This window comes from Mustela lutreola, chromosome 5, assembly GCF_030435805.1.
Source record: "Mustela lutreola isolate mMusLut2 chromosome 5, mMusLut2.pri, whole genome shotgun sequence".
In the NCBI taxonomy this organism is placed as follows: Eukaryota; Metazoa; Chordata; class Mammalia; order Carnivora; family Mustelidae; genus Mustela; species Mustela lutreola.
Window position 1 is genome coordinate 28,979,116 of NC_081294.1, and position 1,153,433 is coordinate 30,132,548.

At 38.9% G+C, this 1,153,433-nt stretch overlaps 7 protein-coding genes, 2 long non-coding RNA genes and 2 pseudogenes across 20 annotated transcripts; 6 read left to right on the forward strand and 5 right to left on the reverse strand.

Moving 5' to 3' along the window:
• The first annotated feature begins 115,946 nt into the window (after positions 1 to 115,946).
• Positions 115,947 to 326,105, forward strand: NIPBL (NIPBL cohesin loading factor). Of its 2 annotated transcripts, none has more exons than XM_059173815.1 (47): positions 115,947 to 117,190; positions 208,828 to 208,970; positions 210,904 to 211,069; positions 213,467 to 213,594; positions 217,262 to 217,361; positions 217,906 to 218,057; positions 221,515 to 221,675; positions 223,005 to 223,101; positions 228,148 to 228,774; positions 234,819 to 236,441; positions 253,977 to 254,159; positions 258,536 to 258,733; positions 258,983 to 259,054; positions 259,143 to 259,232; positions 261,479 to 261,582; positions 264,436 to 264,522; positions 267,650 to 267,881; positions 268,683 to 268,834; positions 269,402 to 269,482; positions 270,187 to 270,287; positions 271,680 to 271,818; positions 273,704 to 273,786; positions 274,367 to 274,499; positions 275,357 to 275,500; positions 278,320 to 278,409; positions 279,476 to 279,690; positions 279,801 to 279,903; positions 280,514 to 280,612; positions 280,714 to 280,860; positions 282,937 to 283,071; positions 283,915 to 284,013; positions 285,378 to 285,431; positions 301,659 to 301,767; positions 303,229 to 303,365; positions 307,312 to 307,452; positions 307,573 to 307,666; positions 308,268 to 308,422; positions 308,952 to 309,042; positions 310,493 to 310,666; positions 311,079 to 311,269; positions 314,021 to 314,128; positions 314,541 to 314,741; positions 318,311 to 318,457; positions 320,437 to 320,711; positions 322,123 to 322,297; positions 324,366 to 324,595; positions 325,116 to 325,258. In XM_059173815.1, the coding sequence occupies exons 2-47, from the start codon at positions 208,907 to 208,909 to the stop codon at positions 325,120 to 325,122; spliced, it is 8,094 nt and encodes a 2,697-aa protein (XP_059029798.1). In that variant the 5' UTR covers positions 115,947 to 117,190; positions 208,828 to 208,906; the 3' UTR covers positions 325,123 to 325,258. The 2 variants fall into 2 exon arrangements, with proteins under 2 accessions (XP_059029798.1, XP_059029796.1); XM_059173813.1 differs by having other exon boundaries at positions 115,948 to 117,190; positions 324,366 to 324,554; positions 325,116 to 326,105.
• Positions 304,614 to 304,686, reverse strand: LOC131832920 (small nucleolar RNA U13; annotated as a pseudogene).
• Positions 326,106 to 331,377: 5,272 nt separating the features above from the next.
• LOC131831667 (uncharacterized) lies at positions 331,378 to 355,834 on the forward strand. Of its 2 annotated transcripts, XR_009353749.1 has the most exons (4): positions 331,378 to 333,996; positions 341,310 to 342,190; positions 353,319 to 353,431; positions 354,247 to 355,834. It is a non-coding gene; the product is annotated as an uncharacterized LOC131831667 (long non-coding RNA). The 2 variants fall into 2 exon arrangements; XR_009353750.1 differs by lacking the exons at positions 353,319 to 353,431; positions 354,247 to 355,834 and adding an exon at positions 342,713 to 343,193.
• Positions 343,446 to 485,361, reverse strand: CPLANE1 (ciliogenesis and planar polarity effector complex subunit 1). Of its 8 annotated transcripts, none has more exons than XM_059173822.1 (54): positions 485,147 to 485,354; positions 476,398 to 476,525; positions 472,191 to 472,326; positions 471,957 to 472,076; positions 471,079 to 471,311; positions 466,472 to 466,578; positions 464,868 to 465,024; positions 463,952 to 464,055; positions 462,608 to 462,790; positions 459,094 to 459,343; positions 458,765 to 458,920; positions 457,822 to 458,591; positions 456,665 to 456,873; positions 456,389 to 456,469; positions 454,712 to 454,876; positions 450,061 to 450,234; positions 443,734 to 443,962; positions 442,359 to 442,498; positions 437,680 to 437,894; positions 435,829 to 435,993; positions 431,628 to 431,766; positions 430,836 to 430,945; positions 430,522 to 430,680; positions 430,295 to 430,403; positions 428,395 to 428,695; positions 425,106 to 426,009; positions 413,583 to 413,731; positions 412,818 to 412,984; positions 410,270 to 410,352; positions 409,456 to 409,535; positions 408,348 to 408,425; positions 405,801 to 405,993; positions 403,267 to 403,560; positions 402,129 to 402,899; positions 400,723 to 400,889; positions 395,886 to 396,018; positions 394,720 to 394,771; positions 391,677 to 391,781; positions 386,769 to 386,878; positions 386,182 to 386,377; positions 385,655 to 385,804; positions 380,392 to 380,621; positions 371,937 to 372,021; positions 368,713 to 368,877; positions 365,362 to 365,392; positions 364,455 to 364,586; positions 353,373 to 353,538; positions 350,728 to 350,786; positions 350,104 to 350,271; positions 349,259 to 349,371; positions 347,242 to 347,331; positions 345,442 to 345,525; positions 344,418 to 344,593; positions 343,446 to 343,954 (listed from the first exon to the last, which is right to left on the reverse strand). In XM_059173822.1, exons 2-54 carry the CDS (start codon positions 476,476 to 476,478, stop codon positions 343,787 to 343,789), a joined length of 9,792 nt encoding a protein of 3,263 aa, XP_059029805.1. In that variant the 5' UTR covers positions 476,479 to 476,525; positions 485,147 to 485,354; the 3' UTR covers positions 343,446 to 343,786. The 8 variants fall into 8 exon arrangements, 7 of the variants coding, with proteins under 7 accessions (XP_059029805.1, XP_059029802.1, XP_059029799.1 ...); XM_059173819.1 differs by lacking the exon at positions 408,348 to 408,425 and adding an exon at positions 389,219 to 389,290 and having other exon boundaries at positions 412,818 to 412,981; positions 485,147 to 485,353; XM_059173816.1 differs by lacking the exon at positions 408,348 to 408,425 and adding an exon at positions 389,219 to 389,290 and having other exon boundaries at positions 485,147 to 485,353.
• A 12,668-nt stretch (positions 485,362 to 498,029) lies between these two features.
• NUP155 (nucleoporin 155) lies at positions 498,030 to 565,370 on the reverse strand. The gene is made up of 35 exons (XM_059173823.1): positions 565,079 to 565,370; positions 562,459 to 562,596; positions 560,238 to 560,334; positions 557,683 to 557,753; positions 552,789 to 552,881; positions 551,819 to 551,985; positions 551,283 to 551,388; positions 550,217 to 550,290; positions 549,589 to 549,680; positions 547,530 to 547,627; positions 546,886 to 547,038; positions 545,849 to 545,949; positions 542,614 to 542,784; positions 540,759 to 540,869; positions 539,131 to 539,225; positions 538,304 to 538,392; positions 537,126 to 537,188; positions 536,451 to 536,598; positions 534,944 to 535,010; positions 533,405 to 533,520; positions 527,464 to 527,561; positions 524,243 to 524,373; positions 522,427 to 522,618; positions 521,627 to 521,765; positions 520,621 to 520,756; positions 519,792 to 519,945; positions 519,480 to 519,584; positions 518,053 to 518,207; positions 514,421 to 514,550; positions 512,954 to 513,067; positions 512,111 to 512,231; positions 511,131 to 511,241; positions 508,333 to 508,469; positions 501,045 to 501,151; positions 498,030 to 500,494 (listed from the first exon to the last, which is right to left on the reverse strand). Exons 1-35 carry the CDS (start codon positions 565,233 to 565,235, stop codon positions 500,356 to 500,358), a joined length of 4,176 nt encoding a protein of 1,391 aa, XP_059029806.1. The 5' UTR covers positions 565,236 to 565,370; the 3' UTR covers positions 498,030 to 500,355.
• LOC131831670 (short transmembrane mitochondrial protein 1) lies at positions 529,011 to 529,450 on the forward strand. Its single transcript, XM_059173824.1, has one exon. It carries the CDS (start codon positions 529,036 to 529,038, stop codon positions 529,177 to 529,179), a length of 144 nt encoding a protein of 47 aa, XP_059029807.1. The 5' UTR covers positions 529,011 to 529,035; the 3' UTR covers positions 529,180 to 529,450.
• Positions 565,371 to 571,861: 6,491 nt separating the features above from the next.
• Positions 571,862 to 865,802, forward strand: WDR70 (WD repeat domain 70). 2 transcript variants are annotated; one of them, XM_059173825.1, is made up of 18 exons: positions 571,862 to 572,006; positions 572,102 to 572,167; positions 575,404 to 575,487; positions 583,070 to 583,190; positions 588,462 to 588,657; positions 619,827 to 619,886; positions 622,978 to 623,111; positions 657,627 to 657,780; positions 684,813 to 684,889; positions 754,258 to 754,432; positions 809,054 to 809,153; positions 812,046 to 812,130; positions 813,542 to 813,680; positions 838,363 to 838,463; positions 840,108 to 840,187; positions 842,166 to 842,282; positions 845,282 to 845,444; positions 865,613 to 865,802. In XM_059173825.1, exons 1-18 carry the CDS (start codon positions 571,982 to 571,984, stop codon positions 865,698 to 865,700), a joined length of 1,965 nt encoding a protein of 654 aa, XP_059029808.1. In that variant the 5' UTR covers positions 571,862 to 571,981; the 3' UTR covers positions 865,701 to 865,802. The 2 variants fall into 2 exon arrangements, with proteins under 2 accessions (XP_059029808.1, XP_059029810.1); XM_059173827.1 differs by lacking the exons at positions 571,862 to 572,006; positions 572,102 to 572,167; positions 583,070 to 583,190 and having other exon boundaries at positions 575,416 to 575,487.
• LOC131831672 (UBA-like domain-containing protein 2) lies at positions 629,443 to 629,919 on the reverse strand (annotated as a pseudogene).
• Positions 865,803 to 898,781: 32,979 nt separating the features above from the next.
• GDNF (glial cell derived neurotrophic factor) lies at positions 898,782 to 924,416 on the reverse strand. Of its 2 annotated transcripts, none has more exons than XM_059173829.1 (3): positions 924,299 to 924,416; positions 919,557 to 919,655; positions 898,782 to 901,964 (listed from the first exon to the last, which is right to left on the reverse strand). In XM_059173829.1, the coding sequence occupies exons 2-3, from the start codon at positions 919,627 to 919,629 to the stop codon at positions 901,480 to 901,482; spliced, it is 558 nt and encodes a 185-aa protein (XP_059029812.1). In that variant the 5' UTR covers positions 919,630 to 919,655; positions 924,299 to 924,416; the 3' UTR covers positions 898,782 to 901,479. The 2 variants fall into 2 exon arrangements, with proteins under 2 accessions (XP_059029812.1, XP_059029811.1); XM_059173828.1 differs by having other exon boundaries at positions 919,479 to 919,655.
• Positions 924,417 to 926,144: 1,728 nt separating this feature from the next.
• Positions 926,145 to 938,800, forward strand: LOC131831674 (uncharacterized). Its single transcript, XR_009353751.1, has 4 exons — positions 926,145 to 926,966; positions 927,320 to 927,507; positions 936,058 to 936,179; positions 936,587 to 938,800. It is a non-coding gene; the product is annotated as an uncharacterized LOC131831674 (long non-coding RNA).
• Positions 938,801 to 945,729: 6,929 nt separating this feature from the next.
• Positions 945,730 to 964,366, forward strand: LOC131831109 (uncharacterized). The gene is made up of 4 exons (XM_059173338.1): positions 945,730 to 945,801; positions 947,401 to 947,438; positions 950,127 to 950,382; positions 963,499 to 964,366. The coding sequence occupies exons 1-4, from the start codon at positions 945,730 to 945,732 to the stop codon at positions 963,901 to 963,903; spliced, it is 771 nt and encodes a 256-aa protein (XP_059029321.1). The 3' UTR covers positions 963,904 to 964,366.
• The last annotated feature ends 189,067 nt before the right edge of the window (positions 964,367 to 1,153,433 follow it).

Genomic DNA, 1,153,433 nt, shown 5'->3' on the forward strand with positions numbered 1-1,153,433 from the left:
AGAATATTGATACCTTCACCTACATCTCCAAATTATTAACAATCATATAGCCCTTGGTTTTTATTTGCTTATTGGCAATGAAAGCCTTTTTAAAATCAGGGCTTCAGATATAGCATTTTATCACGCTCCTGTAATACTTCAGAGGGTCGAGGGAGATGCCTTTTTTTTTTAAGATTTTATTTATTTATTTGACAGAGAGATCACAAGTAGGCAAAGAGGCAGGCAGAGAGAGAGGAGGAAACAGGCTCCCTGCTGAGCAGAGAGCCCAATGCAGGACTTGATTCCAGGACCCTGAGATCATGACCTGAGCCGAAGGCAGAGACTTAACCCACTGAGCCACCACCCAGGTGCCCCAATTTTTGTAGCTCTTTTTTAGCTCTTTGAACCAAATATTTCAAGGATATTTATCACCACTGGTATCTTATTGATATGGGAAAACATAAGCAGGTTAGGTCACTAAAGAACTAGAGAGGGAATTTGGTTAGACAAAATGCCCAGAAGAGACTTTTGTTTAGACAAAGGAAGTATGATTCGCATTGTTGACAAAGATGGATGCACACCCTTCAATCCCACCCCACTGATGGCCTCTCCTCTAGATTATGGAGGACACTAATCAAGGACAAATACACAGTCTTCAATGCAACCTGGAATTTCAGTATCAAACTCTTAGCCCTACCTTGGGGAGCTGAGTTTTGAGGACCTTCCCCACCCCCTTTAGGACCAGACCTAGACGTAAGGCAGGCTGAATAGGCTATCATTCTTTTCTCCCTAGACCCCACCATGTTCCTGAGTCTCCCGTCTCACCATTTTCCCTCCAGAGAAGGAAGTATGGGAGTGTGTGAAAATGGGAGCACACCTCTTCTCTGAGCTACTCTCCAGGCATCTTTCCCTTGGCCTCACCCACCAGGGAGTTAGAGGATCTCAAGCCTGGAGATGCCTGGAACCTGATCTTCATCATCCTGAGAAAGACAAGGGCTTCAGAGTGGCTCTGTCTATAATCTTTTCTCTCCTCCCAGCAAGAGCCCCACCTTCTAGCATGCTGGCCCCCTTGAGTCTAACTAATCCACATCAGCATTCTCCTTTCAGTGACAGAATATGGGGAGGTGGGAAGATGCATCATCCCTGCAGCTTGGATACCTTATTAATACCTCAGGGCGGGCCATACAAGTCAGAGACCCTTTCTGCCACCTCTATATCTGACCATGACACCATCATTCTCTCCAGGCAGAACATTCCAGGCCATGCTCTTCCATTTGTGTCCCAAATTAGTTCAAATAAATCCTTCATACCATCTCTTACATCTATGGGTTTCCATATTCACGACTTTGAACCTAATTCAGACTTTAATATTTGCACACCAGGATATATTAGAAGAGGCTCTTATCAGATTCCTTGACTTATCTATCCATCACTGTTTCTCTTGTTCCAAAAGTCTCTTCTGGGCATCACTTTTTTTTTTTTTTTAAGATTTTATTTATTTATCAGAGAGGGGGGGGGGAGAGAGAGAGCACAGGCAGACAGAATGGCAGGCAGAGGCAGAGGGAGAAGCAGGCTCCCTGCTGATCAAGGAGCCCGACGTGGGACTCGATCCCAGGACGCTGGGATCATGACCTGAGCCGAAGGCAGCTGCTTAACCAACTGAGCCACCCAGGCGTCCCATGGGCATCACTTTTTTTATGCCATGTCTACTTACTAATCTTCTGTAGCTCCCTATTACCTACAGATTGGGGTATAGGAAAATATAGAGAGGTATGGATACTGATGACAGTCTTTCTGGGCTCCAATCCTGAATCTGCCACTTACTAATTGTCACTTTGGGCAAGTTACTTAACCACTCTCTGCCACAATATCCTCCACCTAAAATAGGAATAATATGATACATAGTTCATAGGATTAATCTGAAGATTAAATGAATTAATATAGAAAAGGGTGTGGTATTTAATAAGCATCCAATAAGCAGCAGCTATTATTACTATTATTATGGTAGTTAATACAGCTGATACTTCTCTATACAACCTGTACTCTGGAACCGCACTCTTAAGAAAGTGGATTCTCTCCTGCAGCTCCCTATAGCTTCCAAAAACACATTAGAAACCCACTAAAGGTGATAGGCATGGTGCCCAATGAACAAATATTTAATTTGAGCCAAGAGCCTAGAAGTACAGAAAGCTGGGAAGGAGAAGTGGTTTTCTCCCCTCTGCTGCTCCTGGGGACACATGGAACGCTCTGAGAAGCCAGAAGGAAGATTTGAGCTGATTATAATCTAATGAGGCTGCCAAATCAGTTTTACTTTCCAATACAGCATAATGACTGGTGAGTCCCGTGGGCCCTGAGCCAGGGTTATTTTAACTGGTAGCATTATCTGGGTCAGACCGGTCAGCCTCTATGGGGAACACTCTGGGAAATGTCATCTTCCAAGGCAGAGTGGGAGCAGCCCTTACCACTGACTAGATGTTGATAACCATGGAATTGGGAGGGTAATTTCTGAGCTCATGAGATGTAACAAGGGAGCACAGGATGGCAAGAAAAGAAAGAAAGAGAAGGGAGAGTGAAGAAAGGCAATGATACAGCTAACAGGGAAAAAGAATAATACAAGAGCAATAGCAGTTAAGGGGTGGGGGGAGTGATTTTTTTAAAAAAAGAAGAAAATAAAAAAACAAAAATAGAGATTAAAGGAACTGAGTGCTGGGAGACAGGGGCATATCTGGAAAAAGAACTAAAACTGCCAGGGGGCTTGAGTGCCTGATGGATTCTGAAGACCTAAAATACACAAGACAAGGAATCCAAGCAAAAACAAAACATGGACACACCTTTGCAGCCTAAGCAATGTCATCTGTATTATTTTTTAGTAAGCTTAGTGAAGTGCTAGACGGAAGAAGGATCTGGCAAATTCGAACCAGCCGGTTGGATTCTGAAAGCCTCATACCTCTCTTCTTCAGCCCTAGCAGGTGGCGTGGGCGAGTGACTGGGGAGTTTCCCCACTGCTCTAGTTCCTTCTACTGCTTGGAAACAAGTCCGGTTCCCTATGCTTCGCACCCCCAGGCAACCCCATGACTGCTGCTGAGAGGAAGTGGGAGCAGTGTGGGGTTTGCCCCAGGGTTAGCAGCACCAGGGTGGGGCCTCCGCCTCTGTCCCAGTTAACTGCAGAGAAAGGAGGCCTGGGCAGCATCAAATACCCTTTGGGGTAATGACCTAGCCGCCGCAAATTACGGGGTCTCCACAGCATGGTCATTATCTTTTCACACCACGTCGTGGAGAGATGATGAAAGAGCCAATACTTCTGAGCTATCTTTGTCTCGTATGTAAATAAGTTCATGAAAAATACACGTAAAAACCACGGCCACCACTTACAGAATCAGATTCACAGACCAGGTTATGGAGATCCGATTCACACACGAGTCTATCCTTCAGCATACCCCAAGGGAATAAAATAACGGAATATGGGGGAAATGTCAAGGTGTGACATTTATTTAGGTAATATTTTTCAGAAGCCGAGAAACCCTTCTCTATTACAAGTTCCAGACAGCAGATGGACGCGTTGAAACGAAGGAAGGGGGGTGGGGGCATTAATCTGATGAATCTTTAGACTAGAGGCACTACTTGGTTTTCTTTCGCTTCTCCCGGAGTTTCCTGATGTTTTGCTCCGTTTTGCTTTTCCGTTTGCTCCAGGGCCGTGACGGGTTCTTGGGAAGGTGAAGTCCTGTTCCAAGGCAAGAGGTCCTTGGAAGGTTTCTGAGTCTTTTCCGCCTTTCTCCAACTCCAGGGTCGCCTTCTAAGCAAGCCAGGACCAGCTCTCACCGGCTCTCCTGCAGCGCCTTCGGCTTACCGGCTCTGCACGTGGCGGCCGGCGAGCCGAGCACTGGGTCTACCGCGTCCCCTCCACTTCCTGCACCCTGTGCTGGCCCATCGTGGCAATGCCCCCGTTTGTAAAGGTGTGGAGGTGAAATTATTTGACCAACGACTCTCTCCCACTTGATTGTAAGCCCGGGAGGGCAGGCACGCGCCCACCATCGCCTCCTCAGGGCCTGCCACAATGCCCCACCAGCCAGAGCTGTGCTGGTGGGCGGGCTAGGTCAGGTCACTTGGGTGTGGGGGAGAAAGGGAATGGAGGAGAAGCTGCCAATCAAAGGCCCTTGAGCATGTGACCTTCGCTGGCCAATAAGAGTTTTTTCCTGAATTAAGAAAAAAAACAGATGCTGTGAGCGGCATTCTGGGCTGGGTTGGGTTTTCCCAGAAGCTTGCCTGGACTCAGTGATTCAGCTGTTAGTGTATTTTTTTTTTTTAAGATTTTATTTATTTATTTGACAGAGAGAGATCACAAGTAGGCAGAGAGGCAGGCAGAGAAAGGGAGGAAGCAGGCTCCCTGCTGAGCAGAGAGCCCAATGTGGGACTCAATCCCAGGACCCTGAGATCATGATCTGAGCCAAAGGCAGCGGCTTAACCCACTGAGCCACCCAGGCGCCCCAACTACTAGTGTATTTTTGAGGCAAGGCTCCCAAGAAGGCTTGGAGAAGAAACTAGTAAGAGAGAAGGGGAGGCGGGTTAGGAAAGAGGCCAAACATTGGGGCAGGTGTCAGGAAAAAGAGTATGAGCCTACCCTGGAGCCCTCTTCTGGGCTGTTGAGGTGAGGTTAGAAGTGACAGGAAGGTTGGTCCAGGTAGCCTTAAGTTTTCCGCTCCCATCTCCTTGTCTCTACCTGGAGCCAGGGGTTGATGAAAAGCTAGATGAAAAGCTGCCACAGCCACCTGCCTAGGCTTTGGTTCTGGCTCCCCTTTCATCCACTTTATCCAACTCTTTGTGTCTTGCTTCCCTCAGCTGAGCCCACAGGTTTTGCATTTTGCTGTTTTCCATCTGCACTCGTAACCTGGCTCCAGATGTTGAAACCACGCAAATTCTCTGCTTGGCTCCACGTGCTGCATCCCAGCCATGACTGAGGTGTGTCCTGTTTTCTGTGTACCTCCTGGGAGGGAGATCCGAGGCCCAAAGACATTACTCAACTCCCAGACCCTGTGCTTATTTGGACTTTTTAAAAAATAATAATAATTTACCTTATTGAAGGAAAAAACTGGAACCTACTATAAAAATCTCTTGGTATTTTTAAATTAACTAGAAACGTGATGGGTTTTCCCCAATATTTTCATCTAAGACAGCTTGACTGACTATGATGGGGGAAACCGCCCTTTTAAAATTCATTGCCCCATTGCTTTTGTCCATCTCCATCACTGATAACATAAGCTACCACATTTAATGGCACATTTAAGTCCAGGCTTTATGCATTCACACACAAATTTCATTCTCAGGCTTGGAGTCACACAGCTGGTATGTGGAAAGTCTTGGGTTCCAATTTAGGTCTCTTCGATTCCAAACCCATGCTTTTAACTGTTTCAGTCAACTTTTGCCAGCAATCCTATCTCCTGGGCTGAATGCCAAGACCTAAATCCACAGGGATTTGAAAGTGGAAGGAGGAGAAAGAAAGTTGGTCTTTGGAAATGCTTCAGAAATGGTTTCTACATATCTGGGCAGCATTCCACGACCAAAGGATCCCAAGTCCTTTAGCACTTGTACTACAATGTATTCATTCATTCAACAAATACTTACAGAACACTCCTTGTGTTAGGCACTGTTCTAGGCACCAGATGTTTGTCAATAAACAAAACAGACCAAGAAAAAAAAAAAAAACACTATACTTGCTCACAGAGTTTACCTTCTGGGATGTAAGAAGGAGGCTAAAAAGGGTGTAGACAATAAATATTTGCAAATTTTGCAATGATCACTATGAGGGGAGGGAGCAAATTAAAGGAAATTTGGAGTGCAATCTAAAATAGGATGGTCAGGGGCGCCTGCGTGGCTCAGTGGGTGAAGCCGCTGCCTTCGGCTCAGGTCATGATCTCAGAGTCCTGGGATCGAGTCCCGCATGGGGCTCTCTGCTCAGCAGGGAGCCTGCTTCCCTCTCTCTCTCTCTCTGCCTGCCTCTCCGTCTACTTGTGGTTTCTCTCTGTCAAATGAATAAATAAAATCTTTTAAAAAATTAAAAATAAAATAAAATAGGATGGTCAGGTTAGGCCTCCCTGAGAAAGTGACTTTTGAGCAGCCTTGAAGGAGGTACAGAAGTGAGGCATGTAGCTATCTTGGGGAAGAGTGGTCTAGGCATAGAGAAGCATCAGTGCAAAGTCTCTGAGACATGTCCAAGGAACAATGACAAGGCCAGAATTGCTGGAATTGAGGGTGATTGGAGATGATGACAGAGAAGAACAGTCACCAGAAAGACCAGAAGTTCTGGGCACTATTTCATGTGCTGGACTCTTGAAGTATCAGTTATGTGATGGTTTTTCCAACACTCACTAAGCCCTCAAGGTCTTTATATACTCATCATTTTCAGGATTCCAAATAAAAAGAAAAATTGGGCCTGATGGTAATGTATGGTGTTTTCAGTTGCTCATTAAGCCATTCCTGTCTTACCTACCCATCCAACACCCACACTCAGCTCAGTTTTTTTTTTTTTTCAAGAGAACTTTATCAAGAAGCTGGGGTAATTGGAAACCAGAAGAGGCAAAATTCCCCACCTCTCAGGCCATCTGCAGCTGCCACTCCTGCATGCCTTCTCTCCCTACAGAGCCTGAGCCCCTCCTTTCCCTCATACTCAGGGCCAGCCCCAAACCAAGGTCTTACTGACATTGACCTTCTACAAGAAGACTCTTAGAGAACTTCCCCACCCTGTGGCCCATTTGGGGTAACTTCTTTCCTTGTACCTGATTTTCAGCTATTGACCTGATAGCCCACACCTTCCAGGACTCAGATCATGCCTTCGTATTGACAGCCCCCACCCTGGCACATCTTCAAGATGTCCCTAATATGTCCAACCAGCCTGCTAGGAAGTCACAGTGATCTGTCAACCTATGAGGACCAGGCTTTCTCTAGGGACTGGGGCTCCCACATGAGGTCTGGGGAACCTTCAGAAGCTTCTTCTAGTTGGCCAAACTGGTCGTCCATCATACTTTCTTATTGATTACTGCATTTATCCAGGCCACATCAGTTCCCTTCCTCACTGTGAATGCCTATTTGTGATGACAAACCTGACAGGCCTACAGCAAAGGAGGAGGGGTGCAAAGTACAGCAGAGAGCGGCTGCTTGCCAACCCTGCCCACTGTCCAGCTGTCACACACTTGGGTGCTGGGGTCCACCTATGGTAAAGTCGGGGGCCTTGGCCAAGGTAAATCTGAGATGTGTGAGTGGAATAGGGAGTCCTGGTCCTGGGAGGACTAGATCAAATGGGCCTCAGATGTTACAGGTGGTCTCCATTTGTGGTAGAATTTTCCTTCAATTTTTACTACAATTAATATATTAGAAGTATTTGGTGTATATCATTCCATATATTTTTCCTATGAAGATGCAAAGTCATATAATTTCTCTACTAAATACACTGTTCCACAGTGTATTTAGTGTATTTAGTAGAGAAATATAAACAACTTGTCTTTGTTTTTTAAATTAAACAGTACATTGTAGAACCACTTCTAGCCATATCTCTGGGGAACATTAACACATATATCCATGTCATTTTTTTAACAGCTGCTTGATTATAGTATAAATATACTATGGACTTGAGTGGCCTTTATTTGTTTAATTAGTATCCTGTTGATGGATATTAGAGGGTTTTTCCATTTATTTAGTTAATTTTTTTTTGCTTTTACAAACAATACTGCCATGCACATTCTTATAAATGTATCTTTGAACATATGCATGAGTCGCTATATAGAATGAATTCCTAGAAGTGAAATTACGGGATAGCTACTGCCAAACTGCCTTCCAAAGAGTCTATTTACCCTCCTGCCAACAGCGTATCAGTGAGTGAGAAGATTAGGATTGTAAATATTTTTTACAAAGTACTTTTTCCAAGAAAGGGAGGCAGAATTGCTGTTGGGAGCTAACGTCATTAAACAGGAAAGCACCAAAGTGTAGCAAATCTCAGGGACAGGATTAGCCCATGATGAGCAAATGAGTAGCAAAGTCAGAGGCCAAGAGAGATACCAGGTTAGGTGCGAGTTTGGGCTGGGTCTAGTTTCTTGGCAATGGGAAATTCCAGCTTGCACCATAGAAGTAGCTGCTGTGTTTAACAGAGTCTTGCCAGGCTGGACAGATGGAGCTCTGTGCAAGTCTCACCATACTGAGTGCAGGTCCTCGACCTTTTTTATCTTAACTTATTGGTAGGGGCAAGGCAGAGGTCGGAGATCTGAGGTTGAATCCCAGATCTGTCACTTAACAGCTGGGTGGCAAGTTACCTAAGTTCTCTGAGTCCCTTTCTTCTAGAAGATGAGGCTATAGTCAGACCTCAAAGGAGCGCAAAGCTTAAACAGGATGTAAAGCACCTGACACCATGGCTGGCCAGTAGCACCTGCTCACATCACCTGTTTTGGAGGAACACTGTTCAGGATATCCTTTAGACCACAGAATCAGATGCCACATCTGAGAACCTCAGAGAAAATACAGACATTTCAGTGATACTCTCCATGACTTACTTTCAACTCCAACCTTCGAATCCTGACCATCTGAGGAAAAGTAGAATATTCAACCTCTAACCAAGGGCTTTGGAACCATAACTCCAAACAAACCCAAGCAAAATCCGACTCGGGTGTCTTGTTTGCTTGTTTGTTCTAGTGGATTTTATGGAGAAAAAGATATAAATAAATGAAGAGCTTATGCCAGTACAACATTCTCTAAAATGACTCTGTGGAAAAGGCAGCAAGTAAAAATCTTTAGGCAATATTTACTTTCCTTGACATTAATTCACCTAACATGAAATAGCCAATTTCAAAATATTTTCCCAATTATTTACCTAAAATAATTAAAGGCAGGGGCGCCTGGGTGGCTCAGTGGGTTAAGCCGCTGCCTTCGGCTCAGGTCATGATCCCAGGGTCCTGGGATCGAGCCCCGCACCGGGCTCTCTGCTCAGCAGGGAGCCTGCTTCCTCCTCTCTCTCTGCTTGCCTCTCTGCCTGCTTGTGATCTCTCTCTGTCAAATAAATAAATAAAATCTTTAAAAAAAAAATAAAATAAAAATAAAATAATTAAAGGCAAACACAACCAACGTTTGTGTAAAAGTCACCTCTTCTCTTACATTTTTGGACCTCTATAAAGATATTTTATACAAAAATAAAGATTCTAGGGTTAACTGGCTAATATATTAGCCAGAGAGTCAGAAAGATTGAGTTAAAGCCAGGAATTTTTTTTCCCCTTTAGTTCTGGTTCTGCAAGTAAATGATTTCCAAGATTTACCACCAGAGGGCACTGATGCAAAAGTGAGTCACAAAGTACCATACAGTGTATTTGGTCTTTTATCACCAAAATGTTGCCCTTTGAACAAAATGCCCCTTTTATTTGAGCAAAACTTTGAATACAAATATCTCGTGCTAGCATATACTGAGAGCAGAGTATCTAAGAACATGCAAACACTGGTATAAACACAAATGATTCCAGAATGGAATTCTTAAGTGTCGTTATTGTCTTGTTAAAAGTAGAAGTGCCTAAAATAAAATAAAAAAAAAAAATAGGGTGGAAGCAAGCACATGTTCAGAATAACCAGGCACTCATCTCTTGGGCTCATTTCTGCATTCCTCGAGTTCTCACCTTATATACCACTCCCTTGGGCTTAGTGCCTAATGAGCTCCATTGTAGCATCTATCCAAGATCTGTGTTTGACTCCCAGCTTTACCACATAATAGCTTTTGTGACATTAAGAATGTCTCTAGGCCTCAGTTTTCTCCCCTGTAAAATAGGAATAGTAATACTTAGCTTGCAGAGCTGTGGTAAGGTGGACATCATACCTATACTTCAGTCCCTAGCACATTCTGGAGGCCTAATTCTTTTACTAGGATTATATATGAGATTCACGCACACGAATAAATACTACTCTTATTCCTATATTATAGGCATGAAAACTAAGGCTGAATAACATGACAAAGGTCACAGAGCTTGTAAGTAGCAAACAGACGGACAAAGCTCATCTTACGGTTACTTTCTACACTGTTTCCCCTTGGAGGGTAGAGGATGGGTGGGTGGGTATTGCATATTCGGTTTCTTTGTACCTCCAAGGCTGACAAATCTAGTTGGTATCACATGCCTAGTGGAGATGATGAATATGCATATGTAGCAGCTTCTTTTAAAAATGAGATAGGGCGCCTGGGTGGCTCAGTGGGTTAAAGCCTCTGCCTTCGGCTCAGGTCATGATCCAGGGTCCTGGAATCGAGTCCCGCATCGGGTTCTCTGCTCGGCAGGGAGCCTGCTTCCTCCTCTCTCTGCCTGCCTCTCTGCCTACTTGTGATCTCTGTCTGTCAAATAAATAAATAAAATCTTTAAAAAATAAAAATGAGATAAATATACGATTTGCTCTGAAAAAAATCAAAAGAACTTTACCAAAGCAATGTATGGTGACCATTACTATTACCATCATTATCCTTATGATTAAATGTAATTCAGTTAGACTGTAATTCAGTCTAAAAGATGCTACATTTCCAGGAAAGAGAAGGAAAGGGAGGCCAGGCTGGGAACAGGTAGTTCAGAGACTCACAGGTGAGCCGGTCCCAGGCCCAGCAGGTAGCCACACCTGGCTCACCTCCCCCAGCAAGACCCAAAGAACAGGGTGAACCCAGAGTGGCTTCATGTTTTGCTCCTGGTCTGTGTGTGCCCCACCCTGCCCCCGCCCCATTCCTTGCAAACAAAGACCATGTCTAGCCCATCTTATATTCCCAATGCTAAGCCTAATAGCTCGCTCAGAAACTCTCTACAGCCTGAAAAATTAAAGGCCCCACACTCACCACCACCACAGGAAGAACCTTTTGCCAGCATCCGTCCTGAAGCATCAGCGTCAAGTGCTTTTAGCCACAGCACCCTCAGAGCTCTGGGACCAGACTTTTCTTGCAGCGAGAAGCACGGGCCTGCTGCTGCTGCTACAGCAAGCCAGACAGAAGCTAATTACAGCAACTTGAACATGCCATGACTAACGTGCTTCTTTGATTTCAAATGAGTATTTGTTGACCTACAGAAATCAAATACAGCAGCCTCACAGGCCAGGCCACCCTCGGGGCGCTTAGGGCCACATCTGTGGGCACAGCAATTACGTAGGCCCACCTGGACAGGGATTGACTTGCCTGGTGACACTCAGAACAGAATCTGCTCCAGGAAGATGTCAGTTCTGTAGGGAATGTCGCTCAACCTCAGCAGCAAAGGAAAGGCAGGAAGTTGGTCACGGAAGGCCAGTGAAGGCTCTCCAGCCAGTGAAGGCTCTCCAGCATGAAGGCTAATTTGTGGAAATAATAAAATAGCTAATTCGTTTATCAGGATTCTACTGTGCATCATGTCCTTTATGCACAGTATCTCATCTTTATAAGACAGATATAACTTTTCCAATCTTACAGGTGAAAAAATTGAGTCCCTGAGAGATTAAATGGCTTACCCATGGCCATATGTGAAAATATCACCAGCAACAAATTATTTACTGGGTACTCCCTATAATTCTGAGGCAAGCTCTTCATGTAGCACCATTTAGCCCTCATACTAATCCTACAAGGTAAAGATCATCATTAACCCCATTTTTCAGATGAGGAAACTGAGGCTCAGGGAGATTAAGTAGCTCATCTAGGGAATAAGGATTTCAACATACACAGTCCTACCATATGACTCAAGCCTGAAATCGCTGTTCTACGCCGGCTCCCTGGGCTAGACTTCCTCAGATCATAAGATGTGAAACTAAGATTCAAACTCCTTATATCTGGCTTCAAAGCCCTTCTGGCTCATGATTACACAATTCTCCAAATGAGGCTCTTGTCTAAGAAGCAGCAATGGCCATTTAAATCCAAACAAATCAGTACAGGCCACTCCTATCCAAGGGCAGTCAATGAGAATTGAAGGTGGAGGGATCTAGAAGCAGACTACAATGGAAAGAGGACTGAAGCTGGATGGTAAAGCCCAGGGCCCAGATCAGCAGCCCCGCCGCCAGGCTGCAGCCAGAGGCAGGTGTGGTCAACGCGGCAGTGAGACTCCCGCTGTGCATGGGGATCTGGAGTAGGCTTGTAACGATGCTAATGACCACTGACATTTACTGAGCCCCAGCTAGGTAGGAGACGTGGTCTAGGCCCTACATACATTCTCTCATCTATTATAGCCCCATTTTACATACGAGGTCACTGAGGCTCAGACCGAGAAGACCTGCCCAAGGTGAACCAAGTAGGAAGGGGCAGAGCCAGCACATGGACCGGGATCTTACCGTAGAGCCTCCAACGAGAGCTCTTTCTGCCACTAACATCACTAGGGGGAGAGCTAACTTAATGCCTGTTAATTAGGTTTTATCATCTACAAAATGAGCTCAGAAGTTCCTCTCTTCTTTTAATAGAGAGGGAATGTTTTAAGGCAGTTAAAAAAAAAAAAAATCTGCCAAAGGCTTTAAAATTTTCCAAGCTGTCACTAAATGAATATACCTGTCACAGAAAGGATGCAAAACCCTTAAAAAAGACAGTGACGACATCAAAACAGCGTTTACTGTGGTCAGTTACACCCACAAAGCCGGAAATGAAACTGCATCACATCTCATTAAAATACTAGTTACACACACACACACACACACACACACACACACACACACACTTCTATTAGCCTATAATCAATGGCAATTCCTTTCTGCAAGGAGTGGGCAGGACTGTATGGACTGAGCAGTGTGAGGTTCAATTCCAAGGTGTGATTAGTGCATTATAAGTCTCCTGTCTCCATAAGCTGTTTCTGCCCAGTATATTAGAGAGTTTCTAAGGAATTCCCTAAAGGATTCAGCAAGACTAGGAACAGATTTCACTGGTTCGTTGAGTATGTCAACACAGTCATTAGTCATGAGTCACCCAGAACAATGTAGAAGTCATCCTAGAAGTTCCCCATCACGAGATGGACTCTTTTCCCCCAGTAGCTTCTCTCCCATCGTAAGAAAAACCACAAAAGGTTCATGTGGATTTGATACTTTCACTTGAACTCGAGCAACCCATTTTACTCATGTTTGCCTCACTCAGAGTCACAGTATCAAGACCAAAATACGCTACCAAGTGTGTCTTCAAAAAGATCTACCAAGTGTGTCTTCAAAAAGATTCATTTCTGCATGTTTTCATATACCACTAGAATCTTACTGTAATTGTCACCGTTGGCACTGAAGCCCACATATTTAGCAATTCTGTGTGATGGGTTTATTACTCTATATACTGCTAAATCCCTAGAGAGTGTCATTTAATTAAATGCAGAGAAGTCTTCATGGATAGATTTCTAATTTACCGTTTCTATGCCAAGTCTCAGAGGTCTCATTTCCTTTCAGAAAACTCTACTGCCACAAAAAGAGAGATTAATGAAATCTAATCGCTATTATGTCTCCTCGGACTGAGACCTGCCTGTATCTGAACTCTGGATTTAGGGCATAGGTCAAAAGAACACGCTGTCAGAAGGGAAAACCCCTTTCTTCCATTGACTTGGTCACCTCTCACATGCCAGTAAGTGCCCCACCTATGAGCATCTTGGATTTGAAAATTCCCTATAGATATTGCAGGACTATTGGAACTGCTGGATTTAAAATCTAACACATTTCTCCTCTTTGGCCACCATCTTAGCAGAAATTCTCATAAAATTGATTTAAAAAGTTAGTGTTTAGGGCACTTGGGTGGCTCAGTGGGTTAAGCCTCTGCCTTTAGCTCAGGTCATGATCCCAGGGTCCTGGGATCGAGCCCCGAATCAGGCTCTCTGCTCAGCAGGGAGCCTGCTTCCTCCTCTCTCTCTCTCTCTCTCTCTCTCTGCCTGCATCTCTGCCTACTTGCGATCTCTCTGTCAAATAAATAAAATCTTTGAAAAAAAATTTATTTTTAAAAGTCAGTGTCAAGACCTTGTGAAAACATGAAGGCTTGTCATGGAAGAATCTATGTGACATGGTTAGGTCGAGGGGACAGTTCCAGCTCTGGTCCTCCTGTTGGGTTTCCTCTTCTGAACAAACTAACAAGAATGTCTAATGTCTGGGATGTGGTGTTGGGCAACTCAAAACAGAACATGAACCCTGTTCCCTGTCTCACCTATATCCATCCTGCCCCAGACACAGCTTACCTTAGTCTGAGGGAATGAAAGATTTAGCTTTTGAAAAGACATCTTTTTTTTTTTTTTTTTTAAAGATGATTTCATTTTCTTTTTTTTTCTTTTTTTTTTTTTTTAAAGATTTTATTTATTTATTTGACAGAGAGAGATCACAAGTAGGCAGAGAGGCAGGCAGAGAGGGAGGAGGAAGCAGGCTCCCTGCTGAGCAGAGAGCCGGATGCGGGGCTCGATCCCAGGACCCTGGGATCATGACCTGAGCCGAAGGCAGAGGCTTAACCCACTGAGCCACCCAGGCGCCCCGAAAAGACATCTTTAATAGAACAAAAGTTAGTCTCTTGAGCCTTCTATCGTCAGAGAGCTTTACAAGACAACTAGCCTGTCTACAAATGTATAATTACTATTACTATTTAAATTGACATTTGTGGGGTGGCTGGGTGGCTTAGTCTGTTGGGCGCCTGCCTTCTGCTCAGGTCATGATCCCAGGGTCCTAAGATGGAGTCCCATGGGGGGCTCCCTGCTCAACAGGGAGTCTGCTGCTTCCTCTCCACTGCTTGTGCTCTCTCACTTTCTCTCTCTCTCTCTCTCTCAAATAAATAAAATCTTTAAAATAATAAATAAACAATAAAATGACAGTTCTGAGGTCCTGTGATCCTGCTACATCAGCCAGCAGTCACTCAGTGTCTGTGTCCTGTGGAGTCTGTCCCCACAGGAACTCTGACTCCTCATTCACTCTGTTCTCACTGCCCTTCCTCAGAGGAGGGCTTCATCCCCTCTCGTCTGGTCGGTCATCATCATCTCCCAGCTGAGGTTCTCACCCATCTGTCCCACACATCACACGTTATTATTCATCCTAAAGAACAGGTCCAGTTTTTGTCATTCCTCTGCTCAAAAGTCCCCAGGAGCCCCCTGTTGCCCACCACTCTGCCATCTGCCATCGAGTCCTCTCCACAAAATAGTCCCCAACATCCGCCTTTCCAAACTTACCCTCCAGTGCCCCCTTTTATGTAGCTCCCTGTTATTTCCTATCTTCCCCTGTTGACTCCTGAGATTTCCAATCACCTTCCTGCTCTGGTGTCTGCCTGTCCGAGTCCTACCCCCCCCACCACCAAATACACACCGGATGAGATGATCTCATCCTCCTCTGAATCCGCATTGCCCTTTGCCCTTTTCTAAAGATGACACACCCTGCCCACGATGGGAGCTGGTAGTGAACTTGCCCTAACCACAAGGACCCCACAGCATCCCATGCAAATGTGTATTCTTGTAAGTTGTAGCACAGTGCACTGAGCACACACCAACTATTCAGGAAATATCGGTGGGAGCTATGGATTGATAATATGTCCCCAACATCCATTCATTGAAGCCTTAATCACTGGTGTGATGATACTTGGAGGTGGGACCTTTGGGAGGTGATTAGGTCATGAGGGTGGAGCCCTGAGGAATGGAATTACTGCTCTTATAAGAAGAGATACCACAAGAGAGATGATGGCTCTCTGCCCACCACGTGAGACACAGCAAGAAAGCCAACCAGGAAGAAAGTTCTTACCACACACCATATCAGCTGGTGTCTTGATCTTGGACTTTTAGACTCTAGAACTGTGAGAAATAAATTTCTGTTCTTTGAGCCACACTAAATCTATGGCATTTTGCTATAGCAGCCCAAACTGACTAAGACAGTGGGCGGAGCCACGCAAGCAAACAATATACATTCATTTCGCTTTCAAAAATATTTAGATTTTTTAATTTTCATGCTTGTTAATAATTTAAAAACAAAGCGTTTGTGTTAAACGACTTAATAGTATATGACACCATGCAAAATAAATACAGTGTTTTGATCAACTGAGACACCTTGCCCATAAGTGATCCCGTGGATTGGACAGTTCTGGATGTATAGTATTATGAATACTGATATTTAATATATCCCAATGATCCCAGGCCAGCCTTATGCCTCCATCTCCAATCCTTGTCCTTTTCCTCTGCGTAGTTTTTTTACAGGCTTTTTTTTTTTTAAACGCAAGTTGGTACTGAATTTTTGGCACTTACAAACCTATCACTTTAAAAAGGGAGCTCAAAAAGTAATAAGCAGGCCCAGCTTTGGGTTCAGCGCCCAAAATAAAATGCAATTTCTCCACTTTAATCAGATCCAACCAAATGGCCAGTCCAATATGCAACATATGTCCAGCCAACTGGTTGCAGTCCATGCGTTTGGTTCCTTCTGCAGATTAATGAGATTATGGCATTGTTTAAAAGAGGCAGAAAATGCTAATTTGACATCTACCATGATATACTTTACAGTTTGGGGGGTTTCTGCATTTTAAGACATTTTTAATTACTTTGGTGTGCCGTGCCAATGAGGACCATATGCCCGTTCGTGGGCCTCCACGGCTGTCTCCATAGTCACCTGCACATTCCCAGGCAGTGCGCACTGTTGAGCGTTTGTTTAATGCAGCCTAGACAGATTGTTCTAGATAGAACAATCAAAGGGCAGCCTTCTCCTTCCACTAATGCACGCCCTTTCTAGTTAAAGCTGTTGCTGAAGAAAAGAAAAGTCGCTTCATTTTCGGAGCCAAAGAATTAACTGACCTGTAACGAAAACTTTGTTCAAAACAATAGGAGTTCACCTGGTTTTAAAAGAACAAGCCACATAGAGAGAGAGGCACTCTCCCAAGGTACGTTCCTCAGTGACTTGGAAAAACTTCAGAATTTTACTCATACAATGAACATTATCTGCATTAAAAAAAAAAAAAAAATCATGTGTGGTTCTGCAATTTGTTCCTGGGCGCTGTGCTATATGCCTGCCCCAGAAGTTTGCTGGGAATGATTGATGTGACATGTGTTAACATATAGGATATTACTTCATCCTTTGCAAATGCTTCTGAGTACTCTCAGAAGCTTTAGCACAGCCGAATTGTCCCTCTCTCTTTCGAGCTTCGGGGAAGCCTCATCCCATAATCATCCACTTGTAGACTGACGGGCTTCACATGGAGAGGGTGTTCAGAATGAAGGTCAACACTATTGAGCTCTCAAAGCTTTCCTAAAGCATATTTGGATCTGAGGATTAGAATAAAAAATTATGCAAACTAATTAATAAATAATAATGGTAGCTTGACACTATGAAGAACCTACTATGTACCAAATATTCTAATTAACTCATCTAATCCTCATAGTCATACTGTGATGCGGATCCCCTCATTATTTCCTTCTCACACATAAGGAATGGAAGACCCAGAAATGTTAAGTAATTTGCCCAAGGTCGCCTAGCCAGAAAGTGTTAGATTCAGAATTCAGACTCTGGGAAGAGCCTGCACCTTTACCCACTACACTACAGTAAAAGAAAAAAAAAAAAAAAATGAACAAAGGCAGGCATCCTGCTGAAAAGATAAAGATGGAGAGAACAAGCTTACTTTTCCAAATTCACTTGAGCAATTGTTGAAAACACTTTGTTTACCATGAAAGCATTTTACCATTTTGGGGTTCCAAAATATGAAATAATGGCATGCAGATTTAGTTAAACATTGGCAAGATGGCAGTCCTCCACTGAGGAGATATGCAGAAAAACAATGCAAAACAATGCACGAGCATATGCACCTCGAATCCACCCGACAAGAACACACGTGGCGGGGGAGAGCACGTGAGCCTCTTATCCTTGCATCCCGCCCAACAACCGCTCCTCTTGCAAGCTGGGAGCCTGGTTCTTTCTCTTCTCGTGTTTTAGGAAGGCAGCAAAAGCCTCCCAGATGCAGCTTCCCCACTCTTTGGAGGTATCCTGCTGGTTTCTTGCACTGATGTGCAAGTGAACAGAAATGTCAACCCCAGGAAGAGAGGTGAAAAGCAGTCAAGAGACAGGAAGGCTGTCATAGAACGTTCCAGGGAGCCAGAGTCTCCCACCTGTTCTCAGGCTGAGACACACCCTCCCTGGGCTATCACAGGCTACTGCAGCCCAGCTGTGGGGCTGGGGTAGGGAGAAGAGGTTGGTAGAAAACCACAAGTGAGTTTCCACCTCTTCTTCCCAGTGTGTAGATGGTTTTCTGGCAATGTGGGCCAGTGGTCATGGGATGAGCTTCCAAATTACATAGAACTTCATTTCCAATCCCAAGTTCCCACTTTCTGGTTGTGAGACATTGGACAAGTCACGTAGCCTGCTCGTGCTTTATTCAGGTCCCCAGTACCTTCACCTGCTCTCTGGTTGCCTTAAAATCAAGTCCAGGCTTTTTATGCTAATGCTTAATATCTGGCCACTGCTTACCTCTCCAGCCTTATTTCTAGCTCCCAATCCATATTCCAACCAGAATTAATTTTCTAGGGTCATGGTAGTTCTCACCTTTGGCCTGTGCATATTCTGTTCCCTGGAAACACTTTTCTTCCCCTTCCCCCACCCCTGCATTTTTTTAACCTGGCCAACTCCTATGCACTTTCAGGATGTCACTTCCTCGAAGATGCCTCTCTGACTGTCTTCTGTGGGCACACTTAGCACCTAGTGCTGACTCTGAGGCACACCTGTAACCAAGCCCATTGTAATGGGTTTTTTGCTCCCCCGTATCTCCCTCCACAAGGAGCTCCTAATGGATACCCTCCTGCTATAAACTTCAACAGCGCCCTTTGAACAATCTCTCTTCCCTCTTTTTGTTTCTTTCTTGCTAGACTGTGAACTCTATCGAGGAAGGACTCTGTCTCATCAATGTTGTATCCCTGGAGCCCAGCACAGTGCTCAGCACATAGCACAAAAGCAATAAATGTAGCTAAGTGAATAAACAAACCTCTCTGAGCCTCTATTTCCCCTTCTGTAAAATTGAGGGGAGCAATATTCATCTCAAGAAGTGCGTGAAAGGGGCACCTGGGTGGCTAAGTGGGTTAAAGCCTCTGCCTTCAGCTCAGGTCATGGTCCTAGAGTCCTGGGATCGAGCCCGGCATCGGGCTTTCTGCTCTGTGGGGAGCCTGCTTTCCCCTCTCTCTCTGCCTGCCTCTCTACAAACTTGTGATCTCTGTCTGTCAAGTAAATAAATAAAATCTTTAAAAAAAAAAGAAAAGAAAAGAAAAGAAGTGCATGAAAATTCAGTGAAGTAGCAGCGTACAAAGCACTCGACACATGGTAGGAGTCGGTAAGTGGGAGCTAAATACTGACCACCCCGTATACAGCCTCCCGGTGCCACTCACTTTGTAGGTCTAGGGGGAAAAGAAACGGGCACTCAGCAGGTCGCTCACACCCCATCTCAGAAATATCATATGGTTATCCTTAAAGAGCTCTAGAGAGGAAGCCACACCTTTCCCTCTAGCCAGTACCTGTTTGTCAGCCTTCTGCTAGCCGATCTGCCAATAAGGATGTATTCGTGGTCGGTATAGGCTGGATATTCAGCTTCACTATTACACACGTATTTGATATCCAGGGTAACAAACCATTTCCAAGGCCATTCGTGGTCTTTTTCACCTGTTCTCTCTTGGGCTCTCTTGCTCTCTGTCTCTGTCTCTGTCTCTATTTCTGTCTCTGTCTCTGTCTCTGTCTCTCTCTCTCTCTCTCTCTCTCACACACACACACACACACACACACAGCCTCTAGGACACTACGAAGTTTTTGAGGGCAGAGTGAGTCGCCCATTGACCCATCACCCAGGGCGCACTAGGAGCTGAGGCGGACGGAAAAAGATAGAAGAGACAGGAGCCATGCTCCCTGCGAGTTCCCTGTCTTCTGAGGGCACCCCGCACCTAAATAAGTGAACTACACAACCTAGTACACAGACCCTGGGAAATGCAGGGTAATACTAAGGGAGTCCAGAGGAGGGAGCTAGAGCACAACCTAGTCAGACCTTAAAAATGGCCTTAGAACCAGGCTTTCTATTTCTGACAGGATGACTATTGGCTGCACTGTACTTCAGCCCACTTGCTCTCATTCTATCCTCTGTGAAGATGGAGAACATTTCCTCAGCATCTTCCTCATAATAACGGTCTTAATCCATCATAAAGGCCAGCTCTAATGAACACAGAAGTCACCAAGGACATGGTCCTGGTCTGAATATTTCACTGTCAGAAGACTACAACACAGGACTTGGAATCTGTCCAGTTGAATTAACAGGAGCTTTCTGGACACTTGCTATTCTAGCCTTTCATAGATAAGCTCTTTGTAGGTGGTTGTGCGAATATATCACTGTTTGTTTCCCTTGAGGGCTACTTTAAGAGCTAACTTGGATTTCAGTGCCCATGTCCTTTATTTTGTGTTTTGAAAAACAAGACCCATCCAAGATTCAGAATCATTATTAAATGAAAAGGGAAAAAAGTATGAATTTGAAGTGCAGTAAAAGTCATTTTTCTGTTTTACTAATGAAGAAGGACACATTTTTTTTCTGTTCTGAGCATGCTTTCAGAGGAAGGCACATGGAGGAATCCATTGCCAGAGACAGCCTTGGGAACAGGTGGCAGAACAGTTCTCGAACAGCTGTGAGCTGGGTGCTCAGAAAGGCTTCTTTGACCAACTCCCTCTTCCACAAGCTCTGCTCTGAACACCAGAGTCCCCACATGGGGAACCTCCCAAGACACAGAGCACTGCTATCAAGGAAGGATAACCTTGTTTTTAGTTTGCAGGGAACCACACTTCTGATAACCACTAAATACCACACACGATATATCCAGATAAGGAGGGGCTGGGATACAGCCTGTTAAAATATAAGCAGAGGGATATGTTGGCAGCATGGGGTGCCCTTAGCTCCCACGGGCCAGTGGTACAAGGACACTGGTCCCTGGGGAGTGCATTCGTTCATGAGGGCAGCCATCAAAAGATGCCACAGACTGATAGGCTTAAACAACAGAGATTTATTTTTTTCCCCACAAATCTAGAGGCTCTAAGTTGAAGATCAAGGTGCCTTCAGGGTTGGTTTCTTCAGGGCCCTTTCTTGGTTTGTAGATGGCCATCTTCTCCCTGTGCCTTCGCATGGTCCTTTTCCTCTGTATGTGTCTTTGTCCTAAACTCCTCTTCCTATAAAGACACCAGTCAATGGCCTCATTTGATCTGAATCACCCTTTTAAAGACACTATCTCCAAATATAGTCACAGAGTGAGGTACTGGGGAATAGTATACGATGTATGAATTTTGGGGAGACATAAATCAGCCCATAACAAGGAGGTAAAGAGGGATAGGACTAGAAATCCACCAGTGTGGACGCTAAAGCAAGTTTGATCACGAAAGCCTGGGGGCAGGAGTGAGGGATTTCAGCCACTGCTGCTCGGCTAATGATTTCCAAACCTCATCATCTGGCTATGACTTCCCTCTCTCTCTTCCAGTTCCACATTTCCAATAGCCTACTGGACATGTGCCACCTGATGACCTGCCAACATCTTCCACACGGGAACACTCAATGTGAACTCATTTCTGATTTCTATTATTTCTATTACTAAACTTCCAGGAATTTTTTATCCTTTCCCTCTATCTCACTAAGGCCTCTCTTTGTTCTTGCTTTGTCATGTCTCTTGCATCCATTCCCTTTCCTGGGGCTGATGGCTATCACATCTCCTCCAGCCATTATTATCTGGACCACTGAAAACATCTCCCAACAGCTCTCCCTCCCTGCAGGCTCTCTTCTCACCAACCTACCCACACATACTACTCTGGGATCAACCTTTCTAAACCCTGCTTTCCCTGGGAATCTACCTCTGCTCTAAAACTTTCCATGGCTCCCTGCTATCCCAGGGAAAAAATCTTAACTATACAACCTAGTATTCAAGCCCTTCCAGTCCAGCCTCTGTGAGTCTGATAGTCCACTCCTTCCCTAAACATTCTAGAAAAAAAAAATGGAAATGAATGAACACCCTGACACAAACCTTCCATTCCATAAGATGACATGTAAATCACCTTATTTACTGTCACCTTGTAATCTGTCATGTATAGGCTTATGTGCCCAACATTTCCCCCTCTACCTGGTCTACATTTAACCTTTCTTTTAGTCCCAACATCAATCCTGTTTCCTTCATTCCTACATTTCCTGCTTACTGTAAATATCTTACTTCACTCAATAGCGCTTACTATCTGTTGTACCCCATTTAGCACAAAAGCATGATACTGTTCTATATCTTTCACTATCCCCGTGTATTACCTAACTTCAGGATTGCATGTGTCTTATTCTCCACGCTCCACAAGGGCAGGCACCATGCCTTATGCCTCTTTGCAATCCTTATGACAGATTGATAATAAATAAAATGTTCATTGATTTACCATGTGCCAGGCTCTGTGCCAAGTGTTTTCTAGCATTATCTCATTTAATTCAAACAACAAAACAACAAGGCATGTACTATTACTATCTCCATTTACAGATGAAGAGATTGAGGGCCAGAAACGTTGTGTAACTGACCTAAAATAATGTAACTAGTAAGTGGCAGAACAAGGACTCAGGTCTACGGGACGCAAAGTCCCTCTTAATGGCACCTTTCACTGAGGAAGTGTCGAGCATAGGTTTATGAATTGATTAAAATTATCCCTGCCACCAAAGCAACTGGGATGTGTGGCAGGCAGAATTATGGCCCCCAAAGATGTCCATGTCTTGAACCTCAGAGTCCACGAATATGTTACCTTACATGGCAAAGGGGAATTCAGGTGACACATGGAATTAAATCGCTCATCAGAGGACCTTAAAATAGGGAGGTTATCCTGGATTATCTAGGTGGGCCCAATGTAACCACAAGGGTACTTAAAAGTGGAAGAGGAAAGCAAAAGAGAGTCAGAAGTGATGCAGTGTCGGAAGAGTTTCACCTGCCCTTGCTGGCTTTGAAGATGGATGAAGGGGCCATAAACCAAGAAATATGGGCAGCCTCCAGAAGCTAAAAAAGGCAAGGAAAAAAATTCTCCCCTACAGTCTCCAAGAAGGGGTGCAAATCTTGCTTACTGATACCCAGGGAGACTTGTGTCCGCTTTCTAACCTACCAAACTATTAGATGATGAATTTGATTGTTTTAAGCCACCGGATTTGTGGTAATGTGGTGTAGAGATTCCCAGGTAACCCCACATTGTCCTGATAAATGGGCAATGGTCTGGTGAAAGGTAAAACAGTCAGCTCTCTATAGAACCCAAATATCTGCCTTCCTCCCCCGTGGCAATTCTTTACAGGCAGAAATTGTACCACTTCCAAAATCACCTGTTTCCTCTCCTTTCCCACCTTATCTGTGCACTATTCCGAAAACGGCCTTATCAAGAAGGAAGGACATGAAACTCTGAGTGAAAGCCACTGTTAGTGACAAAATTCTCCCAGGAAGCTTATTATTACAATCAAAACATGTATGAGATCCTTTTAAAATATCATTATCTAGTGCTTTTACTCCGAGTCACTTCTCATATATTATCTCAGACATCTGTGCCAGCCCTTAAGTGTGCATAGATGACAGTTTCAAGTGCACACCATGGTTTTTGGATTACATTTTTTGTCATTTCCAAGAATTTTATTCTTAAGAGGCCCAAATAGCACTGTGGGGGGGGGGGGGGGACGTATTTTTCAAAATAGCAGGACCGCCAACAGTTTAGGATTTTTTTGGTGCTGTTTTAAGTAAATGATATGCAGCTGGTAGGCGACTTCAGTACAGACTCACGGACTCAGGCCCGTTTTCACGGGGCTGCCCTGACACCGTGGCTTCTGTTTTTCTAGGGTCTTTAATCATGTCTGGGCTGTGGACACACCTGGCAAGGTGGAGGAGATGGGACGCCTACGACAGACACACTGATGGGCTTGGCCTGGGATCCACGTTCCTATTGCCCAACCCCTGTTCAGCGGCCTCGGATGGATTTTCCATAACCACTGGACCCTCCCCCCGCGTTACTCCCCTTGTAAATCAGTAATGGGTCCACTGCACCTTAGCGAGGATCGGTTTCATGATTATGTCCCCTGCTCTTTTCCAGGGATTTCGCATACACAGTCTGATTTAACATGCCGTTTAGCATCGTGGTGAGAGCACAGACTTTGGAACTAGACCACCTCATTTCCAATCCCAGCCTGCCACTCCTCCCCTCTGTGGCCCTGGGCGCATTGGTTTAACGTGTCTAGGACTCACTTTTCCCATCGGTGGAAAGGCGATTTGAAATTGTGTTGTGAGGACGGAACGCTTAGAAGAGTCCCGCCACGTAGCCGATATCACATGAAAAACGAGCGCAGTTCAGAGAAGTATCAAGTTGCCCAAGGACACATAAATTTAATGAGGGGCAGAGACAGGATTCGGGAGCCAAGTCATTCTGCCTGCAAGGCCCTGTACTTCCCACCCCGCCGCACTCTCCGACTTCTGTCCCTGGTTCCTGCTGAACCAGGCGCGCGCCCCCGCATGCTGCCCACCCAGAGGTGAGCCAGGAGGTCTCCGCGCCCGACCGCACTCCGGGAGCCCCCCCGGACGCTTAGAGAAAAGCCGCGGATGAGCAGCGCGCCCTCCCGCCAGCCTCAGGCGTGCCCCGAGGCGAAGCCGGCGGCTCGGCCCGCTCCGGCCTCCCCGGCCCGGGCGGCGGCGAGCGAGTCCCCGTCCGCGAGCGTACCCGGGAGCCCGCGGTGAGAGGCGCGCGGCGCTGCGGGCCCACGGCGCGCCCCCGGGCTGCCTGCTGCCCGGGGGCTGCCTGGTGGGAATCCCTCCCCAGCTGGGGAGAAAGGCAGTTGTTTTCCTCCCGGTGGAACGTTGCGCTTGAAACGGTTCCACGAGGGCTGTTCTCGCCTCCGACTCGGGGAAGAGCTGTAATTAACACAGCAACAAACGCCCACGACGCTAACTGGCAAAGGGAGTGTAACACGAGCCGCTTCTTCTCCAACCGAACGGGGCCAATTGCTTTCCCTTCTTGCCTCCCCATTCGGTCTGTTGGTTCCGCAGTCATCCAACTGTGGCGTTTCTTAAAACATGTCAGTGGCTGGTGTTTGTGTTTGGGGTTGAGCAGTTTCGCACACGTCGCGGGAGACGGTGCTCAAGCAGCTGCCGCGCGGGGTTCCCGGCTTTCCGCGGCTCCGGGAGGGTCAGGTAGAAAAAGGAAGCGACTCGAAGGAGGGGGTGGAGACGAGAAAGGACGCCCGCCTCCGCCGACTGCCTGCCGTGGGGTCGGAAGCCTCCTCCAGACGCGCACAGGTAAAACCGGTCTGCCCGGTTTCCGGGAGGGGCGGCTGGAGATGTCCCACGTGAGTCGCGTCGTGGGCTGGCGGCGGTGGCGCTCACCTGGCGGCTGCGCTCGGGCTGCGGCCGGGAGAGTAAGGAGAGGCGAGCCGTGCACCCCGGAGCCCAGCCGGGCGCGACTGCAGGCGGGCTAACTCGGGGTGCTGAGCGGGCTGGGGGCGCGGCCAGGGTTGCAGGAAGCGCTCCCTCTCTCTCTAGCTTCTTTATCGGAGGTTATCAGGGTCTGATCCCTGATGTGGCCACTACCTATAACCTTGCATCAGCCAAGTGTGATGATCCAGGGACCAGCAGCCCCGGCATCACGTGGGAGCTTGTTACAAGCACAGTGTTGGGCCCTGCCCCAAGCCTACTGATTCACAATCTACTCTTTAACGAGATCCCTAGGTGATTTCCAAGTGCACGGAAAGTGTGTGTTATGTATATACTTTTCTCTAAGGTCTGTTTGTGTTATGTATATACTTTTCTCTAAGGCCTTTTCGTCTGCGTCCTGTAGTGTCAACACGTCACCTTCAAAATGTGCGGGAAAGGCCTGGCTTTTGGAGAAATGGAGCCCTGCCCCCAGCAGAACGTCTGCGCCCGGTTTGATGTTAGTAGACGTTCTCCTCTAGTTAACTGCTGAGGAGTAATGTAGAGGAAAGCAGAGCCTGCTCTACAGTCCAACCCAGAAGAGCTAAGAGATTGGGTGGGGAACCAAAACCCAAATAAGAACTAAGTAATTATGCAAGATAATAATTCAAGAGGTTACACAAGGCAGAGTAGCTCATAGGAGCACTACATACTTAGTAAATTGTGCTAATTAGCTACCACCCATTTTGTATGTGTGTGCTCTCTCTAGATACAGAGTCATATATGTAAGCAAATACATGTGTATGTGTGTATTAGAGAGAGAGAGTATGTATCCTAACGTGCTGCCCAAGGCAGAGCCGGTAATTAGTATTTACTGCAAGAGCTGGACCCTGTTACAACACATTCTTCTGGAAAAAGAAGAATGTTGTGTTTTAATCCAAACCAACGTGGATCTGTTCCAAAATAAAACGTGCTACCAATAAACCAACAGTCCATTTAATGTATCTTTTAAAACATTAACAACCCGCATATCACCAGAGATACATGGTCCCTATTTGGTAGGAGCCCAGAAGGGCCCAGGCTGGCTTCTTCAAGAATCCTGCTAAGTCTTTCCCGTCAGAATAACCCAGTATACCTTCTACATGTCCATTCAGGCCTCCCAGACCACAGTACCCTCACAGATCGTAGACGAACTTTTTTCAGAGCCATTTCTGTCTTTTCAGTTATTGATCTGCAAGCCAAACATTTTCAAAGTGAGGCTTCACTAAATGGCCTGTAATAGCTCCAATTTATTCTGTCAAGTACTCGAAGTTTCCTAACTAGGCACTTAATCATATGGGTTGTATCAATGAATATCAGTGAGAAGCAGGGGTAGAACATCCCTCAGGTCTTGGTGATTAGAAAGACCTTTACAATTTTTAAAATTCATTTATTCTTTTTTCCTGCAATGTTTTGTTGGTATTAGCCCACCAGGACATGAGGGTAAAGAAGGGAAATTATGCTTCTGTCTAACACAGTTAGGACAGCAATTGGAAAACAAAAACTATCTGTAATATTTTTACCCCAACCAAATGAAGGCTTTCAGTTTTACAAGTCACATTTGATTCATGAGGAAAGTTTAGTAGAACCCATCCTAACAATACTGTTGAAGAAAGATGAAGTGTCAAATGCTAATGAATGAACATGTATTACGAAGCAGTTGATATCTAGAGTGTCTACATTCTGAAAGGTTTCTTTGCCTCCACCATTATATTAAAACAAAACCAAAAATTCTTCCCAAAACTTCCAGGATAACCGAGAAGCAAATGTCCAAACGGAAGGAGAGTAATCCATCTTTGATGGCAAGCCACATGGCTCCTGGTCCAGTACCACTACCATTTATTTTAAAATATTGGGAATCTTGACAATGAAAGTATGGGAGGTGTGCTTCAGATGGGAACTCTGAGATTTGAAGAGAATGTCTCAGGGAATTCTGTCGGTAAACTCTGCAAATTGCATTATTGGTTTGCAAAAGTCACCAATATATTGTCACAGTTTTGGTAGAGCTAGGCACTGTACACGGAAAAAAGAAAAGAAGGGGGGGGAAAGCTTTCGTCATCAGTGATGTTGAGAACCATAAAATGGGTAATTAGATTTAGAGAAAAGCCAATGGGAGTTAAAACCGTAGTGATGCAGTCAACGAATCCAGAGCTGGTTAAAGTTCTGTCATGGTAAAAGCACCAGTTGCTATCTTTTGCTGACACAAACTGAAGGAATAAAAAACAAACACAAATGCCTATTTATAATAATAAAGAAAAAAAGGGAAAAATATAATAATAAAGAAGCCCACTGTTCCTTCCTACTGGCTTTTATGATTATCATTTTCCAAATATGCCAGGAAGAGGATTTTTAATGCTATTTTAACAGGAAATATTCTGTAGGAAATATGTATGAAAAATATCTGTGAGGACAGTCACTAAAGAGCACAGAGATTAATAATGGAATTTTTTTATTCCAAGCAGAATTTAATTTTTATAAGCAGAAAAAGCCAAAATACATCTTTAAAACTAAAAACAGCTACTGAGTTATTCCAGGGGAAGTCTAAGGAATCCAATGCACATATTTAGAGACTACAGGCCTGTTATTGTTATACATGGATGTTTGTCATTCCTCTTGGCCACTCAGCATCTGCACCTCTTCCCAGTGTTTGCAGAACACCCCTCCTGCGTCCATCTGCACTCCTGAGGCCAAGCCCCTTTCCCGCTATAGAAATTGGAAATGCGGGGCCCAGGATTTCTGAGCCTTCCTGTGGCTCCATTCATTAGACTCCTCCCCCTCAGAGTTTAATTAAAAGAGGAAGGGCTGGGGCACCTGGGTGGCTCAGACAGTTAAGCCTCTGCCCTCCGCTCAGGTCATGATCCTGAGGGTCCTGGGATCCAGCCCTGTGTCCAGCACCCTGCTGTGCTGGGAGTCTGCTTCTCCCTCTCCCTCTGCTTGTGCTCTCTTTGTCAGATAAATGAATAAAACCTTTAAAAAAAAAAAAGGCGGGGGGCTGCCCAAAATTATTGTGGAGATGGGTGTTGATGGTGGCGGCAGCAGCATCTGATTTTTCAGAGGCAGCAGTGACCATTATGGTGGCAGCAGCTGGTGGTACCCATGTCAGGGATAGAAACAGTACAAGCTGTAGGATTTGGTTTCCAGAGAAGGCACTTCTGCAACGTGATTTGGGCATCGTTTGGGGCCTTTGGCTTCCCCTCAGATTCTGTGAGCTGCCTGATAGCCTTTACATGAACTCTTCAGCTTCTGAAATAATCTGGATTCTTTTTTTTTTTTTTTTTTTTTTTTTTTAAAGATTTTATTTATTTATTTGACAGAGAGAAATCACAAGTAGGCAGAGAGGCAGGCAGAGAGAGAGAGAGAGGAGGAAGCAGGCTCCCTGCTGAGCAGTGAGCCCGATGCGGGACTCGATCCCAGGACCCCGAGATCACGACCTGAGCCGAAGGCAGCGGCCTAACCACTGAGCCACCCAGGCGCCCCAATAATCTGGATTCTTTAACCGACAAAATTGTCGTTCACGATACATTGGAAAACAGCGAAACAATTTGGAGCAATTATATCCACTGGAAAGAAGTGAAAATGAAATTCCATCAAATCCCCTTAAGGATAAGGATATTTATTCTAAAGGTAGTTCCTTTTGCCTTCAAGAAAATTAAAAGAAGAAAACAGGAGGCAAAGCCTGTATATTTACAAATTTAAGTATGGAAAATAGAAGTGGCGACTTCTATTTTTAAGCAAATCCTATTTCTTAGTAAATAAATAAATAAATGGTCATTCCCCCCTCCTCCCAAAATCTTAATTTTTTTGGAATTGGTGAAAAAATGTTCAGAGAAATAAAGGAATTAGAGAATTGTAAATCCATCACTAAGCACAATATTTCAAGGGGACCATGAAAGAGAGGCTTGAATGAGAACATCTAGGAAGCTGTGAGTGACATGACAAAATAAATCAGTTTAGTTGAATGACCTTGGACATTTTATTTTTTATTATTTTTAAAAAGATTTTATGTATTTATTTAACACAGAGAGAGAGATCACAAGTAGGCAGAGAGGCAGGCGGGGGGCTGTGGGGGAAGCAGGCTCCCCGCTGAGCAGAGAGCCCGATGCGGGTCTCGATTCCAGGACCCTGAGATCTCGACCTGAGCTGAAGGTAGAGGCTTAACCCACTGAGCCACCCAGGCGCCCCGACCTTGGACATTTTACAAAGTGAAATCGATTTGATCTCTCCAAGAAAAATTATCCAAATTCTGTGTGGAAACAGTTAAAAACAAGCCAGACGTGACACTTAACTATCCAGCAAATTATGGCACAAAATAATAGTTAACACGAAAATAGCAACAAGAGAAACACCTTTCATTAGAGGATCAAGGTTCAAGCAAACATTCCCTAATTAATCCTTTCAACTGCATCAGGAAGTCAGTATTTAGCATCTTCATAGATAGCATTCGATGTTTTTAAAGTGTTTTACCAACAGTAATTAGTTCTCACCAACCTTTTGAAGTAGGTCAATATCATTTTCTCCATTTTAAAGAAAAGGGAGGCATTGAATAAATATGTTGAGACCACTAACATAGCCCTCATTGATCAATTCCCATTTTTCTATCACTTCTATCTTTAACATAGGTAAAAACATCTTCTTAAAATGGCCTTATTTTGACTCCCATCAAAAACCCAATGAAGTAGGCAGCATTGCCTCCATTCTGCGGATGAAAAAACTGAGGTTCACACACAGTCCTCACATCAGAGAGCTGGCTGCCTATTTAGGTCTGCATGTAAGTCCTAACTCAACCATGTTCCCAGAGTCCAAGAGGACTGAAGTGGCTCAGACAACCTCCAACTTCTGCAGTTTCCTTTGAAACGGGAAGAAGTCCCCAAGCATCAGTGTCACACAGGATAACGGATTTTGCACATCTCTTCTCATCACGAACAATCCTGAGCTTATTTTATTAATAGCAGATCTGCGGCCCAGCAATCCCCTCAAGCAACTACGGAACAGAAAAATGACACTTGTTATATATGAAGAACAAAGCAAAACTTCCACATTCTTTCATGGCTTTTGGAAAAGCAGTCTTGTTGAGAATAGTATAAATGGATTGTTCTATGAAAGGGTTGTCTTTAAGAAGAGTAATTCAAAGCTGGGCCATCAGATTTGAGAAGAGTTTTGACCAAAAGAGAAACAACTTAACCCTATTTGCAAAGGTTGGGTAAAATAGGTGAAGGGGATTAAGAGTACACTGGTCTTGGGGCACCTGGCCGGCTCAGTCGGTGGAGCCTCTGACTCTTGATCTCGAGGTTATGAGTTCAAGCCACATGTTGCAATAAATACAGTATTTCTTTGCAAAAAATACAAAAATTAACCATACAAGTATGTCTTTATTTTAATTCTCTGTAATGATACTGGACTTCACATTTTCTTTTTATGAGAAGAAATGGCAGCTGTGTATTTTATTTGTAATTTAGTTGGACTGTTTGCTAAATGTTAGCAATTATAGCAAAATATGAATAATAAAAAAGAAAAAGTTGTCCGGTCAGAATCTGACCTCCCTTTTTATCCCTGGTGCATGAATCTTGACTATATCAAAGCAAGATAAATTGGAATTAGTAACGTGCTATTTTCCATTCATCTAACTGACAATTAAGCTAAGTGAAGCAAATTTGGCCTTGAAGTATATAGAATTAGTCTACATTAAACAGAAAAGAGCTAGAGCCAGTCAGTGTATCTTCAGTCACTACTCAGCAAATGATGTTTTGTTATTTTGGAAAAGCTACTTTAGGAAACTTAAGTTTTAATATACACCATTTTTTAAAACTCTCCTTTCATTATCAGCACATTATAGTAATTCTAGTCAAATGTTTATTTTCTTTAGTTATATCTTACTGAATGCTTCATCTAAGGAAAGCACCAGTTGGAGAAGCCAAACCTGAGCTGTGACAGAATTCTACAAATAGAAAATGACTTAAAAGTTTACACTGGAGAAATTCCAAAAGAAAGGACAGGCCAAAACCCAACAAATCAACATGAGGAATTTCCCTTTAATACCTTCCATGAGTTCTTGTTATTTACTTCACTTAGAAATTGAAGCCAAAGTCCTTCCATGATCCCTTGTTTAATGATTTCTTTTCCTAACTCAAGTACTCCAACTTGGAGCCGCAGTGTAACTGGAAATGTCTCCCTTCGAGAGAGTTCTGAGAGCAATGCCATTCTGTCTTCATCAGATGACCTTCTGTGGGCAGCTCGGTATATTGAGCACCATTTGGGAACCCCATGAAAGAGCTTGGAAAGGGACACAAACCCCAAGAATGACGAGCAGTAGAAAGCAACAAGAATAAGGGGCCCAAGGTAGCTGAATCCGCGGCATGTGTAGCGGGTTAATCAAACTGTTACCTTTGCCTTTCTTCTCATTATACTGTCTACACTCAGCAGGCCATCTGCAAGGGCACTCTCCCTGTGTCCCAGTGTCTTCACCTTATATGGGCACCAGTCATATAGATTTAAGGGCCCACCCTTCTCTAGGAGGACCGTATCTTAACTAATTACATCTGCAAAGGCCCTATCTCCGAATAAGTTCACATTCTGAGACAATGAGGGTTAGGACTCCAACATTTCTCTTCTGGGAGGACACAATTCAACTCATAACACCTCTTAAGGGAACAAGGGTGCAGAATAGGGCAGGGAAAAAGTTTGGTGAAGGTATAGGTTCAGCTCAATTCCACCTGCAGCCTGATCCCACAAGAAGCTCTGAAGGCTGAATGGCATCACGAAGTTGTCCCCTATGAAGGGAAGGGACTAGCAGTCTTTCGTACTTCCTGAATCACTCAGCCTTTGTCTGCAGATAACCCCTGAAAGGAAGACATCCACTCACTCGAAGGTAGTGGTGGACCAACTTTAGTGGGCATCAGAAACAGAAGGTTGGACCCCAATCTCGAGTTTCTTACTCAATAGGCCAAGGGTGGGGCCTGAGAATTTGCATTTTTAACAAATGATCAGATGGTGCTGATGCTGCTGGTCCAGGGACCACACTTTGAGACCAACTGACATAGGGCAGTTCTCAGAAGGGAACAGCTTTTTAAAAAAAAATCTTACTTTTATTTTTGAATTCCAGTATAATTAGCATATAGTGTTGTATTAGTTTCAGTTGTACAATATAGTCACTCAACAATTTTTTACATTACTCAGTGCTCGTCAAGACAAGTGTACTCTTTTTTTAAAGAACTTTATAATCTCCACACCCAACATGTGGCTTGAACTCATAACCTCGAGATCAAGAGTCAGAGGCTCCACCGACTGAGCCGGCCAGGTGCCCCAAGACCAGTGTACTCTTAATCCCCTTCACCTATTTTACCCAACCTCCTCCCCCCTGGTAACCACCAGTTTATTAAGAGTCTGGGTTTCTTGTCTTGTTTTATTTTCCTTTCTTTCTTTTTTAATTTGCTTTGTTTCTTAAATTCCACACATGAGTGAAATCATTTTTGTCATTCTCTCACTGACTTATTGCACTTAGCATTATACCCTCTAGCTCCATGTTGTTGAAAATAGCAAGATCTCGTTCTTTTTTATGGCTGAGTAATATTCTATTTTTTGTATCTACCAAATCTTCTTCACCACTTCATTTACTGATGGACACTTGGGATGCTTCCTTCATTTGGCTGTTGTAAATAATGCTGCAATAAACATAGGGGAGCATATATCTTTTTGGATCAGTGTTTTTGTATTCTTTGTGAAAATGTCCAGTGGTGAAATTACTGAATCATGGTAATTCTATTTCTAATTTTTTGAGGACCCTCCATACTGTTTTCCACAATGGCTGTAACCAGTTTGCATGCCTACTAATAGTGCAAGACCATTGCTTTTTCTCCACATCCTTACCAACACTTGTTGTTTCTTACGGTTCTTCTATTTGACACAGAGAGAGAGAGGGCACAGGAGCAGCAGAAAGAGGAGAGGGAGAAGCAGGCTCCCTGCTGAGCAAGAAGCACTGCGGGGCTTAATCCCAGGACCCTAGGATCATGACTGAGCCCAAGGCAGACACTAAAGGTGCCCCAGTTTCTTATGTTTTTAATTTTAGTCTTCCTGATGGGAGTGAAGTGGTAACTTGTGGTTTGATTTGCATTTCCCTGATGATTAGTGATGTTGAGCAACTTTTCATGTGTTTGTTGGTCAGCTGTATGTCTTCTTTGGAGAAACATCTGTTTATGTCTTCTGCCCATGGTTTAATTGGATTCTTTGGGGTTTTGTTGAAAGATTTATTTACTTATTTTAGAGAGAGATTGCACAGTGGGGCTGGGACACAAGGAGGGGAGAATCTCAAGGAGACTCTGAGCTAAGCAGGGAGCCCACTATAGGGCTCCATCTCACGATCCTGAAATCATGAACTGAGCCAAAACCAAGAGTTGGACACCCAACTGACTCTATCACCCAGGCACCCTTATTTTTTTGTTTTGTTTTGGTTTTTTTTTTTAGTTATATAACTTCTTTATGTATTTTGGATACTAACCTTATCAGATATATCATTTGTAAATATCTCCTCCCATTCTTTAGGTTGCCTTTTTGATTTGCTGATTTTCTTCCTTTGCTGTGCAGAAGCTTTGTATTTTGGTATAGCTCCCATAGGTTATTTTTTGCTTCTGTTCCCCTTGGCTTAGGAGACATGTCTAGAGAGATGTTGCTACAGAGAAGGAAGCAGCTTTGCATAGTCAGCGCCCTGACTTAGAGCAGCCAGCAGATGGGATGCGTGCATGAGAGGAAGGGGAATCTGGGCAGAGCAGCAATAGCGTAAGAACCGCACCATCTTTCTTGACAAGCCTAAGGTATGTGGAGAGCAGGAAAATAAACCCAAAAGGGACACAGGAGAATCAGAGTCCTTAGGAGAGAGCCAGGTTTTTGCTATAGTGAAGAAAAGGAGAAACATCTCAGAAAGAGAGACAATACCACCATAGACTGCCAAATTGTCTGGATAAAAAACCAGCAAAAGAAGTCTCTATTTTTCAAACAATCGGTGAGACAAGTGGGGTCCACAGCAATGATGCAGGTGATTTTAAAGTGAAAGAATCATTCTCGGATCTCCCCTGCGTGCCCTGTGACCAAATTGGCTGCTGCAAATTCACTCCTTTTTTCAATCTCTGAATCATTGGGTGGCCGTCAGCTATGCAGCAACAGCACTTAGTCACTCGGGAGGCCTGAAGAATCCCATCAAGTGTGCTCCAGTCTGGTTATTTAACTGGTAGAGACAAAGCTTTATGGCAGCTTTGAGCTGCAGCGGAATCTTACTTAAGGCTCCTCTAGTAAGAGTTATTGAAGATTGTATAAAATTGCAGCAATTTCACTGGACCCAAGAACATGTTCTGTGGTTAGGAAGGGAAAAGGACTTATTTCAAATGCATTATATGAAAGACGAATTAAAATAGGTTTTGCTTATTTGTGGAGCATAAAGAATAACACGGAGGACATGGGGGCCTGGAGAGGAGAAGGGAGTGGGGGAAAATTGGAGGGAGAGACGAACCCTGAGAGACTGTGGACTCTGAAGAACTGAGGGTTTTGAAGGGGATGAGAGTTGGAGTTTGGGTGAGCCTAGTGGTGGGTATTAAGGAGGGCATATATTGCATGGAGCACTGGGTGTGGTGCGTAAACAATGAATTCTGGGACACTGAAAATTTAAAAAAAGAATGGGGAACCTTGAAACTGATGCTAAATAAATCATGTGCAATTTATCTACTTCATTAAAAAAATAAAGTAGGCAATTTTTTTTAAATGGACTAAAACTAAGTAAAGGAAACACAGAGTAGATTAGCTTTGATATCTGCACAGGTTGCTGGAAAAAGAATTTGGAAATAAAGTGTGTATTAATTTAGCAGCATTAGCCTGAATTATGAAAATAAATGTTTGGAAAATAGAAGAATGTCTTCAGGTTAATAGGAAAGAAGGGAAAAGTTCTCTAAAAACATCTTTGCATTTCAAGCCGAATGGAGAGTAGATGAGAAAATCCACATACAACAAGAGGGGAGCTTCCTTCAGGAATAGCCTGCTTTTAAAGGGTCCATAGGTTCTGAAATTGCGACCCACATCTTATTAGGCAGCTCCCCACGAAAACCTTATGGCACAAAAAGTTGGGATTTTCGAACATCTTTAATTTTGTATTGGAAGGTTATTTAAATGAACAAATAGGAAAAATCCATTTGAGTCAAGTTATTACCTCTCTGCACCTCAGCTTATGGCTTGAAATGAGTTAATTTAAGCAATTAGAAAAGAACCGAGCATGTAGGGAGTCTTTATACTGGTTAGTTCCTATTATTTATCTTTCACAAACTCAACCTTGGTAGAGAAGGAAAGAGCAATTTGAAACACATGAGCAATGCTGTCCATTGTTCCATGCAAAGACCCTTGACTGAGAGTGAAATGGGAGATATGCATCTGCCATCTTGGATGCCAGGTACTTTTGTGAGAAGTCTAATGTTTAAAGATAAATATTTTCCCCAGAATATAGCCTCTAAACACAAGCCAACTACTTCACCTGGCAGCTCAAGTCGAGAGGCAGCCCTCTGTTCCACTGAGTGCTGGGGACAAAACTTGCCATATCGTTCTCCAGTGGGCTGTGTTCTGAAGTGATTTGCAGGGGTCAACAATCTATCTCTATGTGATTTTTGCCTTAAATTCGGATAGCTAAGATGTCCCCTCACTATATTTCTGTATTCATGTCTTTCTGCTGCTGGAAAAAATTGCCGCAAACTTGTCGGCTTACAACAGAAATGTATCCTCTCGTACTTCTGGAAGCCAGAAGTCCGAAATCAGCTTCCCTGGGCCACAACCAAGGTCTCCACAGGCCCCCACTCCCTCCAGCGGCTCTAAGGGAGAGTCCAGTCGTTGCCTCTTCCGGTTCCTGGCAGCTGCTCACATTCCTGGGCTTGTGAGGCATCAGTACTATCTTTGCCTCTGTGGCCAGATCTCCCCCTGCCTTTTAGAAGAATCCTTTTATAAGAATACTTGCCATTGCATTTAGGCCCTCCCCCTTGGTAATCAAGGATATTCTCCCCATCTCAAGACCTTTAATAAGTTAATCACATCTGCAAGTCTCTCTTGCCATGTAAGTACCACTCAAGGATTTCAGGAATTAGAATATGAACATATTTGGGACCATTATTCAACCTACCCAAATACCCATTCCCATTTAAACTTTCTCTGTGTGTGTGTGTGTGTGAGAGAGAGAGAGAGAGAGGAGAGGGAGAGACATCATGGGTGCAACCAAAGCTGTGGCCTGATTTGATTTGAGTATCACAGGGCCAACCCAGCTATGTTCGTAGGTACAAACCGATCTCCAGAAAAATTGGTTGCTGCTCAACAGGCTTTATAATCTGCTTTGAACACACCAGGTGGATCTTCAATTACAATATTTCCCAAGCTTTAGCTTAACAAAGCAAGTTCTAGCTCCCATCCTCTCCATGTGTTGTTTTCAGTAAATACACATTTGGTCTTGTGTGAATAAAGAAGATTTCTCAAGCCCTGTTTCAGGATCTATATATCCTCTTGCATTTTCTGATTCTACCACCCTCTCCCCGCCCTTGCTGGTTTTTCAAATGCTTTCAGGAATGATAAGTTTTGCTGACACATGAAATCCAATTTTCTAAATTCTCTAATGAGATTAAATCGAGCCAGTAGAAGCCAGAAACTGCCTTTCATCAGAAGACAAGGATTGCATGTCTTCAGGCATAGTGTCAATTTTTTTTTTTTTTAAAGAAAATGGGAAGGTGAAAAACTGATTCTCGTGCACATAACAATTAGCCCATTTGTTTCACTCTTCTCTCGATTAAAAGGAACAGATGTTTAAGAATTGGTGCTAAATAAATAAAATAATAGTACATTTGGAGAATTATATCCAGAATTTATACATGGAAAAGATCAAAAGATCAGAAGGTGCTAACATTTCCCTGTTCATACAAGGCAGATCTAATAGTTGGAGATAGTTCAAGAGACTACAAGTCATGTTCCCATTTGTTGTCAGTGGAATGAACAATAATATGAAAGACGACAGATTTTGCAAAACTTCTGACTTGTATTCATTTTAATTCAGAATTTGTTGTTTTGGAAGTAGCTAGATCGAGGTCAAGATCTTGAGGAAGGGCGCCTGTGTGACTCAGTGGATCAAGCCACTGCCTTCGGCTCAGGTCATGATCCCGGGGTCCTGGGATCGAGTCCCACATCGGGCTCTCTGCTCAGCAGGGAGCCTGCTTCCCTCTCTCTCTGCCTGCCTCTCTGCCTACTTGTGATCTCTGTCAAATAAATAAATAAAATCTTAAAAAAAAAAAAAAAAAGATTACTTGAGGAAACTGAGTGGAAGGAAAGAAATGGTTGAAGATGGGTAGCTCACGGTATTCCCAGGAAACCCACCACAATAAACTTAACAGTCAATATAAACAGAAAACAGAAGGCTTTAAATAATATAGATAGATTAATCATGGATTTATCTAAACTACTTATACACTTGGGAATATAACTATACTCCCTCCTCTGACGGCCCTCACCTCCCTACCTTGAGACACATTAATATTAAAGACCCCTCACCCAGGAAAGCTCACTCCTTTTTTTGTCTCCATTGGCTAAAAGCTACCCATAGTTCTAATTCTACTTCTTGTTTAAAATCTTCCTAAATCATCCAGCTTATTTTGATTAATACACACACACGCACATCATTATACCTGATAAAAATCTATCAATTGTTTTTATATGCATCATACACTTCTTTGCATTATTTAATTACAAGGATCACTGAGTAGGTGATGAAGAAAAGGAAGTAACTTGTTGCCACCATCTCTGGTTGGGTTGGGATCCCATTCCTAAGCCAGTTGTCTGAGAGCTGTTTCTGTCTCTGGAAACTGCTGTAAGGAGGGGATGGATAGAGAAAGTGTACACTCTGCGGCTGAAACTTGAGTCTATTCAAATCTTGACAGGAAGTATGGGAGCTGGAAAACTGCCATGTCAAAGCATCTCGCAGTTTGGTTTTATACAAGAAGTAGGGAGTTGCACACACTTTTCTTTGTTCTGGAAAGAAACCACCTGGATGGTATATTTACAAATGTAAAGACCACAGTCTGAAAAAATAAAAAAGAATTTTGACTCTGGCTCCAAATGGTGAGGGGCTCAAGCTACAGTGGATGATAATATCTCTGTGGTCAGCAGTTATAGCTCAATAGAACGATGTTCCATTGACAGAATATTTTCTTTCCAAGCGTGCATTTTACACGGATCCATTGCTGGAAAACTGTGGCACACCGTCTAGAGAGGATGTGAGTGTGTGTTAGGAAGATGCCATCAAGGGCTCAGAAACTAAGTGTTAGATGCTAAAGCAGCTCTTTGCTTGAGAGAAGTTCTGAGACTTTGGACCTGGATTGAGTCGCTTTGAAGCCAAGATCTCTTTACTGTCATTAGCATTGCTCTAGCCCATCAGGAGAGATGGCTTTGGGGAGATAGTATCCCTGGAAAATACTGCTAGAAAACTACACAAGAAAAGCACCCTCCCTTCTTCTCTGCCAACAGAACCTTGAACTAATTTGAGGTATCAATGAGTGCAGCCCAAGGTGATGAATCCTAATCGAGTAAGCCAGTTATATTTCTCCCATCCCCCTTTCCCAAGCAATCACTTTCTCAGACTCCTTTGAAGATACGGCAGTTTCTGAGACCTCATCCCGGCCAATGAGATGTAACAGGGAATCTTCCGGGGGTGTTTGTTTGGAGGTGGGAGGTTGACATCAGCTGCTGCTGCTGCTGGAAAGGGTTTTCTTGTTTGAATAAAAGAAAAGAAAGTCCCAGCTTTAGACCATTATCTAAAATTGTGAAGGCACCCCCTTGTAGCCACTAAGTGACTTATCCAAGGACAAGAAGCCAGCATGCGGACAATGATACCGGGGAAAGATGCGGAGAGCCTGAGCTACAGATAATTGTTGAGCTGATTTCAAACCTAGCATTGCTTTCCTCCAGACTTTTTATTAGGTGAAAAAATTAAATATCTGTATTACTAAAGATATGGTGGATAAAGATAAAGGAAAGTATTCCATTACTTGCAGCCAAATGTATCTTAAAGAATAGAGCTCTTCAGTCTTGTCATTGAAAATGGCAGCAGCAGAGGCCATGCTGGGATGACTTGGCTAACAAACCAAAGCGAAAGAACTGGAATAAATTTTTCCTGAACATATATGAGAGAGTTTTCTAGAGACTCGCAGAAGCATGGCCAAGTTCTTATTCAGATAGTTGGAGCTCAAAGTCATCACAGTCTAGATCTAATATAAATATGATTTTAATTGGACTCTCATCCTTGTAAGTCACAGAGAACAGACACACACAGCTTTATCTCCCATCGTGATGAGCCGATTATACCCAAGTTATCCATCTCTGTGCTACTCACCATGCGAAACTGCAATGAGATGGGAAGCTAGTATCAGAATGTAAACCAGCTTACTGCTTCCTTCATCAAGAAGTCTTGCCACCAAAAACTAAGTAAAGTAAGTAAGCTGAACTAAATAGTGGGCTCAGTGATGTACATTTGGTGACAGTTTCCTTATCTCCCTATCTCTTTGCTAGGTGATAATGTTTACAGACCCACAGCTGGTTCACAGACCACACAGGCTAATGAGCCAGAGGTCAGGCACCTGGGTAGCTACATGTGATAATTTACAAGGAAAAATACAAGGAATCGCATTATGCTTCCCTGAAAACTACTCCAATGATCACAGTGGAAGATGTCTTTACCTTAAAGGTGCTGGCTACCAAGTTATTGCTCCTTTGAAATTTTCTTGAATACTGAATAAGTACATTTGTAGGCATCATTGCCCAATTTTAAAAAAGTCAGTATCTCTCTGTTTAATTATCTCATTTAAAATTTGCTCACAAATGAGAAGGTGGGATCTGTGTAGCTAAGCAGATGGTTGGAAGTAAATAAATTCATGTTCCAGGTAATTTCCAATTAGACCTTTCACCTATACCCAATATAGCACAATTCTCTTTTTCGTTAGGTTAAAAATATGTAGGTACTAAATATCTGGGATATCATTTAGGAATTGCATTCAGCTACATGAGATAGAAACTTGAAAGGGAAAAAAGTAGCTAAACACATGAAATGTTTTTTCTAACCTAAAAGCTCCTGGAGTTAGGTGGCTCCAGGTTGGTACAATGACTCTATGAGGCCATCAGGTCTCTTGTCTTTCCACTTGGCCATTCTTGGCTGTTGCTTCATGGCCCCAGGTTGGCTACTCTATTGTCAGATTTATGTTCCCATTCCAGGCAGGATGAAAGGAAAGGGCAAAGAGCAAAAGGCACATGGGAGCTAATTCTGATGTCTTCTAGACAGTTTTAGCAAAGGGTCAACCAAGTAATTTCTGCTTGTATATCGCCTTGGCCAGAATGCTGAGCCATGGCCACCCATGTTTGCAAGAAAACTGGAAAAAATAAATAAATAAAAAATAAAAGGTTTTGTTTACCCTTTATTTTGGTTTGCTAGGGGTGCCATAACAAAGTACACACAAAGTGGTTGGCCTAAACAACAGAACTTAATTTTCTCACAATTCTGGAGACTAGAAGTCCAAGATCAAGGTGTTGGAGGGTTGGTTTCTTCTGAGGCTTTTCTCCTTGGTCTGTAGGTAGGTGCTGCCTTGTTTCTGTTTTCACATGGTCTTTTCTCTGTGTGTAATCTATATCCAAATGTCCTCTTATTAGGACACCAGTCATATGGGATTAGGGGCCATCCTAGTGACTTTATTTGACCTAATCACCTCTTTAATTATCCTATCTCTAAATACAGTTACACTGTGAGGTACTGGCAGTTATAACTTCAAATATGAATCTTAAAAGGACACAATTCATAGGACACATGAGTGGCTCCGTTGGTTGAACATCTGGCTCTAGGTTTTGGCCCAGGCCGCGATCTCTTGGGTTGTGGGATCAAGCCCTATGTCAGGCTCTCTGCTCAGCTAGGAGTCTGCTTGGAGATTCTTTCCCTCTGTCCCTCACCCCTCTTTCTTCCTCTCTCTCAAATAAATAGATCTTAAAAAAAAAAAAAAAAAGGACATGATTCAGCCCACAACACCCTTCCAAACATAATCAGGGCTCTGTTAGTAAGAAACAGGGGGAAATTGATATAGGACACTGCAACAACCACCAAACCTACTACATTGCCTGATTTTCTTCAAACAGATGAACAAAAAAAGCTTAAAAATTGCCCCAAATTCATTTTAGTTATAAATATGATGCATGATGAGGCCTCCCCACCCATAACAAAACACCTATTTGTTTATTTAAAATAATCTATTTGTCTTATAGTAAGACTTTACCCAGTTGCCCAGAGCTTACATTGGGAATGCTCTGGAAGGCACCAACAGGTGTCCATTATGACTAGCAGTTACCACAAATAAAGGAGAATTTGCTTCCTTGAGGATCATTATTCCTTATATTTGCTGAAGTTTTTATAATTCAATTTATGATCCAATGGGGAAAACTGTTTTGTTTTGTTTTGTTTTGTTTTGTTTAGTATCAGAGGAGTTTTATGTCTCCTGACCATTAACTAAATTAAGTAAAAATCTTTGATTTTGTTGGTGATATTTTTCTTTTCCCTTTTATTAGATTATCCATCATATTAATTAAATGACCATGAAAAGAAACTACCTGCAATATTACTACAGAGGCCTGTCCTTCAAAGGCTTACAGATAGAAAGTTCGAGAAATGATTTGTTTGGCAAATTCTTTTGATATCTTGCTTTGATTTTTTAAAATAAATATACCAGTTCTGTTGAAATATAATTCCACCTATCAAAAAATTCCTACTTTTAAACTGTAAACTCAGTGATTTTTGGTATAATCACAGAGTTGTGCAACCATCATCACTATCTAATTCCAGAACATTTTTATTACCCCAAAAGGAAGTTCCATTCCCATTAGTAATCACCCAGCCACCCACCTCCCCTTTGCCCTTCTCCAGTGCTGGCAACCGCTGATCTACTTTCTGTCTATAGATTTGCCTATTCTGGGCATTTCATATACATAAAATCATACAACATGTGGTCCTTTGTGTCTGGGTTCTTTCATTTGACATAATGTTTTTGTTTCAACCATATTGTCACATCTATCAAAATTTCATCCTGGTTTTTGATTGTTTTTATTGCTTTGTTTTTCTCTGTTTGTTTTTAATGGCAATAGCTTTTATCTAGTCTTCCTGGCTCTTTCTTCTCTACTCCATTCTCTACAAGGAAACCAATGTGGTATTTCTCTAACATATCTCTTTTATCCCCCTTCTAATTTAGTTCCTATTACTCTTTCCTTCTTAGTTCTCCTGGAAATTATCCATTGAAGGATAAATATTCCAAGCACCTGGCTGTGCCTGTCAAATGAAGAAAGAGGATATTGCTCTGTATTACACTCCTCAGCTCTTAATGAGGGAAGACTTCATTCATCCAAACATACACGCAGTAAATGTGCGGCACTTCTATTTGTGAGCACATCTGGCTCAGAAATAGAAGGATCTTGTAGTCAGACCCACCTGCAAATTTCCCAAATACTAAAGAAAAAAAATTAAAAAGACCAACTGTACCAATTCTTTCTGCATCTGGTTTAACTGAACTTTAAAAATGATGCCTGTTATCATATTGTGCATTCTCATTCCAGAATGTCCTCTTTCATTCAATTCGCAGGGGACGCTGTGGGTGGGAATGGACGTCAGCATTGATTAACCCACCACTGTTTATTTTATTGTGAGGAAAAGAGGAAGAGACCCTGGGTGAGAAGTAAATACATGTGGAATTTCTGTATATATAAATAAAAATAAAGGGGTTTGAGAGAATATAGAGCAAATGGCTATTTGGGATGGAATGCTTTAGTCAGGGCACACACGTGGCAGAGAAATTCAGGGACCTGCTGCTTTAGAGAAGTTTCTGGGAGCCCAATAGAGGGAACATCTCAGAACATCTCCTCAAAAGAATGAAAGAAGAGGTGCCATGCTTTGTCACATCTTCCCACCAAGAAAGATACTTGATACACCTTCTGGGATTTGGAGATGATATATACCACATGTCAGTACATGGCTCCTGGCCATTCACTAAATGACCCTCAAGGCAACCTGTTTTACATGGGGGCAAAGAGAAAGAGAAAGTTCTCCAACTGGTCTAGGCTAGCATGCGTCCCTTACAACAACATATTCAATAAAGTTTGAAATGTCTATGGCAGATCTGAAAAGCTGCATTCACAGAACCACTGTCTAGGCTCCTAGGGATTCCTAAGGAAGCCATGCTCTCATTAAAAATAACTATTTTCCTTCTGAGAAACAGCTTTTGGCTTGCTACTGTACCCTAATAGAGACTTAGTACCTGCCTGTATTGTTTGCTGCTGTAACAAATTACCGCAAACTTGGTTGTAGTAGGCTAAATGGTGAACCACCAAAGATATCAAGTCCTAATTCTGATACTTTATAGGAAAAGGGGTCTTTGCAAATGTAATTAAGTTCAAGATCTTGAAATAGGTTGATTATCCTGGATTATCAGGGTGGGCCCAATGTAGTCACACATGGCCTCATAAGACAGAGATAAAGGACAATTTGAAGACAGAAGAGAAGACACACAGAGAGATGACAACATGAAGAGAAAAGCAGAGATTGGAGGGATGTGGCCACAAGAGACATGCCAGCAGCCACCAGAAGCTAGAAGAAGCAAGGCACTCCCTAGATCCTTCAGATGGAGTGCAGGCCTGCCCACACCTTGATTATAACCAATGATAATGATCCAAGACTTTGGGGCTCCAGAATTGTGAGAGAACAATTTCTGTTTTAAGCTACCAAGTTTGTGGTAATTTGTTACAGCAGTCACAGGAAGCTAATATAGCCTAAAACAATGCAAATTTATTCTCTTTACAATCCTGGAAATCAGAAGTCTCAAATCAATTTCCCTGAATTAAAGTCAAGGTGTTGGCAGGAGGACCAGTTATTTCCAGTAGCTCTGAGGGGAGAATCTATCTTCTTGCCTTTTTGGTTTCTGGTGACTGTGGCCCTTGGCTTCTGGCCCCTTCCTCCTTCTTCCCAAGGCATCACTCCAGTCTCTGTTTCCTCATCACACTGCTCTTTCCTCTAACTCTGCCTCAGGTTCCCTTTGCATTCCTCTTTTAGGGAATGTTATGATTACATTGGTCCCACTCAGATCATCTTGGGTAATCATCTCAAGATTCTTAATCACATATGCAAAGTCTCTTTTGCCACATAAGGCACCATGACGGGGTTCTAGAGATTAGGATGTAAATATACTGGGGAGCCATTATTTAGCCTACCACATTACCTAACCATGGATTTCAAGTGACTATGAAACCTGATCTTCCTGTCATGAACTGAAGTGTTATCTGATCCATCAAACACTAATGTTGTGTGCAACTGTACTCTCTCCTCAAGGAAAAAGATTAAGCTCAAGCAGGTTCTAAAAACACTAGATTTTCCACAAACATGTAGCTTACAATCTTAGTATTCCTACCTCTGATGTACTGCCATGTCCCCTCATCTCACCCATGACAATTGCTAGGGAATAAGAAAATTAAAGTTTTCAGATCATTCTGCATAACATGATGGCACCTTCCATTAATGGACTCTCTCAGCATTACAGTGCAAGTCACAGTGGTTATGAAGGACAATGAGGCAGATACATTCATTGACAAGAACTTTGAGCAGTACATATATTTTTCTTCTGCCTAGAAGCAGACATGCCCAGATATGTAGATCAGTATGAATCCATGTTCAAGGGCTACCAATTTGGCTATATGGTGTGGATCTTGGAAGCAACAAAAATGAGAAATTAGTGATGAGGAAGACTATAGAAGAAGTTGATGGTGGGGCAGATTTTTATTTTCCAAATATGGCCACACCAGTATATCTTATCCCATATGTACTCCTTAGAGCAGGACATTCCCCCATTGAAAGATGAGGTCTGTAATCCCTCTCCTTGAGTTTGGCAGGTCTATGACTATGGTAGAAGCAATGTTATGTGATCTCTAAGACTTTCATAAAAGGCCATACAGCTTTCTTCTACTCTTCTTGGGATGCTTACCTTTGGAACTGGGTAACTGTGTTGTGAGGAAACTAAGCACCCACATGGAAAAGCCACATGTTGATGTTCTAGCCCAATCCCAGCTGAAGATATAGCCAATAGCAGCATCAACATTCAGATATGTGAGTGACCAAGCCTTTAGAATAATCCAGCCCCATCCTTCAAGCCACTTCTAGTGACACTAAGTACAGCAGAGATGTACAATCTCTGCAAGATTTGCCTAAATAGATTCATGAGCAAAGCAAATGTTTTCTTCAGCCATTAAATTTGGGATGATTTGTTAAACAGCAATAGATAATTGATAAATCTCTCAGAATTGGTCTAAAGTATAAAATTATTTGTGTCTTTGTGAATGCTAACTACAAGTCAACCCACTACAGATGAGGCACTTAAAAATCTGGAGGACAGGTAGAACTCTTCATGGATGTAAGTCAGTCTCTTTCCCCAGCCACCTAGTACTTGCTGAATAGGCTTTTATGAACAGGTAGCAGTGGTGGTAGGGATGGACTTACCCTCACCCAGATTGATCTGGCTACTTCTATTGCAGAGCAATTTAATTTGCCAGTAGCAAAAGCCACCAAGGACCTCATTATAGAGTACTATAAATTAGTACCTGGTGGTGGGTTGACCACCTTGGAAACCTTCCATCATAAGGAAGCAGAAATGGTCCTAATGGAATAGAAATGGGTTCCAGATATGTATTATCTTTCTATTTGCCATATATGTGCCAGTACTACCATCCATAGACTTACTAAAAGCCTTGTTCACTCAACTACTGACCAAAGTACTAAATGTACAGAAAAAAAGGTATGTGATGAATCAGTGCCTGTGGCAAACAATGATCTTGCCATGTATCCCAGCACACAAAAGCAATCAGTCTTATAAAACAGCAGAATGTCTTATTGAAGTAGACACTTATGGTGTCACCTGGGAAATAATACCGTGTTATGTTGGAATGCTTTCCTGCAGGATGTGATACAGGCTCTGATCAAAAAATCAATAAGGGACCAAGATGTAATAATAGTGGCAGATTTATGCTATCGTCTGTAACAACAACAACAAAAGGAGAAGTGGTTGAAAAACAGTTTTGAAGACACTAGACATCAGGCAAGGAAGGACAGTGACCCCTGAGGAACAGGAAACAAATGAGGTGAACCCTATGATTACCCTTGTATACTGGTTTAAGAAAGTTTCTAGGCTCTAGTGCAGGGAGGAGAAACCCAGAGAGAACCAGATGGACTTCTGAGTTAAGGAGAAGGAACGAAAAGTGTAGAGAGGAAAAAGTGACAGAATTCACATGACAATATCAAAGAGAAGAGAGCCATACATAGATAGCACCCCAGGGATTCACAAAGGCTATTCCTTCAATGTTGAGTAATGATTATCCTGTGTGCATGAGGAAAGTATCTTAGGAAATGGAAAGAATTAGAAAAACAACAGTGCCTGGCATCCACATTGGATGTGGTGCCCACAAACTAGATTGGAAGACCTCATAATCCACAGGGCACTGAGTAGAGTACTTGGAAGGTTTTTGCCTCAGTCATGAGAAAAAATTAGCCCTAGACTAAGCACAGCTTAACAAATCCTAAAAGCAAGACCTAAAGGGATCAATGTGTTCAAGCACATCGTTGAAGAACACAACTCAAGAATATTTATAGAAATACAAAAGTATCCAACACCCATGATGTGCCTTCCTGTGCTACAAGAAGCTAGAAAGCTATAATAGACATTGCTCAGATCTTCTTACATCCAGGATCCTAGAGGCAAGTTTTTAATTTGGTTTTTGTTTTGTGTTATATTTTTCCCAACCAGGTGTATTTTCATACAACTTGGAAGGCAGAAGTAAAGCAGAAGCAATTTTTCCTGAAGCTTTGGTTGATTCTAGAGATACACATACTGCTTTTATTCTGCAGCAGCATTCCCATATCCAGGTAGGAGCCTTGTGGGTCTTGGAGCAGTGGCAATAGCATCAGAAGCTTCCTGATTCATTTAGCAGAGCTCATTGAAGTCAGCAGTTTCAGGGGGAGCCTCTCAATTTTCACTTTCCTCATAGTGGCAGAGGTAGCAGCTCCCCTTACAGGTGAAAATGGTGGTATGATTCTGCAGATGTGGCCTAAATACGAATTCTCCAGCCCTTCCAACTTCTTATATAATACCTCTTCTAGATCAAAACAGCTGGAATTAATTCAATTTCTTGAAAATAAATCTTACTATGGGACTCTATAATCATTATCTATTGCTGCGTAACAAATCCCTTCCTCCCCAGTTTAGTGGCTTAAAATAACAAATATTTATTATCTCATAGCTTCTGTGGGCCAGGAATTCAGGAGCAGATTTCCTTGGTGCTTCTGGTTCAGGGAGACTCTCATGTGGTTGCAGTAAGATAGCAGTTAGGGCTGCAATCACCTGAAGGCTGGACTGGGGCAGGAGGCTCCACATCCAAGATGGCTCACCAGCAAGGTTATTGACAATATGCTTCAGAATCCTAACTTGTTATTAGCAGGAGGCCTCACTTCCTCACTGTCTGGGTCTCTCTACCAAGCTGCCTGTGTGTCCTTAAAATATAGCATCTGGCTTCCCCCCAGAGCAAGCAATCCAAGAGAGAACCAAGAGGAAGCTGCAGTGCCCTTCATGACCTTGTCTCCTAAGTTGCATGCCATCACTTCTGCTTTATTTTGTTTGTTAAAAAGCAAATCCCAAGAGTCCAGCCCACACTCAGGGAGAGGGAATTTAGACTCCGCTTCTTGAAGGGAGGTGTGTCAAAGAATTTGTGGACTTATTTTAAAAAGCCACATAATTCTCTACAGGTGTGAGAGTATATGATTTTTGTCTGTAAATATCCATGCCATTTTTATGTAATATTTAACATTTATAAAATACCTCTCATCATTAATAATAATTCCAGAGCCCCAAATTAGGCTTTCTCATCTCTTTTGGCAACTGGTCACATTTCTTTAATTTTTCTTGTATCATCCTAATTTTTCTTCTTCAAGGCAAGTTTTCATGAAGGTTAATGTGCCTCTCCTTACTCAAACTAATGTAAAGATAAGATTTGCCCCTCTAGTCACTATGGATACCATGATTTTTCATACTGAATAATTATCAGCGACCACAGACCTATTTTATTGATAAGCAAAAAATAAAATTCTATAATTATTTCAAGGCAGGAGGCCTCAAGTGTAATTAAAATATAGGTAGATCACTTTTAAAGTGTCAGCATGGGAGATACTTGGTTGGCTCTGTCAGATGAGCATGTGAATCTTGATCTCAGGAGTTGTGAGTTCAAGTTCATGTTGGGTGAAGAGATTACTAAAAATAAATAAATATTAAATATATAAACCTTTAAAAAATAAATAAAAGTATCAGGGTAAGGGAGTAAGAAGGCATTGGGTTATCTTACTGAATTCATTGAAGAGGTGAATTCAAATATTTATGAATAATTTTAAGTCATTACATAATATTTTTTAAAAGAGCAGTGAAATTATTTTTAAGGGAGTCCCACTGAAAAATAGAAGCCACCCTCACACAGCAGTATCATTTAGCAAAGTGTTTCAGAAGTGTTTTGACAATATGAAAGAGACGTTCCTAATGAAGCTATGGCTATGTCACAAAAATTAAGAAATTGTATTAACCATTCATATTTGTTTTAATGTCTCAAACCATAACTTTGAAATTTAAAGAAGTTATGTATGTTTATGTATGTATATTCCCTAAACCCTATCTGTACAAGTGATACAGCACTTGGCACAGTGTCCAGCAAGAAGACTAGTTATAGGGGTGCCTGGGTGGTTTAGTGGGTTAAACCTCTGCCTTCAGCTTAGGTCATGACCTCAAGGTCCTGGGATCGATCCCTGCATCCAGGTCTCTGCTTGGCAGGGAGCCTGCTTCCCCCTCTCTCTCTGCCTGCCTCTCTGCCCAGCTGTGATCTCTCTCTGTCAAATAAATAAATAAAATCTAAAAAAAAAAAAAAAAAGAAGAAGAAGAAGAAGACTAGTTACAGATGTAGAGTTAGTGCCCACCGTATTTCCTTATATCAATTGATGGTTTCATGTGGCTAATGAGTGAGATCCAGTCACCTCAAGAAGAGTAGTGTCAGCCTGGCTGGCAATCATTGCAAAGTTCATTAAAAATCTTCCAGCTCAGGGTGCCCCGGTGGCACAGTCAGTTGACTGTCTGACTGTTGGTTTCAGCTCAAGTCTGATATCAGGGTCATGAGATCAAGCTCCATGCGGAGCCCCGAGTCAGGCTCCATACTCAGCAGGGAGTCTATTTGTGTTTCTTTCTCCCTATCCCTTTGCCACTTCCCTCTGCACTTCCTCTCTCCAAAATTAATAAAATAAATATATTTTTTAAGATTTTATTTATTTATTTGTCAGAGAGAGAGTGAGAGAGCAGCAGGCAGAGGGCAAAGCAGCTTCCCTGCTGAGCAGAGAGCCCGATGCAGGACTCAATTCCAGGACCTTGAGGTCATGGCCTGAGCTGAAAGCAGACACTTAGCCAACTGAGCCACCCAGGTACCCAGCATAAATCTTTAAAAAAAATATTCCAGCTCATTTCACTTGACTTGACTTCTTTTCTTTTATGCCCCATTTGTTAAATCCATAACAATTTTCAAGACTAATATGCAGGATACCACAAGACACAGCTCATATCCCCACCACCAACCTGTCAAATGAATGGAAAATATGAGAACAAGAAAGGTAATAGTGAATGAAGTAGGGATCCTCAATTCTAAAGATAAATTCCTAGCCCAGGTAACATCAAATTCTTATTACTGATTGTCTTTTCAAAGTATTTCATGTGGTCTGCCTGTACCTGGTGGGCTTCTTGTCAAGCTGTTCTCAACTCTTATTTACTCTAACTACATATATATAGTTTCCATTTCAAGAGCTAAGATACGCTAGCCTATAACGAAAAGCATTGAATGAGATATGAGTGCTTTTGACATGACTTTAAAGGATAGAATTGACCTCAACAGATATATAGGAACAACAGATGGCGTCTACTATAGACTATAGAAGGATGAGGATAAGGAAACTGATGGAGACTAGAAAGTGCAAAGCATTTTCAGCACTTGAATACACTTTGATTCCAAGTAAAGAATGTTGCCAGTTGTGAAAAGAGGCATATCAAAACACAATATGTAAGTACACACCTGCTAATTTGGAGAATGCTGTAACCCTGACTTACATAAGCCACCCGCCAACCAAGAAAGGGAACACCCAAGTAATGAGTCATGGCCTTTTCTTGACTCTTTGGCTGTATTGGTCAAGCCTATTGCTTAAGAAACACACACCCACACACACCCTAATAATAAAAAATAGTCATTTGCTTTTTTGACAAAAGACACTTGTCAGGACATAGATAGAAAATCTGAGGAATCTCTAGTAATCCTACTATGAATACCACTAATACCTGGAGAAGATATGATGACCATAGTCACAATGTTCTCACCAAAGGCCTTCTAGAATCTAGTCTTCCCAGTAGGATGAAGCAAAATGATGCACTTAACCCTAACTATATGGAAGCTTGGAAATAGTCTAGTGTCCAAGAACGGTTGTGACAGAAATTCCTCTTGTAACATTAAGTAATGACTAGTCGCAGGGCCTCTAATTGTATGTATAGTCCTCAGAAAAATGAAAAATATGTTTTTAGGTCTGACAAGCTTAATAAAGGATGTCTGTAATTCAGATTCGAATGTTTAGCTCACACACAAAATACACATGTTGATGTATTCAAAAACTATTTATACACCTATTATTGTGTAATTGCTAGGTGATAGAGGCAGAAAGTGGAATAAAAAGAAGAAGACTGAATTCCTCCCTGTACAACTGTAGAAATCTACAGTTGTATAAGGGAAAAATAAGGGAAGAAGAAAACATGGGAAGAAAAGTTCACATTGTCCTCCCTGTCTCTCTAATATATATTTTTTATTTTTATGTATACTTGATTCTTTGAACGAGTAGTTCTACAAGATTTCCCCTATGTCCTTTCACCTTCCACTTAATAAAGGTAGATGTGTACTTCTTCCAGAAGGGCTCATGAAAGAAGCAGCACAGATTTTTTTTTTAGTTTTTAATTTTAATTCCAGTATCGTTAATATACAATGTTATATAAGTTTCAGGTGTACAATATAGTGAGTCAACAGTTCTATACATTACTCATGTATATTACTCATGATAAGTGTACTCTTAATCCCCCTCACCTATTTCATCCATCCCCCTACCCACCTCCCCTCTGGTAACCATCAATTTGTTCTCTATAGTTAAGAGTCTATTTCTTGATTTGTCCTCTCTGTCTTTTTTTCCTTCACTCATTTGTTTTGTTTCTTAAATTCCATGTAAGAGTGAAATCATAAGGTATTTGTCTTTCTCTGACTTATTTCACTTAGCATTATACTCTCTAGCTCTGTCCATGTTGTTGCAAATAGCAAGATTTCATTCCCTTTTATGCCTGATTTATAGATATCTCACATCTTCTTTATCCATTTATCTATAAACAGACAGTTTGCTTTCATAATTTGGCTATTGTAAATAATGTGGCAATAAACATAGGGATTCCTGTATCCCTTTGAATTAGAGTTTTTGCATTTTGGAGGTAAATACCCAGTAGTGCAATTCCTGGATCATAGGGTAGTTCTATTTTTAACTTTTTGAGGAACCTCCCTACTGTCCACTGCACCAAGTTGCATTCCACCAACAGGAGGCAGCACAAATTTCTATCATAGGGTTGGTATGGAAAGAGATTATCTATTTATAGACTCCTAAATAGGAGGGTTTGCTTGGGAATCACCATCTGGTCTAGATTTCACTAACAGAAAGATAAATAAATAAATAAATAAATAAATAAATAAATAAACAAACAAACAGACATTAATTGACACCATACCAAACAGCAGCTTTTTTTGTTTTCTGGACATCATCTGGAAGGCACTGATAATCAAATAGGCAGAAAATCCCCATGTGATAATCAAGAACTGGCTGCAAATGTATTGACATGTTTCCTCCAAACGATTGTGATTTTTCCTGATTCTCCTGACTCACCTAAAATGATCACAGTTCAGGAAATAAATTAGCAGTCAATCTTAAGTTAATGGTCCATCAAGCACCACCCGCCTTCTTCGCACCAAATACTGTGCACTTGGCAAACATCAATCCACTATATTGTCTTAGAACTCTTCAAATTAGGTATACATGGGTCCATTTTGTTACTCAAAAACTGAGGGTTGGTCTTCTGGGATATGATATAAGATTAGAACTTCTTCAAAGAACTTCTATCCTATTTCACCTAACAGAATGATCCAAAAATTTACTTGCAACCAGCAAACAAGAAAACATGTTTAAACTAGTGCTACTAGCCTCAAAAGTGGGCATTCAAAGAAAGAAACAGAAGATTCTGGACTTGAGCTGTGGAGCAAGTGGCTCAGCTCCTAACACCACCTCCACCATCCAGACATCGTAATGCATTTGAAAAATTCTCATTAATCTCAAGTCCGGAGAAAAGCAAACTGGATAATCACTCTCCTCTTTCTCTCTCCTCCTCCTCCTCCTCTTTTTCTTCCTCTTCATCCTTCTTTTCACAAAGCAATAATAGAAACTAGAAAAGAAGAGGATAAAATTAGGAGAGTGAAGAGCAAATCTGTTTGTTTGTTTGTTTGTTTGTTTGTTTGTTTAAACAGAAGTGAAGATTTCAATGCTGTACATGGTATGGCCCATTGGAATGGTGGGGTGAAGCTTGGTATTCGACAAAATCTCCAGAGAAAACAAAGGCAGCATACACAGACACACATTCGCGCTCCATGCTACAGTTCCTCAGGCTATCAAGGAGGAAATAAGGAAGCAAGCCCCCAGCACCACATTATCTTTCAGAGGGGTAAGTGGTCTCAGTTACAGCAGAATTAAGTCAAGAAATCACTTACATTGTCTCACAGCCAGTAGAATGTATTCCTGGACAGAACATGAAAGCATGAAAAAGAATACAATAACAATCATGAAAACTTAATCTGGACATTTTTAAAAAGAATGAAGGAAAGACTGAAAATCAAAAGAGAGAGACACATGGAAGAAGGAAACAATGAAGAAAAAGACAAAGGGCTCAAACCAGAAGAAAATCTAATTCAAGGAAAGAAGGAAACTCCCTGAACTTGCATCACTGAATAAAAAATGAATAAGAATATCAACTAAAGAAAGCAAGAGATCAAATAAAAGATCAAAATAAAAATAAAAAGAGGAATTGAAGGGAAAATGGAGGACTAAAATAATATCATAAAAAGCAAATAAACATGTAAAGAAATAGTATTTACTTAAAAAATTGTGTTACTGAAATGGAGGAAAGCCCTGAGATAATCACAGCATATATTGATGAAAACGAAAAGAAGTGAACACAGAGAGAAACTGAGATAGAAAATAAAGTCAGTCAAATATAAGGATAATTGTTGGCTCTTATTTAGAGAACCAATAAAGAGTTCATGAAAATATATCACTCAGATCTCCTCACTTGGGGAGTATGACTACTAACGCTTTTTCTTCTGCTAGAAATGTAGACAAAAGCATAGTTATAGTTGCTTTGCCTGTGACTTTGTTACCAATAGAATTAAATATGCTCGTACAACATTCCAGTTAGTACAGTTTTGTGAAATATCTTCAAAGTTCATTACAAGTTCAAAATTATGGTAGGTTTTAGTCTGATCACTAGATTTGATTGTTTAATGTGTAATAAAGAAGCATATAGATATTTCTATATCACAAAATTTTTTTAAGGTTTTGTTTATGTATTCGAGAGAGTTGTAGAGGGGCAGGAATAGAGGCAGAGGGAGGAAAAGGGAGAAAGAACCTGGAGCAGACTTCCTTCTGAGCATGGAGCCCCACGTGGGGCCCACTCTCACGACCCATGAGATCATGACCTGAGCCAAAACCAAAAGTTGGGTGCTCAACCTACTGAGGCACCCAGACACCCCACTATATCACAAAAGTTTTAAAATATTTTGATGATTGATTTTTAATATAATTGGCTTCCTTTTTAATCCTATGTATGATACTTTAACCTTTTAAAAAACATTATTCTGAAAAGGGGTCCATAGACTTCACCAAACTGCCAAAGAGATCTGTGATACAAAAAGTGTCCCTACAGTCATATCTCAGAAAAGCCTGCAGCCCCTCCAACATTGCATACCACTTGGGAAGGACCCTTGCAAGTGAAGGATCCTGAAGCTGAATCTTCATTATTTTTACAATAAACTGGTCACTGGTCATAGCTCAAACAGCCATTTCAAACAAGGAATTAAAACCTAAGTGTTGATAATGTCAGAGTAACAAGAGAGTGTTCCTGACACCATGACATGGTCATGCTGTCGCCAGAATGCCTCTCCAGACTTCTATGTGGGAGACAAATAATCTGTCTTGCTTACATTACTGTATTTTGGGGTCTCTTTATAGCAACTAAACTCTTCCCTAACTAATACATTATATTAATAATGTATTAAATATAAAATAATTCCCCTTCATTGGCAATAAAAAGGTGGAGGAAGAAGAAGAAAGGAAATAGTGTTTGGGGCCAGAAAGGACTTTACTAACTACAGTAACCCAAAATGTAACTCAACTCACAAACTCCTAATAAATCGTAGAACTGGGGAGAGTTATGTATTCATTATTAGTTATTTTTCTTCACAGTACTTAATCTCCTAAAAATATCTAATGTCTTACAAATATCCAAGTGAAAATTTTTTCATTCAACGATAATAAGTACAAGGAAAAACAGTCCTAGATTTATAATCTTTTCCATCAAAAAATAAATGAAGAGGGTCCCCAGTATATGTTTAGCTGTGCAATGAAAGTAACTTCATCACCCCCTTCTCTAAATTCTCCAAAACTTTCATTTTGCAGTGATGCTTTAAAAGAGGAAATGACTTCATAGATAATCCAGTATTTTTAGATGAATAATCAGGGCCTCAGCTGATATCTTGCCTAAACCTGTTTGATAATTACTTTTGGAATTTGAACCCAAGGTATTCCCTCCCTTTCATCAAAAAGCAATATACACATCAAGTTGATTTTGTACTTGTGCTTTGACCTCACTAATGTTTCCTGTGGGTACTAATTTCAACTTATTTGATTTACCCATTAAAGTTCTCAATTCATAAGAAATAAATGCCTGCATTCTTAGAAGCTACACATCAGAGGGGATTTCTCAGAAGAGTAAATTTAAAAAAAAAAATTATTTTCTCAAAATGCTAACTTTCCAAATGGATTTTCTTCCCCCCAATAGTTGTTAAGGAACATAAGGGACCAATGCACTTCCGAGTTCGCCACCAGCCCCAGGATCCCAAAAATCACACAAATAAGAGAAGGCATGTTGATCCTTTCGTCTGAAATGTCTCTGCAGTACTTCCCAGCTTGGAAATCTTCTCTTCATCTCTCAGGACCTTTTACTTTATCTATCTTCAATGGCACCAGCTAGAATTAGCAGCTTTCTGTCCTGTTTCCATAACATGTAAGTTTTGTCCCTATTTTAGCACTTACTACCTACTATTTCAATCTGAATGTATGGCTGTCTTCTCAACCACATTATGAACTTCTCAAAGTTAGGGCCAGAGTTATCAGTCCTCTCAGTGCTACAGGGATAATGTGGGTATGGATTCAATAAGACAGACGCAAGGGAGAACAAAGTTTGATAGGGAAGGTAAGAGGTGGAGTCTGGAGTAACTCCTCAAGCCAACCTTCATCTGCCGTGACTTTTCCTTTAAATGTATTCAGTTTTAATTCAGAAGGTGAATGAGTAGGGTTCAGGGGCAAAGAATCTTACTAACTCTACTAAAATGATTTTTGTGTGGAAAAAAAAAAACAAAAAACAAAAAACAAAGTCCTTTAAGTTTTCCCTCCAATTGTGCCTTAATCAGTCTGGTTTATCATACACTCTATAACCAACTCGAGTGTTCACAAGTGAAAATTAGGTCCCAGGTTTTCTCTTCTAGCAATTATCTTCCACCCTTTTGCTTTGCTTTTCCCATGTTTCTTCTTTGCTCCCACCATCTAGCCTATACCCATCTCAGTTTATTCCACTAAAACTGGAAATCACTGGGAGGGAATTCAGGTCCATTTTCGGGCTTCATAAGGCAGCTCTGAAAACTCAAATCTGAGATCCCAGTGATTTGGAGGAAAGCTGAAGAGGCAGCATTGTTCTTCTCCTACACAATAAAAGAGGCCAGGATGGATAGACTTACATAGAACATAGAGTCCCACCAGGGAGACCCCATGAGTTTCCTGGTCTTACTTTGTGTTAGGTATCATACTCGCACTCAAGTAGACACAGTTATCTCGCTCTTCAGTTGCAGAGGCAGGTACCTAGTGCAGGGACTCCCAGGAGACTTAAGGAACAAAGCTCCCATAGTGGCTTCATTGGAGTACTACCTACACACAAGCATTTGAGTACAAGTGGTTTATTTGGAAAGTGAAGGTAACCCAAGTAAAGAATTGGGGATGTGATACAAAGAAAGGAAAGGAGGGTAGGCAGTTGCCACAATGGGAGCTAGAACCCACCTCCTTTCCCAGGGTGGGAACTCTTAGAAATGGTACAAGACAAATGTCTCAGAATTACCCCAGCTTCAAGGTGAGGGAGCTGGAGTATTTATACATAAAATCTCAAGAGTCAATGATTGAGGACTACTCAAGTGAGGGGGCAAAGTGTTTACTCTTCTTCCCACTACTAGCCTACTCTATATGGGCAAAATGGGTTTCCATGGTTGTAGCTGGGGTTATGGGTGGAAGAAAGAACCTTCGGGCAAAGACGCAGATACTGGCAAACAGAAATTCAGGAAAGGACACTGAATTCTCTAGGGACACAGTTAGGACCCTGCAGCATTCATTACACTTTGTCTACTAGGGGCTAAACTAATATCCTTTTTCTCATAGGGGAAATCCAGCCATTTTGTGCTAGTTCATTATTCAGACTATTACATGGATGGTAATGGGGGTAAACAACAGTCTTGGCCCTACACCGTATTATTCTGATCCCAAAATGAGCCAGAGAGTGGAGGGTAGCCAGAGTATACCTATCCTTTCTGTCTTTATGAATTTGATTACTCTAGGTAACTCGCATTAATTTAATTTCGTGACTGGCTTATTTCACTTAACATGATGCCTTCAGGGTTCATTCATGTTGCACCAGGTGTCAGGATTTCCTTCCTTTTTAAAGCTGAATGTATGTACCACAGTTTATCTCTTTATCTATCAATGAACACATAGGCTGCTCCCACCTCTTGGTTATTGTGAATAATGCTACTATAAACATGGGTGTACAAATATTTTTTCAAGTCTGCTTTCAAGTCTTTTGAGTGTATACCTAAAAGTGGAATTGCTGGACCCATAATTCTATTTTTAAATTTTTATGAACTGCCCTAGTATTTTCTATAGCAGCTGTATGATTTTTTTTATTCCCACTAACGGCGCAGAAGTGTTTCAATACTTTCATACCCTCACCAACACTCTCAATTTCTGTTTGTTTTTCTGTAGTAGCCATCTGAGGTGGTATAGTCATCTTAAGCAGAAAAGGAAATAGATCATTAAAAACTGTCTGAAGCACTGGAGCAGCAAACTCTAGACCAGTCTTCCAGAATGATCCCCAGACCACCATAAACTAATTCACCCGGGGAGCTATTACATGGGGCACAACCACAAAAGAGGGACTCAAAAGCTACTATTGGAACTACTGAGTTCAATAATAAACTACTGGTATTGTGTAGCAGTTGACTATGGCTGCAACCATGAGACTTAACAAACAATCACAAATTTTCATTATCCTTACAATAGGTATTTATTTAGCCCATGAGCTCTTGGTTGGCTGATGAAGGCTGTGTCTGTTAGGGACAGTTTGACTGAGGCAGCTCTGCTCCATGTGTCTCTTTTCCACCTCCTGACACCAATGGGCTTACAGAGCATGTTCATCTCATGGTGATGTCAGAAGAGTGAGTGGAACTTAAAGAAAAGTGCCAAAACTTAAAAGACCCATGTCGAGGGGCCGTGGATGATTCAGTGAGTTTAAACTTCAGACTCTTGGTTTTGGCTCAGGTCATGGTGTCTGGGTCATGAGATCCAGCCCTGGGCTCCACGCTCAGTGCAGAGTCTGCTCAAAATTCTCTCTCCCTCTACCCTTCTCTCTCCTTTTGTCCCTACCCCCATGTGCGCTCTCTCTCTCTTTCTCATTCTCAAATAAATACATAAAATCTTTTCTAAAAAGACAGATGTCAACAACAATGCAATGCAAAGCAATAAATATCAGTACAGTACATTAACAAAAGGATTTATGTAATCAGCTTGAAACCTGCCATAACACATGCAAATATTGTGTCCAGAAAATACTCTTTGTTTTCAAAAACACAACTTCCATTGGAATTCTAGATATTGGTGAAGCTGATCACTATCTTTTAGAAACTTTGTAACAGGGACTTTCCTCTGGGAGCATATTTCACATTTCTATTCACATTCCTTTTCATACATTGACATTTTCACATGGATATTAAAAAACCAGATGCCAGCCTGTCTTCGAATGCAACCAGTCAATCAACACAGGAATGTTCATCTCAGTAGCTAGATTCTTCTGGGCAAGGGATGAATGATAGCAGAACACCTAATAGCAAGACAAAGCAACACACAAAAACTGTGTTGTGTCTGGTAGTTAAGATCCATTAAGTGCCCTGAGTTTCAGAAATTTATCTTTAAGAAATTACAAATGTATAGTTTCCAGAGAAAGCCCCTTCTTTACTGCATTTTTCTCCCTGAACCAGTTTTGCAGACACCTGGTGGCATGACCTTCAGGGCATGGAGGAAACATATTACTTATAAATCTAGTTTTTAATATATTTTTATGTAATGATTATTGCTCTGTTTTGAATGTTATAATTATGTAATTTTATATCAGGCTTCAGGGAACACCAACGTTATTAGTTAACTGTGTAAAGTAAGGGCTATAAAATTCCAACTATATTTAACTTAAAAACAATTTGCCTTCAGACATATTGATAAACTCTATGTTAGTTAAAATAAGCTGAGACATCAACCAGATCTTTTAGAGTCTCGTCTTTCTCAACCATGAATTTTGCTGATGTTGTTCATCCTAAACAGAATTCCATATAAATGTCTCTTTGCCTAATTACAAGCTAACTAGTTTTAAAGACAGCTCAAAGTCTGCAGAAGTGTGTGTGTGTGTGTGTGTGTGTGTGTGTGTGTGTACACAGATGCACAGGGTGTGCTAGTCAAGGATTCAAAAACACAGATAACAGATACCCAAAGAAGCTAGCCCCAGTGAAGATACCCTTATGGAAAGCATTTAAAGAATCTCCTGAAATGTGAGAGTAGGAATACAAAGTCTGGTCAAAACTGATACTGGGGAGTTGAAAGTTGTCTGGAACAAAGGCTATACTCTCTAATTCTCAAGAGTCATGTGACCTACTCTTTGGTCCTGTTTCTCAATGAGATTATTTTTTTTTTACCAGAACATGGTCATGAACTTCATAGCTTGACTTCTCAGCCCCAGTGACAACCACTAGCTAGGATGTCCCTCTTTGTCCCTTAGTTCCAGTTTCTGAGAGAAGGATTGTGATTAGGTCAACACTGCCCTACGATGAGCCCCCTTTGGGTCCTCTAGAATAACCTGTTAGATCAAAGAAGACATGTCACAAGCACGGTCTCTCAGGCATTGTTGGGATGGGCAAAGACAGATACTTGTAGAATGACATCTGTGTATATACTCATATGGCATGTTACAGCTTCACAATGTTCCATTTTAAGATTTACTCATTGTCTTAGTCAACATTCAACCAGACAACATACTTACATATTCATACTAGAGGGAAGTTAATCCAGGAAACTGATAACACAGGTGATGGGAGAGCTGACAGTAATGAAGTAGGAGCAGAAAGACAACCCAGAGATTAAAGCAACTCTGAAAGCAACCCAAGTCTTGAAAGACAAAAGGAAGAGGAGCTGGTGCTACTGGGATTTAAGGACCAGACATCCCCAACAGAAACTGGAAGCCAGATTAGCCTAAACACAGGGAGTTGAGGTGGCGAGAGGCTGCTGAAGCCGAGAGGAGAGATGGACTCTGGCTTTTCCCTTCCTCCCACTTTTTACTCTTCTCCTGTATCTTCCATGGACCTGACCCTCCTGACTTGGAAACCCACTCTAGGAGTCAGCTCTGGCTGCCATAAGAAAATGCTACAGACTGGGGTCGGCTTAAACAGAGATGTATTTCTCAGAGTTCTGGAATCTGGAACGTCCAAGATCAAGGTGCTAGCATGGCCTGTTTCTGGTGCGGATTCTCTTCCTGCATTCTTGCTGTGATCTCCTCACATAGAGGAGAGAAACAGAGACCTCTCTCTTCCCTTCTTCTAAGGCCACAGCCCTATTGGATTAGAGACCCACTCTTACGCTTCCCTTTAACTTCAGTTATCGCCTAAGGAACCTATCTCCAGGTCCAGCCATCTTGGTGCTTGAGGAGCCCCAGTTTATGCATCTGGCAGGACTCTCGGCTCAGGGCGGAGCACTCTGGAAATGCAGCATCTTGCCACCCCCATTCGACAGATGGATACAGAAAGGACAAGAGACAGATCTGAGGACAACAGGACAGGGACCGGCACACTCGTTACAGTGCTGCGAGGTGTGTGCAGTCACTCCTACTTTACAAATGAAGAAACAGGCAAGTTCAATAAACTTGTTTGAAGTCACAAGTTAGTAAAGGACAGCAGCAGATTCTAACCTGGGCCTTCCAGTTCCGAACGCAGCTCATCGTAACTTCCACTAAGCCCTCAACATATATTTCAACTACCCTGAGCTCACGTTTCTCTGAATTTTTATGCCACTTTTATTCTTTACCTTGCGGTTCATCAGGGGTTACTCTCTTGTTTTATTTCCAGCATGTTTGTGAGGAATATTCCATTATTCTACATCTCTCCAAATGAACCAAAAGTACCTTAAAATCAGGGATCACATAGCTCTTCAGACAGCACCCCTGTCCAAGCACACAGTAAGTGCTCAACGACTACTGTGACTGATTAATTTTCTCCCACAACATTTGCTGCAGTATCTTTGACAGTGGTCCTATTATTTCATGTTTGTAAAATCCTCCATCTATTTCCCAAAATGCCATCATTCTCTACTCACTAAGAAAAATGTTCTGCAACTCAAGGAAATCATCTGTATAAATATTGTTTATTATTTTAGATTCAATCCCATAGAATGGCTTATTGGAATGAATCGGGATCCTTAAATATTTTCCAATTTCCCCCTTAACTGAGTTCTCTGTCAAGGTCATCTTTTATCTTGTCCATTATTCATCCTTATTGTGAAATTGCCATCCTTTTCTGTCATAATTGTCCTGCAAATATCCAGCTTGGTCACTATCGATCAGCAATACGTCATACCATTCTTTGCAGATAAAACTTAGCAGAGAAGTCATAAATGTCTTTGCAAAAGCTCTTGAAGGAAAATAATGAAGATTTCTCCCATTGTCACCATCTATGTTATGAAATATGAAATGTATTTTGAAATCACTCAGAATATTATAAGCATAATGAGGTCTCAAACAAGGCCAAATTTTATAGGAGTTGCATTAAAATATCAAAACCATGCTACCTTTCTCTTTACCCTACCTCAATTGCCAGTTCTCATACCTCGTCGTAACTAGTAAAATTTTTTCCTCAGGTGTCTAACTCCCCTATCACGAGCACCTGTTTCTTAACATTAATTCTTCTGGCACCACAGCGTAAACCCCTTTCAGAACTCAGTGCAATATCCCCACTACTTTCTCCCCATCCACGACCACAAACCCCACTCCTTCTTATTCTGCATCAAGCTGCTGAACATTCTGGGAGAAAATAAAATAATCTGACTAAATGATCTCTGTGCTTTTGTCTTTTGGTGGTAGAGGGAGTTGTTTTATCTTTTGTTTTTGTTCTAGGAGATATGGACTATACCTTCACCTAAGTTTTAGGGAAAGTTGATGGTTCTTGTCTAACCCAAACTGTACTTAACATTAAAGATTTTTTAATGATTTATTTATTATTTGAGAGAGAGCATGAGCAGGGGGAGGGGCAGACAGAGACAGAGAATATCAAGTTGACTCCCAGCTGAGCGTGGAGCCTCACATGGGGCTCGAACCCATGACCCTGAGATCACGATCTGAGCCAAAATTAAAAGTCAGATGCCCAACTGACTGAGTCATCCTGGCACCCCCCAAAATTTTTTAAAAGATTTTTAAAATTTATTTGACAGAGATCAAGGGTAGGCAGAGATGCAGGCAGAGAGAGAGGGCGAAGCAGGCTCCCTGCTGAGCAGAGAGCCCGATGCGGGGCTCAATCCCAGGACCCTGAGACCATGACCTGAGCCCAAGACAGAGGCTTAACCCACTGAGCCACCCAGGCACCCCAACCCCCAGAATTTTTTAATTTAAAAAAATTAACTTACATTGGGGTTTAAAGATTCAAGTAACACGAAAAGATAAAGAGAACAAAATAATTCTTCCTCCCACCCCTGACTCTAGGTTCCCTGGTTTTCCTCCCTCGGAGCAACTAAGGCTTTCATTTTTCTGTCTCCTTTACAGAATCAGATGATACTAGCCCAAGTAGTCTGGGTTATGCTGCAGTAGCAAGTTTAATCCGGTATCTCAGTGACTAGACACAGCAAAGGTTTTTGATTTTGCATCAGACTACATGTTTAAGCTACATCACCTTATGACGCAGCCACCCCAGCGTGTGCCTTCCAGGAAGAGGGAGCTGGAAGGTTGCACAGGGGCTCTTCTCTCCTCCTTCTCTCGGACTCACCCTGGCCAGAGCTAATCACATGGTCCGCTTCACTGCAAAAAGCAATCTTCTGTGTGCCCAGGAAGCAGAAGAAAGCCAGCATTTGGTAAACACTAATAATCTGTATTGCGTATGTACTTATATGTGCTTTTTACACAAATAGGAGCACAAACTAGACACTCTTTTCTATTCTTGGCTTTGGGTTTTTTTGTTTTGTTTTGGTTTGGTTTTTTCACTTACAGCGTATGTTGCATATGATATTTTCCTGTGTATGGCTGTACTGTAATTTTTTACCTAGTATTTAGGTTGTTTCTCATCTTTTGTCAGTATAAACAGTAGCTTTAACCAATATCCTTGTTAAGAGTAATATTAATAATAACTGGTAGGCATAGAGACCTTACTATGGGCAAAGCACTGTTCAAAGCCGATTGTGTGGTTTAATTTATTTAATACTCTCAGCAACCTTTAATACTCTCACCTAGCAACCATATGTGAGACATGACAGATTGATGGGGGCCCCATTTACAGGGACAGAACCTGACCTTAAACCCAGGCAGTTGGCCCCAGAGCCTGTCACATTCACACAGGTATTTGCATCTTTTTTTTTTTTTAAGATTTTATTTATTTATTTGACAGAGAGAGATGACAAGCAGGCAGAGAGGCAGGCAGAGAGAGAGGAGGAAGCAGGCTCCCTGCTGAGCAGAGAGCCTGATTTGGGGCTCGATCCCAGGACACTGGGATCATGACCCGAGCGGAAGACAGTGGCTTAACCCACTGAGCCACCCAGGCGCCCCAGGTATTTGCATCTTTAAGCACAAAATTCTGGAGTATAAATTTCTGTAAGTGAACTTTGTGGATTATAAAGTGCTCATGTTTTAAATTCTGCCAGGTATTTCCAGAAGTACTAGATAGCTTTGGTAGACCCTTTCAATTCCACCCCGTTCTGAGGTTAACCCGTTCCATCCTGGGTTCTACAAGCTTCTTACAGATGCAACCTGACAGCAGCTTTTCTTGGCCTTCTCAGCACTCCTGCCCAGGAAACCCAGAACCACGGGGAGGCTGAATGGCTTTACCCTTGACCAATGAGAGCCAACTGATAAAAGCTCCTCTCTTGTTTCCCCAGGTAGAAACTTCTGGGATGCGTTTCTGACAGCCCCCTCAGAAGATTTCACAAAACGGAGGGGCAGTCTTCTAAACCAGCAACCAGCTGACTAGCACATCTTTGCACTGGTTCTCCTTTCTCCTTTTTCACTCTCCTGTCGTGCCCTGAGGTCACTGCCCAAATAGAGTATCTGCTACAAGGCACTTGCCTGAACTCTGCTTTTGCGTTAAGTGCACTAAGAGCAGCACACCCTCCAGATCTGCCCTGGGCCCCCACCATTCTCTGCCCCCCGCTGGGGCTGGCAACGGCTGGAGCTTCACAGCGGAGCACCTTTCGGGGTGTGGCCAGTGGTCAGAGGGAGGGGCTTTTCGCAGAGGACAGCCCCTCCCACAATCTAACCCAAGAATGGAAACAAAGTAGCCTTGCCTTGATTTGAGACGTCTCTGAAGGGGAATTAGCGTCAGAGGTTTCCACCGACCTGCCGAACCCTTTGTGTTATAACTGCACCCCAGTCTGAACTTCTCCCTCTGCTCGCGCCTGCCTTCCTTACTCCCTCACCGGTGGTGTTCTCGAGAACACTCCCCAGTAAACCCCCTGCATTTCAGTACCCACATCAGAGCACATTTCCGAGGAAACATGATCTAAGACACTAAACCCAGACCACTGGGTCTGCTTTCTGGGAGCCCTAGAAAACAGGAACATAAGATGGGATTTGGCAACTGGATCGATCACAGACAGCAAGAAGGCCCCACTGCAATGGCTGAGACTCTTGAGTTGTGAAAAGACTGAGATGTGGGCCAAAGCCAAGTGTTGGAATATGCGGTAGCTATGGTATTTAATGGTGGTAATGATCGTGGTGGTCGCTTGACAGTTCTTGGAGGACCTGAACAAGTGGGTTGCACAGGGATATTATGGAGATGTCTAGTCCTGAATTCTTTAAGTATCATGGGAGGTACTAGACACTGCATTTTCTCTGGACTATGGTATTACTTCTGATTTACTATGTTGGCTGAGCTGGGAGGGTGCGACAGTTTCAGAGGCTTCTAGAATGACTGCTCTATCAGCACAGCAAGTGACCCATTACCTCTAATAAAGGGACCCATCTTATGGCCAAAGGGGTGTGTCAGAGAGCACATGAGCACGAGATATACTGGTTTTCTCACATACCTCTTGACTCCAAAGCATCTAGCTTATTAGATGCTTGAATAAACTTTTATAGGCTGAAGTAACTCTCCAATTCAAGGACAACATTCTGGGAAGGAGGGTGGGGGAGAGCACAATCCCCAAAATGTAGTGAAAGTTTTAAATCAGTGATCTGTAAATGGTACTACCTTCCCCCATGGTTGGAATACATAGATCCAGAAAACAAGAAGTGAGATTAATCTCTTTCACCATCATTATCAGTGACACAGTTTCAGAATTCTGTGCTTGCTTCTCTGAAACTCTAGATTTTGCCAGATTAAATTCTCATTCTCAAGAGAACCCTTTTACCAGGAAAGACAGTAAGAATTTCACCAAACTAGAAATTCTGACTACCAACCCATCTCTCTTTATTTAAAGATTTTATTTATTTATTTATGAGAAAGAGAGAGCACCCAACCAGGGGGGAGCAGCAAAGGAAGAAGCAGACTCCCTGTTCCGGGAAGCTCCATCCCGAGGCTCCATCCCAGGACCCCAGGATCATGACCTGAGCCTAGGGCAGATGCTTAACAGACTGAGCCACCCAGGTGCCTCCCCACCTGTCTCTTTGGGCTCCTCATGCCAGTGGACCAAGTCAAAGAAAGAAGATGCTCTGTTGTTAGAGAAAATAAACCCTGATTACCATGAGAAGCTAGGCAGGATTATGTTTATAACTCAAAGGATCCATGAGGGCATCTTTTGGTGTCTCCACGCCTAGAAATAATGATGAACAGGTGGTTGTAGCAATCGTAGCTCAGTGGCTGATCACGGCTCAGACCTCTCAGCTTGAAGACCTGAGTCCCCTCTATCCTCTAACCCAGCCAAGCAAACTGCGTTAGCTGGAGATCTACAAACGGCCAACACACACACAAAAAAATGCTCAACAACACTAGTCATGAGGGTTATTCAAATCAAAGCCACAGTGAGATGCTGCTCACCCATTTAAATATTTAAAAATGGAAAATAACAAGTGTTGGCAAAGGATATGGAGAAATTTGAAACTTGTGCATTCCTGATAGGAATATTTATTTATTTTAAAGATTTTATTTATTTATTTGAGAGAGAGAGATAGCAAGAGAGAACATGACGAAGGAGGTGAGGGAGAAGCAGGCTCCCCATGAGTGCGGAGCCTGATGCTGGGCTCCATCCCAGAAGCTGGGATCGTGATCCGAGCTGAAGGCAGACCGACGCTTAACCAACTGAGCCACCCAGGCACCCTCCTGACAGGAATTTTAAATTGTGCAGCCACTGTGGAAAATGGTATGATGATTTTTCGAAAGTTAAACAGAATTACCATATGACCTAGCAATTCTATTCCCAGATATGTAAATGAGAGAATTGAAAGCAGGCACTCACACAGATTTTTCCACACCAATGTTAATAGTAGCATTGTTCACAACAGCTGAAAGGTAGAAACAACTCAACTGTTCACTAACAGATGAATGAGTAAACACAATGGTGTATGTGTTTATTTTGTATATTTATATTATATTAAATACATTAAATTATTAATATTTAATATTACATATACTTATTTTTATCTACTCATATATTTAATATACAGAATATTAAATATACTGGAATATATTCCATTAATAAATAATGGCATATTATTCAGCCTTAAAAAGGAATGAAATTCTGATACATGTTATAACACGAATGAACCCACAAAGGATTATGCTAAGTGAAATAAGCCAGACACACAAGGACAAATAGCATATGATTTCTCTTATAGGAGGTACTTAAAATAGGCACGTTCATAGAGATGGTAAGGATAATAGAGGTAATCAGGGGCTAGGAACATGAGGAAATGGGGAGTTATTATTTGAATGGATAGAAAGTTTCTGTTAGGGATGATGAAAAGGTTCTGGACATGGATAGCAGTGGAGGTTGAACAACATTGTGAATATACATAATGCCACCAAATTTGCACTTCAAAATAGTTAAAATGATGACTTTTATGTTATGTACATTTTACCACAATAAAAGAAAAGAGTTTTATTTTTTTTATTTTTTTTAAAGATTTTATTTATTTATTTGACAGACAGAGACCACAAGTAAGCAGAGAGGCAGGCAGAGAGAGAGGAGGAAGCAGGCTCCCTGCTGAGCAGAGAGCCCAATGTGGGGCTCGATCCCAGGACGCTGGGATCATGACCCGAGCCGAAGGCAGAGACTTTAACCCACTGAGCCACCCAGGCGCCCCAAAAGAAAAGAGTTTTAAAAAGTAATACACCTAGATAAAAAATTCTAATCTAGGTATGTTTTATCTACATGTTACCAAGGATTCAATTAGGTATATGTTTTATCTACATGTTACCAAGGATTTAATTAGGTAGGAAGTTAGACAAAACAAAAACAACTGAAGATTTCCGTTTTATTCAATATTGAGTGGCATAGTTTTCTGGAAGAGCAGTTAGAATATAGATAAAAGGATTCCAACTTTTCTTGTTTATCTCTTCATGTGAACATACTCTGGGCTATTAGAATAAGTAATTGTGCAGTTACAGTAGGAAGAGATAGCAACATTAGTCACTGAACCAATGTGTATTTTATACTCACTAATACAGCTGTGGAAATTACACATGCCTAATAAATATTTATTTTACCAGTTTTACACATTTTAGGGCACGCAATCTTCCAAGAAATTGCCATGGGTAGTTAGTTCTCTTCTGTAATCATATCCCATATAGTAAATTCATAGTCTAAGTGCATAATTATATTTCCTAGGAACACCCTCAGAGGTTGATAAAAATGATAAATTAGCTACTGATGCAAGATCTGCCATTTTTCTTTTGTGTAATTCCACAGGAAATTCCAAAGATATAACCCTGCCATATAACCTGCCATAGAAAATGTAACAGTAGAAAATACAAATGTAGCCATAAACTGGTGCAGAAAATGTGAAACTAGATGAAGTGGAAGAACTGAGAAGCAATATAAAAAGCATGTTTTTGTTTTTATGACTTACCTGAAATAGTCATGGGGACATAATCATTGCTTTATGAAAGTTATTCTTTCTGTATCAAGAATTTGGGTCTGGAATTTTGACTATTATTTCCCCATGATCATATAAACCTTCCCAAAATGCTGATGTGGTTAATATTTCACTAATGTAATACTTACGTCTTTCACAGTTATAATTCAAGTACATCACTTATTCTGGCATGTTGCTTTATCTTCTTATTCTGTGCATTTTACTTAAAAATTACTTTTCTGTGATTATATGATCTTTTCTTTTGAATTTACCTTTTGCACAAAATACATGGAATACAAAATTAAAGTATTCCAGATGAATTCTCTAAACGAGAGCTTAAAGGTAAAACATATTTGCCTGATAGTCCAAAGGCTCCGAATGCTCAAGGTTAGGAAACCTGTTCTACAGGGAGTTTCGTGCTACCCAAGAAGGAGCTATTTATCCTCAAGTCTGTTGATGTCCATTGTACTGATTATTATAATTTTATAATGCATATATTTCATAAAATGAGAAATACAAGTGCAAGGAAATTAGGCTCTGATTCTGTGAAAATTAAGTCAAATGTTTAAAAGATGAGCTGCTAGGGGTGCCTGGGTGGCTCAGTCTGCTAAGTGTCTGATTCTTGGTTTTGATTCAGGGCATGATCTCAGGGTCATGAGATCAAGCCCCAGGTGGGCCTTGGCAGTCAGTGTCTGCGTGTCTCTCTCCTTCCCACTATGGTCCTCCCCCTGCTCTCTCTTTCTCTTAAATAATCTTTTTTAAGAAGTAAGTTGTTAAATAATTTTACCAAGGGGACGCCTGGGTGGCTCAGTGGGTTAAAGCCTCTGCCTTCAGCTCAGGTCATGATCCCAGGGTTCTGGGATCGAGCCCCACATCGGGGTCTCTGCTCAGTGGGGAGCCTGCTTCCTCCTCTCTCTCTCTCTCTCTCTCTGCCTGCCTGCCTCTCTGCCTACTTGTGACCTCTCTCTGTCTCTGTGTCAAAATAAATAAATAAAATCTTAAAAAAATTTTTATCAAATTATATCAAGTAAGGCAATTGTAAAAAAAAAAAAAAGAAAGAAAGAAAATTAATTGTAAAAATCCAGAAAGATTCAGCACTCAGACGATTCTGCAATGTGTTTGTATTCTATTTCCATGTTAATGAAAATAACTATGTTCCATAGTTGCGTTATGTTTAAAAGACTTGTTTGCTAGTTTGTAACCACATTATGTAACGTTATTCCTGTGGGAATATATATTCTAATCTCCAGTCATTTGGGTTTTTTGTTTTTTGTTTTTTACAAATCTCAAGGCTACAAACTGCTAATAAATTGGCAACTACCTACAGATTAATACACTTCCATAAATAAATATGGAATTTCTGAGTGTGTCTTAATAATAAAATATTTATTAAGTACACAGGAATTAAAGCTCATCAATGACGCTCAGACCAAGCCATTTATAGACAATATAAAGGGTGTTTTCTTTCTCACTGGGTTATTTCGGGAGAGGAAGAAATGATAAGTATATGAAAGCACATTTAATAAAACAAAAACCCCATAATCCAAAAGGGGTCAAAAAGTGAGGCTCTTAGGTAGTCAACAAAAGAAAAAAAAAGGAGGGAGATAATATATTACCTCATTTTAGGAAGACTTAGAACCTTCCTGTCATTTATATGCTCACCTGAAATGTGTGTCAAGTTACCTCACTTCTATAAATGTCTGTTTCCCACTATTTTTCCTCAAAAACCGAATGAGCATCTATTAAGACTCTTAGTTACAAATAACAAGAGCCCAACATAAAGCAAAAAGGAAATTTATCCCCTCATTAGACTTGGAAGTTCAAAGAGTGAACTTCAGGCCCAGCCAAATCTAAGAATTCAAGATAACGCCTGAATTCTGCCTTGCTCCAATCTTTCAGTTCTATTTTCTCCCAGGTTGACTTAGGTTCTTTTCAAGAGGTGTCCAAGTTGGCTACCAGCAGCCCCAGGAGACAGAGCACCCCATTCTCTAAAAAGCCAAAGAGCTCATTCTCAGATGTTAAGATGGGCTCATGAAAGGTCAGGTAGCCATCACCAATAATTCAGCGTGGTAGGATGGAGTACTCTGCTTCAGTCTGTGGGTCCAACCACACACAGGGCAAAAGCAAGGTGATATTACCAAAAGAAGAAGAGAAAAATTCTGGGCAGGCAAATGATAGATGTCCACTACTAAACTTCTTTTTTTATCCCCCATTATTCATTTTTATCCCTCCTCTCATTTTCCTTTCTGAGAAGGGACTTGAATTAAGTCCTCTGTGAACTCTTTCAAGGGGGCTCACTGTTAACTTGATAGTAATGAAAAGTAAGTTCTCTGTTGTTATGGTTTGAATTGCTTCTATCCAAATTTAAATGTTGAAGTCCCAACCTCTAGTACCTCAGAATGTGAACTTATTTGGGGATAGAGTCTTTACAGATTTTAATCAAGTTAAAATGAGGTCATTACAGAGGGCCTCAATCTAGTATGACTAGTGTCCTTATAAAAAGGAGAAGTTTGGAGATGCACACATACAGAAAGAAGACAGCGTATACCTGGGGGAGGGAGATTGGCAGGGAACTGGAATAAGGGAAGAGTCTTTAGGTAGATGTAAATTCTTGGTAGTACTTTGGATCTTGGCTTGGCGGGCTATCCCTCATAGCTTTTTGTGGGGAGGTGTGGGAAGTAAAAGTAAACTAAAAATATAAAATTAAAGGGTGCTTGAATAGCTCAGGTGGTTAAATGTCCAACTCTTGATTTAAGCTCAGGTTATGATCATGGGATCATAGCGGTTGTGGCATCAAGCCACACATTCTCTGTCCCTCTGCTCTGCCCGCCCCCACCCACTCCCTCAGCTGGCTTGCACTCTCTCTGTCTCTCCAGATAAATAAATTAAATTAAATATATAAATATATAAATTAAAAGTAAAATAAAGAAAATAAAGATCATTTATGGATCAATGATGACAATGTATTGTGATTAATTCTGTTTACTGTCATCCAAATGAAATATAGGCTGTATATAAAATCAATAAAAGAATAGGATCAATGACTTCCAAATTACAAGGAAAAACAAGTAGCAGTTAAGAGGGGAAAGGGAAAAGTACTCCCCAAATCCATTACTTTTGGGGGGTTCTTTATATTTCTTTTCTTCACTGCAGACTAGAGAAAATTTCTTTATGTACCAATTACTGGAAACCAGTAACCTAGACTAAGCCCCCCTCCAGAGTCCCAATAGGGTTAGAATCTCATCACTCAACTCCACATACTGTCTTTGGAAACGAGCCAGAGGGTTTTGGGGTTTTGGGGGGTTTGACAGGTTGTTTTTGTCCCCTCTGAGTCCATATTCTTGAAAATGAAAATTCCAGTGACCATAAGTGTTAACGCAATTGCACCTCAGAAACACATGGCTTAAGATGTATGTTAGCAGAAAACAGTCTGAAGATGTCACTCAACAAAAAACATTTCCAGAAGCTTAACACTTAATTGGTCTTATTAGCACCATCTGCTCATCAGTGCTGCTTGTGGAAAAGTGTTTTCATCAGATAGCAACAAGTTGAAAACAAGGCAGATCACCACACTTTGTTTTGAATTTGACACCACATTTTGCCTGCCTCTTATCACAGTTTTCAATTGTCAAATTAAATAAGTGAGTGAATCATAGCATTTGCAGTACTTGTTAGACTCTGGTTTTCTCTGATCCCTCGGGCATGCACTTGGGGCCAGAAGTCCCCTTCTCTCCAGACCGTCAGACTGCTCAGCCAGATATTTGGAGAAGTCTTTGAGTAGTAGTATTCAAGCAAATTTCTTCACGAGCTCCATTTTTTTAATCCTAAAAATCTGGTTGTTCCTACACATCAGGTGTAGAGGATCATGCTGAAATGGAGATCAGACACTGGGTGAAGATGAATTTTTATCTAAAATTACTAAATATACTCCTATTATGAAGGCATTTTGACAGCAAAGCGCTAAGGATAAGAGAGTTCACTGGATTTCCTGCCTTCAGTGTTTACTTTAATATAACAGATTCAACCACAGTTTATTTTAAAGATTTTTATAGGGGCGCCTGGGTGGGTCAGTCGTTGGGCGTCTGCCTTTGGCTCAGGTCCTGATTCTGGTGTCCTGGGATCAATCCCCACATCGGGCTCCCTGATTGGCTGGAAGCCTGCTTCTCCCTCTCACCGCTCCCCCTGCTTGTGTTCCCTCTCTCGCCATCTCTCTCTCTCTCTCTGTCTACTAGATACATGAAAACCTTTAAAAAATAAAAAATGAAGATATTTATATAATAAACTAAAAAATGCATAATCGTTACAATGTTCATTTCAGAATTTGACTAAAAAATTAGAAGTTAACACTATGTCCTTCCTTCTTTAGACTTATACATCACTTTTACACGGACAAGTGTAAAAAAAAAAAAAATGGTCATTTGCCAAAGTGGCAATTTAGCCAAAGCAAACATAACACTTATTAAGAAAGAGAATGTAAACAGCAGCTTTCTTTCTTAGCCATCTTGGCTGTTGGTATAACAGTTTATATTACACCAAATTGATACTTTTTATTTTTATTCAAAAATAAAATGATAAACAAGAAAAATAAGACTATCCTCAGAGCTCTATTCAGGACATAAAAGACTACCAGGGAAAAGAGCAAAAAACGAGTCATACAAAGACATAAATTTAAGTTTATTCTTCTCTTTTTTCATAACAAATACACACAGGTATACATAAACACACCTACCCTGGAGTTTAGCATATACCTTGGCATCAGTCAGTTTTTAAAAATTTGCATCTTGCTTTTATTTTTGTATTACAATATAACATCTTTCCAAATCACTAAAATTGTTTGAAAACATTTTTATTATTCTTTTATTGTGTGGATGATATTTTACTATTATTTCTCTTCATATTTATATATTTCTGTATTTATATTTATTATTGCTATGTGAATAACAATATTTCCCATATTATTAAATAGGGTTTTTTTCCTGTTTTTTTTTTTTATTATCTAAACACTGAGAAGAAAGTCTGCACAAAAGTTTTGCCAGCATTTCTGATGTCCTTAATATAGCATTTTGTTATGTGTAGTTAGGACTCTACCAGATCCTAGGAATGAAGAGATGTGAACAAACTAAACCCCTCTGAATATGTTAGTGGATTACTTTCCTCAACAGCTGACCATCCTTATTAACATGTACTAGTTAAATTTAAAAAGAGGGATACATTTTAAATTTGTTTTTATGATCAAGAAAATGGAATTTTTTTCCAATGCTAATTAGTAACTTGTTATTGTTCTTTTGTAAAAAGCTGCATTTCCCTGTCCCACTTCTTTTTTTTTTTTTTTAAGATTTTATTTATTTATTTGACAGAGAGAAATCACAGTAGGAGAGAGGAAGGGAAGAGATCACAGAGAGAGAGGAAGGGAAGCAGGCCCCCTGCTGAGCAGAGAGCCCGATGTGGGACTCGATCCCAGGACCCTGAGATCATGACCTGAGCCGAAGGCAGCGGCTTAACCACTGAGCCACCCAGGCGCCCTCCCTGTCCCACTTCTTGATAAATCCTCCCATCTTTTAGGATCTCTTCAGTGTACTGATCTGATCCCTTGTCTTATTTTTCCATTTACTTTTTATTTGATTTATACACTTTCCAAAACACAGATCTTTCGAGAACTCTCTTTAAAAAAAAAAATCTCTTCACCTTTTCTTTCTTGGTTTAGTTCATTGCTTTTAGACTGACAAATACCTTCACAGAGCAGATTCCCCTATGTTTTAGCTCTTTTTACTCCATTCACCTGTGCCCCTCCCCCCTCCCCCGCTCAGAAGCTTCTCATTGTCTCAGATCCCGACATACAGTGTCAATCTCCTGGCCTGGAAGCTGCCTCCTCCCCAACACAGACATTCTCAAGAGCCAGGGTCCTGTCGGGGGGGGGGGTCAGCAGCAAACAAAGCAGATGCAAATCTTCATCCTCCCAGAGCTCCCATCCCCTTTCTGGGGCATCACTGTTTCCCCAGTGCCTAGCTTTTTTTTTTTATCACTGTAATTTTGCTAGAGTGCCCCTGCTTGGTTGTCCCCTCCTCTTCAAGCGCCCCAGCGTGACACCTCATCCAAGGGCCAGCTCTCCCAAGAAGTCATTTCTGAGGAGCCACCTATATGACAATTCCCTTAGCTTGCAGGCCCTTGGATTACTGTGTTCTACTCTCCACAATGAGTTCCTTTGTACTATTCTCCACTGGTAACAATAACATGGCCACCAAGAGGATGTGTCCCCCAGGTGCCACTTTGCATAAGTAGTACTCTTTTTAAAAACTTTTTTGAAGATTCATTTATTTAACTGAAGGGGGAGAGAGAGAAAGAGAGAGAGAGCATGGGGGGTATAATGGGCAGGGGGAGAAGCAGACTCCCCGCTGAGCAGGGTGCCAGATGTACTGGGGGGCTCCATCCCCCAACTCCAGGATCATGACCTGAGCCCAAGGCAGATGCTTAACCAACTGAGCCACCCAGGTGCCCCTTCTTCTTTTTTTTTTTTAATTTTTACATCTAATTCTAAACCATGCCAAGTGTATTTTGGTTTATAGTGATGGGTTAGAAACAAGACTGATTATTTTTCAATGTCAGTCCACAGTTAGAGCACCAGTAAAAATAATATCCCTTGTCCATTGATTTGTGACACTTCTTTTATCATGTATTAATCCTTTCTCGAATACTAGGTTTCCGATTCTGTTTTAGTGATCTTTCTGTTTTGCATCACAACAACAGTACAGGCTAGCCTTATTACATACTTTTTGATGTAAAGCAATATGGTTTGTTTACCTTACATCTCATACTATGGGTATTCCTAGTTATTTTATGTTTTTTATTGCTATTCTGAATGAAATTTTTTCTGTTCTGTTTTCTTACTTGACTTTACTGATTTATTGGAAGGGTATTTTAAAATATACGTTCATCTCTTGGGCACCTGGGTGGCTCAGTCAGTAAGCAGCTGCTTTGGGCTCAGGTCGTGTTCTCAGGGTCCTGGAGCCCCGTATCCGACTCCCTGCTGAGCCGGCAGCCTGCTTCTCCCTCTCCCTCTGCCTGCTGCTACCCTTGCTTGTGCTTTCTCTGTGTCAAAGAAATAAAATCTTGAAATACATATATATGTTTATCTAAGATTTCATTTTCAATAACTATTTGTTGATTTTATAGATTTCACCAATACCTAATCATAGTATCTGTAGATAATGAAAATTTACTTCTCCTTCCTAAGGGTTATGTCTGTGTCAACTGGTAATTCCAGAATAATATTAATTAATAATGTTAATAGTGGGTATTCTTGCCACAGAAAAACTAAATTCATGGCTAAGGAGAAACTATGGTCAATGTTCTATTAAAACCAAAGTAATGGTTGAAAACAAATTGTGCTTAATTACCCTAGCTTAGATGATCTGCTTTGCAAAATTTACTACAGATAAGGTACATCAGGATCCTGGGGAAATATTCATTTCTCCAGCAGGAGCACAACATCTGACTGACACTTCAAAAGGTAGCTTGGAAAGGAAAGGAGCTTCAGATCTAGGTTGCAGTTAGGAGGAGGAAGGCCAGAGGGAAGTTGGATGAGTTAGCCTCTAGAATCTCCTACTTCCTTTCCTTAAGAGAACTTTCTGGAACGGTGGCAAGGGGAGTCAGTCTCTTTCCAGGAGGACTATAACAGAGAGATGGAAGTGATCATCACTTAAGCATCCTGTAAGGCAAAGTATTTTTGTAGATGATAAAACTGAAAGGCCTTAGTGTGATGACTAAAAGTTGTTTTGTTTCTAACTTACAAGACGTAAATAATTACATCTCCCTCTGCAGGTTGTGTGCTAATTATAGGAGATACATGTGAAAGATGATAAACAACAACCATTATTATTGCAGAGCACATGTTAAATTTTTGTAAACAAATATTGAGCTATTTCAGTAATTTTTCTCTATTTCCTATTTCTACAACTCATTATTATGGCATTTCCTATCAAACACCTTGTTAGTTTGACTCCACATTGTAGCAAAGTCTTATTAAGACTTCTATAATGGGGGCGCCTAGGTGGCTCAGTGGATTAAGCCTCTGCCTTCCCAGGGTCCTGGGATCAAGCCCCAAATTTGGCTCTCTGTTCAGCGGGGAGTCTGCTTCCCACACCCCCGACCCCCACCCCTCTCTGCCTGCCTCTCTGCCTACTTGTGATCTCTGTCAAATAAATAAATAAAATCTTAAAAAAAAAAAAGACTTCTATAAAGGGTTCATATTACTGGAACTTCATTATCACCAGGACAAAATAGTATTGCGCATTTATTAGTCTTGTACACAGTAAATACATAAATGCTTTTTAATTTAAATTCAATAGCCAACAGATAGAACATCATGAGTTTTTGATGTAGTGTTCAATGATTCATTAGTAGCATATAAATATTTTAAACCAATTACATTCACACATTTTATGTTGCATTCATCTTTTTCTATATGAGATTTTATTTATTTATTTGTCAGAGAGAGAGAGAGATAGTGAGCACAAGCGGGGGGAGTGGCAGGCAGGGAGAGACACAGGCTCCCCGTTGAGCAAAGAATCTGATGCAGGACTCAATCCCAGAACCCTGGGATCATGACCTAAGCCTAAGGCACATGTTTAACTGACTGAAGGACCCAGGCATCTCTGCTTCATTCATTCTTAATTTTAAAATTTGTCAAGGGGGCACCTGGCTGGCTCAGTCTATAGAGCATGTGACTCTTGGTCTCAGAATTGTGAATTCAAGCCCCATGTTGTGTGTAGAACTTACTTTAAAATATATATATATAAAGGTCTAAAATATTTCACTAAAAATACGTAATTTGCTAATCTGCAAAGAAATTCCTATTCGTATCAGTAGAGTGCATCTCATCTCATTTAAAATTTAAGCAAAATCACATCATAAGCAAAGAAAAGAAATATTTAAAATGTACATATAGATCACTGAAGCAAAACATAGTTATAGATAATACATTTATTAAGAAAATCTTAATGTGTGTTAAAATTCATCTTATTATCTATGCAGTGCAACCGTCAAAAAATGTTTATTGCGAATCTACTCATAAGAGAAAAAAATGAGAGTAATCCAAATTGAGAAACAGTCAGCAAAACAACTAGCTTAGACTCTTCTGTGAGGTCAATGTCATGAAAGACAAGAAAGGCTGAGAAAGGGTTCTAGATTAAGGGAAACTCATGGGACACCCGGGTGGCTCAATGGGTTAAAGCCTCTGCCTTCAGCTCAGGTCATGATCCCAGGGTCCTGGGATCGAGCCCTGCATCGGGCTTTCTGCTCGGCAGAGAGCCTGCTTCCCCCACTCTCTCTGCCTGCCTCTCTGCCTGCTTGTGATTTCTGTCTGTCAAATAAATAAATAAAATCTTAAAAAAAAAATAAAAGAAACTCAGAAGACTTAACAACTAAATGCAGTACCCTTGGGACTAATAAAGTATATGTTTATAAAAAAAAATTTTTTAATTAAAAAAAAAAACTAAATGCAGTGTAGGATCTGTGATTGGGTTCTGAAGCAGCGTTTAAAATGATTTGTGCTCAATAATATTGGAACAATGGGAGAATTTGAAAATAAACCACATAGTAGATAATAATGGATTCAGGTTAAATTTATCAAGTATGATTATTTGGCTGTTATTATGTAGACTAGTCTTATTCCTGAGCACTACCTGCCGAAGACTCAGGATGTCTGCAACTAACTTACTTCTAAAATAAAGAAAAAATATAAATATTTGAAGAGAAGCAAATATGGCAAAATGTTCATTTTGGAACCTACCTTAACAGTATACAGTCATTCATCGGACTCTTCTTTCCACTTTGTTACAGGTTCAAAAACACTTTTCATATAAAATTGAGAGGAGAAAAAGCTAAACTCCCTAATTTAGAAAGCATATTGTAGCTGACAGTGAGTGGGCACTCCCTCTCCCTTCCTCATCCATGCCCTCCTCCCTCCATACCCCTAAAGCGACCAGTTGTCTGTTGGCTAAATTGTCCTGTCATTGCCTGGGGTTTCTGGTGTCCTGCAGAAACCACTCACACAATAAACCCACTGTAGTCATTGACGTGTTCTCTTTCATAAGACGGAGTTCATTCTCAAGTGCACATGATTTATTTAGCTCAGACCATCTGCATGCATACTTTTTCTTGTGTTTGACTATTCAAAGAATTTGTATGTTACCCTAATTAAAATTAAAATTTTATAAAACTCATTGGGAGGGCCTTTATTAAAAACACACAAAAAAAATCTTTTTGTTGCTCAGTTGTCTTCCTGGAAGTCTACCTGCCTCACAGGATTGCTGTGAGGATTAAACGGATAATTGGATGAAAACACTCAACTGAGAACCTGGTAATCCGTCCGTTTACTGATATTCAATAAATTGTGGCCTTATTTATGGAGCAATGTCTTATCTGTTGTTTGTAAGGAAAATTGCCCAATACTATACATAAGAACTCTGAACAGAGTTCAAACTTATCATTTCTAGTGAGAGAAAATGTGGGAAGTCTCATAAAATAGCCTGTTCTGAGCAAAATGACTTCTATTACATATGTTACCTGAGCAATAGAAAGCTGGTATTATGGAAATTTACAGGTAATATTAAAGTACAGTAACTCATTATATCTACAGTCTTTAATTCTAAAATCTTTCTTAGCAAGTTCTAACTTTGGTCTGTAGGGGTAGTATGCAATGATTCTTTTTTTTTTTTTTTTCTTTTTTCCATTCCTCCAGCCCTGGTAGATGCAAATGCTAAATGCTCAATAAACCTTTCTAGGGGTCCCTGGGTTATTCAGTCTGTTAAGTGTCTGACCCTTGATCTCAGCTCAGGTCTTAATCTCAGGGTAGTAATTTCAAGCCCTGCGTTGGGCTCCACGCTGGGCATGAGCCTACTTTAAAAATATATGTATATATAAGCGTTTCCAGATTGAAGTAAAGTTGAGAGAACAAAATGGAATGTTTGTATGCTCATGGGAATGACCTTGAAGAGAGGGAGGGAAAAATGACAGTGTAGGAAAGAGAGGGAAGAACTGCAAGTGGTGCATCTTAATAGACAAGAGATGATGAGATTGGTCTTTAAGGGGAGCCCATGCTATTCATCCAAAAGCTGTACTTGACTTGACTGATGATGTGAGAGGAGATGCTGGGGGTTTGAAGGTAATCAATTGTTGTGTAAGAGAGTGAATGGACTGGGAGAATACAGGACATTTCTCAGAAATCACTAAAGGCCCAATGAAGTTAATGATCATAGATTTAGGGACACCTGGGTGGCTCACTCTGTTAAGTATCTGTCTTAGGCTCAGGTTGTGATCCCAGGACCTTGGGATCGAGCCCTGCATCAGGCTCTCTGCTCGGCGGGGAGCCTGCTTCTCCTTTTCCCAAATAAATAAATAAAATCTTTTAAAAAATGATTGTAGATTTAAAATGAAACCAAAAGTAAGCAATAGCTGGGTTAACCAGGTTGTGCTTCTGTTAAGACAGTATGATCAAGTAAGAGAGAGGGACATGGGATTTGCAGATGAATACAAGAGAGTGATTACAGTGCTTGTCTATGGAATTTGTACTGGGTAAGGAGGGAAAAGTGGTCAACAGGAAGCGGGGAGATGGCTAAAAAACGGTAGGGTCAATGGACTGTCGGTTCTGGTTTGACCCGAGCCTTGTTAGAGTTATAGGATAAAGAGAGGAGTTAGAAAAGTGGTTACCCGAGAAGAATATGCTGTTGCAATTGCTGTAATGAAAAAGTCTAGGATATAATATAGTATATATTATATATATATAAATACTATATATTATACTATATATTAATATATATCAATTTATATCTATATCAATATAGTATATATTAAATATATACTATATGATATCTATATATAGATATAATAATAGACATGGGGTGCTAAGGCAGGACAGAAGTCGAGATTATTGGAAGAGAGATGCGAAGGAACTAAGTAACCAGAGTGTTGGAGGGATCACCCGTGCGCTTCACATTACCAAGAACTAAAACACAAGTCGCATGCAGAGGAATAAATAAAAGGAAATAAAATAACAGGAAATAAATAAATAACAGGAAATATAACCAAGAAATCAGAGTAACCCAGAGAGCCAGTAGACAGATGCAAAATGGAGATAAGTGAAGACAATCTAATGATATGAAACTCATACCTGAGAATCTTTTTAAATATTTTATTTATTTGACAGAGAGCAAGCAAGCACAAGCAAGGGGAACAACGGGCAGAGTGAGAGGGAGAAACCGGCTCCTTGCTAAGCAGGGACCCTGATTCAGTTCTCAATCCCAGGATCCCGGGATCATGACCTGAGCTGAAGGCAGCTGCTTAACCCACTGAGCCACCCAGGCATCCCCACATCTGAGTATTTTTTTAGGAAAGAGGGAGTGAGAACACTCTGAAAGTGATAACGGAACAGAGAGGACACCTACTCCCACTGCAACCCCAATCCAGGTAATGTCTTACAACTTGATAGTGTAATAGTAGGCTCAGGAGAGAGCCAGGTTTTGATTAGAACAAGGAAGTAAAGGGAACTTTCAGAGAAGGTTAAAGGTATAGAATAGTTTATTGATGATAGATCACAAGTTCCAAAGGAAATGATGTTAAAGATTTCAGAAGTCACGGAAAAGTGAGGGAAAGGAATAAAAAAGGTGATACGAACAGTGTAGGAATTAGATGGGACTGAGAAGTACAGCTACTTAGAGTTTTAATATGAGATTAATTTTAGTGGGCTCAAGACAGATAAGGTGGCAGGGTGTGATCAGGGAGTAGTGGGTTTCCAGGGCATCCTCCTGACCCTACAGATGGAAGCAAAGACACCTAAGAAGGGGCAGTCTTACTGCAAGTACAAAGAATGCCTTTTTGGTTTCTGACCTGAGTTGACATTTAGTGTCCTTGGAATTGCATTATATCTATAAAATGGCTTGGAGAGAATACTAGATGGCTCAATAAATGCTCACTGAATGAACGAATAAAATGTGAATGATGGCTTCCTTTCCAGCATCTTAGCAGTATGAGCACATTCACACCATCAGACATTTCATTGAATTCCCCAAAGCTACCCCTCTGTTTTTTTTTTTTAAGATTTTATTTATTTATTTGACAGATAGAGATCACAAGTAGGCAGAGAGGAAGGCAGAGAGAGAGGAGGAAGCTCGATCCCAGGACCCTGGGATCATGACCTGAGCCGAAGGCAGAGGCTTTAACTCACTGAGCCACCCAGGTGCCCTTACCCCTCTGTTCTTAACACCCTTACGCTCTCTTTCTCTCTCCCTGTTGAATTTAAAGTCCGGGGAACAGGCCTTAATTTTACATACAGATGTCCCCTTTAAGTAAAACACAACTCTGGAAGGAAAGGAGGAAGAGGAGGGGAAATTTTGTGACTACCCAGTTCTTCTTCTGAGAAAGTTAGATATTAGTCACCGTTCTTTCTGCTTTATTTGTCCACCAGCAGTCCTTGGTCAGAAACTAAGAACCAAGCCATCTGTCGAGTTTTCACTCATCAGGGAGGATGCATTATTTATGCTGCTTTGAGTTCCTGCATGTGGGAATAAGCCCATTAGCCAGAATTTCCCAAAACCCCTGACCATAGGCAATCCTTGCAGCAGGAGGTAGTCACATGCAGCACTCCAGATGCCATGGGAGTCTTCTAGCGCTCTCAGCAGAACTTCCTGCACTGCTCAATCTCCCCTCACAGACCCAACCTCTTTCCTGTCCACCTCCTCCCAGTCCCTTCCCCATCCACCTCCATTAACCCAGCCCAGTCTGCATAAAATGAATAATGGTTCAGATATCCATTTTTGTGATCACGTGACTCCTGTTGCTTAAGGACCAAGTGGCAAAGTACAATTATGGCTATTATTACATATATATCAGATGGACTTTGAAAGAATGTGATCACAGTACTAAGCTTTGAGTGTAAACTGCCCTTGCAATACACCTGACTCAGTCATGTCAAACATTATTAGGCAGGACAATAGTAAAACTAGGCCGAGCAAACCCCTCTTAACAATTATTATCTTATTCTGTTTCCCAAGTGTTTTTCTTTATTTCCTTAAAGCATGGCATTGTCTAGGAACTGTAATAGAGTGCTGCTCTTTGGTAACTGATATTACTATCATCAACAATGTTCAAGGTGTTTATTCATAACTGAATGATTCGGAGAATCGAATCTGCAGATCGTTCTCCTGCCCCAATTAACCCATCATATTCATTTCCAACAAGTACTTACTGAGCATCTACTATGTCAATCACAATTGTCTTTTTACCTTACGTCTATTTACCTGCAAAACACGTTAGATTGTAAATTTTCCAGTCCTTTTTTCCCTTTCCAAAATATAACTTCTTATAAAATACCTATATTCCCACAACACCGCTAAGTGAAATGATAAATATAAGGCACATAAAATAAATTTTGAAGAAAACAAGTATGTGGTACACTTTAGCGCACTTCTCCTTCTCATTAATATTTAACTCTCAACAGTCACTCCCTAATCTAATCTTCATTTACCCACACTTGATTAGAATGCTCTTTTTAAACTCAACCTCTATAGAGTAACTTTTTATGCTATTTGATTTATGTGTTTCATTTTGCCAATCACAAGGCTAAAAAATTTAAAAAATTCTTGAATGAATGTTAATTAGATAGTTATTTCAATTAATTCACTTTTCAGTTCCTCAAAATCATTTTAAATGAGTATGACAAGTTTTTCAGATCATATACATGTATATAGTTGGGGGGAATAAAGCCCATTACTATAATTTAAGTTGAGTTTGTTTTCCATTATGAAGTCTGCGATGAAGAAAGAATCTGATATTCTAACTATTTTGAATTACTTAAGGTTAGAATTTTAAAGCCATTAACACAGATGGGATGGTTTTCATTTTTGAAGGAAAAGGACATGAAAATCTTTACTGTTGTTTAAATGAAAAAAAAAATTCAGATAAATCCCTATTTTAGGGCCATTTTCCAGCATTTATTTTCTAAGGGTAAGGCTTTAGTCAGTTTGGTTTTTTTCTTATAACACTTTTTCACTGCACTTTCACTGAAACATTTTCCTCAGTTTGGAAAACTGTGTCCCTATGGGTGGACACTTGGTAAGGCTTTATTGTCAAAAGGCAATATTACATACTGCTGTCTATTTCTTTCATATTTTAAGAAAGGAAGATATTGTTAAAACAGTTACTGAAGTTGAAGAGCATAGCATTGCACTGATTATTTTGAAGCAACAGCAATTTCCAATTAAATGAAATTCGACTCCCTCATAAAAAGCTAACATATATCTGTTAAGATATTATGATGTTAGATGAACCAATACCTATTTCTTCATTATTCACATCAATAGAGCTTTTAAATGTTTAAAATGTCAATAGTTATTAAATATAAACTCTACTTCTGAAATAGAAATTCAATTTTTACAAAATAAAAATTTAAGTACCATTAAGTGTATTGACATGTATATTAATGTTCTAGTTTATTGCTCTGAAATTCTTACAAAAGAAATATTCCCTTGTTTGAAACAACTCTAATGAGAACAAGTTGAAAGCAAAGACTTCCCATTACAATAATTTTTTAAAAGATTTATTTATTCATTTGGGGGGTGGGGCAGAGGGAGAGAGAGGGAGAGAGAGAGAGAGTGAATCCCAAGCACGCTCCATGCTGAGCGTGGAGCCCGACGGGGTGGGGGGGGGCTCCATCTCACAACCTGAGCTGAATCATCACGACCTGAGCTGAAATCAAGAGTCAGATGCCTAACCCACGGGGCCATGTAGGCAACCCTACAGGAATTTCAATTTTAATTTTGAAATAATAATCCTTGAAAGTCTAACATTAGTCTCAGAAAAGGTAAAGTTCATTCTCGTCATTTTGCATTATATATAATTTTAAAACAGTAACCTTGTCCTACTTAGGTGTTAGGCTGACATTACCACTTATTGTTACTTGTTTGTATTAGGCACGTTCTTTTAGCCACTTCAAGTGTTTTGGAATAGAGCAAAACAGAGTATAAACAAAAGCATTACATATATGGCTGACATTATTTTCCAACATGTCTAAATATCTTGTGTGATCTCCAGAGTTGAAGATAAAAGCAAACACTATGCAGTACTATTTACCATTGTCTTTCATAAGAGTTGTAAGAAGCTGAACTAATACTCTGTTTTATATTTAAATGGAAGGTGATAAAATACTAGATTATAGCAATAAACAAACTGACAAGTAGGTTCTGGAAGTAACCAAAGGTTATTAGTTTACAGAATGTTACAAGCTTATAGTCATTTTTAATTTATTATTCCTTGTGGCAACACAAGCTTTACAAAGACTTCTAGTTCTTACAAAGGCATCTTCAACCAGGGCATGACTGACCAAAAGATCGAAAAAGAAAGACAACTCTTTCTCCAGGTCATCTCCACATACCTACTCCCCTCTCCCCCCATCTACCATCCTCAGAAGCAGTTCTGACCAACCTCTCCCTCCCACTCTACCCCATCTCAATGCATTTCTAGGATTCTGCAACCACTAAAATCCAAGGAATATTTTAAAACCAAGGAAGATATGATCGGTTGCCTATCTATTGTTATTTCTGCATTGATATATAGTACACTATATATCAATTCAAAGAACCTTGAGTTTTTTCTAGCAACAGTGTATTCAGAGAAGGTAGACTCTACCTCCAGATCAGGGCATGAGCCATAACTGGTATAAATCAAGAATAAAATTTCATTCTCCTTTGTTAATGTTTGGTGTGACCCACCTCTGGCTAGTTCTGATCAATGAGACAGGAGGGAAAGTCTGGTAGGTACACTTTTGGGAAGGATTTTGCTCAAAATAAGATGATCCTTCTTTTCCCCCTCAAATATTTGAAGATGTAGCCATCATGTAACAATGACATGATGAGTCTGGAACAACAGGCCAACATTCTGAGGATGGCAAAGAACCGGGTCATTGAACTCCATATCTAGAACTTCCATCTGTAAGCTTCTTGTTTGGTTAGATGATCAAATGTCTTTATGGGTTATATAATTGATGTTTGGGTAATCTGTTACGTGCAGCAGAAAATCTTCCTAACTGATATTCTGAAAATGAAAAGATGATACCTTGCCTATTCCCCTTATCTTCAAGCAGAATCTAAAGCCTTTTAATGATAACCCTTTTTAAAGAGAAATGTGTTCATCTCCCAATCTTATTCCTCTCTTGTGTTGTGCCTCTATTCTCATTTCTGAGATTTTATTCCTATAAAGGACGCTTTATGAAATTATAAAGAATTAAGTACCCACAAAGTCCCCATTTTAAGTACCATTTCCCTACCACTGTGATGTGCCAACTTTTAAAGTACACAATCTCCTCCCAAATCCCACTATCAACACTAGAATGCGTTTTCAGGAGGGGATATTATATAATTATATCTTTAGTATGATTTTCAAATCAAGACACTAGATGCCCTTATGCAGAGATTTTTCAATGGGTATACACAGATCACCTGCATCAGAATTACCTGCGAGCTTGTTAGAAATGCAGACAACTTCAGCCCAAACCCAGAATGGTGAAAGCAGTCCCTCACGGAGGGACCCAAGAACATCTACCGTAACAAGCACCCCCACTAAAGATTGAGAGCCACCGGCTTAAGGTGAATTATTTTGAATGGAACTGGAGAAAGGAAAGGAGAGTTTGAGATCGAGATGTCCAAGATCCTTATACAATCCTGAAGAAGTGAACCAGCTGCCAGCTTTCTTGGCCATTTGCCATGCTACAATGCTTCCTTTCCAGTGAACACATGAACTTCTATATTTTCAACAGGAGTGTATGGTCCAGTAAGACTTCTAGTGAAATTATTTACATAAATAGCACAGAAATAATGTAGTTCATGGACTACTAATTTTTTTGGCTTACATTGAGTCATTTCTTATAGAAAATCTCTGATAGAAGCTACCTTCCAATGTTCCACATGAGGAAAGTAAAACTATTAAGTTGATGACATTTTAGTGAATTAAAGAAAAAATGAATCATATACAAATCAAATTTATTCACATGAACACATTTTAGGACAATGTTACATAATAACAAGGAAACAAAAATATGAATTCAGTGAAAGTCCGGGTTATTAAGCTGAATACCAAAGTGTTTATTTTGGCTAGCTAACTACAAAGGTTCTAAAGCAAATTGCAAAGAATACAAGTTTCGCTTAGAATCACTTTATTTATTTATATTTGTTTATATCTCATCTCGTGCTACAAATTTTATTTAAAGCAGAAATGTGCCTTAGATTTTAAAAGTCTGCCAATGGGAGAGAAAACTGTTGTATTTATGAATTAGTGTTTCTGCAGATAAGGAAGACATTTATAGATGCTTTCTTTGACCAAAAAGTCATGGTAAAATAATTACTCATGAAATACTAAATCCTTTATTACTAAGTATTTCTTATCAACAGAACAGTAGAAAAAAGTATGGTTCTCTTCGACGTAGGCATGAAAGAAATTTACTATGTTTTACAAATAGCATATGCTTTTAAAATGGTTATAGCTGTGTTTGGGTAACTCAGTTGAGCATCCGGCTCTTGATTTTGGCCCAGGTCATGATCTTGGGGTCGTGGGATAGAGCCCCAGGAAGGACTCTGCTGAATGTAGAACCTACTTGGGATTCTTTCTCTCCCTCTGCCCCTCCCCCATCTTGCAAACATGCACTTGATCTCCCTATATACAAAAAAAAAAAAAAAAGGTTAGGGGCGCCTGGGTGGCTCAGTGGGTTAAAGCCTCTGCCTTCGGCTTAGGTCATGGTCCTGGGGTCCTGAGATTGAGCCCCACAGCGAGCTCTCTGCTCACCGGGGAGCCTGCTTCCCTTCCTCTCTCTCTGCCTGCCTCTCTGCCTACCTGTGATCTCTGACAAATAAATAAATAAAATCTAAAAAAAAAAAAAAATAGGTTATATCTGTGTGGCAATTTCCTCCTGCAGGTAGTCTCATAGAGGAAGTGTCCTGTGCTTTCAAGAGCCCCAGAACAGATGAGCTACAGGATTAAACATCGTGCATTCTTAAAGGGCTCTCTGTTGCCACTGATGCGAATAGCTGTTTCTCACCATTTCTGTATTCCTAACCTCTGCTACTTCTGTAGTTACTGCCTTCACTTTCCACTCTTCTTGTTCTTTTTTTCCTCTTCCAGCTCTTTTCACTAAGCCGCTGCTTCATGCAATTAACAAAAAAAAAAATTAATTAATTTTAAAAAATTAACATGATGGCTTTAATAGGCAGGATTAATCAATTGGACCACTGGTGGTTTTCCTTTGTCTGTTGGTTGGTTGGTGTGATACCCAATCATCATGATACAGAAGGCTTGGGCTTTTGGTTTGACACTTTTCTCTGAAATGTTCCTTTTGTTGAGTTATGGGTTCAGAGTTGTTCTTGAAGAGTCAGAGTTGCTGAAGGATAGATGTTGGATAAGGCAAGGACTTACAGGAATTTTATTAGGATAACAAAATAATTCCAGGTAAGTTATTTTGCTTAAAATAGAAAAAGTTGCACAAGTCCTAATGAAAAAGTTAATGATTTGAACACCTCCCCAATATTAATTGCCCTACAACACATATAAAAATAATGCACAAAATAATCAGAAGCGTGACAGGCATACATTATAAGCTTAAATCCATCTTTTTCTCCCTGAATTGATATCAGAAAATAATCCTTCATTGATAAGTACAGACCAGTGGCAAGAATAAGAGACAATTTAATTTTAAAGATTTTATTAATGTATTTATTTGTGAGAGACAGCACGAGCACGAGGGAGGGGCAAAGGAGAAGCAGACTCCCTGCTGAGCAGGGAGCCCAGAGAAATGGTGCTCTGAACCCAGGACCCTGGGATCATGACCCCAGATGAAGGCAGACGCTTTACAGACTGATTCACCCAGGTGCCCCCGATAGTTTTTTTTTTTTAATCAGTTCGTTAAAAATATATGTTGACTTATCTCTGTAATTTAGTAAAATAAGCTAAAATTGGACCTGAGTTTATAACAATTAGCTAAGTGGCACTAACAGAAACTTTCACTTATGTCTCATACAATTCTTAGAAAAAGAGAGCCAGTAATGATATTCTAGACAAGATAAAAAGAATGAAACTGAGGAAATATTTCTTTAAAAATACTGTATAGTATTGTCATAAAGAGATACACTCTGGGGCGCCTGGGTGGCTCAGTGGGTTAAAGCCTCTGCCTTCGGCTCGGGTCGTGATCCCAGGGTCCTGGGATGGAGCCCACATTGGGCTCTCTGCTCAGCGGGGAGCCTGCTTCCTCCTCTCTCTCTCTGCCTGCCTCTCTGCTTGCTTGTGATCTCTGTCTGTCAAATACATGAATAAAATCTTAAAAAAAAAGAAAAAAAGAGATATACTCTGAAAAGGTAGTACAACATTCACTAGATGAATTAAGAATGTTTCCAAAAGAATCAGACAAAAATTCTGGCTTGGTAGTAATAATAAATGGATTCTTCAAATAGTTTTCCTCTGGCCAGTGAAGAAAAAACCTAAATCAAGCATAATTAAATTGAATCAAATGTACACAAACACTCCTTTGTCATATGGCTCTTTATTACCTTACATGGATTTTAAACCAATCTCCATTCCAAGAAAATTAAAACAATTTACAAATAAAGGCCACAACCACTAAGTCAGCCTAGAGGGAAGACCTATTTCCCCAAATCAACATTATAATAGGGACCACTTTTATTTTTGAAAATACATTGTGATATTATGTAATATTATGTCACATATTAGCAAGAATATTAATGTCAGAGTATCTGCCTAAAAATGTAATTTTTAAAAAGATTTTATTTATTTATTTGACAGAGAGAGAAAGAGCTCAGAAGGAGGTAGAGAAGCAGGCAGAGAGAGAGAGAGAAGCAGGCTCCCTACTGAGCAGAGAGCCCGATGCGGGGCTAGATCCCAGGACCCTGAGATCATGACCTGAGCTGAAGGCAGAGGCTTAACCCACTGAGCCACTCAGGAGCCCCTAAAGATAGTAATTTTGAAGATTAAATATGATTTCAGACCAGCACCTTCTTGATCACACGTCCTCAAATCTTTGTATAGCGCCAAGCTTAACAAGTATTTGGTGAATTTGTTGCCAAGTGGTTGAATTAGAAGTATTGTTTTTATGAGCCAGATGCTAAATAAAAAGCAAAAACAAGAGAATTCTTTCTCACATTTCAATCAGAATTTTACATTTAAAAGAGCTTAGTTGAATGGATTGATCAAATCTGTATTTGTGTGATTAACATGTCTTTGAATAATAAAATGTACATCTTTCAAATTGAATTGCATTTATAAATACATAATTCTGCCTGGATTTTTGCAAGTGCTGTCCAGCTGGTACTTATTTTCTCACACCCCACAGCTAATCATTCTTCGATCCTGTCAGCTCTACCTTCAAAATCTATCGACTCTGACCCCTTTCCACCACCTCCACTAATCCAAACACCTTTGCCTCTCACCTAGATTACCCAGATGACTTCCTAATTGGTCTCCATTCTTCCACCCTTGTTCCCAAACAAAGCAGACGGAATGAGCCTTCTAAAAGGTAAATCATACCATGCTACTCCTCTGCTCATAACCACCCACGGGCACCCCATCTCTCTCGGGATAAATCTGAAGACCTCCAAATTCCAACCAATGCTGCCGCTGGCTGCAAATCCAACCTCACCTCCTACCATTTTTTCTTCTTGGCAAACTTTCCTCCACACTCTTTGCTTTTCTCTAAACATCTTGGGGCTTTTGCACTCATGGTTCTCCTGCATTTATCTCTTCCTTGGATATCGGTGTGGTTCACTCCTCCTCTTCAGTGAAGGTTCTCCTTAAATATTATCTCCACTCAGGAGCCTTTTCTCACCACCACCCCCAACCACACCCGCCCCACACCCATCTAAAACAGCACTTCTCTCTTTCTCCTTCCCCTTCTGATCTGCTCTTTCCTTCACACCACTTGTCACCATCCAACATATACTTAGGTGATGGTGTATTCATTTTGTCTCTCTCCCTCTGGTATGACATAAGTTCCAGGAGAACAGGGATCTGTCTTTCGGTTCATTCTTTCAGAAACTCTACTCTTCCAGAAACAAAATAGCCTTCTTGCTGTTCCTGCAACGTGCCAAGTTGTTACTCATCTTGTACATCTTACTCATCTTTACTCTTATTCTCCTCTGCTTGGAAGACTGTTCCCCAGACATTCACATGGCTCACCTCTCATTTCATTCACATCTCTCCTCCAGTGTTATCTCTATAGACGGCCTTGCCCTGACCATCTGCCATCATTCCCTATCCTCTTTATTTTTCTTCACAATACTTATTACACTTGTATATTCAATATTTATTTGTTCTTTTATTGATTGATTGTTTTTACACACTAGAAATCAAACTTTCTTGTTTACCACTGTATCCCTAGCATTTAAAATGATTCCTCAGTAAATATCTGTTAGGTGTTCAATAAGTATTTGCTAACTGAATGAATGAATAACTATGAGAAACACTTTGAATATAACTTTTTAAATTATAGGCATAATATATATTTAAATACTTATAAATTCTTAAGATGAATATCTATTATAGATTTGTTTTACTTTGAACTACAAAAAATTAGAATAAACTTTCATTTGCATATAAGTAAAGCAATTGAAAAGTAAAATAATAAAAATATCTCCTAACAGTAAAGAAAAATGATACTCATCATTATGCCTGTTTGTCCCAAGCTAGGCCAAAAGCAAACTGCAAGGTCGATGGAGTTTGTCTTCAACCTCGTCTCTCTCTCTTCTCCAAGAGACTGTCTTCCTGCCCTCTACTCAGCACACTGTCCTCTGGCCCCTTCTTCTCTACCACTTATCAACTGAATCTCTTTTTACAAGTACATGTTGTACTGAAAATCTAACAACTAACCAGTTGTCATTGACCAGAAAATCAGTCTCACCAACATTTCTCATATTGAATCATTTAACTTCTCTTCTTGGAGGATGCCCCAGGCTCATCAAAATATGTGTTTTTAAGTGCAACTACTCGCCTGAGAATGCCTGACTGGCACAGATCAAGCATGCAACTCACCATCTCTGAGCTGTGAGTTCAAGCCCCACATTGGGTATAGAAACTACTCAAAAAATAAGCAAATGAAATAAAATAAAATGAATGCAACTAGTAGCCTTAAGGAAAAATATATCAATTCAAGCGAAATGTATTTGCTGTGGCTGATTCGTGCCCAATATAGACAGGCTAACATCCCCTAAAGAATAGAGTAGCTCTTGGGGCACCTGTGTGGCTCAGTGGGTTAAGCCGCTGCCTTCGGCTCAGGTCATGATCTCAGGGTCCTGGGATCGAGTCCTGCATTGGGCTCTCTGCTTAGCGGGGAGCCTGCTTCCTCCTCTCTCTCTCTCTCTCTCTCTCTCTCTGCCTGCCTCTCTGCCTACTTGTGATCTCTGTCTGTCAAATAAAATAAATAAAATCTTTAAAAAAAAAAGAATAGAGTAGCTCAAAAATTAAATGATTAAACGATTAGGTCCATTTGTCAACCTAGGTAAAAATGTATCGATTCATTGAGATTAAATCTTTATCATTGCTCTTATAAAAATAAAGAGAATAGTCACTGTGTACTGCTTTAAATTTCAGGTTTTTTTCTGGATAATGTTCTCTCTTTTGATCATCATGACCTTGTAATAGAAGTAAGACAGGTATTACACCCAGAGGTGAATTTACTGTGAAATCTAAAATTCACGGTGCCTCATTTGCATGAGGTTTCCTGGAGAGCCCTAACTATGTGTTTCTGTATTATTTTTCTTAACCTGATCTCTGTGTAATTGTCCTTTAAAAGGAATTATTTCTTGATCACCTACACCAAACTACACAATGTTCCAAGAGTCCCCTGAAGGACAAAGGTAGAAGAGGGTACGGTAAAAGCTTTTAGGCTGAGGGAAGAGTGTCCTGGGTACTTAGAACAAGAGGTTTCCTCAACTAATATAACACACAGCCAATATTGAAAGGGAGGGTCACATACTGAAATTGAAAGGGTGAACAGAGGTCGGATCATGGAGAGGTTGAGAAGCAATGTTCCACATTGGTGATTTTTATTTAAGTGGGTTAAAGCCTGTATTTCTACAAGAAAATTCTATCTGCAGTGTGGAAAATACATCTTAGGCCCAATTCTAAATTTGATTACACATATGAAATGACTTCAAAGATTAGAGGAAAGTGAATCCAGGGATTAAGGACAGAATTATTGTTTTGTATTTTTATTCCTTTTTCTGTTCAAAAAGTACATTTTCTTCCCTTTTAAAATGGAATTATTCCAGTTCTTCCTACCTATTTTGAATCTCTAGATAAAGACGAATTTATTCATGCTTTTTAAAAATTAATACAGGGGCGCCTGGATGGGTCAATTGGTTAAATGTCTACCTTGGGCTCTGGTCATGACCCCAGGGTCCTGGGATTGAGCCATGCAGTGGGTTCCTTCCCTGCTCAGCAGCGAATCTCCTTCTCCCTCTTTCTCTCCCTCTATGCTCTCTCTCAAACAAATAAATAAAATCTTTAAAAATAAATACATGAATAAAAATTAATACAATATATAAAAGAAAATGGAAACCTAAGGTATGTGGAAAAATCAAAGAAATATGAACTAAAACTACAATGTACTTCTCTTAAGCTTAGTAAACTAACAAAAATAATTGTTAACAACACTCAGAACCATTAAAGTTGAAAAGGAACAAAAACACAATTTTAGGGGTATTTTCCACTTGATAGAAATAACTAGAGCTATATAAATATTTATTTCCTTTGACCCAATAATCCCACTTTTGTCATTTTTTTCCAGGACAACTTAAAAGAAGAAAAAGTTTTTCATAAAACAATGTTCATGGAGGTGTTATCTAAAACAACAGCAGTTGGGGTGCCTGGGTGGCTCAGTGGGTTAAAGCCTCTGCCTTCAGTTCAGGTCATGATCTCAGGGTGCTGGGATCGAGCCCCGCATCGGACTCTCTGCTCTGCAGGGACCCTTCTTCCCCCTCTCTCTCTGTGCCTGCCTCTCTGCCTATTTGTGATCTCTGTCTGTCAAATGAATAAATAAAATCTTTAAAAAAAATAAAATAAAATAACAGTGGTTGATCCTGACAATTAATGTCCTGAGAAAATGAGGCATAGACTTCATGCTGTTTATCAGGGTATAAAAGGTAACAGGGTCTAGATTTTGGTCTAGACTTTGGTATGATTTTCTTGGGCTGGGTCTTCAGAAGTGGAATGCTTTCGTCTAGAGTTTGGGTGAATGTTGTGGATACCTGGGAAAGATGGAGGTATGTGAAAATGAACCGTCTCTTATTGTATGTGAGCTACCCCTAGGTTAGGATTGCTTTTAGGTTACAGTATTGATTAGGTTGTGACACTGTAATGAAATTTTTATGGGTAGACTTTTGTAAAACGACTTTTTGGAGGGCAGAGGATAAGTCAAGCAAATGAACCACCGGGACATATCTCAGAAATTGGTGGACAACTGGAGGAAGAGTATCTACTTTATGATTTTGTGTATTCTCACACTTTAAAATTCTTTAATCAAGTAGTAAGGGTAATAAAAATATAGATTTGACAACTTTAAATATATGTCTAAAATACATGTAGGCAAGTTACAAGGTAACTCAGAAAAACATATTTATATTTGTTAATATAAACAAGAGGTTAACATAATATATACAGTTCTTAGAAATAATTTAGATGGTTGCCATAATAGGATAATATGTAAGTAACATGAAAAATGTCAGAAGATGAAATTTAAATGAACAAATATAAGAAAAGATATTCAGCTTAATTAATAATAAAAATGCAAAAAAAGAGAAACATTCGGCATTATCAAAAAAAAAGGACTTATAATACTTGCTGATGTTGAGAAATGGACATTCTCTTGTACTGTTTGGGATTGTAAACTGATCTATTTTTTTTTTACCAAATTTTTAAATGAATATAATTTTCTTTTGCTCCAACAATTCTACTTCTAGAAGTTTATTCTAAGGAGATAACCCAAAAAGAACCCAACGATTATAGATAATATAGATATTCTCTATAGTGTTATTATGTTATAAAAAATATTGAAAACAATTTAGTTGTCCTTCAACAAAAGTTGAGTAAACAACCTGTTGTTCAATCATACCACCCAGTTGTTAAATGACATAAGACGTACACAACATAGTAATTTATCAGAAAGCAGTGTACAAGGCAGCATGCATATAGAATGTCCAGTTACATAAGATAATAGTAAATATGTGTATATGTGTGTATGTGTATACATCATAAGATGACTAAAAAATTGTTTAATGAAATTTTAGTAGTGCTTATCTGAATGGTGAGATTTCAGGTGATTTTACTTTCTGCTCGTATGACTTTGTGCATTGTTTTGCCTTTTAAACCAATGATCATGTATTAAAATTAAGGTCAGAAAAATATATATCAATTCTTATTTGAAAAAATATACTTCACATTTCATTTTTCACAAACTTTAAACCATATTTAATGCATTATATTTAGAAAGTATTCAAAGGAACCCACTTAATTTATAACATTGTCAATTATGTAAAAAGGAAAAATAAACGTTTCATTTGTAGTTTAAGTATCGTATTGTCTATGCAATTCTTTGAGTATTTTCCTTTTTTTCATTATATATATTCTCTAAAATCTCTTTTAGCGTTGACTTTAAATAAGAGAATTGTCCTCTCTGTGCTATAATTTACAGCTCCTTGATCTCCTCCCCAATACACACACACAACCATCCACAAGGCCAAATACAGAACCAAATAGAGCCACCGAGGTCCACGGTGAGCCACTAGCTGAGCGGAGTGTGGACCACACGGAGCGCCAGTGGACGATTCCATTTTCCCGGAGCGGTGGGGGAAGATTTTCGTACAAATATTACTTCTTTCGTCCGTGCCGAATAAGAGAACTTCACCCTCAGCAATGAAATCAATAGAACAAGTTGCAATCAACAAACTTGTACAATAAAGTAAGTGTAGCTGATTTGAGAATTTGAAGTTGTATCCCCCTTCTTTCCCAAATAGGAACTCACTGGGAAGAATGGTTTAATCCGAGGCTTTCGGCGCAGGTAAGTGGCTTCACAGCTTTTCTCCTAATTACTAATTAGATGATACTCTAACCCCAGGGCCCCGTTACTGAGTCTCCTTCCACAAATACAAACACTCACCTGGCACTCTTCATGGATCCCCCCAAAACTACCAATCGCTAATACAAATGCTTAGTTCTGGACCTCTTCCTCCAGGTGCCTAAAAGGTCAGGGCTGGGAGGGCAAGTGGGTTGTGCTCAAATACTATAAATAGAATCAGCAGTTAAACTTAACACCTGAAATATTTGAGACTCCTGAGAAGCTGGCTGTGTACAGTAAGAGGAGGAAAACTGTACGACTTAGATTTACCAGGACAGCTCTGGTTTCCTGCAAATGCATCATTTTCAATGAAGTTAGCTCATGATGTATGTAATTACATTAAATGTCATTTGATTTTTGTGATTTTTAGTGCTTAAAATAAATAAAAATATCCACGTGCCCAGATATTTGGTTACTGGCTGAAATCAGTCCAAAGAAGAAGGCAAGGTTCTGTAAGAACGAGGGAAGTGTAGATTTGATGGGGAGATAGTAACTTTGCTTCAGCACCTACCTGGAACTTTACAGGATTTACTTCATTTACTTTTTACTGAAAAAAACGAATGAGCTTTCGTTTGGGGAATTTTCTGAAAGATACAAACTAGTAAGAATTACTATAATGCAAGGATAAAAACCCGGATGTGCCTTTTTTTTTTTTTTTTAAGGATTTTATTTATTTATTTGACCCAGAGAGAGAACTCACAAGTAGGCAGAGAGCAGGAAAAGCAGTCACCCCGCATAGGGGAAAGCCCAACCCGGGCTCGATTCCAGGACCCTGAGATCATGACCCCATCCAAAGGTAGAGGCTCAACCCACTGAGCCACCTAGATGCCCCCAGACCTACCTTCTATGCCATGCCCTCACCACAGGTGCATACTGCCTTTAAGTAAAAGACGAACAGTTCCTTAAGTTATCTTCCTTATTTTAAGCTGAAAACAGTTTAGCCACAAAGATTCATTTAAAGTGGTCACATTACTAGGTCCTGGTAGAGCCAAATTAAAAATGTAGACATGGGATTCAGGTTGCTCTCCCACAATAGTGTACATATATAGTGATTACATCACTTTTTCTTTGGCTTTTAACCAAAGCAGAATTGAAGAGGTAGAAGGTTTTTTTTCTTTTGTTTTGTTATTTTGGTTTTTATTTAAATTTTACTTAGTTAACGTACAGTACAAGGTGATTTCTGGAGTAGAATTCAGTGATTCATCACTTACATACAATACCCGGTGTTCTTCACAGGTGCTCTCTTTAATACCCATCACCCACCTGGTCCATCTCCCACCCCCCCATCAACTCCCAGTTTTTTCTCTGTCATAAAGAGTCTAAAATGTGTGAAGTATTTTTTAATCATTTCTTTTAAACCAATTAAATCCTTAAGAACATTAATAATTTTTTTCTGGAACATGTAATAAGCAATAATTAATGATGTTGTAGTACATACACAATTTCTGTGATAACCTGAGTATAAGTAGTTGTATTATAGCCTGGGCTTTTATTACATGTGGTGATGAATTGAGTATTGGGACTTGCACAGCTTATTTTTGCCTTTTCCATAAATTCTCTGTGACTTGGGCCAATTGTTTTCAAACAGTTTATTTATCAATGAAATTGAAACAATCTTATGATATCATAGTCACAGCATATTCATTTCTAGTAAAACCAAGGATGTTTCTTGGTTTATAATTTTAGTAACATAGGGAGTTTCAGAAAAATCTGTGAAAAGTTAATTGGTGATCCTCATTTTTTGGTAGAGGAGAGAAATTAAAGAGAGAAAGCATTTTTAAATTCTCAAGAGGAATTTGGGGATTTTTAAAAAAATATTTTCATTACAAAATATTTACATGAGTTCTATGAGCTAGATAGTATTTTAAAAATACAAAACTGAGTTGGGGCGTCTGGGTGGCTTCCTGGGTTAAAGCCTCTGCCTTCTGCTCAGGTCCTGATCTTAGGGTCCTGGGGTGGAGCCCTGCATCTGGCTCTCTGCTCAGCAGGGAGCCTGCTTCGCTGAGCGCGCTCTCTCTCTGCCTGCCTCTCTGCCTACTTCTGATCTCTGTCTGCCAAATAAATAAATAAATAAACCTTAAAAAATGCAAAACTGGGTTATTTGCAATAATTTGCCTAATATCAGAGTTAGAATTACACATTAAATAATCACATTTATTTAAAATTGATTATATGCTATGCATATTGCTAAAACATTACAAGCGTATCTCCTTTAATTCTTACCCTTAGCCATATTAGTTGGCCACAATAATGTCTAGCTTATAGATGAGGGAATAAGGGTTTAGAAAGTTAAGCAACTTAGTAGTAAGAGTTAAGTGATTAATCAAAGCTCTATTAATTAATCATTTAAATCTACGTGTTTAAGGTGTGTGCTTGATGAAATTCTCTATTTCATATAGAAATGAAATTTCAACTTAACAACAAAGGTTAGACTTAAAAATACAAGATTTTAGGATGTAATTTTGGCTTCTAATTTTATGAAAATAGGCTAAAAATTGACCCATTCTTGCTAAACTGCATTTCTTCTTCCATATAAATCCTGATCCTTTAAATTTTTAAAAATATCTTACTGATTTTACCTGAGTAAATTACTTTATATTTTCACAAGTTACTTTTAAAACCTGGTTCAAATTGTTAAAAGTATTAGAAAGATAAAGGTAAATGTGAATATGTGTTGACTTACATAACAAACTTATTTTATAACAAAAACCCAGAAGCTCCAAGAATATGTAATTAAGAGACCGGCCCTGTTTTAACCATGTGGGCCTATTTGGTTTAGTTAGGAAACAAACTCTGAACAATGTCTATTCCTTCCATTTCCAAAATGTTTGCATAATTATCACTTGAATTTGGAATGAGGTAATGTGGTTTTCCACAGAAAAGTATTTTAATATTAGAGACAATAATAGGGGTTTATGATAAAAAGGTTTCATAATCAAAAACATTGAATTAAATGTAATTTACTAGGTTTCTTGACTGAGGAACTTTTCAGAACATTCAACATGTTGACATGCATGATAAATTGTCAAGAGGGGAATATGGCCAAAGAATTTTTATTTCTGGATCATTTTGCAGAACTAATGTTCTGTGAAATATTTGGGTAATAGTGGTATAGTGACTCAGTGTAATTAATTAATGTTAAAATAGACTTGGTACAGACAATATCGTCAACCTAAAAAGTTAAGTGACTTGACAAAATGTGTAATATAAGTCCTATCCCAATTTACAGTCCATGGAGTTTCTCCCTAGATTTTATTCCAAGCTATAGGATATTCCTTGCCCAGATAATGTATCAGTAGAGGGGGCAACCCAGATACATTTAATTTTTAATTAAAATTTGATCATTTGTGGGTCATTTATTCAATAAATATGTACAACATGCTTGCCAAGCAGTGTGTTGCTGCTGTAACTGCAAGATTAGTTGGAGGGAAAGATACGTTTTTAAAAAGAATAGATTCTAGGCACCTGGGTGGCTCAGTCGTTAAGCCTCTGCCTTCGGCTCAGGTCATGATCTGGGGTCCTGGGATCCAGCCCCACATCTGATCTCTGCTCAACCGGGATCCTGTCCACCCCCTGCCCACCGCGCCACACGCCCCCACCCCGCCTGCCTCTCTGCCTACTTGTTTTTGTTTTTAAAGATTTTGTTTACTTATTTGACAGACAGAGATCACAAATAGGCAGAGAAGCAGGCAGAGAGAGGAGGAAGCAGGCTCCCTGCTGAGCAGAGAGCCCAATGTGGGGCTCCATCCCAGGACTCTGGGATCATGACCTGAGCCGAAGGCAGAGGCTTTAACCCACGGAGCCACCCAAGCGCCCCTCTCTGCCTACTTGTGATCTCTCTCTCTCTGTCAAATAAATAAATAAAATCTTTTTAAAAAATAAATAAATAAAAATAAAAAGAATAGATTCCATTAAGAATATATTATTATATACGTGTTAAGTCCTGTGCAAACTACTAAAGAACAAATGAAGTCTCTGACTTATCACTTACTGTGAAAGTCTGCTTAGCTTATACCACTAGGATGAATTTTCCATTTAAAATTTAGATTGTGTTCACATTTAGATTTAAAATTTAAGTTGATCACTAATCCAAGAAATGTTGGATTGTTTAAATCAATTTAAAATTTAAATTGATCACTAGTCCAAGAAATGTTGGATTGTTAATAATAATTGTGAATAGTATATCTTAAAAGTTTTTTCTTTTTAAAAGTTTTTCAATACTTTCCTAAGCTTTGAAATCCTCAGTCAAAAATTTGGTAGAAATCACTTAAGTGCTGCTTGATTTTTAATTCTACCTGTTTCAAGTAGATAGAATTATGAATGAGTCACTAAATACATTTTTGCTAATGTCCAGATTTCACATTGCTATTTATTGAATAATTTCCCATCCCCACTGTTTTGCTTTCTAAGAGAGTTTACATATGATGGATGTTGAATACCTTTTATGCATCTATTAAGATGATCATATATATTTTTTCTGACTTAACCGATGTGATGACCTATATGTTATATTGATAAGTTCACATCTTTGCAGTCCTGTTATGAACATTATTATGGTGGATTCTCTTAATTACTATTGAATTAATATTTTTGTTATTTAATTGAGATTTTCTTTAGTTTCTGTTTCAAGATTTTTTTGGTTATATTTTTAGCTTCAGGATCCTATTAGTTTAATAAAGATAAACTGGATAATTTTCTTTTTTTTTTTTTAAAGATTTTATTTATTTATTTGACAGAGGGAGATCACAAGTAGGCAGAGAGGCAGGCAGAGAGAGAGAGGAGGAAGCAGGCTCCCCGCTGAGCAGAGAGCCCGATGCGGGACTCGATCCCAGGACCCTGAGATCATGACCTGAGCCGAAGGCAGCGGCTTAACCCACTGAGCCACCCAGGCACCCAAACTGGATAATTTTCAATCACGTTTAAGTTATGAATAGATTATACATAACATGATAGTTCTCCATTCCATGAAAGTTTAGTAAAATATTCTGTCTATACTCAGCAATATTCAGAGTAATTCTTTAATAACATTGTTTAGTTGTTCTTGGTCAGTAATAAAAAGTTTGGATTAAAGAAAGGTAAGTATGGAAAAGAAATCTACTTTTCAGAGATAATTTCTTGGTATACTTTCTAACCAATTTTTAAATTATAGAATTGGGATCATTTTATACACACAAACACACACACACTCTCTCTGATTCTTATGCTCTATTATGTGTTTATTTTCCTATAATCTAATATTCTCTAAAAACATGAGATATATAGATATATGTATATATATTTTTTTAAAAACTTCAATTGGAAGACATTTAAGTTTTTCTTTGATATTATGAAGTGTTGTTTCTTTCAAAATATTTATTTAAAAAATTTGTTCACATCCTTTACTCAGTAATCTTATATTTAACAAGTAATCTATAATTTTTAAAAATTAATTTATTTTGTTTTAGAATATAAAATTTATAATTTCATCTGTAATTTATTTTAGTGAATATAATATGGGAATCTAGTTTATTTTTCATTCATTGTTTATTCAGTTATACATTCAATGAATATTTATCACACATGTGTTCTGTTAGGTGCTAGTAAAGGAGACATGGTCTCTACTCTAGTCAAACTTGCAGTTTATATAGTAAAGACAGACATAAATCAAATAGTCAAACGAATGAATGTATAAATGCAAAGTGATATAAAAACCCTAAAGGAAAGGAATTGCAGAGTCCTTGGCAGCAGGATGCATGGTACCATTCTGAGCACTGGGAAGAGAGCCAGTGTCTGGAACATGAACTGCAAGGTAGAGATTAATGTGAGATGAGACTAGAGAAGTGGGCAGGGACACACTACGCAGAGCCTTGCACAATGTTAAGAATTTTAATCTTTATCTTGAGAGTAATGAAAACCAGTTAAGAGTTTTAAGAGGAGGTTTATATGGTCTAATTTGTGTTTTCAAAATATCACTGTGGCTGCAGGAAAAAGAACTGGAGGGAGACTTTGTGGATGCCGGAAGCCCAGTAAGTAGACTATTGTAGTAATAGTTGAGCAATGATGGCGGCCAATTCTGGTTGCCAGTGTTGACTGTCACTGGAGACAGAGAAGGGAACAGATTCAATAGATATTTGGAAGACAGAATGAAGAGGATTTTGTGATTGATTAAACTGACTGGGTAAGGGGACCTAAAGGAGGGAGGTGTTAAGGAAGATTGCTAGTTGTCTGGCTTGAACAAAACTCCAGTACATTTACAAAAAGACATTTCCCAGCATCAGTCATTAAATAGTCTGTCCTTCCCCTTTGTGTTATGACATACTGGAATTTCCTCCAACTATCTGTAAATTCTATGAGTTATGTTACAGTTATTTTAGCTTTATAACGTGTTTTTAATATTTAGGAAGAAGAGTTTTTTCCACCAATAACTATTTTTTTTAAAGATTTTATTTATTTATTTGATAGTCAGAGATCACAAGTAGGCAGAGAGGCAGGCAGAGAGAGAGAGGAGAAAGCAGGCTCCCCAAGGAGCGGAAAGCCCGACGTGGGGCTCGATCCCAGGACTCTGGGATCATGACCCGAGTGGAAGGCAGAGGCTTTAACCCACTGAGCCACCCAGGTGCCCCATACTAATAATTATTTTTTTTTAAGTAAGCTCTATGCCCAGCGTGGGGCTTGAACTTAGAACTCCAAGGTCAAGAGCTGCATGTTTTACCAACTGAGCCAGCCAGATACCCCAATAACTCTTTTTAAAAATGTCTTTGTCCATTTTTCATCATTATTCCATATGAATTTTAGAATCATTTTTTCAAGGTCTAAAAAAGCCTATAATTAACTTAAGGACAATTCTCTTCTTCCAGCTTTTTATAGTTCTGGGTATAAAATTTTACACATTTTTTCTTTAGATGTCTCATATTTCTTGTTCAGATTACTCTAAGTATTTTGTTATTACAGTTGTCATGGATTAATTTTAATGCAGTAAAATGGCTAGATTGCAGAAACTTGTTGAAGAGAGCTATACTAATGCTACTCCAGATCTAAAACTTTTTGTAATAAAAGGGACCCAACTTTATCTGAGCCTGTCTTAGCCATCTTGGGCTGTTGTAACAAAATACCATAGACTAGGTAGGTTAAGGAACAAACACCTATTTCTCCCAGTCCTGGAGCCTGGGAAGTTCAAGACACAGTGCTAGGTCTTTGGTTCTTGGTAAGGGCTCTTTTCCTGACTGCTTTCTTGCTATATCCTCACATAGAGGCGAGAGGAGTCTTTGGTATCCCTTCCTCTTCTCCTAAGGGCACTAATCCTATCAGGGGGCTGTACCCTCATGACCTCATCTAAAGCTGCTTATCTTTCAAAGGCCCTTTCTCCAAATGGCATCATATTGAGAGGTAGTGCTTCCACATACGAATTTTAGCGGAGGACACAAATGTTTAGCCCATAGCAACGCAAATAGCTTACATGATTATAACTCCTGTTTGGTGTTGTAAGCAAGATATTTGACTAAAGTGAACTTGAGACTGACTGCAGAGAAAAGAAAAAACAACTGCTGAGTCAGCAAAGGAACTATGATTATTAACACTGAAGCCAGAACATGGGGAATGGGTAGTTGTGACATGGAGTGTGCATTCGTGTCCCATAGCTGAACTGCCTTGTGCTAAGTGGAATCATAGAGTGTGAAGAACTGCCAAGCTATTTGGTAGAAATAAAGTCAGGATTTCTAACGAAATTCACAAATTTTCATAAGCATGAATTATGCTTTAAGTTTCTGCAGCTGACGTTAGAACGATGTATTTGAATATTTTAAGCATCTGCCTTGTCGAAATGGCTCTACTTAAGAGGAACTGATTGAGCTGAAGGCAAACTACACCTACCAAGAACCTACGGTATCTCTAGTAAGTTGAAGATGGTATCACATATTGCTATTCTGGAATTTCTGGCTCTGTGGCCAAATTCTTGCAATATGAGTTTTCCAACTCCACTACTGTATGTTATATTCTCTTTCCCAAAACCATGGAAATTGAATCGGAGGGCCACTTTCAGTAATATAAACCTGGAGTGACAATTGAGATGTGCCCTGCCAAGATAGAGTCTTTTTGTTTTAACAGCTTTACTGATACAGAATTCATATATACCATACAATTCACTCATTTAAAGTGTACATACAAATGGTTTTTAGTCTACTTACAGATGCATGCAAACATTACCACAGTCAATTTTAGAACGTTTTCATTACCACAGAAAGAAACCTGGTACCCTTTAGCTATCACCCCCCCCCAAACTCACCCCCACAGAGTCCCAGCTTTAAGCAACTACTAATTTATTTTATATCTCTATAGCTTTCCCTATTCTGGAATTCAAATGAATAGAATCATATAGTATGAGGTCTATGGTGATTGACTTAGCGTAATGATTTCAGGATTCATTCATGTTGCAGCAAGTATCTGTATGTCATTCTGTTTTATGGATGAATAATGTACCATTGTGTAGATATACTACATTTTGTTTACACTTTTGTCAGTTGGTGGACATTTAGGTTGTTTCCACTTTTTGGTGATTCCGAATAATGCCACTGTAAATATTTGTGTACAAATTTCTGTGTGGACATATGTTTTCATTTTCCTTGGGTATATACCCAGGAGTAGAGTTGTTGCATAATATGACAACTAGATGTTTAATTATTTTGGGAACTGCCGGACTGTTTCCCAAAGTGGCTACACTATTTTATATTCCTACCAGAAGTATATTAGGGTTCCAATATTTTTTACATCTTTGCCAATATTTGATGTCTGATTTTTTTTGTTCTAGCCATCCCAGTGGGTATGAGGTATCTCATTGTGATTTGCATTTTTCTGGTGACTAATGATGTTGAACATATTTTTACATGCTCAGTGGCTATTTGTATTTCTTCTTTGGAGAAATATATGTTTAGATCTTTTGTCCATTTTTAAATTGGGTTGTTACTTATTGATTTATAAGTTTTCTTTATATATTCTAGATATAGATCCTTAGATAAGGTCAGATATGTGATTTGCATATTTTCTTCCCATTCTGTAGGGTTTTCTTTTCATTTTCTTTTTTTGTGTGTCCTTTGAAGCACAAGAGTTTTTAATTTTGAAATCCAATTTATTTATTAATTTTTTGGTTCCTCGAGCTGAGCTTTCGGTATCTAAGTATCCTTCCCCCTATGGGTGGGGTTTTTTTTTTTCCCCTAATAGTTTTATAGTTTTTGCTTTTACATTTAGGTCATTTATCCATTTTGAATTAACTTTTGCATATGGTATGAAAAGTTAGGATTCAGCTTCATTTTTTTGCATGTGGTCATCCAGATGTCCCAGTACCATTTGCTGAACAGCCCTACATTCTTCAGCATTGTTAGTCTGAATACCAACAATATCCTCTTTGATTTTTCAAAATTGGTTATAAATTGTACACCTTTTTATGAATAAAGCTGATTAAGCTATTTGGATACTATGAAACAATACTTTGAATAGTTTACAGACTATAATCCCATTATTGTTATTTTTTTAAAAGGTTCTATTTATTTGAGAGAGTGAGCACAAGTGAGGGGAGGGGCAGAGAGAGAGGGAGAAGCAGACTCCCCGCTGAGCAGGGAGCTGGAGGCAGGGCTAGATCTCAGAATCCTGAGATCAGGACCTGAGCCGAAGGCAGATGCTTAATTGACTGAGCTACCCAGACGTCCTATAATTCTCTTATTGTTGTGATTTAAACTGTGTGTGGCCCACATAGATTTCTAACTATTGTGGTTCACTCTTGAAAAATATGGATATCTCGGAATATGTTATGTTTTGCATAATTTTCATTTCTATGCTATGTCAGTTTCTACCTTACTTCTGGGTGACCGGAACAATGAAGACTGTGATATCACCCTTGACTTTTAAAGGAATCAGAATGTGTGGGGATACTGGAAACCCATGGTGACTGGGTAGATTTTATTAGAGGATTAGTAGTAAGAGAAATGGAATGATTTAAGTGAAGCAGCAAGAACAATCAGGTAGAAGTGTGGATTGGATTGGAGTGGCATGTGGACTAGTATAGACAGAAATTACTTGGAAAGTTTAAAAGCTGTAACTAAACTTTCTAGATCTGGGCTGTAAGTATTATGTGATGTTAAGAAAAATTTGATGCTTTGGGGCACTTGGCTGGCTCAACCAGAAAAGCATGCAACTCTTGATTTTGGGGTTGTGAGTTCAAGCCCCATGTTGGGTGTAGAGATTACTTAAAAAAAAATAAATTTTAAAAACGAATTTGTTGCTTAAAAGTAAAATGTCATTAACCTTTTCCATTATTCTCTTAGGAAATCCACCTCTGTTCCATTACTCTTCCATTTTTGAGTAAAAGATAAGAGAGACAATAATTGAATAACTTCCAAAATTAGATAAAGTAACATTTTATGGCCTATTGATTTTAGAGCCAAGTATTTGTTATAATATTTAAATAAAGGTCTTGTATATAAAAAGGGTCCTTCTCAGATATTTTAGGGGGAAAGTGGTGCATTATTAAACCATAGCAAACTTGGGTAGCTTGCTTTTTCCTTAGTGGTCCTTATAATTCTTTGGCTCCTTTTCATTTCATAGATTCTCCCTGGTCTTCACCCTGTGTCTTCAACTATCATATATATGAAGATGACTCTCATATCTTTATCTCCAGCTCTGTCTCCTAAGTATCATACGTATTTTCAGCTGCCTTCTGTGTATTTCTAACGGGAAGTCTAATAGGCAACCCAAATTTAATTGATCTCAAACTGATTTATCTGTACTCCTCTCCGCTTTCAGTCTACACTTTCTCCTGTATGTCTATCTCATTTAATGACACCAAAGTCCATCTAGAGACCTACACCTGAATTGCCAGAGTCCTCCCCACCCCACTTTCTCTTACCTTGCATCTTCATTGGTTCAACAAGTCCTAGATTCTGCTTTATCTTTAAAGTTTTCTTCCCCCTCTCCAGCCAGGCTACCATAGCTCAGCCCTCACATCTCACTTGAACAACTCCATTAGCTTTCTTTTTGATTCACATTTCTCCAGCCTCATTCACATTCCATTCTTCATTCAGTTGCCTATGCTTCTTCCTGTTTTGATTGAAATTACAAAAGTAATACAGCTACATGAGGAGGGCAGATGAGAACGTATTGTGTCAGAGTATGAATACTCAGCTGGATACGCATTTTTAAATTGCATGAAACTTGCAGGTTAACCATGCTTTCACTAAGTATTTTGGGTTTTTTCCCCCCATGTAATAGGTACTTCTTTTTAATGTGAATTTGCAGAGTTATTCTAAAATGCAAGTTTTATCTTGTATTTTATCTTGGATGTATCTATTATCTTGGATGTAAAATTATTTAATGCTTCCCTGTTGAGTGTGAGGTAATATCCCCATGCTGTCTGCTAGAGGACCGGATCCCATCGTCCTGACATCATCTGCACTCTAAGCAAACCAATTTCCAGATTATGAAATACAAGGAACTTTCTCATGCACCTATATATTTTTATGGGTTCCTTTCTTTCTTTAGAATGGTTTCTTTTCTTCCTTTCTTTTTCTGCCTGGAAAATTGTTTATCCTTCACTGATGTTCAAATTTCACCTGTTCTGTGAAACTTTTCTCAAGCCCTCCAGGTATCTCTGGTACTTTTTTTTCTTTTCTTTTTTAAGAGTTTACTTATTTGACAGAGAGACAGAGACAGTGAGAAAGGGAACACAAGCAGGGGTAGTGGGAGCAGCAGGCTTCCCGCTCAGCAGGGAGCTCATTGTGGGGCTTGATCCCAGAACCCTGGGATCATGACCTGAGCCACCGGGCGCCCACTCTCTAGTACTTTCCTAGCACTTTTGATACAACTCTTGGTTATTTATTTCACTGTTTTAAATGTACTTGATTTAGTCTTCCTCTGTGCCAAGTTACAAGAGGAAAGAGACTGGCTATTCATTTGTATTCAGTTTACACTACACAGGTGCTGGGCAAATGCTTATTGAATGACTGATGTAGTTTATAATAATAAAAATGTGCATTCGTTAGTAAAGAAAACTTATCCCTCAATTCTGGATATACAAATTCAAAATTTCTTTAAGACACTGTGTATCAACTACACCTCAGTTGAAAAAAAAATAAGAAGTAAAATCTCTGTTTAGATACTACCCTGTGATAGAACCTGGGGCTCCTGACCGGAGCTGAGAGTCACGGAAGGTTAACATAGGGTGGTGTGAATGGAGAACTACAGACCCACCACAGCACTTGTGTGACCTTGCTTGCTTGTCCAATACCCCAGCAGCTCCACACAGTCACAGTTCTGGACTTGCCCAGAATCTTATTAACACCTGCCAATCCAAGGCTCTGGAAATGCCTCCTGGTACTCTCACTATTTCATGTCAATTAAAACTAGATCTAGAAAAAAGCAGCCCCTTGTCTTCTGATACTCTGAGAAAACAATAATATTCTAAAATACAGAGAATTAGAGACTCATTTATTCCGATGTCATACTTTTATTATATTAAATATAGCAGTTACATCATAGTTAGAATAGTTTCAAACCAGTTTTCTGGTGAGCATTTCTTAAAGAGCCAGATTTCACAGCTATGATGTCTTTACAGCAGTACTGTAGGTACAGTTAAAACCCACAAAATTTAATGTAAGCACAAGACTCCACTTTATCAATTCTAAGCTCCTAGCACAACACAGATATTCCACATTTTTCACAGAAAGCCTGTAAGATGTAAGTTCTTCAAATTAAAAATACTTTTGTATATCTGAAGTATTATCAAGTATTACTAGCCCTTTTAAATTCATAATGTAAGTTATTTCCCCTTACATCAAGCAAAAGTTACATAGTTTGGACATGATTGTGAGGAATCATCTGCATATATTTGAGAAAGCTACTGTATGTTGATGATAGAATTAGGAAGGCAGCACTGAAAAAGTGCCATCAGAGAGGTGCCTCAGGAGAGCCGACAGAATTCAACAGTGTAAGACGGAAAGAGACTAATGAATGAGAAACCACACCACTAAAGCATCTTGGGTTTTGGTACCGTTTTTTTAAAGAGAAAATAAAATATTTCAGAAGTCCAAAAAGCAGTGTTAAAAAACAGTATTGACAGTGGCTTTAAATTCCTGATTAAAATTTATATTTAATTTTTTAGGGAGAGCGACATCCTTTACTCAACCCTTTTTGTTCATTGGAAGTTGCTTTCTTGCTTTTACTCATCTGTCGCCATTCCTTACTCTGGAATAAGACAAGGATTGAGCTGTTTTCTTTTTCTTCCTTGCTTGGTTTTATCATTACAGTCAGAGACCTAGATTATTAAATAAAAATTAGGTAAAAAAGTTTTTTTTTAATTAGGTAAAAAGGAAAAACTTATCCTACGTATATATTTTTTAAGGATTTTATTTATTCATTTAACAGAGAGATAGTAGGCTGAGTAGTAGCCTGAGAGAGAGAGAGTAGGATGAGCTGCAAAGGAGAAGCAGGCTCCCTGATGAACAAGGAGCCTGATGCGGGACTCAATGTGGGGATGTGGGCTCCAGGCAGGGCTTGATCCCAGGACCCTGGGATCGTGACCTGAGCCAAGGGCAGATGCTTAACCAACTAAGCCACCCAGGTGCCCCTTATCCTACATAATTTCGATTGTACAATATTGACTTTGGTGACAATGTTCATAGTTTTTATTGGAATTTGATATGAGTTAACCTATTATTATGTTCATCAATAAAGAAATGGTTCAAGGCAATGCCACTTACTAATGTAATTTTTAAAAAACAGTAATTTTTTCCATGGGTGGAAACATTAACAGAATTTAAAATGTAATTAGAAAGATCAGGCTTGGGGGGCCTGGGTGGTTGTCGGGGGAGCATTTGCCTTCAGGTCAGGTCATGATCCCAGGGTCCTGGGATTGAGTCCTGCATTGGACTCCCTGCTCAGCGGAGTCTGCTTATCCCTGGTCCTCTTACCCTCCACCCACACCCAACTACCTCCCTACCCAGTTTGTGCTCTCTCAAATAAATAAATAAAATCTTTAAAGAAAAAATTAATACTGATTGAATTGCTTTTTTGGCATTAGAATGTTTCTAAGGCTGACATGAGATGAATTTTATTTCTTGGATATCATTGCCGGTGATTAACTGATTTGATACCAGATGCCAATAAATAGGTCAGTGTATTATACTGACCTAACCTATAAAGAACTGACCTACAGAGGTTTACAATCTACCTTTTAGTACTCAATATTAAATGATTCTCTTCTACATAATGTTTTCCACATACTCTACATACTTCTACATACCCCTTGGATTCAATGGGTTATGTATTGAATTTGACTGTTCACATATTTTAATGAAATTAAATCTTTCAACAAGAATTCTGTCCAGTTCATAATGAAGGTAAGTTCCAGGTCTTTCTGGAGATTGTAAGTGTTCAAGAAGTATATTTTTGGAATGAATAAACACATAAATACGTGTACCTATAGCTAAAATTTGCCTGAATCCATTGTCCTTCTGTGCTTCAGACAGTAAGTTTCCACAAACATGCAATTAGTAAGTGGATAGGCTAGCATTTATTTGACTAAAATTGCTAGGGTTTTTAAGCTTTTCATTTTGACGCAGTTAGCTAACACCCAGCTTTTACAGTTTTACTTCAGATAATCATTGTATCAGGCACTTTGAGGTTCTTAGAAAATATTAAATAAGCTGACAGTGCAATTATCATTTAGCAACTACATTCCTCCATACTTGTGTCATAAAACAGATATTGCTTTTATTGTATTTATAAACAATTCTATTTTCTAAAGTGAAAACCATCTCATTATATTACTTTGCTGTAATTATTTTTAATCAAAATTTATCCCTTTATCAAAGTGAATAGAAATTTAATGTAAGGTCAATTTGCTTATCTGTACCAACTTTATAATTTTAAAATGTGTCTATTTAGAGCCTAATTTCAGCTTTTGATAAAAGTAGGTTTATTTAAAAATGGTTCATGGTTTTATCTGACTGGTAATTCATCATCATCCTAAGGTAATGTTTTCTATGGTTTGCCATCTTAGGGGGCAATACTGAGACAGTTCCACTTTTACATTTCTCCTTGACTTTCCTCTGCTTAATTGCTTTGTTCTGATCCACATTAATTTCATCACCTGTATTAGAAAGAAAATCAGTATCTTACTGTTTGCATATTTTATTCAACTTTTAATGTCTGGTTTTTAAAGAATTTTCTTTTATGCTGCAAATTCCTCCCTGGGTTGTCCTTAATTTAAGCAGAAGTATGTTTTCTCTGTTTGCTACATGCAAGGCAATTTTGACAGTTAAAATTGTCACCCTGTCCACATCTGATACACCGGTAGCCTTTCTAATGCTTTTACTTGGGTTTCGGTAGACTAAACTCAAAAAGAGAACAGCTGCCAAACAGTCAAACAAACAAACAGGAAGTCATGTGGTCTCCCTTTGTAATCCTACCCTTTCAGGACTGACTTGGCTCCCTCTGCTGGTTAGTAATATAATTGCTGTCTTAGTTCTATAGAGTATGTCTTGCGTTGGTGAAATACTTGGGGTATATAAGTTTTGGTTCAATAACTGAATTAGAGATTCTTATGCTCTCTCAATTTTGTGTTAAGGTTTTAAACAAACTAGGTCTTAAATATCTATAATAGAAAGGAAACTGGAAGATACGTCTGAAAAGAAACATTAATACTCTAAGACCTGTCAAGTTACAGTATTGAAATCTATATTGAAATTAGGCCAAACAGTATGTAATGTTTAAATTTTATTGAAATGTCTAAATCCTATTAAGACATTCCAGTGTAACATAATCCTTATTTTCTGTTTGATAGTTATTTTTCATTTTATACAGCATATTGCCTCCCTTTAAAACTCTATACACAATACTCTCCTTTTAAAATTTCCCCCCTTTAAATTCTGTACACAATGTTAAGCACATTTAAATACAGAGTAAGTTGGATGGCAAATGAAGGTTAACTATTTACTTAAAGAAATTATTTACCTAGGCTAGAGAGAAAGCCTTATTGACAGTTTGTTACTTTTGGGGGAAAGAGGAGTTTCTATCATTTTCAGAGAATAACCTGTTCTTGTAATTGCTCATGAAGGTAACATTTTTCTTTGCATTCCTATCACTAGTTAATAAACACTTGCTTTAAGACTGAAGAGAGGGTGGGAAGAAATAGAAACAAACCCTTCTTTTGCCTTATATTTATTATTTTGCTGTCTTTAGCATTTGAGATTAGAAAATGTACTACAAAAAATAAGAATAGTCATAGATCTAAACATACCAAATTTAGCTCTACTAGGAAATTCTTTCTTACATCTTCAATTATATTTAACATTTCTACATAGTTTATTACCTTTTACACCTTAAAATCACCTTTCTGAAATCACTATCAAACCTCTTCTAAAATACCCTAAAATGTTTCCTCTAAAACGCCTCACTACATAGGCAATCAGAACTTTTAAACATTCTTCTTCATTTTCTGAGGGGAAGTAAAGGTAGGTTTTTTTAAAAAATGTACTTATTTGGGCCTATATCCCATAGTAAGAAATAGATTTTACATGTTAATTCAGCACATGCACACACAAAAATGGAATAAATGTTTACTTAAAAATACACTTTACCATGTGTGATGTACTTAACTATTATAGAATCCAGATTCTATTCTTTTCTTTGTTTTAAATAAAAAATGCCAGTTACAACCCACTAAATTTCATGACCCATAATGGTATATGACCAAGTTTTAAAGCACTAGTCTCGTGGAGATGTTTTTAAGAGCATCATAAGCACTCCTTTCATAACTATTTTAGATGTTAAGTTTTTAATGGATTTTGTATTCTTCCTTCCCAGATAAAGTCATTTTTAATCTGTTATTCCAGATTGATTAGGATTAAAATACATGTATAGTTTAACTATCTGGTTCACATTCAGCATATGTGTAAGTTCCATTAAGATTAGGCTTTAATGAAGAGGACTCTAAATAATTAAAATGAAGTATTTTACAAATGTCTTTTTTAAGGGCCTTATCCTATGTAATGCAGTGAAATTTGTAAAGTAGTATAAGCAGTTGCTTTTATTTGGGAGTATAAAGTACAGATACACAAAAATGTAAACACAGTAAAGTCATAGGATAAGTGGATGGCATGAATAATAAAATCCATGAATTTCGAGAAAATGAAGGATTAATGCAAGGACAAAACTTGTTCTTGAAGGCCAAGATCAAGAAAGTCCTTGAGCAGGGAAAACCCATTAATTTCTATCATCTTAAAATATAGATACTATCATAGATACTATCTATAGATACTTATAGATACTATCACAAATTTGATTAGGTATTCACTCTGAAAACTTGAAACAGGAACATATTTATAGACTGTTGATATTTTTGTAGTTCACCCTCAAATCAATATCTATAATGAACTCTTTCTTCATCAAAGTTTCTTAAGATCAAAATCATCCTAACAGTTACTTAATTTCCTAAATATGAAATTTCAGTAGCGTATGAAATAGTCTACAAAACATACATACACATGTTCTTTACTTTTTTTCTATAAGACTTAATTATATCACTAACAAAGAATAGAACTAGTAGGCATAAAATAGTGTGGAAATGATTTTCTAAAATTTTCATTTCTATTGTTTTATGGCAAACTGTATTTATCTTAAAGATATAAAAAAATTCGTAATTTGTGAATTGTACCAATTGCTGCTGACATTCGATATTTAATCCTTGAAATTTATTTTAAAATATTTTATTAAATCTTATGCAATTTACTGATCAAGAATACATATGGGAATATCCAGGAATATAAAATAAATATAATTAGTGCAACTCAGTACTTAAAGCAAGGGGGCAATATTAGGTCAGAGTAAGGGCTATCTACAAATTATTGACAAATCAAGGATATAACAATGAAATATAAAGCCACCATAAATCGACTGATTTGGGACATAAATATTTAAAAATGTAAAAGCAAAATAAAATGGATGGTGATGATCAAAATAAGCAACCCCTTCCCCTCCCCCCAAAAAAACCCTCAAGAAACAAGACAAATCAAGAAAATACTAAAATTAGATTAAGCGATTCTACACAAGATCTCAACTTGGATACTTAAATGTAGGCAAGCAAAACACTAACCGATTTAATAGAAAAATATTCTGTCCGCATTGAAACAATTTCTTTAATTCTGTAACCTGGAAAAAAATTGATACAAACTATATAAATGTTAAAACTCTTAAAGGTACAGACCTTGTCTATTTTCTTTCATTAATATATATGAGATGCTTATCATAAAGCTAATTAGCATCTAGACTTCAATAAATGAGGGAAGTGAAAAATAACAACTCTAAAATTATAAATTAAATGCTACAATAATGCCAAGACTTTTGTTACCTAGACATGCAAAATTACTAGTTTACCAATAACATTTAAGAAAGTATAAAGGAAGATAATTGTGTTTCCTTAAGCAAACTGACATAATACTATTTTGAAACTAAGTGAAAAAACATATTCTGAGCCATCTGTATATTACTTAAAGCTATTCTTAAGATTAATGGGTAAACTTACAATGAACAGACTGTTGGATTTACTGAAGATCTAACTATTCGTATTAACGGTTTTAAAGACTGTCTTTTCTTCTCCAAAAAATTCAATACATTAAGTATGATGTGAAGTATTATGGCCAAAAGGTTATTGCATAGTTTCTAGTTTACCAGTAACATCCTCATTTTTAAACGCCTATTTTTTCAGGCAATAATAGAAAATAAATATTCTCAATTTGTTTGTTTCGAAAAATCATTGTCAATTAACTTACAGGTAAGTAAATGTAATAAACAGCAAACTAAAAGGTGAATTAAAATACCCACTCAGCTTTCACTGAGTCTTTTCTTATGGAGGAAACTGTAAAAATAAATCTCACTAGTATTTGCTTTGCTTGACAGCATAACTGAATAGTAACCAAAGTAGCCATATGTGGCCCTTTATATAAAGCCCCAGAAACAGGCACTTTTTGAATAATTGTGCTTGGCACACATATTTTTGCCCAATAAATGCTGAATGAACTTTTCCAGTAATGCTGGATTTAAACTAGGCCAACCACTTCTCACAGACTTTAATTTAGCCTGTATTTTACAAGAAAAGAGGGGATATGGGATAAAGAATGTAGTCTGTGGTTCACAAGAGAGCACAGCTAATTCGCCCCGTATGAAAATGATCATGTGACTACTAATCAACTGTCCTCTATCAAGCCCATTTACAGAAACCTAAAAACAATTATCACTAGTCTGTGGACTTCTGGTATTGGGGAGGGTGAATGTCTAGAAGTAGTGCCCTTTTCTAGAACTCTGTAACAAACTCGGTTTTCCCACATTTTTCCCCCCCAGTTTTCACAAATCTTTCGTAAGGTTTTCTGTGGCATGTAAGTGCATATATTAAGGTCTAGAATTCAGAAATTGCTGTGGCAGAGGGAGCTCAGGGCCCTTGTAATTGTCACTTATTCATTAACCAAATATTAAGCATCCACTGTGTATGTCAGGCATTAATCTAGACATTATTTTCTCCACAAAGACCAGTGAAGAAAAAACAAAACTTCTCGCCCTCCTGGGGCTTAACATTCTACAGGGCGAAAACAGATACTAAGATCAACACGTAAGATAACGTAAAATGCCTGAAGGATAAAATGGGAAAGGGGGACAGGGAACATGCAGTTTCGAGAGGGGGCCATGGAAGTCCCGAGGTGACATCAGAGCAAAATCCTGAAGGTGAGGGAGCAAGCCCTATGGATTCTTGGGCAAAAGAGTATATGGCACTGGAATAGCAGGGCAGAGGTCCAGCTCGCAGGAATGTTAAGGGCAGGTTCTCCCCCAACCGCGCGCAGTATTTAGGCCACGGTCAAGACTTTGGCTTTTCCTCTCGGCTAGATGCGATGCCATTACAGGGTCTCGAGTAAACGAGTTAACAAGACCCGATTCAGTCTCTCGAGTGATTTTTGAGGCAAATGGAATAACCTGAGTGCAAATTCCCCCCATTTACTTTAGCGTATTGGAAAACACACACGAATACATAAACAATACAATTCACGTATAACCTAAATTCATGAAACTAGAACACACATCTCGTCCCGCTTGCATAAAATTCGCTTACCTACTGCATTTTAAAAGAACAAAGCGCCCCCCCCCCCCGCCCTTTAATTTCCACCAACTCAACAGAGACCTGCGCCCAGGTGAAAGTTTGTTACAACAGGAGACCACGAGAAGCATGGCACTGGACACACAATCACATCTGTGCTCCAGCCGCGTGCAGTACCTCACTGTTTCACAGGGAAAGAGGACAACGACGCTGGAAACCGGCTGGCCGCAGCCCCCGCCCCGGCAGCCCACGGTCGGCCGGTGGCCCGCGTAGCGGCGGGCGGCTCTCCCCCGGCGCCCGGCTCCACCCACACCTAGAGGGGGGCGCGGACCCGCGCGCTCCCGGCCCGCCGCCGGCCGGCTCCTCGCTCGCACAGCGTCGCCTACAGGCCTTCATCCCGACAGTTAGGGAAGAGCCAAAACCACCGCCAACAAAAAGACCGCATATTTCCAGAAACCAGAGCATCACAAACACGATCCCAATTCAATCCAGCGGGGAATCTTCTTCGCCTCCAAGGGTTGCGTTGTCACTCCGCAGACATAATGCAGACACGGGCGTAGAGCGCAGCCTCTCCGGGGGAGAGAAGGTGTACGATACATCCCATCCGCCAGACTGCAGAGACACCATTTAAAAAATGCACCGTCGCCGTCGAATCGCGGGCGTCCTCTACGCGGCCGCCCCGAGCTCGGCTCCCTAAAGCTAACGACCACCAGCTGGGTTAGCGAGCCGGGCCTGCGAGCCGGGCCGGGCCTGAGCGCCCCTCACGCCCACGACCACCACCGAACTCGGGCCCCGCTCCGGTCGGCCTCCGGGAACATAAGGACCGGGGAGAGCCGGTGCCGCCCGTGCCGCAGCGAAAACGCCGCTCCGCAGGATCGACAATAAAAGGCACCATCCGCAGCCGCTCTGACGAGGAGAAGGGCGCCAGGGAGAGCCGCCACCGCCTGCCGCCGGCCCCGGCCCGCCCGGGCGCGGGGTGGTGCGGCGCGGCCGAGGACGCGAGCCCAAGTGGCGGCGGCAGCGGCGGTGGCGGAAGTGGAGTGGGGAAGAGGGGGTGGTTGTTAGTGTTTGGCGCCGGCGGAGGGAGTCATTCCTGCAGCTGCACTTCCGGTCGGCATTTTGTTCTGAGAGGGAGAGACGGAACGAGAGAGAGACACACACAGGGCTCCTTCCCCCCCCGCCCTCCCCCCCCTCCCTCCGTCGGTACCGACTCACCCGACACCACCAAGCCGCAGGGAGGGACGCCCCCGCCGACAGGAGGATTGGTTCCCGGGCCGGCGGCGATGCCCCCCCGGTAGCTCGGGCCCCCGGTCGGGTGTTTGTGAGTGTTTCTATGTGGGAGAAGGAGGAGGAGGAGGAAGAAGAAGCAGCGATTTGTCTTCTCGGCTGGTCTCCCCCCGGCTCTACATGTTCCCCGCACTGAGGAGACGGAAGAGGAGCCGTAGCCACCCCCCCTCCCGGCCCGGATTATAGTCTCTCGCCACAGCGGCCTCGGCCTCCCCTCGGATTCAGACGCCGATTCGCCCAGGTAAATTCCTGCTCTTTATTTCGGCGGCGGCGGCGGCGGCGGCGCCAGGTCCTCAGAGTCTCTCCTCCTCGCTCCCCTCCCCGCCGTTTCCTTAGCGGCCCCAGGTCTCCTCCACGGGCGAGTCTAGAGTTCGCTCCTCTCTGGTGGCAGCCGCCCTGGGTGGCGGTGGTTTTGTACTCTCTCCCGGCCGGCTCCGGTGGCGGGGACTGGGCTCCTGCCGGGCGGCCGGGGAGGCGTAGGCCCGGCGGAGAGTGCAGGCCGCGGGCCAGCGGAATCTACTTGAGCTCGGGGATTAGGAGAGCTCCGGGCTGAGCGGAGCTACTGCTGGTCGGTGACAGGCCTCGCCCGGGAGAAGAGCCGTAGCTAGTGAGGAGGCGGAAACAATACAACTAACAGCAAATGTGCCCTGATCGTCCCCATATTTACAACTTTCCTGGTCCGGGAGTGGGGAACGTCCCAGTGAAACAAACAACCCCCCTTCTTCCCCCTGTGACCCCATGAAGGGAGGAAGTAGTTTCAGTTAGTGAGACAAATGTAAATACTCAGACACGGATCCAGTGGTAATTCTTGCCCTGTGTAAAACTTGTTTGGACATTAGAAAGTTAATAAAGACTCATTTTCCTTTTTGAAAGAATTAAATTGCCCACATGAATATTTAATACAGAAAACCATAGTGTGGTAGACACTGCATATGCTCCCCCCCGCTTCACCAAGAGCTTTTATGTTGTTGTTTGACAGTGTGTGTTGCACATGGACTTTTATTCAAAGGCGAGTGTAAAGTACTTGACAGGTTTACCCTGCCACTTTAGATTTGTGTGCGTTATATAAGGACAATTTTAAACGACTATACGTGAAATACCCAGGTACTTCCTGATCGAAGCGTGTGCAAGCATGAGAAGAATATTGTTTTGAGAATTGTACCGAGGTACAGATAAAACCCATTTTCTCTAAAAGTATAGAAATGAAGTTATGCTTAAAATCCCAGGGAGGTTTTAAAAAAAAAAAAAAAAAAAAACGTAGAAGGTGCCATCCTTTCATGTCAGGGCAGATCTTCTTGTGGTCCCAGGATTGTCATTGGCTGTTTGTGCCCATGATGTTTGACTGTGTAATGAGAGAGGTGTCATTTTAATAGGTCAAATGTATCTGTAAATGCTAGAGAAAAATATCAGTTCTGCCTTAACAAATTCTAGTTCACGAGTAAGTAAAGTGTTCAGAGGTTGTTTATTGAGGTGGTGGAAGGGTAGGTTGGTAAAAGGGAAAAACAATAAGCTTAAAAGTGCTCAGCCATACAAATTGCATAGAAAAAATAAATGTACCTGGCATTAGACTTTTTTGATACTTTGTCTCATATTCACTGAAGGAAAACTTTCACTGGTTAGAATGAAGCAACACTGATCAACAAAGTCCCTTGTTTTACTAATGGGTGTTACATTAGTTCGGATTTTTTGTGTCTCATCAAATTATTATTGTCATTGTAGAATAAGTAACTTTTCTGAAGGTTATTTTTGAGGTTAGCCCTCTGCTTAAAATAAATTGTTGTACATTTCCAGCAAACTATGGGTAAATGTTAAAAAGAGTGAAGTTAATATAGCTGTCACGTACTAGGCATGTTTTTAATGCTATAAATCCGTGTAGTAGTCAGTAGCGTGTCCGTGATTTGTATTGGTCAGGGAGCAGTTTGAATTTTAAAAAGCCTGAAGCTCCTGCTGAGCCCCAATCCCGGCCTCCCTCCCTCCCACTAATCTCCCATTCCTGTCTTTGTGCTGCCTGCTCCTGTTAGACACTGTTTGCTACAGGGCCTCAGGCCTACACTGGGTGGGGGGCAGGCGAATGGGGGCTTGCTGGGGGGGGGAGGGAATACAGAAGGGAGGAACACTTCACATCTTAAGCAGAGGGTTTGGGACTTGGCGGGGGCGGGTCGGTAAGGGTTTCAGTATGAATGTTTGAAAGGCCCTTAAATGAACCTGTGATGCCTTTACAACTTTTATTTAAATAAAATACGGAGATGTATGTCAAAGGATGAACGTGTTTCTACTAAAGGTAATGGAAAAGAGGAGTTCTGCTTGCTTAGTTTTCAACAACAGAAGCAACTTACTTTTAGAGTTTTATAGTTAAAGGGAGCTTTCTTACACAGATGTTTGAATCAATGTGTTAGATATGTTTCTGTGATTGATTTTTTTCTTGTAACTTTGATTAAAGTGAATTAGTTCTTACCAGATCTTATTTTCCCAATTCTACATATTTAGTGTTTTGTAAGTAATACAGTTGTGTGATAGCTTTCATTAAGTTAGTGTAAACATTTTAAAGTAAATTGAAAATATTTTTTGTTTGATCCAAACCAATTATATGGGTTATTTTTAAAGGAGGAAACATTATAAAGCTCAAAAAAAAAAAAAAAAAAAACCCTAAACTTGAACTTTAAAATTTTTGACAACTTAGTTGGAAGGAATAATTTGTATTTCCCTAGAGATTATAAATACGCTGCTCTACCTCCCCTGTATTGGTTATATGGATAGTCAACAGTGGCTATTTTTGTATTTCTACTGTTATTTTTTTTAGTTTAGTGAAAGAAGACCCTGTAAGTGTTCCAGTAATCTTGTAATGTTAGTTGTATTATTTGGAGAAATAATTTCTAGTATTATTCAACAGTGTGGTTTATTGTTTCTCTCGAGTCTGCAGAGATACCAATAACTTATAATAATTACTTGAAAAGAAAGTAGCTTTAAAGTAGTAAAAGCCTAATATAGCAAATTAAAATTGAATATTAAATACTTAATTATTTTTAGTGTTTTGTGAAGAGTGTGTAGGATGCTTCTTCTTGGAACCATTCAGCAATTTGTTTACTAAAGTTATTGGAAAGCATTTTGAACCTGTGCTAGGGATCATTATAATACTGTCCCCTTTAAGAAGAAAGAAATTGTATTTGAAGAAAAACTGTCTATTTCAGATTATCTTTGGTGATGGAAAGTGAAAGTTTTTAGTATGGTAGTAAACCAGGTTTTGTTTTTTGCATAGCAGTCATAATTAAATTTCAGAAATACTATGAGCAAAGCTATACCAATTTAAATATGAAGTCTTTTTTATTTGGAGCCAGACTAACCAACTCAAACATGTATTTTCTAAAACTATTATGTTAATTTAATGTTTAATATTTTGGTACTAACCCACCATCAAACTGCTGTAGAAACATTTGAACCCACCATATTTTGGCATATCCTGTATTTATGTGAAAATCAATACAAGAGTAGATAAAGTTTGATTTTGATATAATTTCATTTAACTTTCCCCACCCATTGCTTATTAGGAAAAGGATAATTTGTGAGTAATTCTGGAATTTTAAAATATGATTTTAGCTTTATATGAAGTGATTGTGAAGACTGGGGTAAATAAAAATTCCTTTTAGAAAAATGTGACTTCAATGCTGTTGATCACATTTATTTGCTATAAAATGAGTAGGAAATTACTGACTGGGAACTTTATAGAAACCTGGTAATGAACTGTTTAGATGCAGATACTTATTTTAATATCCTGAGCATATTAAGTTGACTTTGGTGGTAATTTATGGTATTACATAGCCTTTAAAAATAATTTCAAAATATACTTTTTAAGCACAGCTTTTCTGTTTTTAGCAGTAGTCATTTATAATATTCTTTGAGTTTTTAAAATGGTTCTTTTTCAAGGTGACCTGAGTTTATTTTTAAATATTCCCATTTCCCTATGAGAGAAGTGACCAGCATGATTTCCATTTTTGATGAAAAACTTGATACTCAGAGGCCATGTGATTTGTGTCAATTCATGTAGTGAATGCCAATAAGATATTTTCTTGCTCTTACTAGCTTTTTATTAGATTATTTACTTTAAGGAAAGTGTCAGCCCTGCCCATGAAGCTAGGTATTGCTGTTGCTCAGTGCTGACTCTGATACCTTATGTGACTTTTTCAATGTTCAGAGTCCAATGTGCTTTTTTCTCGTCTTTTTTTTTTTTTTTTTTTTTTTGAAGATTTTATTTACTTATTTGACAGAGATCACAAGTAGGCAGAGAGGCAGGTAGCTGAGCAGAGGACCTGGGATCAGGGCCTGAGCCCAAGGCAGAGAGGCTTTAACCCACTGAGCCACCCAGGCGCCTCGCTTTTTCCTCTTTTTTTAGGGAGATATGATACCTGTCTCTTCATTGTATTTTCCTGGTATGAAGATTGTACTTTTACATTAGAAATCCTGACCTTGTATGCATGTTTGGTGTTTGAATGATTGAATTTATTTACATTTTGCTCCTCTTTAAGAATGTGTATCAATTAACTATATTTGTAATAAATATATAATGACTCATGCGAGTGTTTTTATGGAGTGGAATTTTAGTGTTTCTAGTTGATAAATACCATGTCTTGGGGCACCTGGGTAGCTCAGTCGGTTAAGCATCTGCCTTGGGCTCAGGTCATGATTCCAGGGTTCTGGGATAGAATTCTGCATCTGGTTCCTTGATCAGGGAGTCTGTTTCTCCCTCTCCCTGTCACTTTCCCTGCTTGTGTGTGTCTGTGCCCATGCTCTCTTTCTCTTTCTTTCTCTCTCTGACAAATCTTTAAAAAGAAATAATAAATAAAAATAAAAGTACCGTGTTTCTACTTGGTCGTTATTCTAATTTTAAAAAGTATTTTATGTGCTCAGAATTTTTACCCAAGTAAGTAATAAAAATGATTTTTTTTTTAAAAGATTATTTATTTATTTATTTATTTGACAGAGAGAGATCACAAATAGGCAGAGAGGCAAGCAGAGAGAGAGAGAGAGGAGGAAGCAGGCTCCCCGCTAAGCAGAGAGCCTGATGCGGGACTCGATCCCAGGACCCTGAGATCATGACTGGAGCCAAAGGCAGTGGCCCAACCCACTGAGCCACCCAGGCGCCCCTAAAAATGATTTTAGATATTTAGCTTACATATTATTTTGTTTGGCGTAAATCTGGGGTCAGTTTTAATGAATTGAGTTTTGTCAGAATGCATATGTTTTAAGGCATCTTTCTATTTCCAAAGTGATACTATTAGGAGAGATTATTTCTTAATATAGCATTGCCAGCTAGATAAGATTTTGAGGGCTTACTATGTGCCAGGAACTGTGTTAAGTATGCCCCGATAATATTATCTCATTTAAAATAAGTTCAGGAAATAGAAACAGTAATCCACAATCTACAGATGAAGAAACTGTGGCTGGAAAGGTTAGATTAGTAAATGATCAGTCTGATTTATATTTTTTCTTAAGGATTTAGGATTCCACATTTCTAGTTTTAATAAAATCTTCATTTTTTTTTTTGTTGCTCAGTTAATTCAGTACTTACAAGTCATGTAGTCAAGGAACCTGTGTACTTTGGGCAATGAACTAAAATAGAAGTCAGAGTGTATATTTTATATAATATTTTTGAAATCACCAAATCTTTACTACCTTGTATTTTAGTGTTAAGCAATTTGTGTAATTTTTACTGTTTAAATTTTTTATTTTTATTGTTGAAATTGTCAAAGCAATGATTTCTAGAAAGGGAAAATTCAGCTTCAGAGAGTGATTTCATTCATAGAAATGTATGTGACCAATTGTAATATAGTAGATTAATCTATAAATTAGTATAATTAAAAAAATTTAATGTTTCTATAGCCAAAGAATGTTAATCCTTTCAAAATCATCAACTTGGGAAGTTGTGCGCTTATTTTAGAACTTTTGCCATGCAATCTTACAGGGATTCCTTTAGTGAATACCTTTAAAGCCTTTGAGGTAGTTTTTTTTTTTTTTTTTGGTCCTTAATGGCAAATCTTTATCTTCAGGGGTGATTTTGAGTTTTAGAGACAGTAAAAAGCAATTTAGAACTTAGTTTAAGAAAACTGAGATTTAATAAGATCTTTTTGGTGTGTGTCAGATACTGTATTGAGTGGTTTACATTTGTAATATGTAATTTTTAAAAAATATATTTTATGTATTTACTTGACACAGAGAGAGAGCACAAGCAGGGGGAGCTGCAGACAGAGGGAGAGGGAGAAAAAGGCTCCTCTCTGAGCAGGGAGCCCATTGTGGGGCTTGATCCCAGGACCCTGGGATGGTGACCTGAGCCGAAGGCAGGCACTTTAACGGACTAAACCACACAGGCACCTCTGTAATATGTAACGTTATTGAGTGATTTCCATCTACATGAGTCTTCAGGGTATATGAATCTGATTGTGTTTATTATTCTGAGGTATTTGAGAAAACTGAAGTATAGAATGATTAAACGACTAGCCGAAGGTCCCATAGCTAACAAGTGGAGGAAAGTAGAGGAAGGACTCCAAAGTTGATGCTTTACCTATCAGCCTTAACCACTACACTCTTTATCATGTTTTGAACCTCTTAGCTACCCAGTGAGGTTAGTGATGTGTTCTTTTTTTTATAGACAAGGAAGTTGAGGCTCTTCATGTTTAAGAACCTAGACCAGGGTGGCAAATCTGGTAACTCTTAGAGGTAGGACTGCAACCCAATATATCTAATTCTAAAATGTCTTTCCATTCTAGCACCCTGCCTCTTAAAGATATATAATACACTTTTTGATGAAAAGTGTAGGCTTTGCTATAAAGCAGTGAAACTTTTTATGTCGTATAAAGAGGAATTCTAAAATATTTTGGTTAGTTATAAATGATTATTTGATGACAGTCTTTTATGTAAAATACCTTAGTTTATACCTCATATAATATACAAAATGTATACACAAATATGCATTTAAGTAGGATATTTATTTTTAAATATATGCATATTGTATTTATGAAAATTGGCAAAATGTGGAAAAGGCACTTTCTTTTTCATGATATTGTGTGATTCAGTTATAAAAATGTCAAGAATTTAAAACTATTTTAAAGAATACATTAAACTTCCAACATAGTTTATGTAGGTAAATAGTTTTGCTATCTTACATGTGTGTAACATCAGTTAACAAGAATGTACCAAACTTTTAACTTGTTCTTTTATATATGTTCTTTTATATATGTTTGGCCAGAAAGGAAAAACATTTTCAGTGTACAGAAACATGGAATTAGCATTAATTAGTTTACTAAAATAATTTTTTTTAAAGATTTTATTTATTTATCAGAGAGAGGGGAGGAGAGAGCGAGCACAGGCAGACAGAATGGCAGGCAGAGGCAGAGGGAGAAGCAGGCTCCCTGCTGAGCAAGGAGCCCGACGTGGGACTCGATCCCAGGACGCTGGGATCATGACCTGAGCCGAAGGCAGCTGCTTAACCAACTGAGCCACCCAGGCGTCCCACTAAAATAATTTTTTATCCCTGGTCTGTGAGTGGACGTTTTGAGAAGTAATACAGGTATGATTTTTATATCTCCTGAAAAATTCAGAAGCCGTGACATAATTTTGAAAACTCAATTCCTTTTTGTTGCATTTATTTGGGTCATTTGTACTTCTCAGTCCTTTGGTCTTATGCTTATGAAATGTATACTAGTTTTAATAGGAGTACTTTTTTTTTTTTTTAAGATTTTATTTATTTGACAGAGATCACAAGGAGGCAGAGAGGCAGGCAGAGAGAGAGGAAGGGAAGCAGGCTCCCCACTGAGCGCAGAGCCAGGACCCTGGGATCATGACCTGAGCCAAAGACAGAGGCTTTAACCCACTGAGCCACCCAGGTACCCCAGGAGTACTGTTTTTTTAACAAGTTATTGATTCTAGGTACCTGAAGAACTTACAGTGCTTAAAACACTAATGAATTATTAAAACTTAAAATATAGTTTACTCTAAAAATTTTAATCTTTGATATTTAATCTTTTATATTTAATCTTTTAATTTGCAAAACAAAAATGTCTTTGAAATTAATCCTAATAAGGAGAATAGATCACTGACTTTTCTGAACACTTCTACTTCGCAACCTTTTCGAGAATTTTAAACTGGCTTTGAGTTGTCTTTATTTGATAGAATTGTAGGTTGCCAATTTCCCTCTAAAGAAATTGATCGTCTGAGTTAGGCTATATGTAATTTAGTTTTTCCTTGGTAAAGACCAAGTTGAAATTTTATGAGACTGTAAATTGGGCATAGCTCCACCTCCCTTTTTAAAATACCATTCTTAAAAAATTGATGCACATGGCACGTCACCCCCACCCCCGCATTTCTATGTCTCAGAAAACTCCAAAGTTTAAAGTTGACATGTAATGCCCTAAAAGATACTGTTATCATTCTTTCCCATTTGAGAAAAGAGTTAAGAAACAGTATTCATGCCATAACCTACCTTCAGACATACATAACATATGCTTTTAATTTAACTCTATTATTCATTTTAATTTTTCCTTTTTCCCTTTAAGTGTTTCCTCCTATCTCTGTCACTTGGTCCTAAGTGAAAATTTTTTATAGCACAGTGAATACAGTTGGTGGTGTTAATGTGGATGTTTCTGTAATGTATTATTTTCCTTCATGAAACATTGAGCATTTTGAAAGTCCTCAAATTCTGAGATCTTTGTAAGTTCAAGATGCTAGTGAGAAAGTATTGATTATTAACTGTGAAAATACATTTTTGTGTACCAGTCTTGCTTTCTTACATAGACATGTGTTACTTCTTGAAACGTCTACTCACAGATGAGAAATTTATTTTAAGGAGAAAGAGAAAGCATGGCCTTTTTTTTGTGAAAGTTTTTCTGGTTATTCCATGTCATAACATTTGTTAGTTTATTACTTGTATCTCTTTGATAAAATAATTTGTTTCTGTGTCTGGAAGCCATACTAAGCCACCAGCTATCTGAGAGCAAGGAGACCTGCATTTCGTCTTTATGTCTGTAATATTATCACAGTGCTTTTCCTGTTTTGCAAGTATTCAGTACATTTTTGTTGAACTGATTGATTAGAGTTGAGCTATATGATATTTACTAAAGATACATTTCTAAACCTAAGCTTAGTAAGTGGCAAGTATATGTGCTAATTTTGAAATATAATTGTCTTAGATATATATGTGTTCTTAACGCTTCTTCCTTCTTGGATAAGACCACTTTGTTTACATACATCTCAACAATGGACACATACAACTTGTGTGTAAAAATAAAAACTCAAAACAGAGTTCCTTTTTGAGTTGTTAGCAAGGACTGTAAAGTATACGAAGGACTGTTTTGGTCCCTTGGGTGATAGAATTTGGAATAAGATACTGAGGGAAGGTATCCAAATATTCTCTTGTTTTAAGCTCAATACTGATTTATTATAGTTTTAATCTTCTTTGTTAATTTGTGTTTTGTGCATAGTAACAGTGTGGATGAGTTAACTATGATGAGACATACATTACAGTACATTAAAAATGCTATTCATGGATGCCTAGGATGCACAGTAAGCATCTGCCTTCGGCTCAGGTCATGATTCCGGGGTCCTGGGATCAATCCCTGCCTGCATTGACCTCTGCATCAGGCTCCCTACTCTGGGAAGTCTGCTTCCTTCTCTCCCTCTGCCTCTACCCCTGGCTTGTGCTCTCTCTCTATCTCATTCACTCTCTCTCAAAATCTTTTTTAAAAATGCTATCTATATAAAATAGTGCTATTCATATAAAATTTTAGGTGACTGAAATTTGAAAATTAAAGTGAAGCTTATTGAACTGTACTTTACACAGTAAAAGTCACTGTTTGAGGTACACAGTTTGATAAGTTTTGACAAACATGTTCAGTCTCGCAACCTCCACCACAATCAAAACATAGAATGTTTTCATCACCCCAAAAAGTTGCCTTATGTCCTTTTGCAATCAGTTTCCTACCTCTGTTCCAGCCCCAGCAACCACATGTAATTTCTGTCTTTATAGTTCTGTCTTTTCTAGAATGTCCTATAAATGGAATTGTACAGTATGTAGGCTTCTGTGGTAAGTTTCTTTTGCTTAGCAGAAGGCTTTTGAGATTCCATGTTGTTGCATGTATTAGTAGTTTGTTGGTGACTGCATTTTGAAATTGAATTAGAATACCTTTTAACTTCGGTACTACTGTCAAAAACTGTACAGCTTTGGATATTTCTCTCATCTTGTGGCTGTTTTACATATATACTGAATTTATGGATGTTTTTATGTATGCATTATGTATGTATGTATTGGACATAATGTTACTTGCTCATTTTTACCCCTCACCTCCAAAAAATTTGTAATTGGTGTTATTAGTGACATTTATTTATATTAGTTAATTCTGTCAAGTTAGTGCTCCACCAACCAGGTAAAATAGACATTGCCCTCTTTTTCATCACAATTAAAATAGGTAGCATCACGTATTTTGAACATCTAATACACAGAAACTGGAATAAGAAATGAGGGATGGTACAAGAATAACTTGTCAAAAATTGAGTTCATGTTTTAAGTTTAATGTTTGTTATTTATTCTAAAAATAGAGCATCAGTTATAGTGAAGAGCAGTTAATGCCTCTCTTTTAATGCTTAAAGTGAGAGAAGCAGTGCTGTTTACTGAAAGTTGGGGCAGATAATGCGTAAAGGACCATTTTCTGGTCATTTTATTTGACCACCTTTTTTGTTTTTTTGCTGCTCCCTTTTTGAAACCCCTTTCTCCCTTGGGTCCAGGGATATCTGTCTTCTATTTTTCTTCCCCTTTGTATTTGACCTCTCATTTTTTTTTTTTTTTTTTTTTTTTTAAAGACCTTTTTTTATTTATTTGACAGAACACAAGTAGGCAGAGGCAGGCAGAGAGAGAGAGGAGGAAGCAGGCTCCCTGCTGAGCAGAGAGCCCGATGCGGGACTCGATCCCAGGACCCTGAGATCATGACCTGAGCCGAAGGCAGCGGCTCAACCCACTGAGCCACCCAGGCGCCCCTTGACCTCTCATTTGTAGACTCTTGATAGTTCTTCCTCTTCTCCTCACCCCTTAAATATTGGTATTCATTCCCAAGGTGGTTTGTAAGCTTTCGTTCTGTTCTCCCTTCCTGTTAATCTCATCTAGTCATACAACTTTTTATGTGTTTGTTACCTGGATGCTGATGACTGATAAATTTATCTCCAGAATGATATATTTCTCTCTGAGACAGATCCATCTGTCTACCGGGCACCTCCTGATGTCCTATAAATACTGTGAATTCAAAAGTATGTAAGTCTGTACTCATCCCTCAGTTGTTCCCTATTCTTACCACTATCCCCCCCCCCCCCCAAAGAAAGAAGCCTATTCTTAGAACAGTGTGAAGTAGGTGAATGCTTCTACCGTCACCTCAGCTCCCTAAACTGAAAACTTGGTGATAATGCTTGACCCTTTTCCTTTACTGTACCTTTAACCCAGTTGTTCACCCACTGCTGATGTTTGTTAGCATCTCTGAGTACCACTTCAATCCATCCCTCCTCTGCTGTTTTTGATTCATAGAGTGGGTGTATATATACAGCTTGTCAGTTGGAATAACTTCTAGCATTCTAAGAAGACAGCAATTATGAAAGATGTGTTTAGTGTTGGGATTTTTTTTTATATGCTTGGGCTCTGGTATTTAAAATTAAGGTATATACACGATGCCTGGGGGACTCAGTTGGAAGAATATGTGACTTGAGCCCCATGTTTGGTATAGAAGTTCCTAAAAATTTTTTTAAAACTAAAATTAAGGTCTAATCTTTATTAACATTCATGCTTTATAGCCTAAATGAGACTGTTTTCTGTACACATTTCCACTAAATCAAATTTTGGGGGCTTCTGACTTATAGTCCAGTATATCGACTAGAGTAGTTTGCTGCCTCTGTCCTTTTAGAGTACTATAATTCATAAATGTGTACATTCATTTCAATACTGTGTTCACATATTAAGGAGCAAAATCTGAGAGGAAAATGGGAATGTTGGAGGAAAGAGTAAAGGAAGGGCTTTTAAATTAACTTTCCTAAAATAAATAAATAAACAAACTTTCCTATACTATGGAAACAGGTTCACTTGATTAACTTTCACTTTTATTGCAGATAACAAAATTAAAGAAACAAATGCAGTGGGATATGATACTGTTCAGTTGCTAGGCATTCAAACATTTTTCATGGCAAGAGTCAGATATATTATAACTGTATTACTTGTTAGTGAAGTTTTTGCTGGTGGTTTTGTATAACCTTAAAATGTTTCCTCCTTAGAATGAGAAGTTACTCCCTTCACTCCCTATTTGAACAAAAGGGTCTGCTTAGAGTTACTGGTTTAAATGATCCTGAATATCTTTTGTGAAGGACACATTACAGTGTGATGCTAGCTTGAAAAAGTAAACCTGTCTTCATATATCTAGAGTTTATAACTTAAATAATAGGTGCTATATTTCACTCCAGTGCTAATTAACATGTTTTTGAGAAAATGGGATCAATCTAAAGGCAGTTTATAAAGGCTGATGGGAGAACCCTGTCTTTATTGAGTCTTTGGTACCATGTACATAGCAACCACTCAACAAGCAATTGTTGAATAAATGAATTTAAATTATGTTTCAGTTTTGGGGCTCAGGACTAATTGGACTGACAGAAGATAGGTGGGGCATGTTAAACATTAAGTAAGTTTAATGGAAGGAAGAAAGAAAGCATAAAGCCCAGAAAGGTCATACAACATTTAAAGTAAAGAACTAGTATAATTTAGTTAATTGCTTGTATTTGGACAATTACATTTGCTTAGCTGGATAAAAGAAAAATCTGTATACAAGTGTTTTGGATTCTTTCTATTCTTTTATTCCTGCTTCATCTTTGCTTCTGGTTTCATGTATTGTCTCTGTACTTCCATCTTCACTGCTAAGGGAGAGATTTGTAGATTCAAAGCTAAAATGACCTGCAAAATCCAGGTATACATATTCAGAACCAGGAGTTGGCGGGAAAGGGAGTGAAGTGTAGTTTTTCAGTCTTTTCCAGTTACTCAAGGTTTGTAGTGTATGTCAGAGTGCCATTGCAGGTCTTCAGTATTCAGATGAAGAGGCCTAAAAACTAGAATTTAAAATGACTTACAATTTGCAACAAGTTTGTTTGTGACTGTCCTAGGCTGTAGTTTAGTATCTGAATCTCTAATATGCTGTCCATCTGTTGAGCCACGCTGCCACCTACATGAGTTATCATATGATTTTCGTGATTCTGATTGTTTTCAACTAGAAGATGGCCACCAGAATTTTAGTGTTCTTTATAAAGACTTCATAGTGCATCAGTTCTCCATTTCCTTAGTTTTTTTTGTTTTGTTTTGTTTTAACGTAAAACTACTTACGGTTTTCTGGTATGCTAAGTAAGGCTAAATTGTGGGATTTATAACTTAGAATCTTTTAAGAAGTTCAGAGTTAAAGACTTTTTTTTAAAATATAAGCATGGTGTTTGGAAAATAAGAAAAATGTCTATAATCTCATATTTTAGGTTTTTCCTACTAAGTTTTAATAAAAATATTTATATGAATATAATTTTAGTTAAATATGTATTCATGGTATAAATTATGCATACATTGTCCTGTTTTCTCAAGGTTGTCTCATGAAGATTTTTTCCTTTCCTCTGTAGTGTTCATAATTATTTAAAATGTTACCCCAGGGCACCTGTCTAGCTCAGTCAAGAGGACATGTGACTCTCTTTTTTTTTTTTTTTTTAAAGATTTTATTTATTTATTTGAGAGAGAGAAAGAGAGAGAGCATGAGAAAGGGGGAGGGTCAAAGGGAGAAGCAGACTCCCTGCAGAACAGGGAGCCCAATGTGGGACCAATCCTGGGATTCCAGAATCATGACCTGAGCCGTGAGCCAAAGGCAGGCTTAACCAACTGAGCCACCTAGACACCCAGAGGACATGTGACTCTTGATCTTGGGGTTATGAGTTTGAGCTCCATGTGGCGTGAAGAGATTACTTAAATAATAATTTTTTAAAAACTTAAATAAGTTACACAATAGTTTTGTTAGAGGATGAACCATAATTTCCTTAGTCATTCTGTTGGACATTTTATTTGCTCTCACTTTTTTCTGTATAAAAATAAGGCATTGGAACATCTTTACATGTACTGTTTTCCCCCTTTGGAGGTTCCCATAAGTGGAAGCTAGACCGAAAGTTTGAACATTTTTATGGCTCTTAATGTGTATTTCCAAAAATAGTATTAATATGTATTTCCGTAATCTGGACTTTTATTCATGTTTTAATTCATTCACTAAATGGACTTTTTTCCCCATATAGATGCAGATTCCCTGCTAAGATTATTCTTAGGTTGTTTAACTGCTCCTCTTTCCCATTGTTGTGGGAACTTCTTGATGATGAAAATCATAGACTTTTTCAAACTGGGTATATCATTTGGAGATATGTAGTGAAATTAACATAGAATCTAATTTAAGCTAGCTACTGCCCAGGTGACATTTAGGCCAGTCATTAAGCTCATTTCTTCAACTGTAAACTGAAGGAGTCCTCAGGTATTCTCAGGTTTTAGGATTTTTATGGGCAAAGCAAAAGGAAAGAAAGGATTTAGATAAATGAAAGAAGGGGGTAGTCTCTAGAAGTAAAGTTGCAATTAAAGGATCATCCATCTTTTATTAGCAGAAAATAAAACAAAACAAAATGGTAAGGAGATTTCTAGATCAGAACATACTAAAAAGAAAGGTAAATTTTTAGGTAGGTACTAGTACTTACTCCTAATATCTGAGGCATGAAATATCTAGTATGGTGTGACATGGCCATGATCTCACACCATTCTCTTATTCATCAAACATTGATTGTTACCTATGTCTCAGAACATGTAAGATATTAGAGATGGTGAACTAAAAGACTCTGGCCTTGCCTTCAAAGATTTTTCTTTTCTTTTAAGATTTTATTTATTTATTTAATAGAGAGAGTCATAGTGATAGAGGGAATACAAGCAGGGTGAATGGGAGAGGGAGATGCAGGCTTCCCACTGAGCAGGGAGGCCAGTGTGGGCCTACATCCCAGGATCCTGGGATCATGACTTAAGCCAAAGGCTTAACGACTGAGCCATCCAGGCACCCCAAGGATTTTTTTTTTTTTTTTTTTTTTTTTTTTTTTTTTTTTTGTAAGGAGAGAGAGCATTAGGGGGAAGGGGGCAGAGGGAGAGGAAGAGAGAGAATCTTAAGCAGGCTCCAGGACCAACATGAAGTGTGATGCAGGGCTCCATGCCAGGACCCTGAGATGGTGACCTGAGTGAAAATCAAGAGTCAGATGCCTAACCAACTGAGCCACCCAGGTCCCCTCTGGGATCTTAAAGTCTAATATAGACAGATAAAGATTATATTACAGTATTAAGATTGACTAAAAGGAGCGCTAAGAGAAATCACCTAATTTGGACTAAACCTAATTTGGACTAAACTAAGCTTTGAAAGCCATTAATTAGATTTGGGAGCCTAGGGGGCAGGGGCAACAGTTTGATTTTGGAAACTGCAGATGCTCAGATTCTTGGAACACGGGGCTAAAAAAGGAGCATGCCATAATATTTGAAGCTGCAGAGAGGGATAGAAGGAATGTATATGCCTTTACAAACTGCATTTTACTTTAAAAGCATGGGGAACCAAGAAATTATTTAGTAATGAAGTATGTTTTGTATTTGAAAAGTATTTTTTTGGCAGCGATGCAGAGATTAGATAGTAGGCAGAGAAAAGAAGGCTAGGGAACCTAATTACAAATTGATGAGGTCCTTAGTTAAGACGGTGAGAATGTGGAGGAGGATGCTAAGGAAATAGCCTGGATGCAGTTTGGTATTTTTATGTAGGTAGATTGGGTAATGGAGAATGACAGGAGTCGAGGATGCTTCCTTGATTCTCAAGTTTCATACTTGTGGGGCTTGGAATGTGGAAGTTTCATACACTAATATCAGGAATATAGGAGAAAGTTTTAAGAATTGTACAGTGGTAATGTGGAAGAAGGGAGGGAGGTGATACTACAATTTTAAGCATGTCAAGTTTAACCAGCCTGTGGGACATTCATGAGTCAGGTGGATCTGGGAGTCTAAGTACTTCAGGTCTTTAGAACTCAGAAGAGATTAGGCTTTTCTTTGGCAAAGTACATAATTATGAATTGGTCTAGTAGAGGATTATTTTCATGCGGAAAACATTTCTAAATCTATGTAGACTCTTTAAAAAGGACATGTAAAATTTAACTTTAAAACCATGTTGAAATCCTAGGATTCCTTTGTTTTCTCATTTGAGAATATCCAGTATAATAATCATTTTGTTATTATAGTTCTGATGTAGATATACACATTAGAATTAGCACATGGCTTTTAAAGCCAGCATAAGTTAAATGACATTTGACTGCCTATGAATAAGAAAAGAGTCTACCCAGAGAAAGACAAATACTGTATGATTTCACATTTATGTGGCATCTAAAAAACAAAACAAATGAATAAACAAACAAAAAAGCAGGAACAAACCCACAAATATGGAGGACAACTTGTGGTTGCCGGAGGGGAGGGGAGTTGGGGGGATGGACAAAATGAGTGAACGTGAGTGAGAAATACAAGCTTCTGGTTATGGAATGAATAAGTCACGGGAATAAAAGGTAGAGCATTGGGAATACAGTCCATGGTATTATATTAGTGTTGTATGGTGACAGATGGTAGCTACACTTGTGGTGAGCATAGCATAATATATAAACTTGTCGAATATGTTGTATATCTGAAACTAATGTAACATTGTATATCGACTATACTTCAATACAAAACAATTTTTTAAGAGTTTATTTATTTATTTGACAGACAGAGATCACAAGTAGGCAGAGAGGCAGGCAGAGAGTGAGAGGGAAGCAGGCTCCCCGCTGAGCAGAGAGCCCGATGTGGGATTCCATCCCAGGACCCTGAGATCATGACCCAAGCTGAAGGCAGAGACTTTTTAACCCACTGAGCCACCCAGGTGCCCCATAGAAAACAAGTTTTTGTTTAAAAAGATACAAAAAAGAATACAGCCTAAGAAGCATTGTATCACTTTTCACATTTTAGACAGAATAGACAGTGAAAAATTTAGTGGCTTGGTCAAATTGTTGAAGACACTAATGGTTATTTGAAAATGACTTTCGAGGCTGACCTAGATCTCTCTAATCTTACTTAAATCAGGGTAAAAAGTAGTTTGGGTGATATACCATGTGTTTTTGCTTTTATTTCTTAAATCTTACTTGGTTTAAATTACCAGAAGAGAACAATAATACCATTTCTTTTTGAGGTTTTGCTTTTCAGTTTATGGATCATACATTACTATGAACTGAGCATAACAAAATGAATGTTCTTATATGACTGCTTTCTATTATACAAGGCTCTTCCTAGGGCCTTCCTTTTAGCTTAATCAGAACACTACTGCTTTGGTTAGTTTCATACTGAATCCATATACATAATGAGACCTTTTAGTGAGAACTATGTTACTTTCTCATGGAGGGATTATCTTGACAAATATAATTAAGAATCTACTTTTAGAATAATTAAATGGCAGTGGCTTTTTATTTAAAGTTATTATCTGCAAGAATAAAGGAGTGTGTGTGTGTGTGTGTGTGTATAATATATATATTATAAAGGAATCAAACTGATATATCAAAAATAATTGACCACATGTCATAATGTCAAAATGGAAATTATGCTTCCTGGAGCCTAAGTACATTTAAGCAAATGTACTTTTGTTTTGTTTGGTTTGGTTAAAGAGGTGGCATACCAGAATCATCTAGGAAATTTTTCAAACTGTAATCCTATTCTGGAGATTTAAAGTAAGTTTCTCTGTTAGTTCTTCCCTTAAGCTTTTTAACCATTCCACAAGAATTAATTGAACACTGTATGCTTAGCAATGAATTCTAGGCATGTGATATTAAGATTTTTTTTTCAGCCTCCATCCCAAATTTTTTGTGGCTGCCTAAAAGATCCCTCTTTTGTTCTGTTCTGTAAAAGTATTATTTGTGAAGCATAAAGGAGCAAGAAACTGGTGAGTGGAATTATTAGTAAGTTAGAATGACAAATAGAATGGAGAGATGTGTTGAATCCTGAAGAATGGAGGGGAGTTGCTGGATACTAGAGAGAACATAGAATTGAGGAAAGAAGTTAGCTAGCAGATACTATAAATGAATTTGGCAGAAGAATTGTTAAGAAATTGAAGTAAAATTTTTAAGATTGTATTTATTTGAAAGAGTGAGAAAGCGCACGTTCACACGTGCAAGCACAAGTGGGAGGAGGGGTGGAGGAGGAGCAGACTCTCTGCTAAGTGCAGGATCCCAGGACCCAGAGATCATGATCCAGTGGAAGTCAGATGCCCAACCCACTGAGCCACCCAGGCGCCACTAAAGTAGAAACTTTAAAATACATATTTGTAACAGTACTTAAAATACGGCAAAAAAAGTATGAACTGACTGGTCTGTTCTTAAAGGTGGCTTATGTTTAAAAAGTTTTCTAAAAAGTCAAATGTTGGATACATACTGCTTCAGAGTAACATGTAGAATGCTTAGAAATAGTTAAGTCCTCAGCAAATATTTGTTACTTTTATTAGTTGACAGCTGCCTTTCTCTGTGATTTGATGAAAAATATATCCATGTCAAGTATATTCTTAAATGAGAATCAACTAATTTGTGACATGTATAATTATTAGGAAGGAAGATATTTGATAAGCAAAGAAAAAGTAATCAAATTGGCTCAAGTTCATATGATATTGATATATGAATACTTCTTCCTAATATGACTTTGCTGTATACCCCAAATCAAGTGAGGTATCCCAGATAATAACTTCCTATACAAGGAACTTGATTTAACTCATCTCTAATATCTAATATCTATAGTTCATTATGCCTCCACAGGTGGTGTTACACTATTATGCATGACAGTATACATATATGTATAATATATAGATGTGTGTCCACTATATTTTGATAACTCATTTTGTATTTTCTTGCTTTATATCTTTTAACCAGAACATTTATCTCTTTTTTCTCCATCTATCCAAATCCTGCCTTCTTTCTGTTGAGATCTTACAGGTTTTTTGGTAGTGATAGAGGGAGGGTAGCATAACAGAATTACTTAGGCTTTTTTTTCTCCCCAAGCTTATAATACTTTCCCCCTTTTCTCTGCCCCCCAATTCATATGATCTCTTTCTTTTCTAATACATACTGGCAGAGTTAATTATTTAAAGTTATATGTTGACTTCTTACATTTTCTTATTATATATCAAGCTACAGTTTGTTTTGTTTCATTTTACATTGTTTGTATTATCTTCTCAATTAGATGTAAATTTTTTAGGGCAGGATCTGCCTTTGTTACCTGGTAAAGTGTTGTGCCTGGGGCAGCCCTTAGCTAGTGTTTGCTGATAATGTATGTGGCTCATCTGAACTAGATTTAAAAGATTTGGAAAATATCTCACATTCTCACAAACATAAAATTCACTCTTTTAAATTGTGCAGTGGTAAAAATTCAGTGGTTTTAGTTTATTCATAAAGTTGTGCAACCATCATCACTGTCTAGTTTCCAGAATATTTCCTCGACCAAAAAAGAAACCCCATACCCATTAGGAGTCAGTCCCCGTTCTTCCCTTTTCCAGCCTTTGGCTACCAGTATTCTACCTTCTGTTGCTATAGATTTCCTTATGCATAAGTGGAATCACACAGTTTGGCCTATTTGTATTTGGCTTCTTTCATTTGGTCTTCTATAGCATGTATCAGTACGTCTTTTTTTTTTTTTTTTTTTAAGATTTTATTTATTTATTTGACAGAGAAATCACAAGTAGATGGAGAGGCAGGCAGAGAGAGAGAGAGAGAGGGAAGCAGGCTCCCCACTGAGCAGAGAGCCCGATGCGGGACTCAATCCCAGGACCCTGAGATCATGACCTGAGCCGAAGGCAGCGGCTTAACCCACTGAGCCACCCAGGTGCCCCAGTACGTCATTTTTTATAGTCAAATAATATTCCATTGTGGGAATATACAATATTTTGCTTAACCTTTTTTAGTTGATGGACGTTTGGGTTGTTTTTACCTTTTGGTTATTATGAGTAATGCTGCTATAAACATTCATATACAGGTTTCTGTATGGGCATATGTTTTCACTTCCCCTGTGTAGATACATAGGAGTGAAATTTCTAAGGCATGTGCTAACCCCATAACTCTTTGCAGAACTGCCAGACTGTTTTCCAAAGAGGCTATATGATGTTAACAGTTCTGTTTTCAGTGTTTGAGATTCACATTTTTTCTCCATCCTCACCAATACTTGTTATTCTGTTTTTGAGTGTAGCTGTCCTAGTGGGTATGCAGTAGTGTCTCATTGTGACTTTGATGTGCTAATGATATAGGAGCATCGTTTCATTTGCATATTGGTCATTTCTGTATCTTGTTTGGAGAAGTGTTTCTTCTTTTGCCCATTTTTAAATTGGATTTTCTGTGTTTTTATCATTCATTAAAAAGTTTTAATATATTCTGGGCCCAAGTCCCTTGTTAGATATGTGATTTATAAATATTTTCTTTGATTTTGTGGGTTATTTTACCACTTTCTTGATAGTGTCCTTGGAATCACAAAAGCTTTTTATTTTGATGGTGTCCAATTTATCTGGGTTTTTTTTGTTGTTGGTTTTTGGCGTGTGTGTGTTTTGTTTTGTTTTTTGGTTGGCTGTGCTTTTGATGTCCTATTTAAGACATTTTAAGGCCTATTTAAGTCCTTTTTTTTTTTTTTAAGATTTTATTTTTATTTGTCAGAGAGAGAGGGAGAAAGAGCGAGCACAGGCAGACAGAGAGCACAGGCAGACAGAATGGCGGCAGAGACAGAGGGAGAAGCAGGCTCCCTGCCGAGCAAGGAGCCCAATGTGGGACTCGATCCCAGGACACTGGGATCATGACCTGAGCCGGAGGCAGCTGTTTAACCAACTGAGCCACCCCACTTCAAGATCATGAAAATTTACATCTATGTTTAGTTTTAGCTCTTACATTTAAGTCTCTGACCATTCAAGTTAATTTTTTGCATGTGGTATCAGGTAGGGGTATAACATCCTTCTTATACATGTGACTATTCAGGTATGCCATCACTATTGAAAAAACTATTCTTTTACCTTCACATAGTCTTGGCACCCTTTACCATAAGAGTTTATTTCTGGACTGTCAGTTTTATTCCATCCCATCCACTATAAGGGGTCTAACCTTATACCAGTATCATAGTGTCTTAGTTCCTATAGTTTTGTAGTAAGGTTTGAAGATAGGAAGTACGAATCCTCTTGTTCTTTTTCAATTTTTTTTTGTATTTTTGGATATCTTGCATTTTCATATGAATTTTAGCATCAGCTCGTTCATTTCTCCAAAATAGGCAGCTGCAAGGGGTACCTGGGTGGCTCAGATGGTTGGGTGTCTGCCTTCGGCTCAGGTCTTGATTACCAGGTCGTGGGATCGAGCCCCACATATGACTCCCGACTCAGCAGGGAGTCTGCTTCTCCCTCTTCCTCTGCCTCTCCCCCTGCTCATGCTCTAACTCTCTGTCTCAAATGAATAAATAAAATCTTTTTTAAAAATAGGCAGTTGGTAGGGGCGTCTGGGTGGCTCAGTGGGTTAAGCCTCTGCCTTTGGCTCAGGTCATGATCCCAGGGTCCTGGGATCGAGCCCCACATGGGGCTCTCTGCTCAGCAGGGAACCTGCTTCCCTTCCTCTCTCTGCCTGTCTCTCTGCCTACTTGTGATCTCTGTCTGTCAAATAAATAAATAAAATCTTTTAAAAAAAATAGGCAGTTGCAATTTTGTAAGGGATTAATCTGTCTATAGATTAATTGGGGGAATATTGCCATTTTAATTATATTAAGTCTTCCCATCCATAAGTTTGGGGTGCTTTCTCATTTTTTTAGGCCTTGATTTCTTTCACTGAAAATGTGTTGTAGCTTTCAGTGTACACGTGTTGCACTTCTTTTGTTAAATCTATTCCTAGATATTTTTTTTCTTTTTAATGCTATTAATGGATTTTTTAAAAGAATTTCATTTTGAGATTATTTATTGGTAGTGTATGGCAGTACAATTGATTTTTTTTGTATAATGATCTTGTATCCTGTAAGAATTCCTTTATTAGTTCTAATTCATGCCCCTTTTTCTAAGGAGAATTTATGCTTGTTCTTTAGTATTGCTCATTTTGCCCTTCTCCAACCTTCTAAATACTACTAGGTAGAATACATAGGAGAAGGTAGAATTTTTACTATTTGTCTAATCTGGTGCCTTTGTGACTTGGAAAAACTTGTGCACATATGAAAAGTAAGATTAGATAGCTCAGAGGAAAATTTGTGGTCATATTTTGTCAGAATTTTCATTTTGTGGTTTAGGATTAAAAATTGAGGAATTGTGGTCTAGTATTTGAAACAATTTGTTTCACCTGTAGTAAGGGCCAGCTCAAATGTATGTTGCAGAATAAATGTCTATCTTAGCAATATGTATAGATGGATGCAAAATAAACCTTCTTGATCAGTAATTTCTAAAGTCTTCATCTTCCACTAGTGATTTTCAGTAGTGTGTCTGGAAAGTTTAAGTTTTACAGGAAAAAAAGGAAAGAATGACTAGGCAAAGAGGGTAATGTGATTAGGGAAAGGGGAGAGAGGCAAGATTAATAACTTGATTTTTGTTAATACAATATTAAGATTTAAATAGATATCTGCTGATTGGAAACAAAAGAGGAAACAGTGATAATGGATTATTCCTCAAATTCAAACTTCCATTTTTTAGTCTGAGTCAGAGTTGAACCTAAATGGTAAATACATACATAAAAAGATGTTCAACCCCACTAACAGAAAAATGAAGAGGTATACACTAGTTCACTTTATGATGTGTTCTTTTGATCGAAAAAAGATTAAGTGCAGAAGTACTTTAAAAGTGTGCTTTATTTAATAAGTTTTAGCTCCCTTTCTCATTAACGTTGGTCTTATCACTAAGCTTTAGGTGTTATAATAGATATAAAGATGGGTAGTTCTTTCTCTTTTTTTAAATAAACATTCTGAAGAGCTTTCTATATATTATCATATTAATACTCCCAGAAAAAAAATCTTGGGATAGATTTTATTTGCTTTTCATAGGTGAGGAAATTGAAGCTTAGGAAGTCAAAGTTACACAGCTTGAAATAGGAAGAAGGCAAATTTTAACCCAAATTTTGTGATTCTAAGACCTGGACTTGAACTCTTAATTGCTGTACTAATACTACTTGTCCACTCCCTTGAGGAGCTTACACCCAGGTTAATAATATTATGCATAATACTAACATGATCCTTAAACTATTAGTAACTATTACCCAATTTTAAAAGTGAATTTTTATTTTACTTCAGAAAATGTCATCTTTGCTTTTGGAAATCAAATCAAGTATTTGCCTATTCTTTTAATGTTGTATTAGTCAGTTGTTGTGGTTTCAGTAATTTCCTTGGTGTCCTCGCCTTGAAAAGTTGGTTCTTGAAACTTGTGGAGTAGGCCTTTGAGTCCAGAAGGTGATTGACAGATTCAGTAAAAGAGGAAGTCATGGGAGAGCTCCTTGAATAATTTTAGGACAAGAAGTTACAGCTTAAGGGCACCTGATTGGCTCAGTTGGTTAACCATGGGACTCTTGATTTTGGCTCAGGTCATGAGCTTGAGCACCGGAGTGAAGCTCTGCACCGCCCTCCCCCTGCCCCTTGCCCCTCCCACCCCCAGCCATGGAATCTGCTTGAGATTCTCTCTCTGTCCCTTTCTCTTTCTGCAGTTCCCCCTGCTCATGCTCTCTCTCTCTCTCTAAATTAATTAAAAAAAAAAAAAGTTATACCCTAAAGAGAGGGGGGGCAAAAGTTGAGAAGAGAAGAGTAAATTAACTCGAGTTGTTTTGTCTATGTTGAAGATTTCTGTTTTATCCTTGATCTTATCAATTTAGAAGAATAACAGGTATAATGTGATTGCCTTATGGGTAGTTAAAAATGAATTGTTTATTGTATTTCTTTTTGATTGAACCTCTATGGAAGTTTTATATCATTTTTTTATGTGTGTTACACCTTTTTTGGGGAATCTTGTATTCAGTGCAAACCTTTTGTATCAAGTTTGTATCAGATCAACTTTGAACAGTAGGATTTTATAGAAGGAAATTCAGTTTTTAAAAAATTATCTAAAACTTTGGATAGTGTTGTGCCCTTTTATTATTATTTATTTATTTATTTATTTTTATTTTTTAAAGATTTTATTTATTTATTTGACAGAGAGAGATCACAAGTAGGCAGAGAGGCAGGCAGAGAGAGGAGGAAGCAGGCTCCCCGCTGAGCAGAGAGCCCGATGCGGGACTCGATCCCAGGACCCTGAGATCATGACCTGAGCCGAAGGCAGCGGCTTAACCCACTGAGCCACCCAGGCGCCCCGTGTTGTGCCCTTTTAAAATAAACTTTTAAATAGGTTTAAAATAACCACTAATAGACTATTTCCAAAGGATTGCTTCTGACGTCTTGGGTCAGAGACAAGGTTAGCTCCTAGTTCTGTGAACTTTTTCAATTTTAAACCTCAGTCACCCCTTCTGTGATCATTTGTTTATTCATTTCAGACCACCTCTTTTTTCCTTTCTTCTTACAACAATAACTGCAAATCTCTTTCTTCATGCCCTTCAGACATCCCTTCCTGTGTATATCAGCTTACTATTTTTAGTTCTTATTTTTCATACTTTAGAACCAAAGTGAATTAAGGCTTTTTGCCTGAGTTACTGAATGTACACATATATAGCACAGAGTTTAAAATCCTGCTAGTACTCCAGATCAATCCTGGATTATATCATCAGAGACCTTCTGCTTATAGATCACATTGTCAGTATTCTTTTTTGGGGAGAGCATTACGGCAGATTAGGGTACTTGATGCCCTCCTTGATAATAAAATCACTTATACTGTGTTTATAGAATCTAAAAGGAGCTAAACAGAAAGGAGAAAGGAGTCCTTCTTTATGGTTTAGAAAACAGAAGAATTCTTCACTAAAACCTCTAATTGCCTTATTCTTAGCAGTGATTTTGATGGTGATAGTAATGGCAACACCTAATATTTATTGAGCCCAGTGCTTTGAATATTTCAATTGGTGTTATTTAATCCTCACTATATCCTTTAAGGTCTACATGTAATATCCCCACTCTGCAAAGTAGGAAACTGAAGCTTACAAACAATGTGACTCACCCATGGGCTAATCTAGGGAAATCCCATAAGTAGTTCAGAGTTGGCATAGTTAAAATGAATGTGTATTTCCCCTAATTTCAATTAGTCTGTAAGCTCCCTGAGGTCAGGAATTTAATATATTAATTAATTAATTAATATTTATTTCTGCTATTTAATAAAGGATTTGAATATTGCAAAAGTGCCAGGCATATGGTATATGCTTAGTTTTTTAAAATGAACAAATGTGGTTGGAGAGGCTGATTGATTAGCCTTAGCCATGAACCTCTTGGAGAATCCATACTAATCTCACTTGCATTGCATGACTTACTCTTTTTCCTTGGACTACCATTTTTACTATCTCTGGCATGGTACCTGGCAAGTTACTATTCATTTTTCAAGTTCCAGCATAATTTCATCTTTTCTGTGATGCCTTCTTGCCTCTTTTAGATAGGGTTTGTTCTCTTTTCTACCCTCCCACTTTTTTTCCTTTAAAGTTTATTGTAATGCCTACTATATCATATTATAATTATCTTCTTTCCCTAGTCTGGGAATCCTTGATAGGTCAGGAGAGGGGGTGGTGGTGGACTGTGTCTTACTTATCTCAAATGCAACATTAAATCCAGTTTTTGGCACTTTAAGTGCTCACTAAATGTTGGACTGAATGAATTCATACAAACAAGCTAAAAATAGACTTTTAGGTGAGTGTCGAGGCATTTTATTTCAGTGTTGTCCTCTGATTTACAGTCATTTGCTTTGTGATTTTAGGATACTCCTTAGATTATGAAAGATCATTCCTCTAGGCCACTGTCTTTCAGAAATATTAATAATTGAGAAGATCCAGGATGCCTACGTGCCTCAGTCATTAAGCATCTGCCTTTGGCTTAGGTCCTGATCCCACCCCAGGTCCGGATCCTTGCTCAGCAGAAGGCCTGCTTCTCCCTCTCCCACTCCCCCAACTTGGACTTTCTGTCTGTCTGTCTCTCTCTCTCTCTCTGTCAAATAAATAAATATATAAAATTTAAAAAATTATTGAGATTCTGTAGCATCTCATGTTTGCTGGTAGGGTTTTCTGTGGAGTTCTCTGACATCCTTATCCTTTGGGGAAAATTTTTTTAAGAAAGGAAGAAAAAGCTTAATAAAAGATGTGGTCATAGATAAGCCAAATGTCTAAGAAAGAACCCGTTATTTAAGAATTTGAGTATAGAAAGAAGCATATTAGATTAAATTCTAATATGATCCTGGGACCCCTGTCTGACTCAGTTGAAAGAGTATATGACTTGATCTTGGGGTCAAAAGTTTGAGCTCCACTTTAGGTGTAGATATTACTAAAAAAAATTAACTTTCAAAACAAAATTCTAGGATCCTTAAATACAGAGTATAAGTCAGAATTGTATGTGCTCTTACATGTATACCACATACTGTATAGGATTGCTCATGAGGTACAGTAGAGGTGATAGGAATAGATGTGCTTATACATAGGATAGTACATATGTTAGTTTCTGCAAAAGGAATTTGCTAAACTATTAGTATACTGTAAATTAAATGATTCTTAAGAATCTTTTCAAATACTGTGTTATCTTTGTTATATAACAGCTTACCCCAACATGCAGCAGCTTAGAACAGTAAGCATTTATTATCTCACTATTCTTGTGGGCTGGGAATCTGGGTGCAGCATAGCTGGTTGCCCTCTAAACTCTTGTCTCTTAAGGCTACAGTCTTCCTTTAGTCAGGTTATCAGTGAGGGCTGCAGTTATCACACACTGGAATTTGAATAAGGATTTGAGTATTGCAAAAGTAAAAAAAGTTCAGCAAAAGTAAGCAGGATACAAGTTGAGTTTTGTGGTTTTTGGTTTTGTTTTGTTTTGTTTTGTTTTGTTTTGTTTTTACATTTAATACTTAAAGGGTTAAGTTGTGTAAAAATTATTAGTCAAGAATGTAAGTATGTAGTTTCTCAGGACTTAGTTGGAAAAGGTATTCAAAGTGCAAATTTGAATAACTATGAAGAGACAGTTACTACAAAGTGTGTCTTCATGGGATAAGGTCACCTCTTGCTACATATTTTTTACTTGTATGTTGGTTCTGATGTGGAAGTCTTTTCCTGTTTGAGGGAGATCCACTAATGGAGCATATTGTTTGAAAATTTAGCACTATGAGATTGAACCGAAAAACTGACAATTTGCTTGTAAGGTCAGGATTGGACTGAATATGGAATGACTTCTTTAAATTTAGTTTTTCATGTTAATAAAGGGCAGTTCCCCTGTGCTTTTCTCTGTCCTGAATCTTTCTCCTCCCCTCTGCCCCGGCCCTTCCCCATGGTGGTGACAGAGGGAGAGAGAAAGAATCTCAAGCAGGCTCCATGCTGCATGGAGCCCATTATGGGACTCAGATCTCATGGCCCTGAGATCAGGACAGCTAAAATCAAGAGTCATATGTTTTAACCCGCTGAGCCCAGACGTTTAACCCAGAGGTGCCCCTTTCCTGAGTCAGTTGTCTTTATTTTTGTTGTTGTTGTTTTATTTGTTTGAGAGAGAGCAAGCATGAAAGTGGGGAAAGATAGAGGGAGAAGGAGAAGCAGACTCTCCACTGAGCAGGGAGCCTGACATGGGGCTCATTTACAGCACCCTGGGATCATGACCTAAGCCCAAGTCAGACATTGAACCAACTGAGCCACCCACTTTCGTCTCCTGATTCAGTCTTAATGAAGAATAAATATGACATATAAAGAAAACTTCAAAACTTCTAGAACAGCAAATAGAGAAAATATTTTGAAGATGTCCATTCCTAAATTATTTATTGGTTTAGTATATGTTAATCAAAATTTCAATTTTGAAACTTGAAATAATGTTTCTGTAACTTATTCAGATAATAAGAAATTTATGAAAAATAGGAGTTAATGAGGAGGGAAAAACAGACATGCCTTACTGTATGTTAAAATACATAAATATAAATATGTAGTAGCTAAAACATCACTATACAGTCTATTGTGATAAATAAGTCAGTGAAACAGACCAAACCTTAAATAAATCCTACTTTCAACCTGTCTCTCCAAGTTAAAAATATACTCAATATCATAATATATAATGTGTAATGAATAATATATATAAAAAGTATAAAGAAATTGCGAATTTTGAATAGTGACACTATTCAAAAACAATTTTGAATAGTGACCATTATGCTAATAATATATTTTGGGATTCTTTGTTGTAAGGTTAATTTGAATAAGAGTGTGATCTGCTTACATACTTCTTCATCTTGTTAAAATTTTTGTGTTGGTTTTATTAGTCTTTTCTTTAAGAATGACTGTTTTTTCTGTCAAACTAATGCACTGGCTTTTAAAAAAATTATTTCTTCCTGTGCGCTTTGAGTAAATCAATAAAAATAATTAGTCCTGGTGTTCTGAAGTCTTCAGTGTACCGTTTGCTGTGATTCCATCTCCACTAACTTAAGTTATCCAGTAAATGATTTCTTTGGCAAAATGAGATATTCAGGTTCTTCCTGATGCTGCTCCATTCAGCTCCAGGTTCTGCTTCAGTGGGGAATCTGTATATATTAGTAAAGTGATTCAGGGCTTAAGACTTAAACGTCTCCGCTCTGGCACACAGCACTAAAGGATGCCCAGTACACACTACATGGTGATATAGATTCATCAGTGGTCTTAAAATGATCTTAGGAGGTTCATTCTGTTAAGTGTCCAGCTCTTGATTTCAGCTCAAGTTGTGATTTCATGGTCGTCAGATCCAGCCCTGGGTTGGACTCTACGTTCAGTGCTTAGTCGTCCTGTCCCTCTCCCTCTGCTCCTTCCCCCAGTTGTGCTCTCTCTCAGGGAAAAAAAAAAAAAAAAAAAAAAAGATGATCTTAGAAGCTGAAGCAAAGCCCTCCGAGTTAGTCTTTCTTTTAATATAATCTCAGACCTGGTTTTCTCCTTTCTTTAAAAAAATTGTTACCTGAACAGATTTTGTTTTACTTGTTGATAGCTTAAAATTGGTGATTTTCAGAAGGAAATGAGCTGAAAATTTGATTATAATCTATGGACTTTATTCTCCACCTAATAATTTTCCTTAAAAGTAGCCACCTACATCAGTCAAATAAAACAATTGACTTTTTGTTGCATCCTGAGCTTTTATTTTGTCAAAATGTCAGTGTTCTCATTAAGTCTTCAGTCAAAAGTATAATTAATACTTAATGATTTCTAAGTCTGTTGGTTGGAGAAAAGGACACAAATTTCAAAAGTACTGGATTTTTAATATTTTCTAGAAGTTAACCTTTATGTTCTCTGAGGAAATGATAGCTTCTTAAGCACGATGGTGGTGTAAGAAAATTGATCCACAAGAAATATGAATGAGTTTCAAAGTAGTGCTAAAAATGCTGTGGTATATTTCTTTGCACAGGTAGTGACAGGTAAGATGTGGATTTCACATATTTTATTTTGTCACTTTAGGTGTCTGCATTCTGAAACAGCAGTTTTTAAAACTTGCTGCATATTAAAATCATCTGGAGGATGACTGTTAAAATCTTGATTCCTAGCTCTTATTCTTGACACTGCGTTCACTGTTTCCATGAATGGCACCCAAAGCATAAATAAAGTTTTCCAGGTGATTCCAGTATGTAGTCAAGTTTAAGAAGCACTGCTGTGAGGTGTTCACTGAGCATCTTTTGTAATGCAGATTGTGATTCACTATATCTAGAATGGGGTCTGAGAGTCTGCATTTCTAATAAACTCCCAGGTTGTATGATACTCCTGGTCTGTTTTCCAAGCTTTAGAGTAGCAAGATTCTAGAATACTTACTTAGTATGCTATTTGCCTAGATAGATTTTAGTTGTCGTGATGTCTTTAGTCAAAACAAAAACAAAAACAACCCAACTTTATTCTGTTCTTGGTCTCATAATTGCTAGATACTCTGTTAGGTGAGTCTTACATACTTTTTCTCATTTAACCCTCTCAACAGCCTGCAAGAGTGTAATATGCGTTCTTTAAGAAAGATTCATGTAAGTGATAAGAAAAATAAAATTATGTACCCATCAGTAATTAAGGTAATATTTATGGTTTTTCATAAGACTCCAAGTGAAAGTTAAAACTTTAAGAAGTGTTTTCTCATATCCATTATCTCACCTTACTTAAGTAAAGAAAACAAAATACTGTGGGAGCAATAGAACTAGAACTGAGATGCATTTGCTCAGAAAAGACCAGAAGAAAATACGCTAAAATGTACTGTAGTTGCATTAGAGTGACAGGATTATAGACATTTTTCTGCTTTTATCTGTATCCTAAAAATATTTGTAATGTGCATATATTACCTTTAGAATAAAAAGGAAAAAAGCCTTAGACTTCTCAAAAATGCCTCTGAAGAAAGGCCTGAAAGGTAAAAACTAAAATAAAGACTTGACAAATCATATGAAAATCAAGATTTCAGTAGAAAGATTGGCAAAGAACAATTCACACAAATGAAAGTGTGAATTATAAATGAGCAGTGGGAAAATACTTTTTAAAATCTAAAAGTTTGATAAGACACTTTTCATGTGGCCAGATAGGTACCTACCTTCCCCAAAAAGATGTGCTTCAGAGCTAATACCCAGTGCTGACATGGCACAGCAAAACCCATATATTCATTCAATACCAGTGGCATTATGCGACCTTTTGAAAGGAAGTATGGTTAACACAAAGAAAGATTATATTGAATATAATGGTAGTAGAATACAAAATTATTATACACCCTCCAACTGCCAGTATGTAGGATGTGTACATGCTGAAAGACAATAAAATAAAAGTCCTTATTTGAGTGTAAAGAGATGAGATCACAGAATGCTATAAGTATTTGCTTAGAAATTCTTTAATTTTGTGAACTGTCTTTTCAATGAAAAAAAAATCCAGTATGTCTGAGTTAACTTTACATATGATAGCTCTCTGACTAGGGGGAGAACAAACCATATTTCATATATTATTGATGTTTAGGCTTTATTCGTTTTCATGTTTTTGGCCCTTTTCAGATCATGTCCTGTCGAAGATTCTTAAGTCAGGAAACAGTCTTTATTGAGATTTGTTTTTAAAATTTCCTAGTTTTAAGCCAACCTTGTATTCAGAATTTATTGACCTGACCCTGTATATTGCATAGTTAGTTATTGTCCAGGTACTCTGTAGGGAACATGGAATTACAACCACAAAGAAATTATGATTTTAAGAAATAAAATGGTATTAAAGAGACTACTTTAGAAATAACTGAGGAACTTCAGACATCTTCTAATAAATAATCTGTAAATTCTATTTCCATTTTCCTCTTTTCAGTGTCCAAGGTTGCATCAAAATAGCACAGCAATTGCCAGGCCTGTGTATTTAATCTCAGAGAGCAAGAAAGAAACAATGTATACCAGTAAACCACAATATTAAACAGTTTTAGTACCAAATTTCAGAAGTAATCAGTCAGATACAGGCTCTTAAGAAACCTGATGTTTTGCCTAAGAAATGAGTTAAAGGAAAATAAATTTGTAATATTCTAAATACTTCACAGAACTACTACTTAATGTGTATCCCATCTTGAAATTGTTACAATATTCCTGCATCAGCCTTGTTGACCATCTTTCCAGACTTTACAGGCAAAACTGAGTGGCATACCCCAGTTGTCTAGTTTCCCAACCAGAGGTGGGTGAGTGCTGTTGCCATTTTGGGCAAAACATTCATTGTGCTGGAATATGGTTAAGTGTCCCTTTCACTTCTAAGTGTCCCACTCACAACTGCCAGTTAGGTCTTTCAGGTATTATGAATACAAAAATGCTGTCAAAGTTTTCTGCAGTTGATGAGTGAGTACCACCGAATTGAGAATTTGTTGGTCTACTCTAGAGGAATGCCAGTTACCTCTTTTAAAAATAGGTCAATTTCATGTCATAGTGTTTAGATTGAAACTTCACATTGGACATGAGTGAAGAGGATTAGGGTTTGATGTTATTAGGGAAACAAATGGGAAGGATTTGGGTCTTTTTCATTCCAACAATTGATGGCTTGTAAATGCAGGAGAGGACTTGCTACAAACCTTTTTGAAGGGTAATTTTGCACTACTGTGTCAATCAGGATTTAAAATGCTCATGCCTATTCCTCATTAACCCCACTTCAAGGAATCTAGCCAATAGAAATCTTGGAGGGCATACAGATTCATCTTTTAGGATGTATATTTGCAGTGTTATTGGTAGTAGCCAAGAATAAAACAACCAAGAACAAAAACCCCATCCACCGAAGCGGTTATAAATGATGGTTAAATAGTTAATGAAGCATACCATAAATCTATTTTTAAAAAGAAAGGACTTTGTTTACTGGGTAAATTGTTAACAAACAATATATCATTAAGAAAAAAAGCAATTTAGAATAGTATGATTAGTATGATCCCAGTTTGGCAATAAAAATATGTGTGTACATGCTTGTGTGTATGTGTAAGTGAGGCCTGGAACGTGATATTTTAAAAGAATAAATTAAAAAGTAGAACCAAGACTTTCAAAGGTTGAGAAAGAAATAATGCTTTCTTTGTTCTTCTAGCATATAGTTTGTTCCCCCACCATTTACCTTTATTTCTTCCTCTAGACCTCCCAGTTGTGCTTAATAGAAAGCCTGCCTCTTGAATCTCTACCCAGAAAGACTTTTAAAAAGACCTAGTAATTAATGGGGCAATAAGCCATACTATCTTCATGGGTACCCTAGTCTCAAATGTTTTGACTGTTTCTCTTTTCTCCTGTTTTGTTTTTTTGGTTTTGTTTTTATTTTTTTTCACTTCAGTGGTAGGACCTAACCTGCAAAACATCTTTCCCATATATATATACCTTTGTTGTTCTTATGCTTTTACCATAGTTCATATCGTCATTACTTTAGGCTCAGATTATTACAGTACCCTATGAAACTGGTCTCCTTTTGTCAGCTTCAGCCCGTTCCATTTCCATGCTAAACAATGTCTTCTGAGCATATGATAGTGTTAGTGCTGTTATCTTAAATATGCTCACAGAAGGAGTTTTGTGGTTATAAATTTCCAGTAAACTGTCTATAAATTAGACAGTTTACTCCAGTAATTTGCACTTTGTGCTCTTCACTCTGTAAAGAAATAAACTTTTATTTTAACTTTTTTAAAAGAAAAGGGAAATATAGGAGCTATTATTGCTGTGTTTTAGCACTTTGGCTAGCCCTGAAAAATTATTATGTAAGTTGTACACTGACTCAACTCTTCCAGGAGGGAGGATGTTACTATAGCCATTATTTAAAATGGATTTATGGGACGAACTTGTGTGGTGAGTTGTGTTTTAGGATAGGAATTCTATAATGAATAAACATGTCTGCTTTTTTAATATCTGTAAATTCTTGGTTTGTTTATTCTTTTGTTGTCATTCATCTTCCTTTTGAGAAGTTCTTCACTGAACGAGGAGGAAAAAATATTTTGTTATTTTGATTCATATCTAGACTAGCACTGTATGAAGACTATAGGAATCTGGAGAAACTTGCTAGAATTTGGTCAGGTGTCCTCTTAAGAGCAGAGATTCCCCCATTTAGAGGAAGTAGTTTGGAGGCCAGAGCACCATGAGAGCTTTTTCCCAGAGGATATTCATGAGATTCTGAGAACCAATCCACTTATTACTGCTCTCCCTTTGAGAATCAGTTATTTTCTTAAGATTTCATTTTAAGTACTCTCTATACCCAATGCAGGGCTCAAACTTACAACCCCGAGATTAAGAGCCACATGCTCTACTGACCTAGCCAGCCAGGCGCCCCAAGAATCAGTTTTAATGTGCCTTTACTATTACAGGAACGTGTCATATTCCTTATGTGTGTAGGGGCAGAAAACTAATTTAGAATAGTTGCCTTTCAGAAAGTAAGTTGGCAGTAGCTATGATTATTTTGTTTACACTCATATCCAAACCTTTCAAAATCTTCAAGGCACCAGCTGCCACCTCCTCTAGGAAATCTTCCCTGATTTCCTTCTAGCCTTTTCTAGTCAAATAATATCTCCTTTCTTTGAACTTACTTGGATCTTGTTTATGACCTTTGTGCTTTTCTATTTACCTGTAATTATATATGTATCTTTTTAAGAAAAACCTATATTCTATACTGGAAACTTTCTAGAACAGGGTACATGCCTGACTTTTCTTGTATCTCTCCTAGTACTTTACGCAACACCCTATTATAGAGACTCCTGATCAAGCTATTTTTGTGAAATTTACATAGGAAAAAGTTAATGAACTTTAAATGTTACTGTTCCTCTACTCCCATGAAATATCTTTTACTCCAGAGGAAAATTGGCAAAAATTATAAAAATGATATCCAGTGACTACAGTTAGGAAACCAGTGTAACTGAATAAAAACACCAAGAGTATGTCAAGAAGTAACTGGAGATATAGGTGGCCAATCAGTTTTATAAAGCCTTGTAGGCTGTGTTGAGTTTGAACTTAATTCTGTTTCTGAGAGGGGAGCCACTGAAAGATTTTAAGAGGTGAACTATTTGATTAAATTGTGTTTTAAGTATTAGTCTGGTACAGTGAGAAGGCTACATCTAAACATTCTAAGACTGGAAGATGGGATCCAGTTAGGTCATTCCAAGAGTCTGGGAAACAAACAAACAAAAAATCCTAAAATGTTAGAACAAAGACAGTGTAGTAGGATAGAAGAAAATGGTTCTAAGAAGTACAGATTAAATTCATAGGTCTTTTTGGTGTCTTATTTCATATGGGATAAGGCAGAGGGAAGTGTTTTTTTTTTTTTTTAATTAATTTATTTATTTGACAGAGATCACAAGTAGGCAGAGAGGCAGGCAGAGAGAGAAGGGAAGCAGGCTCCCTGCTGAGCAGAGAGCCTGATGTGGGGCTCGATCCCAGGACCCTGGGATCATGACCTGAGCCGAAGGCAGAGGCTTCAACCCTCTGAGCCACCCAGGCCCCCCGAGGGAAGTGTTTTGACTAGGCTTCGGAGATTGGTTGAAGTGCTGATACTTACTTTAGAAAAGGAATATGGGAAGAAGGAGAGTAGCATTAAGTTTTGTGGCTGAGGTGAGTTTTGAATATCTTCAATTTGAATTGTCTGTAGGATAGCCAGTTGAAGATGTCCAGCAGTCAGCTGAGGATATAAGCTTCAGATTTAGGGAGAGGTCAGGAATGAGAGTTCTCAGCATGCAGGTTCTAAGAGTGGTTAAATGTTTGCCCTAAAGACTATGTCTTACTCACAAGACTTCTAATGATGTCCCCACTAGCCAATATTTGTTGTGGTTTACTTTCTATAATTTTTTTAATTATTAAAAACACAATTTCTTTTTTAATCAGAATCATGAGGGAAAAAAATCAGAACAATTAAAATTGAGGAATACTCTGCAAAACAATTGGCAGTAACTCTTCAAAATACCAGTGCCCTGAAAGATTAAAAATATACATATGGGGGGCACCTGGTTGGTTCAGTGAGTTAAGCATCCAACTCTTGATTTTGTCTCCATTCACGATCTCAGGGTTGTTAGCTTGGTGTCTAGTTCCATACATGCTGGGTATGGAGCCTGCTTGAGATTCTCTCTCTCTGCCTCCCCCTGCTTGCATATGAACTCTCTTTCTCTTTTTAAATAAAATTTAAAAATAAAAAATAAAAGGAAAAGGAAAACATAGGTTGGGAACTATTCTAAAAGGTATATGATAATTAAATACAGTGTGATCCTTGATCAGTTGATTGAGTGATCCTGTATTGCCCCTTTTGAGGATATTATTGGGATAATTGCATATGGCCTGTATATTAGATAATTCTATCCAAGTTAAATTTAAGTGTGACAGTTTATTATTGTGGAGGAGAATGTCCTTTTTCTTCGAGTGTGTGTTAAAATGTAATTAGTTCAAGTGGTTTAGCACACAAAAAGAGTATATGTTAAGAGAGAAAAGGATAAAACAAACAGAGTATAAAACAAATGTGAGTTTGTATTACAGAGTTTTTCAGTTATGTGAAAATGTATTTTTATAAGTGTCTAATGTTCTTAATGTACTTCTTAGTACGGTTGCATATTAGAAGTTGAAAAAGATGGTATATATTATATGTTTGTTTTTGATCCATTGATTATGGGACATAGTTAACGACATTAAAGCAACTGGCTTATCTGGGGTTCTTTGAAGCCAGGCCTACTAAATAAAGTAGACCAGATTATTATGATCTATTATTAACAAATCTTGTAATAGTGAAAATAGCATAGGTTTATACTACAGTCCACAACCAAAGTTTATTTTTGCTCATATTACTTAGCCGACACAATTTATCAGCAGGAAGAGACCTGCTCCACCTAGTAGCTCAAGAAGCCAGACTGATGGAGTTTCTGACGACGTGTAATGGCACATCTGGAACATTAGACCCTATAGTGACAACCACAGGGAAAGAAAGAGCTAGAGGGTTCTCCCATTGGCTCTTCAATATTTTGGCTGTCATTTCTACTCATGGTATATTAGCCAGAACCAGTGACGTGGGCTCTGCCCTTGTTGGTAAGGGTCTAGGATATGTGGAGAGCACATGGTATTTGGTGAGCATTAAATGTCTGTCACATTTTGTAGTTCACCTCAAGAAATAGTGTTAATAGTCTTAAAACTTTAAGTATGGGTATTGGCCATTGTTGCCATAATTCTGCTTATTAAAGTGTAGGAAAAACTACTAGTACCAGGAAATGGCTTACTGATTTTGTATTGACTATTTCTCATACAACCCATATTTATGTATTACCTTCAAAACTGTATAGTAAATATAAACTGAATTTGAGGAAAGTTTAGTGATTTGCTTGGTTATAGAGTGCTATCTTTTGGACAACGTTTACGTGGTTTTGAGATTTTTGTTTTGCTATTTTAATTTTAATGATAGCTCCTTTTTTAAAAAAGATTTTATTTATTTATTTGACAGAGAGAGACAACAAGAGTGGGAGCACAAACGGGGAATGTGAGAGGGAGAAACAGGCTTCCTGCTGAGCAGGGAGCCCCATGCAGATCCCAAGGACCCTGGGTTCATGACCTGAGCCAAAGGCAGACACTTAGCAACTGAGCCACCCAGGTGCTCCTAATGATAGCTACTTTTAAATAGTATTTTAAACTAAAAAATTTTTTGAGATTTTTAAAAAGGGGTTTCCTCAGAAAGTTTTTATATTTTACTTTTTAAAATTTATATTAATTACCTTTAAAATAACATTAGATAGTGTTTTTCAGAGTGTAGTCTATCAAATACTTGTATATGTAACATTTCCTTATTTATTTATTTTGACATTTTTCTGGGGTATAAATTCTAATGTATTTGAAACAAATATTCAAAAATTTTTGTTTATCTTAAACATCCTTGAAATCTACATAGAGGGGTGTGTGGGTGACTCAGTCAGTTAAGCATCTGCCTTCTGCCTTCAGTTCAGGTCATGATCCCAGGGTCCTGGGATTAAGCCTATTCAGTGGGGAGCCTGATTCTCCCTCCCCTCCCCACTCATGTTCTTTCTCTTTGTCTCTGTGGCTATCTCTGTTTCTGTCTTTCAACTGAATAAATAAAATCTTAAAATAAACTTATATAAACTGTGTAGTATCATTTATATTTCTAAGGTATGGCTCAAAATTAGTTTCTAATAAAATGTTGGCTAGAACTACAAATAATAGCTTCATTTTGAATAATCTTAGGATGAAATCTATTAGACATAATCAGCCAAATTCCTCAAATTGATTTGATTCCTATACAGACCCTTCCTACATACTTCTTTTTATCAAATTTGGTAAATTATAGTCTAAAAGCTCTTATTAGATAAAGTTCTGAGGTCAGTACAGACAGATTCAGTATAGTTTTTTTGCTCCAGTAACTCTTGATGGGAATTTTCTCAAAAACAATACCCTTATGAAGAAAACACTGAAGTTATATCCTAACTGTAGAATCAAAGGAAGAGGATTACATTTTATGTTTTTCTTTCTTTTTAAGTTTAATTTTTAATTCAGTGTGGTTAGCATACAGTGTTGTATTTTTAGGTGTAAAATGCAGTGATTCAGCACTTCTATGTATTACTCAGTGCTCATCAAGATAGGTGTAGTCTTAATACTGTTCACTTATTTCACCCATCCCCCTGGTAACCATCAGTTTGTTCTCTATGGTCAAGAGTCTGGTTTTTGCAGTATGGAGGTTCCTCAAAAAGTTAAAAATAGAGCTACCCTACAATGGAGCAATTGCACTACTTGGTATTCATCCAGAGGATACAAAAATAGTAATTCAAAGGGGTTATGTACACCACAATGTTTATAGCAATGTCCACAATAGCCAAAATATGGAAAGAGGCCAGATGTCCATCTACAGATAAATGGATAAAGAAGATGTGTATATATACAATGGACTATTACTCAGCCGTCAAAAAGAATGAACTCTTGCATTTGCAGTGACATGAATCGGAGGTGGAACGTGTTATTGCTAAGCAAGTGAGTCACTCAGAGAAAGACAAATGCTATATAATTTCACTTATATGGGATTTAAGAAATAAAACAGATGAGCATAGGGGAAGGGAGGAAAAATAAGATAAAAACAGAGAGGTAGACACAGCATAAAAGACTTTTTTTTTTTTTAAGATTTCATTTATTATTTGACAGAGACACAGCAAGAGAGGGAATACAAGCAGGGGGAGAAGCAGATATTCTGCTGAGTAGGAAGCCTAACTTCCTACTGGGCTTAGTCCCAGGACCCTGGGATCATGACCTTAGCCAAAGATAGACACTGGATGACTAAGCCATCCAGGCGCCGCAACAGACTCTTTTTTTTTTTTATTTTAAAGATTTTATTTATTTATTTATTTGACAGACAGAGGTTACAAGTAGGCAGAGAGGCAGGCAAAGAGAGGAGGAAGCAGGCTCCCCGCTGAGCAGAGAGCCCGATGTGGAGCTTGATCCCAGGACCCTGGATCATGACCTGAGCCGAAGGCAGAGGCTTTAACCCACTGAGCCACCCAAGCGCCCAAAAGACTCTTAACTATAGGAGCAAACTGAAGGTTGCTGGTGGATAGGTGCGTGGAGGGATGGGATAGTTGGGTGATAGGCATAAAGGAAGGCACTGGCTGTTATATGCAACTGGTGAATTGCTAAATTCTACCCCAAAACTTACATATTAGCTAAATTGAGTTTAAGTTAAATTTTTTTTAGAAAGTCTGGTTTTTAGTTTGTCTTTTTTTTTTTTTTTTCTTTGTTTTGTTGCTTAAAATCCACATAAGATTGAAGCATTGGTATCTGTCTTTCTGACTGGCTTATTTCACTTAGTGTTACACTGTCTAGATCCATCCATATTGTTAAATGGCAAGAATTCATTCTTTTTTATGGCTGAATAATATTCCATAGTGTATATATTCCACATCTTCTTTATGCATTCATCTATTGATAACACTTGGGTTGCTTCCATAATTTGTATATTGTAAATAATGCTGCAGTAAACATAAGGGTGCATATATCCCTTTGAATTAGTGTTTTTATATTCTTTGGGTAATGCCCAGTGGTGCAATTTTTAGATCATAGGGTAGTTCTATTTTTAATTTTTTGAAGAACCTCCATTGTTTTCCACAATAGCTTTACCAATTTGCATCCCCACCAATAGTGTGTGAGGGTTCTTTTTCTCCTCATCTTCACCAACACCACAGTTCCTTGAATTCAGCCATTCTGACAGGTGTGAAGTGATATCTCATTGTGGTTTTGATTTGTATTTCCCTGATGATGCGTGATGTTAAGCATCTTTTCACATGTCTGTCAGCCTTCTGTCTGTAGGTCTTTGAAGAAATGTCTGTCCATTTTTAATTGGATTATTTGGCTTTTAGGTGTTAAGTTGTAGAATTTTTTTAAAAATTATTTATTTGAGAGGGAGAGCGCACACAGGGAGGGCAGAGGGAGAAGAAGAGGTAGAGGATCTCCAGCTGACTCCCCGTTGAGCAGGGTGCCAGACAAGGGGCTTGATCCCATAACCCTGGACCATGTCCTGAGCTGAAATCAAGAATCAGAAGTTCAGCTGACTGAGCCACTCACACACCCCAAGTTGTGTAAGTTCTTTATGTATTTTGGATACCAACCCCTTTATTGGGTATGTCTTTTGCAAATACCTTCTCCCATTAGGTAAGTTATCTTTTAGTTTCCTTAGTTGTTTCCTTTGCTGTATAGAAGCATTGTTACTTTGTATAATTTCAGTAGTTTATTTTTACATTTGTTTCACTTGCCTTAGGAGACATATGAAGAAAGATGTTGCTATGACCAATGTGAGAGAAATTACTATCTGTGCTCTCTTCTGTGATTTTGCTTTTAGGTCTCACCTTTAGGCCCTTAATTCATTTTGAGGGTTTTGTGTGTGTGTGGTATAAAAAGTAGTCCAGTTTCATACTTTTGCATGTAGCCTCCCAGTTTTCCCAACATCCATTTATTGAAGAGAGTGTCTTTTTCCCATTGCATATTCTTGCCTCCTTTGTCGAGGATTAATTGACCATATATTGATGGGTTTATTTCCAGGCTTTTATTCTGTTCCATTGATCTATGTGTCTGTGTTCGTGCTAGTACCATACTCTTTTGGTTACTGCAACTTTGTAATATAACTTGAAATCTGGAACTGTGATACTTCCAATTTTGTTTTTCTTTTTCAAGATTCCTTTGTCTATTTGGAGTCTTTTGTGGTTTCATACAGATTTTAGGATTGTTTGTTCTAGCCCTGTGAAAAATGCTGTTGGTATTTTGGCAGGGTTTGCATTATATCTGTAGATTGTTTGGGGTAGTACAGACTTTTTTTTCCCCCTCTTAGGATTTTATTTATTTATTTGTCAGAGAGGAAGAGGGTAGTTTCCCACAAGCAGTGGGAGTGGCAAGTAGAGGGAGAAGCAGGCTCCCGGCTGAGCAAGGAGCCGGTATGGACTTCACACGGCCTTGGGATCCTGAGCTGAGCTAAAGGCAGATGCTTAACCATCTAAGCCACCCAGGCATTCCCAGGATAGACATTTTAATAATATTTCCAATAATAGTCCTTCCAATCCATGAGCATAGAATGTCTTTCCATTTCTTTTTTTTTTTTTTTAAGATTTTATTTATTTATTTATTTGACAGACAGAGATCACAAGTAGGTAGAGAAGCAGGCAGAGAGAGAGAGAGAGAGAGAGAGGAGGAAGCAGGCTCCCTGCTGAGCAGAGAGCCCAATGTGGGGGCTCGATCCCAGACCCTGGGATCATGACCTGAGCCCACTGAGCAACCCTGGCGCCCCAATGTCTTTCCATTTCTTTGTGTCATCTTTAGTTTGTTTTTCTTTCTTTCTTTTTTCTTTCTTTCTTTTTTTAAAATAGTTTTCAGAGTACAGGTCTTTCACCTCTTTGGTTAAGTTTATTTCTAGGTATTTTATTATTTGGGGGATTGTTTTTTTAATTTCTATTTCTGATGCTTCATTATTAGTATATAGAAATGCAGTGGATTTCTATATATTGATTTTATCCTGCAACCTTACTGATTTCATTTATTAGTTCTAGTAGTTTTTTTTGGTGTGTGTGTGTGTGTGTGTGTGTAGTTTTTAAGGTTTTCTATAAATAGTAGCATGATATCTTCAAATAGTGAAAGTTTTTCCTCTGAAGTCAGGAATAAGACAAGGATGTCTAGTCTCACTACTTTTATTCAACATAGTACCAGAAGTTCTAGCTGTCAGACAACAAAAAGAAAAAAAGGCATCCATACTGGTAAGGAAGAAGTAAAACTTCCAGTATTTGCAGGATTACACTTTAATATTAAGAATGTATAAAGGTTTACTTATTTGAAATAGTTATTAGCTTAGTAACTTTCTTTAACCTTTCTTCAGTTGAAATCAAAAGAGGATTCTTAAAATATAGCCAACTCCTGTTAATCACTCTCGGTTAAGTGGTTTCTGACCTTTGTTTTGACATATAAAGACAATATAAATCTTATCACAGAGTAGTATGTGGTTAACACTTGCCTGAGGAGCTCCAGAGCTGCCTTCATCTTTTGTGGAATTGATGCTAATTGAACACCAGAAATTCTTTGCACAGTTATCAAATTCCCTAAGGATCTGGCTGTTAGCTTATAAGTCAGTGAAATCATATTTCATCATTTATTATCATTAGTAGAGGAAAGACTTAAAGGAAATGCATCTGGTATCCATTTCTTTACCACATTATTATCTCCCATGGAAAAATATATGTGGAATGACTGCACTCAGTTGTTGCAAATGAATTGTTGTTGTCATTTCATTTATGGTAATTTCCTTTCTTTTTTTCCCAAACCATCTATTTCCTGATGAAAAAGAAAATTAGTGAAATTTCTTTTCTAAGTATACTTTATCTAGGTAAGAGGTTTCTATAGTAAAGGTAGAGTATTGCCTTCCAGAAGGTTTCTTCTTTTATTACAAGTTCCTTTAGATGTTAGGATTTGTTTGTTTGATAAGTTAGAGGATAACCCCTGTTCCAAAGTTATTTACTAAATTAATTGATTTAATTTGGAAGAAACTGACAGCTTTCTCTGAAATTTTCAAAAATATAATAAGCATTTGGCTAAAATAAAGCCATATCTTCGTTTTTGTATTGGAAATGCCAGTGAGTTAAATACCAATGTTTCACCAAAAGTGATTTTGTTTTTTAAGTGAATTTTACCAACCAGTTAAGTTTTACTGTTGGATTAGCAGCTTTTTATGCTGCTAAGAGGGGACATTTTAACACTTCAAAAGGTAGAGTAGGGGGCGTCTGGGTGGCTCAGTGGGTCAAAGCCTCTGCCTTCAGCTCAGGTCATGATCCCAGGGTCCTGGGATCGAGCCCTGCCTGCTTCCCCCACTCTCTCTGCCTGCCTCTCTGCCTACTTGTGATCTCTGTCTGTTAAATAACTTTTTCTTAAAAAATGGTAAAGTAGGAAAGATAACTTCAGAATAAAAGGTTCCATATGTCAGTTAACAGTATGACATTAATGTATTTATGTCTTGTATTATCTCTATTTCTCTTGTTTCACCATGTGCTACTGTAAACTTTATTTTCATCCTTTATTGAAAAGCATGATTTTGAACATACCTTGTGATGAAGTTTACATATTTATTGCAATAAAAAAGGAGCTTTTGGGGGTGCCAGGATGGCTCATCTCTTGGGCAACTGAATCTTGATTTTGGCTCAGGTGATGATCTCAGGGGATTGAGCCCCACTTCACGCTCCATTTTCAGCAGGAAGTCTGCTTGAGTTTCTCTTTCTCTCCTTCTGCCCCTCCCCTCCACTCATGTGCACACACACTCTCTCTCAAATAAATCTTTAAAAAAAAAAAAAGATGCTTTTGATTTTGTGGCAGTCTTTATTGGCATGTGCATGATTGAGAAACAAGATACTTTCATCTGAATGTAAATTTTCATTTACATAAGCAAAGAATCCTCAACTTTTTTCTAACAATAGGAAGTTAATCCATATGCATGGTGAAGAGGCCTCTTCATGACCCTGCCATACAGATTCTTGTTAATTGCTGTGTTCACAGGAATAGATTTTTTTTTTTAAGATTTATTTATTTATTTATTTGACAGAGAGATCACAAGTAGACAGAGAGGCAGGCTTAGAGAGAGAGAGAGAGAAGCAGGCTCCCCGCCGAGCAGAGAGCCCGAAGCGGGACTCGATCCCAGGACCCCGAGATCATGACCCAAGCCAAAGGCAGTGGCTTAACCCACTGAGCCACCCAGGCGCCCAGGAATAGATTTTTTTAAACAATTTTTATTTTTATAACCATATAATGTGTTATTAGCCCAGGGGTACAGGTCTGTGAATCGCCAGTTTAGACACTTCACAGCACTCACCCTCCCCAATATCCATAGCCCCACCACCCGCTCCCTGCCGCCCCCCTCCCAACCCTCAGTTTATTTTATGAGATTAAGAGTCTCTCATGGTTTGTCTTCCTCCCGATCCTATCTCGTTTCATTTATTCTTTTCCTACCCCCAAACCCCCTATGTTGCATCTCTACTTCCTCTATCAGGGAGATCATATGATAGTTGTCTTTTTCCGATTGACTTATTTCCCTAAGCATAATACCCTCTAGTTCCATCCACGTCATTGCAGATGGCAAGATTTCATTTCTTTTGATGGCTGCATAGTAAGGAATAGAATTTTTTTGAGTACCACACAAACAGGTATCTGTAGCCTTTAAGCCCAATATAGACTTAACCAGAACTATCTTGGATATTTTCTAAAAACTTTTGTCAGTTATTCTGGTTTATCTTATAAATCTGGTTTATCTTATAAATCCCAAAAATGGATTATGGTAGGAGTCTGCATAGTATTACTTGGACCCTGAAGCCAGGTTTCCTGCGTTTGAATCCCAGCTCTGCCACCTACTAATTGGGAAAGTTTGTGAAGATGGCTTGTTGTATTTGGAACTCAGTAAAGTTTCTTTTGTACATTTGATATTTATATTACTTTGCCATTCCCAGGGTACAGGTTCTCATTTTTTTAGTTATTACATCAAGTAGCTTTTCTGTGAGGGATAGGGGCTACAAATATAAGAAAGATATAACTACTATGCATTACACCCCTGATTTCATGGTGAAAAGGGGGAGTTTGAAAAAGTAATAAAAAGTTTCTCAAGTGACAGAAATGCAAATGTTTTCAAAAACTAGGATGGCATAAATTGATGATAGCAGAACTGAAGGGCATATAGGGTTGTATCACTTGAGAAGCTCTTGTTACAAGCATCCTGTTTAATCAAAGCATTTCAGTAAGTAGCCATTATAAAGAAAAAGATTAAGTAAATGATACACAGATGATACCCAGATATGGTGAAATCATACAAGCAGACCTTGAATGAGTCATAATCAAATTGTTAGGGCATATATGACACTCAGCTTTTCATACTTATTCAAGTTTAGAGTTGATGCCTTATATTGAGTAGGCTGAACTTGGAAATTTGCTCTCTGGTATTCTTTAGATAATAAGGAATACGTTACTACAGAATAAGAAGTGTTCTTAAATGATAATTACAAGGCTTTTTCATATATATTCTGAAAAATGGACACAGCAAAATTATTTTTTGCTGCTAGTGGCTATTAAAATTGTCTCATTTTGTAATTGATCTCCAGCAAAGCAAAGTGTCTTTGTTTCCATGACCAGTTCCAGCACTGCACTCTTCATCTCAATAGCTTGGCTGCCTTTCATACTTTCACTGGCATCTTTAACCTGTGTCAGGGACGTTACATATCTTTTTGTTAGTTTCTGATAATTTATTTCAGAGACTGTCTGAGCTTATTGTCTCATCTTAAAATACTTTATTGACTAGCTTTCAGCAGCTTTTCTAAACATTTAAATCCTAATATTTAACAAGGGTTTAACTATAATATTTAATGTTATGCTTAAATCACACTTGGAAGATGTTTATCATACTTAAACTCAGAAATAGAAATCTGTATCCCCCAACTTCTTCTATGTCACCTTAGCTGCTTTGCTCTCCATTCCATTTCTTCGCTCTGACTGCTGTAAAATTTTTGCTCTTGCTATTTTGACTTAGTCATTCAGGACCTATAAATTCCATTTTATAGTGGGTCATTTTTATCTCCTCTTTAAGAAACTTTAAGATTACTGGGATGCCTCGGTGGCTCCGTTGGTTAGGCACCTGTCTGCTTGAGGATTCTTTACCTCTCCCTCTGCCCCCCAAAATAAGTAAATCTTTCATGTATATATGAAATCTTTCATATATATATATATCATATATATATATATATATAAACACACACACACACACACACATATATATATAAACACTTTCAGATTACTTTATTCTTTCCTCACTACCAACTGAGGTACTCTAATTCTAATTCCTCTAATTCCTAATTCTAATTCTAATTCCTCTAATTCTCTAGCTAATTTTTTAGTGCCTCCCTACCCCTTCACACCCAACAAAAGGAAGTCATTCCATATTACATTTTACCCCTGGGCCTAAAGTGCATTTAAATGTACCTTCAAAAGTAAAATTTTATCCCCTGTAAAAATCATTACTAAAGGTTCCATGAGTACATACTGCTTTTGGTTTGAGCACTATTTTGAAAATGGAGTGAGAGATGTAACAGTCTTAAAAACTATAGCAAAGTTGCCATTAGAAGCATAACGGTCTGATGACATTTATCTTTTACAAGAGTCATACCAAAGCAAAGTAAAAAGGACTTTCTTCTCTTGGAACTATCTTGCAACACCATGCCTGCCTTCTTCCTTACCGTGGAATGAACATAATCATTCCACTGAGGATTATTTTTCTTTACATTTTTGCCAAGTCAGAATTAAAAGTGATGATTTAGGACTTGAGAACTTAGAAAGAGAAGTCCACACTGTCACTGACTTTTCCCAGTTTTCCAGCTTACACACACAAAATAGCAAAGATTTTAGTTTGCCTTCCGTTAAGTAAAGGAGAACTAATTTACTCAGGAGTAAAATCCTATTTTATAAGGTCATTTTATGAAATTTCCAGCTTTCCAAAATGAATGTGATTAGTACAAAATTGACTAATGCCTTAAAACTTTGTATTGAATATTATATTGTTTTGATAAAGTGTAATTTATTAATAAAGGGAAATAAATGATTATTGTTGAAATACAGTGTTATCCTCAGTATGGTTCTTTAAAAGTATATTACATGTTTCTTTTACTGCCTATTTCTTACTCCCTTGTGTTTCAAATAATGACCTTGGCTTTTGACCCATTTCTTAAAAATTGGGTCTATATTATAATTTCTGTACTCTTGTCTCTTGTCCTGAGCATAACTGTTAGTTTGGTATTTGAATAAGGAAAATCATGCTATTCATAGTGTAGGTTAAATCTCATTTTGAGGTTGCCCAGGTTAGGAGGATAGTCTTTTTTTTTTTTTTTTTAAAGTAAGCTCCGTGCCCAATGTGGAGCTAGAACTGAGGATCCTGAGATCAAGAGTTGCATACTCTACCGACTGAGCTAGCCAGGTACCCCAGGACTATATTCTTAGAAAGAAATTTTTGAGTCCATAAGATCTGTGTGCAAAAAAAAACTGTGGTTAGATTTTCCTTTAGTTATTAGTGTGTATTTTACTTTTAACCCTAGTATGTACTGTGGAAAGTATCAAGCACACATCTATCTACTATCTCTGGGATCAGTTTGTCTTTTTAACTGTGATGTTTGGGATTATTATACCTATATTAGGTTTTATTCCAGAAAGTCCTGGATTTGACTTTCCTACTTATTTTATGAAGTTAGGCGAATAACAGCCTCTCTGAGGTCAACTTCTTTGTCTGATTCATATATCACCTGATTTATCTGGTGGTGTTGTTATGCCTAGACTTGATAATTTTATGTACCGTGGCAATTTTGTCAGGAGGATATATGACATGTCAAAAAGCAAACTCTTGTGAATTGGTTTACCTTTCCTTACCTTACTTTTGATAAGCGGAATTTTAAAGTGCAAATGATGATAGGTCAGGCAGTATATTTGTAGATTTGAACTACAGCTTCCTATTCTGCCACCTGGAAGTATTTTTAGGTACTTTCCAGTAATATCTCTGTAGACCAAGGTAAAGAAAAAATACATTTTAAAGAAAATATTTGTTGTAGCTAATCCAGAGAAACTGGCTTCAGTGAGCCAGTGATGCTACTCTCTCAGGTAGAAAGTTTACATTTCTTTTTCTTACCCTGCATGAATAAAGTGAGGGTATTATTTTTACTGATTTCTCTTCATTTGGTAACTATTGTCATCTTTAAATTCCTTAAATCTTTGGGGCACCTAGGTGGCTCAGTCATTAAGCGTCTGCTTTTGGCTCAAGTCATGATCGCAGGGTTCTGGGATTGAGCCCGGGGTCCTGGGATTGAGCGCTGGCTCTTTGCTCAGCAGGAAGCCTGCTTTGCTTCTTCCTTTCCCGCTCCCCCTGCTTGTGTCTGCTTGTGTTCCCTCTCTCACTGTGTCTCTCTCTGTTAAATAAATGAATAAAAACCTTTAAAAAAAAGTTTTAAATTTCTTAAATCTTTAAATTTTTAAATCTTCACATTTTAAAAAATTTTTTGTTAAAAACTACTACTTTACTACTTACTAAGATCCTTTGCAGAAATTAGCCAGTTTCATACATTCATATTCATTCTTTTTTCAGTGACCTGAAACATAATCAGTATTTGGCTATATTACTTTACAACTTAAGTATTCTGATAAATACTGTTTTGAAATTTTATTTTCTGGAGAAATTTTTTCTGAAACCATGGAAGTTACTTATAACTTAGTTTAGTCTTGACATGTTTTGGCTTTCTGTGTAATGTTTGTATTAGATACTAACTTTTTGGCTTGAATAAGATTTAAGGGGTTGTATATTATGAAGCGATAAAACCCGACTAGCACTGGTGGGTGTGAAAGTGTTCACTACTATTTATAGAAGCTCACATATAATAGAATATAAGAATTAAAAATTGAGTTTCTAGTCTTATCATGTGTAGGATAAGATCAGTTTTTAGGGTTGTACTGATGAATAATTTTCATTCTATAAGTTCATAATGAAGATAGTTAAGATTTGTTTGCAAGTTCCAGTTAGTTATCTGCATTCTACTATTTGTCCTATAGATGGCATTGTTACAATTTTTTGGTGATTTCCAAGATTTGTTGTTTTTTTCTTTAGGATTTTTTGATTTGTTAATAGGAACACTTAAGTAATCGAACAGACTAGATCAAATAATGTTAACTTTGGATAACAGCTATTTTCCTCTTGAACTAATATCCAAGTTTTTAATCTTTTTTAATTATTGTAGCTGCATTTAGTGTAGAATATTGAATTAAAACTAAATAAAATTAATTATTCATAAAGTATTAAATACAGTAATGTGATGGTTTTTATTTTTCTTGAAGAAATTTTATATCACTTCATATAGTTTTGTAGTGTGACATTACAGAGTTTATATTTTTATTGTGTTGAGGCAGTAAGTGTAGTTGATAAGAGCATGGGTTTTAGGTTTGAGTCCATATCTTCACTCTGTTCGTTATTAGTTATGTGAATTTAGGCAAACTGCTTAACCTCTTTGAAGGATTTTCAGTTTCTCTAACAATCTACAAGCTGTGAACAGGGCAAGGAAACTGTTTTCTTGTGATCAGTTGTTAACAATGCCTGACACCCAGTAAGTATTCAATAAATTTTTGATGAATGAATAATATTTACAATGCAAGATTGCCATGAAAGTTAAATTTTATTAATATAAAGCAGCAAGTAACATGCATAGCAGGCATTAGCTACTATTATTATTAATAATAGAAAAATCCCCAGTCTAGCTAATACATGAAATATGTTTTTCTTACTCTCATTTCTTAAATTCCCTTTCATGATTTTCTTTCCCTATCCCAAACGTTTTCATTTTGCTTCAGTTTTCTGTGATATTTCTCAAAGGGAACTCTCTGCAAAAGGCCTTTTTTCTTTGACTGTTTACAGCCATTATACCAGTAGCTTTGTTAATGTAATTTTATATACCTTTTGTCCTTAATATAATCAGGTCAAGACACAACACTTGCGTTTCTAACTGAAAATATTTTACAGTGTTATTAAGCAGCTATTTTGTCTACTTACATAGGTATTTCATAAACATAGAGAAGCTGGTATCTTTCTGGCAAGAATGTAGTGAAAATTAAAATTTTATATAAAGTAAACTAGCAAATGCCTAGCATATAGAAAGTATTCAGTGAATGATGCTATTTATTATTAATATTGAAATTAATATTTTAAAAACTTTTTTATACTATATCATGGGGCATCTCAAAACGTCTTTATTAAAGATTTTATTTATTTGACACAGAGAGAGCACAAGCCAGGGGGAGCAGCAGGAAGAGGGAGAGGGACAAGCTGGCTTCCTGATGAGCAAAAGACCCCCCTTCCCCCATGTGGGGCTCGATCCCAGGACCCTCAGATCATGACCTGAGCCAAAGGCAGACACTAACCGACTAGGCCACCCAGATGCCCTGGATCTCAAAACTATAAATAATTTTTATTTATTGAGTATTTTCTATGTTGATTTTTATGTACACTATCTCATTTAATATTTAAAATAACTATGGGGGCACCTGCAGGACCGTGATCTTATGGTGCTGGGATTGAGCCCCCTCTCGGGCTTCCTGCTCAGGGGGAGTCTGCTTCTCCCTCCTACCCTTCCCCTCTTCAAATAAATAAAAATCTTAAAAAAATATAAAAATAATTATGATTTGGGCACTATTATCCTCACTTCATATTTGGGGAAACCTTTAAAGAGGCCAAGTAAATAACCCAGAGTCATTCACTAGGAAGTGGCAGAATTATAATTAAACTCCATTTTTACCACTACTCAGTATTGTTTGAAGGCCTTTTCTTCTTGAGGCTAAGACAAAGTTTATAATCCTATATAACTTTGATTCTTCTTGTCTGTTCATTTTCTTACATTCCACATTCATATTTCCTGCTTTTTTTCCTTTTGTCCAAATAGACCAAAACATAGTATTTTGTACTCTCTCTCTCCCAGACTTCTAAGTCCTAAATTTGTTTTTAATCTCCTGCTTTGCTTGTTTTGCTAGGTATCATTTATGAATATTGTCTTTTCGTTCTCATACCCATTCCTAAGTCCAGTTCATTGACTTATTTCAGTAATTTTCTCATCCCCTTGGCCTAACTTCCTGGTTGTGAGAATAAACGTCTTTCCTGACTTAATCCCTTTGACTCATTTCAATACACCTTACCACTTTTGAGCACTTCTTCAGTGCATCTTTGCTCATGTTTTAGTACTCAGTTTTGGAGATGAGAGTTTATTCTTTTGTTTAAAATTATTAGGATTTTATGTTGATTTTAGTTAACTGTACTTCTCCTTCTCAAGACTTCATTTTTGTCAGTGATAGAGCTGCTTCTGTAATCATCTATCATATGTTTAACCTGTACTAAAATTGAGTTTAGCCTAAAATGCTTCTGTCAGTTTACACCTTTCTTATGGTCCCTATGGTAGTATAGCAGGTGTTTAATACTAGTTAACTAAATGTGACAGCTATAGCATTTCATTTAGTTACACTTTAAAGAAATACAATTTAATTGCCTGGTAACTCTGGTTTTGTTATTGTTGTTGTTGTTCTTAACTTTTTAAAATTAACATATATTATTTGCCCCAGGGGTACAGGTCTGTGAATCATTAGGCTTACACATTTCACAGCGCTCCCCATACCACATACCTTCCTCAATGTTCATAACCCAGCCACCCTACCTCTATTCTCCCACCCCCCAGCAACCCTAAATTTGTTTTGTGAGATTAAGAGTCTCTTATAACTCTGTTTTCATTATTTGGTTGCTGTAAGTTTTATATATTATTTTATGCCTTTTTCTAATAATAATAGTAGTGATTCTAAAGCCATACTTACTGAACTTTCATCCACCTCTGTGGCCTATCTGTGCAAGATGCTTTGTGTATGTTGTCTCTAAATCTCAAGTGACTATATAAGGTTGTGGGACTTATATTCATTTTTTAAATAGAGAAATGGACCTCAAAAGAGTTCCTTGACTTGCATAAATAATATGTGTATTACATTTGTATTCTTTGGTCTCCAACCCCTCAAGTTCACCAATGTTGATGTCACTTTTTAAAATTCCCATATTTAGTTGTTAAATCAAGTAATTTTTAAAGACCTTCTTAGAGCAGTTTTAGATTTACAGCAAAATTGAGGGACAGAGATTTCCCATATACCCCCTGTCTCCACACATGTATAGCTTCCCCTATTATCAACATCACTCACCAGAACACTTTTTTTTTTTTAACCATGGATGAACCTACATTGACACATGGTCACCCAGAGTCCACAATTTACCTTAGGGTTCACTCCTGGTTTTTTAATATTTTATGGGTTTGGACAACTATATAATAAACATCATTATAAAATCATAAAGAGTATTTTCAGTTCTGTATAAATAAATAGATGTGGTTTCCAGAAAAAAGGAAAAGAAAATATAAATAGCATTAAATATGAAAATTTTTTGTTGCCACTTAATAAAAACGTTCCTGAATGTTCTACTTATCTGTTACTCTTAACAAGTGCCCCATAATTAAATGTGGCTTAAATTAACGATTTCTTACCTTGTGGTTTTGTGGGTGAAGAATTCAAATAGGGCTCAGCTTTATGCATGTGGTCTTGACAGAGATTACTTGGAGATATTCATTTGGCTGGTCTGTACAGTCCAAGATGGCTTCATTAAATGAGTGCCACCTTAGGAGATGGCTAGAAGCTGGAACATCAGTCAGAGCACAGAATCACAGAACACAGAATTACCTGTGTGGCTGTGTTGTGGTAGTCTGACATTTGGCATGGTGAATCAGGGCTCCCAGACAGTGTAATACAACTGAGTGAAAGCTGCAGTTTCTTATGACTTAACTTTGGGAATCCCAGGGCATTTCTCCTGTATTTTATTTACTATTAAAGTGAATATAAGTATAGTGAATTCAGCCCAGATTCAAAGGTAGGGAAATTAGACTTTACCTTAGTGTGAGGACTAGCAAAGAATTTGTGCCTGCTTTAAATCTGCCACAGTGAATCACACCAGTTGTTCTAGATAGTGTGAATTCAAGTGAAAAATGAATTGGTGGTAGAGTGGGCAAATGGGTTTCATGTATTTTCTACCATGAACAGATTTAAACAATTATTGTTAGAATCAGGGCAGCTCTAACTGAAGATGATCTTTTCCTGGAACTCAAGCAAAATGTTTATTGGTTTGATTTGGAAGGAGGAGTTGGTCTTGTTAACATTAGAACTATAAATGTTTTTTTCCTCTAAATATATGTATTCTCTCTCTAATATTTTTGTGATTAACAATATAAAACCATATGCTTTCATCTGACATTTCTTAAGTTCAGATATATGAATTGTAGATGTATGAGATCTGAGGAAAGACAAAGAATCCTCTGCTTCATTTCTTAGCTTCTGAGCCAACATTACATCTTTTCTTACCAACTTATATAATGCTTAAATTATATAAATAATGTTTTCTAAAATAAGATACTGTTTGTATTTTACTGAGAAAAGAATACTGAAGTAAATTTCTGCTTAAGAAATATAATTCAGGGGCGCCTGGGTGGCTCAGTGGGTTAAGCCGCTGCCTTCAGCTCAGGTCATGATCTCAGGGTCCTGGGATCGAGTCCCGCATCGGGCTCTCTGCTAGGCAGGGAACCTGCTTCCTTCACCCTGTCTCTCTCTCTCTCTGCTTACTTAGCAGGGAGCCTGCTTCCTCCTCTCTTTCTCTCTCTGCCTGTCTCTCTGGCTACTTGTGATCTCTGTCAAATAAATAAAATCTTAAAAAAAAAAAAAGAAATATAATTCATATATAAAACCTGTAGATCATTTTAAGCATTTTTGCTTTTATTCTGAATGAGAAGGGAATGTATAAGAAAGAAATGTATTGAAGGATTTTGATCAGAGAGGAGTGACATGATCTGGCCTATATTTAACAGAGTCTCTGGCTGCTGTGTTAAGTTGCCAAGGAGTGGCAACGGTAGAAAAGACCAGTTATGAGACTATGAGGAAGTTTGCTTGGCAATGGTTGAATTCCAGATATATTTTGAAGACAGAAGTTCATGATCCAAAAGAGGAGGGTGAGGGGCTGCCAAGATTTAAAATTAGGAACCCCCACTGAAAAAAGGAAGGACAGATTTCCAGTTTCTTTAACACTTAAAAAGACCTGGCCATGTAATTCTCAAGTGGCTACAGTTCACTAGAGTTGCTGTTTGGGGCATTCAGATTGTCACTTCCTTCTCTTGTTTTCTGTCCATCTTTACTTTTGATCATTTGAAGTCTTTTATGATCACTGTCATTTGACTTTGCAAATCCTACTTTAATAGTCCATCTATATACATCAGGCATTAGGAGTCCAAGCACAGATAACACAAGGAAAAAGCTTTTTTTGATCAGATAATCTTTATTTTGATAGAAAATTAGAAAAAGCCTTTTTCAAAAGTCTGTTTGGTTGTGCACCATATATGTGTGTGACAAAGTACTTAGCAAGCCAACAGTTAGCAATAAGGTTTTTCAGCATGTAAAACTGCCTGGTATTGTGATAGATGCTAGGAATATATATTTTTTTTAATGTGCCATCAAGTCGTTCATAATTCTATCACAAAACTCAGATTTTCGTAGATAATTTCAGTGCAGAATGCAGTAATAGAAGCATGCATTAGATAGAGAGGTAATGTGAATTACACAAACAAACCAATTTTAGAAGAGTAGGTCAAGCAGTGGTTTTAAAGATAGACTATGTAGAGGAGTGCCTGGGTTGCTCAGTGGGTTAAAGCCTCTGCCTTCAGCTTAGGTCATGATCCCAGGGTCCCAAGATCTAGCCCCGCATCACATCCGAGTTCTCTGCTCAGCAGGGAGCCTGCTTCCCCTGTCTCTCTCTGCCAGCCTCTCTGCCTACTTGTGATCTCTCTCTCTCTGTGTCAAATAAATAAATAAAATATTTTTTTAAAAAAACTGTACAGTAGGATGATCATTTTGCTACCACTTTAGTTGCCCATGAAGGCCAATGTGGAGATATCTGATAAATAAGTGATTGGATATATAGTAATAGCCCAAATAAAACTTATCAGGAATAGATTAAAACTACATTATTAACAGTGCTATTTCCTGTCTAGTGTAGAGATAACTATAGTAGATAGAAACAACATTGCTGGAATCAGGTGGTTGTTTAGCCACTGAGGGAGAGGCATTCTGAAAATCATTGGTTTGGCCTAAAGAATTTTTTCAGTGTCTGGTTCTTCTTTCCTCCTTTCTTCTGTCACTCCTTCTTTACCTCCTTTTCCTCCCTCCTTCCCTTCCCTTTTTCTTTCCTCCTTTTTTACTTTTTTCCTCCCCCATTTTAGCTGTAGTTATCTTGAGCTTTCCATGTCTTAAAACAGCTTGTAGTTTTTTGTGTGAAGTTAGCACAGTCACTAAGTCCGGTGCAGTTTTCAATCTCTCTCTCTCTCTCTCTCTCTTTTTTTTCTTTTTTTTCTTTTTTTTTTTTTTTTTTTTTGTTGTTGTTAGGATGCCTACCCTGACCAACTCCTTTTCTTCCAACTTTGCTTTTGCTCTTTTATGTTTTAAAAATATTGTAGGAACTCATTCAGGAAGGTAGTTTCTCTTGGGTAATAGAAATATAATTTCTTTATCTACAGTTTGTCAAGTTATTAAAAAAATCGGTCCTTGTACAATATAATATAAAGTTTTGTGAAAGATATTTTAGAACATGTGTTCTCAGTGGGGTCACTGCCACTCCCAAGGGAAGGAAATACTGGTTGGAAATGGGGAATCTTAAGCATTTGAGAAACACTGGTTTATAATGAAGTGGGTATATGTCACTTTTTAAGGGAACAGTTTTGATTAGGAGGAAGATTCTAACATCTGGAAGGAATTGGACAATAAAAACAATTTGAGAAGCAAGATTTTATTTCATATTGAATTATATGTCCTATTGGTAAAAGGTAATCCAATACCAAATCTATTTAAGCATCTTAAGCTAGAAATATTTTACAGCACACTTCTAATGAATCATATTGTAGAGTCATTGAATTCTAATGAAGTATATACTGAACCTGATCGCTACCATCATCATTTCTTATAACAACAATCAGCAATTGTCTAAGTGAATTTTATTTAGCTTAGAAAACAAATTTTACTTTTTGTGAGATTTAGAGATTGCTTGCTGCTTTTATTAAAAAGCCAGTGTTGGAGTGCCTGAGTGGCTCAGTCAGATGAGTGTCTGGCTCTTGGTTTTGGCTCAAGTCATGATGTCAGGGTCGTGAGATCTAGACCCTGCATAGGGCTCTGCACTCAGCTGGGAATCTGCCTGAGATTCTTTCTCTTCCTCTTCCCAGTTGCATGTGTGCTTTTTCTCAAGTCATACATAAATATATATACCAGTTTTAGTATTATGGAAGTAACTCCTTTTTCCTCACCTAAGTCTTTTTTTCTGACCTAAACACTGTAAACCTTTTGGCAGAAAACTTCCAATCTTTCAGAAACATTATAGTTTCCAGTTCTTCATATAGTTTTTTTCTTAGTCATTATAAACTGTAATTTTAAGTAAGAATGTTTAGCTTTATTAAATGGAGCTATTTGAGGCACCTGGTTGGCTCAGTCGGTTAAGTGGCTGCCTTATTAGCTCAAGTCATGATCCCAGGGTCCTGGGATCGAGCCCCAAACTCTCTGCTTCTGCCCCTTCTCCCCGCTTGTTCTCTCTCTCTTTCAAATAAATAAAAAAAATTTTTTTAATGGAGCTACTTGAGATTTTAAGTAGATGTATTTCCAATTTCAAGAGCCAGAAATACAAGAGAATAAGAATAGAAAAACACAAGTTTAATAGAGGAATTAAATTAGATACAGGTATTAAAACTTTTAAATGAGGATAAAGTGTCAAGAACAGAAGAAAATTTCAAAGGAGGATCTTATTCAATTCTGGGAAGATTGAGTAATAGCTAGAATGGTAGTTTCCAAAGTAGTATATGTATATTGGAAAAGATGTAGTAAGATAAAATGGGTGTGTGCAAGTTAGTTTAGCTCATTGCCCAAAGGAAATTAAAACCTCTAGACATATTTCTTTTTTTGAGAGAGAGAGAGAGAGAGAGAAAGCGGGCGTATATGTGCAGTGGTGGGGGGAGGGAGAGGGAGAGAGAGAATCCCAGCCAGGCTCCACACCTAGCCAGAGCTGAACTGTAGGGCTCCATTTCATGACCCCAAGATTATGACCTGAGCTGAAGTCAAGAATCAGATGCTTAACCAACTGAGTCACCAGGCATCCCTCTAGACATACTTTTAAAATCTTACCCTTTTTTAAATGCCTGTTTTGTGACTTTTCTAATAAAATTCGTGTATATAAGACACAAATAATAGTTATTGAAAGGGGTTGTTTTGGGGGTCACTGCTGTAAGTATCTCAAAGAACTGGGAAAATGAGCCTTTGAAATCAAATAAATAGATGGTTTTTATATTCTGGCTTTATCATTTACAAGCTTTCTACCTATGGCAAATGAGAGATTAGTTCTTTTGAATCTTTAGCTTTATCTCCGATTATTAAATAAGTTAGTGAAGATTTTTTTCCTGAGGATGTTTTAAGTACTAAATGAGGTAACATATGTAAAAGGCTCTGTAAACTTTTCTTCCTTTTTTGTAGAATATAAAAAGAACCAACAATTTAGGGTTAGAAGAGATTTGTTCATATGATGAAAAATTAATCAACTGTTTAGCTATTAACAGGATATTTCCCTGTGGTTATCTTTTATAATCTATCATTTTCTTTTTTTAAAAAAATATTTTTAAAATTTTTATTTATTTACTTACTTATTTCACACAGAGAATGTGCACAAGAGAGCACAAGCAAGGGGAGTGGCAGAAGGAGATAGAAGCAGGCTCCCCATTTAACATTGGAGCCTGATGTGGGTCTCCATCCCAGGGTCCTGGGATTGTCACATGATCCCAGGGCAAATCCTTAACCGACTGAGCCACCCAAGTGCCCCATTTATCATTTTCTTCTTTCTGTAAAACCATAGTCATTGAACAGAGAAAGGAAAGTCAGAAGATTGGGAAGGACTGGGAAGCTTTGCAATTAACTTTGAAAGTGTGCTCCTGAACACATCATTTCATTTCTTTGCTTCCTCTCATTCCCTTTGCTTTCTACTCTTATATATCAGTCATTCTGTTCAAAACAAGTAATTATATTGAATGTAACTGCCATACTAGGGTAGTAAAATAGTCTTTACATACAGGTGACAGTGTGTGAACTTGTTTAAATATTATGATTGCTTTCTTTATTCCTCACAGGAAATTTTAGTCAAGTCCAAATTAGAGCTCATTAATACCACCAAATCATAGTGTTTGTGTTTGAATTCTCAGATATTTTTAGTATATGAGTAATATGTACAATAAGTTTTTTTATTATATATGATTATCTTTTTTAAGAAAAAATATTGAACTATGGAAAAATGTTAGTTATTAAGGGAGGGTAATATCTCCAATTGCATTTTTTTCAGTTTCATTAAGGTGTAATTTACATATAGTAAAATTACCTATTGTAATTGTATAATTCAGTGGCTTTTAGTAAATTTATAGAGTCATGCAAATCCAGTTTTAGAACTTTCGCATTTCCCCCAAAATTTTCCTCAAGACTGTGGTCAGCCGTCCGCTCCTACGTCCTTTCATCAGCCTCAGGTAACTACTGATCTGGTTTCTCTTTCTATAAGTTTTTTTTTTGTTATTTCATCCAAAAAGAATCATACTATATGTGGTCTTTTGCATCTGGCTTCTTTGACTTAGCATAATGTTTTTGAAGTTCATCCGTAGAATAGCATGTATCAGTATTTCATTTCTTTTTATTGCTGAGTGTTATTTCATTGTATTGATACACCATATTTGTTTACTCTTTCACTCCTTATCCACTTGGATCATTTCCAGTTTTTTACTATTATGAATAAGATTCCTTTAAACATTCATGGAGAAGTCTTTGAGTGATAAATATTTTCATTTTTCTTAGGTAGGTTCCTAAGAATGGAATTGCTGGATTGTATGATAAATTAACTTTTTTTCAAGAAACTGCCCAACTGTGTTCAGAAGTGGCTGTACCATGTTACATTTCTACCAGCAATGTATGAGGGTTCCAGTTTGTGTGGCTTCATCAGTTGGGTGTCTGCCTTTGGCTCAGGTAGTGGTCCCGGGGTCCTGGGATGAGTCCTGCATGGAGCGCTGTGCTTGGTAGGGAGCCTACTTCTCCCTTTCTCTCTGCCTGCCACTCTGACTACTTGTGATATCTCTCTCTCTCCCTTTCTCTCTCTCTGTCAAATAAATAAATAAAATCTTAAAAAAAAAAAAAAAAGATGGGGGTTCCAGTTTCTTTGCATTCTCACCAACACTTGATATGTGTCTTTTTTTTTTAATAGCCAGTTCAGTGGGTATGTCTTGGTGTCCCATGTGGTTTTAATTAGCATTGTCCTAATGACTAGTGATGTTGAGCACTTTCTTGTGGTTATAAATCATTCATATGTCTTCTTTGGTGAAATGTCTCTTCAAGTCTTTTGTCCATTTTTGAAATTGGATTTTTTTCTTAATCAGTCATGAGAGTTCATCTATATTCTGAATACAAGTGCATTGTCAGATATGTGATTTGTTAATATTTTCTCCCAGTATGTGGCTTGTCTTTCTATTTTCTTGTTGGTGTTTTTTAAAGTGCAAAAGTTTTTTGAAGTCCAGTTTTATCAGTTTCATCTTTATGGCTCATGCTTTTGTCGTCTGAGAACTCTTTGCCTCACTGAAGGCCAAAAAGACTTTCTACTGTATTTTCGTTTAGATGGTTTATCATTTAAGCTTGTACATTTAATCTCTGACCCATTTGAATTAATTTTTTGTATGGTGTAAGAAGGGCCTTAATTCATTTTTCTACTTATGGTATCGAATAGTCCCAAAACCATTTGTTGAAAGAATATTCTTTCGGGGCGCCTGGGTGGCTCAGTGGGTTAAAGCCTCTGCCTTTGGCTCAGTTCATGATCCCAGGATCCTGGGATCGAGCCCCACATCGGGCTCTCTGCTCAGTGGGGAGCCTGCTTCCCCCCCCCCCTCTCTGCCTGCCTCTCTGCCTACTTGTGATCTCTGTCTGTCAAATAAATAAATAAAATCTTAAAGAAGAAAGAAAGAATATTCTTTTTCCCATTGAATTACTTGATGGCTTTATGAAAATCATTTTTACTATAAATATAAAAATTTATTTTTGGCTTCCCAGGTCTCTTTGTTGATCTTATCCTTACACCTAGACTTTTGCTAGTAACATACTGTTTTGATTACTGTAACTTCTTACCAGGTTTTATGTTGGTATTATCAAGTCCCCTAACTTCATTGTTCTTTTTCATATTGTTTTGGCTGTACTGGGTCTTTTGATTTCCATGCAAAATTAGAATCAGATTATTTCTGTTTTCTTAAAATGCCAGCTGGGATTTTGAAAAGGATTGTTTTGAATCTGTAGATTAATTTGAGAAAAACTTCCATATGAACAAGATTGAGTCTGCCAGTCCATGAGCATGGAATGTTTTCCTTTTCCTGTTTATTTAGAAGTTTTACTCTGAGCATTGTTTTGTAACATTGTACAAATATTCTACTTCTTTGAAAAAAATTTTTTCCTAAGTATTCTTTGTGGTACTATTTTGAATGGAATTTTTTTCTTAATTTCATTTTCACAAGAGTATAAAAATGCAATTGATTTTTGTATATTAATCTTATACCATATGACCTTATTAACCTTGTTTATTGGTTCTAGTAATTTTTAGTGGTTCCTAGGGTTTTCCACATAAAGGGTAATGTCATCTGGTAATAAACAGTTTCACTTATTTTCTAATCTAAATGCATGTAATATCTTTTGAATTTTTTAAATTGTAAAGTAATTTGTTTTTTTGTTTTTTTGTTTTTAATTACTAGAGTCAGTAGAAGTAGTAGAACCAGCAGAAGTAGTAGAAATAAACATCTTTGTTCTGGTATTTGGCGGAAGACTTTACCATTGAGTATGATATTACCTATAGACTTTTCATAGGTGCCTTATAATAAATTGAAGACATTCCCTTCTATTCCTAGTGTTTTGAGCATTTTTATAATGAATAGGTATTGGATTTTTGTCATGTGCTTTTTCTGCATCTGTTGAAATAATCATGTGGGTTTTATTTTCATTCTTTGAACATAGTGTTTTACATTAGTTAATTTTCAGGTGATTAACCTAGCTTGCATTCTGGGGATAAATCTCACTTTGTGATAATGTATAATGCTTTTTTTTTAATATGTGCTGAATTTGTATGTTGCTGAATTTAGGTTTTTAAATTTTTTTTTAAGATTTAAAGATTTTTTTAAGATTTTAAAATAAAGATTTTATTTTAAAGATTTTAAAGATTATTTTTTATTTCCTTGAGAGAGAGAACCTGTGGGGGGGATGTGGTAGGGGAAAGTGTAGAGGGGGAGGGAGAGGAAGAGGGAAAGAATCCCAAGCAGACTCCTGAATGCGGAGCCAGCTCAGTCTCAGGATCCTGACATAGTAACCTCAGCCTAAACAACTGAGCCACCCAGACACCCTTAAGCTGCTAATTTTTAAAAAAGGATTTTTGTATCTATGTTCATGAGGGATGTTGATCTATAGTTTTCTTGTGTTGTCTAGATCTGGCTTTGGTATCAGGGTAATAATAAATAATCTCATAGAATAAATTGTTTCTTATATATTTCATAAGCTTCATCAGTGAAACCATGTCTTCCTAAGCTTGTCTTAGTTGAAGATTTTTATATGTAGCTCAGTGACCTTATTTGTTACAGGTTTATATTTCTTATAGTCAGTTCTGGTAATTTGTGTCTTTCTAGGATTTTCTTGATTTTAATAGAAGTTCGCATAATTTGTTGGTTTAAACTTATTCGTAATACTCTGTTAGGATCCCTTTAATTTCTAGGGTCAGTAGTGATGTCCTCTTTCCTGGTTTTGGTAATTTGTTTCTGCTTTTCTATCTTATTTTCTTGGTCATTCTGTCTAAGGGTTTGTCAATTTTATTTTTTTTATTTTTTTTAAATTTTTTGAAAAAATGAATTCATTGATATTTTTCTTTGTTTTGTTCTTGTTTCATATATTTTTACTCTTCTTGCTTTGGATTTAATTTGCCTTTTCTAATTTCTTAAGGTGAGAAACTTAGGCTATTCATTTGAGACTTTTCTGATCTAGGCATTTAAATTATAAATTTTCAATAAACACTGCTATAGTAATTGATATGTTTTTATTCTTACTGAGTTCAAAATATTTAATTTCCCTTTGATACCATCCTTAACCCATGGATTTCCCCCAGATTTCTTTCTGTTACAGATTTTTAAATTTTATTCTGTTATTGTCAGGAAACATCCTTTTTTATTTTAAACTTAAATAGATTGTTTGTGGCCCAGCATGTGGTCAATTCTGGAAAAACTTCTATGCGTGGTTAAAAGCAAAGTGTATTCTGAACAGTCTTTGGGTGGAATGTTCTATAAATGTAAGGTGAGGTCAAGTTAGTAGTGTTTTTCAAATCTTTTACATCCTTGCTGATTTTCTGTTTCTTCCTTCAGTTCTGCCAGTTTTCCTTCATGTATTTGGTGGCTCTGTTTTATAAATGCTATGTATTGCTGACATTTTATTGACTCTTATGTTTATGAAATAATCCCTCTTTGTCTTCAGTACTATTTATTTTAAAGTCTGTTTGATCTGCTATTCTGTAACCGCTTTAGAGTTCTCATTGTTACTATGTGTTTGGAATACATTTTCATTCTTTTATTTCAACCTGTTTGTATCTTTGGATCTGAAATGTTGTCTTTTGTAGAAGTAATGTCCTTGGGTCAGTATGATAATCTCTGCTTCTGGAGTGGCATGTTTATTCCTATTTAATATGATTATTGATATAATTGGATTTATGCCTTCCTCATCATCTTTTACTGACTTCTGTGTTAAATGTTCTTTTACTGTACCATTTAAATTTCTCTGTTAATTTTCTTTCTTTCTGTCTTTCTTTGGTTTTTTGTGTGCCATTTTTAAGAGTTATTTTCTAAAGAGTTTGCCTTAGAGATTACAATACAATATACATCGCAGTTTATCACAAACTACTTTTTAAATTGAATTTTTATCCCAATATATATTGCATATTTTTAAGCTATGATATCGTTGGTTCTAGTTACATTTTCTATGGTGGTTAACTGTCCAGGTCAGTATTTAGTAGAATTTGTATCTAACTAAATGTGGTGTGAGAACCAAAATTGAGTTTTGTTATTATGTGAATTTCATACTTATAATAAATTCCCAGTTTCTTTATTACACTAGCTGTAGTAATGATATTTTTCCCCACTACTGATCCCCAAAAGCTTTATAAACATGAAGCATTCCTGTTTCTCATGTAAAATAGACAAGTTGAACTAGTAACTATAAATTTTTTTCTGCCTTTAAAATACTGTGATTCTATTTGGTCAAAAGTGTCTGTGGAAATCACAATATTTAATTTATATGTTTGCATAGTGGTTATTTAAAACTTACCTTTTTCTTTAAGTTATTTTTTTATTAACATAAAATGTATTACTAGCTCCAGGGGTACAGGTCTGTGAATCACCAGGTTTACACACTTTACAGCACTCACCATGGCATACACCCTCCCCAATGTCTATAACTCAACCACCCTCTCTCCCCCACCCCCAGGTCTCAGTTTGTTTTGTGAGATTAAGAGTCTCTTATGGTAAAACTTACCTATTTTGACTGACATTTGATTAGATAGCAGTAGAGACATTTTTCATATCTGGGCTTTGGTATTAGAGGAATGAGAATCTAATAGATTTCAAGAAGGAAAACTTAAGAGTCATAACATGTTGAAAGCAGAAGTTTGTTTTTAATATCAACTTAATGGTAAATAAAAGAAATTAATTTTTAATGTAATAATTTTAATGTTAAATAAATAATTTTAATGTTAATTATTTAATATAATAATTAAAGCTGGGCAAGATTTTAGTTATGGTTTCAGAAATTAATAGTAAAAATTACCAGATTCTATTTTATTTAGCAAAAACAAGATACCAACTGGATTTTATTATTTCACTTTTCTTGTTCCCGCAGCATTTCTTTCTGGTAAGTGAGAAGTTAGTAACACTACCAGCTTTTTATTGATATGTTTTGGGTTTTAATCTAGATTTCTCCAAAAATTTTGAATTACCTGTCCATGTAAAAGTTCAACTCTAATTTTTTTTTCATCTCTGATTTTTTAATTCTTCTTAATAGGAGTGCTAAAAAGGAGGAAGAAGGGAGTTCTAGAATGTAATTGATACAGGTCTCTGTTAAGATACGGTTCCCTTTCTAATAAAAACAAACATGAGGGGCGCCTAGGTGACTCAGTGGGTTGAGCCTCTGCCTTCAACTCAGGTCATGATCTCAGGGTCCTGGGATCCAGGCCCACATTGTCCTGCACTGGGCTCTCTGCTCAGTGGGGAGCCTGCTTTCCTGCCCTTCTCTGCCTGCTTCTCCGCCTTCCTGTGATCTCTGTCTGACAAATAAGTAAATAAAATAAAAAATAAATAAAAACTTAAAAACAAACAAACATGAGACCGTTAATATAAGCTTAACATGTAAAGATTGTAGTTTTAAGATCACCTGGTTATGTTTGATTATGACTTCCTGATATCATTTTAAAAATATGAACTTGCTCAGCAATCATATTACAAACTCTTCTTACTTAGTGCTTGTATAGGCCTTGAGTTTTTCATCTGATACCATTTTCTAACAGTTTCTTATTGTTTTCCTTTCAGTTTAACCTACTAAGCATATGCCATCATTGTGCTAAGTATTATAGGGGGCAAAAAAAAAATTAATGAGACAAGATTTTGCCAGTAAAGTGCTAATGAAATGATTAGAGAAAACAGAATTATACATGGTCAGATCCTGACTTGTTGTGTACAGGTAACTCAGGAGTTTATTAAAAGATTGTGAGGGGGCGCCTGGGTGTCTCAGTGGGTTAAAGCCTCTACCTTCGGCTCAGGTCATGATCCCAGGGTCCTGGGATTGAGTCCCACATTGGGCTCCCTGCTCAGTGGGGAGCCTGCTTCCCCCTCTCTGCCTACCTCTCTGCCTACTTGTGATTGCTGATTGTCAAATAAATAAATAAAATCTTTAAAAAAAAAATTTTTTTTAAAGATTGTGAGGTACAGTAGTGAGGAGGTTTTCAAAGACTTGATGGATTTTGACAGACAGGTAGAATTGGTTTAGGTATAGAAAGAAAAAACATTGTAAGGAAATTTATTGGTGCAAGATTTGAGGATAGCATGTTTGCAGAAAAGACCAATCTGGAAAGACTGGGGAGTTTATGTTGAAAGCAGGGAAAATATAATTGAAGTGGTAAATTATGGAGGAGACAGAATGTGAAAATAAGAACTTTAGAATTAAGTTTGTAGATGTTTTTATTGTAGTTAATTATGGAAGTAAATAATAAAAACAGTTTAGAGGCAGTTCATTGCATACATGAAGGACAGCTGAAAGAAGTTTTTTTTTTTAAAAATTAGTTAATTGGTCATTATAATAATCCAGGTGCTTGATAGTGAGATTTTTAAGATCAGAATTAGAATAGAATGGGAAAGAATTGACTAATCATATAGATAACAGGATTTTGTTTTTTTATAACCTGAGAGTTTGGATTACTAATGAATGGGAACAGTGATAGAAATTGAAGATTACAGGAAGTGATTTCCATTTTAGAAATGTTATTTGAGGTGCCAGCACTTTGAAGGAAATGATTGTTGAATGTCAGGCATATTGATACATTGGTACTGTAAGAGTTTGTAGTGTCACTGAAGATCATGAATTAATTCTCACATAATGAAGTCATACAGGTCTCTCAGAAGCCATGAGAATAAATGAGTTTTGGGGAGATATATAGAGGGCCAAGTAGCTGAACCTTGAAAAATGATGAAAGAGGGCCCCTGTGTGGCTCAGTGGGCTAAGCCTCCGCCTTTGGCTCAGGTCATGATCTCAAAGTCCTAAGATTGAGTTCTGGATTGGGGGCGGGGGGGTTCTGCTCAGCAGGAAGCCTGTCCTCCTTTCTCTCTTTCTCTGCCTGCCTCTCTGCCTATTTGTGATCTCTCTCTCTCAAATAAATAAATAAATTCTTAAAAAAAAAAAAAAAAGAAATGATGAAAGAAAATAAACCATTGGAGAAAGTGGAATCAGTGGAGTCTGTCATTAGGTTACAGGAGAGAAGATAGAGCTGCAGAAGCTAAAAGATTAAATTGTTGCTGGGTAGAAGGTCTTAATTCACAAGTATTGGATGTCACAGTACTGGTTTTCTTCACCCCTGCACCCTTATTTTCTTTCCTTATACCTGGAATTCATAGGCCAATCATAATCACTCCCTTGCATATATCTTCAGTTCCTCTGCCCCTCTCTGTCTTACATGGTTCAGACTCAAATGATATTAGGAAGGTATGGTCAGAAGTCTTAAAATTCTATTCAAACCTCCTCCGTGGATAAATATTTCATTACTTTCATTTTTTTTTTATACTTTTTTTATTTTTTATAAACATATATTTTTATCCCCAGGGGTACAGGTCTGTGAATCACCAGGTTTACACACTTCACAGCACTCACCAAATCACATGCCCTCCCCAAAGTCCATAATCCCAACCCCTTCTCCCAAACCCCCTCCCCTCGGCAACCCTCAGTTTGTTTTGTGAGATTAAGAGTCACTTATGGTTTGTCTCCCTCCCAATCCCATCTTGTTTCATTTATTCTTCTTCTACCCACTTAAGCCTCCATGTTGCATCACCACTTCCTCATATCAGGGAGATCATATGATAGTTGTCTTTCTCTGCTTGACTTATTTCGCTAAGCATGATACGCTCTAGTTCCATCCATGTTGTCACAAATGGCAAGATTTCATTTCTTTTGATGGCTGCATAGTATTCCATTGTGTATATATACCACATCTTCTTGATCCATTCATCTGTTGATGGACATCTAGGTTCTTTCCATAGTTTGGCTATTGTGGACATTGCTGCTATAAACATTCGGGTGCATGTGCTCCTTTGGATCACTACATTTGTATCTTTAGGGTAAATACCCAATAGTGCAATTGCTGGGTCATAGGGCAGTTCTATTTTCAACATTTTGAGGAACCTCCATGCTGTTTTCCAGAGTGGCTGCACCAGCTTGCATTCCCACCAACAGTGTAGGAGGGTTCCCCTTTCTCCGCATCCTCGCCAGCATCTGTCATTTCCTGACTTGTTGATTTTAGCCATTCTGACTGGTGTGAGGTGATATCTCATTGTGGTTTTGATTTGTATTTCCCTGATGCCGAGTGATATGGAGCACTTTTTCATGTGTCTGTTCGCCATCTGGATGTCTTCTTTGCAGAAATGTCTGTTCATGTCCTCTGCCCATTTCTTGATTGGATTATTTGTTCTTTGGGTGTTGAGTTTGCTAAGTTCTTTATAGATTCTGGACACTAGTCCTTTATCTGATATGTCGTTTGCAAATATCTTCTCCCATTCTGTCAGTTGTCTTTTGATTTTGTTAACTGTTTCCTTTGCTGTGCAAAAGCTTTTGATCTTGATGAAATCCCAGTAGTTCATTTTTTCCCTTGCTTCCCTTGCCTTTTGCGTTGTTCCTAGGAAGATGTTGCTGCGGCAGAGGTCGAAGAGGTTGCTGCCCGTGTTCTCCTCAAGGATTTTGATGGATTCCTTTCGTACATTGAGGTCCTTCATCCATTTTGAGTCTATTTTTGTGTGTGGTGTAAGGAAATGGTCCAATTTCATTTTTCTGCATGTGGCTGTCCAATTTTCCCAGCACCATTTATTGAAAAGGCTGTCTTTTTTCCATTGGACATTCTTTCCTGCTTTGTCGAAGATTAGTTGACCATAGATTTGAGGGTCTATTTCTGGGCTCTCTATTCTGTTCCATTGATCTATGTGTCTGTTTTTGTGCCAGTACCATGCTGTCTTGATGATGACAGCTTTGTAATAGAGCCTGAAGTCCGGAATTGTGATGCCACCAACGTTGGCTTTCTTTTTCAATATCCCTTTGGCTATTCGAGGTCTTTTCTGGTTCCATATAAATTTTAGCATTATTTGTTCCATTTCTTTGAAAAAGATAGATGGTACTTTGATAGAAATTGCATTAAATGTGTAAATTGCTTTAGGTAGCATAGACATTTTCACAATATTTATTCTTCCAATCCAGGAGCATGGCACATTTTTCCATTTCTTTGTGTCTTCCTCAATTTCTTTCATGAGTACTTTATAGTTTTCTGAGTATAGATTCTGTGTCTCTTTGGTTAGGTTTATTCCTAGGTATCTTATGGTTTTGGATGCAATTGTAAATGGGATTGACTCCTTAATATCTCTTTCTTCTGTCTTGCTGTTGGTGTAGAGAAATGCAACTGATTTCTGTGCATTGATTTTATATCCTGACACTTTACTGAATTCCTGTATAAGTTCTAGCAGTTTTGGAGTGGAGTCTTTTGGGTTTTCCACATATAGTATCATATCATCTGCGAAGAGTGATAATTTGACTTCTTCTTTGCCGATTTGGATGCCTTTAATTTCCTTTTGTTGTCTGATTGCTGAGGCTAGGACCTCTAGTACGATGTTGAATAGCAGTGGTGATAATGGACATCCCTGCCGTGTTCCTGACCTTAGCGGAAAAGCTTTCAGTTTTTCTCCATTGAGAATGATATTTGCGGTGGGTTTTTCATAGATGGCTTTGATGATATTGAGGTATGCGCCCTCTATCCCTACACTTTGAAGAGTTTTGATCAGGAAGGGATGTTGTACTTTGTCAAATGCTTTTTCAGCATCTATTGAGAGTATCATATGGTTCTTGTTCTTTCTTTTATTGATGTGTTGTATCACATTGACTGATTTGCGGATGTTGAACCAACCTTGCAGCCCTGGAATAAATCCCACTTGGTCGTGGTGAATAATCTTTTTAATGTACTGTTGAATCCGATTGGCTAGTATTTTGTTGAGTATTTTCGCATCTGTGTTCATCAAGGATATCGGTCTATAGCTCTCTTTTTTGGTGGGATCCTTGTCTGGTTTTGGGATCAAGGTGATGCTGGCCTCATAAAATGAGTTTGGAAGTTTTCCTTCCATTTCTATTTTTTGGAACAGTTTCAGGAGAATAGGAATTAGTTCTTCTTTAAATGTTTGGTAGAATTCCCCCGGGAAGCCGTCTGGCCCTGGGCTTTTGTTTGTTTGGAGATTTTTAATGACTGTTTCAATCTCTTTACTGGTTATGGGTCTGTTCAGGCTTTCTATTTCTTCCTGGCTCAGTTGTGGTAGTTTATATGTTTCTAGGAATGCATCCATTTCTTCCAGATTGTCAAATTTATTGCCATAGAGTTGCTCATAGTATGTTCTTATAATAGTTTGTATTTCTTTGGTGTTAGTTGTGATCTCTCCTCTTTCATTCATGATTTTATTTATTTGGGTCCTTTCTCTTTTCTTTTTGATAAGTCGGGCCAGGGGTTTATCAATTTTATTAATTCTTTCAAAGAACCAGCTCCTAGTTTCGTTGATTTGTTCTATTGTTTTTTTGATTTCTATTTCATTGATTTCTGCTCTGATCTTTATGATTTCTCTTCTCCTGCTGGGCTTAGGGTTTCTTTCTTGTTCTTTCTCCAGCTCCTTTAGGTGTAGGGTTAGGTTGTGTACCTGAGACCTTTCTTGTTTCTTGAGAAAGGCTTGTACCGCTATATATTTTCCTCTCAGGACTGCCTTTGTTGTGTCCCACAGATTTTGAACCGTTGTATTTTCATTATCATTTGTTTCCATGATTTTTTTCAATTCTTCTTTAATTTCCCGGTTGACCCATTCATTCTTTAGAAGGATACTGTTTAGTCTCCATGTATTTGGGTTCTTTCCAAACTTCCTTTTGTGGTTGAGTTCTAGCTTTAGAGCATTGTGGTCTGAAAATATGCAGGGAATGATCCCAATCTTTTGATACCGGTTGAGTCCTGATTTAGGACCGAGGATGTGATCTATTCTGGAGAATGTTCCATGTGCACTAGAGAAGAATGTGTATTCTGTTGCTTTGGGATGAAATGTTCTGAATATATCTGTGATGTCCATCTGGTCCAGTGTGTCGTTTAAGGCCTTTATTTCCTTGCTGATCTTTTGCTTGGATGACCTGTCCATTTCAGTGAGGGGAGTGTTAAAGTCCCCTACTATTATTGTATTATTGTTGATGTGTTTCTTTGATTTTGTTATTAATTGGTTTATATAGTTGGCTGCTCCCACATTGGGGGCATAGATATTTAAAATTGTTAAATCTTCTTGTTGGACAGACCCTTTGAGTATGATATAGTGTCCTTCCTCATCTCTTATTATAGTCTTTGGCTTAAAATCTAATTGATCTGATATAAGGATTGCCACTCCTGCTTTCTTCTGATGTCCATTAGCATGGTAAATTCTTTTCCACCCCCTCACTTTAAATCTGGAGGTGTCTTCGGGCTTAAAATGTGTTTCTTGGAGGCAACATATAGATGGGCTTTGTTTTTTTATCCATTCTGATACCCTGTGTCTTTTGACAGGGGCATTTAGCCCATTCACATTCAGGGTAACTATTGAGAGATATGAATTTAGTGCCATTGTATTGCCTGTAAGGTGACTGTTACTGTATATGGTCTCTGTTCCTTTCTGATCTACCACTTGTAGGCTCTCTCTTTGCTTAGAGGACCCCTTTCAATATTTCCTGTAGAGCTGGTTTGGTATTTGCAAATTCTTTCAGTTGTTGTTTGTCCTGGAAGCTTTTAATCTCTCCTTCTATTTTCAATGATAGCCTAGCTGGATATAGTATTCTTGGCTGCATGTTTTTCTCGTTTAGTGCTCTGAAAATATCATGCCAGCTCTTTCTGGCCTGCCAGGTCTCTGTGGATAAGTCAGCTGCCAATCTAATATTTTTTCCATTGTATCTTACAGACTTCTTTTCCCGGGCTGCTTTCAGGATTTTCTCTTTGTCATTGAGACTTGTAAATTTTACTATTAGGTGACGGGGTGTGGGCCTATTCTTACTGATTTTGAGGGGCGTTCTCTGAACCTCCTGAATTTTGATGCTCGTTCCCTTTGCCATATTGGGAAAATTCTCCCCAATAATTCTCTCCAGTATACCTTCTGCTCCCCTCTCACTTTCTTCTTCTTCTGGAATCCCAATTATTCTAATGTTGTTTCGTCTTATGGTGTCACTTATCTCTCGAATTCTCCCCTCGTGGTCCAGTAGCTGTTTGTCCCTCTTTTGCTCAGCTTCTTTATTCTCTGTCATTTGGTCTTCTATATCACTAATTCTTTCTTCTGCCTCATTTATCCTAGCAGTTAGAGCCTCCATTTTTGATTGCACCTCATTAATAGCTTTTTTGATTTCACCTTGGTTAGATTTTAGTTCTTTTATTTCTCCAGAAAGGGCTTTTATATCTCTCGAGAGGGTTTCTCTAATATCTTCCATGCCTTTTTCAAGCCCGGCTAGAACCTTGAGAATTGTCATTCTGAACTCTAGATCTGACATATTACCGATGTCTGTATTGATTAGGTCCCTAGCCTTCGGTACTGCCTCTTGTTCTTTTTTTTGTGTTGAATTTTTATGTCTTGTCATTTTGTCCAGATAAGAGTAAATGAAGGGGCAAGTAAAATACTAAAAGGGTGGCAACAACCCCAGGAAAATATGCTTTAACCAAATTAGAAGAGATCCAAAATCGTGAGTGGGGAGAAAGGGGATAAAAAGAGGTTCAAAAAGGAAGAAAGAAAAAAAAAACAAAAAGAAAAGAAAAAAAAAAAGAAAAGAAAAGAAAAGAATTTTTAAAAAAAGAAAACACCTTTCAGAAAGTGGTTGTTTTTCTGTTTCCAGAATTGCTGTTCTTCTTCTCTTCGATCTGCCGATGGATTTTCAGGTGTTTGCAATCTTTAGATAAGCTATCTAGCTGATCTCCGGCTAGCTGAAGCAGTCTCAGCTTGCTACTTCTCCGCCATCTTGACTCCTCCTACTTTCATCTTTTATAATTTCTTTTTGTGATTAAGCAATACCTATGTATCTTCCTGTTTCTCCTTCATTAAAGGAAGGTTGTACTCTGTATACATTTTTTTTTTGCACTTTGCGTTTTTCACTTAGTATATCCTGGGAATTATTCCATATCAGCTCATAGTCATTTCTCATTCTTCTTAACTGCTGCACAATATTCCATAATGTGGATATACTATAGTTTATTCAGTTTCCTTTACTTAGACATTAGATTGTTCACAAAATTTTTCTGTTGCTAATAAATGCTGTAATGGTTAACATTACATGATGCATATATGTGGAAGGTAAATTGCTAGAAGTAGGATTATGAGGTCAAAAATTTACATTAATGCATATATAATTTTATTAGATATTCCTAAATTCAACTACATTTTACATTCTAACCAGGAATGTAGGAGAGTGCCTATTTCTCTATAGCCATAAGAACAGTGTCTTTTTTTTTTTTAAGATTTTATTTATTTATTTGACAGACAGAGATCACAAGCAGGCTCCCTGCTGAGCAGAGAGCCTGATCTTGGGGCTCGATCTCAGAACCCTGAGATCATGACCTGAGCTGAAAGCAGAGGCTTTAACCCACTGAGCCACCCAGGTGCCCACATAAGAACAGTATCTTAATATTTCTCATTTATCTGGCTGACCAGAATTGAAAAGCTTGCTATCCCAGTGTAGTTTTGTAATTGTTTTTTAGGATTTTTATTTATTTCACAGAGGGGGTGGGAAGAGAGGGAGAGAGGAGAGAGCAAGCACAGGCAAGGGGACTCCCTGCTCAGCAAGGAGCCAAATGTGGGGCTCAATCCCAGGACCCAGGGATCATGCCCTGAGCTGAACACAGCTGCCTAACCAACTGAGTCACCCAGCGCCCCACTCCCTCACTCCGGTCAGTGTAGTTTTAGTTCGCAGTGGAGCATATATTTTTTTCTCTTTGAGAGTTATTTTATAATTTTTGGTTCTGAGTGATGACAAATTGGTTGGGAGCACTGATTTCACATCTTAACTAATTATTATACTTGAAGCAATTCACTAATGTTTGTTCTCTTCCCATCTTTAAAATGAAAATAACGAGCCTTATTCACTGGGTTATTAGGAAGATTAAATGAAAAAAATACATACAAAGCAGCTAACACAGTGCCTGGCACATAGCTGGCATGTAGTGGATACAAATTCCTTTCTCCCCACTTTTACCTCAGAATATAGGCAACACACTGCCTGCAATTAGGCAGCCTAATAAAATTATATATACATAGTCTTTTCTATGAAGGGGGATTTGTGGTATGTTAAATAATATAGGCAGTACAAAGTTTTGCCTAGAGTAAGATGTTTTATCAACTTTTGGACTTGCACGTTGTGAAAATTGCAGTAGATAACATTTATCTGCAGTTAGTAGCACTGGTTTTGAATTTTGAGACTGTGATCCACTCACTCATCCTTTATAGTAAATTCAGACTTTGTGGAAGAAGATTCTAACCTGCCTGAGTCTTCTTTGTAGAAATGGAACAAATTTTAGGTAGGTTTCTTTAAACTTCATAAAATTATCTTCTCTTCATTTGCCTTACCTTGATTGATTGATTCATTGATTGAAAAAATATATTTCTGCTCTTAGTAATACCAGATGTTTTATTCAACCACATATCCTTGGCCATCTCAATTTTTCAGAAGCCCAGTTAGGAGAAGATACATTAAAGGAGGACTGACTATTGGCTCCCATTCTGTCCATTCCCACTGCGTATTCGATATTTTACTCTGAGGTTAAACCATACCATTAGAGATTTGTGTGCTTAGATTGCATGATTTTGGCCCCTTTTAGGCTTGCTTTTACTGAATTATGTATTTAGGATGCAGTTTTTAAAAAAGTAAAGAGTGACCCAAAATAGATTTGGTTTCTTGGGAATGCTTTCAGCAACTCTCTCCATAACCTGTATCATCCACAATTTTCTTTATGAGAACTCACTGGGGAAATTTCTCTCAGATTACAGTATCTTGGAAAAGCTGTACTTCTAAACAACTGATTTACTCTTATTTTACAGACACTGTGTATTTTCTCCCTTTCTCTTGCTAACTAGGAAACTTAAGCCACATTTGATGGCCAGTTCTTGGGGTTTTGGAGAGCAATATAATGTGTTTTTTTTTTTTTCTCTGTGCTATTTTTATTTGTCTGAATGTATCCCTCGCCCTGAATCCTTCACCTGTTTGTTTTGTATTCTGTATTTTTCTGGTAAACTGCCTCATATCCTTATGGATTGAAGCAGGATTTAATATGTATGCTTGATTTCGCATGTGTATGTGTGTATTACACCGTTAGTTGCCCAAGCCACATTTAGTTGCCCAAGCCAGAACCTGAAAGTTGTCCTAGATTCTTGCCCTTCACATCCAAGTTGTCACCAAGTTTCTTTCTTTTATTCCTGTATATCTCTTTCTTACTATTAACCTTGTTCTGTTTTGCTTCAGGGTCTCATTGCTTCATCGATATATTTCCTACCTTATTGTTCTTCCTACCTACAGTCTTGCACCTTCTGCTCCTCCACTGCTGCAGGATCTGTTCATACCATTTTCTCAATATAAAATTCTTCCGTGGTGCGCACGGTGCCTGGGTAGCTCTGTCATTAATGTCTGCCTTTGGCTCAGGTCACGATCCTGGGGTCCTGAAATCTAGCCCCGTGTTGGGCTCCCTGCTCAACAGGAAGCCTGCTTCTCCCTCTCCCACTCCCCCTGCTTGTGTTCCCTCTCTCACTTTCTATGTCAAAAGAACAAATAAAATCTTTAAAAAAATAATATAAAATCCTTCCATGGTCATTGTAGGAATGAGGCATATTTGGACTCCTTAACACTTCAGGCTTTTTCATGATCTGCCTTCTGCCTGTTTAGCCTCCTATTTAACCTCCACACCTTCATTGTATTCATGCTGAAGTACTTGAAATTTCTTAAAATCCATCATGAATTTTTTACACCTTTCTACTGTTTTTCCTTCTGCCCAGAACACCCATACCGCTCCTCTTCATTTGACAATTCCTTCCAAGCTTTCCAAAATTCATTATAGGAGACATTTTCCTTAGAAACCTTCCGTATCTCCTATCCCAGTATTTACTATATGATCCCTGGATCAGTAGCATTTGCAGCATTTCAAGAAAATTGTTAAAAATGTCAAATTTGGGGGTATTACTTAAGACCTACTGAATTAGAAACTTAGCAATCTGTGGAACCCACTTTCAAACTTTAGCATGCATCAAGATCACCTGGAAGACTTGTTAAACTACCAACTTCCATTCCTGAAAACTTGGATTAAGTGGGATAATAGATTGCATTACTAGTTCCAGTTTTTGCCCTTTCCTGTATCCATCCAAGTTATCCCATGTGATTGCTTAGATTTTCCCACTCCTAAAAAGACAGAAGAGACTATTTCCTTATCACTGGACTTTGTGTTTGTCTATAGGACTTGCTTTGACCATTGGGATCAGTGGGTATGACAGGACCAAGGGCATGCAAAATTGTGAGATTGGGCTTGCACTTTTGTGCCTCTGGCATCTCTAAGAGATCAGCATGTCCAGCCTGGCCCACTGGTTCTAGGAGGATGTTGAGAGACTATTGTTTTAAGTCACTGAATTTTCTATTGGATATATGTACCTAGGACGTATAGATAATGTCAGTTACCCAAAGCAATTATACCAATTTTGTATACTCCTGTCAGCATTGTATCAGAGTTCCTGTTAAACAACAGAGTTGCTGTCTTTTGAACAGTTGAAATGATTTTTAATTTTAATGTAGTCGTATCATTGTGGTTGTAATTTGCATTTCCCTAAAGGCAGAAGAAATGAAGCAATTGATCCAGTTTCCCATGTTATGATCTAAGTTCTGTGAGGACACAGAGATTATTGCCTTTTTTATTCACTGCTCTATCTGTAGCCACAACAATGCATATTTTTGTATAAATATCAGTAAATAGTTTTGAATAAACAGTATAAGTGCAGAACTTGATGAACATAGAATTGAGTCTTTGGCTAATAATTACTTTTGTGATTTCAGTCAGAATACCTAACATCTCTAGGTCTTGGTTTTCTTGTTTGTAAAGTAAGAAAGTTTATCTGTATTATCCCTAAGATAATTTTCAACTATAAATTGTGTGATTCTGGAATTTATACATGGCTGTTCACATGTTTATATTATTTTGAGACATGCACTTTAACACACTTACTTGCTCTTGATTCTCCACTTTTCATTTAATGTTCTCATTTCATTTTCATTTAACTTTATTTTCTTTTCAAAATAAAACCGTCTGTAGTCAGATACCAGTAGCAGAGAGCAGAACTGGCACTAGCTCTAAATATGTTTCGCCACTAAATAGAACCAGAGCTCCTCCCTTAAGAAAGGGCTGTTGTACACTACTCGGGTAGGAAAGGTATGAGATGAGATTGGAGCATTTTATTGCCTTGAAAGTAAGGAATTGCTTTAAGGATGACATAACAGAAGGATACAGAAGTCAGTTTGTAGGAGCTGCTACTGTCCAAATCTGGGACCAGAAATTTGACCATCAAAATAAATAATGATAATAAAGGATTGTAATCCATTGAATAAAAAAGAAATCCTGAGTCCATACTGATGGGAATGAAAGGGGGAAGATGGGAAATGCTATATTTCAATAGAATGCTAATTAATAAATATAACAGATTGATAGAAAATCATTAATGGTGTTAAAATTAGGGAGTAAAAGTTTGATTACAGTCAGGTGTTTAGGGGCTTCTGGATTTCTTGGTTAAGCATCTGCCTTCAGCTTAGGTCATAATCTTGGGATCCTGGGATTGAGCCCTCCATTGGGCTCCTTGCTCAGCAGGAAGTCTGCTTCTCCCTCACCCTCGGCCTCTGCCTCCACTCATGCTCGTTTTCTCTCTCTCTCAAATAAATAAAATCTTTAAAAAAAAAATTAGATGTTTATATAGTCTCAAACTATCTCTCCACAAATTACTTATTAACTAACGCAATGGGTAACTTTACAGTGGTGATCATGGCCCCTGCCACCTTAAATGATCAAAGTTAACATCAGCAGTATCAGGAGAAAACTGATAATCAGATGCTTCCTTAAGTAATGCTCTAAGAACGACATAAAGGGGCGTCTGGGTGGCTCAGTGGGTTAAGCCTCTGCCTTTGGCTCAGGTCATGATCCCAGGGTCCTGGGATAGAGCCCTGCATCTGGCTCTCTGCTCAGCAGGGAGCCTGCTTCCCTCTCTGTGCCTGCCTCTCTGCCTACTTGTGATCTCTGTCTGTCAAATAAATAAATAAAATATTTTAAGAAGGACATAAAATCCACCTTTTTGGTATTCCTACCAAAAGTGTATCACCTGAAACTAATAATAACATCAGATAAACACAAATTAGTGGATTCTTTAATAGTTTTCCCATACTTTCAAAAGATATCAATGTCAATAAAGAAAGTCCAAAGAAGTACTCTAGAATCAAGAAATCTTACGAGACATGAAAACTGAATGCAATATGTGATCCTGGATTGATTCCTGAACCAAGAAAAAGGAGATGATGAGACAATAAAATAGGGACTATAGATTAGATATTTTAGATTATTTAAAATTTTAGATTATTTTAGATTTTAAGATTGTTTATTTAGATTATATCTACTTATATTTGATATGGTTAGACTTTACAAAAGTTAAATTTTCCCAGTTTTGTTCACTGTCATGTGATTTCCTAAGAAAATGTTCTTGTTCTTAGGAAATATATACCAAAGTATTTAGAAGAATGGACCATATCTTCTGTTTACTCTCGGATAGTTCATGGGGATACACACACACACACACACACACACACACACAGTGGCAGGGAAGAAGGAAGGATTGTGAATGTTAAAGCAGATTGGGCAAAATGTAAGCAATTGGTTTGTGTGGGTAAAAGTTAATGACACCTACTTGTACTTGTGTGGCAGTTTTGTATTATAACTTTTTGTAAGTTTGAAATTATGTCAAAATTTAAAGTTATCTTCCCAACCTAAAAATGTAAAGCTGGGGTGCCTGGGTGGCTCAGTGGGTTAAAGCCTCTGTCTTTGGCTCGGGTCATGATCCCAAGGTCCTGGGATCTGAGCCCCACTCTGTCTCTTCCTCCTCTCCCTCTGCTTGCCTCTCTGCCTACTTGTTTTTAAAAAGTAAATAAAAAATATAAAGCTCTCAGCACAAATTTTTAAGTAACTTTTAAAAGTTTTTAAAAATAAAAATTTAAGGGACACCTGGGTGGCTCAGTCAGTTAAGCTGCTGCCTTCAGCTCAGGTCATGATCCCAGGGTCCTGGGATCAAGTTCTGCATCCGGCTCCTGCTCGGCAGGGAGCCTGCTTCTCTCTCTGGCTCTGCCTGCCACTCTGCCTGCTTGTGCGTGCTTTCTCTTGCTCTCTCTCTGACAAATAAATAAAATCTTTAAAATAAAAAAAAAAATTTTAAGAAAAAATATTCTGCCTATAAATTGTTCTATAGTTCTAAATCAACTTTAACTTTGTTCTATAATAAAAGCCAGTAATGTGAATGAACTAGATACTATATAGAATACACAGACTCTAATTGCTTTTTAAATAATTTTTTATTGTGGAGTGATTGTAGATTCATAGGAAGTTGGGAAAAAAAAAGTTTTAAGTATAGGGACCTGAGGTGAACCCTTAACTCAGCCACCCCCAACAGTAACATTGTATATAATTCTAGTATAGTTTCAGAGTTAGGAAAGTGACATTTGTGCAATTGAAGAGTTACTCAGATTTAGCCAGTTATGCATACACTGTGTGGTTCTGTAAAGTTTTATCATACGTGTTGTTAGATGTATCCACCACCACACTCTGCATATAAAACTGTTAATTATAATAAGCACCACTCCCTTGTACTATCACTTCATAGCCACACGTGGACTCCTCATCTAATCCCTGGCAACTACTGATCTCTTCATTTCTGTAATGTTGGTATTTCAAGAATGTTACATAAATGAAATCATGTAGTTTTTGAGATTGGCAATTTTCACTTAGTATTAAATTTCCTTGAGATTCATCCAACTTTTATGTATCAATACTTTTTTTTTTTTAAGTCAGTGGTGTTCCATGGCATAGATCTACCACAGTTTGCGTAATCATTCATGCATTGAAAGATATCTGAATTGTTTCCAGTTTTTAGCCATTACAGAGAAAGTTGTATGAACATCCAGGTGCAAGATTTTGCATGAAAATAAGTTTTCATTTTCAAATACTTGAGTTAATTTTTTTTTTCTTACTTAGCACTTAGGTTTATCTTTTAAAGTTTATTCTGAAGCAGTTTTTTTTTTTTTTTAAGATTTTATATATTTGAGAGAGAGAGTGCAAGCAGGAGGCAGAGGGAAAGGGAAAGGAATCTCAGACAGACTCCCCACTGAGTGCAGAGCCCATTGCGGGGCTCAATTTAGGGCTTGATCTCATGATCCTGAGATCATAACCTGAGCTGAAACCGAGTCAACCGCTCAACCGATTGAGCTACCCAGGCTCCCCAAAGCAGTTATTTTCATACTTTGTGACAAATCATTGTTTCTTCTCGTATATTAAAACTAATTATACAAAAATAGTGATTTTAAATTCAAGTTAATATTTTTAAGGAATATATATATAGGCTGTGTGAAAAGGGAGAAATAGTTTCAAAATTAAGCAACTATAGTTGCCATGCTCAGTAGCTAAGATATATATATCAGTGGCTAGTATATTACTTTTTTTTTTTTAAGTGGCATGAAATGAAATCAAAAGGCCCTTGACAGTCCCTCATTAAGTACCAGCCACATATAGGTTTTGTCACTCTTAAGGGACTAGAATATACTAATCATTCCTTGTCCCCAATTCTAACCCCTTTGCCTCTTACTCGTGAGATTTCCTTAATGAAATACTCTGTGACTGCCTACACCCCCAACATAAACTTAGTCACCATCGTTTTTTCTTTGAAAACGCCCTGTTTTCATTTAGAAAAGAGCCTTGACTCTGGAATGTTAAGAACAGAAATTGTGGAATCAGACATCTGCCAAGTTACTTAACCTTTATATGCCTCAGTTTTTATTATCTTAAGATGAAGGAGGGTAATAGTAGTGCCTGTTTAATAGGATAAGAATTAAATGAACTGAAGTATATAAATAAGAATTAAATGAACTCAATATAAATTAATATGAAATTAGATACGTAAATTCTTTAGAACAATTCCAGACATCTTAGGGGCTAAATATTATTTATTATTGCTGTTGTTGTGGGATTTATCATTATGTGTAATTATATGTTACATGGTGATTATTCATAATATCACTCCTACTTGACTCTATAAGCTTCATGAGGATTTTTTACCACTGTATGGATGGTAACCACTGTCAGGTCCTGTTCTTGGTGTTGGGTGCTAAGTGCATAATTGCGAATACACAAAATATTACTTTCTTTAAAAAAATGAGAAATCAGATAAGTAAGAAAATGGAAATTAGTCACTTACAAATTTCTTTACCCAGTGACAAACATACTTAATATTATCAAGCACTGGTAAAGAGAAGCTGAACTACTTCCTTAAGTCCTGGCAATTCAGTATTCTAATCAAAATTGAAAGTGTTTTATTTCCATTTTAATAGTTTGCTTTTGAGCTTATGTGTAATAGTTAATGGTGTTTAAAACATTATTTGAGAAACGTTTTATACCCCTCTTTTCTGTATACTGCCTCCCAGTTTTGCTTAGATTTCTTAAGCAGCAATAAAAGTCCCTTGAACATGAGGTAAGTTTTCTCTTCATCATTTCTTGTAGGTACTTTAAAAATCGATAAGCTATAAAATATTCTGGTCATAGGAAATCACTATCTAGTTAAAAGCCCAAGACTTTCTAAACCAAGGAACAAAACAAAGAAAGAAAGAAAGAAAACATTGAAATGTTGTTTTGAGAGTTTAAGATTTAAAGAGTTCAAGTGCTTTTGCTGTTTAACATCTTTATCTTGGAGATTATACTATAACACACAAAGTCACTTGATTCTGCATTTTATTAACCTTCTATCTCAGTATGTATTGCTATTATTTTCTTTTAGTATTCTAAGTTTCATAGAAAGTTTACTTTTGTGTAACTGTGATTATTAAATAAATTTAAAACCTCACTTAAAATTTTAAAATCCGGTGGCTCAGTTGATTGAACCCCTCACCCCCACTCACACATATGCTCCCTCACATTCATTCATTCATTTCCTTGAGACAGAGAGAGAGAGAGAGAGAGAAAGAAAGAGAATGAGCATGAGCAGGAGGGGCAGAGAGAGGGGGAGAAAGAATATGAAGCAGGTTCTGCTCGAAACGCAGAGCCCATCCTGGGGTTTGATCTCACAACCCTGAGATCTCAAGCCAAAATCAAGAGTCTGACACAGGGGCGCCTGGGTGGCTCAGTGGGTTAAAGCCTCTGCCTTCAGCTCAGGTCATGATCCCAGGATCCTGGGATTGAGCCCCGCATCGGGCTCTCTGCTCAGCGGGGAGCCTGCTTCCTCCTCTCTCTCTACCTGCCTCTCTGCCTAGTTGTGATTTCTCTCTGTCAAATAAATAAAATATTAAAAAAAAAAAAAAAAGAGTCTGACACTTAACCAAATGTACTACCCAGGTGCCCCTGCTTTGTAAAATAAATTAATCTTTCTAAAAAAAACTATTTAAAATTCACTTCTCCTAATGAAAGATTGACTGGTAGTGACAGAATTTAAAGAACTTTTTTTCATTTTATATACAGAAAGAATATGGCATTTGATGTTATAAAAATCTGCATTTTATGATTAGTTCATTGAACATGAGCTTATAAATTTAGAAACATATACATCCTTAATTTACATATTTATATCTTATAAAATAGTAGAGGGATTCAGTGGAAATCATGAAAAGGTTACTGTGGATAATGTGAATGAGAAATGACTTCTGTTTAGTGCTCCTTTCCATGTAAATCAATTTAAAATAATTTTGAAATGTAACTCCTTAGTCAGGAGCTGTTAATGATTTAAATTAACTTTTAAAAAGTTTATCTTCCCTGAAAAGCTGCCCCAATATCTTTTTCCACATTCATTGATCATATTATTTAATGGTTATGTTTGGGTCTCTTGGATTCTTTTATGAGTTTTTAAAATCAATTACAGAAATAGATATTGAAGGGATATAGTGTCTCAGTCCATTCAGACTCTGATAACAGATTGCCATAGACTAGGTGGCTTATAAACAACAGAAATTTATTTCTTACAGTGCTGGAAGCTGGGATGGCCTATATCAGGATGCTGGTAGATTGATGTCTTCTGAGAACACACTTCCTGGTTCATAAACTGTCTTCTTGCTGTGTCTATATAAGGCAGAAGGGGCAAGGGAGCTCTCTGGAGTCCCTCTTATGAGGGCATTAATCCCATTCATGAGAGCTCCACCCTCATGACCTAATCACCTCTTAGAGGCCCCACTTCCAGATACCTTCACCCTGGAGAGTAGGTTTCAACATAAGAATTTGGGGGCAGGGACACAAACATTTAGTCTATAGCACATTGTTTAACAGTAATAGAACTGGAAAAAATAAGGCTTTAATTAATACTGACCTCATATAAGACAGTGATATTTTGCATCTAATACAAAAAGTTCCCTTAATTTTAAAAAAAAAAAGTTTATTTTGAAAAACTTGAGTATGTGCTACATAAGTATAAGAGTATAATGAATGCCCAGTACCCATCACGTAGCGTAATCAACATGTTGTCATTTTAATTTCATCTCTAGTTCTGCCTATTCTCCACTGCTTAGTTATTATTACTTTTACAGTTTTCTGGAATTTGGTAATACTTACATATACTGAAAAACAGAATTCTTAGCTTCATAATTTTCACAAGGGGGGACACTCATGTAACCAGTATCCCTTCATGATCCAGAACATTTCGGGGTGGCTGGTGGCTCAGTTTGGTGTCCCGACTCGATTTTAGCTCAGGTCAAAATCTCACCGTTTTGAGATGGAGCCCACATCAGGCTCTGTGCTGGGTGTGGAGCTTTCTTAAGATTCTCTCTCTTTCTCTCTGACGTGCCCCTGAGGCCTGCTCGTGTGTGGGTGCACGTGCGTACATACACACATACACTCTCTCTCTCTCAAGGAAAAAAAAAAATTTCATCACCCCAGAACATTTCTACATGCCCTTTTGCAGTCAAATGCTGCCACTAACTACCCACCACCGCCCCCATAAAGAACAAATTGATACACTGGACATCATCAAAAGGTATTAAGAGAATGAAAAGACAAGCAAACAACTGGAATAACATATTTGCAAAATACATACCTAATAAAGAATTTTTATCTAGCACATACAATTCATATTCTTAAAAGTCAAGATTTTACCTGTGCTCTCTAGACGCGTGCTTGCTTACTAGACATCAAAGCAGAGATCTTGACTAGGCAGTTGGATATGTGAGTCTACTATACAGTGGAGAAATCAAAGCAGCAGATAAAAACTGGGAGTCATCAGCACATAGGTGCTATTTTAAAATCATGATGTTGGGGCACCTGGGTGGCTCAGTGGCTTAAAGCCTCTGCCTTTGGCTCAGGTCAAGATCTCAGGGTCCAGGGATTGAGGCCTGAGTGGGGCTCTCTGCTCAGCAGGGAGCCTGCTTCCTCCTCTCTCTCTCTGCCTGCCTCTCTGCCTACTTGTGATCTCTGTCAAATAAATAAATAAAATCCTTAAAAAAAAATAAAATCATGATGTTGGATGAGATTAAAAACAGAGTAAGGATAGGAAGATAAGAATGAAGCCATACAAGATTTAAGAGTGGCCAATGTGGTATGAGGAAAAACCAGGAGGATGTGCTGGAAACAAAAGAATTGTTCAAACTGGAGAGTGATCAACTGTGCTGAATGCTAGGTCAAATCAGATGAGACCTGAAGCTGTCCATTGTATTTATTTAGCAGTATGGATGCTGTTACTCATGGGGCAAGACACCTGGTGGAACCATGAGAATAAAAGCACAGGTAATATAGTTTCAAGAGAAAGGATGAATGGGTTAGGACAGAAAATGGATCAAAAATGCAGATTGTATATAAGTGATCATGATTTTTTTTTTCATATCTTCCTCTGCTCTTTCTTGATTACTGTTTTGGGTATTCTAAGTAATGTTCTGTTGAATAAGAAAAATTTCCTGAATAAAACATTTCATTTGGTCTCCTTCTAAGTTGTTTTAAAGAATTTGTTGTTCCTAGGGACTGTGTCACTTAATTAGATCATAATTCAAGGTAGCCAGAGTTTGTTGAAAAGATTTTTAGGGCAGCCAAATTCAAATAGTTAACAGAACCAATATGACTGATAAGACTGTTACATACTTTTGTAATTTAATGTTAATATAGAAGTTTTGATGTAAGGAGGGATTTCTTATATTCATCCAAAAAAAAAGAAGTTTCTTTGTGTGTGTTTAAACAAAAAACTGCTAACTTCAGGATCTGTTGCTTTCTAATGGTGTTGAATAATCAATTTAGAAGAACTTGGCCAACCTTTGACGGGCTTGGTAAAAAAAAAAATGTGAATTTTATAAAAATAGAACTAGCATATAGTCCAGTAATTACACTACTTGGTATTTATCCAAAGAATATGAAAACACTAATTTGAAAAGATGTATGCATCCCTGTGTCTGATGTTTATTGCAGCGTTATTTGCAATAGCCAAATTATGGAAGCAGCCCAAGTGTCCAGTGATACATTGGTAAAAAAGAAGTGGGATGTGTGTGTACATGTGTGTATATACACACACTTACACATCACACATACACACCATAGACTATTACTCGGCCATAAGAAAGAATGAAATCTTTGTTTTCTTCTCTTACAGATTTTGTTTATTTTTAGAGAGAGCATATCCATGCACAAGTGGGGAGGAGGGGCAGAGGGAGAGGGAGAAGCAGAATTACGCTGAGCAGGAAGTGAGATGAGGGACTCAGTCCCAGGACGTTGGGATCATGACCTGAGCAGAAGGCAGATGCTTAACTGACTGAGCCACCCAGACACCCCCCAAAAGAGTGAACTCTAAAAAAGAATGAAACTTGCCATTTACAGTAGCATGAATGGATCTAGAGAATATAATGCTAAACCCAGAGAAAAACAAATACCATATGATTTCATTTATATGTGGAATTTAAGAAACAAAGCAAATGAACAAATAAAAAAAGAGAAAAACAAAAAATAGTCTCTTAACTATAGAGAATAAAGTGATGGCTACCAGAGGGGAGGTGGGTGGGGGGTGGGTGAAATAATTGAAGGGGATTAAAAGTACACTTATCTTGATGAGTACTGAGTAAGGTATGGAATTGTTGAATCACTATATTGTAAACTAATATAACACTGAATGTTAACCATACTGGAAATAAAATTTAAAAAAATAAGCGATCTTTCTAGGAAAAAAAGTGAATTTTAAATTTTTGTAGTTGAAAGTGTGCCCTCTTGTGGGCCATTCAGTGATTTCACATAAAAGTATTTTCTCTTATATTTTAGATTGAATCAATCATGTGTCATCAAGAGTTATTTGAGACCTGCATCTGAATGTCATAGTTCTTTAAGACCTAAACCTCGTTTAGAAAGAAATAAAATCTCCATTGTTTGATTTTTCATTTCTAATACCTTTGTATAAAAAATAGTCTCATGGTATTATAAGGTACAGTCTCAACCTCTATTAGGGGCTTAAAATAGACTGTTTCTTTTGCAGTGGAGAAGAAGGTGAGAAATAATTTTTGGTATGGGGACATGGATTAGTAACCCAAATCATAGCAGCACTTGGAAATTTTTTCTACGGCCTTTCTGTAAAAGAAAAGGAGAGAGAAAAGAAAAAAAAATAACTTCAGGACTATTTTTTACTGATGCAGCTTGTATTTTTGCATATTTTGTTAAGATTAAACATTGTATAACTACTCAGCAGGCCTCTGTAGTCAATTTAGCTATAATAATCAGCTGGGGCCTTTTAAAGTAATATGAGCTTTTGTTAAAGTTGGTTTGTATAAAAATGCATGTGAAATAAATTGATAAGAACAAGGAAGAAAACTGACTACAGAAGTACATAAAGTTTTACTAATCATTATACTTCTCAGTGAACATACGCATACTCTTTAAAGTGAGTTTCGAGAGACTCTAAAGTTTCAGCCTGATTTGTGACTTCTCTTTCTAATAGTACTTAATAATGTAACGGTATTCTTCTATTACATATTATATACATTAGGATATAGCTACATTATGGGAATGCACAGAGGAATAATACACATTTATTGTTAAGCAGCATGGTGGCTGCAGGGAGCTCAGAATTACAGAAGCAAAGCATGTGTCCAAAGAGAACATTAGAGCTGTACTGTGCTTTTTGCTTTTGTTTGCATTTCTCTTATTTAATGGGGATAACTTAGAACTATAGAAAAATAGAAACATTTTAAAGAAGTGAGCATATTATCAGTGTGGCTGATTGGAAGCTGTTTTTGAGCTAGGATTTGAGGATCGTCTTTTGGAAGTATCTTAAACAGAATGTGAAAATTTTGTTCTTGAATACATTTTAGGCAGTGGAAAAGATTCTGAAGGTAGCTTGACTAAAGTGAAAGAATTCTGCTAGAGAGGTGCCACCCTCAAGAGAGTCACTGTTACCGGTTTAATATAGTATGTAGTACAACATAGATTTATTTATTTACTTAGTTGGCTATTTAGGATTTACATTCCACTTGTTTCCCAAAATAATTTGAAGTGGCTTATATTGTTCAATGTAATATAAACTGAGATAAATAAAAATATGCTAGTTTTAAAGCCCTCCATCCCTCCCCACCCAAAAATAATAAAATAATAACATTAGCAAGGAACAGTGGTGTTCATTAGCTAAAGATTCCACATGTATAGAATTTTGGTTCATTCAAATGTTATAATCCTGCCAGATGACAATATAGTGTAAAGAATACTGAACTAGAAATCCAAACATTTGTATTCTGGTCTTGACTCAGTCAGTTACTAGCTATGAGACCTTAAACACACATTTAGTTTCTCTGAGGGACAATTTCCTTACCTTTTATTGGTTTATCTTTCTGCCATAGCAATGTAGATATTTCCTAGTTTTATGTTCTTTGGATATACATGAGAATATAAGGTTTGGTTAGAAATATCTGTATAACCACAGACAAAGCACTTAGGCTCTGAGTCTTCATTTTTGCATCTGTGAAGTAGAGATAAACTTCATAAACCTCTCACTGTGATAATGATTAAGGAAATGTGTATGTTGGGACACCTGGGTGGCCTATTCATTTAGCCTCTGCCTTTGGTTTGGTCATGATCCCAGGGTCCTGGGCTCAAGCCCCGCTTTGGGCTCCCTGCTCATTGAGAGGTCTGCTTCAGGCCTCCTTCTCTCTTTGCCACTCCTCCTGCTTGTGTTCCCACTCTTGCTGTCTCTCTCTGTCAAATAGATAAATAAAATCTTTTTTTTTTTTTTTAAAGGAAAGGTCTATATTAATGTCTCATACATAAAAAGTGCTAAAAAAAAGTCTCCCCCAACAATGTTACCTTGCATCTTGCCTGTCTCCTATTATTACAATTTAACTGTTATCCTCTGTGGATGATTTTCATAACCATAGCTATAATTCTGACTGCTTTTGTCAGTTCAAAAATTTCCAACTTTCTATTTTATAGACTTCTCCAACTAGATGCTCAATAAATGCTATCATTTCTAGTGTTTTTCACTAGTAAAGTCTTCAGACAAGATTGTACATATTTCTTGGTTATGAGTTACTTACACTGGCTGTCCGGGAAGTTTATCTACCATCAAATTCTGAGAGCACCTTTTATTCCAGATCCATCCCAATTTGAATATTATTATTATAACTTCTACCAATAATTTTATATTTGCATTTCTTTTGTTTGTATACAGAAACCATAAATTTTAAGTGGAATTAAATGAGCAAAGAACCAGGGCCTTTAAAAATCTTGTCAGGCGCTAAGGTGTCCACATCAGATTCACTATAATGGGTTGAAATGAGAATTTACCATATCTTCTACTAATTAAGAATATTTTAATTAACCCACTCTAAAATAAACTAAATGATTTCTTAGTTTGCGTTTTATTTAGTTCTTGGTATTACAAAGATTAGGTTTTTTCCTTACTCTTCACTGCCAGTATTTACTTCAGGTACCTTATCATTTAAGTAATTGTGGGTGTGTATGCCTAGAGCTGGTATACATGTTTGTAATACTATGGTGAAATATATACTGAAATTTCAAATGATTTATAATCTTTCTGAAAGTAAGGATTTATGTATATTATTGGAAAGATACCTTCTTCCTAATTCACCCCTGTTTCTCCTCTGTTTTCCCAGATGTGTGTTTTTCAGTTTGTAATACTGCTAACTTTCTGGATAACTTATTATATGCCAGATAGCGCATCAAATGATTTACATGAATTATTTTGTTGCATTCTCATCAGCGCTTAGGAGGTGGGCTTCACGGTAACTCTTCCATTTCTTTAGTTGGCAGCTTTGAAACTGCTTTTCCTTGGTGCCCCCCAATTAGACATTTTACCTGGAGTCACAAATCAGTGTGCAATGTAAATTTATATTTCTGTTCCTACCATCCCTCTCAGTGTTGATCTCAATCCACTAATTTTATTTTATAATTCACTAATTGGACACCATTCACAGATTTTAAGTATGTAAATAAAGCACTGCCTTAAGCGACAGTTCTTCAGCACTCATTCTAGTCTCCTTTCCCAGTTGGTTACCATTTCCTTCTGAGCACATTGTTCCCCAAAGATAATGACTTTCAGCTTCAGTTTCAGCAGTTTCATGAAAGACAGTGTACTTTCACAGAGCCAGGTAGACCAAACATTGCCCAATCCAGAGCTAGAAGTGTCATGACTAATTAGTTAGAGTTCTGCATATTCATTTTTAGAATTCTAGGAATGCTCTTTCTTGATATACTCTGGTCACTTTCCAGTATAGGCAGCAGCATTTTCACAAATTACTCATATTCATCAACATCTGTGACTTTAGTGAAAATTATGAGTCCATTTCTACCAAAGTCTTCTGCTGTCCTTCAGAAGCATGGCTTCCAATGAATTCAGCATAGTTCAGCAGTTGAGGTATAAATATATTTGTCAGTAGTCCCCTACTCAGTCTATACAAGCACTTTAAACCAAACAAGCATTGTTGCTCTCCTTTCTCTCCCCACTTCCAGTTTTCAGTTGACACCACAGTATTAACATGCTTTGTTATATCAATAAGAAAAGCACAACAATCTTTTGGTTTGATTTATTGATCTCCTAATTTGTACATGGTAACTAATTATATCATTTTTGTACTAAAATATTCCTAGCTAGCGTTGGGTCTGCTTTACTTGTTACCTGAGGGAAAACAGAATGAAGTTGGTTAGCTCACAATAGACTGTGGCAGATTGTTCTCTATTAGTTCCCATCCTCCGAATTTAATAAATAACATGGTACTTGTTAATCTGCTTGAGTATGGCAATTTACATTTATAACAGTCATACAGGAATAACAAGCTGTTTTTGTTTGTGCTATTCTGTACATAATTTGCACGCAGTTGTTTTTTCCCATTAATTACTAAGCATCAACTGTAACTTTTTTATTAGCCTAAACTTAGAAAAAAAGCCTGGGGGCGCCTGGATGGCTCAGTGGATTAAAGCTTCTTTAGCTCAGGTCATGATCCCAGGGTCCTGGGATCGAGCTCCACATCAGGCTCTCTGCTCCGTGGGGAGCCTGCTTCCTCCTCTCTCTCTGCCTGCCTCTCTGCCTACTTGTGATCCCTGTCAAATAATAAATAAAATCTTAAAAAAAAAAAAAAGAAAGAAAAGTCTGTTGCGTTTTGCATTTTGATGACTTCTGTCAGGTTTTAAATTTTTTAAGTGCTTGATACAGCTGATAAATTTACAGTGTTTACTTAAATTTATTTAGTGTTGTTAAAAAACCAAATTGATAACTTCAAAGAGTAAAGTCCACAGTGTAGCAAGGACAGTTGTAAGATAGCCAGTCATAATTATATTTTTCCTATACCTTCTCCTGTGCTATTGCCTATACTGTTTCCTTTTAGCAGGCTCCTACTAACAAACTTTATGTCATTCATTCCTCAAAAGAAAGCAGTGTTGTTTCCTGGGCTGGCTATTAGAAAAGAATGTACATATAAAGGACATAACTTTAAGGGGGGGAAAAAAGAAAATAATTATCAAATAGACAAGGTAGTTGTTACCTGTAGAAGGAACTAGGATGATTACTTTTCAGATGGTTGTTGTATGGATGTTTACTTTATAACTCTGTTAAACCGTGCATACATGTTTTATGAACTTCGGTCAACATGTATCAATAATCAAAGTGAGGAAAAAGAAAACTCCTGATTTTAGCTGCCTATATACTTCTACTTTTTAAATTTGTTCTAAGATTTGTTTATTTGAGAGAGAGAGAGTAGGGGGAAGGGCAGAGGGAGAAACTTTCAAGCAGACTACCCACTAAGTGTGGAGCCTTATAACGGGGCTTTATCCCACAACCCATGAGATCATGACCTGAGCTGAAACCAAAGGTTGGACGCTTCAGTGACTGAGCCACCCAAGTGCTCATGTATATTTCGACTTTAAAAAAAAAAAATTTATTTGCAAAGTTGCATTAAGATAGATGAGTAAGGGAAATTATTAGTGTTTTGAAGTTTACAACTCAAAAATCTTTTTTTTAATTTTTTTTATTTTTTAAGATTTTATTTATTTATTTGACAGAGAGAGATCACAAGTAGGCAGAGAGGCAGGCAGAGAGAGAGGAGGAAGCAGGCTCCCCGCTGAGCAGAGAGCCCGATGTGGGACTCGATCCCAGGACCCCGAGATCATGACCTGAGCCGAAGGCAGCGGCTTAACCCACTGAGCCACCCAGGCGCCCCACAACTCAAAAATCTTAAAGGGTTCTTTTAAATAACAAGAAAATAGAGCCTCAAAAAAAATGTTTAAACTGCAAAATTATAATTCAGTTTTCTATTGTAGCACTATCTCTCAGTTGACATGCAGTAGCCTTGTATTTACTGATGAACTTATTTATTTATTTATTTATTCATTCATTCATTTATTTATTATTTATTTAATAAAGGCATATCCTTGATTAATGTGCATATTATTCAAAATTGTATATTTCCAAAAAGGGTCTTTAGCTGGTACACTGTTAAAGGAACGATAAAGTTTCCAGAAAGCCACATGTTGAAATTTAAGATGAGAAAAATTTGGGAACATTGAAGAGAATGGAAAACGTGTTTAGGAGTTTTACAGAATGTCTGTATACACAGACAGACACAGAATTACATTATAAAAACTGAATATTTAAGTCAACTAAGTCATACAGGAACACTAAGATGTTAACACATTTCTCTGTCCTTCCTGTGGTTATATATTAATTATGTGATTGGTTGATATTAAGAAGCTTGCAGTGGTAATTGGGAAGACAAGGTAAGTATAGTAACATTATAGAAGAACAAAACACAACTTTCAAAAAATGTCACAAAGGACTATGTATTTACATATATTACATATTTTATTAATATATTGTGTAATATATTAAATATATTGAAAATATTCAATTTATTTTATACATTTATATATATTTTTATGTTATATATATATTTTGTCTGAGGCTTCATGAAGTACTAGGAACTTGCCCTAGATCTTGAAGAATTAAAGGATTTGAACTAAAGTAAGGGTGGGCTATGGAGGTAGGGAGATACATAAGGAAATAAATAAAAATGTGAAAACACAAGGTAGATTCAAGATAATCTGTTCAGCTTTGTTGAAAAGGATGGTTTATGTAGAGAGTAGTGAGAGACATAGCAAGGCAAGTTAAAGCTAGGTTTTAGTGTGTCTGTGATATGGACTATTATAGTGCTTGTCAAAATTGAGTATCCCAGTTTAGTAATACAGCCTACTGGTTACACAGACTCTTGAGCCAGATTGCTTGGGTTCTACTCTTTCCTCCACAAGTTACTTTAAACTCTCTGTAAATTAATTCCCTCATTAGTAAAATTCAGAAAATAATAGTACCTGCCTTACATTGTTGTGAGAACTAAATGAGTAAATACATGCAAAGCACTTTGCAGCGCCTAATATGTTGGAAGTATATATGAATGGTAGCTATTATTGTTATATAGGTTAACAAACAAGAAAATCAGAAAATCTTATTTTTTGTAGGCATTTCCCCAATGGTATTATATTTGACATATTTTTACAAATAATTGTCTGTTTTTGTTGCAGTGTTTGGGAAATGGGAAGTAATGACAGCTGGCACCTGAACTAAGTACTTTTATAGGCAACACCATTCCAGAACTTCAGGATGAATGGGGATATGCCCCATGTCCCCATTACTACTCTTGCGGGGATTGCTAGTCTCACAGACCGTAAGTTTGTTAATTTATCTAATTTATGTTCTATTCTGTGTTAACAATGATTTTAAGAGAGACTGGAAAAAATTATTTGTAGTTGTCATAAATAACAAATTATTTCAGATACTAGATTTTGAATGACAAGCATCATTACTTTCTTTGGTTTATTGGCATACATGTGAAAATAACAAAGTGTAGTCAGCTAATAGGTAATCAGACCTTTATTTCTGTTTCATTCTAAAGATGCATTAAGAAATAGTGGCATTTGTTTGTTTAAAGGTCTTAACACAATGAAGGGATAAATGCAAAAGTAAAGACCAAAGATGAGACAAAGCAGTAAAGAAAAATCAAAACTGAAGAAGCATGGATTTATATATAGGAGCAAATACAGACTTTTTAAAAAGCATTTCTAGAAATGGTAACTGAAACCATCCTTTCTAGAAGAAGGTTTGATAGCCCAAGTTAATCTAATTTCTTAGCAATGTTCATTTTGGATATCCTTTTCAGTAATCTGTTGGAGTGTGCTATAGATATCAGCAGCCCATTTTACTCTGATCATTTAAGTTTACAGAATTTTGTCATTCTTTTGAGATTTACTTGGTGTAACACAGTTTTTTAGGGACTCTATCTTATGGTAGCCAACTCTAACTTTAATTCTTAGTCCCTGGGTAATGGCACAAAAAGCAACCCCAATGTTAGTCCCTGTGTCATCCTATCTGAGTAAATAAAGAGAAAAAGAGATACAAGAGGGAAAAGTAGAAAGTGAGAACATGACATTATGCAAACTTTGGGGCTTTATAGTAAAGGAACTATGAGAAAATAACTTTAAGAAGTGTTTTTATCTGTGTTCATTAGTCTTTACTGAATAAGAAAATAGCTGGTGGAGTTAGGATAATAAAGGTAAGAAAACTTCTGAAACTGTCTTTAGTTTTTGTTGTCATTTTGTTACAGGTAAGACACAAATTCATAAAATATGTAAGAGTGTCAAATCAGATATACTACCAGGAATTTACTTTTGGTTGTCCTCCCCATTTTCTCAACTCTACCTTATATTTTAAAAGTTAGCCCAATAAACACTACTTATTAAGTAATAATCTGTTTCCTGTATTTTTATTAATAAAAAACCTGTTGTGTTAGCCACTGGGATGAGCAGCCTATAGCACTGTGTATAGGTGATTAGAAATTAAGCCAAAAACAAAGATACGTTAATTAACTTTCTTAACTTTTACTTTAGACAGATGAATAGATTTCCATTATTTGAAGACAAATAGCTGAATTTAAACTACTATAGAAACACTTATGTCCTTTTGTTTTCTGTTAGACTAAAATGAAGAGAGGAGAGAACTATTTAGGAATTTATAACTGAAAGCACAATTCCTTAGTTATTTGGCTTCCACTAGAACCCCTATTCTATAATGAATGTTCTTCTGCTGAAGTGATCTATTTATTTTTTTATATATACTTAAGCTTTTAAAAAACTTATTACTTGTCTAAATATCAGGTGAGGAGTTGGGTGTAGTTACTTGGTTTATTTATATGGAATTACTAATGATTCTGATAAATCTCAGAAGCAAAAGTAAATGAGATCAATGAATGTATTCTTAATTCTTAGAAGTTACCTTTTAACCCTACCTTTTTGGCTATTCGTTTTTTAAGTGAATAAAGATTTAAGGTGTGAAAAGTCATGCATATAAGGAGTTGAGTTTTATTCTTAGGGAGTAATAAACTCTGTTATTGCCCAAGTGATGATTCGGGGTTTTACAGAGTTGATTGGGGTTTGTGGGGGATGGGTGGAGAGGTAGAATGCCTTTTAATAATTTGTCCCATTGATATTTATAACTTATTTTTAGTCCCAAAGTATTTGTAAATAAGTATTTTATAAGCAAATATTATAAAAAGTCTTCTTATAGCCACTCACTTTCTAATAATGTGATTTTATTCCAAATAGTCCTGAACCAGCTGCCTCTTCCATCCCCTTTACCTGCTACAACTACAAAGAGCCTTCTCTTTAATGCCCGAATAGCAGAAGAGGTGAACTGCCTTTTGGCCTGTAGGGATGATAATTTGGTTTCACAACTTGTCCATAGCCTCAACCAGGTATCAACAGATCACATGTAAGTATAATTTAAAAGTGAAAGGTTTGGTCTAAGAGAGTCTGTATTCCTGGTTTTATTCTTTATTTCAGAAAATTAACAAACACTGTTTAATTTTAAAATATATGAATAGGGACACCTATTCATGACTCAGTGGGGTTAAGCATCTGCCTTCTGCTCCGGGCATGATCTCGGGGTCCTAGGATTAAGTTCCCGCATCCGGCTCTCTGCTGAGCAGGGAGTTTGCTTCTCCCTGGCCCTCTGCAGCTCCCCAAGTGTGTGTTCTCATGCTCTCTCTAAACAAATAAATAGTAATAATAATAAAATTATAAAAGGTAATAAAAAAAGGTAAACCCTTTATTTAAAAATAATATAAGATATATGAATCTAAGTGAACCTTACAATGAGATTTAAATAGGCCATAGTTATTTTGAGACAATAGTGCTGACCCATGTAGCTATATGAAGGTCTTTTCAATTCTTTTTGAATAGCTTTGGGGTTAATCAAGGTAGATCTGTGCAAGGGGCCTTAAAGTTGCTCAAGAAGCTGTCTCCTCCTTGATATTGCTAGAGTGGTTAGAATTCCCAAGTACCAGGGACTGTACTGCTAGCTTTATTTGGAATAGGCTCACATGCATTCCATGGGAACCTAACCATAACTCAATGACGGACTCCATGGATGGCTACTACAAAATTGGGAGTAATTTTCCCCAGGATTTATCATACCATCTGAACATAAGTGTGTATTTTCACACAATAGATTTTTTAAAATAATATAAATTATATAGCTTATTTATAAAATTTTTGCATATGAATATACTTTGAAAAATTTTTACTACAGAACTAGTATATACTTATAATATCTTAACAACACAGAAATATAAAAAAGTTAAATCTCTCAGGATGCCTGGTTGGCTCAGTCGGTAGAGCATGTGACTCTTGATCTCAGAGTTTTAAGTTCCAAGCCCCACACTGGGTGTAGGATTATTTAAAAATAAAATCTTAAAAAAAATAAAGTTAAAACTCCTATTCCTATCTCTTCACATCTCATTATACAGTGGTACTCATGTATCCTTTCTTTAGTTTTTACTTTTTATTTATTTATTTTTTTAAGATTGATTGATTGATTGATTGATTGATTTGAGAGACAGTATGTGAAGTGGAGGGGGAGGCAGAGGGAGAAAAAGAATCTTGAAGCAGGCTGCGTGCTAAGCATGGAGCCTAACACGGGGCCCAGTCCCAGGACCCTGAAATCATGACTGAGCCAAATCAAGAGCTCAACTGACTGAGCCACCAGATGCCTCTAATTTTTGCTTTTTAATTTAAAGATTCATTATTTAAAGGAATGAGGATAAAGCACATTATAATGGAGATGTGATAACTGTCACAGTAATATACTAAATTTGAATTTTCTGATGGAGAAAAAGAAATAATTAGTAAAAATCAGAAGGAAATGTAATACTAATACTTTGTCCCTCCAGAAATTCATCAGTGTCTAAATATTGTGTCAACAATTATCACCAAATATTTAAAATATTTAAAAAGAGAAGTAGCACATACACATTTGTGATTTATTTTATGGAAAGCTGCTTTAAGACTGCCCCCAGAAATTTATTGAAATTTATCATTGGACACCATTTTTATAAATCTTTCTTATTAGATTTAATTAGTGGAACAGAGACATGTAGAATATAAAATTTAAAACACTATGTATATTTAATTTTATCATTTATGTTCCATTGTTGTAAATTTAATTTGCTACTTACTTTTAAGTTTATTGAAAATTACAACTATGCTTGACTAGTTGCGTGGGGTTTTTTTTGCTCCCAGATGACTTTATTTGAGAAAAGAATATTAGATGGGAAAATTGCGTAACCTCTGGGTCTTGTCTTAACCAATGTGGCAGCATTATTTTATTCAGAGGACATACTCAAAAATGCAGACTCATATTCAAATGTAAGAGAGAAAATATATTCTAAGCCCAAACCTCAGCTTCTATGCATAATTATCATCTCTGTACCCTTTCATTATTTTAAATAGTTTAGAGTTGATTCTATTTTCTACTTTGAAACTAATGTGAACATTCTTAAATAAACTCATAGTTCATAAAATAATGTTTGAGGCTTTTTTTTTCCTTTTTAGGGGGGCTTTTTTTCCTCTTTTTAAAATAAAATGAGGAAAAAGTTTTCCTTAGAAGAATTCCTATCATTTTTGATAATTCTGTTCCAGGAATAGCATCTTCAAAAATCCATGAAGTTTTTGGACATCTTTTGTGATTTTTTTTTTTAATGCCATAGATTTTTTATTTTCTACTTAAATCTTTTCTGAATTTCACTAGTGAATTGCTATCTAACTAATATCGAATAGGGAATTCTTATTCACTATTCTGATTTTTGATGTTTATCTTTTTTAATTCCAGAGAATTAAAAGATAACCTTGGCAGTGATGATCCAGAAGGCGACATACCAGTCTTGTTGCAGGCCGTCCTGGCAAGGAGTCCTAATGTTTTCAGGGAGAAAAGTATGCAGAACAGATATGTACAAAGTGGTGAGGTTTTTCATTGATTTTCATATTATATTTTTTTGTGGGTCTCTTGTCAGAGCTTGCTTCATATGTAATTAAATTCAGGTGTCTCCTTTAATATGGTAGCCTATCATCTATGAAGTTGATAACTTGAATCCAGCCAAGAATAAGAAGGAAACTAAATGGCTGTTAATATTCTTACAGTTTAATATGTAACTAAATTCCTTGGGAATTAGACAAAGCTAAAGTATATTTTGTTAGATATTTCAGAATGCATTCATTCACTTAATCAAAGAGCTTTAGAAGTCTTTTTATTTTAGAAAATCATGGAATTGGTATGAAAGAAGTCTTTTCATTAATCATATAATAAAAATATTTGCAGAGCTTTTCAACATGCAGTACTTGTATAATTGTACCAAGTTTTAGTTTTAGTACTGATGATTAATCACATTCATAGTTAAATAGTAAATTGGTGTAACACTTCTGTTGCCTTAGCAACAGAAAAGTAGGTTATAAGTATTATTGTTATTAAGGAAAAAAACCTATTTATAATAAATACCATAAAAAGCATAAAAATATATTCAATATAGATATGATTTTTTTTTTTTAAAGATTTTATTTATTTATTTGTCAGGCATAGAGGGAGAGTGAGCAGTGAGCACAGGCAGACAGAGGCAGAGGGAGAAGCAGGCTCCCTGCCGAGCAAGGAGCCCGATGCGGGACTCGATCCCAGGACGCTGGGATCATGACCTGAGCCGAAGGCAGCTGCTTAACCAACTGAGCCACCCAGGCGTCCCTAGATATGATTTTTATGTAGTCAGGGAGTACCCATGAGCATTTGTACTGAATCTCTCAAGCCCACGTACTTATTTGGCTCTCAAGATTAAAATAGTCAGAAGGGAATAGTTCAGACAATTCAAGTCCAACTTAGTTAACAGACGAATTATATTCAAGAATATTGCCAGATTGGGGCGCCTGGGTGGCTCGGTGGGTTGTTAAGCCTCTGCCTTCGGCTCAGCTCATGATCCCAGGGTCCTGGGATCAAGCCCCACATCCTGCTGTCTGCACAGCAGGGAGCCTGCTCCCCCCCCCACCCCGCCCCCCATAGCTCTGCCTGCTTGTGGTCTCTGTCAAATGAATAAATAAAATATTAAAAAAAAAAAAAAGAATATTGCCAGATTTATTGGCAGTACGTCTGTGAAGCCCTCCACTCCATTTCCTAATCTTGTATTTGAGTGTGAGTTGTGTTTTTAAAGCAATTGCATAGTTAACTCTTCATTCTCCAAAGTGGGTCTGTGGAAGTTCTTCTGCCCAAACCCCCTGTCTGCAAATCGAAGGCAGGTTTGCAGGACACTGTTTCTTCACCAGAACTAACAAGATAGATTGCAGTAGGAGGAGACAGATAGGAATGGTGAAAGTAAATAGAGAATTACTTTGATAATTGATTCTTCACCAGAACCAACAAGCTAGATTGCAGTAAGAGGAGACAGATAGGAATGGTGAAAGTAAATCTAGAATTAAAGGCTCTGGAAGAATGTTGCAATGAAAGAAAATATGGAGAGATCATTGATTGGAAGAGAAACTTACAGGATAGGAGCATTAAGTATAAGATAATGAGTAGATATAAAATTGAATAAAGGGGACACCTGGGTGGCTCAGTTGTTAAGCATCTGCCTTCAGCTCCTCATAATCCCAGGATCCTAGGATCGAGTTCCACATCGGGCTCCCTGCTAGGCTGGGAGCCTGCTTCTCCCTCTCCTAAGTCCTCTGCTTGTGTTCCCTCTTTCACTGTGTCTCTCTCTATCAAATAAATAAATAAAATCTTTAAAAAAATAAAATAAAATTCAATAAGGAAAGTCTTCCAAAATTATTTACAATACATTTTGTAACATTTTAAAATATTTAATTTGGGTAGTAAATCACCATAATAAAAAACATTTAGAGTATTTACCTTTCAGTCACACATTTTGTATTTTATACTACCTGATATCTTAGTCAAAAACATAGACTTCTTCATATCATACTTCGTGAAAACATAAACTTAGCATTAAAAAATGAATTGATACATTGCATATTACGATTTTTTTCCAAGTGTTTCCCTGGTGATATTTGGCTTTAAAACTTGAAAAGGTGATTCTTGGTTGCTAAATGTAAATGTGAGTCACACATATGGAGCATATTTAATAATAATGCAAATCACTTTATTCATAGTTCTTTGGAACTTTGAGATAATCAGAAAGGACTATTAGAAATTCCATTTGCCCCTTTTTAAATTAAGCCATTGCTGTCAAACTAGTAATTCCAGCTTGTTCCAGACTGTTAATTCAGGGGAAACATTTTTTAACTCTCATCTCCTAGAGGATTGCCCTCCTCAAAAAAAACCAATAATTATAGTAATTAAATTATTAAGCTGTGGAACGTATGATTTACTACTGAATTTGAGTTGGAAGAGAAAGCTTAGAAGTTAATTTCGACTGCATGTAAAAGAAAACACATTATTAGTGATAAATTCTGAGGTGATTTTGAGCCCTCATCTCATTCAACTGCTGTTTCAGAACTAGAATCCCTACTGCAGTATTACTGGCAAATGAACATGTAACTTCTGTTTGAATGTTTTTGGTGAAAGGCAATTTTCATATCAATAGCAGGAAATGGAATTTAAGAATATAATGTGATGCTTAAAGCTCCTCAAAAGATAAGCTATACATAAGAAAGTTCAGGGTCACTGATTTTGTATTTGATTTTAAAATGTCGGGGCACCTGGGTGGCTCAGTGGCTTAAGCCGCTGCCTTCGGCTCAGGTCATGATCTCGGGGTCCTGGGATCGAGTCCCTGCTCAGCAGGGAGCCTGCTTCCCTCTCTCTCTCTCTCTCTGCCTGCCTCTCCATCTACTTGTGATTTCTGTCAAATAAATAAATAAAATCTTTAAAAATAAAATAAAATAAAATGTCTAAATAACTGAATTTTTCTGTATCTCCTATATAACAAAATGTCACTTGTGTAATAAATGAACAGTGTCTACCTTAAAAAGAAATATGAGAATCTTAAAGCTATCCTCACAATTTTATTCTTTAATCAAATATTCATTTAATCCTTACTATGTGGCAAAGAATTATTGTGGAAGAGGGAATAGGAGCATTCTGTTTCACATCAAAACATTCAGATGGAAATTGCAGCAACTCAAAACTTTGGGCCCCTCAATAAAGTAGTATTTTTTAAAACTGAAATCTGTGAAATGAGTGAAACAAGTGGTTCTGTGAAATAAAGCCTTAAAGACTGGAGATGTCTGTAATAAAGTAGTTCATGTAATGGAAAAAACACCTAAGGACCAACTGTAGGAGGAATTGTGTAGTATTTGTTTACAGGTTAGATAAAGTGACTTCTAAAGGTTCTTTTCAATTGTAAGGCTAAATGATCAGACATTAAGTAATCAAGTAAAAAAAATTTTTTTATTAAATCTCTGTCTCTGGTCCTGGATTAGTCACATAGTAAAAGGATGTTTTGGTAAAATTGGTTGTACTTGAAACTTAATTTCTCTATTTTGCTCTTCAAAATGAACATGTGGGTCAAAAAAGGGAAAGAACAGAAAGAACTTTTGAATGTTTGTGATAGAGCAATTGCTTTAAATTATTTAAAAGATATTTTACCATTAAAAGAAAATAACATGCTTTCCATTTTTATGTGATATGTAGGAATGATGATGTCTCAGTATAAACTTTCTCAGAATTCCATGCACAGTAGTCCTGCATCTTCCAATTATCAACAAACCACTATCTCACATAGCCCCTCCAGGTAATATATGCATCATTTTATGAAGTATTATTTTCTGTGATGAATATGCTTTTGAATGTACACTGTATACATACCTTTAGGTAATGGTGAATTATATGTAGTTGAAAAATTAAGATGCTTTGCTTCTTAAGTAGTAATTCACATGAACATTTGTCTTAAAATGTCAGATGCAGAAATGTTCTAATATACTAATTGAACTATCATCTTAGTAACTTAAACTCATACAGACAAAGAATGTATTAAAATAATGTGTTTGAGATAATAAAATTTATAGAGTAGAATTTAGGGAGCATGACTTTATCTTAAACAAATGGATGCTTTTATGCAAGTAAAATAAATAAATTACCTGTTTTTACAAATTGTTCAGTGTAACTCTTAAATTATGAATCAAGAATAATTTTTATATTCTGTTTTTCAAAATTTACTGTTCGCATATTTTGTTTTATACAAATCAGAGTTTGGAAAATTTTATGGCTGTGAAATTTCAAGGAATAACGTATTTATTTCATTTCCTAATATTGTTTATTTGGATTTGGGGTTTTAGCCGGTTTGTGCCACCACAGACAAGCTCTGGGAACAGATTTATGCCACAACAAAATAGCCCAGTGCCTAGTCCATATGCCCCACAAAGCCCTGCAGGATACATGCCATATTCCCATCCTTCAAGTTACACAACACATCCACAGATGCAACAAGGTAAGAAGTTCGTTGTTTGTTTATAGGGAATGCCTGTAATTTCAGCAAATTTATTTTTTGTTTTTATGATTTTTAAAATACAAACTAAAACACTATCCTGAAATTCATCATTTGGGAGGTAAAAGGATCCCTGTCTTATGATTCTTTGGATTAGGTTATTATACAACTGAAATACCTAGTTATGAGATACCTATTACACAACTAGATACCTAGTTATGAAAATAGGAAATATTCTTATTTTTCTTAATTAGGCTTTCTTCTTACATAGCACTAAAGCTGAAGAAGAATTATGTTTTAAATGGTAGAGGATATATAATGTGAAAATTTTACTATAGACTAAATACAGTCTATAGTATATATATAATATATACTATATTTATATATAATATATACTATAAATAAATGCTGATAGAGAAAATAATCTTAGATGCAAATATTTATGGAATTAGATTACTAGTTCTCAGTTGAAATCAGTTGGTAATGTCTTTTTAAGGTTATATTGCTTTGGGACATATGTCATGGCTTCTAAATAATTTTTTATTGGTAATGTAAATAAAGTATATACTTAAAATTTTTTTAAAAGTATGCACTTTTTGGAAAATTTTTAAAAAGTACAAAAGGGAATACAAAAATGTGTGTGTTTTTGTCCCCCATAATTAACAGCAAATTTTTTTTTTCTAAAGATTTTATTTATTTATTTGGCAGACAGAGATCCAAGTAGGCAGAGGCAGGCAGAGAGAGGAGGAAGCAGGCTCCCCACTGAGCAGAGAACCCGATGCAGGGCTCAATCCCAGGACCCCGAGATCATGACCTGAGCTGAAGGCAGAGGCATTAACCCACTGAGCCACCCAGGCACCCCTTAACAGCAAATTTTTAACATTTGCATTCATTTATTAGTTTCTGAGTGTATTCTTTTCTATATTGCATGGAATCAAATGTCCTTTACATAAACTTTTTAACTAACATACTTCTAATTTAGTCATCAATCAAAACCGCCATCTTCTGGTTTCCTAAAACTAGTTAATGAAATATGAGGTTGAGACTATTTTATACACTAATTTAAGGGAAAATTAGGAGGCAGGTCACACATTTGACCTCCAACATTATAGAATTTAGAGTGCCGAACATGAGTATGTATGTATTTTGTATGTTCTTGTTACTTGTGAAGTATTAGTATACTCTGGCACACAAAGGTGTAAGGAACATTTTAACTGTAATGAAAGAAAAATGTTAAAAGGACACATTTGTTTCTTAAGGAAATATCCACATGCACATTCATACATCTAGGAAAGAACATCAACTTTTACTCTGATTGTTGTTTTTTAAACAAGATAAACCTAGCTTTTCCAGAAGTTGAAATCACAAAATCAAAAGAGAAATATTAGTTTGCACATTTGCCTGTTCAGTAATGAAACAGAATTATTGGAAGTTCACTGATATTTGAGAAACTAAAAATGTTACTCAGGGATTAGCTCCACCTAGATACTAAGGTTATCATAAGTAAGAAAATATAATGTGGAAGGAACAAGTGGGTAGGTAAATGGGACAGAAAAGAATCCAGAAATAAAGCAAATATATATGGAAATTTAGAGTATGTGGAAGGTAACATTTACAACTTTTTTCAACTTAATGTTACAAAAATTTTAGCTGTGTAGAAAAGTTGAAAGATGAGCTCAGTGAACCCCTTCATCAACAGGCATCATAACTCTTTGCCATTAAATACATCTGCTAAGAAGAAGGAAGTTATATAAACACCAAATGTAATAATTCACCTCTAAAAAAAATAAGAACAGTTCTGTACAATCATTTAATATGCAATCTATATTCATTTATCACCAGTTGTCCCACATATGTCTCTCTTATCCCTTTTTTCTCTTCAAAACATGATCTGATTAGAGATGTGAATCAAAATTAAAATGAAATAAAATTTTATATTAACTCTATTAGTAAACATTTTTTAGTTGTGTGATACCTTAGTATCAACAAATGTGCAGGGAAATTTGAACTTCCTACATTCTTCATAGGGATATAAATTGGTACAATCTTTTTAGAGAGTATTTTGACAATATCATAATTCAAAATGTATATGCATCCTTTAGTAGTTCAGATTCTCTCTCCCTTAAGAAAAGGGAAGAAGATAAAACATACCCAGTTTTATCTGTAAGTTCTACCATGTGCTGAGACAATTAGTTATCCATATGGAAAAAAGTAAAATTGAATTCCTGTCTCAACTACACAGAAAGATAAGCTGGATTAAAGACCTAAGTGTGACAAAAACAAAACTGAAAATTTTTAAAAAGAAAATGTAGAAGACTGTCTTCTTATGACTTGTGTTAAGGAGGAAATCTGAGTGGCTAGTAGACCAGGAAAAGATGTGTGGCTTCACTATTAATCAAGGAAATGTAACAGTTAAAGTGACAATCAGACACTTTCCCCTTCTCAGGTTGGCAAGGATATAAAGCAGTAAGATCTCTGATATACTGCCAGTGGAGTACAAATGGACATAAGTAATTTGGAAAGCTATTTGTTAATATTTAGTAAGGTTTAAAAATGGACATATCCAGGGGTACCTTGGTGGCTCAGTCAGTTAAGAGTCTGCCTTCAGCTCGGGTCATGATCTCAGGGTCCTGGGATTGAGCCCCAAGTTAGTCTCCCACCTCACTGGGGAGCCTGCTTCTCCTCCTCTCTCTCCCTCTGCTGCTCCTGGTGCTTGTGCTCTCTCACTCTCTATGTCAAATAAATAAATAAAATCTTCTAAAAAAAAAAATTAAAATGGGCGTATCCAGCAGTTTCACTCCTAGACACAGTTGTAAAAAAGTCATGTATAAGAATACAATACAGGTACATATATACATGTACAAGAATATGCATTGTTTATGACAGCAGAAATACTGAAGCAATTAAAACATTGAATGTAAGAATGGAATATTCATTTTTTATGTAATATTTACATTATGCAGCAGAATAGATCTGTTTACTTAAAATATGTGAATTTAATACTACATATAAAAATGGATAAAAAGCAAGTTAGAGAAGGATATATACATACATATAGTATACCATTTATATAAAGTTATATGTGAAACAGTGCTCTGAATTATTTAGGAAGATACTCATTTATAGTAAAGGCATAAAGATATTCATAGAGTAAACTGTGAATTCAGTATGGTGGTTACTTTTTTATGAAGTAAGGGGAAGGGAACAGAGGATAGGAATATGCATGTATATGAATATGATGCTCTCCATAAAGCATCAACCTTATCTGATGTTTTCTTTTCAAAAATGGATCGGAATGATGTGTTACAGTGTTAAGATTTGATCAAGCATTAGAGAGTACGTGAGTGCTCAATATATTATTTTTTCTTTAATTTCTGTATGCTTAAATATTTTGTGAACAATCATTATTTTAACAGTTTATTTTTATAAAGCCTTTTGTTTTTATTCTTATTAATTTCAGCATCAGTATCAAGTCCCATTGTTGCAGGTGGTTTGAGAAACATACATGATAATAAAGTTTCTGGCCCGTTGTCTGGCAATTCAGCTAATCATCATGCTGATAATCCTAGACATGGCTCAAGTGACGACTACCTACACATGGTGCACAGGCTAAGTAGTGACGTATGTAATATATTAGTTGTCATTGAGGTAATAAAATAGTGCTAATATTTGTTTCATAACCTATTTTGTGTTTTTGGGGGGGTTTGCTTTTGGGTGGGGGGGATTTACCTGGTCTTTATTTGGCACTTAGTATATTGGCACTTATGTATTCTTGAGGCTTAATCCCTCAAAGTGCAAGTAACATATCTATCTAAGGGTTTCACAGAACAGGATTTTTAAAAATTATTTTTATTAATGTGTTATTATTTGCCCCAGGGGCACACGTATGTGAATCCTCAGGCTTACACACTTCACAGCACTCACCATATCACATACCCTCCCCAATGTCCATAATGCAACCACCTTCTCCAAACCACCCTGCCACCAGCAACCCTCAGTTTGTTTTGTGAGATTAAGAGTCTCTTATGTTTTGTCTCCCTCCCAATCCCAACTCGTTTCATAACCTATTTTGATTCCATGGTTTAAATGGTATCTACTGTATTTCAAGGGTGATACCAGGTCTGAGAATCTAGCAATGAACAATGTGGTTCCTATGTTCACAGAGCTTAGTCTCTAGTGAGGTTGGTAAACTGGCCAGTAGTTCGACCTACAACTAAGAATGGCTTTTACATTTTTAAACAACAACAAAGAACAGTATGTGACAGAAATTATATGTGGCTCACAAAGCCTAAAATATTTATTGTCTGTCCCTTTACAGAAGAAGTTTGCCAGTCCTTGGCTGTAGACATGTAGACATTTTGGTTCTTAATGAAATACAGTTTCATTTTTAAATACCTGTTCACACAAAAATGTTCCTTTAAATAATGAACCTTTATATATTAATACATAGTTCTTCTTACCTCTAAGACTTGCACATAACTTTATTCCCTGAAATTTAAGGTTGCTTTGATGTTTTAAGATAGTCCATATACTGGAATTGGTTTTGTGGTATTATCAGATAAGTTATATGTTATAGGTTTGGTGGTATTATCAGATAAGTTATATGTATATAATGATAACAAAGATGACCGTGCACTCTGCCCTCTAGACGTTTATAGTCTGGTAGGGTGTTCACAGCTCCTTATGTAGAAAATAGTTTAAAAAAAAAATGGAGCATAGTAGTAATACCAGTTTTCTTATTCATTGCCATGCATAGGCTGTTGATTCTTTTGGATACAGTTTCAATTCTTCTACGATTTTCCATGAAGAAAACAGGAAAGTGCAGAAGAATTATGCTTTTGAATACCAACACTTTACTTGTCAGTAGTTTATGTCTTTTATTGGTCTGTTTAAGATTTCTCTAAAGCCTCTCCTATCATTTGGGGTATAAATTTTATACTCTGTTCTTAGGATGGAGATTCTTCAACAATGAGGAATGCTGCATCTTTTCCCTTGAGGTCTCCACAACCAGTATGCTCCCCTGCTGGAAGTGATGGAACTCCTAAAGGTATTATTGTAACTAAAATTTTCATCATCATTTCATACACACACATATATATATATAGATAGATAGATAGATAGATAGATATATAGATATATTTTTTTTAATTGGGGTGGCAGAGAGAGAATCTTAGCAGGCTCTGCGCCCAGTGTGGAGCCCAACACAGGGCTCAGTCTCACAACATTGAGATTGTGACCTGAACTGAAATCAAAATTCGGGCACTTAATCAACTAAGCCCTACAGCACCCTAGCATTTCCTATTTCAGGTTGAGTGAAGAACTCAAACTTCTTAGTTGCAGATACTGAAAACTATTCTTTATTGTTTTTCATTTATTAAGGAAAGAAACAAACCTATAGTTATCCCTGTAAACTATTGATAGTGTTTTCAGATATATATACAGTATTGTTGTCACTGATAAATCCAATGGTCTTTTCAAACAGCAGCCTACTTATCCTCTCTTAAACATTTGAAATTATTGATCTGCTTTCCCCATCATCCACCTTCCTGAAAAAAACTTTTTTCATATCAAGTCCATTGGTTTTCCTCATACTTCTTTCATTTTTGTTTTTTTTTTCACTAGCTCTTCTATATCTTCTCTCATTCCTCAAGATTTCTGTTGTTAAACTTTTAATCTCGCATTGTACCTTTCTCCTTCGCTCTTTCACTTTCAGTTTTGGTAATAGCATTGATTACTTTTGTGAACAGGATTGCCAAATCAATGTCTTTGGCTCCAGCCCTGTGTCCCAAGTTGTAATTTTTGGTTCAATTTCTTCATGTCTAGCTGGTATTTCAGATTCATTTTCAAGATTGTTCCCCCAGTTCTTTTTTTGCCATTCCAATTTAGTTTAATGACTTTATAGTCCTGAGCCATTGTTAAGTTGTCACTAATCTCCGGTGCCTGGCTGGCTCAGTTGGTTGAGCAACTGCCTTCAGCCCAGGTCATGATCCTGGAGTCCCCTGATTGAGTCCCACCGGCATCCAGCTCCCTGGCTCAGCAAGGGGTCTGCTTCTCCTCTGACCTTACCCCTCATACTTGCCCTCTCTTATTCTCTGTCAAATAAATAAATAAAATCTTTTTTAAAAAAGGGAGAGAGGGGGGAAAAAAGTTGTCTTTCACCTCTCATGTAGCCACTTGTCAAAATCAAGCCCATTCTATTTTACCTCTCTAAATCTCTTAGATTTAGAAAAAATCTAAAATAGATTTAGAAAAAAATCTAAAGATAAAAAATCCTATCTTTTCAAGTTCTAAGTTAAATGGGTGATCTTCCGTGGATCCTTCTCCCATAATCTTCTTAAACCATTCATTAGTTTACATTTTTTCTAATAACTTATGCTGTCTTACGGACATGAATTTTATCTTTAATTTTCCAAAGAACCTTGTGTGGACTTTGGTGTATACTAGACTCATAAAATTTTGAATTTAAGTCCAAGTTTGGTCTTTTATTAGAAGTACTTAAAATTAAAGTATGATAATTTGAATTACCAGAGTTACTGGAAGAGAATATTGTATTCCATGTTAAAGAATTAACTTTGTAATTAATTGCGATATAGCTAATAATAAATTTTCTCTATTCCTGAGAATTTCTAATTATAGCCTTCTAAATCATGGACTGGTGTGCCTCTTATTATAGAGATTTTTTTTTTTCACAGATTGTCTCTAATCAAAGAGTTGGAACACATTCTTCCTGGGGTGAAAGTTGAACTTTTAAGAGCCATTCTTATTCTAGAATTCTATGAATTTTCAGGATAAAAATAACTCAGCTTGTAAAAGAGAGAGCAACTTTCAGAATAACTCTATTTTAGGGTAGGCATCAAAGTTAGGTACATATCTCACAAGTATTGTCAGGGTGAGAAATTATTCAGACTGCCAGGGAAGAGTAACAGTGGGATAGCTGGTTGATCTAGATAATCAGCCTATTTTTCCACTAACTCTTGAGAATGGGTGGATGGATGGATGGTTGGTTGGATAACTTTAGATAGAAAGAAAAAACTTGAGAACAACTTCTTGAACACATTATTCATCAGAAACCTCTACTACTGTTCATGAGGTTGTTTTCCAACTAGTTTTTTTTTTTTTTTTTAATTTTTTATTTTTTATAAACATATATTTTTTATATACATATATTTTTATCCCCAGGTCTGTGAATCACCAGGTTTACACACTTCACAGCACTCACCAAATCACATACCCTCCCCAATGTCCATAATCCCACCCCCTTCTCCCCAACCCCCTCCCCCCGGCAACCCTCAGTTTGTTTTGTGAGATTAAGAGTCACTTATGGTTTGTCTCCCTCCCAATCCCATCTTGTTTCATTTATTCTTCTACCCACTTAAGCCTCCATGTTGCATCACCACTTCCTCATATCAGGGAGATCATATGATAGTTGTCTTTCTCTGCTTGACTTATTTCGCTAAGCATGATACGCTCTAGTTCCATCCACGTTGTTGCAAATGGCAAGATTTCATTTCTTTTGATGGCTGCATAGTATTCCATTGTGTATATATACCACATCTTCTTGATCCATTCATCTGTTGATGGACATCTAGGTTCTTTCCATAGTTTGGCTATTGTGGACATTGCTGCTATAAACATTCGGGTGCATGTGTCCCTTTGGATCACTACATTTGTATCTTTAGGGTAAATACCCAATAGTGCAATTGCTGGGTCATAGGGCAGTTCTATTTTCAACATTTTGAGGAACCTCCATGCTGTTTTCCAGAGTGGCTGCACCAGCTTGCATTCCCACCAACAGTGTAGGAGGGTTCCCCTTTCTCCGCATCCTCGCCAGCATCTGTCATTTCCTGACTTGTTGATTTTAGCCATTCTGACTGGTGTGAGGTGATATCTCATTGTGGTTTTGATTTGTATTTCCCTGATGCCGAGTGATATGGAGCACTTTTTCATGTGTCTGTTCGCCATCTGGATGTCTTCTTTGCAGAAATGTCTGTTCATGTCTTCTGCCCATTTCTTGATTGGATTATTTGTTCTTTGGGTGTTGAGTTTGCTAAGTTCTTTATAGATTCTGGACACTAGTCCTTTATCTGATATGTCGTTTGCAAATATCTTCTCCCATTCTGTCAGTTGTCTTTTGATTTTGTTAACTGTTTCCTTTGCTGTGCAAAAGCTTTTGATCTTGATGAAATCCCAGTAGTTCATTTTTTCCCTTGCTTCCCTTGCCTTTTGCGTTGTTCCTAGGAAGATGTTGCTGCGGCAGAGGTCGAAGAGGTTGCTGCCCGTGTTCTCCTCAAGGCCAACTAGTTTTTAAATGCATTGTCAGTCTAATTTGATTTTTTGGTAAACTCCTGGAATTTTAAGTCTGTTCTAAAATATATATGATTTGTCACAAAAATTTTAAATACAAAGGCAATATGGTGTATTCTAATTCAGATGTTAGAAAAATCTGGGTTTAAATTTTTCAGTTTGCTAGCTATATAACCTTGGGCAGGTTTCTAAACCTCGGTAAGCTTCATGTTTCTTTCTGCACAACAGTAATGATAATACAAATCAAGGTTCTTGTAAATTATTTAAGTGACTTGATATGCAAAGCACCTTGCACAAGCTCTGACAAAATAGATTGTCCAAAAATGTCCTTATCATTTCTTTTAACTTCCCATATAAGCTGTCTAAGAACACTATCTGTTGACATAACTTCAAACTAACATTTCTAGTAAATTGCTTCAGCTACGTCTGGGTGGCTTAGTCAGTTAAGCATCTGCTTTCAGCTCAGGTCATGATACCAGGGTCCTTGTTCAGTGGGGAACCTGCTTCTCCCTCTGCCTGTTGCTCCCCTGCTTGTGCTCTTGCTCGCTCTCTCCCTCTGACAAATAAATCAAATCTTAAAAAAAAAAAAAAAAGAATTGCGTCAGTTGCTTCTTTTGCATGTTTTATCTAATATGTTCTCTAAAAAAGTTATTTTTCTGTATCACACTTCAAATATATTAACATTGCTGATTGAAAAGGGCAGATTTACATATCATGGAAAAATTTTATGTATGCACGCACACACTCACATATATATGACCTTAATTTAAGTCTAGGTTTAAGTTCTTTCTATAAAGCACTTTCATCCTGACTGATTTTTATAATATCCTATGGGTTTTTAAACATTTTGCCTCTCTGCCTGCTTGTGATCTCTGTCTGTCAAATAAATAAAATATTAAAAAAAAGGGGGGGTGCCTGGGTGGCTCAGTGGGTTAAACATTTTATAGTCTAACAATAAGAAATGTAATAGTTATATTTCTGAAGCATAGCAATGCATTTTTCCTCATTTAACAGCTTGTTATCTAGGAGAATTTTTCCATTTGATTAGCTTATTTTTACCACTTCTTTGTATCATATAGCATTTTTTAAATTAATGGGTTCTGGGCTGAAGATATTTTATTGAGCCTTGATATTTGCTGGACATGCATATTTTTCTAATAAAAGGAGGATTAGCAGGCTGAAGAGAGTATGTGAATGATGTTAAGTGGAGGGAGAAAGAACACCACATAAAGGTATAAATCAGTATTTAACCACCACTTTGTAAAATTAGTGAAGATTCTAAAAATTGTAACTGTTGCCACTTTCTTTTTCTTATACCAGTAAATATTCATTTGAGTGTAGTTTCTGGCATTAATTTGCTATTTTTTAAGTTGACAGACTTATTCTTACTTTAGTCTTGTCAGTTTTCCTAGATAATAAGTGAAAAAAATAGAGAGTATTTGCTCGAAATATTTGTGTTGTATCATCTTTAGAAACAATGAACTCTTTTGCTGTTTTCAAGCTAAATATATTTTATAGGGACAGAAATAGAAATAACATAATACTGATTTGGAAGATGGAATATTCATACTTAAATTTAAACCTGGATTCTCAATGAGCAAACTAAAAGATTATGGGGGACAAGTCTTTAGACTTTCTTTTTGTATTTTGTAAATAAGGTGCTGAGATTAGATAATTTCCTAATTTTTTTCTTGCATTACGATGTTGTCATTTATTTAATATTTCTAGCACAGTGTAAGAAAATGTAAAACTAGTACAGTTGTTCATTCCTGTTAAATTGCTTTTCTAGGATCAAGACCACCTTTAATCCTTCAGTCTCAGCCTCTACCTTGTTCATCACCTCGAGATGTTCCACCAGACATCTTGCTAGATTCTCCAGAAAGAAAACAAAAGAAGCAAAAGAAAATGAAATTAGGCAAGGATGAAAAAGACCAGAGTGAGAAAGCTGCAATGTATGATATCATTAGTTCTCCATCCAAGGACTCTACTAAACTTACATTAAGACTTTCTCGTGTAAGGTCTTCAGACATGGACCAGCAAGAGGATATGCTTTCTGGTATGGAAAATAGCAATGTTTCAGAAAATGATATTCCTTTTAATGTGCAGTACCCAGGACAGACTTCAAAAACACCCATTACTCCACAGGATGTAAACCGCCCACTAAATGCTGCTCAGTGTTTGTCGCAGCAAGAACAAACAGCATTCCTTCCAGCAAATCAAGTGCCTGTTTTACAACAGAACACTTCAATTGCTACAAAACAGCCTCAGACTTCTGTGGTACAGAATCAGCAACAGGTATCACAACAGGGACCTATATATGATGAAGTGGAATTGGATGCATTAGCTGAAATTGAACGAATAGAGAGAGAATCAGCTATTGAAAGGGAGCGCTTTTCAAAAGAAGTTCAAGACAAAGGTAAACTAACCTCATTACTACCACTTCCACATATTTACTCTGGGCAAATATGTAATTATAATGTGAAAAAGTTTTTTTTTTTTAGTTACTCTCTTTTTCCCATTATTTTTCCATTATATCTTATAATGCATTATGTCTTTCAGGTGTATTTTTATTACTAATGCTTATACCTCAGAAGTTAAAATCTTGCTTTCATTTTTTATTTGAAACAGTTATCTGAGATTTGATAATTCTGTATCACAGGTCTATCGCCTATTATGTATCAAATGATATTATCTGTGCTTGTCACTAAAATGAACGTTAGTGTTTCTATCACATGTATTTTCCATTAGTTGTGTTAGTACAGTTTTGCATCTTCACTTTTTTTTCCTGTCAAAATAAGGGTAACTGATACAGAATTATTTTGAATAGTACGTTTAAGAAAAGTTTATTCAGTTAGATTTTTCACTTTGTTCCCAATCCCGCCATCTCCTAGTAATACAGTTTAGGTTTGGTTTTTTGTTTTGTTTTGGTTTGTTTTAGTAAAAAAATTTTTGGAAAGAATTTTAAATTAATATTAAATAGCAATCTTTAAAGATCAAGGATCCTTTTTTTTTTTTTTGGTGATTAGAGTTAAGTATCCCTTTTTTATTTGAGTAGTGTATTAGGATGGAGTGTCACACCTTCTATGAATTCATGGGCTTCTTCTGTGCTCTATAAAAAATTATAATCAGATGAAAGTAACTCCCTAAAATTATTGATTATTTGGTGAATATTATGTACAAAACTCTTGAAAATCTTGACAGCCTGATGAATCAGTGATTGAAATTAGTAATGTAATTTATGGATTTGATGTCTTTACAGATTTATATACACATTTGAGTACCCAAACCAAAGCATACTTTCTGCTTTAATTTTATAGTTAAATATTCCAGATTGATACATAGTTCTGATACTTTCTTTTTGGTAATTATAAAACAAAACTTTGTAAAGTTGGTTAGAACCCTCTATATATGGTCTTGTTCATTATGTGACAGGATCATTTCTAGATTAATTGTGTTTCTAGGTTAAGAAGTATGTTGAAGATTTGTATTATGTTTCCTATCATGATAGATCTTTTTAACATTACTGAAAAAACATTATTTAGTAATTGTTGTATGATGATGTTTGCTAAGTGCTTAGATCATAGGTTGGTGCAAATAGTCTTTATTTTCTGGAATTTTTTTTTAACTACAAAACTATTGATGTTAAGAATGATACACAGTAAGGCTTCAAGAAAAAAAAAAAGAATGATACATAGTGTTCTTATTTGGTTTAGTAATGTGGGGTTCAGGAAATAATAACTATATGGGTTCCAAAATGTATCTCCTTCTCTAATCTCTTATAAAAGTATATGCATGTCAAATGAAGAGAGCAGTATTATTTAACATCTCTTGGTGGTATTAATCCCAAATTCCTGAATCCTATGACAGTTTTGTAAGAAACATAAAATTGTAATTTCTTGACTGAGAAATATTAGTTGCCTTGAGAACTGAATTTTTGCATGACATTTTAATCTGTGTTTTGGAAATTTTGTTCTCAAAAAGGGGCTTAATTTTGTAAATGCTTTTTTTAATAGTTGGTAGGACAAAAACAGGATATGGTGAACTTTTCTTTTCTTTTTACTTTCCTGAAGTTTTATTGTATCATATTTGTTGAAGCCGAATTTTTACTTTTAAAGGTTGAAAGAAAATAAAGGTAGTAAATGAAATTAATTATATAATAGCAAACTTATTTTAGGCTACTTTTTTAGGGGAAATAAAACAAATTTAGCAAACAGCATACTTTTCTTTCAGAAACTTGTAGTATATATTTTACTTTTAACTATCTCTTCAGTTTTCTCTGTAATGTATGATAATGTGGCTCTACAAAGGTTAATTGAAAAGTTGAGAGCAGAATTGACTTAAAATTTTGAATTCTCTAAGTTGACTTACAGAGGTATCTGGTACTATAAGGATTAAAGGAATAAATATTCATTGGAACTACCTGATTTTTAGTTTGATTTAGATGATTTAGTATGTGTATTTTCCCAAATTCTTAATGCTGATTTTGCAGACCTCATATTAGTACTCATTTCTAACTTGTTTGCTGAAAGCTATGCTCCCATTATTTTGTGGCTTTATTTGAATACCTTTGGAATTTAGGTGCCACTTAACACTTGTGATTGGAAACTTCTCATTTTGTATTCAGTTTCTGCACCATGTGATGGGATAGTGTTTTATATTATAAGCAATTATATTAAGATTTTGGAACGATTAAAGGTCTGGTATATTGCTCTAAGACCCTAGGTGAGGTCATAAATAAAAGCAACACTTTCTGAAGTGGTTGTTTTATAGTCAGCCCTTGCAAATTGAAATAGTTCCTTGAAATGAATTTATTACTAGTTAACCACTGCACTTTAGGACTAAATTATGAAATTGACATTTACTGCATTCTAAGGTATGGCCCTGAGAACTTTTTTATAATTATTGGCAACTATTGGTCGTGGTAAGGAACAAAAAAAGACTACTTGTTTTACTAAGAGTTCTTTTATAGGATCTGAGCTTGTTTCGTATTATATTTGTTTTGAGAGAAGCTTCCTTTCAATAGACCAGAAATGAAAAAAATTATGCCTTATAAATAAAATTAGAAAGTTTAACAAACATAGTTGTTTAATCATTATGCAGCTTAAGAAAAGGGATAGAATACTCTTAAGAAGTATATTACTTAGGTTATGGCAGAATGTAACATAACCTCTATTCCACACATAGAGGACACTTTTCGGGCAGCTAGGTAATTATGTCCCTTGGCCTGTTCTCCCTTCTTTGGGTAGTTTCATATACACTGGTATTTAAATCTCTGTAACCTGATATTTTATTATATTCTTAAAGGACCTTTTTGCTCAACCTTTGCTCATATTTTCAGTGTCTAATTACATAAATTAATTTTAAAAGGCTGTTCATTTTTGCTTCTGGGTTGACCTATCATAGACATTAATATCTTCTCCATGTGCTGAAAATTCCTGCTTTCTTTTGTCGAAGAGGGGGTTTCTTTGTTCATCTTTGCCTATTTCATCTTTTCTTAAGGTCCACTTTCCATGTTAGTAAGTATGAGGAATGGCCTAGACTAGCTACTAATGTCTTTTATAATGTTATGATATTCTTAAACTATAACCCTTATAAAAAGTAAATTACCTACTGTCATTTGGAATAAGAGACTAGATGGAAATAGGATAGTTAACCACTTAGTTTATACTGCAGTTTAGGGGTAGGATGTTTTCATTTTTCATAATTGGCTACTATGTGTATAATTGTGTTGTTTTAAGTGTTTTCAGTTATCACTGGTAAATTTAAGCAAGTGATATAGTTTTTTTTCTCACCAGAATAATGAAGTTCAGAATTTCTTTAACAGCTGGATCTTATTTTCGTATCAGCATCTAGATGACAAGTATTGTTGGTTTTGAAACTGTGGTATCTTTTTGTATGCATTTTCTTCAGGACAATATGCACTCTGATAGCTAAACTTATGGCACCCGGTGCTGAAAAGGGCTTAACGATAATCAGTGTCCCAAATATTGAAATTATTCTTTATAGAGATGGCTTTCCATCATTAGGTGAAGGTTATGATGTAATGAAGACTGATAACAAAAGTGGATAGACAAAAGTGACGTGCAGATTCAGAACCACTTTACAGGAATAAGTTCATGGTGGAACTGAATCAGATCAAGTGAATCAGACCTGCGTGCTCTTAACATATTCAAGAATCCTTGCAGCAATAATGGAATTTTTCCCGGTTTTACAGAAGAGGTGACGTACTTTTCAATAGTTGAAAAATTAAAACTTTGTATTTAGCAATATATTGTGCATAACAGAAAAAAATTATAAAATCTTTCCTAATTTTAATATATTACTCATGTGCAAATGCTTTCATACATTTTTATTACAAATAATCATTGCATCATAGTGGAAGATAACTAAATCAAACATAACATTTCCTTTGAAATTAAACTATGTTAAATTTCCATTTTAATGATAAACGATAATTTGAAATGAGGTTAATTATCTGTAAATTCCTAACTATTTTGTAATCCTTTAAATTTAGCCTTCAAGATATTTTGATGTTACTGTTCAGAAGAAAGACTGATTGCTCATATTAATAAAAGGATGAGCCACAGATTTCTTAAGAGAAATCTTTGAGATGCCGGAGATTTGTGATGTCATTATGGTTCTTAAGTACACTTAGGTTACCAATTTAATGACTTTCACAAGCATGTTTCGTTGAAAAATACAAAAATCTTCAACTAGATTATACTCTTTCGATTTCTACATTCTTGTCCTAAAGGTTTAAAGACATAAGGTGATAAAACATCCCATTTATGAGGTAATAATTATTTGGTGTGCCCTATGACAAGATGTAAAGATTATTTTATGTGGCAGAACATTACAGAATAAAACTGAGACAAATTTAATATTCTGAGTGCTTTCTTAAATATTAAGGCAGAAAGTTTCATGTAAGTTTTGGCAGGGTAGTTTTAACTAGGGAAAATGGTTAGATGTTAAGATACTTTATTATCATGTAGTTATTTTACAAATGGAACATATATGACAGTAGACTTGACTTTTGAAAAACTAAGAAGCAGAATGACTTACTTCTACAAAAAATTACTAGCAAATATTTGAGTTAAATTTTAGTAAAATATTTTACTAGATTTTAAGCTGGAATGGACTGCTGCTTCTCACTCTGAAAAGAAAATGATGCAACTTTGGTGTATAAAAGCAACATTACCATTAAGGTCTTTTGTTTGTTTGTTTAATTCCTAACTTGGTTTTCAGCAATAAGAGGTTATTTTTTAGTGGTCATTTTGACTTTTAACCTTCTTTTCCTTAAATTATATTCTATCACATTAATGACTATCATAAGGGTATCTAGAAGTTCACTATAAAAATTATAGAAAATGACCTTTAAAACAAAGCCAGGCAATTCAGAAGTAAGTATTAAAGCAGACAGAACCTTAAGGTGCTATAATATAACTATTCCCAAAAACTAACTAGAGATTCGGTTTGTAGAAAATGACCTAGCAGCCTCTTGAGTCAAGTGGAATCATGCACAGAAATACATAACTTAAAAATACCTTGACATTTTATTGTGGTGGTAGATTTGTGTTTCTGTGTATTTTTGTCTTTACATTTTAGAATACCATAAATTATTTCTTACTGAGACCAATTTATAGATCCCTAGAACTTTACATTGAAGAACCAAAACATTTTCTTAAGTGGAGGTTGCCTTTAAGACAGGATTTATCTAAAAAGTCCTTATATGCGTCTCATTTTTATATTTATGTTAATGTTCCCTTATTTTAAATATACTTCTAATATGTGTTAGCTTTTAAATTCCATTTGTGCTGTTGACACCTTGAAGGATTTGAATCCTGGATCAAAGGTTAATGACAAACTATTAAACTGTCTTTTTTCCCCCCTTGTTCTCCTCATTTACCTTTTTTTCAGTGGCATCACTTCTGCTTTCTTTTGGGTTTTATTCCTTTTCATACTAGTTTTACATGTTGTAAAAGCTTATGTTTCCTGAATAGTATGGTAGCAGATATGGGGCACTTAGTTTTTGGTTAATGGTTAAATGATCTTAAATGAGAACATGTAATTTGTAACTGGTTGCCTTATTCTTATGTAAAGAATCTGGTTTATCCTTTACATATACAAACATAAATATATTTTTGTATTTAAGGTATTATAAGTTCTATTTATTTTCTATTTGGGCTTACATTTATATAATCAAGAGATATGCTGTTAAATTCTTGTTACTATAGTTACTAATATTTATTGAGGTACAGCAAGCATGAGTATTTCCTTAAACCTTGGTTTAAAAGTATTCTGTGATTCATGCCTGCTATTTTATACATGCATATTGACATTTGAATTCACCACATTTCAAAAAACATTGTGATTTAAAGAAATATCAAAGTCCATATGGCTTTTAGTAAGATAAGAATATATGTCTATTACTGATACTGAATATTTATCTTTAAATTTCAGATAAGCCTTTGAAAAAAAGAAAACAAGATTCTTACCCACAGGAGGCTGGGGGTGCTACAGGAGGTAATAGACCAGCTTCTCAGGAGACGGGTTCTACGGGAAATGGGTCAAGGCCAGCATTAATGGTTAGCATTGATCTTCATCAGGCAGGAAGAGTGGACTCTCAGGCTTCTATAACTCAGGATTCAGACTCCATAAAAAAGCCTGAAGAAATCAAACAGTGTAATGATGCACCTATTTCTGTTCTTCAGGAAGATATTATTGGAAATCTTAAAGCTACACCAGAAAACCATCCTGAGACTCCTAAAAAAAAGTCTGATTCTGAGCTTTCAAAGAGTGATATGAAGCAAAATGAAAGACTGGCAGAATCTAAACCAAATGAAAACAGATTGGTGGAGACAAAATCAAGTGAAAGTAAGTTAGAAACTAAAACTGAGACTCAAACAGAAGAACCTAAACAGAATGAGAGCAGAACAACTGAATCCAAACAAAATGAGAGCACCACGGCTGAACCTAAACAGAATGAAAACAGACTGTCTGACATAAAACCAAATGACAACAAACAAAATAATGGCAGATCAGAAACAACAAAGTCAAGACCTGAAACCCCAAAGCAGAAGGGTGAAAGTCGACCTGAAACTCCAAAACAAAAGAGTGATGGGCGTCCTGAAACCCCAAAACAGAAGGGTGATGGACGACCTGAAACTCCAAAGCAGAAAGGTGAGGGCCGACCTGAAACTCCAAAGCAAAAAAATGAAGGTCGGCCTGAAACACCAAAACATAGGCATGAAAATAGGAGGGATTCTGGAAAGCCATCAACAGAGAAAAAACCTGAAGTGTCTAAACATAAACAGGATATTAAATCTGATTCACCTCGGTTAAAATCAGAACGAGCTGAAGCCTTAAAGCAGAGACCTGATGGGCGATCTATTTCTGAGTCATTAAGACGTGACCATGATAGTAAACAAAAATCAGATGACCGGAATGAATCAGAGCGACATCGCGGGGATCAGTCGAGAGTTCGAAGGCCAGAAACATTGAGATCCTCTAATAGAAATGAACATGGCGTTAAATCTGATGGTTCAAAACCTGATAAACTAGAAAGAAAACATAGACATGAATCAGGGGACTCAAGGGAAAGACCATCTTCTGGGGAGCAAAAATCAAGGCCTGACAGTCCTCGTGTTAAACAAGGTGATTCTAATAAATCAAGACCTGATAAACCCGGTTTTAAATCACCAAATAGTAAAGATGACAAAAGGACAGAGGGTAATAAGACTAAAGTAGACAGTAATAAAGCGCACCCTGACAATAAGGCCGAATTTCCAAGTTATTTGTTGGGGGGCAGGTCTGGTGCATTGAAAAATTTTGTCATTCCAAAAATCAAGAGGGATAAAGATGGTAATATTACTCAGGAGACAAAGAAAATGGAAATGAAAGGAGAACAGAAAGACAAAGTAGAAAAAATGGGACTAGTTGAAGATCTGAATAAAGGAGCTAAGCCTGTAGTTGTCCTGCAAAAACTGTCTTTGGATGATGTTCAGAAACTTATTAAAGATAGAGAAGATAAATCACGAAGTTCCCTTAAACCTATCAAGAATAAACCATCAAAGTCAAACAAAGGTAAGAATACTTATACTGAAGTCATTTTTATTCTAATGAGTTTTTGTTTAAGTTATAGGGTTAATAAGGATTTAAAAAATGGAAATTTACAAAGATTGAAACACTGCTATAGGAAAATTTAACATTTATATAAAACAATAATGAATTATTTTCAGTAATATAGATAAAAAGTTGTTGCTGAAAATTCTTTGTCTTCCACCCCTAGTTGCACAATTCACTGTAGTCATGATTTTTACTTTGGTACGCAGATAAGATCTTTGGTTGATTAGTTATTTCAGGTATTTTTGAAAGTTGTTTATTAATCAAATGAGTGGTTAGAATGAATATATGTAACAACTTTGTTGAAAGTTAGACTAAAGAGGTGTCCCAGTCTACAAGGAGGTAGTAAATTGAATTTTAATTTCTAACATGTCAGTAAAGCTAAATGGTGTACAAAAATCAGTGTTATAAGCTCTTAAGACTATTGGGTCTTACATTATTTTCTTACATACCTATCTCTGAGTTAATTATTGATACATAGTTTAAATTTATATAATTTAGAAAGTTATAGAAAGGTTATTTCCCTTCTTGTGGGATAGGTGGTCAGTTATAGATATTTTATTTAAAAAATACAAAGCTTTGCCCTTTGGTCTTAAGGAATAGTATTCACCTCTTAAATCAGGTTAAGTCATTAGTGGGGTTTGAGGATGATTTTTTTGTTTTGTTTATTGTATAGTTGCTGAGTTAAATTCTGTGGCTATTTGAGTAGTAGTATTTCCAGGAAAAAGTCTGAAGTGTTAAATACAGTTGCAGTCTGTGCACAAAATACAGTTTTGTGTTCCTTTACATACTACTTTAAAAATATCTAAGACATACATAATTTGATGGTATGTGGCAAGACGTATCTAGTCCATGCAGTATAAATACATGAAGATACTGATTTCAAGGCAATAGAGGTGAAAGTATGATTTTTAAGTTCTCATTCTGTGAGAGATTCATTAAGAACTTAGGTTTATATTTACTTATTAAATATATGAAACTCTTGAATTGTGCTATTCCGTGGAATAGTCACTAGCCTCTTTAGCTATTTAAATGGAAATTAATTTAAATAAAATTAAGAATTCATGTCCTCAATAGCCACATGTGGCAAGTGGCTTCCTTATTAAAACAGAGAACATTTGCATCATCACAAAAAGTTGTATTGCATGGTATCTATAGTGTTTTAGGAAATCCAGAAGATGTAATGATTATTATTATTTTTGTAAAATGTTATGTCTTGTCTACCAAAAAAAGGTCAATGAAAACATAGTGTCATTATGAAGAACTGTATTCAAAGAAGTGACTTGTCATAATCTTTTTTATTATTACTTGGTTATCAAATGTTTGCTTTTTTACTTTTTTGGTTTTATTTTTTAAAAATTAAAAAAATTGTCTATCACTAATACTCGTACTTCTTTAGTGAAGCTTTCAGATCTTAAATTGTAGCAGTCAGACTTAACAAAAAATTAAGACTTCAGCTTTAACTAATAGTCTTTACTATTTAACTTGAATGCATCTCTTTGGAATCACTTGTGTACATAAAAGAAGTTAATAGAATGTAGTGGCCAGTGCTAGAATTGTTTTCTTTTAGATATTGTTTTTAAAACTTTCACTGAAACTTTGGGAGTGGCTTATATACAGTATAAACTAGAGAGTATAGGTATACAATTTTAGAAGAGTCAGATGGAAAGATGGAAAGTGGTACCCTTTTGTCCCTTGATCTGGACCATCTTTTTCTCCTCTTCCTTCTGTCAGCTTACGCTAGCCTTGCTTTCTAAGCTCTGTCCTAACAAAGAATCTTTACAACTGAACATCAAGAAATCAGTATAGCTCCTAATATAGTACTCCTAATAGTAATTGCTATACTCTTTCCCATGTTTTTCTGATTGTCTATGGATATAAACTTTTTAATACTTATCCTTGTTTCTCCTAAATGTACTTTTAACACAAATGTATATACTTGATATGTTCATGTTAGTAAGTAGGCTATCTGGGTGTGTCTCTCTGTTAGAGTAGTGTGTGTGTAGTGTGTGTGTGGGTGTGTACATGTGCAGGTACGTATATATACACACATGTATTATTACTAGATCTGCAGTTACAATTAAGTGGACATTTTCATCAAAAATATTACTTTAATGCTTAGATTTACTTCAAGACTCCATGTAGATAATCATTTGGCTTTATTTATACCTTAGAATTCCTATCGGTTATTTTTTAATGTACTAATTTTGGTTTTGTTTTAGGTCTCTGCTACTAAGTTAGCAATAGCAGAGTTACATAATAGTAAGTTTTTTAAATTACAAGCATGGGAAGCACAGTTGTAGATTATTGGCCCTTTATAAAATACACATTACTTGGGATTTTCTTTTCGAGAGAGTCACAGAATCACATATTCTGACATGCTGGTGGTGTATTTCTGAGTAAAGGAATTAAATTGAATATTATTGAGATACTTTTGTGGTTGATTTCTCAAGCCAAAATTCTTGGTAGGTTTTCCTTTCTTGGAAGAGCCATGAAATTCCATCTTTTTAAATAATTTACCTGATGTCCATATTTAAAATATTCATTCTTTAGGATTGTTTAAAATTCCTTGAGTATGCTTTAAGCTAATTTAGAATGGTAGGGATATAGATTTATGACTCAATATATATTTCTTATTTTTGTCATTTGTGTGAACATGTTAAATGTAAAAGTCACATAGTCACATTTTATTTGATTTCTATGGGGACATGTATATGTACCTAGCATAATACCTAGTACATAATTAGAGCACATTAAATAGCTGTTGAATGACTATTGACACCATGTTTTAGAAAAGGCTTTGTATGCAGATTAAAATTGTGTATTCATCTTTTATGCTTCCACCAAAAGACCCTAATGTAAGAGCTATCCAATTTTCAACTTTCTGTTCACTCAACTTTGTAATAACAGTCAACTACGTACTTTTTGTTAAGTTTCCAAGGAGATTTACCCTTTCTTATGTTTGTTTAGTTACCCTTTCCCTTTATTTTTCTGTTACAGATTGGCTCATTATCACTTCTATTCTCACTCTGCTTCTGTCATCTTCTGTCTTCTTACCATCCTTGTTTTTTCCTTTTCAAGCAGGGGATGGTTATGGAGAACCAACATAATCTTTGTAAAACCTTTTAAATTTTTAAAATTTCTTCTATTACAATATACTTCTGTCAGTATTTTAAATGCCAGGAATATTATCTTTATTGAAATATTTTTATTCAGAATATTATCCTTATATCCCCTAATGTTCAGTATGTCTCCAATTTAAAAAATATAAAATTACAAGGTCTTTAAGACAGGCATGTTATGTGTTGGTAACAGCTTAGTAATTACAAACATTAGCAATTTGATTTGGGTTATTTACTGTTCCAGGGTGTCTCACAGTATTTTACCTTTATATCCAAGGAAATAATTTTTGTTTTTCCTCCACCTACTTCCTTCCAACTAGTTTATTGTTTTACATCATTTGCACTCAGTACTTTTAGGAAATATCCCATAGCACCCATATTTGAGATCATGGCCTTTTAAACAGTTAAGCAGTTACTGAAAATGGTTTTCACTGGGTATGTGTACTAATGTAGCAGCTCAAGTAGTCAATAGTGTTTAAAACTGTAGTGTTCATTTGCTTAGGATTAGGTAATAGTTGCAATCACATTTGGGCCAGTTATTCTCCCTCAGTTATTACTGTACCAGTTACACTACTCAGTGTTGATCACAGAAGTATTAACTGGTTCCCTTTTATGTGGCACTGATTGTATTTAGGATTCCAGGCTTCTGTAAGTTTGAGAGAAACTACTGTCTCTGAGAGTGAATTTTTGGCATAGTCGATGATGATATTTAAGTTGAGGAACTTTTAGTAAAGTGGATATGATTGTAATATTCAGAATTTTTAATAGTGCTGCAGTGGGAACTTAATTTGGCTCATTTGAATAGTTTTATAAAATGCTTTTCAAAAAATTCAAATATTCAGTTTCTGCAAAGACCTTACTATCATTGGTATCTTTGGGAAACATTGGGAGAATATTTACTGCAAAAGTTGGCATAATCTATACCTAACTGTTATTGGGTATGATTTTTTACAGCAGTATTTTGGAAGCTTTTGTCCATGATTTCTGTTCATAGAAAATTTTTGATTCACATTTTGCTTAATAGATAATTGATACTGATTTAATGAGATTAAGTAGAGTTTTTTAAATAAGAATTAAAGTATTAAAACTTACTAGTGGTATTTTTGTTCCTTCTCATTCCATTTCTCAAGCCAGCCCAAGAACATAGCTTCTATAAGGTTTTCCTGTATAGTAAAAATAGGCGTATGGTTGAGGAGTAAATAAGGTAAATAAATAATGTGGAAGAACCTCCTATTTATGAAGAAATAGTCATAACTCTTACATACTGAATTCCTACTTACTCTAAAAGAAAGTTTCTGAAATCCTCCTTTACAAAAGCCTGATACCTGTGCTAAGATAATGAATATCTATTTGATAGATGATAGTATAATATTATGTCATTAACATAATATTGTAATATGTCAATATTATTATATAGTATTATTAATACTATGTTAATATATAGTACATATTTTTATATATATTATTATTATTATATAGTCTAATGTATAGTTGACATAGAGGTTAGGGGCACTGACTCTCCCACACTTGAAAATCGACGTGTAACTTTTGACTTTTGTTGTGGGCATTGGGGAGGGTATGTGCTATGGTGAGTGCTGTAAATTGTCTAAGACTGATGATTCACAGACCTGTACCCTTGAAGTAAATAATACATTATATATTAATTTAAAAAGAAATTAACTACCAGTGGCCTACTATTGACCAGAAGCCTTACTGATAACATAAATAATTGATTAACACATATTTTGTATTTGTATGTATTATATATTGTATTCTTACAATAAAGTAAGCTAGAGAAAACATTATTATAATCATAAGGAAGAGAAAGTATATTTATAGTGCCATACTGTATTTATTGGGGAAAAAAATCTGTGTGTACCTACACAGTTGTAGGTCGTACCCATGTTATTCAAGGTCAACTGTATTTATAATACATAGCATAATTTAGTATAGTATAATATCAGGTAGGTATTTATTTTCTTAATAGCTATATGAGCCTCTTATAGAGAAAGGTTTCAGTAACTTTTTTGTTTTTTTAGAATAAGAGAGTTCACTATATTCGGATAGTAGAGGGAGCGCTTGGGTGTCTTAGTGGGTTGAGCCTCTGCCTTTGGCTCAGGTCATAGTCTCAGGTCCTGGGTTCTCTGCTCCGGGAGGGAGCCTGCATACCGCTTTCTCTCTGCCTGCCTCTCTGCCTGCATCTCTGCCTACTTGTCATCCCTGTCTGTCAAATAAGTAAATAAAATCTTTAAAAACAACAACAAAAAAAGAATACTAGAGTAACAGTATATAAAACACTGTAATATAGTACACTATAATATGGAATTTTGAATCTGGATCCCCTCCTCTATTCACAGAAACTTTAGCTTTCTCTGGCTTCTGATGTTGAAAATTGAAAATTCTCTATTAAGTCCATTATAAATGTTAGTACAAAGAGCACTAGTATCAGAATCTTGAATAAATTGTAGCCTTACAAAGCTTTGGTTCATTCATTTTTGAAAATGGAGAAACCAGTTTTCCTCCTATCTTTATTTAGTAATGAGGACCAAAATCAATATTACAGTAAGAGCCAGAATCTGTCCAGTTTTTTAATATGAAGAAATGCAACACGCCATTTTTAACTGAATTTATCTAATGAAGAGAGTAATTTTTTAAAATCTTTATATGTATATATATTTTATAATCAATATATTTGGAGACATTGCTGCCAGAATTTCTTTCTTTCTTTGTTTTTTTTTTTTAAGATTTTATTTATTTGTCAGAGAGGGAGAGAGAGCAAAGCAGGGGGAGCCACAGGCAGAGGGAGAAGTAGGCTCCATGCTGAGCAAGGAGCCGGATGTGGAACTTGATCCCAGGATCCTGGGATAATGACATGAGCTGAAGGCAGATGCTTAACCAATTGAGCCACCCAGGTGTCTCCATTTCTTTATTTCTTGAAATATATTTAACATAACATTTTATTAAAGTGTAAAAAATAATGATTTTCTCTATGTTTATAATATGAAATGATTATTACAGTAAGTTTAGTTAACATTCATCACCTGACATAGTTCTTTTTTTTCCTTGTGATTGAAACTTTTAAGATCTACTATTGTAGCAACTTTCAAATATATAAAATAGTATTGTTAAGGACAGTCACCATGGTGTACATTACATCTCCAGAAGTTATTTATCTTGTAACTGGAAGTTTTTAACCTATTGACTACCTATACCCATTTCACCCACCAATCACCTCCCACCCCTGTCTCTGGCAATCACCAATCTGTTTTCTGTTTCTGTGAGTTGTTTTTTTAGATTTCACATATAAGTAAAGATCATACAGTATTGGTCTTTCACTGTCTGACTTCTCTTAGCATAATGCCCTCAGGGTACATCCTTGTTGTTGCAAATGATATGATCTCCTCCTTTTTGGGGTAAATAATACTGTGCACACAAATACACTCATTTTCTTTATTCATTTGTCAGTAGACTAAACAATTTAAGGTTATTTCCATGTCTTGGCTTTGGTAAATAATGCTTCAGTGATCTTGGGTCAGGCAAGCTATAGAGATAACTCTTTGAGATAGTGATTTTATTTCCTTTGGATATATACCCAGAAGTGGATATTGCTGAATCATATGGTAGTTCTATTTTCAATTTTTTGAGGAACCTCCCTACTGCTTTTCATATTGGCTACACCATAATTTACATTCCCACCAATAGTACACAAGGTTACATTTTCTCCAAATACTCACCAACACTTGCTATTTATTGTCTTTTTGCCATTATAACAGGTATAGCTCCTTATGGCTTTTGATTAGCATTATCTTGATGATTAGTGATACTGAGCATCTTTTCATATACTTATTGGCCATCTGTATGTCATCTTTAGAAAAATGTTTATTCAGATCTCTGCTCATTTTTTAATCAGATTGTTGTTTTGGTTTGCTATTGAGTTGTAAGTTCTTTATAGATTTTTGGATATTAACCTCTTACCAGATACATGGTTTACACATACATATTTTCTCCCATTCAGTAGTTGCCTTTTCATTTTATTGATCAGTTTCTTTGCTGTGTAGAAGCTTTTTAGTGTGATATAGTCCCACTTGTTTATTTTTGCTTTTGTTGCTTTTGCCTTGGTATCAAATCTAAAACAATCATTACAAAAACCAGTGTCCAGGAGCTTACCACCTATGTTTTCTTCTAGGAGTTTTGTGGTTCCAAGTCATATGTTCAAATCTTTAATTCATTTTGAGTTGATTTTTGTGTATAATGTGAGATAGTGGTCCAGTTTCATTCTTTTGCATGTAGCTGTCCAGTTTTCCAGCACCATTTATTAAAATGACTATCCTTTCTTCGTTGAGTATTCTTGGCTCCTTTTTCATAAATTAATTGACGATATATACATGAATTTATTTCTGGGCTCTCTGTTCCATTAATATATGTGTCTGTTTTTATGCCAGTATTATACTGTTTTGAATGCTGTCGCTTTACAACACAGTTTAAGATCAGGAAGCATGGTGCCCCAAGGTTTGTTCATCTTTATTAAGATTGCTTTGCCTATTTGACTACTTCATGGTTCTGTACAAATTTTAGGGTTGTTTTTGTTGTTCTTTTTCTATAGGTTATTGTTCTTTTTCTATAAAAAATATTGGAATTTTGATAGAGATTGCATTGAATGTGTAGATGGCTTTGGGTAGTATGGACATTTTTACAGCATTAATTCTTCTAATCCACAAGCATAGAAATTTGTTAGCATTTATTTTCCTCTTCAATTCCTTTCATCAATGTTTTTTAGTTTTCAGTATATAGATCTTTCACCTCCTATTTTTTTGGATGCAATTATAAATGTTTTCTTAATTTCTCTTGATAGTTTGTTGTATATCAGAATTCAACTGATTTTTGTATATTGATCTTATATCCAACCTTATTTAATTTGTTTAATGATTTTTTGGTAGAGTCTTCAGGGTTTTCTATATGTAATATCATGTAATCTGCCAATAGAGACAATTTACTTTTTCCTTTCTGGTTTTGGAGGTCTTTTCTTTTCTTTTCTTTTCTTTCTTTCTTTCTTTCTTTCCTTCTTTCTTTCTTTCTTTTCTTGCCTAATTGCTCTGCTCCGGCTTGGACTTCCAGTACTATGTTGAATATAAGGGTGAGATTGGGCATCTTTATCTTGTTCCTTATCTTGGAAAGCTTTTTAGCATTGAGTATGATAATAGTTGTGGGCATGTTATATATGGCCATTAGTATGTTAAGGTACATTTCCTCTGTACATAGTTTGTTGAGAGTTTTTTGGGTTTTTTTGTTTTGTTCTATCATGAATGAATGTTGAATTTTCTAAAAATGCATTTCTGTATCTATTAAGATGATAATGTCATTTTTATCATTCATTTTGTTAATGTATATCACATTGATTGGCAGGTTTTGAACCATTCTGCAATAAGTTCCACTTAATTATGGTATATAATCCTGATCCTTTTAATGCATTGTTGAAATCTGTGTGCTAATACTTAGTTGAGGACTTTGAATCTGTGTTTATCACGAGTACAAGAGGATTGGCCTGTAATTTTTTTTTTTTCAACATATGCTCCATGCCCAGTGTGGAGCCCAATGTGGGGCTTAAACTAAGGACCCTGAGATCAAGACCTGAGCTGAGATCAAGTCAGACGCTTAACTGATTCAGCTAACCAGGCATCCCTTGGCCTGTAGTTTTCATTTCTTGTAGTGTCCTTTTCTGGTTTTGGTATCAGGGTAGTGCTGCCTTTGGATGTTCTCTTCTTTCCTTCCTCTTCTGGAAGGAAACATTTACTAGAATTCTCCAGAGAAGTTATCTGGTCCTGGGCTTTTCTTTGTTGGGAAGATGCCTCTTCAGATTTTCTGTTTTTGCATAAGTCCATCTTAGCAGTTTATATGTTTCTAGGAATATAAATATATATTTATTTTAGGATCCTTTGTGTGGTATCCATTTGATGTCTCTTCTTTTGTTTATAATGTTATTTATTTGAGTCCTCTTCCTTTTTTTCTTGGTAAGTATAACTAAAGGTTTGTCTATTTTGTTTATCTTTTCAGAAATTCAGCTCTTAGTTTCATTGATAATTTCATTTATTTCTGCTTTAGTATTTAGTATCTCCTTCTATTAAATTTTGGCTTTGTTTTCTTTTTCTAGTTCATTGAAATATAGTAAGGTTGTACTTCCGCTCTCTGTATATACATATCAAGGAAAGGATAGTTTGATCCCTGTTTCTTCCTGTAGTTCTTCCTCATAGTAATACAATATAATGCATGTTGATGAAATCTTTTTATTACCAGTGTCAATATCAAAACTATGGTACTTAAAACCAGATTTTTCTTAGAATCTTTTCTTCTGTCTGCTTCATTCATAGTAGTGTTTTTCAGTCGCTATGAACTAAATCCTTGGTTTTTGTCTTCATTAAATAAATTAATTTTCAGTGACCTAAAATGTACAGAACACAACTATATTGTCTATACTGGCAAGGTGGGTACTTTGTTCCAATTTGGATTAAAGTATGACATGATACAGATGAGGGGTCAGCAGACTTTCTCTAAAGGCCCAGATCATAAATATTTTAGGCTGTGTGGGCCACTTACCTTTAATATTGTAATACAAAAGCAATCATAGACAGCATATAAATAATTGTGTGTCATTGTATTCTAATAAAACTTTATATAAAACATGTGGTGGGCAAATTTGACCCCAGACGCTATAGTTTGCTAAGCCTACTATCAATATGAAATTGAAATTTTAATGTACGTGAATCTGATAACTAGATTATTTATTCTATAGCAAATGAGACCTAAAATTTGGATTTTACACTGCCATTTGAGTATTTATATGTGTATATAAAAGGACTCATCCAGAATGAGTTTTGAAGTAGTTTTTCTAGTTCTTTTCCAGTACTTATGAATATAGTATGGAATTTACCAAATATAATATTTTAAGGAGGATAGTTAAGATCTGAGAGTACTTCATTTATTGGGGTTATATATATATTATTAATATGTTAATATAATTAATATATAAAATATAAATATATAGCAAGTATATACAGACTTAAATTGCCTTTTTTTTTTTTTTTTAAGATTTTATTTATTTATTTGACAGACAGAGATCACAAGTAGGCAGAGAGGCAGGCAGAGAGAGAGAGAAAGGGAAGCAAGCTCCCTGCGGAGCAGAGAGCCCGATGCGGGGCTCGATCCCAGGACGCTGAGATCATGACCTGAGCTGAAGGCAGCGGCTTAACCCACTGAGCCACCCAGGCGCCCCTTAAATTGCTTTTAAAATATTTTATACTTGTCACATGTCAGTTATTAAATCTTTTCACTTTGTGGGTAAACTTCTCTATAATTATCAATATAGAACAACTAAGAACTGCTTTCAGGATTTAGAAAAGAATTTTCAGCTGGGAAAAGATGTTACAATAGATAAAACTATCTAAACATCTTTCTTCATAGAATTTTTTATTGTATTAATTTTCTTGAAATAAATTTTCATGAATAGTATAAAAGGGTTAAAGGATTTTGACCCCATATGCTGTGTGTTATATATTCTATGCAAGGTAGCTGATTTTGAGTAAGTACATTTCAGCAAACTGTAAGCACACCTACAGAACTCAGAAATAAAGCCTGAATCATTTCATATCATCTCAAACACTTTATGCATAGCAGTTAACTCCTAAAGGCATTGCTGTGTAAAGCATTGTGGAAAATTGATCTTTTCAATAATCATGAGTCAAGAAGTTGTCTTGCTGTTTTTCTTGGGGGATGGTTGGGGAGTTTGGGTTTTTGTGGATTTTTTTTTTTTTTAAGATTTATTTATTTATTAGAGAGTGTGAGTGAGGAGCAGAGGGAGAGAATCTTTAAGCTAACTCCCTGCTGAGTGCAGAGCCCAGTGCTGGGGAATGTGGGGCCGGTTGTCAGACTCAAAACCCCAGAGATCACGACCTGAGCCAAAACCAGGAGTCCGACTCCTAATTAATGGAGTCACCCAGATGCCCCAAGAAGTTGTCTTATTAAAAAAAGGGATGAATACAGGACTTATTAGAAAGACTTACATCAAAAACAGAAGAAGAATTTCTGAGTAATCCAAGATTTTATTACAATGACTTCAAAAACGAAACAGCAACTTTTATATCAGAATTATAGGTATAGATTAAGCTCTCTGATATATATAGGTATATATATATATATATATATAAGTATAGATTAAGCTCTCTGATACAAGATAGTCACTATCCTGGGGCACCTGGGTGACTCCGTCAGTTAAGCATATGCCTTCTGAGGTCATGATCCTTGGGTTCTGGGATCAAGCCCTGCGTTGGGCTTCCTGCTCAGGAGGGAGTCTGCTTTTCCCTCTTCTCCTTCTGAGCTCTCACTGTCTCTCTCTCTCTCAAATGAATAAATAAAATCTTTTTTTAAAAAAACCACAGTAGTCACTGTCCCATCAACTTATAATGAATAAAATCAGTTTAATTTTGAATGTTTTATTCAAATTATTCTTTATCTTTAATCAAACCTATAGGTTAAGGGCGCCTGGGTGGCTCAGTGGGTTAAGCCGCTGCCTTCGGCTCAGGTCATGATCTCAGGGTCCTGGGATCGAGTCCCGCATCGGGCTCTCTGCTCAGCAGGGAGCCTGCTTCCCTCTCTCTCTCTCTGCCTGCCTCTCTGCCTACTTGTGATCTCTGTCTGTCAAATAAATAAATAAATAAAATCTTTAAAAAAAAAAAAATCAAACCTATAGGTTAAGAAACCATGGGCAGAGTCCACAGACTGAATTTGAGTAACCTAGAAGAGCCTTTTCAATCCAAATGGACTCAGCTATTTTGAAAGAAGTGGCAACCATAAAACTTGAAAGACTTTAAAACTTTTGTGATTGTGCCCTAAGAAATAAAATGCATGTTGTGGCCTAATGCACACAGACAGGCACATATTAACAATCCCTGTACTATAAGCAAAAACCTGACATTTTCACTTTCATTTTAAAACAACTACTAGTCAAGACCCACAAAACTGATTTCACAATGTACTAATGGGCCATAACCTGCAACTTAAAACTTGCTGCTTAACATTGTAAAGGAGATTGATTACCTGTTCTTAGGTTGTAACGTTCCTTGTGTAGTGATTATATAATGGTTCTTTGCATTAGTTTCAGTATTCCTCAAAGACCAATGGAAAGAAAAGAGCTGCAGATTTGAACCTGACCACTCCTCCCTAGCCAAAGATGAATAACTACTAGTCTTCCCTTTAAAAAAACCTTTTTTTTAATAATCCTGAATAAGCATTATTAGGCCTCCAGCCAGTACCTGAGGTCTCTCTGTCTCTTTATCAAAATCAAGGCAACTTTATACCAGATTATCTCATTATACATGACTTTCACTTATCCTAAAACATTACCAAAAAGCAGACCTATTTCCTGACTCTTCTCTTCTAGAGGAGGTAGTCTGCCTGATGCTCTCCTCCCTTAAATTTAGACTTCATCCTCAGTTACAAACATTATTCTTATTACCCTAACGAGTATTAACTCTGGTAGAAATCTCTGTGTTCACTTCCCTCATTTTCACTCAGTGAAGGAGTCTTTGTACTAAAAAGTACAGTCTAACTTCTCCTAGTTTGCTATTGCTCCTTCCAAGAACAGCTGATACTTGGAACAACTTGAAGTCTAGGGGCACTCACCCCCCAACACAGTCAGAAATCCATATATAACTCTTGACTCCTCTCAAATTTACTGATGGCCTAAAGTTGACCAAGAAGCCCTAAAAATAATACAAAGTTGACTAATACATATTTTGTATATTACATATATACTATACCCTTACAATGAAGTAAGCTAGAGGAAAAAAAAAAAAACCGTTATTAAGAAAATCATAAGGAGGGGCGCTTGGGTGGCTCAGTAGGTTGAGCCTCTGCCTTTTGCTCAGGTCATGATCTCAGGGTCCTGGGATCGACCCCTGCATTGGGCTCACTTCTCCGTGGAGAGCCTGCTCCCCACCCCACCCCCTGCCTGCCTCTCTGCCTACTTGTGATCTCTCTCTGTCAAATTATATAAAATCTTTAAAAAAACAAAAAAGGCATAGAAATGGACCCATGCATTTCAAACTGAGGATTTGCCACAGGTTTCCTCTTTACCCATACATAATACTGCCATCAGGCTATAACCTTGAAGTCCTCGTGAAAGGAACATTCAGTGTCCTAGTCTCATAGTTGAACCACTTTTTTTTCTTTTCCTAGTTTCTCTTCAGGGGCTGCTTTTTGTTTCTACCTCCCAACTGTTACCATATTTCAGGGCTATATAATCTGCAATTTATGCTCCTTGAATTTACTTCTTCTTAACAGTGATTTCAAATAAAGACGTAGGCTTGCATTTAGGAACCATTTCCACCAAAAAATATGTATCTTCAAACCATATTAACCCACTTAGGGTCACAAGATGGGCCAATTGACAACATACACAACTAAATTTTTATTTTCTTTTGCCTCTCATTAAATTTAAAGATCCATTTGATGCTACTCCCCTGTAATTGGTATAGGTTGTTCTAAGAATTGTCACTGAATTACATTATACCTAAGATGTTTTTTATGACTTACATAATTGGCAAGTTTATGTGAGTTTCATGGTTTCTGAATATGACTGGTTTCCATTGTCTGAATATTCAGTCCTAAAGAGTTCATTAATTGAGGTGGTTTATTTTAATCTTGGTGTGGTTTTTCACTTAAAAAAAAATACACATTGTCAGTTATCAGATTAGTGACTCTGAGATTTAGTAGTTCTGGTTTTAGTAATCTGTTCCATGTGCTAATATGAGTGATTTATAGTTGAAATCCAAGATTACAAAAATGTAACACATCTAGAAGTAAATGTATTCTTCTAGCTTTAGGAGGGCTAGGAGATAGAGGTGCACTATGTCTATCTATATATCTACAAAAGCTGAAAGTGTAGTACTTCAAAAAATTCATGACTAAATGACATTATCCCCTCAAGCCAGTAACTTAAAATTTTATGGTAATTCAAACACACAATTTAAAGAATAAAGTAATTGGGATGGGAGAAATGAGGTGAGAAAGATAATCATAAAGTACTAGCATTCTGAATTTTTTAAGAAAAAATAACTCCACGAACAACAGTAATTTATAAAATCATTGTGTTGAGAAGTAGATATTATTTTTGCATTTAGAAGATTATTTCCTAAGTCAGGGAAAAGAATATAATCAAATACGTCATAAGCATCATTTGAATTACTCACTGTTTATTCAAATCTGTTGAGGCTGAGTCAGTTATTCAGTCCTTGGTAATGTATTAAATATGCTGATTGTGAGTACAGGAAAGTCAAATATTTTCTCTTAACCTTTGTAATCAAGGACTTGGCTGAATCAATTTATAAAGTGTTTTACTAAAAGGAAGAAAGGATGTTTAATTCAGAAAATGCATAAACCTGTGGAGTACGTATTTCTATTCGAAATGAAACAGGGTTTACTTTTGGAAGATGGTACATTGAAAGATTTACCCGTTACTGGATTTTTTTTTTTCTTAAGTTGGATTATCTTCAGAAATGAAACATTTGGTCTTTGAATTATGTTGCTATAACTTTGAGAGTTATACAAATGTTAAAATGATCTACAGAATACAAAAGCTCTTAAATTTGATAGCATTCTTCTTAATTTAGGGAATAAGAGACAGTAAATTACAAGGAATAAACTTTGATGCCTGCTCTATCAAATATATGACATAAGTTTTCTATGTCTGGCTATTGTAAGGATTTTTTTTTTTTTTTTTTTTTTTAAGAAAAGACGAGAGCAGACTCCTTGCTCTGGGGATCTGATAAACCATTGTAAAGAGAGTACAAGCATCAGTACATATATTGACCCTTCATTGTTTTTGTATATTTATCTGCAGGATAATTTTAATTCTGGGATATTAGTATCAGGTTGCTGTATGCTTCTGAGAATGGGAATTTAGTCTAAGCAGAACATAATCAGGGAAATTCGTTTTTTAAAGAATTTCATGATGGACTAAAGGCCAAATACTTTGGGTTGCCTATAAATACCCAAGACATTTTAGGTAGTACAAAAAAGAAAGCATTCCCATTTTTTAAAATTTGAGAAACGTCTTCATTTGCCTATAAAATATAGCAACTCAGAAACTATACAGGGAGCATACTTCTAAGTGATCATAGGAAATTATGAAAGGTAATCAAAAAGCATTTAATGACCATTAATATATACATACTTAATATTATAGTGCCCCTATTATAGTGCCCCTAATGAGGGGCACCTGGGTGGCTCAGTCGTTGGACGTCTGCCTTCGGCTCGGGCCGTGATCCCAAGGTCCTGGGATCAAGCCCAGCATCTAGCTCTCTGCTCGGCGGCAAGCCTGCTTTGCTTCTCCCTCTTCCACTCCCCCTGCTTGTGTTCCGTCTCTCACTGTGTCTCTCTCTCTGTCAAATAAATAAATCTTTAAAAAAATTTTTTTCTTTAATATTATAGGTCATCTGAAAAGGGGAAGATAAATACTAGAAAACATAATCCTTCATTCAAAAAAAAAAAAAAAACCCACACACATTTAATTATAAGTGTTCAAGACATTGAGGACCGTGTTGTTGTTGTTGTTGTTGTTGTTGCTGCTGCTGCTGCTGCTAGAGAAAGGGAGGGGCATAGGGAGAGAGAGAATCCCAAGCAGGCTCCACAATTAGTATGGAGCCCATTGCAGGGCTCAATCTCCGGACCCTGAGATCATGACCTGATTCTAAATCAAGAGTCGGATGCTTAGCCAACTGAGACATCCAGGCACCCCAAGACATTAAGGACTTTTAAATGAGATGCATAGTGTGTTTACCTTTGGGCTGAGGACAATCCAAAGCTAAAGTTGGTTTTTTTTACCTGTATTAATATTCTAAAAAGTGTACCTCACTATAAAATACAGTTGAATTTAGAAAGCCAGCACAAAGTAGTGTCGCATGATTTGAAAGTGACATAGATAAGTATACTCAACATTAGTATGTCAGGATTCTCAGCAATGAAGTCTTTGGAATATTACCAGTCACAAGTATTAAATCTTTGTTAGGTGAAATTTTTGCTATATGTGTCCTTAGTAGTATAAAAGACTAAAAGTTAACTGAAATAACTCCTTCATGATGTTGAATAAAAGTTTCACAAAGAATAAAAAGGGATTATTCTTCCATCAAGATTAATAATTTATGTTTTATATTCTTAAATTATTGGGATTGTGTATTGATACTTTGAAATTGTCTTAATCAGTACCCATTCATTTTGTCATGATTTACTTCATCCTTCACGTTAAGTATTATTATCATTTGAATGTTGTAATGGAAGGTTGCTTATAGTTACTAATATTCCCTGCTGTACACCACTAAGATACTCTTTGCTCCCAATTTCTAAAATTTAGCAGGTAAGACATCATTTTTAATACTTCCACTCAAAGATTTACAAGGGTAAGTAATTTAAAATTGTCATCTTTCATAGTCGTCAAGGACAAATTATCCTGAATGGATAGCTTTTGCTACCTCTTCATTTTTAAGCTCTCAGTAAGATGTTAAGAATTTATTTATTTTACGACAACTGTTAGTTCTTTGTGTATGTGTGTAGGATTAAATAATAAAAGTTATGTTAATGTTACTATGTTGATACATTTTTTATCCTGTCTTAGTCGTCCATGGAAAAATACAAATTTTATTTCATAACAGACTTGAATTTACTATTTTAGTTATAGACACTTACATTTTAATATGTTTTTATTTATCCTGCCTTTCATGTTTTTATTTTCTTCAGTTTAATGTATAGATTGGTTTATCTCTTTGAGGAAATTTTTGTATTACTAAAGGCATTACTATACTTCTCAAATAGATGAATGATAGGTAAAAGCATGTAAAACTCTTGTCCCAGCCACAGTACACGAGCGTAGAGGAAGAGAAGGGTATATAAGTGTCTTCCAACTCTTCAAATTTGCACTGAGAGAAGTATACTTTCAAACTAAGTGATCCAGCCCTCTGTAAAATAAATGTGGGTGCTACCAAGAATGCGAGATGAATCCCTTACTACATATGGACTGAGTAATGCCAGTGAATCTCTTGTTTTAGAAAGTTTTTAGTCTATACAGACACATGAAGGCATTGTGTCAAAAATTGATGAGGAAACTAGCCTTTTTATATTTTTTAAGTTACTACATAATGATATATGTATAAAAACTACATTACCAGTTTGGGGTGAAGCCTATTAGAGTTTTAAATATGTGTTTTATCAAAATACAAAGCTGGCTTAGAAAACTTATATAAATACTAGTATTTCATTTTTATTGTGCTAATTAAGTTAAAATTCCCTTTTATCTTCAGATTTAAATTATTTTCTTACCTTTCATTAATAGGTAGTATAGATCAATCAGTGTTAAAAGAATTACCCCCTGAACTTCTGGCAGAAATTGAATCCACCATGCCACTTTGTGAACGTGTGAAAATGAATAAACGCAAGCGTAGCACAGTTAATGAAAAGCCAAAATATGCTGAAATCAGTTCAGATGAAGATAATGATAGTGATGAAGCTTTTGAATGTAAGTATCACATAACTTTATTATTACTTTAGAATTAAGCAGATTGATGTGTTTGTCTCATTCATAATTTGGGGGGTTAGGAAGAGGACAGTGATCTTAATTCTTAAAAACATAGTATAGCAAGCTTTTTTTCTTTATACTTAAAAAAATGCAGAAGATGAGATCAGTTGGCACCAAGAAAAAAAATTTAATGAGCTATTATTATTAGTGTCAAATAACACAGGTATGTGTCTATATTTAGCAAACATTTATTGAGCTCCTACTAGATATGCTAGGCACTGAGAATAAAAATACAAATAAGATGTGGCCCCTGTCTTTGAAAAGCCTTCAGTCTAATGGGGGAAATATGTAAACAGTTGTAGCAGTGAGAAAAGGACAGTGATAATAAGTAAATCCAGGGTGCTATGGGAACACATTGGATTGGCATCAGAATTATACTTGGGGGTTCAGGGAATGCTTACTGGAAGAGGTGACACTTGAGTTGAGTCTTGAAGGACACATAGGAGATAGCCAGGTAAAGAAATACTTAAAACCATACTATCACTAAATTATGAATGGATTAGCCACATTGCCAGTTATCTGTGTGGTTTGGACCTGGCTTCTCCTTTTTGCCCAGCTGTGTCCTGGAATTCCTCCCTTGTTTCACTGTTTTCCAGAGCTGGCTTCTTCACTACACAGCTACCTCTCTACAACACTGTGATCACCTGTCTTTGCACTAGACTTGCTATACCTCGCCTGTCTTCCTACTGGTCCACTGAAAAAGTTCTTCTCTTTTATCCCTATCTTCCTTCTTCTGGAGCAAGAGAATTGAGCCTAGCCAAGAGGGGTCAGCAACCTTGTTTGACTTAAACGACATTCAGTGGAAACAGACTATGGGAGATCTTCACTTGTGTGCCAACTGACTTAGTCATTATGACCAAAAGAAGTGGGAAGACAACCAGTGTGTTCTACCTTTTCCACCTAGTTTCCGTAGATAGAGGTGTGACAAGCAAGGGCAGGAAGGACAGATGCATGCTGCCAATTTTAAATGTATATTGCTGATGGAAATCCTTTACCTCCTCCAAAGTTTTCAATGTTCATTTATTCTGATCTTTAAATTGTGAGCTCTTGAGCTATGAGGAGTAGACTATGAATACTGAACAAATATGAACAAAGTTTTAAAATTGAAATAAAATATATAGCAGTTAATCTGACATTTAATTATATGTATAATTGTCATAACTTGTTATTATCATGAGATGTATTTACATGCAATATATTTTAATGGCTAAAGTTAATACTCTTTTATTATAATCAAACATTTTGGTCATATGGGAACATATGCTCTGGAAAGGGAGAGAAGAAAGGAGATCTGGTGGCCCTGAAACTCGTTCCCCTTTATATACATGCCTCTCCTTCACTCCTCCTCCTCCCCCATCCCCCAAACGTCACCCAGTTCTAAAGGGAATAGCTAAGAAGAGGAGTTCCTTAATTGCAGATTGATTTCAAATCACACTTCAACTCCATTTAACTGAGAGTGGCTCTCTGCATTGCTAAACTGATGAGAATTTTGAAGCTACCTTACAGTTCAGTAGAAAGGATAGCATAATCAGAAATTCCCACCAAGTTTAAAACAGGGGAGAGAGCCAGCCACACATGCCTTATGTTTGTCTTCAATGCAGTCACTATTCTTTTCTTTGCCATTATGAGAGCTGTTGTTTCATTTTATGGGACCACATAGTGTCATCTTAAAGCCATGGATCCTGTTACAGCTATTCCCAAATACGTTGAAAGCGGATATTAATTAAAGAACCTCAGCTTCAACCTGATAGGTGCAAGAAGTTTCTCTGGATTTTTCAAGAGACCTCAGAGTAGCTTCCAGTTTTTCTAAGTTTATTTCTATACAAGTAACTAGAGAAAAAGTGACTCTGGAGACACTGGAGAGATGAAATAATTTCAGTTGGTTGTTGACATAAACAACCACATTGTCATTATACCATGACAAAAACAATGTAGTGAAAATATAGTGACGTACAAAATGTAGAAGTATTATGAGAACATAAGCACAAACCTTACGCTGCTTTCAGAGACTTTTTGAAACTTAAGGTTTTGCTGCAGTTTAATCAAATCGGTTTCCTAAAAATCTTAAACTAGGGTAATTGTTTTGTTGAAGAATGGGAGAAGGGTTGAGGGATAACTTTGAAAGTCAGGCCACATAGATCTGGGTAGCCATAACGTAAATACAACATCATTGGGTTGCTGGAGAAAGAGGAAGGAAGATGTAAGCTAAGGAACGATGTTGATAAAATTTAGAAAGGAAAAGTGGAAAACACTGAAGGCATATTTTACCTACCTGTCTGCTGAGCTCCTCCCCTAGTTCTTTAGGGCTATGAGGGCAATAAAGAACAAACTAGTAACAGTGAATTGGGATCCTGAGAGCCTTATTACAAACACACTGTATCATAGAAATTGGGTGGTTTTTTTTTTTAATTTGCCATCCTATTTTTATCCAAATTTCCTAAAGCTTAATAAATGTGAAATAAAAATCTTGAAGGCCTCTAAAATTTTTCACAAATACAGTATATTGTAAGTTCTTGCTAACAATTGTAAGATTTTTTTCAAGTGTTTCTAATCAAAGAATTAAATGCTTGAAATGGATTTCTTCTGAAATTAGAATTCAGAAGGACTAAGTCATATTTGAGGTCATAGAATACTACTTTCTGCACATTTCTGAAGAAGCTTATTAGTTGTTTTTCCTCATATCTGGTAGGTATTTTAGTACTTGTTGAAAAAAATATTTAGTGAATGCTACATAAATTACCTGTTTCTCTGACACACACATGCACACACACACACAGACACACCTTATATTAGTTTATAAGGCAGCCTCTCACAGAATGTACTGGGGCATACACTAATTGTAAAGGGGGGGGTCCTTCTTCCTCATATTTCATGTCAAATTTATGCACAGTTACAAAGAAAATCATTGAAGATTTAAATATATGCACTCATGTTTGTCTTTTTACGAACTATCTTGCTATGCCAATCCTATGACCAAAAAGAAGAGGAAACAAATTTATCTTTCTCTACTATGCTGTCAGTAGATTGGACAGAAGGGTCCAAAACCAGAAACCATACTAGATTCTTGAATAGGTATAGCTAAGGCAGCTTGTAACAGTAGTATTAGCCAAAGTACAGACATTGCTTATGCACACCTAAAGGAAAGGCACCAACACAAGCATAGTTAGAGAGCATTGGCCGGAGGGTTGGCATCCTTAAATTTTAGGATTTAAGGGAACTCAAGTAAGAGTTTTGTCTTAAGTATTTGGGTATTGATCATAGTTGGGAATTCAAAATACAAGCCAGTTCAAAGAAAGCAAGAGAGTCAGACTTAGTTCAGCAGACTAGAAAGTATTTCATTGTCACCAACAAGTGGTCAAAACAACAGGATGCCTAGATAATGGGACACATTAGTTCTCTATCTTAGTTTTAAGTTGATGTTGCTACATCCTAGAGCAGGTATGGTAAATATTTGTCACTTGTACTGCCCTCCAGCTCTCACAGGACAGACATTTCTAATGAGTCTTTCTTGTTGAAATATGATGCTTTCTCAGGGAAATATAAAGCTCTAGGCAGCTATTACCAGTTGATCAGAGTTGATGTGTCAGATGAAATCTGTTTGCCAGTTCTTCCTAGAATTTCCTGTCATTACTGGTGTTTTTAATGGAATGCTTAGATCCTTGGAAGGTTGGGGAAGGGACTGAAGGTAACATATATAAATATGTTCATGAAGCATGTATATGCTTAAAAGCTTTTCTCCTTGGGTTTAAGCAAGTACATTGTTGGAGAACCGAATTCAGTATATGAGTATTTACAACTGTACAGATTTATTCTATCTCTGTAGGTCTGTGATCTTAGATTATCAGAGTCTACTGAATTTATACCCAAGTTTTGGGCTTACTTTGGCTTTTCATTGTTGGTATACATGGTTACTCCATATGCTATAGCACTTTCTCAAAGGTTTACTTTTCCTCCAAACCCTGCTCCCTATCAATAATCCAAATGCTTTAAAGTGTTTCTGTTTTTCATCCAAATCCTAGATTAAAGATTGTTTTACATGCCTTAATTAATCCTGATGGTTAAATATTATCTTTACCAACTCACTGAATACCTTCCAAATTCATGTAGAAATCTTTTTAAATCTAAAATAATATGATAATGCTAAAATAAGTGATACCATTTCTATACCATAATTAATGTGTCTGATTAAATACAACGGCTCAGTTTTCTAGACCCACACAATGATTTTCCTTCCCCTCATGTGGTTCATTTGTGAAGTACAAGTTTTAGGTCTTTTTAAATGAGGTAAATTATTTGTCATGGGGATTTGCTTCTAGCCTCTAGGAAACGACATAAAAAAGATGATGATAAAGCTTGGGAATATGAAGAGCGTGACAGAAGAAGCTCTGGGGATCATAGGAGAAGTGGCCACTCTCATGAAGGAAGAAGGAGTTCGGGTGGTGGTCGTTACCGAAACCGAAGCCCATCAGATTCTGACATGGAAGATTATTCTCCTCCTCCCAGCCTTAGTGAGGGTAATTCATCAGTGTCAACGGATTTCTTACATAAGTTGCTTTAAATTTAGGTCTTTAACTTTGAAGAATATTTGATACCTTTTATGAGTTAATTAACCACTCCTAATTGTTAAGACAGAAGTATATATTTAGTTTGGAATGGTAGTGGTTATTGTTTAAGAATTTAAAGTTCTGGAGGAAACTAGAAGCAAAAATAGAAATATTTTAAATTGTCATTCCTATATTTCAATATTTCTTTGTTTATTTTAGTTGCTAGAAAAATGAAGAAAAAAGAAAAACAGAAGAAGAGGAAAGCTTATGAGCCAAAACTAACACCTGAAGGTAACTTTTTAGTATGTCTTTTTTCATAGTCTTCAGCTTCAGTTTTCTACATGTAATGTGATAAGCTCTTATTTTTTCTTTCTTATAGAAATGATGGATTCTTCAACTTTTAAAAGATTCACAGCCTCAATAGAAAATATTTTGGATAATTTAGAAGATATGGATTTTACTGCATTTGGTAAAATCATTTTAAGATATATTTATTTACCTCTAAATACAGTGTCCGCTTTAAATATATTTATTTACCTATGTGTCTATGTTTCTGCCAGTTCTCTAGTGCAGATAGAGGCATTGTCTGTGCTCTGAAGAAACTTAAAATCTAGTTGTAGAGTCAAGTGTAGTCTGTGTTTTTTTGTTTTCTTTTCTTTTGTTTTAAAGATTATTTATTTACTTATTTATTTGAGAGAAAGAGAGACAGACTCCCCACTGAGCAGGGAGCCTAATGTGGGACTCGATCCCAGGACCCTGGGATTATGACCTCAACCAAAGGCAGGCGCTTAATTGACTGAGCCCCCCCGGCTCCCCCCAAATGTAGTCTGTATTATTAAGAAATTGAAAACTTTAGTGTAATAATCAAGTATTATTGATACTGTCTTTGGAATCCTGAGAATGCAGCTACCAAAGTAGGTGATAATAATTTATTTTATTTTATTAACATGTAATGTATTATTTGTTTCAGGGATATAGGTCTGTGAATCATACCCTCCCCAGTGTATGACAGTAATAAAAGAAACCTTTTTTAGATGAGACATGAGTAGGTGCTAGATAAGGAGAGTACTAATATGACCAAGGATGCAGAAATAGGAACCTATTCATCTGCTCATTTATTCTTACAGCCAATATTTATTGAGTACTTACTCTTTGTCAGCAATATTTTAAGTGCTAGAGATGCAAAGATAAATACTCTAGCCACTGGCTTTAAGTAATACAGAATCTTTTTTTTTTTTTTTTTTTTTTAAAGATTTTATTTATTTATTTGAGAGAGAGACAGTGAGAGAGAGCATGAGCAAGGAGAAAGTCAGAGGAAGAAGCAGACTCCCCATGTTGCTGAGAGCCCGATGCGGGACTTGATCCCGGGACTCCGGGATCATGACCTGAGCTGAAGGCAGTCGTCCAACCAACTGAGCCACCCAGGGGTCCCGAAGTAATACAGAATCTAATATGGAAAACAAAACCAATTAGAATAGAGTAGGATTAATATATTCATATATTTCTTTTATGATAATATGTAAAGATCATAGCTTTAAATAAAGAAATGTAACACTGCTTACAGTATTTAGAGCTACTCAACAATTCCATGCCACCTATAGCTGGTATAAACACTAGTGCCTAATTTAGACAAAAGCCATATAATATACAATGATTCTTATAGGCGTCCACCTATTTGAAAATGTCTTAAAAGGTATATTACCCTTTATATTATATTAACCTTTATTTTAAAAGTATTTGTTTTGCGGGCGCCTGGGTGGCTCAGTGGGTTAAGCCGCTGCCTTCGGCTCAGGTCATGATCTCAGGGTCCTGGGATCGAGTCCCGCATCGGCTCTCTGCTCAGCGGAGAGCCTGCTTCCCTCTCTCTCTCTCTGCCTGCCTCTCCATCTACTTGTGATTTCTCTCTGTCAAATAAATAAATAAAATCTTTAAAAAAAAAAAAGTATTTGTTTTGGGAAAGTTACTTGCCTAAGTATCATTAATGCCATTATTTGGCATACAAATTGTGTGCTGAGAAACCGTCTTCCATGTCATCTAAGGTCCCAACAGGAAGACAGATGGCAGTCTCAAATTAGGATAATTTGAGTAGGACTTACTTACAAAGAGACCAGTTACAGAGTTGGGGACAGAATAGTACCAGAATCTAGGTTTAACAGCCATGGAATTATTACCATCCCTACTCCAAAAGGAACAAGGGTAAATATAAGTTACCAGAACTCAATTCTGTAGGGAAAATAATGTCATAGACTTACTTGGAAAAAAAAGCACTAACCTTTTGGTCAGAGAACATGGGCAGCCTGAGACCTTACAAGGAAGGAGTCAGAGATATAAATACCCTGACCTCACTCTCCTCTTTGATCTTCTGACAGGGCACCCCACTAGCTGAACCCAAACAGAAGCTGGAGGGGATAGGAGACTATTGATGTAGTCCATACAGGTCAGCCTTCTAGGGCAGAGAGCTTGGCTGAGAAGGGTCAACAGTATGTCTAGAGTAGTAAAGATAAGAGATCTAACTCCTCCTCCCATCTTCATCAAAATCCCATTTTAATCCCTGTCCTTTCATTCAGGGTTTCCTTCAGGTTTACATAGGCCTCTTAGGTTGTTATTTGTTTAGTTTGTTTGTTTTTGTTTGTGTGTCCCTAGATTTTATTAAAAAATTAAGCTTGCTGTTTTAAGCTATTTATTGTACCTAAACTATCTGGTTTGATTTTTCAGGTGATGATGATGAAATTCCTCAGGAACTTCTTTTAGGAAAACATCAGCTTAATGAACTCGGCAGTGAATCTGCTAAAATTAAAGCAATGGGTATAATGGATAAGGTATCTCACTAAAGAAAAATTTTTATATTTACTATGTACGGTCTAATGTTTGAAATTAAAGTTTTCAAGGTAAATTACAAAGATAGCATAAATAATAATGAAAACAATTTATGGTTGCCTTCTGAGAGTCTAAATTATTTTTTATTTAAAAACAAGACTCAAGTATTCTGTAAATTATTCTAAAGAAAATTGTATCCCATTGAAAGTAGCATGGCCTGGATTTTTTTTTTTCCACTGTTTTTATTTTTCACTGTCTCAGGTATTTATATTATTTAAATGTCAAAATACACTAAAAATTTTTTTTGGCATTTGCTTTAATCTTTGAGAGTGGTGAAAGTAAAGCTACAGTCTCAACACATTAATTGTAGTAAATACATAGCCTCGTTACTATAGGCTTTATAGTAATTTTTGTGAGTTGACTTTCTTGTGAGCTTTCTGTTGCTGAATTGTCTCATTCTATTCTAATGGAATGGCAGTATTTTTTCATTGATAATGACTTCTTATAGTGACAGCATCAAGGGATGGCTTCCTATAATCTTTATGAGCCACCACTTACTCCCTAAACTACTGTGTGATTGCTGTGCAAATACAGTTTCAAGATGAATCCTCCCTCCTCTTCTAAGCAGGGCAGGCTCCCTATTGTTTAGATTTATCTACTCTAAGTCTCCTAATTTCCTATTCTATAATATGGAGATAATGTGTTGTTCTTTAAGAATAAGTAGAATAATGAATCTAAGATTATTTACCTACAGTTTATTCTAAACATTTCTAAACTTATTTCATTTATTCAATTTTATAATTTTAAAGTAGACTAGAAAATATTTTGATGTTTTTACCAAGTTAGAACATATTTTTTGTTTATATATTGCCTGTATTCTAAGTAATGTGTTGTGAATTTTGATTTTTTATTGAGATATAATTGACATTATGTTAATATCATGTTAATCACATAACCAGTCGATATTTGTATATACAGCAAAATGATCACAACAGTAAATCTAGTTAACATCCATTATCATACATGGTTATAATTTTTTTTCTGTGATGAGACCTTTTAAGTTCTACTCTCTTAGGAACTTTCAAATATGCAGGATAGTTTTAACTATAGTCACCATGCTATACATTATATCCTGAGGATTTATTTAACTTATAACAGGAAATTTGTACATTTTGATCATCTTCACCTACCTTAGCCTTATTTCCAACCCCTGTGGCCACCACCCATCTGTTCTCTGTGTCTGTGTGTTTGGTTGATTGTTTTTTTGGTAGTGGTTTTAGACTCCACATGTTAGTGAGGTTATCTGGCATTTGTCTTTGTCTGACTTATCACACTTAGCATAATGCCCTCAAGGACTAATCATGTTGTCACAAATGGCAAGATTTCCTAATTTTTTATGGCAAGATATTTCATTGACATAGTGTGTGTGTGTGTGTGTGTGTGTGTGTGTGTGTGTAGGTATCTACACACACACATTGTACTTTATTTGTCCATTCATCCATCAGTGGATACTTTGGATGCTTTCATGTCTTGGCTATTGTAAATAATCATGCAGTGAACATGGGAATGTATATATCTCTTTAAGTTAGTGTTTTCTTATCCTTCAAATATATTCCCAGAAGTGGAAATGATAGCTCTTATGATGGTTCTATTTTTAGTTTTTTGAGGACCCTCCATACTGTTTTCCATAGTGGGTGCACCATTTTACATTCTCACCAACAGTGCACAAAGGTTTCCATGAATTTGATTTTTAAAGCCAGTTGTATCACATTGTTAACCAATCATTGATGTGCTGTTAGTTCACAGTGGTATGCAGTGAGGGATATATTGATTTATTTTTTATTTAGGAAAATGGCATCAATTTTCTGAAATGACACTGCCAGTCTGAGTTTTTATTTCATAAATTCCATAATTGCATATAGCTAAAATGATTTTATTTTCACCAGGTGAATTTGCTGAGTATTTTCAAAATATGGAAAGTTTAGCAAAAGTCTGAGTATTTTAATCTGTTATGAAATTATCTAAAGTAGCATTTGGCGGAACATGTTTCTATACTCTGGCAAAATGATCAAAATGTACTTAATGTTAGTTACTCTAGTGATCCTTCCATTTGACTCTTCTGGATGATTTGGTTGAGAGTCCTAGTTGCATGCTAGGAGTCTAAAAAGAAACCTGTTCAATCAGAAGAGTATGAATAACAGTTGCCTCCTTACAGAACCTTTAAATCGGCTACTAATATTTTAGGTAGAGAAAGCGTCCTTTCTAAAGAAATGAAATAGGAGATAATTTTTAAAATAAGAAAGATTTCTTCTGGGAAAAATGTTACTTTACACTTGTAACTTTTACCATTTACAGTTTTATGCTTTATTCATAATACCACCTTGAATTTTAAGACACCTGCTGAATAACACTGTAGTGTAGAAACCATATTATAATTAAATCAACAGATGAAAACTTAGAGAGAGAGAGTGTGTGTGTGTGTTCATATGTGTGTGTGGTGTTCATATGTGTGTTACGTATCACTGCCACAAGTACAGGCAACCAGGCATCAGAACAGACTAAATCTTGACTAGCTATATGGTAAGAGTTTAGTTAGTAGTGTGCATATTTGTCCATTCTGTGTTTACTTTTCTGTCTTTCAGAAATAAGTGATTAATTCTACATAATTCAGATTTAAGTAGAGTCTGGGAAATTTTTCTTTTTCCACTCTTTAAGCAGGTGGTAATTTTGTATGTTCCATAGCCCCAAAGGTGATAATTGTACAATATGTTTCTTGACTAATTTATCACTTTTACCAATGATTGATTTAAAAAAATAATATATATGTATATATGTAATATATGTTGCTGTTTTAGCTTTCTACTGACAAAACTGTGAAAGTCCTAAATATCTTGGAGAAGAATATTCAAGATGGGTCAAAGCTTTCCACTTTGTTAAATCATGTAAGTACAAAATCTGTATTGTTAATTTTACCTTTGCTATGGTTAAGATGCAGGTCTTTCTCAAAAGAACTCTGATTTACAGAGGAAATCTCAAATTTCATTTATTTGAGCTTTTTACATTCATTAGCAATGCTACTAAATTATATTTTTTAAGTAATTCAGAATTACATTGTTGATTCACAGCTTTGACATAAACAGACAACAGATGTAAATTCATTTCACTTTAAGGACTGTTCTTTAATTTTATATTATGCTCTTCCTTGTGTTTGATTGTATTTAAAAATTTTTTTCACTTATGAAATGATAGTCGTTCTTTTTCTTGACCTTCCTGGAGAATTAAAGAGAAACCTTATACTGCTTTCCTAATGTATCCTAAAACAGTAATCCTTATATACCTTTTCTTTTCTTTTTTTTTTTTAAGGTTTTATTTATTTATTTATTTATTTGTTTGTTTGTTTATGAGAGAGAGGGAGAGGGAGGGAACGCACACACATGAATGGAATGGAGGGACAGAGAGAGAGGGAGAAGCAGACTCCCTGCTGAGTAGTGAGCTACCTTGGGGCTTGATCCCCAGACACTAAGATTATGACCTGAGCAGAAAGCAGACGCTTAACCTGTTGAGCCACCCAGGCACTCTTGTACCATTTTTATATACCTAGTTCAAATTATCATTGAAAGGACTAAATAAATTAATTAATGTAAAGTGCTTAACAATGTCTCCACATATTAAGTTCTCAATAAATGTTAACAGCAACTGTTAATATATTTGAGTACCTTTATGTCAAACAGCAACATAATGTAATGGTTTATAAACTGATCAAAGTAAGTTGCCTGGAATCTACCTTCTTAGAATTGTAGCAGACTTTCAAAATCATGTGTATGTTCAGATTGATCCTGATAGCTCTACCATTATTGAATTCAAACATTAATATGTATAGGCATTTAATATGAGTTAAGAATTTGGGAAAGTCGGGGCGCCTGGGTGGCTCAGTGGGTTGGGCCGCTGCCTTCGGCTCAGGTCATGATCTCAGAGTCCTGGGATCGAGTCCCACATCGGGCTCTCTGCTCAGCGGGGAGCCTGCTTCCTCCTCTCTCTCTGCCTGCCTCTCTGCCTAACTTGTGATCTCTCTCTCTCTGTCAAATAAATAAATAAATAAATCTTTAAAAAAAAAAAAAAAGAATTTGGGAAAGTATTAAATATGTCTATATTTTTCCAATGCCCTTTTTAAACTAGTTCTTGAATCGGAAACAAAGGGCTTAGAGAAACCCATAGTGGCAATCTACTACATCCTTAGTCTACAAATTTTATTTGAAAGACTTGACAGGAAATTGTAATAGAGCTCAAGAATCTAGAGTTCTGGAGAGCTGGCTGACTCAGCCTTAATGAAATTATTCTAATTCCTGAAGGCATAGCATTATTTAATGTTTTTTTCATTCAATGACTCTTTCATACAGCAATTTTAATATTAAAGAAAAGCTACTTTATCATATTTTTTTGAATAGGTATGCAAGCAGTAAAATGGAAGAAAGCTTAGAGAGTTAGGAAAAAAGTAATTGAGTTTGTAGGCATTAGTGCCCTTCTCTGCTATACATATATTGTGCTTTTACTTGCTTCATTTCCCAGTGTATGTGCTTTGCATAGCATGCATTTGAAAGTATTCCTAGAGTATAAAGTTACTATTTCCTAGGGCCCCTGGGTGGCTCAGTGGGTTAAGCCTCTACCTTGGGCTCAAGTCATGATCTCGGGGTCCTGCATCAAGTCCCGCATCGGGCTCTCTGCTCAGCGGGGAGCCTGCTTTTCCCTCTCTCTCTCTCTCTCTCTCTCTGCCTACTTGTGATCTCTGTCAAGTAAATAAATGGAATCTTTAAAAAAACAAAAAGTTACTATTTCCTAAGTAAACATGTGAGAGAAGGATTTTCATTCTCAAAAAATTAAAAGCATGCCTTCCGGGTGCCTGGGTGGCTCAGTCAGCTATAAGCATCTGCCTTCTGCTCAGGTCATGACCCCAGGGTCCTGAGATCAAGTCCCACATTGAGCTCCCTGCTCAGCAGACTTCTCCCTGTACCCCTTCCCCCTGCTCATGCTTGTTCTCTCTCTCTCTCTCAAATAAATAAATAAAATATTTAAAAATAAAAATAAAAAAGTAAAAGCATTCCTTCCCATTTGTAATGTAAGTTGCCAGTGTATAAATTAAGATGCAATCTTCTGTCAGTTGTCGAATTATCCATTTTAGAAAATAAATTATGTTTTCAGTAGTCTGCATAATAACTACTTTTTAACCTCTGTTTCAAAAATACTGTTTCTGAAAAACAAATATGGGAATGATTGAGTCAATAACATTTTACTACTTTTTTTTTTTACATTTTACTACTTTCAAATGTAGCTCTACCATTCGTCATTTAAATTTTTATTTTGTTTTCAGCAACAGGCAGAATTTGCAAAGTTTTGACTATAGTGTTCATACTCCAAGCATAAAATTATTTATATACAATTATAGTTGTTAGCTAGAATCTTAGGTTTGGATAAAGTACATTGAAGATACTATAGTTTTGTTATTGGAGTGTCATCTAGTGGTGAAATCAGGAGATAGAGTGTGTTATGTTTGAAAACTTTGAAAGAAAAAATCTTAAAGTAATATCAGTATTTGTACTTCATTCTTTTTTTTTTTTTAATATTTTATTTATTTATTTGACACAGAGAGAGAGATCACAAGTAGGTAGAGAGGCAGGCAGAGAGAGAGGGGAAGCAGGCTCCCTGCGGAGCAGAGAGCCTGATGCGGGGCTCGATCCCAGGACCCTGAGATCATGACCCGAGCCGAAGGCAGCGGCTTAAGCCACTGAGCCACCCAGGCGCCCCTGTACTTCATTCTTGATGTTCCTGAACATCCATGAGCAAGCATCAGAACACCTGGCTGGCTCAGTAGAGTACTCAGTAGAGTATATGACTGTTGATCTCAGGCTCATGAGTGCAGGCACCACATTGGATGTAGAGCTTACTTAAAAAAAAAAAAAAAAATGTACATACATTAAAACATTTACCATGAAAATCGAACATACCATAATTTCTTAATATTTTAACCTATAAATGCATTTATTTCCATTTCATTAACAATGTGCTATCTTATAGAATAACGATACTGAAGATGAAGAAAGATTATGGAGAGACCTTATTATGGAGAGAGTTACAAAATCAGCAGATGCCTGTCTTACAACTATCAACATTATGACATCCCCTAATATGCCAAAAGCTGTATATATTGAGGATGTAATTGAAAGAGTTATACAATACACTAAATTTCATTTGCAGAATACACTTTATCCTCAGTATGATCCTGTTTACAGATTAGATCCTCATGGAGGTTAGTTTGCCTTTTTATATTAAAGTTTTGAGTTTTATGTCAAAATTACCTGTTAAATAATTTTCTTATGTTGGGTCAGAATGCTGTAACTTAAAATAGCACAAAAATTACGAGATCATGAAGATGGTAATAAATACTGACTTTTGATTTGACTGGAGTATAGAACTTTTAGTTAATCCAGTACTTGTTCAGGTATAATTTCTTTAGCAAATATTTACATATAATGGAAGTAATTTCTACTGGTCAGGAAAATCCCAGATAATTTTAGCTTCTAGTTCTCTTTATCACTTCACCCTAATTTTATGCAGAATATTAGTTATTTACAAGGTGGATTGATTCAAAATGTTTAATCTTTCCCTCATTTATTACCTTTATAAATAAATGAACTGTGAAATAGTTAATGTATACATTTAATGAGAGGGGGACATACTTGGTTTATAAATAATCTATAGTTAATTACTTGTTTTTTAATAATTGCAAGTTAATTTAAAGGGAAGTAAATCTTACTCTTCCTGCATCAATGAGAACAAAATAGAAATAAAGATACATATTTTACGAGAATTTTATAGCCTCTGGAATGTGCCATAAATTATCTGTTACAAGAATGATTACTTGCTATCTAAATATCCCTAGAGAATAATTTTCTGTTTCAATAAATAACCAGCTTTATTTGCCAGGTTATATTTTTATGTAGCACCCATCACCCTCCCAAAAATGTGTTCTCTTAATTCAGAATACTGTTTTATTACTGTTTATTGAAAGTTGATAAATTACTTGTTTGAAATTTTTCTTTCATTTTAGGAGGCTTGTTAAGTTCAAAGGCAAAACGGGCTAAATGTTCTACCCATAAGCAGAGAGTAATAGTAATGCTTTATAATAAAGTTTGTGACATTGTTAGCAGCTTATCAGAATTGCTAGAGATACAGCTTCTTACAGACACAACAATTCTTCAGGTAAGTTGTTTTTTTTTTTAAGCATTTTGTTATATTTCTAGACCAAATGATGTAAGAATAGAGAGGCTAGGTGAGTTCAGCATAACCTTGCTCACTCAATAATAATGCCAGCATGATGTTAATTTTTTCCATTCAGAAGATGTATATAAAATGAAGAAATACAAGTCCAGGGAAGTTTTAAAAAGAAACATTGAGGATAAAAGGTGAATGTATTATAAACTCTAAACTCTTAAGTTCTTTGAAAGGTGAATGATTACTTCCTTTGAAATATGTCATAATATTTTCATCCAGAGTAGCAAAATATATTGTTTTTTTAATTATGACATTTATTAACTCAAAATGTGGAGCTCAGAGGAGTGGTGGCTATGAAAAGAAAGTATGTACTAATGTGCTTGAGGGTGAAAGGAGCAGAGAAAAAAACCAGATCAATACTAATGATTAATGAGAGGAAAGAAAATGTCCTCTCAGTTTCTTTCAGTAAGCTTATGAATATTTTGGAATTTAGTTAAGGTAGAATGTTACTGAAATCAACTAGAGATGTATACTGATTACTTTTTATGTGTGCAGGTATCATCAATGGGAATTACACCATTTTTCGTGGAAAATGTCAGTGAACTACAATTATGTGCCATTAAGTTAGTCACTGCAGTAAGTATAAAGTCATACTTATAGTTATTCCACCAGAAAAATAATATTGATATCATTTAATTCAAATTTGTAACAATGAAGATTGAAGTTTTCCGTAGATTTATTTCAGCCTCAGGACTATTTTTTGTGTGCCTTCTATTTTAAATTCTTCTAAATTTTTATTTTATTCAATATAGTATATTAATAGTTTCAGAGGTAGAGTTCAGTGATTCATCAGTCTTATATAATACCCAGTGCTCATTACATCACATGCCTCCTTAATGTCCATCATCACCCAGTTATACCATACCTCCACCTTCCTCCCCTCCAGCAACCCTTAGTCTATTTCCTAAAATAAAGAGTCTCTTATGGTTTGTCTCCTTCTCTGATTTTGTCTTTGTTTTATTTTTCTCCTCTAAATTTTAAGGAAATAGTTAATAATTCCTTAATATCTATAATTAAATCAGAATTATTTAAAATCATTTAAATTTTGTTTTTCCATCTCCAAGATAGTATAATCCTCTAACTAAAACTAGTATATGCTAATTCTACAAGAATGTTATAATTAAGGATGGAAAAGTAGTATAAATTAAGTTTATTGTCATTGAAGATGTTGAAAACATTTTCATTATAAATGACATAATATTTTTTATCATGTGATACAATATTTTTGTTTTCAAATAATTATAATAAACTAAATTTGAGATCTTATAATTACTAAACAGGTATTCTCAAGATATGAAAAACATAGGCAATTAATTTTGGAAGAAATTTTTACTTCACTTGCAAGATTACCAACCAGTAAGAGGAGTTTGAGGAACTTCAGGTAACTAATTATAGCAAAGGCTAATAAGTACAATGAAGAATTACATTATATTGTAGTCCTTATAAATTTATTCCTAATCATCTGTGATTTTTATTTTAATGATCAAATAAAAGAGAGGCAATTCACTAAGCATGAAGAATAGCTTAGATATGTGAAAAAGCAGTGCATATATGGGGGACTTAAAGAAGTTCATTGATTCTCATGTGTAAAGATCTGTGACAGGTTTTTTCAGTCATGATGCTATGGACATTTTGGGCAGTTAATACTTTGTTGTGAAAGGCTGTTCTGTACATGGTAAGATGCTTAGCAGCATCCCCGACCTATAACTTCTAGATGATAAGAGAACCACCCACCTACCCCCTTCAATTGTGACAACCAGAATTTTCTCCAGACACTGGCAGATATCCCTTGAGGGGCAAAATCATCCCTGATTAAGCCATGATAGGAAATATGGCTTGAAAAAGTCAAAGGCAGTTCAAGTGTTTTATACGCCATACTAAGGAACTTGGACTTAATCCTTTATACAGTAGGAAGTCATTAAATATTATTTTTAAAAGCTGGAAGATTACTCTGGCAGCAATATGGAGAATAGACATGAAGATTAAATGTTCTTAAGTCACTAAGCACAGGGTAACTAAGAAATGTTATCCACTGCTGTAGTTAGCAGTGGATTATTGTCTTTGTTGTCATAGGGAATCATCATCATTATCATAACTATTATAATTTCCTGAGTGATTAAGTGTGTTGACCTGGCACATAGAACCCTAAATGCCAGGTATTTAGATTGTTTTGAAGGTTGTCTTATGTAATATAGTTGTTCTTACCTTAATTTTTTGGACTAATTGTGTATAGTCTATTAAACCTGAAGAAAAGCTATGAGCATATATGAGAATTCTTACACCTTTATAGTATCTTTAGACTTAAATATTTAAATTTGTTTTTTTATGTTCCGTTCCTCTGCCTGCACACCCTAGCACAAACAATCAAGAGCTGACTGTGTAGCAGATTTTAATAAGAAAATAAGTACTAGAATGTATGGGCATTTGGAAATCTTGAAGACTTTTCTCATTTTAAAAATCATTTTGAGAAGTATTTGATATTTTTCATGTATAAATCTTTGCAGTGGATATAGAGTATAGAAATTTGTGTTAAATGTGTGTTAAATATTGCATTTTCCTTTGACTAATTTTAATTATCTAAATATGTATAGATATTAAAGTGGTACTTTTTCTAATTTAATAAAAATAATTAGACTTAAAGACACTATTACAAGCACTAAAATAATGTCTAGACATATTAGTAAAGCACCTGAAATTTTCAGATGAAGATGACATTTAGAGTGAAATTCTCTTCATTCTTTGTATGATTTAAATATTTTCTTCTCCATTAAAGGTTAAATAGTAGTGATATGGATGGAGAGCCTATGTATATTCAGATGGTTACAGCCTTGGTTTTACAACTAATTCAGTGTGTGGTACACTTACCATCATCAGAGAAGGACTCTAATTCAGAAGAGGACTCAAATAAAAAAGTAAGGAATCTTTTATAACTTTGTACTTTTATAGGAAGAAGCACCTGAATTCTCTGCCATTCTTATAAACCTGAAGTTCTTAATTAGAGCTTTATGGCTGGTCTTTAGGATCCTTGTAGAGCACTAGACTAATTTTTAAGAAACATTAGTTCTGATACTACTTTGTCTGCCAGTCACGAGACATGTGGATCTTTTAACCCAAGTTTGTTTCTTTAGGTATAAAATGAGCATGATAATAGCTAACAGGCTTTTCATTCCAACCACTAAGTCTGAAGTTAGATAAGTCATTGTGCAAGCGAATATTATTATATATAATATCTGTACTGCTACATAATATATAATTGTAATATAATTAATGTAATTCTCATGCAGAAGATGAATTTATACCTCATTGTTGAGTAACTGTAGCTAAGATTTGCTTTTGGTTTTGTAGCTTTTACCCATCAAAGCTTACAGTTTTTCTAGGTTCTTATAGTACTGTAAAAGCTTAAAAAGAAACAGGGGTGATTTTGTTTCTTTTGTTATTTTCAGAATTTTGCATATGTATATAATTAAGGAAGTAAATAAGTGAAAAATGCCTATCAAAAAAGTTGAGGTTGCTCTCCCAATCTGGTTGTTTTCTTTCCAATCTTTCTTTCCTTGTCTTTGGTGACAGGTATCAGGAGAATATTTATGTCCCTCCATTTATTTATTTAGTTAGTTCTCTGCATATAATTTTTTAAACTTACGTAAATGATATAGTGACATCATAGCTGTTTTCTTCCGTCAACATTGTTTTTAATACATAATAACTAATAACAGATTCTCGTGACTTGGGTTAAACATACACAACTGTATCACAATTTAAGAGTTTCTCTAGGTATACTTAAAAGTAGAATATTAAATCATAGTATACATTTATTTTTTTACAAGTATTTTCAACTTTACTAAAACTTGTCAGTTTACTCAGAAAAGTAGTACTCTAGCTTAGTTTGTTTAGATTTTGCCTAGTCTAGTCAGTCTGTGATGATACCGTGTAATTTTGCATTTTCTTGGTAACTAGTGAGCTTTTTCATGTATTTTTCACCTTTGGGTTTCCAAAACTTTGAATTGACTATATATCTTAATCTTGAAAATTCCCAGGAAGGATTTGAGTTTTGCTTTGTATTGTATTGCAGCATTTCCTAAACTTTGAACTTTAAATGCCTTTTTCTATATTCCCTTTTCTGGGGCGCCTGGGTGGATTAAAGCCTCTGCCTTCGGCTCAGGTTATGATCCCAGGGTTCTGGGATCGAGCCCCGCATCAGGCTATCTGCTCAGCAGGGAGCCTGCTTCCTCCTCTCTCTCTGCCTGCCTCTCTGCCTCCTTGTGATCTCTGTCAAATAAATAAATAAAATCTTTAAAAAATAAATAAATAAATTCCTTTTTCTAAATTCTTTTTCTAAAGTCAATTTCTTCTGACCTAGATCAGTAAGAAATTAGTGATACTGCATTTGCTAACCACATTTGTTACTCTTATATTTTAATAAACCAAAATGAACTGTATTTAGTTTTTATAAAGTATTGAAATGTGTTTACCAATTGTAGCTTTTGTCTGTATACATAAAAGAATAGTTTAAGCCCCTTTTTTTAGAGAGGAAAGAGGGGGAGAGGCAGTGGGAGGGAGAAAGAGAAACTTAAACAGGCTCCATGTCCATAGAAGGGCTCAGTCTCGTGACCCTGAGATCATGATTTGAGTTGAATTCAAGAGTCGATGTTTAACCATCTGAGCCACCCAGATCCCCATAAGCTTCTTACTGTTTAAATGTATTTCCCCTATTCAGTAATAACATGACAGTAGCAACTGAACAAACTTATGTTTTTGATTATTTCTTGTATTCATGTAAATTCACTTTTCTCAATCTAGGTTGACCAAGATGTTGTCATTACCAACTCTTACGAAACAGCCATGAGAACAGCCCAAAACTTCCTTTCCATCTTTCTTAAAAAGTGAGCAAAACTAACGTAATCTGATTTTTATTTCCCCAGCATAGAAAATAAGTTTATTTATTTTAGGTAAATGGTTAATCCAATTACCTACCATAACCTGAACCTTGAATATGTCACTGTGGTCTTTGGTCTCCTGATCTTTAAAACGGGGCATTTGAAATATTAAAGCCTTCTTGGGAACTTACGTATTTGACTCCACAAGTTAAAGTACTGGATTGAAATTCTGTAGTTTTTCTTCAGTAAATTTTGGGGAATTCTAATTGAATAGGAAAATTTGTAGAGAGAAATTTAGTAGGCCTTCATAAGAATTTATGGTAATTTCAGAGAAAGGGATTTTTTAAAATGTGGTGGTGTACTTGCTGGAAAGTAATGTTTATATGAGGCAATAAATGAATTCGCTAGCAAGGGGAAGAGTGAAATTCGAGAAATAGAGTCATTTTATGCCATATTATATTTAACGTACTCTCTTATACCTTGTTATTACATATGGGGAAAAGAAAACTTAGTTAACAAAATTGCAGTCATATTGGTGGACATGTCACCTAAATTCACAGCCTTTTCACTATTTATTTTCAAACAGATGTGGTAGTAAGCAAGGTGAAGAAGATTACAGACCACTATTTGAAAATTTTGTTCAAGACCTTCTTTCAACAGTCAATAAGCCTGAATGGCCAGCTGCTGAACTACTCCTTAGTTTGTTAGGGAGATTGTTGGTAAGAGTATAGCATTTAAAGATTATTAGATTACTAGAAGACAACATAATGAGGATGTACTCTGATTCACAGATGATGAATTCTTTAAAAATGTGTAAGGAAATATGACCATTGCATCTTTATTTTTGCATGTGCATAACTGTACACAGTATTGTCAGTACTTTGTAGAAAACTTTGAAATCTTGTGATTTTGGTGTCTTCATTTCATTACTTGAGATAGCAGTGCTTTAAAAAGTTTTTTCTTTGGTGTGGAAGTGCTATATTGTTAGTTAAAAGCACCTCAACACTGAGTCATAAGTTAGTGCCATAGACTCATTTCAAAGCTTGAAACTGATGAATATGAACACTTTGTCATCATTAAGAGTATTTCTAAAAACATGACACCTCTAGTTCTCATGTAATATAATAGGAAAATGCAAAGAAATATTATGATGTCTCTTTTTATTTTTAATGTATATTTAAACTTGTGCAATGCAAATTGTTACAAAGTTTTGGGGACCTTATGTTTTGTGAACCAGAAAAATGTATTAATACTATTCTGAAACCAAGATAACATTTCATAGGCATTAGAATTCCAGCATAAGAAATTCTTACTCAGTAAAACCCCATTTTTCACAAGTAAGCAGTTGAGCCTGCATTTAAAGAAAATAACTGTGTTCTTAAGGAGGATTAGTCTATACTTTTTTAATGAAAATGTTCAGATTCCAGAAACTCTCAGAAGGCAGTCACTTATGAAACAATATCACAAGAAAAAAAAGTTTACATTTCAGATAATACAACATAGATTTGGTATTTTTGTGATAAATTGCTATTAAAAATTTATAAATTGATTAAATAAAAATTATTTTTATGTTTAGGTCCATCAGTTCAGTAACAAGTCAACAGAGATGGCTTTAAGAGTGGCGTCTCTTGATTACCTTGGAACCGTTGCTGCACGATTAAGGAAAGATGCTGTTACAAGCAAAATGGATCAGGGGTCTATAGAACGAATTTTAAAACAGGTATTGAGATAAAAGATTAAAATTATGGAGATAAATATTAGATATTAAGTACTTCTTTAGGTATTCTTATATTGGTGTTATATTGCATTTTATAGATTCAAAGTAAGATCTAACATTTACTTTGTTTCTGCAAACTGCTTCTACGAATGTATGATGCTGTTTTGTTTTGTTTTACTAAATTTTATTTAAATCTTTAGTTTACTAAGATGATTTAACATTCCCAATCAAGTCATTTTTATACCTTTTAATTTTGATCTTTTTTTTATATTGGGGAAAGGTGAGGAGGACTTCCTTTCATTTTATTAGATAGTTACAGCGTGTCTGGCAGAAAAAGTATTTTATTGCTTCACTTTTCTTAAGTGTGGGTGAGGTGGTAGTAATGCTAAAAGTTACTTAAGAACATGGTAGGTAAATGACCTCTAATCCTACCATATACAACTTTTTTTCATTTTCTTTCTATTTTTTTTTTAACATTCATAGCCATATTTATTCTGACCATTAGAAATGCCTCTTGTATTTTTTAGTATACTTTGTATTTTGAAATTATTTATATTCATAATATAATAATTTATATATTAAACTTGGAAAAGTTAGAGGAATAGTACAAAGAGTTCCCACAAACCTTTTTCACCCAAATTCCTTAACTATTGATAATTTATAACGTTTGCGGGGCGCCTGGGTGGCTCAGTTGGTAAAGCCGCTGCCTTTGGCTCAGGTCATGATCTCAGGGTCCTGGGATCGAGTCCCGCATCGGGCTCTCTACTCAGCGGGGAGCCTGCTTCCTCCTCTCTCTCTCTCTGCCTCTCTGCCTACTTGTGATCTCTCTCTGTCAAATAAATAAATAAAATATTTTTTAAAAAATTTTATAACGTTTGCTTTATCTTTGCACAACATTTACATGCATGCCTATCTGTGTGTTCATTTTTTTTTTCTGAACTATATGAGCAAGCTTAATGCCTTCATTACCCTTGAATTTCAAAGTATGATTCCCTGGACAAGAAGCACTAATATTAACATCACTTAGGAACTTGTGGGAAGCGCACATTTTTAGGACTCTTCTGCTGAATTGGAAATTCCTGTGGGTGGAGCCCAGCATTGTTTTGTTTTGTTTTGTTTTTAAAGATTTTATTTATTTATTTGACAGAGAGAGATCACAAGTAGGCAGAGAGGCAGGCAGAGAGAGAGAGGAGGAAGCAGGCTCCCCGCTGAGTAGAGAGCCCGATGCGGGACTCGATCCCAGGACCCTGAGATCATGACCTGAGCCGAAGGCCGCGGCTTAAACCACTGAGCCACCCAGGCGCCCCCCAGTATTGTTTTTTGATAGACCCTCCAGGTGATTCGAATGAATGCTAAAGTTTGAGAACCGTGTTAGTGTATATTTTCCATGAATAAGAACTCTTGCTTAAATATCCCAGTACACTTCTCAAAAGCAGAAAATTACCAATAATACGACACTCCCATCTAATATAATGTTGCCATTCCTATTCTATTTCATAGGTTTTAATTTGTTGCTATCATTATTTTAATGCTCAGATTGTCCTAAATATAACCAGTGAGAGCCTATTATAGCTGGCTTTTGTATCTTTCTGATACATTCCCATATTTCTTTGAGAACTTTGTGGCACAAGATGTTTCAGGATCCTCCATCCTCTTTTACTTTCCTTGCCTCAGCCCTGGATTCTGCCATTTCACCAGTTGCTACTGGATCTTTTTATTTGAGAATGGTAATTTAGAAACCAAGATCTAGGTGCCAAGTTTCGGTATTTCTTAGAGTAGACCTAGGAGTTCTTTGTTACACATGACTGTGTAGGTTGTACACAGTAAAACGTGAGGGGAGAGGTCATTTGTAAATATTTTTTTGGTTCTTGACATACCTCTACCTTGCTTTTGGACATTTACAGTGTTATGATGAATTTCTCCATGTATCCATTTCGCCATACTCTTACAACGTGGTTTATTCTGATCTTTGTTTTTCTGCTTAGAGATACCCTAAATTATATTGGCATTTTGTGTGGTAAAGCTAGAATATAAGCTGTAGGCATGAATGTCAGCTCACAGTTTCTGGCTGTGTATTGTTCTTGACAAGACCTAAAGATTCAGTATCTTTCTGTTCCTAGATGAAGTGAACACCCCACATATTATATATTTAATATCCTATATGAAATAAAGTACTGTTTTGTATTGTAAATAAAATAAAAATATTTATCTTCCAGAATGTTTTTAAATATCCCAAAGACACTTATAACACCACGGCAAGACAGATAATAACAGTTTCCATTTTTGAAGATTTTATTTATTGTCTCATAGGGAGAGTACACAAGCAAGGGGAACAACAGGTACAGGGAGAAGCAGACTCCCTGCTGAGCAAGGAGCCCCTTGCGGAACTCAGTTCGAAGACCTTGGGATCATGACCTGAGTTGAAGGCAGATGCTTAAACAACTGAACCAACCAAGCATCCCAATAGTTTCCATTTTAAGATTAAAAGTTTGGAATTGCCTCTTTTTTTCCATACAGAAAACCAATGCTGGGACCTTCCTATCTCGGAATACTTAACACACTATTCTGATAATTTTTATGCCTACTAACTGTACCTCTTTCAAATAAAGATGACATACAGTTCATAAAAATAAAGGCCAGTCTGATCAATTATTAATATGGTTTTCAAAAATAGCATTTTTTCCCTTTAAGTTGCTATACTTATATTTTCAGTTTTTATCGTTCATCAGGTTTTTTTCCACTCAGATTTGTGTCTACAACTAGATAAATTATTAAAGTATACTAGTAATATCTTTTTTCTTCTTACTTGCTTTATTCTGTAGGTTTCAGGAGGAGAAGATGAAATACAACAACTGCAGAAAGCATTGCTTGATTACTTGGATGAAAACACTGAGACTGATCCTTCACTAGTGGTACGTATCTTTTCTCCCTTTTTTGGAAATAACACATCAAATTCAAATTGGGTCTAAAAGAAAATTGGGAAGTATCCTGAAAAGGAGAGTTACTGGGTATACTGATTTTTGAAACAAAAGGATAATTTGATGATCTTTAAAAAAAAGAATGATTATAGATTGATTTGTCTTATATGAAATTCTGGTACAGGTATTATATTACACTAAAATGGTGTGATGACATGGGAAATAGACATCTTTTCATAGTTACCTTTGAGACTGAGCTAGATCATTGCTTCTCATGGTGGACATGGCCCAGGTTGTGCTTGAGGTGATCTATTAGCATATGAAAAGAAGGTATTAGAATTCCATGTGTTTGATTATATTCAAATATAATCCTTAATTATATTTTTATGTACATTATATATCCAAATTATTAGTATAATAGGTTCATGTATAAAATTTATAAACTCTATTAGGAAACAGTGTGCATGTATCTGGGTACTTTCTTAAATTTTTGCTGATGGGATATGCAGCCTAAAGAGATAACTAAACTTTTCAGTCAACTACTGCTGGTTTTCAGTCTGCATTGAAAGAAACAGATTATAGGTGTGCCTCGGTGTTAAAATATTTTGGTAATAACTGGCTGTATATTTCTTGAAGAAGTAAGGTGGTATTTTGAAAGTAACTAGAGTTTTTACCTTTAGCCTTATATCCTATTGTTCTAAACTCTCCCTGTTGACCTATCATCTAATTTTACTGGCCTATGAGTAATACTGTCCTTTGTTAGGTATTTGATAGTAGTAGTCTAGATTTAATACAACTATATTTATCAAATTATCTTTTGACATCGTTAATATAAGTGCTAAGACAAAGTAAAATAGTAAGCTTTATATCATTCGATAGTCAAACCTTCCAGCTTTCTCAAAATCTCTTTTTATCTGCTGGAGTTTGCTTTGAGGTATACCTTAGTATTTATTCCTGATAGTAAGCACTTTATCAATAGATTGGAAATTTTGTTACTAATTTCATTTTGAAATTTTGTTAATTTCATCAACCTCAAGTCTTAATCTATTTTTCTCTTCAGTTTTCTCGCAAATTCTATATAGCCCAGTGGTTCCGTGACACAACTCTGGAAACAGAAAAAGCAATGAAATCACAAAAAGATGAAGAATCATCTGAAGGAACACATCATGCAAAGGAAGTTGAGACAACTGGTCAAATCATGCATCGAGCTGAAAACCGGAAAAAGTTTCTAAGAAGCATTATCAAAACCACACCTTCTCAGTTCAGCACATTAAAGTAAGATCTAAAGAAAAAGCATTTTACATGTTTAGTCAGTTATGTCTCTGATATCTATTTTATCTACTTTGCAAAAAATTAAATGAAAATTTAATGACTTTTTGTTGTAGGATGAACTCTGATACCGTGGACTATGATGATGCTTGTTTGATTGTTCGATACTTGGCCTCTATGAGGCCGTTTGCCCAGAGCTTTGATATTTATTTGACACAGGTAAACTGGACCAGATTTCCTTATACAATGATACTGATTTTTGGGATTATGGATATTTGTGGAGTAGTTTATGTCTGTTCACTGTTGGAAACAGATATTTTAAAAGATAATGAAAGTAGCATTTGTTTCTGTGTTCCATATATGTTAAAGGTCTTTTTTTTTTTTTGCATGCTTTTTACATATTGATTGTTGTTTTACAGAGAAATGGGTATATATCTATATGAATATACATATAGTATAGGTAGAATGATGTTATAAAAACATTCGATTACCAAATTATTACTTAAATGATACTAAATATCCTGAATTAGTAACTCATAGCAAGGTTTTAGTAGGGCTGTGTGTCCTTGCAAATGAAGCATAGCTATAAAAGACAGGTTTAATCGAGAATGCCAAGATAAAAGGAGGACCCTAAAGTATAGAATGCCTCACTTACTGTACTGACCTTCAAGTTAAAACTTTGGATCAGTAAAATAATATCTTTTCCTCATATAAAAGTTAAAGGGATGTAAATATAGTATTTATTTTCATTTCTTTTGCATGTTTTCATGCTATTTTGTTAAATGTTCCATGTTCTAAAATTTTGAAAATATCAATGTTTGCTTGGCAGATCCTTCGAGTTCTTGGTGAAAATGCAATTGCCGTTCGAACAAAAGCAATGAAGTGTTTATCTGAGGTTGTTGCTGTAGACCCCAGTATTCTAGCAAGGGTAAAGAAGAGTACAAATGATTCTTCTTATTTGCGTACTGCATTCAAGTTAAAGTATTAGCTCTACTTAGTATAAATTATATTTTCTTCATTTCCCTTTAGCTTGATATGCAACGAGGAGTTCATGGACGTTTAATGGATAATTCCACTAGTGTTCGAGAAGCAGCAGTAGAATTATTAGGTCGATTTGTTCTTTGTCGACCTCAGCTTGCTGAGCAGTATTATGATATGCTGATTGAAAGAATATTGGTATGTTTGTTTTGTCATTTTTATTATGATTCATAGTACCTGTGATTTCTAGTATCACATTTTTTAATTGTTAAACTAGACAAGTTAGAAAAGTAGATATCAATCATATATTGCCTAATCTCTGTACTATAGCAACTTCCTAAAGGGGGACATGTTTCTTCCACCCCCCACCCAATCCCCCCAAGAAAACCTGTCAGTGTCTATTTTACATAGCCACCTTAAAGACAGTTTAAACCAGATTAAATATTAAAAGCTGTGGTTTGTGACCCTATAGTGCTGATGAGTCAGTGGGTTTGAAGGCAGGGGAAGCTAATAGGTACTTCTGGTGCCAAGAACTGATTCCAGAAAGGGGTGGCTGGACAGCAGCAAATTCTAATCTCCAGTCTCCCAGATTTAGAAAGCAGAAAAAAGGTCCTCCTTTCCCCACAGTGATAAGAGTTTATCTACCTTTAGTTTGCTCTCAGAATATTATGTGACTGGGAGTTCAAGAATTTCAGCTTCCACTAGCATAAAATCTTGATTGAAACAAAGAATTTAAGGAGAGAGTGGAAGAAATTTTTTCATTTTAGTGAATTAGTCTTTTCAAGAGTGAAAGGCACAATCAATAAGATTCTCAAAGCTAAAGAACTGACAGCACCTACCCAAGTAGTATATCCTAAAACATTTTCATGGTTGTCAAACTGCATAATGGAAATAATTTTGTACATTAAGTGTCCAGTGCTTTTTATTTCTTTTTAAAACTCTTTAATTATGAAAATTTGTGAACTTAAGAGTAATAGTGCAGTGAACACTCAAGTATCTAGCACCATATTTCATCTATATTTTTTGCTAAATTAGTTTAAATTAAATAAAACATTTGTCTACTTCTTCTGTGGATACTTCATCCTACCTATCCAAAAAAAATGTGGGTACTGCTCTTACAAACAAAAACTACTGTCTCATCCAACCAAATTAACAGTCTGTAAATATCATCTAATAACCAGTTTATATTCAGATTCTACAATAGTCCTAAAAACTGGTGGAAAAAACTTATTTTCTAGCGCTTTTTTTTTTTTAAACAGAATCCAGTCAAAGAGCATACTTTGCATTTAGTGATCATGTTTTAAAATTTAGAGTATTCTCTTTTTTATATACTGCCCCCATGACAGTGACTCATTTAAAAAGACCAGGGTCAGTCTTGTTATTTCCTCAAGGTTTTATTTAATTTGTTCTTTTGTTTCTTATATTTCTTATTAACTATAAGATGATAGGGACAGTGGTTCAATTGGATTTTGGTTTAACACTTCTGCTAAAAATACTTCATATAAAAAAAAATACTTCAGGGGCGCCTGGGTGGCTCAGAGGGTTAAGCCTTTGCCTTCGGCTCAGGTCATGATCCCAGGGTCCTGGGATCGAGCCCCACTTCGGGCTCTCTGCTCAGCAGGGAGCCTGCTTCCCCCTCTCTCTCTGCCTGCCTCTCTGCCTACTTGTGATTTCTCTCTGTCAAGTAAATAAATAAAATCTTTAAAAAAAAATACTTCATATGCTGTTTAAATGCCACTATTCTAAAAGCTTCATGTTCCACTTAATTTTGGTGAGCTTATGTTCTAGTCTTGTGTTCAGTGCTGTTTAATATTTTTTTATGTCTTGGATTTCATATTTTAAACGTAAAACAATATAATAACCCATATTTATAGTAACGTTAGTAAGAAAGCATAGAGGGAGGAAATATATAGACCATCTTTATCATGTTAGTAGTCAATAGACTGCCTGATAGTGTTTATTCTTTAATTTTATTTTATCATATTTTATCATATTTCATACATCAAGCATTCTGATATTTAAAAATACTTTTCTGGGGCGCCTGGGTGGCTCAGTGGGTTAAGCCGCTGCCTTCGGCTCAGGTCATGATCTCAGGGTCCTGGGATCGAGTCCCACATCGGGCTCTCTGCTCAGCAGGGGGCCTGCTTCCCTTCCTCTCTCTCTGTGATCTCTTCCCTTCCTCTCTCCTACTGTGATCTCTCTGTCAAATAAATAAATAAAATCTTAAAAAAATAATAAAAATAAATAAAAATAAAAATACTTTTCTGTTCTTAGGATACTGGTATCAGTGTCAGGAAAAGGGTAATAAAGATTCTAAGAGACATCTGTATTGAACAGCCAACATTTCCAAAAATTACGGAAATGTGTGTAAAAATGATTCGCAGAGTCAATGATGAAGAGGGCATTAAGGTAAGTTGAAATGGTGATTTCTTTAAAATTTTTTCTTTTGTGTTTTAAGTAATTTAAGTGTTCATTGTATCTAAATTTTGTTGATGTATATGTAAAATATGACTTATAAAATCTTTATAAGCGAATCAACATTTTTAGATTATAAATTCAAAAAAGGCATACTTTGTTACGTTTTTATTTATAGATCTTATGTTAATAAAATCTGATCTTTCTCAATCAGTTGAATTATATTATTTAATGTCATCATAGTGATTACATTATATGCAGGAAGTTTATTATCGAATTAATTTTCAAATGGTATGTATTTGGTGTTCTAAGTTAAGAAATACTTCTTTGAAAGTTCAATCTTATTCATTAATTTATTTATATATAATTGTCCCCTGTATTTGTTCTTGTGTTTGTTTTTAACCACTTTTCACCAAAAGTAGTAAAAATATTTTTTAGTTTGATCAAAAACATTTGAGTGTATACTATGCAGATTCCGTAGGCTAGGCATAATATCACCTATTTAAAATTTTTACCAATTGTAAAAGATTATAAATTTAAGAAATTAATTGATGAATGTTTCTAAACTGAGAAATTCATGCCAAAAATTCCTGGTAGTTTATGTTTTGATTAGTTATTTATAGCTTTGGGACAGTTTTTTTTGTTTGTTTGTTTTGTTTTAATAAATTCTTTTCTCACCATGGGGCTTGAACTTATGACCCAGAGATCAGGAGTTGTATGCTGTACTGACTGAGCCAGCCAGGTGTACCAACTTTGTTTTGGGTTTTAATAAGAATTTGGGATTGATAATTTTGCCGTTTGTTTTAGTTGTGTAGTTTGAAATTTTCTTTCTTCTAGAAATTAGTAAATGAAACATTCCAAAAACTCTGGTTTACTCCAACTCCGCACAATGACAAAGAAGCAATGACAAGGAAAATTTTAAACATCACTGATGTGGTAAGGACTGGAACAAAGGTGTGGTCCCTGTGGTTGCAAACCTAGTTTAGGCCTACCTACTCTTACGAATATAGAGACAATGATGAGATATTTGGTTAATCTTGACATTTAATACTATGGTTGACCCTTTAGCTGTACAGGTCCACTTATACACGGATTTATTTCAGTAAATACAATATAGTACTATAAGTTGTATTTTCTGTTCCTTAGGATTATTTTTTACTACTATTTCCTCTCTTCTAGCTTACTCCATTACTGTAAAAGTATGATATACTTTTACATATGATATATGATACATATATCATACAACATATGTGTTAATCACCTGTTTGTTATTGATAAGGCTTCCGGTCAGCAGTAAGCTATTAAAAGTTAAGTTTTGGGGAAATTAAAGTTATACGTAGATTTTCCTGTGTGCAAGGGGTTAGCATCCCTAAACCCTGCATTGTTCAGGGTCAGCTGACTTCCCTTTACATTTCTGGAGATACTCAGGGGATGCTCAGAAGATGAGATTGGTATTTCTACATAATCACTTCTTGGCATTCATTCACTTAAGCACTGATACTGAAATTCGCTGTATTCCTCCACTGATTGAAAACAGAGAGGGGGAAGAAGGAAAAGTATATGAAGAGTAACAGTAGCCCAGGGATAGCAACCTAAAATGGGATAGTACTTTTTCAGACAACATGAGTTAAGATAAGTCTCATTACTTTTAATTATACGCACAAGCTCCAAACCTTTTCAACCCAAAGTACTTTTTGTTTTGAACATACATTTTGTATTATCATTTACAAGTTCAACTTTGTTTCACTCATGGCTTTCTATCTTCTATCTAGAAGGAAAATAATAAGCAAACATTTCTATTTGTATTGTTTTAAATCTTACAGATTTTTCTGACTAATTGAAGTTATTATTCAAAATGTGATATCCTATATTTTTTAAAGTTTTTATTTAACTTTAGTTAACATACAGTGTAATATGAATTTCAGGTGTACAATATACTTATTCAGCAGTTCCATACATCATCCAGTGTTCATCACAACAAATGCTCTCCTTAATCCCCCTCACCTATTTCACGCATCTTCCCATCCACCTTTCCTCTAATACCTTATTTAATTTCAATATATTAAACCAATTTGTGAAATATCTTCTAAAGTGTTTTTAAAATAAAATTGTTTAGCATTGGTAAATTACTGGTCTACTAAAAGAATAGTTTACTTTAAAACTAATTTTTTTAATGAGAACATTGAGACATTAATATACTTCAAGCTAAAACATAGCAAAGATTTGGTTTTTGTTTTTGTTTTTTCAGATTTTTAAGTAAATTTCTAATTTTGATAGTTTCACCATATTTTCCCGCTTAGGTTGCAGCATGCAGAGATACTGGATATGACTGGTTTGAGCAACTCCTTCAAAACGTGAGTGTTATTTTGACTCCTGATAACAAATAACATGAAATTTAATAGAAGGTTAGTTCTTTATAAGCTTTATGATTTAAAAGAATCTTTTCAGTTATTTTTTAAGAATTTTTCTTTTGAAGGAGAACATTTATTCAGTATATTAGGCTGAATGTGCTGGTTAATATCCCTATTTAATAAATTATTTGATCCCTGATGTAAGTAAGTTTTCTAAATCAGTAATTGAAATTCTGTCTTCTCTGCCTTCCAGATAATTACTTTTTTCTTATCCCTTTAATTTGTATGTTAGACATGAAATCTACAGATTTACTGATTGCATTAAATATATATTTACATTAATAGTGCAGAATTAAACTACAGTTGTTCTTAAAAATTTCATTCGTAAAAATGTTTATCTCCCTATGAATTTTTTTATTTCAGAAATTTTAAATCGTTAGAAATACTCATCACCCAGCTTCAAAGTTATCAGCATTTTCCCAATCTTATTTTACTCTAATCCTTTGCTTATATATTTTTTTAATTATTTTTTCTTGGCTGTAGTACTTTAAAGCAAACCCCATACTTTATATCATTTCACCATAAACATTTTAGTGTCTAAAGAATTTCTTTAACAGAAATTACTTTTAAAAAATAACCAGAATATCATTATCATCTATATCAAAATAAATATTAATAAGTTTTCCTTAATATCTAATACCTATTTAATGTTCATGTTTCCCTGATTGTCTTAAAAATGTATTTCTGTATTTGGTTTGAGGTTGCTTTGGTTGGTAAGGCTTTTAAGTCTCTTCTCTTAATCTACGATAGTCAACCGCTTACCCCTCTTTTTTTTCATGTCACTTACATGTTTTCCTATAGAATGTCCCACGTTCTAGATTTCATAGATCTTTTCCTTCTGGTGTCATTTAAATTATTCCTCTATTCACCATATTTTTTTCCGTAAACTCTTAGATCTAGAGCCTTAATAATATTGAAGTTCAATTTTGGGAGTAGGAGACCAGGATGATGCTGGATGTTAGTGATCACATTAGGAGGCACATAATGTTTGTTTATCCCACTTTCAATTTAGATATTGTCAACCTAGTACACTTATTATAATGAGTTTGTTCATTTTTTTAATGTCAGCATGAATGAATAGATTTGTATCTCTTTATATTTTATTTTATTTATATTTTCAGCAGGGGAAGGAGCAGAAGGAGAGGGAGGTAGAGAACCCTTACCAGGCTCAATGCCCAGCATCAGCCTGTTGCAGGGCTCAATCACATAGCCATGAGATCATGACCTGAACCGAAATCAAGTCAGACACTTAATCAACTGAGCCACCCAACTGCCCTGTCTTTGTATTTTAAATGTTATAATCATAATTTTTTTTGAAATTAAGATTGTCTCATCTTTGGCCAGTGGTAGTCCCTTCAGGTTGGTCTTTTATACTTTTGATATAACCTCATTACTCTTTTGTAACCTGATCACTTTTTGGCCTCTACAAGATGCCCTAGACTCAACTTGTACATTTTCTGTCCCAAACCTGAAATCAGCCTTTTTTCCAAAGAGCCCTAATTCCCTTTACAGAGAAAAATTTAGATGCTGCAGATGTTCTTTGCTAATAGGTTATTATAGCTTTGGGCCTTTTCCAGAGAATAGAGCTATAAAATATGTATTTTTTAGAAAGGCAAAAATAAATCAAGAATTAATATTGATAGTTTTATTCAAGTTTTGTATTATGAAAGTCTATTTCTTTGGTTTTATTCTTTCCTTTAGGCTAAAAGTCTTGGTTCCCAAGGAAAGGAACATAATTTACTTGCTTTGTCCTCCTATATTAACAAAAACATTAAATACAGTTTATAAGATTGCTTTGCATTTCTTTTTATCTATAGCTCACTAAAGATATATTACTAAAAGTCCATTTTTTATTTTTGAAGGGGGGTGGAGGGCCAAAGGGAGTGGGAGAAAGAGAATCTTAAGCAGGCTCCATTGTGGGCTCCATCTCACAACCCTGAGATCGTGACCACCAAAATCAAGAGTCACACACTCAACCGACTGAGCCATCCAGGCACCTCATTAAAAGCCCTTCTTGAAAGAAATTTTTTCTGTTTGATTATGTCAACAAGCTCCTGTCTAGTTAAGTCCGTTTATTTCTGTCTACTATTGTATGTTTAGCAATATTTTTAATAGTCAACCAGAATTGTGTTCTTGAGGCACAATCAAGATCTAGAGTATCCTTCAAACTTCTTTGCGTCTCTTTATAGTTGGTACTCTTTCCTTGGTCCCAGGAAACAACCAGTCTACTTTTTGTCACTAAAGTTAGACCTTTTGTAGGATTTCATATCAGTGGATCATACAGCATGTAGTTGTTTTTTTTTTTCAAAGATTTTATTTATTAATTTGACAGAGAGAAATCACAAGTAGACAGGCAGGCAGAGAGAGAGAGGGAAGCAGGCTCCCCGCTGTGCAGAGAGCCCGATGCGGGACTCGATCCCAGGACCCTGAGATCATGACCTGAGCCGAAGGCAGCGGCTTAACCCACTGAGCCACCCAGGCGCCCCAGCATGTAGTTTTTTTATGTTTGACTTCTTTTAATTAGCAGAATATTGCTGGTATATTAATATTTTATTCATTTTTATTGCTCTCAATTATCAGTAGTACATACTTATGGTAATTTCTTTATGAACTCACTAATTTATGGATTTGTGTTTCCAGTTTAGACTTTCCTGAATAATGCTGCAATGAATATTTGTGTGCAAGTGTTTGTGTGGATGAGTGTTTTTATTTTTCTTGGGTAAATTCATATAAATGTGATTGCTGGGTCATGTGGTGAATGAGAAACGGCCAGACTCTTTCCAAAATGGCTGAACCATTTTGAATTTCTACCAGCAATGTTCCAGTTGTTCTACATTCTCACCAATACTTGATTTTGTCATTCTTTTTAACTTTAGCCATCTGATGGTGTGCAGTAATACGTTGCTTTTAAAAAAAATTTTTAAGATGCCTTTTTTTAAATCTTCATGGTATTTTCATATGTTCTTCAGTCTGTAATATCTTAGGTTCTCTTCCTAAATCATCTTCTGTATATTACCTTTTATTTCATAAGTTTTCCTAATATATTTGGTATCATTTCCCTCCTAAGTCAAATAATTAGCTCTATGTTACAATGCATTGTGACCATCTTACTTATATTTACATCAGTCATCCCAGATGGGACATAATAATTTCAAAAAGGCTTTACAACCACAGGTTTCATCTGATAATTACAATTAATAAGTGAGTAAGAATTAATTGTAGTTATCAGAACTATTATTTAGTATTACCGAAAAGGACCCAAGATAATATCCATATGTATTATTGGCAAGTTAGAAGCAGAAAGGAGATGACTAGATTTGTAATCTCTTAGCAGTAAATTCTGTGTTCTTATATCTTTACTTTCTAGTCCTCTTTGGCTACTTGTTCATTCAGTCCTTTTTCCCCATTGTGTATTTTACTTTAGTTTCTGACAACAGTTTATCAGTGACACTGTGACTTCGTGATACAGTCATTAGATTAACAGAATTTAATTTATTGAAAGAAATAAGGCTTACAAATATTTATTATAGGGGCACCTGGGTGGCTCAGTGGGTTAAAGCCTCTGCCTTCAGCTCAGGTCATTATCTCAGGGTCCTTGGATCAAGCCCCGCATCGGGCTCTCTGCTCAGCAGGAACCTACTTTCCCCACACCCACCGCCTGCCTCTCTGCCTACTTGTGATCTCTGTCTGTCAAATAAATAAAATCTTTAAAAAAAAAATTATTGGGACGCCTGGGTGGCTCAGTCGATTAAGCTGCTGCCTTCGGCTCGGGTCATGATCCCAGAATCCTGGGATCGAGTCCCACGTGGGGCTCCTTGCTTGGCAGGGAGCCTCCTCTCCGCATCTGCCTGCTTGTGCATGCTCTCTCATCCTCTCTCTCTCTCTCTCTCTCTCTGACAAATAAATAAATAAATAAAATCTTAAAAAAAAAAAAAAATTATTAAGGGGTGCCTGGGTGGCTCAGTGGGTGAAAGCCTCTGCCTTTGGCTCAGGTCATGATCCCAGAGTCCTGGGATCGAGCCCCATGTTGGGCTCTCTGCTCAGTGGGGAGCCTGCTTCCCTCTCTCTCTGCCTGCCTCGCTGCCTACTTGTGATCTCTGTCTGTCAAATAAATAAATAAAGTCTTTTTAAACAATTTATTATAGATGCATTTAAAGAGACAAAACCACTTCTAGCAGTTACAACAACGTGTACGCATAATAAGAGAGCTTAGGAAGGATATAGAGAATAGACTGCCAGAATCATTGGAAATTCTTGAGTCAAGAATAATTAACGTACATGGGTGCACCAGGCTGGCTCTCTCGGTTAGAGCATACAGCTCTGGATCTTGGAACTGTGAGTTTGAGCCCACACTGGGGGTAGAGTTTAAAAAAAAAAAAAGTTTTTTTTTTTTTTTTTTTAATTAAAAACATTTTTTTTTCAATTCCCAACACTTGGGTATCTAGATTGCTCAGTTGGTTAAGTGTCTGCCTTCGTCTTGGGTCATGATCCCAGTGTCCTGGGATTGAGCCCCATATCAGGCTCCCTGCTCAGTGAGGAGCCTGCTTCTCATTCTCCTCCCCCTGCTGTGCATGCTCTCTCTCTCTCAAATAAATAAAATCTTAAGAAAAAAGAATTAGCACACTTCAGCTATTTCCATTGAGCTCATATACACATTCTACTCCATCCACTTTCCATTACTTCTCATTTTTATTATTTTTGTGTTGAGTTTCCTATGGATTAGTGATTCTCAACATATGGAATGTAGTCATCTTTTAGGGAAACTTACAGTACTATAGCTTCAAATTCAGACATGCATCAAACTGTCAAAATAAATAATTTTGTTAGTATATATACACACACACACTTCAAATGTATGAAGATTCACTGCCTTCATAACCTTTAATGAATTCATAGTTTTATAACTTTAAATGAATTCATAGTTTTTTTTGCCATTTTTCAGTAGTCTATGAAAGAGAAATTTCTATCATGAAAGTCCTTGTATTTTTTAATTTCTATAAAGTAGTCTAATTTAAAGAACTGTCAAATCACTATGATAGGTACACAAAAATTGAATTGATTGTTTTAGTGCCACTCATTTTCATTGCTTATGAACCAAGAGTATGATCCTTTTTAGTTTATAAGAAAATACTGGTGGGGTGCTTGAGTGCCTCGGTTGGTTAAGCATCTGCCTTGGGCTCAAGTAAATGATCCCAGGGTCCCAAGATCAAACCCCACATCTGTCGTACTCCATGCTCAGGTGGGGGTCTACTACTCCCTCTACTCTGCCCCTCCCCGACATGTGCTCTCTCTTGAGTGTGCCTGCTCACTCTCTCTCAAATAAATGAAAAATTATTTTTAAAAAAAGAAAATGCAGACAGTGAAAAAAACTTGAATAACATATAATTCATATGTTCCTGGTCTAGTACTCTAAAACAATATCTCCTTGAAGTTTACAGTCAAATACTTTATCAACCAATGAATGAACAGGAAAATTAATATACTCATGTAATTTAATAGTACCCCACATCTTAAAGGAGGAGACTATTGAAACATAGAGCAACATAGATGATGAATAAAAACATTACAAAGAGTTAAGACTTACACAGTAGAGTACATATTCTGATTCCATTTATATAAAGTTCTAAGAGAGTCAGAAACTAGTCTATATTGGAAAAATTCAGAAGAGTGTTTGCAGGGGGCCAGGGATTGATATGGAAGGGACATGTACTAGGGTTCTCCAGAGTAGCAGAACCAACAGAATACTGAGAGGAGAGAGAAAAGCATCTATTACAAGGAATTGGCTCATGGAGTTGTGGTGCCTCTTAAATCCCCAAATCTGCTGTCTGCAAGCTAGAAGTCCAGAGAATCTACTGGTGTAGTTTAGTCTTTGTCTGAAGGTCTGAACCAGGGTACACAATGGTATAAATCCCAGTTGAAGTCAAGAGAAACCTGATGTCCCAGCTCAGACAGAGAATAGTCGGTTTCTTCCTTCTTCCACCTTTTGTTCTTTTCAGGCCCTCAGTGGCTTCTATGATACCCACCCAAATTAGAGAGGATAATCTGCTTTACTCAGTCCACCATTTCTGGGTTTTTTGTTTTTGTTTTGTTTTTGTTTTTAATTTTCTTTATTTATTTGACAGAGAGAGGGAGAGATCACAAGCAGGCAGAGCAGCGGGGGTGGGGGGCGGCGGAATGCAGGCTCCCTGTTGAGCAGAGAGCCAGATGTGGGGCTCAATCTCAGGACCCTGAGATCATGACCTGAGTTGAAGGCAGAGGCTTTTAACCCACTGAGCCACCCAGGCGCCCCTCAGTCCACCATTTCTTTTTTTTTTTTTTTAAAGATTTTATTTATTTATTTGACAGAGAGAAATCACAAGTAGATGGAGAGGCAGGCAGAGAGAGAGAGAGGGAAGCAGGCTCCCCGCCGAGCAGAGAGCCCGATGCGGGACTCGATCCCAGGACCCTGAGATCATGACCCGAGCCGAAGGCAGCGGCTTAACCCACTGAGCCACCCAGGCGCCCCTCAGTCCACCATTTCAAATGTAAATCTCATCCAGAAACATCCTCAGCAATACCCAGAAGTAATATTTAGCCGAGTAACTGGGTATTCTGTGGCCCAGTCAAGCTGACACATAAAATTAACCATGACAAGTCCACTTTGTCAACTTGGCACATATGTATATCTCTTTAAACCATACTTCATGGGCACCTGGGTGACTCAGTGAGTTATGCCTCTGCCTTCGGCTCAGGTCATGATCTCAGGGTTCTGGGATTGAGCCCCGCATCAGGCTCTCTGCTCAGCAGGAAGCCTGATTCCCCCCTCTCTCTCTCTGCCTGCCTCCTCTCTGCCTACTTGTGATCTCTATCAAATAAATAAATAAAATCTTTAAAAAAGAACAAAACATACTTCATTTCCAAAAACAATAACAAGGTCATAGTTCCACCTACCATGATAACAGCTATCCTGCATACAACCAAAAATGTACTAATCTCTTTCCCAGGAGAAAAAAATGAAGCTCTTGAGTGATAGTTACTCTTCTCTTTGATATCCCATAACTTAAATATACTGTGATATGAAGTCAATACATCTTGTGTTCTATGGTAAGGGAATAAGAGGGGAAAAAATTAATTGCTCTTTCCTCTCTCCCTCCTTCTCCCTTTTACCATCCCTCCCTACATACACACACAAATCCACAAACACACACACACACAAACACACACACACACACACTAATGTATTCATAACAAAATAAGTAGAAAATGCTCGTGGCAACTTTTTTTTTTTTTCCTATATTTTGTAATGTGGTCATGGCTGCCTTCTTCTGCCCACTGTCCATTCCCCTTTGCCTTCAACAAGGAGCTCAGCTGGTCTTGGCTCATGGTGGAATGACTCATAACTTCACTCTTTTTTTTTTTTTTTTTTTTTAAAGATTTTATTTATTTATTTATTTGTCAGAGAGAGAGAGAGAGAGGGAGAGCACAAGCAGGCAGAGCGGCAGGCAGAGGCAGAGAGAGAAGCAGGCTTCCCACCGAGTAAGGAGCCCGATGCGGGACCCTGGGATCACGACCTGAGCCTAAGGCAGCGGCTTAACCAACTGAGCCACCCAGTCGTCCCTCATAACTTCTTTCTTGAAGGGTCTTTACCACTAGTAGTCCTGCCTGGCTTGGGTTGATACAGTTTTACATTGACCTTAATCACAGGAGATGGTAATACTAAGAGTTGCCATAAGGGATCTCCTATATTCCAGACATACTCTTCCTTATCTCCATTGTAGAGCAGAATTCCAGTCTCTTTCTGGTAGTCAGGATCAGTCACTCCAGCCAGTACCCAAATTCCCTTCTTTGCCTGTTGATTTAGAGGCATGAGAAGCCCAAAGTAGTTGGGTCATCACCTTAACTTCCAGTTCAGTGGGATAGTTGTGTCTCCAGGTGGGAGCTTCTTCTGGAACTAAGACCTCTAGGTCAGCAAAGCATAAAGTTGCCAAAAATAAAAATTTTGCTAGCAGGTTGCTAGAGGTAATAGTGAGTGATTCCACTCCCATTTCCACCCCTTGCAAATTTCTGGATTGTGAATCCTCGTTGTGGGCTCAACAGCACCAAATACTAGATACTAATTCAGAGCATATAGAGCCTTCTGGAGAATCTTGCCTCAGCCGTGCAGGATATTGCCACCTATCTGGTGCTGTATGTAACCCTTCAAAAGTCCATTCCATGTTCTATCAAACCACTTGGATTCATTGATCAAAAGTAATTCTGTGTAGAATACCATGACAGTAAATAAGGCATTCTATAAATCTACAGGTGGTAGTTTTGGCAGAAGCACTGCATGCAGTGAAGGCAAGTCTGTATCCAGAGGGTCTGTTCCAGTAAGAATATTATGAAAATGGTCCTGTGTAATCAACCTGCCCATGAGATAGCTGACTATTCACCCAGGGATTGGTTCTATGTCAGGGACTCAGTGTTGGTCTCTGCTGCTGGGAGATTAGTCACTCAGCAGTGGCCATAACCACACTGGCCTTCATGAATAGAAGTCTGGGTCACTGAGCCCATGTATAACCTCCTTCCCTGTCACCATGGACAGTTTGTTCATCAGCCCATTGAGCAATAGGGTAGTTGGGAAAGAGGCTGATATCCTCCAAGAAGATACCTACAAAATGAGTCTTCTTATCCACTTGATTATTTAATTATTCCTCTGCTGACATCACCCTTCGGTGAACATTCATGTGAGACACAAGTATCCTCATGTTTTTTGCCCAATCGGAGATGTCTATCCACATGCCTATTTTCTAAATTTCCTTGTCCCCAGCTTTCTAATCCTCTTCCTTCCAAGTCCCTAGCCATCCAGCCAAACTGTTGGCCACAGCCCATGAATCAGTGTAATACAAAGTCACATTTCTGGTCGTTCCTTCTTCCAAACAAAGTGAACAGCCAGGTACACTGCTCAGAAGTTCTGCCTGGTGGAAGAATTTCCCTTCACCACTGTCCTTCAGGGATGTTCCAGTCAGGAGCTATAGTGCTGCAGATGTCTACTTTGGAATGGTCCTGTGTATCGTGCAGACTCAGATGTAAACCAGGCTGAAGTCTTCCTCTCCTCTGCTGGTTGATCATAGGGGATGATCATAAGGATCTCCACATGAGTCCATAGGTACAGGCTGGAAGAGAGACCCTATAGCAGGAATGAGAACCATAGGCATTTGGGCTGCTCTCACCCAGTCACATCTATACCACTTACATTCGATGATGACTGCTGCTGTGCATACCCAGCTTTATATCTTGGGTTGGGGCGTCAGGTAACACCCAGTTCATCACAGGTAGCTCAGATTGCATGGTAGTGTGGTGACTAGGCATTTAGTATCTACTAAGCCCCAGTAGCATGCCAGGAGCTCTCTTTAAAAAGAGAGTAGTTATCTGCAGAGAACAACAAGGCTTTGCTCCAAAATCCTAAGGGTTTGTACTGCATGCAGTCCCCCTATGGGATCCTTCCAAAGGCTCCAAACCTGCTGCTGACACTTCAGACACCTTTGGATCATCTGACCCATGGTGCCAGCAGCTTGCCCAGCAGCCTGGATCTTGTGCACAGTCTTCCTCTCTTCTAGGCCCTACTCTAGCACAGGCAGCATCTCAGGTCACTCAGCAAATGAGCGAGAGTAATACATTCAGAAAAAGAATTTGTTGCCTCTAAAATCAAAAGCCCACTAGGCATTGTGCCTCTCTTTTTGATTATATATAGGAAAGGCCAGATGGAACAGTTTATCCTTTACCTTAGAAGGGTTATCTCAACATACCCCACACCACTAAGACACTAGTAATTTCACTGAAGTAGAAGACCCCTGAATTTTTGTTGGATGTATTTCCCCACCTTTTGACACACACAAGTCTTACCAGTAAGTCTAGAGTGGTTGCTACTTTTTGCCTTTGACAGGGATGGAAGAAAAAGACATCTGCCAGAAGGTCCCAGGCAACCAGGGAATGTATTAATTCACTCAAGTAATACCTTATCTGGTACAGCAGCTGGAGTTGAAGTCACCACATGGTTAATCTTATGCTAATCCACTGTCATTCCCCAAGATCCATCTGTCTACTGCATAGGCCAAATAAGTAGGTTTAATGAGAAGGTGGTATGAATTACCATCTCTGCATCCTTCAAGTCTCTGATGATACCACTAATCTTGACAGCCCCTCCAGTAGTGTAGTATTGCTTTTAGTGTACTATTTTCCTGGGTAGAAGCATTCCTCATGGCTCCCACTTGGCCTTCCCACCATAATAGCCCTCACTGCATGGATCAGAGAACCAACGTGAGGATTCTGTCAGCTGCTGAGTATATCTATTCCAATTTTGCATTTTTGTACTAGGAAATAATCACAAGGTGTATTTGGGGACCCACTGGACTCAGCGTGAAACAGACCAGAGTTATACCTCCACTGACCACCTGACCTCCAAACCCCACCCCTACTCTGACTTATGGGCTACAGCAACCTTTAGGGTCTCCTGGAATTAGTGCCAGTTCAGAACCAACATCTAATAATCCCTAAAAGGTCTGATCAATTTCCTTTTCTTCAGTGTACAGTTAATCTGATAAAAGACCATAGGTCCCTTTGGGCAAGGTTAGGTAAAGAATTAACAGTATATTTTCCATAGAGTATGGGACTCCTTCCATACTTAAGGAATCAAGAGGATTCCTCAGAGAATAACAGAATGTGTGTGTCACCAAAATTCATATGTTGAAGCCTAATCCCTAATGTGATACTAGGAGGTGGGGCTTTGGGGGCATGATTAGATCATGAGGGTGGAGCCCTTGTGAATCAGATTAATGCTCTTCTAAGAAGAAACACAGAGAGATGATCTCTCTGTTCTCTACCACATAAGGATATAACAAGAAGACCATCATCTGCAAGCTAGGAAAAGAATCTTCACCAGAAGATGCTGGCACCTTTGTCTCGGATTTCCCAGCTTCCAGAACTATGAGAAATAAATCTCTAAGCCACCTAGTCTATGGTATTTATTATAGCAGCCCAAGCTAAGACAGAAATTGGTACCAAAAAGTAGGATACAGCTGAAAACAATGTGAAAGTGGCTTTGGAGCTGGGTAATATGTAGAGACTAGAACAGTTTTGATGTGCTAATATTAGAAAAAGCTGATATTTTGAGGGACCTTGAAAGGCAGTTCTGGTGAGGGCTCAGAGAGAAAAGAAGCTGTAGAGAAAGATTTTGTCTAGTTAGAGAATACTTATATTCATGTACAGTATGTTGGTAGAAATACTGACAGTAAAGGCCATTCTGATGGGGTCTCAGATGGAACTGAGAAACATGCTGTTGGACAGCGGAAAAAGCAGTCTTTGTTACAAAGGGGCAAAGAACTTGGCTGAGTTGTTTCTTGTTCTGGTGTTTTATGAAAGCTAGAACTTCAAGCATGAAATTGGATATTTAGCTAAGGAGAGTTCTCAGTAAAGTGTTGAAGGAGCAATTTGTGTTGTTTATAATCAAATACTGTCTCTCCTTCAGCCAGTGAGTGGGTAAAAAGACTGATATATCCACACAGTTTCATAGTATTCCACATCATAAAGGAACAAACTGTTGATACATACAACTTAGGTGAATAATGAAAACATTATGCAGAGTGAAGGAAGCCCTACACAGAAGAGTACATGTTTTGATTTATATGAAGTTCTAGGAGAGGCAAAATTAGTCTGTATTGGAAAGACTCAGAAGAATGATTGCAGGGGGTCAGGGATTGACTGGGAAGTAACGTGAGGGAACTTTCAAGGATGATGGTAATGTTCTCTACCAGTGGTTCTAAGAGTTAAAGTTACTGAGAGTACCTATAACTTGTTAGATACACGAATTCTAAGGCTTTACCCCAGTAACTCAGGGTGGGCCTCCATTCTATATTTTATAGCCTCTCCAGATGATTCTGATATGAGCTAAAGATGTAGATCACTGTTCTGTATCTTGATAGGAGTTTGAGTTCTAATGGTGAATGCACTTAACAAAACTGAGGAAATGAACACTGAAGATTTGAACATTTGATTTTGTGTAAATGTTATCTCAAAGGGGAAAAAAGTATTCTGTTTACAGTTTAGTTTGAAATACATCAAAAATAAGACAGATAAAGATGTATGTGTATGTATACATATGTTTATGTATATACATGCGCTTATGCATATATATAAGCATAAGGCTGGTTTAACATCAGTGTTTGTGTATGATTTAACACCAAAGTAGAAGAAATAAGTAATCACTCCAGGGAGCACAGGACAAATTTTTGATAAAATTTAATAACTTTGAATGGTAACTTCTAATAAAGTAGGAACAAATTCTTTTTTCTTTTTTTTAAAGATTTTATTCATTCATTTGACAGAGATTACAAGTAGGCAGAGAGGCAGTCAGAGAGAGGAGGAAGCAGGCTCCCTGCTGAGCAGAGAGCCCGATGCGGGGCTCGATTGCAGGACCCTGGGATCATGACCTGAGCTGAAGGCAGAGGCTTTAACCCACTGAGCCACCAGGCACCCCAAGTAGGAACAAAGTCTAACAAAATAACTATAAACCTAAAATGAAAATCATGCAAAATGGGAATAAGTTCAGAGATCTCATCAAAATAAAAAATAATCGGCAAGGGGCACCTGGCTGGCTCAGTTGGTAGAGCATGTATTTTTGAGCTCAGGGTCTTGAGTTCAAGCTTCATGCTGGGTGTGGAGCCTGCTTAAAAATAAAAGAAGAGGGTGCCTGGGTGGCTCAGTGGGTTAAGCCTCTGCCTTCAGCTCAAATCATGATCTCAGGGACCTGGGATCAAGTCCCGCATCGGGCTCTCTGCTCAGCATGGGGCCTGCTTCTCCCCCCCCATCTCTCTCTGCCTGCCTCTCTGCCTACTTGCAATCTCTCTGTCAAATAAATAAGTAAAGTCTTTAAAAAAAAATTTTTTTTAATAAAAGAAGAAAAAAATACAGTCATCAGATATGTTGAGATGATTGTAAAATGTATGTGGAAAAGCAGAGAACTAAAAATAATGGTCATTTTTAAAATGCAGGAGAACTGACTTGCCTTACCAAATATAGGACTTATTTTAAAGATACAGTAGATAGTGTGGTACTAAATAGACCAAGAGAACAAGATGGAGAGCCCAAAAATAAGCCTCCATGTATTTAGGATATACTTTTTTTTTTTAAGATTTTATTTATTTATTTGATGGAAATCACAAGTAGACGGAGAGGCAGGCACAGAGAGAGAGAGGGAAGCAGGCTCCCCGCCGAGCAGAGAGCCTGATGCGGGACTCGATCCCAGGACCCTGAGATCATGACCTGAGCCGAAGGCAGCGGCTTAACCCACTGAGCCACCCAGGCGCCCCTGGATATACTTTTAAAATAGAAGTGGCACTGCAGCTAAAGGAAAGAGCAGAGTTCTTAGCAAATGGGGCTGGGACGATTGGCTATCAAAAAGGAATTTTTCTTTTCTTTTTTCTTTTTTCCTTTTTTAAGATTTGCTTCCTACTCTGGGGCCCCTCAGTGGCTCATTTGGCTAGGTGTCCAACTCTTGGTTTCTGCTCAGGTCATGATCTCAGGGTAAGGAGATCAAGCCCCACATCAGGCTCCGTGGTCAGAGACTGCTTGAGATTGTTTCTCCCTCTCCCTCTGCCCTCCCACCACTCCAGCACACACATGCATGCTCTCTTTCTCTCTCTCAAATAAGTAAATCTTTAAAAAAAAAAAAAAAAATTGATTCTTACTTCCAACTGAGTAATCCCCTCCATATAAAGAAAATCTTTAAATCCTTTAGAAGATAATATATGTGAATATATTTTTGACCTTTCTGTAGGGAAAGATTTCTTAAACGAGTTCCAAAGCCATTAACCTTAAAAGATTGGTAAATTTCAGTGTGTTGAAAGGAAGTACAAGAGAACAAGATGGAGAGCCCAAAATCTTTTTAATTTTAAATATTTTAATTTAAAGATATCTTAAGGCAAAAACACAAGTCACAAACTGGGAAATGATATTTGACACACATGTGACATGGAAAAAAGGATCATTATTAAGAATATGTGAAGAACTCCTCTTCTATAAACCAACATAAGGCAAGAGTCCCAGTCGGAAAATAAGTAAAAGGCATGAATAGGCATTTCATACAAGAAATAGCACATATAGCCTATACAGTGTTCAACTTCACTAATAATATGGAAATTACAAATCAAAACTGTGTTTTACATTCATTTGATTAGTGGAAATTGAGAAGTCAGATGATAACAAATGATGGAAAAGAGATGAATTAAACAGTATCTCTTAAACTATTAATTGAGAAAATACTACAGCAATTTGAAAAAATATAGCATTGGGATGCCTGGGTGGCTCAGTCGGTTAGGCCGCTGCCTTTGGCTCAGGTCATGATCCCGGGATCCTGGGATCGAGTCCTGCATCGGGCTCCTTGTCTAGCAGGGAGCCTGCTTCTCTCTCTGCCTCTGCCTGCCACTCTGCCTGCGTGTCCTCTCTCTCTCACAAATAAATAAAATTTAAAAATATATATATATAGCATTATTTCATAAAGTTGAACAATTTATATAATCTGTGACCTAGTATTTCCACAAAAAGGTACTTCCACTTAAAGGTATATACCCAACAAAGTCTTGCATATGTGTGCAAGGAGACAAAAGAATTTTCATTATGCCATCAAAAATGTCTAATTCTATCTAAATTAATTGCAGTATATCTAAACTAATAGCAGTATTAACACAGTAGCCTGTTGCTTATCAGTTAAAATGAATAAAATACAGTCATTTGCAACACCCTGGATTACAGTTAGGGACATAATGCTGAGTGAACAAGGCAAGTCCCAGAAGCCAACATCTAGCATGATACGTTTTAGAAAGTTGAAAATCAGGCAAAACTATAAGCAGTATACAGCTTACACGATTTTTTTAAGCAAAGAAATTAGAAAATTCCTGATAATGGTTACCTTGAAGTGACACAGAAGATGGAATAAGGGAAGGAGCACATTGGGAAAATAAAAGTCCATGGAAATCTTCTTGTTCTTGAGAACCAAAATACAGGACTTATACTTTTGTGTATACTTAATCTCTTGGAACGGAAAAAGAGAAAATAAGGAAGAGAGGATTGTTTTCTGCTCCTTCCTGGAAAAGACTAGTATGTGATTTTAGTAGCTGCTTAAAGAATCGAGTTGTGGATCAGGACAAGTAGAATTTGCTGTACAGAGTTGAAACTGAAAATCGAAATTTTCTTTGATTTATTTCTTTAAGTTGAAGAGGATGTGGGCAACATACATGTTATGTTATACTGATTGCTGTCAATTGTTTTAATCATTTGTGCATCTTGTAGTGAAAGTTTAAACTTGAGCTATCCCAAACTAGCCACATGTGTTTTTGTTTTTGTTTTTGTTTTTTAACTTAATTTGAATTTTTGTTTTTATTTTATTTTAATTCTTCGGTCATGCTAGCAACATTTCACATGTTTAGTAGCTGCACATGTCTTTTGGCAACCATATTGGACAGCACAGATAAAGAATATTTCCATCATTGCAGGAAGTTATATTGGACAGCGCTAGAACTCTTCATGAAAATCAAATACACATTTCAACTTCCTTAATATCTCCAGAGTTGTATTAGCTAATCTGTATTAACAAAAATATACCAAAGATGACTTTACAACTGACCTATGATTATAAAAGTTTGAATTTGTATAGTTAGACTGATCTTTTCTCCTCATCTCCTCATTCCTAATACTTTTCTTGCATTGTTGATTAATAATTTGGCAAAGGATAATACAAAAAAGAAATCTAGGCTTATGTTTTGTAATTTAAAAATTGAAGGTGCAATTCAGATGAAGTTATATTAAAAATGTAATTAACTTACACTTTTTGGATCTATCAAAGACCTTGAAATAAGGAAGAATATAAATTCTTTAAAATAATCCAGCTAGCACTGAGCATTAAGGAAAGTTACCGTTCTCATTTCTCTCAGGTCCTACATACAGCAGTTAAAATATTTCATACTAACATTGTTTGAAAGTGTTTATTAGATATTTTAAAACATTTGCTATAGATTTTTTATTTATTTGCATTTTCCATATTAATTGTTAATGACAAATTGAAAGCTTTTTATGGACACATTTAATGCATTTATATTACTATTGCCTAATGAATAATTATACCGGGATTTTTTTTTTTTTATATATATACATATATAGTTGTTGAAGTCCGAAGAGGATTCCTCATATAAACCTGTGAAGAAAGCTTGTACTCAACTTGTTGATAACCTAGTTGAGCACATTCTTAAATATGAGGAATCTCTAGCTGGTAAGACATTTTATATATTGGTAATTAAGTTGATTTTATAAGATATTTTAAAATACTTTGGGCACATTTCTCAATTTTGCTTCTGGTTCTACTTAGCCTAATAATTAATAACACTTTTAAATGAAGGGGGTTTTTTTGTTTGATGTTGCATCCTAGATTGTATTGTTTAGGTTGACTAAGATTATCTAGAGCAGTATAATAAAAGCATAGGTCTCATCTCTTCTACATCTTTCAGTAGCATAATTTTAAATGTTATGTTGAACAGACATCAAAGTCCAGGTGCTAATACGGGTTTAGCTAGTTGCACTCATCCAAAAACTGCTTGATATCTTTTAAATGATACAGAATTTTCTCTCAAAAATGAAATTGTTTTAACTATGATAAAAATGTTTTTAAAAGATTTGTAGTACATTCCTAATATCATTTATAATTGTTATATAAAATGTGTTTAATCTTGAGCGACATAAAACGGTTAATATTTTTTAAGTTGACAAATTCCGTAAATACTTAATATTTTATGTTATCTGTTTCATTATTTACCAGTTACAGATTTGAAGTTTATAAATAATTATATAAAACTATAAAAGTAATTGATAATCTATTGCTTAAAGCACCCAAGACTAACATTACTTCCCATATCCTAATGTACATTGATGAGGAACAATAGTCAGCCTTGGTCATTCTCCAGAATTGGGAGCCTTATAGAGGTATCATTATGGCACCCAAGGAAATTGTTGCTATCCTTTATATTTTATATGCAGTTTATTTTCTTTCATTTTTTTTCTTCATTTTCCATGTGTACCTCTTTTTCTTTTTATCTCCTAGTTCTGTTTCCCCTGTTTTAGCCTATCCTAGTTTTTAAGGGTGATACTGTTGTCAGTGTTGAAAAATTGCTGATCTCTTCTAAACACTAATTTGCCTCCTGAGAAGCACTGTATCTCCTAACCAGCAGCATTTTCCTCCCACTGGAGCATAGTTTACTTTTCTGAGGTAGCACTGGTCCAGCTTCTTAATTTGTCATGCCAGTCTTTTAACATTCTTCTACCATGGTAGCATCTCTCTTTTCCCAGTACCCTCAAACACAGTATCACCACAGCTAATTTGTTGTTGTCCCCCTTTGCTAACTTTCCCTTACTTACTTCCATCCTTTATAGATACCAGCAACACCATGTTTATTCCCAAAACCCCATCCCTAAACTTAGCTTCCATTCTACTTATTAACTTCAACCCTATACCCCTTAGTGTAAAATTTGTCTTCTATAGCACAGCCTCTTTGTCTTCTTAATATATGTAATATGTATAATAAAAGAAAAAATGTAGAAAGTCTAGTATCATAAGAAATGCTAATTTTTTATTGAAGCATGTATTAAATCAGTTGAGGGGGTGATATTGACTAACTTAAATAATTGTATAATTTCCACTGCCTTGTCATATTTTAGTATCTTATTTCTGTTTTTCCAGACTCTGACAATAAAGGTGTGAATTCTGGAAGATTGGTAGCTTGCATAACCACTTTGTTCTTATTCAGCAAGATAAGACCTCAGCTCATGGTTAAACACGCCATGACTATGCAGCCATACCTTACCACTAAATGTAGTGTAAGTATAGAGCTGTCCTACTTTTCTGTCTTACCATGTAGTATTTTCAATTTAGAATTCACATGATGTCATCCACACTTTCACTGACCAGCTGTGTCTTGTACTCAAATATATGTTCTAATATTTGTGGCAAGTTATCTACAGACATTTTCCTGATGTATTATAAATGAAGTTCAGGCTTCATTTCCTTTATAAGCTCCTCAGTTCAAACCCTCAGTAAATGCTTACTAAATGTTGTAACTACTGCTAAGACCTCAAAGATGAATGAGGCAGAGTTCCTCTCATTGAGAAATTTACTGTCTTTTGGATTCTAAATTTGCTTTTCATTTGTTATTTCAGTATATTTTCTTATATTGTATTTATTTTCTAATACATCAATATATTGAATATGGAAAATCTAGTCTATCAGAGATATTAGGTGCTTGTTTTAAGTTAATATTGCACATACTCTTTTTCTAAGGTTAAATGTGAAAATCAAATAAAACATTGCTTATGTAAAATCATCCGTCAATTTATATGACAGCATGGTGAGTTAAGTGGCTTATTACAAACACTAAATTTTGAAGTAGTCCACAAACTTTAAAATGTAAATAGTTTTTTTACTTGCTATGTTTCCAGTGTTCCTAAAGAACTAATTTTAACTGTTTTCTCTACTAGATTTGCTTTGCTGCTATGGTCTCGTTTATTGGTGATCTAAAATTAACAAGTTCTAGATGAAAAACCTGAGAAATTTTAACTACGGAAAGTACCAGAAGATAAATATATAAAAACAACATATAATATTTCTGAGATCCTCATTCTATCTTTAGGGCTTGTATTAGATCCAGAAATAAATTGATTAATACATAATCTATGGCCAGTAGTAATAGCTAATATTTATTGAGCACAGTGCCAAGTACTATGAAAAATTTTACATGCATTATCTCATTTACCTTTTGAAGTAGGTATCATTATTATCTCAGTTTTACAAATAAGAAACTAAAGCCTTGAGAATATAAATAGCTTGCCCAGTGTATCACAGCTGAGACACTGTGAGGACTTTGGGACTTTGCCCAGTCCCAAAGCTAGAATTCAACCCCATGTCTGTCTGCTTCTAAGAACTGGTCTATAATGTAACTTGCATGAATAGGCCATGCTTGAACCAATATTTTTGTAGCAAGATTACTTTGAAAACATTTTATACAGTTTTTATATGTCTGTTTGTGTGTGTGTATATACATATGTGCGTATTTATGTATTTTTTTATCATGTCAGATGGGTAATGTGCCAAGGTTATAACAGGGTGTAAGGGAGGCACATGTCTCATAAGAGTGTGAACACCTGGGGTGCCTGGGTGGCTCAGTGGGTTAAAGCCTCTGCCTTCAGCTCAGGTCATGATCCCAGGGTCTTGGGATCGAGCCCCACGTCCGGCTTTCTGCTCGGCCGGGAGCCTGCTTCCCCCTCCCTCTCTGTCTGCCTCTCTGCCTACTTATGATCTCTGTCTGTCAAATGAATTAAAAAAAAAAAAAAAAAAAGAGTGTGAACACCCTCTCAACATGCTTATGAACTAGAAAAGGATCTATAAATATATTTTTTATTGAATCCTGTGGGTATGCTAAAAGGAAGGATGTTTTATATAAATGAGGCCATCTATATATTAGACACATTTAAAATTTTTTGTTTTCTTTATCCTGCCTCCCTCCATCTTTATTCTTCATCTCGGGATGAACAACCTGGAGTTTCCTTACATACTGTATCCATACTTCTGTAATTTTGCACATATACACACATATATAACTGGTTGACCAGTTTTTTTTTAAATCAAGTTATATGCATATCATATTAATATATATGTATTATATATGTACACCGTATCCATCTTATAAGTGTTCTGTGATTTATTTAACCATTTTCCATTTTGGCAGGTTTTTACATTGTTTCCTATTGATAGGCACTACAAACAGTTTCTTAATAAACATCCCTACTCATATACCTTTAAATTGGGGTGCTTTTTTTTCTTTGGGATGGATCTTAGGAAATGGACTTGTTAGATTAAGGGAATATTCTTTTGGGTTTGGGTTTTTTAATAGATTTTTCCAAATTGCTGATGGACATGTTTTATAGCTCTATGGAAACCAGTATATGACAATCTATGTCATTTTTACACTCTTTGCCAGTAGGGTATAAAGGAATAGTTCATTCTTGCTTCATTTTACCTTCCCTGATGTCCAAGAAGGTTGAATGTCTTTCTTATGATATTAACCAGTTGCACTTGATTCTCTGTGATTTGACTATATCATTTGACCATTTTACCTTTGAATTGTGGAACTTTTTAAAAAATTCTTTACTCTTAAATTTTTTAGATTTGAAGCATCTTATGTTATAGTCATTTTTTTTTTTTTATAAAGATTTTATTTATTTATTTGACACACAGAGAAATCACAAGTAGTCAGAGAGGCAGGCAGAGAGAGAGAGGGAAGCAGGCTTTCCGATGAGCAGAGAGCCCGATGCGGGACTCGATCCCAGGACCCCGAGATCATGACCTGAGCTGAAGGCAGAGGCTTAACCCACTGAGCCACCCAGGCGCCCTGTTATAGTCATTTAAAGTATTTTTCTTAGTATTACATTCTTCTGCTCTTTTCCTTCACGATTTCTGCCTTTAAATTTTTCTTCTAGATTTAAGTTAATTCTTTTACTTGACTTTCTAGGTGAGAAATGTTAAGAGTAGTTTCAAAAATTTTAACTATGATTCTCAGGTGAATTTATCTTAACAAAAATTCTTCATCCCCAGTCTACTTTACTCCATGCACCTATTATTTAAAGCAGGTGGGAGTGGGAGAGGGCTGGAAATGACAGGATTTCTATGTTACTTAGACTATTCATCTTACTTATGTTTTATTTAATCCTCTGGGTGTGCTGAAAGGATGGATGAATGTAAGATGGGGATTTTTTTTAAGTGAGAGGTAATAAGCTCAGTGTCCAAAACGAGTGTTAGTAACCTGTTGCTAACACTAAAGAGTGATAACCTGACTAGATAAAAACATGTTGAATGCCTTGCTTCACAAAAATAGCTAGTAACTTTGGTTGCCTTAGGGCAGAGGAACTGGGTGACTGGAGGATACTGGATAGAAAGAAACTTTTTTTTGTTTTTTGAAAGAGACTTGATTATAAATTCTACACTAACCTTTTGGGTGTTGTTGTTTTTAATATTCTACCTATTTTTTTAAAACTGCTTCATTTTTAATCAAAGTTCTAAACTTTTTAAAAATTAAAAACCTAATATTTCAAATTTTAAAATAAGGAGGTCTTATAATTAGCTTTGGGATTCTCTATTTGCATCTGTCAAAAAAAGCAGTAACACAAGGCTTCTCAACCTCAGCACGATTGACAGGGCCAGATTATTCTTTGTTGTATAGAACTATTCTGAGCATTGTAGGATGCTTGACAGTATTCCTGGCCTCTATCCACTGGACAGTAGCATCCCCCCAACTCCCCTAATGTGACAACCAAGAATTTCTCCATATATTGCTAAATATCCTGTAGGAACAGACTTACCCTTCCAGTTGAGAACTACTAGATTAACATACACAGTTTGAAAAATACTAACCTTAAAACAGTATCAATCTTAGTAAAGTACTTAATAAAGTACTTTACTTAGTAAAGTAAAGGGTATTTAAATACCCTTGTTCAGAATTGGCTTATGTTGCATTTTAGGGGGGAAAAAATAACTGTAGCATTGTGACTAAGTGATCCAAAAGTTACATGATAAATTGGTGGCAGAGCTAAAATCCAGGTTCCTGACACTGTCTGATGTTCTTCCTTCCATATCTTAAAAAAGCTCTTTTCTAATTTTTTTTTTCAACTGAAACTTTACATAGGTAATACCTCAACCCCTTAAATACATAAGGGTATATATAGTTTCTTGTTAGATTTTGATATTCATAAAGCACTGATTTTATCATTGTAGACACAAAATGATTTCATGGTTATCTGCAATGTTGCAAAAATCCTGGAACTGGTTGTACCACTGATGGAGCATCCAAGTGAAACTTTCCTTGCCACTATTGAAGAAGATCTAATGAAGCTTATCATCAAATATGGCATGACTGTAAGCATTCAGTTTACCATCTCTGCATTGATTAGTATAACATTCATAAATGCTAACTAAATCATGTTTTTACCTTTGTCTTCAGCTTTTATCTAAACTAACATTTTCTGTATCTTTTAGGTGGTGCAACATTGTGTGAGCTGTCTTGGGGCAGTTGTAAATAAAGTGACTCAAAATTTTAAATTCGTATGGGCGTGTTTCAATAGATACTACGGTAAGTTCAGTGCCTGGGCTTTAAAATTATCCTTCTACATCCTGTACTAGCTCCTCCTTAAAAACACATCTGATAGGGGCGCCTGGGTGGCTCAGTCATTGAGTGTCTGTCTTCACTTCAGATCCTGCTGCTAAGTAAGAAGCCTGCTTCTCCCTCTCCCACTCCCCCTGCTTGTGTTCCCTCTTTCCCAGTCTTTCTTTGTCAAATAAATAAATAAAATATTAAACACACACACACACACACCTCTGATAAAGACAGCATTAAGGGAATTTTAAGAGGTGTGATTGTCCTCTATTGCATTCTCAGAAGCAATATTTTCTAGTATCTTATATTTCCTTAAGAATTCAGTATAATTACTTCAGGAATTTACCTCACATTAAATGTTGGTAGGTTTTTTTGCCTTCTATGTAAAATAAAATTTAAATATCTTTTTTTTTTCTTATATTCGTTCAGCTGTAAGTTATGCCCTCATAATTCTAGATGTGTGTGATACTTAGAAACATTAGTAAAATTTAATTGTAACAACCTAGCAGTAATTATTTAAAGATAATAATTCAAGGATAAAAGGTTTCTTGTAAATAAATATTACTTATCTTAATAGGTGCCATTTCAAAATTAAAAAGTCAGCACCAGGAAGACCCAAATAACACCTCACTTCTAACAAACAAACCAGCACTTCTCAGATCCCTTTTCACTGTTGGAGCTCTATGTCGGCATTTTGATTTTGATCTAGAGGATTTTAAAGGCAACAGTAAGGTAAAGATTCTAATATTAATTACTTAGTATGCTATAAAAAATAGGACTCTGTGACTCTGTGAACTGAAAATTACTAATGACCCAGGATAAAAGCAGCATTAGAGTAGTCTGGGTTAATGAGAATTCTGAAGCAGTGCAACCCAAAACATGGTTCTCAGACTAGCCTCTGATCTACACACTGTTTGTTACTGGTTCATAACAAGAAGTCATACAAGCTCTATCAGCTCTGTAACAGAAGACATGCTGGGTAAGCAGCTGACTTTATTTACTTATTTATTTTTAATTTTCTCAGTGATGGAACAGTCTGTTAATTTGTGTTCTTACACAAACTTGTTTGTCACAGACTTTTATTTTTAATTTCACTGTTCTAAAATCTATGGATTTATAAAGATTTATGGATGATTTATTCCTTAGTAAAGTTTACATGTGGAAATTCTCACTGTTTGCTTTTAGGTTTTTTCCTTTATGATTGAAAGCTGATTGAAGTTACTCTTCTTCATTTCCTTGAATGTGTTTTTTTCCCCCTTAGGTTAATATAAAGGATAAAGTACTTGAACTATTAATGTATTTTACAAAACATTCAGATGAAGAAGTACAAACAAAAGCCATCATTGGTCTAGGTAAGTTAAATCTAAATTTCTTTATAGTTTTGGTTGTTTGAGAGGTTGGACAAATTTTACAATAATGTGAATCTAAACTGTTTTTTTATTTAAATATGTTTCTATTCACAGTAGGATTTGTTGTATAGAATATAGGACTAGGGGTTAAGACACCTGGGTTCCATTCTTGGCTCAGCCAGTGACTTTCTGGATGACCTTGAGCAAGTCATGTAACCTCTCTGTTCATCACAAAAACTTTATTTGGTAGCATTAACAAGTTTTAGAATTTAATATGCATGAGCAATTGTTTATATTAGTCTTTTGAACAAGAGTGATTAATAAATTTTTGGTTACCTAAACCTCACTAAATACTTAACTGATTTCTTTAAATAAAGTTAAACTTAATATTCCTTCTTCATCCCCTTCAGAAAATTACATATAGCAAATTTACTAAAAATTCAGGTATCACTTTAGGGAGTTAAATTAGTACAGTGTTACCTTCAAGCCAAATGTGCACCTTTTAATATTCAGTCTGGACGTAAGTTATATGAAGTGACAGAACTTAAAAGTGTTAATTCAAAGAACAAATAGTGCAAATTTTAACTTGAAAAAGTAGCGCTTTGTAGAAAATAATGGCTTTAGACCAGTTAATAAATGACATCTTGCTTGGGCCATAATTATACTGTGTGACCTTGGATTAGTTATCTGATCACTCTATGCTTTGAGTTTATTTTTTTGGCATCAGTAATACTTACCGTCATTAAGGATCTTCATTTTATCTTACATAAATAAGCGTTTTGTATAAATAAGCATGAATAATATTATTTTGCTGCTTATTAACTTATGATTATAGGATTCAGCATTGTGGCTTCATTATAATGCCATAAAAAATAAAAGGAATATATTGTTAGCTCTAGTTTATTCTAGAATTATTCTGTTTCATCAAATGGATAAATATATATTAATTTTTAATAATGCCAATGTAGTACTTTCAGCTAGGGCTCCAAAAAATGTTTGCAGACTTTACCTCTTAAATCCTGAAAACATCCCTTTGAGGTAGGTGGGTGGTAAATATTATTGTCCCCATTTTACAGATGGAGAATTGAGGCACAGAGAGATTATGTGACTCACCCAAGGTCACACTACAAGTCAGTGGTGGACCAGGAATAGAACCCAAGACACCTGACTCCTAATCCACTCCCCTAGCCAATAGGCCCTGCTCCCTCCTCAAGGTTTCCTCTTGTGTGAAATTCTCCTTTGAAATGCAATTTCTTGTTTTTAATTCATGGGGAAAGAAGTACCTGCTCTAATACTTCTCTGGGTAAGGCCATTAGCATATATATTTTTCCAGTCATTTTAAGTTTTAATTTTTGAAATAAGGAACTCTTTATATAATTTATCAATATTTTCATTAAGTATTATATTTAATTTTAATATGACTATATCAAGATACTTTTTTCTCTCTCATTAGGATTTGCCTTTATTCAGCATCCAAGTCTAATGTTCGAGCAAGAGGTGAAAAATCTATATAATAACATTTTATCTGATAAGAACTCTTCAGTAAATTTAAAAATACAAGTGTTAAAAAATCTCCAAACCTACTTACAAGAAGAGGATACAAGGATGCAACAAGCAGATAGAGACTGTAAGTAAAAATTTTTTTTTAAATTTCACAGTTTGGCAACAGTTAGAATACTCTCTGTTTTGTAATTCAGACATCTGAATTTCCATACCTAGTAAATGAAGACATTCTGTTAAAGAAGAATCTTAAGACCATAGCTAGCCTTTAGGGTAAATACCCTTTAGGGTATTTATAAACTCCCTAAAATAGTTTTTGAAATTTAGTGTATGTACAAACATTAACATTTTGCAGGAGGATAGAGATTATAGTTCTCCTCAGGTTCTCAAAGGTGTCTCTGGCAGAGATATACACATACAAAAGATTAATAGCCACTGAGCCAGAGCACTAGCTATAGTTTTTGTGCTTTTGGTTGTGGCCTAACTTGGTGTATTTCATGAAGGTAATATACATGTCCTTAATATGTTTACTTTTGTAGGGAAGAAAGTTGCAAAACAAGAAGATCTAAAAGAAATGGGTGACGTGTCCTCAGGGATGAGTAGTTCCATCATGCAGCTTTACCTCAAACAGGTGCTGGAAGCATTTTTTCACACTCAGTCAAGTGTACGCCACTTTGCTCTGAATGTCATTGCATTGACCCTAAACCAAGGTCTCATTCATCCAGTTCAGGTAAGTATGTTTTAAAGTGGAGCACTTACTAAAAGAGCCAAATTTGTTACCATTTGATGACATTGTGATTAAAGAAAAGATAGTAGTTCTTTTTTTTAATCTTACTTGTTAAGTTTCTTTGTCCTAAATGCTTAAGAATCCATCTCCTATGTTGTCGTTACTATAAAATACCCTTCTATTCATGATTTTGTCTCTTCAGCAGATTTCCAGTTTATATTGGCAGAATATGAACTTGGAATCAGTTTTCTAAGTAGGGATGATTTGTTTTAATCCGTATTGACTCATCCCTAAGAACCAATAGCCTGTAATGTCAGGAGAGTTAACTGGGGGTAAGATTATTCTCTAACTGTTAAGCAGGGGGGGTTTAGTCCATAGAGAAGTAAATTATATTACCTAAGTTCAGGTCCTTCATCTGTACATTGGAGGTAGTATCAACTACTAATACCTCAAAGCATTGAAGTGAGGACTAACTGACATAATAAAGACATGTCAGCGTCAATAAGGATTGTTACCTAATGCTGCAGTAGTGTGTACACCGTCCATCTGACATGTTCAGGACAGTACCATAAGCTACAGAAGGAAATTTATTAAATAACCAAAAGCCTGTATCCTTTAAAATTTTTATTTTGGCTGTTTGTTATAGAACTTTTCCTAAAATATGCTATATGTGAATATGTTATATTCTTCCTATGTCCTGAAATAAAACACCCTAATGAGTATTTAGCCAGTTCATGATCCAGGGTCATCATCATCAAGATCACATAAGAAAATGTAATGTGTTGAGACTCTTGAATTTTTGAGATACTTAGGAATCTTTGCTGGTATTCTGAATGGCCTTAGTTGGTTGTGTTTTTTATTATTATATTTGCTTTTTAAAACTTGTTTAAAATTTCACACTTAAACAAAAATATTACAAGAGGGCGCCTGGGTGGCTCAGTGGATTAAGCCACTGCCTTCGGCTCAGGTCATGATCTCGGGGTCCTGGGATCGAGTCCCGCATCGGGCTCTCTGCTCAGCAGGGAGCCTGTTTCCTCTCTCTCTCTCTCTCTGCCTGCCTCTCCATCTACTTGTGATTTCTCTCTGCCAAATAAATAAATAAATAATCTTAAAAAAAAAAAATATTACAAGAGCGCACAGCGAAACTCCCTTATATTCTCTTCACTTGTATTCATTCAGTATTAACATTTTGCTATATTTCCTTTATCTCTCTCTTGATACACACGCTTCTTTCTGAATCATTTGATAGTAATATTGTGATATCACTGTAACTGTTTACCTCTGAACACTTCAGCATATATATATTTTCTAAGAACAGAGACATTCTCTTACAAAATCATAATTCAGGGGCGCCTTGGTGGCTCAGTGGGTTAAAGCCTCTGCCTTTGGCTCAGGTCATGATCTCGGGGTCTTGGGATCGAGTCCTGCATTGGGCTCTCTGCTCAGCAGGGAGCCTGCTTTTCTCTCTCTCTCTCTCTCTGCCTCTGCCTGCTTGTGATCTCTGTCTGTCAAATAAATAAATAAACTCTTTAAAAAAAAAATCATAATGGAGTCATCAGATTCCGGAGATTTAACATTGATGCAATCTTATCTAATAATAGTCCCATTTTCAGATTTTGCCAGTAAAAGCTTTTATTTTTGTGTGTGTGTATTTGAGTGAGAGAGAGAGAATGCAAGCCAGGGCAGGAGCAGAGGGGGAGGGAGAAGAAGAAGGAAAGAATCTGAAGCAGACTCATCACTGAGCATGGAGCTCATGCAGGGCTCAGTCTCAATGACCCTAAGATCATGACCCAAGCTGAAACCCAAAGTTGGATGCCTAACTGATTGAGCCACCCAGGTGCCCCAAGTCAGTAATATTTTTTATGGACCTACTCCCCCTGATTCAGGATTTAATCCATGATCATCCTTTTCAGTTAATGCTGTGCTTTTGTTTATTTTTAAGCTGTTTATTGTTTTCAGGTCTCACCACTGGTTCAGATTCTTTGAAAATAGTATAGGTATTTTTTGACTTTAGAAATCCAGTGGATTTGCTATTAACAAAACAGTAGCTATCAGACTGACTGATCATTAAAGCCCTATATAAAATCAGTACTGTGGAAGAATTTATATTTTCCCAGTTTTGAAATTTGGAAGACAAGTTACTTTGTGTCCTATGTTATCTTTACATACCGAATTCAGTCAAGCTTGAAAAAGTATTAGATTATATATTTGTATTATATGTCATAATCTTAAGTGGATAATCTTAGTGTAGGAGCTCTATGTTTAAAGAAACTGCTTAACACTGAAATTGTTTCAGTTTCGCCACATCAGTGTTTTTGCTGGTGCTTCGTTGCTTTTTTTTTCCCCCTTTAAGGGAAGATGAATTTTTTTTTTTAAAGAATTTATTTATTTGACAGATCACAAGTAAGAGAGGCAGGCGGGTGGGGGCGGGAGGGTGGGGATGAAGCAGGCTCCCTGCTGAGCAGAGAGCCCTATGCTGGGCTTGACCCCAGGATCCTGGATCATGACCTGAGTGAAGGCAGAGGCTTTAACCCACTGAGCCACCCAGGTGCCCCATTTTTAAAAGAACACTAAGATATGACATTTATAGGCAGGCCTGTAAAGCTAAATATATATATCCCAGTATACAGCAAGTTTTATATATGTCATGACCATACAGAGCTTTTACTACTGTGATGTCTTACAAATCCTTTCATTCACTTATTTATTTGTTGATTGATTTGCACTGCAAGAATACCTTTATTTTTATTTTAGTGTGTGCCATATTTAATTGCTATGGGAACAGACCCGGAACCAGCTATGAGGAACAAGGCTGATCAGCAACTTGTGGAAATAGACAAAAAATATGCTGGATTCATTCATGTATGTGTTTTTAAATTGTATCCCCTAAACTTAAATGTCTTTCTTTGGTATACCATTACCTTGATAAATGTCCTGTCCATATTCATATTAGAATAAAACCTTTTGCATAGTATTTACTTCCAAACATGAAACTAAGTTTCTCACCCAAGGTGTTTAAGACTAACTCTTAAGATTGAGCTAGAGGTGACTGGACTAAAAATAAGGATGCATGGGTTCTAGTCCCTACTGTGTGAAGTTGACAGTAATGGCTCTTCTGGTTCTTGATATTTTTTTCTTACATAAAACAAGGGGGTTGCAACAGTAATCTCTGATACTCCTTTTGCCGCTTGAGTTCATGATTTTATTATTTTAAATAAGCCAAACATTTGATTCTTAATTTCCATGTCAAAAATGAGGCTTTTATTGATTTCAGATGAAAGCAGTGGCTGGTATGAAGATGTCTTACCAGGTACAACAGGCAATCAACACATGCCTAAAAGATCCTGTAAGGGGTTTCAGACAAGATGAGTCCTCTAGTGCTTTGTGTTCACACCTCTACTCCATGATCCGTGGAAACCGCCAGCACAGACGGGCCTTTCTGATTTCTTTACTCAACCTCTTTGATGACACAGCTGTAAGCATAAAAACTTACTATTTTACGAAAATAAATGTTCTGTAAATTTTATGCCTAAAGTAGTCACCATTTTGAAAATATTACCATTTTAGTAAATAATAATGACTGTATTAAGTATGTGTTTCTCTACGTCTCCTGTAGTAAGTATAAGGTATATAGTCAAATTGGGAGGGAAAATTTTGCATGAGTACAAATACAGTGAGGGATAAAATATAATTGTGTCTCCATACTGAATGTCTTATAAACTTCGATAACATTTCCTTTAAGCATAACTTTCAATCACTAAACTGTCACTTGGGAGCGGGGGATAGGTTACTTCACTAAATAAGGTGAAATTGCACTTATTTCTGTCACGCCCAAATATTGTTAGAATAACTGTTGTAGGTTTTTGGCTGCTGAGATCCTAATTTGTTCAACTTGACTTCCTTAATGAAGAGCCCACTTTTGTGTAATTACAGTTTTGATCCTTTGGGTTATTGTACAAGTTGCAAGAACAACCTGTTCTTTAAGCTTATCTCTTAATTTATTCATTCATTTTGCATAAATATTTATTCAGCACCTGCCATGTGTGGTAGTCATCATGCTAAGAGATGAAGATAAAATAGTAGATGGAACAGATGTAGTATCTGCCCACATAGAGCTTACCAGTTAGCCTATGTGTGTGTAAAGTTTTGAAAAGAACAAAAGAAGGGTTGTGGGGGTTTTTTGTGTTTTACTCACTTAAAGGTTGACTTTGTTATTATCCCCAAACTAGAATTTTTAAAAAATAAAACAAAATTTAAATTGCCAGGATGTAGATACATACTAGACCTCTTCTTTTTAAGTGCTACGTGAAATTTTTTTGTACGTGATCTAGCAAATAAATATTGCAAGCATCTATTTCAGAAATACTTGAAATATAATTTAATCATCATTGTCACCACCACCACCATCATATCATCATCAGTATTAAGTTTGCATTGTGTAGAGGGCATCATCATGCTAGGAGTCGAAATGGTGTGATATAGTAGTCTTCCCTCACTGATCTTACCTCCCTCCAATTGTGATGATAGAACGCAATATAAAGGAAGTAAAAACGTTAAGGTTGACATACTCTACGTGCCAGGTGGTTTGTACTGTTGATTCTGCTCTAGTCCTTATCTCATCTCCTGAGCTTCATTCCTGTGTGGTTTCATTGTCCTGCTCTCTGTCATTAGCTCAGTATTCTGTCACCCCGGCATGCGCAGTGCTTAGCTGATAATTCAGCTGTCATAATGCAGTGCTGTATCCTGACTAGTCCCAACAAAGGATGTCAGAGGAGGAACAAATCACTGAAGGCCTGGGAGGTTAAATGAGATAGATCCACTGCTTAAGCCAGGGGTAAAAAGATAATAAAGGTTCAAAGATAAGAATGTGTGGAAGATAACAAATAGATGATTATTTGACTGGAGCAGAAAGGTCATAATGAGGCATGGTTTATGGAGGATCTGGTAGACAGTGAAAAACCAAAAACAGCATTAAATAAAATAAAGAGGAGAGATGCCAAAGAGCATCTCAGGAATATGGATTTTTTTTTTTTAGCGTTGTGTTCACACTGGAGGCAACAAGGGATTGATCTATTATATGACAGTAGGGAAGGAAAGAAGTTTTGTGAAGAAGTAATAAATCAAGTAAGGCTGTGTGAGAATCGTCAAAGGAGAACTGGAATATTTTTGTCCTGAGCACCTGAGAAAATAATAGGATTGTTGAAAAGGAGTTGAGAAGGACATAGAGGATTAGTCAAAGAGGTAGGAAGAGAAAACTAAGGAAGAAGAAAATTTCAGGAAGGAAGGGGTGGACAGTAATGTCCGGTACTACTCAGAAGTCAAGGAGAATAAGATATTTAAAAAAAAGAAATGGGGCGAGATTAGGTAGCAGCCATCAAAGAGTGAGGGACACAAGCTTGATTGTGACTGAAGAGTGGTGAGGAAGACATGGCAGGAGCAGCTCTAGAGTATTCTTTTAAGAAATTTGATTTTTTTTTTTAAAGATTTATTTATTTATTTGACAGAGCGAGATCACAAGTAGGCAGAGAGGCAGACAGAGAGAGAAGGGGAAGCAGGTTCCCTGCCGAGCAGAGAGCAGGATGCAGGGCTCGATCCCAGGACCCTGGGATCATGACCTGAGGTGGAGGCAGAGGCTTTAACCCACTGAGCCACCCAGGCGCATCAGAAATTTAAATTTTTAAAGGAACGAGCAATATAGGACTTTTTTTATGACCAAAGTTGAAGAATTTCAGAGTTTTAGAAAGGTTTATTCAGAATAGTCCTAAACATTTTCAGTTTTAGGAGAAAAAAATACATATATAAATTGGTGTTAAAACTAATAGACAAGGTGGAGTCCTATGTCTGCATTTCCCCAACTTTAACACATAGGAATTGATACATATTTAAAAAACAAAAAATAGACTTAGCAAGTCTATTGCATTTGTCCTTTGGGATTTTGTTGTTGCTGATGCCACAGCTGGGTTTGGGTTGTTTGCATGGCAGGATGGTGAGATGGCAGGAGAGGGGAGTGTGTGTGTGTGTGTTTTTTTTTTTTAAAGATTTTATTTATTTGTTAGAGAGAGAGAGACAGAGCACAAGCACAGGCAGACAGAGTGGCAGGCTAGAGACAGAGGGAGAAGCAGGCTCCCTCCTTGCCGAGCAAGGAGCCCGATGTGGGACTCGATCCCAGGGATCGAGTGGGATCATGACCTGAGCCGAAGGCAGCCGCTTAACCAACTGAGCCACCCAGGCATCCCGGGGAGTGTGTTTTGACTGCTGTATTTTCTCTTTCCTTTTTTTTTTTTTTTTTTTTTTTTCCCTAAGCTGTGTTTTAAAGGAATTTAAATTTTAATGTGCGTTTCTGTTTATATTCATTCTATATGATTATGAAATGCTGAAAGTCTCTATTACTTCTTTTTAAAGCAAACAACTAGTAGTAACCATAACTTTTGCCTTAAATTTTGCCTCCCTCAGAGTTTTTATCGTGTGAGACTATGATATGGCCCTGTCAGAATGACTGATACTGGATATGTAGGAAATGGACAAATGTTTTTAAATACATGAACTTTGATTTTTTTTTTTTTAACCCACATGTTAGTACTATGATTACCACTTATTTTTGAGGGCAGAATAGTAACTGTGTGTAACTGATCTCCATATGGGTTAAACTCCTAGAAGCACAATGACAAATCATTATGAATTCATATGTATACTTTCTGATGTGGTATGGATTTATCATAAAAATCCCATATACTTTATAAGAATACTGCAGGGAGTTCCACTTGGGTGCACAGAAAAATTCACCTCTTCCCTTCTTGAGGTCCATGGTATAAGTCATTATGAAATCTCTTTAAATGGGTGTAAGATTATTTTATAAAATCCAGTTATGTGCCCCTCCTCCCCTGTTCTTGCCCCTCCCCCGCTCTCTCCCTCCCTCCCTTACCCTTCTCTTTCTGAAACACTGACTGAGGTGAAAGTGCCCTCTGATACTTTTTCTAAAAAGGCTTTTTGGATGGATTTCTAGATTATCCACTAAACATGTGTACCTTTTTTTAAAATTTACAGAAAACAGAAGTGAATATGCTCTTGTATATAGCAGACAATCTAGCCTGTTTTCCATACCAGACACAGGAAGAGCCGTTGTTTATAATGCATCATATAGACATTACACTCTCAGTTTCTGGTAGTAACCTACTGCAGTCATTCAAGGAGGTAAGTTACACACATTACTATTCTTAATGCATCTGTCAAAGTGCAGGCATGCTCTTTTCACTGTTTTGTTTCCATTGTTCTTTTTTTTTTTTTTTTTTCCCCACAGGTAAAGTCTTTCTAATGAATTTATTAAAATTGGGGCAGTGCTTGAATTGGGGAGAAGAAGTGGGTGGCCATTTCATTTCTATTAAGAAAGACCTAAAACCATTCCATTCCAGATTATTTAAGTGGAAATATATACACACACACACACACACATATATATATATTTATAGTGTATAAATATATAAATATATATTGTTCTTTTGATAAGCCATCCCACTTCTTTTTTTCTCTTACTTTAAGCACTGATCTTAAGTGTTTGGTGTCCATTCATATATTCATTTAAACCCCATTTTAAAGCACCTTGCTATTCTAGAAGTCTGGTAATGCTGTAGATCACAATAGTATACTTGAAGAGATATAAATAGGTACCTTACTTATAAGGAAAAACGAAATGTATAATACTGTTGATCTCCTATCCCTGAACACTAGTATCCTAACGGAACTGGCGTATTTTGTGCCCAAAATCTTCACCCAGTTTTCTCTGTATGTCTTCTCTTACCGTTTGTAGGAGGAAATGTAATTGGTTTCACTGTAACAGCACCCAGTATAGCACTTGAACACCTAGTAGGCACTCAGTTAATTATTTAAAAATTAATTGGAATATTTTCGTGTGCCGGATGATGCAAGTAGATCTCATTTTACAAAATTGTTTTGCTCAGAGCTCCCCCGATCACAGTAGTACATCAGGGAGATTATTATAATACCCAAGGGTTGGAATTATAGAGGTAACTAAACCCTTGCTGCTTAAAATGTGCACCAAGATCCAGCAGCACTGGCCTCACTTGAGATCTTGTTAGAACCAACAGAACCTCAGGTCCCACTCTGGACCTGCTGAAACAGTCTGCATTTTTAACAAAATTCCTAGGTGCCCCTTAAAGTTTGAGAAGTTAATCATTTCCCAGAAACTTTAGCCATCATATTTTTATTTCACTTCACTTACTGTTACAAATATACTTATAAATGTTTCTCCAGTTTTATTTCTTCTTAAACAGTTATAATTGCTTTGTAATCTGGTCTTTTCCCCTCTGTTAAATCCAGCGGACTTTCTTTTTAAGCGCTAAAAGTTTCGTAAAGTACAAAAAAAAATACCCACAGGATTTAACTAATTTAAGAAAAGTTGCATATTATTGAGAAGTTCTTAAAAGGGAGAGTTTGATAGAAGTTGAGGTGTTAAAGCCTATTATATTCTCGGGGCGCCTGGGTGGCTCAGTGGGTTAAGCCGCTGCCTTCGGCTCAGGTCATGATCTCAGGGTCCTGGGATCGAGTCCCGCATCGGGCTCTCTGCTCAGCAGGGAGCCTGCTTCCTTCTCTCTCTCTCTGCCTGCCTCTCAGTGTACTTGTAATTTCTCTCTGTCAAATAAATAAATAAAATCTTTAAAAAAAAAAAAAAAGCCTATTATATTCTCTTCAGTTAAATTACATGTAACACTGTTTTTTTAAATAATGAGTATGCCTAACGTGGGGCTCAAACTCATGACCCTGAGATCAAGAGTCACACACTTTACTGACTGAGCCAGCCAGGCACTTAAATTAAGCGCCCTTACTTAAATTATAATTAGTGTTTTTCCTCTAGTGGCTTACCTATACCAAATCGATATTTTTATAACTAATTTATATTTCATCTCTATCCTATAACAAAATTGTTTCTCTTCGATATTTGAGAAGAGCTTTTAGGGAGGCGGGCATCAGAGCAATGGATTATATAGATTATATATGACTTTGTTTAGTCTTGGAACCTAATTGTTTTTCATGGAAAGTCAGAAGGTTTCAATACATAAAATATTAATGTAGAGATGCTTTTTGATGATTATGAATAGAGCACAATTATTTATTAGTCGTATTTTGTTACTGTTTTTCCTTTTTTTTTTCCCCAGTCAATGGTAAAAGACAAAAGGAAAGAGAGAAAATCATCACCTAGTAAGGAAAATGAGTCAAGTGAGAGTGAAGAAGAAGTTTCCAGGCCTCGGAAGTCACGAAAACGTGTAGATTCAGATTCAGATTCAGATTCAGAAGATGATATAAATTCAGTGATGAAATGTTTGCCAGAAAATTCAGCTCCTTTAATTGAATTTGCAAATGTCTCCCAGGGTATTTTATTGCTTCTGATGTTAAAACAACATTTGAAGAATCTCTGTGGATTTTCTGATAGGTAAGGTTACATAACCAGTGAGAAGAAAACCTTTACCCTGTTCAAATTACAAAGAAATACGAAACCCAGTTGTTTTGTGTGCGTGTGTGTAATCTTTTTTTCCTCACCATAGCACATACCCTCCCCCATGTCCGTGACCTCGCCACCCCATCCCTCCCACCCTCTTCCCTCTAGCAGTGAAACCCAGTTTTGATTGCATATTTACTTACATATTTAAAATGTCCCTTTTAAAAGAAGGAGTTTGTTCCTTATTGTTGCTGTATAATAATTTTGTTCATAATATACCACAATTTGTTTGCTCTTTAAGAGAGGAAAAACATTCACTAATTGCGTTGTTAAGTGAAAGAACTTACTTTGATTTCCTTAAATAGATCTTACTAGAAAATTAGGCTGCAACTATTAAAATAGGTCGCAAATTTAAGTTTTCAAAGAGCTATGAATAAAGAATAGATGCAGACCAACTAGACTGAGCTCCAGGAGAACCCAAATGGTCTTTAATGTACTCTGTAAAGTAAGAGACAGGAAAGTGCTGATTGTTGTGAATGCCCTATAAGTTTACCCCTGATTAGTGACTGATTAGCAACTATATATTATAGTGCCCTATAAGTTTACCCCTGATTAGTGGCTATAGGTATTTTTTTTTCTGCCTATACCCATGAAACTTTGGTCATTTTTCATATTCATGGAAACCTTTACTAGGAATCACAAAGTCATATGTTCTTAGAGGACAGATCATGAAACAGAGTAAAGTAGATTTGGTAGAAATTCTCTGGCAAACTAGAAAGAGAACGTTTTATTTAAGGGGCTCAGGTATTACTCAGACATTCATCAGTTTGTTACCATGGAAGAAGGTGGGCATGATGTGGCCAGGGGCTTCCACTTGTTCAAGAGAAGCTAGATAATCCAGGTTTTTATGAGAAATACCTTGATGTTAAAGATTGGCAACTAGTTCAAAATAATGTAAAACCCTGTAAGGTCTTGGAGCAGTGCTAGAGAGTTGAGAAGATTTTTGAGCCAGAGTTGTTAATAATATGAAACAGGTTTGTAAACATTCTGGCTGCTGTGTAGAGGATGAATAGTTGGAGGATAAGAAAGTAGGAGGTAAACCAATATTTATATTGATACTGTTCTCCAGCCATTATCATGGTATTCAAAAACAGACTTGAGAAATTACTTACATTTAAATGATCCCTCTATTCAAGACAAATACTGTTGGAAACGAGCATATTATTCTTTTTAATCTTTGCCTTTATGTGTTTACGTCCCTTTTTAAAATTATTTTTGTGTAGAAGTTCACTAGTTGAAATCTCTGTGACAAAAGTTTATTAGTAAGTGATGTTTAACTACAATCACTTTAAATATAAATGCCTGAAAAAATTTTAAAGTCAATGACTTTGTTTTCCCAAAACAGTAAAATTCAGAAATACTCTCCATCTGAATCTGCGAAAGTGTATGATAAGGCGATAAACCGAAAAACAGGAGTTCATTTTCATCCCAAACAAACACTGGACTTCCTGCGGAGTGATATGGCTAATTCCAAAATCACTGAAGATGTGAAGAGGAGTATAGTAAAACAGTATCTAGACGTGAGTACTAAAGCCAAAGTATATTTTCTAATAATACTTTTTTGAAAATTAAATTCTTTGGACGGAGATAGCTCCCTCCCTTACATGGAAGCTTCATGAACCATCAGGATTATTTTTCTCTATGTGGCTTTAACGAGTTACTTGAAGCCTGCCTGCCTTTCCCACTTCACCCAGTGCATCATATTTCGTCCTTGAAAACGCTGGTCCACCACTCACGTTAGTTTAGTGAGAATGAGATTCTATAGGCAAGTTTCAGGGAAGAGCCATGCCCACTTATGTATTTCTTTTTAATTCAGTAGATGACATGGCTTATAGTTCCTAAAAGCAAAAATCAGGAAAAGTCATCCTCCTGCACTCCTCAGCCATTCTCTTGCTCTCCTTCCTGGCAACCAATGTTCCTGCTTTTTCATGTGTCCTTACAGAAGGGTAATACAGGCTTGTGTACTTGTATGCATCCTCCATAAATACTCACTTAGCAGGTATGTGAGAGTATGTGTATGTAAAATGTGTTTTTTAAATATCTTTAAACATAGGCAAATTCCTAGAGACAGAAAATGGAAAAGGTTATCAGGGGCCCCGGTGGGGAAGAAAGGAATGAGGAGCTGTTGTTTTAATAGGTCCAGAATGAGTTTCTGTTTGGGATGAAAAAAGTTCTGGAAATGATGGTGGTAATGATTACACAACATGTGAATATACTTAATGGCAATGAATTGAACACTTTAAAATCACTAGAATGGCAAGTTTTTTGCATATTTTATCACAGGAAAGTTTATGTTTAAAAACATGGGGGGATTGAGATTGTCCCTAAAAAAATAAAAATATTTTTTTTATTTTAATCTACTTAAAGAGCTGAATATAACTAATAATATTTTTGACCAAGAATGAAACTTACACAGGGGCACCTGGGTGGCTCAGTCAGTTAAGTGTCTGACTTCTGGGTACAGCTTCCATCATGACCTCCGTATCAGGAGATAGAGCCCCACCTTGGCTCTCTGCTCCCTGCTTAGTGGAAGTCGGCTTCCCCTTTTCCCTTCCTCCCTCCCCCTTCCTTCCCGCTCCTTATTCACACACTGGCTCTCTCTCCCTCCCTCTCTGTCTTCTCGCTCTCCAAAAATAAATAATTTTTTAAAACGATGAAACCTGCAAAGTGCTTTTCATGTTATTCATTGACTGCAAACCTTATATTGCAAAGCTGAAAATTATTTTAGTTCTCTTTTTAAATTCTTTAACATCCTTTTCTTCCTCTTGTATCTTCTTATTTTAGCAGAGGGCAAAGGGGGTAGGGAACTTGAAAGATGTCTATCAGTAATTAATTTTTTTATCAGTAATTAATTATTAATTATCTGGTTACTTGATAACTTGGAGCAGGGTCAGCAAACTCCAGCTTATGGGCCAAACCTGGCCCCTGCTGCCTGTTTTGTTTGTTTGTTTGTTTGTTTGTTAATTTTATTTTTTCCCCCACTGCTCATTTAAATAAAGTGTATTGAAATAGCCATGCCCATTCGTTTAGATGTTGTCTCTAGTTGCTTTCACACTATGATGGTAGAGTTATGTAGTAATGACAGAGACCATATGGCCTGCAAAGCCAGAAATATTTACTATCTGGCACTTTATAAAAAATATTTGCCAGGGGGCGCCTGGGTGGCTCAGTGGTTTGGGCTGCTGCCTTCGGCTCGGGTCATGATCTCAGGGTCCTGGGATCGAGCCCCGCATCGGGCTCCCTGCTCCGCGGGAAGCCTGCTTCCCTCTCTCTCTCTCTCTCTGCCTGCCTCTCTGCCTACTTGTGATCTCTGTCTGTCAAATAAATAAATAAAATCTTAAAAAATATATATATATTTGCCAGGCCCTGTCTTGGACAATAGCTAAAATCTATTTAGCCTCTAAACTTTCTCTCTGTCAAATAAATAAATAAATAAAATATTTTAAAAAATAAAAAATAAACTAGAACCCACACACAACTACTGCCTAGAAAAGATTTAGGAAAAAATTAAACAGGAAATATTTAAGGACTTAACAGTCTTCTTTAAGATTATTTACTTAACTCTAAATTCATATCTAATTTTTGTAGTTCAAACTTCTCATGGAACATCTGGACCCTGATGAAGAGGAAGAAGAAGGGGAGGTGTCGGCTAGTACAAATGCTCGGAACAAAGCAATTACCTCGCTGCTTGGAGGAGGCAGCCCTAAAAATAATGCAGCCGCAGAGACAGAAGATGATGAAAGTGATGGGGAGGATAGAGGAGGAGGCACTTCAGGGGTGAGGCGGAGGAGGAGTCAACGTATTTCGCAGCGTATTACGTAAAATGATTTTTATGTGCTTATATATGTCAGTCTATTAAATGTACACCAAGTAATGTAATACTTATGAGAGAAAACATTTTGTAGATAGAGATTCTCTACTTAACCATTTATACATCCTTTTGTAGAAAGTTTAACATAAAAGACAATAAAAAAGAAAAAACAGAAATGAGACTTATCCAGCATAAAGGGTTATTAATTTTTCTTTGGATTGTATTAATGTGTGTTATCCTTTTTTATTGTTGCTAAGTTTTATGTAGCTTTATGGTTCATATGTATATATAATTTTATATATCAATAAGAGTAAAGACACGGGTACAAATTAAGAGTTATATGGTTTTACAAGTATATGTTAACCCCTTGGCGCTGGCGGTCACGGTGCGTCTCATTGCCGGCAATGGAAGTGTGCTGGGAAATCCCAACTCCCGGCGTCAAGGGATTAAAAGCAATAAAAACAAAAATTTCACTAAAATTCTTTTGTGTAACACTTCGTCTTTTTTCCCCCCTCCCAATGTTTTAGTCATTGAGAAGGTCAAAACGAAATTCAGACTCTACGGAGTTGGCAGCACAGATGAATGAAAGTGTTGACGTCATGGATGTCATCGCTATTTGCTGTCCAAAGTACAAAGATCGACCACAAATTGCAAGAGTAGTACAGAAAACCAGCAGTGGCTTCAGTGTTCAGTGGATGGCAGGCTCCTACAGTGGCTCCTGGACTGAGGCTAAGCGCCGTGATGGCCGCAAACTGGTGCCTTGGGTAGACACTATTAAAGAGTCAGACATTATTTACAAAAAAATTGCTCTAACGAGTGCTAATAAGCTGACTAATAAAGTTGTTCAGACTTTACGATCCCTGTATGCCGCCAAGGATGGGACTTCCAGCTAATGAATTTGTACATGCAGCCAAATTTACAGGAATTTTTTTAAAAGGCAGAAAAACTTGAAATATCAACATTCTGGCAAAAAAAAAAAAAATCAGTTTTATGAAGAGTAAGAATGGAACCTGGGATGCAGGAACAAAAGAAGGAAATGTTGGGCAAACATTTGTGTGGGAGCTCCCTTCGCTGTTGTGCAGCAGAAACAGATTCTCAGTTCATTTTTACTCCCACTGTATTATAGTTTAACAAAAATTGTTTATATCTTGGAAAAAAAAACTTTCTGTTTAAAAAATAAACAAGTGAATGTTGGAAATTAGTCTGTTAATGTTCTTAATAAAGTGTTCTTGGAGTTTAACCTAGCAGCGGATGGCTTTCTTTAGCTTAGCCCAGTTTCCAGGGAAGCATTGTTTTTTCCAGGCTGTAAAATGGCAGAATCTCCTGGATATATAATTTATTCTGTTGAAAAAAAAAAAAAAAAAAGCATGCAGTATCTATGACCTATCTGCAGAAGGAGTTTTTGTAAATGTAGATTTTGATGTATTAGGTCACCCTGAAAACAGTACAAGAAAAGGGATCCCCAGGCAATCTGGTGGAGCGAATACTGCAATAAATTTTTTTACTTCTCTTTGTTACTTGTCTGTTTCCATTTGAATTTCTTATTGTAAAGATCTGTTTAAATCCATTTATATTATTTTGCAGTCTTTTATGTAAAATTTATTATATCACTGGTTTTCAAAGCAAAACATAAAGTATTGTTTATACAGTTTGTATAGGCTGACTTCTGAATAATTGGTATCTATTATTTTCATTCCCATAAGAGGGTGTAAACAATTAACTCCAGGGTTTTATTGTATCCTGCAATATTTAGTATTAACTATATATGATTTAGCACTGTGCCAAACACATTTTCAAGAGTACATTTTGATATAAAAAGAAACTATAGTTTATTCCTTGTATGCTTCAATTTCTTTCTAGTGATGTCATGATGGTAATATTTATTTTTTAAACCTCGGGAAAAGGTAACAATCATGCTATTTTGGGAAGCTAGCATTTCTCTTAGTTAAAATTATGCCGTGTATTATTTTAGAGATAGAATTGAGTATGACACTTCGTAATTACATTGCATTTTTCACAAGTTATTTTTTAATGCGGAAAAAGGAGTAATTTTACTAGTTGAGATGTTTATTCATTTTCTATTCTAAACATTTTATACCTCTTTGGGGAGCGGTTTGTTACTACAAATGGGGAGAGTTGGGTATTTAATCATTTGATCTGCTTAGTTAATGCTCAGAAATAGTAATGCCTAAAATTATAGGGGAGAAGGTCTGTTTGAAATTTAAGTCTTTAAACAATGTGTACTTATTTTTAAGTTCGTTTTTAAAAGTTAACCTCTTTAGAATGTTAAGTTTTATGAAATTGGCCAATAAATGAAAATACTCAATTTGTGAGGAAGAGTGACATTGCCACAAAATACCTTTTTGTCAACACCTATTAAACCACAATGAAAATAACTTTTCAGGATCTATTTCCTATGTGGAATTCTTTCAGAACATTTTCTTGAAGGAAATGTTTTCCCACTCTTCTTTTTTCTGCTTAGTTGCCTGTTTCCGCTTCCTTTTTATTGTGAACTCTGTAGAACTAAACTAAATTGGGTTTTCCCCCCTTGGGATATGCTTAATCAGCAAAAGACTTGAGGTAGCTTATGAAAATAACAGTGATTGACCAAAAAGAGTAAAAGACTAATAGTTAGAAAAAACATAAGAATATAAAGTCCAGCCTGTAGAATACTAAAGAATAAAGATGTGGTTTTAAAAAAAAAAAGAAAAAAAAGCCAATTTTGAATGCTGTGAGCCTGACAATCAGTCATGCGTGCTATTTAATTCTTAGAAAAACTCTGCTAATTAAATATGTTATCCCCATTTTGTAGATAAGGAAAACTGAGTCTCAGATTCAGCAATTTCCTTATAAATGTATAATAGGGGTTTGAATTTGAAGTTGGAATAATTGTCTCACTGTTCTGGCTAATTGAACATCAAGCATTAAAGGAAATGGTCCTTATTGAAAGTAAACCAGATCCTAAAGGATACTTAGTGTGTATGTAAATACTTGGGGGTCCTACTTAGAGTGTGCTTCAGGGGAGGTACACAGTAGTTAAGACTTTTCGTTGGCTCATGAATTGCTGTGTTTAGGAATTTCCCATATTTTCTAAGCTCCAGTATTTCAGCTATCAATATAAGCCAAATGTTGGTGTAACTTGTAAGCCTTAACACTTAAAATATACAAACCAAAGTTTTCAAAAAGTAGATTTCTCAGATACAAATTTTTTTAGCTCTTAACAGTAAAATAAGTTAAGGCCTTGACAGTCAAATCTACAAATCTACAACAAAACTTTTCAAATATATTAAGGATTTGCAAAGTTCATTCTTTTTTTTTTTTTTTAAGATTTTATTTATTTATTTGACAGAGATCACAAGTAGGCAGCGAGAGAGAGAGAGAGAGAAGGAAGCAGGCTCCCTGCTGAGCAGAGAGCCTGATGCGGGCGCGATCCCACGACCCTGAGATCATGACCTGAGCCGAAGGCAGCAGCTTAACCCACTGAGCCACCCAGGCGCCCGCAAAGTTCATTCTTAATCTAGAGTTTGTTGATACTGTAATATGCCAAGTCATATTTTACTGACTTGTATTGAAAAGATGTTATATTTGATTTAAAAAAAAAACTGCCAAATACCTCTTAACCTTTTAGTAGATGAATTTGAAATTTTTGTATTTTCTTATTTAAATTGTTTTTTACTGATTTTGAAAAAGAATGGGTAATTTTTAAAATTACCCATTTAAATTTTTTTTTTAATTTTTAAAAATTACCATACCAAAATACATATGCAGAAAACAATTTAGTAAACTCTAATAGAAGAAATTCTGAACTTTAAAAAAAAAGTAATATGTAGATTACTTTGTTGATATGTTGAATATTTGAAATGTTAGCAGGTAACTGAAGCACACAGGCAATTATGGACGACTGTAATGCATGAAGACAGGTAAGTCTACCTTTTCTGCCAATGTGGATTTCATGAGCAGTGAGCAGAGTTCTCATATAGTCATTTAGAAAGTGAATTTAACCAGGGAGGTCCATGGTTCTCTCACTACACGCACCACTTTTGGTTGCACATAGTTCATCCTGGTCACTAGCATGGCCCCCAGGCGGTCTGCATCTCCAAAATACTGATGTAAACTAGAATAAGGTTACTTTTGCAAATATAAAACCCATTTGACCATTCACTTAAAATGATCATGTAATTTCAAGCACTTGATAGATTTTGCTCTACAAATATCCTTCTTGTTTAAACTTTTGGTCTTTGCCTTGCTCGTTTTAAAACTTTTAGTTTTGTTTAACTCCTTGGCTAATTTTTGTCATAGGAAGCACATTATTCATTACTTAAACAAGTTGATGTAATTATTTTTATTTAAGATTTTCCTAAATGCACTCCTTCCTCGTCCTATTGGTTCTAAGAAACAGTTGAACGTAAACTTGGTATGACAGGTCACTGACCAACAGATTCCAGTTTGCACCGTTTATTGACCAAGTGGTCATAGAATCCTTGTGTATTTTGTGTGATAATTGAGTGAATACCACCGACTCACCCTTCTTTGATGAGACCACTTGTGTCTGGTGTCGTTCACAGTGATGTAGTATGCACACAATTTTTTTCTTATCAATATTTTTTTTTAAGATTTTTATTACTTGGGGCGCCTGGGTGGCTCAGTGGGTTGAGCCGCTGCCTTCGGCTCAGGTCATGATCCCAGAGTCCTGGGATCGAGTCCCACGTCAGGCGCTCTGCTCAGCGGAGAGCCTGCTTGCTTCCTCCTCTCTCTCTCTCTGCCTGTCTCACTGCCTACATGTAATCTCTCTCTGTCAAATAAATAAATAAATAAAATCTTTAAAAAAAAAAAAAAGATTTTTATTACTTGACAGAGATCACAAGTAGGCAGAGAGAGGAAGAAGCATGCTCCCTGCTGAGCAGAGAGCTGATGGAGGTAAGATCCCAGGACCCTGACACAATGACCTGAGCAGAAGGCAGAGGCTTAACCCACTGAGCCACCCAGGCGCCCCACTCATCATCAGTATTTTTTTTAATAATTTTAATTTTTTTGTTAGAGAATCACAACATACCCACCACTTAGTTTCAGTCATTCTGAATTTCTGACCAAGCTTTCATCAGCTGTTCTCCATATACTCTCCATATTTTTCTGAAACTTCCCAGATACATCATTTAATCTTTAAATATGTCATCTTTAAATATTAATACTTCTTAACACCAAATATCCAGTTAGTGTTCAAATTTTCAATCTTCTAAAAATGTCTTTTAGGTCTTAATCTATAGATTTCTTCCATCTGACTTTTATTCTTTACAAATTTTTTAGGAAGAGACTGAGTAATTTGTCCTTAGATTCTTAAAGAAATAGTTGATTCTAAATAGAGAAACAACAGTTATTTTCTGGTTTGTAATCCTTTTTATGTGAATTTATTATGGGTTTGAGAGACATTGTCTCTTCCAAATTGAAAAGTATTGATTGTTAAGCCTGCATAACTCCAACAGAGCTGCCATAATAGAATGAAGTAAGGGGGTCGGTCCAGTTTTAAGAAAGATGGTGATAAGCCTTTAATCCTTTGAATTTTAGTTAGCCAATGCCAAGAGACAACTACAGATGAACTGAAGGGAAAAGAAGCCTAAATAGCCTGCCCTATGATTCAAGTTCTCATGTTAGTCAGAAATATTGCTATCTACTGCTTGAAATAAGTGGATGATATATTGTGATTATTTTTTTATTATATAGTTTATAGGCATTGCAGTTTTTGCTGAATGTAATTTTGGCTCTATGTATTTTTACATACATAGAAAAATACATAATGTATTTTTACATTTTATTATCTTATTACATTTTTCAGTCCTTAATCTCAGTCATTTAGAACTTTAGAAATTAAAAGTTACTTTGTGCTACTTTGTCATCTAGTACTACTGGCTTCACCCTTTTTTCTCTGCAATAAACGGCAGTGTAAATTTGTCTTCATAACTTGCCTAGAATTGTAATTTAGGCCTAACCTTACTAGCTTTATAGCATAGGACAACAGGAAAAAGTAATTATAATCTAAGGTTGTCATATAAAGCCCAAATCGATAGTAGATCCCTATATCCCATAATTTTAAAAGACAGAATCATACAATATGCAGGATCTGAGAAATCACTTTTTTAAAAAAATATTTTATTTATTTATTTGGCAGACAGAGATCACAAATAGGCAGGCAGGCAGGGGGCAAGGGAGGCAGGCTCCCCACTGAGCAGAGAGCCCGATGCGGGGCTCCATCCCAGAACCCTGGAATCATGACCCAAGCTGAAGACAGAGGCTTTAACCCACTGAGCCACCCAGGTGTCCTTCATCACTTTGGAATTCACGAATCTCTAACTATCTAATGAGAACCATGAAATCTCTACTTAGGAAATTGAGAGAATTGTGTGTACAATTTTGAGGGATACATGGTCACTCCCATCCCATTAACCTGTGTGATCTGCCTTGAAATCTATAGGTGAAGAGAAATTGAGGCTCAAAAAGGTGAACCGGTATCAACAAGCTATAGTTGACCCTTGAACACACAGGTTTGAACTTTGCAGTCCTCTTAATATGCAGAGACTTCACTGTATAGTCCTTGTAATCTTAATATTTCTCCCCCTAGCGTTATTGTAAGAATACAGTATAAAATACATATAACACAAAAACGTGCTAATTGAACAGTAGGGTTACCAGTAATGGGGTTCTGGTCAACTGTAGGCTATTAATAGCTAAGTTTTTGAGTCAAACTTTGCACACAACTGGGTGGAGGGTGGGGGGGTCAGTGTCTCAAACTCTGCATTGTGCAAAGGGTCACCTGTACATATCTACTTAGTACCAAGAGCAATCCTCAGGGTTCTTCCCTCCCAGATGAGTTGTTCTTACAAAGAAGATTCATCTGGAAAGCCCTCATTCAGTCACCTGTAAGAGCTGAATGTAGACAATGACTAAATGTGGATTTTTTTAATACATTTTCAAAAGATCCCCTTTATAGTCTCCGATTTTGAGATGCCTACCATCCTATGAGATAAATAGAGAAGGTACAATGTGGCTTTCTGTGTGTTCTGTTTTTATTTTAGTTACCTGTATTACCTGGGCTGATGTAGAAGACAATTGAATTGCCAATTGAATTGGCAAAAAGAGTATTAACTTTGAATTCAGAACACAGTCTGAAGCCATGTGTTACAGAAATAAGTGTAATACTAAGTTTGGCAAATAAAATCACTTAGCATGGGGATTCCTGGGTGGCTCAGTTGGTTAAGCAGCTGCCTTCGGCTCAGGTCATGATCCCAGCGTCCTGGGATGGAGTCCCACGTCGGGCTCCTTGCTCCGCAGGGAGCCTGCTTCTCGCTCTGACTCTGCCTGCCACTCTGTCTGCCTGTGCTCGCTCTCATTCTCTCTCTCTCTCTCTGACAAATAAATAAATAAAATCTTTTTTAAAAAATCACTTAGCATATTCTGCAGGAGCTTATTTAAAGAAATCCATAATTGGGGCACTTGGCTGGCTCAGTCAGAAGTTAAAGCATATGACTCTTGATCTCAGGGTCATGAGTTTGAGCCTCATGTTGAGAAGAGATCGCTTTTTTTTTAAATCCATAATTATCTTTTGTGCATATTTGGATCATCAGAATGGTATAGCAGGGACATGGGGATGGAATTCTGAAAGTGTGGATAGCACTGTGGGTGTGAGGAGTACAACATAAAAAGTTGAAGCTATAGAAAGGGCGAAGTATTACACTTTCTGGACTGAAATCTTACCATGTAGGCATTGGAAGTACTTCAAGCAAGGACTTGTGAAAGCTCACTCTGGCTCCTACATGGACGGCTAGATTTGTGGGCGTCAAGAAGAGAAGACTGATGCGGTTGTCTCAGAGATGGGGAGACCCTGAATGAGGAGGGTGATGGGGGCTGGAAGATCAGAGAGGCGGTGGATGTATTTAGGAAATAAAAAGAGCAGGACTTGGGGTGCCTGGGTGGCTCAGTGGGTTGAGCCGCTGCCTTCGGCTTGGGTCATGATCTCAGGGTCCTGGGATCGAGTCCCACGTCGGGCTCTCTGCTCAGCGGGGAGCCTGCTTCCCTCTCTCCCTCTCTCTCTGCCTGCCTCTCCATCTACTTGTGTTTTCTCTCTGTCAAATAAATAAATAAAATCTAAAAAAAAAAAAAAAAAAAAAAAAACGCAGGACTTGACTGTTGACTGAATGAGGTCACGGAAGACGAGAGGCATCAAGGACAGCTATTCCGCTTCTCTGCTCCTGCCCACTAGGGTTAATCACGTGGAGGTGAGGCTCTCTGGGATGTTCGGGGATGTCCAGACGGTGGGAGTATGACACCTTCCGTGGGAGGCTTTGGGCTGAGGCCACAGTTGGGACTCCTCAGCATGTCAGCTGTTGAGTGAGCAGCACAGAGCCGAAGCAAGGACCTTGGAGACTTAGAAACGTTTAAGATGCAGCAGGAGGACAGTGAGTTTGTGGAGGAGACAGAAGAAATGCTTAGAGAAGGCTGGGAAGAATCCAGGAACCAGCAGTTAAGAGAGTTTCAAGCAGGACAAAGCAGCACGTGAAATGCAGCGCGAAAAGCTACTGCTCCTGCCTTTCGGAATGTAAAGGGTGCCCTTGAGGGAGAGTAGTTTCAGAACGAACGAGAGCAAAGCCAGTCACAGTGAGAAATGCGTGAGTGCGAATGAGAAGCGAATGGGACTCTGTCGGGGAGTGAGGCCAGGCAGGAAAGGCCGGCAGCGGACGGAAATGCTGAGCAGGGAAGCCGGGTGACGGCGGCCCGCCACGCCGCATTTAAGAGTTCGGTTGGGCTTGAACTAGGTATGAAACACTCGGGTTTGTGGGTCAGAAGTACCCCTCACTGGCTACACCGGGGGGAACCGTGATGATGCCCAAACGCACGCTCGGGTCATTTCTGTCCAGCAGGGCCCGAGCGCAGCGGAGCAGGGCGTCCCCGCGCCAGGACCGGCAGCTGGGGGAGGGGCGCGTCGCTGCGCTAGCGGGAGAGACCAGGGAAGGACCACGGTTCGGAGGCCTCCGCGAAGTGGAAAAGCAAGTGTAACGGCAGCGGCCGGCATGGAATAAAGGGGCGACAAGTCAGAGGAAGGAACGTGTGGGGTTTCTGAGGTGGAGTGGTTCTGGAAATGAGGTGTAAGTGTGCGACCACGGAATGGATTAGTCCGGCGGAGCGGCGGTGTTGGCACTGGGGAGGTCAAGAAAGCTGCATTCCGCGCTCCTCTCCCGCGCTTACGACACTGGACCCTGGGACGCCTGGGTGGCTCAGTCAGTGAAGTGGCTGCCTTCGGCTCAGGTAGTGAATCCAGGGTCTTGGGATCGAGCCCCACATCGGGCTCCCTGCTCAGCGGGGAGCCGCTTCTCCCTCTGCCCGCCACTCCCCTGCTTGTGCTCGCTCGCTCTCTGACAAGTAAGTGAAATCTTTAAGAACCAAAAACATTGAATCCTTCTTTCCTGTCATACTAACAATTTGTCTTGGGGAATCACTTGGTACTGACACTGGTTACTATTAGTTTCTGCAAATTTAATCACTCGGCAAGTATGTGCTGAGTGTTTACCGCAAGCGATGACTGTGCTGGCCCCGGGGCAAGAAGTCTGTGTTCCGGTGAGAGAGTTGGGAAATGAATCCCAAAGTACCCAACTACATAGTTAGTAAGTAACAACTGAAGTGAGTGCCTGAGAGGAAAAGTAACAAAATCCACGCTGGTGTGTAGCACTGAAGTAGTCTGGAGGGCTGCGGGGGGTGAGAAAGGCTGTCTTCTCCCAGTGAAACTGATTAGTCCTCAGATAAAGCCTGACATGCAATAGCTGTAACAGACACCAGCGAATGTTGGTTGAGCCATTAAGAAATGGGAAATGAGGGGCGTCTGGGTGGCTCAGTGGGTTAAAGCCTCTGCCTTCGGCTCAGGGCATGATCCCAGGGTCCTGGGATCAAGCCCCACATCTGGCTCTCTCTTCAGCAGGGAGCCTGCTTCCCTTCTCTCTCTGCCTGCCTCTCTGCCTATTTGTGATCTCTCTCTCTCCCTCTGCCAAATGAATAAATCAACTCTTTTTTTTTTTTTTTTAAAGATTTTATTTATTTATTTTACAGAGAGAGATCACAGTAGGAGAGAGGAAGGGAAGCAGGCCCCCCGCTGAGCAGAGTGCCCGATGCGGGACTCGATCCCAGGACCTTGAGATCATGACCTGAGCCGAAGGCAGCGGCTTAACCCACTGAGCCACCCAGGCGCCCCAAATCAACTCTTTAAAAAAAAAAAAAAGAAAGAAAGAAATGGGAAATGACTTTTGATTCCTCCCAGCAGTTCATTCCTTTAGGGACATGATGGTTGAGGTCTGAACTCTAGGGCAAAAAAATAGATGGAGGAAGGGAAGCAAGGGGAATCCCCAATTGAGGCACAGCCTGTGAAGCTTCATGGTTCCCAGGGATGGCAGAGAGCAAGACAGCAGAGCAAAGCTGATGATGTAGGTGGGCCCAATCATGCTTTTGCTGACCAAACCTTCTTAAAGACGTCCTGAAAGCAAATGGAAGCCATTAAAGAAATGAAGAAGGTGGGAGTAGAATAGGGATTTGCTTCTGTGAAATCAGAGTTGCGTTTTTTGTTTGGTTTGTTTTGTTTTGTTTAAAGTAGGCAGAGAGGCAGGCAGAGAGAGAGGAGGAAGCAGGCTCCCTGCTGAGCAGAGAGCCCAATGCGGGACTCAATCCCAGGACCCTGAGATCATGACCCGAGCCAAAGGCAGAGGCTTTAACCCACTGAGCCACCCAGGCACCCCCAGAGTTGCGTTTTTAAAAGCTCACGTCAGTGCGCCTAGGTGGCTCAGTGGGTTTTAAAGCCTCTGCCTTAGGCTCAGGTCATGATCCTGGAGTCCAGGGATAGAGCCCCGCATCGGGCTCTCTGCTCGGCAGGGAGCCTGCTTCCTCCTCTCTCTCTGCCTGCCTCTCTGCCTACTTGTGATCTCTGTCTGTCAAACAAATAAATAAATAAAATCTTTTTAAAAAAAAATAATAAAAGCTCACTGTCTACAATGTACACAGTGCTAGAGGAGGCCATAAGGTTCATGTGAAAGACAACAATAACCCGAGTGGGGGCGGCGGGAGGAGAGAAGTGGCCTCATTTGTAAAACTTTACGATAATTACATCGGTCACAGAGCTTTGGTTGGATATTGTTTAAATTGTGATAAGGAGAGAACAGGTGTGAATTTCCTTACACGCAGTGAGACCAGCCTTCCTGGGTTGGTACCACGCAGAAGAGAACATGACTTATACGGGATTCATCTGGAGGACAGACCATGAGGAATAACCATGATTTGAAGCAAGGAAAGGAATCAGAAGATGTGACATTATTCAAAAAGGGGAAAAGACGTGTTGGTAGACTTTTGCATAGCTTGAATCTTTAGAATCCTGCCTTTTATACAAAGCAATCCCAAGATATAAATTTTACAAAGAGGTAGGCTTTTAATGCAATAATACAGTTTCTATTATTTACTGGTTTGGTTTTTCTAATTTAAATAATCCCTTGTTCATAAAGGCAATCACTTTGAACTCTTTTAGCTCTTTCTTTGCATAGTTATATTTCTAAAGAATATACTATTACAATTTATTAATTCTGGACTATGTATTATCTTATGACCTATTAACTTTTTTATGAAAGGTGAGGACATAGTTCTTGTGCTCTTCCCCTCTTCTCCCAATATGGATATCACTATATTTAATCAGAGCTTATGCAATAGAAAACTATGTAAATATTGTTCAGTCAGAGCGCGCATTTAGTGTACTAGACGAATGTTTCCTTTCTTGTATACTCAGTTCCCTTCAGTGAAACTGCTTTGCTTTTCACTCACAGAAGTTCCACGCAGTACTCTGTAACTCTTTGTATGCTCTGTTGTATCATTCATTTGTGTCTCCTCCCCACCCTGCCTCCTACTCCCCAGCCCTGTTCCTCCGTCAAGAAAGTCCTCCTCTAGCTATCCTGACGTTTCCCATCAGTATGGACCGATTTTCCAGGACTGCGGCAAAGTTATTGTACCAGACTCTTCCTTCCCCTGTTTTTTGTTTTTTTTTTAAAGATATTATTTATTTGTCAGAGAGAGCGAGCGAGCGAGAGCGAGCACAGGCAGACAGAGTGGAAGGCAGAGTCAGACGGAGAAGCAGGCTCCCTGCGGAGCAAGGAGCCCGATATGGGACTCGATCCCAGGATGCTGGGATCATGACCTGAGCCGAAGGCAGCTGCTTAACCAACTGAGCCACCCAGGCGTCCCCCTTCCCCTGTTTTGGTTGGATTCAGAACCTGTGTCTGGAATCCATGCCTTCTTCCTTTTTGCCTAAAAATGTTCTGTTTGCTTGAGCATAGCCTGCCATAGCTCCCTAAAAATGGACACAATGGGACAAACTTGCTGAGTCATTAGGTGTCTGAAAATGTCTTTGTTCTCACCTTGTAATTGATTGATAGCTGGGTCTAGAATTCTGAATTGAAAATTTTCCCTTTGAAAATCTTTTCATCATCATCTAGCCTGTGCTGTTGCCATTAAGACAGGTGATACCATACTATTGTTCCTTTGTATACAACTTGTGTTGTCCCTCTCTAGAAGCTTTTAAGGATATTTTATGTATTTCCCATATTTTGAAATTTCACTATGATGTCCCTTAATGGATCTCTTTAAAATTCATTTTGCGGGGTACATACAGACTTTTAATCTTTTAATCTGTGTCCTTAGCTATGGAGATTTTTTCTAATTTCTTTCTAAGTTTTCTTTTTTTTTCTTTTTTTTTTTTTTTTCAAGCAGGCTGGATGCTCAGCATGGGGCTTGAACCTAAGACTCTAAGATCTAGAGATCAAGAATTAATATGAATTAATTAAGAATTAATTAATTAAGAATTAATGCTCTACCCACCGGGCCAGCCAGGCGCCCCTCCCGGCCCCTCTTTAGTTTCTTTGGTCTCTCTGCAGTTTCTGTTATTAGTCACGTAATCTTCCTGGACTGATTTTCTCAGTTGTTGTTGATGTTAAGATTTTATTTAATTTATTTATTTATTGAAGCCCGAGAGCAGGAGGAGGGGCAGAGGGAGAGAGAAAATCTCGGATTCCTTACAGAGCCCGACGCAGGGCTCCATCTCGCAACCTTGAGATCATGACCCAAGCAGACATCAAGAGTTGGCCGCGCCGACTGCGCCACTCAGACACGCTTCTCAGTTGTTTTTTGCCCCCCTGTGGTGGGGCGAGCCTTGTCTCTTGGCTCCGTCTTTGAGAGCTTTTCAGCTTTAACTCTTCCATTACGTTTTTTATTTCAGCCGTATTTTAAATTTCAGCTTCTTCTTGTTCTCTGATTATTCCTCTTTACAGTTAACTTATTCTTACTTTATGGATGCAATATCTCCTTATATCTGTCAGGTTAAAAAGTAGATTTCTCACTTGGCATTTGGAGGCCTTGAGCTCAAGTCACAGCTAAGGCATCGTATGTTCAGATTTAAGGAGGCTGATAAATCACTTTGCTCACTTCTTCAAATTTTGGTTAGAATTATAAACTGGTCTCTGAAAGATGGAGGTAAAATTAACAGCTTTATTGTCAGTAGAGCCGGAGTAGAGAACAAACCATAGCCTGGACCTGCAGCCACAGCGGGCTTGCTGCCATGCGCCCCAAATCTACACCTTGCGGCCCATCTATTGTGTGGGATTTTACAAGGTAAATACTTAATCTGCTCAGCCTCCTGAAGGAGACATTGCTGTCCATCACTCAAAAGCACTAAGAACAGGGACAGAGAGAATGAAGTCACAAACACACCTGCTTGGTTTCGGTTTTGTTTTGTTTTGTTTTAGTAATCTCTACCCCCAACAGGGGTCTCAGACTCATGGCCCCAAGATCGATAGTCTCGTGCTCTTCTGACTGAGAGGCAGCCAGGTGCCCCACAAATACACTCTGTTTGTTTGTTTGTTTTTAAAGATTTATTTATTTATTTGTCAGAGAGAAACAGCAAGAGCAGGACCACAAGTAGGGGGAGTAGAAGAGGGAATACAGGCTTCCCACTGCGCAGGGAGCCCGAACCAAGGCTTGAGCCCAGGACCTTGGGATCATGACCTGAGCTCAAGGTAGAGGCTTAACCTACTGAGCCACCCAGGCACCCCTCATTGTTTTGTTTTGTTTTGTAAGGTTTTTTTTTCTTTTTTAAGATTTTATTTGAGACAGTCCAAGTTGAGGGGAAGCAGAGGGAGAAGAAGGCTTCCCAGTGAGCAAGGAGCCTCTTGTGGGACTCGATCTCAGGACTCTGGGATGTGACCTGAGCTGAAGACAGATGCTTAATGGCTGATCCACCCAGGGGTCCCAAGGTTTTATTTTCTTAAGTAATCTCTACATCCAATGTGGGACTCAAACTGAGAACTCCAAGGATCACAAGTCACACGCTCCACTGACTAGGCAAGCCAGGTGGCCCTTCACTTGGTTTTTAACTCCTAGACTGCACTCATTTTAAACATGGGAATCGATGTTAACTCTTGACATTCACCAATCAGAAATAAAAAATCTTTATTAACAGAAACAACCTCACAGAAATGTAAGAATAGAGTTTCCTCTCTCATGGAGTTTCCCAACTTGTTTTAAAGAAAGATTTCTTTGAGGGGTGCCTAGCTGACTCGTCTGTAGAGCCCCACATTGGGTGTAGAGATTACATAAAAATAAATAAGCCACATCTATTTCCTACATAATCCGTTCTATTATTTTGCCCACTTACCTTGTATTCCCCGTCATGATGAAGTCTTTCTCTATGTGTCTGGTGATACCTAAGTGTCCATTCAGGTTTTAGAGCAAAGTACTAAAAAGTTTGTTGAAGTTCTGAGTGTATAGGTAGATTTCATCTCCTGAAACTTTTTTTCTAAAAGGCCAGAAAGTATTTTAGTGTTTGAAAAATCATAGTCTGTGTAGCAACTATTCAGTTCTGCCACTGACACAGTGCAGGTTGTGTTTCAGTAAAACTCTTATTTCAAGGCGCCTGGGTGGTTCAGTCAGTTAAGCACCAGAATCAGATTCAGCTCAGGTCTTGATCTCAGGGTCGCAAGTTCAAGCCCCGCATTGGGATCCGCTCTGGGAATGGCGCCTACTTACAAAACAAACACCTTTACTTCCAGAAGCAGAGAGTAGGTCAGATTTGCTGACCTCTGCTCTGCAGTAATCAGTTAGAAAGCTGGACTCCTGCCTGGTTATCATTATTTTTTAAACCCTATAGAGAAATTTTCCCTCCAGCTAGGCAACTTCTGTCACAGATCTTGGCCCCAATCCCACATATATAGGAAAAGTCTAGGCCATCCATTTCCAACTTATAAACCAACTTTAGCTAATAAGGACTTTTTCCTCTCAGTTATTCCCCAGACTCAGTGTTTTGTTTTGTTTTTTTAATATTTTTTTTTGTTTTTAAAGATTTTTGACACAGAGAGATCACAGGTAGGCAGAGGCAAGCAGAGAGAGAGAGGAGGAGGAAGCAGTCTCCCTACCAAGCAGAAAGCCTGATGTAGGACTCGATCCCAGAACCCTGAGATCATGATCTGAGCTGAAGGCAGAGGCTTAACCCACTGAGCCACCCATGTGCGCCCAAACTCAGTGTTTGTATGGAAACTAAAGCATTTGTTTCCACCAGGGTGTCCTTAATGGCAAAGGGCCATAGTCCAGATGCTGAACATGAATGATCAAGGTATACGCAATGCTTAAAGGGAAGTGGAGTTCTGGAGGGCTACCCAGTGTGACTTCTGAGCTATTATCAAGTACATTTTCCTTTTTCTCATATTTCCTCAGCGAGATTCAAGGTTTGATTTCTTAGAGGAAAGCTAAGCAAGACACAAAGCATGTACCTAATAATTATTTGAACTGTTGACAGATGGAGCATTGTAGAAGTAACAATGGCTTGTCGTTAGTGCATCCACGTATCGATTATAGACTCTGGCTGGAAACAGTGCGTGGAGAAGTGAGAAAGCACAGAAGTCTGAAGTCAGTGTTTGTTTATTTTTTTAAAGATTTTTATTTGAGAGAGACAGAGCCCAAGACAAATGCTTAACCGACTGAGCCACCCAGGGGCCCCAAGTCAGTGTTTTAAATCTAGGTCCACGTATATAGCTTCTCGGCAGAAGCTTTGAGTTTCCTTTGCTGGTGGATTCCAAGTTCAGCCAGAACACTTTGGTTTATGATAAATCATGCTAAATGCTGTATTAAATTTTTAATAAGAATGTAAGCAAAGATTCAGTTTTGAGAAACTGGGGAACACTTTTAATAACTAGAGGCATTTCCCAAGCATGCTGTTCAAAACCTGCGTGTGGGAACTGCTTCTCTACAGGTCCATGCAGGAAGGGCAGGAAGTCTAGACCCTTCCTTAGGAGGAGCTAAAATGCTCATTTGGATGAGTCCTCTGTGTCCAGATACACTAAGCAAAATCATCATATTACAATTTTTAAAATTTTTTTCTTAAGATATATTTATTTATTTGACAGAGATCACAAGCAGGCAGAGAGAGAGGAAGGGAAGCAGGCTCCCCGCTGAGCAGAGCGCCCAATGCGGGGCTCGATCCCAGGACCCTGGGATCATGACCTGAGCCGAAGGCAGAGGCTTTAACCCACTGAGCCACCCAGGACCCCATCATATTGCAATTTTTTGAATACTAAAGGTGATCTCAGGCTATGGGTTGAAACTACCTAGGATTATCTGTCCTCTGCTGTTGGTCTCCACCCTTGTTCCTTCCTCATTTTCAGGTTTACTATATGGATATTCCCCAGAAGACTTCCACTTCCACCTATGACAGAGGACCCGCTACCTGACTCACCTGCCTGTCTCAACCATAAAGCTGGCAGATGTGGGACAATCTGCAGCACAAAACAGTGGTCCTGGAGAGAAGGGCAACTCACGAGGAAGTCAGCTTGTGAAGGCCTCGGTGCCTGCTTGAGGACAGTACTCTGATGACCGCAACATAACGAGCTAGATTCCAAGCATGCCACTGTGGTCCGACTCAGCTGAAGAGGCAGAGTTCAGGGCCATCAGTGGCAGGAATCTGCCAGGTAGGGCCACAGGGGGAAGGAAGCTGCACAGAGGAGCCTGAGCTTCTCTGGGGAGAAGCCTGTGTGCGGACAGGGTTGAGCTGCTCATATTAGTACCAGTGTACCTGAGGAAGACCAGAGAGTACTGACCACAAGGTCGAGAGCCAACAGACCTACCAGAGGTGGAGCCCGGCTGCGGGGGTGAGGCCAGCCCAGCCAGAGTGGAGACCTTGCTGGTACCTCAGTAATACTCCAGACATCCAATCAAGACACCAGAAAGACGCATCTTAGAAGAAAAGATCTTACCCTAGAATAAGAGCTACGAAAAACACCCTTCCGATGAGGGTAAAACCTATAGTCCGTCAACGAAACCTGAGAGAATTGCCAGAAGATCTGTACTATAGGAAATGCTAATGAACTTGAGGCTGAAGGGAACTGCTAGATAGAAATTTGGATCTACAGGAAGAAATGAAAAAGTACTGGAAATGATAATTGCCTTAAAAGGCAACTGAATGTTTACATCAGAATAGGAGCAGGTAAAAGGGATTATACTACTGTAAAACCGCGTTACTTCTGAAGTGGTGTGAAATGTCGAGTTGGTAAGTTAAGGGTTCACACCGTTAGCCCTAAAGCATCAGTTCTCAAACTCTTTATACTCATAAAAATTATTTAGGGTCCTAAAGAGCTTTGTTTTTGTTGGTATATCTGTGAATATTTATCGTTAGTAATTAAAACCGAGGAAAGTGTTTAAATAGCTTTAATTACAGTTACCCATTCAATGTTTATTTTTTAGGGAGAGAGAGAACGCACATGCACACACACATGCACGCGCGCAGAGGGCAGAGGGAGAACCTTAAGCAGACTCCGTGCCCAGCATGGAGCCCAACATGGTGCTGGATCTCACGATCCTGAGATCATGACCTGAGTCAAAATCAAGAGTTGGACACTTAACCAACTGAGCCACTCGGGCACCTCCCATTCAATGTTTGTAACTATTTTCCAAAACAAAACTTAGTGGGAAGAGTAGCACTGTTTTATAGTTTTACAAATCTCTTGAATGTCTGGCTTTAATGGAAGACGGCAGAATTCTCATACGTGCTTCTGTGCGCGGCTTGTTGCAGGATGTTATTGTGGCTGAAGGACATAAAAACATCTGGCCCCACACAGGTATGTAGCTGGAAAAGGAGGCACATTGAATTGCTTTTTCAGACAATAGTATTCTTTGATATTATACCAAAAATTGACAAATGAATGAAGGTTTTTAGTTTCTTCTCATTAAAATTATCTCCAAAATTATGACATTATTTGGGGGCAACACCAGAAACCACCCCAGTCTCCGCACCATGGTCTTTAGAAAGTTCACATGAGCCTTCTGGAGTCAGGATCTTATTTGCCACGCAGAGCATTCTTCCCTGGTTCTTTTCCCAAGTTTTTGAAGGCTGGAGGGCACAGGACAGGTGGGAGGTCGTTGGTTTTTTTTCACTCCAGGACCAGGCCTGCCCAGCTGAATTTTAGGCCGTGTTCTGAAACGGAGTTCGTTATTGAGTTTCAGGGTGAGATTGTGACTTTCTAATTCCCCTCAATTATCCATATAAGTTTGTTTCTCAAAACTCAGGAGATAGGGGCGCCTGGGTGGCTCAGTGGGTTAAGCCACTGCCTTCGGCTCGGGTCATGGTCTCAGAGTCCTGGGATCGAGTCCCGCATCGGGCTCTCTGCTCAGCGGAGAGCCTGCTTCCCTCTCTCTCTCTCAGCCTGCCTCTCCATCTACTTGTGATTTCTCTCTGTCAAATAAATAAATAAAATCTTAAAAAAAAAAAAAAAAAAAAAAAAAAAAACTCAGGAGATAGTAAAGAAGGAGACGAAAGAGATTTTTTATTGAAAGTAACTTAAATATTATGTAAACTTGACTTGAAAGTTACTTTTCATTTTTTCATCATTTAAAAAATGGTGTCTAAGGATAGGTCAAATGCAAAAGCATGTAACAGATCTATAGTTAAACAACCCTTTACCCACAAAGGCGAAATTATTGAGAAGTGTTTATTTTCCCTCTTGCCATGGCTAATCTGCGTAAGATATGGTTGCTGGTGGTGTGTACACATGGCTCCCTTCACTGCTTCTCTCTTTCAAATGCACAAATCTTTCAGAATGACAACCACTGAGGTGCCGGGCTTTCCTTGGCAACAGATACTCGGGTCTTACAGGTCCCAGGCCCGGTGGACGGACAGGCTCTTGTCCTCCACACCGGCCACCATGTCTTCAATGGCCTTCCAGTCAAGCTTGCTGAGGATGCTGCCGGTGCTCTCAGACACACTGTCCGCGCCGCGGGAAGGAGGCTCTCGCTCTTCCTCAACGGCTGACAAGTCCTATCAAATTAAGAAAGGCAGTAAGTTGTGATCTGAGCCTGAGAAAAAAAATAAATGGAACATGAACTAAGCTTTCCAAAGTTTCCAGGGCTGCTCATCCCCCAGCTGGGGAAGCAAACTAGGGCTGTGGTTGCCCAGCACATCTGGAGCGACCATGGGCTGAACAACGTCTGACACAACTAGGTGCTGGCACCAGGTCTGAAGAATGGGCACAATGGATTTTTATACTTGTACTACAATCATCTGTTCTTACTTTTTTGGTTATTCTTTAGTTGAAAGGAAAATACAAATTCAAGGAAAATTCTGAAAGATAAATGCTATAGCACTAAGCCAAAAGTGTAGATGCTTTGAATGACTGCTTCGGTCTTGCAGGAGCTCCACACCCCACAGAGAACAATAAGCAACAACAACAGCAGGAGACAACAGAAATCACAGGCAGGCGGAGATGGGGAACAGCGCTTACCTGTAGAAGGGAACCGTGGCTCTCCTGAAGAATTGTACGGATGCGTGAAGGTACCATCCAAGGACTCACCATGGTCTCCTCCCTCTCGTACTCTACACACACCTGCTTTGACTGAGGTGAAAGCTCGGCCGTGACGTGGTTTCTCGTACACTGCACACGGCATGGAGCACCGGAACCTTTCACAGGAAAAGGACAAAGCTAGTGGGACTGATTCACTTATAAACTGGCTTGTTTATTCTGACTTTTATGATCAAATCCAAGGCAGTCACGTTTTATCTAATATTTAAAAAGTTTTTTTTGTGACTTATCTTTAAGAAATCTCTGCACTCAACATGGGGCTTACACGCACAGCCGGGGATTGGGAGCTGCCCCCCGCCCCCCACCAGCTGAGCCCGCTGCGCGCCCCTTCCCTGACAACTGAATCACAGGGTCTGGGTATGGTTTTAACGATTTCTGCCCCGTCAGTGTGACCGAAGGAAACTGAATTCTGGCCATCTCGTCATTTTTAAAATAACAGTAACCTCTAGGACAAGAGAGTCCTAGAGAGAACAAGTCTAGAAGTAACCTCTAGGAGAGGAGAGGCCACAGATGTCATGGAACTGTGCAGAAGTTCCAACTGCGAAGAGTACGGCAAACATTGCGGCGAAAAAGAAAACAGCCGGTAAAGTAGGACTTGAGACCCAAGGCTGACAGAGAGAGAGAACACCAAGTGGTTAAGCAGCATGATAACCACGAGGCAGGAGTCTCTCCAAGGAGACGGCAGCACACGGAGACGGCGCTGGGGCGGCCGTGAGAGATCAGCCAAGGCTGTGACCGCCCGGCGATCCCCACTTGCGGCCGCCACAGCGCGTGTGCTAACTAGACTTCGATACTCCTCCAATGGACCTCATTATTGCCATCAAGAAGAATGACAAAATCATCACCGAAATTAAGAAATTAAGGTTAACCGTCCTGGACTTTAGGATAAGCCTTTACCCGCGGGGGATCTACACACCTGGAGAAGCCGCCCCTGGCTTTTTCTCACCTTGCTTTCGGCAGGGATGACTTGGTAATCTCCTTCGCTTCAGATCCGAGTGCGTTTCTCTAGGATTTGCTCGGGGTAGCCAATCTCAAAGTAAAATATGAAAACGACACTGTGAAACTGAGCACGTGCAAAGCTTTTCAAGTGTGGGTGTTCGTGCTCCAGGGTGGACAGCGGACGCGTTCTAAGGTAAAAGGTCAGTGAGCCATCGGAAAGAAACCCCACCATGGAAACTAGGCTGGCAAGTGCACCGGCTTCCCTCCAAGAAGCACTCTCTCTGACGGCCAGTGACCACCCCCCCCCAGTTTCTTTATGAAACCTACTGCCAAACGTCTATGGGCTCCAGCCTGAGTAATCTGAAACTGAACAGAAAACCAGAATCCATTCCCTGTACCACCTCCAGAAGAAAACCCTGTCCCTCCACTTGCCGGTCTTGGGCCATACTCTAGACACACAGCCAAGCTAGAAACGTGGAGACCTACCAAGTTCATCCTGTCACAGGCAGGGCTACCCCTGGACAATGAAAGAAATACTTCTGTTTGCCCTTCTAAGGGCAAAGCCTCATGCTAGATCGTAATTCACTTCACAAAACCCTGCAGTTCTGGAGCTTCCATAAATATAATATCAGTGTACATATAATTTCAGCTATTTCTAGGGGCCACATTGCATTTTGGGGGTTTTATCTGTTAAACTAACATTACCAGGTATTTTTTTTAGAAAAGAATAAAATAGTTTTGGAGTACTCTAACCTAAAAATTTTACAGAAGATGAAAATGAGAGACTTTGAAATAAAAACAAAAGTCTGGGGTTATACAATTAATAGCACAGGAAATGATGCTTCCAGCACTCAAACTGATCCTAGTTAATTACAGCCTTGGGCTTTAAGGGATTCAGTGGGGAAAACTATGGAAAAAGAACCAAAGAGAATTCCTAGGACATGGTGCCATCAAAGTAACACAAACATGACAGGGTAAAGAGCAGACGTGGCTGAAGACAGAGGCAGTGAACTGGAAGGTGGTGGCATTGGAGAGAGGCCTAAAGGCAGGAATAGACTCATTCATGTTTCTCATCATTTTTATACTACGTGTAATCAGTGACTGCATTATTGTCTCTAACAAATGTAGCCATTTCTGTGAATAGGATAATGCCAGAGAGCTCAGTTACTGTGAGGACGAAGTGAGATCACTCACAGGCCGTGTCAGTACAGGGCCTGGCATCAGACATCACTTCCCCGAGGCTCCCTGGCTTCAGCAGTAAAATGGGGATAACAGCTGCCCTGCCCACCTACCGGAGCCGGGGCCGTGACGGAGAGTTCCCAGGAGAATACTGCGAACGTTCTTTTTAAATGATGAAGAGTAACAAGGGGCGAGGGCTGGGCCGGGGCTCGACCTTAATTCTTAGGCATTAAGATCATGGCCATTTATTTCCCTCTCCAGTGGATCAGAGCACAGCTCATTCCGAGTCCCCAAACTTATCATGACTCTGTGACAATGGCCGCCTCTTCAGTACTTGCTTTTATGTTCAGTTCTCTGCTAAGCCCATAATATGGGTTCTCACTCATAACAATCAGGATTTTGCAGGCGAGAAAGTTGAAGCTTACACAAATGGGTTAGGAATTTGCCCAAAACTAAAGAATAAGTGGTGAACTAGGATTCCAAAGAGAGCTAACTCCGCAGCCCGTTCCCAAACCACCATACCACACTGCCACAGCCGCATTCTGAAATCTGCAATTGAAATTTCTGAGATGCCTTACAACTTTTAAAAATTTAAGTTGAAGAACTTTATTCTTTATTTATCCCTTACCTTTTTGGAAGGTAACTGGAGAGGCCACAGCCTTCCTTACGGCCACTTTGCCTCTGCCGCCTTTGCTCTGTATGCTGTAAGTAGCAGTTCCTAGAAAAACAGACAAACTCCTTTAACCTCTGCGATGGGGAAAGGAGGCTCCGAAGGCAGGAGGAGGGGCCGCCCTGAAGGCCGGGGACAGCTCCAGACAGATCTGTGGGATGGGGGTCCCCAGTGCAGGAGCACCTTTTCGAGGACAGTCTCCCAGGAGTAGGGGAGCTGACCAAAGGAGGGCCAAGCCCGTAGCCCAGGCAAGTGCAACGTCATACAGGCCTGACTCTGGACAGAGCCAAGCCAGAGACACATTTCCACAGAATCCAAGACTTTTCCATCTGATATTGAGAAACCACAGATTGAAGTTTAAAATCCTTGCCAATTTTTGGCATTTCTTTTACTTAACTTTGACAACTGCATCAGGTATAAAATAAAACTTCAAAAAAAACATGGTTACTACTGAAATTTTAGTTTAAAAAGAGACTCTTATTATAATTTGTTAATTAAGAGCAGGAGTTAAACTATGAAGTTTTATTAAGAGGACTGGAATTCATAGAAACTTCCATTTTCTAATTGAGGCAGCATAATGAAGCATAGATTCTAAGTGTGTAGGCTCTAGACCCAGACCGGGTTTAAATTCCTAGCTATCTGATCTAAGGCACTTATTTCAACTTTCTCTGCCTGGGTTTTCTCACCTGTAAAATGGAACTATAACAGTACATGTCTCACAGGGTTGTAATTAAAGAGCTTAAATAGAACCTGGCACATTAGTTTATTATGCAGCTAAAAGCTGTATGCATTCATACTACATATTAACCATGATTCTATATTCTTGGAGAGAGAGAGTACGAGCTGGGGGAGGAGCAGAGAGAAAGAGAGAACCCCAAGCAGACTCTGCTGAGCGTGGAGCCTGATGAGAGGCTCAATCAATCTCATGATCCTGAGAATCATGACCTGAGCTGAAAATTAAAAAAGCCAGACACCTGGGGCACCTGGGTGGCTCAGCTGGTTAAGTGTCTGCCTTTGGCTCAGGTCATAATCCCAGAGTTCTGGGATCGAGCCCCGCATCGGGCTCCCTGCTCCATGGGGAGTCTGCTTCTCCCTCCCACTCTCTGTGCTCCCTCTCTAATAAATAAATAAAATCTTAAAAAAAAAAAGAAGAGCCATACTCTCAGTTGACTGAGTCATCTAGGTGCCCCTATGATTATACATTTTTAACGTGTAATCATTTCACAAAATAAATACGTTTTATTCTGGTAATCAAAACCCAAATATGGCTAAATTAACTAAAGGAAAGCTAGCAATAAATAACAGATGTTATATCTTCAAATGTGCAAAAGGATGTTCAAAAGGTAAAAACATGATATTTCTTTTTTTTTTTTTAAGATTTTATTTATTTATTTGACAAGCAGAGATCACAAGTAGGCAGAGAGGCAGGCAGAGAGAGATGGGGTGGGAAGCAGGCTCCCCGCTGAGCAGAGAGCCTGATGCAGGGCTTGATCCCAGAACCCTGGGATCATGACCTAAGCTGTAGGCAGAGGCTTTAACCCATTGAGCCACCCAGGCGCCCCAAACATGATATGTCAATATAAGCCTCTTACTATTCCTCTTCTGTGACATCCTGGTATCTATCTAGTCCATCTGATGTCTATAAGAACTTGGCTTGTAAAATGCCTACCTTTTCAGCCAGACACACAAAAAGAAACATATTCCCAAATAAGTCTTAATCTAAATATTGACTGTTCAAATTCTATTATAAAAAGGCTATTCGTTTAAGAAGATTTCTGGAGTCTTCCTATTTCAAAGCGGCAGAAAAAACAAAATCCCAGCACAGGTGAGTCTTTACCAGTCCTGCAACTTGCATTCTGCTGACATGAGAACTGCTTTTCATTAAGATCTCATTTTATTAATGAAAACAAACTCTGGAGACAAGGAGGTCCAAATTATACAAAATTTAAAATTTAAAAAAAGCTTAAATTCTTACCACATGGCCAAGGAAGGCCTTGAGGTTTCCCCTTTCGGATATAACTTGGTCTGGATATATATCTGAATTTTCCAGGTTGATTTACTGGAATATTGTGACCATGTTGATTCTCTCTAAAGTAGAAATTATGTAATTATTATATCCCTAGAATCTTAAACCAGTAATGAGCTATAATTCAGAAGGCCCAAATTCTAGCCCTGATTAATATATTCACTTGACATTGCTTACTCTGTACGTCAGCGGTATGTTTCACATTATAACAATTCTCAACAAGTCATTTTTTGTTTAAACTTAAACTTCATTTGTTTTTTTCAAGGAGACTGTTTTTGGTTATCTGCCCAATTCAAATTATCTATGTATTTGGCAGTTACTTATGTATTTAATACCCTGCTTTATTTTAGAAAAGATTCAAGGGAGTCTCTTGTATTTTGAGTAGACCCCAAACTATACACACACAAGTGACCTGATTACATGTGGGTTTGTGCTGGGAAGAGAGAGCGGAGAAGTGAGAAGCTGGTGAGGACTAGTTCTACAGGCGGGGAGCCAAGTGGAGGAATGAGGGGAACAGTGAGGCGGCAGACCGCAGAAAAGGAGGAAACAGAATCGAACAGACAGCAGCACTGTGGCAGGTATGCCCAAGTGCTCTGCCTTCTCTAAGAGGTATAATGACATTGTTGTCGTTTTCCTTGGTGATTCTATAAACTTATAAAGACCTTGTAATCATAGGACCATGTTTTTCTTTACTTGATTTTCATATTTCTGAGCAACGTAGATGCTCAGAAGCACCACATTCTTCTTACCATGCCTGACCTAATCTCGCCGAATGATATGCCAAACTGTCTCACCTTCTTGGCGAAAGACAATGTTGCTCTTGGGAAAGGGGAGCAGCTCTGGGTTTGTTAGGCAGGGCTTTCTGTGCAGCTGTTGGGAGCTGTACTGACTCAGTTAACAGTTCATTCATCAGACTGTACGCTTGTGAGATCCGCCGACTATAGTGGTCAGAGAGTAGCAATCTTCAGACAAAGAATTAAACAACATTTAATGAAAGAGTCATTTTCAATTCATACCTCTAGAGGGAACGGAATGTTTGAAAGATCACCTAGCATTTTTTTCAAAGCTTTTCAAATGCAAATTCATATTTCAGATTTCTGAAAAACATTGGGTGGAAATTAGTAAAGGTACCTACAGTTATGGCCCTTTAGGTATTTTCAAAACGTACATACATACCTGGATTGGGAGAGGCAGGACAAGAGAGGCAGTAAAAGTCATCTAATTCAACAAAATAAAAGACATTTGAAAGCAAATTCCTAAAAAGTCTAGTGGAGTCTACTTTCCTTGCAGTTATTTCCCATAATGTTCTGTTAATGGACAAAAAGGGGCTACTGTGAAGACTAGAGTTCCTCAGGCGTAGCCTGCACCTCGGGTGCGCAAACCGGAGAGGGCGCTGGGGGTACCGCTGCCCAGCTCACCTGTCCTTCTCGTTCTTCATCTTCTGTCGCAGCCGGATTTCCCTTGAAGTCATGTAAAACTGCACGAGAAATACCCGGTTAGTCTGTTACTCTTCAGTTCAAATAACTAAGCCTTTTTGATGCATGAAAAACATGAAAATTCCACTAATCAATTTTAATGGGAGCTTAAAACATGGTTTTGCTCTTCAGGAAACAGTGCAGAACACTGTCATATTTGACGAAGCTTCCTATCCCAAACACAAATCATGAAAATGTTAAAGCATCATGTGATTAAAATCTAATTCAGTAAGTGGGAAGCAAAATCTATTTTAGCAGCTAAATTCAGCATTTTATCCAAAGGAGAGAACCTTATCAGCTGCATTTATTTTTCCTTTTTTTAAAATTTAAATTCAATTAATTGGGGCGCCTGGGTGGCTCAGTGGGTTAAAGCCTCTGCCTTCGGCTCAGGTCATGGTCTCAGGGGCCTGGGATCGAGCCCCGCATTGGGCTCTCTGCTCAGCAGGGAGCCTGCTTCCTCCTCTCTCTCTCTCTCTGCCTGCCTCTCTGACTACTTCTGATCTGTCAAATAAATAAAAATCTTTAAAAAACAAAAAAAACAAAAACAAAAAAACAAAAAAAAATTCAATTAATTAACATACTCTGTCAGCCGCATTTGAAATGGGAAACAACATTTTAAGGATGAAGACACAGACTCTTCATACTCAGTCTTATGGTTGATAGTGTACTTGATCAAGCAGAAAGGAGTCAGACCTTGAAAACTATCATTTTAATGTTTCAAAATGTCTCCCAGCAACCTACTGTAGTATGCTCACTGTGACTTGTAAACTCTTCAAACTTATGCACAGGAGGCAAACTAGTGTCTTATTCCAGAACCCTAAGAATAACTACTGAGTTACTAATGAAGTCAAGTCCTTTTAGACAAAATTATGTATATAAAAATGCACATAGAAGTGCATTCACTCTCTATAGGCCCTACACGGAAGTCGTCAGTAACAAACCAAAGGTCTTATTAATTTCTGATACAAATTCAAATGAAATTTTTAATTACATTAACCCCTCACTAATCTCAATACCTTCACCTGAATAGAAGCTACAAATAAACAGGTGTTTGCACTTGTGGAGGAGAGGTCATGAAGTCGACGAACCAAGCAACGCCAGTGCCCTCAGAGTTAATTTGTTCCAAAATTGGACACGATCCTATCTATCTTGGGTATCTGCTTGGTTGACAGATAGGGCGATACCAGAACCCACCCCCTGTGGGTAGAAGAACACACACACACACATAAACACATACACTTGAAGATCCTAGTCAGGTACCTCAGCAGCCTTGAAGGTCATTAGCCAGGTCTTTAACACTATCCACAAAATGTTCTGTTAATTAACCTCAGGCCACCTCGGTGGCTCAGTTGGTTAAGTACCTGACTCTTGATTTTGATCCAGGTCATGATCTCAGGGTCATGAGATCAAGCCCCATAGTGAAAGATTCTTTTTCTCTCCCTCTCCCTCTCCCTCGCCCCCTCCCTCCAGGTTGTGTGCACGTGCCTGCACTCTCTCTTAAAAGAAAAAAAAAATTGATATTAATATCTCCAGACACAGGGTCCTGGGATGGAGCCCCACATCGGGCTCTCTGCTCAGCGGGGAGCCTGCTTCCCTTCCTCTCTCTCTGCCTGCCTCTCTGCCTACTTGTGATCTCTGCTTGTCAAATAAATAAAATCTTTAAAAAAAAATATCTCCAGACACAAGTAAAGTATGCAATTTACTTAACAGTTCACCTACTTTGCGCCATTTGGTGCTTAAATGTGACAGCCCTGTCTGGGAAATTCACTTTTATAGAACATGTTCCTCTAATGATGCTGAAAAAAATTAAGTACTATATATTTTATCTCAAATTACAAAGTAAAAGATAAACTGTAAGTATAATTCAAATGTAATTTTCATAGTAATGTGCTTATCAAAGTAACAGGACCCTGAGATCAAGACCTGAGCTGAAGGCAGAGGCTTAACCCACTGAGCCACCCAGGCACCCCCATACTCTATTTTTTGTAGATAACTTATGGATACAAAATTGATTTTTTAAATGGCTTTACTACACACACAATTGTTCAACTGCCATTGACTCTGACTGAAAATTAAGGGAAAAGTTCCAATTGGTCACCAATCAGTTAACCTCTTCACTTAGTTAAAATTAGCAAGAGCCATAGTTAGCCAGGGGAAGAAAAAGTATTTAAGATAGTTCAACAGAGGGGCACCCAGGTCGCTCAGTTGTTAAGAGTCTGCCTTTGGCTCAAGTCATGATCCCAGGGTCCTGGGATCAAGCCCTGCCTGGGCAGGAAGCCTGCTTTTCCCTCTCCCACTTGCCCTACTTATGTTCCCTCTCTGTCACTCTGCAAATAAATAAATAAATAAATAAATAAATAAATAAATAAAAATCTTTAAAAAAAAAGAAAGAAAGAAAGTTTAACAGAACATGGCTTATAGAATACCTTGCTACATTTTGTTAATTAACATTTTCTGACAAGTCAAACGGTGACATTTCTATCTAATAAAAATGTATCCAAATTAGGTTAATCCTTTTCTTGAATATTCACCAGGGAAAACTGCACGTACTCGCTGCTAATCCCATCGCCCCGATCCTGCACACTTACTGGGTTGCTCCTTGGGCAGAAAGGGTCATGCTCTCGCCCTCTCCTCTCCGCCAGCTGGTGTAAGTACTCCGCCATTCTTTCCTTGCGTTTTCTTTTCATCCACACCTGAATTTCTCTTCTTTCCTTCTCAGTTCTTTGTGTTCGTCTACCAGAAGAATGCTGAATTCTGAGAAATTTAACAGGCAGGGCATCACTTAATTTTACATTTTTTATGGATCTAATAAGTAGTATCACAACTAAATACTGTTTATTTGGAAAGGGATTTTTTTTTTTTAAGATTTTTCTAAAGTAATTTCTATACCCAGCATGGGGCTTGAACTCACAACCTTGACATCAGGAGTGACACGTGCCACTGACTGAGCCAGCCAAGAGCTTTTTCCTGTTCTCAAAAAGCAGTACACAGGGATGTCTGGGTGGCTCAGTTGGTGAAATGGCTGCCTTCAGCTTAGGTCATGATCCCAGCGTCCTGGGATCGAGTCCCACATCGGGCTCCTTGCTCGGCAGGGAGCCTGCTTCTCCCTCTGCCTCTGCTGCCACTCTGCCTGCCTGTGCTCTCTCTCTCAAATAAATAAAGAAAATCTTAAAAAAAAAAAAAAAAAAAGCAGTACACATTCATGTCCCTATCAGCTTGCTCCAACCTGTTCCCTGAAATCCACTAAAAATGATCTCAGAAAGCTCACCACCACCACCAACAAAAAGCTCACCAATAGCCTCTTCCTCCCCCTGTACTTCTCTAGAACATTAATACAACTGGCCCTTCTTTTCTTTGTTAAACTCCAACATGGGTCATGATCAAACTCTGGAAACACTGCGCAGCCTCCTATGTTGGTTCCTTTCATGTCTGCTCACCTCTTCAATATTAATGTCTTTAAAGGTTCCGTTTTGGACTTCTTCACCAATCATCTACTCCTGGAATACCTCAAACACTTCCAAAACATGCCACAGAGATGACTTCTAAACAGCTGCCCTTGAGGATCTGCCCCCACTTCCGTGTCCACACCGTACTTCCCCCCGGCTGACCTGAGCTAACGACTGGGCATGCGGGCATGTTATGGCTGGCCCACTCCTGCAAGACACAGGACTCCTGTGATGGGCCTCGTTGATGGATGTCTCACCGCTGACCCCGCTGAAACGTCCCTAGAACACCGTATTGCAACACTGCACTTGCTCGACCCTCTCCCCTCCTCCTTCCCTCTCCTCCACAGGGTGTGATAATACACTGTGATCTCATGCTTCCCCCACTTCTATGTTTCCCCCCCCCTTTCCCCTCACAGGCCTTTCTCCCAATAAATGTCTTGCACATGCCTTCTGCTTCTCAGATGACATGAACAGACACAAGTAGTACTAAAGAATGGTCCATGAAAACAGGTGGTGTGAGGCAGGGATTTGAAACAGACTCATTACCCAGCACGAAAGGAGAACATCATCCGGAAAGGAAGGTCACTGGTACAAACGATGTGGTTTACACTGAAAACCTGCTTTTCCTTCTGGAAATGTGGATTTGGAATGTGCTAGGAAGAGGCTGCCTACTCAACCAGTCCCCAAGAAAAACTCTGGGAACTGAGGCTCTATAAATGAGTGTCTGTGGTGGACATTATCTCATGTGTGCTGTCACAAACTGCCGCTGAAGGAACTGTGTCCTGTTGAGACCACACTAGGAGAGGTTTCTTAGGAACCTGTGCCTGGTTTCCCTCAGGATTCGCTGCATGCACTCCATTCCCCTTGCTGGTTTTCTTTGAATTCTCTTGTAATAAATTGTGAGTATGACTCTGTGAGTTCTCTAAATCCTCCCAGTCAATCCGTGGACTTAAGGTGATCCTGGGGACCCCTAACACAGGATCAAATCCACACTGGGACTGTAGTCTGACAGCTGTCCCCAATTCCTCTGGCTCGTGCCCCTTTCTCCCTCACAGGTGTTTCCCCAAATAAATCTCTAGCTCACCTAAATCTCATTTTAGCATTTGCTTCTGGGATGACCTAAATCTAATGTGCCAATAAATATTACTGAATATTCTCCTAACACCTTATAACAACTGAAACTACATTCTCTATCTTGCCAAAGAAATCCCCATCAACTCAGTCACTCAAATAGAAAATCATTCTCACTTCCTCCAGGTTTACTCACGATTATTACCCCACATGCTCCATTCTGAACCCCTTCATCTTTAGACTACTAAGTAAGACCTCCCGTTGGCTCCCATTTCTAGTTTAAAGCCCTTTGCTGACCGCTTACTGCTTACAGATAAGAAATGGGTGCCTTTGGTCCCGAATCTACAGCCAGCACACCCAGCCAGACCCTCTCTCTCCTTCTACGACATAACTCCAGTCACATCTAACTCCCAGCCCACTTCTGATCATCACTCCTTGGTATTTTATATTCTTGCTGTCTCAAATACCCTTTCTATTATTTATAAGCAACACGAATTTCTATTTGTGCTTTGAAATACAGCTCAAACACAGTAACTAGTGAAGCTGCTGCATTGGACTGACTCTCCCCACAGACTCCCATAGCACACTGATATAATCTGGCCTTATGTCACACTGTTTTTATAGTTCTATCTCCCTTCAAAAATACAAACCATATTTTTATTCTAAACTTGATACTTAATACATTACTGATGAAATATTCATAACATTCATAAGGTTGACTCTCTTATATAAACAAGCCAAGAGGTATATGTATCCCAAGGAAGCATGAGTAGAAGAGCCAGACTTTATTCTATCAGGAACCAGCTCGTGGATCACACGTTGCAAGGAAAAAAAAATTTTAACCTAATATTCTAAGAAAAGCCTATTAAATATGTATTCTAAGGATTAATATTGAGGGCAAAGTATTACAGGGCGCCTGGGTAGCTCATTTGCTTAAGCGGCTGACTCTTGATTTTGGCTCAGTTCATGATCTCAGGGTCATGAGACTGAGCCCTGCATCAGCCTCCACGCTCAGCTCAGAGTCTGCTTGTCCCTCTCCCTCACCCTCTATCCCTCCCCCCCACTTGCATGCATGTATACACACACACACGTTTTCTCTCTCTCTAAAAATGAATGGGTAAGTAAAACGTTAAAAAAAATCTTTAATTACTTCTAAAAAAAGGATTAAATTTATGTTGTACTTAAAATGATAAGAGCTTCCAGGGAAGAGTAGGAGAACCCTAAGGCCATCTCATCCCATGGACATGACTAGATAATACTCATATCAGTGTAAATAACCCAGAAAATGATAAAAAACTGGAAGAACAAACTCCATTCACAGCTAAATGTAGAGAAGATGCCATATCAAAGAGGGCAGGAAGGGTGGAGACTCAGTCAGAGGCTAAATGGAACCACAGGACTGTCTGCTGGAGGGAGGGATGCTGCGGGCATGGAGTAGAGAGAAACAGACCCTCACTCTGAGGAGCCCATACAGGAAAGATAAATCCTCATAACATTTGGCTTTGAAAACCACAGGGGCTGAATTCTGCAAGTTCTATAATCAGAAGGACTTAAAACCTGGAACTTTAAAAATAAGCAGGCTCAGGTCTGGGAAAGCCTGGAGAGAGAGAGGAAACTGAGTCCCTGTTCTTAGTGAGCACAAGAGACAGCCCTCTGGGATACAGCAGAGAAGCAGCAGTTTGAAAATCGCCTGGGACATAGGGGAGGGAGGTCTGTTTACTAACCTCAAAGCCTGTATTGGAGGGGCAAGGATCTTTGGGAGACTTCTCCAAGAACAAAAGACCTGGCAGCCACTATTTCTGTCCCCTGCCCCCCAGTCTAGACACAAGGACACTGGGAGGAACAGCACAACACTGACACCTTCTAACTAACTTGCCAACAGTACACCTGCTCCCATGTTTTCCTGCAGACCCATCGCCTCCAGTCAGGATTCCAACTTGCCTCCAATAGCAAACCTATTCACATCATGATAACCACACACATCCCAGCCCAGTGCTCTCCTGTGGACTTGGCTCCTCCAATACGCTCTTGGCCAGAGACCATTGAAGCCGTGCAACAAGCTTGGTGTGTGCAAGCGGCTCCAACAGGAGCCAGCAGCACTCCAAAGTGACTCCTGCTCCAGGGAGAGAGAACCACACACAGTGATCAGACTGCAGCCCCAGTGGTGGGGTAGAGGCAGACAGGGGATCTGATTATAGGACCTGCCCACCAACAAAATCTTCTCTGGGGACAACAAAAGGAAAGTGCCCTGTACTTTGGTGCTCCTGCATCTCTCGCAAACACTTGGTCTGACTCAACTCAAGCCCAAGGGGACCCCAGACTGGCCCACTAACAACCCAGGGACCACACCCTGTCCACAACAGGTAAAGAAAGACATTATAGATAACTGGACTGAAGGAAAAAGTGGCTCAGCCACAACATCAGGGCACGTGCAACACACAGAGGAGATGCCCCTGAAGCACCAGGTGCTGGTGATCAGGGCCACTGCACTGCAGAGCATGACAACACGTTGTCTTCAGAAAGCCACTACTTGCAAGGCGGGAGATAGAGCTGACTTCCCTAACACGGAAAAACAGTTACAGAGAGTTAGACAAAATGAGGACACAGAGGAATATGTCTCAAATGAAAGAACAGAACAGAGTCACAGGAAGAAACTTATGTGAAATGGACATAGTAATATGACTGAAAGAGAACTTAAAATAGTGGTCAAAAAGATGCTCTCTGAAAAAAGAGTGAAGGACATCAGCAAGACCCTTAACAAAGAGATGGAAAACATAGAACCAATCAGAGATGAATAACCCAATAAATGAAATTAAAAACACAGCAGATGGAAAGAATAGTAGACTAGAGGACATAGAAAAATGGATCAACAACTTGGAGGACAGAATAATGGAAAGCAGTCAAGTTGAACAGTAAGAGAAAAAAAAGTAATACAAAATAAAAACAGTCTTCGGGCCTCAGCAACACCATCAAGTGTAGTAACATATGCATTATAAGGATCCCAGAAGGAGAAGACAGAGAAAAGGGAGCAGAAAATTTACTTCGACAAAATAGTATCTAAAAACTTCCCAATGCTGGAGAGGGAAACAAATTCATATCCAGTAGGCACAGAAATCCCCCAACAAAATCATCTCAAGGAGGTCCACACCAAGACACATAGTAATTAAGATAGCAAAAAGTAGTGATAAAGAGAATTTTTAAAGCAGCAAGAGAAAGAAAATAGTTACATACAAGGAAAACCTCATAAGGCAATCATATGATTTTTCAGCAGAAACAGGGCAGGTCAGAAAAAAGTGCAATGATGTATTCAAAGGGCTGAAAGGAAAAAAAAAACCCTGCAGCCAAGAATACTCCATTCAGCAAGGCTATCATTCAGAATAGGAGAGATAAAGAGTTACCCAAACAAACAAAATTTAAAAGAATTCATGACCACTAAACCAGCCTTATAAGAAATGTCAGGTGCCTGGGTGGCTCAGTGGGTTAAGCCCCTGCCTTTGGCTCAGGTCGTGATCCCGGAGTCCTGAGATTGAGTCCTACATCAGGCTCCCAGCTCCATGGGGAGTCTGCTTCTCTCACTGACTTCCCCTCTTATGCTCTCTTGCTCTGTCTCTCTCTTTCTCTCAAATAAATAAATGAAATCTTAAAAAAAAAAAAAAGAAAGAAAGAAAGAAAGAAAAATGTTAAAGGAGACTCTTCAAGTGGAACGGAAAAATTTTAAGTAGGAGTAAGAAAAGTAGGAAGTCCAAAAATAATAAAAATAAGTATATGTATAAAAATCAGTCAAGGAACTCACAAAATAAAAATAAAAGGATGTAAAGTATAACACCATACACCTAATACATAGGAGGTGGGAAGAAGAGTAAAGAATGGGTTCAAACTGAAGCACCTGCCAACTTCATATAGACTGCTATATGCATAAGATGTTACATACAGGGGCGCCTGGGTGGCTCAGAGGATTAAGCCTCTGCCTTCAGCTCAGGTCATGTTCTCAGGGTCCTGAGATCAAGCCCCACATCGGGCTTCCTGCTCAGCAGGGAGCCTACTTTCCCCCTCTCTCTGCTTGCTTCTCTGCCTACTTGTGATCTCTGTCAAATAAATAAACAAAATATTAAAAAAAAAAAAGATGTTACATACAAACCGAATGGTAACCACAAATGATAAAGCAATAACAGATATACAAAACTAAAAAGAAAGAAATCCAAATATATCACCAAAGTCAGCAAACCATGAGAGAAGAGAGCAAAAGAAAGAAATAGAGAAGCAGCACAAACACAACCATAAAACAAGTAACAAAATAGCAATAAGTACATATCTATCAATAATTACTTTGAATATAAATTGACAAAACACACCAATCAAAGATACAAGGTAACAGAATGGATAAAAAAGCAAGACCCATCTATATGCTGCCTACAAGAGACTCATTCCAGACCTAAGAAACATGCAGACTGAAAGTCAAGGGATGGAAAAGAATTTATCATAAAAATTGGAAGCAAAAAGAAAGCTGGGATAGCTTATAAAATACATATAAAAGCTTATAAAATACTTACAAAAGACAAAATAGACTTATTTTTTCCTTTTATCTAAGATTTTAATTATTCACTTGAGACAGACAGAGATATATATAGAGAGAGAATAAGCAGGGGAGAGGGAGAGGGAAAAGCAGACTCCCCATCAAGCTGGGAGCATGACATATGGAGCTCAATCCCAGGATCCAGAGATTATGACCTGAGATGAAGGCAGATGCTTACCATCTGGACCACCCAGATGCCCCCAAAATAAACTTTAAAACAAAATTTATAACAAGAGACAAAGAAGGACACCATATAATCATAAAGGGAAGAATCCAACAAGAAGATACACAATTGTAAATGTTTATGCACCCAACATGGGAGCACCTAAATACATAAAGGAGTGAATAACAAACACAAAGGAAGTAATCAATAGTAATACAGTAATAGCAGGGGACTTTACATCCCACTTACATCAGTGGATAGATCATCCAAACAGAAAATCAAGAAAACAGTGGCTCTGAATGACACTTTGGACCAGATGGATCTAACAAATATATCCAGAACATTCCATCCTAAAACAGCAAAATGCACATTCTTTTCAAGTACACATGGAAAATTCTCCAGAATAGATCACATATTAGGCTACTAAACAGGTCTTAACAAATTAAAAAAGATCAAATTCATACCATGCATCTTTTCTGACCACAACAATATGAAACTAGAAATCAACCAGAAGAAAAAATCTGGAAAGAGCATAAATACATGGCAGTTAAATAAAATGCTTCTGAACATGAATAGGTCAACAAAGAAATCAAAACATACATGGGATACATATGAAAGTGAAAACACAATGGTTGCAAATCTTTGGGATGTAGCAAAAGCTGTTCCAAGATAGAATTTTATAGCAATATAAGCCTACCTCAAAAAGGAAGAAAAATTTCAAATAAACTCCTAAAGGAACTAAAAAAAGAAGAACAAACAAAACCCAAAACCAGTAGAAGGAAGGAAATTACAAAGATTAGAGCAATAATAAAGAAACAGAAACTAAAAATCAAAAGACTAGATCAATGAAACCAGAAGTTGTTTTTTTGTTTTTACGATTTTATTTATTTACTTGAGAGAAAGAGTGAGAGAGAGCACGAGAGCAGGGTGAGGGGCAGAGGGAGAAGCAGATTCCCTGCTGCAGGGGGCCTGATGTGGGGCTCAACCCTAGCACTTCGGGACCATAACCTGAGCCGAAGGCAGACACTTAACCAACTGAGCCACTCAGGTGCTCCCAGAAGCTGGTTCTTCAAAAAGGTCAACAAAATTGATAAAACTTCAGTCAGATTCAACAACAACAACAACAACAACAAAAAGAGAGAGAGAGAGACAGAGAAAGAGATAACTCAAATAAACAAAAGGAGAAATGAAAGAGGAGAAACATAACCATCACCACAGTAAGAGAATATTATATGCCAACAAACTGGACAACCAACAAAAGAAAGGGAAGAATTCCTAGAAACATAAAACCTCCCAAAACTGAAACAGGAAGAATTGGAAAATTTGAGCAGACTGACTACCAGCAATGAAATTGAATCTATAATCAAAAAACTTCCAACAAGGGACACCTGGGTGGCTCAGTTGATTGAGCAACTGCCTTCGGCTCAGGTCATGATCCTGGAGTCCTGGGATCGAGTCCCACATTGGGCTCCCTGCTCGGCGGGGAGTCTGCTTCTCCTGCTGACCTCTCTACTCTCATACTCTCTCTCTCTCAAATAAATAAATAAAATCTTAAAAAAAAAAAAAAAAAGAATTCTCCTAGGGACTTTTTCAAGTCCCCCATACTTAAAAAAACAAAAACAAAAACAAAAAAAACTTCCAACAAACAAAAGTCCATGACCAGACAACTTCACAGATAAATTCTACCAAACATGTACAGAAGAGTTAGTATGTATTCTTCTCAAACTATTCCAAAATATAAAAGAGGAAGGAAAGCTTCCAAATTAATTCTATAGGGCCATCATTACCTTGATACCCAAACCAGATAAACATACTACAAAAAAAGAGAACTACTATGGCACCTGGGTGGGCTCAGTTGATTAAGTATCTGACTTTTGATTTCAGCTCAGGTCATGATCTTGGGGGTTGTGAGAATGAGTCCTGCATTGGGCTCCATGCTCAGCGGGAGTCTGCCTAAGATTCTCTCTCTTCCTATCCCTCTGCCCCTCCCTGTCATGCTTTCTCTCTAAAATAATAAATAAACAAATTTTTAAAGATTTTTTTTTTTTAAATTTCACAGACAGAGATAGGCAGAGAGGCAGGCGCAGAGAGAGAGAGAGAGGGAAGCAGGCTCCCAGCCGAGCAGGGAGCCCTATGCAGGGCTCGATCGCAGGACCTTGGGATCATGACTGAGCCAAAGGCAGAGGCTTTAACCCACTGAGCCACCTAAGTGCCCCTAAACAAATCTTTATAAAGAGAGAATTACAGGGGCGCCTGGGTGGCTCAGTTGGTTGGACGACTGCCTTCGGCTCAGGTCATGATCCTGGAGTCCCGGGATCGAGTCCCACATCGGGCTCCCAGCTCCATGGGGAGTCTGCTTCTCCCTCTGACCTTCTCCTCGCTCATGTTCTCTCTCACTGTCTCTCTCTCAAATAAATAAATAAAATCTTTAAAAAAAAAAAAAAAAAAAGAGAGAGAATTACAGGGCAATATCTCTGATGAACAGGTGCAAAAATCCTCAACAAAATATTAATTAGCAAACCAAAGTAATAATACATTAAAAAAATCATTTACCACAATAAAGTGGGATTAATTCCAAGGACGTAAGGGTGGCTCAATATCTGCAAATCAATAAATGTGATACATCACATCAACAAGAGAAAGGATTAAAAAAAAAAAGATCATTTCAATGGATGCAGAAAAAACATGTGACAAAGTATAACATCCATGCATGACAAAAACCTTCAATGAAATAGGATTAGAGGAAACATACCTCAACATAATTAAGGCCATATATGAAAAACTCACAGCTAATGTCATACTCAATGGTAAGAAATTTGAGAGCTTTTTCCCTAAGATCAGAACAAGACGAAGATGTCCATTCTCACCACTTGCATTCAACATAGTACTGGAAGTCCTAGCCACACAATTACACAAGAAAAAGGGAAAAAAGTATCCAAATTGGCAAGGAAGAAATAAAACTTTCAGTATTTGCAGAAGACATGATACGATATATAGGAAGTCCTACAGACTCCACCAAAAAACTAGAACTGATCATTGAATTCAGTAAGATGCAATCAATATATAGAAATTCATTACATTTCTATATACTAGTAATGAAGTAGCAGAAAAAGAAATTAAGAAAACAATCCTACTTATAATTACACCAGAAATAATAAAATACCTAGGAATAAATCTCACCAAGGAAGTGAAAGACCTTGTATTCTGAAAACTATAAAACCTGATAAAAGAAATTAAAGATTATGCAAACAAATGGAAAGATATTCCATGTTCATGGACTGGGAAACAAATACTGTTAAAATGTCCATACTACCCACAGCAATCTACAGATTTAATGGAGTCCCTATGAAAACACCAGTAGCATTTTTCACAAATGACCCCCCAATGTGTATGGAACCACAAAAGACTCCAAGCCAAAGCAATCTTGAAAAAGTACAAAAGTGTAAAAGTATCACAATACCAGATTTCAAGATATACCACAATGCTGTAGTAATCAAAACAGTATGGTACTGGCACAAAAAGAGCCACACAGCTCAGTGGAACAGAACAGAGAGCCCAGAAATAAACACACTATTATATGGTCAATTAATTAATTAATTAATTGGCAAACAGGAAAGAATTTGCTATAGGAAAATATGGTCGCTTCAACAAATGGGTGTTGGGAAAACTGGACAGCAACATGCAAAAGAATGAAACTGGACCACCTTCTTACACCAAACAGAAAAATAAATTCAAAATGGATTAAGGACCCAAATGTGAGACCTGAAACCATAAAAATTCTGGAAGAGAACACAGGCAGTAATTTCTCTGACATGGATTGTAGCAACATTTTTCTACATGTCTTCTGAGGCAAGGGTAACAAACAAAAATAAATGACTGGGACTACATCAAAATACAAAGCTTCTGCACAGCAAAAGGAACAATCAACAAAACTAAAAGACGACCTACTGAATGGGAGAACATATTTGCAAATGACATGTCTGATAAACGGTTCATATCCAAAATATATAAAGAATTTATACAACTCGACACCAAAAAAACCCCCAAATAATCCAATTTAAAGGTTGACAGAAGACATGAACAGACATTTCTCCAAAGAAGACATCCAAATAGACAACAGACACATGAAAAAAAAAAAATATATATATATAAAATAATGACAACAAAAATAAAAATAAGTGATGAGACTTTGGGAAAACTCCCAAGATATAGATGTGCTGCTGTATTAAATACACAAATCTGACTAATGTTGGAGAAAGGGAGTAATGACACATAAACATCACAAAAAGTATTTATGAAGAAAATAACTAAGTTTTGTGTTTGTTTCATAAAAATCACATTAAAATATGGTCAATTTTTAATATTCCTGAACTATAAGCATTTTAAATGAGTTAAAAATGATCTATTCAAGGATTACCTGCAGATACTCTTAGCTTGTTGTTCTGTTAAACCAAGCTCCTCCCTGGAAACTCCGTCTTTTGTTATAAGGTCCTCAATGATGTCTCCAATATCAGTTAATCCAGTCAGCTGGAGTGGATCTACTGAAACGCTTCATTTTCAAATCCAATTTGAGAAATATTAGTTAGTATCTACAATGTAATTACATTAATCAAAAATGAACAAGTAAAGTTGAAAAAATGAACATGTAAAGCTATGTCCTCTAAGAGCATAAATGAACACAAAAATAATAAACACAGACCTAATGTTCCTTCTATTTTCTAGGAATCCTCAGCAAAAGTCTAATCATCAGTCATTGACGACTTCTTTTGTGCTCTTAAAAAAGTGAACCTGAGGGTTGCTGGGGGGAGGGGGGTTGGGAGAGGGGGTGGGATTATGGACATTGGGGAGGGTGTGTGCTTTGGTGAGTGCTGTGAAGTGTGTAAACCTGGTGATTCACAGACCTGTACCCCTGGGGATAAAAATATATGTTTATAAATAAACAAACAAATAAACAAATAAAATAATAATAAACAAAAAATATGAAAAAAAAATAAAATTCTTACAGGAAGAAAAAAAAAAAAGTGAACCTACGGCTCAGGAGATAACCTCTACCTGTCCTGCCTACTGAATACACACGCAGTAAAGGATGCAGCAAACGCAGTCTACTGCATTCTAATTACCTATGCTGAAACAAAACCATAAAGGATATAATAAAGCAATCCTCAGCTTCTTAAAACATCCCATTCCCAATGAGAATTATATTCCTTTCAGTCCATGAAAAAATATGTGTAGAAGCTCACATACACATGAACAACAGAGTTTCTAAAACACACAGTTTATACCCAATCTTAAGTAAACCTGTGAATTATTCTGAAGATATTTACCTCTCAAATAACTCATCACTGTTATTCACACCTTAAAAGAAGAGAAACATTATTAATAAAAATTTGGGGCCAATAATTTTTTTATACTGTCATCTATTAACCTCTTTAGAAATTATATAACCAGAAATTAAAATATTTTAAACCTCCAAATAGGTTTAAAGATATATATGTGTAATTTATTTATCCTCCCCTTAATTGTGCTATTTGGTAGTGTATACTCTGCATTTTCAGATGATTACTTTTCTATCCAGAATACTTTGAATAGTTTAGGAAGTACAGTTCTTCTTCGCTTAGTACACAGTTTGAAATACTAAAGTGTGGGGCGCCTGGGTGGCTCAGTCCTTAAGCATCTGTCTGGGATGCTCAAGGGTTCCAGGGATCCCAGGGTCCTGGGGCCTGCTTCTCCCGCTCCCACTCCCACTTGTGTTTCCTCTCTGTCTCTCTGTCAAATAAATAAAATAGAATTTTAAAAAATAAACAAACATAAATACTGAAGTGCAATTTACTGAAACAACAACAAAACAAAAAATGTTCTGATGATCTAAAAGTAATACATTTAGGAAAATAATCTAATTTTATTCAAAGAAGCCATTACTTGGAAGAACAGGACCCAAAAGAATAATTTTTAAACCTTGTCCAATATTAACTACATGTCTTTAAAGCAAAACACCTAATCTACTCAATTTTTGATACGTTTACTCCTCAAGGAGAATTGAGTTACTATGGGGGAAAGTGTTCTGACATCTCTTCTCAAAAACATTTCCTTGTTAAGATCTCATTAGATGAATCCACCCTGACCAAAGACTTATATATCCACAGGTTTTTAATACCAATTTTGCTTTCCTAAGCACATGTTATTTTGTTTAATTTATTAATCCTCAAATCAAGGATTTTACATATCTTTGTTTTCAGAGTTGGGGCATTTGTGAGGTTTTAATAGCAATTAATTCAATTTAACTATTTTTTTAAGATTATTAAAGTAGCATAAGCAGTAAAAAATGCTTTTTTAAAAATGGCATAATAGGGACGCCTGGGTGGCTCAGTTGGTTAAGTGGCTGCCTTCGGCTCAGGTCATGATCCCAGCATCCTGGGATTGAGTTCCACATCAGGCTCCTTGCTCAGCGGGGAGCCTGCTTCTCCCTCTGCCTCTGCCTGCCACTCTGTCTGCCTATGCTCACTCTCTCTGACAAATAAATAAATAAAATCTTAAAGATTATTTATTTATTTATTTGACAGAGAGAGATCACAAGTAGGCAGAGAGGCAGGCAGAGAGAGAGAGGAAGGGAAGCAGGCTCCCTGCCGAGCAGAGAGCCCGACGCCGAACTTGATCCCAGGACCCTGAGTTCATAACCTGAGCCGAAGTCAGCGGCTAAACTCACTGAGCCACCCAGGCGCCCGAAATAAATAAAATCTTAAAAAAAAATTAAAAATAAATAAAAATGGCATAGTGATTATTAAAAGGAAAACTGTTAATAAGCTCGCTTTCAGTCTTGTAATTTTTTTCTCTAAGTTCTTCCTAGATTCCAATTGTATTTTGGTCGTCATCCTATGGGGTTGATCATTTCCACTTCACAGAGTTGTGGAGATTGAGTGCAGTACCTAAAGCACCTAGCTGAGAACGTGTTTGATTCCTGTAGGTTCTCAGTCATCTGTAGCTTTTGCTTGACTCTTCCAGGGGAGAGCTGACAGATGAGGTTAAAGAGGTTGTACAGGGTTCTGACTGCTTATGCTACTTTAATAATGACAATAAAACATACTATAAACACTTAGAAAATTCATCATTTTTGACCATCAATAGCTGAGAGAGAAAAAATATTTCAAAGCCTCTGTCAGTAGCCCATGCACTTTCAAGCAAAAAGTGCACTTTCAATTGCCAACTCCACATGAAATAGAATGAAAACTGGCACTAAACTTGTCTAAGTCTCAAAATTCTCAACCGTACAACTGAGATATTAATGGCATCCCCTTCACAGGCTAGGCTCACATCAGGGTCAATGTATGTAAAGCAGCCTTATCTGGAACGTGGCAGTCTCCAGAATCTATAGCCGTTATTTTGTTTTCATAATTAAAACTCCAGGTTCTCAAATAATCCAATCAAGAAATGGGCAGAAGACATGAACAGACATTTCTGCAAAGAAGACATCCAGATGGCCAACAGACACATGAAAAAGTGCTCCATATCACTCGGCATCAGGGAAATACAAATCAAAACCACAATGAGATATCACCTCACACCAGTCAGAATGGCTAAAATCAACAAGTCAGGAAATGACAGATGCTGGCGAGGATGCGGAGAAAGGGGAACCCTCCTCCACTGTTGGTGGGAATGCAAGCTGGTGCAGCCACTCTGGAAAACAGCATGGAGGTTCCTCAAAATGTTGAAAATAGAACTGCCCTATGACCCAGCAATTGCACTATTGGGTATTTACCCTAAAGATACAAATGTAGTGATCCAAAGGGACACATGCACCCGAATGTTTATAGCAGCAATGTCCACAATAGCCAAACTATGGAAAGAACCTAGATGTCCATCAACAGATGAATGGATCAAGAAGATGTGGTATATATACACAATGGAATACTATGCAGCCATCAAAAGAAATGAAATCTTGCCATTTGCAACAACATGGATGGAACTAGAGCGTATCATGCTTAGCGAAATAAGTCAAGCAGAGAAAGACAACTATCATATGATCTCCCTGATATGAGGAAGTGGTGATGCAACATGGAGGCTTAAGTGGGTAGAAGAATAAATGAAACAAGATGGGATTGGGAGGGAGACAAACCATAAGTGACTCTTAATCTCACAAAACAAACTGAGGGTTGCCGGGGGGAGGGGGTTGGGGAGAAGGGGGTGGGATTATGGACATTGGGGAGGGTATGTGATTTGGTGAGTGCTGTGAAGTGTGTAAACCTGGTGATTCACAGACCTGGGGATAAAAATATATGTATATAAAAAATATATGTTTATAAAAAAAAAAAAAAAAAAAAAAAAAAAAAAAAAAACTCCAGGTTCTCAATATTGGCTGAGTCTGAATTTCCCAAGTTTTATAAAAATCAGATAGAATAGTAAATCCAGTTTCTCTATATTTAACATCAATAAATAACTTGGAGATATCTAATCATACTTCTTATTAGAGATAACGATACAGGCTTGCAATAGATCTTAGGAAGATGATAAGACAACATAGTTCTTCAAGCGAACGGCACAATTTTTAACTTCCCTCCCTTGAAATTTATAAATATTGCAAAATGGCTTCACAAATCTTTCACAAATGTGTTCCCAATAAATTACTCTTCAGTAACAGTATGCGGGAAAACAAAAGTGTAAATGAAAAAAATGAACAGTACCAGGAGAAGTTGTATTCTGGTCACTGAAAAGGCTGAGAGCTGAGTCAGCAGAAGGAAACACACAAGTTTTCTGACTAGAATGAGTTTCTGTCACTGAAAATTCAGCTTCTGAAGTCTCCTCTTTGGCACATTGAGCATCCTTATTCGTATGAGTCAGGAAATGTACTAATCCAAAGTAAAATGGTTGAGGAAGAAAAGCACATGGGAAAAAAAAGATACAAAAGTTAACACTTTCACATGGCAAAAGATGTATCAGAAGTTTACAATATATTATTTTGATAACTTTCTATTCTATAATAGAATGTAATTTAATATATTTAAATTTAATCTCCCTCATAGTAAAACTATTAAATTTACTATCAATTTCAGAAAACGTGGTAGATGAGTTAGACAGTCTCCTGCCCTGTTATAAAAACACAGAAGAAATGTTAAATTAAAAAAAATAGATTAATATGTAACCAAGCCTTGTAAATAAAGAAATCCCCCAGTCCCAGAAAAGAAAAAGGAATCAAAGCTGGGCAATATATGGGCAATGATGCTGGGATAGTCCATACAAAAAAGGAGTTTTCTGTCATCTGCAGTGGAGAGAACTGATCTAACTTCATATGGCCTAGAGCACTGAAGGATAGCTCTGCCCATAAAATGAGGATAAGAAGGATAGCTCTGTCCATAAAACGAGGATAAGAAAATCGGAGACCAGCAAAGAAGTTTCCTGAAGAGCAGATGGGAGAAAAATAACTCAGCTGAGAAATCAAAACTTCTGTTGTGCCACAATCAGGAATGGGATCTGAATTTATACTATCTATGTACTAATAACAACTACAAGCCAAAAATGTATATAAAGATTTGCCCCCCAAATTTTTCTACTTCAGTAGATCTCAAGAGGCAAATATAAAACCATATTAAAGGTGAGTATATACAACCGAGCACAACTCCCCTAAAGATAAGTTCATGATTTAAAAAAAAGAAAAAAAAAGAAAACACACAAAAAACCAAATTGCACAAAGAAACCACCATAAGAGAGAGCTGTATGCAGATCTGATAACTGAAAATATACACGCATGAAGTAAAACAATCTGAAAGGGCATAAAATATTACTAAAATCACTAAGCAGATAAAGAAGACAGAGAAACCATAATAAAAGAACAGGACAGGGGCGCCTGGGTGGCTCAGTGGGTTAAGCCTCTGCTTTCAGCTCAGGTCATGATCTCGGGGTCCTGGGATCGAGCACTGCATCGGGCTCTTTGCTCAGCAGGGAGCCTGCTTCCCCCACCCCCGCCTGCCTCTCTGCCTACTTGTGATCTCTCTCTCTCTGTCAAATAAATAAATAAAATCTTTAAAAAAATAAATTAAAGGAGTAATAATATTATATCTGTGTTTTAAAAAAAAGAAAACCTTATCTTTTTAAACATATTTATAAAATATTTATAGGTAGATAATAGACTGTTTGTAATTTGCTTCAAAACCATCCAGGAAAAGGTGGGAAGAGTAGGTGGGTGTATAGATAAAAGAGGATTGGCCATGAGTTGATAATTGTTAAAGGAGGTTATAGGGTACATGAAGGTTAATTATACCATTCTGTCTTCTACTGAAATTTTCCATGATAAATTTTTAAAAAATAAAATGTATCAAAAAAGATACACCAGGGAAAACCAAGCAGAGAAATATTAATATTAGACAAAATTGAATGAGTATAAAAACATTATTGGAGATAATGAGGTTCATTAAATGAGAAAAGGGTAAAAATTCAACAAAAAATGTATCAATCAAGAACAGAATCATTTTATTACATAGCCTCTACTATATAATGCAATATTCAACAGAATCATAAGAAGAAATTCCACAATCACTGTGGGCAATTTTTAATGCACCCTTTTGAGCAATGAACAGATCAAGCGAACTAAAATACCAGAAACAGAAAATGTGGACAATTTAAAAGCTTGATTATACATATATATATGTATACATAGACAATCTAAAGGTTGATAGAACATACATACACACACACGCATGCATGCACAATACCCACATATAGACTACACAAAACAACAGAAAATTCATATTCTTTCCAAATAAACATTTACAAAAACTACACATCCCAGGCCACAAAGGAAATTTTTCTTTTTAAGATTTTATTTCTTTGGCAAAAACAAACGCAGCGAGAGAGAGAACACAAGCAGGGGGAGTGGGAGAGGGAGAAGCAGGCTTCCTGCTGAGCAGAGAGCCCGATGTGGGGCTCGATTCCAGGACCCTGGGATCATGTCCTGAGCCAAAGGCAGATACTTCACAGCTGAGCCACCCAGGCACCCCCACAAAGGAAATTTTAACGAACATCTAAAAGTTGCTATTATCATACACTCATCTAATCAAAATGCAATGAAAATGAGAGTAGGTTAAAAATATAGTCAAAACTGCATAATATTAATAAGTTAAAAATCCCTTTCATGAGCAAAAGAAGACATCTTAATACAAATTACAAACTAGATCAAAACAACGCCAAAACATAGTGCATATCAACACTCTTGTCTGTGTCCCTGCAGGAACATGTTTCGCTTCAAATACATATATTAGAAAAAAAGAATGAAGATAGGAAAATGTCAATAGTTTAAGCCCTCAAAAACCGAAGAAATAATGGAGTTAAGGGGTAGAAATTTATGAAAAAGAAAATTAAATGACAGAATCAAACCAAAGTCTGTTTAAAAAAATAAAAAATAGAAAACTGTTAAGTTGCTGACAAGACTGAATTAAAGAGAATGTAGAGATAAACAACTATCGGCACAGTAGAAAGTTTTTTAAGTAACTACCCTAATTTCATTCTTTCAATAAGAAACACAAACATATTCTATTTCACCACTGCCTGGCCATCTAACCAGAGCCTCAAATTCCAGTTCTGCAGTTGACCAGGGGCAAACTGCAACCTCAGCACCAAGCTCTGTGCAGCCCTCAGCAAGCGTGTGGTGGGCAGTGCCCCACTCTAGGAGGCTGGGCATTGGTTTCTGGGGTGGGGTGGGGGTGGGGGAATGGCTTGAGTGAGAGCCAATCACATTATCACGAGAATAATCCTAATCTAACAAGGGACTGTGGGCTTCAGCTCACAAATGAAAACTATTCCTAGTTATGTAGCTCTCAAAGGCCAATGCTTATTCTTTCAAAGCAAGGCTTCAGTCTCCTCTACCAACGCCCCCCTCCCCCCCCCCCCCCCCCCCCGCCTATAACACACAGACCTTCAGAAATGCCACTGGCTTTTGAAGCCAATGTTCTTTCAGATTCAGGACTAGAAGACAATTCAATGTGATCTTCAGGTTCCACCTACAGAAAAACACACAACAAAATGACTTAAAAATTTTATAGTTTGATAATTTCACAATATTGTTAAATAAGATTTTATTTATTTTTTTAAAGATTTTATTTAGTTATTTGACAGACAGAAATCACAAGTAGGCAGAGAGGCAGGCAGAGAGAGAGGAGGAAGCAGGCTCCCCGCTGAGCAGAGAGCCCAATGTGGGGCTTGATCCCAGGACACTGGGATCATAACCTGAGCCGAAGGCAGAGGCTTTAACCCACTGAGCCACCCAGGCACCCCTTAAATAAGCTTTTAAATATTAGGGTAATGTACCTTTTAAATATTAGGGTGACAATGAAAGAAATGTGACTAAATCCAGTAAGAGCTAAATGCGGGGATGGATGAAGAGAAGCAAATTTTTACTTATTTGTAATCTAAATGATTTAATCTTTTTAGGCATCTTAAGGAAAACAACATCGTATTAGGTTTAGATTGGGAAGGAACATTAGCTACCTTTTAGACAAAACCTTTCATTTTATAAATGAGAGAACAGGACCCAGAGAAATTCAGTGACTTTCTTAGCGGCAGAACATGGATTTGAACTGAGGCCTTCAAAGCCCCTAGTTGGTGCTTGTCCACAATTATTCCTCTGTTTCTTCTAGGCTGTTCTCTTAATTAAAATAGATAAGTCAAAATCTTTGTATTTCTGTGTGCATTATAATAGGATGAGAGCATTGTAAAACAATATCCGAAAATTTTTCATTTAAATCAGTGTTAGTTCCTTCAAAGTAGTCACCTTAGTGGACTAAATACTTATAGAGTTTGATCAACCTTCCTTTGAGAACTCTTCCTTTGAAATCGTCTCCTAGGCTTGCATACTATTATTAGTAACTGTTCAGGTGATAAGTCTTTATTATATAAATGGGATCTTATTACTCTCAGAATCTAAAACCAAGAGAGCAAAGATAACCATTAAATAAGCATGTATTGAATGCCTGCCATGTTACCGAGCAAAAGGCAAGGTCCCTATCCTCTAGTATTAAAAGGCTTAGGTGAGAGGGGAGCTGTAACAGAGCTTTTAGGAACTTTATCAAAATGTATGTGTGTGATCTACACATTCCCCGCTGCCAAGCCACTGGCTCCTCCTCTGCCCCCAGCCTACTGCCCCAGATTCAGCAGGGCTGGCATGTATATTTTTGAAAAGATCACAACATGCATAGCTGTCCTTTTATCTAATGGATACAGATGTGTGGAAATTCCTTTTTTTAAACAAATTACGTTATGTTAGTCACCATATAGTACATCATTATTTTTTTTTAAAGATTTTATTTATTTATTTGACAGAGAGAAATCACAAGCAGATGAGGAAGCAGGCTCCCTGCTGAGCAGAGAGCCTGATATGGGGCTCGATCCCAGGACCCTTAGATCATGACCTGAGCTGAAGGCAGAGGCTTTCACCCACTGAGCCACCCAGGCACCTCACGAAGTGAATGATTTTTATCTGGAGACTTAGCTGACCAGAATAAAGACTCCAAATCCCAGCCCCCCTAGCGGCCGGGTGTGACTATATGACTTGCTTTTGACCAGGAAGATGTTAACAGAAGTATCTTATGGTTCTGGATGCTATTGTAAATGGAACTGATTCTCTAATTTCTCTTTCTACACTTACATTGTTAATGGATAAGAAGGCAACTGATTTCTGTGCATTGATTTTGTATCCTGCCACAGTACTGAATTACTGTTCCAGTAATTTGGGGGTGGAGTCTTTTGGGTTTTCCACATAAAGTGTCATGTCATCTGCGAAGAGAGAAAGTTTGACGTCTTCTTTGCCAATTCGAATACCTTTTATTTTATTTATTTTTTGTCTGATTGCTGTTGCTAGGACTTCTAGTACTATGTTGAACAACAGTGGTGAGAGTGGGCATCCTTGTTGTGTTCCTGATCTTAAGGAAAAGGCTCTCAGCTTTTCCCCACTGAGAATGATATTCGCTATGGGTTTTTCATAAATGGATTTTACGAAATTGAGGAATGTTCCCCCATCCTTATACTCTGAAGAGTTTTAATCAGAAATGATGTTGTATTTTGTTAAATGCTTTTTCTGCATCAATTGAGAGGACCATATGGTTCTTCTCTATCCTCTTATTAATGTGTTCTATCACAATGATTGATTTGCAAATGTTAAACCACCCTCGCATCCCAGGGATAAGCCCACCTGGTCAAGGTGGACAATCCTTTTTATGTAGTGTTGAATCCTATTAGCTAGGATCTTGTTGAGAATTTTGGCATCCATATTCACCAGGGATATTGGTCTGAAATTCTCCTTTTTGATGAGGTCTTTGCCTAGTTTTGGGATCAAGATAATGCTGGCCTCAAAGAAAGTCTGGAAGTTTTCCTTCTGTTTCTATTTTTTGAAACAGCTTCAGGAGAATAGGTATTTTTTCTTTTTTGAATGTTTGGGAGAATTCCCCAGGAAATCCATCAGGTCCTGGACTCTTGTTTTTGGGGAGCTTTGTGATCACTGTTCAATCTCATTACTCGTTATTGATCTATTCAGGTTATTGATTGCTTTCTGTTTCAGTCTTGGTAATTTATAGATTTCCAGGAATGCATCCATTTCTTCCAGGTTGCTTAATTTATTGGCATATAGCTGTTGAAAATAATTTCTGATAATTGTTTCTATTCTGGCCAGTGGTTTAATGACCTTATTAATACTTTCAAAGAACCAGCTTCTAGTTTCGTTGGTGTGTTGGTTCTACTGTATTTCTGGTTTCTAATTCATTGATCTCTGCTCTATTCTTGATTATTTCCCTTCTCCTATATGGGTTAGACTTAATTTGTTGTTGATTTTCCAGGTCTTTCAAGGTGTAAAGATAGTGTGTGTATTCAGGATTTTTCTACTCTTTTGAGAGGCTTAGATGGCTATGTATTTCCCCCTTAGGGGGAAATCCTTTGCCGAATCCCATAGGTTTTGGACCGATGCGTTATCATTCTCATTGGTTTCCATGAATTGTTTAGTTCTTCTCTGATTTCCTGGTTGACTCAAACATCTTGAGCAGGATGGTCTTCAGCTTCCAAATGTTTGAATTTCTTCCAAACTTTTTCTTGTGATTGAGTTCTAGTTTCAAAGCACCGTGGTCTGAGAATATGCAGGGAATAATCTCAGTCTTTTGGTATCAGTTGACACCTGATTTGTGATCCAGTATGTGCTCTCTTCTGGAGAAAATTCTATGCACACTTGAGAAGAATGAGTATTCTGTTGTTTTAGGGTGTAATGTTCTGTATATATTTATGAGATCCACCTGGTCCAGAGTGTCATTCAAAGCTCTTGTTCCTTTGTTGATTTTCTGCTTAAATGATCTATTGCTGAGAGTGGAGTGCTGAGGTTTCCCATTATTAACATATTATTATCAATATGTCTCCTTTATTTTGATTAACATTTGTCTTATATAGTTGACTGCTCCCATTTTGGCGGCATAGATATTTACAATTGTTAGATCTTCTTGTTGGATAGACCCTTTAAGAATGATTTGGTGCCCTTCTGTATTTCTAACTACAGTCTTTAGCTTAAAATCTAATTTGTCTGCTATGAGAATTGCTACCCCAGCTTTCTTTTGAGGTCCATTGGCATGAAAGATGGCTCTCTGTCCTTTCATTTTCAGTCTGGATGTATCTTTAGGTTCAAAAAGAGTCTCTTGTAGACAACATATGGATGGGTCTGTCTTTTTATCCATTCTGCAAAACTTTGCCATTTTATGGGAGCATTTAGGCCATTCACGTTGAGAGTGATTATTGAAAGACTTGATTTTATTGTCATCATCTTGCCTGTCAAGTCCTTGTTTCTATAGATTGTCTCTATAGATACAAGTATCACTCTCGGGGTCTTTCCCCTTTTATAGAACCCCTCTTAATATTTTTTTGCAGGACTTAGTGGTACTTGCTTAGTGGTCACATATTCTTTTAGTGTCTGCCAGTCCTGGAAGCTCTTTATCTCTCCATTCATTCAGAGTGACTGCCTTGCTGGATAAAGAATTCTTGGTTGCATGTTCTTCTCATTTAGTACCCTGAATATGTTTGCCAGCCCTTTCTGGCTTGCCAGGTGTCTGTGGACAGGTCTGACACTATTCCAATGTTCCTCCTTCAGTACATAAAGAATCTCTTGCCCCTAACTGCCCTTAAGATGGTTTCCTTGGGGGGCACCTGGGTGGCTCAGTGGGTTAAGCCTCTGCCTTCGGCTCAGGTCATGATCCCAGGGTCCTGGGATCGAGCCCCACATCGGGCTCTCTGCTTGGCAGGGAGCCTGCTTCTCCCTCTGCCTCTGCCTCTGCCTGCCATTCTGTCTGCCTATGCTCGCTCTCTCCCTCTCTTTCTCTGATAAATAAATTAAAAAAAAAACCTTTAAAAAAAAAATCTTTTTTTAAAAAAAAAGATGGTTTCCTTGATTCTAAGATTTGCGAGTTTTACTATTACATGCCGTGGAGATGGTCTGTTCTCATTGATCTTGGGAGAGGACTTCTCTGCCTCTAGGACATGAATGTTTTTTCCTTCCCCAGATTAGGGAAGTTCCTGGCTATGATTTGCTCAAATGTATCTTCTGGTCCTCTCCCTCTCCACCCCCTCAGGGATCCCAATAATCCTGACACTGGAACATTTCATAGCATCATTTATTTCTCTAATTCTGTTTTCATGGATTTTAAGCTGTTTGTTCCAGGCCTCCTCCTGTTCCTTCTTTTCTATCAGTTTGCCTTCTAGATCACTAATTGTTCTTCTGCCTCGTTTACCCTAGCATTAGAGTATCTAGATTGGATCTCAATAATAGCATTTTTAAGTTCTGGCAGATCAGCTCTCAGATGTCAGTCTATTTCTGACATCTTGCTTATACCCATATCCATTAGTTCTGTGGCAGAGGTCACAGTCTCTGAATCTTTCCTGTGTTAGGAGTTCCTTCTCTTAATCATTCTGTTGATGGGTGGTTGAGGGAATGTACAGAGTCCAAATGATTGACTGCAACCCAAGCAGGATGCACCTTTTTTATAGGGATCTTAGGGATGTTGGCCTCTTGTTCTTTCAGACTGTCTTCTGGGGGAGGGGCCTGTCCTGCTGTTACTCAGGCAACCCCGTTTGGGCAAAGCTGCCCTGCCTCCTGTAGGGAGGAAATGGGCTCAGTGAAAACCAGTTTTGGAGGGCTTTTGTGCTCTGGCAGCTTTTCCTGGGAGCTTTCCACATCTCTTCTGAAAGTCAGAGTAGAAGTGACTGTATCCATATCTCTATCTCAGAACAGAGAAATCACAGTCTGTTCTTCAGACTGTGGCCACATTCAGGCCACATTGTCTCCATTTTTGTCTGTACTGCTAAAAAAAACAGTATTCTGGGTTGTACACCCATAGCAGCTCTGCTAGCCCTTGCTTCCAGGTCCAGGTATGTCTCTGCTTTTTGTGCTTCTAAAACCACTAGTCGCCCCTGGTTCGCATGTGCATCCCTGCAGCTCTAGGTTTCAATCTGGGGGGCTGTCCTAACGTCCTTTCACCACTGCTACCAATCAAAGTTCCCCGCTTGAGATATTCAACTTGTAGAGCTCCAGATATATCTTCTTACACCACAGGGTGATTTCATGGGTGTTTAGAATGATCTGGTAGATATCTAGCTCAGTTTAGAGGACAGGTTGAAACAGGGTCCCCTATTCCTCCACCATCTTTTCATTTCCCCTGTGGAAATTCCATGAGACTCTTTCTTTGCTTTGCTTTCTCCTGAGTCTCTTAACTACTTCAGAATGCTCCTTCTCAAGCTTTATTGTCGAGTCATCTTTAAAAGTTCATGCATCCACAGAATTCTGTCCTTTACCCTCTTTTTCTCCTCATTCAGTGTATACTCCTTGGGTGAGAGCCCTCTTATGATTTGAACTTCCTTGTAAGGAGTCTAAAAATCTGTACCATCAACCCAACTCTAGCTTCTAAGCTCCAGAAGCATATATCCAACTGCTACTAATCTTATACTCCAAATTTAAGATTTTTCTGACCAAAATCACTGTGCCTCTCTTCCCCCAAAACACACAGTCTTCTTCTTCCCTGGTTTGGAAAGTGACTCCACCATTTACCCAGGCTCAAAATTTAGATACCACTGTGAAACTATTCTTTTTCACATTTTCAGAGCCAATCACCCTCTGAGTCCTGCTACATCCTTTTCCAACTCTAATCCTAAAGTTCAGGTTATCATTACTTCTTAGCTTGGTATACAGTGAGTCCCAAACATCAATCAGTAAATGCAGTATACAGCTAGCTGCATAAGAGTCATTCATGAAGCATATTAATTACACAAATTACTGGGTCCCACCAAAGAATTACTTAAAATCAGAATCTCAAGGTTTGGGCCCACAGCTCTATATTTCTTTCTTTCTTTCTTTCTTTTTTTAAAGATTATTTATTTATTTATTTGACAGAGAGAGAGAGAGAGATCACAAATAAGTAGAGAGGCAGGCAAAGAGAGAGAGAGAGAGAGAGGGAAGCAGGCTCCCCGCTGAGCAGAGAGCCCGATATGGGACTCAATCCCAGGACCCTGAGATCATGACCTGAGTCGAAGGCAGCGGCTTAACCCACTGAGCCACCCAGGCGCCCCACAACTCTGTATTTCTAACAAGGTCCCAAGAGGACTCTAAAGAGCAGCCAGTTTAGAACCACTGTGACCCAACCACCTCCCTGTCCTCAGGCTTATCCTCTCCAATCTGCCATCTCCGCTGCTGTTGCCAGAGCATCTAATCACACCACTTCACTGCCCAAAATTCTTCAGTGGTTCCCTCCTGCCTATTTATAGTATAGAAAAAAATCCTAATCACTTGACATAGCAAACAATACTTTCCATCATCACTTATCTACCCTAACCTACCTTTACTGCCAGATGTCCTAAAGCCCAGTATCATCAACCTCTACCTCACAATGTTTCATCAGCCTTTCCTTACCTAACTGGTGAATATCAATTCATTACCAACTCCAGAGTCACCTCTATAAAGGCATCACTGATGCTATAGCTTCACTGTCCAGCCACAACCTGTCCTGTGTACCTGTGTTCTCACCGCACCCTGTTCATATGTTTTTACTGGTATATACAGATCTCTTCTTTTGTTAGATTCTAAGCTGCTTGAGAGTAATGACTATGTATGTCTTATTTATCTTTCTTTTCCCAAAACTTAGCAGAAGCTTAATAAATGCTTATTGATGAAAAAAACATTCTTGGGACTCTGGAGCAAGCCAGGATCAAGACATATTTGGCTCTGGATATGCTTAATATACAAGAACATAAGGCCATTTTGAAAGTGATTCCTTGGAATAAGGAGTTCCAAAGATGACTCTAACACTTAACACTTATTTTGAAGTGCTAGATCTAAGTCTGGATTAAAAACAACAAAAAGGACACAATTAAATAAACATCATAATATCATTACTTAATAGTAGTCCCACCTCATGTTTTTTCTGTGTGATTTCACTTGTTTAATCTTAACTTTTTAATATGTGCTAAATGTTTGAATTAAAGAAGTACTATAAACCTAATAAACGCATCTTTTAAAATATCAGCCAGCTAGCAACCTAGAATATTTCTTAAGAAAGTCAATGATGGAATTTTTATCCTGCAGACCAATTTGCATTTCCCAATATAAAGCTTTAACACATTCAAGGTATTTTTACTGTTTGTTCCCTAATCTTAATTTTATGTAAATTTTATTTCCTAAAAAAAGTTTGTGCAAAATAATTAATTCATATTTGAGACTTCCTATTTGTCTAACTACCGTGATATACCAATACACATAAATAATCTCATTCTTATACATATTTTTTAAAGATACAGAAAACGTCTAAAGACTACTATTCCCATTGTATAAAATATTTAAAAGAAACTGAGAATTCTAAATATAAAGACAACAGCATTTTTATAAAGTTAAAAAAGTCCTGCTGAAGAAAATGATACTCAATTATGAGCAGGGTTCATTTAAAACCACATTCTTGTTTTCTAATTCATCTATTTCTTTTCCTGGTAGGAAGCACTGGTTCACTTCTTAGAAGTTTAAAGCAGTGGTTGTCAACTGGGGGCTATCTTGCTCCCCACAGAACATTTGGCCATGTCTGAAGACATTGTTTTATTATTACAGCAAAGCTAACAGGTAAAGATTAGGGATGCTATCAAAAATCCCTGTCAAATAAATAAAATCTTTAAAAAAAATCCTACAGTGCACATGACAAGTCTTCCACAACAAAGAATTATCTGGTCCAAATATCAATAATGCTGAGGTTGAGAAACCCTAGCTTAAAAAAAAAATCCTATTATATTGAAAAACCAAATGTCTAAAATCACATCAAATCCAAATCTAATAACTCAGTAACAAACGAATAGCTAAAATAAAGACAGTCTACCTTATCACAATGTCGATCTAGCAGTTTGTATCTGGGGCAATCCTGCTCTATGTTTTCAGCAATGTTCTGTATTGCTAACAGCTGTTCATCAATTTCCTGAAGCTTAGATGTGAGACGCTCTAGGCGGCGAGCTGCAGACACATCCTGCAGGAGCTCCCATGGCGGATCATCCTCAGCAGCAGCTGACTTCAAGTTCTGTTTTTTGACTTGAAAATCTGGCTTTAGCATATCTAAATATTAATAAAGGTAATCAATATTAGAATTCAGTAGAATTAAGGGAGAAGTAAATGCTGATGATCTAATTTTTTTAAGACCGCATTTTAAGTCAAAATAACATTCCCTTCCAAATCTATTTCAATACACTCAGAAATAACACTTCAGCTTCTCGACTTCAGAGAGCTGTCTGTTGTGGGATAAGAATACATAACAGTGTTGCTATTACCACAAAACTCCACACACAAGGCAGTTTGAATGATACTTTACCCTCTGCAATAAAAACATACTTCATTAAAAAGCAACATTATTTAATATTTTTTACTTTTTATTTATTTTAAAGATTTGCTTATTCATTTTGAAAGTGAGTGAGAGAGAGAGCATGAAGGGAGAGGCAGAGGGAGAAAATCTCATGAAGACTTCCCACTGAGCACAGAGCCCAGTGTAGGGCTTGATTTCAGGACCCTGAGATCATGACCTGGGCAGAAATCAAGAGTCAGACACTTAACTGATTGAGCCACCAAGGTGCCCCTATTTTTGACTGTTTTAAAACTCTACTTGAAAACCACCAGTGTCACATAGTAAAAGCTAGGCCTACTGTGGGCCACTACCAACTCTACGTGGGATCTCAAGCTATCATTAAACCTCCCAAGACCAGTATCAAAGCCAATGACCCTCCCAACTCTTAAACTCAATTGATCCTTGTTCCAAATTTGAAACTTTTTTTTTTTTTAAGATTTTTATATTTATTTGACAGAGAGAGAGTGAGAGAAGGAACACAAGCCAGGGGAGAGAGAGAGGGAGAAGCAGGCTTCCTGCTGAGCAGGGAACCTGAGGTAGAGCTTGATTCTAGGACTCTGGGATCATGACCTGAGCCAAAGGCAGATGCCCTATGACTGAGCCACCCACGCACCCCTCAAACACTTTTAAAAATGTGTTCTTTTTCCAGGCTCTGGGTCTCCTCCTCCCCCTATTGCTCTTCCTTCTTCATTGTCTTGTCATTTTACTCTTCGCCGCCGCCCCCCCACCCGACCCATCAGCACTTCCAGGGTGTCAGTCTCAGCTCACTTCTCACTCATGTATTCTCCCTGGGTGGTGTCACCAATGCACAGATGACTCTCAGATTCACATGGCATCTTCATGAGCACCAGCCCTTAAATCCACCTATGTCCTGGGTATCTCATTTAGGTTGTTCCTAAAGCCTATCAACTGAAATTCATCACTCTGTCCCTCCAACTTTCTCCCTTTTCCTGATTCCCCAGTTCAGTTAGTAGTTCTCATTCAACGTGTTCCTAAGCCAGAGAATCATTCAAGGTCTTCTCTTTCCTTCAGATCCAAAGTAACACAAATATTGATGATTACCAACCAAAATCTCCATTCCTATTACCATTGCTTAGCTGAAGCTTTCACAATAGCTGGACCCCAAACAACATCTCTATCTCTAATTTATTTTACCCTTATTTAGTCCACCTTCCACACGGATCTTTTATTTTTTTTTTAAGATTTTATTTATTTATTTGACAGAGAGAGACCACAAGTAGGCAGAGAGGCAGGCAGAGAGAGAGGAGGAAGCAGGATCCCCGCTGAGCAGAGAGCCCGATGTGGGACTCCATCCCAGGACCCTGAGATCATGACCCGAGCCGAAGGCAGCGGCCCAACCCACTTAGCCACCCAGGGGCCCCCACAAGGATCTTTTAAAACACAAATCTGATTTTGTTCCTTTCCCACCTCAAATTCTTCAGTGTTTCTCTAATACCTCATTGTAAAAGTTCAAAGGCCTCAGTATAAGGACAATGCCATTCAGTCTTTCCTCTGTCTCCCTCTCTAGCTCATCTATTGCTGTCTTAAACAAACAAACAAAACCACTTCACTGCCTCCAAGCAAGCTTTAATTCTCTCAGCCTTTGCAGGCTCCATCGAACCTCCACATCACTGCACAATTTAGTCTCTCACTCTGTGTGACCTTTCTCTAAATCCCACTTCCCTTTAAGATTCCACTGAGGTGGGCGCCTGGGTGGCTCAGTGGGTTAAGCTGCTGCCTTCAGCTCAGGTCATGATCCCAGGGTCCTGGGATCGAGTCCCCCATCGGGCTCTCCTCAGCAGGGAGCCTGCTTCCTCCTCTCTCTCTCTGCCTGCCTCTCTGCCTACTTGTGATCTCTCTCTGTCAAATAAATAATAAATAAAATCTTAAAAAAAAAAAAAAGATTCCACTGAGGTGTCTCAGTGGAATAAATGGGGATAAATGTCCCATCCTCCCTAGAGATGGAGTAGATGCTGCATTTCCCAAGAATCTCATCCATACCATCTCGAAAGCACTTCCCATGCTGTATCATAATCCTCTGCTTCTATGCCTTCCTTTCCTCCCCGAGGTGAGTGCCCAGGCAGAGAGCCCGATATTAATTACACTCTTCTTAAGTTCCAAGATCTGGTCCTTGATTGTTTATTGACTAGTTGGTCAAATGAGGAGTATGATGCCTGACCTACCTAACTTAGAGAGGCTTTGTGAAGACTGAATTGTGCAATAAAATACTCTGAAAAATGTGACTCACTAAACAAGTGTAGGTAGTGCTTCTTACCTTTCAGTCCCAGTCTAGTGTGAGGTTTCCCATGACAGGATAATGTCAAACTGCGATGCAGGCAATGGCCACTGTATCACTTTCCACTACCTGCTCTGGCTTTACCATTTTTTTTTTTTTAAGTAATCTCTACACCCAAGGGGCTCAAACTCACAACTCCAAGATCAAGAGTCACATGCTCTACTGATCACGCTCGTCAGGTACGCCTGGCCTTACCTTTTTCAGCTTGACTCTCACAGTATTTTACCATCTGTCCTTCCTGTTTTCGGGAGCCTGAAGTATCTCCCTCAGTCATTCTCAGGAGAGAATTTTGTATACAAACTTCAAGGAGGAAATTGGGCAAAAGAGCTGGACATGTTCAAAATCCAGAATGGTCTACCTACATAATGAAAATAGCTTCCCTTTCTTTGGAGAATCTGCTCTAGTCCCACTGACTAATAGGGGGAGAAAAAAAAGGAAAAAAGGGTTAAATACTGAGCTCCACTGATGAAAAATTCTTCCTCTGGCCAGCAAAGCTCTGCTTGCTATTAATAGCTGAATGCATTCCTATTGGAGATAGTTTCTAAAATAGGAAACTGCTATCATTCAAAATGGTGAGCAAGTATCACTAAAGGTAGGAATTTATTATTTGTCTTGCTTTTGTTTTAAATACCTAGGGAATCTGTCCCTCCTTCTCCCAACCTTTTTCTATAATACAAATCCCATTCAACTCTATTATGTAACAAGATTCTGAATCTTTATGGTATATTATGTAAATACTATAACGGAATTTATTTTCAAAATATGAAACACATCCTTTTAAACTGGCATTTTAAAGTTGTTCTCTTTAATAAGGGACACTGACATATTTTTGTAACCAGTCTCCCTAGAGAATGATCTTCCAAAACATTGAATAGACTTGATCTAATGAGGAAATTAACCTGTAGCTAGCTTATGGTCACTTAAAATGCTGGCCAAAGATATTCAGGGGTCACAGAGAGATGGATCTGGTTCCAATATGGCAGAATTTCAAAAGCTGACTGGTGTGAAAATGAAGGGAAACTAGCCCATAGGCATTTTTTTAAAAGATTTATTTATTTTAGATAAAGGGAGAGAATAAGAGAGTGAGCGTGGGGAGCAGGGACAGGAGATGAAGAGAGTCTTAAGCAGAGTCTGCACTGAGTGCAGAGCCCCACACAGGGCTCGATCCCATGACCCTGAGATCATGACCTGAGCCGAAACCAAGAGTCAGATGCTCAACTGACTGCACAGCCCAGGGAGCCCACAGAGATATAAGTAAGGACCAGATAAAGTTAATATACTTGCAAGAAGTATCCAAACTATAAAGTGACAGAGTTGGGACCAAAATCCAGGTCTGTTCTACTTCAATCTAGAATTCAAGCTCTTTTCATTTCCCACACACTTTCCCAGCCTAAAAGACTTGTTAGTTTCATACATTTTCCCTTCAATACCCATGCACCAAACAGCCCCATAACAGGAAAGAGAATGGGCCAAGGCTTCAAAATCTGAAATTCTGACACTTATTGGTATACACAGCTATAACAGACATGCCCTAACACATGCTAAGGTGAGGTTTCCCTGCTACCCATCCCTTCCCTACACCTTCACATCTCCTGAGTGCCCACTGTTGATATACAATTAGCAGACAGGGCTGGACTCTGACCCCAAGCATCTGAAAACCACAAGGCTGGGTATCCTTCCCAGGACCTGTGGATCCCAGAAGACATACTGGCTTTCAATTGGAAGAAATCTGATGGTTTATTAAGCTTAATCTATTCGGGGCGCATGGGTGGCTCAGATGTTTGGCCATCTGCCTTCGGCTCAGGTCATGATCTCAGATCCTGGGATCGAGCCCTGTGTTGGGCTCCTGGCTCAGAAGAGTCTGCTTCTTCCTCTCCCTCTGCCTCTTCTCCTGCTCAAGCTCTTTCCCTATATCTCTCTATATCAAATGAATAAATAAAATCTTTTTCAAAAAGAAGAGTAATCTAATCATTCATAGGATGTAATAACTTTAGGTTTTGGAAAAATATTCTTCTAAATCTTGCAAATATTTTATAATAATGCAACCTAATTTATAATTCTAAAACTGACTATTTTACTTATAATATTTTACTGTTGGCTAAATACCTGTGTATTTTCTACATGCTATTCTAGAATCACCCACTTTTTTTAAATATGAGAATTCCCTTTTAATACCAAAGCACTCATGACATACCATAGGATGTTTATTTTTAGCCTCCTCAATTAAGAAAAGACCTATGTACAAATAGATCTGTAGTCTCCTCGCAGAATACCCAGGGGCCCCAGCTTTGGAACCATGACACTACCTAATTTACCTATCTGACCACACTCTTCTTAGCAAAGGAAAAAACTTCTCCTGGTTTCTTTTGCAATTACCAAGTTTTAGAAGTCATTTCTATATATCAGTAATTTGGAGAAAAGGCGAGAGTCATGTTAGATATTTAGGGTATTCACCTTTGTCCTGCTGTAATTCTGATGGTATAGGTGAGGCAATCCCAGTGTTCTTCACCTCTGTACTGCCTGCTCTCCAGCTTCTTTCATCCAGACAGGGTGGAGACATTTTTGCAGATTTAAAAAATAAATCCATAGTGGAATTGGCTGACTCTATCAAGAATATGAAAAGCATAAAAAGACTGATTCTAAACAAGGTAGTTAGAAGATTAATAGAACATTTCTAGGGGGACCAGGTAGCCCATTCAGTTAAGCCTCCAACTCTTGATTGTGGCTCAGTTCAGGATCTCAGGGTCGTAAGATCAAGCCCCACATCAGGCTCTACACTGGGCATGGAGTCTGCTTAAGATTCTCTCTCCCTCCTCCTCTGCCCTCCCCCACAAAAGAACATTCCTAAATGTGAATATAAACATCCAAAGATATAGTGGGTTTGCAGGAAAAGAGCTAAGAGACTTAATAAGGGGTAAAAATGTTATATTATAGAATTTTTAAAGTGTTTTTAATCTACTTAAAAACAAAAAAATTATTACCTTCAGTCTTAACAGTGTGCAAGGGAACAGTATTTATAACTGAAGCTGCCATATAATGTAACTCTGCAGAAGATGGGATCTCCAGGTGATCACTTGGCTGTTTGGTAATAGTATCATTTGAAGGTCCCTCTTTATCAGGCAGTTCCTGTAGATCATCAGCTTTAATATCAATCACATTTATGTAAGTGTTTCTAACCTGAAACAAAACACGTAAAATCAAAGAGGGTTATATTCTTTTTACTCTGTACAACCAGTCTGCACCATCCACTCTTGTAAATAAATAAATAAATAAATAAATAAAATGATAATAATAATAATAATAATTAATTTTAAAGGCAAAAAGAGCTTATATGAGCTTATATATTTCCCTAACTTAGGGAAAACTGCAGGAAGTATGTGTTATGGTCTTAGTTTACAATACTTTGGGGCATAGTATTTAAATCTTAATTTTTTGATCTTTCCAACAAAGCTACATAGATGCCATTTTAGCCTCATTTCATCTATACAATTAAATGATGCAGATGACCATAATAAATTTTAGCAAATGTATTATTATAACCTCTGAATAGAAATATCAAATTTAGTACCAGACCAGACGGTGAAGGTGATGAAGGTTCCTCTGATATTTCAGTGTGAAGTTTGAGATTTAGACATACATCGGGAGCTAACACTTGAGGAACATTCAAAGGTTCATGTTCTGAAAATTAAGAAAATTAAAAAATCAGGAATATAAAAAAAATCTGTAAATAGCTCCAAGTCATTAGCATTTATAACAAGTCAGCAACAAGCAACATAAATTTTTTTTTGTTAAAAATCTAAGTAGGAGGCGCCTAGCTAGCTCAGTCTGTGGAGTGTGTGGCTCTTGATCTCAGGATTCTGAGTTTGGGCCCCACTTTGGGTGAAGAGATTACTTAGAAATAAAATCTTTTAAAAAAAAATCTAAGAAGTTTCACAGGTATAAATAAATTCTATTCTATTCTAAAAACAATTTACTGTAAAGTAATTCATAGTTGAATAGAGACTGATTATTGCTTTTTTCATATGAATGATTCATGGGGATAATAAAGTATCTAAGTCATGTCAAGAAAATGCTGTTAATTTCCTAGGTGGCTCAGTCAGTTAAGTGTTCGACTATTGATTTCAGCTCAAGTCTTGGTCTCAGGGTTGTGATCTCAAGCCCCATGAGAAGAAAGAAGGAAAAAAAGAAAAAGGAAAATGCTGTAATTTCCTATTTCCATTTCAGATATATTAAGTCATGTTGGTTTAGGAGATTGCAAGAAAACCTGTTTAGGAAATTAACCTATAACTAATTTGTTTTTTTACTGTCAACGTTTTTTCTTGTTACTCATTTGTTTTAACAGATTTATTGAGATATAATTTAGACCCTTTAAAAGGGCACAATTCAGGAGTGCCTGGGTGACTCAGTTTGTTGAGCAACTGACTTTTGATTTCTGCTCAGGTTGAGGTGGAAAAGCCCAAAATGGCCACCTTCTCTACCAAGTCACTTCCGCATAGCTTTAAGAACTACCTTGTGACCCCGAGCCAATCAGCTGTGCGAAACCATTTTAAAATCCCTAGTTTGCCTATAAATATCTGTCTCAGTAAAGGCTGGGTACTCATTCTTTGGGAGTGATCTCACTGAGCCCACTGGTGTTAATAAAGCTCTCCCAGTTGTTCTCCCAGTTCTCTGTGTGCTACTTGAGCTTCTCCGATGCCTTCGAACTTCCGCAACAAGGTTATGCTCTCTGGGTCATGAGATGGAGCCCCAAATCAGGCTCCATGCTGGGCATGGAGGCTGCTTTAGATTCTCTCTCTCCCCCTCATTCTACCCCTCCCCATTCCCCTGCTAGGGTGTGCACCCTTCATGAAATAAAATAAACAGAATAGAATAGAATAGAATGGCACAACTCAGTATTCAGTAGTTTCTAGTATATTCGCAGAGCCCATAGCTTAATTTTACCATTAAACATTAAAAAATGTTTAACATCTAAATTTTATAAAAGTCATTAGCTTCTTATTCAAAAGTACACTAAAGAAGCCTATCACAATACGTCAGCAAATGGTCTCTGTGCCTTTTGCCCTAGTGATGAGGGAAAAGAAGGAAAGCTGGGGACAAATCAGAAGCGGACACCCCACAACACCCCCCCATGGGATATAAGTGACATTCCTTATGTACTCTTGGCCACCCTAAAGCTAAGGAAAGGAAAAACAAATAGCTAACTTGTAGAGATCACAATCCTGCAAGAACTGAGTCTCCCTCAGTTTATAAATGTCTTAGCAATTTACAGAAATGAAGCATTTTTATCAATGGCCTAGCTTGCAGGAGGAATATAACATCCTTATAAGCTGCAGCACATTGACAGATACTGGAAGAAGGCAGAGTGATCCTCCAGGAAGTTCCCAACTATCTTCCTATTAATGCCTTGCTAGAGGGAAAACAACTTTAACTTGACAGTGGCAAGGCCTCCTGTATCCTGTGAATTTTCTTTAACATACAAAAGACCTCAGTTTTTCCTTACCTCCCACAACCCCATAATATATAATAAGCCACCCCTCTCACAACCCTGAGGCAGCAGCTCTTTCTGTCCACGGGTCCTGTCCTCATGCTTTATTAAACTACCATTTTGCACCAACGATGTTTCAAGAATTCTTTCTTGGGTCATCGGCTCCAAACTTTACCCCACTAAACTTCACCAATATTCCAAACTAGAGTCCCTTCACTAGGACTCTAGTTTTACTTCCTAGCATTTTACTTTTAATAAAACATTACTTTCAAATTTCATATGCAAAATATAATTTCTTATTATATTGAACACTGGAAACTCGGTACCAAGGCTTGAATTTAAACCATCTAACAACCCAGAAACTAGAAAAGAGGAAAGTGAAAATACTTAAATTATCATTCTATCTCTATTCGATCAATTGATGGGTTTTATTGCTTTTTTATGGATGGTGGTAACTCTTGTTTGGTCATCAGAACAGTCTTTAATTAGTAATGTTATTCTCAGGAAAAAAAAAAAAGAGAAAAAAAGCACACCTGATATGGAAGAAATGATTTGTTGATTTTTACTACATTCAGAAACAACTTCTTCAGAAGTAGCTTTTTTATCTTGTAGTCAGTTGTAAGAGTTGAGGCAAAAAAAGAAAACAAAAAAGAATTTCACAAACAGAAAAAATTAAATGTATGAATGTGATTTTTAGATATTGTGTTTAAAGGTAGTAAAGTAGATTGACCACTTAAAGATTTAATTTTTAAAAATTAGTGCTAATTTATGATTTTATTATTGTTCATCCTGGGCCTGATTACCTGGATGATAACAGACTTCTGGCAAACAGGCTGCCAAGTCTTGAAAACTATCTAACAGTAAAGTACCTCCAAGGCTTTCTCAAAGGTTTTTTCTTATAAGAATGTTTCTCAAATGCATATGCACCATTTGCATAAAAAACATCTTCTGTAGGCTAACCTCATTCAGATAAAAACAAAAACTAAATAATGAGATGCCTTTTTATGACATATTAAATGGGTAAAGATAAAAGAGTTAAATCACAGTGGTAACCAAAACAAAGGCTCACATGTGGAAAGATACTGAAAACTTATTTATAGGAGAAAAATACTGGAAACCACCTAATGCACTGAACACTAAAAAATTAGGTAAATATTTTATGTCACAACTGGAAGAAGGAATATGCTTACCAAGTACTTTTTGATGACACAGGGAAATGTATGACATAAGCAGAAATCAAAGTGAAAGCAAAGGATACACAATATAGGTAAATTTTGTTTTCCAAATCCAATCCATTCTTATAAATGTACTGCACAGATATCAAGAGACTTTTTTAAAGGCAGAAAAAAGGTGTCCCAGGCCAGCCCATTTAATACTCCCAAACATTAAACAAGTCTGAATAACTATGCATCTAGGATTATTAAATATAAATTGAATATATTAATATATAAATTAAATATAAAGCATTTTAAACATCACTTAATTAAAATTCATTTAACTAATTAATTTGTGTACATATGTAATACTGACCATATCAGATAAAATATTGACAGTATTGCAAACATATACTATAAGGTAAGTAGAGAGTATAATATAAATACTATACTGTAATGTTAAGTATGTACTACAATGTATATGCTACCTACACATATATACTACATATGTATAAACTATACTATGTAAATAAATAATGCAATATGTTAAAGACACAGTCTAACTAGAGAGTATCCAAAGATTGCTACGCAAAAGCAAACACTGGGACCCATGAAGGGTTAAATTCTCAGGGAAGAAAGGAATATTACTTGGAAGATTAAAGTACGGATAGTGAGGCAAGACACCATATACTGTATCAAACTATGTAAAATGGGGGTGCCTGGGTGGCCCTGTGGGTTAAAGCCTCTGCCTTCAGCTCAGGTCATAATCCCAGGGTCCTGGGATCCCAGAGCCTGCATAGGGCTCTCTGCTCAGCGGGGAGCCTGTTTCCCCTACTCTCTCTCTCTGCCTGCCTCTCCGCCTACTTGTGATCTCTGTCTGTCAAATAAATAAATAAAATCATAAAAAAAAAAAACCAATTATGTAAAATATGCAAGAGAAGACTGAAAGAAAAATCATCAAATTGTTACTTCTAGGGTAGCCTGGTGGCACTGCTGGTTAAGCATCTGACTCTCGGTTCTGGCATGGGCTGTGATCTTGGGGTCGAAGGATCAAGCTGCACACTGGGCTCCACACTCAGCATAGGGTCTGTTTGAGTTCCTCTCCCTCTGCCCCACCCCCTAAAATCTTTTAAAAACACATTAATTCTAAGTGATATGATTATAGTTAATTTCATCTTCTTCATAGCTTTGCTATATTATTCAAATATTCTATAATGATATTATTTTGAAACCATATCAATAAATACTATTTTTAAATAATATAAAATTAGAGATTTAAGAAAAGCACTTGAAGGTTCTGAACATAGTTGAAAGCAACTGTTTCCTAAATATCATAGAAAAGAATTTCTACAACAGAAAGGTCAGAGCACTTACATGAATAAGGAAGTCTGTCAGGCAAAATTCCAAATAACAGTTCCTTCAAATTTTATTTCCTCTGTTCTTGGACACAGTTACATATGCCCTTCCCATACCAACCCAATCTAGTCCCCTTCCTAAATAACTTCAACAGCCATAGCTCCAGGCTTCTTGGTCTTAGGCATGAAATCCCAGTGAAGGCAATTAATGGCATAGAGAACCCAAATTTAAAACATGGATGTAGTCCATGGTATTTTGAACAAAAATTTCTATTATGTTTTAATTAAATTATCATAAATTCAACTTAAAGTTTAAAATTTGTGAAGTATATACCAAGGTTGAGGATAAGAACTTGGGAGGAGTAACTATTATCACTTAACTAAAATTCATATTAAATCATTATTTTGAATAAAAAGTCTAGATATGTTAAATATTGCACAAAACATATGACTTTTAAAATTAAGGTAAAATAGCATTTTACCTGGGTCTGTATTTGTACTTGCATCCTGACATTCTACAGCTTTCTTTCTCACAGAGGCCATAAAGTGCAATCCAGCTGAAGTATTAATATCCTCTTGTAGCATTTCTTAAACATAACAACAAAACATTGAAAGCAATCACTGAGAAGCCAATAGCAGAGTCCAATAGCAGAGCACCTAACTCAAGAGAGGTAAGGCATGGGGTGCCAAGATGTTATAAAAATGGAATTTCTGAATGAGGTGCTGTCTATGTGAACTCCCAAAGGCAGCTCAGTGAAACCCAAACCAAAATTGTGGAGAATTCTGTATGTCCAACCTAGAAAACTAAATGTTCTTCTGGCTGACGAAGATCCAGTAGAAAATGTTAAACAAGAAAATGATATGGTCAGGTTGATGGTCAAGAAAAACCATCCCTGCCAGTATATGGAATACAGATTCAAGTGGCTCCAGACAGATGAGGCTGCTGTCACAGTTCAGATCAGAACTTCAGTAATGGTGAAAATGGAGGAGAGGTGATAAATTTACAAATTTCAGTGGAAGTAAAACAGACAAGATCTGGTTATTGTCTAGATGAGAAGGTGGGAGAAGGCAGAATTCAGATAACCTATGTTTTGGTGTTGAGTTGGTGGTGACACCAGTGGGGATGGAGAATGAGAGAACAAAGCAGCTGTTGGGGAACAGACAGCAAATTCGGACAGCACATGCTGCCCTTGAGGTAATTTCCACTTAGGTAGAAAAGTTTAGCCGCAAATAGAATCAAAGTCCAAAGTCTATTATGGGAGTTTGGGTTTAGATGTGAATTTTCCTGGGAGACCATCCAGGACAACAAAGTAGCATAAGAGATTATCAATTATGGCACATTATAGTATAATTATATATATATATATATATATATATATATATATATATATATATATATATAACATTATTCATGTTATGACCCTTTTGATCATATCTGAATTTATGCTTAATGAGGTGACTCTTGAAAGGCCCCTAGATAGCTTCAGGATAGGTGCTGGTCACCAGAGGTAAAAAACCACATGGTCAGAGGGTCAGAACCATCATCAGCCTCACCCCAACCCTACCTCTGGGGAATGGAGAGCAGCTGGAGATGCAGTTCAATCATCAATGGCTAATGATGCAATCAATCATGCCTATATAATGAAATGTCAATAAAAATCCTGAAACAATGAAGTTAAGGGGGCTTCTGGGTTGATGAGCAAGGGGATGTGCTGGGTATGTGGCGTACCCAGAGAGGGTGTGGAAAGACTGTGCCCTCAACCCCCATACCTTCCTTTATGCGTCTCTTCCATTTGGTTATTCCTGAATTGTATCCCTTATAATAAAAGTATAATCATAAGTGAAGCACTTCTCTGAATTCTGGAATCACTGTAGCAAATTAGTGAACCTGGAGGGTGAGTCATGGGAATCCCTGAGTGTGTAGTTGACTGGGCAAATGCGCAGGTGTATGGGGACCCCATTTGTAGCTGATATCTGAAGTGGTCTTTTGAGACTGAGCCATTAATCTGTGGGATTGGTGTTAACTCCAGGTTATTGTCAGAACTGAATTGGTGTCAGAGAATTGGAGAATTACTGTTGTTTGAAATGACACATACACATATTAATCATATATTTACTAAAATATAATTATTAAATACATATTAAATATTATTAAATATATAACATTACATTATATTAAATAAAAGTAAATAAAACATTTATATAAGAGTATTTAACTACATATATATGTATTTACAGATATATATGAGTGGAGATATTTAAAAAATAAACCTTGGAAGAAAACACTGGCCACCTCTAGACAGAGAAATCATGGGAGTTTTTCTGGGTGGGGGGAAGAGTTTATTATTCTTCCTATTCCTGATTTATATTTTCTCCAGTGAACATGTACTACCTCCACAAAGCAAAAACTCGAAACAAAACACTGTTAAGAATGAAAAAGAAAGTGGTTTTGTTTTGTTTTGTTTTGTTTTTTTAAAGATTTTATTTATTTGCCAGAAAGAGAGAGAGAGAGCAAGCGAGTATACACAAGCAGACAGAGAGGCAGGCAGAGGCAGCGAGAGAAGCAGATTCCCTGCCAAGCAAGGAGCCCAATGTGGGACTCGATCCCATGACCCCGGGATCATGACCTAAGGTGAAGGCAGCGGCTTAACCCACTGAGCCACCCAGGCATCCCGAGAAAGTGGTTTTAAGACAAGTGAATGGGAAAGAATACCAGATGGGTTAGGAAGCTGAGAGGTACAAGCTAAGCAGGTCAGTTAGGGAAAAAACTGCTTGGTTTAGGCATACAGAGGCTTTATGCAGGGCAGTGGCATCAAGGAAGGTGGTGGGGGTGGGGGATGCCTGGGTGGCTCAGTCGGTTAAATGTCTGCCTTTGGTTCAGGTAATGATCCCAGGGTCCTGGAACAGAGACGACCCCTGACGGCTCCCTGCTCAGTGGGAACCCTGCTTCTCCCTCTCTCTCTCTGCCCCTCTGGCCCCCACTTCCCCACTGCTCAGGCTCGCTCCCTCTCTAATAAATAAATAAAATCTTAAAAAAAAAATAAAATTTGGACATGCTAAATCTAAGATGAAAGTAGAAAAGAATGATGAGAGAGGGTAGATGTGTATTTGAGTGTCATCAAAAAAATTTAAGAGCTGGGGCCGCCTGGGTGGCTCAGTGGGTTAAAGCCTCTGCCTTTGGCTCAGGTCATGATCTCAGGGTCCTGGGGAAAGTCCCATATCGGGCTCTCTGCTCAGTGGGGAGCCTGCCTCTCTGCCTACTTGTGATCTCTCTCTGTGTCAAATAAATAAATAAAATCTTTATAAAATTTTTTTTTGATTTACAAAAACAGGCATGGCCTGTGGGCCATAGTTTCAACCACTGCGCTACCAGATAACACATCAAAACACACACACACATACACACACACTCTATTTTGTTGAAGATAAAATTAAAATAATTTAGCCTCATTTTTACATACATAATTCTAGAAAACTGATTTTAACTTTGAACTGAGACACTACATTAATCATGATTATACATACCAAAAGGAATATCGAAGTCATCCAAAGGCTGGGAACCAGGATGTTCTTGCTCCTAAATGAATCCCCAAATGATCATTCTATGATTGTAACTCAAAGACAATCGTTACTTTGAAAAAAAATTAAATAGCTAAAAGGATTGTCGAATGTTTATGTATAGGCTTGAATCCATTCAATAAATATTTATTTACTCTATCAAAGTAACTTCACTAAGAAGTTCACAAAACTCATAAACCAAGCAATAAAAAAGAACATTACTAACTTAATGCAGTCACTAAATTACAGTGTGCTCTTCTCCGCTGCAGAGCAGCTCTAACACTCAAATAGTCCCCCCACTGTATCAAAACTGCTCAGGGACTCAACAATGGTAGCAAATGCCTCCAGACATGCCTTTGAGGCTCACAACAGTATGCTTTTAAAAAATCCTTATAAACAGGGCGCCTGGGTGGTTAAGTGGGTTGAGCCGCTGCCTTCGGCTCAGGTCATGATCCTGGGGTCCTGGGATCGAGTCCCGCATTGGGCTCCCTGCTTCCCACCCGCTCCCCCCGCCTGCTAATGCTCTCTGTCTGTCAAATAAATTAAAAAATCTTTTTTAAAAAATCCTTATAAACAAAACTGTTAGTGTTTAATCTGTCACAAAAATATGTAAACAGTCACCAAACTTAGAAGCAATGTTTGAAAAGATCTGATTTCAATATATAGGTTACTTAACAGACCTGTGTGTGGGAAATGCTGGAGGGATTGAAAAAGGGTCAAACTATAATAGGAGCAACCCAAAGAACCTATATGACATGTATTAAGAAGTCACAAAAAAAGCAAGGAGTGATTTCAGACATAAAAATGTCACACAGGCTGTGAAGTGTGTAAACCTGGTGATTCACAGACCTGGGGATAAAAATATATGTTTATAAAAAATATATGTTTATAAAAAATAAAAAATTTTAAAAAAATGTCACACAGGCAGGTAAATCAAAAACTTTTCACATTTGCAACTATATGTCCATTATTCCAAAGAGGAATGCAACAGGGCTTATGTACTTAATGATGTGAAGATTCTCCTGGTCATAATTGGAAGCTTCCAGCAATCAGAAGACTAGATAAACCACAAAGACATTTCCAACTCTATGTACAGGCAGACCAGAGAGGCATGTATAATACTGTTTCTGTACCTTGGGTTTCATAACTATTTCTGAATCATTATCATTCACAAGGGAACCCTCTGGTTGGAAAGCCACCCTTGGTTTTCTCTTCAGTTTCTCTGATCTTTTTTCTTGCAGCTCTTTCTCAGCTCGTCGTCTTTGTCTGTTAAAAAGAATAAAACATGTTACTATTTTAGTAACAGTTTTTCACTTATATTCTGCTATATAGGGAGAGGGTTATCAAAATTATGGCAATAAATTATTCTATGGCATATAATTAAATGAGCAAGATCCTTTGGTAGTATTCAAGCAAATAGAAGCAAATGTCAGGGACACATGAAAGTTATTTTTAGTTCCTCTACTAGCAAACTGACTTTTTCTGTGTTAGTCACTGGAATCTCAGGTCAGAGTCACACCTGTTAAGTAATTTTCAAATGCTCCTTTCTGGAGACTCTGACCTGCCCCCAGAAGCCCTACAGGATGTCTCCAATCACCCTTTTGAAGAAGTTAAGTACACTTAAGTCACCTCAGCAAAAACCCAGCAAGGAGGAAAGAGGGCCCAAAAAGCTAAGGAGAAGACTTATTTTGATGAGGGAATACCTGACAAAGATGCAAGGAGGAAACACTTCTGGAAAGAGAGCACTGGTAGTAGACTTTAGGGCCTGTAAATGTGAAATTATTATTATTATTTTTTAAGATTTTATTTATTTGCCAGGCGCCTGGGTGGCTGAGTGGGTCCTGGGATCGAGCCCCACATCGGGCTCTCTGCTCAGCAGTAAGCTTGCTTCCCCTGCCCTCTGCCTGCCTCTCTGCCTACTTGTGAACTCTTTCTCTCTATCAAATAAATAAATAAAATATTTTTTTAAAAAAGATTTTGTTTATTTGAGAAAGAGGGAGAGATAATATGAGAAAGGGGAGGGGCAGAGGGAGAAACAGACCTCCTGCTGAGCAAGAAGGTCTGACTCCCTCCCCCTGGGCAAGGGGCAGGACTCGATCCCAGGATCCTGGCATCCTAAGCTGAGCTGAAGGCAGATGCCCAACTGGCTGAGCCACACAGGTGCCCCTAAATGCGAAATTCTTACACTATTTTTGCTAGACTCCGTAGTAATCTACCAGTCAATACATCTTTGAATATCCATTATGGGTAAAACACTATAAATGCTCTTCATCAGAAGTCACAGCCTTTTCATAGATAGATTTTATGAAGTTAAGGAATGTTCCCTCTATTCCTATAATTTGAAGATCATCCTCAATGGGGAAAAACTGACAGCCTTCCCTCTGAGATCAGGAACATGACAAAAATGTCCACTCTCACCACTCTTGTTCAACATAGTGTTAGAAGTCCTAGCAACAGCAATCAGACAACAAAGAGAAATAAAAGGTATTCAGATTGGCAATGAAGAAGTCAAACTCTCTATCTTCACAGATGACATGATACTTTATATGGAAAACCCAAAAGACTCCACTCCCAAAGGACTAGAACTCATACAGCAATTCAGTAATGTGGCAGGATACAAAATCAATGCACAGAAATCAGTTGCTTTCTTATACAATAACAATGAAAATACAGAAAGGGAAATTAGAGAATCGATTCCATTTATTATAGCACCAAGAGGCATAAGATACCTGGGAATAAACCTAACCAAAGAGGTAAAGGATCTGTACTTGAGGAATTACAGAACACTCATGAAAGAAATCGAAGAACACAAAAAGATGGAATACCATTCCATGCTCATGGATCAGAAGAATAAACATGGTTAAAATGTCTATACCTAAATTCTACCGGCTTTTTTCAAAGAGCTGGAGCAAACAATCGTAAAATTTGTATGGAATCAGAAGAGACCCCGAATTGTTAAGGAAATGTTGAAAAAGAAAAACAAATGGTACTGGAGGAGATTATGCTGAGTGAAATAAGTCAAGCAGAGTCAGTCAATTTTCATATGGCTTCACTTATTTGTGGAGCATAAGGAATAACATGGAGGACATGAGGAGATGGAGAGGAGAAGGGAGTTGGGGGAAATCAGAGGGGGAGGCAAACCATGAGAGACTGTGGACACTGAAAAACAATCTGAGGGTTTTAGAGGGTAGAAGGTTGAATGAGCCTGGTGGTAGGTATTATGGAGGGCACGTATTGCATGGAGCACTGGGTGTGGTGCATATACAATGAATTCTGGAACACTGAAAAGAAATTTTAAAATAAATAAAAATTTAAAAAAAAAGAAAAACAAAACTGGGGGCATCACGTTGCCTGATTTCAAGCTTTACTACAAAGCTGTGATCACTAACACAGCATGGTGCTGGCACAAAAACAGACACATAGACCAGTGGAACAGAGTAGAGAGCCCAGATACGGACCCTTAACTTTATGGTCAACTAATCTTCAACAAAGCAGGAAAAAATACACAGTGGAAAAAAGACAAGTCTCTTCAATAAATGGTGCTTCTTCTATAGAAGAATGAAACTCAACCATTCTCTTACATCATACACAAAGATAAACTCGAAACGGATAAAAGACCTCAACATGAGACAGGAATCCATCAGAATCATAGAGGAGAACATAGGCAGTAACCTCTTCAATATCAGCTACAGCAACTTCTTTCAAGATATGTCTCCAAAGGCAAAGGAAACAAAAGTGAAGATGAACTTTTGGGACTTCATCAAGATCAAAAGCTTCTGCACAGCAAAGGAAACAAGTCAACAAAACAAAGAGGCAACCCACAGAATGGGAGAAGATATTTGCAAATGACAGCACAGACAAAAAGCTGATATCCAGGATCTATAAAGAACTTCTCAAACTCAACACACACAAAACAAATAATCATGTCAAAAAATGGGCAGAAGACATGAACAGACACTTCTCCAATGAAGACATACAAATGGCTATTAGACACATGAAAAAATGGTCATCATCACTAGCCATCAGGGAGATTCAAATTAAAACCACATTGAGATATCACCTTACACCAGTTAGAATGACCAAAGTTAGCAAGACAGGAAACAACATGTGTTGGAGGGGATGTGGAGAAAGGGGAACCCTCTTACACTGTTGGTGGGAATGCAAGTTGGTGAGCCACTTTGGAGAACAGTGTGGAGATTCCTCAAGAAATTAAAAATAGAGCTTCCCTATGACCCTGCAATTGCACTACTAGGTATTTACCCCAAAGATACAGATGTCGTGAAAAGAAGGGCTATCTGTACCCCAATATTTATAGCAGCAATGGCCACGGTTGCCAAACTGTGGAAAGAACCAAGATGCCCTTCAACGGATGAATGGATAAAGAAGATGTGGTCCATATACTATGGAGTACTATGCCTCCATCAGAAAGGATGAATACCCAACTTTTGTATCAACATAGACAGGACTGGAAGAGATTATGCTGAGTGAAATACGTCAAGCAGAGAGAGTCAATTATCATATGGTTTCACTTATTTGTGGAGCATAAGGAATAACACGGAGGACATGGGGAGATGGAGAGAAGAAGGGAGTTGGGGGAAATTGGAGGGGGAGATGAATCATGAGAGACAGTGGACTCTGAGGAATTAACGGAAAGTTTTGGAGGGGAGATAGGGGATGGGGGATGGGGGAGATAGGGGATTTGGAGGGGATGAGCCTGGTGGCGGGTATTGTGGAAGGCACATATTGCATAGAGCACTGGGTGTGGTGCTTTAACAATGAATTCTGGTACACTGAAATTTAAAAAATAAAAATTTTTAAAAAAGAAAAAGAAAAGTCACAGCCTTGGGGCACCAGGTGACTCAGTGAGTTAAGCCTCTGCCTTTGGCTCCAGTCATGACCTCAGGGTCCCAGGATCAAGCTCTGTATCAGGCTCTCTGCTCATCAGGGAGCCTGCTTCCCCCTCTCTGCCTGCTTCTCTGCCTACTTGTGATTTCTCTCTCTCTTTCTGTCAAATAAATAAATAAATAAATCTTAAAAAAAAAAAAAAGAAGTCACAGCCTTACTTTTTACATGGATGTTTCTTAGTGCCCTAAAACAATTCACAACATTTACCCTTCTGCTTCTTTTGTAAGAATCTGGAGGATATGGTAAGATGAATAATAATATTTTAGTGCATTAGGTAGTACATGGACTATTTATTGTATGAGATACCAAATATTTGTCCTACAAAAAGAAAACTGCTTATAATGTTATAGAAAAATGTAAAAGAGGAGTGCCTGGGTGCCTCAGTGGGTTAATAACTCTGCCTTTGGCTCAGGTCATAATCCCAGGATCCTGGGATCAAGCCTCACATCGGGCTCTCTGCTCAGTGGCAAGCCTGCTTCCCTTCCTCTCTCTCTGCTTGCCTCTCTGCCTGCTTGTGATCTCTGTCTGTCAAGTAAATAAATAAAATTTTAAAAAGAAAAAAAAAGAAAAATGTAAAAGAATCTTCCAGCCTATGGATTCCAGTGAAGGATTCCTTAATAAAATGTAAAAAATAATATTTCTCCCTCACAGTACAGGAATTTTCCTAATCAGAATATGTGTTTATTTTTTTAAAGATTTTATTTATTTATTTATTTATTTGACAGAAAGAGAGATCACATGTAGGCAGAGCAGCAGGCAGAGAGAGAGAGGGTGAAGCAGGCTCCGACTGAGCAGAGAGCCCGACGTGGGGCTCAATTCCAGGACGCTGAGATCGTGACCTAAGCCGAAGGCAGAGGCTTCATTCACTGAGCCACCCAGGCGCCCCAGAATGCCCCAGAATATGTGTTTAAATGCATGACACTTGATAAGAAAATTGAATATGCAATTGTGTATAGGCTGGGAGGCTGAACCAGGTAACTTTCACCTTTAAAACTAGGATATTTTAACTAATAAGACACTTGCAGGTAAGTGATATTCACAAATAAAATTTCACTTAAAACTTGCCTTTTTTTACTGTCCTTTCCTTGTCTCATTTCAGATGGTTCTATTTTGACATTTAGTAGCTGAAGGTGTCCAGAATCGCCTCGTTCAAATAAATTATGTGTTAGTTTCTCTTGGCTTTGTTTGAATGCAAGGAGGTTTTCAAGGGGTATAAGTTGTGGGGTTTTGTACTATAAGAAATAAAGCATAATAATTTAAGATTACAAACCTCAATTACATAATACGTTAATAAAAATTGAGAAAACATTTGTTTAAATTAAATTAAAATGTGCAAGAGATAGAACACATCAAGATAACAAATTAATTTGGCCCAGTATGATGAATATCCAAAGCTTGAAGAATAAATGATTTTAGAGGGTTAGAAATGCCAAATGGGTCATCTTAGTTCAGAAACTAAGCTACAAGTCCTAATCTTCTTCTTTTCTATATTTAAAAAAATCTTCCTTATAATTATAAATAAAATATATAATTTCTGCCATTTGACTTAAAATTCCTTCAAATAAGAAGTATACAGAGAAGTGGAGATTATGCATGGAACAGATTAGCAGCATGTTAATAAGTACTGATGTCCGGTAATGTAACTTAGGGCTTCATTATACCGTCCTAATAAGAAAATTTCTCCCAAGCCATCTCAAAAAGTCTACTACTTTCCCACACCTTTAATCTTTTCTTTTCTGTTCATAGTATGTTCAGAATAAAAGAAGGCATGATAAGTACTTCCTCTCAAGAATGACCATTTCTTTCCCCCGTACCATCTTCAAATCTTAAAATCAAAAGTGTACCACAGCATTAATTATTCATTTACCTTCCTAAGATGGTAATACTGACTTACAAGATTAGAGCCTAAATAATATGAATTTCATAAACCAAAGCTTACAACTTTAAAGAGGATTCTGTGGGTTTTTTAAGTACTTTAAAAATATACCATTATTTAAATATACACAACCATTCATAGATCTGGGGTCTATTTAGCAGTTTTAAAGTATAACAGATTTGAAGGCAATCATATCACAATTACTAGAAACATGCATGTGTGCACACTTACACACGCCCCCTCCCTTTCTCTCAACAGACACATACATACCCTGACCCATATGAACAAGAATACTGGTCATTTTGTTTTACTTCTTATTTCTTCTCTGCACAGAAGAAATACTACTATGAAAAAGCCTCATAAATTCTAGCATTGCTGTACAAAATAGACCTAAAATCTTTAAAATACCTAATTACCATTTTAAACTGAATTTTATGTTATTTCCAATAACAAAAACATTATTCCTATTTATTTTTAATTTTTTAGAAGCATTGTTCTTTAAAAAGAAAGGTGTAAGAGCTTTTCATCTCATGTATAGTATTTGTGGTATGAAAAATGCAGGACTACTTTTGCATCACTCTGCAAAAATCATTACCATATTTTCTGGGGATAGGCAGGAATGAAGTAATGACAGTCTTGGGTATCTTCTTTCTTCTCCTCCAGTTCTGGTTGGTATTGAGGGGATTGTTCCTGATGCTCTTGAGGCAGAGGAAACTATATAAGGAGGTTTAAGTTGCAGGTGCAATAATGGAAGTCCAAAGGAATTCTGTGGAGATATCTCAAGGGGCCCTGGCTTAATATCAAGTAGTTTTCCTGGTTTTATAAATACTGAAGAGTCCTGTTGAGGTGTCAAGTTTTCTTGTCCAACACACTGATCTAAGTTCACATGCTTAGGGATTTCTGTAATTATAGGTTCTGCCAATTTCTTCTGCTCAACAGCTTTTTTTATGGCTTCAGTATTACAGTGGCTTAAATTCAAATGGGACACGGAAGTGGTGTGCATTGTTCTCTGTGGCAAAGGAGGCTGGAAGGAATCAGATAATCCCCATGCCTCTCTTGGCTGTGGCAGGAGCCTGAAGGGAACTTGTGGAACTCTTCCTGTATGGAAGGAAAGGGACTTAAATTCATGCTTCGACTGAAACTGAAGCAAAGGAAAACCATCACCAGGTCTGAAACTTTTTGCAGCTGGGATAAGTCTAGGTGTCTTCGGAATGGGAGAAGATGGAGACAGAAGGTAGAAGGGAGTATTTCCAGCAGGAGCTGGAGACAGCGCAGTTGCTGGTAAGATTTGAGATGCTGGAGTTAATCCTGTATTGGGAGGCAGGTCTTCTAACTGACATAAAGGAACACTCTCATGTGGTACATTCTGGAAGAGAAAAAAAAACTATTACACAAGTTTATTTATAATTTTTTAAGATTTTATTTATTTACTTGACAGAGGAAAAGATCACAAGTAGGTAGAGAAGCAGGAAGACAGAGAGGGAGAAGCAGGCTCCCTGCTGAGCAGAGAGCCCAACTCGGGGCTCAATCCCAGAACCCCATGATCATGACCTGAGCCAAAGGTGTCCCATAAATTTAGAATACATTACAAACTTCGTATTTTGTACATGATGTTCAATATGTTTTGGAGGTGGTAGAACACAGTAACTGCCAAAAAATCATTTGCTCAAATAACAAAAAGCCAACAACTGAACTACTAGAACAACTTTAATGATATCTTTAAAATGTATTACCTGTAAATTTCCATTACTATCTTGATCAGACTGCACAATTCCTTTATGGCAATGTGGACTCTTCTTGCCAGGCTCTGTGGTGTCCTCTCCCCTGGACTGTGGTTTAATAAAAGAGCTCTCCTTAAAATTTCTACTGGTGTCATCAGCATCATTACTCCCTCTTGTAGGATTTGATACTTGACTTCCCACCAAAGGCACAGGCTGAGGCTGCTGTAGATGTTGATGTATATCTGGGAAGTTAGTAAACGGTGATCCTACTATTTGCATTAGGCTCATGAAGTTGATCTGTTGCAGCTAGAATAAAATAAAAATTAAATATTTGAAAGTGTAGTGAAAAAATCTAAAGAATCAACAACTATCATCTGAGTATCCCACTAACAGTCATACTTCCGTAATATATGTCAGACCCAGGAAGCAGAACTAGGAGATTTATTTTTTTGGAAAAAAAAAAAAAAGAAGAAGAAGAAGAAGAAAAAGAATACCTTCCCTTTTTCAAGGAGCTGTCAACTGGAAATATAGACTCATAATGAGACTTGGGACTATCTATAAAGCAGTTTACATAAACATCACAGAGATCATAATGGAGTGATCTGATTAAATGTAATGACAATCAAAGAAGTCCTAAAATGAGTGTGTTGTGATCAGGTTTTCAGGAAAGAAAAAAAGGAAAGATTGGCAAACAGGTAAAGAGTGAGGAATTCCCCTGGTAATGCTGATGAGGTGAAAGGCAAAGGCATTTACCAGTGCTTGACAAACTGGGGCACACTAGAATCACCTGAGAAGCATTTAGAAATCCCCTTGGCCAGAGCACACCCAGACCAATAAAATCAGAATATCTGGGGATGGAAGCCAGGATTAATATTTTTTTTAAGACGACAGGGTGTTTCAGTGTGTGGAAGAGCATGGGAGCCACTAGCATAAACACTGGTTCAGACGGAACAGGAAATTAATACAGCTGTGAAGAGAGGACAGACAAGTACAGGAGTTTGCAAACTTGAGCATGCAATCAGAATCACCTGGAGGACTTGTGAAAGCACTCTTTGCTGAACCCTATCCCCAGAGTTTCTGATTTTAATAGGTCTGGGATGAGGTCTGAGGATTTACATTTCTGTCGTCTAAGTGATGCTGATGCTACAGATCCAGAGACCACACTTTGAGAACCACGGGACTTAACGACAGTACGATGGGAAAAGAGGGAATGTAAAAGATGGTGGTGGGTCTTTCAAACACAACAGAAGAATTTGCACTTAATAAAACATACCAGTGGAAAAACACTGCAGGTTAAAATAAAATGTAAGTTCCCTTTAATTATGAAAAAAAAAGCACAAAAAAGAATATAAAAATCACTTATTATCTTATCTTCAAAGATAACTAATACTGAGATTTTTAGTGTATTTCCTTTTACTCTGTATTTTGAAAAGAAGACTGATTTCATATTATACAAATTGGTACTTGAAATTTACTGAATATTTTAAAACATTCTGAAGAAGAATGTCTTAGGAAATTCATCTATAAGACAGTGGAGGTATGAAGTTCTGACTCTAAAGCTGGCTTAGCTATAGAAATAGCAAGTGCTATACTGACAGTGTAGGCAGAAGAATTAGGAGGGCACAGAACAACACTGGATAGAGTAGGGAAAAAAGGCAAAGATGTTTCTAAGACAGTGATTCTCAATTTGTTGTGTGCATCAGAATTATTCAGAGAATTTGTTAAAAATACAGGGCAGCTACCAGCAAAGTCCCTTGGTTAAAAAAGAAAAAAGAAGTTTCAGAAATGCTTCCACAATTTTAAGCTGGTAGAATAGTTAACGCTACTAAATGGAAAAGGGTAAGAAGGGACGGGGAAAAATCAAGATAAAATCAGTTTCAGTAAGTTTCATGAGACAGTGAGACATGCTGAAAAAGTATTCTCATCAGGGCACTTAGTTGAAAGAGAAAGTTAGTGCCAAGCATCAATATAAAAATGGTATATTATACCACATAAAAGGATATGAAAGTGAGTGTAGAATACACGAATGAGGATTAAGTTTGAGGGAAATTAATGTTTAAGAAATAAAATAGAAAAGGGAAATAACTTAAAATTGGTGGTGAAGGATAACCAATTGAGAAAAAGATGAAAAAATTCAAAGCGAACAGTACTTTAAATGCAGCTGACAATTTCAAACCAAGCCAAAGTTCAGTTTGAAGATAAGAAATATGACGTGACAGATTGTGTTAAAAATTTTTTTGGCTACCTCTGAGCTACAGTCCGCTGATCTGGTTTGACTGTCACCCTCCTGACTTTCCTGAGCAGTGCTGCATCCCAAAGAGAACAGATGTAAGAAGTCACTTTGAGAAGTAGGTAGCTCAGCCTGGACCCTAGGCCCTTGAGTTAGGAACCTCTGAATAACAAAGGAAGAGTGCCCAAAGCAGAGAAACCAAGCCAGCAATTTCATTTCAACTTGGCCATTTCTGGAAGTTTGTTTGTATTTAAAATCCTTATATATATATATATCACACATGCAGATTTACTTGTTTATAGGGAGAGGTGCTTACCTGAACTAATTTAAACATTTCATCTTGGAGCATCTGCCTAACAGAATCCGAAGAATCTGGCAACTGTACCCTGGGTTCATTTCTCTGGGTCTGCTGCAGTGGTGGCACAGGTGTTTGTGAAGCAACACTGACTCCATTTGATACAAAAGGTGGAACTGAGGAAGATTCATCTTTAAATGCAGCGATCTGTGCACTAGGTGGAAGCACACATATATATATAATACACTTAATAAAAAATCAAATCAGATATCTACAATTTGAATATTTTTATCTCATCTTTTTCTTCTAAAGGCCTTCTGGAAGTTTTCAAGAAATTTAAACCGTAAAGCCTATCACTCTCTACTCCTTAGCCACCAGACAAATTTGTTATCAGCAAAGGGCTCAAGTGAATGCCCTTGTCTTATTAAAGGAGATGTAACCTCTAGTCAGCCACGGTCCTCTCCCTATGGTGTTACCACCTAGAATAGTTCACACGTTTATCTGACTTGCCTGGTCCTTGCAAGCACCTGACTTTGAAACCTACAACAATAGTCTCATGAGTTATACTAGGAGTATTTTTTTTTTTTTTTTTTACTAAACTTAATGATCCAGAATGGAATTAAAACTAGAGAAAGTATGGGTTAAAAAAATGTTTAAATTAAGATGGGTAGTGTGAATTCCTGTTGATCGTCATTAAATGTGAAACAATAGTATTATGAACATTTCTTTTCCAAACTAATCTTTAATTAAACCCTAACAAAAAATGTCTATATAGGAATAAAAATTAAAGATCAAAGTAAGTTTTTGGTCTTTTTAAATAAAATGATTGTTTGGAGATGACACAGCAGATATTCAAAGGTTTTCTAAGCAAACTGATTTCAAAAACTAAATAAGGGAGCAGCCATTACTATATCCAAATAAATTGATCACTGTCTCTAAAAAGAAAAGAATATATTAAATCACATTTAGATTATTTTGGTTTATATTCATTCCGTTTCAGCAATAATATTTGCCATCTCAGTAACAAAACTCATTGCAAATCCATGAAAAACAGGCATTACAACTGACTTGCCTAGTTTTTTTGAAAAACTATTTTATTTATTTATTTGAGAGTGAGTGAGTGAGTGCAAAAGCAAGAGAAGGCGCAGAGAGAGGGGGAGAAGCAGACTCCCTGCTGTGCAAGGAGTCCAGTGTGGGCTAGATCCCAGGACCCTGAGATCATGACCCGAGCCAAAGGCAGTTGCTTAACCTACTGAGCCAACAAGCCACCATTTCCCCCTTGACGTGCCTATTTTAAGACAACTTTATTGGCCTTTGTTTCCAACAAGTAGCAATGAGATAAATTATAATAATGGAGAATTCTTCTAAAGTAAGGCTATGCTATGTTATTCTATTTCAGCAAGATTTCTAAATACTAAACACCCTGTTCAGTCTCTGTTAAAGAAGTTCAAAAGACAGAACTGTATGAATCTGTTCTGTAAGAGAATTAAAAGCGTTTCATACACTATTAGAAATCTGTTAGAGAACTAAAATAAGCAACTTTCTAATATATCCACTACAGTTGACTCTTGAAAAACAAGAGGGTTGGGGGTTTAATCCTCATGCAGTCAAAAATCCACATATAACTTGACTCCTTAAAAACTTAATTACTGGGGTGCCTGGGTGGCTCAGTGGGTTAAGCCTCTGCCTTCAGCTCAGGTCATGATCTCAGGGTCCTGGGATTGAGCCCCACATGGGGCTCTCTGCTCAGTGGGGAGCCTGCTTCCTCCTCTCTCTCTGCCTGCCTCTCTGCCTACTGTGATCTCTGTCTGTCAAATAAATAAATAAATAAAATCTTAAAAAAAAAAAACTTAATTACTCATAGCCTACTGATGACCAGAAACCCTATTATAAACAGTCAATTAACATATTTTGTTGTTATGTGTTGCATACTATATTCTTTTTTATTTTTAAGATTTTATTTATTTATTTTTAACAGACAGAGATCACAAGTAGGCAGAGAAGCAGGCAAAGAGAGAGGGAGGAAGCAGGCTTCCTGCTGAGCAGAGAGCCCAATGTGGAGCTCGATCCCAGGACCCTGGGATCATGACCCGAGCCGAAGGCAGAGGCTTAACCCACTGAGCCACCCAGGTGCCCCTGCATACTATATTCTTACAATAAAGTAAGCTAGAGAAAGGAAAATGTTATTAAGAAAGTCATAAGAAAAAAATACATTTGCAGTACCAAACTATTGTTATCAAAAAAAATTTTGTATGTAAGGGGACCCAAGTGACTCAAAACTATATTGTCCAAGGCTCAACTACACTTTTTTTTCAAAAAGACTATTCCAGACCAGTTTCTATATATCTAAAGCACAGCTGCTATAGGAAAATCTTCCAATAATAAAGGTGTCAGAAAAGTGTACCTACATTGCTCTTTCAATGCTTCATGTTGCTTTCATTTTGCTCTTAGTTTTTAGTCAAAACATTCAGAACTATTTCAAAATGGCACAATAGGCATCATTTCATTCTATTATCTACTTATAAAATATGATTATATAAAAATACTAGAGGACACAAAAATACTTACCTAGAAATTTCTGACCTTGAATCTACACAAAATGAATAAGGAACAGTGTATTCAGGATTTGAAAAGGCTTTGATCATACTATAATTAAAGACTGATAACTGATTAGGAAATATTCTTCACATTTCCTAAGGTACAGGTGATCTAATGCTCAGCCACCTAAGAGTCTAAACATTCTCTAATCCTCTATAATGCTTTGCTCATAATTACAATCTGTTTATATTTGTCTCCATAGCAATTAGTAACAGATTCAAACAAACAGCAAAGAATACATCTGAATGACTGAACATAAAACTTGAACACTGTTCACTGCCCAGCAGAAATAAAAGAATCTAAAACGGGGAAGTGAGGTTAGCAGTGACCTCAAATTCCACCTATGGCAGAAACAGACACTTTGTTCAGAAACACTACAGAGAGCCCTTATTACATTGAAAACCGTAAAGGCTAGTTTTTTAATAGAAATATCTATTTGTAAAGGCACATCACATTTAAAATATTCTTTTGTTAACTGTCCAAAGAAATGAACAAATTTGTATATTAAAAAGAGGAAGAAAACCTAATGATGGTGCTTCTCTTATTCAAGTTAGTTCTACAATTCTGAAACTTCAAAAATTCTAAAAATTAAGAAATCATGTCCCACCTGCAACAGATTACAACTGCTTTTGGATCTCCTTGAAGCAATAATATGCTAGCCAGTACAACAGCCCTATGGTGTGCAGTAATATACAGTGTACAAAATTACACATACAATTATGATTCATAATGGTTCTTTATTTGATCCAAGAAAAATGGAATCAGTTTGACAAGGTGTTTCCCTAATTAGCAGCTGAATAAACTCTGGTCTATTTACAGCTGTATTTTACTTTGATAAGGCTGATAGTGATGGGAGAACAAAAGGCATTTGAGATACCATTACTTCTTTCATTCTACCAAGATTAAGACATCTATAACATTTACTAAAGATTATCATTTACCATTGCTATAAAGTTAAACTTCACTAGGAATACAAATCACCTTAAAACATATATTATAAATTATAAGAAAAATAACCTCTTCATCAAATGAATCCCAGATGGCAGTAACGACCACTTCCTTATTTTTTCCCCCTTACCATTTATGTTCAGTTGATTTTTTCTCCATACATGACTCCAGTGGTTCTTCCCTTGGACACTGAACCTCTCCTGTGGAATGCTGTTAAAATTAACAGTACCAAAAAATAAAAGGGGTCATATAAATAGGTATTATTGTCTTAGGTGTCCTGAGTGTCACATTAGCCATTCACCTGGGTAAAAACAGTCTAAAGGCAAGTGAAAAACCAAGCATTAAATGAATTCCCAGTACTGCTCTAATCAGATTTTTAACTGTGTGAACTGCCTTTGGCCTGTCACCCCGAGAAACTGAGCATATAAAAATACAGAGATAAATGATGTCAGTGGAAATTATTTACCCTACATTCAAAAATAACCTGTAAATTACATATATCCATCATTACCTGATTAATAAATACGTTCTGAAAACAACTATAGACAAGAAAAACTAATCCCTTTTGAAGGAATTTTTTTAATAATTAGAAATGTCCATGTTCCAACTGAAAATGCAGTGTAGTTTTGAGAACACAAATAGTGCATTAAAGTGATAGATGTACAAAAACTATACTACAGCTAAATTAAACATTTTGCATATAGAATACCTCTAATATTTTAAGTTAATTCACTATAGCAGTTTATGAAATAAAAATTTCATTGCTTGAAATCATTAGACATCTTACTAATGATGGAATTTCAGTGAAAGAAAAATGCTGCATGGCCTGGATATTCTCTACAACCCACAGCACATTTTTAAAAAGATAACAGCCTTGGCTGGATGATTAAATAAAAACACTTAAGTATAATTTAAATAACATTATCCGCTACTTATTGACTTACTTCTTCTAAATGCTGTGGTAAAGTCTGCAGGTTAACAGCAATATTGGAACTTTTAAGACTTCCAACAGGCTCTTTGGTACCTTCTATAGGGAAACAAGGAGAAAGAGAAGAGTGACAATTTGAAAAAAATCAGTTTAGGGGCACCTGGGTGGCTCAGTTGGTTAAGCATCTGTCTTCAGCTCAGGTCATGATCCCAGGATCCTGGCATCAAGTCCCTCATTTGCTCCTTGCAAAGCGGGGGGGAAGTCTGCTTCTCCCTCCTTCTCTCTACCCTTCCCTGCTGTTCATGCTCTCTCCATCTCTCTCTTTCTACCTCTCTCTTTATTAAATAAATACATAAAATCTTTAAAAAAAAAAGAAAAGAAAAGAAAAGAAATCAGTTTACTTTTTAGAAGGTTCAGGAATATTACAGGAAACAAGTATAATGGCAGAAATATTTTCTATCCTCCTTATAAAAAGTTTTTAAATTAAATTCAATTAATTAACATATAGTTAATTAACATATAGTTAATTAATTACTTCTTTCATTCTACTATTCAAATAACATATAGTGTATTATTAGTTTCAGAGGTAGAGGTCAGTGATTCATCAGCCTTTTTTTTTTAAAGATTTTATTTATTTATTTGACAGAGACACAGAGAGAGGGAACACAAGCAGGAGGAGTAGGAGAGGAAGAAGCAGGCTTCCTGCTAAGCAGGGAGCCCAACGTGGGGCTTCATTCCAGGATCCTGGGATCATGACCTGAGCTGAAGGCAGACACTTAATAACTAAGCCACCCAGGCACCCCTCATCAGTCTTATATAACACCCAGTGTTCATTATATCACATGCTGTCCTTACAGTCCATCACCCAGTTACCCTCCTGCCCCCCAACCCCACCAGCAACCTGTTTGTCTCCTGTGATTGAGAGTCTCTTATGGCCTGTCTCCCTCTCTATTTCATCTTGTTTTATTTCCCCCCCTTGCCCCCCATGATCCTGTTTTGTTTCTTAGGCTCCACGTATGAGTGAGATCATATGGTAATTGTCTCTCTCTGATTGACTTATTTCACTCAGCACAATACCATCCAATTCCATCCACATCAGTGTAAATGGTTAAGTATTCATCCTTTCTGATGGCTGAGTAATATTCCATTGTGTGTGTGTGTGTGTGTGTGTGTGTGTGCGCGCGCGCGTACCATATCTTCTTTATCCGTTCATCTGTTGATGGACACCTGGGCTCTTTCCATAGTTTGGTCATTGTGGACATTGCTGCTATAAACATTGGAGAACGGGTACCCCTTCAGATCATCACAATTGTATCTTAGGGCTAAATACCTAGTAGTGCAATTGCTGGGTCGAAGGTAGCTCTATTTTCATCTTTTTGAGGAACTTCAGTACTCTTTTCCAGAGTGGCTACACAACAGACTGCGTTCCTACCAACAGTAAAAGAGGGTTCTGCTTTCTCTGCATCCTTGCCACACTGTTGCTTCCTGACCTGTTAATTTTAGCCATTCTGACTGGTGTGAGGTAGTCTCTCATTGTGGTTTTGATTTGTATTTCCCTGATGCCAAATGATATTGAGCACTGATAGAATGGGAAAAGATATTTGCAAATGTCTTTACAGATAAAGGGCTAGCATCCAAAATCTTTGAAGAACTTATCAAACTCAACACCCAAAGAACAAATAATCCAATCAAGAAAAGAGCAGAAGACATGAACAGACATTTCTCTGAAGAAGACATACAAATGGTCAACAGACATATAAAAATGTTTTTTAAAAAACACCAGGAGAGGAGAGGGGTGCCTGGGTGGCTCAGTGGGTTAAAGCCTCTGCCTTCGGCTCAGGTCATGATCCCAGGATCCTGGGATCGAGCCCCACGTCGGGCTCTCTGCTCACTGGGGAGCCTGCTTCCCCTCCTCTCTCTCTGCCTGCTTCTCTGGTTGCTTGTACTCTCTCTCTGTGTCAAATAAATAAATAAAATCTTTTTTTAAAAAAATAAAAATAATAAAAATAAAAACAACAGGAGATAACCCCTGTTCATTAAATGAATCCCTTATAAGACTTGAGCGACCCCATGTCAGTGTGTTTAACTCCAATCAATGCTCTGAAAGTTTCTGTTTTATCAAAGACTGCCAAGTAGTTTCATAGAATTGGTTCACAAAAATGAAGAGGCCCATGATAGTTACATAACCAAGGCAAAATAATTGTAAATTCAGGTTATGAGGTAAAATGCATTCAACATTTCATAAATATTGCACTTTTTTAAAAAGATTTGTTTATTTTATTCAGGGAGGGGCTGAGGGAAAGGGACAGAGAGAATCTCGAGCAGACTGCCCATCAAGCATAGAGCCTGCCAATGGCCCTGAGGCCACAAACTGAGCCAAAACCAAGAGTTGTATGCTTAACCAACTGAGCCACACAGGACCAAGAGGTCTCTTTTAACTTTTGGATTTAGGTAATTGTAAACATCCTAATTTAAATATATGACTAAATAAATTATCTCAGATAATCATTCCCCAACTTAAAATTAATAAAAGTCAAATAAAAAGATTAGCCAAATGAACTGACCTTCATAGTCTGATAGGTGTATTTCCATTTCCTCTTGGTTAAATGTTTTTACTTCTAAAAGATCCTCATCAATATCTATAAGTTCTTTTTCAGTATCATCAGTGACAGAAATAATCTCATCTTTGGTTTCTTTTACTTCAGGATTATATGCTTCGGTTGGCATTCTACTGACAAAAATAAAGCAGCTAGAATTCTAAGTCATTCTTAGAAACAAAAAAGCTTGCTTTCAATTGATCCCATTTACTGAAAAGGAACATAATGTTTCATATTTATTGTGTTCTGTTTTTTAACCATGTGTGGTACATAGTAGAAGGTCAATAAAATGTTGTTCAACGAATGACTAAACATCCCCATTTTTATTTACTCAAATAACATAATCAATCTATGAAATCTGCCATTCTCACAAAGGAATCTCCCTGCCATTAAAGGTTCAATCTTGTTATTCAAAGATATATTGCTTCATATGTAAAAATGGATGAAATGATTAGCTCAACTTCCTCTGACACAGGAAATTAACATAATAAGAGAGGATTCTCAGAATGCGAATTAGCTCCTCTCTCAGAAGATATAAGCTAGACCAACAGGGAAAAAAATATTTTGCAATGAATTGTTAAAGCACTACAGAAAGTACTCTCTTCCTCCTTCTCCACAGCTCCAAGAAATGTTCATTTCTTTATCTTTCAAGGGTTCGATTCTTGCCATTAAGCCCAAACAACATCAAACGGATATCATCCACTGAAAAGGAATGTATAATCAAAAACTTACTTCAGGATACTTTGATGAGATTCATTTTGATCATTTCTTTCCTCAGTCCGATCTTGAGTGGCTACTGTGACAGAACAGCCAGCATCTGGTTTGCAATCACTCTTTATGCTGGGTACATTCTGAGACTGACTGTAATAATTCTCTAGCACCTAAAAACAAACCATTTCCATTAGTTAGAATTCACAATTGAATCCCCTACTTTTCTTTCTTTTTTTTTTTTTTTTAAGATCTTATTTATTTGACAGAGAGAGAGAGAGCATAAGTAGGCAGAGAAGCTAGCAGAGAGAAAGGAGAGAGCCCAATGTGGGGCTCGATAGCAGGACCCTGAGATCATGACCCCAAGCTGAAGGCAGAGACTTAACCCACTGAGCCACCTAGGCACCCCTGAGTTCCCTACTTTTCATTATATTTTTAGAGGCACCCCAGAATGAAGGCACTTCAAAATAGAACAAATGTGGTTCTTTCTTTCTCTTTTTCTCTCCCCACTAAAGAAAACAAGAAAATAAAATGAAATGAAAGAAGACAAATATAGAATTAGAATGAGTGGAGGTAAGTCAACCAAGATGGTGACAATAGGAGGTTCCTGAATTCCCCTCCTCCCACAGACACAGTGAATGTACAACTACACACAAAGCAATTAATGCTGAAAGAAATCTAATCACTACCTGATGGATTCCTACATATCAAACAAATGAGAAAATATCCCCACAGAGATACATAGAAAACAATGAGACACACTCACCATAAACCCTACTGAAGCACAGTACCCTATAAGCAGGAGGGAACTCCCAACCTCACTCTGAGTGAGGTTCAGACTCCACACTGAGCACTCTAACTTTTAAGATGCCCACTTGAGGGAGGGCCTCCAAACACTGAGCTCTGAAAGCCAGTGAGGGTTGCATCCATAAGTCCCACAGGACCATAGCAAACAAAGCAGCGTCTATTAACAGGAACATGAGCACTCATTGCAGCTATCCCCAAAAGGCTCACGTGAAAACACCCATCTCCCAGTCTTCCCCTGGAAGGAATCCAGCTGCATACTTCTAGGAGCTAACTATGATACCAAGGAGACTGGGATGTTGATGGACAATTCCCCTGCTTTCTCTTTCTAGTCCATTTCAAGTCACCAGTATCTCCCTGCAAGCAGCTTGTACACACATTTGGGTGCCCCAGCTTTTGCAACTGCTGCCTGAAGGAAAGGTCCCCAGATCACCTGTCTCTGACAACCAACTGAACTTGCATTTATGAGTCCCAAAGGAATGTAACAGAGAAAGAAGAACCCCTGTAGCTATTTACCTGGGCCTCACAGAGTGAGCAAAAACACCCATCTTCCAGTTTCTCTTACCTACATATTTTGCCACATGCTGCCTGAGAGTGTAATTTCTAGTCACTGTGTACCTACATCCTAAATGTGACCTACACCTTTGGGACACTGATAGGTCTTGGTTACCCCCAATTACTGGGAACCACTAAGAACAAAGAAGAAGACTTAGACCATCACAAAGATTTCAGAGCCAAACAAAAGCCCAGGTGAAGCTAATTGATGAGGTTTATCTCCTACATGAGACCACTCTACCCAACCTGGGAGGTGTGACTGTTTTATCTAATGGACAGAAATCAACATAGAATGTCAAGTAAAATCAAGAAACAGGAATATGTTCCAAACAAATGAACAAGATAAACCTCTAGAAACAGATCTTAATGAAATGGAAATAATGATATATCCTGAGAGAGATTCAAAATCATGTTTACAGAGGTCAGGGGATGAACAAAGTGATAATTTAAGTGATGCATGAACAAAGAGAATTTCAACAAAGAGATAATACAAAAAGTATCAAACAGAAATAACAGAGCTAAAGAATATAATTGAACTGAAAAATTCAATGGAGAGCTTTAAAGGCAGATTGGATCAAGTGGAAGAAAGGATCAAAAAACTCAAAGACAGGGCAGTGGAATTCATCCAATCAGAGGAGGAAAAAGAAAAAAAATAAAAGAATGAACATAACTTAAGGGACTTATGGGATAGTAGCCCCAGAAGAAGGGGAAAGAGAAAGGAGAAGAAAGCTTATTCCAAGAAATAATAACTGAAAACTTCTCAAATATGAGGGAAGAAATAGACATTGAGATCCAGGAAGCCCAGAGTTCTAAATAATATAAATTCAAAGAGACCTACACTGAGGCACCATGGGGCTTAATCCCATGACCCTGAGCTGATCACCTGAGCCTAAATCAAGAGTCAGACCTCAAGTGATGAGCCACTTAGGTGCCCCTATTTTTTTTTTAATCATATCTTTTTTTAAGTTTTTATTAAATTCTAGTTAGTTAACATTCAGTATAATATTGGTTTCAGGAGTAGAATTTAGTGATTTATCATCTACATACAATGCCCAGTGTTCATCACAAGTGCCCTCCTTAATACCCATCATGCATTTAACTCATCTCCTGTCCACTTCCCCTCCAGCAACCCACAGTTTGTTCTCTATAGTTAAGAGTGTCTTATGGTTTGTCTCCCTCTCTTTTTTTCCCCTTCCCCTATATCTATCTGTTCTGTTTCTTAAATTTCATGTATGAGTTAAATCACATGGTATTTGTCTTTCTCTAACTAACTTTGCTTAACATAATATGCTCTAGCTCTGATCCATGTCATTGAAAATTCAAGATTTCATTCTTTTTTATGGCTGAGTACTATCCCATTGTATGTATATTCCACATCTTCTTTTTATATTTTATTTATTTATTTGACAGACAGAGATCACAAGTTGGCAGAGAGGCAGACAGAGAGAGAAGAGGAAGCAGGCTCCCCGCCTGAGCAGAAAGCCCTTTGCAGGGCTCAATCCCAGGATCCTGGGACCATGCCTCCCACATCTTCTTTATCCAGTCATTAGTCAATGAACATTTGGGCTCTTTCTATGTGCCTCCCACATCTTCTTTATCCAGTCATTAGTCAATGAACATTTGGGCTCTTTCTATAATTTGGCTATTGTTGATAATGATGCTATAAACATCAGGGTGCATGTGCCCTTTGAATCAGTATATTTGTATCCTTTAGACAAATTCCTGTAGTGTAATTGCTGGGTTGTTGGACATCTTTATTTTTAACTTTATTTTTAACTTTTCGACGAACCTCCCTACTGTTCTCCAGAGTGCTGCAACAGCTTGCATTCACATGAATAGTCTAAGAGGGTTCCCTCCTCTGCATTCTTACCAACATCTATTGTTTCCTGTGCTAATTTTAGCCATTCTGACAGGTATGAGGTAGTATTTCATCATGGTTTTCATTTGTATTTCCCCAATGATGAATGATGTTGAACATTTTTTCACATGTCTGTTAGCCATCTAGATGTCTTCTTTGGAAAAATGTCTCTTCAAGTCTTCTGCCCATTTCTTGCTTGGATTATCTGCTCTTTGTGTGTTGACTTTGATACGTTCTTTATATACTTTGGATATTAACCCTTCATCAGCTATGTCATTTGCATATATGTTCTCCCATTCCGCAGGTTGCCTTTTAGTTTTGTTGGTGGTTTTCTTTGCTGTGCAGAAGGTTTTTATCTTGATGAAGTCCCAATAGTTCATTTTGCCTTTGTTTTCCTTGCTTCCAAAAATGTGTCTAGTAGAAGCTGCTGCAGCTGAGGTCAAAGAGGGTGCTGCCTATGTTCTTCTCTAAAATTTCGATGGATACCTGTCTCACATTTTGGTCTTTCATCCATTTTGAATTTATTTATTTTTTGTATGGTGTAAGAAAGTGGTCCAGTTTCATTCATCTGCATGTAGCTGCCCAGTTTTCCCAACTATTTGTTGAAGAGACTATCTTTTCTTCCATTGGATATTCTTTCCTTCTTTGTTGAAGATTAGTTGACCATATAACTGTGGGCCCACTTCTGGGCTTTCTATTCTGTTCCATTGATCCATGCATCTGTTTCTGTGTCAGTACCATACTGTCTTGATTAGATCTTTGTTATATAGCTTGAAATCTAAAATTGTGGTGACTCCAGCTTTCAAAATTGCTTGGGCTATTCACAGTCTTTAGGGTTCCATACAAATTTTAGAATTCTTTGTTCTAGCTCTGTGGGAAAATGCTGTTGGTATTTTAATAGGGATTTCATCAAATGTGTAGATTGCTATGAGTAATACAGACATTTTAACAATATTTATTCTTCCAATCCCTAAGTATGGAATGTTTTTCCATTTCTTTGTCATCTTCAATTTCTTTCATATTCTTTCAGAATACAGATCTTTTACCTCTTTGGTTAGGTTTCTTCTTAGCTAGCTTATGGTTTTAGTGCAATTGTAAATGGAATTGATTCCTTGATTTCTCTTTCTGCCGCTTCATTATTGTTGTATAGAAATGCAACAGACATCTATACATTGATTTTATACCCTGCAACTTTGCTGAATTCCTGTATCAGTTCTAGTAATTTTTTGGTGGAGTCTTTTGGGTTTTCTATACAGAGCATCATGTCATTTGTGAATAGTGAAAGTTTCACTTCTTCCTTACCAATTTGGATGCCTTTTCTTTCTTTTTGTTGTCTGATTACTTAAGCTAGGACTTCCAGATCTATGTCAAACAACACTGGTGAGAGTAGACATCCCTGTCTTGTTCCTGACCATAGCAGAAAAGCTCTGCTTTTTCCCCCAGTGAGGATGATAACTGTGGGTCTTTCGTATATGTCCTTATGATATTGAGGTGTATTCCCTCTATCTCTACTTTGTTGAGGGTTTTTATTAAGAATGGGTACCTGGGCACCTCGGTGGCTCAGGTGGTTGAGCATCCAACTCTTGATTTCAGCTCAGGTCATAATCTCAAGATTGTGAGATCAAGCCCCTCATTGGGCTCTATGCTGAGTAGGAAGTCTGCTCGAGATTCTCTCCCTCTGTCTCTGCTCCTCTCCCCACTAGTGCTTTCTCTCTAAAGTACATAAATCTTAAAAAAAAAAAAATTTCTAAGAAAAAAGAGAATGGGTGCTGTACTTTGTCAAATGCTTTTTCTGCATCTACTGAGAGGATCTTACGGTTCTTACCCTTTCTTTTATTAATGTGGTGTATCATGTTGATTGATTTGTGAATACTGAACCACACCTGCAGTCCAGGAATAAATCCCACTTGATCATGGTGAATAATTCTCTTAATGTGCTATTGACTTTGATTTGCTAGTATCTTGTTGAGAATTTCTGCACTTATGTTAATCACGGACATTGGCCCATAATTCTCCCTTTTTAGTGAGGTCTTTGGTTTGGAAATCAAGGTAATGTTGGTCTTACAGAATGACTTGAAGTTTTCTTTCCATTTCTATTTTTTGGAACAGTTTGAGAAGAATAAGCGTTACTCTTCTTTAAATGTTTGGTAGAATTCCCGTGGGAAGCCATCTGGCCCTGGACTTTTGTTGTTAGGAGACTTTTAAAAATATTTAATTAATTAAAGAGGGAAGGGGAGGAGCAGAGGCAAAGGCAGGGAATCTTAAGCAGGCTCCGCCCCCAGTGCAGAACCTAATGCCGGGTTTGATCTTACAACCCTGAGATCATGACCTGGGCTGAAATCAAGAGTCTGACACTTAACTGACTGAGCTACCCATGTGCCACTATTGGGAGATTTTTGGTTACTGAATAATTTATTGAGTGAATAATTTATTTGCTGGTTATATATCTGTTCAAATTTTCTATTTCTTCCTATTTCCATTTTAGTAGTTATATGTTTCTAGGAATGTATCCATTTCTTCCAGATTGCTTAATTTGTTGGCATATAATTAATTGCTCATAATAGTCACTTATAATTGTATTTCCATGGTGATGGTTGTGATCTCTCTCTTACTCATTATTCCATTTAATTGGGTCTTTTCTCTTTCCTTTTTGATAAGTCTGGCTAGGGGCTTATCAATTTTGTTAATTCTTCATACAACCAGCTCCTAGTTTCACTGATCTGTTCTGGTTTTTTGTTTGCTTATATGCTTCTCTATCATTTATTTTTGCTCTTAGCTTTATTACCTTTATTAGCTTTATTATTCTTCTGCTAGATTTAGGCTTCATTTGATGTTTCTTTTCTAGCTCCTTTAGGTGAAAGGTTAGGTTGTTTATTTGAGAATTTTCCTGATTGTTGAGGTAGGCCTGTACTACTATGTATTTCCCTCTTACGACTGTTTTGGTCCATCATGTTTTCATTTTCATTTGCTTCCATGTATTTTTTGTATTTCTTCTTTCATTATCTGGTTAACCCATTCATTCTTCAATAGGATGTTTTTTAACTCCCATGAATTTATGGTCTTTCCAATTTTTTTTCTTGTGATATACTTCAACTTTCATAGTATGGTGGTCTGAAAATATGTATGGTATGATCTCAATCTTTTTGAGGCCTGATTTGTGACCCAGTATGTGATATATCCTGGAGAACCTTCCATGTTCACTAGAAAAGAATCTGTATTCTGATGCTCTAGGATGCAGTGTTCCAAATACATCTGTTAAGTCCATCTGGTCCAGGGTGTCATTCACAGGCCTTGTTTCCTTGAAGATTTTCTATGCAGATGATCTGTCCATTGCTTTAAGTGGGGTGTTAAAGGCCCCTAATATTATGTATTGTTAACAATGAGTTTATTTATGTTGTTATTATTCATTTATATATTTGGGTGTTCCCAAGTTGGGGGGCATAAGTATGTACAATTGTTAGATCTTCTTGTTGGATAGACCCCTTGATTGTGATGTAGTGCCCATTTTCATCTCTTGTTACAATCTTTTGTTTAAAATATAGTTTGTCTGATGGGCATTAAGGAGGGCATGTGAGGGGCGCCTGGGTGGCTCAGTGGTTTGGGCTGCTGCCTTCGGCTCGGGTCATGATCTCAGGGTCCTGGGATGGAGCCCCGCATCGGGCTCTCTGCTCCGCAGGAAGCCTGCTTCCCTCTCTCTCTCTCTCTCTCTCTGCCTGCCTCTCTGCCTACTTGTGATCTCTGTCTGTCAAATAAATAAATAAAATCTTAAAAAAAAAAAGAAAGGAGGGCATGTGACATCCATTAGCATGATAAATGGTACTCTATCCCTCACTTCCAATCTGTAGGTGTCTTTAGGTCTAAAATGAGTCTCTTGTAGGTAGCATATAGATGGGTCTTGGTTTTGTTTTTATTTTTATCTATTCTGAGACTCTACATAGTTTGACCAGAACATTTAGTCTATTTACATTCCGAGTGATTATTGATAGATAAGAATTTATGCCATTGTATTACCCATAAAATTGTTATTCCTGTAGATTGTCTCTGTTCCTTTCTGGTCTTTGATACTTTTGGTCTTTCTTTCCCACTCAGAGTCCCCTTTAATGTTTCTTGCAGGGCTGATTAAGTGATCACAAACTCCTTTAGTTTTTGTTTGTCTAGGAAATTCTTTATCCCTCGTTCTATTCTGAATGACAGCCTTGCCAGATAGAGCATTCTTGGCTGTATATTTTCCCCATAAGCACGTTGAATATATCGTGCCACTCCCTTCTGGCCTGCCAGGTTTCAGTGGAGAGACCTGCTAAACCTTATTTGTCTTCTCTTGTACATCAGGATTTTCTTTTCCCTTGCTGCTTTCAGGATTTTTTCCTTACCTCTGTATTTTGCAAATTTTACTATGATATGTCTTGGTGTTGGCCTGCTTTTGTTGATTTTGATTAGAGTATTCTGTCCCTCCTGGATTTGGACGTCTGTTTCCTTCCCCAGATTAGAGACGTTTTCACCTATAATTTACTAAATAAACTTTCTGGCCTTTTTTCTCTCTTCTTCTCCTGGGACTCCTATGATACGGATATTATTACATTTTATGGAGTTTCTGAGTTCCCTAAGTCTATAGTCATGATCCAATTTTTCTTTCCCTCTTCTTCTCACCTTTATTATTTTCCATAATTTTATCTCCTACATCACTATTCATTCCTCTGCTTCTGCCAGTCTTGTAGTCACTACATCCAGTCAGTTTTGCATCTTGTTGTAGCATTTTTTATTTTGGCCAGACTAGTTTCTTATGATTGTTGTTTTAAATTCTGGTTCAGGTGTATTGCTTCTATCAGTTTTGATTAGATCCCTGGCAGTGACCTCTTCGTCTTTCTTTTAGGGTGAATTCCTCCATCTTGGTATTTTGTCTAGGTCTCTGTCTTCTGTGTGTTAGAAAGCGAGTCATGTTTCCTGCTCCTGGGAGTAATGGCTATATTAAGAAGAGTTTCTATATCATCCAAGACCTGGTGCTTCATGAAGTGTTTCTGGTATATGCTCTGTGCATTCTGCTGTCATGTTTGGCTGCTTTTTCCCTCAGGTCAGTCCTCTGCAGAGTTTCTCCCTTCCTGCAGTGGGGAGTATATGGACATTTTCCAGTTGTGTGACAAGTTTTAACTAGGTGTGTTTTGGTCGGCTTAAAAGAGGCTAGGTCCGGGGCGCCTGGGTGGCTGAGTCAGTTAAGCATCTAACTCAGATTTCGACTAGGGTCATGATCTCAGGGTTGGGAGACTAAAGCCGATGTCAGGTTCCACTTTCACCATGGAGTACTTGATATTCTCTCTCCCTCTCCCTCCCCTCTGACCCTCCCTGCATGTGCTCTCTCTGAAAGAAGGAAGGAAAGAAGAAAAGGAAGGAAGGAAAGAAGGCAGGCAAGTTAGAGCCTATTTCTCTTAGTGCTTAAATTTTGCAGCACTCTATGGTCAGTAGGATTGATGCATGCAGGGGATCTGTGTGATCTTCTGCAGGGGGATAGGGGGAGCCTGCTGCTCCTATGACTCTCAGGCACATTTGCCCTAGTTCAGAAGCACCTGCAGAGTGCAGAGGAGTGGGGGTTGGTGTAAGTGGCTCAAGCCTCCACTATGGTGTGCCATGCTGCTCAATGACGTTCACCTGTATTGATGCAGGGGGAAGAGGAAATGACATCAGCTTGCTCTCTTGTCCCCAGAGAGGGGAGTTTATGCCCACCACTGTACAGGAAGCCCTCAGAGATGAGCAAACAACCTCCCCCGCTGTGTCCCAGGCTTCTGTCAGATCCTTGCCTTCACTCTGTCTGTGTCTGAGCTGTCTGTCCACATAGTCATCCTGTTTTATCTCAAGTATGCCCGCTGGGTTTCAAAACTCCAAATTTTAGGAACCTGGCATGGCATGGACCTATGCTGACCCTCTGTGGGAGCATCTTGCTGTGCTGTGGCTAGTGACACTTTATCCCAGAAGGGCAGCTATACAAATGCCCTGGGACTTGGAGTTTATGGTAAAGCTCAGCAAAAATCTGGGGTCCAGTTAGCTGCCCTCAGCTCCCTCTGCTTGTATGCTAATGAACAGGGCAGCTCAATGGCACCTGTGGGAGAGTCAGCCTGTGTTTTGAATCCAGGCATTGACTTTACCTTTATTGACTTTAGTAAAGTCCTGGATGGCATCTTCTTCCAGTATAAGGCTATCTTGTCTACAATGAAAATCTGTTGTTTAGTGTAACCACCTTCATTAACTATTCTAGCTAGATCTTTTGGATAACTTGCAGGATCTTCTACATCAGCACTTGCTACTTCATCTTGTACTTTTAGTTATGAAAATGGCTTCTTTCTTTAAACCTTGTGAATCAACCTCAGCTTAAGCTTCAGACTTTTCTTTTGCAGCTTCCTCACCTCTCCCGGCCTTCACAGAATTGAAGAGTCAGGGCCTTGCTTGGGACTAGGCTTCAGCTTAAGGGAATGTTGTAGCTGCTCTGATCTTCCATCCAGACCATTAAAACTTTCTCCATATCAGCAATAAGGCTGTTCCATGTTCTTATCATTCATGTGTTTACTGGTCTAGCACTTTTAATATCCTTTAAGAACTTTTCCTTTGCGGGGCGCCTGGGTGGCTCAGTGGGTTAAAGCCTCTGCCTTCGGCTCAGGTCATGATCCCAGGGTCCTGGGATCGAGCCCCGCATCGGGCTCTCCGCTAGGTGGAGAGCCTGCTTCTTCCTCTCTCTCTCTGCCTGCCTCTCTGCCTACTTGTAATCTCTGCCTGTCAAATAAATAAAAAATCTTTAAAAAAAAAAAAAAAGAACTTTTCCTTTGCATTCACAACTTGGCTGTTTGTTGCAAGAAGTCTAGATTTTGGCTTATCTCACCTTTCAACATACCATCTTCATTAATTTTAATCGTTTCTAGCCTTTGACTTAAATTGAGAAACAAGTGACTCTCTTTCACCTGAACACTTAGGGGCCATTGTGGAATTATTAATTAGTCTAATTTCAATATTGTTGTGTCTCAGGGAAAATGGAGGTTGGAGGAGAGGGCGGGAGATGGGGGAATAGCCAGTTGGGGGTAGAGTCAAAACACACACATTTATTGATGAAGCTCATCATCTAATATGGGCATAGTTTGTGGTGCCCCAAAGCAATTACAATCCTAACATCAAAGATTACTGATCATAAATATATAACAAATATAAGGATAATGAAAAAGTTTAAGATATTGCAAGAATTGTCAAAATGTTACAGAGACATGAGGCAAGCAAATGCTACTAGAAAATGGTACAGACAAATTTGCCCAGTGCAGGGTGCACTGTAGTATCTGCAACATACAATAAAGCAAAGTGCAATAAAACTAGGTATGCCTATACAAACTTTCAGTTATAAAATAAATGAGGTCTGAGAAGCTAATGTAATATGATAACTATAGCTGACAACACTGCATTACAGAAGTGAAATTTGCTGAGAGTAGAACTTGTATGTCTAACCAAAAAAAAAAAGTATGTGAGGTGTTGAATGTGTTAATTAGATGAAGGGAATCTTTTCACTATATATATGTCTATTAATTCATCACATTGTATATTTAAATATCTTACAATTTTTCAACCATACCTCAATAAAGCTGAGAAAAAAAAAACAAAAAATTAGAAACTATTGGAATTCTCCAAATATTAAAAAAGCCCATTTCCATTTTTCAACTACTTTATCATACATAAACTGGTTTTCCAAAAGGTTCATCTCCATAGTTTTTTTTTCCAGTGCAACAGCAACCACCCAAGCAAAAGATATTTATGTAAAAATATTTGTTCTTGCAAATGGGTTAAAAGAGCAGTTTGCTAGTTGCCACTGGTTAAAGAAAAGAAAAAATAGTTAATAAGCACTAACTTCTCTACTTATACCCATCTGACTCTCCAGTATGGTTCCCTAAATTCTAGTCCAGATTGTAAGAAAAATGATTCTCTATTGCATATGATGAGACACCAGTAATAAAAACTCTATAGAGACCTAGTCTTCCATCTGAACCAACCTGAGACTTGAAAGAGAAAGAATATAAAGGTACTACAGTATCACTTAAAATTATCTCCTTTTTCCTCCTTTTTCTTTTTTTAATAAACACACATAAAATCACAAAACCTCATAACCTCTATGAAAACACTTTTACCCTAATTATTTTTGAGAATTAAAGGAATCACTTAAAGAAAAATAATTAATTATGCAGATTATAATCAACAGTGTCATTAACTTTGTTACTTAGTGACTTTTTAATCGATGGAGAAATATAAAAATAGTTTCAATCTACAATGAGAATTCTCATTTGTATTCAATAAAGAATTCAAGTTCTTACCTTAAAAGTGACATTTTTTGCCTTATATGTAGCAAAATATGGTTGTTCCAAAAGCCACAATGATGTAAGAATGGCAGCTGTACAGGTCTTTACACGAATGACAGGACTATACTCCCAGGATAACTCAGTGAGAGTAGGATCAGAGGGCAGTCTTTTATTAGACCACCTTATCATCCATTCCAGCAGCCTTCTTATACTGCCAAATGTGTTATTTAGTGCTAGAGGAAGATCTTCTTGAGGGTTAATATCATTGCACTGAATTGCTTTAAAAGTATACCTTCTAGTTTTGTTAGGCTTGGGAGTCCAAAAATTATGGTTTGACAATTTCTGGATTACAGGTTTCTCTGATTTGTCATCTTGTATTCTGTAAACTGACTTTTTTTTTAAACCAAACAATCCACTTGTCCCATCCTTTTTATCGACTTCATTCAAAGGGCTCTCTAAAAATGGCCCGATTCCTTGATTAACCGGGACTGAAGCTGAAAGTTCTTGGTTTTCTGATTTTTCAGACTCATAAGACTCAGAAGCAACAAAGCAGGAGCCAGCTCTAAACACATTCTGGCTTTTGGTTTTGCCTTGACGTCGTTTTAATGTTGTATGCACATCAAAAAGTAAAGAATTAAGTTCGTTTTCTCTAAGATGTCCAGAAAAACTGGTTAGAAATGGAATGCCAGGATCCTTAGAATCAAGTAGGTCTCTTTCAAGAACATAACTCAAGAAGAGATCAAGGAACTTAATATATTCATCATCATCACGTTCAAATTCCCAAACACCTATTACAGGAAGTGCATTTTGTGATAACTTTTCATGATCTTTTCTTTCAAGATTTTGTTTCTGATTACATATCTTCTTTTTTTCATTGGACTTATCAGTCAATGTAAATTCCATGTGATTTGGGGCATTTCTAGCAAAACAAAGTTGAAAAAGACAAAATTAATAACTAAAACAGATAATAGAATAACAACAAAAATTCTCTCCACTGATTGAATCATGTATCTTTTTTTTAATGCCTCAATGTCTTTCAAATGAGGGGGTAAGACCAAATGATCTCTAAGTGTTTACTAGAGCTAAACATTCTGATTCAAAAATATAACACATTAGTACCCAAAGGGGTAAATTTGTGTTAAAAAAAAAGACTGAAATGGGGGCGCCTGGATGGCTAAGTCAGGTAAGCATCTGCCTTTGGCTCAGATCATGATCCCAGAGTCCTGGGATCAAGTCCCGCATCAAGCTCCCTCCTTGGCAGCGAAGCCTGCTTCTCCTTCTCCCTCCACCAGCTGCTCTCCCTGCTTGTGTTCACTCTCTCTCTCTGTCAAATAAAAAAATAAAATATTTTATTTTAAAAAAAAAAAAGACTGAAGGGACGCCTGGGTGGCTCAGTTGGTTAAGCAGCTGCCTTCGGCTCAGGTCATGATCCCGGCATCCTGGGATGGAGTCCCACATTGGGCTCCTTGCTCAGCAGGGAGCCTGCTTCTCCCTCTGCCTCTGCCTGCCATTCTGTCTGCCTGTGCTCGCTCTCTCCCCCTCTCTCTCTCTGATAAATAAATAAAATCTTAAAAAAAAAAAAAAGATTGAAAAAAATAAAAAAATATTTTAAAAAAGACTGAAATGTGTTCACAGAAATTTCACTTTAAAAAATATGAATTTTTTTCTGGAACAAAAAACCGTTCCACTAATATGTCGGAATTTAGGAATATAAAGTCAATAAAAATCATAAGCCACCAACATACATATTAATTTAAGGTTTCTTGTTTTTTGCATCTGCCCTTTTCAGCTTTCCCTGTACAATGTGCAACAAGCAGGACTGCTCTCAAGATTCTGCTACACAAAAGTCGGGAATTTTTTCAAAACTTTCTGCTGCTACTAAACCTGTTAGGCAAACCCTTTAACTGCCAGTAATTACTTTTAAATCTGTTTCCTTTCAACATGGTCCTTAGGGAAGAATACAGATTCCCAGTTCCCTCAATAAAAGAAAGAAAGTGTTCGTATTAAGGCACCTGACTGAAGGCACCATGTCTCTCCTTATTAAAAAGTCACAATAAGCAGCCTCCAGTGTAACCAAAATTGGCGAAACAAGCTCACAATTTATAATACTATTAGGTATGATTTAAGCAGATGTTTATGTTTGAAGTAGATAAAATTATTTCATTTGACACGATTATGGTTGATTTTGTAGACTTCTAGTCATGAAAAGGATAAACTGAATGGCAGATAATGGAATTATAAAGAAAAAAATTTAGCTAGAGCAATAGAAGTTTTTTTTTTTTTTTTTTAAAGATTTTATTTATTTATTTGACAGACAGAGATCACAAGTAGGCAGAGAGGCAGGCAGAGAGAGAGGAGGAAGCAGGCTCCCTGCTGAGCAGAGAGCCCGATGCGGGACTCAATCCCAGGACCCTGAGATCATGATCTGAGCCGAAGGCAGCGGCTTAACCCACTGAGCCACCCAGGCGCCCCAATAGAAGTTTAAATAATAAGAATTTCTCAACAATTTATAGACAAGTTTCAAAGATGAATGTGCAATTTCCTTTCCCTGGAAACCTTTAAAAATAATTTAGCTGAGACACCTGGGTGGCTCAGTGGGTTAAAGCCTCTGCCTTCCGCTCAGGTCATGATCCCAGGATCCTAGGATCGAGCCCCACATTGGGCTCTCTGCTCAGCGGGGAGCCTGCTTCCCCGCCCCCCGCCCGCCCCCCGCCTGCCTCTAATCTGTCTGTCAAATAAATAAATAAATAAATAATCATTAAAAAATAATTTAGCTAACCCAATAATTCTAAATTACTCAAATCTAAAGATTACTAAAAAAACTAAAATGGGGCACCAGATGGCTCAGATGGTTAAACATCTGCCTTCACCTCAAGTCATGGTCCCAGGGTCCTGGGATTGAGCCCCACATGGGTCTCCCTGCTCAGCTGGGAGCCTGCATCTCCCTCTCCCTCTGCCCCTCCCTCCATGCTCATGCTTTCTCTCTCTCTCTCTCAAATAACTAAATAAAATCTTAAAAAAAAAACTAAACTAAAATCTCCCCAATGAACTCTAGAATTTCATCTACTGACCTGATTTTATACTATCAGGTAGCAAAATTATTTCATATCTCAATAATATTTTCAATTGTACATTTTATACTCCTAACATCCTCGTGAGTCAGGGAGGGTAGCATTTATTGTTCATATTGTTAACAGTACAATCAGTAAGAGACAAGAAATCAGCTCCTCTGTCACATGAACATACTGAAAATATTTTTTTCAAAAGAAAGTGAATACTTGCTATTAAGAGATCTCAACAGTACCTTTGGTAGACATGTATCCTATTTTTTTCTTCAACTGACAATGCTTCTGAGAAGGTGTCTGCTGTATCTGCATCACTATGGACTAGAGAATTCCCCAGTTCCGTGAGTGTGCTCCTGCTCAAACTAGTTCCTAAGGAAAACCTATCAAAACCTGGAACCTCAGCTGGTTTTTCTTCTTCAAGTGGTTCCCAGATATTCATCTCAAAAGAGCCTATATTTCTTTGCACACGTTTTAGGGCTTTCACTCTCACTTTATGAATAGAATGCATAATAACAGACATCATTTCCTCAGTTTGGGGACCTATAAAAGAAAAAAAAAGAAGGTCTTAGAGTAAATTAAAATGTTTCCTCTCAAGACAAAGGGGGACCCAATTCCAGTCCCTTGTGGGAACAAGGAATCCAACTGATGACTAAGATTTATTTCCACATTCTTACAGAGCATGCTTTCTTCAATATTTGTTAGAAGGCTATGGTCCACATTTTAAGGCAGAATTGCCAAAGTTAGAGAAGGTCCATTAAAGAACAATAAAAGGGACAGAATCCAGACTCCATAAGAATGTATGCCCTAGAAAACAAAAACTTAAGAAGTAATTTCACTGTTTTGGGGCTCCTGGGTGGCCCAGTTTGTTGAGCTTCCGGCTCACTTCATGATCTTTGGGTCATGGGATGGAGCCCCATGTCAGGGTCCCGTTGGGCATGGAGCCTGCCTGAGAGTCTCTCTTTCCCCCCTCTTCCTCTGCCCCGCTCCCTGCACTCACTCTCCCTCTCTCAAATAAACAAATAAATCTTAAAAAAAAAAAAAAGTAATTTAATTATTTAAAAAATGAGACAGATCATTACAAAAAGAATCGTGACAACTTTTCCATTCCCAAGAGTGGTAAATAAGAGAAAATGAATATAATTTTAGCCAAAGAAACAAAAACACCTTTCTGACTTTAAATAACAGGAAACATTAGAAAGGGAAGTTTTTCAAGGTTGCCTACAAAAAATAATTTAAACATTATTATACATAAACAGGACATTTTAGAGAATGTCAAGAAAGTATTAAGAAAAATATAAACCAGATATATATTAATATAATAATTCATAATCATAAAACATAACTAGACTTATATACTATAGTTATAAAAAAGAGGGTAATTTGAATTTTTAAAAAATTTCCACAATGTGAATGTAGTTAATATCACTGAATTATATACTTAAAAGTGGTAAATGTTATATTATGTATATATTTTAACCACAAGAAAAAAAGTTTCTACAAGGGCATCTTGACTGTAGAGGATAAAATTAGAAATACAAATAACCATAAAGGAAGAGGAAGAACACTAGTTTTCAATAAAATATCAGCATTATGCAAAGCTCCATATGCTCATTTTATATATTTTATCCTCATCTTTTTGTTTTGTTTTGTTTTTTGAGAAAGAGAGCATGTAGAGGGCACTGTAGAGGGAGAAAAAAAGAATCTTAAGTGGGGTCCATCCCCAGCAAGGTGGGGCTCGATTTCATAATCCTAAGATCACAACCTAAAACAAAATCAAGAGTTTGGCGCTTAACTGACTGAGTTACCCAGGCATCCCTTAATCTTTTAATACACATTCGCAAACTAGGTATTAGTATACCCATTTTACAAATAAGGAAATGAGATCCATAGAGACTGAGCAAATTGCCTACAGTCACACAGTTATTAACTGACAGAGCCATGATGTGAAGTCAGCTTTGTCTGTTTCCGAAGCAAAACTGGTGCTTCAGTGATGAAGGAGTGCTTATTTCTGCCTTCTCGTACTATCTTCAAAGAAAGAAGAAATGCATAAAAATATAAGCACTAGAAATCACATGCTTTCAAAAGAAAACAAGAAATCTTCTGTAATTCATCACATACGTAAGAAATGACAAATACTACCTTTTACAACACAGTGTCTGAGTCTCTGCTGAAGAGAGTGATATTTTTCTCTTAAAGGAACCCTTATGTCCTCAGGATTGGGAAATGCTCTCACAAAAATTTCAGCTACCTTCAGAAAAATTCAGAAAATGAGTTTTATGAGCAACATCATTCTTAATTAAAATAAAGCAAAAATCCTTTGAAGTCTCTGATTTTCATTTAGTTTGTTTTCACTACATTCACATTACCTTTCTGATTGGTGGCAATTCTCCAATAAGGCTCAAAATTAGATCCTGAATAAGTTCTTCGATATTAGCAAATCGAGAGAAGGGCAGCATTCTGTATGCCCACTCCACTGCACTGAGACAGTGCTCAACCATGCAGGAATCAAACTCCACTTCGAGGTCCTAAAAGGATATTGAGAAATACATTTCCTTTTCAATTTAGATGGACAGATCAGGAGTCCAAATGAAAGACTTTTATAAGCAGTAAAATCTTCTATCAAGCAATAACTTCTCAAATAATATTTGTTTATTTTCCTTATTCTTATGCAAGTAAATACCTTTTTTCCCTCCACATTTTCTCTTGCTTTCTGATACTGCCTGCAACTATAAGATAACTTATCACGGATATGTAGCATCCAACACAAAGCACAAAGTTCTCTGAAGCAACCTAAATCAGGAATACAAATATGAAAAACTGGATGAGTATGTACATTCATATAATAGCAACTTCACCACTGCTCATTTTCTTTCCAAAATAAATATCTTTATTTTGTTGATTATAAAAGAAACATATGTCCATTGCCAACACCTTATATAAAAGTCATGAGAATCCTTTCAGAACTTTTATGTATATTATTCTAGAATATTTCATGCATGGGCAGTTGCATAAAAATATTGAAAACATTTTTGGAGTAAATAACTTACTCTATTTACTAGTAGTTTACTTGCTTTAAGCTTCATAGCCTATTGTAGATAATGTTCAAAACGAATACACACAGCTCTACTTAATACTGGATAGTTAGTTTATTTGGAATATCCCTTATGATAGGCAACTAAGTTTAAAATTTTTCAATACTAGAAACATACTTTCCACTACTGGACAATTTTTTAACTAAAAGCAATAAAAGTACACAAAGATATAATATAATCATACTATGTATGCTGGGCTGAGATTAGGTCTTCTTTTCACTTAATGTATCCTGGATATCTTTCCTTGGTGGTAACATACACATACTGTCTTTTCATTGCCAATATAGTATTCCGTTGTATAGAAACTTCCTCAAATCAATTGTATATCATTATTAATATTTAGGCCTAATTTCTAAGCAAGCAGTTAATTTTGGACAAACCTATTGCTTTAATGGAAACTTCATCAAGCTTGTGGTCTCCAGCAGCTCCAGGTCGAAAGAATGCTACCCCTCCTTTACAGTAATTAAGTAATGACTGAGGGAAAGGACTCAATGAAGGAAGGGACCCTTTCATTCGAATCTGAAAGAATGACAGAATATGTTAATTATCAGTCATCTGCATCTATTTCTAAGGAAGGTATAATGGAACAAACAGGGCAGGTAAGATAAACCATATAGAATGGAAAACACCCCATGGTTCCTATATTATGTAAGAAAATATCCCTGACATGAGCTGTACTTTCAGAAATTTAGCTCACAAATTTAATTCAAGAAATTCACTAGACTATGGATGCCTGGGAGGCTCAGTTGGTTAAGCATCTGCCTTCAACTCAGGTCATGATCCCGAAGTCCTGGGATTGAGTCCAGCATCAGACTCCTTGCTCAGCAGGTTCTTGCTTCTCCCTCTGAATACCACTCCCCTTGCTTGTGGACTCTCTGATAAATAAATGAATAAATAAAATCTTTAAAAAAAAGAAATTCATGGGATGCCTGGGTGGCTCAGTTGGTTAAGCAGCTGCCTTCGGCTCAGGTCATGATCCCGGCATCCTGGGATGGAGTCCCACATTGGGCTCCTTGCTCAGCAGGGAGCCTGCTTCTCCCTCTGCCTCTGCCTGCCATTCTGTCTGCCTGTGCTCGCTCTCTCTCCTCCCACTCTGATAAATAAATAAAATCTTTAAAAAAAAAAAAAAAAGAAATTCATTAGGCTAGGTCATAAAAGAGAAAAGGTTTCAATCAATTTTTTTCATCACAGTTTTGCCTATATAGAAAGAATGTAATGCTATTTGTCCTGACTTTCCCCAAAAGCATAATAAAGAAAAAAAAGATATTTAAGCATCTCTCCTCCAAAATAAAACTATGTGCAGTATCTAAAAATAAATATGACAAAAGTTACATCTACCTATATAACTTTCAAAAAACTTAAGTGAAAGAATTAAAGTCACCATTTGGCAACTCCTAATAAAGAAATGACTCCAGCAAGGATTATGAGTAAATGTTCAATTAGGTAAAAAGTTGCTGGCCTGATGGAGAATGTGAGTGGGTAAAACACAACCCAAACTCATGAATCCATTTCACCGTCACTAAAAGTGAGATAAAAAGTCCTATGTGTCACATGATATGAAGCAACAGGGAAGTATACCACACCATTTATGAAGGACCCATTTCTAAGAAAATGTGAACCTGATCAAGCCTCTGTACCTCAATGAGTGTAGAGTAATTACTAACAGGGAAATAAAAGGAAAGAGGAATAAGTTAAATGACACCAAAGAGATAAACTATCAAACACATGCACAATACAGTAGACAAATTACCATGTTTCTCTACAAATCAAGAAGAGAAAAGAAATTAAAGGAAATTTCTATAGAATAAAAGAAAAGGAATCTAAGAGACATAAACCTGAAAATGAAAGGATTAGCAGCAGGTTTCTAACCTGCTTTCTCCCTCTTCTATTCACTTCCATAAAGAGAGAATCTCATCAAATCCCCTTGTAATCATGCTAATAACAGACATTTTGTCAAACAAATGCACAGTATTTACTAGATACACAGAGCCTAGCTAGGTTGGTTATTATAAATAAACATAGAAAGCATGGATTTATGGAGTAAATTGTGTGGAAATGTCACACAAGCTCTATAATTAAAGGAGAGGTTTAGTAACTGATACTCTCTTATGTCATGATGTTAAACAGAGGTCAGATCACATTCTCCCACAGCTGTAAAACCTTGGTAGCAACATATGCAATTGCAAGCTTCACCGAAGTCTTTCAGTTATATCCTTGAAATCATTGGTATAAAGTTTGATACTGGTAAGTCTGTTAATTCTTATGAGTCAGACTTTATAATATAGACCTTCCTATAAGCTCATAACCAAACATGGGTGAACTTTGGTTGGACTTTAATTCTAAAAAACCTACTATTAAAAAGACATTTTCAGGGCGCCTGGGTGGCTCAGTGGGTTAAGCCGCTGCCTTCGGCTCAGGTCATGATCTCAGGGTCCTGGGATCGAGTCCCGCATCGGGCTCTCTGCTCGGCAGGGAGCCTGCTTTCCCCCGCCCCCTGTGCCTACCTCTCTGCCTACTTGTGATGTCTCTCTGTCAAATAAATAAAATAAAAAATCTTTTAAAAAAATATTTAAAAAAGACATTTTCAAAATCAGGGAAATTTTATTATGGCCCAGGTATTAGACATTAATAAGTAATTATTGTTAGCTTTGGTGTAATAGTATGGTGGTTTTAAAATATGTCCACAACTTCTTTAAAACTCATCCCTTCAGTGTAGATCATACTAAGTAACTAGTTTCTAATTAGCAGAATACGAAGTGGTTGTACTGATTTCTGGGATTAAATCACAAAGGCATTGTAGCTTCCACCTTGCTGTCTTTTGGATCACTTGCTCAGGAGAAGCCTCCTGCTAACAACCAGCACAAACTTCTTAGCCATGTGCATGAGCTATCTTGTCATCCGATCTCTGCTTCCTGTCAAGCATTCAGATTCCTGCAGCCACCAGTCCCTATTTTGTTATGCAACTTTAAGAGAAATGTGATTTTTTGCTTTCATGAATAAAGACCCTATAATTTTGGTAGCAACAAGCATTCCAACATTCCAACCAATTAGAAAACATCAATTTACTACAACCAAATTTGTAATTAAGTTATACGCCCAATAAAGTCTGAATGAAGGAAGTAGAGAACACAGCGATATAGGGAATCACTTATAAATTGTACAAATTTCTGTAAGAATGGATCTCCACATTTTTGGAACTTCTCCCAACATCAGTAAATTCATGGACTAACAATAAAACTATCAGAAAAATTTGAGGAATAGTGAATTAGAGGGAATTTATGTGTCACTTCTGTATATAGACTAAGGGTTGACAACAGGCCTAAAGATAAGCTGCAAGTCACACACGGCACTGGGCAATCAGAGTAGCAATGACTACACACACAAAGGCTCTAATCTATGGCCTGCTAGTTATAGGAGGCATGTCTTCAACTATGTCTCTAAAGTCTTAACACAGTCTTTACACTAGCTAAATTAGTTAAAGCTAGATTAAGTGAGATTACTGTCAGGATTTGTACATCAGATCAAACTTCTATGTGAATCTAATTTCCAAATTTATTGTAGAAAACTGTTTACTTAAATGACTTTTTAAAAAGATTTTATTAATCTTTTTAATAAGAGAGAGATCACAAGTAGGCAGAGAGGCAGGCAGAGAAGGGGGGGCAGGAAGCAGGCTCCCTGCTTAGAAGAGAGCCCGATGGGGAGCTCGATCCCAGGACCCTGAGATCATGACCTGAGCAGAAGGCAGAGGCTTAACCCACTGAGCCAATAAGGCACCCCTTAAACAATTTTTTAAAAATGAAGTCTTCTATAAAAAACAGACTCAGTAGATCTTGAAACTATTAAAACCAGTCTTTCAATAACACAGGAAAACTCTTTGCCCTACTTAGTAAACACGCTTTGAAAATAACTTTGGGATGACAAGATACAGAAAGGGTACAATTTCATGCTATTATTCTATGATAGCTGTAAGCAAATTTTACAAACCTTTCTTTCTAAAAAAAAAAAATGTCAAATTTTCAATAAGAACTTGGTAACTTCTCAAAGTCTCTCTAAAGGTTCTACTAAGAAAAGTTGTAGATTCTTGTTTTAAATATAATCAAGGATTGGGGCACCTGGGTGGTTCAGTCAGGTCCAACTCTTGATCTCAGCTCATGTCTTGATCTGAGGGTCATGAGTTCAAGCCCCATGTTGGCTCCACATTGGGCATAGAGCCTACTTAAAACCAAAAACATTTAAATATAATCAGGGGCCGAATTAAAGATGTTTGGCACTAATAATATTTATTTCCACATTTCAAAGAGACAGACAACAAGCTTATAAAGGGCTTGCATCTGGATAAGGGACATGTGAGCAGATGTCTAGTCTGGCCGCTTATCAGGTAAAGATGCAGCTATGGCTCAGCGGAAGTCAGCGTAGAATAGGATGACAGCCTTGCTTATTATAAGCAAACCTGAAATCTATGCCTTTATAAGATAGGATTCCTTGGAAAATTGTCATAATTGTAGGTATTTGTAAATATGAATAAATATTAGTAGATTTAAATAGTTTAACAGTACATAAACGACTAAGACGTTTCCAGACCTTCTGCATGACTTTTCTTGCCCATCTCAACTGCAAGATGTACCACTGTGCCACAGGAAAAGAACATCGAGCTGCCCGGAAAAGCAAGAGGACCCGTTGAAGAATTCCAGACACCTTTTGGCGGTTCTCTTTCTCAGCTTTTAAAAGAAGATCATCACCATCTTCCTGAAGAAAATATAACCAATGATTTTAGTAGCTAGTAATATGAAATTTTTAAGGGGTAAAGAGAAAATAAATACAGTGTTTCTCAAACTAAAATGTTCCTGGAGATTTATAAGGGAAATTTTGAGGGATGGCCTCAGATTTCAACTATAGCTATTGCTACTGTCAAGGAAATATTTCTCTCATCTCAAACAATGTAAAGGGCTAAACTGACCTTAAACCCAAGACTTCCCCTACAACAGTTAAAGCCTACCACTCCTGACTCCAATGGTACTAATGGACTGCCAAACAGAACCTTGCATTCTCCCTAGCCAAGAGTGAATCTCTGTACCCTGAGGGAGAGAAATAATGGGGGAGAAATAATTCTATTGTTTTTCTTTCTCCACCTCCCTCTCTCTCTCTGGACATAGACAAGTTATCCTTAAAAGCTGTTGGGAGCCATCCTGCTCCCACAAAGGGAGCCAGACTTAAGCTGAAGCTAACACTTTAGAAAACAAACTAGAGAGGAAGAGCTCAAATCTATGTTAACATAACTGAGTCAGAAGACTACCCTATTACTAGGCTTTTTAATTAGGCCAGCCAATTTGGACCAAGTTTTCTATTATTTCCAACCTAAAGAATTCTAATTGATACAGAGTGATATTTAGGAGAAATCCTACTCCTCAGGATTATTTTATTAAAAAGTAATAAAATGAATCAGTACTAAGGATCATAACCACTTGAACTAGAATCAATGTAGCACATTCCAAAAATACCTTAAATGATATTCTTAATTTCTAAACTTATTGAATTATTTGTACTGAAGACTCAGAATGTGAGATGTGACAAAAAAGATGAATTACTAAGAAATATGATGGAAAATTTACTCCTTCCATGTATAACATATGACATTTGAAATATCAATAAATGAAATATTTTAAACCTATTGAAACATAACTATAGCAAATTAGAACAAAACCTCTTAAAAAAGAAAAAAGCAGATAAGTTGCTCATACTAAAACAGTAAGTAGTGAAGAAACAATACTAGAATCACTTCAAAATATTAATCAGATGTAAAAAATTATTTAAATGTAAATAATTTGCATTAATACTTTAAATCTTAAAACCAGCTAATTCTGATACCATGAGAGCAGAGAAAAAGTTCCTGAGAGGAACACCATATTGCTATTTATGACAGAAGAGTGCAGGAGAAAAAAATGACCTACCAAACAAAAAAACACAGTAAGTCTTTCAAAAGAGGCAAAGACAATGAGGTGAATAAAAGACTGAAACAATGTATGGCTTCTAAATTCTGACATTCGTTATGTATTACCCTAAACAAATGTCTATTTTTTAAAAATCTGGATAAAAAGAACTCTTTCTTGATTTTGTTTTATTATTGCAATAATTTTAACATTTATTGATTGCTTACTACGTGTCCTAGGCCCTAAGGTAAAAGCTTTTACAGGATATCTCATTTAATCCTCATAATAATGCTATTACAGTTCCTATAAACATCAGCATTTTACAGATAAGGAAACTTAAACAGCTTAGTATATTGCTTAAGATTATACAATTAATAAACAGCAAAGCTGGGATTTGAAAATTTGTCTTCAGAGCTTGCATTCTTATCTTGATAATTATTATGAAGTTGATTATTTTAAAATTTAGACAAAATCAATTTTAAATTAATTAAAAGATTAAGCTTACTTCACTAAGAACAGCTGGCTGAGGACAATACAATGGAGGAGCTGGAAGATACAGGCCAACTGGCACTAAGCCCCACAGTCTCCTACTGAAGTCTTTGGCAGAGTTTACCAGAAGCTGAAATGTCTCAGATAAAACATCTGCATCAGCCATAACTGCTGCTTTCAGTACTTCCTGCACTGAACCAAATAGCAGATTTACATCTTCTTCAATGGGATCTGCCAAATACAAAATTAGTAAGAAAGTTAAGATTTATACTATGCTGATCCTATTTTGTAGTGTAAAATTTCCTATTTGAAAAAGCAGATCATCAAAAGTGAACATACTGGTTGACATGCAAAATAAGCCAACTTCTAGCCAGAAATTTAGTAACTATTCTGCTACTTTATTCATTCATTCATTCATTCATTTATGGAGAGACAGATTGAGCATGGGTCAAGGACAGGAGGAAGAAAGAGAAAGGATATCTTCTTTTTTTTTAAGATTTTATTTATTTGACAGAGATCACAAGTAGGCAGAGAGAGAGGAAGAAGCAGGCTCCCTGCCAAGCAGAGAGCCTGATGTGGGGCTTGATCCCAGGACCCTGGGATCATGACCGGAGCCGAAGGCAGAGGCTTCAACCCACTGAGCCACCCAGGTGCCCAAGAGAGAGAATATCTTAAGCAGGCTCCATACCCAGAGCAGAGCCCAATACAGGGCTTGATCTAATGATCCTGAGATCGTGACCTGAGCTGACAGACTGAGCTTAACCAAGTGAGCCACCCAGATATACCTACCACAGTATATTTTAAATAAAAGTTAGTAAAAATGATTTATGTCATGCAGCTAAAAAATAAAATAAAATAAAATAAGAAAAGCAAAAAGATAGAAAACATTCCCACCAACAGTGTAAGAGAGTTTCCCTTTCTCCACATCCTCACCAACGTTTGTTGTTTCCTGTCTTGTTAATTTTAGTCAATCCAACTGATGTGAGGTGGCATCTCTTGTGATTTTGATTTGTATTTCTGTGGCAAGTGATGTGGAGTATTTTTTCATGTGTCTGTTGGCCATTTGTATGTCTTCTTTGGAGAAGTGTCTGTTCATGCCTTCTGTTCATTTCTTGACTGGTTTGTTTTTTGGATGTTGAGGTTCAAACAGACTGAGGGTGGCAGGAGGGGAGGTGGGAGCGGATGGGCTAACAGGGTGACGGGAATTAAGGAGGGCATGTGAAATGAAGAGCACTGGGTGTTATATGCAACTAATGAATCACTGAACATTACATGAAAAACTAATGATGCGGGGCGCCTGGGGGGCTCAGCGGGTTAAAGCCTCTGCCTTCAGCTCAGGTCATGATCCCAGGGTCCTGGGATCAAGCTCAGCATCAGGCTCTCTGCTCAGCAGGGAACCTGCTTCCCCGCCATCCCCCACCCCTTCTCTGCCAGCCTCTCTGCCTACTTGTGATCTCTCTCTCTGTCAAATAAATAAATAAAATCTTAAAAAAAAAAAAAAAAACTAATGATGTGTTATATGTTGGCGAATCGAATTTATTTATTTATTTATTTATTTATTTATTATAAAGATTTTATTTATTTATTTGACAGAGACACAGCAAGAGAGGAAACACAAGCAGGAGGAATGAGAGAGGGAGAAGCAGGCTTCCCTCAGAGCAGGGATCCTGACGCGGGGCTCGATCCCTCTGAGCCGAAGGCAGACACTTAATAACTGAGCCACCCAGGCACCCCAGCTAATTGCATTTAAATAAAAATTTTTTAAAAAGACAAAAAAAGTCTTACATTTAGCTTCAACTATATAAATACGTATATAAATGTGGATATGTCCCAAAAGGTAAAGTGCACGAAGATGTAAATGATAGAAATAGAGATTTAGGGACTTTTATATTATGAAATATTTAAAGCATGCTTTAAGATACAGAATATAATATGAAAGCACTCATGTATTGACTTTTCATTCTTGTCTGATATTAGCATTGTTGATATATTTAATATTTTTTAAAAATAAAATGTTTCAGGGGCACCTGGGTGGCTCAGTGGGTTAAGCTGCTGCCTTCGGCTCAGGTCATGATCTCAGGGTCCTGGGATCGAGCCCCGCATCGGGCTCTCTGCTCAGCAGGGAGCCTGCTTCCCCTCTCTCTCTCTGTCTGCCTCTCCATCTACTTGTGATTTCTCTCTATCAAATAAAATAAATAAAATCTTAAAAAAAAATAAAATAAAAAAAATAAAATGTTTCAGATATAGCTGAAATTTCTGTACCAATCATATTCCATTCACTCTCTCCAGAAATAGCTACTATCCACAATTTGGTATGGGTATAAAGGAACTCTTTTTATACATAAGCTGTGTCCTACACACCTAGAGAGTTCAAATTCACCTTACACTTCACTAACCATCTGCTGAGTTTGCTCTTAAATCAGTTTAAAAGGTATAATTTACATATGCTAAAATTCATCCTTTTTAAGTATATAGCTCAATGAGCTGTGACAAATTTATTCAGCCTTGTAAGAATAATGCCATCACCCCCAAAAAGTTCTTCTGATGGCAACCACTGATCTGTTTCTTGTCCTTACACTGTTTGTTTTTAAGATTTATTTATTTGAGAGGGAGACTGAGGATGAGGGGAGAGGCAGAGGGAGAGAATTCTTCAAGCAACTCCACGCTGAGCCCTATACTCGATATGGGGCTCAATCCCACAAACCATGGGATCATGACCTGAGCAGAGACCAAGAGTTAAGACACTCAACTAACTGAGCCACCATGGTGCCCCTTATAGTGTTACTTTTAATAAAATATCACATAAATGGAATCAAACAATATGTAATCTTTGTTTCTGACTTCTTTCATTCCCTACAATGGTTCTGCAATTCATCCACATTGTTGCATGTTATCAGTAGTTTACCCCTCTTCATTCCTGATTATTCTATTGTACAGATACAATGAAATTTGTTTATTCATTCACAAGTTGACAGGCACTGGAGTTGTTTCAAGTTTTTGACAATTATGAAAAAGCTGCTATGAACATTTGTGTACAGGTCTTTTTGTGGTTCTATGTTTTTATTATGCTTAAATATCTAGGGGTAGCATCCACTGAGTTTCTATTTCTTCTGTCTTTCTGACTCCTGGAAATTTCCCCCACTTTCTCTATATATTAGCCTTAAAACACCTATTTTTATGTTTTATCTAGAAACACATTTTATCTATCTATTTATTGTGGGAAAGTTTTGCAGATGATTTAAAACAACATAATGCCAGAACTATAAGTTCAGACTAAGACTTTTTTAGTCCTCTTTTTTCAAAACCAACTTTCATGAGGTTACATTATCTTTTTATTTATTTAAAAAAATACTGACAGAGGTGCCAGAGTGGCTCAGTCAGTTGAGGTTCTGTCTGCCTCCAGCTTGGGTCATGTCCCAGGGTCCTGAGATCAAGCCCTGAGTTGGGCTCCCTGCTCAGGGGGGAGCCTGCTTCCTCTCTCTGCCTCTGCTGCTCTCTTGATCTCTCTCTCTCAAATAAATAAATAAAATCTTTAAAAATAAATGAATATTTAAAAATAAATTTAAAAATATTGACGGGACGCCTGGGTGGCTCAGTTGGTTGGACGACTGCCTTCGGCTCAGGTCATAATCCCGGGCATCAGGCTCCCAGCTCCATGGGGAGTCTGCTTCTCTCTCTGACCTTCTCCTCGTTAATGCTCTCTCTCACTGTCTCTCTCTCAAGTAAATAAATAAAATCTTTAAAAAAAATAAATAGGGAGGCCTGGGTGGCTCAGTTGGTTAAGCAGCTGCCTTCGGCTCAGGTCATGATCCCAGCGTCCTGGGATCGAGTCCCACATCGGGCTCCTTGCTCAGCAGGGAGCCTGCTTCTCCCTCTGCCTCTGCCTGCCGTTCTGTCTGCCTATGCTCGCTCTCTCCCTCTCTCTCTCTGATAAATAAATAAAATCTTTAAAAATAAATAAATAAATAACTAAAATAAATAAATAAATAAAATAAAAATAAATAAAAATAAAAATATTGACAAAAAACTAGCAAAGAAGTTTTTAGTCAGATTTCCAAGTATTATGAGTTCTTTCTGAAAAGAGGAGTCATAATTAGTAAGATCTAAGAATCTAGAGTTAGAAATCTCACCGCTTAATAGAGACATGCACTAACAAAATCCAAGGGTCCTACAGTAGTCATTAAACATATATCTTTAAATACCTGACTTCATTACTTTTCATCTAAATTTCTCCATTTATAAAACAGACAAATTTTATAAGGCTTCTGGACAAATCTATGAAATATATGTGATATTACATTTTTTTAAATTTTGTCATGCCACTCTGAACTTTTCAAACAAAAAACAAAACCAACCCTGTGATTTATGCACTCAGCAAGACTTGAACTAAATACTCTCTTGTGTGCGAAATTCTACAGCTATGACTACAGGAGAAAATAATCCAAATGGAGCAAAATATAACTGGTAAAAAGATATGTACAGAAAATCAGAGTCTCATTCAGTTACTAACCATCATTTTTTGAGCTGGCTTAAGTTCTGAATGCACCCATGATTAGGAATAAATAGCAAACTTTTATCTTTGATAAGCTTGCTGCAAAGTTTAATATATTTGTGGATATTAACAAGCTTTTTAAAATATCATAAGGTTTATATTAATTAAGCTGATACACTCTCGAACAGAAGTAGGTAACATACCTGTAAACTGTTTGTGTCTTGAGCCCATTTCATTTTTTGCTTCAGAAGAGGCTGGCCGACCTAAAAAACACTGCAGTTTTTCCTGGAAAATCTGTGCTGGAGTCAAATTTATAGGTAAATTCAGACCCTTTTTGTTGGACCTGAAATCACATCAAGTTAAGAGAAATGAATCCAAACTTTAAAAAAAAGAAATATTAACACACTAAGAACTAAACATGAAATTTTAAGGAACAGTGAAATTCATTTTCTTTATTCATCTTCTATTTTAAAAAGAAATAATTAGAGGGAAATAAATAATTGAGGAAATATCACACTAAGAAAATTTTTAAGGCTCTTCATGATTATGATACTAATACATCATCCCATCATTATTTCTCATTGCTACCCTACAGTCTACTCTATCCAAACTGTACCAAACTCATCTTTGGAATGCTCATGTTTGGAATGTTCTCCCTCCCTACAGCTACTCCATTTGTCAAGATCCTGCCTTCCCTTTAATGCCTATCTCAAATGATATCTCCTACATAAAATATTTCCTGTCCTATGCCCATTTCATAATATTGCTCTCTCCACTGCATCACTGGCACTTCTTTTATCACACTACCTAAATTATAATAATGTTTTGTCCTAATGTCACTATTAAACTATGAATGTTTTAAGCATGAAGACTATGTGGCATCTATGTTTATGTCTACTAAAATATCTGGCAGAGAGCTTGGTATAGAAAGGTCACGTATAAATAAATATATGTTGAATTACTGAACTGAAAAATATCAAAGATACAGAAATACCATAATGTTCAAAAAAGTTAAAATACATATATTAGATTGATTAGCTTAAAATTTAAATCCTACTTTAGACAAACTCTCCCACTGACTAAGACTTTTGAGGGAATTACTAACAAATGTGCTAAATAAAAGTGTTTTTTTTTTTTAAGTTTTTTTTTTTAAGATTTTTTTAAAATTTTTTTATTTGACAGACAGAGATTACAAGTAGGCAGAGAGGCAGGCAGAGAGAGAGAGGACGACGCAGGCTCCTCGTTTTTTTTAAGTTTTAATACAAGAAAGCTGTGAAGCTGTCCAACTTGGTAGCCACTAGCTGCATATTTACTATTTAAATTTAAATTAGACTGAAAACTCAGTTCCTTGGTCTTACTAGCCACATTTCAAGTGCTCAATAGCTACATATGACTAATAGCTATCATACTGGACTGCACACATAGAACATTTCCAGCACTGAAAACAATTTTATTGGACACCTCTGGACCAAGGATTCCACAAAATGTGCAAATGTCAGCAATGAGAGAAATAAAAAGTTAGATGTCACTATGATACTATTTCTTAACCTAAGTTTGCCTACCTAAGTTTGTACATACCTTATGAAATTGCTATCATGTTTACAGAACAGTTGGAAGGCCACACCAACGGAAACAGATGTCTTCCAGTCTCCAAGTTTATGTGCCAGCCACACAGCCTCTGGAACTAGGCCACCAATAAGTAATAATTCAAAGGCATATTCAACTGTCCACACATCAGAAAGATTCTGATCTCTTACAACACTAGCCACCTTAGAGTGTTGTAAAGGAATAAGTCGAAGGGAGTATTCTATGAGTAAATAAAAGAAAATAGATATTACAATTAATTTATCAGAACTCACTTCTCCTCATGTAGTTACTTCTCTCTCTCTTTTTTTAAGATTTTATTTTTAAGTAACCTCTACACTGAATGTGGGGCTGAAAACTTATAAACCCAAGATCAAGAGTCACATGCTTCACTGACTGAGCCAGCCAGGAGTCCCTATCTGTTTAATTAGCATTTTTTACACAGAATCACAAAAAGATGGCTTAAGATAGGGTTGCCTCAGTGCCTCAGTCAGTTAAACATCTAACTGTGGCTCAGGTCACAATTTCACCGTCCTGGGATCGAGCCCCAAGTAGAGGCTTCAGCCTCCCTCTCCCCTTGCCTCTCTCCCTGTTCATGCTTTCTCTCTCTCAAATAAATAGAGTCTTTTCTTTGTCTTTTTTTTTTTAAAGATTTTATTTATTTATTTGATAGAGAGAGAGTGAGAGAGAACAGGCAGTGGGAGGAGCAGAGGGAGAGAGAAAGGCAGGCTCCCCGCTCGAGCAGGAAGCCCGAAACAGGGGCCCGATCCCAGGACTCCCAGATTATGATCTGAGTGGAAGGCAGATGCTTAACTGACTGAGCCAGCCAGGTGCCCCTAAATAAAATCTTTTAAAAAATGGTTTAAAATGGGGGCACCTGACTGGTGCCATCGGCTGAGTGTCCAACTCTTGGTTTCAGCTCAGGTCATGATCTCAGCCAGGTGCCCCTAAATAAAATCTTTTAAAAAATGGTTTAAAGGGGCGCCTGGGTGGCTCAGTGGGTTAAGCCGCTGCCTTCGGCTCAGGTCATGATCTCAGGGTCCTGGGATCGAGTCCCGCATCGGGCTCTCTGCTTGGCGGGGAGCCTGCTTCCTCCTCTCTCTCTCTGCCTGCCTCTATGCCTCTATGCCTACTTGTGATCTCTGTCAAATAAATAAATAAAATCTTAAAAAAAAAATGGTTTAAAATGGGGGCACCTTGGGGCACCTGGGTGGTTCAGTGGGTTAAGGCCTCTGCTTTCGGCTCAGGTCATGATCCCAGGGTCCTGGGATCAAGCCCCACATCGGGCTCTCTGCTCAGCAGGGAGCCTGCTTCCCCCTCTCTCTCTGCCTGCCTCTCTGCCTACTTGTGATCTCTCTCTGTCAAAAAAATAAATAAAATCTTTAAAAAAATAAAATAAAATGGGGGCACCTGACTGGTGCCATCGGCTGAGTGTCCAACTCTTGGTTTCAGCTCAGGTCATGATCTCAGGTTCATGAGATCCAGCCCCACCTTGGGTTCTGCACTTAGTGCAGAGTCAGCTTCTCTGTCTTCTTCTCCCTCTGTCTTCTTCTCCCTCTGCCCTTCCCCCGGCTCATACTCTCTCCCTCTCTCTAAATAAATAAATAAATAAAATATTTTTTAAAACATGGTTTAAATAATACTTAACATACTCTAGGTTTTGTTTTTAACACTGAAGAAAATGCCTCATTAGTGGATCATGAAGTAAATGCCATCATTCTTAAAAAATGAAACAGAACTGAGTAGATACAGAAAGAGACAGCATTGAGTACATTACATAAAACAAATATAAATACAGTTTAATGAAAACTTTGTCAGATAATAAAAACATACTTATACACACTAAAGTATACTGGGCCACAGTGTATAATTTATTACTGTGGGCTAACTGAAATACATCTCTATTTCTCCTATTAGAAATTTGGAGACCAGAGATGCATTTTATATGAATCTGTATTTCACATAGCATCATGCAATAAATAACTAATTTGAAGTAAAACTCAAGCATTAAGTGTTCAATATATTAGTGTTTATAAAAAAGTAGAAAAGAATAATTTTCAATAATCCTGACTAAATGGACAAGATTTCAGTCTGGCCTGGGATTAAATACAAAGGGTGTTATCCTTCTCCCTGGCCTTTCATACCTTTCCCTAATTAAAGTAACATGAGTAAGCAACTTGGAAATATGATGACTAAACTGTTATTTTATACACTATGGAGTACTATGCCTCCATCAGAAAGGATGAATACCCAACTTTTGTAGCAACATGGACAGGACTGGAAGAGATTATGCTGAGTGAAATAAGTCAAGCAGAATCAATTATCATATGGTTTCACTTATTTGTGGAGCATAACAAATAGCATGGAGGACAAAGGGAGATGGAGAGGAGAAGGGAGTTGAGGGAAATTGGAAGAGGAGGTGAACCATGAGGGACGATGGACTCTGAAAAACAATCTGAGGGTTTTGAAGGTGGGGGGGGGGGAGGTTGGGGAAATCAGGTGGTGGGTATTAGGAAGGGCACAGATTGCATGGAGCACTGGGTGTGGTGCAAAAACAATGAATACTGTTATGCTGAAAAGAATTAAAAATTAAAAAAAAAAAAAAGGAAAGTAAGTATGCATTGGCACCAGCTCAGATTGTCACTTCTAAACTTTTGTGACGTAAATAGGTAAAATGTATGAATTTATGAAGAATTAATGAATTTTATAATTAGAGCAATCAATTGTATAAAATTTCATAACAATATGAATTATAATTTAAGAAATTAGAAATAAAATTCAAGTCCCCTTTATTAAAAAAAGATTCTCAAGAATTCTTAATGAAAAAAAAATACATATTGCTAACATTCCCAATCACTTCCTCAAAATAAAACTGGCAAATGATATACATGGGTTTCTGCTCCTTGAAATGATCAGTTTCTCATGTGACCTAGTCTCTGCCCATACCACACACTAACACTTAACTTTCTGACAAACACGTTTGGATAGAAACGCAAAAATTTGCCATTTACTTGAATGTTTGATTCTGCACAGGCAAAGAGCCCAGAGACTGATGAAATTTTTCCTACTTTTTTATTTACTATGAGCAAAGTACCATAATACTAAAAGAATTTGAATGATTTAATTTTCTAAAAATTTTATTGCTTTCATACAGCAAACATCATGCCAAATAAGCAACTCAAATCCTCAACACATTCTGCCATTAGTTCTGATTAAAATGACTAACATAAAAACTATTCTAAGTCAAGCCTGCAGATAACCTTTTTCAAGATACTAGGAATTAAATCCTATATATATCATGTTCAGGTATTTAACTTTTCAATAATCACAGTCTCAGGCTTAGGAAGAGATCATAAAACTTTCTTTCCTAGACTCTCCTCTCTCTGGGAAGATATGTACACAAGAAATACACATGTGTGTCTTTGAGCTTTTATGAATGGTTATGAATATGCCCCAAAACAATTCAATAATTCTATCACCTTTCTTCCTACAATGTGATAAAGATCAATCTTATTGGGGCACCAGGGTGGCTCAGTGGGTTAAAGCCGCTGCCTTCGGCTCAGGTCATGATCTCAGGGTCCTGGGATCAAGCCCTGCATCAGGCTCTCTGCTTCTCAAGGAGTCTGCTTCCTCCTCTCTCTCTGCCTGTTTCTCTGCCTACTTGTGACCTCTGTCTGTCAAATGAATAAATAAAATCTTTAGAAAAAAAAAAAAAAAGATCAATCTTGTCTAGGGATGCAAAGTGATCTGAAAAGACAAAGATGATGGCAAACAACTAAAGTCCTATAAATAATGTAGGCTAGGAAAGATAAGAAATCAAGACAAACTTTCTAACTCAGGATTTGATCTTTTTTTTTCTTAAAGGTTTTTCAAAAAAACAGAGAGAGAGTGCTACCTTTTCTCTTCAGTAAAATAATGTGGATTAAGGACATTTGTTGTCAGAAACATTACTACCAAAAACAGAAAACACAGGTGATAAATACCTAGGGATGTAACAAAAGAGAGCTTAAATATAAAACCACTGCAATGATAAGAAATGCAGTTGACCCTTGAACAACATGGGTTTGAACTATGCAGGTCTACTCATACAAAATTTCTCTGGATAAATACAGTACAGTAATATAAATGTATTTTCTCTTGGGATTTTATTTTTTAAGATTTTATTTATTTATTTGACAAACAGAGATCACAAGTAGGCAGGAGCAGGAGAAAGCAGGATCCCTGCTGAGCAGAGAGCCCAATATAGGGCTCCATCCCAGGAACCTGAGATTATGACCTGAGACCAAGGCAGAGGCTTAACTCACTGAATTGCCCCTCTCTTACGATTTTCTTAACTTTTTCTTTTTCTAGCTTACTTTATTGTAAGAATACAAAAAATAATACATGTACAAAATACAAATGAACTCTATCCTATGGGTAAGACTTGTGGTCAATAATAGGTTATCGACAGTTTACTTCTGGGGGAGTCAAAAGTTATATGTGAATTTTTGACTGTGCATCGTGCTGGCATGCCTAACTGCTGTATTGTTCACGGGTCAACTGTATTATCAAATGTACAAGGAAATAAGTCACACGTACCTGAGTAATATATATTCTAGGGGAAGGCATAAAGTGAAAGGAGTGCATGCTGTTAGAAAGAAAAGGCAGGGAGCACCAGCTGAATCTGAATTAGGACATGGTCGAAAAGGACTATGGTGGACAGAGACAGGAAAGCAGACAGAGCCTGGTGGAAGCTGAGTACATGTTCCTATTAGTACCGCTCCCTAAAATAAGCCATAATCAGGTTAGGAAAAACTCTTCTTCCCAGAGAAGCAGGGATCTACTAGAAAAGAAACCATGAAACAAGTTCTTCTGATCCTACCTCACAAACATGACTGTCTTGGGAGCAGAACCTCCTGAAGAACCCCAGGTGAGAAGAGAGACTAGCACTACTGCTAAAGTGTTGTTCAAGTGGGCATAGGCAGTCCTCTGCTCATTTTTCTCTTAATATTTATTTATTTGAGAGAAAGAGAGAGCACAACGGGGAGAGGAAGGGGGAGAGGGAGAAGCAGACTCTCTGCTGAGCAGGGAGCAAGATGCAGGACTCCAGCTCAGGACCCCTCAATTATGACCTGAGCTGAAGGCAGATGCTTAATGGAAACAGCCACCCAGACACCCCCCCCCTATTAAACTTCTAATTACCTTATATCTTGTACTATTCTAATATATGTGTATCAGTTCATGCTACTTCCTGATGAAATCCCACTGTACTTAAACGGCAGGTTCCTTCCCCTGGCTCACAACAACTGGCTCCTGTCTCTGCCTTCATGTCTTATCAGTCTCCACCTCATCCTCTACGCTCCAGTCACACCAGCCTTTCAGTTTCTCAAAGGCATCAAGTTTATTCTTGTTCTGGAGCTTTTCCACAAGCTCAGGTTAGAATGCTTTAAGTACTGATATGTCCATGCTGTTCCTCCTTGTCATTAAGAGTTCATCTTAAATGTCCCCTCCCCTCAAGAGAGCATTTTCCCAAATTCACCATCTGAAATAGCCACTCAGTCATCACGCATTACTCTACTTCAGTTCTCTGCATGCCAATTATCACACTTGATATATCTTGTTTATGTATTCATTTATTTAACTTTCTGTTTCAAACTACTAGATGTTATATTTAAATTCCATAAAAGAACAGGCATTTTAACTGTTTTGTTCATGGCAGTCAGAATAAGTCTATTTCAAACATCAAAATAAAAGAACTACAAATATCTTCATATTGTTAATCTTATGTGGTGTATGTTAATATATTTCTAGCACCTATAACACTGCTTGTTACACAGCAGACACTTAACAAAATTAGTGGAATAAAATGAACATCATAGAAATCTGTGTACATGTTTCTCTCCATGAGGGCAGAGCAGTTCTCTACGCACTGATCTGTGGTACATATTGACATTAATAAAATGATTAAGTAGAACAAAGTAAATGACCTAAAGGAAATTATAAAAGTAAATCACTTAAATAAAATTAAATTCTAAATTAACATACTCAAATTTTTTTAATTTTTCACATTTTTATGTAAATGACAGTCCTTTTACTTTAAAAATGGAAACTTTATAAAAACACCAATTTGTCTAAAATTTATAATTAAAAATCCATATTCAATAAAAACAAACCTAAGTAATATCTTTCTCAGATTTTATTCATTTATAGACACTGAGAATCTATATGTCACACACTAAGCTAGAACAGTATTATTTCCATAGAATAATGATCACTATATAAGTTGATTCTAAATACTATGTGAAAAAACAAAGTGAGATTATTATTTGTTTACTGTATTACCTGTTTTAACATGAAGGGGAGGAAGATCATTCACATTGTGAGGTGGCAAAATGTAAAGCAGCTGATTGGCGAAATAGGCGGCCATGAAACGAGCCATGGACTGGATAACCCTCACCGCCACGTCAGGACGAACATTTCTCGTTATTCCAAACTCACAGTGAGACTTCTCGGGAACTAAGGAATACAGCAAATGACCAAAGGAGATTCTGATCAAACTATCAAAAAGTAATAATATTTAAGTTCCCAACACTATACAAGAAGAAAATTACAATTAAAAATTGTTTGTGAGATGTGCACCCATGACCTGTATGAGCTAATTTATAATGGTATCTATACTTCTTGAGGACAACTGAACAAAAATAATTAACTCACAATTATGAGCATATGTACTTCAGAACTACTGATGACTTCAAGTTACCAGTTTTACTTTATTTTTTTTTTTAAAGATTTTATTTATTTATTTGACAGACAGAGATCACAAGTAGGTAGAGAGGCAGGCAGAGAGAGAGGAGGAAGCAGGCTTTCTGTGGAGCAGAAAGCCCGATGTGGGGCTCGATCCCAGGACACTGGGATCCTGACCTGAGCCGAAGGCAGAGGCTTCAACCCACTGAGCTACCCAGGCGCCCCACCAGTTTTACTCTAAAACATGGAAGGAGAAATACAAAACAATCCAGTCATGATGGACTTGCAAGCTTAGATTCATTCTTTTCCCTTTTCTTCCTTTTTCTAAGGCTTTTTCTTTGATGAAAGGAGACAGAGCTTACTACAAAAATAATCTGTAAAGCACTAGAACAGTGATTCTTTTTTTTTTTTTAAGATGTTATTTGAGAAAGAGTGAGTGAGAAAGAGAGCACAAGTGCAGAGAGGGGCAGAGGGAGAGGGAGAAGCAGACTCCCCTACTGAGTAGGAAGCTGATGCTCTATGCTCTATCCCATGATGCTGGGATCATAACCTGAACCAAACCAGCCGCTTAACCAACTGAGCCACACAGGGGCCTCTCAAATAGTGATTCTTTTTTTTTTTTTTTTTTAATATTTTATTTATTTATTTGTAAGAGACAGAGGGAGAGAGAGCAAGCGAGCACAGGCAGACAAAGAGGCAGGCAGAGGCAGAGGGAGAAGCAGGCTCCCTGCCGAGCAAGGAGCCCGATGTGGGACTCAATCCCAGGACCCTGGGATCATGACCTGAGCCGAAGGCAGCTGCTTAACCAACTGAGCCACCCAGGCGTCCCTCAAATAGTGATTCTTAATGCTATTTTCTGTACCGTTAGATCTGGGGATTAGGATACAGTCCCTATTTGAGAATCAAAACTTTGTATTATAAACTGGCATTCAGAAATCTGAAAATAGTTAAGCTAGTAAATACAGAAAAATACTAAGTTAACATTAATTTTTATGAAATTCATGGTCCCGGGGCACCTGTTTGGCTCAGTTGATTAAGTATCCAGTTCTTGATTTAGGTGCAGGTTACCATCTTAGGGCTATGAGATCAAGCCCCAGGTGGGCTTGTGCTACGTGTGGAGCCTGCTTGGGATTCCTTCTCTCCCTCTCCTCCCCCCTCTCTCTCCCTCTCCAATTAGTAAATTAATTAAAAAATAAAATTGGGGCACCTGGGTGGCTCACTGGGTTAAAGCCTCTGCCTTTGGCTCAGGTCATGATCCCAGGATCCTGGGATCGAGCCCCGCATCAGGCTCTCTGCTCAGCGGGGAGCCTGCTTCCTCCTCTCTCTCTGCCTGCCTCTCTGCCTGTCAAATAAATAAATAAAATCTTTAAAAAATAAATAAATAAAATAAAATAAAATAAAATTTATGGCCCCAACAATAGCAAAATACTTCTCTTTCCCAAAAGTCACTTAATAATATTCACAAGAATATTAAGCTCTATATGCATATGAACCATTTCTATCTTGTCATGGTACACCTCAGCAGGTAACATTCTTCTTCTCACAGAGTAGGTACTCAAGATTATTGTTAGTAAGCTTTTTTAAATAAAGGGAATCTTGAAAAAATATGATTAGCCTTCAAGCGGTATTTTTCATTTGGTCAGTTAAAGTCTGGAAAAACAATATTATTTCTTCACTTCGAACTTAAATGACTCATAGGTATGAATCATTTTCTCCTGCATTAAACTTACTGTGGGAATTATACAAAGGCAAGATTTCCAGTAATTTTAATCATACAAAACTCATTATTATAAACTCAGAAATAAACTCCTTAAATGGGAAGCAACCTAATTCTAAAAGATGGTCACAAAGTAAAACTGTATCAATTCAGAAGTAAAAAAAATTTGAAACAGTAATTTGTATGTGGCCCCCTGAAGATGGTAATAACGGCAACCTTACATACTAAAAATTAAATTATCCCTATATACAATGATTAATAAGGTAAGTGTGCAGGAAAGAGATAACAAAACAGGTCTGACTACTTGAAATGCTTGTGTATAATATTGGCCCTTGAATGGCATCTGGAAACTTGGATTTGGAAAAGATTTCCACCACCTTAACTGATGACAGAATAGCTTACAGACCTGTTTGTACAAACAATGTTGTTTATGCTGAATACCTGTTTTTCTTCTGAGAGTGTAGAATTTTGGTATGGACTAGGTGGAGTGGGTGGCTAGCCAGCGTCTAGTTAAAAACCTGAATCTCTAAATGAGTTTCCTTGGGGCGCCTGGGTGGCTCAGTCAGTTAAGCATCTGCCTTCAGCTCAGGTCATGATCCCAGGGTCCTGGGATCAAGGCTCCTATCAGGATCCCTGCTCAGTGGGGAGTCTGCTTCTCCCTCCCTCTGCCACTCTTCTGCTCATTCACTCTCTCTCTCTCAAATGAATAAATAATATCTTTAAAAAAATAAATGCGCTTCCTTGGTAAAGAACATTCACATGTGTTGACACAACCCGTTCGTAGAGGAATTAAATGTGTCCTGTGTGACTTCACTAGGAAAGGAGTCTTAGAAACTTGTGCCTGGTTTCCTCTGGACTTCATCCCAAGCAGCTGTTGTCTATGCTAATTTTGCTTTGTATCTTTTCAGTGCAATAGATCATAGACTTGCGTATGACTATATACTGAGTCCTGTGTGTCCTCCCTGTGAATCACTGAATATGTTAGGTAGTCTTGGGGACCTCCAACTCAGTAGGGAATACTCAATATATTTTAAATAGTCATTAAAAATTAAAATATATTAATATAGGTTCAACTTATTTTAAAAGTTAGTGACACCACTGAGAAATGATGAAGAATATTCAATCAGTTAAAAGTCACATAGGAAAGCTTTTCACTCATAAACAGCTAGTAGACCTTTCTGAAGGGCAATATGATACCAGTCCTAAAACCATGGATTCTCTTTGATCCAATAACTTCATTTTTAGAAATTTATCCTAAGGAAATTATTAGTAATGCCCACAAAAATTTATGCGAACTGCAGCACTATTTAAAATAGTAAATAGGTGGCAACAACCAAAATGTGCAACAATGGGGGAAAGGTTTAATAGGCTTTCAAAAAGCATACTATTTACATTTGAAAATATTCATCAAAATGTTAAATTTTAAAAGATTATAAAAGAGAGGAAAAAACGAAACAAGATGAAACTAGAGAGGGAGACAAACCATAAGAGACTCAATCTCAGGATCAAACTTGAGGGCTGGTGGAGGGGAGGGGGCTGGGAGGGCTGGGGCGAAAGGGTGATGGACATTGGGAGGGTCTGTGCTATCCTGAGTGCTGTGAAGTGTGTAAGACTGATGAATCACGGGTGCCGGAGTGGCTCAGTTGGTTAAGACTGATGAATCACAGACCTTTACCCCTGAAACAATATATTATATGTTAATAAAAAAAAAAAAGAAAAAGATTACAAAAGACAATACACAGCTCTAATAATATACATATATAAATGAATACATACAAAAAAGTGTTAGAATTATAAGTTAATTTTCTTTATACATTTCCATTTTTCCAAATTATCTAAAATGAACACACATACTTCCATAATAAACACAAAAATTTTGAAAGATAAAAATACAAAAAATAAGAGATCTATAAACAGTGGCTGGAACAATAAAAACCTAAGCTGGCATGGACTCCATTTAGAAAGTTCTGATACACTGGGCATTATATATGACCCACTCATATACATATTATACATTTAATGGTCTACTACCTTACAAATAATATACATATGTGTTCATATATATCTCACTCTGGTTATTGCTTAATTTAAATACACCCCTTTTAAAAAGGGCAATTCACATACTCTGCAGCCGCTTAAATGAATTTAAAAAAAAAAAGAGTTGGAATACCTCAGAAAGTGATTTTCATCACTTTACTAAACCACCTTAACCAATAGTTAAAATATAAATATATTAAGGAAAAATACTTGGATATCTGATATTATGTCTAAAAAATACGACTGTGAGAAAACAATTCTGGCAGTTCAGCAGGCAATTATTGCTAAGCCCTCAGGATCCAAAGATTTAAGAAAACAAACAAACAAACAAAAAAACAAAACAGAACAAAAAACCCCACAATCCTTGCTACTGAGAAGCTGACAAGTCAAAATTTATTGTAACATAATTAGTCAGCTCAATCAACCTTCATGTTTTATCTAAACCTATGAATACAAATTAATGAGATGAAACATACTGATTGTCAAAATACATACCTGAACAATCCTCATTTTCTTTTACAGGTAGATGGGACCACTTCAAAATTATTCTTACTAGGTGATCACACAATCCTTGAGCATCATTTAAATTATAGCTATAGAGGTAGCAGTATAAAAGAGAAAGATAATAGCGTATCTGAAGAAAACATGTTCTTCTTCCTCCTTAAACAAGAAAGAATTAAGCTTACATTAAAAACATATTAGCAAGGTAATGTTCCTTTTTTAAGTTAATTTACTTAAGTAATCTCTACACCACATGAGGCTCAAACTCATGACTCCAAAATCAAGTCACATACTCCTCCAACTGAGCCAGCCAAGTACCCCAGCAAGGTAATGTTCTCAATCTTGGAGCAAGGTAGACAGGAATGTTCAGTTTATGAAAACTGTACACTGATGTTATGTGAATTTTTCTGTATTTGTTTTATACTCCAATAAGTTTTTTTTTCTTAAAACAAGTCAGCAATACTTTGTTCTCTTTCATTTTAAGTTCTGAACAATTTTATTATCTTTTATCAGGCCCTAGAACAACTAAGATTTTATCCCAAGGGTGCTGAAAATCTTCAACATCTCAGCACTAAAGTCCAATAACAATATCTATCTGAAGTGTACATGGTATAAAACAGAAGGAAACATGCTAAAAAAAGAAAACCCCAAGAAATCATACGTATATCAAACAGTTAGTCAAAGAGACTTCCCAAAGGAGAAACCCTATCCAACAAGATAGGTACCCCTGACCACGGCGCCCAAGTATTGAAGAGTGTTTAGAACTGATACCTTATCCATTCTTTCTGAGTAAAAAGAATTTCAATTTTATCTGGTTTAACAATCCACCCAGGGACACCTGGCTAGCTCAGTCAGCAGAGCAAGAGACTCTTAATCTCAGGGTTGTAGGTTCAAGCCCCACATTGGGTATAGAGATTACTTAAAAACAAAAAAAAATCTTACAAAAAAAATAATGCACCCAGATCATAATTTCGCACTTAGATGTGGCCATGTGAAAAAAACAACTTAGCTCTGGACCAAGAGATAACACTGTGTAGAACTTCCAGAAAAGCTGGAAGAGAGGTAACTCAGGTAGGAGGTACACACTTTTCTTGCCCTTCCTGCTCCCCTCCTCTCTACTGTCTAGAAATGGATGTGATGGCTGGAGTTTCAGTACCCATTTTAGCTCATGTAATGGTCTTAAGATAGGAAGCAGTACACTAAGGACATCTGAGAAGAAAAATAAAAGGACATGTGTCCTTACTTAGATCACAGAAACACCAAAGCAGCCCGACTATCAACTTCTGGTCTCCTTTTATAAGAAAGAGAAATAAACTTCTTTCGTGTTGAAACCACTATTACTTTCAGTCTCCATTATTAGAACCCATTCTTAGCAGATAGAGTTGGAAAAGAATGAAACATAAAGGTCCATAATGGAATTGTGAAAACTCTTCTCCATCAGAACTTCTCATCTCCTTGAATGCCACACTACTTCATCCAGTGGACAAAAAGACTAAAAATAATTTTAAATAAGTATTTCTGACAGTCAAGGTACCTACCATTGTGTATTCTATTTGAGCATTGAGAAATTGTGAGCACTTGGGAATCTGGAATTATTTTTAAGCTGTCCAGCATGCCAAAATACATTCCTACCAATATTATGGCGACCATTACTTTTCAACACTCTCCTACCTTTCTCCTGAGTTTCTTGTAGAGCTTTCCTCCACAGTTGAACAGATTTTTCATATGATCCTAACAGGAAACACTCTTCACCTATGAAGTTTTTAACCAACAGTCAATCATGGTTAATGATTATACTTTATATAAATTTACTTCATTTTAAAATTTAGTGGATATAGCTCAGCCAGAAGCTATTTTAAAACAATTAATTGCAACCAATTAATAAAATCAAAGCCTAGTTAACCATATTGCTTATTCATAGTTAGAAAATGTTTATAAACTACTGACCACTGATAGATTTAAGTTCCAAGGCTTGGTTCATGTGAGCTCCAGCAGTCTGCAAGTTAGCCTGGATATGACATAACAGAGCCTTGACAGTAGATGCTTCCTGTGTCATCTTTTCAGTTAACTGTCTGTCACCTTCAGGAAGTCTTCGACTTAGTTGTGTTTGATACCATAAAGTTTTTTTGTACAACACTCTCCAGAGAAAAATCAATCTGCACACAAAATTAAGTTATCATCAAAACCAAATTTCAGACTAGGAATAAAAATGAATACAGCCTCCTACTTAGCCTTATTATCTTTGCCTGGATTCTTCACTGATATAGTAATATAAATACAAACTGATCAGATTTAAATATAACACAAAATCCACTGATCAAAATATGCAAAATACATTTTTTAAAGCCTTCAGTTATTTTTCTATAGTGCTTACCTAAACAAAAATCATTCAATACTTGGGCATGTATCAGGGCTGCCCAAGACTAATAAAATATATGTGTTGAATAAAATTTGGCATAAATCCTAAAATATTTTAAAATAATATAAAAATCTATTAACGCTAACTGGTAATGGATACAGGGTTTCTTTGGGGGATTATAAAAAGGTTCTGGAGGGGCTCCTGGGTGCCTCAGTCAGTTGGGCATCCAACTCTTGGTTTCTATTCAGGTTGTGGTCTTTGGGTTGTGGGATCAAGTCCTGCACTGGGCTCCATGAGGAGTGTGCTTGGGATTCTTTTCCCTTTTCTCTTCTTCCCCCTCTGCTCCTCCCTCCCCCCACCAAGATAAATGAATAAAATATTTTTTTTAAAAAGCATTCTGGGGGCGCCTGGGTGGCTCAGTGGGTTAAGCCTCTGCCTTCAGCTCAGGTCATGATCTCAGGATCCTGGGATCAAGCCCTGCATCAGGGTCTCTGCTCAGCAAGGAGCCTGTTTCCTCCTCCCTCTCTGCCTGCCTCCCTGCCTACTTGTGATCTCTCTCTCTCTATCAAATAAATATATAAAATCTTAAAAACAACAACAACATTCTGGCTTAGTGCTAATAGTTCTACAACCTTTTTTTAATATTTCGAAATGATGTATTTTACAGTATGGGAATTATATCTCAATTTTTCAAAAAGGAAAACATCTATAATATTGATGGTATCCTAATATAAAGTAATTATACCTGCATCCTGGTTGTTGAGCAAGGTTTATTACTTGAGGACAAATCTTGAAAGATGAGTTCCAAGACCACTTTTCCTGAGAATCACTATCTTGAAATATTTGAAAAATGGGTACCACCCATTTGTCTTGATCTGCTGTTTTACTTCCATCAGTTGATGCTGAAATAACTTCAGGTTGAAGAATGTATATGCCATTTAAATTATCAGCTACCATTTTAAGTAAATGAAAACAAGCCAAAAGCTTCTCTGAAAATAACTGACCCTGTTGCTGCTGAGTCAGCAAAAGCTTTATAGTATTTGAGGTCAGCTTTACCAAATGTCCCACATCTTGTTTGTATCTCATATCCCAATAATGGAATGATAAACACTGATGAAAAAGTTGAAAGATACATAGTACCCATGCATTTTGTCTTGTGCTCTTGCTTAAAAAAAGATCTAGTTCAGGGAAAGGACATTTTAAAAATTGAAGAATGTAGAAAAAATGAGTGATACAAACTACTGTGTAATTTAACATTACATTTTTTTCTACCACATTTTTTGAAATTCCTATAGCCCATGCTGCAAGGAGATTTTTCTGGACAGAATGCAGTTCTGTAATGGTTTTATCTGTCTCCTTGATATTATCTTTTGCATGTATTGTATCAAACATAGACGCAAATTCCAATCTTCCCTCCTTGACACTACTGAACAATGAATCATTTTTTTGGTTCCAAAGTGAAAATAAGTTGTCCGGAAAGTATATGCCTTCATTAGTTTCTTCTGCTTCAAAATCCTAAAACATGGGTGAAAAAAAATTATACTTAATGCCATTTAATACCTTACATGTAAAATCACTGGTATTCTCAAATTTCTCTACCTTTAACAAGAGAGAAAAACAAAATACATTTCTTGGTATAAAATCAATATGAACCTGTTTGAAGTAAATAAAACACTGCAACCAAGTACCTGGAAATCTGCTGTTTTTTCAGTTAAGTTCATTGTTTCTTCTGCCTGTAAGAATCTGGGGACAGTAGAATCAGCTAAACTTTGATTTCCTTGGTGTTTTAACAGGCTACATCTCAGGGAATCCAGTGATCGCAAATTCAGCCCTTTGCCTTTTGGCTGCAGAAGAGAAAAGATTTCCAAGAGACAAAGTTTATCTGTAATTATATCACAAGCAGTTAAAAATTCTATAGACAACTGTATATAATCCAAGGACATTACTGTCAGTATGGTTTTAAATCTGAGAAAACTAAGAAGCCATCTGTTACCAATGATACCAAAAAGCACTATACCTTAGACAATATCATACTTTGGTATGTTTTCTCAAGCCTCTGGGTTGAATCAAGTAGAAGGGATCTCATGAGCACTGATGGAGACAGGTTATCAGCAAATCGAAGAGTTGTGACCATGTATCCATCAGAAATAATGAGGTAGGGTAACCGTGAGTGTGCTTTTATAGAAAATCTCTGTCTCATAGGGTCATTATCAGAAGCTGATGAATCTACAGAATTATTCAAATCTTGAAATGTAAATTGCTGTGGTCTAGCAAACAAAACAAAATTAAAGAATTAGTTAAGAGAAAAATCTTCAAGGAAACAATCATATTATTCCAAAGAAAAGCAACACAACAATTAAAAGCTACAGAATGATAAAAAAGCCACTTAAACACACTAACATTAAATTATATATATCTGTAAGGAAAACATAAATGACTAAATAATATGTAGGTTTATACACTTTTTGAATATTTCCTGAATTATGGCATTTACCTATTTTGTTTTTAATTTAGTTTTATACAAACTATTTCAGAGAAGAATTAAGGCAGTTCATTTTTACTGTTACAGAGTTAAATAGTTAACCTTCCTTCTCATATATTTAAATATACTTATAAGAATAGAATTATGAGATATGAATATACTTGTTACTAAGGAGGAGAAAGAAGGGGGGCCTGGGTGGCTCTGTTGGTTGAGCATCCGAATCTTGGTTTCAGCTCAGGTCATGATCTCAGGTTTGTGGGATTAAGCCCTGAGTCAACCTCCGCGCTACGCACGGAGCCTGCTTAAGATTTTCTTTCCCTCTCCCTCTCCCACACCCCTTAAAGAAAAAGGGAGGAGAAAGAAAAAAAAATGAGAAAGACATTTGGGAGAGATAGTAGTAAAATTTATCAGTTTAAGATTAAATTTGACTGAGTTTCCACATAAATGTACACATTTACTGTTATGGTAGTATACCTGCTTACGATTACTTAATATCACTGCTTAATAACTTTGGGGCTTTATAAAGAAAACAGATAATCAAAAATATATTATAATCTCTTTCTGGTTAGGAAACTATTCAAATATAGATTTTATTAGTCAAATGGTCAACAGGAGACTGGTTAATTACAGAATATCTATACCACAAGGAATCTATAAAACATTAAAAAATTACTTCATGGAAAGATGTATAATATAAACTGTTCAATTAAAAAAGCAAAACAAACAGTAAACAGCATTTGTCACAGAACTTTTGCTTTAAAAAAGAAACTAGGGGGGCGCCTGGGTGGCTCAGTGGGTTAAGGCCTCTGCCTTCAGCTAAGGTCATGATCCCAGGGTCGTGGGATCGAGCCCCGCATAGGGCTCTCTGCTCGGCGGGGAGCCTGCTTCCCCTCTCTCTCTGCCTACCTCTCTGTCTACTTGTGATTTCTGTCTGTCAAATAAATAAATAAAATCTTTAAAAAAAAAAAAAAAAAAGAAAGAAACTAGGGGCGCTTGGGTGGCTCAGTGGTTTAAAGCCTCTGCCTTCGGCTCAGATCATGATCTCAGGATCCTGGGATCAAGCCCCACATCGGGCTCTCTGCTCAATGGGAAGCCTGCTTCCCGCTCTCTCTCTGCCTGCCTCTCCCTATTTGTGATCTCTCTGTCAAATAAATAAACAGAATCTTTTTTAAAAAACCCAAATATTGTTATTATTATAAATGTGATTTTTTAAAAACTTCTTTTAATTTAAGACAACACACTAAAATGTTAATAATTGTTATTTCAGAGGAATAGGAATACAAGAATGTTTCATTTTCTACACAATTTAGTTTTATAGCACCTGATTTTTTATTAGTTAATTTTCTCACATAATAAATATGTATTACTTATGTAACCATTAAAAGTAATCTGTTTTAAAAGGTCCTACATTGGGGGGCGCCTGGGTGGCTCAGTGGGTTAAGCCGCTGCCTTCGGCTCAGGTCATGATCTCAGGGTCCTGAGATCGAGTCCCACATCGGGCTCTCTGCTCGGCAGGGAGCCTGCTTCCTTCTCTCTCTCTCTGCCTGCCTCTCAGTGTACTTGTAATTTCTCTCTGTCAAATAAATAAATAAAATCTTTAAAAAAAAAAAAAAAAAAAAAAAAGTGGGTTAAAAGGTCCTACATTGGGACACCTGGGTGGCTCAGTTGGTTAAGCAGCTGCCTTCGGCTCAGGTCATGATCCCAGCGTCCTGGGATCGAGTCCCACATCGGGCTCCTTGCTCCGCAGGGAGCCTGCTTCTCCCTCTGCCTCTGCCTTCCACTCTGTCTGCCTGTGCTTGCTCTCACTCTCTCTCTCTCTGACAAATAAATAAATAAAATCTTTAAAAAAAAAAAAAAAAAAAAAAAAAGGTCCTACATTAATTTTAAAGAAGAATATGAGGAAATTTAAATCAATTATGAAATAGACCATAAAAATAAGGAAAAAAATACTTCCACTGCAGGAAATGACAAATTTTTCAATTAGGATTTTCTAATACTAAAAATTAAGCATCATTTTTGCTAAATATAATCAAGGACATACCCCTCCTATATTATCTTTCTGTGAGACAATGGCAATGGATTAATTTCAAAGGAGCTTTCCAATTTTTTTGTATTGTAAATACCTGTGTATATATGTCTGGTCATATCTAATATCAACATCAATAATAATACATATTTATTGAGCACTTACTTTTTATTGGAACTGTGCTAAACAATTTATTACTATTTATTATTTTACTTCAATCGAGTCTTGTTTTCTTTCTTTTTTTTTTTTTTAAAGATTTTATTTATTTATTTGACAGACAGAGATCACAAGTAGGCAGAGAGGCAGGCAGGCAGAGAGAGAAGAGAAAGCAGGCTCCCTGGTAAGCAGAGAGCCCGATGTGGGGCTCGATCCCAGAACCCTGGGATCATGACCTGAGCCGAAGGCAGAGGCTTTAACCCACTGAGCCACCCAGGCGCCACCGAGTCTTGTTTTCATAGTAAAAGAAACAGAGGCCTAAAAGTATAATTTTCCCAAAGTCACACAACTAATAAGTAGAAGAACCAAGATTTGAATTTACATCTGACTCCAAACCCAAACTGCTACCACACCCCACAATTAAAAATTAAAATATGGCTAAATTCTGAAGTCTTCTATCCATTTCCCACAACTTTTTCCTTTTTTCCCTTTGGGGAAAAAAAAAGATAAATCCATTTGCCAAGTTAAGTTTGAGTTACTAATTTATTTAAGTATTCTTCTTTTAAAACAATGAAAGACATATCATACTTCTTTGAACTTTTACATAAAAGAAGATAAATGTTTTAGTGTTACTCAATATTTAAATAACTCATACTTACATGGTCACAATGTCAAATTTTCACCAGGATTAAGCAACAAAAAGAAATAGAAGAAAACTATAAATAAGAAACAGATATTGAGAAGACAGACGCAAAGAAAGAATAAGACTATGTGAAAGACAAAATTATTTAAAAAAACATACATAGTAAAGTAATACCAAAGAAGAAAACCTTCTGTAAACAAATTATAACAATTCAAATGTCTCACCTATATGTTATTAGAGGGTGAAATGGAATAAATTCTGCTGGCCCAAATTCTATGGAGCAACCAAATGTAATTAATGTTACCAATTCACCTTGACAGGTCAATAAAACCAGGGAGCCACGTTTTAACATGCAAGCCAGAAAAAGACTATCATGAGTCCAGCTGATATCACCCACCCAGTAGGACCTAGAAAAAGCAAGACAGTATGTTTAGAAAGGACTCTCTATAATGTCTTTCACAATTTAAAATGACCAAGAGTGAAACATTCCAAATATAAGGGGAAAAGAATGAACAGTAGACAACTAGCACATATATTTTGTGTATTTTACTTCCCAGGAAAATGGTAAGAAACAAAGATGTTTGCTCATAAATACGTATTCCATACAACATATCAACTAGAAATTCACAGATACATAAGCAAGTAAGATGAAAATACTCCCTAAAAGAGTTAAGCCTTTTGGTTACTCATATTTAATTAGAACAGTTTTAATCATATTGGTGTCTACAACTAAAATCCACTGATAGATTTAAAGGTCAATACCCCACCTATCCTCGCTGCAGCTTGCTAGAGTCCATGAGCAGCAGACTTCCTCCTCCCAAAGCCATCTTTTCTACTCCTTAACTATCTGGTAATATTAATCTTCCATGGAAACAAAAAGTAGCTCCTCATTTAAATTATGACAGAGATTCTAAGTCAAGCAGACCACTGCAACTGAGACTAGTAATACTTTATCAAAGTATACTTGAGACATGGTGTTATAATAATTTCAGGTGTAAGAATGAGTAATACCTTTAGAAAAGAACTTTTGGAGAGAGAAAGAAAATGCAGAGACAAGGCTAGATAGACTAAAAACTTTGGAAATTCAGAGAACAGCACAGAAAAGTGTTTAGAAAAGGAAATTACAGAAGTCCAAGAGAAAATCTGGTAGTGGCTCATGTGCCATTCAAAATTAATTCATGTGCAGAGCACACCAACTTTGTTTAAAAAGCTAATACCTCAGCCTCCCTGGGTATATAATGGTTTTCCCAGTCCAGGCTATTTCATTTTGGTCTCTAATTAAGCTCAATTATTTCCCTACCTAGTTGTAATCCCACTCCTCCTGAGATAACACAGGAGAAAAAGGAGAAAAGAAAATATGTTCATTATCTTCTACCCTACTGAGACCCTTTCTTAAAGTAGGATTTTCCTTAATAAAGCAATTTTTAGAAGTTATCAAGCACAAATGCTGAAAGTAAATTCATTATCTATCTAAATACCTATTTAGATAGCTTTTGAATTATCAGAGCCTTAAACTTATCAAACCATTGGAAAATCAAAACACTACATAGAAACACAAGAGTTCTTACCTGGTAAGTGTAGCTGGGACCACAGGATTCTTATTACTACATCCTCTCAGGCTACCACAGAGAGTAACAAAATTCAGTGTGTTTATAAACAATACCTGAGTTGCCTAGAAAGGAAAAAAAAAAAAAAAGACAACAAAGGCATTAAATTATTTCACTTTAATCATTACTTTTAATTCTAGAGACCTAGAGGCGCCTGGGTGGCTCAGTTGGCTAAGCAACTGCTTTCAGCTCAGGTCATGATCAAGTCCCGCATCGGGCTCCCTGCTGGACGAGAAGTCTGCTTCTTCCTCTGCTTCTCCCCTCTCATGCTTTCTCTCTCTCAAATAAATAAAATCTTTAAAAAAAGAATTCTAGAGACCATTATTGTATAAATAAACTATTCTTGGAAGTTTGTCCCAGCTGGAAAACAATACTGAAAACTAAAACTCCTCACTTTTTTAGACTATATTTTAAGGCTATCAGTTACCACTTTGTCTTTTTTTTCTTCCTTTATGCTACCCTTTTTTCACTTCTCAAGGCCAAGTTTTGGAATTACCACAGCTAGTTTAAACAACCTTACCAATCTACAACATTAAATTGGCTCAGAAAACACCAATTTAAAAAAACATAAAGTAGTATTTAAAAAATGAGGAACGGGACGCCTGGGTGGCTCGGTTGGTTAAGCAGCTGCCTTCGGCTCAGGTCATGATCCCAGCGTCCTGGGATCGAGTCCCACATCGGGCTCCTTGCTCCGCAGGGAGCCTGCTTCTCCCTCTGACTCTTCCTTCCACTCTGTCTGCCTGTGCTCACTCTCACTCACTCTCTCTGACAAATAAATAAATAAAATCTTTAAAAAAAAAAAAAAAAAAAATGAGGAACTCCAAACGGGACTTAAGTCTTTTATAGGTCACTTCCAAGACAAATTACATTTACCAACCTTTGGATCTTTCTGATTAAGAGTTACTGCCAAGGCAACACCATCTCTTGAAAAGGCAGAAAGTAGAGCTCCTCTTGACTTCACTGCTTCACATTTAGGAACCAGATTGCACAGATGGCAGTTTTGTTGTGCCCAATGAACATGGTATGGCAATGAACTAAGAAAGCAATGAAATAATTGAAATAGGAAATATGGTAACTTTTAAAGTAATATTTAGTTCATCACGAAAAACTTAAAGAGTACAACTAAATTCCTACATGTGCACAAATATTAGGAGCCTCTTAGCTACTGTTCAGAAGTTTCATCCACGGCACAAAGAGCAGTGGCTAGTTAAACAAATTCACTATGAGCGTTTTGTTGGTAAAGGCATGTTCCACAGTCAACCCCAAACTCATCTGTTTTGATGAAAGATTTAGGTGACACATATTTCTACATTATTATTATAAACATTTTTACAGAAATTAAATAGGTAGAGAAGAAAGGATTTTTTTAAATAGTGCCAATGATTTTGCTGCTGGGGTGCCTGTTTGGCTCAGTTGGTAGAGCCTACAATTCCTGAACTCAGGGTTTTAAGTTCAAGGCCTACCTTGGGTTCCATGCTGGGTGTGAAGCTTTCATACAAAAAATTAGAAGTTAAATAAAATAGTGACAATGTTCAATATTTGATATTAGGATGGTTATACACATATTTATAAAAATCCATCTCATTATACACTTAAGATCTATTCATTTTACTTTATATAAATTATATTTTAAAGTACTGTTAGTGTATGAAAATGAAGAAAATAAATTTAAAAAACCCACTATTTTACTAAATCCTAGTTAGGCATTCAACGCTTTTAATGCACTCTGTATATTACTGGGCTTTTTAGAATAAATAAAACTTTTTATTTTTATTTATTTATTTTATTTATGTAATCCCTATTCCCAACATGGGCTCAAACTAATGACCCCAAGATCAAGGGTGGCATGCTCTTGTAATAGTCAGCCAGGTACCCCTAAATAAAACTGTTTTTTAATATATTTTTTAATTCATTTATTTGAGAGACAGAGAGAGAAAGCACATGAGTGGGAGTAGAGGCATAGGCAGAGGGAGAAGGAGACTCCCCACTGAGCAGGGATTCCCTGGGGATGCAGGGCTCCATCCTAGAACCCCAGGATCATGACTTAAGCAGAAGTCAGATGATTAACATACTGAGCCACTCAGGCACCCCAATAAAACTATTTCTTAATTGATTTATTTTATTTTTTTAAAGATTTTATTTATTTATTTGACAGACAGAGATCACACGTAGGAGAGAGAGAGAGGAGGAAGCAGGCTCCCCGCCGAGCAGGGAGCCCATTGCGAGGCTCGATCCCAGGACCCTGGGATCATGACCTGAGCAGAAAGCAGACGCTTAAGTTCTGAGACACCCAGGCGCCCCTAGAGTAAACATTTAAAATGAAAACTAAAATAGCAAAGTAGTATTTATGGTATTTATAGTATTTTGTAAGCCTCAGAAGTTCAAATTCACATTCTATTTAACTAATCTTATGTTTTTATGGGAGAAAAATACTGCTGAAAAAGGGATAAAAAACAAGGAAGAAGGAAATCTTTGCCTTACCTTATAGGTGTAAATACATTTTCATGCCACCGAATTGCTAGAAATGTCAACTTCAGACATTCTCCAGAATAAAAAGTAAATGAACACAAGCAGCAATCTCCAAATAACTGTAGATAAATTTAATAAACTTTAGTATATAATTCATCTAAAATTTAATCAAGGTATATAGAACATACATTTATCATCATAAATAAAATAAAATATGGAAATCTTGTTTGTATTTTTATTCTTAAAGACTTTTTATTTATTTTTTTGAGAGAGAGATCACAAGTAGGCATAGAGGCAGGCAGAGAGAGAGGAGGAAGCAGGCTCCCTGCTGAGCAGAGAGCCCGATGCGGGACTCGATCCCAGGACCCTGAGATCATGACCTGAGCTGAAGGCAGCGGCTTAACCCACTGAGCCACCCAGGCGCCCCTGTATTTTTATTCTTAACATTAGGCTACAGAATAAGTAATTTCAAAAAAAAAAAATGAGTAAGTAATTTATTTCTGAGCCAGAGGCATGTCCAAGCAAACACTGCCATTTACTGTGACTATTACTGGAAAGATTCTTATATATTCTTACATATTTTTCTCTTATCTTATAATTATATATTACTTAAATTAGGGCACTACCCCTACAGTGGAAGATAATAGAGGAAAATAAAATTTCAAAATGCAATTTTTAACAATAGTGGATTGGGTAACAAACTGTTGGTCCATACATACAAGGAATGCATGTAGTTATTTATAATGTTTTTTAGTTAATGACTATGTTCTTTCTTGGAAATTAAATGTCTTACTTAATATCACCAATTCTAGCTTTTTAAATTATTAAACTAATTAGATTTTAAAAGCAAGGAAAACTAAGGAAAAGTACAGAATCAGACCTATAAATAGAGAACAAACTGCTAGTTGCCAAAGGGGAGGAAGAAGGGGGCTGGGCAAAATGGGTGAAGGGGAATGGGAGGTACAGACTTCTAGTTATGTGTAACAAGTCATGGAAATAAAAGTTAGAGCATAGGGTATATCATCAATGGTACTGTAATAGTTTTGCATAGTGACAGATGGTAACTATACTTGTGGTAATCACAGCATAACATAAAGTGTTGTTGAATCACCATGATGTATACCTGTAACAAATTTAACACTGTGTCAACTATACTCAAATAAATAAGTAAAAATAAAATTTTCGGGATGCCTGGATGGCTCAATTGTTAAGAATCTTCCCTTTGGCACAGGTCATGATCCCAGGGTCCTGGGATTGAGCTTGCTTCTCCCTCTCCCACTCCCCCTGCTTGTGCTCTCTCATGGTCTCTCTCTGCCAAATAAATAAATAAAAGTCTTAAAAAAATAAGCAAATAAAATTTTAAACCTAGGGAAAAGTAAAACTAGGGAAAGAAAAAGGAAGCTCTAACTTGAACCATATTTTAACTTAAATATAGTTTACAGTGTTGTATTACTTTTGAGTGTTCAATATAATGATTCAACAATTCTACACATTTCTCAGTGTTCAAGGTAAGTTTGCTCTTAATCCCTTTATCTATTTCACCTATACCTCACCCACATCTCACCCACTCCCCTCTTGTAACCAACCACCAGTTGTTCTCTGTATTTAAGAATCTATTTTGTTGTTTTTGTTTGCTCGTTTTTATTTTTATTTTATTTTTTTAAAAGATTTTATTTACTTGACAGACAGAGATCACAGGTAGGCAGAGAGGCAGGCAGAGAGAGACAAGGAAGCAGGTTCTCTGCAGAGCAGAGAGCCCAATGCAGGGCTCGATCCCAGGACCCTGGGATCATGACTGGAGCCAAAGGTTGAGGCCTTAACCCACTGAGTCACACAGGCACCCCTGCTCATTTTGATTTTTAGATTCAACATGTAAGTGAAGTCATGGTATTTGTCCTCTGACTTATTTCACTTGGCATTATACTCTCTAGGTTCATCCGTGTCATCACAAATGGCAAGATCTCATTCTTTTTTTATCACTGAGTAATATATATGTATACATATCTATCTATCTATCTATATCTCCACTTCTTTATCCACTTACCTATTTTTTTAAAGGTTTTTTATTTGAAAGAGAGAGACAGCGAGAAAGGAAACACAAGCAGTGGGAATGGGAGAGGGAGAAGCAGGCTTCCCACTGAGCTGGGAACCCGATGCGGGGCTCAATCCCAGGACCCAGGAGCCTGGGATCATGACCTGAGCCAAAGGCAGACTCTCAACGATTGTGCCACACAGGCGCCCCTATCCACTCACTTATTGATGGACACTGGGTTGCTACCATAGTTTGGCTACTATAAATAATAATGCTGCAATAAACAAAGAGGTACATATGTCTTTTTGAATTAGTGTTTTTGTGTTCTTTGGGTAAATATCCAGTTGTCGAATTAGTGGATCACATATTTCTATTTTTAATTTTTTGAGGAAACTCCATACTGTTTTCCAAGGTAGCTGTATCAATTTATATTCCCACCAACAGTACATGAAGGTTCTTTTCTCCACATCCTTGTCAAACACATGTTATATCTTATCTTTTTGATACTAGTCATTGACAGGCATCAGGTGATAGATCTCAGTATAATTTTGGTTTGCACTTCCCTGATGATTAGTGATGATGAGCAATTTTTCATGCAGCTGAGGCCTTCTGTAGGTCTTCTGTAGAGAAATGTCTATTCAGGTCCTCTGCCCATTTTTTAATTGGATTATTTTTTTTTTTTTTTTTTTTTAAAGATTTTATTTATTTATTTGACAGAGAGAGATCACAAGTAGGCAGAGAGGCAGGCAGAGAGAGAGGAAGGGAAGCAGGCTCCCTGCTGAGCAGAGAGCCCGATGCGGGACTCGATCCCAGCACCCTGAGATCATGACCTGAGCCGAAGGCAGCGGCTTAACCCACTGAGCCACCCAGGCGCCCTTAATTGGATTATTTGTGGGTTTTTGGTGTTGAGTTGTGTAAGTTTTTTGTATACTTTGGATATTAACCCTTTAAAAAAATTTGAAAATTATCTTCTCCAGTTCAATAAACTCCCTTTTTGTTTTGCTGATGGCTTCCTCCTTCCCTGTGCATAACTTTTTATTTTTGCGTATTTCCAATAGCTGTTTCCTTTGCCAGAGGAGATACATCTAGGAAAATGTTTCTAAAGCTGATGTCAAAGAAATTACTGCTTATGCTTTCTTTTTTTTTTTTTTTTTAAAGATTTTATTTATTTATTTGACAGAGAGAGATTACAAGTAGGCAGAGAGGCAGGCAGAGAGAGAAAGGAGGAAGCAGGCTCCCCACTGAGCAGAGAGCCCGATGCAGGACTCGATCCCAGGACCTTGAGATCATGACCTGAGCCGAAGGCAGCAGCTTAACCCATTGAGCCACCCAGGCGCCCCTGCTTATGCTTTCTTCTAGGAATTTTATAGTTGCAGGTTTCACTTAGGTCTTTAATCTATTTTGAGTTTTTGTGTGTGTGTGGTTTAAGAAAATGGTCCGGTTTTCTCAACAGCATTTGTTGAAGAGACTGTCTTTTCCCCCACTATATATTCTTTTTCTTTTTTTTTTAAAGAGAGTAGACAATTATATAAACAGAAACTTATAGTTTAAGCAAATAGTTGATGTGCACTAACTGAATTTTTTGTTTTCTTATTCTTAGATTTTATTTACTTATTTGACAGACAGAGATCACAAGTAGGTAGAGAGGCAGGAAGAGAGAGAGAGAAGGGGAAGTATGCTCCCCACTGAGCAGAGAGCCTGATGTGGGGTGCGATCCCAGGACATTGAGATCATGACCTGGCTTAATCCACTGAGCCACCCAGGCGCCCCCCCACCCCCGCTATATATTCTTGCTTCCTTCCTCATAGACTAACTAACCATCTATGCATGGGTTTATTTCTAGGTTCTCTGTTCTGTTCCACTGAGCTATGTGTCTATTTTTGTGCCTGCCCTGTACTGTTTTGATCACCTCCAGCTTTGCTCTTCTTTTCCAAGACTGCTTTGGCTGCTCGGGATCTTTTGTGCTCTGTACAAATTGGGGTTTATTTGTTCTAGTTCTTTGAAAAATGTTGTTATGTTGATAGGGATTGCATTAAATCTGTAGACTGCTTTGGGTAGCATGGACATTTCAACAATACTCGTTCTCCCAATTCATGAGCATGGAATATCTTTCCATTTGTTTGTTTCATCTTCAATTTCTTTAATCAATGTTTAAAAAGTTTTCAGAATACAGACCTTTCGCCTCCTTGGTTAAGTTTATTCCTAGGTATTTTATTCTTTTTGGTGCAATTATAAATGAAATTGTTTTCCTAATTTCTCTTTTTGCTACATCATTTTTATTGTAGAGAAATGCAAGAGATTTCTATATAACCACCTCATATCCTATGACTTTACTGAATTCATTTATCAGTTCTAATAGTTTTTTTGGTGGAGTTCAAACCATTTTTAATAAACATTTTAAAAAATATAACTAAGAAATGTAAAAATATTTTTTCTACAATAATTTCATAATTACTCTGACAATTAATGATGACTAAAGCTATATAACAGTGCTTTACACACTCTGCTCAGTAGCTTCACAAAGAGTGCCTGCTCTTAGAGTCAGAGATCTCAACTCCTGTAGCACCCTGTCTGATTTGGATTTTACCTCATTTTTTATAAAAACAGCATGCACTATAGCTTCTTTATCTTCATTTGAAGGCAAATGAACTGCTTCTTCAGGTATGATCTGGGACCACTGGCCTACCAATGAAGGGCTTTTAGAAGAGAAGATATTCTTGAATTCCAAATATTCCCAAAGAAATATGCATCCAGAAGGAGTTATAAGCAGAACTCTCTTCCCATTTCCAGATACATAAAAGTACAGTCTCAAGGAGCTCGCTTAAAAAAAAAAAAAAAAGTTAATTAAACTTCTGAAGTCTGAATTCTTCCCAGAAAGTACATAATTCATCTCTTCTGACAATAAGAAACCTAAATGATGCTTCCATTCAGGATAAAACTAAGGCACTACTAATAAATTAAAAGTACAAATAATAGTAACATTTATCATGTACCTGTTATGTGATTTTAGGAACCCACTGTTGTTGTTTTTAAGGCTGTATTTATTTATTTGACAGAAAGAGACACAGCAAGAGAGGGAAAACAAGGAGGGGAAGTAGGAGAGGGAGAAGCAGGCTTCCTGCTGAGCAGGGAGCCTGATGTTAAGCTCCATCCCAGGACCCTGGGATCACGACCTGAGCCGAAGGCAGATGCTTAACGACTGAGCCATCCAGACACCCAAGGAACCCATTGTTATCAGATATGTTAGGCCAGACATTTCTTCAAGATAAATCTAAGTATCACAAATAAACACCACCAAAAAAAAATCATATACAAGAAAACATAGATATGTATATATTCTCTATATATACAGATATATATATGCACACATACAGAGATATATTTTTAAAATAGTAATAGGAAAATGTTTCATCTTTTCTTTCTATTTACCAAGTAAACCAATTTAAGCAAATAAAAAACTCCTACCTATTGCAGCTTGAATCATTTTCTTAGGCTCTTCAGTTGTCTGTATAGTTTTTAAGCAATCTTGATCCTTGTTCCAAAGAAAAAGCTCCCCTGTAGTGAGTACCCCAGCCAGCCAGGCATCTGTTTCCAAAAAGGAAATACAACACTTATAATCTAATATTTCCCTTGATATTGCCCCAAATTATGAACAAACACAATTAATCTAGCCTTTTGAAAATATTAGTACTACTTAACCATTAATGGATGTTGTTAGGACAATAACATCCTTCAGTAAAGGCTGCAGACAAGGAATTTTCTTCTTTGTTCTTCCTGATAGCAAATTAATTTCATTTATGAACTTATCATCCAAAAGAAAAACAGCTTCATTTTCCTAAGAGAAGAAACATGTGAGACTTAAGAGGTGCCAGAAGTTCGTTCAACCTCTAACCTAAACAATCCCAGAAAGGGAAATAAAGTAACATTCAAGAAAGATTATACACTTGTATCACAAATAATAAAATTATTATTATATCATGAATGTTATATATTATGATAGTATAATAATAAAATGATTAGGTAACCTGGAGATTTTTTTCATTCTGTCTTAAAATATTTCTTTTTTTTTTTTTAAAGATTTTATTTATTATTTATTTGACAGAGAGAGAGATCACAAGTAGATGGAGAGGCAGGCAGAGAGAGCGAAAGATAGAGGGAAGCAGGCTCCCTGCTGAGCAGAGAGCCCGATGCGGGACTCGATCCCAGGACCCTGAGATCATGACCTGAGCCGAAGGCAGCGGCTTAACCCACTGAGCCACCCAGGCGCCCTTAAAATATTTCTTAATAGAATTACTAGGTAGGGGGGTGCCTAGGTGGCTCAGTGGGTTAAAGCCTCTGCCTTCGGCTCAGGTCATGATCTCAGGGCTCTGGGATCGAGCCCCGCATCAGGCTCTGCTCAGCAGGGAGCCTGCTTCCACCTCTCTCTCTCTGTCTGCCTCCCTGCCTACTTGTGATCTCTGTCTGTGAAATAAATAAATAAATAATCTTTAAAAAAAAAAAAAAAAGAATCACTAGGTAGGATAACCTAATGTTTGCATCTAAATCTTTTTGATTTTTAAAATTATAGTAGTATCTTCCAATTCTGCTAGCCAAAATGGAGTTATGTGTTAATTTCATCAATTTGAAAAGTAGTATGGGCAAGTTTTTAAACTATTTACCTAGATTAAAACAGATATGGCTTCTAAAATGTATAAACCCCAGGCTCTGATTATTTTTTATTATCTAGAAAAAGCATGCTGTTTTGAATGAACCTTGTTTTCATATATTTTAGGCCAGTGGTTTTCAAAGTACTACCTAACCAATACTATTAGCAACACCTAAGACCTTGTTAGAAAAGCACCCTCTCCACCCAGACCTACTCAATCAGGAATTCCAAGAGTGGGGCCCAACACTTGTTTTAAAAAGATCACCAGCAAAAGGGGCAGCTGAGTGGCTCAGTTGGTTAAGTATCTGACTCAATCTCAGCTTAGGTCTTGATCTCAGGGTTGTGAGTTCAAGTTCTGGGTTGGGCATCAGATGACTCTGAATCACTGGAAAATTCAAGAGACACTGTTCTAGAGGAAGTTAACAATGTAATTTCCCACAGGAATGATTCTAAACACCAAGTTTTTAAATTTTCATAATTATTACATTTTCTAAGAGAATTTTATAGGTTTGCCAATTTTCCCTAAAGAAAATGTGAATGGTGTTCCTGGATTGCTGGTATATTCTGGCCCATCTTTATTCTAAGTTCTAAGAGGCACTTTTATTGAGTACTCATGCAAATCACAATGGGAGGAAACACTTCACTGACTATTCCAGTAAAGAAAGGTTCAGAAGATTAAATATTCTCCTTTGGTTACACAAAAAAGCTTTTGCACCACGCAGGAGGAAACCATCAACAAAACAAAAAGGCAATCTGCTGAATGGTAGAAGACATTTGCAAATGATAGATCTGGTAAGAGGTTAAAATGCAAAGTATAAAAAGAAATTATACAACTGTACACCAAAAAGCCCCAAATAATCCAATTAAAAAATGGGCAGAGGACCTGAATAGACATTTTTCTACAAAAGACATATAGATGGCCAACAGATGCATGAAAAGATGCTCAAAATCACTAATCATCAGGTCAGTGCAAATCAAAATCACACTGAAATATATCACTTAACACCTGTCAGCATGACTAAAATCAAAAAGATAAGAAGGGGGCCACCTACATGGCTCAATCAAGTGTCTGAGTCTTGGTTTCAGCTCAGGTCATGATCTCATGGTCCTGAGTTCAAGCCCTGCTTTGGGCTCTATGCTCAGCGGGGAGTCTGCTTGAGATTTTCTGGCTCTCCCTCTGTCCCTCTCCCTGCTGGTTTTCCCTCTTTAATAAGTAATCAAAATCTTTAAAGAAAAAAAAAAAAAAAGACAAAAGGGGCACCTGGCTGGCTCAGTCAGTAGACTATGCAACTCTTGGTCTCCGGTTGTGAGTTTGAACCCTATGCTGGGTGTAGAGATTACTTACAAATAAAATCTTAAAAAAACAAAACAAAACAGAAATAACAAGTGTTTGGCAAGGATATGAAGAAAAATGGACTCTTGTGCACTGTTGGTAGAAATATAAATTGGTTCAGGCACTGTGGAAAATACTATGGAATTTCCTCAAAAAATTAAAAATACAAATACCGTGTGATCCACTAATTCCACTACTGGATTTTACTTTATTTTTTAAAGATTTTATTTATTTATTCTTCAGAGAGAGAGAGAGCAAGAACAAGCAGGGGAAGCACCAAGCAGAGGGAGAAGCAGGCTCCTGACTAAGCAAGGTGACTGATGTGGGACTCCATCCTAGCATGCTGGGATCCTGACCTAAGCTGAAGGCAGCCACTTAACAGACTGAGCCACCCAGGCATTCCTGAATTTTTTTTTTTAAGATTTTATTTATTTATTTGTCAGAGAGAGAGAGAGAGAGCACAAAGTGGACTTTGCCAGAGCTTCCCAGAGGTGAGATAAGTGGGGAGATGGGCAAAATTGTTGAAGGGGATTAAGAGGCACAGAAGTCCAGTCACAAATAAATTACGGAGATGAAAAGTATAGCATTGGGTATGTACTCAATAACATTGTAACAATGTTATATGATGACAGATGGTGACTAATTGTGAGGAGCAACAATTAATGCACAGAACTGTAGAATATGTTATACACCTGAAATCAATATAACATTATGTTAATTATATTTAAATTAACATTTTTCATTAAAAAGCTCCCTTTGGGGACACCTGGGTGGGTCAGTGGGTTAAAGCCTCTGCCTTCAGCTCAGGTCATGATCCCAGGGTCCTGTGATCAAGCCCCGAATCAGGCTCTCTGCTCAATGGGGAGCCTGCTCCCCCCTCTCTCTGTCTCTGCCTGCCTCTCTGCTTACTTGTGATCTGTCTGTCCAATAAAAAAAAAAAAGCTCCCTTTGAAGGGCACCTGGGTGGCTTAGTCAGTTAAGTGTCAGACTTCAGCTCGGGTCATGATCTCGGGATCCTGGGATTGGGCCCCAAGTCATGCTCCATGCTCAGCAGGGAGTCTGAGTCTTCCTCTCTCTCTCTCTCTTTCTTTCTCCCTCCCCCTACTCATGTTCTCTCTCTCAAATAAATACAATCTTAAAAAATAAAAATAAAAATAAAAATAAAAATAAAAAACAGCTCCCCGGGCACCTGGGTGGCTCAGCTGGTTAAGCCACTGCCTTCGGCTCAGGTCATGATCCTGGAGTGCCGGGACTGAGTCCCACATCAGGCTCCCTGCTTGGCAGGGGAGTCTGCTTCTCCCTCTGACCCTCCATCTTCTCATGCTCTCTCTCTCTCATTCTCTCTCTCAAATAAAGAAATAAAATCTTTAAAACAAATGAACAGGGCACCTGGATGGCTTAGTGGGTTGAGCCTCTGCCTTCGGCTGGGTGATCTCGGGATCCTGGGATCGAGTCCCGCATCAGGCTCTCTGCTTGGCAGGGAGCCTGCTTTCTCCTCTCTCTGCCTGCCTATCTGCCTACTTGTGATCTCTCCCTGTCAAATAAATAAATAAAATGTTTTAAATAAATAAATAAATAAAACAAATGAACAACAACAACAAAAAAACTCCCCTTGATATACGCCATTTCAACCTTAAATGTAATAAGACGAAAAAATTTTTTTGAAAGTAAAATATTTCTTTTAGACAAACCATTTAACTTTCTGGAAAAGCTAACTTGCTCACCATTAAAAAAAGGAAAAAAAAAAGAAAGAAAGAAAGAAAAAAAGAGAAAAGAAAAAAGAAAAAACCCACAAAAAATCCTGTTCTATGAGCACATGATTCTTCTAATTATGGTGGTTTAAGACCAGAGAACATTCTATCTTAGAGGCAAAGTATACATTTAACACATTATTACAGCTGTTACTATATGAAGAAAGAAAAACCTACCTGTCCTAACCAGGAGACTCTTGGCCAAGGCTTTTTCTGCTTGATACTTGTTGATGTCAAAACTTCTAATCTTATCTCCATGCTTGTCAAGGTAACAATGACCAATTAAGTAAACAGTCCCCAAGACGCTGTAAAAAAAATTACAATAATAATAAATAGCCCAAAAGATTTACTGAGGATCCTAATTTAGAATGTTCACATAGTAAATTGCTTTTCCATCATCTCAAATTAAGTCACTTCTTAAGGTAAGATACTGAGAATACATTTAGTATCTCGTATCTCAAACAGGCAAAATGCATTTGCTTTTTTTTTTTTTTCATAAGTTTTTCCTCAGACTACAAAGATAAAAATAAACTAGGAAAAGATCTTGACAATAAAGTTTCTATGCAATATGCATTTTTCGTGTCATAGGTTGTATTTCCCAAGGTTGGCCACAATAGTATCTCCCATCCCACATGCTCTTTTCATACTGTGACTTTGACACTTCTCTCATTGAGCTATTTGAGATAGGAGATACTAAATGTATTCTCAATATCTTACCTTAAAAAGAAGAAACCATGACTCTATATAATTATGAATAAGTAATCAATTGAACATTTTATTTAAAATGGTATATTCACATTGTTTCAAAGTATAAAAATACCCTATAAAGTACTCATTAATTGCAAAAAAGAGTAACTTTATAATGAAGAAGCCAGGCAGCCTCCGTTTAATCCAGTGATCAAAATGAAAATTATTGGGACATCTAGGTGGCTCAGTCAGTTAAACGGCTGCCTTCAGCTCAGGTCATGATCCCAGAGTCCTGGGATCAAGTCCTGCATTGGGCTCCTTGCTCAGCAGGGAGCCTACTTCTCTCTCTCCCACTGCCCGCCACTCTGCCTGCTTGTGCTCTCTCTTTCTCTATGTCAAATAAGTAAATAAAATCTTTAAAAAAATGAAAATTATCGGGGCGCCTGGGTGGCTCAGTGGGTTAAAGCCTCTGCCTTCAGCTCAGGTCATGGTCCCAGGGTCCTGGAATCGAGCCCCACATCAGGTTCTCTGCTCGGTGGGGAGCCTTCCTCCTCTCTCTCTCTCTGCCTGCCTCTCTGCCTACTTGTGATCTCTGTCTGTCAAATAAATAAGTAAAATCTTTTTTAAAAAAATGAAAATTATCAAAATGGATCAACTGGAGAATGTGTTGCCTAATAGGTAAAATGAGAAAAATTTCTCTGTGAAATATGTGCAAAAGATACATAACCTGAACCTAATCACAAGGATGTATTAGGCAAACCCAAATTGAGGGACATCCTACAAAATAACTGATCTGAAATCTTCAAAAGTTTTAAGGTTATGAAAGTTGGGAAAAAGATCAAGAGACTGGTCCCAAGTGGAAAACCTGATAACTAAATGAATTGCAATAAGTAACTGTACATTTTATCTTTTCATGATAAAGGACAATATTGGCAACTGGAAAAACTTGAATAGAAAGAGAAACTGAGGATGATATGGTTGTAATGTAGGAATCTTAATTTTCTGCTTTTGATGGGTATCTTCCATATATGTAGGTAATGTCCTTGTTTGCAGAAAATACATACTAAAATATTCCGAGGTAAGAGAACATCAGTTTGTCACTCACTCTCAAATGAGTTATGAAAGATCCTTGTACTATATATGCAATTTTCCTGTAAGTTTCTGAGTGTTCCAAATTAATTTTTTTCATTTTTAAAATCAAAAAATCATATGTAATTTGGCCATGGCCTATATTCAATCATAGCCTTATTCTTTTTTTTTAAATGTTATATTCCTAATTCTATTTAGTTTATGAAATCCAAAAATGCTGAATTTATTTGGTATGATTAATGTCATCTTTAAAAAGAAAGTAGCTGAACTTTTTTTTATAAAATAAGCTTTAAAAGAAAAACTATTCAAGTACACCAAAGAGGACCTATTAAGATGCTAGACATCCTCATATTTTATACTGTAACAGTTTTCCAATTGCTTAGAACCCTAATAATCTAAATGACCATGTCCTGAGATACTATTTTTATAAACTTTAAATATAAATAAAACTATAAATAAAAATAAATAAAAGAAAATCTTTAAAAATAGGTAACCACGGGTGCATGGGTGGTTCAGTCAGTTAAATTCCTGACTCTCGATTTTGGCTCAGGTCATGATCTCAGGGTCATGGGACAGAGCTCTGATTTGGGGCTCTGCACTCTGCTTTCAAGTCTCTTCCTCTCTCTGTACCCCTCTCCCACTTGTGCACACACACTCCTAAAATAAATAAATCCCTTTAAAGAAAAGCTAACCAAATGCAAGAGGAATGATTTCATCAGAAAAGCATCATTTGCAGTTCCTAATAAAATAACAGATCTAGATCTAGTCAACAGTGTCAGTGGTTGCTAAAACTATTAGATGAAAGTAGACAGAGAAATTTATTAGGTGAACTGACATGGCCTACCATCTTAAAATTACTAACTATGAGACAAAGACATTATATTCCTCCTGATATGTTGCTACATAGTTGGGAAGTACACGAAACTATCTATGAAATATTCTTTTTTTTTAAGATTTGAGAGAGAGAATGAGCAGTGGGTGGGGGAGGGGTAGAAAGAGAGGGAGAAGCAAACTCCCCACTGAGCAGGGAGCCCAACACCGTGCTCGATCCCAGGACCCCCAAGATCATGACCTGAGCCAAAGGCAAGACATTTAATCAACTGAGCTAACCAGGTGCCACTGAAACATTCTTAAAAAGATAAAAAGTTAAAACTGAACCTTAATCTATATCTGACTCTAAACACCAATTGACAAGAAATAAAGTAAAGGAACATATTAAATACACCAAGGAGAATAAAATCAACCAAATTCAGAGTGTAAAAAATGTTCCAGGATAACTGACGCAGTTTCAACAAATAAATGGTACTTTGAAGGGAGAGGGGCACCTGGGTCGCTCAGTCAGTTAAGCATCTGACTCTTGATTCCAGCACTGGTAATGATCTCAGGGTTATGCGATGGAGCCCCAAGTTGGGCTCCACACTCAGTGGAGAGCCTGCTTGAGATTCTTTCTCTCCCTCTCTCTCTGCCCCTTCTCCACTCACACATGTTCTAAAACAAATAAAATCTTTTTTAAAAGGGGGGAAGGGGAAGAAACTGCTATATATGTATTATATATAGATATAGACATATATATATTTATAAGGGGGGAGTGTCAAGAAACATAATAACCAAATGTAATATACAAAGATCTTTTTGGACCTTAATTTAAATATTGTTAATTGAAAAAAGTAAAGTGCAGGGATGCCTGGGTGGCTCAGTCTGTTAAGGCATCTGCCTTTGGCTCAGTTCAGAACCCCAAGGTCCTGGGATTGAATCCCACATCTGGCTCCTTCTGCAGCAGGTAGCCAGCTTCTCCCTCTGCCTGCCACTTCCCCTACTTGTTCTCTGACAAATAAATAAAATCCTTTAATAAATAAAACAAGCTTCACTTACTCTTTAATAAAAAGAGAGAGAGAAAAGTAAAGTGCAAAATTGCATATGTGGGGTGTCTACCCGGCACAGTTAGTACAACAAGCCACTCCAGAACTGGGGTTTGAGCCTTATTTGGGTGTGGAGTCTACTTTTAAAAAAGAGTATACCTAGGGGTGCCTGGGTGGCTCAGTCCTTAAGTGTCTGCCTTTGGCTCAGGTCATGATCCCAGGGTCCTGGGATCCAGCCCCGTATCAGGCTCCCAGCTTGGCAGAGAGCACACTTCTCCCTTTTCCACTCCCTCTGTTTGTATTCTCACTCCCCCCCATTCTGTCAAATAAATAAATAGAATCTTTAAAAAAAAAAAAAAAAGAGAGAGAGAGAGAGAGTATACCTAGTATGCAACTTTGTACGTAAGAAGAAGAAAATAACATAAGCATCATTTAACTTTGTAAAAAGAAACAAAAATAGAACAAAAATTAACAAAATAGGTTAACTACCATGGGGTGGGGGTGGCAAAGTGAAAAGGCTGGGGAGAGGATACTTAATACACCTTTTTGTACAGTTTTGGCTTTTGGAATTATATTAATAAACAAGAATTGGTGGGGACATAAAACTTAATACAAAGAGATGCAAATCTGACTATATTTCAAATGAGTAAAATAACCACAATGAAAAGAAAAAGGATTAATTCAAGTAACTTTTAAATACAGTATTTTGATGATATACTGTCACACTGAAGACAAAAAAAACTACAAACAAATCTCAAACTTCTTAGTAGGTTTGTTTTTACCAGGGGTAAGAGTATAGAAATTATGAAACTATTTCTTGTATATTGTAGGAGTGAGCAAATGAGTGTGTGTGTGTGTGTGTGTGTATTTCATATATATATATGGATGGGAGCCAGCATTTTCATTGTAGAAGAAATGGAAACCAAAGAATGGGGAAACATAATGAAGAGCCCTAAAGGGCTGGATAGGAACTAGATGTGTCAGTATAAAAACTCATGATTACAAGTTCTATCTTCTAAAGGGGCCTATAGAAGCAATGACACTCTAGCAGCCATGAGCAAACCTAGCACCCAGATTCTGGGTTCTTTTCTTTCTTGTTTTGTTTTGTTTTTTTAAGATCCTACTTACTCATTTGAGAGAGAGAGAGAGAGAAACCACAAGTGGGGTGAGGGGCAGAGGGAGAAGGAGAAACAGATTCCCTGCTGAGCACAAAAGCCCGATCCAATGACATGGGACTTGATCCCAGCACCCCAAGATCATGACCTGAGCCAAAGTCAGATACTTAACTGACTGAGCCACCCAGGCATCCCCAGACTTTGGTTTCTAACTACCATTCCTCAGTCAGAGAAACCTTGAAAAACAGCTGATTTAAGGGCAGAGATAGTGAAGGAAACAAATGGACCTGCAACATCTTATTCCAAAGTAAGGAAGCAAACATATAATGGGGGCATGTCAAAAACAAACAGGACCAAGTAGTGTCTGGGAGGCTTAGTTGGTTAACCACCCAACTCTTGGTTTCAGTTCAAGTCAAGAGTCTCGGGATCACGGGATTGAGCCACACCTAGGGCTCCATGCTGAGAAGAGTCTGCTTGGGATTCTTAACCTCTTCACTCTCCCCTGCCCCCAACCTTGTGAGGACACATGCACACGCACTCTCTTTCTCTCTCTCAAATAAATAAATACTCTAGAAACTTTCTTTCTAGAAGGATGAAGGACCGACCAAGACTGATGGGCCAGGGGCGCCTGGGTGGCTCAGTGGGTTAAGACTGATGGGCCAAATCCCACGTCATATTTGAGACAATCTTATCAAAATAAAGATAAACAATAGGTTACAATCAATTAAATAAAGAATAAACAAGGCCTCACTGATCTGAGGGTAGATGTGGAAAATCACCATTTTGCAATTGTCATAGTTAAAACTAATTAGGGATGAACCATCAACAGATGCTAAACCAGGCAGAGGGAGAGGGAGCATTCTGATAAAGCACAGGATATTTACATAATCTGGAGGTACTGACCCACAATTGCAGCTGACACTTGAACTTTGAGAGTGGATTTGAGGTTTGAACTATGAGGATCCACTTATACACAGATTTTGTTTTTTAATAAATATGGTATAGTATTGTAAATGTATTTTCTCTTAGATTTTATTAATGCCATTTTCTTTTCTTTAGCTTACTATACTATAATCCAGCATATAATCCAGCATATAATACATACAACATACAAAATATGTGTTAAATATTTGTTATCGGTAAGGCATGGCCAACTGTAGGCTATTAGTAGTTTAGCTTTTCTGTGGTCAGCAGACTTTCAACTGCATGGGGATGGGGGTTGAAACTCCTAACCCCCAGGTGCTTTAAAGGTCAACTGTACTTGAGTTTACAAAAAAGGGGAAAATAATAGTGGAAAGGACAAAAAGATGATAGTGGAGAAAATAAATTAACATCTAACCTCTAAGAGGGAGACATTATGCTCCTCTGATTATGATAATTTGAGGGGCGCCTGGGTGGCTCAGTGGGTTAAAGCCTCTGCTTTCGGCTCAGGTCATGATCTCCGGGTCCTGGGATCGAGCCCCACATGGGCTCTCTGCTCAGCGGAGCCTGCTTCTCTCTCTCTCTCTGCCTGCCTCTCTGCCTACTTGTGATCTCTGTCTGTCAAATAAATAAATAAAAATCTTAAAAAAAAAAAAAAAAAAGAAATATTATGATAATTTGAAAAAGACACAATATTATTTATATTGTATTCCAACCAAAAATTTCAAACCTAACTCTATTCATGAAGAAACTAATTCATATTGAAGACTTTGATATAAATGGGCTATTAGCCCTTAAAAATATCAGTATCATGAGAAAGGCTCAAGAACTATTCGAAGTTAAAGAAGTTTAACGATATAAGACAATTAAATGAAATGAAATATCCTGAACTGTATCTTGTACTAGAAAAGAAAATTAGCTGTAAAGGATATTATTGTGACACTTGACATAACTGGAAATACAGACAATAGCACAGATAAAAGTAACATGTCAGTGTTAAACTTGGGGAATTTGATAAATGTACTTGTTTACATAAAAGAGTATCTGAATGAATGAATGAATCAATAAAATCTTTTTTTTAGGGGCGCCTGGGTGGCTCAGTGGGTTAAGCTGCTGCCTTCGGCTCAGGTCATGATCTCGGGGTCCTGGGATCAAGTCCCGCATCGGGCTCTCTGCTCAGCAGGGGGCCTGCTTCCTCCTCTCTCTCTCTGCCTACTTGTGATCTCTCTCTGTCAAATAAATAAAATCTAAAAAAAAAAAAAAAAAAAAAAAAAAAAAAAATCTTTTTTTTAAAAAAAAGCATCATTGCTCTTAGGAAATACATATCGTCCTACTTGAGTAGTAAGGCAGAAAGAAGCATGATGCATGCAATCCACTCTCAAACAGTTCAGAACAAACAAGGTGTGCGCACATGTATAAACAGAAGGAAAAGCATGCGTAATATATAAACAAGTGAAGGGCGCCTGGGTGGCTCAGTTGATTAAGCGACTGCCTTCAGCTCAGGTCATCATACTGGACTCCATGGGATGGAGTCTTGCATCCGGCTCCCAGCTCCATGGGGAGTCTGCTTCTCCCTCTGACCTTCTCCCCTCTCATGCTCTCTCTCACTCTCTTGCTCTCTCTCAAATAAATAAAAAATAAAATAATATCTTAAAAATAAATAAATAAACAAGTGGGCAAAATGGGTAAGAGTATAGGTGTTCTTTAGTATTATTTTTGCAATTTTTCCATAAACCTCAATTTCAAATTCAAAAAAGGAAAATTAATATGACAGAGTATTAAATAACATTAAGGAATTAATGTTATTTTTGATGGTATTTTGTAATTCTATTATAGGTTTGGGTTTTTTTTTAAGGATGCTTACCTCTCCTAGGTATGAGATATACAGTATATACTTAAGCATTTATGCCAGGAATTTGCTTTAAAATACTTCAGAAGGGGGCACCTGGGTGGCTCTGGCTCAATACATTCAGCCTTCCACTGAGGTCATGATCCCAGGGTCCTGGGGTTGGCTCCCTGCTCAGCGGGGAGAGAAGCAGAGTGTCTCTCCCTCTGCCCTTACACCTAACCCCACTCTTGCTAGCTCTCTCTAACAAGTAAATGAAATCTTTAAAAAATAATAATAAATAAAATATATCAATAGTATGGACATATAACCTTTCAACTAAAATGTTAAGGATAAAAAGATAGCTCAAGGTGTAAAGACGGTCCTACAGGATTTGATGATGATGGATGGTCTTTCAGCTTTTGAAGTCTAGTGGATGTTCTCACCTCCTGTTTCATGGCAAAGATTATTTCTGCCTCAGAGTGAACTGGCAGTCAAAACCGAATGCTACAGGGCGCCCGGGTGGCTCAATGGGTTAAAGCCTCTGCCTTCGGCTCAGGTCATGATCCCGGGGTCCTGGAATCCAGTCCCGCATCGGGCTCTCTGCTCAGCCGGGAGCCTGCTTCCTCCTCTGTGTCTGCCTGCCTCTCTGCCTACTTGTGATTTCTCTGTGTCAAATAAATAAAAATATTAAAAAAAAAATTTTAAACCCTAATGCTACAGATAATAATAAACATCACGAAACAAAATCAGTTAATGGAAAGAAGAAATAAAAAACTCAGTAACTCACAAAGTAGATTAGGAGGAAAAATATGTTGTTTTACCCCAACAAAGTACCTTTAATTAAAACTCACTGGCGAACGCAATTCCCAGAGAATAATTCAACTTCTGCTTTTTTCCCACCAGAGACGAGCCTAAGACACCGCATCTATTCCTCAGTGCTCTACTGATACTGAAGAACGTCAAAGAAGTGTCCCCCCACGACCACCTCGCCAAAGTCCCTGGATCAGCCCCAGGGACCCCTCCGGGGTTTTCCGCCCCAGCCCGCGGCGGAGGCTTGGTAGGGAGGGCGGCCCTCTCCCGGGCGGGGTGCTCGCCGCGGCGCCCCCCGGGACCGCCCGGGGCTGGAGGACCAGGGCCGGGCCGAGGGCTGGCGCACCCCGGGGTTCGTCCCACGCCGGCCGGAGGGCGACGCGGCCCCGGGAGCTCCCGCGCCTCGGTCAGCCCGAGGATGCTGCGGCGGGAGGACGACGCGGGAGACTGGGCAGGGCCGAGCGCGAGAGAAGGACGTGGGGACGGGGTGCGGCGGGAGGCGGGGAGTAAGGGGTAAGGAAAATCGCGGACCGGCACGACGCGAGGGTGGAAGGGGCGGCCGAGCCGTGCCGGGAGAGGGCCGGGGTCGTGAGCGGCAAGAATCCGCGGGCAGTTACCTCCGCCGGGGCGCCGCCCGTCCGAGGCGAGAAAGGCGCGGCGAGGCGGAGGACGAAACGGGCAGCGTAGCGAGGAGGCGGGACGGCGACCGCCAGAGGCCCCAGCCGGCCGCCCAGACGCGAGCCCTGTGCCCTGGCGACCGGGGAAGGCGGGGGAGGAGACGCGGGCACCGCCAGGGCGCCTGCTCCGAGCGCGGGCGGGAAGCTCGTGATGCTCCTCCCTCCCTCCGCCTCTGCGCCCGGGCGCTCCGAGTTCCCGCCCCTCTTTTGCGAGCCTAGGAGAGCTCCCGGCTCGAGGCTTCCGCCTCCCGCCGCGGGACTGCCGCGGTCTCCTCAGCTTCCGCCGGGACTTCATCCGCCGGGCGCGCTTCAGACGCTCGCCGCCTGAGCGCCCCGGCGCTGCGCAGCGCTTGCCTGGGAACTGCTTGATAACCGACCGACGTGGAACTCCCGGCACGTCCCCTCCGCTGTGGGGACCTCTCTGGACCCGTGAAGAAAAGGGTCGCACACGGCTCTTCACAGGCCGGGTGGGCAATCTACAGCACTAAGGAGGACAGTGTCTGTACTCGCCGTCCTAGTGACTTTTTTTTTTTTTTTTAAATTTTGTTCATTTATTTGACAGAGATCACGAGTAGGCAGAGAGGCAGGTGCGGGAGGTGGGGGGGTGGGGTGCAGGCTCCCCGCTGAGCAGAGGACCCCATGCGGGACTCGATCCCAGGACCCTGCGATCACGACCGGAGCCGGCGTCCTTTGCCCCAGTCCTGGTCCCGCTGACTGACCGGGGACAGAAGTCCCCGATAAGCAGATCTCGAGCTCTATCTAGCCTGGAAAAGCATTTTTTTTCGGAGGCATGCTGCGGCTCCCTCCTCGCCCTCCTCTTCACACGTTGATGCCATCGGCCTGGTCGGAGCCTTTTATTTTGTATTCTACAATGTTTCTTTTTTGAGCATTTGCGTCATTTCCCATTTACACTGTAATACCATTACAGAAATTCTCATAAACATTGGTGTACAATGTAGTTTCATTCTTTAACGTCAGAGACAATGAGTCAATATAGATTTTAAAGTTTTTGACTTAGTGTTTCTCGATTCTGGCTGCCTATGAGAATTATTTGGAGAACTTTTAAAAAAATACTGGCACTTGGGGTTCGCTACTGAAGATTCTGATTTGAGTGATCCGGGATAGAACTCAGTATTGTGTTTAGAAATTCTGCAGTTCTGGGTGCCTGAGTGGCTCAGCGGGTTAAGACCTCTGCCTTCGGCTTGGGTCATGATCTCAAAAGTCCTAGGGTTGAGCCCCACATAGGGCTTTCTGCTCAGCGGAAAGCCTGCTTCCCCCTCTCTGCCTGCCTCTGCCTGTTTATGATCTCTGTCAAATAAATACATAAGATCTTTTAAAACACACACACACACACACCTTTTAAGAAGTTCTGCAGGTCTAGTAGTGCTCAGTCCCTTGAGTGTGGACTCTTGGGCCAAATCAAGTCATCAAGTCATGATCTCAGTGGTGAGATGAGTCCCAGATCAGGGTCGCTGTGAGCATGGAGCTTGAGATTTTCTCCCTCCCTCTGCCTCTCTCCCTGTTTATGCTCTCTCTGCTTTTCCCCTCTCTCAAATAAAAAGAACAACAACAAAAAAAATCAATGAATCTCTAAAAGTTCCCCAGGTCTTTACTAGACTTAAAATTAAAAAAATAAATAAAATAAAAAGAATCACACATAAAAAATAAAATAGGGGCACTTGGGTGGCTCAGTGGTTAAGTGTTTGCCTTTGACTCAGGTCATGATCTCAGGGCCCTGGGATCTAGCCCCACATGGGGGCTCCCTGCTCTGAGGAAAGCCTACTTCTCCCTCTCATACTCCCCCTGTTTATGTTCCCTCTCTCCCATTCTCTGTGTCAAATAAATAAAACGAAACCTTTTTCAAATAATAATAATATGGGGCGCCTGGGTGGCTCAGTGGGTTAAAGCCTCTGCCTTCGGCTCAGGTCATGGTCCCAGGGTCCTGGGATGGAGCCCCGCATGGAGCCCTCTGCTGGGCAGGGAGCCTGCTTCCTCCTCTCTCGCTGCCTGCCTCTCTGCCTGCTTGTGATCTCTGTCTGTCAAATAAATAAATAGATAAATAAATAAATAAATAAATAAATAAATAAAAAATAATAATAATATTATTATTATTATTTCCCCAGGGGATTCAAGTGTGAAGTCAAGGTAGAGCCTGATACGTATATTACAAAATTGACATTTATCCTCATTTGAATCTATGTCAAATAGGTGACAGTGGTAACTCATTATCTCAATATGCATTTTTGATTTCTAATGAGATTGAACATTTTTCAAATATTTACTACCCATTTGTAGTTTAATTCCTTTTTTAATGAATTATCTCTTTATAGTCCCTGATCATTTGTTCAATTGCACTGTTCAAGTTTTTATTATTACAAATAATTACTTATGAGAATTAATTATTCTGCCAAATAGAGCAAATCTGCCATTTATTTTTTAATTTTGTTGATGTAAGTTATATGAAAATATGAAATAACTAAACTTATTTTTATAAGATTTTTAAATTATTCTTATCCTCTTTTTTTAAAAAAAAATATTTATATATTTGACAGAAAGAGAGGGAGATCACAAGTAGGCAGAGAGGCAGGCAGAGAGAGGAGGAAGCAGGCTCCCCGCCAAGCAGAGAGCCCGATGCAGGGCTCCATCCCAGGACCCTGAGACCATGACCCAAGCGGAAGGCAGAGGCTTAACCCACTGGGCCACCCAGGCACCCCATTCTTATTCTCATTTAAACTGATGTCACTATACCTTTTTTCTCACTAGAATATCAAAAATGCATACAAAGATTTATTTATTTTAGAGAAAGAGCACATCCACATGCAGGTGTCAGGGGGAGGGACGGGGGAGAGGGAGAGAATCCCAGGGAGACTCCTGCACAGAGAGTGGAGCCCTTCTCACCACCCCCAGATCATGACCTGAGCCAAAAGCAAGAGTCAGAGGCTTAATCAATTAAGCCACCCATGGGCTCAAGAATACTAGTTCTTATAAGAATGTCCAAGGGGTGGAAGAGAACCAAAAGAAAACCTAAGAAGGATGAATCTAGGAAGGAGTAGCCAACCATGGGAAAATGCAAGTAAGGTCAAATAAAAATAAGCCTCAGAATTCCCACAGCAGCAGTTTTGATATTTTGTAGTAAGGGTTACAATAGCCATAAAGTAACTAAAATCCTTCTGGTAGTAGATAATAAAAGCAAATCTGACTAGCTTGAGCAAGAGAGGGAATTTATTGTAGAAACTCTGGTGTATCCCACAGAATCTAAGGGAGTGGTTTTAACAAACAGTTCTTGGGAAGAACTATAACCACGACAGATCATGAGTGTTCTCTGTAGAATAATGCTCTCTAGTAGAAATTTCTGTAATGGTGAAAATAATCTATGTCTGCTTTGCCCAAAATGGTAGCCATTAGCCACAATGGTATTAAGCACCTGAAATGTAACTAGTGCAGCTGAGACACTGATTTATTTTATTATGTTTTATTCCATTTAAATTAAATTCAAATAAACAAATGTGGCTAGTGGTTCCTGTATTGTACAACACAGCTTTAAAACCTTGCCACTAACATGACTCAATTCCAATTATTCTCAGTTCAAAATTCCAAATCTCGGGTGCCTGGGTGGCTCAGTGGGTTAAAGCCTCTGTCTTCGGCTCAGGTCATGATCCCAGAGTCCTGGAATCAAGCCCCACATCTGGCTCTCTGCTCAACAGGGAGCCTGCACCCCCACGTCCCGCCTACTTGTGATCTCTGTCAAATAAATAAATAAAATCTTATTTTATTTGTGTGTGTGTGTGTGTCAGGTTTTTTTTTTTAAAGATTTTATTTATTTTATTTGACAGAGATCACAAGTAAGCAGAGAGGCAGGCAGAGAGAGAGAGAGAGAGAGGAGGAAGCAGGCTCCCCGCTGAGCAGAGAGCCCGATGCGGGACTCGATCCCAGGACCCTGAGATCATGACCTGAGCCGAAGGCAGCGGCTTTATCCACTGAGCCACCCAGGTGCCCCGTGTGTGTCAGTTTTAAGTTATTATTTTTTAAAATCAGTACTTTTTACTGGAAACAACTTGATCAAAAATCTGTCACAGAATTTTGAGACCCATTAAAACAAAAGTTTAATGAGACAAAAAAGAAGATAGATATCACCTAAAAAACGTTTTCATTTTCAGTTTCAAGTTTCCAAGTAAAATTAGTTTTTTCACAAGACAGCTGTCTAAACAGTTCAGCTTTATTTCTTTTATTTCTTGTTAAATATCAAATTCAAAACATTAAAGTCTGAATATGGCATTTTGCCATAAGCCACAATGCAGGGGCAGTCCAGAGAAGACCCTGGATATGTGGAAGAGGAGTACTGTGCGGGCAAGAAGAGGCAGCAGCCCCTCTGGCTTAGTGGAAACAAGGAATCAGAGATGCATGTATTTCAAGATAAAATCTCATGAGGATGAGATTAAGAAGAAAGTGGAAAGCCAAGTAGTTTTCCTCTGTCATTGGAAAAAAAATTGTCCTTTAGAATGCCCACTCCCAATATGGGGGTGATCCCACCAGAATAAAACATGGTAATATGATAGGGAAAGAAACTGAGCTGCTCTCAGTTCTTACATCAAGTTCAAGGCATATAACTCACATATTCTGGGGAAGTTGAGAGCAAGGGGAGCCACTAAAGAGACACAAAATGGAAAGACAAAGGCTTAGACTTGGTGGACAAGTGTAGCACCATCAAGGGAGAAAAAGGTTTACTGGCTGTATTACAGTAGATACCAGCCCAAGAGATCAGGAACAAACATCAAACACCCTGAAGCAGTGGGTAAGAAAATAGAAAACAAAGTCTGAACAAAGGTACTCTCTCCCCCATTGCCTTTAGGGCATGTAACCTCTCCTCCCAATATCATAATCTACCCTGTAGATTAAGTAGAATGAGAAGAAAAAATCCACAAGATACAGCATTTATTTGAAATTCTTACCAAAGAAGAAATGGAAGTACTATAAATTGTCAAGATAAAGACTTTCCCTGCTATACACTGGGGTGGAGCCTTATGAAGAATATTCAATTACAGAAAAAAAATTATAAACAACATTTTCTTTGTGAAATGGTAGATTTGCCATCTTCTCACTTTACCACAAAAGAAGCCAACTTGAAGACAAAGGGCAGAGTGAAGTGAATTAGAGAAAAATAAAAATAAAACCCCACTTGATCAAAACTTGCAACAAACCTGCTGAATCCCTACATTAACGAGCCAATCATTTATTGTTTGGCTTAACTATTAAACCCAGTTTAGGTTCTCTGTTACTAAAAATCTTTTTTTTTTTTAAGATTATTTATTTATTTATTTGACAGAGAGAAATCACAAGTAGATGGAGAGGCAGGCAGAGAGAGAGAGAGAGAGAGAGAGGGAAGCAGAGAGCCCGATGCGGGACTTGATCCCAGGACCCTGAGATCATGACCTGAGCCGAAGGCAGCGGCTTAACCCACTGAGCCACCCAGGCACCCCAGTTACTAAAAATCTTAAAGGTCTTGCTTAAAGGTAAGCAATTAAAAGCGGCCAGTAGATCATAGAGTTTGGAATAAAACACAGGACGTCTAACATCCAAATCTGGATTCCCCCCCTTTTTTTTCTTTTCTTCAAAAGATTTACTTATTTATTTGAGAGGGGGAGGGGCAGAGGGAGAGGAAAAAAACCATCTTAAGCAGACTCTGCACTGAGCATGGGGTGGGGTGTGATGCTGGGTGCAACATGGGGATTGACCTCAAAACCCCAAGATCACAACTCCAAGATCACCATACCGAAATCACAACCTGAGCCAAAACCAAGAGTCATATGGTTAACCTTCTACGCCACCAAGACACCCCACCGAACTTGGACTTCTAATCATCATAACACATAGGTGTAGTTCAACTGCCATTCTCTCTGCTGAATCTGCAACTACTTGCTACTCAAAGTATGGTCCAAGGACCTGAACTGTGGCATCACTGGGAGCTCGTTAGGAAGGCAGATCTCTAGGCTCCACCCACCCAAACCTACTGAGTCAAAATCTGCAATTTAATAAGTCTCAAGTAATCCATATGTACCTTAATGTTTGAGTCTTCTATCTCCTTACCAAAACTGTGATAACTTTGAAGGCAGAAAATACATATTAGTACTTTTAATATTAATATTTTAAAATGTAACTACTTGTAATAATTGTCCACCAAATTAATGATCCATAATAATAATAATAATAATAATAATTGTGCACCAAAACACTCTTTCAGTATTACTGGGTATATTGCCAATCTGCATTTCCCAGCCTCCCTTACAATGCCCATGTGATTAAGTAAGTTCCCTCTAATGCAACCTAAGCAGAAATATGGTGTACAACTTCTGGGCTCAGATCTTACTATCGTGGACATAGTTTCTCATTTTCCTCTTCCCTTGGCTGAAATCCACCATGACCCAGTTTGATTATGCAATGAGACACTGAAGAATGCCAGAGCCAGTATTCTGAAGGAAGCTAAATCTCTGAATAATTGTATGGATGAGAGCTACTCCTCCAACTGAATCAGTACCTTGTAATAGTAGTATAAGAGAGAAATAAATGTCTCTCTTCTTTAGGCCACTGATTTATTGTAGGGGCTTTTTGATACGGCAGCCTAGTCTTATCTTAAATAATTCATACTCCATGGGGCACCTGGGTGGCTCAGTGGGTTAAGCCTCTGCCTTCGGCTCAGGTCATGGTCTCAGGGTCCTGGGATCGAGCCCCGCATCGAGCCTCGCATCAGGCTCTCTGCTCAGCCAGGAGCCTGCTTCCCTTCCTCTCTCTCTCTCTCCACCTGCCTCTCTGCCTACTTGTGATCTCTGTCAAATAAATAAATAAAATCTTTAAAAAAAATAATAATTCACACTCCGGTACCTGGGTGGCTCAGTTTTTTGGGTAACTGCCTTTGGCCCTGGTCATGATCCCTGAGTCTAGGGATCGAGTCCTGTGTCGGGCTCTCAGCTCCACCGGGAGTCTCCTTCTCCCTCTGACCTTCTCCCCTCTCATGCTCTCTTTCACTGTCTGTCTCTCAAATAAATAAATAAAATCTTTTAAAAAATTTCAAATCAAAAGCTTATTTAAAAAAAATAATTCACACTCCATCTTGTAACAAACCTCAACTTAAAATGTTTCCCCTTGTGCTAAAAGGCCTCCAATAAGCACGCAGCAGCCATTTCTGTGCTATGTGATACTAGCCATAGGTGACTGGTTGAAAAATAGATCCTTTACCCAAACTGCACTGTTTGCACTTTCCTTCCAAGAGATTTGGAATTTTTTTTTAAAGGTTTTTTGTTTTCTATTTTTCCCTTTAAAAAAAAAAAGATTTTATTTATTTATTTGACAGACAGAGATCACAAGTAGGCAGAGAGGCAGCAGAGAGGCAGGCAGCCTCTCTGGAGGCTGGAGCAAAGGGGGCCACCATGCCAGGTTGAAGAACACCAGTCTCCACTCGGCCCACAAATTCTGTAGACGTCCTGGAGGCAGATGCAAGGGCTTGTCAGTTGGACGAGCTGGTGACAGAATGCAATCCAGAGCTTCAAGCAGGGTGGTTCCAAGGGCATTCCCATCTTTTCGGGTGACTTTCCATCCTTTGAACCAAGGTATGTTAGCACTTGCCTCCGGCATGTTGTCACCGTTCCAACCAGAAATTGGCACAAATGCTATTGTGTTGGGGTTGAAGACAATTTTCTTAATGTAGGTGCTTCTTAACGATTAACTTCTGTTAACTGATTAACGATTCACTTCCTGAACCATCTCCTCATATCTCTCCTGGCTGTAGGGTGGCTCAGTGGAATCCATTTTGTTAACACCAATAATTAGTTGTTTCACACCCAGTGTGTAAGCCAGAAGGGCATGCTCTAGGCCTGCTCATTCATGGAGATACCTGCTTCAAATACATCAACACCACCAGCAACCATCAGGACAGCACAGTCAGCCTGGGATATGCCCGTAATCATGCTTTTGAGAAAGTCTTTGTGTTCTGGGGCATCAAGACATAGTACTTGCTGGCCTCAAATTTCCACAGGGATATCAATGGTGATACCACATTCACGTTCAGCGTTCAGTTTATCCAAGACCCAGACATACTTGAAGGAGCCCTTTCCCATCTCAGCAGCTTCCTTCTCAAATTTTTCCCGATAGTTCTTTTGTTGATCTCACCACATCTGTACATCAGATGACCAGTAGTGGCAGATTTGCCCAGGTCTATGAGTCCCCGATGTTGATATGAGACTTTTCCTTTTCCATTTAGGTTTAGGTTTAGCAGTGTTTTTCATGACACCTGTTTTGGCGACAAACCCGTTTTGAAAAAACTGGTTGGTATATCTAGATTTTTTTTTTTCAAAAGATTTTATTTATTTATTTATTTGACAGAGAGAGCACAAGCAAGGGAAGCGGCAGGTAGAGGGAGAGGGAGAAGTTAGCTCCGTGCTGAATAGAGAGACTGACACGGGGCTTGATCCGAGGACCCTGGGATCATGACCTGAGGCAAAGGCAGATAGATGCTTAACCAACTGAGCCACACAGGCACCCCGGTATCTATCTTCTATATAAAGAGGTAAACGTCACTGATTCAATGAATGGGTTGTAATGATAGATTTGTACTGTGTCAACTTGGCTAGGCTGAATCCCCTCCTGGTAGGTTTCTAGCCAGAGTAGACCACAGGGAAGATTCTCCCCCCCACACCCCGCCCCCCAACAAGGGAGATTTTTTTTTAAGATTTTATTTATTTATGGGGCGCCTGGGTGGCTCAGTGGTTTGGGCTGCTGCCTTCGGCTCGGGTCATGATCTCAGGGTCCTGGGATCGAGCCCCGCATCGGGCTCTCTGCTCCGCAGGAAGCCTGCTTCCCTCTCTCTCTCTCTGCCTGCCTCTCTGCCTACTTGTGATCTCTGTCTGTCAAATAAATAAATAAAATCTTTAAAAAAATATATTTTATTTATTTATTTGACAGAGATCACAAGTAGGCAAAGAGGCAGGCAGAGAGAAAGAGGAGAAAGCAGGCTCCCTGCTGAGCAGAGAGCCCAATGTGGGGCTCTTTCCCAGGACCCTGGGATCATGACCTGAGCCGAAGGCAGAGGCTTTAACCCACTGAGCCACCCAGGCGCCCCCGCAAGGGAGATTTTTATGGGAGATTTCAGGGGCAGAAGTGAAGCAGCTGTCTTAGAGCTCACATAGGTGGTCACTTATCTGCTGGCTTTGCAGCTGCTCTAACTTCCCTTGAGTTAGTTCCAAAGTCTCTTTCAAAGTCTCCAACTCCTGGGCCAGGTGTAAGTATTTAGCTCCATGAAGGACTCAGCTTCTGCAGGACATCAATACCACCATGGTCAGAAGCAACAAAAACTGACAAGGATTTTGGTCCGTCCTCATGAACTTCAGTTCATGCTTGTAGGGTCCGACCTGGCTTTACCCTCTTTTCCTTTGCAGCCATCTTCCCTTGTTGCCTGACAGCTCTATGAACTTCAAGCTCCAACATCTGATGCAAAGAAACAGTCTTACAGAGACTTAAACCAGCTCTACTGATTCCGTAATATCAAATTCCTATAAAAATACACACCACAAACCCATTTTCTTGTGTTTTTCTTTCTTAGAACCGTGACTGATACAATATGTAAGACAACAAATTTTAATGAATATAATCCCAAGATATTATTTATTTATTTATTTATTTTTAAAAAAGATTTTTATTTATTTATTTGTCAGAGAGAGAGCGAGCGAGAGCGAGCACAGGCAGACCGAGTGGAAGGCAGAGCCAGAGGGAGAAGCAGGCTCCCTGCCGAGCAAGGAGCCCGATGTGGGACTCGATCCCAGGACGCTGGGATCATGACCTGAGCTGAAGGCAGCTGCTTAAACAACTGAGCCACCCAGGCTTCCCCCCAAGATATTATTTAAAATATCATTTCTGCTATGGTACCAAAAGGCTAGAGATGTCTCATACCCTACACTGTCACACATCAAGGAAAAAAAATCTATTTCCTCAATCTGTGCTTCATTCTGATTCAAACATTTCAAATCACATACCCACTTTGAGTTAACCACTTGTCCTAAAAAAAGAAAAAAAAAGCATTGATTGGTTTAGGCTTTAGTTAAGTGTCACTTATAGACTAATCACTGTGACAAGGTGAGTTACGAGATTGTAGTAGCAATAACTAATCATGGATTTTCCCTGTCACCTGAAATGTGGACATTTTGTAGTTATGCTTCCCTTTGCTTGTCATTTGGAGGGTCAATTTATCATGTACGTGGGCAGATAACAAGTGAGAAGCCATTTTGACCATCTTCCAGTTCAACAGAAACTATTAAACTGAATTACACAATCCGTTGGAGTTGCCAGAGTTGTCAGAGAAAAGACTATTTCTCATGGCAAGCACTTGGCATTCATATGTCATCTCAGTAATAGGGACTCACCCTCTCACTTCTCTTCTGAGGCTGTACTTCAGAAAGAGACCTACAACAACTGTGTAACCTGGCAGTGGACTGTGTGGGGAAGCTTTGATAGTTTACCAAGCTGCCATTCGTTCTTTATCTTCAGATGGGTGTAACAGTACTGTTGTAACATGCATCCTTTTAATTTCAAGTCCTAAATTCTCCTCTCATTTATTTTATTTTTTAACATTTTACTTATTTATTTGACAGAGTCACAGCTAGAGAGGGAACAGAAGTGGGGAGGGGGGGAGAGGGAGAAGCTGGCTTCCTGCTGAGCAGGGAGCCCATGTGGGGCTCAGTCCCACGGCTCTGGGATCATGACCTGAGCCGAAGGCAGATGCCTAAAGACTGAGCCACCCAGGCATCTCAATTCTCTTGTTTAAAGAGAAATTGGAGTTATTTCTACTTTCAGAAAACCTATCAAGGGGCGCCCAGGTGGCTCAGTGCGTTAAACCTCTGACTTCAGCTCAAGTCATGATCTCATGGTCCTGGGATGGAGCCCCAAGCCTCAAATCAGGATCTCTGCCCAGCAGGGAACATCCTTTCCTCTCCAACCTCTGCCTGCTTCTCTGCCTACTTGTGATCTGTCAAAAAAATAAATAAAATCTTTAAAAAAAAAAAAAAGCTATCAAAAGGAAAAGGGGAGGGAAAAAAGTAGGTAAAAAATTAAGGTTGGCTCAAATTCCTTGGCATCAAGACTAGACATAGGAAAGAATATACATGCTTTTAGGTAATATATCTCCACCCAGTGGTAAACAAGTGTGTTCTTTATGAGAAAACTTATCCTATGATTTGTGTGCTATTCTCTATATTATTTCAATTAATATCAGGGTTGTTTTGTTTTGGGGGAGGGCACGCAGGGGAGAGGTAGAGAGAGAATTCCAAGCAGCCTTCACACCTAGCCCAGAGCCTGACACAGGGCCTAATCTCAGAATCCTGAGCTGAAATCAAGAATCAGATGCTCAATCGGATGCCACAGAAGTGCTTCAAAGTCAGTTTTTAAAAAATCGTATATTGGGGTGCTTGGGTGCTTCAGTTGGTTGGGTGACTGAGATTTCAGCTCAGGTCATGATCCTGGAGTCGCAGGATGGAGTCCCGCATTGTGCTCCCTGCTCAGGGGAGAGTCTGCTTCTCCCTCTGATCCTTCCCTTCTCAAGTTCTCTCTCAAATAAATACATAAAGTCTTAAAAAAGATAAATATCATATACTGGAAACTACCTCTTATTTTTTTGAAAGCTACTGTTTGGTTTTTAAAATATTTATTTATTTGAAAGAGAGAGAGAGCATACACACATGTGCACATGCAAGGGGGGCTGTAGAAGAAGGAGAAGCAGGCTCCCGCTGAGCAGGTAGGACTCAACCTCAGGACCCTGGGATCATGACCTGAGCCGAAGGCATTTAAAAAAAAATTCTGCTTGACTAAAATAAAAGAGATCTATCAGAGTCCAAGCAGATTCACTTTTAAAGGATGTAAGATTTTGATAACAAAGTGGAGGAAGATCATGAGTTCAGGTTTGGGTTTTGTGGGTTTTTTTTTCTGTATTAATTATTTTTTAAAGATTTTATTTATTTATTTGACAGAAAGAAATCACAAGTAGAAGGAGAGGCAGGCAGAGAGAGAGAGAGGGAAGCAGGCTCCCCGCTGAGCAGAGAGCCCTATGCGGGACTCGATCCCAGGACCCTGAGATCATGACCTGAGCCGAAGGCAGCGGCTTAACCCGCTGAGCCACCCAGGAGCCCCTTTCTGTATTAATTTTTAAGGGGAGAATGAGGTCAAACTATTTGATATATCTGAGGGTGAAAAGTATCATATCCTCGGATGTTCTGATGAGGCTTCTCATATCCTTGAAAGGTCATCCTAATGCAAAAACTGGGAAAATATGAAGCTGCCTGCAAAATGACAGGAGTAAAAGGCTATTGCTCCAAAGCAGAGTCTATTTTTTAAGTTTTATTTATTTATTTGACAGAGAGACAGTGAGAGAGGGAACACAAGCGGGAGGCATGGGCCGAGGGAGAAGCAGGCTTCCCACCGAGCAGGGAAACAGATGCCGGGCTCGATCCCAGGACCCTGGGATCATGACCTAACTGAAGGCAGACACTTCACCAACTGAGCCACCCAGGCACCCCAAATTTGTTGTTGTTGTTTTTTAGAGATTTTTAGTTATTTATCTGAGAGAAATAAATAGGGGGAGCTCCCAGAGGGAGAGGGAGAAGGAGAAGCAGGGTCCTTGCTGAGTAGGGACTTTGGTGCGGAGCTGGATCCCAGGACTTTGGATCCTGAGCTGAGCCGATGGTGGGCGTTTCACTGACTGAGCCACCCAGGCATCCCGAAAAAATTGTTTCTTAGGAAAATGTTTGAAGTTTGAAGAGTTTAAATGATTAACCAGAAGACTCAAAAATATTCTGGAAAAAAATTTTATTATTAAGAAAATTTAAAATGAAGAAACTGATAGAAAATGAAAGAAAATTATGTGCCCTTTCAAGACCTTTACATTCAATATTCCAGTTCTTCATTTTCTTGATACAACTGTATCACTATCACAATTTTTCCTCTCATGAATAAGAGGAAAAATGAGGTGGGAAGTATCCTGAGGAAGAGAATGAGCAATCTGTGAATCCTGAGACTGAAATTAACTATATAACATAAATGTGGAGGAAATGCATGTGATCAGCAGAGAAGTGTTCAATGAAAAAGTCACTAGTAAGTCACATATGTTATAACTAAAGAAATGCTGACCATAATCACATGCATTTCACGGTCAATATCCCATACCCTGCGCAATTACTCAAAAACAGGTTCTTTCTCTTCTTTCCTGACCATTTTGCCAAATGAAAATGATCTATCTAAAACTAATATGTCACAATCAAGGTCTTCAGTGACTCGTCATTGCCTACAATGAATGCACTGTTTCATAAATAATGTTCAACTTATTATTCATTGCCTATATATGTTTAATTGTCAGTATAAAGAAATAATGTGTTGACTAAACATCAAGTATGAGATATATTAATACAGTGATAAATGTGCGAGAACAATGCTATTCCAAGCTTGATCCACTGACCACCAGTATCAGTATCACATTAGAGGTGGAACACCTGGTTTTAGCAGGTTATCCAGGTGATTCTTATGAATTACAAGTTTTAGAAACACTGTTCTAGAAAGCTGAAAATGCACTAATTTCTCTTAGGGATCTCACCCTCCCCAAAAGTATGGAAAACATTTGCTGTGCAGCTAGAACTGTTAAACCTTCTCAAAAGTGTTCTGTGATAGAAAGAACAGGGTTCAGATTTCTGACTCCTAAGGACCATTTAGCCATGCTAGCTTACAGTCCTTTTGAAAGATCTAGCTTCAATATCTGAGTTGAGTATATTTAACATAACATATATATTAATATGCTTGTGTGTAAATGGGCTTAAAAATACATATATATAGTAGAATTGGAGTCATGGCTAAATACCATTTAAGTAAGACTTTCATTTTAAGTAGACGTAACAAAATTTTAAGTTTATAGAGTTAACAATGCATAACTTACATTCGTTTTACATATTCCAGAAAACTAAACTTAAGGAACTAAAAGCTGAAAAATATGAGAGGTAGTGGTATCTAATGAGTGACATTTTGATAGTCTATTAAATATTATGAATTAGATATAGGAAAAAGGGAACTAAATTCTAAGAGAATAAATATGAAAAGGTCAACCCATGACCTGGGGAAAAAAGAAGGGAAGGAAAACTATTTTCAAAATGTACTATAAAAATTGTTAGACATGCTTCAGTGACAATAAGTAGAAGGCAATTACTCTTGATGGCATTAAAGGTGAGAGGAAAGAAGTCCATGTCCTCGCTTTTTTGTCAGTCCTGGCCATTCCTACTCTGTTCTCCTTCCTTGTTGCTGCCATGACTTGGTTTAGTTATTCCAATTTGCTGAAGACTAAAATCTCCATCACTAACAATTTTACTTTATATATTGTGTCTTGGGTAAAACTCATTTGTTGTGGTTATTGATTGGGAGGAAAAAGAATCAAACAGGGAGCAAATTCCCAGATGATGCTTCTCTGCTGGTTTGGTGCATACATTTGAGAACCACTGCTTTAATGTGGTCGGCAATCAGTCGCAAGGACTGGTAGGTAGACACTAAAAGGAAAACAGTATCTTTCTTTGTAGGTTTTTAGGACATAGAGTAGTAGTTACACATTTGCTACCTGCTCAAAAAATAGCCAACTATATATTAATCTTTAAGAATTACAACTGACAATATTAGTAGTTGGAAGAAATTTCTTTCCAAAGATGAACCGAAACCTAAATAATTTTTTAAGAGGCAGTGTTTATTTGCCTATATTAGGACTGTTGTAGAATCCAGTGTTATGGAACTTGCTCAGCTAGCCTATTTAAGTTTTGATATTAACATCCTTGGACTAACTTGAAAATGAATACTCTAAGTTCAAAATTTCTGCCTTTATTAAATTAAAAATAAGAATTTCTAAATGTTTATATTTGTGTTACGATCGTAAGTAATCTTATTTCAATTGTTTTTTTAACGTGATTATTAAAAAGCAAAAAAATAATAAAAAATAATTCATCTGGCAAATGTACTGTTTGTAGATATTGCCACTTATTTCTATTAAAATTGTTCTTAAATTCTTAAATTAGAGCACCTGATATCCGGACCCAGCTGAGCTTTTATTTTACAGGTTAAAATGCATGGACGACAATACACTACAATAATTAATGAAGCCGTTCTAGTTTAGCCTGAAGAGATTTAAAATTTCCCGTGATGGCTTGTACTGCAACCGAAGAGCTCATAGACTGAAGCTCAACCAGATAACCACAAATGGCATCCAGGCACAGATTTGTAAATCTTCTCCTGTAAAGGAAAAGATACCTGATCAACTGTTGATACATTTAGAAACATTTCCTCCTGTAAGACTTCTCTCTAACTTCTGCTAACATTACTATCATCCCAGAAAGAGCAAGGATCATATGATTAAGTAAACGGTAAATCAATGAAAACAGACAAGAAATGCAGGGGAAGGTGAATTACCACATGACCACCATGTTCTTCTGGGAGATTATTATAATGCGAAGGGGACAATAAGGATGACTCTTTAAATTAATATTGAATTACTTACATTCTTTTGGTCTTTTCAAACAAATATACCTTGAAATGGCCAATAATCTCACAAAGACATAACTGAACTGAAGGAGTTTAGAAGTAATTCATAAATTACATCATTTACCTATAGTATTCAGAACAGGGGTTGAAAAATGGAAAAAACTCTAACCTTTCATATATGCTAACTGATACCATTCAAATAGTAATTCTCCATATCTTCCCCCATCTAACTTTGTTGTTCAGATACTTATTAAAAACATTTAAGGTTTTGCTATAATGGCAATAGCTAATTCATAGTTACCTCTCACAATTTAAAACCTGGCTAGGATTCTCAACATATCTTGCCAATAGTACATGTATACAATCCAAAAGGTGCAGTGGCTTCTTCATTCTGTTCCAGAATGGATCCTATAAAGAAAGCATACACCATGAGTTCTAAAGCAAACTGAGTCAACTGATTTTTCAACCATTTATATTATTAGTTAAACCAGTCTTCAGAGTCCCAGGCAAAATTTCTCAATACTAAAATAAGCATTTAATGCAGGAGCACTGTGACAATGGGTGTGTTCTCACTATTCTGAGGGCTTCCTGAACAGCATGGGGTGTAAGATGCTCTGTTTTGGGCAGAGAGAATGGGGTGGCACTATTTTCCCCCTTACCACCAATACAAAGACTTCAGAGATCACTAGTGGAGGTGCGGTTGCTTACATCAAACCCTACCTCTTGCGGTGCTTATTTACTGGGAATGTTCTGACTCTGAGTCAGTGTGGCAGGTCTTTCCCCCAGAAGACCAGCACAGGAAGCACGCCTGCACCAACTCTAATGCTCACAGAGTGCTTCAAAGCATCACCTGAGTACCAGTAGAACTAGGACTAGGCTTTAGTTTTTTGTTGTTGTTGTTGTTTGTTTTTTTTTTTTCATTTCCTTTTCTCTTTTGGGGGATCAGGCTTCTCACACCCCCTTCTTTTTCCTTGGAATCAGGCTTATAGTTTTTGATTGTCTATTCGATTTTTGGGGGGAGGGGTCCTTTTCTTTTTTCTTCCATCTTCCCTTTTGTTTTTCTTTTCTTAAGATTTTTATTTATTTAAGAGAGAGAGAGAGAGAGAGAGTTCACAAGCAGGGAGGAAGGGTAGAGGGAGAAGCAGACTCCCTGCTAAGCAAGGAGTCTGATGTGGGACTCAATCCCAGGACGCTGGGATCATGACCTGAGCTGAAGGCAGACACTTAACTGACTGAGCCATGCAGGTGTCCCTCCTTCCCCACCCCCACCAGGTTTATTTTAACAAATAAATCAAAGCACATCTAGTTAAAAGGTCCATACACTCCTCATGACAAGAAGGGGCTCTGCAGAGGACTAACCAGTGGGAAAGAGCAGTCAAAGCACAACAGCAGAGGCCACACAGCATACACCAGAAACACTTCTTGAAGTGCCACGCGCTGGACGTGTATGACTCTGCCACACTTTTTTTTTTTCTTTTTTAAAGAAAGGGAGGGGCACCTAGGTGGCTCAGTGGGTTAAAGCCTCTGCCTTTGGCTCAGGTCACGGTCCCAGGGTTCTGCAATCGAGCCCTGCATCGGGCTCTCTGCTCAGCAGGGAGCCTGCTTCACCTCCATCTCTCTCTGCCTGCCTGACTACTTGTGATCTCTGTCAAATAAATAAATAAAAATCTTAAAAAAAAAAAAAAAAGAAAGAAAGAAAGAAAGGGAAAGAGAGAGAGATATGGAAGAGCAGAAGGAGAGGGAGATAGAATCTTAAGCAGGCTCCATGCCCAGTGTGAAGCAGGACATGGGGTGAGATCTCATGACCATGAGGTCATGACCTGAGCCAAAATCAAGCTGGGTGCTTAATTGACTGAGCACTCAGGCACGCCTGACACCTTTTTAATATAGTATTACTCTCAGATTCAAGAAACATAATAAGCTTTCAAAACATGCAAAAGACAGAAACTTATCCAAAATGACAAGAGAAAAATGACAAGAGAGAAATTCTCCCCAAAAGAAAGATCAATAAGAAATCATAGCCAGGAACCTGTACAAAACAGATATAAGCAATATATCTGAGTAAGGATTTAGAAAAACAGTTACAAGACTTCTAGCTGGTCTTGGAAAAAAGCATAGAAGACACCAGAGAAACCCTTGTTGAGGAAATAAAAGGACTAAAAACTAGTCAGGCTGAAATGAAAAATACTATAGCTTGAGATGTGAAACCAAGTGGATATAATTACTATGAGGATTGAAGAAGCAGAAGAGCAAATAGGTGATATACATGATAAAATTATGGAAAATAATGAAGCTAAAGAGAAGAAGAAAAGAAAACTATTAGACTGTGTAGGTGGACTTAGGGAACTCAGCAAGACCATACAGCAAACCAGGATCTATATCAGAGGAGTCCCAGAAGAAGAGTGGGAAGAGGGGATAGATGGGCTATTTGAACAAATTATAGCTGAAAACTTCCCTAATTTGGCAAAGGAAACAGGCGTTCAAGTCCAAGCGGCACAGAGAACTCCCCTCAAAATAAAAAAAATAGGTGAATACCACAAAATATCATTGTGAAACTTACAAAATATGAAGATAAAAAGAAAATTCTGAAAGCAGCTAGGAACAAAAAAGGTCCTTAGCCTACGAGGGTAGACACATAAGATTAGCAGTAGACATGTCCACTGAAACCTGGCAGGCCAGAAAAAAGTGGCATGATATATTCAATGTGCTGTGAATGGGAAAAATAAGCAGCCAAGAATACTATATCCAGCAAGGCTGTCATTCAGAATAGGAGAGATAAAAAGTTTCTAAGACAAGGGGCGACTGGGTGGCTCAGTGGGTTAAAGCCTCTGCCTTCGGCTCGGGTCGTGATCTCAGAGTCCTGGGATCGAGCCCTGCATCGGGCTCTCTGCTCAGTGGGGAGCCTGCTTTCCCCTCTCTGTCTGCCTGCCTCTCTTCCTACGTGTGATCTCTGTCTGTCAAATAAATAAATAAAATCTTAAAAAAAAAAAAAAAGGGGCGCCTGGGTGGCTCAGTGGGTTAAGCTGCTGCCTTTGGCTCGGGTCATGATTTCAGGGTCCTGGGATCGAGTCCCGCATCGGGCTCTCTGCTCAGCAGGGAGCCTGCTTCCCCCTCTCTCTCTGCCTGCCTCTCTGTCTACTTGTGATCTCTGTCAAATAAATAAATAAAAATCTTAAAAAAAAAAAAAAAAAGAGTTTCCAAGACAAGCAAAAACTAAAGAAGTTCATGAACACTAAACTAGCTCTGCAAGAAGCATCAAAAGGGATCCTCTGAGTGGGAAGGAGACCAAAAGCAACAAAGAATAGAAAGGAGCTGAGACAATCTACAGGAACAGAGTCTTTATAGGTAATACAATGGCACTAAATTAATATCTATCAATTATTATTCTGAATGTAAATGGGTAAATGTTCTAATCAAGAGACAAAGGGTATCAGAATAGATTTAAAAAAAAAAAAAAACCAAAAAACAAGACTCATTGATATGCCTGTTTACAGACTCACTCTAGACCTAAAGATAAAGTAAAGGAGTAGAGAACCATAACCATGCAAATAGACATTTAAAAAAAAAAAAATAAATAGCGAGACTTATCAAAAAGAAAACAGAAAGGACCAAATAAATAAAATCACAAATGAAAGAGACCACAACGAACACTGCAGAAATACAATTATAAGAGAATATTATGAGGAATTACATGCCAATAAATTAGGAAATCTGGAAGAAATGGATGCATTCCAAGAAACATATAAACTACTAAAATGGAAACAGGAAGAAACAAAATCTGAATAGACCCATAATCAGCAAAGAAACTGAATCAGTAATCACCAAAAATCTCCCAACAAGAATCCAGGGATGGATGGCTTCCCAGGGGAATTCTATCAAACATTTAAAAAAGAATACCCGTTCTTCTTAAACTGTTCCAAAAAACAGAAACGGAAGGAAAACTTCCAAACTCATTCTGTGAGGCCAGTATTACCTCGATTCCAAAACCAGATAAAGATCCCACTAAAAAGGAGAATTACAGGGAGCTCCAGGATGGCTTAGTGAGTGGAGCACTGGACTCCTGATTTCTGCTCTGGTCATGATCTCAGGGTCATGAGACTGAGCCCCGCGTTGGGCTCCCTGCTCAGTGCAGACACAGAGTCTGCTTGTCCTTCTCCCACCCCCTCTGGTACACTCTAAAATAAGAAATAAAATAAATTTTTTTAAATGGAGAATTACAGACTAATATCCCTGATGAAAATGGATACAAAATTCTCAACCAGGGGCTCCTGGGTGACTCGGTCAATTAAGCAGCCAACTCTTGCTTTTGGTTCAGGTCAGATCTCAGGGTCTCAGAATCAAGCCCTGCATTGGGCTCAGCTCTCAGCTGGGAATTGGCTTGAGGATTCTCTCTCCCTCAGCCCTCCCCCTGCACACACTCTCCCTCTCTCAAATAAATAATTTTAAAAAACCCCAATTCTCAGCAAGATACTAGCTAACTGGATCCAACATTACATTAAAAGGATTATTCACCACAACCAAGTGGGACTTATTCCTGGGCTGCAGGTATGCTTTAATATCCACATATCAATCCATGTGTATACCACATAAATAAAAGGATAAGAACCGTATGATACTCTGAAGTGCCTGGATGGCTCAGTCACTAAGCGTCTGCCTTTGGCTCAGTTCATAGTCCCAGAGTCCTGGGACTGAGCCCCACATAGGGCTCCCTGCTTGGCGGGAAGCCTGCTAATCCCTCTCCCACTCTCCCTGCTTATGTTCCCTCTCTCGCTGTGTCTTTCTCTATCAAATAAGTAAACAAATAAATAAGAACCATACAATGCTCTACATACAGGCAGAAATAGCATCTGACAAAACACAGCATCCTTTCTTGATAAAAACCCTTAAGAGCGTAGGGATAGAAGGAACATACTTCAATATCATAAAGACCATATACAAGAGACCCACAAGTAATATCATCCTCAATGGGGAAAAACAGAGCTTTTCTGCTATGGTCAGGAATAAGACAGGGATGTCCTCTCTCACTAGTGTTGTCTGACATAGAACTGGAAGTCCTAGCCTCAGTAATCAGACAACAAAAGGAAATAAAAGGCATCCAAATTGGCAAGGAAGAAGTGAAACTTTCACTATTCACAGATGACATGACGCTCTGTGTAGAAAACCCAAAAGACTCCACCAAAAAATTGCTAGAACTGATACAGGAATTCAGCAAAGTTGCAGGGTATAAAAGCAATGCACAGATGTCTGTTGCATTTCTGTACAATAATGAAGCAGCAGAAAGAGAAATCAAGGAATCAATCCCATTTACAATTGCACCAAAACCATAAGCTAGCTAAGAAGAAACCTAACCAAACAGGTAAAGATCTATACTCTGAAGACCACAGAACACTTCTGAAAGAAACTGAAGATGACACAAAAAAATGGAAAAACATTCCATGCTCATGGAATGGAAGAATAAATATTGTTAAAATGTCTGTATTACCTAAGCAATCCACACATTCAATGAAATCCCTATCAAAATAATACCAGCAATTTTCACAGAGCTAGAACAATCCTAAAATTTGTATGGAACTAGAAAAGACCCCATATAGCCAAAGTAATGTTGAAAAAGAAAACCAAAGCTGGAAGCAGCACAATTCTGAACTTTAAGCTCTATTACAAAGCTGTAATTAAGAAGACAGTATGGTACTGGCACAAAAGCAGATATATAGATCAATGGAACAGAACAGAATGCCCAGAAAGGGACCTGTAACTCTATGGTCAACTAATCTTCAACAAAGTAAGAAAAAATATCCAATGGGAAAAAGCCTCTTCAACAAATGGTGCTGGGAAAATTGGACAACAGGCAGATGAAGCTGGACCACTTTCTTACACCATACAAAAAAAAAAAAAAAAAAAAAAAAAAAAAAAAATCAAAATGGATGAAAGACCAAAATGTGAGACAGGAATCCATCAAAATCCTAGAGAAGACACGTAGCAGTCTCTTTGACCTTGGGCACAGCAACTTCTTATTAGACATGTCTCCAGAGGCAAAGGAAAGAAAACCAAAAATGAACTCCTGGGATTCCATCAAGATAAAAAGCTTCTGCACAGCAAAGGAAACAGTCAACAAAACTAAAAGGCAACTAATAGGAAAAGATACATGGAAAGGACATATGTGATAAAGAATTAGTATCCAAAATGTATAAAGAACTTATCAAAGTCAAGACCCCAAAACAAATAATCCAGTTAAGAAATGGGCAGAAGATATAAGAATGGCTAAAAGACACATGAAAAAATGCTCAACATCACTCATCATCAGGGAAACACAAATCAAAACCGCAATGATACATCTCCTCACACCTGTCAAGAGGAAACACAGGTTCCTCAAGAGGAAATTTACATGCTCCACAGAATAACATCACAATGCAGTTTTCAAGGATGTTCAAATATTAACCATGACCAGATAAATAATCTAGAAACCACAAAATATTAGATGCTTATTTTATTTTTTTATTTTCTTCTTGTCAGCTGTGATACCGCTTTTGCTTTAAACCTATGCAGACTTAGTCTGATATTATAAATAAAGACTAAACCAGTAAACAATCTTAATTCTCATTCTGGGTAACTAGACATGAGCAGGTTATTTATTTAAAATCTCTACCCTTGTCAGATGCTCATTTCAAGGTTTAAATGAGATATACAGGGGCGCCTGGGTGGCTCAATGGGTTGAGCCACTGCCTTCAGCTCGGGTCGTGATCCCAGGGTCCTGGGATCGAGCCCCGCGTCGGCTCTCTGCTCTGCAGGGAGCCTGCTTCCTCCTCTCTGCCTGCCTCTCTGCCTACCTGTGATCTCTGTCTGTTAAATAAATAAAATCTTAAAATAAAATAAAATAAAATAAATGAGATATACAAGTGTCTTGTAAAGCACCATATAAATGTTTTGGTGGTGCTATCTTAAGAGACATCATATAGGTCAACAAGGTTTCATTTGGATCTTTTATCATAGGATAAAAATGATAAGATATATAGTCTGATAAGGTTCAATATTATCAGAAAGATTTTTTTTTTAATCGAGAAAGAATTTTTTTAATTGAGGTATAACTGACACATAACATCATATCACTTTCAGGTGTACAACATATGAGTTGTTATGGGAATCAGTATGGGAAATGATCACTATACTAAGTCTAGTTACCATGCATCACCATCATAGTTACAAAGTTTTTTTCTTGTGGTGAGGAAGATCTTTGAGCACTGACATTTTAGATGAAGTTATAGAGAATAAATACAGTATTATTTTGTTCTGATAAAACAAACGGTGATTCTTAAATGTAATGGGCTTAGCCTATTCCACCAAGAGTAAAGAAAATATGTTTACTAAGAAATATTTGCTTTTTATCATGAAACATGGCAAAACAACTCATTATCAGTTTTAGAAGGTTAAAGTATGATAATTTCTTATATTGAACCAGTGAAGCATGTTTCTGAAGTAATTTTTATCATATGATGAGACACTTTGATAAACATACAATCAAAATATTCTTTTATCTAGAAAACGTTTAACTTTAACTAAATAAATTATTTCATTTTATTTAATATTTTTCTTACCCGTGACTTGAACAAGTGATCATATACTTCTAATAGTCTAGGTAATGGCACTCCAATTTCATTCATTGTCTGTATTACAAAACCTACATCCCAGTTCAAAGTACAAACTTGCTGTTCTAAAAACTGCACAATAAAATCTGGAGAGGGAAAAAGATCAGAAATTAGAATTGTTAACTCTCCCCCTCACCCCAGCTTGAGAAAAAATAGCCAAACATTACGTAAGTTTAAGGTATAGAACATGAAGATGTTATACATATACACACTGTAAAGTGTTTACTCCAGTAAGGTTAGTTAATGTGGTCCTTCACCTCACATAATTACTCTTTTGTTGTTAAAGAACTGTTAACTCCTGGGGAGCCTGGGTGGCTCAGCTGGTTAACTGGCTACTTTCAGCTCAGGTCATGATCTCAGGTCCTGAGATTGAGTCCCGCATGGAGCTCCCGGGTCAGTAGGAAGTCCGCTTCTCCCTCTGCCCCTTCCCCATTTGTGCTTGCACTTGTTCTCACTTTCTCTCTCTCAAATAAATAAGATCTTTAAAAAAAGAAAACCAATTAAAAATTTTTTTTTTTTTTTACAAAAGTAAGTGATATATCAGAATAGGCAATACAGAGACATAAAGTAGATCATTAACTGCCTAGGGCTGGAGAGTGGAAAGGTATAGGGAGTGACGGCTATTAGGTACACGGTTTCCTTTGGGGTGATGAGAATGGTCTAAATTTTTTTTTAAAGATTTTATTTATTTATTTGACAGAGAGAGATTACATGTAGGCAGAGAGGCAGGCAGAGAGAGAGAGGAGGAAGCAGGCTCCCTGCTGAGCAGAGAGCCTGATGTGGGACTCGATCCCAGAACTCTGGGATCATGACCTGAGCTGAAGGCAGCGGCTTAACCCACTGAGCCACCCAGGAGCCCCGAGAATGGTCTAAATTTAATTGTGGTGATTGGTGTACAACGATGAACATGCTACAAAATTTAAAGCTATTAGAAAAAAAACTACATTTTGCTGAGTTTGGAAAATACAGAAAGGTACAAGAAATAGAGACCATTCACAATCCCACTAATGGAGAAGACCCACTGGTATTTCTTCAGTATCTTGATATATTATATACTCAATTTAACAGTTTTTCAGAAAAGAAGGGTTACTGCATCCTGATTTTAGAAACATGTAATGGGTTTTTTAAGTGCATCCACCCCCTCAGATGTGTAAGTTATTTATTTGATGGTTCTAATTTTGGCCCCATTCTCACTTTTTACTACCTATCATATCACAAATAAGATCATAATAGTAACAATCACATTCATATTTATGATCGTCAAAATCTGAGAATGACCAAGGTGAATGTCCCCAGGTAAGAAGAATCACTGAAAAGACTGCCACTGACTGAACCTGCAACTACCCGAGAATCTACCATACAAAAATTTTGCATAGATAATCAAATTCCTAAAAACTCTAAACTTGCTCTAGTTTGTAACCCCCGGAGCTTGTTTGACATTGAAAGATGGACAAAAAAAGAAGGAAAAAAAAGGCCTCTTCTACCCTAGACATTATTGGGTTCAAAAATTAAAAATCTAAGCCAAAGCAGAAATACTCTCTAAAGAAATTATGTATAGTGTGGCCTTTTTATTATTAAAATTGTTAAGTTTTTATTTTCTCTTTATTTTTCTCATTAATAAATAGCATGGCAGTTTTAAACACTATACTTACAAGAGAAAAGGGTATGATTATAATGACTTGATTTCCTGACATTTCCAGGAAATAAACTGTAAATCAAGATGGTCTATAAAAAGGGCTCTATCCTCATTAAATAAACAAACAATTTAATGTTATGTTGTGAGCATTTTCCTGGTTCTCACCATTTTTCAAAGACCCTAGGTGCTTAACATCTTACTTTATGGATGTATTTATGTTCATTCTATTCTTGTATTTTTATTTATTTATTTTTTTAAGTAGGCTAAAAGCCCAGCATGGAGCCCAACATGGAGCTTGAACTCATGACTCTGAGATCAAGGCCTGACCTGAGAACAAGAGTTGGACGCTGAATCAAGCGAGTCACTCAGGCACCCTGATTCTACTGTTTTACAACTGAAGAAAAATATTACACATTGGCAAATGGCTAATAATTAGAGTCATATACATAACAATTACAGTAATACAGTTGATTAAGGGGTTCAAAAATTGCATTTTAAACAATTATTTGCTATTTAATTTTTTTAAAGATTTACTTATTTTTCTGAGAAAGAGAAAGAGTGTGAGCAGGGGGAGAGGCACAGGGAGAAAGAGAATTCTCAAGCAGGTTCCCTGCTCAATGGGGACCCCAATGTGAATCAGGGCTCTATCCCAAGACCCTGAGATCATGACCTCAGCTGAAATCAAGAGTCAGCTGCACAACCAACTGAGCCACCCAGGTGCCCCAACTATTTGTTATTTTAAAGAAAAATGTGTCCTCAATATAATAAGAGTTGAAGCAATCACAGATTGCCCATGCAGAAAATCAATCATTTTTCTTTCCTCCTTAAAACTTGTAGAGGGTTACCAACAATATAATCATTACTAAGGTCTGTTAGCACTATCCCCAGATATGGAAACTTGCAAGGTCAAAGAAAGTTCCTTACCTAACTACCAACAAATTCTGCTATCTTTGGAGGTTTTTCTTTCTGGAGAGGTAGAATTACACTACTGAGCTAAACAGCAACAAAGACACAATTCCACTCTGAGGATGATAAATTTTTTCCATGTCAATGAAGAAAATCATCAAAACAAAACAAAACACCCATGATAGCACATAAGATTACTGCTTACCTAAAGGAAAGAAGCGAGGTGTGCCAGCGTAAATTTTGCCCAGGAGCACAACCTTGAGACTGAGGGCATGCATTCTATCTGAGGAGCTCAGCGCCACGCTTTCATTCAATTCTGTAAGAAAAAGACATGCCATGAGAAACCAAACGGCTTTTCATGTGAAATGTTTAAACTGGCTATTTCATTCTATTTCAAGGTAAAAAGTATCCTACTAATGATATTCTAATATAATGAGCAGATACTGTGTTTCTGTTAGTGTCTGAAATACTTTTGATTTAAATAGGTCACAGGTTATGGGATTCTGAGGAAAGTGTCTCAGAATCCTTTATTAAGAAGAACAACCAGGGGCACCTGGGGGGCTCAGACATTAAGCATCTGCCTTCGGCTCAGGACATGATCCCGGGGTCCTGGGATGGAGCCCCACACCAGGCTCCCTGCTCAGTGGGGAGCCTGCTTCCCACTCTCCCACTCCCCGTGCTTCTATTCCCTCTCTTGCTGTCTCTCTCTGTCAAATAAAATCTTTTTTTTTTTTTTTAAAGATTTTATTTATTTGACAGAGACAGACATAGTGAGAGAGGGAACACAAGCAGTGGGAGTGGGAGAGGGAGAAGCAGGCTTCCCGCTGAACAGAGAGCCTGATGTGGGGTTCAATCCCAAGGCCCCGGGATCATGACCTGAGCCAAAGGCAGACAACTAATGACCGAGCCACCCAGGTGCCCCTAAATAAAATCTTAAAAAAAAAAAAAAAAAAAAAAAAAGAAGAATAAGAAGAACAACCAAAAAATAACTATCCTTTTCTCAGAGTTTTCTCCAATATAAATTGAAGTCATTCTCTACAGGACTACCTCTGCCATATCCAGGTACCCACCACTTAGGTATATTCAATTTTCATGAGCTCTAAATATGAAAGCCACTAATAGCTTGCATTCCTCTACCAAGTCACTAAATAATGTATGCTAATATACCTGTAAGTGAGCACTTACCTTTCTCTATGATATCTTGCCAAAGTGTCTGCACCAATATAGGGTCTGAATAACCAGCACAATGAATTATTGCAAGTTTACACTCTGCAAGTTTAAACGGGTCAGCAAATTCCCCATAAAGCTGTTGGGAGAAAATGCCAACATTATACATACAACCAGGGGTCAAGTGTCAGAAATTTATAGTGATGCACTCCTTGAAAATTAAAAACGACCAAAGATCTTATCCAAAGTTCCTAAAATAGGATATAAAGATGTGATGACATGCAGGTGTTCATAACTCCAGATTAAGAATGGCAAAGGCTTGGTAAAATTAAATAGATTTCAACATGTGTGCCTCCCCGGCCCCCTTGGCTGGCAGGGAGATACTGTAATAACATATCCTTTATAATTAGCACTGTCTAAACCAGGGTTTAAAGAATCCTGGAAACACAAGTTGCAGGGTGCTTCATGGTTCTTGGAGAAATATCCAAGAATTATTGAAAAAGGGACTGCTCTGAAGTATAGAGTGGGAGAGGCTCAGAGAGGTAAGCAAAGATAAGTTACTTCTCCAAGACAAGAAGCAGGGCCATAAAATAAAAGGCAGGAGTTTTAACAAAGCTTGGTGTGAGGCTGATAAGAGTCTTGATAGAAAATGGCTTGGACAGAGCAAGTTAGCTGTCCCTAAGAGTCAGATACCACAGCAGTGATCTCTCAGCCCAGCAACATGCTCCCCAGGATGGGTTATCTTAATTTTGTGGAGAAAGATTAATCTTTCTCATGAAATGCAAAGTAGAATGCAAATGAAACAAGGAATTTATAGGTATTATGTGACTGCTAGAGGAATTCAACTTGCTTTTTTATTACCTTAGTTATGTCCATTAGCTCAGAATCCAGCTGAGAAATTGCATCCTGTACAGAAGAATGGTGGGAATACTGTCTTTGTAGTGTCTCTTGTATCTGAAGTTGGATCCTAGCAACCTAGTTTGAATTAAAAAAAGCAAGTCTTAAGTTTTTGATGATAAGTCAACAAGTACTTGAAGGAATGATTCCTAGTATCTGACTTTAAGTTGGTTAAAGTAAAAAAAAATGTATAAATAACAGTATAGTGACTATAATTAACACTGTATCACATATTTGAAAGTTGCTGAAGAAAATAGATTGTAGAAGTTCTTATCACAAGAAAAAAATTTTGTCATTATGTATATAGTGATAAGTGTTAGTTAGATTTATTATGGTGATCATTTTGCAATACCTAAAAATACTGAATCATTACACTGTATACCTGAAACTAATATAATACTATGTCAATTATACCTCAATTAAAAAAACTGTACAAATGAAGACTTCTATTGTAACAACCTAGCAGCTCTTCATCACAACCCAAAGATCTCATAGGAAGTATACTATGGCAGAGAGCCTTTGCTGTCACTGTAATACCCATCTCTCCCATGATTGCAGCCAGAAAATGGCTAGACCATATTTTCCAACCTCCTCTGTAGAGAGATATGGCCATAAGACTAAGTTCTCTTCAATGGACTGTAAGTGGCTGTACAGTATGTCACTTCAGGACTGAGGTCTTTTTTTTTTTTTTTTTTTAAATATTTTTTATTTATTTATTTGACAGAGAGAGAGATCACAAGTAGATGGAGAGGCAGGCAGAGAGAGAGAGAGGGAAGCAGGCTCCCTGCTGAGCAGAGAGCCCGATGCGGGCCTCGATCCCAGGACCCTGAGATCATGACCTGAGCCGAAGGCAGCGGCTTAACCCACTGAGCCACCCAGGCGCCCAGGACTGAGGTCTTTAAGAGAGCTTCTTACATGTGATTTTTTCTCTTACTCCCTCTGACAGAAGAAAAAGTTAAGGCCATAGGGAATGGCAGAGCCAGAAAATAGAACTTGGGTATTAAAATCAATCAAGTGGAAGAAAGCCAGTGGCCAGTCAGGAACACCAACTCTGGATATTTGTGAATGAGAAATAAGCTTTTGTATTTGCACCATTACATACTCTTAGGTCTCTTAATTAGGGCAGTTTAGCCTACTCTACTTCACGTATCTACTCATTAGTTTCTAGAATAAATGGTAAATGTGATAATCTCCTTTGTGTTGGAACAGTTGGGAAAAAAAAACCAAAACAACCTTTAGAAATGCCACAGAGAAAAATCTAATTATAGCAATGTCCTGTGACCCAATAATAGATGTATGTCTACATATGAAAATAAATACATACAGGCAGAAGACACTAGAATATTAACTGCTACTGACCTGTGAGTTACTAGAGGGAAGAAGGGAAAATGAAATAAATGCAGGCAAAGGTTAAGTATCTTTAGCGCTTACTTCCATTTTTTCTTCTAATTCATGAAGGAATTCACCATCTGCAGCTATCGAGGAAATAGCAGTAGAACTTTTGGCACTAAGAATGGCTCGAGCAATGTACTCTAGTCGCTGCTGAAGTGAAATTTCTGTGCTGGGGGAGAAAAACCTTACTTTTATTTATATGAACTCTTAAGGATCCCATATACAAATATATTAATTATGACACACTATTTTGTACATACCAAATGAGCCATAAAAGCCCATTTGAAACTTGAAAAAACTATTAAAGGAATTCTAATGAAAGAGATCTACAGTTTAAGGCAACAAATTAAAAAATGCTTAAGTTTACATCCAAGAAAGTAACTCCTGATTTTTTTTTTTAAAAGATTTTATTTATTTGACAGAGAGAGATCACAGTAGACAGAGAGGCAGGCAGAGAGAGAGAGAGAGAGGGAAGCAGGTTCCCTGCTGAGCAGAGAGCCTGATGCAAGACTCGATCCCAGGACCCTGAGATCATGACCTGAGCTGAAGGCAGCGGCTTAACCCACTGAGCCACCCAGGCGCCCTGTAACTTCTGATTTTAAAACTTTAATTCAGTATATTAAAACTTGGATTCTTCAAAACACTAAAGTAAGGAAAAAGTTCTTTATCACTCCTCATATTCTTCACTTCTCTACCTTAATACGGCTAATACTGTATGTAATCCTCCACAAAGCAAATAGAGTGACCTCTTAAAAACAGAAATCAAATTATGTCACATGTCTTCACCTACTCCTTCAACTTCCTCTCCTTTCACCTGCTCCCATGTTCACCATCTCCAACCGCACTGGCTTTCTTTTTTATATCCTAAACATGATAAACTTGAATCTAAACCACCTCTGCAGAGACTATTGTTCCCAAGCTTGGGCCATTTCCTCCACATCTTTTTTTTTTTAAAGATTTTATTTATTTATTTGACAGAGAGAGATCACAAGTAGACAGAGAGGCAGGCAGAGAGAGAGAGGGAAGCAGGCTTCCTGCCGAGCAGAGAGCCCGATGCGGGACTTGATCCCAGGACCCCGAGATCATGACCCGAGCCGAAGGCAGCGGCACCCACTGAGCCACTCAGGCGCCCCCCTCCACATCTTTAATACTGTACTTTCTTGTCACTTGAGAATCAATTTTCTTTTTTTAAAAAATTTTTTAAAAAGATTTTATTTACTTATTTGACAGAGATCACAAATAGGCAGAGAGGCAGGCAGAAAGAGGGGCAAGCAGGCTCCCCACTGAGCAGAAAGCCTGATGCGGGGCTCGATCCCAGGACCCTGAGATCATGACCTGAGCTGAAGGCAGAGGCTTAACCCACTGAGCCACCCAGGTGCCCCAAGAATCAATTTTCATAACAATTTGTTTGAGGCCTTCTCTGACCAATCTTAACTAAAGCCGCTCCTTACCCCCACTTCCCAATAGGCCCTTTTTACTATATTATTCTATTTTTATTATTTTTATAGAACCTGAATTTGTTTGTGTCTGCATTCTATACCCACTGGAATGGGAGTTTTGGGGACCAAAGGTGGTATTTGCATTGTTCACTATTCCTTTCTGCATGCCTTGAATATACATCACTGGTGCTCAAAATCTATTTGCTGGCTGGCAGGCTGGCAGGTGTCAGAAAGCCCAAGCATGTATCCACCTCGATGGTTACCACCTTCAGTCCTTTCTAATCCCCCATCACACTTGGTTCTTTGATATTACAGAGTGACTTGGCATTAAAAACAAATCCACTAATTCATTTAGTTGCTGGCAACCTCTCATACTAACCAGTATTAAATGTAACTTTTGATATCCCCATTACTTCCAGTTTGAATCAGGAAAAAACTAGCTTTCTTTTACTTTCAGATCAAACTGTCCTTCTGTATAGCTATGGCTCCCATATTTTTCCCCTTCTAAAAAAAAAAAGAAAGGGAGGGAAGGAGAAAGGAAGAATTAACTCCTCTCTCCCTTCTATCCTTGAAAGTACTGGTGTAGATGACAGTTACTTAGCACTGACCATCTCTCAGTGCTGCACGTACAGGACTGTTTAGTACATTTGGGACCTGTTTCTAAAAGAGCTTCCCGTTCTTTCCCCTCTCATCTCTAAAAAAAGCCCTACTTGAACCAAACATATTAAAAGTAGGTAACATTTCCAAATAATTTAAAATACAAATTCTATAGCTGCCAATTTATTTGCTGCAGCCTATATAAGCTAAAAGAGTGTGGTGAGAAAGAGAGTAACATTATAGTCGGAAAAATATTTTATTGCGGAAAAAGAAGGTTAAGCTGAGAGCTAGAGTAGAAGGACAGTGTATCTCACATGAGGAGGAAATTAGGTTATATGTGTTATGTACAAAGTAGATATGGATAATGAATGTTCTTAAGTTAGAGAATTTGTGAATTTTTTTTTTTTAGATTTTATTTATTTGACAGAGAGAGACAGAAGCAGGGGGAGTGGCACACAGAGGGAGAAGCAGGCTCCCTGCTGAGAGAGAAGCCTGATGCAGACTCAAACCCAGGACCCCGGGATCATGACCTGAGCCAAGGGTAGACACTGAACAACTGAGTCACCCAGGCATCCCTTCTGAATATGTTATAATAACAATATAACAAGAAAAAAGGTCAATAAATATTAATGGAAGGCCAATTAAGAATAAATATGTACATACTCACACTTGCTATTACAGTCACATCTAAACTATTTAAAGTAGGCTCTAAGCCCAACCGTGGGCTTGAACTAATGACCCTGAGATAAGAGTCACATGCTCTACTGACTGAGCCAGAAAGGTGCCCCATAAGTTACCATTCTGATTAACTTCGTTTAAAAACAACTTTGTTTCCACAACCTCTTCTTCCTAACTTAATTGAGCTCCAGTTTTAAAAATAGAACTTGTGTTATTTTGGCAAAGAAGATTTCAAATGAAATACAAGGTCAAATTAATGATCTGTCCAAAATTATATTGTTTTTTGATATGATAATCTAACTAGACATTTCAATGCTTTCTTTAATAAGATTCTTAACAATCTTTAACATAAATGCTCAAAACTTTTTTGTAATTTAAACCAACAGTGCAGAGGAAATTAGTCTAGATTTAGTAACACATTTAAAATTATAAAGCCTTTGAGAGATTTTGTCCTTTTTTTTTTTTTTTTTAAAGATTTTATTTATTTATTTGAGAGAGAGACAGTGAGAGAGAGCATGAGCGAGGAGAAGGTCAGAGAGCGAAACAGACTCCCCATGGAGCTGGGAGCCTGATGCGAGACTCGATCCCGGGACTCCGGGACCATGACCTGAGCCGAAGGCAGTCATCCAACCAACTGAGACACCCAGGCCTCCCAGATTTTGTCCTTTCAATTAAGAATACTGATTAACTGTTTAGTAGTAAAGAATCTAAAGACATACTTTAAAGAAGAGATTTAGAAGTTAGTTTGACTAAAGACAACCTTGGGTATTTAGTACCTCCTATACACTATTAAAAAAGAAAAAAACTGTAAACTGTATGTAAATCCAAGTAAAAGCATAAAAAACTGTACATACTATAACCTGAATAATGTTTTATTTAATTTCTGAAATCCAGATGTGTCTAGTTATAGGTCAGTTATCAATCATTATTCATAGAAGTAAGAGTATTATACCATACCTATGCATGTCAGCCAATTTGGACAAGACGCGAGCAGCATTACTAAAGCTTCTATTCTTTTCATAATACCTCCACAGTAAATCCATATAACGAACTTTGTTTTGATCAACTTTGGCCATTCGGACTAGATGTGGCTCCAGAAATGGAGAAGCAATCTGCAAATTACACAGTCACTCAGAAACTCTCCTGGGCTAGCCGCTTGCTCTTTATGTAGTAACTACAACATCTTTATTTATTTATTTATTTACTAAAAAGATTTTTTATTTATCTATTTGATAGAGGTCACAAGTAGGCAGAGAGGCAGGCAGAGAGAGAAAGAAGAGGAAGCCGGCTCCCTGCAGAGCAGACAGCCCGATGTGGGGCTCGATCCCAGGACCCTGGGATCACGACCCGAGCCGAAGGCAGTGGCTTAACCCACTGAGCAACCCACGCACCCCAACTACAACATTTTTTAAACAACTACAGGTATGCCTTGCTTCACAAATACATAAGCAAAATTATAATCTAACAACAGACAAAGGGCAATTTTTTTCATTATACATGATTTTTGTTTTACTAGAGTTAACCAAAGAGTTGCTATGATAGTTGAATTAGGCTAATTAAACTAATTAGCCTAGTTGAATTAGGCTAATTAAACTAGTTGATAGTTGAATTAGGCTAATTAAACTAATCATAATCCAATTACAATTTTTGAATTTTTCTTTCTTTTTTTTTGAGACAGAGAGAGAGTGAGCATGAGCATAGGTCAGGGGGAACCCCAAGCAGGCTCCATTTCACGACCCGAGGATCACAACCTGTGACGAAATCAAGAGTCGAATGCTTAACCGAATGTGCTACCTAGGCATCCTCAGCTACAAATGAAAACACAGCTATTGATTCCTCAAAGACGTCCTTGCCATTGTCAAATGCCACACATTTATTTTACAGAATGAAGAATACTGAGACTTAGGATAGTAAAAAGACATGTATGAAGTCACATACTGAATTAATGGTAGAGGTTATGCCAAGTTTAGGACTCCTAATTCATAATCCAATGATTTTCATCCCACAATATTAGAAAATTAGAGCAATAGTTTATTTTGTCCACCAGGAAAGGATATTACATTACTTGGATTGATGCTAACACATAATGGTAGGTTCAGGATAAGAAAAATGAATTTCCTGGTATCTGTGTGTGTTTTTTTTTTTTAAGGATTTTATTTATTTGACAGGAAGAGAGCAAGCGAGTGAGCACAAGCTGGGGAGTGACAGGCAGAGGGAGAGGGAGAAACAGGATCCCTGCTAAGCAGGGTGCCCGATGCAGGGCTTGATCCCAGGCTGAGGCAGACACTTAACCAACTGAGCCACCCAGGCGCCCCTCCTTCAACTATATGCATGCTAATTGAAAATACAAGTTAGCAATATTGGAATAAAAAAATATTTTTTACCTGCAATAGCTTATCTGCAAGATCAGCTTGTATTAGCCAATTATAAAGGGCAATACTAAAGAGCTCGTCTTTAGATCGTTGAGATAATTTAAGCATTTGTTCAAACTAAAACAAAACAAAACAAAAAATTAGCAGTTAAAGGCTCTCCTGCTGGACATCATAACCATCAGCCTTATAAAATGCTGAAATCAAGAATCTTTGTAAATGCTTATTTCTAAGATCTACTACCTTTCCCAAGACGAGCTGTCTCCACTATTACACAGAACATCTAAACAATGTATTTTCAGGATAAAAATATGCTATGTCCCTTACATGATGTCCTGCTTCTTCATTACTCAGCATATTGGGATCAGATGACAATACTGGAGGTCCAGGTTTTTTGGGTACACTGGGAGACTGAGGAGCAGCCTTACTTTGGTTTACCAATTCTTGAAGCGTATCTGTAATACACTTATAACTGTTTAATCTGAAAAAGAACAGAAAAGGAGCAAATGCATTGTTTAATTAGATAGCAACTGACTAATCTAATTTAAATACAAAATAATATGAAGACTATTTTGGGGACTAGCTATATGTACACACACAAATATATGTGGTATTAAAAATAATATAAATCGTATACTTTTTCTATGTTTGAGAAACGTCATAACCATAAAAGGGTGACGTTATAAAAATTAATGTACTAATAAAAAACATGTTTTAGATAGGTTATATATTTCCTTTATGGACACACTTTTTTCTTAACAGTCACTACTAATTTGTGAACATTTAAAAATCATCCCATAAAATAAAATACTAATCATCACCCAGAACCAGAAATTAGGTAGGGGAGAGATGGTTCCAAACAAGTTATTGCATTTAAAGCTGACATTAGTACAGTGTTATAAAAACCATAGAGGCAAGTTCAAAAACATTTATAAGTCCTTAAGAATTTCAACCAGAGTAAAAGTTGACCCCTAAGGCAAGAATTATAATCCTAATTTAGGCCTGTGATAAAACAAAACATTTTTAAGTGAAAGCATAATTCATTCTTATAAGTGTTGTACTTAGAATATTGTTTTCCTAATATAATCAATCAAACTGTACACCAAGGAAAGTCTGTATCCAAGAAGTTGACAAGCCACTAGGGTGATAAACTTGCCTTTCTTGGAAAGCCTGCAGTCCCACGATGTCTTCTTCTGGTTCTCCATGTTTATAGAAATGAAGTCCAAGACCCTGAGGATCTTTTTTTTCTGCAGCAGTAAGAGATAGTTCCACTACACCCTCATAAAAACGGACTAATGGGAAAGGAAAAGGACAAAGAGATAAGGCTTATTAAGCTGGATGTGTTTTTCCTTAGCTGGTTTATAAAAGTACTGATCAAGGTTTCTATGTCTCTACTGTATGCTAGTCACGTTAATGACACAATCATATATATGGTGAATCCACCGAAGAACAAGGTACCAACATGCCTAAAAGGCAGCTATTAAGTGTATTTTCTTTATTGGAAAAATGTTTCTCCAAAGTTAGAATAACAAAAGGGAAGATTTCTGTTCCTTGATGGGAAAAAAAAATCTTAGAATTCAAAACAGTATCTGTGCTAACAGTTACTATTTTTACATTGCGCTAGATTTGATTTAAAGTAATTTAGGGGTGCCCGGGTAGCTCAGTGGGTTAAAGCCTCAGCCTTCAGCTCACGTCATGATCCCAGGGTCCTGGGATCGAGCCCCGCATCAGGCTCTCTGCTCAGCATGCCTCTCTGCCTAGTTGTGATCTCTGTCTGTCAAATAAATAAATTAAAAAAACAAAAACAAACAAAAAAGTAATTTAAAAGCAAGCAGACAAGTACTATTTTAAAAATTAGTCAAAAGAATTGAAAGCATCCAAAAATAAATGTAATCCACGAAGCTATCTAATATAGATAGTATACAAGGACAAGGATTGAAACTCCTGTGTTAAAAGTTATCTATTTCAAGATATAAAAAGAACATTATAGTTTTTGCAGAGGCCAGCCATCAAACACTAAAACACAAGGCATGAGTTTCCCAAGTAGTATCACTTGGGGAAGTGTTGCTTATGTTAAGAGGCTTTTTATCAGTAGCTTAAAATAAAACAGTCATTTGTCCCCTGAGTTAAGAAAAAGATGTGAAGAACATTTTGTTTCTCACCTTGTCTATACTGAGCACAAACATTGGAAAGGTCCACTTGATTGCTGATTTTCTGATACTCCTTTAAGGATTCTCTTAACATTCTTTCCTTTTCAGTCTTGTTCTGAACTTGTCGGGAACGCTGGAGGAGTTCATTCGCCTAGATTAGAGATGACAAGAACTTAAAAAGACATAAAATCCAGCACATAGACAATATTACCAACATAAGTCTTGGTCTATGTCTCAATTAACATCCGGTTTATTATCAGAAAAAATAAAAACAACTCTACAAACTTATTTCTTCTTAATTTTAGGCAGAAAAATTTTTGACCAAAAAAATCTTAGCTACTTTTAACTCCTCTCACAAATATTTTAAGCAAGATAGCTTTTGACTGGTAAATCTCTTGCCTAGTGAATACATTATTGGTCAGCAGGCAGTCCATGTGATACTGATTTAAATTATTTTTACCTGTAAGAAAGGATCAATAAAAAGTGCCCAATCAACTCTTATTACAGACTTAAAGTTTTAGTAATTTTTAATTTCTAAGGAGATACGTGTTTAACCATTTAAAAAAATATGGTCTAGAAATGTTATATTCTTTATGAAAAACTTCAATATACAAGGATTTTAAGAAATGATGTATTCCAACTCCTTTCATCATATAGATAGAGACTCTGGAGGCCAAGAGAGAGGTTAGGAGACCCACTCAAGAGACGTCATATGTTAAGTAAAAGATGGTTTCTGATTCCAGTTCTATTGTGCTTTTCATACTATGAAACCCTCTTTAAGAGACATTGAAAGAGCTGATAAAGCATCATACCTTAGAACAAATTGCATCATCAGTGCTATACAGAAGTGGGCAGATATCCTGTAAGTGTAAACTAATGCCATCAACAGCAGCATTATCTCTGATGTAGCAGTTGATAAGAGAAGCGATTAATGCCCCCGTCAGTTCCTTGTCCCTGATTACCAGATCTTTAAAGGTGGTGATTTTCAGCTGCTCTTGAAATTCCTAGGAGTATAATACAAAGTCCTTTTTTTCTACCAAAAATACAGAAATATCCTATTTCTACCCACAACAAAATTTCTTCAGCAATTTAAAATAAAAAATTAAAAGACTCTATAGTTCAAAAGAGAAAATATGCTAAACTATACAGATTAACACATTTTTGCAAACTTCCATAGAATCACATAATTGTTAAAGAACCCACAGTATGACCAGTCGAAATCTCTCAATTTACAAGTGAGAGAAGTAAAATGTAGGCAGAACCAAAATTAGAGCCAGGTTTCCTGATTTTAGTCATAACCAGAAAGAATAATCACTTAGCTACATTAAAAGATTTTGGGTTTACAGGGTGCCTGAGAGTGGCTCAGTTGGTTAAGCATCCGACTCTTGATTTCAGTTCAGGTCCTACAAATGGACCTTGAGAGCTCGTTTGGAGGTTCTAGCAGGGACACTCAACTATTTGTATACCCTTGACCAAAGGATGGTCTACCTCTATCAAGGAAGATCATCCTCTTCGAGCACAAAGCTTTGGAAGGGATGCACATGGAGTGGTGAGGGAGAAAGGGAACACCCGCTTAACCAGTCAGCTGAGTCAACATGATCAAAGGGCATGACAGATTCACATCACACCTTTCCTTAGAGAACATAGTTCACAGGAATGAAATGACACGATATCTAGGATCATCTTTAAAGTAATTTGGTAAAGAAAAAGAGAATAGATTAATGAAAGTTGATAAAATCTTGAAAATGCTGAATGCAAGTGTATATGATTATAATGTAGTATTTACTCTACTTTTGTATATGTTTAGAAATATTCACAATAGTAATACATTCCCCCCAGTGGCCTAACATTTAAGTGAATGCAAACTGCCATCATACTTAAAAAGGATTCAAATGAGGACAGCAAGAGAAATCTGACCCATTCATTTCTCAAATGGTAAACCTTTTTATTTTTTTTATTTTTTTTAATTTTTTTTTTTTTAAAGATTTTATTTATTTATTTGACAGAGAGAAATCACAAGTAGATGGATAGGCAGGCAGAGAGAGAGAGAGAGAGGGAAGCAGGCTCCCTGCCCCGCTGAGCAGAGAGCCCGATGTGGGACTCGATCCCAGGACCCTGAGATCATGACCTGAGCCGAAGGCAGCAGCTTAACCCACTGAGCCACCCAGGCGCCCTCAAATGGTAAACCTTTTTAAAAGTAAGAATATTTAAGTCATTAGACTCTGAAATTACAGGCAAAAATTTTGTGGATGTATCTGTATGCATTCTTTGAGGGTGGGAAGAAAGAGTTTTGATCAAATTCCCAAAGGGATCTGAAATCCAAATAACGGTTACAACCTACTGTATAAAAAAATACTTTTCGTAAAGATTTCATTCATATACCATAATAAAATTCTCACATACTGTAAAAACTTGTGGTTTTGACAAAGTGGATCCCTCAAGTTTTCATGATTTAGTGCAATTTTCCATTAAGATTTCCATTAAGCAGATACTAACTTCATCATACCACCTAAATGCTTCTCCCCGAAAGTCTCCTCTCAAACCCAAGTGTAAGATTAAAGCTAACTCAAAAGAAAACAAACTAAGCACAGAATTAACAATATGATCTTAAAGGAAAAGAAATCCTACCTTCTGAAGTTCTCCTACAATGACAGTGAACTGATGTTCACAAAGAAGCTTCCATAAAGCCAGAGCCTGGTATGATTTTCGAACCAACTGCTGGATTGCCTGAAGTGAAACCTTTTCACTCAGTTGAGCCTCTAATTACAAAACACAACTGATGAAGTTTTATACAATGACATAGGTTGTTTTGTTTTAAATAACACAACATTTTGCTTTCAATAAGAACAACTATAGTTAAGGCTGAAATCCTCACTGGTCTCCCCACATCACAGCCAACCATGATCATGACTTGTTGAAGTCATCCTTTCATCACGTCATTATATGTATATGTGGTTCTATGTGTCTGCGTGTGTACACATAAAACAAAAACTGCTGTTTTTAAACCATTTACACCACTTTTTCCACCCAGCTGTATTTTAATAAGTATTTAATATTAATCTTAATATTCTAATATATATTACTGGATATTCCATCATGTAAGTATACCACAATTAGGTCCATTTTCCACCTTAAGGACATTTATACTATCTCCCATGCTTTGCTACTAAAACAATAATGCAATAAATATTCTTAAGAAAGGACTCCTGAAAAGCACCATCAGATTTCTCTAGGAAATCCAGGGTTCCTCAAACCCTGGATTAAATAAATTGGTGAAAATAAATAAATAAATAAATAAATAAGTGGGCAAGTCATGAAATCAATTCGGTCAGTCATGACAGCTACCTTCCCCCCTTTAAAAAGGAAAGAAAATTGGAGTGCCTGGCTGGCTCAGTCAGTAGACCATGCAACGCTTGATCTCAGGGCTTTAAGTTCAAGACCCACACTGGGCATGGAGCCTACTTAAAAAAAAGAAAAAGGGAATAAAATAAAAAAGGAAAATATTAGAGTGTAAAACAGGTAGTTATTTCCTATAATTTTGTTTCAGTTATGTATATATGCTTTCAAACATTAAGGTCATAACATAAAATGTATTTCTTACCATAAGAAAAAAAGTCTGATAAAGACTGCTATACGATGTATCCTTAGAAGTGAAACTGCTGGGCTTCAATATATATGCATTTTCAGCTTTTATAGGCTATGATCAAACTGCTCCCTAAAGTAGTCGTTTCAGTGTACATGTGCCAGCAATCTGAACCCTCCTTTTGTTTTAATCCTTACCAATGCTTGGTATTGTCAGGCTTAAGATTTTACTGAAGTACCAACAGCAGTAATGAAAAAATGTTTATGAAACAGTAAACGAAAAACTAGATTTAGCAGGAAGGGACAAGATTAAATGGCTGGGTCTTAATTAGCAAGGATCTATCAGCCTGAAATGGCTCAAACAGAACACAAAAATTCTTTTAAAAAACCAAATGGCAGGGATGCCTGGGTGGCTCAGTTGGTTGGACGACTGCTTTCGGCTCAGGTCATGATCCCGGAGTCCCAGGATCGAATCCCACATCGGGCTCCCAGCTCCATGGGGAGTCTGCTTCTCCCTCTGACCTTCTCTGCGCTCATGCTCTCTCTCACTGTCTCTCTCTCTCAAATAAATAAATAAAATCTTTAAAAAAAAAAAAAAAAAAAAACCAAATGGCAGGCAAAATTTAAGCAATGATTTATTATTATTCCAAACTATTTCTGGAGTAATTGATGATTCTAAGTTTTCCATTACCTTGTTCCTTCCTTGTTACTATTTATAACAGAAAAACAACAACAACAACAACAACAAAAACAAAAAAGAAATCCCAAAACCAACCAAAAATTTGATTCACATTTTTAACTTTATAAAAAGGTGTGCCACTAATCATTAGGAAAATGCAAATCAAAAACCACAATGAGATACCACATTGTAACCACTAGGATGGAAATTATAAAAAGAGAAAAATAACTGGTGAAGATGTGAAGAAATTGAAATGCTTGTGCACTACTAGCAGAAATGTAAAATGGTGCATAGAGAATAGTATGGCAGTTTTTCAAAAATTAAAAAACGGACTACCATATGATCCAGCAATTCCATTTCTGGGTACATAACAAAAAAACAAAGCAAGGGCTCAAATTTATATTTGTACAACACGTTCATAGCAGAATTATTCACAATACCTCTAAGGTGGAAGCAACCCAAGTGCTCAAAAACCCAAGCTTTTTTTTCTGGTTTCAAGATACAATACCCTAAACCCAGTATTCAGTGTTTGTTCTGCAGTGAGCCTTTACGGAGGCAGCACGCACCCTGCCAAACCCCTTTCCCAGAAACCACACACATCACCTCAGCAACAAGCTGCCACAACTTTGAAATGTGTCTGTGGAATTCTATGCTTTATCTCTAAATGTGTCCTAAGGTTGGCTGCGCTCAGTTGGAAGAGCATGTGACTTGATCTCATCAGGTTCGTGAGTTCAAGCCCCACAATTACTAAAAAAGGTAAACTTAAAAAAAAAAAAAAAGAAAAGAAAAGAAAAGAAAAAGAAAAAGTATCCTAAGGAACAGAAAAGTCTAAGAAAGGTTATTTTTTGGGGTCTGGGAATGCTCAAAAATTTTTCCATATAATTTAATGGTAACTGCTTCCTAACTTTATGCCACCATTCTGGCTTATGAAAGGTTTCATAGGAACACTACTTTCAGATAGCAGGGGGAAACCTCTGTAGACATACAATGGAATAATACTGTCTTAAAAAAGAAAGGAAATTTAGACGTATGCCGCAACATGGATGAACTCTGAAGACATATGCTAGCTGAAATGAGCCAGAGGCAAAGGGGGTCCCTGTGTAATTCCACTTATATGAAGTATATTGGGTAGTCAAATTCAGACTAAAAAAACCAAACGAATGGTTGACAGTAGTACGGTTGGGATGGTGTGAGAAATGGGGAGTTACTGTTTCGGTACAGAGTTTTTTAAGAAGATGAAAAAAGTTTTGGAGATGGATAGTAGTGACATTTGCACAACCAAGTGAATGTGGTTAAAACTATAGTCTATTTTATGATTTAAAAACTTATTTTAAAAGAGATTATCATGTTTCTTGTAAAAGAAAGGAAAAAACTTAATGGGCTGAAAGTTATGGAAATATATGAAAGCCATACAGTCCCACTTTTCTTAACCACACTGTTATTTGAATAAAAAATATATGTGTTATCAAAAACCAGATCTTATTAAGGGAGGTTCACTGTTTTCTAGTCAATCCACTGTTTCCTATTTGATGAATAAAACTCTTTATGGGCGTCATGTACAGTCAACTGATCAGAAGGAATAACTTACCATGAAACTTCCTTTGCAGCTCCTGTTGCATCTGCTGGGTACTTCCATTTTCAGGACGCATGAATCCTATCAGCCTCTGCTGCACTTTGGCAGTTGTACTGAAACAAATTTCAGAATGTGTATTTGTGTTTTTGACAGCTTTACTGAGATATGAATCATACATCATACAATTCAACCATTTAAAGTACATAATTTAGTTTTTCAAAATACATTCACAGGGTTGTGCAACTATCACCACAATCTGATTTTAGAACATTTTCACCCACTTTCTATTAGCAGTCAATCCATATCTCTCCACCCCTACCCTAAGTAACTGCTAGCATACTTTTGTCTCTTTAAGTTTGCCTATTCTGAATATTTAATATAAATGAGGTGGGATACATTGTTAATATTCTTTTCCTCTACAGAATAGTGAAGTAGTAGAATAGTAAAGCAAATAAATGATGATTTAAAACTGGATCATTTTCACCTCCTGGATGCTTAAAGTTTCAATTATTTGGTTATTGTGATGTCCATTTTTATTCAGAAAGGCTAGATAAGTGGTTGCTTCTTTCTCTTTATCCGCCAAATTTAAAAGTAATGAATTGGTTTCTAGCATCCTTCAAAGATGAGCAACATTTTGGTTTCAAGTTACATAATAAAATCTACCTTTCCCATGTGTAGTTTTATGAGTTTTGACAGATGCATAGTTTCATATAACTACCACCACAATCAAGATACAGAACAGTTCCGTCATGCCTCAAATTCTCTTGTGCTGTTTCTTGTATCCAAATCCTCTTCCCACCCCTAAGCCTGGCCACCACTCATCTCTTCTTTACCCCATAAGTTTTTTGTGTTTTTTTTTAGATTTTACTTATTTCTTTGACAGAGAAAGGAAATGAGAAAGCACAAGCAGGGAGAGTGGCAGAGGGAGAGGAAGAAGCAGGCTCCCCGATGAGCAGAGAGCCCAATGCGGAGCTCCATCCCAGAACTCTGAGACCAGGACCTGAGTCCAACGCAGATGCTTAACCTGGTGCCCCCACCCCTAAGTGCCCCTACCCCTACAGTTTTTGCCTTTTCCAGTATGTAATATAAATCTATTCTGGCTTCTTTTCTATAGCATCATATATTTGACAGTCATCCATGTTGCTGTCTATATCAGCTCTCTGGAGAATGTCAGTCTTGTTTGTTTTAGCAGGTAATCTATCGTGTGAAATCTGGTATTCACATTGTAAGTGCTAAATCATGAAAAATGGAAAATAAAAGAGATCTTAGAACTAAAAATATAATGGCCAGAAAAAAAATATATCAGAGAAATTGAATAGATGCTATTTAAAAAAAAAAAAAAAAGATTTTATTTATTTATTTTTTTGAGGGGAAGAGAGAGTGAGCAAGCAAAAGCACAAAAGAAGGGGAATGGAGAAGCAGACTCCTTGTTGAGCAGGCGGCCTGATTCAGGACTAGATCCCAGAACCCCAGGTTCATAATCTGAGCTGAAGGCAGCCATTCAAACAAGAGAGCCACCCAGGTGTTCCTAAACAGATGCTATTTAAAACATACTTGGGGCCCTTCGCGCCTCTCCTCGCCGACGCCATGCTGCAGTTCCTGCTTGGATTTACTCTTGGCAACGTGGTTGGAATGTATCTGGCTCAGAACTATGACATACCAAACCTGGCTAAAAAACTAGAAGAAATAAAAAAGGACTTGGATGCCAAGAAGAAACCCCCTAGCTCATGAGGCGGACTCCAGCACTGCCTTCTGGATATACCGATTCTGCTGTTCTTGAGGGCCTCCTTAACCATCTGAACCAAAAGTTTTTGTTTTAAATTCCAGCCTCAATAATTTTCCTGTTAGATCCTGCATTGCCTGAGAGCACAGATGGGGCCACAAGTTAAGAGCCACCCTTTTCCAGCTTCCTCACCTGTCCCTTCCTCCTTCCAGCCACTTGAGACGGCCTAAGACTGGAATTATGGTGCTAGATTAGTAAATGTGACCTTTAAAACAAACAAACAAACAAAAAAAAAAAACATACTTGGGGCCCCTGGTGGCTCAGTTGCTTAAACGCCAGACTCTCGATTTCAGCTTAGGCCATGATCTCAGGGTTGTGGGATCAAGCCCAGCATCAGGCTCCATGCTCACTGCGGAATCTGCTTAAGACAATCTCTCTCTCTCTCACTCTCCTATGCCCCTGCCCAACAAAGTAAATAAGTAAATCTTTAAAAAAATATATATATATATGTATATATATATGTGTATATATATATATATATATATATATATATATATATATATTTAATGATTGAGAACATCAGCTCTAGGAATTCTGTAATCTAGAGAACCACCACCACAACAAACGGAAGAAAGGAAATTATGGAAGAAAAGAGAAGAAACTGAGGCTAGATCCAGGAGAGTTAATAGGATTTTCCCAAGAGAAGGGAACTAATCAGATAGTATAATAATAAAAAAAAAATAACAGAAGAAAATTCACCAAGGCTTAAGTCTAGTTCTAAATGCTTACTGAGAAAGTTTAGTTCTCAATACTCACCGAAAAAAGACATACTGAAGACATGGTGAAATTGCTAAGTTTTTAGTAATAAAGACAAAGGCATAAAAACCTTCGAAGCTAACACAAGTCATTACAGAGAAACGAGAATCAGAAAGGCAATGTATTCTTCCTCTGCAATATTAAAGTTTAGGAAGAAAATGGAACAAACTGTAAATGAAAATCTGAGAGAAAATGACTATGACCTTACAATCCATATCCATTAGGCAATAAAAAGGGAAGAAGTACTGATTTATGTTGCAACCTGGACCTCGAACATGAACCTTAAAATAATGCTAAGCAAAAAAAGCTAGATTCTAAAGACCACAAATTATATAATCCCATTTGTACGAAATGTCAACAATAGGCCAATTTGTAGATAGGATAGATTAATAAGTGTTTGAGGCTAAGGGTGGAAATGACTGCAAATGGACAAAAGAAATGTCTTTGAGTTGAAGAAAATGTTCCCAAAATGGATTATGATGATGGTTGCACAATTCTATATATTTACTAAAATTTGCAGAATCAAACATTTAAAATAAGTGAATCTTGTGGCATATAAATTACATCCTAAGAAGCTATTAACAAATACTCAGTGAAACTAACGTTGCAGGCATGAAGGGTTGGTTGAAATGAGAAAATGTTAATAAAAGGAAAAAATATAATCTCTGCAAAATGCAGACAACATTTGACAAATTCCAATACTCACTTTATATGAAAACTCAATAAAACAGAAATAGATGAATACTTTCTTAGTATGATGAACTATCTACGTAGGCATAATCTTTAATGCAGAAACACTGTAAGCTTTCTCACTGAAGTCAGGAGCAGGACCCAGATGCCCACTGTATTTCCACTACCATTTAACACGGTGTTGGAAATATCAGCCTATATAGACAGGAAAAAGCAACCAGAGCTAGAAAAAAAAGGTAAAATTATCTCTATTTGTAGATGACAGGACTATATATCTGAAAAACCCAAAACACTCAATGAAAAAAGTACTAACTGAAGAGAAATTATTAAAGTAGCAGGGTATTCAATTAACAGACAACTTCAGTTATAACTGTAAACTTCAATGAACTGCTAAGAAACTATTAACATAAGAATATAATGTTAAAAAAAAAAAAAAAAAAGAAAAAGAAAAAATACCTTACAACTAAAATTTCAGATAATTTCCAAGAAGGATACTGGTGGAGGGTAGGGGAAAAAGGAGTAATAATAGTTCTGTCCAATTACTAATGCTGACAGAGATATGTATTTTTCAGAATTTAAAACTAACTACTAGAGAAAGAAAATCACGTATAAAACTTCTAAATCTGTGTTTGGGGTAGGAAGAAGTCTGATCAATCCAGTAAAATAAGGGAATGGGGAAGGAAAGAAAAACAAACAAAACATACAACAAAAGGCAAAATTCAGGATGGTGAGAATAAGATCAAACATTAAATTAAAGCGAAACATGGGTAGAGGTTAAACCATCTTATGAAAAGATAAAGACTCTTAAACTATGTTAACAAAAGAAGGGAGAAATCAATTTATATGTTAAGATATATTTTACAGAGTGTTCCAAAGGCTCAAAATAAAGAAAACTGGTATAACTTTCTCAGGAGACAATACTACATATCAACTTTTTTTTTCTTTTTAATGTTAGTCCTTTTTAAAAAAAAAAAAAAAAAGATTTTATTTATTTATTTATTTGTCAGAGAGAGAGAGAGAGAGAGCGAGCACACAAGCAGGCAGAGGCAGAGACAGAAGCAGGCTCCCTGCCCAGCAAGGAGCCTGATGCGGGGCTCGATCCCAGGACCCGGAGATCATAACCTGAGCTGAAGGCGGAGGCTTAACCCACTGAGCCACCCAGGTACCCCTACATATCAACATTTTAAAAAAAGTCCTTACACCCAATAATTCTATTTCTCAAGAAATTCATTGAAGATTACTGAACAAGTACACAAACATGTATAAAGAGGAGTAACCACTGCACCTTGTTTATAACATGAAAAACAGAAACACTACAATTATTAGTAGAGTTATACATTAAATGTTTGCATATAAATAATGGCAAAATATGCAGCCAATATACAAATTATTTATTCCACTGATTTGGAAAGTTCTAAACTACATAGTGAGTATATACAATAGATACAGTATATACAGTATATAATACAATGAGTGTATACAATGTTTCATAAAAGTGTGCCTATTTAGATTCTATTGCAATTTTTAAAAACTTTTTTCTTAATTATTATTATTATCTTTTTTTTTAGGGAGAAGACCTAAGGTTCGAGCAGCAGGAGAATGATACAATGTTGAATATGATGTCACAGAACAGTCCCTCTGTCCCACTGAGTGACAGCGGCAACTGGCACAGTCACAGGGCAAGGATGCAATCAAGGGTTTTCTTTCAGCAGCAACTACCAAATCTTGGCCCCAGGGTTTGTCAGGGGAGGACCTATGAAAGTGTCTATTCGCAATTTTAAATAAATACCTTTATATGTTTCATATAGTTTATACTCATATTTCAGATTATAAATTTTCTGGTAAGTAAAGTGAAATCTTTACAAAAAGACCAAATTATTTCTATAATAAAATTTTTTTTTATCCTAAGTGTACCCCCACACAAAAACTCTATAAGGTATGTTCACATCAGCATTTTTCATAGCAACCAAAAAGCTAATAACATAACCCAAATGAGCATCACCTGATGAACTGAAAAATGAAACAAAGTACAATACACATTAAAACACGTGAAACTTGAAAATATGCTCAAAGAAGCCAGAAACAGAAGGCCACATTTCCATTTACATAGAAGGTCCAGAATATAGCAGGTCCACAGACACAGACAGATCAGTGGTTGCTAGGGACAGGTAATGAGGAGTGCTATGGACTGTTTGTGTCCCACTGTATTTCAATATTGAAGTCCCAATTCCCAGAGTGATTGTATTAGGAGGTGGTAACTCTGGGAGGTAATTAGGTTTAGATCCGTTGATGAGAGTGAAGCCCCACAATGAGATTAATAGCCTTATAAGAGACCAGAGAGCTTGTCACTTAGTTTTCTGTCTGCCATGTTAGGACACAGAAAGAAAGCAGCTGCCTATAAATGAGGAAGAGGGTCCTCACCAGAACCCAACCATGCTAGCACCCTGATCTCAGACTTCCAGCCTCCAGAACTTTGAGAAATAAATGTTTGTTGTTTAAGCCATTCTATGGTATTATTGCTACTGTGGCCTGAAAGAGGGAGTAATTGCTAATGCGTAAAGGGTTCCTTTTTGGCATGATGAAAATATGCTGGAATTAGAGGTGATAATAGCATCAACTTATAAATATACTACTGAACTAAAATTTTAAAGGATGAATTTTATAACAAGAATTCTATCTCAGAGAGAAAAAGGAAAAAATAGGCAAATAAATCTTATTTATTCTTACTTTGGATTTCCTAAGGGTCCTCCTGCAAATTGGGAGTTTCGGTCTAGAAACTCTTGCAAACCTTTTAGTTCTTGCAGCACTGACTCCAACAGTTGGGAGGGAACACTACTTTCAATCTGTAAGAAAAAAAGTATTTTCAAAAGCTTTAAAACACTTGAAAAATTGTATATGTAAAAAACATACTTTATAATTGAATGTCAAGTTTCAATTTTTAAGTTTCTTATCTTCATTAATAGTAATCATTTATGCTTGTAACCAGAATAAAGGGCTAGATACCCACATCCCTCCCATCCCGCTCTGTTTTGTTTTAGGTATAAATGACATACAGTAATTGATAGCTTTTTATGTTTTAATACAGTCATCACCCAAACCACAATATAGAATATTTCCAACACCCAAGAAGTTCCCTAATGCTCCTTTCTAGTCACTAGTCATTCCATCTACCAGGTAGCCACTTTTTTTTTTTAAAGATTTTATTTATTTGACACACAGAGAGAGAAATCACAAGTAGGCAGAGAGGCAGGCAGAGAGAGAGAGAGAGGGGGAAGCAGGCTTTCCGCTGAGGAGAGAGCCTGATGTGGGGATCGATCCCAGGACCCTGAGATCATGACCTGAGCCAAAGGCAGAGGCTTAACTCACTGAGCCACCCAGGTACCCGGTAGCCACTTTTCTTATTGTCAACAACAGTTAGTTTTGCCTGTTCTTGAACTTTATATAAATGGAATCATATACTATGTTAAATAAATACATTCTTCTTAGAAATGTGAACTTTAAAAAGTATCAGAATTGAAAAAATATTTGGTATCTTTCAGATTTAAAAAGAAAAAAGTTTAAATTGCATTCATATTTCATGTTGAAAAATTTTTACTAACTGAATTTATGATAATACAAAGTTTTACAAAATCTATTCTTTTTTCTTTTTTTTTTAAAAGATTTTATTTATTGATTTGAGAGAGCACGAGTGAGAGTGAGAACAAGAGAGACGAGCAGGAGGAATAGGGAGAAGTAGGATCCCTGCCGAGCAGGGAACCCGAAGTGTGGCTCCATCCCAGGGCTCTGGGATCATGACCTGTGCCAAAGGCACACCTTAACAGACAGAGCCACCCAGGCGCCCGTACAGGATCTATTCTTACAGCACTCCAGAAAGTATACTAATGCATGGAAATCAGTAGTGGGTTCCTGGAGTTCGGGAGCATATAAGCAAAACACTAAATAATGGCTCTGAGTAATATTAAGTATTAGGAGTTATTCTGTTTAACACTCACAACAACCTTAAGAAGAAGAGGACTTATTGTTCTCTTCTTATAGTGAGGTATCAGACTAAAATATTAAGAAAATGACTCATCATTTATGTAAGTGACAGAGCTGGGACTTCACCCAGGGCAAGGAGAGTTTATCAGACATGTACATAAACCTGTACATAAAGAATAACCATTGAATCTTGTTTATAACACCAAGAAATGTGAAATAATCTATTAATACAATTAAATCATAAACTGGTTACACACAGCAATGAAATGCGTTATACAGTACACTTACTGCAGTGATTTCTCTGTTGCCACTCTTGAATACTCTCTCCACAACTAAACTAGCATCCCAGATATTTCTGAAATAAAAGATGTTTTAATAATTATGCTGTGCAAACAAAAAACAAATACACTATGTAGTAAATTCCTTTGTGTGTTTGTCAAAGTACGGCAATGATTTAACACTTTACAAAGTTATCCAAAAGAATGGAAAACAAGATTTCTAAACCTGATTTATCTACGTTATTTCACATAATGAAATACTGCTAGAGAAAAATCAAAAGACTATGGGCAATGAATTGTAAACAAGTGTGTTGCACTGTTTCACATTTTAAGCAAATGATTCTAATGAAAGCATCCACTTCAAATCTAAGACAAATATAGAACAGACAGGATAATTAACTAGATGATATGGTAGACTAATGCAAAAATGGCTGTAATTCTTTGTTCCTCATTATACTTATCCTTTTTACAAGATGACTTTGATCTGTCTCTCATAATGAGTGTATTTCCCATTTTTTACTGGATTCTATTTTTGTTTTTTTTTTGTTTTGTTTTTTTTTTTAAATTTGTCAGAGAGCGAGCGAGCGAGAGCGAGCACAGGCAGACAGAGTGGAAGGCAGAGTCAGAGGGAGAAGCAGGCTCCCCGCGGAGCAAGGAGCCCGATGTGGGACTCGATCCCAGGACGCTGGGATCATGACCTGAGCCGAAGGCAGCTGCTCAACCAACTGAGCCACCCAGGTGTCCCTGGATTCTATTTTTGAATCTGGGTTGGCATGGAGATGTTTCCCTGGTCCAGTGAATGAGGTTAAAATGATGGTAAGCCAACTCTAAACTTAGGTAGGCATCAAGAAGCTTTGCAAATGTCTACCCCTGTCTCACCGCATGGAGGTGTTTCCCTGGCTCAGTGAATGAGGTTAAATTGATGGTAAGCCAACTCTAAACTTAGGTAGGCATCAAGAGGCTTTGCAAATGTCTACCCCTGTCTCACCTTGCCATCACCAAATGAATAGTAATCCTTATCTAACCTGCCAGGGGATGACAGAGCATATGAAAACAACCCAACTGCCTCAGCAGAGACCATTCTAGACCAGCATACAAACATGACCCTAAATATGTGAGAATCCAGCCAAAATTGACAGAACTCTCTTCAACCTGACAGCTGAATGTATATAAATGAGTGAGTCCAGCTCAGTCAAACCAGAACTGCCTCGCCGACTTGCAGATACACTTCACTGAGTTAATGGGGTGGTTTGTAACACTGTATGTTAATACGTTTGTGTATGCATATATATAAAACACAACACCACATATAGATGGTTAGATGATTTAAAAAAAAAGCTAAACAATCACAGATTGTTTAGAAAATAGAAAACAATCATATTGATAAACAAGTGAGCTAAAACAACTATAAGTAAAATTTAACGGGAATAAATGATGTCCCAAATTTAGTTAAAAATATTCAACTACACAAAACAAGACAAGGTAAGCAACAGTTGGTTATTCCATGCAAAACTTACCCCATGATTCGAGAAAAGTAAATGCAAATACCATTGTGTTTTCCAGAGTACACAATCTCTGGTGCAGCCATACAACTCATACTTGCAGCCTGAGTTGCTGGGTTTCCTGAGATACACACTGGAGTCGACATGGCAGGAGGATGTACACCTTGTACACAATGTAAGAAAGACAAATCTTTAAATTTAACCTTAAACATTCACCATCCACAATAACCAAAGCCTCTTTATCTAGGCCTAAAGGCAAGAAAATTTACAAAAATACTGGAATAATCAGATACTGAATTTGGTTTTTCCTAATAAGACACTCAGATTGGACGGATGCTCCCAGGTAGGCTTTCAAGTGTCGGCATGCAGGATAAAAGGCAAAAAAACTTCTGGTCACCCCTCCTTAACGTCGGGTATCAGAGAGCTAATCATACAGATTTCATGGCTAAAACTTGAATCCTGGTACCCAAATAAGGAGCTTTCAGGTATACTACTACAAGTGTTCCTATGCAAAGGCACGCACTCATGGCCAAATGTCAATACGTGTTTGGATGTAACTTCTATTCAATTACATTATTTGCAAGAGACTAGGGCAGGTTAGTATTTCTCTCACTAAGCTTTAAGGATAATAGTGTTAGCTCTTCAAAAAGACTAGTAGTAGTATCAGTATAAAACAAAGAAAAGAGGTACCTTGAGATGGTGTTCCCAAAAATGATGGATTTGGGTATGGACTACTACTAGGAATAGGAGAACCTAAAAAGAAAAAAAAAAAAAATCAACATTTATAAAATAACCTCTAAATCTTTTAAATTTGATTAAATTAGGCAGAGAAGCTGTTTCTAAGCATGAGTGAGGAGTGGCACCATCCATGAAATATTTATTTATTTATTTTTAAGGATTTTATTTATTTATTTGACCAAGAGAGACACAGCGAGAGAGGGGACACAAGCAGGAGCAGGAGAGGGAGAAGCAGGATCCCCCTGAGGAGGGAGCCTGATGCGGGGCTCAATCCCAGATCCCTGGGATCATGACCTGAACTGAAGGCAGACGCTTAGTAACTGAACCACCCAGGTGCCCCCATGAAATATTTAAGATTTAGGGACTCCACTCATTTCCCAGGAACTTTCTAACAATTCCCACTTTGGAAAACACTGAGGTAGAAGTTTACTTATAATTTAATCATTCACCTCCTTCCTTTTGGATAAATAACAAATGAGTTCTGTAAATACTAATAGTTACATGTTATTTTGTTCTCTAACATAAAGAACTCAGTATACCATCACTTTTTTTTTTAATAATTTTAATTTTTTTAAAGATTTTATTTATTTGACAGATAGATATCACAAGTAGGCAGAAAGGCGGGCAGAGAGAGAGGAGGAAGCAGGCTCCCTGCTGAGCAGAGAGCCCGATGCAGGGCTCGATCCCACGACCCTGGGATCATGACCTGAGCTGAAGGCAGAGGCTTTAACCCACTGAGCCACCCAGGTGCCCCTATACCATCACTTTTAAGAGTCAGCATCTATAGGGGCACCTGGGTGGCTCAGTGGTTTAAGCCTCTGCCTTCAGCTCGGGTCATGATCTCAGGGTCCTGGGATCGAGCCCCACATTGGGCTCTCTGCTCAGCAGGGAGCCTGCTTCCCCCTCTCTCTCTCTGCCCACCTCTCTGCCTACTTGTGATCTCTCTCTATCTATTAAATAAATAAATATCTTAAAAAAAAAAAAAAAGTTAGCATCTATAGAATTATTCACCCAATAAAACAGTAGCAGTAAATAAAATATAATAAAAAGGTTTGTTCATGAAAATGTTCTACATAGTTTCTAAAATTCAAACTCTTAGAAATAGTCTCATTTCAGTATTTTGTACTCACTAGAGTAGACAGGAGACCCCAAGATGGGACCAACGTTACTTGGAGCAGGAAGAGTGGTTGGAAATCTCATCTGTGCTTCACCACCGTACCTGTTTTTATGACAAAGGAGGTTGAGTTTATTCAGTGAAATTATCCACCTTAAAAGCTGGAATTGTTCCAAGTCCTGCTAGCTCCCAAATAAATGCTTTAAACATTAGAGACTTTATGGTATTGTGTTTACAGTGCTTGCATCTGTAAGCATAGATACAACATTTACTTAAACACTGTTGACTTGAATCTCCACCAGAAAGAATTATAAAGTACTCTAGCAGTTTCTAAGAAGGGTTAGCAAAGCACAGAATCTACTTAAGAGTGTATGGCTCTGTAATTTTCATGCCAAATTGTGGTGAGACAGCACTTGAAAAACTGTTTTAAACAAATCACGTTTCAAATTCTTACATGCAGCTATTTTCCAAATAAAAATATTGTTTTGATACCAAGTTTCCTTGAAGTGATTCAGAATCCCTCAATGCCACTGATACAAATAAAGCAGAATTGGTATAGTGTTTTAGGAAGTAAAATAGATATGGTAACTGAAGTAGAAAGAGGTGTAAAAAAAAGATTAGACAGAAGAAATTGGAGAACAGAACCCAGAGTAAGGGAAACAATTCATACATTGTGCTAATCTACGTACTTCTATTAGTATTAGTCTTTCCAGATTTCAGTCTTGCAAAAAGATTTTAGTATCTTGCTTATATAGTTCTTCAACTATTTGGTAAGCCCTTAAACTATCACACTGACCAAAGCAATCATTAAAAAAAGTGGCTGAGAACAAAAACCTGACATACCTGAAGAAAGCCCGAGTGGCCCATGCAGATACTTCTCTATCACAGGCAGCAGTAGAACAAGCAAGGATAAGGCAGGTTGCACAAGCCTGGTCTTCCTGTTAAAAAAAAAAAAAAAAAAATTCTTCCCTTTAGTTAAACAGAAACATTTAAAAGGTTTTGGTTATTTTTGTATCCAGTGTTTCAGTTTGTGCCTAGCACAGAGTAGGTGCTCAGTATATATTTGCTAAGTGAATGAAATCAGTTGGTATGAAAAAGGAAAAAGCTTATCATAGGCATTATCCTTAAAGGATGCTTTCTCTTTTTATCTAGATTCTATTTTAGTTCGTAGTTTAGTCCCCCAATTTTTTTTCTCATAGTCTTTTTACCTTTACAAAAATAACAACAATATAGCTATTTATTAAATAACTGTCATGTGCCAGGTACTATATTAAAAGTTAATTCTAATCAATGAAACAAGATGGGATTGGGAGGGAGACAAACCATAAGTGACTCTTAATCTCACAAAACAAACTGAGGGTTGCTGGGGGGAGGGGAGTTGGGAGAAGGGGGGTGGGGTTATGGACATTGGGGAGGGTATGTGCTTTGGTGAGTGCTGTGAAGTGTGTAAACCTGGCGATTCACAGACCTGTACCCCTGGGGATAAAAATATATGTTTATAAAAAAAAAAAGTTAATTCTATAGTAAATATAATAACCATTGAAGTTATTTTAGTTAAAATAATAGTTAATAAATAAAAAATTAATAAAGTTAATAAAATAAAAATAGTTAAGAATAACTATAATAAAAGTTAATTTTTATATTAAAAATTAATTCCCACATCATACACTATTTTAATGCCTGTTTTAGACATGAAGTTCACAGTTCAGGTAAGCACAGTTCACACAGAAGTTCACAGAATTCAGGTAATCTAATCTACCCTGGTGGTAGAGCTGGTAATTTGAATCTAATGTCTCTGTATTTAACTTTGATCTGATCTTCTATTTTTTTTTTTAAGATTTTTATTTATTTATTTGACAGAGAGATGGAGAGAGAGCACAAGTAGGTAGAGAGAGAAAGGGAAAAGCAAGCTCTGCTGAGCATGGAGCCTGATGCGGGACTGGGATCAAGACTTGAGCTGAAGGCAGCCACTTAAGCATCTGAGCAACCCTGGCACCTTGATCTAACAGTCTTGATCTTAAGCTTCCTGAGTTTTATCTTCTCAATTCTAGCAATGGCTCTGAAATACTAATGGCCTTATCACCATTGCCCCAAATTTTTTCATCAGCTCATTGGCAAAATATAAAAAAAATTTAAAAATTAAAAAAAAAAAAAAGATTTGTCCACAAATATCCCTTTAGTAAAAATGCATTTATCATGTAACTTGAACATGAATCTCTTACTAGTATACTTTAATAAGAACTTATTAATAATAGCAAATAAAAATCTGAGTTTATTGTATAAGCTTTACTTATTAATACTGCTCCCAAATACTAACATACACATAATGACCAACGTAAAGAAAGGAAGAGTGCTAAGATTACCTATTAATTACAGTATTTTGATCCTAACGTACATAAAATTCAGGCATTATTCTCATTGTTCTATTCTTTAAAATACCATAATATTTTTTAAAAAGTACAAATAATTACCTGATGTAATTTAAAGAATCTTTCGATCTCTTCTCCATCTCCACCCACATTACTCACAAGTAGATGCCTCAGTTGATCTACAGGTCTAAGTTTATGAAACATAAGACTTCCCTAAACAGTTAAAACAAAACAAAACAAAACACTATCATAAATAACAGATTTATCAGCATGGCTGGCATCAACTGATCCTCCTATCTTATCTAATAAAATCAATAAAACAAACAAAAAAACTCCTTCAATAATACAAAGTAAACTGGGCAAAAGAACATCTACATTTCAACTCCCAACCTATACTAGATCTATATATGCCTAAAGAAAATTTAATAAGAAAACACTGCTCTGTAACACACAAAACATATTCGCATTTGCTATTACCATGCATAAAACACAGGTTTATAAAACGTTGTATCTACAGAGCCAGAACCTTATTTTATTTTTTGGTGGAGGTCAGTGTTTTCTTATTAAATTTAGAAAGTTGTTATATAGGTTCAAGTAAATACTTACATTTAGAATATGATAAAAGCTGTCCCTCAAACCAGAGGATTAAAGTTAGATTATCCATTAATTATGTTGGTGTAAGTAAGTCCATTTAGAAAAAACTGAAGCTGGAGATCCTTAATCATGTATCAGGATGAATTCCAAATAGATCAGAGATTTAAAGGACAAAAATAAAACTATAATAGTACTAAAAGCAACTATGGGTGAATTTTTTTTTTAAATAAACCCCCACAATGAGGAAGTTTTTTTTTTAACTACTTTTATAAATCTCAAAAAAAAAAAAAAAAAACCCAGAAAATGTTGACTACTTATATGCTTACCTCTATGGGGAAAATCTCAATAAACAAAATAAAATGAAATACCAGGAAAAATACGATACTAGAATTATAAAAAGTTTCATTAATAAAGAGCTTCTATAAATCAAAATGAAAAAGAGAACTTAGTAAAATAGGAACAGATAGTCCATAGAAAAATAAACACTTGTAAAGACCATCCATCTTACTCTTAATAAAATGGTATATTATATTTGGACAGGATGTAAAGTAACAGGCACTCAATATTTATCGATAGTGAATGTATACATGGATCTATGAATACAGGGGAATTTGGCAAAATCTATCAAAATTAGAAACACACATATTCTTTTGCCCAGCAGATATAATTCTACAGCTTTATTCACACACACAGAAAATGATACACACTTAAGGTTGTAGCATTACGAACAGCAAAAAATAATTCATTAATAGGAACCTAGTTAAATAGGGTACATTCATATAAAAGAAAACCTTTCAAATACAAAATAGAATGAGAATGTTCTTTAATGATATGGAAAGATCTCTAAAATATATATTTGAGATATAAAAAACAAAATATAAAACAATGTATATAATACATTACCATTTATTTAGAAATATATTTCATTGTTTCTATATCTACACCTCTCGAAGGATACACAGATGCTGATGACATGGCTGTCTGTAGGAAAGGGACCTCAAATGGAGGGGAGATATTGCTCTGTATACTCGTTATACCATTTGGATTTTAAATTCATCACTATTCCAAAATCAAATATTAAAATGTTTTAATAAGTGAGTAGTATAAAAATAAACTTAGGTTATTTTGTTTTATGCTGCTGAACACTGGTACTAGAAATGCTACTTTAGAAAAAGTGTAACACTTTTTAAAACAGCAAGTTCTTTTCATCGCATTTTTGGTAGTTACAAACTATTCCTCAAGAATACTTGCAGGAGTAAACATTCCTAAAGTACTTAATGACTCTATGAAGCAAATATAGCAGAACACTTAACATTAAACATCGCTTCTTTTTTGTCTCCACCTTAACAGAGTATGTACATACCTGTGCTGAGAGGAGAACAAATTTCTTTGGAGGCAACATGTGCTGCTGTACTACAACTGGTGAGTCAGTTATTGGAATATGATCCTTATTTAAGGGTGTAATTATTTTATCTACTTTCAATTCATCTATTGCAGAAAGAGCCCAGGAATGACCATCAACACGGGTTGTCATCTATGCAAAAGAAATAAACTTTTTATACCTGTTATTAAAGTTACATAAAGCAAATCTTCCAAAAAAGAAAAAAAAACATGTAGACCTAATTTCTAAGGAAAATCAGAATTTTATAAATAACACATGAATGAACATTCCTAAGTTTCTATTTAATGCTCTACAGTCTATTCCTTCAATTAAGCCAGCTTCTATGACAATAATCCTTCATAGAAGAAGGCAAAGGCAAAATTTTCTTAAGATAAACTGTGAATAGGGTTTATTAAAACTTTAATTCTTTCGATAACCAAAAACTGTATTTTATCATCTTTCCAGGATAGACTGGATAGGATAATACTTACATTTTGCTGACGTTTAGATTTTTGTTCTCTTCTGAAGGTTCTGCTTTTTAAGCTATTTTTTTTTTTTTTTTTTTTAAAGATTTTATTTATTTATTTGACAGAGAGAAATCACAAGTAGACGGAGAGGCAGGCAGAGAGAGAGAGAGGGAAGCAGGCTCCCTGCCGAGCAGAGAGCCCGATGCGGGACTCGATCCCAGGAGCCTGAGATCATGACCTGAGCCGAAGGCAGCGGCTTAACCCACTGAGCCACCCAGGCGCCCTAAGCTATTTTTTAAAGTGTTTAAATTTATAAAAAATTTCAAGCATCTAAAAATGTTTCAAGCACAGTAACTATCCATATGCCCAATACGTAGATATAGTAACTGTTAGCATTTTGCCATACCTGTTTTCTCTAATATATAGATTCATATATATATATATATAAATCTAATATACATATATTATCTACCTATATATATCTTTTAACTGAACCATTTGAATGTGCTGGATAACATATGTCACTGCCAAATACTTTTGCATGCATCTCCTAAAAATAAGAATGTTCTCTTATACAGCCACAATACTGTAACATTAAAGAATATTAACAATAATCTAATGTCCAACCAATATAGAATTTCACATTGTCCCAATATCTTTTATAGCTGTTATAGGCAGAATACAATTTGCACGACATTTATATTTGGTAGTTATTTTTCTTTAAAAAAAAAAAAAGGCCATATTTGGGAACAATTCAAGTACTATACAAATGAAATGAGATGCTGTACAGCTTTAGCTAAAAAAATATTCATAGTTATCATTTATTGTTTCCTGTGTGCCAGGCAGTGTGTTGAATGCTTTATACATATGAACTCATTAAATCCTACAACAAACTCATAGAGGTAGGTTTTATTACAACTATAATAGACAAGGTAATTGAGAGCCAGAGACATACTAAATCCGTTGAGCCACAGTTTTAAGGAACTGGAGGCAAAATCCAATCCTGCATTCCCTAACAGTGTGCTCCCATCAGGACAGGGTTCGTATCTTATTGAGTTCTGAACCCTCGCAGTCTATCACCGGTACTAGAAGTACCAGTAGACTCAGACCAGTGATAGACTATCAGACCAGTGATAGACAGAATGAGACTCATGATCAGTGCTCGGAGAAGTTTAAAGGAAAGAATTGAGAAAAGTGCTTCCTGCCTCCATACCTACCTACCACCTGCCCCTACCCCATCTCCTTGGGCCATGTCAGAAACTTGTAAGAGTCTATTCAAACCACTCCCCCATCCCTAGGGATGGTTTCTACCTCCTCCCATCTATGTACCTCTTCCTGCTCCCCCAACAAAAAAGGGCTTAAATTTGAGAATAACCAGAAGTAATCAGCAGCACCTGAAAACAAAATACCTTTAAAGAGAGGATTCCAAAGGGAGTCTCAGACATTCATGCCCTAGTGGATGTTGGTCTATCTGGTTTGATCAGCATCCTCAAGGGGGCAGGCAGCATGAGCTATGCAAGGGCATTTAGAAGAAATAAATGGGGTGGAATAGGGGATACCAACAGTGGGAACCAGAGCCAGTCTTCCCTAGCCATATCCTTGGATGTGCTGGACACTCCTTAGCTCCTTTTGTGCTGAGGGCTGAAATGAGCAGCCAAGGTGTGAGACTGGTCTGGGATAGGCAGGGGCTGCACCCCTATCCAGCACCTGTACATCAATTTCATGGAATGTGTGATAGTATCTGCTTTTAAAATACAATTATGTGTTTATGTGTAAACATTTGTATCTGTAGGGAAGAGAGATGAAAACAAGATGGGGATAATGTTGGTAATTGTCTAATGTGGGATTCACTTTATCATTCCTCTATTCTTTTGTATGTTCAAATATTTCTATAATTAAGGGGCACTCTTAAATAAACAAAATCTTTAGGCAGAACTATAAATTAAAGGCATCATTAAGATAAAATTCTAAGGGGTGCCTGGGTGGCTCAGTCAGTTAAGTGTGCAGCTCTTGATTTTGGCTCAGGTAATGTTCTCAGGGTGATGAGATGGACCCTTCATCAGGCTCGGCATTCAGCAGGGAGTCTGCTTGAAATTCTCTCTCCTTTTGCCACTTCCTCACCCCACATACATACACACTCTCTCTCTAAAATAAATAAAATATATTAAAAAAGACAAAATTCTTTTATTTATTTATTTTTTAAAAGACATTATGTATTCATTTGTCAGAGAGAGAGAGTGAGCGAGCACACAAGCAGGGGAACAGTAGGTAGAAGGAGAAGCAGCTCCCCGGTGAGCAAGAAACCTGACACAGGACTTGATCCCAGGACCCTAGGATCATGACCTGAGCCAAAGGCAGATGTCCAACTGACTGAGCCACTCAGGCATCCCAAAAAAGATACAAATCTAATCATAACTATAGTAGATGACCTCATAATTAAGTGACTAAAAACATATTTAAATGGCACAAAAGTAATTTCAGAAAATGTATATGCATTTTCGGGTACATTATGAGAAAGATTCTAAAAGGATTCCAATGTTTAAAGATATATTTAATGATTACCACAATGACTTCTGACCTCACAGAATAAAAACGACGAATTAGTAGGATACACTTCTTTTCAATATGATTTCTAATCATATATGATTGCTCAACATAAATGTTATCACAACATAAAGATTCTTATAATTTTATTTTTTACTTAAAATAATAAATTACATAAAAAAATTAAGATTCTCAGGATAACTTACCTGGGTTTCCATCATAGGCTTTTGGAAAGGAAATGTATCATGGTTGACACACCACAAGATGTCATTATCTTCATTTTCTGAAGCTGCCATCAGTAGAACGCCTAGAAGTTTAATACATAAAATCTTATTATATGATGCTAAATAACATGCATCCCTAATGATCTTAAAAATATTAACCACGGGCGCCTGGGTGGCTCAGTGGGTTAAGCCACTGCCTTCGGCTCAGGTCATGATCTCAGGGTCCTGGGATCGAGTCCCGCATCGGGCTCTCTGCTCCGCACGGGGCCTGCTTCCCTTCCTCTCTCTCTGCCTGCTTCTCTGGCCTACTTGTGATCTCTGTCTGTCAAATAAATAAATAAAATCTTTAAAAAAAAAAATATTAACCACTAACATTAATATGTGTAACATACATATATAACATGCATTGTTATAAGTAAAAAAGTCACAAAATGAAAAAAAATTAATCCCTTGAAAGGACATATAATCATTGATAGGATAGAGTCAATTAAGTGTTCCAGATCTTATACTTCATTTCTTTCAAGTAAACACTTTTTCACATCTTAAAATTTCTGACATTAGGATATATTTTCCAATCAATGAGCTTATGAATTTAACTGACTTAAAAAAGTATACTTAGTACATTAAAAATGTGACTTCCAATCAGTGGTATCTAATATTCAATGAATAGAATTTCATGTACTGATCATCTCAATATATCATGAATAAAAATGATGAAGTTACTAGTGGAATGGCAGAGTAAACCATAAAAGTATCATCTTAGCAATATTAGTTGATTTTGAAATATACTCTCCTGTGCTCAATTTCAGCTCCTTCTGCTAACTTATTCCCTTTATATTGACTTTAGTGATATCAGCCTTAAGTCCACTGGATGGTTATAGGTGATAAGGGCGTAATTAGTGTAAGAAATTAAAATATTCCAAATTTTACTGGAAAATTTATTATTTTCAAATGGCTCAGATGACACTTTAACAATTTGAAAAATCCAATCTTAAATCTGAAAGGATAGCAGAACCTACCTTTACTGTAAAGAGCTTTATGTACTTTTGAAGGTTTTTCCACTGTTGAAGACGCTGAGAATCCAGGAGGTAAGCGAACATGAACCAGTGTCAATGTATTAGGTCGTGCTAATGGTTGTCTGAATGGACAAGTGCTGAAATATAACCTTACACCTAATGATGGGATAAAATTATACATCAGTAACAGAAAATGAAAGACTTGAGGTACTTGTGCTACTGATGCAATTCCACAGTGAAATACAGACACCTGTTAAAATGTCATAGAATCACTTTCCTGACTAATCTTAAATCACCACATGTAAAAACACCTGAAGTAGAGTTCCAAGAAAATGTCACTTGGAATTGACAGGTGAACCAACGCATTTTAGCAGAAGAGATCTGCAACTAAAAGCCAGAAGAGCCCTTTTTCCTATTCAGGCTGTCACAGAATATTAGCCACTTTACTGTTCTGGCTTAGTTTTTCATCTATAACATGAGGAGACAAAACCAGAAGAATCTTCCTATTTTCAAAATCCTTAATTTTATGAATTATTAATATGGCTTGAAAATTGATACGGAAGTAAAATACATTCCTAATAAATTTCCAGATCTAAGGATCATCAAGTTCTAAATGCAAAAGCAGACATATAAATTAAACAACATACCTGCATGTGTGACTGCCAGTAACTGACAGTCCAGTGATTCAGAATTTTCAATCACTGCTATTTGAACAATTGGCTTAAAAACAGAACGATCTATGGTCCTACAAGAAAGGAAAAAAACTAAAGTCTAATATGCTAAAACAAGACTAACTTCTTAAAAAAATAATATAATAGCAGCAAGAGCAGGGAAAAGTCCCCGAATACGAGTTTACCTTCTTAGACATGACCCTTTTCTCAAAGATCATAAAAGTAGGCTAACTCCACTGGATAAATGGTTAATGAGGAATGGGGTGTCTCAGAGCATCAAAGTATCATTATAAAGATTAACACTAACTAAAAAGAAAGAAAAATGAAACTTTATTGTGGAGAAATCTGGTAAACAGCACCTTAACCAACTATTATAGTGGAAAAACTTGTGATTATGTGCCCACTGATGTAATGCTGCAAGGAGTTCACATCACCCATGTAATAAAAAAAAAAACCCAAATTCAGAAATTGGGATATTCCACAAGTAAGACTCTTGCCCCACCCCACCAAATGTGAGTATTTAGGGAAAAAAGAAAGATGATGAGACATTTGTTGTATATTAAGACAAATGACCAATGTAATTCATGGGCTCTGACTGAATCTGGGGAAAAATGGAAAGAAAAACAGCTATGGAAGATTTTTGGGACTGTTAAGTAATGTTAATATGAACTGTACAACTACAGGATAATACTACAAAACTACTAAGGTTTTTTAGGTGTGGAATTGGTATTGTGCTTAATAGAGACTTAGGACATGGAACTTGAAGGATTTAAGGGTGAAAGTCATGTCTGCAACTTACTTTCAAATAGCTCATAAGAATGAAAGTGAGCAAATAAGGGAAAACAGTAACAACTGCTGAATTTGGATAATTTGATAGGGTGTTATCAGTTTTACCAATGCTCTTCTAGTTTTTCTGTGGATTTGAAAACATTAAAAAAAAAAAAGGAAAGTTGGAGAAGAAAAGGAAATGCGTTTAGATTGTCTGCCTTTTAAGAATTTTTTTTGTCACTGAAAACCTACGAAAGCACTGAATTTTTGCTAGGATAGGTGAACGCAGCAATGACCTAAGCACATAGAAAACTGAAGTTAAATATTTGAGGTCTTTGTTATGTAAAGAGAATTTCTGCAGCTGAGCTAAATTAGTTGTGATAAAATAAATCACAGCATGGGACGCCTGGGTGGCTCAGTTGGTTAAGCGGCTGCCTTCAGCTCAGGTCATGATCCCGGCGTGTGGGATCGAGTCCCATATCGGGCTCCTTGCTCAATGGGGAGCCTGCTTCTCTCTCTGTCTCTTCCTGGAACTCTGCATGTGCTCGCTCGCTCGCTCTCTCTGACAAATAAATAAATATAAAAAAAAAAAAAATCACAGCATACAGTGTCTGAAGATTTGGTTTGTAACTTGGGTACCATTACTTATCTAGGAGTCAGACATCAGACAAATCATAACATCCCTTAGTTTCAGTTTCCTCAAGAATACAATGTGAACACAATACAACTGTAAAGTTCTGTGTTCCCAAACTGCCCGTGTCAATTATCAGACCAACTAAAAACTCATACTACACAGGCCTGTTAAAAGGTTGAATGGGTGATTCCAGGGTCCTGGGATCAAGCCCTGCGTTGGACACCCTGCTTAGTAGAGAGTCTGCTTCTCCCTCCTTCTGCCCTCTCTCTCAAATAAACAAATAAGATAAATAATGGTTGGAGTAGTTACTAGCGGGAAACTTTCAGACATGTAGTTTCCTAGTGACAACTCCTGTAATTGCCTATACAGATCACCTAAAGCTTAAAAATCCAAGGAAAAGTCAAGCTGTACTTTACACTGTAAAAAAACCAGTCTGCCTTATGTTTCAAACCATCCTACATTAGAATTAACATAAGTCTTTCTCTAGGAGCTGTTTCAAACATAACCTGTAGCGCCATCTTCAACATTTCTTACCCTTTAGAGATATTTTGAAGAGGAAATAATTTTAGTATGCTGCACATATATAGTATAATGATATACCTTGTACAAACAAAATGCCTAACAATTAATTACCTAGCAATGTTTCCAGCAGCAGAGACAATAGAATTCTGTGAAACTGAGGCAACTCTGCTCATTCCTTGTCCATCCTGGCCCAAATCATATACCTGTGAATAAAAAATTGTACCCACTTAAACATAACTATAACCCACATACTTAGAAAATAAACTTTTAGAAAAAATTGTATTAAATAGACTCTTCCTTTTTAGGGATCGTTTAATTTAGGCACTTTACACAGATATGGAAACATCAAAGGTCTGAAATTTCATAAAGAGAGGAGCCCTAAAAAGATTTTTTAAAAACTTAACATATAATGTATTATTTGCCCCAGGGGTACATGTCTGTGAATCATCAGGCTTACACATTTCACAGCACTCACCATAGCACATACCTTCCCCACTGTCCAAAACCCCACCCCCTACCCTACCCCTCCAACCCCCAGCAACCCTCATTTTGTTTGGTGAGATTAAGAGTCTCTTATGGTTTGTCTCCCTCCTGATCTCATCTTGTTTCATTTTTTCCTTCCCTTAGAAAGTTCTTTAAAAAGCACACAGCTCATAGGAAAAGGTAAGAGTAACTGAATCTCTTCCTTAAAAACAGGGATATTCTTACCCCCCTTATATAGTAGTGTATTAATACTTGCCTGTATTACTCCTTTCTCAGAACGTGTATATAAAATGTTTCTAGAATTATCAATTGCAATTTGAACAATAGCATCTAAAAATAAGACAAAGAAAAAAACCCTCTAAAGATTAATGAATTAAACAGAGTAGCCATTTGTAACAAGTTTAAACTGGCTGAATTAGAACTTTGCATTTAGGGGCTTTCTCTTGCTTTGCAGGTAAGTCCTACGATATTTGCATGAGGATAAAGGTAGGAAGCATTTAAATCAGACAATATATGAAAAAAGTAGACATCAAATACTGTGACTAGATGAAGAGTCTCACAAATAAATAACTGTCTTCTTAATGAATTTTAAGCCAATCAAAAACAAGGTCTAGGGCGCCTGGGTAGCTCAGTGGGTTAAGCCGCTGCCTTCGGCTCAGGTCATGATCTCAGGGTCCTGGGATCGAGTCCCGCATCGGGCTCTCTGCTCAGCAGGGAGCCTGCTTCCTCCTCTCTCTCTCTGCCTGCCTCTCTGCCTACTTGTAATCTCTCTCTGTCAAATAAATAAATAAATAAAATTTAAAAAAAAAAAAAAAAAAAACAAAACAAGGTCTAAATTATTTCTTCATTCAACATTTAATGAATGTCCACTATATGCTAGAAACATAGAAAATAATTACACTCAGTGCATTACTTCAAGAAACTTCCAATTTAGTTTAATAAATTATTATGTGAGGACACCTGGGTGGCTGAGTCGGTTGAGTGTCCCATTCTTGATTTCGGCACAGGTAACGATCTTGGGGTCATGGGACTGAGCCCACTATCGGGGTCCATGCTCAACATGGATTCTGCTTATATCTTTTCCTTTGCTTTTCCCTCTGTTCCCCACCCCCCCCAACCTCTCCCTCTCTCTCTCAAATGAATTTTTTTTTAAAAAAGGGAAGAATAAAAAGAAACCTTATGAATATATAAAAATGTTATTTATTTGATAAGACATCATTTAGTAAGACAAACTTTCAGTTAAGAATGAGAATTTCTGAAGAAAATGTTAAGCCAACAATTTTAAAAAATTCTGTTTGCCAAATTTATTGTTTTCTACTTACCATCTTCTGAAAATGTGAATTGTAGCAATGAAGGAACAAGGAAAGAAAGTGTGCTCTTTGAGTGGTTTATTTTCCTACATCTTTGGCTAAACCAACCTGCTTCTGCCTTAAAAGGAAAAATTGAAAGAAGTAAGACTTGTAAATATAGATATATTTGTCATAGGAACTAACTGTATTCCCACATATACAAAAATCCTCAAATCTTAGCAAAGTACAAATAATTGTAAATAAAGTGAGACATACTATCTGGAATAAGTATTGAGTTTAATCTTTTAATTAATAATAGAAAATGTAGTTAGCTATAATCAAATCACAGCTCTCAATGAAATCAGCTATTTCAAAACCTCATAGTGCTATGTTAATGAACTCAAATTTTAGTTACCTTAAAAACTCTTTTATTTGAAAGTTTTAACTGTATGTTTGAATACTTTCCTTAAGAATATATTAATGTGCTTACATAATTAGAAAACAAAAGTACAGTCTATCCTTACTTTATCCAGAGGGAGGAAAAATATGTTTATAAATGCCAGACTTACTTGGTACGCTACTTCATATAAACAGCCATCTTTTCCAGCCAAGAAAATTCTGCCATTATCAGTGGAAGTTATTGTTAAAAGGTAAGTATTATCAGTGGGAAGAGAATATAATGGATCTGGAAGCAACTGCATTCCACCACACATACTGTCATTAAGAACACCAGAACCTATATTTTTTAAAGAAAGAATACAGGAATCAGCTTATCAGCTTTTTTAAAGGTTGAAACAATCACTGCATTATTTTCAGAACTGGTATTTTTACTGAATTCTTTTTGACACACCCCAAAATTTCTATAACATATACTTTCAAATTATAAAAAGTCTGATAGAATTTATTCAAGTTAAATAAAAACTACAATATGTACATATATATCTTAAAAATACATAACATGTTTTATATATATAACATCGTAAAACATCAATTGACAAACTATCCTAAATGATTAGATTTTGGGAAAGAACCCAAGGATTTGATAGTAATAATCACTAATTTGAGTCACTGAAATTCAACATTATTTCACTCAAAACAGATGCCAGAAAGCAAGAGAAACCAATGAATGTACTAATAATAAACTGAGGGCTTCTTATGTTAAAGGACAGAATAATATATATTTTAGTGTTCCTATGTTAAAACATCCATTTGAAAAAAAGAAACAAACTGAAAGCATTACAGAAAAACTCCCTAGTGTCAATGATTTCTCTTCTACTACCCTTTTATATTGTACATTTAAAAAGCGCACACTGATATGATGAACGTATTCAAAATACCTTCTTGATGGAGCTGCTAAACCCAAAAGATATCATACCTATAGGGAAGTATTATTTTCCTATGAACAAATAGTCTGGAAAGTTAAGTTAGTGAAAAAAATCAGCTTTTAATTATATTAAATTGCCTAACATATTTTTATTTTAAAAAGACTACATGTGGAAAAAAAAAAAAAAAAAAAAGACTACATGTGGTTTGCTATACCTGTTTGTAAATTAGCATAGCTAAGTCCAAGAATCACTATATCCACGGGGGTTGCCAAAACCAGGAGATGTCGTACATGAGGTTGAAAGATGCCTAAGATAAAGCAGACATGGGTTAAAGATTATTCCAAAAAAAATCCACTTCCACTATTTAAGCACTGATAGACTAATGATTTTATCATTAAAATGAACTAGTGACTAAACAGTATATGAAAAATGTGTCTGGCTGGTTCAGCTGGTACAGTATGCAACTCTTGATCTTGGGGTCATGACTTTAAGCCCCACGTTAGGCATGGAGCCTACTAAAAAATAAACAAACAAACAAAGAAATAAATAAATAGAATATGAAAATTCTGAACTCACTTTAGTTTTGATGTTAAGGTATTACTACCTATGGTTATTTAAATAAGTAGTTAGTAATAAAAAAGAGCCATCTTAGAAAAGAAACACTTAATTCATTGAAATCAGTATTACATTATAAAATAGTTTATTAAAATATAAAGCCTTGGGGCGCCTGGGTGGCTCACTGGGTTAAAGCCACTGCCTTCGGCTCAGGTCATGATCCCAGGGTCCTGGGATCGAGCCCCACATCGGACTCTCTGCTCAGCCAGGAGCCTGCTTCCTCCTCTCTCTGCCTGCTTCTCTGCCTACTTGTGATCTCTGTCAAATAAATAAATGAAATCTTTAAAAAATATATATATAAAGCCTTCTATTTGTATACTTTCACTCAGAGCAGCATAATTCACAGTATACCAAAGGTGGAAGCAACTCAAGCGTCCACCAATAGAGGAATGAATAAACAAAATGTGGTGTGTGTATGTGTGTATACACACATACATACATATATGTGTATGTACACACACACACAAACACACACACACAGAGAAATATTATCCAGTCTCAAAAAAGAAGAAAATTCTGACAATACTACAACAGGAATGAATCTTAAGAACACTGTAAGTGAGAAGAGTCTGAGTGGCTCAGTCAGTTGAGCATCCTGGATTCTTGATTTTGGCTCAGGTCATGATCTCAGGGTGGTAAGAGGTCAAGTCCCACATTGGACTCAGTGCTCAGTCCAGAGTCTACCTGAGATACTCCCTCCCTGTCCCTTCCCCCGAAATTTGCACTCTTGCACTCTCTCTCCCTCTAAAAATAAACAAAATCTTTAAAAAAAAAAAAAATAAGTGGGGCGCCTGGGTGGCTCAGTGGGTTAAAGCTTCGGCTCAGGTCATGATCCCAGGGTCCTGGGATCGAGGCCCAAATCAGGTTCTCTGCTCAGCGGGGAGACTGCTTCCCCCCAGAACCGCCTGCCTCTCTGCATAGTTGTGATCTCTGTCTGTCAAATAAAAAAATAAAATCTTTAAAAAAAAGGAAAAAAATCCTAAGTGAAAAGTCACAAAGAGATAAATATAATTCCACTTTTATCAGGTACCTGGAGTAGTTAAATTCATGGAAATAGAAATGAGTTCATGCTAAATGAGTTTCCCAGATGAATTTATATATCAAAACCAGATAATTTATAGTTTCAGAGGGGACATTACCAAGTACACAATTTTTTAAAATTAATTCACATGCTAAGGTACCGTTTAATTTTATTCTCTTTTTTAACATTGAAAAGTGTGCATTGGTATGCGATTCTATGTATAATTACTTAATACCATTTCATAATAATTATGCTATCCAAAAACAGTGTCTTATTGACAGTAATATAAGAAAATATATCTTATGATTATGGACATCTCTTCATGTGTATACCTTTGGCCTACTTAAGGGTATTAAACACCATGGAAAGTATGACAAAACTTTTACTTTCACAGATGAACATCAAGGGGTATAAAAGACATTTTTTTAAAAAAAGATTTTATTTATTTATTTGACAGAGATCACAAGTAGGCAGAGTGAGAGCACAGTGTGGGTGTGGGAGGCAGTGGGGTGGGGGGGGTGGTGAGCAGGCTCCCTGCTGAGCAGAGAGCCTGATGTGGGGCTTGATCCTGGGAAGCTGGGATCATAACCTGAGCTCAAAGCAGACACTTAGTGACTGAGCCACCCAGGCGCCCCTGTCAGCTCTCACTTATCTAAAAAGTACATTTTATTAGAACTTTTTAGAAATTAACGTTAAGTTTTTTTGGTCTTTGGAACAGTTCAGTTTGGGCTTCTGAATGAAAAAATTTTTAAAGTTTTGAAAAACTTTAATACTTGTGCACAAACATGAACACTTAGGGTCCCTTGGTAACACATCTGTTTTTGCCTTTTTTTTTTTTTTTTTTAAGATCTTATTATTTGAGAGATAGAATGAAAGAGAGAGAGAGAACACAAGTATGGGGATGGGCAGAGGGAGAAACAAGATTCCCTGCTGATCAGGGAGCCCGACATGGGACACCATTCCAGGATCCTAGGATCACGACCTAAACTGAAGGCAGATGCTTAACTGACTGAGCCACCCAAGCGCCCCTGTTTTTGCTGCTTTGATGAAAAAAAAAATTCAACAGAACCATAACCCACTGCATTTTATTTTTATTTTTTTAAAAGATTTTAGAAAGGCATCCTTTGGCACCAAAAACTTGCCCAAAGGAACCTTCAACTTCTAAGGCAACTTCTATGACAGTATAAATTGATGCCTTTTCAAAGATGCTGGTTCAGTAATATCAAAATATAAAGTTCTCTTCTACTGAAAAGTCCACTGAATTTTCAGAACTAATTGAGTGAACTTGAGGTAGGAGGTTTACTGTTTTAGACAAGGAAAGACCATTCCAAAAATAACTTCCAGGAAGAAGTTTACCCATGATTTGACTTTGGTGGTAGCCCTAGTTGGTCATATAGATGAGGTCAAATGACTCATAATCACTAATTACTCATAATCACTATAATAAATAATGTCCCAAAGCCATAATTCAGCTAAGTTACCTCCCTGGAAGATGCAAATGAAGCTAGACAACACGTGACTCTTTCAATACATGGAAAATGCTTCCCTGAACTCAGAGAAGTGTGATTAACTCTTGTCAATTTCTCTGCAGACAAAAACCTGCAAATGCTAGAAAACAACTGAAGAACTCTGTTTTATTCAAACAATCATAAAATTGAAACATGTATTCATACTCTTCTTGCCAATGAAGCAAACTCTTGCCAAAGAGGTGAACTTAGAAAACAATGACTTTAAGAATAATATTTTCCTGGAATAGGCGAAATAAGATATGGACTTTGTTAGCTTTAACATTATGTTCAAGTTAGAATTTTCAGTGCTTATGGACAGCAACGTCAGAGTTGTTTTATAATCAAGGTGGCTCATTCTGTTAAGTGTCTGACTCTTGATATTGGCTCAAGTCATGACCTCATGGTAGTGAGATCCAGCCCCAGAGTCCAACTCTTTGCTGGGTATGGAGCCTGCTTAGGATTCTCTCTCCCTTAGCCCCTCTGCGCCCCCTTGCACACTCTCTCCCAAAAGAAGAAAGAATTGTTTCATTATCAAAGATCACAACTTCGTTGTCATATCAAAGACTCATCATAATTTTAATTTTGCACTGAAGTTTATATTTGCATAGAGTTAAATTTTACTTTTTTTTAAGATAGACAATTTATATTTATTAAAATACAGAGCAGGGACAGCCCTCCATTGTTACTATGAATAAACTTTAGACAGTAACTTTTCTTAAAAAAAAGATCTATTTATTTTGAGAGAGAGCACATTTGAGAGTGAGCACATGTGAGCAAGCAGGGGACAGGAGCAGAGGGAGAGGGACAGTCTTAGGCACTCTGCACTGAGTGTGGAGCCCCATGCAGGGCTCAATCTCATAACCCTGAGATCATGACCTGAGCCAAAACCAAGAGTTGGATGCCTAACGGACTGCACCACCCAGTGAATAAATTTTTTTTTTAAACTTTTAATGTAGTAAAGAGAGATACATATCTCATGGTGAAGAATACCTTGAGGTTCTATGTTAAGGAAGTAAATTTCCAGTGTAATCAAGTAAACAGTGTATAAGACTGCATGTTTGCACCATGTGAATATCATTTCAAAGCAGCTGTGACCTCAAAAGATTTTATTTAGGCCTTACAAACAATTTTGTGTACTATTTCCCATTGTAGGAAGATTTCTCATACATCAAAAAAAAATGTATATTAAATTTAAATCAATCTATTACTATCATTAGCTCTGATAAAAAAATCTGGCACAATGAAGTTGACTCTTAAACAAAGCTTGCCATTTCTTTAAGACTTATTCTGAACTCTTTTCATTTCTATTGGCTATCAAGACTAAAAAAACACAGAGATAAAAATGGCTTTTACATTAAATTCAGTGACTGATAAAAATGTATAAGCGGGGGCGCCTGGGTGGCTCAGTGGGCTAAAGCCTCTGCCTTTGGCTCAGGTCATGATCCCAGGGTCCTGGGATCAAGCACCGCATCGGGCTCTCTGCTCAGCAGGGAGTCTGCTTCCTCCTATCTCTCTGCCTGCTTCTCTGCCTATTGTAATCTCTGTCTGTCAAATAAATAAATAAAATCTTTTAAAAAAAATGTATAATGCAAAAAATTTAAGTAATTCAATGAGAGTAATAAAAAACAAGCAAAACAAAATTCAAAAATTATAATTTAACAATTTTATTTATTAAAAATAATTTTTTTAATGTAACCTCTATACATAAGATGGGGCTTGAACTCATGATCCTGATATCCAGAGTCACATGCTTTACCGACTGAGCCAGCCAGGTGTCCCAGTGTAACAATTTAAAGACAAACTCACCTCTACCATGAATAAACTGTTAAATATTCCTAATCACTATACATATTTCTAATTAGAATTCAGACCAAACTTCAAAATTTCAACTATATTAAAATGTGCTGTTATTCAGTTCCAGGTATATACATATGTAAAATATTCATTACATTTTTATTTCTTACCAGGTTTTGGTTTCACAAGTCCCACAGCAAGAATGGTCTCACTGAGTCCATCAAAATAGGCAAGGTCTCCTCTGTCAACAGTTAAAGAAAAACATGTTACACATATAAAGAAAACAAAGTTTTATCTAAAATGTTCTTGAAGGGGCGCCTGGGTGGCTGAGTGGGTTAATAAGCCTCTGCCTTCGGCTCAGGTCATGATCCCGGGGTCCTGGGATCGAGCCCCATATCGGGCTCTCTGCTCAGCTCTCTGCTTCTCTTCCTCTTTCTCTGCCTGCCTCTCTGCCTGCTTGTGATCTCTCTCTCTGTCAAATGAATAAAAAAAAAAAAATCTTAAAAAAAACAAATGTTCTTTAAGACATCAGAATATAGTGAAAAATAAATCAGCAAATAAAACTGTTTAAATTCCAAGATCTAGACACACAGGCGTATCTAAGACTAATAAGCACAAACCAAGGAATGCTGCTCCCCATCCCAAACTTTCCCCCAACCAGATTGCAAGGCTCAAGTAACAGCCATTCTACTGCTGGGGCAAGACCTCTTCAGAAAAATAAGCTTTTTTTAGGGGAAAGAATAAGTTCGAGAGTAGAAGAGAAACATTGAGAAAAAATCTCCAGCATCCCAACCTGTATCCTAAGTACAAATAATTCTATAGGAATTTGAAACTTATGGTCCACTAAAGGTGACTACAGCAATGACAAAACCAAACTCAGCTCAACTCTCCATTATAAAGGCTTAACCTGCTAGGCCTATTTCTAAGGATAAATACTATTTACTGCATTATCCACTGTCCTACACATGATATCTAGCTTTCAAAAAACACATGAGACACAAAAAGCACAGGGAAAAAAAGCCTGTCAAGAAACAAAGTAATCAACAGAAATGGACTCAGCTATGATCCTGATGTCTGAACTACAGATAGTAAAGTCAAAATAAATAAATCTGATTAATATTGTATAGGTGCTAATGGAAAAAGTGAACAATATAAACAGACAGATAAGGAATTTCAGCAGAGAGGTGAAAATTGCAAGAAATAAACAAGTGAAAATATTAGATATAAAAAGTACAGCACAGAGAAAGAGCATTTCGTAAGAACTTTTGAAGTAGACTTGACATAGCTAACAAAAGAATCTGTGATCCTGAAGTTGGGTCAATAGAAATTGTCCAAACTGAAACAAAAAGAATAAAAAAAAAGGAATGAAACAAAAATAGAGCATCCAGGGGCGCCTGGGTGGCTTAGTGGCTCATGACCTGCCTTCGGCTCAGGTCATGATCTCAAGGTCCTGGGATCGAGTCCCTCATCAGGCTCTCTGCTCAGCAGGGAGCCTGCTTCCCTCTCTCTCTCTGCCTGCCTCTCCCTCCGTCTACTTGTGATCTCTCTCTGTCAAATAAATAAATAAAATCTTAAAAAAAAAAAAAAAAGAACAGAGCATTCAAAACCTGTTGAAGAACATCAAAAAATCTAACAAATCTAACAAACAAAGAAGAAGAGAGTGGGGCAGAACTAATATTTGAAGATAACCACTGAAAAATTTGCAATTAATTCAATATTTTATTATGATGGATATGTTAGATGTTAATGGAAATATGCCAATTTTCATTAAAGGGAAAATCCTTTTTAGGGGAATTACTCTTACATTTATATATTACATAGTTTTTTGGCATTTGATTTTCTTAAATACACTCTTGCCTAAATGAAGAGGTTTTATTCCTTAGTATCAAAATGACCATGTTACAATAACACAACAAACTAAAGTTCAGGGTATATGAAGAACAATCACAACCGTGTATTACTGCTATTAGGACTACGTAATAATTCAGTCATAACTCTAGCTATGAAAAGTTGTAATTAAATAAAAATCAGTAAACAAAAATGGTTTCACTTAAGCTACAAGTTCAAGTTGTCACATTTAGGGTCACTTCAACTCAATGATACAGTGTATATGTGTGGTTCCTAACAGATGTTTTAGTCACCCAAGGAAAGATTAACAACTACATGGGCCCTCCTTTCATTAACCCATTTATCTCCAGAAAGCCAGGTGAGATTACCAGAACAATAAGCTTTATTTTAGCTAGAATGTCTTGGACCTTCACTCAGACTATGACATACATTCAAATTACACAAAGATTAAGATCACAGACCAGCAAAATTGGTTAGTCACTTCAGTAAGTTAAGAGACTTTCAATGCATAGAAATGCATCGAAAATAGAGATCCTCAAAACGTCAAACCATCTCTCTAAACACTACTGATAGGCTATCTTATTGGATGGTAAGAGTTTGGCAACTAGCCCCCTGCTACTCAGAGTGGTACTTAGACTGGCAGCATCACCGGGAGTCTGTTACAATGTAGACTCCTGAGGCTCACTCAGAACTACTGAAACAGAACCCACATTTTAACCCCCTACCCAGGTGATTGTTATGCATACAGAGAAGCACTTATCCAGATGTTACATGAATGAAAGAGAAACCAGGCAGCTTCTGATGGGTAGAACAATAGCTGCAGTTAAGATTATCTAAATTCTAATCATGCTACAGCAAACCAGCATTAAATACATACCCATCTTCATAGTTCCACATGAATATGTCACTGTCGATTGTGAGCCAAGCTCTGCTGATTGGAGGAAACACGCCCATCATGCAGTTACACTGCATATCTGAAGTCATGTGGATGTAAGGCAAATGACTGCAATCTTATCTTTCTTAAATTTGCTTAGATTTTGATTTAAAATTTATGATTAAAAAGTCACAACCTAAACACTCTTTAATAGAAAGAGAAAATAAAATATCTTAATTTCTAATGAGTTTAATGAAAAACATAGCCATGACAGAAATAAACCTGTAATTTATAATTTCTAAATAATGCTATCTGACCACTTAAAATGTATTCTAAAGGACAAGTGAAATGTTTTCACCATTACTGACTTGCTGATTGCGAATAACACCATTAAATTTTGACCATAACACCATGAAAAACTTACTGGACTAGTTTCTCCAATTGTGTAAGAGCAAGACTGATTAAAAAAAAAAAAAAAAAAGCACATGGATGCTAAAGTCATAGCTTGACAATCTGCAAGCCTCTTATAAATAATACAACTGAATTATATTATGTAATTATAAGACAAGGAAACAATTATGAAATAATTTCCTAATGTTTCTTGCAGAAATAGTATTATCAGAAGATTAAAGAATATAGGGGCACCTGGGTGGCTCAGTGGGCTAAGCCTCTGCCTTCAGCTTAAGTCATGGTCTCAGGGTCTTGGGATCGAACCCTGCATTGGGCTTCTGCTGAGCAGGGAGCCTGCTTCTCCCCCTCCCTCTGCCTGCCTCTCTGCCCACTTGTGATCACTCTCTCTGTCAAATAAATAAATAAAATCTAAAACAAAACTAAAAAAGGGGCACCTGGGTGGCTCAGTGGATTAAAGCGTCTGCCTTCGGCTCAGGTCATGATCCCAGGGTCCTGGGACCGGACCCCACATCGGGCTCTCTGCTTAGCGGGGAGCCTGCTTCCTCCTCTCTCACTCTCTGTCTGCCTCTCTGCCTACTTGTGATCTGTTAAATAAATAAATAAAATCTTAAAAAAAAAAAAAAAAACTAAAAAAAAAAAGGTTAAAGAATATTAAGAAACTAAATAAGAGTAGAATATGAAATAAGGTATGTTTTATATTTAATAACACTATTTCATCAAGTCTCAGAGAAACACTGAAAATTTTAGGGAAAATATTAAATTCTAATAGTTTTTCTACTTACAAGTATTTCCTTAAATTTCCATTTCCTTTATTTTTGAATCAGATTGTCATGAAATTTGTAATGCTTTCACTTTAAGTAGATTAACATACTTTTAAGTCTCATTAAATATTAATACAGCATCTTAATATCTATATTATGAGGGCTATAGATTGATAAAAAAGCTTCCTAGGAAATAACTATAAATCTAATGCCTTTATAGGGTATGCCACACTTAAAAAAATTAGATAAAATCTTTCTAGAGGATAAGAAAACTCCTCTAGCAACTCAGTCTACAAAGATGCCATTAGTGTTACATTCTTATTGTGATCCTTAGAAATGCAATCATTTATAAACTTTAATTCTAAGAGAGCAGTAAGTGCAAAACCACACCAAAAATTTTTGGAGGGGCAAAAAGAAGTACCTGGCAGATTGTTTTAAACAATTTTAGAACAACATCCCAGTTTTAAAATTAAAATACGAGAAAAAATAAAAATAAAAATCACAGGTCTTCCAGCTAAAATGTAGTGGTAAAAGCTTCCTTCTATAGCATTTAACTGGAAAGTATTACTTTGTAAGAATATCATTTAAAAAAATGCAGAACTCCTTGTAAACAATTTACTCTCTTCAGTGTCCCAGAAAAATTAAAATGTGATTCAATTTTCAACATTCAATGTTATATGAAATTTTCTAGGCACATGGCAAACTACCCACATAATTAAAAAAAAATTTTTTTTTTAAGATTTTATTTATTTATTTGACAGAGAGAGATCACAAGTAGGCAGAGAGGCAGGCAGAGAGAGAGAGAGGAGGAAGCAGCCTCCCTGCTGAGCAGAGAGCCCAATGTGGAACTCGATCCCAGGACCCTGAGATCATTACCTGAGCCAAAGGCAGGGGCTTAACCCACTGAGCCACCCAGGTGCCCTAAAATGTTTTTCAAATAAAGCTCTTAAATGAACTGATATACACACACCAATTAAACACAAAGCAAGAATAATAAAAAGAATAGCAATTTTAAAAAATTTTAAGGAATTAAAAACAAGGTAACAGGATACGTCCAAACTGTTCAACAAGTTCAGGTGGGAGAGGAACTCTTCGGATGGAACTGATCTCTGGAAGGTTGGGTACTGACAGCAAACCAGGTCCTTGTAGAGGATAATCCATATCTGACATGCCAGAAACAGTGGGATTATCTGCAAGTAATAAAACAAAGCATTTATTAAAATAATAATGTTTTGGGCACCAACTAGGCATACTGAAGCACTGCAAGCTACAAAATAAAACTACCTCTGGTGGTTGTAAAGGTAAAAAGAGAAAATAGTTCTGACTCAACACAAACAAGGCCTGGGAAAATCCAGTGTTAACGTGGAGGCAATTACAGGTTTCAGCCCTAAACAGAAGATTATCTTTCACAAAGATTCCATAAGAAAGGAAATACTTGGGGCGCCTGGGTGGCTCCGTGGGCTAAATCCTTTGCTTTTAGCTCAGGTCATGATCCCAGGATCCTGGGATTGAGCCCCGCATCGGGCTCTCTGCTGGGCGGGGAGCCTGCTTCTTCCTCTCTCTCTCTCTGCTTGCCTCTCTGCCTACTTGTGATCTCTGTCTGTCAAATAAATGAATGGAATCTTTAAAAAAAAAAAAAAAAGGAAATACTTAGTTCAATAATTTAGGTTTTTTTCCTATTATTTTACTAATCTGAAATGGGCAAATATTTATAAAACCACTTTGTGATTGTCATATAAAACAACTGTGAACAAAATACTGATTGGGGGAAAAGAGCTATTTCATTTCCCACTTAAATATTAATAGATTAAAACAATCTATGCATTTTTCTGTTAGACCACCCCCCAAGACCAATAAGAAATACAAATAATACCACATATGCAATATTTTATTGGGGGAAACCACAGACTGCTCTATAAAATGTTCACATTGGGCAACTTGCTCTCAGAGTCAACTAAGGGCAGAAGTGGGCTACTCTATTCAGCCTGTCCTTTCTATGTCTTGAACAGGGAGGTGTTCTTTGGATCTGACTGATAACTTATGTTTATCCCAGGCACCTCTCCAGGCTCTCTTTAAGTACAAAGATACTGGGGAAAACGGATATATAAAAGAAATTCTAAAAGTATCATGGGAATTTAAAATATACAACTAGGGAGGAAAATGCAATCAATTCCTATGTACTGATTTGATTACCCAGTTTCAACAATTACCAATACATGACTGATCATGTTTCATTTATAGTCTTAGGTACGACTTCCCTATTGGATTTTTTTGAAGCAAATCCCAAGCATCCTATTTAATCTTAAAACATAATTTTAATAGGATATTGCACATATTAAATGACAATGGAAATACAAAGGATGGAATTAATAACTCTGGTGAAAGTGTGAATGGTTAAGAAAGCCCTCACAAAGAAGTGATATTCAAGGGAGTCTGGAAGAATGCCAAGCAAAGAAGAAAGAACATTCCATAAGTGATGCAGTAAATGACGACATAAAATGGAATCCTGAAAGGGAGCTTTTTATGAAAAACATGTTCAATTCTGTGTGACTGGAACAAAGAGTTTGAGAATTGGATGGAAGAAAGGGAGGAGATTAGGTTGAAGAGGTTGGTGTTAAGGTGGATAGAATCTATTTGAATCAGATAAGAGGACAAGAATGTATGGACTGTTTTTACATCTTGCTTTTCAAATCTAAGGAGGTCAAAGGGAGTAATGCTGTTCAAGATGAGAGTTGCTAATAGGCCACTCAGTTCTTATAAACATTGGTGAGCAACTGCCAGAAACAAATACTACATGTGTTTCACTTCTATCTTTCTCTGACTACAAGTCTACTCAATTTTTATAAATCGCCAGAAGTGTCTTTTAGGTTAACATTGCACAGATTATCCTTATTACTTTATCTCGGTTATTGTTTACCGAAAACCTTGTCTCTGTATTAAGCTTCTTTTCTCCAATATAGGTCTCAAAAAGGGGCCACTTTTTTTTTCTTAAACAACTTATGTAACTCCATGCCTTGAGGAACCTGGTCATTAATTTAAAACCATGATACAAAGTACTTTTCCCCTCACCTCTCTTTTGTTGGCCCATACACTGCCTTACCTTCCCTGTCCATCATCACAGCTAATATCCCTGCTCTCTTCCTTTATTTCACAGATAATGAAATAACAAATATTTATTTCTTTAATAAATACGGGACCCTGTATTTATTTATACAGAGAATTCCAGTTCTGCGTATTACAGGACTTCGTATTACACTAACTCTACACATAATAAAGGCTATCTTTGAGAGAAGATGGTAAATTTCCAAATTTCGTTTGCTCTTCTGTTTTAGTCTAAAGTTAATGAGGAATCAACAAGAATGAGACTTGGATCAGGCGATCCTACTCAACTGGCCTTAGCGAACACTTGGTGGCAGTGAGCAGCTCGTTAAGTTTGGGGTCTTTGCTTCAAATGGGTTGCTCGTCATTCCTCCCCTTTCAATTATCGGCAATGAAGTGAGGACAGGAAAATAAACGAAAAAGAGACTCTTTTTCGCTCTTAGAAATGTAGCAAACAGCTCAATCTCAAAATGTTTTCTCTGGGCCCAACCTGGGGATAAGGCCTAGTTAGGAAGTCAGGCGAGAGTCCTTTCGGCTGAGAAAGCAGTCACCAAATGGGCACTGATCACTCACTTGGGGCAGACACCATGAGAAGCTCGGAAAGGTCCGGGTACATGCGGTCTTCTTGCAACTGACGGTCGATGAGCCGCCCTGCATTTTCCAGAGCTTCCTGCAAGGCTGAGGCCGACGTGGAGGCCGGCATCGCCGAGCCCAGTAAAGAAGACGGCATGTCGCGACTCGGAGACACCAGCGTCTGGAAAAAGTAAAAAACCAAGAAGAAAAGAGAGAAAATCCAACACCCCGGCTCAGACCCACAGCTTAGAGCGCGCGCGCCAAACGAGCGCCTCGGCGCTTGTGCATGACGCACTTCCGGTCCATCTGGAGGGGAATTTGAAGGCTGCGTTTTGAAGCCGAGGAGAGGAAGTTGTGGAAGGGGTGCTGGACGTTAGGGGGCGGAGCCACTGGGCCGAGGCGCTTTCCAGGACTTGGGCTGGGAGCTTGAGGGTGGGGGAGTAGAAAATCCGTGGAGGTTATCTAGGGAATGGAGAAAAGAAAGGGGGAAGGACCCGGGAAGGAGAGGGTCGGGGTGGGGGGTGGGGGAGGTGGAAGGGAGCAGGGGTCGGGTAAGTGGCAGCTGGGTAGATCCCGGCAGCGCAGGCTGCTCCGGTTCTGGTGGGTTTCGCGAGCGCTGGATCTTGGTGTCTCGAGCTTTGCAGGTTAGACTCTCCCAACTGCAACTACTTAATCTTTGGCATTCCACACAACTTCTTTTCAAGAGTGGATAGGAGTCGGTAGTTTGCCAGAAAGAGTTTACGTGTGAACCAAAATTTCACTACATTTGTTATGGGCTTCACTGTAAATTCATCAGAATTTACTGGCCGGGTCAGTCAGTAGAGCATGTGATTCTGGGTGTCTGGCTGGTGAGTTCCACCGCAAGGTGGAACCTAATTCAAAAATATTCAGGCTTTTCTATTTGTGTATGGCGACTGTTCCTATGAAGAATTGTGTCTTTACTGAGTCATTCGTTGCATGCAGGAGGCTGATGCCTTCCTTTGTTTCTCATTACAGAGCGGAAGAAGAGTGTTCTAATTCATTGGTGGATTCCCAGCACAAAGTAGAGGGACCCCTCTAAAGGAGATCACCCAATACATCACCAAGTCCTACAGACATTGAATTTATAATTTGTGCCAGGCGCTGTGCCTGGTGCTGGGAATATCAAATGACCCATTCCTGTCCTCAAGTTGCTTCATGCAGGGACACACAAGTAAAGCAATAAAGTGCATCACCCTAATTTTTATGGGGTATGTATTAATTGCAGTAGGAGGATAAGATGAGCAAGAAGAAGGAAGATAGGCTTCATTTCACATAGAAGACAAATCAAAGCACTCTTTCAAAGTGCATTCCTCATTTAGAAATACTAGATTTGTCCTTATTTAGCGTTCATTTAGAACCACACTTAAGCTTCATCTGCTTACATTCTTTTTTTTTTTTTTTAAGATTTTATTTATTTATTTGTCAGAGAGAGATCACAAGTAGAAGGAGAGGCAGGCAGAGAGAGAGAGAGGAGGAAGCAGGCTCCCTGCTGAGCAGAGAGCCCGATGCGGGACTCGATCCCAGGACCCTGAGACCATGACCTGAGCCGAAGGCAGTGGCTTAACCCACTGAGCCACCCAGGAGCCCCATCTGCTTACATTCTTAATAGTTCAGCTAATCAGTAACTGAATTACCCCTTATTAACAAGCTAAACTGAAAGAGGACTTCAGCTACCTCCATTTTGATCTCAAACTTTCTAATTGATTAGGTTTTTCTTTCCAGCTTGTCTTTTAACTCAGGCCAAAGATTCTGCTGGCAAAGCATCCTGTGATGGGAACCGAAAGTACCCCCTCAAACAATTAGGACTGCCCTGAGCCAGCAAAACCTGCCTGTAGTTGACCCCCAAGATAATGATGGATCTGACTTCTACTGCCCACTTACTGAAATTTACGGAACTTTGTCCCCCATTTTCCTTATATAAACCTAGGAGTATTTTCAGCAGTTTGGAAACAGTCTTTGAAACACTAGTCTGCTTCTTCGCAGTGTTGGCCTCACTCAAATGAATTCCTTTCTTGCTTCATCACCACTTGTTTCTCTGCTTTTTGATTTTTCAGTGATGAGTGCTGAACCTTGTGTGTTTGGGACCCCTTGAGCCAGGTGCTCTTGTGCCCCATGCCCAGGATAAAAAACTATAGTCTTTGCTAAACTATGGTCTTTGCTACTTGAATTATATTTTGCTTCCTCAAATGAGGGGTTGACTGAATTTCTGAATATTAAATTTCTGAGATGTTACAGATCTATAGGTATAACTTAAAACTTCATAGTAAATATATCAGGAAAAATTAGATTTGTATTATTGGTGAATAAATCGGCAGATGGTTCTCCAGCCATCAACTTTCTTTTATTTGGGAGAACACAGATTGAAAACTGATGGTTTGGAGCAGGGTTTGTTTGTTTTAATTTAAGATAAAACATATGACTGAGACTTTTTAATTCCACAAATTGGATGATCTGGCAATAGTGGTCTAATGTTCCTGCACTCCAATAATATTCCCAGGGGCCCAAGTCCAAGGACTTCTGTTCATTTGTATATTGCCTACGGTTGCTTTCGAGCTACAGCTGTTGAGTTGAGTAATTGTTACACAGACCACAGGGCCCCAAAGCCTAAAATACTTACCATCTAGCCCTTTACAGGAGAAGTGTGAAGTCTTCCTTAACCAGTGATTTTAAAACTTTTTTCTCAGAAACTCTTGAGACTTTTATTAAGGATTACAAAGAGTTTTTGTTTTGTGTGGGTTGTATTTGTTAATAATTGCTAATATCTCCTAAAAACAAGAAATTTAAAAAGTCATTTAAAACAATAAGCCTTGCGGCACCTGGGTGGCTCTGTAGTTAAGTGACTCCTTTAGCTCAGGTCATGATCCTAGGGTCCTGGGATCAAGTCCCATGTTGGACTCCCTGCTCCTTGATCAGCAGAGAGCCTGCTTCTCCCTCAGCCTGCTGCTTCCCCTGCTTGTGCTTTGTCTTTTTCTGTGTCGTTTAAGTAAGTAAAATCTTTTTAAAAATAAAAGAATAAGCCTAATCCATTTTAATTTAATATAATCCATTTTAAATTTAATTTAAAAATTCATTTTAATTAAATGACACAAATTTTATGGAAAACCACTATAGTTTCTAAAAGTAGATATTAGAAGAATGAATTATTTTTCATTTTTCCAAATCTCTTAAATGTCTGGCTTAATAAGACAGGTAAGATAGCTAGATTTTCATATCTGCATTTGTGGTATGTTGTGATCTGTTTACTTGAAATATACGAAGAAAAGTGGGCCTCTCACAGTTTTGTGATGGGAAAGGGAGAAGTATTTTAATGACCTTTTTAGATAGTTGTGAATGTTATTCTCTGATAGATTACCAAAACTTGACAAGCGGTATAGTTTTGTTTTGTTTTGTTTTTTAAGTGGGCTCTACTCCCAGAGTAGAGCCCAACACAGAGGTTGAACTCATGATCAAGACCTGAATTGAAACTAAGAGTTGGCCACTCAGTTGGCCAACTAAGCCATCCAGGCATCCCAAATGGTATAGTTTTTCTTTTTAAAAAATTGAAAAACTTACTTATTTGAGAGAGAATGAGAGCTCACGAGTTGAGGGGGAAAGGGAGATGGGGAAGCAGGCTCCTCGTTGAACAGGGAGCCTGATGTGGAGCTCAATCCCAGGAACCTGGAATCATGACCTGAGCCAAAGGCAGCCGCTTAACTTGCTGAGCCACCCATGCACGCTACCCCAAGTAGTATAGCTTCTTAAAAGTTAGTTATGATGTGGAATTTGAAACCATCAGTGAATTTTTTTGAAATTGTTAAATTAAAAACCACTTGTCTAATATTTTGGACCTTCTATCCATGCATGATTCTGTAACTTTATGTGTTGGTCATTTGGGAAATATTGGTTCTCTAAGTTATACAGAACTTCCAAATGTTGACACATTTCATTAACTAATAGAAAAAAAAGAAAAATCTTTAACAAAATTTTCAAATATTAAGAAGTTGTCAGGCTTATGGTTGTTGATACAACCTTGATACAATCTTGGTAAGTTTCTCAGGAGTCTAATTTTATCTTAAAAGCTCAAATTTCCGTTAGTAGCAAGTATAGTGAGTTATTTTCCTTGAAGTGACAAACTCATTTCATTCATTTGTGTTTAAAGTGGGAATGTAACAGGAATACAAGAACTACTACAACAATTTGCTTGTAACTGCCTTAATTTATGCTGAGGCAGTTTTACCCACTATTGCTTCTGCATTGTAAGTGCAAATGGCAATAGCATGAAAAAAGCAAATGTCTTAGTATTATTATGAAAATAATTTTTTAAAAGATTTTATTTGGCAGAGAGAGAGAGAGAGAGAGATAGATCACAAGTAGGTAGAGAGGCAGGCAGAGGGAAAGGGGGAAGCAGGCTCGATCCCAGGACCCTGAGGCCATGACCTGAGCAGAGGCTTAACCCACTGGGCCACCCAGGTGCCCCATTATGAAAATAATTTTGATCTCATGCACCCCTTTACAGGAATCCACACAGAAATCCACACTTTGAGAACCACTGCTCAAGTAGCTCCCTATTTAAGTAGACTAGCCTTACTAGGTATTTAGGGTTTTTTAAAAGTATCCTCATTAGGGGCACCTGTGTGGCTCAGTCCTTAAGCATCTGACTTCGGCTGAAGTCATGATCCCAGGGTCCTAGGATTGAGCCCTACATCAGGCTCCCTGCTCAGCTGGAAGCCTGCTTCTCCCTCTCCCATTCGCCTTGCTTGTGTTCTCTCTCTCGTTGTCTCTTTCTCTGTCAAAAAAATAAATAAAGTCTTCAAAAAAAAAATCAAGTGAGTTCTGAAGGTTGAGTAGGATTCAATAAAGGGCATGGAGACTGGTGAAGAGTCAGAGTTTTCCAGACATGATATTCTCTGAGGCTGCTTATTGAGCTGAAAGAAGACTGGCATAGTGGAAAATAGAACATGATGAGGTTGGAAAGGCTTTGGGGGCCATGTGAATCATTTGCATTTTAAGAACAATGGAAGTGATAGTAGACGTGATAGTTATCATTTAGGGTGCGTACTAAAGCATAATTTGAGATTGGACACTAATGTGTAGTAGTTAGTCTAATGAGTAACTCTATGAAAATACTTTTATTCAGCAACATTTATTAGGACTATATATGGCTTTGCTAGAATTTAGAAATATAAAGATTAATACGCCATTAGTTTTTAGCACAGGTAAGGAGTTGTGTTGTAAAGAAATTAGAATCAAATATGAAGTAAAGATATAATAAATATGTTAAAGTGCTTTGGAAACCCTTGCTGTGGACTGGGAAACTCTATAAGCAATCATGACTGATAGCCAGAGGGAGGCTTGGGCTAAGAATACAAGATTTAGAGCATTTATTGTATTTATCTATTTTTAAAAAGATTTTATTTATTTGAGAGAGACTGTGCACAAGCAGGTGTAGGGGCAGAGGCAGAAGGAGAGGGAGAAGCCGACTGCCTGCTGGGCAAGGGAGCCCCATCCAGGACTCCATCCCAGGACCCTGAGATCATGACCTGAGCTGAAGGCAGACACTTAACCGAGTCACCCAGGCGCCCCTAGAGAATTTTTTTTTTTTTTTTTTTAAAGTAGGCTCCACTCCCAGCATGGAGCCCAACACAGGGCTTGAACTCATGATCCTGAGATCAAGACCTGAGCTGAGATCAAGATTCAGGCACTTAACCAAATAAGCCAAATGCCCTTAGCGCATTTTTGCCAATCTTAGCTACACAGGCTTCTGTGTACTTTTTAGTCATGTAGTAAATACTATTTTTTTTTTCCTTAAAATATACTCAAAGGGTGGATAACTGTGAGCATTTCCTCATAGAAAAGGACAAAATGCTAAGAGGGAGTTTTTTGGTTTTTCTTCAGAATTCTGTGAGGACTGTGTCAGCTTGGCAGTAAATGCATCTTAAAAATAAAGGGTGTTCACAAAAATGTATGAGATCTTGACATCTGCAACAACGTGGATGGACCCAGGGAGGCTTCTTCAAAGTGAAATAAGTCAGAGAAAGACAAAGATCATATAATTTTACTGATATGTAGAGTCTAAGCACACACACACACACACACACACACACACACACACACTCAAAAGGAAGAAACAGACCCATAAATACAGAGAACAAACTGATGGTTGCCAGAGGGAGGAGGATGGGCAAAATAGGGGCAAGGGAGAGGGAAGACATAGGCTTCCTTCCAGTCCTGGAATGAATTGGTCCTGGGTATAAAAGGTACAGGATAGGGGATCCAGTCAGGGTATTGTAATAGTGTAGTATGGTGATAAATAGTAGCTCCCCTCATGGGCATAATATATAGACTTGTTGAATCACTATGTTGAATGTCTGAAACTAATGTAGCATTGTGTCAACTGTACTTCAATACAAAACAAATCAAGGGAAGACAAAACAAAACACCTCCCCAGGGGATACTAATACGCAGCGGAGACTGAGAAATACTGCCTAAGGGTGGGTATCCACGGGATTTACTTGTTGCTTGTAGGACCTGTATACTCTTTCTTTTTCTAAATGCTTATTATACCAATCATATATAATAACTGAACAAAATGTAGGGAAAAAAAGAAGGGAGGGAGGGACGGAGGGAGGGAGGTAGAAAGAGAAAAAGATAAGGGTGCTGACACAAACTACGTAATGTTTCCAGCCAGTGGGTGGAGTAAGTAGGTGATCTCGGCGGCGCTTATGCCCCGCCAACCCGGTAGGGCGGCGCAGCTCCGGGGACCGCCATCCCCTCGCGGAAGGCGACGCTCTTGGCCTTCGCCGCGGCGTCTCTCCAAGGCGATACTTCCTGTTGGTTTTGCCTCGAGTCTTCCGCAGGTGTTTGTGCTGTGGCTGTGGCTAGATCTGCGGCGGGCGGCTTGCCATGGAGCGCCCGGGGCCCAGCGAAGGTAGGTTCCGTGGGGGCGATGCCAGGCAGGGCGGGGAGGGCTAGGGGTCGCCGGGGTCGCCGCACTAACGAGGTCTCCTCCTCCTCTTGCCCCAGTGACAGGCTCAGACGCGTCCGGACCGGATCCGCAGCTGGCGGTCACCATGGGCTTCACGGGGTTCGGTGAGTGACCGTCTTAACGCTTAGCCCCGTCTCCTTTTGCAGGGCTTTTAAGACCGGCAGGTTGAGAGAGGAGACCCAGCTGGCACCTCTGGTCCGCACGCTCCGCTGCACCAAGCCCTGGTTACTTGCGCTCTAGTGTATGCCTTGCCATTTCTCCGTAGTCTCTTTCCCATCCGCTAATTCTTGCTTGACTGTTGGGACCCGCTAAGGTGACGCTTATGGGAAGGCTTGTGGGAAAGATAGCTTTGTGACCTATGCTGTGGAGGTGTTGGTTCGTGGAGGGAGTTGTCTTTTTGTGTCCTGAGGCTGAGAGCTAACCATTGACTGTGGTCTGCAGTGAGATGGCCTTTCTGGCAACAAGTGGTGCATTGAGTGATAATTATGAGTTACTAAATCCTTTTAGATTAAAGCCTTTCTTCCCTGGAATTGTCACTTCAGTCTCTCTGTAGAGTCTTGCTGTGAGATAAAGAAGAACATTTCAAACAGAGATGTAGTCATCTGTTGAAAACATCCTGCTTGTAAGAAACAAATGTAAATCTTCTTCCCATTTCTCTTGGGTCCTGGATGGAACAAATATCAGGCTGTTATTTCCAGGTCTCTTGTTGGTGTTCATATGCCCATTTATTATGGTAATGTCTTCTGCCACATTTTTACCCATAGCTGGTCGGGTTTGCAAATATACTATATAGTTATGTATTACTATAGTATTTCGTTTTGTCGGTCTTTAAAAATGATTTTATTTATTTGCCAGAGAGAGAAAGAGAGAGTGAGCAAGCACACAAGCAGGGGGAGTGGCAGGCAGAGGAAGAAGCAGGCTCCCTGCAGAATAAGGAACCCGAGGCTGGGCTCCATCCTGGGACCATGGGATTATGAACTGAGGTGAAGGCAGATGCTTAACCGACTGAGCCACCCAGGTGTCCCTATACTATTTAATTTTGTTTCAGTTCTTTAAAATAGTTTCCTCCCTAATTTCAAAAGTAACACAAATTAATAGCAGAAAATCTGAAAAACAAATAAGGAAGAAGTAAAATCCTTAATTGCATGATCTAGAAATCAAGACTTAGAAGTTATTTTTCTATTCTTCCCTGTTGTATATTTATCAAGAAAGTTAAGATCATATGTATGTACAATTTTATGTTATTCTTAATTATGTATTTTAATTCTTAATACTTTGAGGATTTTCCATATTATAACGTGCTCTTCCAAAACATTTTTTTTTTTTAAAGATTTTATTTATTTATTTGACAGAGAGAAATCACAGGTAGATGGAGAGGCAGGCAGAGAGAGAGAGAGAGGGAAGCAGGCTCCCCGCCAAGCAGAGAGCCTGATGCGAGACTCGATCCCAGGATTCTGAGATCATGACCTGAGCCGAAGGCAGCGGCGTAACCCACTGAGCCACCCAGGCGCCCCCCAAAACATTTTTAATGGCTGGATAGTACATTTAATAGAAGTGTCATAATTTTGGCCTACATAGTTTCTAATTCTAACTTCTATTACTAATACTAAAAAGAATATCTTTATGAATAAAACTTTCTTTTTATAAAGAAGAATTTCCATAGGATAAATTTCTAAAGAAGGGACTATAATAAAAATATATTAAAAAGTAACCAAAAACATTGGATATATATCTTTTTTTATTTTTTAATTTTTAAAAATTTATTTATTTATTTATTTTTTAAATTTATTTTTTAAGCAGGCTTCCCAGCCAGTGTGGAACCCAACCTGGGGCTTGAACTCATGACACTGAGATCAAGAGTCCTATGCTTAACTGACTAAGCCACCTAGGTGCTCCTGGGTATATATCTTTTAAAATTAATTGATACAGGGCGCTTGGGTGGCTCAGTGGGTTAAAGCATCTGCCTTTGGCTCAGGTCATGATCCCAGGGTCCTGGGATCCAGCCCTGCATTGGGCTCTCTGCTCAGCAGGGAGCCAGCTTCCTCCTCTCTCTCTGTCTGCCTCTCGCCTATTTGTGATCTCTATCTGTCAGATAAATAAATAAAATCTTTAAAATTAATTGATACATTTTGTCATAATGCCCTTCAGAAAGATTGTTTCATTTTATACCAAAGTCAGTATTATGTAAGAATGACATTTTTACCATATTCTTACTAACATTATTATTTTAATAACATTATTTTTTTTTTTTTTTTTTTTTTAAAGATTTTTTTTTTTTATTTGTTTATTTGACAGAGAGAAATCACAAGTAGATGGAGAGGCAGGCAGAGAGAGAGAGAGTAAAGCAGGCTCTCCGCTGAGCAGAGAGCCCGATGCGGGACTCGATCCCAGGACTCTGAGACCATGACCCGAGCCGAAGGCAGCGGCCTAACCCACTGAGCCACCCAGGCGCCCCTACATTATTTTTTTTTTTTAAAAGGCAGTGAAAACAAATATAATATTGCTTCCAAGCCCATTCACATTGTTGTCAGAATTTAGTTTCTTGTGGTTTTAGGGATGAGGCCTCTGTTTCCTTAATTGCTGTCAGGTGGGAATCTCCGCTTCTTTTTTTTTTTTTTTTTTTTTTTAGTTTTTATTTATTTATGTGACAGAGAGATCATAAGTAGGCAGAGAGGCAGGCAGAGAGAGAGAGGGAAGCAGGCTCCCCGCCGAGCAGAGAGCCCGATGCGGGGCCCGATCCCAGGACCCCGAGATCTTGACCTGAGCCAAAGGCAGCGGCTTAACCCACTGAGCCACCCAGGCGCCCCGGAATCTCCGCTTCTTAAGGTGCTTGCATTACTGTCGTCATCTGAAAACTCCAGCTAGTATTTCCAGTCCGTCTCACACTTCACATCTCTCTGACTTTAGCTGCATCTGTTCTGCTTCTTTGCTTGTAGGGTCATCTGTGATTAGACAGGGCCAACTAGGATAATCTGTTTTGAAGTCCATAACCTTAATTAGATCTACAAAGTCTTTTTTGTCCTGTAATGTAACATATTCCCGGGTTCCAGAGATTAGGGTATGAACATTCTCCATTCTGCCTATGACCAGTGTTGTAGATTTCAGGGGTAGAGTCCAGGTATATTAAAGGAGGATGGGAAATTCGACCTATTAATGATGAGACTGTCATTAAAATTTTCCTGGGAAGTAAACTCTTTCTTCCTAGGTATTTTTCTTATAGCCATGCTATAAATTAAACAGACTAAATGAATATCAACTGTTTAATAAGTGTTTATGGATTACCTAATGTTTGGCCAGCTTAATGCAAGAAGATCACAGTTTGCTACTTATTTCTGTTTAGGAAAAAAAGCTCGCACATTTGATTTGGAAGCAATGTTTGAACAAACGCGAAGAACAGCTGTGGAAAGAAGTCGGAAAACATTGGGTAAGAAGTTCAGTTATGGCTCTTTAATTGGTATAAATGTTGTATATGCCTTACACAAGTATGTTGACAGTTACTATTAGGCTGAAAAAAAATTCAGAGCAGTTAAAAGACCAAATGTGCTGGTTCCTTTGGAAGCAGAGGTTATTATTATTATTATTATTTTAGCATGGTAAAAGTTGCATCTAAGTAGGATAAGAAAGTCTGAATGCTAAAAATCTTTTTGAAGGCAATTCTGCTATGAACAAACAGGGATTCTAAATTAATTTATAAGAATCAAAATAACAGTTTCTTTATTACCTCTCCTTCCACCTGTATCTGATTTTCACTTCATTTTTTTCTTTTCCTGCTTACAGCGGAACCAGTATTTGGAAGGCTGGGCGAGAGGTGGCTCTGAGAGCTGTGTACACCACTGACTGTTGACTCAGACAGTATAGAAAATTGAGACATACAGTGAATGTGGCTGCTCCTGTTGAACCCTTGCACTAATAAGTTGTATCAGACATGTAATGAAGGCCTTAATTTCCAGACTGTCTGGTGTGATAGCAGGTGGTCGGCAATTCTGGGTACCACCTTAGGGTCTTCCAAGTAGACTGACTCCTCTACTGCTTTCTTGTTTTTTTGATCTTTGTTTTTTTTAAAAGATTTTATTTAATTTTCAATTTTTCAAAATATTTTATTTCTTTATTTGAGAGAGAGAATGAGAAAGAGAGAGAGAGAGTATGAGAAGAGGGAGGGTCAGAGAGTGAAGCAGACTCCATGCCAAGCAGGGAGCCTAATGCCGGACTCCAGGATCATGACGTGAGCCAAAGGCAGTCGCCTAATCAACTGAGCCACCAGATAGGAGATTTACATAAGAGAAAGCGCACGAGTGGGGAGAGTGGAAGGCAGAGGGAGAAGGAGATGCAGACTCCCCACTGAGTAGAGAGCCCAATGTGGGACTCAATCCCAAGACCCTGGTATCATGACCTGAGTGGAAGGCAGATGCTTAACGGACTGAGCCACCCTGGTGCCCTTCCATTGCTTTCTTTGGATAAGACTCAGATCATTCTTTCACTGAAAAGATGGATGTATCTTGATAGCGCAAAAGGGGCTAGAAATCAGAGACAGGACTTCTGGAAAAATTTAAGTGACTATCCTGGCAATTGTCCTTTTTGGTTTTAAAATGATAAACTATATAGCAGTAATAGCTAATATTTGGAAAATGCGCTTGTTGTGAAATTTTTCGGTCTTTGGAAGAATAAGTTTTTTTTTTTGTGGTGAGAAGCCAACCTACTATTTTTTAGAAAGAACTGTCATTAATAACATGTTTCAAACACATACAAAAGTATAGTAATGAACTCCTATCACACAGATTTAAGAACTATAATAATGCACAGCTGGTGTTATTTCCATTTTCTTCCCCTGTCAGATTATTTTGTTACAAAGCTGAGACACATTATTTCACCCATGAATACATTAGTATGTGTCTTTAAGAGATAGTGATCCTTTAAAAAAACTTAACTGAAATACCTCTACCACACTTAAAAATATTAAATAATATCATCAGACAAAATGCAAAGACATGCTACTACTTGAGGCATATTTATACATTCTTTAACCACTTAATTTTAAAATTTACGCTTTTTAGTTAGTGCTTATACTCTTAGAGTATAGCTCTCTTGTATTTAACCTCTTTCAGCTTGTGATAACAAAACACTTGGAACAGAGACTGTCTGTTCACCTAAGTAAGTTTTATAGTTCCCTGTACCATGCCTTGCAGGATAAGTTCTCAATATATACTTGAGAAGATTGAATTTAGAACTCTAATACTGCCTTCTAAAAAATAAATTCTGCTTTTTTGGAGAATGTTTTAAAATGGTCTCACCCGTTTTATAGAACTTGGGATTTGGAGTTGAAGGACCTGGGTTTGAGGGTCAGCTGCACATCCTACTATTTTCTTTTTTTCTTTTTTATTAACATATAATGTATTATTAGCCCCACGGGTACAGGTCTGTGAGTCGCCAGGTTTATACACTTCACAGCACTCACCATAGCACATACCCTCCCCAATGTCCATAAACCAACCACCCTCTCCCTACCCTGCAAACCCTCAGTTTGTTTTGTGAGATTTTGAGTCTCTTATGGTTTGTCTTCCTCCCGACCCCATCTTGTGGCATAGTACCCTTTAAACAGTAAAGTACTTTGAAAACAATTACTTTTCACGCCTACATTTTTTCTTAGCAAAGCATGTGTGCATTTAGCACATAAGGGGAATTATAATGAACAGTTACTAGATTTTTAAAATTTGAAAAATCATCGGAAGACCAAGTTCTCCTGTGATATTTGTGGATGAATTAAATATATTGAACTTTCTTTCTTTTTTTTTTTTTTAAGATTTTTAAAATTTATTTTGAGAGCGTGAGTGAGTAAGAGAAAACATGAGAAGGTGGAAGGTCAGAGGGAGAAGCAGACTTCTGTGGAGCTGGGAGCCCAAAGTGGGACTCGATCCTGTGACTCCAGGATCATGACCTGAGCCAAAGGCAGTTGCTCACCCGACTGAGCCACCCAGGCGCCCATGTTGAACTTTCTTGATTTAGTATTATATTCTTGGACTTGGACCACTGGTTTTTACCCCGATCTAAACACATGAATCCAAAGTTTCACTTGTTTTTCTTGAAAGTTCAAAAATGGAGATATGTGCATTCTGTATCTCGTGATTGTTTTGGAGTCTTTCTGAGGGCATGACATTAGGCTTGCGGAAAATAAGAACTGTGAATCATCCCTCCCCTTCCCGCCCCATGGTCCCTTTTAATAGCAAGTTTGTCTGTGTATATGAATATGAACTGTTTTCGTTGGTAAATGCTCTCATAGAAAGGATGAATTACTATAAATCCCTAATAAAGTATGCATCATTTTAAATGTCAGGAAATAATTGTGTAAGTGGTTTTTTTAAAGTATTTTGATTTTCTGGTGTTTTTTTTTTTTAAGATTTTATTATTTATTTGAGAGAGAAAGAGCACAAGGGAGCATGAGTGGGGTGAGGGGCAGAGGGAGAAACAGGCTCTCCACTGAGCAGGGAGCCTGAAACAGGACTTAATTCTGGGACTCTGGCATCATGGCCTGAGCTGAAGGCAGATGCTTAACTGAGCCACCCAGGGGCCTCTAAAGTGTTTTATTTTTCTGAAAGCTCTAGGAAGTATGTCTAGGACATATGAAAGACATAGGTTCTTTTTAAAGCTATAATACTATGAGGAGATAAATGGAGAAGAAAAATTTATTCAAATGCTTATTTTGGGTGTGCGTGTATTTGTTAAAAATTATTAGGGAGAAAGAGCACACGAGTGAGTGCATGCAAGGGGGAGGGGCAGAGGGAGTGGGAGAAGTAGAATCCTGCTTAGTAGGGACTGGGGGGGGCTTCCCCCCCCCCCCCCCCCCCGCCTACCCAGGGCTCAATCCCAGGACCCTAAGATCCTGACCTGAGCAAAGACAGAGGCTTAACTGACTGAGCCACCCAGGTGTCCCTAGGTATACCTGTGCTTTAGATGGATTTATGAGCCTTGTCTATGGTAGGATAGGAAACAACATCTTTGAAAAAACGGTTAAAATAGGATTTGAAGATTTATTTATTTATTTATTTGACAGAGAGAGATCACAAGTAGGCAGAGAGGCAGGCAGAGAGAGAGAGGGAAGCAGGCTCCCTGCTGAGCAGAGAGCCCGATGTGGGGCTCGATCCCAGGACCCTGGGATCATGACCTGAGCCGAAGGCAGAGGCCCAACCCACTGAGCCACCCAGGCGCCCCTTAAAATAGGATTTGAATATGATTTTAAGTGATCCTGAAAAGAAAACCTGTCCCAGAGATTTTAGAAATTAGAAAAGCTTAAAGAGTTGTGTGTGTATGTGTACCTGAAATGGTCTTCCTACCTGGTTAAATCCTACCTTATCTTTTAAGGCCTCACACATATTTTACTTTTTCTAGGGATTTTTTTGAAAAACTGTCTGGACATAATAATTGTTCCCTGCCTTTATATCTGTAACGCTTTAAGGAATACTATAAATTTTCTCCTAATATTTTTCACATATTGAGGATAAGAACCTTGTTTTCACATTTATACTGTAAGTATAAGCCTAGTAGAGCTTAGTACATAATAGTTACGTCCCTAAATATTTAATGGAGAAATGTAATTAATGTACTTAAAATGTTCATATTTTTTTAAATTTCCTAGTATTTTGGCATTAAATATTTTGAATTTAGATTTACATGAAATTGGTAAGCTAGTGAATTGTTTTGTAAGTTAGAGTAACAAAAACATTTAGCAAGGTTTAAGTTTCATGATGAGAAAACATTTATTCTAGCTTATATTTACGATGAGAAAACATTTATTCTAGCTTATATTTACGGTAATTTTATTTCCTTTACGTTTTATTTTAAGTCTCATTTCTTTAAGTTAAGTGATTGCTATAATGATTGGCTCTGAGATTTATATGTGCCAAATTATATTCCTTTGACTCTGCAATTTGTGTGAATGAGCCCAGATGAGAGATGGTACTTTTGGGTAGTTTGCTCTTACCTAGACAAATATTGCATACATGTGGAGAAGCTTTTCAGAAACGGCTATCCAAAAATTGGTAACTGAAAGTAGAATAATAAAATGAGGTGTTTGGAAGAATAAAATTAGGTGTTGGATAGTAGGTTAATTCACTTTGGTTAAGGGAAGATACAGAGCATTTTTACAGTGCTGACAGTGTACTTGGTTCCACATTTGATGAAAATGCATGAAATGGTACCCTTTGTCGGGAGTTCTCTCTCTCTCTCTCTGAAAAATAAATAAATAAATAAATAAATAAAATCTTAAAAAAAACCCCTGATACATAGTAAACGCCATGTATTAGCTGATGTAATATTTGTTAAACTAAGGTTGTTATTATAAGGTAGTTATTTGGGGCGCCTGGGTGGCTCATTGTGTTAAGCCGCTGCCTTCGGCTCAGGTCATGATCTCAGGGTCCTGGAATCGAGTCCCGCATTGGGCTCACTGCTCAGCAGGGAGCCTGCTTCCTCCTCTCTCTCTGCCTGCCTCTCTGCCTACTTGTGATCTCTCTGTCAAATAAATAAATAAAATCTTTAAAAAAAAAAAAAAAGGTAGTTATTTGCAAAGAAGTCATAGAAGACCTAATTAAAAATGACTCAAATAAGAAAAATTTAGTGTTACACATGAAAAGAGCCCCGGAATGGGGCTCTTCCATATTCTGAGTCCTGGCATGAGGAACATTTAAGTTTTCCCCCCTTTTTCTGCTTTGCCAGTTTTAGGTTATTGGCTTGTTTTAAACTGACTGCACTCATCACCCAAAATTATAAGTGAAATTTTGTTACAAGCAGATGACCACCTCCACAGGCTGAAAGGATACTGTTCTGTATATCTTTTTTTTTTTTTAGTAGTAAGAAAACCTTTCTCACATGTTCCTCCAGTTGACTTTTTATATCTTATAGGCTGGTGTTAGTGTGGAAAGTTAGTTCCAAAATACAGCCACTGGCAAGAGCAATAGAATGGACTTGGAATCAAGCTTTACCCCTTTGGGCAGGGAGGGGCCCAGCATCTGCTGAAGCACCTGCTTCCTCTTACCTGGAGAAAGCTGTGGTTTTTCCTAGCAAGGGGAAAAGGAAGAAATGGCTGCTGTATAGGAAGCTAATAATGTATGCCTAGATATTGTTCACTGATTAAGGTCAGAAATGCCCCAAGACCAGAGCCTAGGATCAAGTGTCCAAGTGTGGTTTCGCCCCCACCCCCCTGGCCCCCCGGCCCCTCAACCTCTCCCCTCTCACCCTGGAGGGTATGGAGGGATTGACTGGAGAAGCAGGATGATGGTAGGAGCCATGCAGGCTTTCTCTTCTATTTAGACATTATCTTCTTTATTTTAATTTTTTTTCAACCTCAGCATCAGAGTGCAGAATTACCTAACTCACCCACCTTAGCCCAGCGGTGAGCATAAAAAATACCAGCATGAGCTAGTGTTTGCCTTTCCTCATCCTGTAGTGTTATCTCCCCTGTTTGACATAAAAGGCTATGTAGTTACTTGTCCATGTATGTTTGTTATCTTCTTATTTCTTATCCTCCATATCCTATCAACAAAAGACCCTAAAGAGTACAACATTCCAATTAATAAGTGCCTTGTGATATGGTTTAACTTTAGGTGTATTGTTTTTCATTATTAAGAAAAAAAATGTTAAAGATTATCTCAGGCCATTGAGGATGGTGGCAGTTGAGAACAATTTAAGTAACTCAGTTCCTTCCTGTGTGCCCTCCAATTGTAGAGTGACAATGTCAGAGAAAAAAGATCAAATTTCTTTGGATAATTTTTTTTTTTTGTCTTTCCAAGGTAAATAACTCTAGAAATCTGAAATTTTCTCAAGATTTTTGTGGGAAGTCCCTTACCACAAATCCAGAGGGGAAAATCAGAAATGAACAAAATTCTGAGTTTATAGTTTAAAATATATTAAAAATAAAAAGTGAAGTTACCTAAAGTCTTACCTTTCGACACTTTATTTTTTACTTGTCACCTTCCACGTCTTTTTATTTTATTTACTTAATTCATTAATTAATTTAAATATTTTATTTACTTATTTGAGAGAGAGAGCAAGAGAGAGCACAATTGGGAGCGGGGAGAGGGAGAAGCACACTCCCTCTGAGCAGGGAGCCTGACTCAGGGCTTGATCCCAGGGTGCTGGGATCACAAACTGAGTCAAAGGCAGATGCTTAACTGACTGAGTCACCCAGGTGCCCCTCTTTTTATTTTTAAAATATTTTTATTTATTTTTAAAGATTTTATTTATTTGACAGAGAGAGATCACAAGTAGGCAGAGAGGCAGGCAGAGAGAGAAGAGGAAGCAGGCTCCCCAAGGAGCAGAGAGCCCTATGTGGGGCTGGATCCCAGGACTGTGGGATCATGACCCGAGCTGAAGGCAGAGGCTGCAACCCACTGAGCCACCCAGGCCCCCTTTTAAGATTTTATTTTTAAGTAATCTTTCTACCCCATGCGGGGCTCAAACCCACAACTCTGAAGTCAAGTGTCACGTGCTTTAGTGACTAAGCTAGTCAGCTGCCCCGTTAGATAGTGCCGTGTCATTCACATACTATTCACATGTTAATTTTGCTTAGCTTGTCTGTTATTATTTTCCCAGATTTAAATATTTTCCATCACTATTTTTATTGGTTGTATTAAATTAATTAATTGTTTAAAGATTTTATGTATTTGTCAGAGAGATACAGAGCTCAAGGAGGGGGAATGGCAAGGAGAGGGAGAAGCAGACTCACTCCTGGGCAGGGAGCCTGACTGGGGACTCGATTCTAAGCCTCTGAGATCATTGCCCTGGCCAACGGTAGACGCTCAACCGATTGAGCCACCCACATGTCCCTGTTGGCAGGATTTTATGTTGATATACAGTGGTTCAGTTATTTTCCCAATCTGGGTACTTAGGTTGATAAGTTTTTGCTGTTACTGGCATTACTTTAAATTACATCACTTTGGCTATATTAATTTTTAGCCCTTATTGATCCTGACAAATTTTTAAAGTCATAACTATTGAAATTTTTTTTTAAATCTTTACAGAAGCAAGAGAAAAAGAGGAAGAAATGAACAGAGAGAAAGAATTAAGAAGGCAAAATGAAGATATTGAACCAACATCTTCAGGGTCATACATAGTCAGAGATGGCTCTAAATCGTCTTCCAGGTGCTTGACTTTCTCAAAAAGATTTCATTAAACTATCATTCCCAAGTTTTTGTAAAGAAAGAGGATTAAGGCTGATTTTGTTCTAAGAAACTGATTTTTTCTTTTTAAAGATTTTATTTATTTATTTGTCAGAGAGAGAGCGAGCGAGAGCGAGCACAGGCAGACAGAGTGGAAGGCAGAGTCAGAGGGAGAAGCAGGCTCCCTGCGGAGCAAGGAGCCCGATGTGGGACTCGATCCCAGGACGCTGGGATCATGACCTGAGCCGAAGGCAGCTGCTTAACCAACTGAGCCACCCAGGCGTCCCTGATTTTTTCTTTTTAAAGATTTTTAGTTCTAATTAGAGGTCAGCAAGTAAACACTATCAGATTTTAGTTTTCTCAGAAATTATGAAGCAAATGGCAGCTTCTCTTATTGGTCACCACAATTACTATGCGTTGACACAATGGGAAGCAGTCTTTTTTAGTCCTGAGAAAGGTGGTGACCTTTTCCTTGAGGGGAGAATTCCCATAATTAAAAAGAATTCTCTTGAAATTTTGTAAACCAATACACATTTTAATTTTTTATTTTTTAAAAAAGATTTTATTTATTTATTTGACAGAGGGAGAGAGATCACAAGTAGGCAGAGCAGCAGGCAGAGAGAGAGGGGGAAGTAGGCTGCCTTCTGAGCAGAGAGCCCGATGCGGGGCTCGATCCCAGGGCCCTGAGATCCTGACCTGAGCCAAAGGCAGAGGCTTAACCCACTGAGCCACCCAGGCGCCCCACACATTTTTAAATAAATAAGAAAGTACATGTTAGTTAAGGACTTTTTAAAAAAAGATTTTATTTCTTTATTTGACAGAGAGAGACACAGTGAGAGAGGGAACACAGGCAAGGGGAGTGGGAGAGGGAGAAGCGGGCTTCCTGCTGAACAGAGAGCCTGATGTGGGGCTCAATCCCAGGACCCTGGGATCATGACCTGAACCAAAGGCAGAGGCTTAAATGACTGAGCACCCCAGGCTTTTCACTTTCTTAAATATTTTTTTAAAGTAAACTTTCTGCCTCATGTAGAGCTTAAACTCATACCCCCAAGAACAGGAGTCACATTCTGTACCAACTGAGCCAGCCAGCACCACTGTCTTTTCATTTTCTCAATAATGTACTTTGGCATATTGAAGTTTTTAATTTTGATGAAGTCCAACTTACATATTTTTTCTTTTTGTTGTTTATCCTTTTGGTACCACCTTGAGAATCCATGGCCAAAGTATAGTTTGTGAAGATTTCCCCTTGTTTTTCTTTTATGAGTTTTATGGTTTTATTTATTTTTTAAATTTTTAAAAGATTTTATTTATTTGATTGGGTGGCAGGGAGCACAAGCAGGCAGAGGGAGAAGCAGACTCCCTGCTGGGCAGGAGAGCCCAGTGTGGGGCTTGATCCCAGCACCCTGGGGTCATGACCTGAGCCGAAGGCAGATGCTTTATTTGATTGAGCCACCCAGGCACCTGAAGAGATTTATGGTTTTACCTCTTATATTTTGGTCATTGATTCATTTTGAGTTAATTCTGATATGGTGTGAGGTAGGAGTCCAACTTTTTTTTTTTGGTGCGGGGTGGCTTTGGCTTATCTTGGTGATTCCAGTATGTAATGTGGGGTATGATTCCAGAGTAGTTTGCTATTTTATATTATGGATGTTCAGTAGTCATTACAGGGTGGTCATCTTCTTTACTATCTTTAAATGCATACTTGATGTTATTTACAAATTATTTCTTATGATAATTTGAATTTGGTTCTGGAATTCCTCTTCTCTCCTGGTGTGTTTCATTCAGTCCTATATATTTTAAACAAATTTCAGGTTAGTTTTTTTCCTTTGTGATATATTAAGAGTCTGTTTCACAAAGCATACAAAAAATTTTTTTTTGAGATTTTATTTTCTTAATTAATCTCTACAACTAGTATGGCGCTTGAACCCACAGCCCTGAGGTTGAGAGTTGCATACCCCACCAAATGAGGCAGCAAGGCACCCCCACAAAACATATAAATAATTTAAAAAAATATCTATAGTGTTGTTAAAATTTGTTTTAGAGGAAGTCATCTAAAACTACTACTTTTCTTGGATTTAAAGAAATGGTGTACGGATGGAAGTACTATTTACACATCAAAAGCTGGAAAGAATTATGTCATTTATTCTATGAAACATAGCTACAGGATAGGAAAGAAGTATTCATATACTCCAAATCTGCAAAGTAGGAATTGTTTAGACATTTGCATTTCCTCTAAAGAAATTAGTACCAGTGGCTCCTGCATGGCTTCTATTGGTTGGGTGTCTGCTTTCGGCTCAGGTCATGATCCTAGGGTGCTGGTATCAAGCACCAACTTAGGCTCCCAGCTCAGTGGGGAGCCTGCTTCTCCCTCTCCCTTTGCCTGCTGCTCCACTTGCTTGTGCTTTCTCTCTCTGTTGAATGAATAAAATAAAAAAAAAATTAATACCAGAAAGAATGAATTTTGTTTCTGATTTAGTTCCTATATTAAATTGTACAGTTACATATTTATTCTTAACTAAACTCTCTTTCAAAAAGTCAGCTGAGGGGCATCTGGGCAGCTCAGTCATTTTAGCATCTGCCTTTTGTGATCCCGGGGTCCTGAGATCGAACCCCACATCAGGCTCCCTGCTTAGTGGGGAGTCTGTTTGTCCCTCTCCCACGGATGCTCTCCCTGCTTGTGCTTTCTCTCTCTCTCTCAAGTAAATAAACAAAATCTTAAAAAAATAAAAAGTCAGCTGAGAAAAATACTAGGTTTTAGTCCTCTGTTTTTTCTTGAGATACATATTGTTTTTTAGGCTCTGGTTCATATTTTGATAGCACATTTAATTAAGGCGTATTTTAAACATGGAATGTGTTCTGTTTTCTGTCATGGACATTTTTGGGCATAATTTCATGGACATTGTTTTTCAGAAATTGAAACTATGTTAAAAATTGTTTATTTTCTTGGCTTGTGTATATTAGAAGCAAAAAGACAGAAATGGAACTAGAAGCTGCATAGAAGCAGATACATTCCATCCAGTTTCGTGTCAGTATTAGGACTGTCTAATCCATCATGAAATCAGTTTGGATGGTGGGTATTATGGAGGGCACTGGGTATTATATGGAGCACTGGGTGTGGTGCATAAACAATGAATTTTGGAACACTGAAAAAGAATAAAATAAAAGAAGAAAAGAAAAAAAATCAGCTTGGATTCGTTGAGTTCTCAGTTCAGTGCTTCTGAATTAGTTAAGTCATTTTTAAAGCATAGGTGCTAAGTGTTAACATTTTAGTTTAGAACTCTCTGTGCTCTGAATAATTTTGCATTAAGAAAGTGTGATTTCTAAACTAGTATAGTTTGGAATTTGTGACTTAATGACAAGGGATAAAATTTTGGAGTGTGACTACTCTAATAAAAATCTATTCAGTCATTCAACTGTGATTTGTTGAACATCTGTTGTGGGTTAGGCACTACTTTCAGCATTGGGGCTATAGTAATTAGCAAGTCAGATGAGATCTCTGAGCTCATATTGTTGTGGGGTATCTGAGGAGATGGATAACAGATTATAAACAACTAAGTAACCAATTATATAAGATAATTTAGTGAGGTGTATGATAAAAATAACCCAAGTAAAGTAATGAAGACAATGGTGACTGATAGGGCTGTGTTTGAGAAAGCAGAAAGTGGGCACCATAAGGCCTCTTTGAGGACACCTGAATGAAGAGAAGGAGGCCATTTAACAACCAGTTCCAGCAGAGGGGACTGCAAGTTCAAAGACACTCATGCTGGATCAAGCTTAACCTGTTTAGTTTGAAAGAAAGCCTATGGGGCTGGAGCACAGTGAGCTAAGCCATTGCAAAAACAAGAAATTCCCTTTGTGGAGGTTTGCTTGCTCCAAACAAAGGTAGTAACCTTTGTATATGGGTAACATGTATGTATGTATTCCCTTCAATAGTGAACGTAGATGAGTATCCGTGGATATTGGGTGCCTGTTACATGTCAGGCATCATTTAGGTGCTAGAGACAGCAATGAACACATATGAGAAATATTTAGTAGATGGCAATAATACTTTGAATTTTATAAAATATTTGATATGTTAATTGTTGTAATTAGGAATGTAATTCTCAACCCTTTGGGGTTGTTTAGGAGGGATGGTGGATGGTGGTGACTTTCAGAATGCCTAGAGGAGTGTGATAGAGACTTTAGAGGAAGTGTGTAACAGTTTACAGATGTGCTGGGTAGAAAAACAGTTGAGAATCATTATAATACTCTCTACAGTAAGGTAGTTTTAGAATCCAAGGGTGCTACATAGAACATTTTTAGCAACTCAGCAAACTTGAATTAAAACTGAGAAATGATTTGTATTTCAGAAAATGCATTGAAACATTTTGGGAGTAATACTCACTTTCTTACATGGCTGACTGTATGCGCTCCTGTGGTAAACAGTGATTGGATTCAGATATAGTGAGCAGAAGCATTGGTTATCATGTGGTTTTCTTTCTTTCTTTTTTTTTTTTTTTTTTAAAGATTTTATTTATTTATTTGAGAGAGAGACAGTGAGAGAGAACATGAGCGAGGAGAAGGTCAGAGGGAGAAGCAGACTCCCCATGGAGCTGGGAGCCTGATGTGGGACTCGATCCCGGGACTCCAGGATCATGACCTGAGCCGAAGGCAGTCGTCCAACCAACTGAGCCACCCAGGCGCCCGGTTTTCTTTCTAATGGATGTAATATTTTGTAGTTTTTCTTCCACATTCCAGTTGTTCTGCTGGCTCTTTATGAGTGAGGAGGCCCTAATGAGCCTCTAACATATAATTGCTGTGACTTTTTGTTTAGGTTAAGATAAGTAGACAAAAGAAACTTACTTACTTACTTTTTTTTTTAAAGATTTTATTTATTTATTTGACAGACAGAGATCACAAGTAGGCAGAGAGGCAGGCAGAGAGAGAGGAAGGGAAGCAGGCTCCCCGCTGAGCAGAGAGCCCAATGCGGGGCTGGATCCCAGGACCCTGAGACCATGACCTGAGCTGAAGGCAGAGGCTTAACCCACTAAGCCACCCAGGTGCCCCAGAAACTTACTTTCTTAAGATAAAATAATATCTGAGTTACACATTTAATGCTTGAATTACAAATTTAACAAATTACACATATTTAATTAATTAAAACAAAAACCCAGCTGTTAAAAGGAGAAGCAGGTTTCCTAGGAGATCTGTACCATCTCTAGAGTGTGTTCTTCATTGCAGCAGAGGCAAAGAGTTTCTGTTTTTGTATTTTCAGGGATACAAGCAGCAGTGAGAGTGAAGAGAGTTCTGGTTCTTCTGATGATGAGTTAATTGGCCCTCCTTTGCCCCTTAAAATGACAGAAGAGCCAAGTAATCATATCGAGGAAGATATCCTTGGTCCTTTACCTCCACCTCTTTATGAAGAAGTAGAAGAAGAAGATGATGATGATGGTGATTCAGAGGAGGAGGAGGTAAGTGTATCAGTAGTAATGGAATAGTTCACTGGAGTAGTGTAAGGATCATTTCCCTGCTAACTGTTATTCACAAGTGAGAGCAAATAAAGAACAGTTTTGAGCTTACTACTGATAGCCCTTGTTGAAAGAACTCTAAAGGATGTACTTTAGGAACAAGGAAATATAACTCCAATAATAAATGCGCAGTAGGAAGCAATGTCTTAAAAAAAGGGGTTGACAGACATTTTGTTAAATCTACATAAGCATTGAGCATTACCACAAGCATTACTACAAGCATTACTATAAATAATAGTAATAAATTTAGGGTGATTTTTTAAAAAAGATTTTATCTATTTGAGATAGAGAACAAGCTCGTGCACATGAATGGGGGTAGGGGTAGAGGGAGAAGCAGACTTCTGGCTGAGCAGGGAGCCCCATGTGGGGTTTTATCCCAGGACCCATGAAATCATGACCTATGCCTAAAGCAGCTGCTTAACTGAATGAGTCACCCAGTTACCTTGATTTAGGGCAATTTAAAACAAAGTGGATCGAAAGTTACTGTGATCAATAATGAAATACAGGAGAGTGGAATCAGTTCATTCAGTTGGAAATCCTTCTATTATTTGGAAGGAGGCTAGAGCTATTAATTAACTTCAAATTAGTTTAAGTATGAAAGGTATAATTTTAAGAGTAATTGTCCAAAGAATAGAAATAAATTGTATAACCTCAAAATAGTAAAAGAAAACCATTGGTATACTTTGTGTATTTCACACTAGCAGTAGATCATTTTTTAATACCACTCTCTGTGATAAATTATTTTCCATAATAATTGAGACGAAACAAATAATGATCAGAAAAGAAACAGCTTTTGCAAATCTGTCAGTGTCTTTACAAAATGGGCATTCTTTGCATAATCTTATTAAGTACCAGTATACCAAATTTATCAATCTGTTAATTCATTGGTAAAGAAAGGTTTTTAAAGATTTTTTAATTTATTTTAGAGAGAGATAGAGAGAGAGGAGAGCATGTGAACAGGGGAGGAACAGAGGGAGGGAGAAAGAATCTCAAGCTGATGCCATGCCAAGGGTGGAGCCCAACGGAAGGCTCCATCTCACCACCCTGATAACCATGACCTGAGCAGAAACCGAGAGTGGGACTCTGAACCAGCTGAGCCAACTGGGAGTCGCAGATCAAAGAAAGCTTTCATTTTATTTATTTATTTAAAAAGTTATTTTATTTTATTTTTTTTCAGTTTTCCAAAATTCATTGTTTACGCACCACACCCAGTGCTCCATGTAATACATGCCCTTCTTAATACCCACCACCAGGCTCACGAACCCCCCACTCTCCTCCCCTCCAAAACCCAAGTTTGTTTCTCAGAGTCTGCAGTCTCTCATGGAGAAGTGAGACGGGGGAAATCAGAGGGGGAGACAAATCAAAGAAAGCTTTTAATTTTAATTTTGAAAAATATTTTTCAGTTGAAACCTGAGATGTGTGTATGTGTGTGTGTGTATACATATATATACACATACATGTATGTGTGTGTGCACGTGTATGTGAAATTAAAAAAAGAGGCACATAAGGATAAATTTGGTAGTTTCATTAAAAAATCTTGTTTCAAGATGTTATTAAAAAACAAAAAAACAAAAAAAAAAAGAAAAAAAATCTTGTTTCATGGGGCACCTTAGTGGCTCAATCAGTTAATCGTCTGCCTTCAGCTCAAGTCAGATCATAGCCTGAGCCGAAGGCAGACACTTAACCAACTGAGCCACCCAGGTGCCCCTGTTTTAAGGTTCTTTACAGAAAATGCACCCCCTTACTGTGTGCACCACTTCCATTGCAATACTCTTAATCTGCCTCTGAAGAAGACTCAATCATTCTAGTAAAAGACAGGAAAGGAGAAAAAAGACGTAGAGGAAAATCTTGGTAAACAGAGATAGAAAAATAAGGCGGTAGGCACAAATACAGATGTATCAGTATTCGCAGTAGATGTAAGTGGACTCAAATTGCCACTTAGAGTAGATTTAAATTCTCAGAGTAGATTTAAATATTCAGATACATTCTGTTTATGAGTGATACACCTAAAACGTGATGACCAGAAAGTTGGAAAGGAAGAGGAATAAAAAATAGCAGGAAAATACTAACCAAAAGATAACTGATTAATCTTACAAAATTGACTTAAGACAAAATAATCTTTAAGTCATTATTAACCTAATTAGTCAAGTGAGTGTCATTACTTAATGCTAAAGGGAACAAGTTATCTTCCAGGAAAATTTGGCATTTCTTAATCTCTCAATCTAACACAATATATTTAAAGCAAAAATTGACAGAAATATTTATTAAACAAAAATAATTGATAGGAATAACGAGGAATAGGGCGCCTGGGTGGCTCAGTGGGTTAAGCCGCTGCCTTCGGCTCAGGTCATGATCTCAGGGTCCTGGGATCGAGTCCCGCATCGGGCTCTCTGCTCAGCAGGGAGCCTGCTTCCTCCTCTCTCTCTCTGCCTGCCTCTCTGCCTACTTGTGATCTCTCTCTGTCAAATAAATAAATAAAATCTTTAAAAAAAAAAAAAAGGAATAACGAGGAATAGACAAATCTACAATCATAATGGAGATTCAGAAATCCTTAAAACAAACAGTAAGAGTATCGTAGTGAACAATATGAATGCATATGTTTTCTCTACTGAACATATATAGAACCCTTATTTGATATTTTTTTCAAGCACATATGGATAAATTTAGGTTGATCATGAAATGTCAGAATATTGTGAGTGAATTTTTGTGTGCCCTCAAAATTCATGTGTTGAAGCCCTAACCCCCAGTGTGGCTGCATTTGGACATGAGACTCTTTGGAAGTAATAAAGGTTAAATTACATCGTAGGGGTGGACCCTGATCTTAAAGATTTAGTTTGCTTGTAGGAAGAGAGACACCAAAGAGCTAGGTCTGCATATAACAAAGCAAAAAGGTGGACATCTCCAAGCCAGGAGGAAAGCTCTCAGCAGAAACCAAATTACCTTGACCTTAGACGTCTGGCCTTCAGAACTGTGAGAAAATAAATTTCTGATGATTAGCTCTCTAGTTTGTGGTATTTTATTGGATAGCCTGATTAATACAGGTCTGCAAGGCTGACAAGAGGCTGGGAAAGAAAGAATGGAAAAAAAGAAGGGTGTTGTGAGCAGGCAGAAAATTGCTATACTGAAGGCTCTGATGTATGCAGGTGCATGTCAGGTGGTGACATGTCATGTGATTAGTGCATGGCTGAGTCTTCCTATTAGGGGTAAGTGGAAAGATGAGGCTGATGAGATCAACTCTAGAGATCAGTACACATAAGAGCAACTTTCTGGAGGGCATGGAGTTTGAATGAGCCTTGTAGAGGGTTACATTTTGTTGAGCATGGTGGGGGTCGGCCACGTCCTGTCTAGGAAGAGTAAATGGCAGGAACAAAGGCACAATTTGCGAAGTTAGATTTCAGATGATCCAGAAATCAACTTGCCTAGAATAGGAAGTTGATAAAGAAGACCAGACCTTTGATATAAAGCTGATGTGTGAGTAAACCCAAAGTGCAGCTGTGCACTTTCCTCACTTACCAAGCTGTGCTTGGGTATGGGCTCTGAAGCTTGTTTGTAAACTTTAGTCTTTCCTGGCTGTAATTCAAGCATTTCAGGAGACTATAACAGTTTTCTGTGTGTGTACGTTTTTTGGTTTGTTTGTTTTCTTTTCTTTCTTTCTTCTTTTTTTTTTTTTTTTATAAGATTTTACTTATTTATTTGGGACAAAGGGAGAGAGTGTATGAGAGAGAGAGAGCAAGCAAGCATGAGCCGGGGGTGGGAGGCAGAGAGAGAGGGAGAAGGTTCCCTGCCAAGCAGGGAGCGCAATGTGGGGCCCATTCCCAGAACCCTGAGATCATGACCTCAGCTGAAATTAAGAGTCAGTCACTTAACTGACTGAGTCAACCAGGTGCCCCTATTTTCTGTTTTTGTTTGTTTGTTTGTCTTATAAGGTTGTATGCATGGAATCTTTTGAAAGAAAATTGTTTAAGTCTTTTGATGGGTGTGCCTTTTTTGGTAAACCTAGTAAAAGAATATGCTGATAAAATAATGTGCAAAGCAAGGCTGTTGATGAATGTTCCAATAACAGCCTTAATTTTAAAGTGTACACTAATTGATAATTCAAAATTTATTAGCGTTGTTAATGGATTAACTAAGACTTTGGAAGGTAGATAAAATAGGAGTGGGAGATTTCTTATGCCAATTATGTTCCAATTCTCCTTCTGTTTCTCTTTTGGATATATATTGTAACCAGCATTTCCAGACCTAGGACAGAGATGGTGGGTAAAACAAACAGTTTGGAAACTTGGAAGTGTTGTGAATGTGGCTTCGCAGTGGCCATCTTAGATTTGGATAAATTATATTGGCCTTGAATGGAATCCTTCAGTTTTTAGACTGAAGTTTTTTTTTTTTTTTTTTTAAAGATTTCATTTATTTATTTGAGAAAGAGAGAGCAAGAGACAGCACAAGCAGGGGGAGGTGCAGAGGGAGAAGCAGACTCCTGCGAAGCAGGAAACCCAATGCGGGACTCAGCCCGACTCGACCTGCTGCTATATCACACCCATTTTTAGATCTTTTTATCCTTATCTCGAATTACACCTCTTAAATCATAACCATCATGGTCTGCAAAGGACTATGAATGAGTAAATTGTCTTTGAGTTGAGCCATAGCTCTGACAGTTGTTTTTATTTTATTTATTTTTATTTTTATTAAAGATTTTATTTATTTTTTGAGAGAGAGAGAGAAAGAGGAGAGAGAGCATGAGATGGGGGAGTGCCAGAGGGAGGAGCAGACTCCCCACTGAGCAGGGAGCCTGACGTGGGACTCAGTCCCAGGACTCCAGGATCATGACCTGAGCCGAAGGCAGTCACTTCACCATCTGAGTCACCCGGGGGCCCCTGACAGTTGTTTTTCTTATTGAAACTGTATTACCAAGTATTGAGAGCCTAACAATCCTCTAATCTTAGTGATAGTACTTCTGGGAGTCTAACCTGAGGAAATTTAGAGAAAGCTTTATGCCCAAAAATGTTTATCACAGTACTGTGTGTAATAATGATTTTCAGAATGTGTTCCATGGGAGTGGTGGGTTGGAGCACTGGATCTCCAATCTGTTTTCATTTGAGGGAAATGATGAGAGCATGTCCATACCCCTGGTGGTATCAGGAATAATGTGAGTACGTGTCTAGTAGGAAGAGGAAAGACAAGTGAAATGTTGTGTAGTCATAAAATAGTAAACAGTCATTGAATGTGTTTAATAAGAGCTTTCAGTAGCACTAGGGAGTGATGTACAACTGTCTAAACAGTATGAGTTCAAAAATTTAAATGATACAGATGTGTGGAAAAAAGGATTTACATTGCTTGTTTCTGGATTGTGAGAATGAGGATTTTTTTATACCTAATTTTTTTTTCCTGCCTCATATTTTTCCATATTGACCATAAGATTGCCTGTGACTAGAGACAAATAATGGGGTTGCATTCAGTTAACATTTCTTCATTGTAAGCCAACTAAGATCTTAATTTAAAAATTAGAATGGATAGGGTGATGGGCATTAAGGAGGGCACTTGATGTTAATACAACTGATGAATCACTAACTTCTACCCCTGAAACTGATACTATACTATGTGTTAACTAAATTGAATTAAAATGAAAAACTAAAAAAGAGAAAAGAAAGAAAAAAAATTAGAACAGATAGAGAAAAAACTCCAAACAGAATAATATTGAACATGGAAGTAAAATACATCTTCTGTGAATAAATTCCTATCTTATCTTGTTCCAAAAAGGATTTAATGAAGTGAAGTGCTATAAGAAAGCATAAATTAGGAAGCATGAAGGAAAATAGAAAAGCAAGGGACATAAAAAAATTAACATAAATCATAGGAAGCAGAGTTCTAAATATTTGCTAACAGGTAGACCACAAAACCTAGTCACCATGATTGGTTACTTTCTTTCTCTCCTGTCCCACATCCATTCATTGTAAGTCTCATTAGATCTCTCTCCAGCCAGATTGCTCCTTTTCTGGCCATCTCTATTACTACCACCTTAGTGAATCTAGGATCACTACAATGGCAGTAGCCACTTAGATTGTCTCCCAGCTTCCAATGTTAACTGGAGTATTATAATAGTGATCCAGGCAATAAAAAGAAGTAACATATAGATACAGGGAAATGATGTAGAGTAGTATTTAAGAGAATGGATTTTGGAGCCACATGGAGCTTTCAGTTTCAAGCTGGTTACTTCTCTTGTGTCTTTTTTTCCTCTGTAAGATGGGGCTAATAAAATACTTAACTGGAATTGTGTAGATGATTCTGTGAGTGAATGAATGTATTTGGAACCCTTAGAATGGTGCCTGTTATTTGTCATTATGGTCATCTATTTAAATATATAGCAAAAAGTGAATAAAAAAATTTTAATGTAATTTCTAATGAAAATATCTAAAAGTGAAACTAAAAGAAAACCTTTATACCTCATTAAATTATACATTCATGCTTCCTACCGGCAGTCAGTGTTATAAATAATTAAGGAGCATTAGAGTTATTCCCTTTAAAATCTGGAATAAAGGATGGTAACTATTGCATTATTCTTCTACACATTTTTGCCAATTAAGTAAAATTGAAATAATCAGAATTGAATATTAGAAAGGAAAAAGTAAGATTATTGTATTTAGTGTGACTCTACCTAAAATAAAAAAGAACTGATCAAAACATTTATAACAGGGGGCGCCTTGGGTGGCTCAGAGGGTTAAGCCTCTGCCTTCAGCTCAGGTCATGATCTCGGGCTCCTGGGATCGAGCCCCGCATTGGGCTCTCTGCTCAGCGGGGAGCCTGCTTCCTCCTCTCTCTCTCTGCCTGCCACTCTGCCTACTTGTGATCTTTGTCTGTCAAATAAATAAATAAAATCTTAAAAAAAAACATTTATAACAGATTAATTTATAGTATTTAATTTATTTTTATTTTTATGTATGTAGTTTAAAGGGTTAATGAAGAAAAGATACCTGTTTCACAGCAGGAACAACAATAACAAATTAGGACTAAGCTTAGTGGAAGATATGTCTGAATATATAAATAAAAGTATAAAGCTTTTCAGTACAAAAAAGAATTTGAGTAAATAAGAACCTTTAAAAATCAGTAAATATTTCTCATTTTTCCCCCCACAGAGGTTAAATTATTTGCCCAATTTGCTTATTTAGTCATTTACCTGGCCATTAAGTGGTAGAGTTGCTATTTAAACCCAGGCCCTCTTTGCTTTTAACATTACTCTGCTACCTTCTGTACTTGGAAGCCGTGGAGCTGTGAGCCTGTTTCAAGGGGCTGGCTTGTGTATTAGTTAGTACCTTACAGTAGTCCCCCCTTATCTGTGGGGGATGCATTCCTAAACCCCCAGTGGGTTCCTGAAGGCAGATGGTTCCAAACTCTGTGTATACTATGTTTTTTCCTATCCATATATGCCTATGATAAAGTTTCGTTTATTAATTAGGCACAGTAATAGATGAACAACTAATGATAAAATAGAACAATTATAACATACTGTAATGAGTTAGGTGAATATGATCTCTATCGAAATACGTACATTTTGATGATGTGAGATGATAAAATGCCTGTGTGACGAAGTGAGGTGAATGACCTAGCATCGGTGCTACAGTGTGTTGGGCTACAGTTGACCTCCTGACCATGGTTGGTGGTGGGTAATGAAACTGGAAAATGAAACTATGGTTAAGGGAGGACTACTGTATTATGTAATTTGGCTGATGCTGACAAAACGGAAAAACAACAACAACAACAACAACAACAGCTTAAACAAGATAGAAGTAGTCTTTTCTTTCTATCCCACATAAATTCATTTTCTTTCTATCTCACATAAATTCAATCAACAGTTAAGTGGACCAGAACTAGCTTGTAGGTCCAGTGTGCCACACATGGCACACACATGGATGAGCTTGCTTCCGTCCTTTTGTCCTCAATAATGTGGGCTTCAAGATGTATGCTCAAACCATAGCCATAGTTTTTGCATTTCTGTCAGCAGGCATGCAGAAGGGATAAAGAAAGCTGCTGATTTTGAACTTAATCTTTTACATGAGAAATATCATATTTACTTTAGGAAGCTAGGATTGTAGCAGAAATTCAGTGCTTCTATTAGAAAGGATGAATGATATGGAGAGGTGGGAGCCAATTAGCAACTCTGGAGTGAGCGTAAATTTATATTCAGTGTTTGGTGCTTTTGGTTCTAGTAATGGCAAATTAGTTACTTTCTAGAAAAAAACTGTAGCCATTGTGAGTAATCCTTTACTATTGTATGATATAGACTCTACTTGATTTTATTTTGTTCATTGTAAATATATTATATAGCTACCTTTCTCTAAAGGAACAACTGATGTAAAATTTATGGGTACTGATGCAGTCTTGAAACTCTTGGGATTTGGTTACTATATTAGCATGCATGAATTTCACTTGAATTTTTTTTTTTGTATCTGTTATATCCTGCAGTTTAGTTATTATACTGTTTTTCTTTTTTTAGAGGAATTTTAAAAAATTATTTATTTATTTAACAGAGAGCGAGCGAGAGAGAGAGAGAGAGAGCGCGAGCACAAGCAGGGGGAGCAGGAAAGGGAGAACCAAACACTTCTCTTCCATTACAGAGAGCCTGACGTGGGGCTTGATCCCAGGAGCCTGGGATCATGACCTGAGCCAAAGGCAGATGCTTAATCAACTGAGGCACCCAGGCACCCCTGTACTGTTTTTTTCTTAAGAAATGAGTTGCAGACTTTTTGGTTCATTTTGTTAAAGAAGGAATCCCTAAAACTAGCCCCAAGGCTAGTCCAAAGATATTGTCAAGTTCAACTATTTATTTGTCAGGTTCTTTTATATAGAGAATCATTAAAATACTCATAAGGGAAATGGAAGTATGGAAATGGATTTTTGAAAAAACTTTACAGAAGGATTCCTTTTTTCATTTTTAAAAATATTTTAAAATATATATTTTTACTTTTTTGCCTTAAAAAGTGACATTTATTCAAAGAAGAAGAAAAAAAAAAGACCAGCTATCCATCCCTTGGCTCCGCTCCCTTCCCCCTCCTGCTCTTCTTCCTCCCTGGTCTGAACCCTGAGTAGACTAGGTAGGAGGACAGCAACTTGGATGAAGTCAGCAGCACTGAGGGGTGTCTCCTCACTGGAGGTGTTGTAGAAGGTCTTGATGTCTCCATCTTACCCACTCTCTTTGATTATTTTCCGCAACTGGCATATATCAGTTCCCATTTAGCACTAGTCGTATTGGTAATTCAGGATATATTTTTTAAGGACATATCTGATTTTTCATGAGTATAGGCAAATATATGGAAGTTCTGATTTTTAAATTGATCAGACCTCACCAATTCCTGTTTGCCCATTAGTTCTCCCTAACAGAGTTTTGTGTTGGTACAGGCCGAAACTTTAATGCTTCCTTTCCATCCATTCCTCTAGTTCCTGGTTGTTAAAATTCTGTCCAGCCTTTAGGGACCATTTCAAATGTGATTTCCTCCATGCAGCCCCTCCAGATGTCAACTGCATGTTTTACTCCCCAGGCTTGGCTTCTGCCCTTCCATAGCAAACACAAACTGTTTTCTTTGTTCATTCATTACTTGTGTGCTTGTCTTAACTCCTCTGCCTCCACTTTGCAATCATTTGTAATGATCTCAAGTATAGGGACTTGTATATAAATGGTTCAGTAATTTCTAAAAACTCTTAAAAAACCTCTGGTGTAGTGTTTTTATATAGTAGTACATACAGAGTAAATATTTGTCAAGTGGATTGAGTGTATTTGGCTTTTATAATTGAGCAGTTCATTTTATGACATTTGAGAGTGTTCTGATTGAGGATTGAGGAATGAACAGATGAAATATGAATATAAAAATGTATGAAGATACCTATTTCGGGTAGAACCATTATATTGCCTTTTCCTAAGTTTACAATCTGTTATTATTTTTAATCTAAGTTTACAATTTAGTTACATAATAGTTTAATAATTATAGGAGCTGCTCTATGATATTAATTTAATTATATAGACTGTAACTAGAACCTACCTGTCAAATGAGGCAAAAAAAGTTATAGTTTTCTCTTCTTAAAACAGGAATTGTGACTAATTGTTTTCATTGAGGTGTAATTTATATATCTTAATGTGTACGGATCTTCAGGGTTCAGTTTGGTAAGTGTTAATAATTGTATATTTTGTGTTCAGGCACCATCCAAAACAAGATATGGGACATTTCTGTCACCAAATAGTTCTTTGTGCCCCTTCTAGTCACAAAACTTTTAAAGAATGAGTTTAACAGCTGTATAATTGGAAGGAGAGTTATGAGAGAACATAAATTAGGAGACGGAATAAAATCTATACCACCTGGTTATGATTAATTTGTTGTTTTTTTATATGTAGTTTACTTCAGTTGCTGGTTAGTAGTTGGTCTGGTGTTACTACTGTTGAGGTCACTGGAATGGAGATGTTAATGTTGTATACCATAATTCTTTTGATGACAAACTTGCTTTTTTAATTTCTCCTTTGTTCCATTTTACTTACCTACAGTGGTAGTGGAATTGTTCTTTCAACTAGAATGCAAATGGAAACAGCATTCAAACCATTACCTAACTTTGTCAAACTATACCAATTGTTAACTAATTAGAAGTATTTAGTATTTGAAGATTTATTATTTTTCTTTGAGCTTAATGAACAAAATTTCAGATTGGTAGAGTCAGAGAAAAGAGGGGTAAAAAAGAACTTCTAAATCATATCTATTGTGCCCGATTCTGATTTTTTTTAAAATGTAAAAAAGGTTGTAACTTACAGTTAAGTGGAGACTTTGGGATTATTGAGGATTTTTATTAGCCTTGCTGTCCTCTTGCCTGTTACTGCAAAAAATCAAAAGTTGCATTTTTATGACTGTAGCTAAAGGCTAGATATAGCGGTGCCTTTTTAGTTGTGAGCACCTGTTTTCCATGAACTTTCTCTGACTCCCAGGCTGGCACGTTCTGTAGTGAAGAGTCCACGTTTGGGCCACCACTGTGCTTCTCTGACTTCTGGTCTGAGGCTTCTCATCCCGTTGGCCTTGGTCATTGCCAGCCACCTGTATCAGTCAGTCTCTTTCCTTATGCATAGGGTTGAAGAATTAACAGTGGGTAAAAGTTCTCTTTTAGTTCTCAGAAGTTGCTATGAGAATGAGACGATTTAAGTAAACACTTAGGATGGGGATTGACACATTCTAAGCACTTAGAATTGCTGGGATTTATCATTGTTTTCATCGTCATTACCATATTTGATTAATGACCAATTTTAATTTAATTGCAGCTGGCTGGGAAGAAGTCTTAAAAAACAAAACAAAACAGTGTGAGGGACCTTAATGATCTTAACTTCAGAGGAAATTAATGTTTTTTAAAACAGAACAATTTAATTACACCTGCAAGATTCCGTCAGCAGAGGTTGCTAGAAGCTCTGTTCCAAAATCCAGTCAATGTGTTCCTGACCATTTCCAAGCTGCAAATCTTTGAAGGCCTTCATTCTTTAGAAGGACACTAGGGGGCAATAGAGATATTTTGGCTTTTGGCAAAAATCCATTTTATTCAACTGTCTCCTGTCTACTGTGGAAGGGAAAAAAAGAGGAATCTTATAAACAATGTCTTCTATAAATTGGAACAAGTGAGGCTTAGGTTGAGATTAATGCTGGAATAATTATTTTTTAAAAAAGAATAATGCAGAAAAATTATGAAATATTCTTTTGTGATTTGATGGTATTTACAGGATTTTTTTGTATCTTTATGTTTTTTAAGTCAGTAACTGTATGATAAAGCTTTATGGCAGGAATATTAAGGATAGCTTCTTCATAATTTATGATTTGTTTGTAAGCTCAAATAAAAAAGTTTATATTTCTCTGATCACGAGAATAATCCAAACTTTTAAAAACACATAGCAGATCTTGTCGCTTCCCTGCTTCCCTTGTCACTTTCCTGTCAGTAATCCAATTTCTTCCTGTCACAATGTTAAGAAATCCCTAGTTCCCTGCTGTGACCTCTAAGGCCTGCATGACTTGGCCTCTTCACCTCTTTCTGACTTCATCACCTTCCGCTCCCTGTCTTGCTCATGCCTCTCTACCCACAGTGACCTTCCTGCTTTTCTTCTTAGCAACCATGCTTCTTCCCTCACAGAGCTTTTCTCTTTACTCTTTCCTATACAGGAAATAGGTCTCAGAGCTTTAGATGACTCCCTCTTTTCATCTGGGTCTTTGTGGAAGTGTTACCTCTTTGACCACCTTGCTCTATTGCACTGTTTTTGTCTGACATTGTTTTATGGTAGTTACCATTATTTGACATCTCTTGTTTATTGGCGTGTTGTCTTTCTCCTCACAGTAATACAAGTTCCATGAGGGCAGTTATAGTGTCTCTTCTATTGCTCTATCCCCAGTGGCTTGACTGGTTCCTGGCACATAGTAGGTGCTCAAGGAATATTGTTCAATGAATGGCCATCCTTGGCTGTGGTCAGAGGTACTCTCTAGCCCCTAAACATTTCACTGAAGCAAAGCTAGCTTCTGATATAGTCGTAATTATCCTTTAGAAGCTCCGGAATCAATACCTACCCTCCCATTTTCAGGCTAGTCCTGCCACAATTCCTTTGTTTGTTTTTTTTTTTTTTTTTTTTTTTGTTTTTTTTAAAGATTTTATTTATTTATTTTACAGAGAGAGATCACAGTAGGAGAGAGGAAGGGAAGCAGGCCCCCTGCTGAGCAGAGTGCCCGATGTGGGACTCGATCCCAGGACCCTGAGATCATGACCTGAGCCGAAGGCAGCGGCTTAACCCACTGAGCCACCCAGGCGCCCCACACAATTCCTTTGTTAAAAGGCTGCAGTTCCCTTTTAAGCTCCCTTTGCCAGGTAGGCTTTTGTATCCTCTCAGGTGGCCGCCAGGAACAATCACTTGTGTGTGTCCTTTCTGCCTTTGAGCAGTGGCTCCCCCCCCCAACAAATATTTTGTGTGATTGTCATGTGAATGACACTACTAGCATGAATTGTTTTCTTTATTTGCAGTAGTTAGCGTGTAGTGATGAAGATGGACTATTTTTTTTTAAAGATTTATTAGAGAGTGTGTGCAGCTATGTATGTGCAAGGTTGTGGGGGGAGAGAGAGGGAATCTCAAGCAGACTCCCTGCAAAGCCGGACTCGGGGCTCGATCTCACTACCCTGAGATCATGACACAAGCCAAAATCAAGAGTTGGGACGTGTTGCCAACTGAGCCATCCACGTGCCCCCAAAGGTGGACTAGTTTGTACAAATAATACAAAGCACAATTTAAGTGCAGTGAGGAAGGCAAGAGGGTACTTTTTATCTGACTGATTGTAGTCTGCATAATTACAGGTTATTTTAAATGTAAGTATATTTACTCTGGTAAATTTCTGTCTTTATGATGTATATACTATATAGTAAGTTGCAAATCTTGCAGATGTAAATTGTTATTAAGTCTATGGAAATGATGTTAAGGATGCCCTTTGCTCTACCCAAAACCATTTTCAAATGAGGATTTATTTGAGTTACACCAGTTCTTAAGTGAAAAAAGGAAAATTGACAAGGGCAGTAAATGATTTGAGTATCATAGGAGCCTGATATTAAGAGCCTTTGAGGGGTGCCTGGGTGGCTCAGTGGGTTAAGCCTCTGCCTTCGGCTCGGCTCATGATCCCGGAGTCCTGGGATCGAGCCCCACATCGGGCTCTCTGCTTGGTGGGGAGCCTGCTTCCTCCTCTCTCTCTCTCTGCCTACTTGTGATCTCTGTCTGTCAAATAAATACAATAAAATCTTAAAAAAAAAAGAGACTTTGAGAAAATTGATGAAGACCTTGAATATTTTTTGTAAAAACAGCCCTTTTAATAATCCTTGCCACAATCAGTCCTATAGAGTCTTTATGCCATTTTATATTGTCAAAAATTTCGTTGGAAAAATGATCCCTTCCATCTCCACCCCATTCTCTCTCTGCTCAAAACACTGCTATTCCCCACCCCCCATACTTTATGTTTTTTTGATCCTAGTTTCAGGGAATTGAATTATTCATTTTCATAGTTCTGTTTATACTGTTGTAATTGACCCGTAAAAAATACTGTTGTAATTGGGTCTTCCAAAGTCCTTCACTTGTTATTATTTATCTGTATGGAATTTTTTTTATGTGGAATTTTTAATCTTTTGTTTTCATTTCACTTTTCTTTCTAGATCCTAACATTGTCCTACATATCCCTCATCTTGTGGCTCTGTTTCCTTTTACCTTGAAGCTTTTTTTTTTTTTTTTTAAGATTTTATTTATTTATTTGACAGAGAGAAATCACAAGTAGAAGGAGAGGCAGGCAGAGAGAGAGAGAGGAGGAAGCAGGCTCCCTGCTGAGCAGAGAGCCCGATGCGGGACTCGATCCCAGGACCCTGAGATCATGACCTGAGCCGAAGGCAGCGGCCTAATCCACTGAGCCACCCAGGCGCCCTACCTTGAAGCTTTTTTAAAAAAACTTTATTCAGTGTAACTTTCCCCCATTTCTTATTTCAGTTTGTTATTTTACTATTTTATTTTTAAAATATATTATCTTTAAGTAATCTTTGTTCCCAACCTGAGGCTTCAACTTATAACCCCAAGATAAAGAGTCACATGCTCTGTCCACTGAACCAACCAGGCACCACACTCAGTTTGTTATTTAAAAATTTTGCTTTGAATGTCCACAATAGCCAAACCATGGAAAAGAGCCTAGATGTCCATTGACAGATGAACAGATAGAGAAGATGTGGTATCTATATACAATGGAATATTATGCAGCCATCAAAGAAACATGAAATCTTGCCATTTGCAATGACATGGATGGAATTAGAGGGGATTATGCTGAGGGGAATAAGTCAGTCAGAGAAAGGTAATTATCATATGATCTCCCTGATATGAGGAGTTTGAGAAACAAGACAGAAGATCATAGGGGAAGGAAGGAAAAAAATGAAACAAGGCAAAACCAGAGAGGGAGACAAACCATAAGAGACTTTTAATCTCAGGAAACTGAGGTTTTCTGGACTGAAAGAAGTGGGAGGGATGGGGTGGCTGGGTGATGGACATTGCGGGGGTATGTGCGATGGTGAGCACATATGTGTAAGACTGATGATTCACAGACCTGTATCCTGAAGCAAAATAACATATTATATGTTAAAAAAAAATAAAGAACAGAAGGGGTTAGTGTAATAGAAGTTTATAGTTTCTTCCTTTGCTGGAAAAAAACATTTTGCTTTGAGTTGCTTTATTGATAGATTTTAGTTTTTCTTCTGCCTTTCCAACTGTAAGTATTCTTTTTTGTTGTTGTAACTTTTTAAAGATTTTATTTATTTATTTAATAGAGAGAGCGAGAGAGAGCAGTAACACAAGCTGGGGGAGTGGGAGAGAGAGAAACAGGCCTCTTGCGGAGAGTCCTGTGTGGGGCTAGATCCCAGGACCCTAGACCCCAGGACCCTTCCTTCTCTCTGCCGCCCCACAACTATAAGTATTCTTAAGAATGAGGGTTATGGGGGCGCCTGGGTAGCTCAGTGGGTTAAGACTCTGCCTTCGGCTCAGTTCTTGATCTCAGGGTCCTGGGATAGAGCCCTGCATCTGGCCTGCTGCTCGGTGGGGAGCCTGCTTCCTCCTCTCTCTCTCCCTGCCTGCCTCTCTGCCTATTTGTGATCTCTGTCTGTCAAATAAATAAATAACTTCTTAAAAAAAAATGAGGGTTATGTAACTAGTTTTTGCACTATACTGAATGTTATAGAAGACAGTTACAGAAAATGTACATCACTTTCTTAGTTTAATCGGTATAAAAACAGTATTTGAAAATAAAACAGCTCCTTTGATCTTTCACCCTTCCTGTTTACATGAGGAAAAGTGCGAGTTTTGCCTGTGTCAGTTTTGAGAAAGATTTCTCAATGCTTGAATCTTAAAATTTTAAGATGTGTCATTATAAAGGATTTCTAGAAAATCAGGACTATCTACCCAAATTGATACAATTTGTCTTTTAATGGAATTATGTACTTTCTTGTTTCCATGATTGTAAAGTTTGCATTTGAATAAATTTTATATTTTTAAGTACCAAATTGATAGGATGGCATGTAAGTACATATTGAAGTAGCTCCAACAGAGCTTACTTTCTTTATTCTTCTATAGACCTTGATCCTTATTTGAAAAGATATTTTGTTCATACTATTTGTGCTGAGTGCTAGCAGTGTGGCAAATTGTGAATTTGAAATAAGACCAAGACCACCACGTTGACTCACATAGCCTATCAGGCAGCTGTTGGTTGGTAATGTTGCCGTTTTGCTACTGAGCTGGATCAGAATCAGGGAGTCTTTATTCAGTTTCACATTCCAAGAGCCTTGCAGAGTATAAACGGGAATTAAATGTTTTTTGTTTGTTTGTTTGTTTCTTTAAATAAATGAAGAAGTTGGTGGCACAGCCTTGGTTTTTTTTTACTGTCATAAAAAGGGATGCTTCAACAAACCAGGAATTCACTGTTAAGCCACAGTTTTCTGTCTCTGCAGTCTCCTTTTGTTTGATTTATGATAAATAAATAAGCAGATGCTCAAATCTAGAACCAAATATTACTGACAGTGGGTACTTCATGAAGCAATGTCCTAAGCACTGAAGATGAAATAATTCCTTTCATCCTCCTGGTACTGTTTTCTCTGTTGACAGATAAGGAAACTGATACTCAGAGCTGCTAAGTAACTTTCCCAGGGCCACCTAGTCATAAATGTTGGAGCCAGCTTTTGTATGTAGGGAATCTGCTCCAGAATCCTTGTGCTTAACCATTACACTCTTCTACCTCTGGTTGTAACCCATCCTGCTTCTCAAGTCACCTCTTGCCCCTCTCCTCCACCTACTCATGCCCCATCCATATAAACTATGAACAGTCTTTGCATATGACTGACTCGTGCATTCCAGTGTGCTCTTCCTTCTCTCTGGATGGTGGCCAACACTTAGTAAGTGCTACTCCATTCACTTGGCAGGCTTTGTAAGCATTGGCCCTTGTTGGGTGTGTTGTGTCAGATCTGTCTCCTTCATCAGGGAAGAGCCTTTTCAGTTTTTGTTTTTTTTTTAAGATTGTATTTTTTTATTTGACAGAAATCACAAGTAGGCAGAGATGCAGATAGAGAGAGATGGAGGGGGGAGCAGACTCCCCGCTGAGCAGAGAGCCCGATTCGGGGCTCGATCCTGGGACCCTGGTATCATGACCTGAGCTGAAGGCAGAGGCTTAACCCACTGAGTCACCCAGGCGCCTGAACCTTTTCGGTCTTAAGGATCTAGCTTTTCTTCTTGTGAAAGGGGAACGTTTTCTTTTTGTAAAAACCTTCATTGACCCACAAAAATAGAGTTGAATACCTCCTTCTTTATGTGTTAGTTACATTCCTCTATTGTTTTATATTATAACAGCTTATTGAGATATAATTCATATGTACTAAATTTCACAATTTGCAGGTATACAATTCAGTGAGTGTTAGTATAATCATGGAGTTGTGTAACCATCACGACCATCTAATTTTATGACATTTTCCTCCTCCCTCAAAGAAACCTTGCACTCTTTAACTTTTACTTCCTCTTCTCTCATCATTACCCTACCCCTAATTCCTGGCAATCACTAATCTACTTTCTGTTTCTGTGGATTTGTTCTGGACATTTCATACTACTGGAATAATACAGTAAGTGTTCTTTTCATTGATTTCTTTCACATAGCATAATGTTTTCAAGGTTCATTCGTGTTTAGCTCATTTGAATACCTCATTCCTTTTTATTGCCAGTATTGTCAGACAGTGGAATGTTGTGTGACATACGATTCACTGCGTTTTTTTAAATTTTTATTTTATTTTATTTTTTTAAAGATTTTATTTATTTATTTGACAGACAGAGGTCACAAGTAGGCAAGAGAAGCAGGCAGGGAGAGAGAGGAGGAAACAGGCTTTCCTCGGAGCAGAGAGCCCGATGTGGGGCTCGATCCCAGGACCCTGGGATCATGACCTGAGCCAAAAGCATAGGCTTTAACCCACTGAGCCACCCAGGCACCCCACTGCGTTTTGTTTTCTTTTTTTAAATTCATTCATTAGTTGATGGACATTACCTATGAACATTTGTGTAGAAGTTTTTGTATGGGTGCATATTATGGTCTTGGGGGTTTATATCTAGGAATGGAATTACTAAGTCATATGATAATTGTGTTTAATATTTTGAGGAACTAGTTTTTAAGCTAGCTATACCATTGAAAATCCCACGAGTAGTCTTATGAGGATTCAGTTTTTCACATCTTCACCAATGCATGTTGTTGTTTATCTTTATGATTATAGCTGTCCTAGGGAGTGTGAAGTGGTATCTCATTGTAGTTTTGATCTGCGTTTCTCTAAAGAACAGTGATGTTGAGCATTATTTCATGTGCTTATTGGCCATTTGTATATCTTCTTTGGAGGAATGTCTCTTCAGATTTTTTTCCTGTTTCAGTTGACTTATTTGTCTACTGTTGAGTTATCAGGGTTCTTTATATATTCTGGACATAAGTCCCTTATCAGGTACACAATTTCCAAATATTTTCTCTCATTCTGAGTTGTCCATCACCTTCTTGATGGTGTACTTTGAAGTATAGTAACTTGAAATTTTGATGAAATCCAGTTTATTTTTTCTGTTGTTGTTTGTGCTTTTCGTGTCATATCTAAGAAGCCCAACTCAAGGCTTTTCTAAGAGTTTTATAGTTTTAATTCTTACATGTTGGTGTTTGATACATTTTGAGTTCATTTTTGTGTATGATTTACCTAGGGCCGCCTTCTGTTATTGTCACAACCATGATAAAATGATAATTGTGATACAGTTGTTTGTTTACAAGTGTGTACTTTTCATAGCTTCTGAGTTCATGAAGACAATGCCCATGTCTTCCTTATTTTGGGATTCTTAGTGTTTATTAGATAGGGCTTTTAGTGTGCCTGTGGCTTCAAATATTTTATCTTGAAAGTACACAGAAGGGGCGCCTGGGTGGCTCAGTGGGTTAAGCTGCTGCCTTTGGCTCAGGTCATGATCTCAGGGTCCTGGGATCGAGTCCCACATCGGGCTCTCTGCTCAGCAGGAGCCTGCTTCCCTCTCTCTCTCTCTGCCTGCCTCTCTACCTACCTGTGATCTCTCTCTGTCAAATAAATAAATAAAATCTAAAAAAAAAAAAAGAAGTACACAGAAAAATTTGAAGAGTAGTTACAAATTGTGAATAATTGATGGATATGTCCCTGTGTTTCAGAGGGATATATAAACACATTATGATAAGTAAAAATATGATTGCTTATTATTTTTCCTCATAGATTTCACTTATTTTCTTTTAAAAACAAGCTGTCATTAGTAGGTAATCTTTATTATCTTCAGTTAAGATATATTTTGACACCTATATTATACTATTAGGTATTATAGATACAGATAAAATAAGACATTGTACTTGTCCTCAAGAATCTTATAGACTAATGGGGACATGGCAAGTAAACAATCTACTTTTGTTCTTTTTTTTTTTAAGATTTTATTTTTTTTAAATACTCTATATCATGTGGGACTTGAAGTCACAATCCTAAGATCAAGAGTTGCATGGTCTACCAACTGAGCCAGCTAGGTGCCCCAAATATCACTTCTTTCTAAACTTCTGCTCTTTCTCCTGCTCGAAGTTGTTTCTTTTCATTGTCTTTATTTTTTTATATTTTTCTTTTCAAAATTTTTATTTAAATTCTAGTTCGTTAACAGATAGTGCAATATTGGTTTCAGGAAAAGATTTTGTGATTCATCACTTACAACACCCAGTGCTTGTCATAACAAGTGCTCTCCTTAATACCCATCACCCATTTAGTGTCCTCCTACCCACCTCCCTCCATCAGCCCTCAGTTTGTTCTTTATCATTGAGTCTCTTATGGTTTCTTTCCCTCTTTATCTCTTTTTCCTCCCCCCGTCCCTTAGGTTCATCTGTTTTGTTTCTTTAGTTTCACATAGAGTGAAATCATATGGTATTTGCTTTCTCTGACTGGCTTATTTCACTTAGCATAATATACTCCAGCTCCATCCATTTGTTGCAAATGGCAAGATTTCATTCTTTTATTTATTTATTTTTAAAGATTTTATTATTTATTTGAGAGAGATACAGTGAGAGAGAGCCTGGGAGGGGAGAAGGTCAGAGAGAGAAGCAGACTCCCTGTGGATCTGGGAGCCCAATGTAGGACTTGGTCCTGGAACTCCAGGATCATGACCTGGGCCGAAGGCAGTTGCTTAACCAACTGAGCCACCCAGGTGCCCTATTTTTTAAAATTTTATTTTATTTTTATTATTTTTTCCATTTTATTTGCAAGATTTCATTCTTTTTGATGGCTGAGTAACATTGCATTGTATATACATACCACATCTTCAACCATTCATCAGTTGGTGGACATTTAGGCTCTTTGCATAGTTTGGCTATTGTCAATAATGCTGCTGTGAGCATCAGGGTGCATATTTGTGTTCCTGCGAATCTGTATTTTTGTATGCTTTGGGTACATACCTAGTTGTGTATAACTATAACTGCTAGATTATAGTAGTTCTGTTTTTAACTTTTTTGGGGGAAACCTCCATACTATTTCCCAGAGTGTCTGTACCAGTTTGTGTTCCACCAAAATTGCATGAGGGCCCCCCTTTCTCCCATCCTCTCCACAGTCTGCTTTTGTTCTCTAGCAAGAAATGCCCAAGAGCGATTGAAAACACTTGAGTGGTGGTGGCTTTAGACATTATGGCAAGTATGAAGTGTTAATACTGTGTTTGTTCCATATTTGGTTGGATAAGTAGGATGCATAATTGCTAGAGCTGGAATTGTATAATTGTCCCAGAGAATATACATAGATCACTTTCTAAGATGTTTCTAATTTTCACTGTCCCTTTGACAGTTGTGAAGCATGTACATGCTTTTGCATGTATGGAAAGTTATATCAAATCAGATATGGTATCCATTCTGCAGTGTTGTTAGGTTTTAAAAGAACTGTAGCAGAGGGGGCACCTGATTGTGTTGGTCAGTTGAGCGTCTGCCTTTGGTTCAGGTCTTGATCCTGTGTCCTGGGATTGAGCCCCACATCAGGCTCCGTGCTCGGCAGGAAGCCTGCTTCTCCCTTTGCCTGCTGCTGCTCTCTCTCTCTCTCTGACAAATAAATAAAATCTTTATCTAAAAAAAAAAAAAGAACTGGTGCGCCTGTGTGGCTCAGTGGGTTAAAGCTTCTGCCTTCAGCTCAGGTCATGATCTCAGGGTCTTGGGATTGAGCCCCACGTCGGGCTCTCTGCTCAGTGGGGAGCCTGCTTCCTCCTCTCTCTCTGCCTGCCTCTCTGCCTACTTGTGATCTCTCTCTGTCAAATAAATAAATAAAAATCTTAAAAGAAAAAAAAAACTGTAGCAGAGGAAAAGGATAAAGATATCTCAGTGTCAGGTAAATTTAATAAAAAATTTATTATGGCACAGGGTTCTTTTGTTTTCTCAAATATATTAGTCCTTACCTAATTTAAGTCATACTGTGGCACCTTTTGTAGTTAAAATTAGTAAAGTTTGTGCATCTTTATTTAAATAGAAACAGATTACCCAAGCAGTAACTCAATGTTCATTAAAAAACAGATACAAATTCTTTTTTTTTTTTTTTTAAAGATTTTATTTATTTATTTGACAGAGATCACAAGTAGGCAGAGGCAGGCAGGAAGAGGGGAGAAGCAGCCCCCAGCTGAGCAGAGAGATCCATGCGGGGCTCTATCCCAGGACCCTGGGATCATGATCTGAGCTGAAGGCAGAGGCTTTAAACCCACTGAGCCACCCAGGCGCCCCCAGATATGAATTCCTAAACATAACTCAACATGGTATAACCCATGTTGAAATAATTTTACACTGCCTATCTGAGATTCCGAAACTTGATAAAACCTTTTTATCTCAGGGCATTTTTTTACTGCGTCTCCCAACAGTTCCTAAAATACGTACTTTCAGGAAAAACCTTTGTAGCCGTAGGCTCATAATAATTTTGTCCTTATAATGGGTTATAATTATAAAGTACTTTGTCATATTAACTAATTGGGTTATCACAGCAACTCTGTGCTTTTTTTCTCAAATGAATCATTCTAATAAATACTTACTCTTTGTAGACAGGAGGCTAAAGATTTGAGGCTTTCAGTAGATAATTAATTCAAGTTGTAAAGATTTGAGATTGATGTATACGTTGTTGCCACTGATATGGTGGAGGTGGGCCATTTTTTTTTAGGATAAGGCGAATGCTAAAACCCAGGACCTTTGTTTATAGTTGTAAAAGAAAGCCTTCTTTTTTAGGACGGAGGTGAAGGAGTGGGAGGGAGGAGTTTCATTATAGGGGTTCTAGAAAGCCAGGTTGCTCCTTTTTATTTCTGTTATAACACTCTCCCACAAACTACCACCCTCTTCCTGGCAAGCCCAACTCCTTTGTTCTTCTGTTCCTGCCTGAATTGATTAATGTTGTGGGTAAGGTAATGTGGGTAAGGCACATTAATAAGTAATATATAGAAAAGTACCACTGCAAGTAATAAGACTATTGTTAGGCTCTTTAGATATTAATATCTTACAAGAAACTGCTTTTTAATTATATAAGGAATTTAAAGAAAAATAATTTCTTTGCTCAGTGTGAGGCTGGAACTCAGGACACCCTAGATCAAGAGTCACATGCTCTACTGACCAAGCCAGCCAGGCACCCCAGTATTTTTTTTTCCCCTTTTTAAATAGTCTATCTATTTTCCAGCTTTACTGAGGTGCAATTAACAAAAATTGTATATATTTAAAGGGTATAATGTGGTGTTTTGATACATGTATAAATTGTGAAATGATTACTACAGTCAGGTTAATTAACACATCTATCACCTCACATGGCTATGTTTCTTTCTTTCTTTCTTTCTTTTTTTTTTTTTTTGTGGTATGAACATTTCAGATCTACTCTCCTAGGAAATTGCAAGTATGCAACCCAGTATTATTATTATTTTTTTAAAATTTTAAAAATAAAAAAAAAATTTTTATTAACATATAATGTATTATTAGCCCCAAAGGTACAGATCTGTGAATCACCAGGTTTACACACTTCACAGCACTCACCATAGCACACACCTTCCCTAATGTCCATAACCCCACCACCCTCTCCCTACCCCCTTCTCCTGGCAACCCGCAGTTTGTTTTGTGAGATTAAGAGTCTCTTATGGTTTGCAACACAGTATTCTTAACTACAGTCATCATACTGTACATTAGATCCCCAGAACTTATTCATAACTTTAAGTTTGTATCCTTTTACTGGAAACTTCTTCAAAACATTAATTTTCTAAATGTAATTTGGGACAGTAGTCAAATGTTGCAGAAAATTTCTAAAGCAGAAAGTGTGTGAATGCTGTGAAAAGTTATTGATTGCTACTAAAAGCAATGGAGAACCATTGAAGGTTCCCAAAGAAAAACAGTGTAAGAAGAGAAACATCATGATAGTGAGCAGGGCAGAGAGAAGTGAAAAGGTAGCAGTCAGAGAAGGACTTTTCAGTGGCATAGGGAGTGTTCATAGTTTCAGATGTGAATAAGTTTTAAGGTAAACCATGTCATCATAGAATGTCATGAATTACCTCCTCTGATTTTCCCATTTTTATCAGTGAAAAACCCAAGGTTCTAGATAATCAAGTGGCTTAATGAAGGTTACAAGTGGAGTTAATTGCAGAATTCTGTCTAGATTTCAAGTCTTCAGAAATAGCAAATAAGAGCAGAAATACTCATAAAATTTTAGGGTATCAGGGAATGATAAGGTGCATTTCATGGTAGCTTTACAAAATAAATGTATCTTTTGGTATAAATCCTTTTGGTAATTACCTGCCATTATTCTATGATAAGGATAGAAAATTGTCATCCTTGTGTTTATTGATAATGTCATGGAGTTTAAAAAAAAATACAAGAATGACCTATCCTTTTTGAGTTTTTCAGCCTTCACACAAGTATAAAATGTTATTTAACAATGTACTTTTAAGTCATGTTACTGAGATATATTCTCCAAGGTTGCAGCTTGCAATAGGGCATAAATTGTTTGAGGGTGATTTAGAGGTAGTTTGGGAATACTACTAATTGAAGGATTGGAACCAGCTGTGAGAATTAGATAGGAAATTGTCTTTCCTTCCTGCAATATTTTATACCTATAGTTTTACATTTTTGGAGGAAGATTTTAAACATTTGATAAATGATTTATTTTGAAGCTTACCAAGAGTTTATTAGAGCATTAAGAAGTGTTTAGGCTTAATACAATGCATCTTTTTGTGATTTTTTAATTAATTATTTTTATTAATATATAATGTATTATTGGCCCAGGGGTAAAGGTCTGTGAATCATCAGGCTTACACATTTCACAGCACTCACCATATGTCCATAACCCAACCACCCTCTCCCTACCCCCCCTCCCACCAGCAACCCTCAGTTTCTTTGTGAGATTGAGAGTCTCTTAAGGTTTTTCTGCCTTCTGATCCCATCTTGTTTCATTTTTAGCTTCCCTACCTCCCAAGCCCCCACCCTCAAATTCCCCATATCAGAGAGGAATTATCATATGATAATTGTCTTTCTCTTATTGACTTATTTCGCTCAGCATAATACCCTCTAGTTCCAGTCACATTGCAAATGGCAAGATTTCATTTCTTTTGATGGCTGCATAGTATTCCATTGTATAAATATACCACATCTTCTTTATCCATTCATCTGTTAATGGACATCTAGGTTCTTTCCATAGTATGGCTATTGTGGACATTGCTGCTATAAACATTTGGGTGCACGTGACCCTTCAGATCACTACATTTATATCTTTAGGGTAAATACCCAGTAGTACGATTGCTGAGTCATGGGGTAGCTCTATTTTCAACTTTTTGAGGAACCTCCATGCTATTTTCCAGAGTGGCTGCACCAGCTTGCATTCCCACCAACAGTGTAGGAGGGTTCCCCTTTCTCTGTATCCTCGCCAGCATCTGTCATTTCCTGACTTGTTAATTTTAGCCATTCTGACTGGTGTGAGTTGATATCTCATTGTGGTTTTGATTTGTATTTCCCTGATGCTGAGTGATGTTGAGCTCTTTTTCATATGTCTGTTGGCCATAAAAATTAAAAAAAATTTTTTTTTGCTTATGTGGGTTTTATCTATGAAAATTATTTTTTAGTTAGGTTAAATACACAAAATTTATAATTTTTTTGGTAAGATTTTATTTATTTATTTGATTTTATTTATTTATTTGGCAAGAGAGAGAACACAAGCTGGGGGAGTGGGAGTGGGAGAAGCAGGTTTTCTGCTGAGCAGAGAGCCCGATACGGGGCTTGATCCCAGGACCCTGGGATCATGACCTGAGCTGAAGGCAGATGCCTAATGACTGCCACCCAGATGATAATCTTAACCATTTTTATTTTTATTTATTTAAAAATTATTAAATTTTATTAAGTTTTTTATTTTAATTCCAGTATAGTTAACATACAGTGCTATATTAGTTTCAGGTGTACTATATAGTGACTCAGCAGTTTTGTACATTACTCAGTGCTCATCATACTCTTTAATCCCTATCAACTGTTTCACCCCCCCCCCCCCCCCGCCACCTTCCAATCTTAATCATCTTTAAATGTTTAAATGTTCAGGTCAGTAGTGTTATGTTGTTATATGTTCAGTCTCCAGAACTTTTTTTTTTATCTGGTACAGAAACTATACCCATTAAACAATCATTCCCTATTTTCCCCTCTTTCCCCAACTCTGGCAACCACTATTCTACTTTCTATGAATCTGACTACTCTAGATACCTCATAGGAATTGTACAGTATTTTTCTTCTATGGCTTGTTTCACTTAGCATAAGGCCCTCCACGTTCATCCTTGTTGCAAGTGTCAGAATTTCCTTCCCTCCCCCTTTTTAAAAAGTATTTATTTATTTATTTGTCAGATCGAGAAAGAGAGAGAGGTCACACAAGCAGGGGGAGCAGCAGCAGGGAGAGCAGTGGGTAGCAGGAGAAGCAGACTCCCTGCTGAGCAAGGAGCCCAATGCAGACTTGATCCCAGGGCCCTGAGATCATGACCTGAGCCAAAGACAGATGCTTAACTGACTGAGACACCCAGGTGTCCCCTTCCTTGATGAATACTTCAGTTGCTTCTGTTTTTGGCTGTTGTCTTGCTGCTGTGAACATGGGTGTACAAACATCACTTGCAGATCCTGCTCTTAATTCTTTTGGGTATATACACAAAAGTGGGATTGCTGAATCATATTTTAAATTTTTTGAGGAGCTACCATACTGTTTTCCATAGCAGCTGCCCCATTTCTGTGCAGCAGTGTAAAAGGGTTCCACTTTTTGTATGTCCTGGTCCACATTTCTTTTTTTCTTTCTTTTCTTTCTTTCTTTCTTTTTTTTTTTTTAAATAATAACCATCCTGTTACTGGTATCTCAGTGTGGTTTTGATTTTCATTTCCCTGGTGATTAGTAATTTTGAGTATCTTTTCATGTACTACTTATTGGTCATCTGTATTTCTTCTTTGGAGAAATCTCTTAGGTCCTGTGCCAATTTTTGAATCAGGTTGTTTGTTTTTGTTGTTGTTGTTGAATTGTAGAAATTTTGTGTTTTTAGATATTAACCCCTTATCAAATATATGATTTGCAGACATTTTCTCTCATTCTAGAGGTTGCCTCTTCACTGCCTTTCCCTTTTCCTGCCCAGCAATTTAAACTCAACCCAGGCAAAAATATTCGCAGTTTAGTAAGTGTCAGGATTTATCTTATTCTCTCCTGGATGCCCTCTACGTTCACCTAGGGAACCTCTATATTTCCAGAGGCATCTCAAGCATCTCTTCTTTTTTTTTTTTTTTTTTTTTTTTTTTTTTTTTTTTTAAAGATTTTATTTATTTATCAGAGAGAGAGAGGGGGAGAGAGCGAGCACAGGCAGACAGAATGGCAGGCAGAGGCAGAGGGAGAAGCAGGCTCCCTGCTGAGCAAGGAGCCCGATGTGGGACTCGATCCCAGGACGCCGGGATCATGACCTGAGCCGAAGGCAGCTGCTTAACCAACTGAGCCACCCAGGCGTCCCTCAAGCATCTCTTCTAAAGCCTTTTCTAATCACCCTCTACTTCCCCAGGTAAAATGGAATTGAGCACTGAACCCTACGTGTTCTTCTGTCATAACATCTGAAACATTTCAGTGTTGCTTACTTGTTTACCTGTCAGTTTTGCTTTACTGGATTGACAGTCCTTAGGAGCAGTGGCTTTGTTAGTCTTTTTATTTTTACTGTAGTCCCAGGTGTCTGGTATATAATTAAATATTCAATAAATGTTTTTTAAGGGAAATGTGTGATGGGGAATAATTCAGTCAGTCTATTGGATCTCCAGATTTATACTAGAATAGACTCTAATTTTGGTTTTCTGTGATACCAAATGGGCAATTATTTGCAAAATGGTTTCTGGGAGAATGTAGCATTCGTTTGCAAGTTCCTGGTTGGTCGTCCTCATTCTCTCCACACAGTTCATAGCCACTTTGTGGCAGATCTTTGTTTCTCAGTAGACTTTCGATTAGGCGTTATAGGGCCATACTATTATAATTTTTTAAACTTATGGCAACTTTATCCCAGAAGGGTTATTTCTGATTTGCAAGTCTTTTGAAAACACTTTAAGGGTATGTGTCAGATGAAACTGCTCATGTTATTCCAGATATATTTGTTATCCTTGTTATTGAGGGCAAACCAAAGAGCCTGGGAAATAATCCTTTGGTTGGCATTTAAGACCAAATCAAAACAAAAGCTGGTATCTTTCCTCCTCTTCCATTAAGACTAGATTTTGTTATGAATTCTTATAATAAATGACTTCAGTGAAGTCTTGCAGCTTATGATGTCCCTGGAATGAAAATCATGAAAATATTTTACTGTTACAGCAAATTTCACACTTAAGCCATCTCCCAAAAAGTCATTAGGAAAATTTCTGGAAAAAGAACAGTCACCATCAAATGATATGCTACCAAAAGATGAATTGCTACTATTTTAGATGATTTAGTTGTGCCAGTTATATGGGCCTCTTATGAGTTATGCCTTCCATGATTTCCAGTAAAACTTTGATTTTAAATGTAAACAACATTTATTTAAACATTTAATTCATTCCTAATGTAAATACTAAATTGTTCTGTGTCCTTGTAAGTTTTTATTTTAAATGCCAGAAATTGTTTATATATAGGCACATTGTACATTGAATTCAATGAAGTAATTTTCATCCTTCCTCTTAGTAACAGTGTTTCTGTTTCCTAAGTGATGAAAAACTAATTAGTTATGAAATGAGACACTGACTATAATAGAATCTTCTCTAAGTGAAACATTTGAGCTGTTCTGCTGTATTTGCAAGAGTATGTAGCACTTATACATGAGTTTTTATTGCTTACAAATGTTGTCAACTGCAAAGGGAACAGTGGCTTCCATAACTTAATATAAGGATAGTCCAGAATTCATTTGTTCGACTTTTAAATTATTTTGGAATTTGTGTTGGAATATTGGTATCACTGAAATCAAGGTATGTGCTGCCCTTTTCCAAAGCAGATTAAGCCATGCTGTAATGTCTGGTACTGAAATAAATTGTAAACTCTCCAGCAGTTCTTTAGGTTACTGTGAGGTTAGGGTTCCTGTTCAGTGTCTTCTCATTTCCTAATCTTCACTGCACTGTGGCGGTGGTGGTAGACTGTAGTAATCTCTGAGATGCAGATATTCTAAAACAAAGTGCCTTTAATTCTCTATACTGGCAACTTTTTTTTTTTTTTAAGTAATCTCTACACCCAACGTGGGGCTGAAACTCATGATCCCAAGATTAAGAATCTCATGCTTTACTGACTGAGCCAGTTAGGCACCCCTATACATGCAACTTTAAATTTACTTTTTACCTGGGATCTAGTCATTTGGTTGGTAAAGGTTTTTACTTTTTGAAAACCTCAGTTATCCCATATTGTCACTTACTGATCTGATGGATAGCACTTGCTCTTCTTTTTGGACATAAACATTAATGTTTGAAAGTAAATTAAAAAGTACAATCTAGTGTGATCTACAAGGTAGACGTTGGGCTGTGAATTAGTTCCAAAACACTTTTGTGTTTGTCTGCTATTCACCACCTGTTATGTGGATTAGGCATCCAGAGATAATAATAGATATACAAAATCTTTGAGAAGTGTCTATCTTGCAGTTTGGTTATGGAGTGGTAGGGGGAGAGAGGGCAAAAATTACAATGGATTTTGATAAATTCTGGATCGAGATAAGGAGGGGTTGTCTCCTTATTTGAGACATGGGAGTACATGGAAGGGTCATTTAACCGAGTTTGAAATGTTGAGAAATGCTTCCAGGAGCAGGTCACATCTGAATTGAGTCTTAAAAGATGAGTAGGAATTAGCCAGTTAAGGAGGAAGAGAAGCCTGGAAATAGACTAAGATGATATGACCGGAGAGATAGGAGGTAAGCCTTAGAATAAATGGTGGCTGTCATTTACTGAGCACCTGCTTTGTGATGAATGCTGAGTTATAAGGCTTAAACCACTTACCTCACAGTAACCTAAAGGGCAGGTGCTATTATCTTTTATATATAAATGAGGAAGTAGAGTCATAGCTCTTCTGCAGTTATGACAGGGTTATTGAGTGGCAGGGCTAGATTTTAAAAAACCTAGTATTCTTGGGGCATCTGGCTGGCTCAGTCAGAGAGCATGACTCTTGATCTTGTGGTTGTGAATTCAAGACCAACTTGGGTGTAGAGCTTTAAAAAATTAAATAAATAAAAGAAAATGTTAAAAAGAATGTTCAACCTTAAAAAAACAGAAATAAAACCCCTAGCTTTTCTGGCTTCTTGTCTAGGCTGCTTCCTCCCAGGAAAGAACAATTTCAAGAAGGAGGAAATAGTTAAGTAGTTGCCTTGCTGTTGAAAGGTCAGTTGTGCAGGTTAAGTTCTGACTTTATAGAGACTTGTTTGTTTATTCAAGAGGTATTTACTGACAGTCTCTTAAGTGCCAAGGACTGTGTTGGGCATTAGGAATAAAAGGACACATGCCAGAGTGGTAGAAGTAGAAGGGTGACAGGAAGCAGAGACACTTGAGTGAAAACTTGCGTAAGGAAGCTTGAAGCTTGATTGCAAAGGAAAAGATAATGATATAGCAGTAAATATAGGGTAGATTGCTTGTGTGTATATGTGTGTCTAATATGGCAAGATGTTTATGTGCTGGGAAGAAAGAGCCTTAGCAGGGGACAAGTTTATGATGAGATAAAACTAGTGATTGATTGATTGATTCATCAAGGGTGTTAAAGAGTGAGGGGAGACAGGGACCAAAGTCTATTAGATTGCACATATCCAGTTAAGTAGATTGCAGGATGATCCTCACATAAATTTGTAATGGCCCTAGAATTTTAGTCTGATTACCCGACTCTTGGATAATGGAAACTTGACTAAATAATGAAACTTCATATTCAGATGATCATTGTGATTCCTTATGTCTGATTTATGCATCCATCTTTTCTCTCCCTTGGTTATCCTGCCCATACCTCCTGCCTGTCACAGCATTTCTTGTATTGTATTAGAGTGATTGATCTCCCCACCTAGACCACATGGTTCTTGGAAGGGGGAATGGTGTAGGCTATGTCTGATGATACCTAGCATCTGGAATAATCTCACTTTAACACATGCTTATTGAATCAATGAATCATTGAATGACTCGGTTCCTTATTTGTGCCATTTTTAGCAGCAGTGTTTTGTTTTTTAAACTTTTAAGGGTTAAAAGGTATATATCTACCCTGTACAGATTTGATTTTATTTTGTGTAGTTAAGCACTTTAAGTTAGGCCCATTTTTTTCAGTGAAGAGCGGACTTTAAATATTTGGATGCTGAGAGGGCTTATGGTTCCAACAACCTAAAAAGTTTCTTAGGCTTATCTGTTTTGAGATTTGAGGTACATTCATGAGAGCAATTGTCATCTATCTAGAAGTGCAGAAATAAGATACTCTCACAAATTTTATTTCCGTTTTTTAAAGCTTGGTGTAAAAAACTAGTGATGCAATTTTAAAAAATTCTATTTCCTGTGAATGTGGCATGTAGTCCCCCTCATTTGTTGGATACTCATTGATGTCATGGAATTTTCTTTTTTCAGAATCCTGTCCAAAAGATCCCTGACTCACATGAAATAACTCTAAAACATGGCACTAAAACAGTAAGTTTAAAAAATTTGATTCTTTCAATAACAAGGCTCTCACGGAAAAGTAAACTCATGATACATTTGTATTAGGACTAATTGCACAATGAACTGATAACACAGAAGCTACAAGGCATTAAAGAAACAGAATGATGACATTTTTATTCAATCAAAATAACTGTTCCATTTCATTTAAAATAGCAACCCTTATTGTTATTGTTGGCTTTAAAACCTTGTTCTTTGATAGAGGAACATTACAAGTGAAAAAAAGAAATGAAGCTAAAATACAGTTTTCCTTTTTATGGTGTGGGAAAATTTCTCATTACCCTTAGCTTTATTTCTATATCAGTAAAAGGCCTGAGTTTGTTTTTTAGATGAACATCGAGATAAGAAAGGAACATAAAATAGTTACTGTATTGCTTTAAGATCATTATCATTATTACTTAAACTTACAGATTCTGCTTTTGCATTGTTGTATTAATGTTATTTAAAGATTATGAATGTAAAATTTTGAGTTATAACATGAAATCATGTTATTGTAAAGCAATTGAAAAAGTGGGAATTGCATGAATGAAACCTCATAAATGAAAGAATTAAATTATCTTGCTTTCTCTTTTCAATGAACCTGCCTTTTTCTGGATGTCTGATATGTAAAGAAGTAGGAAAATACATCCCATAATCGGGAAAACGTCAATCCATAGAAATAGACCCAGAAATGATGCCAATGATAGAATTAATAGAGGAAAGATGACATTCTTCTTGCCAGAATTTTTTGGTTTTGAAAATATCTTTTTCTTAAAAATATTTGTTAAGGTATAGTGGGTTTATCATTATTTCAAATGAAGTGAACAATAAGTATTTTAAAATGGCTTAGTTTATAGTTTTACTGTGGTAAATATTGATACATAGAGCTCACATAAGCAAATGCTTTTTGGGGTCCTTAATAGATTTAAAGATCGTAAAGTGGCTTGAAAGCTGAGTATGTGAGAACTGCTGCTTTAGGAAACTCTTTCCTTCTGATTTGTGATCTTATGTCTCCTTTTTGTTTAATCAGACTCCTAGTATTTTTATTCTGAATATGTGACAGAATTTTCCTAGTTTTCATGTTCTTAAGTAAATTAGGAAAGGAACTGTAGACTGTACTTAAACAGAAACTTCCCTATCATTTAGTTCAGAGATTTTTACAACCAGAAGTATTCATGAGTTTTACATCTTTTATTTAAGTATTTCTATTTTTTAAATTGAATTTTATCTTCTAAAGAATTATAGTAAAAAATGTAGTGTCCACTTGTTTTGCACATTAAAAAAATCAATTAGAGCTTCCTTTTTTTTTTTTTTTAGGGTTTTATTTAATTATTAGAGAGAGAGAGAAGACCACACATGGAATGGGGAGGAGCAAAGGAAGAGGGAGAAGCAGACTCCTCGCTAAGTGGGGAGCCCTCCACAGGTCTCGATCTTAGGATCCCAAGATCATCCTGAGATTATGACCTGAGCTGAAGGCAGACCAATGACTCTCTAGAAGTTGGGAGCTGCTGGCTCTAAACAGCCCTTTCCCCTTCCACACGAAGGGTTCAAGGAGATAGCTACGGCTAGTCATTAGTTTTCCTATCCTCACCATAGGTCTCTGCCCTTGCTCCTTGGTGCTGGCAGTCATAGGGAGGGAGTGGAGCTTACACTCTTGAGGGGAGGATGGGCACAGAATAGACAAGCTGCAAACGAATTTGCATTTTCAAATTGTATTGTAATGGAATGAACACTGGCGCAGTTAGTCATATAAGGAGGAAGACATCTTTTTAATTGTAACAGGAGAGTGGAAGGATAGAGTGGGCATAGACGCAAGTAAGTTTGTAGCTGGTAGTAGGAGAAGTGGCTTTCTAACCTTCAAAAGCTACTGTTTCTTTTTCTTTTTCTTTTTCTTTTTTTTTTTTAAGATTTTATTTATTTATTTGACAGAGAGAGATCACAAGTAGGCAGAGAGGCAGGCAGAGAGAGAGGGAGAAGCAGGCTCCCTTCTGAGCAGAGAGCCCGATGTGGGGCTCGATCCCAGGACCCTGGGATCATGACCTGAGCTGAAAGCAGAGGCTTTAGCCCACTGAGGCACCCAGGCGCCCCTGTTTATTTTTATTTTTCATTGTTTTAGGTTTTAAGACATACAATTGTCCTCATTTGTATGCTTTAACACATTTCGAGTAGTACCTAACTTAAACATATAATAAGTCATTAATTATATTTATATAATTCCCTTACATTGAAATCAGTGTTTACAGATAGTCGTTGAAATGAGTAAAATTATTTTTTAAGTACCTGGTATTAATTACAGTAATTCTAACATTAATAACATTTCAGTTCTGTTCAAAGAACTGATTTATAGTTGCTTCCTTTATTTAAAACTTTGATCCTTTTAGTATTTCATTTGTATGGTAGTCTCATTAATTATTTCTAATGTATTTTTTTTTTTTTCCTTCTGAGAGGGCAGTAGATCCAGGGACTCTCTGCTTAAGAATAGTGAGTTACCAGTGGGTGTTCACATGTGCAGTGGCTCTAGGAAAATTCACAGGGAAGGCAGATATTTTATGGAGCCAATGTAAAAAAGTGGTATTACAATGCAGTCAGTCACTTATAAATTCAGCTTTAAAAATAATTGTTTAAGGTGATTATATTGAGTCATTCAGCCATATACACAAGAAAATAACTTCTACTCTGTCTTACTTCATTAAATAGATTTCTTAACATTCCTGTTGGCATTTTCTCGTTTTGGTAATTTTAGATTCGTATGGGCTTCGGTTGGTAATTAAAATATCTCGAAAGATTTTCTCAAAATTGTTTATTGAAAAAGCTGATCTATTTATGAGGTTTGGTAGATAAGTTGGGACAAAGCTGGCAATTACATTAAATTAAAATATTTTTTCTTTATTCAAAAGAGATAGTAGTCATAATAACAAAGTCAAATAATAGAGAAGTAATAACAGTAGAAGTAATAACAGCTAGTGGGTTGTACTTCCAATGCCTATAATATAGGAGGTAGGGTTAGAGACAGGAAATGGAGGTTACCATAGACTATAACTAGATTTTCTCCAGTTAATTTTTTTTTTTTTTTTTTTTAAACCAGGTTTCTGCTTTGGGTCTAGATCCCTCAGGTGCCCGTTTGGTGACTGGAGGGTATGACTATGACGTTAAATTTTGGGATTTTGCTGGAATGGATGCTTCTTTTAAGGCATTTCGATCTCTTCAGCCCTGTGAATGGTATGTATTACACAACTTAATACCTTCCTATTTGAAGACAGAGTGCTGTCATTGTTCGAATTCCATCTGTAATGCTCTGTACCAAAATATACTACATTTATATGACCATATGTTACCTTTATTATTTGAGTGAAAGAAAAATGTACCTTAAATTTCTTCCCTTCACTTTGATTAATCTACATTTTAAAGATGTTTTCAGTCTTTTTTTTGTTTGGTAAAAAATATATGTATTTAGAGATTATTACCTTACTAGTTTAATACTCCAGTAAATACTGTGTAATGCCATGTGTATGTGTATGACATATGTGAAGCCGATAACCCAGGTGCTCGTCAGTGCCACGCTGTACAGGTACGGTCAGCTAGCATTATATCAGAAGGGGCTTTACATGTTGCTACCATAAGCCACCCTCTTATTTCTGTTTCTGACTGTATCTTATCTTTTAGTATATTAGATATCAAAAATAGATTTTTATTGGTGAAACTGATATCTTGTTAACTTGTATAATGTATGTTGGAAATAAGCTCTTACTGACTAAACGTACATATTCAAGATATGTGAATTAGCTGAAATTACTTAGTCCCAATTTTCTACTCTTGCATGAAGGGGGCTTAAGAATCTAGTTTGCCAGGGCACCTGGGTGGCTCAGTGGGTTAAAGCCTCTGCTTTCGGCTCAGGTCCTAATCTCAGTGTCCTGGGATCAAGCCCCGCATCAGGCTCTGTGCTCAGCAGGGAGCCTGCTTCCCCCCCCCCTGCCTACTTGTGATCTCTGTATGTCAAATAAATAAATAAAATCTTTAAAAAAAAATTAAAAACAAAACAGAATCTAGTTTGCCTGGGGCACCTGGGTGGCTCCATTGTTAAGCGTTGTTAAGCATCTGCCTTAGGCTCAGGTCATGATCCCAGGGTCCTGGGATGTAGTTGCAGATCACTCTGTGTTCAGTGGGAAGTCAGCTTCTCCCTCTCCCACTCCCCCTGCTTGTGTTGCCTCTCTCTCTGTCTCTCTATGTCAAATAAATAAATAAAATCTTAAAAAAAAAGAAGAATCTAGTTTGCCTTTAACTTGAACTCTTGGGATGATGGTTTTTGCTAAACCTAATACCTGCCTGTAAACTGGGTTCTGTCAACTATATGGTTAAAGTTCCTATTTCTGGGCTATTGGGAGTTCGCTTTCAGTGACTCTTTCATGGAAGTGGTGGTTGAAGTAAATGAAAGACTAGAGAGCTGGGATTTTTCTTAATCCTGCAGAAAAGGTCAGATGAATTGTTTTTGCTTTCTTGCTAATAAATGCTTAGATAATAAATGTCTGTATGTGGCTAAGAATTGGATCTGAGATCTCAGATTTCTCTGGCAGCTAATTAGCTAGCAAAATGACCTAAAAGTTTTATCTAAACATGGCTCTGGTCAATTTTGTACAAATCATACTGATTTGTAAATTTCGAAGTCCTAACTCTTTTAAGCTATCTTTAGTAAAGATTTGAGAATTCCCTAAGTGAACATAGCAAATCTCTGATCAAATGGAAAGGAAAAAAAAAAATTTAAAAACAGGTTATCTCCAATGATGGCTATATTTATGTATTTATTATTTATTTATTTATTTATTTATGATGGCTGTATTTAATAAAGCTCTCATTATTTAAAAGAGTAACTTGGTATCTTGAGTTAGTGTGATGACTTTTTAAAAAAATTTATTTAAAATATGAGGTCATATCTTTTATTACCATGTGATGGTCTCTTGATTAAGGATTGTGTTTTCCTTCTACTTTCACAACTGTGAACTCGCTTGTTCAGGATTGTTCCGTACTCTATTAATGATCAGCTCTGAATAGACTCATGTTTCATGAGTCTCAAGCCAGTGTTCTATTGCTAAACTGTGTCATTTGCTATGCTGTTGTAACTGAAAATGCAGAAAAACCCAGGAATAAGCTTATTTTCTCTTCCATAATTAAATTGTTGCATCCTATATATAATAGTGAGCTATCAAAGGGAAGATGGGAATAAACAGAATTCTTGACAATCTGTACAAGATTAATGTAAACTCCAGTACTGCAAACATTATATGAATGTTACTATTTTAAATCATGAGAACTGTGTAGCTTTGCCATCATTTGCCCTTAGTCTCCAAATAAATGATGGTACTTTTTATGACAATATATATATTTTTTACTTAATATGTATTTTCTTAAAAGATTTTATTTATTTGACAGAGAGAGCACAAGTAGGCAAAGCAGCAGGCAGAGGGAGAGGAGGAATCGGGCTCTCTGCTGAGCAGGGAACCTCACGTGGGCTCAATCCCAGCACCCTGGAATCATGACCTGAACCAAAGGCAGCCGCCTAATCGACTGAGCCGCCTAGGCACCGCACCTTAATTTTATACCTATTTATGCATCCATCTGTAATTCACTTTTTATGGCAAAAAATTTCAAACACAGAGAAAAGTAGAGGGATTACTGTAACAGCCTTTTACCCTTTACCTGGATGTAAGTTAAAAACATTTTTTGTATTCGCTTCATTTTTATAATTTTTGAAGTATTTAAAAGTAAAGACATACATAGCTTTCACTTTGAAATAATTCAGCATGAATCTTTCAAAAATATAGACATTTCCCTATGTAAATATAGCTCCAATTATCCTAACAAAATTATTTAGAATTTCTTTTTTTAAAAAATTTAAAAAAATTTTGTTTAGTTACTTGACACAGAGAGAGAGAGAGAGAGAGAAAGCACAAGCTGGCAGAGTAGTAGGCAGAGGGAAAGGGAGAAGCAGGCTCCCTGCCAACCAAGAAGCCTGATATGGGGCTTGATCCCAGGACCCTGGCATCATGACCTGAGATGACGGTAGTTGCTTAACCAACTGAGCCACCCAGGCGCCCCTATTTAGAATTTCTTAATATTTCTCTTTTTATGGTTTTTTTTTTATTGTGCTATGTTAGTCACCACACAGTACATCATTCGTTTTTGATGTAGCGTTCCATGATTTGTTGTTTGCGTATAACACCGTACTCATTACAATATCATCCCATATTTAAATTTCCCCAGTTTACTCTCAAAATGTGTTTTAATGCTGGTTTGTCAAACATGGATCCAATCAAGTAATACATATCACATTTATTGTGTACCTCTCTTACGTATCTTTTAATCTAGGAGAAGGTTTCCTTCCAAACCCTTTTCTTTCCCATGACTTTATTAAATAGGTCGGTTGTGCTTCATAAGGTTCTTCTCTGAATTTTCTCATTGTTTTTTTTACAGTATCATTTAACTTATTTGTCTCCAGTATTTCCTATTAAAGATATGAAGGCTTGATTTTAATCTCTAATGTATCACATCAAGTGGCATATATTGTCTAGTTGTTGCTCTTTGTAACTTGCAAGTAAGATTGATCCTGGATTAAGTTGGTGACATCTGATTCTTCCATTGTAAAGTTAATCTTATATTATATACTTGAGATAGGCAAGAATTTTATAGAGAGATGTTTGGTAGCGTGGAGATATCCAGATTCTCCTCATTGCTTCACTTAGTGAGTTTAGCATCCATTGATTATTCATACCTGAGTCAGTTATCTCATTGAGGGTTGTTAAGTTTGTGATTTTCTTGATTTCCTAAATTTCATTATTTCATCTACATTTATTTGTTGACATTCTTCTAAGAGAACTTTTCCATATTAACTGATGTTATTCGGTTACCTTAAAATACAGTTCTACTGTGAAGGCAAGATAAATATTTGGTTATTTAACTACCCATTTTTAGTTCATGGGTAGATGGTGATAAATGAGTTGCTGCTGTTATTGGGGGTGGTGTTTTTTTTTCTTTTTCCTTTTTGAGTGGCAGGATTTATGACTTTAAAATTTTTGTGCATTCCAGTCAATTGTACTCATTATTCTTTTTGATGTTTAAATTGTCCCAGATTTGGCCAGGGGAGTCCCTGATTGCTATGTAGTTTTGACATGTACTCATTAGACTTTACGAAAGCTTACTTACTTTCTGGCATAACATGATGTAAGCTTCCTGGTACGTTCCTTTCCAGGCCCTAGAATCAGCATTTCCCCATGGAGATCTTTTTTTTCTTTTTTTTTTTTAAACTGTGGAAATGGTATTTAGAGACCAAATCTGAATGTTATACCTGCTCATTAATAGTGGGATATCATTCCTTCTTGACCTTTTCAGTGAAAGAGGTAGGAAATATAGGTGTGCATGTGTGTGTGTGTGTATTTAAGTGAAAAGATCATATTGATATTTACATTTCAAAATTTTAGTAAACTTTAACTTCAGAATATTTTTTTAATTTATAGAAAAACTGCAAAGATCATCTAGAATTCAGGCACACCCCTAACTCAGTTTCCTCTGTTGTTAATATCTTACATTTACCATGGTACATTTATGGCAAGTAAATCCACATTGGTCCATCACTATGAACCAAACTCCAAACTGTATTTGCATTTCACTGTTTCTCCACTAATATGCCTTCCAAGATACACCTTACACTTAGTGTTCATGTCTGTTTAGTCTTTGGTTTATGATGACTTCTCAGTCTTTCCTTGTTTTCCTGACCCAGGCAGTTTTGAGCGGTCCTGGTCAGGTGTTTTGTAGAATGTTTATTGATGTGTTTTTTTATGATGTTTTTCTCTGGTTAGACTGGGATTCTGGGTCTTGGGGGATGAGTATCACAGAGGTGAAGTGCCCTTCTTATCACATACCAGGGTACATGCTATCATGTTTTTAAGGTTTCTCCACTATAAAGTTACTTTTCCTCCCCTTTCCATTTGCTGTTCTTTGGGAGTAAGTCAGTGAATGCTGCTCACATTTGGAAGAGTAGAAAAATTAAGCTCTACCTCTTGGTGGGGGTAGTGTTTACATAAATTACTTGGAATTCTGTATTGATTACTTGATACTTGTTTTATATCTTGGGTTATAAGCCAATACAATGTTATTTATTTTGTTGCTAAGACTATTTCAGCTGTAGTCATTGGGAGCTCTTGCAATTTGGCTCATGTGATCCTTTCTTTGATATGCCTCCTTTTTTTTTTTTTTCCGAGTACTTTTTAGTTTTTGGTATTATTAGATGCTCCGGACTCATCTTGTATTGTCCCTGCCCCAGTCCTAGAGTCAGTCATATTTATTAGGATAGTGGTATCTAAAAACAGGATCTAGGTTCTTGGTGTGCTTATTGTTCCTTCTAGGCTTCTCAGCTGAGGTGGGAATTAAGTGCACGTATACACACTTGTGTGTGTGCTAGATCTATAAAATTACTTCTTTATCCATTTGCATCCATGTTGAGATAAACAGGAGTTCATACCCATGTCTCTGACTCGAAGCTAGTATACATTGGTTCATTCCAGTCTTCCTCCTTCTTGGAAACCTTCACTTCCTAACAGTGAGAACTTTGGTTCCCACCATCATTTCTGTGTTTGTTTAACCCAAGTATGTGTGTAAAACAGTCACAGAATGGTTAACTTGTATTCCTGCTCCATTTTCTTAAAAAGAAAAGCCTCTTTTAAGTTTTTCAATTAAAATTTCACACAGAAATTATTGATGAGATTATTGGTGAAATAATTGATTTAGGAACTAAATCCAAAGGCAAGCTCTCCACTCTGTCATTCACTCAGGTAGGACACACAGTGAGAGAGGCAGGGTGGCCGTGGAGAATCAGGATCCCTGTGAGGCAAGCTTGAGACCCATGCTGCTCTTTAGTTCTTCCCAATCCCTGCATATCTAGCTTGAAGCTGCTGATACCAGGAGAGGCAGGGACCTGCAAGGTCCCTGAGGAGCCAGCTACTAAGTCGGGGTGCAGGGAGCTTGTGATGGCAAGGAGGCCTCCACACCTTAAGCTGCTGGGTACTTCTGGGAGCCCCTGCTGTATAACTCCTTGGAATGGATCCATGGTGGTCCTCTTCTGATTCCAGAAGGCATGATCTTTGAGAGGATACCTTGTGACTACGAGATCACACCAGCTGGCTTCCAAGCACCTGTCCTGGGACAGGGGTGAAGGAAGGAGTGCTGGCCCGAGGGGAGGATCCTTTCGGAGGATCTTCTCTGTTGACCCCAGCACCTCAGTCAGCTAGCCCATTCTCACATAGATTAGTATACTTATATAGTCATATATATTATAGTTACATACTAAAAAGAGAAAAAACTTGCCTGAGGAGAAACTCCTTAAATGGCTCAGGAAGTTGACTATCCCCTCACCCCTACCTCCCCCAAATTCTTTTATAAAATCATGTAGTGCGATCTTTAGGAAACCCCCACTCAACCCAACTCCCCTCAACTTGGCCCTCCTTTGTTCCCATGACCATGAACTACCCCCCAGCTCCAGCCCAGTGCCTGGCTGCAACCAGTCTCATCTGTGGCCATCCATCCCACCCATGGATTTTTGCCAGGTACCCCTCTACTGTGCTCCCAGGGGCCATGTTGGCTGTGGTTGGTGGAGGGAGTGGTATCCAGATGGCCTGGTAGCTTGGTGGGGTCAGGCCCAGAAGGGACTGAAGTTTGCAGGAGAGGAGGAGACCACAGCTGTCATGGGGATGTTGCTGCTCTGACGGATCTCAGAAGCATGTAGCTTAGGGAACATGGCCAGTGCATCAGGAAAGTTGGGTGGTATGGCAGGTGTTTTGCTGGGGGTGCACATCATCTGGTGGTGATGGTAGCTGATGGGAATGGTGGTTTCTTGGAGAAAACCACTCAGGGCAATCTCTTGCTGCCAGTGCAATCTCTAGCACCTGTTGGAGCTGTTCACCTGGTTGGCAGTGCAACCTACAGCCAGCATAAATTGGTTGATCATGACCTGGTGCCATAGGTGGTCCACTTTCGCCAACATGGCTCTGGGCATGTGTGATCTGATCCCAGCTGGGCAGCACAGGAAACTTGCTGCCATGGGCTCAGGCTAGTCACTGGCCAGAGACTGCAGACCTTCATTGCCTACTGCCCACCCAGGAGTGTCCCAGTACCCCTGCTCCAATTTAAATTTAATGTTACAGAATGTTTACTTAATATCTTTGATTTTAATACTCAAAATCAAAGATAGAAAATATTTTTGAGAAAAAACATAACTGGTCAAGACCAGGAGTTGGCAAAATTTTTCTGTAAAAGGGCCAGATGTTAAGTATTTTAGGTCTTATGTGCCACAAATGATGTTTGCTAAATTTGTGTGTTCATGTGTGGCTGTATATTATATAATACTAAATTAAATTCACATTTAATTTTTAAATACTGAAAAATATGCAGTGGAGGTATTTTCTTTGGCATTCAATTCTTTTCTTTTTATTTTGTTAGCTGGTTGTTCCAGTTTTAGATTCTAACATATTAATGATCATATTAATGATCAAATTTTGCTTTTTGCTGATTACAGATTTAATAAATGTCCAATGAGTTATTCAACTGATACTTGTTGAATATGGCAGAGTCAGACTTTGGTCTGCCATTAGAAGCCTCTCATTAGGGTGTGTGGGTGGCTCAGTTGGCTAAGCATCTGCCCTCAGATCAGGGTCATGGGATCGAGTCCTGCATCGAGTCCTGCATCAGTCTCCCTGTTCAGCGAGGAGCCTGCTTGTTCCTCTGTCTGCCACTCCCCTTGCTTGTGCCCTCTCTCTCTGACAAATAAATTTTAAAAAATAAAAAAAGAAGCCGGGGGCATCTGGGTGGCTCAGTGGGTTAGGCTGCTGCCTTCGGCTCAGGTCATGATCTCAGGGTCCTAGGATTGAGTCCCGCATCGGGCTCTCTGCTCAACAGGGAGCCTGCTTCCCTCTCACTCCCTCTGCCTGCCTCTCTGCCTATTTGTGGTCTCTGTCTGTCAAATAAATAATAAAATCTTAAAAAAAAAGAAGCCATCTTTATTTTCATATTGATCTGTTAACCCTTTAGATTAAATTGCTCACAGCTATGAGAATCTATAGACACCTGTTAACTCAGCTAAATTTTTCCATACCTTTCCTCACTCACCTACATTGTTACTATATCACCTGCAAAGAAAACTTGAAGGAGTTTGTTGACTGTTTTGAAGGTGTAAAAGCAGGGTGTGCTGTTTTTAAGACCATCTATTCACCGTGGTGAGTAAGTGGGTGTCAAAGTGGCGTCCACATCCCCCCCCCGCCCAATAGCCATTCAGGATAGGCAGCAGAAGTCCCAAGTTTAGGAGTGAGAATGAGATCAGGTATTTTGCAATTTGGACATCTCTGATGAATATTTTAATATTTTTGACCTTCTTCTCACTTCCCTGGGATACCTAAACATACTTTGAGGTAAAATGTTTTCTTGATCTACCTGTAGAAAAACGAGATTTTTCAAAATGCTTTTCTTCTGTTGTTATTCAACTTCTTTTTGATGCATCTTCCATTTTTGTATTTTGAAGTATGTTTAATAATTTGTTTCGGACTTTTGCCCAGCCAACATCAATATTAGATTTGCGAATCTTGAGGTTCTAAAGTCTTTCTTTGTCCCATTTAGTGAAAATCATCAGTACTGCATATTCTCTAATCCAATCTGCTGGTCACCTTTTGTTTTGTTTCTTCACTGAGTCTCAAAAAAATTATATATGTATGTTCATGAGTTAGAATCCATGGGCACACAGATCCTTCAGATGTATCCTTTACGTAAAAAAATGTGGATGGAGTTAAATTTTTCACAAAATATTAAGAAGCTTTGGATCACTTAGATAGCCCCAAGTTAAGAATTCCTAATCCTCTGCCCATTTAAAAATGGCTATATACTCTTATTCTCTTCTTTTAAAAAACACTTTAATTAATTAATTAATATATTATGTTCTCATACAGGAATTAAAACATTACAGTTAAAACTAAAGTTCTTCTTTGGTCATCTTTTAAAAATCTCTTTCTTAGGTATTCTTACTGTTTTCATGAATTCTTTAAGTTTTTTTTTTTTTTTTTATGCCACCATTGACAAATATACATACCCATCAGAAGAGTATGTACTACGGGCGCCTGGGTGGCTCGTTTGGTTGAATGTCTGCCTTTCACTCAGGTTGTGATCCGGGGTCCTGGGATCGAGCTCCGCATCCGGCTCCCTGCTCAGCGGGAAGCCTGCCTCTCCCTTTCCCACTCCCTGCTTGTATTCTCTCTCGATGTCTCTCTCTCTCTCTCTCTCTCTCTCTCGGTCAAATAAATAAATAAAATCTTAAAAAAAGAGTACACACTATACTTGTTTTTATAAATGACATTAGATGGTTGTTATTCCATAATTTATTTTTGTTTTCCACTTCACAGTATTGCTTGGAGATTTTTAATATTCCTACATGTTCTACTATATTCTTTCCAAGTGTTGTGTAGCATATTATGTATAATTTAGCATAGTTCAGAACCATTTGAAGGTCATGGTAAAATGTTAGATGCCAAAGGGGGAAAAAAAATAAGAGAAAGAGAGAAATCAAGAAACGGACTGTCTCTTCACTCTGGAGGACAAACTGATGGTTACCAGAGGGAGGTAGGTGGGACATGGATTAAATAAGTGATAGAGATTAAGGAGTGCACTTGTGATGAGCACAGAGTGATGCATGGAAGTCTTGAATCACTATATTGTACACCTGAAACTATTTTAACACTGTATGTTAATTGGAATTAAAATGCAAACTTAAAAAAATGTTAAATGCTGGACCTCACCTTTAGAATTTTTTTTTTAAAGATTTTATTTATTTACTTGACAGAGAAAGATCACAAGTAGACAGAGAGGCAGGCAGAGAGAGAGAGGGAGAAGCAGGCTCCCTGCTGAGCAGAGGGCTTGATTCGGGGCTTGATCCCAGGACCCTGGGATCTTGTCCTGAGCCGAAGGCAGAAGCTTAACCATTGAGCCACCCAGGTGCCCCTAGAATTTTTAATTCTTTAGAGTTGGTGTAGCCTGGGAATAACTGAAATCTGAGCCATGCTGTCGGGGCCTGGTATTACTTTTCTAAACTATGATAACTGAAATTCATGCGTATCAGAACTATGCAAAGGAAGGATTGCCTGTGTCTTTTTTTTTTTTTTTTTTAATTAGAGTGTAGTTAACCTACAGTGTTAACATTCATCTCAGGGGTACAATGGAGTGCCTCAGTGGTCAGTAGTTCAGTATATTACTTAGTGCTCATGAAGAAAAGTGTACTCTTCACCTGTTTCACCCATGCCCCCTACCCACCCGACCTCTGGTAACAATCTGTTTGTTCTCTGTAGTTAAGAGTCTGTTATTTGGGGGCACCTGGGTGGGTTATGCCTCTGTCTTCAGCTCAGGTCATGATCTCAGGGTCCTGGGATTGAGCCCCGCATCGGGCTCTTTGCTTTGCAGGGAGCCTGCTTCCCTTCCTCTCTCTCTGCCTACTTGTGATCTCTGTCTGTCAAATAAATAAATAAATAATCTTAAAAAAAAAAAGAGTCTATTATTTGGTTTGTCACTTTTTTTTTCTTCTTTATTAATTTGTTTTCTAAATTCCACAAATTAGTGAAGTCATGTGGTATTTGTCTTTTTCTGACTGGCTTATTTTGTTTAGCCCTGTACTGTAGCTTTGGCCATGTTGTTGCATATGGCAAGATTTCATTTTTTTTATGGCTAAATAATATTCTGGTTTTTTTTTTAAATTAAAAAAATTTTTTAAAAATTTATTTGACAGATCACAAGGCAGAGAGAGAGGAGGAAGCAGGTTCCCTGCTTAACAGAGAGCCTGATGCGGGGCTAGATCTCAGGACCCTGGGATCATGACCCGAGCCGAAGGCAGAGGCTTTAACCCACTGAGCCACCCAGGCGCCCCTATTCTGTTGTGTGTGTGTGTGTGTGTGTGTGTGTGTGTGTATACACCAGATCTTCTTTATCCATACATCTGTCATTGGACACTTGGGCTGCTTCTGTAGTTTGGCTATTCTAAGTAATGCTGCTGATTGCCTGTATTTTTAAAAAATACTTATTGAACTATAGTTGACATATACTATTATATTAGTTTCAGGTGCACAACATAGTGATTTGACAATTCTTTACATTACTCAGTGCTCATCATGATAAATGTAGTCACTGTGTGTCTGTCATTCAATGTTATTGCATTATTGACTGTATTTCCAATGCTGTACTTTTCATCTCCATAATTTAATTTATTTTATAACTGGCACCCTTAATCTTCTTTGCCTATTTCTCATAACTGTCTCCCTTCCCCACCTTCTTTCTGGCAACCATGAGTTTTCTGTTTTTAAGGGTCTGTTGGTTTTGGTTTTGATTTCACATATCGGTGAAGTCATACAGAATTTGTCTTTGTTTCATGTAGCAGAATACTCTTTACCTCCGTTCACATTATTGCAAGTAACATGATTTCATTTTTTTAATGACTGAATAATATTCCATTGTGTATATGTCTGTGTATCTTCTTTTTAAAGATTTATTTATTTAGTTGGGAGGGAGAGAAAGAGCAGGGGAGGGGCGGAAGGAAAGAATCTCAAGCAGACTCCCCACTGAGCACAGAGCCCAACATGGAGTTCTATATCAAGACTGCCCTCAAGATTTTTAGTATCACATGATAAGGTTTCAGTACTTTATCATTTGTCTTAAATGTTCACCCTTTTCATGTGGATGAATTCTATTTTTCATTAGGTTTCTCTTCAAAATTATTATTCTTGGGCGCCTGGGTGGCTTAGTGGATTAAGCCGCTGCCTTCGGCTCAGGTCATGATCTCAGGGTCCTGGGATCGAGTCTCGCATTGGGCTCTCTGCTCGGCAGGGAGCCTGCTACTCTCTCTCTCTCTGCCTGCCTCTCTGTCTACTTGCGATCTCTCTCTGTCAAATAAATAAATAAAATCTTAAAAAAAATTATTATTATTAATTGTTTTATAAATGTTAAATATGATTAGATGGGATTGGGAGGGAGACAAACCATAAGTGACTCTTAATCTCACAAAACAAACTGAGGGTTGTTGGGGGGAGGGGGTTTGGGAGAAGGGGGTGGGATTATGGACATTGGGGAGGGTATGTGCTTTGGTGAGTGCTGTGAAGTGTGTAAACCTGGTGATTCACAGACCTGTACCCCTGGGGATAAAAATATATGTGTATAAAAAATAAAAAAAAGAAAAAAGAAAAAAAATGTTAAATATGATTAGAAATGTTAAAATAAATTTCCGTTTCAGAAATTCACCAAAGATTCATAATCGAAGACAGGGTTGTTTCTGATCATGCATTAGAGATCATCTTCCCAAAGCCATTTTGTGAATGGGCGCGTCGCAGAACTGCTCTGCATATTTCAGTAACTTCTAAGACTGCACATTAAAGATTTCTCAAATTGGGCTTCATGGGCATATTTTTAGGGGCTCATGAATTTCTTTCATTAATTAAAACATTTTGTTTTTTGATTTTGATAATCTTTGGCCAATCCCTAATTTTGAGCAGATACATGCATCATATATAAATGTGCTGGCACCAAGGGAAGATTTGTTCTGTCATGAAGTGATGTATGAATAAATTTTTCACAATAGTTTGAAAAAGACAGTTAGGGGGGAAATCATGTCATCACTGGAGCACAATAAAATAAGCATGTGCTATAGCACACAGTAAATATTCGTTAACTAGCTGATCCAAAAGTAGGTTAGAGGACTTAGGTAGGTGGACATAATTAATTTGTTTTGCAACAAAGAAGTTGTTTCATTCTGTATGATATTGTTTCAGCCAACATCTCAAAATTAATCTGAATTCTTTGGATCTTTTGTTTTAGTTTTTACTTTAAAAAATCACTTTATTGAGGTACGGTCTACATAACATAAAACTCATTCATTGTAAGTCTGCAGTTCATTAATTGTTAGTAAGTTAAAGAGTTGTGCAACCAGTACCACAGTCTGATTTCCATCACTCTAAAATCAGATCTCATTCCCATTATGAGCATTAGCATTATATTAGCAGCCTTATGCAGCTGCTAATCTGTCTGTTTCTTATCAGTTCGGTTTTTCTGGACATTTCTTACATATGCAGTCATACAGCATGTGGTCTCTTGTATCTGACCTCTTAGCATAATGTTTTTGAAGGTCATCTGTATTGTAGGACACATCCGTGTTTTGTTCCTTTTTACAATCAGATAGTATTCCCTTTTGTATTTATGTGTGTGTGTATGTATGGCATATTTTGTTTGTCCATTCACCAGTTGGTAGACACAGTTGGGTTATTTCTGCATTTTGGCTATTATGAATAATGCTATTATGAACATTTGTGTACATGTCTTGGGAAGGATATATGTTTCCATCTTATGTCTTTCTTAAGTTGATACTACCTACATTGGGAATTGTTAGGTCATGTGGTAAATTTATGTTTAATATATTAGTAACCTGACAAACTGTTTTCAAGAATGACTATACTGCTTTATATTTGTACTGGCAGTATATAAGGGTTCCAGTGTCTTTAGATGATCACCATCATATGTTACTGTCTTTTTCATGATAGTCATTCCTGTGGGTGTGGAGTGGTTAATGTTTACTTTTAAATTCATTGTGAGTTCATAGTTTTATAAGAGTGTGAAGGATAAGACCCTTGTCACCTGTTTATATGCAGTTAAGTAATATTATAAAAATCATTTGCCACCACAAAATGATCCATCAGCTACTCTCCCATTGGAAAGAAGGTGTTATCACTTATATTTGAAAAATACTTACCTAAGGCATTGAGAAAAGGATCAACTGTGGAACAATTCACAAAAATATGTAGAGTTAAAAAAGCACAGTATAAAAGTATATAGTTTTCTTTTTTTTAAAGAATGGTATAGTATTTTTAAAAGCATTTATTTTTTAAAGTATATATATTTTTCTTTAAAGCTTGGAAAAAACAGTATGTACTATTTGCTTATATATGCATAAAATACTTCTGGAAAGGTATAGAAGAAACCAATAACACTGTTGTTTATAGGGAAAAGAACTGGTATTCTGGAACTGGTTATCTGTTGTTACTTGTCCCTTTTATATCTTTTGACTTTCAGCTACCATGTGTAGATTCTACTTATTTTATCCAGGAATAATGATACCCACAGCCTCTCCAACATTGTTTCTTGCCTTTTTAATTTTTCTTTTGTTAAAGAACAAAAAAGATATGTTCTGAGCCCAAGGCACTTGATTAACCAGCTGAGTCACCCAGGCGTCCCATCAGGGAACTCCTGTATTGTGTCTCAGCTTACTTATTATTATTATTTTTTATTATGTTATGTTAGTCACTATACAGTGCATCATTAGTTTTTGATGTAGTGTTCCATGATTGTTTGCGTATGACACCCAGTGCTCCATGCAAGCAGTGCTCTCCTTAATACCCATCACTAGGCTCTCCCTTCCCCCTAACCCCCTTCCCTCTAAAACCCTCAGTTTGTCTCTTGGAGTCCATAGTCTCTCATGGTTCGTCTCCCCCTCTAATTCCCTCTCCTTTATTTTTCCCTTCTCCTAATGTCATCCAAAGCTATTCCTTTTGTCCTATAAATAAGTGAAACCATATGATAATTGACTTTCTCTGCTTGACTTATTTCACTTAGAATATTCTCATCCAGTCCCATCCATGTTGATGCCGAAGTTGGGTTTTCACCGTTTTCTTTCTTTCTTTATTTTTTTTTTCCATTTAAAGGTTTTTATTTATTTGAGAGAGAGAGCACAAGTAGGCAGTGTGGCAGGGATAGGGAGAGGAAGAATCAGGCTGTCCGCTGAGCAGGGAGCCTGACATGGGGCTTGATCCCAGGATCCTGGGATTATGACCTGAGCTGAAGGCAGCCACTTAACGCACTGAGCCACCAGGCACCCCTGGACCACATCTTCTTTATCCATTCGTCTGTTAAAGGGCATCTCAGCTCTTTTCATATTTGGCTATTGTGGACATTGCTGCTATGAACATTGGGGTGTATATGGCCCTTCTTTCATTATATCTGTATCTTTGGGGTAAATACCCAGTAGTGCAATTGCTGGGCTATAGGGTAGCTCTATTTTTAATTTTTTGAGCAACCTCTACACTGTTTTCCAAAGTGGCTGTGCCAATTTGCATTTCTACCAACTGTGTACGAGGGTTCCCCTTTCTCCACAGCCTCTCCAACATTGTTTCTTGCCTTATCAATTTTTACTATTCTAACTAGTGTAAGGTCATATCTCAGTGTGATTTGGATTTGAATTTCCCTGATGGTTAATGGTGATGAACACTTTTTCATGTGTCTGTTAGCCATTTCTGTGTCTTCATTGGAGAAGTGTCTGTTCCCATCTTCTGCCCATGTTTTGACTTGATTATTTTTTTGGGGGGTGTTGAGTTTCAGAAGTTCTTTATAGATCTTGGATATCAGTCCTTTGTCTGTAGTGTCATTTTCAAATATCTTCTCCATTCAGTGTGTTGCCTGTTTGTTTTGTTGACTGTTTGCTTTGCTGTGGAGAAGTTTTTTATCTTGATGAAATCCCAAAAGTTCATAAAAGTTCATTTTTGCTTTTGTTTCCCTTGCCTTTGGAGATGTGTCTTGAAAGAAGTTGCTGTGGCTAATGTTGAAGGGTTACTGCCTGTGCTCTCCTCTAGGATTTTTGATGGATTCCTGTCTTACATTGAGGTCTTTCATCCATTTTGAGTTTATCTTTGTGTATAGCGTGAGAGAATGGTCAAGTTTTACTCTTCTATACTTAGTTGTCCAGTTTTCCCAGCGCCATTTATTGAAGAGACTGTCTTTTTCCACTGGATATTTTTTCCTGCTTTGTTGAAGATTATTTGACCTTAGAGTTGAGGGTCCATATCTGGACTCTCTATTCTGTTCTATTGGTCTATGTGTCTGTTTTTTTGCCAGTACTGTGCTAATCTTAGTGATCACAGCTTTGTAATATAGCTTTAAGGCAGGCAATGTGATACCCCCAGCTTTGTTTTTCTTTTTCAACATTTCCTTGGGGGTTTGGAATCTTTTTTGGTTCCATACAAATTTTGGGATTGTTTGTTCTAGCACATTGAAAATGCTGTTGGTATTTTGATTGGCATGGCGTTGAAAGTATAGATTGCTCTGGGCAGCGTAGATATTTTTTTTTAAAAAAGATTTTATTTATTTAACGGAGATCACAACTAGGCAGAGAGGCAGGCAGAGAGGGAGGGGTGGGAAGGAAGCTCCCTCATGAGCAGAGAGCCTTATGTGAGGCTTGATCCCAGGATCCTGGGATCATGACCTGAGCCAAAGGCAGAGGCTTAACCCTCTGAGCCACCCAGGTGCCCCCAGCGTAGACATTTTATCAATGTTTATTCTTCTGATCCATGAGCATGAAATGTTTTCCATCTTTTTCTGTCTTCAATTTCTTTCATGAGTATTTTGTATTTCCTTGAGTACATATCCTTTACCTCTTTAGATAGGTTTATTCCAAGGTATCTTATGGTTTTTGGTGCTGTTACAAATGGAATTGATTCTCTAATTTCTCTTTCTACACTTACATTGTTAGTATATAAGAAAGCAACTGATTTCTGTACATTGATTTTGTATCCTGCTACATTACTGAGTTGCTGTCTGAGTTCTAGCGATTTGGAGGTGGAGACTTTTGGATTTTCCACATAAAGTATCATGTCATCTGCGAAGAGAGAGAGTTTGATGTCTTCTTTGCCAGTCTGAATACCTTTCATTTCATTTTGTTGTCTCATTGCTTTTACTAGGGTTTCTAGTACTATGTTGAACAACAGTGGTGAGAGTGGGCATCTTTGTCATGTTCCTGATCTTAAGGGAAAGCCTCTCAGCTTTTCCCCGTTGAGAATGACACATAAAGTGTCATGTCATTTGCGAAGAGAGAAAGTTTGACGTCTTCTTTGCCAATTCGAATACCTTTTATTTCTTTTTTTTGTCTGATTGCTGTTGCTAGGACTTCTAGTACTATGTTGAACAACAGTGGTGAGAGTGGGCATCCTTGTTGTGTTCCTGATCTTAAGGGAAAGGCTCTCAGCTTTTCCCCACTGAGAATGATATTCACTATGGGTTTTTCATAAATGGATTTTACAAAATTGAGGAATGTTCCCCCATCCTTATACTCTGAAGAGTTTTAATCAGAAAGGATGCTGTATTTTGTCAAATGCTTTTTCTGCATCAATTGATAGGACCATGTGGTTCTTCTCCTCTTACTAATATGTTCTATCACATTGATTGATTTGCTAATATTGAACCACCCTTGCATCTCAGGGATAAATCCCACCTGGTTGTGATAGATAATTCTTTTAATGTAGTGTTAGATCCTGTTAGCTAGGATCTTTCAGAGAATTTTGGCATCCATATTTATCAGGTCTTTGCCTGGTTTTGGGACCAAGGTAATGCTGGCCTTATAGAAAGTCTGGAGGTTTTCCTTATGTTTCTGTTTTTTGAAACAGCTTCAGAGGAATAGGTATTATTTCTTCTTTGAATGTTTGTAGAATTCCCTAGGGAATCCATCAGGTCCTGGACTCTTGTTGTTTGGGATCAAAAATTCATTTTTGATCATTGCTTCAATCTGGTTACTGGTTATTGGTCTACTCAGGTTGTCAGTTTCTTCCTGTTTCATTCTTGGTAGTTTATAGGTTTCCAGGAATGCATCCATTTCTTCTGAGTTGCTTAACTTACAGGCATATAACTGTTGATAATAATTTCTGATAATTGTTTCTATTTTCTTGGTGTTAGTTGTGATCTGTCCCTTTCATTCATAATTTTATTAATTTGGGTCCTTTCTCTTTTCTTTTTGCTAAGTCCTGCCAGTGGCTTATCAATCTTATTAACACTTTCAAAGAACCAGCTTCTAGTTTCATTGATGTGTTTGTTCTATTGTATTTCTGATTTCTAATTCATTGATCTCTGCTCTAATCTTAACTGTTTCCCTTCTCATGCATGGGTTAGGCTTAATATGTTGTTGATTTTCTGGTTCTTTAATGTGTAAAGATAGTTTGTGTTTTCAGGATTTTTCCTTTTTTTTTTTTTTTTTTTTTTGGAATGGGGCTTGGATGGCTATGTATTTTCCCCCTTTGGACTAACTTTGCTGTATCCCATAGGTTTTGGACTACTGTGTTTTCATTCTCAATGGTTTCCATGAATTATTTAAGTTCTTCTTTGATTTCCTGGTTGACCCAAACATTCTTGAGCAGGATGGTCTTTAGCTTCCAAACCCTTTCTTTGAATTTCTTTGAATTCTTTGAATTCCTTCCAAACCCTTTCTTGTGATTGAGTTCCAGTTTCAAAGCATTGTAATCTGAGAATATGCAGGGAATAATCTCATTCTTTTTGTATTGGTTGAGTCCTGATTTGTGACCCAGTATGTGGTCCGTTCTACAGAAAGTTCTGTGTGTGCTTGAGAAGAATGAGTATTCTGTTGTTTTAAGGTGGAATGTTCTGCGTATATGAGGTCCATCTGATCCAGTGTGTCGTTCAAAGCTCTTGTTTCTTTGTTGATTTTCTGCTTAGATGATCTATCTCTGAGAGTGGAGTGTTGAGGTTGCCTACTGTTAACACATTATTATCATTATGTCTCTTTATTTTGGTTGAGAGTTGGCTTATGTAGTTGGCTGCTGTCATGATGGGTGCATGGATATTTACAATTGTTAGATCTTCTTGTTGGATAGACTCTTTAAGATGATTTGGCGCCCTTCTGTATCTCTAACTATAGTCTTTAGCTTAAAATCTGTTTTATCTGATTCAAGAATTGCTACCCCAGCTTTCTTTTGAGGTCCATTGGCATGAAAGAGCATTCTCTGTCCCTTCACTTTCCTTATGGATATATCTTTAGGTTCAAAAAGAGTCTCTTGCAGACAGCATATGGATGGGTCTGTCTTTTTATCCATTCTGCAACCCTGTGCCATTTTATGGGAGCATTTAGGCCATTCACGGTGAGAGTGATTGTTGAAAGATATGATTTTATTGTCATCATCTTCCCTGTCAAGTCCTTGTTTCTATAGATTGTCTCTGTGTCTGTTCAGTATCATTCTTGGGGTCTTTCTCCTTTTATAGAACCCCTCTTAGTATTTCTTGCAGGACTGGCTTAGTGGTCACATATTCTTTTAGTGTTTGCCAGTCCTGGAAGCTCTTTACCTCTCCATTCATTCTGAGTGACAGCCTTGCTGGATAAAGAATTCTTGGCTGCATGTTCTTCTCATTTAGTACCCTGAATATGTTTTACCAGCCGTTTCTGGCTTGCCAGGTCTCTGTGGGCAGGTCAGATGTTATTCTGATGTTTCTCCCACTGTATGTAAGGAATTTCTAACCCCCATCTGCTCTTAAGATGGTTTCCTTGGTTCAAAGATTTGTGAGTTTTGCTATTACATGCTGGGATGTTAGTCTATTCTTCTTGATCTTGGGAGAGGTTCTCTCTGCCACAAAGAAGCCACAAATGCTTGTTTCATCCCCCAAATTAGGGAAGTTCTTAGCTACAATTTGCTTGAATATATCTTCCAGTCTTCTTTCTCTCTCTAGCCCCTTAGGGATCCCAATAATTCTGACATTGGACTGTTTCATGGTGTGATTTATTTCTGTAATTCTGTTTTCATGGATTCTGTTTGTTCCAGGCCTCCTCTTGTTCCTTCTTTTCTATCAGTTTGTCTTCTAGATCACTGATTTGTTCTTCTGCCTCGTTTACTCTAGCTTTTGGACTATCTAGATTAGATTGGATCTCACTGATAGCATTTTTAAGTTCTGCCAGATCAGCTCTCATTTCTGCCCTTAGAGAACCTATGTTGTCATTAATGTTTTTCTCCATCCCAGCTATTGTTTTCTTAACTGTTATTCTGAAGTCTATTTCTGACATCTTGCTTATATCCATATCCATTAGTTCTGTGGCAGAGGTCATAGTCTATGTTGGGGGTTCCTCCTCTTAGTCATTCTATTGAGGGATGGTTGAGGGAATGACAGAGTCCAAATGACTAACGCAATTCAAGCAGGATGCATCTGTTTTATAGGGACTTTAGGGTTGTTGGCTTCTTGTTCCTCCAGCCTGTCTTCTGGGGGCGGGGCCTGCCTCAGTGTTACTAGGCAACCCTGTTTGGGCAGAATTGCCCTGCCCCCTGTGGGAGGGTGTGGGCTCATGAAAACTTTTGTGGGGGGGGGCGGCTTTTGTTCTTTGGCGGCGTTCCCTGGCAGGTTTCTGCCCTTCTTCTGAGAGTCAGAGCAGAAGTGACCATATCCTAACCTCTTGTTTCAAAACAGATTGATTGCAAACTGTTCTTCAGTGAGCTCCATTTCTGTCTGTACTGCTAAGAACTGCAGTGTCTTGGGTTATGTGCCCCACAGCAGCGCTCCCAGACCTCCCTTCCAGTAGAGGCATGTCTCTGCCCTTTGTGCTTCTAAAACTACCAGCCATCCCGAGTTTGCATGTGCGTCCCCGCAGCTCCAGGTTTCAGTGTGGGGTTGTCCTAAAGTCTTTTCCCCACTGCTACCAGTCTGTGAGTCTGTGCCTGGTCCCAGCACAGGAAACTTTTGAGCTCCAGCAGTGCAGGATCCCAGAGGCTCCCCCTCCCGTTTATCTTCCATTATCTACCTGCAGAGTCATGGCTCCTTGCTTCATACCTTGACGCCAACTGCCCGATGGCCTCTGCCATCTTTGTGACTCCTCCCTAGTTTTTATTTTTTATTTTTTAGAAGGGTCATATTTATTTCATTTGGCTTATATCTTATCTATATATGTTTGTATTTTTAAAAAATTGAGTATGTAATCTCTTATTTGTTTCACGGGTACAGGTCTTTGATTCATTAGTCTTATGTAATACCCAGTGCTCATTACAACACATACCCTTCCCAATGTCCATCAGTCAGTCACCCCATCCCCTCACCCACCTCCCCTCCAGCAGCTGTCAGTTTATTTCCTAAGATTAAGAGTCTCTTGTGGTTTGTCTCCGTCTCAGGTTTTGTCTTGTTTCATTTTTTTCCTCTCTTCCCCTATGATCCTCTCTACCTTGTTTCTTAAATTCCACATATTAGTGAGATCATATAATAATTATCTTTCTCTGATTGACTTATTTTGCTCAACGTAATACCCTCTCGTTCCATCCACGTCATTGCAGATGGCAAGATTTCATTTTTTGATGGCTGCATAATGGTCCCTTGTGTGTCCATTCATCTGTCAATGGACATCTGGGCTTTTTCCATAGTTTGGCTGTTGTGGCCATTGCTGCTGTAAACATTAGGGTGCATGTGCCCCTTTGAATTATTACATTTGTATTGTTGGGGTAAATACCTAGTAAGCAGTGCAATTGCTGGGTCGTAGGGTAGTTCTAGTTTCAACTTTTTGAGGAAACTCCATACTGTTTTCCAGAGTGGCTGCACCTTAATGAACTTTCAAAAATTATATTTACACAGGGTTAATTTATAGACAGTAAAATATATTCTTTTCAAGTGTGCAGTTCTAGGAGTTCTGAGAAATACATACACTCATGTTACCAGCACCACAGTCAAGATAAAGAAGATTTCATTATCCCCCAAAGTTCCCTCTGGTCATGTTGTAGTCAGTCCCTTCTCCTGACACCAGGCTGATTTTGTTGTTGCCTCTCTTGGTAGGTTTTTTTCTTTTCATTGCTGTGTAGTATTCATCATACGAATACAGTACAGATTGTTTATCTGTTCACTGGTTAGAGATTTGGGTTGCTTCCAGTTTTTAGATATTTGAAAGAAACTGCTATAAATATTTCTGTACAGGTCTTTTTGTAGATATGTTTTACTTTCCTTGGATAAATAGAGTAAGTTTGGAGTAAGAATTGCTGGCTCCTATGCTATGTATATGTTAACTTTATAAGAAATGGCCAAACTTTCCCAACATGCCTGTACCATTTTGCTTTCTAAGCAGCCATCTATGAGTTTTAGTCAATTTACATCCTTAGGTACACTTGGTGGTATCCATATTTTAAAATTAATACGTTGTTTTGGGTGTGTAGTGATATGTAAATGGTTTTAGTTTGAGTTTTCATAGTTAGTGTGATGTTGAGCATCTTTTTATGTCTTTCATTATGTATGTCTTCTTTAGTGAGCTGTCCATATCGTTTGTCCATTTGAAAACTTGAGTTGTTCTTCTCAGGTTGGTTGATAAAGCTCTTTTAAGATTTGTGTATAATAAATATTTCCTCTCAGTCTGGAGCTTTTCCTTTTCCTACGTGTCTTTTGAAAAGCAGCCATAATGTATTTTTACATATTGTTTTCTGAATTGCCTGTTTTTTTGCCCAAAACCGTGTTTTCTTGAAAAATTTTTATATAGAAAAGAGAAACATTTTTGAATGTTTATTAAATAAAAAGCATTTTTCAAAAATCTTTCCTTTTTATTTTTTGGACTTTATTTTTTTTTTAAAGACTTTTATTTATTTATTTGACAGAAACACAGTGAGAGAGGGAACACAAGCAGGGGAAGTGGACGAGGGAGAAGCAGGCTTCCTGCTGAGCAGAGAACCTGATGTGGGGCTCGATCCCAGAACCTTGGGATCATGACCTGAGCCAAAGGCAGATGTTTAACCAACTGAGCAACCTAGGTGCTCCCTTTTTGTAATACATAACTTACATATTTACATTTTTCAGTTACTAGGGAAAGTTTAGAAGATTATATCTTTTTTTAAAAAATGATTTTATTATTTTTTTGACAGACAAAGATCACAAGTTAGGCAGAGAGGCAGGCAGAGAGAGAGGAGGAAGCATGCTCCCCGCTGAGCAGAGAGCCCAATGTGGGGCTCGATTCCAGGACCCTGAGATCATGACCCAAGCTGAAGTCAGAGGCTTTAACCCACTGAGCCACCCAGGTTCCCCTCGGAGGTTATATCTTGCAAATGGAAATATATTCTGTGGGGGAAAAGAAGAACTTTCACTTTCTACTTTTACATGGCATGCAAAAAATATAATTGCTGTTATAATTAAAAGGATATTTTATACTTAGGAAACAAAAGACATTGTAAAGAAAATTAAAAGACAAGTGATAAACTCAGAAAAAGTTGAAATACATGTTGAAAGTAATGGGCTAATATCCATAATATGTAGCTTCTGCAAATCAGTAAGTAAAAGGATATTTGAAAATTAAAATAGGTCAAAGGAAATGAATTAACAGATAACAGCAGAAGAAATGTAACTGACCAATAACATGAAAATGGATACTCTACTAACAATAAAAGATGGAAAAATTAAAATGCCAATGAGGTACTACTTGTCACTTAGTCTTCTGGCAAAGTCTTCTGCCACAGTGTTCTGGCAAAGGAGAAGGAGATCCATGGTATCCAGTGAGAGGAGATGGCAAAGATGGGGTATTATTTACTAAACCTGTTTTCCACAGAGCAGTTTGGTAATGTCTGTCAAGATGTAAAGTGTGAATTTTGATGCAAGATTTGGAGAAAAAAACTATTTTCATGCATTGTGCCTGTACTTCATAGGTACCATGCTCCTTATTCCTCCTGTCTCTACAATTTCTTTTAAAGTCCCTCCCTTAGAGTTCACCTCAGGCTTAAACCTCACTTAAATTTCTGTAATAGTCTCTTTATTTTTTTCCCCACTATTAATGCTAAATCCGTGTATTGCCTTTCTGATTCATTTTGACTAAAACCCATATGCCTTGCCATGGTTTATGATGTTCCTTGTGATCTGGCCATTGCTTATTTCTTCCCTTGCTCTAGCAGAGTGGCTGAGAGATTTTTACATAGTGTGTTCGTGTACTTTGTTTTCTGCCTAGAATGCTCTTCCCTACTCCCTGGTACCTGCTCCCCCCTCACAAACATGTAGCTCCTTATGCTTAGGTCTCCTCCTAAACATTGCTTTTCCAGAGAGGCTTTCTAATAAAGTAGGTTCCTCTTGTATGTGCTCCCTCAACACCTTTTATTCATTGTGAAATCCTGAGCCTCTGTTGTTCTGCTACTAGAATTGAGACTTGAGTTATTTTTAGCATCAACGTTATCATAAAGGAAACTGTTGGGAAGACTCAGAACAAAGACTTAGCTTTTTTGAGTCATTCTCATTGGTTGGCTGGCTCTTTTTAATCATATTTCTCTAATCCTCAGAAGACATGAAAACATATTGTTTAAGTATTTTCATTCCTTGCCTTTTGGACTGACCATCTTACTTTAGCGTGGAACTTGACTGTGAAATCATATAAAGTCACAAAGCTATTAGTCTGTACTTTATTGAGTGATAGAGTAATTTTATTACATTTATAAATTAGAGTATGCACTTTTTTTTAAAGATTTCATTTATTTATTTGACAGAGATCTCAAGCAGGCAGAGAGGCAGGCAGAGAGAGAGAGGAAGGGAAGCAGGCTCGCCACTGAACAGAGAGGCTCGATCCCAGGACCCTGGGATCATGACCCAAGCTGAAGGCAGAGGCTTTAACCCACTGAGCCACCCAGGCGCCCCAAGAGTATGCATTTTAATGGAAGGGAAGACTTATAGATTAGCTTTAGTAAATTTTGTGTATGTATAGTCCTGGATAGAATTTTCTCTGGCTTTAATTTTGTTTGACTGATACAGTGTTTTGTGTTACTACTAGTTTACTAAGCTTTGGTATGTTTAAGCTGGTAAGTGACATATTCTTAATTAATTTTGCATTGGAAATCTAAATTTAAGTTCTTAAATTTAAAGCTAAAATATTGAAGTAGCTAAAGATGTATTTTGGCATGGAATAAATTAGATTTTCTGATATTGCCATACAGAAAACTTTGATGGCTCTGCTTCAGCTCTCTTGCTTTCTTGCCCTTTTCCCAGCACTGGATAATATATATTGCATACCTGGAAACTGGCATGCAAATTTGAAACCATGTTTTTTGTAATTATTATCATCTGTCATTTCTTTCTTTCTTTCTTTCTTTCTTTTTTTTTTAAAAGATTTTATTTATTTGACAGAGAGATCACAAGTAGGCAGAGGCAGGCAGAGAGAGAGGAAGGGAAGCAGGCTCCCTGCTGAGCAGAGAGCCTGATGTGGGGCTCGATCTCAGGACCCTGGGACCATGACCGGAGCCGAAAACAGAGGCTTTAACCCACTGAGCCACTCAGGTGCCCCTCATCTTTCATTTCTAAGAATGTAGTAGTCACATTTGACATAGGACTTGAGTTTTTGGAGTAGGTACAGAAAATCAGAAAAGATGTAAGGATGTTTCTAATGAGTATTTTGGTTAATAGATCATTAAAACATGTGATAAACTTTCACTAACTTAACTCGTAATGAATTTGAAATACTTGCTGTATTCAATTTGAGTATATTCATTATAGTTGGCTCCCAAGATCTCATACCTGTTCAATCTTAAAGAGACCTTGGAAATAAAGAAGTAATAGTAATAGCAACGACTCATTTCATGTACTGGTTAGGTGTCACTGTGTATATTACTTTTAATCCTCACCCCAATACTATAAGTGTTACTGCTCCAGGATTTTTCAGTGGAAGACACCAGGACTCAGCAAAGTGCGTGAACTCTGTCTTAGGATTGCCTCTGCATGGTGTTGCCAACTAGTTGCATCAATTAATTTTCCAAAAGATGGGGAGACTGCCTGAACCTAACGAAGCTGAAGGGCCTGTTAATCATCACACAGCCACTTAACAGCAGAGTGAGGACTTGGATCCCCGGCCTTCTGACTCACATTCCCGTGCACTTTTCACTACATCAGGACACGCTGGCTCCTGAGCCCCAAGTGACAGTCCCAGACAGCTGTGTTTATCTGTCTTGCATGTCCCAGCTTGTTTTGCTAGCTGAGCAAAAACTACTTAAAAGGATCCTCAGTCTTCACCTTCCCATTCCCCTCCACTTACACTCATATACTCCCACTTGCCCCATGAATAACTTCACAGAAAGAATTGTGCAATGTCACTAAGCCTTCCTCTGGTGTCAGAGTTACTCCCTGAGAGAACATTCACTTCCTCATGACTCCAGTTTACTGTCAGATTGGCTTTCCCTCTTTTCTCTTTGATCGGAATCTTAGTTGTTTAGGCAGGAATTTGAGGAGCAGATGTTATACCCCTTGAAGAAGCCCTTTAATTCTCCTTAGTACTGTGTCTAATGACTCCTTAATCCTGTCCTTTTAACTCCGTGGCTAGCAGAATTAAGAGCGAAGTGGGACAGGAATGATGAGCTTGATGCTTAACTTTTCATTTTAATGTTGACAAAGAGAGCATATGAAAACCAGTGATACAGAGGGAAGACATCAAGTTTGCCTATATGGCTATATATCTTTATTTACAAGGTGAATATTAGTGTGGGGTTGTTGAGATTTTGTATTTCCCTCTAAATATAAATAGAGCAATTTCATAGAGCACATAGCCAGAGAAATAGAGCTGCTGTTTTTACTACCTTTTCTCATTAAAATTTGCTATTCTTTAGAAAATTATTTCCAAAGAGAAATAAAAATGATTCACCAGAGAAAACAAAGTGATTTCTTTCTTTCTTCTTTTTATTTATTTTTTCTTTTAAGATTTTTATTTTATTTATTTGACAGACAGAGATCACAAGTAGGCAGAGAGAGAGGAGGAAGCAGGCTTCCTGCTGAGCAGAGAGCCCGATGCTGGGCTCGATCCCAGGACCCTGAGATCATGACCTGAGCCAAAGGCAGAGGCTTAACGCACTGAGCCACCCAGGTGTCCCAACAAAGTGATTTCATACACTAATAGATCTTTTATGGTTAATGAAGAAAATCGAATTCTCCAAAGTGAGATCACTGTTAACAAAGATACACCCTGTGAACTACTTTAGTTTAGCAGTCTGAGCTATTTAATTATCAAATATCTGATCTGCTTGTTTCTGTATATAACATTTGTGTGCATTTGTGTATAAATGTGTATATAAACAGATTGGACTAAACTGCTTGTAATTTTCTCAGTTTCTATTTAATCACTTGAAATTTGGTATATCCATCAGGGTCTAATAGTTGAGAGTAGTCACACAGCAGTTTGAAAAAGGGGAGGTTTACTATAAAGAGTTACGAACAGAGGATTGGAGAAATGAGATATTAGCTAATAAAAAGTAAAGAGAACTTTAAGGAATATCAGAAAGGCAGGTGAAAGGAGCATCTATTATCCCTAGGGTGGAGATATAAAGCATTCAAGGCCTCCAGGATTCAGAGCCAGACATTTGAGAGGACAAGGCTTTGGCTCACTGAATGATAAAGCATTTGTTGTGCTCTGACAGCAGAACTTTCCAGAAACCTGTCTCGCTAGAGTCACCGTGATAGCACTGCCTGAGGGAGGCACTGGGGGAAGCTGCTGGATCTTGCTGACTCTGAGGTACTTTAGCAACCAGGCACAGAGAAGCTGTACAGTGCTCCAGAGAACCAAATGCTAGAGAAGCCCTGTGGGGCTCTGGATCCCACCCCAGGAAGAGCACACTGGAGGTAGTGGGGAAAGCTCCTCCCCCCCTGCAATCCCTCTCTAGCACCCTCTATTGGCAAAACTTCATGCCACAAGAAAAATATTTAAAGGACCCAAATTCATTTTTGCAGAGCAGGCAGTGGAGGATGAATTTGGAACTGTGGGACAATAAATGAAAAACTGGCAAATCTAGCGGAACATATAATTTTATATCTTACAATGGGGGCCTGCTTCTGGGCTTAACGTTTAAATTTGGGACCTTGGTCAGAATTTTGTTAAGGACCTCATTCCTTCCTAGCATTTATCATTTTAGTGTAAGACCAGAGAGGCTTTTCTTTTTAGGAAGGAAGGGCCTGGGCAGTAGCCCCGTGTTTGCTTTTCTAGGTTTCTCTCTTATGAGCACCTGGTTTGGGAGCTTCAGTTTCTCATCTACCTTGACCCTTTGATCTGGGGCATTGTGGTAATTCCTCACCCTGTCACACATTCTAACCTCAGAGCCCACTCAGACCTTTGAGTTCCCTTTGCATTGGAATTAGTACTTTGAATCATTACTTTAAGAATGCTTTTTGGAGAATAAATAAATTAAAGACTGTCAGCTAGAATTCCAGCATTTTAGGAGAAATGGTCAGTACAAATTTTGAGAAGTAGTTTCTAGTTAGTAATAGCTGTGAAGAAAAGCAGTTTCATTGGTAAATATCTGAATTGGAGTTGGCAACCAGCCAGGAAGAATAATTCTTTTGTGCCTTAGCCAGATACTCTTAAATTTTGATTTCTTTTGTATATATCCTGTTTCTAGAAGACAAAATTACCATGATTAATATTTTTTTTTCTGCTGAAATACCCATTTATTTCTCAGCCTTGAAATTATAGACTTAGAAAGTAAATCTAAATAAGACTAAATAGCCTAAAATGTTGTCAAAATTGTCTTATCATTGAAATTTATTTTATTTTCAGATTGGCCTTTTCAGATAAATCAAAGAATTTGACTTTTTTTTTTTTTGCCAACGGAGTTACATTCATCAAGGAAGTTATGAAGACAGTTTAAAAAGACAGATGTTGGGGCGCCTGGGTGGCTCAGTAGGTTAAGCCGCTGCCTTCGGCTCAGGTCATGATCTCAGGGTCTGGGATCGAGCCCCGCATTGGGCTCTCTGCTCAGCGGGGAGCCTGCTTCCTCCTCTCTCTCTGCCTGCCTCTCTGCCTACTTGTGATCTCTGTCAAATAAAATGAATAAAATCTTTAAAAAAAAAAAAAGACAGATGTTCAGTTTTGCTTTTTGATTGAGAAATTTTATATTTGGGACTTTATTAAGTTAGCTCTCCAGCAGAATTCTTTATAGGTTTGTATATTAATATCTAGTTAAATTGTTTGCTTTCCACACGTATTTATTTGGTGATTTCTCTTTTGAGAGAATGGCACCTGAGATAGCATATACCTTTAAGATTGCTTTGATGTATGCTACTACTTTACCATGCTATCTCTGAAGAATGTTATAGACTGTGTTTTATTTAGCATGCTGAATAAGCAGTTTTTACATAGAGAGTTTACTTCAATATTCATTCCTAAATTTGTAACTGGAAATTACATTTGGGACTGTACAACTGATTTTTTAGTACCGGTACTATTATCATCCAAATAGACTTCAATAGATTTCATTAGGTTTTCTTTTCTTTTTTTTTTTTTTTTTTAATTTTATGTATTTATTTGACAGAGAGAAATCACAAGTAGATGGAGAGGCAGGCAGAGAGAGAGAGGGAAGCAGGCTCCCCGCCGAGCAGAGAGCCCGATGCGGGACTTGATCTCAGGACCCTGAGATCATGACCCGGCCCAAAGGCAGCGGCTTAACCCACTGAGCCACCCAGGCGCCCTAGGTTTTCTTTTGTTTTTAAAGAAAATTTTAGTCAGTACTTCATTTTTCATCTGTTTTATGAGCCAATCAGAGTCTTCTGTTGTTCCAAAGTTGAGACTGTTCTATATTTATTTCATATTCTTAACAGCTGTACTTGTTCTGTGCACTAGCCACTAGCCTTATGTAACTATTTAAATTTAAACTAAATAAAATTAAAAATTAAGTTCCTTAGTTGCACTAGCCGTGTTTCTAGTGTCTGATAGAAACATGTGGCTAGTGGTTAGTGGTTACCATAATGGGCAATGCAGATGTAAAATGTTTCCACCATCACAGAAAGTTCTATTGAGCAGTGCTGGTCCTATAGTATGTAGAATGTATTGTAATTGTTGATGTGACAGTGTTCTTTGTCTCAGAAGATAGATTTTTTCCATTTCACAGTCCCGGTAATAAACTTTGTATTGTTAGCCTTTTAAATTTTGGTCATTTGGTGGGTAAGCAATGGTATCTCATTGTACTTTTACTTTTGAATTTTCCTGATGAAAACATATTTGGAAAAAACAATGTTTTTAAGGTTTTACTTTTGTCTTTGGCATGCAGCACTTTTACTATGATGTGCCTGGGTGTGGATTTTGCTCCCCTTTTGCGGTTTATAGTACTTATTGAATCTCCAGGTTAATGTCTTTTATCATTTTTCCAAAATTTGACAGTCACTTCTTCACATTCTGCTTTTCTCTTTTTCTTTTTTCTTTTTCTTTTTCTTTTTTTAAAGATTTTATTTGTTTATTTGACAGAAATCACAAGTAGATGGAGAGGCAGGCAGAGAGAGAGGGGGAAGCAGGCTCCCTGCTGAGCAGAGAGCCCGATGCGGGACTCGATCCCAGGACCCTGAGATCATGACCTGAGCCGAAGGCAGCGGCTTAACCCACTGAGCCACCCAGGCACCCTCTGCTTTTCTCTTTTTCCATTCTGCAATTCTAATGTGAGACTTTTTCACCACATGTCATATGTACCTTAAACTTTTTCTGCATTTTCCATTTTTTGTCATCATGCTTCTGTCTAAAAATGATCTTTTAACCATAATTCTCTGCTGTTAAACCCATCCATTAGTTCTAAATTTCAGTAATTGTAGTTCTCATTCTAAAATTTCTGCATGTTTCAGTTTTATGTATGTATTATATACCTTGTCATTAAATTTTTTTTTTTCTTTTCGGTGTACCAGAATTCATTGTTTATGTACCACACCCAGTGTTCCATGCAATACATGACCTCCATAATACCCACTGCCAGGCTCACTCAACCTCCCACCCCCTGCCTCTTCAAAACCCTCAGATTGTTTTTCAGAGTCCACGGTCTCTCGTGGTTTGTCTCCTCCTCCAGTTTCCCCCAACTCCCTTCTCCTCTCCATCTCTCCATGTCCTCCATGTTATTTCTTATGCTCCACAAATAAGTGAAAACATATGATAATTGACTCTCTCTGCTTGACTTACTTCACTCAGCATACTCTCTTCCAGTCCCATCCATGTTGCTACAAAAGTTGGGTATTCATCCTTTCTGATGGAGGCATAATACTCCATAGTGGATATGGACCACTCTCTTATCCATTCATTTGTTGAAGGGCATCTTGGGTCTTTCCACAGTTTGGTGACCATTGCTGCTATGAACATTGGGGTACAGATGGCCCTTCTTTTCACTACATCTGTATCTTTGGGGTAAATAACCAGTAGTGCAATTTCAGGGTCATAGGGAAGCTCTATTTTTAATTTCTTGAGGAATCACCACACTGTTTTCCAAAGTGGCTGTACCAACTTGCATTCCCACCAACAGTGTAAGAGGGTTCCCCTAACCACATCCTCTCCAGAACATGTTGTTTCCTGTCTTGCTAATTTTGGCCATTCTAACTGGTGTAAGGTGATATCTCAATGTGGTTTTGATTTGAATCTCCCTGATGGCTAGTGATGATGAACATTTTTTCATGTGTCTAATAGCCATTTGTATGTCTTCATTGGAGAAGTGTCTGTTCATGTTTTCTGCCCATTTTTTGACATGATTATCTGTTTTGTGTGTGTTGAGTTTGAGGAGTTCCTTGTAGATCCTGTATTAGCCTTTTGTCTGTGCTGTCATTTGCAAATATCTTCTCCCATTCTGTGGGTTGCCTCTTTGTTTTGTTGACTGTTTCCTTTGCTGTGCAGAAGCTTTTTATCTCGATGAAGTCCCAAAAATTCATTTTTGGTTTTGTTTCCTTTGCCTTTGGAGACATATCTTGAAAGAAGTTGCTGTGGCTGATAGAAGAGGTTACTGCCCATGTTCTCCTCTATGATTCTGATGGATTCCTGCCTCACATTGAGGTCTTTTATCCATTTTGAGTTTATCTTTGTGTATGGTGAAAGAGAATGGTGGAGTTTCATTCTTCTACATATATCTGTACCAATTTTCCCAGCACCATTTATTGAAGAGACTGTCTTTTTCCACTGTATATTTTTCCCTGCTTTGTCAAAGTTTATTTAACCATAGAGTTGAGAGTCCATATCTGGGCTCTCTACTCTGTTCCCTAGCCCTAACCCTAATTTCTTAATTACAGTTATTTTAAATTCCACAATTCATAAGTTCAGTATCTGGCACTCTCAATTTCTCTGAACTTGGATGAAAAATTATTTTTTTTTCACTAACCTCTGATTTTTAGCATTTCCTTTAATTATGGGAGTAGGCAGCAAAGTCACAGGTGTACCTGTAAGACAATATGACTTACAGTCATATTGAAATATTCATTGTTTATGCTCATCACTGCTTTGAAATTACAGTAGTTATTAGACCTGCCTCTAGGCATAGTTACTTGATACATTAGTACAGAAACTCACATATGTCCCAAAATTAAAAAGTATTTTGTAGTTTATTTTTACTGTAGTTACTAGTTACTGTAGTTATTTTTACTTTTTACTTTTTTTACTGTAGTTATTTGTGTGATAAAGCAATAATGGTTTCCAGTGTATGTCTAATGTAGTTTTTTTTTGTAGTTTTTTTTTTTTTTAATATGTTTAAAGAACATACTAAGAAGGAGTCCACAAACTTCCGAGTGCAGAATTGTCCAGGCACAAAAAAATGGTTCTGTATAGTATAGGTCAGATTGTGTCACTGCCCAGCTCAGAGCACTCCGATGGGTTTCCTGAAAGAACAAAATCCAAGGTCCTTTCAGTGGCTTACATGGCCCTCCTTGATCTGCTCACCCTACTTGCTACATATTCTGACCTCTCCAACTCCTGTTGCTTTGCTCACCCTGGTACAGTTACCTTGGAGAAATGCCAGATTCACTCTTGCTGCAGTTCCTTTCTAGTAGCTGTTGCTGCTTGGTCTTTTCTAGAAGCTGTTTCTTCATAGTCCACTCCTTCACTTCATAGCTACTCAGTCACTTAGTTCCTGACCTTTTTACTTAAAATATTTATCCCTGTTCCTTTGGTTCACATTTTCTGCCCTCCCCACTCAGTTTTTTCCCCATATACTTATTATAGTTTTTCATATTATGTATTTGACTTACTCATTAGTTTAGTATTGATTTCAGGAGTGGGCCTTATCCTAGCCTTCTGTTACTGGCAGGTTGGACCTTTGGCAATAATAGGTCAATTTGCAGAGTTGCCATTGGTCCCATGCATAACTTCCATCCCTTTTCCCGCTGCGATTTCACTTATAAGCCTATTGCATTACCAGTGGTATGGATGATGACAAAAGCTAGCTAATGTCAACTGGCCAAGTCACTTTGTTTGTGTGGTTTATTGCCTCCTTCAAAGTTGGTGTATCTGGGATTAACATGGGTTACAAAGAACTCGCATTTGGTGTCCACTTTTCACATGTCCACCTACATGCATCTTCCCCACACATTCTTGTCTTAATCTCTTGCTCTTTTATGGGCTTTATCTCATATCTGCTAGAGAGCAAGTTTCTCACCAATGTACTTGATTTTTGCTCATCCTATTCAATTAGCATGATGTCATCTAGATCACACACCAGCATGAACTAATTCAGATTGTCCAGATGGTCCGGGTCCCTTTGGACTATGTTAAGACAAAGGGCCAGAAAATTAATGTAGCCCTGGCTCAAGGATGCACATGTGTGCTGCTGTTGGACACCTTTGAATGTCAACTGCTTTTGGGCTTGCTTCCTGATAGAGATAGAAAAAGATGCTTTACCAGATCAGTCACTGCATACCACTTAACCTGACAGGGACCAATAACCCTGTCTTTATAGGCTGGCAAAGAGGCCCTTTGGGTTTTTCACACTCTAGGTTTTAGTTGGTGATTACTCATCCTCAGCCTTTCATTGTCTTTATTCATTGCACTGACTACACCCAGTAACAGCTGTCCAGTTCTAGAGTTGTTTCAGTTCTTACATTTCCTTTACCTCTTGAATCCCTGGAATGCTACACTAGCCAGTACCTTTCCCTTCATGATGAACTTGAGCAGTTGTACTTGCACTGCTGTAGCACGTTGAGGACTATGTGCTCCCTGTGATATGGTCCTTGTTCCTAGCCACTCGGTGATCTCATCTTAGCATTGACTTCATAGGACCACTTTCGATACCAGCTCTCTCAGGTCAGGTTCACCAGAACCATTATTTGAAATTCCAGTATTTGCATGCAGAAGGTTGGTTGAAGAATGCTTTGGGGATCAGGCCCCAAGAGAGAAAGTTCAAGGGAAGCGCCCTTTGGAAGGCACAGAAACTTCATTATCATGTAGTTGCAGAAGCAGCCTCAGCTCAGCCCACAGGGAGCTCTGAAGATGGTGTCATTCTTCCCCTGGATCCCACCTGAAGTAGAGGGCTGGACCATTTTCCTGCACGCTGGCCAGGCATTGAATGTGGGCTGCTTTGGAATGGTAACATAATCTTCATAATGTTATGAAGGAGTTCAGTTGTTAGCCATTAGCAGACCATATCTTGGAAGCTGGGGGAATGAGTGGAGTGGTAAGTGTGCAAAAGATACTGTTGTACTAGAGAAATGAAGGAGGAGATGAAAACTTGTTCAGGCACTTAACTGTGAAGGGGAAGAGAGGATAATCAGTAGAAGTTCCTGAGGAGATTGGAGAGGATGCGATTCAGAATATAGGTATTAGATTTGCCGTGGGCAGGGAGAGGTTTACATCCACCATTGTAATCAGAGAGGAGGAGGAAGAGATGTGTTCAGATGCAGATAAATTTATGACATTAGTGGGAGGAAGTTGAGACAGTTGTTCATTGCTTTTGGGAAAGAGCCAGACAAATCAACAGCTGAAAGAAGGGCAGTTGGTTGGGTTGAAGATTTAAGGTGAGTAGATATTTTAGTAGATGCTGTGGTGAGTGGGAGGATAGTGCTAACAGGATAGCCACTGGTGTTGAGGGCCCCTTTGAGGTTGATGATATCTATTTTGAAGAATTATCAATTTGCGCAGTTGTGTGACATTTTTCTGGCAGTGCTTAATATACTGGAAGTGTAAACATTATGCCCAGTTTCTTACAACACTATTTTCTTTTTTCTTTTACATAGCCATCAGATCAAGTCACTGCAGTATAGTAACACAGGAGACATGATTCTTGTTGTATCTGGAAGTTCTCAGGCCAAAGTGATTGACAGAGATGGTTTTGAAGTAATGGAATGTATAAAGGGAGACCAGTATATTGTGGACATGGCAAACACCAAGGTAAGCATTAAGCAAAACATTTTATTGAATTTAATTAATTCAGCACACATTTATTAATGACTTGTTTGAGTTGCTATCATTCACTCTAAAAATTAGTGTCTTGTTTTAAGCAATGTATTATTTCTCACAATATATTATTTCTCACAATATCTCCACAATTCTATGGATTGACCAGGAAGTTTTTATGCTGATGGTTTTAATGTTCAAAATGCCTGACTTGGATGATTTGTAGTTGGTTCTCTACCCCATTGTATCTGTCCTGTTTCCAGTGCTCCCCTGTCCCCACTTTGTGCACATGCATACCTGCATGTGTGCTCTCTCTCTCTCTCTCTCCCCCACCTTCTCTTTCCATATGTCTAGTTGGGACTTTCCAACAGTGTGGTGGACTTAGTGGGGTCTGACTTCTTGCTTGATGACTGGGTTCCATGAAGAAACTTCAGATTTTATAAGGTCTGGCTTCAAGACTTAATATAGATTGTAGGGACAACTCAAATTTGAGGAAAGGAGAGATAGACTCCACCATTCAGTGGGTGAATGACAAGATCACATTGTAAAAGATCATATGGGATGGGAGATAGGGATGCAGCCATCTTTGGAAACAACATACTATGAACCTACTACGTACTACGCTTTAGGATAAGGACAGAAGAGGGTCTCATCAACCTTTTATATAAAGATTTTTTAGTGAGATAATATTTTTAAAATTATATGAAGTATCAGTTACCTATAGCTGTATAAATGCTATCAAACTTAATGGATTATTTATAATTAACATATCTGTGGGGCATCTGGGTGTGGTTCCAAACGGCAGTTAATGTCTAGGTCTGTTCCTCCTTGCACTAGTGAACTGCCTGTGGGCACGTTTTTCACACGGTGCTGGCAGAAACACAAGAAGGAAACATCAACTCTGGAGCATATTTCAGGCCTTTGCTCATATGTCCATGGACATTTCCTTGGCTAGAGCAAATCTCATGACTATGGGTAGCAGTGCAGAAATTTGCTCAGGTCTTCAGTGAGAGTAACTCCAGTATCACATACCAAAGGTTGGGGATACAGGAGAGGTGATGGATTGGGAACAATAATGCAACCTACCACAGATATATTACAGTGTCAGTGGATATGGTCGGTGCAGAATTTTGAGCCTCAATTTTATTTATTTATTTATTTATTTTTAAAGATTTTATTTATTTATTTGACAGACAGAGATCACAAGTAGGCAGAGAGGCAGACAGAGAGAGAAGAGGAAGCAGGCTTCCCGCTGAGCAGAGATCCCGATGCGGGGCTCAATCTGAGGACCCTGGGATCATGACCTGAGCCGAAGGCAGAGGCTTTAACCCACTGAACCACACAGGCGCCCTGACCCTCAGTTTTAATTCTGACTTTTACTCCTCTTTTCCTGTCCTAATACCTTCTTCTAAAACACTTAATACTCAAGGTTTGTAACTATATCAGAATCTAATAGATGTGATTGTCTAAGGCAATACAGTGCATCCTCATTATTTGTGGTTTCTGTATTTGCTGAAATTTTTTTTTGTAACCCCCAAATCAATACACAGTGTTTTTGTGGTTGTTTGCAGACATGCAGTGTACAGAGGAGCAAAAAAGAACATGAAAAAGCTGATGCTATTTCTTCTTGTTTCAGCTCTCTCTTTGTAATCAAGTGTCCTTTTTGTGATCTAGCAGTGCTACATTTCTCCTATTTGAGGGCCTTTCATTGATGATTTTGCTGTTTAAAATGCCCCCCCAAGTGTAGTGCTGAAGTGCTGGGGTACAGTCTGGTGTTCCTAAGTGTGGAAAGTTCATGATATGTCTCACAGAGAAATACATTCATTAGATAAGCTTCATTCAGGCCTGTGAGTTCAATGTTAATGAATCAGTTCAATGTTAATAATGTATATATTAAATAATGTTTCATTAAATAAAAACATAAAGTTACATATTGATTGGTTGATGAAGATATGACTGGGGGCTTGTATGAACCCAACCATGTATTGGATAATTCAGTGTTTACAGAACACTGTATAGTAGTGTTATAGTCCCTAACTATTGCAAGTAATGAGAATTGACTATAATCTAATGTTCTAGTCGAGCTGTTGGAATAAATTAATATGCTATGTTTCAGACTGCCCTCTGCTGAAACCTAATGAAGTGCCTTTCAACCCTAATGAGGCTCACAGTCCCATGCATTTTTTGTGTGTGACTGATTGTTTATTAAGCGCCCAGTGTTAGATGATGCAGACAGAATTCACGTATAATTTAAGCATATAATTATATTGCAGTGGTGGCTTCAGTAGTTTCTTTTTTTCATATATTTTACTAGAATTTCTCATTCCCTTCTCCTTAAAATCATTATCCCTAGGAATCCACCAAAGATGATGTCATGAGATTGATAGTGGTAAGGAAAGAAGCAGAGAGATCTCTAGGTCACTCTTCTTGTCTTAAACTTAGTTCTACTTTTATCTGCTTTATTTGAAGCTTTTGGGAGTCCAAAACTATTTAAGCAACTGGTTTGTGTAAATGAAATATTTGAAAACTTGTATTTAATTTATTCTCTTTTTAGTTTATGCTTACCATTGACAGTATTTCTTTAAAACTATTAGTAAGTGGAGCTTTTGCCACTCTCTAAGCTCTTCTTAATTATTTCAGTCACTCAGGTCTTCTTACATTATAGACAGACTAAGACTTTGTGGATTTAAATTTTAACCAATAAAATTTCAAGAAGAAAGGAATCTGATTAGTTTTGTATCTGGCTATTTCTGCAGTCTCAGACTTACAGTACATATAGTACATATAGTAAGATAAGTAGGAAAGTAGGACAAGGATGGGTAAACAAATCTGTACAGAAACACAGGCAATTAAAATTAAAATATTAAGTTACCAGAGTTATTTTTTTACCTTCTTGGTTAAATATATTCCTAATTATTTGTTTTTGATGCTATTGTAAATGGGATCATTTTATTTCTTTTTCAGAAAATTCATTGTTAGTGTATGTAAACATATTGATTTTTTTAATATTAATTTTGTGTCCTGCAATTAGTGAATTTGTTGATTCAATCTAAGAGTTTTTTGATGAGTCTTAAGGATTTTCTGTATTTAGAACCATGTCATCTGAAATAGTTTTTACCTCTTACTTTCCAATTCGGATATCTTGTATTTATTTTCTTGCCTGCTTGCTCTAGTTTTGACTTCCAGTATAGTCTTGAATAGGAATAATGAGAATGGGCACCCTTATCTTGTTCCTGATCTTTGAGGAAAAGCTTTCAGCCTTTCACCACTGAGTATGATGATGGCTGTGGACTTGTCATATATGGCCTTTATTATGTTGAGATATGTTCCTTCTATGCCTAATTGCAAATCATATATCTGATAAGGGGTTAAAATCCAAAATATGTAAACAACTCCTACAACTCAGTACCAGAACAAAACACACCCAGTAAAAAATGGGCAAAGGACCTGAACAGACATTTTCCAAGGAAGATGTACTAAAGGCCAACAGGTACATGAAAAAATGCTCAATATCACTAGTCATTAGGGAAATACAAATGAAAACTACAGTTGAAGTATCACCTTAGCCTATTAGAATGTCAGTATCAAAAAGACAAGAGATAACAAATGCTGGTGTGGATGTGGAAAAAAGGGAAACCATGTGCACTGTTGATGGGATTGAAAATTGGTGCAGCCGCTGTGGAAAATAGTATGAGGATCGTCAAAAAATTACAAATAGAGCTACCATGTGATTCATCAAGTCCCCTTCTGAGAATAAATCTACAGGAGATGAGAACACGATCTTGAAAAGATATCTGCACCTCCATGTTTACAGCAGCAGCATTTGCAATTACTAATACATAGAAACAGCCAAACAACCTAAGTGTCCATTGATAAGTGGATAAAGAAGTTATTATATATATATATACATACACACACACATATAATGCTATATATCATATATCTATATCTATATATCCATAAATATAATTCAGCCATAAAAGGTAAGGAAATCCTACCATTTGCAAACAACTTGAATGGACCTTGAAGGCAATATGCTAAATGAAATAAGTCAGACATAGAAAGACAAAATACTGTATGATCTTATTTACCTGTGGAATCTAAAAAAGAAAAAAACCCAAACAACCCCCCTCTCCTTGCAACAAACCACAGAGTCACAGGAAAGATCATCAGACATGTGGTTACCAGAGGCGGAAGGTGGGGAATGAGGGAATTGGAAGAGAGTAGTCGAAAGGTACAAATTTCTAGTTATAAGATAAATAAGTACTAGGGGTATAATCAGGGGTATAACGTACAACATTATGACTATAGTTAACACTGTATGATATATAGGACCATTGTTAAGGAGAGCAAATCCCAAGAGGTATCATTACAAGGAAAACGTTTTTTTTAACTTATTTCTTTTCTCTATAGTGTATCTGTATGAGATGAAGGATGTTAGCTGAACCTATTGTGGTAATCATTTCACAATATATGTAAATCATATTATCATGCTATATGCCTTAAGCTTACACAGTGATGTATGTCAATTATTTCTTAATAAAACCGGGAAAAATTTAATTAACAATATGTAGAAAACTACTATATATAGTAACTATCTACTACAACTTCCCCCACTTGCTAATATCTCCATTTTGATTTCAAAATCATAGTTAATATTTACTTTCTTCATTTCCCAGAAGCAAATGTAATTAATTGACTATTTACTTATCTAGGAAATGTTACTGATATCTTAATTGCAGTCTTTAGCTTGAGTAATGGGTTTTGGAAATACAAGAATTATTATTTGAAAGTAGAAGATTTCATGGGACACTTTTTTCCTTAACTTTTTAACCTCTTTTCTGATTCCAGAAGTAATTAGTAATTTGTGGCTTTACTGGAAGTTGCAATGAATAGAACATTAAAGGAAACAATTAAATACATTTGATCTACTGTGATTAAAATATTATGTTCTTCAAATATAAACAGGCCTCTGTGATTGTTAAATTGTTATATTGTTAATTTATATCTCTAATCTTCACATAATAGTTTGTATATGTGTGTATTTTTAAGTGTACTCAAAGTGGTACAGAAATGCTTTTTTCTCGTATATAGTACAACACAGTGCATTATAGGGAAAGTGATTGTACTTATACCTTAAAAAAATAAAGTTTGTTGGGTTTCTAACAGTAATTCCTGTCAACTATTAAAAAATTTGGAAAAAATTACTCATAATTCTATCCAAATATAATTGCTAATAACAATTGTTTCTATATGCCTATACTTTCCTTATGTATCTGAAAAAAATGTCTTTCTGATCATACCAGGACCTTTACATCAGTTATTGCTTGGAGCTATGTTTTGCGTGTTCTGCAGTCTTGGGATTTTGTGCAGATTCTTCAGGGGCTGCAGTAAGGTGGAAGGAGAGGCCTCAGGACAGGAGTGAGGGCAGGGGGCCTTCAACTTTAGTCAGAGGAGTTCTGTTTTGCCTGTTTTATGTGTTGGAGTTTTTCATAAGATATCCTTTGAGGAATGTGTGGGTGGCTCGGTTGTTTGGGCATCTGCCTTCAGCTCAGGTCATGATCCCAGGATCCTAGGATCAAATCCTGCATCCAGCTCCTTGCTCAGCGGAGATCCTGCTTCTCCCTCTGACTGTTGCTTCCTCTCTCTTGCTCTTGCTCACTCTCTCTGACAAATAAATAGAATCTTAAAAAAAAAAAAATCCTTTTTTAAAAAGATTTTATTTGTTTATTTGATAGATCACAAGTAGGCAGAGAGGCAGGCAGAGAGAGAGAGGGAAGCAGGCTCCCCGCTGAGCAGAGAGCCCCCATGCAAGGCTTGATCCCAGGACCCCTGAGCCGAAGGCAGAGGCTTTATCCCACTGAGCCACCCAGGCGCCCCCCAAAAAAAGATATCCTTTGAAAATTAGGTTGGACAGCCTTTTTAAAATACGAGGATTCTTGGGCTGGAGTTCATGACATTATTGGTTACTTTATCTGGGGAAAATAGGATTTTACTTATTTAGGTTTAGATGAGTAATATTAAATCTAACAAAAATCCAACTGAGTATATTTGAAGATCTAATTATCTTTATTCAATGATTTATGAATTGGGAAGCATCTCATCTAGCAAACAGAAGTTATGAGGAACTGTACAAAATATAATGTTTTTAAAGGCAGAGTGAGGGTGGGACAAGGAACTTATAAATAGAAAAAAAATGGATTATTCCAGCAGGATTATACCTTTTGGGGGAGGGGCAGAAAGGTCTATTGGTTGGATTATCTCACTGCTGCTGATCAGGAAATTCCAGGCTGATTAGGTAAGAGTACATTCCTGGGGGAGTTTGAAACTGGACTTAGGTTAGGTATTAAGTTTCTTTTTGGTCATGTGGGGTTAGCATAAGTGACTCCATTTTGGGTCTATAATCTCTTTCTCTTTTTTTAATGTTAGGAAAGTATGACAAGGATAAGCAGGAATCAACCTTTAAGCTATTCAAAAGCATACTTCAAAATCTGTAATTACATTGTCATCTAAAACTCATTTATTTTAAGCCAGAATATTGGTACATTACTTCCAGTAAGAGAGTGTTTTCCTTTCTTACTTTGGAGTCTTACACACATACTTTGCCCGAGATTCAGATGGGGCTCTCCCCTCAAATGTGTGACTATTAAATTTCAATTCTTCATTAAGAAGTGTTCCTAAACATCAAAACTCTGTAACAATCAGTATTAAGTTAAATTAAAAAGTGTTTTCATTGATTATTAATAAGTGAATGCCCATGATTATAGTCTTGTAATTTCATTTGTTAAACTTCCTTTTATCAATTCATCTAGAGTTGATATTGTTAAGTGAATTTCCTATGGGTTATCTTCAGCCCTTTTCAACATTAAAACAATTCTGTTACATTTCTTTCTTAACTATATGATTAAATTGAGAGAGGACAGGCTCAGGGGACCCTAGAATCCTTGGACCTTTAACTGGGCAATTTCTCCATGAATGTACTATAATTATGGACATTAGAAGCTTTATAAATAATTACTGGAAAAACATGTTTTCAAATAGCTTTATTTATATTTGAATAGTACACATAGTTATTCTGATATCCAGCCACTCCAAAAATTTGCTATGGCACATTTGGAGATGAAACATATTAGTCATATCCTTTAAATGATAAATTTTGTTTCCTAAGAAGTAAAACATTTTAAACTGTGAATTCTAGGTATATTTTTGTTTCTGAAAGCAGTTTTAACTGATGGTTTTAACCACAAATATAAACTCTAAAAAGTGCAGTTATCAGAAGTACATTGTGTTTCTTTCCAATTTCTGAATATTTTCAGAGCTTTTTATCTGACAGAAACTCCCTAACACTGGTTTCTGTCCTTTTGACATATCCCCATCACTTTGGGGATACTTTCTTAGATTTTGGTACAACAAAATGTTCTTGACTCATCTTGTACTTTTCCTGCTCTGATGTTATCCATTTCTCCATTGACCCATGATTCCTTTTTTTTTTTTTTTTAAGATTTTATTTATTTGTTTGACAGAGAGAGAGCACAAGCAGCAGGAGAGGCAGAGGCAGAGGGAGAGGGAGAAGTAGGCTCCCTGCAGAGCAGGGGAAGCCCGATATGGGACTCGATCCCAGGATTCCAGGGTCATGACCTGAGCCCATGGCAGTAGCTTAACCAGCTGAGCCACCCAGGTATCTGATCCATGGCTCCTTTTAATAGGAAATTCTGTTTACAAATCTGGATCTGGCCCTGGGTATGGTCATTGATGCTGGGGTGTCATTGCCTCTAGACTATTTCAGGAGAGCAAGCTGAAATGGAAGATCAACCAACTACATATATGTGTATATGTGTGTGTATTTATGTGTGTGTGTGTGTGTGTGTGTGTGTGTATAAAATCACGAGTTCACACTGATACATCCGGTAATCCTAATCCAACTTTCCAGCCTTTCTCCATTCCACATTTGTGTTTCACTTCTTCAGCATTGAGAAGTTTGGCTTCCAGCATCATCACTACTTTCATTTATTTGTTCGTTGCTACCATTCATAGAAAATAGTTTCAGAATTGCTACACTCACACTCCTGATTGTAGGCAGAATTCTGAGATGGCACCCAAGATTCTCTGCTCCTCCCGCTGAGTGTGGATGTGAACAATGAGCAGGATGGAATACTCCTGTGATTAGGTCGTATTGTATGGGACAGTTGAGAAAGGAAGATTATTTTCAGTGGGTCGAGCTACTCGTTCCTTAAAGGGATTGAACCTCTCCTGGCAAAAGAGATTTGAAGTATGGGAGGGATTTGACTTGAGGGAGAGTCTCTGTTGCTGGCTTTGAAGTTGTGAGCAGAACTTATTTGATGAAGTTGGATATGTAGCTAAGGTAATTTCTGAGCAAAATGTTGAGTGAAGGTACTGCCTGATTTCTTCTTGCTGCTTATAGGAAAATATGAGAGAATAAAGTTAAATTGAAAGAAGTTTTATTAAGAGGGAACCAGGACTAGATGATTTAGTTAATTTTGAGCCTGTCTCAGAAAGATGGCAAATAATGCCATAATTGCTACATAAAACATAAAACCTCTGAAAGAGCATAAGGTCAGATTATTCAGTTACACTGGAGGCTTTTTTTTTTTTTTTAAGATTTTATTTATTCATTTGACAGATGGATGGAAATCACAAGTAGGCAGAGAAGCAGGCAGATAGAGAGGAGGAAGCAGGCTCCCTGCTGAGCAGAGAGCCCAATGTGGGGCTTGATCTTAGGACTCTGGGATCGTGACCTGAGCCGAAGGCAGAGGCTTTAACCCACTGAGCCACCCAGGCACCCCATCACTAGAGGCTTTTTCAAGAAGTTAACGTGTGCTTCACAATTTTTCTGAATCAAACCAGGTGACCTCTAGAAAGCTTAAGGATATTACTCCTTAGCCATTTCAACTGGAGATTGTTTTGCAAAGATTTGCAGGCATAGCTTTTGTCTAGTTTAGACTCAACATGAGCAAGCTTCTCATTTGTTGATTTTGAAGCTGGAGGAATCCGTGTGTCAAGGAAGGTACACAGCTTCTAATCACTGAGAATAGCCTTCAGCTGACAGCAAGGAAATGGGCATCTCAGTCCTGTAACTACAAAGAACTTGGCTTCTGCCAGTGACCTCAATGAACTTTGGAAGCAGATTCCTCCCCCGAACCTTAAGAGAGGAATAGAGCCCTACCACAATCCTGATTTCAGTCTATGAGACCCTAAGCAAAGAATCCAGCTACTTCGTGATGGACTTTTGACCTCCTAAACTGTTAGTGTCTTAGGCCACCTCCAATTTGTTTGTTAAGTTTGGGGTGATTTGTTACACAGCTTGGATAACTAATATAGTTCTGCAAAAACCAAACATACTAAGTAATAATGTGAGTCCATGAGGAGGTCGTAGTGATTGTGATCACATGGAAGAGCAGGAGTTGGCTTCTGGTGGGAGCAGGGAATGTATTTATACTGGGAATGGAGGGATTGTAGAGGGCTCGTATCCAGATATGTTATAGCTTGTGGGTCTTAGGTAGGAAACTACAAGTGTCACCATCTGCTGGCAGAGCCATTAATTTTGTGTTGGGAGATGTTGGGATGAAGACTATAGTAAGATAATAAAGACTTAGAATAGCTATTGACGTTTGTGAGGAAAAATAAATAGGACTATGGGAGCTTTAAGGGCTGTAGAATATAAATTTGCAGAGACAATCATTTTGCCTATTTGTATGATGTTCTTGAGTCTTAATCAGAAGGCTGGGTATTTAAATGGAATACAGTGATGAGGAGGAGGGAGTTATTCCAGAATAAAAGTTGTTTGTTGTAGGTAAAGCTAAAGGACTTTCAGGTTTTTTATGCCTGAGGAGTGGATGATAATGAAAATAAAGAAAACTGAAGAACTGAAAGATAGGAGGTTATGGGAGCAGTAGATGAAATATGAGAGCCCAGAACATATCAGCTAAAAAAAAATATTTGTTAAATCAATAAATATTGGAAATTCATGGTTTCAGAAGAGGAACTATCTGTAGTAATGGCAGAGTTGGCCATAGTTGGGGCTGCTGAAATAAATTGGGAAGAGGTCATTGGAGTTGAGTAGTTCACAGAAAAATGAGTTTATCTCTTGAATATATTCAAATGAGTTTTAAAATCTCTCAAGAATTAGAAAAACTTGGACTTCCAGAGTCTTTGATTCATGGAAGGAAATGACTAAGAGTATGGATGGATTACAACAGGGGGTCGGCAAACTGTAGCCTGTGGGCCAAAGCCAGCCTGCACCCTGTTTTTGTAAATAAAAATTTTATTGGAAACCGCCATTGCCTGTTCTTTCACTTTGAGTAAAAGAACTCACTGCTTCCACAATTTACTCTTGACCGTGGCTGCTTTTGTGCCTCAATGGTAGCATTGAAGAGTTGCAGCAAGAGACCATGTGGCCTGCAAAGCTTAAAATACTCATGATCTGGCCCTTTAGAAGAAAATGTTTGCCAATTCCTGCATCAAAGCTGTGAACATTTTCTGCAGCAAAATGTATGCACGCAAAACTTTGCTGACAATTCTAGGAGCTTCTATGATTCCTAACAGCCAAAGATTGGACTCCGGTTAAGAGGACCTTTTGGATCAACGTTCACACTATGTTCTCCGCTACATTTCCTCTTATCCTGTGCGTTGCCCCTGTTAGTTGGCTCACGGTGCCAAAGACTTGGACACTTCCATATTGGTGGGTCACAGAGCCTCACCTTGTTCAGGGGCCACACATGGTACTGCAGAGCAGCTGTTAACAGTTTCTGTCGTGCGGCAGCTGCAAGAGTGTGTACAGATCAGTACAAATCAGCAAGTGTTGCGCCACACCCCGTCTCTGTGTGTGTGTTTAGAGGAAACCAAAATTGATCATGGTTCAGTAATGTCCTGTCTTTAGGGAAAGTATAACATTTTTGAGAAACAAATGGGTGCTTAATTCTTCTAGGCTATTTCTAGTGAAGTCTGTTAAATAAAGGAAGGTTTTTTTTTTTTTTTTTTTTTTTTTCTTTTCAGGAGTGCCTATGTTTAGATAAGGGAGAAAGAGAGAAAAACTGGTTTGTTTGAGGAAAAACTGTTTTAGTCACTGGCTATTCTCTAATAGGTGTCACTTTAAAATTTTTTCCGCTAATGTTAGCCACAGTACTAAATCCGTTTGGATCCATTTAAGAATCCTTAGTTGAACTTGATTTTTGTTATGACTAATTTTGGTCACTGTTTTAACACAAGGGTACTTAACATTCCCATTGGTTTTGTCATGCTCCTATCTTACAAACAAGAGACAACATTCACAGTCTTTTAGATTTTTTACAGTTTAACCTACTTGTGTTCAATATTCTAGGTACTCAGCAGCTAAGGTGCCCACATGTCCTTTTGATCTTTTGGTCATTTTCTGTTGGTTCTCTTAAAAATATCCCTTATATTCCAAGATGCTTATTTCAACTCCAATCAACAAATATCAGTAAAAAAAAACCCAGTTTTCTGGCGCTTGCCTTTAGGACCTGAATTCATGTCTTGGGGAGTTGCTGGGCTGCTGCTCGGACGAAGTACTAGAAGTGAGGTTCTCCAGGACTAGACTGAGCACTGTCCATTTGTAGAGTCCCTGAGTCTGGGGGTGGGAGAGGAAAATAGTAAATGGGAACTGACTGGGATGTTAGCAGACTACGCATTAGATTACTGGACCCTGGCAGAGATGTCTGTGGAGATGGAGCTCAGTTGGGCAGAGGAGAGTACAGCAGGCGTGGAAGAGTCTCCAGAACTGAGGAAGTCAAGACTGTCTAGGCTCTCTGCTTTGAGGCTCTCTGTCCTGTTCCATAGCTATTTGTATATCCTTTCACTAATACCATACTGCCTTGATTATTGCACCTTTTTAGTATATGCTAAAATTTAGTGGTGTGTTTGGGTGCCTGGGGGGTTAAGCATCTGCCTTTGGCTCAGATCATGATCCCAGGGTCCTGGGTTTGAGTCCCTGGTTGGGCTCCCTGCTCAGCAGAAAGCCTGCTTGTCCCTCTTCCTGTGCCCCTACCCCCTGCTCATTCTCTCTGTCTTTCTGTCTTTCTAATAAATAAATAAAGTCTTTTTAAAAATTTTTAAAAATTTGATGGTGTGCTCCAACTCTGTTCTTTGTCTCAAATTGTTTGGGCTATTTTAGTTTCTTTTTAAAAAAAGTTTTTATTTTAATTACAGTTTACATACATTGTTATATAGTTGCAGGTGTATCGCTTCTGGGCCTTTTGGCTGGGTTCGAATATATAGTTTTGGGTGTACAATGTAGTGATTCATCACTTGCATACATCTCCTGGTGCTCATTAGGACAAGTGTACTCCTTAATCCCTATCACCTGTTTCACCCATCCCTCAACTGCCTTCCCTCTGGTAACCATCAATTTGTTGTCTGTAATTAAGATCTGTTTCTTGGTTTCTCATTCTCTCTCTTTCTTCTCCTTTGCTCATTTGCTTCATTTCTTAAATTCTACATAAAAGTGAAATCATAAGGTATTTGTCTTTCTTTGACTGGTTTATTTCACTTAGCATTATACTGTCTAGCTACATCTGTGTCCTTACATATGGCAAGATTTCATTCTTTTTTTTTTTTTTAAGATTTTATTTATTTGTCAGAGAGAGAGAGGGAGCGAGAGCGAGCTCTGGCAGGCGGAGATAGAGGGAGAAGCAGGCTCCCTGCCGAGCAAGGAGTCCGATGTGGGACTCGATCCCAGGACACTGGGATCATGACCTGAGCTGAAGGCAGCTGCTTAACCAACTGAGCCACCCAGGCATCCCGATTTCATTCTTTTTTATGGCCGCATAATATTCCATTATATGTACATAGATATAATGGAATATTATATATATGTATACACACATATATATATATCAATCTCTTCTTTATCCGTTCATCAACACATTGATACATTCATCAGTACACTTGCACTGCTTCCACAATTTGGCTATTGTAAATAGTGCTGCTGTAAACATAGGGAAGCATAGTCCTTTGAATTAGTATTTTTGTATTCTTTGGATAAATACCCAGTAATATGATTGCTGGATCATAGGGTAGTTCTATTTTTAACCTTCTGACAACCTCCGTACTGTTTTCCAGAGTGGCTGCACCAGTTTGCACTCCCACCAATAGTGCACAAGGGTTTTTTTTTTTTGTCCTCATCATCACCAATACCTGTTGTTTCTTGTGTTGTTGATTTTAGCCATTCTGACAGTTTTGAGGTGATATCGCATTGTAGTTTTGATATTGGGCCCTTTTAGTTTCTTTACTTTTTCACAGACATTTTAGAATTATCCTGTCTATACATATGAAGAATCCTGCTAGGATTTTGTTTGAAATTATTTTGAATCTAAATATTATTTGGAGAGGAGCCTGGTTGGGTCCATCAGTTAAATGTCTGACTCTTGATTTCAGCTCACATCATGAACTGATGGTAGTGGGATCAAGTCCCTTGTTGGGCTCTGTCCTGGGTGTGAAATGTGCTTAAGATTCTTTCTCTTCCCCTCTGCCTTCCCCCGACTGCCTGTTCGAGTGCTTACTCTCTCTCTTTCTCTCTGGGGAAAAAAAAACAAAACAAAAAACAAAACTACAAATTTTTTTTTTTTTCAAAAGTTAAAGGTCATTTAGAGAGAATTATATTATACCTTAACTATATGGAGTCTTTCAGTTCCATCAATAGCAATGTATCTCTCATTTCTTTAGGTCTTTCTTTATTTAGGCTTTATAGTTTTTAGCATAGAGCTCCTTAATGGATTTCATTAAGTTTGTATTTAATTTATACCTAAAAATTTCATTTTTTAAGCCATTATAAATGGTATCACTTAAAAATGCCTAGTAGAGGGGCACCTGGGTGGCTCAGTGGGTTAAAGCCTCTGCCTTCGGCTCAGGTCATGATCTCAGGGTCCTGGGATCGAGCCCGGCATGGGGCTCTCGCTCAATGGGGAGCCTGCTTCCCTTCCTCTCTCTGCCTGCCTCTCTGCCTACTTGTAATCTCTCTCTGTCAAATAAATAAATAAAATCTTTTAAAAAAATGCCTTGTAGAATTTGCCAGTGTAGCCTGGGGTTTTCTTTTCCCTTTTTTCCAAAAAATTTAAGCTATGAATTCTATTTATTTAATAAATATAGAACTATCCATGTTATTTCTTTGTTCTTGGGTTGAGTTCTGATAGTTTATGACTTTCATGGAATTGGTCCATTTCCTCTAAATTAGCAAATTCATTTACATAGAATTTTTAGTAATATTTCTTTAGGGTCATTGCTCATATATTTTTTCCTTTTGTTGGCAATTTATGTCTTCCCTTTTTTCTTAGTCTGGCTAGAAGTTTAGTTTAGCTCATTCATTTCTATTTCTCTGCTGTAGTTTTATTTTTAACATTGATTTCTGTTCTTTCTTTCCTTTTGCTTGCTTTTTGTAGTTTTCTAATTCCTAATATTTTAAGCTAGATGGTCTAATCATAGAGATTTGCAAAAAAATATTTTATTTATTTAGAGAGTGCACAAGTGGGGGGAGGGTCAGAAGAAGATGGAGATAATCTCAAGCAGATTCCATGCTGAGCACAGAGCCTAGTTCAGGGCCCTCATGACTCTGAGATCATGACTTAAACTGAAATCAAGAGTTGAATGCCTAACCATCTGAGCCATCCAGGAGCCCCATAGGTGCATATACACACTTATAATTACTATGTCTGGTGAATTGATCCTTTTATCATTATATAATGTCCCTCCTTATCTCTTGTGATTTTTCTTCTTCCAATGTCAACTTTATGTGATATTAATATAGTCACTCAAGTTTTAAAAAATCATTGTTTGCTTGGTGTATTTTTTTCTACATTCATTTATTCAACAGCTTTAATTGACTGTCTGCTAAATAAAGCCCTCATGAAATCTATATGCCAGTGGGGAGACTTTGAAAATATGCAAAAATATATATCACAAAATCAGGGAGTAGTAAGTGTTATGAATTAAAATGAAGCCAGTTTAGGGGATGGAGAGTGACTAGGGGCTTGTAGATAGAGTAGTCAGGTGGCCTCTCTGAGGGGGTGGCATTCAGGCTGAGACCTGGATGATGGATCCACGAGAGAGCCAGCCACGTGGATATCTGAGAAGGAGCCATACAGAAAGAAGAGCTGTAAAGGCTATTCTGTTCAAGGCTCTGAGTCAAGGTGCTTGTTACATCTTTTTCAGTTCTTTATTTTTAACCTTTCTGTATCATTATATTTCATGTTGGATTCTTGAAAGAAGTGTATTGTTGGATCTTGCTTTTTAATGTGTAATGGTAATCATTGTCTTTTAATTGGTGTATTTAGCTCATTTAAGTTTAATGTAATTATTGATATGGTTAGATTTAATTCTACCATTTCATTATTTTTGCTTCTTTCTGTTCTTTGTTCTCTGCTTCATCTTTCCTGATTTCTTTTATTTAAAAAAATTTTTTTTCTGATTTCTTTTAAATTAATCTGACTATTTTTAGAATTTCATTTTTATTTACCTGTCAGATTTTAATTATGTCTCTTTGTATAGTTTTTTAAGTGGTGGCTTTAGGGAACTATAAAAATATATTTTAAATTTTATATAATCTACTTAGAATTAATATTTTATCATTTCAAGTAAAAAATAGGAATTGTGCAACCACATAGGCTCTTTTGCCAATTCTGATGGCGTTGTTATATGTGTTACATTTACATGCATTGAAAATCCAATCAGTTAAGGGCACCTGGGTGGCTCGGTTGTTAAGTGTCTGCCTTCCACTTGGGTCATGATCCCAGGGACCTGGGATAAAGCCCTGTTTGGGCTCCCTGTTCAGGGGGAAGGCCTGCTTCTTCCTCTTCCACTCCCCTTGCATGTATTCCCTCTCTTGCTCTCTCTCTCTCTGTCAAATAAATAAATAAGATCTTAAGAAAAATCCCATCAGGCAATGATGATAATTTTTGCTTTCAACAAGTTAAGGTGAAAAATATTGTTCTATTTATTCAGATATTTACCTTTTCTTTTGTTGTCCCTTCATTGCTTGTATTCCAGGTTTCTCTTTGTTACCCTTCCCCTATCACTTGGAGAACTTATTTTAGATTTTCTTTTTTAATTTTTAATTTTGAGAAGAATATATATACCATGAAATTCACCCACTTAATGTGTGTGTTCAGTGGCTCTTAGTATATTCAGTAGTTTTTAGCATATTCATGGAGTGTGCAGCCATCATCACAGTCACTTTTAGAACATTTTTTATCCTCCCCAAAAGAAACTACTGGAGATAGTCAGGAGGGAAGGGGCCAGGGAGTGATGATTAGGCAGAGCACAGAGGATTTTTAAGACAATAAGACTTGTCTGTATGATATTGTAATGATGTATACGTGTCATTATAAATTGTTCATAACCATAAAATGTACAATATCAAGAGAAAATCCTAATGTAAGTTGTGGAGTTTGGATGATGATGATGTGTCAGTGTAGGTTTATCAATATTAACAAATGTACAACTGCAATGGGGGTTATTGATAATAGGGAGAAGCTATGCATGTTGGGTACAAGGGATATATGGTAAATCTCTGTATCTTCCTCTCAATATTGCTGTGAACCTCAAACTGTCCTAAAAAGTAGTCTGTTAAAAACAAAATACTCCCTGTCCTTTAGCCATCATCCTCAACTCTACCACTCCACAAAGTCCTATGCAACTACTAATCTGTTTCCATCTCTATAGATTTGCCTATTCTGGATATTTCATGTAAATGGAATCATATGATATGTGGACCTTTCACTTAGCAGAATGTTTTTTAAAATCCATGTTGTGGCATGTATCAACATTTAATTCCTGTTCATTGCAAAAATAATATTCTGTTGTATAGATAGAACACATTTATCTCTTCTTCAGTTGATGGGCATTTGTGCTGCTCACACTTTTTTTTACTATTTTGAATAATGCTACTATGAACATTCATGTACAAGTTTTTGTGTGGAGATATATTGTCATTTCTCTTAGATGTTTACTTAGGAGTGGGATTTCTGGGTCCTATGGTAACTCTGTGTTAACATTTTGAGGGACTGATAGATGGTTTTCCAAAGTGTTTGTAACATTTTACATACCCACCAATAGTGTATGAGGGTTCCAGTTTTTATATATCCTTGTTAACACTTGTGATGTCCTCATTTTGTTGTTTTTGTTGTTTGTTTTTAATGATAACCATTTCAGAGGGTGTGAAGTGGTGTCTCTGTGATTTTAATTTATGTTTCTTTGATGCTTAATTATGTTGGTGTATATATTAGCCATTTGTAAATGTTTTTTTTAGAGAAATGTCTATTCAGAGCCTTGCATGTTTTAAAATTGAGTTATTGGGTTTTTTTTTATCATTGAGTTCTAATACTTTGTATATTCTGGATTATTAGTCCTTTATGAGATATATGATTTGCACATATTTTATCCCATTCTTTGGGTTGTCTTTTCATGTTCTTGATGGTTTCCTTTAAAGCACAAAAGTTTTAAATTTTGGTGAAGCTCAATTTAATTTTTTCCTTTGTTTTGTGCCTTTAATGCCATTGACTAACCTAAGCTCATGACTTGTGCCTTTGTTTTCTTCTAAGAGTTTTATAGTTTTAGCCCTTACATTCAGATCTGGATTCCATTTGGAGTTAATTTTTGTGTATGATGTGAGATAGGTGTCCAGTTTTATTATAAGTATTCTTTAAATAAAAGAATTTTTGAATTTTCTTGGCTATTTGAATTTCCATATGAAATAGATTATCATTTTTTTCTATTTCTGTAACATTTCTTTGAAAACAAGTCGTTGGCGTCAGTTTTCTTTCATCTTATAGTGTATTTATTTCACCTTTATTTCTAAAGTACATTTTCTGTACATTTAACATAGCAGTATTTTTCTTTCAACCCTTAAAAAATAGTGGTCTACCATCTTCTGGCTTTATTTTTGATGAGTATTCTGTAGTAATTCAAGTATTTGTTATCATTATGTAATGTGTCTTTTTTTATATTTGCTTTTAGGATTTTTTTAAATCTTTGGCTTTTAATGGTTTAATATGTGTCTAGGTATAGGCTTTAAAGATTTTTATTTTATTATTTTTGTTTTAATTAGTTCACCATGTTTGGCAGTCTCTGAGTTTCTTGGATCTGTAAATTTACCTCCTTCACCATGTTTGGGAAATTTTTAGCTGTTATTTCTTCAAATATTTGTCTGCACCTGTCTCTCTTCTCCTAAATCTTATATAACATGAGTACCAATTTTTTTTTTTAATAATTGTCTCGTAGCTCTTTGTGATTCTTCTCATTTTTTCCTATTTAGACTGAATTATTTCTATTGATCTGCCTTCAGGTTCATTGACTCTTTCCTCTGATATATCCATTCTACTATTGGGCCCTTCCAGTGAATTTTTTAGTTCCATTATTATATTTTTCAATATAACCAGATATCCCTTTTTTAATAGTTTGTTTTTCTTTGCTGAGCACTTCTATTTTGCATTTGTTTCAAAAGTGTTAGCTTTCCATTTATGTATCATGGCCATAAACACTGATTTTAAGTCTTTTTCTGATTATTAGAACATTTGGATCATTCTGTGGTTGGCATCTTTTATCTTATTTCTTGGGAGCTGGTTAGGTTTTCCCGTTTCTTTGTATGATTATTTTTGGATTGCATCTCTGACATTTTGAATATTGTGTTATGATATTCTTAGTCCTATCTAAAACTTCTGGAGAATGCTGGGTTTTTGTTTTGTTTTGTTTGTTTGTCTGAGTGTGTGGTTTCTTTTTTAGCTGAGAGTCAACCCGATTAGTTTTAGACTGTAAATCCTGATCTACTTCCTGTGAGCTGTTTTTCCTTGCAGTATTCATTTACAAAACATTTGTATGCTATTCTGATTTGTATGTGTTACCCAGGGACCTGTGTGGACCCTGGCTGGTGGGCCACACCATCTTCAGTTCTCATTGCTTTTCTCTGGTCGATTCTGGTAGGTTTCACATAGGGCACCTCAGGAGTGAGTGCAGGTATACAGATATAAAGGGTATTTTTTCTCCAGCTTTCTTACCCCTTCACCCTATGATTTTCCCTTTACTCTCTTGCAGGGGCTTTCTGTTCTGATATTCTTGCTAGAAAATATTTTTATGCAATGTAGCAGTTCTCATAAATGTAGCTTATGCCTGTAGGCAAAGCTGGAGTGGGGTGGAAAAATAAAAATTTCTCTACCCACAGATGTAAAGCATAGAGTATCAGGAGGGTTCTATTCTATGTATGTTGTTTGGTGATCTGCTTTGTTTAGTTATGGCCAAGTTAACACAGAGTGCCATAAGTGCTCTGACACACAGGGCTGTTAATGTTGCTTGTGGTTCCGGGGAGTAGGCACCATGCCTCTTTGTTGCTGGTTCTTTCCTGGTATGGGGGTCAGGAGAGCCAGCAAGTATCCTCTCTGCAGGGCTGTTTTTGTTACTGAGAGGACAACTGCTGTTTGTTGCTGGCACTCACCTGCTTTAGGCCTCACAGGACCACTGCTGCTGGTTGGGAAGACGAGAAGTGCCACTCCAGAGCCAGCACTTGCCTGGTAGGAAGAGCAGGAGATTGATAGCTCTTTGACTTGTAAGGACTTCCATTTCCGGTGCCAGCACTGAGGGGAGACTTGCAGCTTTGTTGCTTGTGCATGGCTGGCATAGGGTAGGTCAGATCACAAGAGCTTCATCCCACAGACCCTTCATCACCCATCTGCCACCCTGTGCCTTGGAGAGAGAAAATTTTTGGAACTTTCTGTCCGCTCTTGCTCTCAGTTGTTCATTGTGGACTGCCCCAGAGCCTAAGTCCAGAAATACAGAAATCAGAAACCATCCCCCAACTGCTCTTTAAGACCTGGGTTCTGTATCCTTTTTGCTTGCTTTTATTCACTATTCATTGTCTTCTGGTAGTTTCGCCCTCCCCTCCCCTCCCTTCTCATTAAATGTAGGCTCCATGCCCAGTGTGAAGTCTAGTATGGGACTTGAACTCAAAACCCTGATCAAGACTTGAACTGAGATCAAGAGTCAGACACTTAAGTGACTGAGCCACCCAGACACCCCTTACCTTCTTTATTTTGTTCAGAATTTTTTGTTGTGATTAAATGGAGAGATGGGGTAGAATGTGTGTATTCCATCATGAGTGAAATTGGAATCTCCTGTAAAATATATTTTAATTCACTCTAATTCTTGGATCAAAATTATGAGCTAGGATTTCAGTACCTGTTCTTGGTTTTGTGAAGCAAAACTGACTCTACTTGACTTATGCATAATAAGAATACTAGAAGTCTAGTGAATCACTCTTGTTTTGAAATGTAGGAACAATGCCCCAGACCATGCTAAACTAAGTAAACTTAGTTTTCTGATAAAACTGTGGAGGTCATTGCCAAAAATTGGATATCACAGAGTACCATGACCTCTTAAGAGCAGGGAGTTTTGTCTTGCAGGAGGTGTGGTACTGTTACCCTTAAGGAGACTGCTATGGTCTGAATATTCTCCAGAATTCATATTCTGAAATCATAACCCCCAATGTGGTGGTTATAGGAGGTGATTAGGTCATTAACGTGGAGCTCTCATGAATGGGATTAGTGCTCTGTGCAAAGAGCCCAAGAAAGCTTTCTTACCCCTTCACCATGTGAGGTTACATCAAAAAGACAGCCTCTGTGAACTAGGAAGTTGAGACACTAAATCTGCTGGCACCTTGATCTACAACTTCCCAGCTTCCAGAAGTATGTTTATGGCTTATAAGCCACTCAGTTTATGGTATTTTTGTTATAGTGGCCTAAATGGACTAACATGGCAAGCTAGCATTCCATTGTCCATGAGTTACAGCTCCAGGGAATGTAATGGCTGGATCTGGATTGCATTCTTGTATCATATCTATAAGGGAGGCTGGCAAAATTAGCACCTGACTTTCCCTCTTCAGTGAGAGGTAGTCTCTGTCTTCTACCCCAAGAGTCATTTTGCGGGTGGAATTTCCTAAATACAAAAGAGAGTTCAGGTTCTCCATGGGTAGAGAAAATGACATGGTATTTGTATAGTCACCATTTATACAACACAGTTGCTTAGTTCACAAACTTTGCTTTCTTCTGTGGTTGCCCAGATCCAGTTCATTAGGGAAACCTGATGTCTGTCTCTTTAAAATGCCTCCCACATCTTCTTACCTCTGAATCCTTAACTGCTGTGCCCTAGTCCCGGCCACTGTCAGTGTTCCCATGGACCACATCACTGTCTTCTTAATTCCTGTCTTGACTTTGCAACAGGATTTTCTTCACAGAGCAGCCAGAATATTTTTTTAAGGTTTATTTTGATATAATTTCAACTTTACAGAAAAGTTACAAGAATACCATATAGAACTTCCTTATGCCCCTTTTCTGGATTCATCAGTTGCTAACATTTTGCCCGATTGCTTTGTCTTCTCTCGCTTCCTTCAGGAACTAATACAAACTCTGTTCCTCCTACTTATATATCCCTCCACTCACTCACATATGTCTATGCACATATATATGAATTATGTGTGTATGTTTTACTAGTCCCCAACCTTTGAAATAAATTGCAATCATCTTGCTCTTTACTCCTAAATTCTTCAGTGTTGTTTTCCTAATAACATTATATATTTTTTATATAACCATGAATTTAATCTTGATAAAATACTATTATCTAATCCATAGTCCACATTTGTCTCAACAATCTCCTTTATAAACAGTTTTTTAAAAAGATTTTATTTATTTATTTGACAGAGGGAGAGAGAGAGAGCACAAGAAAGCAGAGCTGCAGGCAGAGGGAAAGAGAGAGAAGCAGGCTGTCTGCTGAGCAGGGAGCCTGATGCGGGGCTTGAACCCAGGACCCTGGAATCATGACCTGAGCTGAAGGGCTGCTTAACCAACTGAGCTACCCAGGCATCCCCCATAATCTCTTTATAATTATATTCCTACTTGTTTAGTAGTCATTTTTTAAAAATATATTTTTTTAAAATATTTAAAAAATTAAAAAAAATTTTTTTTTTAAATATTTTTTTAAAAAATATTTATTTATTTAAAGAGGGGAGAGTGAGAGAGCAAGCACGAGAGTGGGAGTAGGGCAGGGGGAGAGGGAGAGGGCAGGCTCCCCGCTGAGCAGGGAGCCTGATGTGGGTCTTGATCCCAGGACCCTGAGATCATGACCTGAGAAGGCAGATGCATGACTGAGCCACCCAGGTGCCCATGCCTTTTTATTTATTTATTTATTTATTTTTAAAAGATTTTATTTATTTATTTGACAGAGAGAGATCATAAGCAGGCAGAGAGGCAGGCAGAGAGGAAGCAGGCTCCCAGCTGAGCAGAGAGCCTGATGCGGGACTCGATCCCAGGACCCTGAGATCATGACCTGAGCCGAAGGCAGCGGCTTAACCCACTGAGCCACCCAGGCGCCCGCCTTTTTGTTTCTTAATTGGGAGTAGTTCCTCTGCCTTTAAAAAAAAAAAAAAAAAAAAGAATCTTTGATATATATGAAGACTATAAGCCATTTATTTTATAAATATGTAGAGGCTGTAAATATGTAGCAACAGATGGCAGGATTTGATTCTGCCTATTTTTCCTCATCATTAGAGTTTGGGTATGCATTTTTAGAAAGTCTGTCACAGAAACAGTCTTGTGTTCCTACATCCTCATATCAGGAATACATGATACCAGTGCATCCCAGTATTGGTAACATTAGTTTGATCACTTGTTTAGGGTAGTGTAATACCAGATCTCTTCCCTCCTATTTTTCTCTTTGTACTTACTAAGTAATTTGCAGGGAGATTTTGAGAGTAGGGAAGGACCCTCTCTGTTCATTATCAAGCTTGTCTCCAATAGTTTTAAGCACCCATTGATGTTTCTTGTGTGAATCAGTTATTACTGTGATGATTACAACATGGTGATTTTTCTAACTCCATCATTAATTTTATATTTATTATTCTATTGTAAGGAGGAGCTTTCTCTTATTTATTTATTCATATATACCCAGAAGTTCCTAGTTGAGTCAGTCATTTATAATCCATTACTTTCATTGTTTATTTTGATGCCCTAATTATCCCAGAAGAAGCCCCCCAACCTGCCCTTTATTCTTTAACATATCCCCGTCATTTTTGCACTTTCTTATTTTTTGGCACAAGCAGATGTTCCATGTTCATCTTGTATGAACAAGAATCAAACATTTCTTCAAGGAGCCCTATTTCCTTTTAGTGGAGAATGTAATATAGAATCCAGGATCTCTGTGCTGGGGTCGCTGGGGTGTCCCTGCTTCCAGCCATTCTCTGTATACAGAGCTTGAGAATAACTTAACACCCATGTACACCTATATTTATATTTACCTATTAGAAATTGTGGGTTCATATTGGTATCCCTGATTTCAGTCAAATTCCATAGGGTTCATCCTAGTTTTCTTCTTTTCACTTTTGTTATTCCCTTTTCCAGTGGAGAAATTTGGCTTCCATTTCCTCAAAAGTATTTCTTCATTTGCCTAATTCTTCATTGTAATGAAAACAGTTTCAGAATTCTTAATGCATACCAGTGCAAAAGAGAAACAAATGTATTAACTAGAATTCAGTATTTATTTATAGTTCTTTTGGTCTTTTTTTTTTTTTTTTAAGATTTTATTTATTTATTTGACAGAGAGAGACACAGAGAGAAAGGGAACACAAGCAGGGGGAGTGGTAGATGGAGAAGCAGGCTCCCCACTGAGCAGCGAGCCCATGCCTGGCTCCACCCCAGGAGCCTGGGATCATGACCTGAGCCAAAGGCAGTCGCTTAATTGAGCCACCCAGGTGCCCCTAGTTCTTTTGGTCTTTTTTTTTTTTTTTTTTTTTTTTTAATTTTATTTCCTTATTTGACAGAGAGAAATCACAAGGAAGCAGAGAGGCAGGCAGAAAGATGGGGAAGCAGGATCCCTGCTGAGCAGAGAGCCCATGTAGGGCCTAATCCCAGGACCTGAGATCATGACGTGAGCTGAAAGCAGAGGCTTAACCCACTGAGCTGCCCAGGAGCCCCTCTTTTGGTCTTTATATACTAGTTTTCTAGTGCTTTTGTTCTTTTTATACTAGTTTTCTAAGACTACCATAATAAATTACCACACACTTAGTAGCTTAAAACAACAAATTCTTGCCCAGTTTTGGAGGGCAGAAGTGTTGGAATCAAGATATTAGCACAGCCATGTTCCATCCAGTGGCTCTAGGGGAATTCTTCCTTGCCAGTCCTAGCTTCTGGTGACTCCAGGCATTCCTTGGCTTGTGGCTGCATAATCCAGGCTCTTTTCTCTCTGCCTCTCTTCACAGAGCTTTCTCTTCTTTGTGTCTTCTCACTCTTTTTTTTTTTTTTTTTCTAACTTTCTATTTTTTAAAAAATATTTTTATTTTTTTTATAAACACATAATGTATTATTAGCCCCAGGGGTACAGGTCTGTGAATCGCCAGGTTTACACACTTAACAGCACTCACCATATCACATACCCTCCCCAATGTCCATAACGCCACCACCCTCTCCCTACCCCCCTCTCCCCTGGTCACCCTCAGCTTGTTTTGTGACAGTAAGAGTCTCTTATGGTTTGTCTCCCTCCAAATCTCATCTTGTTTCATTTATTCTTTTCCTATCCCCCAAACTGTGCTCTCTTCGGCAGCACATATACTAAAATCCTATCCCCCAAACCTCCCACGTTGCATCTCTACTTCCTCATATCAGGGAGATCATATGATAGTTGTCTTTCTCCAATTGACTTACTTCTCCATGTCTTCTCATTTTTAAGTGAGACTTAAGAATGTGACTTCAGGTCACATTCACGGCTTTTAGTGAGGAGGACACAAGTAGATCCTTGGTGGGGGACCACCATTTAATCCAGTACAGAGTGTATAGTTACTTGGGTTATTATCTTCTGTTTGCTCTTTCAGTGCATTTGTTGTTCATTTGAAATACAGTAGGATTCATTTGTTTCTGCTTATGTTGAATTTTAGGTTCCTCTCAGCCTCTCAGTTTGTTTTTGAATATGCAGAACATCAATAGTTTCAGAAGTCTAAAAAGTTAATAAGTATAGAATTAAAAATTGTGACTGTAGTTAAGGGAATGGACAGATACTTGAGTGGAGAACAACAGAATGAGCCATATATACTTAGATTAAGGCCAGGTCGTATTATTTGAATAAGTACTATATAAGAGATTGAAGGAATGAGAAGCCAGTCGGTCATGTAAAAGTGGAAAAAAAGAGCTTTCCCACAAATGGAAAAGCATGTGAGAGGCCTTGATGAGGGGAAAGAGCTGGATGTTGTAGAGGAGATGAAAGAAGCCCAGCAGATTAGTGCCTATTGGGAGAGGAAACATAAAATAAATGTAGTTGTAAAGAAAGCAAGAGCTACAACATGTGAGCTGTTGTAGGCTGTGTGAAGATGCTGGAGAACCAGTGAAGGACAATAAGCATTGGCATTTTTAGAAATGTATATATACGCATATATACACTTCTGTGTGTGTGTGTATAAATATGTGTGTGTGTGTGTATATATATATATATATATATATATATATATATATATATATATTTAAGGATTTATTTAGTTGTTAGAGTGTGAGCCCTGTATGTGCAGGGGCAGGTGGAGAGGGAGAGAGAATCCTAAGCAGACTCTGCTGAGTGTAGAGTGTAGTGCAGTGTGAGGCTTGATCTCATGACCTGAGCCGAAACCAAGAGTTGGATAGTTAACCGACTGCGCCACCCAAGGATATTTTTAAAAGACTGTATTGATTGCTAGGTGGAGCACACGAGGCAAGAATAAAACTGGAGAGACAAATCTCAGGCCTGTTACAGTGTATAATAACTGAATAGAGGCATGAGGTAATGTTGGCTCCTGTAAGGATGGTGAGGTGAATAAGCAGAGAAGTGGTTAGATTTAAGATGTGTTTTGGGTTGAACTGACAAGACTAGCGAGGGAGTTGAATTTAGGTGGAGAGAGGGTTTTGGATTTATGGTTGTTGGAGTATTTAAGGATGATCTCCAAGTTTGTAGTTTTAGCAACTATGGAAGAAGTCGATTGCGAATGAAGTGGACATGAAGAATCAAGATTTCCCTGTTGGCCTACTACTATGTAGGAAATGTCTATGCAAATGCAAGAGGCAAGTTGATAGTTAAATATGCAATTTTAAGCTCAGGAAAGAAAATGGAATCTCAAACCGCCCATCTAGTCCCATTACTTCAGTTCATGCTTCCCTACTGCACATCTCTGGTCCGTGTTTGTACCCAGATCCTGTTAGAGGTTTTGTGGGCAATTTGGACTATAGATGGTCTTCATCTATTATTTCGGACCTTTACAGAATAAGAGATTTTGCCATTATTATGTATTAGGCTCTTTTCTGCCTCATCTGAACATACTGCATGAAATCACTCCAGCCGACTTTGCACCTGGAAGGGAGGTGTGTGTGTATATTCACGTTTGGTATATACTCTGTGGTTGATTTGGTGTGTGTGTCAGTTTGTATACCAACATTACATTGTTTTAATTACAGTATTTTTATATTATGTTCTATAATTAATAAGGCTCATCTTCTTGAATCATTTTAAAGGTATTTCTCCTTTTCTCACATACTTTTTTTTATAGATATAGAATCAAAATTGTTGACTTATTTTTAAGAAGTATGGGTTTTTCCCCTCAACCTCTTGCTTTTGCCTTGATTATTTGTAAATACTTTGTATTCTTATTTTCCATTGAGAAAAGTCTTTAAAGAAGGGCCTATCTTTCTCTTACTATGGTTTTTCCATTTGTTTCCTAAAGAGAGGCATCAATTTCCTTTCTATTTCCTTCCTTATTAAGCACCTGTTTTATATAAGTGCCATGTTAATTTCTGGGCAGGGAACTTATACAGTGAATTAAACAAAGTGAAATAAAGAAAGCATATTTTGAAATAAAATTGGGAGAGTATACTATGTTTGTAATTAAAATAGTGTGCTCTTGGGAGGAATAAACAGTTACTTTTAAATATGATATATCAGTTTCTGGTCATTTTATTTATTTTTAAGAATCTTTTTAAAGTATCTTTTTTTCTATATTTTTATTTTTTAAGGGTCATACAGCAATGCTTCATACTGGTTCATGGCATCCCAAAATAAAGGGAGAATTTATGACTTGCTCAAATGATGCGTAAGTACAGTTGTTAATTCATCTAATACATTCATATCTTTCAATATTTTCTACATTTGAATTGTAACAAACTTGCCACTGAAATAGGAGATAGAATATTGGAATCCTGATATTTACATATTCTTGTTCTTAACTTTACTTTGATTTTACCTGATTGTATAAGGTTTGTTTAAATAAATATGGAAACTATTGAAAAAGAGAGTTGGTATAAATTCTGGTACAGTTTATTAGGAAGCTCAGTGGATCAGACTGATGGTGTTAAATGGACTCAAATGACTTTGAAGTTGTGACTAATAATTCGTTACTTTTTATAGTAAAGATTGATATCTTTCCAGGTATAACACCTAATGTAGGTTTATTGTTTAAGTGATTGGTTTTTAGGAATAATAACTGAAAACATTGTTTAAATGGTTATTGAGATTCTTTTTGTATTGTATCTGTTGGCGTAGGACTCAAGAATTTTATGGGGACTATTGAGCAGCTTTTTCCTATATTATTATATTGTATGATTAATTTTTAGTAGACAGAATAGTTATAAGAATGCACTATTCATAGCATTATAAATTACAATGGAAAACCTTATAAATTAAAAAATATGGATTGTGTTATTTAGGTGAAACTGTATTTTAGGTTAAAAAGATTGTTGTTTTGTCTCATCTTTTTGCTTTCTGATATTTATAATTTGCCTTATTTACCTTCAAAATTCCTGTTCACATTCTTAGATAGTATATATGTTTTCTGGAGTTGATCTTTAGGATAACAGACAAAAGACATAATTTCACTTCCATACCACAGTTTAAAAATTAATTTGATCCAAAGGGAACTAAAATTTGGGAATCTATACAGAATCATACAGAATATGACTAGAACAGGATAATACAATTGATTAGAATTTCTGGTAAATAGAATTATACAGTTCTAATTTCTTTTTCATCTTTGTCTTATTTTCTTTCCAAAACTTAAATTATGTATGTTTAAAGTGACATTCCTTACTTCAGCAAATCAAGTATCTGATTTCTTCAGGAATTAAACTTACCAGGTAACCTAAATTAATAGTATCCCATGACCGAGTAAGGTTTATTCTAGGAATGCAAGGATATTTTACAGTTAGGAAATTTTGCCATCCAGAAGTTTTCAGTGAAACTCATTATTAGATAAAGGAAAAGTTACAAATCACATGATATGTTATATGATATTGACATTTGATAACATTTATTAGTCTTTCCCAGTAGAAATTCCAAGTAAAATAGGAATAAGAAGAAATTAGCAAAACTGTTAAAAATTAATTACCAAAGTTTTATTTTTATCTTTTTTAAATGTTTATTTATTTATTTCTCAGAGAGAGAGTACAAGCAGTGGGAGTGGCAGGCACAGGGAGCATCGGGCTCCCCACTGAGCAAGGAGCGTATTGTTGACTGGATCCCAGGACCCTGGGATCCTGACCTGAGCCGAAGGCAGACACTTAATTGACTGAGCCACCCAGGCATCCCTTAATTACCAAAATTTAAAGTAAATATTGTATTATATATGGGAGTACTGGGGCTATTTGCATTTAAATAAAAAGAGAAGAAAAAAAAAGACAAAGATCCCCACAACTATTTAGACCCTTTATGCAGTGTGGGTTTAGAGGCTTTTATACAGTGTAGTAAAATAAGAAAATAAATAAATTGATAGAAGTGTTGGAAGAAAGCAAGTATTAAAGAATAGAGGAGCCAGGCTATTGTGGTTAAAAACTTAGGCTAAAGAAAGCAATTGGAAACAAACAAATAAACAATTTTTGTTCTTCAAACTACTAAGAATCAAACTAAGTGGTAGGCTCTTATAGTTGCTAATACAATAACTTTATCATCTCTATAGAAGCTTATCCTAAATTGATTTCCAGGATATGTAAATTTGTAGTTTAAAGAAACGCATTTTATAGTCAGTTAGGTTTGAGAACCTTTGAATGTTATATTCCCAGGCTAGTGATCCACCGTAAACATTTAAATAGTTTGTAGAGGGTTTAAAGAAACTTGTTTAACTTCATGAATCCCTTAAACAACAGTTTGGATAAAGTTCTAATGCATGACATCATTTTACTGAGTATAAAATGTAGTTTATCCCATTCTTTGAAAGAACAAATCATTAGTTTCCTGCCCAGTCACTGATATACTAGTATATTGTACTTTTGAAAATGTGCTTGTTTCTTTTTATACTATACAAATTGTTTTTTTTTTTTTGTCCATACCTCTGTATGAAGATCAGTGGGCTTTAATCATTGATCGCAATTATACATATTCTTTACCACCTTTTATTTATTTTTTTTTGTTTTTTGTTGGTATGTTTATAGATTTATTTATTTTAGAGAGAGAGTGTGTGTGCCTACAGAGGGGAAGGGGTAGAGGGAGTCGGAGAGAGAGAATCTCAGACAGGCTCTGTATTGAGTATGGAGCCTGATTCAGGGCTTGATCTCACTGATTTCACCACCCAGAGATTATGACCTGAGGTGAAATGAAGAGTTGGATGCTCAACTGATTGAGCCTCCCAAGTGCCCCAATTTACCACCTTTTCAAAAAATCTACCATTAATGAATTCAAATGGTTTGTAGGTAGAGTGACTTTGTCTTGGCCTTTGACTTTGACCGTAGTAGTAATTAGTAATGGGCTAAGCTGTGAGACATCAGCCCAGACACATAGTTTGATCAACAAATACAGTGTGCTCACTGTGTGCTGGATACTCCTGGATATGATCTAAGTCTCTGCCTTCATGAAGCTTAACATTTCATGGAGGGGAGTGCTTGGAGACAGACAATGTACAGATGCACTAATAAATTAATACAGTTTTCTGTAGTAATAAGTGTTGAGAATAAAATAAAGTAAAGCAAAAGAGTAGAGAGAGAGATAGTAGAAGTGTCTATTGTATGTAGTCAGAGAAAGCCTCTGAGGAGGTGAGCTTTTAGTTGAGAATTACACCATGCACAGGAGGTAGTCCCACCAGAGAGAGCCTTCCAGGCCAAAATGGCAGCATAATTCAAGACCTTAAGAAGGAAATGTATTAGAGCATATTGGAGAGGCACAAAGTCTGGTTTTGTTGACATTTGGTAGTTTGATAGAAAAGGTAGGGCTGTCAGGAAGTGAATTTGGAGAGGAAGGCAGGAACTAGAACATATAAGGTATTGTAGTCTATGGTATAAAGGGTTAAGATTTTAATGTAATTATAAGGCCAGCCAATAAAGATTCCTAAGTCTGACCTGTAATATTATTGAAAATCAGAACTAGAGGAGTGCTCACTTTACAGGGTATTAACATTTTCCAATGACCTTGGCATAATAAAGGCCATGAATAAATATCATAATCAATGGGGAGAAACTGAGAACTTTCCCTGTAAAGTCAGGAACAAGGCAAGGATGTCCACTCTCATCACTTATTCAACATAGTACTGGAAGTCCTAGCCATAGCTAATCAAACAAACAAGAAGAAATAAAAGGTAGAGAAGAAGTAAAGCTTTCACTATTTGCAGATAGCATAATACTGTGTATAGAAAACCCTAAAGACTCCACCAAAAAAAATCCGCCAGAACTGATAAATGAATTTAGTAAGGTCACAGGATACAAAATCAATGTGTAGAAATCTGTTGCATTTCTATACATTAATAATGTAGCAACAGAACGAGAAATTAAGAAAGCAGCCTATTTGCAATTACACCAAAAACAATAAAATACCTAGGAATAAACTTAACCAAAAAGGTGAAAGCCCCGTAGTCTTTCTTTTTCGTAACGATTTTATTTTTAAGTAATCTCTTTACCCAGTGTCGGACTTGAACTCACAAGCCTGTGATCAAGAGTTACATGCTCCACCAACTGAGCCAGGCAGGTACCCTGCCTTATATTCTTTAAAACTATAAAACATCGTTGAAAGAAACTGAAGATGACACAAACAAATGGAAAAACATTCCATGCTCATGGGTTGGAAAAACAAATATTAATAAAATGTTGAGACTACTTGGAACAGTCTATACATTTAATGCAATCTCTATCAAAATACTAACAGCATTTTTCACAGAACTGTAACAAATAACTCTAAAATTTATATAGAACCACAGAAAGACCCCAAGAGCCAAAGCAGTCTTGAAAAAGAAAATCAAAGCTGGAGTTATTACAATTCCGACTTTAATTTATAAAGTTGTAGTCCTCAAAACAATATGGCACTGGCACAAAAATGGACACAAAGATCAATGGAACAGAGTAGAAAACCCAGGAATAAACCCATGATTATATGGTCAGTTGATCTTTGACAAAGCAGGAAGGAATATCCAATGGGAAAAAGACAGTCTCTTTAACAAATGGCGTTGGGAAAATTGGACAGCTACCTGCAAAAGAATGAAACTGGACCACATTATTACACCATACACAAAAATAAATTCAAAGTGGGTTGAAGACTTAAACGTGAGACCTAAAACCATAAAAATTCTAGAAGAGAGCACAAGCAAAAATGTTTTTGGCATTGACCCTAGCAACATTTTTCTAGGTGTATCTCCTGAGGCAAGGGATATAAAAGCAAAAACAAACTATTAGAACTACATGAAAATACAAAGCTTCTGCATAGCTTTGGAAACAATCAACAAAACTAAAGGCAGCCTACTGAATGGGAGAAGATATTTGCAAATGAATGATCTAATAAAAGGTTAGTATCTAAAATATATAAAGAACTTATACAACTTAACACCTAAAAATGAATAATCCAGTTAAAAAATAGGCAGAAGACATGGCCAACAGACACATAAAAAGATGCTCAACATCACTTATCATCAGAGAAATGCAAATCAAAACCACACTGTGGGGCACCTTGGGGGCTCAGTATCCGACTCTTAGTTTTGGCTCAGGTCATAAAATCCAGCCCTGCCAACTGGGCTCTGTGCTTAGAGTGGAGTTGGCTCGAGATTCTCTCTCTCCCTCTGCCCTTGCCCCTGCTCACCTGTGCGCACACACCCTCTCTTTCTCTGAATAAGTAAAATCTTTAAAAAAAAAAAAAAATTACACTGAAATACCCCTTTACACCTGTCAAAATCAAAAACGCAAGAAACAAGTGTTGGGGCAGATATGGAGGAATACAGTGCAGAAGGGTTCCTGCACTGTTGATAGGAATGCAAACTGGTGCATCCACTGTGCAAAACAGTAGGAGTTTCCTTAAAAAATTAAAAATAGAACTGTCCAATCCAGTAATTGTACTACTGAGTATTTATCCCCCAAACACAAAAACACTAATTCAAAGGAGTAAATGTACCCCTATGTTTATAGCAACATTATATTTATAATAGTTAAATTATGGAAGCAGTCCAGGTGTCCGTTGATAAATGAATGGATAAAGAAGAGGTGGTATATATATATATATATATATATATATATATATACACACAATGGAATATTATTCATCCATAAAAAGAATGAGATTTTGCCATTTGCAGTGACATTGATGGAGCTAGACAGAATAATGCTAAGTGAAGAAGACACATACCATGTGATTTCACTCATATGGAATTTAAGAAACAAAACAAACGAGCAAAGGAAAAAAAAAAAAGAGAAAGAGAAACCCAGAAACAGACTTTTAGTGATGATCACCAGAGGGGAGGTGGGTGGGGGGAAGGGTGGAATAGATGACCGGGATTAAGGAGTGCATCCGTGAGCGCCAGGAGATGTATGGAATTGTTGAATCACTGTGTTACACCTGAAATTAACATAACACTGTATGTTAACTATACTGGGATTAAAACTTTAGAAATTATAAAAAAAAATTCTCTTGCAAGATAACATTATGGTAATAGCTAACAATAGCTAACCCTCACTGTGCCAGCGTCATGCAATACAATTTATACATGCTAAGCACTTTGTCGAATGTTTTCCTCACAGAGGAGAAAGTAGTGTTATTACAGGTTGCAAATGAACAAACTGCTTATGATTTTCCTAAGGACACATGATTCTAAGCGGTTGAGCCAGGATGTGAAACCACTGAGTCAGGCACTTTGTGAGTGGTTGTCACAAAGTTTACAGTGATAGATTTACAGATGGATTCGCAGGATAGAAGTCCCTTTTATGTAAAGGGAGTGCACAAGAATTTATCTCATTGAGAACACTTGCAGTATTCTCCACCACTGGAAGGACAAATTCCTTCCTTGGAGTCTCCAGTAGCGCACCCCAGGGATGCTGCTGCTATGTTTTCTGACTGTGATGAAGATGATGAGAGGTCCTTTGCTAGTACAGGTGGTCTTTACCCTCTTTTACCTGTCCCCACCCCTCACACCCCTTGAGGCAACTTGATTTTTGAGATCTAGAACCACTCTGGCTATGCTGGACAAGTGGCCTTACATAGCCAGAGGCAGACCATATTTAGGCCTAACGGTATTTCCCCTGTCTGTCTTACCAGCTGGGGGTTGGCGTTGGTCTCTGCTCCCCACCCCATTCCTAAGCAAAAACTAAAGGAAAATAGTGTACCGAGTTAAATACCTTTTATTTTAATATGTTTTTTTAAGTATGATGGATTTGGTATGTATCTTTGTTAAATAAAGAAATTTCATTCTATTTCTATCACAGATGTTGAAATTTAGTGCTTTTGTTGAATATTTGATGTAATCTTGCTTTTTATCTCTCTGACCCATTCATACGGAGAATTACATGAATATATATCAGAATGTTAAACCATTCTTATTTTTTTATAGTAAATTCTACCTGATCATTTTGTATTTTGGGGGGGTGGAGAGAGAGAAGCAGGGAGGGATATGCGGAAAAGGAGAGAGAGAGAATCTCAAGTGGGTTCCATACCGAGCCCAGAGCCCCATGTGTGGCTCGATCTCACAACCCTGAGATCATGACCTAAGCTAAAATCAGGAGTCAGATGCCTAACTGAATGAGCCTCCCAGGTGCCCTGATCGCTTTCTATTCTTTAAAAATATATTGCTGTATTTACAAAAGTTGTATTTTATTTAGGATTTTAATTTTATATTGACAAGTAAATGGGGACTTTTTGTTGTTGTATTGTTTATTAGGTTTTTGGAACAAAGATTATACTGGTTTCCTAAAATAAGGCAGTTTTCCCTCTTTCTCTATTACTTGGTATCCATGTCCAAGTTCATGAACGTGGTTGTAAACAAAAAAAATCTCATAATACTAAGGTCATCTAATAAGTTGAATTACTATCCATACTCAAGAGTTCTAATATAGAAGTTATTTTGTAAGACATAATTTATTTTTAACAACATTTCTCAAATTTTTCTGAAAAAAAAATTAATAAGTTTAGGAGAAATTATTATAAGTAAGCAAGAATAGTTCAGAAGAAAATGCTTTGATAAAAAATTTCAAGAAAATACCTGTGATATTATGTTAAGTGTACTAATAATGTGCCTGGACTGAGTTCTCCATTAAAGCAAAAGTATGTGGACCTGGACATAGGAACATAGGAGGTGGGAAGAGAGTTAAAAGAGAAAATGCGATCTAGAGGCCCACAAATACAACATGATATAAGGTTTATTTTATTTATTTATTTGACAGACAGAGATCACAAGTCAGTGAGAGGCAGGCAGAGAGAGGAGGAAGCAGGATCCCCGCAGAGCAGAGAGCCCGATGCGGGGCTCCATCCCAGGACCTTGGGATCATGACCTGAGCTGAAGGCAGCGGCTCAATCCACTGAGCCACCCAGGCGCCCCAAATACAACATGATATAGATCAATTTGAATAAAATGTACTTAGAAGTCTTCTTCTATAAAACTAAGATTGTGCCTTTAGTTGAAATATAAGAAAATAAAAGAATTTATTTATTTAATGATTGGCTACTTGATAGCCAGGATGTGAAACCACTGAGTCAGGTACTTTGTGAGTGGTTGTCACAAAGATTACAGTGATAGATTTACAGATGGATTTGCAGGATAGAAGTCCCTTTTATGTAAAGGGAGTGCACAAGAATTCACCTCATTGAGAACACTTGGTATTCATATTATAGTTGGCTTTTTATTTTGATTTTTAAAAATATTTTATTTATTTATTAGAGAGAGAACAAACTGTGGGGGAGAGGCAAAGGAAGAGGGAGAAGCAGACTTCCCACTGAGCAATGTGGGGGGCTCAATCCCAGAACCCTGGAATCATGACCTGAGCCAAAGGTAGACGCTTAACTGACTGAGCCACCTAGGCACCCCTGTAGTTGGCTTTCAAAAAGTAAGTCTTTCTTTAAAAATTTTTATTTAAATTCAATTTAGTTTACATATAGTGTATTATTGATTTTAGGGGTAGAATTTAGTGATTTGTCAGTTGCATATAACACCCAGTGCTCATATAACACTCAAGTGCCCTCCTTAATACCCATCCCCCAATTTCCTTATCCCCTCACCACCTCCGCTCCAGCAGCCCTCAGTTGTTCCCTATAGTTAAGAGTCTCTTATGGTTTGTCTCCCTCTCTGTTTTTATCTTAGGTGATGGATCAGAAGTTTCCATTGTTTAAAATAGATAATTAGAATCAAGAGTCATGTTTTTGTAGTTTGTATTTTGTATTTTTACTCTAAGATAATAGAGTAAAAAGATTTTATTATTGGACAAACTCTGGGTTAACAGGATAAACAAAATTGATGATACTTTTAATTATAACTTCAGTATAATTGTCAAACCAGTATTTTACCTTATAATATAAGATATTTTAAATAGGTTTTAGGAAAAAGAAAAACATAACCATGGTATATTGGCTGCTTTCCATCACACTGGAAAACTATGTGAACTATTAGGAACAACTAACATCTTATGAGGCACCATCAGAATTCTTAGGTTTAATACTGGGAAGTTCATCCTGGATTAAGAAATAGTCCCATGGTTTAATAATTAGTTCAGTTTTTGTCTTTGGGCAGAATCTTCCTATATTTTTTGTGTGTCTCATAGCTCAGAGGACCATTCTGCCTTTCATTGCTTTATCTCATACTCTTTGTCGGTAAGCATGACAGAGAGGTAAATATCAACTCTACGTCTTATAAACTCTGCATTCTCTTGGAGATTTTAGTAGAAGTTGTTTAGGATTTAAATTAGGGTAATTTCATCAGACTTCATCAAGCTCATAATAGTAATACTCTCTTCTTCCCCAGTCTCCTTCTATCCCCCCCCCTCTTTCCCCTCATTTTGGGTATTTGGATATAGGTATTTTGGATAATATTGCTGTGGTATAGAGAGCTTCTGGATGAAAGTTGTTCATCTCACGACGTCCTGTGTTACCATAGTATTATGTGTTTAGTGCTAACACACACTCGTGTTTGTCAGGCTATGGCTGTCAGCAGTGTAGGAGTAGAGAGGGAATCCTGGCCAGGTCAGTACCAGCCATTCACGTAAGTCACACATACTATGAGTAAGTTTAGGTACAGTAGGAGCGAATAACCGGATAGCATTTGTGAGAAACTATTCTACTGGAGGCGAAGGTGGCCCTCCCTGTTTTGTTCTGGCCTCGTGTATGCTCAGTTAAATTATGATGTTTCCTCTGAGTGTGAGTTGGAGATGCTAGTGCCATAACCTTTTGATTTTATGAGTTTCAGTATAAAACACAACCTGGGATCAGGAATGCAGTGAAGAGGAAGAAGGTAATAGGGAAATCTTTTTGGTTTTCCCAAGTTTACCAGAACGAAACATAGATAACAAGGCAAAGCTTGCTACGCTATGCTTGGAAGTAAATGTTAATTTAAACCAGATGATAATGAAGATAAAAATGCTTACTTATTCAGGGGAAGTCAGTTCTACTGGTGAATTTATAGCATCTGATCCGGAGCCACTTTATACTATGTGGTGCCCAGAGTCAGAGTCCGAATGATGCTATGCTAGAGGAATCTGAGTTCTCGGTGCAGAATTTGTCCAGAGCAAGTTCCAGCTCAGCCCAGGCTCTGCCCGCAGGTACTGCTCAGTGAATCAGATGCTTCCAATTTGTGTCTGGAGGGTTTTCTGTTGCTTACTCAGGAATTTCTGTCTCAGAGGAATTTGTTCATATCTGTTGTGACTACTTCTGCCTCTGCATGCGGTTAATGACGAGGAAAGAGCAGGAAAATAATTCACGTACAGACAAACATTTCACAGTGAGTTGCTGCAGAAAAAATAGACAGTGTTAGATCAGAATAACACATGCTGGGGAGATGACAAGACTTTATAACATAATGTCTCTTTCCATACCATAGTCGGGAGGGAGGACATAAGGAAGAGTAGGTAGACAGTGGTAGGGCCCATGCTAATTAAAAAAAAGAAAGAAAGAAAGAAAGAAAAGATGGGTGCAGAGTAAGTGGGTTTCAGGCCAGAGTTAAAGAGGAGGAACTGGTGAATGTCACAAAATAGCCACAAGACCCATTTGTGAACACTTGTGAGAAATGGCTTCCAAGTACCAAATGAGTCTTTGAGGGTTGGATTCCTGCAATAGCTTGCAGAATTAACAATATGATTTCATATTTAGAGTTTATTTTATACAATATGAAATGAGTATTTAGAGACATTAAAATCTAGTCCTTTTAGTTTTCTTAGGAGCAACTGAATATTATGAAATGGGAATATCACGAAAGAAATAAAGGTAGGGTGCTGCTCTAAATTAAAGGATTCATGGTGAGGCACCTGGGTGGCTTAGTCAGTTGAGTGTCTCACTCTTGATTTGGCTCAGGTCGTGATCTTGGGGCCATGGGATTGAGTCTTGTGTAGGGCTCCATGCTCATCATGTAATCTGTTTGGGATTCTCTCTCTTCCTGTCCCTCTGCCCCTTTCTTCTGCTCTCTCTCTCTCAAATAAGTAAATCTTAAAAAAAGTATTAAAGGATTCATGGCAAGCATAGAAACCTATAATTTGTGAGAGTGCAAGCACACAGAGGGAGAGGGAGCAGGAGCTGGAGAAGCAGACTCCTCACTGAGCAGGGAGACCAGTCCCAGAATGCTGTGGTCTTGACCTGAGCTGAAGGCAGATACTTCACTGACCGAGCCACCCAGGAGCCCCTGATTTGATTTCCTTATTTCTTCTAAAGGAGGAAAGGAAAGGGAGGAGAGGGAGAGAGAGTAGGAAGGAACCACCAACCCCCCCCCCCCCCCCCAGTAAAGAAACAATTTGGGAGATAATTTGGGAAATTTGGATATTAGGTGATACAACAGATTGCAAAAATGGTCACAGTTCTTCATCTTTCCTGTACCCATGCTCTGGGCAATGTGACTTTACAGCTACTCTCACTAAGAGATGGAGTCTGTTTCTCCACCTCATAAATATGGGCTGGCCAGCAGAACGTGGCAGAAATGATGGTGTGCCATTTATGAGCATAAACTTCTTAAGCTCCTTCTTTTTTTTTTTTTTTTTTTTAAAGATTTTATTTATTTGCCAGAGAGAGAGAGAGAGAGAGAGCGAGCAAGCGGCAAGCGAGTACACACAAGCAGGCAGAGAGGCAGGCAGAGGCAGCGAGAGAAGCAGGTTCCCTGCCAAGCGAGGAGCCCGATGCAGGACTCGATCCCATGACCCTGGGATCATGACCTGAGCTGAAGGCAGCGGCTTAACCCACTGAGCCACCCAGGCATCCGGTTAAGCTCCTTCTTATGTGCTTCGCTTTCTTGGAACTGTGGCATTGCTGTCTGATCAGGCTCTGGCTAATCTACTAGAGAGTGGAAGACCCAGTGGAGGAGAATTCAGTTTTCCCAGTTGAGGCCATCCTAGTTTATTGTCAGCCAACTCCCAAACATGTGAGAGATCTTAATGTAGATTAGCAAAACTGACTATAGACACATAAGTTAACTTGCTAGGACAAAGCCACCTACCTGACTAACGGTCTCATAAGCAGTAACATGCCTATCTTTTAAGCCTTTAAATTTTGGAAATGTTTTGTTGGACATCAGTTGTTAACTGATACACATGATATTATTGAATGATGTTATGTAGAATCAGGTTATAAAGAAGAATGTCTTTGTTCCTGGAAGATACCAGCTGGTGAATTTAGGAGTGAAGTATCATGTAATATGGTGTAACAAGGGGTACCTGGGTAGCTCAGTGGGTTAAGCCTCTGCCTTCCGCTCAGGTCATAATCTCAGGGGCCTGGGATCAAGTCCCACATAGGGCTCTTTGCTTGGCAGGGAGCCCACTTCCCCGCCCCTCTCTCTGCCTACTTGTGATCTTTCTCTGTCAAATAAATAAATAAAGTCTTTAAAAAAATGGTGTAATGAAAGTAAAGTATGGCTTGTGTGTGGTATGTGTATATGTACATATGTATATGTGGGTATACGTATATATGGAAAATGAGAGATTGAGGATACAGATGTGACGAAATGTTATGTATATGGTGTCCATCGTAAAGGATATATCGTCTTTGTTGTACTGCTCTTTTAACTTGCTTGTAGCTTTGAAGTTTTTCAAAATACAAGTTGGGACGATCTTCTTAATACTGGTTTATTTGGATAAGAAGGTAAAGGCAAAAAAAAAAGAAGAAGAAGGTAAAGGCAATAAAGTGTCCTCCACACTGAGAAGGCACTTTGAGACTGAAAAAAAAAAAAAACCAAAGCAAGCCACTTCATATCATTTACACGGAGATTTATTTAGGGTAACTTACTGATGGGGGCGGGGTGGCGGGGGTAGGGGATCAGAGGGATGGCAATCCAGTTGCTTTGCAGCTATTCTCTGCAAAGCCTGGACCTTAATCCATAGATTTTATTGTGTTGTGATGAGGTCAAAGGGCAGTTATCTAAAGTGGTGCCATTTGTGTGCTGGAGGGGAGGGAGGAGAAGAAACAATGTTATCTCTACTAGTTATCTAAACAACTTTAGGGAAGATCAGAAAAAGCTCCCTGCATGCCTGCCAGGGCACTCATTAACTTCCATCCAAGACAAATTGGGCCAAAGATGGAGTCAGGATTGTCAGCAGGCTTACACCTCTATTCTCCCTGCACATTTTTGTCTCTGTAAGTTGAATACAAGATGGAGTATAAAGGGTCATGAGAATTACAGTTTGTTGCCTTCTATTTGGGCAAAGAAGTCAAACACTGACTCTTTGCAGATGATATAATTTAACATCTTTATAATGTATAAATTATTGCATTGTGGTATAAAATGCCTCACAGAGTCTTGGCATATGTAGTCCTATCTACAGCTTTTAGAGTTTTTGACCATTACTTTCATTTTTTGGTTTTTCCTTTGTGTTAATTGTTGCTTCTTATTGCTGTTGCTGTGGGCTTGCAACCTCTATCTGTGCCTCAGTTTCTCTCAGTTTTTTGTTTCCAGTAAGCTGTGGGCTGGGGCTGGAGAAAGGCGGCCCCAAATTATAAAGTTTTTTATAATTTGTGTAGGAGAAGAGGGAATAAGCAATTAGTAGAATGTATGACTTTTTTTGTTGTTTCTGTTTTGTTGTTGTTGTTGTTGCTAGCATGTTAATTTTTGCCATCTTTCTCTGCTGGGAGACTTTTTCTTGCTTCTTCTGGTTCTGGGAGGAGTTTTATACTCTCCATCCTCCTGAATAAGTAAGATGGTTATATATATATGTATATGTATATATATATATTTTTTTACAAGCACAAATAAAATTAGCCTTTTTAAAGTAAATGTTGTCTTTTGAATATAAAATAGTCTAAAATTATAGAGTTGACCGACAAACCTATGACATTTAAGTGTTAATGTCTTTCTTTTTCTTTATGTGGGATTAATATTCATGTAGTTCAACTGACATTAAGGATGCTTATATTTTTAATGTTTCTTTTTTGGTGAGTTTCTCATAGAAACAGTGTACTCTTTTTAGGTGTTAACTAGACTTATGGTGGTGATCATTTTGCAATGCATACAAATAAGTCAGTTTCACATCTGAAATTAATATAATGTTATATGTCAATTATACCTCAATTAAAAGAGGAAGTATACGGGGCTCTTGGGTAGCTCAGTTGGTTAAGCAACGGCCTTCAGCTCAGGTCATGATCCTGGAGTCCTGGAATAGAGTTCCTCATCAGGCTCCCCACTCAGCGGGGAGTCTGCGCCTCTCTTTGACCCTCTCCCTCTCATGTTCTCTCTCACTCTCCCAAATAAATAAATGCAATCTTTAAAAAAAAAAAAAAGAGGAAGTATGTTGTTTAGGTCATGTTTCTGCAATATCTGGTATTACTTTTATCTAATTTAATTCTTTGATTTTTAAAACTTACATCTAATTATTCTTTATTATACTCTCATAGGTTAGGTTTTTATTTTAAAGCCAGAAGGATGCTTTTAAAACTATCTTTTTCAGTAGCTATGAACATTTAAAAAATTGATTGCTTTGATTATATTTCTATTGTGTGGGTGAGGAAAAATTTGTGTACATAATTTATAAGTATTTGTCAATAAATTTTACATGAAACAGATAACTTTGTTGAAAAATTAATTAGGGCTTAGCAACAGATCCTAGTTTGAAAATTTTACCATTCAAACTTGCTGATAATGGTGAAATATGCTTATGATAAAAGGCAAAATTTTCTCACCTTCTGAAACTTTTTCTTCATATGTTCTGAGTGTATGAGCATGTATTCTCAAATTACTGTTATAATTGAGGTGTTTACATTTTGCTGTTTGATTTAGCTTCTATTGACAAACTTTCTCTGTAGGCCTAGATGTAAGAAATATGTACATCTTCTTTTAATTTTATCATAAATTCATTTGGTTTCTAGAAGTTCCTCTTAAAATAGATTACTCAGCCCTATTTTATTTCTGTTATATATTGAGAAACATACAGTAGGTAAAAAGTCTGTAAGATTTTATTTTATTTTATTTTCTAAGACTTTATTTAATTTGAGGGAGAGAGAGAGAGAGAAAGAGATCACAGGCAGGCAGAGAGAGAGAGAGAGAGAGAGGGAAGCAGGCTCTTCGCTGAGCAAAGAGCCTGACATGGGGCTTGATCCCAGGACCCTGAGACCATGATCAGACCCAAAGGCAGAGGCTCAATCCACTGAGCCACCCAGGTGCCCCTAGTCTGTAAGATTTTAAAGTAATAATAACAACCCATTCCAGAGCTACCAGGACAGATAATTTAAAAGGTCAAGTTTAAAACTTAGAAGTAATGCTTATGGTTGTGGTTGTCCTCTAAAGATTGCTGTTCGGATTAATGTGATAGTCGCAATTTTAAGTTGCTTCCTTTAGTTCAGCCATCTTTGGAATTATTGTCTGTGTTTGTAATGTTCGATTAAATATAGAAAGAACTTTTGTTTGTTAATTTTTACCTGGGCTAATTTCTTACACAGGAGACTGAGGTTGGATTTTGTGTTTTGTTTGTAATCTCTTTTAAGTGTAAAGATGTCAGTGTTCTCAGTTTCTATCATGCAACATAATACTTTAACAGTAAAAATCCTGGAAACGTATTTTAACTGGGAAATGAAATTGACAGTTATTGAGGACCATCCAATATTTGGAACTCTAGAACTTAGTTTTACCTTAGAGATTGCTGAGAGCATAAAATAAGGCTTTATATAATCAGATATTTTGAGGTAATTTGAAAATACTACATCAAAAGCAGCCTAGAGATTTAAAAATTGTAATTCTACTGTAATTCTATAGTATTTTGGTTCTGTGGTGATTTAGAATAATTGGGTGCTAGTCTACAGTAATAAACACATGAGAGGCAGAGGGGGAATTTTCATGCTTGACTTGAGAGCTGAATTATATATTTCTGTGTTTACTGGTGACATAATTTGGCCCACTAATAACTGATTATGTAATATCTCAAAAACCTAGAACACTGTCTTTTAGTATTATTGATGAAATGGATGTGGAATTAGTTATATCCTTTTAAAAAAATTGAGATATAATGTCACCTATATTCTGTAACAAAATAAGCTAATAAAATATTACTAGAGAAGTTGAATTTATTTAAGAGGCAAGAGTTACTTATAATTAAGCATTTTAATTTTCTGTACATTTAAATTTTCAAGCTTCTGTTATGCTTGAATAACCTTTGATTTATAATTTTCCTTGTACCTCTAACTTCCATAGGTATGTTTCTTAGCATATGTTTATAGTATCAAACATTGTGTCATATCTCTAGGAATTTAAAAAAAATTAATGTCCCATTATCCTTGATATAAGTTTATATAACTTTTATACAAAATGTTGCTCAGGTGTACTGTATTGCCATATTGAACCAGCTTAAAATGTTCACACCTTCAAAAGTGTTGGAGAATAGTTTAAGCTCAAGTTTGTTATGTTTTATTTGTACACTTTTCCCAGTTGTTAAGTAGTAACTCATTGTGGCTATAGGAACATCAGTACTGAACAGTAATGTAGTTGTATACGGTGGAGGATACTCTTCCATATTTTCTTTTTTTATCTTGAAGTCCACATGAAACCATCATTAATTTCATCATTCTGTCTCTGTTCAATTCAGTTTTTAAGATACTTATTTATTCATTTATATATTTATTTGTAAGAATAATGTGGATGTCTCCAATACTGCAGGCTATGCTTGTTTGCTGGTATCGCTCATTTAGCCAGGACTGTGACAGAGAGTAGTTTGAATTTCTTCCGGGGATTTCTAGATCAACCAAGGTAGCATCAGTACAACCAGTTCATTCCATGTGTGACTAAATGAGTTTGTATGTATGACTAATATACTAGTAACTTGTGGTGTGTAGTGGCCTTGTTGGCTATTTATGGAGTAGTTGTAAAGAATGTTATTCCTGTGAAAATGATGAATTGAATGTAGTTGTGGGAATGGGATTAAAGGTGTTACCATATTGTGGATTTTACAGTCCTTAATTAAAATCATAATTAGCATTTCTTTGAGTCTCCCAAGATTTCCTGAGGGACATGGCTACAGTAAGTGATTTTTCTCTTTTAAATTACCCTTTCCATTTCTTTTCTAAGTTTCTATAACTACATGGCAAATTTATATGTATCCTGTTTCTGAATCTTTGCTGTAATGCCTGATAAGCCTGTTGAATCAATTTCCAACTTCGAAAAAATTGTTACCTCATCTTTTTAGTTTCATATTGACAGAGTTTATGAAATTAGAGTGGCAGGTTAATACGAACATTGCAAGGAAATATGAATAATGATTTGCCCTTTTCAGCTGCTTCTTTCTAAGTCTTGTAAGATTACATGACATTGTAAAACTATTTCTGTCTTATAAACTATCCTTTCTTGTGATAATACTTTTAAAATCTGCCTTGATGAAATGGTAGCTTTTGTTGCTGTTTTAATTTTAAGAAGTGCTCCAAGTGGAAATAATTTACTCCTCCCTTATAATACTTTTCCATTATTATAATAGTAGTAATATAGACTGTAAAATAGAGCTCATAATACTAATTATAGGCCATAATGGATTCTACTAATTAGAATAAAACAAATGATATTTTGGGGCCAAAATTAACAAGACAGTAAACAACGTGTGTTGGAGAGGATGTGGAGAAAGGGAAACCCTCTTATACTGTTGGTGGGAATGCAAGTTGGTGCAACCACTTTGGAAAACAGTGTGGAGATTTTTTACAAAATTAAAAATAGAGCTTCCCTATAACCTTGCAATTGCACTACTGGTTATTTAGCCCAAAGATACAGATGTAGTGAAAAGAAGGGTCATTTGTACCCCAGTGTTCATAGCAGCAATGGCCACAGTCACCAAACTGTGGAAAGAACCAAGATGCCCAACAATGGACGAATGAATAAGGAAGTTGTGGTCCATATATACTATGGAGTATTATGCCTCCATCAGAAAGGATGAATACCCAACTTTTGTATCAACATGGATGGGACTGGAAGAGATTATGCTGGGTGAAATAAGACACAGAGAGTCACATATCATATGGTTTTGCTTATTTGTGGAGCATAAGAAATAACATGGAGGACATGGGGAGATGGAGAGGAGAAGGGAGTTGGGGGAAATTGGAGGGGGAACAAACCATGAGACCGTGGACTCTGAAAAACAATCTGAGGGTTTGGGAGGGGCTGGGGCTGGGAGGTTGTATGAGCCTGGTGGTGGGTATTATGGAGGGCACATGTTGCATGGAGTACTGGTGTGGTGCATAAACAATGAATTCTGGAACACTGAAAAGAAATTTAAAAAAAAAATAAAAATTTTTTAAAAATGATATTTTTGGAAAGCTGTACTAATCTATCAACAAATACAACTGGCCCAGACTGGTTTAAGACCCTTCGCATGGTCCCTTAAGTCTTGTAATATCAGTCAATAAGTGTGTTTTCGTGGAGGAAATGAGGTTCACTGATAATATCCCAATAAAAATTTGGTTGCAGAGCTTTATCTCTAAACTGAAATTGGGCAGAGGTAGGGGCAGCTTCTGGTTGATGCCACATAACTATGGTTGTATTTAACATTCTGTATCTTACTTAGGTAGTCTTACTTTTATGTCCAAAATAGCCTGTGGATTATGATTATTTTTCAAAACATATTATGTAATTAATTTTTTCCACAGGAAAATATGTCCTTTACAGCTTTTAATATTCTTTTAACATCCTTCATTCCATTCTGTTCTCATAAAACCGTTTTATCTATTAACTAGCAAACATTTATTGGCAAGGTACTGTGTGCTCAGCCTCAGCAAGCCTGGAGAAATGAAGTAGTTCTTGCTCTGGTAGAATTTATAATACAGTGAAAATACTTAGGTAATAATTAACAATTAGGCAAGCAATAGAAGGTAAATAACTGAATAATTAAAGGTATGTAAAGTTCTAGGAAGGAGCAATATATAAAGAAGACCTAAAGTGGACTGGAGAGTCGTTATAAAACGAATGGCTTTCAAACTGCTAGGTTAGTGGTTCTTTTTTCTGCCTGGAGAGTTTTCAGATATGAAATATACTCCCTTCAGTAACACTGTTCATCATCTGTAGTGAATTTGATCTTCATCCCTATGCTACCCACCCCTGAGGTGAGAATCACAGAGCTAGACTGGCTCTTACCTACTGATGCTCAGAGAAGTGACTTAGGCAAGGTCACATAGATAGTTACCAATGGCAGAGCAGACAGTCCACAGTTGTGAAAATCTTTTGGAGCCCTTTTTACATAATTTCTCTTGGCTTAGGAAACTGGCATCATCAATTAGAATGTATTTACTATGGTTGGTTACGGAATAACATAAAATATATGTGGCAAATTCTCTAGTATAAACATACCGTATGGGAGATAATGCTGAATGAAATAGTGTTTTGCAAGAGCAATTTTCATAGTCTGATCCATGGACCTCTGGAGGTCTTTGAGATCCTTTTAGCTGGTCCACAAGGTCGAAACCATTTCCATAGTAGAAGTCAGGCGTAATTTGGCTTTTTCACTGTGTTGACATTTGAGCTGACACCAGAGCAATAGTGGGTGAAACTGCTGGCATCTTGGCTTTAATCAAGGCAGTGGCAATAGGCTTTATTAGTAATCATTGTATTTACTGTCACATAAGAATGTCTTTGATGAAGCAGTAAAAATTATTAGTTTTATTAAATCTCAGCCCTTGAGTATATCTTTACTATTCAGTGTGACATAGAGGGAGGGGCATATGAAGCACTTCTGTGCATATCAGAGTGTGATGGCTGTCTGGAGGAGAAGTACTTGCATGACTCAGTTGTGAGGTAACTGGTGTTTTTTCATGGAACAAACATAATTTTTACTTGAACGAACTATTGACAGACAAATTATGGTTATTCATGCTGGGCGTTTAGTAGATATTTTATCAAAAAAGTGAACCATGTTGGGGTGCCTGGATGGCTTGGTTGGTTAAGAATTAACTCTTGATTTTGGCTTGGGCCATAATCTTGAGGTCTTGTGATCAAGCCCCATGTCAGGCTCTGTGCTCAGCAGGAAGTCTGGGGATTCTTGGGGATTCTTTCCCTTTTCCTCTGCCCCATGCTAGACTTGCACTTGCATGCTCTTTTTCTCTCTCTCAAATAAACTAATCAATCTTAAAAAAAAAAAAATGAACTCACTTGTCATTTTAAGGAAACCAGTTGGTAGTATTTGTGTCCAGTGATACAATTTGAGCTTTCAAGTAAAATATAGAACTTTGTAAATATTCCTTTGAATTTGACAGCTTCTCAGTACCTAATGGTTTTTTTCTTTTTGTAATGAGATTGGTTTTAACATTAATGTTATATGAGTGTTTTTTTCCCAATTGTACAATGGAATGTATCAACATTTTGAGGACTTGCATAACCCACTGACCAGTATTTTTCTTTTTTCATTGTTTTATTTAAGTATAGTTCACATACAGTGCCACATTAGTTTCAGAAAATGATCAAAGTTAGTTTCAGTGCATGATGTTATAAAATCATGCACACCTAAAGGATCCGTCATTCAGAATATATGATAGACCTATAGATTTTAATGTAAGAGTATGAAAATTGTCATGGTTTTAGGTTCTGCACTGCAGCTAACTTTTAACATACTACTTCTTGTTGAGTTTTGATTAGTATCAAAGAATATCCACAATTATATGAAAGAACTATTAAAATATTCCTTTTTCCCATTACACATCTGTGTGATAGATTTCCTTCTTGTGATTTAACCAGAACAACATATGTAACAGACTGAATGCAGAAGTATTAAGTACTGTCCTCTATTAAGCCCCACTGTAAAATGATTTGCAACACTGTAGAATGGTGCCACATTTCTTACTATTTTTGTTTTGGAAAACATTGTTATATATTCATGAAACCTATTTTGGTTTTCATATTGTTTTCATGAAAACATTCTAACATGTAATGAATTTATTAGTATTCTCAAAGGTTTTTTTTTTTTTTTTTTTTTTTTTTTTTTTTTTTTAATAATATCAGGGTGCTTGGGTGGCTCTGATTGAGCATCTGACTCTCGGTTTTGACTTGAGTTGTGGTCTTGGGGTCCTGGGATCAAGCCCAGTGCCTGGCTCTGGGTTCAGCATGGAGTCTGCTGGAGATTCTCTCCTTCTTCCTCTGCCCTTCCCCCTTCTCTGTCCCTGTCTCTCAAATAAATGAGTAAATCTTTTTAAAAAAAGTAAATAAAAAAAGTTCTTTGAATACATTATTTAATTTCCATCCTTTCAAGAAATACCAGTTGTCTATGTGAAGAACAATTCCAAAACTACAGAGAAGAAAGTTAATGCTAAATAGATTTTCATTAGGAAAGGCAGAGTGAAAACAGTGGGTGGTGTAAAAAAATGTACTGTGGGAAGGCAGGAAGAAGAGGAAAAGGGGAGTCATACAGAAATGAAACACGATATAGAATTGCATTTGGTGGACCTTTAATCCTTAAGCCAGAGCTGAAAAATTTTCTTTGGTTAAGCTTAGCAAACATTCATTTCATATCTATTATTGAATGTCAGGCGCTGCAGTAGGTACCATGTTTCGAGCTGAATGCACAGAAGTAAGTACAACATGGCGCTCTCTCTCCTGGGCACTTCCAGTCTCTTGAAATCATTGGACATCTGTAACACTATGTTTTACAGCAAAGGGATGGGGGTAGCTCATTCTGGATTGTTTCTTCAGAGGAACATGAAGCACTCTTTGCCAAGAGACATAGATCCCATAATGCAAGAGCAGAGTTTTCCTGTAGATACTTTTCGGCCTGTAAGTTAGCTCAGACTCACCTTGGAAAGAAAGTTGTTTTCCAGATAGGATGGTTCTTGAGTCTTCAAGAAGTTATAGTTATCAATTTCTGAATCCTTTCCTATTTCAAAATAGCCCAACTTCTGCTTTATGGAAGTTACCTTAACCAAGAGATACAAACTCCCAGAGTTGGTGTGGGGGGAAGAAAATATCCCTTTATATATGTTATTCACCAGGAGTTTTATATTTTGTGTCTCACTCAATCATCCGAAGGTTGAAGAGGGAACTGACTTGCTAGATCATATATTTGTGTAGGGATGGAGTACGGATTGTAACTCATGTCTGGCTCCATTATATCACGTCCCCTCCCTAGCTTCACTTATCTAAAGCCAGCAACAGTAAGCTGCATCTTGTTTTTATCTTCCTCCGGAGTATATGGTTGCATAGTAAAGCTGACCTTGGGGTTAGTGCAGTGTTTTCCAGACTGCACTGTAGGACCTTTTTTTGGTTTATGACCAGCATTTTTTACAAGATAGAGTAGAAATTGTCAGATTTTGTTCCAGTTCATATTGTTTCTGAAATTTTGGCTCCAGTTGTACGAGAGAGGGAGGAGTAGGGGATGGAGCGTGTGCATGTGCTGAATCTTAGTATGGTATATTTCGTACTCTGGGAAATCATTCTCTTTTTTGAGTATAGGACATGGTCATGAGTTCACTATCGTGTCTTTTCTCCAGGCTTAAAAACATTACATTTTTCTTTCAGTTATAAAGCAGTAGCGTGTACAGCATGGACTCTGGAATCAAACAATGCCGGCTTGAATCCAGGCTCTGCCATTCACTAGCTCTGTGACTTTGGGCAAGTTATTTTGTATCAGTGTGCCTCTGTTTTATCTTCCATACATGGGGTTGAGCATTAAGTGAATTTATATCCTTAAAGTGCTTAGGATAGTGTCTGTCTCAAAGTAGCACTCCATAAGTTAATTGCTGCTATTACTGTTGTCATTGTTAGTGTTGTAGAAAAGTTCCTATCTTTCTTCAAGGGATTATGGATGTATTGCTTTAACAACAGCCTTCAACAGCAATTGATTTATTTGGTTAGTTAATTTACAAACTTTTTGTAAGCTATAAGAATGCTAAGAATGCTAACTTTGCCACTGGTTTAGTGCAATACCCTCTTTATTTATATACTCAGATTGTTCCTATTTGGCCAAGGACACCGAAGACAGCTAAGATAGCTACTAAGTCGTGTATCTATTTAAGAGTTATGGAAAATTGTGAGCCTGACTCTGCCAGATCTTGGCCTGTGAAGAACTGGCTGGCTTTATAGGCTGATTTAATCCTGGACATAGGCCAGTGTTGCTGGCTCATAAAATATATGTGTTAGAGGTAAAAAAAAAGTGTACTGTATACTATACCTACATCTGCCTGCCTCAACCTCTGTGACAGGTTTGGAGGAAGATGTTGCTTGGGTGATCAAGGGAGGCTTCACAAAGGAAATGATATTTGAGTTTGGGTTGAAGGCTGAATAGAAATCTTCTAGAAAAATAGTTAAAAGATGTCATACCAAGCTCTGGAGTCTGGAAGTCCTAAAATGGTCATAGAAAGGCAAGAATAAGCAGAAGCAGTGAGCAGAAGAAATTCTAATCTGTTACCTTTTAGGATATCAGTGACAGATCTTTGTAAGAACTTACTCTCTGGGCGCCTGGATGGCTCAGTGAATTAAGCCTCTGCCTTCAGCTCAGGTCATGATCCTGGGTCCTGGGATCGAGCCTCGCATTGGGCTTTCTGCTCAGCAGGGAGCCTGCTTCCCCCCCCCCCCCCCGCCTGCCTCTCTGCCTGCTTGTGATCTCTCTCTCTGTCAAATAAATAAATAAAAACTTAAAAAGAAAAAGAGCTTACTGTAAAAAAATAAAGGTTAAATAAGCATTAGAGAATTATTTGTATTTTTAGGAATTACACTTTTTATATAGTGTATTTGTATTTTTAGGAATTGCACTTCTTATATAGTGAGTATATCTTATAGTGAATAGTTAGCTACATTTTGTTATGATGATTGTTGATAAAATAGTCTTTGGTTTATAGAATTGAATCATATGTATCACATCTTCACTTCATCTGGGCCTTGGCTCCCATTAACAGCTCCTAAGAGCAGCTGCTAGAATTACAGGCAGTAAATGCATGGGAAAAATTCATAGGACTTGACTGGAAAAGTCCAACCTGGTTCACAGAATAATCAGTGTAATGTAGTGATATGAGTTAATATTTTTTCATAGAATCACAAACACATAACAGTTATTACATAGTTAGCTATAAGCATTAAACAAATTGTATCTTATCCTCACATCCATCACACAATATTCTGATAACACAAATATTATAAGAGATGAAGTTCTCAAATGCTTAGGTTGACAAATTTCTTAAGGTTATGGAGTTGTAAGTTTATGCCATTTTTTTTCCAGTGCCCTTTGTATTTCCTTTTTGCTTAAATTAAAAAAAATGCAGGTATATGTTTTATAATTATAAGGTGGTTTAACAACATCGCAGAAATCTTAGGCAGTTCAGAGAGGCAAACGCTCACCTATTTATTCCCATTGCTGTAATATAACTATTAATGTTTTGAGAAGAGAAAATACCTTGAAGTATTTTTACATAACTTGAATATAGTTATTATTATAGCTTATACAAAATCTTACTTTTTCCCCCTTAACTTTATACCAAAAGCTATATAACCTTGTATCAAGACCTTTTTCCTACTGTGAGGTACTTTTTTTTTTTTTTTTGAAGATTTTTATTTATTTATTTGACAGAGCAAGTGAGCAGGTGCACAAATGGGGAGGAGCAGAGGGAGAGGGAGAAGCAGACTCCCCACTGAGCAGGGAGCCTGATGTGGGAGTCGATTCTAGGGCCCTGGGATCACAACCTGAGCCAAAGGCAGATGCTTAACTAACTGTGCCACTCAGGCACCCCTGGGTACATTTTATTACTATAGCTTTTAGTTGTGGCATAATAATTAAGTGTTAAGTACCATAATTTAGCAATACATTCTGTTACCTAGTTTTCTTTATTGTAAATAGTATGTTGAATATTAATATGCCTGTAACTTATTCCGTATTTTGGGTTTTCTTTGTGTTTCTTAAAAAATAATATTTACTGTCAGTGTCCACATTTAGATGCAGAAAAGTGTTTGGAAAAAAAAGAGTCTCACTTTCTAAATAATTTTTTTGGGGTACCAGTTCTTTGAATTACAGGATTTGACCAATTCTCTGATAGTTACTACCATCCATTTTATGTCCCATAATATGACAGATCAGAGAACTGGGTGGTCTATCCCAGACGGATTTCCTTACTTTTATCTGTTTTGGACGTGAAAATTATTGGAAAAACTAATTAGTTTACTGATTCTGGAAACTAAAAAAAAATTTTGTTTCTCTTCTAGCACTTATAATCAAACTATTTAGATTATACCTTTGAAATAATAAACAGCATTATATAGTCTTTATCCATAAATGACATTTTCTTTTAAAGGTTCTTAATCTTAAACTCTTCAATGCGTGACATTCCAAATGCTTTATTCACATTAATGCTTTATTAACATTTTTCAATAGAATGTTCTTTCTTTGTTCTTTGACAAAAAGAGACACACAGAGAGAGGGAACACAAGCCGGGGGAGTGGGGGAGGGAGAAGCAGGCTTCCCGCCAAGCAGAGAGCCTGATGTGGGACTCGATCCTGGAACTCCAGGATCAGGATCTGAGCTGAAGGCAGTCGCTTAATGACTGAGCTACCCAGGCACCCCAGAATGTTCTTTTTTTTTTTTAATTTTTAATTTTTTTTTATAAACATATATTTTTATCCCCAGGGGTACAGGTCTGTGAATCACCAGGTTTACACACTTCACAGCACTCACCAAAGCACATACCCTCCCCAATGTCCATAATCCCACCCCCTAGAATGTTCTTTTTAATGACCCTTTAATTCATTTTATAATTTTAGTCAGATTTTAATATCTTTTAAAAATACCCATTAACATCCTGTTGGTGGGAATGCAAACTGGTGCAGCCACTCTGGAAAACAGTTTGGAAGTTCCTCAAAAAGTTTAAAGTAGGGCGCCTGGGTGGCTCAGTGGGTTAAGCTGCTGCCTTCGGCTCAGGTCATGATCTCAGGGTCCTGGGATCGAGTCCTGCATCGGGCTCTCTGCTCGGCAGGGAGCCTGCTTCCTCCTCTCTCTCTCTCTCTGCCTGCCTCTCTGCCTACTTGTGATCTCTGTCTGTCAAATAAATAAATAAAATCTTTAAAAAAAAAAAAGTTTAAAGTAGAACTACACTACAACCCAGCAGTTGCACTCCTCTAAATATTTATCCAAATGATTCAAAAATAGTGATTCAAAGGGTCACATGCATCCCAGTGCTTAGAACAGCAAGATGCACAATGGCCAAAATATGGAAAGAGCCTGGATGTCCATCAATGGAGGAATAGATAAAGAAGATGTGTGTCACACACACACACACACACATACACACACACACACACACACACACACACGAGACAGGAATATTATTCAGCCATCAACAAGAATGAAATCTTGCCATTTACAACAGTGTGGATGGAACTAGATATATTATGCTAAGTGAAATAAATCAGTCAGAGAAAGACAAATACCATATAATTTCACTCATATGTGGAATTTAAGAAACAAAACAGATGAGCATAGGGTAAGGGAAGGAAAACCAAAATAAGATAAAAACAGAGAAGGAGGCAAACTGTAAGAGACTCTTAACAGACTGAGGGTTGCTGGAGGGGAGGTTGTGGGAGGTGGGGTCACTGGGGGTGATGGGCATTAAGGAGGGCACTTGATGGAATGAGCACTGGGTATTACATGCAACTGATGAATCATTAAATTTTGTCCCTGAAACGAAAAATACACTATATGTTAACTAACTGAAATTTAAATTAAAAAATACCTGTTAGTATCTGTTTTATGCAGGCAGATATCCTAAGACTGTGAGAAATTACAGTAGCAATTAAGGGAAAATAGGAAGGGTGGGCTGGTCAGTTTTGGAGAGCAGGAACAATGTAACGCATTTTCAGATAATACTAACTAAACTTGAGAGTCAAAGTGTAAATTCGTTTATGTGGCATTCAAACTTAAGAGTATTTTGTGTCAATTTCTGATAGGGTAAAGTCTACCATAATGCTGTAAATAGAATCACAAATATTCAGTTGGAGTAAAGTGTGGGATGGCATTAAACACAGTTATGTTATTGTAAGATTGATGAAATGGCTGTGTGAGCCTGATACGGAGGATGGACGCTAACCACCAATTGTTTTATATCCAAGTTAGTGTTAAGGAAGGGTATATTATCAAGGGATTTCACTGGATTTTAATATATTTATTTCCTTTCTGCAGTGGAATTATGTATTTGAAATCAAATGATTGAGATTTTCTTTTTAGACATAACCTGAGTAACTTCCCAAAGAAAAGTTCGACTAATTGAATAGGCTTTATCTGGTGGTACTTGTATTATGGAATGAAGTGTATGAGCAGCCAACATGAAAAGAAGTTAGCTGTTGTTTCAAAACAGCCAAACGGGTGCTTGACTTTTATGAAGTTTCATTTTTTAAAAAGCTTCACAAAATCACTGTTGTTAATGACCACCCAAGTAGCTGTTGTGATTAATGCCGATTGGCCTTGAAGAGCATTGGCGAGGAACTGACCCTGAATACATCAACCAAAGGGTTACCAAATATAGGCTATTTATTCTTCCTAGATAGTTTATGGAGACTAGGACTTTTGTAAAACTCTGTTTTTGTGTGAGGGAAAGAGTGTTACTAAATGCGTGCTGTGTGCCAGATGCACTCTTGTAAACACTTTGTGGGTATTAACTCATTTAATTCTCATAGCAAGACAGAGTGGACAATTAAAAGATCCTTCCTTTTTTCCTCCTCTTCCTCAATCACTTTTTTGTGTAGAAATCTGAAATCATTGCCTTGTTCTGGGGATACACTTTGGCTAAAGGTAGGAGGTGCCATAGTCTTAGTGGAAGGAGGAAAGTTTCAAAGTTGTGGTGGGGTCAGTGGTGAGCCTTTGGTAACTATATAGTTTCACATGTTAGGCACATCTAATAAGGATTTCCTTCTGGTTCTTGGTAATTCTAAATATTTTATTAAAGCAACATACAATCCATAACTAATCTGTACATCAGGTAATATTCCATAAGAGTTGCCTATATATATAATAAAAAATGAATTACTTAGATTTGCATTTTGTGAACTAGTATAGATTTCCACTTAGAATTTTTTGAGATATATTATGTATATTAATTTATAATTATATTAATTTCTTAGTAATATTAAAGAATATTATAATTCCTGTAAGAACTAGCATGACCACTTTGTCTCACTCTAGAAATGTCAACTGCCTTGGCTATTTAAGTTCCATTAGTAGTAGTAACATTCTATAAGAATTCCAGTCATTTTTTAGATGCAAAGAAAGCCCTTCCAAATGTCAAATTTCAAAGCAAGATCAGGCATTTATTTAGGAATACTTACTATGATATAATCTGTCTAAATTTTCACACTTACTTTGCTGTTTTACTTTTTAAATTTGCCGAATTGCATGTAGTTGCCATGTTAGTATCTGTTAACCTCAATATTTTTTTGTCTTGAACTCAGAATATTTTCTTTGATTAATAACTATCTACTCGGTGAGAGTGTCTTTCCCTGTTTGCATTTTCTTCCAGCCATTTATATTACTCATAGAGATCAAGTTTTCCTTCCTCGAGAAAAGCAGGCGGCTCCACAGAGATCTCATTCTTGGGTCAGTAGGCCCAGTTCTGTTGCTTGTTGTTGTTCTTGTCTCTACCTGCTCCCACCCCTACCCCCGAGCTAGAATATTAATAATTCATCTTCCCTCATTATTTATTCTCATAATGAAATATATTCTTATTCTTTTTAAAAGAAGATATATTGGGGGTGCCTGGGTGGCTCAGTGAGTTAAGCGTCTGCCTTTGGTTCAGGTCATGATCTCAGGGTCCTGGGATCGAGTCCCCGCATCGGGTTCTCTGCTCGGCAGGGAGCCTACTTCCTCCTCTCTCTCTGCCTGCCTCTCTGCCTACTTGTGATCTCTCTCTCTCTGTGTCAAATAAATGAATAAAATCTTCAAAAAAATAAACAAGATACATTGAACTCTTCTCTTAGTTTATATGAAATCTCTTTATTACTTCTCATTTCTTCTTCCCCTTTCTCATGTTCTCTTCTCTCTCCACTCCACTTCCTTCTCCCTGTCTGTCTTCTCCCTTCCTTCCTGCTTCCCTTCCTCCTTCTCTTCCCTCATCTCTCTCAGAGACAAGTATTAATCTAGAGCATACTCCTTTAAAGTTACATGAAATAGTGATTTATTTGGGTCTTAAATTTGATTGCCAGGAATGCCTTAATAAATAAAAATATAAAAGGCTTTTTGAAAGTCTTGGGAGATTATGGGTTGGCTCTGGTTGTCCTGTAATAATACTCTATTTTGTTTTTCTTACACTAAACAATTTCACTTCTTTTAGTTACAGTTATATATTTCATTTTGTTTTGACTGATGAAAGTTTCATTGTGTTTATACTTATGCTCATAACTTCTAGAAAATAACTTTTTTATAGGTTTTTTAAATACTTAATTTTTTTAAAGATACTATTTATTTATTTGACAGAGAGAGAGATCACAAGTAGGCAGAGAGGCAGGCAGAGACAGAGGGGGAAAGCAGGCTCCCTGCTGAGCAGAGAGCCCAATGCGGGGCTCGATCCCAGGACCCTGAGATCATGACCTGAAACGAAGGCAGAGGCTTAACCCACTGAGCCACCCAGGTTCCCCTTTAATACTTAATTTTTGAAAGCAGAAGAAAATTGTGATACTTCCGTTTGCCAGTAGAAGCAAAAATAATTATGGGGAGAATTTAAAACCAAGAAAATATGTTAATAACTGAATGTTCCCAAAGTGGCTTGAATTATGAGTTTATATAACTGAAGGTAGGAAGGTACAGGCACTACATTTATTTTTGATGTAAATGTTGTGAAGGTCACAGCCAGATATTCTTCAAAACCATTTAATAAATCATTCTCTTTCTACTTAAACCCTCTCCCTACAAAGCCCAGCTTAAAGTCAAATATGAATCTGTTTGGTAAGCCAGGTAGGAGCTATTATCTATCTGTCTCTATCGGACTGATATCTTTCCTTCTTATCTTTTGTGCTGTTTCAGATCTTTAAAACATGTGCCCTTTGACTGAACATAAGTTTGTCTTTCTTAGTTATTGCCGATTCCTCTGGTAATTTATTCAAAGTAGGCTACTGCTTGTCTGAAATTATAAATGAACCAGTCTCAGATACATTAATAGTTGATTATAAAAATTAGGAGCTAGGTCTACATGTTAGAAGCTTTGTAGCAATCAAAGTCACTGGACCTTTCCAAGATACCCTGTCAGCTACTTACTTACTATTTATTTTAGTACATGACCAGAGCTTATAAAAGTCAGTCTTGAGGGCACCTGGGTGACACAGTGGGTTAAAGTCTCTGCCTTCGGCTTGGGTTATGTTCCCAGGGTCCTGGGATCGAGCCCCGCATCGGGCTCTCCGCTCAGCAGGGAGTCTGCTTTCTCCTTTCTCTCTCTGCCTGCTTCTCTGCCTATTTGTGATCTCTGTCTGTCAAATAAATAAAGTCTTGAGAAAAAAAAAAAGAAGAAGTCAATCTTGAGAAAACAAAAAACAACCCCCCCCCCCCACACACACGCACACACACAACTCAAAGTAGTTTATGTAGTCAGACACTGGCTTTGGCTGAGCCAGCCATGCGGTACACAGCACCTAAGATTGGCAGGCTCAAGGGTATGTTCACTGTTACTGTATCCACCATATACTTGCTTTAATTCCATGAGACAGTGGATTACTACACATACTGCTGGGGGTGGAGGGATCTGCTAAGAAGGATGCCTGTGATTGGTTAGTGTAAACTCACCTTGTCTCACCTCATGGGTATTATAGGAGAAAGATCATTAGGAAATGGAGTCTGTAGCAGTTGGTACTATAGACTTTATTTCCATCTGGTAAATGTTTTCTAATTATTTTAAATTCTATTAATATTATCTCTTTAAATATTACTTTAAGTGCCATGAAAGCAGGGATATTTTGTACTTTCCTGTATTCTCTGTAGCCCCTCAAAGTTTTAGACAAGTAGAAGTAAATAATAGAGAAAACTGAGAAGATTGTTTTGGTCAGGCTATAAATCTTTTAAAGAAATAAAGACTTCCTTACAATTATGACAGAGATGGCATCCACTATGCTAAAACAACTGCTTAATTAAAGTTGTGTAAAATATTTGTATAAGAAACACAGTCACCACAGATAGGGTTAGCTACCTTGGTGGAGAAATGGAGTGATGGTTCCCCAGAACCAGGAAGAATTCATTGTTGGCAGCTGTCATGTTGGCATGGTGCTAAGACTTGTTTTGTCCCCAACAAGGACAGGATCTGCTGTAGGAGGGTCTCAGCAATAGGTCATATCATTATGAGGGTTATTTTTATAAAGCAGGTCTCATTGTAGTAGCAAAGCTTAATCCTGTTGTGGGTAGAATTCATTTTATTATAGTTTAAATTATGACATACTGCTTTGTTAGCAGTAAACTAGAAAGGTTCTCTCTGTTTATTTAACATAAAGATAGCATCTGTCGTTTGAAGTGTACTTGCTATTTACATATATGAAAATTATTTCATGTGTTCTTGTGGAAAAGAAAAAAAGAACCCATGGATTTAGAAAATTAAGGTTGGAGGAAGAGTGATAAGGAAGAGAGACAGGCATTTGAAGGAGTAGGATAGGGGAAGCTCCTTAGGTACCCCTTATACAGGAACCCAAGATATACTCAGGGTCCTGAGGTCTACATATGAGTAGATGACATCAAATGCATATTCAAATTTTGTGTAATTAAGTGGAAAATTTTCTTTGTTCTTTAAAGTGACATTCTATAAAAGTCAGAAGCCTTGTGTTTGAAATCTGCAAGTTACTTACTGGCTTTGAAGCTTATTTTCTCCATCGCCCAGATGTGGCATGTTAGATAGTTTTGGAGGAAGCTTAGCTTTTTAGACTGGAGTTTGAAAAACATTTCCTTTTCCTCTCTTGGGATGCAATTAGGAGGCTCCAGTTGGTATGACAACTGTGTGCGATCTTATGATAAACTTTATGATATAAAAAAGGATGAATTTGTATCTGTACTGTTAGATATAGATTTCACCAATAACTCCTTGCTTTTTTCATTATCATATTTCTGAATTATGGTTTGGAAAAAAATTTTTTCTATTGATGTTGACATTTTTCTGATTGAGTTTGTTTTATTTCAACTTAAGTGCAGCTCAGGTTTTTATGCATAAACATTAGCAGTAACTTATGTAGTTAAAATTTAAATACAAAATAAACCATTTTATAGCCATTTAGAAATAACATCCTCATAAAAATAAACTGTTTTATGTGACATTTTATGTGATGGCATAGGAGGTGATCTCACAGATCTTGCTCTTTCCTGATGTCCCAATTGTGGCTGATTGACTCTGATACGTTACAGGATGGCAATAAGAACTGTTAATATAACTGTAGTTTAGCTGGATAAGAAATATCTGCCGAGAGCTTATAAGTTAAGGAAAAATTTATCGTGTTGTTTGTCAGCATATTTCAGAGATACAAACTCTAAAGTCTAATAAATGAAAGTTACAAAGCAATTTACAACCTCAACAAATCAGATCTTTAAGAATCCCTTCTTTCTTCCTTTTGCTGCTTCATGCAAGACTGCTTTTGTGCCATTAGTAACTGAGCTGGTGAAATAACTTAGCTGGTAGGCATATTTTGTTGTAAAAGTCATTCCCTTTTGATCTTAACAAGATGAGCTGTAGTCATTTATCGTTAGAGTCTGTTATCTTGTTGAAAGAAGAACCTTGGGTAGATTTATTTTATTACACATCAGCTTGATGTGTGAAATTGCTTATGTTGTCTGTATTTACAACTGTTAATTCCCAGGAAAACAGGTGTCTTTATATTATGTAGCCCATTGGAATTCAAACCTTTTTGTTTTTAAAGGGTCCATCAAGAATCAAAATCTTCAATAGTTAGTGCCACTTCTGTGTTTTGAAGCATTGTTGGTAGCCTGTGGATACTTAGAGCATTAGAGTAACTAACCCTTCAGGAAGGTAATTCCTAGAAAATAGACAAAGCAGTTTATAGGTAGACGATTTGAATATTACCCTGGAATAAATATTTTCTTTTTAGAAATTCATATAGGTAATAAAAATATTTAGCCTTACCCTTTACAATAATTTCAAGATACAATTCATGTACCATAAAATTTACCCTTTTAAAGTGTATAAGTTAGTGGTTTTTAGTATATTCACAGACTTGTGCAACCAATTATCTAAGTTTTAGAACATTTATTGTCCCAAAATGAAACCCCATACCCTTTGGCAATTACTCCCCATTTTCCCTTTCCCTCAGTCCATGGCAACCACTAATGTGCTCTTTTTTACTTATTGAATTTTAAAATGATACATTAAAGTTGAAATAATAATAGGTTTCATACCACTGATCCTTCATATTAATGAAATTATGTAATTAAGTTCTATATCATTAAATATTTGTGGCAGTGCGTTAATGTGCTTTCTCATGTTGTAAACAATAGTTTATCATAACTGTATGGTTTAATTAAGCATAGTAGTATATTGTTAATTATTTTTATTTAGTAAAATTTTGTTGAATCTTTTTTTTTTGCTTTTGTTTTTGAAGATTTGAGATGAAAGTTTCTGTCTTTTAACCCCCGAATTGGGATAAACATAGTGAACTTGGTTGTGATTATGTTTGCTTAGAATACCTTTCCTTCATAGTACAAATAAGTGTTTATGTAGCAGTTATAATAGAAGTAATATTTAAAGTTTTTTAAGGTAAACTTTGCAGTTTTACTTCGGAAACATCACTTTTTGCGCACAAACAATTGACATTCTTTATAGTTCATGCTTATTTATTCACTAATGCAAATTCTTACGGTTCTTGCTAGGTGCATGACTTTGGGCACCTGATTGTTTGACCAGTGATTAATAATCATAGATATGTGATTATCCAAGATTAGTCTAGTTTTGCCTGGTATAATTTAGGTGCTCAGAGAGGGGTACAGGGAGTATTTTTTGAAGTTGGCTGCTGTACTGAGTATTCTGTTAATGTAGAGATCTAATTTACAGTTCACCTGGGGTTTTTAGTTCAGCTAAGAACTGTCAGAATCATCCTCAGGCTGTTATTGTATAAAACTCTAACAGATGTATAATAGAATGAAGAGATCCGAAACTGATTACGTAAGAATTCTGGGAAGGAGACCTGTTTGGGGAACATTACTATAAGGCTTCTCTAAGTCTTCTTGGAAAATGATGACAGAATCTGGGGTCTCCAAAAGCAAATGATACTAGTTCACTGTGACTTTTCCAAAAATAGCTGTTTTTTTTTTTTTTTAAACTGTCTCTGTAGTAATAAGCAATGGCAAATACTTTCAACAGCTAAGATACTGAAAGAACCCACAGGTTGAACAAGTACTCCGTTTTTGGATTCGTGCCTCACTTTTCTTCTCTAGATATAAGATTAAAACTTTTTTTTTTTTTTTTTTTTAATGACAAACAAGAGGACTAAAACATTGCCATTACTGGGTACTGACAGGAGATGCTTGGAGCCTGTGTCAACGGAGCAGGTGGAAAATGAACATTGTCGTACAAGTGGACATCACACTACAGCTTTTATTCCAGTACACAAAAATATAACCCAAATCCACGGTCTCAGGAGCATGCTTATATATAGATACACATGTTGGATTTTATAATAGCTCCCAGAGGAAAAATGGGTTTCACTTTACAAAATTTTGTTCTGCCTACAGAATTTTAAGAATAAATCTCTTGTAAAACTTGATGCTCTTATGTAAAATTAAAAAAATGAAAAGCTATTCTGTTTAAATATCACAGAATAGGCCCTGATAAGAAGTACTAATAATAGAATTAGATTCTGAGTTTTCTATTTTATATTAAAAAATTTTTTTTCCCATGGTAGATTAACTACTTCATGTGCATTCCCCAAAAGATGAATTTTATTGCTGTGCCTCATATGTTTTTTATTGAGTTTGAAAATGCAGTTTTGTCCATGCCTGTAAGAAGACTTTTTTCACTGCTCCCAGTTATCATGCCTGGCTTGTGTAATTGGGTAGTCATCAGAAAAAAGGGGGGGGATTTTTTTAACCTTTGAAAGTGATATCCTTTTCAGCCTTGGCAGGTCTCAGTGTTCTATCTTTGTCTCTAAAATCCACATCGGAAATGCTATGAGTTCCCATGCAGGAGTTAGGAGAGGTCGTTGTCAAGAGGATCCTGTAGCACTTTTCAGAAATTAGAGGGTCATCCAGCAAAACTAGGCCACATAGTCCAAGGATCAAGTGCACCCAGTAATATCACTTGGATTTGAAGATCTGCATGCTTTTAAGCTTATCTGTAATTTGGGCTGGTTTCTGTTTACCTATTCAAGCCCAGCATAGTTTTTGTGGTTGCTGAAAAATACCCTACTAGTAACAGTTTGCACACATGAAAGTCTTTATCCATTTTCATCTAATTTTCTTTCTAGGAGTTTGCCAGATTTATGTGTATTTTCCAGGGGAACTCCCCATTTAGCTCCACTTACCCACTTACCTAGCTCCTTCCTTTGGTACAAGGGTTACAGAGTGATTCCATGAATGTGCGGCATGTTATCTCTGTGCGGCAGGTGTTTAGGAGTGAGTTCATAGCCTAGTCCTTTTCCTGAATTATATAAGTACAAGTTTTTCTGTACATTAAAAAGATCTGATGTGGGCTTAGCCTTTGTTTATTTTAATTGAATCCTTTCACCAGTGATACAATGGACCATCCTGTTACTTTTTCGAACCCCTTGATGGCCCCCACAATGAATTAATAGTGTTAAAACACTATTCTCTGAGATCAGTGGGGAATGACATCACAATGAAGTGAGTTATTTAGTGCAAATCTTTTAATCTTTGTCCTGATTGTGGAAAACATTTTGCAGTATGCCTCTTGGCCGATAAGATACTGTTATTTAACTCCTTGCTGAATCAGAATCATCATCATGAATCTCAGTACTGAACTGTACTGCTTAGGGGTAGATGCATGTGTAGGGCCAAATAGTGTTGGAGATACTGATTGCAAAGAATGGCCTTGATTTTTCCCTCCCTGTATCTATGCCCTTTGTAGTGTGACTCTGCAGAGATAGCATCTGTTTACTTGCTTCTTGAATCTGGGCTGGGCTTAGAACTTGCTTTGGCTAATAGATGTAGCAGTGGTGATGGTGTGTCAGTTACAAAGCTAAGTCTCAAGAGGCCTTGTGCATTTCTGCTCATGGACACCTGTCTAGCTGCTGCGAGAATTAGCTTGGCGTAGTCTGCTGGATGTGTCCCCATCATGCCTTTCACCCCATTCAAGAGCCAGCCAACCATAATATATGTGAGGGTGGCCATTCTAGATAAGCCAGTCTTAGCTAACCTGTAAGACTGTTGCATAATCATAAGAGAGCACAGCCAAGGTGGAATTAATTGTTAGCTGACCTGGAGAGTGAAGAGTGAAAAACGTTTATTATTTTAAGCCCCTGAATTTGGGTTAGTTATGCAGCAGGGTCTCATTTGGGTTCAGTGATTGGTCTTAGAACATGTTTCTTTGAGAAAAAACAAAGCTTAGACATCAGCTCACTTTTTGCTCAGTTGTTGCTTTCTCAGAAAATTGTCCTGAATGACAATTCTTCAAAATTAGTGAATCAAAGACAAAAGCAATTTATTTCCATTGTTATTGACTACCTTAAGTGTTTGTTGAATTGTGCTTTTTCAGTTAATCCTTTTTTATTATCTTTGCTGTCCATTTATAATAGTATTTTATATATTATCTGTTCTGTTGACTTTATTAGAAGGGTAACCACAGGAAGTCCCCTGTCATCCTGAACCCATTTTTTAATCTTACGTGTGCTTAGTGTTTTGATGAAGTGTGTTGAGGATTTCCTTATCATTTGTTTAGTCATAACACAAATATTTTTGAGCCTTTGAAGTATGCATCAGCACTGTGTCCAGGGCTTTTATGAATGTACGGTCTAGGAAGATACTGATTAACAAAAAACAAACTAAAATAGTGGCATAAGGATACCTGTGATATGAACATGTAACAGAAAGCAGTTAGGCAGGTTCAGTAAAGGTACCCAGTATAGCTAATCATCAGGGAAATAGAAATCAAAACCATAATAAGATATCACCTCATACCTGTCAGAGTGTCTGTCGAAAAGCTAAGAGATAATAAATGCTGGCGAGAATGTGGAGGGGAGAGACCCTTGTGTACTGTTGATGGAAATTAAACTGGTACAGCCACTATGGGAAACAGTGTGGAGGTGCCTCAAGAAATTAAAAACAGAACTACCATATGATCCTGCAATCTCATGCCCCGTGATACTCAAAGGAGATGTAACCTTTGTCTTGAAGATATTCCCATGTTCAATGCAGAATTATTCACAATAGTCAAGGCACAGAAACAACCTAAGTGTCCATTGATGGATGAATGGCTAAAGAAAATGTGAGATACACACACATGTACACACACATACAGAGGAGTATTTTCCAGCCTTAAAAGACAAGGAAGTCTTGTCATTTATAACAACGTGGACGAACCTGGAGAATGTTACTGAGTGAAACAAGCCAGATGGAGGAAGACAAATACTGCATGCTATCACTTACATGTGGGATCTTAAAAAAAAAAGTGATCTCAAAGAAAAAGAGGGTAGAAAAGTGGTTGCCAGGGGCTGGGAGTTAGAGTAAATAGGTAGAGTTTGGTAAGATGGTACAAATTTCCAGTTATGAGTGAGGTCTGGGGATCTAACATATATCATAGGGACTATAGCTGATAATACTGTACTGTGTAATTGCAGCTTGCTAAGAGTGTAGAACTTGTGTTCTCACATACATACAAATTAAATATGTGAGATGATACATGTGTTAATTAACTTACAGTGGGAATTCTTTCACAACATATATGTATTTCTAATTATGTTGTATATTTGATATTACAGTCTCACTTGCCAATTATACCTCATAAGAAAAATGCTAACAAAAGGGCCCCATTAAAAAAAAAAGAAGAAGAAGAAAAAAAAAAAAAAAAGAGGAAGCAGTTGAGGGATCAGTGGCTCCCCTGAGGAAATAGTGTATAATTTTAGATCTAAAGGAAGAGTGGGAATTAGTTTTAAAAAAGAGAAAAAGAGAAAAAGAACAGAAATGGCATATTATGCATGGGAAATGTATGTAGAAAGACCTAAAGGGAAGATAAATGGTTGACTATGACTCGAAATACAGAATGTGTAGGGGCTAGGGGCAAGAGGTAAGTCCAGGATATAGCTAGGAACTAGATCATGCCAGATACTGTAAGACATACTGTCCCGTGGAGGATAGGTTGGAGGCAGCAGGACTAGGGACAAGGGAGTCCGGTTAGGAGGGTTTTGCAAGAATGTATGCAAGAGGTGATAGGACCATAAATGAGGACGGCAGCTGCTGGGATGAAGAGAAGTATACGAATTCAAACAAAAGGCAAAGTTGACAGAATTAAGAACTGAATATATGGGGCACCTGGGTGGCTCAGTGGGTTAAGCCGCTGCCTTCGGCTCAGGTCATGATCTCAGGGTCCTGGGCTCGAGTCCTGCATCAGGCTCTCTGCTCAGCAGGGAGCCTGCTTCCTCCTCTCTCTCTCTCTGCCTCTCTGCCTACTTGTGATCTCTGTCTGTCAAATAAATAAATAAAATCTTAAAAAAAAAAAAGAACTGAATATATGATGAGCATAAGGGAGAGAGAAGTCAAGGACAGTGTCCAGGTTTTTGGTTCGGACAACTGGCTGGCTGGTTCTCTGAGGTGGGGGGGATCCCAAGAGGAGAAGGAGCTTTGGGAGCAAGACATTTTCATTTTGGAAGTATTAAGTTTGGAGGCACTTGTGACATTTTTAAAGAAGTGTCCAGAAGACAGTAGTTGTTTGGCTCTCAGCCTCTGGAACTATGTGTTCTGGAGACACAGCTTTGAGAGTCATGAATATACGGTAATTGAAGCCATGGGAGAGAGATGAGCTCTAACAGGCAGGGGACTTTTCATTTGTAGGAAAAAAAAAAAAAAACAGCCTGGTACTGAACTTTATGGAAAGAACAGTATAGAAGAGACAAAGAGAAACCTTCAAAGCACACCGGGGAAGACGGACCAGAGAGATTAGGAGGAATACAAAGAGAGGGCAGTGTCACCAAACTAAGAGAATGTGTCAAGGAAAGAGAATGATCATCAGGATCAGAAGCTGCTGTGAAATCAAGTGAGTTCTGAAGAATGTCCTTCGGTTTTAGGAACGTGGCCTCTTGTTCCTAAGCACAAGTTGTTCCCTTTACTTAGAATGTTCTTTATTCCTTTTCATATTGGAGTTTTATTGAACTCTCAGTCTTTCAAGATGTTTTTCACATGCCCTCTCTTCTGTGAAGTCTTCGCCCAGTTGTTCCCTGGTTCTAGTTTCCCACTTGGGTAGCATACCTGAGCATCCTCACAGATGAATTTGACTTTCGCTGGGTACCGTGAAAGGACAGTGAAGTCCTGAACTCACCAATTTTTGTTAATTCTTTTAGGACTGGGGTCTTGTGTTAATCATCTTTTGCTTTTTTTTTTTTTTTTAAGATTTTATTTATTTATTTGACAGAGATCACAAGTAGGCAGAGAGGCAGGCAGGGTGGGGTGGGGGGAAGCAGGCTCTCTACTGAGCAGAGAGCCCGATGCGGGACTTGATCCCCTGGGATTGTGACCCGAGCCCAAGAGAGGCTTAACCCATTGAACCACCCAGGCACCCCCATCTTTTGCTTCTTAGTACTCCTCACAGTACCTAGCAAGTAGGTGTTGCTTGATAAATATGTGGATTTTAATGCTTGACTTTGAGTATGAACCTAGGCAAAAGCAACATTTAAAATTGCACATTAACAGTCAAAACCAAAATTTCTAAATAGTGCTTGGTCAGAGCTACAGGAGCAAAAAGAATGTTCTCTACAATGAAAAACAAAAGGCCAAGGAGTTTTAAGGTCTGGTTTATGGAGTTTAATGATGGTCTTAAATAAAAGGAGAAAAGAAGGGACTAGCTCATATTAATAAGCAAGGATTTATAATTTTCAGGAAAAGCCCAGAAGAGAAGCCAGTAAGAAGAACCTCAGAAATTGCCCATGAATAAATTTCTGGACTGAGGGCTTACGGACTATTCCTGAAATATGTGTAAAATTGTATGTGAAGGTCAAGAGAGCAGCATTAATATGTATGAGCAGATTCCAACTCTAGAAGGCAATCCATTCCCTCAGGCATAAAGTGAGGTAGTTGAGCATTGAAGGAGAAACATTCTGTGTTAGCCTGTGTTATTTAGTTCAGTTGTGTTACACAGTTATATTTTTTGGTGTTATGAATGTTGGGGTGTGGTTTGTTGGTGTACCACCAAGAAAAGGGGCTGCCTATGGTCTGTGGGGCCCTTTGGGTGTTGGTGCACCTCATTTGGGCCTCATCACCAGTTTTGCTGAGTTGATTGAGCCAAAGCCCTAGGAGTTGTCAAGTTATGATAGCTTCCTTTTTCTTAACCCTGTTTTTGCCAGTCTTGTCGATTCTATCTCTGAAAATGCATACTGAATCAATTGCTTCTCTCCTTTATTAAATATTTGAATGAATGAATGGGTGAATGAATTCAGCTACCCAAGTTCAAGTCACCACTGGCTCTCAATAGATCTTTCTTTTCCTTTTTCTTTTTTTCCAAGGTTTTGTTTATTTATCTGAGAGAGAGCGAGAGTGAGAGCAAGAGAGAGCACAAGCCGGGTGAAAGGCAGAGGGGGAAGCAGACTCCCCACTGAGCAGGGGCCCGGAGGAGGTACTCCTTCCCAGGATCTGGGATCATGACCAGAGCCTGAAGGCCGACGCTTAACAAGGCGCCCTCAACAGATCTTTCACTTCTGTTTCCCCCCAACTAGAAATGGTGATATTTTCACAAAATCGTAAATCAGGTCATGTTAACTTTAACCTCCACTTAAAACTTCTAGGCTTTAGGCTAAAATCCAGAATTTTCTCACATTCCACATGGCCTTGCATAACTGATCCTGGCTCTCTTTATTTCAGCCATAACAACTGGTTTTCTGGTCCTCTAATTACTCAAACTTTTTCCTATGCCTTGGCTTTAGCACCTGCTCTTTCCTCTTTCTGCAGTGTTCTTATTTCCACTCTTCTGGTAAACTTTATTTTCTCAGAGATACCCTCTCCAGTATACATTAGGCTTCCCAGTTATACTTTCTGAAATCCTAGTATCACTCTTTCAGAGCACTTACTATAGCTGGGAGTTCTATAAGCAAAACTTCTAGAGTGAATTAGTTGTTTGTAGTCTCTATGAGTTCCTCTGTCATTTGTCATTCACCCCACAGCCCATTCCAATTCAGCTTTGATTCATACTGCCCCACCGAAATGTCCTCTTCAGTATTCTCAATGACCTTCATTTAGCCAAATTCACTCATGGTTCTTTCTCCTTTCCCTACTTGACTTCCCAGCAACCCTCATCAGAGTGGATCATTTGCCCTTTGAAACACTCTTTCTTCTTGGTTTTTGTCACTGTGGAATGTGGTTTTCCAGGATGCAAGTGCTGAGATGGAGAGAGACATGCAAGAGGCTTACTAGGGGGAGGGGCTTGCCTGTGACGGAGAAGAGGAAGGAGGCAAGAGTGGACAGGGCAAATCTTCAGACCATGACCTTAAGAGCTATGGAAGGAAAAGAGGGGAGAAAGTGGGATTGGGCAGGGCAAACCCTCAGACCGTGCTGCAGATACTACTGAGTCTCTGGCAACTCTACTGGGAACTCTGGAGCAGAGGTTACTCGTTAGAAGAGTTAGGCAGACCTGGCCAGATCCTACCACGCATAGTGTGCTCAGTGATCAGCTGGGCGGCCTGGGAAGATTATGACTTTGGCTCCAAAACCAAGCACATTCTGAGGCTTAATAGAGCTGGGGTTGTCAGTTAACTGAACTCCTTACACTTGAATGGCAGGTACTTTCTTGACGGGAGATTCTAGTAGCATACCTCCATGGCTTGCCACAGTGACACTACACATTTCCCCCTACCTTACTAATCACTTCTCAGTTTTTCTTTTCCTCCTTTGCTTAACCTCTCAAAGGTAGAATGTGTCAGGGTTTGATCCTGAGGCTCTCCTCATTTATACGCTCTTCCTAAAACCCATCTCTCTGCTGAACTCCTAGTTTTACCTCTCTGGTTCTGCCCTCTGAACTTTCAGGCTCCTAGCAGTCCACTGGATAACTCTTCTTCATATGTCTAGGGTACCTCCTCCTATATGACCAAAATAGAATTCTTGGTTTCCTTCCCCAGACAGGCATTTCTGTTTTTCTCTATTTCGGAAATCACATTACACCCATCAGTGCAGTTGTACAGACCAGAGATGTGAGCATCATTCCCGATTTCTCTTTCCTTTACCCTTTCTAGTCCTATCTTTTGCACCTCTAAAATAGAACCTATATTTGTTCATTTCTCTCCCTCTTTACTGTAACATACCTTGTCCAAGCCATCATAATCTGTCATGTGGACTCTGCAGTGGTCTCTTAACTGAAGCCCTTACTTCCTATTTGTCTTCACAGAATACTCTAGAATGAAAGCTTAATGAGGGCAAAGGCTTTGACCTGTTTTGTTTATCACTGTATCCATAGTGATCAGAATGGTATCTGGTACATAGCAGACAGTTACTAAGTAATTGCTGAGTGAAGGAATGTGTGAATGAAAGAATCAGATCTCTACACAAAATTTATAAGATAAATCAGATTATGCCTTCCCCTGCTTAAAATTCTTCAGTGCGTTATCAATTTGGAATAGAATCCAGGCTGTAAGACTTTATATAATCTGGTACCTGCATGCTTCACTGACTTTATCTCATTTTACACTGTTTTCCAGCCACACCACTGTTCTCTTCATTTCTCATACCAACCTCTTTCTCACATTACTTGTGGTCCCTCTTCCTGATAATCTCTAAGGCAGGATATAGGTCTTTATTAGTTAGTTCTCAACTCTAGAGTGTCTTAGTCTCAGAGCTGTCTTCCTCTATCTACCCAGCAATACTTTCCCACCCTCCAGTGTATCTAACATAAGGGGCCACAGTAACTGACTAGAGACTAGAAAATTGAGTTTAGACTATAATGATTTTAGGAAGGCCATTGGGCGCTAGGCCATTGGGTGCTATGCCATTAGCAGCTGGGATTTTTTTCTGTTGCCTTCTGAAACCTCAGAGGCTTTTCCTCAGTAGAGTGTCATTATCAAAATATTTTTTTTTTTTCAGGAAAAAAACATCATTGTTATGACTGGGTAAAGACAGGCTAAAGACAGGGAACTCTATCAAAAAGCTAGTTCTAGAGTGTAGACAATAGGTAGTAACCAATCCAGAGCTTTGGCGTCAGTTTGGTGGAAAATTGGGAACAGATGTGAGACATGATTCAGAATGGGGTCCATCAGAACTTAACATCTGATCAGGTATTCATTCATTCAACATCTGTAATTGGTACCAACTGTCACATCCTGAACTAGGCGGCTCTAGGGGACACTAGTGAGTAAGATAGCTCCGGGTGTAGTGGAGGAGAAAGCAATGAATTCAGATTTGTGACTTGTAGTCAGTCCTTTGAAGCAGGCAGACGGGGTCGAATGGTGAGACATGCTGCTGCAGACTTCTCTAAGGACATGACATCTTAGTTGAGAACAGAAAAGGAGAGAAAGCAGCCATGAGACAAGATGATGTTTTATTTTTTTAAAGCTTTTTAAAAAGCTTTTTAAAAATTTATTTATTAGAGACAGAGAGAACGCACAAGCAGGGGGAGTGGCAGGCAGAGGGAGAGAGAGAAGCAGACTCCCCGCTGAGCAGGGACCCTGAGATGCAGGGCTCCATCCCAAGACCCTGGGATCATGACCTGAGTCGAAGGCAGACGCTTAATGACTGAGCCACCCAGGTGCCCCAGAAAGGATGATGTTTTAGACAGAAGGAACCATATGTGCATTGTGGGTGTGGGGATGGACAAGAAGGAGTCAGAGATGAATGAGATGACTTCCTCCAGTAGGGGCATTAATACCGATTCTTTGAAGTGAGACAGGGATGGTAAGAGGGGGAGCCAGTCTGAGGGGGAGGATATTACATTCTGTTTTTGACATGGCTAGTTCTGGGTGCCTGCAGAAGAACCATATGTCTGACTGGTATTGCAAAATGTGGAGTTGCAGCTCAGACAATAGGTAAGTGAATAGTAAACTTAGACCTGAGAGTCAGTCGTCGCATAGGTGGTGGTTTTAGCCATAGGGTTTAGGTTAAAGCATAGAACTCTGAGGAACGGCAGATTTTATTTTTTTAACTTTAAAAAAAAAATATGTTATTTATTTATTTAAGAGAGAGAGAGAGAGCATGAGAGGGAGGGGGGAAGTCAGAGGAAGAAGCAGACTCCCTGTGGAGCTGGATCCTGGAACTCTGGGATCATGACCTGAGCCGAAGGCAGTGGCTTAACCAACTGAGCCCCCCAGGTTCCCTATTTTTTTTTTTAATTTTTACAAAAGATTTTATTGATGGATTGATTGTACATGGTGGGAAGGGGCAGAAGGCAGGGGAGAGAGAGAATACCAAGCAGACCCCGAGCTGAGCCTGACACAGGACTTCAAGGAAAAGATAGGTCAAAGATGGATGTAACTATTACATTTGGCAGCCGGTGAGTTATTGCTGGCTTCATAGAATTTAGTTGCAGAAAAGTAGCAGAGACAAAAAACAAGGCTGCATGGAAAACATGAAAAAGGTGTTGATGAAGAAGGATAGAGGTGTGGAGAGGTGCAATTAAGGGAAGTAACATTAATAGTGAAATAGGCTGAGTACAGAGAACTAATGAAGGTAATGACGAATAATTATAAACAAGTCAACATTTTAGGATTTTTCCTTTGCCTTTTTTTGGGGTCTGTACCAGAGCATTATCATTTTATTTTATAACTCTAAGTGTAACAAACCCACTGTTAGTGGAGACCATATGAGTGTGAGAAAGTTGCAGAGTAACAGTGTAATCAACATGTGGAAGCCGTCTTACAGTAGTTAACCATTCAGCTGGAATTATACTGTAGTTATGAAATTTTAATAACTTACTGGTTTCTTGGCTCTGTAACTTACAGTTTTTAGTTTTATTGAAGATCAAAATAAGTGAGAGTGTGTGTGTATGTGTGTGTGTTTGGGGGTATTGGAAAAACAAGTTTTATTGTCAGTCAGTTTATACTAATTAGTTTGTCTATTTTTTCTTTTTAAAAAAATGTTTTATCTTTAATTCCAGTTAGTTACCATACAGTGTTAAATTCGTTTCAGATGTATAATACAGTGATTCAACAGTTCCATACATCACCCAGTACTCATCACGACTAGTGCATTCCTTAATCCCCATCACCTATTTAAGCCGTCTCCCCACTGCTCTCCCTTCTGGTAACCATCAGTTTATTCTCTATGAGAGTCTCTTTCTTGGTTTGTCTCTTTCTTTCTTTTCCCCCCTTTGCTCATTTGTTTTGTTTCTTAAATTCTGCATATTAAATTAGATGATATTTGTCTTTGACTTGTTTCGCTTAGCATTGTACTTTCCAGCTCCATCGATGTCATTGCAAATGACAAGATTTCATTCTTTATTATGGCTGGATAATATCCATCCTATCTATCTATCTATATATATACTGACAGAGATTGCATTAAATGTGTAGATTGCTTTGGGTAGTCTTGAGATTTTAACAATATTCTTCTAATCCAGGAACATGGAATGTCTATTTCCTTGTGTCATCTTTACTTTCTTTCATCAGAGTTACAGTTTTCAGAGTACATGTCTTTCATCTCTTTGGTTAGGTTTATTTCTACGTATCTTATTTTTGGTACAATTGTAAATGGGATTGTTTTCTTAATTTCACTTTCTACTGCTTCTCTTTTGGTTTATAGAAATACAATGCATTTCTTTACATTGATTTTGTATCCTGGGACTTCACGGAATTCGTTTATCAGTTCTCACAGTTTTTTGATGAGTCTTTAGGGTTTCCTATATGTAGTATCATGTCATCTGTAAAAAATGAAAGTTTTACTTCTTATTTACCAATTTGGATGCCATTTCTTTCTTTTTTTCTTATTTGATTGCTCTATGTTGAATAAAAGTGGTGAGTGTGGACATCTTTGTCTTGTTCCTAATCTTACTGGGAAAGCTCTCAGTTTTTTTCCCCATTAAGGATGATGTTAGCTGTGAGTTTTTCATATATGGCCTTTATTATGTTGAGGTATGTTCACTCTAATCCTACTTTTTTTTTTTTTTTATCATGAATGAATGTTGTACTTGGCAAATGCTTTTTCTGTGTATATTGAAATGATCATATAGTTTTTAATCCTTTCTCATATTGCTGTGATGTGTCATGTTGATTGATTTGTGAATATTGAACCACCCTTGCATCCCAGAAATAAATCCCATTTGATTGTGGTAAATACTTTTTTTATAATGTATTGTTGGATTTAGCTTGCTAGTATTTTATTGAGGATTTTTGGATCTTTGCTCATCAGGGATATGAACCTGTAGTTCTGTTTTTTAGTGGTGTCTTCATCTGGTTTTGGTATAGGGTAATGCTGGCCCCCATAGAATGAGTTTGGAAGTTTTCCTTTCTTTTCTATTTTTTGAGATAGTTTGAGAAGAAAAAATGTTAACTTTCCATTAAATGTTTGGAAGAATTTGCCTGTAAAGCCATCTTGTACTAAACTTTTGTTTGTTGGGAGGTTTTTTGTTTTTTAATTTTATTTACTTATTTTGAGAGAGAGAGAGAGAGCACGAGCTCAAGCAGGGGGAGGGGAGAGGCAGAGGGAGACACAGGCTCCCCACTGAACAAGGAGCCCAAGGTGGAACTCCATTCCAGGACCCTGGGATCATGACCTGAGCCAAAGTCAGATGCTTAACTGGCTGAGCCACCTGTTGGGAGTTTTTTAAATTACTGATTCAGTTTCTTTGCTGGTAATCAATCTGTTCAAATTTTCTATTTCTTCCTTTTTCAGTTTTGGTAGTTTATGTTTATAGGAATTTATCTGTTTCTTCTAGGTTATCCCAATTTTTTGGCATATTGTTTTCCATAATATTATCATATAATTGTTTACATTTCTGTGGTGTTGGTTGTTATTTCTCCTCTCTCATTTGTGATTTTATTTATTTAAATCCTTTTTTTCTTTTCTTTTCTTGGTAAGTCTGGCTAAAGGTTTATCAGTTTTAATGATTTTTTTCAGAGAGCCAGCTCCTGGTTTCATTGATTTTTCTTTTTTTAAGTTTCAATGTCATTTATTTCTGCTGTGATCTTTATTATTTCCTTCTTCCTGCTGGTTTTAGGTTTTTTGTTTGTTCTTTTCCTAGCTCCTTTAGGTGTAAGGTTATGTTGTTTATTTGAGATTTTTCTTGCTTCTTGAGATGCAAGGCCTTTATTGCTTTAAACTTCCCTCTTAGAACTGTTTTTGCTGTATTCCAGAAATTTTGTAATTTTTAATTTCTTCTTTTATTTCCTGGCTGACCCATTCACTGTTTAGTACGTGTTATTTAACCTCCATATATCTATGGTCTTTCCAGATTTTTTTCTTGTGTTTGATTTCTAGTTTCATAGCCTTATGGTCAGAAAAGTTACATTGTATGACTTTGATCTTCCTGAATTTGTTGAGGCTTGTTTTGTGGACTAATATGTGATCTATTCTGGAGAATGTTATGTGTGCACTTGAAAAGAATGTGTATTCTGTTTTAGGATGGAATGTTCTGAATACATCTGTTAAATCCATCTGTTCCAGTGTGTCATTCAAAGCCATTGTTTCCTTGTTGATTTCCTGTTAGGTGACCTGTCCATTTATGTAAGTGGGGTCTTAAAGTCCCCTACTATTACTGTATTACTATCAATTAGTTGCTTTATGTTTGTAATTAACTATTTAATGTATTTGGACACTTTTATGTTGCATGCATAAGTATTTATAATTATATCTTCTTGTTGGATTGTCCTCTTTGTGTTATTATAAAGTGTCCTTCTTTGTCTCTTTACCATTTTTGTTTTGAAGTCTGTTTTGTCTGATATAGCTATTGCTTGCATCTTTCTTTTGGCATCAATTTGCATGATAGGTGTTTCTCCATCCCCTCACTTTCTGTCTGAAATGAGTGCCTCGTAGGTAGCATATGGACGGCTTGTGAGTTTTTTTGGTCTTTTTTTTTTTTTTAATCCATTTTGTCACCGTATGTCTTTGGAGTGCTTAGTCCATTTAAATTCAAAGTAATTATTAATAGATATGTATTTAGTGTCATTTTATTGTTTGTTTTGTGGTTGTTTCTGATGAGTGTCTCAGATTATTTGTCTTTCCCTCTTTCATGACTTCCTGATGTAATTCTTTAGTAATATATTTTGATTTCTTTCCTTTTATTCTTACATATTTATTAATGATTTTTGATATATGGTTACCATTAGGTTTATATATAACATCTGCAAATAGTGGACTTTATTAAATTGTTTGTCATTTATGTTTGAACCCATTCTTTACTTCTCCCTGTTCAGTTTTTATTTGTCTGGAAAACTTTTTATTTCTCCTTCTATTCTGGTAGCCTTGGTGGACAGAGTATTTTTGGTTGCAGATTTTTCCCATGCAGTACTTTGAATATATCATGCCACTTTCTTCCTACTTGAAGAGTTTCTGCTGAAAAATTTCCTGCTAGCCTTGTGGGTTTTCCCTAGTAAGTTACTGTCTTCTTTTTTTTCTTGCTGCTTTTAAGATTTTTTTTTTCTTTTTCACTGTTTTTTGTTAATTTAACTTAAATATGTCTTGGTGAGGGTCCACTTTTGTTGATTTTGATGGGAATTCTTTGTGCCTCTTTGATGTGGATATCTGCTTCCTTCCACAGATTACAGAAGTTTTCTGCTGTTATTTCTTCAAATAAGTCTTCTGCCTCCTTCTTCTTTTAGGACTCCAAAATACGAATGTCATTGTATGATGGAATCACTGAGTTTTCAAAGTCTGTTCTTGTTTTTAATAATTTTCTTTCTCTTCTTTGTCCTGGTTGATTACTTTCCATTACTCCATTACTCTGTCTTTTAGATCAATAATTCATTCCTCTGTTTGTTTCATCCTGTTGTTCTTTCCATCTAGGTTCTTTCTTACTTCATTTATTGAATCTTTTGTCTCTGCTATGTCATTCCTTATCTCTGTGTTAAAGGTCTCTTTCATGTCTTTCACTCTTTTTTCAAGTCCAGTGAGTACCCTTAAGATCTTTACTTTAAATTCTCTATCAGGCATGTTACTTATATCTGTTTTGCTTAGCTCTCTTTCCAGGGCCTCATGCTATTTTTTCATTTGGGATAAATTTCTCTGTCTTCTCATTTTGTTTAAGCCTCTGTGCCTGTTTCTCTGTGTTAGGAAAGTCAGCTGTGTCTCTTTTTGTGTGGGTGATGCCCTTATGAAAGTCCTGTAGTGCTCTTCCTGTGTTGTCTGCTATTCCCCAGGGTCTGATGCTTCCGAGAATGCCCCAGTGTGTGCTGTGTGTGCTCTGCTGTTTTGTCCTGGCCACTTTATCCTTTAGGCCAGGTGTCTGTAGAGACTGTCTTTGCCTTTTGTGGACAGTATTTGGTCCCTGGCTTGAATGTGACATGTTTTTACTAGGTGTGGTGCTCTGACTGTTTGTGAAATGAAACCTGTTGCTACCTCCATAAGAACTAAAGCTCCAGAACACTAGTGCTTGGGGCTTGTCTTCTGGAGGAGGAGGAAGCCCACCACACTGGGACTGAGGCAAGCATTACTGGGAGGGGTGGTTCCACAGGAGTATGGGGGCAGGATTTGGTGTAAACAAGTTAAATAGCAAATTTCAGCACCAATCTGGTTCTTACAGGTGCCCCTGTGCTTATGTTGAGGATCAGGGGAGGGAAATGACCCGTTCCTTTGTTCTCAGAGGCATCTCCATGCATGCTACCTCTCTGGAACATGCTCTGAGAGAGCAAAGAACCTCCCATTTTATGGCCCAGGTACTCTTCAGATCACTGTTTCCACACTGCATGTTCCTAGGTTTTTTGCCTGCCTTTTCCTCAAGAGCAGTCCTAGTACCCTCTGAGCTCTCCTAGAGCCAAGCATGCTAACCTTTAAAACTCCAGGCTTTAAGCCCCATTGGTTGCAAGAACTCATGAAATTTGGGCTCTCTTTCTTTCCAAGCCAATTGCTATGGGGATTCGTGTTCACTATGTGCACTGCTTTGTCCTCGTTTGTTTCCTGCCCTTCTCCATGCCTGTGACTCCTTCCCCACTGCAGTGGCCACCATCTGGTTCTCTCTCCAATTCCTTCTCTGCCCTTCCTACCTTCTTTGTTGTGGCCTCTTCTCTACCTTTATTTGTGGCGTCTGTTCTTCCAGTCTTCTTGTCACTTTCTGATATATTTAGGATGATTTGATGGTTATCTAGTTGTATTCATGGGACAAGGCAAGCCTAGAGTCCTACTCCTACTCTGTTGCCATCTTCCCCATCCTGTGTGTGTGTTTTAAATTTAATGATTTAGATATAACATTTTGCGTAACTAAAGGCTATAAATTCAGTAAATTTATTTGAACTCATTTGCACTGCATAGCTCTTAGTGCTAGCAACACAAAGTTGTATAGAACTGGACTTTGTCCTCACAGAGTTCACAGTCTAATGTTGGTGAGAAAAATGTGCAGTATAAAACACATGATAGGACATGTTTCATACAAGAAGTGTAACAGACTCAACCCTGTAGATACATAGAAAAATGATAAATTAAGCCTGGAGAAGTGAGGAGATGCTCCCACAGGTGGACCCTGACCTGAATCTGACCCATGTCTCTTCCACATATTGTATTTTCATTTAAATATCATATTTGAAGTTCTACTTTTCTTGTAGAGTCTTAACCCTGATTTGCTATTAAATTGTTTCTCTACTTCCTAGTGTGTTTCTTTGTCCCTTGAAGGCATACCACAAAGAGATATTGAAATGAAGGAACAAATGCATTAGTGTGTGTGACTAGGATAACAGCTTCACAAGGAAGTGGATGTTTGTTTTATTCAGTGCTGTATTTCTAGCACTTATAGCAGTACTTGGCCAATCTTTTTGACTAACTGGAAGGAAAAGAAAAGAAATGAAGGAAAATTTTAAATATATTCACTTCTGAAAGAGGAAAGAAAAGAAAATGGACAAAAAATATCTAACTCTGACAATAATTTTGGAAAAATTAAATTTAGAGTAGTCAGAGATTTGATTATTGTCTGAAGGAAATTTGAATTTCAGTGTATTAACTTTTATGCATTATGGTGCATTATCCAACATGATATCGTTTTCTTTCTTACAGCTTTCAATAGATTGGGCACCCACAATGGAATTTTTATTATAGACAGCAGCTTTCACAAACAAGAAGTCCATCAAACATATTAAGTACATTTTTCTTTAGAATATCATCTCTACTTTCTCTTCATTGTATCTTCTCTTCTGTATTTCCTTAACACACCACTTAAATTTTGCTGTCTTAAGAATGTCCGATAATGTACTTAAAAATTATTGGATTTTATTCTCTTATAGATTCTTTAGAGGTCATAGTTTTCTTATTGTAAAAACATTTGCATCTGAAAAATTAGTATCTTTTCTGTCATTTGCCCAAGACAATATAGAACTTTTTAATGGTATATGGAATTAAAGTCTCAGTCGGAATTCAGATAATCTGGATATCAACATGTGTAACAGTGAAACTGCCTTATAATTTTATCTATTTAACAAATTCACTAAATACTTTTGGTTTTTACTGCCCTGTTTTTAATTTTCCACTCACCACATGTGCATCAAATTAAGATAGTTTATTTAGACACTGTATTGCCAAGCAGTTATGGAAAGCTTCTTTGGCTTACATTTTGAATTTTTTCCTCCTTTGTCTTTGGCCAACGCTCAGCCCCTTTGGTGTCTCATCTGCTTACCACACGACAGCTATGGCACATTTCCATTCATCTGGGTCAGAAAATAAAGAGACCTTTAAGTCAGCCTGAGTATTACCTGCCATTGCTGTGGTTTTGGTAAAGCTAAAACCAGGAAACTTGTTTTTGTTTTTCCCAGAAATAGATGCAATTTATCCCATTTCTGTGAATTTGTACCTTCTTTTTGGAATATCCCTCATTGAATTCTAGAAGCTATTTAACTTTCAGAACACATAAGTATTCACCTCAAAGGAATAGCATATTGCTCTACTCCCCCATGACTTTGTCACTTTTTGTGTTAAACTCTCTTCGTCATTGCAGGGACTTGTTTTACTTTTTGACTGATGACTCTTGGTTCAGCTTTCCTTTGAGAGTCTAAACTAATATGGGGCAGGTTCTATTTTTGGAAGCCCAAAGAATTAAATTTTTCTTTTGACTTAGTAGCCAGTATACCCATGAATTAGGCAAAGTGAAATTTTTTTTTTTTAACCAAAGTTATCACCAGTTCAAAAACAAGCACTATTTATTTTTTCTGCTGGTTTGTGAATTTGTTTATTTTTATGGATCTTGTCTCATTACAAAAAAGAATTTGAAGAAACTCAAAATAGTAATAGTAACACAACATTATAAAAAAATGCAATATGCAGGCCATGGGAAAATTAAGGTGAAGGGATAAAGCTAGTTCACAAAAGATTATTAGTAGAAGGTTTTTGTCCCTAGTAGGTGAAGTTAGGTTGTAGATTCAGCTCTAAACTTGCTAGTGGCCAGAGCAAATATGTGAACATGCTCAGTTAAAAGAGTCCCAGGATACCCAAGATGAAAATTTAGAGCTTTTCCTTTCAAGAGTGTGTAAAAGATAATTGTTTCCCAGAGATCCTCATATAAAGGACAATGGTTGATATATATAGATAACATCCTTATACTAAACACTGTCATAAATTTATAATAATTGGTCATATACTGTGTACAAGGCACTGCACTGAGTGCTTTTTATGTATATTTTGTCATTCAATTCCTTAAAATAACTTTGTGAAGTATTATTTTCGGATTGGGAAGCTGAAGTTCTGACAGGTTAAGTGACTTGTACAGGAGCACATAGTAAGTGAGGAGAGAGGATTTAAAAATAGGCAAATCTGACTTCATTGTCCTCACTCTTAATCATTTTTCTCTACTGTATTCCTGTTACTATTTTTTGTTGCACCTGACAGTATAAGTCACGCACCAAGAAATGTAATTCTGGAGAAGACATCCTAAGAGAGGGTCAAAGAAATGCAGTCTAAAAATACTGTCAGCTCTCTAAAGGTTTTGCTTGGGCCAGTGTAAATTTTAGATTACCTAGAGCTGCATTCTTAACCTTTGTTGTATCTCTTTGATGATCTAGGAGGCAACTACAGACATTTTCTGCAAAAAGACAAGTAAATACTCTTTCAGGCAACTCAGTACCTTTCTCTCCCCTACTCCCCTCGAAAAAGAAAAAAAACCCTCAAAGCACTATCTGTATATCTATATCTGTATATCTAAAGTTGGGCAGCAGAGAGTCCAAGGCAATAAACTGATATTTCACTACAGGAGGTATTTCTTTCTTTCTTCAAGATTTTATTTATTTTGTTTGAGAGAGGGAGAGACTACAGATGCATGAACAGGAGGAGGGTCAGAAGGAGAGGTAGACTTCCCATAGATCAGGGAGCCCATTGTAGGGCTCTATCCCACCACTTAACTAACTGAGCCACCCAGGCGCTCCATGAAAGGAGATATTTCATTAGATTCCAGGTCTTGGATCTCACAGTACTTTAGACAACTCCTGGGGATGTACGAAGTTTATGAAAACTTTTGTTTATTTAAATGTACTAAAGCAGTATCTGCCTTATAGGATATTTAACCTTTGATGGTCTTTTCAATTATAGGATGGGTCATTTTTACAGTTGTATTCTGGTCCTCATTTCTCCTAGAGTAAATTTAAGCTTTGTGTTGACAAGTAATTAACTGTAGTGGTAGGTGAAAGTCAAACAATGAAATCAAACCTTTTAATTTAATTTTTTTTTTGAGAGAGAGAGAGAAAGAGAGAGAGAGGAAGCACATGTAGGCAAGTGGGGGAGGGAGGGGCCGAGGGAGAGAGAGAGAATCTTAAGCAAGGCTCCATGTCCAGTGCAGAGCCCAACATGGGGCTCAATCTAACTACCCTGAGATCATGACCTGAGCTGAAATCAAGAGTTAGACACTTAACCGATTGAGCCATCCAGGCACCCCTAACCTTTTAATGTTTTACAGAGACATGTAATGAGTGTTTTGGAAAGCTAGGCTAACAGTATTTTTTTTTTTTTTTCAAAGTTGCTATATCAGACATCAAGCCATAGAACCCTGGAATATTCTATTTACTTAATAGTGCCTGGTCCAATTTTATACAGTAATTATTTAACCAGAAGTCTACACACAGTTTTCCTCTAGCACCTCTATAAGGTTGACCTGGATTGGAATCCTAACTCTTTCAGTGACTGTGTGATCATGGTTAAATCACACAACTTTTCACACCTTATGCATGAAATGAGAATGATAAAGGTATCCACTTCAATGTTGAGTTTATTTATTTATTTATTAAAAATTTATTTATTTGTTTGGCAGACAGAGATCACAAGTAGGCAGAGGGGCAGGCAGAGAGAGAGGAAGGGAAGTAGGCTCCCCGCCGAGCAGAGAGCCCGATGTGGCGCTCCATCCCAGGACTCTGGGATCATGACCCAAGCTGAAGGCAGAGGCTTTAACCCACTGAGTCTCCCAGGCGCCCCCAATGTTGAGTTTGAAATGAGATAAAAAGCCCTTAGCATAGTGGGCTGGTATAATATAAACAGAATTCGTGTTTAGCTTTTATGAATATCGTTATATGTAGTGGTAATGATGTAGACAGGGAACATCTCTTTACTTTGTCTCTTTATGTAGCCATAAAGGCTGGAGAGCATTTGGAGAGTTGACAGTTTCAGCCTCTGCTTTCAGCATGGGCTGTCCTTCTATACAGCACTTCTTGACCATTTTCTCGCAGTTGTTTCTCTTGTTTCTGAAGGGAAAATGCTATATGGGTGGTTTCCCCTGCTCTGTTGATCCTAGTAGTTCATAGCCTCTGTGCAAGGTTTTAAACTGTGTGGTGAGTTTTAAAACTTTTCCTGGTTCACCTTGTTTATTTCCCCGTTTGAACTCTGTGTATCGGATGCTGCTGATTCTTCTACATGCTGTTCCTTCTCCTCTACACACAGAAAATTTTATCCCACTAACGGTATTTTTTAAGTGTCTGGCAGAGCTTATTGAGGAGGAAAATGCCTGGCTTATGAACAAATGTGCCATAGGCCTTGGTGAGGGTGGATGGAAAAGTGAGGGTTGGGGCACAGAAGCAATTAAAATAAATGGAATTCTTTACCCTTCTATGCTTTGAAAATGTTTTCTCATTGATTCACTTCATTGGAAGAGAAAAGTTGGAATTTATCTTGTTAAATAGTACTCTATTTCTGTAACATACTTTACAATAATGAGACTTCCAAATCACTGCTTGTTCATAAAGGATGCAAAATATAGAAAATAGCTTTATTTTGAATTAGTTTTATAGATACGGAAACTTGACAGTATTCTTTCTTAAGCAAAAGTATTTCTTGCACCATCAGTATCAATCCAAAACTGTTGTGACCTTACCCTTTGTTCATGGGTTCTTGTAGACCAGTCTATGAAACATGAGTTGGCAGTAGATTATTCTGCTTATCTGAATATTGACCTGAATTATTACTAATCTTTCTATGCTTTAGTTTTGCTCTCCAAAATACAGATTATAATAATAGCTTCTTCATAATAGAGTTGTAAAGATTAGATGATGAAGTACTTACAACGGTGCTTACTTCATTCGAAGCATGTAAATGTGAGCTATCATGGTTATTAGTCCAAATTCAGCTTTTATTCATATTATTAGTTCAGTGTTCTAAATTATCAGACACTTTTTGGCATTTGTAATTTCTGGAAATAATCCTCCAAGTGCAAGAGTTCTGTTACAGATTATTTGTTAGAACTATTTTAAAGGTTCACTATTTTTAGTGTAAACTCCTAAAGTAACATTGACTTCACTACTTAGCTCTACAACTTGATTAAGCATTGTTTAACTTTTCAGGCAGGAAAGAAACCATTCTCTTTCAAAAGAAGAATATTTATCTCATTTTCAAATTTGCACTGAATCACTCTTTGGCACATAAAATCTTATCTTTAGAATCTGTTTTGCAGATGTGCAGTCTGCTGCTTTCAGACTTGGTTGGTTGAGTGAACACTTTGTGTGTGTATTGTATTTCAGAGGCATTTTTAAAAATAAGGAGTAATGGCTGTAATCATGAAGAAGAATGGCTTCATTTTTCAGTGGCTTGTTGGAAAGCCTGCTTCCACCTGCTAATGTCCAGGGAGAAGTTGGTCCAGAAATACAATTGTGCCCTGGCAGTACTTGGGTAAAGGGTGGGTGGAGGCAGATTTCTGTAGAATTTGTCATATCTGCTTTATCCTGGGCTGGCTACCACATCTCATTATTTCTCCTCTTCCTCTCTATCTCTCCACCTCCACCCATTGCATTCTGTCTTGCTAGTGTCAGACAGGAGGTAGTAATTATTTCTTACCATAAATTAAAAACAGTCAGCTGTAAATATAGACACATTTCATTTTTCTTCACATTTTAAGGCCAAATCTACGTGTGATTTCTTTTTGTGATGCTTGTTGTAAGAGTGATTGATTACTGGGCTAGCACTGAATGACTTGCTTTATGCCTCAGGTGGGGTCATTGTGAATTTTCTGCTTCCAAATCAAGTATATAGAAATGCAATCGGGGGGCACCTGGGTGGATCAGTGGGTTAAGCCACTGCCTGCAGTTCAGGTCATGATCTCAGGGTCCTGGGTTCGAGTCCCGCATCGGGCTCTCTGCTCGGCGGGGAGCCTGCTTCCTCCTCTTTCTCTCTGCCTGCCTCTCTGCCTACTTGTGATCTCTCTCTGTCAAATAAATAAATAAAATCTTAAAAAAAAAAAAAAGAAATGCAATCGGAAAGTTAAAGAATTCTTCTGTCTATTCTCAGCACCCTCTTTAAGAGAGTTGGTATCCATCAGTGACCTCTTTAAGTTCATTTCCAGTTGGTCAGAAATATATACTATTAGGAACACTGGATCTTTACTTACATAATTTCATTTTTTGGTATCTTCTTCAGTTCCCCATTTTTGTTAATAATGGTATCATTCTCCATTGTTCGGGACATTTGTCAGCAACAGTGTCTTCATTCCTCCTTGGCTCTATACTTTGCAGCCACGGATCAAGCCCTGTTATTAGAGAACCAGTCCAGGCTGACTTTGGGGCACCATGCTTGCCCGGAAGGAGAGTTCCAGCGGCCTGCATGGTCCTAAACCCCTTATTGGTGTTGACCCCTTACTGGTGTTCCTAACTGGGTTTGCTGTCTAGTCTTCCCATCCTCATCTCTAGATACATGTGCAGTCCTCCCTCCCTTCCCAACTTCACCCTCATACACACACTGCCACTATAATCAGACCGTGCACCATTCCTTTCAAGGCCTTCGCTCATGGTATTTCTTCTGCCATAAATGCCTTCTCTCAAATCTACCCTACAACCCCTTCTCATTTAGGAGCCAAATCAAGTGTTGTATTGTCTCCTCAGCCTCTCTTCCTCAGTGCTATTTCTTTTTATCCTGGCCAGGTTTTATTGATTCTTTTTTTTTTTTTTTTTAAGATTTTATTTATTTATTTATTTCACAGACAGAGATCACAAGTAGGCAGAGAGGCAGGCAGAGAGAGGAGGAAGCAGGCTTCCTGCTGAGCAGACAGCCTGGTGCGGGGCTCGATCCCATGACCCTGGGATCATTACCTGAGCCGAAGGCAGAGGCTTTAACCCACTGAGCCACCCAGGCCCCCCGGTTTTATTGATTCTTACCTGTATTTAAATAACATTTTACGTAGGAGCACTCTTCACCAGCTGTTTTTCCCTTATCATCCCCACGCCTAATTTCCATTGCATTCTGACTGCCCCCATCGTTTTACCGAAATTGCTCCTGCAGACCTCATCTATGACCTTTACCTGTTAATTCTAATGGAGGCTTTTCACTCCTCCTTTTACTCAGTATCTCTGGAATTGACACTCTTGATCATACCTTTCTTTTGAACTCTATCCTTCAGCTTTTCTAATACCATCCTCTTCTGCCTCTCTTACTTTCTTGTCTCCTGCTTCATGCCTTCCTTTTTGCTGCCTGTTGCTTCAGAATCTGTTTCATGGGAGTCTGCCTGCTCCCACACTTGTATCTCTGTTTACATTCTAATGACTCCTGATGGTGATCCTTTCAAGTGCCCTGTACAAGATTCTCCACCTGGCTGTCACAGAAGTATTTCAACTTTATCTTGCTCTTACATCCTTTAATATTATTTTCTGTTTTATACCACACCTTCCACAACTCTGCCTCACTGAATGAGTGGCACCCCTCCCCCCAGCCCTCTTCAGAGTTTTCCTTTACACCTTCTACACCCCTTGCCTTAGCCCAAGCCTTGATCGTCTCTCACCTGGGCTACCCAGGACAGACCTGTTCCCTCCAAGCAGCCTTGCCCACTGCCGCACAAGTGGTTTTCTAAAACACAGATGTGGTTGAATAACATAACTCACTCCTCTGTTTAGTGGCTTCAGCGTTTCCTAGACTATAAAGCCCCTAATCCCAGTGTGTCTTACAGGATACCCTTTATAATCTTGTGATTACCAGTGCCTGTGACAGTCTCATCTTCCACTTAAGCCCACTGGGCACCTCCTCCTTTTGTCAAAGCAAACTACCTGTTGTTCCTAGAATAACTGTTTCTGCAAGCCACCTTATCTTTGTATTTTCTGTGCCAGCTATTAGGATCCCCTGTCCATCCACCCAAATTTCAGAAATTTCACTTGCAGAATCTCAACTCTTCCCAACAAACATACCTCTGTGGAATCTTTTCCAGATCTTTCCAGTTGAGCTCCTCTTTCTTTTCTCTGGGTGGTGCTTCATGAGTTTTTCTCCTCCGTTAAGTAATTTGGCTTATAAAATTATGGAGTAAATTTTAACTAATAAGAAATATTGGTATATATTTTAAATTGAAAGTCTCTTAATTCCATCTGGTCAACTTTCTCCTCTGAGTTTTCTTAGAGTGGTCTTCAGGCATGTTTATTGATGATTATTTTAGGATTTTTTTTTTTTTTAAGATTTTACTTATTTATTTGAGAGAGAGACAGTGAGAGAGAGCATGAGCGAGGAGAGAGAAGTAGACTCCCCGTGGAGCTGGGAGCCCGATGCGGGACTCGATCCCGGGACTCCAGGATCATGACCTGAGCCGAAGGCAGTTGTCCAACCAACTGAGCCACCCAGGCATCCCTCATTTTAGGAATTTAATGAGACTTTTAGCTATACTGATTCTAGATGAAACTAGAAGAGGGTTGGGAAATTATTTTTAATATATTTATAGAGTTGTGCAACCATAAGAACAGTCCAATTTATAACATCTTAATTACCCTAAAAAGAAGTTATGTTTGGTCATTCCCTTTTCCTATCTCTAGCCCTAGGCAACCACTAATCTGCTTTCAGATAAATGGAGTCATGTAATATTTGACCTATGGTATCTAGCTTCTTTCATTTGGTATAATGTGTTTTTAGGTTCGTCCATATTATAGTATGTAGTGGGTTGAATCGGAGCCCCCCCCCTCCACCCCCCGGTCAAAGATGTTTCTATGTCAAATTACTAGAACCTGTGAATATTACTTTGCTTGGAAGAGGGATCTTCAGAGATGTAATTGTTAAGGATCTTGAGATGAGATCATCCTGATTATTCAGGTGGGCCTTAAATCTAATGACAGGTATCTTTATGAGACAGAAAAGTAGAAGACACGCAGAGGGGAAGATCATGTAAAGATAAAGGGAGAGATGGAGCAGTGTGGTTGTGAGTGAAGAGGACCAATGCTCATAGACCTGAGAAGCTGGAAGAGGCAAGGAAGACTTGTCCTCTAGAGCTTCCAGAAGGAGTGGACTACTGGTTTTCAAAAAGAATAAATTTTTGTTGTTTTAAGTCTCCCAGTGTGTAATTTGTTATGGCAGTCTCAGGAATGTCAAATTAATATGTGTCAATGCTTTGTTACTTTTTATTGGTAAGTAGTTTTCCATTGTATTTCACATTTTACTTATCCTTTCATCAATTGGTGGACATTGGGTTTCCAGTTTTGGTTGTTAAGCATATTGCTTCTATGAACATTCATATTGCTTCTATGTTGCATGGGGTATGTTTTCAGTTCTCTTGCATGGATATATAGGAGTGGAATTGCTGAGTCATGTGGTAAATCTATGTTCAGTATTTTACACAACTGCCAAATTGTTTTCTGAATAGGTTTTACCATTTTACACTCCTACCAGTGATGTATGAGGATTCCAGTTTCTTTCCTTTCTCACCAACACTTATTATCTATCTTTTTGATTATAGCTCACTAGTGGGTATAAATTGGTATCTCATTGTGATTTTGATTTGTATTTCCTTAATGTCAAACATCTTTTCATGTGCTTATTGGGTGTTTGTATATATTCTTTTTTAAAAATTTATTTATTTATTTATTTATTTGACAGAGAGAGAGAGAGAACACAAGCAGGGGCAGTGGCAGGCAGGCAGACAGAGGGAGAGGGAGAAGCAGGCTCCCTGATGAGCAAGGAGCTTGATGTGGGGCTCGATTTCAGAACCCTGGGATCATGACCTGAGCCGAAGGCAGCCACTTAACTAACTGAGCCGCTCAGGCGCCCCCGTATATATTCTTTAGTGAAATATGTATTCATGTCTTTGCTTATTTAAAAAGTTTATCACTTTTCTCTTTATTGAATTGTAAAAGTTTTTTAAATATTCTAGATCCTTGTCCCTTGTCAGGTATATGATTTATAAATACTTTTTCCAAATCTGTGACTTAGCTTCAAACCTTCTTCATAGTATCTGTTGACGCACATACATTTTTAATGCCATCCAGCTTATCTTTTTTTCCTTTTATTATTTGTGCTTTTGATGTAGTATCTAAGAAATCATTTTTAATCTAATATCATGTTTTAAGAGTTTTAAATTCATGTCTGTGATCTATTTTGAACTAATTTCTGTATGATCTGAAGTAAAGGTCCACGTTCACCTTTTTGATTATGGATATCCAGTTGCCTCAGCAGCATTTTTTGAAAAGACTTTTTCAAAACAGTTCTTTTTCCCTGAATTGTTTTGGCATCTTTGTTGCAAATCAATTGGCCATAAATATAAGTGTACAAGTGGTTATTTAATTTATTGTGGCATTTATCCCTTAGTCTACACCAAATATATTTCTTCTGAATGCAATTGTATTCTTATTGCAGTTGCTGTGTGTGTATGTGAATTATGTGTGTTTGCGAAGATTATTGTGGGTTTATATAGAAGCTAGAACATTTTTCCTATTTCTAGAATTTCAGTGCTTTCATTTTTGGGCATTTTTGAAAAGAAGGTCATTCTTGTTGACTTTGCCAAGAGAGCCAGCAAGTTTCATGCTTTTACATCACTCGCGTTGCTTGTGTAGTCTTTCGAGAAAAATTAAACGAAGATCTCTTAAGTGATTTCCATGCAAAATTAATGCTTCCCTTGACTTCTGCCAAATGCTGTGATACATTTATGTAGTCAATGCCAGAAAGTTCAGAACTTGTATCTGGAAAGAACTAAAAATTTTAAGACAGAAAGCATTTGTGCCTGGGGCAATGTAATGACCCCACCTGTGTCTTTTTCTTGTCTCCTGGGTGTTTTCGTTGTATGTCTAGAAAGGCTTTGGCAGGTCCTTCTTCTATTTTAAAATCTTTTTTATGAAGCACAGTTTTAATTTTACAAGACCAGATCTCACTCCAAGTTTTAAAATATGTGTTCTTCAGCATAAAATGTTTAGACAGATACCTAATGGCCTAGCACTTTAGCATCATCTTTTTTTTTTTTTTTTTAAGGCATAGATTCAGAGAATCAAAGCCATAAAGCCACAGTGTAATTAGTTACTATCAGATGCTGTGTAAATTATGTTTCACACATCTATCTGCTAGGTTAACTGCTTTTTTTCCCTTTCTGCTCAACCTGTTAATATACCACTGAAATAAATGGAACATACTTAGTTGTTAGTTTTATTAGCTTTAATATTTTATTTATAGTCTAAGAGGAAGAGCAGAAAGGAACCTGATATTTATTGAGTGCCTACTGTGTTCCAAGTACTGTCCCAGACACGTTTACATCCCTGATCTCATTTAAGTCTCTTATTGTTGGTATTATTATCCCAGTTTTTAGTGATGAAGAACTTGAAACGAGCCAGATAATGATAATGATATTTTTTACTTGTGTGGGGCCTTTTATATCAAATTTTAAAGTAGTATCTGACTTTTGGAGATGTTCAGTTATTAAAAAAAGAGAAATCATCATAGTTTATCTATACTGTTGTCAAGCCAAGGGTAGAAAGAAGAGACACATGAGGTTTCTCAACTATGGGAAGCATAGTGAATGGAGATCAGATACAAGTAAGCTATACAGAATACATTCAGTAGGGAATAAGGTTTTATAATCCTCAGGTATAAATGGTGCTGGAACAATTGGGATATCTATCTATCTATCTATCTATCTATTTATATATGTAAATGAACTTCAGCTTTGTACCAGATATAAAAACTAATCTAGATAGATCATAGACCTGGTTGTAAAACTTTGAAGTATAAAATTTCTAGAAGAAGAGGCGCCTGGGTGGCTCAGTCTATTAAGCATCCAACTCTTGGTTTCTATTCAAGTCATGATCCCTGGGTCCTGGGATTGAGTCCCACGTTGGGCTCTCTGCTCAGCCTGCTTCACCCTTTCCTTCTGCCTGTTGCTCCCCCTGCTTGTTTTCTATTTCTCTATAAATAAATAAAATCTCTTAAAAAATAAATATTAAGCAGGGCATGTATTGCATGGAGCACTGGGTGTTAATACGCAAACAGTGAATCTTGGAACACTACATCAAAAACTAATGACGTACTGTATGGTGACATAATGTAATAAAAATAAATAAATAAACAAATAAGTAAATAAAATTTCTAGAAGAAAACAGGAGAATTTCTATGACCTTGGATAAGTGAAGATTTCTTTAATATGTTATAATGAAATTTGATAAAAAGGACTTTAACAAAATCTAAAACATCTGCTATTTGAAAGAATATTTAAAAAATTGGGGCACCTGGGTGGCTCAGTCATTAAGCTTCTGCCTTCAGCTCAGGTCGTGATCTCAGGGTTCTGGCATTGAGCCTGAAATCAGGCGCTCTGCTCAGTGGGGAGTCTGCTTCTCCCTCTGCCCTACCTCCTGCTCATGCTCGCTCTCCTTCTCTCTCTCTAATAAATAAGTAAAGTCTTAAAAAAATTAAAAAGGCAAGCCATAGACTTGGAAAATATTTGCTAAACACATATCTGGTAAAGAACTTGCATATATAATATCTAAAGGACTCTCAAAATACAATAATAAGGAAATAAACAACAGAAGTTTTCAATGGGCAAAAAATTTGAAGACACACATCACCAAAGAAGAGAAATGGATTGACCCTGAACATTATTAATCATAAAGGAAATGTAAATTAAAATCAAAATACCAAAACCTACCTGTTAGAATGATTTTCAAAAAAACCCCAACTGATCATATTTTTGAGGGGGTAGTTAGAACTCTCATATACTGCTAGTGGAAATGCAAAATGAAATAGCTACTTTGGAAAAGTTTTGCAGTTTCTTTTACAGTTAAACATTTACTTCCCATATTATCAATAATCCCCTTTCTAGGTAGATGAAGAGAGATGAAAGAAACATATTTCAAGATATATGAAAACTTATTTTCATTAAAACAAAGAAACAATAAAAAACTATATACATGAATGTTTATAGTGGATTTATTCATAATCACCTCAAATTGGAAACAACCCAATAACCTTTATTTGGTAAGTGGATAAACAAAATGTAGTATATCCATATGTGGAATGTTACTCATTAGCAAAAAGGAATGGACTAATGAGACATTATAAAACGCAAATACATTATGCTGAGTTAAAGAAGCCAGACTCAGAAGCTACATGCAGTATTATTCCCATTATGCAATAGTGGAAAAATCATAACTCTAGGGATACAAAACAGGTCAGTGGTTGCCAGGGGTTAAAGCTGGGAAGAAGAGGGAGAAGAGGGGTAGTTTACAAAGAGGCAATACAAAGAAAACTTTTCGGAGTGATATAACTATGCATTTCTCAAAACTCACAGAACTGTACTTTTAAACAGATGAATTTCATTGTATGTTATTCCCCAATAAACTTTCCTTCCTTCCTCTCTTTCTCTCCCCCTCTCTTTTTCTTTCTATTTCTCTGTCATCTATCTGTCACTCAGTAAGAGAAGTCGAGAGATAGATACTCCAGAGTTGGTTTGTGGCTCTAGTGTCCGAGTATCTCACAACTCTGAAATTAGGTCTTCTGGCTCCACTATGTTGCTTTAAATCCTGGGATTCCAAGGTGCCTTTCAATTGTCTCTGTGTGTACTGTTTCTGAACTCTTACTGGAACTTACATTTTGCTAACCAATAGTTCCTAAAATGCAGTCAGTGCAATCTTATGTCAGGCATGGGTTTGACAGCTCTTACAACTAGGGTTTGGTAATATTAAGCAATTGAGTAAGTTCTCAAACAAAGCTTAGGTGGAAGATAAGCAGAAGTTATTTTAAAAAGCCCCAAACCCTCATTTGGAATAAATCATAAATACTTGCTGAGAAATCTATCTGAAATCTATACATTTAAAAATCAATTTTATTTCGTGTATGTTGGTTATACCTCAATTAAGTTGATTTTTAAAATGCTTAGATAGGCAGTGAATTTCTTTTATTCTTTACAAACATTTGTTGAAGACCCAGTAGGTACTGTGTTCCTGTTAGGTTTAAGAGATGGTGCAGACTCTAGGCATACAAAGATAAGAGAGAAAGAGAGCCCTTGCTCTCAAGTAGCTCTTTTTGTAGGAGTAGATGTTAATATGTGTAATTACAACTTATGTGATTAGTGTTATAATGTGGGAGTTAGAAGCTAATATGGGAACTTGGGTAGACTGAATTCCCTAATTTTTTTCTTTTTCAAAATTGTATAGACAGTCCAAGTTGTCCGCATTTTCATAGAAGTTTTAGAATTACCTTATCCAGTTTCTATAAAAAAAAAAAAACAAACCCAAAATGAAAAACAACCCCTGCTGGATCTTGGATTGAAATTGTGTTGAATCTAAAGATTAATTAGGAGAGAATTGTAATCTTAAATTATTGACTCTTCCAACCCATGAATGCAGTATATCTTCTCATATGCTTAGGTCTTTTTTCATTTCTCTCAGAAATATTTTATGGTTTTCAGTGTACAGATACTATACATCTTTTGAGATGCCATGTTTACTCATACCACTATTAATGGTATTATTTTCATAATTTCAACATTCAATTGTTGCTAGTCTATGGAAATAAAATCGATTATTTTGTATCCTGTGACCTCACTAAATTCGCTATTAGTTTTAGTAGCATTTTTATAGATTCTTGGGATATATATATATATATATATACATATATATATATATGATCAGATGGTCTCTCCTCTTTTAAAGATTTTATTTATTTATTTATTTGAGAGAGATTGCTGGGGAGGAGAAGACAGAGGGGGCAAGAATCTCAAGCAGACTCTGCAATGAGTGCAGACCCAACATGGGGGCTCATCCGACAGCCCTGAGATCATGATCTGAGTTGAAACCAAGAGTCAGATGCTCAACTGACTGAGTCACCCAGGCACCCCAGACATGTCGTCTCTTAATAAAGACAGTTTTATTTTTTCTTCTGGTCTGTAAGCTTTGAATTTCTTTTATTTGCCTTATTGCACTGAATGGTTACTCCAGTTATAAAGACCTGGTGAGAGTTTGGTATCATTGCTTTGTTCTTAACCATAAGAGGAAAGCGTTCAGCCTTTCTTCATTAACAAGTATATTACTTGTAAGTTTTTCATAGATGTCCTCAATCAGGCTGAGGAAATTCCATCCTATTCCTAGTATGTGGAGAGTTCTTATCATGAGTCAATGTTGGATTTTTAAAAAATGTTTATTTTGCATGGATTGAGATGATCATATATCTTCTATTGTCTGTTGACGTGATGTATTAATTTTCATTCCTTTCAGTTCTTTCATTCCTGTTTTTTTTTTTTTTTAAGATTTTATTTATTTGACAGACAGAGATCACAAGTAGGCAGAGAGGCAGGCAGAGGAGGAAGCAGGCTCCCTGCTGAGCACAGAGCCCCATGCAGGGCTCGATCCCAGGATCCTGGGATTATGACTGAGCCGAAGGCAGAGGCTTTAATTCACTGAGACACCCAGGTGCCCCTCATTCCTGGTTTAAATACTCTCAGTCATAGTGTATTATTATATTTATACAGTACTAGTTTGAACAATTTACTGATATTTTGTTAAGGACTTACGTTTCTGTGTTTATTAGGATATGGAACCATAGTTTTCTTTTCTTGTAGTGACTTTGGTTTTGGCATCAGGATAGAGCTGGCCTTATACAATGAGGAGTGCTGGCAAGTGTTTCCTCTTCTATTTTCTGGAAGAGTTTGTATAGAGTTGGTATTATTTCTTTCTTAAATGTTTGGTAGAATTCAACAGTGAAGCTATCTAGATTTTTCTTAATGGAAAGATTTTTAACTATATATTCAGGCTTTTAATCATGAAGAATATTCCAGTTATTTATTTCTTATTGAGTGAACTTTGGTAGTTAGTGTCCTTTAAGGACATTTCTCCATTTCACCTAAATTATCAAATTTAGGTGAAATTCATGCATGGATGAATTTTAATGTTTTAATGTTGTTACACTTTATGGTGATGTCATCCTGTCTTCCTTTTCAAATATTGATATTTGATATTGTCTCCAATTTTTGCTTTTTTTCATCAAACCAGTTAGAGGTTTATTAATTTTGTTGATCTTCTTAAGGAACCAGCTTTTGTTTTCTCTGTTCTTTTTCTGTTTTCTTTTTTATTCATTTGTATTCTCATTTTTATTATCTCCATCCTTCTACCTGCTTTAGATTGAATTTTCTTTCTTTTTTTCTAGTTTCTTTTAAAAAACATGTATTTATTTGAGAGTTAGAGAAAGAGCTTACACAAGTTGCGGAAGTGGCAGAGGGAGAGGGAGAGAGAGAATCTAAAGTAGGTTCCATGCCCTGTGCAGAGCAGGGCATGATCCCATGACCCTGAGATCATGACCTGAGTGGAAATCAAGAGTCAGACACTTAACTGACTGAGACACCCAGGTGCCCCTCTTTTATCTAGTTTCTTAAGGTTGAATCTTAGGTTGTTGATTCCAGCCTTTTTTTTTTTTTCCTATTATATATAATTAATGCTGTATTTTCCTTCTGTTTTTTTTTTGTTTGTTTGTTTGTTTTAACTGAATGCCATAAATTTTGATATATATTTTAATATTTATTGGATTCAGAGTTTTTTCTGCTATCCTTTGTGATTTTTTTTCTTTGACCCATGGATTATTTAGAATTCTATTTCTTAATTTCTTAATGTTTTGGAAAAGATATATTTTCAGATACATTTCTGTTACTAATTGCTTAATTTTATTTTTTGACAGTGTACATGTTTTGTGTGATTTTGGTCATTTTTAGTGTGTTAATATTTGCTTTATGACCTAGAGTATGTTCAGTGTGTACTTGAAAAGAAGGCACATTCAGTTGTAGTTGGGTGAAGTGTTAAATAAATGTCAATTAGCTCAATTGTTTGGCATTGTTTTTGAGGTCTTCTGTATCCTTACTAATTTTGGAGGTGGGCAAGGAGGGGGATACTTGTTCTATCAGTCACTGAGAGAAGAGTGTTGAAGTATACAAATATAAATATGGGTTTGCTTTATTTAATTTTATTTCTATTAAGTTTGCTTTCCTATTATGAACCTCTGTTATTAGTGGCATATGCATTTAGGATTGTTATGTCTTCTTGATTGATGGGCTCTTTAGCATTATGTAAGTTTGCTCTTTGTCTCTCGTTTTGTTCCTTGTTCTGAAGTCCACTTTGCAGACATTAATATGGTTGGTTACTCCAGCTTTCTTTTGATTATGTTCACCTGGCACATTTCCCCCCCATCTTTTTACTGTTAACCTATCTAAGTCTTTATATTTAAACATTTGTGTATATTTTTTTTTAAAATTCTATTTTGTGTTTATTTTTTAGAATTAATTTATTTTAGAGAGAGGGAAAGTATGCACGCATATGAGCTGGGGATAGGGGTAGAGGTGGAGGGAGAGGGACAAGCAAACTCCGCACTGATCATGGAGCCCATCATGGGACTCGATCCCAGAACCCTGAGATCATGACCTGAGTGGAAACCAAGAGTTGGATGCTTAACTGACTGAGCCACCCAGGTGCCCCCATTTTTGTGTAATCAGCTGGGTCTTGCTTTTACCTAATCCAGTCTGACAATTTTTGCCTTTCAATTAGAGTTTTTAGATGATTTCTAATTAATGCAATGATTTATGAGACTGGATTAAACCTACCATTGTGCTCTTTGGTTTATGTTTATCCCATAGTTCTTCTTCATTATCCCTTCCTGTTTTTATTTCATTTCCATCAGAATCTCTCTTCAAATAATATTCCACCATCTCCAGTATAGTATAAAACTATACTACTGTGTCTTCCTCCTAACCTTTGTGCTATTGTTGACATAGATTTTACTTGAACATATGCTATAAATCTTATAATACATTGTTTTACTTCAGCCATTTATCTTTCAAAGAGATTTAAACATTTTTTAAAATGTCTTTTAAATTAATCTTCATTTTTACCATTTCTGGCACTTTTCATTTCTTTGTGTAGATTCAGATTTCCATTTGCATTGTATTTGTTCTTCTTGAAGAATTTCCTTTAACATTTCTTTTAGTACATGTCTGAAGGAAATGAATTATCTCAGCTTTCATTCATCTGAAAAAGTATTTACCTTATTTTTGAAATATATTTTTGCTGCCTATAGAATATTAGATTGACTTTTTTTTTTCTTTTAGAACTTTAGAGATGTTGTTCCATAGTGCTTTGGCCTGGATAGTTTCTGCCAAGAATTTGCTGAACTCATCTTTGGTTTTCTGTATTTTATGGTCCCCCCCCACCCACCCCATCCTGGGTCATAAGGATCTTGTTTTAGCTTTCCTTAATGGCAGTGTTCCTTTGCCTGTGATGTGAGCAGGCGGGTACTCTGTATCTCCCCCAGTCCTAGCCTGCTCTTTTTTGTTACTCGTTGAAAACTCAGGGGCAGACAATTTTGTTTCTGCTTCTCCCTCGGAGGCATGAAATCTTTGCCTGCGCCCTAGAGGGGGACATCATTCTTTCGTGACTTATTTTTTCAGTGTGTTTTCTGGTGTGTATTATATAACAGTGCATTAACACATGTAACTAATTTAGAAATTAATGTGTGTATATAGGAGGTGTATATTCAATAGTTTTACTGATCAGAGTATATAGTCGGAGTTGTTTGGAGGCCAATGTTATAGAGGGTCAGAACTTACAACGCTGATAGATTTGAAGTAGAATTTGCTACTTGCTGTTTGATTTGAAGACAACATGATTCAGATGGTTCACTTTATTGCAGTGAGTAACTTCATTTGTAATTGGAGAATGTTTTACAGAACGCATTTTATTTTAAAAATAATTATTAGATTTATATGCTTAAGAGGTGAAGCAGTTTTTATGAGCTCTTCTGAATTTTAAACTCCTTTCTTTTTTGTAAATGAAAATCTCTTTATTGTTTTTAGGACTGTGAGGACATGGGAAGTTGAAAATCCAAGGAAGCAAAGAAGTGTGTTTAAACCACGGACGATGCAGGGTAAAAAAGTAATTCCCACCACGTGCACTTATAGTAGAGATGGAAACCTCATCGCAGCTGCCTGCCAGAATGGAAGCATACAGATCTGGGACCGAAATTTGACTGTAAGTCTAGGACATTAAAGTCCGCTTTTCTTAGAAGAAAACCACCTTATAAAGACAAACATCATGTTAAAATATTATGAAGGTCAGTTTCCTGAGTTTAGCCCTAATTTAAACTTCAGTGTTAGTTGATAAAACATTGGGACGTTGCAGTAAACAGCATTTTCACAAACATTCCAATTCAGTATTTTCCAATGTGTTTGAGATGTTGTTTTTAAAATAGAGTAGATCTTTTAGTATAAAATTTAAAAAGCACAGTGCAGTTTTATTATTTGGTGTCTCAGTATACTTGATTTTGAAAGCGAAGGATTTGATAGTAGTGTAAAACAAGACTAAGCAGAATACTAGAAAATACCCTTTAAAAGATTTAAGAAAACCATATGTGTAGGATGGTCCATCAGTTGTTTTGCAATTATTTTTGTAGTAATTTAAATAATATTTTGTTTTGACATTCCATGATGTTCCATTTGAATATTCGGGTTTCAGATTTCCTTTTACAGTTTTAGACCATTATTAGAATAAATAAATTTTTGAATTGGAAGGGATCGCAGAATTCTATGTAAACAATTCTGCGAAATAGTGAATATGAAAGTCTTTGGATTCTGGGAATCAAATAAACTTTAGAAAGGGTTTTGTTCTATGTAGAAATGGTACAAACAAGATTTTTTGATAAGTGGAATGATTCTATTTTACCAATGTTAAAGTGCAAATCTACACTAATGTTGTAATAGTATTTGGTTATCTTTATTTTAATTAAAGATCCTGATAAAATGATTAATTTAGTAATTTGTTAGAATTTATTGGGGCACCTGGGTGGCTCAGTGGGTTAAAACCCCTCTGCCTTTGGCTCCGGTCTTGGTCCCAGGGTTGTGGGTCGAGCCCCGCATTAGGCTCTCTGCTCAGCGGGGAGCCTTTTTCCCCCTACCCCCCCGCCTGCTTATGATCTCTGTCTGTCAAATAAATAAATAAAATCTTTAAAAAAAAGAATTTATTAAGTAACTCTACTATATGATAGGCACTATTGTAGACACTGGGAATCCTGCAGATTATAAAAAACTCCTGCCCTTTGGAGTTTATATTCTAGTTCTAGTTTAAAAATTATAAAAATAGTCTTTCAAATAAAATTACCCATCATACATTTACATTTTGAAAGACACCCTAGGAGACATTGTTGTCTTTTAGGCAGATGGGTTAAAATCATTTGTCTTAGAGTGAGGTAAAAAGTAATGATAGGGAAAAAAGAATCCATGTTGATAATGCTGGAAATATCTTTGGCATTTTCTGTTTGTCAGATCTTTTTATTTCTGTTTTCATCTCCATTGTAAACCCTATAAAGCTTCATAACAGCACAGAGATTTTAAAAATTCTTTGAATTGTAAACTGAGTTTTAACCAAGCAATAAATTTTTCAGTAACTGGCTTTCATCGTCTCTGGGTGCTGTTGGATTAAATATAAAAATTCTAAGACATGAAGTTTTCTTGTGTAGCTTTAATAGTGGTGTCTTAGTATGTGCATATATGTGTGCCTTTCTCTTAGAACCCATATATTCTTATAAAGTTGAGTATAGTTTTTAAAGATTGGCTTTGCATATCTCCTAAGATAATGAGTACCTTCTATTTCCATTTTTGTAAAAAATAAAGCTTTTTAAATGTCAATTTACTCCCCCCCATCTTTTAAGCTATTTTTCCTAATTATAGTCTTTGTTCTGTTTTCTTAGAATTTAGTAGTACATGAAGTTATAGCATATTATATAACATCCTGTTTATTTTTATTCACATTTTTACATTTGCATGTACATCTGTCACCTAAAGACAAATCAAATGGAGAAGAAAAACTTGCTAGCGGGAAATACAGCTGGTTTTAAGGACAGAATTTTACCAAATTTCTTATTATTACTTCAGCAATAATAAATTATCTGCAGGGAAACACTAAAGCTGAGATAAAAAAAAAAACGAAACAAAACCTACCTAATAGCAGTCGTTTTTCTGTGTAGTAGCTGGAGAATTACATGGTAAATAGTGATTAATACATGTGTGTGTTTTGTGACAAGTAAAACTATCATAATTGCCCTACTTAATCATAGAATTCTCATTAGAGAATTAGCAAATTAAATGAAATATTTATTTTTTAGAAGTAAGGTGTCTATTTTTCTATTAGTGATAAATTCCTGTGTTCTCAAGACCTACCTCTGCTCTAGAATTACGTTGGCCGGTATTGTCGCCACTAGCCACATTTGACTGTTTCAATTTAAATTAATTAAAATTTGCAATTAAAATTTCAGTTCCTTAGTCACGTGGCACTTTTCAAGTACCAAGAGGCCACATGTGTCTAGTTATGTGCTCCTTACTGAACAGCACGTTCAAGAACATTCCCGTCACTGGTTGGAAAGTGCTGCTCCAGAGGAGTGTTTGTTTGCCCAACACCCCTTTCAGAAGTCATGGATGATGGCCCGTCTGTCCATTTGAGGGAAGAGCTTTTCAGAGGAGCGTCTACAGGTCTGCAGTGCTTCCTTAGTCCCTCAGCCCCCATTCACCAGTGTACATCCGAGCAGTGGCAAGAAAGCCAGTGTGTGGTTGGAGTAAGGTGAGGGAGATGCAGAGCAGTGGGAGGTGACGTGGGGAGGTAACAGTGTGCTCTCTGACTCAGGTTCCATGTGTGCAGAGGCCTGCTCAGCCTGCACGGTGCTTCTCCTATGTGCTCACGTGGCTTTTCCCCTTCACCTCTTTGAGTCCTTTGCTCACATTTTCTCTTCTCGGCAAGGTCTCCCTGACTCCACCCTACAAAAAATTGCAGCCTTCTCCCCATCAGTGGCACTCTTCTATCCCTCTTATTTTCTTCTCTCATGCTGATCAGCATCTTACATACTCCACTGTGTATCTTCCATACTTGTTCATTGGCTGCTTACTTCCAGTAGGATATTGGCTCCATAGAGAAAGATTATTGTCTATTTTGCTCCCTGTTGGATTCCCAGAGCAAAGATCAGTACCTAATATACAGTAGATCTTCAACAATGGTTTGTTGAATGAAGGAATGAATGAATGTATTCTGCAAGGGTAACATAATAAGGTTGTCAGTTTGTTTCTGGGAAGACATTTAAAAATAGCAACATAAAAAAAAAAAAACCCTTCTATTTATATGAAACCACAATGAAATAGAGATAGAAGAGATAGGGGAGAAGTAGACTGAGGTAATTTGGGGTATATCCTTAATGATGTATGAATATACAATCTGTATTAACATAGGTAGATAAACTGTTTTAAAACTATTTATTTAAAAACTATTTTCATGGCTCTCAAGCTTAATTTCTTGACTTTTAAAATATTCCAGCGTTGTATGGTCTCATGAGTATCTAACAATTTCTTCTGTTCATTTAAAAAACACATAGCCCATTCTTTGGACATATTTTTTCAAAGCAGTGTTACTGTTCTTTAATATCTGTTAAGAATCTACGATATGCTAGACCCTTTACTAAAAGAACACGCTGTATTTGCATGTATTGCAATCAGTATTTATAAACTAAGATTTTGGCAGGAAAATGGGGACCATCCTATTTATTTATTTATTTTTGCCTTCCCTAGACACAGGTGATAGGAGGGAATAGTATCCGAAGTTGTTCCATTTGGTAGTAGGGGACTGTCAGCAGCAGCTTGATCCACTCGCCACCTGATTGCCTCTTACTTCTCCTTTTGCCTGCGTTTCCTGCCCAGATTCTGGGGCTGTGCCTTTGGAGAAAATGACCACATACTGCCGCCCCCTATCAGGAAAACTTTAAGCCTAAGAGATTTTACAGAGACGCATTTCTTCAGCTCAGTGGCTGACCAGCGCCCATACTATCAGCTGCCCTAGAGAATGGTTGGTATGGATCAGAGAAGGGCTTGGGTAGAAACTAGTAATGACGTTGGGAGATAATAAGTTTCTGGGCAAATGAAGCCCCAGTGTGTAAGAGAACAGGTAGAAAGGAGAGAAACTGTGGGAAATAAAGTTTCAAGGAGCAGCTTAGATCTAGCGCACTACAGATCTCTAAATGTCTTCAGTCACTGTCAGGTAACCCATGTTGAGCTTAAGCTGATTTATGTCCTTTTTCACCTTTCCCTTTATTTTTGTATAAACAAGCCTTAAAAGGTCTTGTTTTTATATAGAGAGAGAATTTGCAATTTGCTTTTTTTACCTGTAAGTGAATAGGTAGACCTCTAATTTCTTTATTTAAATAGGATCATAATATTACCCATGTGAAAGAGACACTTTTCAAAGAATTTATTTATTTTTATTAATAACTTCTTTGTTCTCATTATTCTGTCCTTACCCCCAAATGCTTGTAAATTACCTGGCATGTATTCTTCTATACTTTTCTCCATATCTCTGTATCTGTATCTAGCTAGCTACATTAGGAGCATTTCACCTGGTATTTTGGAATACCTACCACCTCACTGAGAATGAAACAAGAGAAATTTAAACTCATTAGGTAGTTTGTAAAAAAGAGAATAATCTATAAGATAATTTATAACCAGATGCTACCTGGTGAGTGTCCAGAATATGGAAGAGTTAAGGAAGGCTTAGAGGGTCAGAGTATACACATAGTTAGGACCTCTCAGAGGTATGGAATTTAGATAACCAAGGGAATCAGTTGGGATTACAGACTAATAATGCTATTATTTTACTAACCAGCATAACAAGGGCTATTCTGTATCAAAGTAGTCACATTGAAAGGTTCTTTTGAGATTGTTATTTCTCAAAATGTTTTGAATCTTTTCTTTTAAAATTGCCATCAAGCTAATTTCAGATAATGGCAACTACCACTACCACAAGGAAAATAAAGCAGAATAAAAAGCATGTTTTGTGGGAGGGGTGGCACTTGAGTCCCTAGGTACCTTTACGTTGCTTGAAGTCTCACAGAAATCATTCCTCAGTATTGGAGACTATCTGCTGTGCCTTGTATTTTATATATATAAAATAAAATATATATATATGTATATATGGTATATGTATATGTATGAATGTATATGTATATGTATGAATATATGATCTGTATTAACATAGGTAGATTTTTAAAAACTATTTTCATGGCTCTCAAGCCTAATTTCTGACTTTTAAAATATTCCAATGTTGTATGGTCTCATGAGTATCTAGCAATTTCTTCTGTTCATATAAAAACACATAGCACATTCTTTGGACATATATATATATACACATATGAGTGTGTGTGTGTGTGTGTGTGTGTGTGTAGTGTATTTTTCCTGAGCATTCTATACATCGTTTTCCTGATTCAGGAAATGAGGGCATGATCGCCATCTCATCAGATTATTTTGAGGAATATGTTAGGTAATATATTAAAAGTACCCAGAATGGGACTTGCACGTAACAGGTTCTTGGTAACTATTGGTCTTCTTTCTCCTTGTCCTCTTTAGCTTCTAATCAGCTTACAATTTTTGTAGAGTGGTTGGATCTCAGGATGCTGCTGAACTCTCACTGTGAACATGTCGTGAGTTTCCCAGATTTCTTGGTGACTAAAGGTGTGGCTTAGAAAGATGAGAATGTAGATCCCTGCTACAGCTGTCATTCAATGTATAAAAGTACAGTCACCATCAATTAATGAGAATGTTATGTACCCACTGGCTAGTGGGCCTGAGTAGACGTATGAACTGTAATTACCTTTTTAAATAAACACTTGGGAGAAAACATGTGACATACAGATTGTTCTGTAGTGTTTTTAACACACATATTTTTCGAAGTTTACTTTTCAAAAAAGTATGTCATTGACTCACAACACAAATAATCATCAGACCTGCACAAAATTACTTGCAGGCCCTGAAGTTAAGTTCTAATTTGTCAATTATTTTAATGAGAGCTTTAAAGTTTTACTTATAATGCTTTTAGAAAATGTTGTATACTGTTGGAAACAACATTTTTTAAATGAGAAAATACTGGCTTTTGAAAAAGTTAGGTTAAAAGATTTTCTTTTAAATGTAAGTGATTATTGTCCTTGTTTTTTGAGGTCAGGAATAATAGAGCAATTGCATTTTAAGACTTTCAGTTAAACAGGGTCAATTAAACACATTCCACTCTGCTCTCTCCTGAAACACTGCTAAAATGACAGAGAGGGCATTTTTAAGAGCTTGGATGAAGAGAATTAGAGGGGAGATGACAGCAGAAAAGAGAACTCAAGACACTTCTGGAAGCTGGAAACCAGATGCAGGAATGGTAACTGACTTAGCCAAGGAGAGAAAGTGGAAACCTTAGCAGTGGTGGGAGCAGCCAGTAAAAGTCCAACCGACTTATCCTTTGGGTCCCTTCTCCGTCATGTGCAACCATATCACTGTTCTTCCCTCTTCTTCCCTCACCCTGACAGAACACCAAAGAATTACTTTTGGGTGTTAGAGACTGTATTCCAGGTGAAGCTGCGATAAGGGGAATATCCTCATGTTGGAGGTGTGTTTCTCCCCCCTCCCCATTGTTACTAAAATAGCAATTACTGGTGCTTCCTGTGGGGTAGGTGGTATTTTAAACACTTTCTGTGTAATATTCATTTAATCCTTATCGCATTCCTGTGATGCAATTACTATTACTATCATCACTTTGCAAAGGGGGAGATAAGACACAAAGAGGTTGAGTTGCCTATCAAAGATTATAGTCAGTAAGTGGCAGAATTGAGATTTCGTCTCAGGCAGTTGGTTCAAGGGCTGGTACCACAGCTTAGCAAAATACAGCTCGTGTGCCAAATATAGCCCACCAGCTGGTTTCCTATGGCCTGCGAGCCCAGAAGGGCTTTTACATTTTTAAATGGTTGTATCGTTGTCTCATGTAAGAAATTATCACAAACTTAGTGATTTAAAACAACATGAATTTATTATCTTACACTTTTGTGGGTTAGAGGTCTCACTGGACCCAAAGTAAGGTAGTTAAGGGCTGTGTTCCTTTCTGGAGGCTTCAGGAGAACATCTGTTTTCTTGCCTTTTCCAGCTAGTAAGAGTCATCCACATTCCTTGGCTCATGGCCCCTTTCCTCCGTCTTCCAGGCCAGCAACAGTGAGTGGAGTCCTTTCACATCACGACATGGTGACCTTCTCTTCTGTTTCCCTCTTTCACTTTTAAAGACCCTTGCGATTAGATTGGATCGACTCAGTAATCTGGAATTGTCTCTATTTTAAGATCCATTTTCGCAATATTAATTCAGTCTGAAACCTTAATTCCCCTTTTGCTGTGTAAAATAACTTAGTCACAGATTTAAGGAACTAAGATGTGGAAGTCTTTGGGGGGCATTATTCTGCCTACTTCAATGATACACAACGTTTAAAAAAGTCAAAGTATTGGGGCACTTGGGTGGCTCAGTCATTAAGTGTCTACCTTGGGCTCAGGTCATGATACCGGTGTCCTGGGATCCGTGTCCTGGGATCGAGCCCTGCATCTGGGCTCCCTGCTCCTCCCTCTCGCACTCCCCCTACTTGTGTTCCCTCTCTCGCTGTGTCTCTTTCAAATGAATAAATAAAATCTTTTAAAAAATCAAAATATGAACAATATTTCATGGCATGAAAATTATGTGAATTCAGATTTCATAGTCATAAAATTTTATCAGAGCAGCCTCATTCATTCATTTTCATATTGCCTGGGGTGGTTTTTGCATTGCAGTAGCAGAGTTGCTGCAACAGACTCTATGGCCCTTAAAGCCTAAAATATTTACTGTCTAGCCTGACGTAGTGTTTCTAATCAGCTTCTTAGCACCTTACTCCTATATGAATGGACAGAGGAGGGTTACCAGACATTTGATATAAAAATGTTTTAATATGAAAGACAGAGATTAAAGCAAACAGACTAACTCAGAGGGGGGGAGAGAGGCAATGTAGAAAAGAGAAGAAAATTTGAAGAAAAACAATCCTATAATTAATATTCCAGAGAGAAAAGAGAAAATATTACAACCAAGAAACTAAGCAGAATACTACAAAAAATTTTGGACATCTAGAGTTCAAGCAGGAGCTCTTGGAAAATAAATGGATAATATTAGGGGGTGGGCATCCATAGGAGTGTTGAAAGATAGAGCCAAAGAAATCTACTAGAAAGGAGAATAAAACACTGAGAATGGTAGTCTTTTAAAAGGGTCAATTTTGACTTGAAAAGTCTAGAAAAAGAAAATTTAGAAGAGGGAGGATGGAATTAGATAAGAATTAGTTACTCTTCCCTCTCAAAAAAAAAAAAAAAATCAGAACTGAAAAGCCATAATTTTCCAGATAGGAAGGCCTTATCGAATACTCGTTAGAATGAATGAAAAAGACTCGTGTTAAGCTATGGGTCGTGAACTTCCCAGGCACCAGGCTTATAGAGAAGATACTAAGAAATCTCAGAGAGAGAAGAAGAGGAAACATGTAACAGAAGGATAATGGGGCATGTAATTAAGGATGTTGGTAAGATAGTTGTTCGGGGGGGGGTTCTTGGGTCAGTAGAGAAGAAAACAAAGAGCAAGAGGGGCCGATAGATGGAAGGCGGCAGAAAGATCACATCGTTGATTCCACAAAAATTATTGAACATCTTCTCTGGTCCAGGCCCTAATCTGGGTGGTCGGCACATACCACAGTGAACAAAATAGTGACCTGACGCAGTGTGCTTTCAAGTGCCCTGGAGAAGCTGGAAAATTGATATTTTGAGGACGCATCATAAGATATTATGTAATCTGAGTATTTTGAAGAATAAAATAGAAGACTTTCCAAGCACCAAATTCAGCTTTTTCTCCTTTTTCCTCTTTTTTCAGTCTTTCTTCTCCTTATTGACAGTATTACTGTTTGAAACAACTTCTTCTCCTACTAATTTCCCTTTTCCTTTTTTTAAAAAATTTCTCTTTCCCATAACCGGTGTAAAACTTAATTATACTATGCTTTAGTGGCCCGCACATCCGCCCCCTCCATTTCACCTCCTTTGCCTTCCTTCTACTTCAGACTTACATCATCTCCAGCCTGTGTTTCTGGGTACCCTCACCCTTCTCTGCCCATTCCCTCTGGTATACCCAGTTCCAGTTTAAATCTCATTAAATGCAACGCACACCGCTTCGGTGCTCACCACATACTGAATATAGTTCATATTTCCTCTGACTGACACCTACAGCCTCTCAGTTTATCTTTAACCAGCCTTTGAATATCTCCCACGACTTTCTCCATAAATAGAAAAACTTCTTAAAAAAATCAGACTTAATTATGCTTTGTTCCCTCCTGATCATCCTCTCCTGCCTTGTTGCCTTTCTCAAAACTGACCGCTCTGCCCTGTGCACTTCTCCTGCGAGCCCCCCACTGCGGGTGGGTGTTTCATTCTTTGGAAGCCAGAACAGATGCTGTTCCCTGCAGGCTGCTCCTGAACGGTGGGCCAGAAGATTATTTATCCAGGGCAATAAGCCCTGTCGAATGTTTTTTTTTTTTTTAAGAAATAATCTTCCATTTTAAAATCTCATCATTTTAATAAGTGAAGAATGCTTTGCCTCAGTTTGGCCCATGGTGATGGTGAATCCCCCCAGAAATGTCCATTAGTGACCTAATGTTACTGCAAGCAGTTGGACAGGGAAGGTTGAAATAGTGAAATGGTACAAGCATTTAGTGTCTGCCTATCTTCAACCTCACCTGCCATCTTCCTCCTCCTCCTTTTCCTTCCCCTCTTCTTCTTCCTCCTCTTCTTCCGTAAGACTTATTTATTTATTTGAGAGAGAGAGAGAGAGTGAGAAAAAGAGAGAGCATGTGCAAACAGGGGGAGGGGCAGAAAGAGAGGGCGAAAAGCAGACTCCCCACTGAGCAGGGAGCCCAACACGAGGCTCCAACTCAGGACCCTGAGATCATGACCTGAACAAAAATCAAGTGTCGGAAACTCAACTGACTGAACCATCCAGGTGTCCATCTTACCTTCTTTATGCTCATTAAACTCCAGACTAGCTGGCCGCTTTCCATTCCTCAAATGCTACTAAGCCTTGTCCCACCGTGGAGCCTTTGTACTTGTTACCCTTGGTGCTTGTAGGCCTTTGTCATGGCTTATTGCTTTGGCTCCGGCAGCTAATTTCTTATTCTGACCTCTGGCGAAATGTCATCTCAGAGAACCACAAAGCAGTGTAATAGTAGAGAATATGCATTAAGAAGGCTAGTTCTAGAGCAAGGCTTGATTTCCGTCTAGAGTAGTGCCCTTGTTCTCTCTGACCCTCTGTCTCTGTCTCACTGCCTAAAGTATACTCTTGTCCTTAGAACATTTACAACTGGGTAATTATTTTATTTTTCAGTTGTCTGCTCATTTGGTTTGTCTCCCCCTAACCTAAGCTTCGTAGGGTCAGGGCCTTCGTCTTATTTGCTATTTTCCCATCCCTAAAATGAGCATGGCATGACATTTAGTATGTACTCCCCCTAAATATTTGTTGAGTCAGTGAATGAATGCTATTAGATCGTCCGAAGTTTTATCTTGAGGTGGTTTTGTTTTCAGTTACCATTATTCTTGTTTTTAAATTTTTTATTACTGTTAATCAGGCTTTTTTATTATCAAATAAAATGTGTTGTTACAGGTTGTTTCAGCTGTCAGTATGGAGTGATGTTATTTGTGTTGAAAGTATTTTCAGTCTATTTTTTCCAAAAAATACATTTTTAAAGTATATGATATATTTTTCAAAGATTTTATTTATTTATTTGACACACAGAGAGAGCGATCACAAGCAGGCAGAGCAGCAGGCAGGGAGAGAAGGGGAAGCAGGCTCCCCACCGGGCAGAGAGCCCGATGCGGGGCTCGATCCCAGGACCCTGGGATCATGACCTGAGCCAAAGGCAGAGGCTTTAACCCACTGAGCCACCCAGGTGCCCCAAAGCACATGATATTAATAATAGCTAATGAATTACTGGATACCTTGTGCCAACCACTGTTCTAAGTATATATGTGTTAATTCATGTGACCCTCAGAACTGTACTATGAGGTGCTACAATAAGCTACATTTTTAGATGAGAAAACTGAAACCCAGCAGAGAAAGGTTTACTGGAGGCTTGTCAAATCATGGAGCCCCGCAGTCTGCACTAGGACCTGTGCTCTTAATCACTGTGCAGCGGTACTGCATGGGTGACACAGGAGTGGTGCTGGTGGAGAGATTCTAAAGCTAGAGTATGATGATGGTTGCACAGCTCTGCAAATTTACTAAAAAGCGTTGAATCATACAATGATGATGGATAAGTTTTATGGTATTAGGTTGTATTTTGATAAAGCTGTTTAAAAAGTGACATATTATTAAAATGGGTCATAAACTTTTCAAAACTGCACCTGTAGTGGAACTTTAAACCCTGAATTCTCTTGCCACTGGAATGAAGGAAGAGATAAAGCAGGTAATCTTCTTCCCTATTTAAATTGGCTAAGGACAGGGGTGCCTGGGTGGCTCAGTTGGTTAAGTGTCTGCCTTCCACTCAGGTCACGATTCCAGGGTCCTGGGATTGAGCCCTACATCTGGCTCTCTGCTTTGCGGGGAGCCTGCTTCTCCCTCTGCCACCCCCAGTGCTTGTGCTCTTTCTCTCTCTCTATCAAATAAATAAATAAAATCTTAAAAAAAAAATAAATTGGCTAAGGACAAAAAAATTTACAGGTCATTGTTACATGCTTTTTGGAGACAGGGTTTTTTTTTTCCCTTTCTTCTTTAACATTGGATCCACTGGGTAGGGAACACATGTAGGAGGGATGTAGTAAGTAGTTGCTGAATTAAATTTCAAGGACTTAATTTACCTATACCCTCAATATTTAGATTTTATTCCAAACATCCTTGCTTTCATATTCTAATTTTGCACAGCATCCTGAAAAAGACCAAACTTATGCACTGCCTTGATGGATTAACATACAGAAGAAAATATAACACATGAAAATAATGTGTGAAAACATTCTTAGGTTTAGATGATCATATACTGATCAAAGTTGCCCAGGGAAGCCAGGAGAAAAATTAAAATTGAATTAAGGTAAGTATTTTTCTTGTAAGACTATAAATATTCTTAAAGCAATTTACCTTATTAGTAAAACTGGAAGAATTAGAATTTTCTCTAAATGTGGTAGGAGTAGAAACTTCTATGAATATCTGTGGATGTGTATTGATCATTAGAACAGAAAAAAATGGAAATTGGTTAGCCAAAACCCCCAGTGTAAAATACGTGAATAAGAGAGGTGCCCCAGTGTCTCTGTTGCTTGAGTGTATCACGGGCTCAGGTCACAGTCTTGGGGTCTTGGGGTTGTGGGATCGAGATCTCCGGCTCCCTGCTCAGCAGGGAGTCTGCTTGTCCCTCTACCTCTACCCTCCCCACCCCGCTCATGTGCTCATGATCTTTCTCTCTGTCTCTCTCAAATAAATAAATAAAATCTTTTAAAAAATGTGATTAAGAGTTGCTGTTATGGAGTCAAATATATAAATATTGTAAGTAAGCAGTTAGTATAATCTTACATTTTCTTTACACTGAATGTATAGACCACAGGGGCTATACAGATTCAAGAGAATGATAATACTTTTTGTCACTGTTTGGTGACTTGAATTTGAGTAAATTCAAGTAATGTAACAGTAAATGTAACAGTAATTATAAAATACCTGTAAAGACGTAAGACATTTTTATCTACATGGCATGTAGTCATGATTAGAGACAGTTCTTATGTAACTCTGTTTTGAGTTTCATTAGACATGTGTCCAACACGTAGCTCGTGATTTCCTCTGAGAACTGGTGCCAACCTTTCCCCTATGTAATGGTTCCCAAAGAAGGTTAATTTGGGCTATTTTTTTCTCTGATTATAAAAGTAACCTGAAGTTTTTGTAAAAATACTTGAAATAGAAAAGCATATGAAAAACATGAGTTACATATAACTACTCCACCCAGAGATAAGCATTTCTAGATTCACTTCTGTACTCACTTGTAAGGTGTGTGAGCCCAGCATATGTGTTTGTTTCAGTGAGTTGGGTATTTTAGTAGCCCTAATAATTTAGCACCCCTCTTCCCTACATGAGTTCTAAGCAAAGAAATAAATAAGACTAATCATCAAAGCACGATAGATAAAGCCCCCAATCCGCCTTTGCCACAGATGGTAGAGGAGGATAACAGCCAGAAGTGCCTGCTATCTAACTCCTAGCATTGGACAGTATTGCCCACCTGGGTCCTGTCCAACACTGAACCTGGCTAGGTATGTCTCAGGAAGACTTTGGGCATGGAAAAGGGGAGGAGAATTACTCCTTAAGGTCAGTTTACACCCAAGAAGGAAAAGGGAAGAGCTAAGCCAAGTGCTGTTAGTTACTTCTTACCACAATCACAGGTCAGATTAAAGTACTACCTTCCTTCCTAGGGAAGAGTGAATGAGACGTGGGAAAAGGTTGGGGTGGGAGGCTGTCAGGTCAGGGGGCCTCAGAGGCTCTGTCAAGGAGTTTGAATATTCTTCTAGGATAATAGGAAGCTGTTAGACGGATTCTAGAAGAATGACTTGATCCAAGTTGTATTCTTAGAAGAGTCACTCTGGCCACTTTTTTTTTTTTTAATTGAAGTATCATTATATTATTTTCAGGTGTACAACATAATGATTCAGCAAGTGGTTTTTTTTTTGTTGTTGTTGTTATATTCAGTTAACCACTGTATACTACATCATTAGTGTTTGATGCAGTGTTCAATGATTCATTAGTTACATATAACACCCAACAGTTCTATACATTACTAAACACTCACCATGTTAAGTGTAGTTACCATCTGTCACCAGACAATGTTATTGAGTATATTTCCTGTGCTGTATTTTTCACCTCTGTGACAGTTGTTTATTTTATAACTGGAAGTTTGTACCTCTTAATCCTCTCCGTCTATTTCACCCATTCTCACCACCACCACCCCACATCCCCTTTGGCAACCCCAAACTCCATGCCACTTAGCATGGAGAATAACTCTTTATGGGGAGAAAGGTAGAAGTAAGGTGACTGGGGGCTGGCTGTTGCAGATTTCCAGGTAATTTCTTGGACCAGGGTGATAGTGGTAGAGGTAATGTTTGGATTTTGGAGACTTTTTTTGAAGCTAGATTGACAAATGGGTAAAATTTAATGTAAAGGTAATTTTTTTCATAGCATTTTGAATTACACCTTTTTAAAGAGTTGTGCACTATGTTATAAAGAAAACCATAGGCCTAAAATGGTATCACTTAGGTTAAGGCCCCAAGTCAGTAAACCAACACTTAATACCTAACCCATCTCTAGTTTCAACCCTCCAGGAATATAACCTTTAACTAGTTAACAAGGGAATTTTCTGGTCAGCACTAGGAAAATTACCGAGAGACCCTTCCTGTTTCCCTTAGGAGGACAACTTTGCCTAAAATAGTGGATTCTTTGCTAATAATTTCCTTTTGTCCACCCCCTCTCTATCTTTAAAAACCCTTTCTTTTCTGTAGCCCCATGGAGCTCCCCTCTACTTGCTAGAAGGGATGCTGCCCATTTCATGCATCAATTAATAAAGCCAATTACATCTTTAAAGTTTGCTTGGTTGAATTTTTTATTTAACAGCTGGTATAATAATAGAGCATTTAATTTGAGAAATGACTCTGTAAAACACATTTGATCAGGGGCACCTGGGTGGCTCAGTGGGTTAAGTAAGGCCCTGCCTTCGGCTTGGGTTGTGATCCTGGGGTCTTGGGATTGAGCCCCACTTTGGGCTCTCTACACAGGGGAGCCTGCTTCCCCCTCTCCCTCTGCCCTCTATGCCTGCCTCTCTGCCTGCTTGTGATCTCTGTCAAATAGATAAATAAAATCTTTTTTTAAAATTTATTTTCAGCATAACAGTATTCATTATTTTTTCACCACATCCAGTGCTCCATGCAATCCGTGCCCTCTATAATACCCACTACCTGGTACCCCAACCTCCCCCCGCCAATTCAAACCCCTCAGATTGTTTTTCAGAGTCCATAGTCTCTCATGGTTCACCTCCCCTTCCAATTTCCCCCAACTACCTTCTCCTCTCTAACTCCCCATGTCCTCCATGCTTTTTGTTATGCTCCACAAATAAGTGAAACCATATGATAATTGACTCTCTCTGCTGGACTTATTTCAGTCAGCATAATCTCTTCCAGTCCTGTCCATGTTGCTACAAAAGTTGGGTATTCAATCTTTCTGATGGAGGCATAATACTCCATAGTGTATATGGACCACATTTTCCTTATCCATTTGTCTGTTGAAGGGCATCTTGGTCCTTTCCACATTTTGGTGACCATGGCCATTGCTTCTATAAACATTGGGGTACAGATGGCCCTTCTTTTCACAACATCTGTATCTTTGGGGTAAATACCCAGGAGTGCATTTGCAGGGTCCTAGGGAAGTTCTATTTTTAATTTCTTGAGGATTCTCCACACTGTTCTCCAAAGAGGCTGCACCAACTTGCATTCCCACCAACAGTGTAAGAGGGTTCCCCTTTCTCCACATCCCCTCCAAAATCTTTTTAGAAAACCACACATTTGATCATCCATGTCAATGCAGATGGTGGGTATTCATCCTTTTTGATGGCTTAGTCATATTCCATTGTATATATGGACCACATCTTCTTTATCCATTCGTCCATTGAAGGGCATCTCAGTTCCTTCCATGGTTTGGCTATTGTGGTTGTTGCTGCTGTGAATGTTGGGGTGCATGTGCCCCTTCTTTTTACTAACATCTGTATCTTTGGGATCATTCCTTTTCATTCTTTCTGATTTTTTTAAAAGATTTTATTTATTTATTTGACAGACAGAGATCATAAGTAGGCAGAGAGAGAGAGGAAGGGAAGTAGGCTCCCTGCTGAGCAGAGAGCCCCATGCGGGGCTTGATCCCAGGACCCTGGGATCATGACCTGAGCCAAAGGCAGAAGCTTTAACCCATTGAGCCACCCAGGTGCCCCATGTTGTCTGATTTTTTAATGTTAAGTAGGGTGTTTGGGGTTGAGAATTTGGATTACATGAAAATCTGTTTTGATTTTGTGTTATTTTAGGTAATTTTAAATAGTTTGTTTTACTTTTAGGGTTATCTTACATCATTTGGTAATGTGGAGTAAGTGCTTCCTCTTTCTTTCTTTCTTTCTTTCTTTCTTTCTTTCTTTCTTTCTTTCTTTCTTTCTTTCTTTCTTTCTTTCCTTCCATCCTTCCTTCCTCCCTTCCTTCTTCCTAGAGAGAGTGAGTGAGCATGATGGATGGGGGTTGCAGAAGGAGAGGGAGAGAGAATCTTAAGCAGGCCCATGCCCAGTGAGGAGCCCTATGTGAGACTCAGTCTCCGGACCCTGAGATCATGACTTGAGCTGATATCAAGAGTCAGGTACTGCGCTGGGTGGCTCAGTGAATTAAGCCTCTGTCTTCAGCTCAGGTCATGATCCCAGGGTCTTGGGATTGAGCCCCATGTCGGGCTCTGCTCAGCAGGGAGCCTGTTTCCTCCTCTTTCTCTGCTTGTCTTTTTAATTCTTTTTTTTTTTTTTAAAGATTTTATTTATTTATTTGACAGAGAGACATCACAGTAGGAGAGAGGAAGGGAAGAGATCACAGAGAGAGGAAGGGAAGCAGGCCCCCCGCTGAGCAGAGAGCCCGATGTGGGACTCGATCCCAGGACCCTGAGATCATGACCTGAGCCGAAGGCAGCGGCTTAACCCACTGAGCCACCCAGGTGCCCCTCTGCTTGTCTTTTTGCCTACTTGAGATCTCTGTCAAATAAATAAATAAAATCTAAAAAAAAAAAAAAGAGTCAGATACTTAAAATAATCCCTGAATCTTTAAAAAAAAAAAAAAAAGAGTTTTTTGCATCTTCTGTAGCATGAGTAAATTCCTTTGCAGTTGTCTAGATAGGGCTGTTAGGTCATTTAAAATGGTGGATCTCTGCAGGGTGACTATAGCCTCTAGAAAGCCTATATAAGGGATTCCTCTCTAGGAGGGATATTTCCTGAGCTATGTTCCTCAGCTTCAAGACATCTATGATTTATTTTGTAAGCTGAAGAGGCCAAACATTACTGTTTTAATCATTATAAACAACATAGGAAATGTTAAATGTTCACTCAATAGAGCCACTAGTAGGGATTTTATATACACAAAGTAATGTCTGAGCCAAAAATGTGAAAGCGTTCTCTGGGCTGTGTGCATTCTCTTTTAACCTACTCTTTGATTCGGTGCAACTGGAGAAGGGATATAACCAGTAATGGCTTGAGCTCTAAAACACGTTGTGTTAATAGTGAACATCCCTGTTCTTTGTTTTTGTTTTGTTTTTTAAAGAAGTATCCTTCTTCTACTAATTATACAAGCTATAATAATTTACCATATTTCATAGAACTCAGAAACTTATTTTTATGTATGATATCCAAATTACAGGGCATTTCCAGATTCTGGTAACCCTCAACACTTTGGAATATTTAACATATTTACCAGTTTTGTTCCGTATCAGAGTTTTGTGTCTTTTAACTCTCTTCTACAAAGTAATGTAAGGGTCCAGTCTTAATTCAGAAGTATTTTTAAAGTTATTGCCCCAACTTATTTATAGTTAATTATATAAAGCATTATTCTCACAGCTGTCTGATAAAAATGTTTACTTTTTGCTGTAAAAGTTTTACTTTGGGCGGATAACGCTAATCCTCATGAGATAGGTGGTGAAGTCACCAATTGCTGTGTATAGCATATAATAACCCTGTTTTATTCCAAAAACAGTTCTTATGGTCTCAATCTGATCATATAACACAGAGAGAAAGCACTTACTTGTTTTGTAAAACTACTTTCTTTTTGCCCACAATAAGTTACATTTTCATTGTTGACTGACTCCACAAGTATCTTTGCACAGACTGACACACCCCAACATACATATACACACCCGTGCAATTTAAATAGAAGTTTTCCAAAACAGTTCCTGATCTTGCAATGTACAATGCACTCCCAATTGTTTTCATTTCACTTTATTTCATTGTACTTATAATAATCTATTAAATTGATTTTATGAACCACTAATGAGTTAGAATCCAGAGTTCACAAAATACTTCTGAAGCATGTCCTAGATATAATTTGATCTTTACAGTGACCTTGTGGTTATCAATCCTTTCAGGATATAATTAAAACCTGCATTTAAAAAACCAAAGTTCTATGGGACACCTGGATGGCTCAGTCGCTTAAGTGTCTGCCTTCCGCTCAGGTCATGATCACAGGGTCCTGGGTTCAAGTCCTGCATCAGGTTCCCTGCTCAATGGGGAGCCTGCTTCTCCCTCTGCCTGGTCTCCCTGCTAATGCCCTCTCTCTCTCCGACAAATAAATAAATAAAATCTTAAAACACACACACACACACACACACACACACACACACACACACACACACAAAACTGCAAAAACAGAAGCTCTGACTGATGATGAAGAAGAAATGGCTTGGGGGACTGAGTGCCTAGCGGGCATCATGAACACAGCAGTCCCTTCAAATGGTGAGAGAGGAAGGGGAGCTGCTGAGATTTAGAACAGGAGGTGGATGAATGCAGTAGATGCTTTCTCCGCCTTGGGATTTTTGCCTCAGTCCTTCAGGACATCTGCTATGCTACCAGAAATCACTAGTCGTTAGACTGTACTAGGTTGCTGGCATCTTGAAAAGCTACCAAAATTAGTTTGTCTGGGGCTCTAGCTTTGAGATTCCTGTGGTTTACCCCCAGAAATCCCAACCATGCTCATCTAGTCCAGTTTCATTAGTTAAGTGTGTTTCTCAAGCTTCATTTGTTTGCATACTATTCCCATAACTTTTCTCATCTCTCTACACTATCTTGTTATTTGCTTAATTTTAAAACACTGATTTTTCCACAGTTTGGCAATTGTGGCCATTGCTGCTATGAACATTGGGGTACAGATGGCCCTTCTTTTCACTACATCTGATCTTTGGGGTAAATACCCAGTAGTGCAGTTTCAGGGTCATAGAGTCGCTCTATTTTTAATTTCTTGAGGAATCTCCACACTGTTTTCCAAAGTGGCTGCACCAACTTGCATTCCCACCAACAGTGTAAGAGGGTTCCCCTTTCTCCACATTCTCTCCAGCACATGTTGTTTACTGTCTTGTTGATTTTGGCCATTCTACCTGGTGGAAGGTGGTATCTCAGTGTGGTTTTGATTTGAATCTCCCTGATGGCTAAAAATGATGAACATTTTTTCATGTGTCTGTTAGCCATTTATATGTCTTCTTTGGAGAAGTGTCTGTTCGTGTCTTCTGCCCATTTTTTGACGTGATTATCTGTTTTGTGTGTGTTGAGTTTGAGGAGTTCTTTATAGATTTTGGATATCAGCCTTTTGTCTGTAGTATCATTTGTGAATATCTTCTCCCATTCCATTGGTTGCCTCTTTCGTTGACTTTCCTTTGCTGTTCAGGAGCTTTTGATCTTGATGAAGTCCCAATATTTCAGTTTCACTTTTGTTTCCTTTGCATTTGGGGACATGTCTTGAAAGAAGTTGCTGTGGCCGATGGTAAAGAGGTTACTGCCTGTATTCTCCTCTAGGACTTTGATAGATTCCTGCCTCACATTGAGGTCTTTTATCCATTTTGAGTTTATCTTTGTGTATGGTGTAAGAGAATGGTCAAGTTTCATTCTTCTACATATGGCTGTCCAATTTTCCCAGTACCACGTATTGAAGAGACTGTCTTTTTTCCCACAGTAAATTTTTTCCTTTAGTTGAAAATTATTTGACCATAGAGTTGAGTGTCCATATCTTGGCTCTTTACTCTGTTCCACTGGTCTGTGTGTCTGTTTTTGTGCCAGTACCATGCTGTCATGGTGACCATAGCTTTGTAGTAAATCTTGGAATCAGGCAACGTGATGCCCCCAGCTTTGTTTCTCTTTTTCAACATTTCCTTAGCGATTCTGGGTCTCTTCTGGTTCCATACAAATTTTAGGATTGTTTGTTCCAGCACTTTCAAAAATGCTGTTGGTATTTTTTTTTTAAACTAATTTAATTTAATTTTATTTTATTTCTTTTCAGTGTAACAGTATTCGTTGTTTTTGCACCACACCCAGTGCTCCATACAATCTGTGCCCTCTATAATACCCACCACCTGTTACCCCAACCTCCCACCCCTCCGCCAATTCAAACCCCTCAGATTGTTTTTTAGAGTCCATAGTCTCTCATGGTTCATCTCCCCTTCCAATTTCCCTCAACCCCGTTCTCCTCTCCATCTCCCCTTGTCCTCCATGCTATTTCCTATGCTCCACAAATAAGTGAAATCATATGATAATTGACTCTCTCTGCTTGACTTATTTCACTCAGCATAATCTCTTCCAGTCCCGTCCATGTTGCTACAAAAGTTGGATATTCATCCTTTCTGATGGAGGCGTAATACTCCATAGTGTATATGGACCATATCTTCCTTATCCATTTGTCTGTTGAAGAGCATCTTGGTTCTTTCCACAGTTTGGCAACCGTGGCCATTGCTGCTATAAACATTGGGGTACAGATGGCCCTTCTTTTCACTACATCTGTATCTTTGGGGTAAATACCCAGGAGTGCAATTGCAGGGTCATACGGAAGTTCTATTTTTAATTTCTTGAGGAATCTCCACACTGTTTTCCAAAGTGGCTGCACCAACTTGCATTCCCACCAACAGTGTAAGAGGGTTCCCCTTTCTTCACATGCTCTCCAACACATGTTGTTCCCTGTCTTGCTAATTTTGGCCATTCTAACTGGTATAAGGTGGTATCTCAATGTGGTTTTAATTTGAATCTCCCTGATGGCTAGTGATGATGAACATTTTTTCATGTGTCTGACAGCCATTTGTATGTCTTGATTGGAGAAGTGTCTGTTCATATCTTTGCCCATTTTTTGATATGATTGTCTGTTTTGTGTGTGTTGAGTTTGAGGAGTTCTTTATAGATCCTGGATATCAACCTTTTGTCTGTACTGTTATTTGCAAATATCTTCTCCCATTCCTTGGGTTGCCTCTTTGTTTTGTTGACTGTTTTCTTTGCTGTGCAGAAGCTTTTGATCTTGATGAAGTCCCAAAAGTTCATCTTCGCTTTTGTTTCCTTTGCCTTTGGAGACTGTTGGTATTTTGATTGGAATGGCATTGAAAGTATAGATTGCTCTGTGAAGCATACACAATTTAACAGTATTTATTCTTCCAATCCAGGAGCAGGGAATGCTCTTCCATCTTTTTGTGCTTCTTCAGTTTCTTTTATGAGTGTTCTGTAGTTCCTTGAGTACAGATCTTTTACCTCTTTGGTTTATTCCCAGTATCTTCTGATTCTTGGTACTATAATAAATGGAATTGCTTCTCTAATTTCCCTTTCTATATTTTCTTTGTTAGTATATAAGAAAGCAACTGATTTCTGTGCACTGACTTTGTATCCTGTCACAATACTGAATTGCTGTTTGAGTTCTAGTAGTTTGAGGGTAGAGTCTTTTAGGTTTACCATGTAAAGTATCTTGTCATCTGTGAAGAGAAAGAGTTTGACGTCTTCTTTGCCAATTTGAATACCTCTTATTTTTTTTTGGTTGTCTGATTGCTGTTGCTAGGATTTCTAGTACTATGTTGAACAACGGTGGTGAGAGTGGACATCCTTGTCGTGTTCCTGATCTCAAAGGGAAGGCTTTTAGCTTTTCCCCATTGATGATGATATTCACTGTGGGTTTTTTAATTTTACAATTATAAATACTTTTTAAATTGAGGTAAAATGCACATAACATACAACCATTTTATTTTTATTTTTCATTTTAAAATATGTAATTTTGTGCTGTTTAGGGTGTTCTCAGTGTTGTGCAACCACCAGCTTTCTCTAGTTTCAAAACTTTTTCATCATGCTGTAAAAACACCCAGTGCCCGTGAAGTAATCACTCCTCATTCTCCCTTCCTATAGGAAACATTGTAACACCACCATAAGCAAAAAGCCAATGTTGCTATTAATAGAACATAGCAATTATTAAAATTGCATTAAAAACAAAACAATCATAAATACTTGCTAGATACTATTGTCAGCCAAGGCTCTGTGTCTGAATTTTTTTCTGTATTAAAGAGATAATTAGCAAGTGTTATGGAGGTAAAAAGACAATCAGTGCTAAATCAAGACTTTTGGCTTGGAATTGTAGGAGAATTTAAAAAATAGTTTTCTGGGCGCCTGGGTGGCTCAGTGGGTTAAGCTGCTGCCTTCGGCTCAGGTCATGATCTCAGGGTCCTGGGATGGAGGCCCGCGTCGGGCTCTCTGCTCAGCAGGGAGCCTGCTTCCTCCTCTCTCTCAGCCTGCCTCTCTGCCTGCTTGGGATCTCTCTCTCTCTCTCTGTCAAATAAATAAATAAAATCTTTAAAAAAAAAATAGTTTTCTATGAGATTCACTACCATTTAATGCTATTTCCTTGTACCACCTAAAATCTGTCTTGCTATAGCTGAATTCATCCAACCCCTACCCCATCTTCACACTTCATTTTTAAAGGGATTCTGTATTATTCCCAGAGCTTTCTATAGTGAAATTCAGAATGTGTTCTACCAAGTATGGTGATTGCAATCTTCATCACTATCCTTGATTATATAAAATTAGGTATTACCAAATAGTGAACTAGATGCTTTGGGAGTTTTAAAGAAAAGACACAGGTTCTGCTCTGGAATGATATAAATCTTTGTTGTAAAAATCTATGCTCAATTAATACTTAGGAAATAAAACTCATAATAGTAGACAAGTAGGTTGATTGTATTCTAAAAGTTCACTGGTTTAAATTGTTTGGAACTTGTATAGTTTTTAATAGAAACAGTATAATATTAGCCAGTATTGTGAATATTCTAGGTTAGCCCAAATGAGCTTATCTTTCTGCACTCTTCTTTATGTTCCCTGTAGGTAGGTTTGGTAGGACAAAAAGAGTACTTTGCCTCCCAAGCTTCAGTTTACTTATCCGAATAATAAACTTCATCTTTGTCTGGTTATACAGATCAAATGAGATAGCCTTTGTAAAAGTACAAAGCACCAGTACCTCGTCCTTAGGTGAAGGTCAATAAGTGTGCCTTTTTTTATTTAGTCACTCATGTTCATAGTCTGGTTAGGTTGTTAGGAGAACTATATCAAGACTATATGCCCACAGGCACTTAGGTGGCTCAGTCAGTTAAGCATCCGCTTTGGCTCAGGTCATGATCCCAGAGTCCTGGGATCGAGCCCCACATGGGGCTCTCTGCTCAGTGGGGAGCCTGCTTCTCCCTTTCCTTCTGCAGCTCCCACTGCTAATGGTGTTTCACTCTCTCAAATGAATAAGTAAATAAAATATTGGGGAAAAAAACCCCCACTATTTGCCCAAAGAAGTCAGTTAGCTTTGTTCTGTTGTGACCTATAGAACTTTACCGGAGAATTCATTTCCTTCTCACTGCTACCTACCTCAACATTAGTAATTGTGGTGGTGGTAGTGATAGTAATAATAGTAATAATTATTAAAATAGGAGCTAACATTGTCCACTACTTTGTACCAGCAATTTTTATAAATGCTTTCAATCTCATTGCTTGCTATACAGATTATGGCTTAATATTGATATCTCCATTTTAAGGATGAGTTAACTGAGATTCAGCAGTATATCTGAGGTCATGCAGGAGAGAATAGGTAGAGCTGCGATTCGACTCCAGGCAGTCTGGCTCCAGAATCTGTACTTCTAACCACAATCTCGAGTCTAGGAGAGTGGGAACCCATTCATCTACCCAACTGAAGCATATTCTCTGTATGTTGTTCAAAAGCCAGGAAATGCATATTATCAAGGGTAAAATTGATAAATGATCTGGTTCCAATAAGAAAAGAACCAACTTCTGTCTGTCTGCCTAGAAAGGCTCCACGGGGCTGGGTAAGTGGGGAGTGGATCCAGGAGAGAAGAGAGAAGTCAGGGGGATAGTACAAAGGAAATTCATGGGTCTTTTTATCACAGTTAACAAGGATCAAAATGGAATAAGGCTGGAAGAGGAAAGGAGCTCAGTTTGGACTCAGATAATTAGACAAGGAGTGACTACTATAGTCTTTCCGTACAGCTGTATTTTCCAAATGCTATCACCTAAATTGACTGCATAAGAAGTGCTTCTAAATTTTATATCTATTTCCCTTGGTAAAAATGTGTGGTGTCCATGTTTATTAAAGGAAATAATTCACTGTACTATATTTATGCTGTCTGTATTTTATTACTGAGATAGTGAATCAAGATGATAGAAATAGCATAAAATTAAGACATTTTACTAAGATTAAATGGCCATAACTTAAATGGAATTCTTTGTCATTGACTAGATCTAGTAGCCAGATGACATTTTGCTATTTTATTTTTAAACCTAGGAAGATTTGCCTATAAACCATTTAGTAGCAGAGCAGACTTTCCAAGTGCTATGAGCTAAAACATATGGAGATGCTAAAGATATTTGCATGGGGCTTGAATGTTTTCCCACACATAAAATCTGTATCTCAAGGAGGGAGAGATATTTTAGACATTTCACTGAAACACTAGTTAGAAGTTATAGCAAGATACATGATAGTTATTATTTTTTATATTGAAAAATTAGTACTTTTAAATAGATATGATAAGCCAAAAAGTTAAAAAAAAAAAAAAAACAACTATACTGTAAGCCTAAACCCTAAATTAGGAAGTGACCCTCTGGTATAACCCTGAAACTGACATAGTTGTGTGTGCATGGATGTGTTTGAGTTTGACACTGATTGCTTGTTTGTCTGGGGCTTTCCCATTCACAAAGATAGACTTGGACCGAGTGCCTCTGTTTTATCTTACAGGAGAGTATTTTTCAGTATCTTAAAACCAATACATATTCTGTGTTTTGCAGTTAGTTAAGAAGACTTTGTTAAGCTTTACTTTCTATACTCTGTTACAGAAACAGTAGGAAATCGAATATGCTTTTTCAAACAAATCTCTCCTTACCCCACACAGTGATTTGCCATGCACCACTTGGTGGCACTGGGGTGGGGTGAGGTCCAGAGGAAGGCCTGGTTTTTTTTCCCTTTCAGGAAATGGCTGTGTTCAGGAGAGGGATATGATCAGAGTTGTTTTTGAAGAATCACTTTGTTGTGCATGTGGAGGCCAGGGGCTCATTGAAGAGGTGCTAGGTGAGTCCAGGCCCAGTGAGAGGTGAGAATGGAGATCAACCCAAGAAGTGGATTTGAGAGATATTTAGAATATAGGACAGACACACACAGACTGCTATACAGATTATGGCTTAATATTGATATCTCCATTTTAAGGATGAGTTAACTGAGACTCAGCAGTTTATCTGAGGTCATGTAGGAAAGAATAGGTAGAGCTGTCCCTCCAGAAGGGATTTTTGATCTAAATGTTGCATTTAGCGGTCATGTCCCGAGTCGCCTCCAATCTAGGATAGGTGATTTTGATTCTTGTGGAGAGTACTGATCAGTTATTTTCCACACCATCCCTCAGTTTGGATCTGTCTGCTGTTTTCTCATTATTAGACTGAAATCAAACATTTTGAGCAGGAACGCTGAATGTGCCAGAGGAGGCAGGATGAGTGACTGGATGGAGCTGGGATGGTGCCATCGAGGCAGGGAGATTCGCCTGAGGAAGTAGAGGAAGGAGAGGATGCTGTAAGGGGTTCACTTTGGGTTGTGTTTATTCGCAAAGCCTCAATTCCGTGTCCAACTCAGTGGAATAAATGCATTAGTTAATTTATTAATTCTTGGGGCTTATATCCGTGCACATTACCCCTTTGCCCCAATTTTGACTAAAAAGTGCCCCTTTTGCCCTAGGGCTGGGCTTCTATTTCTGAAACCTCACTGAGATTGGATTCTTTTACCCATGATCTCCCAGCCTAATTTCCTTGTTTCTTTTCTTTTCTTTCTTTCTTTCTTTTTTTTTTTTTTTAAGATTTTATCTATTTATTTGTCAGAGAGAGAGAGAGAGCCAGTGCACAAGCAGGGTGAGCCACAGAGAAAAAGAGAAGCAGACTCCCCTCTGAGCAGGGAACCTGATGCAGGACTCGATCCCAGGATCCTGGGATCATGACCTGAGCCAAAGGCAGATGTTTAACCGACTGAGCCACCCAGGCGCCCCTAATTTCCTTGTTTCTGCTAGTTGAATTTCCATGCCTTGACCCTGTGCCTTCTCTACCTATAAACCACTTCTCTTAGGATCTCTGTCCCATGTTTAACTAGGATCCTGACCAACTCCCTGCCTGTCTTACTCAGCTTTAGATCAAAAATCCCTTCTGGAGGGACGTCTGGGTGGCTCGGTTGTTTAAGCGGCTGCCTTCGGCTCAGGTTATGATCCCAGTGTCCTGGGATCGAGTCTCATGTCGGGCTCCTTGCTCAGCAGGGAGCCTGCTTCTCCCTCTGCCTCTGCCTGCCTCTCTGTCTGCCTGTGCTCACTCTCTCTGACAAATAATAAAATCTTAAAAAAAAAAAATCCCTTCTGGATGCATGTACTTGGGAGAGGTGGCACCGTGAGCCTTGTAAGAGATGTGTCTTCTCCGTGTCCCTGTGCACTGACTTTGATGGGGGCTGGGAAAGCTCGCGATGCTGCAGAGCAGAGGACCACGGCGCTGCTAGACCTTGTGCCGCTGCTGCTTCAGAGCCGGCCTTGGAAGTAAACTGCTCCACCCTACAGGGCCTGTCGTGTTCCTGCTGAAAATGTTTGATTTCAGTCTAATAATGAGAAAACAGCAGACAGATCCAAACTGAGGGATGGTGTGGAAAATAACTGATCAGTACTCTCCACAAGAATCAAAATCACCTATCCTAGATTGGAGGAGACTCGTGACATGACCGCTAAATGCAACGTGGGGTCCTGTGTTCAGTCTGGACCAGACATAGTGGGAAAACTGGTGAAATTGGAATTAGGTCTATAGATAATTTAGTAGAATTCTGTAAATGTTAATTTCTTGTTTTTTTAAATAATTGTACCATGGTTATTTTAGATGTTAGTGTTGGGGAGGCTGGGTAATGGGTATGTGGGAACTCTTTGTAATTTTTTTGTAAATTAGAATTATTTTAAAATAATGAGTTTAGGGCATCTGAGTGGCTCAGTCAGTTGGGTGTCTGCTTTGGCTCAGGTCATGATTCCAGAGTCCCAGGATTGAGTCCTGCTTTGGAATTCCCACTGAGCAGGGAGTTTGATTCTCTCTCTGATTCTCCCCCATCTCATTCTGTCACTCACTTTCTCAAATAAATAAATAAAATATTTAAAAAATTTTTAAAAAATAATGAGTTTAAAACCTGCATTAACTTTTTAAAAAAGATTTTTTATTTATTCATTTGAGAGAGAGCGAGCAAGTGAGAGCATGAGCAGGGGCAAGGGTCAGAGGGAGAAGGAGAAGCAGATTCCCCTCTGAACAGGGTGCCTGATGTGGGACTCGATCCCAGGACCTTGAGATCATGACCTGAGCCGAAGGCTGATGGTTTATCCGCTGAGCCATCCAGGTGCTTCTAAAACTTGCATTTTAATCTTAAAAATGATTTTGGAACAGCCTTAGTGTCAACGTGGCAAAGTCAACTCATCCAACTCTTTTTCTCTCCATATACAAGTCTCAAAGTGTCAAGGTTAGTAGATTTTGAAAATTTTGAAAGAGATAGTTATACAGGGCAGCAGGAAGTTCTGTTTAATAAATGGAGAAATAATATTTTGCTTTTTGACATCCCTGAGGATTAGTAAAGCTTAACATAAGAATATGTTAAAGAAGTATATGTGCATATAAATGATTTACCTTCTGAGGGTGGCCCTCTGGAGGACAGTCATGTCTCCTGATGCCATGAAATGAGTATTAGTGGGAAGCAGAGCACAGCTCTTACACCAAAAGCTAAAAATGCCATATGCTGGCTTTCTCAGCCTTGTTTGTGTTTCTAGAATGCAGGTTTTCAGGCTAGGCTTGAGCAATCAAGTTCACCTGCTCTGGGCTTTGAATCAGGAGCTGGTGAGAGGGGAGAATTCATCCAGGCATGGGAGTAAGAGCAGAGGCTACCATTTTCAGTGGTACCAGCAATGCTGATGGTGTCACATCCAACATTCTGAAGTGGCCATGGTGCCTTCCTCACTTGCTCTGGATTCTGAATCTGGCTGGCATCCTGACTCTGCCAGACCTGCCTTGTTCCCACACATTTTTTGAGCCTGGTTCTACAGTTTCCCCAGGAACTGTAGGATGCATTTTCTGTAATTTCAGTGAATTCATTTTCTCGTACGGTTGAGAACTCTTAACTGGTAATGTTACAGATCTACTCATGTTTAGATGTTAGCTAAAATATCAGAGGTAAGAGAGAACCCTTCAGCCTATGATTTTAATGGACTTAATACTTTTCCCTGTGATTGATAGAACTTTAAACAGCCTCTATATTTCTTATCCTATTAGGACACTAAAATGAGTTTATGTAGCAAGAGTTATTTTGAGGCATGTATATTTCATATTTAATGGTCTCTTATATGTGTTATATTGATCTGTTAAGTTGAGTTTGAGAGTCATTATAGTGTAAAGGTTAACAGTATAATCTGCAGATTTGCCTGGATTCAAATTCAGGCTCTGCCACTTATCTGAATAGTTTCTCCACTTATAAAATGGGGATAATGCTGAGAAGTGTGTAAACCTGGTGATTCACAGACCTGTACTCCTGGGGATAAAAATATACGTTTATAAAAAATAAAAATTAAAAACAAACAGACAAACAAAACAAAACAAAATGGGGATAATAACCATACTTCCCCTCAACTTATTAGGAGGACTAAATGAGTGTGTGTGTATGTATTATATTAGCTATTGTTAGCTACTGTTATTATTTTGATTCTCTGATCAGCTCAGAAGTTTATTTTTGTTCCTTTTTCTGCTTAATTTTTGTATGACACCTTCTTTGTGTCTCCATTATGTTTTCTCTTTGTTGACCTCTGTAGTAGGTGTCCTATAGGAGAAAGTTCACACCAATGCTAAGATCTGAGATCAGATTTTGTGAATTGATAATGTTATTGAATCAAATCTGGGGGTGCTTGGATGGCTTAGTGGGTTAAAGCCTCTGCCTTGGGCTCAGGTCGGGATCTCAGGATCCTGGGATGGAGCCCCAAGTCCGCCTTTCTGCTCAGCAGGGAGCCTGCTTCCTCCTCTCTCTCTCTTTCTGCCTGCCTCTCTGCCTACTTGTGATCTGTCTGTCAAATAAATAAATGAATCAACTCTGTTTTTGGCAGTTTTTGGAATCTATACAGCCTTTCAGTTTTTAGCCGATTTACTTAAAAGTAATAACTGCCACCCCAACTTAAGAAGGAAATGAATTTGTTACTTTGAGAGCAAGACTAAAATATTAGCTTCACTTAATTATCTTTAAATATTTCTAAAATAATTTGATATACATACTGCTTAAAAGAAAAAATGTATCTAACTTAATTAAATGGATTTTTATAAGCCAGATGAACAAAATTAAGCTATTCACTGACCGCCCAAGAGATGAGTAAGTTAGAACATTCGGAAGAAATGGAGAACATAAAAACAACCCCTGAGAGTTACTCATTTAAATAATGAACAACAGCATCATTGTGTTGAGCCTTTAAATTCTTTCCCTTGTTGCCTATTGGAGTAAGCTTTCCTTAAAGAATTATTATACCAGTATGATGGAAAAAACCTGAAAAAATTTTCCTGACAAACTTCACACTTTCTGATCTTGTGATTAAGACTCAGTGATTTTAATCATTATGACCGTGGTTCTTTCCCAGTGGATGTGGACATCATTATCCATCTCTGAAGGCTCATCAAAACCTTCTTCAAAGTTTTATTGTTGTCTGTTAGCAGCCTATTAAAGGAAAGCCACAGTGCTCATTGGGGCGGCTAGCGAGACAGAAAGAAGTTAAAAAATTATCCTCTAAATACTTTTCCTGCCTAATTTGAAAATCTAGGAATGCTCATCTGTGGACCTTAATAATTCATGAATGTTGTTAGTCTTAGTTCCTTCATGTTTGTAGCTCTTAAGCTTTTTCTGCTCTGGGTGTGTTGTATATTTCTTTGTCAGTGGCTCTGGCCTCTTACATTTTAGTTGATGCCAGTGTCACCTGTTGTGGATTATAAGTTCCTTGAGGGCAGTGACTCTTTGGCTTGGGTTCCACTGTCCTCTTTGATGGTGATCATGATGATGAAGTGCTTTGCTTCTTTGATTTCCATATACTTTTGACTTCTGGTTAGCATATTCTGAGAATTAATAATATTGCATCTATTTCTCAATATTCATCTCCTTTTCAATTGCCTATTATGTAATAGCTAATATAATAATATGGTTTGTTGATAATTTTCTGGGTACTGGAGGTGTGTGCGAGCACTTCACGTTTATTATTGCATCTAATTCTTGCCACAACTCACTGAAATTTGTGCTGTTTTCTCATTTTACAGGTGAGAAAACTAAGGCTTAAAAAAATTTAAATAACTTGCCTGTTGTGTACAATTAGAAATACTAAAGCTGAGAGACCCAGGTCTTTGTGATTTCAAAGGCACTACTTTCAGGCACTATATCATGGTTTTCTTTGAGTCCCCATGGACATTTGCACGTGTCATTGATTATTTTATTTCTCTGAAATCCAGAGTTAATTTTCATTCCTTATAGAATGCCTACAGAGAGTTAAGATTGTAACGACATGCTCTTGAAAAAATGAATATTTCACTGAGTTGTCTTCACTTATTAGGGAAAAGAATTCTAAAAATGTCTTCCTACCCCATTAATTAAAACCAAAAACCTGTTACTTGAATTGTTAATGCTGTTTAGAATATGGAGTGGACATTTCCTGATGGTAGCTGCCTGCGTTGATACATTTTGTAGTTCCCTGATAATTCCTCTATAGCTATGCCTTAGCCTTTCTGATGTGGCATTCACTAGTCTTTGATAAATAGACTGTATTGTGTGGTTTTTTTCCTTGAGAGAATGATGGAGTTAAAAATAATCACAATAATAATTTTAAAAGAACATGCTGACATTTAGATCTAAAGACTTTCTCCTCTAGGCTATAGAGTCTTAAAAGTAGGTCACACTTTGGGTTTAAACTCTGAACAGATACTTGCTCTCTGTATTAGCTTACCTTTTGATCTTAAAGCAGCACTTATTCTTGACTTCAGTAAATTTTAAATTGTCCTTCCCAATTTGAAATACCATATGAAATGAAAAATCACCATTTAAAGGAGAAACTTAAAGGAACAAGTATCAGTCTCCTTGAGGAATTGGAACTTTTCTTCAGTCACTGATTTAAGCTAGAAATACGAGACAGTTTATAAGTACAGAAGTTTATGCTCACTTGACTAAAAGGAGGTATAGGGTAGCATCTTTCAAATTCTCTGTCGAGTTACCTTTCATTAACCAGAGGACGGCAGAGTAAGAGAGTGTTTGCAGGCTACTCCCTAAATAGAGCCTGCCTCACTGAGTTAGCGTAATTGTCAATTCACTAGTTTCCCAGTGCTCTATTCATTACAACAAAATTTCTGTGGGTCTTTGAACTGTTTTTCCTCAGTTCCACACCACCACAAACCACTGAAGAACATGACCTTTAGCCTTTCCTCTTTTATTTCTCTGATTCACAGCATACTTTCTTATACTTAGAATTTCTCTTCCAGATTCCCCTGCCCAGTACTGCCCAGTTCCAGTTATGTGTAAACAGCAGGTTCACTTTTCTACTGTAGGCATCAATCACTGAAAATGTTTTTGCAAATGGATTTTTTTTGTTCTATAGTATGGCAAACACTTTTTGATATCAGCTGTTTTCGAAAAGCGTATTCTATGGCCAGAGAAGGTTAGTGGTGGTGGAAGTGTAATTAAAGGTTACTTTAAATTTTCTAGATACTCTCAATACAATATTTGGTATAAATATAACTGTTAGAGTTTTGAAATCATGTTTGCTAAAAATTTGGTACCTGTTTACTTGTAGAGTAAGTATTTCTTTATTTGTATCAACTGCCTATAGTTATGTAGTGTTAGGAGGTATTTGTTTCAAGATCAGTTAACTGGTGATGATTTATTTCACATTTTAGTTCCCTAACCCGCTGTTACCCCCACCTCCCAGTATTACCTTTCCTACTATTCTCTTCTTCTCTATACTAAGTCTAGTTTTTCTTCCCAAATGCTTAGTACAGTTTTCTCTTTCCTTTCTTCCTCCATTTCTTTCTTGTTTTGTTACTGAAAATAATAGTTAACTAAATTCTTTGTTTAGAAAATAAGAATTATATTCTTTGTCTTATTATTATTTATATTTGACATTATAATCTTGATCTCTGTTGCCATGGTTTAAAATGGAGTCCCAAGACCGTTGAAAGTGAGCAGAAGATTATAATCCTATATAAGTATTTAAGGGGTCCCATTTAAGATGGTCTAAAAGAGAGTATTTCCAGCGTGAAACTGTCGAAATAAGACACTTACCATTCACGACAACTAGGAAGTGGGGGAGTATAATTAGAATCGGAAAAGAGAACCCTGTTGGAGGCATAATGCTTAGAAGTACACAGTGAACATGTATTTTGTACTGACTCACAAAGTACTGACACCGAAAAGGCATTTTTTGCTTACCTAAGGAATACAGAGAGAGTGACATAGGAAGAAAAAGAGCATAGAGAGAGATCAATTAAAAACTGATCCTGTAGATTTTTTTGTCTTCACTTTCTTATATCAGTTTCTAATTAATTTCATCAGATGTTTATAGAGAAAATGACCCAGCATCCTAACTAATCCCAACTAATACTTATTGCATAAATACTATTACTTGGTCCACTGACCTACATAAGATTATGATCTATTTCAAAGTATAAAAACAGTCCAAAACTGACCAGAATTATACATAAGCATTTTTAATGTTTGTTTTTTGGCGACTAATAAGTAAGCAATATGTTTTCCTAAAGAGAATGAAATCTTGCTAATTAATTAGGAAACTCAGAGATATTTTGAATTTGTAATGATAGTTCTTACATCTACCAAATGTAGGATTTAGATAAAAGGTTAGACTGTTCTTCAGGAAATGAATATTATTCTTCCAACAGAATTGTCACACTTCAAGTTTTATGACTTCCTTGGGCATTTTGGGAAATAATTTTTAGATTTTCTAAAATATTTTAATCTCTACCCAAATGAGAAGGCGGCATGAGAAATAATTCCCTTTCTAGCATTCCTTATAGAAAGGCTAGAGCTTTGTTTCTGTGGTTGTTGCTGTTAAACAATTTTAGGAACGATCATGAAACAGTGAGGTCTTTACCATTGCATTTTATATAATGTGTGACTATCATGATACTACACAGACTGTTATCAGATATATCTAGCAAAAGGCTGCCTTCTTGAACTTTGTAAAATTTTTCACAAGATCTGAAATCAGAGCTGATGCTTGCTCTTTTGTGTAGCCTAGTGTTTGTAAAGGAAAAACAGCAGCACTGCTTTTTGATTATCTGCGCTATTTTCAGCCTTCCTATTCCTTCCTATATTCCGTGGTAAAACAAACTTAGGAACAACTGAAATTTATTTAAAAAACATTTTTGACCAGTAGAATAAATTCAGTGTCTTTTATTCTGTGTTGTGTCTTGTGATACTTTTGAGCTTATTTGGACATTTTTTCCTAGTTCACACTGTCCTATATCAACTATACCTAAATGTCTACATATTCACTGTGTGACATAAAATGCTAAATGCCAACACTTTTCCTCATGAAGTATTATATTTTAGCTTTGAGTGCCTCAGACAAGGGAGGCACTTGATAAATATGGACAGGCTGAAATGTATATATAAAAGAGAGTTTTCAAAAATATTTTTAAAAATAGTTGTCTTAATGAAGCAAATTAATGTTCCATTTTTCTCCCCACCAAGAAATTTGCCCCATGTTAAAAAAAGGTTCATCAGTAGATATATGGGGAACATCAAATGAAAAATGTTTATTTTGAGAGGATATACCTAATAAATGCTGTTTTCAGTATCTTTTCTTGCTTGACTAAGGTGGTGGTAATTTCTGCAATCTGTGAAGAGCCCTTGGGTTCTATTCTGAAAAGATCATGTCTTTCAGGCATGCTGAGTTCTCTGCTATTTTAATCTAAATTTATGAAGCTACTCCGCTGTAAAGTATGATGCCATAAACTCGAAACATAGTGATTAATCCCAGTATTGACTTGAACTAATAAATAACTTTTTTTAAAAAACAGAGAAATATTTTCCAGAGAAAGAGAGCTATTCTTTTAGTGGTAATCTGTTGGTAGCTTAACTGTAAGGAGTAACTATAAAAGAAAACACCAACAGACATGGTTGGTACTCTTCATCCATTATTTGTTATCCACAGTTTATGGAAAAAAGAGTGGTTTGATATATTTCTTCGGCTTTGAACAAAACAACACTATAAGGTTGAGTACTTCCCCTTTCTTTGTAGTTCACTATTCATAGGGTTTTAAATTATAGCTAAAATGCATGTGTCTTCTTTATGAAAGAAAAAGGAACTGAAACTTTCAAATATGAAGATTTTATTTCATATATAAAAATGGCAATTTGGATCAAGGATTTTCACAGACGTTTATAATTTTTATCTCTTCTAACTTGCAGTGATCCTATTGAATTTTCCTTTTAAGACATTGATTTCTTTTTCATTGTTAACATTGTCAGCGGCCTCTAAATGATTTTTGAAATGATATTTAGAAATCACTTAGAAATGACATAAAACTAAACTGTGACTCTTCAGTGATAAACTCCCTGAAAAGCATATTCCTGTACCCAACTTTATAAAAATTAAATCAAATTAAAACTTTAAAAAGATAAAAAGTTCTTGTGGGGCACCTGGGTGGCTCAGTGGGTTAAAGACTCTGCCTTTGGCTCAGGTCATGATCCCAGGGTCCTGGGATTGAGCCCTGCATCCCACAGGGCTCTCTGCTCAGCGTGGAGCCTGCTTCCTCCTCTCGGTCTCCCTGCTTCTCTGGCTACTTGTGATCTCTGTCAAATAAATAAGTAAAATCTTAAAAAGAAAAACTTTAAAAAAGTTCTTGTTTGTGTATTAGAAAAGCTCATGTTGTGAAAGGTACCTGGATTTTGACAGGTTAACTAGGGCAGGCAGAGAGGAGAGAGGCAAGCTCTCTAGATAAAGAACAGCATTGGCAACAGTGTAAAGTAGGAAATGGAAGTCTTGCTAAGTAACAGTGACAATTTGAGTTTATCTAGAGCAAAGGATTGCTGCTAGGAGTATTAGGAAGTAGGACCAAGAAGCTAGGTTGGGTCCAGATCGTGGAAGAACGTGAGTATCATCGTGCTTGGTTTTAGACATTCATTCGTTCATTCACTCATTCATTCATGAATTTACTTACTTTCTTTACTTAACCTATTAACTTGCGTATTTTCTTTCTTATTTTGCATTGTCGTTTTCTAAAGGTCTGCGCATATGGAAGTAACACGACCAACAAAGTTTTATGAGAACAGTTAATTTGGCAAGGGTATATAAGATGGTTGAGATGGAAGAAAGATCTTTCCTTACCTTGAATTATTATAGTAATTGCGATGAAGCTGAAGAGCATAATGGGAAGTGGCACTTGTGATCTTGAGCAGGGTCATTAATCTTTCTGATCCTGTGTGGTTTTTCTATCTAGAGAGTGGGTATAACAAAAACTATCTTTCCTAGTTGTCTCACTGGGTTGTTGTGACCAAGAATGTGATAGTACACATAAAAGTGGTTTGTAAACTATGAAGTTAGTATATATTTAGCCCGATATTACTTATTATATCATTGTCAGTATTTATGGGAACACTCAGGGGTTGTCAGCCATCATAGTGGTTACTAAAAGGCGGCACTGGATGTGAGAGATGTATTATATCAAGGGATGTCTGGTAAGGGTCAAAGATTATGCTTAGTGACTAAAAAATTATAGAAGGTTAACTAAAATTTTAAAAAGTCAGGACTGGGAGCAGGTTTGGGGGTAAAATGTATTGAGTTCAGTTCTAGGAATAATTATTGGAAGAAATAATAGTAAATCTGAGTGGTAACGTCTAGTATCATTACATGTTAAGGGCTTTGCTTGAGAGAAAGTTCTGGAACACAGTGGGGTCGAAATTTGGGGATCATTTGCATGACAGGTTATTGAAGCTATTGGAGTGCGTTTGTGAGCTCTTGGGCAGTAGGTATGGAGAGGAGAGCAGACATTTAGGGGCAAAACCATGCACCAGAATTTGTCCCCTCACATACTATCTCATATGTTTTGCTCCTTATTTTGAAGAGGAGAAGACACTGTCCTTTGTAACTCCCTCTGCTACACAACTACCCACCCTTTTTTTTTTTTAAACTGTCCTGAAACAGCAACACTTGATTTAGCAGAACTTCCTTGAGGGCTTTCAGAACATCAATCAGCAGAACATGCTTTGTTTTTATAAAGGTGTTAACTGGCTATTTATCTTTAGTTTTGAAAGGGGGGGGGGAGTCTTTTTATCTCTGGATGGATCCTTTACCTGTGTCATTTCTTGAACTGATTTGGTGGTTCTGGACTTAAAGTTGGCATGATAGTGAGAAAGGCTGAGAATCAGTCTGCTAATGTGGCCCTGGGGACAAGATATTTATTGGAGTCCAGTCTTGTAACCTGGGCCAGTGCAGCAGGACCATCTGGTAGGATGTGCAGGTTTACCCTGTCAGTTAAGGCCCTTGATAATCTGATCCCAATAAGTCTTCTCTGCCTTATGGTCTACATTTCTGTTTTTTTGTTTTGTTTTGTTTTTTGTTTTTAAAGATTTTATTTATTTATTTGACAGACAGAGATCACAAGTAGGCAGAGAGGTAGGCAGAGAGAGAGGAGGAAGCAGGCTCCCTGCCAAGCAGAGAGCCCGATGTGGGGCTTGATCCAGGACCCTGGGATCATGACCCGAGCTGAAGGCAGAGGCTTTAACCTACTGAGCCACCCAGGCACCCCTACATTTCTGTTTTCTGATCAAACTGTTTCCAGAACATGCCATGTATTTTGAACTTCCTCCATACCTTCAACTAGGCAGTTTCCTCAGCCTTAGTATCTCTTCCAGCCATGGAAAACCAGTCTTCCATCAAGGCGCAGTTCAGATGGGTCTGCCAAGAGAGAAATAATTGTCCCCTTCCTTGCTTCCCCAAAGTATTTTAAAACAGGAATATATAAGAGGTCAAGCTCTAGAGTCAGACTTTGTAGATTTAAATCCCACTTCTAAGGATATAACCTGCCTCCTCATCTGTAAAATGGGAGGTTTTATGAAGATAAAATAAAATAAATAAAGAGGTTACCCTGGGAATGGCACATAGTAAGTGCTTATTAATACATGTAATTTTTATAGTGATTATTATATCTTGAAACCATGAAAGTGGTTTCATTCTTAGTTACTCATAGTTGTATACTTTTTTGTCTCCTTTGCAAGATTGGTGGTCTTGGGGGCTCCAGGGCCCTGTGGTAGTTATCTTATTCCTCAGGGGGCCTAGGACAGTGCCTCATTTACAGTAGGAACTCCATAATTGAATATATGAATTGAGAAACCAATTGACTGTGGATATGGAACAACAGCAATGGTTTGGTCTCCCTTCCATTGAAACCATAGTGTCTTCAAATCCAAATTTATTATTTATTTTATTTTTTTTTGCAGTGTTCCATAATTCATTGTTTATGCACCACACCCAGTACTCTATGCAATACGTGCTCTCTATAATACCCACCACCAGGCTTACTGCAACCCCTACCCCTCTCCACTCCAAAACCCTCAGTTTGTTTCTCAGAGTCCCCAGTCTCTCATGGTTTGTCTTTCCTTCCAATTTCCACCAACTTACTTCTCTCCATCTCCCAATGTCCTCCGTGTTATTCCTTATGCTCCACAAGTAAGTGAAACCATATGATAATTGACTCTCTCTGCTTGACTTCTTTCACTCAGCATAATCCCTTCCCATCCTATCCATGTTGATACAAATGTTGGGTATTCATCCTTTCTGATGGAGGCATAGTACTCCATAGTATATATGGGCTATATCTTCTTTATCCATTCATCTGTTGAGGGGCATCTTGGCTCTTTCCACAGTTTGACGGCTGTGGCCATTGCTGCTATGAACATTGGGGTAGAGATGTCCCTTCTTTTCACTACATCTGTATCTTTGGGGTAAATACCCAGTAGTACAATTGCAGGGTCATAGGGAAGCTCTATTTTTAATTTCGTAAGGAATCTCCACACTGTTTTTCAAAGTGGCTGGACCAACTTGCATTCCCACCAACAGTCTAAGAGGATTCACCTTTCTCCACATCCACTCCAACACATGTTGTTTACCGTCTTGTTGATTTTGGCCATTCTACCTGGTGTAAGGTGGTATCTCAATGTGGTTTTGATTTGAATCTCCCCGATGACTGACTAATGCTGATGAGCATTTTTTCATGTGTTTGTTAGCCATTTGCACATCTTCTTTGGAGAAGTGTCTATTCATGTCTTCTGCCCATTTTTGACGCGATTATCTGTTTTGTGTGTGTTGAGTTTGAGGAGTTCTTTATAGATCTTGGATATCAGCTCTTTGTCTGTAGTGTCATTTGTGAATATCATCTCCCATTCTGCAGTACACGTTTCACCAAGATTTAAACTGGGCTCTATTTTCCGTTTTCTATCCGGCACCTCCGGTAGTATGGTTCATTGCTGCTCTGTTCTGGCTCGAAGTCCAGTATGATCAAACCCGTAGTTCTGCAGATCGGTATATTCCAGATCGATGATACAGCCTTCTTCTGGGCACCCCCGGCCTTTGGTAACCCCTTCCCTTTTCCTGTCCATTTCTCTCTTGTCATTTCACCTCCGTGGGGATTTTCAAACTCAGTCAGATCTCCAGTCTACCTTGTGATTCCCACCACCTGCTCGGTTCTCTCTCCTTCTCTACGTGGAAGAATAAGGAAAATGGGCTAGACCTCTGTCAGACGTTGCCGCCTGATGTAGGTGAATGTCTCTAGGTTGATACCTGCTTGTCTTCAGCCTCCTTCCTTGCAGCTCCTTGGAAGAGGTCTGTCTTCCAGCGCCTCATAACCCTTCTGCCTGCGCGCTTGATCATGACTCCTTCCTTGATCAGTTGCTCCCTTTCCTGAATTTTCACCCTTTTCATTCCTATTGGCTCCTCAAATGCTCAAGCTCCTCTGCTTTTTATTTACTTGATTTAACAAAAACCTTTTCCAACTCTTCCTTCTTTTTTCTATCAGGTATCGACCCAGAAGAGACTATATTCATATTGCTCAGCCACACAGATTCACCAAAACTATGCCAAAATTGCCCACTACAACTTCACTTGTTCTCAGGCATAGTCCTCCATTCCCCAGCTTCAAGCCCTCACCAGCTCTCACCTGGACCACCGTGGGTGTTCACTAACTTCACTCCGTTCCCCCAGTCTTCCCTTTTCTAGTTTATCTTTCCCACTTCTGCAGAATGATCTTTTAAAATACAGATATGATCATATTACGTGTCTCTCCTTAAAGTCCTCAGAAGCTTGGGTACAAATTCAAACTCCACAGGAGGATATCTGAGGGCCCTAATGATTTAACCTCCAGCTCTCCAGGCTAATGTGCTATTGGTCTGTCCTTAAGTCCCACCTGTGGTTCCAAAAGCAGTGTGCTGTTTCACGGTTCAGAATCTTTTATATTCTGAGTCCCCTAGTGGAATAGCTTTCGCTTGTACTGCTAGTGATCTCCTACTTATCCTTCAAAGACAGGTGTCAAGCATCCTAACCAGGTTTTACCTGATTTCTCTCTCCTCTACTCCCAGCCTGTCACCATTTTGATACCATGGCAGAGTTGACCATTATTCTTGGGCTTATTATATAGTTTGTGGATACTGTGCTTATTTATTACACAAAGAATTGCAAATATTTGTTTTATGTTTTCTTCCACTTCTAGACAGATCTCCTTGAGAGTAAGGAACCATTTTACCAATCTGTGACTCATCTACAACACCTGGCATAGTGTCTTGTACACAGCAAGGACTCCATAGATGTTTGTAGAATGAGTGAATAAACCATTGCATTAATTTTCACATATATTAACCCATCCTGCTTCTATAGACTCAGTATTACACTTTTTTAAAGTTAGATAATAAGTTTTGGGTTGTATGTTTCTGACACCACTGTACTTGAAGCTGGCTACTGTGTCATATAGTTTTAAAAAGACTTAAAGAGCAGGAGGAGAAGGCATTTGTAGCTAATGACTTAAGAGAGTTATCTGAATATCGAGGTCTTTTCCTCATATTGCCTTGGTGCCTGGTACAGGTTCATCTGTTCATTCTTTTCCTGACCAAAGTGTACAAAACTAGAGGAAAGATTTTGTGACTTTATTATCATTTTTCTCCTTGCTGCCAATCTCCCTCGCTGTCTCCACGGAACTGCCGGAGAACTCCGTCTGAAATGTAGGTCTGATGGTTGACTCCTTGTTCATGACTCTTGAGTTCTTTCCTTTCTCCTACACTTTGTCACTTCCACAACCTCCCACTTTTCCAAATTTAAGGTCTTGTTCTTAGGTGGACTTCTTTTGAAAGTTTGTTGTCACTCACAGAACTGTTCAGTGTCCCTTTTGCACCTGTAGTTGATAACACGCACTATCCTCTCTTCCAACCATATTGTTTTGGAGGATAAATATAACAACACATTGGTAATGTTTACGTTAAATGAGCCAGTCCTCTTCGAGCATCTGCTGCACAGGCGCAGAAACAGATAAGTGGTTTTAGTTACTGGCTGCCAGGGGAACAGAAGGGTTGCCACAACAAACTCTGCAAACAACCCCAAAAGTCCCCAAGAAGCATAAACTCCTGCTGCTGGAAAATCAAAATTAGTAAAGGATTGTTGTGCATTTTTGATGCTTGATCTTAGCTTTGTCCCCTACATCCTTACGGAGAGATTGGACTATTTTCTGCAGCAACTGGGCCATCTTTCCATCTTTAGAAGAGTACATTCGAGAGTCACTTAGCTTTTGAAGGGATTTGAACACTTTCTGGTCGCTTTGTGGTCGAGCTGGATTGTGCTCTCCTGGAAGCTTGGTCTTTTGACTGACACGATAAGGTTGGTTCCAAAGAAACCCAGCATCCTCTTTGCCCTGGCGCCACTGGGCCTCGCCACCCTCCTCCCCCCCGCCACTCCCTCTTCCTCACCCTTCCTTCTCTGCCACCTCTCTATCCCTCACTTGAACTGGCTGCCAGAGTTCACAGACAGCTGGGCAGAGAGTGGCTAAATCTGCCCAGCTGCCCGGGAAGCTTGGCGGCCAGGCCGAGGGAAGGAAGCATCGGCTCTCTTTGAAGGTTGGCCGCCAGTGAATCTCAGGCAGCTGGACTTCAAAGGGGGGACCGCTGGGCTTTCCCTCCTGTCTAGGCAGGTCATTCCACAGCACTGTGCTTCCGGTGTTGGCGTAGTGGCTTTCAAGTTCCTCTTCAATTAAAAAGCTGAATGGAAGGCTGCACTTGTGTTCACATTTGTGTTTCTTGTGTGATATAAACGCTCTAAGACCCTCACCCCCTTACCCCATACTTAAGAGTAAAGGTGGAGGGGAAGGTAACATCATCCAAAGGGCAGCTAAGGAGATTCACAGCAATAAGCGGGATTTGCTCCTTGCCAGTTGTAACTTGTGTTATTTACCGAGTTTTAAATTACTTTAAGGACTCGTTGTGTGATCTTCGCAAGTAAAGAACGTTGGCTTAGGGGTTGCTTAACTAGTGATCTAGAATTGGGTTTAGCTGTGACAGTGGTTTTATTTGTTTCCTCAAGCTGGTATAGTGCTGACCTACTACGCTGCACTCTCTAGTTCTACTTGCCCACTTTCCACTTGCAAATTTCTTTGGTGGTTACGGGTTGGCGGGGGAGGACTGGCCTCTTGAGGAAAGAGCAAAGTTGCTGCACAAAAAAGCAAAGTCCAGGCCTTTGTTGCTCAAGTCAGAAGAGCTGTGAGTATGTACGTGTATGGTGGTGGATAGGAGAGTAGGCACTGAAGCCGGGTGCCTGAGTTCAAATCGTGGCTCCTATTTAGTGATCATATGGCTTGGGCAACTAACCTTCCTTACTGCGCTGTCCTTCTGGAAAGTGGGGATAATAATAATATTTATCTCATAAGGCCATTGGAAGGTTCAAGGGGTTAATACATAGCATGCACTTAGGACAGTTTCTAGTCCACAGTAAACTCCCAGTCAATGTTAGCTGTTATTATCATGTACCAGATCCCACTGACTGGGGCTAGAGTGGAGGTGAAAATGACTGGGATAAAATTTTTATTCCCCCTTTATAGATTAAAGATGGCTTGTTTCTGCTTTAGATGGAATTTGTAATAGAATTCCCCCCCGCAAAATCCTTAATAGTGTTTAAATAATGTATTATGTATTTTGAAGGAGAAAAGTTATTTCATGTTATCTACTTTCCATCCCCCCTCCCTGCACTGTGTTTTTTTGGGGTACAAGGAGATATAATCATTTAGGACCCTTATTATAATAATCTGTACAAATCCAAAAGAAGCCTGGTAAAACACAATAGCATACATATATATATGTATATATATATATATATATATACACACACACATATATATGTATATATATATACATACACTTCAATACATAAATATAAAAATATATGAAGATATAAATTAAAAGAGATGATTTAGTGAAGAGTACACTTTCTGGAGTTAGAATCAGGGTTTGAATTTTTGCTATAACAATATACTAGTCATATGTCTTTCAGTAAGTCACCTTGCTAGCCTCAGTTTTCTTGTCTATGAAGTGAGGTGATTACATACATCTCAGGAGGCTTGTTCTAAGGATGAAATTAGAAAGTGTATGTTTTACTGCACCAAGTAGCAGCATGTTCAATAAACATACCTGTTGTTATTGACACCACCATAGGTGTTACAAATTAAATTCTTACTGAATCACAAGGAAGCCTTTAGTTTATGGAGCAGTGGTTGCCTTTTCCTGAGATTTTTATTCTCTCTAGGTCAGAGGCCAGCAAACTGTGGATCAAATCCAGCCTGCCATCTCTTCTTTAGATAAAGTTTTATTGGAACACAGCCTCATCCATTTGTTTATGTATTATCTATGGCTGCTTTCATGCTACAACAGCAGAAACCAATAATTACAACAGAAACTGTAGTCCTCAAAGCATAAAATATTTACTGTGTGGCCTTTTCTAGAAAAAGTTTACTAACTCTTGTTCTAGATACTGTATTTCCCCAATTAAAGTCCAGAGAATGTTAGTTCTCTCAGTGTTAGTAAGTACTATGTGTATTTAAAAAGTGCCATGGTCAAATAAGCATCAGAAATGTTAGAGAGGTTGAGTTATTCTAGGACTGCTATTTAAAAGACTCTGTCTTTTAATACACTAATGTGCATTGTGAATTTTCAAGACAAGGGCATGGTTTTTAAATAAACTCTATTTTCCCAGGCTTCTTTGGCCCCCACCCCCACCCCCACCCACCCCTGGAGAGGGTGATGTTGCACAAAACATCTTCTGGGAAACCTGCTTTTAGGCTGTTTCTGGAAGGACTTTTTTTCTTAAATCATTTTTCTTGGTGATTTAGGTGATATCCTCATTTGGAAACCTACAGAATATCATCTCATTTTTTTTTCCCCAGTAAAAAATATACTTTGCTTAAAATCGGAACAGTAAAATATATCAGATATTTAAAAGTTTTAATCAGATAACACCCCCATCTTTAAATGATCCTATATGATGTCTGAAGATTGAACTTGGAATCTCAAAGTCCAGAGTTTCATTTTACTCCTTCTGCAGATTCCAAAAGCTTGGGTTTTCTGTAGGGCTTTAACATTTTTTTCCACCCAGCTTTCAGAGGCATAAATCTAGAGTGCCTAACTGGTGTACCAATTGATTCAGCTAGGGTTTATAGGAAGGGAGATTAATGTGAAGGTAACTTGTGCCTTAGCCATAAGGGGTTTGTTTTATAGACTAAAGTAAACACCTTGAATTTCAAGTTGCAAGCACACGGGGAGCCAGAAGATTCCAGAGCAGTGGCGTCATATGCAGCCTGTGACTCACACAGCTCAGTGGCTGAGCTTTCTCCTGCAGCTGCAGCTTCCAGCTGGTTATCAGATAGAGCCCTAGGTAGTCACACACTGCAGTCACCTGGCTTCAGATGACCCAACAGGCATGGAATTGCAACATTGTCCAGTTATGAATGAAGGCTGGCTATCTCTTTGCCAAACATAGTTGGAAAATAAATGCTAAGTCATACCTGTTTTCTGAAATCACAGTGGTTGCAAGAGTGAGCCTGGACTAAGCGCGGAGAACCCTGCTGGAGAGAGAGTTCAGCCCCGCTCATAAATGTTCGTACTCGCCCATTCTGTCTCTGTCTTTCTCTTGCTTGTAAGTTTCCCCATTAAAGGCAGAGACCGGATCCTAGTCATTTTCGTGCCCTCTAAACCTGGCTTGTAGTTGACGCAGTAAATGTTTTATGAAAGAATAAGAGATCAATGTGTGTCTCTCCCTTTTCCAACTTGCAAATCGTTTGAAGAACATTCCATGTGGTCTCTTCATTTATGTATCTCATTGTTGTGTGTATAATAGGTCCTCGGTAAATGTGGTTCCCACTGTAAATGTGGATTCTGAAAGTTTCATTTTCACACTTTTATTTTATGGGGGATGATGAATAGACTTTTCAGAAACCTTTGTCAGATTATTACTGTCTTTTGGCTTTAAATTCAGAGGAAGGGAGGGCGGGAAAGAAGGAAGGAATGAGGGAAGGGAAAAAACATCTTGGCTGGAGCATAATTATCTTCTTAAAAAAAAGTTAGAAACTTGGAAAATTGTCAACTTAGTATGAAATATATTATTCCCTTGAAACATTCTCAAAAGTTCTGAGTTTCATTTGCTGTAATTATTAAGTCTGTTCCTCTTACAAGCACCATGATATGTGATGTATAACATATTATACTGTTCTAAAACTCATTGGCGTTCTTGGAGTTCAGATGTGTCTGGGAAAGAAGGAATCTGAGGCTGACCTTCTTGAAAGGAAGGATTGGAAATGTGGGGAAAGAGCTTTTATCTAGTACAATAAGGAAAAGCAACTTAAACACAGTCCTCCCTTTCAAATCCTCGAAGAATGAGCTGTTCCTAAGCATTCTCTTCTCTCACTGCAATATTGTCTGCTGGAATCCTCTTATTCCGTGTCCCAAGATTCTATACAAGAATGGCTGCAACTGGTTGGAACTAGACTACAACTACCTAGAGACAGGGACGATTCCAAGTGACCGCAGCAAGGATTAAGAAACATTGCTAGAGAGAATTCTTGCTCTTACAGGCAGGTGCAGAAAGGCAAAAGAGGAGCACAGTGATCATGTAAAGTACAACACATGATAAAAGTTGAATAAATTTTAAATACTGGATTTCAGGACTGGCTTATGATGGATATTATTTGGTAGCATGCTGAGGTAGGGAATCAACCTTCTTTAAAAAGTTATGCTCCTGGGCGCCTGGGTGGCTCAATGGGTTAAGCTGCTGCCTTTGGCTCAGGTCATGATCTCAGGGTCCTGGGATCGAGTCCTGCGTCGGGCTCTCTGCTCAGCAGGGAGTCTGCTTCCTCCTCTCTCTCTCTCTGCCTGCCTCTCTGCCTACTTGTGATCTCTCTCTGTCAAATAAATAAATTTTTTAAAAAATCTTAAAAAAAAAAAAAAGTTATGCTCCTGTAGTATCATCTGACTTAAAATAATGCCAAACACATGTGATGTTTACTATCTGTCAGGTACTGTCCACATCCTTTATGTTATATTAGTTACCTTTTGCTAGCCTGACAAACTACTCTAAAACTTAGTAACTCCAACAACAGACATTTCTTGTTTCTCACTATTCTGTGGATCAGTTGGGCAATACTTCTGGTCTGAAATGCTGGGGCTGATTTCTCTTGTGTTCTTGTTGCATCTACTGTTAACTAACAGCTGGACGGTCTAGGATGTCCTCACTCACATGTCTAGCTGTTGGCAGGATGTCAGCTGGTGCTTTGGGGATGACTGGGCATGTCTCTGATCATCCAGGAAGCTAGTCCGTGCTTTTTTACAGGATGACTGGGTTCCAAAACCAGCAAGAGAACAAGTCCCAATGTATATGCCTTTACAGTTTTCTGCTTGTGTCTTGTTTGCTAGTGTCTTCGGTTAGGCTTCTCCAAGAAGCAGATGCTAAGGCAGCCTTAGATGTATAAGAGATCTATTGCCAAAACTCCTACAAGGGGAAAAGTGAGTGGGGGAGCCAGACGAGGAGGTGACACAGGTCAGATGGTGACACAGGTCCGACTCCTATGAAGGAAAGAGGGAGGGAAGGGGGGATTTGGCTTTGGCTAGGAAGAATCTCAGACAGCAGCACAGTTCTAAGAAAGCGTTGGCCAGGCTAGTGCGAAGTCCTTTTGCCAGAATCACCATAAGGCTTTATTAACCTGCTCTAGCTATGACCCGTCATTGATCACAGGAGCTACAATTGGGACTACTGCTCCATTAAGTCTGTAGTCAGCAGTTCCTTTGTGGAAGGACTAGGAGAATTATTGCTCCACTGAGTAGCACTGTCCTTTTTCTTAGGAATCTGGCTACCTCTATAGTCGGTAGGCTCCTGATCTGAAAATAGGCTTAGATATGGGACTAGAAAAAGGGATCATTACTTTTTTTGAGGTGACCAGTTTCAGCCTCCCCCTCCTCCGATCATCTCTCTTTTTGATGGTAGAGATCAAGCATTACCTTTGTTGTCTGCCCATCCCTTCTGTCCCTAGGAATGCTGTGTTCTGTCAACCTTCTCCATAACTCCCTGCACGTCAAGCCCTCTTGCCTGCCTCTCTGACTTTGCCAGTCATTATGCTTTGGTTATAGTAATTGCAACCTTTTGACTTCTAGTAATTAAGCACTACAACCTGGCTGTTATTAATTTGGGCCTCATCACCCCTGTTAATTTTAATGGTCTAGCTCTGTGACATTAGCCCTGGGCTGCAGAGGAGAGCTGCCATTGAACGTCTCAGGGATGCTGGCTCTCTCCCCTGTGCTTGCTGGTGTTCCCTGTAAATGGTGATTCTTCTGGCCTCTCCCATGAAAAATAATCTGTTTTCTCCGGCCTGACATAATGTATCCATTCCAGTATGCCCACTTCCCTAGGCCTTTTTATTTCCTCTGCTGGGACAATCAGGGTGTTTTTATTTTACTCAACATTGGCCATCACTTTTCTAGGCCTCCAGCAGCTTCTAGGCCCCTAGCAGCTTGTTTACCCCATATCCTGGGTTCCTTTTCCAAAAATCCTCACCTCCCCATGCCAAAATCAAGGAATCCTGCTTATCTAGTCTTACATCAAAGCCCCATTGATTAGACATCATCACACTTTAAACTCAAGACATGTCATGGCTCCTTCCAGTAGCTGCTAGCTAATTTGTCCCAGCAGCTGCTAGCTAATTCTTGAATTCTTCTCTTGGTGGGTAATCTCTTTCCTCCTTTCAGCCACTGCAACAGCCCCCCACACCTCCCACCCTGCCCCAGCTGAGTCGTCCTGGGATTCAACTCTAGTTATTAGTCTAGAAGCCAGGAGGAGGAGGAGGTAGGGGAAGTTCCTAATGGGGGAGGGGCCGGTTGTAGCATTTTCCAACACAAATGAAGTTCTAGCTCTTCCTAGGGCAAGAGTGGCCCACCCCTCTAAGCTGTGAGTATTCCAAGGGCATCTGCAGATCCAGCGTTCTACAGACATCCATCCAGATATCCTATCTTTATGTTTCAGGTCTCAGGTTTTCCCAGCTAGAACCCTGACCTTAGAACAACGGACCTGCCTTGGTTGAGCATTTAAATGTCCCCAGAGCTCTATAAATCTAACTACCAGATCACTTTTGTCTGTTGCTCAACTCTGTCCGTTCTTCCACTGCAGGAGATGAGGGCCTCTTCAAGAAGTACTGAAGTCAGCCCTCTGGCTCTCCCACATCGTCTCCAACTGTTAATGGCCTTCAATTTCTCATTATCCCTCTGTGGGGTATCAGTACAACTTAGCAGTAGCCAGCCAACACCATTATTTCTGTAGGCATTGTGCCTCCCATGTCTTTTAATGAGCCAGCCCACATTCCTATCTCACCCTGATGTTGTTGGATTCCTCATAGCAGCACTTGTGTCAGTCTGGGTCCTCTGAAGACAGACACCAAGATCAGGATTAAACATGTGGGATTTACTGGGGACAGGCCTGAAGGGGGTAATGGGTAGGGAGTCTGTGAAGTCTGGAAAGAGCATGATGTGGGTCACACCTCTGTGAAAGGAAAGAAAGAAGCATTAAATGTTCATCTGCGGATGAGTGAATAAATAGAATGTGATACATTTATACAGTGGAATATTTTACTTGGTAATAAAAAGAAATGAACTACTGATACATATCTACACTGTGGATGAACCTCAGAAACATAAGTGAAAGAAGCCGGTCACAAAAGATAGCTCATTGTGTAATTTCATTTAGATGAAATGTGCAGATAGACAAATACACAGAGACAAGCTTCAGTAGCAGTTGCTTGGGGCAGAGGAGTTCGGAGGGAAATGGGCAGTGATTGCCAATGTTAGTAGGGTTTCTTTCTGGGGGTGATGGAACGTACTAAAATTATGGCTGGCCAACTCTCCGGAAATACTAAAATCAGTGAACTGCATACTTAAGGTAGACAAATTCCATGGTATGTGAGTTATATCTCAATAAAACTGTTTTAATAAAAGAAAAAAAAAAAGAGGGCTGTGCAGAAAAACTCTTAGACTGTAGCACAGTGTCAAAGTTTCATGCAGATTGGCTGGGAGCGGTCCTTGGAAAGCCTGGATGAGTCACAGAGGCAGGGGGCATGGCAGTCAGTTACGGTTTTTACCTGGGAGATGTGACAGGCACATTTTCACGGCTGCATGACCTGTATGCCCAAACAAGTCACATGTCCATACCCAGAACCCAGGGTTTGAGAAGAAAACAGCACATCTTGATGAAAAGAACAGCCAAGTTGTGTTGCAAAGACTTGTGCTGTGCTTGCATCAATTCATCAGATTTTCCCAATAGCTGACGTGGATATTATTATTATTCTCATTTAATAGATGGCAGAGGGGGGCATAGGGAAATTAGTTCACCCAAGATCGTTCAGATGGTAAGTGGTGAAGCCTGGATTTGAACTCATCAGTCTGGCTGCATCGTCTGTGCTTTTTATTATGGTGTCGTATTTTCACACACTGTATTAATCTGAGTACCACAGCATCAGTTGGAGAGGTGTTACTGTCCCTTTCTGCTCACTAAAATGAAGGCTTCGTGGCAGGAGGGAATGGTAAATCATGGTGATATGACAGTTTCTGTTGTTTTGTACATATTCTCTTCATTCTCCTTACTACAGAATCAGAGAGACGGGAGTGAATTGTGTTCAGTCTAGACCAGTATTTATTCTGTTCTTACTCTTGCCATTTAAAAAAATCCTGGCGTATTTTTATCCTGGTGTAATAGGTAACTCTAACGTGTGATTGCAAATGTAGAGTTGCTTGGTTATTGAAACTAGGTTCCCAAGGAGAAAGAAATTTTTTATCTATTGAGGGGGTCCTAGAAACAGATTTGAGAGGACAGTCAAATGTTAGTACCCTTCCTCAGTTAGGGAGCCCTGCATTTGCTTCATCTTGCTTTTGGGATTTGTATTCTGGTAACACAGTTGTGTGCCCGCAATTTTCTGAAAAGAGGTACCTACTGCAGAGTTAATGAATGTGTGGTATTGACCTAAGGCAGGGATTAGAAAGTCAAACGTAACTCCGTGTCTTTGGGAGTTGAGGAGAAGGGGAGGGGTGGGAAGATGTGTACAGTATGTTATTTTAAAAATTAACAAACTGAGAAACAGAAAGATTAAGCAGTTTGGCCAGGGTCAAACTAAAATGTAACAGACTGAAAATTTAGGTGAAATCAGCTTGGCTGTAGGACCAATATTCTTTCCGTTAAATTTTCCTCTATTTTCAGCCCAGCAATTCATTTAAATTCCCTCATTTAAAATAGTTTATTCCACTGTCTCTATTAGTTACAAAACATATTTTGATCATTTTGAGGGCTGTCACTCCTCTTGCATTGATTGACACACACTAGAACAATGAAGATCCTGGGATCTAGGCAGCCCGGGGGTGTGAAATCACTGACCATCGGTTACAACTCAGAATGTTTGGATTATGTTTAGGATTTGGGGAATGGTATATCTAAGACTTTGTGGAAGATGTCATATTTTTCTATGAGAATTTGGCAGACGGTTTTGGAGAAGAAAAGCTGGAATTAGCACAGCCATGGAAGACGGGACCAGGAGTCATACGTAGATATTGGAATTCTAGGAAGGAGTCTTGGACCCAGTTTAAAAAAAGTGTTCCCAGTTAGAGCCACCCAGAAATGGACTGATCTTGCTTGTGAGGTAACGTGTTCTGTGCTGCCAGAGGCTCCTGGCCATCTGCTAAGAAAGGATTGAGGGACAGTTTTACCAATTGGAGTTTGTATGGTACGATCTCAGGAGAGGGCCCTTAAAACGCCAGCATTTGTGCTTGTGTTTTCCATCACTATGAATCTGAGACTTGATACTCTCGAAATCATAACCCAAGGCCCTCCTAAGAATAGGAAACCTATATAAAGGAGTTAATAATCTCAGCTTCCCTGAAGAACGATGTTCTTTGCTTGGGATGATCGTAAAATCAGTTAAAGGAGAAGTCGCGGTTTTAGATTTCCCAAGTTATGCCAGAAGTGTTTTTAGTCGGGTTGACGCTGTTTCCAGAGCATAACTGTGTTTGTCATCTATTTTATGCAAGTTTAAGATCACCTCTGGCTCTCATTTTATTTCATTAGAATAAACTTTTGTTATTGGTTAAAGTGAAGTTAATAATTGGAGAGCACTTTTGACATGAAATCTGTGAACTGTTCATCGGAAGTGAGGACATTTTGCTTTTTTTATTTTATTAGGTCCTTTTAAAAGAGGAAATGACTTAGATTATTTTGAGTGCAATCTCTCTTGAAATCTTAATTTTTAATATGCAGCCGTTTGTTGCTCTAAAAGACTGTTGCACTAACATGTGAATTACTATGGCAGCAGGAACCACGGGAGTCAGAAAGATGAGGGGGGGGTTGTTTTGTGGTGTATATTCACACATTTTGCCCTATAAATAGTGAATTATAAAAATTTCAAAACACCCACCCTCTAATATAGTGACCCTTTAAATAAAGTAGTACCTAAAAGAGGAGACATAAAAGTGGGGCAGATGAATATTTGGTAAAGTTCTTTCTTACTAGATTAAGGCGAAATGACCTGTTGTCACAATCCCTTATTCCCGTCGGTTCCTGTCTTACAGTTCCATCTTGCCGGTTAGATCCCTTAGAATCTTAAGTTCTGAAACAGTGCTTTCTCTTTGCTCGAGTACCAGGTGGCTGTATGCCTTTAAACCCTAGAGCCCCTCTCAGGGCAGTGAAAAGTGGAAGCAAGACCCATCTAGGGAACAGCGGATTCGCAGCCTCATCTCACCCTTCTCTGAGCATCAAGGATGAGAATTAGACAATCACAGGGAGAAACCTGCTTGCCCTGGGGCTCACACTGAAGTTTATATGATATGGTTCCTTTGGATTCTATACCTTTTAAGGTTCTTTATCCCAATTTACTGCTATATGTTTATATACACACGTCTATGTGTATGTGTATATTTATGTGTTCAAATGTTGGCATTCAAAATCTGTTTTGTCCTATTAATAATAAAAAGTACATACTGATCAGTTTGTTGAAGTATAAAATATTATATATACTCGTTTTTGTTTTTTCCTTAAGAATCACAGAGCTGCCAGTGACCCTACAAGTCATCTGGTGCAATCCATTTATTTTACAGCGGGCAGACTAGTGATCTGGAGAGACTAATTTGTCCCCAGCCTCACTGCTAGTTTTTATTGAACGAAGTCTAGATTTTCTGTCTCCTGGTCCTGGCCCAGTTTTACTATCCTGCACTGCCTTACCGGTCCTGAAATGACTGGTTTTCCTTCTATGTGGTTGTGTATATATATTAATGAGCATTAAAAATAAACAAAACATTTGAAACAAATAAACAAAAAACTAAGTTAATTTCACTGAGAGGCCAAATGTTAGTACAGACTTTTTGGTTAGCTGCTACCAATACGGTATCTTTCAGAAGTTCTATTTTTTTTATTTTTGAAGATTTTATTTATTTATTGAACAGAGAGAAACACAGCAAGAGAGGGAACACAAGCAGGGGGAGTGGGAGAGGGAGAAGCAGGCTTCTCGCCGAGCAGGGAGCCCAATGCAGGGCTTGATCCCAGGACCCTGGGATCATGACCTCAGCTGAAGGCAGACACTTAACAACTGAGCCACCCAGGCACCCCCAGAAGTTCTATTTAGAATTTAGTAGTTGATAACTTGATAAAACGTGACCAAGTGGCAGATTTTCCTAATTGAGTTTGGTAGCAGAGTTTCATTTCTCTGAGGATCAAAATACTCCCAGAGTATCCTCCGCATGTGCCCAGAATGATCTTTTTTTAAAATAAGCAAACCTCGTCACGTTCTCCTCTGAGTAATCACCATTAAGCAGCTCCCTTTTGCCTTCAGGATAAAATCCAAGCCCTTAACATGGCCTGTAAAGCTCACTGTGATTGAGGCCCTGCTCGCACCATCCCCCCACCTCTCCTTTCCCTCCAGCCGTGGTTAGCTTCTTTTAGTTCTTCGACTGCAGCTAGCTTTATGCGCTTTAGCTTTCCATTGTTTCTTAACCAATTACATTATTTAGTGCCTTAAAAAAAAATAGTCACCCAATTTATTATTTCACAGTTTCTGTAGGTAAGATGTCTGGCATGCTGTGGTGAGTTCTCTTCTTAGGGTCTCATCAAGCTAAAATCAAACTGTTGGCCAAGGTGGTGGCTCTCCTCGGGGGCTCAGGGTCCTCCTTCAGATGCACTGGTAACTGGCAGCATTCAGATGCCCATGTCCCCGACACATCTTTAGAGTCAACAGTGGCATGTCCAACACTTCCAGTCTCTTATTTACTCTCTGTCGTGTCTCCGCAGCTTTTTCTTCTGTCCTCAGCCAGGAGAAAGTTCTGCTTTCCCCGTCTCATGTGACTACTTCTGCCCCACCTGGGTAATCCAGGATGATCTCCTTGTTTGAAGGTTAACTAGTTAGTAACCTTAGTTATACCTGCAGCGTCCCCTTTGCCATGTAGAGTGACATGACACCAGGAAATGGAGGTCATGGGGGTCGGAATTCTTCCTACTACAACATAGTACCCTGTGACTGGAATATTCATTGTTACCTCTGCGTCCTCCTCAGTCATCTGCTAACTCATGCTTTCATCCACTGGGCCTCAGGATTTCTTTCTGCCCCCCTCCCCCTGTTCTCAGGTTTGGATTAGGCATCTCTCTTCAGTGCTCACTTATTACTCCTCATGTCCCTGTCGTACCATTTGTCACTTACGCTTACCCGTATTCCTTCAGGGGACTGTCAACTCTCTGAGGAGAAAAGCTGTGTTTTTCTTGGCACATTTGTGTTTCCCTGTTTAACCTGGTATTTGTCATACAGTTGATGCCCAATTAAAGGAGAAGTTGAATCAGTAAATTATTTGTATCTGTGAAAGGTGGAAACATGAGCAACATATTTAATACAAATTTCTAAGACTATCAGAGGAAGAGAGAGGACAAATTAAACTCATTACTGGAAGCTTTTAGGTAGAAGCTCACAGACAGGCGATTGGGGCTGTTGATGTGAGGCTAATGGACATGAGCTCCATTTTGTGACTCATTCTTGTTAGGGTTGATGTAAGACTGAACGAGATGGAGTCACTTGTATTCCTATCCCTGTGGCTCCCAGGAGAGACCTCCATGCTGTGTCACCAGCCGTGTCCCTTGTCCAGTCACTGGAATTACCTAGCCTGGTGGAGCTAATTGACTCCCTAGTTTTTGCCTGTGCTGGTTACTGAATCATAACTGAGTGACAAGATTAGTTTAGTAGAGTTACCTTTATAAGTCATTAACTATGAAGAAGCAACACTGGAAGTAAAAAGACTACTAACATACATGACTAGAGAAGGAGGATCATGTAGAGTGTGAGAGTGGCCTTTCGGTTCAAACGCTGAGCTGTACCACTTACGAGCTATGTGACCTTACCTCAGGTACGTAAGTCTTTGTGGTTCTGTTTCCTAATCTGTAAAATGCAGATGATAATAGTAGAACCTAACTTGTAGAGTGATTGAGAGAATTGAGTAGATGGGACAGTAAAGGGTACGGTGCATAGGGTACGATTAGCATTGTATCAGGGTTGGCTCTCCCCCTCTTCCGCTCCACAGCAACATAACCCTACAGGCACGTTAAAGAGAGTTCAAGACCTACAACCACATGCACGGTGTCTGGCATATACTAGGAATATAATGAGGCTTGAACTCACAATGCTGAGATCGTGAGTCCCATGCTTTACTGACTGAGCCACCCAGGCAACCCTACAATGATATTTTTTATTTAAAAAATGATACATTCATTTGTAATTTTTATTCAAATTTTCAATTTTATTTTATTTGTATTTACCATAGGAAATGGTCCCAATGACTTTATGCTCTGAGAACTAAATACTGTGCCAATCTTGGGTTGCTCAGAACTTGCTAAGACAGTCTGAAAAAATGGGACTTAATCTCTTTTTTATTTTTAAAGCAAATGGATGTTTTAAGAAACCTTTTGAATTATTTTCCAGAATAAAGAAAACTATATTCAAGTAAAATTCATATTATATCGTTTTATAGATGATAAGGTAAAATACCCCTGCTACAAAAACGTTCTCATTTGAATTCCGATGAGATATTAACACTTTGCTTGTTTTTCAAACAGGTTCATCCCAAATTCCACTATAAACAGGCTCATGACCCAGGCACAGACACTTCTTGTGTGACTTTTTCCTATGATGGTAATGTCCTTGCCTCTCGTGGAGGTAGGTTAAAAACTTTCTTTTGGATGTGTCTCTTTGTTTAAAAATGATCATAATTAACAGATGTTACTTTAATATCCTAACAGTAAAGCTATCTGTCCTTTTGTTAATGTACCTTTGCCAGTCTTTTTTTTTTTTTTTTCATTAAAATGCATTTCTAACTTGGCAATATTGTTTTCTTAAAAGATATTAAGTAAAATTTAGAAAATATATGCTTTTTGCTTAAATTTTTATTTTAGCTTCAAATTCCATCAGAGTTTGAGCCTCCAAGGATGACCTTTGCCTCTAACTTAACGGAATTTTATAGATGATGTTCAATATTCTTCCTATATTGTTTTATAATTTAGAGTCTTCTCTTGGCTCACCGTTTTTTTTTTCCAGTTGGAACACTGTACCTCAATTCAGTTAAAAAAAATTGTGTACTTCAGTGTTAGTTTTTAAATAACTTCATAGTTCTCTATTTAACCACATTCATATGGTTGAATATGGGTTTTTTCTTGCTGAATCTTCTCACATCAATGAACCAAGTGTTGATACAAGAGAATAGAAAGGGCTGCTTACGAGCTGACTGAGCCAGCCAGGCAACCCTACAATCATATTTTTTATTTAAAAAATGATACATTCATTTGTAATTTTTATTCATATTTTTCATATTCCCATTATAGGAAGTGTGGGATGTGACTGAGAATCTTCCTGTAGGCCCATTTGTGGGGAGGGAGAAGAAACAGTGGAGTAGGAGCCATTACAGAGGGCTTTAAATATCACATAAAGGATTTAGTCTTTAGTCTGTAGGCCATGTTAATCTAGCAACACTACATTTGGTCATTCACTCACTCAACTCCTCTATGTTGAGCAACTACTCTGAGCAAGCATTGTGCCAGGTGCTGGGTCTAAACTGTGAACATTACAGAAGAGTTCCTTTCCTGAGAGAATGTGCTCTGGTGTAGAGGGTAGTGGGAGTGAGGGAGAGATGGAGAGATTTGGCCCGGCTCTCGTTCAGTTCAGCCTTTCCATGTCTGTGTACCTTGGGAACGGCATCAGATTCTCTTTCTTCTGAGGAAGCCTTGTCTGTTATATCCAAACTGCCATCACTTACATAATTGTAAAACATCAAAGCACATGTATTTTCTATGTTGGTCTATATGGAAAAGGTGGGGGGAGTCTGTATAAAGTATGAATTTTGGTCCATCGTTCTAACCTATTTGAGTCCTGAGAGGACTCTTAATTAAGACTGTATATACTCTTTACTTATAAATAATGGTTCTTACCTCGAGTGTGTACCTGAATCTTCTGAAGAAGTTTTTCAAATGATAAATGTTTCACTTAGAAATTCTCACATTGGGGCGCCTGGGTGGCTCAGTGGGTTAGAGACTCTGCCTTCGGCTCAGGTCATGATTCCGGGGTCCTGGGATTGAGCCCCAAATCGGGCTCTCTGCTCAGCAGGGAGCCTGCTTCCTCCTCTCTCTGTGCCTGACTCTCTGCCTACTTGTGATCTCTGTCTGTCAAATAAATAAATAAATAAATAAAATCTTCAAGAAAAAAAATTTTTTTTCACAGTTACCCTTACAGCTTTAGAATGGTGTACCCAAATCTCCAACGTGGAGTGGGGGGACGAGAGAAGAGCAAGAGGGAAGCATAGTTTGAAAATTCTTCTCAGAGGATTCTAAAACAGGCCAGCCCCAAACCAGTTGATAATTACTAGAAGTATAGGACTAAACTCATTTCAGTCAAAGCCATTTTGGTGATAATTCTTGCCTTCCCCTTCCATCCTGTAATAGCTGTTGGGTAACACGTCATCAACACAACATGTATGCTCCATTCTATCATTTTTCTTCCTGGATGTATAGAATATGGCAGATGGAATTCTAGTCAGCAGAGTCCCTAGGTGTTGCAAGGTATTCTATCTAGCACCAGAACCTGTCAGGTTAGCTAAACTGTTTAATGCAGATTAATGTTTTCTTATTATTTGAGAATTATGAGGATATGTAATCTTTTTTTAAGACCAAAAGAAAAAAAAAAGGTGAGTCTTACAAAGTCCTTCCATTTTAAGCAGGTCCCCAGTCCGGTCAGTTGTGGATTAGTGCACCTGCCAAAAGTTGGGTTTCAGAGGAAGGGTCACTTGGGAGAGAATGGAGATTTTTATTGAAATTTTCACTCACCTCACTTGCACCTGATACTGATTCTTTATTGGACCCCAGGGGTTGAGGCAGGTCTCAGCTGTGGACACCAGGGAGAAAAGAACAGCAAAGACATCACTTATATGAGTTTTGGCTTTCATTATGGCCAGGAATATTAGTTAGTAGCCCTTCAGAAATATAAAAAAAGTGATTCTTAGAAGAATATTCATTACACTTTAAAGAGCTTTTGGAAAAGCTGTACTCCCCGGCAAAGTGAAGAATGATAGCCACGGTGGAGTCATACTGGAGGGAAGGGAATCCCGGGGCTCACTCTCATTCATGTTAATGGATAGCTTCATCTACACCCCAGTGGGAGAAGGAATCTATTGTGAATCTGTTTTCAGTCCTGATGGTTATTAAATTAATTTCTTCTTAAGAAGTCAGGTTATGTTCAACTATACCATAGGGGAACTGCCAGCTGCTGTAAAATCACTCCTTAGAGCAGAGTCTCCAGGGCTCTTCTAGCCTACAGATGCTGCATCAGTTTGAAAATTTATTTCTAGGAGGCCAGTTCATTATCATAAATCTTTCTACTGTTCTCACATCCACTACTTTCAAACTCCGCAGTTAACACAGTAAAATGCACTTATGTGCACCTTTCTTTCCCTTTCCTTACTTCTTTCCTTCCTGTAGTTATACACTAAGTTTAGCAAAGTCTAAACTTAGAACAAATTTCTTTGCATAATTTGCTTTTTTTTCTGTTCCATTCCTCTATCAGGTGATGATACATTGAAATTATGGGACATCCGACAATTTAATAAGCCACTTTTTTCAGCCTCGGGTCTTCCTACCATGTTCCCAATGTAAGTAGCATATTTTAAATAACTATAAACATAAGAGAATAGAGAAAAAATTTTGTCACTTTAATTTATGTCCTATGTCTTAAAAAGGGACAAGAAGAGTATTTGAAATTTGTTTTTTGAAAGATGCATTTTGTTTTTCCCTTTCATTTGCACATTCTTCAGGCCATAAAACTTTTTTGAAGTGGAAATGATATACGTTCATGTGTCTCTCTGTGTGTATACTTGGGATAGTAAAAATATTTTAAGAGATTGAATTGTTCTCTTAATATGTATAAATGAGAAGGTAGGCCTACATATTTGTTGTCTTTTAAAATTTGAGCCCCATTCCATCAAAGCAACCTTCCATAGTTCCTGAACATTATTATGTGTCATTCTCTCAATTTTTTTCTTACCATCATCCCCGTCAGTAATTCAGTATACTTCGCTTGGTCAGAGTACCTTGCTCTAGGTAGCTGAACACCATTACCTCCATTCTGTTAAGTTGACAATGGAAGCACTTAAAGGTTTTTCTAAGGCAACTGAGGTGGGATTTGAACTTTTAAGTCCTACAATTGGTGCCTAAATAAAACTTTCTATTTTTTTTAGAAATAAAATCTCACATCTGTGTTAAATAATGACCAACAGGGAAAGCGTGAAGGGGATGGAAGCGTCAAACGGAGGAAACTGTGTCATAGCAGAGCATTAATTCTAGCGCGGTCCGTTGCCCATGGCAGTTATCTGCTAAAACAAACAGATGGACAAACAAACATGAATTTATAGCTGATGAGAATTTTTTGAGCTCTTATGCCTGCTGCAAGCTATACTAACTACATAACTTCTTTGGATCATGTCTTAGATTACTCACAATCAGGTGGCCAGATCTCTAATAACAAGGGCTCTTGAATCATAGCCATCAATTAGGTTCCAGCAGTTCAACCTGCTCCTCATTTCATGGTCCTTGACTTGACAAAACTCAAATTATTTGGGGATGGTGGCTAGTGGTGGTAAAAAATAATTCTAAAACTGGACAAAATTATCACTTCTTAGACATTAGTCATACCATGTCTGTTTGTCTATATCACCGTCAAGGTCTATCTTGACTTTTTCCCACACTTCCTTTACATTAAAAAATAGGGTGTGTAGAAGTTAAAAAAGCACAGATTCTGGAATCAGACTGCCTGAGTTCACATCCCAGCTGCGCCACTTACTTTTGTGATCTTGGGCAAGGTTTCTTTAATCTCTCTCTGCCTCAATTTCCTCATCAGTAAAATGGGGATAGTAATATCTACCTCATAGGATTATTGTGAAGATTAAGTGAACTAATATACGCGCTTGACTTACGTTGAGCCCTCAATAAGATTACAGTGGTGGTGTTTATGTTTTATTTAACTCACTGCTGTAGCTTATGCTAATGCACTGTTCTTGTCTGTAGGACGGACTGCTGTTTCAGTCCGGATGACAAACTTGTAGTCACTGGGACATCTGTGCAAAGGGGACGTGGCAGTGGCAAGCTTGTTTTCTTTGAGCGCAGGACTTTCCAAAGGGTATACGAAATAGACATCACGGATGCGGTATGTAAATTCTTCTCTCCTCAGCCTTGCGAATGAAGTTTGCCTCTTAGTCATCTTTTGTTTTGGTTTTAGTTTTTAAATAGAACATAAGTCCTGGCCCTTATGGTGCAATGGTAGCTGCTTTTTTCACCAACACAGGAATTCATAATGTAATGCCAACTGGCTGATCGATGCTGTCCCTTCCTCTGACCCAGTATTTCCCATGGGCCCACACTTCAGAATTTCGGCTGGGCCGTGGACGTTTGCCCCTCTGCCAACGATTTGGAGGACAGCAGAAGCTGATCACCATGTAGGATCCAGAAAGGAGTGCCCCAAAGGGCGCGTGTTTGTGAGGATTCAGGGATCGTGGGCAGAAGTGAAAGTTATGCCCTCAGAAAGTGATGAATTGTAGCATTGTTCCCTAAACCTTGAAAACTTTGACAGAATTCTGCTTGTCAGAGTTGTCATTGAGGTAAGACTCAGCTTCCACTGAGCTTAATTTCTGTTTAGTTATTGGGAAGTTTAAAACATTTCACAGTTAACTTCTGCCTCTAAAAAAGTCCATTAGTTTTCTTTACATATTTATAAAACACCAGCATGCTTGGGGGCGCCTGGGTGGCTCAGTGGGTTAAAGCCTCTGCCTTCAGCTCAGGTCAGGATCTCAGGATCCCTGCATCGGTCTCTCTGCTCAGCAGGAAGCCTGCATCCTCCTCTCTCTCTGTCTATTTCTCTGCCTACTTGTGAACTCTGTCTGTCAAATGAATAAATAAAATATTAAAAAAAATACAAACCCAAACCAGCATGCTTGCATGCACTGTTCCACTGATTCATCCATTCCTGTCCCGAGACTGGAGCTGGATATAACACGGTAAGAGTGAAGTTTCCCGGAGAAAATCCGAATTCCTTTATAGTCTTTTAAAGTATCTATTAGTATTTAGAAGGTAAGGTAAATTATTGTTATTTTCTGAGTATGAAACAGACCTATTAATGTCTGTGCACAATTTCTTTGGCTCACTGTCAAAGCCTTTAGTAATGCCCTGTGTCTTAAACAGTGCCCTTATGTAGACTTCTCCATTTCTTTATGTACTTAAATATATTATGTACTTAATATATTATGTACTTAAATGATTCAGACAATTGAACAACTGTTTTTAAATCACTAGTCAAAAGCTCCTGTCTCTAATGTTCTAGTATTACCATGTACTCTTAATTTGTAGGCCCTAAATTTGAAACCCTGGTATAGTTAGTTAAAGACAATGAATTAACAATGAGACCGATTCTAGATGAGTACTTAAGTTTTATAGATTCTAATCTCATGACCTAATTTGAAATGTACCAGCACTACTAATAATTTTTTTGGGTACATCCAAGAGCCAACTAAAACACTAGAATCAAAGAAAAACATTCTTGACTCTATCAACTTTAATCTCAAAAAATAAAATTATTATAATCAGTTGTTCCAGAAGTAAGCTGTGTTCTGTTATGCCTCTCAATGACTATACATGTCAGTATTATGCGTGGTTTTTAATTATAATTAAAATTGAAACCTGAATAACTTAAGGGATGTATGATTGCACTTTTAAGAACCCCTGTGTTTTTGTAGTGTATAGAACGTGCTGTCTGCTGTGTTGCTCTGAGTTGCTTTTCTAGCTAGATCTTTTGCTCCATAGTATTTACTGCCATTGCATCTGTTATATGTTTGTTGTCTGTTTTCTTGCATCGGGATGTAAGCCCCCTAGAGCAGAAACTCTATCGTGTTCACCGTGATCTCCTCAGTGCTTAGAAGGGTGCCTGACACATAGTTGTTGAATGTGTGCATGGTATACTTGGCAAGTGAATGTAATGATTTCTGTATGTCTTTGGAGAGTGAGGCAGGCGAGGAGTATCTAAGTAAACTGATCTTGTATATCAGAATAAGCAGGTGACTTTATCTTCTGTTTTTTGTTTGTGTGTTTGTTAAAGCAAAGGAATGGCACAGCCCGATTTAGTCTTTAGAACAGATAGTTTTATTGAAGTGCAAAGGGTAGATTTACAAGATTTGGTGTCGTGTATGGAGGCTGAGGTTTATTACTTGGGAGACTGGGCCAGTGTTCCCCGAGATTAAAAAAAAAAAGAAAAGGAAAAAGCAGATTTTGGAAGAAATTCAGTGCATTGTTGTTGAAATACCTGCAGAGCCTCTGGATGAAGAGAGTAGACAGATAGGTAAGTGAGTTTGGTCCTTAAGGAAAGAAGACTCAGTTTGGGAGGGGAAATATTTACAGTTTATAGTTGAAATGTTGGTTACTGATTAGTTTGATCAAGGAAAGGGCACAAAGGATGGAACACGTGGGCTGTAGGAAACCCAGACTTTTAAGGGATGAGCAAATGAAGAGAAGCAAACAAAGAACGGTCATTAAGTCAATGGAATATACCTCCTATTGAATTGTCTTAGAAAAGTCAGAAAACAGATTTTGAGATCCGTATTAATAGATGAAGAGAAAACTTCAAATAGGAACAAAAGTGCTACAGCACTTCAAATCAGCTTTTTAAATAATTGATTTAGGATCCGTTTGATTGTATTTTTGTTGTTGTTACTATCAGACAGCATTGTTTTTGTTTACATAGTGGAATGGTATGGTAAAAGAACTTTAAAAGGCCCCTCTGGGGGCACCTGTGTGGCTCAGTGGGTTAAGGCCTCTGCCTTCGGCTCAGGTTATGATCCCGGGGTCCTAGGATCGAGCCCCACATTGGACTCTCTGCTTTGCAAGCAGCCTGTTTACTCCTCTCTCTCTGCCTGCCTCTCTGCTTACTTGTGATTTCTGTCTGTCAAATACATAAATAAAATCTTTAAAACATAAAATAAAATGCCCGTCTGATCTAAAGTTTGAAGACTTGGAATATAAGAGAATAAATGTGCTCTTTGGAATGGGTAAAGATAGTGGACATTTTGCTTGAAGGACCAAAAATATCTCTAATTCTATTGTATTTTTGTCACTAAAAACCAGAATAGTCATCTCTTTTGGAAATACCGTACTCTGCTGCTGTAAGGTATTTACTGTGTTGACTTTCAATTTACATAAATGGCAACATCTCATTCTTTTTGTTTGTTTGTTTGGGTTTTTTTTTGGGGGGGGGGGTTAAAACTCCTCTTATTTGTATCATGAATTGTACAATCTCCAGTTCTCTTTGTCGCTAGAATATCCTAGCTATAGCATCGATGCCTAGATCATACTTGTAGAATCGCTATACTGAAGACTTGGAGCTCCAAACAAATGTTTAGAAAATGTGTTTCTTCAAAGTTGTTATGACTCCAGGTGATTTCTTCTGGTTTTTAGTTCTATGGAATGAGGTCACGTTGTCCATTTCTCTTCGCAACGTCTCATTCTTATCAGCATTTAGTGGTGTGCTTGCTTGACTAGACACAGACAACGGTGGCTTTAGGTTTATCCTAGATGAGTCCATTTACTTCAGCAAAGTATGAGGGATTGTATTCTCACACTCTCTTCTAAAACGAAATAAACCCCTAGGTGGCTATATTTAAGAATGCCAAGCTCCACATGTATATGGAGCCAAACATTGTTTTCAGTCAAGGAGATTAACAACTCTACAGTTGCCTAATAACTAAAAACTCTACTACAAGCTTCACAATAAATAGCTTTTAAAAATACAATTATTTGTATTTTCCCTACTTATTTTTGAAACAAATTTAAAGGAAACAATGGTTTTAATTCTATTCTCTGTATTGTTATATGCTCTGAAAATTTTTTTTCTCTTCAATGTAGAGACTTCACTAGGAGATAACAAATGTTTCTTTAACATGTACCATTTTTATTGTATAATGTTCATACACATTTTATAATTCTGCTGGTATTATTTTTAGATGTTTCTTTATAGTCCCTCAAGTGTTCCCTCAAGTGAAAAAAACAGCATATTTCTCATTGTCATCTAACTTTTTTATGATTTGAGTAGTGTGCTTAGCCTCTTTTCTAAGATAAATTTCAGAATATAACTTGAATTTAGTGAGTTTACAAACTCACTTTAGTTCTTGTGTAAGATGGGACCCTAAGCTTTTGTATATTGCATAAAAGGCTAACCATTACTTATTTTATGTGATGAAAGTATGGGAGAGAAAGTATGAGAGAGAAAGAATGGACGAAATATAATTTGGAGATGATATATCAATTTAAAAAATTTATGTTTAATCGAAACCACAATGAGATACCACCTCACACCAGTCAGAATAGCTAAAATTAACAAGTCAGGAAATGACAGATGCTGGTGAGGATGCGGAAAAAGGGGAACCCTCCTACACTGTTGGTGGGAATGCAAGCTGGTGCAACCACTCTGGAAAACAGCATGGATGTTACTAAAAAAGTTGAAAATAGAGCTACCCTGTGACCCAGCAATCGCACTACTGGGTATTTAGCCTAAAGATACAAATGTAGTGATCTGAAGGGACACGTACACCTGAATGTTTATAGCAGCAATGTCCACAATAGCCAAACTATGGAAAGAACCTAGATGTCCATCAACAGATGAATGGATCAAGAAGAGGTGGTATATATTCACAATGGAATACTATGCAGCCATCAAAAGAAATGAAATCTTGCCAGTTGCGATGATGTGGCTGGAACTATAGGGTATTATGCTGAGCGAAATAAGTCAATCAGAGAATGACAATTATCATATGATCTCCCTGATATGAGGAAGTTGAGAGGCAATGTCAGGGGTTTGGGGGCTAGGAAGAATAAAAGAATAAATGAAACAAGATGGGATCAGGAGGGAGACAAAGCATAAGAGACTCTTAATCTCACAAAACAAACTGAGGGTTGCCGGCGGGAGGGGAGTAGAGAGAGGGTGGTTGGGTTATGGACATTGGGGAAGGTATGTGCTATGGTGAGTGCTGTGAGGTGTGTAAACCTGGCAATTCACAGACCTGTACCCCTGGGGCAAATAATACATTATATGTCAATAAAAAAAAAATCTGGAAAAAAGATTTATGTTTAGAAGAAACAGACATTTTCAGGCCTTTTTAAACTTCCAGTTATTCAGGAGAGGTCCTGAAATAACGTTATGGACTATCATTAGCTTAGTAATTTTTCATCAAACTATAATTTGTTATAAAATGACTAACAGAATTTTCTTTTTCACTAATGTAAATCAGAAGACATGGTTTATGCAATTACACTAGCATATTAACATATATACTCTTTAACCCAAGCATAATGTACTAAAGTTTTTGACCTGGTGTTATTTAGGATGGTGGCCTCTCTCAGCTGCTTTTGGCAATATTTAAAAGAAATAGCTGGTGTACCCTTGGGTAAAGAGGAAAAAAAGTAGAAAGGAAAAAAGCCAGAAATCTCACCCTGATCCTATGTGACTCTTCGATTTCTTTGTTAGCTTACTTTGGTGAGGAACCTTTATTTCTGCATACACTGACTGAACAAAGTGAGGAATAGAAAAAAAAATCAAACCTATATATATATAAAACAGAGCTGCATATCTAGTACAACTGATCTGGTATAAGGCTGCTGATGGGAAGGGAAGGGAAATTTGCTTGGATATTTTCAACCAGACTGCTTTATTTTATTCATTCATTCATTTTTCAGCTAGTCTGCTTTTGGTATTTTAATTGTATTTTTCTGATTATAAAAGTAGTACATATTAAATCCAAAAAATTGACACCATAGAAAAGATCATTAAGAAAGTAAATATCTAATCATAACACCCATAGATTATTCTCAAATATGACATTTAAATTAATACATTTTGATGTTCAAGAAAATGGCTCTATTTGTTAACCTAAAGAATGGCATATAGCATACAATGAAAAATATCACCACTTTCATTTCACATAAAAAGTTTTTGTGTTTTTATTATGAGAGTATATTGATATTTTAAATCCAAAGAGAATGAAGGGAAAGAAGAAATGGGTATAATAGGCCATAAATAGTAGACTCTTCACCAAACTGGCTGTTTATCTTAATTTATGAGTATAAGGGACATGCTGACCATTAAGACTACAATCATTCTTCATTACTTGTACATATGTAAGAGCAGAAAGGTCATTCAAATTAATGGATATTCCAGACATCCTCAGAATTGGTTTTGGAAAGTGTCTTTGTTCTTACGTATGAGTCTAAATAGAACAACTCTGGAAATTCACTTGAAACAAATTAATGAAGCTGTGCTTGTGAAAGCTTGTCTCTGGAGAATTGAGGAACTCACCTGTTCTGTATCATCCTGGGAATAGACTAATGATCTGTCTCACTGATACAGGGTTCCACCTCTTTAAAAGTTTTCTGGATATAAAGGAGTCCAGCAGTGTCTTTGCCCAGTCAGGGTTGTACAAGGAACAGGACACAGAGGGAACTTGAGCTATTGGCACTGCAAATGCCAACTGAAAATAAACCCGAAAGAAAGACTATATTTGGCATTTGTCTGCCTTCTAAAATGTAGTGAAACCTTCTTAATATGAAGCACAGGGGATGGAAGAAATGGACTTCGAGTTTAGCTTTCCACTATCTGATTTTTATAGAAGAGCAATCAGGCAGCTGGTTAACTAGGGAACAGCAGTTGCTTTGAATTATATATTATCTTGGCTAAAGCACCATCAGCTTAATGAAGTTTTGCTGTAATTCACTTTCTTGGGAGGATTAAACAATGAAGATTCTAGATGGATACTGATTAACCTATTTGTACTTACTAAAATAGGTATATTTTCCCCATAGCCAAGTGATAAAACAGTATATTCAATGTAGGTATTTAGAACATTTACTCGTTGGGAACAGAAAGGCATGGTACAGGAGCACTTGTTGTTTCCTGGTCTTCTGAGATGTATGAATATTTGATGAAAAACTTCAGAGAATTGTTTGTTCTAGCTCTGTGAAAAATGTCAATGGTATTTTGATAGGGACGGCAAACAATCCTAAAATATGTATGAAACCATAAAAGACCCCAAATAGCCAGGGGAATATTGAAAAAGAAAACCAAAGCTGGGACATCACAATGCCTGACTTCAAGTTCTGTTATAAAACTGTGATCATCAAGACTGGGTGGTATTGGCCCAGAAACAAACACATCGTTCAATGGAACAGAATCAGAGAGCCCAGAAATGGACCCTCGATTCTATGATCAACTAATCTTTGACAAAGCAGGAAACAATTTCCAATGGGAAAAAAAGACAGTCTCTTCAATAAATGGTATTAGGAAAATTGGACAGCCACACGCAGAAGAATGAAACTGGACCATTGTCTCACACCATACACAAAGATAAATTTAAAATGGATGAAAGACCTCAATGTGAGACAGGAATCCATCAAAATCCTAGGTAACAAAGAGAGTAACCTCTTTGACCTTGGCCGCAGCAACCTCTTGCAAGACACATCTCTGAAGGCACGGGAAACAAGAGCAAAAATGAACTATTGGGACTTCATCAAGAGAAAAGGCTTCTGGGGCACCTGGGTGGCTCAGTTGGTTAAGCGACTGCTTTCGGCTCAGGTCATGATCTTGGGAGTCCCGGGATCGAGTCTCTCATTGGGCTCCCTACTCTGCAGGGAGTCTGCTTCTCCCTCTAACCCTCCCCCTCTCTCATGCTGTCTCTCTCTCATTCTCTCTCTCAAATAATAAATAAATAAAATATATTTTTAAAAAAGCTTCTGCACAGCAAAGGAAACAGTCAACAAAACTAAAAGGCAACCTACAGAATGGGAGAAGATATTTGCAAATGACATAACAGATAAAGGGCTGGTATCCTTTTTCTAAAAAGAATTTATCAAATTCAACACCCCACCCAGAAAACAAGTAATCCAGTCAAGAAATGGGCAGAAGACATCTAAAGACACTTCTTCAAAGAAGACATCCAAATGCCCAACAGACACATGAAAAAATATTCCACATCACTTGGCATCAGGGAACTATAAATTAGTACCACAATGAGATACCACCTTGCACCAATTAGAATGGCTAAAATGAACAAAACAGGGGACCACAAATGGTGAGGATGCAGGGAAAGGGGAACCCTCTTACACTATTGGTGAGAATGCAAGCTGGTGGAGCCACTCTGGAAAACAGTATGGAGGTTCATCAAGAAGTTTAAAATAGAGCTACCCTACAACTCAGCAATTGCACTACTGAGTAGTTACATCAAAGATACAGATGTAGTGAAAAGAAGGGACACTGCATCCCAATGTTCATAGCAGCAATGTCCCCAGTAGCCAAACTGTGGAAAGAGCTGAGATGTCCTTCAACAGATGACTGGTTAGAGAAGATGTGGTTCATATATGTAATGGAATATTACTCAGCCATCAGAAAGGATGAATACCCACCATTTACATCAACAAGGACAGAACTGGAGGGGATTATGCTCAGTGAAATAAGTCAGTCAGGGAAAGACAATGATCATATGATTTTACTCTATGTGGAGTGTAAGAAATAGTGCAGAGGATCCTAGCAGAAGGGAGGGAAAAACGAATGGGAAGAAATCAGAGAGGGAGACAAACCATGAGAGACTCTTGACTCTGGGAAACAAACTGAAGGTTGTAGAAAGGGTGGTAGGTATGGCAGGGTTGGGTAACTGGGTGATGGGGCTTAAGGAGGGCACATGATGTGATGAGTGAGTACTGGGTGTTATATGCAACTAATGAATCATTGAACACTAAATCAAAAACTAATGATGTACTACATGTTGGCTATTGAATTAAACAAATAAACACAGACAGGAGTAAGTAGAAGATAATGGAGTTCTTGTACTGCCAGTGCTAATCTGCCGTGCAGCAGTTAACATGGTTCTTTCTCTAGCACTGCCTTTTCAGGGTCAAGAGCTTCCAGGATGGCTATTAGGACAGTGTTTTACTGTCAAGATGATCACACAGTGATCAGCCACTACTGCTTTCTGTAGGCGTATTTTTCTTTAATCACCAAAGAAAAGATACGTCATTCGGCTGTGATGAAAAACAGTATTGCATTATTGCTGCTTTCATGGTTTGGATTACTAAATTCTTTCTTGGGATTTCATGAAGTAAGCAGCATACTTACCAGACTTCAATTTAAATGGTACCTGGACCTCAACTGGAGTCCCCTGCTAAGTTAGCTGTTAGCTTCACAATGTTTGGGGGTGGGGGGAGGGATGGGGGCTGGTATTACTTGATTAAATTACTTCTCATTATCATGTTATGGGTGTTTCAGGACAAGTTCTCAGGATTTGAGGAATACAGTTGAGTGCTCATCTGTAGGCACATGAAAATAGAAAAGAAACCACTGATTTCATGGTAATATCTGCTTTATCAAATCTAAATGTTTTAAGTAAGGAAAATGATATGAACTAGTTTAGTGCTGATTCTTTTTTTTTTTTTTAATGATACAGTAAAATGTATTTTTTTAAAAAATGTACAGGGACGCCTTGGGCAGCTGCCTTCAGCTCTTCAGCTCAGTTCATGGTCCTGGCCCCCCAGGATTGAGTCCCACATTGGGCTCCTTGCTCCTCGGTGAGCCTGCTTCTCCCTATGCCTCTGCATGCCTATGTTCTCTCTGTCTCTCTGACAAGTAAATAAATAAAGTCTTAAAAAAATCAGTCAATAAATAAATTTAGCTGTGCAGAAGCTTTTGATTTTGATGAAGTCCCAAAAGTTTATTTTTGCTTTGCCTTTGGAGACATATCTTGAAAGAAGTTGCTGTGGCTGATATCGAAGAGATTACTGCCTGTGTTCCCCTCTAGGATTCTGATGGATTCCGGTCTCACGTTGAGGTCTTTTATCCATTTTGAGTTTATCTTTGTGTACGGTGTAGGAGAATGGTTTCATTCTCTTAAGTAAGTTTCATTCTTCTACATAAAGCTTTCCAGTTTTCCCAGCACCATTTATTGAAGAGACTGTCTTTTTTCCACTGTATATTTTTTCCTGTTTTGTTGAAAATTAATTGACCATAGAGTTGAGGGTCCATATCTGGGCTCTCTACTCTGTTCCACTGGTCTATGTGTCAGCAAAGGAAACAGTCAAAAACAAAAAAAAAAAAACAAAGAGGCAACCCACGGAATGGGAGAAGATATTTGCAAATGACAGTATAGAGAAAAGGTTGATATCTAGGATCTATAATGAACTCCCCAACTCAACACACACAAAACAGACAATCATATCAAAAAATGGGCAAAGATATGAACAGACACTTCTCCAATCAAGACATACAAATGGCTATCAGACACATGAAAAAATGTTCATCATCACTAGCCATCAGGGAGATTAAAATTAAAACCACATTGAGATATCACCTTACACCAGTCAGAATGGCCAAAATTAGCAAGACAGGAAACAACATGTGTTGGAGGGGATGTGGAGAAAGGGGAACCCTCTTCCACTGTTGGTGGGAATGCAAGTTGGTGCAGCCACTTTGGAGAACAGTGTGGAGATTCCTCAAGAAATTAAAAATAGAACTTCCGTATGACCCTGCAATTGCACTCCTGGGTATTTACCCCAAAGATACAGATGTAGTGAAAAGAAGGGCCATCTGTATCCCAATATTTATAGCAGCAATGGCCATGGTCACCAAACTGCAGAAAGAACCAAGATGCCCTTCAACGGACAAATGGGTAAGGAAGATGTGGTGCATATACACTAGGGAGTATTATGCCTCCATCAGAAAGGATGAATACCCAACTTTTGTAGCAACAAGGACGGGACTGGAAGAGATTATGCTGAGTGAAATAAGTCAAGCAGAGTCAATTATCATATGGTTTCACTTATTTGTGAAACATATTTATGGAGCATAACAAATAGCATGGAGGACATGGGGAGTTAGAGAGGAGAAAGAAGTTGGGGTATATTGGAAGGGGAGGTGAACCATGAGAGACTATGGACTCTGAAAAACAATCTGAGGGTTTTGAAGTGGCGGGGTGGTGGGAGGTCGGGGTACCAGGTGGTGGGTATTATAGAGGGCACGGATTGCAGGAGCACTGGGTGTGGTGAAAAAATAATGAATACTGTTATGCTGAAAATAAATAAATAATAAATTTTTAAAAATAAAATAAAGAATAAATTTAAAAAATTTTTAAAAATAAAAAAATAAAAAGTGTACAGTTCTGTGACTTTTAGTGCATGTATGGATTTGTGTAGCTGCCGTCAGTACAATCAGGATACAGAATAGTTCTGTCACCCCCCCCCAAACTCCTTTGTGCTGTCCCACTGTAGCTGCTCTCTCACCTCTTCCCCTGCACCCCCCTTCCCAACTCCTACCATTCACTGGTCTCCACTGTAGTGATGGCTTTTCAAGAATGTGTTCTAAATGGACTCATACAGCATGTAACCTTTTTAGATCAACTTCTTTATAATAATAATAATTATTATTACTATTATGTTCAGTTAGACCAGCTTCTTTTAGCAGAATGCTTTTGAGACTCATCCAGGTTATGGTATGTATCAAGAGTTTGTTACATTTTATTGCTGAGTAGTATTCTACTGTGTGGACATAGCCCAGTTTATCTTTACAGGACGTTTGATTGTTTCCACTTTTTAGAGATTATAGATACAGCTGCCATCGGCATTCACATATAAGTTTTTGTGTGAACAGAAACCTTTGTTTCTGTAGAGTAAATACCTAAGAGTAGGCTTGTTGGGTCATACAGTGAGTATGTGATGATTTTTTTAAAACTTTATTAAGTTTTTTTTTTTAATTTATTTGACAGACAGAGATAACAAGTATGCAGAGAGGCAGGCAGAGAGAGAGGAGGAAGCAGGCTCCCCACTGAGCAGAGAGCCCGATGTGGGGCTCGATCCCAGGACCCTGGGATCATGACCTGAGCCGAAGGCAGAGGCTTTAACCTACTGAGCCACCCAGGTGCCCCTGTGATGATTTTTATAAGAAAATACCAAGCCATTCTTCAGAGTAACAGTACCATTTTGCATTTCCACCAATGGTGTATTTGTTTTCCATTTGCTCTGTATCCTTAACAACAGTTTGTGTTGTGGACACTTTTTATTTTATACATTCTAATAGGTGTGGAATGGTCTCTCATCAGGTTATAATTTGCATTTTTCTAACTGGCTAATGATGGTGAATATCTTCATGTGCTCTTTGTCCGCTGTTACTCTCTTTGGTGAAGCACCTGTTAAGTATTTTTGCCCATTTTTAAGTCAGGTTGTTTGTTTTCTTACTGTTAAGTTTTGAGAATCCTCTATATATTCTAGACACCAAGTTCTTTTTAGGATAAGTTCTTTTTAGGATATCTGCAAATATTTTCTCCTAGTTAGTTGCTTATTTTTTTCTTAATAGTGGCTTAATGAAACAAAAGATTTTGAATCTGATACAGTCCGAATTACAGTTTTTTTTTTTCTTTTATAAAGTGTAGTTTTGGTGTCATATCTTAGAACTCCTTGACTGACCCCAGGTCACTCATATTTTCTTCTATAAGTTTTATGTTTTGTATTTAGGTCTAGTGGTCCATTTTGGGCTTAATTTTATGTAATAAAGGGAGACATACATTGAGATAGGTCCATCCAGGTCTAGGGTCAGGCTCAAGCACAAAATTTAAGGAGGTACCAAAAATCTCAGTAAAAGCTAAATGACATTTTAACACATTATAAAAAATGAAAATACAAAAAATCCATGATGAATAAAATATCAGTATTTTAAATAAAAATGGGATGAGTAACAAGGCTGTGCCAAGGTGTACTAAAGCTTAAAGCAAAAGGGAAACTGCACTGTCTTTTTCAAAGTTTTGATATTTTGTGCATCAAAGATTTTGGGGCGGAGTAGTAGGAAGTACTGGAATAAGGGAAATAGTAAAGTCTTCTGTTTCAGTGATGTTCTGAATTCTGGACTAATTCCCCAATCTACCTACTACTACTGTTTACTTTTCAGAGTCCTCAAATAGGTGCTCTATGCCTTCTGTATTATATAACTGCATTCGGAAGTCCAGACTGAGTGGACTGTTTCCTCTGTCTCGCCTAAAACCAGTCCTTCCTTCCTTTCTCCCTCCTGTTTTCCTTAACTTCCTGTTTCCCTTAACTTCCTTCGTTCCTTCCTTCCTTGAAAAAAAATTACAATGGTAATGGAAAATACATAACGGAATAGTACAGATTGCAGCAGATGTGCCTAGAAGGAAGCTTCTAATATCCCTGCACATTTGCAGGGACATTTATATTGTAGGAAGTAAAATAATGTCATTGATCCTGGTGTGAGTCACTTCTCTTACTATGGTGGTGTGTTCCCTTGATGTAACTGCCACAGGCAAAGCTACTGGCTTTTGCTTAATCAGCTGCCATCTGGCATCAAGCCTACTTTGTTTAGTTTCTCAATATTATCTTCCGGAGTCCATCTCCTTGCCTACCTGAGAACTATGCCTTAATTCTTCTATGTGAAATTCAGAGTTAATTTTAACAGATTTTACAACCCTTCCAAAGAGTTCATTCCTTTTGTTAAAATCCCTTACTATCAGATCTTTTTTTTATTTTTTTCCTGTACTTGAGCCTCACATTCTTAAGCTTAGAGCCCACATCCTTTACGGGAGTCCTCATGGAGTTGGAGAACAGCTGGTCAGCATCCTCTGTTTCCTCTATTACAAAGTTTCTGTTCAGTCTTTCTTGTCTACGAGAACCAAACTTAGTTTTGTTTTGTTTTGTTTTGTTTTTTTAACATTTCCTTGTGGGTCATATTGTCTCAACATTTCTGTTATCTCTGATCCTCTCTTTTCAGCCATTCTTTTCCTTGAAATAATGCTTGCTGTAGGAATTCATTCAAAACCTATGGTGAGATGTCCTTCCTGTCATTATCTCTTTGATCATCTATTTGAAAAGATCTTATTTTGAGAGTTACGTCGAGATGAAGTGCCAGTCACATGCTGCTCTAGGCTTCATAAATCAATGAAAGCAAAAGAATGAGGACCAAAAGGAGAGCTCATTCAGTTCAATAATTTACTCATTTTCTAGAGACATTTACGCTGTATTGTGCTATATTTAAAGACATCTACTACTTATTGGTATTAGCGATTTCAAAGAAATGATTTTGGTTTACTGTTTTGCTTCCATTTCTGGACCTGCAAAAACAATAGCAAAAGTCACTATTACCCTTTTGGTTAAATAGAAACATTTTTTCTCTTCTCTACACTCTTGTGCTTGATGTTCTTTTAATTGGTATTTAAATTTATTTGTAAGTCCTTGTATAGATATGATTGCCATGAATGGTTAAGCTGGATGAAGAATTAGCCACTAGATAATGCAACCCTGAAGGAGAAACGTACTTGACTCCTTTATAAAATGTAGAAATATAGAAAATATAGAAAAGGAGAACTTGATTTTATAGATTTTTGAAGCTGTTCAGAATTGCACACTCTTCTTTATACAGTGTGAAACCATACAGTGCAATGATGACTGGTGCTCTGTTGTTTAACCCCAGCACCGTATTATGTCCTGCTGATAGCAGACCAGTGAAGGACTTTATGTCTTGTAGGACATTCTGTGACAATTTTTCCTCTCCCAACCTGAATTTGATGAACGATCTTTAGTAACAAGTTTTCCAGCTGTTCTGTCGGATCTCTGGCCAGACAATTATATATAGTGTAGGGAAGAAAGAGGTCTATAATTAACACATATCCCAAGATAGTGGTTTTTTTTTTCTTTTTTTGGAGTGATATAATGCTTTGTCATGTGTGAGGAGGGGTTGTGAGACCCCCCCAAAGGGCTAAGTAAAAGAGTATGATTTGTAAAACATTTTTACCATACCGTATTAAGATAAATAGTGCTTTACATATCCTATATAGTTCATTTTTTTAAAAGATTTTATTTATTTGACGGAGAGACACAGTGAACAGCAAGAGAGGGAACACTAGCAGGGGAAGTGGGAGAGGGAGAAGCAGGCTTCCCGCTGAGCAAGGAGCCTGATATGGGGCTCGATCCCAAGACCCTGGGATCATGACCTGAGCCGAAGGCAGTGGCCTAATGGCTGAGCCACCCAGGTGCCCCTATATAGTTCATTTTTGAAGGTTCAACTTTTCTTGTTTGGTTTGGTTTGGTTGGTTTTACATAGCTGATGATTTCCAAGATTTAATGACGTGTATTTCTTACCTTGTATAGAGATTTAATGGCTTTATCTACTTGTGCTTTGTTTACTCATATAAACAAAGGATTTATGGTTATTATCTTTATGCGCATATCTATTTTTCTTAAAATTTGAAGTCCAGTGTAGTTAACATACAGTGTTATATTAAATATTCTTCAGATGTACAATATAGTAACTCAACAATTCTTAACATTACTCAGTATTCATAATTATAAGTGTACTTATATCCCCTTTATTTATTTCACTCATCCTCCAACCCACCTCCCCACTGGTAAGCATCAGTTCTCTATACTTAAGAGTCTGTTTTTTGGGTTGTCCTTTTTTTTCTTTGCTTCTTTGTTTCGTTCGATCAGTTTCACATATGAGTGTGGTTATGGTATTTGCCTTTGTCTGACTGACATATTTTACTTAGAATTATACCCTCTAGATCCATCTTTGTTGTTGGAAATGGCAAGATATTATTATTATTTTTTTTTATGTCTGAGTAATAGTCTGTTGTATATATATATATATATATATATACCACTTCTTCATCCATTCATCTATTGGTGGGCACTTGGGTTGCTTCTGTAATTTGGCTGTTGTAAATAATGATGCAGTACGCTAGGGGGCACATATCTTTTTGAATTGGTATTTTTGTATTCTTTTGGTGAATACTCAGTAGTAGAATTACTGGATGCTATAGCAATTATATTTTTAATTTTTTGAGGATTTCCCCTACTGTTTTCCACAGGGGCTGTACCAGTTTGTATTCCCACCAACACTGTACAAGGGTATGTTTTTCTCTGCTTCCTCGCCAACATTTGTTGTTTCTTGTTTGTTTGATTTTAGTCATTCTGAGAGGTGTGAGGTGGTACCTCATTGTGGTTTTGGTTTTCATTTCCCTGATGATGAGTGATGTTAAGCATCTTTTCATATGTCTACTGGCCATCTGTATGTCTTCTTTTGCAAAATGTCTATTCAGGTTTTCTGCCCATTCTTTAATCAGATTGTTTGTTTTTTGGGTGTTGAGTTATATACGTACTTTATATATTTTGGATACTAAAACTTTATCCAATATGTCATTGGCAAATATCTTCTCCCATTCAGTAGGTTGTCATTTAGTTTTGTTGATAGTTTCCTTTGTTGTATAAAAGCTTTTTATTTTAATATAGTCTTTTTTTTTTTTTAAAGATTTTATTTATTTATTTGACAGACAGAGATCACAAGTAGCCAGAGAGTCAGGCAAGAGAGGAGGAAGCAGGCTCCCTGCTGAGCAGAGAGCCCGAAGCGGGACTCAATCCCAGGATCCTGGGATCATGACCTGAGCGGAAGGCAGAGGCTTTAACCCACTGAGCCACCCAGGCGCCCCTTTAATATAGTCTTAATAGTTTCTTTTTGCTTTAGTTTCCCTTGCCTCCTAGATGGGAGGCCTGTCTTGAAAAATGTTGCTATGGCCAATATCAGAGAAATTGCTGCCTATGATTTTATGGTTTCAGATCTTCTAGGATTTTTATGGTTTCAGATCTTAAATTTAGGTCTTTAATCTATTTTGAGTTTAATTTTGTATATTGTGTGAGAAAGGGGTCCAGTTGCTTTTTTTTTTTTTTTTTCATGTAACTGTCCAGTTTTCCCATCACCATTTGTTGAAGAAACTTTTTCCCATTGCATATTCTTGACACTTTTGTTGAAGATTATTTGACCATATAATTGTGGATTTATTCCTGGACACTCTATTATGTTCTGTTGATCTATGTCTGTTTTTGTACCAGTACCATACTATTTTGATTAGTGCAGCTTGGTAGTACATCTTGGTATCTGGGATTGTGATACCTCCCATTTTGTTCTTCTTTTTCAAGATTGCTTTGACTATTTGAGGTCTTTTGTGGTTCTATACTCATTTTAAGATTATTTGTTCTAATTCTGTGAAGAATACTGTTGGAATTTTGATAGGATTTGCATTGAATCAGGAGATTGCTTTAGGTAGTATGGGCATTTTAACAATGTTTGTTCTTCCAATCCATTAGTATGGAATGTCTTTCCATTTGTTTGTGTCATCTTCAATTTCTTTCATTAGTGTTTTATACTTTTCAGAGTAAAGATCTTTCATCTCTTCGATTAAGTTTATTCCTAGGCATTTTATTATTTTTGGTACAATTATAAATGGGTTTGTTTTCTTAATTTCTCTTTCTGCCACTTTATTATTGATGTATAGAAATGCAGTGGGTTTCTCTATATAGGTTTTGTTTCCTGTGACCTTACTGAATTTATTTATTCTACTAGTTTTTTGGGCGAGTCTTTAGGATTTTCTATATACAGTATCATGTGATGTGCAAATAGTGAAAGTTTTACTACTTCTTTACCAATGTGCCTGCCATGTATGTATGTATTGTCTGATTGCTTTAGCCAGGACTTCCAGTACTATGTTGAGTAAAAGTGGCAAGAGTGGACATCTTTGTCTTGTTCCTGATCTTAGCAGAAAAGCTCTCAGCTTTTCACCATTGAGTATGATGTTAGCTGTGGCTTTTTCATGTATGGCCTTGGCCATCTTTAACTTGATGAATGAAAAAGAGTAAAGAGGCCTGGGAGAGAGATGTGGCCTTAGGTAGTGTTTCCCAAGCTTTTTCTCAACCAGGTGCTCATGATGATAATGTGTAAACAGATAAGGTCTGTTTAACTGATTTGCTGTTAACTCTTTGCTGTTAACTGATTTGCTGAAGGCTCTAGTACCTTATGCCTATCTTAGACCTGAGGAGATCTCAGGCCTGAGGAATTCCCTGCAGCGCATCGTGTGCCCACCAGTGGGAAGCTCTGCTAGAATTTTGGGACTGTGCCTCCAGTAAGTGCTGCTTCTATGTGGATCGTTGTGGCATGGGGCCTCTGGGATATTTGCCTTGTAGAATCCACCGCCAGTGTCACTGATCCTGTAGACTCCAGCTTCCAGCTGCCTGTTTGTTTCCGGCTCCCAGACTTCCGTTAATAAGAATAATTACCAGATTTTCTTCAGTCATTATTTGTGCTTTCTTTGCCTTTGTAAATTCTTCTCAAATAAGTGAATTGGAGCAAACTAATGTTTAGTGTTTTGAATTAGATGAAGAAAATTGTATTTAATTTTCTTACTCAAGAGACCTTCCATTTACTCTGAGAACTTTTTCTTGTGATGAAATTCTTTAGGCATTTTTATTATCAGATACAGATGTGATTCATTTAGTGCCAAGGACAACTACCAGGTTTCAGATTTTTGCTGCTTTAGCAGTTACCTTAATTTTAGAGCATAGGCTATAAAGGAAAAGATTTTAATAAATGAATTTTCCATGGCTTTGATGGGAATTAATTTGATAATTAGGTGCTAGCTTTTAAAAGTCATAATCTGTACATCTGTATCAGATATTTGTGGCAGGTAAAGAGCAACACTTTTCCTTGTTTGGTTTTTCTGCAGCAGACCCTACATTTATAAAAATGGTACGGCATTTTTTTTTCTTTTCACCATTAAGCTGCTATCTGGTTTATCAGAAAATTACTTGGGGCAGGAAAGGGGCAAGACTGAGATCTCAAGCAAAGAGTGACAGTTGCTTCATTTCTGGCCCTATGGTAGAACTTCCTTGGGAGTTGGAGGAGGTGTGGAGGAAGAAGAAAGGATAGATGTGTATTTAGGAAGAGGAACTGAGAAGATGTCTGTCTTTAATTTTTCCATTTGAGGGATGTCTCCATGGAGATCAGGTGGGTGTTGAGGAGTTTTATTTATTGGAGATTGAGACTTACTCGCCAGGTTTTCCTCCTGAACTTCAGAGGGATGAAGCCAAGCCTCATGGTCCATGCGTGCTGCAAATACCCCAAATTTGGGGAAATCATGGCTTTGGCAGGACAGGACAAATAGCCTACAAAGGTATAAAGAATTCTCGTCTTACTCTTCTACCTTCCTGGCTCAGTGTTTTAATGTAGAAAGCAGTTCTTTCTGGGCTTGTGAAAATTTGAAGAGAGTTTTTGCTCCTGCATTTTTCCATTTTCATCTGCCTTGTTTTTATTTATTTTGGACCTCATATCTTGATCTGTGACCTTAGCCTTGGGAATCAGCACATACACAGCCATTCAAACGCAGTGGATATTCCTGAGGATGTCCATGACCATGAGGTTGCCTCCATATAGATCTGCAAAACTGTGACTGTCTCCTTCACAAACAGGTGTAAGGCTCCTTATTTGAAAATTCTGAAAAGTGCTGGTTCTCCCAAGGAATCACTAGCTAGCTTATCCATTCTTGTACTATGTGACAAAAACCAAACATAAAAAAACCAGATGGAGTTTGGTTTACAGTGTGGCTCAGCAGCTGGGAAGGATCAGGAAATGGTGTTTCATCATAATCATGTTTAAGATATAAAATTATGAAGGATGTTAGGCTTCTTTTAGCATGTAGAGTAGAATAACGGTGGTGTTTGGGTATTTGCATTACAGACGCCTAAGATACTATACAGGCATTGATTTCTTTATAGTAACATTTATGACCTGGTTAGTGGTGAGCCTTTCCTTTATGATTTTAGTTAAACCATCTGCCTTTTAATATAAACTTGCTAAGATTTCTACTTCTGGCTTAGGTGGGTTTGGAAATGATTTCAGATCTCCCACACCCCTTCCTCCCCATCTTCTAAAATAGGACTTTGCATAATTAAGTAATATCAGGGAAGGAGCACTGGAATTGGGAAAACCTCCCCACTGATCCCAGCTCCTTTCTGTACAAGCTGCAGGGCCTTGGGAAAGTTCCCCACCCTCCTTTACGCCTCAGTTTCTTGTTCTTATGAAATGAGGATAGCATTACTAATTTTGTAGTATTGTTGCAAGGATTCAGTTACTTTTGATAATATAAAATTCCAGATACTTAGTAGTTCGCTTCCCACCATGCCCTAAAATATAAATTCATTTCTCTCATTCGCTTCCTTCTCCTCTCTTTATTTGCTTCCATGATTTCACTCAAAGTAAACCGTAAAAACCACAGAAATAAATTATTTGGAAGTTTTCATGGCCTTTTTACTTTTGCTAAGGGGTAATCCCCAAATTCCTGTTTCGGAATAGTGACACTGCTGTTTGTACACAGCGCTCTCTTCTTCCCCAGCCCACACCCCTGCTTTTTCTTTGGTCTCTGCAGAGAAGAAAGATCTTGGTGTTAAGTACATTAAAGTCTTGTAATTCCTTCTTGTCATCTTGCTTATGATCTCCAGCCCCATTCCCGTCTCTTTGTGGCTGCTGCTAGAGCTAAGTACCTTTGGGGCAGATTGTGGTTACTCTGCACTGCCAAATTATAACGAAAAGATGAAGGTAGGCTTTGGTTTACAAGGCTACACCTAATTTTGTGCTAAAACAGAGGTCAGCCTAATTAGCTAGGGGAAGCCATTAGTGGATCCACATTGTTTTGAAGTAGATTAGCGTAAGAATAAAATGTCTTACCAAGTCAGTGCAGCAAATCAGTTTATTAAAACATGCGACTAATCTCAGAATCTAGTCCTTCCCACGACAGTGGGCTCCTGCCGTTTGAATCTCGGGGTACAGTGCGAAGGCTTTCTCTAGGATCCGGGTAGCTCTTGTGTCATTTTCCTCTCTGGTCCCGCCACTCAGATGTGCTGGGGACCCTCCGAAGCCTGTGGGTGGGTCCGACTGTGTCAGCCCCTCGGCCACAGAAGCACCTCCCGAAGACCAGAGCGGGGAAGGGAGGCTCTGGTGGGTGGTTGACGGAGGGGAGGCCCTCTACCTAAGTAGTTATAGCTCGTATGTCTTCTGATAGTTCCTTGGGTTTCTAGCAGGCACGTGTCCCATTGTTGTTAAGTAAAGCCCGGTATGTATGTTCGACGAGTTAGCAGCGTGGCGGCTCTGCTGGCTGCCCCGCGCTGCTGTCTGGGGGATTGTTTGGTTTGGCACATGTCCAACTCTCTGCTATAAGATGCATTTCCTTGACAGGACAAAGTGTGGAGCTGCATTAGCTGCAAAGTTTACAAAGGTTAGCTAAACACACACAGTAAATATTAATAAACAAAAAAGGCCCACCCACCTTTGACTTTGAATTCTGTTTCTTCATTCCATGTTTCGGAATCCCTGTAGTATTTGATTAATAACCAGTCTTAGGGTAATTGAGCCTTAAGTATCCTTTGCCTAAGTTAGACGGCTCACGGAGCCCTCATTGGCTGCCTTGGTGACTCATTGCCACAGTGGATGGAGCTCTGGAATGACTGTTTAGTTCAAGGGGTCTTATCTGCATTCTCCCTGCTTCCATGTGAAAAGGAGGGTAAGTGAGCTTTATGCTGACCAGCCACGTGTGTGTCTAAGAACTCCAGAGGGGGAAGGACGTGAACAGGAATAGAGGTGTGGTGGCCTGAGCTTGGACTACCTAGAAAGCAATCCAGTCTTGGTCTGTTGGCCTGGGCAATTGCCTCTCTCTAACATTTACACCCTCAGAGTAGAGGGAGAGAGTAACAGTAACCTGCTGCCCCTGGAAACTGCCTGTTTGGCTGGGTGTCTTGGAATTTACCAGGCCTACATTGTGGATCCTTTCCAATTCTGCACCCTGCTCACTTGAAAACATATTTGAGAACCAGTAATCTTAGACTGCTTAGCCAGACCTCTAGAGAACCAAGGAAGTGAAATATCTTTAATACTTTGTCCTGGAGATTGTCCTGGGGCTCTTTGTAGTTGGCTGGAATTTCTGAAGCCCTTGAAAGCCCCTCTTACTATTGTCTCTCACTCTCTGGTTCATGCATATCCCTCTTTTTAGGACCACATTAGGAAGGAATGAGCTCTACTTTATCTGTAGGATACTTGAGTATGATAATGATCTAGAGAAATAAAATTATTCTCCATAGATTGTAATGATTTTAACTTGAACTTTCACTTGTCTCTAACTCCGCATAGCAAAGCAGTCCAGTTAGACTTGGGTGAACTCTGACCCTTGATTCATTCCATCAGCAAACATTTATTGAACACCACACACTAATATAGGCATTTGGGATACATTGCCACCTAAAACACGCCAAGATCTCTGCCTATGTGAAAATTATGTTCACATCAGGGGAGCAGATAATAAGCATAATTAAAGATAAAATTATATATTATGTTAAAAGGTGATACTTTCTTTGGTTAAAGTGAAAAAAAAACAGTAAGGGAAGTTGTGGGGTACAATTTTAAATGCGGCACTCTTGGCATCATGACATGTAAGCATTGATTTGAAGGAGATGAGTATCGGCCTGGATGAACTTATTCTAGATTGGGTTTTATAAGGTTAAGTTTGTGACTCTTCTCATGTTTCCTTATACCTCGCCATGACCATTTGGAAATTTCCAGTGGCCAAGGCATGATTCTCAAATGAATCTCAATGGCAGAGCACCTGTAAATCAGGCTGTGCTTTGTAAACCTTGAATTGTTGATACACTTAATTCCATCTTACCAGCCAAGCACAGTCTTATAAGATAAAATGTGTCTTCTCTGCTTGTGCATTACAAAGTAGGTTTCACAAGCATATGAAGGAAATGACAACCCACGCCCAAAAGCCAAGCTGTATATGATACACTGTTCTCAAGGATTTTTATTTTATTTTATTTTTTAATTTTTAAAAATTTTTTTAAAGATTTTATTTATTTATCAGAGGGGCGGGGAGCGAGCACAGGCAGACAGAACGGCAGGCAGAGGCAGAGGGAGAAGCAGGCTCCCTGCTGAGCAAGGAGCCCTATGTGGGACTCGATCCCAGGATGCTGGAATCATGACCTTAGCTGAAGGCAGCTGCTCAATCCACTGAACCACCCAGGCGTCCCAAGGATTTTTATTAATAACCACTCTACTATGTTATGTTTTATCATGTTTTAGTGCTTGCTCGTGGACACTGGGTAGCGGGCACCATAGATTTAAGAAAAAACTGTGGAAAGAACACCTAAAATTATAAAAACTTGCCCTTTTAACCCAATTTTACCCCTCCCCGCAAACTGGGAAAACACAGCCACTCTGGTTTTATTTTCTCTGTAGAGCATCTCGGCTGTCTTCCATGCTGCAGAGCTGCTCTTGTAGAGCATTGTCAGACAAGAATGAGAAGATCTGCAGACTCTTAGGTTTCCTCTTGAGTTCCTCAGGAATCTCAGAGAAGGATCTGGGGCCATATAATGATATGCATACTTCTCGCCAGTCAGGTGGGAGCCAGAATTTCTATCAAAAGCGATTGAGGAGATGCACAGATACTCTGTCTTAACAAGAATGGGATGATTAGGGAGAAGAAACCAGAGAAATTCAGCCTGAGATAGATTTGGAAGCCCAGAATTTTCGTGATTTTCATTTTGCTCTCAGAACCCAAAATAGCAGTATCTAATCGTACCCTTTTTTCTTTAGTCCTTGTACATTGCATGGCACATGATGGTCCTTAATAAATCTTGAATTGGTGTTTTCATGCTTTGCTTGTTCTTTTTTTTTTTTTTTTTAAAGATTTTATTTATTTATTTGACAGAGAGAGAGAGAGAGATCACAAGTAGTCAGAGAGGCAGGCAGAGAGAGGGGGAAGCAGGCTCATTGCTGAGCAGAGAGCCCGATGTGGGGCTCGATCCCGGAACCCTGAGATCATGACCTGAGCCGAAGGCAGAGGCTTAACCCACTGAGCCACCCAGGCTCCCCGCATTGCTTGTTCTATCAGAGTGAGACCTGCAGAACCTGGCCCAAGGTGTCTCTGCGTACCAATTTGAGCTTTATCTACCCCCCCCCCCCGCCCCACCATTTTGTCCCTGCTAAACCTCCCACTTCCGGCCCACTTACTGCAGACACAAATTAAAAACAGGTTGTCATTCTCACTGAGAACTCATTCTTTTTGACCCCAGAGCACCACTTGTTTTCCTTACCAGTAATGAATTCAAAGGATCATAACTTCCAGCTAACCTTCTCTTAAATAGTTTTTCATTCAGGTTAATGTCAAGTCTTTGTATGCTATATCTGTTTTACTTCTGCTATCATCCTGCTGGTTTATCTCATAGATAGGGAGGTATTATTCAATGCCTGCAAATATATGTTGTTCCTGAAAAAGCTTTATGAGATTTGGATCTTGGTGAACTAAAAACAATAAGCACCTGGCTTCAATCTGCTGTCCAGAGGGACGTATTGTGTGTATAAAAGCATGAAACACTGAGATCTAAATCTGCTTCAGTGGTAAGCGGAACTGAGTTATGTGGGCTTAGCGTTCCAAGATGCCAGGCTCACATGGCCAAGGAGCTGGGGAAGCCTACCTCTACGGTTGCTAGGTTGTCAGGAAAAGAGAGGAGGGGTGTCAGGAAGGAACATCTTTTTCATTTTTTAAAAAGATTTTATTTATTTATTTGACAGACAGAGATCATAAGTAGGCAGAAAGGCAGGCAGAGAGGGGGGAAGCAGGCTCCCTGCTGAGCAGAGAGCCCAATGTGGGGCTCGATCCCAGGACCCTGAGATCATGACCCGAGCCAAAGGCAGAAGCTTTAACCCACTGAGCTACCCAGGTGCCCCATCTTTTTCATTTTTAAAAGGTATCACACTTATAACAAGTGATGGAATAGAACCTAACTCAGGGACACAGCCTTCTCGTTTAGAGGGAGAATGTCCTAAAAATTACAGGTAGCCATCAGGATGATGCCCACTTTTAGCAAACTAGCCACCAAAATAGGATTTTTCCCATCTTTATTTGGCTTCTTTAGTTGATTCCCATGCCTTTCCTTTTCAGAGTGTTGTCCGCTGCCTATGGCATCCAAAGCTGAACCAGATCATGGTAGGAACTGGAAATGGATTGGCTAAAGTCTATTACGACCCCAACAAGAGCCAGAGGTATTTCATAAGCATGGCCTGTTTTAGATGGATGACAGCACCTGGGGGGAGGGCTTCCTTTCCCGCCCTGCTTTTATTTATTTCCCCCTTTGATGGGGATCCACCCTTTTAGAAAATGCAGCTGGCACTGCAGTAAAGCCTCAGACTCCTGGTATTGTACTTTAAAGAGGATTTGGGTATTGCCCTTGATCCAGACAGAATTCAAAGTGAAAGTTTCCTGGGGATTTGCAGTTCTTTAGCTGAAATGCTGAGTGCAAAGGGGGAAAAGTCTTGCCCACTTTGCATACTTCCCTGGACATGGCATTAGCAGTGATACATGTAAGGGATTAACAAAGCAGAGAACTAACCACTTAAAGGAAGTGGGAACAGCTAGTCTGTTTTGTTCCCTGTCTGTCTGGGCTTTTATCAGGTAGTGGTTTGGATTTTGGGGGTTGTTCTCCACCAGCGGAAAGGGACAGCACAAATTATTTCCTTTTCAACCCTATGCCCGCCTCAAAGGCTAGACTTAAACATCCCTGTGTGTTTCAGAAGTCTGAAAACTTCACTGGAGGCTCCCTCTGTTCCTCAGATTATTTTCATTTTCTTTGGGCACAAAGATGAACACTTGTCACCACCCCAAATGACGATGGTTTTGTTTCTCTCTTAAGGTACACTACTTGATTAGCTCTTTTTCTGGAGTAAGCCTTGGTTAGCTAGTATTAAACTGCACGTGCTAAATTCACTGGGGTCCCCCCATAAACCTGTTGTGAGGTCTCACATCCTTTTTGAGGAAAGGAAACTCCTCCTCTATTAATGAATGTTCATTGTTATAATTTGGATCTGAATAGAAACAGACAGTCCTGTCTTCCCTTGGAACTTTGTGGACTAGCTTTGGAACCCTTGCCCTCTCAAATAAAGTTTTCATTGTATTTAAGAACAAATAGGATTTTGTTTGTTTTTTAATAAGTAAAGAAATTAAAAATGCTAACGCAATTAGAATGAGAGTGTCTGTTTGACTTGAGAAAACAGTGAGCCCCATTTGCTAGCCCCTATTTGGAAACTACTATGTTTGGAATCTTGAAGAAACTTTTTTATTTGTATTTGCTCCTCCTGAGAGGGATCACTCATATTGCTAAGGAGAAGTGAAATGTTCTAATCGGACTTTTGGTTAATCCCGCACATTCTTGGGCAGTTGCCCCGTGGCAACACTGCCAAGCCGACTCAGTTCCAGACACTTGTACTCTTACATTTGAGATGTGGACAAATGCCACTTGGGGTGTAGACCACCCAGGTTGCTTTCATCTGAGACAGAAACTAAAATTTGAACCCTGTGACCGTCCCGGTAAAAAGGTTTTTAAATTTTATTTATATCTCTCTAAGATCTTAAATTTTAAGTTCTTTCTATAGATTTCTTAAACTAGTGTTCTGTTGCCCGGTTACCTCTCCAACCCTTTCACTCAGTACTAACCCCTGACTGACAGACTTGCTTTCCCATAAATTTAAGCCCTTATCACCAAGGCCCCTTCTGTTGACCATCCCTTAGAAAGTCAAGGACTTGGTGAGATGGTGTGCACAGAGTGTATTCCTGAAAGTATCTAGTGCTTTTGACATGACTTTCTGTTTATAAGACCAAGTAAAGAAAATAATGTGCTTTACCCGCCCCAGAGGAGCAAAATTGTGTGTGGTTAAAACCCAGCGGAAGGCGAAACAAGCCGAGACTCTAACCCAGGACTACATCATCACCCGTAAGTTGTTAGCGTGGTCTCTCCATCATCTTTCTCCCTTCTGCTGTAGTGTGGTGTTGCTCTCATGGCTTTAGAGACAGAAAAAGTCTTCGGAGTCTGGGTGTATATTACAAAATACTATGTGGACAGGGCTGCGAGTCATGTAACAGCTAACCGCTGTAGCTTCTGTGACTCATCACAGAGACAGCGTAATTTCATGTAACTTTCAGCCCAAAAGGGAAAAGCCTATTTGAGCCTAATGCATTACTCCAAAGCAGCCTTTTAAAGAATAACAATCTGTTCTAAGAATAAACAAGAATGAGTGCTGGTCTTGGAATCAGGAGACCTGGATTTGTCCAGTTCTACCAGTGGCATGCAGTGTGATGTTGAACAACTGAACCTTATCAGGAGAGGGGGGGAGACTGGGTGAAAGGTCTCCTTCAGCTCCCTCTGAGACTCTGTGACAATAGATCTGGAGACATTTAGATACAAAAGGAACTACCCAGAAATCTTACCAGAATAAGCAGCTTCTCTCACATTTGTCAACCTGGCAGATGTGTGTTGCCCAGGGCCAGAGCCTCAGACCTGTCACAGCTAGAGGCTGGAGGGACATCTTGGAAGAAGTAGCAGTTGGGATGAGCAGATGCCCTGTGGACCTCACCAGGGTCTCCGTCTCAAGCCCAGGGGGCGCTGTACTGCTGGGTTTTTCTCCCTGGTAGTGGGTCTCCTGTAAGACCAAGTCCCTTGGAGCTTATGATCAGTAAGGAGATCCCGTGACACTTTTTGCAAGAGTAGAAGTGTTAAAGTCGGTGTCACAACCAGTCTAGCTCATGTAATTACATGCGGCCTACTTAAATTCCTCCAGTCGTTTGAAGTGAAAAGCTATTTTTCCCCCTCCTAAAAATACTGTTGTGTCGTGTTGCCCAACAGAGTGACAGGGTGGCTGTGTTTCTCAGCTCCCCTAACTCAAGGCAGGAGAGTTTTACTGGTGAGTGAGATGGTCCTGGCCCCAGCAGGTGCTAGGGAGAGGGGGATACTAGAAGAGTTTTTGAAGTATTGGAGACATTTCTATCATTCATATTATAAATTCCCTTTGAGCCCCTCTTAATCCTTTTCCTTCTCTGCTCTACTCCCCTGGATAAAGGTTTTCTCTTTTTAAAGGAGGTTGTACTCCTCATGTAAGGATCCAAAGAAAATATTCTGAAACAGTTTTTGGTTAAGAAAAAGATCATAATTTAATTTTACCCCCAGTCACCTTCTTGCTCTCCAGCAGAATATCACTATTTTCCTTTTACATTCATAGACTCTTTTATAAGATTTAATTCTGACATTGAGTAAACAACCAGTAGCAATTGGACAAATACTACTCTGGGTCTTACCCTTTTATTTCGTCCACCATATAGAAGTAGGGAAAAGTCTTCATCAAGTCATCATGCCCGGAGATCCAGACACCCCCCCGCATTCAGGGCAACCTTTACCCCAGTTTCAGTGGGAGAAGTGCTCCTCCCTTCCGGTTACTCAGTGTTGTCAACTCCTCCTGAGAGGTGGTCACATTTCAGAAACGTGTGAAGTGATTCCAGAGGTTTTTTGAGGAGTCTGAGGAGACTTCAGGGCTGACAGGCGAGCTGCTGGCCTCATTCACATTTGGGTCCTGTAAGAAAAAAAATAAGCAGCAGTCCCATTAAGTGTTTTCATTTCAAAACCACAGAAATTAAGTTTAACTGCTACCCATGGTTTGGGCGATGGGGAGCCTCACCAGTGTTTCCGTGACAGTGTTTGACAGTATTTCCTGAGTGCCATTAGTTGCCAGGAGAGGTGAACAATGAGTCTGGTCTCAAACAAAATTAGCTAATTGGTTACAGTAAGACTGTCTTTTATTATTAGAGGAAGGCTGTCATTATGACTTCCATTTCATCTTCAAGTTAGTCATGCTTCAGCTATGTTTTTGGATGGAAGGGTTATTATTATAATAAAAATTTTCAAATGTGACTTCTCGTAGCTCATGCCCTGCCTATGTTCCGTGAACCCCGCCAACGGAGTACAAGGAAACAGCTGGAGAAGGACAGACTGGATCCCCTGAAGTCGCATAAACCCGAACCTCCTGTGGCAGGCCCAGGTGACCGTGATTGATCCAGCTGGTGACCTACAGAGGGGGTGGGGGGCGGGAGGGGCAGGGTTTGCTGAGAGAGAAGTGGGAAGATGCTTTGCTCCCGATTGCTGCTTCGTCTCTAGAGAGATTTTACTACATGGTGGTTTTCAAACATTTTCTCTTTAGCATCAGAACTTTTTGCTTAAAGGATGCAGAATCCTGGTGCATAAAACTTATAAAAATGGAGCTGCAGTGCTAACAGAGAGAAGGTTAGGCCCCTTTCTGCTCAGTCTCTGACTTAAGCCCTTTTAGGTGATCTTAGTGGAACTCTAGGGTTCCCGGAACCCAATGTTGAAACTACTGCTGTCAGTGTTGGCTTCGTACACAACATTTGAGCACTTTGACCAGAATCCGGGCTGGATTAGGTTTCACATAAGGGAGAAGTGGCCATCATTTAGTTTTATGTTAAAATGGAGCTGCCCATTCCCCTAGAGGTTGGATAGAAGTCTTTAGAAATGTGAAGAAAGTAGGTACCCCCTCCCAACCCCGCCCCCCCAAAAAAAAGGAAAGAAAGAAAGTAGGTACCAGAAGCAAGCAAAGCAGCATTGCTATCATAGAACACATACACTTACTGGAATCTCATTTTACTTGTTACCACTTGTGCGGTTTCTGTCTTCCTAGGCTCCTAAGCCTATAGCTTTTGACTTGTTCATTCATCCTGAGCCTCAGTTCTGGGCCTCCATCTGTTTCTGGCTGCCCTTTCCGCCTTGAGCCTTGAAAACATTTCACATATCTCTCTTAACTTTTTTTTCTCTGCCACCATTCTAAATCAAAGTTCCTAAATAATATTCTTACCTGGATTATTGAAAAGCCTTTCTAACTAGACACCGTATCTCAAGTCACTCTCTTTCCTTCCCACCTTGCCTCCATCCACTTTCTACATAGCCTTTATTCCCAGCTCCTCGGGCTTTCACACTGCTACTGCCCCCAAATCTTATAAGCTCCCCACCCCGCGTTTGCATTTCCAGAGAGCCATTCCCTGCATTCTGACGCTAATGCACTCTAGAACATCCCGCCTCCCTTCCCTCCTCCTCCGATCTTCTTTTTTTTTTTTTTTAAGATTTTATTTATTTATTTGTCAGAGAGAGAGCGAGAGCAAGCACAGGCAGACAGAGTGGAAGGCAGAGTCAGAGGGAGAAGCAGGCGGAGCAAGGAGCCCGATGTGGGACTCGATCCCAGGATGCTGGGATCATGACCTGAGTCGAAGGCAGCTGCTTAACCAACTGAGCCACCCAGGTGTCCCACCTCCGATCTTCTGATACTACCGTCAGGTCACTCCTGCCCGCAAATGCCCATTGAATTGTCCTCTTTCTTTACTTTTGTTCTGAAACCATTCTGCTCGTTCTGAAAATGACCACTGCCTTCAGAGCTTTCTCAGATTGGATCCGTCTCTTCCTAAAGAGCTCCCCAACCACCTCAGTACTATAATAGTTCTGTAAGTACTGTAACATTTACTGGCCATACAAATTATGTCACAACTAATTATTTCCTGCCTTTTTTAGTCTCCTCTTATCTTGATTTATAGAATTAATCATACAGCACAATATGGCTCTTCATGTGTAGTTTTGTTTTTTTTTTCAAATCTTCCTAAAATGTCATAGATTTTATGGATACCTGGGTGGCTCACTGGGTTAAGCATGTGCCTTCAGCTTAGGTCATGATTCCAAAGTCCTGGGATGGAGCCCCATGTCGTGCTCTCTGCTCAGTGGGAAGTCGGCTTCTTCCTCTCCTTCTACCTCCTGCTCCCCCTGCTTATGCTCTGTCTTTCTCTGACAGATAAATTAATAAGGTCTTCAAAATGAAAGTCATACATTTTTTTGAATACCAGGCACCAGACTAGCTGTTGGAGATCCAGCAGGGTGCAAATCCCTGCCCTTACAGAGCTTTTGTCTATGAGAGCAGTTCCAGTACCATAAAATAACGTGAATCGGGGAATTCAACTTGTTTTTTCTCCTACAAGGTACTTGGGAGATGGCAAGCCCTAAGATATATTTGTTTAAAGCTATAATAGGCACCTAATGAAAACGGGTTAATTTTTTTTAAAGATTTGTTTATTTATTAGAGAGAGAAAAAGAGAGAGCGTGTATGTGTGCATGCAAGTGGTGGGGAGGGGCAGAGGGAGAGAGTCCTGCAGCAGACTCCCTGCTGAGCGGGGAGCCCGCCTCAGTGCTCCACGCCAGAATCCTGAGATCCTGAACTGAGCAGAAATCAAGAGTCAGCCGCTTGACTGACTGAGCCACCCAGGTGCCCCAGTATTGGTTATTTTTATTAATTGAATTTCAGATGTTCACACCTAAGGAATCTTTTCAAGGCGTACACATGGCCAAGTATTTATAATTCTTCCTTGCATTGGTATCACTATGTAGATGAAACAGCTAAGACATACTTTAAAAAAATCTCTATGTAAAAATGTTATGGGAGGGGTGCTTGGGTGGCTCAGTGGGTTAAAGCCTCTACCTTCAGCTCAGGTCATGGTCTCAGGGTTCTGGGATCCAGCCCCACATCAAACCCTCTGCTCAGCGGGGAGCCTGCTTCCTCCTCTCTCTCTCTGCCTGCTGCTCTGCCTACTTGTGATTTCTCTCTGTCAAATAAATAAATAAAAATCTTAAAAAAAAATTTAAAAATGTTCTGGGAAAGTTAAAGTTTTGTGATTTCCTACTTTGGTTGTGATGATCCATAAATGAAACCCGAAGAGATGATACCAAAGTCCCCTTGAGATTTGTGTGCTTCAGGCTGGGATCTGAAGAAGCCCCAGAGCGCTCCAAACCTTGATCGCGTAGGGAATGACAAAAATTGGGTAAACCTGAAGCTCTGGCCTCACTCTGTTTCTCATGTCACCTGCCACCTTTGAAGCCAGCATTGAGGAATTCTCAACCTTTTCAGTAAGTACAGGGCATACAAGGTAGTATGCGTCTGTACTGTCAGGCTCATTCCAGTTCTGATCTGTATTTTTTCCTTGGAAACAGGTCGTGGCGGCCGGGTTGGAACTCACGGGGGCACTCTGTCGTCATACATTGTGAAGAACATTGCTTTGGACAAAACTGATGACAGCAATCCCCGGGAAGCCATTCTGCGGCATGCTAAAGCAGCTGAAGACAACCCGTATTGGGTTTCTCCAGCATATTCTAAGTAAGGAAACAGCCTTTGAAAACAGAAAAAAATATATTATGTTGAATGAATTGGAAAGAATATAACAACACTACTTTGAGGTTCTAACTCTCTATTTCTTGTTTTATTCTTTTTTAAAAGATTTTTAAATTTATTCACTTGACAGACAGAGATCACAAGTAGGCAGAGAGGCAGGCGGTGGGTGGGGAGCAGGCTCCCCGCTGAACAGAGAGCCTGATGCGGGGCTGGATCCTAGGACGCTGGGATCATGACCCGAGCCGAAGGCAGAGGCTTTAACCCACTGAGCCACCCAGGCGCCCCTCTTGTTTTATTCTTGAGCCTGAAAAATAAGCCAAGTACTCATAGTCCTGAACCTAGCTATTTGTTTGTATCTTCGGACTCTAGAATGGTGCATTTTTAAAGTAGGTCAATTCCATCAGTTATGACCTAGTGTAAACCCATTATGGGAAGTCCATCCTACCTCTGAGGAGAAGGAGGAAGAGCACTCCCTGCATGCATTACCTCAGTTGAAGAGGGTTTAAAAGCAGATGAAGAGGAGCAGCTTGTAGGTCTGTCATCACGGACTGCTTTTCAGCTTCAGAACTGTGTCCGTGAGGAGCATGCACGTCGGCGGGGTAGAGCCCTCCTTAGCGGATTCCCTCAGGTGGCTCAACATGGGTGAACATGTAGTGGTTCTTAAAGCCTCCAAACCAGGCACATTTACACTAGAGAAGGGTCATGTTGTAGAATTTTTTGTTTCGTTTTATTTTGAGCACTTCCTTGCTTTCCGATACCATATAATGTGCCAGAGTCATCTTTGGTTTTCTTCCTCCAGGCCTGGAATCAACTACTTCTTCAAGGAGTCTAGGCTTCTTTTGTTTGAGAACATATTTAGAAACCAAGACATTGGTGCTAGATGTCCCTATTGCTACCCAAGCGTCATTGCTTCTAGTTCCTCCTTTAGGTCTTCTTAGCTGACAAAACTTGAAAAAATATATATGTATACTAACCTGTGCTTCAACACACATACACATATGTACATACATACATACACACATGCATATATATCTGTATTCATATTTTAAAAACTATGAGTTTATAGTGATGCCTCTGATTTCAGTCCTATCCTCCTGGTTTCATTTTACCTTTCTCCTTCCTGTATTTTTAACTTCTTTCTCCAATAATGAAAAACCAAGCTTTCATTACTGACAATATATTCACTTATTTATTCACTGCTAGTTTACATATAAAGTAGTTTCAAAATTGCCTACCCATACACCTGTAAGAAACATTTCCCCAACTAGGATTTCTTTAACCACATTCATGTAGTTTTTTTGTTGTTGTTTTGGGGTTTTTTGGATTTTTTTTTGGTTATTGTTTTTTTTTTTTTTGTCCTTTTGGCGTTATAGTATTTGGTCAAGAGACTGGTTTTCACAGTTACTTGGGTGAGATATTTTCTTCTCCACTCCTGTCAGGGTGGTTCTAGAATTTGTTTGAAATGCAGCTAGGGTTATTTGTTAGTGTGCATTCCTTTTTGGGGTTTCCCCTATGTTCTATTTATTTTGGAGGTTTGTGTAGGGTGTGCAAAATAATACTCTAGTGTTAGGAGTCAGGGCCTTAAAAAAGACTTGTTCTTCCTCTCTGTTCCCGCATTTCCATGCCCCACTTCTCTTGGTCCCTTCCCCACTCACTCCCGCAGGTAGTCTATCTCTTTAGTTTCTGGTCTACCTCTCCCATAGGTCTTTTGCACAAGTGAACAGATTTGTATTTTCTTCTACCCTCTCCTTTCTAAAGGAGAAGCATAATATAATATGCTATTCTGAAGGATAGCATAATATAAATACCCTTTGGGGCTTTGCTTTTTTCACTTAGGATTATGCCCTAGAAATCATTCTACATCAGTTCATAGAGCTCCTTCTCGTTCTTTTTCACTACTGCATAGTACCCCATTGCAGGGAAGTATAGTTGATCCAACCACTCTCTTATGAGTAGACATTTAGGTTGTCCCAGTATTTTGTAATTTCTAACAGTGCTACAGTAAATAAATTTGTGCATATGTATTTTTATATCATTGGAGGTGTGTTTAGGTTTTTATTGGATGTCTTTATATATTATTAAAGTTTTCTCTTAAATTTTGAGAAAGCTGGAACCTGATCACTTTTCAGAACATTAATATGCTGGGAAAAAATCACTTATGAACCAACTCAACAGACATGTTATACCAGTATCAGTGCTCTGTCTGCTAATCATTATGAGCTATTTGCATAAAAGAAAAACACACTGTTTTAGCTTGGGTTCCTTAGAAGTAGGTACTGAGACAAAGATTCATATAAAGGTGCTTTTAGGATACTTTATTATTAGGATGCTTATTAGGACGCACCCATAGAGAAAACCAATAGGAGTAGAGAAGTATAATGAGGCCAAGTAAGGGTGTATCAAGCAAGGTTTCAGGGACCAGCTCCCCTTTAGCTCAGTCTGCAGGGTAACCCTGGAGACCCAGGTCAGAGGCATGGTGACTGGAGTCCTCACACTCCAGTTTCTGTTGATCCTTGCTAATGGCTGGACATGGGGCCAGGGGGCGGTATTCCCAGGTACTTTCAGCTTTTCAGGGCTTCAGCAACCTGCTGACAGCCCTCTGACAAAGAGAGAGAGCTGCTGCTGTTGTGAATGAAAGTACCCCACACAAAAATGCTGAAGAGATTTGCGGGCCTCTGGTGGGGAGTGCTGCCTCCTCTGCTGTCCGTGTAGAGGAACAGACTTGACTCCATACTGTCAGGGGCGGTTGTTCATAGTATGTACTAATAACCAGATGGTACAGATGGAACATCTCTGAACAATTAGTTGGATAATATTACAACAGCTAAGAGGGTCATATTAAGGCTGGCCAGCTAACTAGTGTGCATTTCGCCCTCTTTTGTATAGAATTTGTGTGTGTGTAAGCTAATGTATGTCAACACATCATTGGCAGTCAGATAAGCTTATAGATTATGCCTCTGTTGACACTTCTGTTTTTAATGGAGTCATTATTTTCTATTACTATTAGGGGTTTTTTATACTTAAGGAAATTTGTTTAGAAACAGGCAAAAAAATTAGCTGAGGAAAGAAGAGGAAACAGAGCCATGTTTTAAGATGTGCTAAACATAGTGAGCATCATTTGGAGAAAAATTTGGCACTATCTATACAAATTTAAAATGCAAATAGCCTTTGACTTGGCAATTCTATTTCCAGAAGTTTTGCACATGTGGGTAAATATGTATGTCCAAAGATATTAAGTTCAGTATTGTTTATGAAAGCAAAAGATGGGAAACAATGTAAGTGTCCTTCAGTGAGATACTGTTTTAGAAAAGTACAGTGTATCCATTTAATTAAAGGTAACAAGAAAATATAAAGAATGAGCTAGGTATATATGGATGAATGTGTCCCAGTCTCCTTAAATAAAAAACCAATAAGCAAAAATAGAAACCAGCTTGCAAAACATGCTCTCTGTATACCTGTGTTTTTACACAGTGAATGTACCTACTCACATATCTGATCATTTATACATGAATTCCCCCTGGGAAGAAATACAAGAAATGTAGGTGTTGGGTATCTTTTAAGTAGGAGAACAAAGGAGTGGGGAGGGGGGCGGGGTGGGGAGAGCAGCGTGAAGTGAAAGGGGCCTTCCAAGTTCTTAGTCTGCCCATGAGCACTGCTGCTGGATTTTTTTCACTGTGCATATATTCCTTAAAATCTCAGACATGTAAATGACATATGATATTAAAGTTAGATCCTTCATCAAAATAATTAGTTGTTAGAAATTAGAACAATAACCTTGAAGTTCTAAGGCCAGCTTCCTGGCCTGGATTCTAGCAAGGACTTACTATCCAGTAGGTTCTAAAAGTTATCTTCTCAGTGTCTCATTTTCTTCCGTGGTAAGTAAGGTCTTTGACACCTTCATTTAAATTATATATTGTTAATATCACCCAATAATCAGCAGTATTATTTCAGTATTTATGGAAATACCTCAGTCATTTACTTTGCATGTAAACATACACAGACCTATTTGGAGCAGATTGCTATCAAATGTATTTTAATGTAGTCAGATTTAGGAATTTTTTCTTTCTTGGGTTTTGTTTTAGTTAGGAAGGCCTCTGTATTCAAGATAGTTCTTCAGATTCTCCCATCTTTCCATTAATACCTTCTTTTTTATTTTTTTAGTGTTAAATCTTTTATTCACCTGAAATTATTTTAGTAAAGGGAGTGAGAAAGGTATCTTCGTTTCCTGTGGCCACTGGAACAAATTACCACAAGCATGTGGCCTGAAAGGCAGAAATGAATTCTCTCACAGTTCTGGGGGCCAGAAGTCTGAAATAAAGGTGTCATAGGGGCCACACTCCATACAGGGGCTCTGGGGGAAATCTGTTCCAGGCCTCTGCTAGCTTCCAGATTGTGCCTGCAAGCTTGGCTCGGAGCCACTGTGACCCCAGGCTCTTCTCAGTTCTCTCTTTGACTTTTGCTTCGTGTGAGTCTCCTCTTCTCTCTTATAAGGATACCCATGACATCATCTGGGGCCCACCCGAGATAATCCAGGATTATCTCCTCATCTTAAAATCCTTAGTCATATCTGCAAAGACCTTTTTTTCCAAATAAGGTTGTATTCACAGCATCCAGGGATTTTGGGTGGATATTTCAGCCTACCACAGTAGAGCTCTAATTTGATTGTTTCCTGTTGGTTAGCCAGTTGGTTAGCCAGTTGCTGTAACACTTTTTAATTGGATAATCTAGTTTTCCTCATTGAATTGAAACCACATGGTTATACACACGCACTTCCATTTGAATTTGAGCCCACTTCTGGGCTCTCTGTTGTGTTCTGTTATTTGGTCTGTTCAAGTAGTAGTATCAGACTGTTTTCATTGTTGCTGGGCTGCCTGTTCTCTTTCTTCTTAGTAAAACTTTTCCATTCTGCAGGTTTCCATGACTTTAAGCTATCTAGTAAACAGCTCACCCCCCAATTCTTGGTGCTATTTGTATTGGAATTGAATCAATGTATATATTAACTTAGACTGAGTTTTACAATATTGGTTTTTTAAAACCAAGAGCAAGGGGGCGCCTGGATGACTCAGTGGGTTAAAGCCTCTGCCTTCAGTTCAGGTCATGATCTCAGGGCCCTGGGATTGAGCCCCGCATCAGGCTCTCTGCTCAGCGGGGAGCCTGCTTCCCCCTCTTTCTGCCTACCTCTCTGCCTACTTGTGATTTCTCTCTCTGTCAAATAAATAAATAAAATCTTTTTTAAAAAACTGTTTAAAAAAATAAATAAATAAACCAAGAGCAGGGTATGTCTTTCTATTCAGTCACATCTCTGTCTCTCAGTAGTATTTTAAAGTTTTCTTTATATAGATCTTTCACATTTTCTTTTAATTTTGTTTCCAGTTATTTTGTCTTTTTGTGCTGTCGTAAATAGAACCTTTTCTTCTGCTGAGTTTATAACTCCTGTGTGTATGGAAGTGCTGTGTGGCAACATAAATGTGTATTATTAATGCATATGTAGGTAGTTGCTTTATATACAGCTATGTTTACCCTGTTTTCCTCTTGTTTTCAATAATTTTCCACTCAGTTTACTTGTAGTTTCCAGGCAGAAAATTATATCCTATGCAAATAATGATACATTTACCTTATTCTTTCTAATTATTTTAATTTACTTTAATTTTAATTAAAAACTTTTTTTTTATTTGGGTTTAGAGGACGCACAATGTTACATTACTTTCAGGTGTGCAGCTTAGTGATTTTATAAGTTTATACATTATGCTGTGTTCATCATAAGTGTAGCAGCCCTCGGTCCTGTTATGTCACTGTTACAATATCATTGACTATATTCCTCATGCTGTGCCTTTTATTCCTGTGACATATTCATTCAATAACTGGAAGCCTCTGTCTCCCTCAACCCCCAACCCCCTCCCCTGTAGCAACCTTCAGTTTGTTCTCTATATTTATAAAGAAACTATATTTATAGTTTTTTGTTATTTATAGGTCAAATTCTGTTTTTTATTTCTTTATTCATTGTAGGGTTTTGTTTGTTTGTTTGTTGGGCTTTTTTAGAGTCCACTGGTGAATGCAATCCTACAGTGTTTGTCTTTCTCTGACTAACTTAGTTCACTTAGCATAATACCATCCACGTCCATTCATGTTATCTCAAATGCCATGAACTTAGCCTTTTTTATGGCTGTGTAATATTTCACTGTGTATATGTGTGTGTCACGTCTTTCCTATTCATTTGTCCAATGATAAATATTTAGATTGCTTCATATGTTGACTGTTGTAATTAATGCTGCAGTAAACATAGGGATGCATATATCTTTTCAAATTATTGTTTTTGTTTCTTTGGGTAAAGTACCCAATAGTGGAATTACCAGATCACGTGGCATTTCTATTTTTAATTTTTTGAGGAGCCTCCATACTGTTTTACACAGTGGCTGTACCAGTTAACATTCCCACCAATAGTGTATGAGGTTTTCTTTTTCTCTACGTCCATGCCAGCACTTATTGTTTCTTGTGTGTTTGAGTTTAGTCATTCTGACAAGCATGAGGTGATATCTCATTGCGGTTTGAGCTGCATTTCCCTGATGATTAGTCTGTTGGCCATCTGTATGTCTTCTTTGGAAAAATGTCTGTTTGGGTCCTCTGCCTGTTCTTTAATCAGATTGCGAGGGGGAAGCAGTTGGTGTTGAATTATATAAGTTCTTTATGTATTCTGAGTATTAACCTCTTATTGGATCTGTCATTTGCAAGTATCTTCTATTCAGTAGGTTGTCGTTTTGTTAATGGTTTACTTTGCTGTGCAGAAGCTTTTTATTTCCATGTAGTCCCACTCATTTATTTTTGCTTTTGTTTCCCTTGCCTCAGGAAACACATTTAGAAAAATGTTTGTACAGGCCGATGTCAGAGAAATTACTGCCTATATTCTCTTTTAGAATCTTTGGCTTTTCAGGTCTCACATTTAGGTCTTTAATCCATTTGAGGGTTTTTTGTGTGTATGGTGTGAGAAATGGGTCCAGTTTCCCTTTATTGGATGTAACTGTCCAGCTTTCTCAGCACCATTTGTTGGAGACACTGGGTTTTCCCCATTGTATAGTCTTGCCTCCTTTGTCATAGATTGATTAATGCTTAATTGATTAAGCATTAATCAATCTATGATTGATAATTATAATCAGGCCCATAAGTTTGGGCTTATTTCTGCGCTCTCTATTCTGCTATTAAACTATGTGTCTGTTTTTGTATCAGTAACATATTGTTTTGATTACTCTAGCTTTGTAGTATGTCTTAAAATCTGGTATTGTGATACTCTCAGTTTTGTTCTTTTTTCTTGAGATTGCTTTGGAAGTTTGGGGTCTTTTGTGGTTCCATACAAATTTTAAGATTATTTGTTCTAGATTTGTGAAAAATGTTGTTGGTATTTTGATATGGGGTTGTATTGAATTGCTTTGGGTAATATAGACATTTTAATAATGTTTGTTCTTCCAATCCATTAGCATGGAATATCTTTCCATTTGTTTGTGTCTTCAGTTTCTTTCATCAGTGTTTTATAGTTTTTTGGAGTACAGTCTTTCGCCTCTTTGGTAAACTTTATTTCTAGGCATTTTATTCTTTTTGGTACAATCATGTTGTTTTCTTAATTTATCTTTCTGCTACCCTATTATTAGTGTATTGAAACACTACTGATTTCTGGGTATTAACTTCCAAATTCTGCAGCTTTACTGAATACATTTATTACTTCTAATAGTTTTTGTTGGAGTCTTAAGGCTTTTTTTATGTATGGGACCATGTCATCTGCCAACGGTAATGGTTTAACTTCTTTATCAGTATGGGTGCCTCATTTCTTTTTCTTGTCTTATTATTGTGGCTAAGACTTCTAGTACTGTGTTGAATAAAAGTGGCAAAGAGTAGACATCCTTTTCTTATTCCTGTTCTTAGAGAGAAACTTTCGGTTTTTAGCACTAAATGTGATGTTAGTTATGGATTTTTCACATACAGGTATTATAATGCTGAGGTATGTTCCCTCTAGCCACACTTTTTTGAGAGTTTTTATCATAAGTAAATGTTGCCCAGTTTTTGTACTAGTTATCTAATTGTATTTACTAATACTGCTGGCACGGTATTAAATAATGTCATGATACCGCACATCTTTTTCTTAATTTGAACTTTAAAGGAGTGACTCCATTAGGTTAAATCAAGTAATTGCCCTTTTGTAGGTGAAAAAAAGTCAAATATTGGCAATATCACATTGCTCAATTGTTTAATGATGTCATTGTTTGATAATACTTCATAAAGCATAATTTTTGAGAACTCGTGCATACAAGATGTTACAGATGAATCCATATCTTTCTCTTCTATTTATTCAATAATGATTTATTGAACACTATGGGTCAGGTACTGTTCTAGATTATGGGGATATAGTTTTTATGGAGCTTATATTCAGGTTGCCAGATACAGTAAATAAGTCCCTAAATTTTAGATGATAGCTAGTGCAAAGAATAAAACTAAAATAGGGATAAGTGGATGTAGAGTAACCAGGGAAAGAAAAGGTTAGTATTTTTTAGATACGGTGATTGGGGTAAAAATCTCTGCTATGTGATTTTTTACTTAAGTGAAGGAGTGAGCCGTGTGGATATCCAAGGGAAGAGCACTCCATGCAAAGAAAACACCATACAAAGAACAGAGGCATGTTCATCTGAAATAGATGCTGAATTTTATTACATTCATTTATTGTATTTCACGAAAGTGACCCTGTGACTTTTCTACTTTGATCAATGAGTATGATGAAGTATATTATTGGCTTTCCTCATATTGAATTGTCCTTGCATCTTTGGCATGACCCTTACATAGTTATGGTTTATTCTTTGTCGTGTGTCAGACTAGCTTCAGAAAAATCTTGTACGCTTTTCTGTATATACTCTCAAACTGTTTTGAATACCATTAAACCTATCTATGTTGTAAAGATTTGATAGAGTTCACCTGTGAAACTGTCACAGCCCAGTGCTTTTGTGGAGGAGAAGGTAAAAGAGTAATTTCTTGGTTTCTCTCTTTTCCATCCCCTCATGGTAAATATTCTGTTTGGATTTTCCAAGTCTTCTGTGTCTGCTTAGTAATTAATATTTTCCTGGGGATTCATGCACCCAGATTTTCAGCTTTCTTTAAATAGAATTGCTTGAAGCGGAAGTTCTTTTGGTTTTTTTTGGTGAGCATTAACGGATGATATTTTCCGGCATTATAGGTAGTTGAATTATATTTACAGTTGAATAATGTGCTTGCTTAAATCTTAGCTCTGCCGGGTGGGGAGAACAGGCACTGTCCTGTCTTTTACCCCACATGTGAGGAGGCTGAAGCTTGCCGTCCAGAGTGACTGCAGCAGCACTGGACTTCAGCTCCCGCCGTCCCTCATCCAGTGAGCTCTTCAGAGGGCTGCGCTCTCTCTTAATATCTATACCCTTCCACGGTGGCATTTTCCTCCCGTCTCCTTCCAGCCCATTTGGTCACCTTCCACTTCTTGCATACTAAGTTCATGGCACTGTCTGCGGCATGTGACTCGTTAGCCAGGGCTGTGCTGCTATTTCTCCTGTGTTCACCTGCTGGAGTATACTGTTTACTGCCAAGTGGCAGAGTCTCCGAAGGGAAGCTAATATTTAAAAGGATCTTTCTGTAAAGGTCACTGTAATTGAGAATGTGTGTCTGGTTGTTTTTCTTCACTGCAATTGACTTCTGTCAGTGATGAAATGAAGATTGACTGTATCTCACTTTATCACAGAAAAGCCCCATTAGGCATTCCATAAATCTCCGTGCTGGCACATGACACGTATCCACCTTCTTTCTCCAGTGATGATAACGAATGGTCTTTAAACACTTTACCTGTGCCGATGGAGGCCTCGAGTTTCATTCCTGGCACCAGCAGTGTGAGGGCCATAGAAGTTTTAAAACCCAGCAGGATCACAGAGGCCCCTCGTGCAGCCACACGTGGGCAGATTCAATTACAGTTTCTGGTTAAAAGAAGTGGCTGTGCCGGGAGGGAAGAGGAGCCGGCTGGAGGGCGGGCAGGATATAGATCCAGAATGCTATTAGCTTACACATCACACCGAGATGGACGTGTGTGAGAGCCTGGCCCCAGGCCAGCAGCCTGCCATCCTGACAGCTCTGTCAGCCATGGTCACTTTTCCTGCCAGAGAAGCTGCCATTCTCGCTAGTTCCATCCGTGTAGTTTTCAGTGTGCATGTCTTGTCAGATACGGGATACCTGGATGTAGGTGTGTGTGCTGAAATATCGTTCCCATCTGTAAAGGATCTGTTTAAAACCATGTTGGGTCAGTAGGCAGTATTTAAAGAGGTCGTTCTTTGAACGAGTAAAGGTTTGTATATTGTTTTTGCCAAGAAGAGACATAAACCCACAGAGGAAAGTGTAACTTTTTCCCTGAGTTATATTTAGGTGACTGATTGTCCCCGTCCAGCATATCCCTGTGTAGAGGCCAGCATTTCTCAGAGCGGTTCTGTGGACTGCCTTGTGTCAGAGTCAAGGGTGGGAGAAGGGGGGTTAAAGATGCAGGTTTCTAGACCGCTCCTCACACTCAGCTAGACTCTGTGAGCTTGCGGCTGGAAATCTGCATCTTAAGAAGTTTCCCAGGTGACTATTTTGTAAACCTATTTTGTAAAACTATTTTTGTTTACTAAAGTAAACTACAAATAAACCACAAATGATTTACCTCTTTAAAATGTACAGAATAGATTATTCCAATTATAGAGATTTATGCTGAAGAAACAGATTATTTGCACAACCAAGTAATTTCCCTGTTTTTTTTAAAAAATAGAAAGGTGCTGTCATGTATTTAATATATAAATTATTTTGCTAAATGTATTATTCTACATATAACTTTTTGAAAACATTTTGTATGAGATGAGCAATCCATGATAGCAGAAGCAAAGGGTATAATAATAAAAATGATACTTTTATTATACTTACAGTATGCCAGCCCTGTTTGAGAACTGTATATATATTATTCATTTAATCTTCTCAACAGTGCTGTGAAGGAAGCGGTATTATTGTCCCCATTTTACAGATGAGGAGATTGAGGCAGATTGAGGCTTATAAGCTGACCAAAGCCATATAGGTAGCAGATGGCAGAATTGGGATCTGAGTGCAGGCTGTCTGGCTTCCGGGTCAAGCTTCTGCCCTTGACGACTACAGTGTACTGCTTCTCATCACAAAGCAACTCATGGCAGATATGAAAAAAAAAATTGAGTACTAGTGAAGCTGAAAAGACAACTGTGTAAGCCAGAATGGCAGAGGCAAGCACTAGACTAAGAACCAGAAGTTCCAGGGTGTTGCTCCTGCCCTGTGCTTCGCTGATGTGGCCCGGGCCTGTTTCCCCATGTGTGAGGATAGCCTGTCTGTGGTAAAGTAAGGCCCAGCTCTACAGTTGAAAGAGGGCGCCATGACACCTGGACGGCCTTAGGCCTGTGCACTTTTCAAAGATTTTTTCCTTTAATTTGTTTAACCATTTGGTGATAAGGCGGATAGTGGTGATTTTAGAGGGTTTTTTTGGGTTTTTTTCCTCTGTTTTCTCTTTCTGTTTCCCATTTCCACAGGTTTCATGTTTGTCCCTTTTCCCTACCTTCATCTAGGCTTTGAACTCACACACCAGCATTATGAGTTAGTGTGCCCTCTTTAATGAGTCCGAGAGATGTTTATCTATTTTTCCAAAATATTATGTGTTCATTTTTTGAAGAAAATAGAAACGGCATGTTGCATCTCATCTTCTTATTCATCCCTAATATTTAAAAAAAATATATCTTTGATTAGCTCCTCACCAGAAAGAAGGGCCCATTTCAAGTGGAATCTTTTGGTCAAGCCCCTTATTTAATCTTAATAATTCTGCAATTGTGATGACTGGGTCACAGTTCATCTGGACCGTATTCATTCTAACAGGGTTAACAAGTGTGTCAGATTGTCAAGTCATGGCTATAATTGACTTTGGCTTTGAGGTTTTCCTTCATAATAAACAATGGGCCCTGAGCCAAAAAAGCTTGTGGTTTATACTCACATACTGATGACTGAATATTATAAGTGATTTCTCCTCATACTCATTCTGTGACCCTGGAACTGGCTTTATGCTTTTTAAATGAATCATATCAGAAGAATATCCCTAATTAAAAAGAACATGATCTGTGTACTTTCCAATGCAGCTGAAAACATTCTGAGATTCTTCTGGAAAGGGAGTGTAAAAGTCCTAGGTTAGAGCTCAGTCAGAAGAGAGAAGACCGCTCTGTTGACAGTTTGAATATCTCACACCAGCAGTGCACCCCAGAAATGTCCTCATAGAATATTGCAGGAGGAATCTTTATTTATTACTGACTATTCTACACCAGATTCCCCTGGATAGAAACACTGAAGGTGAGACTCAGTTTTTGTTGGGCTTCTGACATTTTTCCGCTAACACACAGTTGCTGGGAAAAACTTGCTTTGTCCAGATATGTGTGAGAATTCCATTTAAAAAATGTCCCAAGGGGAAAATTATTCAGCACATAGTATCATCTCATAAAAATTGATAGATTTGAGAAAGACATTTGCTTAAGCTTTTATCTTTGCTTCATGAAGTGTTAATTATTAGCAAATGCAGAGTTTACTGAAGCTAAAACAAAATGAAACAAAAAAACTTTCAGCCCTTCTCTGATTAGTTTATTGAATGGTTCATAACAATAATTATGTTGATACATAATCTGTTCTCCTTTTCTTGGTAACTCTAGTAAACAAATTGATGTATGTAGTCAAGTGAGAAATGTTTACTGTTCACAAAGTGAGTTAATCAAACAGGAAAACAGCTTTCTGTTAAGTTTAAGTTTTCAGTTAACATTTAGAAAAATGGGTTAGTGTGGGCCATCAACCAGTAAGTTAGATAGTCTGGATAAAGCTGATTTCAATCATGTGGGTTACTCTGCTGGTTCTCAATGAGGTTTACCAGGGCCCTACTGACCTGTTGAGCAGCTGCCTTGATTATACCCTTGGCTGAATGGAATGTTCCCCTTACCACCTTTTCCTTCAAATCAGTCTTTTTATAGGCTTTTGTTTAGGGGCAGCTGACACAAATCTTCCATGAGGCTAGAAGTTTGAGTTGGCAACTTCCTGTCTCTTGAGAAACAAGGTATAGAATCCTAGACGAACTGATTAAATAGAAGATACAGGAATGGGTCAGAAATGGTAATGCTTTCTTAAGGTGGTGGGTTATATTTCTTGCTCAATTTTTATTTCTATGTATATTTCCTGAGTTCTTGCCATGTGTTCAGTGCCCATTTGGTTTGGTTTGGTTTTCTCTTACTCATAGGAGCACCCAACAAAGTCTATATTAAAATCAGCTACAAATTCTGTTTCTTTAAGCAGCTCAGAAAGGAATCCACTTTTGTGGCCAGGAACAATGTTAATAGAGACTTGAAGTATTTTTTTTGTTGTTGTTCTTGTTTATTTGTTGGTTTCCTATTGGTTTTAAAAGCAGAGGCTTCTGGAGCAACTTTTAAGTGTTTTCAAATCCATTAGCATTTTTTTTTTTTTTTTTTGCATGTGTCATTTTACTTCTGCTTGGCATTGTTGATTTATTTTTATAGTAGTTTTCTATGTCAAGGGCAAATTAGGCTATCCCCCAGGGAAGAAATCTTTTGGTTCTGTTCCTAACTCTTCCTAATCATCTCTGTTTCTCATTGTCTTAAAAAGTAGTGACTGCAGAAACCCATTTTAAATGCCCTAGATAATCTGAACTGAATTTGGGGGGGCAGTGAGGGGTTCTTTGTCATATAGGAGTTTCCAAATTTTTTCAAAAGAATAACTGCTGGAAATAAATTTAAAGATAACAGTTGCTGAAAAGAAAGAATAGCTTCAAGATTTAAGGCTGTAATTGTCTCACTTTGCTTCTATAATGCATTCTCTAGACTAAATAGAGATGTACGCAAGTCAAATACTTTTTTTTGAAGAACCTAGTCTTAGTTCAGCAAATAACATAGAGCTCTTATGCGCATGGTGCTGTGAGAATGTTGGTATTGGGGACAGGACGGATTGGAACAAGGGAAACTTCTGTCTCTGGGCCACATCTCCCCCCACCTGCTCATGCCTCACTCCCAGGGATTAAGGACTGCTCTTTCAGGGGTGGGCCTGTGAGAGTGTGGCCTCAAACCCAGTCCTTTACTCAGTCTTCAGTGCCATTATCTAGGGTGGGCTTCTCCTAAGGTGAGAAGTACTTCCCTCCAGTTGAAGGAAACTCATCCTGTGTCAGAGTTGATGTTAAGAAGACATCAACTTGGGGCGCCTGGGTGGCTTGGTGGGTTGAGGCCTCTGCCCTCGGCTTGCTCGTGATCCCAGGGTCCCGGGATCGAGCCCCATATCGGGCTCTCTGCTCAGCAGGGAGCCTGCGTCCTCCTCTCTCTGCCTGCTTCTCTGCCTACTTGTGATCTCTGTCAAATAAATGAATGAAATCTTAAAAAGGGGCGCCTGGGTGGCTCAGTCTGTTAAGCGACTGCCTTCAGCTTGGGTCATGATCCCAGGGTCCTGGGATCCAGCCCCACATCGGACTCCCTGCTCAGCAGGGAGTCTGCTTCTACCTCTGCCTACTGCTCTGCCTACTTGTACTCTCTGTCAAATAAATTAAAAAAAAAAAAAAAAAAAGAAAGAAATCTTAAAATAAAAGAAGAAGACAGACTCTTACTCCACAGCCTGGTTTCAGAGCCCTGCTTTACTGCTTTCTGTCCCCAGCTGCGGAGGGGGGAAGGTGTTCCCACAGGTGCTGCTCAGTGCACTCTCCCAAGCAGTACTCATGAGGGGAAGTGTAGGAATTGAGAGTAAGCACTTAGGAAATTGTAGAGCAATTTGATACATTTTTGGAATCGAATTAAAATTTGGATTTGCACTTTGCAGTCTTTTTATTTTTCTAGAAATATGGTACTTATCTGCAAGGGTTTGGAAATTAGAAAACAAAGCCTGGCCGTGCACCACAGATGGTTTGAGAAGCACTGCTCTAGGCTGGGCCCCAGACTGGAGGCTGAGGCCTTCTCCAGGGTGCTTCCTGTTTATTCTAAAAGCAGGTTCATTATTCCTTATTCCCAAACCCAAGAGTCTGGTTCTTCTTTTTTTAATCAAAACAAATGTTTTTAATGTTGGTAAATATACATAACCTAAAACTTACCCTCTTAGCCATTTTTTTTTTTTTTAAAGATTTTATTTATTTATTTGCCATAGAGAGAGAAGCGAGAGCAAGCACAGGCAGACAGAGTGGCAGGCAGAGGCAGAGGGAGAAGGAGAAGCAGGCTCCCTGCCAAGCAAGGAGCCCGATGTGGGACTCGATCCCAGGACGCTGGGATCATGACCTGAGCCGAAGGCAGCCGCTTAACCAACTGAGCCACCCAGGTGTCCCAGCCTCTTAGCCATTTTTAAGTGTACATTTCCATAGTGTTAAGTACACCAGTCTACAGAACTCTTCTCATCTTGCCAAACTAAAATTCTATAGTCACTAAACAAGGGCTCTTCCTTTCCCTCTATCCAGTCCCTGGCAACCACCATTCTGCTTTCTGTCTCATGGATATGACTGTCTCGGTCCCGCATATAAATGGAATGACACAGTATAGGTCTTTTTGTGACTTGCCTATTTCACTTAGCATAATGTCCTTAAGGTTCATCTTTGTGGCATTTGCCAGAGTTTCTTTCCTTTTTAAGGCTGAATAAATTTCATTGTACATATCATCACATTTTGTTTTCTATCTAGTCTTCTATCCATGACACTTAGGTTGCTCCTACGTTCTGACTGTTCTGATAATGGTGCACCGAACATGGGCGCACAAATATTTCAGACCCCACTTTCAAAGTATGGGGGTATATTTCCTGAAGTGGAATTGCTCGACCACATGGTAATTTTATTTTTAATTTTTTGAGGATCTACTGTGTTGTTTTCCATAGAGGCTGCACCATTGTACATTCCTACCATCACTGTTCAAGGGTTCCAGTTTCTCCACATCCTGGTCAATACTTGGTATTTTCTAGGTTTGGTTTGTTTGTCTTTTGTTTGATAGTAGCCATCCTGCTGGGTGTGAGGTGTTACCTCACTGTGGTTTTGGTCTGGATTTTCCTAGTGCTTAGCGATGTTGGGCATCTTTTTATGTGCCTGTTAAGTCTTTTGCTATCTTCTTTGGAGAAATATCTGTTGAAGTCCTTTGCCCTGTTTTTAACTGTGTTGTTTGGGGTTTCGTTGTTATTGTTGTTTTTATTGTTATTGTTGAGTTTAGGAGTTCTTTATATATTCTAGGTAGTAATCCCTTATAAATATATAATTAGCAAACATTTTCTCCCCTTTCATAGGCTGCCTTTTCAGTCTGTTGATTGTATCTACTGATGCACAGGTTTTATTTTGATATAGTTCAGTTTACCTGGGGTTTTTTTTTGTGTGTGCTTATGCTTTTGTTGTCTTATCAAAGAAATCATTACTGCATCCAATGTCATAAAGCTTTTCTGTAGTATTTTATAGTTTTTGCTCTAAGTTTACGTCTTTGATCCATTTTAAGTTAATTTTTGCATATGGAATAAGGTGAGGGTCCAGTTCTATTTATTGCTTTTGGTACAATTTTGCCAGCACCATTTTTTGAAAGGAGCCTACTTCTTCCATGCAGGTGTTCCCTACCTGGCCAATAAAATGAAAGACAAAGTGGTAAACAAGTACTGCTGGGAAAATCTGGACAGGAGCTTCTCCTTGGGGGAAGGACAGCCTGGCTGTTTGAAAGCTAAATGTCATGATTTGATGTTGCATATACATAATATGATTCTTTTTCTGGCAACATTGTTATTAGTTCAAAAACTGGAATTTAAAATACTAAATTGTATGGAATTCCTCAAAGAGACCATTCTACCTTCCAAACAAATTCATATCCCCTAAGTTAAGATACCTGGAGAGGACAAAGGAAACTGCTGTGGTCTGGTAATTCAGCACAACAGTCTAAGTGATCCTGATGTAAAAGTTTAATCAGTGAATTTTGCTTAATTTAATTTAGTGCTGGGGGAAGAGGTATCTCCTTTGAAAACTAATATATTTCCTTTTTCTTTGTCTTTTTCTGGGCTACTAGGAAGTTGAGTGTTGTATTGTTATGTTTACCCTTTCCTTCTACTCATTGGTTTTGATTTTCTTTATAGGTCCATTTTACTCAGGTATAATATGTATAATAAGATACAAAATGCACCCATTTCAAGTCTTGACAAATGTATACACCTGTGTAATCACTTCAGTCAAGATCGTGGAATATTTCCATCGCCCGAAAACATTCCCCATGCCTCTTTACAGTCATTACTCCCTTTCTGCCCCCCTGTGAAATAGTTCCATTCATTCTATGTTCTTCAAGTTAGCCACCAACTTGTAAAAAATACTTTGGGAAGTAGGTAGAATATGAGAGCAATTACTTAAATGAAATAGCCGTTTTAAGATTTAGGTTTTGTTCTTCCTGTGATCTGTCATTTAAATTTTTTTAATATCCAAAAAACACCAATTCTTAGTACTTAAGTCTTTTTTTTTTTTTAAAGATTTTATTTATTTATTTGTCAGAGAGAGAGAGAGGGAGAGTGAGCAAGCACAGGCAGAGAGAATGGCAGGCAGAGGCAGAGGGAGAAGCAGGCTCCCTGCCGAGCAAGGAGCCCGATGTGGGACTCGATCCTAGGACGCTGGGATCATGACCTGAGCCGAAGGCAGCCGCTTAACCAACTGAGCCACCCAGGCGTCCCATACTTAAGTCTTATTCCAACTAACATTGATGAGTTGTTGTCTTATTGCCAGATATGGTTATAAGACCATGTTATTTTCTTCTCTTTTCAAATAGTTTTTAAACCACATTTGTTCCCATATAGGTCTTGTCTGTACCTCAGTGGTCCACATCTTTGCTGGACTATGAAATATGTAATGAACACCAGTTGCCCTACTGTCACATGTTAGAGAGCCGGCCTAGGGGGTGGGGGGGCTGCTTTCTAGTAACTCAGCAACTCATGACCTATGAAAATCTGCAACTGTTTTTGGAAATGTTAGGGCTGTGACCTGTTTATAGATGTCATAGCAGTGTCTTGAAGTGACAAGAATCTCAACTGACTGGATTGTGTATGGGGGCACCTTGGACTCCCGGTAGGTGTGTGGATCATTAGAGAGACAGGCATGAGGAATTCCAGAATTCCAGAATGACGCAGAATGATGGCTTCTGCTTCAGAACAACATCAGCATGAATGTGGATAGTATATATTTCTTCCCATAATAATAAAGAGACAGCAACAAGTAACATAGGTTTTAACCCTGTTTTCACTTGTCAAAGAAAAGGAATGGTTATTGTCATTATTTTAACATTCTGGAATTACCTTGATATAATGAACTGAATTAAAGATGAAGATATAAGCAAAAATATATCATCTTCAGATACAGTGCTTTAATATTTCCTCGTAATGTATGCAGCCATTCTGGAAAACAGTAACAGAGAAGGTTCCTCAAAAAGTTAAAAACAGAACTACTATAATCTAGCAGTTGCACTACTAGGTATTTACCCAAAGCATACAAAAATACAGATTCACAGGGACACATACATGTACCCTGATGCTCACAGCAGCATTATTGACAATAGCCAAACTATGAAAAGAGCCCAAATGTCCATTGACTGATGAATGGCTAAAGAACATGTGCTATGTATATATGAACATACACATATACATACATATACACAAACACGCATACATATACATACACATACATACATACATAAACAATGGAATATTATTCAGCCATCAAAAAGAATGAAATCTTGCCATTTGCAATAACATGAATAGAACTAGAGAGTGTTATGCCTAGTGACCTAAGCTAGTCAGAGAAAGACAAATACCATATGATTTCACTCATATGTGGCATTTAAGAAACAAAACAGATGAACCTATGGGAGAGGAAAAAAAGGAGAGGTTAAACCATAAGAGACTCTCAACAATAGAGAACAAACAGAGTTAATGGAGAGGCATGGCGGGATGGGCTAAATGGGTGATGGGCATTAAGGAGCACACTAGTGAATGTAAGTGATGAATTACTAAATTCTACTCCTGAAACCAAAAAAAATAAGAAATAAAAAAAGCTTTCTAAAAATATTTCTTTGTAATGTGATAGAGCTGGGGTTTTTTAAGATTTTATTTATTTATTTGACAGAGATCACAAGTAGGCAGAGAGGCAGGCAGAGAGAGAAGGGGAAGCAGGCTCCCTGCTGAGCAGAGAACCCAATGCGGGGCTCCATCCCAGGACCCTGAGATCATGACCTGAGCCAAAGGCAGAGGCTTAACCCACTAAGCCACCCAGGTGCCCCTATAGAGCTGTTTTTAAAAGGGAATCAATAGTAGCATAACTGAAAGGAGCATCAATTATAACCATTTCACATATTCTTGAAATTATTTTCCATGTGAATGGTGTATTAAAAAAAAGTCACTGAACCAGGTGTGTTTACAAAGCCCAAAGCATCCTAACACAAAGATTGCTTGAGGTACCATGTGCCAGTATTAACAACAGCGGTAGCCAGTGATGTATCCTAGAATGCTTGAGTTTTGACGTTTCCATTCACTGAACTGGGTGTTGGGGTGGAGAGAATGTCCCATCTGTTTGTTTGGTTGTTTCATTTTTGTTGGCAGTGCTCAAGTTACTCTATATGCTATCAATTATTTTAGACTCATTAAATAAGAAAGCGATTATCTCAAATTCTCCTGTTCATGTGTACCATAATCACATGTATTTGGACTACTTAAGTCTAGGAACAACGCAGAGAGCTGTAAATAAAGATCATGTGTGTTCTTGCGTGGTAACTGTAACGTGGACTCCCAAAAAGTCCCAGTTTGAGTTTGAAGTAGAGGGTGGTTATGAATATATAAGATTATACTGAATTTGATGTATTTTCATTTTATTTAAGAAAAGGACAGCATACATGGTCTGCCACAGAGGGAAATCTTTAAGAGACTCTTTGACTCTTTGGATGAACAAAAGTAAATTTTTGTTATCCTTTTCTTTGCCAGAAGTTTAATGATTGATATTTAATGATTGAGATGTAGTTGATTCCCCAGACGTGCTTCCACTTGATGAAAGTAGCAAAGTCTAATCTAATAAACACTTGCTGACTAAATTTTTCCTCTTTTCATTAACTTTCTTTTAGGACTCAGCCCAAAACCATGTTTGCCCAAGTTGAATCTGATGATGAGGAAGCAAAGAATGAGCCAGAATGGAAAAAGCGTAAAATTTAAAGACTCTCACATGAGAGCTGTTTGCATGAAGGGGGAGTGATATTGGACAGGTTGTTGTTGGTTTTTTTTTTAATGAAATAAAAAGCACATTTTTATGAACAACTTTTGTAGTTTGCGTTATTGAACCATTCAAAAGATTGGTAGCTACCCTCCACTAAACTTGTGCTTACATTTTTTTAACTACAACTATGAGTCTGTATTATAAATAAATAAGAAACAGATTCTTAGCTTATTACCAAGTAGTTTAGGTATTTGGAAACTTTATTCAACTGTTATTGGTCTTGTACAGATTCTTACAACGTTGAGGGCGGGAGATGTACAGAAATGGACATGTGTCTTGACCAACTCTAGGAGCATAATATGGAGATAGACATCAAAAAGTTTAATATTTCTGTGTAATTTCACAAGTTGTTTACATGATTATAATTAATTAGGCTGAGTTCAGGCTAAAAGCATTGCCATACTAGGAAAGAACATGTATCTGATTATCTTTAAGCAGCAGAATATAGTGGTTAGGATGTAGGAAATAGGCTTTGAAGTCAGACCCATGTGGGTTCAAATCTTGTCTCTGGTCTTTACTGTCAGGTCCCCTTGGGAGTTACTAAACTTCTCTCTTCCAGTCTCCGATGATGATAGCACCACCGTCCTAGGTTTGTTACAGGATTCGATGAGACACTCCTTGGATAGTGTTTAGTATATTACCTGGCACGTATTAAATATATACCATTTCCATTTTTAAAATAGAGCTAATGATATCTACGTTGCCTGATTTTTATCACTATTAAAGTGGAAAAGTATGGAAATGCTTTGTACCTATAATTAGAAGACATTAAAAATCATTCTAAAAGACCCTTGTGCTTTTGTGACTAGAAAACTAAAACAAAACTTGGCAGTCTGTCCAAAGTAATAATGAGTCAATAGAATAAAATTCTGTGGACTGCTTTCACACAGACCTGGGGTAATACTGCATGTCAAATAGTCCCCACTAGAAAATTCAGGAATTTTTTAATCCTCTTGCCTTTTTCCCTCTTGCTCTCCTTTGTCCTAGTGAATTATATAATTCTGAAAATGAATGATGATGAAAAATGTGTGTTGGAAAGTTGCAGTCCTCGTATACCTACCCCCTACCCCCAAAAAATCTTTTTTACCCAAATTATAGGTACACAGCCTTCCTGCCTCTGCAGTTCTGAGGTGGGTGACAGTGGGCATTCCTCTATAAATAACTAAAAATAAATAAATAATAAATAAATAATTCCTCTATAAATAATAAATAAAATTTTAAAATCTACTCTCTGTCCTTTTTCTCTTCTACCCCCATCTTCATTCTGTTCCTTCCCCTCATTATTTCTCACATAACATTTGTTATGTGCCTACTGTCTGATGGCTACTATTCTGAGTTCTTTACCTCCTGTAATAGCTCATTTAATCTTCACAAAAACCCCATGAGTAGGTAAAATTGCTAAACCCATTTTACAGACAAGACAAAAGAGATTCAAGAAGTCAGTCTGTCTGAGATTAAAGTTAGGGAGGGCTATATGAAGACACCCAAGATTTCTAGGCATCAGGAATTAACAAACTACCCCAAGTTTCCTATTCCTGTTGTACACTTCATCCAGAATCAATTACAGACCAATATTTTGTTCCAAGTGCTTAGGATTTGTAAATTTACTGTTTCTTGGATAAAATCTACTGAAAGCATTTCATATTTTTTTCCTGTCTTAACATAAACATTGCACCATATGGAAGTATTCGTCTCGCACAGCCAAAAGTTGTTGTGAAGTGTTGGAGGGAGGAATAAAAACTTGATCATAGTGGTCTTGGCGGAGCCTGCTATGATGTCAGGGGAGAGAAAGACAGATTTAGCACGAAGATGATTTTCTCATTGTTACCCACAACACAAGTGGCCCTTTTCATGCTTGAGATGATCTATCTCACTTGAGAATTTTATACAAAGTTATTTTTCCACATAAGATTGGCTAAAGACTCATGGGACTTCCATATCAATTTTGGTGAGTTAGGACCTCAGAACCAGGACTAGATGAATAGTGCTTATTGGACCTGTCGGCCCATCACCAGGATAGAGTCGCCAGTTGGTATTCCCCAGGTCCTCACACTCCCCATGCCCCTCGGGCCTCATTATCTTACCCCATACAACCCTATACTCCCTATCTCGGTCAACTGCATTTCTGTTTGCTCAAATAAGGGACCCAGAAGTCATAATAATGACTCCTCCCTATCCCCCTCCCACCTCATGTAATCATTTGCCGGTTTCCATCCATGCCATCTGCTGACTGTCTTCTGAACTTGAACTTCATCTCATTCCCTGCTGCCCCTGCTAGAGTTTAGTCCCTCTTTTATCCCTCACCAGGACTTCCCAGGAGCCTCCCTCCCAACTAACCTCCCTGTTTTTCATTTGGTCCTCATCAAATCCATCTTTTATTCTGTCATCAGACTTAGCTTTCTAAAACTAAAACCCATCATTTCATCTCTCTGGGAAGAGCCTTCTGGAGTCTATGTCAGTACTATGAATCCATTCGTGTGGTGGTTAGGTTGTCTACATTTGGCCTCTCCCTGTCTTTCCAGCTTTAACTCCTGCTGATCTTGCACAAGCTTCTTAACAACTCTCAGCAACTCGGAACCTGGGAAGTACCAGGTGCTTTGCAGGTGCCTCTGCACATACTGTCCCTTCTTCCTTCCTTGTCTGCCTGTTTGTTTTTGAATACGGAGGTCAATGTCACCTTTCCTGAGCAGCCTTCCATGACCCACCCTAGTGGACAATTACTTCCTCCCTCCTCTGCCCCCTGGTTGCTTACCTATCCTTATGCTATGGCCTTATATATTCATTGTAAGTGTATGTGTGTGTGGCTTGTGGGCTGAAGTGTGTTTCCCCTACTGGGATGTAGATTGTGAAAACTAAAGCACATTGGGTTCTGTGAATGTTCAGTGAATTTGTTTAATGAGTAAGAGGAGCCATATTTTATCCACATTTGTATTCCTAGCCCCTTGCCCCAAGAAAGGGGTTAAAAAGGTGCTCCTTACAAGTATCATATGATCTCCCTGATACGAGGAAGTGGAGATGCAACGAGGGGGTTTGGGGGTAGGAAAAGAATAAATGAAACGAGATGGGATCGGGAGGGAGACAAACCATAAGAGACTCTTAATGTCACAAAACAAATTGAGGGGGTTGGGGGGAGGGGGGTAGGAGAGGGTGGTGGGGTTATGGACATTAGGAGGGTATGTGCTATGGTGAGTGCTGTGAAGGGTGTAAACCTGGTGATTCACAGACCTCTACCCTTGGGGCTAATAATACATTATATGTTTATAAAAAATTTATTTTAAATGTTTGTTTTAAAAAGGTGCTCATTAAATATTAGAGGGAAAGAGAAATACAGAAGGGTGAGGATGGAAAAGGAATGAGATATGCAAAAGTGTTTCTGCCTCACCAGTGGGAAGGAGGATCATTAGTACAGAAGTTGGGGCTGCATCTAGGTTGCTTGGCCTTTCTCTGTTGGGGTTTATTCATAGGTGACTATTGTGATGGCTTAAGAAGGAAACAGGATTGTAAACAGTTGCCTGTGTTGCACCTGGCATGGCCTAATAAGCTCTAAGCCATCATGACATCCTCAGGCACTCACCTCCTATCCCGAATCACTGAATCACCAAAGATCTGAGGTATCTCTAGCATGGAGATTCTTAACCCAAGAAGGGTGTCTGAGAATGCCCCAGAGTGTGCAGCACACTTTGCTTAGGCTCATGTATGTCTTTCTGTAGGGAGGATCCACAGCATTAGTTAAAATTCTGGATTACTGGGTGTTGCTAGCAGCCCCCTCATCTCTCAAGAGGACTGTATAAAATTGGGCCATCCAGTTATGAAAATAAGAACATGACTGTCATACACATTCACATATGCACAAAATACCAAACAGAACAAACTAAACCCAGACCACTAACACACTGGCTTCCATGGAATCTTAGGCAGTTGATCTTACTGCTTTGTAGTCAGACCTTAATTTTGGTTCTTTAAAGATAATTAGCCTTCTGTCCCTTAGCAGTTAAAGAGATTAGCTTTATGATTCCCTGAAGGCAGCATCCAAAGGCAAGTGCTTCTTTATGTGATCTAAGAGTGAATATTATGAGATTTGAGCCAATTTGAGAAAAGCTTTTAGGAGTCGATATTACTATTTCAGGCATCTGTGAGCCCTTCAGTGCTTCATAACCAATGAATCCGATGCGGTAGGAGATAAGGAGGTTAACGAGATGCCTGCTTAGATGTGTACATCCAACCCGGGTCAGTGGCCCTTTACAGGTGACATGCTTTGTTCATTCATTGGTCTTGTGTGTGAGTAGGTCAGGAAGTGGGAGAGGGCTGTTAAATGCCTTTTGAAAAGTTTCTACCTGGAATGGACTATACCACAAGCCACCATGACCGTGACACGAATTTACTCAACACCCTCAACAAAGAACTGACCGGGGGTAGGACGTGCTTAAAGATGGGAGATCTTTATGCGTGTGTGTGTGTGTGTGTGTTTGTGTCTAGGGGTATATAGGTGGAGAAGAGGCTTTGAGGGCTAAGAGTAGAGAAATTCGCTATTTTAAGTCATTTTATGAATTATCAGAGTTTATATGAGGGGTCTTCAGATTTTAAAATAAAATCATTTTAAAGGTACTTCACCTGCCCCCCACTTGTAGTAATACTCTTTAAAGAAAAGTCTGGAAGATGTTGACATAAAATGGCAAATTGCAGATGGCCACAAGTTCCTCAAGACATTCTTCCCATTAGGAAGAGCCCCACCACTGAAATCTGAGCAGGCTCTGTGATGACTTGACCCACAGAACATGGCAGAAGGGGCGCTGTGCTAGTTCCAAGGCCCAGCCATTAAGAGACCTGCAGTTTCTACTTCGTTTCTCTCAGATAACTTGTTCTTCAAACTGGGCTGCCATGCTGGGAGGAAGCTTCAGCAGCCCCATGGAGAGACCACTTGGGGGAGAACCGAGCTGAGCTTGAGGGAGAACCCCGGTTGAGCTCCCAGCTGAGAGCCAGCACCGGCGTGTTGTTGAGCCGTCTTGGGAAGCAGATCCTTCTGTCTCAGTCCCATCACATCAGCAGCTGTTGCATGGAGCCCTGCCTGAAACGCACCTAAGGAGAACAAAAAGTGATTATTTTCATTTTAAGCAATAAGTTATGGGGTTGTTTGTTACTCAGAAATATAGAATTGAAATGACCTAAAAGATAAGAAATCATTTAAATGCAGACAGTGCTAATACTTTAGTGAATCGTTTTCCAATTTTTAAACTTTATGTACAATTTTGAGAATTATTTGCTCTTCTTAAAGCATAACTATAATATTTATTTAAAATCTGGTATAGTCTTCACTTGTTAAATAAACATGTAAATTTTCTATATTACTACAAGGCTCATATATAAATTTAGGGACTACTTAGTAGTTTATTATACAGATGTATTTTCTATACTTAACCATTCTTTTATTATTGGAAACATAGGTTGTTTTCAAACTTCATGTCATAAGCAGTGCTGCTTTGCTTTATTTCTATGCCTAAAGTTTCTTTTTGTATGTAGGATCCTTAGAATTGGTTATGAAAACAGGATTATGGGGGCCAAAAGTAATAATTCATATTTGATAGATAGCAACATTTTTGTAATCTTGGTAGTTACCTTAACAGTGAATGCCCAACTGGAGAGGACAGAGATGATCCTGGGAGCTATTCCTAGTATAATGGGCTGAATAGTGTCCCCCCAAAATTCATGCCCTCCTAGAACCTTATTTGGAAATAGGGTCTCTGCAGATAGAGTTACATTAAAATGAGGTCATAGTGGATTAGGGTGGGCCCTAAATCTGATGGCTGGTGTCCTTATAAGAAGGTCATGTGAAGACACAGAGCAAAAAAAGACTATGTGAAATGGAGGCCGGTTTTGGAGTGATGTAGCTACAAGTCATGGAACTCTAAGGGTTGTTGGGCAATCACCAGAGGATAGGCCAAGACAAGGCAAGATTCTTCTTAGAGCCCTCAGAGGGGATATGGCTTCCTAGAGCCCTCAGAGTCATATAAACAGTGAACCTCAGTGGTCCTCATGACACTTTGATTTTAGACTTAGCCTCCAGACCTGTGAGAAACTAAATTTCTGTTGTTTTAAACCCCCCAGTCTGTGATAATTTAAGGCAGCCCTAGAGAATGAATACCCCTTGTGACAAGATGTAAGGAACACTTGGGTCCATGTGAACTCTTCAAGGCTGCATATCACAACTCACTAAGTGCTCAGGAAAAGGGAAAATAAAATCACAAGACTTTCCAGATCCAACATCAAAGTTCCGAATCTTGTTGTCCTCCACCTCCCTCCCCTGCTCCCCAGGTCCAACTCTCGGCATGGACTTGAGTTATTATAGTTGTTTGAAGCCACTAAATTTTGGGGTAACTTGTTACACAGCAGTCGACAACTAACACAGTGTCTAATGCAGCTAATTCATCTTACATTTTGAGTATCTAGCCACTAGTTTCCAGAGAAACCTTCTGTTCAATCTTCTGAGGGTGGATTCATTAAGAATTTGTCTTTGGTGAGGTCACTTCATTTTTCTTGATGAGCTAGGGGTGAGGGGACAGATTTTATTTTATAGAATGAGAAGACTGTCAGGAACCACTTGGGACAAACCCAGAGATCATAGCTAAAGGAAATAGTAGTAACATTTTTCCTTCAGTTGCTTTGAGTCAGCGGAGTTGTTGCCCCTTCTCCATTTCCCCCTCAGGTTGGCTCAGCTGGAAGTGGTTCCCTGAGTTGCTACATTGCTATGGCTTCCACACTTGATCTTATCCCTCATCATCTGGATAGACAAGCAGACATCCAGCTTTATAGCCTCCTATCCAAAGTACCCATGACATTCTAAGCCTATGAGTAAGTCTGCCTCATAGTCTTGTTTATTCTGAGACATCTATGGCTGATGGTTTTGCTGTTTATAAGTCATTTTAAAGCTTGGGTGGCTGACAACTGGATTCTCTTCTCAGATCTGCCTGACAGAGCTGATGTGACCAGATGTCTGGTGCTGCTCTCAGATCTTTGAAGTTGATCAGCCATGGCAAAAGATAAACATATGAGAGAAGAATATTTACTACATTAATCAGGAGTCTTAATCAGTGGTATGGCTGGTATCTTGGAAGTAGCATGAACTATAAAGTCAGAAGTTTGGGGTTTGTGTTTCTCCTTCACTAGTTAGTAATTTTGTGAGTTTAGAGAAGTCATATAAACAGTGAACCTCAGTTTTTTCATCAGTAGAATGGCAATATTGATTATCCTCACTATATCCAGAGGTGTATTTGATGTTTCAAATGAAAGAGAAAGAGTGTGCGTGTGTGTGTGTGTAAGAGTTTTACAAATTATGAAATGCTAATATAGTTGGTCACTTGTGGTTATTTATTATTAGGATCTTAGTAATATACAGAAAGGACATAGTCTTAGGAAAAAAGCACAAATCCATATCAGCTCCATAATTAGGAATCACTGGGTGGCAGCTAGGATGCTCTATTCCCAAGGAAAATTTGATCTGTGTGTTTGAGAGGTTGTCATCTAATGTGAAAGTTATCCAAGATTTGGCTAAGATTGTCTTAGGTGGACTCTGGTCCTGGTTGACTCAGCTTCTCATGGAACCAATCTGAACGCTGATCTACCTTGTCTTGGCTTGTTTGGCACAATGACCCTTATGGTGCTGGCAGTGACAATATCTGAAACCTATCTAAATTTAGAAAAATGGGAAAGTTCTCTTTCGCATTTCTCATAGGCTATTTTGATGTTGCTTTTTTCTCATTTGCCCTTGCTTCTCCCCGGCATTGAAAAAGATTGTGTTCACTTCATTGGGTGCCATTTGGTCTTCCCTTTGACCCTACTACTTCATGTTTATGAAATATAGCAAGTCAGCCATGACAAGCAGCCAGCAGCAGTCTTGCCTCCTAAGTACAGAGTCATTTTTATTTCCCTTATTTATTTTATTTCCCTTATTTTATTTTTAAAAGAAGAAAATGTTTTCCCTTTGTGGAAAAAAATCCTATTATTCAGAAATACATACTGTAGAGAAAAGCTCTGGAGTCAGGAGACCTGGGTTCAAATGCCAGGTCAGGCAAGTTACATAAGGCTTCTGGAACCTCGGTTACTCTGGGATGTTTAGAAGGATCAAAGTGTGAGGGCACTTTGCAAACAACGACTACACAAATGTTCTCATCACTGCTGCTATATTTAGAGGTGCCCTAGCACGAGAAGACCAGCTTTTCAGAGATTCTGGCCTTGAGGTACTTCTTGGAAATGCCGTATTGTGGCATATGTGTATTTTGGCCTGAAATAAGTAAGTCCTGAAGAACATGTTGCAGATATATTTCTTTATCTCAAAAACACACAACCCTACTTTTGAAATCCAGACCTTACGTGTTCAATGCCCACCAATAGTTAACCCCACCTGGAAGTTAGAGAACAGACTATGAGACATCCCTTTAGCCTTTCTCCTGTTGATCTGCCCAGTGACCATGCTCTTTATTTCAGTGGTCCAAGGCTGGCTGAAGCCCGGAGTATTGTGCTTCTTGGCCCTCTCTGTTGACTGATTATATGTGGCTTGGAGGTGAGATTTGCGAAGCTGCTTAGGACCAGATGTGTGTTTCTAACATCCGTGCCTTGATTTACTCACATCTTCCAAGATCTTTCTCATTATAAACAGTCAACAACAGTCAATATTATTCTTTTAGTTTATGTGTCATTAGCTTTCAATTTTTCCCCTTTACTGAAGATCACAGGATTGTAAATAATGAGAAGACAGAACAACACAAGCAAATGTTATTGCTTTTATGTCTGGCTCTGTCTGACAAGCATTCCCTCGCCTTTGCTGCAGTGTGCCTTGGCAGCTGTGTCAGGAACGTGGGCTATGGCGAAGCAGACACTGGTCAGGTAGGTTGGATCTTTTACTTATAAAAACAATGTTGTAATTTGGAGGTCAACAAGATCACGGGTTAAGCATCCCTTAAGTTACAGCTATGACCAACTATGAATCCTAAAACCCAGAGAAAGCAGCAGAGTGCTGCCGGAATAATGTGCAAGAGAGAAGGTGTTATTCAAGATTGGTAGGCATGGAAAGAGCATTCGAGCACATCTGCTGCTGAGTCCCATAGTTTACGGTTGAGAAAATTAGAGCCCCGAGGGTCAGCCACTTGTGCCAGAACAAACCATTAGTTAATGGTAGAGTTGGGACCATAACAAAGATTCAGCTCTACTACTCTTGGAGGTCACTGACTAGAATGAGACAGACCTAGGCTGGGATCCTAGCTCTTCCATGTATACCTTGAGCAAGCTATTTCACTTCTTTGAGCCTTAATGCCCCCATCTATAGAACTGAGAAATCAATATATACCTTGTGAAGTTGTTGTCAGGATTAAATGAAATAATATAAGAGAAAGACTTAACTAATGGCCAAGACAACAGTAAATGCTTAGTAAGTGGCAGTTATTATGATTATACGAAAGGCCAATACGTCACTCTACCATGACATATATTTGGCCTAACAAAAATGGATTTGCCAGCAATTCTAGACTAATCTTTTCTCCTCTTGGTTTGCCTTCTATCCCCCTTTGGTTTCTAGAACTAGATCTGATTTCTTTACCCATGTCTTTCAAATACAGTCCAGAGAAACTGAAACCAGTTTTTTCATTTTCTCTTGCTAACTCTCTGAACCATCATTGGTCATATTGGAGTTTTTTCACTGATTGTTACTTAAAATTTAGATTGTTTTTTTTTTTTTTTTTGAAAAAGAGTCATTGGAGAATCCAAACAGAAGCCTCACAAAAGACTTTAGACGATGAGGATTTTAAGCGTAGGTCGCTCTCCAATCTAGTCTCCCTGATCTTTCTCTCTCTTTGCTCTTTTTAAAAGAAATACCAACAATTCCAAGGCTGCTTCCAAAGGAGTAAAGATTAAATGAAGAAACATCTTGGGACGGCCTGAGAGGGAAATGTAGAAGGCCGGAAGGAAGGGCATACCAACCGGCTGCCTTGGTGGCAGCGGACCAGCCTCAGGTAGGTCCCAATAGCATTGGCAGGGGACTGCCCTGAGCTCACGCGCCGAGTGGGGAAGTAGGGCTGAGGAAACGGAGTGTGCTGAGGGAGGGGAGCTGTGGAAGGCCAACTACCAAAATGCCGGAAGGCCTTGGATAAGATAGGAAGGAGCAGCTGGCTTCCCTTCAGTTCTACCCCCTGGGTCTGTGGCTTGGCAAGACCCAGAACGTGAGCCGCAGCAGGAGGAACCATTTTGATTTTCAGCCAAGGGTAGCGCTAAATCCCAGGGGCATCTGAAGGTGGGTCCTCTGTCCCACTCGGCTCTCTGCAAATCCCACCCCTTTCTCCTGCCAGTGCCCCTTAGAGGCAGGGCAGTGAGAGAGTTTCTGTTCTGCCTCTAAAGAAACCGAAGTACAGGGACTTAAGTGAGGCTTAAAGTAGCAGGTATGCCCGAGGTGACTCTGGGATCGAGAGTTTCTATAGCCCCCAGGTGGCATATTATGGGCCCTGTTCCTAAATATCCTGCCAACCCGAGATATAGAGCAAGTGATCTGGTCTTAGAAAATGTCAGACCAGAGATCCCACAAAAGTCAAAGCCATGACTGGGGTGTAAGTCATGCAGTCGGGCAGCCTCTGTCTGTACATAATTGTGGCCATGGCTGCATTGCTAACCTCTCACTCAGGCATTTGCTGAAGATTCATTCTTTGGGGAATGGGGGTTGGCCCCTTCGCCCTTCAGAAATCCAAAATGCCCTCAGTGATGTCCTTGTCCATACCGCCCTTTCTGACAGCTTGTGGTGCCTTACAAGTTGCTGAAAGAATGTTGCCCGGAGGGAGGCTTTCTGGGTTAAGACACGCTATGGATTCAGCCTTCCGGTGTACGGTCTCGACATAAAAGGGTGATCCAATACCAGCAGAAACTGAGTCTAATATAGCAGGCTGCATCAGTCATCTGGGGACGATTACTAGAAATACCAAGTCCTGGGCCCTACTCCCAGTCATTCAGCTTCCCTAAGACCCTGGGGTAGGGCCCATGATTCTGCATTTGTGACAAGTGTCCCAAAGTGACTCTGAAGCAGGAAATCATGAACACTACTCCTTGAAACACTTCTCATGACAACATAGAGTAGTTGTGTTCCTTCTGATTCGGAGCTTAAAGAGATCTGGGGAACTTGGTGCCTCAGGGGCCCTCAAGACCCTGAAGAAGATGTGGCTGAGTTGAGAGGCTGGCAGTCCTATGTGGGCAGCCTCAAGCAGTGTTCCTCTCTTGGCCCCACTACAACCTCTTGATTCTCTGTCTTTCTGCCCATAAAATGGAGCCCCCCGTATTCTGAGTTAAGAGGAAAGGTACTGTATAATAATAGAGGAACTGTGGATTAGAGGTGTTCTATCTTCTTAAAAAATTTTATTTGAGGGCACCTGGATGGCTCAGTTGGTTAAGCGACTGCCTTCAGCTCAGGTCACGATCCCAGAGTCCTGGGGTTGAGTCCCGCATCGGGCTCCCTGCACCATGGGGAGTCTGCTTCTTTCTGACCTTCTCTCCTCTTATGCTCTCTCTCACTGTCTCTCTCTCAAGTAAATAAATAAAATCTTTTAAAAAATAATAAAAAATTTTTATTTGATATACTTTTATTTGTAGAACAGTTTTAGGTTCACAACAAAACTGAGAGGAGGGTACAGAGATTTCTGGCATATCTCCCCTGCCATCCCCACCCCCCCGCCTCCCCACCTGCACACACCACCTCCCTCATCATCAGCATCCTCTACCAGAGTGGCACATTCGTTCAAGGCATGAAACTAGACTGACCCATCATTATTGAAAAGTGTTCTATCTTAAACTCATGAACAGCTTATGTTACCTTCTGATTTTCACAGTAATCTCACTAGAGTTTTGCAATAAATCATTTCACATGTGAAGATATAGAGACATGGAGATCATTCCACTGACTGGACAAGTGAGCTGAAATCTGGGTCCCCAAGCTCCCATGGAACTAGACCCGAGATTAGAACATGGTCCAGTCACCAGGGTGGGGGGCTTCTCTCCTGCGTTTCTGTATAAAATCCCTGATTGGATATAGGTGTTGCCGTCATTATCTTAATCCAGAGAGTTACCAAAAAGTTACCAAAAAGACATTGAAAATGAACATGAAAGACTTTTAAAACTTTTATATGATCAGCATCATAAAACTGAACCAGCTCTAGCTTAATAGTCTACTCCAATTCTCTTAGTAGAGGTAGCTTAAATTATGGGAGGAGTCAGGAGATCTGAGTTCTGGTTCAAACTGACCAATAAATTGCTGTGAGCTTGGGAAATTGACCAGCTCTTGGGGTTTCCTATTTATAAAATGAGTGTTCTTGATTCTAAGCTGTCTTTTGTGTTTAATATGCTTCAATCTAACTCCCACCAGTCTACTGGGAAAGCTAAGGTTGTATGGACAAGTGCTTTGCTCAGGAACCAGCCTGAGAAGAAATCTGCTACTTGGTGAATTTCCAGGGGTGCAGAAAGCAGAAGGCTCAGGGCTCAGAGAAAACATGGTGGCAGATTACATTTACATTTTCTTGCCCTCTAAGCATGAACAGATGCCTTCACCATTCATTTTGCCTTCAGCTTTTGTCTTGTTGCCTGGGGAACTATAGGACCTCTTGTAGTCAGAGCAGGATGGCAAGGAGGAAGCTCGTGAGGAGATATTTATGCGTTCTTACCTAAAATTGAATAAGAAAGCGGTAGGTATCTCTAGCTACAGGCAGGCGTGGGCTCCCCAAGGGCCACCTGACCTCGTGACCAGGCATGTGAATGTTGCTAAGGATTGATGAATTGTGGACAGGCTGGGCCTTAGCAGGCACCTACTTCATCTCAAACTCCAAGTATATTGGCAGCACATTCACTAGAATCGGGATTTTGAGTAAGTGAAGGGCATAGACTATTCTTTAAGGATACCCCCAGAGCCTCAGTAATAGCACTCAGTAAAGGCGTACTGAATGAATGAACACCCCTGAAGAATGAGATCATAACAACTAGAGGGAAATGAACAATTCTCCCCTCAGTACAGCTGAGGAGTATGGGCTCCATCTCATCAGTGGCTCTCCTTCTACTTCTTTTCCTTGTGTTGATGCCTGCTTTCTCCATATTAAGGACCTCTTAAGAAGGAAAGTGGGCTGAAGACCACCTCTGTTTTTTAAAATATATTTACTTTAAAAATTATTTTATTATAGCAAAAAGCACATAATATTAAATCTAAAATCTTAGCCGTTTGAAGTATACAGTTTCGTTGGGTTAAGACTTTCACATTGATGGGAAATGAGGACTATCTCATTTTCAGAGCAGCTCCTGAGAGCTGAAAAATATATATATTTCAGGAATGAAATATTATTGGAGAAATGGCTATAGGCTACCTATCTAAACTTTAAATTCAATTTTCTAAAAAATGATTAAGGAATTGGTGCTATGTTTTCATGATTAAAAAATCCTTCTGTAGTTGAACTTAAAAGAAAGAGTTCACATGGTCACCATGACTATTACAGATGCCTTTGCTGCACCTTTCAATTTCGGGCTTTCTGTTATGATCTAAAATACTTCAATGTCAAATTCTTATTTATTTCTTCTTTGATTGGATAAGCATCTTCCAAGTTAAATAAAGCTGGGTCGCCATCCCACATATCAACATTAGGTGCTACTGCTTGTAAAAGGACAGGGAGTGCCTGGGTGGATTAGTCAGTTAAGCAAACGACTCCTTGTTTCAGCTCAGGTCATGATCTCAGAGTCATGAGATCAAGTCCCACATCAGGCTCCATGCTCAGCTGGGTCTGCTTGAGATTCTCTTTCTCCCTTTCCTTCTGCCCCTCCCCCAGCTCACAGGCATGCATGCACACACTCCCTATCTCTAAAATAAGTAAATAAAATCTTTTAAAAAAATAGTAAAGGGACTGGAAATAGCAGAGCAAAAACCTCTTTCCTTCCTCTCTTCTTTCCCTTTCTGTGACTTCTGGGCGCCAGCCTGCATGTGAGGCTCTATAGACTCAACAATAAAAAGACAGAACCTCTGGGTGAGACAGAAGTCGTTACAATAGGACATGATAGGGTTTGTTTTGGTTTGGTTTTTAAAAGAGAGAGAGAGCACACATGCGCGGGGGGGGGGGGTGGTGTGGGGGTGTGGGGGTGGGGAGAGGGTGATGAGGTAAGGGCAGAGGGAGAGAGAGAATCTTAAGCAGGCTCAGTGCCTTACACAGAGCCCCACCTGCTGCTCAATGCAGAGCCTCACATGGGGTCAGTCTCCCAACCCCGAGATCAGGACCTGAGCCACAGTCAAGAGCTGACACTTAACTGAGCCACTCAGGCACCTTAGAGATGGCGGGTTTAGAGGAGGGTCTGTAGTGCAGTGGGAAGACCTCTGTCGTGGGGACGCATGGGAGGCATGAGATGGCCTGAACCAGGGCAGGAGCTTCAGGGGTAGAGAGAGATTTTGGCTTTTGGAGCAACTTGGTGGGTTTGCATTTCTGTGGAGGCCATGGATACAAATAGGCCTGTTGCCCTGGGCCACTGTCAATCACAGGTCACAAAATGGTTACTTGCTGACCTGTTTGGTTTGGCTTACATGGCTTTATTTTTTTAATGTGTGTTCCTTACGGTAATGAAATACAGATTTTTAGCTTCTCTTGAGAAATCAGAAGGTCTAGCAGCAATTAGCAAGAACCAAGTCACGGTTGCCCCTTTGGGGCCTCAACCCCTCTGCCAGCTTATTCCCTCCTTTAGGTTTTTGCCTGTTCCCTTTGGACAGGGCCAGGATTTAGTGAGTGTGTCGCTGAACCAGTTGCTAAACTGGTGAAATCTTCCTATTCTACTGGTAAATAGCTCTTCTAAGCTTAGCACCCTTCTTGCTCGGGGTACATTCTCCAAAAGCACACCCCCCTCCCCCAACCTATTTCCCTACTACCTGGCTTGAGAGAGGTCCCATCTGCTATCCAGGGTCTCTGCCTCCCTGCTCCAGCGCTAAACCTTGCATCCGTTTGCTGGTTAGTCCTTGCCCTGTGCCGCTGAAATGGCCATTCAGTAGTTTGAACAATACTCCTGCCTTTAGGCGATGAACTCTATGGTCTCAGGGTTGAACCACGCAATCTTGCCTCTCGGAGCAGGGACTATGTTCACTCCCAAATCGCTTTGGAATTTTGTTTTTAAACTTTTAATTATAAAATCTGTTTTATTTTCAGAAATGTTAACATTTCCATAGTATGGTGCCGAATGCAATCAATATGGAGAGGATTAGGTAAATTTTTATAACGTAAGGGAGACAGGAAATTATTTTTTATTTTTGCAGCTCCGACACATTAAAACCCTGCGGTTTCTGCCCCCATCGACTGAATGCCGCTCCAGAGACATATTCAAGTTCTTTGTAGTCAGCGTCAGGTGGCAAATATGGTTCACATAATTGATAATAGTAACAACACACCCGTTTGGACTTTCAAAACCAGCCTCCTCGCCTGCCCTTCGCAAACAGCCCATCTGTGTGAGCCCTGAAGGCCAAGCTCAGAGGAACCTGTTGTTTCTCCTCTAAGAACTTGGTCTGTGTCTAAAGAAACACTTGCTCCATTTTAATTAGAAACCAGCGGGGCTCCGGGCCGCCTGGCTGGCTGCTTTGTGCTGCGCTGTCACCGGGAGGGCCGAGCCCCAGCCAGAGAGTCTGAGTATATCTTCAGGGTGACATATTTGATTACACAAGGGAGGGGAGCTGATTGCCAGGCCTCCCATCTGGAGAAAAATTTCTGGGTGGCAGGAGCTAAGGATAGGGTGATAGAAAGTGATACACCAAGGAGAGAGGGGTGAGGTGGGAGAGGAGGCCACCCTGGCCGGGTCGGTGTCAGCGGCAAGGCGGCCAGCTTTGCCTCTGCCCTGCGTCCATCTGAACTGGAACACTCCATGGGACTCCATCGTTGTGGGGTTCAGTTGGCCACGGACCGACAACACTCCCTTCTCCTCCTCACATGTTTCTCCCAGCCCCAGCAAACAAGCTCACTTCCTTGTGGAATACTTCTCCCTCTGGAGCTCAGGCAGCAGCTTCCCAGGCCTTTCTCCCAGACACATGGGATTTACTGCTTTTATGGCTCTCCATCCACCACATCTAAAGCGGGGCTCCAGGCCTTCGACCCCCCCTGAACGTGAGCTGCGTGATGCCAGTGGCCACACCTTCCGCTTGTGTGCTGCGCCAGTATCGAGATGCGTATCTGGCCTGAATCAGTTCAGTAAGAGGAACACATTTTTATCAAGCGAAGGGAGGCAAAATCCAGGCGAGGCAGGAAGCAGCGCTGGCATTATTAAGTGCATTTTCCAAAACGCGTGATGCTTTCAAGGATCGAAAGCATAGTAAGACCTCGAAGTACTTGAGGAAACCGGAATGAGTCATGCAGGAGAGCAGAGCATGGCAGATGGGACCCGTAACATTTCAGCCATTGAATGCGAAATGTGTTCTTCCTTTATGTCACTCAGATGCATGTGTGACGCTCAAATGTCAGTCGCGGTCATTCTGAATAAATCAGAGTGTGCTATTGGTATAATTTATATTCACTTCAGTTCTATTTTGAGATGTTTCATGTACTCTGTTGCCACTCTATTGGAATTGGTAGAGACCATTTGCTGAGCTCTTGCCGTGAGCCCACTTGTGAGACACTTTCCAGGTGTTAGCTGTCACCACTGAGCTGTGAGGGCGCTGTCCTCATTGTGCACGAGGAACCAGAGGCTCAGATTGGTTACGAGACAGCATGACCCTGAGCTTGGAGGGACTCGGTTTGCAAACGCTGCCTCTTATGATCTGGAGGCTTTAGGAAAGTTATTTAACCATAGTCATTAAAACCAGAGTGTTTGGAAAGAGCTCAATATTTGTCTTGGCCAAACCATGTTGGGTCAGTACAGTTGGAGAAGCAGCGGTATGTGAAGTCTGCATTGCGTGTAGGATATACACATATTTACGTGAACTTTGTGACTTCTTTGTTCCCTTTCACTGAGACACGAGGAGAGGAGGCTTTAAGGTCAGGCGGACTTTTAATTCTGGAATATGGAAGAGCCTGTTCGCTCCCAAGATGGACAGGCCTTTCTCTGGGACATGAAAGATTTATGACCTGTTCAGCCAAAAGCTCCACCACAAAAACTTCATTGAGCTTGTTACATGGGATCTTCCAAATATCAACTCCAGTTAAAAGGGCCGTCTGGCCACCGACAGTTATCCACTGGCTTCTGTACAGCGCGCTATTGTGCAGTGCTTCCTCAGGAACTATAATTAGGGAATTGTGTAAGGCATCTGCAGTGCACGTTCGAGGAGCGACTGTATTTGGCCCATGATGTCACTTGCTCACTGGTTCCTTCTCATCATATGGCCTTTGCCGTGATGCACTTGGCATTCAAGACACATGAAATCAGACCTTCCTTGAGTTTTCTGTGAAGTAATGATAGCACCTAGAATGAGTCACTTGGGAAGCCTTTCCAACCCTGAAATAATTATGATGTAAGAGCTGAGAGTTCTGGGAACCTGATTTTCCAGCTCTTGTATCTGGACAAGTCTCTCAGCCTCTCAGAGACTTTCTTTATCTGGAAACTAGAGGGCATGGTCCCCACCATCCCAGTGGATTAGAATGCGTAGCATATGTAAGTTACTTACCTCTTTCTCCTCCACTTTCCCCCATCAATGACCATGACCTGAGTTCCATCTCTTGATTATCTCTCAACTCCTTCCATGTTTCTCTGTCTCCATGGCCACCATCATAGTCCCAGCCACTGTCTGCTCTTGCCTCTGACCACTGCTCTAGCCCTTGACTGGTTTGGATCGCCCACCCAGACATTCCCTCCAGTACACCACTGCTGCCTCCATGATCTTTCTGGACCATCACTCAGAACATATCCTCCAGCTTAAAACCTTCCAGTGGCATCTTTGTGCTCTCAGGATAAAGCCCAGATTCTTCATGTTGACCTATAAGATCCTGCATGATCTGTTCCTGTCTATATCTGGAACCTCACGTCATGCCACCGTTCCCATCACTAGCAGCATCACAGCCAAATCGACTTATTTTCAGCAACTCAAGTAGATCAAGAACTTTCCTCTTTAAAAGACCTTGTGGGGCGCCTGGGTGGCTCAGTGAGTTAAGCCGCTGCCTTTGGCTCAGGTCATGATCTCAGGGTCCTGGGATCGAGTCCCGCATCGGGCTCTCTGCTCAGCAGGGAGCCTGCTTCCTTCTCTCTCTCTCTCTGCCTGCCTCTCAGTGTACTTGTAATTTCTCTCTGTCAAATAAATAAATAAAATCTTTAAAAAAAAAATAAAAGACCTTGGCACTAGGGCACCTGGGTGGCTCAGTGGTTTAAAGCCTCTGCCTTCGGCTCGGGTCATGATCCCAAGGTCGTGGGATCCAGCCCCGCATCGGGCTCTCTGCTCAGCAGGGAGCCTGCTTCCCCCTCTCTCTCTGTCTGCCTCTCTGCCTGCTTGTGATCTTTCTCTCTGTGTCAAATAGATAATAAAATCTTTAAAAAAAAAAAGTTAAAAAAAAAAAAAAGACCTTGGTACTGGATATTCCTTCTGCCTAGAATATCCTCTAACCTCTTCTCAACCCCTTCCCATGCCTTGCTAAATCCAGATCCTTCGAGTAGTTGGAAATGCCACTTCTTTGGGAAATCCTTCTGAGATGCCTCTGCCCTGTTATATAATTTCCTGATCAACAGTCTTACTCTATGTCCTAGTGTATGTCATGCCTCCAATTAAATAATTACCTGGGAAAGTGTTTGTTTAAAGTCTGTCTCCTACTCTAGACTGTTCCTTCTACCCAGTCTTATTCCTAGCATAACTTGTGGCACATAATGTCCACTGATAAACATTGTGGAGGGGATAAACTTTGTTATTCCTCTATGAATTTAATTCTGCCATTTTCTGCAGTCGAACATTCTTGGAGACACCTCTGCTGTTTCATATCCAGACTCCTCTTAGTTGAGAGGACAGATGGCTTTGTGTGAGGGAACCGCACCTCTGGGTTCTCCTGGTCACCAGGGGCCAGTTGGACAGCATGGTAGGAATCAGAAAGAGTCATTAATCTGCCCTGGGTCAGAGCTAAAAAGAAGCTTAGGGTTCAGTGAACCCCATGGCCATATTTTACAGATGGGGAAACTGAGGCCAAGAGAAATTAAATGTCATGTCCAAAAGCAGAGCTGAGGATTGGATTCAATGACCCCAAAATGTTCTTCTACCAGGTGGAAATACATCAATATAAAAAAGTACATTTATATGTGATTTGTAGACCATTTTATAATTTTCACTTCGATCACCTCAATGATCCTCGTAACAGCCTTGAGAGGAAAGGAGAGCAAACACGGTTTATCTTCACTTGACAGAGCAGAGCCTGTGGGACATTTATACCTACACAAGCTTCCAAACGCAAGCGCCTGAGTCCCTGAGCTTCTGGTTCTTGGGTGGATGTTTTTCCTACTGTACTACCCCGTCCCTCTGACAAATAAACACGGGGGCAGCTCCATTTCTGGTAAGGAAAACACTGGCCAGAAATACCTAAGCTCACAGATGTGAGCAGAGAAAAGTTCTGCTTTCTTGGCTTCCTTGCTCAGTTGGTGGTTGTGTCGTCCGTCCCCCACCTCTCCATCTGTCCGCTGAAGCTGCCCAATGTCAGAGGGCAAGACGGGGAGAGTGTGCTCGTGGCCGTCCGCCTCATCCGGGCTTCAGCCCTGGCTCTGCTCCTTAGCAACCGGGTGACCCTAACTAGGCTCATCGGCATCTCTCTGAGCTGTGGGGGTTTTGGCTATAAAAAGTGGTTGGTTGCTCATTGCCTCTTCCTAACTTTGTTCAGGATTGAATGAGGCAGCACCTACAGGATACAGAGAAAACAGAAGGCACTCCGTTAGCACTATTAGTCTTCATAGCAAAGGTAGGCTAGAGCAGCAAAGCTGAGAAGAGCACTGTCAGAAAGGGCCAGACTTTGGGTAGAAGAAGTATTGGGGGGTTGTCAGAAGGGCCCAATGGGCCCTGTGGGTGTGGTTAAAAGGGGAGCAGTTTTGTAAGCTAAGGTGGATTACATTTTAGCAGCAGTCTTGTTGGCTGCCTCCTGGTTTCCCGTGAGTCCCCATGTCCCATGCACGTTATGGCTTGTGCCTACCTGCTCATGCGGGAGGGGTTTGGAGTGGGGGAAAATGCACTGGCCAGTGGGGGCCCAGTGGCTCCCCTCCCCCCAGCAGCACCAACATGTTGCTGCACACTCTATGTTTCCCAGCCATCTCTGCCTTTGGATGGGGAAACTGAAATAAATGGGAGAAAATGTTTACTAACTTGTCTGATTGCTGACCTGAAGATGGTTTCATTTCCAAAGCCATTTGGGGGTTCTGTTTTTCTAAACTGTGGCTTCACAGAACGCATCCAGAAGTAGTCCTTTAAGGAAGCTAACTGGGCTGTGAACCCTGTGATTTTATGAGTATGCTTTCCCCCAGTCCAGAAGTCGAAGTCTGAAAAGACCCACACGAAAAAGTTAAACTAGAAAATAGAAATTGAGAATGGTTTTTTCATTGTTAACAGGTAGATTAAAATTTCATAGCAGACTCAGGAGCAAAGAGGAACGGTTGCAGAAAGAGGTGACAGGTGCTCAAAGGAGAGACACCAAGTTTAAAAAGAAAGAAAGAAAGAAAGAAAGAAAAAGAAAGAAAGAAAGAGTAGAGCCCCAGTTGTTCTGGGGAGGGCTGTCTGCTCCGCAGCGTCCTCTCAGGCAGGTGGGAGTCAGGGCCCTTGACCAGGTCCAAGGGCTGAGTCTTAGCCCACAGGCTGGGTCACTACATTTTGTCCACAGATCAAGGGCGAGCCCAGGGGCGGAACGACACTCCCCAAACTCCCACGGCTGAGATGAAAGCAGAAGCTGGAATAGCTCCTTTCCAGTGTGAAATCCCCACGGCGAGATTCAGAATCCCACACTGGCTAGGCCAGCTTGTTCCCTGCTTGCGGCAGGCAGATGCCGAGAACCAAGTGGAGTCAGAGAATCGAATGTCTAACTGGGGAGTGAGAGACACTTCTCTCAGGGTGAGAATCTGAATCAACCCTGCCACCAGAGCCCAAGGGCACCAAGTCCCTAGGTCAAGGCTGCCTGCAGTTCCTTGCAAGGACACTGGCTGCATCTGCATCTGTGTGAGCTCTGCTCTGCTCCTGCTGCCACAAAATTCCATTTTGAGGGGCACATCCTTTCTTTCAAGGAAAAGACAGAGCTTTCTCTCCTCCACAAGTTTTGTGGTTATATATTCCCCAGCGATTGAAAATGATGAATTCAGCTGAGTGAATGAGATAGTCAGGATGGCAAAGAACTTGAGACATGTACATATTCTTTGAAATATCTTCTGATGTGAGTACATGTGTGGGGGAGGGGGAGCACAGGAAGGCAGTCTATGGGCTAGAAAACTGAATTCTGGCTAGCTTAGGTTAAATCACTGTTGTGAACAAGAAAACAAGCGGGAAGTGTCTCCGTGGACTGGGGAAGGCACAGCGGTAGTGGTAGGTTGGGGCCATTTGTGGGGCGGGCAGAGCTCTGTCTCCAGGCGCTGCTTTTCCTGCTTCTGCCCTTATCCCTGGGATCTCATGCACCCAGTGATGTCAGTGGTGACATGAGTGCTGACAACCTTTAATTCTCTATCCCCTTCCCTTCTCTCCTGAGCTTGGGAGATGATCTTTTATTCACTTTCATGTCCCCCAGGCAGCCTAAATACTCTACAGCCAACGTAGAGGATGCGTGACCATGCATCAGTACTTCCTGTGCCCACCAGTGCCAGCCCCTCCATTGGTCCCATCATCCAAACATAAACCTGGAAGTGAGTCACAATCCCACCAAACCCCCCTGCCCTGAAATCTAATTTGTTAGCTGCGCCGGCAGGATTTTCTTTCCATTCATCATACTCGTCTTCTCTCCTTCCCATCCTATGCGTTATTGCCTTGATTCAGGCGTTGCCCCAAGTCTTTCTCCTGGCCTCTTGCAACTACTGCCTAACCAGTCTCCCTGCTTCTACACAGATCCAGTCCAAGCCATACTCCATACTGTTGCTGCAGTGGGCTTTCTTTTTTTCTTTCTTTTTTTTTTTTTTTTAAAGATTTTATTTATTTATTTGACAGACAGAGATCCCAAGTAGGCAGAGAGGCAGGCAAAGACAGAGGAGGAAGCAGGCTCCCTGCTGAGCGGAGAGCCCGATGCGGGGCTCGATCCCAGGATCCTGAGATCATGACCTGAGCCGAAAGCAGAGGTTTTAACCCACTGAGCCACCCAGGCGTTCCTGCAGTGGGCTTTCTGATGCAACCCTCAAAAGTCTTCACCTTGGGGAGCCTGGTTTGGTGGTCTCTCATGAAGTTTGGCATCAGCTGCCTCCCAATGATTCCACACTGATGTGCACACCCAAGAGAAACAAACATATAGCCACACCAAAACCTGCACCCAAATGTTGACGGTAGTATCATTCATAATAGCCCCAAAGCAGAAACCACCCAAATGTCCATTAGCAGATGGATGGATGAGCAGACGATGGCATCTACAAACAAGGGACTAGAAGCCATAAGAAGGAATGAAGTTCTCTTACCCGCTACAATGTGGATGAGCTCCGAAAGCATCATCCATCAATTCCTGAGGGATGAGTTTGCCTTTATAGAAAACAATCATCTAACAGTCGATCCCAAGCTGATGTCTGTGAACACAGACTTCAAATACTGGATTTGGATGGAGAAGGGAGAAAACGAAGGGGGAAATGCTCCCAAACAACAGCAGGAGTAAGAAGAGGACCAACCAAGTGCCAGGGAAGGTGGGTGGCTGGGGACAGGGCAGGAGCGTTCTTGTCCACACGGCTCAGAGAGGCGTGCGGTCCATGCTCTGGGCGGGGCCCTGAGGCCAGGGCAGTGAGTGAACACCAAGGCTCAGAGCAAAGGCGTTCAGGAAGATTTGGGGGCCATGCTTTAGAGCCTGGGAGGAACAGGCAGTTGTAAGGAAGCCTTCCGTTGTGGGGAACACAAAGACAGTGAGCATGTGAGGCTCAGCTGAACTGGTCCGCAGGGTTTGCTACGGAGTCAGCACCTAATAACAGGGAAGCCCCACCAGCCAAGGATCCTGACAGTCCTCGTGAAGATGGTAGACACTAGGGTGTCTTGTAGGGAGAAAGTGCAGCTGCATGATGGAGCCACGAGGCTCCCTTACTTGGGGTCTAGCTCTCAGTTCTCCAACCTCTACTTTCCATAGGGCGTTACCTCCTTTGGACTCCCGTTGTCTTTGGCACCTGCTGTGGTTTTACCTTGACCTTCTTTCCCAGTAGGCTAGGAGCATCTTGAAGGGTCACCACAGTGTGTGTAGGAAGCACTCATCCTCTTCTCATTGGGTAGAATAGAATCTGATCATCTAGGGAAGAGGCCCACCTTCCAGATACTCACAGGAAATGGAAATGCCTCCAACTGATTGCTAGAAATAGTGTTCCTAACTTGCCTGGTGGGGAGAGGAGGTAGAAGTCTCTATCTAGAAACAGTGGATGAGTCCCTGGGAGATGTCGAAGGGTCTTTTCCTTTCCTCCCAGCTCCTGGATTTTTGCACATGGTGGTGCGTTTTGGTGGGAAGGCTGGAAGGTCTTTACTGGGTCATGGGATATTTGAGCTGGGAAGGGATGGGGGGATGAGAGGAGAAGTGATGTGTGATGACAGAGGAGGGATGAGGAAGAGCTGGGCTTGCTGGCCCTACTGCACAGCCAGGCCAAAGGCACTGGTGGTAGTGAGGTGGTCAGCAGAGAGTTTTCTCCTGGTCGGGTCTCCGCTGCTCTCGGGAGACCCTGGGGCAGGTCTGTGCTCAATGGATTGATGTGTCTTTTTTTTTTTTTTAAGATTTTGTTTATTTGTTTGACAGAGAGAGAAATTACAAGTAGGCAAAGAGGCAGGCAGAGAGAGAGGGGAAACAGGCTCCCCGCTGGGCAGAGAGTCTGACTCGGGGCTCGATGCTAGGACCCCGAGACCACAACCCAAGCCAAAGGCAGAGGCCCAACCCACTGAGCCACCCAGGCACCCCTGAAGTGTCTTTTTGAACACAGAAATGAATCCATTGCTTCCATAACCAATTTCTCTGAAGATGCCGCCTTTATGTTCCAGATTTCCCATGTTCCACAGCCAATCCCATGCCCTCTCCACTCCTGCACCCGGCCTGAAATTCCAGAATGCTAGTTCCAGACCAGAGCCCAAAGTCCATTTCTTTGCCTGGGAAGAAGTTTGAGCAGCCTTCAGAACGTGCCATGGACATTCATTCACACTTCTTTGTCTTTGCTCTGTCGGGGTTCCCCATGGAAGTCCTTTTACCCGTTGGTCCATGCTTTCAAAGTCTAGCAGAAGCCATGCAACTTGCCTGAAGCTGGAGATGTCAAAAGTATCAAGGTCACACTGTGTCCTCCTTCCTCCAAACTCTAAGATGCTTGCCTGTACATATGATTTGGGCACTAACCCTATACATCTTTGCACTGTGGTAACAACTGGTTTCTAAGTTTACTCAGAACCAACGCCATGGTTTTCTTTTTCAACTTTAACCTTTAAATAATTTTAGACTGATAGAAAAGTTGTCAAAATCATAAGAGGAGTGCTCCGTTATGCCCCTCACCCAGCTTCCGCTAATGCTTCCATCTTCTATAACCAGGTATAATGATCAAACCTGGGAAATTAACATCAGCACAATACTGTTAACAAAACTGTAGACCTTATGAAGAGGGATTTCCCCAGTTTTCTCACTTATGGAGGATCCAATCTGAGGTCCCACGTCAATTTAATTGTCACGTCTCCTTCATCTACTCCAGGCTGAGACCATTCTTCCATCTTTCCTTTTCTCTCTCTCATACCTGACACTTGTGAACATTATTTTGTAGATGGTTCTTCGATTTGAGTTTGATGTTTTCTCAAGGCTACACAGAGGTTTTGCAATTTTGGCAAAAATAAAAGAAGTGATATTGTGTTCTTCTCATTTGTATCTGGGAACACAATATCAATATTTCTTGTTACTGGTGATCTTAGCCCTGATCCCTTAGTTAACATGGTGTTTGCTGAGTTTCTCCAATGTAAATTTACTGTTTTTCCCTTTATAATTAATAAATACCTTGGGAGAGATACTTTGAGAAAAATCTAAGTATCTTTTTCTCCTTAAGCATATGCCCACTAATGTTAATAACCATTGATAGATCTGCCTGCAAAAATTATTCCTGTGGCACACACCATGTACACATCCATAAACAATTGTGTGAGATAAGTAATCCCCTATTTAAACCACTGCAATAGGGTGTTCTATTAATTGAAATTCTTTGAACTGTCTTTTTAATGGGGCCCATTATAACAGGATTTTTAGAAGGATTTATTTATTTATTACAAAGAGAGAGCATGCAGGGGAGGGGCAAAGGGAGAGGGAGAGAAAATTTCAAGAAGACTCCCCACTGAGTGGGGGAGCCAATGTAGGGCTCGATCTCATAACCCTGAGATCATGCCCTGAGTGGAAATCAAGAGTTGCTTAACTGACTGAGCAACCCAGGCCCCTTTAACAGGGTGTTAATCTGACAATGGCACAATCAAATAAATAAAACAGTCTTCCTTCCTTCTTCCTTCCTTCTTTCCTTCCTCCATCCGTCTACCCATCCAATATTCCTTTTTTTTTTTTTTTTTTTTTTTTTGTAAAAAAGATTGAAGTACCAACACTTCTATTTCTCTCAGTTACGTTCTAACTGATGCCCCTACTCCCTGTTGTTCTGTTTGAATTGTTATATGAACTTGCTGTTATGGCCAAACAAATAAGCCAAGATGGAAACCTTAATTTCTTTGAGCAGATGGTTGTCAAAATCAATCTGAGAAAAGAGGTGCCAAATTGTTTGCTGGAATGCACTATCACAGAAAATGACTGTCGTGGACATCTGTTGTTTTTGGCTTCTCAGCATCCCCCATTCCTTCTTTAGGTCACAGCACCCATATCTCTTCACAGCATCTGACCTCCCATGTACTTAGCTCATGCAGGTTAGTCAGGTTGGCCTACCAACGTGAACACATGCCCTTGGCCGGAACAGAATTATCCACCCCTCTGGCCATAGCTATTGGTTGAGACACTGACATCTGGCTCTAGGTGGTCATTCAGAATCTCCTCCAAGGTCCTTGATGGAATTAAGAGAGTGGGACCTAAGCCTGTAACTTCCACTGGACATCTTTGCCACCACGTGGGGGATGGACAGACTAAAAATGAGGCCAACCTAATGGAAAATCGCAAAAGTGTTGACTGGGGGCTCTCCCTCATGATGTTAATTGAACACCTCATTCTAGCTTGTTTTGAACCAGATCCACCTCAGAACTTTCCAGATGAGCTAATCAATTCCCTTTCATTGTTTAAGGCAGCCTGAGTTGATTTTCTGCTACATGTGATAGCATGTGCTCAGGGCTTTTCAGGATTCAAAGATGAGCCAGATGTGGCCCCTCCATTCAAGGAACCTTCAACCTAGCAGAGAACATGAGACCAGTGCACTGATATCCATGAGAAAGGGGGCCCATGCCATCAGCTTGAGCCACATGTAAGAAGCTCAGCCGCAGGACCACAATGAAGTGGGTGATGGACACCAGCTGGAGCGCTGAAGAGAAGGATCTTATTCCCAGCAGAGGGAAAGATTTGGGCAGGGTCCAGCTGTAGTAAGTGTAGAAAGCTCAGTGTGTATTTTGAGGTTCTGTAGGTCATCCATAGCGACTGAAGGGTAGAGGTTAGGTTAAACAGGAAGATTTGGGGAACATAAACATGACAACTAGAGAAAAGATTTGTTTGAAACAAATTGTGGAGGCTCTGATTGGCAGTCTGAGGGATTTGTTGGGCAGGAGAAAGGTAGGGAAAGCTTGAGTAGGAGAGCGAGATGTGGAAGATTGATTTGGCAGCCATGAGTGGAATTGGAGGGGAAGGGTTGGAAGGCGGGGGACCTGTGAGGAGGCCAATGCAGTTGTCCAGCTAGACCTCAGTGCAGGGCTGGGAAGGACCAGATGGAAACAAGAGGGCTGGAGGCGGATGGAATCCCAGCCTCTGAGAACATTCTGCAGAGCAGCCTTGGCCATATTTGCTCAAGAATCTTCCTTGTGGTGTCATTTGAAAGCCATACTTTTTATTTCATGCTAAACATTGTCAGAGGGAGCAGTGGCAGATTCATCTTGACCATGAGCCAACTGGCCTGGCATGCACACTTTTAATGGCATTCCAGACCTCAGAGCCTGGCAGACTCCCTCAGAGCCCAGCCCCTGCACTGGCTCCTGTTTTACCCAGAGTTAGATGTCAGGAGGGAGCATCTGACTTCTCACCTGGTGGCCTTCCCAGCAGAAAGGCTCCATAATGAGACCCGAATGAGGCCCCTTGCATGAGACCTGTGCAGCCTGGCCTTCTAGAGATGCCACAGCTTTGGTTTCAGACTCGGTACCATTCTGATCACACCTTCACTCCTGCTCCCCTAGCCCCTCACTCCCAGACCTTGAGCGAGTCTTGTGGGCACCACCATTGCTGACGCTGGTCCAAGTCTCCACCCTCACCCACGTGCATTAGCGTGGTGACCTCTCTGGTCTCCCTGCACCTGCCTTTGCCCTTCAACAGTCTGTACTTGACAAAGCAGCTAGAGGAGTCCTTTAACATCACAAACCAAATCCTTTCTGTCACCTGTCTTCTAAAATCCTCCTCATGGCTTCCTGCCTGATTCAGAATAAAATCCTAAATCCCTACAATGCCCCCAAAGACTCCACATGATTGAGCAGTTGGTTACCTCCTCCACTTAATTCCCTACTACTCCCCCATCTCTTTGAGCCTTTACACTCATCACTCTCCCCCATCGGCTGACAGCTCTCTTTGTCTTCATGGACCACAATATGGCTCATCATAATAAAAACTGGCCTCTGTCAGAATAGACTAAGATATGCCGCAGTAATGAACAACCTCCACATCTCAGTGGCTCAGATTACAACGGGTGCTTTCTCTTTCACCCACATGTCTGTCATGGGTTGGCAGAGTGGCTCCATTCATCAGAGTCAATCCAGGTTGACAGAACAGCCACCATCTTGAATGTTTCTGGTTTCCGTCCTATAGGAAAAGAGACTCTTGAGGGTCACATAACAGCAATTAAATATCAGGCTCAGAAGAAACAACCACTTCTGCTCATGCTCTTTGGTCCGTCACTGGTGTTAGTCAATCACAAAAGAACGCAAATGTGTGATCTTACCATATAGCCAGGAGTGGAATGGTATGTGATTATTTGGTGAACAGCACTACTGAAGACCATGATGGCTGATTTTTTGTGTGTGTAGTATGTATCAGAACCTCTTGGAGTGGGGGCACCTGGGTGGCTCAGTCGGTTAAACATCTGCCTTTGGCTCAGGTCATGATCTCAGGGTCCTGGGATCAAGCCCCGCATCAGGCTCCCTGCTCAGTGGGGAGTCTGCTCACCCTCTCCCTCTGCCTCTCACCCTGTTCTTGCTCTCTCACTCTCAAATAAATAAATAAATAAATAAGTCTTTTAAAAAAGAGCTGCTTGGAGTATCTTCCAGCCCAGCAATTGTGATGCAGCAGAGGATCTGAAAGGGTGAGGTCAGGCGTGGAGGGCAGAAGTGATCCTTCCCTAAGGGTGGATGTGGAGCTGGAGCCCAGCAGAGGAAGAGCTCCCTGTTCCCCCACCTCTCACCCTCCTCAGCCTCACTGTTTCCTTCCCTCTCTTGCCCAATAAAGCTCATTAGTCCTGCTTTCCAAAGCTCTGGCCTTGACCCATCTCCACCCTCCAAGCAAAAATGACACCAGAGTATTTCTACTCCTGTTGGCTGAGCTCTCAAGTCCCTTCTGTGTGGAATGACTTCTCTTCCCCAACTTCAGTCTGGAAAATTCCTACTTACCTTATAATAGTACATGCAAGTGGCCACCTCCAGGAAGCTCTCCCGATACCTTTCCCCACCCCCCCAGCCTCCGCTGGATTTATAGTTCATCCTCGACTCTCCCAGAATGCTGTGTTGTCTTTATCACTGTCTTCATCATGTATTTTATACTGTTTCTGTCCCTCAGATCTTGGGGGGCCCCTTGAGGGCTTTATCTTTATATGCTTTTATCTTTATACTCTTCCCTGGTAGGAGGTAGATGCTAAATAATTAATTGAATGAATGAAACCCAGACACAGAGCTGGAAGTGGGTTCAAATTCCTTACGTACAGCACTTTAAAGAATTTCTCTAGTTAAAACAATGTACTCCGCGGGTTTGAAAATCTCCTCCTTGTTTGTCATGGCTCTCGGATTTCTTAGCGCCTTAACTCTTCCCTCTTTCTTGCCTTCTGTCTGACCACTTCTTCCCTCTGTCGCTGTCCCCCAGTTGCCAGGGTGCTCTGAGCCACCTGCCTCACTTGTTTTCTCAAAGGAGGTGAATGAATCTTAGAATGTGGGTGGCCTGCCCTTAGGTTTGTCTTCCTAAGTGGGGTGCGAATGCAAATTATCTTGAGAAGACGCCTGAACTTGAAGCGTGGGAAGAGGGTTTGTGGTGTTGTTGTTGATGTGAACATCTAATGAGACAATATGTGTAGCAAGTTCTGATCGAGGGTTGGTCATGATGTTCATGATGAGGTTGGCTTCCATGACAGGCGAGAGAGGGAAGCTCGGAAGGAAACTGCAGGTAGAGAGCGTGGCAAGGCTGTTACTTGCCCGCAGCCAGGGCTGGGTTACTTTTGCCTTTGTGGGCCCCCTCTCTATGGGCAATATTAAAAATTATATGATCACATGGCTTTATAAAGAGGAATAGAATCCAGACTGGATTTCTTATGATATAGTCAATTTTATTCCATTTTTCTTCTGATTTAAAAAAGTATTAAAATTGATATTTAATTGAAAGGACCTCTAGGGGTGCTTGGGTGGCTCAGTGGGTTAAAGTCTCTGCCTTCAGCTCAGTTCATGATCCCAGAGTCCTGGGATTGAGCCCCACTTCGGGCTCTCTGCTCAGCGGGAGCCTGCTTCCTCCCTCTCTCTCTGCCTGCCTCTCTGCCTACTTGTGATCTCTGCCTGTCAAATAAATAAATAAAATCTTTTAAAAGAAAGAAAGAAAGAAAGAAAGGACCTCTAAAAATCTGGTGGCTCCTAGCCAAGTTGTCTGCTGTGCCTCATGGCTAGGTCAGCCTGAGCCCGTTGCTGTGCTCACTGCTCCTGGAACGCACAGGGCCCTTCCGTCCTTCTGGGCCGCACTGTTCCTTCAGCCTGGACCGTCTGTCCCTCAGCCCACCCCCACCCTTTGCCCTCATCCACCTGACAGATTCCTGCTCACCCTCAAGGCTCAGCTCAAATGTCACTATTTCTTGCCAGCGTTAGCAAATTAAAATACAGGGTGCCCAGCTGCGTTTCAGATAAACAACAAGTAATCATTTTAATGTAGTTTTGTCCCAAATATCGCATGTCCCAAATCTTACACAAGACATAGTGATACTGAGAAGTTGTGGTATGTCTATCTGAAATTCAGATGGTCTAGCGATCCGGCTCTGCGACTGGCCCTGGCTCATCTTCCTCTCACCTGCTGCCGGCTGGGGCGTTCCCACGCTCGCTGTGCACCTCCTCCCTGATCCCCTAACCAGTCAGGGGGCCAGGATGTGGCAGTGCTTTCGTGGTCACCCATGAGCAAATGGGTGCTTTCCCTTTATTTCCTTTTACTTATTTTCAGGGATGACTTGGCAGTATTTGGTTTTAATTTCATTCAGGGACGTGATGAGACCGAAGTTAACTATTGTGTGGGGTCACAGCAACAGTTCTGTTACCCAAGATGTGTCCCAAGAAGACACTCCGGGATTCAGACCTTTCATAACCTGATGGAAAAAAGCCCCAGAGCCCGTGGCTGACACCTACGTCCCCTCCCTGCCACTGTGCTCTGAGGTGGATGGTGTGAAGTTCTGGGTTCCCTCCTCCCCCGCGGTTCTGGGGTCAGATCGCAAATCAGCCGTGACTCAAGCAGGACTCTGCATGTGAACGGCGGTGGTGCTTTTGGTTTTTAAGACTTAGGTTCATGAAATTCTGATTTTGTGCCTTTACCTCAAGAGCAGATTGATTCTTTAAAACGTTCTTGTAAACCTTTGCCTTGCTCAGCACAGGCCACGGAGGAGAAAACTGGCCTGGGCCGAACTCGTGGGCACAAGCCCCGGGGAACCATCAGATCGTGGTGGGGGCACTCCTTATCCAGTTCTCCCAGAGTTCTCGGCAGCAAGAATTAGGAGCCTGAAGCTCCACAGAAGCAGCTTTCCCTTAGAGGAGCACTGCACGGGGGAATCAGCCCAAGACCGCACTCGTGATTCAGAATAATTCGAGCCTGGTGAGGATTTTCAGTAAGCATGGTGAAAGTTCTCTTTTCTATTGGTAGGAATTTCCCAGCTTTCAACACATTCTCCCTTTTGTGGGAGAAATTCATTTTCACATTCTCCCTTTAGAAAGGAAATTTCCAAAGCTGACCGCTGGTTAATCATGCTGAGCAGAAAACCACAGTACCCATGTGCGTGTGTGTGTGTGTGTGTGTGTGTGTAGGGGTGTGTATGCGGTGGGGTGTCCTTCCTGTGGGAGCTGCCTCCCAATCTCTAATCCCTCTCTGCTCATCCTGATGCTTATAGGATCAGGCAGTAGTTCCAAGGGATGGTGCATAGGTGTCATGCCAAGAAAACAAGGCAGCAGGCAGTTGCTTGGCCCCACCCACCTAGGGAGCACTGCACACCACAACCCTCCTAGATTGTCACAATGCTTGTTGGTCTAATCAAGGTTCTGATAAGTTCTGCACTTCTCTTTTTTAAACTGAAAATACTGTTTGATGCTATTTAACTCAATGTTTTCCAAACTTATTTGATCAGAGAATTACCCCATTCTCCATTTGTTTTTGAGGAGCATATCATCCCATTAGCAATGCCGGAAGCCTACTTTGGGGAAATGGCTCTAAAAAGGGAACAGAAGGCAGCCAAGAGTTTATAATCTTTGCATTCCCTCTGCAAGTCACTAACTTTGTATCAGAATCTGGCTGACAGAAAGCATGGCTGGCCCCAGCACAGCCCTGGCAGAAGGACTCCGGTCACAGGCCCCACAGAGGGTTCCCCCCCCAGACGCTGTGGACTCAGTGCAGGGGGTCAGGAGCGTCAGGAAGGAAAGGGCATTTTGGGCAAAGCCTGGCACTGCTTTGAAGGCTGTCTGTTGGAAAACCTCAGCTGGCAGACACTTGGAATGAGTTTTCAGAGTGTCCGAGTTTTGTTTTGGGTTTAAAACACCACACAGGGCTACCTTTTCATAGTCACAAGGCTGCCTGTGACATAACACAGGGAGTGTGTCATCCAAGGAGGAAGCATGTTCTCCTTCCCAACCCAGGGCACTGGCATTTCCTCTCTTTGGTGCGTTCTTCTTGCTACCAGAATACACTCGGCTCAAGGCCACCATTTGCACCGACTCCAAGGACTGTCATACAGAAAAGACATGAATGGTGTCCCCCAAAGTCGTGCAGAGCAGTGGCTCCATCCAAGTGTTTGCCTGGTTCAGGGCAGAAGCCAAGATGCTCATTTGTTGGCACGCTCTGTTTCTTCAATCCTGCCTCAGTTTCACCTCTAATTAAAGCAGGGCCCATTTCCCCTCTATTATAATAGCCTCTTTGTATTCTGCATAGCATTTATTATTGCCTGGATCACTACATATTTTTACTTTTTTGAATACGGTCTGTCTCCACTAAAATAAAATATCAACTACACGAGGGCAAAGCTTTTTGGTTTTGGACACTTTGGGATGACAAGTGCCTTGAATAGCACCTGGCAGAGGGTCGGCACACCGGAAGTATGGGTGGAAAAAGTGAGGGACATTGTTTCAAGTTTGTTCTCCCTTGGGTGGGGATCGGGTGTGAGCAGCGGACGGGCAAGGCCATTGACGGAACTGTGGGCTGTGTGGTGGTGAAGGCGGGGGCGGGCTTCAGGTCCAGGGCCCTACTGATCCTAAATGCTTGGGATGGCCGCCTGGGCTAGCTGTGGTCCCCGGGCACAGGAGGAAAGACAGAAGGACAGGGAGCAATAGAAATGAGTTTTTATTTGTAAAAAGTTACAAAATGATATTGTACAAAAATAAAGTCTGTAGAGAACTTTGGTTGTATAACACAAATGACTGAGACAGATCAGAGAAGTCAGAACTTCCAAAGAAGTGCACTCCCTACCAGATCAGATGGTAATCGCAATGATACAGAAAAATCACAAACTTTACCCTTTTTGTGGATTTGGTAGAGTGATTAGCTTCAGTTAAAACTTGCTTGTGGTGATGCTGGGAACGAGCTGTCCACATCCACTGTGTCCTAGAGCCCCTGTGAACAAGGACTTTTCATGGGAATCGGGGCAGCGGGGGGCGGGGGGGAACTGAGGCTGACCCCTGGGGACGCCAGCCACCAAATCTGCCAGGATTGTCTGAACCAGACAGACGGTCCTGGGGCTACGTCACACTGTGCTTCACAAATGACCAGACGGCTGGGTCTGTCACTGTTTGAAGCAGGCTGCTCTTCAACGAGGTCCCCACTCTGGCCCCAGGGGCAGGGGGTTCCTTTTACTTTATCTCCAAGTTGTGCAAGGGGAACAGAAAAGACAGGGACAGAATGATGGTGAACTTGGGTCTTTGGGGGCGTGGGGGAAGGGATGTCTGCTAAATGGTGCCTCTTGGTTACTTTGCAAAATTCACATGATTGTTTGAGGGAGGCCGTAGGTCACTTAATTGCTAAATCTGTCATACTTTTGGGCTATTAGCCACTCGGATAGTGATAGATGATTTCCTTGATAAAAATCCCTTTTATGAAACATGCAACAAACTCTTAATATAGGGCCCAGCTCCTCGTGCCTCGTCAGCTGCCAGACAATCCCACATCCGGGACTCGTGTGAGGAGCTGGTTGTTCCAGCCTTATGCCCCCGCCCCTCCAAAGGCTTTCATCGTACAGGTAGGACATTCTGTGGGCATGAGACTGGGTGTGTGTATGCGGCTGGGTCAGATATCCTCCCTTCTGGGCCATCTCCTTCTGACAGGGACAGCGACCGTTACCCCCCAGGGGACAGCCAAGGGGCTTTTACGGCACCCAGATAGATCCCGCTTCTGGAAGGCGGGCCACGTGCTCCCTGGCTACCCTGGGCGTGAGCACGTTTCTCTAGAAGACAGTGGTGGATGGAAGGACAGGGGAAGAGTCGGGACAGACCATGGCCGGCTGACAGGATTTGTATCTTACTTTTAGGTCAACACTGACTCCAGGACTACTTACTAAAAGGGATTTAACCTTTCATATACACGGTTATGCATGTCATAGATAGATACACGCGGAAGGGAGTAAGGGCTTACATACAACAGAAAGGGGAGCGTGTGGCAGACCTGCTCAGCGACAGAACAGTGAGGACGTAAAACCAGAGCCCCCGGGTCTTTGCCCACCGCTCCCGAGAGGGGGCCGAACCGAAGCGCTCCTTCTGCCGCATTCCTTTTCTCAAAAATAAAAATAGGGAAGAGGCTGAGATGGGGTTGGGGGGGAGATGAGGGAGGGCTTTTCTTAAAAAGGTAAAGTAAGTGATTTTTGCCTACTGAGAAACTTTTTAATACTTTGAAAAGCATGGACCCTTGTTCCCAATCAAAATTTCCTTTGTCACTTTTCTTTGCATTTTGCGACCACATATGCTTTGGCACCTTGAAAAGAAACTTTAATAAATAAGGGGAGAAAAGAGCAACTCATTAGTGAACGGTAATAAATAACAATAACTTAAATCTCAATAAATATCTTCTCTATATTTCTGTATCTGAAACAGATGCATTGCATCGAGTAGCTTCTCTGGTCACTGGTGACCATGCTTAAACGGAGCTGGGGGGTATGTAACCTCTGTCTCTTTGTAAACCGGCAGGCCCAGCGGGTCCCCCTGCCCCCGGGGCGGCTGGGGGGCCTTCCCCACTTGCTCTCCTGCAAGAATGCTGCCGAAAACCACAACTGGTTTCCTGTTTCCAAGGTCATCAAGGAAATACCTTTAGGTTTGTTTTTAGTCATGAGGACAGCCTTTTTGGTTCCTAGCCAACTTCTTCCTGCCCCACACACCAGGTTCCAAATCCATGACCGACTGACCGTTGGCAAACCATGCTGGCTTTAGGAAACCTCAGGCTTCAACTTTCAAATTCAAAGGGAACGATCTCTTGTGTCTTTGCTTTTGGTGTTGCGTTGTGTTGTTTTGTTTTTTCTTCCTCCTCTCCGGGGTATGTTTCCGCTGAGTGACAGAAAAATAAGCCTTTCTTGCTTTCAGCAGTAAAACGTCGTGACAAGGAATGACACCAGGATGACCGTTTCCCAGGTGTCTCCAGATGTGTGAAAATAAACCACAGGAGATACACTGGTCTGGTTTCAAGTGCATCCGCAACTGTGCCCGGGGCCAGCCGTGGTGGGCTGTGTCTGATGATGGGAAACACCCAACCAGGGACCCCAGCCCTAAACTGCTGGTGACATCGGCTGCCGGCGACATTAGCTGCCGGCAGGGAGAGTCCAGATGGCTGTTTCCTCTCCCGTCCAGTTCTCTGTAGCTGAATCTCCCTCCACCAGGCTCCCCCAACGGCTGCCTTCCTCTTCCTCCTCCTCTTCCTCCTCCTCCTCCGTCCTCCGCCTCTGCCTCCTTGGTCCTCATCTTCCATTCGGGGCTAACTTTTCCTGGGAACCTTGGTCCCTTTCTTTGCACTGTAGCAGGAATGCAATACACAGCAGTCTCTGGAGCCGGAGTCAGACACACCCACACCTTTTAGCGGAATGCTTTCTTAGAATATGGTAAACCAGGTTGTCATCTAGAAACGATAGGTCGTCATCGTAGGCGATGGGTCTGCAGCAAGCCTGCCCGACTTTGTCACTCACCAGCCTCCTATTTTTGGATAAGTTCTTTAATATTTTGTCATACATGGTCTCGGCCGCGTCACAGGAACCACTGCAGTACCGAAAAATCAGTTCCTCCTTGGTTTCGTAGCCCAAACCCAGGTCAGTGACGTTTAAATGTATCGCCGTCAAGACACAGCCCCGGTTTCTGCCCCGCTGTCCTCGCCGCCCTTTCCCCCTGGAACCTTCCGGGCTGCCGGCCGCCGCCTGGCGATTCCGCTCTCTCCGGGGTGGCACGGCCACTTGCTTCTCGGGCGACCTCTTCAGCCTTCGGATGGTGGCCTGAATAAAATCCATGACGTCGTCAAACTGATCAGAATAATCTTCTGGCATGTTTGCTGTTCAGCGAGAAAACAGAAAAGGTCACGTGAGACGACAAGGAGATGACAAGGCTCGTTTCAAGTGGGCTTCTCCAGGAAAGTGCCTCCACAGTTAGCCTAGCAGGGACCCCCAGTGGAACCAGCAGCTGGTCAGGCTAAGTAACCAGTGCAACCTTCCCTCCCAACCCCCGGGAGCAGAGGTGAAAATGCACCCTCAGAAGGGAAAGTATCCAGTTAAAAGAGGAGACTAAAATAAATGAATGGATGAATGGATGAGGGAACTGGCATGTGGGGACAGACATACTTCCTTGCAGAAAACAAGTCCTCAGAAGCGCATCTTCCATTTGAATAATATCTGTCTTTTTTCTTTTAATTTTCTATTTTTTTTTAAGATTGTTATTTATCCATTTGTTAGATAGAACACGAATACGCTGAGCTGGAGACAGAGGGAGAGGGGGAAGCAGGCTCCTTGCAGAGCAAGGAGCTCGATGCGCGACTCGATCCCAGGATGCTGGGATCATGACCTGAGCCTAAGGCAGACGCTTAATGACTCAGCCACCCAGGTGCCCCAACATCTGCCATTTTTTAACCAGTCTGTGTTGCAGTTGCTGGGAGCAGGTGGCTCCTTGAAGGCCATTTTTCTTGGCTGAGAATCAGAGCTGGAGTAGGGGCTCTCCGATGGAATGAGGAGGCAGCTCTTCTCAGAAGTTGGAGAACTTGGGGTTAGAGCAAGGATTCCCAGTCTCTTAGAGTTTTCTGCTCTGTTGCAGCATCTGCTTTGGCTGATCAAATAAGAGGTGAGGAGCTGTTTGAACAATTTAATGCATTTCTAAAAGAAGAAAGCCACTTAAACCCCTCATTACTAGGGCCTAGAGCTCTTATGCTCCCCTCATCCCCATTAAAGGTAACTTAGCATGTTTAGGGGTATCTGTGGCTCAGAAAAAGACACCTCAAAGTAGTCATTGGCAAGAGTGAATGTATTTTGCTGAGACCACGGTAAAGCAGAGAAGGATTACTTTGTGCCCGACTCCTACCAAATTGTTTTGCCGTGGATTTAAAAAAAAAAAGATTTATTTATTTATTTACTTGGCAGAGAAAGAGAGAGCACAAGTGGGGAGCACAGCAGACAGAGGGAGAGAGAGAAGCAGTCTCCCTACTAAGTAACAAGCCCGATGTGGGGCTTGATCCCAGGACCTTGGGATCACAACCTGAGCCAAAGGCAGACACTCAACAGACTGAGCCACCCAGGGGCCCCTGTCATGGACTGATTGTTAAAACACATATCAGGAATCCTATGTGTAAAACAAAATCCAGCTAAAGCAATTTAACTATACCAATTGCTTGATTAATTGATAAGTCTATTGATGAACACTGATCTATCTGGATTATGTAGAACATATAATCTAGGATACATAGTAATGAAGAGTGCAGATTGTGTGGAACCCCCAGAATACCTCATTGTCTGATATCTGGGATTTGGCTTTGGAAAGTCCTGCTGCCTGGAAGTCACGAAGCTGCTCCCACCCTGGTCTGGGCCCATTGTCTCTGTTGGGATTACCGCAGCCGCCGTCAGCTCCCTCTTTCCAGCCTTACCCTCCTTCAACCTATTTTCCACTCAGCAGCCATAGCTGTTAATGTGGGTCATGTCTGCTCTGCTCCAGACCCTCCAATGGCTCCCCATTTCTCTTGGAGTAACAGTCAAAGTCCAGGCTGGCCTAAGGCCCGCGCTGGCCTAGCCATTCCTTCTCCTCCAGCGTTGGTCACCTCTGATCTCTTCTACTTCTCTTTTCCCTTACTGCCTCTCCTCCAATTTTCCAGGCCTCCTCGCCACTTCTCACACTTAGGGTTTCTCAACATTAGCCCCACTGACATTTTGGGAAGGATCTTTCTTTGCCGCGGGAGGCTGTTCCCCACACTGTAGGTTGGTAAGCGTCATTCCTGGCCTCTAGCCAGGAGATGCCAGTGATATCCCCCCACCTTTCCTAGACATTGCCAAATGTCCCCGGGGGCAAAAGCACCCTGGGTTGAGTATCACAGATCAGACACAAGCAGGAGCTCGGGGCCGTTGTGCTGTCTGTTCCTTCTCTGCCTGTAACACTGTTCCTGCACAGCGCGCAGTGGCTCACTCCCACAACCCTTCAGGTCTTTGCTCAAATGTCACCACCACCAAGTCCAACCCTGACCTCCCTGCCTTGTTTCCCCACCCTCTACCATAATACTATCTTTCAGCGTATTATAGAACTGATTTCTTAAGTTTTTTATTTGTTGTCTGTCTTCTCTGATAGAAAATCAACTCCGGGAGGAGGGACCTTTGCTTGGCTTGTTCCCCCATGGACCCCCAAGCACTTAAAATAGGATCTTGTCCCTGGAAGCCCACCATAAATTTTGAATGAAATAGGGCACTTCATAAGGGGAGAAGAAGGAGTCCTTAATTTTTCAAGGGGACACTTAGACTTCGGTTAAGAACCACACCATCATGAAATAAATAGCTCTCAGGTAAACAGCTCATGATGTCACATGGGAAACAGCCATGCCCTGAGTGACACTGTCATTTTCCACCTGAGAGTGAGAGTGAAATATCTAGCTGGCCTGCTTCCTGCAGCAGGCAAGTCTCTCAAGGTCTGACTCCCCACAGGGCTTTTAAGGGGCTTTCTCTGGGAGGACTGGTGTGGGAGGAGCTCTGATTAATCATTTCCTTGGAACCCCTTTTTAACTGAACTTAAGAACCTTTAAAATACAAAAACCTTTAAATCAGTCTGTATAAAGAAATGAATGGCTTGAAGAATGAGCTCTTTATGCTATTTGTAATTTTTTTCCAATAATAAGCTCTGAAGAGGAAATTAGATGTGCTCAGTTTCAAAAAACCATTCTTGTATAGAAATCTGAACTTCTAAAATTGATATTTTAGAGGCGATTAATCAAAGTTCTGCAAAAGTCTTCATGTTCCCCCAAAAGACCCTTTGTATGACAAAAGGACTCACGTGAAGGGACCCCCCCCCCCCAACTCTATTCAAGAATTCTTGAATAGATCAGTAACTTAAGAACCTGGGGACATAGAAAGTCAAAATTGATTAAGAACTGAAGATTATTCAGACATCAGGATGAAACCTTACTAAAATCTTAATATAAACACATAGGAAAACATTCGAGTTATAAAAGTTCAACTTAAACTGGTTTAGGGACTCATTAATTTATGCAATGATAAATTACATGCTTTTATATTACAGGAGTTATAATAACAATTTGAATCAGTATTTGTTCTTATTTATTGCCTGATCCTTTCAAAGTTCCCCCAAAATCATTTTCCCACCTTTTGACTACATGGCTCTGTCCATTGATTTTGCTTGCAGGTAAAATACAGAGCACCCTGCTAAATTTGAATTCACATAAATTGCAAATACATTTTTCGCATAAGCAGCCCTAAATGATGTTTGCAACATACTTATACTTTGTTATGAGAACGTTTAGTTCCTTTATTTAAAATTCCAATTGGCTTTTCAAGGTGAAGAGTATAGCGAAGAGAATGCACCAGCCACTTATGCTTTAGGGTAAGGTGGTAAACGAATTATTAATCCTGAATCAAAAGGCTTCCAGGAACCTGGGAAGCAGTCAATAAATGCTTCATGTAAAACCGAAGGATATAGCTGGTAAGAACTTTTCCTTCTGGTGGGTAATGTGGAAATATTTATCGAAGCCCCAGTTTTAGGCTCCAAATGATTCTCATTGAGCCCAGAGGGTATTTTTTTCTTTCCTTCTTCCCTTTTTCCTTTCTTCTCCTTAAAAAATAAAGCATAAATAAATAAATAAATAAATAAATAAATATTTAGTTTGCAAGTTTTACATGGATATGAATTTTGGAAACCAGAAAAGGGTAACGTTCTATTTTCCAAGATGGGTCAGGTGGGTGGCCGACATTGCCGCCGACCCACATTAGATTTTCCAAACCACAGAGCAAATAGGCCTGTCTCTTCCAACTAGATTCCTCATTCCAGGCCTCTTGATGCTGACTGAGTTCCCTTATGGAGAGGCGCCTTAATTTATCAACACGAGGCATTTCGGGTGCACGAGGAGCTCTTCACTTCACTGAGTCTGTTCTTAGAAATTCTGCAGAGGCCTCGAACCCCGGGCTCTGGCCAACCCAAAGCTGCCTCTATCTTCCAAGAATTCATGGAGCTGAGGGGAATGTAGGGGATTAGGGTTTGGATTAGTTCCCTAAATTAAAACTTAATGGCATATCACTTTCTTCTGCATCCTATAAAGGGCTTGGCAAAATGTCAGCTATACAAACAGCCCTCGTGAGTAGTAACTTTGATAGTAAAATACTTGCAAACCACAAAAGAGGAGCATCATTTTAAAAAATAGGTCAAACACTTGCTCTTTTCCCAGACCTGCTTGGAGGATATGTCTTGGAAAATCATGTCTAAAAGCTAAAGTTTTTGAAAAAATCAATATACTCAAATGCATTTAAAGTGACCCTTCAGTATGCAACCAGATATTTTGGCATTATTCTCTTTAAAATATTTTAACTTTGATGTGTCCTTTGTATAAACAGTGCTATTTAAACAAATGAAACCTTGTACTGGGGGAATATTTCTGGGAACAAACCGTTCACAGCAGAGACCTTGCCTCTCTTGATTATGGGGAAAGACAGTAAAGTCACCTCAGGAACAAAGGACTGGGATACTGACCATTTTGTAAAGGTAATTGAGTTTTTATAGGAACAATGTAAGGACACAGAGTACTTCTTGTAATAGCCTAAGTAAAAAGTACATATTCAAAACATTATCTTAGTTAAGCAGGCATCCCATGGACAAAACAGTCTCCTAAATACTAGATTTCTCTTAAGAACAGTACAGTTTAATCAAAGGGGTCCTTTTATATTCATATCACATTGTCTGCCTCTCTGCCCCAGCCAGGCTGTTGAGTGGGGTGGGGGGGGGGTGTCTAAGCCAGCCTTCAGCTTGTCTTCAACCCATGGGCCCCAAAGGGAGGCAGCACAAGGAGAAGACTCCTCCCCCAGAGTGCGAGTGGGCTCTGGGGACAGAGGGAAGGTCCCTGAGGCTCTGAGAGTTCCAGAAAATAAAAGGGGGAGGGGGATAGGGCTAGATCCTGGTACCCACAGTAGCCTCTCTTAGAGGAACAGTCTTCCAGGCCAGAGTCAGCCTCAAGGATGCAGGGGCCCGGGAGAAAAGTCTGTTTCTTGTTCTGGGGGAAGACTAGCGTCTGTACTCCACTGTAAGATAGCCAGCTGCTATGTACCAGAAGAGCAAGGGTTAACACACTGAGGCCCACGGGTGAGTTACTGCATAAGCCAAGGCCACACAGGTCTTATTCCAGGTAGTGCCCCGTGCCAGTGGGTACACGCTGGGGGAGGTGGCTGGGGGAGGTAAGGTCATGGAAGGCTACATCTGGGCTGCTGAGGTGCTGGGCAGCCTGTCCTCACAAGGAGAGCCTCCCCGAAAAGGCTGTCCACAGACAGGAGGCGAGGGGAAAACCTGGGGGTGGGAGTATTTAATCGGATATCTTTACGTGCCTGTACCCCAGATACAGTCCTGCCTACTCTGTAGAGTACCCACATGCAGAACACAAGTTCTATCTATATACACACACATATGTACATACATGTGTGCATACACGTGTGCACATGCATGTTTATATGAAAAGAATCAGCCTGACTGATAGAGCTTCTCCAGAAAATTCCCAGCCCATGTCATTCTTTGGAATACATTATTTTTACTTTTCAATAAAATATAAACATGATTTTTCTTTACTAATACTTAAGTACTGAAATATTGTAAGTATTAAAAAACTTAAAAATTCCTCGCATTGCAAAATTTCATCATTCTATGTTTTAAAATAACAGCTTCCTTGATGCACATAAAATATTACCGCTATAAAGGAGAGACGGATGCCTCTTTTCCTACAACATCAACTTTAAGCTCCACAACATCCCTGCAAGGCTAACTAGGGAATGGGTATTATTTTCACTTCATAGATTGGGAAACTGAGGCTCAGAGAAGATGAAAAGAAAGGCCACGTGACTCATAAATGTGGTCTCTTGGTTTAAAGTTCAAACTTAATCTAAGGTTCCATGCTATATCTGTTTCTAAGTACAAAAAAAAAGCTTACTACTATGCAGCTTTTTCAGTCTCAGGGCATGTGGTAATTTACTCTGGAACAAGTTGAAGATACGCTGATTTCACCTGTACACATTCACCAAATTCAGTGAGAAACAGACATTCTGTTGGAAAATTCAGCACAAACTGAGTTACGTGAAGTAGATGCTAAACTCGGGCTCCTGCGGGCCACGGAATACAGTAAGTCGTCTCCGGCAAGGGAACAGCCATGCTGTTCAGGGCCACCTCCTGTGCCCTGGGTCTTGCATATCACTCTAAGGCAGAGCTGGCAATTTCCCAGTTAAAACCGGAAAACCAGCAGCCAAGGGTGGCGGCAGATTCCGACAGAGAGGCCCCATCTCCGGAAGCTCCTCAAACTCACTCTGGCACCAAACGACGAGGCTCTCAGGGCAGAGCTAGAGAGAACACAGCCTCGAATTCCAGTCTGGGGTCAGTTCCTGACCGTCTGGGGACCTTGGGCCAGTCACTGAGTACTCCTGAGCTCCACCGGACCTTCTCTGGGGCCCTCCCCAGTGCTAACGGCCTGAGATGGGGATGGCCTCCGTCCTGGGGGCGCGGGGGCGGGGGGGAGTTGCTGAAAACATTCATTTTGGGTGACCTCTGTCAGGGAGAGGCCCTCTCTGGCTGTCACCCCAGTGGCGTTCTGCCCAGGGCCCCTGAAAGCCTCTGGGAGGTATTTTAAGGTCCCGCAGTTCTTGACCTTTTCAGTTTTCCTCTTGGCTCAGTGCGTTGGTTACATCTGAAATAATCACCACGGCATGTCTCTCAACTCAACATCTTCCTCTGCCCATGCAGGAGAGGTGAAAAGAAGTGTAGAAAGGGTGCTGAGTCTCAAGATACCCTAGGTTCTAGGGGGTTCTCGGGGTTTCTAGGGGGATGCATCCTTACACCTGAGTCTCCATCTGTAAAGGAAGGGATGAAGCTGATGGCCTCGGAGAGGACATACTCCACCAACACGCTGTCAGCCTTCCGTCTCCATCGACGGGAAGTTGAAGCTAAACTTGCCATTCTCTTCAAAATCTCTATTTTATCCATTTCTGTTTTCGCCGCTTCGAGCATGCTTGGGTCATACCCAGCTTATGATTCCAAGGTTCGAATCCCCCACTGTCACTGCTACCAAATGATTCACGGGTCCAGCCTGGCTTGCAAGCTTGCAAGTTGACTCTGGTTCTATTTGACCTTCAGCGACCTCTGAAATGTGTGGTGTTATTCCGCGACCATGTTCTAGTTCTCCGAAAAATTCTACAGAGTTTTGTCATCTGCTCCTACTTATGTGTTAATTTTGCCACTTATTTGAATTAATTAAAAATAAAAAGCCTATGGGTCACTAAGCACCAGAATGCAGATACGTGTCACATTATGTAATGATCACCATCGTTTTCCTATTTTAGACAAAGTACTCTCCCAGATTAGATAGACCGGCCTAGTCCTTGGGTACTCCTGAGTTAACTTCAAGAGGGGTCTATGGCGTCTAGTTCCCTAAGAGTAACTCACCAATTGAGGCGGTTTACTAAGTCACTGTGACCATTGCCAGAGCTATAGTGCATCCTCTGCATGACCCGTGGTTTGTTGACAGGAAGGCATGACATGGGTTTATTTGAAAAGTATTCACTTTGTAAAAACACCAGTGTTTTGTTGTTTAAAAAAAGCCTTTCTGGATCCTCTCAATGCAGAAGAAAAAGACCCAACTAGTATGCAAACCATTTCAGAATAAACCTTCAAGAAAAAGGACCCTTGAGTATACTCTTAGAAGCCACTTTGCTCATCAAAATGCCATCTTTTACCATCTCCAGCTACTTTGACCAACATCTCACACGAGTATTAGATATACAGTCTTGAACTTTTATCCCACAACTTAACTAAGGAAACCTGCCATGAGGGTAATGGAAATTATTCCAGGAAGACAAATAGCCCCGAAACCTTACCGAGGAAGAGACAGACAGTGTACTCATTTTGCCATCAGATTCTGATTGCCCGGCTCTGATTTCCACCTATGTGGTCCACGCTTTCATTATAGTTATGTTAATAATTTTACAGTAATACAGCACGGCTCCCCTGGAAGGAAAATGTCCATCCTCTTGCTTTTAAGTCACAAACACACCCCACAGGGTGTCCATTTGTTAACTAATCCGTGAACACCTGGCGTGAGCTAAAAGCACTTCACGGTCTGCAGTAAACACCCCCATGCTAACGAGCGCACCCCATGAGCTCTGTGATTGCATTTATGAAAACCTTACGGGAAGGTGAGAAAGTTACCCAGTAAAATTAAGCACTCAAATAGCCACTTGGGAAAAGAATCCCTTGCGGTGTTGAGGCAAGTGGGTTCTGAGGGGAAACTCCAAAAGGACCCTGGGAGCAAAGGAACCTTTGCTTCTCCCCTCCCACAAAGCCCTGCGTGAGGCCAGAGGCCCCACAATGCTCCGGGGCTCTGTGTTCTCATTCCCTCAGACCCTCCCAGGGGCCTACTGAGCTGGTGGCTAAGAGGAACGCTGAAGGTCTGAGGGACTTGGGCAAGCAGAGGACCAGCAAAAGGAGAGGAAAATACAGGGGGTAAAAGAAAAGTGTTCCCTGTCATTTGAACTGGATTCCTACGGTCAAATGTGAGGAGGGACTTGCTATGCAACCCCCCCCCCCCACATGAAAGAATTTACTGGCCTCTCAAAGACTCTTCATGGAATCAGCTATACAGATCATTCAAAAATGATTGCATTTATAAAATCAGCCTTCCACCTCAGTGAGAGAGGGGTGCTTCTTGCCCATCTCACTCATTTTACTGTGAGGCCACACTGGGACCATGCAGGCATGCGTGGCTCTGGAGGAAAAACCGGTATTGGTGGCTCCTGATGTAGGACACATCATCAGGAACTCAGTATTCTGAGGATTTTTACCTGAATCTCGTAACATGGAAAAAGTCACACAAATCCCAATTGAAGGGCAAGTCTACAAAAGAGCAGGAAGACAGCCTGAACTCTGCAGAACTTTCAGCGTCATGGGAAGAAAAGGCTTGGAGCTATTCTCAAGGAAAATAAAGAAAGGTGATCAATGGGGCATCTGGGTGCCTCATTCGGTTAGGGGTATGCCTTTGGCTCAGGTCCTGAACCTGGATCCCAGGATTGGATCCCAGGATCCTGAACCTCAATCCCAGGACTGAGTCCCAGATGGGGCTCCCTTCTCATCGGGGAGCCTGCTTCTCCCTCTCCTCCTTGCTTGTGTTCTCTTTCACTATCTCTGTTGTTATCTCTGTCTCTGTCTCTCTCAAATAAATAAATAAAATCTTTCCTCCAAAGAAGAAACATAATCATCAAATGCAATTTGTGATTCTTGATTCAGGGGAAAAAACACATAGGATATTATTGTCACAGCTGGGGAAATACGAATATGGATTGTGTATTGGATAACAATATTGTTAAACTACCTGAGACTGATCATTGAACTGTTGTAATGTAAGGTAATATCCTTGTTCTTAGATGGTACAGAAGCATTTGATGTTATGTTTGCAACCAATTCTCAAGTGGATCAGGGAATAAAAATGAAGCAAAATGCTAACAAGAGGTCAGTCTTGGTGAAGGACACGTGGTGTTTATTGTACTATGAACCATGTACTATGAAGTCCCATATGAATAAACCAAGATATGCTGAAGTGGGTGGTTGCATATTTCATTCTGGCCAGACACTCACGGCAAGGCTCTGGGCTTCCCCCCGACTGCCTGTCCACCTACCCAACCATATCTTCATCGTGTAATTAGGATCCAGAATTGTGATGGTTGTCATGGATGTATATTCACATGTGTCTTTGAACTAGAAATGAAGTCTTATCTTTTCCGACCAAAAAGTCCATTTATCTGGGCTAATTCGTTTGCTAGTTTCCCATGAATTGAAGAAACTAAATTTGCAGCTCAAAGATTTCACGACAAATATATGTGAAGCCCACCTACAGTTCTCTAATGGGCTGGAAATTACATCTCGTACGACTATTAAACTTGTGATTCAAAATTTTAGGTATCCTCTTAGAAGTGTGCAATAGTTTTTCAACATTCTGCAGATTTACAGACAAAAAAGATTGAAGACTTTTAAAACCGTGGCTTTCCACCTCCATGACCTTATTAAAGCCATGCAAAAAGTGGGTTTGCCTCTCCTGAGCTAACTGGTAGATTCCCAATAGTGACCCCAGATCTCCCTGTGCAAACTCACTCCTGCTCCTACCGTGGGGGTGACTCTGGCCCTTATGCATTGACCCTGGATTTCCCATGTCAGTGTCTCCTTCCCCAGGGCTGAACAGGACTGCTCTGAGAAAAAGTACCTCCCGGAAGGCCTCCCAAATTCTGTCAGCCTACAAAACATATGAGCAGAACTCACTTGTCCCCACATGTTAGGAAGCCTCTTCTCACAGCTACAGGCATTGGTGGTATTGGCATATGTACAGAAATTCATGTTTCCTCCTTAAAAGCTGCTGATCCGGACTTCAAAGTAGCCACTAAAAATAGGAAGGAGCCTAAGCCCACTGCCACCCAAATGGAAATGAAAAAAGACCTTAGGGGTGTCTGAGTTCCTCTGAGGGTTAAGCGTCAGCCAGGTCAGCACATGACCAGCTCAGGTCATGATCCCAGGGTCCCAGGATTGAGTCCCTCTTGGGACTTCTTGCTCAATGGGGAGTCTGCTTTTCCCTCTGCCTGCCACTCACCCTGCTTGTGCTCTCTCTCTCTCTCTGTCAAATAAATAAATAAATAAAAATTTAAGGGCTTAAAAAATTTAATATTCCCTCCTTCTATTAGCTGACTCTTTGGACTTTCTTGAAAAATCTGTGTTTCAAGGTTAGTGAATGTATTTTTAGCAAGCCAATGTTTGTGTTTTCTTAATCTACTAATATGGGAGCACAGTCTGTGTAAAGCCAAGAAATACTGGCTTTGAGGCCAGAAGTCTGAACTCTGGCTTCACCACCTACTAGTTTCGTGACCTTGAACAATGCTCGAGGTCCCATTTCTTCATCTGTAAAATGGGATACAAGTATCTCCTCTCATCCAGTAGAGCTCAAACGTACTCAATTTTTGGACAAGCTACAAAACTTATCCGTTTAAAAAACAGAGTCAACCCTCTGGATAGCCAAAAGGTGCTATGACAATAATTTTAATAATCAGTTTTTATTTGTAGTTATTGACTTCCTTGAGGATTAATACCTTGATTCAACGGTGCCTGTGCCTAGAACATGCCCTTTTTTGTGCCCTTTTAAAACATGAGAACACAATACCTCAAAATGAAAAATATGCCTAATGCTACAGACTCCACTCCCAAGCAGCTCGTGTGCCTGAGTAGCTTTTACAGTGAGACGGCTTTGCAGCGAGAGCCCACAGCCACAGCCACCTGCCGGCTCAAGATGCTCCCGCAGCCCTCCGCTGCCATCAAACACAGCAAACCCCTCCTTGTCCCAGATTTATAGCATCTCATCATCTGGGGATCACCTGCGGAGATCCCCTAAATTTCATACCACTTCCCGCCACCTGTCCTCAGCTCTGGACAGGAGGTCTGGCCTCCTCCTTGGGGTTACCACCTGCCCTGCCCCATATCATGGTCATAAATTTGCCCATGCTTCTCCCTAGTCTGGAATGTGTCTTTTCCCCTTTCCCTTCTCTTCCTAAAACCCATCTTTCAAGTACCAGCTCAAATCCTCCCTCTTCCCTGAATCCTTTCCTGCTGTGATCTCCAAATCCCAGTGACCTCATTGCTAAGAATTCTTACCATGACCTCAGCTAATATAAGCCCTTTGATAGACATATCGGTCTGTCTGACAATCCGCCCACCCACCCATCTGCTTCTCCATAGTTTACAACCAGACCATAAGCTGTTTAAGTTCACCATTTTGTCTTTTTGATGCCACACAGCACCTAGTACATGGAAGATACTTAATACTTGCTTCTTGATTGAGCTCAAGTGATTAATTAAAGAATAAGTGTTTTAATTGAATGAAGGTGCAATGGACCATTAAGTACTAAACGAACAAAGATGAAAGGGATGTTGCCCGGGCGGGGGGGGTGGGTGGGTGGGCTGTCTTTATTTTTATATCACAGAAAAGTAGAGTCTTTTCAGCATAATTCTTAGGCTGTCAGATCAGCCGAAGGTCCTAAGACCGGCCAATCCAAATTAAGCCTGAAATAGATTTCTCTAAACAGCAACAGTGTAATATTGGTCTCCAGACTGGGGCCAGAGTGAGATGCTGGTCTCGGATCTCAAGTGAGGAATCCATTCCTCCTAAAAGGGTCAGACATGAAATTTCTTGATTTCAAAGTCTCATCTCAAAGGGCTGAGTCCTCTTCCAGCTTAGATATTTACTTTATCATAGCACTGCTCATTCACATAGGAAAGGAGAAGCAATAGGTAAATGGTGCTTATTCATTCCAAGTTCTACATCTCATAACATAACATTAGATTGGAAAGCTTAACACTGAACTAGCTTCTAGAAACTTCCTTTGCTGGATAACAACAGGCGGAACATTTAGTAAAGTTCACCAGAAGGGTTTTGCTGCGTTTCCAAAACATCTTAAATTAAGCATCTTAAATTAAATATCCACCAGGGATCACTTAAAGCAGAAATACTCAGTACAGGTGGTCTACAACCCACACTCCCCTATCACTTACACATATGGGTCTGCCTGCCTTGGCTCCCTTCTCCCCAGTGGGGGAAGAGGGTCTCCCTAACATGCCCATGGGAAGCTGGTGGGGAAAATTCCACAGGAACTCCATGGGCTCAAGAAAATGGGCAAGGGAAGGAGCTGTGAAACCTGGGAAGAGCCAGGGGCCTGACCTGGGGAGCAGAATCCCAGGCAAGTTTGGCCTGACCAAGTGTTTACCAAATGACAGACTTTGGGGCCCCAATTTGCCTCCTTGTAAGGCTTGCATTTCTTTCACTGTCCACACTATGTTGTGCTGCTTGAAATCCCACCATTTAGAGCAACGTCTTGGCAGAGGCTGAAGGAAAAGGTGGCAGAAAGGCTTTCATCAGGCTGTTGGAAGAAGGAAGATGCCCCTAACAACAGCAGGGTTTACTTATCAGGCACGGGCTTTACAAAGCATTTTCTCCTTTAACCCTCAGAGCAACCCCAGGAAAAAGCTGGAATAGCAACCCTGTTTTCCAGGTGAGGAAACTGAGGTTTGAGAGATTAAGTAAGAGCTGGTTGTGTGCCAAGGCTGGGACCCAAACCCTCTTCTGATCCAATGGTGGGAACTGGAAATCTCGCTTGTTGGGACTCCCTGATTTCTTGCTCTGTGCCCTCTTTCTGCAACTTATGGGAACTGGCACCCCGGGAAGAGGCTCTAGCCTAATAATACAGTGAACTGTATTTCAGTTATATTATGGTTTACACCTAGATTTGTGTGGGCTGGCCTGGGAACTGGATAACTTGATTGATAAAATTGTTTCCATAGGAAATTTCATGATATGCTACCCAACTGGGGGAAAATAGTCTCATTGTATTACAGTAAGTTGTGTATTACCTGTAATTATAATTTAAGAATGCCCAATCTTTCTTCTAGTTGGCCTCTGGTCACATAAGAAGTCTGCCTTCCTGGTCCAAGGCTGTTCACGTTTAGTTCTGGTTCATAGTACTACTGGATTGTACCACTGCTGGACATACTTCCACTAGATAGTATGTTCCGTGTAGGCAGAGACTTTTGCCTATTATGTGTACCAAAGACCTCCCAGCACCTAGGACAGTGCCTGGCCCCCACGGGCACACATGAACTATTTGTTGAATGAATACATGCTTTCAGATTGCAAATTTTAAAACCACATGCACTTTATGCTTTTGCTTGTGAAACGCATTTAGAGCTGACATCTAGGGCCAAGATCTGACGTACAACTAAGATGAACTAACCTTTAAAAAATTCAGACAACCTTGTGCAATAGGCTTTTAGTCGCTAGATGAAGACCTTCCTCCCACCTAAAGTGTTTTCCCCTAAGCAGTCAAACCGAATGCTCTGCTCTGTGTCTCCATGATTGGGGAAACTCTGGTCCAGGTTCAGCCGACCTGCCTCCCACCTTTGTGGAGCTCTTACACTCTGTGCCAGCTGCTTTACCATGAGGAGGGGAAGGAGTTAACTGTCAGCTCTACAATGCTATGAGGTCTGTAAATTTCACCTTCTGGGTTCCTCCCAGCCTGCTCTAATCACCCTTTGGAGAAGATGTTGGCAAAAAGCAAAATACAAGAAAAAAGATCACTAAAGGGAAAAAGATGTCCTTGGATGCCCCAAAGGGAAAGCCACAAGTCCTTGAGTTTAGACAAGTTCACAGTTGCCACAGGAAGCAGCCACATTTACTTTATAGTGAACCTGTAGGCAAGCAAGTGAGCCAGTTATGCATTCTATGTGGGTAGTTCACCCTGTGAAAATGCTAGGAACAGAATTCTGGCCGTTTTGTTTACACTAGAAGCAGCAGGACATCTGCAACCTCAGGGGTGAGGGTGTGAGGCTAGCCCCCTTCAAATAGCACAGGGTGCTTAAGGTGGCACAAAAGCAACTTTGCTCAATCACTAAGTACAGGCATTTGAAAAGTGGAGGGACCATTTTCCCAACGCAACTCGTGACTTAATGTTTTTGTCCATAAACGTTAACCAGTTGCACGGTGTACAGTGTGCAGGATATAAATGTCAGCACCGTGACGGGAGTCTGCTGACCCTGGTTGAGCCTTCGAAGTCTGCACGCTGTCATTCCTCTGCCTTCCCTGCACTAACAGCTTGCTACCGAACTGAACATACCTGGAAAGCAGTCAACTTGGCTTAGAACGCAGCTCAGTTTCTCTTTGGGAACGTTTCTGTTTCAAGTGTCCTCTAGGATCTATTGGGTCTTCTAGCAGATAAAATGGAATTGGGTGTGTTCTGCTAGTTCAAATGTAAACAGAGTAGTAGGAATCTTGGCCATTGATGACTTAGCATCAGTTCTGGAAAAGGGAAGTAATCTCCCTTCTCCCACCTGTCCCTTGTATACCGCCACCTTGCCCTCATCAGTAGGATTAATGCTACCGTGCTTGCTTTGTCACTGGTTCTATCTTACATGGGGCACAGATTTTCTTAGGGTATTATCAAACAAAATGTTTCAACCCTGACTACACATTAGAGTTACCTGGGAACATCTAAATCTCCCAATGCCCAAGCCACACCAGAAACCAATTAAATCTGAAGCTCTCAGGGTGAGGCCCAGCATCAGTGTTCCATTAAGGATCCCTGGGTGATTCCAGTGAGCACGGGCTCTGTCCTTCTGAGTCTGTTCCCAGAGGACAGTGAGGGCAGGACCATGAAGGCCAGGGGACCAAGTCTTATAGCCACTGGTGTTTTGGAGTAGAAAGGCCTCCCCTTACTGCAAGGTTGTAAACTGTTCACGGAGTTGTAAAGTACGTATGTAGGTTGGCCAAAGTCAGAATTAGTTAAAAGCAGAGCCAGATGGGGCACCTAGGTGGCTCAGTGGGTTAAAGCCTCTGCCTTCAGCTCGGGTTATGATCCCAGGGTCCTGGAATCAAAGCCCTGAATCAAGCTCTCTGCTCAGCAGGGAGCCTGCTTCCCCCTCTCTCTGCCTGCCTTTCGGCCTACTTGTGATCTCTCTCTTTCTGTCAAATAAATAAATAAAATCCTAAAAAAAAAAAAAAAAAAAAAGTAGAGTCAGAACCAGGGGTGCCTGGGTGGTTCAGCGGGTTAAGCCTCTGCCTCAGGCTCAGGTCATGACCCTGGGATTGAGCCCCAGGTCCGGCTCCTTGCTGAGTGGGGAGTCTGCTTCTCCCTCTTCCTCTCCCTCTCCCTCTGCTCCTCCCCCGCTCATTCTCTTTCTCTATCATAAATAAAATCTTTTTTAAAAAAAGAGAAAGTGGAGCCAGAATCAAGAGCCAGTATTAAATAAGCCTAGGTAGACAGGTAGCCTAAGTAGTTAGATTTCCATGAATTAATCAGCTTCATAATCAGGCACAGTCATATTTCTCCTGAGCTTTCTGATTAGAGAAGTATTGTCTAACACTGTGTTCCTGTTCCTTTGGCCTAGGCTGTTAGAGTGAATGAAAAGCCACTTACTCAGCTCTCATGGGTACTATTCTGAAGACAATGATACTAAGGGGCATTTTAAATTTAGGTTTCTATTAGAGAAACTTTTATGTACACTAAGGTGGATATTCATGGCTGAAAACGAAACCTTTAAAAATAAATTTATATAACTAATTGACAGAAACTCTTAAAACAGTTACTTTAATTTCAAGACATCAACCATGTTCTTTTGCTAGCCTTAAGTCACTCTTGAAGTCTTAATTCAGTTTAGAAAATGCACTATTTCCTCTTTCTTGGGACTTCTAGAAGAAGAGGCTTTTGTTGTTGTAATTAAGCATAAAATAAACATCACATTTCCTGCACTGCATTTTCAGCTCAAGGCCACTAGGTTTGGGGGACTCACAGCTGACTTTCAGGGTTGCTTCTCCTGTGCCTAGGACTTAAGTTTGTTTTAAGTGGAAAACAGTTAGTGGGATAATGGAAGGCCATAGTGGCTAGGGTGATATCTGGGCTACAGCTCACTATTGCTTTTTGGGGGGTTGTGTCAAATTTTCTACATACTTCCCCCATAACCTTTAACTTATAATGTATGCACATACCCTGTTTGATGCAACAGATAAACTGAAGAGCCTAGGACAAATTATATCAAATCATAGTTGACATGCCCTAATAGAGGTCTATCTAAAATATTTTTGAGAGGTAAATCACAGATTTTTATTTATTTATTTGTATGTTCTTTTCTTAAAACTTAGTATCGTCACGTGTAGAGCCAACTACAGCTTTTCCCCCTAGTCCTAGCTAGCACTATTTACCCTTAAGCCTTTCTAGAACCGGAACTTTTCTGAACAGATTTGACACTGCCCAGATACTTGTTCTGGAAATCGAGGCCCTTCTGTGTTTTCTCTGACTCGGGCTTGGTTTTGGAAAACCTCAGCCTCTTCCCTTGCAAGGGCAGTTCAGGATGGAAATACAACTGTTTCCAGAATTCAGCACAGCCAGGCACACCCAAACGGATAAGAAAGGAAAAAACAAAACAAACCGGGAGTGCGTGTGTCTGTTAGGGAAGCGGAGAAAAGGGGACAACTGTGTCTTTTCCTGCGGTGCTGGTAGTGATTGGGGGGAAATGTTCATCCGAATGCTAAACGGGTAGCAAAAAAATGTGATACCCTCTGGGCTAAACAAACCAGCACGTGTCCCATACGGACGGGGCGTCAGGGCTTTGGGGCAGCAGGCGACAGGCACACCCTGGGAGGGGGGCTACCGCGCGGGCGTGGGAGGCCGTCCCGCCGTCCCGGCTGGCTTGGGGTGTGTGCGGGCGGCGGGTGGGGGTGCGTGGGGGTCCGCCGGCGGCCCCTCCTACGCGGGGAGGGAACGGTTCTTACAGTCACGGCTCAGCGCGAAGGGTGCGCGGCGGCGGCCGGGGGAGCGGTCTTCGGCGGGCGCCTCGGGAGGCCTCTTACCGGCGGGCAACGGGAAGGCGGACGCGGTGTGGAGCAGCACCAGGCAGACAGCCACGACATCCCATAACTTCATCTTAGAGTCCCGTCCGGCGGCGGCACCTGCACGGGCGGGGGAGAGGACCGGCGGAGGCGCGTTAGGCCGGGAAGCCCAGGGCGCGGCATCCCCGCGGGTCCCAGGGCCCCGCTCCAAACTCGTCACCGCCCTCCTCCGGGACGGCTGCAGCCCAGCGCTTCCCTGGGCATCCCGCGCCCTCCTTCCAAGTCCCCAACTCACTCCCCGGTCCCGGGGGCGTCCCAGGCGCGGCTAGGTCTCCGCCTCCAACCTACTACCGCCCTTCACTCCTGCCAGCGGATCCCAGGGGTCAGAGTTCCCTGCCGGGCCGGTGCCCCGGCAGGTACCAACACGACCGCACCACGATATCTGGCCAACACGACGAAACCCGTACTGGTGTCCCCACGGCCCCATTCCCTCAAGGGACGAGGGGACAGCCGTCACCCTGCGTCCTCCGCCCGGTTCGGGGCTCTCCCACCTTCCCGCAGCTCCCAGAGGTCCCGGGAACCAACCTTCGAGCCAAGCAAGCGGTCAGCGTTTCATTTTACGAATAAAATCAAGGACCCTTTATCCGGGGTCCAGATGTTGCGGTCAGCTCGCTGGGGCAGGCTTTGTGGCACCCCTCACCCCGCCCGCGCGCTTCATTCCTCCCACTTATTTATAGAAGTTTTCTGTCCCTGAAGGAGTAGTAGGGACTTGGGGACTTCTGGCCTGTGTGGGAACACCTGCGTTACGTTACTTCCCAAAGCATCAGCTAGGTTTAAAATACTACTTCCACCTCTCCAGGTTAGGAACATTAACGTATGAAAGACCTAGGAGAGCATACAATAAGCGCCCAATAACTGCTTTAGTATTGCTGTTAGGTAGGGTTTGCATTTGCCTTGACAATTTTAATGTTTCCTTCTATACCGGAACACCCTCTATTTCACTTTTGTAGTTTTGCGAGATTCTGATCCTCAGTCCCCTCTCCCGGCTCAGAGGAGTCTCGAGCTCCCCACGCTGGGTATCCAGGAGGATGGTACCCTGCAGCGCGGGCAGGGGAAGGCCTAGACCACCAAAGGGTGCGGAGTTGGGGCTCAGTTCTCTCAGCGAGGGGGTTCCGTTTAGCTCCTCAGCCCTCAACACCCCCAGAAAGGCGGCCTACACCAGCGTCGCCGCGGGCGGGGGCGAAAAGGCACTGTCAACTCAGCGCCAGGCCCCACCCAATCAGGGGGTGGAGGAGACCCAGGCACTTCGGGGTGTGGTGTTTCCTCGTGTCTTCCCAATGCCCGTGTTCCAGTTTTCAAGGAAATTAAGTGGAACCTACGGGATTCAAGTAGTTAATTATGCCTCCTCCTTCATATACGATTCTAAGGAAAATCTCCTTGAACTTTCTCCAGGAAGGAGTAAGACAGTGTGCAGGTAAACGCAAAAACTTGGGCTCGGCATCTTTCGGGGACTTCCCAGGCTCACCGCCTCCCGTCCCCCAGCCCTACCCCCATCTCCACCCAGAACTCCCGCCTAGATTCCCTCACAGGCCACCCGGGGAAGCGTTTAATTCGGCCGCCACCTCCCACCGCTGCGGAGACGAGCGTATTTTCCAACCCTCGGGCGTCTGTTAGCTACGCAGCTGTGGGCCTCGGGGTATTTGCAGGAACTGGGAACTCCGGGCAACCTGCAGCTAGCTCCCGGCCCCTCTAGCCCCGCGGGCAGGTTTACAAACCCGGGAAAAAGCAGAGGCTCTAGATTCGGGCGCCTAGGCCCAGGGAACACTGCACCGAGGCCGTGCAAAAGGAGCGCACGGGAGAGAACTGGAGGGGACACCAGGCCTCCCGCCCCCTCGCCGCGGTGCCAGCTCTAGGGTGCGTGCGAAATGGCTGGCGGCCCTGAGAGGCAGGGAGCCCCGGGGTTAATGCGCCATTCCAAATCGCGGTGCCCGCCAGCAGGAAGCGACCGAGGCACCAGATTTCCCTTCCGCATTAAGAGGGTTTTTCCTTTTTTTTCCTGCTTGGCCGAGGAGAGATTTTTAAATTGGACGTGGGGATCCTCAATTAGAAGTGTGGAGAAGCTGGCAAAAGAGGAAACAGTGGAAAAGTCTCCGCTTCGCCAGAGGAGGCTCCCGGCTCCCGTTCGCGCCCGCGGCCGGGTGCAGCGCAGGCCCGGAAAGCGCTCCCCCACCTCCCCCGCGGCAGGGAGGGCGCATTCCTCTCTGCGAGCACCGCCGGGCCCGGCCCCACTCGGAGCGGCTCTTCAGTTCCCGGTATTTGCTGGGCGGAGGAAGGAGGGGGTTTGGGAGCTGAGCACACACAGTGGTCTGTCTACAGGGAAGCTTTTCCCAGGGCCCATCTGGGCGCCCCCCTCCAACCCCCCGCCACTTCCCGGTTTGTCTTTTTATCGCTTTCTCAAAGCACAGCTGCAGGACGCGTTTCTGCTGCAACCCGCCGCCTTTGCTACGCGCGCGAATTGCTTAGCGCGCTGCCATGTGCGGTGACCACGCTCTCCTCCCGAAGTCGGCTCCGCCAGGTGCCCCCGCACCCATTCTTGTACCCCACAGCCTGCTCCCCCCCTGCGCCCGGGACCAGTGCGCCCCGCAGGGCAAAAGGGACGCTTTGCGGGCGCCCGCACCCGGCGGTCCCCAAGCCCGCAGCGGGGGGAAAGGGCGCCCCAGAGGGCCCCAGTGCCCGCAGAAGCCGCCGCTCACGGTGGGGCGCTTCTGGGTTCCCAGCACCAGGGGGCACCAGAAACCGTGCGAGTCCCGTGGCGCCCACGCGGGCGAGAGGCTGCGTCATTTTAAGTATGAAATCCGTGAACAAGCACCCCCGGCCCCCCCATCCTCCCCAAATCCACATTACCCCCCAGAACTTCCGGATGTGCTCACCAGCTTGCCTGCTTTTCAGGTTCCTACCCTCCATCCTCTCTCGGTTTTTCCCTTCCCACCTCACCTGATCTGGTTTCTCGGTAACCTGCTTTTAGACTTTCCCCCTCCCCCAATTCCCGCGTCACCATGACAGCTTCCCCCGGGGTGAGCGCCCCCGCCAGTGCCCCCGCACCTTCCTCTGTCTGGCAGGATGGGAGGTTTGTTTGGGCTTTGCCTTCAAGATTCAGGTCTCAGGGAGAGAAAGGGGAGGCGTGGTGGTGGTGGGGGGGCGTGCTGTAACTCGGGGGTTTTCTTTTGGGATAGGGACAGAAGTTCCTGAAGGATGTACTGCTTTTCTTCACTGTGCCTCGTGTCCTAGCCTGACGGAGGACTTATTTCCCCGTAACTGCTGGGCCCAAGACCAGGGTAAATAAAAAGTGGACATTTTCTGCACGCAGCTCTGGGGGAAAGGTCTATCTGGTAAGGGTCCAAAGACCAGGTTCTAGGTCCCGGGGCATCCGAACCCCTTGCAAGACTGGGCTGGGAACGTTGCGGGCCCCCTGAACACCTGACACTTGTTGAAAAGGCGATACTGTCCCCCAACACCCCAAAAGCGAATGTGTGGCTGAACAGTGAGGGTGACAGTTGGTCCCGGCAGGGCAGAAGCCCAGCAGCTCCCACTTCGAGGGCTTTGCAGGAAGAGGCGCGTGCATGGAGTTGAAAGCTGCATTTCTTCCTCGGAATACTTAAGCGTATTTTCAAAATACTGTGCAAGAGTCGAGCACGCTCTAGCACACCGGCGTCAGAGGCCGGAAGAGTTGTGTTTGTCCCCGCCAATGAGCAAAAATGTTGGGAGCAAGGGGTTGGGCAGACCCCCCCCCCTCCCCGGGGCGCGCACGTCGGCTCGGCGGGCGGGTTTGCTACAGCCAAAACTAGGGAGGTGCCAGGAGGCTGGGGGTTCCGGTGAAAGTCCATTCCCCTCCCCAGCGAGGGTTCGTTTTCACCGGGTGGGGCTGGTAAACCAAACCACGGCGCAGTCAGCCCAGAGGTGGTGCAAGGTAGTGGCGGAGGGTGTTAATGGGGAGGTGGCACAGAGTTACAGGACAAAAGAGGTCATTAAAGTGATCACTTCGATGGCCTAGCGCGGAGACTTTGAGGAGTTTTAATAACCTGCTCGAGGTGAAGACCCAAGTCGTGGACTGTCCAGGCAGTCCCTCTCTTAACCTCGACGGGCATGGTTTTCTGAGGTTGCGGGCATTAGGAAAGTGCAAGCGACCGGGTTCGAAAAGGGCGAGGAACGTAGCTTTGCAAGACGGCGCCCGGAGGACGGTGAGCCCACAGTTTTTAGGCTCTCAGCACCTTTCAGAAGTCCCTCCCCGGGTGTGCGCTTTTCCTCGGAACATACCCCAACAAGCTCAATAGTAGTTACATGCCCGCAATGAGATCTCTGCAGTTGCACGTCCAGAGAAGGCACTTTCTGGTCGCGGTGTGTTCAAAGATGACCCCAAACCTGCCCGTCCCAGGACTTGACCGAAGAGAGGCCCGAGGAGCCAGGGAGGGAAACTGAACCTCTCGGACATTCTGGGGTCCACAGGCATCGGGGCACCAGATATCCTTGCCCACGTGGAGAAGGCAACCGGCGTCTCGGCAAGGCCAGCCCCTCTCGCGTCCAACTTCTCTTTCTCCTCTACCCTCCCGGTGCCTCGGTTCGATCTAGTCTTTTCTTTCCGATCTCACCGCCTGCTCTGGGGTCCAGCCGCACCCCCTCTGTCTCCCGCGCCCTGCAGGCCGCCGCGGCCGCCGGCGACTCAGGCGCCACCCCCCTGTTCCACCCCGGCCCGCTCTCCCACTTACCTCGGATCCGGTCTCCGCAGACCCCCAGTTGGACATTAACTCCAGGAACCCCGAGTCCCAGCCAGGAGCCCCATCCGGGCCGAGGGCAGGAGCGCAAAGCCCCGCCCAACTGGTTAGGGGCACTAATTCGCAATCTTGGGGCAGCGAGGGTGCGCAGGAGGCGGTGGCCAAGACTCCCGCCGCCGCCTCGAGAAGAGCGAGGGATGCCGACAGCTCCCCCGCGGATGCCCTGCACCCCCAGAAACCGAGGTCCGAGCAGCCGCCGCTGCCTTGCGTTGTGGGGTGACTCGGCTGCGCGCGCCGCGCTCTTGGCCGGGGCTGCGCGGGCCCGGGGCGCGGCGGGCGGCTCAGCTGCTGCTGCCGCGCTCTGCGCCTTCTCGGGGCGCAGCGCCTGGGAGCACGAGATGGGCCGGGCTGATGCTGCTGCCGGAGCTGAGGTCTGGCCTGGAAATCCGATCGAGACACCACGTCAACCGGCGCGGGGAGTCCCGTGAAGACATGAGGGCGCCAGGAGCGCAGGCTGGTCCTTGAGAGCCCGGGCCGGGGGGCCGGGGTGGGGGAGGGGAAGCGCGGGGCCCCGAGAGGGGAGGGGTCGGGAAGCGGTTGTGAAGGAGGGAAAGGAGAGCAGTGAGGAGGCGCCCGCGCTCCCGAGGAGGGGACTCGGGGTGCGAGTGGGTGACGCGAGGCGCTCCTCCCCGGGGTGCAGGGAGAGCGCTCAGCGCGTGGAGACGCTGCCGGGTTCGCGTCTCCTCCTTGCCGGGTAGATCCGAAGGAATGTGTGGAGCTCCGCGCAGACCAACCGAAGGGGGCAATCTGAACTTGACCGCGGTGTCGGCGCCAGGCTTTGCCCCAGCGCCCCGCGCTATGAGGGAGGGCGCTCCGTCGGGTGGAGGGTTACACTGGGCTTTCCTCGCGCCTGTCGAAGGCTTTCCTTCCTTCCCGGGTGTCTAGCCCTGTCGCGTTTCTGCAGGGCAGAGGGCAGTGGGGAGGAGAGGAGCGGCTTGCCGGAGTCCCCCTCACACTACGAAGGAGAGATGTGCGGCGGCCCAGCCTAGGAGGCAGAGTGTTTGCCAGGGGACGCTGAGAGTAGGGATGAATTTATAGGACTCTCACTCTGTGACGTGCCCTCCAGTGGCTTTTCTGATTCGCTTTCTGACCTAAACACACATTAGTTTAGTCCCCATGCTAGGGCCAACACGGTCTCCAAATACCTGCTGGCTGAAGTCAGAGGCTTTGCATATCATGTATTACATGGCAGGCAATGAAGAAGGCTTCTGAGGCTGGCCGGCTCCTCAGTCCTAGGCTCCATTTTCATGCTGTTGTAATATAATATCAGACGTGGGGTAGGCACATACATTCAAAATCCCAATTCCAGAGGGGTAAGATCATTTTATCAGGAACAGGTCAAAGGAGGTTGGGCTAAACCTTCTTTTATCCTGATTTTGCAAAATGTGGATGGGAAACTTAAGCAAGCACTCCATTGGATGCTGAGTTTCCAGGGAGCTGAAGACCCAGCTCCCTTTCCTGATCTCTGTGAGACCTTTGAAGCATTCCTTTTGTTGGTTAGCTTACCACCAGAAGCAGCCAGAGCCTTCTTTTGTAGAGGACACGAGGAGGGCAAGTCCTTACACACCCCCTGTGCCTGACTCTCCCCGTAAATACATCTCATTCACACAGCACGTGAAATTAACTCTGCCTTTAAAACAATGTACTAAATAAGGTATGTGTTCACTCAGCTGAAGTCTGCTTTTCGGAAGCCATTGGGACCTGAATTCAGGGAGACCTCTTTTATTTTATGAGGTGGGGCCAGGGAAAGCATAAACAGGCTCAGTTTACGTCCATGTACCTCTAATTGTATGAGTCATCTGGTTGTTGGGGAGAGTGTGTTCTTCAAGTAGCTAATACAGACAATAGACAGGGGAAATGTGTGTGGCAATGTGGGGAGAAGATCATGTATTATTAAACTTTTTGAAAGTCAAAGATCAGCTACCTTTGGAGGTTTGTCAGTAAAGCTAGTGTGGGAAGAAAATTGTTCTTAGTAATGCTACCGTGATTTAAGCGAAGCAGAATGAAAAATCAAGTCATCCAAACACACCTTAGCTGAAGTTAAGATGATCACTGTAGTTCTGCAGAACATGACATTTCCTTCTTTGCTGGATTTATGGTAGACGTGTAGATGGATTTGGAAAAGGGAGGGCAGGATAAGCTTAACATATTTAGGCTTATATTCATAGTTTAGCATTGTTTTGGGAATTCAAAGGCAACCCTAGTCAGTGTCCCTCCCATGAATGATTTCTTCATTTTCAGAAGGTTTTTCACTTAGGATGGTCATGCTGTCCAAGCACCTGCAATGATTTAGCACTTGTTAGGCGCTAGACCCTGGAATTGCGCTGACTGGGCTTTTAGGGCTTGCAAAGAACAGTTACCTCTGAGTTTACCCCTAGTAATGGGAGTTCGCTGTGGAAGGAAAGCTGACCGGAATCTCCACCACTCAGCCACGTGTCTCCGAAAAGCCTTCCGGAAAGGCCACCTAGCCAGGCCTCACGAAAACTGGATTGAAGTTCAGGAACTGGAAGGTCATTCAGGATACAGCTCTGTGGCTGGGTTATCTTGTTGCCCCCTGAGCAGCAGCCATCTGCGATCCCTACTAGCAGGCTTAGCCGCCAAGGTGATTCAGCTCCTCTCTCTCTCTCTCTCTCTCTCTCTCTCTGCTTTTCTTTGATTGTCTCTTGGCTTCTGATCCTGCTATCAACTGCTCAGCTCTCTGCTGATCTCACATTTTAACTCCTTTAGTGAAAGAATCTAATTGGCCACACTGGGCACTAACCAGATGCTAGGGTTGAACTCTGCGTTTGTACCAGGCCTCCATTTGGTTGCTGGACACCCTGTAGATCAGTAGATCTTGGTCAGGTACTTCTGGGCTAGTCACCTATGGCCATGCTGTTGGGGTCACATGGTACCGAGCCTGGTGACCTTTGCTTAAGAAACTTCCCGGGGTTCATACTTGCTTTCTTTCCACAGGATTTGTGCCAACAGAAGGAACTGTATTAATGGTAGCCTCTTGGAAATTAACAAAGCTCTGTCTACTGTAAGACTCAAGGATGAAAAAGATTCAACTCCTGGTCTCCATGCACTTACCAGCTATAAGAGGAGGAGGCACGCATACAAGTCGTCACAGTACGGTGACAAATGCTCTTGTATACATAGGGGTATGTATGAGGTGCTCATGTCTGATCTTCCCATGGCCAGTCAAACCCTGGGACAATTATGAAAACATACTCATGTGTTGGACCTATTCTTGGGCAATTCATTGAGACTCTCTTAGGCAGTAGAGCCCAGAAGTTGGTATTTGTTTTTTTTTAAATGTTTCCTAAGTTGTTCTAAGTACACCTGGGGATGAGGTATCAATTAACTTTATTTTTTCCCATGATTATAATCATTTTGTCATTCTTTCTGAGAGCAAAACTGAGAGATTTATCTATTTTGAGAGTCCTAGACCCTCCTAGGACTACGATGCTTCCAAAGTATTAAATTTCTTTTGGAATACTACTGATTATCTTGAAATTGTGGTATAAAGGAAAATGTAAAATTGAATTTAGAGTTAAAGCAAATACTTCTAGTTTGGGAAGAATATTTATTTGCATGATTACGACATTCAGATGGCTGCAGAAAAGGGGAAAAGGTCCAATGTTGTTAGAATCTCCTAGTACAAAGACCAGCATTTAAATGTACTATAATTAGTATTGACTAAATCACTTCAGACTCAGGGCTTGACAGACAATAAAAAACAAAATTTCTTCTAAAGTGACTGCCATGAAGAAGGCATTTGATGTCTTAGGGACAGGAGGATGACCGGATGTCACAATCTCAAAGCCCGCAGCTGCTGAAAGTAGGGACCCCTCCATGGCTCCATCTTCTCCCTTTTCTTTCTTTTTAAAAAAAATATTTATTTATTTGAGAGAGAGAGAGAGCATGAGCAGGGGGAGGTGCAGAGGGAAAGGGAGACAAGCCGACTCCCTGCTGAGCAGGGAGCCTCATATGGGGCTCAATCCCAGGAACCTGAGATTACAACCAGAGCCAAAATCAAGAGTTGGATGCTTAACAGACTGATCCACTCAGGTGTCACCCCTCCCCCCATCTTCTCCTTTTTTTTTTTTAGGAAACAAAGCTAAGTTTGTTATGAAGCTGTTCCTCAGCAAAGCCCAAAGAGAAGAGTCTGCAGCCCCACTTTTGCTCTGAGTAGGTCAATTGTCCCCTGATAAAGTCACAACAACACACCGCTAAGAATCCTCACACTGGCCCTAGATCTCAGCCTTTCATCCAGAAAAAACCTGCCTGAGGATCAGAAAGAGAGAAGCAAATATTGTTCAAGCATCTCATCTCCTCTTTGAGAGAAAAGGTTCAAAACCCTCCTAATTTCCCATTGCATTGTCATCATTTTCATTGGAATCTGGCATAGAGCTCGAACTGAAAGATTCTCAATGATGGATGCTGTCTGTACTGTGGGATCTTACAGTCCTGGGGAAGAGAAAACACAAACCAAATGATAAAAAGTAATACAGGGTACCATGAGGCTGAGGCCACAACTATTACCACATTTGGACCGCAAACTAGACCTTTCTTGGGGAAAGGAAGTGTGTGTGGGGGGGAGTGGTGGCAAGAGGGCATTCCAGGCTAGGTGGAAGGCTCTCCGGAGACTCTGTGCTCAGCCCTGCAGCCCTTAGGGGGCGGTGGAGCAATGGGTCAGCCTTTGGCCATTCACAGAACATCCTGAGGGAGCTCCCAGTGAGGCTGTGCAGCCGCTTTGCTTTGCCTATAAGGGCCAGGCCCGGGATCCCAGGACTCCCTCGTAACATGGGTCATGATGGCTGAAACAGAATCCATCACTCGAGCAAGGCAATTTCCTTTTCAAAATCACCACTTTATTGGGGAGGGATTTGTTTCATGCGAGATTGCCCTTTTGCAGTCATTTTCACCAATGATACTATTCCTCATAAAGGAAAGAGGAATTTGCTATACTTCAGACTACTTCTAAGAAGAGAAAAGAAGACAAGAAAAGGGGAAAAATGGACAGTAATGGCCTTTTGCCAAGTAGTAGTAAGAGACAAATTCTTTGGAGTAAAGCATTTCTCATAAGAAATCAACTCTGACGTTGGCATGGTAGGTTTATCAATGATTTCTGGCAGTGTCTTTGATAAGGATCTGGTTGACTAATTATCCATTAATTTTATTCTTGGTTCTTGAGATTACTTTCTGACACTCCTGTTTTCCAGAACTAAAACTTGAATCAGGTAAGAGGGTTATGGCAGACTTTGTTACTATGCAGATGGTCTAATGGCTTAGATCTAGGAGTGGCAAACTTTTTTTGTAAAGAGCCAGCATTTTCAGTAAAGACAGTAAATATTTTTGGCTTTGTAGTCCCCAGTACAGTTTCTGTTGCCATCACTCAACTCTTCCCTTATATGACAAAAGCAGATGCTGATAATATGTAAATGCATGTGCAGAGTTGTGTGTGTCCATAAACACTTTATAGACACTGAAATTTGAATTTTTGTGTGATTTTCACCTGTCATGAAATACTATTCTTTTGATTTATTCCCTCCAACCGTTTAAGAATATAAGTCATTCTTAGCTCATAGATCATCCAAAAGCAGGTAGTAGGCAGGGTTTTACCTAAAGGCTGTAGTTGACTGGATCCAGCTTTGGCTAAAGTTGTAACTTGAACATGGATCAGCTAGCTCTAGAGTTATGAAACACCAAAGCTGAAAGGGCCCTGAGGCTTCTAGCCTAATCTCCTCATTTGACCAGAAAACTGAGGCAGGGAGTGAGTAAGTGACTTAACCAAGACCACTCTTGGAGTGAGTGACATACCCTTACCCTCTGAAAAAATGTGGGATCAAATTATTTCATATGTATGTGTGTGTGTGTGTGTGTGTGTATTCTTAGGTGTGCATGACAACAGTGGGGGGTGGTCATGGAGGTATGTTGTATCACCTTTCTTTCAGATTATGATTTAGTATATTTCACTGAGGCAAAAAATGAGTCAAAATATGGAGAAATCAGTTGAAATCTTTATTGACGGCAGAGGTTGATGTCAGCCTGAATGGGGACAGAATTTTGAAAAGAGGTCGATTGCAGCCTTTTAGAGCATAGCAGATTTCCCAGGCAAAGTGGAACACTAAGTAGATTTTTTTTCCTCCTTAAAAGGCCATTTTATTCCTGTGATTAGCTTTCAGACAGCAGCTACCCAGGATCTCATCACAAAGGCACAGAGATATGTTGTGTGTGTGTGTGTGTGTGTGTGTGAGTGTAAGAGAAAGCTTTGAGAGGGAATCAAGATACCTTCATCCTAATTCTTTTGTAGGCCATCTAGTGCCTGCAGAAGAGCTTCCAGAGTCTTCTAAAGAGTAGAAAACATGGGTGATGGTTAAAGATACTGCCATAAAAGAGTTGACTCTGGGGCAAAAACTCCATATTTCGACCTTCAAGCCAAAATATTTCAAGGGACCTCTTGGCCATGTATTAATTACATCGTAAAGACTTCAATTCAGATTGAATTCAATCTTTTTCTACCGAAAATAGATGAGCTCTTTGGCCATTTCCAACTCTGGCAACAAAACCATATGGACAGCTTCTCTTCCCTACCATTCATTGTTGACTTCACATTTTCTCAGTGCGGGGAAAATGAAGTAATTAACTAATGAATACTCATCAATGTTTATGGGTTTATGAGAAGCAATTAGTAAATGCAAGTGTGAATTCTGGTCTTTAGATGTTTCAAGCAACTATCCACATATCCCTCATGGGTCAGTAGCAGGGCTGAGACCAGGCGGAGGCAGCTGGGGCTTCTCAGTCTGTGTGGTGGGCAGCACACTTGCCTCCCCTGTGTACCCACCCCTGATTAGCAGAAATGTCAAAGTGAGAGCCCCCAATCCTGAAGCTACTAATTAGGAGGAAATTATGTCAATGATCAGGCAATTCAAGTTGGACCACTGCCCTGGATGAGCTGTGGGAAACTTCTAGCATCCGTAGCCCTGCCTGTTTTTCTCTTCTTACTCCTTCGCTCCCTCACTGGACACTGTGTGAATAGATGAGATAATAAGCTAGATTTTCGGAGATCACAAATTACTCCCTGGGAATGATTTATATTGCATGGATACTTTCTGGCCTCCGGGATACTACTTGATGAATTACTGCCCTCCCGCTGTGCTCTAAGTGGAACCCTGGTGACCTGAAAGAGTTAATGCCTCCCTCCAAGTAATTCACTTACTCCTGGGGCATAATTTACACTCCAAGAGGATCTGGCCTGCCATATGTGAGGCGCTTGGAGTTCCTTGAGAGAAAGTCAGCTCTAGAAATGTAAAGAATTAATATTACAAAAGCGCATTTGCAGACCACTCTTCAAGGAATCCATCATACAGCTTCCCAGAACAATCCTGTAGGGTAGGTCGTGGATAATCCTAGCCAGTCATTCTGTAGCCAATGAAAGATCAGCCCATAATATACCCGTCATGAGGTTAGGAAACAGCATATTTGTAGAGTGACTTCACTATTAGAAAAATAATGGGTGAAAGATTGGGAAGTGCCTTTTAGAAACATGAGTAAAAACAAAAGGTAAAAGTAAGGTAAATGTAATAAAATATCTGCTTTACAATATTGAATGGTAGGAATATGACCTAAATGTAGTGGATTAATGTTTTATGCAAACACAAGAACACTAGTTTATCAGAATGTGGCATGTGTCTTAAATGGCCCCCTGAGGAGATTATCTGCGTATTCTAAGACACAGCTATTGCTTAAAAACACTTTTATGCTTTGTGAATGTGTTTCTTCATTCATTTAACAAAGAGCTATGCAGGCACTTGGCTTCATAAGGACTTGTGTGGGCAATTGTCAAGGGACATAAAAAGGCATGAGCTAATGCCCCTATATTCAGTAGTGGCAGTTATCTGGATTTTGAGGATGGGTTTAGTTCTGGGTAAAGGCCAAGCCATGTGAAATAAATTCTGGTGAAAGAGATGGGTTAAAATTGAGAAAGGGTAATTTGGAGACTGAAATTTTGTATGGCTTGGGGTACCTTGCAACAAGGGCCTCCATTCTTCCTCTTGCCTCTCTGGGTTCATGTGCTTTGCTGTGTGACTTTGCAAATGCTTTTACTAACCAGGTAGCGCCATCTCCGCATCCCTTGAATCTGAACTGACACAGTGACTTGTTCTGGCCAGCAGAATGTGATGACAGTGAACATCTCCCCCTTTCTGAGCTTAGGACCCCAGAGGCTGACATATTCTCACTTACTTACTCTTTCGGATTGTGCCGTTATCAGGCAAACGTGCTGGGGCTCACCTGATGAAGGATGAGAGACTCGTGGAACAGAGTAGGGCGGCTCCATTCATTACAGCCGCGCCAGTGAATGTGTGATCATTCTGAGGGTTGCAGCAAGATTACAGTGGATGTGATCTTTTAGCATGTGCTTTCATAAAGAGTGGTAGCTCTGATGATATAGCAATCTACCTTATATAGAGCCTTCAGGAATTGAGTATGCAGCGAGCGTATAACTGTTGGTGATAAATGTATCTGTGTGTGAGAGAGTGTGCGCCACTACTTGTGTGAGGGCATGGTAGCTAACGTGTGTATGAGATATATACCAATATGTACCAAGAATGTGTGCGTAGTTTTAGCTATGCTGCAATGTATATTTAACAGGACTGGTACTGTACTCTGGTTTTTCCCTTGTGTTTGCTGTTGCACACCGACTGCTAAGAGTGCATCAGTGATAAGCATTGAATACTCCATCCCTTCCCTCCCAGTAAATGGAATGAGAAAAGCCTTCTTCCATTGCTTCAGGCAACTGTCACCTTCTCTTTGTTGGTGGTCCCACATGGTCACTTAAGAAAAAAAGTGTAACCGATTTCTCACTCCAAGAACCTGATTTTTTGATCATCCGATGTGTTGAGAGTTAGCTCACACCTCCACCCCTAGACGTGTACATGAGCTTAGTCAAGATCAGCAGAGCTGCCTCACTGACCACTCCAGACAGATGAGCAATAAATACTTCTTATTTTATGCTTCTGGGATTTTTGTGGTTGTTACATAGCATTGTTATGGCGATCGAGAACTAATACAGCTTGAAAACTGGGTCCGAAAGAGGAACTCCTTATGCTGAACAACAGTAGAATTCCTGGAACAAGTGCATGGGGTCTCCAGGGAACCGCTAGGTGGTGGTCACATTCATGTGGGGGTATCCATTCCTGTATTTATTGGGTATCCTTCTTCTGTTCCTACTGCACCTTGTGCCACACACAAATGCTTGTATGCAATTCCCGCTCCATTAGATTAAATGTTCTGCAAGGGCAGTAATCACATCTTTCCGTTTTGCATCCCTAGAACCCAACACATAAATGGTATTAAGTGCTGGGAAAATAGGAAGAACTCCATGAGAAGTCCTAACTTGCATTGCATACTTTTAGTAACTTGGGTCTATTCACATGTGTTTGGTGCATAATATGGAATCTTAAAAATTAATGAAAGCAGTAACTTGATGAAAGGATACATGCACATGTTCTGTCTTTCAAAAGGTGCAAAGGTAACTTCAGTGATAAGCAATTCTTCCTCACATGCCGTCTTCAAGCCCCCCACTCCCCTGGTAACACAATTACGGGATTCTTATTAATCAATTCTTCCAGACAATGTGCAGTTATTAAAATAAAGCTTTTGTCTAGGAAAGAAAGAGGACTTTTTCAACCATCGTATCTTTAAAAATCTGTGCATTTTACTGTCTCCTTTCTTTTGGTTGTTTGGGCCTACTGGATGTAGCCCTTTGGTTCTTTGCTCGAATGCCGGGAGAACCTCTCCCTTGGAGTTTGTTCCTTTTTGATACAGCAATTTTCCTTCGGCCTTAAGGTTTGAACACTGCTGGAATGAACACAACTGTTTATGTTTACTTCTTAGCTTGTAGACTTCTTCTATCACATGAGATGTCAGCCCAGCTCCAAGAACCTGCTAATTACTTCGGAACCAGGCAGCAGGGGGAGCAGATAAACTCAAAACATTGAGTTCCCTAGGTGACAGAGAGCCAGGAGCTCTGAAGCCCTAAAAAACAAAAACAAAACAAAACAAAAAAACTTTTAATAGTGAGTGGGTACAATTTTAATAAAAACTCTTAAAGGAATCTTTACAAACCAGTATGTTGGTTCTGCTTTAGAACAATGCAAAGATTTGTAAACTCTGGCAAAACCATGTTAGCATAATCACATTGTCTGGAATAAACCTGGCATTGTATCTTTTGAGGCATGTTTGGGGGGTTCTATGAAGTGGTTTAAACCAAAGCCACAAAAATGAGAAAAAATTTATTTTCAGATGAATTTTAGTAGACTGCCAATTCCTAGCATTTATGTGCTTAAAGATGCCAACTTAAAAAAATCTTGAAAAAAAAAATCTTGACAATTAAGTGGTTTAAAGATATTCTTCTTGGGGTGCCTGGGTGGCTTGGTGGGTTAAAGCCTCTGCCTTTGGCTCGGGTCATGATCCTAGGGTCCTGGGATCAGGCCCCACATAGGGCTCTCCGCTCAGTGGGGAGCTTGCTTCCCCCTCTCTCTGCCTGCTTGTGATCTCTCTCTCTGTCAAATAAATAAATAAATCTTTAAAAAAAAAATTCTTCTCCAAGATTCATGGAATTTCAGGTTCAACTAATTTTAACAAGTACAAAATATATCCTAGGTACCCTAATTCGGTGTTTGTATATATATTTTCTCACCCAGTGGAATGAGTTATTCATTAAATATTATGTCACCATGATCAAAGCAAAAAAATTAAGTAAAATGATGTATTTGTTTTAGACCCGCTTTTTCTGGTTTGGATAATCTTGGTTTGCATAATATGGTTGCCTGTAATCTCTCTGCAGAGGAAGGCTTTTGTATGTTTTACACCATATTTAGCATGATTCATTTGTATTCATGCGATGGCCACTCTCAGAGTAGAGAAACTATTGCAGTGTGGCATGCCTAGGATGTTAGTTTTTGCTTTATGATGGACGGGCTGTTTCATCAAAACATCGTTTTGAACAGATGTGTTCTGGTGTTTACTGAAGGGAGAATTTAAACCAGACTGATTAATTAGCAGTTAGGCAAGACATTTCCCTGCACCTATCTGGGTAGTCTGGGGATTATGAAGCTGTCAGTAAGTTATACTCAGATGATGAAAAAAATGACAAACAGCAAACAAAACCTCAGATCACAATGCGAGTGTGTAAAATATGGTGTCCTGACTACTCTATGTGGTTTTTATTAGGACTGAGTTTTCTGGAGTGGGCTTGATAGGGCTAGCACAGGGGTCAGCAGACTTTTTCTGTTAAGGGCCAGGTAGTAAATATTTTAGGCTTTGGCGGCCATATAGCCCATCACAATGATGCAGTTCTTCATTAAACATTAAGCATTGAAACAATCGTAGATAGTGTATAAACAAATGAGCATGACTGTGTTTAATAACATTATTGTTTTTGCAATTTTTTCCCCAGTCACTTAAAAATGCAAAAAATACTCTTTGTTTGCCCACTATTTATTTGGCCCATGGACCATAGTTTGCTATCACTTAGACTAAAGCAAAGTTTCTCAAGTCAGTTTCAGTCCTGTCCTTTCTTCCTCCCTTACTCACGTCCTTCCTTCCTTCCATGGGACTAATTCTTTTTAAATCTTCATTTCTATAAATTTATAAAATGAGGGATAAGAGTAGCTCCACTAACTCTTCATCAACTCACTCCACAGGTTTCTGTGATGGCTGTGCAAGAACAAGGATCTAGGATCTTCTAACTCCCCATTCAGTTTGAGGGACTTTGGACTCTGACTCCCTGCACTCAATCTCAGGAATGTTGGCAGGATTAAAAGAGGTAATGGATGTGAAAGGATTTTGAAGAAAGGGAAGTGCCATGCTGATACAAGATATTGACTACATTATGACGTGTCAGGAATGCATTTGCCAGGGTTCCTGGGTGGCTCAGCCAGTTAAGCATCTGCCTTTAGCTCCGGTCATAATTCCAGGGTCCTAGGATCAAGTCCCAAGTCAGGCTCCCTGCTCAGCGGAGAGTCTGCTTCTCCCTCTCCCTCTGCTCCTCCCCCCCCCCCCCCAGCTTGTGCTCTCTCTCTGTCTCTGTCTGTCTGTCTCTCTCAAATAAATGAATAAAATCTTTAAAAAAGGAATGCATTTTACATTACATCAGTTACAAGTAGGTGAGAACTTAAGTAACAATGGCTTAAACTATAAAGAAATTTATTGTTCGCTTACCTTCTGTACAAGGTCCCAAGATTTCTGCAGTGGCTTCATGATGTCATTCCAGACCTAATGTTTGCTCTCTGCATTCTGCTCTTATCCATGTATTGGCGATACCTCCTTTCACAGTGCAAGATGGATGTCACAATTCCAAAAGACATGTCCTCACATGGTGGTGCCCCAAATGAGAAGAAAGAGATGGGGAAATGGAGAGAAAAGAAAGAAAAAATGGGCTCCAAGAAGAGCCCTCAATCATTTTATCAGGGAGGAAACTCTCTTCTAGCACACCCCCAGCAGGCTTCTCTTCACATCTCATTGCGTTGAACTGGTTCACATGACCGTCCTCGTCACATCATTGGCAAAGTGGAAGAGGGCTGTGCCTGGCAAGTAAACCAACCATGAGTCAGCCTTTGCAACTGGATATAATGCTTCCTAACAGTGAGGATTCTGCTAGCAAAGATGAGTGAGAGCAACTGCTGGGGTCTGCCATGTGATTTTCCTTTCCTCTTACCCGTGACTGGCTGGCATCAGGTTGGGGAACAGCTGATGAGCTAATACCCTAAGGACATAGGGTAGGGATGAATCTTCCAGAAGCCAGGCAAGCTGTCTGCATAGGCGTGGACAAAGACCATAGTAATTAGTGGGCGGGGTCCGGCTGTGAGTTGAGACTGCATGAGGGCAGAATCTCAACATGACTTGCACCAACCTGAGAAGGAAGTGGAAGAAGGGAGGAACCCGGTGGTCATCTCCATGTGGCTCCTGGAACGTACTAGCGGGAGCCAGCTTAATGCCCATATATTATTCTATTTTATGAGAAAATGCTCCACAGTCATTTTTCTGAGGAATCATTTCTTGGTAAAATCTGGTACTGGAGGTATCTTTGTAGGTGTGTCTTGTTTTCAGGAAGTTTAGATTAAAAATATGGACTCACAAAACAACAATTGGGGGTTAGAAATTTTCAAGTTTAAAATATTCTTCATTGAATAGAAGAAAATGCTTTGGTGTCCTTCAAATGATTTCACTGATGGATTTCACACATAATTTGTGTGTATACACACAGACACACGTATATATCTATTGCATTACATTGATCTAGGCAGATCTAGAAATTGATTAATTGAAAAAGCATGAGTAAAATAATCCTTTAGAATGAGATGTACACTAATGTGAGCTAAATTAAGCATCTCAGGGTTTCAGGGTACCAAGCAAATGATGTTTTCCAAGGAATTAAAAATACCTACTCCAAAAAGAAAGCCTCACTGAAAATATACACTCTGTTCAGAGGTCAAATCTCATTACTGTGCAGATTCCCACATTATCTGGAAAACTGAACCAAAGGACCCTCAGAACTCTAAGATTCCTTCATTGTGTGAGTACCATTTAACTTTGAGGGTTTCTGCTTTGCTTAAATACTGCGATTCTGTGGTTATCATAGAAATGTCTTTATAATCAAGTTCCAAGCTCATAGCCCACTATCCAGACATTCACCTCTCCATTCATCTCTTTGTTCATATATGTGTGTCTGTCTATCATGCATCTATCTATCTATCTATCATCTCTCTATATATATCACTATCTATCATTTGTCTATCTATAATCTATCTCTCTTAGCTCACATATTGTTTCTGCTCTCATGGAACTTACAACCTTGAAGAGGAGATCGACATTAAACATCTGCTTATATGGATGAATGTATAAATACACCCCAGATTTGTGCTCTGAAGAAAGGAACATGGCTCTGTGAAAGGACCATGCAGGAAGCTGCCACCCTAGACTGGGGCTCAGGGAAGCCTTCTTTGAAGAAGCAATGCTTGATCTGAGAACCAGCGTGTGATTGGGATTTAGGAGAAAGGAGGTAGAGTGGGACAGAAAGAGCATTTTTAACAGAGGTACAGTACGTGTTCACCTGTCTGTCCATCCATCCATCCATCCATCCATCCATCCTGTTTGATGGTGACAGGACCGTACAAAGTGATCATGGAGGTGTAATCCAGAAGAAGCTCTCTGATTTCTGAGTCTGTAAGTCCATTTAGGGAGACAAGAGAAGCATGTTTTTAAAAAATACTCAAAAAATGTTTGGTTATTTTAAGAAATCATAGATGTGAGGTAATTTTAATGCTTACTATTACTCTTACTGGGATGGAATTTGCCTGACTGAACACCCAGACACAGCCCTCCTGGGTATCAACCCCATTCTGGCTTTTTTTTTTTTTGCCCATGGAGAAGGTGTAGAGGACAAGACCCACTGCCAGCAGCCCAGCTACACTTCCACGGAAACTAAAGTAAATCCTGCATTAACAGAGGAATTTTTTTTTAATTTTTAATTTTTTATAAACATATATTTTTATCCCCAGGGGTACAGGTCTGTGAATCACCAGGCTTACACACTTCACAGCAGGAATTTAATCTTACAATGAATTCCTTTTTTTTTTCCTAGTGCTTTTAGAATTGAGCACAACCCAAAATTCAATATTTTAAAAAAATGAGAATTACATTGGTATTGTTCTACATAAAGAGATTTCACCATTTCACTGTGACCCTCCAGAATACAGTTGCCCATACCGCAATCCGGTAGTTTGCGGGCTCACTTTCAGTGATTAGCAAATTAGCCCTTTACAGCTGTTGTAAATATTCCATTGGGTTCACAGAATCTTGGTGTTAAATTTATACCTGGAATGAGCGTAGAGATCCAATATAATTCTCATTTTATGGGAGAAGAAATTGAAAACCAGATAGGTTAAGTGATTTTTTTCCTAAGCCACTTAAAAATTTATGCTCCAACTCACCCCACAGGCTTTAGTGATGGCTGTGCAAGTTGAGAACAACCCATATCTAGATCTCCTAACCTGGCTCAGGGTGAGGGGCTTTGGAGCCTGACTGTGCACTCAACTCCTTGCTCTTTGCTGGTCTTGTAACCTTGGAAACTTGCTTCACTTCCCAAGGTATCCCTTTCTTCATCTATAAGAGAGGTTACTACTTGTGCCCACCTCACTGCATTGTTGAAAAGGTGCAAATGCTCTACAAGAGTCAGACCTGCAGTAAATGCTCAGTAAATGCTTTGCCACATGTCTTGCTTTGGCCAACAGAAGGAGGACAGAGGTGCCATGTATCAGTTCTAGGTGGAACTTCAAGAAGCATGGCAAGTGTCTTCTGCTTTCTTGTGCCCCAGCTTGACCATGAGAAAACCATATCTTGGTAAGTCCATCATCCCACAGAAAGGAGAAGGATGGAACAAATGTGAAATATTATAATGAAGGTCACCATGAACATTCTTGTGTAGGTCTTTCTGTGGGTATATGCATGTATTTGTTTTAAGTATATGTACCTACGAGTGTAATTAATTAAAAGCAGCCAAACCATTTTCCAGAGTGGCTATAACATTTTACACCAGCAGTGATTGAGGGTTCCCATTCATCTACATCCTCACTAACACTTGACACTGTCAGTCTTAGATCAAATCCATTTTGCTGGTGTGTGGTTGTTGGTAGCCTACTGAGTTGCAAAAAAGTTTCATGCTTGTTCGAGAACTTCTAACACTAACTTCTAGGTCCTCTGTTTTGTCCTCAAGGATGGAACATAAGAAATTAGATGAAGCCCAGACCCAGACTTATCACTCAGCCTTGCTCATCAATGCTACCAACTGGGAACTGGCCAAACCAAGTACCATGTACTCTAGGAACACCCAGCCAATGGGGTAGTTGGAGAACCTTCTAGGTGGCCACACTGCTTAGATGCCAAAGCTACTTCTCCTGTGTGGGAAATGTCTGTGAGTGTGAGGTGGAGGTACTAAAGGTCTCTTCTACACGTTCTGTATATTTAATGAACAACAAACATCCTTCAGGGGGATGTAGCTTTTTGTTTTTTTGTGTAGCTCACAGAGGAGTGACCTCAGGACTTTGCCAGGGATGGAGCCCAGGATGTTGACCTCAGCGAGCCTCATCCATCCTCCTCTCCCTCTGTGCTCCTTCTACTTCAACTTTCTGTTTCCTCTTCCTTTCTTCCCTCTTTCTCTCCTTCTTCCCCCCACCTCACTCTAACTTTTCTCCTTGCTCTGCTTGTTTTTCTCCTTCATCAAATAAACAAGCATTGAACAAAACATCGGGGCACAGATCTGAAAAGCTCAAACTCTTGAAATATCATGTATATTCCAGCATCCCTTCTGAATTTAAGATAGGCCTTATTTATTTCATATATAATTTTAATGTGTGTATTATCAAGTTCTGAGTTGTCCTGTTATCATTACCTCATGTAGGTATTTCATATTTCTAGATCATGCGCATAACTGTGACTCTGAATGTCAGAATGTCCATTGTGTGGACATCAGCCTGCTGAGCCATTTCTTCTAATGGCTATCCATTTTTCTAGCTTATGGATGCAGTAGAATTTATTTGACTAATACTCTCTTAAAAAAAAATAATAAAATTTATTTATTTTAGAGAGAGAGAGCACCTGTGTGAGCGGGGGTGGGGAGCTTGGGTAGGTGGGTGCAGAAGGGAGGAATCTCAAGCAGACTCCCCACTGAGCAGAGAGCCTTATGCGGGGCTTGATCTCAAGATCCTGAGACCATGTCTGGAGTGGAAATCAAGTCAACGCTCAATTGACTAAACCACCCAGCTGCCCTTTGACCACTGGATGTTTCTGCTCCTTCTAGTTTGGAACATTAATAATAATGCTATTAAGAAAATATCCTTGGGGCGCCTGGGTGGCTCAGTGGGTTAAGCCGCTGCCTTCGGCTCGGGTCATGATCTCAGGGTCCTGGGATCGAGTCCCACATCGGGCTCTCTGCTCAGCAGGGAGCCTGCTTCCTCCTCTCTCTCTGCCTGCCTCTCTGCCTACTTGTGATCTCTCTCTGTCAAATAAATTAATAAAATCTTTAAAAAAAAAAAAGAAAATATCCTTTTACATAAATCTTGGGCATCTGGGTGGCTCAGTTGGTTAAGAAAATATCCTTCTACATAAATCTTTATCTGCATTTCTGCTTATTTCCTAAATATTCATTTCTATGTAGAATTATAGAGTGAAAGGTAATGACATTTTTAAATGTTTCTTCTACACATAACCAATAATGTTCCAGAAAGACCTGATTAACTTTGTTTATAAAAGTCATTTATAAGAATGCCTATTTCATGCATGGCAAATGAAAACATAAAAAAAAATTGGGATTAAACAAATCTTTGTATTTTTTAATTATAAAATTTGCAGGATTTTATAGGCAGTGGGAGGTGTTGCTGAGTCGGGATGAGGGTACAGTCAGCGACAGAAGGTGAGATTTTTTTCAGCATGTCTTCCCCAGTAGCACTCAGATGCCGGATTCTTCTCCTTTCCTCCCTCCTCTCTTGGTGGTCACTAGTGCTATTCTCCAGATCTTTCTGACTCTTTGACTTCCAGGCACGCGGGAGGATTTTACTTCCTGGCCCCCTTGTCATTGGGTGACTGGTGATTGGGCCCCCATGATTAGTTCTGGTTAAGAACATACGTATGGAGGTGAGCTGTGTCACCTCCAGACCCAGTGCACAATTGCTGCTGTGAGATAGTGCTCTCTTCTTTTCTCCAACGTTTCTGGTTACACAGATCAAGATGTGCTGGAATGAGAAAGACGCCTTTTGTTGGCCTTTGAGATTTGGATAGTGTTTGCTGCCACAGCATAAACTAGCCTGCATGCAATGTGGCATCTTCTCTTCCCTCCTGACTTTAATGAGAAGTCACCTGTATTCATCATATAGGCACAAGGTCTTTGCCATGAGCCTCATGGTTGGTAGTCCACAGAAATGATTTGGATCTCATGTTATATAATTATCATAACACAATACATGCTTAATACAATTACCACTTAGTTTTTTAAAACTATATTTAGTATCAAGTAAAACATAAGTACCCTTGTCTATCCAGGGAGATGGTTGGTTGCAGGGTGGGAAGGCAGTGGGAAGGGGAGAGGTATTGCTGGCCGGTGAGAGATGGAGGTCTGACCCATTGAGACTGTAGACACATCCCACCTAGTGTGTGGTTCAGCTTCCCAAGGTAGTACAAAAAGGCTAAGCCCAAGAGCCAGTCAAAAAAGTTTCCTGCTCTGTGCACAGTGTGTGTGTGAAATCATGGAGAAACCACATGCCCAGTGGAAAATAATGCCCCCTTTTAAACAAGCCGAGCATATCTTACTACAAGGCAGTGTGGTCTCGCTCTTCTGTTTACAGAGGAAGCCTTTCATGCAGGCAAGATAAATGGAGGATTTAGACCATTGAGCTCCTTTACGCTAACAGGCCATTTGTCTCAAATTTCCCAGGTTTCTAAGCTGTCTTCAAGGAGTACACCACTGACTCTGAAATTTGTTTTTGTGTGGACAGATACGTTGTAAGTCTCTAAATTATCAGGTTGCAGGAACTTGTCATTCCAGGACTTGACTGAAGTCCAGCTCTGGTCCAGCCTTCCCTTCTGTCCTGAGAGATTGTCGCATAGGCAGTTTCTAGATCTCTTCTGCATCTAGATAGAGCCTAACACCTGTGCTCCTCCTCCTTGATCTTCTTTGGCATGGATATTCCCAACTATTATTTTCTAGTTATTGTTGTTGTTGTTATTATTTTGGTTTGTTTCTGTGATAGCAAACCTCTAAATTTCCTTGAAGGGAAAAGTGGTTCTGAGAAGAAGTGGATGGTTTCTCAAACTATGTGCAAGAGCTCTTTCTTTAGTTTTCAGCCTTTTCAGGAGCTAAAACTCTATGGTTAATGAAATGTGTATGTGTGCGTGTGTGAGATCCACCACAACAGCAAGGAAAGAAAGAATATGTATTATGTCTTTCTCTTTTACATTAAAGTAAGTGGTGGTCTTTATAGAGAATGTTTGAGAATGTCCCTGAAGCGATGCCTGAGGATGGCATCCACCAGCTGGACATGGAGTTATTTCCTGGAGGCACTCGGAATGGAACTTTTCTTCTTCCAGAATGCTTTCCTTCTAACCCGTTTTCCTAACAGCTTATCTATGTCAGCATTCCCGGAGAGGAAGTTACGGTGCATACCCCCGGGTGAAATTCCAAATCCACTATGAGTCAGAGCTGTGGGGGCTAAGAGCCAGGAATCTGCATTTTTTGTGGGCAGCCCAGCTGTAGAACCCGTACTCCTAAGCAGACCTCCCACCGCCTCTTGTTGGCCTCACCTGGAACAAAGCCACAGACCGGTCCATCTCAGAGACAGAACTAGAGGCAGGGAGGATGTCTCCCTGCCTCTTCTTCCAAAGCTCTCTTGTGTGGCTGGGCCCTCTGTCTGCAATAAGGTCATGCAGGAAGGTCAGTGAACAAGACTCAGGAAATACACAAGGAGTGAGGCACTTAGACGTCAGGTCTCTTCTGGTCCAAGACCACAGAACCAAGCATCATTTAGCTTTTTCACTCACTAGTCCTCAAATACGTATTAATTGCTTACTTAATAAATAAGCCAGTCATGGTTCCTTAGCTTTATGTCAGATGTGAAAAATAAAACTGAGATTTTTAAAAAAATATTTTATTTTAAAGTAATCTCTATGTCCAATGTGGGGCTTGAACCCACACCCCTGAGATCAAGCATTGTAAGCTCTACTGACTGAGCCTGCCAGGTGCCCTGTGAAGCTGAGATTTATGTCCCAAATTATCCCCAAATAGGCAGTACTAGCAAAATAATTAGGAGAATTAAGACAATTCTCTCCCTTTTCCAGTGTATGTGTGGTGCCTTTGTGTCACACACATGTGAGTTAGGGACTTCCGTTTGTGTTTTCCAAACATATGTATGTAGATAATTCACTTTATTATTTCATTCATACATTTGTTTATTCACTCAGTAAACATCCACCCCCTGCCTTCATTCAACGAATATCTACTGTAGCCCTGCTGTGCATCAGTCTAGATGCTAGGGATATGGCAATGAATGAGACAAAGTTCTTGCCCTCGTGAGCTTCTATTTCAGGGTAGACAATGCTCTGATGCATTTATTACATAAATAAATGTTTTGCAATTTATGTTTCTAGTAGAGATTGGCAGTTGGACAGAAGGCAGCTGGGAACAGAGGAGCTCTGCCCTTGCTTTCCCCTCTCTTCCTGGCTTTAAAATGTTCTTTTCAGGAAAGATGCCTTTCCAGACATTTCAGTACATGTTGGAAATATTTCTACACATAACTGGGGAAAATGAACTCTAAAACTGTGAACTCTGCAAGGGACTGAAGTCAAAATGGGAAGCTGAGTTGTTTAGCTGTGAGCTTTGACTGGTTCCTGCTCGGAAACCCCTTTCAAGAAAAACCTTCACCAGCAAGACACTTCAAAGAGGTTCCCAAGCACTGCCATGTTTAAAATGTGTTAATTGAACCTAATTGCAAACAGCTGCCTTGTTTAGCCACTGTTTGGGTTGGCATTTACCCACTCCAGATCTAGGTGATCTTTTTTGTTATATTACATTCATATTGAGATCTTACTATATTTGATAGAATCTCAGAATGTGTCACCATCCAAGGGATTAGGAGATAATAAATAAAAACGCTGAGACAGCATATTTAGTCAAGCCCTGAGGTCATTGCCAAGTACACAAGTACATAACAGCAGATGCCCTACTCAATAGACTATGTGGGGTCATGGTCCTCATTTAAACATATGGGAAAATTAAAAAAATAAAATAAAACCAGTGCTGTTTGCTGGCTTTTGGTTGTGGGTAGAAGCATTGAATAATCTTTTATCATCTATTCTCTTCCACTCAACTATTGAATTTAAATGCTGTGTTGTAGGAAGGGGGAAACAATACGTATTTATTAGTTTATCAGGTGAAGTGCTGCTAGGTCTAGTTTTAACTACTGATATTTTTCAAGAAGCACTTGTGGGAGCAACTTATTGGTTAAATGTGAAGAGGTGGTTTTAAAAATATTTCACAAGGACTAAGACATGAGCACCGACCAGTTAGAAGGAACAGTCACTATAGAAACTGGCATGACCAGGCTCATGCATATTTGTGTAGTAACCAAACGATTCCTTACCCAGCAAGTCACCACTGAGGGCATCTATAATGTAATCCTACCTACTGGGATTCAATATAGACTGTGCACCCTGGAGTTACCTTCCTGTAAGAGTGAGAGAGCTTGATACTCACTCCCACCTGACATTGGTTGAAATCTGCTTCTTGAACATTAATTCTCTGGTACTTCTGTCCTGCCATTCAAGTGGCAATGTGGTCCCTGGAGGACTGGGGATGCCGTTATGCAAAGAAGTGCTGGTGCTGGCAATTGGAAATCAAGCTGGTGAGTGTTGAAAGGGTCTGTGCCAGGAGATATGGATGGGCCACCGGCAGTGTCTGCCATGGTGGTTGGGGAGCATTTGAGGCTGCTGGTGGGGCTGATGTGGGGAACATGAAACAGCTCCCCTCAGTGTTGTGCACCTCAGTAACAGTAGCCTTCCTGAGATTGTTCGAAACAAATTGGTGCTCAGAATATGACTTATAAGCTTGTTCGAAACAAATTGGTGCTCAGAATATGACTTATAAGCTAAATAGGATTAAGGAGATGGAGTATATAATAAAAATTGATGACGATGAGAATAATGTAAGTGGTTCATATTTATCTGTTTTCTCTTTTTCATAGGCATGGTCGCCCCGTTTTCTAGATGAGGAAATGAGATTTGGAGATGTTGAATAGCCTACTACCCAAGGACACACAAGTGGGATGGTAGAGACGGGCTTTGATGTCTGTTCTTTCTGACTCTGTAAAACAAACTCCTGAAGTGTGAATGGTTTAACTCAAACCCTTCCCTTTCCCTCTCCTTGCCTGGTCCTTCTCTTCTTCCTTCCTTTCTCTTTCAGCACATATTTGAATGTGCACTATGTGCTTTCTAAGTGCCACACAGCAGAGAATCAATTTTGGTCTTTTTTGATGTAGAGAGTCACCCATCCCTCTCTTCCCCACGTCCTCCCCTCACTTTTGTGGGGCCCAGCAGGTAAAAATGAAGGCTCACACAGCACATCTAAATATTTAAAAGCTGTAAGTCAAGTTGTGTATGCATTGGAGATGTGACTGACCCTGGAGAGAACCTGCTCAGGAAGGTTCCAGAAGTGGGCTTGGGACCACTAAGGCAGGAAAGGGGCAGAGCCAGGGAAGAGCCAGAAGTGTGAGGTCCAGGGGACTGTCTTTCCTGGGAGAGGGGAGCGATGCGATGCTTCTCCTCTGTGTCCTCCTCTTCTCTCTTCAGAGCTCATTTTTACACTTTTTTTGTGTTTTTTTTTTTTTTTTTTTTTGCCTTCTGAGGATTTTTTTTTTTTTTTTTTGAAAATGTGAAATTCAAACACTCCACTCATTGAACAGAGGGAGAGGGTCAGTTGAGGTAACAGATGGTAGATGTTCTGGGAAGAGGAAGAACGGGATTGTGGAGAAAGAGGTGAAGGGCTACTCTCTGGCCTGGACAGGCTTCTCCACGTTTGGTGGCTCTAGTCTACAGAAGGGGAGACACATGGCCTGGGGCTCTGTCTGGAGCAGTTGGTGGGTACATCCAGACTTCTGGACATGGATAAGATTTCAGTATCAGCTCTTTAGCCCATGACAACCCAAAGTTCTGGACAGACTCCCAACACACACACACACACACACACACACACACATGCATATGCCATGCTTCCCCCTACTGGCTCAGGTTATCCTGGGGGAGTCAGCCAGAGGAATATCTCACCTGAACAGCACATACCCATGCTGCATGTGTCCCCTTCTCTCCCTTGGGGAAGATCAATGGCTTAATATTTACTAGAACTAGGACTAATGCCCATGCTAACATGTTCAGTAGGTGATAAAGCTATTTATTAATTCAGTCAATACTAAATGCATGTCTATCTAACGTTTGTGTTCCCCCTTCAGGTGATTACCATCTCCTGGGCACAAGTAATGGCCAACAGGTGTGCCTCTTAGGCAATCAGCAGTAGATCCAAGATGGCGCTAGCTTATTTAATATGCAGACTTCAACATAGTGGGTGGTGACAGAAGGACTCATTGAACAAGAGTACTGTGAGGGCCATGAGTAAATCCAGTTATGAACTTAGCAGGGTGTTCCCACGCTGGGGACTCCCAGGATAAAGATCAAATGGAAAAGGTAGCTGTGCCACCTGTGAGGACCTAAGTGGAGCTCAGGCAGCAAAGCCCTGCCAAGAGCACAGAACAGATTCTACCAGCCACCGACTTCAACATCAAGGTCTTTAGGGAGGACCCAGAGGATGGTACAGGGACCTGTGCATGTGAATCATGGAGGTCAAGGATCTCCCTCCCCTTTCATGCTACCAGGTAAAGTAAACCATTCCTTAGGGGGCCATGGTGGAAAGAAAAGAGAAAATGGGGAAGGAAAACCACACAATCGAAAATATCTGGGAGACTGTGTAAATTATTGGATTGGATGATGTTTAATTTTCTGTCCCTGTGTAGTATAGCTAAGGGCTCAGGAAAAAGATTAGAGCAATTATAGAAAATAATGAAGCTATATTTTCTTTGTGTCATTAAATGTAGGGTAATTCTGAACTTGCTAAAATTGTCTTTGCCCTGCATCTGTTCACCGGTGCCTGCACGCACGGGGCGCACACGTGCACGCTTGTGCGTGCACACACACAGTACTTCTACCAATCTTCCCTGCCACCACCTCCCCGCAAGAGTCTGTACACACAATAGCATTAATGAGAAATGGAGACTTCACTGCAGATTTCAAGGAGAGATGGAGAATATCTCATTACAAATTCTCCAGGAAACAGGTTTATAATCCCCCTCCAATACTCGGCTTTGGATCTGAGATGCACCTTTTTCAAAAGTGAATATTGGATATCTCCGAGCAAGAATCTGTCTTACTACTATGATGTGTCATAGTATTATATAAAATAATGTCATAGCCATCTCCTAGCAATAACATAAAATAATGGTGTGTCTGACACTGGCACCTTCTTATATTTGATGAAATCCCTGTAGCTTTCTGCTTTGTCGTCCTTCCTCAACTGGGCCCAGAAGCTTACTCACTGAGGCAGTTGCGTAGAGTGGTTCAAAGCAGATTCTAGCATCAGACTGCTCACTAGCTCCACTGTTCACTAGCCAAATCACCTTGGGCAACTTCTCAAACCACTCTGGGCCTTTGTTTCCGCATCTGTGAAATGGGAATAATTTTACTAATTCCTTCTTAGGGTTGTTGTAAGAGTTAAATGAGTGATGCCTATAGAGAGATTGAGTAACTAGGTAGAGCTAAGCACTAGCTAGTCTTGGAGTTACCACTCTCAGTCCCCTCCCACACGGGCCCAACCTACCATTAGCGATTGCCTTTTTCTTCCTAACTTATTTTATGAATAGTAGTTCAATGACCACTGTTTGCTCTCTGAACAACCCTAGAGATTTCGCCTGTCCTCCCCAGCTGGCTTACTTAAATATTTTCTCCAAACAGATCTATTTTCTTTTTCAAGAAATTCTGAGAGATTAAAAAATGCTGTATGTTAATCACTATTTGAGGCATCTATGGTAGATGGAAGAGATGGTGGGATATGAGCCTGACCGGAGTGCAGGATGTTCCCTGGGAAGCATTAGGGGATGTGATGGGAAAGATAGGCTGGGGCCTGCTGGTCATTTAAAGGATCAGTATGCTGTTTTTTCAACACATCTCCCCACATCCGTTGTGTTTGACACCAGCCTCCAAACTGTGGACGCCTAGTCACACTGAGCAGCCCATGGAGGGGAGAGTGGGCTTCCACACGCTCTTCAAAGCACTCCCTAGGATGGCAGCTGCTGCTTCTCACCTATAAAGCTGCATCCAGAAGACAAGTTGGTGGATGTGAACAGAGAGGTTAATTGGGCTTGGGTCAAAAGTGGAGATTCAGAAACAATTACTTTATTTTTAAAAAATATTTTTTAAATTTATTTGACAGAGAGAGAGAGCACAAGTATGCGGAGCAGCAGGCAGAGAGAGAGGGAGAAACAGGCTCCCTGCTGAGCAAGGAGCCCAATGTGGGGCTCAATCCCAGGACCCTGAGATCATCACATGAGCCGAAGGCAGATACTTAATTGACTGAGCCACCCAGGTGCCTCCAGAAACAGAATTTTAGATACAGAAGGCTTTGATAAATATAGACAAAAACAAAGAGACACCCAGCCCATCTGGGTCCAAGGCATGCCATAGGCCTGAAGGCTCTCCTAAGATCTCCCAGACCCTTGGGGGCAGAATTTGAATGGCTGCAGCCCTGTTTTTCTCTTCAGTGAGGCAGGACAAGATAATCAGCTCTAGCAAATGGGAAATTTCCACTGTGTGGTGTTAGCACTTTCTGCTCCAGAAATCAAACAGACTAAAAGCAGAGGGTGTCTTGGCACTGAGTGACCAACCAAGCTCCCCTGGTCAGTTCTCTACCCTGTTTGTTCATCTGTGACCTTGTCTAGAGCAAATAGCTTCTAGGTGGTCACCTCTGGAACAAAGAGATGTTGACTGGGGATTAAAAAAATATCTGGGGGTTTTCTTCGAGGGGAGTCAATGAGTCAATGCTTTATTTTACCATGAATGTTTATAAGCAAACCTAGATGTGCGTAGCGTCTTGAATCTCCTCCCACAACTATTTCCTATTTGTTCCCAGAAAAATTCCAACGCCAGATTTTGTCATAGCAACCAGAGGCAAATATCAAGACAGAAAGGAGGAGCAAATTCTGGAAAGGGTTTCCCTCCGATGTGGCTTGAGTCTCTCTAGGGCGCCCAATATCGGCACGAAGCCCTTTAAGAACCGCAGTGCTGGCCCCACAGTTTCTCGGGGCGGGGGGGGGGATCTAGTGGAGCCCAGCTTTGCCGACTTGCAAGACCCACCAGGAAGTGCACCCCTCCGTTTACCAGGCCAGGTACGGAAAAACTGACTTGCTAGCTCCTCAGGCTTTGTACCTGCTGTGTGTTGATCTTTATTTTTGTATGTCAAGTTTTTGAGATTAAATGTCTTGGATTATTATTATTCCATCAAGCACTTCCTGGGAGGATTTTAATAAACAAGCATCTTGTGTATTTCCTAAACTGTCCCCTCAAATACTTTCTGGAAGAAGGCAGGGTGTGTATGAATAAGCAAGCAAAAGAAGACAGGAGAGGCTCCTGATACCTGCTTCCCATGTTCCTCGGACTGCTGCTTCTTTCTTTGTTGTTCTTATGGAGGTGGTCTGAGGTCAGACTTCTTGCCTGTATGTAAAGTCATCTCTGGTTTTGCCACAATGCAGCCTTCTTGCTGAAAGCACCTTTGAGTTTGGGATAGGTTATATTAGGTGTCAGTTCTGAGTTGCGGTGTGTCGGCAGCTACTTAATAGCTGGCTCTCTGAAATGAAGAAATAGAATCGCCTTGCTTTGTAGCATGTGCTGATGTCCGCGATGTAAATACGCCCCCCATGGCCAATTTCAAGCTGCTCAAGTTCACTTATGAATAGGGAACTGGAAAGAGATGCACACAGCTGACTCTGGGGAGTTGGCTGCCTCGTGGTGCTGATTCTGTGGACTGCACCAGGGTTCTCAAGTTCCGGGCGACGACACTTTGGGCTGGGTAATTCTTGGTTGTCCAGGGCTGTCCTGTGCATTGCGGGATGTTTAGCAGCATCTCTGCCCTCTACCTACTAGAGGATAAAGGGAGCCCCTTTCTGTCCCCAGTTATGACAAAAATGTCTCCAGACTTTGCCAAATGTACCCCGAGGGGCAAAATCAACTCCCAGCTCCAGGCCAGTCTGCGTAGATGGTGTTCAGAAGGTCCATTCAGCAGATCGTAGGCTTTCACCAGCTGTCCTCCATGGACCATCCTTACCATGCTCCTGCAAAGCTTCTCTCTCAGCATTTTGGATGTGGTATTTAAAAAGTTCAGAATAGACTTCCTTGAAGAGTCTTAAGATAGTGATGTCATGAAGAATTAAGGTATCAAGACAAAGCGTGACCACTAGGGGAAAATCAAGGTAATTCACGGACTGGATTCCAGAACAGAATAGATGTTTATAATGGACAGTAGAGGGCCCCTAGTCAAGGCTTTACTTGGTATGGATGAGAAATGAGACTCAGGTGAGGAGTGACTTGTCCAAGGGCAAAGCAAGTCCAAAGTAGATGTGTTTGAGAGAGTCACTGGGTGATGTGGTAAGTGCCTCTGAGACATACTGGGAATTGGGAATGAGGCCAGATTGCAACTATGAGTGTTGTGTAGGCTTTACAATGTCAGGTTTTCATGGCCATTTTTGACATCTCCCTGTCCCAAACCTCCCCCTGCCCTAAAAAGTCTGCTCATGAAAACCATATTATAATGAGGGACTTCTGTTTCAGGCAGAATGATTCCCATCAACTTCAGAAGTGGGTAGTTGATTCAGATGTTCTATTCAGGAGGGTCAGACTGCTTGTCATTAGAGAACAAATGTTGAAGATTGTCACTGATTTCTCTCTCCTTCCACATCTGCGCTGGGCCTTCTCGTTGATGAAGCGTCTTCATGCCAGGCTCAAAGGGATTTCAGGAAAGAAATTATGGAAGAAATGGACTTCCAGTAAAAAAGTTAAGACCACAAGATTAACATGATAAGAACTAGGAAAATCCCTCCTGGTTAACATTGAGAATGTGTTTTCAATGCACAGAGGTGCCCAGTCAGAAAGGGAGTTTTAGGGAGGGATGATTTTCATCAGTGGCGTTCCTTGGCTTTGGAACTTACAGTGAAATTAGGGCAATCATAGACTAGTAAGTCGATATGCTCCAAGTGCCAATAAATTGAGCTTAATGAGGACAGCAAGTCTGCTTTTATTAGGAGATTAAATAAAAGTGAAAGCAGTGCTTTGAATCATGGATCCCTAAAAACACATCAACATTTGAAAAGAATAACGATTTTATGATTTTGTGTGGAATAATTCATCACTTCACTCCTGATTAGTTTGCTACAATATGATGTACTGGGTTCTCAAGAATTAAGTTCCCATAACCAATGTTTACTGTCATTACCTCATGTGTCTCACAGTGGCCTTTGTTGCACCCCCCACACCCCGCCCCGGGTCCATGGTGATCATGCATACTAACCCCACGGGGTTACCTGACACTGGTCCTCCAAGTCTCTCTCTCTCTCTTTTTAAAATTTTATTTATTTATTTATTTGACAGAGATCACAAGTAGGCAGAGAGGCAGGCTGAGACAGAAAGGGGAAGCAGGCTCCTCGCCGAGCAGAGAGCTTGATGCAGGTCTCAAACCCAGGACCCTGAGATCATGACCTGAGCCGAAGGCAGAGGCTTTAACCCACTGAGCCACCCAGGTGCCCCCGGTCCTCCAAGTCTCTTTGGGCAATGTGAGCCATTGGGATTTTTGCTTTCTCAGCCTCAGCATCTGAATCTAAAGGGGTCAATGATACAGGAGTGGTAGTGGTGGATAAGGGTAAAGGGTGAGGGTGTTTTGGGTTGTGGGCAGCATTTGATACAATTCTGAATGACACTCCCTGCTCAGAGCTGTTTAGGCCACAGAGCTGTACTGGGAAAGTCTTCGTGGGTGATGGAAAATATTTTTCTTTCTTTGGAATGGATTTTGAATTGATCTAATTTTGTTACTTCATAAGAAGCTATCTATTCAGGAATGAATGATTTTTTAAAAAGATTTCATTTATTTATTTATTAGAGAGAGAGAGAGAATGAGAGAGAATGAGATAGAAAGAGCTCACACAGAGGGAGGAGCAGGCTCCCCACAGAGCAGGGACCCTGACGTGAGGCTTGATTCCAGGACCCTGGGATCATGACCTGAGCCTAAGGCAGACACTTAACTGACTGAGCCACCCAGATGACCCTAATGATTTTTTTTTTTAAGCAGTTAACACTTCACTGTATAGTCTTTTGGAAATATTTTATGTGTACATTGTCAGGAACTTTTCAAAAGGCTCATTATATATCTTGCCAAATTACTGTCCAGAAGAACATGCCTATATACACTCCTACCTACTGTATAGGAACACCTTGATTATTGTAAATAAAAAGTCAGTATGTTGAGCAGTAATATCTCCTTTTTAGACCACTTTTAGGTTCACACACACACAAAAAAGACAGGAAGGTGCAGAGATTTTGCATGCACCCTCATCCCAAAATGTGCATAGTTCCCCCATTACCAACATCTGCTGTTAGAGTGATACATTTGTTTTAATTGCTGTACGTACATACAGGCTCTACAGTTTACAGTTCATTCTTGGTAGTGTGTAATCTATAGATTTGGACAAATGTATATTGACATGTAACCATCATTATGGTATTAATACAGAGTGAAAAAGGTAGTAGCAATAGCTTCCAGTTCCAAGGAAATGTCCTATAAACTTTCATAAGCCCTAGGAACTAGGGGGTGCAAAACTGAGGAGAAAATAGAATAAAGAGTTTGATCTATAGTATTTGCCCTTGAGCCAACATCTGACACTTCCAGGGCTTAATACTGCACTTTTGCAATGTTACCCATGTTACAAGGCTATAACCAAGAGATGTCAAAACAGGAACAGCCCTGGTCATTGGAAATAGTAGTACCAAACAGCTGTCTTGCTAAACTATTCCTTCTAAAGATTCACTTGTGCCAACTTCTTGTCTTTGTTGATCCTTCTTGGCTCTGCAACACAGATGTGAAAAGTAAAGAGAGCATGTCTTTGAATTTCATTTCGAAAAGTGGAGAATATACAATTAATTCTGGGATTTTAAAAATATTAATGCTATTCCCCACATGTATTCATAGCCATATGTAGAAATAGATTTAAAGAATGGTGTGTACATGTATGTGGCTTCTCAATATCAAGTGGTTAAAATTAATGGGCTTCAAGTTGGGTTTTGGGGGTTGACTGGACCCATGGGCTAGGATCTGGTCCTCAGTTAGAGACTGAATGCCTTGCTTTAGTCCATTTGTTGAGAACTAAACCATCTACACCCGTAAACCTATTTTATTCACCAGAACAATTTACTGACTATGAGCTGCTTTGTGACAGAACTCATAGCTTATTTTGTAGCCTCAGTGACTAACATGGTGCCAGACATGTAATAAGTTCTTTTTTAAAAAATTATATAATAGCTTTATTGAAGTATAAGTGATACAGAATCAACTGCATATTGTAAAAATTTTCCATTTGATAAGTTTGGGTATATATATATATATATATATATACTCATGAAACCATCACCACACTCAAGATAATGAACATGTCCATTGCTCCCGATGCTTCCTTTATAATTCTTCTTTCCTTCCTCCCACTGTTCCCAAACAATCAAGTTTGTGCTTTCCATTACTCTAGATTAGTTTGCATTTTCTAGAATTTTATATACACGAAATCATGTAACATGTACTCTATTTTTTGTGGTCTGGCTGTTTTCAATCAGCATAATCATTTTGAGATTCATTGAAGTTGTTCCATATATTAATAATTTGTTTCTTTTTATTGCTGAATAATATTCCATTGTATGACTCATAATTGGTACTTAGCAAATGTTTGTAGCATTACATTGACTTGAAAATTAATTTTTAAAAATGTAACTGGGGAAGGAGTGGATAATGGGGATAGCACTATTTCTGTTGAGTAAGTCTGCTTAGGAAGTCAGAATAGAAATCAGGAGGTGAGTTGGCATGGTAGAAACATTTTTTATCATCCAATATCTGTTTTCACTCCTTTCATAGTGATGAAATGACAGATTTGGCTGGGCACGGAATTGTCTGAAATAAAGACTACATTTCCCAGCCTTCTGTGCAACTAAGTGTGGCCATATTAGTAAGTCATGACCAATATGATGTAAACAGAAGGGGTATATGAAACTTGAAAAAGTCTTCTGAAAGGAAGGCGAATTTCCTTCTCCTCTTCTTCCTCCTTTCAGTTGTCTGAAACACAGTCATAGTATCTAGAGCTCTAGCAGCCATTTTGGATCAGAAGGAGTCTTGAAAATGGAAGCTACTCAAGGCAGAGCAATATGTAGAAGAAGCTTGGATCCCTGAAATTGTAGAGTGCTGTGTCTGCCCTGGGCTAACTACCTTCAGACTGTGAGAGAGATATATTTTGATCTTGTTTAAACTTTTAAAAGTCCCTTTTGTGTTTTACATTTTTTACAGCCAAAACAGTCCTACTTGCTACAGTTAGTAGACATAGAATTTGAACAAGAGGGAGTTTGATGTTGTGGAAAGGTCATTTAAGCCACGCAAATGAGCCCATCTTCACTCTAAGGATTTTTCTGGGTAGAAACATGGCATCGGCTATTGGACTCTCTCTTGGTGAGTTCTGGAAAAACACTGACAAACCCTTGTGAACCATCCTTCTTTTCCCCACCATGCAACTCACTCCCATCAATATGTATCCATTGTTAACAGTTTACGAATTTTCAAAATTATAACTCATTCTACATTTATTTACTTTTCACTTGGCAGGTCTCCAAAGAGACATGAGGTTAGCTTAATATCATTAATTTTTTTTTTCTTTTTTTTTTTTTTTTACAAATCATATGTATGGTGGCTTAGTGGAGAATGCTTTCTGTAGATGTCTAGTCTCATTTATCAAGTATGAATTCTTGTTGTGTTTAATTCCCAGTGATGGTTTGGCTTGTGACTCTTTTTTTTTTTTTTTAATATTTGAGATATTTAAACATACAGAAAAGAGTGTATGTCCAGATGTCACCTATCTGAAAAACATGACTGAAGAACAGTAGCTATCACTGTGTTTATTGACTTAGAAGCGGAAGCTTTTCTTCAAATGGCTCTATATGCAGAACTCCATTACATAAAACCTCTGTCAGAGCATCTTTGGTTGAAGTGGGAGTGGAGGACTTGGAGCCCTTCTGGGTAAACATCCCTCTTGCCAGTCCCATTCCTCTACCATGAGGGTCCCTGAGATGTGCTCACAGAGAAGGGACCCGTGAAGGTGGCTGAAAACCACAGAGTTAGAATATGTTCAAGATCCAGGAAGCAAGCTCAATGGTATTCAGATCTCTGTGCTCTTATTCTACTCACAGTTATAACAAGCTTTGTAATCTGGTTTCCCAGTTATAGAAGCGCAGAAGAAGACCTCAGAGACAGAGACAGTTAACAAGACATGACTGTGGCCAACAATGAGACCAATGATAGGAGGCAAGGATGTTTTAAAAAGACAAATGCAGGGCATTAAAAACCACTTTCTGAGGTCATTTGGGGTAAATGTCATCTTCCTAATATATTTCAGAGGGTCACAGAGGCATGTTTTTATATTTTTGTATATGCATGTGTATATTTATATGTATGTATATATGTGTATATTTATATGTATGTATTTATATGTATTTATATATGCACGTGTGTTTATATATATTTATATATGAGTATATAATATACATATGTATTGTATACATGTATATGTGCATGTGTATATATATATGTGTATTTATATAGATTTAGTGGGAGTGGGTGTAAAGTAATATAGAGTATATCCTATGTACATATATACGCAGTATTTTGTTTGGAGTTTATGGAAATGACCCTGAGAAAAACAGCCTCCCTTATCTTTTCTATTTTACATTTGCTTTAATAGTAACAACAGTAATACTTACTGAGATGATTATTATGTGCCAGGTACATGAGTGTTTTATCTAGTTGACTTATTTAACCCTCACCACTATTTTGGGAAGTAGGAACAGTCCCCAGAGACACAGAGAAGTCAGTTCCCTTACCCAGTGTCACACAGTGAGCGTGTGGTGGAGCTGGGATTCAAACCCAGGCAACTTGGCCCCAGGGCCCATGTTCTTAATATGTGCCCATATCTTAGGATAATTTCCAGTGTTTGAATAATAAAGTGCAAACATCTTGTAGCTAGCAAGTTTTCCAGTTGTCTGGAAAACCCATCTATCTAAATACCTGGAAAACTTGTCCTCCAACAATCCCAGGTAAATGAAAGAGCGAATTAAATGGAACAGGAGCACAGGCTTCCTCATGTTCTATCTCAAGCGCTCCCTCTGCCATGGGGCTTCTCAGAGGCCCACAGAGAGGCAGACCAACCTGAGCAGGTCTGAGTCACCAGGAGGTATGCCAGGGGTGGACTTGACAATGGACATGAAATCCATGGACCCAACCACCTGCACTATGGTTATGTAACCATCTTCGAACGAACGTAATCATCTTCCTAGTGGCTCAAGGGGTATTCTGAGGTTGACATGGAGACATGTGTTTTTTAGAGGCATTTCCTTTCTGGCCTGTGTTTCTACATTGTGGTGGAAGAATCAGAGGCTCCCAGCTTCAAAAGTGAATCCTGTTGCAGGTTATGAAAGTGCCAGGATGTGGGGGAGCAGGTCAGCATGTGTCCGCTCAGGCACTGGCATTGGCCTGACTTTGCGTCCAGCCTTGGTTGCTGTCTTTGTGCTCCGGGATGCAGGAATTACCTTGGCTCTTCCTGTGGCTAAGTTTGTAGGGGTGGACTTATCACACCTTCCTGGGATGAAACACCAATTCAAGGGGTGCTTCTGATTGTAAAGGGTCTATCCATTCCCAAGGAGACTGAGGAGTTATTTTCTTGTAGTGCTGCTACCTTAGTGGGTGCAGGCTGCCAGAACAAGATAAGTTGGTGGCTTAAACAATAAATCTTTGTTTTTCACAGGTCTGCAGGTTGCAAGTCAGGTTGGAGTGGCGGCTCAGTTGGGTTCCAGCAAGGGCCCTCTTCCTGGTTTACAGACAGCAGCCTTCTTACTGTATCCTTGCATGGCAGAGAGATCATTTCTCTCACGTTTCCTTTCATAAAGGCACTGATCCCACCATGAGGGCTCCACCCTTGTGACTTCATTACCTCTCAAAGACCCCCCTCCAAATACTGTCATGCTGACGAATAGCGTTTCAATATATGAATTTTGAGGGTATGCAAACATTCAGTCCATAATAGCTAGAGTGTTAATTTATGATACACTTTCCCCCTTGGTGATATTTTCATAGTTGTTGTAAACAGGTGAGTCATGGCTAGTATATCTCACACACACACATACATGTGGTCCATCAGCCAGGCTTTAAAGCAATTCATTTTGGGGTGCTTGTGTGGCTCAGTCAGTTTAGCGTCTGCCTTCGGCCCAGGTCATGATCTCAGGGTCCTGGGATCGAGCCCCACATCAGGTTCTCTGCTCAGCAGGGAGTCTGCTTCTCTCTCCCTCTACCCCTTCCCCTGCTTGTGCTTCTCTCACTCTCTCGTTCTCTCTTTCTCAAATAAATACATAAATAAATAGAATATTTAAGAAAATAAATAAAGCAATTCATTTTCTTTTTATTTCAAGAAGATAAGTCAAAATAAAGCAAATAAAAAGGCTCAGCACATTTACTTAACTGTTACCAAAATCAGATTTCTGGCAATGTTAATCACCCCATATTCTTTCAAGCCAATCCCACTTCATCTCCCTTTCCCCACACTTGCTGCCTATTTATCTCACAAATCTCCTATTTATCTCACTAATCCCAGGTTCTGTGTGGCCACATTTGTGCTGTTTCTAAACACTGAACACACCTCTAGTACAGAACACATCCCAAGAAGTAGTTCATTTCTTGTTGCATATCCATGGCACTTGTCTTGAGTTTCATGAAGGCAGGGTTCATAACTTAGGTAGCACCATACTTTTGTATGGGTGTGCAGAACTCTAAGATTCCTTAGGCCCCTAAGCTTCCCACCTCCCAGGTATACGCACCTTATGTAATTCCCCCTCCTTGAATGTGAATGGGACCTATGGATATGAAGGATGTCACACCCCTGATTAGGTTACATTATATGGCTAAGAAAAAGGATTTTGCAGGTATAATGAAGTTTCCGTATCAGTCGATTTGGGGTTAACCCTAATAAAGAGTATACTGGTGGGCCTGCCTTAACTCGGTGAAAAGGTCTTTAAACCGGCCTAGACCTTCCCAAAGGAAAAGATTCTTCCACTGGCTTTGAAGAAGCAAGCATCCACATTTTAAGAACATGGGTCCACAATGCAAGGACCTGAGGGTGGTCTCTAGGAGTTGAGAGCAGTTCATGGCCAACAGCTATCAAAAATATGGGGAGCTCAGCCATGGAGCCGTAAGGAAGTGAATTCTGCCAACAAGTCAAAGGGACTTGGAAGTAGATTTTTCTTCAGTCAAGCCTCCGGATGGGAATGTAGCTCAGCTGACACCTTAATTGCAACCTTATGAGAGCCTTAGCAAAGACGCAGTTGAGCCATGTACAGACTCCTGACCCATGGAAACTATGAGATAGTAAATGTATGTTGTTTTAAGCCACTGAAGTTGTGGTAATTTGTTATGCAACAATAGGAAAACTAATACAGTAGGCATTTCTTAAAGTTTTGTTGGATTTAATCAGGGAATAGAATATTTAAAATGAATCTCTGCTAAAGTTTTGGCTGATTTTAAGAATGGAGACGTCTTAAAGAATTGCTGTCTTCTTATGGGTCTTCTGCCCATCCAATCAACTTCACATACGTCCAGGGTTTTCATAAATACCAACTTCTTATTGTCTGGAAATAGGAAGTGAGAGTCTCTCCAGGCATCATTCGGCATTCTTGGGAGATAGAATGGCTAAAAATTGATGTTGAAATGAGACCACCATCATTTTTCAGTCTGCTCACTATGTACAGAGCTCAGGATGATTAGAAAATGTAAAACACATGTGAGTGGCTCAAACCCCTTTAGTTAAATCACATTTACATAGATCAGTTTTCCCAAAGGACATAAGTGAACTGAACTTAAGCAATTAAAAAAAACACAAACCCCAAACTAGAACCTTTTGCTAAAGCCAAAAAACATGGATGAGTTAAACCATATCAGATGTAATGGTTTGTTTTGAGAAGTGTTTGGTCTGTTGTCTGTGTGTGTGTGTGTGTGTTTAAGGCAGATAGAAAAACAGACCTTGTAAGATCTTTGACTGCCAAGGTAGAAACCCAGTATACAGGATTTAGTTCCACCAAAGTCGTTGATACCATCAGGATCATCAGTGACCCGGGTCAGGGACGTGCTGCTGGCTCTCCATTACATTCCAGAGACACTCTAGGGGCTGTGGCAACAAAGGGATTGTGACTGTGGCTGAAAACAAAATAGGACCCAACCTTGGCCTTGGCGATCCAACCAGAGTGAGTTCCTAGGACCTTGATATACCACCTCAGGGGGATTCTCCTTGCTCTTCCGCCGAGTGGAAAATAAGAAACTTTCTGGTCACGGAGGGTCTTCCCTCCTATTGCCAACATTTCCAATTCCATTTGCCATTAGCTTAATGTAGCTTCCTATTTCTAAGGAAAGAGTCTGAAAGAGCCTTTTGAAGGCCTCACAGACAGTCTCAGAAGGCTTCATGGGCAGCAAAAAACTCCTAGCAAACTACAATTTGATGAGTTAAGTGTAAATGGATCAGAGACATATGGATTACATTTTTTGGGAAATACACATGGGCTTACGATGTAAAGCGGGGCAGTGGGGGTGGGGCTGGGGCGGAGAAGGGAATGCTTGGAAAAATGTGGTTTGGGTCTTGCCAATTGCAAAATGTTTGAAACAAATAATCTGAGATGTTTTGCCCAACCTAGAGCGCAGCTGGATTCACCCTTTCCTTCTGTTTACGTGCCATTTGCAGACACGGTGTACATGCCAATGCTGGTTTGGGTCTTGGGTAGATTTTTTAAAAATGCAGTTATTTTGAAAGATACTGCGTGCGTAGCTTCTGAGTGTGAAGGATGGAGTGGTGCTGGTGAGGAGATGGGCATTTAGAACTATCTCTCTGCCTCTGGGTCAAACTGTCCCTAAGCTGCTCTGGTGTATTTTACTTGAAGAAGTTCCAAAGCCAGGCTGAGCTGGGGGGGAATATGGCAGCTTGAGAAAGTTGCTTAACCTCAGTCTCCCCACCTGTAAAGTAGGGATGATAGTATCTACCCCAGGGCCCGTGGGGATTGAAATGCTATGCAGTGTGGTGTTGAGAGTGTGAAGGCACGTTCCGAGGACTCCATCCCAGTCTGATACTTGGGTGAACTTGGGCAAGTTCTTCTGCCTCTCTGTGCCTCAGTTTCTTCATCTGTATGATGGGGGAGATGTTAACATCCACCACATAGGATTGCTTTGAGAATTAAGAGTTACTACATGTAAAGAACTTGGCACAGTGCGGGGCACATAATAAGAGTTGGTTAGATGTTAACAATTGCTTTTGTTGGTTTCTCGTGTTCAGTTAAGTCTTTGGATATTGTAGAAAATAAGTGAGCTTCACCTTGAGGCAGAGGACAAGGGCAGCGCCTTACTCCAGCTGCAGGGGTCTCCTTCAGATTATGTTCCTTTCCTTACTGCTTCAATGTGTAGATGATTCTCTACTTGTTTCAACCCCAGATTAGAAGCAGGTTAAGTTTTCTGTCTGAAATTAGCCTCTTTTGGGGCGCCTGGGTGGCTCAGTGGGTTAAAGCCTCTGCCTTCGGCTCGGGTCATGATCCCAGGGTTCTGGGATCCAGCCCCACATCGGGCTCTCTGCTCAGCGGGGAGCCTGCTTCCTCCTCTCTCTCTGCCTGCTTCTCTGCCTACTTGTGATCTCTCTCTGTCAAATAAATAGATAAAATCTTAAAAAAAATTAAAATTAGCCTCTTTTTTTTTTTTTTTCTCCATTCTGGGGAGGATCCTTTTCTCTCTTCTGCTTTACCACCATCTAGCCCCTAGAGCCACTTAATTCAAGAGCCCACCTAAGTCCCACTGGAGTGTGATGGAATTCTGGGTCTGAAATGGAAGAAAACCAGGAGTCTAGTGTTGTACTGGCTTAATGCAATGCTTCTTCTTGCACTTGAAGGTGAACTGGGGAAACATTAAAAAGATAATCGAGGTTTTGAGTGTGGAGCTTAGGGATTAGTAAGTGTAAAACTTTCCAGATGCTTCCAGTGTGCAGCGAAGGCTGAGAACCGTTCTAGCTAGAGCATAGAGTGGGCTTTGCTGGTGCTTCCCATGGTCAGTTCAGACCCTCACCCCTTTGAGCTTACCGGCCCTTCCTTTGAAGGCCTGGTAGGATTTCTGTCCTCAGGATCGCTGACCTTCATGCCATGAGCAAGCTTTCCTTTGGGGCGCTGGCCTTAAGGTCTGCAGAAGCAGAGCCACTTGGTCTCTGAACCCCAGGCTGGCTTTGGGTCAGAGCTGCCACCCCAGGTGGTTGGTTCCCCACCCACCTCAGCTCAGCTCTGAGGGTCTTGTCGGAATCCACGCCTTCCTCTGCCATTCCCCTCTCGTTCAGCACAGTTTTGCCTCCTCTGTTTTCTTCACTGACCTCTTTCTTCACCAACCTCTTTTGCTCTGTCACCTGTGGTTTCTGAGGCTGCAGAGTGCCCATGAAGGAAGAAGGGATTGGGAGTTCAACCTGCATTTAAGCCTCTCCCTAGCTGCTGACAATTGACTTAATCTCTCTGGGCCTCAGTTCCTCATTTGTCAAGTAGAATCATCATACCTAAATGATTGTTGGGCTGTGCAAGTTACAGGAGATGGCAGAGGGGTGACGGTTATGCTGGTGGTGGCAAGGCTGTGGGAAGGGGGTGCTGGCGGTGGGGATGGGGGTGGTGATGGGGATGGGGACCATGACAATGGTGCTGGTGGGGATGGGGTGGCAGCAGCCCTGTCAGTCATTTGGAGGGCCGTAGAGGTGGTGGAGATGAGCATTTGGTGGAGAAAGAGTTCAATCAAGAAAGCAAAAGCTTGGAGGAAGTACCAGTGTTCTGCTCAGAGGAACGACACCGGAAGCCAAGACAGAAGGATCTTTGTGTGCATTTGCTGAGCCAATGGGAGTAGCTGCTCGTATCAGTCGGCATTTGGTGAAGAAAGCAGAGCTCCTCTGGGTGACATAGAGTAAGGGGTTTTATATAAAGATTAGGCTTACCTAAGAGGAGAGCTAGTGGAAAAGTCTATGCAAGGCTGTTGCCTCTGTGTCTGATGTTGGGCCTGAAGCTTCTATAGCTCAACAGGGTCTGCACGTGGGGTGGAAAGTTGGATGTGACATGGGGGGAGAGCAAGAACAAACTGGAACTTGCATCTGACTCTGGTCTTGACAACACAGGTGGCCTGCAGGACAAGTGGACACCCATTGTCACAGAGGCACGCATGCACCTGGCCCAGGACTCAGAGAAGCTGCAGGAGACCCAGTGGGCAGTGGAGATGCTGTAGACCCAGCCAGTGCCTACCCCACCAAGGTGAGCCAGGGGGTCTGAGCCAGTATGTGCAGGCCGCTGCTCTGCCTGGTGCCCTAATCCGACCTCCAGAGCATAACAGTCGCCGCCTCATGCTGACTTCCAGAGGCCACACAGATCTTCTCGTTGCCTGCCGGAGTTCGGAGCCAGAGAGGGAAGAAGCATGGGGACATTGTTTAGTTCCTGCGACACAGGGCATGATCACCACCACAGTGGGAGCTCCATGCTGCTTAGATGGAGTAAAAGCTTCAGAACACAGAGTGGCATGTGCATGACACTCAGCTTTAACATCTGAAGCTCGGAGAGGCAAGGATAATGACAGCCATGCTGAGGAGCCGCTGGACACTGGATCACAGAGTCCTTTACACTCTCAGGTCATGGAATAGCCTGGCCATTTTGCCTCATCCCCAGAAGCTGGGCTTTTTGGCCTCCTAAGTGTGGGGGGCTTTCGTTCTCTTACACCAATCCTTGACTTGGCAATCAGAATCTGTGTTAGGCTGGAAACACCTGTCCCTCTTTGGGATTGTGGTGTGACTCTGACTCCCCCCCCCACCGTGAAGTCTCCTTAAATGGCTTTTTTTGGGGCACCTGAGTGACTCAGTGGGTTGGGCCTCTGCATTCGGCTCAGGTTGTGGTCCTGGGGTCCTGGGATCGAGCCCCACATTGAGCTCTCTGCTCAGAAGGAGGCCTGCTTCCTCCTCTCTCTCTGCCTGCTTCTCTGATTACTTGTGATCTCTGTCAAATAAATAAATAAAAATTTAAAAAACAATTTAAATGGCTCTTTTCGTGGCATTCAGCCTACTCTCTGTTTCTGGCACCGATTCCTGCTAAAGCTTCTAGCCAGACCTACCGGTCTCTTTGGTGGCCAACCAGCACACTCCAGTGCTCAGAGTTAGTCTTGGGAAAGCTTCAAGCCTCATCTAACACTCTGGCTTCTGAAGCCTTCATTTACCAACGTATAATTATGATACCATTTTTATTCTTTAATTTGAGAATTGTCTTCATCAAAGATACCTTTAGAATTTAACTCAACCGTGTTCTCTCATTTTGTCTGCCACTGCTCTACCCTATGTCATTCATGGATGGGTAGCCAGGAGAAGAAGGAGTTGGTTTTGAGTTCTGCAGGGTGAAATGAGTAGTCTGAGATGTGGTAGTCAGAACTGTGTTTGCTTTTCCTTCTTTTTCTTATTTACTAGGCTACCTGTTGTGTGAGCATTTTCTCCACCTGCAAGCAATTTACACAAATTGTAAACTGTGTAGCTATTATAATCTCTGTAACTATGACTAGAGACTGGAAAATGACCCGTTGTCATCACATGTGAAACCTCATAGGAGAGGTCCTCTCACCAGCGGCCTCCTGCCTGATACTTCTCAGAGGGTAGACAAGTTGTAAGTATATGCATCTCAGTTTTCTTATCTGCAAAGTAAGTGAGTTGCGTCAAAACGTATGTCGTGTTCTTTGAGGCCCCCAGGGTTGCCAGAGGACTCGCTGGGGCCTTGGGGGTGGGGAAGGGCATGGGGTCTAGTCTCCCTTCATTTCTCATTCAATTAGCAAAGAATCACCAATGTCTATTTTATATATTTGATTTCTGTGATAGATTGGATTATTGGTCAGTCAGTAATCACTCCCTCCCTTGTCTTCCTTGGAACAGACCACACTTTCCTCTCCTGCTGATTTTGGGCTTGGCCATCTGATTTACTGTGACCAATGGAATGGGGGAGGAGGTGACATGAATTGAGGTTTTAAATGTGCTTGCCAGATTTGTCTTGCCTTTTGCGTTCTTCCATTTACTAGGCAAATGGGCCCAGAGGTAGCAACTGGTCTAGAAAGAATGAGAGATGCATATGGCAGACCCAAAACTGACCCATAGCCTAAGGTCCACCTACACCAGCTTATCTTCAACCTGCTGATCTGTAGGCTTGAGAATAAATGTTAAAAGCATTCTATTTTAGCGATTGGTTTGTTACACAGGATTATTACTATCATAGCTAATAGCTTACAAATAGGTTTTAATCAATAGTCAAATTCTTTGATTTAAAAGAAGTTGGAAAAGCTCTGGCTTGGCTGATTTTTCAGCTCTCTTATCCAGTTCTAACATCCTAAGTTTCATTTTCTGTGTGTATATAAGAGAGACACAGAGAGGGAGAAAGGGCTTTAGAAACAAAAGTCTCATGGAAAGAAAGAAAGAAAGAGAAACTACAAGTTTTTCTTTCTGGGGGAAGGGATGGCCATCAGGGAACAGGGAGCAGAGATGGGCAGATCCACAGTTAAAGTGTGTTTTATTTCTCTGAGTCTTCAAGTAAGCAGATTTCACCCCCGGTATTATTTTGTGCTGTTATGTCCATTTTTGTATTCCATTTGCACAACCTCTGAAATTCCAGGAAGAAGGTAGAAGCATAACATTGCACGTAGCCCTGGGTCGTGCTCTGTTTATTTCATGATGGACCGTTCACTTGGGCTTAACCACCAAGTGACCTTTCTGACTCCAGACAAGATGGCAAAACTTTGTTAACAGATTCAAAATCATACTTTAAAGGAAAAGAAATAGCTTACTTCCTTGGCGAAAGATACTTTCCATTCTCATTATTTGTGTCTGTGGTCACACGGAGTTAAGTTTTAGGGAATTCTTAGACAAATTTACTACTGAGGTGCGTGCATCATTTCCCTGGGGTCTCAGACCATTGGCACCCCAAGGCAAACTCTGGGTCTATGAGCTGCAGGGTGGAGGGAGGCGGAAGGTCTTAGGCTATTTTTTTTTTTTTAAGATTTTATTTATTTATTTGACAGACAGATCACAAGTAGGCAGAGAAGGAGGCAGAGAGGGAGAGAGAGAGGAGGAAGCAGGCTCCCTGCTGAGCAGAGATCCCAATGTGGGGCTTGATCCCAGGATCCTGGGATCATGACCTGAGCTGAAGGCAGAGGCTTTAACCCGCCGAGCCACCCAGGTGCCCCTCTTAGGCTATTTTTAAGCCCATTTTGCTTCAGCCCTTTGCAACATGGTTGCATTTTAAAGTTTTGAGAACATGTCAAATGTAAATAAAAAACCATCCTCCAAAGCCAAGAATAAGGGATATGTGGATGCCCTCTGTTCGAATGTATAATTAAAGGGTTATCATATCATGTTAGAGGTAGGTAACCTCTGCAAGGATGAATGACATTTTGGGTCAGATCATTGGGAGATGGTTCCAGTCCCCAAAGAGAGACTTCCGGGGCTTGTGAGGACTGCATGAGGCAGACTAGGCTTTCTCCATGGCAGAGGCTGGGTTTGAGGCCATCGCTGCCATCAGCCCATGCTCAGGTTGTGTCTTACACCGATGGCCATCTGATTTGAGGGTATCGAATGAGTTGCCTGCTTGTTTGTACTGGAGTGAACGCCTTTGAGGACAATAGGAATGACTTAATATTTTATAGCCAGAATTTGGTACTGCCTATACAGAGGGAATTCTGCTGTCTTGCTCTGGGGGAAATGAGTCTATGACCCACAGTGCCATGTGTGGAGAAGATGGCTCTGGGAGATGATTTAATGTAGGTTGATTAATGAGTGTCTAGCAAAATATGTGCCAATAGTTGTATTTATTGAGTGCCAAAAGATTTTATAATAAAGACTCCTTCCTGATAACCTCCAAAAAGAATAAAAGAATATATACTTACCCAGCTAATAGAAAGGGAAGGTGGAATTGAAAAAGTAAAACTGGGGCACCAAGGTGGCTCTGTGGGTTAAGCCTCTGCCTTCGGCTTGGGTCATGATCTCAGGGTCCAGGAATCGAGCCCTGAATTGAGCTCTTCGCTTAGTGGGGAGCCTGCTTCCCTCTCTTTCTGCCTGCTTGTGATCTCTCTCTATATATATCAAACAAATAAATAAAATCTTTAAAAAAAATAAAAGTAAAAAAATAAAAAGACAAAACCAAACTGGATGAAGGCAAGAAAAAAAGAGGAACACAGAACAGTTTGAACAAATAGTAAGGTTGATATTTAAATACAAATAAGTCCATTATTACAGTAAATGTCAGTGAACTAAATATTACAATTGAAAGGTAAAGGTTGTCATATGGAGTAAAAAATAAAACCCAAGTACATGCACCTTATAAGGTGATATACCTTAAAATAAGACGTGTCTAAATGGCCACAGTGCTTTCTGAAAGCATGATTGTAAGTACCATGACTCATAAGTTCATTTATTCCCTTTGATTTTTTAAGTCATAGTTACGAGCTCAAAATGTGGAGTGGGATAGACCTTCGTTCAAATCCCATCTCTGCTCCACAAACTATGTGATCTTGGACAAATAACAGTCCCTTGCTTTTTCATCTGTAAAATGAGGGTAATTTGTACTTTTCTCAGAGGGATGTTGTGGGGAGTTAGTGATTTTTTGGGTGTAAAGTGCTTAGCACGAGCCTGGCATGTAGTAACTGCTCAGTAAACGTGAGCTATTAGAATGACTGCTGCTGCTGGTTTTATTAACTCTTAAAAGCAGTTTTTATTAAAACTGTTGCCACTGTAGTTTTTAATACCAGGAAAATAATTACATCAAGGAAAGCATAAGCTAGAGAAAAATGTGGAATGCATGAAGATGTTTATTGCGTCTTGCCTATAGCAATAAGAAATTAGAAACAATCTGTCTCATTCATTCATTTGTTCATTCATTCATTCATTCATTCATTCAATTCAACAGGTATTTACTGAGATCCTATTACAAGCTAGACACTATTTCCCACTGTTTGGGATACATTGGTGATCAAGACAGACAAAGATCCCTGCTTTTGTGATGGGGAAAGTGTAGCTAAGCTGTGGGGCAATAATCCAATGGAATGTTCTGCAGCTATTAAAAAATAGCAACGAAGACAGGGAAAGTCATAGTACGTAAAATCAAAAAGCAGACGAGGAAAACATAGATGTCTTAAAATATGCATGGGTGGAGAGAGACTAAAATGGAGCATTTGAAAATGAAAATGCCCGGAAGAGTGATGGGATCATGTTCTTTGTTTTCAATAACATACAAAATTATGAAAAAAAAAAAAGATATAAGTAATTGAAAAAACGGAATTGGCCCAAAGAAAAGATTATGGTTTAGGAATCAAAGTGAGGCCTGTAGGCAGAAGAGGAAATTGCCTGCGTAACAGGGAAGGGAAAATTGCTCTTTCGGAAGAGAAATGACTGTTGCAGCTTCCCTGTGAGCAACAGGATTTCATGCCAGGGGCGGGTTTTTGTTAAGGAAACCCTATTAGGCAGATGAGTAAAAGAGGCTGCGAAGTCCCTTGAAAGGGGTGGTTCAGACTTAAACATGTCTGTTTAATAAAGTAACAGAAATTTCCGTTTTCCCTTGGCAGTTTGAGGGTAGAGGGAGGAACAGACATCTGGAGCCTGAAAAACGGGGAGACACGAGCAAGGAAAGATGCAGCTGGAGGGGGTGAGAGTGGCTGGGATAGAACAGCGACTTTAAGAACACTGAGGACTAATATTCCATTTTAAACTGTTTTCTGTTGTTTTTCCCACAGTTCAGTGAAAGCAGGATTATTCAGGACAGTGATTCTCCATTCTTTTGGGGAAAGGATTGGAGGAAGGGGGAGCGTTCCAGGAGGAGACTGCATACAGGTGCACAGAGGAAACCACAATGCCAGATGGTGAGTGCAGAGTGAGAAGTCCCTTGGAGGCAGACTTGAAGTGGAGGGGGCTAGGAGACCTCAAGTCCTCCCCACCATGCCCTCCCTTGGGAATCTGGAGGAAGGCACTGTATTCCCATGGGGTGGGGCCTCAGGCCATTTTGTATGGATATTAAGAGAAGGCTGGTGCCGCAGGACATTCAGAATTCACAAACACAGGATGATCCTAGAGGTCCTGGCCAGAGGCTACCTTTTCCATATTGACCCTTCTTAAAGCCTCAGATTGCTTCATTGCCACCATTACCAACACGATCTTTCACAGAGGGCTACCCTTCTCCCTGAGTCCTGCTGTTTTCAGTGCAGCAAGGTCTGGGATCAGTTCTACCTTTCCATGAAGCTCTTAGGGTTGATGAGTTTGGCAGATCGTTTGGCCACATAGCAGCAGGTTGGGCAGGTCTGGGTGGATGGTGGGCTGAGGAGAGAAGGGAACAACAGCAACCAGGCATGAAGAAGAGTGACTTTGGGGCACTGAGGCTGATGGGCTGTGGAGGCTGATGGTGGAGGTGGTGGAAAGGGGAGGTAGCATGAAATTTGCTAGGACTACAGGGAACTGGCATCTCCACTCTGACTCTTGCTCCCAGGGAACACTGTGATAATGGTCCTTTTAAGAACAATGCTCAATGTAAAAGCTTTTAGAATAGCAAGCTGGTGCCTTGGTGTACCCAGGTAGGGGCAGGTGGGGGCCAACTGTCCCAGGTGCAGACCATAAGGGTTAAGGAGGGGAGGGCATTGTCTGCAGAGATTTAAAAAAACAGTAACGAAACAAACTGATTTTTATCATCCTCACATGCCAACAGTTCACTGTGGTGATGAAATACACATCCCTGCCCGGACCGCTAGTTCAGCCCGGCCTTGTCCTCCCGCCCGCGGCTGCCGTGGGATGGAGAACAAGGGAGGCGGGGAATCCAGAAGTGGCACGTGCAGGAAAGAAACCCAAATTCCTCAAACTGGTAAATAAGAGGTTTCTCAGGACTGAACTTGAAGAACATGAAGCTGGCCAAGGGTGGGACAAGAAAATCCTCGGGAGGCGGCGGCTGAGCAGAGGTTAAGCAGACATCAGTGCCAAGGCCGTGGCGGGTTGGTAAATAGGCAGCTCACAGCTTCCCCAGGCATGCAAGATCAGTGTCTTTTCAGAAAAGACCTCATCTAAGCTGTGGCAGGGGAAGAGGGCTAGTGCTTTTTGTGTGAAAGACCACGTTCCCAGCAAGATCTTGAGAGGATGTCCTTAGAAATGACGGGGAAGGTGCATTTGACCGTCCTGTAGACCCCAGAGCGTTCCACGGGGTGGGAGGAAGCCCAGATCCCTTCTCAGTCCTCCTATGTCTAGGAGATGGGGGCCCAAAACAGTGTACACTGACTCGTTGCAGAGTGTGGTCCCCAGGAGCAGCAGCAGCAACAGCAGCAGCAGCAGCATCCAGAAGTTCGTTAGGAATGTAAATTCTCAGATCCCACCAAGGTGACCGACGGACATACCGACTAGAGTCAGAGACATGGGTCTGGGGCCAGCCCTTTCTATTTTAATAAGCCCTCTTATGGGTGATTCTGATACCCACTAAAGTTTGAGAACCACAGGTTGGGAGCTGACTCTGGGGTTTGGTTCCCTCGGGGCACTGGTGGCAGCTCACCCCCCACCCTTGCCCCCATTCTGGGCACCTGGAGCTCTGGGGCGGCAAGGGTGAGTGATACGACAGCTCTAGTGAAGAAGACACAGATCATCTTTTTTTTTTTTTTTAAAATTTGTGAACAACATTCGCTACTAGGTCTGTGTTATGAAAGCTTCCAAGGAAAGACAATTTAATCATTCCTGTCAGTGTCTCATTCTTTTTTTTTTTTTTTTTTACAAGCCATTTTTTAAATTAGATTCAACAGAAACAAAATTACTCCAATAAGTTGCTTTAAAATAATGTTTCGGTATCTGTAGTTGACTAGTACTTCATTCTTTTTATATCTGGGAAATTTAATCTAATGGTCTAACCCAATCCTTATTGTTTGGGCAAGTTCTTTAGATTGTCTAACCTAAATCTCCTCTACTGTCCACACAAATCTCAGTTTGTGGTGATTTGGTATTAGCAGCCATGGGAAACGCATGAATGAGGCTCTGGGCCTGCAGTCAAACTAGGGTGGCCCATTTGTCCCCAACTCCAAGAAAGATCCTACAGTCTCTGGCCTGAGGAGTTAGGTTGGGATGTGGGGCTTTTGGTGAGATCCTGGCTGCACTGAATCTTGGGCATGGTGGAAAGTCTGGATCCAGGGGGCATCAATGCTCATAGCCACTTTCAAGGACGTTCTCAGGGTGGCACAGATAGCCTGGGTATCAATATGGCAGGTGGTGTAGAGAGACACAGCTCTGGTGGAATTTGCCGGGTCTGCCCCAGGAATAAGTAGGCAGGAGAGGCTCAAATTCTTATTTGGATTTGTTTGAAACTGTGCATCTTTCTTGGGTCTTGAATATCCCTTGCTCTCAGGAGAGCTCAGGACAGTCTTCATTCTACCCCAGCCAGATCACTTAACGTTGGTGCAACCTCAGATAAGTTATATAACTTCCAGCTTTGGTTTCCTCATTTAGAAAATGCACTTTGCCATGTTGTAATCAAGAGAGCTGCTACAAAGTATAAATAAGACAATATATAAAGCAGGTGGCACACGGTGGGACAGTGAGTCTTTCTGAAGAAGGACAGTTGTGGGGGTTCTCTCCGGCTTGGTGATTGGTTGTAGAACTAAATATGAGTACCTTCCTGCCGGCTTATGTGGGACCCAGGGTTAGTCAGAGATTTAGAGCTGCTGAGAGGGCAGTGAAACAGGCAATCCACTCTTTAGCCCTTTGAAATAAGACCTACAGATGATTTATTCCTCTCGGTTTTAGGGAAAGAATGTGAGAGGGGAAATTGCAAAGCCCAAGGCATTGATGGGTTGGGTTCTTGGGACCTCAGTGGTGGGAAAGGAGAGGGAAGAGGAGCAGAAGAGCTTGGGGTCATGCTAGCCACTGACTCCGCAGAACAGACATCTCTCTTATATACCTACCACTCTAGAGTGGACTAACCATGGTAGGAGCCTTCCCCCACTCCCCCAGGACTGAAATTAATTAAATTAAATTTCTGGGTGCTCAAAGCCCTTCACTCTGGACCCTTACTCATTGGACACCACCCCATGAGCTCCTGAGTAAGCAAGAGTTTACAATAGATCCCTGAGAATCCAGAGGATGATACTCCAGTACTTTCTGATTCCCCAAATTTGAGAATAAAATGAAAGTAAGACAATCTACAAAGTCTCGATTTTCTTTCTTTCTTTTATTTTTTTTAGAGATTTTATTTATTTGACAGAGAGAGATCACAAGTAGGCAGAGAGGCAGGCAGAGAGGGAGGGGGAAGCAGGCTCCCTGGGGCTCGATCCCAGGACCCTGAGATCATGACCTGAGTGGAAGGCAGAGGCTTAACCCACTGAGCCACCCAGGTGCCCATCGATTTTCTCTTAATTCAGATTTCCATGAAGATATTTCCATGAATCTCTTAATTCAGATTTCCGTACTTGCCCTCACATTATGAACTGTAGTTAGCCACCTTTCCGAATTTCCCCAAAAGTCTTATCTCTCACCTGATAGATGGCATTTTTCACATTGAAACAAATTTTTAAAAATCACTTGTCAGAGTCGCTTTGTGTGTGTCTTCAGTGAGAAGAGAGCAATGGAGCGGAGTCCAGCGGTGGCCTCTGGACAGCTGTCTGGGCTCTTTTTACCAGCTGCAGACTGGAACCTTCACAAAGTTACAAATAGCTACATTTCCTAGGACTTTGGAATTGTTTCAAACTGTGAGTTTAAATGAAATGAAGCTGCCCCCACCCCTGGGGTGGCTCAGATGGTTAAGCAGCTGCTTTCGCTCCCATCATGATTTCAGCATCCTGGGTTCAAGTCCCATATCCGGCCCCCAGCTCAGTGGGGAGTCTGCTTCTGCTTCTGTTTCTGCCTCTGCCTTTCCCCCTGCTTGTGCTTTCTCTGTCAAATGCATAAATAAAATTTTAAAAATAATAAATGAACTGAAGCTGGTGTTCTGAATTGCCAAGGTCCTAACCTCCCTCTGCACCCCACATTAACCACTTTGGTCTCCAACTGAAATCCATCTGACTGAGCTAACACTAACACAAGCTCATCTTGAATGAGTTTTAATTTGGTAAAGGATCAAATGTGAATGAAGACTTTTTTGTTTTTGTTTTTGTTTTTGTTTTTTGAATTGTTATTTGGGGAAATAGTTTTTATTCCACTTTTGTGTACTTTGTATAGTCTTCTGGCTATGATTTTTAAAATAAAGAAATTGTTTCATTGAGGTATAGTCAATATGTAATATTATTTTCAGGAGTACAGCAGATTGATTCAACAATTACATACATTACAAAATGCCTCCCACGATAAGCGTATTACAGTATTATTGCTCACATTCCCAGTTTTTCATTCCCATGACATTTATCGTACAACTGGAGGTTTGTATCTCTTAACCTCCTTCACTCATTTTGCTCATCTCCTCACTTCTTTCCCCTTTAGTAACCTCTCAGTTTGTTCTCTCTGAGTCTGTTTCTGTCTTTTGACTTGATTTGTTTTTTAGATTCCATATAAAAGTGAATTCACATAGTACTTGTCCTTCTCTGTGTGGCTTATTTTACTTAGCATAATACCTCTAGGTCCACCCATGTTGTCATGAATGGCAAGATTTCATTCTTTTTTATCGTTGAATAATATTTCATCGTAAATATATGCAATATTACAAATTACATTAATATTATAATATTACATATTACATTAATATTACATATTACAAATATTACAATAATATTTTATTGTAAATATAAATATATTGTAAAGAAAATATACATTTTCTTTATCTATTCATCTATCGATGGACATTTGTGTTGCTTCCATAAATTGGCCATTGTAAATCACATTGCAGGGGTACACATATATGTTTTTGTTTTCCTTGGGTAAATGTCCAGCGATGGAATTGTGTGGTACTTCTATATTAAGTTTTTTGTGGACTATCCACAGAGTTTCCCACTGTGGCTGCACCAGTTTACGTTCCCACCAATAGTGAATGAGGTTTCCCTTTTCTCTGTATCCTTGCCGATACTTTTAATTTCTTGTTTTTTTTAATACTAGCCATTCTGACAGATGCAAGATGATCACTCATTGTGGCTTTGATTTGCATTTCCCTGATGATTAGGGACATTGAACACATTTTCCTGTGTCTGTTGACCATCTGTGTATCTTCTTTGGAAAAACACCTATTCAGGTCTTCTGCCCATTTTAATCAGGTAATTTTTCTGGTGTTGACTCCTGTGAGTTCTTTATATGTTTCAGACATTGACTGCTTATCAGATGTGTCATTTGCAAATATCTTCTCCCATTGAGGTTGCCATTTTTTTTTTTTATCTTGCTGATGACTTCTTTGGCTATGCAAAACTTTTGAGTTCAATGTAGATTTTTAAAAAATAACTGCCATGCAATATTACAAATTACATTAATATTAAGTGTCTGCCTTGGCCTCAGTTCGTGATCCTAGGGTCCTGGTCCTGGAAACGAGCCCCACATCAGGCTTCCTGCTTGGCAGGAGGCCTGCTTCTCCCTCTCCCACTCCCCTTGCTTGTGTTCCCTCTCTCACTCTGTCTCCCTTTGTCAAGTGCTAAATAAAATCTTTAAAATAAATAAATAAATAAATAAATAGCCATGATGCAATGGCCATTAGGAAAAGAAGTACAGCTGTACATGAGGGGTAGGATAAATGAAAGAAATTTTTTTAATGTAAACTTGAAGCATTCAGAAGATATTTATTAATAAATTAACATTTATTAGTAATAATAAATGTCAATTATTAATCACATTAATTTCTAAGAAGATGAAAGAGAAGTTTTTTGTGCCAGGTACGGTTGTAGGTACTGGATAATACAACGATGGTATCAGGTCTTTTTCTATAAATCTCTAGGTCTTTCTACTTTCCTCACCATTAATGGATATATATTATAAAGTTCAGTGATGCTTATAGAGCCTGGAACAGGTGTCATATTAATTTTACTTAAAATCAGTGGCTCCAGACTGGGGTGATTTAGCTCCCCAGAGGACATTTGGCAATGTCTGGAGAACCAAACTATAAGGCTACTCGTGTCCACCGGGTAGAGGCCAGGGATAGCTCAAAATGTTTTATAATGCATACTCTCACTTTCACTCTAACAAAGAATTATCCACACTTAAATGTCCATGGTGCTGAAGTTGAGATCCCCCGCTGTAAATCACGATTCTCCGCCTTTGAGAGCTAATGTTTAATGAAAAATGTTACTGATAAGAGTGTGTTGAATTTGGCCTGCAGGAGACAGGAACATTCAAGATGTTGAACTCTAGCTTGTGTGTAAGTACAACACCAAACACTATCTTTGTAAATGGTATTCATGGTCATTTGCTGGAATTTTAAAAAGAGTAAAATAAATCGATTCTGATTAGGTTTGGGACCTGGGTTTGTTACTTAAGCACCCTGGGCCTCAGTTTCCTCCTATAAAACGGAAAGTTGACAATACCTGACTTGTAAGGTACTGTTCGGTTTTTACACTCTGGGCCTATAAAAGTGAATGAAATGCTCAAATGTTGCCCTTCCTGTCCTCTGGGTGCTGATAACCAGGCCCCCTGGCCTGCCGATCCTTCCCATCAGGGTGACTTTTCTTTTACCTCCTCTCATTACCTGATCAATTTCCGGGCCCATTTTTATAAAAAATGATACAATCCAAAGTCTCCGGGGTTTCAAATAGCTCCCAGTAAGTTAGAACTCAATAAATATTTCATGGTTAAACCCAAAATAGCAACCTGGCTCCTCCCTACTATTAAACAGATTGAAAAAGTCCCCACAGTGGGAAGTGGTGGGAAAAGAGTATCTCAGCCATTGAAGACATATGTGGAGAGGGTGGTTTTATCCTGCTGGCTCTATCAAAGACACAGACTCCTAAAGTGTATTCAAGGGTGACCTGCCAAGATCAGCACTTTGTCCAGATAAACGCAAGGCCTGGAGACAGAGGTAAGGCATATGCATATGTTCGCATTTTGGGAAGAAGAGGCCTTAGTTTCCAAGTCTTTGTTATGGCTGTGTAGAAATAAGCCCATTAATAAATCAGAACTCAGTAATAAGCACTGTGTAAATAAGTTTAATAATCCTCTCTGACTTGAATCCAAGTATCAGGACTGCCAACAGTTGGTTGAAACTGGTCCCTTCTGTGAAAGATAAATTGGGTGGAATAGAAATATCCTACTGAGAAGTTAAAAGCCTTCTCATTGACGACTAGCCTCTGGAAATGTTCATCTAAAAACCAACAAAATTGCTATCCTTGCCCATAGGAATCTGTTCTTCTATGGATTTGCTAATAGTTGGTTGGCCCGGGCACTTAATAATGATCAAAGGTGGACAGAGAAGTTCTGCGCCATTGACTAGACGAAGAGGGGGATTTGGAATATACCGGCTGGGGCCTGCTCCCATGGTTCCTTTGACATCCGAGAGCTCATTATCCCATTCCCCTGCCCATCAGATTGTTCTGGGCAGCCCTCCCCCAATCTGGCCCATTCTGCAGAACTTTAAGGCAAAGCTGGCACTTGGAAACCCCAGTTTCATGAATGTCTCAGTTAGATTTCTGGTCTTAATTACGGGGTTGGAGAAGTGATGTGTGCTTTCTAAGATTAGCTTTTACACCAGCTACTGTAACTGGCTGGGCTCTTGCAGAAGCAGCTTGGCAGCTGGAAAGAAATGGCTTTATGTGATGGGGCAAAGAGTCATCCGCGCTTTGGGGGAAAGCCTTTTACAGAAATCCTTTTTAAACCATAAACCATGGTTTATATGTGCTGGCTGAGGATTTTGACTTGGAAAGGAAGAGGGTAAATAAATGATAGTAGAGGCAGCTCCTGCGGCGGCCGGAGAGAGAGAGAAAAAAATAATAAATGAGAGTAGTGGGTCAGTTATATTCTTTTGAAAGTTTGGAGGTTAATGATTTCAGGACCATTCCGAGAAGCATTACAGCATAGGATCTGTTTCAAGCAGATGTTTCCTTCATGCGGCACACGTGATTGAGTACCGGTGGCTATGGCTGGGCTGTGTAAAAGTGACAGTGGTAACCACCCGGCCTCAGTCCGGGCCCGCAGGGGTCCTGTAGTCTAGTCTTCGCCCACTCGTTTTCACCTCACTGATATCACTGCCATCCAGTTTTTCGTTTGGGCACTCGGATCATCTCCCTTCTGCCACAAAATAAAACAAACCACCCAGAGGCTCAGTGACGGCAAACAGGCGGTCTTGAGTAAGCCTATGCGTTCGCAGGACGGGAGTTAAGTCTGGACTTGTCTGGGCAATGCTTCCCGTCTTGCTCTCGCTCACTAACAGGATCCACTCGAGGGCCGGCCGATCTAGGACGGACTCAGCGACGAGGCTCGTCGGGTCTCCGCGGAGATGACGCACACGGCGGGTCTGGCAGCTGATTGGCTGTTGGGTGGGGGCCATTGGGTCATGTGCTTCTCCTCGTCCAATGGGCTAGCTTGGGTGTGTTCTCCAGCGGAGCCCGCGCGGGAGTGCCTTGTTTTGAAGCCTTGGCTTGTGTCAGGTCGGCGGGGTAGTTGCGGAAAGTCAGGAACTGGGAGCGAAGGCGTCGGGAAGTGTGTGCCGCCTCTTGATGCGGGGAGCTGGGCCTTTTCTTTTACAGTGAGTAATGGGCAAATATTAAGACTAATCTGAAAACAGGGGATGAAAGTTGAAAGTGACGCTGGAGTTCAATAATGTCAAAGTCCCTTCAAAGAAAGACCCTTTGTCTAACTGCTTGTTTATTTGCTGCTTTTATTGAAACACTAGTGTCCGTAGGTGGATGGAAATTTTGTAGTGTGGGGGTGCGCCTGGCTCCAGAACAGTTTTCAGGAAACAAAAACCTCCCCGCCTCCCCCACCCAGTTCAAGCCCCAGGGCCCAGTGGCTTTGCTCTTTTCTGGGACTTGCATACCCAGTGCCCTGCAGCTACCCTGTAAATGTGTGTTTTTCTCTCTAAGAAAGAATAAGTGTGAGTCTAAAGTGAGTACTTGTGGATTAGATGAACTGATGATCATCTCCTCCAAATACAGGAAAAACAATTTTTCAGGGGACTCCACCCCCAAGGGTGGGGCTTGAGAATTCAGGACCCTGAGATGAAATCAGGAGTCAGTGGCTTAACCCTCGCAGCCCAGGAAACCCCCCCCCCCTTTTTTTTAAAATTTTAAACATTTATTTAATTTTATTATTTTTATTTATTTTAATTATTATTCTTCTAAAATTTTATTTATTTACTTGACAGAGCACAAGCAGGGGGAGTGGGAGAGAGAGAAGCAGGCTCCTTGCTGAGCAGGGAGACTGATGGGGGACTCTATCCCAGGACCCTGCAATCATGACCTGAGCCAAAGGTAGATGCTTAACCAACTGAGCCACCCAGGCACCCAATTTATTTCTTTTTAAAGATTTTATTTATTTGAGAGCGAACCAGGAAGAGCTCAAGCAGGGGGAAGGGCAGACGGAGAAGCAGATCCCTCTGAACAGGGAGCCTAATATGGGGCTCATACCAGGACCCTGGGATCATGACCAGAGGTGAAGGCAGATACTTAAACGGAGCCCCTCAGGCATCCTGGAGAAACACTTTTAAATACATATTTTACCACCAGCACCAGGAAGATGGGTATGTATGTCTCTATATCCACATCTGTAATTAAGCCTAGCAAATGAGGCTGTGCCGGAGTGTTCATTAGTGTTTCTATTTCAAACAAGCTACTTTTCAGGGTTGAGGTTCATGCTCAGCCAAACCTTTCTGGAGTTGGTATTTGTAGTTGAGATAAAATATTTTTTCCTTTATTCAAACTTCAGCAACAAAATCGTTTGCTATGATTCTCAACCTAGACTGCACCTTAGAATCACCTAGGGACCTTAAAAAAAGAAAAAAAAAGAGTCCTAATGCTAGGATCTCTGAGGTTAGGACACAGATATCAGGATTTTACAAAACTCACAGGTGATTCTAATGTATAAGCAAGGTTAAGAATCGCTGCAGTGAGCTTGGTTTGTGACATCCCCTATGTGGGTGTTTTCTTTGTTGGCCTTAGAGCTTTTTCCCGCCCCTGCCTCCCTGCCAGTGCCTCTGTGCTGGAAGAACCACCCCATCCCTGATTGCTAATCTTCCCTGTGGCTGTGGTTTTCCCCAGGAGCCACTACAATGCAAAACAAGTTCCCTACAGCCATTCTTTGCATTTTCTCCATTGGTTTCTGCTGCCCACCTACTGGCTTTTGTGTTGGTCTCTGCTTACTCATTCCCCAGGGATGAAGTTGTGCAGAGCAATGCCCTGTTCCTGGGAAGACCGGCACACCAGGTACCATGACTTGGTACTGAGGAGCCTGCATTTAGGTCCCTTTCACTAGGCTTTACCACAAAGGCCACCTTTCCCGGGTGCTGTGATGAATACACAGTGTAATCCCTGTGGAACCAGCAGATTGCATGAGCTGGACTTCTTAGGGGAGAAGCAGAGTTCTATGACTCTTGCTCACCATTGCTTTTCAGATGGGTTCTTTTGGCCTTTCCTTCCCTGTCACTGGAACAATCCATAGATGTCTGCTCACTTTCAGGTATTTTAGCTTTGCTTTCTGGTATTAAACAATTACAGTGCAAATCAAAATTTCAATTTTCGTTCAACCCCAGACCTGATCAGTCTTGGGAACTTGTGTGAGAAAAGGTGGAATGAGCTTTGTTCTGTGATTTCTCTTTCTTGTTGTTTCTTGCTCTTCTGTCTCTATTTTTGCTGCTGCTAGTGCTTTGTAGTTTTCGTCTGATACTAGTGCATTTATATTCTGGGGTTGATGTATGCTGGCTTTCTCTCTCTTGGCGTGCTTTGTTTTAGGACCCCTTTTCCTAAAATGGTGTCAGGTACTGCCTGCTGCGTTGCTCCCTGACTTGCAGGCTCACCTTCCTACTGACCATTCCCTTCCCTTGAGCTTCTTGCTGCTGGGATCACTTTGACTTTGGAGTTGAATCTTTTTAAGGTGGCTCATGTGGAGCTGTCCTCCATGATGTCCACAGCTCCTGGGAGATGGTTTCTATTTTCTGCTCACCCAGCTCTGGAAGGGCAGGCTGTGCGCAAACCTTTTCATGCTGTGCTCTGGTTGCAGTGCTAAGAGGTCTGAGTTTCTGCAGGTTCACGTGCATCACGCTGAATGGCAAAATGTTCATCTCTTTCAGGCAGATATACCCACCCTCTAAGGCCTGAATGGAGGTGGGAATGGCTCTCTGTGTCACCCAACTGAAATGAACAGGATTTTCTAAATACAAGGTCACAACTCTCTTTCCAGAATCCTTGCTCCCCAATTTTACTTCACTTATTTTTAGTTCCTTGTTTTGGCTACAGATAAGTGGTGGACTATACAGATCATAGAACCAGCTTTCCCACCTCTGGTTAAATTGTGAAACAATGCCAAACTCTCAAAAAACCCTGAAAGGTCACTGTAAAGAACTTCTAGCACCCCGAACTTTTGAAAGTAAATTTCCTACCTATATGCTTTCATCCTAGAATATTTTAGAAGGTGTTTCCTACAAAGAAAAGGGACATTTTCCTATGTAACCACAATACAACCAATAGGATCAGGAAATTCACATTGATACCTTGTTATCATCTAACCTCACACCTTGTTCAAGGTTTGCCAGTAATCCTAATAATGTTCTTAGAGCAACAGGATCTGGTTCAGAATCCTGAACTGGATTTAGTTGTCATCTCTTAGCCTTCCTTCAGTCTGGAATACACTTGGATTTTTATCAACTTGACACTTTGAAATTCAAAGACCAATTATTTTGTAGCACATCCCTCAATTTAGATCTGACGTTTCCTCATGATTACATTCAGATTATGCATTTTTTTGGACAGACATACCACAGCAGTTAGGTTATGTTCTTTTCATTGCCTTTTATCAAGTGGTACAGATGCCTCTTTATGCTATTCCTGGTGTCGTTGCCTTTGATCACTTAATTAAGTTGGTGTCTTCTAGGCCCTCCCCCTATAAAGTTACTCTCTTCCTCTGTGTAACTGATACATATTTTGTGGGAAGGTATTTTGAAGCTGTATAAACATCTCATTCCTCATCACACATTCATTGATTCATCTATTTATTTACATCTATACAGACTCATCATTTCCTATTACATTGAATGAATTTTGATTCTTATATATTTTGACGCTCAGATTGTCCCTGGTTTGGCCATTGGGATCACATTCAGGCTGGCTTCTGCATTCTTTTCCCAAAACCCTGTCATCCTCAGAGTGCTTCCTGGCTTTCTGGCAAAGTAAGATATTCTCAGGTCACCTTAACTTTCTGTGCTTCAGCCCGAGAATCAGCCATTTCTCTGAGAAGCCCTGGACCCTTTTGGTAGAAAATGTTATTTTAGAAGTCAAGGTCTGAGTGCTAAATATGCCCCTCGTTCTTGGAGGGATTGCTGCTCCCAGACTGTCTCAACAGCCAGAGCTCTATGTATGTGTGTGTGTGTGTGTGTGTATGTGCGCGTGCATGAGTGTGTGTTGGTGTATACACACATGAACATCTCCGTCTGTTGAAAACCATGAGTTCACACAGATGTCTCCAATTGTAATCCAACACCAGTGCTCAGGCTTGCCTTCCCCCTTTCTGTATTTATAACTCTCCCAACAGTGCGGGAACCTCACTTTCATTATATATGTATTTACTCATTTGGTTAGTTTATTCATATCCAACCAATCTCCCCGATCTGCTGCCATCCCCTCCCCAGCAGGGCTGCCCTTCTCACTCTGTTGAAACTCTGAAACCCTACTCTGAGCCCCTGTGGCTTCCCTCACCTCCACCCCAGAACTGTACCTTGCTTTGCCCCAGCTAATGGCTTTAGGACTGAATTGTTCAGGAAGGGAACGGGAGCTCAATAGCCACTGAACCAGTTTTGAGTCACCAGTTAGCAAGTCTCACATAGAGCACAGGGGGTTTCTCTCTGGGGTTTATAGATGCCCAGAGGGTGCATATAGAAAATCCCGGAAGACTCCTGGATTTTTGAGAAATCACATCTTTATTTTCTAACTTATAACTGCATTTTATTGTTTCCCTCCAATATGAAGGTAGGCAGCACACCACCGTAGTATCAGCAGTGACTGTGACTTGTCAACAAAAATTATACATACATATGTTTTTTTAAGTAGGTTCCACACCCAGCATGGAACCCAAAGTGGGGCTTGAACTCATGACCCCGAGATCAACACATGGGCTGAGCTCAAGAGTTGGATGCTTAAGCAATTGAGCCGCCCAGGTGCCCCCACACATATTTCCATATAACAGTTGTTGCAGAAACTATTAGTGCTCATCACTCTTTTAAGATGATGGTAGTTATGAGCTGCTCCTTTAGCTCTTATTCAAAAGTCAGTCTGCGTTATCACAAAATTATTTTTAAGTTATTTTGGTAATTGTCTTTCAACATATTTAGTGTCCTTTATAATCTTTATAGATTTTGTTTTGTGCCTTAAGAATTATTATCCTGAGGAGTCCACAGTCCTTACCAAATTGCCAAAGGAGTACAGGGGAACAAAAATGTTAAAACCTACCCTTTAGTTCTTCTCTTACATATGAATGTGTGTTCCTCTATGTTAAAACTTGGGCTCTGAACTTGATGGGAAAATCAACCTCTAAGAAACTGTGGCATACATCTGAAATGACTCTCCTTGGTAGGTTGAGGGTCACTTCTGGGGTAATAACCCCCTGGCTGCCTGGCCTTTCTGCCTCTGGGCTGAGCATATGCTCCTGAAGCCAGAGGACCCTGGGCAGGGAGACGCAGAAAATCATTGCCAGGTAAACCTGCTTGTCAGTGACCTTTGGGGTGGACTGAGAGGATATGGTTGGACCACCAATTTGTCTGCCAGCTGCATTCCTTTCCCTCTGGGTCTCAGCTTGTTTGTCTGTAAAACAGGGAAGCACAGTCTCTACTGCAATATGAAGAATATGCTTGGCTTTGGAGGTGGACAGCAGGAACCACAGGAATGGAAGAGCCCACTGGTTTGTATCTTCTCAGATGGTGGGGTTGAGGGTGTTGCCCTGAGCGTCCCCTCTCTCCTCACCCCTCTTTCCTGAGGTGCCAGAGGAAGGGGGAGAGGAGGAAGGCCAAGAGCTCTAACAGGCTGGCTGGTGGTCAGTCCATTTGGGGATGAGTCTGTTCCTCCTCCCCATTCCCTGCCTCTGGGCCCCAGAAAGTCTATTCTGCAAATGAGCTGTACTGTCTCTGCTTGCTCTCCCCCAGATTGAGTTTCTAGACCTTCATGACACTCAGGTTACAGCTTGGCCTCGTTCAGGGTATCACTTTCTGTGACATCCTCTCTATAAAGCCTCTTCAGCACTCTCTCCCCAGAGGTTCTTGACCCACATACTCAGAGCAGTTGGCTCTCTCTGGCAGAAAAGCAACATAAAGTGAGTGAGGGAAGCGGGAGGTATAGCAGAGGACCTCTAAGGGCTTCTATTTCTAGTTCTATTTCTACTATTGGGACTCTATGGCATTAGGAAATATGTCAGAACATAGGCAGCCAAGTGGGTGTTGCCCTTCCAAGTGGCCACATAGAGAATACCATTGCTTACAACATGAATGTTGCTTTTTTGTTCCCCCCAGAATTATTTTGTAGAGCTGGTTTATGAGCCATAGAAGAGAACTGTGCATATTATCTTATCTTCCCATCTTTTCAGCAGAGGTCCTATTACTTGATTTACCATGCTTAGTTCAAGTGGCTTTTGGTTACTTCCCAAAGTCTAATTTATCTGCAGAGACTGAAGATAATAGATATCATCCACAGAGTTCTTACTATGTTCTAAGCACCGTGGTACATGGATTTTCTCATGAAAGTCTTATGAAATCATTGCAGTTATTTTTTTCTTCCATTGTTACAGATGGATAAATTGAGGTATTAAAAAGTTAAAGCGTGTTCAACGTCACATAGCTTATAGAAGTTGAATCTGAGATTTGAACTCAGCAGTAAGACCAGTGTCTATACTCTTTATTGATGAACTTCTTCTTCTTTCTTTATTTTTTCTAAGAGAGGGAGGTGGGTGGGGAGGAGCAGAGGAAGAACAAGAGAGAGAATCTCAAGCAGGCTCCGCACTGATTGCGGAGCCCGACACGAGGCTCAATCGCAAGACCCTGGGATAATGACCTGAGCTGAAATCAAGAGTCAGATGCTTAACTGACTGAGCCACCCAGGCATCCTGATGAACTTATTCATTAATTACCTTATCCATTCCATAATACATGTCAGGCACTCTTCTAGGCACTGAGGATTCATTCCTGGACAAGATAGATGAAAGTTCCTGCCTTCTTGGAGCTTAAATTCTAATAGAGGAGAGAGAAATAAAGAATAAGTAGGTTATATAGTATGTTAGAATTTGATTTAGGAAAACTGGGAAAGGGGGATTGGATGGCCGATGAAAGTTGAAATTATAAAGTAAAGGGTCTGCATAAGCCATTTGAACAAATATTTGAAGGAGTAGGAGTGAACAATGTTATCTGGAGGAAACTATTTCAGAGGAAAGGCACTGTAAAGGCCCTGAGGCAGGATTATGTTTGAGAAACAATTGGGTACACCTCCAATTTTGAAGGGACTTCTAGATCATTGGGAAGATGTTGGCTTTTCTTGAGACAAGCGGGAGAAAAGTTGCAGTATTTTGAGCACAGGTATGATATGATCAGGATCACCATTATGGAGGAAAACTATATAGCAGAGAGGGCAGTTATCTGTTATCTGCAGACAGATGTAACCAGGCCGTTTCTCAGGTGAGACGTGGTGGTTCAAACCAGACCCAGAGGGCATCTGTGCATTCAGCAGTTACCTTAGAAGTCGCTACCAGGTGTGTTAATTTTTCTTCAAATTGGGCAAAGCCTGAGTAATTCAGAGGGCCTGGCCAAGTCTCTCTTTAACAACAGATTTGGAAGCAGCAGAGTAAATAAGAGAATGTGTTTGGCAAAGAAAACTGTCACCAGCGTGGCTGCTCACCATGCTTCCGATGGATCCTTGCAACAGGAGTTCTGTGACAGGAGACTCTAGACTCAGATGAGCCTAAAAAAGGGCAAGCGAGGACCCAAGACAGGCTTCCAATTTTGTATTGGGAAGGTGGAGAAAAATGCAAAAATGGGGAGAGAAATATGCAAAAATTCGTGAAGGTTTGGGGGTGGGGTGGGTCTTTTGAGTCCAGAGGAAACTGGTGTCCGTGTGCCCACAGCGGACACAGGTCTGTGTCGGGCATGCGGCTCAAGCGGAGTGTGGCCAGATACTGGTGGCCATAAGTCTGGTGCAGTCATGGGGGTGGATGAGCAGAGGAGTTCTCATGTGTGGACATGGGACAGGGCTTGGGGTCCCAGGTTTGGAGAAACAGAGGGGATTTGCCAGTAGTTTATCTGGGCCGTGATGGTTGAACTCACTAGTCTGGCCTCTGGCTAGGTTTGCAGGGGGCTTCCTTTGGGCGTGGGCTAACAAACCATTGGCATGAGGCCAATGGCTGTGTGGAGATACAGTGGATAGTGGCGCAACTCGATACCAACCAAGCCTACATGCAGAGGTTTTCGGACATTCTTAGGACGAATTCTTGTTTTTGTTAGCAGATAAGGAGGTTTTATTTTTTTATTTTTTTTATAAACATATATTTTTATCCCCAGGGGATCAGGAGGTTTTAATGAATAACTAACATGGTGTTTTAGATTATCTGTCAGTTACCTTTATCCATGCTCTTTCTTGTTGGCATGAAGGGAGATAAGGTCATTATAACTGTAGGATTCTGTAAATGCCAAATGTGGAATCGAAGAGACTCCAAGATTCCTTAGCTATTAGAAGAGCAACAGCCTTCACAGGGCTCATTCTGAAGTTCCCTCTTGGACATGGGGCTGGAAGAAGGAGGAGAAAACATCATGCAGTAAACTGTCAGAGGACGCAGGCTTCGCCCTTTCTCATGCAAAAGGATCTGACTCACTGCATGTAAACCACACATCAGACTTTGAACGGTGGGAACAGACATGAAGAAGCAAAAAGGGACACTGACTTATAGAAGGGTAGGACCCCAAACTATGGTCCTGGAAAAATGGGCATGTCTGATACATGGGGGTGATGTTTAAGCTGGTAACAAGGGTGGTGTACTACGCTCTTGCTTATAGACCCAGGGGAGTGGGACCCCCACTCTACCTGTGATGTTGTTGTCTCTTCACTTACTGGTGGGAAGGCATGGGCACTGGGGGAACCTTCCTCCTGAGCTCTTGCTCCAAGTGTTTTATTGGAGAGCTGTGAATACCACTTTCTGGTTTTGCTGATTCTAGCTCATCTGGGAGCATCAAAAGACACAGTTGTGGTCCTGGAATGTTTGAGCTGGAGGGGAACTTGGTGAGCATCTCCAAATCTGTAATGGTAAGAGCCTAGAGCCAAAGACCCAGTGGCTTGTCTAAGGTTCTGCAGCTCTCTGGTCCCAGATGTTGTCCTTGGGCTCAAGTGTAGTATTTTTTAAACTCTTCTTGGTTTTCCTTTTAGGAGGTATCAGGCATGTATTAGATGCTTGGTGCTCTGGTAGACATACTGGTGAACGAGGCAAAGTCCCTGCCCTCATAGAACTAACAATCGGTGGGGGAGACAAGTCATTAACCAAATAAACCCACAAATAAAATTCCGGGTGGTGATAAGAGCTGTGGGGGAGGTTAACGGGGGTAAGAGACAGGGAATAGCTGAGGTTTTGGGATGACTTGTAAAGGCCATGACCTCCCCTGTGTTCCCCAGGTGGATAAAGGCCTTTACCAGCTACCCAGGTGGTGGCTCAGCCTCTAAACCTAGCAGTCGTCCTTGATGCCTCTCTTAACTCACCTCCCATGTCCATTGCATCAGTGACTCAACTTAGACCAGTTGTCCCCAGACTGTCCCCTTCTTACCACCTCATCTGCAACAGCCACTCCTACCTCGAGCCACTGTCCTCTCACTGGGACAGCTGCAGTGGCCTGATGCTCCTCTTGCCTCTTTTAATTCGTTCTCCATACTGCAGCCTAATAGAGATCTTTTAAAATCCAAGTCACATCTTGTCATTCACCCAGGTAACTCTCCCTCCCCCATGCCAATGGCACCTCGTCAGACCTCCAGTGAAGTCCAAAGTCTTGACTGCTCCTGTCTCATTTTCCCATTCTCTTCCTTCCTCCCTCTGCTCCAGCCACATTGGCCTTCTTGCTTTTTCTTGTGTACTCCAAGCCTGTCTAAATTAAAGTTTTTTGAAAATAACAAAGGTGGTTCTTTCTAATGCCTCATTCTTCCATATGTAACTCGCCATTAAGTAGGGTGACTACCTGGCTTGGGCCAGTACTAGCACCCCCTGCTCTTCTCAGCATTGTCCCAGTTTTGGCAATAAAATAATATGGTTCTTCTATCTTAAAGATTTGGGATGTAGTCCTGTCCTTTTCCCCTTCTGCCTACCCTCTTTTCCTTTCTTAAACACATGTAGAGTAGCTACTAGGTACCAGAAATGTACTAAGTACTGGAAGGTGGAGGTACCTGAAAATAAGCCTTGGTTATGCCCTCAAGGAACTTTCAAACATCTGCACAAACAATGAAAAATAAAACAAAATCACAATGATGCGACCTAGACATTTTCAGATTCAATGTTTGTTATTCTATAGAAAAAATGGTTGGCTATTGGCTTAAACATTTGACAGTTTACCCAGATGTTTGGCACCACCTCGACACAGCCTGATTTCCCTCTCCCCCCCAGTCCCTCTCAGCCCCCCTCTCTTTCCTCCCTTGTTTGTTCCCATTACTCAAGATCTGGCAGGTTTCACGCTTGCACCATGCCAGAACTTCCCATGGAACATGATTAAGACCAAGGCCTTGGGTCTTTCCTGCCTTCTGACAATTCACTACATAATTTTCTTATTCTTTCTCTGTTCTTTCCAGACCCAAGTCAGCCAGGCAGGATCTAAACTAGCTTCTCGCTGGCCCTTGTATTCCTGCCAAGAGTGTTTTTTGATTGCTTGGCCTCCCAGTTCCATGGATTCTGGCTCTTCCGTGGTGCCCTTAGGGAAGCACACAGAGGCTTCCCGGCCTCTGGAGTGCTGTTTGTCTGCTGGACTCCCCTCCTGCAGGGCGAAGAGGCCCATCCTCCATGTGGGAGCTGAGAGAGGCTCCATGGGTGGTTCTGAGAGAGGTCAGGGGTTAGGGGTTCAGGACCAGGAACAGTGAACCTATTCCTTTTGGAGAAGTGTTCTCCAGTGTCATTTGCTCCTCCTTCTGGCTTGGCTGGCTATAGAGTTGGTGGCTGTTTACGTGGGATGGCATAAGAGGACCCCGATCTCACTCCTCCCACAGTGGCTCTTCTTCCATTTACATGGGACTCTTAGAACCTCACCTCCAGTCTTACCTCCTATGGATCTTCTCAATAAGAGAGAACCTGTTAGCTAGCAACTGCTTATCAGGTGGTCAACAAATGAACTGCACAACCCCATCTTCCATCATGTCTAGAGATGTAGACCTCAGAAGACCAGTATGTTTTTGATGAACCCGAAGAAAGTTGAAGGTGAATTTGGGATTATTGGGCTCCCTTGGGCATGGGGAGTGCCTCTGGGCTGAGACTAGACAACTGAGGATAGGAGAGAGGGTCCTTGGGGAGATGCTGTGGGAGTGGGGAGGGAGTGGTGGATGCATTTTGAGGACTGGCTGCCTAGGGCATGACAGTAGGGAACCCTGGAACCCTGCTGTATGCTCTTACCATGGCCTTGAATGGGGTGGTGGTGCTGTGGGCAGGAAATTCATTCTTGCCTTTGTCTCTCAAGAAACTAAGAAAGTGGGGCATGGTGGAGGTGGTCTACATTCTGTGCTCAGGAGAAGTCTGCCAGGCTGAAGAGGGATGGAGAAGCAGGGTGTGGCAGAATGTGCATCTGGTATCAGGACAGTGGCCACATCTAGGGATATAAACCCCTTACCACATAGAGAATTTCCCATCTTTTCTCAAGGGCAGCAGGGCCATATTTATATAAAAGCCAGAGCTTAAACCCATGCCCTCTTAAGAGAATTTGTAACCTAGGGAGACCGATGACTTTTATCATGATCAGAGGGAATGTGACTTGATCTCCGCAACAGGAGGTCCTTCATTATAAGGTGTTATTGGACCCAGATGCTACATGTCTGATAGAGGCCGTTTGGGTGAGACCACCAAAATCTGTGTTCTACTTGGGGAGGAAAAGGCTCTTGGAAGGAAGGAGTTGGGACTGATAGAGAGTTTATCAGACAGTCTAGTCCTGGCCTCTGGGACCAGGCTAGGGCTGCCTTGGGCTATTCCCAGAGAAGGATGGTGTGAGTCCTGGCCCTGCAGAAGTGGGAGGGACTTGGCTTTTCCCAGCAAGGGCAGGTGATCTGTGGAGAGGAGTGAAGGAGCTATAGGTTCAGTGTGTCTTTGCTGGAGGAAGGAAACAACCAGGGAATAATAAACCATATAAATGGAAAACATGTTTCCTAAAACAAGGCCGTATGTCAGCTACAGACAGGGCTCCTGAGACAAATTCTTTTGTGAGGATGAAGCTCCCCAAGGATACACACATATATCATTCACACACATGAATTGTTCAATGCCTGTATATGTACATATGTCCACACATACACTTCCTTATCCATAGAAATGTATACACATCAACCTCACATTGTAGGTAAACATGAACATATACTCAGATATACACATTTAAACATACCATGTAATACTGGCATTGATTTGCTACGTATGTATGTCTATACCTACGCAGATCTATAATACAGACACACACACCCAATTATCTATCACTATCAACTCTTTTATCCGGCATGTTTTCATCTGAGAACGGGGGCGTATGGAATATAATTATATTGTAATTACCACTCCCCCCCTCCCCCAACACAAATGCTAAAGCTTAACCGGGAAAGAAAAGAACAACAGGGGATGCCTGGGTGGCTCAGTGGGTTAAAACCTCTGCCTTTGGCTCAGGTCATGATCTCAGGGTCTTGGGATCGAGCCCTGCAGCATTGGGGCTCTCTGCTCAGCAGGGAGCCTGCTTCCCCACCCCTCTGTCTGCCTGCCTCTCTGCCTACTTGTGATCTCCATCTGTCAAATAAATAAATAAAATCTTAAAAAAGGAAAAGAACAACAAAATTCCTAACCTAAATGCCAACTTTTATTATTTATTCTAAAGTCAGATAAAAATGAAATTTGTAGAAATGTGTCATTTGAATTTATTTGCATCTTCTTGATTATTGGTACCTGCTTTAGATGTTTTGTGCCCCCTACCCAAAATTCATGTCTTACAAATTTTCATACATCTACAAGTATCTTAACCCCCAATGCAATGGTAATAGGAGGTGGGGCATTTGGTAGGTGATTAGGTCACCCTTCCTGAATGGGTTGAGTGCCTTTATGAAAGACCCTTCAAGAATTCCCTTGCCCCTGAGACACAGTGAGGGGATGGCTGTCTATGAACCAGGATTCTGCCAGGGCCTTGATCTTAGACTTCCTAGTCTCTAGAACATGAGAGATAAATTTCTGTTTTTCATAATTTACTCAGTCTATGGTATTCTATTAATAAGTTAGTTGGGTTTCATTGGTGCTTTAAGGTCTTTCCTTTTTTTTTTTTTTTTAAAAGATTTTTTTTAATTTATTTGACAGACAGAGATCAAAAGTAGGCAGAGAGAGAGGAGGAAGCAGGCTCCCTGTTGAGCAGAGATCCCTATGCGGGGCTTGATCCCAGGACTCTGGGATCATGACATGAGCTGAAGGCAGAGGCTTTAACCCAGTGAGCCACCCAGGTGCCCCTAAAGTCTTTCCTTTTTATCCCCCTTCTTTCTGGCAAGATGAACTGACTTGTACAAGTTGGGAGCATCTTTGACATGATAGGCAGAGCCAGGTGTGGGGCATGATTCATAATCCTCACACCTGCTCTTGTGTGTGTGTGTGTGTGTGCGTGTGTGTGCACTCATGCACCCCCCCCCTCCCCCCCATACACTTGTGTTTAAATGTCAGGTCTTTAGCCCTTGAAAATCTATAATAAAATTGAGAACAATCTTGTCCTGCCGAGTTTTTCAAGCCTCTGGTGACAGGGTGCTGTCCTTGATGATGGACTATATTATTACAAAGTCCCTGAACTTGGAGTTGGTGCTTGACACTGGTACTTCATTTTTAATGCCAAAAAAAAAAAAAGGCCTCCTCTTGGGGTGTGTGTTCAATTACTGTAGACTGTTGGGGATATTAATAAGTGGAAACTCTCTGATGTAACTTCTAGAAAGAAATCTGTATTTAGGCAGCCTCTCAGGCCTCCTGAAACTAATAAACAATTCAAGCTTAGAACTAAGCTCGTAGGGTGTGGGGTTTTCCTGGTAATTGAATGTTCGGAAAAGGAACTCTTTTGGTCTCAATCACTTGGTTGAAAAGCTTGATCAAATATATTAAGACCCTTCTTATGAATTCCATGACCATAATTGGATCTTTTTTTCAAGATTGAGGATTCTAGAGGGAGACTAATGCATTTGATAAATAAGACAGGAAGCCATTGAAGAAAGTATAGGATATTTTTCCTATACCTTTGACTTTTCCCTTTCTTCCTAAATTCCTGGCATTCTTTTGTTTTCTTGTTAACTGTGATGACATTTAGGACTTTGGAGATTTCTACCATCACTGCCGCATACCAGCACCTGAGCCCTTTCTGTGGGCCTGGCCCTGTGCTGAGAGCACCCCAGGAAGCCTGGCCACAGCCTATTTCCCTACTAGAGCCGCTGGAGCTCAGGGAATTTGAGTGACTTGCTCCAGGCCTTGCAGCTGGAAGGCTGGAGGGAGGGATTCCATTCAGGTCTGGTATCTGAACATGTGCCCTCAGTCACTGGGGCTTTTGCCTCTTTCCCTAAAAAAGAGCAAATTGATGTTTTGGCAAGTTAGGTTAATAATAGTGGCTTTACTCTATTTGTGTGTATGTTTGTATTTGTTTCTAGAGAACTTAAGGATAAGCCCAAATGATTTACTGAACTCTTTTTTTGCCTCATTATGCAGTGAACATACTCGGATAGACTGGTGATTTTCTACCTCCCTCCCCAATTTCTTGCTCTCTTAGAGACCCCTTCGGTTTTACTTGACTGCTTTTCTTTTTCCAGTGACCTGAAATTTGAGTCCGTAACTTTTGCAATGCCGGTACTCTTTTTGCTTAAGGGTGAATTTTGACGACTTAAGGGCTACCAAAAAGATATTTAAAGTTTCTGTCAATTTCTTTGGGACTAGCAGGAGAATTTAAAAACTGGAACTTCCCTCTCCTAGTGGCTCCTTTCTGGAGGAAACCTAATCTCTGGGAATCCTTGCCAAGAATAAATGCATAGGACGTATTGCTTGCAGACCATTGTCCTTGGGTTCAGACAGCCTCCTCCTGTCTCCTGGCCCCAGGGTATAAATAGAGAGAGACACAGTGGAGACTGGCAGAGATCTTGCTGACAACTCTTCCAAACTTCCAGAAAAGATGACTCGTTGCCTATAGAAAAGTCTGTCTCATGGTTGGCAGCTCTTCTGTCTTCTATAGATGAAGATTCCTTTTTAGAGCAATGGCCTCTCTGGATTCCCCTGGTATCTTTGTGTCTGTCGCCAGTCTGTTCCCTTAGTAAGCATTTATTAGGACCTGGGGATGAGACAAATTAGCAAGGTCTAGCTCTTACCCCTGGGAGCTTACTTGGGGAGACACATACATGTTTAGGTGACAACATGACAATGTATCCATGCAGAGTATGGATGAAGGCCTTGGGAACATAGGAGAGGAGCCATCCGTTCTACCTGGGTGAGTCTAGGGGCACCTCCCAGAGGAGGTGACATTCGAGCTGGGTCCTGAAGGATAAGAAGGAGCTTCTCAGGTAGAAGGACCAGCATGGGCAAGAGACCAGATTTTCCAGCCTGGCTATTGTATTTGGAAAAGGGTGACCTGGTACATTTAACTGACTCATTCTGCCATCCGTTTACATGAAATTCATCACTCTGTTCTTGGGTGAGGAGAGAGGTGAGAAAAACAGGGAATTCCCTCCCCTGTGTAGCTTGGCAGCATTGCCCTGTTATCTTGCTGAACACATTGACTTTGCTTCTTCCATCTGGCCTTCCAGGCTGGAGTCTCCAACATTAGTGCTTCTCTTCTAGCTTCATGGCTTTTTCTTTTCAAACTGTTTTGAGGGATTGAAAAGACAAAGTTTCCATTCCATTTACTTCCCTTAATCAAAAGCCTCTGTGGCCACCGGCCGTTGAGTGTTTCCTCCTTTCCAGCCTCCCCCAGAGACACATGTGGAGGTGGGACATGGGCCGGAAGTGTGTGTAATGCAGCAGGCAGAGGCTGAGACTGAGACTGCCGGCCCTGAGCCAGTTCTGACTCCCTCAGTGGCTCTGTCCCTCCAGGCACATTAGGCCCTATATCCTGTGGGGGCTTTCCCTTGGCTGGGGCTCTGCTCCCAAGTGAAGATGTTCCTCATCCTCCTTGGAAATGGTCATTTTCTGGGCCTTGGTCCTTCCACAGGACCACCAGCCCATGCCATGCCTCTCCCAACCACTCTGTATTGTTTGCTGTCATGTCCTCTCTGTCCCTTGGGATCCCAGTTTGACCTCTGTGTGTGAGCGAGGGAGGGTGGGATTGTTCTGGTTTGGGGCAACAGGACAGGAATGAGAATAGGGAGACGTACACCATAATGAATTGGGTTAACTGATGATTAATTGCCAGTGTTCATGCCAAATAAATATTGCCTGATTTTGGAATGGCTTTCTTTTTTTAAAAAATTTTAAAAAAGTTTTCTTTATGTATTTGATGGAGAGAGAGAGATCACAAGTAGGCAGAGAGGCAGGCAGAGAGAGAGAGAGGGAGAAGCAGGCTTCCCGCTGAGCAGAGAGCCCGATGTGGGGCTCGATCCCAGGACCCTGGAATTATGACCTGAGCTGAAGGCAGAGGCTTAACTCACTGAGCCACTCAGGTGCCCCTGGAATGGCTTTCTGAGTTGAACTTTTATTGACTTACTGTTTGGTCAGGAATCCTCTGGTGAAATGTCAGGATTTTGAAGAGTGCTGGGTTCTCACTTTGTTCTGCCACATCCTTGTGCGGCAATAAAACCAGGACATGAAACTCCGGGGTGGGAGTTGGGAAGGGCTAGGAGTTTTCTTCAACCCTGCAAGACCTCCATCCCAGACAGGGTGCTTTGTTTTGGGCACGTCTTTGGCCCATCCTCATTCTGCTTGGGCATTCTCCATCAAGAAGTTTTGCCAGCTCTGGGACAGTTGCCTGCAACAACAGCCTTATCTGCCATTCTCACACAAACATGACCTTACACCATCCACGTGGCCTCCTTAGTGGGAGCCAATGTGGAGCTCCTGTGGGGCAGCTCCCAATGGCAGCAGACAGACCATGGGAGGAGGAGTGAACTTGAAGATCATCTGTCCTGACCCTCAGGAGCCCACACTCTGCAGTACCTTTTCCAATGCCAGAAATAGGACTGGACCCCTGGTACCCCCCTGAGCTGCTACCCTATGTGTGAGTGCTCTCTCAACAACCAGTCAGATCAGGTGGATTCTAACCAGTCACTGCTCAGGCTTCCAGGATGGCGCTTCTTAGCCCTGGTTACACTTGGAATCATCTGGGAGCATTTAAAAAATACCCACATCCAGGGACGCCTGGGTGGCTCAGTTGGTTATGCGGCTGCCTTCGGCTCAGGTCATGATCCCAGCGTTCTGGGATCGAGTCCCACATCGGGCTCCTTGCTCAGCAGGGAGCCTGCTTCTCCCTCTGCCTCTGCCTGCCACTCTGTCTGCCTGTGCTTGCTCTCTCTGACAAATAAATAAATAAAATCTTTAAAAAAAAAAATACCCACATCCAGGTCTAACCCACCAGTGGGATCTGAAGCTCTGAGTGTGCCCATCCGACACATGAATTCTCTTAACTTTCCGCAGCTGATTCTAAAAACACAGAGAGGGTTAAGAATACCTGTTCTTTCGGGGCACCTGGGTGGCTCAGTGGGTTAAAGCCTCTGCCTTTGGTCATGATCCCAGGGTCCTGGGATCAAGCCCCACGTCTCGGGCTTTCTGCTCAGCAGGGAGCCTGCTTCCTCCTCCCTCTCTCTCTGCCTGCCTCTCTGCCTACTTGTGATCTCTGTCAAATAAAATAAATAAAATCTTAAAAAAAAAAGAATACCTGTTCTTTGGAAAAGGAAAACAAGTTTTGCCTAAGGATCTTTAATTTGGTGACTGGACAAGTTTGCTAACACAAACCCACTGTCTTATTGCCCTGAGAAAATAGTTCTCTCCAGGAGCAGGTTAAAGCCTAGAGCAGTTTTCCCCCGACCCGCCATCCCAGATTTGCAAGTGAGCCAGGTATGCCCCTGACTGATTCAGAAATGGATACTGGGCTTAGAAACTGAAACAATTATTGAGGATGGAGCTTTCTTCCTTTTACCAGTGACTTGGGGGACCATCAGAAGGACCAGGGACCCCATCTTCCCCTGTCTTCCGGCCACAGAAATCTGAGAGTAAATTCGTTTTGCATTAGAGATAATTAATGTCAAATCTTCAATCAGTTTGTTGTAGTAATAAGGCAGCTAGTTATAATGCAGATACCCCAGTATTTCTCAGAAACATTTTTCAGAAGGCCGACAAAGGTGTTTAAAGGATACTGCCTAAAGCCATCTAAATTGTTCCTGCTTCCCCTCTTTCTTCCTCTTCTTGAAGAATGTGTGGGGCTAGGGCATGGGGTCACTGCAGTAGCATGCTGGGGCTGTTGCTTGTGCTGGTGTGGGAGCCATTTGTACCCATCTCCTCCCCTTGCCACATTCAGTGGCTTCACATTGGTAGCTTGAAGTTAGCCACAGTGAGGGTATTTATACCTTGGAATTAGGCAAATGCAAAACAAATTAGGGAATCCCCCCTTCCCCAGGGCAGATTGTTAAACATTAACCAACATGTATTCTCTGGACAGTTCCCAAGTAGAAGATGTGAGTTTTGCCACCAGGGATTATATTTTTAATTATTCTCCAAAGAAGATTCTGGAAGCTGGTGGTATTAATTTCAAGCTTTCATAATATATCTAAAGGCCTTCTCAAATTTCTTATGCCCCAAATGAAACATCCAGATTTCTATCTCCCACCAGCCAAAATGTGTCCCTTTCATAATTTCTCCCAGCTCAGGAAACGGGAGCCCCATCATTGCACATCTTCTCTCTCAGCCACCGATTTCCTTGCAGTTCTTGGAATGTTGAATAGGTCGATATGTTTCCCCCTCAGGGCCTTCGCACATGATGTTGTTTCCATCCGGAACCTTCTTGGCACAAATATCCAAGAGCTCATTCCCTCACTATGTATCTTTCAGAGCTCTGCCCAAATGTCATATTCAAAGGGGGTCTTTCTCGATCACGTATCAGAACACCCTACCCACCACCAGTGGTCTCTTTTTTTCCATAGCATTTCTTACCTGACCTGTATTTGTTGACTATTTCGTGTCTGGCCACCCTAGCAAGTAATCTCCAAGCAAGCAGGGCTTTGCAGGGTTTACTGCTATATCCTCAGTGCCTAGAAGAGTGTTTAGCATCCAGCAGGCAATCAATATTGATCAAATGAATGAGTAAATGTGAGGTTATGTGCACAGTGAAGGTGTGTGTGTGTGTGTGTGTGTGTGTGTGTGTGTGTGTAAAGTCTGTATCAATGGTAGACCCTAGGAGATGGTCCATATTGGACTACTTTGGACAGCTGTTGTTACTAGACAGGATGGGAACTCAGCAGTCTGTTAATTTAACTCTTTATTTTGTAGTTGAGGTCCTAAAACTCAGACATAGGCAGATGATTTGCTTCAGGGACCATTAGTGATGGGAATGCATTTTTCTTTTACAAACAAAGTATCTTCAAAAGCAGAATACACTGATAATATCAGTCAGCAGTTTGCGGGATATTGGTTCTTCCCATGTGTTATGGTTTTTTGTTTTTTTGTTTTTTCCATCTCTGAGCAGCCTAGGAGAAGAGTTTTCAAAGAGACTTTCATCCCCTTTGGGTAGGATAATGCTTTCCAGAGCACTCGTAGAGAAGGCTCAGAGCTGCTCCTGCACCACTGTAGACACATAAGCCGAGTCAGGGCCAGGAAGCACCTTGAGCTTATTGCTTTGGGCCTTTGGCAAGAAAGCTGGTAGCTGGTGCTTTTAGGAGTTGGGGATGAAGACTGGATGTAACTACAGGTCTTAAGCTAACACAGCATGGCTGGAGCCTCAGAGCTTTTTAATGCACAAGTCTCATTTCTGCAAGCTTTCATTTCTTATTGTGCTAAAACCCCCTCCTGGGACTCATGCCCAGGGTATGGTGGTTGGGGGGTTAGTAGTGGGGAGATTTTTCTGGGCCTCCCTATGAAAAAATGTGCAAGAATAATGTTGATTTCTTTGGAGCATTCACTGTATAGAGAATTTGACTAGCGTCATCTGAAGTTTCAGAATGTATGTTTGTGAATTTATTGCTTAATAAAACTCACTAGAAGAAAATGGGGCTGGGCAGGGAGACTTTTGGATTGATTTTCAAGCAATCAGGATTTGAGAAGAATTCGAAATGAGGTCTCTCATGCTGATGCCGAACGAATGCCAGGAGTCCTTTTCAGCATAGCCTGCAGTTCTTCTTGTGTGAATTATTTCTCTGAATGATCTAAGGATACATTTGCTTCATTGGGAAAGCTCTTTGCCCTTGGAGTAAAATTTAGCTAGAGACTTGCATGTTCAGATTTGGGTACTTGCATGAAGAATTTTTCTTAAAAATGGATGCAGAGTCCCCTAAGTGTTGGGCTCAGTTTGTTGGTATATATTTTACAACCCTTCTCCCTGAATGTTATACCATTGTACTTTTCAAGGCTATGATTTATGTTGGGATAAGTAAGCTCTCAGGATGTTGGTACCAAAACCCCAGGGCTTTGTCTGCTGAAGTGTGGAAAGGTTTGCTGAACTCCTGTTCTCACAGCTGTGGGAAGGGTGAGACCTTCATAAGTCTTACTCGTGGCTGTGTCTATACTGGTATCCCTGTCTGTAGAATTTCCTGTCAGGATTTTACCCTCTGTAAAGGTGGGAACCTGTGTAGGTATTCATTTCCTTAGTGGGCTCCCATTTTTTCTGTTATAGGCGCTATAACTTATTTCTCACAGAGGCTAGACTGCCTTCCAGCCTGGAAATCCTTCCAGATCTTGTGGTCTGTGTTCCTCACCCTGAAGTTGAAGCTCTTCATAGCGTTTCTGGGCCATTATTGCTTGGATTCCACCTCGGCACTGTTGGCTGTGAGGCCTGGGCCAAGTTATGAATCTTCTCCTTGCCTCAATTTCTCATCTGTAGAAGGAGGATAACAGTAATGCTGACCTCACAGGGTTTTGTAGGGATTAAGTAAGCTGATGTAGGTAGTGTTTGCAGCCCAACACATAGAAGTGCTTGATATATATCATTATTATTTCGATGATAACTTGCCTATGTTTAACCAGATTCCCCTTGACATTAGTGGCTCTATGACATTCCTTTTTCTACTCCACATTAATTACAAGTCTGTCCGAATCCTCTCTGGGGTTGGAACAGCCACACGTGTCTTTGGGATGTCCTTCACTTCAAAAGTGCTGTGTATGGTGGTGTTTTCCTTGAGTGCTCTTTCTTTCTTTTCATACCTCCAGGACTTTCTGGCTCACTCATTGATCAGCTTGGAAGACTAGCATCGCTTCTCTCACCACCCTCCTTCCTACGCGAAAGAACTGGTGATTTTTGTTTCCAGTTAGATAATTAGCATATCTCAAAGCAAACCATGGCCGACTTACCTAGCTGGAAAGCAGTTTCACTGGAGAATGCTCCTTGACAAGATCTGTGAGTGTTATCTCAGGAAAGGTGAAGCTGTGTCTGCTTCATAAGCTGTGCTGTCATGTGTGGCTGTAGGTGGACGCAGCATGCCTTATGGACCTGGGAGCAGGTGGGGTCACCTAGCTGGTGCATGTTAGAGCCAGTGCAAGAAGGGAAGGACAGAATCTCAACAGAAGTAGGAATTTGAACATGTCAGTGGAAGCCACAGAGAGCCAGAGAAGGAGAGTCCCAAAACGCTTTGTTGAAATAGGTGCCTGGGTTCACAGCCTGTGGAACAGGGGAGAGGAGGTGGTCAGGGAGGGTGTGGGGCACTTGAACAGTTTCTGAAGAACTTTGTTGGCTCAAGCTGCTTGCCTAGGGCCTGGTGTGTATTCACCTGCTCTGGTGGTGCCCTAACAAAACCTGTGGCCTGGTGCCCAACAGTTCCAGAACCGCTGCTGGGTCTTGGCCAACCTGTATAAAGGAGTGTGATCCATGGTTAGAAGCAAGTATATCCCTTGCCTTTGGAGATGTGTCTTGAAAGGAGTTGATACGGCTGATGTCAAAGAGGTTACTACCTGGGTTCTTCTCTAGGATTTTGATGGATTCCTATCTCATGTTGAGTCTTTCATCCATTTTGAGTTTATCTTTGGGTATAGTATAAGAGAATGGTTGAGTTTCATTCTTCTATACATAACTGCCCAATTTTCCCAGCACCGTTTATTGAAGACTGTCTTTTTTATTTTAATAATTAATTAATCAATTAATTATATTTCTTAGACTGTCTTTTTATATACTGAATATTTTTACCCTTTATTGAAGATTATTTGACTATAGAGTTGAGGGTCCATATCTGGACACTATAGACTAAGGGCTGATACCTAAGATTTGTAAAGAACTTCTTATACTCAACACCCAAAAAACAGATAATCAAGTAAAAAAATGGGCAGAAGACATGAACAGACACTTCTCCAATGAAGACATAAAATGGCCAACAGACACATGAAAAAAATGTTCATCATCATTAGCCATCAGGGAAATTAAAATCAAAACCACACTGAGATACCACCTTACACCAGTTAGAATGGCAAAGATTAAAAAGGCAGGAAACAACAAATGTTGGGGAGGATGTGTAGAACAGGGAACCCTCTTAATACTGTTGGTGGGAATGCCAGTTGGTGCAGCCACTTTGCAAAACAGTGTGGAACTTCCTCAAAAAATTAAAAATAGAGCTACTCTATGACCTGGCAATTTCATTAGTGGGTATTTACCCCCAAAGATATAGATGTAGTGAAAAGAAGGGCCATATGTAGCCCAGTGTTCATAGCAGCAATGTGCACAATAGCCAAACCATGGAAAGAGCCAAAATGCCCTTCAACAGATGAATGGATAAAGAAAATGTGGTCCATATATACAATGGAATATTACTCAGCCATCAGAAAGGATAAATACCCAACTTTTGCATCAGCATGGATGGGACTGGAGGGGATTATGCTGAGTAAAATAAGTCAAGCAGAGATGGTCAATTATATGGTTTCACTTACTTGTGGAACATAAGGAAAAACATGGAGGACATTGGGGGAAGGAAAGAAAAAATGAAGGGGGGGTTATCGGAGGGGGAGATGAACCGTGAGAGACTATGGACTCCGGGAAACAAACTGAGGGTTTTAGAGGGGAGGACGGTGGGGGAATTAGTGACCCTGGTTATGGGTATTAAGGAGGGCACATACTGCATGGAGCACTGGGTGTTATACATAAACAATGAATCTTGGAACACTACATCAAAAACTAATAATGTGGTTGTATGGTGACTAACATAACACAATTAAAAAAAAAAAAAGCAAGTGTAGCTGCTCAGTAAAAGTCCCACCCTGCATTGACTCCCCAGCAGGTAAAAACTCAGTGAGTCGCTGCTCCTGGTTTCCCTGGAGCCCTTTGTGGGGTTCTCTCCCTGGCCCTGTGATGTTAGCCTCCTGGGTCTGTCATGCTGGCTCCTCCTCCTTTTCCTTTTAAACACTGATGTTCCTTAGAATTCTTAGTATCCTTCACTTCTCATTCATCTTCCTCTCCCTGCGTAATCTTGTACTTGTCTGTATTTTCTCCTCTGTTTCTTAGAAATTCTATTTAAAAATAGCTTTGAAAGGCTTAAGATGCGCAAATCCGCATGTTAAAGCTGTGGAAGAGGCGGCTCTTCCACAGCTTTATCCTGTGTCCGTTTTTACATTGTGGCAGATGATACTTTTTAATTCTTTTGGCAGTTTCTTTTTGTAGTTGCCCCCTTATTTCTATAATATATTTTTTAATTTTTTTAAAAAATATTTTATTTATTTATTTGACAGAGAGATCACAAGTAGGCAGAGAGGCAGGCAGAGAGAGAGGAAGGGAAGCAGGCTCCCTGCTAAGCAGAGAGCCCAATGCGGGGCTCCATCCCAGGACCCTGGAATCATGACCTGAGCTGAAGGCAGAGGCTTTATCCCACTGAGCCACCCAGGCACCCCTCCATAATATTTTATATCGCTAACTCTTCATTTATCAATTTCAGACAATGCTTGAAATTAACAAATTTCTTCCAGTGTTGATGAAGATTTAGCTTTCTTACATCTCCCTATACTTCCCTCCCTCATCCTCCTAAGGTAGCTACAGTTCTTGTTAAACCAGTGATCAGCATTTACAATTATTACTTGATTAATACTCATTTTAGACCAAGGTAGAAGACTGTTGATATTTGCTTCCTAGTATCATTTTTTTTCTACTAGAGTCAATAACTGCTCCTAATTCTCACTTGTTGATTTTTGAATGTAGCTGTTCATTTCTTCTTTTGTTCCTGAATGCAATATTCTATCTGTCACAAAACCATTATTATTTTTTTTTCTAAGTGCTCACATATATCTGGTTCCATTTCAATTCTCTTTTACTTTTTCCTCGATACCTTCCACCATAGCCCTCTCTCCTCCTACTCTGGTCACATTCCTTGTTCTCTGGATCCACTGGGTCCTTCCATATTTGGTGGGGAAATCTTCTAAGACTTCTAAAGAAAGAACGCATGGGACTTAAATTTTTTTGAGTGCTTGCTTATTATCATCTGAGATTGTTTCTAATTTGCCCTCACACTTGATTGAAAGTTTGGGTGGGTCTGGAATTCTAGATTTGAAACCATTTTCTCTCAGAATTTTGAGGACATTCCTTCATGGTCTTTTAGATTCCTGTGTTACAATTGATAAGCCTAATGCCATTCTATTTTTTTCTTCATTGTTTTTCTTTTCTAAAAAATGGGCAAAATCTTATAAAATGTGATGTTTTATGAAAGTATAAAATAAATATTAAGTGTTTAGCTTGACAGATTTTTTACGGATGTATCTACCTGTGTAATGCTATCCAGATCACCAACTGAGAAGGTTCCTTGGTATCCCTTTCCTGTCAATACCACCTCACCCCCACCCTAGAGATGACCACTTACCTGACTTCTCTCACACACATCAGCTGTATTAGTTCTCGAACTTCATATGTGGACTCTTTTGTGTTTGCTGCTTTTGCTCAATAAAATATTGGAAATACAGCTATGTGGTTGTGCATATTAGCTATTTGTTTATTTATAGAGTATGTGGTATTCCACAATATCTATCCGTTCCCTGTTGTTGGACTTTTTGGTTGTTTTCAGAGTTTGGCTGCTCTGAATAAAGCTGTTAAGAACATTCTGTTCATGTTTTTTTTGAGGACACACACTTTTATTTCTCTTGAGTAAATACCTGGAAATGGTTTTGCTGGATAGAGGTTATAGATTCTACCAGCTAGTTCAACAGTGTTCCAAAATAGATGAACCACTTTTCCCAGCTAGGAGACTGCCAGTTGCTCCATATCTTCCCTGATACGTGGAAATTGTCAGCCTTTTAAACTTTAGTCATCCTCGTGGGTGAGTAGTGCTAGCTCATTGAAGCTGTCATTTGCGTTTTCCTAATGAGTAATCACACATTAAGTATTTTTTCATACATTTACCAGCCAGTTAGATACTTTTTTTTTTTTTTTTGGCAAAATGTCTATTCAAGCCCATTAAAAAAATAGCTTGTTATCTTTATTGATTTGAAGGAGTTCTCTCCGTATTCTGGATACAAGTCACTTTTCAGATATATGTATTCAGATTCTCTTCTCATAGGCTATGACTTGCTTGTTTAGTTTGTTAATGGTTTTAGTTTTATAAAAGTCTAGTTTATTTTTTACAAAAGTCTGTTTTGGTTTTACAGAAGTCTTGTTTATTCAGTTTTTAATAGTTGCTATGTTTTGTGTCCTGTTTAGGAAATCTTTGCCTCAATGACATAAAGATACTCTTCTTGTGATTCTTCTGGATTTTGTACTGTTTTAATTTCACATTTAGGTCTATGATCTACCTTCTGATACCATTATGATTACTATTCCTTTGTATATGGACTATGGTTATGTCCTTGGGAGATTTTCATTTTATGTTTATAACCTAGGTGTTTTGTAATTTTACTGTTACATGCTTTGATGTAGGCCTGTATTTGGTCCCTGTGTATGTATTTGGAGGGCCCTTTCAAACTGGGAATTTGTTCTTCTGTTCTGGGACATTTTCTGGGTATGATTTCCTTGTAATTTCCTTTATCCTCTCATTCCATTCTCTTTCTAGAGTTCCTATTAGTCAGCAGGTGGACCTCTAGGATTGATTATCTAAGTCTTTAGTCTTTTCTTTCTTATTTTCTTTCTCTCTAACTTTTGACACACTCTCTAGATTTCTTTAACATCGTTGTCCTCCTTTCCTTCTAGTTGTTTTAGTTATTCCTTTTTATTTCCAATGGCATTTTCTTAAGTGGTTTTTGAAAGGTGAGTCAGCCTCTTTACAAACGCTAGAGGTTGAGCCTATTCATTTGTGAAATTGGTTTGCCTTTCTCCAGCCACTTTCTGTTGTTCAGTGCTATCCACTTTCCTGTGCATTGTGTTGTTGTATGTTTGTATCTTCTTCAGTACTCCAATAGCATGCTAGCATGTTCTTGGGAATGAGAGACATCTATACTTACCATGACTCTACATCTTCTCCTATTGTTTCTGGTCCCTTCTGTTTATTCCCCAATATATTTTTATGTATTTTTTCAATGTATAGCCATCTCTTGAGTTCCAGATACACAAATTCCTATGGGAAAAACTCCACCCAAAGGTCAGTACTCTAATGACAAAACTTATTTCCTCTTTCTAATCTGGTCTTCCTTCTGAGCTCTCAGTCTTGGTGAATGACACTGACATTTATCTAGTACATGCAGGAGAACAGAGTCATTTTTTATTTCTCCCACTCCTTTACTCTTTCATTGCATGGCCCCCAGACAGTTCTGTTGATTCTTTCAATGTCTTTTTCTTTTTTTTTAAACTATGACCTATTCTTTTTTCTTTTTAATTAATACATAATATATTATTTTCCCCAGGGGTCCAGGTCTGTGAATCATTAGGTTTACACATTTCACAGCACTCACCATAGCACATACCCTTCCCAGTGTCCATAACCCAGCCACCCTCTCCCTATCCCACTACCCCCCAGCAACCTTCTGTTTGTTTCATGAGATTAAGAATCTTATGGTTTGTCTCCCTCCCAATCCCATCTTGTTTGTTTGTTTCTTTATTTCTTTCTTTTTAAGATTTTAATTATTTATTTGACAGAGAGGGCGAGAGAGCACAAGCAGGGGGAGCAGCAGAGGGAGAGGGAGGAGCATGCTCCCTGCTGAGCAGGGAGCCCAGTGTGGGACTCAATCCTAGGATGCTGGGATCACGACCTGAGCCAAAGACATACACATAACCATCTGAGCCACCCAGGCGCCCTTGTTTCATTTTTTCACTCCCTACCCACCACAACCTCCAACCCTGTCTCTTAAATTCCTCATACCAGAGAGATCAAACAATAATTATCTTTCTCTGATTGACTTCTTTTACTTAGCATAATACCCTCTAGTTCTATCCACATCATTGCAGATGGCAAGATTTCGGGGTTTTTTTTGATGGCTGCGTAGTTTTCCATGATATGTATATAGATATAGATATAGATATAATCTATATCTATTATCTTTCAATATCTCCTATCTCTTCTCAACTCAGCACTCTTGCTGCTATGCATAGTTGAGGCCCATGATATTATTCACCTATAATATTGCAGTAACCTCTTCTTTGGTTTCCCTGCTTCTCATCTTAGCCAACTCCTAATCCATTCCCCATAATGCTGCCACACTGCCTTTTCCGACATTGGGGTTTGAACTCTATGAAGGCAGGAATTTTGTCTTTGTTGACCAATATATCCTCAACTCTTTGAACAGTGCCTAGCTCTTAGCAGGCACTCAATGAGAATTTTTAAAAATTTTTTTAAATTTAAAAAAATTTTTAAAAAACATATAATGTATTTTTATCCCCAGGGTACAGGTCTGTGAATCACCAAGTTTACACACTTCACAGCACTCACTGTCCCCAGTGTCCATAACCCCACCATCCTCTCCCGACCCGTCTCCCCCCAGCAACCCTCAGTTTGTTTTGTGAGATTAAGCCTCTCTGATGGTTTGTCTCCCTCCCGATCCCATCTTGTTTCATTTATTCTTTTCCTACCCCCCAAACCCCCCACATTGCTTCTCCACTTACTCATGTCAGGGAGATGATATGATAGTTGTCTTTCTCCGATTGACTTATTTCGCTCAGCATAATACCCTCTAGTCCCATCCACGTCATTGTAAATGGCAAGGTTTTATTTCTTTTGATGGCTGCATAGTATTCCATTATAGATATATACCACATTTTCTTTATCCATTCATCTGTTGATGGACATCTAGCTTCTTTTCATAGTTTAGCTACTGTGGACATTGCTGCTATAAACATTCAGGAGCATGCGCCCCTTCAGATCACTACATTTGTATCTTTAGGGCAAATACCCAGTAGTGCAATTGCTGAGTCATAGGGTAGCTCTATTTTCAGCTTTTTGAGGAACCTCCATGCTATTTTCCAGAGTGGTTGCAGCAGTTTACATTCCCACCAATAGTGTAGGAGAGTTTCCCTTTCTCTGCATCCTCGCCAGCATCTGTCATTTCCTGACTTGTTAATTTTAGCCATTCTGACTGGTATGAGGTGATATCTTATTGTAGTTTTGATTTGTATTTCCCTGATGCCAAGTGATGTTGAGCATTTTTTCATGTGTCTGTTGGCCATCTGGATGTCTTCTTTGCAGAAATGTCTGTTCATGTCCTCTGCCCATTTCTTGATTGGATTATTTGTTCTTTGGGTGTTGAGTTTGCTAAGATCTTTATAGATTTTGGATACTAGCCCTTTATCTGATATGTCTTTTGCAAATATCTTCTCCCATTATGTCAGTTGTCTTTCGGTTTTGCAGATTATTTCCTTTGTTGTGCAAAAGCTTTTGATCTTGATGAAGTCCCAGTAGTTCATTTTTGCCCTTGCTTCCCTTGCCTTTGCAATGTTTCTAGGAAGATGTTGCTGCCTGTGTTCTTCTCAAGGGTTTTAATGGATTCCTGTCTCACATTGAGGTCTTCCATCCATTTGGAATCTATTTTTGTGTGTGATATAAGGAAATGGTCAAGTTTCATTTTTCTACATGTGGCTGTCCAATTTTCCCAACACCATTTGTTGAAGAGACTGGTTTTTTTCCCCCATTGGACATTCTTTTCCTGCTTTGTCGAAGATTAGTTGACCATAGAGTTGAGGGTCTATTTCTGCGCTCTCTATTCTGGCCCATTGATCTAAGTGTCTGTTTTTGTGCCAGTACCATACTGTCTTGATGATGACAGCTTTGTAATAGAGCTTGAAGTCTTGACTTGTGATGCCACCAACTTTGGCTTTCTTTTTCAATATTCCTTTGGCTATTCGAGGTCTTTTCTGGTTTCATATAAATTTTAGAATTATTTGTTCCATTTCTTTGAAAATAAATGGATGGCATTTTGATGGGGATTGCATTAAATGTGTAGATTGCATTAGGTAGCATGGACATTTTCACAATACTTGTTCTTCCAATCCAGGAGCATGGAACATTTTTTCATTTCTTTGTGTCTTCCTCAATTTCTTTCATGAGTACTTTATAGTTTTCTGAGTATAGATTCTTAGCCTCTTTGGTTAGGTTTATTCCTAGGTATCTTATGATTTTGGGTGCAATTGTAAATGGGATTGACTCCTTAATTTCTCTTTCTTCTGTCTTGTTGGTGGTGTAAAGATATCCTGACACTTTACTTAGTTCCTGTACAAGTTCTAGCAGTTTTGGAGTGTAGTCTTTTGGGTTTTCCACATATAGTATCATATCATCTGCAAAGAGTGATAGTTTGGCTGCTTCTTTGCTCATTTGGATGCCTTTAATTTCTTTTTGTTGTCTGATTTCTGAGGCTAGGACTTCTAGTACTATGTTGAATAGCAGTGGTGATAATGGACATCCCTGCCGTGTTCCTGACCTTAGCGGAAAAGCTTTCAGTTTTTCTCCATTGAGAATGCTATTTGCTGTGGGTTTTTCATAGATGGCTTTGATAATATTGAGGTATGTACTCTCTAACCCTACACTTTGAAGGTTTTGATCAGGAAGGGATGCTGTACTTTGTTAAATGCTTTTTCAGCATCTAACTCAATGAGAATTTTTTATTGAATAGGTGAGCAAATCTGATTTCATCACTCTCTTGCCCTGGATCTTTGATGCCATGCCCGGGTGCTCATCACCCATGTGATAAAATATAAGTTTCTTATCATGACATGATCTAGCACTGGTCTAGCACTCAGTTCCCACTTCTTCCCAAATCACCCATTTCCCCCCCTGTTGACACTGAATAGCTTGTCCCAGAGAGTGTCCTGCTCTCTCAGGTCTCTGACTTTTTGCACTATCTGGGACACCTCCTGTTCTTTGCCTGTCTGGCAAGTTGAATTTAATTTTTAAAGTTTCATTACAAGAATTACCTCCCTGACAAAGGCTCTTTTGAACGCTCAAGGCAACCTTATGCTTTCCTTTCTTTATGACTTCATCATACATGTGTACCTTCTGTGGGAAACATCAGTCTTGGGTTCTACTCTACTTCTGGGCATTCAGGGACAGGGACATTAAACTTCCCTGTTTCTCTGAAATTATGTATGGCCAGGTGACTCTCTCTAGCCAGTTTACCAATGGAATTGTGCTGAGGTGTATTTAAGAGTTGGAGTATGATTCTCCCATCTCCTCCATCTGTCAAGACTGCCAGCTATAATCCAAAGAGTGGAGCCTCAGTTAACCTGTGTATCTGAATGAGGGTGAAGTAGAGCACAGCCTCCCCTTCCACATTTGCTTATGATGGACACAGAATATAAACAAGAAATAAACCTTTATTGAGATATTGGGGTTGTTTGTTACTGCAGTATAACTTAATCTATCCTGACTTTTTTTCATAGTTATTACCTTATCTTTTAACATCAGTTTACCTTTCTTTGAGGACTACTTTATCATTGCATCCTTTTTATGAGTGAACACTTAAAACGTTTGTTAGCTAGTACTAGACTTCATATTTTTTTGAGCCTCTATGGTGTTCTTGGCATGGTGCTAAGGATTTCGCCCATGTTATTTCATTTAATCTTTACAACAATCTTGTGAGGTAGAAATGACTGTTACAGTTTTCCTGGAAGGGAAAGAGGCTCAGAGGGGTTTAGGCACCTTGCTCAATGGTCTAACCTCTGGGGAGAGGCAGAACCAGCAGTCAGACCTAAACAGATCTGATTCTGAAGCCCAGTCCTTTCCATCGCAAGCTAACTTAGGAGTGAGGGATGAAGAAAGCTCTATCTGCTGGGAGGTTCCTGTCAAAGCAGACATTCCTGTCATGGGCTTTGTAAAGAATAAATAAACAAGCACTGAACATGTAAGTAAACAAAATTGGAAACATGTTTTTAGCAACTAAAGGGAAATGGGGAATTCTTCAGATAACTTTGCAGTTCTTGAGGCAAGGCCAGTCACATATTGCGCATTCATCAAACATTCCATCCACAGTCCAGAGTGAACGTCAGCCCAGAGCACTGCTTGCTTGGCCTACTACTGGCAGGTAGGACTGACTTCTGGACCAGTATCTCTGGTGGCCCCTGTGAACATGTACTGATGATCAGTGATGAGGTAAGGTCACATGGCCCAGGTAAGGTCACATGGCCCAGAACACATGGTATGGTGTTCTCAGAAACACAATCCCTCAGAAAGAATCAACTGAATATTTGGGCAGCTGTTAGGTGATACATTGAAGTAGATGGATGGTGGAACGAAGACTTGCTCCAAGCCTCATGGAATATGGGTGACATTATGGCCCATTGAAGGAATAGCCACAACTAAGGGGCCTGGGCTCAGGCCAGAGAGAGCTTTCAAGAAAGAGGCAATAGCAGCCAGAGAGGCAAAAGGGCTGAATGCCAATAAATACCACGTGGAAAATTTTCCCTGGTGCATAGGAATACCATGGGAATGAACCTTAGAGTTGGACTTGGACCTAGAACATTCTCATTTTCTTTAAGCTGTTATGCTTGACTCTGTATTGATTTTTATTTGTATTATTGGTACTTTCTTGCTACTCTGAATTTTGATAGTACCTCACATTCATGTGGTGTTTTTCATGTACTACTGTTTATAATATATACAATAAACTCGCATCTGGGGAAGTTGAATGTCATTTGTATAACTGGTTCACATGTTTTTTAAAGTCAAAGAGTAGAGCTTCTATGTCTTTATGAGAGTATCAAACATGAGGCTTCACACATTTGTAGTTCTGTTGGCTGTCTAGTTTGTGCTACCTCTTTGAAGAAATAGCTGCTGGTTTCTAGCAGTATCTTTGATTTTGAGAGTATTAAGAGCTCAGAATACCTAAGTATCCTTTGCCAATTAGATATACCTTGGGACATTTATAGGGAAGGATAAATATCTTAGGATTGGTTAGTTTGGATAATTTTGGCAGGCTCTGGCTATAGGAGTGGTCTCCAGTTGTCTAGTACCCGGCCCTGGGGTGATGGAGGATAGGAAGGGGGAAATTGGCTTAGTGTGTGTGAGTTAGATGGTGGAGGTGGATGGGGGCCAGGGCTCTGGGTCAGCTGGTTTACATGTAAAAAACCATCAGAGTCAAGTTGTTTGCTATCTCTAGGAACTAGCTAACCCTGGAGGGGCAGTCTCTCTCCACTAGCCAGGTCCTCAACATCAAAGCATTATAAAATATAGAGAGTAAAAAACCATGAATAACGTGACCTTATTTCTGTAGGGACTGGATTACAGAAAATTCTGAGAGGCCTTTCATCCATACCAGGCCTGTACTTAACTCTCTTCAGCGGCGTGATGGAAGGAGGTGATCATCCCCATTTTACAGATGAAGAAACTGAAAGAGTTTGCCCTGGGGCCATATAGCTGGCCACTGATGGAGCTGGGCTTTATGCTCAAATTCTGCTGTTGTTCCCTGGAGGTTTATTGCTTCTCACAGAGGAATCACTTTTGTTCCATATGTCACTTGAGGCAGCCCAGTAATTAGGCCCCCGCCAAGGAAGGAAGTTCTTGTCTGGGCGAGCGCTCATCCTCCCTGCACTTCCTTTATTCAGCTTTCTTGTCGGCTGGAAGAGTTGATTTTTTTTTTTTTTTTTCCTGAAGCTAAGCTTCTTATTTGGACATACATCAAAATCCAAGGTGAAGTCTAGAATCCCCGAGATACTGCAGATCTAACATGTTTGTTGCTGATGGGGCAACCCGAAGGGCCGCAGACAGGCTTGGGAGGCGGCCAGGCTGCACCCACTAAAGCGGGCCCATAGCTGAATCCTCAGACCCAGTGGAGACAGGCCAGGGATGGGGAATCAGCTTCACTGTGAGGTGTTTGGCCCAAGGGGAGGTGAGCGTAGATTTCTTTGTGTTGCTTTCCTTCTCAGCAAGGAGAGTCCTCAGCATTTGCTGTGTGTTGGTGACACACTGGTGACTGAAAACTTCAGCATCTATCTGTTTCAGAACACTGTGTGAAAGTGAAATTGTTGCGTGGTAACGTTTGCTTAAATGACTGCCCAGAGGAATCCTTTAGATTCCAAATAGAATGCCCAGGGTGTATTACAAGTGGCGAGGAGACTGTGCGTTAGGAGCTGGAGAGCTCATTGTCCAGAGTGGAATAGATTTCAGGCTTGGGGGCTTTTTAGTGACACTCTTGACCTTCAGTTCTTGGCACTGCCATTTCCTAACTCTGTGGCCTTGGGCAAATGACTTAAGAGCTAACGCTTTGCAGCTTTTGTCATGGGTCACGTACTGTTTCTAAGCTCTTTGTGTGGAGTATCTTTTAGTCTCACAATCACCTGGTGGGGAAGGTACACATCTTGTCCCCATTTTGCCAGTGAGGAAACTGAGGCACAGGGAGGTTATGTTATGTGCCAAGGTTAGACACCTCTGTAAATGGCAGAATCAGTATTCAGACCCTTGCAGTCTGGCCCTGAGTCCACATTCTGAACCAAGATGCTCCACTATTGCACTTGAACTTGCAGAACTTTTGTCCCCTTATCCATAAAATGTATGCTCTCATAACACCTGCTGTTTGAGATTGCTGCAGGATTTATTGAGATACTGCCTAGAAAGAGGCACATAGTAAGTGCTTAGTAAGTGTTTGCTCTTATTACTATTCATTGTAAGCTGGTGTGTCTTCTTTTCTTCCCCTCCCCCCCGCCCCCAGTTGTCTTTCTCCATATCCCTTCTTTGTGACCATTGGAGATAGGTAAGACTGGAGGGATTATGTTCCTAGATAAATATAGAAAAGAAAAAAATACTTCAGAGCTTATAGTAACTGTATGAATGTGCTGTTGTCCCTTGTGCCTTCTGACTCTCGTCAAACTCTGATGGGGGCCACACACTACCTTTTAAGTATGTGTGGTAAATTCATGTTTTAAAACCAACACAAGTCTGCTCCCTGCACAGGTTCACTAGCCAAACCCTCTGTCTAGTCTGAGGACTTGCAGATGATGGGTTAAATCCAGAACGCTACCTAGAGGAGTCTTGGCTTGACTTGACATGCCTGGACCTGGGATGGTGTTGAGGCTTAGAGGAGGAATGCCCTCTCTTTAGGCAGGACCTCTGCCCATCCTCAGCCCCACCACACCTCCAGGTTTCCTGTAGTTCAAGTTCAGGTGACCTTAGTCCAGCAGGGAGGAGGGGACCCAAGACTTCCTTTGAGAGGTTCTATGTAGCTACAGAAGGGGTGGGGAATTGAGTTGGTTACTGTGGTTGGTTTTCCAGCATTGTTCCAGTGATCTAAGGAGACACCATATTTCTTTCTTTCTTTTTTTGTTTTTTTTAAAGATTTTATTTATTTATTTGACAGAGGTCACAGGTAGGCAGAGAGACAGGCAGAGAGAGAGGCGGAAGTAGGCTCTCTTATGAGCAGAGAGCCTGATGTGGGGCTCGATCCCAGGATGCTGGGATCATGACCTGAGCTGATGGTAGAGGCTTTAGCCCACTGAGCCACCCAGGTGCCCCATCTTTCTTTTTTTTTTCCTTATTATTTTTTTAAAGATTATTTATTTATTTATCTGACAGACAGAGATCACAAGTAGGCAGAGAGGCAGGCAGAAAGAGGAAGAGAAGCAGGCTCCTTGCTGATCAGAGAGGCCGATGTGGGACTCAATCCCAGGACCCTTGAATCATGACCTGAGTCGAAGGCAGAGGCTTTAACCCACTGAGCCACTGAGGCGCCCCAAGAGACACCATATTTCTTGACCCCATCCCCACCTTTTTGGTTTCTCAGACAGGAATGAACAGATTTATATTACTGTAAAAAAGAGTTTAATGAGATGTAATGGGAAATTCTTGCCTATGAGACTAATTAAAAGGCAATGAGAAGATGAAAAGTGCCTATCCTTGTGGATTTTAAAACCTTTAAAAACTACTTAAAAAGTTGTCCTAATTAAAAGAATATACATACGTTCTTCTTTCAAAAACCTAAGAACTTACCTGTCAAGTCTCTTTTCACTTTCCAGAAAAAGTGCTCTATTATTTTGAAGTGTTTTTTTTGATGCATTAATATGGCACATACGAGTATTTTAGTTCATAAAATTGAGAGTATTCTGTATTACAGAACATTCTTTTATTTACATATTATATTTTATCATAAAAATTCTTTCTCATCATTAACTCTATGTCCTTAAAAACACATGGACACTGTAAGTACCAGGCAGCTACTCGTCTCAGGTGTTTTGCAATGAGTGAGTCAAGGTGTTGGATCAGGAAGTCTTGGGGAAATATTTTTCATTCTCTTTGGTAGACGTTGTCTATTAATACTGTGCAAAGCATGTTTCCATGTTAAAATTCTAGCAATGGACTTTGGAAGGTCATTTCTGAGTGTGGGTACTGTAGGAAAGGCAGAGAAAAGGAAGAATGGAGAAGGGAGGTTGTGCGTGCACCAGGTGGATGGAGACACCCAAGCAGCTGGGGAAGTGGGGAGAAGGGGCTGGTGATCTGATCCAGATAAGATTTGATGACTCACTTGAGACATGTCCATCGGCTCTGAAGGTGAGCTGAGAGAACTTGGGGTAATGGTCAGTGCTAGTTACCAAACATTGACCAGGTGATCTCCTTCCAGGCACATGGGGGAGGAGTGGTACTTTCCCTGCTCCTTTGTGGCTCATATGACCATGTAACATACTTTGGTCAATGAAATGTGACTGAAAGGAATGAGTATCACTTTCAGGTAGAATCTTTAAGAGCCAGGGCATGGTTTTCCATGTTTCCTCTGCCTCTGTGACTGGCAAGGTCCATCTGGGTGTTTGGGCGAGGATGGCACAGACCATATTACACACTGACCAATAGGGGACACTACCCTTTGATGGAGGAAGTGGAATGTGCTCATTGGTCCTTATAGGGGGCTGACAGGCACTCTGGGTAATGGTATTTTGCCTCTGTTAGATGTGAGGTGTTAGAACAAAAAATTGAAGAGACTGAGCCTCCAAAGAGGCCAGAGTCATCCTTCCCAATAGAACATATCCGAGAGAAGATGACCAGAGGACAGTAGGGGTTGTCTAGGAGTCACAGAGAACAGACCTGATGTAGGCCACTGAAGTAACTACCACATTAACACAGCCACAATGCTGGCAGTGGGACCCAAGAGTTCTAGAGCAGCAGTGGAAAAGAAATTCTAACTATGTGAGCTTGGATGCCACCTGTGATGGTTAGCTTTATGTGTCAACTTCGCTATGGTGCCCAGTTGTTTGGTCAAACACCAGTCTAGATATTGCTGTAAAGATATTGTTGGGGAGGGATTAATATCTACAGTCAGTTTCCTTTAAAGGAGATTACTCTTGATGATGTGGGGGGACCACATCTAATCAGTGAATGCCTCAGCAGAAACTGAGGTTTCCCGGGAAGAAGGAATTCTGCCTCAGGGTTACAGAGTTAACTCCTGCTGAGTTTCTGGCCTCATGGCCTGCCCTAGAAATTTCAGACTTAACAGCCCCCTGAATTGTGTGAGTTAGTTCCTTAATATAAAGATATTTATGTAAATATATCTCATCTCTGTCTTTGTTTCTCTGTGTCTCTTTCTCTGTGTCTGTTTGTCCCTGAACCCTGAGTGCATGAATTACCACCTCTAGTGAGAAGACTTGCAGACAGGTTCTAAGAGATACTGGCAAAAATACCACCAGACCTGGTCACTCTATAGGCCTGAATCTGCCTCAGATTAGAATCTCAGTAGCTCTCAATATTCTAAATGGGAGGATGTGGATTCCCTAGAGCAGGAGTGAGGAAGGTACCAATAGGAGCTGTGAGGAGGGAAGCCTAGTGTTTTGATAGTCACCTCTATCATCTATCTATCCATCCCACTGAGATGAAAATTTCTTATTAATTAAAATTTTTATATTAAAGTAATCAATTCAATAGCCTTAACGGGCCCAGGAAACCCACTCTCTGGCTACTGAATGGTAGAGCCCTGTTCTAAGGAGCAACTCAGAATTTCAAAAACTCCATTTTGACACAGTTCTCGTTTCCCTCAAATTGTTCATCAGACCCATTAACCAAAAGCCAAGTTGCTCTTCAGGGATTTTTTTTTTCAGTCTTTTAAAAAATCTTTTCCCATCCCAAAGCTGTTCCATATGTGTAGAAAGGAGCTATCAGCTTGAGTTCACATTCCTGCAATCACGTTCCTGGGGTGGGGACAGACCACAGGACAGAAAACTATATCTTCATGGTTATTTTCCTTGGGAACCAAGTGAAACTTTTCAGGGAATTTAATTCTGCAAACACATATCAGTTGAAGGTGAAGTTATGAAATGAGCTTGTTTTGTATTTGACTGCTTTTTGGGGGAACCTTTGTGTGCTATTGACACCTCCTTTCCACCCCTGGGTTCTCTCTCTCTCTCTCTCTCTCTCTCTCTCAATCCTTTAACTCCTCTCTGTGGCCCTTTATGCCGTCAGCTTGCCTGTAATCAGTCCCTCCCTGCCCACCAGGGACTGGACAATGGCTGGCTGGGCCAGGGCATTTCCTCTTTGAAGTCTCAACCTTGCCTTGGTTCTGGTCCCAATGCCATTGGTTCCATCTTCAGGTTTGTACCAATAGTGAAGAAATGCGCCCTTGCTAATGTGCTAGCTGGCTCTCACTGCACTCAGGGATTTGCCTCGCCCCACTAACTAGCCTTGTTTCTTACTAAATGAGGATCCAGGATTGAAGCAGTCACTTCTCAAATGGCACTCATCTGGTGGGGTGCAGGAACTAATCACAGGGGCTCATGAGAACTACTAGTTCAGTATTTAGGAGTTTTCTGATGGGTAAACTGTTAGTAGTAGTTTGAGATTGGCCATAGCAAGAGTATTTGTCCCATTGAAACTGGTAGATGCTAGAAATCAAATTTTTTTCTTCTTCAGAGAGCCAGCTTACTCACATGTCACTGCACCTATCCCGTCTCACTTGCTAGAAGGTGTCCAAGTGATGTGTCACCAAAAAACAAACAAACAAACAAAAACACCCAAAAAACCAAAAACCCCAAAACCCCAAAACCCTTCCTAGCCACAGGGTATGGGGTGTGGAAGTTGGTAGCTGGAGTGAAGGAAGTTCTTACTTTCTCTGTAGACAAGAAGCCCTTTTATCATTTTTCCTTTTTGTCCTCATTAAATTTTATGACCCTTTTGATTACCCTAATTTGTGATTCTGATCTGCCATGTACTTCTTGTTTGAATAACCCTTTAATTGTTTTCTTCTTTGTCTTGATTGGAATCTCCTTCGGGAAAGGTGATGTTTTATAATAAGGGAAATATTTCAAGAGCAACATACCACAATTAAAATTAGAGGGGAATTGTGGAACATGAAGGGTGATGTGTTTCGGTTTATTGAATGTTAACTGAGGCTGAAGAAAGCGACTTAAAGGTCACAGTGAGCCTGGGACTTATTGACTGAGCAACAAAGGAGAACATCTCAGAGTCTGAGAGGGGACCAGGCCACTTCTAGTTTTTAGGTTCCTAGAAAAAAAATGGGCAAATAATGTAGACAGAACCCTTCCAAAGGGTGAGAGGTTGAGCTCTGGAGGGCTAGATGTTCCTTTTTTAGAACTCAACATGTTTGGAGCACAGAAACAATGATTTTTTATAGCATAACTCTTTGTCTGCTTGCCTCTTCCTTAGACCGTAGGCAAACTGATAACCACATCTATATTCTATGTCTCTAATCTCAACCCCTTGTACAGTGCCAGGTACCCAATGGGGGCCTCCATAAATAGTGGTTTAAAGAAAAGTACAAATGAGAATAAAGGGCAAGAGACATGATGTGATGCTGAAGTTAGGTCTACTTCCTCCAACCAGTGGTTCCCAAGCTTTGAATTTCATACATGGGTACAATTTTTGAGTACTTTTAAGGAAACAGGATAGTCAGGCTATTATTTTGTCAAGTAATGCCACTAAAAAGTCAACAACTATCTCTTAGATTAATAATTTATTAAGAAGAAAAATAAGGAATAATGGATAGTTCATCCCAAGAAAGGAGATGATAACCTTCTTTCTCTTTCTTTTTCTTTCCTTTCTTTCTTTCTTCCTCTCTCCCTCCCCACCCTTTCTCTCTTTTCTTCTCCTCTTCTCCATCCTTCCCTTCTTACCTCCCTTCCTTCCTCTTTTCCTTCCTTCCTTCATTCCTCCCTCCCTCCCTCCCTTCCCTTCCTTTCCCCCACACCCAACATGAGGCTTGAATTCACAGTTGATTGATTGTGAGATCAAGACCTGAGCTGATATCAGGAGTCAGATGCTTAACTGACTGAGCCACCCAGAAACCCTAGAGATGGTAACTTTCTGTTGATAAATATGTATTGATAGACATATTGATATTATTTGTGTGGTAGATGTGTATATATTTATATCTTTACTGGATGTTGGAGAACTTGAGTCTTGAGGACTCAGAGTCCAAAGAAAGTCTTTAGATAAGCCCTACTTCTTATTAAAACAGCAAAGATGAAATTAGGTAATAGCCATAGTGTCCACTGATTGATTATCCAACTATTAAATAGATATAGGTTATTCATTTATTAATTTGACCAATGAAGCAACAAATATAGAAGCCATTTAATGAAATAAATATCTGAGACTGGACCATCCTTGAACATCTGCAAGTCAGAACTGGTCTGGCTTTGGGTTCTGAGGATACTGGGAGAAGGTAAGGGATGGATCTGCTTCCTGTTACCCTCTTTGGGTTGACCTGGACGAAGTGAATCCCAAATTCAAGGATTTCTTAGGATCCTCAGGTTCAAGCATGATATAGTTGAAATGCCAAACCTAGAGTGCTGCAGAAAACCTTGGGCTGGATTTTGGGTCTTTATTTTATTATCCCTAAAAGTGAAGTTTTAACTGGGAGACTACCAATGTCTATGAAATTGATGTAGACAAAATTCCAGGGATTTGGCTTAAATAGTCTTCAGAATGCTGTGTGAATATGTAGATCAGGTCTTTGTTTTACTAAAGAGGAATCTGTTCCTATGTTTGACAACATAGTTTGTTTGTTTGTTTGTTTGTTTCTTTCTTTTTTTTAAAAAGATTTTATTTATTTGACAGAGACATAGCAAAAGAAGGAACAGGGGGCAGTGGAAGAGGGAGAAGCAGGTTTCCCACTGAGCAGGGAGCCTGATGCAGGGCTCAATCCCAGGATGTTGGGATCATGACCTGAGCTGAAGGCAGATACTTAGTGACTGAGCCACCCAGGTGCCCCATATTTTGGGTTTCTTTGTCTGGAATCTTTACTTCTCAAACATAATCAACAGACTTTTATTGAATCAGCCACTCTGTGTAAAGATAAGTGGTAGATACTATAGGAGACTCACAAAAGTTTAAGGCATCTTCCTTACAACGCACTTAGCCTTTGAAGCTTTCAGGCTAGCAGAGGTAGATATGTCAGGTTAGGATAGGTAGATATTATTCTAAAGTTCAAAACAAATAATCTTATCCAACAAATTAGTATATAAAAATGGCAAATTAAGGGTAGAAGAAGATAGAAGGTCTGTAAACATTTCTGAGAAGTAGAGATTTCTGGCTGGAATGTTTAAGAAGGTTTTAAGGAGGAGGTAAGCATTTGGCTGGACTTTAAACATTGGAACGAATTTCAAAGGTAGCGAATACATCCCAGGTAGGAACTGTATAGGGGGAAGTGTTAGGAGATAGAGGCTAAAATACCTTAGTTCTGGGACACCTGGTGGCTCAGTCAGTTAGGCATCCAACTCTTGATTTTAGCTCAGGTCTTGATCTCAGGATCATGAGTTCAAGCCCCGTGTTGTGCTCCATGCTGGGCAAGGAGCCTACTTTTAAATAGCTAGCTAGCTAGCTTGGTTCTGGCAGAAGGCTTAGGGAGCAGTGGTTGATGAGGCTGGGATGGATATCCTCGGGCTACTAGTATAGTGTGGAATGCTGGGGAAAGGGGAATGGGTTACATTTCTTAAAAAAAAAAAAAATGAGACTCATCAAATGTTACTTGTTACCTTTTTAAAAACAAAATGGCAATATGATCAATGGAAGGGATTCCAGTTTGTATAGCCCTCACTAATGACACGGTGCCCCTTTCCCTTGGATTGGAGGATATGCATGTGGACCACCAGACCCGGCCACTTGAGAATGGGGTGGATTAGCTTGAATTCTTTGGGCACTGAGTTCATGCATGCTAGAGTTTGGGGGTGGGGTATAATTTCCTTTAGAGAGAGGATCACTTTGAGCCTCTTCCACTCAACTTGTTTATAAAAATCCTGGAGAATTATTTTCCAGACCATGGGTGGAAAAGTCAGTATGTTTAGTAGTGATCCTATAAACAAATGAAGATGTCTTTTTGCAATAGGAGCAGACAGGGAGGGGAACTTATTTTTGTGATTTGAGGAAACTGCTGGTTTCTGGGATGGCTGAGGCAGAAACAGTTTGTTTCTTACTAGGCTGACTTTTTCTCCCAAGGAGAAAATTACTTATCTTTACTGAAAACACTTAAAATCTCATTTTGAACTCAGTGTGAGTGTCTAGAAATTGACACAGTGTGGCTGTGTGATTCTTGTGGGAGTTCAGCTCCATTTCCCCTTGAGTGAAGTACAAGAGGGAAGAGAGAAAAAGGAACGACAGCATTTGTTTCTCCAGAGCATGTATCGTGATTTCATATCAGAATTGCACTTTGCAGAAATCTTTGTGATACTGAATCAAGTTTCTCATTAACATGATGAGTTTGGGGCGCCTGGATGGCTCGGTGGGTTAAGCCGCTGCCTTCGGCTCAGGTCATGATCTCAGGGTCCTGGGATCGAGTTCTGCATCAGGCTCTCTGCTCAGCAGGGAGCCTGCTTCCCGCCCCCCCCCTCCCCCCGCCTGCCTCTCTGTCTACTTGTGATCTCTCTCTGTCAAATAAATAAATAAATCTTAAAAAATAAACATGACGAGTTTGAAGAACTAGAGGCTAGTTATAATAAGTCTATATAACAAACTCATATATCTTAAAAATTACTGTTTCCTTTTATTAATCTTTATAACAGTTGGGTACATTTGGTTTGGAAATTAGAATGAGTTAAAGTAGAGAGTGAGGCCCAAAATGGGGTGACAATCCAATTGATAATCTTTTATGAAGACAGTAATGTTGTGGTCTTGACCAGAGGACAAATCTCCCATGCTGTCCTCTTAGGCAGTGCTGAGTATTATGGGCCAAGCGGTCCCTGGCAGAATTGACTTTGTATCTCTTCCTGGTACCTGAAATTAGTCATGCCCAGAAGATAAGGATTTAAATGACAGTGTCTGATCTGGAACACTTAACACATGATTGGCCAAGCAGAGTGGAAGAGAAACCCAAGAACAGGTGGGAGAAGAAGACCTGAGGGCAGAATGGCTGAGGGGCCTGAGCAGCTGTCCCCTGAGCGCCAGAGGGTCTGGATCCTCATCTGGATCCACATCCAAGAGGATGGAGAGGGTCAGAGGAGAGTGCTGTGGGCCACCAGGCACTCCTGTGAAAATTCACATGCAGTTCTGCCCCTTGCAGAAAGTGCCCCTAATCTACAATCCCTTTTGCATTATCAATCTACTTCCAAGGTGGCTTACTCTCGTGGCTGGCAAGGCGGGGCTCTTTGACTCCTTTCTGTCCGTGGGCCTCCTCATAGGACTGTTGAGTGTCCCCACGACAGGGCAGCTTGCTTTAGTGAAGATTTCAGCCATTGTTTCTTCTAGCCTAGTTGCCATCTCAAGGAATAACATGATGAAAATCTTAACATTTTTCCGTTTTCTTGCTCAAAATGGATGAAGATCTTGAATATGTGGGAGAATAAACTACTTAGGTGGATTAATAGGTTCTGGCTTAGAAGATACAATCTGGAAAGGGGCATTGAAGCCAATGAAGACACTTGCTGCAAAATCCCAACAAATTTAAAAAAACAACAAAAAAACAACAAATTCTGGCCATCGTTTAGGGGTGTTGGAAACCAAACAGCATTGTCTTACCATTGTGGGAGAGAAAGATGGGTTCACCCCTGTGCTGTATTTGAACGTAGGCACTGCACCCCAAGAAAGAAAAGCTACAGCCAGAATGGAAAGATGAAATCTAAGCTAAATGTGGGGGGGGGGGGGTAAGGAGATGGAAGAGGGCAAGGAGAGGCAGGGGCTGTACTTAGGAAAACCAGTGAAAAGGCCAGTATTACTTGGCCCACAAAAGTGAAGTCTGAGAGGAAACAATCGTGAAGAGTTCACAAGTTCGAATTTCTAAAGAAATATTTCTTGAAAGGCAAACTTAACATAATATATATATATAAAAAGTCCCACTTCATATTGGGTAATGTACTTTTGTTTTTCACTACTTAAGAATTGAGGCAAGCTCTGAAAATTCGAATTTACAAGGGTGTTCTGTGGAAGGAACAGAGACTTAATTTTTTTTTTTTTTTTTTTTTTTTTTAGTTTCGATCTGACTTTTTGAGTTCCCATCAAAGGGACAACTGTGTCCTTCCATAAGGTGCTTCTTATGATCTCTGTCACAACTAGTATCCCGATCCAGAAGAGAGGCTCTTTTGTTTTTGGAGAAGAGTTTGTATGTTTGAAGCATCTTCTAATCTTCCAGGATTGGTTTTATAGGAGAATCCATAGCTGATGCTAGCATCTGGGGTAGAGATAAGAGGCCATTGGTAGTTCATACTTTTTGCTAAAAGTGGATTGAGGGGAGCCAGCCCTAGAGGTTGGCAGAGATCGATCCCAGGGAATACTGTGGGCTCACAATTACTACTGATTATCCAGTGACATTGGCAACCAAGTTTGAACTCTGTGCAGATGGAATCAACATCAAGATGTAAAGCAAGCAAGAAAAAAAAGTATCCTATTAAATAAACCCCTCTTGGACATCCATTATTTCCATAAAGAAACTAATGTAACAATGCATAAGAATGAGATTCTCTTATGTATATAACATGCGGCATCTGGAAAATCCAAAGACTGTTTTATCTTGGGTTTTTAACTCCCTTCTCTAAAAATAATACATTACATCACTTAGCCATCTGATTCAAGGATCTAGGTACATTCCAATCTAATAGGCACATTTCCCTGAATTACTTTATAAATGATAGAAACATCTGACCTTGAATGCTCCAGGACCTTATGAATACAGATGAGCTGATGTTTAAATGGAGTCTCCAAGCCTTAGGAGGGCAGGCACTGCATCAGTCTAGTTCATCATTATGTCCTAGTACCTGTTTCAGTGGCTGACACATAATAGATGCACACAACAGTTGGATTAATTAATAAGTAATGCAAGAATGATTGGGGGTTTTCTTCTAATTTATAGTTCTATGAATTAGGTATAGCTATTGGGCTTTTATACCTTAATTTGTCAACACCTGTCTAATGGTTATTTTACTCTGAGATTATTCAGCATAGTTTCATTTGTTTTTTAAAAAAAACTCAAGTAGGTAATTTTGGTGGGAATGAGCATCTGGGGAGGTGGAATTGGACTCTTAATTGGAGGCTCTAAGAACATTCATGCTTGAATTCTTCTGGGGTGAGAGAGTATCACCCTCCAGATCTTAAGAGTTCTTAAAAGGGAGGTGTAGTATTTCAGAAACAACCCTTTCAAGCCTTAATGCCTTTCATCAAAGGCTTTTAAAGCACTTTGCCTTTAACCGGGTCCATGTCTACCTCCTGCCTAGCTTACACACATGCCTCCCTTTGAGGTCAGTAGAGGCTAATAGTGCTGAGAAAACAAGGCAATGTATGTAGTAGAGGTTGTTAACTAGCCGTATTTCAGTCTTGCATGCGAGTGTGCACCTGAGACTTCAAATAATTCAGCATAGGCCAATATGAAATCAAGCATGAGGTCTAAAGAAAATCAGCTGCTGGATGAAAGGAATTTAGATCTTACAATCAGACCCATCCCTGAATGAAATACTTTGCCATGGGAGGTAATAAGGTCCTTGTCGATGGAGATAATAGTTCTGTGGTAGGAGGAGTGAGTAGGACCTATACTCAAGATGGAGAAATCCACCCCTCCATGTCTGTGAGTATAACAAGTATGCCTCTCTTGCCTAGAACGAGCCATCATAAATCCTCAATTTACTTGGATAGTCACCCACCCACATTTCCCCCCTACTACTCAAGTTTAGTAAGAGATAGGCAAATGACTCCACCCTTGATAAAAGTCTATTTGGAATCAAAAATGAATTTTAAAAGCTTCTGGGTAGGTTTTGGACTAGGGCATGTTTATTATTGTTGTTCCAAGTGAGACCCTGAGCCCAGAAGGAATCTGAATCAACAATGATTTAGCTGGGTTTCCTATTCTATGCTTGTTAAGGCAGGGCATGGCACTAGTCGATTTTATCATGGTTATTCAAGTCATTAATTGTCGGGATTGAATTTTCTTGGGGATCTGTGTCTGAATGTGTTTGCTTAGTCTAGTGAGTGGCTCTCAAACTTTAGTGTTCATCAGAATTACCCCTAAGGGCTTGTTTAAGGGAAGATTTCTGGGCCCCACCCTCAGATTTTCTGACTCAGTACGTCTGGGTTGTGGCCAGAGAATTTGCATTTTTAGCAACTTTCCAGATGTATTAGTTTTCTAACGCTGCGGTAACAAATTATTAGGACTTTAGAGGTTTAAAGCAACACAGTTTTTTTACTCCATAGTTCTACAGGACACAAGTCCAAAATGGGTCTCACTAGGCTAAAATCAAGGTGCTAGCAGGGTTTGGGGGGTCCCTAAGGGGAGAATCTGTTTCCTTGCATTTTCTAGCTTCTAGAGGCTGCTTGCATTCCTTTACCCATGGCTGGTTGAGTCTCACCATGTTCTCCCTCTGGTTCTTAACTCCTTTTCCCCATTTAATGATCCTTGTGATTACATTGGCCTCACATGGATAATTCTTTATTTTAAAGTGAAATGATAGGCATCCTGAACTTCACCTGAAACTTATTTCTTTTTTGCTCTGAAACATATATTCATAGGTCTCAGGGATTAAGATATGGACATCTTTGTGGAGGAGAGGGAGCCTTTATGCTTCCCATACCATACCAGGTGATTGATGCTGTGGGTCAGGGGACCACACTTTGAGAACCTTTGGTTTAGTGACTTGAAACTTGAGTGACTGATTAGAGGCTGCATAGTTATGAGGAAGACAGCTTGACAATAAAATTGGGCAGGAAAATGCATGTCTTATGGAAAACTAACATTTGTGTGGTTTAAGATTTTATCAAAATTTTATGCATAATGCAACTCTGTAAAATATTGACCCCAAGATTCTTGTGGACACTCAGACAGAAGGACCAGACACCTATTTCTCATGACTCCAGCACTCTCCCCTGCCCCTATTAGTCTAATTCACCCCTTGTACCTGTATTGTCTTTGTTGTCAACATGATCATTACCTGCCACATTGTTCCCCTTCTCTTACCTATTGAGATCCTGTTCTTTAAGGCTCAATTTGGAACCTTCCTCTGTCATGGAGCCTTCCCCCAAATTGCTCTGGCTGAAAGTTGTCATTGCTAGTTTATCAGATACCCTCACACATGAAATCATTTGTTTTTGTAACAGTGCTCTGAGGTGGGTAGTATCTATTTCACAAATGGACAGAAGAGGCAACAACATGTTTTAGTGAGCTGCTCAAGTTCACTCAGCACTTGCAGGTCTGGGGACTCAGTCTCTGCAGTAGACTGAATATTCATGTCTCCCAGAATTCACAGGTTGAAACCCAGTGCCCAGGGTGGAGCCCTCATGATTTGGATTAGTGAACTTATATAAGACACCCTAGAGCTTCCTCAATCCTCTCATCATGTGAAGACACAAAAAGAAGATAGCCATCCATGAACCAGGAATTTTTCACTGGACACCAAATCTGCTGGATCCTTGATCTTGGACTTCCAGCTCCTAGAGCTGTGAGGAATAAATGATTGTTGTGAACCACCAATCTATGATATTTCTATTATGGCAGCCTGAACAGACGAAGTCCCTAAAGCTGTGACCCCAAAGCTGAAGCTGTCCGGCACCGTGGAGAAGGATGGGCATTTTTCTGGAAACCTACAGCTAGTGAATTCCAGGTTGACTGACTGTGTCTCAGCCTTACATAAGCTTCTGAGGCCAGGACTTCCTCTGTAAACTCCTTTCCAGTCAGGCTACATCTAAAGGAAAATTGTCCCATTAAGCTGCTCTTTATTGGGTACCATTTTTAAAAAAATTCTTGTAAGTGGAGATAGAGTCAGTTGCTTGTGAATTTAACTTGTCAAATACAATTGTTGTCATGATAATTATTAATGTGTAGTTGAAATGAGCGGCTATCATTCACATCTTCATTCCTGGAGTTTCAAAGAAAGAGACTATTGGAGTGATGGGAATCACAAATTCAGAGCAAGGTTTGTCAAAATCAAATACAGTGTGTTTTCTGCAGTTTGTAAACTCTGTGTACCACAACATAGATGGTCATTATTTTTTTCTTTCACTTAAAAAGTAATCTTGATCAGGGGCCTCTGAGTGGATCAGCTGGTTAGGTGTCTGCCTTTGGCTCGGGTCATGATCCCAGGGTCCTGGGATCAAGCCCCATTTGGGCTTCTTGCTCAGTGAGGAGCCTTCTCCCTCTCCTTCTGCCTGCTGCTATCCCTGCTTGTGTGTTTCCTCTGTCTTTCTCTCTTTGTGTCACATAAATAAAATCTTAAAAAACAAAGAAATAATCTTGATCATTAGGCCCGTGGTTCTGATCTACATGAAAAGTTATATCATTAGACTTGTTCCACGGGAAAGGAGAGGATAGAAGAAGGTCAAGCGCCTGTAAAAAATTATAGCTCTGGGTAGTGATTTTGTAAAATAAGTATATGAGTAGGGGTGCCTGGGTGGCTCAGGCGTTAAGTGTCTGTCTGCCTTCGGCTCAGGTCGTGATCCCAGGATTCCTGCTCAGTGGAAAGCCTACTTCTCCCTCTCGCTCTCCCACTTGTGTTCTCCCTCTTGCTGTCTCTCTCTGTCAAATAAATAAATAAAATCTTTTAAAAGAAATAAGTGTATGAGTAGCTTGTGATTCAGCATCAGTTTTTTGTTTTTTTTCAACAAGTTATGTATTTTATTTTTGGAAGGGTGAGTGGGAAGGAAAAAATGGTGGATGGACATGAGATTAAAACACAGACCCTAAATGATTCCTTTTGGTTTTTCCCCACCCCTGCTCTTTCCTAGGAACTCCTTGATCCCTCCGCCTTCATTTCCTTGAGGATGTGGATGAATAGGCTGGGGCTGAAGTCTACCTGCTGTTTGGGAAACTTGCTGGGTCAGTGAGTGCTTACGGACAGTGCCCACCCAGCAGGTGGGTCCCTGAAGTGCATTTGTCAGCAGAAAGGGAATTCCTCCTTGTTGCAAATGAAATGTGATGCCTTATCAGGTGAGTGAGCACCCACCTGCTAAGCTTATTCACGTTTGGTTGTTGCAAGTATTCTGCAATGTAAGGGAACATTCCACGGTAAACCCAGAAAGTGAAGTTCACTGTAATGTGACTAATACTGTGACACAAGATTTATCTGCTTCACACTTATCTGCTTGAGCATTCAGAAGAAATGTTAAATTAATTGATTAATATCAAAATGCATCAGATGTTCTGAATGTGTTCCACCATTTCAGAACTTACGAAACTGACATGGTGAATTTCCTCCTGAGTAACACTTAGAAGCATCTACAAAATGGACTTCTAAATTTTCCCTAGTTTCCCAATAAAAATATTTCTAGGGGGCGCCTGGGTGGCTCAGTGGGTTAAGCCTCTGCCTTTAGCTCAGGTCATGATCTCAGGGTCCTGGGATCGAGCCCCATATGGGGCACTCTGCTAAGCAGAGAGCCTGCTTCCCCCTCTCTCTCTGCCTGTCTTCTGCCTACTTGTGATCTCTCTGTCAAATAAATAAATAAAATCTTAAAAAAATATATTTCTAGAAGAGACCCAGTTTAAAGATGAATGGGTAATTGTGACTTTGATGCTGCTGACGAAGAAATAGTAGTAATTAATATTTGTGAAATGTTATTTACATGTATTACTACACTCAGTCCTCAGAACAGCCCAATGAGGTAGGTGCTATAATAATCCTCATTTTACTGGTGAGGAAATTGGAGCTTAGAAAGCTTAGCAAACTTGCCCAAGGTGACACAGCTAGCGAATTCCAGAAATGAGATTCAAATCAATCTTTCTGACTCTAGAAACTGTGTTTTATTTACTGTCTCCTTGTATTTCCAGGTTTAAGTTAATTTTTCTTCCCTCCCTCCCTCTTTTTCTCCTTCTCTCCCCCTCTCTCTGCATACTTCATTCTTTTACATTTATGTAAAAGAAAATGAGCATTTTCTTTATGTTATTTAATTATTCAAACATTGAATAAGCACGTGCTCTGTGCTAAGCATGATGTTAGGAGTCAAGAATTCAACAAAGAGCAAGACTCTGATCACACCTGCAGGAAACTTGCAGGTATCTTTGTTCCTTTAGTGCCCTTTCTCCTCCTCCTCCTCCTCCATCCTCCTCCTCTTCTTTATCATCTTTGACGGACACAGCAGATAACTGAGGCTACTCTACTAAGACTGAAGAATTTTCCCTCTGCACTTTAAAAGCTAGAAGGAAGCTATCTCTTTGCAAGGGAAATTCTGACAGAAGAAAGGCAGACCTGAAAGGAAATGGTGCTAAAAATACCACCAAGATGTGAAGGACAGACTGACAGCCAGAGTCTTCAGAATGAGCCTGTGCAAAGCTGGAGAAGGTGAAAATAACATTTGGTCCATGATCACTCCCAGGATGATAATGATCTGCTTGTATGTGTCTACAGGGTGTGTGCACACAGGAAATGAGATGGTTGGGCAGAGTTCTTCAGGTTAATCTGCCAGAAAGATTAAGGGGGACAGGGAGGGGAGAAAAGAAAATGATTGATTGCAATTCCTAAATAGATTTTTTTTTTTTTTTTGGTAGACTTTACATGCCATTTCATACTCTGGGCCTGCTCATGAAAGTCAAGGGAAGATGTTCTTGTTTGAACTATTTTTAGATGTTCACTTTGCTTTTAATATCAACTAAATGACATGGATTATTTAAAACGCACACTGCCCAGGTATGTAAAGAAATGCCCCTGACCTCATATAGTCTTAGGTGGAAGAATACAGTGCGCTTCTCCGAGGTTTGATTCCATTTATCTCAACGGACCAGAATGTAATGAGAAGTGAGTTTAAGACTATATTCCTGAGAGATACTGCCAGATCAAGGAAAGTCAAGCATGTAAAATAGTTCCTGAATTATTAAAAATGGTGATGAAATCATCTTAAAATCCTGACTCTTAAGGCTTTACCTTTTCTGTTTTGATACTTTCTTAAAATGGTCTGTTCAGAGCTTGGGTTCATTGTCAGTCCACTCAAGTGAGGGCTAAAGTTGGGTTTCTGCATATGGAGGTTTCTGCTTTTTTGGACTGCCGTGAATCACTGTGCTCCTGATTGCTTCTTCTACTGAAGAGCCTTGTGAGAACATGAGGGTTTCTTAGCAGTGGGAAGGCACAGTGCTCAGATGCTGTATTAGTCAATGTTCTCCAGAGAACAGAATCAATAGGATATATAATGTATCCTATTGATGTGAGTGTCTGTGTGCGCGCGCGCGCACGTGCGCATGTACATGCGCACACAGAGAGAGAGAGAAATTTATTTAGGAGTTGGCTCATGAGATTGTGGTGGCTAGCAAGTCTGAAATCTGTAGTACAGGCCAGCAGCCTGAAAACTCAGGCAGGGTTTTATGTGTTGCTGTCTGGAGACCAAATTTCTTCTTCTTCAGGGAAACTCAGTCTTCATTCTAAAGTCTAAGCCCTTCAATAGATTGGATGAGGTCCACCTACATTATAGAGAGCAATCTGCTTTAAAGTCTACAGATTGTAAATGTTAATCACATCTTAAAAATACCTCCATAGCAACATCTAAACTAGTGTTGAACTAAACCATTGGGTGTTATAGCTTTGTTGACACACACAGTCAGCCGTCACAGGTGTCTAGAACCCAGGGGTTTCTGGGGATCGTGCCCAGAGCAGAAGGTTGACAGGGCTTACCTTAGGTCTAATGTCAAATCCATGTCATGTGGTTGTGGGAATCCAGCTTGCTTGTGACCTCTAGACATATAATACAGATCAACCTAGTCAATCCACAGGGCCTGGCCCGAAAATGGGGGAGGTGGAGCATGGGAGGTAGAACATGTGAGGTGGCAGATTCATGTGCCTGAATCACAGACTGTTTAGGTGAGGGTCCTCAGAAACAGGACCTTTGGTAGCCCCTTTGGCATCTTTGTCTAAATTAGAAAATGGTCCTTCTCCTTCTGAGTAGATACAGCCCCTAGTGTGGATGTATATAACCTGGTGAGCACTGATGTCATCCCTCACTAGACACGTGAGCCAGGTGTCCCTGAGCAGTGAGCAACCCTCCCAACCGTATGCATTGGCCTTGCTCAGAGAGAAACAAGTCTCATTTTATAGGTGAGAAATTAACCCCAGAAACTTAGTGAACTTGCCAAAAGGTGTACCAGGTAATCTTTTTTTTTTTTTTTTTAAAGATTTTATTTATTTATCAGAGAGAGAGAAGGGGAGAGAGCGAGCACAGGCAGACAGAATGGCAGGCAGAGGCAGAGGGAGAAGCAGGCTCCCCGCTGAGCAAGGAGCCCGATGTGGGACTCGATCCCAGGACGCTGGGATCATGACCTGAGCCGAAGGCAGCTGCTTAACCAACTGAGCCACCCAGGCGTCCCTGTACCAGGTAATCTTGGGTTTAGAATTTTAGACTTCAAAACTGGAGTCTGAGGGGCCTGGTGACATATACCTTATTCTCTGGACAAGGGAGCCAGGGGAGGTGTGGACAGGGAAAAACCCTTCTCTCTAAAAGTTCTCTTCCCCCACTTGTTAGCTCACCAATTTCAGAATATTTAATTTTATGATAAAATTAAAATGTTCTCTGAGAGTCATTCATATTAGAATGAATGACTTTACCTAGATGATGGAAATAATTCTTTACATCTAAAAAAAAAAAAAAACACTTATTGATTTTCAAATATACACAGTATTTTATTCCCCAGACCACAGCGATTTCATGGCTGTTGAGGACTCCCTTGAATAAATTAATAATTAATGACTTCAAGAAACGTTAAAAACTATGTTCTAAGCATAATTTTTATTGAAATATAATGCATACATAAAAGTACATGAATCATAAGTGTACAACTCAATAAATTTTTACAAACTGAATACACCTATATAACCCTGTCCCAGATTAAGAAATAGAATATTAGCAGTACCCTAGGAATCCCTTTCCTATAAACAGGATTCTAAATTCTTCCTAGAGACCCAGGTTCAAAGAGATAACTCCAACAGAAGGTCTTGAGGATGAACAATTCTAGTTAAATCTGTGCATCAGAAGGGTTAGGTTAATCTGTGCTTGATATGTTACTGTGAATGAGAAAGGTATTAAATAGTCCCTGGCCTTTATTGCTTTTAAAACCTTCTCTGAACCTTGAAAATGTTTTATCTACTCCGTGATTTTGTGTTGTTGTTGTTGTTGTTTTTTGGAATCTATTAGAGAGTCAGAGATTTCTGTAGAAGTTGAGAAATTGGGATTCAACCTAAACATCCAGCAATGAGGGCTTGGCTAAATCAATTCTTCATAGACTTGAAAAATGGAGTATTATGTCATGATTAAATAAATGAGGATGTTTGCTTAAGTGCTTATGCTAGAGTGAGAAGTGAGCAGGGAAAGATAAAAGAATTATGCACGTATTAGACAATAATCTCAATTTTTGTTAAAATGTCTGAAAAATAGGAAAGATGGCAGAGTAGGAGGATCCTAAGCTCACCATGTCCCATGGATACAATTGGATAACACGCACATTGGCGCAAATAATCCAGAAAACGACCTGAAGACTGGTAGACAGAGTCTCCACAGTTAAATGTAGAAAAGAGGCCATGTTGAAGAGGGTACAAAGAGCGGAGACGGGGTTGAAAGCTACATGACACATAGGACTGTCCACAGGAGGGAGGGATGCCCTGGACAGAGAGGGGAAAGAAACAGACTCTCACACCAGGGAGCCTGAAGGGGGAAGACAAATCTCCGTAACATTTGGCTTTGAAAACTGGAGGGGCCCAGCAATTGGTTGGAGCTTAACACCTAAAACTTTAAAAATCAGTGGGCTCAACTCTGGGAGAATCAGGAAGGCAAGAAGAAATTAAGTCCCTACCCTTAAAGAGACAGCACAATGAATAACCCCTTAGAAAAATAGCATAGAAACAGCAGTTTGAAAGAGGCCTGGAGTAAACAGGAGGGAAGTTTGTTTACTGATCACAGAAGTGTGCTGAAGGCGCAGGGATCATTGGGAGACTCAGCCAGGAACAAAGGACTTGGCAGGTGCCATTCCCCTCCCCCACCTCCCACCCCACACACTAGCCTTGATATACAGATACCTGTGGGAGCCAGCATAGCACAACACACCTCACCTACCTTGCTAACAGTGCATCTTGTCCCAGTTAGCAAGACATGCAGACATGTCCCCTCCAGTCAGGCCTTGGTTCCAGGTCCCCCTCCCACAGCAGGCCCATGCAAACCTTGCTAACACTGTGAGTCCTGTCCCTTCCAGTAACCCCTTGGCCAGAGCTCATCCAAAGCAGTGCTGCAAGCCTGGCAGTGTGCAAGCAGCCCTGAAGGGAGAGGGCCACTCCAAAGTGACTTCTGCTGGAGAAAGGAGGGAGGACAACACAATGTCAGACCACAGTGCCAGCTGTGGGCTGGGGGTAGACGTCCAGTCTGACTGCAGGCCCCGCCCACCAACAAAAGCTGCTCAGGGGACAAGATAAGGAAAATGGCCTGCAGTTGGTGCTATGATATCTCTAGAAAATGTGTTGTGTGACACAAAACAAAAGCCCAAGGTGGCCCCATACTGGCCCACTAAAAACAGAGGGACCAGACTCTGCCCATAACAGGCAAAGGCAAAGAGATCCATTGCAGACAATTGGACTGAAGGCAAGAACAGCTCAGCCACAAGAATAGGGCACACGCAACATATAGAAGACACCCCTGAAGTACTGGATTCTGGTGAACAGGGAACAATGCACTGCAGGACACTATAGGACCAATTCTTTGTCATGCCATTATTTGCAAGAGCAGGAGACCCAGCTGATTTTCCTAACACATAGAAACATTTGCAGAGAGACAAAATGAGAAGACAGAGAATGTTCCAAATGAAAGAACTTATAGCAAGAGAGCCAAACACAACGGAGAAAATATGCCTGATAGAGAATTTAAAGTAATGGTCATAAAGATACTCACTGGACTTAAGAAGAGTGGAGAAGGGGCTCCTGGGTGGCTCAGTGGGTTAAGCCTCTGCTGTCCGCTTAGGTCATGATCTCAAGGTCCTGGGATCCAGCCCCATATTGGGCACTCTGCTCAGCAAGGAGCCTGCTTCCCTCTCTTTCTCTGCCTGCCTCTCTGCCTTGTTGTGACCTCTCTCTCTGTGTCAAATAAATAAATAAAGCCTTTAAAAAAAAAAAAAAAAAGGAGAGTGCAGGACCTCAGTGAGATCCTTAACAGAGACAGAAAACATAAAAGCCAATCAGAGACAAATTAATAAATGAAATTAAAAATATACTAGAGAGAATAAATAACAGACTAGAGGAAACAGAAGAATGGATCAATGACATGGAAGACAGAGTGATGGAAAGCAACCAAGCTAAACAGGAGGGACAGAAAAGAATAAAAAATGAAAATAGGGAACTCAGTGACACCATCAAGCATCATAGGCACATGATAGGAATCCCAGAAGAAAAAGAGAGAGAAAAGGGGGCAGAAAATTTATTTGAAGAAACAATAGCTGAAGACTTCCTGACTCTCAGGAAGGAAACAGAAATTTAGATCCAGGAGGCACAGAGATCTTCCACAAAATCACCCCAAGCAGGTCCACACCAAGACACATGGTAATTATAATGGTAGTGAAAAAGAATTTTAAAAGCAAGGAGAGAAAAGAAAACTGTTACATACAAGGGGAACCTCAGAAAGCTATCAGCTTTTTCAGCAGAAACATTGTAGGCCAGAGAGCACAGCATGATATATTTAAAGTGCTGAAAGAAAAAACCTATAGTCATGAATATTCTAGGGGTGCCTGAGTGGGTCAGTTGGTTACCAGCTGCCTTCAGCTCATGTCAAGATCTCAGGGTCCTGGGATCGAGCCCACATCAGGCTCCTGGCTGGGCAGAGAGCCTGCTTCTCTTCTGCTGTCTCCTGCCTTGTGCTCCCACTCTCTGTCAAATAAATAAAATAAAATCTTTTTTAAAAAAATACTCTATCCAGCAAGGCTATCATTAAGAATAGAAGGAGAGATAAAAATTTCCCAAACAGAAGTTAAAGGAATTCATCACTACTAAACCAACCCCCTAAGAAACATTAAAGGGGAAGAAAGACCATAAGTAGGAGTAAGTAAATTAGAAATCACAAAAGCAGTAAAATTAACTATATATATATATATATATATATATATATATATATATATATATATATATATGAATGAAGAGATTTATGAAATAAAAGGATGTAAAGCAGGATACCATATACCTAAAACATAAGGGGAGAGGAATAAAGACTGGGTTCAAACTCAAGTGACCATAAACTTAATACAGACTGCTATATGCATAAGATGTTACACACAAACCTAATGGAAAACACAAATAAAAACCAGTCATAGATATGCAAAAAATAAAGAGAAAGGAATCCAAGTATACCACTAAACAAAGCCAGCAAACCATGAGAGAAGAAAGTAAGAGAAGAAAGGAACAGAACTACAGAAACAACCGTAAAGCAAGTAACAAAATGGCAATAAGTATATACCTATCAATAATTACTTTGAATGTAAATAGACTAAGTGCTCCAGTCAAAAGATACGGGGTGACAGAATGGATAAAAAAAGAAGACATCTAGGCTGCCTGTGTGGCTCAGTGGGTTAAAGCCTCTGCCTTCTGCTCAGGTTATGATCCCAGGGTCCTGGGATCGAGCCCCACATCAGGCTCTCTGCTCAGCAGCGAGCCTGCTTCCTCCTCTCTCTCTGCCTACTTGTGATCTCTGTCTGTCAAATAAATAAATAAAATCTTTTAAAAAATAAATAAGTAAAAGAAAAAAAAAGACATCTATATGCTGCCTATTAAAGACTTACTTCAGACCCAAAGGCACATGCAGATTGAAAGTGAATGCTGCTATAAACATTCGGGTGCACGTGCCCCTTTGGATCACTACGTTTGTATCTTTAGGGTAAATACCCAGTAGTGCAATTGCTGGGTCATAGGGAAGTTCTATTTTCAACATTTTGAGGAACCTCCATGCTGTTTTCCAGAGTGGCTGCACCAGCTTGCATTCCCACCAACAGTGTAGGAGGGTTCCCCTTTCTCCGCATCCTCGCCAGCATCTGTCATTTCCTGACTTGTTGATTTTAGCCATTCTGTCATTTCCTGACTTGTTGGTTTTAGCCATTCTGATTGGTGTGAGGTGATATCTCATTGTGGTTTTGATTTGTATTTCCCTGATGCCGAGTGATATGGAGCACTTTTTCATGTGTCTGTTGGCCATCTGGATGTCTTCTTTGCAGAAATGTCTGTTCATGTCCTCTGCCCATTTCTTGATTGGATTATTTGTTCTTTGGGTGTTGAGTTTGCATGTCCATCAACAGATGAATGGATCAAGAAGATGTGGTATATATACACAATGGAATACTATGCAGCCATCAAAAGAAATGAAATTTTGCCATTTGCGACAACATGGATGGAACTAGAGCATATCATGCTTAGTGAAATAAGTCAAGCAGAGAAAGACAACTATCATATGATCTCCCTGATATGAGGAAGTGGTGATGCAACATGGGGGCTTAAGTGGGTAGGAGAAGAATAAATGAAACAAGATGGGATTGGGAGGGAGACAAACCATAAGTGACTCTTAATCTCACAAAACAAACTGAGGGTTGCTGGGGGGAGGGGGTTTGGGAGAAGGGGGTGGGATTATGGACATTGGGGAGGGTATGTGATTTGGTGAGTGCTGTGAAGTGTGTAAACCTGGTGATTCACAGACCTGTACCCCTGGGGATAAAAATATATGTTTATAAAAAAAAAAAAAAAAAAAAAAAAAAGAAACACATACCTCCCAAACCTAAATCAGGAAGAAATAGAAAACTTGAACAGACCAACTACCAGTAATGAAATTGAGTCAGTTATCAAAAATTTCCCCCCAAAACAGAAGACCAGGACCAGATATCTTCACAGTGAATTCTACCAAACAATTAAAGAAGAGTTAATACTTGTTCTTCTCAAACTATTTGAAAAAATAAAAAAGGAAAGAGAGCATCCAAATTGATTCTATGAGGTCAGCATTACACTGATACCAGAGCTAGAGAAAGACATTATAAAACCAAAACATCTATATATATATGTATGTATGTATATTGTAGATATATGTGTGTATATACACATAATATACACTCATGTGTATCTATATATCTATATCTACATCTATATATATGTCTGATGAACATAGATGCAAAAATCCTCAACAGTATAATATCAAACTGAATCCAACAATGCATTGAAAAAATCATTCACCATGATCAAGTAGGATTTATTCCTGGGATGTAAGGGTGGTTTAATATTTGCAGATCAATCAAAATGATACATCAATATCAAGAGAAAGGGTAAGAACCATATGATCATTTTAAAAGATGGAGAAAAAGCATTTGACAAAGTACAACATCAAGATAAAAACTGAGCAAAGTAGATTGAGGGGGAATATGTTCGTAAAAAGCTATATATGATGTATAAAGGCTATAGATGAAAAACCCATGGCTAATCCATAACTATATATGACATATAAAGGCTGTATATTAAAAAAGCCCATAGCTAACATCATACTCAATGTTGAAAACTGAGAGATTTTCCCCTAACTCAGGAACATCCCCTAACTCAAGGATGTTACTCTCACCACTTTTATTCAACATAATACTGGAAGTCCTAGCCACAGGAATCAGACAAGAAAAAGAAAAGGTGTCCTAATTAGTAAGGAAAGAATAAAACGGTCACTATTTGCTATCTTTAGATATCTTTAGATATCTTAAAAAATAAGGAACAACAAGTGTTGGTGAGGATATGGAGAGAAAGAAATCCTTGTGCACTGTTGGTGGGGTTGTAGTCTGGTTGTGCAGCCACTTTGGAAAACAGTATTGAAGATCCTCAAAAAGTTAAAAATAGAATTGCCATATGATTCAGTATTATTTCCACCACCGGGTTTTACCCAAAGAATGCAAAAACATTCAAAAAGATATATCCATCCCCATGTTTACTGCTGATAAGATAAATAGCCAAATAATGGAAGCAACCCAAGTGTCCATGGGTAAATAAATAAAGAAGATGTGGTATGTATACACATACATACACAATGGAATACTCAGTCACCAAAAAAAAAAAAAAAAAAAAAAAAAAAAGAAAGAAAGAAAGAACAAAAAAAAGAAATCTTGCCATTTGCAAAACATGGGTGGACATAGAGACTATAAGGCTAAGTGAAATTAGAGAAAAACAAATCCATACAATTTCACTCATATGGAATTTAAGAAGCAAAACTAATGAAAAACAACAAAAAAGAGGCAAACCAAACAATGGAATCTTAGCTATAGAAAACAAACTGATGATTACCAGAGGGGAGGTGTGTTGGGGGATGACTGAAATACATGAAGGAAATTAAGAGTACACTTATCATGATGAGTACTGAGTAATGTATAGAATTTTTGACTCATGTTATACACCTGAATCTAATATAACACTGCTAACTATACTGGAATTAAAAGAAAAAAATTAAAGTATAACAAATATTTTGATGAAAAAATTTCTGAAAAATTGGAAGGAAGTACATGAAACATAAATAATGTTGGTCCCTAGGTATGGAATTGTAGTCAATTTTATTTTCATGCTTTTTGTTTTATTTACTTTTTAATACATTGAAATGAGTGTTACTTTAGAATACAATAAAGTATTAAGAACTTATTTATAAAACCATTTATGTTTGATGTTTTTCTCTTATTAAATAACTTTGTTTTTGTCAAAAGTAAAAGGAAGTACAGTAGGCTATTTTTCTCATCATATTAGACATGGCAATAATTCCTTTTCTCATATTCTATAGCCCTGACTGATGCTTGCAGCGTTATTGAAATTACATGCCTAGCTTTTCTGAATATAATACAAACCTTTTGAAAACTGGGACTGTAAATTACATGGAGCTGAACATTCTTGTTATTTCTGCCATCCTCGAGCACCTTTGGAATTTTAAGAAAATACATACTTATCTGTAGCATGAGTTTCAAAGTATGTGGACTTTTGTTTTCTAATTATTCAAAAATTGATCATTTATATAGCATATGTTTGGTCATTCTCAATCAGAATTTCCATCCCTATTTTTTTAATTGGGAAGAAGGGGTTTTAATTTTTTCCCCATTTGCACTTCAAACTTCACACTTGGTATATAACCAGTGGACACCTGGGTGTAGTTGCCTAGTTGTTCAAGTGTCTAAAGTGAATTTTACAAATCTGGAAACTTGAGAAAGTGAGCAGTCTTTTTTGAGCCTTGTTTTGCCTCAGGGAAATGAAGCTTTGAGCCGTGCCGATTTTTTTTTTAATTCTTTTTTTTTCTTTTAATTTTACTTGTATGTGGAATTTTTTTTTAATTTAATTTTTAAAAATTTTTTTATAAACATATAATGTATTTTTATCCCCAGGTGTACAGGTCTGTGAATTGCCAAGTTTCCACACTTCACAACACTCACCACAGCACATACCCTCCCCAATGTCCATAACCCCACCTCCCCTCTCCCGACCCCCCTCCTCCCAGAACCCTCAGTTTGTTTGGTGAGATTAAGAGTCACTTATGGTTTGTCTCCCTTCTGATCCCATCTTGTTTCATTTATTCTTTTCCTACCCCCCAAACCTCCCACATTGCTTCTCCACTTCCTCATATCAGGGAGATAATATGATAGTTGCCTTTCTCTGATTGACTTATTTCACTAAGCATGATACCCTCTAGTACCATCCACGTCGTCACAAATGGCAAGATTTCATTTCTTTTGATAGCTGCATAGTATTCCATTGTGTATATATACCACCTCTTCTTTATCCATTCATCTGTTGATGGACATCTAGGTTCTTTCCATATTTTAGCTATTGTAGACATTGTTGCTATAAACATTCGGGTGCACTTCGGATCACTACATTTGTATCTTTAGGGTAAATACCCAGTAGTGCAATTGCTGGGTCATAGGGCAGTTCTATTTTCAACTTTTTGAGGAACCTTTATGGTGTTTTCCAGAGTGGTTGCACCAGCTTGCATTCCCACCAACAGTGTAGGAGGGTTCCCTTTTCTCCATATCCTCGCCAGCATCTGTCATTTCCTGTCTTGTTAATTTTAGCCATTCTGACTGGTGTGAAGTGATATCTCATTGTGGTTTCAATTTGTATTTCCCTGATGCCAAGTGATGTGGAGCATCTTTTCATGTGTCTGTTGGCCATCTGGATGTCTTCTTTGCAGAAATGTCTGTTCATGTCCTCTGCCCATTTCTTGATTGGATTATTTGTTCTTTGGGTGTTGAGTTTGCTAAGCTCTTTATAGATTTTGGATACAAGCCCTTTATCTGATATGTCTTTTGCAAATATCTTCTCCCATTATGTCAGTTGTCTTTCGGTTTTGCTGACTATTTCCTTTGTTGTGCAAAAGCTTTTGATCTTGATGAAGTCCCAGTAGTTCATTTTTGCCCTTGCTTCCCTTGCCTTTGGTGATGTTCCTAGGAAGAAGTTGCTGCGGCTGAGATCGAAGAGGTTGCTGCTTGCATTCTTCTCAAGGATTTTGATGGATTCCTTTCTCACATCGAGGTCCTTCATCCATTTTGAGTCTATTTTCGTGTGTGGCGTAAGGAAATGGTCCAATTTCATTTTTCTGCATGTGGCTGTCCAATTTTCCCAACACCATTTATTGAAGAGGCTGTCTTTTTTCCATTGGACATTCTTTCCTGCTTTGTCAAAGATTAGTTGACCATAGAGTTGAGGGTCTATTTCTGCACTCTCTATTCTGGTCCATTGATCTATGTGTCTGTTTTTGTGCCAGTACCATACTGTCTTGATGATGACAGCTTTGTAATAGAGCTTGAAGTCTGGACTTGTGATGCCACCAACTTTGGCTTTCTTTTTCAATATTCCTTTGGCTATTTGGGGTCTTTTCTGGTTCCATATAAATTTTAGGATTATTTGTTCCATTTCTTTGAAAAAAAATGGATGGTATTTTGATAGGGATTGCGTTAAATGTGTAGATTGCTTTAGACATTTTCACAATATTTGTTATTCCAATCCAGGACCATGGAACATTTTTCCATTTCTTTGTATCTTCCTCAATTTCTTTCATGAGTACTTTATAGTTTTCTGAGTATAGATTCTTTGCCCCTTTGGTTAGGTTTATTCCTAGGTATCTTATAGTTTTGGGTGCAATTGTAAATGAGATTGACTCCTTAATTTCTCTTTCTTCTGTCTTGTAGTGAAATGCAACTGATTTCTGTGCATTGATTTTATATCCTGACACTTTACTAAATTCCTGTACATGTTCTAGCAGTTTTGGGGTGTAATCTTTTGGGTTTTCCACATATAGTATCATATCGTCTGCAAAGAGTGGTAGTTTAATTTCTTTGCCGATTTGGATACCATTAATTTCTTTTTGTTGTCTGATTGCTGAGGCTAGGACTTCTAGTACTATGTTGAATAGCAGTGGTGATAATAGATATCCCTGCCGTGTTCCTGACCTTAGCGGAAAAGCTTTCAGTTTTTCTCCATTGAGAATGCTATTTGCTGTGGGTTTTTTATAGATGGCTTTGATAATATTGAGGTATGTGCCCTCTAACCCTACACTTTGAAGAGTTTTGATTAGGAAGGATGCTGTACTTTGTCAAGTGCTTTTTCAGAATCTATTGAGAGTAACATATGGTTCTTGATCTTTCTTTTATTAATGTGTTGTATCACATTGACTGACTTGTGGATGTTGAACCAAACTTGCAGCCCTAGAATAAATCGCACTTGGTGAATAATCATTTTAATCCTATTGACTAGTATTTTGGTGAGAATTTTTGCATCTGTGTTCATCAAGGGTATTGGTCTGTAATTCTCTTTTTTGATGGCATCCTTGTCTGGGTTTGGGATCAAGGTGATGCTGGCCTCATAAAATGAGTTTGGAAGTTTTCCTTCTATTTCTATTTTTTGGAACAGTTTCAGGAGAATAGGAATTAAGTCTTCTTTAAATGTTTGGTAGAATTCCCCTGCGAAGCCATCTGGCCCTGGGCTTTTGTTGTTTGGAGATTTTTGATGACTGCTTCAATCTCCTTACTGGTTATGGGTCTATTCAGGTTTTCTATTTCTTCCTGGTTCAGTTGTGGTAGTGAGCTGTGCCGATTTTTAAGAGCTCATTTGAACTGCAAGAATCTGGATGCATGAAGCCTGCAACATGGAGTGCTGCTCTGGAAGGGCCATGTTTGGGCTGGAGGGGAAGAAGCTTCCAAATACAGCAGAGAATTCTTGGGTTATGGTGGAAGGGGCATGGGATATAAGATTTTTCTTATAATTGTAGAATGCTGGAGCTCAAAGAATCCTTAGTTATCATCCATCCCAGTAAAGTCCTTTATGGGGATATTGAGTACAAGGCAAACACAGGACTCAGTTAGGGGAGGGATCCAGTCAACAATAGAGGCAGGATTTATGCTGGGTCTTCAGTTGCCTATCCTTGTGTTCTTTCTCCTTTCCATCATCTTGGGGGCCAGGTAACTATTCAAACTGAGTGACTCTCTGGAGGTATGAGTGGGAAGAACTTCTTTTCCCAAATCAGACCCTTTGTCAGGTGGCATAGTGTTTTCTTAGAAGTTTCAGCTCAGCTGCTGCCATTTTCAGAAACCAGTGCACCTGCTTCCTTCCCAGTTTTCTTAGCCAGCCCCATGGCTTTATTACATAGCTGAAGAGTAGGGGAGACTGGTTGCTGAGAAATACACGGTTTGACGGATATTTTATGGTTTGGGTTTGGCCAGAAGCAGACCCTGAAACAAGGATTTGAAGGCAAGTGGCTTATTAGGGAGGTGATCTCAGGAAAACCCAGTAGGGAAATGAGGAAGTGAGACAGGGAAGAGAAGAAAGTAAGTAGTGTGTTATCAAAGCCAGTAAATGCCAGTAAGTCGTGTATTACCAGTTTGGGCAACTAGAGCTCAGTTCTGGGAACCTTGGGAAACTGTGAAGTAGAGACCTTTAGAGCAAGATTTCTCATGTCGGCATTGATGGCTTTTAGGGTTGGATAATTTTTTGTCGCTGTAAGGCTCTCCTGTATGTTGTTCGATGTTTAGGAGCATCTCTAGCCTGTACTCAATGAATGCAAATTGCAGCCCAGTCTCTTGTAGCAACCCAAAAGGACTACAGACATTGCCAAATGTTCCCTGGAGGCACTATCTCCCAGGGTTGAGATTCACTGCTAATGAGTTTTCCCTAAGAAAGAAAAGACCAGTGTGCCTGGAGCAGAGTATGGAACTGTTAGAACTTTTATCTGTAGAGTGAAAGCAATGGGAAGCCACTGATGTGTTTTTAAACAATAGGAAGTTGTGCGTGGGGAAATTGAAGGGTTGGACATATACAACCAGTTTTCTGTTTTTAAAAGATCATTCTAGCTTTAGCCTCTAGAACACTGGGGAAGAGCCAGAGCAGATAACTTCATGGTGATGTGTCTCTCATCCTTACAACCTTACACTCATCTGGCTGAATATGTGTGTACATGAAAACTTTCAGGTCATGTGTTAGGGGCTTATGTATGTATGTTCTTGAATTTGTCAGGATGGAAAAAGCATTTTTCTCCCCAAAGAGCTTCCAGAGAGCTCTTCTGCCCTGCGTATCTCATTAATGTGTGAATCTTCAGAGTGTCTGTAGTTTGTGTAGAAGTATAAGAGGTTATGTTTGCCTCCCTTTTGTTGGACTATTTATCTTCCAAGTTCCTAACTCCTTAATTAATCTGGGTGAAGCCAGGGCTTATCCTGGGTTCTTGTGGAGGACTGTTTTGCTGTTCACAAACATTTGATGATTTTTCCATGGAAGGGAAATCCATCCCATTGGAAGGAACTTTGTCATGGCCAGTAACTTGCTTTGTCTAATGATATGTGGGCAGAAAGGATGTGTGTCACTTTTGAGACAGAAGTTTTCAGAGTATGGTTGTGTGTTCTTCTTTTGCCTTCATAAGCACACTATAAATGTTAATCGAAAGAATTTGAATGAAAGGAAAAAGACCCAATTTAAGAGCTGGGATACCTAATTTGTTTCCCTGGAGTTTCCACGGACTAGTTGTGCATAATTATTTTGCTATTCTAGGGACCTCACGTTTTTCTTAATGTTCCTCTTGTTTCTAAGACTCTGTACAGATACTGTAGAAGTAATTGATGATTTTTGGATGCTTATTAGAAATATTGTCCCCACTGGCTAGGGATAACTTGGGTGGGGCAAGGAGAACACTGATAGGCAAGGTATTTTGAGCTTTCAAAAAAAGTTGTTCTTCAGGGTACTGTGTCTGAATACATGTTTTTTTTTTTTTTTTTTTTTTTTTCTGGAAGCTCTGTTCCATCATACTTTTTTAGATACTTCCCCCCAGCCCCACTTATAAAAGAGGAAAGACCAGAGAGTATTGATTCTCTGAGGAGCCTCAGGGCTCTTCTCTGAGACCAGGAAATAGAACTGTTCCTATAAATTGTTGTCAAAATTGACTGTTAATAGTTCTTTGTAGGTACTGGTTTGGTAACCTCATCCCTAGAGGCACCTCCTCAGGGCAATAGGATAATAGGCCTGGGTTTTGCCTGAGGTTTGTGCGGGACCATACTGTCCCTGCTGGAGCCAGATGTTTCCTCAACCCTTAATCTATAGTGTTTCCAACCAGAGCCTCTGACAAATCCGGGGCCATCTTGTGGATGTTCCAATCCTTTTGCCACCTGGATGCATCACCGGAAAGGTCTTCTGCGCAGAACAGGAAGTGAATGTCACACTTTCCTCTTCAGGTTAAGACTGAGCTGAGGCCACAGTCTGAGAGGGAGTGAAAGGGACTCTAACACACACCCCAGGAGACCCCTCGGGTGCAGCCGCATGGCAGCTTCTCCTGTGCTCCTTGCAGTTTGTGTCAGATTCACACCTAGTCAGCTCTGCACGCGTGCCCCTTGCTGCCCAGTGTCTGTTACCTAAAACTAGCCTCTGATCTCAGGTCAGGAACTCTTGTTTAATCTCTCTGCTGTCCCTGGCTAGGTGGGTGGCCTCTGAAATATTATTATTATTATTATTATTATTAATTTATTTATTTATATATTTGCCTTTTAAAAGATTTTAATGTTTTATTAACATATAATGTATTATTAGCCCCAGGGGTATAGGTCTGTGAATTGCCAGGTTTACACTTCACAGCACTTACCATAGCACATACCTTCCCCAGTGTCCATAACCCATCCACCCACTCCCTACCCCCTGGCAACCCTCAGTTTGTTTTGTGAGATTAAGAGTCTCTTATGGTTTATCTCCCTCCTGATCACTTTGTTACCTTTTTAGAAAAATTAAATGACCATGTAAGTGAGGTCTTGGTTCTCTATTATAGTTCACTGATCTGTTTGTTTATCTTCATGCCAACGATGCAAATATCTTTTTTTTGTTTGTTTTTTGTTTTTTTTTTAATTTTTTATTTTTTATAAACATATATTTTTATCCCCAGGGGTACAGGTCTGTGAATCACCAGGTTTACACACTTCACAGCACTCACCAAAGCACATACCCTCCCCAATGTCCATAACCCCATACCCCTTCTCCCAACCCCCCTCCCCCCAGCAACCCTCAGTTTGTTTTGTGAGATTAAGAGTCACTTATGGTTTGTCTCCCTCCCAATCCCATCTTGTTTCATTATTCTTCTCCTACCCACTTAAGCCCCCATGTTGCATCACCACTTCCTCATATCAGGGAGATCATATGACAGTAGTCTTTCTCCGCTTGACTTATTTCGCTAAGCATGATATGCTCTAGTTCCATCCATGTTGTCGCAAATGGCAAGATTTCATTTCTTTTGATGGCTGCATAGTATTCCATTGTGTATATATACCACCTCTTCTTTATCCATTCATCTGTTGATGGACATCTAGGTTCTTTCCATAGTTTGGCTATTGTGAACAATGCTGCTATAAACATTCGGGTGCACTTCGGATCACTACATTTGTATCTTTAGGGTAAATACCCAGTAGTGCAATTGCTGGGTCATAGGGCAGTTCTATTTTCAACATTTTGAGGAACCTCCATGATGTTTTCCAGAGTGGTTGCACCAGCTTGCATTCCCACCAATAGTATAGGAGGGTTCCCCTTTCTCCGCATCCTCGCCAGCATCTGTCATTTCCTGACTTGTTGATTTTAGCCATTCTGACTGGTGTGAGGTGATATCTCATTGTGGTTTTGATTTGTATTTCCCTAGCAGAGGGGGTATAGCTCAGGGGTAGAGCATTTGACTGCTGATTTGTATTTCCCTGATGCCGAGTGATATGGAGCACTTTTTCATGTGTCTGTTGGCCATCTGGATGTCTTCTTTGCAGAAATGTCTGTTCATGTCCTCTGCCCATTTCTTGATTGGATTATTTGTTCTTTGGGTGTTGAGTTTGCTAAGTTCTTTATAGATTTTGGACACTAGTCCTTTATCTGATATGTCGTTTGAAAATATCTTCTCCCATTCTGTCAGTTGTCTTTTGATTTTGTTAACTGTTTCCTTTGCTGTGCAAAAGCTTTTGATCTTGATGAAATCCCAATAGTTCATTTTTGCCCTTGCTTCCCTTGCCTTTGGCGATGTTCCTAGGAAGATGTTGCTGCGGCGCAAATATCTTGATTATAGTAGCTTCATAGTAAGTCTTGAAGTCAGGTAACAAATTTCCCCTTGTTCTTTTTAAGATTGCTGGATATTACAGTCTTTTGCATTTCTTTTTTTTTTTAATTTATTTTTAATCATTTTTTATAAACATATAATATATTTTTATCCCCAGGGGTACAGGTCTGTGAATTGCCAAGTTTACACACTTCACAGCACTCACCATAGCACATATCCTCCCCAATGTCCATAACCACCCCCCCTTCTCCCAAACCCCCTCCCCCCAGCAACCCTCAGTTTGTTTTCTGAGATTAAGAGTCACTTATGGTTTGTCTCCCTCCCAATCCCATCTTGTTTCATTTATTCTTCTCCTACCCCCTTAATCCCCCATGTTGCATATTTTTTAATGGCTCTGTGTTCTGTTTCCCTTGATTGTGTGGTACCCAGTCACTTCATGGTGACGTCACATTGTCTATGAAAAACAGTGCTCTTCACATGTTTAATCTTTACCTGAGTACAGAGAATATATAGAGAAATTTTGTGCTTGCAGATGATCTTCTGAACTTAGGGTAATGGTTTATTTTCTCAACTGTGGCAGGGATTATAGTGATAAGAGGTTGTACCTCAAAAAAAGGAAACTTTCTCCCTTTCTAAAAATAAAAAGTTGTGAAGCTTACATTTCTGCTTTTTCTTTGATTCCTCAGAGTCAAATATGAAATGATACTTTAACCTTTATTAATATATTTTCATTTTCTTTTTGTCATTTGGTCCTCATTTTATATTTTATTAACCTGATTGATTTGACAGCCAGGGTGTGAGTAAATTAAAAAACTAAATAAATTAATGTATAGCCTGAAGGGACCTTATGGATTATCATGTTCAAGTATGCAGTTTGCAGTTTAAGCAGTTCAAAAATATGGAGAGGAGGAACTAGAACTAGTGCCCTTAGCTAGTTAGTTACATAGCTGGACCTGGAGAGCAGGTCTTTTGATTCTTAGACAAATATTTCTCTCCCCATTTCACTGTCACTGTTCTTAGAAAGTAGAGTTTAGCTATCATGGTGGGGACAAGGCAACACAATAGTCTTTGCTTGAGTTTTAGGAACAGGATTTTTAAATTTTTTAATTCCAGGATAGTTAACATAGTGTTATATTAGTTTCAGTTGTATAGTATAGTGAGTTAACAATTCTGTATATTACTCAGTGTTCATCATGATAAATGTATTCTTAATCTTCTTCACCTGTTTGACCTCCCTGCAACCACCAGTTTGTTCTTTATATTTGAGTCTGTTTTTATTATGTTTCTTTTTTCTTTGTTTATTTGCTTTGTTTCTCAAATTGCTTATATGAGTGAAATCATATGGTATTTGTCCTTCTCTGACTTAACTCACTCAACATTATGTTTTCTAGATCCATCCATGCTGTTGCAAATGCTAAGATTTCCTTCTTTTTTACAGTTTTTACATGTGTGTGTGTGTATCACATCTTCTTTATCCATTCATCTACTGATGGACATATTCTGTATGTCCACCCATGTTTTGCAAATGGCAAGATTTCCTTTTTGTTTTGTTGTGTTTTGTGCCTAAGTATTTCATTGTGTATGTATATGTATCCATACCACATCTTCTTTATTCATCTGCCCATGGACACTTGGGTTGCTTCCATTATTAGGCTACTTATCTAATCAGCAGTAAACATGGGGATGGATATATCTTTTTGAATGTTTTTGCATTCATTGGGTAAATACCCAGTGGTGGAAATACTAGATCATATGGAAATTCTATTTTTAACTTTTTGAGGATCTTCAATACTGTTTTCCAGAGTGACTGCACCACCAGACTACATTCCCACCAACAGTGCACAGAGATTTCTTTCTCTCCATATCCTCACCAACACTTGTTGCTTCTTGTGTTGTTGATTTTTGCCATTCTGACAGGGTTAAGGTGATATCTCATTGTGGTTTTGATTTGCATTTTGCTGATAATGAGTGATGTTGAACATCTTGTTATGTGTCTGTTGGCCACCTGGATGTCTTCTTTGGAGAGCTGTCTGTTTATGTCTTCTGCCCATTTTTAGTTGGATTATTATTATTTTTTTGAGTACTGAGTTGTATAAATTCTTTATATATTTTAGATACTAACCCTTTGTCAGATAAGTCCTTTGCAAATATTTTCTCCCACTCAGTAGGTTGTCTTTTAGTTTTGTTGATGGTTTTCTTCACTGTGCACAAGTTCTTTATTTGGATATAGTCCCAATAGTTTATTTTTGCTTTTATTTCTCTTGCTTCAGGAGACCTATCTAGATAAATGTTGCTATAGCCAGTGTCAGAGAAATTACTGCTCATGCTCTCTTCTAGGATTTTTAAGGTTTCAGGTCTCACAATTGGGTCCTTCATCTATTTCGAGTTTATTTTTGTGTATGATGTAAGAAGGCAGTATAGTTTCATTCTTATGCGTGTAGCTGTCCAAGTTTTCCCAACACCATTTGTTGAAGAGACTATCTTTTTCCCATTGCATATTTCTGCCTCCTTTGTCAGAGATTAATTGATCATATTTTTCATGTCTGGGCTCTCTATTCTGTTCCGTTGATCTATGTGTCTACTTTTGTGCCAGTACCATACTGTTTTGCTTATGACAGCTTGGTAATCTCTCTTTATATTTGGGGTTGTGATATTGCCAGTTTTGTTCTTTTTCAAGATTGCTTTGGCTATTTGGGGTCTCTTGTGGATCCATACAAATTTTAAGATTGTTGGTTCTAGTTCTGTGAAGAATGTTGTTGATATTTTGATCAAGATTACATTAAATCTGTAGATTTCTTTGGATAGTATGGACATTTTAGCAATATTTGTTCTTCCAGCCCATCAGCATGGAACATGTTCCCATTTGTTTGTGTTGTCTTCAGTTACTTCCATCATTGTTTTATAGATTTCAGAGGACAGGTCTTTCAGTTCTTTTGTTAAATTTATTCTTAGATATTTTTTGTGATTTTGGTGCAGTTGCAAATGGGATTATTTCCTTAATTTCTCTTTCTGCTTTTTCATTATTAGTGTATGGAAATGTAGCAGATTTCTGTATATTGGTTTGTTTGCTTTCTTTAATTTTTTTTTTAAATTTTTTAATTTTACTGTAGTTGATACAGTTGAAACTAATGTTACATTAGTTTCAGGTGTGCAATTTAGTAATTTTACAAATTTATATGTTATGCTCTATTCCACATATACCCCATTATGTCACTATTACAGTATCATTGACTGTATTCCTTACATTCTGCTTTTTATTTTTCTGACTTATTTATTTTATAACTAGAAGTCTATATCTCCCACTCCTCTGCCCTCATTTTGCCCCACTCCCAATGCTCCTCCCCTCTGGCAGCCATCAATTTATTGTCTATATTTATAGTTTTGATTCAGATTTTTGTTTGTTTATTCATTTTTGGGGGGATTCCATTCATGGGTGGAATCATGTGGTATTGGTCTTTCTAAGTGTCTTATTTCACTTAACATAATACCCTCTAGGTTCATCCATATTGTCTCAAATGGTACAATCTCATCCTTATGGCTGTGTAATATTTCATTATATGTACTATATATTGATATTATATCTTGTCACCTTATTTAATTCACTTATCATTTATACTAGGCTTTTGGTGGAGTCTTTATGGTTTTCTAAATACAGAATCACATCATCTGCAAGTTGTACTTATTTTGGGAACAGGATTTTTAGAATTAAATAGTTTCTGTACACATTGTAGGGAATTCAGTTAATTTTTGCTCATTAGGTCACACTTAATGGTTATTATGCTTGTGACTAGGTTATGTGGTTTTTTTTTTTTTTTTGGAGTCTTCTGAAACTAGTAGACCATTTCTGTTGGATAAAAATGAACAATAGTCTTTCTTCAAAGTAATAAAAATTAGGAATTCATCTTAGTTTAATTGCCAGTATTGCTATTACAGTAAGTATATTTTCATTATTCTGATTGACTGATTTAAGAAGTTCCTATTATATGTTTAGTAATAGGGGCTCAATAAATGTACACAAATAATGTACACAAATGTACACAAATGTAACAAATGCATTAAGTATTTTTATGGGTAACTATAATAAATTTATGCAGGTGAATGTAACATTTTGTATATAGTTCCATGAATGTAAAATCCCTAAGAGATCTATTATTATCTGTGTATGCATATCTTTACAGGAATTCTGTTGCCGTTGCCTGGATTTCTCATATTCCCAAATTCCCTCTCTTGACTCACAGTTTCCTTCTAGTACTAAAGGGGAATAAGGGAAGCCAAGCATGATGGAACAGGTTGTGCCCAGCACAGTTCTCAAGGCCTCATTCATAATCTGTACAGAGTAAGCAGCCCTGCGGTTCAAATCATGAAGTCACCACCCACCTAACAATATCTTGACATCCTAACTGAAGGCATAGCTTTAGGTGAAATAAACCATCTTCTGAGCACTAAATTTGCAAACAAATATATCAAAAATAACAATTAGACCACAAAATGAATCAAAGTACTTGTAATTTTTTCCTCTAATAATGGGCAAAGTTACAAGATTGAATCCTCAAGAAAGATTCTTAACTCTTCTTACTGGTGCTGTCTCTGAGGTCTGTGATGTGGTGTGGGAATAGCCATATTGTATTGAAATTCTTTTAGTTTTCACTGATACAGAAAAAGTTCTAAATGCATCTTAATTACTGGACCATGGTAAGATTACAGTATAGCAAGACTCCGGGTAATTAACTTCTCTGTCATTCTGAAAATTAATTGGAAGAGATACTAAGAATTCTGTAGATAATCCCTCTCAATTGTAATATTGTAAATATTTAAGTATGGTTAGCATACTTAAGTATGGCTAACTATATTTAAGTGTGGTTAATGTTATAGTAGTACCACATATTTATATATCATCCTATCTCCAAGGAATTTTAAGTGACTTACAAATTGTTTTAAAATCCACTTAGAGCTTCCACATTCTCTGGGAAGCAAGCTGTGACAAGTTCTATGAATACTATTTGAAGACAAGGAATTTGAAATTCATTGAGTGGCAAATTGAGACTCATCTAGTATTTCATTGTCTAAGTTAGACACTCTTGGCACCTATACTTTTCCTGTTTTGTTGCTTTCAGTGGGGACCTAGAATTTTCATTCCTACTTGATGAACTCTCTTCCTTCTAGCTTGATTTCTAAACACCATCATCACACCATACTCTGTTACATGACATTCAAGGCAAAACGGAATCTGGTGGTTTGGTTTTTTTGTTTGTTTGTTTGTGTTTGTTTTTGTGTGATTGAGATTTCTGTACTCACAGGAAATTTTTGCCAACAATCACAAATACATTGTTCTGGGTCAATAATCTCTTCTTAAGTATTTGACACATAGCAAAGAACGAGGGTGTCAGTGCATTTTAGGATATTACCAGTGGAAGGGAGATAATGCAGTACTTGGACAGAACACTTGCCCGTGATTCAGGGATCTGGGTTCTAGTCTTTAGGAGTCTGCCCTTTGCCAAAGATCTGTGAGCTGAGCTGAAGCTCACTGAGAATCTTCCCTAGGAGATAGGGCTTCAGGAAATGAATTTGGTATATAAGGGAAGGCATAACTAGGACCCTTTTGCACTGTATCCTTTCTTAAACTCACCAGTCTTTCTTCTCTGGTCACTCTTACAGATTTTTGGAAATTTAAAAATACAGGGGCAGACATATTGCTGCCATTCTTGGGCCTTTGCTCTTGTGAGTCATTATTCCCTTTCATCCTATGACCTAGGTTTTAGCAGGGTGATCTTGGGCAAGTAACTTAATAATTCTAGGTGTCAGTTGCATCAAGCTTATAAAAGGAGGAGTTTGACCAGATGTAGTGGTTTTTAAATTGGGTCTTGTGAATCTCTAAGGATCAGGGGAGAATTTGGCTTCTGAGAACAGCAAGAAAGAAGTTGTCTGGGCAGGCTATCAATTTTTTTTCTCAGGCCATCAATCCTTTACCTCACTTTTAGTCACAGGAGCTTTGCTTTATATCTGTGTTAAATAGTGACATTACTTGAAAAAATTCTTCTCACACTAAAAAAAGTTTAGTTTTGCTTCTGTTAAGCTGAAGTAAAAGGGACTGGATTTACTTTTCCACCTGAAATGAACAAAAATGTAATATATAAAAGAACAGTGGATACCAGCTCACACATATGAGGAAACTGAGACTGGAAAAGGACTAGACAAAAGCATTAGAAGGAATGGTCTCTGGTGCTCAAACAGGAGACTGGATTTCATGTAGAAATGGATAGAATACTCAGAAAAGTCTTATTTCAGTGGTGGAAAACAACTAGCCCTAAGTTAACCACTGTTCTGGTCCAGCCTAACAAGTCTTAGAAGCAGGAACAAAAGGACCAAACTGTTTCCTTGTACTTTAATGGTATCCTTGAATAAAACTAAAAAAAAAAAAAATAAAGGAATATAAAAATATCTAACACCAAAAAAGGAAAAGTCACAATGACTGAAATCAAATAAAAATAATTTTTTTGCAAGCATGCAAAAAATCAGGAAAATACAACTTTTAATGGGCAAAAAGCAATCAAACTGACACAGAAGTTGGAATTATCAGACAGGGACATAAAAAACAATTATTATAACTATATTCTACCTGTACAAAAGTAAAATAGAGATAGGGAAGATGTCTTAAGGAAAGTCAAATTAGGCTTCTACATGTGAAAGCTATAATATGTGAGATGAGAAATATGTTGGATAGTATTAATAGCATATTAGATATCACAGAAAAGATTAGTGAATTTGAAGACTTAACTATAGAAATTGTCAAAAATAAAGCACTCAGAGGGGAGGAGTCAAGATGGCGGAGAAGTAGCAAGCTGAGACTGCTTCAGCTAGCCGGAGATCAGCTAGATAGCTTATCTAAAGATTGCAAACACCTGAAAATCCATCGGCAGATCGAAGAGAAGAAGAACAGCAATTCTGGAAACAGAAAAACAACCACTTTCTGAAAGGTAGGACCGGCGGAGAAGTGAATCCAAAGCGACGGGAAGATAGACCCCGGGGGGAGGGGCCGGCTCCCGGCAAGCGGCGGAGCAACCGCGCACAAAATCAGGACTTTTAAAAGTCTGTTCCGCTGAGGGACATCGCTCCAGAGGCTAAACCGGGGCGAAGCCCACGCGGGGTCAGCGTGGCCTCAGGTCCCGCAGGGTCACAGAAGGATCGGGGGTGTCTGAGTGTCGCAGAGTTTGCGGGTATTGGAACGGGAAAGCCGGCTACAGAGACAGAGCCGACAGTAAGCTCGCAGCTCCGTGTTACCTTGAACCGGTCGCAGGCTCGGTGAGCTCGGAGCGCGGCCGGAGGTCAGGCAGACGGGAGTAACTGGGCGCTGTTCTCTGAGGGCGCACTGAGGAGTGGGGCCCTGGGCTCTCGGCTCCTCCGAGCCGGAGACCAGGAGGCCGCCATTTGTATTCCCGTCCTCTGGAACTCTACGGAAAGCGCTCAGGTAACAAAAGCTCCTGAAAGCAAACCCGAGCGGATTACTCACCCCGGCCCCGGGTAAGGGCGGTGTAATTCCGCCTGGGGCAAAGACACTTGAGAATCACTACAACAGGCCCCTCCCCCAGAAGATCAACAAGAAATCCAGCCGAGACCAAGTTCACCTACCAAGGAGTGCGGTTTCAATACCAAGGAGAGCAGCAGAATTCCAGAGGAGGAGAAAGCCAAGCACGGAACTCATGGCTTTTTTCCTGTGATTTTTTTTAGTCTTGCAGTTAATTTAATTTTTTCTTTTTCTTTTTTTTTTTTTTTTCTCGCCTTCGGGTAAAATTTTTTTTTAACTGTTACCTTTTTCTTTTTTAACGATTTTTTACTAGTTTATCTAATATATATATATATTTTTTTTACATTTTTCTTAGGTGTTTTCTTTCTTTAAAAATATTCTTTTCTTTTCTTTTTTTTTTTTCTTTTTTCTTTCTTCCTTTTTGAACCTCTTTTTATCCCCTTTCTCCCCACTCACGATTTTGGATCTCTTCTAATTTGGTTAAAGCATATTTTCCTGGGGTTGTTGCCACCCTTTTAGTATTTTACTTGCCCCTTCATTTACTCTTATCTGGACAAAATGACAAGACGGAAAAATTCAACACAAAAAAAAGAACAAGAGGCAGTACCGAAGGCTAGGGACCTAATCAATACAGACATCGGTAATACGTCAGATCTAGAGTTCAGAATGACAATTCTCAAGGTTCTAGCCGGGCTCGAAAAAGGCATGGAAGATATGAGAGAAACCCTCTCGAGAGATATAAAAGCCCTTTCTGGAGAAATAAAAGAACTAAAATCTAACCAAGGTGAAATCAAAAAAGCTATTAATGAGATGCAATCAAAAATGGAGGCTCTAACTGCTAGGATAAATGAGGCAGAAGAAAGAATTAGTGATATAGAAGACCAAATGACAGAGAATAAAGAAGCTGAGCAAAAGAGGGACAAACAGCTACTGGACCACGAGGGGAGAATTCGAGAGATAAGTGACACCATAAGACGAAACAACATTAGAATAATTGGGATTCCAGAAGAAGAAGAAAGTGAGGGGAGCAGAAGGTATACTGGAGAGAATTATTGGGGAGAATTTCCCCAATATGGCAAAGGGAACGAGCATCAAAATTCAGGAGGTTCAGAGAATGCCCCTCAAAATCAATAAGAATAGGCCCACACCCCGTCACCTAATAGTAAAATTTACAAGTCTCAATGACAAAGAGAAAATCCTGAAAGCAGCCCGGGAAAAGAAATCTGTAACATACAATGGTAAAAATATTAGATTGGCAGCTGACTTATCCACAGAGACCTGGCAGGCCAGAAAGAGCTGGCATGATATTTTCAGAGCACTAAACGAGAAAAACATGCAGCCAAGAATACTATATCCAGCTAGGCTATCATTGAAAATAGAAGGAGAGATTAAAAGCTTCCAGGACAAACAACAACTGAAAAAATTTGCAAATACCAAAACAGCTCTACAGGAAATATTGAAAGGGGTCCTCTAAGCAAAGAGAGAGCCTACAAGTGGTAGATCAGAAAGGAACAGAGACCTATACAGTAACAGTCACCTTACAGGCAATACAATGGCACTAAATTCATATCTCTCAATAGTTACCCTGAATGTGAATGGGCTAAATGCCCCTGTCAAAAGACACAGGGTATCAGAATGGATAAAAAAACAAAACCCATCTATATGTTGCCTCCAAGAAACACATTTTAAGCCCGAAGACACCTCCAGATTTAAAGTGAGGGGGTGGAAAAGAATTTACCATGCTAATGGACATCAGAAGAAAGCAGGAGTGGCAATCCTTATATCAGATCAATTAGATTTTAAGCCAAAGACTATAATAAGAGATGAGGAAGGACACTATATCATACTCAAAGGGTCTGTCCAACAAGAAGATTTAACAATTTTAAATATCTATGCCCCCAATGTGGGAGCAGCCAACTATATAAACCAATTAATAACAAAATCAAAGAAACACATCAACAATAATACAATAATAGTAGGGGACTTTAACACTCCCCTCACTGAAATGGACAGGTCATCCAAGCAAAAGATCAGCAAGGAAATAAAGGCCTTAAACGACACACTGGACCAGATGGACATCACAGATATATTCAGAATATTTCATCCCAAAGCAACAGAATACACATTCTTCTCTAATGCACATGGAACATTCTCCAGAATAGATCACATCCTCGGTCCTAAATCAGGACTCAACCGGTATCAAAAGATTGGGATCATTCCCTGCATATTTTCAGACCACAATGCTCTAAAGCTAGAACTCAACCACAAAAGGAAGTTTGGAAAGAACCCAAATACATGGAGACTAAACAGTATCCTTCTAAAGAATGAATGGGTCAACCGGGAAATTAAAGAAGAATTGAAAAAAATCATGGAAACAAATGATAATGAAAATACAACGGTTCAAAATCTGTGGGACACAACAAAGGCAGTCCTGAGAGGAAAATATATAGCGGTACAAGCCTTTCTCAAGAAACAAGAAAGGTCTCAGGTACACAACCTAACCCTACACCTAAAGGAGCTGGAGAAAGAACAAGAAAGAAACCCTAAGCCCAGCAGGAGAAGAGAAATCATAAAGATCAGAGCAGAAATCAATGAAATAGAAACCAAAAAAACAATAGAACAAATCAACGAAACTAGGAGCTGGTTCTTTGAAAGAATTAATAAAATTGATAAACGCCTGGCCAGACTTATCAAAAAGAAAAGAGAAAGGACCCAAATAAATAAAATCATGAATGAAAGAGGAGAGATCACAACTAACACCAAAGAAATACAAACTATTATAAGAACATACTATGAGCAACTCTACGGCAATAAATTTGACAATCTGGAAGAAATGGATGCATTCCTAGAAACATATAAACTACCACAACTGAGCCAGGAAGAAATAGAAAGCCTGAACAGACCCATAACCAGTAAGGAGATTGAAACAGTCATTAAAAATCTCCAAACAAACAAAAGCCCAGGGCCAGACGGCTTCCCGGGGGAATTCTACCAAACATCTAAAGAAGAACTAATTCCTATTCTCCTGAAACTGTTCCAAAAAATAGAAATGGAAGGAAAACTTCCAAACTCATTTTATGAGGCCAGCATCACCTTGATCCCAAAACCAGACAAGGATCCCACCAAAAAAGAGAGCTATAGACCTATATCCTTGATGAACACAGATGCGAAAATACTCAACAAAATACTAGCCAATAGGATTCAACAGTACATTAAAAGGATTATTCACCACGACCAAGTGGGACTTATTCCAGGGCTGCAAGGTTGGTTCAACATCCGCAAATCAGTCAATGTGATACAACACATCAATAAAAGAAAGAACAAGAACCATATGATACTCTCAATAGATGCTGAAAAAGCATTTGACAAAGTACAACATCCCTTCCTGATCAAAACTCTTCAAAGTGTAGGGATAGAGGGCGCATACCTCAATATCATCAAAGCCATCTATGAAAAACCCACCGCAAATATCATTCTCAATGGAGAAAAACTGAAAGCTTTTCCGCTAAGGTCAGGAACACGGCAGGGATGTCCATTATCACCACTGCTATTCAACATCGTACTAGAGGTCCTAGCCTCAGCAATCAGACAACAAAAGGAAATTAAAGGCATCCAAATCGGCAAAGAAGAAGTCAAATTATCACTCTTCGCAGATGATATGATACTATATGTGGAAAACCCAAAACACTCCACTCCAAAACTGCTAGAACTTATACAGGAATTCAGTAAAGTGTCAGGATATAAAATCAATGCACAGAAATCAGTTGCATTTCTCTACACCAAGAGCAAGACAGAAGAAAGAGATATTAAGGAGTCCATCCCATTTACAATTGCATCCAAAACCATAAGATACCTAGGAATAAACCTAACCAAAGAGACACAGAATCTATACTCAGAAAACTATAAAGTACTCATGAAAGAAATTGAGGAAGACACAAAGAAATGGAAAAATGTTCCATGCTCCTGGATTGGAAGAATAAATATTGTGAAAATGTCTATGCTACCTAAAGCAATCTACACATTTAATGCAATTCCTATCAAAGTACCATCCATCTTTTTCAAAGAAATGGAACAAATAATTCTAAAATTTATATGGAACCAGAAAAGACCTCGAATAGCCAAAGGGATATTGAAAAAGAAAGCCAACGTTGGTGGCATCACAATTCCGGACTTCAAGCTCTATTACAAAGCTGTCATCATCAAGACAGCATGGTACTGGCACAAAAACAGACACATAGATCAATGGAACAGAATAGAGAGCCCAGAAATAGACCCTCAAATCTATGGTCAACTAATCTTCGACAAAGCAGGAAAGAATGTCCAATGGAAAAAAGACAGCCTTTTCAATAAATGGTGCTGGGAAAATTGGACAGCCACATGCAGAAAAATGAAATTGGACCATTTCCTTACACCACACACAAAAATAGACTCAAAATGGATGAAGGATCTCAATGTACGAAAGGAATCCATCAAAATCCTTGAGGAGAACACGGGCAGCAACCTCTTCGACCTCTGCCGCAGCAACATCTTCCTAGGAACAACGCCAAAGGCAAGGGAAGCAAGGGCAAAAATGAACTACTGGGATTTCATCAAGATCAAAAGCTTTTGCACAGCAAAGGAAACAGTTAACAAAATCAAAAGACAACTGACAGAATGGGAGAAGATATTTGCAAACGACATATCAGATAAAGGACTAGTGTCCAGAATCTATAAAGAACTTAGCAAACTCAACACCCAAAGAACAAATAATCCAATCAAGAAATGGGCAGAAGACATGAACAGACATTTCTGCAAAGAAGACATCCAGATGGCGAACAGACACATGAAAAAGTGCTCCATATCACTCGGCATCAGGGAAATACAAATCAAAACCACAATGAGATATCACCTCACACCAGTCAGAATGGCTAAAATCAACAAATCAGGAAATGACAGATGCTGGCGAGGATGCGGAGAAAGGGGAACCCTCCTACACTGTTGGTGGGAATGCAAGCTGGTGCAGCCACTCTGGAAAACAGCATGGAGGTTCCTCAAAATGTTGAAAATAGAACTGCCCTATGACCCAGCAATTGCACTACTGGGTATTTACCCTAAAGATACAAATGTAGTGATCCAAAGGGACACATGCACCCGAATGTTTATAGGAGCAATGTCCACAATAGCCAAACTATGGAAAGAACCTAGATGTCCATCAACAGATGAATGGATCAAGAAGATGTGGTATATATACACAATGGAATACTATGCAGCCATCAAAAGAAATGAAATCTTGCCATTTGCAACAACATGGATGGAACTAGAGCGTATCATGCTTAGCGAAATAAGTCAAGCAGAGAAAGACAACTATCATATGATCTCCCTGATATGAGGAAGTGGTGATGCAACATGGAGGCTTAAGTGGGTAGAAGAAGAATAAATGAAACAAGATGGGATTGGGAGGGAGACAAACCATAAGTGACTCTTAATCTCACGAAACAAACTGAGGGTTGCCGGGGGGAGGGGGTTTGGGAGAAGGGGGTGGGATTATGGACATTGGGGAGGGTATGTGATTTGGTGAGTGCTGTGAAGTGTGTAAACCTGGTGATTCACAGACCTGTACCCCTGGGGATAAAAATATATGTTTATAAAAAATAAAATTTAAAAAAAAAATAAAGCACTCAGGAAAAAGTTTAAAATGGTAAGCAGAGCATCAGTGAGCTATAGGTCAACTTCAATAGGGTATGTGTGTGTGTGAACATTTATACACTGTATATGCACACACACACACACTATTCAACAATAAAGAGGAGTAAACTGTTGACACGTAAAGTAATATGAATGAATCTCAAAATAATTACTCTTGAGTGAAAGGCCAAAGAAAAAGATGTGTGTGTGTGTGTGTGTGTGTGTGTGTGTGATTCTATTTATATAAAACTCTAGAAAATGTAAGTTAATAAACAGTGATAGAAATCAGATCAGTGTTTACCTGGCGATGGGAGAGTGAGGCAGGCAGGAGTAGGAAAGAAGGATTGCCAGGGAATATTAGGAAACTTTTGGGATTGCTGGGTGTTAACTCTTTGATCATGATGATGGTTTCATAGGTGTGTGTGTGTGTGTGTGTGTGTGTGTATGAATGACACATATATGTGATATACATATATGTCAAAACTTAGCAAATTGTATACTTTAAATATGTGTGGTTTATTGTATGTCAATTATACCTTTATAAAACTATAAAATTTTAAACTATAAAACTTTAACTGTCATGCTACTTGATATTGAACTTCTTTTATCTTCTAAATAATGAGCAAAATTTCCAATGAGGGAGCTGCTGTTGATGGTGTAAATTATTATAATCCTTGTAGAAAACAATTTGGCAGTATGTATCAGGGTTCCTAAGAATGTTCATATGCTTTGTCTCAGAGTCCTATTTTTGATAATCTGACCTAAAGAAATAATGGATAAGACAAAACAAGTGTTATGGAAATCCTTATATCCTCTTCCTCCCACAAAAGTCTCCAGAAATGGCAAAAATCTTGTTTTTAAAATTATGCTCCCAAGCAGTTGGCCAAAAAACATTTGATGAATTTTAGAAAGATGGAAGATAGTTGAGGTTAGATTGAAGAATGAAATCACAGCCCAAAACCCATGCAGGAGCAAACTCCTGCAAAGGTGGATATGGCCCCAAAGATGCTTCCAGCCAAAAGACTGGTGACTTTCAGAGGTCTGGCAAGAAGTTCCTTGTGGCAGCTGACAGGCTGATTCATTGGGGTTCTGCAGCAGAAGCAGTTGGGTCTGTTGACCATCTGCACTCTCCCTCTCTTCTGCCTCTACCACTCCCAGGCAAAGAGCAACCACTACATCTTTCCCCTTGGGCAGGAACAGCCAGTGGGAGAGGTTGGGGGTGGGGGTCTTTGGTGGCTGACACCTAGGTGACATCATGAGCCTCTACATGAAGAGCTGACTAAAGGCCTGCCCTGAGGGGGATAGCACTCTCTGTTCCTCAGCCAAATCACAGAAGACAGGCTAGAGGTCACACTGCCCAGAACAAAATGTCTTACCCTCTCCCACAACAAATGTTGAAATGAAATGATTGGGAAAAAAATATAAAAGGAAAATGCTAACCAGAATACTGGCAATACTGATATGAGGCAAAAGAAAATTCAAAGTAGGTATTATTAAAAGGACTGAAGAAGAACACTTCAGAATAATTAAAGTAGTATAATCCTTATAATCCTGACAATGTAGCTCTTAAATATATAGAGCAAAAGCAAAGAGAAAATAAAAGGATAAGTAGATCCGCAATCACCATGAACTGTAACATTTTTTTAGACATCCATAATTCAAATATACTAAAAGATATAAAAGATTTGATTAACACAATAAATTTTACATATTATATATATGTAGCCAATGGACAGCATTCATTTTTTTCAAAACACATTAAGCAGTTAAAAAAAAATCAATCCTGTATTAGAAAATATTTACAAATTAAATAGAAATCACATAGGCCACGTTGATTAATCATGTTACGTTTAAATTAGAAACTGAAAAGGAAAAAAGTAACCTTTCAAGTCAAAAGCCAACTATACTTCTTAAAATTTAAAAAAATGTACTAATTGAAGAAAAATAAAAGCCAACATCTTTGTAACATCTGAGTTAAAGAGGAAATAAAGAACTATTTAGAAATGCAATATAATAAAAGTACAGTGTGTTAAAGGCATCAGTACAGCCAAGACAGCACCCAGCGAAATATTTATTATGATCATATTATTAGGAAAAATAAGAAAAAAAGTGAACTAATTTTTGAAATTAAGAAGCTAGGTATGAAAAATTAAAGAAAAATCCATGCCTGAATAAAAATGCCAAGTTAAAAAAAAAAATTTTATACACGTCTGAATATAAATGCCAAAGTTAAAAAAAATAGGATTGAATTATATCTGAGAAAAATAAACTTAAAGAAGGTGGTGTAAATGAATTAATAAAAATAAAAGTGGAAATTATTTACATAGAATTTAAAATAATTAAAGAAATTAATAAAATTGCCCTGTAAAACCAAAAGGTGATTCTTTGCAAAAACGTATGCATCCTGGTTTCCTGTGCCAGAACCTTCTTCTGTGTTCCGTTCTCCTTCCTTCCACCCCCATCAATCATAGGTAATAACAGGGAAACCCAGTGGTCATGCTACTATATCTCTGGTCAGAGGGCCTGAATACCGAACATAAAATGATTAGTATACTTGCGACAGGTGGCATTTATCAGTTTATTTTATTGAAGTCTGCAGATGACATGTTGGGAAATTTGAATGCAGCCTCTACTGCATAGGATTGTGTGTAAACCTTAGCTATCTGCATATACCGTTAAAAATCTGGTACTTATAAACACATGGTTTCTTTTCCTGGAGAAGAAATCCTTGGGTGAGTGAGGCCTGAGGGAGGAATTACAATTACTTTAGAAACTGTAAAGCCCTGCCCATATGGCCATAGTATTTAGGCGAGGTTGGCACTGCTGCTTTTCTTTTGATTCTGCATACTTTGCTTCTCAACTGCACTTTATGCTCTAAAAAATGGTTGCTCTTAGGAAAATTAGCGAAGGTCACTATTGCATATGTTAACACATTTCCAGCCCTTTGAAACACCATCAAAGTATGTATTGCTTTCTACTTTGGATCACACTAAGATAGGATGATACCCTAATTTCTAACCCTTCCTTCCCCATCTGTGTTATTAGTCCTACATATCATGACTTCATATTTCTACATATCCAAGAGGCTGATAACTAATTAGACAAAATGATTTGTATTTAGAATTCTTGGATCTAAAAAGAGTCTGAGAAATCGTCATATTCACTGTCCTTAACCACTTGAAACCCAGGCTCCCCACAGAGGGCTTTTTTGACTTTCATCTTTTGAATATTCCTACCAGTCAAATGGTTTTTGTTTCACTTTACTTTTTGTAGTATCTGTGATTAAAATACTCAGAATGTTGGCAGACCCCTACCCCCATTCTGATGTGCTTCTTCTATGGAGGTGTATTCTCTTAGAATCACTGATATATAGTGCAAGATTTGGATTTGCATTTGGTCAGTTTGTTTATACATTGACAGAAGCATGAATGCAGTGGCTCTGCTGAATTCCCAAGTAATAACTCTAGAGGCAGAGAGTCAAGCTGGGGCTGCTGCTCAGGAAGTCACCAGAGAGCAAATTTCCTCTGCTGCATACATCACTTCCCAAAACTAAAGAGGAGTTCTGCTGGTATGGAAGATGGGAAGAATAGGTATCTGAGTAAGAGCTGGCAAAGCCTAGTCCACCCATTTCTTAGATAAAGAACCTGAGAGCTGTATAATGACTTACCCAAGGTCATAAAGCTATTCAGTAACAAAGCTGAGACTAGAACTCAAAACCTAAGACTTTCTCTTATCTGGTGTTCTTAAAATCCACCAAATTGGACATCTCTGCATTTTGCACACGTCATTTCCTTTATTTGAAACTGTAGGCCAACATGCCTGCCCACTTCGACCATCCAAAAGACGTATCCCCGAATCCTACACATCCCATCTGATTTTTCTTGACTTGAAGGTAACAATTTCAAGAACTTGAGGAAAGCAGTGTTGGAAGTTGTGTTTGGCCCAAGGGTTAAGTCTTCAGATCGTATAATTCTTCAGCTTCTTCATAAACTACATTAGCTTAGTGATAGCTCCTTCTCACCTGCCTCACACTGTCTTCCCATCTACCATTTCCTTCCCACTGCTCACCAGGATCTGCTTTGCTCCTTGAGCTCCATGGGGGTAGAGCTGCCTTTGGAGCCCAGTTCCCTCTGTACTCTCTGTTCTTATACCGCAGCCTCTAGCAGCTAAATTAGAGGAGTTGGGGGGGGGGGCAGGGTGGAGGCGGGTCATTATTTTTGTGGGACTGAGAAGTCCTTCACAGGAATTGGGTATTGCCAGGACAGGACCCTTTGTTTTCTCATCTTTGCATTTCCCATAGCACTATCTACAGGTACTAATAGTAATTCCTCGAACATATTTGTTGGATGAATGACTTCTCAGGAAAATCCTAGGAGTGAAATCTGGAGGTTTGTAGAGGTATGGTTTGCTTAGTGCCTGGTACATAGTAAGCGTCCTGGTATGATGTCTGCAACTTACATTCAACTGTTTCAGTAGTTAATGTATGATACTATCTCAGTGTTGCTTTAAGCTACAGTGTGGAGATGATCAGTTGATCTAATCAGAAATATATACCTCAGGAGTAGTCTGCTTGTATTTAATCAGAAAAGTCACACTTCAAAGGTACTTTCAATAAGCCATCTCCTATCAATACTAGAAGCATTACTAATTGCATAATGAATGTTAGGAAAGATAGTGGTATTCCAGAGAAGTGGAGGGGTATAGATTTTTTGAGATATTTCCAATTCTTGTATGACTAGCTTATGAGAAATTAGTAAGGTCTCATGGATGGTGCTATTGGTGTACTGGTAAATATTTAATAGGCTCTTTGGGGAAGTTTATAGTGTTTGCTGATTTCTGTGGTATAAATGCCACAGTAACTCCAAGACCAACATGATGCCATTGAACAAGGCATTGGGAAGAGATGTGTACAACTGGTGCTGGTAATTACTTAGAAAATGAGCCAGTTGTAGTATACCTTAATGGTGTTCTCCTATAGAGTCCTGTGTCCAGGCACAGGTTCCTGGTTCTTGGCTGCCTCACTCCAACAGAGGTTAACTTTGTCCTGCTATAGAATGTCATCCTGTTAGTCTGAAGTGACTGTTTCTTGCAAGGTGTGGGCAGTGCTCTGAAAAAGACAGAAATCTTTGAGCTTACAGAATAGGTTGTTTGACTGTTTTCTGCCTCCTTGCAAATAAATGTCTGTCTATGTGGCTGAATTTGGTCTGAGATTTTAGTTCACAAAACCTGTTAGAAAGATTGGGGGAGCAACTCAGTCTCCTTTTCCTCTAGCAGTGGCCCATTGAGAGCTACCAAAAATAACACAATAGTTGTGCATACAAAGTGGTATAGGCCAATTTACTATGCCCTCAATGAATATTTGTTTTAGGAATACATGCTTCTAATCCTTGGAAATCAGCATTATGCCTAGAGGTAGTCTCTCAGACCTTAATAGGCCACTATGCTGCTGTTATTTGTAGGAAACTTTACAGTGTGGTTGAGTGTGAGCTGGATACGAGACTCTCACCCTGAGTAACTTTATATAACATGGAGCTGCTTAGAGCAGGTGTCTTGGTTCATATTACCCTCCAAAACAGACTGAAATAAGGATTTGGATGTTAGTTTATTGGGAGGTGATCCCAAGGGAGTAAGGGTGTGAGAACAGAGACCAAAATAATGGAGGAAAGCAAATTAAAGAGACACTAATAGGTATATCATATCTGTGGGCAGCTAATATTATTGCAGACCTTCTGAGCACATGAGTGAGACATAACTAAGAACTGTCTCACCAAGGAACTAAAAAGCTGAGACGTTTGTTCATCGACTTTCGTACCTCATTGGTTGCAAGGGCCAAGCATGCTCTCGAGTTCAGAGAAAAATTGCAGTTGAAGAGAAATACATGTACTTGAGGGAGGAAGCCTCTGGTATGTTTGAGAACTGTCTACTGAAGCTGTAAATGACCTCTGAATGGGCTAAGGGCTGAGGACGGGCCTGACCTCCAACAGGGAAGCCTGTCCTCCTCAAAGTGGAAGAGCCTCCATAACATCCTGGCAGGACACAGAGGTTTTTCTAGGATGGAATGAATAGGAGGTCATATCCCTACTCTACCCTGCTTGAAGGTGACCACCCTTGTGCTGGAAATGGGTGGGTGCTGGACCCCAAGGTGTGGGAGAACTGAAGGGAAATGGTCTTGACTCTTGACGAATTCCCTTGACTATTAGCCATGCTCCCAGTGAATTTGAGAGAGAATGTCTGCCTGTTGGGTTCTCACCACCAACCACTTTCACTCCGTGGGAAAGAGGAACCCAGACGTGGTTGCAGAAATCTCTCCAAACTTCCACACACTTTTCTTTGAGACATGGAAGCCTGTGTCTCCTCTAAATCCCACGTACAGCAAGTGTACACCTATGTTAGCAACAGTGAAGAATATCAGACTTTATAGAGAGCATCTGTATATTCCATGCATCCAGGTTCTTCTTCTTCATCTTTTTTTTTTTTTTTTAAGATTTTATGTATTTATTTGACAGAGATCACAAGTAGGCAGAGAGGCAGGCAGAGAGAGAGAGAGAGAGAGAGAGAGAGAGAGAAGAGAATGCAGGCTCCCTGCTGAGCAGAGAGCCCAATGCGAGGCTTGATCCCAGGACCCTGGGATCATGACCTGAGCCGAAGACAGAGGCTTTAACCCACTGAGCCACCCAGGCGCCCTATCCAGGCTCTTCTGTCATGAAGTAATATTTGTTTGTTCTTTATTTTAGCTGGTGGTGCCCCCAGGCTGTTGAAGGGCAGACACCATCCCTAAAAACTCCACAAAATAAATACCTTGGCAAACCCAGAAAGTGTTAGCGATTGGCTGAGGTCAAATTATTTAAATGAATATTAGATTCTCCATCATGAGGAAGAACCTCCAACTGAAAATTATATCAGCCTAATAATAACCATTTGTTTCTCCCTCTGCACACATTAGTTGGCAAAAGTACCGTCTGCTTCCAATTGGGATATTTTATTCATTTTTGGTTGCATTCTTGTCATCCTAGTTCAGTATTGAGATTTTTATCCTGAGGCTAATTAGTTTCAGCTGATATTCACGCAGCATCAAACTTTTTAAAGATAAATAGATCTAGTAGAATAGCCAGGTGGTGTAATGGATTTTTTTTTTTTCCTGTGTAAGTTTATGCCATCCTTACTGTCTTCCCCTTTCACATTTTTCTAAAGAAAATGATAAAGAAAAATCTTATGAAATCTGTCACAGGAAAAGATAAGAGAAAAAAAATCATTTGCCATCCCTCAGGAGCAGATTCTGAAGGAAATGTACAGCTTTATTTCTATTGCAGGAATATGTCAGATAGATGAAAAAAATTCTGCCTTGGCATAATGGCCCCTGTTTGCAGCCGACAGCTTGAGGTTTCTGCACCAGGGACCTGGAAAGTTGTCAGTGTTAATAAAAAGTTTTCCTGATAATGGTTTTGGTTCACTGTGTGCAAGCATGTGCTATTCCTAGTGTTTGGTCAGAAAGAAACTATAATATGGAATGCATTATACAGAAGAGCCAAAAATAACATCTGTCTCGCAAATAAGGGAAACGATCTCATTTCATATCTCTTCTTATTTGACAGCATCTTTTTTTTTCTTTACTGGAAAATTATAGTTTTGTATAGTTTACAGAAATAACATTTAAACATCACATGTGATTTTAGACTCAAATGGGATCTACTTAATAAAACACACAAGCAATTAGAGAACTTGGTTGTAATCACTTCTGAAACCCCAGAAGGTTCACATCGACTGAGCTGAGTTGCTGCCTTCCCAGCTTCTCTCGTTTCGGAAGCTTAGTAGAGGAAATCACCACTGCCCACATCATGTATACAGATCATCTTTACCTAGCAGTGCAGATGGTTTTGAACTTCATACTGCTACTGCTTGGGCAGATTTCTCATTTCTAGAATGAAAATTATATTCACCAGGGATTAGAGTTTGGTGGACACAGACGTTAAGCACACTTGGCAGCTCATCCTAGAGACCTTCTTAGGGAAGAAAGAATGATTAGGATAGAGACCCCAGTTTTCTGTTTTTAATTTTATGTAACAGAGGAGTTACCTCTTTCAGCTGTAAGCTAAGTCTACCCACTTACATTTTTGCCCTTCCAAATATATGAACTCTTCTGCAAGTCTGAAATGTGCTACGTGAAGGTGACTATTTTGGTAAATGTGTCTGACAACCATGCTATTTTCATTAGGATTTGTCTTGTTCTTGGATCTGCTGTCCTCGAGCTGTTTTGATCAGATGGACCTCCATGTTTCAGAAAGAGCTAGTATTTCCTGCTATTATGTGCTTGATGAACTACCAATCTTCAGTTCTTTTCATTGTTATTGTTTCGTTGGAGGTTATGGTCTTTGATTTCAGGGGCCTTATCTATTGGTTGAATCATGTCTTGGATGCACAGAAAGAATCTTTTTGGCTAAGTAAATGATCTATCGTTTGAGTAATTCTGATGGTCTATAATGGGCAGTATTGAGGTGAAGGAGGTAGTAGTTGTGTTCACGATAGTGGTGATGGAGATTGATATGGTAGCAGAGGTGATGGATGCAGTGGGGTTATCGGAAACAGTGGTGGTGAAGGAGATGGTAGTGGTCGTAGAGGTGATAGTGGTGACAGTGGAGATGGTGGTGTTGAAGAAGGTGGTGATGGGCATGGTGACATTATTTTGGCAGGCTCAGGCTTTGGAGAGAGTTACACATAAGAGACACTGAAGGCTAACTTAATCATGATGGTCAAATTTTTACTATTGAAGGTGTGGTCTGTAGAATAATAGCATTGATACCAACTGGGATTTTGTAACAAATATAAAAGCTTAGGCTCTATCTCAGACCAGCTGAATGACAATCTACATTTTAACAATATTCTCAGGTGGTTTGTATGTACATTGAAGTTCCAGAATCATCGGTGGTCTAAAGGGGAAATAGCTACACATATCTGTTACCCTTGTTGCCTCATCCTCCTGCCGTTTCTCCTTACCATGAGGGCATGTCAGTTTTCTCCTGCATGTAAGGTAAGGGAGGTAAATGTCTAGCTGCAGAATAGGTTATTTGGCTTATAATCTAGGGTCTAGAGTCAGCTGTAAGTATGAATCCAAAAGAAAGCTGTTCATGCCCTGAAATTTGAAATTTCCCAACTAAATATGTCTTCCTCTAAAGATTGCTGCTGTGCCTGACATTCTCATTAGCTTGACTTTTTAGGAAGCCCAGGCTTTTAACAGGAATGAGACATTTAGGTACTACACTGAGCCACTATTATATCATCTGATTAATATATCAGCATGCACAGAACCTTGGGACCGAAACCCACTCCACATGGTTTCCTTAGGGCAATCCTCAGCAGGTTTGTCTGTCGTACCCAATATGTAGTGGGAACCCATGGCACATTGCGCGCATGCACACACACACACACACACACCCTGGAGTAATTATGTTAGCAGAAATTCCTTTGTAGTGTTAGTGGTATGTGTGTAAAATGTGTGAGGAAAGGCAAGGTTGATTTCTATACATATATTATGGTTATGTATTTGCTGTGTAATAAACTGCCCCAAATTACTAGTGGCTTAAAGCAACAATCGTGTATTTTTTACTCACAAGTGAATTGTTTCAGCTGGGTTCAGTGAGGATAGTTTGTTGGCCTGACTGAGACTGGAAAGTATCCTTCCAAAGTGGCTACTCCCATGAACAAGTTGGTACTTAGCTGGGGCTGTCAGTGACGGTCTTGGTTCTTCTCCACAGGACCCTTTTGCTGGGGCTTGGAGGTTTTTTTTCTCAAGAGAAAATGTTCCCAAGGACTTGAGAAGAAGCTGTAAAACTTCGAGCTTCTAACACCCCAGATGTCATTTCTTTGTGATTCCCTTTCTTTCATGTGGGTGCACTTTTCCTGTGTGTATCTCAGTGGCTCACTTCTTCTTCTCAGTACTGAGTTTTCCTGTGTCTTCTCATTATCAGTCCCAATCCAAACACTGTAATGAGAAGCACCATTCAAAAGCAGGTGTTTGATGATGCAGTAGGCTTATGGTATTATCTTTCTCACGATGTTTACTTTGTATCTAGTGATTGCACCGTTGTTTAACCCAAATCAAATTACTGTATATTTATTGAGAATCTATTATGTGCAAGGCTGTGTGTGGGGCTGTGAAAGTGCCAAAGCAGCATAAGACATGACTTACTCCAAGGAACTTAAAATTTGGCTATAGAAAGGAACCTAATATACATTAGGAATAATGAAAATAGAAGTTCAATGCTGAGCTGTTGGTTTTTTTTTTTTTTTTTTTTTTTTAAAGATTTTATTTATTTATTTCACAGAGAGAGATCACAAGTAGACAGAGAGGCAGAGAGGCAGGCAGAGAGAGAGAGAGGGAAGCAGGCTCCCTGCTGAGCAGAGAACCCAATGTGGGACTCGATCCCAGGACCCCGAGATCATGACCTGAGCCGAAGGCAGCGGCTTAACCCACTGAGCCACCCAGGCACCCTGAGCTGTTGGTTTTGAACATAGGGTATCTTATGGAGGCAAACTCAGCACCAGGATGACATGCAAAGGGTGGCTGGAAGAGCATTTTTCTCCACCATATGGGACTCAATAGAGTGCTTCATAAAGACCCACTGTGATTGTGCTGTACTGTGAGAGTAGTTGTTGGGTCTCAGGGAAGCCATGTGGCCCAGATAGATATGGAGGATGGTGATGGTGGTGGTGGTGGATGGGTAGACCAGGGGAAATCCTTACTCATTATGCTTGCAGATATAACCAGGTGACTGAAGACATTATAAAGGAGGTGTGAGGACACGGGAAATGTCATTGCACTCCATTTTAGTTCAACAGCCACGTTCTTCATGTTGTTTCACTTTGGTAACAACCCTCCTCCCCAAGTGGTACTGCTGGTGTTTGGAGGAAACCCTTATCTTGATTTTCACAATGACAATCGGATTTGAACCATGCTCAGAAACCTCCAGAAAGCTTATTTCTCCTTCAGCTCTTCAGAGGGGAACAGGATATTTTGTGGTAGGTCAGGAGATGAAGCAAGAAGACTCGTAGGTTGGAGAATTGCAAATAAAGAAAACCAGATCTACAGAAAATGGCAGAGAGTTAACAAGCAGGACAGGCATGTGGCATACATTTAAATGAGACAAGTTTCCTATCTTTTAAAACAAGTTTACCAACTTTTCATGTATGCAGGGAGACCACACAGCGTTTGTCATAAAATTCAACCAGGATGGATTTCTGGACTTACCCCCTACTCCCGCCTATTCCCACGCACCCCACGCTCTCAAAGAAACAAAAAGGGAAACGAATTTGGGGGGCGGTAGGCTAAGTGCCTACAGAAGAATACCACCAGCTTAACATAGAACTGCCACATTTAATTCTAGACCAGGCTCACTGCCAAGTCCCACAGAAAGCAAATGCACACCCAGTGTTTTAGCCACAAGTTAACACTGCAACAGGGCGCATTAGTGATTTGTAAATCATTATTCCCATTAGTACAGTTACTACCTCATCTGGAACTAGGCAGGGCGATTTTAAGGGAGCCTATTTATATCATTAGCTAACTACTGGCTCATTCATTCATTCCTGTCTCCAGCCACAGCCTTTTCTTTGTGCTCCACCAGCACTCTGTATGTGTTTTCCTTACAGCATTTGTCACACTGTATTGTTAGCATCACCAGCTTTTGTTTCACTTCTTCTTGAGGAAGAAGTAAAGGAGAAACTTAGCTTATGCTAAATTTCCCCACTTCTTTTGCCTTTAGGTATAGCCATGTTATGGAATCCTATCTAAAGGAATGTGAGCAACTGTAGTGAACTCCATATATAGGCCTGGCCCAATAGGACAGCTTTTCACACAAAATCGTCTATGCTCCTATCCCCTTCCAGCTGGCTGGGAAATTTCTTTAATTTCCTTTTGTTATAATTTCTTCATTTAGTTTTAGTATTAGGGTTATGCTGGCCTCATAAAAGGAGTTAGGAGGTATTTCCTCCTCTGTTTTTTAAAAATTTGTGGAAGACTTCTTTGCAGAAATGTCTGTTCATGTCCTCTGCCCATTTCTTGATTGGATTATTTGTTCTTTGGGTGTTGAGTTTGCTAAGTTCTTTATAGATTCTGGACACTAGTCCTTTATCCAGATGGCGAACAGACACATGAAAAAGTGCTCCATATCACTCGGCATTAGGGAAATACAAATCAAAACCACAATGAGATATCACCTCACACCAGTCAGAATGGCTAAAATCAACAAGTCAGGAAATGACAGATGCTGGCGAGGATGCGGAGAAAGGGGAACCCTCCTACACTGTTGGTGGGAATGCAAGCTGGTGCAGCCACTCTGGAAAACAGCATGGAGGTTCCTCAAAATGTTGAAAATAGAACTGCCCTATGACCCAGCAATTGCACTATTGGGTATTTACCCTAAAGATACAAATGTAGTGATCCAAAGGGACACATGCACCCGAATGTTTATAGCAGCAATGTCCACAATAGCCAAACTATGGAAAGAACCTAGATGTCCATCAACAGATGAATGGATCAAGAAGATGTGGTATATATACACAATGGAATACTATGCAGCCATCAAAAGAAATGAAATCTTGCCATTTGCAACAACATGGATGGAACTAGAGCGTATCATGCTTAGCGAAATAAGTCAAGCAGAGAAAGACAACTATCATATGATCTCCCTGATATGAGGAAGTGGTGATACAACATGGAGGCTTAAGTGGGTAGAAGAAGAATAAATGAAACAAGATGGGATTGGGAGGGAGACAAACCATAAGTGACTCTTAATCTCACGAAACAAACTGAGGGTTGCCGGGGGGAGGGGGTTTGGGAGAAGGGGGTGGGATTATGGACATTGGGGAGGGTATGTGATTTGGTGAGTGCTGTGAAGTGTGTAAACCTGGTGATTCACAGACCTGTACCCCTGGGGATAAAAATATATGTTTATAAAAAATAAAAAATTAAAAAAAAAAAAGTTTGTGGAAGACTAGAATTATCTCTTTCATAAATATTGGATAGAATTCATTAGCAGAACCATCAGGGCCTGGAATTTTGTTTTGTGGGAAGATTTTAAATCAGTTCAGTTTATTCAGCAGCTACAGGGCTATTCAAATTTTTTAACTTCAGTTTTCCCCCGTATTGGTAAGGTGCATTTTTCAAGAACTTGTTCGTTACGTCTAAGTTGTAGAATTTGTCGGCACAAAGTTTTTCATGATGTTCATTTATTATTTGTTTGATGTTTGTAGGATCTGTGGTGATAATCCTTTTTTCATTCCTTATACTGGCAATTTGTGTTCTCAGTGTAACTTTGGTAACCAGATGTTGAAGATGCTTTAACCATAAGATGGAATGTATATAGGTCTTTAAGTCACCCTTTGGCGGAGAGCTGCCAACTCATCCAGAATGCCTGTATCATATTGTTACGTGAGCCAGAAATGAACAGCTGTTGCATTAAGAACAGATTTGGGGGTGTTGGGTTTGCTATGGCAACTAGCATCACTTCACCTATTGAGAGTTGTCATTACCATCCCCCCGCCCAGGACAGGGGTGTTGAGAGTCCTGCTCTTGGTATTTGTTCTTGGGCTTAGCACAATACTTGGTGAATATTAAGTTTTCCACAAATGCTTCTAGAATATGAATGAATGACTGAAATGGTTCCTATGTGTTTGGAGCCTACGGGTTTTCTTTCCCCGAGATGAGTGACTCAACTCTGAGCTGGAGCCCCTAGGAACTCTCAGCATTGGTTGCTGTTTCTGTCCTGAGAGTTTCCCTACCCTTCTTCTCACTACCTTTTGTTTCCTGCCTGTATTCAGAATCACAGCTGTAGTGTCTGTCAGAGGCCTGTTATGGCAGTAAAATCTCATCAACTCAGACACTGGAAGGGAATTCAAAATAAACCAGACACGGGCTAAGCTTCTTTTTGCTTTTGCTTTCTTACTAGAGCACACCAGCAAAGAATCAACCCATCAAACACCATCACTGCTCAAAACTCTATGCAAATGAGTTTGTAAAAATAGATCCCAGAGAGGAACATTGAGATTACTTGAAAGAACATACTTTTAAAGGATACTTCCAGTGATATCAGTTTAATGTCTTTGCATATAAACAATAGATTAATTATAAATTATACTTAATTAAAGTAGGTATCAGATCCACTGCTGGGAAAAGCACATTTTGCTATATCTTAGCATATGTTCCTATGAAATAATTTAATAAAAAATGTTTGGTATTTCAGACTGTCACCAAATTAGACTAGTCCTCTTAAAAATAAGAAATACTGTGAGGGGCTCCCTGCGCTAAGTAACCAATAGCTGAAGGCTGGGTATCTTTTACCGTCCTTTTCAGTGAGAATGGAAACATTCCAACACATAACACTTTGTTGGTTCTAGGTAACCTTGAGAGGGTTTTTCAGGCAATAATAAATGCTTACAGCCAAGTTTCATTTCATTAGTGTTTTTTTTTAAATTGCTGACAAGTTTTCTCTTCTGTTTAAAGCAAATAGGTGCCACACTAATTCTCAGAATATTTTTGTTCTTGGTCTTGTCTAGTCTATGCTAAAGAGTTTCTACAGTACTCTCATGCTTCACACACATCCTTAGAAAAGTATGTAGGCCTCCTTCATTATACTCTGCAAATGCATTCTAGCAAAGTTTATTTTATAGCAAATGTTTTCTTTTCTTTTTTTAAGATTTTATTTATTTTTCAGAGAGTGAGAGAGAAAGAGAGCACAAGCATGGGGAGGGGCAGAGAGAGAGGTAGAAACAGGCTTCCCACTGAGCAAAGAGCCAATGTGGGGCTGGATCCCAGGACCCTGGGATCACAGCCTCAACTGAAGGCAGGTGCTTAACCGACTGGGCCACCCAGGTGTCCTATAAATATTATTTTCCATAAGGATCTGGAGATTGATTCATCTGGAGAAAATCTTCCAGTAGATTGGGTTGAAAAGTTCTGGTAGGAGGTGTTGAAAGGGTGCCTAACTGAATGGTTCAAGGTGACACTGCAGGAATTGTGCACTTCCTGGACTATGCAGTCTCCACTTAAACCATGCTCTTGCTGATTCCCTCACCTTTCTCAACTCTGTTCCCTTAACACCACCACCTCCCTTCTTAGCCTAGAGTATGTAGCCCTGGGCATTTATGTAGTATCCAGAAATTCCCTCATTTCAATACTCAGTTCTCTAAACTCTGCTTCCTTTTTTTAAAGGTTTTTAAAATTTATGTGACACAGAGATAGAGAGTACAAATAGACAGAGCAGTGGGCAGAGGGAGAGGGAGAAGCAGGCTCTCTGCTGAGCAGAGAACCCCATGTGGGTCTCGATCCCAGGACCCTGAGATCATGACCTGAGCAGAAGCAGGTGCTTAATGGACTGAGCCACCCAGGTGCCCCTCCTTTTTCCTTTCATTTGGTTATTTATTGTCCCTTAAAGCTGGGCCATGATGTTTTGCCTCCATAGAAGATGTCACTGTCTGTGAAACGAGATACTCCGATCTGACCATTTCCTAAATTGGTAGCTTTAGATTTTGGAAAATGCGAATACAATTTGGTTAGTTTAAACTACATGTAATTTACTTAATCAAAGGAATGTGTTAAGAGATAGCAGATTAAAACTTTATCATAAACTGTCTTGCTTTAATAATGCTGATTATAAAAACTCATATGTATTGAGTGTTCACTGTTCCAGATGCTGTTGTAATTATTTTACAATATACATTAAATCATTTGATTTTCATAACAAAACAAACACTATCATCATTCCCATTTTACAGATGAGAAAACTGAGGTACAGAGAGGATAAATAATTTATCTAAGTTACACAGCTTGTAAATGATGTCTGTACCACATAATACAAGTATTTCTTGTTGAAGAATCTTCCTCATGCGCAGAGTAATGGATATCATATCTTCTTTTGCTGTATTAGAGAAATACTATGAAAGTTATTCTTGTCTGTAAATGCCAACTATATAAAAATGTTCTCTATACTTTATTTTAATTAATTAATTAATTAAATTATTTGACAGACAGATCGCAAGTAGGCAGAGAGACGGAGAAGCAGGCTCCCTGCTGAGCAGAGGGCCCAACACGGGACTTGATCCCAGGACTCTGGGATCATGACCTGAGCCGAAGGCAGAGGCTTTAACCCACTGAGCCACCCAGGTGCCCCCAAAATGTTCTCTATATTTTAGAGCTATACTTATGTTAACAATAAAAGCATTTTATCTAGTACCATAAAATAATCATATCTTGGTTTTTAATCCTGGAATATGAGATCTAAATTGTTCATTTTGATGGGATATTTTATAAATTGAATTGTAAGCCATTGCCGCTATCATTATGATTGGCAAAATTGATTCTCATTATAACTAGTCTGTTCTCACTTCATAAGGTATGCTATTACATAATTTGCCAGTTTTCACTAATATAATCCATGTTGTAAAAATAACTAAAGGGAAGATGACTCCTGAAACTCTTGCTGCCCTATCATTTCTGTGGTGTATTGTAAGATTTAAATGTAGAAATACATATGGTATCACTTAGAAATGTTAGATCCCTGGCTAACTGAATGTAATTTAAAAAAAAGAAATATTAGATCCCTAATCAAATGTTAATAATTTAACTTTGTATTATATTTTATTAAGCTTTCACTTAAAGAGCGATTTTAGGCATGTTAATTCCTCATAGGTTTATGCATGTTTTTGATACATATTTGTAGAAAGATTTCATTTTTCTAGTTTAATTATGCTGCTCCTATAACTCTGAGTATTTCTACAGTAGATTTTTTGCATTCATAACCCCAGGTTTTTACTCCTCTTACTGTAGGAGGGACATTTTGACTCAACTCTTGACTCTGTGGTCAGCCACATGAGTTGCTTTGCCCTAATGGGATGTTAACAAATGTGGTGCAAAGTATGCAGTCTGGACTCAGTCTCTTGCTGCTATTGCATGTTTGCCATAACCACGAGAACATGACCAGGCTAGCCCACTAAAAGGCTGTAAAAGAAACATGTAAAAGATTCAGCTCATTTGAAGCCATCTAAGACCAGTCAGCCTCTAGCCAACCTTGTCAGCTGTCCACAGACTCACAAGTGAGCCTGGCCAAGATTAGCCAAGTATGAGCCAGATCAATAGAACTAGCCAGCTGATCTATAGACTAGTAAGAAATATTAGATTATCGTTTTAAGCCACTACTCTTTGAGATGATTTGTTATATAGCAGTAGCTAACTGATACAACTTTAATTGCAGCAATAATCAATTACTATTCATGAATCCTCAAATTGAGTACACATTGAGGCTGGTCAGCATTGTGGTTTAGGCTCTTGGCTTTGGAACCAGACTATCTATAGTTCAAATACAAGTTTTTAAACTTATTTAACTTATAATAGTGCCTGGCAACTAGGAAGCGTTAAAAGCATGTTAAGTAAAATGCTCTGTGGCCAGATCTGTGGCAAGTGTATGCACAAATGGTCTCTATCCCCTTCACTCTTGTGAAGTAGATAATATTATATCTGTTTATAGCTGTGGGAATCCAAGGTCTGGAGACATTAAGAAACTTACACAGTATCACAGTCATTAAGTGGCAGAGCTAGAATCTAGGTCTGGCCTTGTTTATATTCACTATAGTGCATCTTAGCCACTTAAGCCTTCTTTGGGGCCTTTTGTCCCCAATTCAGTCTTGTGCCACCAGTAGAATTTTTAAAAAATGAATTCAGAATTCTAAATAATACTAACGGCAGGAGAAGATGCAACAGGGAAAATGTGGAGTAGGCTGAGTGTTGGGTATCCCCTTTTACTTACCAAAATCCTGTTATTATACATCAGATTTGGTCATGAGACATGAAGATAAATGAAAACCACCAAGGCTAGACTTTATCTATTTAGTACACTTTATTAAACCAAACTTATTGCTGGACTTTAGGATGGAGCTGGGTAATAAACCTAACTAAACTTAAAATATTTGAATTACAGATTTATTTTTCAAGGAAGTACAGCTTTATCTAGGTAAGTAATATTTCCATGGCAGATACTGTTGTTGATAGGTCCCACTGAGCAGTCAAATAATTATTGGTATTTATTTCTCACCTCTTCCCTGTCTCCTGCTGAACTATATGGAATTATTAAACTATCTCCAGTCTTTTTGTTATCATTTTCCTTGGAAAGATAGTAATGATCTCAAATTCTGGATTCCAGGAAATATATAATTGAGATTTTGTAATCCTTTATTCCTCTGGATTATCCCATATAACTTTTGATCATTGTCACCAACAAGCAGCAAAATGTTAAACTTGCCCCCTTCTTGTGCATGTGTTAAGTCGTTAAAGAAAAACAACCCCACTGGAGTCAGTTCTTTGGGAGCCAATTTTGGAAAACCTGGCCTGCATAATCCACAGCCTGGATAATATGCTTCTGAACTCCAGAATGTATTTTTCCAAGTGTTCAGTTTCTGTTCTCCTTGATGCTTTCCTTTACTCTAAAGGAAACTCAGACTGTTGTAAACAGTTTCTGCCTGGAACCAATCTCAAGTGACCCAGGTTTTTTCAGTCCTGTATCCTGTACATCAGAATCATAATGTGCCTCCAACCAAAAGTTTAAGAGTTGCAAGCTGCAGTTCACCTCAGGAGCTCAAGACCAGTCGCTTCATGTGTATGGTGACAAGCATGTCAGCTAAGATGAGGACAGCCTTCTGGGTCGGGAGCTTCCTTGCTAGAGATAGACTGTTGTTGCATGCATCCCCATCTCTAGGGATCAGCCAACGCCAAGTCCAGATTCATGGACAGATAATTATTATCATAGGAAGGTTACTTCAAAGAAAGAGTAGAATTCTGTGGCCGTGAGATCACGGTAGATCCGAGTGCAACTTTTGCAGCATTTCATTAGTTTTTCCCTGCAACAGTCCAGGAAGTGGCATGCATGAGGCTTTCTGGCTCACAGATTTGTTGTGCTTCTGGCTGGAAAAAAAAAAAAATTGAAATCTTAAGAAATATGTTTATGGTGCCTGTATCTTAAGAAGCTTTACTTGATCTTGGCAGGGCAAGCGGCTGTTTGAACAATTGAAAACATCTTTTTAAACTGTTTCCAGAAAGCATTTGCAAACACCCTGAAGTAAGGTTACATACTTACAATTCAGCTCTAAGCCTCAATTAAGGCTGTTGTTGAACGGCATTTGCTGCCTCTTAATAGCCTGACACCATAATAATATTATGCAGTATCCCGAGATAATGAGAAGAATGCCTAACATCTGCTTATACTCAGAGAACAAAGGAGAATGCAAGGATGGGTCCTGCACACTTGCAAAGCACCGCCTTTGCTTGTTAGAGATGCAGGGTGGCTTTTCCCATGGAATGTTTCTCTGCCATCCAGAGGCAATGGCAAAATGTTCTGGAAGAGGTTGGAGAAAGCTTACCACTGATAGTCTATTCAGGCTGGGGGCTCAGCAAAACTGACCTCATTAAGGAAAACATTTTGGGGCTACTCTGGAATAGTTAAAGATAGTATTTTTAATTACCATTTCTTTTTTTGTGGCAAGAACATTTAAGATTTAGTGTTATTATCTCTAATCACCATGCTGTACATTAGGTCCCCAGAACTTATTAATCTTATAACTGGAAGTTTGTACCCTTTGACCAGTATTTGCTCATTTCCCCCATTCTTGCCCCCCCCCCTCGCCCCCCGCCTCCATGCCCAGTCCCTCCCTGGTAATCACTGTTCTACGCTGTTTCTCTGAGTTTGGCTTTTTTAGATTCTAGCCATTCTGCATCCAAATAGGCAAAGAAGTCAAACTCTTTGCAGATGACACGTTACTCTGTGTGGAAAACCAAAAGGCTGCATGCCAAAATTGTTAGATGTCCTACAGGATTTCAGCAAAGTGGTGGGATATAAAATCAATGCACAGAAATCAGGTGCATTTGTATACACAAACAATGAGACAGAAGAAGGAGAAATTAAGGAATTGATCCCATTTACAATTGTACCAAAACCCATAAGAAACATAGGAATAAACCTAACTGAAGAGATAAAAGATCTGTACTCTGACAACTATAGATTTATGAAAGAAATTGAGGAAGACACAAAGAACTGGAAAAACATCCCATGCTCATGGGTTGGAAGAAAAAATATTGTTAAAATGTCTGTCATACCTAGAGCAATCTACACATTCAGGGCAATCTCCATCAAAGACCATCAACATTTTTCACAGAGCTGGAGCAAATAATCCTGAAATTTGTAAGGAACTGGAAAAGACCCCAAATAGCCAGAGGAATGTTGAAAAAGAAAGCCAAAGCTGGTGGCATTGCAATGCCAGGCTTCAAGCTATGTTACAAAGCTGTAATCATCAAGACAGTATGGTACTGGCACAAAAACGGACACATAGATCAGTGGAATAGAAAAGAGAACCCAGAAATGTACCCTCAGCTCTATGGTCATCTAATCTTCGACAAAGCAGGAAGGAATAGCAATGGGAAAAAAGTCTCTTCAACAAATGGTAATGGGAATACTAGACAGCCACATGCAGAGGAAGGAAACTGGGCCATTTCCTTACACCTTACACAAAAATAGACTCAAAATGGATGAAAGACTTCAGTGTGAGACAGGAATCCATCAAAATCCTTGAGAACACAGGCAGCAACCTCTTCCACCTCAGCCACAGCAACTTCTTCCTAGTCACATTGCCAAAGGCAAGGGAAGCAAGGGCAAAAGGAACCCTCTTACCCTCTCGGTGGGAATGAAAGCTGGTGCAGCTACTCTGGAAAACAGTATGGAGGTTCGTCAAAAAGTTAAAATTAGAGCTACCCTACAACCCAGCAACTGTCCTACTAGGTATTTACCCAAGGGATAAAAATTTAGTGATCCAAAGGGGCACGGGTACCCCAGTGTTTATAGCAGAAGTATCCATAATAGCCAAACTTTGGAAAGAACCCAGATGTCCAATGACAGATGAATGGATGAAGAAGATGTGGGGGGTGTGTGTGTGTGTGTATGTATATATATATATGTATGTATGTATATGCATATATATATATATGCATATGCGCAAGGGAATAATAGCCATCAAAGAAAAAAAAAACCTTACCATTTAGAACTATGTGGATGGGACTTGTGCTAAGCAAACTAAGTCAATCAGAGAAAGACAATTACTACATGATTTCACTCATATGTGGAATTTAAGAAACAAAACAGAGGAGCATAGGGGAAGGAGGGGAAAAATATAATACGATGAAATCAGAGAGGGAGACAAATCACAAGAGACTCCTAATTGTAGACGACAAACTAAGGTTCCTGGGTGGGACTTGGGTTGGGGGGATGGAGAAACTGGATGATGGGCATTAAGGAGGGCACACGGCATAGTGAGCATTGGTTATTATATGCAACTGATGAATCCCTGAACTCTACTTCTGAAACGAATAGTACATTATATGTTAATTAATTGAATTTAAAGAAAATAAAATAATTTAAAAAATAAAGATAGTTATTCTGACAAGAATGAAGTGATACCTCATTGTGGTTTTAATTCACATTACCCTGATGATCAGTGATGTCGAGGTGTTAGCTAATGTTATGGTGGTAATCATTTTGTAATATAAATGTTTCAAATCAGCATGTTGTATCAAACTTGCACAGTTGCATATGTCAATTATATCTCAATAAAGCTGGAAAAATGTAAATGATAAATAAGTTGTATTTTTAAATTATGTTGTTAAAATAACTGTAGCCAGTTTCCAGATGGCAGATAATATTCCAAAGATAGAGTCTTTCTGACTTGGATTTTTGCTCTACTCTTCTCTAATCCCTGGAAGTAAGTGATAGAGAATAATGTTTAATATGCCCTTCTGACACTTGTAGCAAGAGACCCACCTTCCCTTATGCTATGCTCTGCTTTCCTGGAGTTGTACTCTGTAGGGACAAGGATCGTCATGCGAAGTCTTCACTAAGTAGAAACTTGAGACATGATGAAAGGAAATAATTTGCAAATAGAAACATAGCAGGTAGGAGAAAGAAGAGCAAAGATGAAACCCAGGGTGTATGCTTCTTGGTCTGCAGGCAGTGCTGTGCTCTTATATGTTTAACAGAGCTGTAAGGAGGAAAAAAAGACCATGATTAATTAACTGAAAGAGCGGAAACTAATGACGAGTGGGCATTCACTGGTTGACTTTGTAGTACTTTCTAGTCATCTTCTCTTTTCTAAAAGAACTCTGAATTTCCTGCCTTGTAATTTTTTGGGCCTTATATTGGTCTGGATACTCCTGGAAACAAGCATGACACAAAGATTTTTGTAAAAGTAATTTAATTTAGAAGAAATACTGGTGGGAGAGAGAAAGGGAAAGTCAATAAAAGGTGTGTTAGCCAACCACCATGGAAAATGGAGCTCAATACCCCTGGGAAACTCTGGGCTACTCTTTAGAACACACCTGAATTTTTCCAACTGAGACCTGGGATACTTAGGTGCTTACTCCCTAAATCCATAGTCAAGGGCTGCTTCTTGGGGGCTTAACTCTGGAGGTTCTAGCTTGCTTGGTGCATGGGCTGGATATGTTCTTGTGGTCAAGAAGAAAGAAGGAAGAAAGCCAACAAGCAGAAGGCAGCAGGTACTTGCAGTGAGCATCTCGGCGGAGTAGACTGAGGGCTGAGCGGAGGTGTATGAGCACCAGCAGTGACTACCGCAGGACTTGACTCATCCTCCATCTCAAGGGGGAGTCTCTGATGGTCTCAAAGCAGTTGGCACAGTCCGTCTGCTTGGACACTGTCATTGATTGGCTGTTTGGACACATAAGTCAAACAGTCTATGTTAGGCATGTGACGCAAATCCCAGACTTTAATTGGCTATTGCAATAGCTGACTCTCTCCATCAAATACGAAGAAGCAAGAAGCCCTGGAAATTGCTGGCAGCTTTCTTGGGAGCAAGGAGAAGAGCCGTCTGAGCCTGAGGACTTGGTAGCTAAGATTGGAGAGAGAAATATGGTCCTGATCAAAAAAAGTGGGCCCTGCATTAAGGTTTATATAAAACTGAATCAATTGCCTGGGACTGCTGAAAAAAAGCACTGAAAACTAGGTGGCTTGAAGTAACAGAAATTTATTATCTGACAGTTCTGGAGGTCAGAAATCTGAAATCACAGTGTCAGCAGGGCCAAGTTCTGTCTGACTCCTCTAGGGAGACTCTTCCCTTGCTTCTTCTAGTTTCTGGTATTCTGACAATCCTTGGTGTCCCTTGGCTTGTGCATCCATTTTTGTGACTATCTTTTCCCTACCTGTGTTCACATCTTCCTTCTGTCCATGTCCATATTCTCCCTCAGCCCCTTTGAAGGACATCAGTCATACTGGATTTGGATCCATCCTAATGGCCTCATTTTAACTTGTTTACCTTCCTAAAGACCCTATTTCCAAGTAAGATCACATTCTGAGATAATAGATTCAGGACTTCAACATATCTTTTTTAGGGGAGACACAATTCAACCCAGAACAGAAACCAAACCTTTTTAATTTGATTAGAAACCACTAATGGTTTAGGGGCATTTGGGTTGAGATCTTCTCTTTCCTTTTATGACATCTTAATAATTTGTTACCTGTGGCTATGGATAAAACAAAACCAAGCACGTGGGGGCACTTAGGTCCATGAGTTATGTGGTTGGCCTAATCACAATGTGTGAGTAAGCACTAGGATTAGAATATGACCCCCTGAAGTGTTCAATATAAATTTCAAAAAGGGCCTCCATTCATCAATTCAGTGTGTATTTCCTAAAATCCCCTTCTCCTATATATGTCAGATACTGTTCTAGGTATTGGGAATAATGCTAAATAAAAAAGACGTGCTTCTCTGCCCTCATGGAGTTTATGCCCTAAATAGGGAAAACACATCATAATAAAAGTAATCTTTAAAATATAGGGTACATTAGTTAGTACTATAGGGACAGGGAATATCACAAGGCCTGAAATTTTAGGTAAGACTGGGCAGAGAAGACCTCATTGGTAAGATGACATTTGCATAAAAACCCAAAGGAAGGGATGTAGTTACTCACATAGACGGATCCTAATGAGAACATGGTACCCATTCTAAGCCTAACTGGAAGCATAAATGGATTAAAAGCCAGAAACATTTATTTGTAGAGGAGGCTTTCCATGAGGGGATTATAGCTAGAAGCTTTTTGTTTAAGGAGAATTTGGGTTTTTTCCACCTGGTCCGTCTTGGACACCTGGAGAACTCTGTAAACTGTTGTGTCTGTAGGAAATTACTTGTGGCAAAAGTTGAGTCCAGCTCATAACCCATGATAAGCTGAATGTGCCTTTAAAAGCTGAGACAGTTCTTACCAGCCATTATGAGCATTCTCCCTGAATTCAGGGTTCAAGACCTAGAAAAAGAAAGAGGAGAACCAAATCTGTTGTAATATCTCTTGCGGTTTATTATTTTTAACAGCAAAATATTAATTTTCTAAAATATTCAAATGTACAAGGTGGGGCTTGAAGGTCCAAGACTGATTCCACAAGCATCCTCTGAAAATCCATTGTATTTCTTCTAGTTGTAGTATATAAGGTCTTTTGGGTGGGTAACAGGTATTGAACATGCTTTAGACCTGGTTAAATACACTATTTATACAAATAAACAGTGCTCCAAAATTACATTGAAAATGATGATTTGTCACTTTGCTAGTTGGTGTCATTTAGCACAACCCCAAATTAAGACAGCAGCCATCAGTTATATAAACAAAGCATTGACTCTGGTGCAGGTTGTAAACAGAATTTGGCTCTACTGAATTGTTTATTGCTTTTGGATAGTAGCTACATGAATAGTAGATGATTATGAGTTTCGTATATCTATGATGGCATTGATAATCAGTGTTTAGATACTTGGCTAGGAAACTTCAAAAGTGCCCCTTCCTGTAGGCAAAACCAAGTTATAGGAATTTATAAATGACATGGATTATTAAAGGTTCAAGTTACGATGCTAAAAGAGGCCCCAGAATTCGGAGGCATAAAGAGACAAGTTGGCTTCTCTCTGATGTAAGTCTAGGGACAGGTGAGCAGTCCAGAGTAGACAGATGGGTCTACTATCTGAGGTCACCCAGGACTAAGTTTCATCTGTCCTATGATTCTGCCATCGTTAGGTTGTTGTCCTCATCTCCCTGCTGTGGCTATCTCAGCACCACTGTTTGCTTTCCAGCCTTTAAGAATGGGAAGGAGCAAGTAGAGGCGAGGCAGCCTCATTTTAATGACACAACCTGGAAGTTGTACACATCTCTTCAGCTCACACCCAGAGCCGAGTGGCAAGAGAGGCTGGAAGCATCCCCAGCTATGTGGCCTTGTTTCTTGCCGAAACTCCTGGAGTTCAGTTACAAAGAACAAAGATTAGAATGGATATCAGGAGACTATTAGTTTAAGTAAGAGTGCTGTGGTTTCCCTCATGAGAAGGGATGAAATTTGGACTCTTACGGGCTGATAAAACTTTGGGAGGCATTCATTTACTTACCAATCACCAGGTACTAAGGATATGATGTTTTTCTGATGGTCATGTGGTCTAGTTGGAAAGATAGGCAATCAAATAGAAAATAATAATATATGCAGATGTGCCATGGGGGAGATATGAATACTGCACAGACACAGAGCTGAAGAACCCAACCTAGTCCAAGGACAGAAGGACCATGATGGTTCCCAGGAATGATCGATGCTGGACTGAGACTTCTGTGCAAGGTCCTGTTTGGTTGGAAAGGGAAATTGTTCCAAAGGTGGGAATGAGAGACATGGTGTAACCTTAATGAATCTTCCAAAGACAGAAGTCATTTACAAGGCTGCTGTTGCAAGAAACCTTAACCTGAAGCAGGAGCTAAAGGGAAAGCTATGTAGAATTTATCCAGAAAGGAAGAAGGATTACTGAGCCAGAAGGAGATTTTCTTGGCACCAGTCATGTAACAAAGTATAGAATCGTGATGAGCCCCAGATTTTGGGTCATCTGTAGTGTTTTGAAACATGGACCTGGTTATTGTTTGGCTGCAGGCACCAATAAATCAATCAAACTTTTCATCAAGAATTAGAATATTCCTATAATTCCCCATTAATCACGTCTTTTGGAAAGGTAGGAAGTGGTAGGAATCACATCTGTTTGGTTGTTTGGCACCAAAATATTAGCTCTCCTAGTGTTTATCTGGTGTTTCTTTATTTAAAAATGTTGTAAGTTTGAACTATGATGAAATATATTTTATGTGGAGAGTTGTTTTTGGGAATGGATAGCAAATTGTCCTGAAAAAAGAAGGGTGGGGGATATTGCAAGATAATGATTGGGTAGCAATGGGGGAGCTTACTTCACAGTCATTGCTAGTTTGGAAAAATGTCTCATTTTGTCCTACACTGGAACTGGTATTTCCTTTTCAATGTACAGATTTTATTAGGTTTTGCTTTAAATGCAGGTTCTGAGTTGCTGCATGCTTCTAATTTTACCTTTCTTAAGATTATTGATTTATAGGCACCTATCGCCTGCTTATTATGTTGAAGTGTTGTTAGGTATTGCCAGGAGTTGTAGGCTCTCGGTGTTGCTAGGTGCTAAGCATTAGGGCCGTGACAGTGAAAAAGGCAGATTTAGTTCCTGCCAAAATAGAGCACAAGGGTGGAAATTGAGGCACACCACTCATCAGCTTACTTCTGAAATTCTGTGTGTCTTTGTCCTGTTATTCAACCTCTCTTCTATTAAATTCCTTAGCTATAGTGAGAATAAGCATAATGCTTTTTCCCCCCTTTCACTCTTTATTTGTACCCTCTGGCAAAATTCTCCCATATCCAGTTCTTTCACTGTTGCTGAGACATGACTCATCTTTGACAAAACCAAGTATGGAATACATCTAAGACTGTTTTGAGAAGAATGATTCTGAAAGTATTTGCTAGAAGGAGGGATGTCTTCCCTACTATAGACCCTTCATGTTTTTTTTTTTAAATTTTTTATTTTTTATAAACATATTTTTATCCCCAGGGGTACAGGTCTGTGAATTGCCAGGTTTAGACCCTTCATATTTTTACTCACAAGATAGAAACTTAGGTACCCTTTGGAATACCATGACCAGCTGAGGCCATTTCCACTGTCTGCTACTTTTTAGAGACATGCTGAATGGAAGAATGGAATATAGGAAAGTATCTTCGCCCAGCATCTGATGGGAATCATGGAATGGAATGGGTCTCAACATTAATTGAGGTGTGTGCTAGGTGCTATATTACCTATATTACCTTGTTTAATATGAAGAACAAGTTAACAATGAAGATGAGTAGGTTGAGGTTGAGAGATGCTCAACAATAGAATGTAGAGGTTGGATCCAAACCAACCTATCTCAGACTCCCACGTCTGGGTTGCCTTCCATTAAGATGTTTTTTCCTTGAGCCAGTGAAATCCAGATACCTAGTGAGTCTGGTTGGGTTAGCCCTGCTCCTTTCAGGAATCCAGGTTAGTCTCAGCTGTTTGAAAGAGCAGATTCCTCCAAGGCTGGGGCAAAATGGGACAGATTTGAGCTGAGAAAGGAAGTTGGCTGGAATAGCGTGGCTCAAGCTGCTGTCTTACTGGCGAGAACAGACCGTTTTTGTTTAGCAAAATGATTGAAGTTCATCTCTTTTTCATTTGGGCCTTAGAGATACCAATAAAACATTATTATTTTTTTTTATTTCTGGGGTTTGGAAACTTGTTCCAAATTTATATCCAGTTCAGATCTGCAGAGAAGTCTGTGTGATCACCTTACACGCAGCAGAATCTGTCCTTTCCCTGTGCACTGCGCTCTGATGCTCTGACTGTGCGTCTCCAGAGGTGGGGACTGTAGCTCAGTGATTGTGGAATCCCCAGCGCCCAGCACCCCGTTTCTGGCATACCGCACAGCAAATGTCCATTGAAATGAACTGGTATCCCCATGTTTCTTGTCTGTAACTAAAGGAAGCAAATTTAAATTTGAATAGACAAATGTCAGTCATTTCCAACTCTGTTCCTGGGGAAAGAGTGGGCTTGATTGACTTTTAGTTTTATCTGCTCTTACCTGTAAGGTTGGTATTCTCTTTGTGCCATAACCCCACCTTCTTTAGGGGAAAGCCCTCTAACTGTGGCACACAAATTCTCTGTGCCACCCTTGGTATTTGACCAAAGAATTCAACAAGTGGGTAGAAACACTTATAACATGACCATTTTATCTGTGACTATTAACTGCCAATTTTCCCAAGCAAATAAAGAAATTTGGAGAGAAATTGGGGAAGCCCATAGCATTCTGGAAATATATTAAGTTTGGAGAGCTGCTTGTAAAATGGCTAATTTTTCCCTAGCACAGGATGAACAGAAAGAAGCACATGAATGAGGACAGCTGCTCTGTGGTCTGAGTGGCTCTATTTGCATTTTCACTGTTAGGGTCACTATGGCCTTTTTACTAATGTTGGTAATGCTCTAGTGGTTAGTTTCAATGATTTTCTTTATTGTGACTTGCAGATCAATCTCCTACGTGGTTGTTCCATTTAACCTGTATTCCCTAGGTTATTTCTTAAAGCAATTTATTGAACATTATCCTAAATTGACCTGCATTTACTATCCCTTGACCCAATTACTTAAGTGGTCCACATCCATTTGATTTTGATTGTCTGCTCTCTTGCTCTTTGCTTTTTCTCTGATTTTACTCTCAGTTGCAAAGGAGATTATTTAGTTCTGGTGTCCTTCCCTTTCCAAACCACTCTGTGTTTGAGCAGTACAACTCATAAAGGCAGCTGTTGTAATTTGAAAAATCCCAGTTCTTCTATCTGAGTATGGTTTATTTCAACAATTCAATTTTACAAAGATTTATGGAGTGCCTCATTCGTGATAGGACTCAGCAAAGAACTATCTGCTTGCCCCCTTTCTCTTTTGGAGTGAATTTGCTAGGCAGAGGTCTCTGGTCTCTGAGCAGAGTGTCTTAGCTCTGGATCCTGTCAGATGGTTTTCCAACACCAGTTTCATCCTCTGGGTTCCTTTCAACACTCCTTTCCCAGTGCATAACAAACATCCAGCAGGTTAGTTGGCTGTAACCATTTGTGTGTTTGTAAATTTCTAATTCATAATCAAGCCCTGTTTCTTCAGGTGTTCTTCTGTTATAGTCCTTGGAATAGTTTCTACTCTTTGTCTAATAGCATTTGTATAATATGCTTGGTCTTGGTTTATATCTTGAATTATAGTAAAAAAAAAAATTTAAGAAGTCCATATCAATATGATTTTCACTTTCTATCCTTAGGATTTTCTCTTTAAACTTCTGAACTCAAGGGAGATTCACCATCTTCCTTCATTTCTCCTAACCCTTGTAAACCAACACTTGTGTTTTTATTGGCCTGAAACTTGTTTAAGTAGAGCCAGTGGTAGGAATGGAAGAGGTTTTCTTTGTGAAACCTCATTATTTATACTGCATAAGTAAAGATATCTTTAAAGAGGGCTCCCTTTTGGTCTTTTCTGATTTCTACCCTGGTGTGAAAGTGACATTTTGCTAAGCTTCTTCATTACTTGCTAATACCCACGTCCATCTTGTGAGGTCAATGCTGTTGTTGCCAATTTGCTGCTTAAATCCCATGATGACCAATTCTCCACTAACCCACGGAGAGCCTGGTTGCAGGTGGAGTTCTCCTCGCCTGCAGCGCCCCACCCTATGGAGTCCCAGTCAGTACAAACAGGATTTAACCTGTTCTCTTGAGGAATAGAGAAGATCTTGTCTAAAGCCACTTAGTAGCTCAGTAGTTGAAAACCCAGAAATTCCAGATTTGGGGATATTTGCCCTGATCATTCATCCGTGCCATAGTTCAAGCCGCAGGTTATGTTTTGAGTGACAGCAATTTGACTCAACCGTGACATTGAGCAGGAGATTGAATTACCAGAGTGTGGAGCTTACTGAGGGAAAGACAAAACAAAGTAGGAGAAATGGTAGCAATGGAGAGAGGCAGAATTTGGTAGCAGAATGGAAGGAAATGGAATTAGTCTGTTACTTGAAAGAGCTGGGACTGTGGGGATTATGTTAACTATCCCATCAAGTGTTTTTTCTCTAAGTTATGTACAATTCAGGCTTTTTGTGAAATACTTTCCTGTGTTTCAGCAAAAACAAGATCTTGCTTCTTAGCCAAAAAGAAAAAAAAAGGACATAAAAAGAAATCTTTATGTCTTAAAATATGACCTTTAGTCTTAGAAATGCTTCTCTTCTCTTTTCCCTTCCTTTCTTTTCCTTTCCTTTTCTTGGATTTCTGTGGCAAATGAAAGAGAAGGGTTAGACTACCCTCATTTTATCTCTGCTTGTTTTCCTGGTAGTATCTGGATTCCCCTGGACTTTCTTATTGGTGTGAGGATGTGGCCATTTGTCAAATAACTGAAGGAAATATGACTTTTTTTTTTGTTTGCAGCTGTATTGTATTCCAAAAGGAAATGTGGTTCTATTACAAGTTTGCTATATAAGCTTAAATATCTGGGCTCCAATACAGCTGTGTTCATAAAAGAGGAGGGGAGATGGCGTGTTTTGAACATCAGGTGCTAACTGTTCTTTTTATGGAATATGCTGTTTCTCTTCATTTGAGTTCCAAAACTTTGTGTAAAAATATACTTCACTAAAAGATGGATTCCCCCCTCCAAGAATTAAAGAGGAATACCTAATGTAAATACTTACTCTGCTGTGAATAATTTCATCCTTGGCTGTAAAGAAGCTCTTGAAAAACATTCATTTGAAGGCTTTCAATTCATCTTGTGTGCAAAATACTGTGTTTTGAAACTTCCCAACCCTCATGTCTGGTTACAGTATATTTGATGATCAGAGATCAATTTTCACTATTCATTCTGTCAGCTAAACACATTTCTCCCTCAATCTATTTGTCTCAATAGAATGAGACTGGCTACTTTTGGCATTTGGCATTTGTGATAGTAGTTTGTATTTTTTTCCAGATGACTTTAGTGTATATGTCAGCACTATGTACATAGAACTCTTATTTTTTTTTAATATAGCAGAATTCAGTCTAGCCCTTTTATATAGAAGAAAATAAAGCCATATGGAAAGATTTCATTTTTCAAATGTACTTTTAGCAGACAGAAATTTTAAATTCAGCTTTTGTAAAAAGCAGGTTGAGTTTGTTTCATGTCATTCTCACTGTTGACTCTGAGTCTGAAGAGCATTGCACTGACTCTTGGCTTTGCATCATGCACAGTATCTCTTGCCCTTGTGTTTAGACAGATGTGAAGAGAAAGGGGGACTTGGGCAGATATTTTGGATAGCCAAAGTCAGATGTTCTTGGAAACGGATGCAATCTAGGTTTCAGAAGAGATTGTAAGTCCCCAAAGACCTTTATTGGTTCCACAGTGAGGCGTTGTAGGGGTGGAGGGGGTGGGGCAGTGGAGCTCAAGCCAGGCAAGGGCATCTGCAGCCCCTGATGGATAGACACTTACAGGCCAGCTAAAACGGAAACCACTTTTCCAAGATAGCTGGACTGCCTTCATTTGGAGGTCTTACTACTTTGTAGAATTTGAAGAAAACTCTCATGGAATCACGGAATAAAGATGTCAGCCAAGAAATATCCTGGAAGACATCTGCCCTATGTATGTAATAATCTTCTATTTGAAAAACAAAAGCATACGCAGTGTAGCTTGTAATCTGCACTTTGCTCGAGAAAGATAATGGAATGGAAATATATCTGGGTCTCTTTAAAGTACCACGCCCCATACTCATCTATGAATGTATAATTGTTGATTGCAGTCAGCCATGGTCAGGTGGCATCTGTTCTCACTTCAGGAATAGGATGAAGCAGGTTGAAGCTTCTGAGGACATGTTGTCATAGATAGATGTTCTAAGAGGAAAAACAGATTCCATTGGGAAGGACCATAAAGGGGAGCATTAGGGCAGATTTTCCTTACCAGTGAACTGTTCTGGCTATTTAAATAGGAAGGTGGCTTGGAAACTATGGAAAAAGCTAGATAAGCATATTCAGAAGTGTTTCTTAACAAAGTGATTGGCAGCAAGTATAGATTCATATGAAAGATTTAATAAAAATATGAATTGAAAGCAGCTGCAAAGTTATTAAAATCAAGTAAGGTGGGACAGTATATTCTTATTTTTAGCTATTTTATTCTTTTGGATCCTTTTTATTTGGTTATCTAATGGTTCATAAATAAGACTTTTGAGCTTTTTATTTTACTTTTGTAAATAAAATATAAATATTTTGATATGTCATAGTATGTCTCCCATTGGTAGTCTTAGTATCTAACATAGGAAATTTTAAATTTCAGGTTGCAAGTGATTTGTGAGTAGGAGAATATAATTTGTGGTTTATGACAAGTATTTTTTCTTAATGTTTTACTGAAATATGGTTTACATACAGAAAAGTACACACATGGTTTGATAAATTTTCATAAGTTGAACCCCCCACCCCCATAGCCAGCATCTAGATCCCTAGATCAAGAAGCACCAGCTACCTAGAAACTCTCCCAACCAGGATTCCTTCAAATCACTACCCCTTCAAAGGTATCCCAGTGTCCTGACTTACAACAGCATGAATTACTTTAGGCTGTTTTGAACTCTATATAAGTAGGATCATACAGTATGAACTCTTTCATGTCTAACATTATGTGTGGGAGATTTGTCTATATTATTACAGACAATGGTAGTGCTCCATTGTGTGAATATACCAGCATTTATTTACCTGTTCTACTGTTGATGAGCCTTTGGTTAGTTTCTGATATTTGGCATTATGAACATTTCTTTTGTTCATATTACTTCTGTGACTATTCTAAACAAGTCTAATGGTGGACACATGTACTCATTTATCCCAAGTATATACCTACGAGTGAAGAAGTTGGGTCATTTGATATGGTATATTGCACTTTAGTGGATCCTTACCAAAGAATTTGCTGAAGTGGTTGTACCAGTTTAGGGCTGAATAGAATAGAAGAGAAATAGGATTGAATTGAATGGAATGGAGAAGAAAATGGAAGCCTGCATCACATAATTAGTGGCAATTATTGTTTTTCTGAACTTTCACTTTAATTATATAGATATTTATGTTTGTACTAAATCTCAGTATGAAACATACCCACTTTTTTCATGAGTTTCCATAAAAGAAGTTTAAGAAGCATTTGTCTGATATTAAGGCTCAAGTCCAAACAATCCTATCGACTGTATTACTTTATGAGGAACAGAAATTGCCCTGGTGTACTAGAGTACTAGAGTACTAGGAAAGGCACTGTAGAGAATAGGGAAATCATAAGATCTTTTAGGATCATGATCAACTTTCAACAATAATAATATTTAGAAATATGGTGTGATAAGAGCTACACAGGGAAATGAAAGCATAAGGTTGAGTAATCATTTATGATTTTGAGACATTCAGAACAGCAATTTGGATAATTTCACATTATCACTTGTAGTCTTGGGTACTGAGAGTGCTGGTGGAGTGTGCCTCAAAATGCCTTTCCTCACACATGGTTCCAGCTTACCCAGTTCCTCAACCAGGGGCATCAACCACTCCTTAAGTCTAATGCAAAGGGCTAATTCCATCATAAAACACAAAATGTATAGCTCCCATACAAAACACATTTATCTGAGCTTCCTGATTAATCTCCCAACATGGTTAGGGCTCAATAAACAATGTAACAGGCATTATAAGAAAGTAACATAGTTGACTGCCTGAGACTGTGTCCTGGCTCTACTATTTATTACCTGTCCTTCCTTCCTTCCTTCCTTCCTTCCTTCTTTCCTTCCTCCCTCCCATCCTCCTTCTTTCCTTCTTTCCCTTCTCATTTCCTTCTTCACACCCTTCTCCTCCTTTGTTCCCCTCCCTCCCTGCCTCTCTCCCTCCCTAGCACGCTGCCTCCCTGCCTTCCTTCCTCTTCAAGTTCGGGTTGTCAGTATAGCATCTGTTGCATAGTGTGGTTTCATCTTTTAGGCTTAGGGTTCTATTAAAAGTGTGAATATGATCATTCCCTTGCTTAATATCTTTCGGTGTTCCCGTTGTCATCACAGAAACTTCTTTATGTGCTTTACAAGACCCTCTGGCCCCACCTTACTTCTTCAGGTCTGTTGAGGGACGCTGCTCCTTCTTTTCAGCCATATTGAATTCCATTTGATTCTTTGAATATGCCAAACTCTATTTTTAAGGACTTAACCTTGGGAAGTTCTCTTTTCCCTTTTTCTGCCTGGCTCATATTTCAGTGCTCATCTTAGATGACTTTTTCTCCAGGCGGCTTTTCCAAAGTGTCAATTATTTGCCCTTACTTCTGTTGATTCTTGCTGTTTTCTATATGTGCTATATTGTATTTTTTTCCTCTCTGGATGCAGCCTCTCTCAGAGCAAGGACAGTGTCTTTCTCATTCATCTTTGTATCTTTAAAACGATGTTCATTGAGTCAATCATAAACCCAGGGGTATTCTCTGAAAGGTAGAATTATAATTTTTATGTTCATCTTTCTACTTTTGTGACTGATTTTTCTGTGGTGAACGTACATTATCTGTCTTTTAAAATTGTGAACATTCTGAAATGAGCTAAATATCAAAAAATAAATTAAAAAAATCAGATCACTGTAGGAAAAGGAAAAAGGGTGGCAACACTGTGAGCCTGATATCTGTGCCTAGTTTACAAGGTGATAGAATTAAGGGTCCTTGGTTGTTGCTCTCCCAAGTTATTAGGATTTAGGGTGTGGAGATTATAGGGTCCAGCCTATTAAAAGCAGGTGGAATTAGAGAGGAAATGAGTTATAGTTAAGGAGTGGGAGGATTATTTAGGGGAGACAGATGGGACCAGCTGTGTGTGAAGGTTTCTTGGAAAACTGGAAGAAAATAAAAAGCTTCCAAGTATAAGAAAAATAAGAGCCGTAGAACCAGGAAATAGAAGAAAATGCTAAAGGAATAAAAAGTACAAAGTTTAACAGAGAAAAGAGGGACAAAGGAAAGAAAAGAAGAAAGGAATAGGGCTCAGGAGGGGAAAAAATGTATCTGAAAGATATTTAGGGAATAGGTTGGGAAGGAACAGAAAGTTAGGTCCTGCCCAGTGCAGGACATCTGGGCTCCTGCTGGTAGTAGATCTGTTTCGCTCAGCCCTCCAGGTGCAGCTGTCAGAGCCACATGGTCCTGCAGGGATTTCTGAAAAGTCCCCTTCAGGTCACTCTTTTCTTTGGGAGGTTTTGTCTTCCAAACTTAAGTGCACTGGGCCTCTGGTCTGAGCCATTTATTTACATTTTGAAATGTGAGCATTCCATGTGAACTTTCCCTACCCTGCTGTATCTGTGTGCCTGGGACAAAAGACATGACTTAGCTGTCAGTACACTGAAGTATGCAGCCTGCCTGTAGGTCAGGTCACAAGCAAAGCTGTTTAAAAAGTATGGGGCTCCTCTCGGGAGACAGCTGTGTGTCCATGCAGCATTTGTCAGCTGTGCTAAAGATGGAATGGAGGACAGAAAGGAATATCCAGAAGAATACTATATGAATGGAGAGGCGCCATGAAATGTTTTAAACTGGTGTGAAGTCAGGTTTGAAGTGTTGAGGTCAGAGGGTAAATTCCCTTTCCTGTGGAGCCCAAGTCATTCTCTGGCAGAATTTTGGAGAGCTAGTTGTGGTAGGTACAAAATGGCTACCCTGAGACCCACTCACCATGAGTCTTCCAGCTAGTTTACCACAATGAAGCCTGTCAGAGTCCGGTTGTGAGCATATTTCCTTGGGCATAGGAGACGATAGTAGTTGTACTGTATCATTTGTTCCTTATCTTGCCATAGATTCTACTTTTAATAAAGGATGGTTGGTCTTGAAAATGCATACTCTTGGCCACTGTCCAATGAGTCTGCCCAACAAAATTGACCTTGAAGGTGAAAAGGCTAAGACAGGTGGTTAAATTGACTTCATTGTTCCTCGGGAAGAACTTAACTTTCATGAGATGATTATATTCAATATATGGAACAACATGGGGTGGGTAAAGCAAAATTTGCTTTCCCTTGTGGCCTTGAATTTATTTATGAGACTGTAGAGATTATTGTTGAGTTTGGTTGTTAAATTTGTAAACAATCATGGGAAGTAGAGTTAGGCAGAGCTAGGATGGCCGACTGGCTCCAGGGACCTCTCCTCTTCTGTCTTTGGCATGGGTTGCAGGCAACTTTCCACTTTTTGGTATTGCTGTCCCATTGGAATGATTATTTTATGGTGCATTGTGGAAACGATTATGTTTGAAGATATGCTCATATGGAAAATATTGAGGCTCATTCATGTCTCTGTCTTCAGGAAACAGTTGTGATGTTGTGGATATGACACGGATTAGGAAGTGAGATAGTTCTAGTTTCAAATCTGGGCCTCTCACATACTTACTGGAAAACCTGGACGGTTTGTTTAACCTTAGGAGTTCAGTTTCCTTACCTGAAAGATGAGGATAATATTTAATCCATGCAATTGTTGTGAATTTTGAATAAGAAAATGTATTTATGTTAGGGTTCTTAGTTTGCAGACAGCAGAACTTGTTTTTACTGATGTAAGCAGAAAGATAGTCATTTATTAAGGGATATTAGCCCAAAGAATCACTGGAAATGCCGAAAGATGTCCTCCAAGCTGGGCTTCCAAGAATAACACTGCAAAACTGGCCTGCCAAGAGAGATGCTTCCACAGTGAATCCCAGAACCAGACTGCCTCTGCTCTGGTCAGAAATTGATAAATCATATCTGTCATTGCTGTTGTTGGTCCTGGAAGAGCCAAATGCTTCCATCTTTGCACTTAACAGAAGAGCTGGCCTCATTCGAGTACCTTCCACATCTCCCTGTGCACGTCTAGTCTTAATATGCTCTGCTTCGAAGGGTTATGGCCCTTTTTACAAAGGTTACTTCCATTTTACCTTCTGATCTCTTGTTGCTACCTTGTTACTCAGAATGCCTTTCCTTCTGTTTTCTACCCATCAAAATCCTAGTGACATTAAAGGCATAAATATAGTTCTGTTCCATGTGTCACAGAATTAAGTTATCTCTCTCTCCTTCAAGTTTTTTTAAATGATTTCTGATTATCCTCACTTCTTGGATACTGTTTGTTATTTTAAAATTTTATCATGTGATTTTAAAAATCTTCTCTCCTCAGCTAAACTGTTAATTGTCTTGATAGCAAAGATATATATACAATTTAGTCATCTCTGTAGTAGTGAGCACATGGCATATATTCAACAAATATTTGCTGACAACAGACCCACCAGACTGTTAACATAGTTAGACCTGGCGCTATTAGGAACTATAGGGAATGCCTTGATGAGCCTCACAGTCCCCCTTTGGGACTGAAGGACTTAGTCTGCCAGCTGCTATACCTCAACTCAGGACAGTTCAGAAGGGGCCATCCCAGCTTCAAAGGTCTCTATGGGGTTGGCGGAGGTGTTTGTTGAGACTATGTCCCCAACCATCTTCTCCCTCTGTCCCATTTCTGAGCTATTTCTCTTCCTTAGGGGCTGATCTTGAGAGCACTCCTCCATCTAACTTCCTACACATCACTCTCAGGCAGTATTTGTGGGAACTCAACTGCTGTAGAAACTGGGATAAGATGAAAGCAATAAACAATTTGGTTCTGAGCTGGGTTTCATGTGTTTGGAAAAAAAAAGAAGTGGTTCAGACTTTGGCAGGATTTTTTATGCCTACAAATTTGAAATCAGGGACAATTTCAATTGATAATCCTAAAAACATTAATAACTAAGGTATGTCTTTTCATTCAGGTAGGATATCTGTCACTCTATTCAGAGTGATACATAAATCCACAAAAAGGTCAGTTTTTTTTTTTTTTAAAGATTATTTATTTATTTATTTGACAGACACCGCAAGTAGGCAGAGAGGCAGGCAGAGAAAGAGAGAGGAAGAAGCGGGCTCCTGGCTGAGCAGAGAGCCCGACGTGGGGCTCGATCCCAGGACCCTGGGATTATGACCTGAGCTGAAAGGCAAAGGCTTTAACCCACTGAGCCACCCAGGCGCCCCCAAAAAGGTCAGTTTTAACATGTACATTTTATTTCTTCTTTGCAGAAAATTTGAAAAATTACTAATGGGTCCTGCTTGGTGGAAACTGAATATATCATAATGTTGATAAAAGACTTACTTATTCGAGTGTTCAAAATGAATTAAAAAAACAAATGAAGTAAAACAAACATAACAGCATAAATTTGTTTAAAAATTAATGGAACTTTCAACAATTCCTGTCAATTTGGTAGAAGCTATCTTTACTAACTTTATTGTTTTGCAGTGAGAATTATGTGTTTGGGAAGGTATTAACTGTTATAGGGCTTCTATTTACAGACAGGACTATGTTTTTATACTATGTAATTATACGCATGTGTAACATGGCTGTTCCCCCGGGTTCAGAGTCATACAGCTAGAAGCAATCTTAGATTTTACCCAGTGAGTCTGTGTCTCTTAGCTCACATATAAGGTTTGTAAAGGAGATGGAAAAAAAATATGTCCAGAGTCAAGGTCAGTCTAATAACCAGGCCAAGTAGCTAATCCAGGATCTTCAGAGTCCATTCTGTGTGTGATAGTCCCTTTCTGCGTCTGTCTTTTGGGGATTATTTGGGTGAATTACCTCTTAGAGCTGAAGGATGATTTTTCTTGCTTGCATTTTTTTTTTTATGCTGTGCAAAAACAATTGGAGTTGGAGCATTCAGATCAGAGTGTCTGAATTCTATAAAGTAATAAAAACTCAAGTTTAATTCACTCAAGAGATTTATTTTTTTTTTTTTTGTCTCCATAATACCCAGCTGATGAACTGAGAGAAGTATTTATATCTCAAGTTACTGTTGTACCTGTTAGGAGGATATGCTTGACATGAACAAATGCAAAGGAAATGGAGTTGGGGCAATATTCTTCTCTACCTTAAATGTAATTACGTTTAATTCAAAGGCTGAGAAAGAAAAAAAAAGATACATTTTTTAAAAAGATTTTTTCTTTTTTTTTTTCAGTGTTCCAAAATTCATTGTTTATTCACCACACCCAGTGTTCCGTGCAATACGTGCCCTCCATAATACCCACCACCAGGCTCACCCCAGCCCTCACTACCCCCTCCAAACCTCCCAGTTTGTTTCTCAGAAACACTGAGCACCGGTTGTGGTGAATAAACAATGATTTCCCTCAACTCACTTCTCCTTTCCATCTCCCAGGGTCCTCTGTGTTATTCCTTATGCTCCACAAGTAAGCGAAACCATATGATAATTGACTCTCTCTGTTTGACTAATAAGTCAAACAACATTACGCACTGAGCTTAATTAATCTCTTCTAGTCCCGTCCATGTTGATACAAAAGTTGAGTATTCATCCTTTCTGATGGAGGCATAATACTCCATAGTATCTATGGACCCTATCCTCTTTATCCCTTCGTCTATTGAAGGGCATCTTGGTTCTTTCCACAGTTTGGTGACCGTGGCCATTGCTGCTATGAACATTGGGGTACAGATGGCCCTTCTTTTCACTACATCTGTATCTTTGGGGTAAATACCCAGTAGTGCAATTACAGGGTCATAAGGTAGCTCTATTTTTAATTTCTTAAGGAATGTCCACACTGTTTTCCAAAGTGGCTGCACCAACTTGCATTCCCACCAACAGTGCAAGAGGGTTCCCCTTTCTTCACATCCTCTCCAGCACTACTTGTTTCCTGTCTTGTTGATTTTGACCATTCTAACTGGTGTAAGGTGGTGTCTCAATGTAGTTTTGATTTGAATCTCCCTGATTGCTAATGATGATGAACATTTTTTTTATGTGTCTGTTAGCCATTTGTATGTCTTCTTTGGAGAAGTATCTGTTCATGTCTTCTGCCCATTTTTTAACATGATTATCTGTTTTAAATTTTTTATTTTTTATAAACATATATTTTTATCCCCAGGGGTACAGGTCTGTGAATCACCAGGTTTACACTGAGGGGAGAGGTGTTGGGAGAAGGAGGGTGGGGTTATAACATGATTATCTGTTTTGTGTGCGTTGAGTTTGAGGAGATCTCTATAGATCTTGGATATCAGCCCTTTGTCTGTAGTGTCATTTGGGAATCTCTTCGATATCGGCCACAGCAACTTCTTTCAAGATATGTCTCCAAAGGCAAAGGAAACAAAAGCAAAAATGAACTTTTGAGACTTTATCAAGATCAAAAGCTTCTGCACAGCAAAGGAAACAGTCAACAAAAAAAAGAGGCAACCCACGGAATGGGTGAAAAAGATACATTTTTAAAGTGTCTTCTACTCTTTTCCCTGTCTTCTCCTCCCCCCATTAGCTTTTTGCATCAACCTGGCCTGCTCAGACCCATGAACCTATGGCTTGCTCCTCTCGCTTGAGGTTGAGAGTATAGAAAACATCAATTTGCTGTAGGCCCTCTGTGAGGCTATGTTTCTAGATTTGTTTAGAAATTGGGAATAGTTTAGGGGTGCCTGGGTGGCTCAATTGGTTAAGTGGCTGCTTTCAGCTCAGGTCATAATTTCAGGGTCCCGGGATCAATCTTCACATCAGGCTCCCTGCTCAGCAGAGAGCCTGCTTCTCTCTCTCCCTCTGCCTGCTGCCCTGCTTGCTTGTGCTATCTCTCTGTCAAATAAATAAATAAAATCTTGGAATAGTTCAGTCTTCTAGTGGGAGAGCCTTGTGTCTGTCAGATTAATCTGGAACCAGAGACAGAGGAGCGGTAATTGGACCCCAAGTAAATGTGATTTAGCTTTTATTTGTCTAATTTGCTTCTCCATAGACAGCCCAGTGATCATATAAATATTTTGGCCATATTTGATCATCTTCATGAATTAAATCTACCAGCTACTGTTCTCTTACCTCTAAAAAGTTCAGGGCTATCCAGAGCTGTTTTCCTATAATCCATGTAACAAACAAAACCTGAAAATGCAAAAAGAAGTAATGACTATACATAGCCATTTTTTAAAAAGATTTTATTTATTTGACAGAGAAGGAGAAAGACAGAGATGGAACACAAGCAGGGGGAGTGGAAGAGGGAGAAGCAGGCTTACCACTGAGCCCCAATGTGGAACTCAATCCCAGGACCCCGGGATCATGATCAGAACTGCAGATGCTTAATGACTGAGTCACCGAGGCACCCCTATACATAGCCATTCTAAGAATAAACTCAATATTTGCTTCCAACAACGTTTAAGATATCAATATCTAAATTCTTTTATTGGAGTTATAATACATTTTGGGTTGTTTTGTGGCTTTCTCTGAGTTCCTCACCCTGAACAGATCTTGCTTATAAATTTTATGCATCAGATGTTGGAACCTTAGTTTCTAGACCCTGATCCTCTAGTGACAACTACCTTATTAAATACAATTAATTTCTTTAAGGTGAACCAAATGTCAGCATGAAACTCTGTAGTTGCAGCCTATCTTGGGAAGGACTCATTCCCTGGTTCTCATGTGATGATTTTGTAATTTTTTTTGTTTCCCAACAATCATTGATTATTGGTAGGTAGATCATCTCTGACATACCAGTGAGAGAGTATATGGGTCCAAGTAGATTCTCCTTCTGACAGTTTTCAAAGTTTTAACTTTTATTGGTAATACTCTGTTATATTCAGAGATTGGCATTGTGCATGGTGGGGTCTTGTATTTGTACTTGTCTAATTGTTACACAAATCACAGAGGCCAGATCTGTATTCTTACTACTAATACTACTACGATGGCCATTTATCGAATGATGACCAGGTACTAGTCATTGTGTAGATGTTTTGTATATACTTTTTAAGACATTTTTAAAAAGGATTTTATTTATCCATTTGAGACAAAGAGCTACAGAGAGAGAGAGAGAGAGTGAGAGATCATGCACATGAGCAGGGGTAGAGGCAGAGGGAGAAGGAGAAGGAGACTGCCCGCTGAGCCAGGAGCCCAATGGGAAGCTCAATCCCAGGATGCTGGGATTATGACCTGAGCCGAAGGGAGACACGTAACCATCTGAGCCACCTAGGCATCCCTGTATATGTTATATTTAATGTTTTCTGTAACAGTGCAAGTTAGGTATTATTATATCCATTTTATCTATGAAAAACCTGAGGCTAGGAGAAACGAAATAATTTATCCAGCCAGTTCTGGCTGGGTTCAAAGCTCTTAATTTTTTTTTTTTTTTCACTAGGAAAATAATATCTGTGTGATGTAGATAATTTGGAGATGGATTAATCTGCCCATTTTCCATATATTAGTTTAATGCAGAAATATTCTGCCTTCCTGTTATTTTTCCTAAATGCCATGAATTAATCCCCCTTGTCTTCAGAACCTATTATGGTAGTTATAATACTTAAAATCATAAGCCATCTATGGTAGTGGTAAAGTACGCCTGGGTTTGAATCCTGGCATCTCAGCCATTTACTAGACCTTTCACCCAGGTGAGTCACTCGGCCCAATGCCCAGGGAGCTCTGCAACCTAAACTGCACCTTAGTTTTCTCCTGCCTTGCAGTTAGGGGGCTGGGCTTTCATACTCCCTTACCAGTCAACCATTGGCTAAAGACCTACAAGAAAGGATATAAAAGTCCAGACACTTTTCAGTGATCTGCACCTGTGACAAGGGGTGCTGTCTGTGTTAGCCCCTCTAATAACCTGGGAAGGTAGATCACAAAGACTGGCAAACCAATCCCAGGGTTCTGGCCAGAGCACAGGCAGGACCCAAAGCAGTGTGGGAATCATTTCTCTATTTGTCTAATGCACTGTGGGCATATTCTGTGCTTAGGAATGTCTACCTGGCAGGACCACTCAGGATAGACCCCTTACTGTTCTGTTGTGGGGCTGGAGCTGTGATTCCTGCTCAGAATTCTCAAGGGCACCTGGGATCTTTTTCTCTTTTTCCTCCTTCTGCCTTGATAAGCAGAACAGTGCTCTTGGCCCTTGCTGCTCAGACATGGGGTGTGCAAAGAGGAGTAAGGCAAAGTCTCTGCCATTCCAGAACTCACTGTCTGGTGAAGGAGGCAACCATTTAACAGTTAGCTAAAATAGCTCTTAATGACACTGGGACTATGAAGAGGTGAAAACACAGGCTATGGGAACACAAGAGAACTCAAGTGGGGGCTTTAAGGCAAACTTTATGTCAGTGGTGGCATTTCAGCAAAGCCTTGAAGTTTAAATATCAGGAAGATTTTTAGATGGGAAACAAGAGGGTGTTATAGATTGAGAGAGTAGTGGGAGCAGATACTTTGAGAAATGAAGCTTATAGTTTGCTCAGGGTAATGATTGACTGGTCCACTGGCCATGGGGGTACTTTAGTAGGATAGGAGTCAGGGGAAGCAGGGTCTTGATGTGGTGAAAGCTTTCACATGGGGCCAGTGCTGTCAGTGGTGACCGGGTTTTACAGCACGTGATGTTAGCACTGCAGTCTCGTTACAGGACATCAAAGGTGCGATTCAGTAAACTGTTCTCATAATGACTGCAACGTAGGGGACTAGGATAGGTTCCAGGGAAAGTTTCTGTTGATTCCTATGAACAATGGAAATAACATCCCCAGGTGAACTGTAAGAACAGGAGTTATAAACCAGGTGATTGAAAACTGTTATACGCAAACAATGAATCATGGAACACTACACCAAAAACTAATGAAGTACTATATGGTGACTAACATAATGTAATAATAATAATAATGATAATAAAGAAAACTTAAAACCCTGAGCCCCTCATCCATATTGAGGGTATGAAAGGGTTGAGCAGAAGAGTACTTTTGAAAGAGGATTTGTGGAGAGCATTTTGGGGGAGAGTGGGTTCCAACCCAAAGGATTCCCCAAAAGAGTTGTTCCCTGTTCTCTTTCAATAAAGAGAAAGTAGTGTCTAGGACACTGGTTGGAGTTGTGTGTCCCTCTGAGCTTAGGGAATACAGTGGACATGTCTGCCAACACTGGAAAGTCCAAAAAGCGACAGATGAACTAGCTGTTGGCTGTGAGCTGACGAGTAAAGGAGAGAGTGCTATGCGTGGGACTGATGTGTACTTCCAGAGTTGTGGGGGCAGGTGATGGAGGTTGCAGCAAGAGATAACTGGTGCAGGGTCTTTTTTAAGTCACGTCTGAAAGGTCTCATGGCAGGGAACTCAGACCTCCGCAGACAAGCTGGAGGTGCAGCTGGGTTTTTCAGGGCAAAGGAAGGAAGAAGCCACCAGCTGGAATAGAAATGCATTGTGCAGGTGGCAGACCCCAGTAATGGAATATCGCCAAAAAACGCAGAATATTTCATTGATTTCTGCTCTGATCTTTATGATTTCTCTTCTCCTGCTGGGCTTAGGGTTTCTTTCTTGTTCTTTCTCCAGCTCCTTTAGGTGTAGGGTTAGGTTGTGTACCTGAGACCTTTCTTGTTTCTTGAGAAAGGCTTGTACCGCTATATATTTTCCTCTCAGGACTGCCTTTGTTGTGTCCCACAGATTTTGAACCGTTGTATTTTCATTATCATTTGTTTCCATGATTTTTTTCAATTCTTCTTTAATTTCCCGGTTGACCCATTCATTCTTTAGAAGGATACTGTTTAGTCTCCATGTATTTGGGTTCTTTCCAAACTTCCTTTTGTGGTTGAGTTCTAGCTTTAGAGCATTGTGGTCTGAAAATATGCAGGGAATGATCCCAATCTTTTGATACCGGTTGAGTCCTGATTTAGGACCGAGGATGTGATCTATTCTGGAGAATGTTCCATGTGCACTAGAGAAGAATGTGTATTCTGTTGCTTTGGGATGAAATATTCTGAATATATCTGTGATGTCCATCTGGTCCAGTGTGTCATTTAAGGCCTTTATTTCCTTGCTGATCTTTTGCTTGGATGACCTGTCCATTTCAGTGAGGGGAGTGTTAAAGTCCCCTACTATTATTGTATTGTTGTTGATGTGTTTCTTTGATTTTGTTATTAATTGGTTAATATAGTTGGCTGCTCCCACGTTGGGGGCATAGATATTTAAAATTGTTAAATCTTCTTGTTGGACAGACCCTTTGAGTATGATATAGTGTCCTTCCTCATCTCTTATTACAGTCTTTGGCTTAAAATCTAATTGATCTGATATAAGGATTGCCACTCCTGCTTTCTTCTGATGTCCATTAGCATGGTAAATTCTTTTCCACCCCCTCACTTTAAATCTGGAGGTGTCTTCGGGCTTAAAATGTGTTTCTTGGAGGCAACATATAGATGGGTTTTGTTTTTTTATCCATTCTGATACCCTGTGTCTTTTGACAGGGGCATTTAGCCCATTCACATTCAGGGTAAGTATTGAGAGATATGAATTTAGTGCCATTGTATTGCCTGTAAGGTGACTGTTACTGTATATGGTCTCTGTTCCTTTCTGATCTACCACTTGTAGGCTCTCTCTTTGAGCAGAAATCAATGAAATAGAAACCAAAAAAACAATAGAACAAATCAACGAAACTAGGAGCTGGTTCTTTGAAAGAATTAATAAAATTGATAAACCCCTGGCCCGACTTATCAAAAAGAAAAGAGAAAGGACCCAAATAAATAAAATCATGAATGAAAGAGGAGAGATCACAACTAACACCAAGGAAATACAAACTATTATAAGAACATACTATGAGCAACTCTACGGCAATAAATTTGACAATCTGGAAGAAATGGATGCATTCCTAGAAACATATAAACTACCACAACTGAACCATGAAGAAATAGAAAGCCTGAACAGACCCATAACCAGTAAGGAGATTGAAACAGTCATTAAAAATCTCCAAACAAACAAAAGCCCAGGGCCAGACGGCTTCCCGGGGGAATTCTACCAAACATTTAAAGAAGAACTAATTCCTATTCTCCTGAAACTGTTCCAAAAAATAGAAATGGAAGGAAAACTTCCAAACTCATTTTATGAGGCCAGCATCACCTTGATCCCAAAACCAGACAAGGATCCCACCAAAAAAGAGAGCTATAGACCGATATCCTTGATGAACACAGATGCGAAAATACTCAACAAAATACTAGCCAATCGGATTCAACAGTACATTAAAAAGATTATTCACCACGACCAAGTGGGACTTATTCCAGGGCTGCAAGGTTGGTTCAACATCCGCAAATCAGTCAATGTGATACAACGCATCAATAAAAGTAAGAACAAGAACCATATGATACTCTCAATAGATGCTGAAAAAGCATTTGACAAAGTACAACATCCCTTCCTGATCAAAACTCTTCAAAGTGTAGGGATAGAGGGCACATACCTCAATATCATCAAAGCTATCTATGAAAAACCCACCGCAAATATCATTCTCAATGGAGAAAAACTGAAAGCTTTTCCGCTAAGGTCAGGAACACGGCAGGGATGTCCATTATCACCACTGCTATTCAACATCGTACTAGAGGTCTTAGCCTCAGCAATCAGACAACAAAAGGAAATTAAAGGCATCCAAATCGGCAAAGAAGAAGTCAAATTATCACTCTTCGCAGATGATATGATACTATATGTGGAAAACCCAAAAGACTCCACTCCAAAACTGCTAGAACTTATACAGGAATTCAGTAAAGTGTCAGGATATAAAATCAATGCACAGAAATCAGTTGCATTTCTCTACACCAAGAGCAAGACAGAAGAAAGAGATATTAAGGAGTCCATCCCATTTACAATTGCATCCAAAACCATAAGATACCTAGGAATAAACCTAACCAAAGAGACACAGAATCTATACTCAGAAAACTATAAAGTACTCATGAAAGAAATTGAGGAAGACACAAAGAAATGGAAAAATGTTCCATGCTCCTGGATTGGAAGAATAAATATTGTGAAAATGTCTATGCTACCTAAAGCAATCTACACATTTAATGCAATTCCTATCAAAGTACCATCCATCTTTTTCAAAGAAATGGAACAAATAATTCTAAAATTTATATGGAACCAGAAAAGACCTCGAATAGCCAAAGGGATATTGAAAAAGAAAGCCAACGTTGGTGGCATCACAATTCCGGACTTCAAGCTCTATTACAAAGCTGTCATCATCAAGACAGCATGGTACTGGCACAAAAACAGACACATAGATCAATGGAACAGAATAGAGAGCCCAGAAATAGACCCTCAAATCTATGGTCAACTAATCTTCGACAAAGCAGGAAAGAATGTCCAATGGAAAAAAGACAGCCTTTTCAATAAATGGTGCTGGGAAAATTGGACAGCCACATGCAGAAAAATGAAATTGGACCATTTCCTTACACCACACACAAAAATAGACTCAAAATGGATGAAGGACCTCAATGTACGAAAGGAATCCATCAAAATCCTTGAGGAGAACACGGGCAGCAACCTCTTCGACCTCTGCCGCAGCAACATCTTCCTAGGAACAACGCAAAAGGCAAGGGAAGCAAGGGAAAAAATGAACTACTGGGATTTCATCAAGATCAAAAGCTTTTGCACAGCAAAGGAAACAGTTAACAAAATCAAAAGACAACTGACAGAATGGGAGAAGATATTTGCAAACGACATATCAGATAAAGGACTAGTGTCCAGAATCTATAAAGAACTTAGCAAACTCAACACCCAAAGAACAAATAATCCAATCAAGAAATGGGCAGAAGACATGAACAGACATTTCTGCAAAGAAGACATCCAGATGGCGAACAGACACATGAAAAAGTGCTCCATATCACTCGGCATCAGGGAAATACAAATCAAAACCACAATGAGATATCACCTCACACCAGTCAGAATGGCTAAAATCAACAAGTCAGGAAATGACAGATGCTGGCGAGGATGCGGAGAAAGGGGAACCCTCCTACACTGTTGGTGGGAATGCAAGCTGGTGCAGCCACTCTGGAAAACAGCATGGAGGTTCCTCAAAATGTTGAAAATAGAACTGCCCTATGACCCAGCAATTGCACTATTGGGTATTTACCCTAAAGATACAAATGTAGTGATCCAAAGGGACACATGCACCCGAATGTTTATAGCAGCAATGTCCACAATAGCCAAACTATGGAAAGAACCTAGATGTCCATCAACAGATGAATGGATAAAGAAGAGGTGGTATATATACACAATGGAATACTATGCAGCCATCAAAAGAAATGAAATCTTGCCATTTGCGACAACGTGGATGGAACTAGAGCGTATCATGCTTAGCGAAATAAGTCAAGCAGAGAAAGACAACTATCATATGATCTCCCTGATATGAGGAAGTGGTGATGCAACATGGAGGCTTAAGTGGGTAGAAGAATAAATGAAACAAGATGGGATTGGGAGGGAGACAAACCATAAATGACTCTTAATCTCACAAAACAAACTGAGGGTTGCCGGGGGGAGGGGGTTGGGGAGAAGGGGGTGGGATTATGGACATTGGGGAGGGTATGTGATTTGGTGAGTGCTGTGAAGTGTGTAAACCTGGTGATTCACAGACCTGGGGATAAAAATATATGTATATAAAAAATATATGTTTATAAAAAATAAAAAATTAAAAAAAAAAAAACGCAGAATAGTGCCCACTGGAGATTCATCTTTAGACATTTGCCAGGTCCTGGAAGTGGCCGTGCTGAAGTATCACAATCATATAGTTAAGTAAGAATGTATCCACCCTATGCCTTTACTTCTCCCACGACTTCCATTCAGAGGCATCAGAAAGTGCCTTTAACAAGCTGAGGGTGGAGGCATTAAGTACGGGGTTATGGAGAGGGAAGAAGTTGTCTTCAGCCCAGTTCCTCCTGTCCTTAGGCTTCTTGGGTAGGGGTGGCAGACAGGGAAAAAAGTTCTAACTTTAGAGCAAGACTGACGTTTACCTAGGATTAGGCATTTTATTTAATAGATTGGAATATTCATATTTCTTAAAGGTTATCAGAAAAGTCCTGAGACTGCTCAGATTTTCACCCAAGAGTATCCACCAATTGAGCTCCACTGAGTTAGTCTTTTTATGGCTAAATTCCCATGAGTTGTGCTTGTTTAATGTAATGCTGACACTACTAGCTATTCTTAAAACTGTTTCCTTGGGAAAAACTCATCTAGTTCCTAGAAGGTAGAATACAGCACATCAACACTCCCCTATTTGTGCGTGTTGGGTAATACAATAATGGTTAGAAGGATGCCAGCCAGTGAATTAATGATTCTGACTTAAGAGCCAAATAAGTGACTTCCAGGCTCCTAGGATCACACTTCATCAGAGTGAAGTGAGACATGTCTTCAGTGGATCTGCTTGAATTAGTCCTGGCATCAGATATGAGGGATCTTGCCCCCAGGGTCCGGGCCTTCACCTTTCTTCCTCCAGGTGAATAACAGACCCTCCTCCATCAGTTCACTAGCTCCCACCATGCTCCTTAACAGGGCACTGATCCTGCTGGTTCCCAGTCTAAGGCGAGGAGACATTACTTTTTCCATAAGGTTCTGGTAGGCCTTCAGGACTTGAATAAAAGTCAACCCAGATGATAATGCTTAGGGAGTGACTACACTGTCTGAACTCTTCTAAGAATTACATGCTAAGCATGTAAAGAACCTTTGCATCCTATTCAATCCTGCTTAAGCATTTGGTAGAGCAAAGTTTTCTTTTAGGCTGAGATTAGCAAACTTCAACCCATGGGCCAAATCTGGCCCTCTGCCTGTTTTCCTGTAGTGTATGAACTAGTAATAGTTATTACATTTTTAAATGTTTGGGGATAAACATCAAAAGAAGAATAGCATTTTGTGACATGTGAAGTTATATGAAATGCACATTTAGAATCCATAAATAAAGTTTTATTGGAACACAGCCATAGGTATTCGTTTACGTATTGTTTGTGACTATGATGAAAGTTGATTCGATGCGAGAGAACCTGTATGGCAAAGCCTAAACTATTTACTACCTGGCCCTTTACAGAGAAATATTTGCCAATTCCTGATCTAAACTATTACACTACCCCCCATTTATAATTATATCTTGATCCAAGAAGGTTCTTTCTTCCATACGTTTCTTTCTTCTATGTGTTTCTTTCTTCCATATGTTCAGGTTGTAGCAATCATGGGGTTGCTGATTTAGAAAATAAATCTCTTGCTAGGAGATTTCAGTGTAAGATAGTAGACACAGCACTCAACGAAAGTTAGGAAACTTGGGGTTTAGGCTGGGTTCTGTCATTAGCTTAGAGACTCTAGGCTGGTCATTTCACCTTTTTGGGTTTTGAGGAGTGAATGGTATCACAGATTTTCAGCCTGTGCTTTGAGGAGTACTGGTCAGTCTTTGGGTCCTTTCAGGATTAAATAGAGAGGGCGCTCTTGGTACTCCACTACTTTGTCTTCAACCAGAGTCCCTGCGAGAGTATGGACTTTGCATATGATTTTGATGATAGAAAGGACTGGCTGCTAAGCATTTTTTGAAAAGCCATAGAATCAGATCATCCCCAAGGTTCCTTACTGTCCCATGAGATTAAGAGGAAGGAAGAGCTTTTGGGATATGATACTGCTCAGAGGTTTAAGCCATAGACAGGAGATGCTGACCTTCAAATTCTAAATCCAGCTTGTTGGCTTATTATATAATTGTCCACCTGTTTCAGTTTTCCCATCTGGATAACAGAAGCAGCATATTAACTGGGTTCTCTAAAGCACTTAGCAGTTATGGCAATATATGCCATTTGGGGAAGAAATGGTGGCCTGAGTTTATTCCAATTTTTGGCTCACTAAAAAACTCAGAAGTATGGATTCTAAGTATGGGATGCTGAAAGGTGAGGAGCCTTTATGTCTTTCATGTGAATCCTCAGGGTTGACAGAGTTTTGATGAGCAGTTCTTTAAAAACAATTAGAAATCAGTGTTGCTTTTTTATACTTAAGTGTAGACCATTATGGTTTTGATTGGTGAAGCTAATGAGAAAGCCTAAAAATAATGGAAATAATAAGCCACAGTTTCTTTTTACTCTTTAATGTGGACATGACTGGATATTCTTAGGTGCATTTTCTTTGTGTTGATAAACATTTTCAGTTATTATCTTAAGAAGGCAAGCTTAACTGAATTTGCAGTCTACATTCTCTGAGTTTTATGCCCATTTGCAAATGACCATTCATCCACCCACTTGAAAAGATTAATGATTAAGGGCAGGCAAATTGTTTAAGGTACAGATGTGATTGTTTTTACTAAATAATGCTTAATAGTGGGTACATGGAGAAGATGGTGCTGATAACTTTTTCTGTATTTAGATTTTGGAAGTACAAAGTACTTCCAAGTGAAGAGAGGTAGAAGGTATATTCAAAGGCATGATAGAAGGGCCCATTAAATTTTATTTTAAATAGGCACACTCCGTTTTCTTTCCCTTCCTTGCCTCCCTAACTTCCCCCCTCCCTCCGTCCCTCCCTGCCTGTCTCCTTTCTTTAGTTCTTTCCTTCCTTCCTTGAGTTTAAGCAGCAGCAGTTTATTTTCTCCCATTTGGGAAGGAGAGAAGTCTGAGATCAGGGAGCCAGCATAGTCAGGTTCCTGTGAGAGCCCTCGTCCTGGCCTGCAGGTGGCTGCCTTCTCACTGTGTATTCACATGACAGAGCAAGAAAGCGAGAACTTTCTCTGGTATCTCTTTTGATACCTCTGGTATCCCATCATGGGAACTCTATCCTCATGACCTCATCTAACCCTAATTACCTCCGCACTCCAGACACCATCACAATGGATGTTAGGGCTTCAAGATATGAATTTGGATGTGTTTTGGTTGGGGGGAATATCCAGAATATTCAATACATAACAGAGGACAAAGATACCTTTCTAAAACTTAGATCTGAACTCATCACTCCTTACCTGTCTCCTGCTTACAGACCTCCTTGGCTTCCCACAGCCTATGTACAAATTATTGAATGTGGGTCCTTCACAAGTAGATTCTGCTCCCTGTGCTTGGCCTACACTAATCCTCCAACTCAGCCCATGCTCAGGTCCTATAGTCCACCATCCTTCAAGCTGTTCCTTTCTCACCTCCAAGCCTTTATACTTGCTGTTCCTTCTGTCTGGAACACACTTATTTCCTCTATGTTATCCTGAAAAATCCCTTAATTATCTTAGGCTAGTGTCCCAGAAGCACACCTTGAGGTAAGAATTCACATATGCACACTCAATTTATTCAGTAAAATTTATTGACCAACATACACCAAGTAGCTGCAGTGGAAATGGCAATGAATTAATTAGAGACTTGCTGTCAAGGGACCTGCTCTCTGGAGAGGAGTTCAGAGGCAGAGTGGATCCTTTCTGTTTAACTCTGATAGCCCCATCCTCCCTTGGTCCACAGACCATGGGTGACTTGAAGCATAGCTGGTGGGGAGGGCTCAGCTTGATGGAAACATTACATGCATGAAATGACTAATTCTCTCCCATATATCCCAGTTCTTCCCCACTTCCAGTTTGGACAGCATCGATTTATGTTTCAAATCATCTTCAGATAAGAGATTTAAAGAGGCTACATGGGCTTACAGTCTTCTCTGTTCAGCATGAGGTTTGGACCAATATCTGCAATGGGACATTTGGGAATAGAATTATGGAAGCTCTGAATCCAAATATTCCAAGTGTGATGTTATACCATCAGGGTTCCCAGAGAAATTCTGGGATCCCACCCCGTGGTCTATAGTTGAGACCAAATTGTTGGCTCGGCCCCTCTCCTGGATAATCACTTGATATCCCTTCTCAGGTTCCTGGAAGAGGAGAAGCACTGGCCTTTCTTCCTGCAGCGTGATTGTGGTAATTCACTGGGAGTTCACTCTTAACTGTTTTTCACTGGAAACCTCCATGAAAGTATATAGTCAAGATTGAGAAGACTTGGTGGAATGAAGTATCCCAAGATTTCTGGTCACATTGAGGTGGCTAGGGGGATGGAGGGTGTATTTCCGATCCTGGTTCAATCTCCTGAGTTGGGAACTTTGAAAGAACTTGGACTTCGGAGGGTTCAAATTTGTTAGTTCTTGGCCAGGCACAACTTTCCATTCCTAAGGAAGAGGTCTATAAAAAGGCCATTTGGACTTCAAAGAGATGATATTTTGATGCATTAAGTGTACATATGAATCAGAAACATGTGGATTAAATTTCCTGTTCAAACACGTGGCCTTGACAATTTCAGGGGAAAGTGTTTGGCAAAGTCTGCCTGGGATTTGGATAGAGACAGAGCTTTTTTTTACATTTCAGAAGTTTTATCTTCTTCTGTATACCCCCCTGTGATGTTATTGACATAACCTTGATGTATATTCAGAGGGTGGCAGGGGAAAAATTGCCTCTTGATGAATACATATTGAGTTTACTAAAGAGGAGGAGGATCTGGACCTTTGTTAGAAGGGTCACTGCAGTTTACAAAAACCCCAAACCCAACCAAATAATTTTTTCCTGGAATAAAGGCATGGGAAAGCAAGACACCAATTACACTGGCGACAAGTGCTGTGGGACAGTTGGCTCTGTTTTAATGACTAGTGTCCTGCCCTCTCAGTCCAAGGCCCCTATCAGTATTGGTGTGACCTTTGCTAGGTGGCCATTACGGAACTCAGGGGGAAAACCAGCCCTTCTGAGCTTGGCTACCAAGCTACCAGTTTCTGTACAAACTTTGGTTCGTCTACAGTTTGCTGGCTCTAGCATGTATAGGATGTCTTCTTAAGTTCTTCTGGAACAGGCTGCCTGAGTGTAAGAGGGCTAGAAAATTCCGCTAAGTTTAGCTCTCCAATGTGAATGGGTGATGACCTTCCATTCAAATACAAAAGGGTCCTCCATGTATCCTGGAATCATTGCTTGATTGAAGGTTGGGCACAACCCTCTTTCTTTTTGTTCTATAATGTATTTTTTTGCTGAATATAAATAATTCTTGCTAATTGTAGAAAATTTGTTAAAGCATAACTGTAAAAATCACTATAATCCAATAACTCAATCATCATTAACATGGACAATTTTCCATGCCTTTAAGTATTTCTCAGAAACATTACTTTTAACAGTTTTTAAATTCCACAGTACAGATGTTTCAGAGTGTATTTGACCAGTCTCCTATTGTTAATATTTAGTTTGTTTTTAATTTTTTATTATAATTCAGAGATAAACATTCCTGAATATAAACTTCTGTTCTCATCTCTGATTATTTCCTTAAGGTAGACTTCTAGTAAGGAGATTGCTCACTTGGAATGAAGATTTTTATACATTATGCCAAGTAGGTTTCCAGGAAGTTTCCATTAAATTATTTTCCCCCACTTGCGGTGCATTTGAGAGTCTCATCCATTCTTTGATGCCATACCTGTGTTGGAGGGCGCCCTGTTTATTCATGCACAGACTCACAGATGGAGATATTTATGAATGCTTTGCATACTGAACCCTCCAGTGAGAATGGCAGTGACCATGGATGCTAACCACTGAGCCATGAAGGAGATGAGAGCCCTGCAGAGCATTTAGAAGGATCTTGTTGACTTTAGAGTATATTGGCTCAAGTTTTCTTTTCTCCAGGCCACCAGGGCTCTAGTCATTCCTTCTTTTCTTTGAGTTGCTTTAAGACTCTGCATGGCTACTTCCTTGAAGGCTCCCCACAAGCTGGTTCTAGATTGAATACATGGGGTCGGGATCCTTTTCCAAGACTGACTTTATCTTTCAGAGACACAGGGACCATAAACTTGAGCTTCCACCCCAACAGGGCTGAATGGGAGCTAGTGACCCAAACCCAGAATGTTCTTCTCCACATTGGCCAGGGAGGATTACCCACTCTTGACTATTAGTTCAGAGATGCCTAAATTATATTGTGCTATCAGTCCTTCCTGACTCCAAAAGCCAGCAGGTTTTTACATTAAGGGAATAATGTGTCATAGAGAATGGTAGTCCTGTCTCCCGGACTTAGGGGTTCCATGATCCTGCTACCTCTGTCCGTATACCATTTAGACTCCCATTCTCCCATGGCTACTGTATGTTAGGAATGCAAATTAACATTAATTTTAGGTTAAGTAACACATATTTGGGGGAAGTAAGTTTTCTGTTAAGCAAGTCATTAATTAGCAAATTCCAAAGTCAAAGACAAAGATTTTTCAGTTATTTTGCTAGATTTTCTGGGACCAAAAACAAAACAAAACAAAACAAAACCCACTTTGTTCATTAATCAAGTACTTAGAGTAGACTCTGTGGAAATATTATGAAAACAATATTTTAAAAACATTTTAAAAACTAAAAATAAAAAGAAACCCTATGAAAGTTCCATTTACTTTAGGCCACATAGTGTTCTGACAGGCATAATTAATGATATAATTTCCTGAGTGTCCTTAGGACCTTTTTTTTTTTTTTTTTTTTAACATATAACACACACATATAACAAAAAACCAAACAGGTAATTAAAGTGCTTCCCATTTTTAACGAATAAACCCTCAGAAACCTGTCAGGCAACATCCGGGCCCCACCTCCCACTCTTTATTAACTGACATGTCAAAGAAGAAAGCCATATCATTTTTATGTTCCCATGGCACAGAAACTAATTTTGGGTATTTTAGGCCAGGGAGATTTATAGATCAGCATCAGAAACTTCTCTTGGGTTCCTGAGAGAGTAGTAACATTCCAGGAATTGGATGGATTTAGTATCCTCCCTGTTTAAAATATGGGCTCCTGTCAAACCTATGGGTATCCCTGAGTAACCTTCTATTATAGACCAGCTGTTCCTTAAAAGAAGCCATGGAAAATGTCAGCACACTGTGGCGGGTCTCCCCTCCTTTGCTGGGTCACCTTGGGGAGGATTGGGTTGAGCGGCAATTCTGCGGGAGGGTTCTTAAGTTCTCAGGAGAATCTCATGCCAAATCCTGTTGATGGTGGCCTTTGAAATTGGGCATTTGGTGGAAAGAGAGAGAAAAGGTACCAGGGAATCAGCATTTTGGAGCAAATGCCAGGTCTTTCTTTAGATCAGCTTTCTTAGGGAGCCTCAGGAGGAAGGAAGTTGATGTTTCAGAATATAAATTAAAAAAATTATATAAGGCTTAAGTAGGGAATACATTTGTTTTGATTTTTGATGTTATGAATTTATTCATTTGTTGGCCAAGGAGAAATAAAGGTATAATTATCATTTGGCTGGATTACTTAGCTGATAGCCACAAAAGAAAGCTAATTTTAAAATTTTGTATCCATCTGCAACATTTCCCTCATTATTCTAATGGATATGATAACAAAATGTTTCTTCTGTAACCCTTAAGCTACACCTGGAGCTTCAAGAAATAGGCAATTTTGAAATCTTAAGAGGCTTGGTTCTCAATCCTTCCAAGCTGTGTGACCTTGGGTAAAATTTTAACACCTTTGGATCTGATTCCCTCAACTCAAAGCAAGGATAATCATACTCATTTTACGAGGTTCGTTTGAGAATTCAATGAGATAAAACAAGTACAGTTTTTAGTAGTATCTGACACATGGTAAGCCCTCAGCGAGTTGGAGCCCTTAGGACCGTCATCAGAGAAGCACCAGGAGAAATGGAAGTAGATGGAACACAGGAAGGCTGAAAGCAAGCACACAGAGACTGCCACAATTTGTACTATAAGAAATATGATGGGAGTCTGATTACTTTTCAGCTAGCAAGCTCCATGAAAATAGGTATGTCTTGTTTTGCTCATCATTATAGTTTCAGTGCCTAGGGTTTCATAGGGTCTGACTATGAATGAATGAATGAAAGAGTGAATGAATGAACACGTAGTCCCAGTTAAATTTTCCTATTCTCCATGGAAATTTCCCTAATCCATTCTGACTTCTTTCTTTTCTGAATTTGACTGCCTGACCTGTTTTTTTGTTTTTGTTTTTTTTTTGGAAACTAGTACATTCTCCCTTGTATGATTATTTGATGATTGTGTGTGTGTGTGGGGGGGGGAGGCTATGAACAGAACTCTGCAAGTCAGGAGCTATGCCTTGTACTACTTCTGAGTCTTCTCCTGCCACCCCCCACCACTTCTGACACCTCAAACACACACATCCTTAGGCGCACATTAGTGACTAAATACATATATATTGAATTGAATTGAAATACTGCAGTGCCTTAGCAAAGAAGAATAAGAAAATGGAGTTCTAGATTTGTGAAAATTCATCATGTTGGAAAGTAATTATGTAAGAAAGCTTAAATTTTATATGCTTCCCTGATTATTTCCAGAGTCTTGGGGCTTGGCATGTTCCCACTTGTTTTCTTTTGCAGAATATCTCCCAGTCTAAGACCAGTCTAAGCAGGGTCATCATGTGGTTAGTTTCTTTGTTGCCGTCCACGAAATTCATATTCTCAGTAAGTACCCGCTTTAATGTCAGTTGACAACAGCTTATACATCTGTGCCAGCCGAGAAAATCCTGCTACTTTGCAACCATTGACTCTTTGAAGAGACAAGCTGGGGATAAATTCATTGGTTTCTCCAGGACTTTGGTTTCAAAGTTGAACAGGTATGAGGAATATGACTCCTATCTGGTCATATTTCATGGCCACCACAAGTGGCTGTTAAGAGATTTGGCTTAAGGCTGCAGCTGGGGCTAGTTGGGTGCCTGCCAAGAGCAGGGGCAAGATATATTTGCGTGGTGTATATGGATGTCTGTTTTCATAGGTATAAAATTCATATATATTGTTTTGGGGATTGAAGGGAAGGGTGTGAATACTCTGTCCTCTCCCATCCCCCCTCCCCAGTGGTTTATAGATTGGTTCTCCTTTCTGCCTCCTTGGCTTCCAATAGAGTCCTAAAGATAATGAGTCCTCAGAAAAAGCTAGTACTCAATAGTGGTACCTTTGAGGAAGAAAATTATGTGTGTCATTCACAAGGCTATGGTATGTGTTATGCATGGGTTATTGAGCCTTGTTGATACACAGTTGTCACAAATAACCAAATACATTCCTGCTTTTTCTCTGGAAGCTTCAAGTTCTATGTTCACCCATTCCCTCCCTCATCAGTCTTTAGTCTGGATATCTGTATTAAGGGAATGGCCTGTCAAAGATTTCCAACAATTACCCATCCCCTTCTTTTTTTTTATTTATTTATTTTAGATTTCATTTATTTATTTGAGAGAGAATGCATGAGAGAGAGGCAGTGGGGAGAGGCAAAAGGAGAGGGAGAAGCAGAACCTCTGTTCAGCAGGGGGTTCAATGCAGGTCTTAATCCCAGGAACTCAAGGTCATGAACTAAGCTGAAGGCAGATGCTTAACCCACTGAGCCACCCAGGCACCCCTCCCCCTTTCTTATTTAAAGCAGATTTTATAGAGAAAATAGGATTTCAGAAATTGCTTGAATAAAGGGAAAGAGTGGTTTTTGTGACTCAAGTGCTTTATCCAATTCTGTTTTCCAATTCTTCAACATAAACTTTGTGTCCATCTTTAGAGCACTTGGCATAGTGTTTAGCTTTTTATATATTGAGTCCTCTTTGAATTATTAAAGTTTATATTGATTATAGTAACAAAGAATATCCTGTATTGCCTATACTTGTTAGAGGACAGAGGAAAGAGATTGTATGTGTGTGTGTGTGTGTGTATGTTTCTGCATACACACATACATATTTAGATTCTGAGAAAACTATATGGATCAAGAAACGATAACGTGGTGCATTGTGTACTTACCTCGTGCCAGCCCTGTACCGTGGCTTTGCAGGCATCATCTCATCTACTTTTCAGATTCTCATAATAGCCATGTGGCAGGTATTATTAAGACTCTTATCTTACAGATGAGGAACTTAATATTTCAAAAGAGGAAGTAATTTGTCTAAGGTCACACAGCTAGTAATTGGCAAAGTTGGGAATCAGACTTGGGTTTTTCTCACTAAAGTTCGAGCTTTCCTAATGGTAAGCTATCTTAAGCCCCTTGATAGATTAAAACATACATACACCCTGCCCCCCATCACCATCATCATCACTGTCATCACCAACTTTGAAGATTCAGAAACTTTCTCTGAGCTGTAGAGATGTTTCATGAGCAAAACCTCCTGGTATTGAAGGCCCAAATGAAGCATGTTTAGGGACTCAGAGGTTCAGATTTTATCAGTGGAACGGACTCATGAATACCACCAGCAGCTGGGCCAGTGTGCTGTTTCTTGATTGGGTGTGACTTACAAAGATGTTTGTAATTTCAAGAGCTGTGTGGTTTTTGGGAATTGCTCTTTTACCCATCTGCAGGAGCAGTCACATATCCATTTCCTGCATGTGGACAGTGGAAGTCCACGTAAACTTGGGCTTACTGGAGACCTCCTTGTCTTTGCATCTCCCTCTTCTTGAAGCTGCCCTCTTTCCCTGTTGATAGAGTGGCTGTTTACTATTGAACTTCCTGTTGGCAAAATGCTTCCTCAGTGTTTTCGGAAGATGTCATCTGCTGTGGAGGGCTATTTGCCTGGCAGTGTTTTTGCTCTTTCTCATTGTCCTTTCAACTTTCCCCTGACAATAGCTACAGAGCATCTTGATGTGTTTTTGAATATTGAGTCCTTGGATCACTGACTGTCACTACCTTGGGCCCTAATCATCTTAGAAATGGACCTGGGATTTGGTTCTAATGTTCAGGCTGGAAACAGAAAATCAGCTTAAATATCTCAAAGAATAGCTCATCAAGTGATTAAAGAAACACTTTGCAAACTGAGATCAATATCCTAAGCTCAACTCTCACTTAAAGTCAGACCACCAATATAATCAATTTGAGCAGGCATTATCCTGCTCCATCAAGGAGAATCAAGCCATGTTATCTACATGTGGGCTGCATACGTGATGCATAATAAGGGTTTAAGTGACTGGAATCTCAAAGAGAAGAGGAATCCCATGAATAGCTCATCAGTCACAGATGAAAATAAAATGTCGACTGGTGTAATGGAGTTGGTTACCTCCTGCTTCCAGGAAGCTGGTTAATTCAATTTGTCAACTTTAGGCATACACTAGGGACCCTAGAACTCATAAGGACCTATATTGAATTCTGATGTCTTTAGTTTCTCACTTTCCTTTTAGTGGCATGTACAACAGGATCCATTGGCCAAAAGGTAGGTGATGTTATAAGGAGGCTGCTTTGATCAGGCAAAATATAAACTCAGTGTTGAGGAAAATTGGTTAAGTTATGACCTGTCGTGGTCTTCCTTGTCTATTTCTACAACCCTAGCATACTGTGCTTACTACAAGGAAACCCTTGAGGTCTCTATATGACTGGAGTCACTGAAGAGTAACGTCTGACCCCAGTGTTTACTTTTTAATACAGAATTCAAGAGTCATCTTGCTTCAAATTGAAAGATGTTTTCTTTAGTGTGTACCTAAATTCCTCATTAAGTCTTCCTTGATCATGGAAGAAGAAGTAGTAAATTTTCCTTGAATCCACCCATTCTCCACAAAAAATGACTCCCTTGTCTCTTCACAAACACATTATCCCATGATAGATGATGCTTACTTAGAATTTTCCCTCTACAGGATGTTGAGCTTGTATGGATATGTATTTTTTTACTACGTTACATTAGTCACCATACAGATATATACACATACATACATCATTAGTTTTTGATGTAGTGTTCCATGATTCATTGTTTGCATATAATACCTAATGCTCATTGCAATATATGCCCTCCTTAATACTCATCACTAGGCTAACCCATCCCCACATCCCCCTCTCCTCTAAAACCCTCAGATTGTTTCCCAGAGTCCATAGTCTGTCATGGTTCATCTCCCCCTCTGATGCCCCTCCCCCTTCATTTTTCCCTTCCTTCTCCTAATGGCCTCCATGCTATTCCTTATGTTCTACAAATAAGTGAAAGCATATGATAATTGTATTTCTCTGCTTGCCTTATTTCACTTAGCATAGTCTCCTCCAGTTCCATCCATGCTGTTGCAAATGTTGGGTATTCATCCTTTCTGATGGCTGAGTAATATTCCATTGTATATATGGACAAAATCTTTTTTTTTATTATGTTCACCTAGCCACTGTATAGTACATAATTAGCCCTTGATGCAGTGTTCAGTGATTCATTAGTTAAGTATAACACCCAATACTCATCACAGCACATTCCCTACAAAAAGAAATAAAAGGCATCCAAATTGACAAAGAAGTCAAACTCTCTGTCTTTGCAGATGACATGATACTTTATTTGGAAAACCAAGAAGACTTCACCCACAAATTACTAGAACTCATACAGCAATTCAGCAATGTGGCAGGATACAAAATCAATGCACAGAAATCAGTTGTTTTTTCTATATACTAACAATGTAACTGTAGAAAGAGGAATTAAGGAATCAATTCCATTCACAATAGCAACAAAACCGTAAGATACCTAGGAGTAAACCTAATTAAAGACCTATACCCTATGAAACAGAACACTTATGAAAGAAATTGAGGAAGACACACAAAGATGGAAAAATATTCCATGCTCATGGATTGGAAGAAAAACATTGCTAAAATGTCTATCCTCCCCAGAGCTATTTACACTTTCAATGCCACCCCTATTAAATACCATTGGCATTTTTCGAAGAGCTAGAATAAAAAATCCTAAAATTTGTATGGAACCAGAAAGACCCCGAATCACCAAGGGAAATCAAAGCTGGGGACATCATATTGCCTGGCTTCAAGCTCTATTATAAAGCTGTCATCATCAATATAGTATCGTACTGGCACAAAAACAGACACATAGACCAATGGAACAGAATAGAGAACCCAAATATGGACCCTCAACTCTATGGTCGTCTAATCTTTGTATGGATACTTTTTAGAGATGTTTATAAGATACTGAAATACAAAAATGAGGCAACATCACTTGATTTGGAACCTGGACATAAGAACTTTTAGGGGCAGACACTAATGACTACATGGCCATGGCCTGACTTTTCCATCAAAAACCAAAGTTCAGGAGAGCAGGATAGCTTTTAGGCATGACCAAATCATTTGAGAAGACCTACTTTTTGTGAGTGACCTAATTAGCATTCTAGAGGCTGCATAGCTACAAGCAGTGGTCCAAAGAGTGTAGGTCTGAGTGCTTACAGTGAGCAGGGTTATTTAAGAACTTTCTTAGGGCCCTGGGGCACTATTGAATATCCATAGCCAGTTCCAGGTTGGGAGCAGGGGCAGTGTACGGTTACAGAAGGAGTGAGCGCTGACATTTTTTGTGCCTGGCCTGACATCCAAGCAAGCTGCCTGGGTAAACAACATCTAAATTTTACGGCTTTGAACATATGGCATTCCACACATATTGGGCATTTGAACTGACTGGTAATTTCAAATAAGCACAATTTCTTGTTGTGTTCACTAGAATTTCTCTGTCATATGTTTTAGATTTTCAGAGCAGTGAACCAGGAGGCCTGGAGCTTCCAGTATTAAGGAACTAAGTCTGAACAATGCCAAAGAGTACAATCTTAGAATATGAAATGATCTTTGTGACACTGATAATGCCTATCACTTTAGAAGGCAAAAGACTTACTGGGGGACTTTTTTCCAAAGCAGAGTGGATGCTATCCTCCTCTTCCCGGATTTGACACCATCTTGATAGTGGTTCATTTCTTATCTTTCGGTGGCAAGATTTTGAATCCTGTTCTAGAAAAATCTGTCTTCCTATTATCTTGTCCCTACTCTCATGGCTCCTATTCCTAATTAAAAGAAAGAAAGAAAGAAAGAAAGAAAGAAAGAAAAGAAAGGCAGAAATCCATTCTAGGTTAACATAACGGGACCTCTGCATGTTTGGTTTCAGAATTGGCATTAATCAAATTTGAAGGTGAATCCAAAGGTCTGGAGACCAGGTAAATGGAAAAGTGGAGGACTTAGAATTTTCCCACAGGAGGTGAAGTGAATGATGAGCTTAAACAGCTCCCAGAGGCACTATAGGATGAGCTTCGGACAAACGATTCTACTAGCTTTTGTCTTCCACAAAACATACCCCACACTTGTCTTATTGGGAAACTTTTTCCTACATCCCCTTTCTTCATACAACTTAAGTTTACCTGGCTATTCCAGTTCCCTGTCTCGGTTCAAGGAGCACTTCTATAGTCCATATAGTTTAGAATTTATACCATCCCTGCATTGTGTTATCCATGTTCTTCCTCTTCTCCAGTGCTAGTCGTCTGTTGTGAGGAAAGCACCGTGCCTCCCTCTACTTTTAAACCCACAGGATCTAGCACACAGCTGAGCACATGATCAATGCACAGTAAATATTTATGGATTAATTCAGTCTTTATATTACGTAGGGAAGAGATTCTGGTACTTACATGGCCTCCGTTTTCTCATCAATAGGATAAGGGTAATAGATGAGAGCTAGTCCTTTTCAAACTTTTTAACAGTGGAACTTTTCCTTTTTTCTCCTGTGTGAAGTTTTTTATTCAAAGTATCAGTAGGCATGAGTATATTAAAAAGTTCTATTTTAAAGGCTACATTTGTCGTGGTTACTTATTATAATTAATTGGCATGTACAGAGAGACTTTCTTTATAAACACAAATCAGAATTTATAGTAGCAGCTGGTGTTGTGTTTTGTGTAGGTTATACAATATTGAGAAACCCTGATTCACACAGAGGATATGTGCAGATAGGAGCCGTTTTTTTTTTTTAAACAGAACACTATATCATTTCAGGGAACCCACCAGTTAAAACTACCCAGAAGATTAAAAGAATGGGAAGACATTAAAAAAAAAAAAAGATTGTATTTATTTGAGGGTAGGGGCAGAGGAAGAGGGAGAAGCAGGCAGCCCACTGAGCAGGGAGCCTGCTGTGGGTCTCTATACTGGGCTCTAGGACCATGACCTGGGACAAAGGCAGACAGTAAACTGACTGAGCCACCCAGGTGGCCCATGGGAAGAGATTTTTTTTTTTTTTTAATTTTATTTATTTGACAGAGAGACATCACAAGTAGGCAGAGAGGCAGACAGAGAGAGAGAGAGGAGGAAGCAGGCTCCCCGCTGAGCAGAGAGCCCGATACGGGACTCGATCCCAGGACCCTGAGATCATGAACTGAGCCGAAGGCAGCGGCTTAACCCACTGAGCCACCCAGGCGCCCGGGAAGAGATTTTTGATTGAAGTTTTAATCAGTAATAACATCTAACACCTGACTATTTATTATCTCATAAAAGTCAAAAGCAGAAACACCATACTTTATGAATGTGAAAACTTGAAGATGTGATTGAGACATCGTTGTGTTAACACAATTGACAATGATTCTACAATACATATGCTTAGGATGTGCAAATTAATGAATGTTAGTTTTGTTAAAATATATGCTTAAACAGAAGGTAATTGGAAACTCATGGAATAGTACCATTAAGAATTGTAAATTTTATTTAATGTAAATTTAACCTAAAAAAAACCCCAGTAAACTAGTATTGAACTTTGGTTTGAGATATGCACACTGAAATGTCTAGGAATGAAATGTTTTGATGTTTGCAGCTTACATGTACAAATGTATATTTCAGACAAACTTCCTGGTGATGTTAATGCTGCTGGTTCGAGGGAATACACTTTGAGAACCACTGACTTAAACAATAGGAAATTTATTGTCACAGTCAATAAGAAATCTAGAACAATGGTTCTCAAACTTGGGTGTACAATATAACCAACTGGGAATATTTTTTAAAATCCTGATTATCTTATCTTACCACTTACCAGTTAGATCAGATCCTCTAGGTGTAAGATACAGGCATCAATATTTTCAAGAATAGATGTTTACAATGCGCTAACAAGATCTATAGGAAGGTCATTGGTCTTCAGGAAGCTGAGGTTGCAGTTTTGGCTACTTCATTAGTCCAACAGTGTCATCATGGGCTATGTATTTATCTTTCTTTTCTACCTTCCAGTAGGTGTTGAGCCTTGTTGACTATTCCCTTTACTGTTGCAAAATGCTTGCCCCTATTCAGACCTCACCTCCTCTTGAAACACTGCCCAAAGCTCAGGAAAGGAGAAGAAATCACCTACCTTCCTTTTGGGTTTTTAAACCTGAAGAAAACCTTCCTAGAAACCTTCCAGAAGATGCCTTCTCATATCTCTGACCTGAATTAAACCACATGACCAACCCTAAGCCAGTCACTAATGACAGAATGAAATAATTGTATTGACTTAGACCAGTGGTTCTCAACCACTGGTGACATTAGAATCACCTGGAGACTTTAAAAACTATTGGATGCTGGGACCCATGTCTGACTGATTAAATCACGGTCTTAGGGTGGGGCACAGTCAATAGAATTTTTTTTTAAATTTTATTTAATTTTTTTTTCAGTGTTCCAAAATTCATTGTTTATGCACCACATCCAGTGCTCCTTGCAACAGGTGCCCTTCTTAATACCCATTACCAAGCTCACCCAAACCCCAATCCCCTCCCCTCCAAAATCCTCAGTTTGTTTCTCAGAGTCCACAGTCTCTCATGGTTTGTCTCCCCCTCTGATTCCCCCAACCCACTTCTTCTCTCCATCTCCCAGTGTCCTCCATGTAATTCCTCATGCTCCACAAGTAAGTGAAACCATATGATAATTGACTCTCTCTGCTTGACTTATTTCACTCAGCATAATCTCCTCCAGTCCCATCCATGTTGATACAAAAGTTGGGTATTCATCCTTTCTGATGGAGGCAAAATACTCCATTGTATATATGGACCATATCTTTATCCATTCGTCTGTTGAAGGACATCTTGGTTCTTTCCACAGTTTGGTGACTGTGGCCATTGCTGCTATGAACATTGGGGACAGATGGCCCTTCTTTTCACTACATCTGTATCTTTGGGGTAAATACACAGTAGTGCAATTGCAGGGTCATAAGGTTGCTCTATTTTTAATTTTGTAAGGAATCTCCACACTGTTTTCCAAAGTGGCTGCACCAACTTGCATTCCCACCAGCAGTGTAAGAGGGTTCCCCTTTCTTCACATCCTCTCTAATACTTGTTGTTTCCTGTCTTGCTAATTTGGACCATTCTAACTGGTGTAAGGTGGTATCTCAATGTGGTTTTGATTTGAATCTCCGCCATTTATATGTCTTCTTTGGAGAAGTATCTGTTCCTCTCTTCTGCCCATTTTTTGACGTGCTTATCTGTTCTGTGTGTGTTGAGTTTGAGAGTTCTTTATAGATCTTAGATATCAGCCCTTTGTCTGTAGTGTCATTGGTGAATATCTTCTCCAATTCCGTGGGTTGTCTCTTTGTTTTGTTGACTGTTTCCTTTGCTGTGCAGAAGCTTTTGATCTTGACGAAGTCCCAAAAGTTCATTTTCACTTTTGTTTCCTTTGCCTTTGGGGACATGTCAAAGAAGTTGCTGTGGCAGATGTCAAAGAGGTTATTGCCTATGTTCTCCTCTAGGATTTTGATAGATTCATGTCTCATGCTGAGTCACTAGAATTTCTAAACCACTCCCCAGGTGTTTCCAATGTGCAGGCAGAGTTTAGAACCGTTAGTTTTGACCAGTCAAGTTTCACCCGCTTAGACTGTGAAGACAGCCACTTTTTAGGAAAACTGAGTGAAGTCAATCTTTTGTTTAGCAGGGGGGGGAGGGATAAGGGCTGTTGGATAAAGAGCTGTCACTCACAGGGCATCCCAATGCTTTATGGTTAATCATAATTACCCAGGCTTATACTCCCAGTGAGAGCTGGACTCTGCTCCACTTCTTTATAGCCTTAACAAGTTCTTATCTTAATGCCTTGCACAGAGTAGGTGTTTAGTACATTCTTATTTGTTATTAATTGCCTGGTCAGTCTGCTGAGGGATTCATTAATGGAGTGAAATTCCTTTGCTCAGACATTTAAACCTACCAGAAGGACTGCTTTCCCTCCCCCAATATCAGAGCCAGAGAGGACCTTGAAAGGTCCCGCTCTGCTCCTTGATTAGTGTATCTGCCTCTTGACCCCACTATGGTTTTATGTGACAGGGAAATTCCACACACCCGGCATGAATGCTTGGCCTGACCGGAGCCATGCCAGGAGCTGCTGCCACATTTATGTGTGCCTGCTTTTGTCTTCAGGGTGGTAAGGGCTAAAGTTTGTCGCTCAGAGCTGACTTAGGCAAGTCAGCACTGGGGCTCTTTTGTGTGACAAGTATATTTGGATGCATAACTGAGAAATTTTTCCTCCCTCTGCAGAGAACTTGGCATTTCCCTATCATGGTTAGAGAATAAGCATTTGAAGATTGACAAGGTGAAGAGATAGGGCATCAACTGTAAATTAAGGGAGTTGGTGGGAAGGGGGGCTGTTTGTGACGTTAGAAGCACAAATCCTTTTTTATTCAGCAAGATCCTGTGCAGAGCTCCTCATTCACAACTCTTAAGAGAATGTTGAGGAAGAGATTGTTGCTCTGTGGAGGTTTAATTGGTGTATTAACGTGTAAGTTGTTTCATTTGAGACAGAAAAGGAGGAGGTGTTCTAAGAGCAAGGTCTAATCATTTGGAATTTTTTATTTCAAGGTGGGAGGAGGGTGTTTGATAGTTAATTATTACTGTCCCTGTAATAAAGTCTGAAATAAAGACATTGTATTCTGTTACGTAAGACCCCATTCTTAATGATTGTTGCTTCCTCTCATTTCTTTCCTTTCCGAACTCATAATTAGTCCAGCCACCCCCTATTAATTACTTGGTTCTTGGTAACCTGAGACACTACCGGTAGGCTTGGACAGACTCAACTTGAAGGGCTGGCTCGCATCTACCAAGTGTCGGTATCAAATTCACTGCACAACAAGCAGAAAGTGGTCATTTCTTTCCTATCATTTGCTCTGACCTGAAAAATCCGTGCATCACTATCACCTTGTAGATGAAAGATTTTGCAGACCTTTCATTTCAGGGAGAATTTTCTAGGGATTCGGGGAGTGGGCTGTAAATACATTGCCGTCTGTTTGAAGCCAGTGCTAACTATTCAGAGAAGTAGGTGAAGCCAGGTTGGTTCACTTTGGGGGCCCACAGCTGGCAGTGGCCTGAATGGTATTGATTTCTTTTTTGTTTTCAATAACGTTCTTTGAGAGCTCCACAAAGCCAGCCGTACAGCTTTACAGGGCCAGAGTAGGAGCTAATGTTTTCTTTGCCAATTGCCTTTTCCTATAAATCTTACAAAGACCCTTGCATGCTGTTTACAAAGATGCAGCATCTGAGCGCCAGAGCAAGGATCAGATTCTTTTTCCGAAACTTCATTAAGTACAACTTTCATCCCTCTTCCATGAAGAATTATTGTAAAAAGTGAAAACTCTACCACATGCGGCTAAAGAAGGAAGCTGTGGAGAGTGTGTGCTCCTGGACCCGAGACAAGTGCCTTTAATTTGCCAAGCTGACTGTCGTCCAGGCTTCCAAAGAAAGGGTATAGCCCAGTTCCCAGTCCTCATCATTTCTTTCCTAAGAATTCCTATTAAAGTGTAAAATGAGTATAAATATGTCTCAAATCTTAAAAACGAAGGAAACCTCGGTTTTTCTTCCCCCAGTAAATCTGCTGTTGCTGATTGGTTGAACCCAGGGTTCAAGGACAAGCTGCGCACCAGAGAGTTTTCTAGATCCTGGCCACACCTGCTTGGTGAATGGGGTGACAAGGAGGGGAGAATCGTGTTATTACTGTTTCTTCTTGGGAGGCAGGAAGAAGAGAGCGTGACCGAGTGACTCTTCCTTTTCCCACCAACAGCCTCCCTACCTGGTTGTCTCATTCCTTACGGCTTTGGGGAGGGATGTCATATACTAGTTCTCTGAGGATTTCTGAAACTCTGAGGGATTTGCAAGCATTTTGAACGTGGCTGTTCTCTGCTGCTGTTGAGTGTCCTCATGGGGAGGACAGGAGTAGTCAGAGGAGGTGAGCTGCACCAAGTGAAGCTGAAGCTTGGGGAGCCCTGATAGGGAGTAGGCTGGTGGGCATGGTCCAGGAGGGAGGCTGTACCCTGATTCTGGCACTCCATGATGCTGCAGGTGATGGATGGATGACTTATTCAACTTTCATCCTCCTCTCTCAGTCTGGAAAATAGGGATCACTCCATCAAACTACTCAGGGTTTCCAGCATGTATGACTATGTGGGCCTTTGCCAATAGGAAATGTTGACTGTGCTGACTGCGTGAGCCTGGCTTCCTAGGTAGGGGTGCTCACCGAAATGCCTCCATTCACAAAGTTTTCACCAGGCCCTTCTAAGCCTTTTGGTCTAAATCCTGAATGCCCTAACAAGACTTTTTGCAGGTTTGGCTAGTTTGTTAGCTCTTACGGCACTATGAACATGTAAAATGAAGGCAGTCATGCATTTGGAGCTTTTTTGCTGGTGAAGAAGTCCAGTGTATTCACTAGAAAAGAAATGGAAGAGATGTTTCACTTTTCAGAAACTTGGCCTTCTCCCTGGGTTTTTTTTCCCCTTTGGGTGTCAATAGCATTCTGACTCTGTCAATCAAAAGGAATTATACAGCATACGAATTTGAAAAATTTTAAAAATAAATAAGGACAATCTTCATACATTTGCCTGTGGGTCAGATATTCTTATCTTTTGGCTGACTCCAGTAGTTACCTTCTCTCCTAGAAATGTGCTACAGTCTTGTGTGATTCAGTTAGAAACAGGCTTTCAATCCATTTGAACATTTTCTTTAGTGGTCTTGAGTCATTGCAATTAAAACATGCATTTTCTGTGGAGTGCAGTTTCTGTGCAATGCAGTTTCTGTGAAGATGGGCTGCTTTCCTCCAGGAAAGGATTCTTGTTGTCCCTTTTCTCTCGACTTGGAGGGCAGAAGCCCCATCTTACCAAGGAACTCAAGAGCAGACATTAATGCAACCTTTTTAAAGTGCTTGGAGCAGGATGAATGTCCACCACATAGAAGGCTGAGCCCTGTGATTTCTCATTCCTGTACTTTCTATGTAACAAGGGACTTCCCTATCACTCCGGCTCCCACTGTATGTCTGGGCGTGCCCTCTTTTTATACTCAGTTTACTTCTAGCTGTGTGGTCTTTGCTGCCACTGCCATTTTTCCTCCAAGTCAGTTGGGGGAGTGGGATGGGGTTATAAGATAAGAAAATGTCCCATTCTATTCTCTTCCTGTCCCGTGTTCCTCTAAATAACAGGGTGTTCTGTAGGTGGCAGTCCCCAAGAAGTCAGAAGGTGGGAATAATGCTAATGGCAGAAATGTCCTGAGACACTTTAGTGTCTCTTATTTTATCCAGCCACTGTGTCCCTACTTACACTTTGTATATCAAGGGCTGAATTTTAGGGTAGTAATGCAAATTCCTCCCTGACTGTCTACAAGGCTGGTCACTACCTTGGATGCTCAGTGTGGGTCTAATCCAAGTGAGTTCTCTCTTTGAGTCTCAAGACTTTTCTTCTGTCAGAGCAAAATCTCAGAGCCAGAGAACGATGGATCCTTGAATCATAGACCATAGATTCTTAGAAATTTTGTGATTCATAGACTTTATGATTATATATCTCTAAAGTAGAATGTACTGAAAGTTCTCTAAGGTTTATGCAGTGGATTTAAATCTCTGCGGTATTCCACATACTATGCTATTAAGAGTAGTTACTGTTTTTCAATTTTACTGATGAAGGAGGCGTCAGAAATGAATTAGTTATCAAGCCTGAACTGGACTTCTTAGTGCAGGGAGCACCCTGAGAGTCTCTCTGGTAAATTTTATAGAGAAGGAACAGGGCTCTGAGGGCTTAAATGTACTGTTCAAGGTGGATACATCCGGTTGTCAGGTGGAGCTAAGGTCACGTCCATGTGGCCGTGCCTCTGCTCTTCCTTGCACCACCCTTTCTCCCTACAAGACAGTGAGGGCTCTATGCAACAATTCCCAGGTTGAGACAGATTTGATTCCAATTGAGGGAAATCCATTCTGTGTTTCACCAAAGCTTATGATATTAAAAAGAGCATAGAAATGTAAGTCTGTATTACTGTAAGATGCTAAGCAATATTGATACTTCTGAGGTGCTCTATGGAACACTTTTTGTTCATTATCATGGTCCGTAAGTCTAGCTGTATTTGAGGGGGCTGGTTGTTTTATGCCTTAAGAGTCGTGTAGTCCTTGTTAATCTAAGTAGAATGTACTGAGAGTTGGGGGCGCTTCTGGGCATAAAGTTGAAGACTATTTCCTCATTTTTTTTTTTCAGCTACAATGGCAGACAGTGCCCTTCTTTCTTTTCTTCCTTCCTCCCTTTTTTTCTTCCCTTCCTCTCTTTGCTTTCTTTTCCTCCTGCTTCTCCTTCTCTACATCTTGTATTTATATCCTCCTCTTCCTCTGCTTCTCCTTCTTTGATAAGGAGTGGTTAGAAGTGAATTGTCAGGATGAAGATGTAGCATATATTTATGATTCAGTCAATGCTGATTGTCTTAAATCACTTCATTTGTTGGTACCGTAGACTAAACAAAACAAAACTGTAGAAAAAGAAGGTGTATAGCAAAGTCATAAATAGGTATTTACCTGTGATTGTGAAATCCTCAGTTCCTAATGGCATTCTTATGAAGGAAGTATGGCCTTGGATGACATGATCATAGGCTAGGTAAAGATTTGTATCTACTTTATTCCTGTATCCCCACCATTTGAAGATAGGATCTGGGACTCCTGAGGGTATATAAAGGAGCAGCAGAGTTATATAACATCCCTAAATTCCAAAAAACACAATCAAGCCAATCAAGGATGGCGTCTTCCCTGGCTTTTCTTGGAGTCTAGACATGGTCTTATAGGAGTAATCTCAAATGGTGTAGGCCAGAGGGCAAAACTCCATTTGGATTTCTTTGCTAAGACTTCTCAAAACAGAATTAATTCTGAACAGGCTGCTGTAGGAAAAGGAGTTAATACTAATGAGTTGGAAGAGTGTAACTAAGCTTGTCGTGAAGGAAAACAAATATATTCCTAGAGATTAAAAGGCACTAATTTTCCCCATGAAAGGATGGATGGGACTCAGTCCTCTTTTCAGCTAGGTTTATCACATAGAGGTGTATGCGTGTGTGTGTGTGTTTGATCTTCTTTAGAAATTTTTTCTTCTTTTTTAAGCTAATTCAGACCGTATTTGATAATATGGAAATAGTTCCAACCAAGATGGTTTTCAACAATTAAGGGCCTTTTAAGTATTCCCCTGGCACTACTGAGATTAAAGGTACCGTGATCATCCTAGGCCATTTGGAAATTGTAGTGACCAATTGTGTAGTAAGTATTTCCTTGTGAATTTATGGTTCTCATCAGATTTTGGAGCATGCTGAGGTGAGGCTGAGGTGAGGGCCAGACTTGGAGCTTGATTGCTTCACTGCTCATGCGTAGCTTCCTTTCAACCCCCTTTCCAGGTCAGGAGCTCCAGAGTTTTTCAAAGGCCATTACACTACCCAATAGCATTCCTAAGAGTAGAAGGAAGACTGTTTGTTTAGCTGAATTAGGGGAAGTCTCCTGAGGCCAGTGAAGTTTTATTGAGCCATATCTGGAAGGACTAATAGAACTAAGAGGGTTTCTCTTTTTCTTCTTGTTTATTATTCCCTTTAAAAGATAATCTGCATTGAGATTTGAGCCAGCTGACAGCAGTTGAGAAGTAGGACATCACTCATAGAACAAAAAGAGAGGAGGAGCCTGTGGGAGGTCACACTTCAAAATATTGGGATAGACAGACCCACAAAAGGGAGAATTACAAAAGGGAGAGTCTAAGAATTTCATAAAGTCAATTATAGGCTTTGGTGCTACTTGCTGAGTATATAATGTGTCAAATGGTAAGGGCTTACTGGGGAGTCTGAAGGGATTCCCAGCAAAAGGTAACAAAACTGGAAGCTATGCTACATGGAACGGTAAGGAGCAGATTGGGAAACATTAACAACGAGGGAAAGTTGGGTTGACACTAAGTGTAGCAGCGCCATGTCACATACTGAAAATATAGCATCATGGGTAGATATCTATCTGTGTGGGAGTATGTGTGTACACACCTGTTTGATTGTGCACAGATGCTACAGATAGAAACATTTTTAACCTAACACTTAATGCTTACTGTGTACCAAGCTCTGTGCTAGAGTCAGTGATTTGGATCTCACAAGACTTTTTGTCCTCTAAGTATTGCTGTGGTTTCTGTAAACAGGCTTGACCTGTGGATGCAGGATTACCCTTGTTTGCCCACAAGGGAATAAAAACAGAACAAAACAACACAAAAACTAGAAGACATATAAGCCCATAGGATTACTATGGGAATCAAGGTAAGTACTATGGTCAACTTCATTTTATAGAACAAAGAGGAGTTAAAGATTTTGCCTCAAGTCACACAATTAGAGAGTGGACTTGGTGGGATTTGAACCTGGACCGTGTGAGACTAGAACATGGCTGCTGAACCATGGTAGTACTCTCCCTCTCTAGACGCACTTCTTAGTCCTTCTGTTCGTTATCATGCCTAAATGCACATAAAAGAATGTTCATGGGAATGGATAAATAATTTTGGAATGTTCCTGTGAGAGAACACTATGCAGCTGTTAAAAATAATATTCTCAAAGAATGTATATCAATACTTAATGTTAAGTGGAAAAAGCAGACAACAGTTCTGTGTTGTACTTTGATGCCAATTTGGTTTTTTAATGAATATAAAGGGAAAAAAGTGGAGACCATCTAACTGTGTATCAGTAGAATAAATACGCTGGGGCTTAGTCATACAATGGAATACCACATCTTGTTCAGAATAAAAGCGAACTAAAACATACGGCTCTCTGAAAAAAGCAAAGTACAGAAGGATGCACAATTTTACGCAAAATTTTTACCTATACAAAAGAACATACGTTGTTATGGAATGTGTATAAATATGTAGTAAAAATGTGAAAATATGCACAAGATCTCTACCCACTTCAGCTTGAGGATGGCACTTCCTAGGTTTCTGTTAGGAAGGAGAGAGAATTAGATGGGGGTTGAGTTTAGCTTGAACCATTTTATTTTTATTTATTTATTATTTATTATTTTTGTAAAGGTTTTATTTATTTGACAGAGAACACAAGTAGGCAGAGAGGCAGGCAGAGAGAGAGAAAGGAGGAAGCAGGCTCCCTGCTGAGCAGAGAGCCCGATCCCAGGGTCCTGGGATCATGACCTGAGCTGAATGCAGAGGCTTTAACCCACTGAGCCACCCAGGCACCCCACCATTTTATTTTTAAAGAAAAGAGAGGGAACTGAAGCAAATAAAGCAAAATGCCAGCATTTGTTAAGCACTCAGGGAGGATACAGGTTGTTTATACTACTTTCTGTATGTCTGAAGTATTTTGTAATTAAAAATTAATATGTATGTAAAATACACAAATATTATGGAAAAGACTAGGAGTTAGGCATCAAAATATAATCAGTGATTATTGTTGGAAGATTATGAACAGTTCTTATTTTCTCTTTAAGTTCTATATTTTCCAAGTTTTCTATAGTAAGCATGAGATGAGCAATAAAAACAGTAGATGGCTTTTTAGAAGGTGGCAATATTATAGGCAGAGTGCTGTATTAGAAGACAGACTCTTTCCTGTGTATTGGGTGACTCAGCTGCTCTGAGACATAGTTTCTTCATCTGCATGGTGGCGGTGGTGGTGGTGGGCTTTAGAGTCTGTTAGAGATGGACTGCACATTCCCTACATGACTGATTTTTCTTGATAGCCTTGGTGTCTAGTTGGGCATGTGACTAACTCTTGCTAGTGGAATGGGAAGGGGCAGTTAGGAGTAAGCATACCTCCTCTGAGGTTTCTCTTCTCTCTCTGCTGGCTGGATGGTCTGGGATGTCTTGAAACCCTTTGTTGAGACAGTGGAGCCATAGTGTGAAAGTAGCCTAGAATCCATGTGTCACAGTTGGACAAAAGTGGCTTAGCCAGGGACACACACATTGGATTTTGTGAGAACAGTAAGAACTTTTAGGGCTCTTTGTTATAGCGGATAGCCTACTCTGACCATTATAGGCCTCATCTCCAAGGTTCTTTCAAATTTAATATTCTGTGAGCGCAAAGAGTTCCTTCATTTCAAGTTGTGTCTCCATTTGTTTGACTCTTAATGGGGTTCACTAGTATCAGGGACAAATTAATTTAAGCCATCAATTTGGATATGTCCAAAAGAAAGAAATTATATAATAATAAGTGACGTGAAAAAATAAAGAATAGCAGAAGGCAGCCAGGGAATCATCTAAAAGCAAGTAAATTTGGGATGTGAACAACTTGGACTGTTATGTTTATATAACCTGAGGACAAAGACCTATACATCTTTGATCTCTTTATAACCTCCTATTTTTATATATCACAGGCACTTAATCAATACTGTTGGATGAATGAAGGAAGGAATGGATGGATGGGAAGATATCATTGAGTTCTTATGGTCACATACCTTGAGAAGTGCTATGGTCTGAACGTATGTTTCTTCAAAATTCATGTTGAAATCTTACCACCACCACCCCCAAACTGATAGTATTAGTAGGTGGGGCCTTTAGGAGGGGCTAAAGTCATGAGGGTAGAATTCTCATTAAGGGGATTAGTGCTTTTATGAAAGAGGCTCCAGAGAGACTCCAGCCTCTTCTATCATGTGAGGACAGAGTGAGGAAGTGCTGGCTAAATCAGGAAGCGAGCCCTCACCAAAACCCAAGGATGCCGTGACCTTGATCTCAGACATTCAGCCTCCAGAATGGTGAGAAGTAAATTTTGGTTGTTTATAAGCTACCAAGTCTGTGGTATTTGTTATCACAGCCTGAATGGACTAAGACAGGAAGCCAGTGCTGCTCAATTTTTTTGGATTGTAATCAGCCGGCTCTCAGTTCTGGAATACATGGATGTTGCCCTTCAGTTTGGTCCAGGGAGTAAGAACACCTGCTCTGGGCCTGGAGGAGTCAGGCAGGCTGGGTTAGTATCCTCTATGGCTCTGCCTCCTCCTCATTCCTTAGTTTTCTTAGGTATAGAAGAGGGGCAAAAGTGCTATAGAACTCCTGGGGCCATTTTCGAGGATGAAAGGAGTTAACACAGGTGAAGCACTTAGCATAGACTTGACACAAAGTTGAGTAACTTGGAATTATGACATGAATTCACAGTAACCCGAAGTTAAATCAAGATGAGACTCCCCCCATCCATAACCAGTTCTGCCCCAGACACACTATCTGAGCCAGAACGGTGTGGGCCTTGACAGGATGTAGTGTTGCACTGGTAATATGCTTCAAAATTGCCTTATTAAACATCATAAGTCATATTTTTAAGTAAGTCATGGCTCTCGTGTAGCAGGAGCGTTGGCGGGAGGTGAATAGTTCCCTAATGCAGATGTCCCTCAGAGTAACAGGGAGTGATTTAGAGAAGGTGACTCAAGTTCCTGAGTTTCATTTTCTCATCAGTGAGGCTGGGGAAGAACACCTACCTACTGTGCAGGTTACTGTGAGGCCAAAATTCAAACTATGTTCCCAAAGCTCGGTGTCTGGCTCAGAGGGGCCTGGATGTCACACTTACCCCTCCATGTCACCTCTTGGAAACCCAGCCCTGCCCAGAACACTGTGGTTCTTGTTAAAATTCACATACATTTTGGGGAAGCTTTTATTTATTTATTTCACTCCCCCAAACACCCATTTTCTTTAAGGGAAATTGAATCTGTCTGGTTTTGATTCATTTACACTCAACTTGTTAGTATTGTTTTATAAGCACCAGCCAACATCCAAGTAGCCCTTGGAACATTGTTTCAAAAGCTGCATTTTAAAGTCTAGAAAGTTTATTTTTCTTTCTTCTTTTTTAAAAAGGAGACTGGACTTCAGCACCAGTTTGCATTTATTCTGAGTATATGACTGGATTCCAACAAATTTGGTAAAAAAAAAAAAAAATACACTTTGCCATTCCTGGTTTTAAAATTTCAGCTCAATTTAATTTGCCCTTGTAAAAAGTTTTCATATTCCAAGCCAAGAGAATGTTTGTGTGTTCTGTTGCTATTTTGCTGGATCATGAGATTGTCACCTCTTCGAGACTTTTGGTTTGCCACTTGAATGAAAAAAAAATGAAGACCTTTCCTGCATATTTGCATGGAACTGGCTTTCTGTTGATCCTATCTTCATTGATTTTGGTAGAGGGTTTGGTGGAAATTGGTAAGAAGTTTCATTCATGGTAGTCAGACATGAGAAATTACATATAATTATCCAAACCTATACTCAACAAGAGGAAAAACAGAAAGGAGTTGGACACTCCCCTTGGAGTAGAGGGTTTCTCAGAGGTTTCTAATGAGTAGGACACCAGTCCTCTGCTCTACTGTATCATTTTACCCACCAAGCGGGTATAGTAAACACAACCTCAAGACAATGCCGTTTACTTTCCATTGTGCAGTAATAGGCTTCATCTGCTGCTTCTAGGCTAACAATTGTTCATTGTTCATGCTGCTTCAAGGTTGAGAAATTGAATTTTCTCTCGGGTTCCCAGGAGAAATAGGAAGACTGAAAACAAACAAGGAGGTAATTTCCACATGTGTAGCAGCTACTTCGTTTGTAAAGGGTCCCAAGTTTTGTATTTTAGGAGATGAATTTGCAACAAGTTAGGTTTTTGTTGTAAATCTCAGGAAATGAAATCTCTTGAATTTGCATTCAGGTATTTGAGGTGCAGATGGGCTTTCTGGGCAGACTTGGTGAGCCTTCACAAGTTTGTGTTGACCATGTATTTCCAGCTGGACAAGGAAGATGTGTTTCCAGTTTCCTAAGAGGAACAGTCAGTTCCAGCCCTCCAATATGCTACTATCTTGAGGTAGTGCATGAAATGTCACTGATGATTTTTATCTCCACCTTGACTGAGAAGGATTTTAAGCTATATAAGGGAGACCCATTAAGTATCAAATCAGTTTTCTCTAAACTATACTCCAATTTTCATATAGCCAAAACAGCCACAGAAGATATGGTCAAGGTAGTAAACAATCTTTGCAACTCTTCCTTGTGTAATTTAACAAGGCAGGTGGAACCCAGTGAGAACCTACCTACCCAAAGCAAATGTGTCCATTCCAAGCAAAAAGGTGGGAATGAAAACCTCCCAAATACTAACAGAGGTGGGATCTGGGGGAGTGGGATTATGTTTATGGTTGTCTGTTTTATTTTTCTTAATTTTCTGAATTTTTATGTAATGGATGTGTATGTGCAAGTATCCGTATATATCTTAAGTTTTTATTTACCAAAAAACATGAGCAAATGTTTGTTTTAATTAAATGGTATGTGTATAGAATGAACTGTACTGGTTCTTTTCACTCATCCTCTAGCACACTCTGCTCTCTAGAGATCACAGTTGGTTTCGTCTGTAAACATCCAGACTTTTCTCTGTTATATATGTGTAATTGTTAGAATTATATTGAAGGAATGGGACTATGTGGAGAAAAGTTTCCCATTGCTGTCTCTATAAAGATGATACGCAGGCTCATTCTAACTTTCTCGGACACTCATATATATAACAGTTCGTCCAGTCCTTTCAAGTCTCAAACATAGTCCCTAGGCTCTCTGGCTCTCTTTGCACACAGGGGGTCCACCACCTTGAGGGCATCCTCTGACAAAAGATGCAGGTGCTGCCAGAGAGAATGAAAGCTCACCCCCAGAGCAGGTGTGTGAATATGATCAAGAGATGGGAAAGACGCGAGTGGCGAGTGCTGACAGCATCTCTACAGGTGGGGCCCCTTTTAAAACGGTCCTGGTGGGCTCCTTTGCCTCTGGTCCAGAGGGAACACAGATGCAGCCTTGCTGCCGCTTTTCAAAGGAGTGCAGTTGATACAATGCAACACACTTAATGCCTGGGCCTCCCTATGCTTCTGGTTTCTGCCTCTTACTGGTAGATGAACTTTGGTCATGAATCAGTCTGGACCCCTGTAGACTCCAGTAGTCTGAGCCATCTCCTTGAAACCATTGTCAGTTGGACTGAGGTAAAGGTGGAAATATCACCATGCCCAAACAGATTATTCCAAAGAAATTCTCTTAGTCTTGTCAGTTTCAGTCCTTTTTATGCCCCTGAGGTGAGTGATGGGCGGGTGGTTGCAGTGGATCCCTCCTTTGCCAAGGGCTGTCTAGGTGGTCTGGCAACTCATTTTGCAGTATAAAAGCATTAATCACCTACTGCTTTGTTCTGAATCTTTGAGACACTAGACAAAGCTAAAAGATTCTCATTTTAAATCTTATTATAGACCTAGAGGTTTGTTTTCCATAAATTGGAACATATTAATGTTCTGTACATTGCTGTCTTAATAACGGTCTTCATATTAAATGATGTTGAGCTGCGTCATACATTTTTTAAAAAGATTTTATGTATTTATTTGACAGAGAGATCACAAGTAGGCAGAGAGGCAGGCAGAGAGGGAGGGGGAAGCAGGCTCCCCACTGAACAGAGAGCCTGATGTGGGGTTTGATCCCAGGACCCTGAGATCATGACCTGAGCTGAAGGCAGAGGCCTTAACCCACTGAGCCACCCAGGTGTCCCATGCCTCATTCATTTTAATTGCAGCAAAGTATCCTATCAGGTAGATAAGCTATAGTTTAACCATTTCCCTACTGATGGGCTGCCTCCTATTTTTGGACTTTATAAAAAATGCTGCTATAAATATTTTTGTATTTACATATTTGTTTTGCATGTTTGTACTCATGTTAATATTTCTCTAGAATAGAGGCTTAAAAATGGAGAAGGTATTAAAGGGGATATACCAGGAAAATGTTGCTAGATTGTGCCAGAGAAGAGCTGTATGAATTCTCTACTTTCTCCAACAGTGCCTCAGAGTACCCATTTCCCCACAGCCTCACTAAATATTTTCAGTGGTTTTAATAGTTGCCATTTTTAGAGGCTAGCAGTGATCTCATTATTATTTTAGTCTGTATTCCCTTCGTTACTAATGAGGTAAGCTATTTTTTCCTCATGTTTGTCCATTTGTATCTGCACTCCTTGGATTGCTTGATCGCATATCCTTCTCCAAATCGGGATTCTAACTTTCCCAGGTCCTTGTAGTTATCAACAAGAGCAAAATGTCAGAATGGTAAAGAGAGTGAGGATGTAGAAACTTGGTGAGAACCTGGGCCCAGCTCCGTGAGGACAAGAAATAGCAAAAATTCTACCACTCAGATTTTATCACTTTTCTGCAAGTCTGAATCTGAAACACGGGCTACCTTTTTCCTCAAATTGACACGTATAGCTTGATTAGCAAAATTTCAACTGATGCCTTGTGTTACAGAACATGAACAAACTTTGAATCTTAAGTCTAAGTAGTTACATGTATGGCTTTTTGTCTCTTGGCCTTTATTTCACACATATTAAAAATTACTAAAGTCACATTGGGTTTAGAGGAAGAACCATAGGAGATTATTTAGGAACACCTAGCAGCCATAGCAACATGCCTTTAAAAGGGGCATGTACTCTGCTAAAAAATATCCCACTTACAGGTAATGACATACATTTGCCAAACAGCCCCAAGCTAACCCAAGAAAGAATAGACAGATGGTTTGAGGCGTGTCAGGAATAGGATTTACAAAATAAGATTATGGTTATGCTGGAAAGTAACAGGAATCATTGTAAACAGATGGAACAGATTCACTTTTTGCCATGGGGCAGAGGAAGAAAGGGGTTTTGCATTGCCGCATGTGAATTAGAGTTGGCTCACCTATACACAGAGCTCTCAGGGGTTTTGTAGATTTTGTAGGCACTTGTATAGGTCACATGACTGGGCCTCCAGTTGGGTATCTTTAGATCCAAAGCAGGGGAACTGCATTCTCATTCATGGGTTGGCCCTGTTTGGGTTGTGTTAGGCATACTGACTGACATCATTTTCTACATGAACATAACTACCACACCACTTGAACTGTTAGTTGAGAAGACGTCAGAGAGAGCCAGCCTGTTTTATTTCTGAATGTGCATTCTTGACTGCATGAGTTAGATTTATAGTCGAGGAAGGCACAGAACACCTCCCATTTATGATTGGTCTGTATTTGCTCTGTCCGTGTCCTCAAACTTAAAGGTATAATGAGTAAGTCTGCCTCTGCCATGAATTTAAAAATCTCGGATCTCTCCTTTTCAGTTTAACTAGGAATTTGGAAAGATAATGCTCCCCCTGGGAGTTTCTTGGCATTTTTCAAGAGAAAAGAAAGAGGGGTTACCAATGGGGGTTTGCTGATGATGGCATAAGAGAAAGGTGGTCACGAAGGAAGACTAGAGATCCTAGACCTTGGGATTCAGTTGAGGCTCCCTTGCCTGGTGAGATACTGTCCTTGTGTAATAAAAGGGTGGAATTTGGCCTTTAGAATACATTTCCATTAGTCCTAGAGTTTAACAGCTAGTTCCTAATGGCAGCATGCTGCAAAACATGTGAAGCCTCCAAGTTGGCAAAGTTGATCTCTGACTAATGGGGAAAATTACCCAATGAGAATTAGTAATCTTGCATCACTGATCAAAATTCTTATATTACCTTTCATGTGGGTAACAGAACAAGACTTCCAAAAGGAGTTGAGACTGGTTTTAACATGGCCTGTTGGTCACTGAGACAGGAAATATTTAACATGAATCAGGCTCATTTGGAATATTTTCTATTTGTCTTGATCTTGAGGTTTCCAGGTATTAGTATTATTGAACACTTATTACGGTTCTTATGTACTGAAAAAAATGTGCCTACTCATCATTCCTGGATAGATACATTTGCCCTGATTTGGCTCTGTCATGCTCTATTATTTGTACCAGATTTTTTAAGTGTAACACAAGGGGTGTCTCTTAATGTTAAACCCAGAAAAGCAGATCTGAACAGCTATCCCAAAGAATGTTGCTATTATAAGCTGAATTAATTGATCACAAGTGGATTCTGGAATGGGAGGATTAACAATGACATAAAATAATCTAAATACAGATTGCACTATGATGACCCTTTGGAAGGGGGCTTGATCCAGAGCTACATGTGTCCTCAGTTGGGGCTTAGATATCATTTCCTTTGGACTTTGGATGGCTTGCGGTGGTCAAAATGATTTAAAAATGTTCAGTAAGGCTGGTGTTGGAAGATGGCATAGTTTAAGAGCAGATGCATCAACAGAGGCAGTAAACTTGCCTTCCTCATCACTGATGTCAGAAATGAGAAGGTGCAGGATGGAGGTGAGTCAGCTTCTTTATCTTGTCTTTCTGGACTGTACTGAGAAATCCTGCTTTTGTCCATTTGCTACTCTGTCTTTTGGTAATAATAATAACTGAGCAGAGGAAGATGTAGTTGTGGCTTTCTGACCCTTCTCTAACCAGGGCAATAAATAAAATGACAATAGTGAAGACACTTGGGAATGCTTCTCTATTTATCTCTCCATGGGAAGTCATAGGATTGAATAGAGCTTTCATTTAGTGGATTCCACTGTGGGAATACTTACAAAGAATGCCAAACCCACAGGGTCTGTCCTGGTCAGGATCTCCACATCTAACCCTAAGTAACTGGGGTATCCCAAGCAGACCAAAGAACTAGATGGGACTGTCTCTTCATTGTTTGTTTTTGAGGTTTATATGAACTATACACTTAGGATGGATTTTTCGGGACACAAGCTGTGCAACATATAGGCTAAGAAATGAGTCAGAACCAAGATCAGAATGGGGGTAAGGTGAATTCCAGCAAAATGCTCTCTTTTCAACAATCTTAGTGCAGAGTCCAAATGGCCACTTTGAACACCTACATGATATATATAGGAAGCGGGGTGTTTTGGGACCCTTTCCCCTACACACACACACACACACACACACACACACACACACAGCACAAACCTGTCCATTCTGTGAATCAAGATTTCTTAGGGGATATTTGTCAGTCTTAGATCAGTGTGATTCATCATGCAAACCAGACTGCATACTAGAATTATCTGGGAATATTTTTGGAGGGGACCAGTTTCGCTTAACCTCAACCCAGACCCAAATAAATCAGTATCTCAGGGCACTGAAAAAAAATTAAAGCTCCTCAGGTGATTTAAGTGTGGCCAGGGTTGAGGACCATTTTCTTGGGTAGTAGCTTGCTGAGATGGTTACACTGACACTCTTTCCTCGCTTCCAGATGTACTTCCATCAGATTCTAGGTTCCTTGAGGGCAGGACTGCCTTATATAGCTTTTGATTTTCCAGAACATCTAGCTTTCAGGGAATAATTGTTTCATGAATGGCTTTACACCAGAATGGAGGCCCAGTTCTAGTCTGGCTCTTCTCTTTGTTAGCTGGGTATTCCAAGGGAAGGGTAGTCAGATAAAATACAGGATGCTCAGTTACATTTGAATTTTAGATGACCAATGAATGATTTTTTAGTGTGCATACTTCCCATGCAGAGTTTGTATATGAATTTTTATTTGCTCAGTTTGGCCTCCTCTTCATATGTCTTCTCGGTCTTGGACTATTCACTCGTAAAATGAGGAATGCAGTCTTCAGAGATTAGATTAAATTATTTCTTTTGAAAGAAAAAATTGTAAGAAACCAGAATCAATGTTAAATTTGATCAATTTAAATTGAGGTATACCTAATTCTTCCATCCCATTTAGGATTTGCAAAACAGGTTCTTAAATGCTGTGTCCGGGTATACATAATGGTGACCAGGCCAGCAGACAGGGTTACAATAAAAGTACTTCTTTTTCTCCATTTAATGATGTTTGTTTGGATTTCAAGGAGCTTTTACAGGTGAGCACCAAAATGTATTCTTTTCAGTTTCTGTAAGGTTAGAGATATTTGATTTTGAAAAGCCCTCTCTCATCTGTTTCTTAATTTCAAAGAACACAGAGGGTGTCTGGTACATTTAGTAGAGAACATTTTTTTTTTTTTTACAAGTAAATAGAAATTTTTGTATTTTTCAGACTAATCTTCTTCACTGTGTATGTGTGGTACATTTGTGTATGTGAAGTTTTGTCACATTTCGTCAAATGATGCAACATATAACAACTTTTGGAGTTCTAATACTTCAGTATACAGTATTTATTATGTATTTATTAAATTGTATTTGCCCCTATACAATTGCCCAGTGCTAATAAGATCAAGGGAATAGTGTTTGCGTCCTAAGGCAATTTCTTTGTAAATTGAAGAATCATTAAAATTGGAATTTCCAAATGAATTTTTCCATGTGTTAAACTTCATGGAATGGAGTAATGAGTCAGATGTCCGGGAAGGTAATTAGCAGTGTTCTTTTAAAAACAATCACAGCGTTTGTGAGGCAAAGACGTTCCTACTTTTACCCAACATTCATTTAATAATGTGGGGTCAGGAAAGCATTCAAAGTCTAGTGGAGGTGCACTCTTTAAAGTCACCAGGAAGAAATTTGAGGAGTTTTTGGTCCAAAACTGAAATTGTGTGAATTTTACAATATGGTCAACATTAAAAACAGAAGAAATATTAAACTGTGAATGTTTACAAAATGAATGTTGTAATATCTAAAAAAATCTGCCATTTCAATGTGATTTTAATGGCAAGGTCAAATGGTCAAAATAGAGGTTACTGAAATCTGCCAGACTGGGATTTCTTTCCTGTTTTCCAGTCTCTCTTCCCACCTTCACCTAGAACAATCAGGGAGCACACACTTTCTGTTTACTCTTATTCTAGTTGGGATTCTCAGTGAACAATTTGTATCCCAACTTTCTCAGAAAATCATTTTTTGTGCTCCTCTCCCTGGTGTTCCTTGGGACCAGACACCATATTAGACTGCAACAGATCCTGCCTTTCTTGTGGCAGATCAACAAGCTTCTCAAAAGATGTTCATCCTTCTTATTTTTTTTTTTAATTTTAGTATCTGCACTTCTAGTAAATTCTACTGTAAAACACGTTATTATGCAATAGTGTGTGCTAAGCCTTATGCCGAGCATTTTATATGCATTATCTTTTTTTTTTTTTTTAAAGATTGTATTTATTTATTTGACAGAGAGAGAGAGAGAGAGATCACAAGTAGGCAGAGAGGCAGGCAGAGAGAGGGGGAAGCAGGCTCACTGCTGGACAGAGAGCCCGATGCAGGGCTCGATCCCAGGGCCCTGAGATTATGACCTGAGCTGAAGGCAGAGGCTTAACCCACTGAGCCACCCAGGCGCCCCTACATTATCTTTTTTGATCTTCAGAACAGTCTTATGCTGTGAGTGTAATTATTTTGAATTACAGATGTGAATTCTGAGGTCTATAGAAGTTGAACACCTTTCCCAAGGCCACATGGGTAGTAAATAGAACTGGTGGAATTTGAACCCAGGACTCTGGAATTCTTGACCACTATGTTATAATAAAATGATAGCTTTATAATAAGAGTGACTTCATTTATTAAATAATAATGACTATTGTTATAACATTTATTTAGTACTTGCTGTGTGTTAGGTGTTATGCTAGGTATTTTATCAGTCCTCTCCTTTGTACCATTATGTAAGTTAAGTAAGATTGTATCTTTTCTGCAGAAAGGCGAGTGAGACTCAAAGTCACACAGCTGAAAAGAAGCAGACCCCGGAACTCAAACCAGAAGTGTTTATCTTTAGACCCTCACGCTCTTCTCTCTTCAACCCTCCCTTTTGGGATGTGACAGTTGAGAAGGGTTTGAATCCAAAAGGCCTCTTCCTCCCTTACTGGCCTTCTGCCTACCCTCCTTCCCTTCATAGTTTAAGGCTGGAGGGGAGCCATTGCAGAGGTACTGCTTGCCTTATTGAATGTAGCACTAATGCTGCCTATCCTGAAATACACTCGAATTGAATATCCAAGATGGCATCAGCTGCCTTTGAAATGAAGCTATCCTTCCTTTGGACTCCTTGAGTGAGGCCATTGTTATCAGTGAAGACATGCTAAAGGGAAAGGCCATGCTAAAGAAAAAACGCTCAGCCATATAGGAGCAGATGTTAATGACACAGTTGAAACTGTTTTATGGAAATATCAACTCAAAGATATGATCCTGAAGAGAAGGAATCCAGTCTTCACAAAAAGAAAATAGATTAGCAAGGGGCATTTAAAGATAATGTGACTCTTACAAACTTGGTTGGTAAAGATGGGACATGTAGGAGTAGATACAGGGTATGGTGACCATATGTCCTGGTTTATGCCTGTTTTATCTCAACATAATTAGTAATTAGCATCCACTTTTATTCTAAAAAATGTCCTGATTTGAAAAATTATAAGGGTACCTTATATAAGAGAATAAATGTAAATGCTGTCGGGTTTGTTCATTCATTCATTTATTCATTCAACAAATATTTATTGAGTGCCTACCTACACTGTACCAGATGGCATGCTAGGGAAGTAAAACAGGTAAGGTTCCTGTCCTCACTGGATAGGAATATCTAGTTAGACAAAGAACTAAATACATTTTTACAGGTTGTGGTAAGAATTAAGAAAAAAAAAAATGGCTGTGAAAAAGAGCACAGTGTCTTCTCTGGTGAAGTCTAAACATGGGGAACTCGAAGGAACAAGGGGGGCCAGCCATGGGTTATGCGAGTGTGAGTTAGACCGACAAATCTTCAGGAATGCCTTGAGAGGTGATTGAGCTAAGTATGTTCCAGGAGCTAAAAGAATTGAGACTTAGGGTCCAACTTTGGGAATGGGAGGAGGTTTTAGGGGAAAGGGAGGTGGCTTGTTAGCAGAATCTTAGGGGACAGGTGCTTTGCTGAGCCAGGTCCATGGTGGGTTTTTCGTTTTTTGTTTTTTGTTTTTTTTAAAGGATTTATTTTATTTTATTGGACAAAGAGACACAACAAGCAGGGAGAGTGGGAGAGGGAGAAGCAGGCTTCCTGCTGCACAGGGAACCCAATGCGGGACTCTATCCCAGGACCCTGGCTTCATGTCCTGAGCCAAAGACAAATGCTTAATGACTGAGCCACCCTGGCATACCCCCCCCACCCCACCCCCCGTATAGTGGGTTTTTTGAGCAGCAGGTGTACTAGTTGGACTGGTCTCTAAGATCCTTTGAAAAACCAGTGGGAGAACACACTGAAAGCTGCTGGGGCTGGAACAAGAAGTTGCAATAGGTAGTTTCCAGTTTGATGCTTCTTAGACGGCTCAGATTTGAACTGGTGCCTACACTGAGTCTTAAACTTGCTACCTATTGTTTATGCACAGGCTCTGACTGGCTAATTAACAATTAAAAGAACCAAGCTATTGCTTTTGTGATGGAAATCAATAGTCTTTCCACAGGGAAGACATGTTTTTGTTTCATCTAAGATTGGAGGTCAGAGTAGGAGGTTATGGCACACATGCCAAAGTATAGTCTTTTAATGACAATAATTGCAGTTCGAGTGTACCTTAACATATGAAAAAACTATTGTATCACAGGGGCTCAATTCTGATACTTCCTCTCCCCTCATCTCTTCCCTTCTCCCCCAGTTCTCATCCTTAAATTGCATGGGTACTTTTGAACCAAATTTCAAATAAATAGGATCCAAGGGAACATTACAGCTGCATTTCAGATATGTGGTAAGTACATGTAGAGTTACACTAAGATTCAATTTCTGAATTGAAATGCCAACTTATTCCTTAGAGCTGGCTGATATTTAGGAAGAAATGCTAGTGATTTGCCATGTATGTGAATGCGGTAGAGCTAGTGACTGCTTCACCCCTTCCCTCCTGTTTTCAAGGCCCTCCACTAACCCATGTGGTGCCTTGTTGCAAACTCAAAAAGGGGCCTCTCCCTCTGGGCAGAAGCATCCGTGTGCCAGGAGGCACATTGGACAAAATGAATGTGAACTGCACGTCAGCCTCTACTCATCCTCTTGGCTGGGTGCTGTTGTGCAGTGAACAAACCTGTACAGTGATATATAGCTTCCCCGACCACCTGTTGCTGTGGTTCCAAACAGTCAGAAGATCTTTGCTCTAGTCAAGAATAGCAAAGAAATAGCAAAGAAAGAAACTTTTTGAGATCACTAAAAGATCTGAGTATCTGCTTATGAAGCCCCAAGTTTTATCACTTTGGTTTTGGTCTCTTGGATTATACTTTCTTCGATTTGCTCTTTGACCTCATTGATACTTTCTTGGGTTTTTTTTGGGGGGGGGCGGAGGATGTGCATTCTCAAGACAATATTTTTTTAAATCTACTAAATTGGAAAAATGGTTAAACTTTGTTCAGTTTACAGTAATTCTATGTTTTATCTGTGTGTATACAGTTCCTGGAAACGCTTTAAAAAAGTGAGAGTTTCCTTTTTTATGTTTTGGGGGATCATTCTTGTCCAGTCTTCATTCCATGTGAAGCACAAAATAGAACTCAGCTATCTGCTCTTTGCTGCCTACCATCTCTTGACAAGGTGTTCAGCTTGTCTGTAATTACGATAGAAAACCCTTCAGTGTTCGGCGTGGCTCAAGCACGTACGTCTCCCTCAGATGATGCTCAGTGCAGAGCTGAATGTTCAAGCAATGCACAGTGAAAAAACTCCTCATCTGATTTCTCCCCGGGCTCACATGTGAATGGAAAAGATTTGACTCCAAAATATGGGGGAAACTGTGGTACCAGAGTAGTATTCTGATTGGCTATTATATTTACATTGGTAGAGACTTGTAAAACAGAAGAAGTTAGGGTATTTTCCCTTTTAACCCTTGTTTATAAAGAGCAACCTGACACCCCCACGCAGGGGTGTTATAGGGAAGGATTATTGCACTTTTCAGGGGCTTTCAGCTACTCTAATTTTGGAGACATACCTTACAACATACTGGAGGCATGCGGGAATCAGCACTCAGAAATGCCCTGGCTGACATGTCTTCTGGCTTAATTATAGCAATGCACATCTACGGCACCACTGTCTTGAATTATTCCCATAGCAGTGTTTACAGGCTGCTCTGCCTCAGGTTTCTAGGCAAGTCAACCCAGAGATGTGTACTGATACACTGTAGAGTAATTGTCACTTGGATTCAGTTGTCCTACCAGTAGACTTATTTACACGCTTTGGAGTTCTTAATACAATTATTTAGAAGTCCTATGCTTTAATTCTAATCCAGTGTTTTTCAAATTGTAGATTGAAATCCATTAATGGATTTGAAATCTCCTTAATGGGTCACTACCAGCACTTTGGGGAAAAATGAACAGAATGGTAAGTATCAAAGTTGATTGCACATAATAAAGGTTAGGGTTGTTATTTGACATGTTCTCTATATTCCACCCAAGTTATATTCTGTTTAAGATATACTATTTTTTCATTACAAATATCTGAAATCATGATGAGTTTTACTATGGACAACTTTTTTTGTTCCTGCTTAGTGGTGAAATCACAGTGTATCTTGCAACTGATGACAGTTTAGACTTGCTATTGTGTGTATTAGGTTTCAGTGTAAAATGTTTTTCTTCTTATGGGTAATGGTTGAAGGAGTTTGAAGCAGGTGATTTAACCCATCCTTTCCTGGTTGTCTTCTTTACTGGAAATTGGATGTTTGGTCTGTTGCTATCTGGAGACTTTATGCATGATTTTTGAGCCTCCAGTGTCCTCACTCCTGATGAGGAATGGCTATCTTCCCCCAATAAGGAAGTATGCATTCCCAAACTGGTGATCTCTAGTGTAGTCTCTTTTTGGATGTTGAAGATGGTTGAGATAAGATAGTAATAGTATAAAAGATCTTGAGTAATGAGGATTCTCTGGTTTGACCCCCAAGTCTACCATTCGTACCAGTGCTTTCTGGAAGTGATTTCTTGATGATGGAGCAAGGTGGCAGAGAAGGCTGCTCCTAGATACAGACAACTTTTATGGATGCTAACTTCTAAATCTTCTTGTGGTTTCTTTCACTAGCCAGAGATTCCTTTGGCCACTCTCAACAGTGAGGGTGCACCAGAGCAGTGGTCTTTTAAGGCCCTTGACATTTTTCATGTCTTATGTGGTCATCTCTTTCTCAGACTGACAACTCAGTGGAATTCTGAGCACCATTTACAGAGTGCAGGTCACAGGGTCCTTGGTTCCCTTTTTGTACCAAATATCTGGAGAGTTTCTAGCCATTCGTCTATGTTAAAGAAAGATAAATAACTTCTGCCAGGTTGCGTCTTTCATTTCGTTAAGTGTTCATGCTACATTTTTATTTATTTAATCATGAATAGGCAATCTATACAAATGGTTCAAAATGAGAAGTTGCAGGGGCACCAGAGTGGCTCAATTGGTTAAGTGACCAATTCTTTGTTTTGGCTCAGGTCATGACCTCAGGGGGGATTGACCCTGTCTGGGGCTCCCCACTCAGAAGGGAATCTCCTTGAAAATTCTCTCCCTCTGTCCCTCCCCCTCACCATTTTATTTTATGCATGTACTCTGTCTTTTTAAAATAAATAAATCTTTAAAAAGAAGTCAAAAGTTGTGGAAAGATACATATATATGTCTCTATATAGATTCTTGCTAAATGTCTCCCTTTGATAATACCAAATGTTGGCAGTGATGTGAAACAACTAACTGGAATGCTCATACACAGAAGATGGGAGTGTAAATTGGTACAAACACTTTGAAAAACTGCTTGGAAATATCTACTACTGCTGAAATACCTTTACCTTGTGACCTAATAATTCCTCAGAAATGAGTACATGTAAGATGACCAGGAGACTCCTAGAATACTACCAGAATACTTCCAGAAGCTTTGATTCATTGTATTCCCAAACTGAAAGCAACTCAGTGTCCATCAACAGTAGTAGATACACTCACTGTGGTATATTCATTTCTACAAAGGAATATTATATGGTAATGAAAAAGAACCACCACATGAAAAATAAAATGGATGAATCTCATTGACATAATAGCCAATGAAAGAAGTCAGACAAAAAAGATTGCATACTATATGAATCCATTTATACTGTGATCTGTGCTTATCTTTGGGGGCTGGATATTGACTACGTAGGAGCAGGGGTATCTTCTGAGGCTCTGGAAATGTTCTGTGTTTTGGTCAGGGTAGTTTAATTGAGTGGATACATATGTAAAAATTCATTGATCTATTCACTTAAGATTTGCGCATTTTGCCTCAATGGAATAGTAAATAATAATTTTAAGAAACCACACACACATATTTTTAAAACCTCTCTTCCCTTTCTCTTTCAGTCCTTCAAGTTCTCCTCCTTAGAGAAAACCGATGTTACTATTGTTTTGGTGAATCCTTTCAAGGATATTTTGTGCAGGTCCAGGAAATACATGCATATGTACATGCATGAATAGTTACATATGTGTAATTCTTTCCATTTTAAAAATACATGGTAATGTTTAACAAACACTGTTTCGTACCTTTTTCCCCTCCAAACAATCTTAGAGGTTGTCAGGTCATTTAGGTATATCAGTTTAATGTATTAAAACATAAATGATAACCTGAGTTATTCTCTACCCTGACCAAAGGAGACTGTGATAAAAATAAATAGAAGAAATGATAGCAGATGTTATCGACTAGTAAAGTCTGCTTTCTGTTGATTATTGCAGTCTTAATGGCAGTGCCACCCTGGAACTAGCATCAGAGAAAGTTTTGACTTGAAATTAATAGGTAGTTAAAAGACAAAAATTATTTCAGAAATTTGTAATTGTCCAGTTCTAGTTGAATGGTTTATGTCTGTCATTCTTTTTTTTTTTTTTTTTTATGTCTGTCATTCTTAAAATTGAAGCATTCATTAAGTAATAGGAGATTTAAAACTATTTTCAAACTTCCTGCGCCCAGAGACTGGAGGTTCAAGTTCACTTTTCAGGTTTAAATGAGCATGTGCTGGGCCAGGTGCTGCCTCAGCGTACACTCACCTGGTCTTTCTTCTGTGAATGTGATAGGGGAAGGTCTCTCTCTCTCTTCTCTATACAAGGCCACCAGTACTATGGGATAAGTCCCTACCCTAATAGCCTAATTTAACCTTAACTACCTCCTCTAAAGATTCTGTCTCTAAACCCAGTCACACGGGGGGTTAGGGGTTCAACTTATGAATTTTGGGGAGGCACAAGTCAGCTCATAGCATTTACTAAACCTTCTCATCTGTAAATAAGGACAATAACATTTGTCTCATTGGGTCAGTGAGAGTATTGAAAGACTATCCTGGTATGTCAAAATTATCTGATGTTAGTTTTTCATTCACTTTTTAACCACCTTCTTTTGGAGAGAAAATAATAAAAGTAAAGAATGTCATAAATCTGTGGATATATATGGTTCCGTGATAGAATTCTGGAGTTAGAAGGTCCTACAGAATTTAAGTGACTTTAAATGACTTGTCCCAGGTCACTTATTAAGCAAGTTACAGAAACTGGGCCAAACCCTAGGTCTCAGAACCATTAGGTCTGTGTTATACTACACTGGGTGCCTTATTTTACTCAGAGTTGACGAGACTAGAGACTAGGTGGCCTGCCCAGCAGGCTTAGCTTTGTCTTGGATATTTCACAGCAATGCCGCCCACAGACACATGCAGGCATTATGGGCTGAGTGGAACGCTATGTGCCCTGTGTAAAGCTATCCTTTCATTGGATTAATGAGCTGGGCGGCCTCTTTTGCTATGCGCAGGTCTGGCCTCCTAGTATCTAGTTTCAGAGGAGCATGATTGGCCAGCATGCAGGTCAGGGAGAAAAGGTTCTGTGGGGGTCACCAGTGTCCTTGGGGATAGAGGATCGTGCTTTTTACTGGGAAGGAGGCTCTGTACCAACTGCACTGAAAAGTGTACCAGCTCGGGCAGCTGAAATAATTTGCTCTCTAAGGGATTTGGGTTTTGAGGGGCAATATCTGCCACCGAATGACTCTCTGCAGCTGAGCTCCTCATGGCTTCAGTTACTCCGATTATTTCAGCCTGCATAAACATTCTCTGTCTAGCCTGGGGTGGCTGGTACATAATCCCAGGCTGAGTGGCGCGAGGGGGGAGACTGTGCTGTTTCCCAGTTGATAGGATTTAGGGGGAAAAGGCTGGGGCCTAGTAGAGTGGTTCTGTGCCTGAACTTCCACTGTTAGGAGTAGATTCCTTTGTGTGTTGAAGGCTTTGGGGTCATTATGATCTGTCTTTGGGACCCCATCCTTTTTAAGATGAGAGGAAGCTGAGCTTTGTGAGTTTGGGTTATTAGGTAGATATTAGACCTTGTGGAAAGGTGACACAGAGTAGACTGAGAAATGTTGTAGCCAACAGGCAACCTACCATGAGTTCATAAAACCCCTATGATTTGCAGTGAAGGAAGCCAAAGTAAGAAGACTTCTCTGAGGTCATGCAACTGGTTCGGGCAGAGCCAAGTCAGATAGTCTTGGCTTCTGTTTCTGTCCTATTTATTTAGTGTAAATAATGATGAAGAAAACAGAGTGGCTGCAGAAGGGTGAGCCCCAGAACAAAGGGAATGGGAAGGAGATGAAAGACAATCTCTAACCGGCTCCCAGCAATGTCTAGGCTAATACTGGTATCTGCGCTCATGCAGGAAATCCTCTCTTGCAGACAGAGTCAAACCCCAGAATTCATCTGTAAGCTGATTTCTTGAATTGTGGGGCTAGTTTTTCCATGGAAATAGTAGTTTAAATGTTTTAAATGGTTAATTGGGTTCCTTGGGACCTGTGTGTAAATACCTATTTAATTCACGGAATCCCTGAAGTGTAGTATCAATAGGAGTATTTCAATCAATCCTACTCAACACTTGTTCCATTATTACTTCCATGGGAATATAATATAGAATGAATTTTCGGTCAGGTTAGAAGAAAGGCAGCTCTCACACAGGGTAGGGGTAGCTCTCCTAAAACAGAAACTGGAGGATGGGGTTAGGAAGGGTGAGTGGGAGGGCAGCCATCTTCTCTGATCTTCAGCTTGAAAATAAGAACGGTAGGAATAATTTCACCTTGCCTGCTTCATAAGTTTGAACGAATGAGTAAAATAGTAGATGGGACTATGCTTTGTAGAGAAAATATTTAAGCAAGATAAGCCATTTATAGGTTAATAACTCCCTAGCTGGTTTGATGGGGTCATTGAGGGGAGCGGTAAGGAGATGGTGGTACTTTGCCATGTTCAGGCCTCAGGTGCTAGTAGTTAGGATAATAGAACCACAGTAGTGACAGTAAAATCATGTTTACAGAGACCTTTCTAGGTGCTAGACATGATCTTGGGTGCTTTATTGTACTAATTTATTATACCCATTATAATGGTTAACATTATGTATTAACTTGTTGGAGCATGGTGCCCAGATATTTGGTCACATACGAGTCTAGATATTGCTTTGAAGGTACTTTTCAGAATGAAATCAAAATTAAATTTAAACAAAATGTATAAAATATTAATTTAACTGCTGATTCCAAAATCCCCTTAAGGAAGAGAGCTATGTTTGAGAAAAGAGAAGTTCTTGGGGTAGTAGTAGGTAGGACTCCCAGAACCTTGTTGGCCAACACTGTGCCATGAAAGGAAGAAGAGATTAGAAGTTGCGCTTTGTAATAGAAGGGAGAAGAATTTGAGATTCCACAAGCAATCTGCAAAAAAGAGGTAGAAGACAAAAAAGGAGAGAGAGAAAATCTGTGGGCTGTGCAAAGTGACTCCTCTGAGAGACCGTTCCAAATTCTCAATAAAGTCATTTAAATTTGCAAAAAATAAATAAATAAATAAAATTTAAATCAGTAGGCTTTGAAGCAGGGTACCTCCATAATGTGTGGGCCTCATCCAATCAGTTGAAGGAGGAATTTTGCCTTCAGACTGACCTCAGATTCAAACTCAAGTCTAGATAAACTCTTACCTGAAGATCTGCCCTGTAGATTTTGGAGTTGCCAGCTTCAGCAGTCATGTGAGGCAGTTTCGCAAAGCCAGTCTTTCTCTCTCTCTGTCTCTGTCTCTGTAGGTGTCTGTCTGTCTCCTCTCTCTCTCTCTCTCTCTCTTACACACACACACACACACACATACATTTTGTTTCTCTGGAGGATCCTGAGTAATACAATTAACAGGGAAAGAGGCAAAAACATACAACATAGAAACTTCCTTAAGTAAGTGGCTGTGGCAGACAGCAGGCAGTTGTTTGCCAAACCATTTTCTATTTCCCTGTAGGCACACAGCTACACTGCATTTCCCAATCTCCCTTGCAGGCCAGTGACACTGTATAACAGTGCTGGTCCCTGCCTAGAGGGTGAGAGTGAGACACATCTCCAGACCATGATCGCCCTTCCCTGACTTAACTGCGGGGCCCTGGGTGATGCTGTGGGTGCAGTGAGCCTGAGTCCCTGTGTGGAGCAGAACCTACAGAAGCACTTTGCTAAGTGACCTGAGTGAGCAGTAAGCCTGTGTTTTGCTTAGTCTCTGAGATCTGGATGTATGTTGTTAAATACAGCACTTTCCCTGACAAATGCAGTGATGTTGCTAGATTCACATCCGGCCATCAGGCTCTGGAGTCTGAGGGACCATCCCTGTGCTGCCCAGATGCCCTTTGCATCCAGTAATCAAGAGCTCAGAGTACGAAATGTCTCTCTCACTTTCCCTGCCTGCACCTAAAAGACAAGGATGCCTGAGAGGTTCAGAGCACCACATCCTGGAGCTAAATGCTAAACACCACATTCCAGGGGATGGGAAACTATGCAGAGGAAAGTGAGTGCCCTGGATATGGACGGGGAGGGAGTGGAGGAAGATGGGCACACATTGTACACTTGATCTATTTCCTGATTTCCCTGGCTGTGGCCTTTGTCTTCTCCGAGCAGGGGAGTTCCTGGCTCTTCACGAACTGAGAAGCCTGGTCTGTTTATGTTGGAGTAGACTGTGGAAATATACAGCCCGTTCTGCCCAGTGCCAGCCATTCCTCACTCGGAGGTGCTTTTTCCAAGCTCAGTTCAACAAAGGAGGAGAGAGCTGCCCCAGTGCTGCTCAAGGAGGCTGGCGCAAATACATTTTTCCACATAAATGTTGCCATCTATAAACAAAATCAAGGTTCAGGGTGAGGGGGGTGGCTTCGTCTTCCCTTTTCTGCTTACCCACACAGGGTAC

Excerpts from the sequence above, each read along its gene's own strand:
- NIPBL (XM_059173813.1), top strand. The coding sequence starts at position 208,907 with ATGAATGGGGATATGCCCCATGTCCCCATTACTACTCTTGCGGGGATT. Across the intron at positions 274,500-275,356 it reads GTTTGTTAGGGAGATTGTTG|GTCCATCAGTTCAGTAACAA; the intron begins GTAAGAGTATAG and ends TTTTATGTTTAG. Across the intron at positions 318,458-320,436 it reads TACTGCAGTCATTCAAGGAG|TCAATGGTAAAAGACAAAAG; the intron begins GTAAGTTACACA and ends TTTTTTCCCCAG.
- LOC131831109 (XM_059173338.1), top strand. The coding sequence starts at position 945,730 with ATGTGGTCCCTGGAGGACTGGGGATGCCGTTATGCAAAGAAGTGCTGG. Across the intron at positions 945,802-947,400 it reads GGCAATTGGAAATCAAGCTG|GTGATTACCATCTCCTGGGC; the intron begins GTGAGTGTTGAA and ends TTCCCCCTTCAG. Across the intron at positions 950,383-963,498 it reads CCCTCCGTTTACCAGGCCAG|GTGGCCTGCAGGACAAGTGG; the intron begins GTACGGAAAAAC and ends TTGACAACACAG.
- LOC131831670 (XM_059173824.1), top strand. The coding sequence starts at position 529,036 with ATGCTGCAGTTCCTGCTTGGATTTACTCTTGGCAACGTGGTTGGAATG.
- WDR70 (XM_059173825.1), top strand. The coding sequence starts at position 571,982 with ATGGAGCGCCCGGGGCCCAGCGAAG. Across the intron at positions 813,681-838,362 it reads AAATAGACATCACGGATGCG|AGTGTTGTCCGCTGCCTATG; the intron begins GTATGTAAATTC and ends TTTCCTTTTCAG. Across the intron at positions 842,283-845,281 it reads ACCTCCTGTGGCAGGCCCAG|GTCGTGGCGGCCGGGTTGGA; the intron begins GTGACCGTGATT and ends CCTTGGAAACAG.
- GDNF (XM_059173828.1), bottom strand. The coding sequence starts at position 919,629 with ATGAAGTTATGGGATGTCGTGGCTGTCTGCCTGGTGCTGCTCCACACC. Across the intron at positions 901,965-919,478 it reads CTTCGCGCTGAGCCGTGACT|CAAACATGCCAGAAGATTAT; the intron begins GTAAGAACCGTT and ends CTCGCTGAACAG.
- NUP155 (XM_059173823.1), bottom strand. The coding sequence starts at position 565,235 with ATGCCGTCTTCTTTACTGGGCTCGGCGATGCCGGCCTCCACGTCGGCC. Across the intron at positions 547,628-549,588 it reads GCTGCTGGAAACATTGCTAG|GACCATAGATCGTTCTGTTT; the intron begins GTAATTAATTGT and ends CCTTTCTTGTAG. Across the intron at positions 513,068-514,420 it reads AATTAGAAGAAAAAATGGAA|GTTGCTAGGATCCAACTTCA; the intron begins GTAAGCGCTAAA and ends AATTCAAACTAG.
- CPLANE1 (XM_059173822.1), bottom strand. The coding sequence starts at position 476,478 with ATGGAGATAAGATTAGAAGTTTTGACATCAACAAGTATCAAGCAGAAA. Across the intron at positions 465,025-466,471 it reads AATGTATTTACACCTATAAG|TTCATTGCCATACCATGTTC; the intron begins GTAAGGCAAAGA and ends TTGCTTTCTTAG. Across the intron at positions 462,791-463,951 it reads GTCCCAGCTACACTTACCAG|GTCCTACTGGGTGGGTGATA; the intron begins GTAAGAACTCTT and ends TGCTTTTTCTAG.